At 40.4% G+C, this 1,063,139-nt stretch overlaps 13 protein-coding genes and 2 long non-coding RNA genes across 64 annotated transcripts; 7 read left to right on the top strand and 8 right to left on the bottom strand.

Annotated features, from left to right (window-relative positions):
• The first annotated feature begins 10,749 nt into the window (after nt 1-10,749).
• Nucleotides 10,750-12,128, top strand: cdkn2aipnl (CDKN2A interacting protein N-terminal like). The gene is made up of 3 exons (XM_074611170.1): nt 10,750-11,007; nt 11,634-11,739; nt 11,819-12,128. Exons 1-3 carry the CDS (start codon nt 10,796-10,798, stop codon nt 11,825-11,827), a joined length of 327 nt encoding a protein of 108 aa, XP_074467271.1. The 5' UTR covers nt 10,750-10,795; the 3' UTR covers nt 11,828-12,128.
• Nucleotides 12,129-13,493: 1,365 nt separating this feature from the next.
• On the bottom strand, nt 13,494-28,031 carry ube2b (ubiquitin-conjugating enzyme E2B (RAD6 homolog)). Its single transcript, XM_074610871.1, has 6 exons — nt 27,841-28,031; nt 21,440-21,520; nt 20,487-20,512; nt 18,282-18,371; nt 17,676-17,764; nt 13,494-16,255 (listed from the first exon to the last, which is right to left on the bottom strand). The coding sequence occupies exons 1-6, from the start codon at nt 27,882-27,884 to the stop codon at nt 16,127-16,129; spliced, it is 459 nt and encodes a 152-aa protein (XP_074466972.1). The 5' UTR covers nt 27,885-28,031; the 3' UTR covers nt 13,494-16,126.
• A 15,384-nt stretch (nt 28,032-43,415) lies between these two features.
• ppp2cab (protein phosphatase 2 catalytic subunit alpha b) lies at nt 43,416-57,758 on the bottom strand. The gene is made up of 7 exons (XM_074610722.1): nt 57,445-57,758; nt 46,682-46,891; nt 46,408-46,581; nt 46,153-46,242; nt 45,686-45,847; nt 45,259-45,377; nt 43,416-44,238 (listed from the first exon to the last, which is right to left on the bottom strand). The coding sequence occupies exons 1-7, from the start codon at nt 57,544-57,546 to the stop codon at nt 44,166-44,168; spliced, it is 930 nt and encodes a 309-aa protein (XP_074466823.1). The 5' UTR covers nt 57,547-57,758; the 3' UTR covers nt 43,416-44,165.
• Nucleotides 57,759-61,848: 4,090 nt separating this feature from the next.
• skp1 (S-phase kinase-associated protein 1) lies at nt 61,849-68,037 on the top strand. The gene is made up of 6 exons (XM_074612013.1): nt 61,849-62,009; nt 63,306-63,405; nt 63,850-63,923; nt 65,199-65,342; nt 67,021-67,161; nt 67,323-68,037. Exons 2-6 carry the CDS (start codon nt 63,309-63,311, stop codon nt 67,356-67,358), a joined length of 492 nt encoding a protein of 163 aa, XP_074468114.1. The 5' UTR covers nt 61,849-62,009; nt 63,306-63,308; the 3' UTR covers nt 67,359-68,037.
• A 1,310-nt stretch (nt 68,038-69,347) lies between these two features.
• Nucleotides 69,348-153,277, bottom strand: tcf7 (transcription factor 7). 27 transcript variants are annotated; one of them, XM_074611983.1, is made up of 13 exons: nt 152,759-153,277; nt 152,375-152,444; nt 149,474-149,580; nt 102,431-102,557; nt 89,029-89,116; nt 83,320-83,451; nt 81,552-81,671; nt 80,985-81,147; nt 80,480-80,587; nt 79,244-79,291; nt 76,124-76,172; nt 74,837-74,909; nt 69,348-71,634 (listed from the first exon to the last, which is right to left on the bottom strand). In XM_074611983.1, exons 1-13 carry the CDS (start codon nt 152,939-152,941, stop codon nt 71,247-71,249), a joined length of 1,656 nt encoding a protein of 551 aa, XP_074468084.1. In that variant the 5' UTR covers nt 152,942-153,277; the 3' UTR covers nt 69,348-71,246. The 27 variants fall into 27 exon arrangements, with proteins under 27 accessions (XP_074468084.1, XP_074468085.1, XP_074468086.1 ...); XM_074611984.1 differs by having other exon boundaries at nt 76,124-76,163; XM_074611985.1 differs by having other exon boundaries at nt 76,124-76,160.
• A 35,539-nt stretch (nt 153,278-188,816) lies between these two features.
• On the top strand, nt 188,817-200,014 carry vdac1 (voltage-dependent anion channel 1). 2 transcript variants are annotated; one of them, XM_074610193.1, is made up of 9 exons: nt 188,817-188,943; nt 192,944-193,013; nt 194,690-194,739; nt 195,087-195,239; nt 195,434-195,486; nt 196,057-196,284; nt 197,111-197,261; nt 197,932-197,989; nt 198,950-200,014. In XM_074610193.1, exons 2-9 carry the CDS (start codon nt 192,944-192,946, stop codon nt 199,039-199,041), a joined length of 855 nt encoding a protein of 284 aa, XP_074466294.1. In that variant the 5' UTR covers nt 188,817-188,943; the 3' UTR covers nt 199,042-200,014. The 2 variants fall into 2 exon arrangements, with proteins under 2 accessions (XP_074466294.1, XP_074466295.1); XM_074610194.1 differs by lacking the exon at nt 188,817-188,943 and adding an exon at nt 192,847-192,855.
• Nucleotides 200,015-202,332: 2,318 nt separating this feature from the next.
• c16h5orf15 (chromosome 16 C5orf15 homolog) lies at nt 202,333-211,345 on the top strand. Its single transcript, XM_074610167.1, has 3 exons — nt 202,333-202,491; nt 207,520-208,544; nt 209,568-211,345. Exons 1-3 carry the CDS (start codon nt 202,377-202,379, stop codon nt 209,700-209,702), a joined length of 1,275 nt encoding a protein of 424 aa, XP_074466268.1. The 5' UTR covers nt 202,333-202,376; the 3' UTR covers nt 209,703-211,345.
• Nucleotides 211,346-277,803: 66,458 nt separating this feature from the next.
• Nucleotides 277,804-304,992, top strand: LOC141752277 (uncharacterized). The gene is made up of 3 exons (XR_012590198.1): nt 277,804-277,938; nt 293,362-293,497; nt 304,697-304,992. It is a non-coding gene; the product is annotated as an uncharacterized LOC141752277 (long non-coding RNA).
• Nucleotides 304,993-317,136: 12,144 nt separating this feature from the next.
• Nucleotides 317,137-656,239, top strand: fstl4 (follistatin-like 4). 4 transcript variants are annotated; one of them, XM_074610969.1, is made up of 18 exons: nt 317,137-317,392; nt 353,169-353,259; nt 366,573-366,646; nt 437,905-438,064; nt 447,792-447,825; nt 519,079-519,321; nt 581,091-581,281; nt 585,893-586,013; nt 621,438-621,604; nt 626,274-626,394; nt 630,783-630,944; nt 636,051-636,185; nt 636,853-636,879; nt 638,786-638,904; nt 641,121-641,270; nt 644,842-644,949; nt 651,891-652,000; nt 652,204-656,239. In XM_074610969.1, the coding sequence occupies exons 4-18, from the start codon at nt 437,915-437,917 to the stop codon at nt 652,904-652,906; spliced, it is 2,541 nt and encodes an 846-aa protein (XP_074467070.1). In that variant the 5' UTR covers nt 317,137-317,392; nt 353,169-353,259; nt 366,573-366,646; nt 437,905-437,914; the 3' UTR covers nt 652,907-656,239. The 4 variants fall into 4 exon arrangements, with proteins under 4 accessions (XP_074467070.1, XP_074467071.1, XP_074467072.1 ...); XM_074610970.1 differs by lacking the exon at nt 353,169-353,259 and having other exon boundaries at nt 317,137-317,387; XM_074610971.1 differs by lacking the exons at nt 317,137-317,392; nt 353,169-353,259; nt 366,573-366,646 and adding an exon at nt 422,595-422,931 and having other exon boundaries at nt 437,909-438,064.
• On the bottom strand, nt 641,159-745,552 carry LOC141752796 (uncharacterized). Of its 4 annotated transcripts, none has more exons than XR_012590337.1 (5): nt 745,522-745,552; nt 688,537-688,598; nt 687,620-687,813; nt 656,929-656,996; nt 641,159-641,292 (listed from the first exon to the last, which is right to left on the bottom strand). It is a non-coding gene; the product is annotated as an uncharacterized LOC141752796 (long non-coding RNA). The 4 variants fall into 4 exon arrangements; XR_012590340.1 differs by lacking the exon at nt 745,522-745,552 and adding an exon at nt 690,702-690,794; XR_012590338.1 differs by lacking the exons at nt 641,159-641,292; nt 656,929-656,996 and adding an exon at nt 661,465-661,774.
• Nucleotides 745,553-756,758: 11,206 nt separating this feature from the next.
• rapgef6 (Rap guanine nucleotide exchange factor (GEF) 6) lies at nt 756,759-920,917 on the bottom strand. 11 transcript variants are annotated; one of them, XM_074610889.1, is made up of 32 exons: nt 920,552-920,917; nt 882,952-883,022; nt 882,051-882,107; nt 877,062-877,145; nt 864,168-864,237; nt 856,114-856,257; nt 854,858-854,875; nt 811,616-811,747; nt 806,856-807,036; nt 804,908-805,044; nt 802,618-802,776; nt 801,507-801,659; nt 799,067-799,231; nt 797,418-797,525; nt 797,089-797,292; nt 795,408-795,516; nt 795,070-795,313; nt 788,195-788,352; nt 780,757-781,030; nt 776,743-776,910; nt 776,293-776,508; nt 773,951-774,162; nt 773,210-773,333; nt 771,557-771,580; nt 770,092-770,312; nt 769,363-769,536; nt 769,089-769,238; nt 768,167-768,286; nt 766,218-766,479; nt 763,413-763,960; nt 762,169-762,525; nt 756,759-761,172 (listed from the first exon to the last, which is right to left on the bottom strand). In XM_074610889.1, the coding sequence occupies exons 1-32, from the start codon at nt 920,624-920,626 to the stop codon at nt 761,150-761,152; spliced, it is 5,142 nt and encodes a 1,713-aa protein (XP_074466990.1). In that variant the 5' UTR covers nt 920,627-920,917; the 3' UTR covers nt 756,759-761,149. The 11 variants fall into 11 exon arrangements, with proteins under 11 accessions (XP_074466990.1, XP_074466995.1, XP_074466993.1 ...); XM_074610894.1 differs by lacking the exon at nt 854,858-854,875 and having other exon boundaries at nt 780,757-780,997; nt 856,093-856,257; XM_074610892.1 differs by lacking the exon at nt 771,557-771,580.
• Nucleotides 920,918-927,646: 6,729 nt separating this feature from the next.
• fnip1 (folliculin interacting protein 1) lies at nt 927,647-969,185 on the bottom strand. Of its 2 annotated transcripts, XM_074610901.1 has the most exons (18): nt 968,991-969,185; nt 952,830-952,959; nt 948,332-948,469; nt 947,987-948,087; nt 947,670-947,744; nt 947,249-947,340; nt 946,101-946,184; nt 943,480-943,551; nt 940,924-941,059; nt 939,813-940,014; nt 939,302-939,387; nt 934,687-934,833; nt 932,745-932,914; nt 929,905-931,657; nt 929,656-929,821; nt 929,192-929,392; nt 928,973-929,088; nt 927,647-927,999 (listed from the first exon to the last, which is right to left on the bottom strand). In XM_074610901.1, the coding sequence occupies exons 1-18, from the start codon at nt 969,080-969,082 to the stop codon at nt 927,921-927,923; spliced, it is 3,840 nt and encodes a 1,279-aa protein (XP_074467002.1). In that variant the 5' UTR covers nt 969,083-969,185; the 3' UTR covers nt 927,647-927,920. The 2 variants fall into 2 exon arrangements, with proteins under 2 accessions (XP_074467002.1, XP_074467004.1); XM_074610903.1 differs by lacking the exon at nt 946,101-946,184.
• A 2,351-nt stretch (nt 969,186-971,536) lies between these two features.
• On the bottom strand, nt 971,537-975,933 carry LOC141753066 (uncharacterized). 2 transcript variants are annotated; one of them, XM_074611386.1, is made up of 8 exons: nt 975,648-975,933; nt 974,337-974,449; nt 973,512-973,884; nt 973,303-973,434; nt 972,510-972,549; nt 972,327-972,373; nt 972,191-972,222; nt 971,537-972,087 (listed from the first exon to the last, which is right to left on the bottom strand). In XM_074611386.1, the coding sequence occupies exons 1-8, from the start codon at nt 975,718-975,720 to the stop codon at nt 971,716-971,718; spliced, it is 1,182 nt and encodes a 393-aa protein (XP_074467487.1). In that variant the 5' UTR covers nt 975,721-975,933; the 3' UTR covers nt 971,537-971,715. The 2 variants fall into 2 exon arrangements, with proteins under 2 accessions (XP_074467487.1, XP_074467488.1); XM_074611387.1 differs by having other exon boundaries at nt 974,337-974,440.
• A 1,460-nt stretch (nt 975,934-977,393) lies between these two features.
• On the bottom strand, nt 977,394-1,026,364 carry acsl6 (acyl-CoA synthetase long chain family member 6). 3 transcript variants are annotated; one of them, XM_074610684.1, is made up of 21 exons: nt 1,026,121-1,026,364; nt 1,008,464-1,008,684; nt 1,007,309-1,007,423; nt 1,006,207-1,006,271; nt 1,003,941-1,004,042; nt 1,003,052-1,003,151; nt 1,002,347-1,002,525; nt 999,892-999,924; nt 998,274-998,325; nt 995,284-995,357; nt 993,549-993,626; nt 987,288-987,422; nt 986,724-986,858; nt 985,195-985,290; nt 983,915-983,987; nt 981,016-981,104; nt 980,501-980,617; nt 980,211-980,354; nt 979,840-979,941; nt 979,686-979,757; nt 977,394-979,072 (listed from the first exon to the last, which is right to left on the bottom strand). In XM_074610684.1, exons 1-21 carry the CDS (start codon nt 1,026,164-1,026,166, stop codon nt 978,932-978,934), a joined length of 2,169 nt encoding a protein of 722 aa, XP_074466785.1. In that variant the 5' UTR covers nt 1,026,167-1,026,364; the 3' UTR covers nt 977,394-978,931. The 3 variants fall into 3 exon arrangements, with proteins under 3 accessions (XP_074466785.1, XP_074466786.1, XP_074466787.1); XM_074610685.1 differs by lacking the exon at nt 1,026,121-1,026,364 and adding an exon at nt 1,021,195-1,021,385; XM_074610686.1 differs by lacking the exon at nt 1,026,121-1,026,364 and adding an exon at nt 1,013,597-1,013,668.
• A 10,735-nt stretch (nt 1,026,365-1,037,099) lies between these two features.
• On the top strand, nt 1,037,100-1,042,057 carry irf1b (interferon regulatory factor 1b). Of its 3 annotated transcripts, XM_074612277.1 has the most exons (10): nt 1,037,100-1,037,246; nt 1,038,401-1,038,493; nt 1,039,105-1,039,204; nt 1,039,313-1,039,480; nt 1,039,650-1,039,690; nt 1,039,819-1,039,951; nt 1,040,075-1,040,194; nt 1,040,322-1,040,350; nt 1,040,525-1,040,633; nt 1,041,336-1,042,057. In XM_074612277.1, the coding sequence occupies exons 2-10, from the start codon at nt 1,038,407-1,038,409 to the stop codon at nt 1,041,440-1,041,442; spliced, it is 894 nt and encodes a 297-aa protein (XP_074468378.1). In that variant the 5' UTR covers nt 1,037,100-1,037,246; nt 1,038,401-1,038,406; the 3' UTR covers nt 1,041,443-1,042,057. The 3 variants fall into 3 exon arrangements, 2 of the variants coding, with proteins under 2 accessions (XP_074468378.1, XP_074468379.1); XR_012590489.1 differs by lacking the exon at nt 1,040,322-1,040,350 and having other exon boundaries at nt 1,037,102-1,037,246; nt 1,040,075-1,040,214; nt 1,040,511-1,040,633; XM_074612278.1 differs by lacking the exon at nt 1,040,525-1,040,633 and having other exon boundaries at nt 1,037,102-1,037,246.
• Nucleotides 1,042,058-1,063,139: the final 21,082 nt, after the last annotated feature.

Genomic DNA, 1,063,139 nt, shown 5'->3' with positions numbered 1-1,063,139 from the left:
ACAGCTCTGCTCACTAACGCACAGACGGCTCCTGTCTTCTTCAACCTCTTCCTCCTTCACCCTCCGAGGAGACAACACTGGAGGAGAAAAAATCAGCTTCTTATCATCAGCTTGAAAACTCTTTTGGCGCCATATTTATGGCGTACTTTCAATTCAGTGTTCACCGCAAGCTGCACTTCCTACTCTGAGAAAATGGTAGATTACTGCGCCTCTGAGAGGAGAGGATGGGGACTGAACCTTCTTCACCTGCCAAATACTCAGTCAGGCAGTGATACAGGCGGACTTTGTGGAGGGAAAAGGGTTGAAATGGGACATTAACAAAAAGATGTATCCAATGATTATCATGTGACAAACAGCCACATGTTTAAAAGAAAAAATAGTTTCTGAAAACAATTAATAGGTGTATTTATTAATGGAGGACTCAATTAGTGCATCAGCTTTCAAATATATATATATATTTTCAATATTATATTTATTGTTTTTTTGTTTATTTTGAAACTACAGAACAAACATTCACAAACGTCCAAACCTAATATTAATATAAAATAAGCCAGTATAGATCCATGAAAAACATATTATATACAAAAAATAGAAAAATAAGTAAAAAGAATATACACAAGTAAATAAAAAATAAATGTAAAACCTTTTTCACCTGCCAATGCTCAGGCAGTAATACAGGCTGAATTTGTGGGGGAAAAGTGTTGAAAATGGACATAAATACATACATACATAAATACATACATAAATACATTTGCACTATCTGTTTATATCATGTTTATTTTTGTTTATAGCTTATTTTGTATATTGGTAGAATTTCAATTGTTTTTAATTCTTATTTTATTCTTATGTTTTTATCTATTCTTTTGTTATTATACTGCTTATTTGCACCAACAAAACCAAAGCAAATTCCTAGTGTAGACCTCTTACACCTGGCAATAAACACCATTCTGATTCTGATTCTGATTCTGATAAAAAGATGTATCCGGTGCCAATGATTATCATGTGACAAAACAGCCACTAGTTTAAAAAAAAAAATAGTTTCTAATAATAATTAATAGGTGTATTTATTAATGGAGGACTAAATACACGCATACACATACAAAAACACAGTGCATCAGCTTTCAAATATATATATATATATATTTTTTTTCAATATTATATTGATTGTTTTTTTGTTAATTTTGAAACAACAGAACAAACATTCACAAACGTCCCCAATAATAACATTCTCGGTACAAAGAAACTTAACAAACCTAATATTGATATAAAATAAGCCAGTATAGATACAGGAAAAACATATAGATATATAGATATATATAAGTAAAAAGAATATACACAAGTAAAAAAAAAAAAATTTAAAACAATAAAATAAAATAAAATCTATTTATATATACATATATATACTGTATACATATATACATACACATATATGCACACGCATACACATACAAAAACACATATACATATAATCAATTAAAAAAAATCAGTGTACAATTCAGTCATCATCCTATTCTATCTCCCTATTCACAATCACCCTGCTCCAGCAATGATACAAATTACAAACTACCTTATTCTAAAACTTTTCAACCTAAATACTTCAGACCTGTTTCATAGTGATAAACAGAAACACACTTCAATTTAAATCATGTTATGATAGGATGAGATAATAATGTATTAGTTCCACAGCGGGAAATATGCAATGTTATTGAATGCCGATACCATTTATTGACCTTTAAAAAGAGGGTGATTTTATTCAAATTACATTTGGACTCAACTTGACAGGATTTATAACCTATATTTCAAGTAACTGATCTTTCAGAAAATGAACAGTAGCAAGACTGGCATACATGTAGTCCTAATAAATCCAGATATTTAAACTTATCAGTCTATAGCTGATTTTCAGTAAGTGCTTCAGCTTTAAAATAATGAACTTATTGCTGTGTGTCAACATCATATCAGAGTTTCTATTGGCCCAAAGCTAACCTGGGTGGAGTAATAGACACAATATGCTTTGTTTTATTGACGCAAATGCACTTTTTAATGATTTTATAATTTATAGCTAATTATCTAGTGGACCCTGGGTGTCCCCCGGACCCCACTTTTAGAATCACTGACTTAAACCATCCCTTGATTCCTATGACTGACATGTGACAGGACTCCTTTATGTAGGAAGAAATATGTTAGTAGTTAAACTCATCCACAACTTGCAATTTATAGCACTTTTTTCAATTTCAATCTCAACCCGTCCACTTATTTTTAATGAATTCTCACCATCACCAATAACTGCTGTCAAAAATAATTGGCAGCTGGAGCTTCAGTTCAAAGTGAAGGCCTGTAGTTGCACTTTACTGTAAGTGATAATATCTCTCCACCAGTGATTGATTTTCTCACAGTGATCCAAAGGGAATGGTTGGCAAGTAAATTACCTTCCTTCACATTTCCTCTAAAATCTATATTTAAAAAGGGGAGGAGGGTGTTTGATCAATGCGTAATCTACTACCATCCACTGTCTCTAAATCACTGTCCTCTGCCTGTTATCAACCAGGACTACATTTTCTTGGACTTTCTCTCCAGTCTGACGTTTGCAGAGTGCAGTTTTCACAAACAAATCCGTCTTAATTCCCAGAGAAAACTCTGTGCAGTTTATTTTAACTCTGCATCTCTGCAGTGACAGTCAGCGGATCATCTCAACTGTTGTAATTCATCTTCGCTCGGATTTTTTTGTATCTAAAATGTCTGGTCAATACACATAGACGCAGAGCCAGGAGGCACACTAAAATTAAGGTCATTCGGATGAACAAAAATGGGACGATTCTACTTGTATCAAACACACAGACCTGCATGTACACGCACGCACTTAAACAAAACCACTGGTGCACAGGCAAGGATGTCAGGTGCACAAATGCTCATATCAGCTGTATCAGGTGTCACTCAGAAAGTGGAGAGAGAGAGGGAGGAAAAGAGGGTGTGATGCTGTTTTGCACAAAGTGAAATGAGGCGGTGAAGGACACAGAGGAGGGATTTCTCTGGCACACATTCAAATGCAACAGCAGCATCCCACAGTTTGTCCTCCTCCTCCTCCTCCTCTTCCTCCTCCTCCTCCTCCTCCTCCTCCTCCTCCTCCTCCTCATCCTCCTCCCACCACACAACGCAGGTAGGCAGCGTCCCCTGAGGAAACAGCCTGTGACCTCTCCATGGTCGTTTCTAATGTGAGGTAATGCAATTTACTGTCTGATGAGATGCACACATTGTTTATTTGGGAAGCTGATCCACCCAGATCTGGGTCAAATAGTATTTCTTAGAGTTTACAGCTGCAGAGCATTTCTGATTTTTATTGATATTGATACGTGGTTAAAGGTGCTACATGTATACATTTTAAGACATTAGTATTAATGAGTCAGTTGCAACCAAGTGGTAACCTCCGGTGCTGAGAAATGAAGCCAACACCGAAGTGCCCATAGACCCCCATGTTAAAATGTTTCTGGGGCACAGGGGTTGCATCTGTAGAATTCAAATAGGACATATAATATCATCTAAAACATAATGCTATATCTGTGTGAGAAAGTTATAATATTCACAATTGCTCAAGTGTGTCACTTATATGAAGTAATCAAGCAGCGGTGAAAGGAGGATTTAACAGTTAGATTTGAAGTAATTAAAAAACGAACTAGTAAATATGTCTGTCAAATAAATGTAGTGGAATAAAAAGTACTATAGTAGAAGTATTATGTAGCACAACATGTAAATACTCAAGTAAAATACAGGTAACGTTCCCTAAAAAACTGTACTAAAGTACAGTATGTTACTTACAGTAGGTAACGTTAGTACTTTTCACCATATTATGTTAGCATCGACTTGCTGACTTTTATACCACATCACACTAACATGACTTTTTCAAAGCTTCGTCTGCTCCTTATATTTCATTTAAAGACAGCGGCAGTAGCAGAGCCGTGTCCAAAAGCACAAAGAGGACGAATACAAAAATGTGTGATTCCCTTCACGTTTAATTCCCTTCATCAAATTGGGACTTTGGAGTCTATTTGCTTTGAAGTACTCCAGTCAAGTTAATTAGTTCCAAACATTTTCGTCTTTTTTCTTCTTTTGTTATTCACGGGACATAAACTCTTGTCAGTGTAACTTGCTGGTAATATTAATCACGATCACCCTCCCACCACCACCACCACAACCACCGCTAGCAGCAGCAACAACATGCACGCACACAGCATCGGCCAACATTACGCTATTTTTCCATGACATAGGTTGCATTTGATTTTCATAACCACACATTCCAGCAAATAAGATCAATATGTGAATACAGAGATGATGACAGTGTTCATCTAGAGGCAGCTGTGTGGTGGTGGTGGTGGTGTTACAGCGCAGTGGGTGCACTGAGGAGATACATGCACTGTATCATGGCCCCAATATCCATGTCAACTTCAATTAGGCCAAAAGACGGGTATATATCCTAATTCTTTAAACAATAGGTCAGGATTCGGGACCTGGAATAGCTGCCAGGCCCGACTGCTCTAACATCCCTTCATGTCAAGAGCACTAGTTTTAATTAGTCTGGGTCCCAGGGTGGCAGGCTACATTTATCACTTGGGTCCCAAGCCTAAAAAGTTTAAGCACCCCTCCTCTACAGGAAGCTAAAGTCAACGCAATGTCAAGTGCAGCCTAGTTCTGACAGTCCTGCTGCAAACTACAACGCATTTACCAAAAAGTTTCAGAGTTGCTCTTCCTGCTTTTTTTTTTTTTTTTACAAATATTAGTTATTTTTTCATACTCAGTCACTATCATGAGCACGTTTTCCTGCTTTACCCCGCACATACTAATGCACACAATTAAAATAGCTGCAGGATGTAACCTAACATTAGGATTTAAACAGATGTTACTCATCTGGCAAGTACAGCTGTGGCATTTTGAGCAATTTTACAATTAGTCTTCTATAACTGGTGAAATGTTTTAGACATCTTGTGTAAAAATGAAGCTACATAGATTTGAAAGTTTCTTTTTTGACCTTTATTTAACAAGAAGTCTCTGGACATTTGCATTCTACACATATCAATAATAATAATCTTTTTTTGTCTACAAATGTGGAAATTTGCCTTTGGCTTCACAGTTTGGTTAAAACACATCATAGTAAATCAAAATACATACAATGAATAGCACAACATGCACAGTACAGATAATAATAATAACGGACATGGTCCCAGTGTGAATGGTGTTTATGAATTTAGTAAAGTTATTGCATTAAGGTAAGTGGTCAGGAAAAGATATTAGGACGTCATTTTTTGACTATTCGACCGCAGCTTAAAGGTGCAGTGTGTCGGATTCGGCGGCATTTGGTGTGGTTGCAGATTGCAACCAACTTAGTACCCCTCCGCTCACTCCTCCCTTTCCAAGACTGCGGTAACATGAGCCGCCGCCGAAACATCGTTCGCCTCACTCAGAGGCCATCCTTACCATAATAACACAACTTTAGGAGCAGTCAGACGGCGGCTGGCGGTACCACGGTTTTGCACTCTGCGGCTCATGTTACCGCAGTTTCACAAGCGTGTCGGAGAACTACGGTGGCCTTCAGGTAACGCAAAGACATGAAAGGCTCTCTCTAGAGCCAGTGATTGGTTTCTTTGTTCTGTTCTACCGTAGAAACATGGCGGAGCAACATGGCAGACTCCGTGAAGAGGACGCGCTCCCTATGTGGATATGAAGGGCTCATTCTAAGCTAACGAAAACACAACGATTCTTAGTTTCAGGTGATTAGACACTAATGAAAACATAGTTATGAATATTATATTCCATTTCTGCTAATAAATCTTCCAAAATGTTCGGAGTTCGTAACTATTTGTGGGAAAATGGTGGAATAACTAGAAAACTGAACTATCCCTGAATTAAAACATGAAACTCCTCATAGTTAACTGTTCATCAGTGTGAGTCAGCTTTTTGAAGGAGTTCACTGAAAGTTGACTGTGTGATTTACACTCTGCCATATCCTGATATACACGACTCATTATCTTCTACACCCCTGAACAGGTTTGCAATGATCTATAACGACCTTCTGAGTAACCTTGATATCCACAGACACTTTGAGCGAGTTAATCCTTTCTCACTGGCCCTCCCCCAGAACTCGGGCTGAAAGGGCTACCTGTTGTCTGTGTGCTTCCCAATTATAGTTTTCTCCTGAGTAAGCATACATTAGGTGACTCATCAAGAACGGCTGTCTGCCAGAGCTGGCTGGAACGCAGTGTATTATTTCAGCATCAGTGTGTATTTCAGGCTGAGTGAGAGGGGGGAGCGAGGCCATAAACTTAATGGGTTAGTTCACTCAATAAAGCGGCGACTTGTATGACTTGGAAGCTGCCCAAAATATAACATACTCAGGAGTGTCAGCGGTGGTTTTTCAGGGGGAATTTGAGAGGAGGTGAATGTGTTTTTATGTCTTCTTGTCTTTCTAGGACTGACTCAGAATAAAATGTCTGAGGAGAGAACATTTTAGGGGCTACATATTTTACAGAAACTGGTTCATTTTGTGATAAATCTATATATTACACGTCAAGAAATTAATGTGTGTGTTCATTTATGTATGCAAATATGTCATATGTAATATTGTCGTGGTTTTTTGTGCACACTCACAAGTCCAGCAGTGTGCAGAGGGAAGATTCAGACAGCATCATGTGTCCTGTGTTAACCGAGTTTGCTCATGTCTGTCTTCTCTGCGGTGTGTTAGCAAAACACTTGATTCAGAGCATCGGGAGAGTTCGGCCTGTTGGGGAGAAGTTTCGTAACCACTTAGAGTAAACTGACACTGCGTGGAAATACAATTACAATGTTCAGAGCTCCATGGAAAACAGGATGGAGCCGAAACATGTGGGAGAAGTTTAAGAGTGGAATAAGTTAAAAACCAACAGCATTTTTTCAACAAAGTTATTCTTAAAAATACAAAGCCGACAGAAACACTCATTGTTATCGCCTGACTGATTCATCATAAAGTGCATTTTTGGCACATATGAATATATTTACATTTTTGGGGGTTCCTCAGATATTGAAATCAGAATTTGTTGGTAATCTAGAGAAACATGACAAAGCTGGAGTATTTAAAGTTTTAAAAATGAGTTACAATTGATGCTTAAATCTGCAGAAAGAAGGTAAAAATAAACAAATCCTGGCTGCTCAATGTTCTGGCCTCATAACTGAGCCAGCATGCAGAGTTTTTTGAGTCACTGCGATTTACGTTCACACGGTAACTCAAATACAAACCTGCAACATGTAGTACATTCTCTTAAGGTGAGACGATCCTCTTATCAGCTCTCATCAATGTTCTCGAGCTTCACTGAACCCGTCAGGTTGCAGAATTAAAGAAACTCCTGTCTGGATCTGCACAGACATTATATCATCTCTGCGTGTTTGACTGTTGTTCCAACATGCTGAGTTTTCTTTGGCTGTGTCTCCACTGTTCCTTTACAACCGCTGTGAAACTGATTTCAGGTGTTTCTTTTTTGTGTTCTTTTTTGTTTTTAGCATTTTGCCACTCATCTGAACCTTGAAATATCTAGTCAATTTAGGGATTTTCTTTAGTAGATCTCAGTCATGTTGTTCTTTCAGCCGTTGTGCTTTTCGTTTTTGTGCTCCATGATCATATTTTCATTTTACCGCTATTCTGTCCAGCAATGACGTATTATTTGATCAAAAAATGATTTTGTCTCTTACATATTTTTTCCAGAATAAAGTCCCATGGGGTCCACCGGAAGGGGAGGGACTTCACCTCTCTATTTCAGGTGTTTCTTAAGAGATTTTATGAAATGACGCACTGTTCGCAAGCCTCGATTTTCTCTTTTAAACCAAATGTGTTGACATAATCCATTTTATATGCAGGAGGTTATGCTATGTGTGTGTGTATGTGTGCATCTAAACATTTACATACCATTTAAACAGTATACATCCATCCATCCATCCATCCATCCATCCATCCATCCATTATCTGTAACTGCTTATCCAATTCAGGGTCGCGGATGGACAGGTTGCCAGACTATCACAGGGACACAAAGAGACAGACGAAACATTATACAGTCTTTTTCAAATAATGTCATAAGGATAATGAAAAACAAATCACTTTCACTTATCTTCTCAATCAAGTGCATCGTTCTGCCAGTTTACAATATAAATAATTATTTAATAGACCCTTTATGTTCCATGCAGAATATGAAACCAACAGGTAAAGATAGTTGGCAAAATTGTTCATATTTAATTCTTTCCTTCACAGAAAATCACAAGCCAAACCCTTTATTCTATTTCTCCTAAATGTTTCTGGCTGTTACAATGACCTCATTTACAATTAAATCAGTTTTTACTGTGCCGTGGAAACGAAACCAGCGACAGAGCAGTGAGCTGGTCTCTCTGTCTGTCCGTCTGACTTCATGTTGGCTTGCTTTTCTCTGGAATCCCTCTGCATATCAATGACTTCATGTCAAAACAAGCCCCAAATCTCCCTCTGCTGCTGCTGTGTGTGTGTTTGTTTGTGCATATTTGTGAGCCTGAATGACTGTCCATAAGCCTCTTTACATAGGCTGGGGGTTAAAAGGCCAGTGTTTCTCTCTGATCATATTCCTGGCAGGCTGGTCAAGTGCAGAGAGAGCAAGGGAGATATGTCACTCAAGTGAGAAGAAGGCAGGAAAAATGAAAGTAAGTGTGTGCGTGTGTGCGTGTGTGCGCGCTGCAGACATTTCACCACCACACTACCTGCTTTGTGAATTTTATATCTTCTGGCAAAGCAAGAAACACAGAGAGATCAAGCTGTCGGGGGGAGGAAGAAGCCTGGCAAGCCGAGCTGTGTTAGCTCACCTACAGTCTGCAGTTAGCCAGTGGGAGGCTGGTGCTTCAATTTTAACGGACTACAACGTCCAAATAGGTATTTTTCACAGCAGACATTTTGACATATCATAGCAGGAAAAGCACAGGTGTAATTAGCAGCCAGTAGCCAGTTCCAAGATCAGGTATTGTGCAAGCTTACTCACTGTTATGACTCACTGAGACACTTCAATGGAAAAATTAATGTTAAAAGTATTAGTTTCACCTGTGTTTTTTCTGCTATGACAAGTCAAAATTACAGAATTGCACAACAATTTTCCTATAAAATGTATCACAGCATTTATAGCTAATTTACAATGCTCGTCCCTAGAAGGACCTTTAAAATAAACAAATATAAAACACCTATCTAACCCCCTCTGGCACTACCACCTCAAACATATTACTTAATATATTGTATCTATATCTTACAAAAAGCAACTTAATATATTCATTTTATTGATGTTTTTTGTCATTTAAGTTTTTATTCATTCATTCATTCATTCAAAAACACTATTTTATTGTTTTTTTAACAGGGACAATGCACAATACATGTATGGCACCAGGTTCAGCTTAAAGCTAATTTCATCAATAGTTATTTATAGGTGGAGGCCCCCAGTATATGACAGTATATTAAAAGTGATGATACTATCATAACAAATGAGTAAATTCTACAGATTTGGCCATAGTCATAGCTGCCTGCTTGAGTACATACCACATTTCAGTCATAGATGATACAGTATTTTTCTTGTTACAATAATTTAACATTTTTCACGAGATCAGGCTTATTACCAACCACAGATACAACAATAATGTCAAGTTAAAAAATTATATATCCCCATATAATTAAAATACAGCGTTGCTGTTGGGGTTGGTGGGGCTGGGGTAAGGCTTTTATATCGTTCACCACATATATATCCCTGTATCAGTGTGTTAGTGTGGGTGTTTGCATATACATTTTGGGGTAGAGTGCAAAAGAATTTAAAACTTAAAACGATCATCAGGAAGTGACTGATTGTGCAGTTACTGGTATATTGTCATACAGATTTACTATACTCATTTAACACAATGACTTTTTTTTCTCGTAAAGTTATGACTTTATTTTCGTAATATTACGACTTTTTTCTCGTAAAGTTATGACTTTATTCTCGTAATATTACGACTTTTTTCTCGTAAAGTTATGACTTTATTCTGTAAATCTCAAATGTTTTTTCCCTCAATGTGGCCCTAATTCTCCGTACTACTGTACATTTGCACTCACTGCATTATAAATTAAGGAAAATCTTACTGAAAGCAACATTTACGTTTTTAATACTCACTTGTTGTATGTACTGAACATACGAAAATAAATAGAGAAAAAGTTGACTTATTTGTCATTTCAGTTAGAGATATTGATAACTTCTGGCCTTTTTTGCTCCACTTTTTGATGAGCCATTAATCAATCAATCAACATATATTTGTATAGCCCTTTACAATAACCAAAAGGTACCCAAAGTTCTTTACATTAGCATCAAGAAATAACAGGAATAAAAAAAAAAAAACATATCATAAAATCATAAAAAGGTACATAAAAAGCACAGGAAAAATGTCACAGCGCTACTAGGTATTAAAAGCCAATCTAAATTAAAAAGTCTTGAGCTTAGATTTAAAAAGTACTAGGTCAGTGATATATTAGGGGGGAACTTGTTAAATTAATTAATAGTCTGTAATGTTACATATTTTTATGTAAATGTATTAATTTGATGAATTAACATGTTGCACATTTAATTAATTTAATCCATCTGACTACCACCAACAACCTGGAAGAAGCCCCGGTTTATTTCCAGTCAGTCGCAGCTCTCAGCTCCACCACCATGTGTCGCTGTTTGTAAACACACTCAGCTGTAAAACTACTTCCAGTACCTACTTCTCAAATAGGAAGTCTTCTTTGTTGACTCGTCCTGTGCAGAGCAACATGGCAAACATGGACGTGGAGGACTTTATCCAGCAGAACAGAGCCGTAGCGGATCAGGTGGAGACGTTTCGAGGCTACTGGGAGAGTGAGAAACACTGGCAGGCCCGGAGGGAGTTCATCCTGAGGAACTTCGGGGACTACGAGGACCCGCACCTGGACCAGCTGATGTCTCTGTCCATGGTCTGGGCGAACAACGTCTTCCTCGGCTGCAGGTGAGGAAAACACAACGTGTTCTTCATCACAGACACACTTTAGTGACTTAACTTGAACTGAACTTAACACATAGTGTGTTACAAATACTTATAAATATGAAAACTCACCTTTGTATGTGTGGAAGCATGTGTTTGGGTTCAAAATCTTCTTCGTCTCATTCTCAACTCTTTAACTTGGCTCTCTGCTGCCCCCTGTGGCCGGAAGGTGAACACACAAAATAAACTGCAGTTGCATTTTTTCCACCTTAAATTTATTTTATTTTATTTTATTTTTTTGACTTAATTATTATAATAATAATAATAATAATAACAATAATAATAATAATAATAATAATAAATTGGACTTAAAATAAATTTCCAGGGATGAAGCATTTCTTAAGTGACTTTAATGGCAATGCTTTGATTATCAAAAGTGTAAATTTTCGATTGACTAACTGATTGGTCGACTAATCATTTCAGCACTCATACTGCTATTGGAAAACATTCTTATTATTTTTTTTTTGAATATTTATTTTCAAATTTTTGCATTCTTACTTAAGAAACAATGTGAACCACAGATGAATCAAGGATGCAGAATAATTGTGGGTCGTTATATTAACAGAACATTTTCTCGTCACTCACGGCAGGTATAGCACAGAGCTGCTGGAGAAAGTGACGGAAATGGCTGAAGGCGTCGTGGTGGAGGACGCACCGATCTTCAAGACAAGAGACGAGATTATGAAGAAGCAACAGGTACGTCTGTGGACACACACGCACACAGATATGTTAACAGAGTAAAATCCTTCATGTATTCCTCTCTCTTCCATCACAGGGTCGATGACCGGCTCAGTCGGATCAAGCCTGAAGACCGGTGTTTACATACAGAGCTTGTAGCAAGTCGGGCCACATTTCTCCTACACTGTTTATTATGGATGTGACCAAAAGCAGAAAGACTGTTACTCAGCATTTCATTGTAAAAATGTTTTTGCCAGTGTGGGAGCTTCAATGCTCGTCCATTTTTACACCATTGTTTTACTTTTTTTAAAGCGTACTTCTTGTTGTTGTTTTTTAAATCTGATGGAAGATGACACTGGATCTTGTCCTAATGTCTGAAACACAATAAATGACTTACTTTCTTCTTATGGGATTGTATTTTTTTTGCTAAAAAAGATGGATCACAGTGATTCTGTGCTGAATAAACAAAAAATATAGGACATAATGTTTCTCTTATCACCACCTCAAAGCTTGATAACACAACACAATGTCCAGCTGTTTTTTTTTTTTAACAGAACGTACCAGCACATTTCTTTCACTTTCTCAGTTTAGTTTTTTTTTTTTTATCTTTAATACTTTATCTTCAAGTCGGGTTAACTCCTCTGCAGGCAGATTATTTTCCTTCCGGACAATGGAACCATTTCTGAGCACAACTTTAATCGTGACCAGCGAGGAAATGGTATTAAATAAACAGATTAAGAGTTGGTTTGGTAACACTTTATAATAAACATCATTTATTAATGGTAAATTGATAATTACAGTAATTAAATTTAGTTAATAGTTATTTTACTGTTAAACCGTGAAATGATAAATGTTTACTAATTATTAGTAGTGCTATCATTTCTGTTATTTTAACAGTTTATTGTGGCACACAACATTTGATATACTATATGAAGTAGTTAATGATTATGAAATTATTTGTAAACCTTTAATAAATTGTAAAACATCCATAAACATTACATATACCAGATATTTGTAGCACTTTGTTAATGCTAAATAATGGGTTTGTAAACCATCTATTAACATTATTTAGATGGCTGTTATAAAGTGATAACTGATGATTAGAATACCTTGTTAAATGGTTAATAAATATGTTGTAAAGCATCTATAAACATTATTTAGATGGATAGTTAATACTTTGTCAATGGTTAATAATGGGTTTCTGGTCCATCTATCTATGTAATGTTTATAGATATTTTACGAATGATTTCTTAAAGGTTTAAAATCATTTGGTAGTCACTAACAAATACTCAATATAGTATATAAAATGTTATAACGTGTGCACAATAAACTGTTAAGTTTACTAATGTAATCAAAATGTAATTATCGTCTCCTATCAGCTATGATATATTTTAATACAATATATATTTATATAATTTATAAATTATTTAATATTACACAAACTAATGATAAAATAACAGAAATGATAGCATTACTAATAATTAAACATTAATTATGTCATTGTTATAACTAACAATAACTATTAGCTAAGTTTAATTAACTATCAATTTACCGTTTATAAATGATGGTTATTATAAAGTGTTACCATTGGAGGTAACAATATCTCACATATAGGTCTGAACAATTGTTGACAAGCAGAACTCTTTACTGTAATCACTCATTACATAGTTTCACCCACCATAGCAGATAGTGAATGTTACAATACTATAGAAAAACATTAATGGGAGAATAAATAAGGGGAATCTGAACAAAAAAAGAGCAAACAACCTGTCTCAAACTCTGAAAAATGTGTTTTATTATGTTTATACAGCATATTGTTATATAAGTATACATTTTTTTTTGTTCAATTCACAAAATCTTTGTAACATATCCCTTCTGCTTTTTAGATGAAATAAGTCACTAGCCACAATATGACCTTTTTACTGTCTCAGAAAAGAGGAACTCTTGTTTTATGATGACCGTCTTCTGTGGATTATTTAGCTGGAGTTGGGCAGGGTTTAGTCGTGACTTTATACTCTTTTAATTGGGCATCACATACAAATAAAATCGGAGACAAACGCAGGCATGAAAACAACTTAAGCCTTTTGGGGAAACAGTTGATGTCACACTGTTGAAGCGAGATTCAAACTGCAGCAGTTTGCTCTGTCAATCCTGTTATTAACAGTTTTCATTTAGAGCAAAAAGAGACTATTTACTGGACTGCACTGCTTTTATCCTCTGCTCATTCATTAATTTATGTCAGCTGAGTCATTTTAAGAGATTGATCAAAAGCACCGACACACACGTCACAGGCAACAAAGCATTTTAAAGTCATTTACTTTCTGTAGCGGACGAAACTGGAAAACCATGTGGGCGCCTCAGCATAAGATGAGCTGTCAGGAGAGGGAGCTGAGAACAGTTATCTTCTATTTTCTGAGTCATATCATGAACTATGACAACTAATAAAAGGTGTGTTTTAGAAAATAAGCAGAATAGAACAGAGAACAGTATTGTTTTTACCATCTTCTTGCTGATTCTATTTGCCTGTAACCTTCACAGCTTGCTACTACTGTCGTCCCAGCCCCGTTAGCCATGAACGCACCATGATGAAAATGATATAGCACCACCATTCAAGTTCACAAGCACTGTTGAACTCCTGAGCTCAGGGGGCTCCTATGCTCTACATACATTTTGATAACATTTAACAAAGAAGGACACTTTGACAACAGTGGGAAGATTCACTCTGCTGACTTAACGTTCCAGTGTGTAGGATCTGGCGCTATCTAGTGGTGAGGTTGGAGATTGCAACCAACTGAAGCCTACAGTCGTTGTAATGCTGCGTTCACACTAGGAGCGACACAGCAATCAGGCTACAAGTCATTTTCAATGGAAGCCGGTGACATGAAGCTACAAACTGACGCCCGACACTTGTCGCTTTTTGACGCATTACAAATAAAATTGAGCTGGTCTCCACTTTTTTTCAGCGCTCCAATAACGCGGTGAAGCGCCAACCAATCATATCTGTACCGTCTATAAAAATGCATTTAGCCGGCTCCCAGTGCTATTTTACGACGTAACTACATCAACGAGCGCTTGAGCAACACTTTAACGGCGACTCTGCGACAATGTAGCTGTTCACGCTTGGCTGTTTTGTTGCTCGTAGTGTGAACGTAGCGTTAGAGTAGCGTGGGTCATTTGGAGCAGAGCCAGTGAGTAGAGTGTGTGTGTGTGTGTACGTGGGAAGTGAGTGGTGAAGCACGAGAGGGAGAGCGGCAACGGGAGTGAGTAACGTTATTGACTCCGGCCCAAGTGTTTGGTTTGTCCGTTCTGGGCTACTGTAGAAACATGGCGGACTCCGTGGAGAGGACCCGCTCCCTATGTACTGTAGATATAAACGGCTCATTCTAAGGTAACGAAAACACAACAATCAGGTGATTATACACTCAAGAAAACACATAATGTTGTATTCCATTTCTGCCAATAGAACCCCCTAAATGCTACATACTGGTCCTTTAAGGAATATTGAGTGTTGATGGATATGAGTACAATATTTCCTTGGCTCAGCCGGGATTCCCACATCCTTTTCAACTAGCCCTGTTCTCCACTTTGGGATCCACAGTCCAAGTTTATCCTGTGCCATCTTGGTGTTAATATTAACTTTCTCATAACACTCCCTCTCTAACATACTCCTTGAAGCAAAGATATGATTGGAATAAAAGCTCAGAGCAGCCTAACCAGGGAGTCATGATTCATCAGTGCTAGGGAGACTTGGCGCTGTTGCAGCCTGTGACGTCTGTGAGCACCAAACCTACGGCGTCTCTTAAAATAACAGAGATATGCTGGAACAGATCGGGGGATTGTTCTTTATGAGCTGCATCTGTGGCTGACTTAGAAAAACAACAATGATACCGACTCTCAAAAAGGCGTTGTTATTCTTCAAAATATGCTGATTTGGTCATCAACCTGCCCTTTCCAAACAGCCAAGTTGTGTGCACACCAGCAGACATTACAAAAAAAAAAAAAAAAAAGGAAAACTTCCAAAAGGAAAAAAGAAAAATCTGTAAAACTCAAACACTAACTGCATCAATCCAACCAAACAACAAAGATATATTACAAATTCTGTTAGCAATAACTTATTTCACATCATGCAATAAAAAAAAAGGTAAAATTAAGGACAAGAAACACAAATATAAGATTGATTTCCCCTCCCTCGTTTTCCTCAAATGTATTGGCAAGCATGTTGATGTCCATTCTGATTTGGTTGTTCTCTGGATGTTTTTTTTCTTCCTTTTTTTCAGGGTGGCACTTGAGTTCTTCTGATATAGTTGCTGTTTATTTTTTTCTTGATGAGGTAAAAATGAAAGACTGAAGTACTGGGATGATGAAGAGAGGGCGGTGGAGATGAGGAGGAGAGAGCGAGAGAAGCTCAGACGTCCACCCAGCTCTGCTCCACGATGGCCGTCACCCTCTTCTCGTACTCCCTCTTGTTTTCCTGATAGAGCTGTGCGGCCTGGCTGTTGGCCGGGCTGTTGGGGTTTGGCTCATCCAGCAACGACTGCAGGAAAAGAGATAAAAAAATATAAGGGATGGGCATTTCAAGCAAAAATACTATTCGATATTCACTGGGAAAGTCGAAATTCTCTGATTCCAGCTTCTTAAATGTGAATATTTTCTGGTTTCTTTACTCCTCTATGACAGGAAACTGAATATATTTGAGTTGTGGACAAAACAAGACATCTGAGGACGTCATCTTGGGCTTTGGGAAACACTGATCGTCATTTTTCACTGCTTCTTTTCACTACTTTTTGACAGCTGCAGTAGTGAAAAGAAGCAGGTTTGTCCTGTTTGAACAGTAGCATCCAGCAGCGCTGTAGCAAACATTATACTGCCTTCGTGCTGAAAAGAGTCGACCTGAAAGTGCCACACACATTTTACCAGGTAGGCGGTGATAATGTCTGCTCCTCGCTCAAAGCCGCTCCACTCACATGCTCTGCCAAGCACTGGCAAATACAAGGGAAACATATTTTTAAGACAAGACAATAGTCGCATAAACTATTTGATTTTTAATAATATAATGACTATTCAAAAATCATTACCCACCCCTAGAAAATATCAGCATTAAATGACCAGGACAGATTCTCTGAATGGGGTGTAATATTGAGAAATGTACCTGTATGCGATGCAATGTATACATCAGAATTTATGAGGTCATATAGCTTTATGCATATACTATTCAAGATAGTAAAAAATCGATATAGCATAGTATACACGGACGTTAAGTATCGACCTTTAATTATAACCTTTAACTATTAACCTCTTAACAATCCGATGGCCCGCCGGCGGACCCGGCAGCTTTATTGTCTTTCAGAGGTTGTAGCGGGCTCAGTCTCAGTCTCAGTCAGGAATCGATTGGTAACAATGTCATGCTTGCTTGCCGGGAAGAACGCAAAATAACACTTAATAAACTTATGAAAAATTTTGATGAGGGGTCCCTTAACCTCTGCACTAACAGAACCTAACAAACTGCATAATTTGCAGTTGATAAAAAGGTAATAAATCACAATACATCTTATTGCAATACTCCCCCACCCCTAATTCGGGAATATAATTACACATTTATTCTGATCTCTCATCCCTGACGTTTTTCCCTCCCTTGGGAAGAAAAAAAATGAGTTGTATTGAAGAGAAACATTGAATATGATAAATTAACATCCACTGATTCCCATCTGAAATTCATACATACAAATGCAGATTCTCGTCTACCAACCGCTCATATTTCATGCTACGGTGAATCGCTGGAAAAGACTTTTATATTGTGTTCACATGAGCTGCATCACAAAACAGACAATATCCCATCTATTTCAATCAGGCCAACGCATTCACAGATGGCATGAACTGAAGCAAGTGCGGATGCCAAATGGCCCATGTGAACACTGTAAAGTGTGCTTTGTGTGACGGCAGTGAAACCAACCAACCTGGATGGAGGTGAGTATGGACGACACATCGTACGTGGGGCTCCAGCGGTTCTGAAGGATGTCTAAACATATACTGCCATCTGCGTAAACTGGTAAACAAGAGAGACGACAAGCTTCAGACCACAGAGATCAACATCACAACACCAGGTATTATGTCTCTGTGTCACCGAGATAGATTTGGTAAAGACTGAAAAAACAGATGCTTTTTAAACAAAACAGATGGTGAAGATGAATCCTGGAGACCTTTATAATTTCTTAAGCTCGCACTATATTCCAAATTGCACTGAGGAAAACACAGTAAACAAAAACAGCTTATGATCTGGTGGAATCAGCAAATACAGCACACAAAATTTAAATGATAAAAGATGCAGCACAAACCGATCAAAACCAAACGAACACTTTTTGGTTGCAAACTCATCTGGTTGGCTTTACAAACACACACATACCAAAAACTTAATTTGGAGTTTTACTGCCAGCCTCACTGATTTAACCTACTAAATTAATTTCCATTATAAACTGGGAAAGGAGATGAATGATAGGAAACAGCTTGAATGAAGAGGAACTTGACACCTTGTGATAATGGAGGCACAAACTGTGTGTGCTTACCATTTGGGTGAAACATTCTGGAGACAAACCGAACTGTGGGAGGCTTGTTTGGGTACTCCTCTGAAAACTCTATCAGCAGCTTAAACGTTCCTGCAAAGACACAGAGGGGGAGAGACAGAGCGAACGACAGAGAGAGAGAGAGAGAGAGGGAGAGAGAGAGAGAGTGTGAGGCGCGCACACAAGTCATTTTGTGAGGAGAATACAGATGTGAAGGAGCGAGGAGGTCAGAGAAAGCGAGAGAAACAATTACGTTACTAAAAATACAGCCGGCTCGACTGGAAAGAGAAGCTAATCCTTCTCTGAGGCAGAGATGTCGACTCTGCAGGCTAAAAGGAGAATAAAGGAGGGAGAAGCCTAACAAGAGAAAACAATAAACCCTGAGTCAGCGCTTCTCTTGCCTGAACCAAGTCATAATTACAAGCAAAAGAAGTGTGTGTACGTGCAGAAATGTGTGTGTGTGTGTGTACTGTATGTACTAGACAGCAGAACTGCAAGTTCGTTACCAACTGAACACATCTAATGAATGATCTGCTACTCAGTTACTGGTACTGATGTCAGCCACTTAATTACAGAGGCGATGAAAACATAGTTACCAGATAGATACTAGGGATGGGCATGAGTACTCGGGTACTCGATTTGGAATTATTTGGAGTTAAAAATTCAGAGCATACTGTAATTAAAAACCATACTAAGAGAACAGAGAGTTTGGTGTAAGGCTGCGTTCATACCGACAGTAGCCCCGTGTGAAAAAAAAGTTCAACCAGGCTCAACTTTTGCTGCAACGCAACATCATCAGGCAAGGCTCTGCGGTGGCCAATCGATCGCATACATTCTTATGCACATTCCTGGTAGATTACTTTGTAACATGAATGCAGTATTTCTGCTGTTTATCACGCGATCTGCACGACAAAAAGGTAAGATCATTACGGCTGTACCAATTTTGTGCCAATCCTGTGTCAAAGTATTATAAACCTCTGTGCAATGTTTTGCCGTCTGTGAAGCCGTCAAGATTCACAGATTTGTTTGTCAAACTGGACTTCCTGGACTGTATTCCACTTCTCATCAACACCTGATCACCTGCTAATGTATAACAAGGAAGGTATTTCATTGCTTTCAACATTATTTTGATTATTTTATGCGATTGTGTACATTTGCCATATTAAGATATCTATTCATATAAAAAAATATCCTCATTAACAGTTGTGATTTAAACTATATTCACTACATTCACTCTGTATCTTTTATATCTCTATTATTGTCTTTAGAATTTTTGTATACCTTTACCTCTCCTGTGATTCACTCTGTTTGCTGATGTTGCTGCTTTGACACCTGAATTTCCCTCCGGGGATTAATAAAGGTTCATCTTATCTTATCTTATCTTATCTTATATCAGCAAGCTTTTTTTTGCAGTTTGAGTTTGCTGTGTCTTTTTTTTAAATTGTTGCTAGGGAACCACAGAATGTGACCTAACATTATCTTAACACAAACCATGAACTGTACGCTACCTTATAGTTAACAGTACAGTTTAAATGAATGAAAACAACTTACCGGATATCTCAAGTACAGCACTAATTTGCCTCCTGCTATTTTCTGTTCAAATCATGGTAACTACGGTTGGTAAAGTCATAAAGCTCCGGGTATCCAACAAAAGGAAAAAACACTACTGTCATTGGGCCCCTTTCCCCTCTTAGTTTAATTTTTCTCAACTCGAGGTGTTCAAGGCGTTCCTGTAAAAACGCAAGGCGCTCAGCATTTCAAAAGCGGCACGCAAAACGCTTCACTCTCATTGAAAACAATTACAAAAACCCGCCCCAGGCTGCTTAAACGCGCTCTGTCTGATCTGGGCCTCAGTCCACAAACTGCACTGTAAGTTAATTTAGCGCGAGTCAACTTGTTATTAAAAAACTCCCTCAGAAATCCCATTACTTCTCTATACAGTACTTTTCTGAAAATATCTATTTACAGGTGTGGGAATGTTTTTGAGTGTGTGATTTTGTGATTGATTGCTCGGATCTGTAACCCACCATCACTCACCATCACTTTAACAACACACTGCCCAGACGGCTGTAATAAATGGATTGAATAATGCACCTCCACAATAATAACAGAGCAGCAGGAAGCTAAATCAAACCCAGAGCTTTGGATAAATGTGCTCCCACTGAGCCTGCACTTTATGTACAAGATTAATCAAATTGGAGGACTTACCGTCTTCAAACGGTGTTCCCACAGGCCTGCAGAAGGCAAAGAGAGAGAAATAAAATAATTTCCAAATTTCAAAAAATTCCCAATGCTACCAATAAGGCCTTTGCTTGTAGCAAAACATAACCATTACATCTCTCTATTCTTCAAGGACTTGCTCTGCACGCCAGAGTGTGTATTTACTCAGCTCCTCACATTCACACAGTCTGTTTAAAGGATCAATTAAAACAGCTGCCCACCTGTTTTACATTTCTGGCAGCTTCCTCTTTAACTTTGAATAAACCCAAGTGTGTCTGTTTTTTGGAGCACCTTCTTGCTTCTTGTGGAGTTTTCAATTACTATCTGTTGTTGCTTGCGATTTGCTTGTGCTCTTGGAGGTATTATTATTTTTTTTGCTTTGACTTTTGAATTTCATACTACACGTGTGCATTTTTAAAAATGACAAGAGTTTTAAAAAAGCACATTTATTTTTGCTTTTTTTTCGTGAGTCATTCTCCTTTCAATTGCTCTTCAAATTGTGTACCAAAAAATATCACAAATCCAACAAAAGTCAGTCTGCAAGGGGTTTAGTGCTGTCCCACTGTCAAATCATCAAGTGCTTGAGGGCAAAAACGGGTCAAATGTGGGTCTCTTAGGGCAAAGCCCCTGAGGGTTCAGGGCTTAAGGCTTTAGGGGGGACATTGGGATACTTCTTTCCTTTCTTCTTCCCCTTTCTTGACCCCTCAACATCCCCAAAAGTGTCTCCCAGCCCGCTCTTCCAACCCACTTGCGGAGTCTCTACATGCTGTTTTTCCAAACTGTTCTCTTCTACAATCAGGGCTGTAATCAGAAATAAACTTTTTTAAAAAGCAGGAGTACGAGATTGCAAAGGGGTGGCTGGGTTGGGGGAATATGTGCATCACAATCATAGTGGCACAGTATCGGCAGCAGGGTGGAGTTGGATTTAGAGCATGACTCACCCAAAAATAACTGCGTTCCAAAGCATGATGTTGTTCTCTGATGGTGCTCCACTCACACCGGTGGGAGGATCTTCTTGAAGTCTGGGTAAGACAGAGAGAAAGAGATGCAAGGAAAAGAGACACAGAGAGAGGCAGGAAGATGGACAGAGAGAAAGAAAAAGGGGAGACATGGAAGGACAGACAGCAAAAGAGGAAGAAGAGGACAGACAAAAGGAAAAGGCAGGAAGAAAGAGAGACAAAAGATGAGAACAAAACAAAAGGAAGATGGGGAGCAAAAAGAGGCAAACAGAGATAAAGGGACAGAAAATGGAAACAGAAGGAAAGAAAGACGGGGGAGAAAGAAGGAGGGGGTAGAAACAAGGATGGGAGAGAGCGTGAGGATTTTTAATTAACACCTTGACTGCAGGATAATTATCAGTCAAAACACGAACTGCTGTATCAACATGACTTCAGTCGGCAGCCAGGCTTGCAGGATCAACTGCACATCTTGCTGTCACATGTCAGTTAACATAAGCTGTACCATTAACGCTCATCTGAAGCACTGCTGCATCATAACTCGAGCATCAAAGCCCTGAGAGCTCTGAGTCGACCTTCACCTGGAACGACCTCTGGCTAACATTGTCATGATCAGGCTATCTGGATACACAACAGACACATATACAAACCCTGAAAGAAAGGAGAGGCACCCTGATGTTTATCAATGAATGTTTGTTTTGTTACTCTCCATCGCTGATCTTAATGAAACACATTGATGACCGAACCGCAGCTCAGTTCATAAAAGCTCTGGACACTCAGTGTCTGTTCTTTTCCCCAGGAAAAACAAACTGGTGCAGAGGAGGTGATGTGTTTTACATTTGCAGCAGCAGCAACGTCGGTGTGTTTGGAATAAATAGAAGAACTGGGTAGTTAGGAGGACAGAGAAACTCAAACTACAACAACATGAAATCCAAAGACATAGTGATGAAATGTTTTGTTGATTGATACGTTGAGGGCTGCACAATTAATCCGAATTTTATCAGAATCACAATAGGGACTAGTAGGTCTGGGTATCGAAACTCGATACCTTTCAGGAATCTACCAAAACAACCCAGTACAGAGTAGTATCGAAACTTCTCCAGTCAAACCGGGATGCACCTCTATCGGATATCGGGCTGATAATGACTCAAATAGCTGGATCGGATATCGGTGACAATGCTGCTGATCTAATCAATTCAATTTAATGTTTATTTACTATATACTTTATATACTATAATTCTAATTCCTGTTTAAGTTTTGATCAATTTGTTGCTGCATTAAAAAGGTTTACACGTGAATTGTAATTCCTGTTCATTTTGAAGATTTTTTTTACCAAGTTACTGGTGTATGATTTATTATTTTAATAATAAACAATTAAATACATTTATATTTATTGGTCACATTTTGTTTTACAAAGTTAGGAATGCAATGTTTAAGTCAAGTCTGATGTGCAACATGAAATCCAAAGAAATAGTGTTAAAATATTGTGTTCATTAATACGTCGATTGACTGGCTATGTTCCAAATTGCATACTTTTAAACTTTTGGTACATACTGCAGCTGCCCTTTCAAAGTACATACTGTTACATGCAGTATCCATACAACTAGGACATACTATTTCTTCATAAGATTGCGCGTTGAACTTTGACCCTCTTGCTCATATAGCTGCTGTGCAGAGGATTGTGGGTCAGAATAGCCAGAAAAGCATGTTGGCTTGCATACTGCAAAATGTGACTGGATGTAGTCGGACATCCTGGTATTTTTGGCATACTGTATTTGACATACTATGTATTGGGACATAATACATCTTTTTCTGGCATACTAAATACCGAGGTAGAACGGATATTGTAACGCACTGAAAGACTGTGTTCATAACTGATTTATGCTAACATGTTGGTTTCACTAATGTGAGGATTTGGTGCTTAAAAGTAGGGCTGCAACTAACAATTATTCATTTCCTTATTGATTAATCAGCATATTATATTTTTCAATTAATCAGGTAATCAATTAAATGTAAGAAAATAGTGAAAACTGTCGGAGCCTGAGGTGAATTCTTAATAATAGTGGAGTAATCATTAATGTAAATAATCATTAGCTCCAGCTCCACAAAAGAAAACAGCCCAGAGTTGTTTGACCGACAAGTGATCTCTGTGAAGTGCAGTGCAACAACGCCACAGCAACAACTGCTTAGCAACAAAGACGTCAACAAATCAAAACACACAGATGTCGCAAGTCGACATTTTAAATTAAGTTTCCCGACAACAGCCTCTGGTTTGTTAAACTATTGATCGGTGCAGGCTATAAGAACAGGCCTGCATGACGAATAAAGGCAGTATGTTGAAATGAGCCTCAGTACTCAGAATAGACTATAACCGTCTGACTCTGTCGGGTCCGTTGCTGATACTCAGGGTACATTATTGTGTCCCATTAAAAGGTCTTGCTTCAGATCACCAATGCATGTGGAACATGTCCAGAATCACCACAGACTATTTATGCCTACAATCCCACTCCTGGTATAAAAGCTGGTTTAATAAGAGCTTACAGCTATAAAACAAGGTAGGCTGATTTGTGTGTCTGCGTGTGAATAGATCCACGTCTAAGTCCCCAGCTGCAGACAGACCCACTGCAATTAACCTCATTTACTGTAATCTGCCTGAGCTCTCTGCTGTTGGAGGGATGCTCCTCACAACTTCACTACTACACAGACTGATATTTACTGCATTTTACTTGAAAACTGGGGATTACTGATCAGTCTGCAGACAGCAGATTAGGGGAAGTAGTGGGCAGTGTGTGATGGTTCATTTTGACAAAAAGATAAAACAACTAGTTGATTAATCAATGGTAAGCATTAGAGAGCTGCACCGATTAATCAAATAGTTGTCAACTATTACATTAATCGTCAACTATTTTGATAATCGATTCATCTGTTTGAGTAATTTTTTAAGATTTTCTTTTCCAAAATTCTCTGATTCCAGCTTCTTAAATGTAATTTTTTTTTCTGGTTTCTTTACTCCTTTGTGACAGTAAATTGAATATCTTTGAGTAGTGGACAAAACAAGACATTTGAGGATGTCATCTTGGGCTTTGGGAAACACTGATCGATGTGATTTTTTTATCAATTTCTGACATTTTATAGACCAAACAACTAATTGATTAATCGAGAAAATAATCAACGATGAAAATAATCGTTAGTTGCAGCCGCAGTAAGAAACTAAGTTGATATAAAAGTAATTTATCAAGAAAAAAAACAACCAACCATTCTCTCATTGGCTTCTCCAATGGGATGATTTGCTGTTTATCTGTGTTTTATATACTTTTAAGCTGAATATGTTTGGGTTTTGGGCTCTTGGTCGAACAAAAAAGACATTTGAGGACATCACCCTCTGCGGTGGAATCACAATTTTCCAACATTTAGGCCGAGAAAATAATCAGCAGAATTGATAATGACAATTTTATATCAAAATGTAATTGTTATTAGCAGACCTAGATATCATTTCTGTAAGTAATAACATAGCCAAAACAGTGTAGTCAAGATAAGCCTCCATATCATGCAGTCAATTCAGTAAGTAGACATACTGTACACATAAAACTTGTTTGACTAAGGTCTGCTAGAAATTATCTAGTTTTGTGAGAACAAACATCTGGGGTTACAGAACGACAAACTAAACTCAACGCAAACACTCAATGTCAATAAGACTTTAACTGTGTTAATATAGATATAAGGGAAAATGTTGCTCTAGTTTTTAATTAACAACCCAAACCAGACTAGCCTACAAAGTAGGGCTGGGAAAAATATTGATATGATATCGATATTGTGATATGAGACTAGATTTTATCTTAGATTTTGGATATCGTAATATGGCATAAGTGTTGTGTTTTCCTGGTTTTCTGAACTTACCAGACTGTTCAAACTGTTCTTTTATTTGCTTTTACCCACTTAGTCATTATATCCACATTACTGATGTTTATTTATCAAAAAACTCATTGGGTAAATATTTTGCAAAAGCACCAAAAGTTAACCCTATAACATTGTCGCAATATCGATATCAAGGTATTTGGTCAAAAATATTGTGATTGATTGATATTTGATTTACCCAGCCCTACTACAAACTACTATTTTAAAGCTCACTAAAATACTGTGAGGAGCAATAATAGGATAGAAAAAATAAACAGGAGGTATTGAGGTTTAAGGTTTTTGGTCTCACAGTGTAATTTGCTTAAATACATTTGCAGAAGAAATGAAAGGGTTGCTTTTATGAATATAATCTGAAGAAATTCAGATATTTTCCGAGTAGCACTTCAACACCAAAGTGTCACTTCACATACAAGGTACTGAGCCAAAATATCACATTTAAGTGTTGTTGTTCAAAAAATTACATAGCTCAATTTCAAGACACATATTGTGCAAATAATTTGACTTACACATCAAACAAGAGAGGTTAGGCAATGTCACACACAAACTGAGTTTAATCAGCCAGCCTTGGCGTGGACACACCGACTGATCCAGGAATGTGCCATTGTGTTTTCCTTGCCTCAGTGTTACAGTTTACCACCTGGGGACTGGCACAGCAGAGTGGAGTTACAGTGACACCTTATCCGCCCTGCTTCAACGGCTGCTCTTAGTAGAACAGCTTAGGATCTGTTTTCCACCGACAGGTGTGTATATGTGTGTGTGTGTGTGTGTGTGAGAATAACACACAAACACAGAAGCGTACTGTAGGATGCCATATGGAGCAAGGCACCAGATTGGGGATGGCAGGTATTACAAGCAGCCTCTTGCCAGGTGTGATTCTCCCAGAACACCCAAACATATTCTTGTCATCAGCACAAGTTTGATAATATAATACTTTACAGGGGAGGGATATTGGGATTGTTTAAATACATTAACTTTGCATTTTACAGGTCCACAAATTTCAGGTGATAATTAGCAAGTAACCTATTTGAAATTTCTTTGGAATTACTGCCAATTAGCCCCAATATTTACCTCAAAATGTATTGAAAATTACTTTATTATAAACATTATTTAATAATTATATTCCACTATTTCCCAATAGCTGGTAATTTATTTAATACATTTCCAGGAAAAGAATACAAAGTTAATTGATATGCTTTATTTCCATGTCTGCTGGTAAATAGATGATAATTAGCAAATAACTTCTTTGAAATTTCTTTAAAAAACTCCCTGAATCATTACATTAGCTACAATAAGTCCAAAACTGGTGAGATGTGTGCCTGATCAGAAGTGTCATCTATTAGTTTTGGTTTTCCACCTCCGATGATAATGATCAAATGCTATTTTCACATATAATTATTAAATAGTGTTTATAATAAAGTAATTTTAGATTAATATTAAAAATAAATATTGGGGTAATTCCAAAGAAATTTCAAATAGGTTACTTGCTAATTATCACCTAATTGACATGAAATTTGAAGACCTGTAAAATGAAGTGTTACCTTAATTTTAAGAAAGCATTATTAAGAGGTGGCAGGCACATATCAAGACATCCTTAATATTGAGATGGAGCACCCCCTGACCACCACACACACTAAGCTGTGCAACACCTGTGAGCCATGTTGCTACCAAGGTGGATGGTTGGTTGAATTTACTTATAGCAGCAGAATTTAAACCCACAGTTTGCAAGATTACACAGAGTAATCAGGATAAATCTTGTCACATTTAGTTTCCAATCAGGGCCAGTTAATGCTGAACCCTTTGTCCACCTTTAATGTGTTAAAGCCACCTCAGGTAACCTCAGCTAGTCGCACCTACACAAACAAACAAACAAACAACAATGCAAAGACTGACGTTACAGAAAGAGGATAGAAAACACTGCATAAAACCCACATAGCCTTCTTCTGGTATCATCAAATAGCAATAAAAACACACAATAACTCCTCTAGATGTCATGTGTAAAGACAAACCTTATAAAATAACTAGTTTAATCCACAATAACGCCACTCAATCTTTATATATACAGCATTAACTGCACCAGAAGCTACTGCTACAGTTAATGCTGAACCCTTTGTCCACCTTTAATGCGTTAAAGCCACCTCAGGTAACCTCAGCTACACAAACAAACAAACAAACAAACAACAATGCAAAGACTGACGTTACAGAAAGAGGATAGAAAACACTGCATAGCCTTCTTCTGGTATCATCAAAAAGCACTGAAAACACACAATAACTCCTCTGTCACTCCTATATATCGCTTGTGTAAAGCCAAACCTTATAAAATAAGTAGTTTAATCCACAATAACGCCAGTAAATCTGTTTATATACAGCATTAACTGCACCTAACTAAGCTAAGCTAACTTAGCTTAGCGTTAGCTCCTAGTTAGCTTCTAGCTACACAATCAGGTAGAGATGATGCCAACACGTTGCGGTACCTTTTAAAATCTCTCATAAGCCGTCTCCTCGCCGGGGTCGACATTATTGTTATTAAATGTATATAGTCTAACTAAAGCAGGACCATAAACAGAAACACAATCCGGTTGTTGCTTCTTCCGCTTCTTCTTCTTCTACCAAAACAAATGGCTCGGTAGCTGCTGCTGGTGACGTCAGCATGTCACAGCCCTCTGGACAGCAGCAGAGAGGTACAGCCCACTTTTAATGTCAGAATAACATATATGATGTTAATTATAACGCTCCCCACATAGAATACAACTATATTAAGTTAAAAAAAGATCTATTCTGAAAAAAGTCTGAAAAAAAATATCTGAAAAATATCTGAAAAAAAGATCCGACAAATGTCTGAAAAAAAATATCTGAAAAATGTCTGGAAAAAAAAGTCTGAATAAATGTCAGAAAAAAAAGATCTATTCTGAAAAAAGTCTGAAAAAAAAGTCTGAAAAAAAGTCTGAAAAAGAAGATCTGAAAAATATCCGAAAAAAATGCTCGAAAAAAAATGCTCGAAAAAAAAGTCTGAAAAAGAAGATCTGAAAAATGTCTGAAAAAATGTCTGAAAAAAAAGATTTAAAAAAATGTCTGAAAAACAAATCTGAAAAATATCCGAAAAAATGCCTGAAAAAAAAGTCTGAAAAAAAATATCTGAAAAATGTCAGACAAAAGAAGTCTGAAAAAAATGTCCAAAAAAAAAATATCTGAAAAATGTCTGGAAAAATGTCCGACAAAAAATATCTGAAAAATGTCTGGAAAAAAAAGTCTGAAAAATATCTGAAAAAAAGTCTGGAAAAAAAAGTCTGAAAAATATCTGAAAAAAAGTCTGAAAAAAAATATCTGAAAAATGTCTGAAAAAATGCCCGAAAAAAAATATCTGAAAAAGATCTGAAAAATGTTGGACAAAAGAAGTCTGAAAAAAATTTACGGAAAAAAAGTCTGAAAAAAAGTCTGAAAAAGAAGATCTGAAAAATGTCTGAAAAAAAGCCTGAAAAAAAAGACTGTTTTCTTATGCTGCAAGCTTGCAAGTGACCAGCAGTCATCATAACATGGTTGTTTAAAGGTCCCATATCGTAAAAAGTGAGATTTTTATATCTTTCATATTATAAAGCAGGTTTAAGTGCCTTATAAATACTGTGAAAGTATCGAAGCCCTCAATATACAGAGAAAGTCGTAACTTTACGGGAAAGAAAGTCATAATATTACGAGAATAAAGTCATACATTACGAGAATGTTTTTTTAATATTATGAGAATAAAGTCAAAACTTAACAAGAAATAAAATCTTAACATTACAAGAATAAAGTCATAACTTTACGAGAAAAAAGTCATAATATTGCAAGAATAAGGTCATAAATTTACGAGAAAAAGCCATAATATTATAATATTTTACTATACTATACTTATTTTCTCGTTAAGTTATGACTATTCTCGTATACGAGAATAGTCATAACTTAACGAGAAAAAAAGTCGTACTATTACGAGAATAAAGTCATAACTTAAGGAGAAAAAAAAGTTATAACTTTTATGTTTATATGTCAGAAAACACATATGTCAATGTACAAATGTTAATTATAACGCTCTACAGATAAAATACAACTATAAGATACATCTAACTTTGTTTCATCCTGGACAATATGTGAAAAAGACTGTATTCTTATGCTGCAAGCCTGCAAAGTAACCAGCAGTAACTCCAGTTATAGTCCACACACCACATACAACCACATCATCCTTTTTTATCCATCATTCTCTTTTAAAACATCATATTTTGTATCCATTACCATATTAAACACCATCCTTTTAGCCATCATTCTTTTATTTCTATCTATCTACCTATTTATATTTATTTTTACTTTATTTTATCTTGTTCTTTTTAATCTTGTTTTAATTTGGCTCCTGGTGTTTGTTGCATCTAATGTTTTGTACTTTTTAACGATTTTGACATTTTATAATTTCTCAAAAGCAGCTTTCGGCTCACTAATGTAATAAATATACTAACTTATCAAAGTAGAAATACCTGTCATTGCTTTCTTACTCTTATTTTGAAGGGAATGTATTGGTGTTTATGTGTTCATACATGGAAAAAAATCTGAAATTAAATTTTAAAAAATCAATATTAGAAGAATCCAGGTGACAATTTTAAAATCACCATATGTAGCACAAACATTGTTACGATTTAATGTGTCTTGTATGACTTACTTTGAGGAACATTTTCTTTCCATTTCTCACCAGGAGAGAATAAATAAATGGAAAATTATATTTTTTAAGTATAATAACAAGTATATAATATATATAATGACAAGTGTAACTGATCATGTTTATAGTTATTTACATTGATATAATAATTACAAATGTACATATTTTTTGGTTAGTAATAATTGTAAGGTAATGTATTAACATATTTTACATCATTAAAAACACTATTAAGTTTCTTCAAGCTCAGTGTTGTAAACAACCAAAGAAAAAAATGTTAATAATAATTTCAAACAAGGGTCTTAGGGGCCGCATGACCATTTGGGCCTATATTTCATCTCTAATGTTACACTAGCCTGTGATATTCCCATAATATTCTCATAGGTAATTACAGTGTGACTGCAGACGTCAGTGACTTACTGTGCATTGCATTTATCACACGTATAGAGGGATATATCTCTAGATATATACATAGGCATTGCACATCATGATCAACTTTGTCTGTTGTCATGGTAACAGTGTCATTCATAAAATAGCTGCAAACATTTGGTGAGGTTAATAACGCAGTGACAGTGGAGAAGAGGACTAACAGTGTCAATCCATCTCTCGAAAAGTCTGTTAAAGAAGATGTAACCTGTCATCCAGCCTAATACAATCACCCCACCTTGACTTCTGGACAGATAACAGGTGAAAATGAAAATTAATGTGCACCAATCTAATAATCTACTCAGCAGTAAGTGGTTTACATTAAATCTACATAATCCATCAGTAGCTAATGCACGGTGCTTGCATGGTTCTGCCGGTAAAGTGATTAACATCAAGTCAGCAAAAATATGGACTTTTAAATCAAGTACTGCGACTTCACTTGTTGATGCCTGTGTAACCCAAAAGATGACGATGTAGAGATGGAATTTGATAGCAGAAAATGTTTCAGGGATCTAAAATATTATTGGTAAATGTCCGGTTTTAAGATGAGCCCCTCAGAATCAAGGAGATTTTTATGGCTTGCTGCAGAGAACCCCTTTTTCCCACTTTCCCATTGCAGCTATCAAACAGCCAAAGGTGCCTCATAGAAAAGCCAGAGGTGAAAATAGAAATGTACCAGCATGTAGTGTTGCTATGAGACTTGAGATTGCTTTTTTGAGAAGGGGGTCCGACTTTACTTTTTACTTTTACTCACAACTCCACACAACCTCCAGCTGAATGCAACAAGTTCTCAGGAGGTTTATCTTTCTTTTCTATTCTTTTCTACAACTCTTCTTGTCTCTTGTTTTTTATTTGAGGCCTGGGCATTTAAATCAGTAATAACATGTTGAGTACACAAATCAGAGTATGTATACAGATTAGAAATTATACAGATTATTATAGATACATAGTTAGTTGTTCTGGAGAAGAAATAATTAGTCGATTATATTTCGTTGAATCTATTGTCAGACAAAGTAATCAGCAACTATTTTGATAAACATTTCATTGCAAAAAACACTCCCCAAGCCTCTCAATTTGCTGCTTTTCTTTGCTTTATGTGATAATAATCTCAATATATTTTAGGTTTCGGATGGTCGGTCAAACAAAACAAGCAATTTGATGTCAGCCTTGGGTTTTATGAAATTGTAATACTATCTTAATCAATGAAAATAGCCGTTAGTTGCAGCCATAATGTGTTCTGTGGTAATTTTGGCATTTCCACTTGAATGAACATAAAGCCCAAAGCAGAAAAATAGGGAAATGTAACTTTGTAAACAGCTTCATTACACTGTTTTATGGGATTATTGGCAGTAATCACATTATAGTATGCATGTAATGCAAAGTTACTGCAGACTTCATTGTCTCTTAGACTTAGAAACTGTTGCAGATATCGACCACCAGAATCACATGACGCAGTTCAATACTGTGAGTCACACACTGAGTCCCACTGCAGGGCTTCAGTGAAATCCCACTCAATGCTCCAGCAAATATAACTGTCTATTTAATCTAGTTTAATCATTCTCTTGACCGTTTCCCTGAGCTGGTCCAGATTGCAGCTATCAATAGACCCGCTGCCCTGTTAGCATTTCACTATTGAGAGAATGTAGGTCACACACACAGACAAAAGGGCCCGGCTTCGGCGTTGGTCTTTTGCTGGCTCCCCCAAGAGCCAGGAATGAAAAGCATGCTCTTTATGTAATGCAAAACACATTTACATGATGTGTTGCTATCGAGGCTCTTGGGGGAGGAAACAGGTTTATTTGTGGGATTTCAGCACCAGTAGAAAACTTGACTTTATCAGCTGGTAAATAGTGAGATGAGGTGAGGACTAAGACACTCTTTAAGGTTTTTAATCGACTAGTTTTAAAAGCATACTCTTCTGAGTAGCAATAGATTGTTTTTTAGTTCTATGTCTGGCTGCTGCATGGATAAAATGTGACCCCGTGTCTGTTTGTCTGTCTGTCTGTCAGAGGCTGGACAAAGGCCTGGATCCAGCCAAAATAGGCAGGAATAGAGTATCACTGCTGAGCTCAGGTGCTTTTAATAGAAAGGGCAGAGAAATGGTGCATTGCTCTCTCTCTCTCTCTACTGATACAGAGAGAGTGTTTCTCTTTATCTCTCCCTCTCATAATATACCAACATACTGTGTATGAAGCACTATAAGACCACAACTCAGTGAGATTTTATGGGAAGTTATAATAGTGTATGAACTGTTAAATGCTTTAACAACAGGGTTACGATACATTTCCCCCTTCGTTCTGTTAACCAGGTTCGAAAATGTTATTCTAGTTGATGGTTTTGGATGCCATGATTTATTTTGTGCATTAATAACAACACATGCACTATGAACTAAGCTGCTGGTTCCCAATCTGGGGGTTCCGACCCCCACTAGGGGTCGCCAAAGCTTCACGGGGGGTTTGCCAAAGCTTCACTTGATTTTAAGGGTTATAAGATAACTTTTTTTTTTTTTTAAATATACAGTTGGCCTATATCTCAGCATTTCATTAATTTCTGTGAAGAAAACTCAATAAAATTGCTATTTTTAAAGTTTGGAGTATTATTTAAAATATAAACTTAAAAATTGGAAAAGTACCCAGTTAAAGCTGAAGTAGGCGAGATTGGAGCAAATATGATTAAAAAAAGTTATTTTTATAAAACGGTCGCTATATCATGACAGTAGTACATGGAAGAGGTAACCTGAAAAAAATCATGTGCCTCTGTGTCCTCCGGTAACGGCATTTGCAAGATTTCAGAGACCGGAGGAAAACAAGCAGTAAGAGCTGATCTGAAGTCTGCTGTCCAGCTGCTGTCTATGGGAGCCGGCTGTCAATCACTCGCGAACTCCGACCAAACGGTCAAACTAGGCAGCGCTGATCAAATATGAATCAATATTCTGTTACTATAATGCCTATTTCTCGCCTCAAATGTTTTCAGAATCATCTTGTAGTGTAAGGTTTAGCTGTAAAATGAGAAAGTTTTTGATGAGTTGTAAAATCTGTTGAGCCATGAGGAGGAGCAGACGTCTAGTTATCTCTCAGAACACTTGAATTACAATATGCTGAAAGGTTATTATGGAATTTTTGCCCAATGATGCCAAAAATATACTGCCTACTGCCACTTTAAAACTAGCTAACAGAACAGCTTCTTAAATGTGAATATTTTCTGGTTTCTTTACTCCTCTGTGACAGTAAACTGAATATCTTTGAGTTGTGGACCAAACAAGACATTTGAGGACGTCATCTTGGGCTTTGGGAAACACTGATACCTAAAATGATCTATGGATTTCAAATGAATGTTTTCACTTGCATGGGAGGCCTGCTTTATAATAATGCAGTGTTGCATTGTGTTTTCCCTGCAACTGAACAGGTGCAGTCTTCAGTATTTTTTTCAGTATTCATAAAGTATGTTGTTTAAACGTTACCGTGGCTTAATGCATGTTTCCCTCGCTTTCTCTCCCTCGTGTTCTGTGGATGGAGAGGTCACTCAGGCCTTTTTACCTCACTCATCAGTCTCACTCTAATGACCCATTAGTCTCCACAGAAACCTCCTGGCGGCGGCTGGAAGTCTGAGTGTTAGGGCGGGGCCGTGATGGAGCCATCACCGTGTCCCACGGCCATCAGTGCTAATGAGGAGCGAGGCTTTGAGATGGTACAAGCTAATTGTCTCATTAGACCTGCGATGTCTCGGTACATCTGCATGGGCGATGGTGGTAATTTAATTACACAGCTGACTGGTGTTGGAGTGTTTGAGCAGTCGGTCAAGCCTGCAGTACATTGGGAGTGTCTCGGTCAGATTTTAGGGCCTGTGAAGGGCGATGGTGCTTTCAGCGGCGGTGATGATGAAGTTTAAATTGATTAAAATGATGGCGTCAGTGGATTTAGACAAAATTTGACCAAATCTTTTCAAAAGATGGTGAGAGTGAACAGGAACGTGTTTTTTTTGCTGCATGATCTGCAATTTTATCTTTATAATCAACTGTCAACCTTCAGTTCTGGTTTATACTATTTTTTATATGGATGGCCAACACGTTCTCCTCCGAACTCGTCACATACTGACTTTGTCAGACCCCTTGGCGTCACTTTTTGGTCGCAGTAAACACATGCTTAACGTTGTGAATTAAACAAATACTCTTGTTTAGGATTAGGCAACAAAACTGCTTAATTAGTTTTGGAAAAACAACATGGTTAGGCTTAAAATTACTACGTTTGTATAGTGAAAATGCGACTTAATGTTGTGAACACGGGACATGACTGAACAGCTGATTGTAACGTGAAAGTGAAACTTAACGCAGGGGACACGAACAGCGGCCTCCTGGATGAAAGCCTTGTGTTTGTTGGACCCATCACTTCCATTCCCTTACCCTTAATGGGTCTTTTTGCTCTTTATACTACGTCACCACAGTCACTCCCAGACACATTTTCTCTGAGCGTTTCCTGTAGCTGCGGATTGGTTTACATGGCAATTAATGGAAAACCCAGTGCGTCTCATACTGGTGCTATAGGGTGGATTATGCGTCGGTATGGAACGCCGACGACCATGACAAAGCGTCTGTATTTGACGCCCTGGGAATGAGAACTGGCTGGCAACCAACACATGCTACAGTGAGGGTTATCAAATTAAATTTTCCAATTGTTTGATCACCACAGAGGAAATGGCCTTCACCTCTATTGAAAGATACCACCATGTAATTATGTGTGATTATTATGTGATTTAGGTGAACTGATCCTTTAAAACAAGTCATTGTTGAGTAGAACAGATTCTGATGTAATGTTTCTGTGTCTAATGTGGCAACACAGAGCTCCTGTTTTTATATTATAATTGCTGTTTTGGAAGCTTCTCACAATCTCTATACAGACAAGTGGAACCAAAGTCCGAATGTCGAATATTGTGGATTACTATGAGTTGCAACTTATTATTCATTACTGATGCAACAACAGGGCTTTTTGTAGCAATAAGTCTATACAGTATGTATCAGTGAGGCATGAAAACAAAGGGGTTGTAGCCAACCCTGGGTGGCGACAGACACCAGAGGCAGAGAGTAATATCAAATGTTAATACTCACACAAACAAGTTGACTGTTGTCTTAGCACTACACCACAAATATAAATAAAGTGTGTAGGGTTGCACCTTTGTTGCCTTCTGTCAATCTTCCTTCTTTCTAAATTGCGTCTCAATCAAGAATGTGGGCTCTCCACTTCTAACAAGGCTTGGATTATTGTTTTCATCGTGGAAAAAAAGGAGAGGTGTTTCTTTTTCTGACTCACAACAAAGTTATGTGGGGTGGATTCATTTTCTTCTCAAACACAAAGAATGGGAACAAGGTGGCGCTGAAATGAACAAAACAAGAGTCATGACAAGACATAATGAGACAGACTTTTGAAGATGTATCATAAAAAATGCTCATGGTTTACTCACACTGTCTTTTTCCAGAGCTTTCAACAACATCTCATGGTCTTTCACTTCTCTATGAATAGAGACAGAGGTTACAGTCTTGCACCAATATACAATCACTTCTTATTGCCTGAACCGTAGATTCATTCTGAGGTCACATTATTTTCTGATTAAGACCTTGAGATGCTGTTGAAAGATCCAGAAAAAGCTAGTTAGTAGTAGACCTTGAGTTATTTTGTGAAGGGGCGATCTCCAGCTCACCCGGTGGAGCGTGCGCCCCATGTAGGCTGAGTGCTTGGCAGGTGGCCTGCGTTTGATACCAACCTGTGGCTGTCATTCTCCAGCTGCATTAACAAAGGCAATAAAAGCCCTAAAAAATAATGATAATAAAAAAGATTATTTTGTCAAAATAGAGTTTCTGACAGTATAAATTTAATTCTGTAATGTATGTATGATTTACAGAAGCAGAATGGTGAAGTTATACAAGTAATAAAACTATTTTTATTTTATTGTTTTCATGATTATTACAGTTTTTAACATATCATTATTTGTATTATTATGATTACTTATTTATTTTAATATGTTTTTATATATATTTTAATTGAATTATTCAGTATTTATTTTATTTCCCTTTTTTAAATTATGTATTTATTTATTTATGTTTTTTTGTTTATTTTTGTTTTTTTTAATTTATTTTATGTCTTTTATTTATTTATATATTCTTCTTCATTTGTTTATATGTTTATATGGAAAATAAGCATGGCAAAATTATGCTTCACCATAAAAAAACATTTGAAGTAGAATTTAAATAAATAGTGCAAAGTGCAATATGTCAAAACATGCTCAGGTAAATAAAAGGCACTACTACACAAACATGGTCTTTGTTACATTTATTAGTGTCTATGCTAAGTTTTGCAAAAACATTCATGTTTTGTTTGGACTGTAATGGAGTATAACTGCCTACACATTGACATACATTAGCCTCTAACAAGGGTCTTCCTAAATTTGTCTTCAAAGTGACCTTCCTCTTTATTACCACCAGATGGAGCTCAAGGTACCAGATGGGAACAGTAACCTGCTGTTGTCATGGTTTCAGGTATCCTGGAGACACAATACTGAATGCTAATTGGTGGAAAGAGAAAGAGAGAGAGAGGTAGAGAGGTTGTTGCTCCTTTTTTGGGGTTTATATCTGTATCTCTATATTTAGTCTGACATGTGAAAACATCACTAACATGTACTCCAAAAGACAAAGAAGATGAGATAGATGGGGGAACAATGTGGCACAAAAATCTGGTTAGAACAATGATTTTAAAATTATGGAAAATATAAATGCAATATGTACCCTACAATGTAGTATTATGTATATATTTATGTGCTGTTTTGCACGTTTAACCTTAGTTTTTTAGTATTGATTCTGTTATTCATATGTCTGCAACAACATACTTTTCTAAAAGTGATCAAAAGTGTCTTATTTGTAGTAAATGTATACATGTGTATTCCAAATTGACTGTGTTTTTTGTATTATTTAAAGCTACTATGAATAAATATGCATCTGTCTCTATACCAATCATCCGTATTTGGAGTAACTCAAGGTTATTCAGGGTAATCACATGACTTCACAATGCACCGCTGATGTAATGTTATGTATCTCTATTAAGCTATTGTTATATAACTCAGTTGTTGATTTTTTTTGGGGACGCACAATGTGTCCCTGTCCCACCCCGTCCAGGATTCCTCTCCTCCGACCTCACAACCGGTATCATCAGCCAACTATCTAACAACAACCCATCTATCATGATCTTTTCCTCCGCCACATCGTACACATATATCTCTGATAGTGTTGTTTACAACAGGGTTCAGCCATTGTATCATGATAGAGTTTAAATTTAGATGTTGAACAGCAGCAGCATGTACCTGAATAGCTGTCGTTACCAAGTGGGCCCAACAACAAAGACTGACGTCCACTGATAAACTGCATTTGATTGGTGCTGATGAGAGAATCACGTATCCTGGCGTCTCCTTATTAATGGAGCTCACACTGGCTCCGTCCCGCCACGGTGCAGCTGAGAGTTGTGTTTCTTTGGATTAAGCTCTTGTATTGTGTTGCCTGTTTTTTGTCTCCGGCCTCTTTAATCAGTGACGGTCAACATGTTGTCACTTCCATATCTAGAAGCAAACTTTTGGGCTACTCTGTCATCGCACGGAGACATGCGTAAAGCTAAACGATGAAAGCTGACCAATTTAGTAATCCACATGTTAAAAATAGCTTTTCCTGTGATTCAGTTTGTTTACATTTTTGCAAAGTTGTAGATGCCACTTTGCTGTGTAGTGTGAGTCATACACACACATAAATAAAGAATATCACAAGCGTAGATTTCCCTGGAAGAAATCAAACGCAGAAAAAATGGAAAAACGTTTCCTCTTTGCACAGGGACACGTGCACGTTTATTACATATAGGGAACAATCTTCAAGTTTTCCCTGATGCATCCTCAAATGAAATTGATGCCGGTCACATGAGGACGGTGGATGAGCTGCTGGGGTGCGTCAGGTTGGACGCCTGCCCAGTCCAGGGCCACAACAATCGGACAGCTGGGATGAGCTCGTTTCCGAAGTGATGGATGAAATGTTAATGTGGAAAAAAACGATCCAGAGACTGCTTATCACAATCTAAAATAGGCCACAGGGGTGACTGTTTAAGATACTTGAAACTTGATGGAGTGGAGTGATGCAGTGTTGGACTCAGATTGTCAGAGGGGCGGGGGCGGAAAAAATAAACAGGGCACCAGCAGCATACGGTGGGGCACCGGCACGCAGAAAGTTTTCTAGCATGTAGGGCAGCCTAAATGGCACTGCATCATGCTTTCTCAAGTTATAAGGTCATCTAGAGGGTACTTGATCACATTTTCTTCAAATAAGGGCACCCTAGAGGGCACTTCATCATGTGTTCTTCATTTAAGGGCACCCTAGAGATCAGTTTATCACATTTTCTCCACTGGAAGGGCACCATAGAGGGCACTTCATCATGTTTTCTCCACTACAAGGGCACCATAGAGGGCACTTTATCACATTTTGTCTACTGGAAGGGCACCCTAGAGGGCACTTCATGTTTCAATCATGTTTCATCTACCATATAGGGGCATCCAAGAGGGCATTTTTGCTGCGGTTTGTTCGAACATGGACGCCCCACCCTCCCTTGGTGCCCCCTTTAGTCCACCAGTGAGTGGAGGCTTGTCAGGAGTCAGATGGCTGCATAATGTAAAGCGAAAAGCTGCATCATGATCTTGATTTTTTTTTTTTTTATAACGAACACAAACATGATTGAGAGAATGGAGGTAAATAAAAGAATGATCTGAAATTCGAGTCTGAAACTGATTATCATGATCCACAGGGAGATACGGGTTATCTTTTTCATTTCAATGATGACTTTGTTCCTAGTCTGTGCAAAGCAGAAAATAGTTGCCTGTTTTCACTGTGAACCTGCAAAACAGAGATTTTCAATTATGAGGAGAGCGCTTTGGAAAATGTGGATGATTACATGGTTTGTTGCTGCAGAAGAGGCTCAATCAGGAAAACAGAGAACCCACACACAGCGCAGCAGCGTCTGGCTCTGCCTGGCACATTTTAATCTGCTTTTTAATAAAGAACTTATTGAGAGAGGCATCATTACAGCACACACACATCCTCTGTGGGACTGCGTGATGGCTGCAGGAGGAAAATAGATTTTTAAAATAGAGCTGAATTAAAGTGAATGATGTAATCATTTTGATTTCAGAGGGATAATGCCTTTCTCACTGGTGCTGAGGAATAACAGATCGTCGATTGCAAAGATGATGACTGTAATCTGCAGGAAAATTGTGGTTATAACTCAACTAAATACACTGTTTTGAAGGTATTCTTATTTCTTGAGGTAATGTCTGATGGTTGTAAAAGATAATAAGAGCACTTTTCTGCAAGTAATCAATATTCTGCTCACTTTAAAAGTAACCTGCCTATCTTGGGGTCGTGTGCCAGCAGTGGAACACTGAAACAAAGCGACCTTCACTCCTGTTTAATTTGAGCATATTGCCTCAGCCATTTGCGACCCTCTTTCATCGTGCCAGCTGTTTCATCGTGTTTACAAAGGGACCTAACAGGTTTAATTTAAGATACGATGATTATTAATTAACATGATACGTGTCTCTGTGCTTCAGTGAGCAGGCCCTGAAAGGAAGAGCAGATTCAGTCTTTGATCGCTGCTTTTGTTTGATGTGTGGCGTCTTTTTGTGGCAGAGACTCAGGTTTGCATTTTGAATGGTGGGCCAAATAGACCAGGAAATATATTGTAGCTGGGCCTGTGTCAAACACACACACTGACTTACACAGGATCACTAGATCATACACGCAGATTGATGCATTCTTCCTTGACAGCGCATTGTTGTTCATTTTAAAGTGACCTCTGTCGACCTCTACTTACCACATTAGTGTCTGGCGCAGGTCTCTCTCATTGAGGTATGGTGGCCTGTTGCAAACACAAAGAATCAGGTTAGCTTTAGGTTCTGAAATGGGACATTTGGTGCAACTTTCAGGCAATTTCAGCAATTTTCTGAGAAAATCTGGCTTTTATCCAATGGCTGTAAAGAAAGCAGGGCAGGCTGTGATCACAGGGCCTTATTTGCTGTCAATCAAACTGCGCACACTTGGGTCAAGTTCAGGTTAACATTTCACCGTCTTTGTTACGCTATGCCCAACGGGGGAAAATTGCAAGCCACCACAAAGTCACAAGCAGATTGGTTTACGGGAAAAAAGTCGTAATATTACCAGAATAAAGTCATAATATTACGAGAAAAAAGTCATAACATTACAAGAATAAAGTCATCGGTTTAGGAGAAAAAAAGTCGTAGTGTTAACTTTACCAGAAAAAAGTTGTAACATTACGAGAATAAAGTCATAACTTTATGAGAAAAAAAATCTTAATATTACCAGAATAAAGTCATAAGAGAAAAAAAGTCGTAATATTACGAGAATAAAGTCATAACTTTACGAGAAAAAAGTCGTAATATTACGAGAATAAAGTCATAACTTTACGAGAAAAAAGTCGTAATATTACGAGAATAAAGTCATAACTTTACGAGAAAAAAGTCGTAATATTACCAGAATAAAGTCATAAGAGAAAAAAAGTCGTAATATTATGACAATAAAGTCATAACTTTACGAGAAAAAAAGAATATAACACGTTAAATTACTACTTTATAATATTATGACTTTATTCTCATAATATTCCGACTTTTTTTCTCGTAGAGTTATGACTTTATTCTCGAAATCTCAGGTTTCTTTTTTTCCCCTCAATGTGGCCCTAATACTCCGTCCTACCGTCGAACCATAGACCTTCAACAATTATAAATAAAAATTAAAATGTAAACAAAAAAAAAACAGTTATTCCTTTCCATTTTTAAAAATCCACAGGGAGCCACTGGAGAAGAGCTAAAGAGGGTTGCAGACCCCTGGACTACCTCATCAACGACCACGACACCACTGCTTTTATTGACCGAATTTCAGGTTTAGGAATAAATATTATTAGCATTAAGACTATAGGTGTCTGAATGTGATTGTAATTTTGCATATACACATCGAAAATTAGATATATTAATGAATAAACTGAACCTTATTGAAACAAATGCAGAGGAATTAGTCTCTGGTTTTGTTTACAGGCTCAATGTAAAACGCTGACATCATTGCCACACCATAAAAATTCACAACATGCTTCCAGGGAGAGATGATGTATTCTCTCTAGTGTATATGTGTGTGTGTATGGCAGCTTCTCTATTAAACGGTGAGCCAATAACACAGCAGAGGAAGCAGCGCTGTGAGCCAATGACAGAGTCTCCGTCATCGGTCTCTGCGGCTGCGTCAAGCTGGACACCATCAACCAGAGTGAGACCGGAAGTTGGGTTTCAGAAATTAATTAATTAATTTATAATCAGAAATAGAGGGAAACGTTACCTCAAAAAACAACCTCCCTACTCTAATGTGGCTGCTTTTAAAAAGTCCATAATTTTTCTATTTTAAGATAATATCACTGCTACAAAATGACAGGGTTGAAACAATAGTGTAAAAAGGGTGGAGGATTAGGAGCTAAATTAGACATATAGCACTGTGACTGATCCAGATTTAGTTAGCTATCCTTTTATATTTTTATAACTATATCAACTATCTTTTTACATTCTTTTGATCGGACCAACTGTTTTCATAATTTAGTCAAACAGGGTGGAACTTTAAGAGAGTGAGAAACAGGTTAACATCATGAAACATGGAAAAGTAAGACATGAGTGACAGTTTATACTCACTCTGCTTTATGGTCTTGAAAGTAACCTCCAAGTTGCGTCCAATAACTCTCGCGAGACTTGCAGCCCGACGACCTATCCTAAACATATATAGATATATAGATAGATAGATAGAAACTGTATTGATCCCGAGGGAAATTAAAGTTTCCAGCATCACAGTTCCATAGTGCAAAACATGTTAGTAAAAAAGTTAGTAGTACGAAGTACAAAAAAAATATACCAGATATAAAAATACAAGGAGATGAAGAAAACTGTTAAAACTGAATATATGCAAAAAAAAAAGTATTTGTAATATGCATTATTCTTTGATTATGTTATAAAGAAGACCTTCATCTATAATTTAAGCTATTTGTTACAAATATTTGACACATAAGAAAGAAAATATGAGGAAGTAATTCATGGGAAAATAAACGTTGCATGCTGCATAACAGGAGTGACCTGTTTTTAAAGATCCACATCTTGGTCGTCTTAGATCAAAAACTTTATACTCATAATTTTACACCAACATGGAGAAATTAATTTTTAAAAAGAAAGCCACTGTTCAAAGGTAAAGCCTACAGGATCGTATAGTTTAGCCTTCTAATAACAGTAAAAGGGTCAAGAATGCTTCTAATTTGCAGTCCCAGTAAGCCATCCCAGCATGCACAACATCAGGGCCTCCCCTATAGGGAATGCAGCTATCGTTTATGTTATTTAATACACCTGCTTTTCCAACCGAAATGTCAAAATGTCTGCCATGACCTGAAAATGGTCACTGTGCTCACACTGATGATGCTTCTTTACTGGCAAGATGATGGTAAATGTTGGCACTGGTGTGTGGAACACATAAAATCTTTGCTTTTCTTGATAAAATTACTTTTTTTTTAATGAAAAACAAGATGTCCTGTGTATCTGTGAGAAGGTTTAGTTACCATTGCAGTACCACTCTCCAAGAAGGCAGACAGCATGTAAACCTCTGCAAACCACACACCCTGAACTAATTCCTCAGTTGTAGCGCTGCCAGCCAATCTGCAGCCCAGATGGCTGACCTACTGGCTGGGTGCTGAACTGGCTGACTTCCAGGTAGTTCAGTTCAAATTTAATCACATGTCAAAAGGACCTTGTAAGCCAGACTATAATAACACCAGTTGCCATCTCATTCAGGGCGATGTTTTTCAGTATCATAAAGAGAAAAGACAGAAAAACAGCACACTCGCATCAAGGAGCCACCTTCATCTTTATTATTCAAATGGTTTGGTTAACAGGCTATGTAGTTCAGAGGGAGTCAGTGAGTTGATGTGGATGAACACTCCATCATCTGTCTATCATATACACCAAGCTGTGTGACTGCATAAGAAGGGCTTTCCTTAAAAGTTACCCAGGACAAAGAAACCTTGTGTAAAACTTGCCTGATGGGGGCTTTATTTGGAATTTTTTAAAAATCAAAAAAGAGAAAAAAAACAAAAAACATCTGTAGTGTGAAATAATTTTCATCTTTTGACATATGTTACATTTGTTTAGATTTACAAAAGTGCAAACAGATCACGTTCAGATCTCCTAAATATAAGCCATGGCATGTGGGGTTCAAACAGCCGCATCTGAAGTAGCAAATGTTTTCGTCTTGGACCTCGGTGTCATCGGTCCAGCTACACCAGGTACAGGATGAGGAATTTAAACATCTCTGTTGTGTTACATAGCAGGGGAGGTTTTCAATACAAGTCCTCAGCAATGAATATTGTAATGATTATGGCACACACCTTTTGGTCCATTCATAGACACACAGACATTGTTTTTTGCTAAATGCTTAAATAGGTCTTTGTGTGGATATACAATGTGCACTGCTGTGTAGCCTCCCCCCACCCCCCAGTCTCTCACCCATCCCTTCCTCATTCGCGTTGTTATCGGTTGAAGGTCGTACATCATCATGGCAATACAGGACCTGACTGTACAAGGGTCAAAGGTCACAATTTACAGGAAGTAATCTGGGGTGCGGCGAGTGACGTGAGGCTCTCCTCTGCGAGGCGCAGGATCAAACTGCAAACTGGGGAGGAGAAGAAAAAAAAACAAAGTAGAAAAAACATTTGTCAACCAATCATTAAATCAAGTCAAACATACTGTGAGCATAATACTAAGCATTGTTTGACAATGATGCATACACACGTAATTTGAGTTCTGCAAAACCTGTATCACCATTTCAGGTATAAAAGTCCCCCTCTAGTGTATATTGGCATTTCTATGATATTTCATATTTATTTGAGTCATTTCCTGACTAAGTTAGCCACACAGTTTGCGAATTTTTTTGGGACAAATACCATCATTTTGTGCTCAAAATTAAAAGAAGGTTGTTGCTAAAATTGAGTCTGAGCAGCGGTAAACCGATAAATCTGTTTATCTGTCTTTCTAGTTAGTTAGGTGAGGTTAACTAGCACAACTTGTTGCATAAGCTAACAGGGTTTTCAATTTATTTTTAAGTTTCCTCCACCTTAGTTTAGTGTGTGTATTTTCACAATGGCACTTGTGTGTGCCGAGAACGGATTCAATCAACACAATGGATTAGATGAAATCCCACAGGTCAAATTAACACAACACACTGACTGTCTCTCTCACTCGCTCTCTTCTTTACCGTCTCCTCCGGGAGATAAATTAACGGAAAGCAGCCGATGCCGTTTTGGAGGTTTGTCGACCTCTAACAGGTCCGGATGACGGGGAGCGCACGACTTTCAGCCGAAGCGAAAACAAGAGAAAAGCCCCGTTAGAGAAATAAACGAATCACAACGCAGCCCGGTGCGGTGTCGGTGTCGGTGCTGGGAGCTGAGACGAGAGTGGCCGGTGCTGGTGGACGGTGCACCTCCAAAATGATTCATTCAAATTCAGCAGGAGACGGTAAAGAAGAGAGTGAGTGAGAGAGTCGGTGTGTTCTCTGTTTGAGTAAGAACGTTAACTAAAAAACAGAAAGTAACACTGGCTGGGGCTTTAAACATTTGAAAAAACAAAAATCATGCAGAGTTTCAGCTTTGAGGTATCCACAGTATTACATGCTCCAGTCTTTTGTGATACTTACAACGAGTATTTGAGGGTGTCGTCTAGTTCCATGATAGCTGCCTGGTTGCCACAGCGGTAGCAGTAGTTGGGAGCACTAAATATTGTCACCACATTCCTCTCATGGCACCAGTTGTAACCCTGGGGGAAGCAGATGCATTATTCAACAGAGATGTATAATTCAGGAAAAAGTGCTTCTGTGATGCAAATGTACTGTTTTTGAACTCGATATGAGAGTGCTAGCTGCTGGAATAACTGTCCTATTATTTTCTGTAACAGTGGTGGTTGGGAGGATTTTTTGTTTCGTTTATGCTTATTTAGATCAGTTTTTGTTAAGCATTCATTCAAGTAGAATGAACAAACACCACTGTAGTGGGAACTTCTTGACTGTTATCTGGGAAGTCTATGTACTGTAACCTGAATTATACTAAAATTACATAAACACATACCTCCATAACCAGCTGGTGGGCACGGGACACCAGTGTGAGGCGGTTGGCGTGGTTAAAAGTCTCAGAGATGTCCTGGCCGAAAGTGTAACCGGCTCCTCGAGGGGAGATGCCCCAGCCACCGCGGTCGTCGGGGTCGGACCACAGCAGGTCACACATGGGACCCTGCAGAGGACAAAGAGGAAGAGGAGCACGTTAGCAAGGAAACATCAACACAGTCCTGGTATTGATTACCTTAACAGCAACCACAGAGTTAAAGAGAATATCAACATATTGCTTCCTTTTTGCTTCTTAGTATTGGTCATGATCAAGTTACTTTTACTGACATACATCTGTTATTTTGCAACCAAATCCTGTCGTTTTCTGTTCAATTCTTTATTTTACTGTACTTAAATGTCTGTATAATATTTAAAAGCAAAGCTATAAGCCGCTTCATGGCCAGGAACATCAAAATTAAGTATTATTTTTACCTCATGTGGCACTTCCTGTAAACGGTCCAGTGCTCTGATGTGATCCAAAGTATCTATGGACGGTGACAGGCCTCCATGAAGGCAGAAAATCTGGAAGGAACAAGAGGAAACTGTCAGTATAAGTAGTAAATACTGTATCCATCACATCATCAAACCAATATTTCCCAAACTAGTAGTGTTGTATATTTCATTCTACACTGCAACATTAAACTCTGTCACAACATTAAGTCAAAACCAGCCAATGCACATTCTCACCTGAGAGTCGACCAAGGCAGTGAGGGGGAGATAATCAAACAGGTCTGTGAAGTACTTCCAAACGTTGGCGTTACCATATTTCCTAAGGCACTCGTCATAGAAGCCGTAAACTTGTGTGATCTGTCTGCTCTCGTGGTTCCCTCTGAGGATTGTGATGCGCTCCCGGTAGCGTACCTGAAACGCGAGCAAAAAACAGAGCGGTATTGTTAATTTTTTTCCCTAAAAAGCACTTTGAAATTTCAGTTTTGGAGCGAATTTTTACATGATTACTGACCTTTAGCGATACTAGTAAAGTGACGGTTTCTACAGAGTAGTACCCTCTGTCTACGTAGTCTCCCATGAACAAATAGTTTGTGTCTGGAGATTTCCCTCCGATCTTGAACAGCTCCATGAGGTCGTGGAACTGGCCGTGCACGTCGCCACACACCGTCACCGGACATCTCACCTCCTGGACGTTTGACTCCTTGGTCAGAATCTCCTTTGCCTGCAGAAAACAAAAAACACACACAGTTAAATGTGGTTCAATGAGTGTAAATTGAAAAAACACCAGGAAAAAGAGTGATATACAAAAACTGCAGATGAGGCAAAAACCCCACAGGGGCTTAAAACGCCTCAAGAGTCCAATTTCCACAGTGTATATTTTGTGTGCCGATTTACTGTGTTGTGCTCATTGAAATGCAGGAAAATCCATGTGATCCTGCACTGTAATCACATGCTCAGCTCTACACACTGTAATTTTCTTTGTCAGTCTTTGTTCTCCATCTTTATTTCAGGAACGGACAACTTCCTGCCAACATCTCTGCACAATTTCCACATCAGCCAGCCTCTAGTGGGGTCTAAGATGCTACACGGTGATTACAACACAACCCCCAACATCTCCCCCATAATCTCTCCAAGGAAATAAGCCCCTACCGAGTGTGTGTGTGTGTCTGGTTTCCTGTGGGCCTGCCTCGCAGCGCTTGGAGAGATAGCTCTGGTTGCACTGCAACATTTCCTAAAATCAATTAGTGTGATGCTGCAAAAGCAGAGAACAGAGTGGAAAACGGTCGCAAGTGTCTGTGGATGATTATTACTCTGAGAGCACTCAGTTATAGCTAGGACGGCTATGGCAACACAACAGTCAGCCACTACAAGTCTAAAAGTGGAAAATGTTTTTCTTGGACATGTTTCATTCTACCCAGATCATCACAGCGCAGTCTAAAAGTTGCTGTGGCAGCGTATGACTCAGTAGGTCGCCTACAGATTTATTTTGCAGGTCAGCTTCTTACTTAGCATCATTTGGCTTTAAACAACCACCTCTGTGTGTCTAATGACAGATTCTCCTTATTTTCTGTTTGGACTATATATTATTTACTATATATTGTATAACTATATATTTTTTTTATAATCACGCTGGTATCTGATCAGTACTCGGTATCGGCCAATACTGCAAGTTCAGGTATTGGAATCGGTATCGGGAAGGAAAAAATAGTACCAGAACATCTCTATTAATAATTTATACTAAGCAGGTGCCTCATGATTATGCAGCCTTTAGCAGCACTTGCCCCATTAAAACAAAACTAAAAATAATGGGAAAGCTTTAAACAGCACCAGTACTAAATCTGGAGACCCACAACAAGGTCACAATTCTGGAGTCAGTCTAGCTTGGCAGGCTGGTCCGACGAAGGGGGTCAGTCAGCTGGATGAGCTCTTTAAAGGAGCTTTGATGCAAACAAATCCTCAGGCTGAGAGAGAAAAGGTCTGAGACTGAGCTGAATGACCACCAGACATGTCTGACGCACGGAGTCGGAGATATGGGGCAAGCTTCCCTAATAAATGCCCGGTGTTTTGTCTGTGGCTCACTCTGAGCAGCCTCATACTGTTCTCTTTAAACAGCAAATGTGACCTCGGTGAGAGAAAGAGAGAACGGACATCGACTGAAGTTGGCCTGTCATCCCGCCATATGGGACAGAGAGACAGACCTAAGGTGACCAGGACGGGAATGCAGCGCTGCACAACGCTGACCTATATTACATCCACATGCACACCCTCCTCCATGTGCCCACACTACCATGTGGCAGGAGGCCTTTCAATGACTGGACTGTGGATGACAGATTGATCAGGGCCTCCACCTCTAAAGCTACATGCCTGTGTTAAAGTGGAACAGCAATATATTTTCATCCTCCTGATTACTTTGAGTGAGACGAGGGGGAAATAAACAAATGTGCATTTTAAGTGGGCCGGGTCAGTCTGTCTGTGATCCTCCTTACTAAATGCTAAACACATTTAATACACTCTATAATTTGAAAAGAACTGAAATTTAGGGCTGTCAAAGTTAACGCGATAATAACGTGTTAACGCAAATTCATTTTAACGCCCCAAATTTCTTTAATGCAACTTGCAATTTTTAGGTTGTAGCAGGCTCAGTTTTAAAGCTCGAGTGGAGAAGGAGGTTAAATAACGCTCCAAACTGACGCTAAATATTGGCGAGGAAAAACTGGTATGGCCATTTTCAAAGGGGTCCCTTGACCTCTGACCTCAAGATATGTGAATGAAGATGGGTTCTATGGGTACCCACGAGTCTCTCCTTTACAGACATGCCCACTTTATGATAATCACATGCAGTTCATAATTCATTAGGATACTCTTAAGTTGCTTTGCCAGTGAATAATACAATAAACTGTTTACAGCTCTGTACACTGAACTGCATGAGTAATGTGTTTATTGACACGTCAGATATCACCTCTGTGTGTCCTAAATTGGCTCAGCTGACTTGGTTAACGTGACTTTTTGTGAGGCCACAGCACTGACCACTGGGTCTGATGACAGATATGAGTTATGTCTTCTCACTATATGCTATATTAAACCACTGATTTTATTTATTTGGCGCCGTTTGCCGAGTTCAGCTAAAGGTTGCATCAGACACTGCAGAGGAAGTGGGCCAGTGTTTTCATCTTTTTTTATATCCTATTCTTTCCTTGCCCACTACTGAAGACACTTTTAATCTTTAGTCAAAATCCTGCAGTTGTAAATAACCTCATTCCACTGCAATCATCAGCAACAAAACAACAAAAATATGACAGAAAACAATACAATATCAAACATGATTAAGTTCTATTCAATCGAATATTACATAAAACTGGAGGAAGTAAACTAATTCAATGTGACCAGCTTTCATAACTTCTAATTTAAGCTTGGATTTAGCAATAACCTCAAAACTTAGTGTGTGAGAGATCTGTTTATCCAACAGTGCACCGTGGGTGCCAGTCCAGCTGTGAATGGTAAAGGATGACGTCAGAGGTTACTAAGCGCCGCGGCCAAAGTACAGACCACACCTGTAGCTGAAATGCCACGGCGAGGCGACAGGGAGGGACCCTCGGCCGAGATCACAGCTGTGCCAAAGACGCCAGACGTCACACTGTCAACAAACTGCTTAGCCGAGTGCTGAGAAGTCAGCACTTTTAACGGCTGCCGCAATATAATCCCATTAAAGTGAGTTAAACACGGCCAAAGGTTCTCCTGGAGACATTAAGCCTGATGACCAGGCACAACTATAACCACAGACAATGACCTCACCTCGCACAAGATGTTTATAGTAGCTTAAAAGTTAAGCATCTTCCTGACAACAGCACTATAATCAGTGTAAAAATCAGCACCAGCAGCAGCCAAAGGACAGTACATTGTGTCTGTTTTCTAGGACAGTTTTGTGAATTTTGCTGAGATGCATTTAATAATTTGTCCACGTCAGTCTTTTTGATTCGAGTGTGTTCACTGTTTTGTTGCATACTTTGTGTTTTTGATATCAGTTTGTACAGTTTTTATATCACTAGAACACTATCTTGGGATTTCTGCTCTGCTAAATGGAAACGCGTTGCAAATTTAGTTCATTATATCCGGCGTTGTTATAGGAAAACAAACCATCAGGTGGAACGGTCCTTCTCACTAACTGACTCATTATTCTTAGTAAAACCGTGACCTCAGCTGGCAAACGCAGCTTTATTTGCCGCCCTGACTAGCTGCATCAAACTGGTTTTAATACAGACAGAGGTCATACAGAAGGCTTCAGCTCCAGGAAGTGGGGCAAATATCGCCGCATGACCACATATTATTACGTCATACTGACACACTTTAGATGATGTCATATGGCATTAATGTTTGAAGAGAAAAATCACATCTTTATCAGCAAATTTCCTTTTAATGCTGCTGTACTGTTGCTGCCTTATATAAATCTCTCTGGGTTTAAAGCATGTTTTGATCTTCGCTTTAAGATAATTGACCCTCAACGGTTAGCTGACGGTGCTTTAAAAGGGAATCAAATGAGCGAAGGTATATACAACGAAGGGCTTGAGGACAAAAACAATGTCTGAATGGTTATGTAACTCTCAAAAGGTTTATTTTTGAACAGAGGGGGGAAAAAGGTAGTGAAAAGGATATGTCTCTGTCTGAGGTACGTGTTACACATTTAATTAAATTTACTGTTTAATTGACAGGAACATAAAACCAATTTCTGGTGAACAGAGCGTTGTCTGCACTCAATTTAAACACGATTAAATGATCAAGCAAATGACATCACTACTCTGCAAACGAAGAAACAAACGCTCAGAGAGGGGGGGAAATACTGCAATGCTGAGAAAATTTTGCATTGATTATGATAAACAAGATGAAGCTGACAAGTATTCCCTCCTCCCCAGCACACACTAGACACCAGACAGAAACTCTGGAGCCTTTCTTGAGAAAGCTGGCAAGCAGGATTGAAAAGACTGAGGACGGATTACACAGCACATCACATTCCTCCACACCCCCATACATCCCAAAACAGAGACGGCCGCTCTCTGAGTCACAATGAACAGTGTTATCCTGAGTCACACGCCCTGATCCCCTTAGCAACAATGGATTTGATAGTGTTAGTGATGTAACTCCAAATCAATCATATCCTCTGCTATTTATAAATGAGGGAGGATGTGGGTGCATTCTGGTTCAAGAGAGGTGGATAGCTAAGTGCAGGTAGACGGTAGTTTGGAGCTCATAAGAGCTGTGACAATGATGCAGCCTCAGGAGGAGGAAACTGTGTAGTTTCCTTTTTCCTCTCGACTATTTTTATGGCATCTTCGCTTCATTAGGGAGGAAACAGTGAGGGGCAAAAGGAAAGAAAAACAACATTATTCGTGCTGTTCGTGCATCGACATGTTCTTTGAGGGTTTTTTTTTCTGTGGATATACAACAACTGTTCACGAGGCCTACAAATCAATCTGATTGTGCAGCGACATGTCAAAGCATATCAGCTGGGGAAAAGCATGTGAAGTCAAAATAAGTCAAATGAAAACCGTCAATTTCCTCCAAAAGGCACAACAGTCATCTCCATGTCATCCTAAGCTTCCTACATTGACGAGAAGATGGCACAAAGGTGTCGATTTTGAGATCTCGATCCACACAGTAAGAGCCAGGGAATTTTAAACTGACCATATAAAAGATGAGGAGAAAGAAAAGAAAAGAAATGCTGGGATTAAAGAGCAGCCACTTGAATATAGCGTGCCATTGACCTCAAGCGCACAGCACTCCAAACATGGTAGTGGGCCTTTTACAAGCTGCACTAAAGAATGAAAAAGAGATTTAGCAATTGGCAATAAAAAAGAAAAACATCTGTCCAAATTTAGCCTCTGTGATCAGGGTTAAGCTTAACAGCAAATCTAAAGAAATCCAGGATATCAAAAAAATGTACAGTGAACTAAACCACCACAAACTGACAATAGGGCTTTCTGGAAAATGGATAAAAAAAGATGGCAAGTTTAAGCAAATTGCAAAAAAAATTAAAGAAACAAGCAACACCCCATTTGATGATAAGAGTCTATGGTTTAAAGGTCACATATTATGCTCATTTCCAGGTTCATAGATGTATTTTAATGTTGCACTAGAACATTTTTACATGCTGCAATGTTCAAAAAACCCTTTATTCTTCTCATACTGCAGCCTGAGTCTGCCTGCCTCAGAGCCTAATTCAGCCTCTGTCTGAAAACCCCTGATTCACAGCCTGTCTCCTCTCACTCTGCTCTGATTGGTCAGCATTTTCTGTCAATCAAACGTCCTCAACAACACAGCGTCACTATGTCCCCCTCCCTCCCGGAGAAGCTCTGGAGAGAGAGGAGCTAGAATAAAGTTTATAAACCACTTTAAAGTTTATAAACCAGAAACTTCACCCAGCGCACGTTACCGGAGGAATCTGATCAGAAATCGGCGACAAATGATGAACATCTGCGGTCCAGATTCCAGGTTTTCCTGACGGTTTCTCTCAGGTAAATAATGCTATTTATAGCTCTGTTAGTTAGCTCAGTGTTTACATTATGCATCAACTCTGTAAACCGTAAACATACACTGTTTTACGTTTGACTTTACAGATCCATCTGTGAGAAATGACCGACAGAATCATCCCAGAGGAGAGCAGACAGCTGAGAGCAGATAGCTGTGAGCAGATGGGAGATACAGAGCTAACCCGTTAGCATGTAGCTACATGCTAACGGGTTAGCTACATGCTACCGCTATGAGACGGTGTGTAAACACAGCGACCATCAGGGTGGAAAATAGAAGATGTGAAACAGTAGTCAGTTCATTATTTCTGCTAAAAGATAAATGTATGGAAGATCAGAGTAATGGTATATTATTTACAGTAGTAGCTGTCTCTGTGTTACCATGACTACAGACCACCGGAGCTTAGCTTACCGTAGTTTACCAGAGCTGAAGACTTTCTCCTGTACCACGTTAACATAACTGCAGGTGAGATGATTACAAATGCTGTGAATAATTAATATTGTCATCTGTCAACTCAAATAAAGTTTGACTGTGAAACAGAAATGTGTTGTGTTGCTTGCAGTCACTATTTACTACCTGTACTCTTCTACATGAATGACATCAAATATATATAATATATAAATATCATCTGTTTAAACAGTGTAATTACATAAAGCCTTTGTGAAAGAACATGTTATATTTAGATGATGGGAGTACATGAAGCCTGTTCTGTTGGTTCTTGCAGACTAACAGTAGGAGCTACTTTGCTCAAGTTCGGTTGAGGAGGAGAGACAGTGACGCGCTGTGGGGCGGGGTCAGCTACTGAAGGTTCTGCTCTGGTTCGACCAGGAAACCCTCACGTGGCTTGCATTTCTCAAACGACATCAGAAGAGAAGGAAAAGCTGCGCAGCGTTTTTCGACACCCATTTCCGGACAAACGGAGCAGGAGAAAAAGAGAGAGGATGGTCTTTTATGATACTATGGTGACTTGTAGACACACTGGGGACAGATATTGATGTTTAAAAGACATGGAAAAGTGCATTTTGCATAATAGGTTTAAGGGTGACGTTTTTCTGTTTAACCCAGATATCTAGGGCTGGAAATCAGCAGATAGTCTGAGCAGAAAGGATGTTGAGGAGAGATTGGGGTTAAGCTCCAGCTCACAAGTCTGCAGACTCAGTTGGCCAATTACCAGCCAAAGCAAGAGCAGACAGACAAACATGTGTGTGGATACTGAAAATAATAATATAATTATATATAAATAATTGTTGTTTTGTATTAATTTTGTATTTTTTTTTAGGAATAAGTGTGTGGCAGTTAAATAAGATCAAACTCCTGGCTCAGCAACAAGCAACCACTAGTTACGTGGATAAAAGGTCAAAGCCACAGACAGATGACAACACCTATGTGACCTCGAAGATGACCTGAAGGCTAGCCATCAAATGAGTTCAGTCGCCCACGTCATTAGCTTGCATTGAAGTCTATGTTTCTCTGTATAAATAACAACATAACTGTCCTAAAATGTGGATAAGTAAACCAGAAACAAGAGCTGAGGATTAATATGGTTCACACATGACGTGTTTTTGACCATATAATGTCATGATTATGTTTGAAAATTGACTACTTTATTGCCTTGTTAACACGTCAGTCTCACTACTTATTGACTAGAGAAGTAAATAAGAAGCTAGATGAAGGGCAGGGGTAAGAGGTTAACTGCAACTGTTTACATGTGAGAAAAACAGAGTAACTGTGTGCACATTCACCCACATTTTAACTGTACAGTACATAACATTAGGATAAATTACTTCAGGATAGTGTTTGTTTGATACCATAATTCATCTACCTTTTAGTTAAGAGTCCCCACTGATATGACATGTCTTTGACCATCATATGATGTCATGGTTTTATGAAAATTACCTACCTCATTGCCTTGGTAACAAGTCTGTCAAACTACATGACAAGAGGGGTAAATAAGAAGCTAGATGAAGGGTTGAGGTCAGAGGTCAATTGCAACTGTTTACCTTTAAGAAAAGCAGAGTAATTGTGTGCACATTTACCCACATTTTAACTGCACAGTACCAACCTTTTCAGGGCTTCATTGTGCTGCTAGGATAAATTATTTCACAACATAAAGGCTCAAAATATAGGTGTTTTTTTATACCATAAATCACCTACATTTTCCTTTTCTACCACACTTACATGCAGACAACCTGTGACATTATGTGTACAGTAATGAAGCAGTTAAACTTTAGAGGACTTTTACTGCCACAGCTAAAAGAGATGTTACAGGTCACACTGACAGTCTGAATGAAGGAGAGGCTGTAAATGTGGTATGTGACTTGAATCCACAGTATGGCTGACCCCTCGTCTCCTGGCTTAGTTAACCCACTATTAACAACAAGGTGTGCTTTAAAGTCTTTATTTCGCAGATATTTTTTGGGAGGTATATGGTTGAGGAAGAGTTGTGATAAGGGTTGGTTTATATCTACTTTTTTAACTCCGGATGGATATGTGGGTTGTAAATAAACTTGGGATGCTGTTCATATATTTAATTTGGGATGTAAATAAATCTGGGATACTATATTATTATTTCATGACATACTAATACATAATATAATATTTCATTAACTAATAATATTGTAGGAAATTAAATAATAATAATATAGGATATAAAAAAAGTCATAGTTTAGTATGTCATAAAATAATAATATAGTATGTCAAAAAATAATAATATAGTATGTCAAAAAGATTAATAGCATAGTATGTCATTAAATAATAATATAGTAGGACATTAAATAATATAGGATATAAAAAAGTCATAGTATAGCATGTCATAATATAATATTTCATTAACTAATATTGTAGGAAATTAAATAATAATAATATAGGATATAAAAAAAGTCATAGTTTAGTATGTCATAATATAATAATATTATGACATGCTATACTATGACTTTTTTTATATCCTATATTATTTAATGTCCTATATTATTTTACAATGACATACTATGCTATTAATCTTTTTGACATACTATATTATTATTTTTTGACATACTATATTATTATTTTATGACATACTAAACTATGACTTTTTTATATCCTATATTATTATTATTTAATTTCCTACTATATTATTTAATGAAATATTATATTATTTTATGACATGCTATACTATGACTTTTTGATGTCCTATATTATTTAATGTCCTACTATATTATTTTACAATGACATACTATGCTATTAATCTTTTTGACATACTATATTATTATTTTTTGACATACTATATTATTATTTTATGACATACTAAACTATGACTTTTTTTATATCCTATATTATTATTATTTAATTTCCTACAATATTATTAGTTAATGAAATATTATGACATGCTATACTATGACTTTTTTATATCCTATATTATTTAATGTCCTACTATATTATTATTTAATGAAATATTATATTATGACATGCTATACTATGACTTTTTTTATATCCTATATTATTTAATGTCCTACTATATTATTTTACAATGACATACTATGCTATTAATCTTTTTGACATACTATATTATTATTTTTTGACATACTATATTATTATTTTATGACATACTAAACTATGACTTTTTTATATCCTATATTATTATTATTTAATTTCCTACTATATTATTTAATGAAATATCATATTATTTTATGACATGCTATACTATGACTTTTTGATGTCCTATATTATTTAATGTCCTACTATATTATTTTACAATGACATACTATGCTATTAATCTTTTTGACATACTATATTATTATTTTTTGACATACTATATTATTATTTTATGACATACTAAACTATGACTTTTTTATATCCTATATTATTATTATTTAATTTCCTACAATATTATTAGTTAATGAAATATTATGACATGCTATACTATGACTTTTTTATATCCTATATTATTTAATGTCCTACTATATTATTATTTAATGAAATATTATATTATGACATGCTATACTATGACTTTTTTTATATCCTATATTATTTAATGTCCTACTATATTATTTTACAATGACATACTATGCTATTAATCTTTTTGACATACTATATTATTATTTTTTGACATACTATATTATTATTTTATGACATACTAAACTATGACTTTATTTATATCCTATATTATTATTTAATTTCCTACTATATTATTATTTAATGAAATATTATTTTATGTCATGCTATACTATGACTTTTTATATCCTATATTATTTAATGTCCTACTATTTTATTATTTAATGAAATATTATATTATGACATGCTATACTATGACTTTTTTTATATCCTATATCCTATAATACTTAATGTCCTACTATATCATTTTATAATGAAACACTGCTATTAATCTTTTGACATTATATTATTATATTATATTATCATTCTAAGATATGAGTTATTAGAGGAGAAGTGAGAAAGGGGTATAGGGAAATATAAGTTTTACTTCTACCTACTCCTTTTTTCGGACACTATTACTCTTGTTTTGTTTGTTATTATTTTGTATCTGTTTTTATTTATTTTTATTTTTGAAATAAACTCTTTCATTCATTCATATTTCCAACGGTTCTAACGGACAAAATCAGTTAGAACGCTTAACGGTTGTTTAAATATACGGCGCAGTGAAATGTGAACTACAGACGCCATTTTGAGAGTGTCTGGAAGGTGGCGGTAAAGGAGGAGAAGAAGTTTGACACCAAGTTAAGGGTTGAGAAGAGGATTATTTTAATTAAAAATATATCTCACCTTTTCACATAGTGTCTTCACTTGTCCCTCCGACAGCTGCTTGCATTCGTTGAGCTGCTCGATCCACAGATCAAGCTCTTTCGTGAAAACCTTTTCGTCCATTTTTCTGTGTGTGTTTTTCGATGTTTAACTAATTTTCGGTTAAGGAGACGACGACGACTCCCTCCAGATGTCTCTCGTCTTTTCTGGAGATTACACTAAAGGTGTTGTCTGCTCTCTTGTCAGTAGAAGACGCATGTATGTATGAACCTCCCTGGCCGCCAGATCGCGATGATTTGACTGAATTGAAACTGAAGAGAGAGAGGGAGAGAGAGAGAGACGTCAGTTTGTGATCCACCCAAGGACTAAAGAAAGGAGGTTTAGACGTGCGTCAACAAGACGTCATAACTTCGGGGGTACCACACATGCGCAGTAGAATCTGGTCTGCACTCCTCACCCAGGACCAGTGTCATAGTCTCCTTCTATAGGCCTTGGATCCACCCTGGAAATGAGTTTGTGTCGAGCTCTCCGCAATAAAACACCACACTTCCGGTTATAACCTTCTAAATAAAAGCATGAAGATGATGTGGAGAGCTGGAAAAACATTTGGTTGCCTTTTTTTGTGTTATTTACCTATCTGCAGTGGTGGGATAGTATATTTACTCAAGCACTGTCATACAGATAATAATGCATACAGTGCACTACGATACTGGAGTTACCCTGCACTATAATCATTTTTAAGAGTCTTTTCTGCACTATATTTACTTTTTTAATAGTCGTGTATCACAGCTGTTACCCTGCACTATATTCAGTTTTAACAGTTTTCTTCAGATCTTGTATTTTTATATCTGGTATATTTTTTTGTACTTTGTACTTTGCACTACTAACTTCTTTACTGCCTTTTTACTAACATGTTTTGCACTATGGAACTGTGATGCTGGAAACTTGAATTTCCCTCGGGATTAATAAAGTTACTATCTATCTATCTATCTATCTATCTATCTATCTATCTATCTATCTATCTATCTATCTATCTATCTATCTATCTATCTATCTATAATTTTGTAATTTACTTGAGTAATTCCATTTCATGTAAATCAGAAACAGCTTTATTGGCCAAGTATGTGTACACATACAAGGAATTTGACTCCAGTTTTAAAGGTCCCATATTATAAAAAAATGAGATTTCATGTTTTTTTTATTATAAAGCAGGTTTAAGTCCTATATAAATACTGTGAAAATCGAAACACTCAATCCACAGGGAAATACACACAGCCCATTTCTACCCATTCGTGATGTCACGAATATACAATATTTAGACCCTTGACGTTAATTTGAAAACTAAACATTCTAAATGTGTCCTAGTTTATTCCTGGTTGCAGTGTATCAGTGTGTTCCAATCTGCGTACTGAACACATAACTTTGTTATTGTAATGATTTTTGCCTTACTGTTTGTGAATTCATTCATCTTGTGAATAATAAAAAGTAAAAAAAAAAGCGCTTTGTTGCTTGACAACAAAAGCCACAAAACATTTATATTATTTATGAAAATAAAACCAGTAGTGATGCAACATGTAGAAATAGATAAAGTGGTATTTATGCACCCAGCTAGGAAATGAGAGCTTTCGAGGACCACTTGAATGCACCATCAGCTCGAAATGATCTGTAACAAGGAGAAAGCGCCACCCCGTGGTAGTTTAAAGAATAACTACATTAATCCACTTTTTTTTTTTTTTTTAACTAAATTATAGAATATAGTTTAGCTACAGTATGATGGCACATAGACCTAAAGCATATTTTCCAAAAGTAAGTCAATACTTACTTTTTTGTAAGGCTGTAAGTCAATACTGGACAAGGCTAAATTAACATAATGCGTGGTAAAACATCCTAAATACCTGTGTTTTGATGAAGAAACTATGGTCACCTTTAATCTTCCATCTTCTTCTTCTTCTGTTTTTTCTGTGCTTCAAAAAACAAGCACGAGTTAGTGATTACCATCTGTGTTTTTAATTTATTTGTGCATTAAACTGAGATTCTGATTTAAGTCAAATATAATATAATATATATATATATATTATATTATATATTTGACTTAAATCAGCATCTCAGTTTAATATATAATATTATATAATATAATATTATATAATATTATATATATTATTATTATATTATATATTATATAATACATACATAATATATATAATACATATATTATATAATACATACATATATATTATATAATACAATTATGTTATATATATATATGTGTATATATGTATCGTTTACTCAGTTGTAGGGCTGTAAGTCAATACTGGACAAGGATAAAATCACATAATGTGTGGTAAAACATCCTAAATACCTGTGGGTTGTGCATTTAAAATAATATTAAATAACCAGAATGTCATCCAAAAAAATGCTATGACGTGCATGTGCTAAATATTGCATAATATTTATTTAGTGTGTTGATGCAAAGAAAAAAAAATTAAAATAAAAACAGGAAAATCAGCCCTTTATGAGGCGGGCCACCCCTCCTTCCTGCCAAGGCCTATAGAAGGAGGCTAGGGCACTGGTCTTGATGTGTGGGCTATAACGTATGCGCAGTGTAACTGAAGTGCAGACCAGATTTTACTGCGCATGTGTTATACGACGCGTTGATGACGCATAATCCATCCTCCTTTCTATAGGCCTTGCCTTTCTTGCTCCTGTATCTGACAAAGCGATCGTCAGCCTCCGGGCGGCCGCTCACCACTAGTGATGGGAATTCAGGCTCTTTTTAGTGAGCCAGATCATTTGGCTCAGCTCACCAAGAAGAGCTAGCTCTTTCGGCTCCCAAACGGCTCTTCATTTTACCACTTTTGCCTTTTATAATTCAGCCAAATTTAGCGCTGTTTTGATCTTTGATTAGTATGTGTGCGCATATATATCACTTAAATTATTCAATATAATTATACTAAACCTTATAATTTCCTGAATACCGTAATTTTACATGCTGCTTCGTTTCCGACTGTCACTCATCTTGTCTGCTATTCGCGCACCACATGCCTCTCTCTTTCTCTCCTCCTCTCCCTCCTGCTCTGTACCTGTAGACCGCCAGCGCTCCGTGCACCCACGCCCCTCCCTGCTTGACGGTTTGATCCTTGTCTGTCATCACCTGATTGGTCGCACGGACATCATTAACACAACATTCAGTCACAGTCAGTGCATGGAGTGCCCGTGGAGCAGAGAAAATCATCCTGTCATTTCGCCTTGAATTAAAGGGACTGTTGTGCGCTCGTGTGGGGCTGCGCTGTTCAGACTCAGACTCCAACACAAACTACACGGAAGCACCAAAACCTCCAAGTTATATCTAGTGAAGCCCGTCTGTTAAACAGTGTCAACTCTTCCTGCTTCAGTCCCCCGACCACGGCCAGAAGACACAGGTGAGACCGTAGTTTTGGTCTCCAGGGCCGGAGTCTCTGCTCCTCTGCCTGCTTGCCTTCACTCCCACACCGCGCGCGTTCTCGCGCTCCACTCTTACGTTCATGCGCGCACACTACACACTGCAGAAGAGTTAGTAGCTCTGAGAATATCTAGTGAATGTACAGTGGACGTTTGTGCAGAAATAACTGCTGCAGCTCCTCCAGACCAACAGAGGTTTTCCGTGTCTTGTGAAGTGACGGGGCTATGCAGCGAGAAACGTTATCGTCTCCGACCGGATGCCGGTGTCTCCCCTGTTCCTGGTCGGGAGGCTGAAGCATGAAAAGCCAACACTAGGATCAGCACTGATTCATGGTGAGACCTCCGTCTGGTCAGCTAACATTACTGCCAAGCAGCTGAAATAAAGAGATATTGTGGTTTTAGCTGACGTGTGTCGCCTCACTGTTTAGAACGATGCGGCGCCCCGTCACTTCACAAGACACGGGAAATCTCTGTTGGTCTGGAGGAGGTGCAGCAGTTATTTCTGCACAAACGTCCACTGTACATTTACTAGACATTCTCAGAGCTACGAAGTCTGCTGCAGTGTGTAGTGTGCACGCATGCATGTAAGAGTGGAGCGCGAGAACGAGCGCGGTCTGTGAGTGAAGGCAAGCAGGCAGAGGAGCAGAGGAGCAGAGTACAGCAGAGACTCCGACCCTGGAGACCAAAGCTATGGTCTCCCCCGTGTCCTCCGACCGCTGCCAACACTGTTTTGCAAGACGGGCTTCGCTAGATATAACTTTGAGGTTTTGGTGCTTCCATGTAGTTTGTGTTGGAGTCTTGTCTGAAGAGCGTAGCCACACGTGAGGGCGCATATGCGAGCGCGCATGGGACACCAACCCGGTAGATTTATACGTGTAAAAAGTTACAAACAGTTCCTTTAAAAAAAAAAAGAAGAAAAAAAACGGCTCTCGGACGGGAGACGGCTCTTATCGTTCTCTTAAAAGAGCCGGCTCTTTGAACCGGCTCGTTCTGAACAACCCATCACTACCCTCCAGCAGCAGCAGCTCTCATCTCATCCAGAAAGAATCAGCCCGCTGTCTGTCTGTCGGAGCCTCCGCGTCTGTCAGGCCCTGTTGTTGACTACAGAGGAATCTCAACCTCTGGGATCTGAGTTAAAAACATTTACGGTACGTAGCTTTCGCAAAGCGGAATATGTCTTTTTAAAAAAACATTAGGTAAATGACATCTTTGTTTACATCTTTGTTCTGAGAGGCCTCCCTGACGTCGCCAAGCGGCTAGCTCAACAAGCTAACACGCTAGCATAGTGCATGGTAATGCTAGCGTATTATTATTATTGTTTTGAGTGTTAAAAACACATGTGTAGGTAGCGTTTAACATGTGGTGTTTTATGCATTAACAAGTTAGTTAATTATCAGCCTAATAGCAAGCTAAATGTTAGCTATTTGCTTAGCATCACCGTCGTTTAGCATGTGTAAACAAGCTAAATGTTAGCTATAGAGCTAACCATGTTTTGTCATTATGGTTACTTCCTTAGCTAAGGTTACCTACCTGTTAATGGTGTGTTAACTGACTGTCTGTAGCAGGTTAAGTTGTCAACTAGCCATCACCTAAATACAGTATTATAGCTTAGTAAGCTGACACTAAGTCAAAGTCTGGTCATTGCTAAAGTTAGCAGCTAGTTAATGCGACTTAATCACATTTTGTACAGATGTATAGTCATGTAAACAGGGAATGAAATCAGCACCTGCCACCTGCCAAATAACAGGGGAAATGTTGGCTGTGGCAGGTGAACATTTCAAGTCACTTGCCACCATGGCAGACAGGTTATCCTTATATTAAGAAATATTATTTTTAAAAAGCAATTCTAAAGCCTAAATTATTTTTATATATATATATTATATATAGTAACACTTCATTTTAAAGGATCACACATTTCATGGTGATTAGGTAATAATTAGCAAGTAGTTTTTAAATTGCTTTGGATTTACTGCCAAATTACCCAAATATTTACCTATAAATTTATTGAAAATGACTTTATATAAACATGATTTAATAATTATATTTCTCAATAGCTGGTATTTATTTAATACATTTCTAAGAAAATAATAAAAAGTTAATTGTTTTGCTTTATTTCCATGCCTACTGGTAAATAGATGAAAAGGACTTTATTATAAACATGATTTAATAATTATATTTCTCAATAGCTGGTATTTATTTTATACATTTCCAAGAAAAGAATACAAAGTTAATTGTTTTGCTTTATTTCCATGCTTACTGGTAAATAGATGATAATTAGCAAATAACTAAATTTCTTTAAAAAACTTCCCTGAATCAGCCGGTAGAAATGTTCAGTGACCTGCCACAGTGGCAGATGAGGAAAAAGGTTCATTTCAGACCCTGCATGTAAACATCTTTTTTTTTTTTTACATGTTTAATAATCTATTTGTTCCTATCTTCTACAGATAATGCCAACAATAAAATTACAGAGCTCCGATGGGGAAATCTTCGAGGTGGATGTTGAGATAGCAAAACAGTCTGTCACCATCAAGACCATGTTAGAAGGTATCATCACACACTTTTGAGTCCATGGTGTCACTTCACAGCTGACTTTGTGTGATTGTTTTATTTATTTATTTATTTTTTACTTTGCACCAGCTGTACATTTTGGTATATATATTACATCTGCAACCATACTAGACTCAACCACTGGCGCACTTACTTTACACTATACATCCTATATACCACTTTATAGACTGCACATATATACATATTACATTTATTTATTGTACGTACTGTACACATTAATGTTCACCCATTCACTCGATCTTTTATATCTCTATTATAGTTTTTATAATTTTTGTATACCTTTACCTCTCCTGTGTTTCACTCTGTTTGCTGATGTTGCTGCTTTAAAACCTTAATTTCCCTCTGGGGATTAATAAAAGTTCATCTTACTCTTACTTACTATTACAGACTGATGTATGATATTCATTGATTCTCTGACAGATTTGGGAATGGATGATGAAGGAGATGATGACCCAGTTCCCCTCCCTAATGTCAACGCTGCCATCCTCAAAAAGGTACAAAACATACACCATAACTTTGTGTTATCCTAGATATATATATATATATATATATATATGTAAAGATTTAAATTGGTTTCATGCACACTGAATGAGTTGATTGTTAGATTTTATGTTGTAGATGATGACAAAATGATTCATGTTTTGATGAAGAAACTATGGTCACCTTAAATCTTCCAACAGTAGTTTCTGTGTTTTTTTTCTCTGCTTCAAAAAACAAGCACGAGTTAGTGATTGCCATCTGTGTTTTTGATTTATTTGTGCATTAAACTGAGATGCTGATTTAAGTTAAATATAATATATTTATGTATACTGAAATGTGTATACATGTATCGTTTACTCAGTTGTAGGGCTGACCCGAATGCTTCGACCATTGCCATTGAAATCAACCTCCAAATCAGTCTTCGAATGCTTCATATTATTTTTGTTTATAGAAGTATGTAATAATAAAATATAAATCCTAAATTAGCCCATGAAATAAGGAATAATCCCACAACATTATTCATATTCAACTTTAACTATTATTAGTTATTCACGGGCGGATATCGCTGTTTGTTGTGTGGAGAGGCGAGTGTGTGTATTCGGGACAGCCCTACTGAGTTGCCAGTTTATTAGTTTTTTTAAATCAGTTTTTGAAGAGGTGTAGATTGAAATTGACTCATTTTGGAGACCCTAATTTGTGAAACTGTTGAATTATAATCCATTCTACGGAAAGGTGTTTCAAACATTTCTAATAGTCTATCTACAAAATATCAAACGCATTTCAGTTTCAACAAAAAATTAACATTATATATATATTATGTTGTATTAAAGTTCTTTTGTTTTTAGCTAGGTTGATCATAAATGGTGTTAAAGTGGAGTGTTTGTCTTCACGTCCTGTTAAGATCACATTTCATCTATCACACACATGAAGCACAAGCTATGTGTCCCCCTTTGCCCTTGTTAGATTTTTCTTGCCGTCCAACTAATCACAGTTTTGGGAGCAGAAGGCTTTGAATGATCTTTTTTTGTTTCAGAGCTGCAGTTATTTAAAACACGAGGGTTTTTACAATTCTTTTAGTCATAACTCAGTTGGAGATCTGGAACCCATGCTGATTAATGATCATTTTCAAGAGAGAAACAGGGCACACAGTGATACTACACAAAGAACAATGTGTTTTAAACCCTCGTGCTCCAAGTGCAGTACTGATTAATGCCCTACATGTTGTCACGACTACTGTAATGTGCTACCTTTTTTTTACTTTGTTTTTGGTATGTGTTTGTTCCCCTCAGGTGATTCAGTGGTGCACCCATCACAAAGATGACCCTCCTCCTCCTGAAGACGACGAGAACAAGGAGAAGAGGACAGATGACATTCCTGTATGGGACCAGGAGTTCCTCAAAGTTGACCAGGGCACCTTGTTTGAACTCATTCTGGTAAATACGGTTTACATTATATTACATAACGTTACATTGAGGTTGACAGTAACCTTAACTACGACCATTACCACACCAAACCTGCACCCTCTCACCTGAACTTTAACCAAAAACAAAACCTGAATGTAATGGTTAACATTGGTCACACCAGCTTTTTTTTTGTTGCCCTAGATATGAGTTGAGTCCCCACAATGTTAAATTAACAGATTTTTATCCCCACAACACACACACTGTTCTATAATTTGATTTCTCAAGACATTTACTTTGATACACCTTTTATATAAAGTTGTCATTGCAGATATTCTCTTTGGCTTCAGTGCTTCTTCTTGACTTGTTTGTAAAGTTAAATGTGAATGTTTCTTTCGTGACGCTCCTCTCTGGTCGATTTCATTCACTGCTGTGGCAGAGTGCTGAGCGTGTTCATTTGGTTGACAGAGATACAAAAGTTGCTTAGCAACAGCTGGAAGATTGGTGGTTTGCCTCTGTAGGGATTTAAACAGACGGTTTTTAAGGTGAAGAGCCACAGGGAGTGATCGTGGGCTTTTAAAAAGGATTTTCACTGGTAAGCATGTGACGGGTAAACCAGGCAGAGCAGGTGAAAGGTAACCTGAGCAGTGATTGGGAAATAGGTGTTGGCCAAGCTGTGGGGCTTCCAGGAAGTGAAACACAAGTCGGAGTGTCCGTCACTTGAGTTGATTAGCCCCCCTCCGGCTGGTTTGAATGTGATTTACGTGCACAAAGCTAGTTGGTGCTGAAGAGCGGATGAGCGAGCGGTTGCTCCCGTACCAAATGAGTGCGAGGCGTTGTCACCATGTGAGGTTAAACAGGTATTATGAGTTTACTGGAACTCAGCAGGAGTGGAGTTGATGCTTTTGTTCAGTGACCTCAGCCTAGTGTGTAAGCTACCTGATGGCTTTGAAATGTAGCAGCAGTGCTCAGATATGGTTGAAATATCATCTTAGTAATAGAAACTGCTCTATTTTGACATCTGACAAGTTTTCAAATTCATGGATCTATTCCTCAAACTGTCCTTCCTGGATAATAGGCACCATTTGTACCTGGATACATTGTTTGGATAATTAACATCTGATTCACAGCCTTTGCATTTTCTCGTTGTCGGCTTCATTCAATAACTTTTTTAGAAGGGAAGACTTGCTAACTACTGCTATTACTTGTAGCTTGTTAAAGCTAGCAGGAAGAGCTGGAGTTAGGTGACCTTTTGAACTTGCTGGACAGATTTTTATTTCTTAAATTACACCTGGCTGAGATCCGAACATAACCGATGAAATCGCACTCTGATCGCGATGCTTTCTGCGTGCATTTACACCTTGCATGTTTTTCCTGATACAGATCGGCGTACTAGTTAATTGTCGCAGTGGTACCTGAGACGTGACGCCCACACCAATGCAGCCTCATGCTGTTTTTCTGTATTAACGCAACATGATTTTTAATCCTCATCAGCATTAAACCACGACAGTCTGAAAAAAACAACAGTAGTGAAAATCCCCAGTAGCTTCATGCATTGTAGTCCCTGTAATAAATACAGCAACGGCTGCCTGTAGGTCTTGATATTTTCCTTGAAATGCTAAGGCGTCTGTCAGTCTGACAGTGTTTTTTTCCCCCACTGCCACCTCCACCCCTCTAATCTTCTTCGCGGTACTGTTACGTTTCCTTTCAGGCCGCCAACTATTTGGACATCAAAGGTCTGTTAGATGTCACCTGCAAGACGGTGGCCAACATGATTAAAGGCAAAACCCCGGAGGAGATCAGGAAGACGTTCAACATCAAAAATGATTTCACAGAGGAGGAAGAAGCCCAGGTAGTTATTCCATCCATCACCTGTCTGTCAGAAAAAATATGAGAAATTAATAGATCAATTTGGATGCTAAAGATGATTTAAATAACCCATTTTCATTCTGTGTAAGTGCTTTGACGCAATTTTCAGAAACTCAGCCCGTTTGTCCCTCCTCTCGTCCGCAGGTACGCAAAGAGAACCAGTGGTGCGAAGAGAAGTAAAGGGGGAGATCCTGCCAACACTACCACACTGAAAAGGAATTGTCCCCGCTAACTGGTTGCACTGGTGTTGTTCATACTTGTCAATATTTACATTTAGTATATTTAGAGCCACATACTCCTCTCTTTCCCTTCCCTCAATTTCTGCATACCCATAGCATGACCATTTTAACCTGCCCGTGTGTCGTCATTATTTAAACTAAGAAGCTCTTTTCTGTTTCTACACACACACACACATGTTGTGTATTCAGACAAATAGACCCGGTTTCATGGATTGAAGATTAGAAGAAAGTTTCCCTATTATTAATCGCTACAGTCGACTTTTTTACTGGACATGTTTTGTTTTTCTTTTAGGTTAATTGATTAAATAAAATGTGTTTTTTTGAGATGAAAGGGTGAATATTTTATTTTTGCTCTGTAAATGCATCCGTCATGTGAAACCATATTAAATGGGGGGGAGGACTGACTGTTTTAAAGGAAAAGTGAAGTTTGAGGTGGAAAGATGTTGTTTTTTTTTGGCGTTAACGTCCTTTTGGACTCGGAAGTAGTTCAAGCATCGAGTAACTCATTCCTAATTCATGTTGTTTTGAATTGGAAACTTTTTCTCAGATAAAGCTCTTGATGCTGGCTTTTGGGATGATCAAACATTTATTGGAGGAGTAAATAAAACGTATAAAATAGCTGGTGTGTGTCATTTTTGTGTTGAAGGTGCTGAGGAACTTGACCTTCTTTGGAATAATTTTAATTATATTGACCCGGACTGCCTTTACTGTCTTTCAGAGGCTGTAGCAGATTTAGTTGTAGAGCTTGAGTGAAGGTACAGAAACTAAAAAACCTAAGGAATCCATTTATAACAACCATGTCATACTAGCTCGTCAGGAAGGAGGCTCAGTAACGCTCCAAAGTTAAACTAAATTTTGGTGAGGAAAAACAGACATGGCTATTTTCAAAGGGGTCCCTTGACCTCCAACCTCAAGATATGTGGATGAAAATGGGTTCTATGGGTACCCACGAGTCTCCTTTACAGACACGCCCACTTTATGATAATTGCATGCAGGATAAATGTGTTATTTTCAACTACTCTATAATGATGTATTTGAATATTTCTGCATACTGGGGTCCCTAAACAGTCTTGGAATTACATGAATTGTATATCACTGTAAAGCTGAGACTCTTGTGGATCCAATGAGCCCAACTGTATACACGTGAGATGATGTTAGTCCCCATAGTAGCCATTTCATTGGAGTGAGACCATTTTTTCTAAATGTGACCTCACTGTATAAAATGACCTGTGGTGACCTCTAGGATAATCACAGCCTCATGAAACGTTACAGCCACAAACTAGAGACCTAGAGCATACAGAGAATGGATGGCTTTTTCTAGGTAGATTGACAGTAAGGGGGTTTCTGAGCAGTTTACACAACAGAAGTGCTCGCCATCTAATCATGGAAAAATTTAATTCTTGCAGAAATCTCCCAACAGTCAAAGGTTTTTGAAACCAAATCACAGCATGGCTTTTTCTATGGTGTCTTTATGTTGTATTTTGAAGGGATTATTGATAATTTTTTATCAATTGTCAATAAAAAAAATGCTTAAATTTAGCACCAAACCTGTTTACTAAATGGTAACAGCCCATAAATTGCTGCAACAACTTATGAGACACAAGCGGGCAAAGGAATAGCCATCATATACTTCGATCATAATGTTCTAAACCCTTATACTCTTTCTCAGTTTATTTTAATTAATGTTTATTTCAGATTTATGACTAGAGCAACTTGACTCACTGTACTGAGCTGCATCTCAGATTGAACTTCAGGTTCCCAGCTTTCAGATGATGTACACCACTGTTATGTGACATCTACTGCTGACCTGCTATCTCCACCTAAAAACGCCAAAAAGAGGTCTTTTGTTGGTCCGAGAAGGTAAAAAAAAAGTAATTTCGCTCACTGAAATCATTCTTGAAATCTCTGTTTCAACCACAGTAGACATGGACAAGATATTTAAAACACTTTAATACATCAAACAAAACCAAGTAATACATTTGAGGCGTAAAAAATACAAAAGACATCTCCGATGCGTTCCCACTACGGACTGAACATCCTCAAAATAAAACAAGCTATTTCTAGCACAAGAGCTCTCTCTGCTGGAGGAAAACAGTTTTGCTGTACAAAAGCTCAGTTTACAGTTTGTCCACAGCGTTGCAAGCCGAGTTTGAAGCTGCAAGCAGAACAGTAAAATAAAGCCTTTTTTTAGTCAAAATGGATGTTACGTTGAAGTCGGGACATGCACAGATTGAGAACACAGGATATCATTTGAACGCTGCTGCAGGAACACTTGACCGAAACAAAAAGTAAAAGTCTGCACAAGAGGACAAACACAAAATGTATTGCTTTAAGAAATAGTAGAAACTAAAAGAATCTTTTTTTTTTTTTTTAAAGTCATTTCCTTTTTTTTTTCTTTTTTACATAAAAACATATAAAAGTTTAATTATAATAGGGAATTCCAACATTTATAAAACTTTACAACACAATGCAATATAATAGTACCCATTTGGTCTCAGATTAGTTTACGGAGCTGCAAAACTGTTCAGTCAAAGGAAAACAGCCAAGAGAAGAAAAATATATCCCTCTCGTCTTTCTCTGAGGGTTTCCCCGCCAGCAAAACATCACGAGATTCATACAAAAATACCAAAGATTAGGAGGGAAAACGGAACAAAAATGTAACGGTTGATATAGTGAGAGACTGAAAGTGCCTAAAAGAAACAATGTAATTTGCAGTTGGGGATAATCTGTCATGTATGAGACTGTTTACCTGCTGAAAATGTGTTTGAGGGCTGCACACAGTTGTAAAAATGGAATGAATGTGTAAGAAATAAGGTGAATGTGTCTCTTTAGAGCTGAGGTTCTGCTGGTCAGACTGGCTGCTTGTTGCTCCCCTCTGGTTTGGTCTGAGTGATAGTGGTGAGTAATGTGTCTGATGGTGATCTGTAAACGCCTACATTTGGAGGATACTGTATATGTAACAGCACTGAAGAAGAGTCTGAAGTGGTTTTGTTAAACAAAGAGCTCATTTACAATACATTTGGTTTGTGATTGTCACGGAGGTCAAAGCACAGGGCCAGCTTTGAAAAAAACAAAAAAGAGCACAGAGCGGGGGCTTTATTTGTGAATTTGTTTTCTCACGAGGCAGAGCTGTCCTCGAGGCAAAAAACGAATCGCTTTACTTGAGTTGAACTGCAGCAGATGGAGCCAAAGAACCACAGATTAGTTGAGCCTACAGTGCAGGTCTGCCTCTCTACAACTGGATCTCTTTTGACTGACTGGTGGGGGTTCAGTCACCAGTTCAGAGGCTGGATCCTCCCAATGATGTGGATCAAGAGGTTTCTCTTACAAATGACACAGTTTAACACTCGGGTGTTCATCATCAACCTAAAAACAATTAAGTTTGAACTAATTTACAGTATGATTAGGTTAATGCTAACCTTATTAACATGTCCAGCCTGGTAACAATTTACCAGTGATTGGTGAGCCACACATCGGCCAAGGATTGCCTGATTGCTTGATTAAGTAATTGACCATTTGAAGGAGGCTTTGAGAAGGAATTGACCTGTTAATGATGTATTCTGTCTAGAAACGCAGACTGTGGAGGATCCAGCCTCTGAACGGAGACACGGCTAGTATCTTACTCTGAGGGTAATCTAGCAGGGAGGATGCTGGCTGTCACAAGGGGGCTGAAGGATGGCTCCTTCAATCACTCCTATTTTTGTTTTAATCAAACAAAAACGAACACCAAAGATGTGAGAATGAAGGCAGGTGAGGAAGATGATCGTCATGGCTCTGGAGGAAGCTGAGGTGAAGGGGTGGGGTCAGGGGCGTGAGCGGACAGCATTGATCACTGAGACTCTGTTAGCACTTTGAGAGAAAGTCCTGCGGCCTTGGCGGCCGACAGCGCCGTCGTCGAGCCGTGCGTCTGCTTGCCGGTCAGTTCCAGGTGTGTGTGGGCGTGTTTGGTTGCGGGCTGACGGAGGTCGCCGCGCTTGCCGGCAGACTGCTGCGGGGGTAAGCGCGTGTGTGAGCGTGGTGTGTGTGTCGGCGGAGACAAGGTGAGGTGTGTCGACGGGGAGGTGGGCGGCGGGGAGCAGCCCGGGGACGGGGGGAGCTGGTGGTGGTACAGACGGTGGCGAGCGGGGGAGGGAGGAGAGTCTATAGCACTTAAATCTGAAGAAGTTGGGCTGGGACAGCCTCCTCCTTGAAGGTAGCGAATGCACTTCTTTTTCCTCCTAGGGACAGTCAGAGAGAGTTATCTGTGAATAAAGTGTGGATGGTAAACGTCAGCAGGCTTTAATGAAGATGCATCATTCACACGACGTCAACGAACAGGGAGACATGGGGTCAAAATGAACAACACACAAGTATTAGTGTCTATGTACAGATGTAAATGAAGAGTTAATTTAACAAAACATCACAAATTCATCTCAGGAAATATATTTTCTGAAATTCTAGGCTCCTAACTGACGATTTTCTCGATATAAAACAATATAGTTTGAAAAAATATTGCCCTTTTATACGGAAAAAGTCAAAACATAATTGTAAAATTGGCGTCAATCTAAGGGAAAATATTAAAGATTGCTTTAAAGGAACATTTCAACATTTTTGCTGAGAATTAGATGAGGAAATTGATACCACTCTCATGCCTGCTAGATTTGTGTTATGGAACAATGGAGTCAGGCTCGCTGTTTCCCTGTTTCCAGTCTCCATGCTAAGCTAAGATAATTGATAATTTATTATTCGAGAGCAGGGAATACCACTCAAATTTATAATGAATTTACTGTATGACTTTCGTTTACTATTAGTAGCGTTAAACAATGAACTCCTCTTCTCCTGGTCTGCACCAAACATTATAACATAATAGTCAGACAGCAGTGCTGTGCTGTGCTTTGTGAGGTGTACTTAAAAGCAGCCTTGTGTACCTCTGAGCGCAGCATCAAAGCAGTTAACAGGATCCCATGATCATTACCAGAATATGATATGAGTCACCAGGTTTAACCGCAAGGAAAGGCGCTAGGCCATATTTAGAGACAGAGAGAGAGAGGGAGAGAGGGAGGAAGAGTGCAATAGAAAGTGATTTCTAAATGTCAGAGTTCACCATCAAAAGGCGCCGGTTACCACATCGCATGAATGGAGAGAGTTGAAAGCAGATGGGCATGAGAACGCCGTCGAAATGCAAAAGCTGCAGGGAGTGTGTGTGTGTGTGTGTGTGTGTTGAGCTGTGGTGATAAGGATTCGCTCTAACCACATTCACCCCCCTTTGTTCTCTCAAACCGAAACACACACACACACTTAGATTTCCATGACGTGATGGTGGGGAAGACGACGGGGTTGCTACAGTGCTGTGGTGGTAGAAGCTCTTTTTCTGCAGAACCACACATATTCCTGACTCCTTGCAGTGAAGCTGCCGACTATCGCCTATGGTTAATCCTGCTGGGACTAAAACAAGAGGAGGTGATGGGCCTGCTTCTGATTTAGATTGGACTATCACCATGTTTCTGCCTTATTACAGAGAAACTGAGGTTGTTGCAATCTCGAGAAAAGGTCAGGAAAAAACAGTGAGATCAGTGTTGAAGCTGATTTAGTAAATTAGCCTTAGGTGCGTTTGGATGAACAGCTTTATACTAAACTTTGAATAAAGGAATTCAATTTGGCAACCGTTGCTACTGAATGAGCATAAAGCCACAGGTGTCTTCAGTTACTTCTAGCTCATTAGACCTCTGCTCAGGTTGAAGGTGGCCAGAGCTTTTATTAGGTCACAAATCTTTGTCTACCAATAAGAATGATAAAGGTGTGATTTGTCCCGCCCCCTAACAGGTGCAACAAAGCCAACAGGAGACTCAGGAAGAGTCCACCCAGTCCTGAGAAGAGGTCTAATCAGCCAGATTCACTGAAAACACCTGTGGGGGTGTTCAGAGATCTTTTAAAGGGATAGTTCAGGTGTTTTGAAGTGGGGCTGTATGAGGTATTTATCCATAGTCAGTGTATTCCCTACAGTAGATGACGGCCAGCAGAAGCAGATAGGAGTTACTGCCCGGGAGCAAAGCAATGCTGTGAACGGGGACGACAGCAAAACGGATTTTAGCAACCTAAAAGAAAGGCTCACCTAAAAGAATCAGTATCAGTTTAAGTGTACGCTATATTCAGAATATTTTCACTGGTTTACCTTGCCGTCAGACAGCTATACAGTCTATGTTTCAGAAGGGGAACTGAACCCATTATCTATGCTTTCGCCAAAGCAACCAGACTCCATTGAAAAACAGTAATTGTACCTCGCAGAACATTGGGTTTTGGTTCCGTGCGGTAACTCCTGTCTGCTTCTCCAAACTGGGGGCGTGCCGACCATCATCTACTGAAGTTAATATGACTATGGATAAGTACCTCATACAAAACCCACTTCAAAACACCCAAACTATCCCTTTAGGAGTTGAAATATTTTGTGAAAGTTTGACCTTTTACAACACAGGTGTTGCAAACTGGTGTTAATTGATGGTGATTATAGTTCCATGATTATAATGCCTTCATATTCACTGTTTTTCTTTTAGTCCCAGCTGAACTCTGACCGTGGCATGAATCTACAAGTTGCAATAAAAAGTTTGACGAAGTATGATGTTTTTTGCCGCAAACTCGCGTGAATTCATAAATATGAATTCATAAATATGTCAGAACATGTTGGGAGTTAAATTCGGTAGTGAAAAGGGTGAATGTAGGTATGTTTGTGTTTTGAGTACCAGAGTGGTATTCCCCTTTAACCACGTTAACTGTACAGGGCCTGTATGATGCAACACTTTAAAACAGAAGTGCAAAGCCCGAACCCACGCTGACCTTTCAGGTGAGACATCACAGGAAGGAAAATAAAGAAACGGGAGAACATTCGTTTTTGGTAATAAATAAATCGGGATTAAGTGTTTTTCTTCACCTGTGATGCCTTGATTACTGATCCTGGAACAGTAATCCTGACAATAAACCTTATAATGTGGAGCCTAATGTTATTGACTTGAAGTGATGTGATTATGCTGCAAGAGCTGTATTTTGGGATGTTTTGATACTTCTATCAACTGTGAAACTGTGCCTATACTATATTTCTTTTATTACTATATAACTACATATCTATGGCTATAATGCCTCAATTTGTAGAGCAGCAAGTTAGTGACAGACGGCATGCAGAGATCTGGGTTTTCAACAATTCTTTGAAGGCGGAGCTCGTCTTGAGGCAGACATAATCGTCAGTGGGTGGAGCTTGGTAACTTAAGTAGTAACACAAGACTTATTTGTACCTCCAGAGCCGCTCCGCCTTTCAGAAATGCTTGAATAACCCCGTCAGAGGGAAGGGATGCACTGATGGTTAAATGGGAGGAAAGATGAGGTTCGTTTGTTGGACGACAGCAGTGCGGCGCTATGGAGTGGGTAGTGGTGGATGCTTGTTTTACACACCTGCAAGGACCGCACCAGTCCGTTTGTTGGTTGAGGCCGAAGCGAGCCCGGCATTTCTTAGGAGAGCCCGGGTCTGAGCACAATGCACAGCATGCACATAACAAGAGAGCAAAAAGAGAGAGGAGCAGAAGAAGAAGAAGAAGAAGAAGAAGAGGGGTTAGAGGGGGCGAGGACAGAAGGAGGAGAGATGAAGATAGACGAAGAGGAGAGAAATAAAGAAAGAGACACAAGAGCATGTCAGGGCAGGAAACAGGGCTGTCCGTTCAGAGAAAAGCCATCAGGTCAAACTGTTAGTAGCCGGTTACAGCGCAGCAAAACATCGACGACCAGAATAACCACACAACACACAACTTAGTTAAACAAGCAAGTCAGACATCCTGGAAACAAGCTGTTAAGACGTACAGAGAGAGGGCAGCCGTGCTGTGGCACTCTGTTAGTACAGTGTTTTAAAAAGGTTTTCACTTTCTTGCAAAGACGCAGTCATTAAATGCTTTATCTCAGGAGGTCAGCAGTCTTTAAATCCCGAAATGCACGTTACTACTTCTCTGTTTGAGGCTGAACTTGGGCCTGATATCAGAAAATATTGAAATCGTCATCAGATATTTAGCTGAAAATCAGACTTAATATCTAGATTTGTCATCAGCTGCACTGTAACTTTTAAATGGGATCATAGCTTTAGTTCAGGACTTGCATTAGATTATTGCACCATTCATGCGTCACCATCAGATGACTCTAACATCTATCAACATCCATATTTTTCTACCAATCTCTTACATGAAATACCAGCGTTGCCTGCAGGACATTTAAGATTTGTGTAATTTAACTTTTTACTTTTAACGCTACCTGCTGAAGCTGTTTGCTACTACAGTGTTCGCATGAGCGCTCACGTAGAGTAAGTGATCTACTGCATGTGGAGGACTTCTGTGTGTTTTAATTGGTTGAGATAAGAGATGGGGAAATATTTTTCGATAATTGCCTAATATGGTAAAGGGGAAGGGGAAAATATCATGATGTCTGACATAATAAAGTTGGACAACTAAGAACAGGACAAAAAGTTTTTTGTACACCGGAGATTAAAATGTTTATAATTCAGGTTAGGTGGAAAGCAGAGTGGGTGGGTGGTTTGACGTTAGAGACACATCCTGCCTCAAAGATGTTGTGCTACGAACGCCAACGCAACTTCAAGCTCAACTGAATTCTCTCCAATAGCTACTGCAGAGTTGACACCGGCCGTAGCGCCGTTGTGTCTGTCTGACAAGAGAAAAAGGAAGATATTTATGTGTTTACCTGTATTGGAGTCCTGAAGCTTCTCCCTTTTTCTCCTCTTCTTTTTGCCCTGCGGGAGAAAAAACAAAACAAAACCCCCCACATTAAATGAGACAGGCTCAGCTGTTGAAATGAGCTGCAGACTTTTGACTGAGGCTGATGAATCCAGATCTTTTGGTTCATACTCAGATTAGTTATCAGCCATCATTTGTAAAGATAGTGGGATTGTGCAGCTGTTCTCTTATATCTACATGGAAAAAAAATGACAAAAGACTTCACACAAAAAGGCTTATTTCTCTCAAATTCTGGTCACAAAATTGTTAAAATCTGTGTTAGTGAGGACTTAACGTGACAGGTGTGGCTTATCAAGATGCTGATTAAACAGGATGATTGTTACACAGGTGTGCGAAAGGAGAAGGAACACGGACTTTAACAAACTTGTGACCAGAATTTGAGAGAAATAAGCCTTTTGTGTGCATAGAAAAAGTCTTCAATCTGAAACTAGGTGGGAAAACAAAAGTGTTGCGTTTATATTTTTGTTCAGTCTATGTGATTTTATCTGAAAAGACTTCCACAAAAACTTTCTGGGTTCCTCTTATGTTATAAACAAATATGTTTCTTTATCACCCTCGAGTGCAATCCCTCTTTGAGAGTGATATTGACAGTGAGAGTTTATGATAAAATACAGTCCCAAAACGGTATTCTTTTTATCAACAGCAAACTGCACCATGTGAAAAATTCCTCATGTGACGTGTAAAATGAAAAAAGTGCAAAGTTAAAAGCAGCAACCAGGTCAGGCAACCATCTTTAATGCTCTACGAAAGCAAGAAAAAAAGCAAGAAAAGATAAAGAAATCCAAACGTTCCATCACTAATGTCATTGTAAAATTGATTTCATGCAAAAACCTGATGCGTCGTCGCACAAAAAGTAAACGATCGACACCTTAAAAAAGGTTTGCAGATCACCTCGGATCCACAACAATCTCGTCTTCGTATTTTGTAGTAATTTTCATTATCTCCAGTCTGATTGTAATGTGTGACTGTTGAGGTAAACATCAGAGTTGTTCACGCAGATCCGGTGATGGTGAAGTGAGGCCTCATATTTGGGTTGAGATGAAGGATGTGGGCACAGAGATCTACCGCCTACGCTTCGATGTCTGCCCTCCTCGGCTCGCTGTCAGCATTGTCTATGTGGTTACAACAACTCCTCTAGCAACTGCACCGCTCTGAAGCTCTGTGTCTGTGGGCGTACGTGTGTGTGTGTGTGTGTGTGTGTGTGTGTGTGTGTGTGTGTGTGTCTCTGTATGTACAATGTGTAGGTTTTTTTAGGACTCGGAGGAGAAACCCTCCACAGCTGCGGGGGCGATATGTGGAACTTCGCTTCCTGTTTTGCTAGTAGGTCCACTGACTGCTTTTTTTTTGTTTTGTTTGTTTTTTTAAACCTGAGAAGGAGAGCAGTGTGTGGAGGGTGACGGGGGAGTGAGGGGGTTTCTTGAAATGAAACAATATTTTAAGCAACAGCCAAGAAGCCCTGAATGCCTGTATGTAGAGTTCATCATTACACAAGTTGTTGTTGAGCGTATCAGACTCTGTTGCCGTGCGCCTAAGAGGAATATTTTGGATAAATCATTTACGTTTTTGGTTTCTTTACACTCGTGGAGTTGTGATGATATAGTGCAACAATAAGTAGAGGTGTTCCGATACCATTTTTTCCTTCCCGACACCTGAACTTACGGTATCGGACGATATTGTTTTTAAATTATGGTATCGGATAGGTGCATAGACTGGACTACTCGCTGATACCCAATCCCAAATTTTGGGCGCTATCGGACGCATTTCAGATACTGGTATCGGTATCGGAACAACTCTAACGATGGGTCCACCTTACAACTGCAGAATGATCACATTCCTGTCATCAAAAATTATTGGAAAAAGGTTTGACATACAGTATAAAGTTATCTGCCCAATGCCCCTATAGTTGAATACTGTAAAAACGAGCTCTGTATCTGTCAGTAAGCTACCACGTGTAGATGATGTTTACATTTACAGTTGTACTAAGTCATGACATTTGTCCACATGAACTAATCAAACAGCATCCACTGTGTTAGGCCTTGCTGAGCTGCTTAGAAAATGCTCAAAGCTCCATGCATACAGCAATAGCTCCTACACCTATGATCGCAGTTTACTAGAGCTCTGGTTTATAACATATTCACAACATCACGAGGATGAACAGCGAGCTTAGAAAAATAACTCTCTACGGATAAGGTTAGGACTTTTATTTTGAAATATCTGCTCGATAAAGTGGCATCGCCTTGTGCTGCAGCATTAAAGAGACCCAAAAACCAAATGAAGAATGACATTAGAACTGAATCAGTGTGCATGTTTGTGACATGAAGCACTCGTTCAGGTGTTATAGAACGTGTTATAAACCACAGCCCCGAATAAAGTGCCACCACGACTTTGTGTGCCATGCCTGCCCGTCTACAGCTCAGTCAGGTATAGAGAAACAAGACAGTACAGCAGAGAGAAGCGTAAACAGGTTACCACTCTGACAAGGTATATCTAACGTCACTGAAAAGCAGCTTCTGTTACAACCAAAGCCTTTACTTCACCTGATTATGACACATTTTCCTCATCGTTTTCTGGTAGAAAACATTCAAACGTTACAGGATTTACTTAAACCTGTAATCATTAGAGAAACTACTGACTATAAAAAGTGTCAAAAGTTGTGTTTCTGTGTAACCATAACATGTGTTTAGCATTACTAGTAACCCAATTCAAGATTTTAAATGCCCAAAAGTAAAACATAAACTATGGCAGCGAGGCCAGCCATGCGGCCCTGCTCTCTGTTAGTTGAGCAAAACGGGTTGATTTATACCTCTGTGTGATTTACAGTTTAACTGACTAGTAGTCATAACCATAGCAACGTGCAAGACTTGGTGAAATGTGTTCAAAACTGACCAATCAGATCTGCTTTTGCAGCTTACGTGTTTTGTCTGTGAGGGCTGATGTGTGTGAGTCATTAAGATTTTTGGAAGGTGCATGCAAACTTTGCACAGGAATACCCACAACCCCTTTCATGCAGCTCTTCACAGATTTTCCCACCACAGAGGCATAAATCCACCATAAGACGTGTCCCTACCCAATCAGCTTTACTCTTTTCCCCTGCGACCCCGCTAAGGCCCGCCTCCTGCAAGAGTTCAACAGCAAACTGACAGATCAGAGGCACACAGCAGCCCAGATACAGCACATCCCCAAAACATTAGACTACAACACATGCACCACACAGCTTTGACTTCCTCTTGTATTCTGGGAGACCGATTTTTAATCATTTCATGCTATGAAAGTCTGTCGTTATGTTTTATGACTTGACTGACAGGCCTGGGAGCCAATAATCATGCAGGTTGTTGAGACAGTAGCCAGTAAAGGAAGCTCTGAGGTGAGAACAAAAAATATGATCAAACCCAGTTCAACAAGTTCTGGTTTATTGATTGATCCTGTTTGTCATTTTTGTTTTTATTTACAGGGAATCACACCAGAGAGAAAGAAGTCAAGTGGCTGAACTGGCTCCTGGTGTTTGTTGCATCAAATGTTTTGTACTTTTTTAACGATTTTGACATTTTATAATTTCTCAAAAGCAGCTTTCCGCTCACTAATGTAATAAATACTGCATGATATATTAATTTATCACAGTATAAATACCTGTCATTGCTTTCTTACTCTTATTTTGAAAGGAATTTATTGGTGTTTATGTGTTCATACTTGAAAAAAAAGTCTGAAAGTCAATTTAAAAAAATCAATAATAGAAGAATCCAGGTGAAAATGTGATTTTAAAATCACCATATGCAGCACAAACATTGTAGTTTTACGATTTAATTTGTCTTGTATGTCTTACTTTGAGGAACATTTTCTTTCCATTTCTCACCAGGAGAGATGAATAAATGGAAAATGATATTTCTTAGGTATAATAACAAGTATATAATATATATAATGTATATCATATAATGACAAGTATAACTGATCATGTTTATAATTATTTACATTGATATAATAATTACAAAAGCACATATTTTTTGGTTAGTAATAATTGTAAGGTAATGTAATAACATATTTTACATCATTAAAAACACTATTTAGTTTCTACAAGCTCAGTGTTGTAAACAACCAGATGACTTCTTCACTCTAGAGATGGTTCCCTCTACAGCCCAGGTATAGAAATCATGCCTTCTCCATAACAAAGTGAGAGATCCTCCTCGACTTAAAACGTTTTCATCCTCCTGGTTATGTTTTTTTTTTTTTTCAGATCAGCTCAGAAGAGTTGTATGGAGTATGGAGGAAGAGGAGAAAAAAGATGAGGAGTGAGAATAGAAGTACTCACGTAGTTGTCTCTGGCGGACCAGGTCGGGTAGAGCTGCATGTGGAGTTGTCTCTCTTTCCTGGCCAACTCGTAGTACTTGGCCTGTTCCTCCCGGGTCAGTGCATGCCACTGGAGACGCAAAACAAAACAACAACAATAATCAAGAGGAACTGTTACTATTTTGATCACATTATCATATTTGCACATACTGTGTACTGTACAGCGGGCCGATTCAATTACATTTTTAGAGAGTGATTGGTGACTATTGGTGTACGATACAGCATGATCTGCTTCTGAACTGTACGAATGCTTTAACTTTACTGATTTATCATTGTTCAGGATCCCAGTACCACCACTCAGTGATGTCAGTAGCACCAGTATGTGAGGGGAACGGAGTTCACGTTACCACAGTCCTCTCATGTTCCTCATGTGTGAAATTACAAACTGACCTGGAAACAGGATTAGTCTGCGTTCACTTTGTGTGTGTGTGTGTGTGTGTGTGTATGCGTGTGCGTGAATCCCTCACCCTTCGTCCCAGAATCTGGTTGATGGCGGCGCTCTCCTTTAATGTGCACTCGGCGATGACCTTCGCCCTCATCTCCTTCATGTAGAGCATGAAGGCGTTCAGGGGTTTCTTGATGACCGGCTTCTTGGGCTCCTTCTCCCGCTTGGCCTCCACATGCTGCTTCCTAAGGGGGGGGGGGAGAGGAAGAGGAGGAGAGTGGCAGGAGGAAGAGGAGGAGAAGGGGGCGAGGATGGGTGAAGGAATTTGAACGAAGATGGAAATACAATCAGTTTTGGTTTGTGTATACAAGAAGTTAGACTTAGTGTGTTCCTCATATACTGTAGGTTACATGAAACATAACAATACAAATATAAAAAAATGAAGTTTGACATCTTAATAAATATAGTAGTAAGTTCCAGTCTCAAATTAAAGTCTAACATTGCAGGAAAAAAGTGCTTTAAGAGTAGTGATATAAACAGAGTATGAATTAGTACAAAAATACACAAACTAAAGAGCTAGAGAGAAGAACAGTTATGAGGAGAGGAGTGTGACAGAGTGAAGCAAAATGACCCAAAAGGCGATACTTACACATACATGCCCCTGTCATAGTGATCGTGCTCCTGTTTGCCTGAAGGGGGCACTATGGCTGGGTGGGGGATCCCTGTAGGATGCATGCCTCCTGGGCCCAGCATCAGAGAGTGAGGGAACCTGGTGGAGGTGAAAGAAAAAAGGTGGAGGAAGACAGACAGAGAGTAAAACAAAACAAAAAGCTTTAGTTCAGAGAAATGCTTTGAGTCGGGGTGCAAAGAGGACTAGGAGCGTCAAAGCAAGAGCGTCAGTTCTGGTAAGCAATGAGCTTGAAAGCATGAAAAGCCTCTAGGTTGATCTTTTAATAATTTGGCTTCCTGAACAGATAGGTTGATTGACTCTTCAAAAAAAAATATACAACTGGTGGAGGGTGTTCATGTTGAGCATGGCGCTTAAAAAATGTGTGATTTGATTTCTTTTTATCTCTTCAGCAAAGATGTAAGCATTTATCACCACTAGAGGGCGTCCTAGCATCACAGAGTGAGAGGTTAGGAGACGAGGAAAATACTCCTTCACCTCTTTAACGCTCGTCTTGTAGTCGGTGCACTTCTAAACATCTTAATGAATAATCTCACCATCCACAATATGATCCAAGTATATTCATTTAAGTCTAAAAGAAGGTCATTTTTGGGGGATTTTGTTTCCAAAAAACAAGTTTGTTTCAGCACCACTATGGAGATAAAAAGGGGCAACATAGAGTCTGACTGACAAAGAAGCAGCATAAGCATCAGCTGCTTGAGTAAGCGTCAAATAATAACCAAAAAGTATTCATTTTGTTTGTCTTTAACCTGTAACTGCTCATAGGTGGGGTTTACTGTGCTTGTCAAATTCAGGTACTAGTAGCAACAGAAATACATAACATAAGTATGCCAGCATAATTAAGTTTAGCAAATTATGTAATGCTTACTGCTTGGAAATAGTGAAAACAGAGGATACATTTCCCCTCTTTTCCCCTCTTCCCCCTCTTTAACACACCAGGTTAAAAGATGTGATAGAAGATCCAGATCATACGTTTCATGATCTGGCTTTTAACTTGTTGTGATTTTCTAAAAAACTGACAATCACTGTGTAAATACCCACCTATGTGACACGATACAGGGCTAAAACAAACCATATGAGAGGCTGGTTACTGTGTGACTGAGGCCTTGTATGTGTAATGAGAGATAACCTGACGAACCGGCAAAGCGCTGTGGCGGGAAAGCATCTGTCTGTTGCAAAAACACCGACTTGCAGTATGTGTGAGATTGTTCAGGATCAAATGTGTCAAATTAGAATCGCAGCTTAAGCAAATACAGAAAAACCAAAAACACCTGGCTGAACAATGTGAAGATATTGTAGCTCTCACACACTCACAGCGGGGTCACACTCTTGTTTTTATTGTTCCTGTCCTTGAAAAACAAAATGCTTGCTGCATGGGACGGCATAACAGGATCTCACACAATATTTGCTTAAAAACGAAAATAGCAAAAGCAAGAAAAAAGCAGTTAATGTCTTTAAGAGTGTGTGTTTCTGTGTCAGCCGTTTGTATTCTGCAGCAGCGACTAGCTCAGTTTGCCTCGACTCGGCTTGTTTTGGCGAAACAGCGAACTCGTCCTGTTTACAGCACACTGGCTCCAATAGGACTTTTTACAGCAGCTGCCCAATGAAAGCTGACACAGAAGCTGAACATGGCGAATGGAAAAAACTCCTGCTCAGGCGTTTTTGAATGTGCTATAAACAGGAGTTGGTTGATGCAGAGCGTAGGCTTGTTGTTTTATTTTGCTTTTACTTTCTTGGATCGGCCTGGCTCGGTCCGACCAGCAGGCTACGATACCTGGAGTAGGAGGCGCTGGAGAGGTTGGATGGGTAGGACTGCCTGTATCCACAGGGGGACAGGGCAGGGTAGACGGGCTGGCTCTGCCTGCCACAGCACAGCAGAGGGGGAGAGACGGTAGTGCCCTTTAGCTTTACAGGTAAAAGTTTGTCCATCCCTGAGAGGATGTTTAGCCTTTAAATAGGTCAATTTAATTCTATTATAATCTTGATTTAACTTAGATAAAAATCAGATACACTTATAAACTCTCTACTGTGATACAGAGGCATTCTTTCGGGGAATTTAAACTTGCATTTTGTAAACAATTAATCATCTTTGTTTGCATTTTGAAAACATCTTAAACACATTTCTTAGACAGCTGGAATCAGAAATAATAGTGAATTTTCTTTACATTTTTTCCCTATTTTTTGTCCTGTAATTAATGTTCTATCTAGGGCTGCAACTAACTGTTATTTTCTTTGTCGATTAATCTGTCAATTATTTTCTCGATTAGTCGTTTGGTCTGTAAAATGTCAGAAAATGGAGAAAAATGTCGATCAGTGTTTCCCAAAGCCCAAGATGATGTCCTCAAATGTCTTGTTTTGTCCACATTTCAAAGATATTCAGTTGACTGTCATAGAGGAGTAAAGAAACCAGAAAATATTCACATTTAAGAAGCTGGAATTTTGACTTTTTCTTAAAAAATTACTCACAACGATTAATTGATTATCAACATAGTTGGCGATAAATTTAATAGTTGACAGCTAATTAATTATATCCCTTATTAATTATAATTATTTTATAATTTGTTTGTGTTGCTGTGAGTTTTAGGAGAGACCTTCAGCTTCCCACCTCTCCTGTTAATTAATCATCTCTGTTTGCATTTTGAAAACATTTAAAAAATAATTTCTTCCCAGTTCTAATGTTGAGTCTTACATAGCTGAAATGAGAAATAATAGTTCATTTTCTTTATATTGCTTTCTTATTTTTTTGTCTTGTATTTAATGTTCTATCTAGGCATGCAACTAATGCTTATTTTCATTAATCTGTCAATTATTTTCTTGATTGATCAATTAGTTGTTTGGTTTATAAAAAGTCAGAAAATTGTGAAAAATGTCCATCAGTGTTTCCCAAAGCTCAAGATGACGTCCTCAAATGTCTTGTTTTGTCCACAACTCAAAGATATTCAGTCTACCGTCATAATGGAGTTAAGAAACCATAAAATATTAACATTTAAGAAGCTGGAATCAGAGAATTTAGACTTTACTCTTTAAAAAAAAAACACTCAACCGATTATCAAAATAGCTGGCGATTAATTTAATAGGTGACAACTAATCGATTAATCGTTGCAGCTCTAGTTCTATCCCTTATTATTTATAATTAATATAATTTGTTTGTCTTGCTTTGAGTTTTAGGAGAGACTTTTGGACAAGCCTGCAGCTTCCCTCATCTCCTGTACAGTTTTTTTTATATATATATGCATAAATATATGTGTAAAAGTGTATTTATCTTTTGCATTGGCATATTTTTGTAATATGCAAACAAATAACTACATACAAATAAAGAGTCTTGTGGTTTAATGCTCCTATAGAAGTATCTATTGTAGACGTGTGATGCGCGGTGATCCCCCCCGTGGAGAGTCTGGATCAGCACTGTTGACAGCTGTGTGTCAATACTTGGCTTACCGGGAACAGAAACACACACACTCACACACCGCGGGAGGTTGAGGGTGGGGATGGGATGTAAGCAAGAGCCTTTGATATGTAGAAAACCACACTTCTACCTCCTGAGAGCCAACACAACCATCCCCCCCTTTCAACATATGCACACACACGCACTCCAATCCACATCTAGCATTTAAATCACCTTTAAAATCGTGATTATCACCACACACACTTCCTCGTCTCATCCTTTAGCCCCAGGAGGAGGCAGCGCTGCATGTACAGTAAAGCCCAGTAGCAGAGGCCTTGAGCTGGGAAGAGATTCAGTGATCACTGCACTCTACTCCTGGAGGACCATTCATGCTGTAATCCTGTTTTAACAGGATTAGGTCACACTACAACATGGGTCAAGGGTAGCTCAGATAAAGGCAGTTCAAACTATCAAATCTGCTTGTTATTTCACCGGGAAGCTGCAAAAACACCAGATCTCACAATCCATCAATCGGTGTGATTTATTTTTGATCCAATGTTTCAAACACCAGCCCTCATATAAACCACCATACAGGTCACACACACACACCGAAAGCCCCTGAGTGACGGTGACACCACACTCAAAGAGAAAAATGCCTCCCGTGTGACAGGCATGGCTGGACAGAGGTATGCTGGGAATGAAATGAAATACTAGGCGGCCTGCTCATTGTGCTGGCTGCAGCGCCTCGTGCATTTTCGTCGTTACACTTTGACTCCAAGTGACAACAAAGTAGTTACATCCCTACAACCTGAGTCCAAGGTAATGACGTTGAAAATGTCAGCAAATGACGGCAAAGGGGAATAGCTTTCATGCTTAACAGTAACTGTTTGTCGTTTTTTTCTTTCGTTACACAACTATTTCTGTCACTTTTCGCGAGAACCACAGAGTGCAACAAAAAATGTCCTCCAGGTAAGATTATCTGAAAATCAGGGCTGTCAAAGTTAACGCGACAATAACACGTTAACGCAAATTTGCTTTAACGCCACTAATTTCTTTAACGCATTAATGCAATTTGCGATTCTTAGGTTGTAGCGGACTCAGTTTTAAAGCCAGAGTGAAGATACTGACATCATATGAAACTAAAATACATCGGTACCAACCATAGCATACTAGCTTGTCGAGAAGGAGGTTAAATAATGCTCCAAACTAGCCGTACATTTAGGCGAGGAAAAACTGGAATAGACATTTTCAAAAGGGGTCCCTTGACCTCTGACCTCAAGATATGTGAATGAAAATGGGTTCTATGGGTACCCACGAGTCTCCCCTTTACTGACATGCCCACTTTATGATGATGACATGCAGTTTTGGCCAAGTCATAGTCAAGTCAGCACACTGACAGCTGTTGATGGGCTTGAGTTTGCCATGTCATGATTTGAGCATATTTGTTTATGTTAAATGCAGTACCTGTGAGGGCTTCTGGACAATATTTGTCATTGTTTTGTGTTGTTAATTGATTTCCAGTAATAAATATATAAATAAATTTGCATAAAGCAAGCATATTTGCTCACTCCCATGTTGATAAGAGTATTAAATACTTGACATGTACTCTTTTAAGGTACATTTTTAAACAGATAAAAAATGTGTGATTCATTTTCGATTCATCACAATTAAATATTTTAATCTATTGACAGCCCTACTGAAAATGTATGCTGTTATTCCCATATTCAAACAATATCGCATCTCCTCCCCCTCTCTTTGACGGACAGCTTTCCACCCTTTTCGACCCTCTTTCCGAGCACAATCCAGGCCACCGTTCCTTAAGGGGGCAGGGGGGAGGCTGTGCTACGCTCTCACTCTGCTTTGGTGGATAGAAGTTAAAGAGGCTTTATAACATCTCCTTCAGCTCTCGCTTCACACTGTATTTAATAATGCAACATGTTTGTGAGACTCATGCTCCCGCCACAGCGGCCGCCGCTGCAGCTGCATCCTTACAAACAACAAAACACATCTCACGTAATTCCTGACCCCCTCCTGGTCCGAGGCAGCTAGCCGACCAGCCAACAGGCCCGGGGGACATGTGGAGGTGGTCACGGAGGGACAGGAGGGGAGACCGGGCTAATAGTGAAAACAACAGTTTGACATTTAGCCACTCGTTCTCTTTGCTCTCCCCTCCTCCTCCTTCAACAAAGAAGCACACTACAAGGGGCCAAAACAAGCAGATAATCTGGGTTAAAGGAGATTAGCTGTTAATAATATTTGTGAAAATCCATAGTGAAGTGTCTGAAAAAGATAAAACGGCTGTAAATCACAGACTTGAGAAATGTCTGGGGACGGACAGCTAGTCCTACAGAAACATGACAAACAGACATAAACACACATGTATGCGTACAAAACGCACAAACAAAGTTTTAAGCTTTCCGTTCCAAATCTCCATGACATTTGATGTAAGCCTTTAACTGCTCCTGCAGGGGATTTTGTCCAGGCACACATACTGTAGGTTGTAATAAATGGATTTGTGTTGATCCATAAATCAATGGAAGTCTGACATTATACGTTCACAATCAACCAGCATGACATCGCGAGCTCACAGTCGACTCAGAAGCGATGAAAACTCTAAATGAAACGACTAAATATGGAGCAGATGTGGATGTTTCAGACGTCCCACACTACAGAGCCTTCTATACCGCTGCTACCGCTTCATCCCCATAAGGAACTATTGGGAAAATCAAAACACAAGGAGTGGATAAAAGCCAAAAACACGCCAATTTTGGGGTCTTTGCTAGTTTATGTAAGGCCAGAATCTACCTGAACCCTACTGCATTTACTACCTCATTTCATTTTAACACCAAAAATGAAACTTGCACACTTTGCTAATCTACATAGTATGTTATTCTAGATCTGAAGATATTACATGACTTTTTCTTCCTCTACTAAGATGATTTCTTGGCAACAACATCCAGCTTTTAACCACGCTCTCTTCTCTTTATTGATAACTCAATTTCAGTCAGTAAAAACACGCACTCAGAGGACTCGCTAAACACTATTTTGGTTGACATTTTCTTCTCAATTTTGCAGTCGTCCACATTCCTTTTGTTTTGACCAACGGTTACAAGTTGAAGTAAAGAGTCCTAAACACGGAGGATCAAAGGAGGAGGTTTCCACGCCAACGGGGGCCTTGGGTTAGCTACGTTGACACCAGGTGAGACAGTGATGTATGTAACACTGACCTAGGTCAGAGTGTGTGTGTGTGTGTGTGTGGATGTGTAATACTGGGGAGAAGATGATGATAATGATGATGATGGTGTTTGAGAAGGTAGAGGTGAGTTGTGAAGATTAACAGAAAGCTTTTTTGTTTTGGGGAAAATGAACGTTTGAGGGTTAGGGGTTATATTAGATATGGGTTAATGGTGCAGAAAAACACCAGAGTTTGGACTAAACAGCAGAAGCAAGTTTGTACAGATGGGACAAACACTTATTTTCTCAACTAATCGATCAAATGTTTGGTCATTAAATACCAGAAAATAGTTTAAAAGTGCAAGTTGACTTATTTTTTATTCCTTGTTTTGTCCGACCAACAGTCCAAAAAGCAAAGATATTCAGTTTACTGTCACAGACAGTGAAGAAAACCAGGAAAATCTTCACATTTAGAGGCTGGAGACAGCAGATTTCAGGCGTTTTTGATTAAAAATTGACTTATTTTTTAAGTTTTCCCTCATCCGATGAGAGGGTTGTATTGTAAAAAGGTGTATGTTGTACAGATTGTAAAGCCCCCTGAGGCAAATTTCTGTATTTTGTGATATTGGGCAAATAGAACTGACTTAATTTAAATGATTACTCAATTATCCAAAATAGTTGCAGATAAATTTTCTCCCCATCAACTAATCATTTAATCGACATATAGTTTCAGCTCTCAGTTCTCATCGTGTAAGAGACAGACCTAGTGTATTCCTTTATGTGTTTACACAAAGTACTGAGTGAGTCACAGTACGTACTGATATGTGTGTTTGTGTGTGTGTGTGTGTGTGTGTGTGTGTGTGTGTGTGTGAGACTCACCAACCCATGGAGGGAGTGATCTGGCCGACGCCGCCTGGAGGGAGGGAGTAGTACCCTGAGAGGTCCTGGGACTGGTGCCTGTGAACGCCTGGAGGACACACACACACACACACACACACATATATTAACATCATTGTAATCACTCTTTTCTCTTTTGCATTTTGTCCCTAAAGACATCGTAAGTGCACACACACACACACACACACACACACACATAAAATAAATGTTGTCTTGTCTTTTAATCACACACACATCCACCCTGGTTAGGTGAGGTCAGCGGCCCCCAGCCCTGACCCCAGGTCTGATGGGCTATTAGTGCCATTAGTAGTCTGGGAACCTGGTATTAAACACAAAGATGCCCTTAACACAGATCACACACACACACTTCTGTTCCCATCCTGTCCCAGTGTGTGTGTGTGTGTGAGTGTGTGTGGGACCCTCCACTGGGAGCCGATGTCGCCGGTTGGTTTCACTGGTTTATCCTAAACAAGTTAAGTTCCCACACAGACACGCCACCCAAACATGCACACAAACAAATCATACTATTCATTTCTACTTTTAGCAAAAATGTTTTCCAACAAAAGAAACACAGACAGCTCGTCTCTCTGCCCTCACACAGTAAATATCCAGCCTCTCTCTGTGTGTCTCTCTCTTTGTGCCCTTCAAAGGAAGTCATTTGTCAACAGGCAGCACCTAGCACTTAGCGCGGCCCGGCTGCTAACCTGTGTTTGCAGCAGAGGAATGCTCTAGATGACTGTAATTTGGCCGCGGCTCCGGGCCTGTTTCAGGACCCCGAGCCACCATAAATCTGGACGACAGGAATGTGACTGAGTCAGTCGACCTGTCTCACCACTGCGATCCTTCCTCCCCTCCCTCCGTCTGTCCCGCCACGCCCTTCCGCCCTTCTCCTCTCCTCCCTCATCCTCTCTTACTGCCCTCAGCCCTTCCACTGCCCAGACTCTTTTACCCCACGTCCTTCTCACCTCTCTTTTACCTTTTACCTCTCTTTTCCATCCTTCCCATACTCCTGTTCTCAGACCTCAACTCTTTTCCTTCCCTTCGCACGAAAAGGTGTATGAATGCCACGATAATGCGCCAGGCATTTAGCGTGCAATACAAACCCCTTTCTTGCTTTTGACGTGTCATTTGCACGCCATGTAGTCTGTACTGAGTCCAATGTAAATGCATCCACGTGAATATGCTACGCTCAAAGCTGGTGACGTAGAATAAAAAGCGAGAAAGACTTAAGCTTATGGCGGGCAGGAGGGGAGGTGTATGAGTCACAGGACAGGACTTTCAACCAGGAGACCGGTTGAATACATACTTCTGTTACATTGTTTCCGTATGTATTTTACTTAGTTTGCGTACTTGTTTTAAGCCCAACCATGACGTAGTGGTTTTGTTGCCTAAACCTAACAGCGGACGTTACCGTAGTTTTGTTGCGTGGTGTACAAATGACACACGAAAAGAGGCGTACAAATGACACGGCTAAAATGCGTCCTCATGACACAAGGAATGTGCCTGTAATGTTGTGCTATTTGTACGACTTCTCGTGAGACCAGGTTGATTTACTATTTTAATAATGTTGCTTGTGTGAACAAATTAAGTCTTCAGTCCTCCAAAAACACTCAAGTTGAAGCTTTAGAAGATTTAGTAAGGCTATAATTTTTAAATGAAATACCCAGTGACGTAGCAGGCTAATTGAGAAAAACAATTAATATTTAAAAATGTTATTGGAAGTGCATGAATCCAATTTGTTTACGAGACAGTAACAGTTTGCCGACTTGATATTATGTGTAAATTAACAGGCTAAAAGTCAGTTCTAAGTCACCAAGAGCATGTTCATCAGACACACAGAACCAGCTGAGGACTTCCACCTACACAACCTCTGTAGACATTACTATGACTCTATAGACATGTGATGACTGTGTTTAAAAAGAGATAAGAGAGTACTAAAATAGGGACATGGGACTTTTGGCTTGCAGTAACATCTTCCCATCACAGGTCTGCATGTGTCACCGTTCCATCACGGAGGAGTTTTCTCAGCAGCTTGTGTCAAATAAACAAAGTTCAACATATAGAGGTCTTTCTCAGGGTAAATTCCACTTATCATAAACACAGGGTTACCCTCAGGCTGTGTTCAGACTGACAACACTGCGTGACCAAACACAGACTCTTCATTTATTTCCATGAGAGCGCTGCTTGGTTGCAGTGGGGCGCCGAAGCAAACAAACAAACTCATACAAAAAACAACAACAACGAAGACTTTTGGTTATAAAGTTTTGATCCTGACTCAACTTAGTGCTACATCCACAATCAAATAAGTGCCTAAATTTCTGTGTCTATAGAGTTGTGATGTGCCATTTATTTTTCCCATAGATAGTATTACTGGACTCAAATAATCACAAGAATACTTTAATACAAAGTTTAAAAGGTACAAGCCTGATTAACTACAACTCCCAGGGTGCATTTCTGCAAGAAACATCCAATTACTAATTATTATGTTATTTTACGTGCATTATTCTGTAGAGAAACCTGAAAACAATCTGCAATATAAAGTAATTAAAATTTGAATTCAGAAACTACAGTTCAACAACGAAGAGTTTTGAATTCTCCACCGCTCTGATTCACTCCTCTGACTGGCTTCTTCTCCGTAGCAACTGTGGCTGAGGCTCATGGGTAAGGCTGGGCGATATGGCCAAAATCATCTATCCCATTATAGATAATTTCATATCTGGATAACAATATATTTTTCACAGTATAGCATGTTTTCTGGTAACTCGATAAATAAATAGTCGATATGAAATAACCACATGGTAAAGTCTGTTTTTGTATACTCCTGTGTGAATTAAATACTTGACAAATGAAGAGTATTTTCTCATTTTAAGAAAAAAAAAGAAACAAATATGAGCTTTGCCTATATCACGATATAAACGATATAGAAAAATATATACGATAGACATTTTTATATCATTTTAGCGATATACATCGTCATACTGTCCCGCCCTACTGTGGGTATTGTAGGAGTTTCTCAGAATCAAAGTTTTATAGCTGGTGGCCATTAACATACACCCATATGATCGTTACATTTTCAGGGGAGTCCCATGCTGAGGATATCAAATCAAGAAAAATTTGAGACGGAAATACAGAATGGGGGAAAAACACTCAACTCTCGGTAGAACATCTTGCAGCTTGTAGCGATACGCTACTTGTACAGTTTACCTTGCAAGCATTGAAACGCATTAAAAGAGGTGTTGTCCTGCCTCAGTGATTAAGTATAAAACAGCAGTGCAGTATCTTTGCCTCTGCACTTCAACATACTCCCACACACCAACGCACTGTAGGCTATTTCGTTGTTTTGCCAGAGGGCTATCATCATCAGGCTGAATGTGCCCTCAGGCTAGTATAGATTTTTCTGTCTGTGTTAATATTGAAACAAGATAAAAGTGAAAGTAAATCGCTTTAGATGAACTCAACAGATTGCCCCATTAAAGCATTTATAATAGATGTTAGTGATGAATAACAGCATTAATAACGATGACTGTTAACACTTGTTTTGATACGGAGACGGTGAACTTTGCATCCTTTTTCCAAATCCCACGTGTTCCCTGAAATGACTGCATGGCTAACATCAAAACAGAAATCCTAAACATGAGTTTTATTTTGACTGTTAAACCTGTCACCCTTAAATGTGATGGAAACATGACGCGGGTTTCCCTAGGTAACGTTTTTTTTGCAACCCTGTTTGTTGTTGGGAAACCTGAAGGGGAAGATTAGCAGCAGTAATGGGGCAGTTTTCTTTGGAATGCCCCTTTTAAAGCGGCCGTCTAATGACAGCTAAAGCAACTATCTCACGGTCTCCATGTCAACGTCTCGGGAAACAACTTAAAAGGGAAACCATTTGAGTCAAACCCGACTCTGCGTGAGCTCGCTATCGGAACGTGTGCACGTTAAAACCGAGACTGGAGGAGCTGAAAATAGTATTCCTGCACTGATAATGTGCTGTGGTGATTCTAACCACTGAGAGTGAAAGTGCTGCAGCATCTGAGCCTTTAAATGACTTGACATGCAGCCTGTGTGGTGTACATAAAAGAGCCCAAGACCAGAGAAACTCTGTAGTGTATTTGTTACAGTAAAGGCTAGAGTGAGTGCTGACAAATTTTAGTCAAGTACAGGAACAGGTTACTTTTGTGAAGAGCAAACATCAAAAGTCACAGTAATAGCAAAAGTCCGTTTTTTACAGTGTAAAACTACAGATTATAAAAGACATGTCTCACATGACTCTTAATATCTTTTGTTATTATTCAGCACATTTCATTTCCAATACAGTTTCCCTTTTTCTTCATGCTGTTTTTAAGCAGACCGACTCACACTCTCACTATCGGTCATCTGAAGAGTAAACATAGGGTACTTTTTTGGTTTTCTCTAATAGTTAAAGGGTACCACATTACTTCAGAAAGTAGTTACTTTAACACAACTGTAATAGCAAGAGCTATGGTTTAAAGCAATGTTTAGCATAGAAATGAAACTCAATTGAAAACTGTAACGTATTCAAAATAAAAATAAAAAAACACTCAAAAGATGAGGCCATTATTCTATAACAAATCCCATGAAAACAAACAAAACCAACAATGTACACCGAACAAAATATAGAATACACTTTGTTTTCGCTCCCATTTTTCTCAAGTTGAAATAAAAGATCTAAGACTTTTTTCTATGCACAGAGTAGGCTTATATCTCTCAAATTTTTGTCACAAATTTGTTAAAATCCACATTAATGAGCACTTTTCTGATGTGACCATCCCAAGGCACACCCGTGTAATAATCATGCTGTTTAATCAGCATCTTGATATGCCGCACCTGTCAGATGGATAGATTACCTTGGCAAAGGAGAAGTGCTCATTAACACGTATTTCAACAAACTTGTGACCAAAATTTGAGAGGAATCCGCTCTTTGTGTCCATAGAAAAAGTCTTAGATTTTTTATTTCAACTTGTGAAAAATGGGAGCGAAAACAAATGTGTGGCATTTATATTTTTGTTCAGTTTATAAGTCCGCCATTCGGTGCACCAGCCCCATTGAATCCTACTTGAGATGTACATTTTTTTTAAATAAATATATATAAAAATAGTAATTTCCTTATTTTTTTTTAGCATCAACATCACTTAAACCGGAATAAAAAGTGCATTTGTTGGGGACTATTTTCAGCTGCGGATTAATACACATTTGGTGCTGTAGTGAGTATTTACAGCAGCAGGACGGTGTATGTGGGTTTGAATACAACAAAATAAACTACAGTGTGTGTGTTCATGGTAATGAAAGAACATTACATTACTCAGTGCAACAGTGTGGCTCACTGATGTGACAATGGAGCTCTATGGCACAGAGGTTTAAGATACAGTATATACTGTATAAGGCTTCACACAGACAACACTTGGAGGTAGGATCAATTGATTGTTTGTTTTGGTGTTTTTATGAATTTGTCGCCTGCTTTATTCTTTAAATAATACTTTAAAATACTGAGAAAAGCAGTGACAATCCAGAGTTCAGCTCAAGTAACGGAAGCTGTTTGCAGCTAGTTACTTCTCACTCCTGTTCACACGTACAGTAATATAATCAGCCCATACGTCACTCTACTTCACTAAGTGTTAATCTGTGTTCATTTTGCACATAAAAGTGTGACAGCGAGCACACACATTTCATTTCTTTTTCTTTCTGTATTTTATGCTCTATTGTCCGAGGCAACAGTCATATCTGAGATAACAGTCAAAGCAATGTGACGGTGTTGGATCGAGTGGAAACGTCTACTTTTTACTTTTTGAATCACACGCTGAATGTGGTGTTAGGTTGACTGAAGAGATGACTGAACTGACTGGACAAACATCAACAAACATTGCACTTACCCCCAGGAGACCAGTGTTCCTGTCCTGTGTGAAACATCTGCATTTCTTTCATTTTCGTTTTATTTTTAAGTAATTTAAAGCCAGATCATGATGTTTTTTAACTAAGCCTAACCCAGTAGTTTTGTTGCGTTCTCTTTTTGTTTCCATTAACAACGTTAATCACATGTTTAAAACTGTTTAAAACGGCAACCATAATCTTGGAGAAAATACGTTTTGGTCATGCAGTTTAGTTGTATCCCAACGTAACTTTGTAGGAGACAGGGTTGCTTATTTAAGTCTCTTGCAGTGTCGGTGTGAAGAGATGAGGATTAAAGTCTGTACCTCCACTGTCATGTTTTGAAACTGCACTGCAGCTAAATTTAGAACCGGGATTAGGAAAATATTTATCTACCAAAACTTCTGCAAATATATTTTCACTGGGCTGGATTAATGTGTTGCTTCCGATGCTTGAAAAGGTGAAACCGATCTGCCATCTGTACTTCCAACAGACAATTTTGAACAGCCAAAAGTGAAAGATATTTATGTCTGATACCGTATATCAGATGCAACATGCTAAGAGGGAGAGGTGTTACAATATACAGATAGAGCACCGACGTAAGAGGTCATCCAGTAGGCAGCAACAGTGAAAACAGATTGATGGAAACAACACAGGAAGTAACGTGTGCAGTGAGAATAAAGTGAGAGCTCAACGCACCTCAAAGGAGGTTAAAGGAAGAGAGGTGTCAACTTTGAGCAGACACGAAAAAAGACTACTTGTTCACAAACAATGCATGATTATTATAGTAAGCGGCTGTCATCTAAAGTGAGCTGAGTTCACAGGAACATCATATTGGTTGTCACCAACATAATGACAACATGACGCCTCTGAATGAAGAGTAACAGCAGTTAAATAATGAACTTCTACACTGATGGTCTATCATGGTGGTATTTCACACATCACTAGTGTGTAGAAAGAGGGACACAAAAGGCCACAAAAAAAGATATAAAAAGAAGAATCTCATCTTTGATTTCAACCTTTACATGCAAGTCATGCATGAGCGGTGTAATTATAGGCCTGGAGAGTGAGAGAGAAAGAAACTGGCAGAGCAGAGAAATTACAAGAGATCAAATGATTAGAGGAGATAAATAAAAAGGTGAACCCTGAGGATATGTAGAACTATAATTTGGCATTTGTTCAAAGACAATGAACAATCAAAACAGTGTCAGTTCAAAATGATTTGCATCTATTAAAAAAAAAAAAACATTACAATTATATTCCTGCAACTGAACAGAGAAGTTTATGAGCGGAAATCACAGCCAATAAAACAAACTATTTTGAATCTTCACAAGTACGGACTTGAAATTTCACCAACCACATCCATCATTTTTGTTATCAGAAGACAGAAACTGCTTGGCTGCTTGACAAAAGCTAATGCCAGATATGCAAAAATTATAATGAAACTAAAAACAATTACCAAAAATTCTGGCAATATTTTTCTACACCAACTATGAGTGTTAAGATGGAGTGATTAGATGGTGAGAGATGCTATATGAAAAGAGGCATATGACACGCTTAACATAATGAAAGTATGCACAGATAGTAAGATAACACTAAGTGCCACGTGGAACAGGTCTTGCTGCTTTAATAGTCTAAAGCCTGATTCATGCTTCTTGTACAAACAAACATGGTGGAGTGTTAATATTAAAAGCAGATCATATGATGACAAACGTTTGGCAGGGAAGCACTGATATTACAAATTTGCCTGGGTTAATCTAAATAAATGCAGGTTTGATATTGGTTGGCATAAACCTGCACTGATTTAAAGTGCATGTGCACATACTGCAACCAAATAGACTGATCAACACTGGCTGGTTTTGAGTAACTCATTCATTTCATTAGAAAGACAGAAAAGAAGTGTGTTCATCAAGGTACATAAATGTTGCATACTACCATTAGATAGCCTCACATAAAGCATGAATCAATTTTTTTAATGCCTCAGCTGAGTGTTTGGCGTCTGCCTGTTCTCAGACTTTGTCCCCGCAGGCCACCGTATGCTCTCTTCAACCTCGGAACGATCAATCACAGCAAAAGCATGACTGCATAAAACAGGCCCCTGATAGACCGCTCTCTATATACGAAGCCGGGGAAATACCAGAAGTAACTTAGTCGCTATGACTGCGGTGGCGTCTCCCTACAATACTGCACACATTTGAATGCAAGCTGTCCTAAGTAGTGGAAGTAGTAGTAGTTCGGGAAGAACCCGAGCAGTTCTCAGCTGCCTGGCATTATTGCGAAATATAATGTTAGTTGCTCTAACTAGGCCTGACCTAATGACCACAAAGTCAACATCATTAATCGGTTGGCATCACAAACACAACACGTACAAAGTGTCTGCTAACTGTTTAACTCGTGACTCTTAGACAAATGCACCTTGGTTGCTCGTAGTGGCGTCAGCTGTGTCCTCGTAAAAGCCTTCAATTTGACTTTAATCCATTTTAAATACATACTCATCTGTGTTTATTATCGACACCGAACATTTACGTAAGTTACTACAAGCAACCACGGACGCGTTCGGCTGAAAATCATCAGTTAATACTGTTAGCAAACAGTAGAGTCACTACGACTGGCCACCGAGGTAATTAACAGGAGAGAATAGCAATAAAAAAATGTTCTGCTATACAGAATTCTAATTAATTTTCTGACTTTTCTCGAATGTTTTCTCTTTTCTTGTGAATTCATTCATGGATCATTTAACTTTTTCAGAACTCAGAAATAAAGAAAATAGCAAGGAAAATCAGACTTTGGTTGAACTGGTCACAACTTGCAGACGCATGCATGACGAGGTCTGTTGACCGTTGCTGGGTTACAAGCCAAAACGTTTGGGAAACTGGTGTTCCAAACCTGTAAAAACCTGTACCTATTTCTATGAAAACTATGAAAAAAATGGGCCAAAACATCAGCTTTTCAGTTATACAGGACACTACATTTCTAAAACCTCTTTAAATCTCATGCTACTGCTTGTTTTATCATGCATTTCCAGTGCACTCACTGCAGAGATCCAGTGCTCAAGAGCCGCAGATCAGCTTTCATCACACATCTCATCATACTTCAGCTTTAATCCTCTGATTTTCTGCCAACAGCTATAAAACTTTATTGATCCACGTTGAGCTCAGCGATGCAGGAGGACAGTTTGAGGGCAGAAGAGTAGATAGGTGTGCCCGAAAAATGACATCACTGATGAGGTAAGCCCTACCTGTGAGGAACTGACGAATGATACGAGGAGTGAGGTAAGGTAGTGTAAGTGTGTGTGTGTGTGTGTGTGTGTGTGTGTGTGTATGATGTTCCTGACTGGAAATATCGTCAGAATTCAGGTGAGATGGTGTGAGAGCAGCAGTGTGTCTGTAAGGGTTTGTTAGAAGCAGGTGGTTCGGTCTGTCATTAAGGGCTGAGTCACTGTGCTAGAGTCAGTCATGGACACACACACACACACACACAGAGAGAGACACACACACACACACAGTGTCTAGACCAGACACAGGGAGTGTTTTTGTAGGATAACGGGGGTTTCCAGACGGAGCAGGCAGAAGATTGCCTGAGGTCACACTCCAATATCGAATCAGAGCCAAGAAAAGACTTTTGTTCAACTCCAAGTTTTTTTTCTTCTTTTGCTATCATCCTCTTTCTCTCCTCCCGTTTTCTCACTTTTCTCTTCGCCCGTCATCATCACTGTCAAAACTGCCGCGTTATAAACTCTCTGAAGTTTCTGAGGAAAACCCAGGCAGAGTTAGAGGACCGATGAATTCCACCTCGCCATATTAGGGCACGATTTCATGGCTGCTAACTGTATTAAACTGTGAGTTATATACTGCCGACCTCTGCCTGCACTCGTCTTTTTACTATTTGTTGTTGTATTCTATGTGAATGGCTTGTACAAATAAAGCTGTAATAACTTCATTAAATTATAAGGGTGGGAGAAAAAAAATCGACACCATCGTGATATTTTGCGTGGTAATATTGTATCGCTATACGTCAAGTATCAATCTTTTATTATATCAACTATTACCCTCTTAACAATCCGACGGCAGGCCCAGCAGTTATTCCGTCTTTCAAAGGTTGTAGCGGCCTCAGTTTTAAAGCTAAGTGAAGATCCTGGTATCATATGAAACTAGAAAACCTAAGGAATCGATGGTACCAACCTTGTCACGCTAGTTTGTCGGGAATAACGCTCCAAATTTATGCTACATTTTGGTGAGAAAAACTGGTATCACCTCAACATATGTGAATGAAAACTCTGAGATGAACAGCGTGAAAACTGTATCTTATTAGATAAAACAGATGTTGACAAACTGCATAATTTGCAGTCGAAAAAAAGGTAATAAATCACAATATATCTTATCACAATAATCAGCATATTGCAAAAAGGTTTAAAATCGCAATAAAATCGTATCGTCACTTAAGTATCGTCACTTAAGTATCGTCACTTAAGTATTGTGACTTAAGTATCGTCACAATATCGTATAGTGGGGCCTCTGGTGATTCCCTCTCTATTAGATTACAAGTTATTATTATCAAACCCTCACCAGTATCGTAGTTTTCATCGTCATTCTGGTTGTAATCATTAGTTAACTGAGGACCCACTCTTGGCTGCACTGTGAAGCTTTTGACTGATAAAATGTGTGTGTTGCTGGAGCTGCATGTTCATTACAGCGAATAACATGAAAAGGTTGGCTGGAGAAAACAGCACACAAGCGATTTAGGTTTTCTTATGCTAAGGAGTTGTACAGATCTGCTCAATGTGCTTTCGGTTAGCAACGTCTCCAATCTGCAGAGTAGTTCATAAACTTCACTGATAAACCAGGGAATTACACTGAATTACATCCAATAATTACCAATAGATGTCCTATAATTTTCATGGAAAAGCTATGGAGTGTCCAGAATAAAAAGGTTTAGTCTCATGGATGCATAAAAAGAACTGGATGTTCTATTCATTCCGATGACAGTTGCTCATCCAGTACATTCGCCAAAACAAAAAGGGTTTTCTCATCTTGGTTTACCCCCTCGATGTGCAGCCCACAGCACATGTGCTTTAGTGTCTCTTTCCCTGAACCTACTACAGAAGCTCGTACCAAAGACCGTACACTGAGATGATGTCATGCAACAAACAAAAAATAGCATTCTTTGGTTTTGGGGAAGTTTTGCCCTCTGAGTTGTCTTGACAATAGTTTTGCAGATGTTGCAGTAAATGGCCTCTCATCCACCCACACACACATACACCAGCCCGGTCGCACGATAAGGCATATGAATGACATGATAATGCGCAAAAGCGTGCAATAAGAGAGGTGTTGTTGCGGGAGAGGAGGTGGACGGGTCTAACAAACACAGGACTTTTAACCAGGAGACTGGTGTTCGAGACCGGTGTTTTGTAAGTTACGTTAGAGACGCTTGTCACATCTTTTTAGTGACATTTGTGACGTGTTTTCCGTACTTTTGTTATGTTGTTTACGTACCTATTGTACTTGGTTTACGTACTTATTTTAAGACCAAACTCACACTCGGCGAGGCAAAATGTGACCAATGTGATGGTTGCACACACACACGGCTCTGGGGGCAATTTGTCGTTCAGCGTCTTGCTCAAGGACACTTCAACATGTGGAAAGTAGCAACCAACCTTGAGATTAATGAACAACCAGAAAGGCTGATCTGCACTCTTAGAAGATTCCTCCAACGATTTAGCATTGTACTTCCATAGTTTAAAAAAACCCCCACAGGATCAAAATTGATACAGCAGAACCAGAGATATCGTGTGTTTTATTCCACACATTGTCAATACCTGACGCCTACATTACCCACAATGCACCTTGACTGCAAACAGTTTGATTTGGGTGTGTCCTGCTAGTAGTCGCTAATGTAGCCTTGATCCATTATAGCCTCAAGCGAGATGAGAAGCAGCTACAGAGGTCTGGTAAAGTTCACTACTTTGAACTCCACATCTCCAGATTTTTTTTTCCATTTTTTAAACTTGTAGTCTTCAGCCCCAACCAACCAATTTATCAGATTTTGCACAGCTCCCTCTGGAGCCACAAAAGTCTCTATACAAGTCTATACAGCATGCAGTAGTACTCTCCAAGATCTAAAAACAGACTTTGATGTGTAAAATCAGTGGAGCTCCTCTTTAATACATGTATGGTTAGTCCTCTGGAGACCGTGAAAGTGCTCGGATTTCGACTCGTGACTAGACGAAAGGTTGATGAGGTTGCTAAAATCCTCCGGGGATCATGAATGCGTTCAGCAAATTCAACAGCAACGTGTTCAGCAGTTTAGATATCTTGCACTGGATCAAAGTGTGAGGCGCGCAGCGAGACAGATGGACCGACCAACGCCGCCACCCTTTAAGCTCCACCTCTTGAAAAGGCAAAAATCCTACAGTGTTTAAATGTCAGGGTGTGTTTGTTTGTGACTTTCAAACAGAGTGTGTTTGTATGCACAGCGCTTGCTAAGGAGAACCGTGTGTGTGCTGCAGCGATGGCTTGTGCGATTGTCACTCTAATTGTTTCCATCTTGTGTGTGTGTGTGTGTGTGTGTGTGTGTGTGTGTGTGTGTGTGTGTGTGTGTGTGGCTGGCGGTCCCTTCAGAGGAGCAGGCCACTTCAGAGCGGCCATGGAACCGCCACAGGCTGACGGAGCCGGTGCTGCCACTTCACACACTGTGTGCGTGCCTCAGTACATGCGTGTGTGTGTGTGTCCATGTGTGAGGAGAGAGGATGGGGGGGTAGGTTTTATGAACATGAATGTATTGCGTGTGTGTGTAGAGGAGGGAACGGGAAAAATAAATAGTAAGATTACATTTGTTATATTACATTACTTGTGTGTGTGTGTGTGTGTTTCTGGTAAGATGAGCTTGTGTGTGCTGCATTTGTGTCGATGTGATGAATGATGTGTCGACAACACAAACAGATCGCTGTGTGTGTTGTGTGTGTGTGTGTGTGTGTGTGTGTGTGGACGAGGATTTCAGCAACAATTCAGCAGCTGTCTGGAGAATGTCTGTGTTTACTTGTGTGTGTGTGTGTCCTCTTGAACGTGTGCAATTCGGAGTTTCAACAAGAATTTAGCATCAGTAATGATGGACGTGTGTGTGTGTGTGTATACGGCGTTTCCATGTCTATGCCTAGAATACGTGTGCGTACATATTAGGGCTGCACTCGACCAAAGAAATTCTTAGTCGACTAACACTTATCGATTAGTTGATTTAGTCGACAGATCTGTAAAACTTGAGTTTCTCCGCAAAGAATCACACAAAAGCATCACTTTAAATCTTGTGTTTACCAGAGATGTGCTCATACGTTTCTTGGAAATAAGTCATTCAGCATGAAAAAGCATAAAAAATGACTAATCGGCTAAAGAAATCTTAGTCGACTAAGATCAAAACTGAAGAGGCAGCAGCCCCAGTACTAACACTTCAGTCTTTCTGTGTGTGTGTGTGTGTGCAGGTGCACAGTATATATACATGTGTGTGTTCTCACCTGTCTTTTGGCTCATGTCTGTGGGCAGGTGTGGAGGACTCGGGCTGAAGTGCTCGTTGCTGTAGGGCAGGAGGGACGTCAGCGGGTGCATCCCGTGAGACTGCTGCACCACCGACACTTTGTTGGACTGTTGACGAGACACAACGACACAAAACCAATTTAGATTAGAATGATTTTACACTATTTCCTACGTTTTTTTCCACACTGACTGAATTGGTGAGATACGAGGGCTGCAGGGGCTCAGTTTGAGGTGAGTCACAAACACATATACAGTACATATTACAAGAAACAGTTATTTTAAGGTCGACACACTCATTACAGTCATGTATTGCAGTGTACACCTGCAAGTGCAACAATTTCACCTTCAGAGGGGCTCATTTCCTATATTTTACCAATTCAAATATTGATTGAAATGTTATAAATGACAGAAATAACAGGTAAAATTAGACCCAAATTGAGATAATCCAGGATGCAGGACTGATTGAAATACTTGCAGGAGTTCTTATCAAAACTTGTATTATAATTTTTTTGTCCGACACATGAAGAATTACAGATTAAAAAAATAAAAACTGCTAAATAAATCTGCATTTTTGTAATTACTAATGATGTTTGGCAACTGTATTTCAAGATTTAATATAAATCATCTAGCCAAACACGATCAAAGAACATCACAATCGACGTGTTTCCATTCAATTGTCAAGCAAATTTTAAGAGAGCTTTTGAAACGTCACAAAAAAGAGATGTGAATTAGGCGCGTTCTTCAACTGGTGTGGAGCTAATAAATTTGGCTGCAGTGTAGTTTGGTCAGAAGTTGGCGTTATAGGCTACGCATGGCTGTAATCTACCAGTAAAAAGAGTAGAAGAAGAAGTAGAGGTTGCGAACCGGAAACAAAACAAGTCGCCTCGGCCATCTAACCATCTACGAGAGAAATATGGATAAGTATGTAAATAATGTATCTGTGTGACTCTGTATAACCAGTGCCTCTTCTTATAAGAGTAAATTACAACAAAGACATTTCATCTGTTTGAGATCTTTATTTCAACGTTCATTAGGACTCATCTAGGGAAATTAACAGAATTTTCCATTACAGAGGTCTTCAGGAATTTTTTTCAATTGAGTTTTAATTGTTCTTCCATGTCAGCTATTTTTGGCCGTGTTTCATGCTGTCCGGAGACGAAGACAAGCATTCCCACGTTATGGGAATATCCAAGCAGACGGCTACAGCGGAAACAGCTGATCAATCATGTGAGTTAAATGTTCACTACGTCGGATTTATTCAGCAAAGGCGTTTACATATCCCGTTTAGCGCATCAAGACTTTTTCGACAAAGACAAAAACCACCTCAAGCGAGCGTAAAAAACTTTTTTTTCGCATTTGAGGAGGTTTTATCAAATTTTGCCATTTCCACACAGCTTTTCTAACACGACACTTCAAAATGTGAATACGAATATGTGAATGGAAACACGGCTGGTGATGAATGTTTTCCTTTCTTTCATTTGCTAAAAGAAGATTTTTGTCAACGTCCTTTTTTCAAGACAAGACGATGACGAGACTGAGAGAGTTGTCGTCTAGACTTAAACTATGGAGCATAAAAATGACTAAAATGTGACTAAAACAAATATGTATTTTCGTCTTTAGGCGAAGACTAAATCTAAAATAGCTGATCACATTCACTCAGAAACAAACATGACATGTTTTAGACAAATCTCTTTTCTTCTCTTCATTGAATCACTGATGTTTAAAGATGCAAGATCGCACAGACACACAAAGATACCAATATCGTTCTCTCAGACACTGTCTTAGGACATTTGCATTTGCTCGTAGATACAAAAAAAAATCTAACTTAACATGCTCACACATGTACAAGAACGAGAGATGGAAAGAAAGAAAGCTGGCATCTTAAATCTGCTTTGGAACAAACAAGATGGGCTGCTCCCATTGGTTTTCAGTGGAGCAGAGAAGAGGAGGAGGAGGAGGAGGAGGAGGCCCATTTGATCGATAAGCCTTTGATGATCAAGTGAGGCTGCGTGCGAGCTTCTTTGCTTTCATGTTTCTGTTTACAAATGGCTTTCAATAACTTACGTGAAATCCAGTTATTGCTAATGCTCACAGCATGCTGGCTGACATACGATATGTCACAGCGGTTTGCGATGTTGCAGGCAGCCAACCAAGCCGTTACACTGGCTGCGTATGTTGTTTGAACCACGCCATGTGTGTGTGTGGACTGGGCAGTGTAACTATTCCTGTGGGAGGCGAGTGTAAATATGCGTCTTTTTGTGCGAGTGTGAATGTGTGTTTTTGAGTGGGTGGATGTGTGAGGATGGATATACAGTATTTGTGTGTGTGTGTGTGTGTGTGTGTGTGTGTGTGTGTCTCCAAGCTGCATTAAGTCTTTGAAAGCTTGGCAGAGACGCCGATTTTCATGTATATGAATATTTCTGAGAAAAGTTTTAAAGATATTTTATTTTGTACACTGAGATGGACAAGCCTGTGTGTGTGTGTGAGCGGGAGTGTGTAACATCAGCACTACAGAGGGGCAGATCTGGAGCTTCTTGCTGGGCCTCCTGCTGAGTTACAAAGTGAATACCTTATCACTTAAAGGCAGAGCTTCCACACGATACACTCCACATTAACACACACGCACACACACTTTCAACGACTCCTTTCCTATCCATCAAGATCTTAAAGTCTCTCTCACTGGCCAAACACACACACACACACACACACACAAACGGACCCTCATGTGTATGCTACACGCCTAGCTGTGGAGCTAAGATCAAACTGCTATACCGCTTTCAATGTTGAGACACATGAAAACAAAACGCAGTGCCTCTGTACCGGAGAGCCGAAGGGTGGGAGGTTAGGGGGTGGTGAGAGGAGGTAGTGTGGGAGCAGGGTGGAGGACATAGAGGTGAGGTTTTAGATAAGGTCTGTATTCATTAGAACCTGGAGAAGCCTTCACAGACGGAGGAGATTAAGGAATATGCAAAGATTTTGTCGAAAAATGGCCACTTTACAGGCTGACAAACAAAGGCAACAAAATCATCCCCAATGTTCCCGTGTAGACACATGTTGTCATGGTAATCAAACACAAATAGTCATGTGGGATGGAAGTGAGTGATGGGAAAAATGTACTAAGATCTACTCATGATCTAATTGAGAGTCAGTGTTCCCTTCACAAAACAACTCAAGATGGTTGTATGAAAAAAAGAAAGATTGTAGAACTGGTGTTGCGAGGATAAAACAGAAACATGGTAAAAACTGAAATATATATATTAAAATCACCTTTTAATTACCTTGAACAATAGACTTGAGCTATTCTGTTTCGGATATTTCTATATTATTCAGCACTAAATCAGATTTATTGTCGGCACTTTCACAATAATGTGGATATTGACGTTGGGGGTATTGAGAAGTCAGACACTGGTGATGAGGCAACTCTGGCATGACACCAATGCAGCTGTTGTTGCCTGTTGGGCTTGAGTTTGTCATGTTATGATTTGAGCATGTTTTTTATGCTAAATGCAGTACCTGTGAGGGTTTCTGGGCAATATTAGTCATTGTTTTGTGTTGTTAATTGATTTCCAATAATAAATATATACATACATTTGCATAAAGCAGCATATCTGCCAACTCCCATGTTGATAAGAGTATTAAATACTTGACAAGTCTCCCTTTAAGGTACATTTTGAATGGATAAAAAATGTGCGATTAATTTTTAATTAATACATTAACTATGGACCATCTTGTGATTAATCACGATTAAATATTTGAATCGATTGACAGCGCTAGTTTAAAATAATGCAAAAAATGTAATGCGACTGTGCAGCTTTAAAATGCTGCCTTTTATCTGAAAACGTTTGTTGATCTCATCACTTGATGCCTAAAATGATCAACAAGTCAAACTGTGATTTTCTTCCAGCAATACTTTAAGTCTCGTGACTCTACAGACACACTGGTGTCAGATCTTATCAGCAGTCTGTTTCTTAATGACGCTGCTGCCTTCAGAGCATTTTAACTTCCAGATCAATTTTTTGCTGCTCTTCATCACCACTTGATATAAACACAAATCAAAGTAATTTCCGCAAACACACAGAGTCACACGGCTCTGAAATGGTGCAACTTTACATTTTCAGCAGTAGCAATGACATTTTGCAAGGAAAATCCCCAAACTGGTTTGTTAGCGTCAGCAGTGAGCACCACCATGCATATGTATAGAGGTCACATGACATAAAACAAATCTGACTGAGCCTTGAATGCAAAGAATCAGAGTTCATGACTGCAACAGATATGTAAATTAGTTTTCAAATGTTACATAAAAAGACAACATTGTACACAGAAAACCACTGTGTACACTGTAGAAACCAATATACCTAAAGAAACACACAATCCAGCGGATGTGAATACTACTCACATACAGACTATAGTGTGAAGTGTGAATATTTGCACACAAATCACACCTCACCTACTTTACAGTGCGCACACACACACACACACATATTCTGCTTTTCGACAGATTCTACACATATGGATGCAGACACACACACACACACATCTGTGCAGGGCTGCTATGAGCCTTCAAAAGTAGCTGTGGCTCCGTTTCACGTGCTGAGGTCGATGTAGCCGTTTTGCTGTAACATTATAGCCGCAAAATCGTCCATTTATGTTTCCTCTCTTCCTCGGGGTAATTAGCCGGCCTTGAAGTGGCTTTCGCTGCGCCTTCCTTTTTTTACACACACTCAGGGAGGCTGACTGAGAGCACTCATTTAACCCATAATTATCAACCCCTCTGTATTTAAAAAAAAATCCCCCCCTCCCCTCCTCGCCCCACCACACACATACACTCACACAACTTACACATAATTACCTTAGCCGAAACAGACGAGCGTGTACATGCATGTGAGGGACACACACACACACACACTCGCAAAAGATCAAATAACACTTTGGCATCTTTGAAACGGAAACTCGCTGCTATGTTTTTGTAACAGAGGAGTAACACATATGTTCAGGTGCACACACACACACACACATATTAAAACACGCACACAGATGCAACGGAGGGAAAAGTTCACTCACCCTTTAATTTACAGGAGTAGAGTTACCCACCCTTGCAGGCCGACATAAATCGTCAGAGAATAAATTCATACATATCAATAGTAAATATAGGGTTTTCAACTGCGACCGACTGAACTTTGATTTATCTATTTTTTTTTTTATTTAAAGGAAAATAATATGCATGAGGGACCATATGAAAGCACTGATTATGACTGAAGGCCAATACGTGCTCTTTCAGAAGTGTTGTTAGGACCGTCCGAATGGGTGAAAAGGTATTTTCAGATGTTCAGTCGGAGGATCTGCTTCACACCGTTTTTAAGTTTCTGAAATTAACAAAATGTCCAACGCATTCTTATCCCAACCGCTCGGCGTCACTCTTTTTGGTCGCAGTAAACACGTGCTTAATGTTGTGAAGTAAACAAAAACGCTTGCTAGGTTCGATGAACACAAATGAACAGCTGATTGTAACTTCACGCACAGGACCAGACAGTGGTCTCCTGGATGAAAGCCTTGTGTTTGTTGGACCCATCCACCTCCCCTCCCGCCCGCCCAGTTTGTCTCTTTTCGCTCTTTAAACTACATCACCACACTCCCGTCGCACTTTCCCTGAGCGTCTACCGTTTACATTATAGTTAACGGAACGCCCGGTGCATCTTATAACCGACGCTAAAGGGTGCCTTAAGCGTCGGTATCCAACGCCGACGGCTGTGACAAAGCATCGTTATTTGATGCCCTGCAGCAAAAAAGTCAGGTGGGCCCACCTGGAAATGGGCGGAGCTCGGAGCACTCTATATTCCCTCGTATTCCTGATTTCCCCACAGTCTGTGTTCACTGATGAAAATCCCAAAATCTGGAGTATGGACACCATCAGGGTCAACACACATACCGGCAACGCCGTGTAGCATTGCGTCGTTTAACGCCTGTAAAACACACTGAGCAGACTGCAGAGACACAAAAAGCAGTCAAGGTAGGGCAGCAAGGATGTGCTGGGCAATGAATGTGATAAAACTGCTCCTTTACTAGAGCGTCGATGTGCATTGACACTGAGAAATAGGACGGATCTGTAAAACTGAGTTTCTCCACAAAGAATCACACAAAAGCACCGCTTTAAATCTTGTGTTTACCAGAGATGTGCTCATTCAGCATGAAATAATGACTAATTTACAAACCAAATCCAAGTCAACTAAGACCAAAACTACCAATTGGTTGTCGGGCTGGGCAATATATCAATATATAAATATTGATATTTGATTTTCTCCATATCGCCCAGGCCTAATTAGTCGAAAAAGGCATTGAAGTAGAAGACTGCAAGATATCAGACATGGATGACACTTGCAAAAATGTTTATGAAGAAGGAACTATATTCAACACTTTTGTCAGGCCTCAAGGATACATAAAATGCATTTTGGCGAGAAACGTTGACTAGCTTTAACCGATGTTACACAATGTCTTCAAAAGGTAAAGAAACAGTAGTTGGTGCATACTGGTTGAAAGCATACTGTGTATCACTGTACATACATTAATTAATCATGTAAGCAGCCCTAAACATGAAGAAACCCACTGCCAAACACCAACTGCAGCAGCACTGAATAATAAATCTCCTGTTTGTTGATTACATCAAAGATGTAATGACTTCAAAGACGCGATTACTTTAAAAATTTCAATTAGATATCACCTTTTTAAGTGCGTCAGGAAATCGCACATGTAGCCCTCAGTCTCTCTGTAGTCTAATTTCACTTGAAAGGCCTTTGATTTATCAGCATATTGTTGCTGCCTTTTATCTCCACTCTATTTGAACAGATATCTGCTGCTGAATACAAGAGTTAATGGGGTCTCAGACATCACTTGTTTGTAATGACGGCCCTCCACCTTGACCCTGACACACACACACTCGTACGTATGCATTTCACATACACATGCGTGCAAAGAAACGCAATCGACACACACACGCGCGCCTTCATTTAGAGGACCTAATGCTGATAAAACGCCTCTAATGTATTCTTTAGTTTTCAGATGACACACTAAGTAGATCCGTCTCTTTTTATATTTGAAGCGGAAATTAAAGCGTCCTCCCTTTTGTTCCCCTCCTCCAGAGTGCTTTTGAGTCTAATGTCTTTAATCTCAAATTTCACGGAGATGGCACATTCAAAACACTCATTCACTCTTTTTTTTCTTTCACGGTCATCCTTGCCCTGGCGTGGAGGAAATAATGAAAAAAAAGAACAAATAATAATTTGCACAGTCGCTGGGAATTAATGGTGGCTTCACCTCGCTCTCTCTGCAATCCTTTCAAGTGGCTGCAATCAAACTGCTTTGCAGGAAAGAGCTTGCTCACAAAGAGATCTGAGCTCGACGGCGTCATGTTTTGTCATCAAATGAATCGAGGTTGCACTTAATAAACCGGCCGCCAAAGACAAATGAAAACAACCATTTATAAATCAGTGTGTGAATCAAACCAGATCTGCAAATTAACTATTACAACAAATGTGCCACTCGAGAGAGGTGAGAAACTGGTGTCCAGAGCCTGACGGTGGATGCAGTGTGGAGTGCCATCACTCCACTAAGGCAGAACATGGATTTCAGGAGCTATTCAGTGGAGAAAACCTATTTCATCAATGATTACTTCACACAATGTAGATGGGTTTTTTTTCTCCTTTGTCAAAGCAGCACATGTCGAATGTCAAGGTAGTTGGAAGTGGAAATCGTTTTTTTCCACCTCTTCAGTGTCCTTTAAAAAGACACAAATGTACCGCTCTAAGTACAACAACGTTTCATCTTAGAGGTCAGAGGTCAGGGTCATGTTCAATAACCACACACACACACACAGTATATACACATGATGAGTGCGGGGATTTGTGGGTGAACAGGAGGGGGGGAAAAAAAACGAGTCTAACGGCGCGGTAAAATTCCCGACACCTGCACGCAGAGAGAAAGTGACAAAGAGAGACTGAGACAAACAAAGACATGATGTACAGAAAGAGAAAGACATGTGAGCGAGAGGAGAATATGAGGTGGCAACAAAAGAGAAGTGAGAATCTCACAGAGCATTTGATCCCGTGGAAACTCTTGGCCTAGATCTGACTGATATTAGATTTTTTATCAATTTTAGATCTGATTTTATCGACTCCATGGAGGAAGGTTAATGTATATGAAACGTATATGAAGTCAAAAGGCACGACGGTGGGAAATACCTGCTCAACCTATTCTGAAACTCTCCTGTATGACTAAGAAAAAACTGAAATGATTAATATGATTTCTGAAAAGAAAAGGTTTCTGGCTTTGTTGAGAGGAAATGGATTGTATAGGATGTCATTTGATTTCTGATTATTTGCTAGAAAATCTTTTCGGTTTTGTATTTCAGAGACAAATATACAGCATGCTTATAGAAAAAAACAAACACCTGAAACATTTAATTCAGTTAACTTGAAATGCATTCTGTAACTGTACTTTTATGATATTTGTAATTTTCTCCTCCACTGCTGCTCCTTAAATTCTCTCTTTAATACACAATATAACTCAGAGACATTACGTTCATACACAACCAATTTGCATTTGTAAATACTTTTTGTAAGAAATGTACTGTATTGCTGTCTGGATTTCTTTATACTAACGTTTATATTGAACACATCTGCAAACTGTTCACCACCAATGCAAAATGTTTAAATGGAAAAGTACTCAAAGCACTTGGTTCGGTTTAGGAAAACAGTATGGTGGTCTTGGTTAAATGTAGAAAAAGTCAATGTAGTCGTGAAGCATGAGGCATTCACTTTATTAATATTTAACCAAAATCATTACTGTTTCCTAATTCAAGCCATGTTTTTCAACCAAAACCGTGCACTCTGGTGTCAGAGTCCAGTGCTTTGTAGAGTACCACCAGGGTGACCTGCCCTGCCCGACATGACCTCCCACAGCCCGTCCCACCGCAGCAGTCGGTCTCCAGTAGTGAGTAGGTCTCCCAATCTGGAAGTCATTGCCTTCTCCAGAGTCAGGAGCCCAAAATGAGAGCCTCTTAGTTGGAGGTTTGGGCAACATCAAAGCCCAGGCAACCATAACAACGCAGCTATGTTTAAAAAAGGGCCAAACACCCCCCCCAACAAGCCCGCCCACTCCCCAATTACACACACACATACACACACACACACACACACACACACACACACTCACAAATGCTCATATGCATGCATGGATGCATGTATGCAAGGACACGCCCAGTGGTGTGCATGCAAATACACACACAAACACATGTGCAAACACACGCACCATCGTCCACTGCTGCCGCACACCACTGGAACATCTGGGCCGTGGCCATGATGAATCAGTAACCGCCGCTTGTTACTAACAGACAGAAACACTTTGTGTGTGTGTGTACATATTACTATGCATACTACACCCAAACGTAACGTTCACAGAGAACAATGATTCCAGTATTTTGATAAGAAGAAGATTTGTTTGGATCAAGATAGAAAAGTAATCTGATCATCATTCACACCAGGATGAAGGACACTGGTTTCATTTGTATTTAACCACCACTTTTCCTCCTCCTTCTACTAGTTTTACCGAGGAGGACAGTGAGGTCGACTAAGAATTTCTTTGGCCGAGGACAGCCTTACAGAAAATGTATGAGAACAAGTTGAATATGTATTTTATGCATTTATTCTTTGCCTGTAATTGCTTGTTCCATCCGTTCTGATTCATTATTAATGTCATGTATTTGTACAAGCCTTCAGCTCTCCTGCACAGGTTGTTATGTATGCATATGTTTTATGTAAGCATATTAGGGCTGTCAAAGTTAACCATGTCATACTAGCTTGTCGCCAAAGGGGGTTAAATAATGCTCCAAACTTATATTAAAGATATGTGAATGAAAACGGGTTCTAGTCTTCCCTTTACAGACATGCTCACTTTATAATAATCACATGCAGTTTGGGGCAAGTCATAGTCAAGTCAGCACACTGACACACTGACAGCTGTTGTTTCCTGTTGGGCTTGCCATGTTATGATTTGAGTATATTTGTGAAGGTTTCTGGACAATATTTGTCATTGTTTTGTGTTAATTGATTTCTAGTAATAAATATATACAGACATTTGCATAAAGCAAGCATATTTGCCCACTCCCATGTTGACGAGAGTATCAAATACTTGACAAATCTCTCTATAAAAGGTACATTTTTAGAAATAAAAAAAGTAATTTGTGATGAAACGTGATTAACTATGAACAATCATGCAATTAATCCCGATTAAATATTTGTATCAATTGACAGCCCTAATGATTATACTATCTTTACTTCCATTTACCAACAATACTGGTGTAAATAATAACAACAGAGTTGCAGCACTGCAGTAGCAGAAGATGAACAGTAGGAATGATGGTAGTTGTAATACAAGTGGAAGTACTGACCAGACTTGAGAGAAAGAGAAAAGAGAGACAGGAAAAGAGTACAGATTCACTTTTCACACTTAATCTGACATCACAGCTGAGGCTCGATGTGGTGAGTAAACCTCTTCATGAGAGACGACACTCTGCTCGGCTGCAGCTGGCTCGGGGCCATGGATACTGGATGACTGGGTACCAAAATCCAATCCAAGCATTGCGATGGCATTTAGAGATGAGTTATCGCTCTCTTAATGAGTGGACGGAGACAGACAAGCAGGCAACTTTCTCTTCCAGACTGCGGTGACGGTTTCGCTCTGCAGAGATGACCTCTAATGATTGGTCCCTAAAGGGAGCTAATTAATGGTGTACTTGTTTATTTCTATCAGAAAGCGCCACAATTAACAACTTGTTTGTGACATTTGGGCAATCATCCACAACAAAAATATTGACGCAGGGAGTCGGGAGGAAATGAGGCGACCGCAGAGGACATAAATCCTCTTTGAGACACACTTCCTCCAGGGTTTGGTTTACTCAAACAATAGATACTACGACTACTTGGGGCCACAGCCATATTTGTCTGTCTTGTGGGAGCCGGTTAGCAGAAGCAACAAACAAAAAAAAATCTAGCGGTTTGATAACAGCATTGTCGAAAAAGCACAGAGGGCTCGCCGTGGTGGAAAAGGCGTCTGTGTTTGCATTTATTCTCAGACAAACCACCCGGGATTGTTTCCAGGGTGAAATGTCAAACTGTGTTTATCTGACCTGATACATCTGGTGGCTGCACGTTTTTAGCATCATGAGCGACCTTTTGGTGAATCTCCTACTGTACTGTTTGAGGGAAGGAAACGGCGGGCCTCAGATCTGTTTTTTTTCGTCTTAAAGATCCCCAGGGTGATTGCCATCCTGTCCGGAGGTTATGCGGTCCCGTCCCCTGCTGAGATGACTGAGCGCGTCTATCGCTCACTCATTGTGAAACCGTTCCCCTACGGCTGCCGAGGACAGCTTTCACTCACAAGCTCAGCCTAAATACCAGACCATGTGCCCAAATGGGAAATGCCGCCGTACATGAAAAAAAAAAACCCTGCAGTGACGTGTTTCCTGTGTGCCGGTATCTGTCTAATACACAAATATGGCCACCGAATACCACAATAAAAGAACCACAAAGGTCATGATTAAAGAACAAAGGTTTTTTGGGGTTTTTCTAGATAGAGAGATGCACAGAGAATGTGATTTAATCCAGTTTGGTTCTTCCTTCCTGTTAAGAAACCTTTGGTTTTGAGAACAAATTTAAATATTTTAGCATGCATACCAAATTTCTACTGCGGGATAAATTCAGAGCTGAAACAATTGTTTCAATAATAAATTAGTTGATCGGCAGACAATTAATTGGCAACTATTTTGATGATAGATTCGTAATTTGTTGATTTTATCAAAAAGAAAAGACAAATATTTGCTGGTTACAGATTTTAAATGTGAGGGTTTGCTGCTTTTCTGTGTTTTTTTAAATCATTTTTTATTGAATATCTTTCGGTTTTTGACTGTTGGTCAGACAAAACGAGACTTTTGAATATAAGACCTTGGGCTCTCAGAACTTGTGTTGGCCATGTTTTCATCATTTTATGGACTTTTCAAAGGCTTAACGATTGATCTATTCAATAAAAGAATAATTGCTTATAAAAATAATTGTTAATTGCAGCCCTAAAACTGTTTGTCAGAAACATCTTGAAAAACACACACCAAAAGATTTTGCATGTATGCTCATCAGTTCAAAGACAGGCTGCTGGTACTCTGGAATAATGCTCCCAAAATCTGTCTACGTTTAGGACAACTACAAATTTACATCTTCACACCTACATCTATAAATATTAGGGCTGTCAATCGATTAAATTATTTAACCGCGATTAATCGCTTGATTGTCCATGAATAATTGTGATTAATCGCACAGATTTTTTATCTGTTCAAAGTGTACCTCAAAGGGAGATTTGTCGAGTATTTAATACTCTTAACAACATTGGAGTGGAGCTTTATGCAAATGTATGTATATATGTATTACTGGAAATCAATTAGCAACACAAAACAATGACAAATATTGTCCGGAAACCCTCACAGGTACTGCATTTAGCATAAAAAATATGCTCAAATCATAACATGGAAACAGGCAACAACAGCTGTCAGTGTGTCAGTGTGCTGACTTGACTATGACTTGCCCCAAACTGCATGTGATTATCATAAAGTGGGCATGTCTGTAAAGAGGAGACTCGTGGGTACCCATAGAAACCATTTTCATTCACATATCTGGAAGTCGGAGGTCAAGGGACCTCTTTGAAAATGACCATGCCAGTTTTCCCCATGCATATGTGTATTTCTAGCAGTGCATGTCTCTCTCATGTGTTTTGTGTGTCTGTAGCGATCAGGGCGTTGCCGAGGCGGTCGTACATGGCTGACTCTGCGCGTAGGCCAACTGTTGGTTGAGTCAAGTTTTGGGGAAGCAGACAACTCAATCAGCTTACATGCTTTCTGCCCTCTGGGCCACCGGTTCACTTCACGTGCACGGTGCTTTCTGTCTGATCTGCTGCTTTGATGTTTGTATCAAAATAATCTCATCCCTGGGCGCCTGTGTGTTGTGGGAGCATTGAAGGCCACGCAAAAAGAAATACCTGGGGGGCAGAGTGTGCTGAATGGCCTTAACATCCCCGAAACCCAAACTGGAATATTTTTTTGGATACGCCTTTTTTTATTTATTTGCACACAGACACTTTATGGTGCTATAAGAAATATTAAAAGGCAATCTGCTTTTTTGAAAAGTGAAATGTTTTTGCACAAATTTGCATTTAAATTTGATACTTTTTAAACTTTTAGATACTTTTTAAAGAATAAAACTAATTTTCCACAAAGTTTTTCCACGTTGAATCACTTCTTAAGAAACAAGAAAAATAGAAATTGTTACACTTGTACATGAAAGTCCTGACACTAGAGCAGGTCAATAAAATCACTGAATTTCCAGGATACTTTTCTTTTCACGATACTTGAAAGCCGCTGCTGTGTAAACTTTATTCAGCGTGTTGACCTCTCGCTCTGTGCCGAGAAACTCCAACAAAGCCACTGTGCATTCCTCACTCAACACTATTAACAGCTGTGACATCAAATGACCGTCTTCATTAGATTATCCTGCTTCGCTTGTGTCAATGACACGGCCGAGGCTGCTCTTTACTACTGGGAGATTCTATGTTTGACAAATACAAACAAATACGAGGGCTGCATGTCAAACATTCTTATCTATCATGCATTTATTTTCAGTCTCTCCCACATCAGCGACATTTTCCTCCTCTGGAACTGACTTTAAACTTCCAGTTTCCACAACAGGAGGGAGGCTGCCAGCTCGTAACTGGGAAGAATTATACATATTTGTGTTCTCTTCAGGTGAAAGGAGACATTAAGCTTTGGATTGTTATTTCCTTAATATTATTGTACCTTCTGATTTAGCATTAGGATTATTGATTAATCTATAGATTATGTTTTCCATAGGGGAGACCTCCAGCAGCCCGGGTTCGATTTCGACCCACGGACCTTTGCTGCATGTTATCCCCTCTCTCTCCCCCCTTTCCTGTCATCCTCCAGCTGCTCTAATAAAGGCATTAGAAGCCTTAAAATAAATGTTTTCTACTAACTGTTTAGTCAATGAAATGTAAAAAAGAAAAGAGTAAAAAAATCACAATTTCCCAGAGCCCAATGTGACATCTTCAAAAGTCTTGTTTTGTCTGGCAAAGAGCACAAAACCAAAAGATACAATGATGTAAAACAGAGAAATGCAGAAAAAATCCTCATGTTTTAGAAGCTTGAATCACAATGTATGGCATGTTTGCTTAAAAAATGACTACAATGATTTATCAATTTCTGACAATTATCAACTTATCAACTAGGAAAAAAGCAGAGACATCAAACTCAAACCCAGCCAGAAGACACTCAAACCGACAGACGTACAAACTGTCTGCAAGAGTCATCAGATGACATCAGGGACAAACCAGAGCCCCGAGGCCGCTGTCCAATCAGCTCTTTCCTTTCATCGTCTCTCAGAGAGATCAAGCAGCACAACTCAGGACCGTTTTAAAAACCATCCTTCACCAAAGATTATAGTCGTTGCAACGGACGCTTGTGAGAGACGGTTATTTATCAGCACTGATGACCAGTGTCCGTACAGGGGGCTGACACTAAGCACTTAAAAGGGTCTCAGAAGTCTCAATGCACGTTGACACTATTCTTCATCTCCAGGCGGAGGGTAAAGGCCCAGAATGGTGACTTTTGAACCCCCTTACAAACTTCAAACTAGGTGAAAAAAACAACATTCATTACAATAAGTGGAGTGTTTTTCTGGTTTTAATTCAGTTTCTAAATTGCATTGACAGTACTAGATCTGGGCTTGACCTACTTTTTCATAGATTTTTCAATCATCACTCTGCAACTGTCATTCAGAGCACCCCTACGCGGCAGAAAAGAAAAGTTTAGCCTTAAAAAAACTTTTTATGGTGAAATAGTTCATAGAAATATAACTTTTCTGAAAGGTTTTTAGAGATTCAAGGTCCCTGCAGAACAGAGAATGGCTTCCATGATCAGTTAATTTACTAATATATATTTCTGAATAAAATGTTCTTAACCTCTTCCACTCCTCAAGCGGCGCCCTCGGCCGACTTCTCTTTTTCAGAGCCTCTAGCAGGCTCAGTCTTTAGAATTTAGGCTACATTTTGGTGAAGAAAAATTGGCATGTCAATTTTCAAAGGGGGTCTCCTTGACCTCTGACCTCAAGATATGTGAATGAAAATGAGTTCTACGAGTACCCACGAGTCTCCCCTTTACAGACATGCCCACTTTATGATAATCACATGCAGTTTCTTTTGCATGCAGTACAAATGTGTTATTTTCTCCTATTTTAAAGTGATGTATTTGAATATTTCTGCATACTGGGGTCCCTAAACAGTCTTGGGATTACATAAATTGGGTATCACTGTAAAGCTGAGACTCTTGTGGATCCAATGAGCCCAACTGTATTCATGTGTGATGATGTTACTCCCCATAGGAGCCATTTTTTTAAACTTGACCTCACTATATAAAATGACCTGTGGTGACCTCTGGGATAATCACAGCCTCATGAAACTTTACAACCACAAACTAGAGAGCTAGGGCATTCAGAGGATGGATGGCTTTCCTAGCTATGTTGACAAGAAGGAGGTTTCTGAGTAGTTTCCACAACAGAAGTGCTCCAAATGTCAAAAGTATTTGATACCAAATCACAGCATGGCTTTTTCTATGGTATTCCTCAAGGTCTTGGTGTCTTAATGTGGTACACACAGTGCTGAGCTGCATCTCAAATTAATCCTCCGGTTACCAGCTTTCAGATGATGTACACCACCTCTATGTGACATCTACTGTTGACCTGCTATCTCCCCCTAAAAAAGACAAAAATGGGTCTATGAAAAAGAGGGGGGGGGAGTGGAAAAGGTTGTTGTCCAACGGCCACAAACTGAATCAGTGCCATGATTTTATTTTTGCTTTGGCGAAAAATACTTTTCCTGCCAATAAAGCCCACTTGAATTAAAGCTGACTAGGAGATGGGATCACTGGAAAGAGGAGATGTAGAGATGAAAGCGATGCTTGTTTTGTTTGACTAACAGTCAAAAACCTCAAAGATATTCAATTTATTATCATAGAGGACGAAGAGACTAGCAAACTATTCACATTTGAAACCAGGATGGAAGCTGAAACCGGTATATTTTTGCCATTTATCCTTAAAAGATTGAACGATAACCGTAATAGCGACTAATTTTTCTGTCGACAGACTAATCAACTTATTGTTTCAGAAGAAAGAGCCACAAATGGAGACAAGAATAAGATTAGGAGAGAAGAAGAGATGGATGGATGTGTAGATAGAGGAAAGGATGGAGTGATGGATGGATGGAAGTGTAGAGGGAGATGGTGGATGCTGCTCTGTCTCCCTCTCTCTCCTTTCATGTCCTAATTTATTCTGTCTGATTAATTCCTTTTACCCCAGCGGCTGCAGCGATTCCTCCAGATATGCAGTGCGCCCCACCTCCTATAGCAGCCCCATGCTCTCCTCTCTCTCTCCTTCTACTGTACCTTTACTCTACTCTACCTCTCTCTTGGCCCACCTGCTGGGCTGGTCCCCTCTCTACACGCCAGTGCGGCAGTGAGGAGACGGAGCGGGCATGCCGTAACCATGGCAACCATTGCACTGCTTCAAACCACGGGCCACTAAAAGTCCCGTCTCTTGATCTTTAAGATCTGTTGCTCCACTTGTTTCATTTGTAAGGGCAGAATGCAAACAATTCAAAAAGCAATATGGATGTAGACTTTAAGACATTAAAGGGTCCCAAAAATTACAAACAACATATTTCACATGCACTTTTGATATGTCCATACATGGAGTAAGTGAGAAGATAAATTTTTTTTTTTTTGGGAACTGACCCTTTAAAACAGCTCTTTCTACTCACAGTGTACTAATAGTTTAGGATATTTCGATTAATTGTCATTGTCAAAAGTAATTTTTCAAGCAAAAATGAAAAACATTTGACTGTTCCAGCTTCTCAAATGGGAGAATTGGTTGCTTTTTCTCATCTGACATTATAATAAATTGAATATGTTGGAGTTTTTGTGTGTTGGTTGAACAAAAAGTGGCATTTAATGACAATTTTTTCACCAGTATTCACTTGCATTTTCCAGTTTTTTAAGGCTTTATAGACCAAACTAGGGCTATCCTCGGCTAAAGGTCGACTAACATTTGATTTTGTTGACTAATTGATTAGTTGATTTAATCGAAAGATCTGTAAAACTGAGTTTCACCACACAGAATCACACAAAAGCACCGCTTTAAATCTTGTGTTTACCAGAGATGCGATCAAAGGTTTCTTGGAAATAAGTCGATCAGCATGAAAAAAGCATAAAAAAACAACTAATTGACTAAAGAAATCTTATAATCCACTAAGACCAAAACGACCAACTAATCGACTAAAAGCAGGCAACTCTAAACCAAACGACTGATTTATCAAGAAAGCAATCTGCAGATTGAGATGTCTGTTTGTATCCTCAGCCACATTCAAATGTTAACCTCAAACCATAAAGATCAAACTCTGGACGAGAGGGCAGTGTGTTAAACAAGACACAGTACGAGGATCATCTGTGACCATGGTGACCCTCCAAACAGGCGCTACTGTGACCACAGAACAGTTTCTATAATGTTACGCTGCATATGCCCAACCAAAATAAAGCATTTTAAAGGACACACACATTATTGCTTCTGTGAGTGTGTGCAGTCATGTGTTTTAAAGGCTCAGAAAAAAAATAAATTGAATGTTACAAAACTTTTTCACCAGAAGTGAACGGCTTCAGCCAGAAAACATCAGATGGACTTGAAAACTATACTCTGGAGTTTCGTCCAAACACCTGGAAAAACAGCTTTGGTTTTCTTCTTGACTCTCATTTATGGTTATAAGTGGTTGTTACCACAAGTGGTTTGGCTTGGTCTCGAGGGGGGGATATGATGCTTTTCTGTATGATGGATAACGCCTGAAGTCAGTTACCGTTATGCAGCTGCATCAGTGTCCTTGGGACACAGAAGCCCTGAAGTAAAAAAAAAAATGTACATCCTCTTCTTGTAAGAAGCACATTCTTATACATTCAATTAATTTCCTCTGATTGTAATCAAGTTTGACTGCTGGAAGAGTTTTATTGTGGTTTAATCCAATTTGTAAAGAGGCAGATCTCATTTTATTAATGAGAAACTTGTTAAAATGTAGTGTTTCGCCCTCAAAGTAAGTGGCTTTGACTTGTGCTCACAAATGTGCTCATATATTATCCTCCCTATTCCATCATCGCTGCCCTTCCCTGGTGTGTTTTCTATCAAAACAAAGCAGAAATGTCATAAACATAATTGTAATCTTTCAATTCAATGTTGGGATTCTCTTTGTGTGTTGAGTCCAAGCCATGATGGTAAAACATATTCCTTCTCTCTCTCTCTCTAAGATGTCGAGAGATGCACTTCATGTTTCTGGCAAACATCCTCGCTGTTTGACTGGCTTGAATTATAGATAGGAGACGCAAGCCACCCACTGCTTGTTTGTTTGTTCAAGACTTTGAGTAAGCAGAGGGAACGCAAGAGGAGCGAAAGAGAGAGAGAGATGAAATGGGATGGAGAGTGCAGAGGGAGACGGAGGAGAGGATGAATAAAAAAGACAAGAAGAAAGAGACAAAAAGCAGAAAGAGCAGAAAAAGATGAGGGATGGAGAGACTGATGGACAGAACAAGACAGCAACAGAAAAGGAGAGGAACCCAATCCATGAGAGATCGTTGAGAGCATCATCAACACTGGGAGTTTGAATTGGAAAAATGAACACGTTCATGGCGCACGTATCAGGCAACCCGGTATCACGCCATAGCGTGTAATAGACCCGTCTATCCGCCAGAGGATAGCGTGTCCGTAGGGCTGGGTGATATGGCCAAAATCTTCTATCAGAGCAAAGGTCACATATCTTCATAACGATATATATTACAATATAGCATGTTTTCTGGTAATTCAATAAATAAATAGTCTATATAAAATAGCCACATGATAAAGCCTATTTTTGTCATGTTTTGCCGCGCAGAGGCGTGAATATTACACGCGTGTATGAAGGTGCAATACCAGCAGGGGGCAACAAAACCACTTAGTTATGTTAAGGAAAACCGTCATGGTTGACCTTAAAATAAGTACGTAAACTAAGTACAACAACTTGAACACCGGACCCCTGGTTGAAAGTCCTGTGTTTGTTGGACCCATCCACCATAAGCAGTCTTTCTCCCTTTTTATTCTACGTCACTAACTCAGAGCGTAGCATATTTACGCGGATGTGTTTACATTGCAGTTTAAAGACTACATAATGTAGAAATGAAACGCCAAAAGCAAGAACAAAGAAGAAGAATCTTATTGGATGCGAAATGACTTGCGCGTTACCATGTCATTCATATGCCTTTTCGTGCGACCGGGCTGTATCAGGATACAACCGAGAAAACACTTTTCTGATATTGATCTGACAATACGACAGCGTGCATCAAAACCAAAATTGAGGAATTCATCCTTGGCTGCAACAAGCACTGTTTGGTGGAATATCTATTATCAGCTCAGTTTGGTCTTTAGTGTGCTGGAGTAATACTTTGAAAAGGTTTTGAGGTTGATGCTGAACTCGGCCTCCTAGACACCACGTCCATCATGTGCTCAAAGCTAATCACACCAAGAGAGAAGAAGAGATTAAGAAAGACAAAAATAATTGGTAACAGCGAAATAAAAAGAGAAGCAAGCGACGCAGTGACACATGGTGGCATAGAACATCACGTTGAAAAGTCACCATACATAATTGTTTGGTGCAGAGTTCTGCCTTACATCATTGACCGCCCCGTCCCTGCGCTGCACCTCAGCGGCGGTTCTTCTGAATCCAAGGGGGAACCCTCCTCTGCCCATCCAGATCACATTACACAGGGCTCAGGGCTCTGATGTGGCTTCAGATAGAGAGCGTACAAACCCCGGCCCACAACCACACCGACCGGCTCAGCGCAGGCCCCGTCCTGTGGTCTCCTCGCTATGAAAGAATATTTTTGAATGCCTTGTACATTCCCTAACTATATCCCCCCCAACATGCTGCTCTCATTTAGAAGGGGTTTTTATTGGGGGGGTGCAAAGTATGCCGGTGGTTGTGACAAGTTGTTCTGAAGGGACGCATAAATCCCTTCATCGGGTTTCACTTCTAGACAGAAGGTTCTGGTGTGTTCTGGTAGGATATGGGAAGAACTGAGAAGAACTAATAATCAATATCAGACCTTAGGTTTAGTTTAGTTTCAAGAAGTGATATATTCGGATATCTAGACACGTACAGACTAGTTTAATTTTTCCCAAATAAAATATCCATCATCAAAAAGTGTGGCACTAATGACAAGAAACTGACATACATAAATCCTGCTGTTGAATTTAATTTTGGTACTATACAGACAAGGGCTGCAACTAACGATTAATTTCATTAATCTTTCAATTGCTTTCTCAATTAAGCAATTACTCGTTTGGTCTATAAAATGTAAGAAAAGAGTGATAAAAAGGACGTTATAGTTTCCCTCAGCCCAAAGTGATGTATTCAAATAGTTTGCTTTATTCAACCATCAGTCCAACACCCAAAGATATTTAGTTTACCTCCGTATGTGACATAAAAAAAGCATTAAATTCTCACGTTGGAGAAGCTGGAACCAGAGGATGTTTATGCCATTACTCAAGCTCTATTACAGACCTCAAGAAATATTCTTTGCTATCACAAATATTCATCAAATGAAGCAATGAAAACCAATTCTAGTCCGGTATAAACTAGAATTACCACCTCACCGGTTGTATGCCTCCGCTAACCAGTCAAGTTGCAGTTTACATCCACGTTGGTCCAAATTGTCATCACAACATCATTTTATCCTGTTAGATATCCGTGTGAAATTGTCAATAATTAGCATATGAATTCTCGGGTTATGGACAAAAATGTGTTTTGTGAGGTCACAGTGACCTTGACCTTTGACTAACAAATCTAATCAGTTCATCCTTGGACGTTTGTGCCAAATTTGAATAAATTCCCTCCAGGCGTTAATGAGATAACGGACTGGACGGATGGACGGACAACCCGAAAACATAATACGTCTGGCTCCGGCTATCACCAGCACGTAGGCATAAAAAAATTGTATTTTCTGGTTTTGTATTGTATAGTGCTTTATTTGCAGTAGCGTGGACAGCTGTAATATGTTGGGTTTGTTCATGTGTTGTGCAATTTTCACTGCAAACATTTAGTCTTGTGAAAGCCGGGAAAGCCCAGCTGTAACCAATAACATTAGCGATGGCTCAGTTCCAATTAGGTTTGCCAGTATGCCGCCATACACATTATCAGGCCACTGGTGCTGGAATATCTTAAATGCAACTCAGCCATGATTCATGTTATTAGTTACACCTGTGATTAACAAGTCAGACATGAAAAAGGACAATAAACAAATGAATCTCCTCCACGATATACAGTACACACACACAGTCTGTGGTGAGCATTCACAGACTTACCTATCATTGAAAGGGCTGATGATGTTGTTCAGCAGAATTGTGCTTAATGCCTTTTAATGGATCAAACACAGACAATTTGAAAAGCAAGATAAACAGGCTAATGAAAGGAGGCAAGAGCTGCATGTGGAAGGAATGAAAAGCAGAAACTACAAAAGAAAGCTGAAGAGACTTTAGGTTTAGGAAGACAGAGGAGAGGATGCAAACACTAACGTACAGATGCATGTTATGAATGAGTGTTTAAAAAAGGTGGTAAATAATTGAAATGTTAGAGTATTTAGACAAATGGTCTCCTACTAATGGATGAATGCAAAGAAAAGGAAGCTCCACGCACACACACCACCCCATTACAACATGGTCAGCCCTCCCCTTTTCATCCATCTCCCTTCTACACATCAATTAAATCTCTTTCCATTGGCCAGGTCTTGTACTATATTAGCGCCCTGCCTTCCCTCTCTGTCTCTGAGTGAGTTTCTCTTTAATCTTCAGGAGATGTTCCCATTGATGGGTCTATTGATTTGATGTTGCGCCAGCTGCTTTTATCTCCAGGAACTCAAAGAGGTGTTGGAGAGACGAGATGCACTCTCCACCGGGTTTAACCATGCAGACTCTGGCTTGTAGCTCAGCCTCATATAGGTGAGAATACATCTTTTAAATGTGCAGGAATAAAGAAATGTCAATCAGCAAGCCTCTGTGACCCCAAACTGTTTTTAATCTTATGTTTTAAACAGAAATAAAAGATGTTAAGGAAAAAGAGAAAAAGCCTTCTCTGAGTTTGGCGAAATAGACTGTGTTGAGGATTTCGACATGGCAAAACTCCACTGGAGTCATCTGTGTACGTTGGGAGAGTGAAGCGAGGGCGCTACCATTCAGCTGACCACACGTGGAGTTTGTCCAAAACCCAGTGAGAGCCAGTGCTGGTGCGTTCTACCACAGAGCTGCATGCACAGGCCCAGGGGGCCTCGCTGCGCTGCAGCATCAGAGAGAGACCGCCTGTCAACCACTCGCCATCTCTCTCAGTGCTCTCCCTGCCGTACCATGCGTGCATGTATTTTTGTGTTTTTGAACTGTATGTGTATGCTCTTGCGTTTATATGTGTATCTATTTATGTCTTTTAGTCTATTTAGGAATGTGTGCATCCAGGATTTCATAAGAAAATCCAGCATGCGTGTCTCTTTGTGTGTTTGTGCGTCTCCCCTAGAGAGCAGGGCAGGCCTGTGGTTTACGGAGCGCCTGCCAAACTGCCCGGTTGGCTAACAGAGGGGGTTGATATTCTGCTATCGATCATCTAAACTAATAACATGGTGACTTGCCCACACTGTGTAATTATCACCCCAAAATAAAGTGGCTGGCTCTACTACTTAGGGCCCTCTGCCTTTAAATCAGCTTTTGTCATCTGCTCACTCCTTCACTCTTTGCTTCTTCTCGTGCCCCTCGTACAAGAGCTCACTCTGTGCACCTTAAAGTGTAAATCCTCAGACAATTTTCCCTGTGGGCGTCATGTAGGAACGGAGGCTGTAGACGATTTTCTGTGTCAGACGCTTCCGCAATTTTCCGTCTCAGGAACTAGTAAGATTTCTGTAAAAGCTTCCTCCACGGCTGTGGTGGGAACAAAAGCAGCAGCAGTTATGTGGGAACTTATGAGTGTCAAAAACACTTCCATACCTGAATAATTTAATCCAGCTACAGGTTCCATGTGTGAAAAGGGTTTAATGCCATGTATCACTCACCATCTCCATCTATCTTACCCAGTTCTGTCTCTCACTTCCAACAAATGACCATACCGGTGTTATTGCATATTTAGCCCATTTTCACATACTCTATAAATTAACTATTTTGGGAAGTATGTGTTTGTGTTTTAGATATTTGAATGCATGCAGCTATTGGTTTCTACTCATTGCATTAAGCTATGAAAATCACTCCATCATTTTGAACATCAACTGTGGCGAATCTTTTCTCAAAGTTACATCATCATTCTGAGGTAATGCAGTGCAGACTTTTTCAAATCAATCTGGGCGGATTAGTCGATGAATTAGTTCACTATTTGAGCAACGGAAAATTAATCAGCAACAGTTTTGATAACAGATGAAGCAAAAATGCTACAATTTCAGTGATTCCAGCTTTTGAAATGTGATTTTTTTATTCTATTTGCTTGTTTTCTTAAGTCTTTTATTAAAGTAAATTAGATGTCTACTGTTGGTCAGACATAACAAGCAGTTTGAAGACGTTTCCTTTGGCTCTGGAAAATTATAAAGGGAATTTTTCTCTATTTTCTGACATTTTATAGACCAGAAAATTAACTTATTAATCAAGTAAATAATCTGTAGATTAATCGATAATGAAAATAAACGTTAGTTACAGCCCTAAACGAATGTAGACTTTGCGTTCACTGTGCAAGTTTCAAGAGCACACAAATGACTTGAAACCAGTGGTTGCCTGTAATGATACAAACAAACTAAAAATATATGTTCTGCATTCAAAACTGTTTGTATGGTCCTTTAAGAGTCTACTATTACTATTCTTGTTACTCATCCATCCATCCATCCATAAATCCATCCCTTGTTCTCCGTGCCCTCATCCCTGCATTCTTCTACCCATCCCTCCATCATTCTTATCCATCCCCGTCTATATAAAACCGTCTGATGTTTGCGTCTGTGGTCGGCTGAATTGTTTAGTCGTGATTTGTAATGTAAATATGTGGCTGCGTGTGAGAGCACCGCTCCCTCTGGACGCCCCCCCCCTGAACACACACACAAACGCACACTTAGTCACACAAACACACACACACTCTGCATATTCAGAGAACAACCAGCAGCTGCCTGGCTCGGCTATGTTACTCCTACGAAGCCATAATTGTTCCCGGGCCTCTGCTCTCTCAGCGCTGGTCCACCCGAGCCAAGCGGCTAACCATCCGCAGCCCTTATGGCTCGCTTCGCCTCCAGGCTCCAACCGCCCCACGATGGAGACGATAGTCTCCGCACAAGATGCAGCACGCAGCGAGGCCAAACACTCGAAAAACAAGGATGCATGTTCCATCTTTTGACATGATGGCGATGTAACAGTAACAACGCCTTTGGCAGCCATATTGGAGTTTCTTGGTTTTTTTGGGCTATTTGATTAGATTTGTCACTTTGAAACTTTGCCATTGAGGTTTCATTCTAGGGTTTCAACAAATGATTCATTTTTAATGATAAATCTGTTTGGTACTTTTTTTCAATTGATCGTTTAATCTATAATTATCAAAAAATAAGGACATCTGATCATCGAGAGTTGACAAAATAATCTCTACTCAAGGAGGCAGCTGTCCTGGAGCTTTCGATTATTTCACGAGTTTGCCCAGCTGTCATGGAATCGGGTTTTTTCTGAGCACTTTTAGGACGAGAGTCTTGTAAACATCTACAATTCAGTACCATTTGAGAGGGTTAGTGGAAGAAGCTTTCTTAGTTAAAAGGTGTTTTTGGTGTTTTTAGTCAGCTGGTGTTTTCAATTGCAGCACACAAGGTTGTTTGAAAGTGCAAGAATAAAAAACGTACACATTAAGAGTCAATCAGCAATGAGTAACACTAAGTAAACAAGCCTACAGTACACCTTTTAGACATTACTAATCCTGTTAAGAACAAAATTAGCAATAAAACCAGATCCATCTGCCCTTTTCTCTCTCTCTCTCAAACTTCTCTACTTATTCTTTACTCTCATGAAGTCTCTTCCTCAGACATCATGAGAACTAAGACACAAATAAATACAAATAGAGGGAGTCCCTCTATTTGTATTTATCTGTTTCTTCATCGAAAAGTTCCTTCCTTCCTATCTCTCTCTCTCTCTCCCTCCCTCACTCTTGTTTAATCTCAGTCCAAAAGAAACATGGTGGGAAACCAAAAAGCCAAGCAGCTCGACAGAGGCCAAACCAGAGATCACGGCTCCCATCCTGGACTCCTTCCCTCCAGCTACTGCGTGATGCCGCTGTGAAGCACGAACATGCTTTCAACCCATTACTGCACTGATCAAACTCCATGATTTTTCCATGACGAAGCACCTCATCCTCAGCCAACGTGTTATAAGATAAGCTCATTTCGTGTAACAAAATTTCCAAGACTTCTGCTTCGCCCTGCTGCTCATCTGTTCATTCACGCAATGCTTCAACACCTGGGAAAACGCAACCTTAAACATCTTTCCATAAAGGCAGGTGATGAATGTGCTAATTTGGGACATCTTGAGTTTCCTTCGCCTGGTTGATAAGCAGAGTTACATATAAATAATTACAGCACTGATGCAAAGAATGAATCAAAGAATCAAGCCAGAGTTGTAATGTCTCTCATCATATATCTAAAACACATCACTCTCTACAACTGTACTGTCTCCATTTATGTTTTTCTGTCATACATTATTTTCCATTGTAGGTCAGATGCTTCTGCAGACTTAACTAACTTCTCCTCCATTTAAAAGCGGTAAAAGGAAAGAAAAAAAAAGGAGATGCAGTTGAGCAAGACAAGCTTTGAAATTTTCCACCAACACACAGAGCAGCACACGGTAAGGGAGGAGCAGTGTGTGCGTGTGTGTGTGTGTGTGTGTGTGTGTGTGTGTGTGTGTGTTGTTCAGGTGACAATGAGACTCGAGGCCTTTATTTTCCATGGTAAACCACAACAGGCTTAACCTCGCCTAACTGTACACAACGAACACACACAGAGAGAGAGACAGAGAGAGAGAGAGAGAGAGAGAGAGAGAGAGAGAGCTGCACTTCAGAGAAAGCAGACCCTTATTGTCAAAGGGAGTAAAGATTTTGCCCTTTTTGTATTGCAATTATAAAATAGAAGTATCGCTCTTCTCAATGAGCTTCAAATAACATTTAATGATGTTGATAACAAAGTTTCTTTTGCCATAAGCAAAAAGAATAGAGATGATTGTAATATCCAGATTATATTTCATGCAACAGTTTATTTGAAGAAGCTATAAAATAAAGTAATGCACATTATCATTTACTGGTTTTTGGGGCCTGAACTCTGCTAAAACAACTTATCCTCGTGCAGCGGTTCGTGTGATGTCTTACGAAAAGTTATTCCTCATTTTTCGTGTGTTTTCCTACGAATGTCCAGCGTCAGTGATATAAAGTAGGTCCCACTTTTTGTTGTTGCATGAGGATGTCTCATCTGGAATTGAACTCTTCTAAATAAACTAAGTGGCAGTGGGGAGTGTCCGGGGACTTTTGGGGACTCTCTCTCTCCCTGTGGTGAAATTCACAAAAGAAAAAAAAAAAAGAGGAGAAAAATAAAATCAACAGTCTTCTCCCTTTGCTTCCTCTAATCAAAACAGCATACCACTGACTTGACGTTTAGCTAATGGATGCTTAATTGAAACCAGTATTCCCTCAGCTGGCCTGGGATTAATGTGGCTCTGTGGGGGGATCAACTGGAGCCTGGATGGCACTCACGCTGCGCTGCTTGTTTGTGACAGTGTCAGAGTTATGGCTGTCTTTAATTGGCAGCATTAAGACCCCGGGCGCATTTTTTAAAGACAAACAGAAAAGAAGTTAGAGCGGGAGAGTTGGGGTGAAGAGAGAGAGACGCAAGAGCAAAATGCGAGACAGGAGGAGAGTCGGAGAGGAGTGACGGCCGCGTCGCTCTGCAGTGCTGCGGGGGAGCGATGAGTCCTCTGGGGTCCTGACAATGGACTGACTGTGCTTCTGCCTGCTGTAAATCTGCTTCTGTCTGGAGGGGGATTCGGCAAGGGGACCATAAAAACGTCATCGATGGAGTCTGTCTGACTGACTGCATGTCTGTCTGTCTGTCTCCCATTCCTTCTGAGTCTGCAGTTTTAATCGATGGCGCCTATTCCACAAGAATTACATTGCTGCTTGATGGTGATGGCGGCGGCGTAGTTTCGTCAAACGAATCAACATATTTATTGTTTGTTTCTTCATCAATAACTTTTCTTTGAGGTTTCACCAATCAGCATCAGACTTCATGTGACCAAATACAATCTAACTGATATCTGAACTGAAATTTGGTTTCAGCAATGTTACAGAGACGTGCTGAAAGCTTTTCATATGGTGGCATGCAAATACCAACATACTTACTACAGGCTCTGGGTTTTTTTCCTTCCCAAACTTTTGCACTTTTCTAGCTCACATATTCATTTTTTGGGAGGTTTTGATTGGTGCTTAGCATGTCGTTGGGGCAATATGTGACATTAGAACTTAAGGGCCTGATCACACAGAGTGCGTCTTTGTAATTGTTTTCAATGAGAGTGAAGCGTTTTACGCGCTGCTTTTGCGTTGCTGAGTGCCTCGTGTTTTTACAGGAGTGCCCTGAACGCCTTGGGTTGAAAAAAAATTTAACTCAGCGGAAAATTGCCCGACGTCATTAGCATTTTTTTTCACTGTGGTGACTTCTGCTGGATACTTGGAGCTATAGGACTTTACCAACCGTAGTTACCGGCGATCTGAACAGAAAACAGCAGGAGGCAAATTAGTGAGGTACTTGAGATTTCGGGTAAGTTGTTTTCATGAATTTATACTGTACTATTAACTATTTGGGTAGCGTACAGTTCATGGTTTGCATTAAGGTAACATTAGTTCTTATTTGGTGGTTGCCTATTTTAAAAAAGTCTGATCGGGCAACAAAAAGGCAGTGTGGTGCGCCTCTGTCTGATCAGGGCCTAATTCAGCTGTTAAATTCCCCGTCAAGCTGTTTTTCATACTGTACTTTCCCCAGATAGTAACCCTCAGGGACATCATAGAAACTATGTAAAAGATAAGTCTTCCTCTATATCGAAACCAGAAAAACTGGAATTTGATCAAGTAGACTATTCATTCAGACATTGGTTTACTATTATTACAAATTACATCTTTCTGTGATTGTGATTTCTGCCCCACAAGGACTCCCCTGCAATACTATTGAACGCTCTCTTAAGAGTTCTCTTCACATTAGGAAAAGTACATATTTTAAGGCCAAATCGACCCCCATAATAATATGGGCTCGAAGCATTGTACTTTTTAATATATAAATGGAAGGTTCAACAGAGTTGCGACTCCTTGGGAGGCCAATTTTTACAATTTTTGTATCTGTACCAAAACTCAGATATTTCATCCTTTAAGTCCTTTAAAGGCTGGAAGATCCAATACTACGAGTGTAAATACTATCTGCATGTGAAGAATGAATTCACAGGAAATATGACTGAAAAACTACTAATTAAAATGTGGCAAGAAGATGAAATGTCGTTGCTGATCCATGTGCAGCAGTGTTGAGGGGAACATCCTCCTCATCAGTGGTGGTTGACGCTGTTTGCTATCTGATGTTTCATAAAAGCCTAATATTTGTGTAACAAATAACGGAAGCTACAAAAAAAAAAAGAGGCGTCGCCGTCACTCAGTGCAGGACGGGGAAAAACATCTATCAGACAAAAAAAAAGAGTCAGCCTCGATTATTTTGGCTGTGGCAACTCTGCTGCCCACTTTGGTTTCTTCTAACAAATCCACTTCCTACTGTTGAAAGTAAAAAGTAACTTTCGAGATATGAATTAACCCTGGATTTGTGTTTCTTTTCCTTGAGTGCGGAGTTGAAACGGTTAAAGGTGTTCTTAAGGTGTCAGAGTCTGCTTCAACTGGGGCTGTGGTTGAGTTTTACCAGGTGCACAACGCGGTTACCGCTTCTCATTGTTTACTGCTACCTCCCTTCCGCTACTGCAGCTATTGTCTCTTCCTTTATTGTTCTCTCTATAAATCTCTCTACCTCTTTCAATTTCTCTCAGACTTGTTTGCAACCACTTTCTCCTTTTTCTAGATCCTCTTTTTCCTCCATCTGATCAGTCCAATCTGATAAATCAGATGTGTTTCGTTTGTTCTTCACTTCCTGCCCACCCACCTCTTCCCTTTCATCTGTCCTTGGTGTGCATACAGTGTTTCCCACATACATGTCCTGTACTATGTGCAACACCTACGCCATCACGCACGCCCACACACCGTCACACGCACACATGCTCATACACACACCGACCACAGTGCAGTGCACATTGCAGTTGCTCTAGTTTTTTGTTTGGCCCTGAAAAATTACCGCAATACCATCTCATACACACCCACACACACACTCAAAACACTGATTAACAATGCTTTATGAGCTCCATTACTTCCTGAAACTAAACATATTAACGTCTGTCTGTCAGCGACAACAACTCTGTGTCTGAATGTGTCGTTAAAGCACCTTGTTTATATTGTTTCCGTCTTCCTTTTAGCCTCCTTCTGCTTCCCTTTCTTCTCCTCCCTGAACCCCTCCCTTCCTCTTTCGAGACAACAATCAACCCTCCTTGTTTCCTCAAGGCCACCTCTTCTTCCTCGCTTCCATTAACGCTGAAATCCTGACGCAATTACTGGACGCGTGATCAACATGTTCCGTCTTTGTCTTCTCTCTCCATCGTAGAATGAAGGCTCATGGGAAAGATACGCTCTCGTTGCGTGTCCGCCTGTGTTTGTGTGCGAGTGTTGCATCTCTCTCTGTAGACCAATAGAAAAGGTTCCCATGGCCACAAAATGTGGGCACGGGTGTCTTTCCCTACTCCACAGAACTGGGCAAAACAAAGGTAGGAAATCAATTTGACGCATGGCCGAGCTCCTTTTGAGGAAACCTGTTGAAGAGGGAATTCCTCCCTCTCCCTTTTCTGGCTAAAAACAGACATTAACACATGGACACAGTGCCAAAACATATGAGTTTACACACACTGAAGAAATCACAGCAGACACACCTCTGGCAGTAAGCTGCCACACGTTCACCTGGGACGCATTTTCCGCCACCTGCGCTGTCCTTTGACGGCAAAACATGGTCATTTTAACATCACTAATGTATCCACCTTAAAACTAATGACACAGTCACTGATACGATTGGCATCGACAAGCCTTGTGGGGAATCGGTTTTACAGCATGAAGCAGGAAGAGGGCGTTGGCTAAAACTTTCAGAGAAGCCAAAGAATAAAAAAATATATTTATTATGTCACGATGTAGGGGGTAATGGGAAATTGCGTGTTATTTTTAGGTAACAAGACCTAACATACGATACATATAATGAGATGACACCATTTTGCAAACCGGCAATCTGCACTCTGAATATCCAAATATTGGTCAAACTTGTTACAGTTCTTTAAACGAAGCATCAGAAGAAATTTTATGGCCAATTTGTACAAGTAGTGTAAAAGAACGGATCAAGAATATCATTGACAAGAAGCAATTTGCAAGTTAAAGTTAAATGAATCAATTAACTACAGCAGGGAGACAAGAAAGAAAGAATAAAACATGATGTATTGTCCCTGCCTGGTAGGATCTTGTTATTGAACAATGCACATTGTGTATTAAACTGCTGCTGTGTTGTGTGTGTGTGTGTGTGTGTGTGTGTGCATGATGTATGTTAGTGTGTCAGTGTGCATGAAGAGGAAGAAGGAAGTGAAGGCAGCTTACACTACTATGAGTGTATGTGGGGATGAGGACATGTACTGTACATTTCTCTTTGTAGTTAAGGTGTTTGTGATTTCAGTGTGTGTAAGCAGTATTAGTGATCTGTAGGACTATTGTATATATGTGTCATGTATATATATATATATATATATATATATATATATATGAATAGTGTATGAAGGCGGAGGCTGCTTCCTTCCCTCAGCAGATGAGTATCATATGAGGGAGGATTATACGTCTGCTCCTGTGTGTGTATGTGTGTGTGTGTGTGTGTGTGTGTGTGTGTGTGATCACAGCCATGTGTGCCGAGCTGCTTCATGCGGCTGTGGAGGCTCCAGCTGGTCTGGGCAGAGCCACGGGCACGGGGTGGAGAGGGGCGGAGGAGGAGGACGGGGGTTTGAGTTTCATTTAGTCGGCTCTATTTTTATGAACACTATTTTAATAAAGTGCATATTAAATGATGCTAAAGGTCGGCGGCAGATGCTGAGGTTTGGAGGGTGAGATGAGTTGGTGGAGGAGGGAAAAGTCATCGCAGGTCAATTACTAACATCAACACACCAAATATGTATTCACACTGAAAAAACACATGATGATGGACATTAAGGTTTCAAATTAATCTGTTTATTAGTCAACCACTCAGTTTGTTACTGTGCCACTCAGATCACCGACTAACAAGCCTGTCAGATGAGACAGGTAAAGGGTCAATCAATAAGACCCATAAGGACACCCTACTTCACAGTACGGCTGGATGATATGACCCAAAATCTGCAACACATTAAAGTGAAACATTTATCTCAGAAATGATTCCTGTAATGAAGTAATTAGGTATTCTCTCTGGTGCTGGCTCAGCTTTGAATTGAAGCAATAGTTTGACATTCTGGGAAATATGTTCACAGTCTGGTGATGAGTTAGATGAGAACGTTGACGCAGGTTAGAAAGTCACAGTGCCCTTTCAACCCTCCTACAGAGGAGACATTGGGAAATAAGTCATTAAGAGTGAAGTCAGTAGGTGAGTAGAAACCATAGACTATAAGAAGTGGACGTAGTCACCATGACATCACCCATTGGTTTATGGACTGCTGTTTTGAACCCTCGAGTTTGGCATTTTGGCTGTCGCCATCTTCGTATTTTTGCAACCAGATGTGACACGAGAGGGTGGAGATAAGTACAAGTGTACACTGCATAAGACATTTTTAGGCGACCAAAAAGGTTACAATTAACTTTCATGATCTGAAATCACACTGTGAAAGTTAAAGTGGAAAACACGGACAACTCCCAGACCCGACAACGCCGTGGTAGCGACCTGTCAATCACAAGGTAGCCACGCCCTAAAGCATCCCCTGCTTTATGATCTATTTGACTCTAAATGGGACCATAATTTACTAAATGAACATCATGCTGTATTGAAGAAGACTTGAAACTAGCGATTGAGACCATAAACTCATGTTTTCAATGTTTACTGAGGTAATAAATCAAGTGAGAAGTAGGCTCATTTTCTCATAGACTTCTATACAATCTGACTTCTTTTTGCAACCAGAGGAGTCGCCCCATGCTGGCTATTAGAAAGAATGGACACTTCCCCATTGCCTTCACTTTTCAGACGCGGAGGTAGCCCATTGGTAGAAACCAAGCACCCAAGAACAGCACCGGGCTTTGAAACCAATTTTTATAGTGTCAAAATGTGATGCCATTGGGCCTCAAAAGACTTTTTCCCATTGACTCACATTTGGAAAAAGACGTCTGCAAATCGGCGTTTAAATAAATAAATCATCTTCCCAATAAGAACACTTGAACAGCCCTTATTAAAATCATTGGGTCCTAAAAGTTGTAAAATTCACTGATAGCCTAATCCAGAGTTATTTTCGTGCTGTCGTTCATGTGAACGAGCCCCAGACCGAGTGGTTGAGAGGCGGGGTTAAAGGAAACGCTAGTGCGCTTGCTCTCTGGGCCCATGGATTGCGGAAGATCCCGGTTATTTTACGCCCAGGAAGTTGAACGTTTTTGGCTCCACACGCCACGGAGCAACTCTCCTAGGAATGAACGGGGCCCCGCCTCCAACGCTCTATCTAGTTCTCTTTAAACATCCATGGTGGAAAAACATCATTATGGCTAACCTTGAAGTTACTGTTGGTACAAGAAGTACCCACCAACTGAACAACACATGCAGACAAGCACATACAAGAATCAAAGTACCATCCTGTACCGGATCCCTCACTAAAATAACACACACAACAAGATGTGAAGTTAGTTACACTCCCTTTAGGAGCACACACACACACACACACACACACTCATCTCTCAGTAGGAGTGTAAACAGGTTGTAAATTTCCTTACAGGGACAGATGAAAGAGGCCGAGCACATGGCAAATTGTCATGTAGGATCACATATGGTCGTCACACTGACTGTGTTTGCAAACAGTAGAAGCGCCAGCACCTTATGTGTGGGTGAGACTGCAGCCTTATAAAATGTTAAAGTCAACATGAGAGGAGGGGAACTGACTAATACCTACATGTCACATGTGCTGGGAGATGAATACAGTCCAGTGTAGTTGAAAGTGTAAAGTGAAAGAAATGCATGTTTGGTAATCCGAAATATTTTTAGCTTCTCTGCTGTGTCATAGTTTTAACCTTTTTTTAACTTCCTCCCGTACAGCTTTGCATAATGCAAGTCATACTTGTTTGCTGGGTGTACACGCACAGATGTGGCCCCATGACCAAAGTTACACACTGGGCTTTTCCCCCCACATGAAGCTAAATCTGACCTTTGTCTCCGTGCTGATCTTGACCAGGTCATTTCATAGAGTTGACTTGGCACAGTGCAGAGCTTGGCAAGGATTGTTAATCTTGGAATCTCACTAGAGCGGCCCCCTCTTAGTCGAATAGTCGAATTATCGGTCATTTTGGTCTTAGTCGATTAAGATTTCTTTAGTCGATGACTTATTTATAAGAAACTTATGAGCACATTTCTGGTAAACAAAAGATTTAAAGTGGTGCTGTTTTGTGTGATTATTTGTGGAGATACTCAGTTTCACAGATCTGTTGATTAAATCAACAAATCGAATAGTCAACAAAATCGAATGCATGTATGAGTGTAAGTCGACGAAGAATATCTTTGGTCGAGGACAGCCCTAATTCTCAGAAATTATCTAATGTCAATTTCATACAGTGCATTTTCAATTTCATGTCAAATTAGTTTAATGATGTGACATACAGCTCACCAAAGAAAATTCCTGGTTATGTAAATGTACCTGAGATTTATTCTCGTAACTCTCTTTGGTTTCACATGATTTGGTTTCCTTTTTTGGAAAGTACATGGGGATTATGTGTGTGTGCGTGTGAGTGTGTGTGTGTGCTGCTATATGAGGAGTGTAAACCTCTACTAATCTAGAGAGGTAGTGACTGCTTTATGAAACTGTTCAACAGTCTGATTATTGACAGTAATGAAGAGGAAATGAAACAAGACTTTAATTCCCATAGGTCACATGATTTCTCTCTCACTCTTAGCAGAAACCAAGAGTATAGAGAGTATAATCGCCTCAATATCACTCGATTTCCCACTGAAACAAAAGCGAATCTGTCAAGAATTGGATTTCCCATTGCCATCAATGTTTCAAAGAAGACAAAACCGGATGCGGCAGCTTTCTAATGACCGGAGTACAGCTTCAGACCTGACCTAAACGGAAATAAACTTTGTATTTTACTTGTGCAAAATGGATGTGCTGTGTGTAATAAAGGAAAAGCAGAGAAACAAGCGCTGCAATGATTTAGACAAAGTGGATGCAGACAGGTGCTCACTGCATCAGGGAGTGGGATGACAACTGTCTGAATGTTTTGTTTCTTCTTTCTTCTAAATCCTGATGTTTCTTATCATAAATAAAAATGGCTTTGTGTTATCAAAACTACATGCATCAAAAAGAAATGACCGATGCATGACAATAAGATACCGGAACATCATTGTTTACTATAGTAAATGATTCTTAATTTTAGATTTCCAAAGGCTATTTGAATAAATGAACACACCTTTGAAGATCAAAACCCAGTACTTCCAGCTTAAATACCATTTCACCTGCTCTATATATCGATACAGGCGGATAGTTGCAGCCGTTAATTCAACAGTGTACTTAGTTTGAAACTCCTCGCTGACCAGGGTCACGAGAGGGAGGAGGGATCCAACATGTTTACAGGTTGTGGCCCACTGACCTACAAACTTTGTGATGTGGGTCTGTGTGTGTGCACGAGTCGTTTTTAAACGCCCAGCTACATGCAACATGAAAACAATGACAGATTAGGCTGCACACCGGTTGCTATTATTATTAACTTACTACTGCTGATCAGATATTATCAATTTTGATTCCGATTTTTGTCATATTAAATGTGTCGAAAGCAAAGACTTCCCATTTAAGCAGATTTAGGCATTCATAAAGTTGTTCATTATGAATGATTAGGTATCTTTTTTAACTCTTTATAGTTTCAAGTTAAAGGAATACTTCAACCACAAAATGACCATTTGTATATCAACTACTGTCTCATGCAGGCCAACTGCTCGTCCGGACTCACAGCGCTGTGGACGAAGTGTTTTAAATAGTACGATTTTGGTGAAAATGCGTGCGTTTAGGAAGTAGTGAGCATCCGACGGGATAAGTGAGACTTGGATTATACTGCACGAGTTGTGTGAGAGTTTGTAAACAGATTTTTGAAATAGTTTTGCTGTTGTTTAACCTCGACCCCATTTCCTTCAATTCCTCAAGGATTTTCTCCATTTGTGGATTCTCCGTTCACCGTGGAGGCACGCAAGAAAAACAAAGCTGTCTTGAAGAATTGAAGGGAACACGCGGTGAGTGATTGATTTACAAAAGGTCATTTTGTGGGTGAAGTATTCCTTTAAGAGAAATATTCTCTGTATTGAAGACAGACACAGTTCTGATAGCCCTCAATAAATCGAATTACATTTGAAAATACCCGACCAAGATCTCCGTTAGATCAAAAAGTTGCTCAGTTGATGTAAATTTAATGGGATCTGCTATCAGTTTGTTTTTGGAAATGCATGCTCTACACTCTGTATATTCTCTATACTGCCCTGACCAAGTTAAATGTTCACTGTTTTTCACTTGTTTTAACTTCAAGTCGGACACGTAACTGTGACTGAAGACATCAAAAATGTTCGGTTTCAATATCGTGCTGTGGGAAATGCTCTGTCATGTTTGACAAACTTAAATTTTGCTGTCCGTTGTGAAGCTTAACCACACTTTAAAAGCTAGTTCCTATTCTGTAAACACAACATAGCAGACAGAGACATGTTACGAGTCCAAACTTTGACATCAGGAGTCGAGAAGCGGCATTGAAACATTCTTATTAATTGGTGAACAGTTCCAATCCAGAACCTAAAAGGTCATCAGAGTGATGACTTTGCCATGGCTTTCATGTTTTTAAATGGTCGACAGACCATGTGTGCCGTATGAATGAGTAGATATCTGTGGGTATTTTGATATCCCACTGGTGTGTGAGAGAGACAATGCTGTCATTGATTAACTACAAGCTGAGAACACACATCTGGGAGTCCCGGACGGCTCGCTCTGTAAACAACGACACAGGAGAAACTCTGTATGGTTTCGTTCCACAGGCCAATGACTCACCTGGGTGCAACATCCCACAACTCACTCACACACACACTCCTTATGAAGACCTCGCAGACAAACACTTGAGCCTAAACAAAGAGTCGAAACTTGCTCTCTGTCTTCCTTCGTCTCTGTCTATCCCTTCTTCTCTTATGAAAGTTTCAATAAAAAACTCCGTGATCCGCTGCCTCTCTATTCAAATGAGAGACAGTGGAGGATGTTTCGCTTCCAGTTCGCTTTCAGTTCGCTTTCAGTTCGCTCCTGTTGTGCTGTAAAGCAGCAAATCCTCACATTTGAGAAGCTGGAACCAAAAAATTTGGCAATTTTACTTGATTAATGACTTAAATGATTATCAAAAATCATTATCTGATTTTTGCCTGACCTGCAATCACCACAACACCAGGTTCCCCATGTTGCTTTACAGCACAACTTGACATTACTTTACAGTATGAAAATGGAATATGGCCACTAAAATGGAGCTCAAGCTTTCCGAGTTAATTTCGATGGTTGATGGCGGCAAAAGTGAGACGAAGATGGGAAAAAAAAACGTCCGCCAACATGTTTGACCTCTGGCATCTTGTTGGTGACAGGAAGCGTGGGAGGAATTATGGTAAATGTGGACTTAATTTACAAAAACACTCGCACTAACACCACATGAGGTTACCAACCGTCTCAACCTCTTCTCATTTTTACATACCAACTGCAGCAAAGCATCACAATTAATCTGGTTAACGTTTTACTGGTTCAACACATTCGATTTTGTCTGAATTAACGTGTCTGAATGTATAAAAAGACAGAAACAGACTTAATAATATCAATCTAACAAACCCCACACTTCCTTCGCAGACACCTGTCTTTTATTGCTCTAGAGTTTTTCCCCGTCGCCACCTTCCCCCTGTGCCGGAAAAGAAATAAGTGGATGAATAATTACAGGTATAAACACCTCGGGGCCATCTGAAGGGGTTTTTCCTCTTCTTCTGATATTCTTTTAAACATTTCCGCCTCTTGAAATAGTCCTCTGAACAGTTTCTCTTCAGGTGCCTTCACAGTCGCTACTTCAAAGCCGACAGGGCGATGAGGACGCTCGTATGGTCATTTGTATTTTAATCTTCCCCCCTCCCTTTCCCCTCCCTCTATAATGCTCTCTTTACCTCTCTAGCCCCCCCTTCTTTACAGTCTATTTATCTGTCTTCATCCGCATCTATTTTGATCTCTTGCGCATATTTCCTGTCCCTCTTCGAAGCAGCAAAGGGGCCTCGATCTGCCTGAGACTGACTGAACATGACAATCTGTGACCACACACACACAGATATTCAGTTGTTTATTAATTTAATGTAAATCTGTTATGTTATATCTCTGGGTTTTGGACTGCTCGTCAGACAAAACAAGACATTTGAAGACGTCACCTTGCATCTGGTGGCATGTAACCCTTATTTTATGATATTTAATAGACCAAACAAACCATTAATTAATCAAGAAAATAATTGAATCGATAACGGAAATTATCCTCCGTTGCAGCCCTGCACCTGATCTCATCAGGTCAGGAAACTACTGAATCCTGCTCCTTCACAAGATAGATAAATTATATTTCTTTCAAAATTAATTGGCACTGTCAAGGATAATGGGAACCCTGCATAATGTCACACCATCGACCTTGTGCAGTAAGTGTTTTTTCTTACTTCTACAGGACAGTTTTCAAGGTTTAAAAGCATGCTGGGTTCTAATTAGGGCTGTCAATAGATTAAAATATTGAATCGCAATTAATCGCACAGATTTTTTATTTGTTCAAAATGCACCTTAAAAGGAAGATTTGTCAAGTATTTAATACTCTTATCAACATGGGAGTGGGCAAATATGCTTGCTTTATACAAATGTGTGTATATATTTATTATTGGAAATCAATAAACAACACAAAACAATGACAAATATTGTCCAGAAACCCTCACAGGTACTGCATTTAGCAAAAGAAATATGCTCATATCATAACATGGCAAACTGCAGCCCAACAGGCAACAACAGCCGTCAGTGTGTCAGTGTGCTGACTTGACTATGACTTAACCCAAACTGCATGTGATTATCATAAAGTGGGCATATCTGTAAAGGGGAGACTCGTGGGTACCCGTAGAACCCATTTTCATTCACATATCTTAACGTTAGAGGTCAAGGGACCCCTTTGAAAATTGCCCTGTGAGTTTTTCCTCTCCAAAATGTAGCGTAAGTTTGGAGCGTTATTTAACCTCCTTCACGATAAGCTAGTATGACATGGTTGGTACCAATGTATCTTCACTCTAGCTTTAAAACTGAGCCCCCTACAACCTCCAAAATATCGATTGCGTTAAAGAAATTAGTGACGCTAACTTTGACAGCCCTAGTTCTAATATTTTCATTTATTAATATAATATAATATACACAAAATAGTATATGTGATGTGAATGAGGAAACTTCTGCGCTCTCATAATCAAAGAAAAAGGATTTTTGCATGTTTGTTTGAGAGACCAATCATCAACCTCATTTCACTCAATAATCTTAGACTTCATACATCCATAATCTTGCACTTACATACATCGCAACAATGGCAAGTTAAGACTCTGCCAGTTCCTCTATCCCATAGCACTCTCGCACATGGGAAACATCCAGCAGTAGCCTTTTAAAGCTTTTTTTTTTACTTTGACAACATGGATGGAAAGCAACATAGATGCTACTTTAAATGTCTGAAGTCTTGGCGTAGTACATATACAGTAATGTGTATATACTGTATATATATATATATGAAAACGCAAACAGTCCTTAAAAAAGATTCAAGATTTCCTTCCGACCCCGAGCTTTTGCTGCCTTCTAGTAAAAGCTGCTTTTCTTTTAGGCCTCTTAAATGTGAGCGGCGGTGGCGGGGTCCTTATCGTCGGCAGTCAGAGGCAGGGAGGCCCCCGTGCCGCTCATCCCAGCCCCTGGGTCTGTATGAAGGGGGGATTAGGGAGGCCTCAGCCTGTGTTGCTGCCATTGTTTACCAAGAGACTAGGGGCTGGCTGAACAACCCCCCTGTCAGCACCGCAGTACAATAGGAAACAAGGAAGTGGCAAGATCCTAGAGACTCGCTCACACACATGCCGTTCCCTTGATCTTGGTGGATCGACTTTGTTTTATTTGGGAGATACAAGAAGGAGGAAAAGAGGATGGGGAGGGGAGGGGAGCTTGTTAGCAACAACAGCTGATTTCTGAATGGATACGAGGAACAGGAGGAGGCGTATGAAAAAGTTTTACAAGCTAAAAGACATGAAACTTTACATTCCCCCAAATAACAAAAATAAGCGAAAACAAACACGCCGTCACTTGAAGTGGGTAGAAATACTGTAATTAAACTATTTCCTTGCATGATTTGGAAATTCTGGTTTGGTTCAGAGAAAGCCGCGAGGGGACATTTTGAAAGCTGAGATACTTAAAAAATTCAAAAACACACTGCAGCTGAGCCCTTAGAGTCCTAGAAGTGACGACGTTTCACCCCTACCCTTCCCAAACATGTAAACTCTCTCTCAGCGGTCTTCCTGTCAATTTTCAATTTTAGTCTGTGAAAATGAAATGTCAAACGAGCAGGAAATTCCCCCAAACTAGACAATGACACTGCACGATGTGCTGTTTGAACACCATGCTTGTACATTCCAGTGACTAAGTTTAAACACCGTCAAGCAGTATTCAAAACAAACATTATACTGTTATTATCTCAAAGAAACTGGTTAATACAGTAAGCCCTTAACAGTCGGTGTACAGGCATACAGTGAGCGGGAAAGTGTTTCGTAGCGGCGTGTTGTCTTCGGGGCTTGTTGACGTCTTTGTGTGACCACAGCTTCCACATCACAGGGAGTTTCACAGCCTCTCTGACAGCCGACAAAACTGCATACAGCCGAATATCAGACTTTTAATTGCTTCTCAATTGTCAGATAATGACCTGCAAACAGCTGACCATCACTCGGCATCTAGCATCACTCAGCAAAGTGTCCAAACAACCAACAGTTATTACTCCGCTGAGAGTTTCATCACTACTCATCATGTTAAAACATTAAATTATCTTTTTTCAGGCTTTGAGACAAATCTGTTTTCAATGAACTACGTTAAAGCTGCTCTAAATGCAAACTGTAATCCAAACAAGTTGTGCTTCTTTCAAACTAAACAGTGGAACGACACGCTAAACTCATAAACTTTGGTCTAAATACTCAAAATATAACCACCAATAACTCCTTATGAGTGAGTCATTGCCCACTTCAGAAAATAGTACAACCCTGATTATTAACTTTTAGTGGGCTAGCCACCCACTACTTTCGACCAAGCACCCACTAATCTCCGTCAATAATCACGCAATGGGACTTCTCCGATTTTATTTCTGCTGATCCAACACACAGGCGGCGCCTTGCTGTTTTCTGATCCGCTGTGATCGGTTGTGCTATCAGAGCCGAAGTCCACTGCAGCAAAAGGTTAAATCAATGTGGTGCTTCACATTAAAAAGCCTTCCACCAGCATAACGTCGATAGGCTTTTATTGTGAAGCAGCTGCAGGAAGTGCAGCTTGAGTTATTGTAGCCAACAGCCAACTTTTAACCCATTGTTGGATTAATAGTGCACACCAAGATATGGCCATTTTTATGCACTTTTCTAAAACAAACTTGAAATACAGCAAGAGAAGAAGCTGATTAGATAAAGAAGTGCAAGAAACAGAAACCCCCAAATAAGGTACAAACATTTGTGCCCCTTCCATCTCTGTTAATAACCCAACACCACCCACTAATATCAGGCATTTTAGGGGAAACACTGCTCTTACTCATCTGTGTAAGTGCAAATATCTGTATTTACGGGCAAGGTCATAAGATTAATAGTAAGCTGATATTCATGCAAAGAGACTAGCAATAACACATGATAACTAAACTTCTGCGTGATGCTGAGCTATTAGACTCTCTTTTTTTCATCTCTCCTTTCCCAGCTCTTCACTGCTTTTATATTCTTCTTCTATTCACTCATTCTCTGTCCACCATCTATGAAAACTTCTTTACAAACCATAATCAAGCATTGAAGTATAGATTTGCTCAGCGCTCAATAAGCTGGCAGAGAGTCAGCAAGTTGCTGAAATACACTTCAGCAAAGTGGATTCTTTACAACAACCAGGTCCTTGAGTGTGATATGTTATACTTAACATGCTACTATTTATAACTCAAAATAAAATTCTCGATCTTCTATCTTTTTAAGGTTCACAACGAGCACCGTGAAGTTATCTCACGGAGTAAGAAAAATGAAGAAGTTGAATCGGAGCAAACAGATGCGTAGACTCAGCTAAGATGATGAAGGCATCGGAGGCGAGAGAAGAGATGGATAGGGGGGAAAAGCAAATAGAAAAGGGAGTTGGGAGAAAGATGGGCGGATGCTGAGGAGAAGAAAATACTCTGTTTTTATTGACAATCTCCTCTCTGCTGGGGTTTGACTACTCGAGACGACAAAAGACTCATGATCCCCTGAAAAACAGTCTGCTAGTAATCCACAGCATTATACACACACAGCAAAGGTCTAACACACATACTGCATCCACAAACTCTCACTACAAACACACACACACACACACACCATACACCAAACATTAGCACACAAAACACACCATGAACCCTGGATACAAACACAAGCCTGCGGCAACAAACTTGAGGAGAAAACATGCAGATGAAGATGCAGAAAACATGCCAAAACCTCCGATACATACAAATTACTTAGTGTAATGAACTTAAACAGCAAACACACACACACACACACACACACAAACACAACGTGCACTGTCTTACACCCTCCAGATAAAGCTTTATCCAAAGACAACAAGCCGGGGGAGTTTAGTCATATCTTTGAATTCCACAAATCTCCTTCTTTGGCCACTTCCTCTGAAAGGACAGCTGATATCTACATTAATGTAACAACAGTGAAATGTCCCATGAAATGCTGTAATAGGAGTATTATCGCTGAATGGGATGAGGAGGGAATACAGCAGCAGAGATTAGAAGCTTTTTTTTTTTTTACATGAGATGTTAACATTAATACCAGAATAATAAGGGGTGTGATGTATCCGTCTTTTTGTCTGTTTCAAGACAATCTGGTTCGGGTGAACATGGAAAATAATATGTTAATCTTTTCAGAACAAAACAGCCCTGGGAAATCTTTTTAGCTCCTGTTCTGTGAGATGCAATGTGACCCCCGACGGTCGAGGCAAGCGTTTGACATCCTTGGACAAGTTCTCACTCAAATTTTCATTCTGAGATAGATTATATATATATATATATATATATATATATATATATTCAAACGGCGTGAATACCCAAATATAAAATAATCTGAAAGAAACAGGGAATTATTAGGTTAGTCTTGTACTACCAGAGATAAACCCACATGGCGTAACCAGGGGAGTGGAGGGGAAGATACAGACAGAAAAGATATTACAATTAATATATGACTTTCAGTCTTTCAGCTGTCGCTCTCACAATGAGTTCAACAGTTTAAAGCAGTTTACAGGAACACACAGAGGCTTTTGAGAAATTGTTGCTGTTTGTTCATCTTAGCTGCTGACAACATTCAACTGATTTATAGAAGATTACCGTCACTGCTACTCAACAAACCGGTTGCAAAATTAATACACAACTTTGGTCTACCAAGAGCGATCGTCCTTGCTTCCAAATGAACTGACGGTAACAGAATTACTATTTTCATTATCAATTCATCTACAGATTTATTTTTCTTGAACAATAAAACTATCCTTCACAATTTCTCAGAGCCCAAGGTAACATCTTCAGATGTCTCTTTCAATTTACAAATCCTCACTTCCTTTCATTTTAATATTTATAAGTTGGCTATTTTTATTTCTCAAGCTTGGAAAAAATGTCAGGATGGTTTATTTGTTTAGTATTATTTGTATTTTATATTGCTACTCTGGTTTCTGCCTTTGTCTTTTCTTTATTTTCTAAGTAATGCTGTCCTGTAAGCCCGTTTGGGCTGGGCATATTATTTATGCGTGACACAATAATAATAAAATAAAATAAAAAATCCTCACACTTGAGAAACTGCAACCAACAAATGCTTGGCATGTTTTCTTAAAAAAAAATCACTTATTTAAATAATAAATTTACCGACTAATTATTTCAGCTGCAAACTGAATAAAAATCTCTCTGCAGTGCATGAATCATCTGAAATAGCTTCAAGGACAATCCAAACAAGACTGTCCACATATTTATTTTTTTCAATTTATCAACCTTCAGGACACATAATGAAATATTAGCATGAAGTGTAGCAGCAGATGTTTTTATCACTGAACGGGTAAGTCGACACATAAAACAAACTAGTAGTGCTGAAACAATATGTCGACTGATGGATTGACTGAATCATCAATAATTCTGAAATATCTGCTTCTGTCTCCTTGAATTTGCTGCTTTTTACATCTTTGTTACATTGACTATCTTTGGGTTTTGTACTGCCCGTCAGATTATAATTTTTTTTTTTTTAAAAGGCGGCACCTTGGGCTCTAGGAAATCATTACTATTATCCATTAAACAAACTAAATGATGACTCAAAAAAGTAATCAACAGGCGACTTCACTTCGTGGAATTGGAAACTAGCAGCAAATAGTGAAACTCTCAATGCCAAGACAGAAAGACGTCAGTCAGACATGGACACACACAGACAGACAGAGACGTTAACATGCGTCGCCTCGTCCCACATTAACACCACAACACTAGGAAAACACCAAACAGCCCTTTTTTTCCTGCAAGTCTCCCAGACCTATAGTTTCCGATCCATCTCTTCCATCCATAATCATCCCCCCCCGACCCCCCCCCAAACCCTCTAAACCACTATGCTCAGGCCTTTCAAGTGGCAGGTAGACGGGGCCTGATACGCCGCTACCGCCTCGCAACCAGCGGGCTAATTACAAGGGAAGCAGCAACAAGTGAGCATTGTGTGGAGTCTCGAAGACACACGGGGAAAGAAAGTGCTCTTTATCTTGCCACCACCACCCCCCCCCCCCCAACCCCCTTCACCATCCCCACCCTCAACAAAAACAATCTCTGAGAGGCTCTGCGGTTGGCACTCCAGGGTTGGAGAAAGAGAAGAGAGGATGAAGGTGAAAGAAGTGGAGACACATTGATGAGCGACACATACCATCACACTTGCTCACCGTGTTTGTCTAACGCGATGCCGGATGTGCTGTGTTATGCAACGACGAGTATAAAAGACGTTTAAGGAAATACGCTCTCTCGTACTAGAGTAGTTCATTCAAATTAGATTCTCAATCACAGTGTAGCGTCGTGAATAGCAGACACAGGGAGAATGTGATTTCCTGGGAGATGCTGTTGTATGTACATGTGCGTCTCGCACAAACAAATGCACCTTTTTATGCGTAAAATTGAGACCAAAACAACTGGAGCTTATAATCCAAAGTTTTCTATCCAAGAAACACCAAAAAACACTGTAAAAGAGTGGCTAGCTAACCTGTTTTTAAGTCAAAGTTCAAAGCTGCCGGCTTAAAGTCAAACTAAACATACACATAATTCAAGTATAAAAGTACTTTAAAGTCAAAGTGAGGTCATAAACAGGGTCCCTTACATTTATTTTGAAACATTTTATCGCTTTATAGAGCTGTGGTGAAGCAAAGAAGCAACTTTCACAGGTGTCATGACATTGAAATGAAAGTTTATTTTCCCATAGACTACAGCTTGAAAAATTCATTTTTAAAAAATGTGGGGAGCTTGAGGTATTTTAAAGGAATATTTTTACGAGGAGATCTATTTTTTGACCCTTCAATGACCCATTTAACATCTCCCATGACCAACCGCTCGGTCTCGACCCTCACGTTGAAGAAGGAAAAAAACACTCCAGCAAATCACATTTTCCACCATAAAGTAGATTTTGTGATACAGCACATTCCTGATTCACTGTGCCTCATGTTAGATCAGCCAACAGTACGTGTGATCTCATAAACATGCATCTGTGCTGTTTAGCAACGTCTTGTCTGCAGGAGCAGGGGGTTAATTCAGGCAACAGGATTACACAGCACGTGAAAAATGAATTAGGCACAACCGCTCATGTTTGGTGCAATTAGTCAGCCTATCCATGGATATTGGTTCTTATGGGTGACTTGAAGGGATTTTATGATTAATTTTTTAGGGCTGTCTGGCTGGATGAGTGATACTGCATACTTGAAATCCTTCCATGAGTCTTTCTGATGTTTGTTTTAGCGGTTTAACACTCAGAGCAGCTATTAAGGCAGCAACAAACCTCTTGCACATTCACGCACAGTACAAACAGATGGGAAACGTCATGCGAAATGCTTCACGATGATGACATTCCAACTTCAGCAAAGGCGTAAACAAAAACAAGCTCTTTTTTCCGCTTTCCCTCATGAGGCTGCGGCGCCCATGAGGGAAAGCATGTTTTAAGTAGCGCCGTATTTCATAAGGCAGTTAGGCGGGAAACACCACAGTTCAAAGCAAAATCAGAGCACATGTAAAGTTAGTGACTGGTTTGCAGCCCTGCGACTGTGATCTCACACTGACGGCGGTTCTTTTAAACCTAAATCGACCTACGCTGTATTAAACTACAGGCGCCTTCGAGGACTGAAATAAATCAACTGTTTCTGTTTTTGTGATTTGTACGTGTGAAGGAAGTGTCTCTTGGGCTTAACTGACAGAGGCGTACGACATGTTATCATTAAGATCTCAGTCACATATAACTATCTGCAGGCAGGTAACTGACATGAATCTACTTTTAATTCAAACCCCTCAGAATATTTGATTCATCCACGAAGGAGCCATTAAAAAAAGATAAAAAAATCTATTTTTGTGAGAAGTAAAATGTCTCAAATATGACATTTGAGGCCATAGTATGCCAATCTCATCTAATAGGGAAAGACGTCACTGATTTTTAGGCTGATGTAAGGGAAAGTTTACAAATTTGCAAGACCAGATGCGCAACAAATTAAATGCAAATTATGCAGCCAGACGAAATATTTCTTTTTAAAAAACAGAAAAATCCCCAGTACTTTGTTGTCCATCATGTCCTCGCCATCTCTGTTTGGTACTATTGAATTCTGGTAACTGAAGATCTATTTGCTTCAGCCAAAAAAAAAAATATTAGCCAGTGGCCACCAGACTTGAAACATTTCTATCCTGAGTGTATGTTTCTGTCTTTTTTGTTATTTCTTCAGCAGTGGTGAGCTACTATGGCAAGAGCATCACCACCAACATTGAATATCATTAAAAAGTCCCCTTCTGTTCAGTGTTTGGACTTGATACTGAAAAAATACAAATAGCAGCTGAAGTGCACAAACTTGGGCTGGAGTCCAAACATGAAGGACCTCAGACTGCCCTCAGCTTTACTGACACAAGAAACCATCATGACCAGAGCAGTGTAGCCAGCAGGAGAATTACAACAGAAGTGGACTTACAGATGGAGAAACCGAGCTGTTGGGGAGGTAGGGGTCAGGCAGCATCAGGAACGGATAACTCGGATACGCCTGCGTCTTGTACATGCCTCCATCTTGATGCTTCGACACTGCCAGGCCGGACATAAAAACAACAAACAAGAGTTAGAAAACTTCAAGAATGCTTAAATGGGACCACTTATAGTGCCAGTTTGTAGAAATTGTTTCTTTTCTGAGAAAAATCTTTTGGTTTGGTGTCTGAGAGGACGAGTATCAGCATTTTAAATTTGATTTAAATGAATATAAAAGTTACTTGGATGAAACAATGTACATTTAACAAGTAAAATCAAAAAAAATCTGATACTTACTCCCGCAACGGTGCTATAAAATGTGCCTCAGAACTAAAAGAAACATCCAAAATAATCGTGCATACAAAGTAGGTCAACTATTTACTAGTGTTCTAGTTACTACATGTTATATCCTTGTGTGAGCACAGACTACAACACTTGAGACAAAAGCGTTACAAGCATCACCTAGCCTGAGAGGCGTGAACTCCTGTAGCCTATGTGTTAATTTATCTATCACCACCACCACCCATATTAAGCATCAGAGGCCTCTCTGTGGGTCAGCTGTAACTAGGTTATACCTGTTCTGTATGTCACAGAGACGCACACTGAACTTTCTCACCGTTCCAGCCTAATCCCTTGTCATAGAAGGAGCCAAAACTTTTAACGTGGTCGTAACCAAGGTGACAGAAAACAAAATAATCCAAGCGCGCAATCAGAGTCATTCAAAGCTGTACTCAAAGTCTTTTCTATGGGTTTTTCCAAATCTACGCAAATCCACATTTGATGGAGATTTTGCACAATGTGAGAACATTTTTCCTTTTAGAAATGACTGGAATGAGTTACACAACTTGAGTACAACCTATAATTAAAACTGCCATGTATATATTATCTACATGTGCCTCATTATAGGGAGGGAAACGGAAATTGCTCTGTTCTTATTGGGTGGCAACCCTTTAGAATAAAAGTAATACTAAAACTCTCAAGGACCCTGGTTCACCCAACTTTTGGCAAAGTCTGGCAAAAGCTACACTGCAAAAAAATGTCAAGGGTTGACTCTAAAAAGGGTGGCAAATCTAAAATGTATTTAGATACATAAGCACATCCCTTGTCATCGAAAGGAGCCAAAACTTTTAACGTCTTGGTTTAACCAAGAAGACAGAAAAATTAAATAATCCAAGCACGCAATCAGAATCATTCAGTGCTGCACAAGTCTTTTCTGTGGGTTTTCCCCAAATACACGCATTTGAAATCCATATTTGATGAAGATTTTGCACAACACAATGTGAGAACATTTGTTCTTTTGGAAATGTTTGGAATGAGGGACACACCTTGAGTACAACCTATAATTAAACTGCCATGTATACATATCTACATATGCCTCATTACAGGGGTGTGGGGAAAGGAAATTACTCTGTTCTTTCTAGGTGAAAAATACTACATTTGAGATGAAAAAAATAATAAACCTCTCAAGGACCCTGGTTGAGCCCACTTTTGGCAAAAGCTACACTGCAAAAAATGTCAAGGGTTGACTCTAAAAAAGGGCTGTAAATCTAAAATGTATTTAGATACAAGAGCACAAGGCAGATGATCACACTATAGTAGTATGAAGATGTTTGATACAAGTTGAGCAAAGAGTGAGATGATCTCATCCTGATGACACTAAATAACTTGATACATTTTAAAGCAGGTTATCTCGACTTGAATGTCGTCATAAAACTGTAACACAAGAAATCTCAACCCCACCAAAGTGATGGATTTGAGAGATAAAGTAGAGACATGATGGACATCTTTTGCAGTGTACACCTGAAAACAAACTCTTTGAAGTTGGTTTTAATGCTGCAACCAACACGTCTCCTCCTGGAGTCCTCACTTTGAGGACACAGTGGGGGGGGGTTCTTTAGCTGTTTTCTCAGATAGTAAGTGGCTATACTCACTTGAGTGAGTGTGTAAATGTTTTTATTCTTTCACAACAGCTTCTTCCCAGCTACAATAAGACTGGTGGCAAAGGACATTAAAGAGGGACACAAATACCCCATACCTCACCTCCATACCATTATTGACACACAGTACACCTGAACTGAATGGACTGTAATGCTATGCAATATGCTATTAATTATTTATTTTTTGAAATATTTTTTAAGAGTTACAAGTTCTTTTAACATGGTCATGGAGCATATATATATACTGTATACTTGTATTCTGGTGGGTATCGTTCCTATTCAGAGGGTAGTTTAGTTAGCAGTACATTGCTTTGCTCCCATGTTGGTACTCCTGTCTGTTTCTCCAAACTCCATCTACTGTAGGTAATACAATAAGTACCTCAAAAAACCCTCACTTCAAAACAACCTGCCAAACACAACTTAATAAATGAATGAATAAATAAATGTAGCAAAAATATTAAAAATTTATTTAGCCATTAATTAATTAATAATTTAATCCTTTATCTATTTGTGTTTCTGTTTACTTTTCCCTTTTATTTATTTGTGTATTTATTTTTATAAATATTTAAATGTACTTATTTATTTTTGCATTTATTTTGTATTCATTTTTGAAAGTATTTATTTATTTACTGTATATTTGTATTCTGGGGGTGTCGTTCCTATGCAGACGATAGTTTAGTTTATTTATTGACTACACTGTTTTATATTTTAATAATTTATTTATTTATTGTGTTGGAGTTCAATGTGCTACTTATTTTGTACTGTAATCATCTTGTGCCTTTTCTACCTTTTTTTTCTTTTCTTAAAGCTGACTCAGGTGTAAACTGCTCAGAATTTAAATTCCAATTCCAAATAGAATTCCAGAATCCCAATGTACTTTGTTGCAAATGGCAAATAAAACTCTAGAATCTTGTTACCTCCGTCGTGATGCTCCCGGTGTTTGTCTGGGTAGCCCCTCTGCTCTCCGTGATGTCCTCGCCTGACCGCCTGGAGAGAGACCGACAACAAACACTTTGGGTCAGATACTCCAAGAAAAAAGTAAAGAAAAAGGCGACTACACAAGTTTTGCAGAGTGTCAAAGACTTATCATACTTTAATGTGTTCATTATCCTACTATTATACCCCTTGTCACTGTGTTAAAGCATGAGAATGTCCTGTAACCCTGAAGGCAACTCTGTGCGCATTATGTTGGGTTATTCATCCAACAGTGCGTAAAATAAAACAAGCTTTCCTCTCACAGACACTCTTTTCCCCTGTGAAATATCCACTCCACACACACACACACTCCGTTTCCACCTTACCGCTGCGTTCGGACTTTGATTTATTTCCGACTCGTTCACCAGAGAGGACTTGAGGTCGGCCAGGTCTCTCTCCGTGAACGCGTTTTCTTGGATTTTCTCCTCCTGCTCTCCTTCGTCTTTGAACGCAATCATCTCATCATTGGCTCCCAGGTCGTCCCCACCGCCGCTGCTCAGCTGAGGCATGTCTCTACTACTACTTCTCCAAAGACTCTCCTCTAGACTCTTAATGATAACAACAACCAAAAAAAAAAGTATAAATTAAGGGACTTTTTCTTTCTGTTAAATCTCCGCAGTCTGCCCTCCAAAGTGTAGAAACCTCCAGCACACAGAGAGGGAAAAAGTTGCTCTGTGTCGTCCCCCGGCTGGCTGGCTGCTGCTGCTGCTTGGTATATAGAGGACTAATGTTTCCTACTACAGCTAACAGCTCAACACAAGGCAACGAGTCCCGACATCAAAGGGCGCCGACGATGATTGACAGGTCCGATGACTTGTTGGGGGGGTTGTTCACGATTGTTTCTGCTCTGAGAGGGCTGAGCCTCTTAAAGAGACATCCTCCTCTCCCTGAGCTCAGCTCAGCTCTACACGCATTATTCATGACTTCCAGGGGCGTGTTCACGGTCCCCTGGCTGCAGACCAAAACTTCACTATAAAGTCAAACAAATGCAGAGATGTGTAGATAGAATGGCTGCAGGTAAATGTTGATGGTTTGTTCAATATTGTGGTCTGGACTGCTCATTAGTTTTCTGGTGTCAGGAAACAGATAAAAAAAATCTGAGATTTTATTACGAGAATAAAGTCATAACTTTACGGAAAAAAAAGTCGTAATATTACGAGAATAAAGTCATAAATTTAGGAGAAAAAAAGTTGTGTTCACGCCGTCCACGGACCAAACCTTCACTATAAAGTCAAGCAAATGCAGAGATATGTAGATAGAATGGCTGCAGGTAAATGTTGATAGTTTGTTCAATATTGTGGTCTGGACTGCTCATTAGTTTTCTGGTTTCAGGAGATTTTATTACGAGAATAAAGTCATAACTTTACGAGAAAAAAAGTCATAAAATTACGAGAATAAAGTCGTAACTTTACAAGATAAAAAATCGTAATATTATGAGAATAAAGTCATAATTTTTACGAGAAAAAAAGTCTTAATATTATGAGAATAAAGTCGTAACTTTACGAAAAAAAGTTGTGTTCACGCCGTCCACGGTCCCCTGGCTGCGGACCAAAACTTCCCTAAACTCAAACAAATGCAGAGATATGTAGATAGAATGGCTGCAGGTAAATGTTAAAGGTCCCATATCATGCTCATTTTCAGGTTCATACTTGTATTTTGTGTTTCTACTAGAACATGTTTACATGCTGTAATGTTCAAAAAACACATTATTTCCTTTGTACTGTCTGCCTGAATATACCTGTATTCACACTCTGTCTGAAACGCTCCGTTTTTAGTGCATTTCAATGGAATTACAACGGAATTGCATTGCTACACAACAGTTTGGGTCCATGTTTACTTCCTGTCAGTTGATTTTATGTACATACACTGCAACAGGAAATAAACTGGGACACATTTAGAATGTTTACGTTTAAAACCGTGTAATGGTCTATATATATTGTAAATTTGTGACATCACAAATTGACAGAAATCCTTACGGCTTGTTTCAAATGCACAATTTCTGAATACGGGCTGTGTGTATTTCTCTGTATATTGAGCGTTTTGATAGTTTAATAGTATTTATACAGCACTTAAACCTGCTTTATAATATAAAAGACATGAAAAATTTTACTTTTTACAATATGGGACCTTTTATACTGATAGTTTGTTCAATATTGTGGTCTGGACTGCTGATTAGTTTTCTGGTTTCAGGAAACAGATTTTTTTTCCCCCCTTATTTCCAGTTGTGGACACTAGACAGTAACTAAACACCTTTACTCAAGTACACATTTGAGGTACTTCCATGAGTAATTCCATGTCATGCCACTTTAAACCACTTCGACATTTATCTAACAGATATAGCTACTTTACAAATTAAGTTTGTAACTGTACGCAACATTTCATATTCACAAATCCAAATTTAGCCACACAGCCATTTGAAAATGAAACCAAACATTACATTAAAACTATTTTAACCTCAAAAAATAAAAATAAATAAATAAATTATTAATTTGTGGTCTTTGTTTAATGTTTTCATTTAAAAGATTCTCCTTGGCCCTAACATTACTTGTCTGTATTGGTGATTCCTTTGTATGTGTTTTGTTTGTGCACTACATATGCAATAAAGAATTGATTACATTTTGCATAAAAAAATATGATGAGCTCAAATAAATTAGTAGCAGTATATACTGTAAATAAGTTAACGTTAGCCCAACCTCGCATATGTACTTTTACTTAAGTAACATTTCACTTTAAGAACTTTTAAATAAAGTATTTTTGCAGAGAGATATTTCTACTTTACTTAGGAAGCTAGCTGCAGCTAGATTTATGTTTTAATTTTGTTTTACTTATATTTCTTATTTACAATATTGAAAGGATCTCTACCTCATTACTTTGGAGATCAGCCCTAATCCTAAAGCAAAGTTTGCACAGAATCTGTACTTTTTTTTTGTCACCAACTGATTTAAAATCAAATTATCTCCAAATGACAATGATCCACTTTGAGGAGCTAAAACTCATTTTTACATTCAAATGTGGAGAAGAGGATTTTCTCCTCCAATGTGGAGCCGGTTCATTATTGTCCATGCTCCATCTGAACTTTAGTTTTGGCCACATGAATGCACATTCTCCAGGATTTTAATTAAGATAATAACAAACCTACATTATTATTTAAAGATGCACAAATATAAATTTTGTTTAATCATGAAATTTACATATTTTAGATTCCTTTTCTTATCAGCTACACTCCATCATCAAATGCATCCTCAGTTATCTATACAAATAAACATTAAATACATTTAAAAACTCTGAACTCTTGAGCTCCTGAGCTCATCATTTGTCACTTTACTTTACTGTTTTACAATCTGTTACACCTCTGTGTGTATAGTACATACATATTTATTACTTATCTATACATAGTACATTCCTGTCTTCACCTCTGTATATATATTTTTAGTACTTCTCATTATTACATACTACATCCTGTTTACATTCAGTGTTCCCATCTGAAATACTGTCATCAACAAAATTATAAATTTACATTTACATTACTACTTTATACCTATTTATGTTTATATTTATTTCAACTGCACTATTTTATGCCTTAGATTATCATTTTACTTTCACATTTACTTGTGTGATTCCCCCTTTTATAAATACATATTTTATGAGCATTGTTGAAGGAGCCTGAGACCAAAGATTTTCATTGCCAATGACTGCTTTGCTGGAATTGACACATGACAAATAAAGAACCTTGAACCTTTGAACCTTGAAAAAAGAAACTCCTGCATTTGAGTGCTTCTATTTTGCAATCATACATTGGCTGTGGAATATTAGCAGCACACATGCATGAAATATATCAATGAATATAAACATTAATATTAAGAAAATGCAAGATAATGTGGCGACCTGTGTTATAAAACATGTGAGGCGATTAACTGTAAATCTATGCAATGTGCATTTCCTACAACATGCAACATTTTTGGTACCTTATGAAACGGATGTAAATTAACACAAAACACACACCCACCCACACCCACCCACACACACACACACACACATACACACACAAACCTGACTTTCGCTTTGTGTGTGTTCTGTTTTGATAAAGAGAGGGCTGTCTGTGTCGGTGGTGGTGATGGAGACAGTGGATCCTATCAGCTGCCTGTGGTGTGTGAAACCCTGCCCTCTCTTTCTTATGATTGGTTCACGTTAAACGTGTGTTGTGTCATGAGCACAGGATTTAAAGGTCGACCTTTTCTCATTAGCCAACATACTTTCAGTGATTCCTAACCTAACCATACAGCTCTATGAAGAAAAATGTAGTACATACTAATATCAAATGTTACTGTTTTTTGGGGGGTGTTATCATCATCTAGTTAGTTAATAACTTTGGTAATTATGCATTGTGAGTTTTACTCCTATTATCCCAGCTGTCCTTTTGTTACGGCTGTTGTCACACTGTTCATTTCACATTTTGGAACAAAACCTCCTCATTTGCATGGGCAGAGAAGTGGCAGCTCAGGCAAGAAAACTGCAAAATGTAGGACATTCTGTGAAAAACATCAGAAGGCACGGCATGCTCATCAATAACAGATGCACTGCATGTCTTTGACTGGTCCTTACATCCCCCAGATTTTGTAACAGTTCTCCAAAACAGCAAAAAAGTGTTAGCTGTTGCAACTACTTGATTTGAGGAGGGAAAGAAGAAGAAGAAGAAAAAAAAAAAACATAGTTCAAAGATGTCGACTTGAAGTTCTGATGTCTTATCAAACTCGTAACTTGCCTTCCCCTATTTTCCTCCCAATGCCAATGCATTTTTAATGCTGATACAGTAGCATAGCTGGTCTTCAGAGTTTTTAATTGAGAAATATTTATACACTCCCATGCTGTGACTTAATACTTGACTTAATCTGAGTCGGTTGCCTTGAATGAAAATGATGATCCACAGCTGGGAAACAGAATTAAATACAAACAGAAAACGGGCCCGGTATTTGCATAAAACTGCATATTTATACAATATCGTCGATGCATATTAATAAAAAGATTAAAATGAGCGGTTTTAATGTATGCAAATCTAAATTATAAATGAGTTGTTTAAACTCCTTGTTTATTCGCCTTGATTAAATATAGACAGCTGTTTTTCCAGAGAGACAGCACCTCTCCTGCGCGGGCCACGCTGCCTCGTGAGCTCGCCGCGCTCTGATCTTAACACAGTTTCCCATGAATATCTGCACTGATGGTTACGCACATCCATCACATGAGTTCACAGGTTCACCTAAGGCTATAGGCTACATAGTCAGCCTGTCTGTCTCTCTCACAGACAGATACACAAATCCAGAAATGAATACACTGTCTGTCCACATGTAGTCTCTCTTGAAATACCTTGACCTACAAACACATTCTTTCTTTATATATGTCTGTCTTTCTGTCTCTCTCTCGCACACACACTTACACATCCTCTCTTTCTCTGTTTTACTATGAGTGGTTTAATTATACTTGTCAGATCAGAGTCATATTTTAAGTTCACACCACCCTGCCTTATCAGTCCAGAGTTTTTGTGACACACACGCACCCCAGCATCCTTCCTCGTCATCTTTTATCTCAAACTCTAATGACTGTCGTGACGTCACACATCATCTGTTGGCAGGAATGGCCAAATAAGGAAACATAGAGCAGATAGAAAAGATAAACAGCCCACACAGAAAACAAAAGGATGCCTCGCTGCTGTGACCCCAGAGGGTGAGCTTTTCACATACAGACACAGATACGAGTGCTATATCTGAACAAGACAACGACTGTGGTTGTTCTGATAAAGGAAGTGCGTGTGTGATGCAAAGATGTTTATGTTTTTGTTTATCTGAAGCTTATGGAAATAACAGAGCAAATACTTGACTGTGCAGTAGGTAATGCTAAAATTTGAATTAAGTCAGAAAGCAAATTTTTGCTACTTATGCATTAACATTATTTTTTATCATAGCATACTATTCAAAATGCAGAGCAAGAATAAAATATAAATTGGAAAAGTATAAAAGAAAAAATATATTCTGTTGTATGAGATCAGTGGTTACCAAGTGGTGATTTTTGGTATTTCTGACACACAAAAATATATTTTTTTTCAGACTTTCATCACCATTTTTCCTTGTGAATTTAGTAGGGCTGTCAAAGTTAATAACATAATAACATGTTAACGCCACTAATTTCTTTAAACACATTTACGCAACATGCGGTTTTTAGGTTGTAGCAGGTTAAGTTTTAAAGCTAAAGTGAAGATACTGGCATCATATGAAACTAGAAAATCTTAAGAATCCATTGGTATTAACCATGTCATACTAGATCGTCGGGAAGGAGGTTCATTAACACCCCAAACTTACGCAAAATTTTTGCGAGGAAAAACTGGCATGACCATCTTCAAAGGGTCCCTTGACCTCTGACCCACGAGTTTGCCATGTTATGATTTGAGCATATTTTTGAATGCTAAATGCAGTACCTGTGAGGGTTTCTGGACAATATGTGTCATTGTTTTGTGTTGTTAATTGATTTCCAAGAATAAATATATAAATACATTTGCATAAAGCAAGCATATTTGCCCACTCCCATGTTGATATTAAATACTTGACAAATCTCTCTATAAGGTACATTTTGAACAGATACAAAATGTACGATTCATTTGCGATTAATTGTGATTAAATATTTTAATTGATCGACAGCCCTAGAATTTAGTGAATGATTTTATCTCAGCAAGCCTTTAAAAGTTATTCAAATAAAACAAGGAAACACACTCTTCCTGTTATATGCAACCTGTGATGTGTGGGGTCCCAGGTAGACTTTGCCAAACAGGTTGGGATCCTCACAGTGGTGACAGGAAATATCCGTAAGGGGAAACATGTTGAGCTTTTAACTGATCTCCAAACAAAAGACAGTGCAAATAAATGATGCCACTCAGTGTAAAATACACCAAACATCAACTCTGCTGTCAGTGTGTTGAAGACTATATATGTATATGAGAAGATCATTACAATGAGTCGCTTTCCATTGCTCAATCAGTGGTGGGGGGAAACGTTCCTACTTTAACGTGTTTTTTTTTTTTTTTTACGAAGATGAATCACAGTTGGTTCAAAAAAAGATTATATACTGTGCTTTCTAAAGAAACATCAGGCGCATTAAAACTGCAGAGTAATTAAATCATGTCCTTTCATTGGGGTTAAGCCACATCCAAGCGAACAGCTCTTAACTGGAACCACTTGTGTGCTTTTTATTGGTAGTTTTCCTACAATCAAAACCATGTCCTTCTAGGCAGCATCCAGCCAGCAATGTGGAACCTCAACAAATCTATTCAACAGTTTTATTTTTTGACTATATAAGTTTCTGCTATGAAACAATAAACTACTCTAACATCAAATATTCAAATTGATGAGATTAAAGGTTATGACTGACTTGTGTTTAATTGTTTTTAAATAGGAAGCGGACCACCACCAAAAAAACATTATAAGGTTAAAGATGATGATAAATTCTGTGCAGCAGAATAAGGGTTACCCTGTTTTTAAATCAAATTAATCAGATGTCTGAGAGTCCTTCACCAGATATTCCGTCCTACTTATCCTCGTATTTATTATCTGAGATGTGTCTTAAGAGACAGTCTGCATTTGAAATGTAGAAACTCTATGTGTGCAAATGTTTTTTTATTTGAAGTTGACTTAAGTAGTACATTGATGGGATGCCACGTAACTCCTGTGAAGGTGGGTTTGAAGTCTGTAGGAGGCTGAATAACCTTTGAATCATTTCAGTATTTCACACACTTATTTAAGAAGTGGCACACAGAGGGTGGAAATACGCAGTTTACCATTAAGAATAAAGGTTACATCCTGAAACCAAGGAGCTGATCGGTTTGAATGTGAATGAGAAAACAGAGAGAAAATAGTTCCCATTAAGATGTTCTTGAGCAAGGCACTTAACCTGGTTCAGGTTTCCCCTCAGTGGCCAAGACTGGTTTCAGCTCTCATGCAGCTGCGTGAGTACTGAAAAGAGAGGATACTGGCTCAGCAAAATAAACCCAAATAAAAAAAGGCTTGATATGTTGTGCCAGATAATGAGGCTTGTTCAAGCTCTAGTTTGCTGAGTGTTTGCTGTTTTGAATGTGTTCGTCTCTTTTGATCCAGTCCCTTTACCTCTTCATTAGCTCCTTATCAAAAATGTATGAGCTGATATCACAAATCTGCAGAGGGCTTTGGGGGTGAAATCAAAAAAACATAAACAGTGTAGGAAAAGAGCTTTGAAAACACGTCGGTGGTCTTGAGTAGAGGATCAGTGGGCCAAGATACAAACACTTTATTTGTGACTTTGGGTCCAGCGCAAAGATTTAATGAATGTAGGGCTGTCAAAGTTAACGCGATAATAACACGTCAACGCAAATTCATTTTAACGCCACTAATTTCTTTAACGCATTAACAAAATAGCGAGGTTGTAACGAGCTCAGTTTTAAAGCTAGAGTGAAGATACTGGTATCATATGAAACTACAAATAACAACATTTTGTCAAGGAAAAACTGTCATGGCCATTTTCAAAGGGGTCCCTTGACCTCTGACCTCAAGATATGTGAATGAAAATGTGTTCTATGGGTACCCACGAGTCTCCCCTTTACAGACATGCCCACTTTATGATAATCACATGCAGTTTGGGGTAAGTCATAGTCAAGTCAGCACACTGACACACTGACAGCTGTTGTTGCCTGTTGGGCTGCAGTTTGCCATGTTATGATTTGAGCATATTTTTAATGCTAAATGCAGTACCTGTGAGGGTTTCTGGACAATATTTTTCCTTGTTTTGTGTTGTTAATTGATTTCAAATAATAAATTTAAACATACATTTGCATAAAGCAAACACATTTGCCCACTCCCATGTTGATAAGAGCATTTAATACTTGACAAATCTCCCTTTAAGTTACATTTTGAACAGATTAATTAATCGCAATTAAACATTTTAATCGATTGACAGCCCTAATTTTATTTTATCTGGAGCTACTTAAAACAAATCGAGAAGTAAGTTCAGCAACTACATCAGCTCACATAACAAAAGTAAAAGCTATGGATCAATTTGCAATACATTTCAATACACATATGAAGAAATGCCCATGTACCATGCTCATTTAGTAACTGAGGACTTGATTGCACTGAATCTGCTCCAAGGATAATCTTCTGAAGTGCCATCCTTTTTTATGTGTAAGAGGAGATACCCCCTTTTTTCTGTTTTCAACCGTCTATATCTCTGTTTAAAAGAAAACCCTTCAAATGCCTGCACGCAGCAAAGCAGCCTGCTCTCTTGTCCCTGTGTGCTCAGAGGAAAGAACAAGCGAGCTGTGGTTGGAACAGCTCCATCTTCGCTCAGGCCCGCTTCAGTTCATGAACTTTTTAAAGACGTGCATTAACAAATCATGCCCTGGCTTATGAAAAACAGAGGCTGATAGTGACTGGAAATAGCAGCAAAAGAGCTCCTGCGTCACGCCGTGTCACCACGAAAACACGCACAAACACAAACACGCTGCAAGGTTTGTTGCTGAGCTGATTGAGGTGAGACGAGGTGATTTTGCAGGTTGAAGCATCAGGTCTGAAGGTATAGCTGTAGAGCTTGGGAGATTATTTTTGAACTGCATTTCATGACAGGTTGCTTAAAATTGTTTAATTTCTTCAAGTGAACACAAATAAACTGGGACTGTTTGGGTTCAGTCCATATGTCTTGTTCTAAATAAGGAACATAAGATCATATGCTAATCATTATTTGTTTTTTGTTGTTTGTTTCTGCTTTTTTTATTTCATACACCTATTATTTTTGAAGATACTTTTTTTTATGCTGTAATAGCTGACTTCAAATTGCATGTCTTGCATAAGAGCCACGGTGTCCACAAGAGCATTTTCCGCAATAAAGAAGCAGATATAGACAAGATAAACAATAAGATACATAATTGATATGAATAAATTAGTGATAGAATTGCATAATACAGGGTTGTACTGTATATGATCACATGATAATAAATCGGCAACAATGAAAATGTGTAACCAGAACTCAGAAATGAAACTAAAATGAAACTTTTTGGATCAGCTTTCTTTTTGGTTACATTAGATAAGAATGATGATGATGATGATGAGGAGGAGGAGGAGGAGGAGGAGGAGGAGGAGGATCAGGCCTTGGCCTTTGGTCTACAGGTTACTGTGCCCTCCACACACACTCTCACACTCACACACACTGTGCTCACTGGCAGCACGGGGAGAGACGTGCTGTAATCTGGGAGGCAGGGAACAAAGGGCCTCGTTAATGCAGAGACTCGCAGGGGCCTTTGATGTGGAGCCAAGCCATTCACTCCTCGCTCCTCACACACACTCACACACACATATTTACAGAAAGACAGAAACATGCATATGTGTACACAGAGACATACACACACACACCAGGACGCGCACATGCAGCCTCTTACCACAGGATGCCTCAAACACACACTTTTGCGAGAAAAAAAGAAAAGGGTGAAAAGAGTGTAATCTCCCTGAGTCGAGGCAACGCGCCTGCTATTTAAAGCTTGATACATTAGATTTGAATCAGCCGACACTACACACGCTCATACACTGATGAACCACAATGCTGCAGCTTGGCTCAACGGAAACAAACTTTTTTTTTCTTTTTCCATTGCACATTTTCACCCGTGTGGTAATATCAATTCTCAAACATTTAATTTTAGTGAGGACAAAGTTAATTTTAGCTTGTAAAATCAAAGAAATTAAGAAGACTAATGGGGCTAGAAAACTGTAATGCTGATAAGTAGCAACAGTAAGTTGTGATAGTAATCAAAATCACAGTGTTTATGAGTTTATGAGTACATGAAATATTTGCACATGGAATCCGACTTGATAAGGTTTGATGCACGTATTCTTTTCCAGCCTTCTTTTCCAGACTTTTGAGACAAACAGTCCAATCATTGACCATCTGCACACCAGAATATTTTAGAGTTTAGTCGAGACGTTTCATGGAAAACTGGCACAATTAAATCATTTTAGTACTGTATGTACAATACACAAGTAAATGGAAAAAAGAAACACTTTGGTTTTGACAACACAAATGATTCCTGCAGATATACAGCAAATAAACCTCCTCAAAGATTCAGTACAGCTCTTTCACCCATGGACGACTGTGTGATTTACTCCACATAAAAACCTTGTTTATTCTATCCTCTGCCACTTCAGTACTTCCCAGTGGTAGAAGAAATACTCATTTTCTTAAGTAATAGTAGAAATACTTTAATCTAAAAATACTCCTTTACAAGTAAACGTCCTGATTTCAGAATGTTACTTAGCAAAAATTAAATAAGAAAAATTTCTTAAATTATCAAAACTAAAAGTTATATTATTTTAGATTATTATATTATTCTGCATTTTAAAATTGTAGTTCGTCAATGTGGAGCCAATTTTAGATATGCATCATATCATTTAAGCACATCATATTTTTTTTTAAATGTAAAATGAACTGTAAGTGTCAAATATGTAGTCAAGTAAAAAGTGAACTATTTCTCTCTGAAGTAGGGGTTGCCCATGAAATTCCATACTAACATGCTATTTAGTACGCTAAATCAGTATGTGAGATATTTTAGTATGTCCGAAACCTTATTATGAAACCAATAGTATGAAACTAATAGTATGCAAATTGCATACTATTTCCGGTGAAATATGACAGTATGCAACGCTGGACACTACAGGGGCATACATATCCCACAATGCAATGCGGTAGTGACGACAACAGTCATAACAGACGCTGACTAACGGCTCTGTAATGTCAATAATGCCTCAATTTCAGTGTAAGATTTCACTTTGCTAGGCGTTATATATATTTTAAATTCATTCATTCCTGTTGTACTGACCCTGGTATTAGTCACAGCTGTAGTAGAAGGCGTAGTGCTTGTACCAGTAGATGCATGGAGTATTGACTATAAAGACAAGTGATTTCATGGCTGACAGACAGTACATTGAGCATCTTATGTCCATCATCATAAAGGGAACCCACCAGGCATTAAATTAGCCACAGTGGGCTGTTAGATCCCACGACCTCCACAAAGTTCAAAGCGCGCTCCTGAAAAAGTCCTCAGGAAAACACTGAATATATCCTTCAAAAATGCTCACTCACATTATTCTCACGAGGTCAATGGTCTCCTCTAAAGTGGTTTGTTTCATGAATTTTATTTTCTTCTGCATAAGATTACAACCAAATATGACATTTGTTAACGAGAGCCACACAAGATGCATGCTGTACTGCAGGCCAGTCTTGTTTCAGTTTTTATGTGATTTAATACCATTGTTTCAGGCTTCCTCTGCCCAGTTAAAGCTGCAGAACCAGTGCTCGGCTGCATAAAACCACTCGGGCTAAGGTTTCCTTTAAATTCTTATTCTATATGCCTTTGAAAAAAAAATTGTTGCATAGAATCACCACAAGGATTTCCTTAGGATGTTGTAAGGGAAAACCCTTTGACCTCCAAGTGTTTGCCCTTAAGTATTCCCTTATGCGTTGCTTGAAGTCCCTATTAACCCATACCAGTCTCTTAAAAGTGAAATAATATTTGGAACATAAGACAGTGGCCAAATTTATGGTGATTGAAGAGGAGGATATACCAAGATGCATTTTTGGGACACTATGAGCAACTTGTTAAATAATATAGATTTGCCAGCGTTAACAGCTGTTATTTATTGTCAACACTGTAACATTAACATTTGCAACTTTTTATCTAGTTAGCCAAACATTAACATAACTCTGTTTCATATATAAGCTATATTGTTTTATTACTCGACTCCTGTCTTTGGCTATCATCCTTCTTGCTGTCACAGTAATATTTTATCAACAGTTCGTTTCACAGCAGCATTTCTCGAAATTGATTTTGTCAGTTACGTCTAGCCACATCTTCTGCTTGTGCTTATTATTATCGCTAGGTTAAATTTATTTTGGATTATGCATTTTCCATATTCTTCGAGGATAAAACAACATTCTCATCTTCTGTCCAGCTGGTTTTCTTTTTCTTTTCGTATTGTCTTTCTTGTCCATTTTGGAGAAGCTATAGCTAACACTGACAACAAAGCTGTCAAGCAATGTTAAAAAATGATGATGTGAGTGAAGCGCAACCATGGTAACTGCAGTGCACATGTGCTGTATCATGACAGTAACTACTGTGACAGTCTAAACACTCAGGCAAGGAGACAACCTAAGAGGTTTTATGCAATGCTCCTAAATGAACCTCTGAGCTTAGGGAAGTATTTTGCAATAAGGGACAAACTTAAGTTTGAAACTTTATGCAACCGGGCACAGGTCTTTAAATTCTATAAGAAGAAAATCATGAAGTTGATGTAACTCCAGGTGAGCCCTGTGATGGAGGGAAACATGCTTCCTTAGAAAGCATGTTTCTAAGGAAGTCAGGTGATCTCCTGACTTTTCCTCTAGCGTCACCATGAGGATGACATTTTCGGTTTTCAATAATTATCTTGGCAACTATCGGTTGGATCGCGGTGAAATTTGCTACACACATTCAAGGTCTCCAGATTACAAATTGTAATAACTTGGTCAATCCCCTGACTTTTTATCTAGTGCCATCATCAGGTCAAAATTGAAATTTGCCCAATACTTTGGTACCAGCAAAACTAATGAGATTCCATCAAACTCAGCTGTATTTGTCTTTAGTGCTAATTAGCAAATGTCAAACTAATGATAAAATTAAGATATATATAAATATATATTATATATAAATATAATATATTAAATAAATATAATAATATATATATATATATATATAATATATTAAATAAATATTATAATATATAATATATATATATAAATATGATATATTAAATATATATATAATATTAATAATATATAATAATATAATATTATCTGCTAAACTTATCTGCTAAGCTTCAGCATGTTAGCATTGTCATTGTAAGCATGTTAACATGCTGATATTAGCATTTAGCTCAAAGCACCGTTGACAAATCATCCTCATGTGATTGTTCAGTTTTGTTTATTGCATCTCATATTTTTAGTCTCTGTAAAACACCGTAAAACATTTTTAAAAATGCTATACAAATAAAATCTAATGTGATCTACTACTATTCTTATGCCTATCAACTATTTTATATATAATATACACAATATTTCCATGGCAGCAGCTGTGGATGGAGCTGTATAGAGTAATTATGCAAATGATTTGTCCTAGTGTCATCGGTATTGTTGTTGTTGTTGTTATTATGCTATCTGAGTGGCTAATCCTTGCTCTTGGAGCATATTGTGATGCAGGAGGCTGCAGCTGTCTGGTTAGTGTGGCCGTGCTGTTGTTCTCCTCTGCTGAACCAACCTGATATTAGTGGTTAGTGTGTTCACCACAGCCAGAGAGGCCAGACTCTGTCTGTGATGAAGGTTCTGCCCAGAGCTTCATCCACCAGAACACAACACACAGCAAGCAGGATGATACGAATCACAGTCTGACTCTGATTACTCTTTGTCTTCTCTCTGCTTTGGTCTCATTTATTTACAGCTTTTAATTTCATATTTTAATTTTGTTTTTTGTATCTTACATTGCTTCTGCTTAATGTGCTTTGTTGGTTTTGGTCTCAATCAAACTTTATTTGTATAGCACCTTTCATACAGGTTAGTGCAGCTCAAAGTGCTTCGTAGATGACTGACGAGCCGAGAATAAGAATAAGACAGAACAAGTGTGGACCATGAAAACATCAGGAAAGACAAAAACAATTCAGCAATTTAACAATTTGAGACCAATGCGTGTGAGACAATAAAATGATAAAAATGTAATAAAATATAATTAAAAGCTATAATAACAGTAATAGTAGAGCGAAGCACACAATCATCTGCTTTCAATGGCAAAGACCGCATTGAAATTTACAACATTTTTGATGGTTGTGGCACAGTTTGTAATATGATTTTCTGACACACCCGTCCTCTTTAGTTGTAATATAAAGAAACAGTTTGGCTCTGTTGTCTTTAGTGAAATAGATAAATTCGATTAGCCTACTTCGAGAGTAAAACAAAAAAAAATATTTATAGGTTACAGTAAAAACAGTGGCTTTTAGCCGCAATATCCTTCAAGGACAGCTGATACTCTTTCTTACATTTTCTTCTGTTTATTGTAGTTTACCCGCCGTGGACGCGCTGTAAAGTTACAACAGATTTAGAATAAACTCACTAGCAGGCTTCACTCACTCTCTCGCTGTTCGTAGCTTCCCATGAAAACCATGTTGTTTAAAATTGTCACTGAACCAAATCTCAACATTTATCTTAGCCGCGTCCACCTTTACATAACGGTCGACTCGGCTGCCAAGCGGCTGGGAAATAGTAACAAAAAAAATCACTTTGTAACTGGCACAAAGAGGAAACTTGTGGTGATGCTAATGAGTTAGCCATACAGAGTCCCCAGATGGTCCATTATGTGCGGAGTTTGATATAAATGGTAGAGCAGGGCAGAGAGAGTGGGTGGCCATGTCCATACTGAAGCAATGGGCAGCTCAAGGGTAGTAGTGGGCTGAGGATGACCTCACACACACACACACACACACACCCTTTAATGTGTTCTAACTGCTGATTTGTACATTTACCGTGGTGTATTGAGCTTTTTCTCATCACTTAAACTGAACATTAATTAGTTTTAATTTAATGGGAAGCCAGGTGGTGTGTTTTTTTCAAATTGTAGCTCAATTTGGATCAAAAGTCACCTAATGTTTGCCGACAGCCACTCTTAATGACCGCATGTGTTCAGAGGAAAGAGAGTAGACCTACATGCATGCGAGCACACACACACACCGCACACAAACCGCGCTGACAGCTGCGACAAGCCAGACAATTCACCTACAATGACAAGGAACAAAACTAAAACTAAAATCACAATTACAGCCTCGACAAATCCGCCATTGTGTTCGCTCTCCTTGGGGTGTTTTCAAAAAAGAGGAGCGTCACAAATCCAGAGAGAGATCAGAGTGCTCTCAAACTAAGCCTCCATTTACTGTGATGGCAGGCCTATTAAATGCGTGCGTCCACAGTGGTCTCTTTCTAGTGGTGAGTGGGCGGCTCAGAGTCCTGCAGTTGACAGTTAGCAGCCGATTCTGGGATCAGTTTTTCCGCAGCAAAGGCACTGATGTGGCCCAGAGGAGGATGTGGATTCCTATGATGGATCATTGTTTAGGTTTGGGGAGTGGGTGTGTGAGCCTATGTGTGTGTGTGTGTGTGTGTGTGTGTGTGTGTGAGTGTTTCCATGCCAGTTCATGCAGTAGAAGATCAAGGATTCAGGATCGGCCCCACAGTACGCGCGCATACATGTGTGCAGACAAACATCTGCGTGGAAGCAGCAAACACATGTAATGTGCAAACTACATGTATGTGCACACACATACACACACATACTTAAATTATAGGCTTCATCCGAAATCGTAAATATATATGTAGAAATATATTATGTAGCCTACTATATACCCAATATGTGTACTATTGTTCAACATACTTTTGTGTGATAAACAGTAGTATGTATCTCTTCGGACGCACTGTCATTTACGTCGTCACTTCCTGAGAGCCTCCTTACTGGTAGGAGATGTGTAACCGTGGTAACCCGTGCCAACCTCATGTGACCAAAACGATGGTTTGTGAGAATCAAATTCTGAATTACTTTAAAATGTATATTACGACTAGCAAAGTGAAATCTTATACTTACAGTTAAAGTTACAGGTGAAGCCTTATTGATGTTACAGAGCAGTGTACCATTGTCTGTTATGAACGTTGTCGTTACTACCCCATTGCATTGTGGGATATTCACGCTGACGTAATGTCCAGTGTTGCATACTGTAATATTTCACCGGAAATAGTATGCAATTCCGAGAGAAAGTCGGGGAAGGAATCAGTTTTTAAGTTACGTTACAATCCGTTCACACATTGACATTACAAAGCAATTAATAAATTACATGTAAATTGTTACATATAGTACCTGTTTAAGAACAAAAATGAGAAAGCTGTTGACAAAAATCTGAAAAGCTCTTTCTCATTTTGCATGCTCTTTTAAGACGGTCTAACTTCAGCTCATTTTCCACCTAGAGTCAAGTTGCGCAAGGTGCCAGACTTCAATATTGGATCAAAAAGGTGAAAATAATGCCTGTGCATTGGTGCACAACAAATCTGAAGAAAATGCTGATTATGAGACAAGATCTTAAGTTATACGGGTGTCTGTTTTGCATGATTTTTAAGCTGATTTATAGATGTTTAATCTTGACGTTGAGGATAAACATGACTGAGTTATGACTGTGAGAAAAGATGTGTGGGAAAATATGCCAATCAGGTGAAAGGGGAGAAAAAATGAATATTACAGTAATAATGAGGATGCTGTTTATATTTGTTCAGAGTGCCTTTCATTACAGCATTGCACAGATATAACTAGTGGCTTGTAGAAATGAAAATCTTTCCTCATAGTGATGGACACTTCTCCTAAATGCAGAACATATTTCAGACAACTGATAAAACATTGCAAAATGTCAAAATCCACAGAAGTCAAACCGGAAAATCAACAAGTTTGTCCCTCTTTCTGAGAAACTGATATCTAGAGATGCAAAGGCTTCTGCAGGACTGTGATGATACTGGATGAGTAAAAGCTTTGACCAGAGAATGAAAACACCCCGCTGAGTGTTTATATGAACACAGCAACCAATTAGAGAGTTGATTCTGCTAATCAGGAAAACATGTAAAATATGAAACACGATGAAGCCCAGACTGGAATAAGGAAAATATGATGCAGCTGCCACTGTTTTACTCTGGTTTATAAGAGGCTTCAAAATACTGTCATTCTGGCAAAGGTATGGAGGAAGGATATACTGTAAATTCAGGCTAGTGATAATCTTGGATTTGTTTTGAAATAGCATTCTAGTCGCACCAAAGCTTCTGGGACCTGTTATGTGCTCACAGTTTTGCAGGTCTGAGTCTTTTTCTCACTTTTCTTGTGAACATCCACGGTGGGTTTTCTGATAAGGTAACACTTTCTACTACACTTTCTAAATTTTGGTGAGGAAAAACTGTCATGGCCATTTTCAAAGGGGTCCCTTGACCTCTGACCTCAAGATATGTGAATGAAAATGAGTTCTATGGTTACCCAAGAGTCTCCCCTTTACAGACATGCCCACTTTATGATAATCACATGCAGTTTGGAGCAAGTCATAGTCAAGTCAGCACACTGACACACTGACAGCTGTTGTTACCTGTTGGGCTGCAGTTTGCCATGTTATGATTTGAGCATATTTTTTATGCTAAATGCAGTACCTGTGAGGGTTTCTGGACAATATTTGTCATTTTTTTGTGTTGTTAATTGATTTCCAGTAATACATATATACATACTATTAAACATACTATTAAATACTTGACAAATCTCCCTTAAAGGTACATTTTGAACAGATAAAAGAAATGTGCGATTGATTTGCGATTAATCTCGATTAAATATTTTAATCGATGACAGCCTACTTTCTACATAATGCCTCCATGGTGAAAATAGAAGTATGAAATACAACACAGATGCAGAATACTACTTTATTCTCTAGCTTTCTTTTTTACTGCAAATGCTAAACAGTTGTGTGTCGTATTCTGGCTGGATATTGTAGCTACAAGAGGTTTACTGAAAAGAATAAATGAGAAAGGAGTTACAGTACTGAAAGTTATAATAAACAGAGAATACTAATTTAAAAAAACTGTTGATCCTCTGGCTCTCTGTGATGTTGTTACATTTCCTCAGCATCACAGCAAAACAGCCTCATCTGAAGCCAAGGTCAGATGTAGGGAGTGTCGCTCAGGACAAAGAAAACATCCTGGCTATTTTTTTTCTTCTCTTCAGCAAACTGGCAGCAGAAATGGAAAGACTCAAAAAGCTAACAGATTTTCCTTAAGAAAAGCACGGAAAGCTTGCAGAGACCATCTTTTCAGTCTCTTTAGGAAATATAAGTGTTTTTATCCATTTCGCAGAAACTCAGGAACTGTTCTCTTCAAGGTTAAGAGACAAATCCTTAAGTAAGAGCTACAGTAATATCAATTACTGATTTATATCAGTGGTAAAATTCCCCCCTCAGATCACCTAACACTAATAATTTCCTAAATTTCCCAAAATGCCTGCATATAATAGACCTGAAGTTTAAAGAAAGCATAGTCTTAGCAGAAGAACAGCAGATTTTTACACAAAAACAAGCAGCTTTCATCCCCAACTGTCACATTTCTTTTGGCTGCATTGCTTTCAGGTCTTTCAAAGTTGGACATCAGAGGAAAACATTTTTGTTTTCATTATGCTTGGGTTAATTAGAAAAAACGTGTTTCTACTATTGATGTTTTAGAATGTTGAATATTGTTTTCTTAGTTTTCTCAATGAAAATTGCCCTGAATAAAATAAATAAAATATATATATACTGATCTGATATTGTCTTAATTTAGCAATTGATAAGGAATATAAAACTACACCAAACAATGACATCCCCTGCAGAAATGTATGTATTTTAACAGCATCAATGTGTTTTATAATTTTTACTTTAATTAGTTATTTTTGGGGGTCAAAGGTTTGTGCATGCTAAGAACAGTTTTAAAAGACACGCTGTTTTAGTGGTCAAAAAAGTCAGACAGTTGTCGAAGGACATTGGCTTAGGCCCTCGTAACTACCCTGCTGAAATTACCTTAAATAAGACAATCAATATGTATCATGACATTTTACTGTACCGCGACTCATTTAGTGAAGATGTTACAGTATTACAGTAAGATAAACATGTTTCTGTTTCCTCGCCTTGACACATTAGTGTGATTTTTAAAGAGTTTCTGCTCTGCTTCTTTAGTGAACGGGCTCTGTTGGTCATCAGTTCAGGTGGTCAGCCGCTGCTGGCACAGGGAGCAAGACTGACCTCTTGAGGTACAAAATGGAAATTAATGTGAATGCAGGCCCTCAGTCGAAGGCGTGAGCTCCACCACATCAATACAGCAGAAAGATGAGGAGACGCTTATGTTGTTTATGTCGAAGAAAAAGCTGCAGTAGCTCTGGTATTAATCTCTGTTGAAGTTTAAAGTTGCTCTTTGGCTATTAAAGTGTGCCTCACTGACAATAAAAAACTGTTTGTCTTCAGTGCTGGCAAAACTCACAAACAGTATTTTTTTTTAATCAGAAGATACTTTTTAGATGCAGTATTGAATTGTTGTTAAGATGATCAAACTATAACTTTCAGCATCTTTCAGCATGAAGAAAAGCCTCTCATTATTCCAACTGCAAAATCAGAAAGCACATTATTCATTGTACCAGACTTTGAAAAATGATTTGGTCCCATCTGGGTTTGATCGGCAAATCTTCACAATACTTTTCAGATTTTTTTTTTTTCTCTCATGAAGGGACATGTAGCGTATGAAACAGAAACCCCTTAGGATTTATGGGACATTTTACTATGGCTGGAACGCTAATGTATTACATACTCACACATAATTTTTATTGTGACTTCTGTCACATGAAAAAATATTGACGCCAGAAGAGTTATGGCTCCGGGCTGCTCGGAGAGGCCGATGAGTTGGTTTGTAAAAACCTGGTTTATACTTGAAATGAAGTTTTACGCAGGCTATTATTGACAGAGGACGTTTTATGATCCAAATCAAGGACCTTTAAAACCCACTTAAAAAACACTGCATGAGTTCAGAATTTGCATTATATGGTCAATGACAAAAATCAGCAGGGGTTTCTTAGTGTTTGAATGGAATATCTAGAGATTTAAGACTTTCATATGACTCAACACTGCACGATGAACTAGTTTATGGTGAAACACAGGATATTTACATGAATTCCTCAGAGAAATGTTGAGGTTTTTGAATTCAAATAGAGTAAATAGAAATCTGCATATCGTAATTTGGGGCACAACATAATTCTTTCTGGAGAAAATACCTCTAAAGATGAGTCAAAGAACTTTATCTTTACAAGCATTTTCTTATTTTCTTATCAAACCTTTGCACTGAAATGATTTAACAGCTGCTTTAAAGTCATAGGAGTTGTAGGAGAGGACAAACAATACTCCAATAAATATCTATACATCTCAAATACCTATCACAAACTACACAACAGAACTGGAAGTGACTGTAGAGTGGCTAAAAAGCAGATAATGTGCAGAATATTCTTCATTCCTCTGCTGCAATTGATCCTTTTACTGCGCGGACTGCAAAGTGTTTGCCGATGTGCTCGTGAGAACTGTCAGAGGGCGATTTACACGTCAAGCTAAAGCAAAATATAATCCACTGATATGAAATCTCTGAGCCACTGTGCCGGCTCGGTCGGCCTGGATGTATGAGAAGCAGAGGCCTTGTAATCTTTTCACTGTGACTCGCTTCTTGTGTGCGACACGGGAACGGGGGGGTTAATTACATTAATCCAAAACAAATAAACGTTTGGCAGCCCTTGAAAGGCTGCGGGAAATGGTTGGAGATTGAACCGACTTTTGAGTCCCCAAACCTCAAGCTTTGATGGTTTGTACTTGACTCAGAGACTGAGAACACAGATTGGATATCCAACTGGAACTGAGCTGGTCCTCTCTGGCTCTCTCGCCTTCTCTGCGTCTGTCTTCCTCTCACTATTTTCCTTTCCTCTCTTCCTCACCATTTTGCTTTTTCTCTTTTTGGCCATTTACTACTTCCTTTTTGCCTTTTTCTCTTTCACTTATTATCTCTTTTTTCTCTCTGGTCTTACTCCTTCTTTCTCTATTTACATTTTTACTTTACAAAATATGTGGAAAAAACACAAGACTGAAAACAGCATCAGCTGAATTAAAGTGAATTTTCTGTTTGGTGTCTTTTCAGCAAATGTGCTTTCTCATTGAAAACGGACACAAGAATGTTTTTTGTGTGTGAAAATCTCCCCTTAACAGTGGTACATATTAATACAACTTTGTTCTAAATTACCCAGAAAATGTTCTTCTACCTCACTGGTTTGCATTTTCTTTTTGTTTGTGTGAACAACTGATCATGATAACAACAAAAGTTGCTGCGTAGGAACAGATCTGCCTCACTTTTAGTCATGTTAGTTGCATCAACAGAATCTGGCTCTTGAATGGCAATGTTGGTCCACCACTGTGGTTCAAACTGAAATATCTCCACAATTATTAGATTGATCGCCATGATTCATTTGTACTCTTTCATTTAGTCCCCAGAGGATGAATCCTTTTTACTTAGTGATCTCTTCACTTTTCTGCCAACATCATGACCAGCACCATGAGGTTCACATTTGTGGTTATGAGTAAAATAAAATGTCTTGACAACTATTGGATATATTGCCATGAAATTTGGTTCATACATTACAATAACTTTGGTGATCCTTTAACCAGTCCTCTAGCGCCACCATCAGGACAAAATTGTAATTTGTTGAATACTTTGGTTAATGACCGAATACCTGCAAAACTCAGCTGTACTTTGTGTTAAGTACTAATTATCAAATGTTAGCATGCTAACACGACTAAAATGGTAACATGGTAAACATTATTTGTACTAAACATCTGCACCATAGACCGTATATAAAGATGGACGAAATGACAGCTACCCATAAGTGAAGCCAAAACATCTTGATCGCCTCCTGGTGGCTGGCTGCAGTATAGGTCATAAACCCCGCCCCCTCCATGTTAGTGGATGGGACATGGGCCAAACTAAAAAGTCAAAGTACACGTCAAATAAATTCTCCCCAAAGATGATTTCTGTCATTTTAGGTAGTTCTTATCACGTTAATGTATGTTCACGTGTTCATTTTTTTTATAAGTTTGGTTTTAATAAGTTATTTGATGCTATAAAAATGCAGCGAGCTGGACTTAGCTGCTGCCTGGTGTGAATTCGCCGTCGGTCTGGTTTGTCCTCTGAGAAACAAAAATTGTATATATAATATAATAGATATTATTCGCTGTTTACACAACTTCATTGTCAGGCCTTTGTTTTGGTGTTTTTTCATGGCGCCGTACTTTCTCACTGTGACAGTAAACAATCACACTGACTCGCCTGATGCTTGTTCACAGCCAACAAACCCTGTAATGAAAAAGGAACAAGAGCCAAACCCAAATCCTGCACATCCTGTAACCTATGGTTGTGACATATTTCACTCTACCATACAATAAGCGTGCGAGAAATAGATGTGAATGGGACTCTTCTCACAGTATATCATCCAACACTTGTGGACCAATCTTGGGAACAAACATTATTCTCCCAGGCCCTGTTGTTACAGAGTGTACTTGAGCATGTTCGGGGTCATGATGATGATTTATAGTGATGGCACACTGGAAGCGCTGCACAACCTAATTTGTTCTGGTTTTCCTGATTGGAAAGATTATAGGGCCCTAGTCGCGATGGCGACAAATGCGTCACCACACATATCTCCACATCGGCTCTGTCTCCTGGTCGTTATAAACACACACAGAAACAATCGGAAACATTTCTTCTTGCATGGCTTCTGGTGAGATTAGGTTGATATGGCACTAATTTGAATGTCATGGTGATGTATGGCTGTTGAGGGTTTGAACATTTTTGCGTTAAACATTTATTTGGGGTTTTGGTGTGTAACTGCCCTGTTGTGATTGACAAAATGTATTTGTCTGGGAAGAGTAACTGAGGTTTGAGGTCGCATCATGTGAAAATAAAGTCAGTGGGATCAAGGAAGAGCAGAGCTGGTCTTTTCGCATTGACTGAGCTGAAAGATAATAATGTACTTCATCATAACTAAAGAAGCCTGACTGAATGGAGATGTGACTTTGACTATATGAATTACATCTGCCATAGCATGTAATTAAAGTTTTGATGTTATATATGACACTAGCTTGATTAAAAAAAGGAAACTGGTTTGTTTATGCCCTGGGAAAACATCCGAAGGCGTATTATATTGTTATATAACCCAGTTGCTCTGGATATTGTATAGAGCACCTTTACAGGTATAGAACATATATAGACACCAAAAACATCCATTAGTGTTGGCTCAAACACTCGCTAAAAAAAATTGTAAAACGTACAACTGATTGTATATGCATTGCTTTTGAACTTATGAACGATCTGCTACTTAGATGTCACTCAGACTCAACAACTACAGTTCCCATAATGCCATTTTCAAAACTGAACTGTCAAACAAAGACTACTGGAACAGGAGCTATAGCTAACAGAAGTGCGGATATCGACTCATTTTTTAGAAAGGAAAACAACCCAAAAAGTGTAACAAATTGGAAACCTCCCCATGATGCCAGTTTATACTTCCACCCATTTTAAAATCTTTACATTCGTTTGAACATCATATTATATTGCACTGGAGGAGTTCAGAGTGTTCTTTAAATATAAAAACCTCCCTCTTTAGCTTTTGATTAGAATGTTTTATGGCCTTTATTTAATTATTTATTTTTGTATTCTTGTTTGCAAATGTATTTATGGCACGTTTTGTTGCATCTATATCTGTCATCACCAACTTTGAATGAAAGTAATTTGATTTGACTTCAAACAGTTGCCCACCAACAGATGTTTGTGTATTGTTTTATGGAGAACCTTCTGGTATTGAAAGACACAGTTAGAGAGACAATACTCTGTCTTTTTTGTGTCCGTGTGCGTAGATGTGTTTGTAAGCATACGTGTATCTGTATCTGTGTCTATGTGCCTTTTGTTGTGTGAGTGGCTGTCTGTATGTTAGCTTGAGGTGGGCCTGGCATTTAGATTTAACCGTCAGCATCTCAACAAACAGCATTGTTTGCGCCCAGACAACAGTTCTGTCTGATTTCTTCACATCTCTTTCAGTTGAAAGCGCTCTTCACATCTACAGTAGATGCTTTGTGAAGACGCTGAGGCGTGTGTCTTAAGGACACACAGAATTACACAACCAGTGAAAGATCTCAGCACTGATCAGACACCCGTCTATGGAAAATGTCTTTTTACCACTTGAGTATCACAAACTGTAACCTCCTCTCAGGTAGCTGTTAATGGAACTGATTTTAAGTAGAAGTTAAGTATAAGATATGCATTCAAGTTGATATAACTTTATTTCTTTATTTTCTATTTATTCTTTCAGATCAGTTTAGAGTTTATAAACATGAGTCTTTCTGACTGGAAGTCTTTTGACTTGATATGATGAGTTGAATAAATGTACTACTGAGAGTTCACTAATCTCATTAAATTACATTTCTAAAGAAACATACTTCCCATCATGCATTTTTGAGGGTTAAAACTCTCCGGAGACCTTTCTTTTTATAGTTTGAAGAAAAAGCACACATGATGGAGACTTGCTGTGTAAATATACATTAAGATAAGTTGTTTCTTTTCATAATAATGAAAACAAAGCAAACCACAATATGGAGGTTAATATTGAATTCAGTCCCCAGACACACATGTTTCAATAAAGTCACTTACATGTTGTCTCTGGCACAAATTGAATCCATCAGCAGCCACAATGGTAAGTTATTTATGTCTTAAGAAAAACTCTTAAAGCTGAAAAAAATGTGAAAGGAAAACAAATCTGTTTATAAGTTTACTGTAGGAGCGTGACTGAACTATTGTTGATTATATTCAAGGAAGTTGTTTTCTCAACTTCAGTTAACTTCACTCAGTTGGTTTTAAATTTTTCAAAACTCACAACTTTGAACTAATGATTCAACTTTAGTTCAGTGAACTCCCAGTTTAACACAGCAATACAAACATTAAAATCAATGCCTTAAAGGTGCTAAATGAGAAATTGTGTGCACATCTATTGCTTCTCAACGGCTCTTTACCTTTAAGATATTAAAGATATATTTGCTACCAAATCTCGACACAACTGGCAACTGTACATGTTGATAGACACAGAAAAAAATACCTTTCAAATAAAAAGGAGAAGCTTCAACAAAGCATGCTTTTCGTGCAAGATTGCACAACAAAGTGCTTCATAGAGAAATTAGAAAAAGATCAATGGAGACATAACGAAATAAAGTAATGATGCTAGTAGAACGAATAAAATAATGTGAATAAAAGAGGCTAGATTAAAACTGTTATAAAATGAGTCTTCTGAAACCTAAACATTACGTCTTGAAATTAAGAAAGAAAAACAGATCCAGTGGGAGGGAGAACATTCGTTAAGAACAAACATGTTAAGATGTCCATTGAGTGATTTAAAAACAAATTACAGATGTTTAAATTCTAAAATGCAACCAATGAAACATCTGCGCCTGCATTTGCAGTTTATCTAGACTTTTCCAGAAGAGAAAGAATTACAGTAGTCAGCTGGTGATAAAAGCATTCATCTGCCTTTCAGTATCTGGCTGCACTCCGGAGAAGATAAAAGGCAGTTTTGGTTAATGTTCTGATGTGAAATTCAAGTCAGGATCAAAAAGCACACCAAGGTTACTGGCTCGGGGCTCAACGCTCAGTGCCAGGGATTTTCAGTTAGTCTCTCTCTCTCTCTCTCTCTCTCTCTCTGTCTGTCTGGGCCTTTGCTCCAGTAATTAACCCCAGTAACTTCAACATTTGAGCAAAGTGTCAAAGAGCAACAGCGATCAGTCAGCAAACCACGCTCAAAACTAAAAAAGATATTTGAATAAAATAATTTCATATTAAAGAATGCTTTTCAAGTCATTCATTTTATACTTTGATCTACTGCTGACTGATTTTAAACACATACTTTATTACCTTGAGTGAGAGAAACCAATTAACCAAAGAAATTCTTTGTGGACTATCACTCATTTGATTTTGTCGACTAATCGATTAGTTGATTTAAATCGACAGATCTGTAAAACGGAGTTTCTCCACAAAGAATTACACAAAAGCACCACTTTAAATCTTGTGTTTACCAGAGATGTGCTCACAAGTTTCTTAGAAATAAGTCATTCAGCATGAAAAAAGGATAAAAAAACGACTAATCGACTTAAGAAATGTTAGTCGACTAAGAGGGGGCAATGTAGTGATCAATAAGTAATAAACTGAAGAAAGAAGCTTTTGTGCACTTGTACAGCTGGAGGAAGTATTTTTGTTTTCAATAAATTTCACTTATGTAGTTTGACTCACAGGAAATTATCTAGATTTTAAATGACATTAATTACAGAGTAGATTACAACTTTATAAGAACCGAAATGTTCCAGTTGTGGCGTCAGACATTTGAGATGTGAACTATAATCTCACTTTAATTCACTTTATTTTGTAACTTTGTTAATTGCTTGAAATAGGCTTTGTGTTGATGTATATGTTTCATTTCATGGAAAATTTGTAATTTTTACTTTCAGTAAATTTAACTTTCAGGTAGGAAGTGTTTTAAACTGGGAATTTCCCAAACTTTCGTTGAAGTAACCGTCTTAATGAGTGACATTTTGGTACTTTTTCCACTTCTGCTCTCTACAGTATCATAAAAAACAGGGGAGTTTCATATCTGATCCTGGCGTTTGGTGTGATCAGCTCTTAACCACGGTGCAGGCGAAACCTACAAAACTACAAACAAAATGAACCACAGCCCTACCTGCCAGGTAGCAACGTGGTAGTGATGAAATTCAATTTCCTCGGCTGCTCCCCGCCTGCCTCTCGGGGCTGTTTTATACAGTAGAAGGCACAGGCACACAGAGATACCACACCATCCTTTACCTCCTTTGATGTTGGCGAGGCACCTGAGGGGGAGAATATGGAGAATTTGTTGATTACAGGGTCCTGTATTCAGTACACACATTGATGCTGGGTGCAGCGATGTAGTGTATGGCAGGAGGCTCGGCGTGGCAGTTTGAGAGTTTGTGGTAAAAGTGCTGGCAGGGCCGCAGCTCTCTTCTCTCTCTGCCAAGTTTCATATTGTGATTATCGATGGCAGATGTGAATCAGATACAAGCTAATCCTGATCAATGTGGCCAGAAATATAGGCTTTAGTTGGAGTCATTTGAAGTATTGGATGTCTTTTGGTGAACGCTTTTATCCAGAGTGCCTAAAACAACCACGGGAGGTTCCCAGCCCAACCTCATAGCAGAGCTCTGTCATTACTTACAGCAGGTTTGTCTTTAAAGGTGACTAATGGTCAGTGTTCATTTAACTCTGACAGTGTCACACTATACCAGTGTTTATAAGTGAAGTCCACATTTAGTTTAGAACAGATGTGAGCGTACAAACGGTTAAGTCAACACCATAGACTGTATATATAGAGGGACGACGCGTCTCCACTTCCTCCCGCTGTAAGTGAAGCCATAATATCGGGAGATGCCATCTTGACATTTTGACGTCATTTGGAGCCAGAGCCTGCACAGTAGTGATCGGGAGGGCTGGAGCCGCGGTATCGAGGTCCCGCACACACAGCCGCCCGAGCCAATCACGAGCCAAGCTTGTTAGTGGGAGCCACCGAGCTGCTACGTTAGCACCACGGCAGCAGTTTGGGCTAGAAAGACACAACAACTAGTAACTACATTTATGATCAAATTCACACATACTCTATTACACAGACTTGTCACGGTTATGGAAAGTTAAAGTTACACCTCGTCTCTCGTACAATTGCAGAGAATCCGGCTCCGTAACTAGCTCACTCAGAGCAGCTGTCAATCACAGACGCCAATCATGACATCTCATCGCCTTTTTAGAGCATCAAATAACTAATTAAAACCAAATTGTGAGGATTCCTGGACAATAATTCTCATTGTTTTGTGTTGTTAAATGATTTCCAATAATAAATATACACATGCATTTGCATAATACAAGCATATTTGTCCACTCCCATGTTGATAAGAGTATCCAATACTTGACAAATCTCTCTTTAAGGTACATTTTGAACAGATAAAAATGTGCAATTAATTTGCGATTAATTCATTTAATTCAATTAATTCATGCGACTAATTCCGATATTATATTTTAACCGATTGACAGCCCCACTGTAAATTAATCTTTAAGTGAATACAACTTATTGCACTAAACTAAAGGTTGCAGTGCGTTTACCCTACATCTCATCCCTATTGGGTAATACTGCGTTCACAGCATGGCAATCAATGCACTGAGAGGAGTATTGGGCAATGCTGCAGCATCACCTCAGTTTCCACAGAACAAGGCGGCAGGTGTCTGCCTGAGCGACACGGCAGTGATTATCATCAGTACATCTCTGCCAGGCAGATACTGAGAAAATGACTGTTAACCAGCTTACGCTACATTTCCTTGGACGCCATGAATGAGAGATAAAGATCGCTGCATCTGCTACGTACAACGCACCACACACAAACCTTATATCTCTCTCTCTCAGCCACACACACACACACACACACCTATGCATACACACAAACACACCCTCACAGTGAGAGTGAGTCACTGCTCCACAGCAGCGCTCTGACCACAGTTGAGTCTTGACATTTTCTCATGCCTCCAATCTATTTACCAAAGTTCAGGCAGGAAGGAACGCATCTCTCACTTTTCCTATCATGTCAACCACTTATAAACAAAACAAGGCAAACAAACACATGCATCTTTAAGTTGCGTTAATTTAAAACCACAAGGACAAACTGCTTGTTTCCAAGTTGTTTTAAGTGATTGAGCAACCACCTGCCTTTCATTGACTCCCTGACATTTAAAGGGACTTTAAAAAGAATTCAACATATTTGAGACAAACTTAAAGCTTCATATTGTTTTTGATTGATTTTCACAGGAGAACAATGCCTCACTGATATAAAACTCTCAACAATGTGAAGAGGAAGAAATACCGAAAGCCAACAGATCTTTATTGTTTAGCGAAACACATTCACATTGTCTCTGTTTGTAGACATTACATCACTGGGCTTGTCACAGGACAAGTTGTGGTTGGTTATTTATACAGAGCAGCACATTATTATCAGATACAGTTAAATGACTGATTTGTCTGATGGTTAGAAATACAACAAACTATGAAGACAGCACAGATGTGCTATTCCAAATCTAATCCTTTACTTTTTAAAATGAGCAATTATGTTAAAGGTATTTCTTTAATCAGTGGTTTCACACAAGGATGTTGGAGATTATGTTTTGAGTCCTAAAATATTTCTTGTTGAAAGACATCAGTTCATGACATGGAAACCAATTCGCTTTGCATCGGTACTTTTCATTTTGATGCTTTTGGACTGCGCCCAATGAGCGATTTTATTTATCCATTTGGACCTGTCATCCTTTTCACCGTCCCATTTGATGGCACAAATTTTAAGGGAGTGGATGGAAACTTTCGAACCATTAAACCTTTTACAAAAACCTTTTAAACATGCTGAATGTTGCATTTGATCCCGCAGAGACGAAGGTAAAAAGGTTACTGGTTTCGGACTGTTTGAACACAGGAACACGAGTGAAGTGATTTATGCCCCTGTATTAACCAGACGCTGGGTTATGGACTTCCACGCTGGGCTGGAAAAAGCAGCAGCATGCAGTGAAGTCACTGACTCATAAGAGAGGGTTTGGGATGGAATGATGGATGGATGGATGGATGGAGGGAAGTGGGAGAGGTAGAGGAGCTTGGACCCTGTGTGAACCACTGAATTAAAAAAAGAAAGAAAAAGAAAGATGACATACTGCCTTATTTGTCCATATGCTGCAAATTATGGCATCTGTTTACAATTTATTTTATTTACTTTGGTGATACTTGGCCCGGGTTGATTAACATTTTCTGTAGTGTTTGTTGTCTTCTGGAGCGGGATTTGATTGGCACTCTGTGACGGCTGTTTGAAGTGAGCGTAGCGTTGGCTTTGAAGCTTGGGGGATGAAAGCAGAGCATCCAGATATGACTCGAGGATAATCTAGAAATGAATTTTGGCTTGCCTCTGAAGGCGACCGACAGGCGACAAACATGTTACTAGTTGTTGATTAAATGTTACTTGAGATTCAGTGATGCAGGGACATAAAAAATAGAGATGGAAACTTCTAAATACACATCAGGAAATAAGTTAAATATGTTTGTTTAATGACAACAAGCTGTGGATGCTGGTGGAGGAATGAGCCATCTCTCCTCATCCGTCGTGTGACAGCTCTTTTTATTTATGAGCCATGCTGTTTACAATTGGGACTTTAATTAATGGTATTAATCACTGTTTCCCATCATAGCTGCCTTCAGCAAATCTTGAAAACATTAAATTCTCCCAAACAAAATTGCATCAAAATGTGACAAAAACCTATAAGGAAAAAAGTTTGTAATAAAGCCAGTCGGCACTGTTTGAAGAAGTAACACTCTTGAAGCTTTTAAAGCTATTAAGAAGCAAATCTGCTGCAGCTTGTCACAGGTAAAAGTAACTCCAAAAAGTCTATACTTAAGTAACAGGAGAACTACACTAATCCGTATTTAATATTCAATGTACTTAAAAAAAAAACCACATGTTCAATATAAAGTCCTCCTGGCAAGTGAAAAAATATGTTTGGCTTTGACTTTTCTCTCCAAGTTAATCTTATAAACTAAATGTTTTGCATGTTAATCCTTTTCCATAAAGAATCAAGTAAACGCAGGCTCTTTGACAAATGTTTCTGAGCAGAATATTTTGCTTGCAGTTGAGTCTTAAACTAGTGGAGATAAATTGGAAACACTTGAGTGAGGCACAAACTAATAAAATATAGTACTTCAGTTTGTAGTGCAGTATGTGGGAGAAAAAAACATTATAGAACATTTTAGTTACTTATGGCAATTATATATACTATATAAAACAATAAAACAATGTTGGATGTAGAGCGTGGGTACATTTTGTTAATAAAATTAAAAGTAAATCAGATTGTTGTATTCATCTATACATTTTAAATATATTTTGTCACTGACCAGTGAAAACGTGTATCTCAAAATTTGGTCATTGGGAGCTTTTCAGATACACTAAATGATTAATTGTTCCTTTCTTCTGTTTTATTCTCTTATTTTTTTAAGACGAATAAACCATTTAAAAACTCATTAGATTGTCTGGAAAAAAAAAACAACTGAAAATTGTGCTCTTTTTCTTTGTTCATGAAAAGTTGGTGTTTTGGAGGTACATTTTTGTTATATTTAAAAGGTTTGCAAATTAATCTCGACCCACAAAAAATCTATAAAAAAGAAAAGAAAAGTTAAAGAATTAAATTTTAAATGTTGCTGAAACAGTTCATAAAAGACACCGTGGAGAAGGGACTGAATTAAAATGTGATTCTTCGTCTGCTGCTAAGCCACAGTGCATTCATTTCTCCGAAATACCCAACTTACTGACACCAGTGATCCTTTTCACATTGTTACCAACACTGACATCTACTGTCTAAAACTGAGCACAACCTCTCTTATAATCAACCCACTCACTCTATCAAATTTGTGTGTTTTTTTTAAAACTGTTTTAATACAAGCAGAAGCCCAGTTGCTGCAGGATCCTGTATTTGTCTCCTTGTTTCAGAAAATAGAACGGATGTTGCAACCATCAAACTGTTGACAGAACTGACAGATAAACTGGCTGCTTATATCAGGCAGGGGGAGTTTTGTTTATCAGTGGTTTGAGTATATTTACTGTGTATATCTACAGTCCCTTATAGTAGCAAAAAGAAATATCAGGGGTGAGCGTATAACAAATAAGAAGCAAATAAATGAAATTTTAAAATATTTATGGGTGAAAGAGGTGTAGGATTCTCAGAATGAGCTTTTTGCTGCCAGCTGTACCCGTTGCAAAGGAAGCACCTTAAGGGTTTGGCAACGTTCCCCCAACTCAACCACACTGCTGTGTTTCTGCGAATTCTGCACACAAAATTAAACTGCAAAACATTTCATAACCCAGCTCTGCATTCACAACCAGGAGGGAAAAGCAAGTCAGTTGCTTTACCCTCTATTTTACTTGTGAATATACGACTCACCTGACTTTAAAATATGATATTTTTTGTAAGAATCTGAAAGTAATGTAAAATAACAGTATATCCGTGATAAAATATGTCTGTGTAACTATATCAGAGGAAATATTTATCTTGTGGTAATGCAGTTGTAATATTAATATTATATATGATACATACATATAAATCAGACTGATGTGTAAAAGTAGCAATACTACAATTTTAAAATACTTTGTTTCAAGTAAAAGCCGTGTTGTAACCTTACTTAAGTAAAAGTAGGCTACATGAGCAATATCAACAAAATGTACAAAAGTAAAAGTACTTTATGCAGCAGAATGATCCCTCTCAGTGTTATATATATTATATTATTGGATTATTATTACTATATACACTATACTTTGTATCGGCTACTGTTGGGTAGGTTGATAAGATAAGATAAGATAAGATAAGATAAGATAAGATAAGATAAGATAAGATGAACCTTTATTAAGGGAAATTCAGGTGTCAAAGCAGCAACATCAGCAAACAGAGTGAAACACAGGAGAGGTAAAGGTATACAAAAATTATAAAAAACAATAATAGAGATATAAAAGATACAGAGTGAATGGGTGAACATAGTGTGTGCAGTCCGTCAATAAATAAATGTAGTATGTGCAATAAATAAATGTAATGTAATATGTACATATGTGCAGTCTATAAAGTGGATATGTAACAATAACATCCTATTTATACACAGAATACCTACATTTATGTAAACTACTAACCTAAAGATTAACCAGTAACTACAAGTAAATGTAGTGGAGCAAAAAGTACATTGTGTACCTTTTGCTTCTACACTGCTCTCAACATGGCGCTAACGGTGCTAACACCTAACAGTGCAAACAACGGCAAAAGTGCTGACAGAGCTAACAGTGTTTACCTGGGGGAACCACAGGCTGGGTATATGCGCTTCCACGATGACGCTGTCGGTCTGGATGGCATTTTCAGCGGTAACTAACAGCGCGTCGGCCCGGCGATGTCAACAAAGCATGGAGAAACTCGGATTACGATTACAACCGAGAGCAACTTCATTCTCTGCTCAGGTAGACATATACTCCTCTATGTCTTTAAAGAGCAAATAGTTGTTTAATGCTATATTAATGCTCTGGATGTCGAATTTAGCATGGCCACCATAAGGAGTGACTGTATACCACAAGTGAAGTGAGTAAAAATACTAGTTGCAGGTTGTGAATGACTTTCATCATTTAACAGCAGAGGTCAACTTTGAGCTCATCTTGAGCTGCACAGATGTGATGTAACATTGCAGCTGCTGAGAGGAGCCATATCTCCTCCTGTCATCTCCTCTGTTCCAGTACAGTTTGTATAAACTGCATGATGTGATGAAGGTGCAGGAGGCTGATCTGCAGTCAGCTGTTAAAGGGACATTTTATTCCCAGGGATGCTGCGGAAGGAGGAGTTGCGTGCTGCCAGAGGTCAACTACGCATGCGTCAAAGTACACAGCCGATATTAGAGAGAATGACGCTAACCGAAACACTTCATGCTATTTCCGGTTTCGGTTGTAATAACTTATGGCAGAGGAATGAAGGATAAAGGAGGACGGTCTGCAGGACAGATAATAATGCATACAGTGCACTTTCATAGACTAAGCTACTGGAGTTACCCTGCACTGTACTCATTTTTGACAGTTTTCTTCATCTTGTATTTTTATATCTGGTATATTTTTTTGTACTTTGCACTACTAACTTTTTTACTGCCTTTTTACTAACATGTTTTGCACTATGGAACTGTGATGCTGGAAACTTGAATTTCCCTCAGGATCAATAAAGTTACTATCTATCTATCTATCTATCTATCTATCTATCTATCTATCTATCTATCTATCTATCTATCTAGTGTTAAAAGTGCTGACCTGTGTTATTTGTAGCCTATATATCACTCTATAATATATTACAGGATGCCTATAGCCTGGAATTAACACCAGCCAGCCAGCCAGGCAGGTACACATGAAGCTTTGCATTCAAAGTTTTAGGAGCAGTGTCCCAGTCAGGATGCTCCTGCGTATCATGCAGCAGGATAAAGAGACACATTCTGAATTTCTATAGTGAATGAAAGACACTATGAGATATTGGGCTTGGGGTCCACTCAAGAAAATTGGATTTTTTTTTTTACTATGCAATTAAGTTGTGTGGGAATCAACTTAACTCCCTGAGTCACACACAAAAAAAAACATTACTACTACTACTTCTACTACTACTAATAATAATAAAAAATAATACAAATTGTCAATATTTCTGTGTTTTAAATATGGAATGCACACAGTAATATGTGTAATTTGATTGTAATGTGATTATATTTTGTATTAATAATCTGAAACTGTAAAGTAACTAAAGTAGGTCAGATAAATGCAGTGGAGTAAAAAGTCTAATATTTCCCTCTGAGATGTAGTTGAGTAGAAGTAGAAAGTAGCAGAACATGGAAATACTCAAGTAAAGTAGAAGTACCTCAAAATTGTATTTAAGTACTTAGTTACATTCCACCACTGAGTATATTTTATACTGTTGTGTTTTTTTTAAAGCATTATTTACTCTTCCTGTTGAAATAAAATAATTGTTAATTTTTTAACTGCAAAGTAGTAATGTGTTTTTGATACCTTCACTTTTTTTTTGCATTAATGCCGCTCAGGCTGAAATACTGAAGTGAACCATCTTGTTGTTTGTTTTGAATGTTGTATCTTTGACGATGACAAGGTTTTTTTTATTTTTTTATTTTATTAAACAAATTCAAATTTACAAACAACATGGCTCATAGATCATTGCATTCAAGTAAAAGGAAAAGGTGCATACAGAACAAGAACAAATAAAATATGTAAAATTATACATGAAAATAATAATAAATTAAATTAAGGGATATAGGGTTGTACCTGTAATTCATATTCTTCTGTTATGCTAAGCAGTTTGCATTTTTGTGCAATTTTTGTTTTTCATGACTTTAAGGGCTATTATGTAAGAAATAAACTCAGAATGAAACACATTAAACCTAGGTTTCACTTTCATATACTTGGATTTGTGCAAATAAAATTTTCCAAGAATGAGAATGTAATTCACCAGAAAGTCATCTTTGTTATTGTCCATGACAAGTCCATAAACAATGTCCTTTTTGAGAGAAGTTTCCCAGATGAGAAACTTTAGAGAAAAGCCAGTCATGTATATCAGAAGCCATAAAGCTCCAGAATACATACAATGAAAAAATAAATGATCAGTAGTTTCAGTATCATCACAAAATACACAGTTATTGGTTTCAATTCCAAATCGTTGTCGCAACAAATCACTGGATGAATACACTCCGTTTAATATTTTAAAATGGATTTATTTTGCTTTGGGAGTTATGGGGAATTTTAGATATTTAATTCGGAACATGTGAATAGTTTCTTTCTGATAGATTTGTAAAATTTGAGTTCTGTAAGATACTATATGGTATGAGATGTGATTAAACATATTTCTAATTGTTTTGTTTGGGATTTTGATCTCATTAAAGCCACATCCACCAACTATAGTTTGGGAGACGAGGTGTGATAGGAGTAGGTTTTTTTTTTTGATTCCTCTAATCAATGACGTTGACAAGGTTGCCTCTGCTTGCTTGCGTGACTTGTAACGTGACGTGATGACGTAACGCCGTCACCACGCAAACACCTCCCTGCTCTCTCCCCTCTCTTTCTCCTCCTCTTTGTGCAGCTGACAAGCCCCTTCTCCACCAGGACAGGAACACACACAGAGAGAGGTAAGTTATGAAGCCTATCTACTACTGAAATGCAACATCTTCACTGCTCTGCTCTGCCACTGCTCTCAGCTGGAGGACTCTGACCTCTGCAGCCTGGAGATGTTTAACCGGAGAGATGCAGCAGAGATGATATAGTAGGCCTCTGCATAGCTGCTGGTAGCATGGTGTGCTAATGCTGCGGTCATTTGACAGACAGTGCAGGAGTCAGTGGTCAGCAGTTATAGTCAGGTAGCAGAAGTAAAAGAAGCTTAGCTATCTTACTGTTTTACCCTGTTGACTCTTAACTGTGTCTCTTTCTGTTAACCTGCCTTAAGGTGTCTCTCTGGAGACAGTTGCCCGCTGTCCACCTTGATACAGAGCTAATGCTAATCTGTTAGCAGGCGAGGTGCAGTGAGATGCTGCCTCTTCATATAACCTCTTTGTCTTGAGTCAAGCTGTGTTCACTCTACAGAGACTAGACTTTCAAATCAATCATAGGTCTGTATCACAGCTGGATTTCCCTTCAGTTATACTACAACTAAGGTGGTGCTGAAGGGCAGTGGTACATCCTTAACTTAGTGCAGGGGTCAGCAACCTTTACTATCAAAAGTAAAGTCATTTAAGGCAAAAACAAACAAACTAAATCTATGTGGAGCTGCAAAACATTTGAGTTTATAGTCTAAGTATATAGTATATAAGTCTAATGCAGTGAGGGGGAAAAAATCAGAGATTTACAGAATAAAGTCATAATAGTATGAGAAAGAAGGCGTAATATTACGATAAATAAAGTCGTAATATTACGAGAAAAAAAGTCGTAATATTACGAGAAAAGAGGTGTAATATTACAAGAAAAAAGTCTTACTATTACGAGAAAAAAGTCGTAATATTACGAGAAAAAAGGCTGAATATTTCGAGAATAAAATCATAACTTTACGAGAAAAAAGTCGTAATGTTACGAGAAAAAAAGTCGTAATATTATGAGAATAAAGTCATAACTTTACAAGAAAAAAGGCGTAATATTAAGAGAATAAAGTCATAACTTCACGAGAAAGAAAGTCATAATATTATGAGAATAAAGTCATAACTTTACGAGAAAAAAGGCGTAATATTATGAGAATAAAGTCATAACTTTACGAGAAAAAGTCGGAATATTACGAAAATAAAGTCATAACATTACAAGAAAAAAGTCGTAATATTACGAGAATAAAGTCATAACTTTACGCCAAAAAAGTCATAATATTACGAGAATAAAGTCATAACATTACAAGAAAAAAGTCTGAATATTATGAGAATAAAGTCATATTACGAGAAAAAAGTCGTTATATTATGACAATAAAGTCATAACTTTCCGAAAGAAAATAACATGTAAAATTACTACTTTATAATATTGACTTTATTTTCATAATACAACGACTTTTTTTCTCTTAAACTTATGACTTTATTCTCATAATATTACAACTTTTTTTCTCATAAACTTGTGACTTTATTCTCGAAATCTCAATTTAATTTTTTTCCTCAATGTGGCCCTAATACTCCGTCGTACCGTGGTACCATAGACCTAGAACAATGATAAATAAAAATGAAAATGTAAACAGAAAACAGTTATTCTTATTTTAAAAATCCACAGGGAGCCACAGGAGAGGAGCTAAAGAGCCGCATGTGGCTCCTGAGCCGCAGGTTGCAGACCCCTGCTCTAGAGAGACTAGACTTTTCAAATCAATCGTAGGTCTGTATCACAGCTGGATTTCCCCTCAATTATACTACAACTAAGGTGGTGCTGAAGGGCAGTGATACATCCTTAACTTAGACTGACAATAACCTGATATTTTCAGGTGGAATTTCATTCATTCATTCATTCATTCATTCATTCTCACTGTGTAATGTCATTTTCCACTTGTGCAATTTTGTTAATAGTCTGTTTTTTTTGCACTATCCCCTTTTCTGCTGTACACTGCAGATTTCCCCACTGCGGGACTAATAAAGGAATATCTTATCTTATCTTATGCTAGGTCAAGTGTAACATTTCACCAGTGGTCCTCATCATGCTATGGGATTGATGTCCTCTTTCTTTTGTAAAGTTAGTTGGTTTTAACTGTTATATGAAGATATGTTCAACCTAGAGTCATTATCCCCAGGACACCTCAGTGACAAGACTTTGCAGGCTTCATATATACAAGGTCGTCCTCTACGGGCTCTGACATGTGTGAAAGCTATAAAACTACTCATGCGCAGGGTGTGTGTTGGCAGACTGTGTATGGGTGTGAATAGCTTAGTTGGCATGCGATTTGTGTACGTGTTAACAGGCACTGCAGATGCCTGACATTAGTCCAGTTCCTGTCCAAGTGCTTCTTTATGACCACAGTACACCCATGATGACTGGGGTTCAGACAGAGGGCTGTCCAGGGGGCATCCTGAATGATGTCTAGAGGTGGACATGGGCCTTAGGACATGTCAGGAGATAGACAGACATTTGTTGTGTCAGAGCTGATGTTGCACTGTTATTTAAGAGGCCAAAAATTGAGGAGAAAATAGTGGCATGCAGCAGAGAAACATCTGGGGCCCAAACGTGCATAGGGATACGATGCTGGAGCAAAAGGTTGGAGAATTGTTGAGAAAAGGTGAGGGAGAATAAGCTTGAAGGAAAGATTTGAAAGATTTTCTGATGTTATTTTGGTGATTGGCAGGGTGACTCTTTCAGGTAGAGCAAGCCTTAGCTTATTCATGTCATTTTAAAAGAAACTTTATGCATTCCCTCCAGACTTTTTCAATATTATTGAGTACAGATGTAATTTTTTGCCTAACAATCATTTGGAGACATTTTATCTAGGGCTGTCCTCGACCAGAGACATTTTTAGTCAACTAACACTAGTTGATTTTAATCGACAGATCTGTAAAACTGAGTTTCTCCACAAATAATCACACTAAAGCACCACTTTAAATCTTGTGTTAATCAGAGATGTGCTCATAAGTTCCTTAGAAATAAGTCAATCAGCTTAAAAAATGACTAGTCGACAGATAAAAACAACCGAGCAGTTGACTAATCAACTAAAGGGTGCGACCCTAATTTTATCATGCAGAAACAGATATTGCAATACTGTAGGATAGTTGCAGTTCTTGGGATACAAGAAATGTTAATTGAGAAATTGTAAGTTTTCTATTCACCTGGTTCAAATTCCTGTTCTATCTGCTATCAATATGCACATGTATGTTATCAATAGGCCTGCGTAACAACTGTACCGTGATAAATGTTGTGCTATTGAATAATGGAACCTCTATTCATAATACATAATGATGAAATAGACATACATAATGATGAAATAGACATGTCTTGCACAACAGGCTTTTCAGGAAAATGAAGGACAAAGAGGTTCACACATGAGCACAGCCAATCCAGAGCGTTAGCAAATAGTCTGCTTTGTGCTTCAGTTTGTGACTCTCATTGTTGGACTCTCACACTTGGCTTCTTCCACTTTTAAACATCAAGTTTGATTCAGGAAAATGACTATAGTGTCAAAAATGACCTTTACTTTCCCTAATTTGTAAACTAGTGGGCAACAGAATGGGCATGGGGGAAGGAATCGATGAATACATTGGCAAAGCTTTTAATTTTAGTGTATTTAAAATACCCAAACCTGAAATTAACAGCTAATGCCTAAATATCACATTTGCATGAAAGCTGCCCTCTGTGCTGATAGCAATGCAAGTTTGAACAAATGTGTTCCCGTGTGTCTTGCATAAGACAATAACTTGATTAGATTTGTACCTTTCCTATGCATCAGTGACCTCCAGTTGCTCCCACAGCCCGCCTTCCTCTGTCAGCAGCACTGAATCACATCTGATCTGTCATTCTGCTACAGCGTGGTTACTGTGTCTCTCCCTCTGCTCTGTGACTATCGACTCTGGCTGTCCTAAAGCTGTAACACACAGAGAGAGGACAGCAGGGATGTCATCTGTTACATTTGTTACAGTTTTCTGCCTAGTTTTTTAGTCCCAGCCTTGATCATCCTCTTTCTCTTTGCAGATGATGGCTGTACCTCCCACCTACATTGACCTTGGAAAGTCTGCCAGGGATGTTTTCACCAAGGGATACGGTAAGCACCAAGCAGCCAGCCACACTCACTTATTTCATCAACATTTACAGCAGTATGATATAGAGGGAAAGGGGGTTTGAATCACAATAAAACACTGCCATGATGTGTAGCCATGATGAACTAAAGAGATGAAACATACCTCTGAAACAGAAAAATATATTTTCAGAAAGCAGAAATCAGCCATTCCCTGTGTATTAAATGCATTATAAAATACTTAAGCTTTCACATACTTTAGTCACTCTAATAGGGATGAATCTATGTAACAATGGAGACAAAGCCATTTTATAACACAGAGAAACAGCAGCATGTAGTATATACAGTACATATGTGCTTTTATTTCATTATAAAACCGCATTAAAGACTTGACAAAGCTCGTCCAGAGCCACAGATTACATTATAGAGCTGTTTTCACAGTCTGTGTAGTACTACCTGTGAGGTGTGCTCTCTTTTATTACAGGATATTTGCATGTTTCAATATGTCATTGTCAGATTTTAAAACCTAGGTAAAATATTAACCTCTCTATAAACATGATGGAGATGGAGAGCATTGGTAGCCTCTACCAGCTTAGCAGTTTTACCTTGTTTGTGCTAATGCTTCTCTAAATATTATTTAAAAATAAAATGTGAGGCTTTTTATCGCATGTTCGCTTCTTCATTCGTGAAGAGGGTAGCAGTGGTAGAATTTGTCTCTAGTTTTATTTCCACATCATTCTTCATACTATCTTTTTATAATCACTATATACACACACTAGAAGAACAAAACCTTCTTTTTATATTGCGCTGTGAAGTAATCACGGAGATTTCTTGCATGATCGGGTGTGACACTTCCTCTTAGGCATTGTACAAATCCAGCCCCTGCGTAATGTTCAACCCAATGCCCAATGAAAGCAAATCATTCAAACCAGTTGCTGTGCTGTTTATGGCTTCCCACTAGCTGAACACATGTTGAGTAGTAGTTAGGCGGTGGCCACATGGAACAATTGGGAACAATTGGGAGTTCATCACCTTCACAGAAAAGCCTCGAAACTGAGAGTAGTTGTGGAGCTGGTGACAATTTCATAGGGTGGAAACTGCAGCTTTAGATGACAGTGATGGCTAAATTATTAGACAGCTTAGCGAGGGGGAAGCTGGGACGAGTTAGGAATCGCACCAGGCTTGAAAGTACATGAACGTGGAGATCTCTGGGTCATGTGAAGTGTGGTTGGGTGAATCAATTGCTGGGTAAGGCCAGGAATGGGGCTTCAGGCTCGAGCCAGGATCTGTTAACCAGCCTTCTAGCTATTATTCATATCTGACAGCACTAATGCTCTCACAGAGTTTACATCAAATCAATACCAACCTTCAGTCAGTGGCATATAAATAACTTTAAATGCACTCTGGAGGCTGATAAATGTCTATTTCACAGACGTTAATCAATGACTTGATTTAATGTGTTTTAAATTATCTAAAGGGATTATTTGAATGTGTATTAATATAATTATAATACAATTTTGCATGGTTAATAATACTGGCATAAAAGTAGTACTTGTTTTGAGGGCTATTTGATGATTGGGTTTAAAAAAAAACTATTTCACTTCAATAATGAAATGTTTCAGAGTGGTTATTATTATTGGATGTTACATTTGCATTGTATCCTGACATCATTTCCATCTTTTATTCCATATTTTCTGTTTCAGGCTTTGGGGTCATCAAGCTGGACTTGAAAACAAAGTCTGAGAATGGAATGGTAAGTCGTCGCCAGTCATTATGAGATTATCCGAGCTTCCACTCTAGGCTCCAGCCATCTTATCATAGCTTAAGAGGCTCCTGGCCGATAACTAAGTGGCTGGTTATCTGATCTCCTACATGTTGCCAGGACACCTAGGCCTCGGTTACCTTCTTTTAAATGGACTTTGAGAAGATGCTGTAAAACAAACAAATATACTGTACTGAGATCAAAATGACAGATTAGCCGACTAATCAACTAAGACGGGGCAGCCCTAGACATTAACAGTAAAGTGATTTTAACATGGTAATGTATCTGGCTATGTAACCTGTCAGTACGACTCTAAACACCGATACTATCGTCTGCAGGAGTTCACCAGCACAGGCTCGGCCAACACTGAGACCAGCAAGGTCGCTGGGTCCCTGGAGACCAAGTACAAGTGGCAGGAGCACGGACTGACCCTCACAGAGAAGTGGAACACCGACAACACCCTGGGGACCGAGCTCACCCTTGAAGATCAGGTTGGTGATTGGGTGTGGGGTTATATTCCTTTTGTATTCACCAAGGCCTGTAACTCAAGTAGTGGGTTCCATTTGCCTTGTTATAAATCGGACTGTAGTTTCATCTGATGAACAATTAATGCTCAAGTTGATAAGTTTAATTACTCTTGAACTTTTGTTTTTTGTTTGCTAAATCTTGCTCTCCTGTTCCACAGTTGGCAAAGGGACTTAAGCTGACGTTCGATTCCTCCTTCTCGCCAAACACCGGGTAAGAACAGCTCCATGAGAACAATGCAAATTTAGTTAATTAAAGTGATAGTTCAAGAGTTCAGTGGGATGAAGTCCAGTATTTCTTCATGCAGTTTTAGAGCTACAGTGACTAGGTTTACACAATTCGTTGCAAAATAGAACTTCAGTCATATAATGAAGACCTTTTATGTCTTACTTATGGCCTAATTTGACCTTTCCTGGGTCATTTAGATTAATTGATTTAGATAATTACATTTTAACAAGCAAACATGTAAGCTACTTGGCCATTAAAAAGATGTTGCATTTCAACTGCTAGACAGAAACAGCATTTCACTAATATACAACTGCAACTACATTTAGGTAAATGGATAAATTGTTCATTGCAAAGAGCAATCGTTTTAGACATTTTTGTCACACCGCCTCTAAAAATGTCTGTAAGCATGTGTGACTAAATGGTTGCAGTCTGTAGCCCTGATAAACTGCACTACTTTTTTAGTTTCAGTGTCACAGCAGTGTGATGTTTCTAGCTCTGGGAAACCTTGGCCTCTGACATTAACAACATGTTCTCTCTGCTGGACATTCCTGCCAGCAAGAAGAGCGGGAAGGTCAAGACGGGCTACAAGTGCGACCACATTAACCTCGGCTGCGACGTCAACTACGACATCAACGGTACAGCCATCCACGGCGCAGCGGTGGTGGGCTACGAGGGCTGGCTGGCCGGCTACCAGATGACCTTCGAGGCTGGCAGGAACAGGATCACCCAGAGCAACTTCGCGGTTGGATTCAAGACGGACGAGTTTCAGCTCCATACAAATGTGTAAGACTACATGAAACAACAGATGGTCATTAGTATACCAGCATGCATACTTCCATTGTACCACACACAATACCTTTCTGATGTCCTGTTGAACCAATGTGGCTTCTCCTCATCTTACTATTAGAGTTATGTTATCAATAGTCATGGCTTACAATGACTACGGTGCTGCAAATTTGGTGCAGTTCATGCAAACTTAAATTTAAGGTAGCAAGGAGAGTAAATAAATACTATACTATAAAACTATACATTCTGATATTAGGTTAGAGTTTCTGTCCTGTGGTACTTGAACATAAGTTATAGGCTTAAAGTTCTAGCTATAAGTGAAACAACTTGGTCCAGACGACTGACCCTGACTACAGTTTTCTTGTCCTTGTCTGGCTGACTAACTTGTTGCCCATTTGGCTGTTTGCCGGGCACCCAGGTGCCTTGCAGTTATTTTTACACCCAGGTGATGGGATTTACTATATTGCAAGTGAGGCGGAGTGAGTGGTTGGCAGGCATAACGGGTGAAAAGGCAGAGTGAGGTTGTGTCGGACAGTGTGAGAGAGGGAGGGACAGGGCACGGTGTTAGTCTTGTTTCCTGCTGTGCCCCTGGTCAAGCCTGTCTGTTTCAGTCTACAGCTGAAGTGGTTATGTGAGGTCAGACAAAGTATAATGTAGGCTTTTGCGTCAGTGTCCTTGTGCCCACCTGAGGAGCTCTTTAACAGACATGCAAGATTTACAAAACCATAATTTCTCCCTTTAAGGGGTAAATATCACCTGTAGGGGAACAGCATATGTGTAGCATCAACATTTACATATATTCCAATGTGTTATTTTTCCTCAGAAATGATGGCACTGAGTTCGGTGGTTCCATCTACCAGAAGGTGAACGACCAACTGGAGACGGCGGTCAACCTGGCCTGGACTGCCGGGAACAGCAACACCCGCTTTGGCATCGCCGCCAAGTATCAGATTGATCCTGATGCGTCTTTCTCTGTGAGTAGTGTGTAACCTGAAGTAGTAGTAGTTGTAGTAGTGGTATAGTCACGTGTTGTATGATGACAATGTCACTTTATTGGTCCCTATTAGGAATTCCTGTTTTAACCTACTCACACTTCACAAGGAATTCATAGTGCAGGGTTTAGATTGTTAAACTCGCCTTGACTTCAGAGACAGTCTAGGCCTCTACAATATGAATCACGACTAGTCATGATATTGCTCCTTTCAACACTGACTCACAATCTTTGCTGCATGTCCTGCCTAGCTGACCAACTTGGAGGGATGGATTCAAGTCCACATCACGTTTAGTTGGGCCTGAGAGAAGCTTCATCCAAGCCAGAATGGCCAATGGGAGGAGTGTGTATGCTACAGAAAAGCCCAGGCTAATGTCTTATCACATTAGTCCTTAAATCCCAGAGCCAATTAGTGTGAATGGTTGTTTGTTGGTGTAATTATATATATTTAACTATTATTAATATGCTAATAATGAGGCCAACATGCCTTTCTGATGTGAGACTGTTTTAGTGGTGGCACTTACAAATTACAATTTAGATTTGAACATTTTGCTCGGAGCAGGCAATACATTACCCAGCATTGGCATGATATATTTATCATTTATCAATATGTGTTGATCTTTGTATGATTTTCATTTGTGGTTTCCGCGCAGGCCAAGGTGAACAACTCCAGCCTCGTGGGCCTGGGCTACACTCAGACTCTGAAGCCAGGTGAGTGCACTCTGTATATAACTTAGGGGTCAAATACTGAAATGGGCCAAAACACTGAATGTGTTTACATAGACCACAATATTTCAATATTTACTCAATTTAGACAACACTGTGAAGCACAATTTAACCATGGAATTAAGATGTGTATGTGGATTATTCCATCTTTAGCCATGTAGAGAGTACACCTTGATCATATTACGGCTCCCCAGTATGGCATTTTCAAACTGCTGGAGAATGCATGCTACTGCCTATATTATTCTACATTGATGCCCAGATGAAAATAGAACAGTTATTTGAAGTTTTGCACAATGCTTGTGAAGGGTTATTTATAGCCAACAACTACAGTCTCTCAAGGGTAAACAAGAGTAGCAACATTACAGAAAGATGGGCTTTGAGATTGAATGCTGGGGGGGGAATTGACATGATGGTGGGATCTTCGGTAAATCAAGAATGGAATAGTTAAGTAAAGCTACGTTCACACTACATGACTTTCAAAGTCGTCAGATCGCAGTACTGTTCACACCACACAACTTGTTGTCTTGTAATCGGGAGTCTTTAAGTCGTTGTGGTTTTCACACTTCATGAGAGACCGGTGACAGGGCGTCACACACTGCAAGATCTTTTATGAGTTAACGGTAAATGACATTATACCATACGTGAGCTACATTGCCGGTGTTGTTGTTGGCACTTGTGTTTACAGAATAATCTGTTTCCACCGGTTTCCACACGCTTTTTAGTATTTATTCCTCTAGGTACAACAACAACAACTTTGCTCCATGTTGCAAATGCAGCACATACGGCCAAAGTCGTGTAGTGTGAACTAGGCATAAGCAACCTGTATAATCAAAATACAGTTTCAGACTGTGGAGGATTAGGTAGCAAAGAAATGTATAAATGTATACACTTCTATAAATTGCCTTTTCCGTGCCTGGCTTATGCTGATGTGTTTTTTTTCTGCAGGCATCAAGCTGACACTCTCTGCTCTCCTCGATGGCAAGAACATCAACGCCGGTGGCCACAAACTTGGTCTCGGCCTCGAGTTCCAGGCGTAGGAGGATGAGGCCAGACGTCCTTCAAGTCCTCCTAGCTCACACGCATTCCCCACCAAAAAGAAGAAAAAAAAATATCCAAATCCTTTATCGATTAGCCAGCCCTCACAAAACCCCTGTGTCTCCTAGACATGCTACAGCTGGAGGCAAGACAGCATAAAGGTCAGATCGTTCTTGCAACGATCTACCACTTTTAAAGGACCACTTTAAGGGAACATTATATTTTGACAATAAAGAGCAGAGTTCAGAACAAAACTACACCCGTTTAACAGAAAGTTTTATCTTGAATTGTGTAGCTTGCAAGGGAAAAGTAGCGTTGAGTACAGTCATGTCGGCCTCACTCTTTGTCATTTCACTACACAATGCTTTAATTTGTATGTCTCTCTGCTTTCCAATGCAGATCGAAGGGAAAGAGCAGTTTCGTGTACAGTTGAGTAGTTACACCACCAGATGGTGCTGTTGCATAGCGCCATTGAGCACTCCTCGCTCAAAAGTTGTATGTTGAAATAACTGTTTGATTTTCACACTTCTGCACTGGAGAGCTCTCATGTCTGTCTTGATATATTATACTTAATGGGAAGGGTTAGTTGTCCCTGATGTAAGCAGCTGTCATTAGCTCTAAGAGACACTACACCCCTATGTGGACATTCTGTGTTTTCGTCTCACTTGTTTTTTTGTGTCTGTGCATTTGGTGTGAAAAATGTCTTTTGTTACATATAGTAAAACGAATATTATTTTATTGACAGTCTTGCATAGTTTAATCCACATGTGAAGTCTTACAAAGGAAGGTAAAGACCTGTCGATTCTTCCTGGTCGAGCAAAGGAAAGGAAACCATTCATGCACACAGTTACACAAATAATAATGATTACAGTGGACAGGAAATGGTAGTCTTCCACAACTGGTTATGGGAATCATGCTTAGCGTATTTGACAGTATTGTCATTCCTTGAATTAAATAAAGAACATCTTGAACCAGTTGGATTGTATTTTTGGTCTTCTGCCTTTTAATGACTAATTTCAACCCGTGTTTATTTAATACTCTGTGACAATGCTTTTGAACAAATAAGATGGCCATTTTTGACAGCTGAAGATAATTTAAAACTTGTTTTGAAGAAGGAAATTACATGGTAACTATCTGATTTTGATATTGACTGGGATCATAAGGTTTATTTTTAATTTTCAAAAAATTATCTTAGATATTGATTATCTGCTACTATTTTTTTTTATTGTCTTGTGTGTATATCTTTTTGTCCATAAAATATTAAATAGTGAAGAAGTTGTATCATAATTCACAGAGCCCAAGGCGACAACTTTAAATTCAAAACAGTCCAAAACCCAAAGATTTACAAATGACAAATGAAATGATTAGTCGATTGGATGTGAGAAAAATCTACACAGATCTTTGAACATGTTTGAAGATGTAATTGGATGACTGACCTCGCTCTTTCTGGATCTTGGTCAAGACGACTACAGCATCACTTTCCCACATGGCATTGGCTGGTATGAATATTCCAAGATTATTGAACTATTTTATCATGTTTTGACATGATAAGGAGTGAACAATGAAGCCATGACAGCTGATTTTGAACAATTCCTTGTCTAACTTTTGTTCTGACATATGGTTTCACTAAACAAGGTGTGGAATGTGACTGAATAGCTCTTGAAATTGATGTTTGAGAGAGAACCCTGAAAAGGTGTAAGTCTCAGCTATGGATGGATTGTCCTTAACCATAATGTTGTGATTGAAGTGCTTGAGACCTCTTTAAAACATACTTATTATTGTTTTAACATATATTTCATGACTTTTCCTAATTTTACAAAACTGATGACATGTTTCAGAAGCTGTAAACAGAACATTATGCATTTTTTGCTTGGGGTCAAAGCTGTAAAACATGGTGAAATTTAATTTTCATATGTTCCATTTCAGTGATCGATATTGACAGTATTTCTTTATTAAGTACAACCCCTCCCAAAAGTCTAATTGACCCCAAACATACAGTATGTGAGGTCACTATGTAGGATAACTTTGTCTAACTTCTTGGAAAACAACAGAGCCCATTTTTGACAAAGTTTTCACAAAGTTACCAGTTCAGTCTTTGCGATCAATGTTTTATTGGTAATAAAGCATAATTATATAGGGTGGGGTTACAAATTGATAGATCACCAATAAAGTAAAAGAATATAATCACAAATGTCCATGTACTAATCAATACAAAATTGGCAAACAGCTACAGAAAAAGAAAAGAAAACAAACAAACAAAAAGGAAGAAGAAAAAAAACAAAAAACAAACAACAAAAAGTTATTTAAATAAAACCTTCTGCGCCTCCCACCCCCAAATCCCTCCCTTTGGGTCCATCCCATCCCACCCACCCTAGACCTTGGGGACATGGAGAACAACCATATGAAGGATTTAATTGTAGTGATTGCTTGTTTCCAATGTGATATATTTTCCTTTTTTGCCAAGTGCATGTTTGCAGCCCAGTGTTCCATACCTGCTATATCTATGAAGTCAAGAAATGTGAAGCTTTCCACCTGCAAGCTATTAGTCTCTTTGCAGCTGTAAGGCCGGCTAACCAGAGACGTCTCTGCTTAACACAGAGTTCCAGGTTTGAGCTGTCATTAAGTAACAGGACTTCAGGTGAATAAGGAATTGTTTTTGACAATATGTTTGATAGCATCTCTGCAACCTTCTTCAAGAACCCTTGGACACCCCCAAACCATATGAAAAAAGGTACTTAATGCATTTTGAATTGAATGCAGTTCAATGCTTTTCTATATGGATATAAAGTCAGACAAAAAGAACAACAATTTAAGAAAAAATATTGATCAGAATCAGAATCAGAATCAGAATTGTATTTATTGCCAGGTGTAAGAGGTATACACTAGGAATTTGCTTTGGTTATGTTGGTGCAAGTCAAAACAGTATAATAACAGAAGAATATATAAACGCTAGAATAAAATAAGAATAAAAAATTGAAATTCTACTAATATACAATATACAAAATAAGTTATAAACAAAAATAAACATGATAAAAACAGATAGTGCAAATATTCCAGGAGTGCAAACAATCAGGTATCAGAGGGAGAGATGATTTTGCTATTATTGTGGATCCCAAACAATGAGGAGCAAAGCAAAGTCAATGTCAACAAAACAATTACATAAAAAATGTACCAAGTATTTGGAAAGAGGGACCCAACATGACAACTGACATTAATTATTACAGACTTCATGCATCCACTTTTCATCATGACTAACCATGTGACTAACACACACGTCACTCTTCCTGTATGTGTCCAGGCTAAGCCCCGCCCTCTTCAGTTACTCACGCATCACAACATGGCGATGTGTAGAAAGATGGGTCGGAGAAGTATCTGTGCTCTTTCTCTGGTTGTTCTCCTCCAACTGTTATCCAGCGGCTGTCTGTCAGCTCCGGTGCAAACCTCGACGGAAGGTATGTTAAACCGAAGTACCTGAGATGATGACTCTTGTTCTATTTGTATAAACCAACCAACAGCTCTGCTAGTTAGCTTAGCAGCTAGCTAGTGTCACATAGAGGTAACGTTACTGGAGCTAGCTGGTTAGCACGTCATGCTAACAGAGAGAGACGATGACAGGCTGTCTGTGTGACCCGGAACACTCTTAACATAGTCTTGTTTTGTTTGTTTGAGTCCTTATCAGAGTATTACAGTACAGGTCAACAAAGTCATTTCCCAAATATAAACCGTTAAGACGTTATTTGTACGTTTAATTCCCTGATTTGGCCTTAATAACAATGTTTTTAGTAACTCCATAAAGTCATATTAGGGTCATAACAATCATCTCGAAACTAGCAAACCTGGAAGTAATATTTTTCTTGTTTCTTTTTCTTGTTTTAAAACGTGACTGCTGCGTGGCGAGAACCGTTGTGAAATGTACCCTTTTTTATTATTATTATTATTTTTTTTTTATAAATCTTTAAATTTTTAAATTTCAAATTTTTTTTATTTTAAATTTTTAAATTTAAATTTTTTTATTTTAAATTTAAATTTTTTTATTTTAAATTTTAAATTTACATTTTTTTATTTTAAATTTAAATTTAAATTAAAAAAAAAAAAGAGACGAGGACAGGCTGTCTGCATGTCCCGGAAAAGTCTTAAAGAATATTGTTTTGTTAACTCGAGTCCTTATCAAAGTATTACAGTACAGTTCAACAAAGTATAATATAAATTTAAAATGTTATATAAGGTTTTAGAAGGTGACTGCTCCGTGACGAGAACCGTTGTGAAATGTATCCTTTTTCTTTTTTCTTTTTTTTCTCAAAATGTTTTTTTAATTTTCTAATTTTCTAATTTAAAATGTTTTAATTTAAAAAAATATATATTTTTATTTCAAAATTTGACATCTTTCCACAAAAAGAGATGATAACAAGCTGTCTGGATGACCAGGAAAAGGATTCAAATAGTATTTGTTTGTTAACTTGATTATTTATCAAAGTATTACAGTACAGTTCAACAAAGTATAATATAAATAAAAAGGGTTATATAAGGTTTAAAAGGTGACTGCTCCGTGGTGAGAACCGTTGTGAAATGTATCCTTTTTTTATTTATTTTTTCAAATTTTTAAAGTTTCAAATTTTAAAATTTAAATTTAAATTTCCAAATTTTTGACATCTTTCTACAAAATGAGACGATGACAGGCTGTCTGTATGACCCGAAAAGTCTTAAAATAGTATTGTTTTGTTAACTCCAGTCCTTATTAAAGTATTACAGTACACTTCAACAAAGTATAATATAAATATAAAGGGTTATACAAGGTTTTAAAACGTGACTGCTCCGTTGTACATTTAATTCCCTGATTTGGCCTTAATAACAAGTAACTTTTAGTAACTCCATAAAGTCATATTAGGGTCATAATCACAATCATCTCGAAACAAGCAAACCTGGAAGTAATATTTTTCTTGTTTCTTGTTTTTGTTAACTCGAGTCCTTATCAAAGTATTAGAGTACAGTTCGACAAAGTAATTCCTCAAATATAAAGGGTTATGTAAGGTTTTAAACGTGACTGCTCCATGGCGAGAACCGTTGTGAAATGTATTCTATTTATGAATTTTTGACATCTTTCCACAAAAAGAGATGATGACAGGCTTATTACAGTACAGTTCAACAAAGTGATTCCTCAAATATAAAGGGTTATATAAGGTTAATACGTTATTAGTACATTTAATTCCCTGATTTGGCCTTAATAATAATGTTTATATTAACTTCATAAAGTCTACACACATATTAGGGTCATAACGAGCAAACCTGGAAGTAATATTTTTCTAACCAAACTTCAAGATCAACAACCTTACAACTAATGTTTACTTCGACCAGTTAACTTAAATGTCTATTATATACTGGAAAAACAAAGTTTGGAAACTTGTGTTTGGTGGATTATTTCTCTGTTGTTACAATGCTAATTGGCATTGTATTTTACATCGTTGGAAAGCCTGTTTATTTACCTTCACAATGATATCCAACTTGTAAGGATCATGCATTTGTGGGATGAGCAGCACAGCACATTAATGATATGTCACGATCTGATTTCATGAACCACATGATACCAAACATAAATGTTGCAAGCAGATACTGATGTGAATCCAGGCTAAAAGGGGATATTGTAGGGAATAGCTCCATTAGTAATGCCAGATCACTAGACTTGCATGACAAATCTTATACCAATGCATGACTTGCATTTCACATATATAAAGTTGATGTGGATAAATATTTCATGCAAGTTAATTTGTAGAGGAAATTGTTGGGATGCACCTATACCGGATCAGATATCGGGCCTATACTGACTCAAATAGTTGGATCGGATATCAGTGACAACGGGGCCGCTCTATTCAATTCAATTCTAGATTCAAGAAAAATTTGCCAAAATGCTCTGCAAATGGTAAACACATATTGACAAGAGTCAATTCCAACAGGAAAATACACCGTTTACCATTGGCAGAGCATTTTGGCAAATTTTTCTTGGGCGCTACCCACATAATCAGCTGTGCTGCTCATCCCACAAATGCATGATCCTTACATGTTGGACAACATTGTGAAGGTAGATAAACAGGCTTTCCAACGATGTAAAATACAATGCCAATTAGCATTGTAACAAAAGAGAAATAATGAACCAAACACAAGTTTCCAAACTTTTTCCCCCCAGTTTATATAACCCTAGTGTCACTGTAGTTAAAGTGTCTACTTTGTTATGCCCCGCAGGGACTCCTTAGCAGCATTGATTTGTGGTGGTCAGATACCTTTGGCTTGTACCAGATGTGCTTGTAATACTGTATATTTGAGCTGTTATAACCTCCTGTAATGGTCTCAGGCTCTGTGTTGCATAAATGGACTTTGACTGTAGTTTATTGGCTTAAATCTGTTGAAAAAATGTCAGTGGTGTTGGTTTCTTTGCCTTTGTTCTCTATTCTTTTCAAATGGAGATGTCATTACTAGTTAGACGTGTTTGGGCGGATGTCAGGTTGCAGCATTGTGTTATCTTGGAAAAATCAAGTCTTTGGCCTATTTCTTTTTCATAATAATGGTTGTGTCACACCATCGTTCTCACCATACTCACTCAAAACAGCTTGTCTCTACATGTATTATTGTGCTAGAGATGCACTAATACAACAAAAATACATAGACTGCTAGTTAGGAACAAACATTTTCCATGAATGGACTATGGCCTATTTTCTCTACAAATTACTTGCATGAAATATCTATCCACATCAACTTTATATATGTGAAATGCAAGTCATGCATTGGTATAAGATTTGTCATGCAAGTCTTGTGATCTGGCATTACTAATGGAGCTATTCCGTACAATATCCCCTTTAGCCTGGAATCACATCAGTATCTGCTTGCAACATTTATGTTTGGTATCATTTGGTTCATGAAATCAGATCGTGACATATCATTAATGCGCTGTCTTTATACTGTGGATGTCCCATTAGGTTTTGTCAGGGAAGGGAACCAAAACAAAATTTTGTACAAAGGGAGGATGACCTTTTTCTTGATCAGCCAGTAACCTGCTTAATATTGATTTAGCTTGAAATACAAATAGCAAATGACTGCTGAGTATAGCTCAACTGGTTGGGAATGTTCAACCAGCCTTAGTCTAAATTTGCTGGCATTAATAGTGGCTAATTTGGGGAATTATCCGTGCATCATATGGGTTTAATCTGAATAAAACTGATCCAAGAGCCAAAAGAGTGAAACATTTTAAGCATACTTTAATATTACATTTGTCAAGTGTGACCCAGCTGCTCAGTCTTAAAGCCTGACTTTCCTACATGCTGTTTAATGCAGCAAAGCCTATAACGTTAGCTGCCACAAGGATCTCCTGTTCAGCAATTATTTATGCTGGCCATGGCCCATGTGTATGAATAGTCCCTTTCTTCTCATGGGGACGTCTTAACCCATACTTCAAGTCCCTAGTGTTCTCCTCCCGTCCCTTCCTAAGCAACGCCCCTTAGTCACACAGGATGAAATAATGTCGACACTTGTTGGTTAAATGGTGTCATTGATTCAGGAAGGCTGGCCAGATGCATGAGACGGAGTTCATCTCCTATTTAAAGACACAGTTAGAAACTGTAGAGATTAAAATACTTCATTTTTTATTATGAAACAGAAATGTTATGTCGGTTATACTTCAACCTTTATAAATTTAAACAGGTTAAACAAATTGGAAAACCTGGCAAATACTAACATATATTCAAACCCCCTGTTAAAAGATCTGTCAGTCTAATTGAGAGTAATGAAATATGTTGAATGCAGTGAATTACAACAAATAATATAATGGGCTGACAAAGGCTTTATGACAATATGCAATGACATATCACAGTGTTTTAAAGGATAGAAGTAGTCATGGGGATAAGGCAAGTTTGTATGTTTTCACACAATCGCACACAAACAAGTTGCTGTTTTAGTACAAATGTCCACTTTGTTTTTTTGCAACCACAAGTGACACGAGAGGGTGGAGCTAAGTACAACTGAACGCTGAATAACACCTTTTTAGGCGACCAGAAAGGTTAAAATTAACTTTCATGAACTGAAAACACACTGAAAGGGTTAAAGTTGTAAGACGAAAACACGTCTTTCTATACAATCTGACTTCTTTTTGCAACCAGAGGAGTCGCCCACTGCTGGCTATTAGAAAGAATGCATGTTTATTGGCTTCATTTCTCAGATCCTGAAGTTTCCCACAGGTCGCTTTAGATGAAAGTGTAGTTCTTAAAATAGGTTGAAACTGAAAACTCACAACTTGATTTTGGACTTATTGCATTATTAGCAGGAAGGCTTAGAAAGTGCTCAGTAAAGAATCCCTCCTTGATTGAAAATACATGTTTTGTTTACAATGCAAATGTTTCAAGTTGATCATTTCACATGTTTTAAGGAGTATTTCATCAACCTTATTTTTGTAACCTAATATATATTGTCTTGCATTATTCTTCCCTCTTACCTTACAGCACAAAGCCAAGAGAATAAGGGGGGAGACGCACCTTCTCAAAATCCTATTTTGGAGACTGTGAACAAGAACGCAAGCGACACAGCACATTCGCCATCTCTGAACCAGAAGGCAGGTAACGCAAAGCCTCTGCCATCTCTGAACGAGACTGCAGATGACGCACAGCGTCCGCCATCTCCGAACGAGACTACAGATGACGCACAGCCTCCGCAATCTCCGAACGAGACTACAGATGACGCACAGCCTCCGCAATCTCTAAACGAGACTACAGATGGCGCACAGCCTCCGCCATCTCTGATCCATAATGCAGGTCAAACACAGCTTCTGCCATCTAAACAGAGTCCAGCGGCTTCAACAGATCACAAGAACCCTGCAACACCTGCTGGCAATGACTCCACAACAACAGAAGCAGAGGCTCCTAAAGACAGCCACACAACAGCCATTGGACCAAAAACGTCTAAAGAGCATGTGGACACAAATCCAGTCATCATCATGGATACCTCTGATAAAACACAGCCGCAAGGACCTGTCAGAAATGTGGAAACAGTAACAGATGAGCCTGAAAATCTCCCAAACCAAGTTGAGGCAACCGATGGACCTGCTGCTCCTAAAGCCACTCCAGCCTCTAGTCCAGAAGAAATGGCCAAACCTGTAACAGAAGAGCTACCCTCCAACGTTTTGCCCCCGTCGACAGAGCAGGTCACCGAACCAGACCTGCTGCAGACCACTGACAAAGTACCAGCACCTCACATTGATCTGGACAGTTACACAGAAGGGGGCGACGATGACGATGACGACGACGACGACGAAACCTACAGCGAAACCGACATATATGAAAACAACAACGACGACGTCAAAGACAAGAGCGTGAACAAGATACAGCCAGACAGGATGGAGGAGGAGACCCATTACAAAGGAGCAGACAGCTACAACACAGAGGACGAGGACTCCCACTTCTTCTTTCATCTGGTCATCCTGGCTTTCCTGGTGGCAATCGTTTACATCACCTATCACAACAAGAGGAAGGTGAGTGTCGGCATGACGACAGCCAGGCGACTGCTCAGAGATGATGAGCATTAAGTTTTGTTTGCACAGCGCTGATATTACTTCAGCTTTACCTGCTGGTACCAACACGTTTGATAACAGCTTCTCAAATCTGAGTTTTACTGTTTTTTCCTTTGTTATATATTGTGTAAGTTAGGGCGTTTTCATATTAGCCACTCTCCCAATGCTCAGCTTTCACATTAGTCGTGTTGGTCCGTACCCGAGTACATTTGCGTCATCATCCACGTGTATTTGTTTATGTTGAGATCAGCTATTCTAGCAGCGGAGCATCGTAAAACACTTTATTCAAACTTGACAGAAACAAAACTCACCAAAACCGTCGTCTTAAGTCTTTCCAACAATCCCCAACTCTGGTTTGGTCGAACGAAACCCTTATTACATTGAGTTTAATGCGAAAATATGCCAGCTCTAAACTCTTTCTATTTCTGTCTGTTGAGCAACTGAGCAACTGAGCAGCTGAGCAGCTGAGCAGCTCTCGTTCTTCGGAGGCAGAGCATTAAATTAGCTAAATAAAATAACAAACCGCTCAATCCCATTGCCTACTATTGTTTATATTTTAAGGAACCTCTCGCCTGCCTTACTGCTTTATCACCCATGGCCGTGCAGTTCTGAGGATGGCGCATGCTGCGAGCATATACGGATGATCGGCTTTCACACCTGATGCGAACTGTACCCGAGTACACATGAATCGTACGTCCAGACCACCTTTTTAAGTGGACTCCAGTAGGGATCGACGAACCGTGCCCGAGTACGGTACAGAGCGTTCACACTAATCAAACGAACTGGACTTTGGGGTGTCAAATCAGTAGAGAAATGTTCTATATTTTATATTATGCTGGCCCCATGCTGGGTTTTTACAGCTGAAGTAAGGATTCCAATCATGTAGTCTTTCATCTTTTTTTGCTAGCCTGTCAAGAAATAGTTTTACTTGATCAGCACTTATACATTTAACAGATTAACTTTTTTTTTTCTCCTTTTTTCCAGATCTTCCTCCTGGCTCAGAGCCGGCGCTGGAAGGACGGTCTGTGTTCCCGCAACACCGTGGAGTACCACCGGCTGGATCAAAACGTCAACGAGGCCATGCCGTCCCTCAAGATGACCCGAGACTACATTTTCTGATCCACGCTCTGAAGAACAATATGTCCAGACCTGCACAGAGCCGGTTAGCCTACCTGTCTTGTTGGTCGCATTGTTGACATGCCGTGCTTTGTCACGGAGCCTGATTGATGCTTTGTCTTGCTTTACAGGCCAACTGGAAAGCATTATGTCTTTGGAATAGAACTCTGTTTGTTCAGGATGTTTCTGTTGTCTGCATAGAGATTTTTACTTTTTATCTGTTGTTCTTATTTGTTATATTGTTTTAATGTCATGTTTTCTCAATGAATGACTTCTTGGGATTTAATATTTTGCTTTATTAGGGGTCTTATATTTTCTTTTTTGGGAGTGTTTCAGCCTTATGGTCCCTCTATTTTGTTTTCCCTCTTGCATACTGTCTGAATATGTTTAATAGTCACTTTAAGAATAGGAAGAACTTAGGTCATAATATAATGTTTAATTATAACAGTTGATTATTTACCCCAAGATTAATAATATACCTCTCTCTCTCAGCAGTTGGCCAAGATATGAACTGACACACAAGGAATTTAAAGCACTTGTGCCATGCATACTTTTGTACTGTAAAGGTGCAAGTATGCAAACAAAGCAGCAATCTAGGAGAAGCTGATACATCAGATATATGCAGTCATTCCAAAAACTGTCCACCGCTCATGTTGAAATGGTCCGTTTGTCATAGATCTTATACAGTAAGAAGTAAAGTACTGTAAACTATAAACAATGAAGCTTAGGGAAACTTGATTTTAAATATACAAAGTCAAAATATTCCTTAGTTTTTCATATTATATGAATTTGATGTATTTTTTTTTCTAACAAAGAAAGAAATCACATTTTCACTAAAATTTCTAAATGTAGTTCAGACTTATTTCCAACTGTTTCCTGTCACACCTTTGCAAAAAATGCATATTAGCCGTTTGATTTTGATTTGACATTAAATAAGGGAAGTAAAATCCCTATTACATGCTGGGAAATTAAGCTGCACATTAAGTTAAAAAGGCTGAGGGGTCTGTTCTTGTGCTTAAGCCATTTAAATGAAGACCGTTCAGTTTGGAACATATTAATATAATGTGTGGGAGAAGACTTTCCCCTTGTTCATCAGTTTATATTTTACTCGTCTTCGGTACCTCTTCTACTGCCCAGATTTTGCTATGCAGGAATCCTGGGGCTGGCCCTCTTTGTTTTATGACTTCGGTGAAGTCTCTATTAATCATTTATGGTCTCCATTGTGGCAAAATGTGTTCTTCCCTCATGCTCACACAGAACTTTTAATTCTTTTTAAATTTGCACACCCTGTGTGGCCTGATGTTCACATGAGCAAAGACCACAAAAAAACAAGAACAGACCACATTTGTTTTTTTCTCTGTCACTCATAACTTCCTGTTCTTCACAGCCACATTTTTCTGTCTGTTGCCGTGTCATGCCTTCAGTTGAAACGCCATAACTGCCACATGAATCCACATATTTGTTATCAATATCTCGTCGCCTTCTGCCAGTTGTTTTCAGCTGTCTTGTCCGTATATAAAGGTACAGTGGTAGAATATGAGGGGAGGAGGGCTCCTGCGTAAAGGTGAAGGATCAACACTGCTCTTGCAATCAACAGTAGAAACTGTACAATCTCTTTTTTTTGTCAATAAAGCACAAATTGTGTACAGAGTCCTCCCTGTTGCTTTCATTTATGTGATCGATGCTTTCATGTGTGACCTGCTCAAGTGATTAATCTAAGATACTCTTCTGAAAGATTTGTTTCTTTTAAAGTCAGATTAAGAGAGTATTTACATCACAGAGCCTTCTGTTATCTAGCTTTTTTCTTTGCAGTAAATGCTCAGTTTAACTGTTGGCATCGCCACTTTGATCACCTTTGATTGTAAAAGGCTCAGTGGTTGCTTTTCATTATGACTTTGAATTTGTGGTTAAAAGCTGTTATATATTTAAAGGCAAAAAGTACAGACAAATCAACATTTAACAACAGTTGGAGTGTACTTCATCTGTAAAATACCATGCAGTTTATAATCTTTAATGATGAAATAAAACCAAAAACAACTGTGATTGTAACTGAAATGAACTGAAACCCAATAGGCCTTTTTCACAGCAGACGTTTTGACTTCTCATTTTAGGAAAAACACAGGTGTTACTAATAACACTAATGATGTCTCAGCGAGCCAGCATGCACAATACCAGGACCCTGAAATCAAAGCAGCTGAAAGCAATTCAGCCGTCATCATTAGCTTCATTATTTACACCTGTGCTTTCCCTACTGTGACATATCAAAATGTCTTCTGTGGAAAAAAGGCAGATGGCAGACTTCAGTATCAGGACTACTAAAAGGAAAAAAATAAGGTATGTCACCACAAGGAGGCACTACACACACACACACACACAAATATCTGATCAGACACAAACCTGTGTTTCAGTTGACAGATTTCCTGCCGTGTCCCTTAACAAGCTGAATGATGGCGGAGTCGTACCACATACAGTGTAAGAGACAATCAAAATGTTGCCTGAGTAAATGAAAATGTGAATTTTGCAACTGCTTTTCCTCTTCGTGTGACACAAATAACACATCAGCATACTAATTTGAGGAATTTGAGCTGGAAAAACCTGCCAACACCTTTTGTAATGATGTGTGGTGGGAACCATAATGTGCCACGATTACCCAGAATCTCTCAGAAACACCAAAAGGGAGGAGAACTGAGCCATGTGTGTGTGAATCTTTAATGTCACACAGCAACCACTGAGATGGATTTTCAGGACGTCTAAAAGTATAAAAAGTTTATCGAGGCATGTGTTTCTTTTAAAGTTGGTAAACAGCGGAGAGTGACAAGACAGATGGAAGCAGAGAGGAAGAAAGACAGACCGTTGGACATGCATATCTTTGAGTAGTCTGGCGTTGATGAATGGCTGCCACAGGCTGTTCCTATACAGCAGAATGAATACTACACACCTACACTGAAACATATTGGCTGGTCAGAAACCAACAAATCTCTCTTAAATCATTCAAGTGTACTTTAAACTACAGAACCACATAAAGTAATTAATCCAACAAGTTATATACACTGTAAATTTTTTTTAAAAATTACATGTTTCATTTGTGATTATATGTAAAAGGTCTTAGATTTACAGTATTTTTGTAATCACAATTGCAATTATCTGTATTTAAGCTTTTCTTGATCATTTTTAAAGATAATTATTCAGTTTTTTAGATGTTTATGACTCTATTTTAACAATTAATTTATGTTAGAAGAAAAGGATTTCATGGAATTCTAAAAATATTTCTTTTAAAAATACAGATTTTTTTTTTGCAAAACTTCTGAGAGTTAATGTAAATTTGGGCTTTTGCAACGTAAAATTCCATGTTTCATTTGTGATTTATATGTAAATGGTCTTAGATTTACAGTGTATGACTATTCTAACAATAAATATATGTTAAAAGTAAAATATTTCTTGTAATATTATAGTAATAAAGACTAATTATATAAAGATAATTACTCTTTTTTTTTTACAGTTTATTTATGTTAATTAACGGACAGTATTTTTCCGTTTTTTAACAGACATTTTCTGGCGCCCCTGCTGCTGGAAAATTTTCATTATTTTACACTTTTCTTTTTTTACAGTGTACACCCAGATATAGTTCCTTACTTCAAGGTTAAAAACATTTCTCTTCAAAACAGTCTAACTTCTTAGCGTGTATGTGTGAGGGCAGTGGTGGAATGTAACCAAATACATTTACTCAAGTACTGTACTGAAGTAGACAAGACAATCACTAAAACCATCTTAATTTGGTATAATGATATAAACTGAGGTTGGATTTGCGCACAATTACATATGAACCTTTTTGACAAGACATCTCAGTTTCTGTAGGATGGACATAAATATGTGCGACAGGTGTGACCCCCTTTGTGTCAGATCAAAACATCCTTTTTCAAGACCCTGAACTCAAGACCCTAGATAAAAAAAGCAGTAAGTGATGTCTGCTGGGTGCGTGTGATCGGCAGATAAGATAACTGCGCTTTGTGGATATTTGTACAAAGTTATGCCAGGCGAATCTATCTGAGAGACAGCAGCAAATTAAATCTACCAGCCGGAAAATCTCACAACTACTTTTGATCACTGAAGGGTGAAACTCTTGACAATGGTTATCCAGTAGCTTTGGAAAAAGGGTTTTCTGACTTTCATAAGAAATTTCTCAAGAGACCGACATCCTTCAGTTGAGGTTCCTAAAAAAACATTAAGGGTAAAACTCACTTGATTTGTTATGAGTTTTCCTTATAAAATAGAAAACAGATTTGCAGGTATGAACTCTCTCTGGTGGAGTCTCTAATTTATTCTAATTGAATGACATGATGATTAATAGATGATTTCTCACATTATCTATTTCAGTGATCGCACAAAAATACACAGAAATAAGGCCAATACTCTCTCCATCCATATGAAAGATGTTCTGAATTATGAAAGGTGTCATTGTGGTCGACTACTTTAAAGGTGCTATTGATTAACATTCAGCCACTAGATGTCGTATTCTCCCTCCCTCGTTCTATTGCATTTACTTCACTACAAGTCGTTGCCACCGTCAATCGCAGCCATTTATTTGTTTTTTCCACACTAACTGACGACCCAGAGGTACCACGTGATACCAACGTCGTTATATTATTGGCTTACAAGCTTTGTTAGAAGTGGGAACCAAACATCAGATATCTACAGAGACAAACAAAACATTAATTTTGGACTCGTCAATTTTTAAAAAAATTATTAATTCAATTTTTTTTTTTCAAGAAAAGCCATATTTTTATTCGTCACCCTTCTAAAGGCTTTTGAGATGTATTATTTTTTTTGTCTACATAAAAATGTTATCAAAAAGACCCTTTAAAACAAATGAAACAGAAAACATCACACATTTTTGTTTGTGGCTTCATGAAATCAATATTTTATTGGTTATTCTCTCATGTTGAGGAGATGAAAGAATATCTAATACTGCTGAAAATCGTCTTAAATTTAGGAGTGCTTTTGTTTGAACTAATTCTAGCAAAAACATCCTGGAGAGTGTCTTCATTATGACAGTACACAGGTAGCTACAAAGTGCAGGCAAGTATGGTTATCACCAAACAACTCATAAACAACAGTAATGGCTTTAAAGGGGACCTAATGGGCTTTTTCCCTTTCCTTTTCTTCCGTAACGTGGTGATGTCACCAAGTAACACATATACATAACACCTGCCTAGCAGCTAGTTTGGCGCACCCTCAAACAAAGCTAGTTATAGAGCGGACCTGGAGCGGAGTCCGAAGAGTTTGGTTCAGATGACCAATCATAACAGTGGGCCAGCTGACCAATCAGAGCAGACTGGGCTTGTTGGGAGGGCGGGGCAGGAGCTCAAATGGAGCGTTTAAGACAGACGGTGAAAAGAGGTGCTGCAGCACAGCCGTTATGAGAAAAGTAAAACATTTTTTGAACATTAAAGCATGTAAACATGTTCTAGTAGTAACCCAAAATGCAAGTATGCACTTTAAAATAAGCGTAATAGGTCCTCTTTAACAGCTGCAGATTTACTGTCTGAAAGTTTTCTTTCCAGCAGAGAGACAGATCACTAACTTCTTCCCATGGAAACAGGCAAAGCAACCTAAAGCACCACTAGCTTTATGGGAATAATTCACACAGCTGGAGCACATCTTTTGACCAATCGGATTGCTTGTGTGAAACTATCCATCAAGGGCAGTTCTGACAGGTATTGACCGTTTTGGCTTCTCTGTAATAATTTCTGTATTTTCAGCATCTGCTGGATTACATCAGACGCTTTTTTTTAACCCCATTCCAGCAGGTATACCCGCTTTTCACAGAGACGTCAATATATTGAGCCGCGTGAGGAGACCTGAAGGTACAGCAGATAGAACAGTTGGGTTAAGGCCAGAGCTTATCAAAGCACACGCTGTAGTGATCAGATCGTGTGGTCAGGCCCATTAGCTTCCTCCTTAATGGGAGAGATCAAGGGGAAGACTCACACTGACCAGTCCTGCTCAAGACCAGATACTGTATGTGTAAGTGTCTAGTGTGTAGGATACTGTTTCATACAGCGGGATGGAAACTGAAAGGTAGCAGACATAGTATGGGACAGTGCAATGAAGTCAATTCAGCAATTGGACATCCATAAAAAAAGTTTATTGTATCTGGTCTCGCAAAAGATATTGTGCTGTCACTGTTGAAATAACTTTTATGGTACAACAGGAAAGAAGCATGATCATTTGGTTCATGGAGACTCTGGGAAATTAAATGAGTAGTTATCTTTCCTCATCAGCTCACATCAAGACACCCTTCATCCCCAACTGATCCCATTTATCCGGTCAGCAGCCACCAGTAATACACTGTAAATGTGTGAGTGTGGTTGTCAGGAGGTTTTGAAAAACAGCAAATTGTCTTTTCAACCCTGGATTGATTACAAGAACAAAACTTCAGTGCAATATGCTGGTGTTCTGGCACAACTTCACCCACTTGCAAGGTGCATAATAAAAGGGAAGGATAAAAACTCACTCCATCAACACTTGTAGTAATGAAAGACTGTTAGCCCCACAGGTCTGAAATGTGTCTCATAATTAAGTTTGTCTCGCTCAAGTGTTGCTGGAGTTTTTCAATATCCTGTGTTATAGCACCCAGTGCAGCAGTGTTACCTGAGTAACAGGGGATCCAACAGTCGTGCTGCGTACATGTTGTGGCAGAGTTTATTCTCAGAAGAGCTCAGCTCAAAAGCTAAAAACATGCTGGCAATTAGGCCTAACTATAAACTCTGTCATGAACATTTTCAAAATCAAACAGGCACTTGAACCAAAATATGTTATTCTAGGTCTACCACCACCTGAAATCTCATTAGAAATAGACAGATACCTATACAGGAAACTACTACTAGTGGTTAAAACTGAATCCACCTTCATTTAACAACTGAAAATTAAATTAAATTAAATGGAAACAGCACTCTAGAAATGGCAAAAAATAAACTGTAGAGTCAGAAATCAAGAACAAGAATATTTACAACGGTGGAATAAATGGATTAAATACGAGGATCACAATTAAGCAATAATGAAGGACTCAGCCCTGAAGAGTCTCTCTCTCTCTCATATAAATTATATGGTGTAGGCCTATGTTTGTGTGCGCACCGTCATACGAGCCAACATTATTATTATTATCTTTTATTTATTTAAATTAAATTAAATTTTTATGTTATTACTTTCTTTATTCCTTTATTGTTTTTTTTTTAAATTTTCAATCAATTTTACTTTTTCACTATAAAATATATAAACATTGTAGGAATGATATAAGTTTGAACAACATCAGATGTAAGTAAATGTAAATTTATGTTAACTCCTGCTCTCCTACAATAAAGTATAAAAAAGAAGAGCTCAGTGAGTCTCCAAGTTTCCAACTCAACAGAAGCGTCTCAAAGCCGAGCATCAGCTTCAGACTATCTGCACTCACATCTGAAGGCACATACCTCAACACCAACACTCAACAGGTCTAACCACATCTGCTGAAATAACCACATACGAACTGCAGGAACAAAGCGTCAAACACATAAACCGGTTCTGGTGTCTACGAAACTGTTCTCCTGCTTCATGCTGAGATGCTTGGAATGCCACAATGCCTCCTGAATGACAGGATGAATACTAAATCCACAAGTGGGGGTTCTTTTGGTGGCTCAGAAAGTGAAAACATATGGAGGACGGGACCTGCCAAAATCAAAAATACAGACTTGATAAATAAATGACACACGTTGATTGACAGCCCCCTCATTTGCATGAGGCAGAAAATCATAAAGAAATGTAAACCGAAATGTGTAAAGAAATGTATAAAGAAAAGAATACAGAAATAAATAAGTTTGGGGAAATAAATAAGGGGTGAAATGCAAAGATAAATAAAAAAATAGTAATAATAATAATACATTTAAAATCAAATATAAAATAAATAAAATAATAAATGCAAAAATAAATAAATAAAAACTAAATGCAAAAAAAATACATAAATTTAAAAATGTATAAAAAATAAATACATAAATTAATAAAATGGAAAATTAAACAGAAGAGTAAATAAATAAGGGAATTAATACAAAGATAAATAAATAAAGAATTATTATTTATTGAGTCATTTATTTATTCACTTTTTTTATTTTGGATTTTGGCAGGTTCTGTCCTCCATATAAACACAGCATGGTGTAAAGAGTGGGATTTGAGGCGACAGGCCTTTGTAAAGGCAAAACAATGGAAGCTTTAGAAGTTTCTGTTTCTTGGATGGACTGGGATTCGTTCAAGCTATCAGACGTTTGGTAGCATTTCAGGCAGCACTGTGAGCTGAAGTTCATGGAAAATAGAAACATAAAAAGTGGTAGCGTCGTCCTTCTTTACCTGTGTGAACCTGCAGAGTGCCTGGGTTACTTTTCCAGCTTCCTTTATGTTTAATTTCCTGTCTGTGTGTTTTCATGGCACAGAGTCTCCCAGGAACTACAAATAATAACATTCCTCCATTCGGTTTTATCTCTCAGAGTTTTGTGTCTCTGTGTTGACAAAGCTTAACCGTCCTCGTTCTTTATCTTCTGCTCTGAGTGGAGCCTCTTTCTTCTCTCTGCGTTCAGAAGGAAAATACGGAGGCCGTCATCTGTACGGTTTTGGAGACGGGAGAGGATCAGCAACAGGCCAGAGAGGCAGAGAGGGGATTATATAGATGGAGCAGAGGTATCCAATTAGAAAGCTGCATTGTGCTGCACGTACAGGACAGCATTATGAGAGGGAAGAGAAGCTTGAAAGTGTATGTATGGTGTGTATACTGTGTCCTTCATCACATGTCTCACTCTCTACTCATCATTCATCTGTCCTTCTCAAGTTTGTTAAGACTTGTTGCTACAGAGGGAAATGTTACACTTTGGCGGCCCCAAGTGGCAACTGGATAAAACTGTTGCATTTTTTTTTAAAGTTTCCATTATCCACAAATAATAATATTATTTAAATAAACTGTGACCTCCTGGGATCTACATATCTTTTCCTCACAGTGACATAAACCTGTTGAGTTCCTGCAGGTCACTATACAACATCAGCATTTAATGCAAAACTGTGGGCCCTCAGTTAGAGGAGATGTTTATCTTGTTTGCAACCATAATAGTTTTTTTTTATTATTCCAAGGCTGCGGCTGGATTACTTCACAATCACTGTAAGTCACTTGGTTTGTAGAAGTTAGATTAAATACAAATTTGTTTTTGAAGAATGCACCACGTAAACTTTATTTACAGTAGCCGACTTCAAAACAGCAGTTACAAAACCATGACAAATAAAGTTATAAATCGTGAAAATGACTCCCACAGATAACTCACCCAGCTTACTACTATGGAGTTCATTCTTTCAGTTTTCTGGCTTGCATACTCTGCTCTAATCAACCTGGTTTCCAGCAGCAGTATTCAACAGAACAGTTCTGATAAATACACTGTACCTAAATTGCAGAGTGATAAGTGACTGTTTTAAGAAATACTTGTATACTTATATTGATCCCCAGAGGGAAATTGGGAATCTAGCAGCTAAAGAGACAAAATAAACAATTGAAGGTCCAGTGTGTGACATCTGGCGGCATCTAGAGGTGAGATTGCAGATTGCAACCTCTCCAAGGTTGAGGTCGAGTGCCAAGTGTGTAGGAGAACTATGGTAGCCAACGTGAAAATGCGAATGGCCCTCTCTAGAGCTGTTGAAAGAGTAGCGCATTTTGTACGTTGGAAGTGAGTGGTGAAGCAAGAGAGAGAGAGCAGGGGCGGCGGCGAATGTGTTTCAGAATATCAAGTGAATGTACAGTGGAAGTTACAGTTTGTGCAGAAATAAATGCTGCAGCTCCTCAAGACCAACAGAGGTTTCCCATGTCTTAACGTAACGTTATCGACTCCGGCCCAAGCAGGAAAAGTTAACACAATGTCCCAGTGTCCACTCTGGGCTACTGTAGAAACACGGTGGCCGGCTCCACGAGGGGACTTGCTCCGTATGTAGAAATAAACGGCTCATTGTAAGGTAACAAAACACAATGATTCTTATTTTCAGGTGATTATACACTAAAGAAAAACATACTTAATAATGTTATATTCAATTTCTGCCCCCTAAATGTTACACACTGGTCCTTTAATCATCCATCCCCTAATCTGGAAGTCTTGTGGAGGGGCACATCCCGACAAAAGGTCAGTAGACGCCGAGAGGTCATTTTTGCCTCAGGAGCCTCCAGTGGTTGAATCCGGCCATTGGTTTTCACACACCGGGCTCATCGACTTCTCTGAGTGAGCCAACACAATAAAATCAGTTGCAAGAAAAATCATTTTAAATATCCTCACAACAGACGTTTGAAGTGCACCTGTCCCTTCCAGCAATAGACTCAAACCTGCAGTTTAAAGCGTTGATGTCTCAATTCCCCCCCCCTATCAGATCCTTCATTATGCAGCCTGTTTTAAGTCCTCTTCAAAGTTCTTGTCACAATCTACCTCACACTGCCTTTTTCCTCTCTCTGCACTCTGAACATTTTATCAGCCCTTGTCATTTGTCTTTTTTATCTGTATCTTTTCTCAGCTCGAGGGAGTTATTCTATCCATCAAACCGAGATCCGAAGACTCTCGCTTTTAAATCTTTGACTGTGACTGCCTTCCCCTCAGACGGTTTGGATCTGAGCATTTCATTTCTGTCTCATTTTGCCTCTCTGTCTCTTCCTCTTCCTCTCTTTTCTTTTCTTCTCTCTCTCATCATGCGTCGTACCTCTCAACTCTGTCTCAGTCTCGTATACTCTCCCTCTCCACGCTGTTCCTACTTTGATCTTCCTCTCCCAGCCTCTGATAAGCAGCCTGTTTGGTGGGGATATAAGTGTATGTGTGGGTATTTTTAGGTATGTCTCCTTTGCATTAATTGGCCCTCCTGTATTTGGCTTGCTCTCTGCAGTATTCTCGGCTTTGGAGGAAACATTCTCATTCTGTTATCCTCTGGCTATAAGAGATTTTTGCCTGGGGGCTTTTATTACACTGATCCCAGTTTTCTGACAGAGACAAGTCTTTGCTGAATGTGAATTATTTTTAAGATTGTTCTGTGGGAAATTTGACAAGTTGTTCTTAGATAATTAGCAGAATAGTTCTATAGTTCTCTGTAATTTATGCACATTATAACTTACACTGGTTTCTCTGTCCCGCCAGGTTTTAATTAGCGTGGATTTTATGAAGAACCTGGTTGATTTTTTGACTAATTTATTTGTATTATTTTTTAATAATAAAAATGTAGTTTTCTTTTTTACAATGTGATCCCCTGGAATAAAAGAACAAATATAAAACAACTTTGATATAGCAGCTACTTCTCTACCAATAAATAGCACAACATTACATGGACATTCAACGTGTCATGAGGACACATTTTAGGCTTTTCATGCGTAATTTGTACGCCACACAACAAAACTACTGTAACGCAGTTATGTTTAGGCAACAAAACCACTTAGTTAGGTTTAGGAAAAAACACCACCAAAAAATCGTGGTTGGACTTAAAATTTGTACGCAAACTAAGTAAAATCTGTACGAAAACAACATAACAAAAGTACGGAAAACATGTCACGTCTCATCACTAAAAAACACGTGACAAATGTCACTGATGTAACTTACAAAACAAAACACCGGTCTCCTGGTTGAAAGTCTAGAAAGCGGTCTTTCTCTCTTTTAATTCTACGTCGTTAGCTCTGAGCATAGCATATTTATGTGGCTGCGTTTACATTGCAGTCAGTACAGACACACAACACAGTCTCACGGCAGTTCCTGAAATAGTCACAAAATTTGATCTATTTGCTTTGTGTACATTGACACAAATTTCTTTTATTTTGTACGCAATTTGGAAGCGTAAAGTCGTGTTATTTGTACGCAGATTGAAGAGATCATGTTGGTAATCCAAGAGAAAATACATTTCCCTCAAAACGTATTTCGGTTATGCAGTTTAGTGTTATGGGAATGTCATTTTGTGGGAGACAGGGTTGTTTTGCACATATACAAGGACACTCACGTATGCACATGTGCAAACATGAAAAAACACATTGCTGCCACCGCATACATGCTATTCTATCCATTAACAGTTGGTGACAGTAATGCACTGAGACAAGGTAGAAATGCACAAAAGCTTACAGTTTACTCCCAAGAGGCTGAATCCTTTTTATATAAATTACCTTTCCTCTGATTCAGCTCCATTGTTCAGCTCGTACAATCGCACAATCAGCTCGTACAATCCTCAAGATGTTCCTTTTTTTTTTTTTAAAGTTATTTTTTTGGGGGCATTTTTCCATTTTTATGACAGGACAGTGGATAGAGTCTTGAAAGGGGGGAGAGAGAGAGTAGATGTGGAAAGGGCCACAGGCCGGATTCGAACCCGGGCCGCCGCGGTCAGGACCAAGCCTTAATACATGGACGCCCGCTCTACCAACTGAGCTAACCCAGGCGCCCAAGATGTTCCTTTTGACAAGGAAATTGACCCAAATTAGACTGACATCTGACCTACAGCCCAGATAAGACCCTCAATAAATAGGCCGTGGTGGACCCGCGGTGAGAAGAACGAAATAAAAGAATAAGCATACTGAGGGTTATGTTCCTTTCGCCCTCAGCAGTCTGTGATTCTGGATAATTAAGTACACCTACAAAGACCTTCAAAGACTTGAATGCTCAAAAGCACACAATGGCACACAGCTTCCTCCCTCACAATCTTTTCTTTTCCTCTCCTCAAAACCTCTCCTGGCATGGGGGAAAGTGACCTTTAATTTAATGTTGGCGCTTTGGAAATCCTGATACACTGTTCATACAGACCATGCTTGGTTGGATTGAATTTGTATCCTTTTGTTTTTTTTAAAGGTTTGTTGTTTTTGAGAGGTAAGATCACCTTGTCTCTCAGGTGTGAACATTCAGCTATGAGGTTTGCAGACATTCACTTGGTGTTTGTTCACACCTTCCACTGAATGTGAAAGGCAAGATTGAGGGGAATTAATTAATGAACAAACAAGACAGAGTCACACAAAGTTACAGCGTTTTAAAATAAAGAAAACTGCATCTAAGGTTAAACCACGAGCTGGTCCAACCTGACTTAGATATATTGGATCCATTGACCCCACTTTCAAATCAACATTTGTCACCTTAACAGAAACAACAAATGTCTTCCATAACTCATTGCTCTGACACGCTATGGATAATCCTTTCATTCAATCCATCTTCTAAGTTATTAGATGCTCTGAGGTATTTTAATATCCATAAATCGTTGCTACATTGATTTAAGTATAATAAGCCGTAAGCAAAAATGAATATCACACAGTTTCTGTCCTTTTCCATCTTTTAACTCTGCGTTGAATGCTTTTCTTTTCCATTTTTACTGCTGGTATATGTTTTTTCCATGGTATTTATTGGTATTTATTGATTATGTTGCATGTTTTTCAGCAGCACTTTGTAAATTTGTGGACAATAGTTCTTTATACATAATGCTTATTAAAAATGAAGCTGAGGCAAGGAGAAAAACAAAGGGAGTTTCAATCAGATGTTCTGGTGGGTATCAGAATGACACACACACACATGCACACACACAGTGTCTGTTCTTTGTACAGCGTGCTGAACCCTCTCCTCGCCCTTTTGCTTCACTTTGATGAGGGCACCGTCGCTGCACAATAGAACAGAAGGTGCGGAGGATAAAGCTTCTCTGGAGCAGGAGAAAAGAGAGAAAGAAGGTGTGAAGTGAGGCTGAGAGAGAGAGAGAGGTAGAGAGAGAGAGAGAGAGTGCTATTAATTTTCACTGTGCAAACTCATTTTTCACCTTTGGCCCTTTAAAAAAAGTTGCTCTGATGTCCTTAGAGGACAAAAAACTGCCATTAAATTATGTATTAATATTATTTTCCACTTTTACTGAGTTTATTTTTTTAACCAACTTCAGTGGAAACCAAGCCGATCCCAGCTGACATTGGGCGTATGCGGGGTACACCCTGGACAGGTCACCAGACTATCACAGGGCTGACACATAGAGACAGACAACCATTCATGCTCACATTCACACCTACGGCACATTTAGAGTCAACAATCAACTGCACCACCGAGCAGCCCTTACGCAGTTCATTTTATACTTATTATAGGAGCTGAGGTAGAATGTCCAAAATTTAAAAAAAATGTATGCTGTGTGCATTGATCGAAAAATGAAACCAAAAATGTCCCTCGTGATCCATAAGTGTTAAAAATTGGAAACAAAACTTAGACCTTTACAGCCACTGTTAGGCTGTAATATTTAATGTAAAGAAAGCAAACTGTAAGATGGATTAAAGTATTTTTTGATCCAGTGGTGGTGAAGTAAGTGTAAAGACTGAAGGGTCTCCTATGTTATTCCTTCCTATATTAAAAGGGTTTATTATGTCATGAGCGTGAAAGCGTTATGAGAAAAGGGTGCGCTTTTTTTATGTGAGAACTGCAAGCAAAAAGGTCAACATGTTGATACACCGGTGACATTTCATGATGCCATGTTTAGCGCCGGGCGAACAATGATGTGAAAAATGAGCCGGAGAAATATAAGAAGTCTTTATTTGTTTGTTTCTGACCAGGCCACAAAAAAGTTATACCATCATGCACATTATATAATAATAAACTATGCACATACATCATTCTGTGCAAGGTCAAACACTGAAGTGACAATAAGCAAAACACTGTGTGTGTGCACGCATGCATTAACACCAACTTGCACACACGCCACGTCTGCCATTGCCTTTTTCTGCCCGTGAAGAGGCCTTAATTGAAATGCAGCGAGCGGTTTGGCACGAGAGCGACAGGCCTATTAGATATCGCTCTCTGTCAGCCGGGGTTAGCCGGCGATGCTTTATTGCTCTGCTAAAACCCAAACACTAAAACAACTGCCAGGCCCCGCTCTGGTCAAGGAAACCATTTCATCACCTGACGGCAGCCATATAGCGGGAGGAATTATGAGAGAGGTGTCGTGGCAGCCGGCAGCATGGGGAGAAAAGTGGGGGAGACGGGGATAAGTAGGGGTGAAGGAGGTGATGTAATTTTCATAATGGAGGCGACGGCAATGCTGGAGCAGAAGGAGGGGCGAGTCTTTCTGCTGCAGTAAAGAGAGAAAATTATAGTTTGAATTCTAAAATGAGCTTTTCATTATTTCACTAAATTAGGGTTTTGGAGTTAAAGTGAAAGTTCTTACCCTTAATTATCTTTGGTTTCAAAATAGTAACAGAAGAGATGATTGTACCTTTTAAAACTTTAAACTCTCATATTGTCACTTCTCTCCTTGCAGTTGCCTCTTATGAGGTATTTAGCTGCAGTTTGGTTCATTATTTATGTTTTTGGAAATATTAACACAATAAACAACAATATTGACATAAACATACTGTAATGGGGGAAAACCATTGGAAACGCTCGGGTGACTCTCGGTGGCCTGATGTTCACAGAGATCAGCTAAAAGCCTCCCGCACATGAGCACAATTTATCAAGCTCCCTCCATTCACCCCCAAAGGGAAACATTTAGCAAGAGTCTGTGATGTGTGAAGAGGTGAAGAGGAAGCAGAGATGGATAAATCTATAATCACCCAAAGCAGTGGTTAGCCGACTCTATCGGAAAAACGATAGTGTGGCCAATTGGTTCCCTCTGCCGTAATGAACCTCTGTCTGCTGCTTCATTTTTATTTCTGGCCTTTGCTTCACTGAGGGGAAGAAATGCAGCTGAAAGACAAACTCCCCCAAATGACTCCGACTCTGTGTGTTTTTAACCTTCCAAGTGAGCGTACAGTGTCTTTGCCTTTTCTAGCTGTTGAGCAGCAAGTCAAGTCTCAAGTCATTCAAGTCTAAAGTCAGATCTCCAAAAGATCATTTAAAGCATTTTCTGATCAAAGTTGAGTTGTATTAATTTTGTGTTTATGTAACCAACAACACAAGAATAAATGTACTGGACTGCCAAACTGTGAGGCCTACCTGACAGTTTTTCTGGGATTTTTACTGGCTTCAAATGGGGTCACAAACTTTCTCATTTTACAGCTAAACAGTACATTACAAGATGTTTCTGAAAACATTTGAGGTGAGAAATAGTCATTACAGTAACAGAATATTGATTCATATTTGATCAGCGCCGCCTAGTTTGACCGTTTGATCGAAGTTCCAGAGTGACTGACAGCTGCTCAGAGACGGCAGACTCCAGCTCGGCTCTGATTGGTTGTTTTCCACCGGTCTGTGAAATCTTACAGATGCCATTAGGAGCACCAGAGACAGATGACCTGTCTCATCATGGACTACTGTTTTATAAGAATATTTTTCTATTTGCTCCATTTCAACCCACTGCAGCTTTTAGGCCTCTGTGAATACATTTGACAGATGGAAACTGCAGTAAACCTCCATGATCTGTATTTCCAGTTTATTTTTAAGCTGATTTCTGATTCTCTGTGGATCCACATTGTGACACCAGGGCAGTGCGGTATGTCGACTACAGAACAGCATCCCTGAGGTTTGGCAGTGCTGCATGGACTCAGCGTCTCTCTGAAGGAGACCTGGACACTCAGGGTCAAAGCGAATCAAACCTGAGGAGTCACTGTCATGCTGCGACTGATAAAAGACTCAAACACCACACACACCACAGCGTTACAACACACAGCAGTACACTGGGATGTTGCCAAAAATATCTTCTCTGTTACTGCTGCTGTGCACATTTAGTCTGGCTCTAAACATCCCATCTATCTTTGCGTCCTTAATTGCCACATATCAGAATATATATCAGAATTGAGTCGAGGCAATTCACTTCTGCACCATCCCCGATCGCACTGATTGTATGTGTGACTGCAGCCTTAATCACAATGTGCTCTTAACTTGTGCTGTAAGATAAATTGCCTCTGGAAAGAAAGTTAATGTTTCTGTAATCTGCTCCCAGTCTCACAAAGCCGCTCCAGGAATTAAATAGACTGTATTTTTGTATTACCATTGTCATTATATCACTGTCACTAATCTTACGTTCTCATCTTTTTTTTCCTTATAACCTTTTGCAGTATTTAACAAATAATTATCTTTTTTTTTTTTTTAAAAGGACCTGACTGAGGTTTTACAATGACCATGATTTTTTAATAAAAAGATTATTTCCTTTCCATGTAATTACCTACTCCCTGACCCTTGGCGTAGCACAGCTCTAACATCACCATTACCATTCTGTCCAGCTTTCTCACTTCATCCACAGCCCCTAGAGGAAGAGCCTGCTCACAGTATTCCCTCGCTCGTCATCAGTTCACATCTTAGTAGCGTCAGATTCCTAAATAATCATCATTATAATGAAACTTTAAAGTGAATAAATTAACTAATTTGCCCAGCCTGGTCTCACCAGGCACTACGTAACTTATGTACGTAACTCAGTTTACGTAACAAACGTCCTTTTTTAACCTAAACCATGATCTTTTTCCTAGTTTTGTTAACCGTGTAGGTATGCAGAGAGTTGAAGGCAATTTTAACTAATACTGTCTCTGGGTTCCTTCTTGACGCTCTCAAAAAGGTGTTACAGTCCAGCTCAAAGACTGCAATAATACGTTGGAGACCAGAGGAGTTTAAAAGTAGTAAAATGGAACATTTATTTACAAACTAACAATAGACGACAAAACAGATGTGGAAAGTCAGTAATCAGTTATGCATGAAGCATGTGTGGGTGTGTGGAGGGAAGAACAGAGAGAGCTCCGTGTCGAGGTCTTTATTTTATCTTTTGGTGCCTTCAAATGAAACTCGTGAGCTCGTGTTTACAACATGGGAGGTCGTGTACATGATGTGCTTGGCGTTCAAGTGGTCAAGTCATGAGAACACCACTGCTAAGGCTATATTAACGCTACTGTCGGCGTCTAGAAGCCACAAAGGCTAACAATTTAGCAAGCAAGCAAGTGGGTAACATAATGCAGTAAATGAAAAAGGCATAACAACAGAGGAACAAGATGAGGCCGTTGGAAATACTAACATTTTCCTCAGACCTATTATAAAATTACGAAAAAAAACAACAATGGCATCTGCAAGATTTCACAGATTAGAGGAAAACAACCAATCAAAGCTGATCTGGAGTCTGCCGTCCAGCTGCCGTCTCTGAGCAGCTGTCAATCACATGTAAACTCCGACCAAGCGGTCCAACTAGGCATCAAAACCACTATAGTTTGGGTTAGAAAAGAAATACATGGTTGGGTTTAAAACTACTACGTTTGTACAGTGAAAAAGAAAATGAACGTTGTGAACACGGGACATGAACAAACAGCTGATTGTAATGTGGCTCACGAGAGACACGGACAGCGGCCTCCTGGATGAAAGCCTTGTGTTTGTTAGCAGTTATGTTCATGTTAGCAGGGCAGAACCAGGCCATGGACTGACACTGGTTGAACGTTGGTGCACTGATACTGAAGAACTGAATGCTCTACAACTCGTTCTCACTGATCTTCGTGCAGTTGACCTCACAGTCACTTTGCAATCCTGTTAAGATGCAACTTAAGTGCCAGCTGCACCCGAAGCTCTCCTCTCGTCTTAGGGTGGGCTACAGATGCTGTAATATGTTAAGTGAGTGGATAAAGAGAAGATAGGAAATTAAAGGGAAGAAGATGAAAGAGTGGGATAGTCGAGAGTAGAGAGGTAAATATGCTACCGAATGATGCATCAGATACTAATGTAGGATAATGCAGATTATCCATTTACAGAGAGGAAACAAAAAGGAAGTGAATTGTACTTTCATGTGGCTTGATATCAGCTGATACTACTCACAGTTCTGAACACAATGAAAATGTTATTAAGCTCTATATCAGCTTGAGTATTTCATTAAAAAAGAGTAAATGCTTCTGTGGAGCACTTATCAAACCAAAGAAACAAAATTAAGAAATAAACCAAATTTAAAGCTCCACAAGACAAGAATTGTGTTCAAAATTAGCCCTCAGTGAGGCTGCTGCAGATAATGCACACATCGGCAAGTTAATGTTACACAGAGTTAATTTCACTTATTTTTTACTGCCAGCGGTTGAAACGTCGGTGCATAAAAAAACAGCCCAGTATTTCCAGGAATTGTGTTCATATTGGGACGATTCAGCACCTCAGGGTCGTAGTGTGCCCTGCATGTGTATGTAGCGAGGTGGAATGTAAAGGTGCAGAGGTCAGTATGGTGGATGGGCATGTAGTCTGTCAGATCTTTACACGGAAGACTGGAGTTTGCGTTCTGCACTGATGTGTAATTTGTGACATTTTTATTGACCATAACAACGTTCTTTCCTGAACCAAAACCATACCTAAAGCCTCGGTTATACTTTCCCAAACCATTCTCATTCCCAGGGCGTCAAATACTGAGGCTTTGTCACGGCCGTCGGTGTGTGATTCCACCGCACGAGGCACTCTTTAGCGCCGGTATGAAGTGTGAGTGTAGTGACGTAGTTTAAAGAGCAAAAGACACACACAGGGCAGGCGGGAGAGGAGGTGAATGGGTCCAACAAACACAAAGCATGAGAAAAGAATGGGATCGCGAAAATCTGTTTAGACCAATTATTTTTAACAGTTACTTGACAAGGTCGTATTTTCATAGCTGAAAGTCTAAAAACAAGACGGCTCTTTGTTACCTGCTTCTGAGACCTCTATGTATTTAGCCATTAGTGAACTCCAGTTCTCCAGATGACCTCTATTATTGTGCCAGCTGTGGTTGCTGGGAGACCTGTAAAAAAGCCACTCCAGTGAAGCTGGTGTCAGATAGAGGGTACGCCACTCCCCCTGAGATTTAGACCACTTCTGGGTTCCACTTTAACACGGCAGCTGTTGCGGTGGCATCACGCGCAGCGCCGCTATCGCTTTCGACTGGCGACCGACAGATGCTAAGAAAAATAAACAGTGGGAGGGAGGGGGAGGACATTCTCTGAGCTGTGTGAAGGCAGTCACCTGAGGCAGATCAGACGCAGGAATGGAGCCAGGCATTAGCTTCATGAGGACAGGTATATTAGAGGTAAATGGCAGCCTGTAAATGCGTTAAGACAGTGGCTTAAAATCGAGTCATTAATGTGTTACTGCTTATTAGAGCCGCCATGTGTTCCAGCCTCAGCGACCGGGGGCTCACATGCACTGCGTGGTTTTACACCGTCAGCTATTTTTTTTATAAATGTGAGGACAATTTCAATGCCGAGGGGAAACACAAATTTTACCTCCTTCAGTGGCTGAAACCTGATGCTGGTGGTCAAGCGAAGAAATACCCCAAATTAGCCACCGCATCTCAAATATCAAAATTCATTGTTCCTCTATTTTCAGGCAAATGGCAAAGACCCTGGAATATGTACATTAATATACAGCATAACACACACATGTGGCACATTTAGATTTGAGTGTGAAAGTTAATTTTTGACCTAAAAAAAACCCCCTCAACATGTTATCGGTTCATCTTTTTCATATTATTTTGCGCATCCTCACAAACACAGTGGGATCAATTTAACAGACTGGGATTGATCATCAGGTTCAGATATTGTCCGGAGTACTTAATGTGTTGCGCCTGGGCTGAGTGTGCAGGAGGCAGGACATGACATGGATTACACGGCGGTGATGGAGCCGGTTTGTAGTTTAGTCATTAACAACCAAGTCTCTTGCCGTTTCTTGAATTTGTGCGACGGTTTCGGCGTCGGCCCTTACCGCCAGAAGTTCCAGAATGTTCTCGTTTCTCCGGTTAGACATTTTCGTTGACGTCTTCATGTAAATGACCCGTCTTCTTAACCCTTGGATGTTTGTTTTCTTCTGGTTTTGTACCAGCCGCATGATAGAAACAACTCACTCGCTTTGTGTGTTTGTTGGACCTGCCCGCCCTGTGTGTGTCTTTTTGCTCTTTAAAGTGGGGGTAGGCAAATTATTTTTGGCATCATTGGGCAAAAAATCCATAATAACCTTTCAGCATATTGTAATTCAAGTGTTCTGAGAGAAAACTCGACTTCTGCACCTCCTCATGGCTCTGTTTTCAGGCTTGTCCAATGGGACTATTGGGGTTTTGAAATAATGGGCAGTCAGAACAATGGCACGGCACCTGTGGTGAACTAGTTTGTATCTGTGTCTCCTATCAGGTGGTTATGATCTGGTGTTTGGAGTGGGTGATGCCAAGGACTCAGGGGGGGCTTTGTTTTCACTTTGTGAACTTTGTGCTGATCACAGCAGCCTGCAGAGAAACAATGTTTAAAACAAAATCCAAAAGTTGTTTGTTATTAGAAACAAGCTGGAGACCTGAATGACCAAGAAAACTAATGAGAGACCATTATATAAACTAATTAACTCAATACAACTTTTGAAATAACCTCAAAAGGAAGAACTTCATCACCACCTACGCTTGAGTCTTAGTTGTAGTCTGTGTGTTTGTGAAGGGCCAGATTTACCTCTGAAAGCCCAGGGCAAATTTGTGTCTTTCATCTAATTTGCTCACACAGTTGTGAATGTAATTGGAGCCTGATCTGCCCCCCAGGTGCTCTGTGCATGTGAAGGTGACCTCAGTGGGAGCAGTTCAGTGGTGGGATTCATATAAGAAGAGACATGATTATGTGTTGATGCTGCACAGACAGGCTAATTAATGAATGTTTACACAGGCTGCACTTCAACTCCACCTGAGAACAACCGTCTTTTACTTAAAGGGACTCCACTAAGAGTCAGAAATTGCTTGTTAACGGTAACACCTGTGGCCGTTAAGTCAACGACAGTCAGCGCCCCGTCGCTCGCGCTTGTGCTCGCATTACGTTGACACGAACGAGCATAGGTCAAAACAGTGAGGCGACACAAATGAGACTGAACGTGATTGACAGTTAAAAACACAATATCACTCTATATTTCACATGCTTGGCAGTAATGTTAGTTAACCAAACGAAGGTCCCTCCATGAATCAATAACCCGACCGATGTTGATACATGAAGTGTTAAAGACAATTGGAGGAAATTTAAAATGTAGATATGTTCCATTTTTTCATTATAAAAATGTTAGTAAATATAATTCACAGTATTAAAATATAAAAATAAATTAAGAAATAACAAAATATAGGGAAAGTAAAATGATTATTATATTAAATTATTATTATTATTATTAATAATGATAATGAAAATGATAATAATAATAATAATAATAAATACAAACAACAAAAACAATCGGGGGTCTGCTAAACAATTGGAGTAAATTTGAAATGTTTAAATAATCTAATAGTTTTTGCCAATTTATAACTTTTGTGTTTTAAGTTTTTTAATAGTAGTCAAATAAGTTTTAAAATATGTATCTTTAAAAATATAAAAGGAGTTTTGTTTTTTTAAGCTATATCATTTTACGGATATAATATTTTGCTAAGATATTGATCAAATTAACCATTTAAATTTCATCTGCCAAAAAATTAGGATTGTACTTATTAACTTGGTTATTGCATTTGTGAGCATTTTAAACCTTGTGTACTTTCTGAGAAGTCACAGTTTATTGTTAAGAGCAAAGAAAATCCTTCAGTAAAACCCCACATCTGGATGACCACTATACCTGAAACAAGTGAGCTCAGCCCAGGATTTCAGACTAACAATCAGCTCACTCAATGGGGCAGAGCCGATGCATTCACACCGGGGAGCTGCCCAGTAAACCCATCATCTTACTGGTGCAGAGCAGAGGCTTTCTAAAGGGCACCTCACCTCAGCAGAGGAGTGTGCCTCTTTTTTTACTCAACTTCCAGCTCCCACCAGGTTCAGATCTCCCTATTGTTGTAAGTCAATGATGCTGTTGTAGCATTTATTTAGTTATGTAAGTTTAAACGCCATTGATTGCAGGAAAAGGTGTCATCAAAGCATCACCCTTCTGTCGTCCTGTGTGATACCACTCTGTAAACAAGCCAATTACAGCTGCTAAAGCATTCGACTAATAGACCTTTGAGCATGTTGCTACATACTATTGCACATGAAATTAGGTAAAAACAAGAATACTTTAATATATTGAAATCACACGTGAAGACACACACACACTCTGCCATAGAATATTTGCTAATTAATGCATTATTTAGCTTAATTAATGGCCTCATTAGAATAACTGGTTATATGTAACGGTGATTATGGCAGGACATTAGTCAGCTCAATGGCATCTTGTTTATGGTTGAGAAGTAAATTGACCTAGCAGGAACATTAAGGACGAACGCTACAATTTCTAAGTTTTGATCAGGTGCAGGACTTAAAGATGGAATCTGCCATTCTCGATATTCACGAAATATTAATTCACTAAAGAAAAAAAAGTTTGGGAAACACTGTCCATCACTAACACCCCAACACAGATGTGGAATAAAACAAAGGGAATTGTAAAGGAGAGTGGTAGATGAATATAGTTAAAGCAAGAAGAACAAGAATGTGAGGAGACAGAAAGGGACAGAAGGAGAGTACAGAAGGAGATAGGAGAGGTTGGGACTGACTGTCAAGCAGGTGTATATAAAGATGTAACTGTGGAGGAAAAATGAGAGCGAGAAACGGCTGGATGGAAGCTGGAGAACAAACAAAAACAGAAGCAAAGATGTGTGTATGTGATGAAGTGTGTGCGAGCCCTCTGCGGTATTTGAAACACCAGGAAACGGCATGTTTCTGTGTTCCAGTCTGCTGTTGTCAAACCCTGCTGGGGCTGCTGGGTGAGAGAAGCATGGGATAGCAGCTGTAGCTGTGACTGTACGCTGCGTCTGTGTGTGTGTGCTGTGAATGCATTCTTGTTTCTAGCCATCAGTGTGAATGTGTGTTTCTCTCCGGTGTGTATGGGCAACCTAGAAACTATACTACTGGTCTAATTTTACCACACCAAATCATTTTAGATGAGATGGATGTCTATGAATAGAATTAGTGGACAACATAGAGGTGGACACGTGGGAAAGGTCACGTCAACATGAGGGAGCAATATTTTAATGAACATATGTGCCATATCTTCCAGGCGGCTGCGTGGCTCAGCAGATAAAGGGGGTCGTCCTCTAATTGGAGGTTTGGTGGTTCAATCTCCGGCCCTTCCTGGCCACATGTCGAAGTAGGGTGACCAGGTGTCCCACTGTACGAGGGACTGCACAGCATTTTTGTCTCTTGTCCCACATATTGATACGATGTCCCACATTTTCTTTGGCTCTAGTTTTCAAAAGTCAAACCACTGCAAGACGGACGCTTTCTAAAATCTTGCATTTATCCAATGGCTGTGAAGATAGCAGGGAAGGCTGTCATCACGGCGCTGTGTTTGCTGTCAAACTGCACACACGCGGGTCAAGTGCAGGTTAACATTTCACCGTCTTTGCTACGCCACGCCCAACGGAGAAAATTGCGAGTTGCCGCAAAGTCAAAAGCTATGCAGATTTAGGCAGAATAAGATGGAAACTACCACAACGAAAAGGAAGAGCAGCTAGATAAGGGGCAGAATAGTTAGATATAGACTGAATATCAAAATTGTAGACCACCTCTCAGCCTTGGTAACGTGTCCCCCATTGTCCCACACAAACATACTCTTTGTCCCACATTCGGTTTGTTGGGATTTGGTCACCCTTTGTCAAAGTGTCCTTGAGCAAGACACTGAACTGTTAAGAGTCAGGCGAGTGCCTTGCATGGTATCTTGTTGCTCCCAGGTGTTCTATTTATATAGCATTTTTTGGGGGATAAAGGTGCTATATAAAAAAAAGCACAATATAAACGTGTTTACCAAGTTGTAACATTTTCATATTGAACATATCTGTAAATCAGTGGGCTACCTCCGGATAAGTGCCTTACACTTGCCTTTTTGGAGGGAGGATTAAATGAGTGATGGCTTGTGTAAGCAAAATGGATTGAAGGAAGGGAAGTGGAAGAGAGAAGAAGGGAGATGGATGAAGGAGGAAGAAAAATGGAAGACAGAGGGAAGGAAAGAAAAGGATGATATGGAGGCAGAAGGTAGGGGCTGAGTGATGGAGGGCGGTAAGAAAGGAAAGACTTTAAGTACTCAACAAAAAAAGAGGAGGCATGGAGCAGCTGTTAGTGAGACAGTAAGAGGAGGCCGGGAGGACGACTGTCAACACCTCGCTAGTCAGTCCTGCCTGGACGAACACAACTCCCTCTGCCCTCCCTCCATCTATCCCAAACACACACAGGAATACACACAGTGGGATTTAAAAACACCCGGAGACATTCAGATGTGTCATGAGCACATGTATACCCATATGTATTGTACCTGTCAGGGTAAACAACTTCTTTCTACAGGGCATTTGTCCCAAGTTGATGTGATTCTTGGTGCATGTTGGTACTTTACAGCTGTAGTTTTAATGAACTCCTGGTTGACAACTAACATGAAAAAAATATGTTGTCACGTACTCGTTACCTGGTCAGTTGACATGACAGCAACATGCTTCAACAATATGTGTGAGGTAGGTCACCTGTGCTGTAGTCAATTTATCCTCATACAGCATTCGTACGATATCTTATGAAAAGTTATTCCTCAGTTTTCGTGTTTTTCCTATAAATGTCCAACAACATGTGACGCACGTGTTGGTTTCTGCTCCAGTCTTTTCAAAATAAATTTCTGAAACAACTTTGTTAGGTTTAGGCAACAAAACTACTTGGCTGGGTTTAGGAAAAGATCATTGTTTGGGTTATGAAATAACTTCGGAAGTGACGCAATTTATGTAACATAACAGAGGTTATGTGACAAATAAATCAATGTTGACTTCTGGTTTCACACGGGACACTAATGCCGGTCTCCTGGGCGAAAGTCCGGTATTTTTTGACATACTCATCCACCCCAACCTCCAACCTACGGGGCATTCGCTGCTATCTAATTTCCTTGTTCATGATTACATTAATTACACACTATTTGATTTCGTGGGATATATACAAATTACAGTGCATTACTTTTCATAGGTATAGCTACGTACAGTGTATGAGACCAGCCTGCCATAGCTATGTTGTTAAAGTGAAAGCGAAACTCGAAAGCAACACGTGCGTGAAACTGAATGAAGTGTTAAATTTTGAACACAAACAAAAAGGCTTCTTTAGGTTTAGGCAACAAAACCATTTAGTTAGGTTTCAAAAGTGAAACCTAACGCTTCTGAACACAAAGACAATTGCACGTTGTTGGTTTCCCATGGGACGTGAACCCTGGTCACCTGCGTGAAAACACAGTTTTTTGTCTCCCATCCATCACCCCCGACCTCCATCTCATATGGCATTTCAAACTCTCAATACTACAGCACCCGACTTCTCTCCTGTCATAATTACTACGGTTGCTAGAGGTCGCTGTCGTGTTCTTTTAAACCTTCTTTCGGTGATCAACCATGCAAATAGATGATAAAACCTAATAGTGGGTGCAGTAGGCCTTTTAATGACCCACATATGGAGCTTATAGTGACCGATAACACCAATATTTAACAGCCTGACAACAGTTTAATCGGCTGTTCTTTTCCTAATTCTCCCTCTTGCTAATTTTCTTCCTTCTTCCTGTTAATTAGTTTTTTCCCTCTCTCCTGATTTCTTTCCTCGTCTCCTATCCTTCCTTTCTCCTCACCCCTATTCCTTTCCTTCTTCCTCTCGCTCCCTCTCTCTCTGTACTTTCCTTCTTCATTCCTCCCCCTTCATTTATAGCTTCTCTAGGGCATTGCTTTTTTTTTTTCCTCCATCCTCCTCACTCCTGTCATCATCCTCAAATAGAAAAAAAGGGGAGGAGAGGCATGGGAGGGAAGACGAGACGAGAGAGGGTGGGATGACTGTGATTAAGCCATTAAAACAGTAGGCTAATTGAATTGACAAGCTGTTAAGTAATTGTCTCTATTTGTTCCCATCCATTATTCAGCTCTTGACTGCTGTTATGACAGCAGCCTGATGCTTATTATAAGTCTGCATGTGTGTTTTTTGTGTGTGTGTGTGTGTGTGTGTTTACTTGAGTAGTACTCTTTGAATTTCTCATTCCCAGGGCGTCAAATGCCGACGCTTTGTCGCGGCCATCTGCGTTCGATACTGCCGCACAAAGCAATCTTTAGCGCCAGTATGCAACAGACAGGGCTTTCCATTAACTACAATGCATTAAGCATGTGTTTACATGCAACCGAAAAAGTGATGCCGAGGGGTCTGACAAAGCGTCAGTATGTGACAAGTTGAGGTGTTGAACATACACAGAAAACAATAAACACAAAGGGATTTACATTGACGCTCTGGTCAAATGATGTGTTTACCCAGAGGGGGTCGCTCATAATGATGAACCTTCAGGGTATGATCAACCGTTGTTTTGGTTTTCTGGCCTGCAACTTTACTGTTTTGGCTCACTCTCGCCGCCCTCACAGCGTCGTTTCCAGCCGCAGTATATAGCTGTTTTCAGAGAAAAATCTCAAAATCCTACTGTTCCAAACAGCACACAGATGAAGTCAACGACCAGCTGGTGTGGAGCGAGACGGATAATTCCCACTGCAGTTGGAGACCAAACTCAGCTAAAAGGAGAGTGAATATTGGACTTACACCTGTCAGGTGGCCAGTAACACGACTCAAAATGAATGATAATGTTTCTCTTTTACAGTTTGTTTCCATTGCCCCAAGCTGGCCAAAAAATTCATTCATTGCAGCTTTAACCATACCGTAAAACCAACCGGGTCTCATGGGAAGGCGTATAAATAGCACGACATTACACAGACATTTTGCGTGTCATGAGGACGCATTTTAGCCTTTTCGCATGTCATTTGTTCACCGCCTTTCGTGTGTCTATTGTACGCCAAGCAACAAAATTATGGTTTTGGCAGCAAATCCACATAGGCTTAAGAAAAACATCATAACTGTGGAAAACACGTCACAAAAGTCACTGATGTAACTTGCAAAACAAAAAACAAAATTCCTTGCTAACGTCCTATGTTTATTGGACCCATCCACCTCCCCTCCCGCCCGCCATAAGCAGTCGTTCTCACTTATTATTCTACTTCACTAGCTCTGAGCATATTCACATTGGTGGGTTTACATTGGACTCAGTACAGACCACATGGTGTAAAAATGACACATCAAAAGCAAGAAAGGCATTCCTAGTGCACGCTAAATTACTTGCACATTATCGTGGCATTCATACGTCTTTTCGTGCAAACGGGCTTCTTAAAATAGTGGTTACCAAAACATTTTTGGCCCGTGACCCATTAAAACAAAGCAATACTAGTTTCTAAAGGCATGAATATTGGAAATTATTGACATTCACAAGAAAAACAACAGAGAAAATGATAAATATTTGTGCAGCAAGAAATATGTTTTTCTGCTTTACTATCATTTAGATCATTTTGTGACCCCTCTGATTTATCCTGTGGCCCCTTGTGGGGGTCCTGACCTTAATAGACCATACCAGCAAAATTTATGATTGTGTTAGTGTGTTGTTGTACTGGTGTCCGATGCATTTTGATTTGAGGGCCCCCTCCTTTTCTCATCTGCCCAGCAACTTCTCCATCTTTCCAAAGACTACAGTACCAATATCACCAATATTAGTGGTCTTATTGTACATATGTGTTTGTATTAATAGAGTGTGAAACACTGATATGAACAATAGGAATGTGGATATCATTTAATAGGTATGTTGACCAACAGGCACAAAAATGTTCCCGTCAGAAAAGTTTTCCTTTCAGAAAAAGCCTTGCTTGTTAATTCCAGTCACACTCCGTCTGTAAACCGAGTGAGCACAAACAATCAGGAAAGTTTTGCCTCTTCCATGCTTCCAGCTGCCAATAATGAGTGACACTGAGCAGTATCTGGCAGCTCATTGGCTCGTTTCTTCTGCAAACTCATCATCTCAAGGCCCCTCACTGCTACACTGTGTGCACAGCCAAGGCTAGCGAGTTCACCAACAATAGCTGGCAGGTGTAGCCTCGCCGAGAAAGGAGCCAATTGTTTATAGTGAGACAGCTTAGTGAGAAAGGCAGATGCACACAAACGCACCGAGTCCCTCAGATGTGACTATTCACAACATGTGCAGGTGTTGAGAGAGAATATGTAAATACAAGAGAGAAAACTAATGCAGAAACGTACTGTGTAGCAGAGATGGAGAGAGAATATTTACATGATGGAACTATTAAAGGGGACATATACTACACTGTTAAGAATTTCACAGTAAAATAACAGTAAAGAACTGGCAGCAGGGTTGCCATTATTCTACTGTAAAATTAACATTATTATACTGTCGCTGAAATTTACAGCTTTGTACTGTTAATGAAAAATACAGTATATACAGGTTTTTTGATTAATTTCACAGTATTTTATAGTTAATTTACTGTTTAAAGATACATTATATAGCTGTTTTTCCCCTTTCTTTTACATTATCTTACTGATTTGTTTTAATGCACTATTTAGGTTGTATTTTTTACATACATTTTAATAAACATTATTTTTTGCCTATATGAATCGACTTAGCAGGTTACAGACAAAGGAATAGTCACACTAAATACAATTAAAGGCACTTGTTAAGAAAAAGACTATAATTAAGGCTATGATGCCCAAAATGTCTGTCTATATGGCTACAAGCACAGAATGCAAACCATAAAAACATGTGAGTGAAGAACAGAGCTAATTCACTGCTTTTACAATCATGTACAATGTGTGAGAAAAGAACATCTACAGCTTATCTTATTGCACTTTACTTTTTATTTTCATATGAAGTTCAACACAGCACCAACAAAAACCTGACACAGATAACAAACCAAATTTCAGAAGAAATAGCATTTCTGAAGACATCTGTCAATCTTACTGACCTTACTTTGTGGAACAGTTACAGACAGTTGAGCTATATCATAGAGTTAAAACAAAACTCTCAAATAATATTTTGCCTTATATCATAATGAGCACCAACACCACCAGACATGTGACATCATGTCCAAGTATGAATATTCAGTCTCTAACAAGGCACATGGATAAGTGTGGAAGTCCAAGTATTGGGCGATGGTCGGGGAGTGAGTTAGTGAATGACTTATGGCCCACTCAAAGACACCAGTTCTCTCAATCCAGCCTTGGTAGCCCGCTGACTGTGTGAGAGAGAGATATATGAGTTCCAACACAACTTTCATTGTAACTTCTCACATAGAAAATCAGCGTGTGTAGCCCTCATTTCCTCTTATCATGTATGTAATGTAAACTCACCATTTTAAATGAAGTCCCACTCAAGTCCATGAGTCCCATCAGCAGAGTGGATACATGTGGATATACGGTTGTAGTCTTGTCTTGTAGCTCGTGAATTTGCCAGTTTTCTTTGAGAAGACTTTGCCCTGTCCATCCTTGGTGCCTCTCTCAGGGTTTATTCCTACGGTGCACCTGAAAAATGATAGTGTTTCTTCAGGTACTGTGTAAAAATCAAGTTGTGTGAATCACTTAGATTAATGCCACAATAAAAATACAGGTTTTACTGAAAGTATCTAACCTTGAGATTAACTTGAGCGTGCAGGTGTAGAAGGTGGAAAATAATGCAGCAAGCCCCATCAAGAAGGTGGGCTGGATCCCCTTACATATGAAGTGGCCCTCAAGGCTGACCATCCAGCGCCAATAGCTTCCTGCTGTTTCACCTGAAACTTAGAAAGAATTTTCCTCAGTCAACTTCATGGATTTTTAGTCAATGTTTGAAATGAATTGTGTTGAGTGGTGTGCATTACTGGTTGAGAAACTGTTTTTTGATCAATTATGAATATTCTGACCATCTGATCTATAGAACATGTGGTTTTCAGATATCATTCAAAAACACTAGTTAGCTAGTAAATAACCTTGCCTTCAATTTTGTATCTGCTCTGCTGAATTACCACCCAATAACCAACATGCACTGAAGTCTTAATGCTACTTTAAATGTTGAAGGGACTTCCATAGACTGTAAAATGTATACACCGTCGTTATGCATGAATTCACTGGCAAAATACATGTGTCAGCACATTAACTTAGATATTAACTTGAATACATAGATATTAAAATGAGCTCCTTGTGTTGTCTGATTAATGTGCAATCATCTGTGAAATTCTAGCTAGCTGTTGAATCCCTCTATCATGACATGCACATATTCTGTAATGCAAACTAACTGGAAACATCACTGATAACCTTTGCACAGATTTATTAATTAAATAAAATTACTACTTACCAAATAATCAGTAAGATGGGAATGGATGAAGAAAAGAACGGATCCAGCCTCACATGTGCAGATCAGGTGAAATGCTCTTCCCAGAATTAAAAAAATACTGCATCAAACTGTTATTCATGATACTTTAGACTGTTGATCAGCAGTAAAGTGCTGTTTTTTAAGAATACATTATAGTTCAGTTAAAAAACGGCCTATGAGCATAATTTAACAGATTTTCTTTTGTATTAACAGTAAAGCACTGTTTTTAGCAATAACAGGTTAATACTGTTGAAATTCTGCTGTAAATTAACAGCAATTGTTTACAGTGTATATATGCTCATTTTCAGGTTGTATTTTGGGTTTCTACTAGAACATGTTTGCATGCTTTAAAGGTCACCTATTATGCAAAATGCACTTTTCCATGTCTTTTAAACATCAATATCTGTCCCCAGTGTGTCTACAGGCCACCATAGTATCATAAAAGACCATCCTCTCTCTTTTTCTCCTCCTCCGTTTGTCCGGAAATGGGTGCAGAAAAAAAAATCGCTTTTTTTCCTTCTCTTCTGACGTCATTAGAGAAATGCAAGCCATGTAAGGGTTTCCTGGTCGAACCAGAGAACCTTCAGTAGCTGACCCCGCCCCACAGCGCGTCACTGTCTCTCCTCCTCAACCGAACTTGAGCAAAGTCTGCAAGAACCAGCAGAACAGGCTTCATGTACTCCCATCATCTAAATATAACATGTTCTTTCACAAAGGCTTTATGTAATTACACTGTTTAAACAGATGATATTTATATATTATATATATTTGATGTCATGCATGTAGCAGAGTACAGGTAGTAAATAGTGACTGTAAGCAACACAACACATTTCTGTTTCACAGTCAAACTTTATTTGAGTTGACAGATGACAATATTAATTATTCACAGCATTTGTAATCATCTCACCTGTTAGTTAGTTATGTTAACATGGTACAGGAGAAAGTCTTCAGCTCTGGTAAACTATGGTAAGCTAAGCTCCGGTGGTCTGTAGTCATGGTAACACAGAGACAGCTCCTACTGTAAATAATATACCATTACTCTGATCTTCCATACATTTATCTTTTAGCAGAAATAATGAACTGACTACTGTTTCACATCTTCTATTTTCCACCCTGATGGTCGCTGTGTTTACACACCGTGTCATAGCGGTAGCATGTAGCTAACCCGTTAGCATGTAGCTACATGCTAACGGGTTAGCTCTGTATCTCCCATCTGCTTTCAGCTATCTGCTCTCAGCTGTCTGCTCTCCTCTGGGATGATTCTGTCGGTCATTTCTCACAGATGGATCTGTAAAGACAGACGTAAAACAGAGTGTATGTTTACGGTTTACAGAGTTGATGCATGAGGTAAACACTGAGTTAACTAACAGAGCTATAAATAGTATTATTTACCTGAGAGAAACCGTCAGGAAAACCTGGAATCTGGACCGCAGATGTTCATCATGTGTCGCCGATTTCTGATCAGATTCCTCCGGTAACGTGCGCTGGGTGAAGTTTCTGGTTTATAAACTTTAAAGTGGTTTATAAGCTCTATTCTAGCTCCTCTCTCTCCACTCCTCTCCCTCCACTCCTCTCTCTCTCCAGAGCTTCTCCGGGAGGGAGGGGGAGGGTGACGCTGTTGTTGTTGAGGAAGTTTGATTGACAGAAAACGCTGACCAATCAGAGCAGAGTGGGAGGAGACAGGCTGTGAATCAGTGGTTTTCAGACAGAGGCTGAATTAGGCTCTGAGGCAGGCAGACTCAGGCTGCAGTATGAGAAGAATAAAGGGTTTTTTGAACATTGCAGCATGTAAACATGTTCTAGTGCAACATTAAAATACATCTATGAACCTGGAAATGAGCATAATATGTGACCTTTAATGTTCAAAAAACACATTATTTTTCTCATACTGTCTGTCTAAATATACCTGTATTCACCCTCCGTCGTAAACGCTCCGTTTTAGCTCCTGTCTCTTTAAGACCCCCTCCTGAAAAAGCCCAGTCTGCTCTGATTGGCTTGTGAGAAAAATATGGTGCACCTTTGCAAAGGTAGTCCTCAATCTGTGGGTGAATTATTCTAATGAGCCTGTATATGACATAGGAAGGGGAGCAAAATCTGAATGACAGCCCAAGAGGTCGTATTTATTTTTAAATGTGCAACAATTTCGGACGAGAAATACGGAGTGCAAAGGCCTAAACACAGTATCTATCTGTAAACTGATTAGAACCAGTTGTCACTTCATCAACTGAATGAAAACATACTCTACAATGAGTGTGTTTTACTTCTGTGTGTGATTGAGAGAGGGGGATACCAGTATCCTCATCAACCACATGGGTTAATGATCATCAGCACTCTCTTCAGATGCTCGTCCAACAGCTCTAACATGATTATCATTTTTAATCCAGTGGTTTGCATTCAGCGGCTGACTCTCATTCCTGTTCTCTCAGTACAATGTGAGAGCTCTCACCTCTGCTCAAGTACTCAGGATGGAGTAGTTAACTGAGACGCATAATGAAGAGGACAAACAGTAGACTAATATGATGAGGAAATATCCAACCACAGGACTGGCATCAGGGTTCAGAGTGTTCTATACCAGCCGATTAGACTGTTGTCAGGCTATAAAATAAGCATTATCAGTCGTTATAAACCCCATAGATGTGGGCCTCCTCCACCCACTGGTAGGTTTTATCATTTATTTGCATGGTAGATCACCAAAAGAAGGTATAAAAGAACACAACAGCGAACTCTAGCGACCGTACTAAGTTTTTGCAGATGAATATGTGCTTCAGAAGTCTTTAAACAGCAGTAGAGCAGCACCATTCAGAGTCATTCAAGCCAAGCTCTCCGTCTGCGGCCACTGCTCACGGCTTCACCTCTCTCTAATCCATTCCTTCAGCAGAGGTCAGAGGTCACAGTCAGCTAAAGAGCAACAGCTCTGGAGATAACAGTGACTCTGAATTTACACTCAAGGACACATCTGCAAAATGGATGTCTATGCGACACCAGGTCACCTGATGAATGATGATCTCTACACTGCCCAGATGCTTTATACTACACAACTGACCACAATGTGTGTGTGTACGTAACCACCTATATACACGCTTGTCACAACCAAGATATGCAGTTTGGAATTATGAATTGTTAATTCTGAATCTGCTGCGAAACAGCAGGTATACCAGGAACTTCTGGTATGAAAAATATATATTGTAGTAATAATTATGTTGGTTCTATCCTGCATTATTAGCAGTGATTTTGTGTTATTAAAGAGATGCAGCCTGCAGGTTCTGTGCAAATATGTGATGAGCTGAGATGAGAACGTGTTGGCTTACTGTATGTGTCCTTTTGCATTTGCACGATACAACAGTATGGGGACCCACTCGTTAAAAACATCGCTCCATAGCATTACTTGTGGTCAAAAGCGCCACAGAGTGCCTTTAAGGTTCAACTGTTACAAATAAAAGGCACGACTGAAACACTATACACTATTTATGTCATCGTATGGCACACTTTCCAACACATTTTCTGTTTACCATGAATGCTGCTGAGCAGCAGACGAAGATCAGATTCCTGCTTATGCTTTGGTAAAAATCACATCCCACTAATTAGCTCTGGATTTGAGCCAAACTCTGTATGCCATCTGCAGTCCTGTCACGACGAACATGGTGCTGAATGTTTCCTGACCCTTTCCTGCACAGACTGAAACAAGCCCCCCCACGCGTTTCCAGATTTATGACCGCCTCAATACTTTCGGGCCACGTGGTTTTTGCTCCACAGCCGTGATAAATGGCTGCCTTTCGGTGTCCTGGAGTTTGGTAAAAGGCAAGCGGAAATCATGGGTGGGAAAGGACACTTGGGAGTAGTGTTTTCATCTGTTTCTGTGGGAGCGCTGTATAGCAAGGTGAAGGCAAGGAGAGGGAGGGGAAGTGGTGAAGGAGGTGAAATCGGTGATGATGGAGAAGAAGATGAGGAGTAGAGGAGCTCTAGCTGTATAGAAGGCGAATGTGGAAATGAAAGTGGATGGAGAGTGAAGAGAGAAAGAAGATGATAGTTTGAAAACAAGGAAAGAAACGAGGGAAAGGTAAAGGGAAGACGAAGTAGAGAAGAGGGAATATATGACGGTGGTTGAAATCAAAGGATGAGAGAGTTGGGAGACATTGATAGAAGAAGGTGTTTTGGAGTGGAGGGGAGTTCAACAGGGGAGGAAAAGAAGAGTGGAAGAGCACTACAGTGGACAAACAAAGAAGACGGACCAGTGAACAAATGCTGTATCATTACCCAGCAGTGATTCGATTATTCACTGTCCGGAAGCGTCGTGCCCTCCAGAAGGCAACGACTCGGATTTGGGTTTTATAGGATGTAGGAATATAAATGCTAATTCAGGAAACAGGAGTCTATATCTCCACTGAACAAAAGAGACGCAGAGAGACAAAGACAGGTGCACACAAAGACACACCATGCATTTACCCAGCATGCCGTTCCCCCTCTGAGCAGCTCCTATCTACATGCTTTTTATTTTGGGAGGAAATTCACTCTACCCTTGGATACAGTCTAAAAAAAATGTCCAAGACACTTTTTTCTTTTTTTAACAAAAATCCTCTGTCGGAATAAGCTTTCTGGAAGCTACATTTCCACTGCGGTTGTGACATGAGATTAAGTTCATCTGTGGCGTGGTGAAGCAGCAGCGGCGGCGGCGGAAGCGTGGTGTTGGTGTAAACAGCATTACCTCTTCCCCCATTCGGAGCGCTCCATGGCTGTCTGGGTAATTCCATCTTCCGGGAGCAAACAGCGTGGGGTACCTGCCACGGACGACTATGTGAGCTTCACGGCTATGGGCAGATAGTGCGCCTCTGCATGTTGCCTACATGTTGGGGGCAAGAAATGATCGGTTTCAGTGAGTAAGAAGCTCAAAGAGCTAAAAGGATTACTGGCAGGGAAGGAAGGAACATGTTACACACAGGTGGATCAGAGTAGGACTGTAAAATAATGCCATCACGGAGCTGTTAGACTATTTTTTATATAATGTATATGTATCTTAAACAGTTTAGGTTCTCCGTGGGATGTTCTTATCATCATCATTTGAACTGACTACTTTGAGGTGAAATTGAAATTCACCAAACAGAACAGAAAGAGAGGACAAAGAAAGTTTGACTGCACCTTCGATCAATAACACAGGTATTAAAAACCTTTAATTTTTAAAGTGTAAGGCCCCTTAAAACAGGCAAAAATACCTCAATTTGTACATTAAAGGACCTGACATCTTCAATTGGTGGTAATGGTAATGGAACACAACTAGCATGTCCCAAATTTGGCAGTTAGTACGCAACAACATTGTTTTACACAAAGAAATAACAGGGCATGTGCTAATAGATGTCAAACAGGCCGGAAGCCATCAAAGTTTCCGAAGATTGATTTGTTTCTGTTTGAGCCGTCATAAGAGCTGTTGCTGTTTTTGCACACGTTTCAGGTGTAAGCAGCTCTTTGTCACCGCTCTTGAAAAATGAAGTGATACACAGTGGCATTACTACACACTTGACACTAGCGTGACATTGCTTCTGATTGTTGCAGCTGACCGCCGGCTGTTTGGGCTCACATACTCAAAATGCCTCTCATCATATGGGAGGAACGAGCCAGAGCAGAAAAGCTGCAGGAACATGGAAGTAATCAAGGAAATTGGCTTCAGGTTGTTCAGCTTGCCGGGGTCGGGTGGCAGGGGCTGGATCTGCCTCCCCACCTTACAGACACAAAGCACAAAACTGAGTTTGCAGCCCGTTCGCACGAAAAGGAGTATGAATGCCACGATAAGGCGTTTAACGTGCAATGAGTATACCTTTCTTAATTTTTGCGGGTGACTGTTACATTAAGTTCAAGTTTATTTATAGCACATGTCCATACAGTTCAAAGTGCTTTACAGGGGATAATACAGTATGTTCATTTGTTTCCTAGACCTTTTCTCACATTTGAACAAGTACAGGTGCTGCTAATAATGTTAGTAATGGCGTTCTGGTTCACTGACATGACTGACACACCGTAATGGAACAGAAGCATCATTAATGTTATTAGTAACACCTCTGCTTTTCCCGCCTCGACATGTCAAAGTCTGATGTTCACACATTAGCTGATTCATTTTGCATTCAGGGTTGGAAATTCCTCCTGGTAGACCGTAAAGCAAATATTAACAGATTCATCACGAGGCTTATGGTACGTGTCCAACAAGATCTGTCCTTTCCATGCTTCCCATTCATTGTCTATGTAAACAGCCGTGCATCCATTCTGGTCGTGTAGCGCTGCGTTTCGAGTGGCCTTGGCCGCTCCTCAATTGCATAAAGTCGAGGTCTAGGCTACTTTATGCAACTTAGAGGCGTCCGGCGCAACTCGCCGCCTCTGGAAACTCCTGAAAAACTTTTAAACTAACCGTTGTCGATCTAAAATGAAGACAGATTCAGCATCTGCATGGCTTATTTCTCACCTAAAATCTGTTCAGAAACACATTTCAGTGAACTATTTTCGTAACATATGAAAAAGAAGTTTCCAAACGAGCCACCATGTTGATTACAGTTATGGAGCAGCAGCCCACAAGTGAAAGCGTTCGTCCAATCAGGTGCCTAGTGGCAGCCCATCAGGAGTCCAATGCTGGGAAGCGAGGCGATCCCTCATGTCCAATAACACCCCTGTGGACATGTACCATTAAGGTGCTACATACCTGAACCTTAACCAAAAGGTATATTCTATACAAAAAGAGTGTACTGTACACACACACACACACACACACACACACACACACACACACACACACACACAGAAGTGCACATGGCAGCGTGAGAATAGGCCTTTATACATCATAGAGTATAGTGTGCCTTTAAGCATTCCCTGTCAAGTCGTCACTCCTCCAACAAGCTGAAGAAATGTTTCATCATCACACTTTCAAAGGAGTCAAAATAATTGCTGAGGACAAGAGAAAGACTGAGGGGGAGAAAGAGAGAGAGACACACACACACACACACACACACACACACACACACAGATGTAAGGGATAATGTACAGCGTGCCGGTCATTATCGTGAAAGAATCCCTGACAGGAAGCGGAGGGGTCTTTCATCGCCCTGAAGGGGATTCTTTCACAACAATGACCCACTAGCTGTACATTATCCCGCTTATTACACGGTTACTTACTGAACAAATCAATATTTTGATTCAAAAACGGCCCGCCAGAGTCCGACATCAGAGCTACGCCCATAGAAACGGTCTGTTATACAGAAATTAAAGACCGTGATTGACCAATCAGAATCGAGTATTCAACACAGCCGCACCAACCTCCAGCAAATCTGTGTATCTGGACACAAAGTTGTCGAGAGTCAATCACCATGGCTCCAAGTTGAAGAGCATGCAGTTCCCATAACGGCCACTAGATGGTGCGGCTCCAGACGTTATTTTTCTAGCTCTCCGCGGTTTATTTGACTTCTTCTAATTGTTCCATTAAGAACAAATTAAATGCTGGTGTTTTTGTATGTTTTATCCCATTTACTCGACATCATGTAGATTTTACACAGTGGTTCTCGATTCTGGGGACGCCAAGCCTATGGCAAGCCATTTTACACATTTAATAGCTAAGCTTGATTATCTGGAATTAACATTAGAGATATCTACAATTGCATTTTGACTAGTCGTAATTACGTTGTGATTAGTCAGAATTCTAATTCAAGATATCTATAACATCTTTCTGACTAGTCAAAACGACAGTTAGAGATATCTGTAATTCAGTTTTGACTATCAGAAATAACAGTTACAGATATCTCAAACGTCATTATGACCAGTCAGAGTTGTTGTGCATGACGTTGCTCATGCAAGGCTTCCTGTTGGATATTGGCCCAACAAAGCATCTCAACAGTGTTAGCATGAGCTTGGATAGTTTAGTAAAGTTGGGAAGATATTCACAGATTCAAACTTCTCGGATCAATAACTCATAAGCAAAACATTTTTAAAACACAAACAACGGCTCTTTCTCACCGCAGTAAGGACACATAACATTGGTCTCTATGTGCAGCCGGCTGTGAGACGAGAGGGACGCTCATGGACCGTTGTGGATAAGATAGTTAGAAAATGCCTAGAAATAGAAAGAGCTTATCATCAAGGTGAACGAGAGCTTTGTTCGCTAGAAAGTTGTGATAGAAATTGACAGCATATTGTCGATTTATTGTCTCCATACACTTTATAAACCCATTCGGCTGCAGTGCAAAGCCATAGTATATTTGAATAACTTCTGCCTCCCACTTGCCGTAGCTGCTGACGTAATTACAGATATCTGCAACGTCATTTTGCCTAGTCAAAACTCTAATTCAAGATATCTATAACTCAGTTTCAAAGGCACATAAATACTTCCTACAATACAAAAAACTTATTCTCTGAACAAAATCCATGCAGCCTGTATATCAGAAAGCTCTTTGTATATTATCACTTACATGTTTGCCGGATTGACAGAGTCAAGTCTCTCCAGGAAATGTCCATGGAAATATTTATGAATCGCAGATTTTCAGATTTTGCCAACGTCGATGCCCTGAGAAAAACTGATACTGACAGGAAACGTCTAGGAAATTGCAGATTTTTGGCGCCCCCATGAATAATGTCTGCTCATACCACTGGAAAAAGTTGCCTCATTTTTCTTCCTTTTTCCCGGCGCTCTGGCTATGGCCCACTTTGATGTCCCTATGTTAAATATTGAATGTACATCCATATTTCACTAGCTGGGCCCCAGAACAAGACTGAGGGCAGGATGATAAACATTGCCAGGGAATTTCACTTCTCTAATTGCCCAGAGTTAATCTCTCTTTCCCTGCATAGTGCCTTGACCTGTAGTAATGGAGCTGCTGGAGTCCCACGGTAAATATAAATAGGAGGGTGAGAGCGGGAGAGGAGAGAAATACACCAACACTGTAAAACATTTTAAGTGAGTTCAACTTTTAAAACATATGCGTCCTCTTTGCCTTAAAATGTGAATTAATGGAGCTAGTATTAAATAGACTGATTAAAGTCTGCTCATTAGCTGCTGCTGTTGGCAAACTAATTAATATTTTAGCATGAGTTTAGTCACATCGACAAGTTCTAGGGTCAGTTCTTCATTTGCTGCAGTCTTTACGGTGCCATTGTTCCAATGACCCATTATTCTGAAACCCCAATAGTCCCAAAAATGTCCCATTGGACCAAAAGCCCATTTGACCGAAAGCCTTTTATCCCGAAAACAAACGACCATTGTTCCAAAGGCCAATTTCTCCAAAAATACAAACTGACGTCATCGGACTTTACTGGTTGCAATATTTTTTTCCTACCACAGTGAAGGCATGATATGCCCTACTCTGCTTCTGGTTGCCTTACCCTGATAATCTTCCCCAAAATTAAACTAATGTCACTCCTGCTGGGTCATGCCTTCGTCAGCAGGAAAAGAAATCGGGAGGGTCCAATGACGTACTTACGCTAACTAACTAATGCCAAGTATGTAAGTTACGTAACAAAAGTAAAGTAAAATATGTCAACACTGACTTGGTTTCACTCGGGACACGAACAGCGGCCCCCTGGGTGAAAGTCCTGTGTTTGTTTGACCCATCTATCCCCACCAACCTCCTACCTATACGGACTTTGTCGTTCTTTACACTACGTCACCTGACTCCTGGCTCCAACGTGACCTCACAGAAATACGTGAAATGCCCACGACTTCTTAACAGTGGTGGTGGCACGTAATGTGTTAAATTACAGGCCGTCGTCACGGAACAATTTTACGTTACTTGGTTAGGTTTAGGAAAGAAAACATAATGGTTTGGGTTTAAAGAACTAGGTCTACACTCAATGTTGACTTCTGATTTCACACGGGACACAAACACCTGTCTCCTGGGTGATAGTCCTGTGTTTGACCCCCGACCTCCTTCCTATGCAGACTTTGATCAACACGTATTTCTGTTTAACCTGGGAATTTGTGTGTCCACCATGACAAAGGATTCTGATTGACTTTCCAATGGCGTTGTTTCCGTTGTGCCGGTTCGTAATTTTTGCACCTAATGCACTGTAAAGAGGTTGTATTAATTTCACGTATTTCTGAGAGATCAGGCTGCTGGCTCATATTGTTGGTTATAGACGAAGTACAGTGCATTACTTTAAGTACGAACAATGAATGAGAGCAGTCTGATTTTTACAAAATATGGAAAATCACCAGCCTTATCCTTTTAAGTTTTTTTTTTTACATGAAATTGACAGACCTATTTTATTACATACAATTGTGTTTGATTTCACTCATTCCCATTATGATGTTTTACAATGAAGCAGCAGGAGGGAAGAGAAAGAGGTAAAAGGGGGAAAAATTAATTATTAAAGAACCAGAGAAGGAATACCTTCAGGAGCTGACTGCGGATATTTGTCTAATTTCATTTGACGCTGGGGGCAAAGCTTTCTATTTAAACACCTCTAAGTGCTAATGATGTTTGCATCATTAAAAATATTAAGTGGGGCCTGTGACACATAGCTTACCCCTGATCCAGCAACTAGGGAAGTAACACTACACTGCAAAAAATCCATTTTAACAAGCAGTATAATATAATGCTTCCATAAAAATCACACCAGATACATGACGTTTTTAAGACTTTTACATTTGCAAGCTCTTTTTTAGAAACACAACAGGTCAGTCTTGGCAGATGTAATAAATTGCTTTGAAGTGCAGTACGTACTAGTAAATTAGTTGTCAAGATGGGGATGTTTTTGTTTTTGTAGTGTATTGCCTCCCTGTCAGGACTGGCAGCATTTGACTGCAGTTTCACAGGGGTCTCACAGGGGTATCCTTCTGAATAATAATAACCAGGCCCCTTGCCACTGCTTCACTCAATTTGAAAAAAAAATGGAAATACTTAATGTACTGTCCAGTAAAATCATGTTTTAGCGAATTAGATTAATTACTGCTACATTTTGATGAGCTCCGCTCCGACAGATAGGATGCATGAATATTCATCTCTTTTCTGGTACAGAAATATCCTCATGCGGTGGTTTTATGTTTAAATCATGACTGTGAAAGAGTGACTGTGAAATGAGTGAATTTGGCGGTCTCTGTCGCCCGTCCCCACGGCGAGTTCAGAGGTCATTGTTGATGCACTTTGAAAGCTTTGATACATGAACACTAAAGGGTGGTCGGCAGAGAGGACGATCACTTTAAATCTGAATTGTAATGATTGCAGTAACAGTGAATGAATGTTATCTTGGTGTGCGTTCTTCTCTCTCTCAGCTCTGTTCTAACAGAAGTCAGGTTTTAATGTATGCAGCCAGCCTGAGTGACACTACGAGAGCTCATCATTTTATATTGTTTGTCCGCCTGTGTAGTTCAGTAGGATATTTAATAAGGGATGGGACACAAGCAGCCGGCTGTTTTTCCCTGCTGAGGAAAAGGGGGGTTTTGGGGGTAGGGAGGGTAACTGTCCCCAGCACGAAAAACAGCCACACCATGGGAGGGTTTTCATCTTTTTCATTGATTATTGATAAAACCAAATCCAATATTTTCTGATTTTGTGGGTAAACTGGGTCACTATGACTACAAAATGAAAAATGTGAAGTATTGAAACCATAAAAGATGTAATCTCAACAATTATTTGCTCCTTACAGTTAAACATATAATACTACAATTTATTTCTTATATTCTACTCCCAGGCCCCCTTCACGGGATCCTTGCGAGAGTGAAGAGCGGAATCCGCATTGTTCCTCTTCGATCCGAGGTTTGACTATCGGTCGAACCCTCCTTTCCAGCACCTTGGAGTAGACTTTACCAGGGAGGCTGAGTAGTGTGATACCCCTGTAATGGCACACACTCTCTGGTCCCCCTTTTTGAACAGGGCAATCACCACCCCGGTCTGCCGCTCCTTAGGCACAGTCACCGACTTCCACGCAATGTTGAAGAGACGTGTCATCCAAGACAGCCCCTCCTTTGCCTCCGTCACGGCAGTGGCTGCTGCTCTTCGGGCCTGTCGGTACCTTGCAACTGCCTCCGGAGTCCTGCGAGATAACACATCCCGGAAGGCCTCCTTCTTCAGTCGGACGGCTTCCCTGACCACCGGTGTCCACCACGGTGTTCGAGGGTATGACACAACTGTCATATTTCAGCTTTTTTTGTGAGAGGTAACCGGAGCACCGGGAGTAAATCCACACCAAAGAGGTGAGATGAGGTGAGAAATCATTTCATCCACATCAATACACCGTTATGGAGAGCAAAAACATGACAGCACTGTCATGTTTTTGTTTCAGCATTTTTGTGGAAGGAAACCGGAGCCCCCGGAGTAAACCCACAACACAGCTCCTCACATGCTGTTCAGCAGCTGGATTTGTTGTTGTAGGATGTCACGCTCTCGGCTGATGTTCTCTTTCTCCGCGTTCGTCGCTTTGCACTGATCTTGTAAAGTTTCTTGTCTTCTCAACCTTTTATGGAGCACCCGGCTCTCTCGTCGAAGTGAATCATTTTGCTGGCTCATGGCATTTTTTTGCACCTTCAGCAACTGATGTATGGCCTCCAATACTTTCTCACTTTGGAGTCTGCAGGAGAGCGCCTGGATCTCGTGGTCAAGTGAGAGGTTTTGATCGCGCAATAATTCATTTTCTTCTGCAAGGATAGCATTCCTGTCTTTCAAAGCTTGTTCCTTTGCAATCGTTTTGTGCAGCTCCTGAAGTTCTTTATGCAGGTTGCCATTTTGGTGAGTTAGAACCTTTTTCTCTGCTTTCATTGATTTATATTTTGCTTGCAAAGCAGTTTTGTTTATGACCTCCTCGTTGAGCTCCTGGATTTCTTCTTGGAGATTCTGATTGAACTCTCTCAGGGCTTCTATCTCGTCTGCCACAGTTTGGCAATCGTCTTCAGGGTCGCCGATACATAGAAGCTTTGAGTAGAGCTTTCCACGTATTTTGAGAAGCTCTGTATTTCTGGTCGAGACGACTTTTTCTTCTGATTTAATGTGCCTGTTTTTCTTCTCCAAGTTTTCTTTGTTCTGGACCTTTCTTGTAATCGCCTGAACGTGTTGTTCGATGTTATCATTTTGTCTGCTCAATAAGTCCATGCTGCTCTTCCTCTCCTTCCACATGACTTCCCGAACTTTCAGTTCGTCATACTTTTTGGTTTGCTCCATGAGTTGTTGTTGCAGTGCGTCACTTTGTTTTCTGAGGACCGCATATGATGCTGTCACCGTGTTATCCATTTCCTGCAAAGACTTTTCATTACGGATGTCTTTGCGCACGTCCTGAATACGTTGTTGGAGTTTGTCGTTTTCCTGGCTAATCGCCTCTTCCTCTGCCCGATGTGCATCGAAGACTTCATCCAAAGCTTTTATAGTTTGACGATTCTTCTTGAGCTCCTCGAACTCCTCTCTCATTGTGTCATTTTGGAACCTCATGGCTTCAATTGTGTCCCTCTTTGCATCACACCTTTCCTCCAAAGACAGCCTTTTGTGGAGCTCCTCAATCTCTTGCTGCAGAGCCTCATTTGCTCTCAGGTGCTCTGCTTTGTACAGCGTCAGCGTATTCTTTAGCTCCTGAATTTCTTGTCTCAAGTCTTTCTCAATGGCCTCTTTGGCCAAATTCAGAGCATTGCACTTTGCAATCAAACCTCTTTGAGTTTGGACATTTTCAGGGAGCTCCATTAGTTCTTTTTCCTGACTCTCACGGTGTTGCAGGTCATCAGGTGGTTGGTCAACTGCTCCTCCTACTGCATTGTCTTGGTCAGTAGGATCTGTCTGCTCTTGTTGGTCAACTCCTCCTACTGCATTGTCTTGGTCAGTAGAATCATTGTCTTGGTCATTAGGATCAGTCTGCTCTTGTTGGTCAACTGCTCCTCCTACTGCATTGTCTTGGTCAGTAGGATCATTGTCTTGGTCATTAGGATCAGTCTGCTCTTGTTGGTCAACTGCTCCTCCTACTGCATTGTCTTGGTCAGTAGGATCTGTCTGCTCTTGTTGGTCGACTGCTCCTCCTACTGCATTGTCTTGGTCAGTAGGATCAGTCTGCTCTTGTTGGTCAACTGCTCCTCCTACTGCATGGTCTTGGTCAGTAGGATCTGTCTGCTCTTGTTGATCAACTGCTCCTCCTACTGCATTGTCTTGGTCTGTAGGATCATTGTCTTGGTCAGTAGGATCAGTCTGCTCTTGTTGGTCAACTGCTCCTCCTACTGCATGGTCTTGGTCAGTAGGATCAGTCTGCTCTTGTTGGTCAACTGCTCCTCCTACTGCATGGTCTTGGTCAGTAGGATCTGTCTGCTCTTGTTGATCAACTGCTCCTCCTACTGCATGGTCTTGGTCAGTAGGATCAGTCTGCTCTTGTTGGTCAACTGCTCCTCCTACTGCATTGTCTTGGTCAGTAGGATCAGTCTGCTCTTGTTGGTCAACTGCTCCTCCTACTGCATGGTCTTGGTCAGTAGGATCAGTCTGCTCTTGTTGGTCAACTGCTCCTCCTACTGCATTGTCTTGGTCTGTAGGATCATTGTCTTGGTCAGTAGGATCTGTCTGCTCTTGTTGGTCAACTGCTCCTCCTACTGCATGGTCTTGGTCAGTAGGATCAGTCTGCTCTTGTTGATCAACTGCTCCTCCTACTGCATGGTCTTGGTCAGTAGGATCTGTCTGCTCTTGTTGATCAACTGCTCCTCCTACTGCATTGTCTTGGTCTGTAGGATCATTGTCTTGGTCTGTAGGATCATTGTCTTGGTCAGTAGGATCTGTCTGCTCTTGTTGATCAACTGCTCCTCCTACTGCATTGTCTTGGTCTGTAGGATCATTGTCTTGGTCAGTAGTATCTGTCTGCTCTTGGCTTGAAGCCATGCTCTCAATCTCTGTAGATACCGTGGAACCCATTTTCTGCTCTCTTAGAGTGCTGAAAGTACAGTTTTCTTAAGAGTGCTGAAAAAACAGTTTTAAAGTGTGTCCAATATTTGACCTACAGCTGCATTCACGGCTTCACAGCTTCCTTTGAAGCTGATGATGTCTTAAAATTGTACTTTAAGACATCATCAACAGTCTGATGATGTCATAAAGTACAGCTTTGACCAATAGTAAGCAGTACTGTGCTTTGTAATGTTGCCCTAGCAACAGCTTTAGACCATTATACAGTTTTGAACGTAAACATTCTAAATGTGTCTCGGTTGAGTTCCAGTCGCAGTGTATGTGAATGACATCAGCTGACAGGAAGCAAACATGGACCAAAGCTGTTGCCTAGCAACGCTATTTCGCTGAAATGCGCTAAAACGAAGCGTTCCAGGGAGTCCTCTGCAGCTAAAAGTTGAATCATTTACTTTCACTATAATTCTATGGAAAATGGGTACAAACGAGTCTCCCCTTTACAGACATGCCCACTTTATGATAACCACATGCAGTTTGGGGCAAGTCATAGTCAAGTCAGCACACTGACATACTGACAGCTGTTGTTGCCTGTTGGGCTGCAGTTTGCCATGTTATGATTGGAGCATATTGTTTTATGCTAAATGCAGTACCTGTGAGGGTTTCTGGATCAATATCTGTCATTGTTTTGTGTTGTTCATTGATTTACAATAATAAATATATACATACATTTGCATAAAGCAGCATATTTGTCCACTCCCATGTTTATCCGTGTCAAAACTGACTAACAAAATGAAACTATATATTTGTTACCCATTTTTAAAGGTTTGTTAAGGTACATTCTGAACAGATAAAAAATGTGTTACGTTAACGTTACGATTTTTTTAACAGTGTCGGTGTGAAACCATGTGTGGCAGTTGTCGCACTAGACCCACGACACCAATCCCTCCGAACTCTCCGGAGGGTCAGGTTCCCTGCACCGGCCACACCACCGAACCATCTGCTCCATTTCTTCAGTGGTGTGACCTACTCACAGAAAAAAAAATATATATGTAAGAAAATTGTCTGATCTTATGGGCTGGCATGCAAAGACTGTTAACAATAAGTAAACTACCGGTGCATGTCGTGGGTCCAGCAGGCGAGGACGAGGAGCTTGATGACAGGGTTGTTGTCCGGTCTTGAGAGTCTGTATAAATAAGAGACAAAGCCTTACATGTTTTGCTTACTCTTCATCATGGCTCATGATACCAACATGTTAAAATGTTGCTTTCTGTTTTACAGTTTATATAAAGCATTTACAGTGGGAGGGAGAGGAAGGAGCTTGGGACCCTCGGAGGCCTGCTGCGGTTGATGTTGAAGGCACTAAAGAATAATCATATTTTATTATTACAACATTAAAATGCATACTCCTAATAATGTCTATACATCACAATAGTAAATCAATTTTTATATTTACATTGGGAGGCACAACAGGCTGAGGGACCGGCGTTGGAAAGGCCGGAGCTGGTGGCTGGAGCAGCCCCGAGGGGCACTGTTTTTCTGCGGCTGGGGCGAGAGGTGGTGAGGAGCCTGAAATACTCCTCGATGACCCCCCTCTTGGCACAGGATGCCCTCCCACGGTCAATGATGTCTGGGGTCCGGGCTGTAAGGCGATGGTGGTGCCGCTCCCTAAAGTTTATCCACCGCGTCTGGCCAAGCGCGGTCTTAAGTGCGTCCTGGTGGCGGAGGTTGTATATGGCCAGAGCGTGGGCCAGGACCTGAGGCTTCGTCAGTGGAAACCCGTGACTGGCAGAATACAAACAGTATTCTACCAGGGAATATTCATCTGCAGGGGTGAGGAGAGTCCTCTGACCTTGGACGCAGTCAGACGCCACCCTTCCACTGACTCAGTCACTCAGGCTGGACTTTGGGACCCCAAACATGTGGGCTGCCTGCCGTATACTCCGCCTGCCTGCTTCCACCTCCTGACGGGCCTGTTCCATGGCCTCCTGGGTCCACTTCCTCGTCTTCCTCTCCCTCTTCTGGATCTGCCGGATGTTGGGCATCTGCAAATGCACATTATTTTTTTGCACAGTCAGATATAAAGGTATTTCATGTCTTGAATAAGGTTGATAAATTCTATAAACTCTCACATTACCACATATAGACATGCATATTTACCACAGGCATAGACGAATATATTTACCTTAGCCACAACAGCATTACAATTTCTACATCCATCTTTTCTTTTTGACATCTTGATGCTCCTGTAAAGGAAATTAAAAACTCTCTCCCACACAGACACACGTTACCTACCTTCACTTTCTATTTCTCTGTTCTGCTTTTCACTGTCTCTTTCTGTCTCTTTTCTGCTTTTCTCTCTCTCTCTTTCCCTCTTCTTGCCCTCTTCCTTCTCTCTCTCTGTTCTCTATCTTTTTAGCCAGGAATATAAACCATACGAGAGAAAGTTGAGAGGCAAAAACATTACTTTTTGGTTAATATATATATATATATATAAATATATAAATATATTTATATATATATATATATATATAAAAAAATATATATATATATATATTGGAGGTTAATCTATAACCAATATTTCCAATCATAAGTTTTCAACACATGTACAGACGAGTCAGTCAGTCACTCTCTCTCAAACACACACACAAACATTATTTGCATTATTTATTGGATCATTATGCATACATATACTTCATGTAGCCTGGCTTATGAACAAGAAAAAGCATTTAGTTTTTTTATTTTAATTCTATTTATGTCTGTTGTCATGTTTCAGAGCTAAACACACAAACAAAACAGCCGCCTGCCTTCACTAACACTACGGTATCCTTTGTTCGTCTTTTCCCGCTTTTTTTTCAGACATCCAACATTTCTGCCACTCTTCACTTGACAACAGATGATGTCACACATGATCCTCTATCTTCATTGGCTAGACAAAGCAGGGTAAAACTAGCTACGAACTGCGCTCATAAGCTATCTCATATTAGCAGTACAGTGAAAACACACACACTTTTCAGGGGGAAAGATCGTCGCCCGAGCGCAACTAAAGTGTTCTTACTGCTTTATCTCATCAAAGTCACTTTCCTGTAGTAATTCAACATGTAAAAGTCCATACATATAGATGAAATTTGACACATAGATACTTGGATATGTATAAGTGATTCTACTTACATTTCAGTTGGGATCTCCGAAGGAAAAGACCGCGAAATCTCAACATCTCCTGTGATGTTAAATGTGGTTAGTAATACAATGGTTAGTATGATATCTTAAGTTATTCCTTGTTTTTCGTGCGTTTTCCTATGAATGTCAATTTCTGCTCGTTACATGCATACAGTCTTTTCAAAATTCAAATTCAAAACTTCCGCATTTACAGGAAACAGCTTGGTTAGGTTTAGGCAACTTGGTTAGGAAAAGATGGCCCCAAACTGCATGTGATTATCACAAAGTAGGCATGTCTGTAAAGGGGAGACTCGTGGATACCCATAGAACCCATTTTCATTCACATATCTTGAGGTCAGAGGTTAAAGGACCCCTTTGAAAATGGCCATGCCAGTTTTCCATTGACAAAATTTTGCGTAAGTTTGGAGCGCTACTTAGCCTCCCTCTTGACAAGCTAGTATCACATGGTTGATACCAATTGATTCCTTGGTTTTTAGTTTCACATGATACCAGTATCTTCACACTAGAGTAAAGACTGAGCCCGCGACAGCCTCTTAAAGACAGTAATGTCGGCTGGGATCAGAGGGTTTGAAAATTGTTTTTTGAAGTGCTGAGAGGAAATTTAGTTGTGCTTGAGCACCCCTAAAAAGAGTCTAAAATCGTCAATGCAGTGTGTTACTTTTCGTAGGTGTAGCTACGAACGGTGTATGAGAACAGCCTGGCTTGTGACAGCAGTGCAGGCAGCAGCGCAGTATTGCCGGTACATAAGATGAGACTTTAAATGATGGCTGCATGTGCAGCTTTGTGACTGTGGCGGTGATGAGGCAGCGCTGCCAGGTTTCTTTACGAGTGCAGCCAGCAGGCCTGCGGTGACTCCCGGCTCTCTGTCAGTGCTGTCCACAGCTTTATAGGACAGAGGTAGATATGGAAGTCTGAGAGGCTCATCCAGGGGTCGTTATGGACGTCGTATAGGAACTCCTTCCCCCTGAGGACACAAAGTGGAAGTGAGAGAAGGCTAGAAAAAGAGAAAATGTGTGTGTGCATGTTGTCTTTATGCCAGAATGGATGAGGCTCTGGCTCCGAGACAGTGGAGAAGGAAGTAATGCTCTCTTTCCATCACCTGAGGGCTGAACCTCTGTGGACAAGTGTGTATGTGTGTGTCAGTGTGTTCCTACCCCGAAGCCAAAGCCTTGTATCCTGACAGATGTCTCTGTCTCACCTGCTTCAGCGAGACGTCGTCATCCTGAGACAGCCGTTGAATCTTTGTTTGACCTCTCCGGGGTTAATGGGAGGAAAGTGTTGAAGTGTATTAAGAAGACCGAAGATGTGTGGAGCAGAAACGAGATAATGTGATAGATGAGCAGCTTGTCAGAACGTCTGGTGATGGTGGCGTACATCTTTCATGTGCAGGTGCAGACGTCCATTTGCCAGTACAATGTTGAGTATGCAGAAGTACGTGTGATCTGTTTCAAGAGAGGTACTCTCACGCAGTAAAGTGGAGGTATTTCAGCTGAGGTGTATATAACACCTCTACATTCACAGCTACTGACTTTTGGGTATGAAATCATAAACTGCTTGTCCACTATCAATGAGTATGTTTACATGCACACACACTAATATTCAGAATTTGTTATGTGTCAAGTGATATCCTGTTTGGATATTCTGAATTAGGCCTTATCTCGAATGGACCATTTTCCGATTAAGACATGTGGGATATGCCGATATTATTCATGTTTTAGGAGCATTCTTTGGACATGTATACAGCCCATTCGTAATATGCGTCTCAATTGGGGTTTTTACAGCAGTTTGCGACACACGGCCTCTCGCCTGTTTACAGCCAGCTCAGCCAACTAGCCGACAGTTTGCAGAGATGCATCATGCCCAAAAGAAAAACCCACATTTTTGGTGGGAAATTATAAAAGACTTGGATATCAACAGGTTTTTGGATATGCGCAAATATCGCAACGCCGACCTTTTCAAGAAGGTGGTTGAAGGAATGAGAGAGGGAGGCTGTGTTTGCAAGACCGCCAACGGTTACGTTAATCAGAGTATGCACGGCTGCATGTAAACGGGAATATTAGCGGAATATTCATTTTCATTAGCGATGTAAACAGATTAGTAGGAATAATAAGGGCAAAAACTGCAATGTTTTGTGCATGTAAACAGCATCATTGTTGCACTTGATTCAAACATGTCACATCCAAATGTCAGCAGCTGCCTGCAGTAATAACAGTGGGAGAGCTGGTTGTGTGTCTAATGCATTGACTTATTAATGAAATCTTCTATATATAGGATGTTCTCCAAGAAGAATAAGAAATGTCACTCTGTTGTTGGGGCTGTGTCTCAGTTCAGCTTTTGTTTACATTTGAGCGCACACTTAAAAACATATAAATATAGCAGCGCATACTGAGCAGTATGGTGCAGACTATTTTTATTTTGTACCTCTGCTCCAGTTACATTTTAACACCTTGACACGATGCTGATAGCAATGCTGCAGGACGGGCTGATGATTTTTCCAGTAATGAAATCATTAGATGTTAACGTCAGCCTCGTACCAGATTGCAGTCTTGCAGATTGAACATTCATCTCTTGCAAGAATATGGATCTTCTCCTCTTCCTCTCTTCACTTTTCATCCACACCTCTCTTCTATCTTTAGAAGAGTAGAGAGAAGAAGATGCCTCTCAGTGTCACAATGCCCCCCTGGTCAGTTTCCCTGTGACAGTCCCTCTCTGTCGGTGCTGCTGCTGCTGCCGTGGGATTCAGCAGGACGGAGGCCAGTTTGCAGCTGACAGCTGCTTGCATTGCCGTTCACCTCCAGCTGGATGGATTTGCGCGGCCAAGACTGTTAGTTAGTTAAATGAAGCCCTGAAGGAGCGTGAATGAGCTCGCCTGCAGCAGCAGCAGCACTCCAAAGCAGCCAATAGAGGAAAGTTATTTTCCATTCAGAGAGTAAAAACAGATAGAGATGCTTTCTGCTGTCGCCTCTGGGAACAGGGATAATGCAGGAGCAGGGTAGCGCAGAGATGGTGTATGCACAATTAAACAAAACATTTCAATGGCAGCACTTCAGAGCAGCCATTAAAAGAGACTTATCTTCAGTGGAGAATCTAATGGAAATAGATTCCTGTCAGTTTTGGGACAGGGTTACAGGGCGATTGGACTCGTACGCACAATTAAGCAAAATGTTTCAGGCCTACTGCTTCAATTCACTGCATCCGGGTACTGAGTCGGGTAGCGAACAATAGAAACGGCAGCAAAACTAGACTTTAATCATGTGAATCATGACATTTGTCTTTAGATTCAGATGCTGACAGAAAGACAATCAACAACCACAGAGCCGGGAAGATGTACATACTGTGCATACAGTAAATCTGATAAAGGTAAACTTGAATCTAGTTACAGAAATCTGTAATCACTGAATGTTATTAGATAGGTAGAGGTCAATATTTTTTAAGATTTTATTTCCCAGAAGAAGAAAAAATTATGTATATTTTAAATCTTTAAAAAGGGCGAAAATTAGATTAAAAAAAATGAATATCATATATATCCCTGTACAAATATGATCATTATTTGCAGTGCAAACTCTGAGAAAGTTTAACCTTTTATTAACTTTGAGGGATCAGCAGCTTACTCACGTATTCTCCCCATTTTTCTCTTCACGTTTTAATTACATGAATCCCGTTTTGCGTTCGGCTTGCTGAATGTAGACCATATTTACTGTGAAACTGCTTTCTTGCTACAGAAAACACAACTTTCAGAGGGAGGCTGAACTGGACCAACTGAACGTCCTGGCTGGATTTAGCTTCCTGACCTGCAGCTGTTTTGCAGACGTGGGGGCATCTCTGGGTGCTGAACTCACATGTTCATAAAGCACTAAAGTTGTACTGTAGAGTTTGACTGTGAATCTCCTACACTATTGACTTGAAGATGATATGCTGCAGGGTAAACAATAGAAGAAGCCTCTGAATGGGCCACGGGTCATGGTGTAAACAGTAAGAAACATTTTTTAAAAGTGGAGGAGTTTTATTTACAGTCTGCCAGATTCAGACTAGATAATATTTCCGTCTGTTACGATGGTCACTGTGTCAGATTAGACGATTACAGAGTCATAAATTCTTGCCATGACTTGGCCGAGATACATGCCAGACTACACGTAGGTCCCAGACCAGTTAAAGCTTGCCGTCTTTCACTACGCATGTGATGTCATCGGGAAATAGGTGCTAGGACAGAACGCGCAGTGGAAGGCACATCGTGGCTTGACGTCGTGAGATCCAGACAACCCTGTCTCACTCCCAACGCGTCCAGTAGCCTGCCGCTGCTTGGTCAGTGGCCCTCGGCGTCTGATACCAACGCACCGAGGCACCCTTTAGCGTCTGTATGAGATGCACCGGGCTTTCTACAAACTTAAATGTAAACCTATCTGATGTAGCATAAAGAGCGCTTAAAGCAGGAATTAATATCCTGTAGACTGAACTGGCATAAGTGAGAATTTCTGCAGTCTGGTTGTCAGTAAAGTAACATTATGATGATATATCATTATGACCAATTCAATTTTCAATTCAATTTAATGTACACAGTTTAGCGTCAATTCATAACAGCAGTTATCTCAATATCCATTATGATATACAGTACATTCTGCACAGTGTAAAGTTAGTTGTTCTAAGTCCATAGCATGAAGTGAGCTAACCCTTCAAGGTGGCCTCTTATGTGAAACTACTTGCACCAGAAGAGAGGAACGTCTTCTCTTTTTTTTTTTGCTAAACTTCCACAGAAACCAGCTTTGACTGATAGCCCTAATGGCAGCCGGCGATAATGTTGACATAACAACTGAACGGCAATCATTACTTCATCATCCTGAGACGACTAAATCGCCTGTCACTCGTCTTCACTTCGCAACTTTAAACAGAAGTGTCACTTTATTGACATAATTTATATGGATAAAGAGCCCCTTACAGTTGCCTCCTGGCTGGAATGAATCAACTGATCTCACACACACACACACACAAGCTACGCACAGTCTCACCTCTAATTTCCCATTATCATCCTGCAACGCTTTTGAATTATTCATGGGATGCCCTCACTGTAGGGAGAAAGTGAAGAGCGGAGGAGAGGTGGAAAAATGGAAATGAAGTGGGAGGGTAAGAGGAAGAGAAAGAGAGAATTAGAGGTGATAAAAACAGCAGAAACAAAGAATTGATAATAAAAAAAACAGGAGAAACATCAGCGCACAGGGGGAACGGAGGAAACACAGAGAGAAAATGAAGGTGGAGAGTCAAGGAAGGAAGAGGAATAGAGGACAGCGAAGAGATAAAGAGGAGGTGATGAAGAGTAGCGGCAGACCACCAGTGGGAGGAAACAGGAAAACAGTTTTTCTGCACGCAGGACAGGTAGATCAGATGTCCCCGGGAGTGGATGAATAAAGCAGACACGTCTGTCAGCTCATAAATTGTTCCAAATTAGCAGAGCTTTCATTTAGCATATGCCCGCTTAAACTGAAAAAGAAAGGATGGGGAGGTGGAGAGCAAGGCTACGAAGATTTACTTCCCTTTTTTTTCCCCCCCTCCGTCCCGATGGTCCACATGATTCTCTCCACCAACTGTAAGCAAGCCTGAGGACTTGTGCCTCTAAACTGAGTCCTGTCTGAATATTCATTGGCTTAATTTGCATAGCCCACAGATGGCGAAAACAGATGCTCGTTACGGCAAGTGTCAGTTTTCAAAAATTTGCTTTCATGACAAAACAAATAAAGCTATACAGGAGGATGGAGCGGCTCGAAGCCTCCTGGCAGAGCTGCCAAGTGTGTGTGTGCGCGAGACAGTTGACGCAAGAGAAACTTTTAAGCATTCGTGTGTCCATGTCTATACGTGCAGTGTGTGTAGTATCAGTATTGCATGTACAATATAGGCATAATAAACATAACTGAATTACCAAGAATAACGTTGATGTTCTTCTTACATAAAAGCTCTGCCTCTGGAAAAACATTTATTGAATACGGTGTCGAGTTAAACATTGTTTCTTGTCTTCAATATCCCATGAAGCTTTGTTCCTGCATTGTGCAGGGTATTAACAGTATTTCCTGAGCTATAGACAACTGTATCTGTACCTGTTTACATGTTATCTAGCAGGACAAAGGGAGAAAAGGCACATAGGACATTGGAAATCGAAATGGATCGAGGACCCTTTCAGCGTTTAATCATCATCAGCGTTGCTTTGTGGACTGATCAGAGTTAAAGACCTGAGGGCAGACAGAGACGAGGCGAAGCAGGAACAACACGCCGCTGTGTAAAACACTTGTTCTCTGCTTGTATGTTCCTATCTGACCTATCTACGGTAATCTAACATTGTTTTTTTGGAAAAGTTAATTAACTGCTCTGTGCTTTTGTTACAAGAGCGCTGAGAGGTGGCGGGAATAAAGCACAAAACACACATCAACAGGAGCACAGAAGTGTAATTTAAAGCATAAAAAAATTAATATAGAGTTTGGTCCTTGGTTCAGGAGTGATATCTCACTACTTTACATGACTTCATTTTTCACCAGAGGACTTTGTCTCACCAGCACGAAGCCAAGAATGTGGCTTGAAGAGGTCTCGCTGTTTTCGTATCTCAACAGCGAGTTTCTCTTCTGTTGTGACAACTACAAGACCTCAAGAGAAAACACGCTATCACCTGACAAGAGAAGAAGTCAAGGTACAGAATCCAGGATGAGCAAAGCAGAGGTGGAGTGTGAAAACAAGAATACGAGTCTAAAGCCATGTTAACAGCTCTGTGAGGCTGGACTTTGGCACAGTGGTTCTTTTAGAGAAGTGCTAATGTCAGCATGCTAACATGCTGATGCTAATTACACTAAACACAAAGTACAGCCGAGGCTGATGGGAATGTCATTAGTTTTGTGTTTGACCAGACATCGCTGGTTTGTCCGTTTTCAAGCTGCGTGTCCCGAGTCTGTAAAACACCAAAATGTCTAAGTTTTCACCACAATTGAAATAATAATAATGATATCATACTTGTTTTCAGCACTTACATAAACATTAACCATATCCTGTCCCACTCATTATTACCCAACCAATATAAAAACATAAACAATGCACCACGCGTCTAGATTAAACACTTGCCTGTATGTGTGTTAATCAATCAATGTCGTTGTCAAGTCTGTTGCTATGCGCATGCATGAACGTGCAGTACACCAGCCCGTTCGCACTAAAAGGTGTATAAATGCCATGATAATGCGCAAGGCGTATGCATGTTGTACTGACTGCAATGTAAACGCATCTGCACATAAATGCTACGGTAAGAGTTATTGACGCAGTATAAAAAGCAAGAAAAACCAGGAGGTAGATGGGCCCAACAAACACCTTTTAACCAGGAGACCCGTGTTCCAGACCGTTGTTGACCGGAGTTTTGTTTTGTAAGTTGCGTTAGTGACGTTTGTCATGTGACGATTCTCACATGTATTGATTGACGTTTGTGACGTGTTTTCTGTAGTTGTGTTACGTTGTTTCCATAAGTATTTTACTTAGTTTTGTTGTGTTCTGGCTGTGCCAGCTTGTTGTGGTGAACTGTTGTGGTTTTGGATGGGGTTTATTTGTATGTATTTCCGGTGTTTCCTGTTTTATTTTGGTGATTCACTCCTCCTGTGTCTTGTCTGGGTTTACTTCCTTCCTTTGTCTGTTTTCCCGCCTTGTGGTTGATTGTCTGCCCCGCCCTGATTTATTTCACCTGTGTGTAATTTGTCTGTTATTTAAGCCTGTGTGTTTCCCCTCTGTCCTTGTTGGTTCGTACTTGTCTTCCCAGTCCCTTGTCCTCCGTGTTCCTAGTGTTCCTCCGTGTTCCTAGTGTTCCTAGTGTTCCTCCTGCCCGTGACTCTCGCACCCTCTGGTTTGTAGTTTTTTGTTTTTGTTCTCAGTTTGTTTTTGGTGTGTTTTCATTTGTACTTTGTTCCCCTCCTTGTTTTGTTAGTTCTGGAGTTTGTCAGCTGAATTAAAGCTCGCTTTTATTTAAAAATCTTCCTGTCCTGCTTGTACTCTGCGTTTGGGTCATCTTAGTAACTCACCACATGACAGAACGAACCAACCCTAAATAATGACCCCAGCAGAGAGCTTTTATGCCCATTTGGGCATCCGGATTCGGTCCGAGCATCAGCCTCAGCCCCGGCCTGTTGGCTTCCTGAGCTTCCGGCCCATGCCCCAGCAGTCAGCTAGCTTTAGGCTAGCATCAGCCCCGGATCGGTTCTTGGGAACCCGCCTTGCCCTGGGAGGTCCACTAAGTTTACAGTCTGCTGCTCGCCATGCTGATATACAGGACACTAGCTTGGACCTGCTAGGGGTTGGAGCCCCTAGAAGGAAGCGTGGGTCTCGAAGGCGGCGTTCTCCTAAGCTGCTCAGTGTTCCATCCAAAACCAAGCCTACTCCTGTGTCGGAGGTCCGGCCGACCTCTGCTCCAAGTTTCCTGTCGGAGGTCAGGCCGACCCCTGCTTCAAGCGTCCTGTCGGAGGTCAGGTCGACCTCTGCTCCACGCGTCCTGTCGGAGGTCCGGTCGACCCCTGCTCCAAGTTTCCTGTCGGAGGTCAGGCCGACCCCTGCTCCAAGCGTCCTGTCGGAGGTCCGACAGACCTCTGCTCCAAGCGTCTTGTCGGAGGTCCGGTCGACCCCTGCTCCAAGTTTCCTGTCGGAGGTCAGGCCGACCCCTGCTCCAAGCGTCCTGTCGGAGGTCCGACAGACCTCTGCTCCAAGCGTCTTGTCGGAGGTCCGGTCGACCTCTGCTCCACGCGTCCTGTCGGAGGTCCGGTCGACCTCTGCTCCAAGTTTCCTGTCGGAGGTCAGGTCGACCTCTGCTCCAAGCGTCCTGTCGGAGGTCTGGCAGACCTCTGCTCCAAGCGTCTTGTCGGAGGTCCGGTCGACCGCTGCTCCAAGTTTCCTGTCGGAGGTCAGGTCGACCTCTGCTCCACGCGTCCTGTCAGAGGTCCGGCAGACCTCTGCTCCAAGCGTCCTGTCGGAGGTCCGGCCGACTCCTGCTCCACGTGTCCTGTCGACGGTCCGGCCGACTCCTGCTCCACGTGTCCTGTCGGCGGTTCGGCCGACTCCTGCTCCACGTGTCCTGTCGGCGGTTCGGCCGACTCCTGCTCCACGTGTCCTGTCGGCGGTCCGGTCGACTCCTGTTCCACGTGTCCTGTCGGCGGTCCGGTCGACTCCTGTTCCACGTGTCCTGTCGGCGGTCCGGTCGACTCCTGTTCCACGTGTCCTGTCGGCGGTCCGGTCGACTCCTGTTCCACGTGTCCTGTCGGCGGTCCGGTCGACTCCTGTTCCACGTGTCCTGTCGGCGGTCCGGTCGACTCCTGTTCCACGTGTCCTGTCGGCGGTCCGGTCGACTCCTGTTCCACGTGTCCTGTCGGCGGTCCGGTCGACTCCTGTTCCACGTGTCCTGTCGGCGGTCCGGTCGACTCCTGTTCCACGTGTCCTGTCGGCGGTCCGGTCGACTCCGGTTCCACGTGTCCTGTCGGCGGTCCGGTCGACTCCTGTTCAACGTGTCCTGTCGGCGGTCCGGTCGACTCCTGTTCCACGTGTCCTGTCGGCGGTCCGGTCGACTTCTGTTCCATGTGTCCTGTCGGCGGTCCGGTCGACCTCCGCTCTACGTCTTCTGTCGGCGATCCGGTCGACTCCAGTTCCAAGTGTCCTGTCGGGGATCCGGCTGACCTCCGCTCCACGTCTCCTGTCGGGGGTCAGGTCGACCTCCGTTCCACGTCTCCTGTCGGGGGTCGGGTCGACCTCCGTTTCAGTTGGGCCGCAACCGCCACCTGCTGTTCCGGTTGGGCCGCAACCTCCACTTGCTTTTCCGGTTGGGTCGCAACCTCCACCTGCTGTTCCGGTTGGGCCGCAACCGCCACCTGCTGTTCCGGTTGGGTCGCATCCTCCACCTGCTGTTCCGGTTGGGTCGCAACCTCCACCTGCTGTTCCGGTTGGGTCGCAACCGTCACCTGCTGTTCCGGTTGGGTCGCAACCTCCACCTGCTGTTCCGGTTGGGTCGCAACCGCCACCTGCTTTACCGGTTGGGCCGCAATCGCCAACTGCTGTTCCGGTTGGGTCGCAACCGCCACCTGCTGTTCCGGTTGGGCCGCAACCGCCACCTGCTGTTCCGGTTGGGTCGCAACCTCCACCTGCTGTTCCGGTTGGGTCGCAACCTCCACCTGCTGTTCCGGTTGGGTCGCAACCTCCACCTGCTGTTCCGGTTGGGCCGCAACCTCCACCTGCTGTTCCGGTTGGGTCGCAACCGTCACCTGCTGTTCCGGTTGGGTCGCAACCGTCACCTGCTGTTCCGGTTGGGTCGCAACCGTCACCTGCTGTTCCGGTTGGGTCGCAACCTCCACCTGCTGTTCCGGTTGGGTCGCAACCGCCACCTGCTTTACCGGTTGGGCCGCAATCGCCATCTGCTGTTCCGGTTGGGTCGCAACCGCCACCTGCTGTTCCGGTTGGGTCGCACCCGCCACCTGTTGCTCCGGTTGGGCCGCAACCTTCACCTGTTTTTCCGGTTGGGTCGCAACCTCCACCTGCTGTTCCGGTTGGGCCGCAACCTCCACCTGCTGTTCCGGTTGGGCCGCAACCGTCACCTGCTGTTCCGGTTGGGCCGCAACCGTCACCTGCTGTTCCGGTTGGGCCGCAACCTCCACCGTCTGATTCGCCGGTTGGTCCGCAACCACCACCGGCTGATTCGCCGGTTGGTCCGCAACCGCCACCTGCTGTTCCGTCTGGTTCGCCGGTTGGGTCGCAACCGTCACCTCCTGTTTCGCCTGGGTTTCAGCCCAAAAGCCTTGTTCCTGTGACTGCTGGGCCGCGGTTCCGGGACCCCGGGTTCCCCGGCTCTGGCTCTGCCTTGCCCCCGGGCCGTCCGCCCGAGTTTCCCGGCTCTGGCTCTGCCTTGCCCCCGGGTCATTTGCCGGAGTTTCTCGGTTCGGACTCTGCCCTGCCTCCGGGCCGTCCGCCCGAGTTCCCAGACTCTGTCCCGGTTCTGTCCCCGGGCCGTCCGCCCGAGTTCTCAGGCTCTGTCCCGGTTTTGCCCTCAGGCCGTCCGCCTGAGAGGGTCGGTGCCCAGGGTTCCTGGAGTCCCTCCTCCGGGCCCCCCTCCGCCCACCCGGTTCTGGTTGTGGAACGTCTGGGATCCGTCCCTTGAGGGGGGGGCTATGTTGTGTTCTGGCTGTGCCAGCTTGTTGTGGTGAACTGTTGTGGTTTTGGATGGGGTTTATTTGTATGTATTTCCGGTGTTTCCTGTTTTATTTTGGTGATTCACTCCTCCTGTGTCTTGTCTGGGTTTACTTCCTTCCTTTGTCTGTTTTCCCGCCTTGTGGTTGATTGTCTGCCCCGCCCTGATTTGTTTCACCTGTGTGTAATTTGTCTGTTATTTAAGCCTGTGTGTTTCCCCTCTGTCCTTGTTGGTTCGTACTTGTCTTCCCAGTCCCTTGTCCTCCGTGTTCCTAGTGTTCCTCCGTGTTCCTAGTGTTCCTAGTGTTCCTAGTGTTCCTCCTGCCCGTGACTCTCGCACCCTCTGGTTTGTAGTTTTTTGTTTTTGTTCTCAGTTTGTTTTTGGTGTGTTTTCATTTGTACTTTGTTCCCCTCCTTGTTTTGTTAGTTCTGGAGTTTGTCAGCTGAATTAAAGCTCGCTTTTATTTAAAAATCTTCCTGTCCTGCTTGTACTCTGCGTTTGGGTCATCTTAGTAACTCACCACATGACAAGTTTATGTACTTACTTTAAGCCCAACCATGATGTTTTCCCTTACTTTAACTAAGTGGTTTTCTTGCCTGAATCTAACTGCGAATGTTTGTATGGTGTAGAAATGACACGTGAAATTAAATGTCCGTGTAATGTCATGGTATTTATGAGCCTTCCCATGAGACCAGTTTGGGTACACTTAAAGGTTCCGGTTTGAATGGAATGGTAGCGTTAGAGGAAAAGTCAGGGGATCACCATAGTCAGTAGGATTCATCCTCTAGAGACCGTCAATGTCTAAACCAAATTTCATAGCTATCCATTCGCTAGTTGTTGAGATATTTCAGTCCAGAACAAAATGGTGGACCAAGCAACCGACTGACAATGCCATCCCCGGAGCGATGCTGCTAGCATGGCTTTATCATTTATTTTACCAATTATGTTTAGAGGGAAACATTATTGCTGCCTTAAATAATGTGCACTGGCAATGTATAGTGTATAGTATCCACTGTATAATATATAGTACAATTAAGCATTCATGATATGGAATAGCCTTTGGTAATGACAAAGTACTTGTGCTCGTGCTGCTTCTCTGAAAAAAACAATGCATAAATGAGGGTTGGTGGCTTTAAAATGTTAGGTCAATTCCTTCATCCCAAGCTATATGCAACCACAGCGCACACACACACACACAGGAACCCAGCGAGCAGCTCCAGCTCCCCTCCAGTAGCTTTGTGCTGTGTGAGCACACAAATGAAAATGCTTCCTGCAGAACAATTCATTTGCCACACCACACAGTTTCCTCTACTGCACTGCTGGTCATGAGTGATTTTACACGCTTTCTCTCTCTCTCTCTCTCTCTCTCTCTCTCTCACTTTTTCTTTTTGTTTCATCTCTTCTCTTTCTCTCTACTTGTTTTTCATTAAATTCAATCTCTTTGTTTCCTTTTTTTTCTTTCTCTCACCTCTCCGTTTGCTCTCTCCCTTCATCCCATTCTCCATTTTCCTCATTTGAACTTTGTTGTACTTTTGCTGCATTCAGTGAAGTTGGAAATTCCCACCTGGGAAAACAATGCAACTAACATGTTAAATGAAGCATGTTAACCCTGTAGTTCTCATACACTGTTCGTAGCTATACCTACGAAAGTAATCCACGTAATTGTGAACCAGAAGGGCAACAAACGCCGCCTAAGAAGGAGGTCGGGATGGATGGGTGGGTCAAAAAACACCAGACTTTCCCCCAGGACTCTCCGTGTGAAACCAGAGGTCAACGTTTATTTATTTGTAACGCTACTTCTGGTGTTATTTGAACCCAAACAACCACCTTTTTCTAAACCTAACTAAGAAGTTTTGATTCCTAAACCTAACAAGACGGAAGTTTATTTTGAAAAGACTGGAGCGGAAATTGACACGTGCGTCACACGTCGCTGGATAATGCACAAAAAATGAGGAATAACTTTTCGTAAAATATCATACGAACTGTTGTATGAGAAAATCACAGAGCTGCTAACAGGCTGTAGGCTCTTATTACCACCAGAGAGCATGGCGGTTAGAGCTTTGACCTACACATATCTCTAACTTCTGTCTTTTGAATCAAATACAGCACATATCTTTCAGCCCTCTTCTTCCCTCTCCTGGTTCTCCAGCAGCCCGTCCCATCCCGTAACACTACCACGGTGTGTAGCTTCTTTCGGATATTAATTAAACACCCTTATGTGTCATCAACCCCTCTGGTGAGCAGCTCGCTCTTTAATTAGACCCGACGAACGCCAGGGAGGAAGACACACACACCTCACCGGTTTGTGTACAACTGCACAGGGGTGTGTGAGACTGGGGAGGTGGTTGGTTGAAGATAAAGTCAGTGTTTTTCTGTTTGTGCGTGTGTGTGTGTGTGAATGTAAAGGTCTGCTGCTCACTTTTTTTAGGAGGGTATCTGCAGACTTTGTGTGTGTACTGTGAAAACAGTCTTTCTGTCTAGTGTGCATGGTTTCAATGTGATTTCTGTTTTTGCATGCAGGCTGTGTTACTCCACTGAATGCGAAGGTGTTGCTCTTTAACACCCCTGATCTCATGCTTCTGTCATTTTTACAAGAATTTTCTAATTGTGGCCTCGGGATTGAGAGAAAAATCAACACGCCTATGATAATATCTCACAGTTGGCACTGTTCACAGCTAAGAAGGAAACATAAAAGTTGGCGGCTGTGAAACTTGCAAATGCAACTAAAATTACAAAGTGTATTACTTTACCTTCTGATTGTTGTTAGTTATTCAAAACCTGCTGATTTTCTTCAAGAAAAGTGCAGCGAACGTACGACTTTGCAAAAGAGAATTACAACTACGCACAGTACGAGTACAAGGGAATTAAAGTAAAAACGAAACAGGAACCACTTCTGCATCTGTTCGGTTTAAATAGATTCATCACATATGAAATGGCAAACGTGTTGCTTCCCCTCAAGACGTACTGATGCGCCGCAAATGGTGCAAAATTAAAGGTGTTATAAAAGTTAGAGGCAATCCATAAAACTGACAGTAGCTTCCACTCATCTGCCAGTCAACTGTCCCATCTGTTCACTTCAAACAGAGCATAAAAAGTACGACATATTACAGTAATTTGAGGTGAAATCACATTTTAAATACAACCTTTTTTAAATATAGCAGCAGAACTAAAAGTGAACGCAGCTTCTTTTCAGTCAGTGGTCATATCTGTTTAGTTTGAGCACAATTTTAAAACATTATCCATCTATCAGTTGAGAAATTAGTATATGAAATTAAAGAAAATGTTGGTATTTTAGTTTAACATACAATTTCTAATGCTTTAAAAAAATATATTTGTATCCACTTCAATATTGTCGGACAGTTATTCATAAATCATAACATTTCCAACAGCTATAAGCCTGAATGCATGCTAAAATTAGTGATTGACATGGACACTTTTTGCAGTGGAGTGCAGTTAGCTAGACATATTTGTTCTGGGTTAGGGGATTTGGCTGTCCTTCCTTTCACACCGGCCAACTTCGCTCCAGAGCAGAGGCAGCAGCATGAAGCCCGGAGTACAACTTTGCCAAATTTCCTCCACCAGTAGCTCTGTTTTCCCCGTACAGCCTCCTCTCATTTCCTACACTGTCCTGCACCACGAAGCACGGCAACTTTTTGGGCACACACTTCTATCTTTTTCTGAATGTGCTGCAGTATTGGTTTGGCGTCAGAACTGTTGCAGGTTTGACTAACTTTCCTGTGAATTTGTTAATTACAAAACTTGTCCGTCACCAACTTGTAAACTGCGTGCCTAAGCTGTCGAGACTGATCCACTCGGGCTGGCACCACCAAACCCTGAAGTGTTCTTCGTAACTGGATCATTCTCTGGTCTGAAAAACAGAAGATTTTCACTCTTGTCCTCACTACTTGAGAACGAAGCCCTCATCTTTTAGCTGTGATAGCAGACTCTCTGAATGTTCAGATACATTTCACAGGACATTAGACATGTGACATTATTCGGAAAAAAATATGAACGAAAGACAAACAATATTTTGATCCTGTTTGAATTGCGCCATGAATCACACATATGATGTTTGTCAATTTAAAAAATAATTTTGCAATTCAAAAAAGTCACAGTTTGTTGTAAAACTGTTGATGTATAAGACAGTGAAAATCCGTATTTAGAAAGACTACGCACCCAAAAGTCGCGTAAGTGACGTCTCCTTGCTGAACGGACTGAAAACGCTTATTATAATTTATAAAAATTGTATTGTTCAGCACAGGCCATTTTGGTAGAATATGACAACAGAATAGAAATAATTTAGTTTTACTTTTGTACAGCACTTTGTAGGCGGATGTTTTACCGGGGTCCGTTAGTCACTTTCAGTCCAAAACGGCGGAAGCGTAGCTTTGCTATTGGGCACTGATATTGCGATGGAACGAAAAATGTACTCTCACTTCTTTTTAATATATGTTCTTTGATGATACTACGACAAACTGCGACTTTCTTGACTTGCAAAATTATCTTTTAAATAGACAAACATCATGTGTGTGATTCATGGCGCAATTCAAACGGTGTCAAAAAAGTATTTGTCTCTCGCCGTTGACTACCGTACATATTTTTTTTCCCAAATAAGGTACAATGGGAGGGGAGGGACTTCGCATCCCTATAGATAATGTGCAAATAATGACATTTACAAATTCATAAATACACACTAATATAGATGTTTAGAGTTATGCAGAGGGAATCTTCATTTCACATCTAAACTCAGTCACAGTATCTGTTTATAATTCATATCATTTATTCATCTTGCTTTGACTTTTAGGAGATGTCTTTGCACAAGCACGTGTGTATTAGTAGGTGTAAAGTGCAACACGTATCGGCGTTGCATCATTTGACAATGATGATTGAGCAGGCGGACTTCACACAGCAGGTTGCATCTTTGGATCCAAACATAATTGACTGATGGAGTCTATGCTTTCACATTGCAAATATGATGAAGGTCAAAAGCTGAGACACCAGGCCTCCATTTTTTTGGCCATGAGAGTGTTGCATCTTTTGTGTGTTTGTATCAGTCCATGAAATCTGTGAACACAAAAGGGCTCATCGAAAGCATCACAAACACTAATGCTACCTCAGTGGAAAGCATTCAATTATGACCTGTAGTGAGCGGGGGCAGATTGTGCTGCATGCACATGAAATCAACTAAAACTGCTGCTGTTGTTTGTTTAAAGTGAGACCTGAAGTTAAAATATTGTGTTTTGTTTTATGATCAATATTTAGCCAGCCTGCTTAGTCACTTTCAAATGACGGATGAAAAGAGACTTAGCCAGCAGTAGCGCATTTGTTTATCTACGGGAAAAAATGAGCATTGGAAAGTGTTCCGTGTAAATGACTTATTAGAGTCCTTACAGCCGCAATTTAGCATCGTGACTGATTTTCAATATGCGGCCACATTCACACAACACAACAAATTATCCGGCGTTATATCCTAGGTGTTGATTTTTCATTAACAGTATTTTTTCAGTCGCAATTGTTTGGAGATGACAAGTGTGGAGTGGAGTGTTGTTTGTCCTCTCGTGAAAGCGAAATGGCTCCGAGGTTCAGCTGTTGAAAACTATCAAAAGCTTGGAAGGGTGCAAACGTAGATAAACACTGACACAGTGTTGACTTCTATGCTCGCAGAGCTAAATTAACGCTGACGATTCTGCAAAAAGCAAAAAAAGCTGCAGAGAGGAAACATGCAGGAACAACGGTGACACAGATCTAAATAAGCTGAACTCAAAGAATCAATTTAGGGCATTTTAAAGGGATAGTTTGGGTGTTTTTGAAGTGGGGTTGTATGAGGTACTTAGTGTATTTTAAATGCACATATCTTTACATTTGCCAAAAAATACCTTTCATGAAGTGTTGATTGACATGAGTTAATGATGTCATTACAGAGCACGAGATGCCGGCAGTACAAACTTTAGGCTGTCTGTCTGCAGTGTCAGCAGCACATCTGGCCGAGCCGGAGACGACATGTCACCTCCGCTTCCTCAGCTCGCCCTGACAGTCAGGGGCTAATGACCTGGAAGGATACACAGTCCCTCTACATATGGGCCTCTCTGCTTGTGTGAGTGTCTGTGTTTTTGGGTGTGTGAGTGCACATGTGCAGATATTTGTGCACGTTCAACTTGGATGAATCCACACCTCTGCTCAGGTTGTTGGGTATTTGTGTGTGTGTGTAGCGCGTCTATGTAGGTGTTTGAGTGTGGATAGCGGCCTGGGACCTTTTCTTCAGCGCTTGGAGAGCCCCAGTGCATCTGGGCCTGTGGTCCTCCCTGCTAGCCGAGTAATTAGGACAGGACATGCTGACCAGTAGCACCCTCAGCTGGGACCACTGACAGAACAAGGACAGATGAAATTATACACCTGGACGCTTCACAGGGATTTTTTTTCCAGTGTAGTTTGATGATCTAAGACCTAAAGTTGGTTTTTGACCCATTTAAAGGACAAAATTAATGTCACCTCATGTCACAACTGGCCATTTGTGGAGGGTTTTTCTTCCCCAGCTGTTTTATATTCGAGTATTTTGTTGAGCTGGAGCGCTCTTTTCAAAGGTCAGCATGAATAACTTATCATGGAAAACAAGTTCTGGGGAAAACTTATCACAAAGGTTTGCATAAACTGTGTGGGGATATGTTTGTAATGCCAGATCGTGCAAGGATGACATTCAAACTGTTTGTGTTAGGAAATCTTTTTTATTATTATTGCCACACGTAACCAGAGAATACCTTTGTTTTAGTTCCAAACAAATAACATAGTGTTTGTCGCAAGAATGATGCACGAAATCCAAGTAAACCTCCACCAAATCATTTTATTTAGAACAGATGATAAAACCTGCATCATCTTATACTACTTGAAATATGTAGTCATACTAGCAAAACAACAGTTAAAGAGTACCTATTATGCCTATTATACCTATTATTTTGTTTTTTTTACACTTTCCTTTAGTGTGTTGTATAGTTTTTTTGTTCCGTAACGTGGTGATGTCACCAAGTATTTGCATAATACCTGCCTTGCAGCAAGTTTGGCACGCCCTCAAACAAAGCTAGTTAGAGCGGAGCTGGAGCGGAGTCCGAAGAGTTTGGTTTGGTTGAAACCTGAAAATGCAACATATTGTCATACAACATGTTATATGATATGTTACGAAAAGTTATTCCTCCTTTTTTGTTCATTTTCCTACGAATCTCCAGCAACACGTGTCAATTTCCGCTTGTTAAATGCATACAGTATTTTCAAAATAAACTTCACAGGAAACAACTTCCTTAGTTTCAAGCGATATAACTAAATTGTTTGGATTAGGAAAAGATTTACTTGGTTAGAATTAGTCAACAAAACTACGTAGTTAGGTTTAGGTAAAGATAGTAGTTTGGGTTAAAATAACACCAGAGGTGGCGTAACTTAAATACGTAAGTTACGTGACAAATAACGTTGACTTCTGCTTTCACACGGGACATGAACACCAGTCTCCTGGTTGAGAGTCTGGTGTTTTTTGACCCATCTATTCACCCCGACATCCTTCCTATATGGCGTTTGCTGCTCTTTATACTTCCTCTTTCACAATTACGTGGATTACATACAAATTGATTTTGTGGGATGTACACGAATTACAGTGCATTACTTTCTGTACAGTGTATGAGACCAGCCTGGAAAATGAGGTACAGTCTTAAGTTATCGTTTACCAGTTTATTTATTAAACAATTTATCTGTTAGGATATACAAACTTGTTAAAGTTGTTGTTAAGAAACCACACTTACATCTAGTGATGCATGGTGTGTGAGTTTTTTTGCTAGTGATGTTGGTGCAGGTCATCTGCTCATTCATTGAACAGGTGTGCATCATTAGGCACATTAAGCCACAAGGGACTGAACACACTCAAGTTGTGGAAGAAAAGGTGAAACTCATCTGCAGCAGATGACCTTTTATTATTGTTAGAGAGCATCCGCGTGTACTTGTGTATGCCATAGCTGAAACTAAAAGTCAGCAATATCGAGGTAGGTAATCAGTTAACTGTTTTGTTTGTATATGCGTATTCTTTTAATGCTTGTACCTGTTCAGCTCACACCAATGCTTGTTTGAGCAGATGGTAGGTTCCAGTTGAGCTCAAGCTAAAAAGGTTGCAAGTAACTGGTCTCTGGTAGGAGGACAGCTTACTGAGAGACTTTTCATTTGTTTATTCTACTTCAGCTTTATGTTTTACCGTCAGTTTCATTGACGTTTCTGTTCATAAAACTCCTTTTTTGTTTTGCACAGACCCCAGCCTGCAGTTGATGCTCATCAGCCCTTTAAAAGTATTCCTGCGTGTGCCAAACAACATATTCAGTCCATTCATATTCAATGCAGTCTTGGAAAATATACATTTTTGATGCTCCTCTCGCTTTATGTTGACGTCCTCACTGGGAACAAAAGTAGAAATCTGTAGTTATCACAGCACTAGCAGTACATGCCCAAACATGAACTCTGACTTGTACTCTCTGTTTTTATTACACGCTGTAACATCCCTCCTGTATATGATGACAGAAAGCTTTCATGTACCATAACACACTTTCCGTTTGCTTATATATATAGAATTATATTGCGACTGCAATGCAATAAATATCCCCTTCAGTAAATCACACGTAAACCAATTAAGGCGTGTGACAGAGAAAACACCCTTAACTGTCGCGGGCTCGTGGGGGTCGGCTCCTCGGGCCCCCCTCCTGGCTGAGAAATGTGATTTGGGAGGCATTATCTCAGTGTTTTGTCATTGATTCCCATGATTGATCCTGGCCCCCGCTGGGCGGCAGGCTCTTCCTCTTGATTTAAAACCAATTATGTGATGATGATCTCGCGCAGAAGGCTGCTGTGAGTGTGATGTGTTTGGTTGGGAGAGTGGAGGAAGGAACAGGATAAATCACCAGACGGTGTTGGAGGGAGCGCACTTTGCAGTGTATTTTATCTCTCTCTGTCTTCCTCCTGATTTCTCATCATTTCCTTCCTCTCCACTCATTTCTATCTGAACACCCTTTTGAATTCTTAATCAACAAATTTGTCTGTCAGGGTCAATATTATGTTTTTGTCTACTAAATGAAATATAAAAAAGCCCCTTGGGATAGTTTGGGTGTTATAAAGTGGGGTTGTATGAGGTACTTATCAGTATATTACCTACAGTACAGTAGATGGCGGTGTGCACGCCCCCAGCTGGGCGAAACAGACAAGAGTTACCACCCGGGAGCAAAGTAATGTACTGCTGTGGCCCTTTCCAACGGGAACCGGAGTCGTTGTAGCATCAATGCTCTCGCCAAAGCCACCAGACTCCATTGAAAAAACCTGTAATTTTACTTTGCAGAGCATGGGAGTTGCTGGTCTACCGCTGCCTCCATTGGTTTGTATGTTTGTGCTATTGCGGAACTTTGATGAATCCAAACTAACAAAAGTCACACAATAACACAAACAAACTAACCAATCGAGGCGTTGGTAGACCAGCAATTCCCGTGATATACAAAGTAAAATTAGAGTTTTTTTCAATGGAGTCTGGTGGCTTTGGCGAGAGTATAGATAACGGCTTCAGTTCCCCGTCGGAAACATACACTGTTTATCTGTGTGACGGCAAGGTAAACCAGCAAAACTATTCTAAATATAACGTACACTTGAACTGATATTGATTTTTTTAGGTGAGCCTTTCTTTTAGGTGTCTAAAATACGTTTTGCTGCCGACCCTGACCACAGCAGTACATTGCTTTGCCTCCGTGCAAGTATCTGCTTCTGCCGATCGTCATCTACTCTAATACACTGTCTATGGATAACTTTGTTGCCTAAACCTAAAACGCCCGGACTATCCCTTTTAAGCTTTATGACCCGCAAGTGCAACGGTAATCATGACATCCTGAGCAATCCTGCCTGCAACACCCACAAAGAGACGGAGCTGCACGGCCTCCTCTCATGAGTTTTATTTACTTGGTGATGAATCTCGAGTGAGTATTTTACATCTTCTCCATATGAAATCCCCCTCCTTGATCTAATATTCATGAGAATTAATCTTGGATTAACACAAAGCCAGTTTATTGCTTCACTGCCTTATTGAATGCCAACTAAGTAATTGCACATAACCAACGCAGAATTCCCCAAGCAATCACAAACCCGACAGAGACCTGCGCTGATTAACAAAAAAAACATGTTGCTTGGCGAGGATGAAATCATGAGAAGTTATTATTTTTTCTCTTTCTTGCTTTAATGAGGTGACTCATTTACAGTCGCCCTATTTTTGTCCTCTTTGCCATCTTTTTGACAAGCCGCTGAAAGACCTCTCACCTCGTTTTCAACCCCGGGGTGAAGTGGTAACAAGGAGGGATCGAGTTGACATTTGCATCCGCAGGTTCATAAATCCTTAAGAGCTTATCTGGCATTTATTAAAGAGGGCTTCTATTTCAATATCAATGTCAATTAGGATATTGAGACTACAAGCTTGCCAGGGAAAACAATCAAATAACCGGGATTTCATTGATTCTTATAGCTGCAAGTTTGCAATGAACTAACAGCGTCTGTTTGGGTGTGTGAAGGAATTAATGAGAAATGTCTCGTAGCTCACAAGATCATATGAGTGAGATCGTTATGTTTGGACGACCTGACCTATTGGATGACTCTGATGGTGCTCTTGGCCCTTTAGCTTCTTACAATCGATCTTTTGTTAAGCATCTTTTGTGTGATTTTTGACAGCTCCTTTAAATGTGATAAACTGATTAGTTCAGTTGTCAAAACTGCAAACCACGAGATACGTTGAATGTCAACATCTCTGAACCAAAAATATGTTTAATAGCCTCGTATCAGGCTTGCAGAAATGCAAAATGACGGTTAACGTTGTGAAACCATTAGGTTTAGGCAACAAAGCTACTTAGTTAAGGTTAGAAAAAACATCATAGTTTGTGTTAAATTAATAACCCACCCGATCTTATGGGAAGGCATATAAATAGCACGACATTACAAGGATTTTTAACAGGCACTAACAGATACGAACACATCACTCCTGTGCTCGCCAATTTACACTGGCTGCCCGTTATGTTCAGAATTGATTTTTAAAATTTTAATGATCACTTTTAAAGCATTAAACGGCCTTCTCCCAAATTACATCAAGGATCTATTGACCCCCCGACGTGCCTGGGCGTTCCGTTAGATCAATGGGTGCAGCTCCTCCGGTTGTTCCCAGATCTCGGCTCGTGATCAAAGGTAACCGGGCCTTTGCGGTTAGAGCCCTCCGACTGTTGAACACTCTGCCTATTGAAATCAGACTCGCTACTTCATAACCATCTTTTAAGTCCCTTCTTAAAACTTTTTTTTATGGGAAAGCGTTTTTGAATAATTAATATGATGCTGGCTTTTTATCATCCCTCTCTGGCCATTTCATTCTGCTTTTTAAAAAAATGTACAGTAATGTTTCTTGTTTTTATGTCCCTTTATTGTTTGTATTTTATTTATTTTTTTGTTTTTTTGCTGTTTTTGTTTTGTATTTTCTGAAAAGCACTTTGTAACTTTGTTTAGAAAAGTGCTATTTAAATAAAGTTTTATTATTATAAGGACATTTTGCGTTTTAGCTGTTTTGCGTGTCATTTGTACGCCTCTTTTTTTGCGTGTCAAAACTACACTAACAGTTAGGTTTAGGCAACAAAACCATTCACTGAGGTTTAGAAAAAACTTCATGGTTGGGCTTAAAATAAGTATGTAAACTAAGTAAAATACTTACGTAATAGAAGCAAGCAAAACACGTCGCTAACATAACTTCTAAATAACTCAACAACACTTTGGGACACAAACTCCGGTCTCCTGGTTAAAGGTTCTGTGTTTGTTGGAACCATTCATCTCCCCTCCCAGCCACCATAAATAGTCTTTCTCACTTTTTATTCTACGTCACTAACTCTGAGCGTAGCATATATATGCAAATATGTTTACATCGCCGTCAGTGCAGACTACATGGCGTACAAATGACATGCCAAAAGCAAGAACGGTGTTCTTATTGCACGCCAAATGACTTGCGATTTACCATGTCATTCATATGCCATTTAGTGTGACCGGGCTGTAATAACATAACAACGTAACTACCGCAAATAAATAACAACTGCCCTTAGTGGACTTTCTTACGTAACAAGCGTAACAATGTTATGTAACAGGCGGTAAGTCAGCGTTTACTTTTGGTTTCACACGGGTCACAAACAGCGTCCTCAACTGGGTGTAAGTCCTGTGTTTGTTTGACCCATCCACCTCCACTCCCATCTGCCCTGAGAGGACTTTCTCGGTTGTTATTCATTATTATACCTACACGTTACTTTCAATAACAGTCACTTGTTGTACTACGTCACTTGTTCTGACTGAATGCAACAACGTCCACATTCAACGTGTCCGTGATTTGCAGAAACGTACAATGCCAAAATTTTTTCCTGCCGACTGGACTGCACAATAAGATGCTGCAGATTGCTGTAGCAACATGGAGACCTTTGTCAAGTAGTAAAGTGCTGACAATCTGAGCATCTAGTATATTATATATATTCTTATGTACGGATGTTATTTCTCGATATTTCTTTCCAGACATAAAATATCTGATAATAACAAGGGACTACTTTTTATAGGCAGTGCTGCTGTCTGTCTGAACATTATGTTACGGTGCGTTCATGCTTGGCTATGTGGGAACATCATCACCTGGGGGTAAACTGCTTAACAACAGTATTTTTAATGAAAAAAATATCTCATGTTCATACAATCTTTTGTTTAAAATGTCATTTTTAATTGCTTGTCGTCTTATCTAGCTGGTAGCTGCAATTCTGTTTGGCAGGTTTCACATGTTGGAGCTTCACACTGACTCACAAATGCACCACACATGCTCATGTTCATGAAGTGGATTTTGTGATTTTTCTTTTTTAAAATTCATTCTCTCTCACACACATACACACACACACACACACTCACACATACACACACACACACACGCTCAATTTCCACTCAAGTTGAGTTCTGCCAATCCACATATCGTTCCAGAAAAGTTAGCACTTACAATTCGCTGGAGATCCTCCTCTTATGGAGGAATGCCATAAGGGGTCAATTACAGCGAGTTAGCACCATCAGGTATTAAAGCATTCCGTTTCATCAGCTGGAAAACGTTCCTCCGCTTCCGTGTTAGTCCGACATCAAGCCCTCCACTTCCCCTCAGTCTTATGTTTCTGACAGATGTAGTTAACCACCGAGCTCTTGAGGAGCAAAGTGCTCGTTTTCTTTTATGTCGTTTTCTCCAAGAAAAACCCTGACATGGTGAAGAGCAGCTTCACACAGTCTGTTAGAAGATACGTAGAGATAATCTACTCTCCGTGCTCTATATGAGCTGCATTCTTCAGCTGTTTACGTTGCTTGTTTTTTATCCATCATCATGATGTTTTTATGCTGCTTTCATATCCAGGAAAAGACATTTTACTATCATTGAGTGCTTTTACATACACACCAGTATCCTGTTTTTTTGCTGAGCATGTACATATTCTGGTTTCAGAAACTTGGAAAAGCCTTTATCGTGGTTTTAAGGATGCTTTCACGAGCCATAGACTGTTAGTCTACTCCGAATCAGAGTGAAATTGATACTTTTGGTTCATATTCTATTTAGTCTGGTTCACTTTCACAGTGCACAAATTAAAGTGGACCAAATAAAAAGATAATTTGCTTGTACGAAGGAGTGAATTTATCATTTCCGTCTCTAGAGCTGCCACTTCTCTGCAGGGAATCACAGGCTTTGATATATTGCTTTCAAAGTTTTTTCACTTTGACTGGGCACTGACCTACTACAGTCTGTGCACGAATCCCTTCTCCTCCAGTTTATCTCCAATGACTTTATAAATGTCACTATTTTTGTGGACTTTATTTTGCATATTCTGTGTGTTCTCTTTGGCCCAGATGTCAAACAAACATCAGACTTCTGCAGAAGTCCAGGTCAGCCCTCTCCCACTCATGTTAACCTGTCATTTACCTGTGTCCAGGTGTCTCAACAAATGCACGTTTTGGTTCGCTTAACAATAACTATTACTGTGTTCGTGGCTGTCCAAACGAACCGCACCAGAGTTCAATTAAAACGGACTAAATGTTGGCTTGTGAAAGTGCCCTAACAGTACTTTGCGCCATGTTGAGACGTTAGCCAGTTTTTTTTATCATCCTTTGCCATGTGTGCACGCGTTTTGTCAACTCAAGTTATGCACGTTATCGTTAGTAAAACTAAATGATGAAATTTAAAGTGAACGTCTGACTTGTGTAATTCAGAGAATGAATTGTATTGTCGCTCTTGTTTTCCATCACCAGTGATCAGATGGAAAAGCCAAATCCAGCAGAGGTCACACAGCCAGAAACTCAAATTCATACTGAAATGTTGAGGTAACTAAAGACAACTAGATCAAAACCAGGAGTCTGTTATGGACAAAGTGTACAGGGATATGAATTACCGAAGGCCTTTACTACAAAGCAAGATTCGGAGTTAGCAAGGTAACCTCAGGTTAAACCCTGGGTTGATGTACAGAGTTTATAACCACTGTCGTAGGACCACTTAGCATGGTTGTTAGGGTTAGTTACCCCAGATAAGGAAAAGATACCCTGGGTAGGTTGAGCTCGCTAGTACAGGTCTCAGGTTTTCATGTGAACATCATATCCTGAATATCATCAACACTAGGATAAGAGTCAAAACTGGTGTGAACATGTAAACATACTCAGTGAGACTTTTCTCTGTTTAAATAAGGGCTTGAAAATACAGTAGATATTTTTTTGACAATGTAGAGGCAAAGCACCACATGAAAATGGGAAGAACTGTGTTTTTATCTTGAATATAATATGGGCCCAAAGGCAATTACTCATCACAATAGGCGAAATGTAAAACATGTGAAATGTCCAATAAAATAGAGCTAAATAAAGAGCAGCATATCCAGTCCAGTTGATAAAAGCAAATGGGTATTTTCGTAATTTTGGGTGTTACACTCCACACAATATTAAAAAACTAAATCTTCACCCGAAAATGTAAATACAAGAACTTCAGCACAGGAAAAGAAACTCACTGATTCTTTCAACATGGTGTGACAGACAGGTCAGACCTGCAAGGAAAAATCCATTTTATCAGCAGCCACTCTTACTTCTTCTACTTTACCAAGTTCTTTTCAAGGATGGACACGTGCTCTCTAAATTACAGAGTCTGCACTCTCACACAGCGTATGCTCACTCACTGCAAATGTCTTATAACCAAGGAAACACATATGGTATTTATTTATGCATCACTTTGGCTTAACAAGAAGACTTTTACTCTTTAATATGACCTTGTGTGTTTGCCTACCAGTCATATAACATGGACCTGACCTGCCACAGACGGAGAATAATCTGTAGAAATATAGCTCTGTGAGTGCGATGTTAAAGATGATGTCACATGTGGTTTATTAAGCCTAGATGCTCTCTGTTTAAAGCGATGCTCTGGTGGAGGATTAGTCTTAATCCACGTCTGTGAAATGAGCCGCGGGCATCGTAGCACTTGATGAAATTATTGACCCGGTTCATGTTTTTCGTTTTATGTGTCAAAATTGGATTTCTTTGGGTTACTGCTAGACGGTGGTTGTGTGTAGATAAACATGCTTTCAGAAGGGAGGTCATGCATTTACAGTGGTTTCTATAGGCTAGAGAGCGTACAGTGCTAAGCAAACATGAGAGCATTAGTAATTTCTTCACATGCTTTAGATGAACTGTGTTTAGGTTCAACTGACAAGCGACCTCTTGCTGTCCTCTCCTGCTGGCAAAGCTGTAAATACTTGATGTTTTTATACCACAGCAAAAACCTTCAGAATGAAGATTAGAAAACTTTAATAACATATCATTTTGGCTGGGTAGGCTAATTTGGAGCTTCATTGTTTAGTTCAGTTTAGTTCACTTTTTCAAAATCGAATGTTTTTTTTTGTGGTTTTAAGGGCAAATGTATGGTCAACACATTCTCACTCCACCAACTCGTCAAGTACCGCAGCTTGGTCAATGCCCCTCGGCACCGGAGACCAACACACCCCTCTTGCGTTACTTTTGGACGGACCAGAGACGGCGTGTCAACATACACTTGTTACATGCATAGTGTCCTTTCAAAATAAACTTCTGTTTTCACAGGAAACTTTCGTGGTTGACGTTAACTTCAGCGACTCACGTGACTCACAGGGCTGAATATACTAAACGACTCACGTGACTGACGACTGACGTGACAAAATAAGTCACACGGGACATGAACACCAGCCTCCTGGTTGAGAGTCTTGTGTTTGTTTGCCGCTGCGCCTGCATCCTACCAACAGTCAGCTTTGCCTGCTTTTTAATGTGAGCATGTGAGCGTGTACTGAGTAGCTCACGGCCAGCACTCTGCACTGCTCTCATGCGACGGGTATAGCTGATAACACTGTCCTGACCGACGGCGTTGTTGTGGAAGCGTATTTCACCCTTCCTCTAGTTCCCGCTCAGGTTAACACTCTCTCTGTCAGCACTGTTGCTGTTGTTTTCACTGTTAGCTGTGAGCCGCCGACTCAGCCGTCGCCATATTTAGAGCCAATATAAATGCTCCCAATCTCGCATTTAGCACCTTTAATGCATAGTGTTATGTGCTAAAACTTCAACCAAACCTTATCCAAAGTTGTTTTTGAACAGTCTTGTGGGCCATTTTGATAAACACTGATCTATTTCCGTTTAGGCAGAAGGTTGGTAATCATCCGCCTTTGAATATAATCTCTCCAGAAGTTAAATAAAGGTGCCGACAGACTGAATATTAATATTAAACACACATAAGGACAAACAAAAACCCCTCTAATGACAGAAATAAGGAAAAAGACAGTTCTATTAACAGTAGGATGAAGTTTGTTCAACAGAGCTATTGACAGCTGCAGCGCCGCTAATGAGTCATCACTGGGAAGCCTGATATAAACAAGTCAACAACAATCTTAATAAAAAAAACACAATAAACTCTTCAGTCTGGATGGTCCCGGGGGTGAATGTGACCCAGACTCAACACAGACTTCTCATTGTCTTAATGATCCTCTGAAAGCTCATTTGACTCTTGAAGAAGAGAGAGGGAGAAATTGAATGAATAATTTACCGTAATAAACGAAAAGAAATGGATCTTCATTTTACTTTATTGCTGAACCTTTTGGAGAATAGAAAAAAGACTCTTCATTAAGCTACTGTTTAATAGGCACATCCATCTAAATCCTACATCCGGCTTAATGGCAGCATGCTACTATTTATATTTGAATGTTTAAATCCCCAGAGTCACAGGCCAGCGTTGGATGTGGCATTTAAATCAGATGCTCCCTGCTCTATCTCATATTTAGTTGAGATTATTAAAATTTAATCATAGGTGCTGCCAAGATTTCCTTTTCATCTGATTGCAAAAAATAGTCAGATATAAGAAGATATTTCTTGTCAGTGGTCATGAGGTAAAAGTATCTGTGTGTGGGGGTGTGAGTGTTTCAAGTTTGACAGCTTTCCAGTCCGTTATTGCCAAACGATTCTCCTCATATCTCTTTTAATAGAATTATGCCATATATATTATATTAGACATTTGCATGCATAGTTACTTTTACTTCAAAAGCCAACTTTGGCAAGTATCAGGAATAGCTAAGAAACAATAGCTGACATATGGAAAGTCAGTGCTATTTCTGTTAGGGTGGCTGGAAGTGTAGGAAGTGCTACTTTTTCAGGACTTTGATATGAAGACGGGGGTTTGTGTCCTGAGTCCTGTGTGTGTGTGTTCAGGTTAGGCAGCAAAGTTAACTCATTCTGTCTCAGTTTTGACTTTTTTAATATCAAATAACCAAGACCACAATCATTCCCTAACCTGCTTTGAGTACATGTGGTTTAGTTGCTTTGAGTGGACATTGTAGCCTACTGCAGAAGCTGATATTGCATGGAACACAAATGAAATAAGTCAGTGAACAATCTGCAGATATGTTCTGTATGTACATCTTGTGACTTCTTGTGGCAGATATGTTCATTAAAAACATGTACTCTTTATGTTGATGAAGCCAGCAGCGTAACATGGTTGTGATTGACCCCGGTGCAACTCCCATCCTGCGAACCATCTTCTGATCAGCACCACGGACAGCAGCCAAAGCGCCGCTCATGCGTACATACAGACACACGGTATTGATCGGAAGGTAACCCACGAGTTGAGAAACTCTTGCGAGATGGTTAAGGTTAGGCATTGATCTTGAATAATTAAGGTCGGGATAGGTTGTCGGGCAGCGATTCTCGCAATAGTTTTTGTAAGTTTTTGCCAGATTCCGCAATTTGGACCCACCGGCCTCTGATCAGCACCACGGACAGCAGCCGAAGCACCAAATTGATCAACTCGTTAAAGAGGGCCCAGCTACAATAATAAAACAGTACAAACAATTGTCGTCCTACATGGGCCCCTGAGGGCCCCTGACAGCTTATTGGCCCCTGTGTAACTGCACCAGTTGCACCGCTAATATAGTGGTATTATATAATATATTAATAGTACAATAGATATAAAAGAAAATTATCCAACCTACAAACCGAGCCCAGTGTTGCCAACTCTTTTCTAATGAAAAGCACTAGCTCCAAAAGTCCCTAAATCTAGAGAGAAAGTAAGTCTCTTCAGGCATCCCTTCAAAACCACTCCCCCAATTATCATAATTAATGTAATATATCTCCACTCTGGCCCTGTTCAGACCTGGCATAAACATGCGTCTTGGGTGATCCGATCACAAGTGGACAGCTCCAAGTACGTCAGTTCACACCTGGCATTAGAACGCGTCTCCACATGCATCTCGAGTGATCACTATAGCGATCGGATCTCACCTCCCCGCTCTATATGCAAATAAACACGTACATAATTTCCGTTTGCAATGACCAAATGCGTAGGTCCCCTGTTTGTCCACTGTCTCTGTCTCTGTGTGTGTTGTTGTTGTTGTCTGGGCGTGGCACTCCGTCTCACTCTCACTCCCAATCTACCTGCACACCTGCAACTCAGTCACTCATCAGGTCAGGACTGCATTTGTTCGACAGTTATCTTCATTTATCACTTTTTTTGCCTTCAGGCAGTTGTTCACTAAATACATGGCACAGACTCTTTGACCCTCACAGCAGCTAATTAGAAAGGTGAATATTTTATACATAAATGCTGCTGATAATTAACAGCTTTAAAACCGTCTGCTCTGTTGAAGTTAATGTCCTGGTGGAGAGGATTCATTCATTACATCCCCGTTTGTCCTTAAAAGAACATCCTCAATGTCGCTGAGTCACTTTTCATCTACAGACCTTTTTTCAAAGTGAGCGCGGCTGACATCAGTCACCATCATAACAGTGAGAAAATAGCAAAATATGTTTTGTTTTTAGTAGCATTCTTTGTAAGGTGGCCGTAAAATAATGCAGAAAATGTAGAATAGCAATGTACATCATGTTTATCTGTAGTCTGACTTTGATCTCATTCGTCTAATTGACTTGTTAACCTACTTCAGCTAGAAACTGCAGTAATCAGAAGTTGTGCGTGGGTTAAATTATTCTGCAGTGAGTTTGAATTTAATTTTATAAATATCTTAACAAGTCCTCGTACCTGAATGGAGAGCATACTCAGGGGCAAATTAACACTCCTAAAGTTTGTACAGATTCAGGATAGGAACAAGAATACCAAACTTCTGTTCAAACAGTGTTAATTATGTTAAAATGTACCTGCTAATTGTATTCCCACTCTGGCAGAGAGCAACACCAAGCCAGATATTTGCAGAAAATAAAGCTGTGCGGTTTCTGCAGAGCGTTCGTCCAAAAAGCATTCTGTAATTCAGAAAATGGAACGATATTAAAAGTGTATGTCACCCTTGACAGTTTACGAGGGCAGAGTGGTCCCTGTGGTGTTTTCCAAAGTGTCTGAAATGTGTAATGCATTATTGATTAGTGCTCTCAACAAACGATACAGATAAAGTGTTTATCCAGCAGCATTTATTGGCTCCTCCACAACAAAATACCTGATAACACGATTTATTACTCGGAGCAATGTAGTCTCCAAATCTAGCAGAGGTTTTAAAGGAATAAAAGACTGATATAAAATCTGTTTTTACATCTATTCTGCAAACAGACCAAAATTGTTTTCTGCAGTATTTATAGGAATATATTATTTTAAAATGGCAAGAGTGACAAATGTGAAAATTGTGAAACACTTCAAATCAAACACGCCTTACCAGTAGGTTAATCATTTAACATTGATGCACGTACAAATGCACAGTAAATGATGTTTGACCTTTTCACTAAGAGCGTTGCTGCAGCAGGAGAGTTCAGGCTCGAAGGAATAATTTAATTCCTTCTATAAGTGATGTTAGATAACAAATTACAGTTTAGACACAATCTTTTATACAGCTGAAAGAGAATGCATGGCTGCTGACTATTTCTCTGTGGTTCAGATTAGGGCTGCAACTAACGATTATTTTCATTGTTGATTATTTTCTTGATTAATCGATTAGTTATTTGGTCTCTAAAATGTCAGTAAATGGTGAAAAATGTCGATCAGTGTTTCCCTAGGCCAAAGATGACGTCCTCAAATGTCTTGTTTTGTCCACAACTCAAAGATATTCAGTATACTGTCATAGGAGAGTAAAGAACAGCTGCCTTTTTACACATCCAGCAGCAACATTAGCCTGTTTTCTGTGTATATCCACCCTGAGGAATGTAAATCCTGTCGCTTTGTTTTTGTCTCCTCCAACTCCTAGAAACATATCTGGCTTTTTAACTGCTAAATGCTCCACTATATTCATAAACTAGTCACTAACTTTGTCTATTTGCTGTTTTGGTGCTGGGCAGGTAGTGTAAAGGTGTTTTATCAGAGCTTTTTCACTGAAAACAGCTGTCTGACGCTGCTGGAAACACGGTTAATGAGAGCAGTGAGAGTGAACCAAACCAGTAAAGTTGTGGGTCCGACAATTAAAACATTGAGCTGAAAGAAGTTAAGAAGCTCTGCATAGCTGAGTGATGATTCTCTGTGGGTTTGTCAATACGAGCGACCCTTTTCACATTACACACTGATGTAAAACATTTTCTGATAGAGCATAACTCTGAACTGAATTAAGAATGTTTTGGCATAAATTGGGGTTTGCAGGATGAGTCTGGTCTCAGCTTTATTGTATTATGTATTATATATAGAGCCTTGTAGATACAACCACCTTAATACTTATGTCAGTTTCTGGCAGACAGCTGAGCATACATGTCATGAGGACCGGCTCTGCCTCTGCTGAAACACAAATTCACTAAATTAAGCTTGTATGTGATAATTTAGCAGCTTTGGTTCCTGTGGTGAGTAATTTCTAAAGTGTTTTATAAACTGTCTGGTCTCCCATGAAGAAGAGTTTTCCCTTTAATCTTTCTCTCGATTCGAATCAGCTTGTTAAATGTGTGTTATCGGTCGTTATAAGCCTCATAGATGTGGGTAAGTGGGGCCTGCTCAAAACGTTCTCATCCCAACTTGTCACATGCTGCCGCTTTGTCACCACCTTGGCGGCAATTTAGGATTTGGCATCAAAACCACTTAGTTTTAAGGAAAGAATGACATGGCTGTGTTTAAAACGACTATTTTTAATGTGAAAATGAGACTAAACGGCGTGAACAGGGGACACGAACAAGCAGCTGATTATAATGTAAAAGTGAGACTTACCACACAGGATGCGAACAACGGTCTTCTGGATGACTTTCAACATTACAATCAGATGTTCATCCGTGTCCCGTGTTCACAGTGTCAAGTCACATTTTCACCGTACACACATAGTAGTTTTAAGCCCAACCATGTTGTTTTTTCCTAAACCTAACTAGTGGTTTTGTTGCCTGAACCTAAGCAAGTGTTTGTGTTTAATTCACAACATTAAGCATATGTTTACTGCGACCGAAAAGAGACGCCGAAGGGTCTGACAAAGCGTCAGTATGTGACGAGTCGGAGGAGAACGTGTTGGACAAACTACGTGTAGTTGGTTTTACACGGGATGCAAACCCTGATCTCCAAAAGTGTTTTGTGCCTCATCCATCGCCGCTGGCCTCAGGGAGTTTCACACTGTCTCTTCTACAGCACCTGACTTCCACTTTTGCTCCTATTATAATTATTACGGTCACTAGAGGTCACTGTCATTTTCTTTTCCTTCTTTTGGTAATCACCCATGTCAATCGATGATAAAACCTACTAGTGGGTGCAGCAGGCCCCTTCTGACCCACATCTATGAGGCTTATAACCACTGATAACACCCATTTAATGACCTGACAATAGTCTAACCGGCTGAACAACTGTAGCAGGAAAGGTTGAAGTATCTGAGGAATGTACATCTTTTATGTTTGAGTTCATAGAAGATGTTGAACCGGGCTACGTCATTATATTAATGAATTGATATAATATACTGTCGGGGTGCAGTTGCAAACAGGATTTTAGCCTGCTTTAGGACAGAGGGCATAGCACAACACCTTAGAAATGTTACTCGTCATTACACTGACATGAAAGGTGGAAGGGAACCGCATTAAAACTCTCAGGTGCACAGCAGGCGCTACCTTACAACCTCAAACCATCAAGGTCATCATGAGCAGCTATAAGCAGGCAATCCACTTTTATCAGGATTGCTTCAAAGAGGTTTTCATTCCCAACCATAATTCAATAGCTAAAAGCTGCAGCCCTGCGCTCTGTAATTCACTTTCTATTTATGACGCTGAGTCTGCTACCCTTAAGGTATGTTATATAAACTTGCTTGACAGAAATAACCAGAGTTTATCAAACTGAAGTGACTTGTTCATGTCCCAGCTTGCACATAAAAGAGTCATAGTCGGTTACAGTAGGAGGTGATGGCTGTCTCTATTTTTCTCCCTGCATCTCTCTGTCTCTGAGTGGTGATAGAAATACCCACTTTCGGGCCCAGCAGTGCAGACGGAGAGATTCCCGGGTTTTCGCAGGTACAGCTGCCCCCCTGGGGGAACCAGCCCCGGCTATGCCTTTAGACTGGCTGAATGCATCGCTCAGCTACTTCTCCTTTTCTCTCAGCTGGATATCTATGGCTCATTCACCTTGTTGAGAGCGTAAGGGCACACGGAAAGAGATAGTGGGAGAGCAGGACGGAGAGATACTTTGTCAGCCAGTCAACCTGTGTGAGGTACACAAAGAGCCGAAGAAATAGATGGTTGAGAAACGCAGCCGGCACAAAAAAGGCAGAAGGGCACACAAAGAAAGGACAGAGGCAATAAAAGGGAAGAATGAATTCATCTGAGAGATGAAGTTGCTCTATTAATAGGACGGGTGACCACACTGGTCACTGCCAATCAGCGCCTGTAAATCCTACTCCTTACTATTCAACCTGAGGTGTGCCGTCTCCTCCCGCCGCCGCCTCCTCCTCCGCAGACAGATGGTCAACAAAACCAATTAACCTTTCTTCTCCTCTCAGTTTCTCCTCCTGCACCACCATTCACTTCTCCATTCAGGCCTGCCCCTGGGGGGGAAGAGGCTGGCACAACCTGAGCTTTTCATCCAAGAAAAAGACCGCCACCCAACTGGACGCTGAGCATGAATCACACAGAGAGGTGAGTCAAGTTGTACCGTATCCTCCAGAGTTATTGGCACCCTTGAAAAAGATGAAGCCAAACAATCATAAACCAGAGCCAAAACATCTACTGTAGTAAGCGATACTTTTTATAGTGTTGATGTTAACAGTGAGTCTAAAATCAGATTGAGTATTCAGTGTCCTGCAGGGTTATTCTGAAAAAGGCAAGCGGTATATATGGAGGATGTAAACTGCCAAAATCAAAAGGCAGTGAATAATGTGTGTCCCGGTTATTCATCTGGTAGAGCGGGTGCCGATGTACCAAGACTGAGTCCTTACCACAGCATCCAGGGTTCAAATCCGACCTGTGGCCCTTTGCTGCATGTTGCCCCCTCACTCTATCCACTGTTCTATCAAATAAAGGCCAAAAAGCCCCAAAAGATAATCTTAAAAATAAATTAATTAATAAATATGTCAATGAATGTAGCAAAGATAATATTACAAATAAATATAGCCATTCATTTATTGATAAAATGTGACATAAATTGATATTTATATTGTTATTCTGCTTCTTTATTTATTTTTATTTGTATTAATTCCTTTATTTATTTACTCTTATGTTTGCAATTTCCTTTTATTTATTTACGGATTCATTTTTTATTAATTTTTAATCACATTTTATCAATTCATTAATGGCTACAATTATTTTTTAAATTATTTTGCTACATTTAACTACATATTTATTTTTAAAATGTATTTCTTATTTTGGCAGGTTATATCCTCCATAGATAGATTTGGAGTACAGTATCTGAAGACAATGCCCTCAAATTTAAATACCCATGACAGTATAAAACAGAAGTGTTGTAATATTTTACCCTAATGAAAATGATTTCATAAAGCGTGCAGGAAAGTCATAAAACTGTAAAGATGTCTACAGTAACAGCATACCTGGCAGGCTTGTTGTGGATTAGTCAAATAAACCATGACGGATAAACAAGACAAAAAGTGAGCAAGCAATTTTCTCTGCCTGATAATATTTATTCATGCAGTTGCACACAAAAGAAGTTTCCTTTAACGTGATACACTTTCAGAAAGATGTGTGATATCATTATTTGGATAGCTGCACACCTAATTAAATTCCCCCCTATTTATTTTTGGCCTAATTTCACTTGCATTCAACATGATGGCTCATAATTTGAGTCTCGGTGGAGGTTGCAACTCCTTATGATGATTACAGTCATTATCTTCTCATGCTGTGATTTATGGTTCATATTGACTTAGGCACCTTGTGCACACGCCTCCAGTCATGCACCTTCAGGCCTATTCAAATAGAACTTGAAACTGATGACGACCTTGTGGAAGTAGAAGACACTTAAGTGTTGCTATTTCTGCTTCATGTTACGTCCTTGGTGGAGGTTTCTTTACATTGTACATTTAAAAGAAGAAGAAAATGGAGGATACAATTAAAGAGACAGAGTTTTTATTGTTGTGCTCATTGCAATAACCACAAATCGAAGACACAAACAAGCAATAAGGAGTGGATGTGGATGAACAAGGGATTTTGGATGTTAAAAAGAAGAAGCCAGGGTGCATACAGTATATACATAAACTTGGGGATACACCATCCTATTTACCTTGTGTGTCTTTTTAGAGCAATAGTTGCTTAAAGAGCACTGCTACAATTTTTTTTGGCACCATTTTTTTCTGAAAACAAATTATTGGTCATTATAAATCATTGATTCAATCAGTGGGCTGAGAAGTGAAGCCATTGCTGAAGTGCCTTAAACTTGCATTCTTTCTAAAAGCCAGCATGGGGCGACAGAAAGAAGTCTGATTGTATAGAAGTCTATGAGAAAATGAGCCTACTTCTCACTTGATTTATTACCTCAGTAAACATTGTAAACATGAGTTTATGGTCTCAATCGCTAGTTTCAAGTCTTCTTCAATACAGCATGATGTTCATTTAGTAAATTATGGTCCCATTTTGAGTCAAATAGACCATAAAGCAGGGTATGCTTTAGGGCGTGGCTACCTTGACAGGTCGCTAGCACGGCGTTGGCCGGTCTGGGAGTTGGCCTTGTTTTTGTCTTACAACTTTAACCCTTTCACTGTGTGTTTACAGTTCATGAAAGTAATTATAACCTTTTTGGTTGCCTGAAAAATTCAGCGATCGGTTGTACTTAGCTCCACCCTCTCGTGTCACTTCTGGTTGCAAATGACCAAGATGGCGATGGCCAAAATGCTGAAATCAAGGCTTCAAAATGGCAGTGTGACTACGTCTATTTATTATAAACAGTCTATGATCTGAATCTGGCCTTTATGGTTGACTTGAAATTACGGTTGCATTTCTAGCCACAGTTGTCTGTCTGTCTGTCTGTCTGTTGGTCCACCCCTTTGGTCTTGACTGAATTATCTCAACAACTATTGGATGGATTTAATGGTGATCGCCTGACTTTTATCAGGCTAAACTAATATGTTGAACACGGTAAACATCAAATAATCATCAGCAAGTTCCAATCATCATGGTGAGCATGTTAGCGTATGATATCAGCATCAAACTCAATGCACTGCTGTGCCTACATACGGTCTCACAGAGCTGATAGCATCGTTGTAGACTCTTGTCTCGTCTTCCTACAACAAGTCAATGCTATTTCATTTGCTTACATGGAATGTTCAAAATAGATAAATTAATAAATAAATAAATTGAGGACTTATTTCCTCCCCTTAGTATCTCTCTGTTACATTCTCTTTGAATATGGCATTTCCTTCTCCTACCAGATTAAGTGTGACTGCATGTTGGTGTGCTGGTATGAGGGGAAAGGCTGCTCTTTTCTGCCGGGTGCAACGGATGCACGAGGAATATTTCCTGGCTAATTGGTGCTGACGCATTCCGAGACCGTTAGACAATACGGGATTGACACAACAAATGTAGGACAATACCCAACAGGTGCAGACAGGCGCAGTGGTATTGACATTTGAGAATTGGAAATTGTGTTGAAAATCTTCCCTAATGAAATGTCATGGCATGTTTGAGCCCCGTTTGTGTGTGTGTGTGTGTGTGTGTGTGTGTGTGTGTGTGTGTGTTGCGGAGCACTGAGAGCTCTCTCTCTCTCTCTTTCCCTCTTTCTCTCTCTCTCTTTGTTCTTCTCCCCCAATAAGTCCCTTAAGACTCCCCAGTTGATCCAGAATGCTGCAGCACATGTAGGCTACTGACAAAAACTAGGAAAAGAGATCATATTTCTCCCGTATTAGCTTCTCTGTACTGGCAAGAATAGAATTTAAAATCCTACTCCTCACCTGCAAAGTCCTTAATGGTCACGCACCATCATATCTTAAAGAGCTCATTAAGTAGTACCCTATTATCCAACTACAACACTGCGCTCCCATGAGTACAGGGTTACTTGAGGTTTCTAGAGTCTCTATTAGTAGAATGGGAGCCAGAGCCTTCAGCTATCAAGCTCTTCTCCTGTAGAACCAGCTCCCAGTTTGACACCCTCTCCACATTTAAGAGTATAGGCTTAAGACTTTCCGCTTTGATAACGCCTATAGTTAGGGCTGGCTCAGGTGAGCCCTGAACCTGAATCCCTTAGTTTATGCTGCTATAGGCCTCGACTTGTGGGAGACTTCCCATGATGCACCGATAGAGATTGTTCGGGTTCAAAACTAAAGTTGAAATAGAATTCCCATAGTTTCAGACAACAATAAGTTTCAACGTCTTCTCTCTCCTGTAGTTTTGTGCTTTCTCGTCGCTTTCTGCGCCTATTTTTGCCTCCGGGGCTGTAGAGTCATGAATCAATGGTTGCAATCCACCGACTGCCCTCATGTTCCTGCTCAACAATTATTATTAAATATTATTATTTGTGTTAAAATGGCACTGTCACTTTCGCGGGAATGTAGGGTCTCCGTAAATAATATTATAAAGAGTAAAGTCTACATGAAAGTGTCCTGAGATAACTTCTGTTATGATTTGGTGCTATATAAATAAAACTGTATTGAATTCCTGTGTTTCTCTCTGCGTTACATGAAGGAACAGACATGAGTGACGGCGATTGGCACAGGTGGGCATTGTTCGTTGGCAGAAGAAGACAGTTGAGAAAGGAGATGACAGCATCGGCTTAATGTGTTTTTCTCTCTAGGTCTCAATCACGCACACATGCACACTTTTGAGGCGGTCTCCAAACGTACACACAGTAACACCGTCACTGACGCTGTGACACTGACGCCCACATATCAACGTTTTTTTGACACCAATACGCACACATACACGCACACACACTAGTGACGAGAGTGTGAATGAGACTGAGATGGGAGGATACTAATAGCGTGCAGCACCTGCCAGCAGCTGATAAAAGGGCTCAACGGGTTACCAAATGTCAATGACAAAGGTAAGCCAGCCGTTCAATGGTGCGTAAAACTGAAAAGAACTTGAGCAGAATTGAGGGTCAAAGGAACACATGACTTTCACCCAGGAGACCGTTGTTCGTGTCTCGTGTGAAACCACAAGTCAAAGTTGATTTATTTGCTACGTAATTTCCAAACTTAGTTATGTTAACCCAAACCACAATCTTTTCCTAAACATAACTAAGTAGTTTTGTTGCCTGAGCCTAACCAAACCTAAGTCGATCTATTCCTAAACTTAACTACGTAGTTTTATTTTGAAAAGACTGGAGCGGAAATGTGTTGTTGAAAGTCGTGTCTATGTACACGAGACTCGTGTCTATTTCCCGAACTGCCGGTAGACTGTGTTGGTTCTCCAGTACCCATATTTAAATGCAGCTATACATTTCTTAATTTGGAAAACTGAATCAGTGCTCTTGGACATCCATTGAAGAGCTTTTTTTCCTGCCCAACCAGCCTGACTGCCCTTGGGGAAAAGCACTTAACCTCCAGCTGTTTCCGAGGATCAGTCAGTAGTAATCTGTAAATGCACTCATAAAGCTATATGTCTGGTGTGAATGTCTCCACCAGGGCACTGCTTAAAAAAAATGCACACTTTCATCATATCGTAGACAACCTAATAAATAAACTAATAAAATCCCACTTAAGAGGCTCCTCAACTCCCAGTGATGTGCAGCGAGTTCTCTCATTCATGACATCTACAGCTCTGTTTTCCTTTCACATCCACAATTGAAATTGATATTTGGACATAAACCCACACAGACAGATTACTTTCGATGATGAGGAACTAATTTTGTGTGATATGTTGCAATATATGGTCCATTTCTCCCTCTCTGACAGATGAGTTTTGTCTCGAAGGAAAGAGGTGTGAGTGCAGCTGTGAGGAGATAGACGCTATACAGGCATTTGTGTCGATGTTGTTATGTTATGTCTGTGCTCAGAAGGAAACATTTTCTTTATCGGTGATCAACAGCTGCTTCCGACAACTATCTGGTGTCAGACCACACGCACGCACAAACACACACATACAGAAACACACCGGCGGCAGGCATGCCAAACGACTGAACACATCAATTCTGTCACACACTTGACAAACACAGTCTCACACACAGGTACACACAGACACACAAGCCCGCCATTATCAGACACTGTGTCACAGTGGCTGTGCAGGGAGAGACAGAGAAATCATTTGATAGAGTTTCAGACAATGTGCAGTGTCTGCTTCTCCATTCTTTTTCCATTACGAGGCAATATGCTCGCTCAACCTTGGCAGCAGCCAACAGCTTTTCTTTGGCAGACCGGCATCTGAGAACAGGACTGCCTATCTCCTCTCTCTTCTTTGGCTTCCTGGAATAGCTTGATTGATACGGCTCTGTGTGTGTGAGCCTGTGTGTGCGTGTACATACATGTGTGCATCAGTGGAAGTGAGACAGAAAGAACAAAAGTATTGTTTGGTAGCTCTGCCAAAGACATTTTGTTTTCTGTCCTGTGTGCTTGTTTGTCTGTTAGTTGGCAAGATATCCCAGAGACCAACCACATCACATGCTTCAGTCACATACTTCACTGACTTTTGGTTAAAAAGTTCAGTGCCAAATCACAAGTGATTGGTTTTTGGTGTGGACAGCACCAACAAGTGGCCATGTGTCAAATTTGATATTTTGGCTCATAACTCCTGAACCGTGAGACATAGGAGAAAAATTATTTCCCCTCTGAAATTTCCCTTTGTTCTTCCTGCAGCTTTCAGTGCAGGCCAGCTACTTCTGCCAAAGCAGATTGATTGCTGTAGGTTGTGCACAAAAAACAATCTGCGCACCCCAGTGTGGTCTCCACACTTTTTGTTACGCCCCTTGGCATCAGTTTAGCATTAGGCAACAAAACCACTTCTAGGTTTAGGAAAGAACTGCATGGTTTGGCTTGAAACTACTACGTTTGTAAAGTGAAAATGAAACTGATTGTTGTGAACACGGGACACGAATGAACAGCTGATTGTAACGTGAACGTGTCACTTGACACACGGGACACAAACAGCGGTCTCTTGGATGAAAGCCCTGTGTTTGTTGGACCCATCCACCTCCACTCCCGCTCGCCCTGTGTGTCTCTTTTCTCTCTTTAAACTACGTCACCACAGTCACTTAACATTGTAGTTAATGGAAAGCCCGGTGCTTCTCACACCTAATAGAAGTCAGTACATTAAATTAATGTTTAGAAACAATGATGGTTGCATAGATATGCATACACAGTGATTTATGATGTACTTTCCCCTCCTTATATTTACTTATTTCTAGGTAAATATCTCCTATACCTGCTGCTGTAAACAGCTGATGGGAATTTGGCTCTTTACCGACAACCCTGTTTGTCTCCTGCATCCATTTTTCATCTTTTTTACAAAATTAGGTAAATAAAATATTTAAATTCTTGTAGACATTGCCTATTGTACATAAACTACCATAACTCTTGAATGCATTATGCAATTTCAGCTTAATTCAGATAACACATGCACATATCCACGCCGAACGTTCCTGCAAAAATCCACACTATTCCCCCTATAGGTGGCGCTATAGCAACATAATTAATTAAAATGGTCTAACCTCAGTGGTCATCACATTTTGCACAATTCATCCTTGTACATAGACTTAATACATGATTTAAATATCCTCCCAAAATGAGCATGATTGTCTGTCATTCTGTGAATTTTGAGGCAGATCAGAATCTTCTAAACATCTCCTATTATTAATCTAACACATTAAGTGTGCAGCCTTGGAGGATGTATGTAAACTCTGACTGCTTCCAAGTGTCTTTGCTTGTGTATTTCTGTCTGTGAGACAAAACACGTATCTGTGTGTGAGAGAGGAGACGAGGGATGTGTCTCTTTATGTTGCTGTGAGTATTTTTTCCTCGTGTGAACCTGTATGTCTGTGTGAGAGAAAGCATATATATATAAAATGTTTGTATGTGAATCAGAGAAAAGAACAAAAACCTCTCTTTGTTCACTCTATCTGCCTAAAGTTGTGTATTTCAGTCTTTTAGTTTTTCTATTTAAGTGATATGGAGAGAGATGGAGACACTCTATACATGCTTCCTTTTTTTCACCTAAACAAGGCACGTGTAGTAGCAGCATTTCCACCATGAAATCCCTGTGGGCACAAGAAGAGATGATCCAGTGTAGAGTGGAGAGGGCAAACTAATATATCAAACGTGAGCGGTGTGACGGATAATCTATAGTTCCTAACCAGACAGAAATTTTACCTGAGATCCGGCCCCTCTGGCAGCAGGTGAAGCTTCACGTCTAAACGTCTCTCTTTAGCTTTTAGACACCAGAGTGAAGACGCCGCTTGTGAATCACAACACGCATCGGGAAGCGCATTTGCCTTTTTTTAAGTAAGACACCTGCTGTCTGAAAATTGGTGACATCTAACAAGTGTTTACTGGCATGGAAATTGTCAGGAAATATAGCTATCCTAAACTTTTTACTCATAAAATTTAAGCTTTTTACTTGAATTCATAATCTATGTTATAGCCGGTAACTTGATGAGTAAAATATTATAAAAGGAAGGATGACGAAAGCTGTGAAAAAAGGATGACAAAACGAAGTAAAAAGCAAACTGAATTTTTCTTTGAGCTGAAAAAAGTTTTTTTTCCTCATTTTTTTAATCTCCAATCCAAATATAGTGTTTGGAAACAAATAATAAGTGATCTGTGTTTGTGCAGATGCTTTTCATCCTTTCCTCTCTGGTATCCTACAGCGCTTGTTTGAAAACCTTTACCAGAGCAGACTTCTCATTACAATAAATTGTCAGACTTAAAGGGTAAAGGGTTGTTGAAATTCTCGATAAATACGTGGGTGGGACTTTCCACTTTATTACCTGCATAATTTGCTGTGAGAAATTCTATATGTCACATTGTGTTGTTTTTGTCTGCATCATCTTTATCCACCTCTCCATCTGTTGATCTCAAATATTACACAAACATCCCTCATTGTTCCTTTAATGGTTGGAATGACTCAAACATTAGACCTTTAAAAACTTATTCAAAGTTTCTGGTAATCTTGCTGAATCAATAAACTGACTGAAAACTAAGTCCCATCGTGCCAATAAATCCTCTGAAAATTGGAAAACACCCTACAAAATATCAACAAAAACACAATCAATCCATCCTGCCATTTAGAAAATGTCATGTTCTCAGGAAAGATTAGCAGGGTGTGCTTAAGATAATGCCGGACCACTGTGTTTAAGTTGAGTCATTGTTTTGTTCCGCTGAAGATGAAATATCAACTACCCTACACACCTAAAGACACAATCCACAGCAACACAAATTTAAAGCTCTTTCACCAGTGACACCGTTGTATTTCACTGCACTGGTTCCCAACCTGGGGCTCCCAATCCCAACCAGAGGTCGCCAAAGCTTCACAAGGGGTCGCGAGGCCTTCTTGATTTTAAGGGGTGAAAGACAACTTTAAAAAAATATATATATACAGTTGGCCTATACCTCACTAAGTTTCGATTATTATTCAAGATATAAACTTAAAAATGAAAAAGGTACGCAGTTAAAACAAGCGAATAGCTACTGTAATAGAGTAATGGCCAAGTGTCAGGGAGAAGAAAACACTGAATTAGTCAAAAAAGAAGCCTATTAAGTATGAATGATTAACATAAAAAAAAATAATAATACAGACAAAGAATTTTATTACAATATTTACAGGAAATCTGCTCAAAATTCATCCAAATCGCTCATTTTACACAAACTTCTGTAGATAATAAGTACACTATTTGGGTTAATTGTTCAGTTTATTAGTTGTTCAGTGTTGTTATTGTTATGCATTGAATATAATATTAAATATCTATAAAATACGTCACTTAGTCAGGGGTCATCAGTTTATTCAATGATAGAAAAGGGGTCTTTAACTGCTTCTTTAAAAACTTTATTTGAAAACTACCAGACCAAGCAGCTTTTTCTTACATTTGAGGATTCGTCAACCTTCAATATCTCCAGTTGCTTCTGTATGAATCACACGTAGTAATGTGAAATCTCACTTTTGTTGTGAAGCTTAATGCTAAAACAATTACATGACATCAAAAGGTAAATGTATGGATGTTCCCTCAATTATTGAATTAAAGATAATGTTGTTTATAAGATCAAGCCAGAGACGGACGCAGTTCCAGTAATGGCAGCGATGTGTTAATTGCTTCGGGAGGCTCCAGCAGCAGCCTTGATGCTCCTCTGGTTGAGTGCAACAAGCTCTCAGTTAACAGATTTCCGTCAAATTGCTCTTTACCTGCTTTTACGCACTTAATGGCAAATTTAATGGCGTTCACCTGCTCAGAGATCTCCTTCCATATGTCATGTTTTTGTGAGCATTTCCTCTGATTCTGCTGCAGAATATAACCCATCTTGTCTTTTCCTGAGTGTTTGGTTTTCCATTTTTGGTTTATATATCATATGTTTTTGTTTACATGCAATTTTAGAGAAGGTTTTGTTTTTGCTAAGGGTGACCTCTGTAGGTCATAGAAAATTATAGGACTACAAATCCCACTGTGCTCCAGCCAATTAATAGTCAGGTGTGGGCAATTTCAGGCTGAAGACACCAACAAGAGACAGTTCTCAACTTGAACATTTACCGTTTAACGTATACCTCTAGATAATTTAAGATTGCTTATCCTTTCATTTGGGTTTTGCCTCTTTTGATTTGGTTTAGATTGTTGTAAAGGCCTATTTTTTTCGTTGAATGTATGTTGGAACAACCTTGATTTTTTTTCTATTTACTGCACAAGCCATTCAACATCAAGTCAGCCTGAAAAGCCAAACAAGTCACCACAACCGTGAGTAAAGCAAGCCGTATAACTTGAAAGATAACATGTTGGAAATGTCTGTATCTACAAGGCGTCTAAAGTGGCTTTTAGAAAGCAATTAGAAGGAAGCCGCGACATGCAATGTGATGGTAAAACTCACTGGATAAACAAGCAGAAAGTCTCTGGTTCTACATTAATGACTTCTTTTCTGATTTTGTACAGTTTTCAGTAGAATTTTGTCCTTAATGTTTTGAAACATCTATTTGAATCACTTGATGATTGAGGGCCTGCAGCAGGAATTTCCAAATTTGTATTAGTGCAACGTTTTGACCTGCGTTGTCTCTCTCTTTTTGTCCTGCACTTTTGTCCAACTGGGGTTTGATGTGCGCACTATTTACCTTATTTGCTTTGGATTTTTTTCAAACATATATCTTGTCTCACTCTGAGGGAGCCATCTCATTAGATTAAAGCACATGTTGTATTGGAAAAAAACAGATAAGATGCATAAAGGATGAGTAGAGAGAGAGAAAATACAAGTTTTTGTGAACTCAGCTTGGTTCAGACGCAGCATTCCTTTAACCCACATGGCCATCGATGCTACAGATGAGTCTTAACGCCGCTCATAAATTCTTCAGAGGACACAATCTGCACACTGACCTTTTCTTTCCCATCATTCCCACCTCTCTCCCCATCGGTTTCTCTCCCTCACACGCTCACTCTGCCTCCGTCGCTCATTAATTCTCCAGTTTTATCATGCTGTCTCAATCTTTCACTTTCTCTCACACACTCGGATTGAGTTTTGTGCTCTCGCTTTCTACTTATCTCCACCTCAAACACTTTATCTTCACTCCTGCCACCTCTCCCTTTTTTATTTTGCCCCATTTCAGTCCCTCACTGTTGCCCCAGCGCTCTGAAGGGCCAGTGTGACTGACACTCGGCTACGGTGGTCATCTTAACAACTTTTTGTCTCAAGTGACCTCTGAAGAATAAAAGGCTGGAGCTGTCTATCCAATCTCTCTCACCCCCATCTCCGTCTCTCCACGGGGCCAATTTAGCTCCTCACCACCAGACTCACCACCACTGTGTGGCAGGCAGCTGGAGTCACAGGGGGTGTAGGGTGATCATTATCACCCAAGCTGCAAAACCAGAGCTGACCACATATTTTACCTGCTGTTACGAACCTAACTGGAGCTGAAGCCTCGGAGCTGCTTTCACAGTCCTGAGTTTCATGGAGTGTGAACCTCAGCTGTGTTTTTGGAGGGAATTCTTTAACACCAAATCCTCAAGATGAGCAGTGACCATATCAGAGCTTCCCTACTCCTTCCCCCTGACCACATGAAAATAGCATAGCTGTGAGTATGTTAATTCCTGGTTAAAAGCTTATTTAAAGGAACAGTGTGTAACATTTAGGGGGATCTATTGGCAGAAATGGAATATAATATTCATAACTATGTTTTCATTAGTGTATAATCACCTGAATCTAAGAATCGTTGTGTTTTCGTTAGCTTAGAATGAGCCCTTCATATCCACATAGGGAGCGGGTCCTCTTCACGGAGTCCGTTATGTTTCTACAGTAGCCCAGAACGGACACACACTTGCTCTAGAGAGTGACTTTCACGTTTTTACTTTACCCCCATAGTTCTTCAACTTGTGAAACTGCGTTAATGTGAGCCGCAGAGTGCAAAACCGTGTTACCTCCAGCCGCCGTCTGACTTCCGTTGCTTAACTTTCATGGACTGAAAACACACTGTGAAAGGGTTAAAGACGAAAACACTGCCAGACCGGACAACGCCGTGGAAACGACCTGTAAATCACAAGGTAGCCACGCCCTAAGGCATCCCCTGCTTTATGGTCTATTTGACTCTAAATGGGACTATCATTTACTAAATGAACATCATGCTGTATTAAAGAAGACTTGAAACTAGAGATTGAGACCATAAACTCATGTTTACAATGTTTACTGAGGTAATAAATCAAGTGAGAAGTAGGCTCATCTTCTCATAGACTTCTATACAATCAGACTTCTTTTTGCAACCAGAGGAGTCGCCCCCTGCTGGCTATTAGAAAGAAACCAAGTTTAAGGAACTTCAGCATTGGCTTCACTTTTCAGAACCAGAGGTAGCCCACTGGTTTAAAGGTGCTAAATGCAAGATTGGGAACATTTCTATTGCGTCCGCACATTTCTCAACATGGTGATTGCTGAGCCGTTGTTTTCACAGTTAACGGTGCTAACAGTAAAAACAACAGTGAAAATGCTAACAGAGCTAGCAGTGTTAACCTGGGGGGTATCTGGAGGGTGGGTGCTACGCTTCCACGAAGATGCCGTCGGTATCAGCTGTAACCGCCGTATGAGAGCAGTGCAGAGCGGCAGTCGTGAGATAGCTAGTGGGGCACGCTCACATGCAACGAACATGCACAAAAAGCACGCGCGGCCGGCCCAGCTATGACAACAAAGCACAGAGAAGCTCTGATTACAACATACAGAGTAAGAGCGACTTCATTCTCTGCTCAGGTAGACATTACTCCTTACATAGCAAATAGTTGTTTGCTGCTATAATTACTAGAAATAAAATGTAATAAATAGTATTTTTCTGGTTTAATTTGAAACACAATTAACTCTTGATGTGACAGCAGCCTATCTTTATTTCCTCATTCCAAACATCCACATGTCAGTGTCTATACTATCTTACTGGCTGTCAATATTCCACGGCAGATAAAACATGTCCACAAGAATAACGTGAAGATATTCATCTGCTCAGCTGTATCTTATAAAATTACGTGCAGGCACATTTACAACAAATATCAGCCATCAATCACAGAGTCAACCAGCAAATCCAAACGTTGCTAATTGAGTCATCTGCTTCTGTCAGTCTTGATCTGATGGAGAAGCTGTCACTCGCTCAGCATTTAAACACACACACACATACACACACTGGCATGCTTCTGTCCATACCCTGTACAGTATGTGTGCATCGCATGATAAAATGCAGGCGCATCCACGCAGGATTACAACATCTGTTCATATTACCATTATGTATGCGTGTAAGAGATTTAAGCATTGTTTGTGCATGCTTGTGAGGAAGTGTAGCAGGTTGACAGATTGAGAAATGCTGAGAGAGGGATAGAGAGAAAAGAGTGGAGAAAAGTAAGAAGTGAAAATGGTTTGTGTGCAGGGTGAAGGTGGATAATAACCCCGTTCTTATCTCTGCCCTGCCGTGTCGCGAGCAAGTAAACAGAAGCATGAGGCAACAAGCTGCTCCGGCCTCCCTGTGATGGAGGGAAATTCAATTTTTCTTTGTGTTTCCACAGGTCACAGCACTCTATGACCTTCCCCCATCTCCAGCCCATGGGATAGTCAACACAAAGCCCCACTGGCCTGACAAACAGAAACACACACAAACATATGATCTCAGCACACATGCTCCTTGTCTGTTTTGGTGATATGTAGTTATCAGCCATCAGCAGCTTCCTGCCGTTCTGTACTTTTGGAAAAAAATAAATAACTGTTTGTTTAAAAAAGCTATTGGTTGGAGCCTATCAGGGTGAGAGAGTAGGGAAACAAACAAACACTATCATATGATACATCCAAAAGACACGATATGATATGATCCCAAAATAAACACAAGTCTTATTGCCACCATATATATTTGATATATACTGCGGTTACAGCTGATAACACGGCCCAACCGATGTTGCAGAAGCGTAGTCTCAAAATATGATTGCACAATGTGCTCTCAACATAAAAATTAAATAGGCTACAGTATATGTCTACTTGTCATACGAGTTAAATTAAGAGGAGGCAACCTAAAATCATCCCATAATCAAATGGATGCAGAAAATGTATGTTACAATTAATGATCAGAGTTATTAACTCTTAAAGATGAAATTATTCTAAATTATTCCAATGGACTGCTTGTCGTCTCAATTTTTTTTTCTTCATAATCTGAGTAAAATGTAAATTTTCCGGTCACCAGTGGATAACGATGTACAGCGGGATTGATGTAACCTCAGATAACATCTAATACTGAGTATGTGTGTCTTTTTCAGGATCGATGTTCTGCTGCACAGGGAGAAAACATTTCCTTCAGCAGTTTATTTTAAACAACAGCAGGTTGTCTGGAATAAACTGACACACCCTTTAATCAGCAAGAAACAGCCAGGAAGTGCAGTGCAGTTTAAGACCTTTAATAATAAACAGCTAGCGCTGGCAAAAGTGGATGACAAACTCCTTCACATATTATCTTGTTTGGGATGGGATTCACTAACTGCATCAAAGAAAAGCACTCTCAAGTATTTATTAGCATCTGCTCAAGTATGTTCAAAGAAGAATGAAGGGGTTGTATTTAGAGATGCACAAAATTCCTTGTACTTTTCAAAGCTGTCCTCATTCTAAAGACCCAAAACTCAAAGTGGTTCTCACAAAGATCAAAGAATATGAACACATACACACACAAACTTCTATTACTTCACATGTGGGTACATTGAGTTACCATCTTTGAAGGGTTTACCCCAACCTTAAACATAAGCATGTGTCCGCAGGACAGCAAAACATAATATTACACTTAAAATGGAGGATTATCTGGAGGTGAATCTGGATTCCTGGAGTCTTTCTGTGATATTTCACTTGACTCCTCACCTGAAGAATAAATGTCACCAGCTATGGCTCACCGGGAAACCCGGCTTGTAGAGGTCCGGATATTTTTAAACCTCAGCAACAGCTTTCTCCTCATCCGTTGTGACAGCTACAAGACCAGAGGAGAAGACATGCTATCACCTGACAAGAGAAAAAGTCAAGGTACAGTAGCCAGGAAGGAGGGTCGACTGGTATTGATGGTGGAAAAGAGGCATATCTTGTCACATTGTTGTTTGGTTTTACATACAAATATGATTGGGGTGAATGACTAAACCTTATATAATTCTTAAACCTAAAATAAATCCTTATAGTTGTGGGAACTGATGATGAGAGTTGAGTCCCCACAATGTTACAAGGTGAGTTTTGTCTGTAGAATGTGATGAATAAATAACACACATCATCTGTTCAGCCTATCCACTGATTCTACTGATTGGTTTGGGCAATTCAAACAAAAAATAACAACCTCTCCCAACCAGAAATCTGCTAACATGAACATGTCGGGCTGAAAGAACAACATGAAACAAATAACTTACATCTGATTATCAGGCTAAGAGTTTATACTGTCTTGAATTAAATGCATAAATGTGGTCAAATTTTAATGAGCCAACATGAGCCCGCTTCATGTGAAACTACACAGGCTCCGGAGAACACACACCCAACTTTCCTTTGGTGTTGCGATGGATACATCTGACTCAAACTCGCCTTCTTTCCTCTCTTTTCCTCTCTTTTCTCCCCCTCTGTCCGTCGGTGATGAAAGAGCACCTTCACACGGCCCACAAAAGATCCTATTTATTGTCCCTGTTCCACAATGTGAGCGCTCTTTGTTTGAAAGTGGTCTTTCCATCAGCGCCGTACAAAAGACTCCATTACAATGTGGTATAGGAGGAAGACGGAGATTTAAGGGAGAAAAGTAGAAAAAGAGCCAAAGAGAAACAGACAGAGGTGAAGAAAGGGGTGCAGAGAAAGTGAGGGGAAAGACGGGATAAAGAAAAAAAGCTAGAGGCAAGATTGGGGCCCCGTGGCACTCCCGTCGCAAAATGCTTTCTGTTATCTTTGGTGCTGGTCTGAACAAAGAGATAGGGAGAACAGGTTGGCTCTGGACCCCAGGGTGATTTAATACGGAGCTTGAATCAGAGCCTGTAGATCAATGACCACACAGGGGAATAGGAGACTGGGGCATTTTTCCCTTTCTCTTTCTCTACATGAGGCAAGAGTTTCTCTCATTTTCTATGTTTTCCAAGGCTGCACCCAAGCAGGTCTCTGATGGAACTAGCAGAACCACAGTGGGACCCGTGAGAAGTCCTCTGCCTCTGGCTGAAAGAAATCTGCTCCTCAGAGGGGAATAAAGCAAGTTTTGGGACTATTTCTTTCTCTTGACAAAAAGCGCTCTGAATGTACTTGATGACCAGTCTGTGCTCAGCATACAGCACAGACAGATAGACAGTTTACTTTGGAGTGTTAAAGCATCATTTCCTTCATTTATCCGCGTTTCCAGGACTCACGGCAGGTCTTCTGAAATCCACTGAACTCAGTTGAAAAGACTGAGCGGAGTAATTGAATTCAAGGATCTGGTAATCAATCCGTCTCCGAGTTACATGGAGGATGTTTGTTTGTTTTTTTGGCATAAAATATGGTCACATTGAATTTTTTTTATGTACAAAAAACGAAAATACCCCCCTTGGATTTTCGACATGCCGCGGCATGAATTTTGTTTTGTTTTTGTCGGTTTCAATCCCTCCTGGGGATCATGAAAACTTCATGGTAATCCATCCAATAGTTGCCATCCCTAGAGCCATGCTGCTAGCACGGCTAAAAACACCCACAGTTCTATCTTATCTGTTAATTTCTGTCATCCATAACACATATAATTGACTTTTCATACCGTCCTTGAAAGAATATTAATTACAGTTATTTCCTGGAGCTGATGACCGTACGCTGAGTGCATGCCCGTTTGTCTGATGATCCACCTCCTGTATAGCTACCTCTACTTATCATCCATTAAGAGAATTATATTTTGAGTCAAGTAAACAAACAGGGTAAAGTTCCCTCTCTAGCTATCAACAGAGGACATCTTTCAAATCTCCTCTAATGAGTTTTCCTTTCCCGGCTCTTTGAATCGGCCTGTCTAATCAATGATGGGAGTCTTAATACACTACAATGGTCTATGGATTAGTGGAGGTATTTAAACATTGGTTTTAATTAAAGCTGTGCCTTTAAAGCTGGGATTGCCGGGGTACGACTGCAGCCGGCTGGCCCAGAGGAGGTGTGGAGGACATGACGGCTGAGAAAGAAAAGTGAAGAGTAAAAAAGTGAGAGGAAGTCCTGTGGTGATGAATCAAAGTCACCTTGTGGAGGTCTGACCACTCATTAGGCTGAAAGAAGAGAACATGCTGACCTTTGCCCTCTCATCTCCGAGATACATTTGTCCTGTTGCCCCAGAAATTAATGAACCGGGTCGTTCATGACCATTTTTTGGGTTCATTTGAAAACTTTCAGGTGTGATTGTGTGAAGGGTAACAAGATGTACAATTATAAAACAAGCCTGTCATCAACAGAAAGATGACATTGTTTATTAAAAGGCGTTAAATGACCTTTGCAACGTTTTCCTGACTAGTGACCCTTGCCAATAATGACCGTCCTCTCTCGCCGTTAAGCAGTGTCACATTGTTATTCCCCTGCAAAACTTCTCGGACGAAGTCAGTGTGGATGTTTGGGTGAACAAAGTTTGTGACTTTGACACCAGAGATTGCAGTTTGTATTCGGTCGCCCACCAACATTCAGCGTTGGTATCTTTCAACCCACATGTCCATGACCTTTCCCTGAAATTAAATAAACTATAACCATAGAGGTGGCAGGTCAGAATGACCTTATATCAATATTTTAACAACTATGAGTTGTTTAAGAGGGCAGGACCAAACAACAGCTTGTAGTCCCTTAATCCATTGCAAGATAAAATACTTCAGCTTTCAGTGTGAATTAATCTCATGTTAAACAACTATTATGTTAATCCAAAGGATCTAGATTTCTGTTCTTCTGCTAAATTATGAACCATCCAGACAGGATGTCAGGTCTGCTTTCTGTTCCCAGAGTCAAAACTAAACATGGAGAAGCAGCGTTCAGTTTATATGCACCATATATCTCCCAGAAAACTGCAGGTCAGCTGCAACTCTTACTTCTTTTAAATCAAGGCTGAAGATTTTCTGTTTGCCGCTGCTGCTTTTTATTAAATAATTTCTTACACTGCACTGTAACTTTTATTCTTATATCCTATTCATTCTTCTTTTTAACCCGTCTTATTCTTTTTGGCTTGTTTTTTAAATGTATTTAAATGTCCTTTTAGTGTTTCTTTTGCATTTTGTTTTGATGCTTTTGATGTTTTATGTAAAGCACCTTGAATTGCCTATTTGCTTAAATGTGCCATATAAATAAACTTGCCTTGCTCAAGTTTGTGCAGTGAGACGGAGCAACGGTAACAGTATAACTAAAGCAACTCAGTCTAGTATATCATAAGAGTTCTTGGAGATACATAAACTAAGTAATGAGCCCTGAGAGAAATTGCTTTCTATCGATTCAAACTGTTGTGGTGAAAGGTGGGGAAAGGTTCAGGTATTGGAATATCATGAACACCGTTTATGATGATCTCCATTTATCTTACTTGGTCTCGCTCTGTTTAACATGCTGCCATAATGTAATCAGCGTCGTCCTAGAAATGCTGCTTGTACAGCGATATGCACAGTCGGTTTTCTTTTATACAGTATGTCCTTCAGTGTTCATATTCATTTCAAACTAAAGGCCTTGTTGTCGCTCCAAGATGCACAGTATGACTGAGCAGTTGTGGTATTATGGTTGATCCAAGATCTGGGTATTCTGTTTTACCATTTATGTTCTGATGTGATACTGTAAATATACATCTTTATTACATATCTTGGATCTTGGATTTGGACATCAAGTAGCACACAAATATTATTTACGTCTAACAAATTGTTTCAGAGCAACATATCTTTAAACTACATATATTAATGTGAATCCTGATGTGAACATTCATTGTCCCCAAAAGTTGGATCGAAATATTTTTTTTATGACGACCTTACCTTTCCTCTAGCACCATTAAGAGGCCAAAGTGTCCACACTTTTCCACAAAAATGACCTAAATGTAGTGGTTAGATCATTCATGACATTTACAGAGCACATTCTCCCCAGAGGATAAATCTTTAGAGCAACTTTCTGCGCAAGATATCCAATAATCCACTGGTGCCCAACCTGGGGCTCCTGACCCCCACTAGGGGTCGCCAAAGCTTCACATGAGGTCGCGTGGCCATCTGTAGTTTAAGGGGTGTAAGACAACTTTATTTTTTTTTATATACAGTTAACCTATATGTCAGCATTTCATTCATTTCTGTGAAGAAAACTAAATAAAATTGTTATTTTTAAAGTTTGGATTATTATTTAAGATATAAACAGGATACGCAGTGAAGACCTGAACACAAGTTATTTCTCCGATAAACAGACTCGTCCTGCATTAGAAAAGTACGCAGTTAAAACAACCAAAGAGCTAATAGAAGAAAGCGTCAGGGAGAAGAAATCACTGAATTTAAAAAAAAGAAGCCTATAAAGTATGTGTGATTGTTAAAAATTATTATTCAAAAAAAAAAAAGCATATAGAGAATTGTATTAAAATTTCCTAAAAATAACAGGAAAACTCATCTCTGATGCAATATTCACAGGAAATCAAATAATCAGCTCAAAATTCATCCAAATCATTTGTTTTACACAAACTTCCTGCAGTTATTGCATTCAATATTTGGGTTAATTGTACAGTCAGTACAGTTTTTCTGTTCTGTTATTGTTATGTATTGAATATAATAAGAAATATTCATAAAATATGTTAGTTAGTCAGGGGTTGTCAGTTTACTAAATGATAGAAAAGAGGTCCCTTAAGGAAAAAGGCTGCAGTAATCTAATAACCAGATTAATATGTAATTTGCTGAGTTAATTTGCGCTCCCAAGAGGATGAACCCCCTTTAGATGCAATACATACTTTACATCCCCAGATAAAACATTTTAGGCTCATTATCTGGAAATCTCTTTGAATAACAAAAATGTAAGAACCACAATAAATTTGACATCCCACAGGGACGAACTGGGGATTAAAAATGATAAAAAAATAAATGTTAAAAAGAAGTAGGAGCACTCACAACAGCCCTGTCCACTCAGCTAAAGTCCTCTTATAAGGTAAAACAAAGGTATTAGTTTGTTTTCCTCTGTTAGAATATACATCTTAGAGACCTTGTAATGATTAGTGCTCCATCAGGAATTCAGGTCAGTCTGCAGAAATGCCTTTAAAGTTATCTTAAAAGAGCTGCCTCTCGTGTTCACTCACTCTGACTTAGAGGCCTCGCTAAAACATGGCGGTGAACCATCCCCTTCAAAGTATCTCAGGACCACAGGCAGGTACTCCCCAGCGGCAGTATATTGATCCCATCATCAGCCCAGACCTTCCCCTGCCGGCCTGTCCGCCTTCATTTAAATGACCTCTATAAAGCATCTACATCTAATCTTAATTAGATATTGAAGTCCGTTAATTAAAACATTATCTCTGGCGAAACACAGCTGGCCAGTCTGACGAGTTAATCAATGAGGATGAGAGGATGCTGTCTGCTCAAAGACGTGAGGGGGGAAAACACCAAAACACACTCTCCGGGCTCAAGTGAGTCAAATTAAACTGTTAAGAGGATTTGAGTTGCATTTTCGATATTTTGTTCAGATATTTTCTTCATCAATAAACTTTCAAGTTTCCATTTTATTCTGGTGATAATGTATTCCTATTAAGTCACTGTATGGGATTATAGGCCCCTAGTTTCTTATTTAAATGAATAGTGTGTACCCTGAGGCCCTCAAACTTTACAACACGTGACGTTAACATGCTGTTAAGTTTAATGGACTTGCATTGAGGCACCTCAAAGATAGAAGTTAGACAGCATGCTTGAGACCTAACACATTTTGAATGCATTTCATTTCCCATAAAACACAAAGCTGATTCTTTTAATACTTTGAAACCTGCATTGTCTACATCCATGATCACCCAACGTGTTCTCATGCCAATTTGTCACATACCGACGCTTTGTCAGACCTCTTGGCGTCACTCTTTTCAGTCGCAGTAAACACATGCTTAATGTTGTGAAGTAACCAAAAACACATGATTAGGTTCAGGCAATAAAACCACTATAGTTAGGTTTAGGAGAAAACATGGTTGGGCTTAGTACAGTGAAAATGACGCTGAATGTTGTGAACACGGACAGCAACGGTGGTCTCCTGGAGCCCAGTGTGTGTCTTTTTGCTCTTATCGCTACGTCACCACATTCCCGACGCACTTTCCCATCCATCTTTCAATCCATCCATCCATCTATTTTCTTCCGCTTAACTGGGGCCGGGTCACGGGGGCAGCAGGCTTAGCAGGGAATTCCACACATCCCTATCACCAGCAACGTTTTCCAGCTTTTCCTGGGGGACCCCGAGGCGTTCCCAGGCCAGCCAAGATATATAATCTCTCCAGCGTGTTCTTTGTCTACCCCGGGGCCACTTACCAGTTGGTTGTGCCCGGAAAACCTCCAAAGGGAGGCGTCTGGGAGTCATCCTGATCAGATGCCCGGACCGCCTCAGCTGGTCCCTTTCGACGCGAAGGAGCAGCGACTCTACTCCGAGCTCCCTCCGGTTGTCTGAGCTCCTCAGCCTCTCTCTGAGGCTGAGCCCAGCTGCCCTACGGAGGAAACTCATTTCGGCCGCTTGTATCCCCAATCTCATTCTTACGGTCACTACCCAAAGCTCATGACCATATGTGAGGGTCAGATGGACTGATAAATCGAGAGCTTTGCCTTCCTACTCAGCTCCCTCTTCACCGCCTGCATAGCTGCAGACGCCGCACCGAACCGCCTATCCATCTCCTGCTCCATTTGACCCTTTCCCTGAGCGTTTAATATTAACATGGATGGGTTTACATTGTAGTTAATGGAAAGCCCGGTGCGTCTCGTACCGACGCTAAAGGGTGCTTTAACGCCCTGGGAATGAGAACAGCTGGATCACCGCCACCAACACTGGAATAATGTGAAACAGCAGGAAGTCATGTAGCGCCTTTGCCAGTTTATTTTAAAATCCCATTAGGCAGCAGACTCACATAGACACTTTCTTACTTGCTTGCTTATTTCCCTTCTTGTTTTTTAGCTCATTTGCTCTCTAACAGTAATTGTCATGTAACTTTGTCCATCAGTGTAATCATTATCATCTCTGTGAAGATATCATACTGTGAATAGTTTGTTTGTTTTTATGGCCAATACAGAAACATGTGAAGAATACATAAAGTGAGAAAATGTTGGTAAAAACTTTAACAATTTACGGGGACTCGTGCTTGAAAAACACTTAAATAATGCAGTCCAATCACTGAAATATTGTTGAAGCGTGTCTGTTCACAGACACTAATTTGATTGGATCTTCCAGCTGATTTGTCATGTGTTTTCCACAGTGCAGTAGCAATCTCTTTCTTTTGATGACGGCTCAGGCAACAAGGGAGAGAGGCCTGTACCACTGGAGATGCACCCTCTGTATAAGCAATGAATCAAATCAAATTGGACCGCGGTTTCAATCTGGGTTGTATTCTTTGAAGCAATCAATGTCAAACCCGGACAAACTCAACAGGTAAACTCACAGAGAAACTCATTTAATCACATTGTCCTTTCATCTTCTACTTCCTGCAACAACTGCAATCATTAGTCATTATATTGAACAATTCAGTCCAGGAAACTTGCTGTCAGAGAGCATCTATTTATACCATAAAATACTGCGCCTGTTGCACCCTCTCTCATCAGTTTGAGCATTTTTGTTCAGGTTTCAATGTGAACTGATTGGAAATTAATGCTTTAAGGCAGATAAAGTGTCAGGCTGGCTGCTTTGTCATTTACAAGGAGCCTCTCCTTCCTGGGCTTGACGCACAGGACCTTTCAATCCTGGTGATGAAATCTCTATCGCTGAGAACCTGGGTATAAAAGTAATCTAGCAGTCTAGTGATAGATACACTTTTTTTGTTTGTTTCAGGACTGGCTGAGAAAAAGAGACCAGACTGCTCCATGTTGAATTACTCTACTATCCAAGTGCCTTTATGCGAGGGACTCAACCAAAGCTATGAAGAAGAAGAAGAAGTTGCAAATATTAGCTTTTGACAATAGATGCACTTTTTGTAATTGTGAGGGGGAAACTATTGAACACGTGTTTGTAGATTGTTTTCATGCTACTTCTTTTTGGTTTAATTTACAGAAGAACTTCTCAAAACATTTTTGAAAAAGATACCACACTAACAAAGACTGAGATTTTACTCACTTTTAACAATCCCAGTTTTTTGGCAGATGAAATTTACATAATTAAATTGATCTTAATAATATGGCTTAAAAGGATACCCACCTTTTTTACCTTTTAAAGATACTGATTTTAAAACATATTTGACTACGATTGAAAACTTAAAACTCAAAAATTCTAAATTGGAGAAAGAAATTAGATTATTTAGACATTTCACATTTATTCCAATTGTTTAACAGACCCCAATTGTTTTTTTGGTTTTTAATTCATCTTTTTCATTCCTTATATTTTATTTGTTGTAAAATTAATTTTATTTTTATATTATTATTTATTTATTTGTATTATTATTTATTAGGTTATGTAACTACTGGGTTGAACTTTCTAAATAAAGTATATATACACAGCCCAATCAAATTAAGGATGATATATTGGGTGTGGTCATAATTGGCATTATTGTACCTCAGCATAGTTTTTGAATAAAGTCCATCTACCTTAATTAATGACTGACACCACCTGGCCAGCACGCTAATTGACACACCCACCTGAGATGACTTGAACAGTCGGGGAACATGCTAAATGCTAACATGCTCGTGGTGACTTCACTGAGTTGTGAGGACTATCTGCTTTGTGAGGACTATCTGCTGTTTGAGGCTGTTAATCTCTGATGTGATGACAGAGACAAGTGGAGCTGGTTCTACTTTGAGAATGAACGAGTGGACAAATTGAACCAGGAGCAGATTATGGAGGAGTTCACATTGCTATTCAGACAGGTGAGGTGAGTACCAACAACAAACTGACTGGACTCGCCACATAACAACGTCTACAACCAATATGTTGCCTAGCAACATATTTGCGTGTGCGCACTACCTAATTATGTAAAACTATCCGTTGCTGTAATAGTGCGTCATGGCTGCAGCTGCTGGGCTATTGTTTAGTAGCCTGCATGTCTATGTTGTCTGCTTTGACAATGTCATTCCTTTTTGTTATATTGTCTGAGTTTTGTCTCTTCTCTGATTAATTATTGTGAGGCTACTGAGGAAGGCACCTGTGTATTTGTATTTTTGATAATCAGATGTATGTGCAGAGTGTCCATCTGTTGGTTTGGACAGAAGGAGTCTTGTTGCAGATGTTGTTCCACCTAAAGTATCATATCATACACCTGTTTTTTAAAGGGACTCTATGTAAGAATCAGAAATGCTTGTTAACAGCGACACCTGTGGCCGTTAAGTCAACGGAAGTCAGCTTAGGGCTCGCGCTTGTGCTCACTCTAAATAGACATGAACGAGCATCGCTCAACACAGTGAGGCGACACACGTCAGCTAAAACCACAATGTCACTCTATATTTCACCTGCTTGGCAGTAATGTTAGCTGACCAGACGAAGGTCTCTACATGAATCACTGCGGATCCTAGTGTTGGCTTTTCCAGCCTCAGCCTCCCGACAGCGGTCGGAGGGAACCGGAGTTTTGGTCGGAGACGAAAATGTTTCTCGCTGCGGGGCCCCGTCACTTCGCAAGACACGGGAAACCTCTTTTGGTCTGGAGGAGCTGCAGCATTTATTTCTGCACAAACGTCCACTGTACATTCACTAGATATTCTAAGAGCTACTAACTCTTCTGCAGTGTGTAGTGTGCGCGCATGCACCTGAGAGTGGAGCGAAATAGCGAGAACGAGCGCGGTGTGCGAGTGAAGGCAATGTCAATAACATTATCGTTAAACTCAGCAATACTCAGCGAATAGGGATTTGTCTCAAGAGCACAACGCCGGCTGCTTGGGTCCATGTTTACTTCCTGTCAGCTGATGTCATTCAGGAAATAAACTGGGACATATTTGAAATGTTTACATTTACAACTGTGAAAAGATCTATACACAAAAACCACAGTACAAACCTCCACTCTAAAGTGTAACTGTATGCAAAATATTGTATCTTTGGATCCGATAATGCAGAGTATTCTGTGTCATTTCTGATTCTTCAGAATTTTAAATAGACAGTGTTTTGCATTCTTTGATCTCAGCTCCAGATGTTTTGAATGAAAGCCACCGTGTCTTTTTGTGTGTGGAGATAGACGGAGCACATTGTGACTCATCTCGATGAGCTGTCAGCCTTGAAATGAGGTAAACAGCGTCAGTAAAGCCAGCACAGGTGTCGAGGAAGCAGAGACAATGATCGCAGCTCACACTTCTCAGTATGTGTGTGGTTTCAGTTCATATTTAGCTTTGTTGTTTCCTTCCTTCCCTCTGTCTGACATTTATGTTGCTAACGTGTGCGCAGAAACATCTTGTACACTGTAAAATGTATACAACTCATAGGAGTCAGGAACATCCTTTACAATAGAAAATCTGAATATTTTAGGCAGTGTTATAAAGTAACAAAGTACATTTCCACAAGTGTATTGTATTCAAGTACAGTTTCGAGATACCTTTCTCGAGTATTTCTATTTTCTGCTACTTCTACTCCAGTACATTTCAGAGGCAAAGATTGCACTTTTTAGTCCACAACCTTTCTTGGATAACTTCCGTAATTTAGCAGTCAGATTAATTATACGAAATATAATCAACAAATAAATTATGATGTATTATCGTTGGTCAAGATAAGACTTTATTGATACCCAGGGGGAAATCCACAAGCTACCCAGTAAAGTAATTAAAATTACCATTACCAGCTGTAACATTAAAGTAATGTAATGCTTAAAAAAATACAGTATAACACAATTTCATTATTTTGAAATGGGCTATTCTGCTTAACGAGTACTTTAACTTTTGGTACGTTGAGTATATTTTTATGCTTATACTTTTGTACTTTTACTTAAGTACAATTCTAAATGACTTGTACTTGTAACAAAGTATTTCTTTAATGTGGTTTTGCTTCTTTTACTGAGGTAGAAGATCAGAGTACTTCTTCCACCACTACATTTATGTGCAAGCGCAGCCAGAGACACTCATAATGTGCTGGTCTATTGCTGCAATGAAAGCTCTTCTGATTCCATTCCATGTTCACTTTTTGGCCTTTATATACCCTTTTTGTAACCACCCAGTAATAAAGGTGCAGATTATTTTGCCCCGTCTTCTGTCTCTCCATATGGCCTGATGGGAATGGGAAACCTTCCTAAAAGCACTCATCTTTGAAGTGATAGTCCCCCCGTGTCTCCAGGGTGCTGCTCAGGTGCTGCTCTTCTTCTTTCATTTCCCTGATATGTTCCGGATTTCAGGAAAATTACCACCCGTCCTGCTGACGGCAATTTGTCTGGCATGACTCCACGACGAGCGGCCGTGCTCTGTTTCCCGATGTCGCCTGTGTGTCGGAATTGAAATGTGTGGGTCCGGGGACAGCGGTAGGGATGGCTTTTTGATGGGATATCACGCTATTCATTTGTAATTGTTGGCTTGATAAAGAGCTGCTCCATTGATCTCCCATCCTCTGCAAAATAAAACGTGTTTGCGGTGAGACTTAAAAAGATTCCACTCACCAAAAAAGATAAAAAAGCTTCAAAAGTCTTTTGCTATTTTTAATTTTATGCTCACAGTATCTATCCCCTGAGCTTTAAAAGTAAAAATAGCAAAAGAAGCTTTTTGTCTTTTTTGATGTGCAGACTTTTTTCATCTTCTTGCACAAAAGACTTCTGGATTTATACACCTGAAAAAAATATGTGTTGAGCACACTGGCTTTGTCTTAGTCTGTTTGCAGTGCCTCATGATTCTTTGTCATATCAACAATACTCCCTGTGCTGTGTATTAAGTGCAGATAATTGTTTTCATCGTGAAAGAAAAAACAATTTATTGTGATTTAAATAGAACAATGAAGTCTGGCTTTCAAATATGTATTTAGACACATTCTGGACACTCACATCAGTAGTTTGATAAATGCATATATTCATACTAGGACTGGGCAGTAATTCAATATGATGATATGTCTTTCATTGGAATCGTATCATGATGGAATCATACACCGAGATATCGTGGTACACAATTATGTCGTCTAACTTGAATTTCTCAGAAAATTTGATGTGAAATATCTTGAGGGAATATCGTTTGAAGATTTCCTTTTGAGATGTGCGATTTTGTTTTTTCACATCACACTTGTAGTGGGCTCAGTTTTAAAGCTTGTGAAGATACTGGCATCATATGAAACTATGAAACCTAAGGAATCCATTGATGCCATTTGTGTCATACTAGCTTGTCGGGAAGGAGGTTAAATAACGCTCTGAACTTGTGCTAAATTTTGGTGTGGAAAACTGTCATGGTCACTTTCAAAGGGGTCCCTTGACCTCTGACCTCAAGAAATGTGAATGAAAATGGGTTCTATGGGTACCCACGAGTCTCCCCTTTACAGACATGCCCGCTTTATGATAATCATATGCAGTTTGGGTCAAGTCATAGTCAAGTCAGCACACTGACACACTGACAGCTGTTGTTGCCTGTTGGTCTTGAGTTTGCCATGTTATGATTTCAGCATATTTTTTATGCTAAATGCAGTACCTGTGAGGGTTTCTGGACCATATTTGTCATTGTTTTGTGTTGTTAGTTGATTTCCAATAATAAATATATACATACATTTGCGTAAAGCAAGCATATTTGTCCACTCCCATGTTGATAAGAGTATTAAATACTTGAAAAATCGATATCTTTAAATACATTTTGACCAGATAGGCTAATTAATCATGGACAGGCATGCCATTAATCACGATTAAATATTTGTAATTGATTGACAGCACTAATGAAAATATTTATTTATTTAATCTTTATAATTTCACTTGAAATTGTTATGTTCATTTTGCACTAAATTTCTTAATTAAATGACAAAATACTCAGTACTTTTCATTTGTCAAGTATTTAATTCACTCAATAGTATATACAAAGAATAGGCTACACCATGTGGTTATTTCATATGGACTATTTATCTATTCAATTACCAGAAAACATGCTATATTACGATATATATTGTTATCGAAATATGAAATGACCTGTATCGGGAAAGAAGATTTTGTCCATATCGCCCGGCCCTAATTCATATATATATATACACATAATATACACACACAGTATTCTGCATTACAAAGATACAAAGATGAGACATTTCTTCAAAAGACCTGCTCTAAAAACTTCCAAAAAGTGTCTTTGAAGGCAAAAAAAGACAAATAAATAAATTAAAATACACCTCAGAAAGCAGGGAGAACCGCAGCCTGTCTTGGCCTGGTGTGTGTGCTGTGATCCCCAGTTTGCTGCCAGGTGGTTGAATGCCCATTAGTCTCCCTGTCTGCTCTGCTCTGCCAGCTTCAGGCTCAACAGGCGCTACAGAGAGAATAAATTATGATCCACCCACGGGCTATCTGCCTTCTCCGGTCCTGACTCGCCTATTTACACTGGCCTTGCACTCGGGGCAAATTGTATTTCCCCTTCAAATGTTTGCCTTTTATTAATGTTGTGCAGCGTGGTAATTAATCTCCTCAACAAAGACCATCTGCCTGACCCAAAAAATGGAATTATGCTTTCCTCGTCTTGTGATTAAGATGAATATCACATGTGGAGTAGAAAACAGCATTGACAGAGGAAAAAACAGAGAAAATGCTTGTTGAGGGATGAGCCAGCCTGTCCTCCCACTCCTCCGCCTCCTCCTCTCTCACTCTTATCCTTTTTCTTCAACCCCCCCCCTTCTGATCCGCTACCTGTGCTCACCTCTGCACTGCGGCGTTAGAGCATGTGAGAACAGATAAACCTGCGGTAATGAAAATGAATGCTACCACTTGGAGCCCGATAGGGTTCCATTATGAGGTTTATTTGTCGGGGGCAGGACGCCAGGCTCCGGGACGGGTTTTACTCGGCTCTCTCCGGGCCTGCTGGGGTGACAACTCCAGCGCCGGATAATCTGGCTGCCCTTCCTCGACCGGATCCTCATCGGGAAAACTGAAACGTCTGTCTTGCTTTCTGTCACTTTCTTGTTTTGTTTCTCTGTTTCTCTGCAGCCGCCCTTATCAAACTGAAAAGCCTTCTTGCCATTCCTGTCTCTCCTTCCTCTGTCTTTGTCTATTCTGTCTTGATGTTCCTCTGTCTGTGTCTCTGGTTTTCTAACTCCAGCCCATCATTAAATCAGGAGGGAAAGAAGAATAGTTCAGCTTGTAGGTCTTCATTCATCCTTCCTTATAATGTATCTCAGAGTTTGCTGCTGTAGCACTTTGATCAATTCTGTAAATTACAGTACACTAATTACTACGTTTTGTTAATCTACATGTCACGTGCAATGTCTCAGACACCACTGATCGTGTTTTGATCACTGAGCAGTGCTTGAAGTGGAAAAAAATAAGTACCAGTACTCCCTTATTCACATGTTGGCGTGTGTATTGGCCGGTATCAGCAATCTCTTGCGACTTATTAATTATTTCTTGAAGTATGTTATACTGCGTACGTCATAATCAGCTGTGGTTTTATTGCTATTATTATACTTGGGCTATGCATCTTCAATAGTTGGCCCATAATACTCCAATAATATTCCAACTGGAACATTAGTGTGTTGCATTACTTCATAGTTTAAAGTGCTTTCCTGTGTTATTTGTAGCCTATACGGTATCATTCAGGCTTTAGGAGCAGTGTCCCAGTCAGGTTGCTCCTGCAACTATGCACTTTTACATCATTTTGGACCATTATTATTACTAGTTAGATGATTATTTTATTATTTACACATATCACAGCCTTTGTATAAACATTTAATTCTTCTGGAAATGTTTGCCTGAAGAGAACAGATTCAGAAAACTTTCAAATAATATTTCATTAATTGTATTTGTTCGTAAATTTAAGAAAAAAAAGGTTATGACGAACGGTTCACTAATTATATAACAAAAAGGACTTGAACATTGTATTGATAAATTACAGCACCCTCGTTCTCACCCCCACCTCCTCCATGTCGTGCGTCGGCTCGTCCAGATGTTCCCCGCATAGTTTTGAAATTCATATATTATCTTATGAGGGGCGACAAATACGGTGGAGCTGCGCCGTTATTAATCTCCCCGAGAACCTGATATGGAGAGGGCAGAGAAGTCACGGTATGCCAAAGAGTAAAATGAAAAAGTGCTGGTACTGCGAACCGGTGAGTACCGGCCCACTATGAGCACTGACTGTCATTGACAAAATGCCTCCTATCCTAGTGTTCATGTAGGCAGGTGTGATGAAAACAAAACCAACTTGTATCAATCATGTACTTATGAGGTAGACATCTGCATTAGTACTGCCAGATGGAATTATAGAGATTTATTGAGCAACTAAAACTAACACGGCTGTTCACTGCATTAATATTTTATTAAAACTACAGAATGCCTGCCATTTGACTCAACAACACAACCCAATATAGAGAGCCTGTCACAATCTAATATTAGAGACTGTATAAACATGCAGCGTATTTCAAAATAAACCTGCTGACACACTACACAGAATAACACATTTGTTGCCATTTTCATATTTTTAATCATGCCTGTGAAGACACTGCATACCATAATAGAGACATAGCAATGGAAGTATTTCTTTTTTTCTTCCTGTGTTGTTTATATGGCTGCAGCTAACGATTATTTTCATTGTCGATTAATCGATTAGTTGTTTGGTCTATAAAATGCCAGAAAATGGTGAAAAATGTGGATCAGTGTTTTCCCAAAGCCCAAGATGATGTCATCAAATATCTTGTTTTGTCCACAACTCAAAGAGATTCAGTTTACTGTCATAGAGGAGGAAAGAAACCAGAAGATATTCACATTTAAGAAGCTGGAATCAGAGAATTTTTACTTTTTTTTTCTTAAAAGATTCTCAAACCGATACACCGATTTTCAAAATAGTTGCCGAGTAACTAATCGATTAGTCGTTGCAGCTCTAGTTGTTTAATGTCCAGCATTTGCACACTGCGTGACGTGGCTGTCGGACTTGAGGACAACACAAAGCAGTCAGCGTTTGAATTGGGACATCACTTTGTTGCACATGCAGTGAAGCGCGGCAGGTTGGAGGTTGAGGTCGAGGGTGACGAGGAAGAAATGGGACGCGGTGTTTGTTGCTCTCCTCGCCTCTTTCTCTCTCCTGTCTTTCCGCCATTCTCCTACTTTCACTCGTCTCATTCAACTCGTGCCGCCTCCCTCCTTCATTTGTTGTGCAACTGAAAAGCTCCTCTTTCTACCTCTTCCACTTTTCCTCTTCATCTTCCTTTCATCTTCCCCTCTCTCTCTCGCTCTCTGTTTCTTTGCCCCCCTCTTGTGTCACCCCGGCATTCAAGCCTCTTTTAAAAAGCTGAGGGGAATCTGCAGGAGCTCTTGTTGCAGCTGTTGATCTAATAAAGACCCTTCAGAATGGGAGTGGAAAACATCAAAGTCCGCAAATATAATAAAAGCCCCCGAAGGTATTGAACCGAGGCACCGTATTTTATTTATGAATAGAATTCACACTTTACAGATATATGGGGCACAGGGTTTAAACCCACAGGTAATGATGTAAACCAATTAGACAACTTTATGTAGAGCGGTTGAGGCACAGCATGGTTATAATGATCTCCGTGCAAACACACACATCTCCATGCTAATCATATGCAAAGAACTTCTTTAATTAATCACGTTTAGTAGAGTGATACAATCCCTTCGCCTTGAGCTATATTCTAGACCCTGGAGTGGTTTACACACACACACACACTTTCATCACATCCTATTACCAGCTGTGATCTCGTCATGCATCGGCCACGGCGAGGGGAAACAGTGCGTTCACTGGAGTCGCACATGCAAAGTTACCGTCTGGTTTGCTAGAAACCGTCCACCCTACCAGCCGATTATCCGAGCGAGTGGCTGCGAGCACCTCATCAGATCTCTGAAGCCTCGTCAATAATTGAGCGCTCACAAATCATTCATAAGGCAGTTGCTTACACGCAACACCCCACCAGTCGCACAGCACTGCTTTGAGGGAAGACTCATCTCCTCCTGCCCTCTATTTTTTTATGTTTTTATTTGTTTTTCTGTCATGTCTCTTAATAAGACGACATCGTGCTTGAAGCAAGGTTATATTAGTTTGGAATTTTCAATTAGTTTATATTTTTATTTAGGTTTGACTTTTCGATTTCATTTTAGTTCAGTGCCTGCATTGGACCAAAAAACGTGCCAGTACCCTAATTCAGCAGTCACATGACATGATCATCGCATGTGTCTTGGTAAAATATACCACTTAAAGTATGTTTCTGTATGCATTTCATTGCATACATTAGGCCTACATATGACATACATTTCCACAGTTTGTACATAAATGTACATTTGGTTAATAAAAACTTTTAATGTAACTATTGATACAAATCAAATTGTACACAAATTGAAGGCTATTTTATGCTACATGCTAGAACAAAACCAACTTAAAATATGATATCTGTTGGCCTACAGATTATTAGATAAATAATGAGAAGGAATACCAATGGTATTTTCAACACTGTTTTCTCAGCATTAAGCGAACTATGTGTTTGCAGAGAGTTACGCAGGTGTTTAGGGTTGTGCACCTAGACCCACGAGGATGTGGCGGTACGAAATAAGAAGTACTCAATAAGGGTACTCGTGTGGACAAAAATCAGAAGTGCTGGAAGTCAGTACTGATGAGTACTGGCTCTTTTCAGACACTGAGTGCGTTTTGCTAGGTTTAGTTTCAGTTTTCCCGTAGTTTGTTTTTGTTAGGATCAGGTATAATATCTCAGAAGTAGCTACATATACATACAGAATACATGTTTTGAGAACGGTGTAGGAATGGCCATAATGTTTAATGTTTAATCTTTGCGATACTTTAGTGTCCGATGTAAAGCAGTTGCGGCATAGCGCCATCTCCTGAAAGGTCAAGTCCGTTCAGTGTCTGTGGTTCGATGTCGCGAGAGTTGACAGAAATTCATGATCTCTCCTTTGTTCGGTTGTGAAATATTATAGCTTAAAAACTAAAACTGAAATGAATTTATTTTCATTTTCATTCTATTTTTATTAGTTTTTTTAAACAGGCAATATCGTTTCAAATAGGGCTGGCAATCTTCTCTCACGATATAGGTCATTTCATATCTCGATAACAATAAATATCACTTTATTCAGAAAATAAATAGTTTATATGAAATAACCACATGGTAAAGCCTATTTTTGTATACTCCTGTGTGAATCAAATACTTGACAAATGAATAATACTGAGTTTTTTTTTTGCCATTTTAAGAACTTGAGTGCAAAATGAATAGTTTTAAGTGAAATTATAGAGAAAAAAATAAATAAATAGGCCTAGCTTATATCACTATAGAAATCATATAGAAAAATAAATATGATAAACATTTTTATACCGTTTTGATGATATGTATCGTCATATTGTCCAGCCCTAACTTCAGTTTATTTTTATTTTTTCTTAATGGCTGTAGTTTTTATTTAGTTTCAGTGTACTAACACTATTTCTCACTGCTTATTTCTGTTTTATTTTCAGTTGTAGTTTACTATAATAGCCCGTCGTCGAGCCTTGACGAAGCAGGATGTAGTGAGTCAGCAGCTAACCTGGGTTTGAACCCCGGCTGGGATGGAAAGGTTGCTGGGAAAGCAAGAGAAAGTTGTGTCTTACAGTATATGTGACATACCTGCAAAATAAGTGTGAGCATAAGCATTAAAAGGTTCGTAGAGAGCGTTTCTATACTCTGTGTGCATGTGTTTGTCGTGTGTGTGTGAGCGAGAGAGAGAGAGAGAGACTGTGAGCGAGTGCAGTAGGAGAGGAAGAGAATGTCTCCTCGGAGTGAGCCAGGTCTCACACTTGGATGCATCCAGCTGTGATGGTAATAGGAATGGGCAGAAATCTGAGGCAGACACTGCTAATGGTTCTCTCAAACTGGGAGGGATGGTGACCCCAGTACCGCTCTCTCTCTCTCTCTCGCTCTCTCTCTCGCTCTCTCTCTCTCTCTCTCTCTCTCTCAGTATCTCCTTTTCTCATCATGCCCTTTATCTATCTTCCATCTCCTCTTCTCTCGTCTTCACCTCCCTCACTCTGCTTCTTCTTCTCCAGCTGTTCGGCATCCTCACTTCCTTGATCATCTCGTGTCTCCCCGTCTCCGCAACCTCGCCGCTCCTTTTTTTTTTGTGCCTTTTCTTCATGTCCATTAGTGTTTCTTTCAACTCCCTCGACACCTTCTTGTGTTGTTCATTTTGCTTTTTGTTTTTCTATCCATCCTCCTCCCTTCTGTTTATTGATCTCGACTGAATCCACCATTATCTTTCTCAGACACTTAATTACCTTTAATTGTTTTCACGAATGGAAACGCAAAAGGAAAGACGTGGAAGACAGAGGTATATGAGGTGACTCAGCATTTACACAGCATTAATGTTAGTGGTTATAATAGTGTAAATTCGTTGTAAAGTAGCAGAAACTCTTGCTGTGGATAAATACATATGATGATTTAGTCTTTGTCAACTCTGAATGAAGGCTGTATTTAATGGTGAGCGTCCCCTGTAGGAGCCTAGAAGGTGGAAATAAGCCTCATCAGGAAGAAACCTGCACTAGTGCTGCTCAAGTATGGCATCATAATCCCGATTATTTTGGTCAATATTGAGATCACAATTATTTAACACAATTACCCGCTGACTTTGGAAACATCATGCTTTTAAAAAGAAATGTCTGCAGCCTACATTTTAAAGATAAACGCATCAATCCGGTGCACTTTGAGAGCAGTAAAGGAAAGGGGTGCGAAGGATTTCTGACACAATAACAGTTTTATGTCGATTATCTTGTTTTCATAATAGTTGGAAGCCAAAATGTGATCAATCGCACCGCTCTGACCTGCACACAGTCGGACTCTTACTGGAGTCAATCAGTGAGTCTCTCTCCCGGGGGCATCCACTAATTTTGGGTGTTTTAAATTTGGTTGGAAAATTTGCACAAATTGCTTCAAGAGTCCCGCTAAGGGGAGACCAAACATTATTTTTTTTTAATTTTAAAAAGAATTTATTCAAAGTAGAAGTTCATTAAAGCAGTGAGAACAGTTTTGGCTCGGCTGTTTACAACATCAGTGGTGGAATTAGTGGAAGGTGTAATCTGGGAAAGTTGCCACAAAAAGAAGAAACCAAATATAATCAAGACAAACAAACCCAAAACACTCTTCTCTCCACTCAATAAACTAAATAGTTTACTCTATTGTGATATTGAGATTTAGGACACATTATGAATCTTTGTCATCATCATCTTGCACCATGACTCATATAGAGAGGGTTGCATAAATGTAATATAACGTTATACTGTGGCATGTTTAGCAAAAGGTAACTGTGGTTGCTATGGACATGTTTGTCATCATTTTAGATGGACTGGGAAAACTCTCCTCTTCCTCCTCAGTGTAACTTGAGTTCATATTGCAACGTTGGTCAGCATCTCAAGTAGAGCGCATTAATAACAGCAGGTCACATAAGAACCATTAGCGTCAATCTTACTGTCCTCACTAAGGTCATAAAAGAAATCCACTATGTAGCGCTAAAAGGAGCAAACAAGCTGTGATATTATCCTCCACATTTCTAAATGCCAGCAGCAATATGGCACATTAAAGTGGTTGAAAACTTAAGAGAAAAAAAAGAGGGGGGATTATATAACTTTGAAGATATGACCAGATGGCAGTCTCCCGCTGTTGAATTTAAATGATGCACCTGAATCAACTTTTGAGTAATGCATAAAAATGGATTTGTTTGTTCCAATCAATGCGGTTTGAGAATCTGCCAAAGCAGAGCAGAACTGAGGCGAATCAATCTGCCGAGCTGCGTTGAATACCGGAGCAAACTGTGTGGTCACGCTGGCAGATAAATGCCACCACCTCCAGCAATTTGAACTCACTCAAACTTGAATAACAACTGCGTTTGTCCCGTTTGCCGATGCAGCTCCGTCTTCGCCGGATGCACAGAAAAACACTTTCCGTAAACAGATGCATCCTCTCACATAAACAGACATAATGGACACATCACAGCATAATTGGGATGTAACCAAGTTTCAAAGGAGAGCGTACAGTATTATTATTATTGGTTTGTGAAAATGAAATGTGCCGCAGACCGAGAAGAGGTGCAAGAGAGCTAGACGCGAACCATTCATTGCTTTTCAATATGCGTCATTCCTAAATATTATATGCAAATATGGTAATATTAACTTTTCCTCGCCATGTTTAATTAAATGAGGAAGTTGTGCTTGTGCAAGTGTTTATTTCTTAAGCACGTATGTGCTGAGGTAACCACCTGCTTTCATCTCAAGCTCATGGTCAACAAAGAGAGAGGCTAATTTCATTTTCATATCCTCTCTTTTTTATTGTCTTGTTTATGCGGGGGCGAGCCCGAGGCGACAGCATGAATTATTATCCCTCTCCGTCCATATTAAGCCCATCGCACATAAACATTTCATTAATTTCATCTTATAAATGCACTCTTTCTTATCTTAGCCCCTGATGTTTTTTTTTCTGCAGTTGTTCGTTTGTCAGCTGCCTGAGTTTAATTTATTCATTATCTGCTTCCCCCCGTCCTCTTCGCTCTGCAGTTGCTGATTGCTGGTTTTTGCATGAATCATTTGCAATGACTACAATCATGGGCAGAAGTTTTAATGCTTTAAATTAGTCAGGGCTGTGATATTTTCTTTGAGCGTGCAATGATATAATAATATATCAACGGACAGCGGAGGATAATGCTTTCAAAAAAGAAGAAAAATACGTGTAGGAAAGTAATTGGATTATTTCCATCATTTCATTTTTTTTCCACATAAATAGCTAAAGCGGTTATAAATAGGAATATTTACAATAAAGAATGGATCATGATCACAAGCAGAGCTCTTGCCCTGAATACAAACGGAGATGGGTTTTTGGCCTACAATAGTAGATGTGAGTAGGAATTGAAAGGTCGGTTCTTATTAGCCTTACTACCTTACTTTCATTATCTATCAATATATTGATAATTTTTTTAATCAGCTGATTAATCAATCAGTCTATTGAATGTCAAATAGTGAACACTAGCCATGGTTACACATCTAAATGGTTTATTTTGTCTGACTAACAGTCAAAAACACATAGATTTTTAATTTACATTTTATAAAACTGAGAAAAGAAGCAAATCCTTACATTTGACAAGCTGAAAGCTGAAACATCTCGTGGTTGCACTGATTCACACTTATTAAAACATATTTTATTGACTTTTATACCGTTACCATTGTTTTCGCTACTTATTACAAATTGTTCCTCGTTTGTTTTGCAGTCTACTAGTTGTGTTATAGTTTAATGAAATAGTCATTGTGCTCACAGTTTCCTGCACTCAAGCATAGTACATAATAAAGACAAGAGTTGTTGTCCCCTTTGGCCACAAGAGGCAGTATACCTTTAAGTGAGCACTTCTGTCAGTAGTAAACAAAGGAACAGCACATACAGTGCATGGTACTGTAGTGTAGAAAGACTGGATGGAAGCGGGTAACGATGTACTGCAGTGTCTGCGTATTTTGCATTTTATTCCCGCTGTTTATGTTTTAGCGTAACTTAAGTTGTTGTAGTTAACTTTCCATGGGACGCGTAGGGTCCCCTCGGTGCTACATTTTAAGTTTACGTTTGAATTACTTGAACCCGTCTGTGAATATGGTAGTAATGAAACAGGGGGTAATATTGTGTGTATTTGTGTCACATTGGTTGGAAGCAAATTTTTGTTGTTCTGGTGTTTTAAAAGCGAAGGCGGGACACATACATTAAAACAAATAATGAGACGGGGTGGAGTGATTAGTCTTTCCTACATGTAGCAACAGATAAGATGAGCCAGTTTGATGATTTTCCAAAATGAGTGACCAGTTTCATTAAAAACCCTTTCCAATACATCCATCATGCTCAAATAGCAATCTGTTAGATTGAAAAAGAAATTAACAGTCGCAGAATTATTACCTCGGTGTCAGCAATTTCATGAAATAAGAAATGACTTTGAATGCTAAATTTTATCCTGTGGTTTATACTGTATGGGGAGGGACATTAATACAAATGTGGTAATTGGAGGTTTTTGTACACGCTAAGTACTTCTACCCTTATCAACCTGACGGGGTACCAACCGGGTGCTTTCTGCCATTTCTGCAGTCTATAGCCAAGACAAAGGCATGTATGTTTGTATGTATAAATATCGCTTAACAAATGACAAACTGAACCGAGCGCTGACTACAACGTAGCACGTCTACTTATGTGGATATAGGATAGCTAGTTAGCTGTAGCCAGTGGGAGTTTGGCTAACAGAGCTAACAGCTAACGGAACTAAACACACAGCAGGACTGACAGTTTCTGTTCAGAGGAACCATGACGTCACCCATTGGTTTGTGGACTGCTGTTTTGAAGCCTCAAGTTTGGCATTTTGGCCGTCGTCATCTTGTTTTTTTGCAACCAGACGTGACACGAGAGGGTGGCGCTAAGTAGAACCCAATGCTCAATAAGACATTTTTAGGCGACCAAACTGTAACAATTAACTTTCATGAACTGAAAACACACTGTGAAAGGGTTCAAGTTGTGAGACGAAAACACGGACAACTCCCAGACCGGACAACACAGTGGTAATCACAAGGTGACCACGCTGCTTTATGGTCTATTTGACTCTAAATGGGACCATAATTTACTAAATGAACATCATGCTGTATTGAAGAAGACTTGAAACTAGTGATTGAGACCATAAACTCATGTTTACTGAGGTAATAAATCAAGTGAGAAGTAGGCTCATTTTCTCATAGACTTCTATACAATCAGACTTCTTTTAACAACCAGAGGAGTCGCCCCCTGCTGGCTGTTAGAAAGAATGCAAGTTTAAGGCACTTCAGCATTGGCTTCACTTCTCAGAACCGGAGGTTGCCCACTATTAAACTACACCTTAAAAAGCATCTTAATAATACATCATTTTCATAGGCTCGGCAGGGAGTCAACTTGCAATACACTGGTGGAACCCTGAGACACCCCTGCCGTAGATCTGCACTCTACACTTTTCTAGTTAGATATGTGATCGTACAGAAAATCAAGGGAGAGAGTGGGTTATATGTCCCCAGCCATAATTGATGTTGCGGTTGTGTGTCTTAACCACTCAGCTATCGAGACGCCCCTGATTGGAAACATTTTGCAGGTCAATTTTCTTGATTGACTAATTGTTCAGCACTGTGTACAAGAAGAGTGAGTTCTGAGTGCTGAGAGTGAGAGCAGCAGGTTGGAGTTGAGACAGAAATACAAAGCCTGAGAAGAAAAGCAGGTTGTACCTGTTATATTATTATTATTTAACAGCTTTTTACTACACTACACTCTCCACTAGCACCACACTGTTGTTGTTGACTGTCGTCACGTGACAAACTACCTGCAATCAGTTCTTCTTCTTCGCTGCTTTAAAACAGTAGTTGCCAGTGGCAGCCCTGATACATCCAGGGCGACAGTACAGTGAAGGCTACTGTTTTGAAGCAGCAAAGAAGAATTGATTTCCGGTTAAACAAGTTGATTTTTTTTCTGGGTTCATAAATTATGGTATCGGATTGGTGCATAGACTGGCGTACTCGCCGCTACCCAATACCGAATTTTGGGCAGTATCGGATGCATTTCCGATACTGGTATCAATTCAAAATAAACTTTTATTATTATTATCATTGATGACGAAAAAGTCTGATTCATTTAATATTTAAAAAACAGTAAAAAGTTTCTTTCCAGAAACTGCACTCTTAGCAAAGTTGAATACAATGACTTCTCCATCTCCCCCTCACTCCTTCCCTGCTCGCCCCTCTCCTCCCTCCCTCTCTGTTAAACTCCTTCTGAATTATCAAACGATGTCCTTTCTTTCACATGGCTAGTTCTGGATTACTTACCTGGCTCTCCCTGCAGGCCTATTAAACACCTCTGGAGTCATGGTCACTGCCCGGCTAGCTCTGCATTCATAATGGTCATTAACTCGGGCGCCAAAAATGAATGGTGGAACAATCCAATTCAGAGAGATCTGAAAATGCCATTTACCAAGGGGCCTTATATTGATAGCAGGCAATTTCACATCTCATTCGCCAGAAGTGGGCTTATTGAATATGAGAGGACTGGGAGGAGAGAATTGCAATGTGGTTCCTTTACATTTCACCCGCATAGAGAAAGGCTGTGATATCTTTCAAGTCTGTGCAATCCTCCTCATGTATCACACATCGCCCTGGGTGGATCCATTGTTAGGGATAATATGTTTTTAAAAGCTTTCCTTTTCACTCGGCCCGACAACAGGATTTCCCATTCAGCGCGAGTCCTTTAACTCCCCGCCAACGAGACAATCACATTATTTCATTTTTCAGAAAGACCTGCGGCAGCGCTCTGCCACTCATTTCTCCCCTCCGCTGACAGGGAACGGCTGTCCTCCTTTAACCACTTTTCTCTATTCTGTTTCCATCAATAAAAACAGGGTTGGATAACGACGTATAATCCTTTCAATCCTTCCCTGATCTAATCTCCAGGATCTATTTAAATGTGAGCGTATACACCGGGGGCATTTGCTCCCTTTTAAACTGTCTCCTGGGTGAACATAAGAACCAGAGCAAGGGCAAAAGATTAAACTTTTTGACGCCGTCGCAAAAATGTCTAATTGACAAGATTTCTATATGGCTTTGAATGAATAAAGAAACATGGCCAGAGGATATGAAGCACCTTCAAACCCAAGAGATACCTCACTCTCTGGTGGGAACCCCTTCACTTTCTTCATCTCAGATTTTAATTACATGACATTATGAATCCCAAGTTTCTTTCAAGGGTGACATTGAGAAGAATCCTTTAAGGCCTGCAGAAAAGTAGTCAGGTGCTCTCTCTCTTTTTTTAAATGAAAGAAGAAACTTTTGTCAGATTTATTTTAGATTATAAAACAATCAAAGATTGACATTATTACCTCCGCCAAGGCTGAAGGCCTAGGAAGGAGGTTATGTTTTCGCCGGCTTTGGTTTGTTTGTTGGTTTGTCCGTTTGGAAGATTACTCCAAAAGTCTGCGATGGATTTGAATGAAATGTTTTGGAGGGCTGGGGTGTGGCACAATGAACAATCCATTAGATTTTGGTGGCGATCTGGATCATGATCCGGCTTTGGGATTTTCTTTTAATAACTTCGGTCAGCCTGTGCATTAACACCACAGGCTTTAGGATATACGCAGTGTAACTGATAACGCTTTCATGACGCGTCACCCTGCCTCTTTCCTTCTGCCTACAGAGGTACAGAGAGAGAGCAGGGGTGGAGGGACGGGGGGACAACTGTAGATTCGGAGTTTTTTCACATTAAACTTGGTGAAATTACAGATGAGTTCGACCAAAGCACACTTTGTGATTTTTGGAAAGAGTAACGACGACGGTTTAGGTGAGTTTTACTTTGTTTCTGTCCAGTTTGAATGAAGTGTTTTACGCTGCTCCGCTACGTACAGCTGATCTCAACATAAACAAAAATACACATGGATGATGGCACAAGCTGAACGGAGAGGGGGGGCAATCGTACTCGGGCACCTTGGCGGAGGTCTACGCTCTCCGAGTGCCATTCTAGTTAGTTATCAGTTTATTATTGAAACATTTATTGTGACTGGGGATGTTAATAATAAACCGTTTAACCATTTAACCGTTAACCGACATGGCATACGCAAATGCAGAGTTAATGTTCGGAGGTTATAATGTCCTGTTTAGTAAAATATGTATTGATTTATGTTGTGTTATAGTTTAATGAAATAGTCATTGTGCTCACAGTTTCCTGCACTCAAGCATAGTACATAATAAAGACAAGAGTTGTTGTCCCCTTTGGCCACAAGAGGCAGTATACCTTTAAGTGAGCACTTCTGTCAGTAGTAAACAAAGGAACAGCACATACAGTGCATGGTACTGTAGTGTAGAAAGACTGGATGGAAGCGGGTAACGATGTACTGCAGTGTCTGCGTATTTTGCATTTTATTCCCGCTGTTTATGTTTTAGCGTAACTTAAGTTGTTGTAGTTAACTTTCCATGGGACGCGTAGGGTCCCCTCGGTGCTACATTTTAAGTTTACGTTTGAATTACTTGAACCCGTCTGTGAATATGGTAGTAATGAAACAGGGGGTAATATTGTTTGTATTTGTGTCACATTGGTTGGAAGCAAATTTTTGTTGTTCTGGTGTTTTAAAAGCGAAGGCGGGACACATACATTAAAACAAATAATGAGACGGGGTGGAGTGATTAGTCTTTCCTACATGTAGCAACAGATAAGATGAGCCAGTTTGATGATTTTCCAAAATGAGTGACCAGTTTCATTAAAAACCCTTTCCAATACATCCATCATGCTCAAATAGCAATCTGTTAGATTGAAAAAGAAATTAACAGTCGCAGAATTATTACCTCGGTGTCAGCAATTTCATGAAATAAGAAATGACTTTGAATGCTAAATTTTATCCTGTGGTTTATACTGTATGGGGAGGGACATTAATACAAATGTGGTAATTGGAGGTTTTTGTACACGCTAAGTACTTCTACCCTTATCAACCTGACGGGGTACCAACCGGGTGCTTTCTGCCATTGTTCTTTAATGAGTCAGTGCATGTTTACAGTACAGGTACTCGTGTTGTAAATGATATTGAAGCTGTACAGCATGTGAAAAACAACAATCAGCAAGGACACCACCGCTGCTAATTGTGTTCATTGGAATGCATGACCAGGCCGGAGGTACAAGCTGCTGGGAACTGAATCTGGAATTGATTAATCTTGGTGCACTAAATCGCTTCACCTACCAAATGTGAAAATAATGTGCACACAAGTCCACATGTGGAAACTCCAACTGTTAACATGACATTGTTAACTAATTGCAGAAGACGATGGATCGGGGGTCGAATAACAAAACTGTTCTGACTGGCCATTAGGACATCGTACAAGCAGCCAAACCCCCTATACTGCCTGTTAAAACATGATGTTCAATTGTAATGTACTGGCAGTTTAATTCAGCAGCATGTACGTGCATGAGAGAGCGTAAGCAGTGCTGCTAGTCAAGTACTGTATTAAGGTTTGACAATCACCAGCTGGATGCACATTTTACATAAAGCACTGAGCAGAAGTTAGTAGTACTTTATAGCGTCACAGCTCTGCCTCTGTGTTTTCTCCTCTCTAAAACATCCTGCAGCTGGAACCGCCAAACAGACCACAGAGCTAGAATATTATAACGGCTTACTATAAAACAGAACACCAACCGAAAAACACATGTTGACATTTTCATTCAATCATATTGTAGACTCTGCAGGACACACAGGCAGAGGGTAAACTGTAAATTAAGGAACATCTGAGTGATCCTTTCTAGTGTTTTTCGCCCACGGATAAATCCAAATCGTGTCTGGTGAAGTATTGTACTGTTGGGGCATTTTGAGTGAGCAGGACACAAAGGGCAAACAAAAGCCCTTTTCTTTTATACGTATACTTGCCAGTTTTCAGTAGGAAAAAACTAGTTCTCAAACAATATTTCAGCAACAGATAGTAGGGCTGTGCAAACAATGTTGGCTTCCAACGATTATGAAAACAAGATAATCAACGTGAAACGATTATTGTGCCGCATTCCACTTCACAATGACGCTCTCATTTTGTCTTGTGTTATAAATGCAGCGTACTCCTTTCCTTTAAGCAGCTGTGATAGATGGATCGATTTTTTTTTTAAGCCTGAAAACAGAGCCAAGCGGAGGTGCAACACTTGAATTACAATATGCTGAAAGATTATTATGGAATTTTTGCCCAATGATGCCTAAAACTGGTTGCCTACTGAAGCTTTAAATCATTTACTAGAGCACACATTTTTATTACAAGAGGACAAAGTTCTTCACAGATCTAGCCTCTTAATTTTGCTCTCAAAGTGCACCAGATTGATGCATTTAACTTTAAAATGTGGGCAACAAAAGCTTCTTTCTAAATGTATGATGCTTCCAGAGTTTATCGTGTTAAATAATGGTGATCTCATTATTGACCAAAATAATCGTGATTTACCATAATCGAGCAGCCCTATCAAATAACCAGCACAAACTGCTTGTGGATCGGTTTTCTAAGTTACTCTGATTATGTCTTAATTGGGAAAAATTAAGCACCATGGATAGTTCTTAAATATCGATTTTTTTTTTAAGTCTGTCACCTGTACCCCCTGTGTGCCCTTGAGCAAGGCACTTAGTGCTGAATAATTCCGGTACAGCTGCTCCGTTGCCAACACTACAAGACTCTGGTCAAATTAATGTCCCAGGTGGGAAGGAATGAATGTAAAACAGGACGAAGCTGAAAAAGAGATGCATGATCAGCAAACATTTCTTCAAGGTAAATTAAGGTTGCAGAAATAGTGCAGAGGGCAGCCAAACACCTGGACTGGGCCGCTGCCCAACATCCTCAAGATCCAATCCTGTTCCCTTTTAGGAGGCAAGAAGCAGAAGTGATTCAGGGTTTGATTGGAAAGCCTAAACATATGGGTGATTTGGCATCAATGCAGTCAAGGCTAAGTATTGGGACTGATCTAAATTAGTGTTTTTGCTACTGAAGATGAAGCACGGGAACAGATAATGTGGTTATAATTACCGGTCTTTAATTTCCTCTTTGTGAAAACATGTCAAAATGATAAGGAGCTACAAAGAAAAAACAATTATAGTTCACCGTTCTGCTGCTTACTGTAAGTCTCAGTGTGTACTGTGACAGACAGTATCTTTTCATAGAGATTCAAGCAGTCTAATAATGCCCCTGCCATTACCGAGTCAAAATATTGGAGAACGTTAACGGCCTGTCTGGAAAACTACAATTTCAGCATCACCGGTTCTTTGCACATTGTCCTTTTATCACTATTCTAAAGCAGAAGACCAATAACACTCTTCCTCTGTCTGCTGCCCTATTTTACCTTGTTGCAGTTCAATTTCACTCTACATCAAAACACTTCACCTGTTTTTCTCTGTGGAGATACAGACATTACAATATTAAAATGTTCTCATCAGCGAGGGGAGACTGTGCAAACAATACAATTTCGCTTTTTCATTTCAGCAATGAGCACATTTCGTTTAGTACTCGTACTTGAAAAGGTAAATTGATTGATTTTGTTTCCCATTTTCTTTGAAGCATTGACCCAACAATAACCCAGAATGTTATACTTCTTCTCTCTGCCCTTCTTTCCTTTTTTTCTACCTTAATTTCTTGTGCCTCATAAAGCTTCTTGCCCTAAAGGCTCCTCTTTCTGTTTTACCTCTAGTCTATTACCTGCTTTCAGACTTACCAGAAAGAGGAGGAGAGTGCAAAAGACGTATAGGAAAGGATGAAACTTAGAAAGAAATATCCTAGAAGTGTCAGGTAGGGTTAAGATGGCATTAAAGAGATGGTAAGTAGGGGAGATGGAGACAGAAAGAACAAAAAAAAAAGACAAAGAATGAGAGATTATAGAGAGAAAGAAAGGGATGGCGTGAAAGAGAATGAGGGAGGGCATGTGAGAGAAAAGAGAGACTACTCCCAGGGTTAATAGAAAGGCTCCTGTGTAAATGAGTGCACAGCGCCGGGGCAGCTACCTGAAAACGAGAGGAACAGGAAAAGAAAAGGAAGGTGAATCAATGTAACAAACAGGGTGAATGAAGGAGCCATGAACTATTAATGAGAAGCCATTTTGCCTGATGGGGGGGAAAGACGGGATAGAAAGGTCAGTGAATTGCCAGGCTGGGGCGGTTTGCTGCAGAAACACACCAGAACACTGATGAGCGTCGTATGAGAGGGAACATTGACCACACTAGCCTGCGGGCACATCCAAGCTAGCACTGTGCAGAAATTATGGCTTATGGAGACGGAGACAGGCGGGGAGGGACGGAAGTGTAGCAAGCAAGGACGTATGGGTCAATGCAGCAGCAGACGGCAGACGCTTCGTGCTGCGGTCGGCTCTTTATTCAGTGCAGTGATTGTCAGGTGAAGGTGCAGGGATGCTGGAAACTGCTAAGTAATCTCCGTCTTAAAGTTGTCATGTGAAGCATAATGAAACGGATGAATCACCACCGCATCTGAGAAATTATAATAAGTTTAAAGAGGCTCTAATCAATAATTTGTATAATATAATGTATGAAGACAATGTGAAAGAAGCTTTACTAAGCTTTACGGCGAGTTTCAGCTCATTGTTTTTCTGTCTGGCCCGCAACTTTACTCTTTTGGTTTCACTCTCGTCGCTCTCATAGCGCTGTTTTCGGCCACAGCAAGTAGCTGCTCTCAGCAGAAAACTTTAAAATCCACTGTAAATTACCTGCTCTAAACCTAGCAGCAGACAGACACAGTTATTAACTAGCTGGTGAACATAGTGGAGCATTTAGTAGTTCAAGAGCAAGATCAGTTCTCAGCAGGAAAAGACCAGGTGACATTCTCTGGCACTGAAAAGTGAAAATCTGCAAACCTATGCCTTGGTGAAATTTGGCAAGGACATAGATCTATGTCTTTTATAGTTGGTTATCATTCCTATCAATAATGAAAACATTACACTTACCAACTTATCTGCTGGGATCTGGCAAAGCAGCAATATGGCAGAAGAGAAGAGTGACTGAGACACACAAGCCAAACTTATTTGGAACTTGAAGAGAAAATAAAACCGAACACTAAATGTATTACACAAACTGTCTGCTGCAAACATCCTTCACAGTTTACAGACTCACTTTCTTGTTAAACTTTGACCTACTGTACTTGCCGTACTTGTACATAAAGACTGTGTTCCTGTGCAATGGGGGTTTATTACTGACGTTAGAATGTGCTCACGCCTTCAAATAAAGTGGCCGAGATAAATTGGCTTAACTGGTGGCTTGTTGACAATCGATGTTTTGATTGAAGTTGAATGATTACAATGTTTTTTTGCACACAAGATTTAAAGTGGTGCTTTTGTGTGATTCTTTGTGGAGAAACTCTGTCGATTTAATCAAGTAATCGATTTGTCGACCTATAACTTGGTGGTAATTCTCTTCCCAGACCTCTTTGTGAAAGGGTGTGAAGAATACAGAGACACATTAGATATGTTGTGATATTCTGTAGGGTAGCTACTCGGGGGATGAGATGATACGGGCACAATATGATCACATTTATTAGAGGCTGCAGCCGCTAAATGAGCTGTGATAATGGAAATAAAATGGACCTACGGACATGTGCTGTATCCTCGGTCTTACAGTGTGAGTATTTGTCCGTGCGTGCACACAGAGACACAGAAAAAAACACCTGATGATGATGGTCAGAGATGTTGACAGGCACACACACACACACACTACACCGAGCTGCTCAAGGACCAAGTCGACCTCAACCCCCCCCGAGGATCGCCCAGACCGACCCAAATTCAACCAATCCCTCAATTGCCACCTCTGTTATCACCCAATCAATAAACTCTGGCCCTCGTTCAATTTGACAAGCATCTACATGGGGAGAAAGGCAATCGCTAAGCACCGGCAGGTATATGATATTGACCGGGGGGAGATAAGGCTTAGCCTATTCAATCATGCAGGGGAGATTGGGCCAGTGAGGTTTAGGTGTCTGCACAGCCACTCGAGCAAAAGGCTGCAATAATGAAGAGCGCTGAGGAGCAAACAAACAGACAAATTTGTCCTTCCTATTATGAGGAATGTGTGATGGGGAGCAAGAATAATTGAGAGAGAGAGAGAGAGAGTTGGAGACACTGGGGATCGAACAATGACATTTGTAGATGTGTGTAGGTGTGAATTCTCGAGTCAGAGATAATTGCACTTTTTTGTTATTAAAATCTATCTTTCTGCAACATCTGTTCATCTGTAAACTACGGTAAAGGTTAGGGGAAGCGGTTACAGATGTGGTTACATTAACTGCAGGTCTGTGACAGGATGCAAACGCTAGCCTTCCGCATGAATTCAGACGTACTACACGCACAACATGACCTCTGTGTCCTTGGTGAGGATTCAGAGCCAGAGCAGCAGTTTGTAATACTCACAGGCAGGGTTTTACAACTCTGGAAAGTTATCATGAAGGCAACTTATTGATGTCACGATACCAGGAATTTAGTAGTCGATTCCAAACCAGTGAAATTCCACGATACTCGATACCAATTTGATACCAGTAAAAAACAAAAGTAAAACTATAAATCCCATATACAGTACTTCAACATACACTCCTTTATTACCATTTGCATACTGTTTTTTGTTTGGAAGTTAGACAGGTCATATTTCCCTCTCTATTATTTTATTGTGCTGTGAAAACATCTCCTTCAAAAGCTGTATTTATTCAAGTTTCTTGCCAAAAACTAAATTTTACAAGGTTGCCTTTGAACACATCATGATAACGTTAGAATTCACCTTCGCCCTATACTCATTTTACTGAATAGAACCTGAATGCATCACATTGTAAATCAATTGCACCTCCTGTGTTGAAATCGGACGCATCGATAGTGAGTTTACTGCTTCCCAAACACATTTTCAATCGTCCTTGGGACGCCGTTTGTCTCAAGCCCTGGTGTGGAAAAACGAGTACCGTCAAGTTTTCAAAATTTTGGCATCTTATTGGTACCGAAGTATCGGTTGTCCTTGGCTTCCCTACAGCAACTATTTAATCTTCTGTGGTAAACAGTGGAAATACTGCATTTTCCTTGCCAGATGATGTTGCGTCAGCTCCCCAATTGCGCAGTTGCAGGCTAAAGTCAGTCTGAATCCATCCTTAATTTCTGCCTTGCTACATAAAGGGCACACTACTTCCTGCGTTGGCACTAGACGTCAATCTTGAGGTGCACGACCTTCCAACAGGAACGTCATTCCTCTGGATGCTCAGCTGGTGTATGTCGAAGAAAGACTGTACTGTACTGATATCCGGAGCTACTGAAAATGTGACCTTGCTACATCTGTTCTTCATACTTTGGTCTCTTCAAGGGCATGTGAACCTGACAGGAGTCTCTTGTTTTTGTTTGTTAAACACAAACAGATTTGAAGCTTTACTTACAAGCTGCTACAAGTGCTAACAGGAAGCTGGAGTTCCAACTGTACACAAAAGGGTCAACTCCGATAATTAAATGTTGGAACCTGCTGTCACATTCACAAATTGTCTGTCTTTTAATCCTCACATTAGCACTATGAAGCAGTACAACCTAATTTAGTGCAATTTTCTGATGCTGTAATAAAAAGGCTGTTTTATTCGATTATAATTAGTCGTAATGTACAAAAATCTATGTGGAATTCTGCAGTTGGTGTGATTTCACTTTTAATTTGTATTTTCAAAAATAGGTTGAATTACTCATTGGCAGTTATATTCATGCATTGGCATTACCTGAAGCTATGACTACTTTAACTGGAGATCTCACAGTCACTTGTGTCTTGCCAGATAAACATGAACAGCAGCGAACAGAGATGAGTAAACAAAAACATTTTAGCATGACAAACATTTAGCCAATAATGGCAGAAGAAGATATCATGCTTGTATTTCTAGTGTTTGATTCTCAAAAGTCGTTCCAGGGTGGCTGGCACTCATTAAGAGTGAATTTGCTTTTAATTGAGAAAAGACAGATAATACACAGCCAATGTGGTCAAAGTACTAAAAAGAAAATTGCTTTTGATCCAGGATTTTGTTCTAATGCTGATTTCATTCGAGTTATTTATTTGTAGAATTTTTAGCAGTCTAAAGATGTCAAAAATATTAAGGTTTGAGACGATGCCAGTAAACATACAGTATCTACCAAAGTAATGAAACGAGAGACTTTTCCCAAATCTAAAAATAGTATAATTCAAATGAGGCTCTAAGAAAGGAAGGAAAGAGGAATCAATCAATCAATCAATTTTATTTAAAGTGCTGAATTACCATGCAGCAGTGCATCTGTTGCCTAATGTTTCCTGAAATGATTTATCAGGCGTTCTAAAGATTTTGTGGAGCGCTCAATGAAAGATCTGGCTTTTCATAGCTCATTATACACTTAAAGGGCGCTTTCACAAGCCAACATTGAGTCCATTTCAATCAAACTCTGGTGCAGTTTGTTTGGGCAGTTGTAAACGCAGTATTCGTACTGTGGTGCGGACCAAAACAACTGGTCCGAGACCGCTTGCGAGAGGTCCCTTTTCCAAGCGAACCCTAATGCCTAATCTCTAAAACAAACACAGGACTTCTCGCAGAAGACCGCTGTTTGGGTCCCGTGTGAAACTAAAAATAACCTGTGACTTATTTTGTCACATAGTCTAGGGAGTCACGTGATTGCTAAACCTATCTGTAAGTGGTACTTCCTGTGAAAACTTTAGTTTATTTTGAAAGGTCGCTATGTATTTAACAAGTGTATATTGACATGCCATCCCTGGTCTGTCCGGGCATTGATCAAACGGCGATATTTGACGAGTTGGGAGTGGGATTGTGTTGATTTAAAATGTAATCGTGCTAGATAAAATGTTAGGGGAATACAAAATGTATTACAGGTTATCAAATTTTATGGCAATCCATCCAATACTTGTTGAGATATTTCGCTAAAAAACAAAACCCTTATGGTGGTGCTAGAGGAGAATTCAGGGATCACCAAAGTCGTAGGCTTCATCCACTGGGGACAATTATGTCTGTTCAAAATTTACAACCAATAATTGTTGAGATGTTTCAGTCTGGACCAAAGTGGTGGACGGACCAACCAACATCACCATCTCTAAATGCGTTAATCATAAAATCTGAGTTTTAGCACTCATTTGGATGATGACAATTACATAAACATTAGATTAGGCCTTTATGGTCGCTGTATGAGGGTTGACCAGTGTGTACAGAACACACATATGTAATCACACTCAAATGCTAGTGAGGTGCTAAACTGTGATTAACTTTCTTATTGTAATTGTGTTATTATCCAACATGTAGAGTAAATGCCCGAACACACAAACACACACACACACATACACACACACTGCTGTCAATTTATAGACATGTGCATGTGAGACCCCTTTCTTTGTCGTTTCCTCTCTCTATCGGTCTCATTTGTTGTATCACTTTCATTTCCTCTCGCTCTTTCTCTCTATGTGTGTTTGTGTGTATCTCTCCCTATGTCTTTCTTATCTTGCTGATTTCTGACAGCAGAACATGGCCCACCCTCATCCCAACAGGGCCCAATCAATACTAAGTTAATGAGTCACTTTGAAGGGGAATGAGGATGTGTGTGTGTGTGTGTGGGGTGAACATTCAGGCTGCTTTAGCGTCACAGTTGTACATTTTATGATGTGGTGCACATTAAGAGGGCGTTGGGGAAAAGTGGTGTGATGCTGTGGGTTTTATTTACCGGTCCCTAAACTGTCAATGTAGCCAAAAGGTCACCAAGGTCACGGGGATTTAAGATAGGCTTGTTTCTATGTTATTGATTTTACTTCTTGGACCTTATTTGTCAAAGCGCTGTCTTCAAAATAATGGGCCTTATGCAAGATGCACTTGAAAGAACAGATTCCTTAAGTGGCACGTACAAGTGATTTAAGAGGATTTGTTGCGTTCCACAATAAGTAACATTGCCCAACAGGGTTTCCCTTTTTATCACCGAGACGCACTGTGACTCTGGTTTTAAGAACTGAAAAGACCTCTAAATAACGACTTCACAACACTCTCATAAGCAATACACTTGTCATATTAGAAGTCAGTTTTCAAATATCTTGTTTCTGAATACAAACACTTCATTTTCTGCTCTGTTGATCCCCTTGTTGGAGCCTTTCTCTGAAGCTTTGAAAGCATATTTGTAGAACAGATTTGTCGTGGGACCACGGCCACAAACACAGCTGCCGAGCTGCGTTCTCCTCCCGGAGTTTGACTTCTGACAAGTGAACTGGAGCAAAGCCAAAGGTTCAGTAAGGGCCATTTCTTTAAATAAGACTGTGACACAGCTGAATGGGTAGTTAGATAATGATCTGGGCTTCAGCCAGCCTCGCTCGCTGTAGAATTAACTGGATGTGTGTAGATGAAACCAGGTGAGGCGTACAGACTTCCACAGGTAATTAATCTCTTCCTGAGGTCTGCAGATTGGATTTCCTAAATGAAAGCACATTGTGTTATCAAAGGATGCGTACAGAAGGCAAACACATCCTCACATATTTATGTCTCCTTAAGGAAATCCAAATATTAAGTCAGATAACGGACAAGAAACAATGTTTAAAAATTCATACCAGAAAAACAAAAGAAGAGAGACTGAAATAGAAGTACTGCCAAGGGAGGACTCATTGTTGAGTTATCATGTGCTCTGAAGTGACCACCACTGGGATGGCCATTAATCCTCATAGCAGAAATGAACTTTCATTTTTAAATATCAGTTTTTATTAGTCAGCTCGTGTGTCTTCAGAGAGCTGGAGAGACTCTGTGTCCTCATATGCATTATGAATGAGAAGGAGCCCTGTTATACTGTATGGCTGAGAGAGATAGAGGTCATCCAGGAGTGGTCTGAAGTGCAGACTCAGGAAAACAAGCTGTCTTCAAGACCTTTCAGTCACTATAAAAAGACTTCCTGATGAATGTTTTCCTTAATGGACCATCTGTAGCTTTCTTTCGTCAACGGCAGGTCTTCCGCCTTCATGCTTTCCCCCTTTTTCAGTCACAAGATAAAACATGGGAACGATATCTTAATAGTAGTTTTGTGCTGACGCGATGCCAAATTTCTGCCAGATAAGTTGTCGTTTGATGTGAACTTTTAGGGGGGTCACGACGCCTCATTAAATGCATGAACGATCAGCGATCTAGCTGTCGGACAATCACTTGGATTTATGGCATGTCAGAAATTTTGGTTGGCTGTCTTGCGGTTTGAGCAGTTCTCCGTGTCTGGTTTCCTGCTGTCAAAACTCTAGTGAACATTGTCGGAGTATAGTGTTTTACATGTAGTGGCTAAAATTGTAGTCTTGACTGAAACTGCTGTGATATATAACCAAACTTCGCTGCAGAACAGACAAGTGATGGGAAGGTGGGTTCTTTTAAGTAACTCGGTTTGTGTCGGTCGAACCCGCTCCTAACACATGAAATACTGCTGTTTGGTCACTGCCCCTTGGCGTCTGCATCAGACGCACTGAGGCACCCTTTAGCGTCTCTTTAGGTCAGAGCAACTGACGTAGTATAAAGAACGAGAAAGAGACCGATGTTCGTGTCCTGTGTGAATGCTAGTCAACGTTGACTTATTTTACCGTAGTTTTGTTACTTAACTTCCATGTTTAACTAATGCCAGTAACAAACAGACTTACTTTACATAGCCAAATACTTTTGTTGCCTAAACCTAACCAAGAAGTTTTGTTGCGTCAGTAAACCTAAAAATGAAGTAAACCTACGTTGGAAGTTTATTTTTGAAAAGACACTATGGACGTAACAAACTCTATTACATGCCACAATCATATAAACACGAGCAAAATAGCCAAATCACAAAAGGAACATACCTTTTGAGATTTCAGTCCAAATCTATCGTTCTTCTGCTCAGTGGGTGTGCGCTGAATGAGAATAGCTCTAAATGAGAGTCTGGAGCAGCGGCTCTCGGAAGTTAACCTGGCTCTTGCACCATTCAGAAACAGGATTTTTGGATTCACTCCTGCTTGCGAATCGACTTAACTCTTTCCTCTAAAAAAGTACGGTTAGTTTGCGAATTGAACAACACTAAAACATACACCATATTTCTTCTTAGCTTCAGTTCAGAGTATAAATGCACACAATAATGCTGCCTTTCTCTCTTTTTGTGAACATTGTTGAGGATTTGCTGTTTTATTCCAAAAAAACTTCATTGGAATTGTTAATGGACAAAACCGATCAGGGTTTCCATGCTTACATTTAGTGTAAGCACCCACGTCATGGCTGGTCAATTGATCTGTACATTGATCCGGTTCTGCACAGTGTCTGCCCTGTGGTTGCTTTAGGTCAACCAACACTGCTTTGCTATAAAGAACAAGCAGAACGATCACAGACGGTGCGTATCTCATGCCTGCAGTGCACTCTGACATGAGACATTGACAATTTGTCGCAGTAGGAAAAGCACTACCACCTCTAGATACATAAAACTTTCTGGTTTACTTACTGCTTGCTTACAATTATTAACACCAACAGGCCGGTTACAGCAAGCCCGCAGGGAAAAACATGTCCATCATCATCCGCACTGCTGAAAGTAAGCTACACTTTGTTACAGTACTTGATTGAGTTTGTAACACCGTCACATCATGATCGCTGGCAGTTGGCTTACAAAAGCCTAATAGGCAGGAGAAGGTGTGTGCTCTGTTATGCTGTGGCTATTTCCTGGAAGCAGAAGTTACTGGAGCAGGTCCAATGCATACCAAACTGGAAAATGTATTGGTAGAAAACGTTTTTTTGTTTGATTTTTGCAGCACTGCTCTTGACATACATTGTTCATGCTTTAGATTTCTGACTACGTTTTCTATCTACATTAAATCTACTGTATAGAACTTTGTCATTTCTGAGCTAAAATAAATATCCTCATTATCCGTACACCTGTGACATTAAAACTGTTATAGATTACTTTCAAGAGGTCTAAATGTGTGGCCATCAAGGGTTGCTTGCTTCCAAATGACTTAAATTACCACAAACAGCTTGCATGGGTCTCAGATAATTACTGTTATCAATAACTCATGTCTCACGCTCATTTCCTGTGACTCTGCACTGTTAAGCAACAGTCAACAATCTGTCAGTCACAGCATGGACATACAGAGAGACTTAATTACATTGCCAGAGGCTTTTGTCAGAGTAGCCTGCTTAGATTGGATGTCTACCATTGATTTTTAGGTATCAAACATTAGGCACATTTTGTAACATCGAAACTTTAAGAGACAACCTATTTACTTTACCATGGAAAGACTCGTGTTGATGTGTAAAATGAGCCTTTTTCATCAGTAGAATTTCTGCTGCTCCTTTGCACTAAGCTCTGGTTAATACTGTATGTTTGTTCTTCACAAGATGAGTGCTTCCTTTATGCTTCACTGTCTGTGTGCTTACAGTCATTTTTTGCACATTATGTTGTCGTGGCTGGGATTAAGTGAATCACATGGAACAAATATTCAAAAAGATTTAATCTACACGCTTTTACATTTCATCTTTCTTTTGTTTTTTTTGCCTTTTTATGTGCAAAATCTTAACATATATGCAAACGAGAGAGCGGTTGGACTGTGGGGGATGAAGTGAGATTGTAATCTTAATCTCATTGATATGTCACACCTGCACAGACTCCTGTTCATACCTCGCTCCGTGCGGCTTAGTCCAGCCCCTGGGATTGTCTAACAGATAACGGGATGAACAGACTGAGGGGACTTAACCTCTGCAGATGCTGTCCAGGAATTTGTGTTTGCATTAATGTGCATCACCCTCATGCCAGAAATTTGACTGGAATGTACTATGAGGACAAAGGCTTTGAGACATATGGGTGGGTCAATCCTGAAGGTTTCATCACCATGTGCTCAGAGATGATATCATATGTACCTCTGTTGGCCTTTAGAATTAAACCTGCCAAAATGTTCAGTTCTGCATTTGTAATATGGTTTCTATGTCTCAGCTGTTCTAGCTGGTCAAACTCTGGCATTGCTCTTGACAAACAATCTTAGAGGTGCTAAATACGATATCCAGAGCATTAATATAGCAGCAAACTACTACTTGCTATGTAAAGAAATAGAGGAGTAATATCTACCTGAGCAGAGAATGAAGTCGCTCTCCCTCTGTGTGTGTTGTAGTCAGAGCTTCTCTGTGCTTTGTAGACATAGCTTGGTCGGCCATGCGTGCTTTTAGTGCATGTTTGTGCATGTGAGCGTGCCCCACGGGCTATCTAGACCCTGCAGCCCTCTGCCTGTATTTTTTATTATTTTGCTGTGATCGAGACGTTTCTGGGCTTCAGCAATAACGTTTAATATCTGATTCACTGCTTTGTTCTCACTAACGCCGCTCCCTCACTTCATTCACTCTATAGCTCGCTTGACCATCGCTGCTCTCTCTCTCCCACCCTCGCTCATTTAGCCGAGGAGGTGGGGGCCCACTTTGAATGCCGTGTGTTCATGAACAGCAACTGTCAACTGTTCCATATTATACCTTTAAAATGACATGCAATTATGCATTAGCATATCCGTTGTAGGAAACATTAAACTGCACAAATTACTCCAGACAGCCTTCATTTTTCACTCGTTATTATTGAATCACTTGTGCCAGCAAAATAAAGTACAGTTAAATGAATAGTTCAACATTTTTAGAACACTTGCTTTCTTGTTGAGAATTACAAAAGAAGATCGATATGTGTCTTTTAATTATTAAGCTGTACTTGATATTACTCAATAATATTCAAATATAATCATGACATCAAAACTGGTGTTACAGTATATTTAGTGTTTCTAGCTGCATAATTCATAATGATAAAACCTGTCTGACAAGGTTTTGATATCTGACTAGCATTTCTTTCAAATTGCCATTTTACAAATTTGTTTTATACAAAAAATGCTGTGTATAACGTTCCCTAAGAAGGAATAGCAAAGATAACAAATTGAAAACTCATACATCATTAAATCATTTAGAGATACCCATGCTAAAAATAAAAATGTCTAATTAAAAATACTACTTTGATATAACCATTTATATTCCTCAGGTTTTGGCGGTAACGTTGCAGTAAAACCTGTTTTCAGGCATAAAAGAGAACATGGTCACTGTGTGAAAATGTTGGGCGCACATGAATGCACAGACACACACAGACATGGGCCAAAGTACAAAAGAGACTCCCTCCAGACACACATGCACACACAAACAATTACTGTCTGTCACACAGTGCATGTACTTTAGGGCCCCGACTCTACAGTATCTACATGATTTATGAAGTCTTTTATTCCACTTGGACTAAGATAAAGGTGTGACCCAGTTTTTTTTTCCCTGCAGTGTCTGTCCGCTGTTTGGTTCTCTGCGGAACAATGTCCACACAAAGAAACCTTTAAGTGTCACCTACAATCGGTGAGAGGGACAGACTTGATAAGAGGAAAAATGTTCTTTATAATAACTAATTTCTGCTGAATTTATTAAATCAACAGGATAGATATATTGCTGCAATTTGTTTTTCTTTTTACAAATCTCCCATATTCACGCTCAGGTCTGTAGCTTAAAGGGAAATAAAATCAGTTTTTCACAGTTTTATTCCACACAACCTGCAGCAGGTCCGTGTTAAAGGTCCAGTATGTAGTATTTTGGGGGATCTATTAGCAGAAATGGAATATAATCTTCATAACTACTGTATGTTTTCATTATTGTATAATCACCTGAAATTAAGAATCGTTGTGTTTTCGTTAGCTTAGAATGAGCCCTTCATATCTTCATAAGGAGCGGGTCCTTTCCACGGAGACAAACCATGTTGCTCCGCCATGTTTCTACAGTAGCCTAGAACAGACAAACCAAACTCTGACTCTAGAGAGAGCCCTTCACATTTTTACGTTACCTGAAGGCCAATGTATAGTTCTCCGACACACTTGGATAGGAGGGGTGAGCGGACGGGTACTCAGTTGGTTGCAATCTGCAACCTCACCACCAGATGCCACTAAATCCTGCACACTGGACCTTTAAATAAAGTCTGCTGAGATCTAATAGATAATGCAGGTTATCATTTTGACAATGACCTCTGGATGTAGTAACTATCTCACTATTCAAAGAAAAAAATATTTTCATGGCATGTTTCAGCACATTTTTTTAATTGCCTTTAATTGATACATCACACAACCAGAAATCAAAAATATAGTTGCACAGTTAAGGAATGGTATTCTTCCTCCAAACAATTAACTACTATGGACAAATGTACCCCAGCGGTACTGAATCAGTTACAAGGGGGTACGGGGAAAGTTTGTGTAGCTCAGTAGCTCAACTACTTTGAAAAAAGGAGAACTATAGCCCAGCACCAGTCAAGAGCGATATGTACTAGAACTGATGCACGTTGAGTTAGTGCCAGGACAGTGTTGCTGACTATTGTCATTAATATGTTTTGTGGTCACTGAATGTAATGTACCTCACAAAGAGAACAGTCCAATTTCTGGACAAAAGGCTGATACGTGCTTTAATGTCCTGCCTGTCTACCTGAGCTGAGGCAGACAGACTTAGAATAATCAGGGATATTAAAGACCAACCAGCAGTCACTGACAAGTGCTCCACTGTGTGCTTGCCATGCAGCTTTTCCACCAAGAAAGAGAGACAAAATGTTCCCTGTGCATCATCTTTTTTTTCTTTTCTGCTTCCAGCTGTAGGACAATAGCAGAGGGATTTCTGAGAGTAAACATTTCTGCTGTGTGTTAGAAGAAAAGGAAATGAAAGACAATGCATGCGGTAAAGCAGAAAGAACAAAAGAAAACAGCATCACAGACGTGTCTGCATTATAAATTAATGGATTGTGTGCAGATTGTTGGCGTGCCGGCAGAAAACAGGCGGGTTGTATTCTAATCCGATGCATTATACTTGGAAATGCATACTTATATTTTGCTGTTTTTAACTCTTAATTTAAAAAAATATTCTGTGTATACATTTATTGATATTATTAAGTGTATTAATTAGAAACCCCAGTCATGTTACACTTTAAAAGTAGGCTGCATGGTGCTAACCTAGTGGGAAAACCTCTGTCGGTCACTTTGGTGATAAAGAAATAAGTCTAATTTCGATTTTTACTGTGGGTCTTATTTTCATTTAGATTAAGGAAGACATCAGTGATTACTGAAAGATTTCTATTGCGTTTCATTCCCATCATTCTGTCCCTCAGAGACAGAGAGAGGCACAGCATGCATAAATAAATCATACCGTATAGTCTTTTTGTTTGGTCCTATATACCATGCATACTAAATAATGATCATTCATACATAATTGATGTATAAATAAATACATTGTTCTGTTCAATTGCAATCTTGCTTAAGTTTGTAACATTTCAATTCTGGAAGAAAATGTCAACAATTCTGAACCATATTGCTGGAAGATCATCAATGTACAGTTTCTACTACAACATGTCTACTTGCTTTAATGTTCAAAAACATACATTTTCTTATACTGTATACCTGTCTCTTTAATCCCCCCTCCTGAAAAAGCCCAGTATGCTCTGATTGGCTGCAAAGGTAGTTCTCAATCTGTGGGCGATATATTCTAATGAGCCTGCATTAGGCTTGCCGTGGTAGTCGGTGTTACCCGTGTTACATGGTGTGTTCGGGCATTAACCAATTACATCACTTGCCCACAGCTTCCACTGTCATTTCGCTTTTTTCACAGAAATAAAACCCATTTTGTTAATTTTCGCGTATCAGCGACACGATACGATACGTATCATGATACGGCTGTTCAATTCAATTTATTACGTTATATTGATATACAGTAAGCAAGGCGATATATTGCGTTTTTTTAATCAAATTTTAGGAAAACTGTCATAGTGTAAAGAACACACCACCATATGCATAAAATCAGAGTAAAAAAACGTTTTTATGCAATCAGAACAGTGGGATCTGCATTAGCATTTATCCCTGTAACATCCAGCATCATAGCAATACTTTGAGAAGACACATACACTGAGAGGACGCATCTCTTTGCAAATTAAATAAAGTAGTGACTGAGTTAATCTTTGCATGTAAACTATTAATTAAAAATCAATACAGTGTTTTTGAGAATCGATACAGGATCACAAAAAACTAATATTGCAATATTTTCTTACACCCCTAGTGTGCATGGCGCCAGCTGGAAGCCTGCGGTCACGCAGCAAAAGCTCGACCGGAGAGGCCAGACACACAGCCATCCAACATGAAAGATCACGGTAAGCTCTCTGCATATATTGACCGTCACCTTTTCTTGTAAAATTTGTAGTGTAATCTGCAACACCTGTGTTGTCACAGGTTTATTAACCGATGGGAAAATGTCCTCACCGTGACTTCCCTAGCCTGCATGTGACATAGGAAGGGGAGTTAGATCTGAATGGCTTGTTGAATCCCATGTTTTCTGATCTAGACAGCCCATAAAAAACCTCACTGGGTTGTCTTCACAGTTTGTGGGTTGGTAGGCGCTCTAGATACCCAAATGTACAAGCACAAGCATTGAAAAAGTGAGTTTTTTATGAAATGTCTCCTTTAATGTCCTTACTTGTCAGCAGAGTAAGTGGCATTTTGAGCTTGAATTTGTCAGGCTGTGTCTCGGTGAAGCAGATTTGAAGATCAGAGAGCATTGGTAACTCAATACAGAAACTGTTCTTCATTGTTTTTCTATGGTGAAGAGAAGTTCAACAGTCCACATACAAACTTTTTCTGAGCTTTCAGCTACATCTCTTCATTCAGCGGATGGAGCTGGCTCAGGTGACGTCACATCACCCATATGTGGACTTGGTTACGTGTTAAAAAGTGGTCATATATGGAGAGTGAGTTTTTAACCTCGACTACTTCAGTTCAACGGCCACCTTGATTGCTGGTTGTTGATCTCGACTTCCTCCCAAGTCAGTGTCTTTTAGTCTAGTGTTCACAGACAGCTGGTGTTGTCTGCATTCCTCTGAACTCATGATTATAATAATTACCAACACATTGAGTATTTCAAAAAGTCCACTTAGTCTGTGCTATTGGCAGCCAAATTAATCTGCTGGACATTTCCAATGATTCTTAATGGTTATACTGATTATACCGTCCTCCTTGAGTGTCTAGAGCGTACACAAGCTGACAGCCAGACCAACTGCACTCCCAAAGACACTGAAGTCTGGACATAGCGTCTAAGCTCTACTCAGTAAAGCTGAGTCAGCTGTCAGTGTGCTGACTTGACTATGACTTGCCCCAAACTGCATGTGATTATCATAAAGTGGGCATGTCTGTAAAGGGGAGACTCGTGGGTACCCATTGAACCCATTTTCATTCACATATCTTGAGGTCAGAGGTCAAGGGACCCCTTTTAAAAATGGCCATGCAAGTTTTTCCTCGCCGAAATTTAGCGTAAGTTTGGTTGGTACCAATGGATTCTTCAGGTATTCTAGTTTCATAGAAGGCGTAGCCCGCCAAAACCTAAAAATGGCAAGTTCTGTTAATGCGTTAAAGAAATTAGTGGCGTTAAAAAAATATATCGTTATTATCACGTTAACATTGACAGCCCTAGCGAGGATACACTGATATTCAATATGAGATGTGCAAAGTAGCTAATATTTACTGAGTGAGTTTATAGCAAATCTCAATAGTAATGTTAGTCTGAAAACACTTGACTTGAACCAAAATAAACTACTCCAGAGGACAATTGTGGTTCCCGTAGCAGTGATGCTCTGTTGAATGAATGAAAACTGTATTAACCCCAGTTCTGCAAAAACAGATTGAAGAGAGACTGTTGAGCTGCCTGAGAGCCTGGCACTGTTAAATCTTCACTTGGCATTACTGAGGAAGAGGGGCATGCACCACTTGACTCACTTTCCCTCTCATTCTTGCCTCATCCCGCTTTTCTGTTACTCTCTTTTTCTTATTCCCTTGCTTTTTTTTCTGCCTATTCCTTTCTTAAGTCTCCCGTTATCTTCGCCTCTCTACCTCCCATCAGGCCTCATGCTGGGCTTTGCTGAGGAGGTAAAGTGTTGGGTCCCATCTGGGCTAGTTTTAGCTAACATCTGTTGGCTGACTCTCTTCCCGCTCTCCCCTACTGTCACTATAGCTGGCCATTATATCACATAACAGACATACAACGCCATTAGACGCCCGCTGCTACACTCTTTTGACAAGAACTTCCGCCACCTTCTCAGTGTCTTCATCTGTTTTTAGTGTTTTTTTCTTATTCTCTGACTGCATTTTTCCTTCTCCCTTTTCTGTTTTCTCTACTCTTATACTTTCCTCTCATATATTCTTCCTCCAATAATATTTAAAAACAGTCCCAGGGTTGCAGCTTGTCGTCTCATCAGCTTTCTGCCACAGCTTTTTTTCTCTTAACTGTAATTGCCTCTCTCTCCTTCTCACACACACTCACACACATGCTGATTAGTCTCCTGACCTTGATGCTACAGAAACAATTACTGAGTCAGCGTCATGCTAATTATGTGTTTACAACATCCCCTGGTGTGACTTTAACTCTCAGCTTTGCCTCCAGATCCTCTGCAGGATGGATGGTGACAGCTGCATATTTACAGTATTATGTACTTTAAACGTACATTACCATTCAGGGTTGAGACTAGACAGGGTATTTATCGATTGCAGTTGATAAAAAACCCACAAGGGATCAGAATGGATGTCTAATCATTTAGAAAATGACAGATTGAATTGGAAGAAGCAGCAAAATACCCAAATGCATCAGTCATGAAAAAGGCCTCCCACCCCTCCTACATATAGGAGCAAGACTACTAGACTGACAGAGACGCAAAAATTGTAGTCGTGGTCGTCTCGTTGTGGTCATTTTGCATCTCTGTGGTTGTTTGGCATCTCTTCGGTCATTTTGCATCTCTTTGCTTTGTGTCTCTTTGTGGTTCTTTAGGCTGTACTTGTAGTCATTTTGCGTCACTTTGGGGTCGTTTTGCATCTCTTTGTGGTTGTTAAGCATGTAATTTTGTGTCTCTTTGTGGTTGTTTAGCGTTTACTTGTAGTAATTTCGTGTCTCTTTGGAGTCGTTTTGAATCTCTTTGTGGTTGTTTAGCGTTTACTTGTAGTAATTTTGTGTCTTTTTGGAGATGTTTTGAATCTCTGGTGGTTTAGCATGTACATATTGTCATTTTGTGTCTCTTTGTCATCATTTTGCATCTCTTTGTAGTTGTTTTGACTATGTTGTGGTCACTTTGTATCTGTTTTGTGTCTCTTTATGGTCATTTTGCATCTCATTTGTAGTCTTTTGTAGTCATTTTGCATCTGTTTGTTGTTGTTTCGTGTCTCTTTGTGGTTGATTGGCATGTACTTGTAGTGATTTTGTGTCTTTTTTTAGTCATTTTGCATCTCTTTGTAGTTGTTTTGTGTCTCTTTGTGGTTGTTAAGCGTTTACTTGTAGTCATTTTGTGTCTCTTTGGAGTCGTTTTGAATCTCTTTGTGGTTGTTTAGCATGTACTTGTAGTAATTTTGTGTCTCTTTGTCATCATTTTGCATCTCTTTGTAGTTGTTTTGACTACGTTGTGGTCACTTTGTATCTGTTTTGTGTCTCTTTGTGGTTGTTTTGCATCTGTATTTGTTTTGCAACTCTTTGTAGTCTCATTGTAGTTTTGCATCTGCAGCAATTTCACATCTTTTTGTTGTGGTTTTGTGTCCCTTTGTATTTATTTTCTGACTCTTTGTAGTCATTTGATTGACTGTCCAAGTTTCTTGGAGCAGCCTGTATCCACAACAAGGGACATTCTTTATAACTTGATTTATTGCACACGAAACCATGGAAAACCAATCCTGCTCTTGCCTACTTCACAGTCCAGCATGTTGTTCATGCTTCACATGTGTGACACTCCACACAAACACAGATCCTTTCCCTTCAAAACAACAAGGAACAGACTGGAGCATTAATCAGACACCTGCTGCAGATAAATGCTCTTCCCGTTCCAGCCTCTTTTCTCTGGAAATATGATTACAGAGCAGAACCCGAGGCTGAGGATGGAGAACAGGTCTGTTTACACGTCAATGTTCCAGTGGCCACAGCATGCATTCCTCAACAGATGAACTAGATATACCATATCCAATGTATAAAAGGGATTAGATTAGGCTCTCTGTGTATGCACAGCAGGAGCCATAACAATGCTATTAGGGCATGGAAAGATGAAGAGGCAGCATGGTATTGCGGGTTGGGTGAGATGATTTGTCTCCTTTTATGTTTGTGTGTTTGACGGGGAGTTTTTTTTTGCTGAGGCATGAGCCACCGTTTAACCCCTCAGTTGTATAGACCCTATATGCTTAATTATTAAAACACTGCTTATTTACCCATTAGTAATGTAATTAAGCTATTTTTATGTGATTTGTAGAGTATACTTAATCTATAAATTAATACATTTTAATAAATTATTAATACATTTTTATTGTGATTTCTACATTAATATCTTTTTAAGGGATAAAATCCACTTAAAATTGATCAAATAACATGGAAGCCCTTAGTTAAAGGAATGGCTTTTTACCCCTTTAACAACTCCTTAAACTGTAGACATAATCCATTCAAAAGCCATTATATCCCAGTGATTGATCCATGAATTACCCCCGAATTGGGGGAAACCCCTGAATTCGCACCTTAATTGAAAAATAAGGTCCGTTTGAGTTACAAATGAAAGGGTATCTGTAATGATTTTAATCATTTAAAACAACCTTAATTTTATGCAGAAAACCTACCAAGAACCCCTTATTATATTATTATCCTTTTATTTATCATATTAACCCAAATGTGGGGTAAATCTAAATACCTGAATACTGAATAAAACATAATTAGACCCTTAATATAAACTAAAATCCCAACCTTACAAACACTGTTAATTGATAATTGATGGATTTTTTTGTCAAATATATAAATTATTGTGTAAATTAAGGGAACATTTATTTTCCCCTTAAAACATTCTTAATTTGTTAAAGCTGCAGTAGTCAGTATATTTTTGGCATCATTGGGCAAAAATTCCATAATAACCTTTCAGCATATTGTAATATGCCTCAGCTCTTACTGCTTGTTTTCCTCCGGTCTGTGAAATCTTGCAGATGCCGTTAGGAGCACTGGAGGACACAGAGGCACATGTTTTTTTTCAGGTTAGCTGTTTCATGTACTACTGTCACAATATTTTTTAATAAAAATTACTTGTTTAATCATATTTGCTCCAATCTTGCCTACTTCAGCTTTAATTGAAATAAAGGTGTTTTAAATGGGTTCAGTTAAAGGGTCAATTGATTTAGGTGTTTGGAGTGTTTTGGGGTTAATTGGGGATTAATTATGGGTAGCTTAAGTAATTATTATTCCATATTGTCGTGCATGTTTGTCTGTGTGCTTGGGAGCGTTCACACATGGTTGTGGGCTGTTCGACCACCATGAAAACACAGGTTGCTGCAGGGAAGCAGCTGCCCCCTCTGGGAGGATTCCTGCGGTTCATATTATCTCCATGGCTGGTTGCGTTGCAGAAAGGCTAAAAGTCTGTGTGCTGCTCTGCAATTTGCAATATTATATCAGTGGGGGGTTTCCATTATGCAGTTAAAACCTCCTCGTTAAGACCCTGTGGTGTGTTTGTGAACAATTATCATCTGGTTTACAAAAACACACTGGATTTTAGCTGAGTTATTACCAAATCAAACACTCCCATATGAAATCAGGTATTTTACTTTTTGTGCAATCTACCATATCCCTGGCCAAACTTTAGATCTGCACTCCTTGGATTTAAATCTGTATTAATATTATTTTATATATAAACCGTTAAGAAATAACTTTGTGTAATGAGAGTGGGGTTGATCTATTCGACGTATTCTCATGCAACAGTTCGTATGGAATCTTATGAGAAGTCATTTTCCTACGTAATTCCAGCAACACGTGTCAATTTCCACTCCAGTCTTTTCTTAATAAACTTCCATCTTCAAAGGAAACAACTTGGTTATGTTTATGCAACAAAACCACTTAGTTAAGCTTAGGAAAAGATAATGGTTTGGGTTAAAAATTACATCGGAAGTGCTGTAACTTAAGTATGGAAGCTACGTGACAAATAAATCAACACATAAATCACTTCTGGTATCACACGGGACACGAACGGCGGTCTCCTGGGCGAAAGTCTGTTGTTTTTTCCTCCCTCACGGTGACGTCACGTTGACTACGTCCACTTCAATCTATGCTCCAAATATATGCTGATGCTCTTTGTCTGCTGGATGTCTAACAAGGTTATTGTTTTGCTTACACTTTAGGGTTTTCAGGGCTGTGTGTCTCTGTCAGGTACTTTGCATTTTTTTTCGTGTCTCAGTGGCCAAGAAAAATCATTAATGCAGCTTCAACAAAATCCGGTGGTATGAGTAAGCATACTGTATATTTCCCCCCCTGTCCCAGCTCGTCTCTCCATGTTTCTAGACAGCTCATTATTTATTTGCTGTGATGACTCATGGTATTTTGTTGTATTTTCCATTGCTTTGTGGGAGAATTATGGTTACAGACTAGTGTGTGTTCTGCATAATGAAGAGGGTATTTGGTTCAATCTTTTTGTGGTGAAATGGGACTCATTACAAACAATCTGGCTCTGAATGTAGCGTGTTTGAGTGTGTATATTTAGCATCAGGGAGATATGCCACCGCTTATAGCCCTGTAGCCAATGAACCCTCTTATAGTCTCAAAAGGTTGTACTTCATGGCAGTTTGTTTTCTACCACAAAGTATGAATATAAAGTTTTATTTACTGTACAATCGGGGCTGAATTCCCTAAAATAAATATTTGAAGTAATAAAGTTCAACAATTCAAAAGAACCATCTCTCTCCACTAGATGGTGATTATAAAAGAACTGCCCTCCAGACTGCAGCTCATTAGACCAAAAACCTTACAATCCCTCTCTACCTTCCGTTGAATCACTGAATTTTGCTCTCCCTAGCTAATTACCTGTCCACCTATCCTCGTCGCACTCCTTTCTTATCCTCTGGTATTATCTCCTCTACCATATCTCCCTCTTTTTTCTATGCCTTTAGCTTCCTCCTAAATCACTTCCTATTCTTTTCCGAGTCCTTCGTTATCCTCTGCTGCACTATCTCCGTCCCTTTTTTCTGATCCATCCTCTCCGTTTCCTTCTTCCTCGTCTCAGCATCCACATTGTCATACGACCAACCACAGCACCATCTAGCTACCGAAACACCTTAGCTGAGCCGTAACACACACACACACACACACACACACACACACACACACTCATCTGATATCTGTGTCTGTACTGCTGCTGGTTGAATGCTATGTTCTTCTTTTTGTCTCATCTGAATGTCTAAAGCTTTAAACTGGTGCCACATAGTCAAAGCTCTTTACCATCTTATTTAATGTCTTGTGCACCTGTACTGGTTACACATTCTGTGCAGTCAGTGGGGGAAAACTACAGATTACGTTGCTACATTACACCAAATCAGGTCTAACGAGAACAGAGCATCACGATTTTGAAGTGATTTACCCCCAAATTAGAATTTAACATCTGTAATGTAACATCTGGATGATGATAAATGCTAGGGCTGTCCCTTTTTTCAAGAAGTCACATTTCAACGAATTACAGCTAACAGGTAATTTACCGTATAGCGTAATGCAACCCCAGACTGATGGATTTTAAGAACACCCTCTGCTGGACCAGGAGGCAATCTACTTCAAACGCTTTGCAAATATTGAATTCAAACAGGTCATTACAGTTCCAAGTATTACATTTTTTTCCCCACTGTGAAAAGGTTCCCTCTATACCTATTCACATGCCCAGATTCCCTACATTTCCTACAGCAATCACTGTCATCAGGCTGAGTCAGGCCACGGAGCCATCAATTAGTATAGCTATTTATTTCTAAGTTAATCAATAAGATATGAAGTTGTTGTTTGCTTGCTGTTAGGCTATTATTTCAGTTATGTTCTCAGCTTATTTGCTCTTTGTTAAATTTCCAAGGACTTTTGTTCTTCTCCTTTGTTTCATTGTGATTTTTGGGTATTCAAACCACAGACTTCTGCTTACTGAGCCAGTCTTCAATTCAACATATTTTTTATTCTGCTCACCTCCAGCGCTAGACAGCCACACTAAAATCCCTCATTTATGTAGAATTTACCAGTAATGCTACAACCACGTTCGAATGACAGCTTGAATTTCTAATACAAAGTGACAGCCCTAATAGATACCAGTATCCAATTGGTAGGTTTTAGACAAATTACATGCATTGTGCATTCTGTACCACATAAATGATTAAACCACATTTCTGAATTTGAGATCACTACTGGATCTGGCCTACTTTAAAGTTGTATATGTTTTTATCTTGTGTAATGGGGTGTCAGTAAGCAGCTCACTCCTCTGTGACTGCCTCTTCTTAATGTGCGATGCTGGCAGAAGTATTGAAAGTAATAAAATAAAAGTTGCACTTAAGTTTAAAGCATATTTTATGTGCTAATGAAGCCAAATATAATTCGCATAACTTTCGTTGTTGCAAGGGAAGCAGCGTTGTGTGTGGAGTCTAATTATGATCCACCAACTGCAAATTAAACTGGAAGTTTAATTAATAAAAGTGACACATAAATTTCAAGTCATCCCATCCAATGATCATAGCCAACAGCAGAGATTTATATGAGCAGTAATGTCTGAGTTGAGGGGAGCTAGAGGGCACGATGCTCCTCTTTGTTGCATCCTCACCTTTTGGTTAATGCTTCTGATAAGATGTGTTGTTAAAATGTTAAATATAACACCCCCTGCAAAGACCTCCGCATCCCGGCTACATCATCCCTCCCTTGACAGTCTTTACTTCCACCTCGTTGCCCCCGTCCCACCTCTCCTCTAACATGCCGTCGGCTGCGAGCTCCTCTGTGGTTAACTAGCACCATCAGCTTGTGTTACCTTTCATTGTCTGCTAATTGGATTTAGTCGCTGTTAATTGTGTTCAGTGTTCTATCCGCTCACAGCTGTGCTGGCTGAGGTATTAAAGAGCTGTGATTACTCTCATGTCGCTAATTGTGCTGACGAGCAAATCGAGTCACAGGCGAGCTTTGGTAATGATGGTAAACATATTTGTCAATTTGTATGTCAGGGTTGTGTGTGCAAATTAAAAAGGCTAAGGTGTGTGTACGGATCTGTGTATGTTGTAGATTTGTCACGATAATTGGTAACAAAAGAAAAACTATTAAAGTACTGAGTTTTGGTGATCTCATCTGCTGTAGTGTCACTTGCCATATTTATTTTAAAAAGGCACACCTACTATAAGTAATGGATAATGCACAGCGAGCCGGTCATTACTGTGAAATAAACCCTGACAGGGCAATGCGGTGGACCCCGGCACAAAGGGGTTTATTTCACAACAATGACAGGCTCACTGGGCATTATCCCGCTTATTACGCGGCTACTTACTTAAGAAATCAATAATTTGACACAAGAATGCTCCGCCAGAGTCCGACATCAGAACTGTGTCCATAGCAACGGTCTGTTACACATTGCAACGGTCTGCTATAAAGAAATAATAGACCGTAGAACGTTGTGTTGCAAAGACAAATACATGTTGGTTGCTTAAATCCAGTGTTGACAAAACAATGTTTATAAAGATAATATTTGTCACTGCATACTCTTATGTGGCTTGTACAATTGTGGTGATTGATGTATTTTTTTTATTTCATATTTTATTGGGTGTTTTGAAATACACCTGGACCTGGGGCTTATTCTGAGTGAATTGCAAGCAAATAGGGTCTTCAAAAAAGATTAAAATGTAGTGAATTTCCAGAACAGTGCTTTTAATGAATAGACAATAATTTGGCCTCAGTCTGTTCACTCATCGACAGCTTTGAAATACTCCATATGAGACAAGACAAGGAAGAGATATAAAGGGAGGTCATTGAATATAGTCTCTGTGTGTGTGTGTGTGATGTAAATCAAGCTTTTCAAATTAAAGCCGTCTCAGTAGACAGAGTTGTCATATTTTGACATCAGTTCAACTAGCATTAATAATTACAATAATCTGTCTTGTAAGAGATTTACAGTATATATATAGTACAGTATTTCTCGCAGCAGTACATTGAGATGTAAATTGAAGGTTAATAACCAGAAGGTTGGTTGGCACCAGTTACCACCCGGGAAATATAACACCTACTGTCACAATTTTCTTCACCATGGCACTTAAAGGGACGATAAGTAATCTGTGACCTTATCCCTCTCAAATTACCTTGATATTTTTTTTACTTTGTTTTATTTTATTTTATCTCGTCAATTCAGTTTTTGCACTTGCAGAATATGTTATGGGGGTATCATGAAGATTGTTCATAAATGTTTACTTTAAACATTTACTTTACATTTACTCCATCACATTTACTAAAAATATATACATAGATTGTGTGTTCCTACAATAAAAGCAAGTAAAAATTGAACTATAATTAAGGTAAGGTTTGACACAATAAAATGACAGTGGCAACTGCTACACCAAGGCAACTGTTGAATTGCCCATCTACCATCCCTGTAACTGACTTTTTGGCCACTTGGGGGCAGCGAAAACAAGCTGTGAACACAACACTGACATATAATCTCCTTTTAAATCGATATGGTAAACTTGTTAGCTATAGGGCTGAATATCAGCACTGATCTCCTGATTCAATTCCAATATTCACTCTCCTTTTAACTCCTGAGGGAAATATCTGTCTCTTTAACTGCTAAATGCTCCACTATGTTCACCAGTTAGTCGTTAACTTGGTCTGGCTGCTGTTTTGTGCACATTATTTTGAAACGCCAATAAAAATGTCCTATATGAAAAGCACATTTCCACGTCATGATAAAGCCTTTTCCAGCTTTTCGCGTGTCATTTACATGCCACAGGCTTAACGATGCCACATCGTAACGGTCAAACGGTCTTATGTTTAGGCAAGAAAACTACGATAATGGCCGCAGTTAGGTTTAGGAAAAACAGTTTGGCTTAAAATAACTATGTTAACTAAGTATAATATGTACGTAAATAATGTAACATAAGTACGGAATAATATCACAAATGTCACTAACGTAACTTGAAAATAACTCAACAACACTTTAGGACACAAACACTGGTCTCAAAGTCCTGTATTTGTTGGCTTTTAGAGATTTTTAGCTGAAAACTAAAATTACACTGATGAGTGGTGAGAGTGAACCAAAACAATAAAGCCAGGAACTAAAACAGTGAGTTGAATGATGCTATAAAACATGGGAACGGCAGAGTTATAATTGTTATAATGAGCGACCCCTTTCACATACAAGTAGTCATGTGATCCATTCATTGATTGAAAAATATTGATTTTAGCCGCTTAAATCCCTCTTTTATAGTTAATTCATTGTATCATCACTGACACCAAGACGAGTGACCTTCCTCGCACAAAGAAAAAGGTGGAAACGAGTCACTAGTGAAGAAACTAGATCAATTAACAACTAAAGACTGCAAAACCAAAACGGAGCTAAAAGGAGGGCGAGTGACTACTGGAGTTAAATATATAAAATAACCAGAGACACAGCTCCAAATGAAAGCTAAATTTGTTCCATATCTGCTTGATCTGTAAATAGGCAACTGCTGCATGACTTGATGAACCAGTGGTGTGTCAGGGCTGTTTTTCTATAAGATATTAAAGGAAATCTAACCTGTCATTCCAGGCAAGGAATATACAGATAACCTGAGAAAAGAAGAGAAAAGCAATCAATGCTTTGCTGGAGTAATGAGTTTTCACAGTGTGACATGGTTAGACTATCTATTTATCTATCTATCTATCTATCTAATCTGTTCATCTTACCCCCGCATGCCTCCCTCTCTTCCAGCCTCCCTCCCTCTCCCCTTTCCCTTTCGGTTCTTTATTAGACTCTTTAGGGGAAAACAAATAAAACAAAACACTGCATTACAGCTCTCTAATTACTCATTTGAAAGCACAGCCTCTCACAGTTTACAGGCCAAACACGAATAAAATGGAGGGCAGAAAATGTCCCACATAACATCAGTGCAAACATCACATCCATCTTGGGCACTGTGAGAAGCCTGATAAGTAATGTGTTTCTGTGAGTGTGTATGTATATTGTACATTAGCAAATGTGTTTTTTTGTGTGAGTGTGTGTCTGTGTAGGAGTGTATCAAGTATTGGATTTAGTGCGTGTGCATGCTTATGTGTCCATTTGTCTGTCTCATTGTGAATGTCTTAGCGAGGTTGTGTAAGTGTGTGTGCATGCATGCGGGTGTGTGTGTGTGTGTATGAATCACCCAGTATAACTAATGTATGCTGGCACGGGGTAAATGCGTAGGGATGGGGGGGAGGGGTGGGGTGTAAAGCTGCATCAGCATTTACATCACTGTAAATGTCCCTGTAAAGATGCACACATCTCTGCATCACACACTCACTCATATACAGACACACACATTTGGATGTCTATTCTTGTGAGGACCCACGACACCGTGTATTCCCTAGTCTCTAATCGAAAACTTAACAAAAAAACGTAAATCTAACGGAAGAGTTTGGCATTTTGGGAAAGACTACTCACTTTGGTGCTGACCTCAGCTAATTGGGTGCCTGCTGTAGATTCATAATTAACATACTGGCACAAAAATCATAGTCCCTATAAGGGATGTCACGAGAACTGATACTTCGGTACGAAGTCGATGCCCAAATTCTAAAAACGTGACGGTACTCTTTTTCTACAGTACCGAAGGTACCGTACGATGCCTGTAATGGTCATTGGTAGGGATGTGACGGTGAGGAAATTTCCCCACCGGTTAATAAACTTGTGACAACACCGGTGTTACCGATTACACCGGACATTTTACAAGATTACAGTCAATATGTGCAGAGCGCTGACTCTAATCTTTACCGTCGGGTGGCGGTGTGTCTGGCCTCTACGGTAGCGCTTTTGCTGCGGGTCTCCGCTGCAGGGGTCTACCTGGCGCCGCTGCTCCGTGCACACCTCGCGGCGATTACCTCATTAACATTATGTTTCCCTTTTAGCGTTGAGATTAAATGTGAAATATTGCCAAATAGGTGATTTGCTTTTCACTTCAACAACAAATCCTCTGCCATTCCCAGGTCTGTCAACTCTCTCGTCCCATGTGTGACACGAGTTGACGAACTAGATGCATTCATGGTCAGTATGTAGCGTTTCGTCGTCTGACAATCGGTTGATAACATGCCGCTGATACGCCAAAATGAACGAAATGGGTCAATTATTTTTATTTATTACTTAAAGGCTACATGCCTCTGTTTTTGTAATGTTCAAATGTATTTGATAAAAGAGTGCGTGTTGAATTACATGGGATTTATTGTTGTTGTTGTTTTTTTACCGTGATATCGAATTGGGTATCGAGAATCGTGGAAATTCACTGGTATTGGTATTGACTACTAGATTTCTGGTATCGTGACATTCCTAGTCCATATGAAAACTGTCCACATTGTGTTTTGTGGATTATCCAAAGATGCTTGTTCTGGCAAGACATGTTGCTGGTGAATTCTTTAAATGCCTTTTTTTATTTTTTTATTTTGAGCACCACAAAATGAAATTCTGTTTGCTTCTATTGTATTCAGGTTGATGCAGAGACGGACTCATGTATCTCAAATTCTGGCCACAAAAACCCTTCATTGTCTCCATACTACTGAAGGTAAGTGAGACATTCTTTGTTGTAATTTGGGTGATCTGACCCTTTATACTAGAAACAGCTGGTTAAACAGGCAAAATGATGACCGGACAAAAATGTCTTCACTCCCAAAGTCCAAAGATGTAAATTGGCCCTCACAAAGATAGAAGTACAAGAAGTATACAAACACATATACACATGGGAACTTGCATTTACAATTCCGTGAATACATCTGCATTCACATCACTCAAACACACACCCACTGCCATGGCTTTCACCGAGGGGTCACACATCTGAATCTGTGACTCGCAGTAGTCTATCCTGTTACTCATTCTAATGTCTTTTTTCTTCTCATTACTCATTCTGCTTTCTGCTCAACCGTCTCCGGCGCTGCTCCCTCTTTCCAAACCCGATGCCACGGCTCCCCTGAGCCTGTTTAAGGATGGACTTTTTATCTAGTGTGGCCAATCGATGCTTCTTTCAACTGATTTCGAATAGGTTATTCAAGGCGCTCCAAACTGGCTCGTGTTCTGGGCGCGGGTGGACTTAATACAGAACTGGGAGAAAGAGGACTAAATCGCTTTATCTTATGGCCCACGTATCATTTGTCACGGAGATAATGAGAAGTGACACATGTTTTTACATAATCACAGCAGCTGTTGTTGTCCTAATCTGTATGTCAATGTCAGGTTGTGTTTAACAGCAACTTCAGAAGCTTTTCCATATTTCAAAACTCTGGCTGAACTTTGTTAATATTTCTGGATCAACGATGAACCTAACTGGGTAGGCTTCTGTTTGTCTTTTTTTATGCCTCTGCGCAGGCAACAGCCATGGCCAGAGGCATAATGTTTTCGTGTTGTCTTGTTCTTGTGAACGTGATATCTCAGGAACGCCAGGAGGGAATTTCTTCTAGTTTGGCACAAAGGTACAGTGGACTGAAGGATGATGTGACTAGATTATGGTGGTCAAAGGTCAAGGTCACTGTGACCTCACGTCCGTCCCATTCTCGAGATATCTCAGGAACACCTTGAGTGAATTTCTTCAAATTTGGCATAAACGTCCACTTGGACTCAAGGATGAACTGATTTGATTTTGGTGGTAAAAGGTCACTGTGACCTTGCGTCCATCCCATTCTTGTGAAAGCAATATCTCAGGAACACCGAGAGTGAATTTCATTACTACTTGGCTCAAATATTCACATGGACTCAAAGATGAACTGATTAGATTTTGGTGGTTAAAAGTCACTGTGACCTCACAATACACAAATGTCTCATAGGATAAAGTTATGAAGTGATGACATTTTGGACAGACATGGATGTAAATGTGCAACTCGACTGATTGGTGGAGGCATACAACCGCAAGGCGGTAATTCTAGTTTGATATATTTTTGTTTGGTAGTTATGTATTACTGCACTTGAGCCTAAATATATCAGGATATACTTGGAATATGTTTTGGCAACATCTTAAATCTGGGAACCCACAAAATAGATAATCTGATCAACTAGTGCAGTGCCCGTCTGAATGGGCTGATTGCTTGGCCCCCGGTATTGCTGCTTGGCCCCGTTGTCGGAGGTGTGCCCGTTTTTCATGCTGTTTTTCCTCCGTAAAGTATTGCTGTTCCAAACTGTTGAATTGAGTAAATTGAAAGCAAACAAACCCTCCAACCTCTGTAGCAACAGTCAGTCTGAGCTGAGCTCTCTCTCTCTCTCTCACTTCCTGTCACACACTCTGTCAGATCTCTTCTTCTCTTACTCTTCCAGTCTTCCAATTTGCTTCTATTGTTCCCGGGGAAATTAGAATATGCAAATAGGACGTCGTCGGTGGCAGAGTAGTGTGCCGCAACCGCACACAGTGAGAATATTATTCCTCGTCGCCATGCACTGGCTAATTAGCCTGATTTGATTGTTAATGCACTGCCAATTAGAGGTGGCAGGCGTCACTATGGCTCCGCTTGACAGCCCTCATTTAGAGGTGAGCGAGCAGCTCGGGCGAGATGAGCTCTGGCTGGGATCAGGCAGGCTGTTACACAGACTGTCTCAGTCAGTTAGCGCAAAGAGAGTGTGTATGTCTGTGTGTGTGCAGTCTGACCAAAACTGTCTTTGACTGTCTTTTCTTTTGTGTGTGTGTGTGTGCACTTGTGTCGTAATGTGCTTCCATGTGTGTGAGTTGTTTTAGCCTGTCTCCATCTGTTACTGTACTTTTGTGCTTTCCGGTGTGTTTGTTTTGCTATAGATTCTCTTGGTAGTAAACACAGTGATGGGAGGTGATGAATAGAGTTAGAGATGCGTGTCATTGCAGACTTTAATGCACTTACTGTATGTGAGGCACTACACTTCTTCCTTCACATGCTCTGAGGCTTTTAGATGCTTTCTCACACATTGTCTGTCTTACTCTAAACTAACAGCATATTGCCATATGCGATGAAGATTAAAATGCATGCGTTTGTGTATATGCACAGTCATGTATTATGCACCAGCGCTATACTTTTAGATTACTGTTCTTAATGGCAGAGTTTCTAAAATATGAGCACGGCCTTGTGAGGGAGAAATTCCACCCTGTGGTTCAATATTATGTCATCAATCTGCGAAGCTCAGTGGGTTTAGGATTTATTTTGTTGCTCTATGAAATATCGGTACCTACTTTCCCTTGAACTGCCTCATCTATTTCTGATTTGCATCGTGATTTGCTGCACTTTTGCCGCGTGATGTTCAGCAGCCCCGAGGGAACGTGATTGGACTTGTTGCGCTCAGCGTTACATGTACTGTAGATGCCGAGATCAATAGGGAAGGCACGGTAAAAGCAAGTGTTTTGACACAAACAGACAGGTGGAAAAATGAAGAGCTGAATGTATTGCTTTCCGGTCTGTTGAGACTCCTGTCAGTGGAGTAATTTGTATCTCTGCTGCGTCTACATTTTTCCCTGTATAACTGAGGGGAAGCCCTTACTTTTTGAAAACTTTAAGAAACAGATGTAGAGATTTTGTAGATCATTTCAAAATGTCCATTTAAACTCCACTGTAGATGCACTGCTTATTGTGGCTGCACTTGTCAGTTATCCATGGAGACACTGAGGTCCCCCACACAGAAAGTCCTTATATTTCTTTAGTTATTTGGTTTAGTGAGCTGATCAATTATATTTCCTGCATGTTTTATTTGAATAAGGCAACAACTAGGTCTGAGAAGTGAAGCCAAAGCGGAAGTGCCTTAAACTTGCATTCTTTCTAACAACCAGCAGGGGGCGACTCCTCTGGTTGCAAAAAGAAATCTGATTTTATAGAAGTCTATGAGAAAATGAGGCTACTTCTCACTTGATTTATTACCTCAGTAAACATTGTAAACATGAGTTTATGGTCTCAATCGCTAGTTTCAAGTCTTCTTCAATACAGCATGATGTTCATATAGTAAATTATGGTCCCATTTAGAGTCAAATAGACCATAAAGCAGGGGATGCTTTAGGGCGTGGGTACCTTATGATTGACTGGTCGCTACCACGTCATTGTCCGGTCTGGGAGTTGTCTGTGTTTTCATCTCACAACTTTAACCCTTTCACAGTGTGTTTTCAGTTCAAGTTAAATGCAACATTTTGGTAGACTAAAAATGTCTTATTCAGCGTTCGGTTGTACTTATCTCCACTCTCTCATATCACTTCTGGTTGCAAAAACCCAAGATGACGACAAACCAATGGGTGACGTCACGGTGACTACGTCCTCTTCTTATATACAATCCACGATTAATAGTAACACATGAGATATTTGCAGGAAACTTCCAAACAAATTAGCAGTATTAGGATATTACAGACCTGTAAAATTAAGTCTATATTGGCCAAATTATAGATCTAAATGTTGTTTCAAAATTTGCTCCATGCTGCCAGGAATATAATTCTGGTGGAAGAATACTGGGTCTATAATACTGTCATCAGTGTAAAACATGTGCAAGTTTTTAATTATGAGAAAAAAAGCAGAGGACATAATCTCAGTCCCCTCAGTGTTAGCTTTGGCCATGAGCTGGACTTTACAGATGGAGAACTGACTTCAGAATCCACCGTCATGAATCTCCATTGTGCTTAAAGTCAACTGATAGAGGAGATATAATTATAACATCAATATTTTGTGTAATGATGCTTTAATATGTGGCTGTGGATAAACATCCTGCTAAGTGCCCGCAGCATATGGTAGCATTTTGACCGTGTGAGCTTAATATGTTCTAGAAGTAACAGGATGTCTGAGTGTGTTTTCATGTATGTGCTTGTGATTGGCTGTTTCCTTCTGTTAGCATCAACTGCTATGTGAAGGAAACAAAGGAAAAAGATGCACACCACTTCAACGTGTGACTCACACATAAGGCAGAACAATTGCAGGAAAGGCTTATGGAAGCTACTTAGTTAATGTGGTTCCGTATGTACTGCACATGCACTTAAAGCTGAAGTAGGCGAGATTGGAGCAAATATGATTAGAAAAACGTATTTTTATAAAACTGTCGCTATGTCGTGGCAGTAGTACATGAAACAGGTAACCTGGAAAAAATCATGTGCCTCTGTGTCCTCCGGTGCTCCTAACGGCATCTGCAGGATTTCACAGACCGGAGGAAAACAAGCAGTAAGAGCTGACCTGAGGTCCGCTGTCCATCCGTCTATGAGAGCCGGCTGTCAATCACTCGCGAACTCCGACCAAATGGTCAAACTAGACAGCGCTGATCAAATATGAATCAATATTATGTTACGTTAATGCCTATTTCTCGCCTCAAATGTTTTCAGAAACATCTCGTAGTGCACGGTTTAGCTGTAAAATGAGAACGTTGTGACCCGGTAGACATGTTGAGCCTGAAAACAGAGCCATGAGGAGGGGCAACAGTCTAGTTATCTCTCAGAACACTTGAATTACAATATGCTGAAAGGTTATTATGAATTTTTTGCTCAATGATGCCAAAAATATACTTCCTACTGCCACTTTAACAGCATGTGTTGCATGAGTACATAACAAGAAAAACATACGGTGAGGTTGAAAGCCATTTAGTGGCAGCTATAAAAGAGGCCTTATACCTATCATTACTGATTTGTGATCAATATCATAACAGCTATCAATCATCTGTGAATGTTGTTGCCGTCACTGGAAAATAAGAGATTCACAAATCTTCCGAATCTAAATTGTGAACATGTTCTATGGTAAAATACAACACATCCGCCTGATTGTTACTCACAGGGACTTTAAGAAAGGGATAACCCGTTCTTCTCTGTATTAAAAACAATCACCCTGTTTCGGTGATCATACTGTCTGTCTGCTGTTAGAAGTACGACAGCTAGACAGTTATAAGCATTTGGCGGATGCAGACGTGTAATTTCCTCCAGATAAATATAAAAAGAAATTTTCTTTTGAGAATCTTTTTTTACTTCTTCAAGATAGCAGCAAACACTCTGCCCTAATCTCTAAATGCACATCTTGTTTTGTCCCCTGGAATATGTTCTGTCGTGAAAAGCCATGTAATGATGAATGATGAGGGCGAGAGAATGCCTGCAGACGGCGTTGTCTGTGGTGCAGAAACCTCCATCTACACTAAATCAAATATCGCCCTGTTTAAACATTCCATTTATTCACATGAATTATGGCAAAGACCCCTATGGCTCTCATAAGAGGGTGTGTGTGTGTGAGTGAATTACAGGTGTTGTGTACCTGAAGCAAAGTCTTTGAACAAAAGCAGAGCTAATCAGACCAGACCTCTCGGTGCCTGCAGCCTCACCTTCATGAGGACACACACAGATCTCATACAGAGCAGGTCAATCACAGTCCTGCACCTTCATCATCACCTGTATGGCCACAAGCCACAAGCTCCTGGTAATGACTGAACGAATGACTTTGGGGATACAAGTGGCTGATATGAGGTTTCTTTGAAGGGTGGCCGGTACTCTGTATTGAGCAGAATTGGTTTGGGTTGGTGGAGAATCTCGTGAAGGGTACCTCAGTTACTCAAGCATGACCAACTTGGAACACGCTGATGGACTACATCTCCCAGTTGGCAATGGGGGAAATCTGCTGTAATTGTTGCAATCACAACCGTGATCCAGATATCGTTTAGTGGCAAGAATAACGGCCAGATGGGGATGGATGGATTTAAACTAGGGCTGTCAAAGTTAACGTGATAATAACGTGTTAATGCAAATTTGTTTTGACGGCATTAATTTCTTTTACACATTAACACAATCGATCTTTCAGAGGTTGTAGTGTACTCAGTTTTGAAGATAGAGAGATGATCCTGGCAACATATGAAACTAAAAAACCTCAGGAATCCATTGGTACCAACCATGTCTTACTAGCTCATCGCGAAGGAGGCTAAATAACGCTCCAAACTGGCAAGACCATTTTCAAAAGGGGTCTCTTGACCTCTGACCTCCAGATATATGAATGAAAATGGGTTCGATGGGTACCCACGAGTCTCCCCTTTACAGACATGCCCACTTTATGATAATCACATGCAGTTTGGGGCAAAAATCATGCAGTGTTTTGAATACAGTAGAAATGTGTTATTTTCGCCTATTCTAAAACGGTGTATTTGAATATTTTTGCATACTGGGTTCCCTGTAACAGAATTACATAAATCTCACTGTAAAGCTAAGACTCTTGTGGATCGAATGAGTCCAGTTGTATTCATGTGTGATGATGTTAGTCCCCATAGTAGCCATGCCATTGTAGTGAGACCATTATTTGAAACGTGACCTCACTGTATAAAACGAGCTGTTGTGACCTCTAATGACTAGAACAACTTGACACGCAGTGCTGAGCTGCATCTCAAATTAATCCTCAGGTTCCCAGCTTTCACTTCTATGTGACATCAACTGTTGACTTTTTATGTACCCCTGAACATCCCCTGTCCCCTACCCCTCTAAAAAAGAGAGCGGGATGGTAAGGGGTTAAAAGACTTCTGAGAATAAGTGTGTTAGGATGAAGCGTTGCATCATCTCTGTGATGAAACACAAGCAATATTATCCATTGCAGAGGGTCATGCATACAATTCCTTGAAGAAGCTAAGCCAGCGTGGCTGTTTGTGAATCATCCAGCCTGAATGTTGAGACTTTATAATAATGTCAGAGGTTGTATATTTAGCATAGTGTGGAAAGCAAGCCTCCCACATGAAATGCAAACATTTGTGGTTAACATGGCGACTGACAGCTGACATTTTGCTTCTTATTATCATCTCTCATTCCTTCTTTACATTTACCATCACCTTGGAAACAGACCGAGATTGACATGTAGCCTTTCGATCTAAAGATTCGTCTTCGGACATGGACTGCATTCAAATGTTCAACAAATCAGTCTATCAGGAGTGGTTAATATATATTCTGAATAGGCTATATATTCCTGAGAAAAGAAAATACAACCACAACCTTAATTGTAAATATTTTCTGATTTCCATTTTCTTATATAAAAAAAGGCCAAGGCTGAATTTAAATGAAAGATTTCTCTTCAGTTGTCTTTAGTGTGTTTCAGATACAGAAAAACAACACCAACAAACCACTTAAAGCCCTAAAATACATACATGTTATTTCGACTGTCCCTGGAGGTTCAACATGGGTGAGAAAAATAAAATAAAAGCTTTGTTTCATGCTAAACCTCTCCAGGAAGCCTCACAATTAGTGTCTCTTACAGAGTTCAAAGACGTAGTGGCTGCGGCTGATCCATCCTACGGGAGCTGCTGTTGCTTTGAATGAGTCTAGTAATAGTAATAAGGCCTTTCACCGTCTGTTTATATTCTATAATAGGCTAAATGCTCCTCCTCTCTCAACCATGTTTCATAGAAAATGTAAATAAAACTACATTAAAAAGTCCCATTTGCATTTCAGATGTTTGCCATATACAAACATATTTGGAATTATGCTTGTTTGATATTGAGCACTCATTTAAAAAAAGCAATCTAATGTCTGTACAGAGCTGTAGTCTGGAGGTATTTAGCCTAGCTTAGCATAAATACTGGAAGCAGAGGGAAACAGCTAGTTGTCTCTGTACAAAGTTAAAGATACACCTACCAACACCTCAAAAGCTCTCAAAATTCTGTGCTTAAACCATGCGTACAAATGTTTTACTCACAAATCCAGGATTCATTAACGTTTTCTTACCTGAATTTGCTCTTACTCTGCGAACAAATTTAAAATTGCCTCAGACCGTACACACAAAGGTTGAAGGCCCGGCCAGCTGTCGTAATGTAAACACACATCTTTTAACTAAAGGCATCTTGTATTAAAACTGCATTCATTTAAAAAAGCTTTAAAAGACAACCATATTTAAAACCGTTAATTTTCTAATGCATTTGCCAAATGTATTAAACAACTATGAAATTGACGCCCTTTCATCCTCATCAGGTTTTGTCATAATAAAAATATATATTTTGAAGCTTCTATTGAGTTTCTCAAATTAAGCTTTGAATGTCTGTCGTTTTAGTTCACCATCACCTTAAAAAAAGGGAAAAAATAGTAGCAAAAAAGCAATTTTGACTGTAGTCAAAATGTTGTTTTTGAAAGGCTAAACACCAACAAATATTCTCAATCAATTTAGAATGATTCACTAACATATGCACGGGGTTAAGAACATAATCGGCCGGTGCAGTAAAAAACTGATGAAGCCTTTAGCATAACAGACATGGCTCCAGGCGCTTTAACAATATTTAGTAAACAGTCTAATTATTATGCATCTCTTTCTGTATTACACAGCGTGCTTACATCGCCAACACTTCTGAGAATATGGAAAATGTTTATATCTTCATTAATAAATTAAAGCTATTTTCTTGAATAATGAGCTTTGAGAATGTACATGATTAGCACCATTTCAGCTTAGTAACAAAAATGTAAATGAGCTTTTTTTTAATTAGCATGCAGAGTATTATTTATGTTCAAACATAAAGTATCACTGGGTTTTTTAGCAAAAACAACATTGTAAACATGCTCTATCTTTAATAAACCCACAGTGGGGAATATGCCTGTGAAATACAACAAGAACCGCTCATTTTGCATACCGACGTGTTCACGCCTGTGTGCATTTGTGTGCATGTTAATGAGGCCGCTTATGTGTGTGTACCTGCATGCGTTTTGTAAACATGGTCCTGTGTGAGTGTGTGGCCGTGCAGGCATTAGGCAGGCTTGTGTATACACCTCTGATTGAATTTTGGGTTTGTTCTGCCTGGAGTGGAATCTTTATTTAACAGAGTGTTTGGAGAGGCACTCGAAGAAAGCCGAGAGAGAAGCAAACAGGGAGATAAAGAAATACTGGGAGAAAGAGTAGAGATGCAGAAGACTGGGAGCGCAACAGCCGTCTCTAATGAGAGCAAGTCGGGGAAGACTCGGTGAGCAGCGCAGCGGGGGGGTGGCGGCCGGGGAGAGGCTGAACGTGTCGAACAACAGGGGGCAAGAAATAATTAGCTGACACTAGTGGCTGAATGAAACGGCCTCCCCGAGAAACAAGCACAAGGGAAGTTATCATAACACATGTTTACCACTCTGGCTGGAGGCCCCCGTGTATGAAGACTACACAGACACCATCAGGACAACGCTAATTGTCATTTAGGCTAACATTTACCGACATCAGTTCAAATCCCCGGTCGGGATCTCGCAACAGGATAGCAACAGCGGCGGTAGCAGTGAGACGTGAGGGAACAGCAGGGGGAGGGGCAGCGAGGTGTTTCTGGCTAAATTAATAATGATCAGATAAGTCTGATGTATTCTACAATATGATGCTGTCTTTAGTTCTGCAGGTACGTGGTCATAAAACAAAGTATTGGACACATAGAATTTTTTTATCGGATGATGGTGCTAGATTAAAAGTCAGGGGATTAACAAAGTTATTACATTTCATCCTGAGGGGGACATAGATGTCTGTACCAAATGTCATGACAATCGATCCAATGAGACATTTCACTCATAACCACGTAAGCCAGCTTCATCATGGCACCGGAGGAAAACTCTGGAGATTGTGTGGGGAGACATGAATGTCGATGTTGAGATATTTCATTTTGACCTGCTGGCGGCGCTAGAGGAAAAAAGTCAGGGGATCATCAAGGTTATCAGAATTCATCCACTGGGCTCCATGAATGTTTGTGAAAAATTGCATGCCAGTCTGTCAAATAGTTGTGGACATATTTCAGTCCAGACCAAAGTGGTGGACTGACCGACCGACCGAGAAGCACAATGCTGTTTTTTCACAGTTCTTATTGGATTTTAGAGTCCATATCTCTATCCAGACCACTTTAAAAAAGGTCCCTAGATCATGCTGAACTTTTCCAAAGAATCAGTTTTATTATTATGAATTTTCTCCAGGTGTAGTGAGGAGGTTATTTTATCTAGCCACGGTTTAAATCCTGGCAAATTTCCGTTCCTACATTGATAAATCACAAAAGAGCATCCTCAGAAAAATACAAAAACAACCAGTTTGTAATCCATCTGTATCTTTCTGTCATAGATAAAAGAAAACCAGTTAATAATGTCCTGGAATAAGTACCTGGACATTATTCACTGGAGTAAGATAGAATGAATCTATTTGAGCTTGATAAAATAAGCTCTACAATTTACTGAACATAAAGGAAAGATGCCATCTTCATGTGCTTGTGTCTTGAGGCTCTGTGGATGTTGCAACACATTCTCACTCCCAACTCGTCAGTGCCCCTCGGCATCAGAGGCCAACGCACGGGTTGCATTACTGTTGGACGGACCTGAGACAGCGTGTCAATATACGCTTGTTACATATACAGTGTCCATTCAAACAAAAATTCCGTTTAGGAAGTTAGGTTTAGGCAACACAACCACTTAAGTAGGGTTAGGAAACGGTCGTGGCTGAAGTTAACTTCACTGACTGACGATACCGACGAGTCACGTGACTGACGACTGACATGACAAAATAAGTCAACATTATATTTAGTTTCACACGGGATATGAACAGCGGTCTCCTGTTTGAAAGTCTTGTGTTTGGTTCACCCATCCACCACCCCTGTTGCCCTTAGCGGACTCTCACACTATTAATACTACGTCAGTTGCTCCGACCGTCGAATAACGCCGCAGGTGGGTTTACATTGGAGTTAGTTGAAAGCCTGGTCTGTCAAACACTGTTGCTAAAGGGTGCCTCCGTCCGTCAGTTTCCAATGCCGAAGGGCAATGACCAAACGGCGATATTTGACGAGTTGGAATTGAGAACGGGTTGTATAAAGGCCTGCCTGTGGACAATTGCAAATGTATAATTGTTGAACTCTTTCTAGGTAGATAGACTATAAATAATGTTTATTCATAGAAGCCTGAGGATGTTTGGGGGTGGCGTTAGTGTTTCTTTTTCCTTTACAGTTCCTGCTGGATATTAAGCTGAGTGGTGTCAGGTGTGTTAGCCACCTGGAGCTTAAATACGCTCTACCTGAGTAAGAGAGACAGACGGTGTGTGGTGAGGACGGCAGTGGCAGAGGAGTCGGGGAATGGGAAAAAGAGCATTTTGGCTGCCCAATACACCAGCTTGGAGTGAATGTTGCCGTTTCCCCAGCTGACCGCTCGTCAGTGACCAGCCTCACGTAGCTGATGCAATGCATGGTTAATGCTGATATTAATAGTGTCCTTTCCTGTCAAGTGATACCTGTGTAGAGTGGGAATTCTAATGGAGTAGTCACATAGCCACGTTTCCATCTGTGTCACTGTGAATGAGTTTGGGGATTTCGATGTGTGTCAACCACAGAGAGTGCAGGTCATTAGTTAAAAGTGGTGAAATTTTTAACATTGTCTGACATTTCCAGACATGGAGGCTGGAAGTCAGTCAGAGCTGGGGGGGCTGAGAGAAAGTCAGTCTATATAATGACGTCATAAATGCCGCGTGACATTCATGGTAATGGCCAGGATGATTTATATCTAATAGTTATTAACAACCGTTTAAGTAGTTTTACACAACAACTAGAACAGATGCTTCGGTACCAAATAGATGCCGAAATTCTGAAAACGTGACGGTACTCGTTTTTCCCATCAGGACTCGAGACCAACGGTGTCCCGGCATCCCAGGGACGATAGGACTTATTGTAATGCGTTCAGGCTCCATTCGGTAAAAATGAGCATTGGGCGAAGGTAAATTATAACGTTTTCATGATGGGTTCAAATGTAATCTTGTAAAATGTTGGTTTTGGTGAGAAACTTGAGTTGGATCATCAAGGATTAATAATAAATTCTTTGCCATGGTACCAAATCACATATGTTATTGTACAGAGTCGCTGTACATTACAGTTAATTTACACAGTCTCGGTGTAGCTGACTGGTTTGAACTCTCTCCGGGGGTCTGTCTGAAGAACATGATCAGTGCCTTGACGTCTTTGGTTACTTTGAATCACTTGAAAAACTCAGTGTGTTCGCGAACGATAGAAAAGCTCCGACTGTGACTCACATCACTTTGTAGGAAGTATTATAAATAGACCTTTGATACTTAACGAATAGAAAACAAAGTAAAAACCCATATCCCGCCACAAATAATGCTTTGCTACACCTACTGTATATATTCCTGTAAAAAGGGGAAAAACACAAGTTTTTTTTATTTACTGATGGTTTTTAGTCATGGGTGAGATTGACATTCTATTAGTTAATTAATTTGACTTTGATTCAAAGCATGACTCATGTATAATCTGATGGATTATTTAAAAAAAAACAGCGTAAATATGAAACAGATAACATTGAAGGACAATACTGTTTTTACAACTATAAATAAATTATAGTGTATCGTACAAAAATGGAAGAAGTCTCTGTCTGTCTATCCTTTGATTTTCTCGTCAACCGTTCATCCAATCAACTTCACACATGTTGGGTATATTGCTGAGGACCCGAGGAAGTACAGTGTTGAGTGTGAAATTGTTTGGATGAGCGGTTCTCCAGATAGCTGCAAGCAGGAATACCGGAGGCCAAGCATTCGACCAGTTCTGAACAGGCATGTTTTGAACGGGCACTGCACTAGTCATACAAAGAAATGCAGCAGATTTGGAACAGATCTTTGAGCATCATCATCACATTTCTGGGCTGCAAACTAAAGATCCACAGAAGTACATGAATGTGACCTGCAGGACGCAATGATGATGATGATCAGGCAGTGACATTTCATACTTCCTTACTTTAACAGGATACCACACAGATATATGAAGAAAGCTTTAAACTGAGCGTCAACAGTATTTTCCCAAAATAGAGATATCCCTGTCCAATGAATAAGAGAGCTAATTTCAGATCAGACTTCTAAGAGCATCAGGCTCCACAGCCTAAGAGGGTTTTAACAGCCTATTGATGTTCGTGTCAGGAAAAAATGCTCCCACACATACACACACACACACACACACACACACACATGCATGCATGTCTGCATAACTGCATGTGGGATTATGCATCTACAAATTAGGCTGTTTATCCGAGCATTTATACACGTATACATGCAGTCATGTAGACATACACAGATACTCAAATAGGCATCATCATGATTATTGTAGGTTTTCTTTCTTTATACCCTTTTCTCACTGCTCCCTGTTGTGTTACCCTAGGATTAGGGCTGCACAATTAATGGAAATTTTATCAAAATCGCAATATATATATATAATCGCAGGAGGTGCAATATTTGTTGTTGCGAATTGTGTGTCAAAATACAATTTTAAATTAAATATTGTGATGCTGCAGCGATGTCCTGGCCTTCACATCATATTCTACAGACTTAAAAAAATATATTTTTTTGGTGCAGATCCCTGCAAAATCACACCATAATCATTTTAATACTATTTTAATGAAAATGAGAATAATGCTGAAAAAATTATCATTCCTTCTAATATCGCAAATCATATCGCAATCGCAATATCAGTCAAAATAATCGCAATTAGATATTTTTTCAGAATCGTTCAGCCCTACCGAGCTAGCTGTGTCTCCCTGTTTCTAGTCTAAATCTTTGCTAATTACCGGCTCTCAGTGGTTTTATCTTCTCATCTATACCTCTCAGCAAGAAAGCGATTAAACGTATTTCCCAAAATGTTGAACTTTTTCTTTAAAGCCACTATGGGTCTGATTTGAAAATTTAGTGGTGTTAAAACCTTCATGTTCCCTTCACATCACATAAACCAACACATTTTTCTTCACCTTTACTACCAGCTTAATATTCAGCACGTTTTTCTCCTGCCTTTAAGACTACACTGGGAGTCTCCCATCTCGCAGCAGGTAATCATACTGGCTCGTCCTCCCTTTACATCCTCTGTTCTTTTAAACAGCAGTAAGATGAAATCGACTAAGAGCTGATATCCATCAGGGGATGGGACCTACAGTGACTTTACTAGACACCGTGGGATCATTAGGGCCTTTAGACTTGATGGGATATTGTGTTTTTATGAGCTCTGTGCAGTAATCCATTAATAGGGCTGACACGCCATTAGGCTTTATTGATGTCCAATGCGTGGGCTCACATGAAAACACCATTATTTGTCATGATCAAAGTTTAACGCTGACACACAGTGATTTAATGGCGCCACAGGCTAGCGGGACCCCTGTCTTTAACCTTCAAGGACATCCAGGTTTGATGAGATACACAAGTTGTACAGTTAAACTGACACAGCTTCAGTTTTTAGGTTACATCCCTCAGCTAGTTTCATGTATTATTCCACTTTCTCAGCACTCTTCTTTTAGTGGTGCACCGAAAGGGAAATGTGTTCTTTTTAATAACAATCATGATATGATTTTTTTCCTAGTGAACATGGATAAATTAGACTTAAATACTACAAAACGGCACATTCTTACTCCCGCCTGAAGTCCTGCTTCTGCCTTAAGAAACAATTTTCCTCAGGTTTCTCATTGCTGAAGCCTCATTTATTAAAGGAGGGTATATCTCTTATTTGTTTAGCGTTTTTTGTAATGCTGAGTTGATACATTTTTTCACGGCGGTGCAGCATTCCTGCAGAACATCTTGCCTGTGCAGACTTTCTTCGCTGCCCTCTAGGGAAATCGAATATGTATTTGCCATTCTCTTAGGATTTTAAAAGGGTTTAGCAACATTAATAATTTGTCAAAGCATAAAAGAGGAAATGTGGCTTTTTTTTTTTTTTTTTTATGTGTCGCAAGTACTTGTGCCAGATAAGCATTTGGATGAGCGTGAGTGGAAGAGGTTGAAGAAAGGTAATGTGTTTGCAGTGAAGACATCATGATCATCAGATGGATAACTGAGACAAGTGTGGAAACAGAGCAGATAGAGAAGAGAAAACCAATACAGGAAAACTCATTTGTTGACCTTCAACAGAGATCCATTCAAGATTTCAGCTTCAGTCAGAGGTATCAGAGACCAACAGACTTTTTCCCATGATCCAGTGTATCGCAATAAATCGTAATATTGAATTGCAATACTTAAAAATCGCAATACATATCGAATCGGCACCCAAGTATCGTGATAGTATCGAATTGGGAGTAAAAGCCTGGTAAAAGCAATGCTCTTAAATGACATGCCATTGTCCAAAAGGGCAAATAAAGGACAAAAAAATAGTTTTTCAATCATTACATCGCAGTCATTCCTGAATGACAGGTCCTATTTAGCATAATATCACCCACCCAGAACGATGAATCACTTGAATTCAGGCAATATGTCTTTCTTATTTGATTTTTTTCCTCCTTATATTGTTCCTGATCTAATCTATTTCACCACATAAAAAGATAATCGCAAAGAGGAAACCTGGTATCAATCACCCGCCTGCAGTCATGCCAGGTGGCTAAGGGCATCCAAATGACACTGAAGCATGCTGGGACTTGTATGCTCCGTGGTTGCTCTGTTTGGCTAAGCCCTGTTGGTCAGGGTTAACTTCCAGACACCCCGATGACGAATGACAGTTATCTATTTTTACGGCTTGATATAGATCCATCAGCCTCCTCCGGAGAGCCCTCCTCAGCGTCTCACTGCCCTTTGGAGGAGATTTTCCAGGTCACCAAGCCAAGGTGAAAAACAAAACAATGCACATGAGTGCTCACACGTAACGGGAGGAAGCACACACTCGCGGAAATGCACGCAGACATGCACGCTTGCAGACGAACCGTGTCGCACACACCTCTCCCTCTCTTCTACTGGACATATGGAAATGTCAGTGCCTCCCAAGAGATGTTTCGCTAATGTCAGGACATGTGGCAGGCGTGGACCCGGGCCACACGTACACCCTGTCCAGCTGTGTCGGGGACTGCCAGCCAACCCCTGCACCCCCCCCTCGTGTACCTCCCTCTGCCTCCACCCCCAGGAGGGAAACTAATTGTGAACGTTATTGATTGCCACGGCAGATCTGCGCTGTCCAGCGGGTAAATAAGATGGATGGAGTTGTCAGGTTGTCATCAGGCAAGGTTTTTTGACAGCATGCCTCAGGGCATGTTCAACACAGTCCAGGTTAACTGAGGCATACACTGAGCAGTGAGGCGGTGCAGTGCTACAGCTTTGACTTTGGACAGAAATGCACGGACTGAAAGGCGTCCTACTTAACAAGACAACTTACTTTAATCACGCACAAATTGTAATACAAAGAATGCGTTATCTATTATTGATGACAGTTGTGTTTTAAAGGGTTTGTTCAAATTACAAAAACACACATTTTCTCACTTTAGTCGAGAGGTATTTATGATAGTTTTGGAGTCATTTTGCTCAGTTTTTGAGGTATCTGTCTGAGATTTCGGCCTCCACCCCAATACAGTAGAGGTGAATGGAATTTCAATTATAGTGCTCAAACCATTGAAAAATTACCTTCCAGAAACAGTGTCCCTGTTACTCTGGGGCCCATTTCACAAAACTGATTTGCGAGCACTGCTTACACGCATCACAAATGGTGGCAACGTAAGTTTTGACAAATAATTGTCACTTGCAAATTGCAGATAATTGTGTGAGTTCTACGTATGCCGTTTATATTAATTAGTGGAATGTGTCAAAGTTAACCCAAGAGGAAACTATCTTGCATGTTGCATATTTGGAGAAACGGGCCCCTGGATAACCGACAGAGCACAATGTCAACCGTTTTTGATAGGGACTATTTCTTTTGTATGAAGTAGTTCCAATGAAAAATATTCACAGAAGTCTTCACAGGTCTTAAATTTTTCACACCAAAGGGACCCAAACCACAAATTATCCAAGGAAAATCAGATTTGATTATATTAAATTTCAAAGGAAACATTTGAGTTTGACCTGGGCCAACCCAACCTGACTTGGGTCCCAGTTCAGGTCCGCGATACCACTAATGCCTCTTTTCCACTGCATGGTTTCGACTTGAGTTACCGCGACTCGAATCAACTTATCTCACTTTTGGTCACCATGGCCTTTTCTCTATTCCGTACCCCCCTCAATGTAGCTGTGATTCTCAGCTAATCGCCATAGCAACACACATGAAACTGCAACGCGAGACTCACTGAATCCCTTCATCGGCAACCAAACGAAGGCACGTAGTTTTGCGGGCTGCCGTTTTTTAAAATGTGGGTGGGGTGAATAAAAATATTGTGCTATTGATGGTAGCTTTAACTCCATCTTTTAGTGTCAACTCGCTTGGAACCTTGACCGAGGTTGTACCAAAAAAAGTACCAGATATTATCCACAACTTTTGCTAATGGAAAACCAAAACAGAGTGAGTTGAGTAGAGCCGTGCCGTACCATGAAGTGGAAATACGGCATAAGTGAACCTGTAAAGACCTCGAGATCTATTAACCAACCCTTTAACCTGTGTCCACATTATGAATCATTTACACTTCACAACTCCTGTTGTAGTGTTTTTGGTACATGGAGATTTTTTTTGGGAAAACTTATATTAAAATAAACATATTTTTGGTATTAAATGTTTCCATTTGCACCATCAGTGGATGGATCGACTCTAAATTAAGCTAAACCAGTTTGACTTTCACATCTTAACATTGTCACACACTCTTTCAAGAGAAGGCCATTAATTACTCTGATATGGAAAGATGCATATAAACATTTTTCATATATTGTATTTTTTTTCCCACGATGTAACTATGGAAACCAAACTACATCAATCTCATTAAACCAAATGAAGCAGTGAAGGAAAAAATACCTACCTGCTGTTACATCTGTTGCTGAAATAAAGAGCATTGAAGCACTCCTGTATGAGTGACCATGGCTTTCTACTGTATCTAAGTAAGCTCCATTATTGAATCATAAGTATGTTGAATTTATTCACAGTTGCACAGATCAATACCTACATTACTGACCACCCTCCCCATGTGCCTTTTACTGCTGTATTAGGATTCATAAGGCCCCTCCAAAGGCAGAAGAGAGATGTGAATATGAAGCAGGGGTGTCAGTATTCCTGTGCCTTCTCTCTGCTCACCAGACTTTCTAGATTGTGTGCAAAGTAAACACTGCTGTGGCTGAGGATTGCTTTCTAAATGCTGTTGAGGATTTGAGTGATTATAAAGGAAATGAACATAGAGGAAGCAGAGATGCTGCCTTAGTTGACCCTGTCCTAATGCAAGCATCCAAGGCTGTTTTCCTGATGCATTTAAACGATCCTGGGGATGATTTGCATTTTGAGTAATGAGCTGAAGAGGGATCGAGTTACATATAACATGATGGAGAGGCACAACAATTAATGTGTGGCCTTGCGTGGAGAGGCCCCTCCAAAAGTTTCAATTTTATGACTCGTATACTGATGGTAGAGAGGAATAAATGATGACATCTATCTGCCCTACAAGTAATGCGGTTGCTGCTTTATGACCTCAATTCTCTGTTACCAAACTAGGCATTTTTCAATAATGCATCTCCATTTATTTATTCAGGGTAGATTGACTAAGCATTTTGCTCCTTCAGGCTGCCTCAAATTCCTTCAGTTACGCACAAATGCGCCAGAGAGGGGCACTATGGCTGCAGTGTTTTACTGCTGTGTCGGATGGGCATGTTAAGGTTATGATCCCCAAATATTTGTACATAATATCTGCAGCTGCATCATCATCACAATCAATTTACCTGCCCAGCTTCTTTATTTTTCTGTCACATTGTGTGTTGAGCCTCGCAGCCATTGGCATTTCCTGTCTGCCTGGCTACCTTAGCCCATTTGACTTATTTACCCTTGCTCACTGGCTACTTGTTGATAAGGGAAAACCTTGTTTCGCCGCAGGTGGAATTGACTTTTGTGGTGTTGGCAAAAAACAGGAGGGGACAGGAAATAGCATGTGTAAGGTTGTGAACATAACCTGCAGGAGCTAGCAGGCTAACAACAGCAGTCCACAGTTGTGTTTTGACCAGTGGGAAACTCCGGTTCTGAAAAGTGAAGCCAATGCTGAAGTGCCTTAAACTTGCATTCTTTCTAACAGCCAGCAGGGGGCGACTCCTCTGGTTGCAAAAAGAAGTCTGATTGTATAGAAGTCTATGAGAAAATGACCCTACCTCTCACTGGATTTATCACCTAAGTAAACATTGTAAACATGAGTTTATGGTCTCAATCGCTAGTTTCAAGTCTTCTTCAATATAGCATGATGTTCATTTAGTAAATTATGGTCACTTTTAGAGTCAAAAAGCAGGGGAAGCTTAAGGGCGTGGCCACTTTGTGATTGGCAGGTCGCTACCACTGTGTTGTCCGGTCTGGGAGTTGTCTGTGTTTTGGTCTTACAACTTTAAACCTTTCACAGTGTGTTTTCAGTTCATGAAAGTTAATTGTAACCTTTTTGGTCACCTAAAAATGTCTTATTCAGCGTTTTGTTGTACTTAGCTCCACCCCCTCTTGTCAATTCTGCTTGCAAAAATGGATGGAGACAGCCAAAATGCCAAACTCGAGGCTTCAAAGCGGCAGTCCACACGGTGACTATGTCCACTTCGTATATACTGTATAGTCTATGGTTTTGTCATTAACCTCCATCAGTGTCTTTGTACTGGCTGCAGCCAAGCAGCATTCGTTTTTCTCTGTTGCTTGTGTGATTTCACTGTGCAGTTATAGAACTAGAATATAAACAAAAGAATATTTCCTGAATGAGAGGTCGATCCACCCCCTCTCTCTCAAACCAACTGCACAGTCTTGTCAAAGTTCAATCAGATTGAAGGACACGGGTCAATTTGTGATCCCAAAGCAAATGTGTCTCAGACAGAAATGAATGCGAAGCAAAATCCAGTCTGACTGTCTGCTGAGTCAGCGTCTGGGTCTTATTTCAAACAAAAACACAAACTGAACAAGAAATCCTGACTTTTATGAGGATCTTTGTTATTAAATGTGAAATCAACCTAGAAAGAGACATCTTCTAATTTAGCTTATTTGGGGTTGGTGTATGTTTACCATCTCCCATCACACAGTATTAGTTTTCTCATGGGCAGAGCTCCTGTGGATCCGCCTGCACTCCATGACTAAACTGTTGGGGATCGGCCATGAAATCAGTGACTACGTTTACATGCACAAAATATTCTGTTTTTTACCCTTATTCTGAAAAAGGACAATATTCCTATAAAGCTGTTTACTTGGCTAATGAAAATGAATATTCCACCAATATTCCTGTTTACATGCAGCCATGTATACTCTGATTAATGTAACCGGTGGCAGATTTGTTTGACTATGTGAACACAGCCTCCCTCTTTCATTCCTTCAACCACCTTCTTGAAAAGTCATGTCAGTTTAGATAGATAGATAGATTGATAGATAGATAGATGTACTTTATTGATCCCAAATTGGGAAATTATCCGTATTCATATCCAAAGAATGCACACCGGCTCCTCCGGTCACATGTCGATGTGTCCTTGAGCAAGGCACTTAACCCCAAATTGCTCCCGAAGGCATAGCCATCGGTGTGTGAATGAGTATTTAGATTAGATCCTGACCAGCCTTTGTTATCCGTGTATGAATGTGTGTGTGAATGGGTGAATGCTGACATGTAGTGTAAAGCGCTTTGAGTGGTCGGAAGACTAGAAAAGCGCTATACAGTATAAACGCAAGTCCATTTACCATTTACCATTTCAATGCTCCTAAAACCTGAATAAAATCAGCATATCCCACATGTCTTAATCAGAAAATGCTCCATTCTAAATAAGGCCTAATTCCGAATATCCAAACAGGGTATGCTGTTTACATGACCTGTATACAATTCTGAATATTATAATAGTGGAATATTTGTGTGCATACAGTATAAACATAGTCAATGTGATTGAATTCCACCCGGTTCCCATGTACACTTTATGTGTGCTGTGCACCTCCAGCCACAAAAATACGTGCCTTCATACACTCATGGAGAATGTTAACAACTGTACATTTACACATCAGGTTTATGTTTGACCTTTTCAAACCCACAAAGGTGTTTTATTTATGGACATGTACAGCAGTTTTTTGTACCTCTTAGGAGGAGGGGATTTTCTGTCGGCATCTCTGTAATGCAGCATTAATTCGCAGGTGTCTGTAAATTGTGGTAAATACTGCCGGTCCTGCCAGAACGCGCGCTTTGAGTCACAGTGACTCAGTGATCAACGGTAATGGAAAGCTCCGGAAGACAGCAGGCATTTATGTCAAGCCAGATGAGAAGCAGCTGTAGACACTTGGCCGAGTTCGTCATCTAGAAAATGTTGCATAAAAAAATATACATTTACATGTTTAACTCCTCTTCCCCACCGGCTCCTATTTTTCTTCAAGAGGGTCCCGCATTGCTTTGCTCCGCACGACAGCAGCCCATTCACAGCAGAATGCTTCATTCTGCCTCAACTATCATTGGTGGTGTGACAAAAGAATTGCAAGTCAACAGATTATGTTTACTTCCAGAACAGAGCTTATCAAAGCGTCATTAGGCCGCTGCGACGCTCCCTTTTATATTTGCAGCTAATGATCCGTGTAATATCTGTCCTTTCCCCCCGGATGTGCTGTTTTCCATCAAGGCAAGGCTATTTGGAGTACTGTGTGTGGGCTATACGTGTGTGTGGGGGTGTGTGTGATCTATTTTTCAAATGATATGAATGACCCTTTCAAACAAGTACACAATCTTGGGACACAAGGACGCAATCTCTTTGCTCGGAAGAGGAAAATACTCACAGGCTTGCATACATTTCTACTTTTTTATTAACATGTGGCGACAGACCAACTGAACAGTAACAGGCCATGATCGGTTGGTAGATTAAATCCTACGCTCTGCTGCTTCTATAATGTTTAAGGAAAATAGTAAGTGGATGCACAATGGATCTTTTTCACAGCAGACATTTTGACTTACCATAGTTGGAAAAGCACTACTGAAATTTAGTGTCCCAGTAAGTTATTCCAGTGAGCCAGCATGCACAATACCAGGACCTTCCCTATAAGGAATTCAGCTATCTTTAATGGTATTTAATACACTAGTGCTTTTCCTACTATGACATGTCAAAATGTCTGTCGTGAAAAAGGTCTTTCTGTAATATGGATACATCAAGGTGAATACTGTAACTAAGCAACTGTTCTCTAACAAATTCACCATCATCAACTTTTAAAGTTGATCATATTAGTGCAATACTCATTTGTGGCGTGGTCTTTCGGAGCGGGTCCCTGTTCGGAGCGTGCCGATTGCTTGGCCCCAAGGAAATGCTGCTTGTAGTGTTGTCGAGAACCGCAGTCCCCAGCAATACACCCACCAAGTGTGAACTAGATTGGATGAGCGGTTCTACGACATATGTGAAGGACACACAGACATACAGAGATTCCTTGCTTTATAGTTAGATATCACTGTTGTTTTTACAGCTTGTTTTCAGTGCCCAAAAATCAGTTAATGCAGGTTTTAGCAAAAACGTGGCACATCCAACCTGTTCTCATTCACAACTCGTCACATACTTTATAGACACTTGGTCAGGACCTCTTGGCGTCACTTTTTAAAGCACTGGGTACCACTTGACGTCACTTAGATTTAGGCAACAGAACTACTTTGTTAGGGATAGTAAAAGATCATTGTTTGGGTTAAAATAAGTATTTATTACGTAGGCTAGTTACCTAGGATACGTAACTTGACATGACTTAAGTTGAGTACTTTACATAATGTACTTAACAATGACTTTTGGTTGCACATGGGACACGGACAGCGGCCGCCTGGGTGAAAGTTCTGTGTTTTTTGACCCATCCATCTATCCACCCTGACCCCCTCCCTATGCGGACCTTGTCGCTCTTTATACTACGTAACCTGACTTCCAAAACAGTTGCTCCAAGCGTCTACTACTGATATGGATGGGTTTTCATTGGAGTTACTTGAAAACCAGGTGCGTCTCATACAGACGCTAAGGGTGCTTTGTGCGTCGGTATCAGACGCCGAGCGCCGTGACAAAACGTTGGTATTTGGCGCCCTGGGAATGAGATCGGGCTGGTACAGCACGTTGCTCAACCTACGTGTTCGTACTAATTATTAGGGTTAGACTGCTTAATTGTTTTTTCATAATCAGGCATGTCCATGTCCACAGCCAATAACATGGCATATGACATTCATATCTGATCACAGATCACAGATCTGAACAGCCCAAAAAGGTATTTTATTCTTTTTAAATTGGTCAAATTTATTGATTGTCCAAAGAGGTAAAACATATTTGTAACCAGAGACTTGAAGCTACTTAAAAGCCTTTGCACTCAGACTGTTATTGCTTATGTTAGTCGACAATGTTTGCACATTTTACACCCTTTAGAAAAATCCACCTGCCACAATTTCCCATGCAACTCAGGCATGTGAAGGGATGTCGGTGTCACTCAGTCATCATGAAGAAAATATTTATTTTCCTGTTTGAGACTTTGCGACTTAGCTTTGACCTCCCATCTAAACTGACCTTGACACACTTCCCGGCTCCGTACCAACACAGACTGCTCCTCTGACAGGAGCAGCTGGGCCGGGTGGGATGCTGCGTGGTGGTGGGCTCATGTATGTGTGGAGAGGTGGATTAACATGACGGCAGGCTGTACATATGGCAGAGATCAAACAATTAACCTGCTAGTGATTGGCCCTGCCATTAGGGTGCAGTAATTAGAGGTAAGTGGCCCTGAGACCAGACTGGAGTAATAGGAAAGCTCACTGCAGGGAGGAGTCAGACTCTCAACGGCTGTGCAAGTCTGTGTGACCTCAAGCTTCTTACATCTTGACACTTTACAAACTCTCTAACAGTGCCGTAATTTCATGTTTACTCAGTGTTTAATCCAGTGTAAGACCAATGAACAACTGGACCTTTCTCCACTACTGCAGTCATATTATATACTATAATGCATGTGGAAATATTGAATGTAACATACATTTTCATAGCTGTATAATCAATTTTGCACCTATGAGCATGCACCCTTATACCTGGTTAGTCTGCACGTATTTATCTTTCCTCGCTAGTTGTCAAAGTGCCCCCGCGCTGATGTTACGAAGACAAATCCATCCTGCTCTCCTGCACTCTGTGAATAAAGTGATTCTTCATCTGATTCAGATATCGATCCTTTTCGTAGGAGGATACAAGTGTAGCTGCTTTGTTCGAAGTTCCGCATTAGAAAGTCAGCCAGTGAGTTGTTTAATCTTATCTATCCCCTGGGACTGTAATTGATGGAAGCGTGCTCTTACAGTGTAAAAAGATTCAAATCCGTTCAGTGTTGCCTGAAGGCTGCACACGATCAATCTGCCTCGGACAATGTTATGTACACAGAGTTCCACCATCTGCAAATGCACACGATGGTACATATTATCTACTTAGAGTAGCTGCAGAGTGTATAGCTCTCTCAACACAGACGTGTGCTTATACTATCTGGCCCCCTGTAGGCCTAAACCCAGTTATATGCTGTAATTGTTTACGTTGCTTATATTTCTCTTTGTTATAGGCCTATATTATACTATATGTTTTTAATTATAATGATTAAAGTCTCCATACTTTTCCTGACTAACACACCTCACATTGTCTTTAATATTCTCTGCTGCACTTTTATTTCCTTTGTTGCATTTGGGGAAACTTACAGCTTATTACTGTACTTTAATTGCACACTGACTGTGTTTTTGGTCCATTTTGTTAGTATATAATTTAATTTTATGTATTTTATTTCATACCCAAAAGCTTTAGTGAAAAGGCGGCTGTTGTAGAGAGAGGGGGGAGTATGATAATGTTTAAATATTTGGATAGTTGTGCACATTTTCAGACAGTTTCTCCTGAAAAACTTTCATAGAGTTCACATGAAATGTGAAAACAGAGAACCAACAATAGAATATAGAGGAGTGATGTCTACCTGAGCAGAGAATGAAGTCACTCTCCCTCTGTGTGTGTCTTGTAATCTGAGCTTCTCCGTGCTTTGTGGGAGCTGACTTCAGACCGACGGCGGCATCGTCAAAGCGTAGCACCCACCCTTCGGTTCCCATCATTATCTCTGTCAGCACTGTTGCTGTTATTTTCATGTTTAGCGCAGTTAGCACCGTTAGCTGCGAGCCGCTGGCTCAGCGGTTGCCATGTAGACAGCCATGCGGTGGCAAAAGAAATGCTCCCAATCTTGCATTTAGCACTTTTAAGTTCAGTGCATTTCATTCAGATTCATACAGAGGAGCGGGCCAGACACGGGAACAATAATCCAAATATACAACAAACAGCAATATCAACACTATTTGTCACGTGACTTGCATTCAATCCTGTTATTATAGTGGTAGGTAGCGATGACACCAGAGCTTGGATCCATAGACTGCATTTAACCAAAAATGTTGTGATGAACTGAAAACACACTATGAAAGGGTTAAAAATCTCCCAGACTGGACAACGCCCTGGTAGCGACCTGTCAATCACAAGGTAGCCACGCCCTAAAGCATCCCCTGCTTTATTGTCTATTTGACTCTAAATGGGACCATAATTTACTAAATGAACATCATGCTGTATTGAGGAAGACTTGAAACTAGTGATTGAGACCATAAACTCATTTTTACAATGTTTACTGAGGTAATAAATCAAGTGAGAAGGTTCATTTTCTCATAGACTTCTGTACAATCAGATTTATTTTTGCAACCAGAGGAGTCGCCCCCTGCTGGCTGTTAGAATTAATACAAGTTTAAGGCACTTCCTTATTGGCTTAACTTTTCAGACCCGGAGGTTGCCCTCTGCTGTTTGGGTTTGCTGGATTGCCTCAGTGTTCTTCATCACCTCGCTTCAAATAAGGCCTTCATCATCATCTCAGCTCAAAGTCTCAAGGTTATGATGAATGTGCCTTGGATAGCAGCATCCATTCAAAAACACTTGTTGTTGTGATGTAATGCTGACATTTATTTTCTCTTTGAAAGAACCCAGATTACGAATCAGTTTTAGGACTGAATGCAGTGATTGAAAGTCAGATGTTTTATACTAAACAACACAATACATGCATGCACTGTGATGTAATGTTGGTTGGAACAATGCAAACAAACAGCCAGACTTTTTATACAACTTGATTTATGTGCTCAACAAATCAGAAACTAAAAGGGAGAAATGTATATTTTATATTTTTGCATCAATTTGACTGAATGCCGTTCCAGCATCTGTTCACGTACATGGCGATCTTATTTCGATCTTGCAAAAAGGTCACTTTGGCTTGACCCCTGTGACCTTTCAGCAGGACATGCTCTAACTACCAGCCCATAAATATTCAGGTAAGGGAGTTTTTATCGGAGCAGCTGGAGCCTGAAAGAACCTACTGATTGTGTTTGGTACCGCAATGATTTTGTGCCGCCAAACGGGATGTAAGGTCACTTTGGACCCCCAAATATCAAGAGGTTGGGGGAGTTTCTCATGGTAGAGGAGGGAGTGCTTAAGGACACCAGCTGAGCTTAGGTGGGCACCATCTCATCTCATTGGCGTAGAGGAAATGATGCGATACCTCCCATCCCAAGGTCATCCCATGCTACAATGATTCCCACAAACAGTTTCCAGCATCAGAAATGCCCCGCTGCATGGAGAGCTGGGTGATTTCCGAGCCAAGCGGTGGCCATCTCGGCCTGTAATTCCATCATTTCGTGGTTGAAGGAAGTCATCTGTGGTAGCATGTTTGGATGTTGGAAAAATCACTCATCGCAATGTTAAATTACTTTCTACGTAAATTACTTTCTACCTGAGCTCAGCTCCTGTGTGGGGGTGTTGTTTTTTATTTGTGTCCACATATACACTGAATTGCAGCCCTTATTTTTCCACAGTACATGCTTTACTTGCCTCAATCTCTCTTTAGTCTTTCCCCTTAGTTACATGTCTCCTTCAATTAATCAATAAGATATTGTCACTTTCATCAGAATTCACCGTCACAGTCCGTCGCCTGAAAGCAGCAACTGTTCCTCATTTACTGTCTACTAATTGTAGATAGAGTCTCGCACTGTAGGCTAAAGTTTCTCTGAACATTGATTAATGTTCAAACACAGGCCAGAGACACACTAACTCCTCTCCCTTTAATTGCATCTGTATCCATAGTACGTCCTCACAGAGCTGCTAGCATGGCTGGAGACTCTTTTACCCTCTTCCCACCAAAATAAGCGCATATATGCAGGTTTTTTAATTATGGGAAAACACGGGAGTTTGTCGCGCCGTTGCTCTGGCCTTTCTGTCTTTTTTTCCTGGTGTGTCACGTTCAACATCACGGATGTGCCGGCCACCACCAGAAGCAGGGTTAGTAAACAGTAAAAATGTTACCTTGGTTACTTCTTTTTTTATATCTATTACTCATTCAGTCTATCTTTCAAACTCTCAAACCAGAGTTTGGGATTGTTGAAAGACTAACAAAGATGAGTAATATCTGGTTTGAATGAATTGTGTTTTTTACGATGGTCAGTTAGGTGAAATTACTGTTGTCTGCCTGGAGTCTGGTGGCTTTGAGGAGAGCATTTTATTGTGTGTTTTCTATGCTAATAAATTGATGATTTTATCTATTATATATTCACTTCGCGTCACATAGCATCGCACCGGAAAAAAGACCGAAAAGTAGCGTGTCCATCTGGGTGTCATGTTTCCATCATTGCTGATCGGAGTTGGAGCCAATGAATTGCCGCGACTACTGCAGAGTCATTTGTCCCGGGAGTGAATACCGATTGTAACCTTTCCCACTGAAGGCAAGTTTAGTTATGTTATAAACCATTACTGTAATAAAATTGGGAAAATGGGTAACAAAATAAGGCAAGTTGAGTGATACTTTACGGAAATAAGATTATCTATAACATAAACTGCATGTTTCCTTTATTGTACAGAAATTTGTACTGTTTGGCTATATGGCTTTGAACCTGCAAGTGTGCGTGTGTGTCCTTCAATGCTAAAGCTGTGTCTCTATGGGCGATCAAAGGCCAATGCAAATAGGTGACACCTTTAATCAAACTTGACCAAGAAGGGTGTCACACATTACAGTTTAATCTGCATTAGCATAGATGATGGATTGCAATACACATGAAATGAAAGTGTAAGTGCAGCCAGGACACAGTAAAGATCAAATCATGTAAATAATCTCTGGAGGTGGTCAGCGATGCATTTGGCCAATATAACAACAAAGAGTGAAGCAATGTGTGTCCAATCATCATATAGGAGCGGCGTGAACACGTAGTTTTCTTTGTGGATCTGACGGAGCTCTCACACCTCAAACAGGCAGCATGCAGCCTGGATTATCCGGGCGCTGGCACACGGGGGAACAAGCGAGACGACATGTTTACTGTCAATTTTAGAGGATGTAAATATTATGAGGACGTAATATGCATGACAGCCGAGGGAATGAGAAATCAGATTTCAGTGCTCACGGCAGAGGTACATTTTAATGTGAGCTGTGAAGTGTCATAGAGTCAGTAAATCTGTCTAGAAGTCATATCTGTCCTCTTTACCTCATATCTCTATTTGCTTTTATTGGGTTATTCTATCAGGAAAGCTTTAATGCACTTCAGTTTTCTTTATCTTCTTTGTACCGACAGCAATACTTCAAAGTTTCGGCTGTAATGTCGTCTGTTTTGATCCGTTTTCTTTCCTTTTTTCACCTTTTGACAATGAAACGCATGGCATTTGCACCAAGGATGTGTGGGCAATCAGCAGCCGAAGTCTCCTGTGGGATGATTTCATTTTAAGATTACGTTTTTCCTAAACTTAACCAAAGTGTTGAGAGGGTTAATTCAATTTGGGAGGAGTAATGCACTTTCTTCCTATTTATTCAAAATATTAAGAAAATAGCCAAGCTTCACATAGGATTAGTAGTATGCTTGTATTTATTACCCACTTGCAACCTTCATAGACGTGTTCAGGGGCTGTTGAATGGCGGGAAAAGGAGGGAGAGATGTGAGGCAAAGATACTGTGTGAGATGAAAGCGACGAGTGCATGACGTTGTATTGTAGTTTGACCCATTGATTTGGTATCTTTGGTCAGCAGTTGGAGCTGCAGTAGTGCAATTGTACTCCTTCTCAGAGTCATAACTCAGATAGATCTTAAACTACAAACGGACGTGATCACATATTTTTAGTTTCAGTGTGACTTCCAGAGGATATCATTATATCTTCTACAGTTTTCTGTAATCATGCTGAAAAACATAACCTCTTTGCTTGGAGGTAAACTGCATATAGATAATTCGGCATGCTTTTAATGGTGCCAATTAGCCAAAATGTAAACAAATATACACCTGTCTGTTGGAAGATTTTTTGGTGAAGTAGAAAGGTGTTTTTTTTTTAATATCCATTCATTTTGAGCAGTGATGCACGGTTGGGTTAAAGCAGGCTAATCTCATCTGTCAGTAAACTGCTTTGTACTGCGTTTAGAGAAATAAGCAGCAATACAATAAGTAGGAAAAGAAAACTGGACTACCCCTTTGAGTTAACCTTAACCAGATTTCCTCTACTTGCCTAAACGTAACCACCAAACCGTTTTATGTTCAAAACAGAAAATCGAGACAATGGCATCTCCGAGTGATACTGTCACATAATCTGATTCATACTATTGTTTCATAATGTGGTTTATGACAGAGTAAGACTTACCTTCTGCATGTTATGCACACTCATAAATATGACATTTTGGCTTCCTAACTGTGACTGACTATCTCTTCATTTTCTCTCTCTCTCTCTCTCTCTCCATCTTCTATGTTTGGTAGAAAAGCAATAAAACACCTGCTGTCTCAAGGTCTGCTACCCTTTCTTTCTTTTAGTCCTCTCTTAACTTTTTTATAGAAAATTGATTATTTTTCTCTACCTTTTTGCCTTCTCACTTTTTTCCACCTCCAATTCTCTCACTTATTGTCTCCCTTTCCTTCACCCGTCCTTCCTCTTTTTACCTACCTTCAGAGGTCATGAACGGTGGTTTTGCTTCTGTTCTCTCATCCCTTTTTGAGTCATTGTTTACTGCCAGCTAAAAAACAACTCCCTGTGGATCAGACTCTCTCAGGTAATGCCTCACCTGTTGGACTTGTCTCCTATTACCTCAATGAGTGGCCACAGAGATTTATGTCGACTCTGCAGCTGACACAGGTTTAGAGCCGTATCGAGACAGCCAGCTGGCTGCTTTACTCTGCAAATAAGCCCAACTACTGGTGGGAACCAGCGTGAGAGGCAGAAGGGCTGGCACGTGAACACCTTCTCCGGCTCTACGCTGTCTCGTCATTTATCACAACTTAACGACTTTAGTTTTAATGTTATTGCCTTCTGGAGAGTTTCCTCTTTCACTCAGGTTATCCATCAACAAAGTGACATTGATTGCTGTCATATAATTTTGTATAAAGCAATCATGATTCATGACTGTCTTAAAGAGAGATTGGTATGAGTGATCTTTTTTTTACTTGCAGCAAATAATGTCTAAATAGCAATTGGATCCGTTCTCTGCTCTCTGTGAAACATCGCATCTCCCTGTGTGAACGTTCATTGTTATAAATATAAACTCTCACAAGGTTTACATAAATACACTAGGACAAATATCAAACATGTTCTGGGATTGTTTTGTGATATTTATAAAGATTGAACAAGTGATTAATTAATTTCATTGAAGAGCTTTTTGGCGTCTTTAAGCTCATTGTGTTGGATTTATGGCACAAAAATATTCTGTATGATTCAGTTTCATCAGTCATATCAACACTGTTTCAAGCAGCAACAAGCATCTGTTTTCAACTAAAAAGCTCTAATACTGTTCACTACCTGCCTGCCCAGCACCAAACGACCAACAAATTAAAGTTCAACTAGCTTTTGAAGAGAGTTGATATAGAGTCCGTATCTGTTGGGAGTGTAAATAGGTAATTGTTTGCTATGTATAAGTCCCTTTGGACAAAAGCGTCTGTCAAATACATGTAATGTAATGTAATATATACCATAACAACTTTGTAAGGTGATGATATGTCAGGGTTTTGTGGTGTTTTCAGCTTGTTGTGGAGTTCCTCTGCCATCAAGTGGCCAAAAAAATATGGATTAATCAACCCAATCTCATGGGAAGATGTATAAATAGCACAGGATTACAAAGGCATTCGGCGTGTCATAAGTACGCATTTTTGCCTTCTAACAGCCGAAGTTAGGTTGAGGCAACAAAACCATTTAGTTAGGTTTAGGAAAAACACCACAGTTGGGCTTAAGATAAGTACGCAAACTAAGTAAAATATGTAACAGAAGGACTGAAAACATGTCACAAGCGACGCTTCCAAATATCAAAACGTCATTTTGGGACACGAACACCAGTCTCTTGGTTGAAAGTCCTGTGTTTGTTGGACCCATCCACCTCCTGTCCCACCCACCATAAGCAGTCTTTCTCACTTTTTTATTTTACGTCACTCTGAGTGTAGCATATTTACACGGATTCCACGGAAGAGCAAGTATGGCGTTGTTATTGTACGTCCATATGCTATTGGTGTGACCAGGCTGTATTAATGTGGCTGTAAGCTAAACGACAATGTTTGAAGTCAACCCAGGAAGAAGTGTGTGTGCTGTGTGTGTGCGTGTGTTTGTGTGTTGTAATGATAAACTGTTGTGAAAATTGAAGCTGCCACAAATATCATTAATGACTCAAATACCTTCATGCCCAAACTGAATCCGCACAGCTGCTTCCCTCCAACAATTATTCACCACACATCTTCTTCTTCATTCATATCTTTAGTAAATCTCTATTTCAGTATTCTATAAAGCGTTGCCAGATGGGAAATGTTAAACTATCGTACCAGAAGCTTAAAATGTGGAATTGTGGAAAATTATAGTACGCGAGCAAGTTGACGTAGCTATGATGCGTGGAAGGGGGTGTGTGTCCATCAGTCTGACAATAGCCTGTGTGTAATAGCCTACTTGTACAAAATTAAATTACCAGCTAAGCTAATTAAATAAATAACTGGTACATTCAAAGCTATCACTTGTGCAAACTCTCTTCAAATGAGCGTCGAGCAGCCGTTCTCGCGAGTCACGTTCATCAACATCATAGCCTACACCGTGCATGATTGGCTAGAAAGAACATTACGAATGTTCAGTGTGATCCCAAGTAAGCCTGAGAACATAAAAAATTAGGTATAGTTACATAATCCTCCCTCTTTTCGGTGATATGTTGAGAAAAGTGGAATCCAGGTAGCAGTTGGTTTCCCTCATAATGTAATGTACTTTGTTGGAAATATGGTTACATGTGCACATTATCTTTCTCTAAAAGAAATGTTCCCTCACATTTTCCTTCCCTGTTCCTTTCAGGACAATGTGAGAGTAATAACACACTTTTATCACTGCCTCCACAAAATGTGCCAGAATTTCAGTCCCAGTTACAAGAGACCATTTTCCTCCACAGCTCCTGCATTTTGGCCCACTCTCAAGCCTGTATCTTTTATACGACACAGAGCACACAGCATTGTGCAGCACATGGTATACACCTATAACACAGCCCTGAGCTGAGGGAAGGAAAACCTCTCACACAGGCCTTTGTCCAATCTCCAATAAAGCCCAAATAACCTGTGTTAGATTTAAAGAGCCTCGCCTCTGTTGCCCTCTGCTCATCTCTACTCCCCAGATACAGGAGGAAGAAGACATGTAACTGAAGTACAGCCACTGCTGACTGTATGTTACACAGCTGCAGCCACACGACTCTTGATGGGATTGTACACTTTCAATGATAAAGGGAGACATAATGCAATGGATGGCTTCTCATCTGTCTCTGTGTATACACTGCAGTCTGTTGCTGCCTGGATGGCCGGTAGTGTGAGTGTCTGTGTGTGGGAGGGGGTAGGTTGGGATCTGTGTGTAGGCATGCATGCAAGTTTTGGAAGGGAACAGAACAATTTTAACAAAGAAACAAACAAGAAAAGCTAAGAAAGATACGATTAGAAAAACAAACAACAACAAAAAGGTGTAGAACTTGTTAAAATACATTTTACGTGGATTTTTATATATTTTTACTTTCTTTTAAAGGAATACTGTGTAGCATTTCAGCGGATCTATTAGCAGACAGCTCATTCTCATTCCCAGGGCCTCAAATACCGAGGCTTTGTCACGGCTGTCGCCGTTTGGTACTGACGCACATGGCACCCTTTAGCGCCGGTATGAAACGCACCGGGCTTTCCATTAACTATAATGTAAACCCATTAGTGACAACAGTAAACACTCCGAGAAAGTGCGCTCGCTTTTGCACTCAGCGACTCTCATTACCACAGCCTTGGAAAGGGAGGAGTGAGCGGAGGGGTTATAAATTGGTTGCAATCTGCAACCACACCACTAGATGCCGCCAAATCCTCCACACTGCACCTTTAATCCCATTGCAACTAGAAAAATATTAAAAACACCAGCAACATTTCACTTTAAGTCCCCCTATTCAGCATTTATATACAGTATATATAAACACTGAATTCTGCTTACAACTACATTATACTCTCTGAAATCCAGTCAGGTGTAAAGGTACTTCCACATAATCCACATGATCAGGGAATTAATGCAGCTGGTATTAATGTATAGTGTGTGTATGTGAGGAAGGTTTCATAATGTACAGGGTGTGTATGTACTGTATATCTGTGTATATGAGGAAGGTGTCATCGGCCTTTCAGTCGGTCAGAGTGACAAAAGCGCGCCCACCCACCGAGAGAGGAAGGGTCATTTTCCGAGAACGACCAATCACTGTTATCTGATTAAATCCTTCATTTTACAGCACAGTGGATAATACATTGACTGCACACCTGCTCCTTCCTTGTAATAGACTGGCCGCTTCAATTTGAGCGAAAGTGCTGATCCTTTATTAAATTAACCTATTAAATGTGCTTCATTAATGAAGGGAGGGATATAAATGAAGTGGAGGGAGAAGCGATTAAATACGGGATTTTTTTTGGCTGAGATGAGATGGATTTTTACAAAAGATGGCGTGATTCTTCTTTTTACATTCGCAGGAGTTTGTCAGCTTTTTTACATTTAGTTCGAGCCTCCGAAGCTCAAGGACACTTTTGACAGGATGCCTGCTGCTGATGGATATGTAAGGTTAGATTTACTGATGGCTGCAGGGGCTGAACGTGTCAACATAAAGTTAATGGGAGGGACTCTTTAGCTGCTCATCAATCCTTGGGTAGGATTCCTAAAATGTTGCACGTAAAGTGAATCCTGAGATTATTGCTTATCAGAAGTCACAGCGAGATGATCATCATAAACAGTTTTAGGGTGTTCGGTGCTTCCTCAGCGGTTGCTAAGAATTTATATCACGACGAGCAGCGAGCGTGATAGATGAGACGGGACAGGCATTGTGACATTATACCCAAACGTGACGGGTGAAAGTGCTGAAGGCCAAGGATAGCAGAGCTGTGACTAACACATAACCTTGTTCAAAAATTCAAGACGAGAGGAGAAACGCAAACAAGTACATGAGCGAGCGAGCGGGGGACACAAAGGCGTGATGTACATATTATGCACATACTCTCTGTCTCTCTCTCTCTCTCTCTCTCGCGCTTTCTCTTTCTATGTCGCTCCCTCGTCTGCTTCTTTCACGGAGGTCTGTCTTTGTTCCTGAAATAGCGACAGAGAACAGACGACGTGGTGCAACCAAAAATCTCAGAAACTGACAGAGATGATGACATCGGACTTGTTTACCCGCACAAAATATTCCAGATAAAAGCAGGTATCTGTTAAGGTGATACTCAAAATGAGTTGTTTATGTATTTTTTTTCCTGTCCTAATCACAAACAGCACAAACGCATAACAGGATTATTCATTATTCAGAATATTCTAATGGAAAAGGAACTTACACACATACACAGGAGAGCATGAGCAGTACAAGGTGTGTCAGGCCTCAGTATCCTGTGTTAAATTTACATATTCCATATATGATATTTGATATTTCCCTACAGTAAGTTATGTAGATTGGATGTGGCATTTACATGCAACGGTTAATGGTTATGTTTGTTCAGCGGTGGATAGAATATCTAGTATTAGGTAAAACTAGTTTGAGAAACAAAGAAATGTTCTATATAGAACAATAGAATAGAGTAGAATGGACATTGAACTGTTCTCCGTGGTCATTTGACTAGTTTAAAAGAAAATGGCGATTGTTGTTAGTTGTTATGGTGAACACACATCACACATCGCTGCTCTGCAGCTAAGCCGGCAGCAGAGGTCATCCAGCCCATTTTCATCCCCAGTCCGTCAAAAACCGACCCTTTGTCACGCCCCTTGGCGTGTGATACCGCCACTCAAGGCACCCTTTAGCACCTGCATGAGACGCTTTCAAGTAACTACAATCTAAACCCATCTGCATCAATATCAAACGCTCTGAAAAAGTGGTCGGGGAGTGTGGTGACGTAGTTTAAAGAACAAAAAGCTGAATGGGTCCAAAAAACACAGGGCTTTCGGGAGACCACTGTTTGTGTCCTGTGTGGAGCCAACATGTTGTTTGTCTTTGTGATTACAATGTTTAGTTACATGTTCAGTTTACAAACGTAGTAATTTTAAGCCAAACCATGATGTTTTATCCTTAAACAAAGTGGTTTTGTTGCCTAAACCTAAGCAAATGTTTTTGTTTGAATTCGCAACGTTAACCACGTGTTCACTGCGACTGTAGTGGAGCGTCATAGTTTGACATGCTGGGCTACCCAGTGTGTTAAAAAGTGACGTCAAGCGGTCCTGACAAAGCGTCAGTATGTGATGAGTTTGGATGAGAACGTGTTTGATTCCACATCTGTCAGCTGTTAGCTTGCAAGTACCCTTTTGACCTGTGTATTAGCGTTGTCAAGGACCAAGGGTACAGGTGCCACTATTGGCTTTGGGAATCCCAAGCACACTCTTTTCAACTCTCATTTAACCTCCAAAACCCAACGTGTCATAAGTCCTGTTTCATGAAGCACAACTGTCTGCAACCTGTAGGTGGTGTCTGAGTGTGGCTCCACACTGAAGGAATCTAATGTAATTTAGCCCTTTTGATGAATGATATTGAATTGACAAGTGAAAGCGGAACAGTTGTTTTTCATTTTAGCATATTAATTACAGTGAGGGAGTGACTGAACCCCAATCCCTCTGTGCCAAGTTGGCTCTCGGCTAACCATAATGACAAAGATTCACATCTACGGTATTGATCGGGCTCATGCTTTGGCAGGGCCACCGGTCGTTTATAATCCCTCCCCACAGCTGCTCCTGATCGCTCGCTCCTCTCCTCCGGTTAAACTGTTCGGGTCTCTCCACAATCTGAAGGGAAAATGTAAATAATATGCTACTGTGACTGCAGGGTTTTATTTGCATCTCTATTACAAAGAAAGTTTTAAATAGAACTGCTACGTTCTCCAATGGATCATGGATGGAGGGAATATTAGAGTCTCAATGTGTGTCGGAGTGAAAGAACAAAACATCCACTTCCTCTTTATTCTGTTCTTAATTTGTAGTTTGATGTGCAAATCAAAGCGACAGTTTGGGAAATCATAGTTTACTACTCTTAGGAGCAGAATGTCGAGTATTGAGCACCAGAGTCTCGTCTGCCTATTAGAAAAAAAACCTGCCACTATTATTCACACATTAACCCATCTTTGTTGTGTCATAGATTGTCCTTAATACCACCAGGCCTCTTGTGTAGATTAAATTATAAGCATTTTTACTTACTGTACTACCTTATCGTAAATTTTCCTTATATAAAACAATCAGCTATAGTATAATGTAAAGTAAAAGCTCAATAATTGTGGGCAAAAACTAGCAGTGATGAATAAATACAAATATTTGTTGGCTGCTTTGATCAGGGATTTGGCTGTTTGTTGATATTTCACAGATGATTTATCATCATTTATCATCATACGCCATCGTTGTATGTGTGTGCAGGTAGAGTGATATTTATTTAGCTTTATTCCTCTCAAACACTTCTTCAGATCTTCCAAAAGCTGAATGATTTAAAGATAATATTTCAAACTAACTTGGTTTCACACGTCTAAAGTTATAAAGTATTAACCCTTGTGCCTCACTTTGAAAAAATTGATTGCGTCATAAAACTGCTATAAAAATACAATATGTTAATATTATTTTACGCTTTCACTGGGTTAAATCTTTTAACCAACATCAGTCCTGATCAATATTACCAAATATTAATCATTTTCAGAATTTTAACCCTTTAAATGCCAGTTTTTGAGATGATGCCTCTGTGCTTTTAAAAGAACAGCGTGTTGTATTTCGGGGCATCTATTAGCAGAAATGGAATATAATATTCATAACTATGTTTTCATTAGTGTATAATCACCTGGAACTAAGAATTGTTGTGTTTTGTTAGCTTAGATCCCTAAGACCCTTCATATCTACATGGGGAGCGGGTCCTCTTCACGGAGAACGCCATGTTGCTCCGCCATGTTTCTATAGGAGCCCAGAACGGACAAACCAAACACTGACTCTAGAGAGAGCTTTTTGTGTTTTTACGTTAGCTGAAAGCCACCGTAGTTCTCTGACACGCTTGTGAAACTGCGGTAACCTGAGCAAAACCGTGGTACCTCTCCTAAAGTAGTATGATAAGTAGTTATGATAAGGGAGGCGAATGACGTTACCCCAGTTTTGCATTCGGCAACCCCCGTTACCGTAGTCTTGGAAAGGGAAGAGTGAGCGGAGGGGTACTCCGTTGGTTGCAATCTGCAACCACACCACTTGATGGTGCCGAATCCTACACACTGTACCTTTTAAATCGCAGTTGTTGCTGTGAGCTGCTCCTGTAGATGAATCAGCAGTATGTGGAGCCTTTAAAGGAAAAGTTATAGGTTTTAATGTGTTAATATATACTGCAGTGGGAGCACTTGGCTTTAAGCCCGATGTTGGCAGGAATGTTGTGGCTTTGAGCTGACCCTGATCTCTGCAGTACAGTGAATAAGGTATTATATTAAACATCATCATTTTAGAAACAGAGGATCAGCTTTTGGTATCATTCATCGTCAATCAAATAAAGCTTCTTAAACACTAGAATTGAAACATTAAGAGGCTGCAGAATTACTCCTAAGAATGCAGAAGTGGTTGTCTGTCAGTTTGTGAATTGATTTTAGCATTTTATTGATTTCTTTCAAGGCTTTGCATGGGCGGTCTGAACTTTTGATCCTTTATGAGCCCACTGGGTCCTGATGACCCTTGGCCTTTCTTAATTTTAATCCTTGTCGTACTGTTAGCTCTGTTTGTTTTAGCCCGTGGCTGGGATTATTCATTTACTCTTTCACAACTCTTTTACTACATTGTTCATTAGTTCAATTTTATTTCCCCGTCTGACTCCTTAATTTTGAAAGACACAACCCTCTGTGCAATCCACAAACGAGTTATCTTAAGGCTTTAAAACCCTCCAATGGCCTCTCTCCTCCCTTTCACTGCGTACTGCCATTATAAATGAAGCAGATTTGATGAGTGAAATAATTAAGAGATCATAGCTCACAGTAGAAAGAAGCAGGTGTTGTGAGTATTTGATTTGAACTAGTCAGCAATGCGCGCTGTGTGTTCTGGTCAGAGCTCATTATGACTGATCTTGATCTGACACAAACCCAAAGAAGCCACCGAGTGACAGACTGCGAGGCCACCCGGGACAGTCAGCGTTTCATCTGCTGCTCCATAGAGCAAGACGCTTGCTGGTTGTACGTCTACATTTCATGTTGCTTCATTCAACAGAAAATGGTCGTATCAGTGATTTGTGGGCATCAGTGATGATATGAAACAACACAAAGTGCTCTTTTTGAATGAAAATGAACTCAGAGATGCTTATTTGTACAGAACTCGTGCAGGTGTCCAACAATTGCATTCAAGAATACAGGATTCAAATATTTACAAAGTATGATTTTTTTATATTTATATGTAGAGAAAACATACATTTTAGTAGAGATGGAGCAAACCATAACCCATCGGCTCAATGTAACTGATAAACTGGATGAAAAAACACAAGAATACATACTGTACATTCACTCAGAAGTGCAAACGCAAGCGACAACTTTGCACACAAACACACTGAAGCTCACGTTTAAAGGAACAATGTGTAACATTTCGGTGGATCTGTTAGCAGAAAATGGAATATAATATTCATAACTACGTTTTCATTTGTGTATAATCACCTGAAACTAAGAATCCTTGTGTTTTCGTTAGTTTAGAATGAGACCTTCATATCTAGTAGTTCTCCAACATGCTTGTGAAACTGCGGTAACGTGAGCCGCAGAGTGCAAAACCGTGATACCGCCAGCTGGCATCTGCCATCTGTTGCTCCTGAAGTAGTGTTATTATGGTAAGGGTGGCATCTGAGCGAGACTGAGTGAAGGGGTACTCAGTTGGTTGCAATCTGCTACCTCACCACTAGATGTTGCCAAATCCTACACACTGTACCATTAAGCATCTACAAGCTCATAACATAGTCACAATTCCTTGCATACAAAAAAGAAACTAATTTGAAATTCACGTTTTCGCATGTGACATATCTTTGTTGACATGTGAAAAGTCCAAAAACCACATTAGCATAGAGTGCTGCAGGAATGAATGTTTAATGGATTTTTAATTAGATGCCTAAAATAAGGTCTGTGGTTAACACAAGCTGAAGAGATTTTAACGTTTTGTTCTACGACAAAATACGTAAGTATCATAAACATTTACCGAACCCAGGGCGATGCTTACTTCCTAGTTAGCCTTCAAAAATACTTCATCCCTGCAGAACTCTATTTGTGTATTCATCACATATGAACCTTGACCTCACAAACAGCAATGGAGGAAACCACAAGGTCACATCTCTTGGTCTATTCAGTAGCTGCTCTGAAGCTTTTAGAACGATTCATAGCAACATTTCTAACTTACAGCCTCATCGGCAGGACATCAGTTGCCTCCTAAACCGTTACCTGAAAAACACATTTGTTTTATGATCAGACACCTCTAGGGTTAAGGTCTGGTTAGGTTTAGCTGTATTTTATTTGTGTTTTCATCCTCTACCATGCGCTGCCCTCACAGTCTGGGATTATGATCTAACTTCTTTTATGTGCCAAATCCCCTTAGGCCGATCGTGCCTGTCTGGGAATTATGCTTCTAAATGACGGGAACGCAGTCAGACACCACTGGGACTCATAGTCTTAATAGTGACCCTGTTATTTGCAGCTGTCCACAAGGACTGTGGTGCTTTTTTTGGAAATAAATTTTACTGGGAAATCCATTTTATTAGTCAGTGTTGGGTGGTGATTTCTTACAGCGATATTATTGCTTTTTCCACTAACAAATGGTGTAATGAGTCACAGGCTCTGTTTCTGTATTCATATTCCAGTAACCAATTCAAAAGTAGCAATGAATGAAATGAAAATAGGATGACTTTGTGAGTGCTGTTTGATTCCTGTGTTGATGATGAAGCATAAAAGCCAGGCAATTGAAAAACAATCAAAAAGCTGAATTTTTACCAGAGGTAAACAGCAGCAACAAAAACTCTGGTGAATTCTCTGGGCAGATAATATAGCCGGCATCTTAACATTAACAATGCGACATCAGGGGAACATTGTGCATCAACTTTGCATCACAGATGAAAACAGAGTCCGCCTCGCCTCGTCCTGGTGGATTACTTTGAAATCTTAAGGAAAATCCATTTCATGAACTAGATGCAAGAAAGTCACACCTTTTTACTCCTTGACAACTGGTGGAGGTGATTTGTGTCTGCTGGCTTTGGACTGAGAGAAAACAACCTAAAAACAAGAAAATATATAATATGAGGATTTACAGCCTTTCTTGGTTAAACAGATTTGTACACACCAAAAGTGCCCAAACAGGATAATGTGTGTGGAATATGATGGTATGAGTGTGTCAGCTGCACTTGCTGATTCTCTGCTAACATTGCTTTGAAAGATGGAACTACTTTCTCCTTTACACATAAAAGATAGTAGCATTTATTACTGTTATATGGGGGTGGGTCAAACAAACACAGGGGTTTCGCCCAAGAGACCGGTGTTCGTGTCCCGAGTAAAATGTCAACGTTGATTTATTTGTCAGGTACTTCGTTGCGCCACCTCCGGTGTTATTTTAACCCAAACCACGATCTTTTCCTAAACCTAACTAAGTAGTTTTGTTACCTAAACCTAACCAAGTTGATCTTTTCCTAAACAGTTTTATTTTGAAAAGACTGGATCACTTGCATCACATGTTGCTGGACATTCGTAGAATGCATGAAAAATAACTTTTCTTAAGAAATCTTATGAACCGTTGTTTGAGGGAACAACAAATGGGAACAACAGTTTTTGAAATTGGTCCAGTATTGAGGGAGAACTCCAACACAACAAACTCTGACAAAACCAGTGTCCCGTGACACTCCTTTCTCCAACTCTCACTCAGGTTTCCACCGTTGTCTTCCGGCAACAAGTCATATGATACAATAACAAACAGACGGGACAAATCGAAAGGTACAAAGAAATGTTATATTTCTCTATAGGGTGCTTACCATAATTTTCTCAGACACTTATAATAACAATCTGAACCTGTCAGTGGCAAAAACAAGAACTTTTAGTGGACAAGTGATTGCAGCCCGTTTAGCGTTCGGATGCCGTCTGCAGCGTTTCCCCTCAATACTGGACCAATTTAAAAAATTGTTGTTCCCATTAGTCACTTAGACTCAAAAACATGGGGAAATAGGTTGAAAAATACCGAAGTTATCCTTGAAGTATAAAAGTACAATGATACACACACACACATTTTGCTCTTTCCATCCTTGTAACCAAATAGGCCACACTTGAAAAAGCAGACAGAAGCTTTAGAGAAGCTGTATCCAGCTATACATACCATGACTGATTGTAGATCCATGCGAGAGATTGTAGTTCACACCTGATATTACGAAAGAGCAAATACACACATTTATGTTCTGTCAAACAGCGTGGGGAGAGGTGGCCATTTGCAAACTGAAAGCAAAACACAGAAATAGTTTGTAGGTAAAATGAAATGCCTGGAAACCAAAGTGACACATGCCGGTGCATAGTGACAGAGAGAGACGGAGAGATCATTACTCACCTCAGATAAGCACTGTGTTTCAGATTTGTTACCGCAAAGCTGTCTGGGTGATCCATGAATGTGTTTGAGGTGCAGGCTCACATCAGTCTGAGAGCCAGTCAGCAGCTGAAGCATGTCAGGCTGATGTAGGGACTGTATGTTGTTGGAGTGGGGGCGGGGAGGCTCAACCATATATATCACCTTCTAAAAGAACAGGAGCCTTCCCAGCATTATTATTTAGCTTGTCATTTTTGGAGGCGAAGGGACTCTCCCCTTAACTAACAGATTTATAATCTCAAAATAATACAACAGTATTGAGTTGGTACAAATCATCGAGCCATTAATAACTAAAACGTGTTTAAATAATTTAAGGTGGTGGACTCTTATTTAAACTAAATAATTTTCACACATTAGAAGTAGAACTAGCAATACCAAACGGCATGCATAATAAAACTGTAAGCCGTGCCAGTGCATCATTAATGTCAAAATGCAAGTTAGTCACATTCAGTGAATGATTTAAATCCACCCTGTCCGTTCTAATTCCCAGAGTGTCAAATACAGCTGGTTTGTCAGACCCCTCTAGTGCTGGTATGAGATGCACCAAAGTGTTCCATTAACTATCATGTAAACCCATCCACAGCATCAGCAAACGCTCCGAGAAAGTGGTCGGGGAGGGTGGTGACGTAGTTTAAAGAGCGAAAAAAATGCACACAGGGCGGGCGGGAGGGGAGGTGGATGGGTGCAACAACACAAGGCTTTCATTTGGGAGATCGCTCTTCTTGTCCTGTGCACAAAGTTTAATTTCCACTTTACAAACGTAGTCATTTTAAGACCAACCATGTTGAGTTCTGGTCTGCCATTTGCACTTAGTCTGGCATTAGAAGAAGTTACTTTCTCAAGTTTTGTAAACACATATTTGACCTTGTTCGCACCCTACTCTGCAACTACATCCTACAGTACATGCACAGCTGCTTGCTTGCTTCACTTACATAATGGAAGTGTGAAACTGCATGGACTGAAAGTGCATCAACTCATTACTGTAAACTCTTTGTAAGTATGTGTACATGCTATATACAAGCTCCTGTTTCTCTGTATGTGTCCCTGCTTCTGTAATACTAACAACCCCTCCAAGCAGCTCACTCCTGCAGGTGTCAGAGGGAGGCAGGGCAGCAGAGCCATCAGGGAGAAATATGGGCTGTAAGCCGGAGCTGTAGCAACCATTACCGCCAGCGTCTTACTGCTGCTTTCATCTGTTAGCTCTATCTCAATGGTCATCTGGGGAACCTGGCGGCCGCGCTGCCATCAAATTGGAGCTGGGCAGGAGGAGGAAACAAAGACTATTATACAAGGTGTGTGTGTGTGTGTGCACGTGTGTGTGTGTGTGTGTGTGTGTGTGTGTGTGTGGGCACAGGCGTGGGACCAAGAGTGAAAAATGTAGTGCCTGTGCGTGTTTCTGCGTATGTGGGTGCACGGACGCATGCCTTTCTGTCTACGAGCTGCTGCATGTGCACAGTGAGAGAGTGTGTATGTGTGTGAGAGAGAGAGAGGGGGGGGCTGCATAACAAATCAAAAGCCCTGGTTTGTCCATACGAAGCCTCGAGGCTACAAAGAGAAGCCAGCGCAACACTTTGTCTGCACTGCCTCTCTCTCTCCAGTGGCAGGTCGTTTCATTGAACAACAGCACTGCAGCTGATACAGTACAGGTTCCTCTGACAGCTCTATTTAACAAAGTACAGCATCAAGTAAATGTTATTTATGTCTTTGTGTAAGTGCATGTGTTCGTGTGTCAATTTGTGTATGCAGACAATTGTTTTGAGTGTTTACATTTGTGTCTGGCAAACAATATGTGGGTACACAAAGTGGTTAGTGTTTGTGTGACAAAAAAATATATAGATTTAAAGTTCTAAAATTTGCTTTCTTTTTTGATTTTTCAGAAACTAAAGCGCTGTAGGGTGACAGCTTACTTAGCGGCCTAAGTTGGGGCTTGAGACAAGGCCATTATTCCCAAAGGAGAGAGCTGCTGGGCGTTCTCCTGCAGCTCCGTGATCCACAGCAGAACACACTACATTGATTCCACAAAGTTTTTGCGGCTAAAGCTAAACTAAATTGACCTTTGACCCCAAATGAGCTGATCTCCACAATGAGTGTCCGGTGGGATTCGGGCCTTGGTTGGAGGCTGACGTTATGGTGGCAAGAATTTTAACTTCTATACCACAACTTCAGGACGCTGGCGCCCTCCGCCGACTTTACTGTCGGCTGTAGCAGGCTCAGTTTTAGAGCTATAGAGTGAAGCTACTGGTATATCAGATGAAGCTGCATGAGCCACAGCAGCACACACTACATTGATTCTGCCAAGTTTTGCAGCTAAAGCTCAACTAAATTGACCTTTGACCTCAAATGTGCTGACCTCCACGATGAGTGTCCAATGGAATGCATGCCTTGGCGGGAGGCTGACGTTATGGCGGCTAGAGAAGAATGGTGGAAAAGTTCATTTTGTGCATCCCTGAATTCCCAATCCTGATCTTACCGGGTCTTGAGTACAGAATTTGAATCATGGTAGAAAATATTAGATCATACCAGGTTAAAAAATATATATTTTTATTGTTTCCTGCTGTTCGTTATTTTGCGCACTACCTCGTGCAAACTGTTTCCCCTTTCACATTTGTTCTGAAACCGCTGTAATGCAGCAAGAAATAGAGGATGAGAAAAGAAACTATGATCAAGAGAACAGAGCATCGAGGGGTGGACAGAAACATATGCATTCATTCTCCTGCAGGGTGTACTTATTTTTCAGTCTGCATTGTGTCTACACTTCTTAATCCCCTCTGATGCACATCATTCAGTCATGCAGTAGTGTCCTGCAATAGCCAAATCATGACAGACAATCCAGCACATGAGTATAGCTTATCCAATCACATGTGAATAAATGCAAAAACAGAGATTGTCTTCTCGTAAACAGTGGCTGAAATGTCTCTGATTGGTTGGTCATCGGAACTATACTTTCCTTCAGATCCTCCCTCTCCTACATGCCATGTTGCTTTAATTATATTAATAGGAAGTGAAAACTACAAGATAGGGATGTCACGGTGAGGTTAATAAACTTGTGACAACAAGAAAAGAATGAAGAAAACAAGAAAAGATGGCACTCAATATCTGCAGAGCGCTTACTTTGATCTTTAACGTTGGATAGCTGTGTGTCTGGCCTCTCTGGTCAAGCTTTCACTGCAGGGCCGCAGGTTCTCACCCGGCGACACTGCGCCGCACACACTGGGTGTGACCGCTCCGTCCTCCTCGCGGTGATCGCCTCATTTCCTCCTAACGTTATGATTCCCTTGTAGCATTGGGTTTAAATCCGAAATGTTGCCAAATAGGTGCTTTTGCTTTTTGGCTTTGACACCAAATCCTCCGCCATCGTCTTGTCTGTCAACTCTCTCTCGTCCTGTGTTAAGTGTGTGAAATCTGACTTCTGCGACTCCATACAGAGCAGACACTTTCACTTTCAGTTTGTAGCATCCGTTGTCCGACTATGTATTGATAACACGGCGCTGATACGCGGAAATTAACTAAATCGTTTTTATTTCTGTGAAAATGCAAAACGATGGTGGGCAAGTAATCGGTGTGTGCCCAGTGTAACACCGACTATCACGGCAAGCCTACTACAAGATGAAGTCCAAAGCAGAGAAAGAAAGTCATAACTGGTTACAGATCTTTTTAATATACAACATTTTTGCCACATATGGGTTTACATTGTAGTTAATTGAAAGTCTGGTGCGTCTCATACAGACGCTTAAGGGTGCCTTGTGCATCTGCATCACATGCCAATGAGTGTGACAAGCGCCATGCCGGTAATTTACGCCCTGGGAATGAGAACAGGCTGGTGTGTTTGTGTCTTGGTAATTGAATAAAAGCATTTAATGGGAAACCATGGTAACCTTTTTGGGGGTGCAACAGCAGAGAGGATGATTATGTTTTAAGTGGCTAACCCATATTATTTCTAAATTATAAGTTTGTCCGACATCAGCATTTTTGTCTGGCAATAGTGTTTCAAACCATATCAGTTCTTGTGGTGGCTCCCATCTTTGTAAAAACATTTATATCTGCATACCTTTTTTTAAATAAACAATGACCTTAAAAAACATGTTTAGGAAAGTTTAGAATATGTGCAGCCTGAGAGTCCGTTCTACTGTAGGTGATGCAGACGTGTGTGTGAATCACATGAATGCTTGCAGTGGTGAGCTGGAGGAGAAGGACATAAAGAGGAGTTATGGCTCTATCTCCTGGTGTTTCTGTCTCTGAGGGAGCAGCTACGTGAGAGAGACCTTTTAGTGCTGACACATGCCTGAGTGCCTTTAAGGTTGAGGGGTGAAGATATTATGTTTCTGACGTACTGTATGACTGCGAGTACAAACACTTGTGAGCAAATGATGGCGGAGATAATGATGATGGCTGTAGCTGCTCCATCCCGACATGCTAGTCTGAGACTCCGTTTGCTCAGCCATGGGTGTAGCTGTGGGTGAAATGCACATGATGTTCATCTTGTAATGCCATGCACGGGCTGTCGTCTATATGAGCCCCTCGAGGGTCGATTCATATTTGCACCATTTAGGCGTGATTGATTTGCCACTCAGGGTACGCCAACAGCGCTCTGAGATCGTCGCTGCATTGCAAAGAGAGCTGTTGGTTTTATGAATAGATCTGATATGCATTTGTCGATAATGTGGATCCGACTTTTCCCGCTGTCATGTCCCAGAGACAGGTTCAAAAATGTGTTTTCTTGTGCAGCCTGTCTGTATGTGTGTGTTCTCAGGTTGACCTTGTGAAAAAGTAAGAAGGTGTAAATTAGGAGTTCTTATGAAAAACACAACCCGATCTCACAGGAAGGCATATAAATAGCATATTAAGGACATTCTGTGTGTTATGAGAACGAACGTTATGTTTTTTTGCATGTCATGTCAAACAAACACAAGACTTTCCCCCAGAAGGCCACTGTTCATGTTCCGTGTGAAACTAAAAGTCAATGTTCACTTACACAGTCATTTTAAGCCAAACCATGATGTATTTTAACCTAACCCAGTAGTTGTGTTGCCTAAACCTAACTAAGTGGTGTTGTTGCGTTTTTTGTTTTGTTTACAATGTTAACCACATGTTTAAAACTGTGACTGTATTCCGGGGGGAAATATTTTTCTCTCAAAACGTAATTGAGAATGTGGTTTACTTGGTGTTTAAATTTATTTTATTAATTAATGATTTTTTTTATTAATTATTATAATTACTATATGCATTTATTTATATTCTTAAATTAAAATATATATATATATATATATTTGATATAATAATAATAATAATAATAATAATAATAATAATAATAATAATTATTATTATTATTACCTTTTTTTCTCTCCTTTTGTTTTTGAATAGTTTTTTTTAATTTACAGTTACTATCTGTTATGTGTACATATTATTTTATTTGTTGTGGTTTAGGTTGTTGTAGTCTTTTATTTTTTTTAAGGAAACAATTTTAAGAAATGCCGTTTAGTGTATGGGAACGTAATTTTGTAGGGGACAGGGTTGTGCCACCATAAGCAGTCTCTCTTCCTTTTTTATTCTACATCAATTCCTTTGAGCGTAGCATATTTACGTTGATGCATTTACATTGCAGTCAGTACAGAATACATGGCATACACATGACATGCCAAAAGCAAGAATGTTGTTCTTATTGTGTCATTCTCACGCCATTTAGTGTGACTGGGCTGGGAAATGTGTTAATATATGTTAAATAAATGTATTGTGAAGCCTTACGCGTGTGTATTCATCAGGCAAGCAGACTTCAGGATTGAGGAAAACCCATTCAGACTGTATCCACTACGGTGCTGTACATCACAGTAAACAGAACAAACAACATTTTAGAATATTGAGATTAGTCAGGATTGTTGCTGCTTTAGTGCATCTTGGGAATAATGCACTGATTGTGTAGCCAGAATGATGCCACCACAGGGAAATATGACAAAAAAAAAAGATTTTTTATACAGTAGGCTACTTTTTTTTCTGTCTGTTTCTGTTTGGGATGTTGCAAACAATGAAGATCTCTCTGGAAAGTTGTGAGGATTATAGCTGAAACCCCTCAGAGAAGGCTGCACACAAAAAGGCTGAGAGCTCCGACTGAAAGACGCTCAGACAGTCAGTGGACGTAAATCACCATAACTGCTCTGAGAAGCGTTTGAGGGGAGAAATTGCTGCAAAAAATTGCTGGTGTTTTGAAAAAAAGATTACAGACATGTCCAAAGAGGTAATACAAATGTGGCGTTTCAAAGAAGGATCCTGTTACTGGAAATTTGTATGAAAAGTTGCAGACTAGACAAGCACTTTTTTTATTTTTTAAAACAATATTTCAGTATTTTTGCATAAAATTAGTAGGATATGATATCAAATTTTCTTCTTTTTGTCACATTCCTTTAAAGCTTTATGATGTGATGTGAAGTCATGAGTCTTATTTTGCAAAAATTACCAGCTTGTTGGTGTGCTTTCTTTTCAACACAAGTCTGTTATCTTGCATAGTTTATCACATTATTCCACTCACTTTTTTGGTGACTTAGTGCAAAGACAGTATGTGCACCATGTGCGCAATACAGTAGAGCATGCGGATCAGTCAGCAATGAAACACAGATTATGTCAATTTTATGGACTTGGAAACAATAATGTTCAAACCCACTCATTTTTGACGCCCTGCAATATTGTCTGTGATATTTGAATATTCATAGATCCAGAATTTCTCAATGAGGGAGAAAGAGTAGATGTACTTCCAGCCCCTTTTCAGAGTTGTTCTACTTTTTATGTGGGAAAACCATGTTAAACAAACTATTAATCATAGCAGAGTATATTTACTTACTTTAAGATATGTCTGGAGGGGAGCTTTAAGATTGACACTTAATTCAACTGATCTTTTATTTAAAGGCCACTCCATGTCTGGAAACGATAAAAGAACAAATTCAAACTTCTACTTTTATTCATTAGGAGGAAAAGAAAAACTGACCTTGTTCTCAGTGGTGTTGAAGTTTTGAAATGACTTGTATTTAGCAGGAATAATGAATCCGACACTCCAGGATGAATAAAAATATGTCCTTTCATTGCTTCATATAATCGCTGGACAATGAGACAGGCAAGCACACTATGCTCTCTCAGCTGTCTCTGTCTACTAACCTAATGTCTCTGACTGTGGTGCTGAAACATCTATACATGCTCTTTCCCACCTAACCCATTGATACTAATTCTCTGGATTTGATGAATACAGTTTGAGTACTGAATGTGGTTTACATATAGTGTAAATGAGCGACATACTAAAAAACATGCCTTAACAAACACATCAAACACCCTAGCAACAACATCCAAGCATCATAGCAACCATGGAATAGCAACCAAATGACACTTTAGCAACCAACCAAAAAGTATATAGCAACACCTTAGCGCTACCCTCCTAAGCATTAACCCTTTCACAATAAATTTTTTAATAAAATAAGTATTTTTTTAGAATTGAATAGAATGGAATTACATTCCATCCATCCATCCATCCATCTTCAACCGCTTATCCGGGATCGGGTCGCGGGGGCAACAGCTCCAGCAGGGGACCCCAAACTTCCCTTTCCCGGGCCACATTAACCAGCTCTGACTGGGGGATCCCGAGGCGTTCCCAGGCCAGAGTAGAGATATAATCTCTCCATCTAGTCCTGGGTCTTCCCCGTGGTCTCCTCCCAGCTGGTCGTGCCTGGAACACCTCCCAAGGGAGGCGCCCAGGAGGCATCCGTGCTAGATGCCCGAACCACCTCAACTGGCTCCTTTCGACGCAAAGGAGCAAGGACTCTACTCCGAGTCCCTCACGGATGACTGAGCTTCTTACCCTATCTCTAAGGGAGACGCCAGCCACCCTCCTGAGGAAACCCATTTCGGCCGCTTGCACCCGAGACCTCGTTCTTTCGGGCATGACCCAACCCTCATGACCATAGGTGAGAGTAGGAACGAAGATTGAACGGTAGATCGAGAGCTTTGCCTTCCGGCTCAGCTCTCTTTTCGTCACAACGGTGCGGTAAAGCGAATGCAATACCGCCCCTGCTGCTCCGATTCTCCGACCAATCTCACGTTCCATCGTCCCCTCACTCGCGAACAAGACCCCGAGATACTTAAACTCCTTCACTTGGGGTAAGGACTCATTCCCTACCCGGAGTAGGCAAACCACCGGTTTCCTGCTGAGAACCATGGCCTCAGATTTAGAGGTGCTGATTCTCATCCCGACTGCGTCACACTCGGCTGCGAACCGATCCAGTGAGTGCTGGAGGTCGCAGACCGATGATGCCAACAGGACCACATCATCTGCAAAAAGCAGCGATGAGATCCTCAGCACACCGATCTGCAAACCCTCCTCCACCCGACTACGCCTCGATATCCTGTCCATGAATATCACGAACAGGATTGGTGACAAAGCGCAGCCCTGGCGGAGGCCAACCCCCACCGGAAACGAGTCCGACTTATTGCCGAGGATCCGAACACAGCTCTCGCTTTGGGCGTACAGGGATTGGATGGCCCTGAGAAGTGCCCCCCTCACCCCATACTCCCGCAGCACCCCCCACAGTATCTCCCGGGGGACCCGGTCATATGCCTTCTCCAAGTCCACAAAACACATGTAGACTGGATGGGCATACTCCCAGGCCCCCTCCAGGATCCTTGCGAGAGTGAAAAGCTGGTCCGTTGTTCCACGGCCAGGACGGAATCCGCATTGTTCCTCTTCGATCTGAGGTTCGACTATCGGCCGAACCCTCCTTTCCAGCACCTTGGAGTAGACTTTACCAGGGAGGCTGAGCAGTGTGATACCCCTGTAATTGGCACACACTCTCTGGTCCCCCTTTTTGAAAAGGGGAACCACCACCCCGGTCTGCCACTCCTTAGGCACTGTCACCGACTTCCACGCGGTGTTAAAGAGACGTGTCATCCAAGACAGCCCCTCCCCACCCAGAGCCTTCAGCATTTCTGGGCGGATCTCATCAACCCCCGGGGCTTTGCCACTGTGGAGTTGTTTGACTACCTCAGTGACTTCCACCAGGGTAATTGATGATGGTCCCCCATCAGCTTCCAGCTCTGCCTCTACCATAGAGGGCGTATTGGTCGGATTCAGAAGTTCCTCAAAGTGCTCCTTCCACCGCCCGATTACCTCCTCAGTTGAGGTCAACAGTGTCCCATCCTTACTGTACACAGCTTGGATGGTTCCCCGTTTCCCCCTCCTAAGGTGCCGGATGGTTTTCCAGAAGCACTTTGGTGCCGACCGAAAGTCCTTCTCCATGGCTGCTCCGAACTCCTCCCACACCCGCTGCTTTGCCTCCGTCACGGCAGTGGCTGCTGCTCTTCGGGCCCGTCGGTACCCTGCAACTGCCTCCGGAGACCTCCGAGATAACATATCCCGGAAGGCCTCCTTCTTCAGTCGGACGGCTTCCCTGACCACCGGTGTCCACCACGGTGTTCGAGGGTTGCCGCCCCTTGAGGCACCTAAGACCTTAAAACCACAGCTCACCGCCGCAGCTTCAGCAATGGAAGCTTTGAACATCGTCCACTCGGGTTCAATGCCCCCAACCTCCACAGGGATGCCAGAAAAGCTCCGCCGGAGGTGTGAGTTGAAGATCTCTCGGACAGGGGCCTCCTCCAGACGTTCCCAGTTCACCCTCACTACGCGTTTGGGCTTACCAGGTCTGTCCAGAGTCTTCCCCCACCCTCTGACCCAACTCACCACCAGATGGTGATCAGTTGACAGCTCCGCCCCTCTCTTCACCCGAGTGTCCAAAACATGCGGCCTCAGATCAGATGATACGATTACAAAATCGATCATCGACCTTCGGCCTAGGGTGCTCTGGTACCACGTACACTTATGAGCATCCTTATGTTCGAACATGGTGTTCGTTATGGACAATCCATGACTAGCACAGAAGTCCAACAACAAACGACCACTCGGGTTTAGATCAGGGAGGCCGTTCCTCCCAATCACGCCACTCCAGGTGTCTCCATCGTTGCCCACGTGCGCGTTGAAGTCTCCCAGGAGAACTATGGAGTCCCCTACTGGAGCCCCATACAGGACTCCATTCAGGGTCTCCAAGAAGGCCGAATACTCCGAACTGCTGTTTGGTGCATACGCACAAACAACAGTCAGAGTTTTCCCCCCCATAACCCGAAGGCGTAGGGAGGCGACCCTCTCGTCCACCGGGGTAAACTCCAACGTAGCGGCACTCAGCCGGGGATTTGTGAGTATCCCCACACCCGCCCGGCGCCTCACACCATGGGCAACTCCAGAGAAGAATAGAGTCCAACCCCTATCCAAGAGTACGGTTCCAGAACCGAGGCTGTGCGTAGAGGTAAGCCCTACCAGATCCAACTGGTAGCGCTCCACCTCCCGCACAAGCTCCGGCTCCTTCCCCCACAGAGAGGTGACGTTCCACGTCCCCAGAGCCAGCCTCTGCCGCCCGGGTCCAGTCCGTCGAGGTCCCTGGCCTTCACTGCCACCCGTGTGGCAGCGCACCCGACCCAAGCGGTTCTTCCCGCAGGTGGTGAGCCCACAGGATGGAGAGGAGGGGGGTGCCACGTTCCTTTTTCGGGGTATCCCCGGCCGGGCTCCGTGGCAAGCCCGGCCACCAGACGCTCGTTGACGGGCCCTCCGTCTGGGCCTGGCTCCAGACGTGGGCCCCGGGCTTCCTCCGGGCCGGGTAACTCCTCCTCTGCCTCGTGTCGTCATTGGGTTTTTTGTGAACCATTCTTAGTCCGGCCCCTCACCTAAGACCAATTTGCCATGGGAGACCCTACCAGGAGCACGAGGCTCCAGACAACACAGCCCTCAGGGTCATAGGGACACACAAACCTCTCCACCACGTTAAGGTGATGGTTCCCGGAGAGGGAATTACATTATTCAGCCTTAAATATTTTATTACAATGTTTTTTTTCTGTTTTATGTAGCACGCTGCAGCTCTTCAAACAGCTACCTCCACTTCTACCTAGCCCACATCAACACCCCACCACCCTTTTAATGGACTTCCTGCTAACTAACTCCCTGTCAGTCTTTGTAATTTGTCCAATTAAGTAGAAATCCCATAAGAAGATTTTAAAGAGGACCTATTATGATTATTTCCAGGTACATACTTGTATTTTAGGTTTCTACTAAGACATGTTTACATGCATTAATGTTCCAAAAACGCTTTATTCTTCTCATACCGGCTGTGCTGCAGCACCTCTTTTCACCCTCTGTCGGAAACGCTCCCGCCCAACCCCCTTCAGAAAAGCCAAGTCTGCTCTGATTCGTCAGCCAACCCACTCTGTTGTGTCAACCAAACCAAACTCATCATACTCCGCTCCAGCGCCGCTCTAACTAGCTTTGTTTGAGGGCGTGCCAAACTAGTATGTGTTACTTGGTGACATCACAACGTTACAGAAGAAAAGGGACTTCAAGTAAGGCGTTTCAGGCAGTTCAAGAGCATTGTTTCTGTGGCGGGAGAGTAAGTCCCTTTGGCGTGGATTTTGGGCTTTATAACTTTGCAGACGTGCAAAAAAACTTTATAATAAACTAAAGGAAAGGGAGAAAGCACAAAAGCATAATAAGTCCTCTTTAAAATACTCCTGAAAAAAAGCAAAATTCTCTGTTTTGCCGATGATAAAGGAAGAGATGTGTTATTTATTAAAAGGCATGAAAAGAAAATATAATTTTTTTTGTAAATGATTTATTTGCACTGGCTCATAAACAAATGCACGGCCATTAATCAGATGTAGGAGACAGTTTTATAACTAGAGATTGTTGCAGCATTGTGCCACAAGGCCATTTTCCATTTCATCAGACATCACCATGTTATTGACACATTATCTGTAGATACTGTATGTACTAAATGTCCTGTTCTTTCTTTTTTTCTTTATTTCTTTCTTTCAGTTGAAGCCTACAACAAGTATTGCAACGTCATGAATAAAGTTGCTCTCTTTCTTTTCTTTCTTTGCTTCTTATTTTTCTAACATTCTTTTTTCCCACTTTCTTGATAAATGTTACATCGAGCATAAATATTTTACTGCCGCATGCAATTTTGATGGAGACGCCACCATTCTCGTATCTTTTTAGGATACAGTATGTCGGCCTAATTGTGCCATGTGCAGTTATCCCTCCTCCCTCTTTAATACAAAGGGAAGAGAATATGAGTGATGCCCATTTCTGGTTACGTGTTAGAGGTTGGGGTGACTGCGTACTTCCTTAATGTTTCAGTATAACTGCAGTAAAAGTGTAGATAGGCCAACTGTACTGTTGCACTGCGGGTGTGTTTAAACGCTTGAACACAGCCTTAATATAAGCAGGTAATCCGCTGTAAACTTGCTCATCTGTGAAAGTGATTCGGACATACCTGCCTGTCCTCTGCATGTCTAATTCCCCTGTGAACATCATTACTGCCTCGTTGATTAGTGATGCTTCAAAGTGTTTGTCATATAGCCGACAGTCAGTGCGCAAGGAAGCCCTACGAGGGTCTGGGTGGAGAATAATCCGTGAAAAACAAAATAAAATATGCATATGATACTTTTGACAACATCTGACTGTTTGACGCTCTCGCTGGATGAACTCAGAAAACAGAAACATCATCTGTCACCATGTTCACCTCTTTGATTCTTACCTCCTGTATTTCCCCCTGTATTTCAGAAAATACAGTTTGTATTTTAAAAAAAATCATTCTTCAACTGTTGAGTTGTGACAAATAGGCTCATTGTTTTTCATTTCAAACAAGTGTCAGTTTTTAACACATCATCTTATTCAGCAGATCACTGCATTATGAGTGAATTGATTTAACTGATTTGCATATAAAATAAAAGATTGCTTGGCTATATTTTTATATTTTTAGTTGTATTACACTATGCACACACAATTCCCTCAACTGTCACTTAAAAACTCAACTTCATGCAAAACTTTTACCCCAACCTGAATCGGTTCCCTTACCATGATTTTCATCTTTTTGAATGAACAACATGCTGTAAGTGTCAACATTATAAGTAGTATAAAAAAGTACTTAATGTCAGCAGATCACTGCTTTATTAGTGGCTTGATTTCATTGTTGTAACAAACTGATTTTGCATATAAAATATAGATTGCTTTGCTTTTTTTTTTACAGTGTATTTTTAGTCTTCTGCACACAATTCCCTTATCTGTAACTTAAAAACTCAACTTCATGCATAGCTTTAACTCCAACCTGAATCGGTTCCCTTACATCGATTTTCATCTTTATTTTGGCTTCTTTTTTTTTTATGAACATGCTGTAAATGTGAACATTATAAATAGTATAAAAAGTACTTCATGTAGTGCCACAGTATCTTATTCAACAGATCACTGCTTTATCAGGCTTGATTTAATTGTTGTAAGAAACTAATTTGCATATAAAATATAGATTGCAATCTGCCCACAATTCCCCTAACTTATTCAATGTAACTTAAAAACTCAACTTCATGCATAACCTTAACCCACAACCTAAATCTGTTCCCAAATCCACATTTTAGATCCTGCATTCAAAAAAGGTCACCAACCCTGAAATTAAGAAACAAATCAAGTAAAACATCTTGCAAATAACCTTCATATTTTGGATTCTAGTTTATTCTAACATCTAAACACACATGCACACACTCACACACACACAGGTGTCGCTTCCCAGCCTGTCTGTGTCTGTCTGTGTGTGTGTCTGCAGATGCAGATGCAGCCTCCTCTCCTCTCCTCTCCTCTCCGCATTCGGCGCGCAGCGGCTGACGTCAGGAGCGCAGCGGAGTGAGAGGAGTTGAAATAGGGCAGAGCAGCAGCGCAGCGCTGAGAGGAAGGAAACCAGCCTGGAGGAGCTGAAGGATGGAGAGCTGCTGCTGAGAGTTGGGACGCGCTACTCCGTCGCTACTAACACACACACACACACACACACACACACACAACCCACGTTAATTAACCTGAACCCCTTTAAACCCTGCGGAGTGTGGAGGACAGGAGTGGAACTAAAAGGAGCGCAGTTTGGTTGCGTCGCTGAGAGAGGAAATCTGTGGCACATTTTCCTTCCTTTTTCTGCCCTCTTGCCTCGGAATACCACAGGTAAGGAGGAAAAGCTGTGTTTACCAATGCGGGATAGGGGGCTTAAAGGCTCATTTTTATTATGTTTTACAAGTTTGGTTGTTGCAGACACTATTTGGAGTGTGAGTGAATGGAAACTGTAAACAGGACAGCAGTGGCATGCTTTAATTCTGAATTAGTTTGTGAGGATAATATAGAGAAAGGGAGCTCCTGGATGTACATGCAGACAGATGTGGAGGTGCAGTCCTCTTCTATAGCGCATGCAGGATGCACGATGTCAATGACAATCTGTGACAGTGTTTAACTCCATTGCTGCCTGCTATGTGTCGCCTATTGTCTGGGCGCAACACAGGCTGCAATTAATCATTCAATATGACCAGATGCCAGCTTTTTTTTTTTTTCGGTAACCTCGCAGAGGAGGCTTCTATACCTGCACGGAAACAACAGGATTGATGGTGATGGATGGCTTTAAAGTGGGACTCCTGTGCACAGGATGCGCCAGGTTTTTGCTCGAGCAGCAGCAGAGGGACTGAGATGATAACATAGTGAGACACGCACATCCCTCTCTCTGCTGGCGTGGATTCCCGGTCCCAACAAACCCCACCATCCTCACCCAGCCAGTTTCTTTGGCACTTCATCTTATAAAGCCACATGCATTCTCCAAAAAAAAAAAAACTCTCAGGGAGACATTCCTAAACAAGATTTTCGTGTCTGATTGTGTTAAATGAGCTGCTTCGGAGCTCTCTCTCATGGGAAAATCCTATCAGTGTCACCAGAGAGCCGGCACAGCGGCAGCAAAGCCTCCGTGACGGCCAGCGGAGTGTCAAATGAGGATTGGTCGGGGTGATCCAGCCGGAGCTCTCCATGGTGCTGAAAACGCTCCAGCCTGAAGCTCCCCTTTACTCCTTCAACCTCTTGCTCTCCAGCCTCTCTCTTTCTCTCTTGGCTTTGTTGGATTTCCCTCTCCAACCTGGAAGCAGATTGGAGCCGACATCCAGCAGCACAATTACGCCCATTCATCACTGTGCTATCTGTGGAAACTGGTTGTAAATCCCCAGAACCTTCAGCTTTAAGCGAGCCAACAGATCCTCCAACTCTCAACTCAGGCACAAAGCATGCATAGAGCATGCTCACATGCACAGCCCTGGATCAATACCTATAGCCCTGGCTCCTGAATGAGAATATTAATGGCAGCAGTTTAAGCATTAGTCATTCATTGTACGGGAAATAAACAAGCATGTAGACACCAAAATGTGACGTATGCTTCCTGGCTGAAAAAGTGACATTTTGTGTTCACTGATTAATTTGCCTTGGATTCAACAGTTGAATGTGGCTTCTAATCACCACTGAGGTTACCTGACTGCAATTAAAGTGGCAGTAGGCAGTATATTTGTGCCATCATTGGGCAAAAATTCCCTAATAACCTTTCAGCATATTGTAATTCAAGTGAACCTTCAGCTTTAAGCGAGCCAACAGATCCTCCAACTCTCAACTCAGGCACTTTTAGTCTCGCAAAACATGTATACAGCAGGCGCACATGCACATGAGACCTGGATGAATACCTATAGCCCTGGCTCCTGAATGAGAATATTAATGGCAGCAGTTTGCACTATAGGTCTGAAGCATACAACCCTTTAGGCTCATTTATTGTATGGGAAATAAACGAGCAAGCATGTAGACACCAAAATGTGACGAATGCTTTCTGGCTGAAAAAGTGACATTTTGTGATAACTGATTCATTTGCCTTGGATTCAACAGTTGAATGTGGCTTCTAATCACCACTGAGGTTACCTGACTGCAATTAAAGTGGCAGTAGGCATTATATTTGTGCCATCATTGGGCAAAAGGTCCATAATAACCTTTCAGCATATTGTAATTCAAGTGTTCTGAGAGATAACGAGACTTCTGCTCCTCCGGTTTCTGGCTTTAAAAAATCTAGCCTGTGACGGGAGACTTGGCCAATCACAGGTCATTTCAGAGAGAGTGTTCCTATGACTGTGCTCTGGCTCGTGGGCTGTGCTTGGTATTTCCTCAACTATCTGCTTCCTCTCCACCTGGAAGCAGATATGGAGCCGACATCCAGCTGCACAATTACGCCCATTCATCACTGTGCTATCTGTGGAAAACTGGTTGTAAATCCCCAGAACCTTCAGCTTTAAGCGAGCCAACAGATCCTCCAACTCTCAACTCAGGCACGTATAGTCTAGCAAACATGCATACAGCAGGCGCACATGCACAGCCCTGGATCAATACCTACAGTATAGCCCTGGCTCCTGAATGAGAATATTAATGGCAGCAGTTTGCACTATAGGTATGAAGTATATAACCTTTAGGCATTATTCATTCGTTGTACGGGAAATAAACAAGCAAGCATGTAGACACCAAAATGTGACGTATGCTTTCTGGCTGAAAAAGTGACATTTTGTGTTCGCTGATTCATTTGCCTTGGATTCAAAAGTTGAATGTGGCGTCTCACCACCACTGAGGTTACCTGACTGCAATTAAAGTGGCAGTAGGCAGTATATTTTTTACCATCATTGTGCAAAAATTCCCTAATAACCTTTCAGCATATTGTAATTCAATTGTTCTGAGAGATAACTAGACTTCTGCACCTCCTCATGGCTCTGTTTTCAGGCTTTAAAAAATCTAGCCTGTGATGGGAGACTTTGGCCAATCACAGGTCATTTCAGAGAGAGAGAGTGTTCCTATTGGCTGTGCTCCGGCTGGTGGGCGGTGCTTGGTATTTCCTCAACTGATCTCAACATGGCTGCTGGTCACAAACTTTCTCATTTTACGGCTAAACAGTACACTAGAAGATGTTTCTGAAATCATTTGAGGAGATAAATAGGCATTACAGTAACAGAATATTGATTCATATTTGATCAGCGCTGCCAAGTTTGACCGTTTGATCGGAGTTCATGAGCGATTGACAGCTGTTCAGAGACGGCAGGCTCCGGCTTGGCTCTGATTGGTTCATTTCCCCCAGTGTGTGAAATCTTGCAGATGCCATTAGGACACCGGAGGCACATGATTTTTTTCAGATTACCTGCACTACTGTCAGGATATCGTGACCGTTTTATAAAAATAACTTTTTTGTAATCATATTTTCTCCATTTCTACCCACTGCAGCTTTAAAAGACGATTAAACAACGCATAAGAGCAATACATTAGCACCATACCCAAATATATATGAACATATCACAGTTGAAGTCAGTTACTCCTGCAGGGTTTTTTCGATCCACATCGTGTCCTGAACCCTGTCAGAGCGGTTCTGCAGCCCACCCTGGGGTCACAGTCAGCGGGTTGAGAAATAATGATGTAGCCCAGAATAGTGACTCAGTCGGGCTTATTACAGTTTGCAATCTGGTGTGTAACTTATTAGCTGTCTCGCGGAGAGCCATTACGGCGCGGTGTCCAGCAGATTATGGCTGCTTGTTGTGCTTCAGAGACGACCTAATAGTGGGATGACTCACACACTTACAGATTGACACTGAAGACACACTAGCGTATAGCGCACACAGAAGAAAAAACCTCCACTGTAACATTTCTCCCCTCGCTAAGCATTTAAAACCCTGCAAAAGCCAGAACCAGCTCGAAGCAGCGTGTGTGCATACATGCATGTGTGCAATATGTCATGCACGTTAGTTGGATAAAGCTAAAAAATTTCAAGCATGACAATAAAGGTCTAATCTTCTGTTGTGTATGCAGGCTGAGGAAGGCGTTTCACACGCTTCCACAGGTCTTGCATGACAGGCTATTGTTAGTGCAGCCGTCTATTTAACTATGTCTCCAGGCTGGATTTAGACGCATCAACATAAGCATGGAATTAACTTTTTGAGTGAAATATATGCTGTAGTCAGCTTTGTTGTTTGTGCTTATTAAGTTCATAGGGGATAACTGGATTTTGAGTTTTTGTCAGAGTTGCAGTGTTGATACTTGATCGTGGACAAATACAGTTTGTGCATTAATGTAACCAAATAGCAAGTGTTAAAGATTATGTATGCACATTCAGAGTACCGACCCAGCTTGGTCTTACAAATGTGATACTTTATTGACCCCAGCTCCTGAAAGGTCAGACTCAGCGACAGAACAGCAGATAGGAGTTCAGTGTTTTGCTCCAGGACGTTTCAGCTGAGTGAGGGCTGAAAACAGGTTGTTTTGGTAAAAAGCGCCGTCTCTCTTCTCACTTGACTTCCCAGCAGCTCACATTCTTAAATGGTGAAACAGAGGGAAGCCTGAGCGCTGGAGGTAGATGCAGAAAAATATTCACTGCCAACTTTCCTGATTCAATACAAAATAGTTTACATGCAAAGATTAACTCAGTCAATAGATAGGCGAAGTCCATCCCCTACCGGTGGACCCCATGGGACCTTATTTTGGGAAAAAGATTTACAGTAGTTAACGGCAATCACACATATGATGTCTGTCAATTTAAAACATCGTTTTGCAAGTCAAGAAAGTGTCAATTTGTCGTAGGTTTTGTCGTAGTATCATTTAGTGTTGTGTGAAACTGCTCAGTGAACTACGTCTCTCGTCTCGCAGAATATAAGTCACCAACATTAGCTAGCTATCTAACTTAGCTATGTTCCATGCACAAATGAAATGTTATCTTACTTGTTAGGTTTCATCCAACGACTCCTGGTCTTTTTATCAGCCGGTAAGCGAAAGAACGAGCGAGAGCCGTTGCACATGTGAGTATATCCCAGTACGAAACACACGGGCATCGTAGCTTCAGAGAGAGAGACGTCACTACGCAGACTTTGAATATTAGTGCTTGCATGAAGGTGCAATGTTTTGACGGTTGTGACGTCACATTTGTCACGTGTTGTGTAGTGACGGAAGTTTTACTTAGTTCACTTTACTTATTTTAAGCCCAACCATGACTTTTTCCCTTAACCCAACTAAGTGGTTTTGTTGCCTAATCCTAAGTGAGTTGCTTTGTTGACCCCTGCTGGTACTGCATGTTAATACAGGCGTGAAATATTCACGTCTCTGTGAGGCAAAACGTGGCGCTAACACACTATCCTCTGGTGGACAGGCGGGTGTATTACACACACTTTTCTCCCTATACATAGAGTGGAAATGACCCAGTCCTTTTTTATAAATTCAAGGTAGATGCTGCAGGCTTCAAGCAATCTACATATAAAGAGCCCTGGATGACAAGTCCATATAAGATTTAAGCAGAATAAATTACATTTTCATATCAATTATAACTCCCCACTCGTGAACAGTGGAGATGCTTGGCATCACATCGTCTGAACCCCATGCAGAGCTCGTCTAATCAGGAGCAGGATTTATTTCCGCACAACAAAGCTATCCCCTCGGGTAAACCAAACCCACTTCCTCCTCCCTTTTTTTTTTTTTTTTGCTTTTACGCCTGGTGACTTTGATTTGTTTGGCTTTGCAAATTTCCCAAAGAAATATAATGAGGCGTACTCCAAAAACAAAGGTAAAAAAAGCATTACAGATGGTGAGTCACACTCTTCTGGGCTGGCTCTTTCGCCATCCTGGTGGGGCTGACATGATTAGTTTTAAATTGAACTGATGAAACTCTTTCTCATGGGCACACTGGCACTCATATCCAGAGAAATCTAACATGATTAACATGAGGCCTATGACAATGACAAGCACTTAATATGACTGACACTGAAACCAGTAACTCGCACCATTAGACACTGAATCCTCTTTATTCCAGAGACATTTTCCTGTGGCCGTCAGCTCACCTGACGAGTCCTCTGTACTCCCCGTAGACAGCAGGGCCACAAAATGTGGGCAACACGGTTCATTTGAAATTCCGATCACTAATGTTGAACTTCTAGAAATGACCTTTACCGCCGCATCCCATATGAACACAGCAGCTGAGCTCAGAGCATCAGCAGCGCAGCTCTGAGCAAAGAGTGCTCGCTGCCTGAATGGAGGAAACTGACGAAAGAGTCAGCCGAGAGGGAGAAACGCGTAGAGGGGTTACGGAAAGGTCACCTGGCGTATCTGTTTTCTGCAGTGAACTCAGTCAGCCATCTGCCTGTCCCTTTTATGCAGTCAGCCCTCACTCCGTATCTTAAAACTTGATAGTGGTTCTTTTGCTTTTTTAGTTGTTTTGTCAAATCACATTTGGAAAGGTGGTGTGATTCAAGACTGTCTTGAAATGTTGCCTCACACATTTCAATATCTAGTTCCTCCTGTTCACTGAAGACATTCAACACATCAAGTAGAGAAAGTCTGAGTTTGAGAAATCATTAGTGATCAGCTTCCTTTGAAATGAAAATGGTTTGTTGCTGAGGCAAAAGGAGAAGATGAGATACCTGCTGTATGAGAGGCAGCGAGTCTAAAGGAATAAATTCTATTAAAGCTCTTTAATTTGATGTTCTGATCAGCTCTGATGTAGACTGAAAAAAAGTGGTTGAAAGCTCTGAAATTGCTAGTAAGTGCACATTTGAGATGAGATTATCTTGTGACACATTCCGCTCCCAAGGTCAAGCAATATCTAACGAAGACTTTAAAGAAACAGTGTGTAGCAGTCAGTAACACAGTCATTTTTAAGATATAATAATATCTAAGTCTTTACCATATTACACTGTTTGCTACAATCTGATGGCACAAAACAGAGAGACAACCTTGTTCTTTCAAAGCTAACTGAGCAAACGTTTTCAGAAGATCTGACTAATGATGTAACAAGTACAAGTTTTGAAGCAGGCTTTAAACGTTCCCTTTGAATCATAGACTGTATATAAGAAGTGGATGTAGTCAACATGACCTCACCCATTGGTTTGTGGGCTAAGGATTTGGAGGATAATTTACTTGAATAAAGTTGGAGTGATCTTGCAGCCAGCATTTAGTGAGCATTTACAGCAACGTCCATGAAACGATGAATGGTGCATGGAGGTATATCGATGTTTCAAAATGTGATATTCGAGAGGGAATCTTTGCCTCTTCACATGCATTGATTTCTGGCTCCTGCAGCCATGAATGAAGCTTCAAAGAGCAACACAATTATTTGCGGCTTCTAGTGGTTCTTCAGTCGGTGATGGTTATACATACTGCCCGCATTTTTCTCCACAAAGCGCCTCTGAAGAGCCATTTATGCTTTAGAGGGGTGTTTTTCTCGTCGTTACCAATGCAGACCTCTTTCATGATGTTTGCTAACACTGCGCCACAAACGTAGTCCTGTTAGCCAGGTAGACCACCCTGTTCTGGCACCGCTGATCCACCTGATATCCTATTTGCTCTTGCAGCCGTGTCATACAGCCTGCGGGGGATTTCTGGATTTAACAAGTCACTTGCTGTTTGTGTGTCTTTGCAGCCCCACCTGACAAGCAGGATGTGGGATTTAACACCCAACGGCTGCTGATCTGGTCACGAAAACTTGTCAGAGAAAAAGCCAAAAGTCAATATCAGTGTTGAGTAAGAACGGTAAAGAGGGAGAGGAAGAGAATAGAGTACGACACAGACAGGAGGAGCCTCTTATTCTTCCTCAGTCTGGAGATTGGGGCTTATTACTACCTCACAGCCTGAAGCTCTGTCTCTTCTATAGAGACAGAAAGTGGCAAAGAGAGAGTGTCAGACAATGATTAATTCTGAGGTAACGCAGAAGCTAATAAGGATGATATCTGGTCTTGCTAAAGCACCACAACCTGCATTGTGTTCTTTCTGAGGTCCCGGTGCCTTTTCTGAGAGGCCGACACTTTCTTTTCCTCTCTTTTACCGCAGTCTGAAAAGGCACACTTGCAGTTATTTCTCTGCAAAAACCAATACATTAACTTTTTCTATTGCCGCTGCCATATGTTTTTTGTCACGTTTTAATTGCTTCAATGGCGTCCTTGTTGTTGCTCACATTGCTGTTTCCTAGTCTTTGTTTGTGTCCGTCTGGCTTATGCCTGTTGTTAAGAGTTTTATTGTGACTTTTTTCTTCTACAAATTGCCAGACTTTTCTCCCCTTTTCTCAATTTTAGTGATTTATTTATCCTTTCACCCAGTTCCCTGCATAATGTTTAAATCAAAGGACCCTGCACCGGCATGTTTTATCCCAATTACTACCAATCCTAAATGGTTTACTTCACAGCTATCCATTTAGCTTTTTAGATTTATTTCTTACTGCCATTCTAGAGAGCCATTGGTTTCCATTTATTTTAATACGGCACGACAATAAAACCAGCTATTAGCAGTTTCTGACTTTGGTGTTATTCAATATTGTTCTTTTTCTCAACAAATCCCATAAAAAGACAAAAACCAACAATGAATTGATCCACCTACAACTGTTGTCTGTGGATCCAAAGCCTGATATAACTTATTCTTTTGTGCCTATTTAATAGCCTGACAACAGTCTAATTGACTATCACATTACACACAGTCATCTGAGCCATTGTTAACAGGAAGTTATTGATTAGCTGAAATGTGCAAACACACTGGTAACGTCCTTGAATGAACCTGTGGGCCAGTTTCAGGACGTGATTGTTGAAATCAACCCTACCAGACTGATGATGTCTGGATATTCCCGTTCTAGCTCCAACTGCTAACAGTCATCATTAATTAGATCTTTTCTTTCTTAATTAGTTCCAACTTGTCTGAGTAAAATCCATTTAATTGTGAGCTGTCTGGATCGTCAGCTTTCGACTGGCGAGGTGTCAACCCTGCCTCCTTTCTAAAGGGCAGTGCTTATGAGCCTTTTACATTACAGTGAATGGCAGTTCATAACCTTATCTTTCCAGGCTACTGTGCTGTATAAATCCTCTTTGGGGAAACACCCCTCCAGAGCATCCTGAGATTTATCACGTCTTGTCATAAAAAAAATAAATAAATGAGAAAAAAGGATGTGTATCCTGTTCACCTGGAGTGTCTGTGAGATGACTGGGGTTAGAGCGTGTGATGCTGATGCTGATGCATGGCTGGCAGACAGACTGACACCCCTGGTCTCTTCAGTATCTTCCCTCAACCACACAGAAACAAGAAATATAGATGAACGAATCGCTGCCGCATCCAAGCGTCGTGAAAACACTTTGGGCAAAGGCGATCCCCTCGGTGGATCTATTTCATGCTACATAGACATCTGTCGGAGGACGCGGCTGTTTGAGTGCAGGCAGATAGGTCGGCGGGATGATAGCAGAGATTTTACTGAAGAGGAGCGTCAGTTTGAGGCAGCACTCAGAGTAACAGCATGTAGAGAGGTTTGTTCCAAAATGGGGCATGCACCATTTGGGAAATAAAGTGACACCCACTTTTACAAAATGATTGACAGCAGAAACTCTTCACCTTCTACTTTTACCGGGTAGCAGCTGACAAAACGGATGACTCTTTTAAAAAACGTTCTTCTCATTAATTGTGGAATATTTTCTAAAAATACATAGATGTCAGTAGCTCAATACTTCATATGCAAATGATTTAACTTTAGAGCATGTGGCGTTCAGCATTCACAGATGTTATCTTTTCTGTCCCTCCCGCCCTCCTTTGTAATCTTTTTTTAAATACTCAGCAACTTGCAGAGAAGGAGGCATGCTGAGTGGGGACTGATTGTCGTACTGGAACTGCTTGTGTAATTTGTAACTGTGACAGCAAACCTACCTGGAGCGCAGAGCTGGGACAGAGAGCAGGAAGGAGAGCTCAGACTGATCACTTGAATTTGTCTCAGAGCTCAGTTAGAGGCCTTCCCCTGCTGCCGGTACAGACAGAGACGGAGAGGCTGCAGGGCTGCATGCAGCCATCATTTACATGCCAGTTTGTAGTTGGAGACTCTGTCTCTTTCAGTTGGCATCCCCATCGGCAGGACGACGTCATTAGTCAGGTCCTTCCAAAACTCTTACAAATCAATGTTGAAATATAAATTAACTTTATGATGTGACAATGCTACAGTTTGGTTTGGTTAGGCACACAATTGACTTGGTTAGGTTTAGGGAAAGATTATGATTTGGATTGAATACATGCTTTGTTAGGGTTAGTGAAACATTATGGTTTGGGTCAAAATTACCACATTGTTAAGATTAGGGGAGCTTTGTTGTCATGGTTACAATAATGAAGATTTGGTTAAGGTTAGGGAACGATGTGGTCATGCTTTTAAAAAAAAAAAACTCATTGCAAACAGGAAACAAACAGCTGTGTTAAAGTCTGATGTTTTGTTGACTCATTTATCATTCATCAGTATTTTTGATGTATTTATTTGAACATGTGGGGCAATATTTCTGAACTATAGATCCTGGCTTAGGATGCTTGTCCTTTTTTAGACTGGGTTCAAAGCTCAGACATAAAAAAAGATTAAAATAGTTTCACCAAAGTTCTCGAAAAACACTTGCTATTTCAAAAATTCACTAATAAAATACTACGTATTGAGTAATATCGAAAGGATACTTTAACAATCACATATTGTCTTCATAAGCCAGACTCTGCTCCTTGCAGTGAGCAGTGATCTTCCCGTGTGTGTGTGTGTGTGTGTGTGTGTGTTGTTGTTTCCATGTGTTCATCCATGCATCCATTAAGAAATCTTTGCAGCCAATCAAAATGAAGCAGTGGCTGAAAATTAATATTTTAACTCGACCTAGAAAGAAGCAGCTTCTGGCTGAATGTAGCTGACGCGTCTCAAAGGCACGTGAGATGTCACCTTCCTCCCTCTGACTGCCTCATCTTAAAGTGTGATGGCTAGCAGATGGTGCTTCACCGTACCTGAGCACTGCACATTATAGGCATTTAGCTGACTATTTCCTTCAGTGTTAGAGTAGCAAAAGACAGGAAGCTTCAGTTTCCTGGACTGACAGCACCTCAAACAACCCCAACAACAAACTCACAACCCATATGCACCCTGAGACAGTTTTTGGTTGCTGTAATCTTTCTTCAAGTCCATAAACGTTAAGTGACTCCTCTCAGATGCAGCTCCAGTGCAAGACCGCAAAAAACAACATTCACTAATGCCTGTAAAAATACACTGCAGTGCTGTATGTGATAAGCAGTCCATTCCCTCCTGTCTTGTATTCACCTTTCTTTTTAAAACTTAATATCACAAGCTTGTAATTCAACTAATAACTGGCTGGTTCGGTTAATAATTTAAAAAGCCTTCAAACCAATTTCTCTGCAGCGTAATATAAAGAAAATGAGATTGAAATTTGAGAAAGTAAACGATTGAAAAAAGGAGACAAGCCGTCTGCAGGCAGCTCTCTACAGGACTCCTCGGGCCCATGACAAAACGTTTGTGTCCCGAAAATTGAAAGTTGTGAAGAAAGAAAGATGAGCGATAGGGAGAGAAGGTAGCTGCGATGTGAATCGATTGTATTTAACTTTCAGCACTTTGAGTCTGTTTATAATGCAAGTCCCTCGCTGAACAAGTGTGATCCGAGCAAAGCTGCCAAAGGGTGCACTGGTTTTAAAGAGTCTGTCTCTTTAAGCTTTTTAATATGCTGGTCAAATAATAGCTTCCTCGTAGAGACTTTCTGCCTCCTGATGAATTTCAAAATGGACTATTCACTCCAAAACAACAGGGCTCTGTTGGTGTGTGTTCATGTGTACTCATGTATGAATGTGTGTAGCTGTGTGTGGCCAATGCCAGGGGGGGCAGGCAGCACATTAAGACAGTGACTGGCAGATCTCATTTGGTGTTTAATTTCACACGGGTGAGCTCTCATCTGTGAGGGGCCATTATCCTCGAGGCTAGCTAGCTGATAGTTCCTTGTCAAGTGATGTTTTTACACTGACAGGACATGGTTTTGTGTATGGTTATCAGAGGGCTACATCCACGTCTGAGAAGTGAAGTCAATGCAGAAGTGCCTTAAACTTGCATTATTTCTAATAGCCAGCAGGGGGCGACTCCTCTGGTTGCAAAAAGAAGTCAGATTGTATAGAAGTCTATGAGAAAGTGACCCTACTTCTCACTTGATTTATTACCTCAGTAAACATTGTAAACATGAGTTTATGGTCTCAATCGCTAGTTTCAAGTCTTCTTCAATACAGCATGATGTTCATTTAGTAAGTTATGGTCCCATTTAGAGTCAAATAGTGAATTAATGCAGCTTTAAGTGTGTGAATGCAGGACTTAAATTTAGTTGAGTGTTTTTAGATTGTGGTATTGCTACTTTTAAGTAAGACAAGGATCTGAACGCTACTGGTGGTTAGTATGAAAAAAAAAAAGCTTGTTTCTTTTTACTGTTCCTGCAAAAATTATTTAAAAATTGAAATAGAGAAGTCAAAACAAGAACAAGATTATTTTGTCAGTGACAATTACCTTTTATTGAAAAATTGTGAAAATTGATGTAAGATTACTTTTGATAAAATGTTCCAAATAAGTGTTTATATAAAATGCAAAAATAGATATGTATAGCAGATAACTCATTTTCAGCTATAGCACAGGACCAGGATATTTACAGGTCAAGGTGATTTCAATATTCAATAATCTAGTGAAGAGCCACTGCAGACATTTAACACCATAAACACCTGCTCTGTTTGAGATGCATCACGTGTTTTGTGCCCTTGTTTCAGTTCAATTGCAAACTTTATGGGCCCCTAAGGGAAATTTGTTTTCAGACTGGTTCTGCAGTAAAACACACAATAAAGTCACATAATAAAGTATAAGACCACAGTAAAAACACTAAACACATTACCACACACACACACACACACACAACAAACAGCCGTGTCACACAGTGAAACCATTAAAGCCTGCATCAGCTGAGAGGACCACCCAGAGAAGTCTGATGGAGTCCAATAAATATATCTCATCAGTGCAAAATGCCAAGTTTTTCTGGAGGACATTAGACACTACAGGGGGTGGACACAATAACGGAAACACCAGTGCAATGCAGTACAAGTACAATAACCCTGCAATAAATACTACTTATGCAAAGCTGATAGTATTATTTTTTTGTTGCCACTGTGTCACTTTGCTATTAAATGTGTCTTCAGTTTGTTTTCTTGGTGTATTAGATTAGATTTAAATTTTTTTTTATATATTATTATAATATTTATTGAGTCTTTGTTTGTGCATAAAACTAAAAGTACTGTGTATGTTAACTTATAGATAGAAAAAGTTAACACAAAAAGAAAAAAAAGAAAAAACAAAACAGAACAGTCATGGTTATACTGTAAGTGTCTATTATCAAAGAAAAGTGTTTACAAATCCAGTATCTCGTAATTTATACAGCAGTTAGTCCATAAGCATTTCCCACTGTGTCATAAATCATCCATTTCTTCCAATTACTGCCAAAAACATTTTCTCTCACTCTAAGCTAGAAAGTAATTTTTTCCATAATATAAATCTCTCTTATAATTTCTACCCATTGTGCTATAGAAGGGGTTTCAGTCTTATAACAGTTTCTTGTTCTTACTTGTGATCAATAATATCTTGGTTAAATATCTACCTTTATAAGTGACATAATCCTTTATGTTCCTCAGGTACATAACCTTGCATTCCTTAGGTATAGCATATCCCAAAATACCTTTAATTGTAACATGTACGTTTTCCCAAAATGAGTGTAATTTATGACATTCCCAAAAGACTTGTGTATGTTTTTCCTTTCTATTCCCACATATCCTCCAGCATGATTGTTGTGAACCAGTTTGCTTACTCTTTGTATAAAGAAGCGGGTTAGATTTTTCCACCCAAACTCCCTCCATGTCCTTGAATTTGTTGTGCTTCACACATGCTGAGCCGTTCAGTTCCCCCTCCCATTCAGCCTTAAAGTGCAGCACATAGTAGAGGAGGCTTTACAGCCTCTCAGATTTTGGTATAGCACTGAGATTACCTTGAATCTCGTCCCGCCGTTTGTGGTCGCCCTATTATTAGAGTATTAATATGAACGTGATTTAGTGATCTTTTTCCAGGTGAAATGAATGGCTGTCTGGTTCATTCACTCTTGAGTTTAGGTCATCCAAAGCAGTACCATTTCAAACACATTTTAACATTTAATTATTAAATGACTGCTTGCCATTTCTTTATATAATTTACCAAAGGAACTAGTCATTATCTGAAAAAAAAGGTGCAGCTACTTCAGGTGCTTTTTTCTCTCTAGCGTCGCACACAACAGTACAGCCGGGATGCTTTGTATATTTTTTCCTGAAGATGTATGTGTGTGTGTATCATAGCAGTGAAATTGATCTTCTGAGTTTACACACACTCCACCATTTGCGACTTCAGATGGCTGTGTCTTTGTTGACATCAAAAGATTCCCTGTGTCCTTTGTAATACAGATAATTATTCCCATCAGCGTGGGCTTTGATGTTCATATAGCTGTATTACGCTGTGTATTCATGTGTGTGTGATCAGTTTATGTGCGTGTACAGTATATGTTCCATTGGGTGTAACTGTGTGTCTGCATGAACAACATGGCAGGTATTAGATTCACATGTCCTTTATGCACTCTTAAAATTACAACTCCACAGGCATTTAGTAGAGGGATTGGAAAATGACACAATATCAGTTAGAAGCTATTGACATAGTTATTGGAATCATATTTTAACCTTCTTTAGGCAACGACATCTTCTCCTGTCATGTCATTCCTGGAAATGGAAAATGATTAAGGCTGTATGATCTCTCTAACATTTGCTCTCCTCTGTCTCACTTATCCTGCAGACATATCTGCAACAAATTCTATGACACACATTCCTAAACACACAATGAGTTCATTGAGCGTGATTTCAGCTCATCTGTCTTTATCTTCTCTGTAGACAACACAATGATGTTAGTTTCAGAAGTAAAAAAAAGTAATTAAAAATGCTTTTGAATGCAAATACGGAGATTGAAATAACACAAATAAGGAGAGAAGATTTACAGTTAAAGTTACATAATAACACACAACATTGACAAGGTTCATTTAATTATGCTGATAGCAGAACATGAAGAGGATTATGTCTCAGTTTTATAGTGCTCAGATACAGTAGACACCAGTAAATTGTTCCATTCCCCTTATGAATATGAAAAGGACTAATAGAGCTGTGCAAATTGTTTTATTTTTGGAAACTGCAGCGGGTATAACAAAGTGAGTCTAAGGACTTTATGTACTTTGTGTTTTTCACTTTTCCACTCAGGTAGACACTCATGGGCAGCCTGGGTGTTTGGGCTGTGGCTGTGGCCGCACTGCTGGGAACCTCAGGGTGCTGGCTGGCTGAAGGGCACAAGAGCAGCAGGCGAGGCAGCGCTGATACAGCCACAATGTCACGCATCTCCTCCCAGGAACCACACTCCATGGTAAATATACTCTGCAATATACACACACACACACACACACACACACACACACACAATGTACTGCTTCCCACCGAGGACATCGCCTTCACTCTCTATCAAGCTAGGGAAACACTTACAGTGATATAAATCAATCATATAAACCGTAAATCGAATCAGGGTTGCGAGAAAAATGAAGTGAATATAAATAGTCTGACAAAACACATCTGTTGTCAGATTTAGCACAGCTTAACTTCTGTGAAACAGTGCACTGCTGTCTGTGCTTTTATTTTTGCTATGGGAGAAGTCCGCTTGTGCATTTTAACTTATTGGTACACCCATTTTAAATAGGATAATTTCATTTCCAAGTCAATGGACCACTGATGCATGTCGATGGTGTCATTGTGAGGCACTCTGAATGTTACTTTGATATGTAAAACAAAGAAAAAATATCGTTCAGACTTAGACTCCAACACAAATTACACGGAAGCACCAAAACCTTTAACCTATAACTTTGCGGTTTTGGTGCTTCTGTGTAGTTTGTGTTGGAGTCTGAGTCTGAACAGCGTAGCCACATGCGAGCGCGCATGGGACACCGACCCGGATGGATTTATACGTGTAAGAAGTTACAAACAGTCCCTTTAAAATCCAGCAAACCAGCTGGGTTTACAGTACAGCCAATACATATTTAATACATCATAGAGGATTGTGTTGTGTTAAGCTGTTGTTATTTGGACGCAAAATATATCATAATATGAAACAATTAGTGTGAAATGTATCAGCAACAGAATGATCAGCTAGCTACAGACATAAATCATCTTTGTCTAATTTCGTCGTGCCAAGTTTGTGTTTAGTAATACAGTGCAATCAACACCTCTTGACGAAGAGGTGAGGACCTCCAAATTGCCACCACAGGGATCACTAAATCATATGAAAGCACTGTTTATAGATTAAATGTCTTTGACACACTCTGAAACAGATTTATGGAAAACGTACTTGCTGAATATAAGCGATCGTAATAAATGTAATGCAATATCTCTAACTCTAACAGATTTTAGTGTAACCCTGCCACCATTGTTTGAGCTGTATCTTTATATGTGAGGCAGGACCTCTGTTTTATCCTTGAGGCAGTTGAGAGAATAGGGCCACAGGGTTGTCTAGTTATCTTGCAGTGGGATGGTTAAGTGGTAATAGGTCAGGTCAGGTCTAGTTGGCAGTGTTTATATAGTAATTTGTAGTTTTATTTAACTGTGTTGGGTATTTTGTCATACACACATAATCAAGATGAAAAGGCTTACTGAATCCTGTCTGATTCAATTCATATAATGCACAATTTATTTGTGTCTGCTTTTTAACATAATAGTCAAGGCCACTGACTGACACTCACTTCTGTTTCTCTTCACGTGCACTGATCTGTTTAAGCTAAATAGACAATCAGAGTGATTTCTCTCAGTGACGGGCGCCAGCGCCAATTCAACATGCTGAATCGACCGAAAAAACTCTGACACGGTCAGACTAGAGCCGACAAACTATAGGCCCACTGATGCTCACCGACGGCCCCAAATTGTCCGACCGCCGCCCTCGCCTTGATGTGTCAGGTTCTTTAGAGTAAAATAAACAGGGTGTGCTTTAGGGCGTGGCTACCTTGTGATTGACAGGTCGCTACGTGTTTTTCTTTCTTGGTACTTAACTAAACTTAACCCTGTCACAGTGTATTTGAGTTCAGTTGTACTTAGCTCCACCGTCTTGTCTCTCTTCTGGTTGCAAAATACAGAAGTTTCAGTCTGTGTTTGTACTCCCTGATGATGTGTCTTAGTACAGCCATCTTTGCACATGCAGCTCTGCACAGAAACATTGTTGGGCGAAGTTTGGACATTCAGTTTGATTAAAGTACAATGGCGGATGAATGCCTACCGAGAGGTGTTTGTTGTGCATCTAACATGTCACACCTGCTCTGTTTAATTTGGTCTATTGTACGATCTTAATGGTTACAACTAACAACACCAAGCAAGTAGCTTTACATCTCCTACTGTTTTTTTGTGTGTCATGTTTAAACCCAGCTTTTGTTTGTTCATGTGTTTACAACAGTTTGAGATAATTGCTTAAACAATCATTGGCAGGTTTCTGAATGAGCTCGCCTCGTTGCATTTATCACGATGGCACACAAGAGCTTCACGAGCTAAAGAGAGGAAAAAAAAGACTTGCCCTTTGAACAAAGGCCAGCAAGAACGAAGCCTTTAACAAATGTTCTCTGCATAACAGAAACATAAAACCCTAGCAGGTTGTCAAAAAGACATACGCACAGACAGACACATACCACACAGCCCCGCGGTCCTCCTAATTCTTTGTGAAATGAAGCATGTACACCCCGTGGTCTGTTCTAAGTCTGACTCACTTCGGGCTTTGCCAAGTTGGCAGCAGGCTGTGGAATGTAATTTTGCCCTGGTGGTTCTATCCCCTGAAATCCCTTGACGCAAAAAAACAAATTCCCAGGCATCCCCTCCTCCGTCTATCTGTCCAGAATTGGAACATAAAAAGCTGTCAATTGGCACCAGAATTTAAAGTCGACCCTGGGGTGAATCATACGAATCCATGAATTCACATGATTATGCAGGATGCATTCTCAAAGCCGTCGGGAATGAAGAAGTTGTGCCAGATTTTCTTTTTTCTTTTTTTTTCTTTCTAAAATCCTCCCCAAAACAAAACAAAACATGTAAACAGAGGAACAATAGAATCGTATAGGGGTGTGACAGACTGGAAAAACAAGAGTGAGAAATGAAGCAAAAAAAAGTCCAGATGAAAGCCTTTTGATTTTGACCTCTTGTCAACTTCCTGGAGGCCAATTTGGATACTTGCAGAGCAAACAGAATGCCTGCAATGTGTTGACGAATCCACACTGGGTTGGTGGCAGCTTTGGTACAATTAGGGCACAACTACTTTAGAGGCACAGTATTTATTTCTGAAAAATAACATTAATTCATGTCTTTTTTAACATTAAACAGTGCACAAACTAGTGGACTACTTTATCCAAATCCTGGAGGTTGTGATTCAGTACTATTATGCCGGTAACCTTGACCGGCTGCAGAGAGCACACACACACACACACAGCCAACAGCAGCCAGGTTTAATTTTGGTCTCTCATTAAGTTACTCACAGAATTAACGTTGATTACCGACAGCTGCTGCCGGTGACGTTTGTCATTTTAACCAGGTATCAGAACACAGAGTCACTCACACTGGTACTCCCAGATACATTTTCACATTCACACTCTTCACCAGCAGTGAAGTGCTCGCACAGTAGAGCCCTGGTATATAGACCTTTTTCACACCAGAACTCCATCTTTAAAAACATTATTTTCACCTGTGCTTTTAAGTCAAAATGTCTGATGTGAAAAAAGGTTGATTACCTGCTGCAGATGGAACGATGCAAGTATATGTATATATTTATTATTGGAGATCAATTAACAACACAAAATAATGACAAATATTGTCCAGAAACCCTCACAGGTACTGCATTTAGCATAACAAATATATGCTCAAATCATAACATGGCAAACTGCAGCCCAACAGGCAACAACAGCTGTCAGTGTGTCAGTGTGCTGACTTGACTATGACTTGCCCCAAACTGCATGTGATTATCATAAAGTGGGCATGTCTGTAAAGGGGAGACTCGTGGGTACCCATAGAACCCATTTTCATTCACATATCTGGAGGTAAGAGGTCAAGGGGACCCCTAGCCAAAATTGAGCGCAAGTTTGGAGTGTTATTTAGCCTCCTTTGAGACAAGCTAGTATGACATGGTTGGTACTGATGGATTCCTTAATTTGTATAGTTTCATGTGACGCCAGCATCTTCAAACTGAGCCAGCTGCAACCTAAAAATTGCAAGTTGCGTTAATACGTTAAACAAATTAGTGGTGTTAACTTTGACAACCCTAAAAAATACACAACAATAAAAAGTTAGTTAAAAAGTTGTATTTGATCTTGTAGAGACAAGGAGTAGGCAGAGTAGAACATATGAAATGAGAGACATTAATGGGGATTTTCTTGACAAAGAAGAGGGTGAAATTGGGCCATGGGAGTTAGGGGAAAGTCAAGATAATGGGGACACAGATGAATTAAGGTGATATATCATAACCAAACATTAACAGCACAAACCCCTGAGACGTCTCTGCTGTGACGCTGATGTTGTCTTGATATCAAATGGATGGCCCATTGCATCGTCTAGACATTAGCATTATTATTTGCTCTTGAAGGTCAGTATGGTTCTTAAGTGAAAATATCTCCCTCTTATTTGACTCTGATCTTGTCTTCTACTCTGAGGTTCACAAGAAGTCCCCAGATTTGTCCGAGCAAAAAACAAGAAATTTAAGACATATAAAAAAGGTTTCAGAGATCACAATCCCTCTCCAACGTTTGGTTACATGATGATAATTGAACCATCTCCATGACATTTTCAGAAATGAGTTATTGTTATTGGTTTTTGAGGTTATTTGTGAAGGTGGTTGTGGTTACATTGCAATAGCAAATTGTTTCCCCTTACTCTTATGTGCCTTCTGTAGAGAGGCGATTAGCACATTCATTAACAAGTGCTGTATCTAGTGGCATATCAAACGTGTAAAACTTTGTGAAGCTGTTGTTTATCACTTTTTTTCATGGAAAGCTAGGGACAAATTTGAATAAATGGAGATGTTTGGAGGACAGATCGTGCCAGTGAGCATCACTGGAAAACATGAAACCACTCCAGCTAATGATGCAGAGAAAAAAGCTGGAATTTGTTCTATTTTAGGATTCATCAAAGTTACGCCTGTGAAGGTATTACTACTCGCATACATTGCCAGTGTTTTTTGGCTCCTGTTCATTTTAGCTCATTGAGTATGTTGTCGGTGCACTGATGAATTACTGTGAGATAAGACAGGTCTGTTCTTTCTAAGCAACAGACATCAGGGAATAAATATTAAATGTAGAAAGGTGAACTTTTGCAAAAACAGACACTGATAGATTCAGCTTTTCCTTTCCCGCTCCTCCTCTGGCTGCCTCTTCATCTTAATCAGACGGTATCTTTAAAAAGGTCAAAGTATCAATATGCTCCACATATCAGACAATAACTGCTGCTTAACAAACATATTGAAACTGCAACACTGTGTTGGCATACAGACGGCTAATTCGAGCAGAGAGTTTTGTTGTTGGGCGAGATGGAGAGAGAGAAAGGCACATACAAACATATGGGTCCTTGAATGAAGAGGGCCTGCATAGCAGCACATAGGAGTGAGCAAGGTGGGGAGGAAAAGCCAATTCAAGCACACTTTGTTACATACACATCTTGGCTTGAATTGCCCTGCTGTTCAAACTGCATTCCCATAAAATGTCAGTCTCTGTGGCAGCGATGTCAGATTCTTGTTTTGTGTGGGTGTTTAAATGGCATCCAATATGGAGGCATGTAACACTCAGGGATTTGTTTGTACTAGTTTTTCGAGAGGCTATAACAATCTTTTTGGAGTTTGTACACTTAAGCTCTGTTGCTACCACAAAACCCAATGAAGTAGGCAAACTTGACATCAATGACATACACCGTCATGACATTTGGAGGGTGTTTTAGTTTAATTCAGTTCTTTTAGTATGTGAAGCCATGCAGTAAAGGTACAAATCTAGGTTCATCAACTCTTGCCAAGTTATGCCACAGCCACAAAACAAATATTAGTTTCTGATTGGCTGGCATGAATCTGTTAAAATCATGTAACAGCACTAAATATTACACAAGGTATAATGACAAGTAACCATAGCAACAGGGCTGCTGCTTGATACAGACCTACTTGTGAGTTACAAACAAACTTTAAAAATATGGTTGGCACATTTTTCCTTCAGTGCATTATGACTTACTGCTTGGAGGTAGTGAGGTAGTTAAATCCCTTCAAACCCTCTGGATCCAAATTGTGTTAAAATGATGGATGTCAAATAATTAAAATATTTTATTTTTGATTGATTAATTAATCGCGATTAATCACACATTTGTTATTAGTTCAAAATTTACCTTAATTCAAATGTATGTGTATATACCCCTTTGAAAATGGCCATGCCAGTTTTTCCTCGCCAAAATTAAGCATACGTTTGGAGCATTATTTAGCATCCTTCGCGACAAGCTAGTATGACATGGTTGCTACCAATGGTTTCCTTAAGTTTTGTAGTTTCATATAATGCCAGTATCTTCACTATTGCTGAGCCCGCTACAACCTAAAAATCACAAGTTGCGTTAAAGAAATTAGTGGCAATAAAACAAATTTAGATAAAGAGGTATTATCATGTTTACTTTAACAGCCCTAGTTAAAATACTTTTTTTTTTTTACCTTAAACACCAATTGATGGCATGTCTGAGTAGCCCAACCGGTCCTGAAAATAACAATATGTGACATGCCTGAGACATGTAGTGACTATGCCATAAAAGGGGAAATAAAGGGAGAGTAAGTAAAACTAAAACAACCTCAGACTCAAGAGGTTAGAATCTGTTGAATCTCCTGTCTTCCCTATTATGCATCTCGCAGCATCCCTACTGTTCTCATAATCTTATCACATAATCCCAACTGCACTGGGTAGTTAGGCTGTATGTAAAAACACACCCATCTAATCAGCCTCTATCACAAAGAGGATTTATGGTAGAGAAATGCATCAGATCCCCTCTAATTGAAACCCAGTGGGTTTGCCCTATTTGTTCAAATGAAATCCTGGTGGTAGTTTCTAGTTATTTACATTTTTTCCACCCACTGAAAGTGTCGTTGCATTGTGATACAAATACAATCCGCCTCCTAATCAACTGTGTGTGAACCCATCTACTTTGCCTTATCAAGTGACAGTGTCTTTGATTATTACTAAACTATTATTTTACTCCGTAAAAGTCCCATAAAGCTGAATATATAAAGGAATGTGACAAAAAGAACCCTGGAGAGTCACGGTAAAGAGAGGACAGTATTTTTAGAAAGAGGCACTAGCCTTTCTTTCACCTCTATGCTTGGTTTGATTCTCTAATCAATTGATCAAACAGCGGCACTCCAGATGATGGAAGGCGGTGCTGATGAGCACACTCAATTTTATCCTGCCATCATGAGGAAGCACGTCTGCAATTAAGATGGACAGATGGCAGAAAGAGAGAGGGATAGAGATGTAGAGACAAAGAAGGAGGCAGTGACAGGAGGCACTAAAACTGCTGTGTTTTTCGTGAGGCTCTCGGTCTCCTGGGACGCCAAGAGGGCCTCACAGACTCACACATCTTTTATCACTGAGCCTCATTACCGGTGACATCCACACTGAGGGACAAGAATGCAAAATGTCACAACACTTCAATTGCTGCCACATATTGGCTGCCTCAGAAGCGTGCGTTGCATTCGAAGACCTGCGTGTGTTCTATTTTTAAACGCCATGTCGATCTTTGTTTTGCCAGCGTACGTTAAATTGCATCTCAAGTTCAGATACATTTATGCAGGGCGACATTCACACTGCTGTAACAAGCACAAGTGATCAGTGGCTAACAAGCACACAGTGCACAGCAATATGTTTACAACTGATCCTTCGCTAAGTCCCGCCCCTCGAACACAGACTGGCCAATCATAGCGTAGCGACGACTATAGAGTGCTACAGGAATAAGTCCTGAATCCCGGAAATGAGTTCGCATTTTAGCACTTCCGGTTCTCTCGTCAAGTCAATGTGTTTTTTGAATGGGTTTTTAGTTAGATGCCTGAAATAAGGTATGTGGTTAACACAAGCTTAATTGATTTTAACGTTTTGTTCTACGACATAAAATACATCAATAAATATCCCACCTGTGAATTTTGAAGCCTTTATGTGCCTTTACTTTCATGCAATCCTTTCAGATTTCCTTCATTTTCAGGCTGGTTTGTCGATTTCGAGCTAGTCATGGTTGTCTCGATCACCAGCTGATAGGGTGGTTCACTTTTACACTGTGATCTGCAGGCATTAGCTTCCACCTTTATCTTTTTTAACCTGTTTTCGCTGCTGAATCAGTTTGAAATCCTCAATATAGCCTTCAAACGCATATTGTAAACCCCTCTGTCTGCTACTGTCTGAAATTGCTTTTTCCAAAAATGATATTATTTATGCAGGGAGTGCAGTGTTGGTTCCATGGTAGCTCTGACAGCGGGGGGCGGGGCTTAGCGAAGGGTCAATTTGTGCACACAAACACACACATACATGGACTCCAACTAAATTTAACAACAAGAACAAAACTTGATGTCCAGTGAGTTGCGGTGAATTTCAGCAGAAAGCTGTTGGGTCCAACTATTCAGAGCTTTCTCAAACCAAACATTTTCCATTCTCATCATTATTAATTCATAATGCAGGACGTCTTGTCATCACTTTTCTTACCTCCATTCACCTTTCACTTTTATATCCACACTCCTGTTGTCTGCCACATCATGATTTAATCTGATATAGTATTCAGAGGGGGCCAGAATATACTCTAGTCTCACAGTTTCTTATCTGCCCCTGTCACTGCTCAGTGATGCTGCAGGTCAGGACGACTCTCCTCTCTTTCCACATCCTCAGCACTTTCTCTTTGTCACTTGTGAAACGGTTGCTTGGCTTTATCATCAGTTCTGCTATGCATTATTTTGAGGCTGATACAATAACCAATTATATATATATATTATTATACTGTATATATCATATTATATATATGATACATTTTACAACACCAATATTTAGAGTCTTTACCATCTGCAGAATAAATAGCAAATGTGTTAGCTTGTTTCTAACAATTCTGTATTAACATAACAAGCTCTGTATGGCTGTGTAAAACAAACCAGGTGTAGATAAAGAGGGGGGCAGCGAGAAGACTGTTGGCAGAGCGGTCCAACACGTTGCATTTTTGCAGGTTCATTTTCTCTTTTATTCAAGTGGTTTACTTGTACTGTCTTCCTCACTGGCAGATTTTGTTGCACTTATGGATAACGATTAGGGCTGCCAAAGTTAACGCGATAATAACGTGTTAACGCAAATTTGTTTTAACGCCACTGATTTCTTCAACGCATTAACGTAACTTGCGATTTTGAGGTTCTAGCGGGCTCAGTTTTAAAGCTAAAGTGAAGATACTGGCATCATGTGAAACTAGAAAAAACCTAAATAATCCAGTGGTACCAACTAGGGATGTGCATTCCAAGCAAAAATACTATTACTACTAATACTACTACAGCTGGACATGATTGTCCTCCATTTCGTCATCCAATCACATCCACACACAGAGAGTATTTGGAAATCCATGAATGAAAGTGACATTTATTTAGATAAATTTGAAGCTGCATGTCAATAACACCTAACTCGCAGTTAGAACTGACAAAATAAATCAGAGTTTATCCTTGCGGTATCAATTGTTTGACATCCTGATAAACATTCCAGCACAATATAGTGACAACTGCCACCGTGCAGCCTGTTGGGAAGTGTATTTCCAATTAGGGTGATTGAATTGACTCTTGGATCCGCCTTTGTAAAGGTCCTCTCGTCTCTCTGCTGTCATCAAACAAGATTGTGTATTCTCTCTCACTCCCTCTCTGTCTCTCTGTTCTTTTCTTTTTCATTCTCTTTCCGTCTGTTCACCTTTGTTTTCTGTCGTCGTCTTTTCTCTGAACCCAGGAAGGAGGAAAAGGCGCAGTAACGAATGGTGCACGAAAAGCTGCAGAAAGGGCTGGTTTTTTTTCTCACTCCTCCAAGCCTGTAATAACCACTTTTGTGTGTGCTCTCTGTTTGCAGGAGAAGGGGAAAGCAGACGGGAACATCGATCAATGTGAGTACACTTACTGTGTTCAAACCAAACAGCATTTTTCAAAATATGCCATGTTGTGCTCCATGACAAAATCTTTTTTTTTTCTTCTGCTGCTACTCTGGCATACACTTTGGTTTTCTGATGGCTGGGAAATGCTGCTGGGAAGTAATTCAAATCTAAATGGCTCTCATAAAGCGGACCACGCAGCCTGTTATGGAGGAGACCTCTGGTGATGATATAACTGTGACAATCTGAAAAATCCTATTTGTTACTGCATCGCATTTATTGCTCTACTCTCCTCAGAGTAAGTGTTTGAAAGCATGTCAGATTAAAGCATTTCAATTGTCAGTGGATGCCAAGAGATAATCTACAAATGAGTTGTGGGACTGGCAGCCATTCTATTCAGCTGCATTCGACACCATCTGAGAGGAAATAGTAGCATAGTTTTAAAAAAGGAGGATTTTTCATCAATAGCAAATCCACCATGTCCTACCATTCTTCCCCAACTCGACCGACAGAAGCACCTGAAATCACTCATTCCAAGTGACAACCCTTCTATAAGTTGAAAAATATATTTGTCAGGTGAATAATTATTCAGCTGTCAACTGTCTTCAGTCCCCTGTCAGAAATGATTAAGTAATGTTTGGTTGGCTTGGGCCTCGGGCTGTTTTACACTCAGACAGTTGATGCCGTATAAAGAAGATTAGTCACATTCCTGACTCTCAACCCCCACAGAAGTCTGGCTGCTGAGACTTCAGCAGAGGGAAGTAGCAGGGCATCATACCCGCAGAAACAGAATTAGGAGTAGAACGGACATTCACCAGCGGGATGGTCAGAGCGGCGGCCGTTTTTATGTGTACCGTTGCCATAGTGATCGTTGTAGCGGGCTGACTTTCGCATAAACTAATGGTACGTGTCCACGAGGGCGTTTATTATCGCGAGGGGATGCGACGCTTCCCAACATTGGATGCTTGGTGGGCTGTCGCTAGACACAGGCTGTCCCCACCTGATTGGACGAAGGCTTTACTGCCGTGGGCTGCTGCTCCCAGCTTTCAAACCGTAAACAGTATGGCGGCTCGTTTGGAAACTTTCCTCTCTTGTTTCACGAAAATAGTTCACCGAAATGTGTTTCTGAAAACATTTGAGGCGAGAAATAAGCCACGCAGTTGCTGAATCTGTCTTTATTTTGGATCGACAATGTTTATTTTAAAAGATTCTCGGGAGTTTCGAGAGGCGGCGAGTCGCGTCGGACGCCCGTGATTTACATAAAGTAGACTAGCCCTCAATGTTATGCAAATGAGGAGCGGGCGTCATGACGCTCCGTCTCTCGAAACGTGACGCTACGCTACCAGAAGGCATTGCACGGCTGCTTACATAGACAATGAATGGGGAGCGTGGAAAGCACGGAGGCTGAGGACACGTACCATTAGCCGACTTGCGGCAAGTCCCGGACTCACTGAGGAGAGGTTAAAGCCTAAACGAACAGCGGAGTAGTAACGTTATGAAGCACATAGAAAATGTAAATGAGTCAAATAGAACAACCCAATGCTTCATCCACATGTTCTTGTCACAAAGGAGGAAAGCATAATGCTATCACTAGATGAGTGACAACTTTGTTTGGCTCATATTCTGTAAGTAGTGTGGTATTGAATCATGGTGGAATTGCCAAGATAGGTAGCTAGCGGCCAAATATGACTGACTGTTTAGCTCTTGGGCTGGTTCCGCCAGGCTGAGGTGCTGCACTGAAAACAAGCCGAACAACAGGCTGCGTCTGTTCTCTTGGGTACCTCTTGCGTCGGTGGATGCCGAGGGGGCACTGACCAAGCAGCAGTATTTGACGAGTTGGGAGTGAGAATGTGTTGTTTATTTTGGGGTGACGAGACAAGATTGATTCCCACCAGCCAGTGTATTGCAAGCCCGGCGGCCCGTAATGTTAGCAAGTGTTCGGTTCGAGAGACAGAGAGAAGGGGCGAGAGAGTTTGACGTTATTGGTAACATTATAACTGTGAACGTAGCAGTGCAGTGTGTGTACAGTTTTGGATATTTGTCGGTGAATAAATGTTACAACTCCTGTGGCTTAGTTTCTTAGCCCAGAAAATAGCGGCAACTTCAACTCTTGTCAGGAAGGTATGAAAAAACAGATACCGCCCAAGACTATTGTTGTCAATGCAATCAAGGACTGTGGGTGTCAGAAGTCCTTGGTTGGTACATGTTGTTGCAGAGAAGATGGTCTCAACTGTTACATTTCATATCTGGCAACCAGCAGTGGTGTTGTATATCCTTTGGTTGTTTTACTCCCGGCACTTCAATTGTTTGATGTCAGTTTGAGTTGTCGTGAAAGGTGTTGTCATGTAGCTGCATTGGCACCACTCATGAAGATGAAGCCTTTTTTTTTTTTACCCCATGTCGTGTATGGCCTAAGCATTCACATATACGTTTTTCTTTGCCTGCTGTTTTGTGTATTTTGCTGTAGTGTAGTGCGTGACAGTGAGATTGAGCGGTTTGTGTGCAAGTTACTGTAACAGCAATATTTCCAGGGCTGACTGCTTCCTATTTGACAAGTGACTTCCTCTGTAAGCATTAGGCCCATTATGATGTGTTGTCTTCATCTCCACAGTAAAGCGCTGTTTCTCTGCTTGCAGTGCACAGTTCTCTGTGCCTGCTTCTATTCGACCTAAACATGACCCCAGAGGATTTCTTTTGTTCATGTTTAGTATTCAGCATCTAGTGCAGCATGTCTTTTTTTTATTTTTACCTCTGGATGTCTGGTAGTTGATTTCTTTTTAGCATCATATTATGTGCAGAAATGTAGCTTTCTAAGTGATAATTGCTTTTCCTGGTATGTGAGCTTTCCTCACCTGCCTCTTACAATTCAGCTGCAGTAACAGACATCCCGCAATGTGAGGTGTTTTTATGACAGGCGTTTTCATTATACTCTGCCCCCCTTCCTCACAGATGTTGATGCGGACATATGTGCATGTAGAATAGAAATGGACACCAGCATTGATGGGGATGGGGCTGATAAAAACAAACAAAGATAGCTCTGCACTAGGAGCTAAATGCAAAAAAAAAAACACTTCTCTATAAGCTTTTGTTGTACAGTAGCATATAAGCATGTGTTGGCAGAAAACATTTTCAGTATGAAGTCACAGGAAGTTTATGGGAACACCAGAAGAGTAAAACAATGGATTAAAAGTCATGGCTTTGGATTTACTTGATGTATGTGATTTGTCTCCAGAGCTTAAAGTCCAAGTGAAACGGCATTTTCGGAGTGGAGGAACTTTGTAGTACTAAGAACTTAGTTCTAAGAACCATCCTTTTAATTGTGTCAGCAATGCAAGAACTAGGAACAATTGTAGTTCTTAAAACGCTGTTTTAGGGGACTTTATTTAGCTCCTATTTCAGAGTAGGTACCCAGCACAAGAGGAACCGTGATTGACGTAGTGTACGGTTATTGGTCGAACGCAGCCAATGCACTTCCGACAACTTGACATTTTCAAAAACCTGTTAACCGTGTAAACAACAGACAACACAAAACACACAGCTCGTAATGAAATAAATGGAAAAAAACATGGACAAATGCACCGACGGTGAAGTCCCAAAGTCAACTTCTTCATGAGCACACACCACTGAGCCAAAGAAAGGTGACGTTACGTGGACTACGTCCATATTTCATACACTCTATGGTAAAGACGCTTCACTTCCTGCTCACTGATGTGAGTCAGGTCTCAGAGTGAGATAATTGCAATGGACAAGGTGATAACGATGACATGATTATAGCTGACAGTCATTCTTTACATCAGCAGTGTGTTTGACGGTGTTAATGATGTGTATGGTGAATGTGTTAGATGTGTCAGCATGAAACCCTCAACCGGTGCTTTCGGACGTAGTGTGACTTAGAGATCAGCTAGAATGCACAAGTGTCAAATGAATTAATTCAGAAACGCTTTATTGAATGCACTGTGATATTATAAGCTGTAATGTAACTAGTATACAGTAGCCTTTAGAAGATAAGGTTCCGTGCATATACAGTACAAAAGTATTTATTGATATCCACCAGGGCCACATCAGAGCCCACAGACCCGATTATTACAGTAAGAGTGCAATCTCTTCTTACTGTGAAGATCAGTATATATTATATGAAAACCACCCCATCCATCCTACTTTGCTTGGTACAAAAATAATGGTTATTCTGTGAATATTCTCCATGTAAACAGATTTTTATAGGTTGTAATTTATACAGTTTGTTGGTGAGTGAGCTGTGGTTCTACAGGCTCACTAACAACCTGCACTGCCAGGAGGAGGAGGAGGAGGAGAAAACACAACAGACACACAGGAGGGCTCGTCGTACTTTGCATGTGCTGTCTTTGTCAAGCTTGTCTATGGTATCATTTATTCTCTGCATGTCGTGTGTGAACATATTTGTGTGTTCCTGATTTTGTCTGGATGACAGCATCAGCATACCAAGATAAGGTGCATAGCTTAGCAAAAGGCTCTGCAGCACTGCTCACATACTATAATTGACAAGAATATTATTCACAACCGGGGAATCGGCAAAATGCAGTGCTATATCTCACTAATGCCTGGCATTTAATGGCTTCAGTCTGAGCTCCCTACCGCCACATAACCTGAGCAGGTTTTATCAACCAGCAGTTATCTGTTAACATATCATGATGTCGTCTTCGGACTGTTTTAGAGGAGGTGGTTGCTCTGTGTGTATTTATTTTGCAATCTTCTCATGGTGAGGTGATCAGCCTATGGTTTGGTAGGCTTTATTAGTGGCTATTTTTGAATTTCATGTTTTCATAGAGGGGTTTTACTAAGTACTGATGCTCTTAATTGCTCCCAGTGTTCAGGCATACACTGATTACATTACTTGCCCATTGTCGTTTCGCTTTTTTTTATAAAAAAACATGCCTACGTTCATTGAATGAAAAAAACTCTTAATTTGTAAAATACTAAGCCTGTTATCAATACATAGTTACCTAAGTTACCTAACAATAATCGCGATCCTGACAATAAATCTGCTGTTCGTGTAGCATGTAGGGCTGTCAATTGATTTGAACATTTAATCATGATCAATCACAAATTAATCCCATTTTTTATCTGTTGTAGGATATTTGTCAACTTATCAGCATGGGAGTGGACACATATGCTTGCTTTCTGCAAATGCATGTATATATTTATTATTGGAAATCAATTAACAACTCAAAACAATGACGAATATTGTCCAGAAACCCTCACAGGTACTGCATTTAGCATACAAAATATGCTCAAATCATAACAATTCCAACTCAAGCCAAACAGGCAACAACAGCTGTCAGTGTGTCAGTGTGCTGACTTGACTATGACTTGCCCCAAAGTGCATGTGATTATCATAAAGTAGGCATTTCATTCACATGAGATGAGAGGTCAAGGGATCCCTTTGAAAATGGCCATGCCAGTTTTTCCTCGCCAAAATGTTTTTTTGAGTTTGGAGTGTTATTTACGCTCCTTCGCGACAAGCTAGTATGACATGGTTGGTACCAATGGATTCCTTTGGTTTTTCTAGTTTCATATCTTCACTCTGGCTTTAAAACTGAGCCAGCTACAACCTAAAAATTGCGAGTTGCGTTAATGCGTCAAAGAAATTAGTGCCGTTAAAACAAATTTGCGTTAACACTTTATTATTGCGTTAACTTTGACAACCCTAGTTGCATGCATCAACAAAATGATTTAAGCTACTTGGTTACTAAATGGTTTTAATAAATGATGCTTTGTAAGATATGTATCGCTCCATGTGATAAAGGTGAAATGAGGGAAGGGTGAAAGTCTCCACCAGCCGGCAGTTAGGCCTGTAATGTGTCCGCCCTGTCATTTGAGGACAGCCGCTTTAATATTGTGAGCCTTTTTTCCCACTTAGTGAATGCTGATTTTCCTCTTGAGACTAATTATCCGCTGCCTGTTTGTATGCTAAACTAGATCCACTGTCAAAATCGGGCAATTGCATTTCATTTTCTTGTTTTGCTCTCCTTTTCCTTGGACGATGATCAGTGCAGCTCTTTGGGATTGTCTGTTTCCACTGCCATTGGCTGGTTTTTAGTTTACCCTCTCCTTTTTCTTTCTTCCTATATTATGTTTTTATCTTTTGCTCTACCTCTCCTTCCATTTTGTGTGTCTCTTATTTTCACTCATCCTCTCCCTCTGTGGCAAACCTTTTATTGTGGCGGCGACGCTCCTCATGTTGAGACAATGACATTAATCAAATTGGCCCAGTTTTACCTCTGGAATGCAGATGCTACTAGTGAAAATTGCTTTACTGCATCTGAAGGTTTTCAGCTAGCTCAGACAGAAAATTCTCAGTAAGTGACATTTTACTGGCTGGTGATGCACAGCCGTCCCTGGTCAAAATGCCACCGTCTGGAAAATATGCAGTCATTGTCACTGAGTGTTCCTCTTTTCACAGTGGTGTTATTGTTGTCAGTGGAAATCCATATGGAAAAATTGAATATTGCCCATTTATCTTCCCGTGGAATGGTGATTAATTCGGCTTTGAGTGCTTAATTTATGAACCTTTGCGGAGGCCTAATCAGAGTTTGTTACCGTCACAAATTAAACAATGGGAAGAGGCAAAGCAAGTTAAGCAGTCCTGTGGTTCATTTAGATTGTAATTGGGTGAGAATTAGATGGGACAAGGTTGACAGAGAGACTCTCTAATAAGCAGCAAATGACTGCTGGAAGGAGGAAAAGGCGAGGCGAGTGGAGGAAGCTGGAAAGAGGGAGGGGGCAGGAAGATATGTTAGCTTGAAAGTCATCTCCTGGCTTAATTACTCAATCAAATCCGATGTTTTAATTGTCTTTTGCTGTGACCTATTACCATATTGACTTTTACAGACTTTGCCTGTCTGCTTCACTGTCAATACAAAACAATATGAGGCTATTTATAGCTTTATAATGCTAACTGAAAGCGACAGATGGTTGCGGCGTCTCTACTTTGTCATGTCCTAAAAACAGTAAGGTGGCCAGTATGTTTGTGTCAGAGGGTGAACCTGAGAGAAAGACTAAACAATAGATTTGGAGAGACATGGAGAAGGGACCATGGGTACCCATAGAACTGGTTTTCATTCACATATCTTGAGGTCAGAGGTCAAGGGACCCCTTTGAAGATGACCATGCCAGTTTTTCCTACGTCAGTTTGGAGCGATATTCATCCTTCCTAGCGACAAGCTAGTATGACATGGTTGGTACCAATGGATTCCTGAGGTTTTTCTAGTTTCATATGATACCAGTCACTCTAGCTTTTAAACCGAGCCGCTGCAACCTAAAAATCACAAGTTGCTTTAATGTGTTAAAGAAATTAGTGGCGTTAAAATAAATTTGCATTAACGTGTTATTATCGCTTTAACTTTGACAGCCCTGATTTTAATATTTAACATTTGTGATTCACACTTCCAACGTTGTCTTTGGGGACATTTTCCTGAAGTCATCATGACCTGGAACAACTGTATTTTGCTTTCCATCTATACAGTATCTATATCACAAAGAATTGCTTTAACCATGTGACCACACTGACTGACAACAGAAATTGCTGATGCCTCCACAGTCAGAGTGCTTCCTGATAGCTAACCTGTCACATGATAAAAGAGAAGAAGAATAGGAGGGAGGGGGGACAGGGGGGTGGCATTGCATAGCAGAAAATGGTACAGTTATGGAAGACAGGATTAAAAAGGAGAGAGAGAAAGCACACTCATGGTATGAGATGTTGTTGTTTAACATGTTGTTTTCCTTGGTGCTAAAAGTTTCCACCGCTGCCTCGCTACAGACATTTACCTGCTGTATCCCAAGTAAACATAGAAAATGTGGAAAGACAAACTTGTGGATATTAAATTAGCTCTAAGCAATTAATTAATGGCTTATTCTTGTAGGAAATGTCTCTCTGATGTGATGAAAAAACAGCTGGTGATGTTGATGGATGCTCTTGTGAGGAAGAGATGGCTGTTGGCCAGTTACTAATTAAATAGAACAGCTAATGTCTTCAGCAGTCTATCGCAGGTATCTGTTGTATGAAGGCTGTTGAGGGAAATGGGATTGTGATGTGTTAAGCAGTGTTGAACTGATGGAAGTGATAGAGGTTACATGTGTTACAGCCAGGCAGATGCAGTAAGACAGAATATGAAAGGCTGTTGAAGGCAAGGCAAGCTTATTTGGATAGCATCTTTCAACCACAAGGAAATTCAAAATGCTTTACAGAAGACATAAAAATACATTAAGACAAGATATAAAAGAGACAGTAGATGATACCGTATAAAATGCAAAATGTAAATAGGAATTGGGAAGATAAAAATACGCTAAAATTGAATAAAACAGATATAACTGGAGTTATAGTGCCGTGCAAAATAGGAATGAATAGTCCCACATTTTTTTAATAGTAAGAGTGACAACCAGATGTATACCCATCATCGATTTGGAAAAGCCAATGACAACACATAGAATTAATGCTTATTGTGATTATGTCCTCGTTATTTCAATACCTTCTTCTGGTGACTCCGTTATAATCATAAAATAAATTTTGTGTAGCCAAATGAACAATGAAAGCTATGTTGATAAAAACACTGTACCAGTTCAGTGGGGTGAAGTCCAATCCACATTCATGCCAACTGGACTTCTTGATAGAAAACTTCACAAATCAAACTCATTCGGACCGGATGTCCAAGACTTAAGAAATAGGTCTGATCCAACACATTCGAAGGAAAGACTGTCCAGTTGCAATTCCAACTGTAAATCAGCCCTGTAATGTGAAGCAGTGAGATCATCGGAGACCTTCAGGTTGTGCAAACAAATGCCGCTGATGCATTAGTATAAGTTGTACTAATTTATTGCCAGATAGTGAAAAAAAACTGCTTTCGCTATTTCTGAATTCATCAGCAAACACGTCACAACTCGTAAACTCTGAGCCTTCAGAAAAATGTCTGATTCCTAGTTCATGAATACCAGAAGAGTGGGGCGTCCATACTCTTCTTGTGAACACGGTACACACGACCTTAACGATTTGAAGGCAGCATTATGTATCAGTATTTATTCAAGCAACACGCAAACAGGCAAAATGTTGGCTTCAGTGGTCATTGAATACATTATTGATCCAAAAGTCAGTGTATACCCAAGGACAGGTTTTTCTTCCTGTAGCCCATCTACTGCATACATGAGCTGAAGACATGAGTTGTATACCACTCAGACTCTAAAGGATTTTAGACAGCGCAAGGAGGATTAGGAAAGAAAATTACAGAGCAGATGTATAGTTGAAGAAGTGATAGAGTTTGAGGCTATCACCTCTAACTGTATTCAAGGTTGAGAAGGAAATCATTAAATCACTAGGTGAGAAACAAACCCACCCACATTTACATTTTCTCAGTCATGGATTTCTCACTTACCGAAGCAACGTAAATTAAAAGAACAACGCTGGGATGTAAAGCGATATATTATAGTCTGCTGTCGGTCTAAATGTTAACTTTCACACTTCATACACACAAGGTCTCGATTCACAGCCAGTTTAAGTGAGATACTGTCGTGTAGATTACTAACCTGGGGACATCCTGCTTAATTAGAATGTGCAAAAAGAATACATTTTCACCGTAATTCACTATCTCAGTCACATCGTAAATCTCTGTGAAATGTGATTTCATTAAGCTGTAGAGCAATAAAGATTACAAAGCGAAAAGTTCATTGAGTCATTGAGGACTTAATCAGAATAGTAAAATGAAACAGGCTTTGCTAAAATCAACCCACCTTTTTATAGACGCGGTTGCAAAATTAGAATATCTTCCAGAGTGAAGTTATGATTTGCACCATAAATCTCACAATTTTCACGTCGTCATGAACTTAAATTTGATCAGAATGATGGTTCATTTCCTCTCCGATCTAATTCACAGGCAGCCAAAGTTTCACGCTGTGATAATTTTTTGTCAGGAAAAAAGTCTGAAAGTCAAAGACAAAGGGAATTGTAGCAGCGGTGTAAGCTCCGTGTTGAGCGTGCCTGCAGATACCGCTAAAGGGCTTAAGGAGGGCACACAGCCTCTCCAGGGACTAAGAGGGACTGACGGTGGCACTCTGGATAACACTTTACTCTGACTGGGCCAAGCTGCACCAGTGGGCCTACTTGGACACACACACAAGCACACACACACATACACACAAACACACACACACACACACACACACACATGCTGAAGTGCAGATACAGAGAGTGAAAACAGACAGAAAGACGTGCCGGCGAAGGGATAAGAGAAGAGAATCCCCACAGCTTCCTTTGATCTTTAATAAGCCTAAGATATATCACTGCATTATAATGATTTCCTATTTGGCTCGGGAAAACACGGCTAATGTGACAGCTATTTGCATGCCTCTAAAAAATATTGCACATGGTTCCGCGGGTTGATTTTTCACCACAAATTCTGACCCACATATTACACTTTTCTATCTATAACTTGTAGAGATATATTTTTATAGCCTTCCAAAATTAATTAGTTGAGTTATGGTGTCTTGATAAAGAATAGTGTTGTTTTTCTTTATCTGTCAGTTGTTGTTTGTCACTACCGTACCCTGGTACCTCTACCGTTTGCCTATACTGCCTATTAGGGGTAGGGGGAAAAAAACAATTCACCTATGTATCGATATTTATGATTCTGAAATTCATTTTTGAATGCCAGAATTGTGCCGGAAGCAGGAAAACGGCGGAGGGTTTATGTGGATACGACCTGCACTCTCACATTACATTTTTAAATCCAACATTACACATACAGTAAAGTATGGAAACACTTTGGGTTTCACACATTGCCAGGAAAAGCAGAGCTAGACATCATGTCTAAAGCTGCATGCTAACTCGTTATCGTATTGTGGTGTGCGGTCAGCCGTCACTCGAATCTCCGTGGTCAAATCAGCCGACGCTACAACTGTAGAGCACCCATATACGGACATTTATATTAAATGCATTTAAACGGCCCCGATGGAGCTGACTATGGATGTATAAAGAGAACGGAGCTGACCGTAAGAGCAAGCGACGTACCTAGCAAAGTTAGTAGAAGTATACACGTGTGACTACGTCTGGTGTAAACAAACGGTCCTGTATATACATATATGGAAATAAGTTTGATTGGATTATATTCACCAGTCGTATAAAACATTACATGTCCCTTATACATTAAAAATAAAATACCACTTATTTGTGAGGGAAATGTCTTTATTCTTTGATTTTTGGGTTGCTGGAAAAAAAATTATAAATAATGCCTGACAATAACTGATATATTTGACTTCAAGACATCTCTGACTACATACATGCTGAAAATCAAACATTCTTACTGTATTAATTTATATATTTTCCAAAATAAAAGTCCCTAGAAATGTATGATTCAACTTTTTCTCATGTTGTAGTGTTAAAAAAGTTAACAAAAATCGCAATAAATTGTAATATCGAATCGCAATACTTATCGAATCGGCACCCAAGTATCGTGATAGTATCGAATCAGGAGATAAGTGTATCGTCCCAGCCCTACTGCCGCCAGCAGCTGGCTCTGCCAAGATCTTAATCTCATGTTGATAGGGCTGCAACTAATGATAACTTTCATTAACAATTAAGTATTTTTTTGATTCATTGATTAATCCTTTAGTCTCTAAAATGTCTCAGTCTCCCACAGCCCAAGGCGACATCCTCACTGGCTTGTTTTGTCCAGCTGATTCATTTTCTGTATATCAAATAATTAACAAATCTTTTATGTATTACAAATGACTTGTGTCCAAAATCTCTGTCAAATTTAATTTGTCGTCTGATTTATTAAGGGGTTTCCCCTTTAATAGACAGGAAGCAGATTACTGTATTTACCATTTTATGTAGTCTAATTACTGTATAATCATCTGTAACTCTGCTTATGCTTTACATACAACTCACTGGGGGTCAAATCCTGGGTGATACCAGCTGCTGCTGTGTGAGTGCAAGCATCACCGCAAACCCTCTCAGATCCATTCTTTACCTTCATCCCCATGATTTTTACTGCCTTACCCATCAACAGAAGACGGCTTTATGAGCTGAGAACAAAAATGATTGCTTTTGAATTCAGATTATATGCCTCTGCGCTCAGCTCTTTCTTTTCCTGATGCTCTGTCTCTCTGCTCCTGCGCCTGCCCTCTCTCCCATCTCCAACAAACACACATATATATATATATATATACAAACACACCGGGGTGCACACACAGCCCCACGTACACATTAATATACAGGACATATATGCCTGCTGGAGTTTGAGGATAAGTTATTGTGATTTGGATCTCAACCAGCAAGGTCTTCCGTAGCACTTTGCAGAGGACAAGGTGTATTTGCATACCCCCAGGGAAGTGGAAATATTAATAAGCCGCTGTCAGGTCACATTTCTATGACTGAGTAAACACATTCACTCTTAAATACATTCATATACCTCAGACAGTGTTTCCCCCTATATTCATTCTCCAGTGGTTCACCGCCACTGCATAGTATCAACCGATATATCGACATCAGAAATTTTTTTTGAACCGTCAGTGAGTTGTATTTTCATATTGTGCTTTTCAGCAGTTTTTAAGAGTTGGTATCATTGTTTTGAAATGGATGATTTGTCAGTTTGGAAGACATTTGAGATACTCAGGCAGGATTCCCATGTATCCTGGAAAACCTGGAAAAGAGTTGACCAATTTTCCAGTCATGGAAAACACATGGAAAAATAGAAAAATATCAAATGTTCTGGAAAATCTTGATTTGTCCTGGAAAGTTATTTAAACATTCTCCCATTTTCCTTTACTTGAGAATGAACAGTGAGGCTATCTGTCAGAGCTCCCAAAAACGGATCACATTGCCATCTGAAAGGGTTAAGTTATGATCCGAATCCTATTAACGTTCAAATGGTAGTTTAGGGACGAGAGAATTTTGAATAGGCGGCTTTTATGTTGTGGAAACGCTGTGAACACACTCCCAAGTCACGTCAGGTTGGATGACATTACAACTTAAATGGCGGAAACTCAGAATAATGTAAGTTATATTATCCTTCAAATGTAAATATTAATCTCTGTGGCAGTTTTTATTGTTATATTAGTCACAGTTTCTAAACATGTATGATTTCATAGATACGTTTTAGCCATAGACTGCACGTCTTTTAAATCACACTTGCACATATGAGTGTATATACGGCACGATCCCTCTCTGTCATAGCAGCTAGATCATCACTGAAAAAGTCCTGGAAAATGATCTCTGGAACAGAGTGGGAGCTCTGTCAGGCGTAGTGCAGCTTGGGGCTAAGATGAAATAAATGAGACAACATTAAAAGCAATGAGTCAGTAAGGACTCGAGACAGCGATCACACCAGTGCAACTTGCCAGAACAGAGTGAGATGAAAATGAATCAAATGGGCTTTGAATTTAAAAAAAAAAAAGATTTTAATATAGCATTTGTTTTTCCTACATAATTTCCCTAAATATGACAAGCAATTACCATTGTCCGGGTTTTGGCAGCATGAGCGAGCCGGCTCTGCCAGGATTCTGCCTTTTGAGGGTGTGCTTTTAGAATCCAATATGCAATTTGAGATTTCTCTGAAGCTCTTTGCAGACATTCACTCCCTTTTTTGTCAGCGACAAGACGGCACATAAAAGCACCGTAGCTGCTGCGACAGACATTGTGATCTTAACAAACTGTACTGTATACCCATCTCCCGCAGAGAAGAGTCCACAGAAATAAACTCATGGACTCCCAGGATTGTCTGATCATTGTCATAGCATATACAGGAATCTATTTTTAAAAAATGTGTTATGATCCCTGAAGCTTTTTGAAATGCATGAAGATTAATGAGAATCCTGTTGTGGATGTAATTTAAAAGAAGTCGGTGAGGAAATGGCACCCGTGGCTATAGGCAGGTGTGTTGCTTGTTCTCAGAAATATTTGCCACTTTCTTTGGAATTAAATCACTGAATAATTTATTATTCAACAAATTTAAATGTAAAATGCCTCGGGCAGCCAGCTACCAGCTATCGGGGGTGGAGGAGTGTCGGGGGGGCAGTGCAGCACCAATAATAGCAAATATAATAAGCACTTCTTTTTTCCTCATAGTGAAGCTGAGGATTGTACCGGTGTCCAAAAAGGTGACTAGAATCATGCATATGTAATGTGATAAGGCCATGGGTTCTGGTGTGATGGAAGACGGGGGTCAAAGGTCGTAGGTCATCGTAGGCATCACAAGATTAATTGTGATGTCAGATTTTTAAATCACCTCATATTATGAGGTTTTCCCTCATAATTAAACCCCCCCACCGGGCAGGAGAGGTCGAACATTCTTCTCCTGTTTTGCTGATAAGTGCTGTTATGAGCAAATACATTATGATCAAGCAGATGATTAACTGTCTCGTAGCTCAGGTTCTCAGCCCTGATGCAGCTACGCTGTTTGAAGCTTTGGTTGGAAGCTATTGGGGCTTCAGTTGTCACTCAATTAAAAGTAATACAATTTAATTCATAACCAAGTAATAATAAAATAAGATATTAGTTGAAATAGTATTAAATTGCATGCTTTGACCTTTGAATATTGCACTGCGTTTTTATGCCTCTGCGCCGGCGATAGATGGGCTGGAGGCATTATGTTTTCGTGTTGTCCGTACATCACGTCCATCCGGTCCATTCTCGTGGTCAAAGGTCACTGTGACCTCACAAAACACTCCAGAAATCATATGTTAATTATGATGAAGTGATGACAGTTTGGAGAGACATGAATGAAAACTGCAACTTGGCTGGTTGGCTGAGGCATACAACCACGAGGCGGTAATACTAGTTTCACTACAAATTCATCTGTATCATTCCTGTATCTGAACGATCCAAGTATATTTTAAATCTGTGAGAAATCCTGTACTCATATTCTATCATGGTATTATAGTAGCTGCTGCGCTCACCATCATTGCCTGGAGGGTTACTTGGCCAAACGAAGCCAGCTATTCGTTGATTTGAATGTGGAGTACATACTGTACGTTGGAGTTCTGCATGATCTTTTCCAAGCATCTCAGATCAGACAGCTGTGATAAGCGTTGCATGTCAAAGTTCAGAATGGATTTTGTGTGAGGAGTTTTAGTTTTGCTCTCTTTGCCCTCCTCTTTATCTTTATATCTCTATTTCTTACTGCCATGATTGTGGCTTGCTATAATGCATCACCACTCTGTCAACCCTGAATGATTATTCATCTTCTTGGGTTTGCCTTACATTTTAAATATCTCTATATATGTATATATATATATAGATGTGTGTTGATATATACATGATATATGCATGTATATATCAACACGTTTATACATTACTGCCATCATCCCTGTGCTCCTGAACCTCTATCATATATCTAAACTGACTTCCTTTCCTCCTCTTAATCGCTGCATTTGAGAAGTGGTTGTAAAAGAAGTCTCCTGAGGGAAGGCTGTGTTCTAACATTAAAGTCAACAACCATGAGCACCTTTGTGCACCTATGGCACGCATTAACAAATGTAATTTACAAGTAAAGGTGTAGACCAAAGGCTGTGATATTCCAGGGTGGATCTCTGTGTTGCTAACAACAAGGTAAATCCAGATTTTTTTTTTTAGGGCTGGGTGAATTGGTTGAGGGCTATGTCATGATATAAATAAGGCTAGTTTTTATGATATCAATTCATATTATATGTTAAAATATATCTTAATATATAATATTATCAAACTGATGTCCAGTGCAATGAACTGCGTTCTATTTACTGTATGTATTACATCAGAAACAGATACTTTGTTATATCATAACAAGATAATATCATATCATTATGACATTTTACTTTAAGTCAATGATAAAAATATTAAATTGCCATCACCCAGTCCCATATTTTAGCAACCTCTTTGTTTTTGTATATGTGTTTTTTTTTTTGAAGATTAGGACGTTATCTACTAGGGGTGTTACGATTTTGATTCTAAATCAGAAATCGATAGAAATTAGCTTCCGATTTCGACCATCGAAATCAAAAGAAGAATTGGTGGTGATTCTCTCTCTATTTTTTTTTTCTCTCCGCCCCCGCATACTTGCGTGCGTCCTAAGGATAAAACAACAACACTTCAAAGACGACACAGTAAATTTTACTGGTAGTCTGCAGCTAAAGACGACAGCAGATCTTACTGGTAGTCTGCAGCTAAAGACGACACAGCAGATCTTACTGGTAGTCTGCAGCTAAAGACGACACAGCAGATCTTACTGGTAGTCTGCAGCTAAAGACGACACAGCAGATCTTACTGGTAGTCTGCAGCTAAAGACGACACAGCTGATCGTACTGGTAGTCTGCAGCTAAAGACAACACAGCTGATCTTACAGGTAGTCTGCAGGTAAAGATGACACAGTGGATCTTACTGGTAGTCTGCAGCTAAAGATGACACAGCGGGTCTTACTGGTAGTCTGCAGCTAAAGACGACACAGCGAGTCTTACTGGTAGTCTGCAGCTAAGGACGACACAGCGGGTCTTACTGATAGTCTGCAGCTGCACTTTGAGATAAAGTGTACTTACTTACCACTTTGTACGGTAAAGCAGGGTTCATGCTCGCCGTAGTGTAAAGCATGTAGGTGCTGACAGGGATGTCATGGTGCATTCAGAAACTCTAGCTGTTGTAAAGTTCCCTCCTGCCATCTAGTGCATCTTCTTTTTGTTAAAAGTGTAAATGACAGTTGTCAAGGCATAAAACCAATGATGTGTTGATCTTTACGGATCAAGACTCCATTGTCTGACAATGGCAAACGAAAATTTAATTGAATTGTTACCTTAAAATCAAAAGTGAAATTGAATCATGGATTTGGAGAATCATGAAACACAGAAAAGCTTATACAAATAGGTACAATACCATGAATATTTATCATCGTCTGACCTCATTACCTCAAAAAACACACAGCTCATTTGCTCATGTATGTAAGTGTCCAGATTAAGAGCCACTATCTGAACATTAAAGATTAAAGACAAGAAATTCTAAAGGCCACTGATTTACCGGTAGTGCAGCAGCTGTAGTATTCCAGTCATGTCATTAAATTGAGTGCTCTGTGTGCTCTTTCATGGTATTTAGGGATTTTTTTCCCCCTACCACTTACACAGGACCAATTGAGATCCGTTGAACAATAACAATCCAGGATCCATACAATTTCACACATAAAATTCCTCAAACTTCCCTCACAGCTAATGGCGGAGAGGAGATGAAGAGGCAATCACACCGATGAATAAAATATCCCTCACATCTCAAATGCTCTCTTAGGGGATAGATACGGTCTCCAGTCATATTCGAGAAAATGCATTTCATATTCAAACACAAATGGAGCAATTTGTGCAAATAGCATGGGTAATAGTGGGGCAGACTCCCAGGTGTGTGAGCGACGGCCGGGCCCTGGAGGAGAGGCTCTTCACCCTAAATGCATCAGCGACGAAACCCCAGGCCCACGGAAATAGGGCAGTGAATGAATTAGGGTGTCATTGGTTAAGGACATCAGTGAGAGGAAAGAGAGGGAGACACACAGAGAGAGAGAGAGATCTGTAATGAAATTGCTACTTGCCATACTAAGCAGGAGCAGCAAGTATAGTGTGAAATCAGATGGAGCCGGCTGTGGCTAGCATGGTTATTTTGACTGTGTCTGAATGAGCTGTCTCTCGGTGAGCTAAGTGATAATTCAGCTGTCATTCTGAGTGGGCGGCGAGAAATAACAAATTTATCAGATGGTTGAAGGAGGGCAGGGATCAGAGTAATCAGCCCAACTTTGCTTTCTGATAACACTAATTAAAGAAAAGTTAGACGCAGACCTGCGAGCCAGCTCTCTCTGCATGTTTTGTTGTTCCTGAAAGAAGTCTCATTAAAATTCTGTTGTGTGTTTGGAGAGGAATCCCACTTTATTATATTGCAGAGTTTTTAATTTCCTTCCTAAATCTACTCAGAGCCAGAACCTTTTTTTTTTTCAGTCTTTTGGGGAAAAAGTCCAAGTCAAGTCTCAAATTTTCATTTATACGTTTTTCAGGTTTCTAAAGCTGAAAGGCTTCAAACATTAAAATGACAGCTTTTGAACCTTCTCCTTTCAATACTGGGTTTGTGTTTTGCATATTTAGACTCAGTCATTTCCATTAATCAGCCTAAGAATTTAATATTCAAGCTATGCAAGTTCTATTTCGTTCTTCCTGACTGCCAGAGGCAGTGTTTAACACTGGATGTTATCCATCTCGCGCACGCGCAGGTCGAGTATTTAATATCAACAAAGTCACATGTGACCTGGGATGACGTAGTTTATATAAGCCCACGTCATCATCAGATATGTCCCTTAAATCTTCTCGCGGCAGGTAATCCGCGAATGCAGGTTGAGTAAAAGAGATAAGCCGTTGACTTTTCGCTGGAAGCCCTGTAACCGCATGGTTGGAGCTACGGTTTCGTCCTCCAAGGGCTGCGATTAGTTAATCACGGCTACACTCTAACACTTTAGACGCTGTAACACCGGTGTTTTCGCCGGTTCAATTCAGCGAGGCTAACGACAGGTGAGCTAGGATCACAAGGTGAGTATATCCTCCCGTCGTTAGAGTTTAAGTTACGTTTGTTGATAGGAGTCTGTTTTCGGTCTCCTTTATTGTTTATGGCCGCCGAGCTAAGTGTTTGCGCTACAGTATCGGCGAGCCTCCGTCGGACAACGAGCCCGTTGGGCTGTTGTCGGCTAATTCATTTCCTTTTACAGTGTGTGTTGCTCAGCAGCGAGTGATTTCGCTCGTTAAAGCAGACATCTCCTTTGTTGATAGATAGAGCGACCGCTCCCCAGTAAGTGATTTCGCTTGTGGGTTAACTTATTTTGTGGCTGCTGTTAAAGGGGAAGTTATTATCTTCCCTGTCTTCTGTATAATAACAGTCCTAGTTCAAAGCTAGTGTCTAGTTACTGAGACAGTTTCCTGTTAAGCAACTTGATGTAATTTTTTCTCTCTGTTACTAGAGAGTGCTTTCACTCCAGTGTAACCAATGAGTTGCATAACAAAGTAAACACATTATATAAGTAAGATAAATACATTATTTAATTAAATATAAAAGTATAAAATTCATACTACGAATTATTATAAATATCAGCAGCACCATGTTAGGTGAGCATGTTTGCCGTGCCTGCATGGCTCCACTGCTAGCTACTGATGGCCATGATGAATGCCCCACATGCCTCGGTGTTGTACACCTGAGGGAGGGGCTGTCCGACAGTCAGTGCATGAATTGTAGTTTTATGCCACGGGAGCTGAAGATAGCTCGATTAGCTGAGCTAGAAGAGCAGCTCGAGTGCCAGTTGCCCCTATCGGGTGTACCTTCACGGAGTGGGCGGAGACGCGCCCCACCTGAGGGGGCCCCACCTACAAAAAAGGCACGGAAAGTGGACTGTTTGGCAACTAAGGTCGACACGCTAACATCAGAGTTTGCTGAGATTAAAGCGCTGCTCCTTAACCTTCAGCCAGGCAGGGTGAACGCAACCCAGCCTACCCCACCGAGATGGGATGAGGATGCCCTGTCTACGAGGGCTTCCTGTAGCCAGTTCTGTGAGGACCGGCCTGGACAGGGAGAGCTAGTAGCCTCCTCCCACGCTTCTGACACCTGTTCCCAGCAGTCAGGAAGTGGGTCCAGGGCAGGCTCAGAGTCTGCTCCAGCAACAGTTAAGCCAGTGGTCCGTATGGCTCTGGCACGCTTAGGCGTGGATGAGGCCCCGACTGCGGGCACCTCATCCAGTGCATTTTTTAGGTGGGCCCCGCCCCTGGCGGGTTTCTCTGTTCCACCCTCCCAGCCATACATTGAGGCGGCAGGGCCTTAGCTTCAATGCAGAACGCTGACACTTACGGACTGGGTATGATGCCAGCAGTGGAGCCATCTATTGCGCCCTTATTGTGTCTCCAAATGAGGTCTTAAGGCCTGATGCTCGCTGTCCCAGGCCCCAGTGTCGCATCACAGACGACTTTCTAGTCAAGGCTTATGAAACAGCGGCACGCATGGGCCGTCTTGGAAACTCTCTTTCCCATCTGATACTATCCTTGTCCCAGTCCCTGCAAACTGCTGGCGTGGATGCTTCCGTCCAGAGCCTCAGTGATGCATCCCTGCAGGCGTTCGGTCTTATCACAAGGGAGCTTGGCAGACTAATGTCGACCCTTACGCTGACTCGCTGGCAGGTATGGCTGGCCCAATCTCCGCTTTCGGAGCCGGGCCGGAGAGCCCTCCGCACTCTCCCCGTGATTCCGGGGGAGCTGTTTGGCCCAGCAGCACAGCAGGCCTTGGAGCGTGGAATCCAGGCGAACCAGACTCGGCAGCAGTTTGCTAGCTTCCGGGAACCTACGCCTTTATGGCGACAGCGGCCCCCACAGGGTGGTGGTACCAGTCGCCCTCGGCTTCCAGCTCGTCCTGATACGTACCCGAGGACCTCGCAGGCTCCGGCACGGCCGGTGCCTCAAGCGAGAAGGGGTCGGGGGTCAGGGTATTGCCCCCCCCCCAGGTACCCAAAGGGCCAGAGGGGAAGATCCTGATGCCCCGGGGCCGGCAGTCGGACGCTTCTCCCAGCAGCAACTCAGCTGCTGGGAAAGCGGCACTTCAGACCTTTGGGTGGTGGCTACGCTTTCCCAAGGGTACAATCTCCAATTCCGACGCCGGCCCCCAGTTTTCAGTGGGATCAGACTGACCACGGTCAGAGATCCCACAAAGTCCCAGGCACTCAGACAAGAAGTAGCCAGAGAGAGGGTGGGTTTCGCCCTATACTGGACTTACGAGGGCTGAACACATTTCTGAAGGTGTTGCCCTTCCACATGCTGAGTACAGCAGATGTGCTCCAAAACGTGACACGGCACAGTTGGTTCACATCCATCGATTTAAAGGACGCATACTTTCACGTCCCAATAGCACTACCTCACAGGCAGTACCTGCGCTTCGCATTCGAAGGCAAGGCCTTCCAATTCAAGTTGCTCCCATTTGGTCTTTCCCTTGCCCCACGGGTCTTCACAAGGTGCATGAGGGCGGCACTCGCCCCGATGCAAGCCAGGGGGATGCTTATCCTCCCATACCTGGACGATTGGCTAATTTGTGCTCTGACCAGGGAACAGGCAGAACGGGACACTGCGTCCCTTCTGCATCACATGACGAGGTTGGGCCTTACCGTCAACCATGCCAAGAGTTGTCTCATACCCAGCCAAAGGGTAGTGTTCATTGGTTTAACTCTGGACTCCCGCCATATGCTGGCCTTCCCAAAGACGAGTAAACGCCATACTCCAGCTCCTCCTCCGGTTCCGGAAGAACAGGAGGTTGAGGTACAGCCTGTTTCTCAGGCTGTTAGGTATGTTGACGTCAGTAACATCAGTAGTGCCACTGGGCCTCCTGTACTTACGGCCATTCCAAATTGGGATCAATGGTCTCCAATTAGATCCAAAGTCCCACAGATCCAAGAGAGTCAGGGTGTCCTGCCGATGCCTCCTTGCTTTGCGGCCATGGTGAGCCGGGGCATATCTGGCCAGGGGCATCTCATTGGGTTCGATTCCCTCACGTCGCGAGGTGGTGGTGACCGATGCTTCGCCCTCCGGCTGGGGGGCAGTATGGCAGCACAGAGCGATAAGGGGGCTCTGGACAGCACAGGAAGCGGCGGAGCACATAAATGGGCTCGAGCTCCGTGCTATATATTTGGCACTTCGCAAATTCCTACCACATTTGAGAGGCAGGCATGTTATTGTACGGTCCGACAACAAGTCAGCTGTCTACCATGTGAACCGGCAAGGGGGCACCAGATCAACCCGGTTGCTACAGGTGGCACGGAGACTTCTGGTATGGGCTTTCCCTTGTTTTTCCAGCCTCAGGGCCATGTATCTGCCAGGGCCACAGAATGTGGTGGCAGACTTTCTCTCCCGCCAGAAACCCCCTGCGGGGGAGTGGAGGCTCCACCCAGAGGTGGTAGAGGAGATATGGCGCAAATATGGCGCAGCAGAGGTGGACCTGTTTGCCTCAGAAGCCTCAACGCACTGCCCTCTTTGGTTCTCCCTGACGGAGACAGCAAGCCCGTTGGGACAGGATGCCCTGGCACACCCAGGGCCAGATTGCCTCCTCTATGCCTTCCCACCATTCCCACTGATAGCAGTAACGCTACACAGAATACAGCACGGCAACAACAGACTCCTGTTGGTCGCCCCAAACTGGCCGGGGAGACCCTGGTTTCCGGGGATGCACAGGCTTCTGGACGGAGTTCCATGGTGCCTGCCCAACAGGCAAGACTTGCTCTCACAACTGGGGGGCCGCATCTGGCATCCGAACCCGGATCGCCTACAGCTTTGGGTATGGCCCCTGAGGAGCCGGACCCACTCCTAAGGGTAGGTGACCGGGCGGTAATTCAAACCATTTCTGACTCAAGAGCACCCTCCACCAGGGCACTGTATGCCAACAGGTGGAAAATATTCTCAGAGTGGTGTAAAGTGAATGAGGAGGTACCTCAGAGTGCCTCTGTGCCAATAATACTGAGTTTTTGCAGTCTTTGCTGGAGAAGAAACTCTCTCCTTCTACCTTGAAGGTTTATGTAGCTGCTATTTCAGCCGGGCATGTCAGAGTGGATAACCAGACCGTGGGGTCTCACACTCTGGTGACCCGATTTCTTAAAGGAGCCCAGCGGCGGAACCCCCCGCAGGCTGTCAAGGTTCCCTCGTGGGAACTGCATCTGGTGCTAGAAGCCCTTTGTCTCCCCCCCCTTCGAGCCTCTGGAGCAGTCGGGGCTGGAGTGGTCTTCAGTAAAGGTTGCTTTTCTTTTGGCGATGGCATCAGCAAAACGTGTGAGTGAACTTCACGCCTTGTCAGTGAGTGAAACGTGTATCCGCTGGAACTCAGATGGCACAGGGGTAGCACTTTGGCCTAACCCATCATTTTTCCCGAAGAGGTTGGCTCCGACCCACTCTAATCAGGTCATTGAGCTGGCAGCTTATGACCCTTCATGCCCACAGGGGGAAGATGCTAAGTCAGCGGAACTGCTCTGCCCAGTGAGGGCCTTAAGGCATTATATACAGGTGACTGCGAGCTTTCGCCGCTCTGATAGTCTGTTTGTCTGCTATGGGGGCCATAGGAAAGGGCACACCCTGTCCAAGCAGAGGCTTTCCAGGTGGATTGTTCAGGCCATTGAGGAAGCATACAGGTCAAAAGGACTGCCTTTACCTCTTAATATCAGAGGCCACTCCACCAGGAGTGTCTCCACTTCCTGGGCAGCGCTACGGGGGATCCCCCTAAGTGATATCTGCGCTGCGGCCAGCTGGGCTACTCCATGCACCTTTGCCCGTTTTTACAGGGTCAATGTTGCTGCTCCCCATGCAAAAGCATCGGTGGTCTTTCAGGAATCCACAGGCCGTTCCCGGTGAGGTGGGTTTTCCTCGTGACTACGTTGGTAGTAGTCATCCAGTGTTAAACACTGCCTCTGGCAGTCAGGAAGAACGAAATAGAACGATAGTTACGTATGTAACTACGGTTCTATGAGTTCTGGATGACTGCCAGAGTTGGCTGTCACTCGGAATCTTGGCGAGAAGATTCTGGAGGGACATATCTGATGATGACGTGGGCTTATATAAACTACGTCATCCCAGGTCACATGTGACTTTGTTGATATTAAATACTCGACCTGCGCGTGCGCGAGATGGATAACATCCAGTGTTAAACACTGCCTCTGGCAGTCATCCAGAACTCATAGAACCGTAGTTACATACGTAACTATCGGTCTGGCTGTTGCTGTCTTGTTAGTTATTTTATTCATCTGGTCAAAACATTAGGGCTGTCAATCGATTCACATTTTTTATCTCTTCAAAATGTACCTTAAAGGGAGATTTGTCAAGTATTTAATACTCTTATCAACATGGGAGTGGGCAAATATGCCGCTTTATGCAAATGTATTGTCTATATTTATTATTGAAAATCAATTAACAACACAAAACAAAGACACATATTGTCCAGAAACCTTCACAGGTACTGCATTTAGCATACAAAAATATGCTCAAATCATAACATGGTAAACTAAAGCCCAACAGGCAACAACAGCTGTCAGTGTATCAGTGTGCTGACTTGACTATGACTTGCCCCAAACTGCATGTGATCATCATAAAGTGGGCATGTCTGTAAAGGGGAGACTCGTGGGTACCCATAGAACCCATTTTCATTCACATATCTTGATGTCAGAGGTCAAGGGACCCCTTTGAAAATGGCCATGACAGTTTTTCCTCACCAAAATTTAGAGCAAGTTTGGAGCGTTATTTAACCTCCTTCTCAACTAGCTAGTATGACATGCTGGTACCAATTGATTCCTTGGGTTTTTCTATTTTCATATGATGCCAGTGTCTTCACTTTAGCTTTAAAATTGACCTCAACCTCAGAAATATCGATTGGGTTAATGCATTAAAGATTATTATAAAAATAAATAAATAATCTTTCTGTGTCTCATACACACACACACAACGTGCTGCTGCGGCGCTCAGTCCGTCTCTGTCCTTCTTGTCTCACACAGACCTCACAATTGTGCTACTATAATGCATAAAGTTTGCAGTTTGCTGGTTGGGTCGGGTGGTTGAGTAACGCATATTTTTACATGTTGGACGGGTGGATTGGCTCTCATAAGGGACCGGTGGGTGCGACTGAACCGCGCATCATTAACGAGCGCAGTCAGGAGGACCCAAACTAACTGCAAAGCTGCGTTCTGAATCATCCAACCTGTGTTTTTCATCAGATAATGATGAGATAAAATTCGATGTGAAATAAGTTTGACTAAAATTACAGAAACATTTAAAGTAATCTGATGAGTAAACAGGACTAAGATATGAACTAAGATAACTATGAAGGATAAAAATGACAAATGTGACTAAAACTAATAAGCATTTTTGTTTCTAGATTAAGACTAAATCTAAAATAGCTACCAAAATTAACACTGCTGTGGCAAGTCCAATCCACCTGCTCCTTGGAGAACATTTAAAACAATAATCAGTTCACTGAAGTGACGTATACACATTTCTAAATGATGCACTTGGGTAAAAGGTACTTAGGTCAATCTTCTTCCTTAGTCATTGTGCAATTCATCACCTGTATTTTGCCTCAATAATTTGCAGACAAGCAGTACTTTGGTACAGGCAGATTTGCATCTATTGTAAATGGATAGCATATAATGACCAGCTGTAGGAATGAAAGTCATCTACTAAAGGTTTGTACCCACACAAGAAAACCCACGTCGCAGTACAGTAAAAAAGAAAACAACCTCAGTACAAATGCCTTTATTATTCCGAGTGGGTGTTCCAGAGCGCTGACCTTAATCACAGTTTACCATCATTTTCAGATGGCTTTGATGATAGCATACGCATTCATAGTAGCACCAGCAACTGAAGACAATCAACCTTTTGCTTTGTTTTCTGTAGCTCGCTATCTCGGTCTCATTCTCTCTCCCGGTCTGCTGTTGTTGGCTCCTTTCTTCTGCTTTCTGCTACTCTCTCTTTTGATCCTTCTGTATGACTCTCCCCATCTTTTTCAGACTCACATTAACCCAGAGGGTGCATGCAAGCTTTAAACACCTCAAACTTGATTTTTACAATAGCGTCCATCTGCATGAAACATTCTTGAGACAATAATAATAGACAGATGATAATTGTTGAATCAGAAAAATCTGACTTAAAACAGTGGCCTGTTTATTAAAACCAACTTATAAACAGTAAAATAATAGACACAGTATAAAAATCAATACTTTAATAAATAAAATACCATAATAATCTCAGTCCACTAAATTCATAATGCTTTGTATTGTATTTTTTATAAACACAGGCTGCCTACACTTTCAGCTCATTCCTCTTACTCGTTCTCAAACATATATAAAAAGCTGCATCTCACAAAGGTCAATAGATCATTAAAAGAGATGCTGATAAAAGGGAGCATGGAGGCTGCCAATAAATGCTTTAAATGTGCTGAGTTTAACAGATGCCCAGAGCACTCTGCATTTATCCACAGATAGTGATGTAATGTCTTCCAAGGGGGAAAAAAGGGCCTGGAGTACACTGATGGACTTGCAGCACTTAATTGTGCAAACAGACTATTGTTTCAACACTAGTATATCTTCATCAGAGTCAAAGTGGACAAAGACATAAAGGCATATAGTCAACCCAGAACAGATGTACAATTGTCATTGGGTAATTGGTCCAAGTGTGGGAGTTACAGTCATAGCCAATGTCCAAGTGCCAGACCCAATGCACTATAGTCACATCAGAAAGAAAAGAACACAGATATATATTGCAGCAACAAAGATAGAAGTATAAAACAGTACAAATACTGCATCCGTCAAGTGTAATGAATTAGAGGAAACATGACAAACGGCCTCAATGAAGAATGGGTTCAGGGTCAGGTCATATAAGATGTCCATCTTTCTCCTGATAACGTGTAGCCTTTCCACCCTGATTAACGGTCTTTTCACTAGTCAAACTGGCTGTTGAAGGATATATCTTTCATCTGTGGCTTAGTGCTTGGTTCAATTCTTAACAGAAATAAGAACATACCCCTGGTATCTATATATATAGATGGGGAACGGATTAAAGGACTGTGTTAGTATGTTTTTTAGTAAGGTTTTGGGCATGATCGTGTGCATTCTGACATAGATTATATCTACAAGTCTGTGAAAGGATGATCTTCCCAAAGATATTCTCTCAATTGGTGTTTCTGATGATGGTGGTAGAAAATGATGTATATACTGTAGGTACAAAATCTCCCATAGGTGTTCAGTTGGGTTGAGATCTTTTGTCTGTGAAGGCTATAGCATATCATTTACACCATTGTCTTACTCATCAAACCATTCAGTAAGCATTCATGCCCTGTATTGAAGCATAAACATTTGTTGTTTTCTCCACTGTCTTTTAATTTGTCTCCCATCTTTGTGTTTACAGACTAATATTTTAAGGGGATGTTACCAATCTAAACTTTGATTGACGTCATTCTCAACAAATATGAGTTACAAGTGCACACAGTGTTTTAAAGAGGGATCTCAGCAGTAGGACATTAGATGGGGAAAAGTCCAAGAAACCCATTTTTCTAATCCGCCAGTGAGAAAAGACCAAGTTTAGCCAAGTTTAGTCTGTATTATGTGCCTGGTGACAGAGGCTAATGTGTATACAGGTGCATTGTTTAGTGCCAATAAAGCAATTTTAGGGAAATATAAATAATTTATAGTCCTGTCTGAATAGGTTTAGAGTTGCAGTCTTCTAATCTCTGTCTTTGTGGATGGTATAATTATTCATGCATGGAAATGTTGCTGTCTTGTGTGTGTGTGTTACTGCACATGTATGGAGAAACGGGGTTGAACTGATGAAAAATATATGAGAATCATATAATATACGGAAAACTGTGACCACATAGTGTCTTTTACATATTTTATTATCTCACGCTGGTTTCTGCTTAATGTAAACACACTCACTTATAGCTTCTGTATATTGTACTGCCTTATTTTATTTTATCGGGCGCAGAGTATCTCTGGAGACAGAAATGGTTGTCATTGTCTTTGTGACTATATGATGTAAGACAAAATTGGCGAAGAGCTAAGAAAGGGCCGCACAAATATCCACGGTAACTTCAGAAGCCTTTTCTGTTATTGGTAACTGAAAAGATGCAATCAAGTCATGCCATGAAAATGAGTCTATGAGAAAATGAACCTACTTCTCACTTGATTTATTACCTCAGTAAACATTGTAAACATGAGTTTATGGTCTCAATCGCTAGTTTCAAGTCTTCTTCAATACAGCATGATGTTCATTTAGTAAATTATGGTCCCATTTAGAGTCAAATAGACCATAAAGCAGGGTATGGTTTAGGGCGTGGCTACCTTGTGATTGGCAGGTCGCTCCCACGGCGTTGCCCGTTCCGGGAGTTGTCCGTGTTTTCGTCTTACAACTTTAACCCTTTCACAGTGTGTTTTCAGTTCATGAAAGTTAATTATAACCTTTTCGGTCGCCTAAAAATGTTCAGTGTTCAGTTGTACTTAGCTCCACCCTCTCGTGTCACTTCTGGTTGCAAAAAAACAACATGGTGACGGCCAAAATGCCAACCTCGAAGCTTCAAAACGCTAGTTAGCTTGCCTGTTAACTTTCCATGATCATGAATGTTATGAATCTGCCTGACAAGTTTGCCATAATTACTGTCGTAACAATAGATTGTGTGATTTGTTTTTTTCTCTACGATTCTGAATCGATTCACAGATTAAAAAAAACATATTTGACGTTGTTTTTAACATTGTGGTTTGTCATTGCTCTGTTGGTGGAATGGAAAAGGCAGAACTGTGTCACGAGGGTTGACATCACTCTATATACTGCCGTTTGTCCCTTGAGCCTTGGTTTGAGTAGCACCACTAATTTATGACCCATGCAAATCACCCATAGACATTAGTGAAGTGGGGCATCGTACTCCAGCATTAGCAAATGAATACACTGCACCACTTTACAAATCTTCCAACAAATTCTGGTCAGGCAGAAGAAATAACTTGGTATATAGTACCTATTTATTAAAAATAAATGAAAAATGCAGCTGCACAGCGGTATAGATAACGAGGGGTTTCCCTGCTACTGGTTCTGCAGCGGTGAGGGTATTCTCCACTGCTTGGGAAATAACATCTGATGTAAAAACTATCCTCTGAATTCATATTCATTGACTGTGCTGATATTAATAATGTTCTTTTAAGTTTTAATAGAAGGTCTTCCAGGCCTCACCTTCATTTTCTTTCGCTGTTAAAATTATTAATATTTTTCCAATATTTACTGGAAGAACATTTCAAATATGTGAGCAAATAAGTGTTTGATACCGTTGGACCTGCCCTTGGTGTGAACTCACCGAGTGAACTGGATTATTGTTTCCGACGGGTGACTGGTTCAGAGGGTTCCAGGTGCAAGAACAAGACAACGCTAGACCATTCATATTATAGGGCTCAGTTAATATTATAGTTCTTCAGTGTTATCACATAATGTAAGCCTGTTTGATTCATTATGCCCATTCAATTAGGATATTTGAAATTTGGGTAATGAGGTTCCACTTTACTGGCCATTGTGATTTAATTCTTCATTACAGAGGAAAGAGGGAGATTACTTTAATATCAAGTTAACACTGTCCTTGCGTCGCCCTATGTAGATCTTTATTTCATTTCATCAGAGCAGTCGAGCAATCGCTGTCAGTGCCGAGTGTGACTCTTTGGCTTTTGTCTAGCCTTTGTACGCTCCCTTTGTACATCGTGGGTTTTTGACATGCGATGATCATCCCATGCTGTCATCGCAGACTCATAAAAACCCTCCAGTTCAAAAGAAGCACTAATTTCTGCTAGCGACTCTCCACTCAGAGCGTGACAGAGACTTAGATGACTTAATGATCCCCCCCTCTCTTATTTCCTGCAATGGGAAGACACATTAAATTCGGACTTCCATTAAATCAGGGAGCCAAAATGCATTTGAAGTAATTTATTTGCACGACTCCAAACTTGTATTAGCTTGAAGTAATAACATCGCCTCTCTGCAAAACAGAATCTCTTTTGCTCATGGATGAGGCTAATTAACGCCCGCTGTGTTTCTCATCATTCTACTTCCCCATTCATTTGGCATATTAGGCAAAATGCTCTGAGAGATGTAATTACATTCATGTATCATTAATAGCATATCTCGGTGTTATTTAGATGGGGAATAGAGAATTATGGACTCGTGCCCCCTCTGCGTGTTTCACCGATAGATTGCAAATGACTTACACACATAATCTTTCAATAAAGTTATAAATACTTAAAACGTTTGCCTAGAGGAGGAAGATAGTGATGAACTAAGCTGTGGGAGATAATGGAACACCATTTGTCGTCTTCTATTATTTGCATTTAAGAAGAAGAAAAACCTTGTTTTATTCTGGCAAAGCCATTCTTATCAAGGATTATGGGATATGTCTGCATTCATATCTATGCTGACTTTATACTTAATATTCAGAGGACTTTTTGGCCAGTATCAGTTTTTCCTAGATTTACAAATCACTATGCGAGCAGTAGCCTACCTGGGATCGTTAGTATGGAATAGAGTTTGTTTAAACATGTCTGCTGGCTCTGTTGTGGCTTTTCATCATGTTTCTATATAGCATACCAATGAAGAAGCACATTTATAAAATAGTTCTACTTCCTCTTTGTGGTCAAAACACATTAATAAGATGTGACATTCTTTAGGTATATCTAAGTTAAATAATTAATACGAGCCTCTGCTGTTATATAAAGCTGAACGGCATCACACTGAGCATGAGTCATATTTGAAAACTTAATGCAGCACTCATAGAAAAAAATCTCTCTTTCATTTGGTGAGGTGTAAACTATGTATGGCACCATGTTTCATGCTCTATGTACACATCAAATAGAGTGGGGTAAAGGCTCAGGAGATACAAAAATGAAAGACAATTGGAGGCTCCTTGCTTGCAAAAATGAAAATACTTTTTAAAAAAGCTGTTTTATTTCTGCCTGGGGATCAATATTAGAAGAACCTGGGATATGTTGCTCACCTATCATGCATGCCTGCATGTTTTGTTGGTGTTACAGACACTTTGATGTTTGTTTTCTGCTCTGTGTGCGCTTTTTTAGTGTACCGTATACACATCAGAAACTTTAATAAATATTTCCACATTAACTACCTAATATGGCTAAAAGCATGCAGACACCTGAACATTCCACCTCGCTCGCATTTCATAAATGCTGTTATAACGACCTTCACTCTTATGGGAAGTATTTCTACACAATTTTGAAACCTGGACGCAGGAATTTTCTCTAATACAGCCACGAGAGCATTAGTGAGGTCAGGCACAGGTGTTGGCAGATGAGGTCTGTTTTCTAGTTCATCCCGAAGGTGTTGGATGAGGTTGAGGTCAGGGCTCTTTGCCAGACCAGTTAAGTTCTTCCAAAATGAACTATTTATGTAAAGACTCAGGGCCAGTTACACAGAGCACCTTAAGTTTTCTCCTTAAGTATGATACTTAAGGCTTACACTCTTACTTAAGGGTGTTGCACAGAATTTCTTAAAATGTTTTCTTAGTTAAGGAAACACATTGAGGCATTTACTGCATTGAAACAGATTTTACAGCTGTAAAATTATACAGTTTCCATGGTCTTCCTACTCTGCGGGTGCTTGAATCCTGATGTGGGTTCCATCCATCACCCCACACATTTTTGTGAAGCCAGCAACCTTAAAGAAGTGCGCCGCTATCTCATCCCCATCTTGTTTTGACAGGAACTTCGCCACGGTGTTCAGCAGATGGTAAAGGCGTTTGAAACTCGGTAAATGACGCCGAACACCGTTGATCTGTGGACATGAAATACCTTGCATATTACTGAGCGGCAAGATCCCGTAGCATAAAACCGTAGAGCAATCAACAATTGCAAAGGAGCATCTTGTCCCCTCATCCCTGTGTGTGTGCGAGTGTAGACGTATCTCAAAATCACGTTTGCGGGCCGGCTCTCCACCTAAACGTCAGCGTTTTGAGGCTGATGTCTCCGCGCAAGTCTGTGCATAATGCGGTTTCTGGTCAAATATATATAGTGTAAAAGCAATTGCTCATCGTTGAGCGTATCCATTGGGTTCTCCAGGTCGTGGAAAACTCTTCTCAGGATGCGCTCGGTTTTTTCATTTATTGCCATAAACTCGGCTATGTTGCATTTAAGAGAGAAGTACCTTGTGATTTGTCCTTACTTTGGTTGCTAAGGTCTGTTTTGCATTGGTTTAAATAATTCCTGAAGTGTAAAACCTTAATACTTCAGTAAACATGTTAAGGAAACCTTAAGGAGAAGACTTAAGGGTGTTTTGTGCAACTGATTTTATTTTAAGAAAACCTTAACTCGACTTAAAGGAACATCTTCAAGCTTTGTGCACAAGTGCACGGCCATGTTAACGTGAAGGCCCTTCCCCAAACACACAAATCTCCCTCTAGGACAATATAGACTACCTACAGTATCTATTGTCTAAAATATGAATGAATGCTGAAAAGAAAAACAGACTAAACAAACACAAACGTACGTGAACCGGGGAAACAGGGGTGGTCCTTGGTAATATTTTTTCAAGGAGCACAAATACTTGAAATTGAAGAGCTGGCATGCATTGGGCACTAATAAAGAGCTAGCTTGGAATATTGTTTTTATGATTATGCGTTTCTTAAGTGTTAGCACTTGAAAACCCTTACTGTAGTTCTGTGATGATTGTGGTGGTCTGGCCTCCCTGAGAAAAGAACAGCTCGCTGCTTCAGCTCTATAGCCAAGCTATATTGATCTCTATTGGATTTGGTCCACAACATACTCTCACCTAACTCGGAGGTTAACCCCCAAAGGCACCTTAAAGACTCTCTGAAGTTTATAGTGACTCTGCCAGGCAAGGAGAATGAATGAGGTATGGCTCATTCAGTGCCCAAAGGTAACTTCAGCCTAGCTAAATCACAGCGCGGTACTTCCAAAGTACTGGCTCCCAATTCTCTTTTCGTCTCCGTGAAAGTATTTAGAGGTAATAAAACCCATAAAAAAAACAATGATATTGAGGCAAATGTAATTTGCAAAGTTTGAGAATCAGCAATCGAATCAAAGTAATAGAAGAACAACATTACTGTAACATTGATTTTCTGGCGGTGTGATTGTCTGCTTCACTCCGATATGAGTCACACATTAACATTGCTATCTGCAGCATGTATTATACTTATATCTAAGATGCTGTATGGGTCGAGCTGTGTGTATTCCTGATATACCACATTTGGAAACAGATTGTGAGATTATATCTGTCATATCCTTCTCCATCTTTGTCTTCAGACCTTCCTCAATGTTTGATAGTAGTGGAATTATATGACCCCTGCTATGAACTAAACAAAGCCAATATTTTCATTCCCTGTTTCCTGTCCGGATTTTGTTGAGGATAAGAAACAAAGTTAGTTCACAAGACAGCAGGGAGTTATGTTTGTAGGATGTTACTTGCTTCTGATTTATGAGAGATTAATTTAGGCTTGGTAATGTAGAAATATATAAACAGAGTAGAGTGCTGTGAAGCTGCAGAGCAAGACCGAAAGCAACCTTGAATATCTTTGGGGTTACAAAGGTGAAATGGACAGCTACAGAAGGTGGGAGGCAGAACCACGGCTGGAGCTCAACCCCCCGTTGATAGCTACAGAGGCCGAGCCAGATCTACAGCTGGGTGTATCGCAGAGGCATGCTTACCTTTAGGGCCCAGCAGCGTTGCCAGGTCCTGCTGTGCCATGCTGAGCCATGCTGGGCCGGCCAGGCTAGGTGTCTGTGCAGACAGACTTTGTTCACACTGGGAGATGAGCCGTGGACCAGGCGCTGCTTTGTAGCTACAGTTAATGGAGAGTGGCAAGCAGCTCAGAAAAGAGACTCACGACCTTTGCTTAATGTTTGTGCTAGCACACTCATGCTGCCTCCATATGTGTGTTGAAGGGCATATCTTCACTCGCACACAGTAACACGTACAGTACGCACCTTTGCACATACACACCGTGCCTCTGGCTCTCTCAACGCTCGCATTGATCGGCACAGCAAGGGCTCCGCTACACAGCAAAATCATCAATGTTAATTTAACTTTTGAGAGTGTTAAAATCAACGCCTCGCCAGTGTTTATATAATTCCACATCTGTCGGAGCTATTTAAATGTTTTTGAAGTTTTAAAGTAAAAACAAAACTCATCTACTTCAGAGCTTCATGAGTGGGAGGACAACTTTCCACTTGACTCAGGTCACCTAGAAGTGATTGTGACATTAACATCAACACTTAAAGCTGAAGTAGGCGAGATTCGAGCAAATGTGATTAAACAAAGTTGTTTTTATAAAACGGTTGCTATGTTCCTGACAGTAGTTCATGAAACAGGTTACCTGAAAAAAATCATGTGCCTCTGTGTCCTCCGGTGCTCCTAACGGCTTCTGCAAGATTTCACAGACCAGAGGAAAACAAGCAGTAAGAGCTGATCTGAGGTCTGCTGTCCATCTGCTGTCTATGAGAGCCGGCTGTCAATCACTTGCGAACTCCGACGAAACGGTCAAACTAGGCCGCGCTGATCAAATATGAATCAATATTATGTTACGTTAATACGTATTTCTCACCTGAAATGTTTTCAGAATCATCTCGTAGTGTATGAATTGAACCTGTTCATGGACAAAAGTTCCGGCGTCGGCTTGTAAGCGTGATTGACACAACTTGAAGTCATATATATTTCTTAAACGTGCGACAAATTCAGACATAAAATACGGACTTGGTGTGCAAAGGCCAAAATCAACTAATCGATTAGTTGATTTAATGGACAGATCTGTTAAACTGAGCTTCTCCACAAAGAATCAGACCAAAGCACCACTTTAAATCTCATGTTTACCAGAGATGGGCTCATAAATTTCTTGGAAATAAGTCATTCAGCATGTAAAAGCATAAAAAATGACAAATGGACTAAAGAAATCTTAATCGACGAAGACCAAAACGACCAATTAGTCAGCTGATGGACTGAAAATAGTGGAAAATACACAGTTTTATAGAATCAGAGATGATGGCTGGAGGCTTGCAGAGCACACATGACCAAGCCAGACCAGCTATCGTCTCCCTCCCCTCCCTTCCTCCATGTATATGCATGGCTGGATTCCAATCGCGGATGAATATGGAGCTCAGCTAAAATTGATGGATGCCATTTGTCTTGGCAAGCAATCATACCTGCACCAGTATTTTTGGTCCTCTTTATTCTCTCTCTCTCTCCACCTCCCTCTCAAGAGAGAAGTCAGTTAGTGTGATAAGTGATATTTATAGCCATGATGGCAGCTGGGGAGAGCATGCACAGCATAGCAAGGCAGGGACATATCAGGAGAGTGGACCATTCAAAGGCATCTGGGAATTGGGGCTTTGTTTTTATTAATTGCTTTCGTCGTCACTCTTTTTTGGAATCGCTCTCTCACTCTCTGCCACTGTCTCTCTCGATCATACAAACTCTCCTCACTTCTGGTTTGAAGGACAAATATGTGGCTGACTGCTGTTATCACTTTTTTCTCTCTGAAACATTCTGTCTGAAAATTATTAGAAGAAACGTGTTTTCGCTTCCAGTATGGTATCTTCTCTTGGAGTTAACAGGGTTGATATTTTTAAGGTCAAGGGAGGCAAAAGCCGTCTGGCTGCCTTGATTTCTGAGAGAAACTGATTGGCTGGCTTCATCTCTAATCAGCAGCAATCATAAGACTTGATTGAAGATGATAAATCACCTGTGATGATGGTCAGACCCTGATGATAGAGGGTCTAATAGTGATAATGGCTGGGGTTCCTGTGGTGCTGCACCACTGTTGGCTCACCTTTGATCACCTGAAATACCTGGAGGCACCAAACGGTTGTAAATGTCTTTACTTGTTTCAGTGCAGCCAATTCAACTATAGAAGCCAAAGAGAATGAGGGGTTTTCAAAGAAAAATGTAAGTTGGAGCGGCATCGGGTCAAAAGGAAAAATGGTAGAAATTGAAGGAATTTATGTGACCTCCCTGTAATTTATTATCGCTGAAAAATGAATCATTTCATTAGAAGATTAAAGATCCAGTATTTGAAACCATGTGTGCTGCTGGCGGACATTGTAAGTCTGTCTTGTTTTTGAAAAAATACAAATGATTTTAATGAATTTGAATCAAAGTTAACTCCAGATTCTAACATTTATGAACTAGGGTTGTCAATCGATTAACATATTTAATCACAATCACAAAATCACTACAAATTATAGTACAATTTAATCATCATTTTCACTGTAAACGGACTGTATTTTCCTACATTACCGAGACTTTCTTTTACACAGTCTCCAACTCTGTCAATAATTTAGCTTAATAACATTGGTAATGTTTGGCTTCACTGGTGCCTGAGAGTGGCCCGTTTGCCATTTATAATCAATTTCACTGCTGATCCTATTTGTATTTCCAGCTCTTCACTATCTGCTTACACAGCATTACTTATTGCTGGGTTTCATTATCAGGTGTGCAGCTAGCCATGGCGCGGAATGAGAAGAGAAGGCTTGGCTAAAGTAAACACTTGAAACACTCATTTTATTTTCAAAGTCTGCCCGGTCTCACTGAGAATCGATTATTTAACGGCATTCCCCATCGGCTGAGCAAAAAAGAGAGAGACATTAGAAAATATGTTTTTTTAATGTATCAGTTTGTTTTTATGGTATGGCAGATGAAAGAGAAATATATATTATGGTAAGTGAGATACTATAAACCTCAATTACGCAGCACATGGTATTCATTTTTCAGTGCTTTCATGTTAGCTGTCTGACACCTCATTATCAATTGGATGACCTTTCATAAATTCACCAGTTTAGGACCCAAGACACATTTATTCAGAGAAATAACTGCAGCTGTAAAACGAGTGTCAACGTATATATGACCCACATATTAAGAATTAATAGTTATAGGAGTGAAAGGGTTAAAGCTGCAGGGCCCAGACAGCCGATACAGCAAACACACACTCTCCACTGTGCTGTGCATTTTAATTGGCTGCATCAGTAGATAAAGAAAGATGTGCTTTCACCCGATGGGCCCGAACTGGTCTCAGCTTTTGAAGTCAGTGCATGAGACATTACCTCTATTGCCCTCTTTAGCATGGCTGCAAAACAAGTTGAAAGTCTTACCATCTAATAATAGATATTATGTATTAAAATTATAGAACTTTGTAGATGTATGAATGTTGTTTTTCAGCTAAGACATGGATATTCTTTTGCATGTAAACATGAATCAGCATGTGATCAAATTGATATTAGTTTTACACAATGTTACTATATGTGTAAGATACTGCTAGGATTTAGAGTATAGGCTTTTCTGGCAGTTCTGGCCTTTGTCATAGCTTGACCCTGTCTGCCCTTTTTAGTGTAAAACGGTTCCAAAAAATAACCATAACTGGCACAAATATCTTACTTACTTTCATTTAGGTACAAAGAGGGATTGTTTTATTGTTCTGTCAAAAATTTTGATTGGCCATCCACAAGCTCTCGCATAGTTGAAGCAGAGCCACGAGCCGATTCCTAAACGTGATGCCTTATTTCTGCTTTTCTTACAATCAGAGCGTAGCTATCAAGATAACAATGTACAATAGATCTAGTAAAACATTACTAGATTACCTCCAATTCTCTCTGCAAAATGGACAAGCCATACTGTCCACATCTTCCTCGCCACCTCCGAGTCCATATACGCCGGCGCCTCTTTTTTTTTTATAGATGTTTCAGCAGACAGGATGGCACAGATGATCAAGGCAGCGTGTTTCTGCCTTGTTAGCATTGACCTCTGCTAGCAAACTAACTTTACCTGCCTCGGTGCTTTCAAACAAATCTTTACTGACAACTGTCAACAGCCAGAACGTCCTTCAGGGTCCAACGGGCCGTGTTTTTTTGGCTGACGATCGAACCGTACAGTGTGAGCTCATAAATTGGGAGCTTTGGCTTTACATCACAAATGATCTACTCATATAGTAGGAGTAGGAAGTACACAACAACATTTCTAAAATCATACAGTGTATGCCCAGCTTCAGGTTTTCACTTACTGTAGAATTTAAGTAACAAACCTGAAAACAACCTTGGTTTTGTCCAACATGTGGGATGAAAAACATTACCTTCATAAAGATAAATGCACATTTCCTGTGAGATAAAGCATACATACAGAGGAAACAATGCTAGAAGATTGAACTGCTTACCCTTGGTTCTTTCATCCCTCCGGTAACATATGTTAATGTAACCTTCCCAAAGGGGTGGAAATCACAAATGCCAATTTATGCACAGTAAAGATACTCTTCAACATCGACTTTCTCCCCTACTTTTCCATTTGTATTCTGATCAAGTCATCAAATCCTGAGGGTTTATCTCACATACAGCACCACAATGTGTATAAACCAGAAATTAAGTACTTATTCAACAGCATTCCAAATGTCATATGCTGAGCTACAATTACTCTCAGGAGACTGGTCAGGAGGGAATCTGCGCCATGCTGAATGGTTTTGGTTTCAGAACTTCTAAAATTTTGCCCACAAAAAGGGCACATACCATTTGTGCTGACATCAACTGACAACTTATGGGGCCAGAAAACAAACTACCAACAGCTTACAGCCTGGCAAACAGTGGAGACGAGTAAACATTATTTATCCGTCATATAGCAATGGGGAATACAGATAGAGAATGTTTTGTACTTATTTGCCAATAATTAAAAGTTGTTCAAAGGTGGAAGTTATTTTCCGCTGATTGATGGTTGCATAGAACCTATAAGAGTGAACGCCGTATACCTCTTAACACCCCTCTTCATATGCATGTCTTGTACACCTAAGTGCAAATATTCCTCAACACAGGGATGTAATGAAAACTTAAACCACAACATCTGCTGTAGTTTGATTATCAGCTGGTAGGGATTCTATTTAAAATCATTGACTGCATATAAAAAAATGGACGTAGTCACTGTGATGTCACCCATTGGTTTGTGTACTGCCGTTTTGACGCCTTGAGTTTGGCGTTTAAACCCTCGCCATTGTGGTTTTTGGCTGTTGCCATCTTGGCTTTTGGCCGTCGCAATCCTGGTTTTTGGCCGTCACCGTCTTGGCTTTTTGCAACCAGAAGTGACACAAGAGGGTGGAGCTCATTTCATCCAAATGCTACATTTGTAGGTGACCAAAAAGATTAAGATTAACTTTTATGAACTGAAAACAAACTGTGAAAGGTTAAAGCTCCCAGACCAGACAACGCTGTGGTAGCAATCTGTGAATCACAAGGTAGCCACATCCTTAAGTATACCCTGATTTATGGTCTATTTGACTCTAAAGGGGACCATAATTTACTAAATGAGCATCTTGCTGTATTTTGAAAGTGACAATCTGCCTCTGCCCTTTGACATTTTGCCCATGTCATCACCATTCGAGACAAAATCGCTGGGAAAAGTGGTCGGTTTTTATTGTATATAAAAAGCAGATCGAGGTGGTCTTGGATGCGAAAGAAAAGTCAGCACTGCGAAGCTTCTCCCAGGGGAAAAGTCTGGAGGGTGATAACAGCGGCTTTTATCACTAGTTGTATGGTTGACTGCATCCTATATTGTTCAGGGACAGGCAGACCCATCCGTCTCCATTGGCTTTCATACAGTAGGTGGCTCTGTGGATCAGGGAGAGAGGATCAGCATGAAATGTCAGGGTGATTTGGTTGGCCATTTACCTTTTTGAGAATTGCTGCTGTTATTGTAGCTTCTCTCTTGTGATGCACCCCTCACTCCAATGGAAATTTAAAATATCACAGGGAGAAAAGTTGTGTTGGTGAGGAGAAAAACTTGGTAGCAGAGAGCTGTGTTGAAAAGATAATCTGTTTCTTTGAATAGCACTCAATTCGTCTCTACTTCTGTAAGTCTTTTTTTGTGATACAGCACTGTGGTCGTTGTCAAGACATTTCTCAAGTGATTTCTTGAAAGTGCATTACCAAAAACACCCCTATAATTAGATGATGTGATGTCTTTGTCCTTTCCTGTTGAGTTTGAGCTTTTGAAGTTGGCACTGTTATTTTTGTTCAGTAATGGTAACCATTGCTCTTCAATGGTAGCTGACCACTCCATCTGTTTACTCCAGAAAAATCAATGATAACCTTTTTACTAGAGATGTTAGAGCAGAACATTTTTAACTTCACTACGCTGGCTAAGTTCAAAGTTGTATTAATCAGTGACAGAAAGGCAAAAGTTGTGGGTGGAGCACATATGAGGAAAAACAAGGAGTTGCTCCTGGCTGGATCAATTTATATAGTCAACTCAGCCTCACCATTATGTGTACAGGGATGCACACACACACCATGACAACATGGCAATCTTTACATCCCTGGAGGCACACATTGTTTAAATCACATTATTTTAAAGTGATGTTCGTGGTTAGATTATCAATGCAAAAATTTAATTTACGAGAGCACAACATCTTTCATTTTTAAACTATTTAATGTACCTCATTTTACACAAGAGTGGATCTAACACTCACTGTTTTCAACAGTCGTCCCCAAAGATGTATCAGCTCTGTGAAGAAAAAATATAATCTCAAATCAGCACTTGGCGACTCCACGTACCTTTCACTGAAAACTGAAGCTTTATTAATCCTAGAATGTGTTACATTAAGGATAATGGGAAAAAACCTCTTTGTCCCATTGATAATTCTGCGGAGTAAACCATAGTTTGACATTTGTTGAAGCCCTTCCTTGTCTTGACAACTGTATCACACTATTTTTCTTAAACACTCATACGTCTTTGACACGCGACCCAGGGAATCATCAAAAGAGATGGACAAGCTATATTTTATTTCAGTGATGATCTGGAAATACTGTGTGCTTTGAAAAGGTTGACTATTAGCAGCAATTCAGTGGAGGAAAACAGAGCCGGCACAGGGATCATATTTCTGAGATTGAGTGGCCATAAATGTAGCAGCAATAAATAGTGCTTATACCAGCACTGTAGATAAATGTCCCCACCTTGAGAAGAAATGTTGTTTTCCTTTTTTTTATAATATGGTGGAGTAATGTCTACCTGAGCAGAGAATGAAGTCGCTCTCCCTCTGTGTGTGCTGCAATCAGAGCTTCTCCTGTGCTTTGTTGGCAACAGAAATGCTCTGAATTTTGCATTTAGCATCTTTAAGCGGCTGCAACTCAACCTTGAGTTTTCATAATGTGCCAATGATGATGGCTAACCACGATATGAAGGCAATTTCATTGGCAAGCGAGATCCTCGACTGGCTGAAATCACACATGCCGTCTGTTAACGGAAAAGCCTGCGTGGACACATGCATGCATGGAGGCACCTCGGCATCAATCACCATCCAGCCAGAGTTTTAATAGGAAACAGAACAGCATAATAAATAACACAAGTCAAGCGTATACTGTTACTAATGATCTTTAGATTAGCCATTATGAGGAGCAAAAGTGCTGGGAGTCACTTAATTATTCTCCGTGGATGTCGGGGCCATTGTATCGCAAAATACAAGTCAGACAGCAAAAGAAATGATACTATTGAAGAGAGAGAAGTTATGAACGTAGAGAGTGTATGTACTGTATGTGTATATTACATTTTCTGTAATTGAACATTATAATTATATGCTCCTGCAAATGTGTGTGGCCTTGCAGGTTAATACAAAGCCGCAGATAAAGATTTATGTGTAGGTGTCCTGATGCAATTAGGTAATGAAATTCTGTGTGCTTGTATGTACACGGGGAAGCCTTATATAATGTTGAAGAGAGCAGGAAGTTGTCACTATGCATGTTGAGCGTAGAGTGTCTATGAATTTATGAATTTTCAGCAATATTATAAATGTGTTCTGTATTTAAATTATCTACATTATACTGTATATGTGTGGAGTTTTGCTGAGTAGACTGATAGAGCTTGAGAGAGCGAGCAGATGCACTAAGGATTGCTGAGAAATGTTGTAAAGTGTACTTCGCAGGCTCAGATATGTTCGTCTCCCTGCGTGCCCATTTTGATTAATGGGATGGCAGAGTGGCATAATGCGGAGATCGTCCCATAACTGAAAGGTCATAGGTTTTGTCCCTGCCATAGCCAAAAAGCAGCTCTCAATAGCCATGTGTCCTTGAGCAAGACAATGAAGCCTACTCACTCACCCATTGTAAGCCACTCTGAATAAGAACATCACTTAATCCCCAAATTTCTGTCTTTTGTATGAGCCTTTTTGATAAATGTTTCAATAACCCAGCTGTGAGAGGAATCGGAAGTGATTCAAGGTTATTCTAAGTGCCATCAACACATCACCAGTATGATTTCACCAATTTTTCAGGTGGAGGTATTATTTTTTTGATTTTAACAATTTCTATAACTGCTACTTCACCTCTCAGCTTTTGTTAACTTCGAATAATCACTCCAGAAAATAATAGATGTAATAATAATAATCGAACTGCTACACCATGGGGTTTCAAACTTTTTTTTTTTCCTGACATAACCCCACAAAAAGTGGTCATGCCCCCCACACAAGCCAAGTTGGAATTTTTCCCCCACGCATGTACTAGTTACCTTTGTACACATGAAAAATGCAAGTTAAACTTTGCCCAAACTGCCCAGTTTTTTAACACAATTGGCCCAAATCTCTCCCTCAATATTTACAATAAACTGAGAGGAAGATTTCCTCTGTCATATTTCATATTTGACTAACATGTTTGCTCGATGAGCATCACCCGTTTGTCTTTTCTTCCCTATTGAAAAACCTGTCCATCTTGTTGTTATGTTGTCTAAATCTTGACAACCTGAATCCAGCGTAAGAGCGCTCTCCCTTGGCAACCGTTCCCTCATGAATCGGCCTCAACTTTAGATGCATACCACATTATTTCCCTTGGTCATGTGCGCCCCTCCAACTGTGGCCAACTTTCATAAATATGTAATTTGTTTGTATAGGAAGTGATTTCTTTATTGGTAGCTGACTAGTTGTTTGTTTTGCTGTATCTCTTATTTAGTATCCGTCCCTGAGATATCTGTTTTTGTACTGAGGTATGATCGATGCTTTAGCGTCTTATTGTTGTGCAGTGACATGAGACAATCCCAGAGAATAACCAGTAGGGGTGGTAATTGATGCCAGTTTCTTCACTCTAGCTTTATAACTGAGCCCGCTACAACTCGTAAAAGGTTCATACTTGATGTCTGTGTATCGATTCAATATTGCCATGCAAAATATTGCGATACTATGCTGTCGATTTTTTCCCCCACCCCTAGTTGCCTACACAAGTGTATTATTAGAGTATAGGTAGGTAGATGGGTATCGTAGGCAGCTATTTGTGACTTTATCCTTGCTCTGCCAGAATTCTTTAATCGGCTGCACTGCCTGCAAGAGACTTAATAAATCTGTCAGCATCAATTAGCAGCTATCATTCTTTTTCATCCTGATTCAAAGTGAGTATCATGACACTTTGATTTCATTTAGAGTCATTGCTCACCTCCATGAGCAGACTCTCCTCTCTTGCTGTTGCAGCGTTGCCAGCCGATGATGAAGAGAGAGAAAACAATTAATGTCCTCATGCATGCGTGAGTGTATTCCAGTATATTCCACTGTATTCCTGTGGTGATGGTATCTTTTTTTGAGGCCAGTTAAACGACACAAAGGGAATGTGGGAAGCAGCAGCAAACACAGGGACATACAGTATGAAATGAGAATGAGATTGTAGACGCTGAGGAGGATGAGGAGGAGGAGGGGAGAAAAGGACTTTATTAAAAGTGTCATGTGATGGTGTTGTTTACTCCTGTAATCCTCCCACCCCTGTCCTTTGGGAGCCCTCTCTGCCAGGGGCCTGGGGACTCTGTGGCGGTGAGAAATGAAAATCTTTGAGTGTTTCTGCATTTTCTTTATGTTTATGAGCTCATGTGTGTGCGTGGCATTTTGTAGTCTTAATATGTGTTATTGTTTAAGTCTGTTTTGCTATATTTAAGTATTTATTTCTGTTGTTCACATACATGCATATATGATGGTATGCGTATATGTTCCCCAGGCCCTGTATGCTGTACATACAGTTCAGCCACAGTTGAGTGACTGCAAATGATTTCCTTTCTTTTCTCTTTCGATTTGCAGGAGAATATAGAAATGATCATCACATCTGACAGCATTTGTGGAAATTAAATGCTTTTCTAATTTGGTGCATTCAGACTATCCTCCAACTCATTTGCATTGCTATCCCAGATTTCCTTTGAGGACCCTTTTTTACCTCCAAAACAGCTGAAAAAACATCGACCTATTAAAAATGACAAGGAATATTAGATGAAAGCGCTGAACAAAATTGAAGCAGATAAGTGGATCTACTCGCTGCTGTCAGTTTCGAAGCTACAAAGTTGTACTAATGAATATTAATAACAGTTATCGGTACAAACTTGTCAGTGAAATAGAATATGACCAAACGCTTTAGGTGACATGAAGCTGCGAAAAAATATTTCTGACGTGTTTATACATTGTTTTTAATCATATATTGTTTTGATGAGTAACTTTTCAAAGCTCCCAGCTGGCAATAGAGAGACATTGTTTTACAAATGAAAAAGACTTGCAAAGTAAGGCTGTATTTTGGTCTCTTTCATAATACAACATAATATTCATTTATATTTTAGGCCTTTCTTGAGAAATAATAAGGAATAGTGTTTCTCTGTAGTCATAGCTGTGTCCTGTTTATTGGTCTGGTGTGAGAATGAAAAGGACTTGAGTATTAGGTGGTTGGTTCCTAAAATATTTCTCTCCATCCACTTTTGTACTGACCTGTAAATATGACCCTTTTCAAGCTGTAAAAGCTGCATTATTTGAATAATTTTCCATTTATCCAACATCAGTCTTTGCATTATGATGCTAAGAGACACCCATGACCTTGAATGGTGACCTCTTTATGCCCGTCTAGCCACACAAACAACTTTATACAGTACAAAATCAGAAATGATTGCATTGTTCTGAAAAGAAAGGTAAACTTCGTTAGTATAATTGATTGGGCTAATTTGATTGTTTAAAAAAAGGGAACACCGTGTTCAGCATTCGCCTCCACGCGGGCTCCCACCATTATGTCTATAATTCAATTAAAACCTATCTGGGCTAACACAATAAAGCCATTGAGATCATTCCCATTGTGGTCCTCGTGGTCCATAATTAACATCCCTATCTCCTGCCTCGCCTGTTCAAAGAGAGTTAAGGGCAAAAGAAGGCCATGGGAACTCCATAAAAATGCAAATCTCTGTCACCTATTTAATGCAAATCACCGCAGAGGTCAATGTGAATCCGGTTTGATTCAAACTTCCTCATACACAATAGGCATTTTTTTTTATTTTACTTGCCATAGTTCACCTTGTTAAGAGAAAATGCTTTAATGTTACATAGTCGACAAATACAGAGAGTCAAAGGTTCATCTTTTGTTGATATCTCTGATAGTCTTTTTTTATGATATGCAGCTGACCTATGCATGTGTCCCCTGTTGATTGTTTGTTTGCTCAAAGGCTTAATGCTAACCTTTTTTGCATGAACATATTCCAGTACTTGGAGGAGCAATCCTGCTTGATATTGTATTTAATAGGGTTATGATTTTTATGTGATATTCTACTGCCTTTATTATTACCTTTTGTCAACATCTGTTTTATCTAATAAGATACAGTTTTCGCTCTGTTTGTCTCGGAGTTTTCATTCACATAGGGACCCCTTTGAAAATGGTCATGCCAGTTTTTCCTCGCCAAAATTTTGCGTAACTTTGGAGCGTTATTAAGCGTTTTTTTCCCGACAAGCTAACATGACATGGTACCAATGGATTTCATATGATAGCAGTATCTTCACACTCAGCTTTAAGACTGCGCTACAACCTCAGTTAAGAGTTTAATAGTTTATATAATAAAAGATTGATATGTGTATCGATACAATATTGCCATGCAAAATATCACAATACTTTGCTGTATCAATTTTTTCCTCTTCACCTCTTGTGGGGTGTTCATAAAATGCACCCTATCAGTAAATTAGGCAATTTTTAACCAGCTGTACTGGACAACAGATAATCATTACCCTAAACCTGCTGAGAAGTATGGTGTGACAGCATTTTTGGGATTTGACATCATAGAAAAATCGTGGTTAAAGTTGTAGCTGTTTGCTGAACTTGTAAAATGCGTGTGCGTATTTGTGATCAGCCCGACACGGGTTGTGTTCAAATTGATTTGAACGATGTACATGTTAGTTCATGTTTGTTTCAACTTGATTTTTTGAAAAAAGTGACAGTCCTAGTGTTTGATATGAACACTATCAACATTAATCTTAAGGAGACTGGAATACTTACTAAAGAGTTAACTGAAATTAAAAGAAAATAGAAAAGTAAGTTGACCAGTTGAATAATCCTCCCAACATCTTGTATTCCCTAAAATCCCAGTTAGGGGGTAGTGTAATTTAGAAACCATCTTTTGTTTCCACCGGTGTCTTTTGATAGCCGTGTGCAGAGAGCCAAAAATAGTTATTTAAGTGGAGTGGGTAGATAATCAGGACATAATATAGATGCTTCTCTGTTTGATATTTATTTATTTATCTTTGTAATTTTTTATCACACATGTCTTTGTCACTTTTCCCTCTTTTTCATCTGTCCATCGTTCTCAGACTGTCCCCATAACCGTCCTTTTCTTTCTGAGTCTAATGTTTGGCTCCATACCGTCATGGCTGACTGTGTTCCCGGCAGGCTAGTCAGCCAGCTGGGCCGCCAGCCACTGATGGCCTCCTGTCCCCACAGTGGTGGCGTCCAGCTCCATGTTCTCCATGCCAGGTGGGTCTCCGTAGAGACCCGGAGTGGTCGATGACTCACCACCACTTTATCCCCCCCATACTCGTCCCATCAGCTTTCATTTTTTCAACGTAATGGAGCTAATGTTCAGCCTTGTGGACAGCTAACAGGGAGGCCTGGGGCTTATGCAAACTTTATGATGGCGGAGACCGTCGTCTCCTCTGCACGCTGTATAAATGATGTGTCGTTCGGCGCTGCACTTATTCTAACCCTGATTTCTGCTGAATTATTGATGATCAACAGGGTCAGGGTTTGCTTTTAGTGCTCCCCTGTGGGGCGTTGCAGGGCTCAGCGCTGCATCTGCACTCATAATATCATCACCACCCAGACGGTATAGAACAGACTCTCAATGCAGCCGAACTTCCATGTCACGAAGTAATGGGCGTGTAAGTGTGTGTGAGGGCGTGCATGTGTCTCTATATTTAAATTTTTATGTATGGTTGACATTTGAATGAACTTTTGTATTTCATCTTCAGCTCCAGTGTTTTAGGAAAATTCACAGCTGATTAATTAAATTAACCTGCCTTTTGAAGCTGCTCACAGCTGACAGCCATTGCTAACCTTTGTCTGCCTCTTCCCCTAACGCATATAAACAATTGATGAAAATTGTGCCTCCTACTGTTTAGAGGAAATTAGTTGATTTAGACAGCTGTGTTGAAGCAATCACCAGATCAAAAATAGCTTTATGTTGCCTCCAGCTATTCAGTTCCACCCAATGCACAGAGGAACTTTCTGTGTACAACTCTATTGCATATCAAAGCTGGCCTTGTTCCTTTTGTTCAGGTCCAATAAGGTCCTTCAGTATTGACAACATTTCGACCGATAGGCCTCATTTACAACTTGAATATCAAACGCAGGGATATCCTAAATTCTAGTAATGACTCACTCTGCCAGTAAAACCACAGGGCAATAACAGTATATCTGTCTGAGCTCTGCAAAAGAGTAAAACTGTTCTTAATGGCTGTTACCATCCTCCCTCTGCCCTCTTATATTCACTACTTTCTAGCAAGGTAAAAGAGCTCTATCCACTATGCTATCAGTCATCGGGGTATTTAACAAGACTTATTATAAGGGTGTGTGCCTCTGAAGTTTGTAAGATTGCATTTTAATGTGAGTTCATACCTAACATAACTTTTATTCACCGCTTTACTACTTTGTCTTTTACTTTGTGTCTTTGCTTTTTTTTGCTCGTAATTTTAGTTTTTATCTGCTACGAATCATTTGCCATTTCTGACTCATTCATAATAAACTGAAGCTGAACTGAATTATTTATTAACTACTCGTTTTATGGGACAAGCACAATCCTAAAAAACATTGTGGCATTTTCACTTCATGAAATGTTTAGTCTAACGGCCGCGACAGAAGCCGATTAGAAAAAGTGGGACTTGTCAAAAAGATATTTGTTTTCACTGTTTGTGCAGGATGTAATGGTAACATCAATTTGAAGATATATCCTGGGTTTATAGGGACTTTTATTGAGCAAAGGTTTGTCTAGGATTCCTAACTTTAAAGTTTTAAATGGCTGTTTTGCCAAATAGTCAACAGTTATTTCTGAATTGTTGTGAACTCAAGAGTGCAAGCAAACTTCTCAAGGATTCAAGCAGATCATTTCTGTAGGCGTACATTCATGTGTTCCTCCATTCGCAGTATTCAGCAAAGTGTTACACAGTTGGCTGAGTTCCCACACATATGTTTTATTACTTTATTGCCAAGAGTATTTACTTTTTAATACCAACACTGATAAAGTAACTAGAGCGTTTGTTATTTATGCATTTTTCATTTTAACTGAAAAATCACATTCCGAAGCGAACACGCCTTTTGGAAGCGAACACGGGCCTTTTGCAAGCTGTCCTGTTTCTGCTGAGCACGCACACAGACAACAGCAAAAACAAGACGGCATTCGCACAAAAGATCCATTAGGATAGTCCATGAATATTAGATAAATACACTCTATTACACTTTTTTTTTCTTGCATGACAGCGAGGGATGTCTGCTCTTTGTGGTTCTTTTGTGTGTCTATGTGTATTTGTGTGTTCCTGAGTACAGTCATTTTCTCCATAGCTCTCCCTCATAAGATATTTACATGGCCATCTATTATGGATTGTGATCTGATTGAAGCTGAGTGTTCCCATCATGTCCCCTCTGTGAACTCATCACACAAGCACCAGGTTTTAAAGAAACCGGATTCAGCCTCATTTTGGTCTCCGAAGCACAAGTGACGGCTATTGTGTTTCATACTTTATATCAAACTTCTAAGGTTGTTTTGTGCATCCTGAGTTGTGTTTGACATATTTTCTCTATTGTTGAATATGTGTAAATCTCTGTATGACTTGTCAAAAATTAGTGGTGGGAAAAAAAAAGGTTTCACCGAAGTAATAGGCAATTTTTTTTTTTTACGATTTTGAAATTGATTTTGAAATAGAATAATCTATATATTTGCTTCATTCAAGATTGATTGGATTATATTTACCAGGAGTATAAAACATTACATGTCCCTTGTAAATTAAAAGGAAAAAAAACTCTAATTTGTGAGGGAAATTCTTTATTCTTTGATTTTTGGTTTGCTGGAAAAAAAAAATAATGCCTGACAATGACTGATATATTTTCAGGACATCTCTGACTACATACATGCTGAAAATCGAACTTTTTTACTAGATCTCTTAGATATTTTCCAAAGTAATTGGGTAATTGGCACCCAAGTATCGTGATAGTATCGAATCGTGAGATAGATGTATCATCCCAGCCCTAGCAAAGATGCAATCTCAAAACAACTATTCTTTTCTTTCTTTCTTTTATTATGGTGCAGTCACACTCCTGTGTGAGTTTTAAGTCGGCACAAACAATGCCCTCGGCATTTCCACCACAACAAGTCATGGGGAGTTTGCTGCTTGTGTGAAACGTATTCCCTCCTTCAAATTTAACTAAATATAAATCCAAATTGGATTCACAGAATATCCACATCTCCAGGCAAGAGGCATCTTTCTGGCTTCATGTAAACAAACTGGCTGTTCCAACGAGCCCTAAATCCCTAATCCTCAACACATTGGGCCAGATCCACCTCTTTCTCTGTCTCTGTACACCTCTCTCTCTTTTCAAATTTATCTCTTTCCCCTCTCGCTCTCAAACTCTCTTGTCCCCGCTCACTATCTGTCACTCTTACTCACAGACACGGTCAAAACACACACACTGACCGCTCAGTGGTGGTCCCTCGGATGCTTGGCCTTCATTCATTTCACCAGCTGCCCTAAAGTCACCCCTCCACGGCTCCACTTTCTCCCTGGCTGATTTCCCCTGCTCTCTTCTTGCTCCAGCCTTTCTCTGTTCATCCTCCATCCTCCTCTCATCTCTCACACCTCCCTTCTTCTTGTCTGTCACCCTCCAGTCTTATCTTTTTCCCCCTCCGTCCTCATCTCTTTGTGTCTCACTCTTCCCACTGCTTTGTAATTCAGCTAGCCCTCCCCTCTGCCTCTGATTTTCATCCACCTTTCCTCCACCTCTGACCTGTGGCGCTCCTCTTACACCCCAGCTCTGTCTCATCTCTGTGTCCTCCTCATCCCCCTTCACTTTATTTTCTTCTCTTTTTTGTAATATGGCAAATTTCACATGGTGTAGCTGTCTTCAGAAGTCAAATTCAGGTTACAGTACACCATCTGGAAGTGAGATACCCTGATTATAGTAAGATTTTAATGATGTTGAAGCCATCAAACCTAATTAATATTCAGTTTCTTTTAAATGCCATCTCGGAGTGAGTGTACTGTATACATCAGACCGGCAATACATCATCCAGAGTAGGCTCGCAAGACCACGCCCCGTTATGGGGGGAAACAATCTTGTGTCCCTCATAGACGGTAACAGAGTAAACAGAAGAAGTTGAAACATGTCTCCAAACTTCTACTTCAATCAAAACAATAATAGTTTTAATGCTAGGCCGAAGATATACTTGAACTCCCTCGCTGGATGCAAAGACTCACTCCCCACCCGGAAGGTATAATCCACCGATTACCAGCAGAGAATCATGGCCTCAGACTTGGAGGCACTGACTCTCACCCCGACTGCTTCACACTTGGCAAACCGCCCCAGTGCGCGCTGAAGGTCACGGTCTGATGAAGCCAACAGAACCACATCATCTGCAAAGAACAGAGACGCAATTCTGAGGTCCCTAAACCGGACACTCTCCTCCCCCCGGCTCAAGTATTTCGGGGTCTTGGTCACCATTCAGGGTAAAATGGAGCGGGAGATGGACAGGCGGTTCGGTGCGGCGTCTGCAGTTATTCGGGTGCTGTACCGGACTGTTGTGGTGAAATGGCTATACCCCAAAAGGGGGCGCGGCTTTGACTTTTTGCAAAGCACCTCTATGTGCCGGTCTGACGTATATAGAATACTGTTTATGCTGCAAGTATTTCAGCACCTTTAGTAAACTTTTCGATGCAGGGTTTAAATGTAAGCACTTAGTTCATATGTCATTAAAATAAATTTGCATACAAAGTGTGTGTGAAATGAAAACGGATGCTGCAAAGGTGTGAAGACTTGCAGTTAAAGTGTAGAATGTAACATTAAAACAATTAAATGCAAAGCAATTTGAGTTGGAGGGGCGTTCCTGCAAACTCCACTAAGGGTTTAGGGCTGTCCCACTGTCAAATCGTCAGATATTTTAAGCCCGTTATGCGCACTTTCCGTAAGCCTGCATTTCTGTAGACTTGCCTGAGGGAATTACCTACAGTTTATAGCATTTTACGTTAAACACCGGTTTACGAGGGGAAGCCTGGAGGCATTAAAAGGAAAACGAAATGGAAAAATTCCATTGGCTTTTTGTCGAGGGAACCAGGGTGATGCTAACTTCCTTGGTTGGCCTACAAAAATATGTCATCCCTGCAGCACTCTATAGAGACAATGTGTAAAATACCTTATTAGACGATGTTAAAAAAAAAAATCCTTTTAAAATTCTGATCTGCAAAATTCCATCTGATTAAAATTTGTTCTGAGCTAGCCAGTGAACTTACAATGGAACTAAGTAATAAGGCCTAAATTAAGAACAGCAATAGACGAGGCATATGTCACATCCTTTAATTTAGGGAGAAATAAAAGTGAACCCAACCTGATTCAAGCCCTGGGGAATTAGGCTACTGGCCCAAATCCAACAAGGTCAAGAGGTCACATTACATGTCTGTCTTCCACCTCTTTTCCTTCACTTGTTCTTCCTCAGGCCCCTCATCTCGTCCCTCTCGTCCCTCCCTGCTCCCATCCTTCGTTCGCTGTCTTTTTCCCCCTCCTGTCCTGCCGTCTCTCCTCAATTCTGGAGTAATGACAGCCAGCTGTCAACAGCACACCGGCTCTCCTGACCACTGAGCAGACCCGACAGCAGCACTGATGAGATCGCTCACTGAACGTCTCTCTCTGGGCTCAGCTCGGTCAGAGCTATTTAAGGTGGCGGTTGTCCTGTTTTATTTATTCATTAGTTTTCTTTTTTTTGGCCGTGGTTGTGTCTGGTGTGTTTTTCTGTGCATGTTTTTTCATGTGTGCGTGCCTGACCCTTACTTGGCTCATTTATTTTTCTCCGGATGTTTTAAATCCCCCCAAAAAAAACATATCTGACTATTTTCTCCATGATGCCTTTTGGGTACCTTGAGGCAAATCATCATTTAAACATTAGACCTGTCAGTTGTATAAGAGAGGGAGATGTTTTATTCAGTACTTCTAATTCTGAGTCGTTCCTTTTGTGGCTCTGTCTTTACCTGTCTGGTTTGACATTGTTTTTATCAGGTGTCTGCGGGGGTTACTGCTGGTCATGACTATTCACTTTGAAAGCATCAGGTGTGATTTAGATATTGCTGTCATGGCAGTGATATTACAGACAAAAGTGTGTCATCTTAAACACTCTGCTCTTGTAACTTTGGATAATTTGTTGGACACTTGGCCAGTTACTTGATTTTTTTGGATGTACGGCAGAGGGCCAGCCCTACAAACGCAAAAGTCTGTCGTTGAGGGAGTGGTGAAGTTATACGATAGGTCAGCCGAGTGTTCGAGTTTCATCATTGGCTGTGCTCTGTCAAAATGAAAAGGTAGGAACAGTCCTTTATGGAAATGAACCCATCCCTCATGACGCGTCCAGCTCACGAAACTTGGACCAAGCTGTGAAACTAGGCGATCTACTTCTAAAATTAAACAAGATTCAGCAGTGGCATAGCCTATTTGTTTTCAGAAGTAGATCTTGGTGGATTGTTTAGATGGAATAACAGAAAGTTTAGGGTTAGGGTTAGGCGAGCAGAAAACCAGCAACCAATCAGATGCATTCAATGACAGGGTACGTCACCGCTTGAACGGCCAGTTGAGTGGAGCAGCGTGTCCCCTAGTGTCCTCGCCAGACCTGGTGGACATGTACTGCTGGATTTAACATTATAGAAATGACTACGGACTATTTGTATAACAATTTAGCCACAACTTCACAGACTGACCATACACGGCCCAGACATATACTCGGTTTTGACCGAGTCTTGTTTCATGAAAGGACTGTTTTTAGCAGAACTTTTGTCGGGCGCCCTGTTTCTATTTACTCCTGTAGCTCGCTTTGAAAGCGGCGCAATGGATGAGGAACGTCTGATTTGCGAAGTTGAAGTGTGTTTGATGTTCTAAACAATATATCCTCATTTCACTACAAAAACCTAAATAATGTACCTGGCTGGAGGGCGATCTCCAGGAGATCGCCTGAAGGTTTCCTACTTGCTGTTGGCCATCTATCTCGCATGTAATTTCCAGTAAATATCACAATATAATACATATATTCTGTTTAAAAAGTACAAACGCCAGAAGATAGTGAGTACTACTCACCCATCCCGTCATGTGGTGTGCGCCAGGCAGACAGCAGTGTCCCGTGTCTTGCCTACGGCGTCTTCCTCGTGGCGTGTCCTGTATGGAAGAATCTGCATTTGTTATGTTTCTCCACTCTTTTATCTAGATTTTTTCTTTTGTACTGCATACACTTGTTGTTTAATTAATTGTTTTTTAAGACTAACTTCAAAGTTGTAGAATGATTTTTATGTAAATGGTCTTTTGACATGCTTTTTGTTTCAGTTATTTATCTGTTGTTAGTATTGTAGCCTTAGTTTACCAGTCGTTTGTTCATAACAAACACTAAGCAGAAGCCTGTGCCCTCACCCGGCCCTCAGTGGTCAAAAGGCTGCAGGAACTCTGCTATTAAAACTGAGAGCTCTGTAGCAGATTTGAGTCCAGCTTTTAGCCTTTAGCACTGTGGGTTACAGTGTATTTTTTTCAACCTTATTTTATGTTTCACAGAGAGAGTCTATAAAGACCTATGCAGCCCTCCAGATTCCCCCCCAGCTTTGTGAAGGCCTTTTAGTTCCAAGTTGAATCCTCTCTCTGTGGTTTATCATCTTTCTCCCCATGTATCTCTCCGTCTGTGCCATCTATCTATTATTCTTCTCACTGGAAATAGGCTGTGTACCACCAGTGTCATCATGACCGCAAAAAGCACATCTCATTGGTTCTTATTTCTTTCTGAGGAAACCCTCTCAGTGAGCTCTTTCATAACCCAACTCAATATAATGCACTTCTACCATCATACTTAATATTTTTTGGCTCAAAGGCAAAGGAAAGTTACTTTTCCCTTCTTTCCCCTGAAATCAGTCATTGTTGTCTCTTACATCACTTTGCAATATCCTCACCTCAGTTTTACAGAGGCGAACTCTTCCCTGCTTAATTGGATCAGTCTGATTAACACTCCTTGTGGTATTAGGTCTGACTCATCGTTCGTGTAATTGGATTTCTTTCTTTCGTCTGCATGTGCCATTAAAACAGACATAAGGAGTAGACAGATATAGAACACACTGCATGACGTCAGCAGAATCAGTCAAATACTGTATACTAAATAATCATATAACTGACAATCACATCCCCCCACAGTCTTTACAGTTTATGGACCCTATTTAAACGATCCATAGCGCATGGTCTAAAGTGCATTTAGAGCGTGTTCAACTCCACTTTTGCTAGTTAAGCGGCGCATAATCTGGGAGAAGAAAGTAAGGCGCAAGGGGCAAAAGGGTTGTATTTAGTCTCTTCATTAATCATAGGTGTGTTTTAAGTGAGCGGTTTTCTGCTGAGGAAACGGATCTGCTGGTGCGCGAAGTGAAAGTGTGCGAGCAGATGTATGTGGTGCTTGACCAGTGGACCCTCTGCCTCCACCGTCTCCCAATCCTCTGTTCCATCAACAAATCCATTTCACTGCATATGAACCTATTTAACCGGTGCAGGCGACACGGGGAGGCAAAAATCATTATATGATAATAAGCACAAGGCTAAATATGAAAATATTGAAAACTGTATTGCTTTCCGATGCAACCCCATGGGGGTCTCGGACCGGCTGAGCGGAATCCTCCAGAGATGCCTTACGCACGGGCTTGCAGGCGGGCACAACCGGAGAGATGGTGCGTAACGCGCTGATCCATCAGCTTCAATACGCCGCCGTTTAGGGGGATAGGGCCAGCAAACTTTGAAGTAGCCTACGTCTACACTCGCACACACAGAGGTATGATGAAAGGAGACGCCACAGAGGCACCGTGATCTCTCTGGTCAGGACCGTGCTGCAGGTTGATCAATACAGATTGCCTGAGAGCCTGACTTATATATTATGTTTCATTATATTTTGATTGTCGGTCTTACGTCGACACTGTGTTTAACTGAGGAGGAGGAGCGCTGCTGTGCGTGCCTGTGTTTGTGTAACAAGCAGAGTGTACGCGTGTTGTGAACCTGCATATGTAGATGCATCTTACCAGCTGAATAATGTGCCCTTTAAATAGCAAGAAAATACTGCACCAGACTTTAGACCAGGTTTTTGTTGGTCAATGGCACCCTCAAGATAGCAATGCACCAACAAAGCACCTGACCACACCTCATTTTCAGACCAACACGCCCATGCACGTACAGATGGGCACCAGTACATTTGCTACTTACACAACGTGTGCGCTGGGCGTAAAAATGACAACTGTGTCGGTCTGAAACTACCAATGACAGTTGCTATGCGCCACTTTGCGCCGGTTGTAAGATAAGGCCCTATGTGTTTCAGCATGGCCTGATTGGAACATCGAAGGTTACAGCATTGATGCTGATAGAGATTTCTATAAGGCCACACAAGCTGTTCTCTGAGTCCTTGAGTCCTTTAAAGAGTGTAAAGCTGCAGGCTATTGAATGCTCTGCGTCACAACTCGGTAAACATATCTGTAACAATACACTCGCGCGTTAAGTGCAAACAAGCCAGCGAGTCCCACTTGTTTATATATTGTCAGGTATATTATGAGTGCAGTCCAATACCATTACCATCAGAATAATGCTGCCTCAGTAATTGTGTATGAACCGAAGCCAGCTTTCTCAGCTGCTCCTTCCCTCTAGTTGTTTTTATTTGATCGCCTCTCTTTAGCGTCTAGGCAAGGTGTAAGCACTGATGACAACGGTGCTGTAAATAGAAATTCCGTCACTCTATTACAATCTTGTATCTCAAACCTCAATGACAAAACACCAACAACTAGATGAGCACTGTTAGTTTGCACCGCAGACATAAAACATAAATAAATATGTAAATATATAAGATTACAGCAGGCAGTTGGAGATATATCCATCAGATATTTATGCAAGCACAACGGCATCTAAAAAATCAATAGGGGATGTACTGCTCCTATATCTGCACACACTGTTCGCACACATTCAGCATACATCCTCCACTCCATCAACAGTCTGTGTAAGTACAAAGCTCGAGATGAGGTGAAGTGAAAAGCTCTATTCACACAGGACTAATATTACCTGGGGGGACGCCCAGTGATTTGTAATAATAGCGCAGATCATCAGGGATTTTAATCTTCTGTGTCTGCCAAGACAGAAGTCCCCCTGATAATACTAATCTTATGCAAATGGTGGTCTCAAACATTGTGTATTTCTCAGCCACAGATTCTTAATCTTTTTTATCTTAGATTTGAAATTGATTATTTTTTTTCCTGTCGTCATAAAAGCTTTTAAAAATACCTTCAGTGCGAGCTCCCAGCCAGTGTTCCTGGGAAATATATACGTCTGATACCAACGTTCATGCCAGTGCAGGATGGGTGGTGAAGCTGGTTATGGGTTCTACTTTGACGACTGTGTCTGGCCAACAATTGACCGCTTTAAAATGATTTAACCACAATGATCTATCTCTTAGCAACCAAACTGTTACTGTGATACTGCGATTGCCATTGCCAGACTACTGGAATTAAAGTCACTTCTAAGAAAGCCACCTGTCGCCTGACATACAGCGGTGCATTTGATGTGCATATCATCACATAGATTGTCTATTAAAGCATTTTACAGCCAGCAATTACAGTATATTGATGTAAAGTAAGAGTCTATGCTGAAAGAACCTTGATTAACACGCAGTTACATACACCTGCAATGTTTTATATAAGCATACAGCACATGAGTTATGTAATAACCAATCAACAAATACTATGGAAAGACCAAAATTAACAATGAATTGATCCTAACAGCAAGTATTGTCTATATATCCAAAGCTAGATATATTTTTTTTCTTCTGTGCTACAGAGCTTCATTGTTGTCCGAAAACTGTTAAAAACTAGAGCTGTCAAAGTAAACTCCATAACACCACGTTAACGCACATTTTTAATGTCTTAATGTCAATCATTTCTTTAACGCATTAATGCAATCAATCTTTTTGAGTTTGAAGCTCCAAACCTACGCTAAATTTTGGCGAGGAAAAACTGTCATGACCATTTTCAAAGGGGTCCCTTGACCTCTGACTTCAAGATATGTGAATGTAAATGGGTTCTATGGGTACCAACGAGTCTCCCCTTTACAGACATGCCCACTTTATGATAATCACATGCAGTTTTGGGCAAGTCTTGGTTCATTTGAATTGATTGACAGCCCTATTAAAAACACATCAATGATCTTTCTATTTTGAGTCCATCCCACCTACTTATTCAGAACACTAAATGTGTATTAATCTGCTCCTTAGAATAGACCCTCAAAAATATACTATTTACTCCTGTTTGAGTAACATTTGTTAACAATTACTGTGTGTGTGTGTGTGTGTGTGTGTGTGTGTGTGTGTGTGTGTGTGTGTGTGTGTGTGTGTGTGTGTGTGTGTGTGTGTGTGTGTGTGTGTGTGTGTGTGTGTGTGTGTGTGTGTGTGTGTGTGTGTGTGTGTGTGTGTGTGTGTGTGTGTGTGTGTGTGTGTGTGTGTGTTAAAGTCTGTTTTAGGAAATGACTGAGACTTTTTAAAAAAATGAAACATTTGTGTATATTTGTGACCTATTTTAAATATTTTCCACTAGGAACTGAGTGTTTAATGCCACAGAGAAGGGAAATTGTTGGTCTTTTTGTTGGATTTGTTGACTTAAAGAAAAAAATATAGCATAATACTAACCTCAAAGGGACTCTGTAAGAATCAGAAATTGCTTGTTAACAGTGACACCTGTTGCCATTAAGTCCACAACAGTCAGTGTCCTGTTGCTCGCGCACAAGCTGTCACATCAGTTGGTATTTTCCCAGAAAAATGGGACCGTATTCTTCACATTAAAAGCCTACAGGCTGATAAAGGAAACCCAGAAAGTCGCGGAAAGTCTCATTTTTCATGTTAGCTTACAACCAGTTCACACATTGGCAATAAAAAAAATATTTATACATGTTAAAAATGACATACAGTCCCTTTAAACAAAGTGCGGTATTATAATTTTACTATTTATAATTGGCGTGCAATTTTGTGTGTCCCATTTTTCATGGGAAGCCAGCGTAAAATACAGCATTTATGATCAGTATATTATAAATCCAATCAGTATCACACAACAGGACCATGTATACTGCGGTCCATTTTTAACACTGAGTAAAGAGAATCATTTTTCTTTATCTGATGCCTCAGTGCTCTCTGATAAGAATCCTGTTGTGGCCAGTAATACGCTCCAAATGAACACAAAGGATTTGATTCACAACAGCATCTCAGTGTGAATAGAGCATTAAGCAGCCAAAGCCCACCCAAACAGAGGAAGCTTTTACAAACCATGTGAGACGACGTAGCCTCTTGATCTTCTCTCTCTCACCTTTGAGCCTCACCCCTGCGGCCCCCTCGCCCTGCGGGGGCTATTAGTCATCCTGGCTGTGGAAGCAAGACCATCGGGGGCGCTTGGTCTCTGTTCTCCCAGAGCCCTGCGGCGAGGGAGGTGCAGGTGTGGTGTCAGCAGAAATACAGTATATACTGTAGAGAGATGTATAAATAGAGAGATAGATAGCGAGAGGTGGGAGCACGATGAGGCTGAAGATGGATCGAAGGGATTAAGATGTTGATAATAAACAAGGATGGAGTGTAGTGGGGGCATAACATGGGAAGGTTTTTACACCTAAGGTGAAAATGTATTTTTAATAAGGGAAAACAAATATTTTTACATAGTAAATGAGTAAATTCGGCTATACGTGCTCCAGTCTTTCTCACACATGCACGTTTTGCAGACACACGAACACGGCTGAAAATGTAATTTATGCCTTGAAAATTGAGATCATATGGTTTCAAAGACCTGTGTGTATATAGGAAACAGGAGGGACGTTTCTTCTTTTCAAACACTTTCCATTTGTACGCTACAGACTCTTGAGATGAGAAGGGTTTTTCTTTCCAGGAGAGATTATATTCCCCACACTCACATGCTTGCTCATACCTATACTGCAGGATATACTTTTAAGAGCTTATTTCATCCTTGGCCGTGCTGGCATTAATGTGAAAATATGAGTGTGGCAGCTGAAGTGGACTGATGCTTAAGTCCCATACTGCTGTAGCCTAAGTTGTAGCTGCAGCAGCAGCGGTGAAATGGCAGTAAATAATAATGCAGACGGCGTAAACCAGCTTCAATGAGTCTCGGATCAATCCCAAGCAGCTATGTGTGTCTTTTTCAAGTGTACTTTTATATATGTAAACACTTAGACGCCCGTGCATACACTCATACACAACGTCGGGCAAGAAAAAGCAAAGCATACTCAGGAACTTTGAACCCTCTGGAGCAGATGGTGTGCAATTTGCATTAAAATTGACAGTTGTTTTCATGAACGAAGTGTGACACTCAGGTTAGTTTGTATTCAGTGTGAGTGTTGATTTAAATTAATGTAAAAAACATCTTCTTGCATACATATAGCATGCAATTTATAAGTGTTCAGAATGAGAAATTCTTAAAGGTCCCACATTATGCTCATTTTCAGGTTCATACTTGTATTTTGTGTTTCTACTAGAACATGTTTACATGCTGTAATGTTAAAAAAAAACACGTTATTTTCCTCATACTGTCTGCCTGAATATACCTGAATTTACCCTCTGTCTGAAACGCTCCGTTTTAGCGTATTTTGTCCAGCTATTCGTGTCAGCTGATGACATTCACATACACTGCAACCAGGAATAAACCCGGATACATTTAGAATGTTTACGTTTAAAACTGTGTAAAGGTTCTAAATATTGTATATTTGTGACATCACAAATGGGAAGAAATCCTGACAGACAGTTTCAAATGCAGAGTTTCTGAATACGGGCTGTGTGTATTTCCCTGTGGATTGAGCGTTTCGATACTTTCACAGTATTTATATGGGACTTAAGCCTACTTTATAATAAAAAAAAACGTGAACAATTTTTTTATAATATGGGACCTTTAACGTCAGTTAACAGTTAAACGGTTAATTTTATAACATCCCTACTTAAAACAGTTGAAAATGCATTACCCAATCTGTAGAATTGGAGTGGTAACACTTCCATCCACCTGGAAAAAAGTAAGAAAAATAATTGCATATGCTAATTTACCAAACATGCAAGCCCCCCCTGACTTTAGCTAACCAGTTTGTCAGACTGTTACACCAAACAATGGTTATTTCCAGCTTTTCTTCATGCTTAATTATTGGGGAAAAGCCCAGATTCCCGAATCATTTTCCGTCCCCTGGGGAGGACTGCCCACGGAGGGAGAAACAGATACCTGTCATACCATAACCAACGTGACCATGTGACTGACGGCTACCTGGTGTGAATTCCAGCTCACTCTGGCCTCCCAGTAGTTCCCCCATGCTGTCAAAGCTTTGTACTCCCAGATGGATCACCAGCTCTTTTTGCCTTTATGCCTGCCTCAATTATACTCTGCTTTATTTTTCCCTGCTCTCATTTTCACACTCCGTATGGCAGTCGCACTCCAACTAGAAAACATGTTGCTTCATCCCAACATCAAAAATTAGCTAAATATCATAAATATGATTGATCTGTCTGTGTTAGTTTTGTACTTAACACTATTTTTAAACATCTTTTTCTGCTCAGCGAGTTCTTGGAACGGCTCCAGCCCCCCGTAGCGACCCTGAAAAAGACTCAGCGGATAGAAAGAAAGTATTAATATTTGTTTAAAATGGGGCGTAGCTCATGGCCGGCGTGATTCATCGCACATCTGTTACTTCACAGTTGAAAAGCTTGTAGTGCCAGGAGTGAACAGCCTTGAGTTTTAGAGTTGATTCAATGGGAAAAAAGGGCTGAGAAGGATCACATAATCGAGTTACAAGGTTTTTAACATACAGCCACATAAATATGTGCTGAGAAGAGACATATCAAACCTGGTTCAGAGAACCAGACACATTCCAAAAAAGCAATATGCAATAATACATTATCACGTTTTATCTTCTGGGTCTTCTTTACTAAAGAATTCCCCAACTATCTGGTATGTGTTGGATAATGTGGGAGCCCCAGTCTCCCAGGTCGCTCTTTCAAGAGAGCTGAGCCGGTTGGTGAAGCGGCAGCAGATAGGCCGGTATTGATCTTCTGATCCCCGTCTATCAGCTGAACCAGCCAGATGAGCCCAGTGACATTTTGTCTGAGGCACATACACGCCGAGTATCCCTGCTCTGTAGAGGCCGAGTCAGCCTTTCTCTCTCTGCCCCGCTCCATTACTGAAAGCCTTTTCACTGAATTTTCATATTTTGTGTTAATGACCTTATTGTTCACTGTGTTTTACCTCTCTTAATGCCTCGTCTTTTTCTTTATCTCTGTAATCAGTTTGCTGCTTTTGTCCATCTCTGCTTATTTTCTTGGCTTTTTTTCCTTTCCTCCATTACTTTAATTTAATTCCCATTTAATGTGTTTGTCCCTTGTAAGATGCAGTTTGTCGTTTTCTGCTTTCTCTTATTCAACTGACCATCCTCTACCTCAGTGGTTCTCAACCTGAGGTCCGGGGACGCCAAAGATCACAGGGAGTGAGCGAGGATTTGTTTGCTCTGAGGTCGTCAAAACTAGATATGCACATGAACTGTATAACTAAAATCTTGATAACACACTTACTGCATAACTTATACAAAAGTCTGTATAGAAAACTATTAAAAATATATATATATTTTTTGTGCTACTTAGTAGGCCACATTCAGATCTAACCCAGTATTTCTGCACAGTTACAAATTAAGTTTAGGCGACACTAATATTATTGGTATTATTATAGTATTATATTATTTGTAAAATAATATTCCAGTGTCCTGCGTAGGATTGTTTCCGACTCGTGTGATCCAAACTCAAAATATTCCACTTTAATCTGTATTTGTTGGCGTTTAGCCTTTCAAAAACAACATTTTCTCTCTGGTCAAAAAACTGTTTGCTCTCCCGCTTGCTGCACACAAAGGGAGGCACGCACTAAGTAATATTGATCAGAAAATATGGGTTAGGGAAAAGGGTGGCTCAGCTTTTCTTAGATACAAGTAGGGGGTGCTTCAAGGAAAAAACACTGCTCTACCTCTCTACGTTTTTCTTCTTAAATGTGTCGTACTTTAATTCCTTTCTGAAATTTAACTCTGCAGCGTCCTCAGATTAAACAGACACAGATGAGAATTTTTTATTCTGCACTGCTATAGAGATAAATGAGAATCTGATAGGTTGGGTACGTTGTCATGGTAGTAACATCAATGCAAAGTCAGTTCCCTCTATTACTTCCCTCATTACTGAAGAAATAACCACATTACACGTGTCCCAGCACACGATAAGACCTCATAAACGGCAACGGCGACCAGCTCGTCATTTCACATGATGACTTCTTCCATTTGCCTCCGACATGATCGATAATTTGGAGGGGAGGTGGAGAGCAGTGGGAAACATTAAGACATGGGAGGAACATAGAGTCGGCAAGTGTTAATAAGGGATGTGACAAGTACACTTAATCAGCTATGACCACCTCTTTTAGTCTTACCATCAGCCTTGCCTCTTCAGAAATCAGTGAAAGCTTCTCCACTGCCGGTGTTTTGTTTGCCACATTACAGCCTCTACTAGCTTTGATTCTAGTGTCATTGGTGTGTGTGTGTGTGTTGGTCTGCGTAGGCTTAAGGTTTGCTGTAGGGACTGAGTATGTCCGAGTCTATAGATGCCGGCCATTAACAGTAAATTTTTCTCTATTCACATATCAGTAAAGCCGTTTCATGACTTGGCTGACTGAAATGGCCTCAGTGTCCATCCATTCAATCACATGTAGTGAACACCAAGGTACTGGCTAACCTGCTATTAAGAGAGAGGTCATGGATGTAATGGGTAATTTGCAGCACTTAATGGAGAAAAATGGCTCCGGTATGAAGTTTATATTAAATGTAATTATCTTCTAAAGTTACTACTTGGTGTAGTGGTGTTGCAGTAGTCGTGTCTCGACTTCAGAGTGAGTCAGGAAGAGACACGATGTTTCAAGGTTTCTGTCTCGTCTGTCGGTCCACCACTTTGCTCCAGACTGAAATATCTCAACAACAGTTGGATGGATTGCCGTGACATTTTGTTTAGGCATTCATGGTGCCCAGAGGATGAATCCTAATGACTTTGGTGATCCCTTATGTTTTCCTCTAGCGCCACCATGAGGTTGACATTTGTGGTTTTTAGGGAAATGTGACATTTTGGAGCAGAGTGTCCCAATTAACGTCACAGATTTTTCACCGTTTAGTTTTTTTTTTGGAGGGGGGGGGGGTCAAATAGACAGACTTACTGGATTCTCTCTGGAATATAACTTCTGTTGCAATTAACACTATACATGGGACCAGGATCGATAGAAAGTAGGGCTGTCAATCGATTAAAATATTTAATCGGAATTAATCACAAATTAATCTTTTTATTTCAGTTCAAAATGTACCTTAAAGGGAGATTTGTCAAGTATTTAATACTCTTATCAATATGGGAGTAGACAAATATGCTTGCTTTATTGAAATGTATGTATATATGTATTATTGGAAATCAATTAATACACGAAACAATGACACATATTGTCCAGAAACCCTCACAGGTACTGCATTTAACATAAAAAAATATGCTCAAATCATAACATGGCAAACTGCAGCCCAACAGGCAACAACAGCTGTCAGTGTGTCAGTGTGCTGACTTGACTATGACTTGCCCCAAACTGCATGTGATTATCATAAAGTGGGCATGTCTGTAAAGGGGAGACTCGTGGGTACCCATAGAACCCATTTTCATTCACATATCTTGAGGTCAGAGGTCAAGGGACCCCTTTGAAAATGGCCATGACAGCTTATCCTCGCCAAAATTGAATGCAAGTTCAGAGCGTTATTTAGCCTCCTTCTTGACAAACCATTCCTTAGGTTTTTGTAGTTTCATATGATACCAGTATCTTCACTCTAGCTTTAAAACTGAGCCCGCTACAACATAAAAATTGTTGCGTTAAAGACATGATTTCAGGGTCAGATATTGTTTTAATAATCAAACATCAGTCCTAACAGCTGCATGATGCTCTGTAACAGGTCATGTGTCAATTCTTAATAGACAAATGTTTGCCCCTTTTTTATAAACCAACAATATACTCTGCAGTACATTCTGTCTCTGCTTATTTGTATTCCAGTTTCTATTGTCTCTCTGTTTGCTCAGGAAAGTAACATCATTTTGGGCACAATGCAGCAAAATGGACAGTTTGTTCTTATCTCTGTGTGTGTGTGTGTGTGTGTGTGTGTGTGTGTGTGTGTGTGTGTGTGTGTGTGTGTGTGTGTGTGTGTGTGCCACAGCATATCTCACCTAGCACCGAGGGCTGCAGTCGTCGATTGATATTCCAGCTCGGCGCGCCGTGCATGTCACAAGTGCTTTGTCCGACTGCGCGTCGCAGGGGAGACGGTGTTTGACGGCGCGTCTCTGAATTTAATTATCCACAGCTGCTTCGGAGCACATAGAATGATCTGTAGGATCAGCAGATGTGACATAGCTTTTCTTGGGGCGCCAAAACACATACATAAACACACGCGTTACAGACACAGGTGCACTATGCTCACACGAGTGAAATGAAAAGACGACACAAGGACACTTTTGGGGGCTGAGTGACATCTAACAAAAGCTGTCTGCTGGGCAAAAAAATGTCCACTCTCAGCTTCTGTAAATGTCACACACTGATATCCTGAAGGGTTTGTGACTGCAGCTCCTGTGTTCCCGTGGATCGGGGTGGTTTATAACATGGGAGTGCTGCAGGCAGCAAGTCCCGCATCAGCAGGGCAAATGTTCTTCCAGTCTAATTAGCTCGGCAGTGTCCCTCCGTCTCTCTGAGGAGAACGTCTCAAAAACAACAAACTCCCCCTCTGTGGAGCTGGATTAAATACAAAATAAATAAACTTTGTTGTGATTGCCTTTAAATGTTAAAGGGATTTAAAGAGCTTGGGAGTCTAGCCTCAGGTATAAATATATTGAGGCATATTTTAGTTGCTAAATAGAGCGAGGGTTTAGACACAAGTGCTTTGCTTCCAGAGTGAAGTGACATATATTGACTCGCTCTTTCTCTCTGCCTGTGTGTGTTCTTTATGCGAGCGTGCTGCTGTACACTACAGTGCATGTGTGATTGTGCGCCTCGCTCTGGATTCAAATTACCAATGGCTTCATCACAACGATACAGCGACGGCTGAGACTGACAAGATTGTGGCTTCTCCCGACAAATGAAAAGTCAGTCAGTCAGACAGATAGTCGTGCTGTGCCTCCAGTTATGCTCTCATCCACTTAGGCTTGCATAAAAGGGAAATGAAAAGGGGGAAACTTATCTTTGTCTGTCGAAAAATGTCAGAAAGATAAGGCAAAATGCTCTTTGCACTGTTTTTTTTTTACAAATCCCTCATGTTCCCATGCAATTATCGACAGTGTTCCTTGCAAAACACGTCCTGGAAATCTCTGATTATAGTGGACAATGCCCGGTCTCAATTTCCCCGAGGCCCGGCAGAGCTCAGCACCAGACGGGTATTGACAAAGAGACAGAGAGTTTCCACATTAAAATAAAGAGAAAGTGGAACCAATAAAGAATGAAAGTGAAAGGACCAGAGTGACAGGATGCGAGGCTCGACACCGGATGGTCAGCCTGGCATTGTCTTGGCACCGCCGAGTGTCTGAACTTGTAAGAGCCGTTAATAAGCACTGTGCCTGCAGCTTAGACAGGGAGGATTATCAAACGACACTTTTAGCCTCTTAAGCATCCCACAATTGCAGCCAACATGGTCCAAGAGAACACGAGACAAAGGACTCGCAGCGAGGATGAGCGGGAGCACCAGGACTTAGCTAAATGTCAGACGGCTTGTGTATTGTAGATGCAACTTTTATGAGCTATTGTTTCTGTTGTTTGAACGTTTGTGTTCTCTTTTCTCTGAGCAAAATGGGAAAGGGCAAGGGGGGCTGAGAGGAGAGGCAGGGAGGGAGAAAACAAGAAGAGGAAGGAAGGAAGTAGAGCCACCGGTGGGTAACTGCCGCCGGACGGTTGTTGCTAAGCGTTTAATCTCCCACGCTCGGAGAATACAAACGATCTTGTAATTGTCCCCGACCTTGACATGAACAGCAAGGTCGCAAGGGAGCCGGGCTACTTTGCATTTCCCACAGATGCTTTGCCGAGACACGAAGAACAATTAGTAAACTGGATAAAAAGGAATTGAGTCTGTCTTACTTCACTCCTCCTCTGTCGCCCGCATGCTCCCCTCGGGGTAGTTACCTGGCACACCCCCAAACCTCTAGCCCATTCCTAATACCTGATTGTGATGAAGACGTAGTCAATGCTACCAAGTCAGGTTAGAAGACAATGCATGTGCCTATAGTAGAGCATCAACGATTAATTTAATTAACTAACTTACTATTTTTATAATCGGTTGATCTGTTTGAGTAATTTCATTACTCCTCTATGACAGTAAACTGAATGTCTTTGAGTTGTGAACAAAACAAGACATTTCAGGACGTCATCTTGGGCTTTGGGAAACACTGATCAACATTTTTCACCATTTTTTGACATTTTAGAGACCAAACAACTAGTCGATGAATTCAGAAAGTAATCGACAATGAAAAAAATTGTTAGTTGCAGCCCTACAAAATATATTTAAAAACGCCCTTCAGTAGTTTCCAAGGTGACGTCTTCAAATTCCTTGTTTAAGCTGATCTAAAACCTAAAGATACGTATATTACTATCATATAGTACTACACATTTTTACAACAATATAATTTCTTTTGTAATACTTTTCAATAAAAGCTGCAAATCCTCACATTTAAGAAGCTGAAAGCTTTTTTTGCTTAAAAAATTACGTGCAGGATTAATCGATAATCACAATGGTTGCAGATTAATTTCCCGTTGATCAACTAAACCATTAATCAACTAATATATGCAGCTCTATAATTAACAATGCGGTGGCTGGTTTGATGTATTAGCTTCCAACCTGGGGGTCAGAACTCCCGATGAGGGTTCGGCAAGATAAATCGCAGATAATTACCGGCATAGAAAAGCAAAAAAAAAACACGGTTCTGCAAGAATAACGAGTCAAAAAGGTTGTAAATCACGGGCTCAAAAATAATCATTAGCTGCAGCCCTAAACTACAGAGAAAAATGCTCATCATACGTCTTCAAATTGCTTCTTTTCATCCATAAAAACCCTAAGATTTTCAATGATATGAAACGGAGGAAAAATGCAAATGTAAATGTTTGTCATTTTTGTTTGAAAGAAGCGGTTAGTAGATTATTGAAATTGTTTTCAATTAACCATAATGTTGATTGACTAATTGATAGATGAACTAATTGTTTCAGCAGTATCTGTGTGTGTTTGTTTTGGACGATGTTTGCAAGCACAGATGCTGTTTATTAGACAGTGACTGAACACAAGAGTGAATGCCTGCCTGCATACTGACACCTCAAAGTGAGTGGGAGGGTGCTAGTGTGTTAATCATGGCTGTCTTGAATACCATCTTTTGGGATATTCAAAGGTATTCGAAGCTTCGCGGCGCAGCAGGCTGACATGTTCTTCTGTCTGTCTGTCTCCACCCCCCCCCGTTTCAGTGCCGCTGCCGCACTACTGTACACACACGCACCACTACACACAACAAACAGCGATATCCGTCTGAGAATAACTAATAATAAATCATGTTGAGTATGAATAATGAATAGTGTTGTGGGATTATTCCTTATTTCATGGGCTATTTTGGGATTTATACATTATTACATACTTATGTATGAAAAAAAGAAAGCATTCGAAAAGTGATCTGGAGGGTGAATACGGGTCAGCGGTGTGTTTTTGTGTGTGTGTGCGCCTTTATGTCATTAATGGACTTTTGTCCTCCGACAACAACGCATTACCTCTATTACTGAATATGCTGAGAGTTGAGATATGATTATACTACAGGCAAATTCAATTTCTGTTTTCTGCAGTTTGATTATAAAAGCCTGGACGGGGCTCTTTTAAGTTCAGCCAGTGTGGGTTTCGCCTTATTCCACCGAGGGATAATAGAAGTGACCCCTTCTCAGCATCTTAACAGACTCAATACAGCATCAACACAATGGCCAGCAAGTGTATTCTTTTGGATGTGTATTCACTTCTGCGTAACAACCCACGCAGTGTCCCTTAACTGAAATGTAATGTTAGGAGGAAACAACTTCAGATTTAGTTTTATCTGTTAGAATTATTATTTCATTTCCTCCGTTTTATAGTCTTGTTTTCCCTCTACCTTGACATTGAGTTTATTCATGTGGTGTATCTTGTTTCTCTCTGCGCTGCAGCCACACAGTCACCTCCTTTATAGTTACCCTGGTTTCCATGGCGAATAACACAGCTTGTTAACATCAAAGGTAAAAAAAAAATTAAAAAAAAGAGGCAGACAGAGTGCTTGAAATTTAAAAAAGATGAAACAGTGCAAAAACTCAACTGGGTCAATTAAGGGTGAAGCTTTGCTTTTGCAGCAAAACTTCAACTTTTTATTTGATCTGAGAACAGTACATTTTGAAGGATAAACACTCGGCCACCGGCCTGTAATGGCTGCGGTCCTAAAAAAAACATTTGTATATTCTGTAACAGCTCGGACAGTGTTGTGTGGGAATTCAGGGATTAAGGAGGGTGAGAAGTCTAACTACACTACAGGCACAAAAAAGTAAATGTTGGAATAAAACTCAGCGTAGAACAAAACTGACTCTCAAATAGTCATTTAACACTTCATTTATTTGCATGTGAAGATGTTTTTATTTTAGGGCTGTCAAAATTTAAGCTAGAGAGAAGATACTGGCATCCTATGTAACCAGAAAACCTAAGAAATCCATTCGTACCAACCATGTCATGCAAGCTTGTTGCGAAGTTAACGCTCTAAATTTACGCTATATTTTGGCGAGGAATAACTGGCATGGCCATTTTCAAAGGGGTCCCTTGACCTCTGACCTCAAGATATGTGAATGAAAATGGGTTCTATGGGTACCCACGAGTCTCCCCTTTACAGACATGCCCACTTTATGATAATCACATGCAGTTTGGGGCAAGTCATAGTCAAGTCAGCACACTGACACACTGATAGCCGTTGTTGCCGGTTGGACTGCAGTTTGCCATGTTATGATTTGAGCATATTTTTTATGCTAAATGCAGTACCTGTGAGGGTTTCTGGACAATATTTGTCATTGTTTTGTGTTGTTGATTTATTGCCAATAATAAATATATACATATATTTGCATAAAGCAGCATATTTGCCCACTCCCATGTTGAGAAGACGATTAAATACTTGACAAATCTCCCTTTAAGGTACATTTTGAACAATAAAAAATGTGCAATTAATTTGCGATTAATCGTGATTAAATATTTTAATCGATTGACAGCCCTAATTTATTTACGCATATAAATACACTGCATTTTTTTAATCCAATAAACTCTGAACTGGAGTTGCTTCGCTGCCGATGAATCCAGCACTGCGTGGGCGCCTGCGTAGGAGTCGTTCATGTTTGTTAATATTGAGTGAGCTTTCTCATGATCATATGAATAACGTGTAAACTCGGGAGAAGGATTTCAACTCCATTTTTATGTTTTAATTTATTACCATTGACATTTACCAGATGTGTTTGAGAGGCACCAGACGCCCCTGCTCGTACCTGTTCGAGCATGTCGTTTTAACGGCGATAACCTCAAGGCACATGGGAGCCATAAATCCAACCAGTCAGATCACAACGAGAGATAGAGGGGTCCCGGTCAAGCTCACGGAGTCAGGAAAGATCAAACCGAGGTGCGGCGTCTGGCTGGATCAGCAGCTTTTTGGCTCGCTTTAAGTGCAAATAGATTAAATCAGGGGGGAGAAGCAAGGTGTCCTAGGCAGTGAGTGGGGATGATGGGGATGCTGGCGTGAGCATTTGTTCGTGCATGTGTGTGTGTGTGTAGGGCAGGAGCATGGTTGTTATGAAGATGGTGAACTGTGTGTGTTGCCTGGAGCTAGAGTTCTAGGTAAGGCAGAAGGTGTGTGAGCTCTACTTGCGTGATGAGTGCACCTCCACACTCAGGAATGCATATCTTTGTGTGTTTGTATACGGATGTGCACATGTATGTGTGAACGAGTGCTGAGAGGTGTTAATAAGGACACCTGGCTGTTTTCATTTCCAAAAAAAGGTTTCTCCTTGTTAGCACAGTCTTATAACTGTGATTGGGAGGTGTTTGGCTTGAGTTTACGCTTTTTCTATTTTTGGCGCACACTTCTACTAACAATTCATCTTGTTACTGTGTTGTGATTGATATGTTTCCTTTGTTTTATTGTACTCGCATGTACGTGTGTAAATCTGGATGAATGTACGCCTTGTTTGATTCGTATGAACCAGGAGATATATCGGAAAATACGATGTATGTGTTTGCAGTGGATTCATTGTCAGATATTTAAGTGCTTCTAAAGAATGAAGTTGTACTCCTCATAGTTTTTTGAACATTCAGAATTGCCCCTTGACGTGATATCATAGTGGGATAATATTGATATTCAGTGTTTTGTTTGAGGTCTTAATTAAGTTTGCATAGTGCAGATAAGGTCTTTGGTTGACCAGCTGTTCCGCCTGGCAGGAGAGGGAGGGTGGTGAGGCCCCTTATACTGCAGCCAGGCTGAGTAGTGCATCCTAATTGATGCTATTATAATGTTATTGAATCTGTTGCTGAACCCTAACAGCATGTTTCATTAGAGGCTCATGTGGAGCACTGGAAACCAAACAAAGTTTAGTACTGAACAGCCACCGGTGACAAATAGTCACACATTAGTTTCAGAATCCTACGTGTACGTCAGTGTAGATATATGCAGCAGGGAGATGACTTTGATTTTTAAAAGTTTAAAAGAGTTCACTACCAAAACCATTTGCTGCTAACATTTGTTTTGCTTTGTGGCTTTCAAGAATGAAGGTGACAATGTGTACCCATTCGTTGCTGTTCAGGGAGTTGTATATTTTACTTTCAATTTGGGTATTTTATTTTAAAATAGGGTAAATCTGCTGGATCAGCAAGGACGCAATATTTCCGTCTGTCCCACCCCGAAATCTATTATCTGTGCTCATGGGACGGTTGTATTTTATTTTTACGTTGTGCAACTTCGGCTGATCTCGACCTTCTGTGTGACTCTATTTCAGAGAGTAATAAAGACAAATAAAACATTGTGGATATAGGAAGTTTCCTTCTCTCTTATAAGATTTTATTACTTTGCTTATCTACCCTTCCTCCTGTCCTAAACAAACCCTTCCCTCTCTCTCTCTCTCTCTTCCAGCCCTCTCTGACCCGGACGGAGATCCCTGCCGTAGGACGTACTGTGGACGAGGTCGACAGTGCGTACTGATGGCAGAAACCGGCCGCGCAGAGTGCGTTTGCCAGGAAAAATGCCGGCCCTCCTTTGTGCCTGTGTGTGGCTCGGACGGCAGGTTCTACGAGAACCACTGCGAGGTTTACCGCACCGCCTGCCTGGAGAGGAGACGGATCTATGTGGTGCACAGCAAGGACTGCTTCTTCAAAGGTACCTGCTCGACTGTTGTTACACTGACACACGGACGCTGCAGAGGGCTGCTACACACTGACAAATAGATTCTGTTCAACAAGTTATATGCATGCTTTAAAAAATCCAATTAACTGGGATACTGGGAGTATGAGTTAACTTGAGGTTTTAAAGATGCTTTTAATAACATTGATAACATTCAGCCACTAGATGTCGCATTCACCCTCCCCTGTTCGATTGCATTTACTTCACAACAAGTCGTTGCCAGGCACTTACCGTCAATCTCAGCCATTTATCGTTTTTTTCCACACTAACTGACGACCCAGAGATACCACGTGATACCAACGTCATTTTACTATCGGCTCCCAAGCCTGGTTAGAAGTGGGAACCAAACGTCGGATAAACAAAACATTCATTTTGGACCTGCCAACATTTTTTAAATGATTAATTCACAATCATAATATATTTTTTCAGGAAGAGCCAAAAAAGATGTTATCTGATATCCTGTGAAATCATATCATGACTCTGGAAGTGTTTTCTAGTTTTACTCCCCCTTAAGAAAACCAGTTGGTAAGCATCATTTAGGTCGCAACTGCTGCTGCAACACAGGATCACAGCGGTACTGTGCCGGGGCTGTTTGTCTTTGATGTCTGATGGCAGTGTGCTACAGGTTAACACTTTTGATGCTTTTTGTGAGCCAAAATTGCCCTCAAATGATGTCGCGGTACCTGTGAGGCATACATTTGAAGGCTGCAGTGGGGCTTTGACTTTAGATGATGTTGAAACGGTATAACAGAAATAGAGTTGTACACACAGACAAAGTAAATGTTCTGTAACATGTTGCCATCTGACAAGCTCTTGTCACGAGCATCAATCACCGCGGAAATCACGCTGCGTCTGTCAGCCGCCTATTCAATCGTGATGAAAGAATCAAATCATTTGTGTTTTGGCGCTGAAGGCTGTGGCTCAGGGTCAAGTTTGTCTCCTAGCTAAGCACCGACATTGGCGCTCAGACACTAAACATTTGCTGTATTCACCTCCTCTGTGCTTTGCTGCTGTAATCACGCTCCTTTCAATTCAAGTCGGCACACTTACTTGGCAGTCGGTCCTAATCACAAACACTGGCGTCTAAATCATGTTATAGTGGCACCCTTAAAGTTGATTTAATGATCAATCTAATCGTGGAATTTTAATGGTGTGTTTTCATTGAGAAGATAAACAGTGTACAGATGTTATTAACAGGCTTTTCATGCTGGGACTCCATCCAAGAATTTACACTTCCTGTGTCATAAACCGGATCTTTAGTCCGTGCTCATGCAAACATGTATACATACAAATTAGGGCTGAGACGATACACTTTTTAAGTATTGCGATTCTACAAGTATTGTGATTTTATATTACGATTTATTGCGATTTTTTAAAAATTAACCATGGGAAAAAGTTGAATCATACACTTCTAGGGACTTTTAATTTGAAAAATATCTAAATTGATACATTAAAAATGTTTGATTATGAGCATGTATGTAGTCAGAGCTGTCCTGAAGTCAAATATATCAGTCATTGTGAAGCATTATTTATTACATTTCTTCCATCAACCCAAAAATCTAAGAATTTGACCTCACAAATTAGTTGTATTTTCTTTTTAATTTATAAGGGACATGTAATGTTTTATACTTCTGGTGAATATAATCCAATCAATCTTATTTCCATATTTATTTTTTATATACAGTTCCCTTTGTTAACACCTTATTTTGAAAAACGGAAATAGTCACACGAGTATACTTCCGCTAACTTCGCCAAGTCTAACGTCAGTATATGGGTGCTCTACAGTTGTAGCGTCGGCTGATTTGACTACGGAGATGAGAATGACGGCGAGCTTGACCGCATGTTACATGTCCATGACAGATTTAGCACGCAGCTTTAGCCATGGTGTCTAGCTCTGCTTTTCCTGACAATGAGTGAAACCCAAAGTGTTTCCATACTTTACTGTATGTGTAGTGTTTACCACTTTGGATTTACTATGTGAGGGTGCAGGTCGTATCCCCGTGGATTCTCCGCTGTTTTCTGCTTTGTCGTTTTGACTCGCTGCGGTTTGTTTTGGTGACGGATACGGAACAGATACGACGTCACGTTAGTCCGACTACGAGTCATCACTAGTACGGTAGACTCCTTCTACCTCAGCATAGACTCAAATAAAGCAAATATACTGATTCTGGCATAAAAAAAATATTTAAAAATCATAAAAAAATAATCCCAATACATAGGTGAATCGTTTTTTTCCCACGCCCTTTTATAAATTCATATAGAACATCCACTTACACGTGTAACTATTGAGACACAAGTCTTCCCCGCTTTTACCTCTACTTCATCAATATCCTGGCTCTCACAAATTACCACTGGGTTACTGTGGATCACCAGCTCTCTATAGTAAATCACTAGAATCTGCACTCCTTTGCTATCACTCATTAGCAAAAGTGCTCTCTCAGCATGAACAGTCAGCATTATTATCCAACAAACAGCCTAGTCGCTTCATCATGACTTCGATTTAAAGGTAACAGGTCTAAGTAGGGCTTCTACTAGTTTTATCCACACACACACACAAACAAAACTTTCAAATACTGCATGCATGAATACAGCATGTACAGCGTACCTGTTGGCATCTCCTCTTTAAATTCAGTTTTCCAGGTCAGACTGGTATTAAAGGTTTCTCATAATCCCGTAGATGTTTAAACAGAAAGTAAGGCTATAGTTATTTCGAGTGCGTGGTTTCATGTCAGCGCAGTGCAAAAAAAAACATACGCTCACACACACAAACATGGCAGCACTTTTAGTCGTATCACGTTAGGCAGGGGAAGGATTCCTGGCAGACGCCACCATGCATAGCTAATCCACATTAGGGATGTTCAGTCGGCACATTAGGCTTAAACTCGAGATGTCTGAATGCAAACCAGCAGGAGAGAGAGAGCATTTTTGGAAATCAGTCAGATGTCACGGGAATCATGCGTGTGTGTGTGTAATTGTGAAGTAATTATTACACCTGACGTACAAAGACATGATTGTAAAGCATGTCTCACAGTGTGCTCCGCTGGAGTCATTATCCACAATTATTGTTGTTTTAGTAGAAACAACAGAGACTAGAGAGGTGGCGCAGTGGATAAGGTGTGTCTGGCAGCATCCCTGCTGGCCTGCAGGTGGCCTTATTCCACTCATCCGTACTGTCTCGCTCAAAACTCTTGGAAATAACAACAGATCCTGGTTTGAATCCAGTCGTTCAACCTTTTTCCTTAAGTGACTCCTTTTTCTATCATTGAGTAAACTAAAGACCCCTGACTAAGTGACACAGTTTATGGATATTTTATACTATATTCAATGCATAAAAATAACAGAATACAGAACTGTCAGTACTTCACTTAGTAGTTACTCCAATAATCAAATACGTGAACATAAAAATGACAAGAAAATCTATCTGGCACAGTCACTGCACTGGCATAACACAACCATATTCTATAGGCAAACAGCTATTGCTCACTGGGTGGTGTATTGTACCCTTTCAGTGTCGTCTTTCTATAGAACAAATTGAGTAAAAAATAGATGAAACTACATTTTCCCTCTCTTTTTGAACACATTGATTTATTTTTTCTCCCACCTTCTTCTTTTTTTTTTTTATTATATATTTTCGGCCCATTTTTGAGAGCCTAGAGCTTACTAAATGCTTGATGGCAAAAAATATTTTTTTACACTCAGTCTGAGAACTAGACCCTCACAGAGGAAAATGGATCTCTTAGTTCCCTACAGCTATGCATTAAACCATGTGGCAAAAATCTTTTTTTTTTGGTAATTTTGCTTTCAAATTTGATAAACCTAAAAGCTCTGCTGTGAAAGCCAATTTCCTTCAGCTCAGGGCTATGGTCAAAGTCGCAGTTTCAAATTTGGCATGTACTTATGCAGGCTTTCATCTCATCGTATCTGGATTATTGTGATTCACTGTGCATAGCCAGTCCAAAACTCTCCACTTTGGCAAAAGAAAAAGGAACCACATTTGTGCTGTGCTGACCTTTCTTCACTGGCTCCCACTTACAGAGTTGATTTAAGGTTTTGTTTATTCATAAAGGCTTTGAATAGGTCGGCACATAATCACACTCTCCTCTGTCACAGTTCCACCACCAGGTCACTTAGGACATCTGACTTAGGACATTGTGTCATTGCTACCTCAAGGCTACAGAATACCATCCATCACTCACACTTTACTCATCTGAAATATCATCTGCACGTTGTGGCTGTCAAGCCTCCCAAATTCCATTATCTTTGTCATTCACACAGTGATCTGACCAGTGGGCGACGTCCGGTTCTGAAAAGTGAAGCCAATGCAGAAGTGCCTTACACTTGCATTCTTTCTAATAGCCAGCAGGGGGCGACTCCTCTGGTTGCAAAAATAAGTCTGATTGTATAGAAGTGAGAGCTGTGTTCGGATCCTCGGCAATAAGTCGGACTCGTTTCCGGTGGGGGTTGGCCTCCGCCAGGGCTGCGCTTTGTCACCAATCCTGTTCGTGATATTCATGGACAGGATATCGAGGCGTAGTCGGGTGGAGGAGGGTTTGCAGATCGGTGTGCTGAGGATCTCATCGCTGCTTTTTGCAGATGATGTGGTCCTGTTGGCATCATCGGTCTGCGACCTCCAGCACTCACTGGATCGGTTCGCAGCCGAGTGTGACGCAGTCGGGATGAGAATCAGCACCTCTAAATCTGAGGCCATGGTTCTCAGCAGGAAACCGGTGGTTTGCCTACTCCGGGTAGGGAATGAGTCCTTACCCCAAGTGAAGGAGTTTAAGTATCTCGGGGTCTTGTTCGCGAGTGAGGGGACGATGGAACGTGAGATTGGTCGGAGAATCGGAGCAGCAGGGGCGGTATTGCATTCGCTTTACTGCACCGTTGTGACGAAAAGAGAGCTGAGCCGGAAGGCAAAGCTCTCGATCTACCGTTCAATCTTCGTTCCTACTCTCACCTATGGTCATGAGGGTTGGGTCATGACCGAAAGAACGAGGTCGCGGGTGCAAGCGGCCGAAATGGGTTTCCTCAGGAGGGTGGCTGGCGTCTCCCTTAGAGATAGGGTAAGAAGCTCAGTCATCCGTGAGGAACTCGGAGTAGAGTCCTTGCTCCTTTGCGTCGAAAGGAGCCAGTTGAGGTGGTTCAGGCATCTAGCACGGATGCCTCCTGGGCGCCTCCCTTGGGAGGTGTTCCAGGCACGACCAGCTGGGAGGAGACCACGGGGAAGACCCAGGACTAGGTGGAGAGATTATATCTCTACTCTGGCCTGGGAACGCCTCGGGATCCCCCAGTCAGAGCTGGTTAATGTGGCCCGGGAAAGGGAAGTTTGGGGTCCCCTGCTGGAGCTGTTGCCCCCGCGACCCGATCCCGGATAAGCGGTTGAAGATGGATGGATGTATAGAAGTCTATGAGAAAATGAGCCTACTTCTCACTTCATTTATTACCTAAACATTGTAAACATGAGTTTATGGTCTCAATCACTAGTTTCAAGTCTTCTTCAATACAGCATGATGTTCATTTAGTAAATTATGGTCCCATTTAGAGTCAAATAGACCATAAAGCAGGGGATGCTTTAGAGCGTGGCTACCTTGTGATTGACATGTCGCAGCCACGGCGTTGTCCGGTCTGGGAGTTGTTCATGTTTTCGTCTTAGAACTTTAACCCTTTCACAGTGTGTTTTCAGTTCACAAGTTAATTGTTACATCTTGGTCGCCTAGAAATGTCTTGTTCATCGTTCGGTTGTACTTAGCTCCAAACTCTTATGCCACTTCTGGTTGCAAAAAAACAAGATGGTGACAGCCAAAATGCTGAACTCAAGGCTTCTAAACAGTAGTCCACAAACCAATGGGTGACGTCACCGTGACTACGTCCACTTCTTACATACAGTCTATGGGTCTGGCGAAACATTTCCTGGAGACAAGTATCCTGTAACAAGTCAATTGCACAATGGATGAACTTTTTTCCATTTGCCTGATTGGACAAATCTACCGCTCACTTAACTGTCAATGGTCTAACCTCTATTCTCACATCCTGCCTACAGTAAATAATCCACCAGATTTGTGTTTTTCCAATACTAATAATTGTGTTTTTCTTTGACACGTTTCATTTGTTGTTCATGGGGTTCAGCAGTTATGGCGAGTAACACATTTCTTCATCAAACTACTGTAGACCTGTTGAGGCAAACAGACTGTGTGTGGGTACGCAGATATTCCCTTTGATGCAGCTTGAAGGAGGCTGTAGCCTGCGTCTGACCTGATAGCACTGCTGTACTCTGTGTTTGGAAATGGATTTGTGGTTTGTGACAGGCAGGAAAGGTGATTGCATATAGGGTGGAAAGGATGACTTTAAACCTCTGGATGGGGCTCTTTGTTCTGCCCTGTCACTGGCTTCTTTGTATTTACATATAGTCCGTTTAGCTGCTACTTTAATCCATATTGACTTAACAATGGGTGCACATACTAGAATACCATTAGAATAACAATGGAAGAAGAAGAAACACTTGCCATAAAATGCCAAAGCAAAGAATTAACTACTAAAAGGGACACAACAGTGTTAGGAACCGAAACAGGATAAACAGTTTTTCGTTATTAGTACCTTTTTCAATAAGCTGACTTCTGTTTTCATTGTGACACTTTTCAAATTTCCCTAAGCTAGTTTAAGCCATCCCTTTTTTACAGAGACCCTGCTAAAGAATCAGCAACACACACAAGTGAAAGTCACCACGTCTTCTCGAGAATGGCAAATTGATAAACAGCTTCAAAGTTAAGAGTTATTTGACCCCCAAATGGCTTCACTAGGGGCACATTGTCAATAAAAAAGATGGATATGCCAGCTGCTCTCAAACCTAATAACCCATTTAGATTGAAATTGCCAAAAGTCATAAAACAGGTTTTCCTTGAGGATGTCTTTTTTTTCACCATGTGAAAAATGACACCAAATAATTGATGCCATAGAAATAGATGTTTAATAGAGAGACAGTGCCACCCCTTGACTTTTCCAGTTGATGCAATTAATAGATGCATTTACAGATTTTCATTCTCATTCATTTTAGTTTATTTTGAATGTGTAGGTTTGGTCTCTCTACATAAAGTTGAGAGTGATTTTTACCAAAGTCTAATACACACTGAAACTGAGTAAAACGCAAACATGCACATTGTGGCTTTGTGCACTTGATTAACTAGGTAACTAACTAGTTATGAAAAGTCATTTAAAGGTCCCATATCATGCTTATTTTCAGGTTCATACTTTTATTTTATGTTTCTATTAGAACATGTTTTCATGCTGTAATGTTAAAAAAAATTCTCATACTGTCTGCCTGAATATGCCTGTATTCACCCTCCGTCTGAAAAGCTCTGTTTTAAAACATTTCAACAGAATTGCAACGGAATTGCATTGTTCCTGTCAATTGATGTCATTCGTTTAGGCTTCGTCAGAAATGCATACTATGCACTACATACTCAATAGGTGTACTATAGTTCAGCACACTTTTGTGTGAATAAACAGCAGTATGTATCTCTTCAGACACACTGAGCAGTAATTTACGTCGTCACTTCCTGAGATCCTCTGTGCCAGTTGGAGACGTGTAACCACGGTAACCCGTGCCAACCTCATGTGACCAAAACGACGGTTTGTGAGAATCTAAGTCTGAATTAATCAAATATATAATACTCCTAGCAAAGTGAAATCCTTTACTTACAGTTAATTTGTCCTGTCCGCCATTGTCTGTTATCAACATTATTGTTACTACTGCATTGAATTGTGGGATATTTATGTCGCCGTAGTGTCCAACGTAAAAACGTTTACGTGTGTAATGGTCTAAATATTGTATATTTGTGGCACCACAAATGTACAGAAATCGTGACAGTTTCTGAATATGGGCTTTGTGTTTAGCTTTTCCATACTTTCACAGTATTTATATAGTACGTTAACCTGCTTTATAATATAAAAGACTCACAAAATCTCACTTTTTACAATATGGGACCTTTAAATTCTCAACCAATCACTCTGCTAATTCGTGAAATTAGCATCACGAGCACAGATGTGTCACTTCTGACCCTGGCTTTGATTACATCCCCGTTCCTCTGAAACCATTGGAAAAATAACTATCACAGTTGATTAATTGCTTTCATCTACCTGATGAGTAGGAAGCTCCAGCGAAGGCAGACCAGACAGACATCTGTTTCCATTTGGTCATGTACGCCGCTCAGCTGGGGGTCTTTAATGTATCCCGATATAGCCGCTCTACTCGGGGACAAGTGGTGATACTTGGTGGTGATGCTGTTGACTCCCAGATCAGACGGGTGATGTGTTGCCATCCGCCAGACACAAATTAGTCACGAGTCTCCCCAGGCTCACAGTGAGCTGCGCCTCAGTTATAGGACAGGGCACTGATCCACTCATTCATCCATCTGGCCATCCATCCATTGAGCCTGTGATTCACAACCTTTTTGACTTGTTGTTCTTGCAGAAGCTTGTTTTTTTCCTGCTTTTCTAAGCTGGTAATCATCTACAATTTATTGTGCCGACCCCTCAATGGCAGTCCTGACCCCCAGGTCGGAAACCAATACATTAAACCAGCCACCACATTGTTAATTATAGAGCTGAAACTATTAGTTGATTAATTGTTGTCGCCAACCACCATTGTTCAAGCAAAAAAAGCAAAACATTCCCAAGTTTCAGCTTCTTAAATGTGAGGATTTGCTGCATTCATTAAAAAGTCTGACAAAAAAAGTATTATTTATATTACTTTATAATACTAATACACCTATTTTTAGGTTTTGGATCAGGTAAAACAAGGAATTTTAAGACGTCAACTTGGAAATATTTTTTTAAAATATTTTTTGTAGGGCTCTAACGATTATTTTCATTGCCCATTAATTTGTTGATTATTTTCTTAATTAATCGATTAGTTGTTAGGTCTATAAAATGTCAGAAAATGGTGAAAAATGTCCACAACTTAAAGATATTCAGTTTACTGTCATAGATGAGTAAAGAAACCAGAACACATTCACATTTAAGAAGCTAGAACCAGAGAAAAGAAATTCTCAAAGTGATTATTAATTAATGAATTATCAATCGAAATAGCTGGCGATTAATTTAATAGTTGACATCTAATGGATTAATTGTCGCAGCTCTAATTTTTTGACTTTTTTTGACAGTGTTCTTGAGACTATGAATTCCTCTTTCTTTTCCTCCATTTAGCTATCCGTCATCCATCAATGTTTGACACATTTCACACTTTAAGAGCCGCCGCCTCGACCGTTCTGATGACTCTTTATCATCCCGCGTTGTTCTGTGGCAGCTGTGGTTATTGCATTAGCCATCAAAGCTATTCCCCCCCCCCCCCCCGTCTTCCTCTCTCTCTCTCCGCCCTCCCCGCAGCCCGTGGCAGCGCTCTGCCTCCGCCGTCCATCTTATTGCTCGCTAACCCTCTGCCCCCTCCTGTGACTGAGGCCATTAACTCGGTCACACAAACACACGGCTCTCATAAGAAGGGTCCACTTTTGGTGTGAGTTTTAGCCCTGCAGCTTTAGTTGTGTACACAGAGGCTGGATAGGGTCGCAGCAAAATGCTTTTAAAGGTGGCGAGTATACCGACCATGTGTGGGCATTTGCAGGATGTTCATAATCTCTTTGTTTGGCGTTGTTTCTGCTTCACGCTCTTTCTGTGCCAAAACTTTGTAGGATTTGACTGACTAAAATGGTTTGTGCCAAACTTTGTTGTATGATCTTATTCTCTCAAAACTGACTGTGATTTGAGAGCTGCTATAAAATGCACTTGTTTTACACACTATGTTACAAAAGTTGGTTGCAGTTCGGCTAAATCATTATTTGTCAAAATGAAATGGTGGTGTCTGGTGGTATTTATACGCTCCGGAAAACTTAAATCAACATTACAGTTAACTTAAAGTTATTCTCCTTGATTCTGGTGCAGCGGTCAGCCTTATTCTATCTTGAAGATTATCATTTCTTGAAAATCTTAAACCAGTTGATTTGTATTTTACACACAACTTCTTTTATGAAAATAACACATCTATTATTATAGACTTTTATATAAGAAGTGGACATAGTCACCATGACGTCACCCATTGGTTTTTGGACTTGAGTTTGGCATTTTGGCCATTGCATCTTGTTTTTTTTTTTAAAGCAGAAGTGACAGAAGAGGATGGAGATAAGTACAAACAAACGCTGAACAAGATATTTTCAGGCGACCAAAATATTACAATTAACTTTCATGAACTGAAAACACACTGTGAAAGGGTTAAAGTTGTAAAACAAAAACACGGACAACTCCAAGACCGGACAACGCCGTGGTAGCGACCTGTCAATCACAAGGTAGCCACGCCCTAAAGCATCCCCTGCTTTATGGTCTATTTGACTCTAAATGGGACCATAATTTACGAAATGAACATCATGCTCTATTGAAGAAGACTTGAAACTAGTGATTGAGATCATACACTCATGTTTAATATGTTTACTGAGGTAATAAATCAAGTGAGAAGTAGGCTCATTTTCTCATAGACTTCTATACAATCAGACTTATTTTTGCAACCAGAGGAGTCGCCCCCTGCTGGCTATTAGAAAGAATGCAAGTTTAAGGCACTTCAGCATTGGCTTCACTTCTCAGACCACCCGGAGGTTGCCCTCTGTTTATTAAAAACAATGACTTGATTTAATTGAGATTTATTTGACTTACATATTACCAGGTAGTTAGTCAGGTGGCAGGTAAACAGCAGTGAGTCAGTGTTCCGTTCACAGAAAGCTGAACTCTCTACATCTTTGCTGTGACATGACAGATTAGATTGGTTCACGTGTGTGCACTGTGCGATTGAAGCATGACCTGCTTGAGTTATGGTTCATGTAAAATGACCCTCATTCATTCGGCTGCACCCTTTTAAGTGACACCATTCAGCGCTACATCACAATGACACATTTTATAAACTCTCACAGTTGGGATGCAAAGTTGTCCAGGTCATACACGTAGCGCACAGTTGGATCAGAAGTTTCCGTGCAACTCTCTGTTAGGTTAATAAAGACTAAAGCCGGGCTGGGCTACCAGGTGTGACACGTCCACACACACACACACACCTAACACCCTGCAGGCCTCCCCTGACAGCCCTTTATTTGTTACAGTGGGCTTATTAACGACCAGTCCAACTATTCCCATCTTTCTTTTCATGTTTTTTTTTCCCCTCCAACACCTTTCTCCTCATTTTCTCTCCTCAACAGTCACGTGGGTCTTACCTCATTAGGTAGATTTCCTCCCCACAGATTCATTACGGTGGAAGTATTTGCCGTATGGAATGAATGCCCTGTCCCAGATAGAGATGTCCCCTGGTCCAGCTCTGGTCCCCTGCCTAATAAACATCAGTCTCCCCTATGAAAATAGAAAGCTCTCTTTGTCCACTGTCCCCCGTTGTTGTGGTTGTGGGACATCGTCAAGGATACTGCACCAAAAGAACGGTGTTTTCCTATCAGCCCGTATGTTGAACAAGCTACACCTGGTGTGGTATTTCAGAAAAATAAAAAGTAGATTTAGTGTACTATTAGTAGGATGGACTAGTGATGAATGGTGTATGGAAGCAAAACACTGGATAAATGTTGTTTGAGTGTAACAGAAAACAAACACCCATGTCTGTAAGGCATTATAAACATACTTAAAATTGTTTAATAGTGCTGTATAATTATAGTTTTAAGCTTTCCTAAATATTCATAATGCTGTATAACAATAATAATTATAATCACATTTATAATGCATTTTAAAGTGATGATTATAAGTTACTCGTGTAAAATGTATTTTTACTTTATTTAAAACAAACAATGACAACCTAAATTCACACTATAATGCATTATAAAAGTATTATAATGTATTACAACAATGGGAATTATAATACACTATGATACTTTTAAAGAAAAGTCAGTGAGTGACCAGCAATTATGAACAATTAGTAAAGGTGCTTCACTTGTTGGCAGGACTAAATGACGTCAACTTTGTAGGTCAGTCTTTCTCTGAACGGTGTTTACTCCCTGATGGTGAGACACAAGTTTGTATTTTGCACTTAAGTTTGCTTTGAGGAAGATTTCTCACACATCAGTCCAAAGCAAAGTTAAATAGTGTCACTTTTGACACTTTTGCATCTTCATATGAAAAACAGTTGTTTGTTTGTCACTGATAACTGATTGTTTCGTTTCCTCACAAAACAATAAGAATGAACCCAAAAGACAACAGAAGAAAGAAAACTGTATCAAATCGTATTTGGCATCCTTCGTCATCTTTTGGCTGAACGAGCTTGGCCGAATTACCGATGACCGCAATTAGTCAGCAATCTCTAGCAGCGAGATGGAGAAGCCAAAGCTTTATTTGTGTGTTCATTTCTTTTCTGACCAATACAGCAGATTTTGTGAATTTCTATGATAATAGAGTATTTGTAGAGGAGCTTTGTTTGGAAATCCCTTTTGATTCATAAACACCTTTTAAAAGCTTTTTAAATGTTTTATAAGCTGCATCTTTATTGTGTCATATAATTGAAATTGCAGAAGCTTTCAGTTTGTTTTTGTCCTGATCCTCATTCACATCCCGCTAGCTTTCTTACTGCACACTCTGCTTTTTGTTCTTCTTATTCTTCACCTCTCTAACATAGACTGCCTACTCATCCTTTTTCTCGGTCTGTGCCCACACACACACACACACACACACACACGAACGCAGCAAATTACAAACATACACACACTCGCAGGGATGAAGACACACTACTTCTGTCATGACAAAAACAAAAATAATCTCTTCTGAAAGAGAGTGTTTATTCATGCCTAAGAGATTTTGACATGCTTGTCACAACACTGGCATTGCCTATCACTTTGCCTTTTCATTGGTGAGCTGTACTCCGTGGCGCCGTGCACAATGGGCACCTCGCATCGGCTGCACGGCTTTAGCTTTTGACGCATGATGCCCAGCCTGGCGCGTGCGGCTTTATTGATAATTGAAATGTGAGATGCGAGTGAATACATTGGAATTGCAGTCTGGATTTCTTTATTTCTCGTTCTATCTCTCCAACACACGCACACTCGTTCTCTCTGTTGTTGAAGTAATTAACAGATCCCTAATGTTAACTCTGTTCGGGGGAAGCCATTTTTGGCACTGCGTCTCATCGCTTGTTGAGTTAACAGGTGGTACCGCATCATTTTTGGAGCTCTCTATCTACATGGTCTGTTTTTATTACCGTTCATAATACCACTCTTTAAAGGCTGTTTGGCAAACGCCTCTGAACAACTGAGAACATTTGAAAGTGACAAATGAATTAATTAGGCCCATCCCCTTCACTTCCCAGTTCTTCCATCAGTTTAATGGCTGCATAAAAGGGAAATACATATGGCTGCCAGTGCTTCTGGACCCAACTATGAAAACTTTGCTTATCAGATGTGTTTTTGTCAAACTTGGGATCCAATTACTAACAAGAGATTACTGACGTCTCTCACTGCAAGAGCATTTTAGACGGCAATAAAGTAATGCATTTACTGTTTGCCAGGCGACTCCTGCTTAGCAGTAAACTGCCTTTTATACAAGATGGAAACTCATTTCTCTGTCTCCATGCAGATCTATTTCTTCCCCCCAGCACCCTCCTCTTACAGACCACTTTCCTCTCCTCTATCTTTCGCCCTCATTTTTCTCTCACTATGCCCCCAATATGGTGCAGACGGGGATTTGAGTGACTCTGTCAAGCTTCTCTCTACACTCCCCGGTCTGTGTTAAATTGGTTCAGAGCTTAAGTAGAGTGTGAGCCTGGAAAAAAAATAAAAAGTAAAGATACAAGCATCACCTCGAGGCAAAGTGACCCTGGGTAGAGAAAAAATAAGTGATACAATACTGTATGTCCCTGACAAACACACACACACACACATACGCTCAGGCTCCGAGGCTAAAATGTATAGCTGTGTTCACTCTTAATCCATCGCAGCGTCTATAAAGATCTTTGCTTCCTCATTGAAGTGAATGTGTAGCTGCTGCAATTCTTCATCTCAACAATAGTTCCATTTCTATTGCCAATGTGTTGCTTTGTGTGAAGTGTTTTTCTTCCCACCTTGTGTATAGAAAATATATTCTTTAGCCAACTTGGATCTTGACATTGGTATACTCTGTTATCAATATAATGCAACACAACATACACACTGTGTGAGGGGAGACAGAAAAGACATAATTACCATGAGGTAAGGTGGGTAGTTGCCTGGGGCAACAACTAACAAGGCCCTTGATAATTATATATGTATGCGGTATATATAAAATTGCTCCTATCCTAACTTAAACACAGTATGTACTCCGCAATAACTTCCAAAGTGCAGTTCAAAGTGCTTCTTTTATCACAGTCAAAGTACGCTTTTTTGGTGCAAACCCTTTTCACAGAACTGCTCTAAAAAACGAAAATTATAATACTAAGAGTACCCTATAATCAGCACATCAATTTCATAATCAGAACTTTTTCCTAGGATAAAATTTCAGCCAGCCTAACAGATATTTATGCACTTAGTAATCATTGGCTAATTTGTGTGATGGGAATCTGAGAGCAGGTTATCTTGTGGTTTTGAGAAGTTTCAGGGGACCTTGATGTCTTACGCAGAGGCGTTTATTGATGTTTGATCGAGGAGAATAGGGATCAGCAGTACAAGGGGATCTCCCCCCCCGCATTCTGAAGGTCACTTCCTGGCGGGCGGTATTTAACCCTTTACCAGACTCTTGAGGCTCACTAGGTGTCCAGATAAGGTTATTCTTTACAGAGATCGATATGTGTGAAGACTCTATTGGATGTTGGGCCCTAACCAAGAAACTATGATTACCTCTGTTAACCTGCGTCACGTTGCATGTCCCTCAGATCACATGCAGTACATTCTATGGGGAGAATGTCGTAGGTTATCACACAGGGAGTCAAGTTAAACGATAATCAGGTCTTGTTCAGACCTGGCATTAACATGTGTCCTGTGTCAAGTGGACAGCTTTAAGTACAGGTGTGAACGCACTCAAGACGCATTGAGGATGCATTGAGATCCGATCGCTCAGATTACATTCAGAAGTGGCTTAGATGTGGCGAAAAGCTGGCTTAAATTGAGCTCGCTACAAGCTTTAAGTACAGGTGTGAACGCACTCAAGACGCATTGAGGACGCATTGAGATCCGATCGCTCAGAACACATTCAGAGGTGGCAACAAGCTGGCTTAAATTGAGCTCGCTACAACCTCCGGAAGATCGAATAGTGATCAGGCCCGATGGCGGGCAGTCAGATTTTTAAGATGTTAATTAAAAATCAATACAGTGTTTTGGAGAATCAATACATTATCGCATAACATACTGTAATATCGCGATACTCATGTGTATCAATACTTTATCTGTAGATGTAGTGATCCCCAGCGCCCTGCCAGAGCTTTAATCTAAACTCTATATGGACACTCAGCCTTATTCAAAACTCAGTTACAAGGACATTCATTTTCTTTATTCTAGGATTATCATTTTGTCACACATATGATATATTCCACAATTATTTTTAAGAGGTATTTTCAAATAAGTTCCCTGTCTTGTTTCATTGCCTTTGAAAGCAGCAAGCTAATGTCAGCATGTTTCCATCCTATTGGCTTGGGTAAGCTCACACTTTATGTGGTTCATTTATTGGTTTGCGCATATGAAATGGCTCTAAATAGTGTCTCTCTTTTCCATTTGACAAAGGTCAGTCTCCTGATACGAACGGTCGATTTAATGGCTGATGGCGCACGCTGCCGTGGAGCAACATCAGAGGCCATCTGTAATGAGGGCGTCTTTATTTGGCTTTTGCTGTGCCCAATAAACAGCAGTACTGAATTGCTGACGCGTTGTTTGTGTATATGAACAACTTGGCTGAGTTTTACAGCAATGGTAAAAAAATAAAAATACACTTGCTGTTTAGAAAAGCAGGGTGGCATTGACACGGTATTCTCCTGTGGGGGGAAAAGGCATTTTCTGTATTTCACGGTCATTTCATACCATCAACACAAGAAGTTACTATAGCTCCAATATATTGAGTGACACCGTGCCCTTGGTGCTGATTATTAGCGAGTACAGCATCTCGGTACCACAGGGCCTATTTGCATCATCGAGTCACCGTTCTACCATAAGTCGCTGACTATGGAGAGTGCTGTAATTCTAAGACCCAAAGGGAGTAACAACCCCAACAGCTGCCTCAGGGAAGTTATCAGTCCGTGTTATTGTTTTCAAGCTCATCCCACATGATTTCCTCAGAGAACAGGAGCGGTATGGATGGATTCTGCTGACCTTTTTGTTTTAGCGCCTATGTTACAGGTGTCACTGATGCTAGCGGAGACCAACGGTGTTCTCTCGAGGTGAGACTCCATCTGGTCACAGTCCCATTGCTGTTCGTACGCCTGCTGGCGTGATGCACGACGTCGCTGCCAATTCAGCTACTGTAATTTACTATTCACTCTCTAATTAGATGGAGTGTTTGTACCAGAGGGCTGACTTTTATTGTCTTGCGTTTTTACATTCAGTATTTCTTTGACGCTTTATATTTTATGTGTCTCGCAAAAAAATATATATAACACTTGTTATTTCTGGCAATTCATAACTATGGAGATTGGCAATAACATCATTAGGCTCCTATGAGAGTACGTTTTTCTTTTTACTTTCTTTATTCATCTATTTTCATATGTATGTGATAAATTAAAATTCTTAACCATAAGATGTAGAGCGGGGGTGATTTTGATGACCTTCATTACTTGTGTTCATTAGCGTTGACAGCTACACATCAGGGTATAAAAATATATTCTCACATTTGACCAAAAGCTATTGTTGTAAGAATGCGATAATTGTACAAGGTACCTAACTGACAGTATATAAAGGGGTCAGTTTTTCTTTTTCTAGTTTGGCAGTTACATGTTGTACTCCTCTCCTTGTCAGGTTTCATACTTGTTACGGCTTCTAAGAGATGGTTTGGCATTTCACTGAGCTAGTTTTTCCTCTCAGATATTTTGTTATACATGTAAAAGCCCAACACTAACACCTTTAAACAGTGATGGTTGAAACAGCCTATTTAGGTAGCGTTAGCTTTTTGTGTATTATGTGGAAACTAATATTAATATAATAGATATACTGTAAATAACAGAAACAGTATTTCAGCAGCCAAAATTACCATTCAAATATAAGCCGCCAATACGTTATGACTAATTATCCTTGACGCTTCAAACTTGTATTATGCCATACATATGAAATCCAGTATCAACAACAACAGCAGCCCTTCAGTGATAGTGTTTGAGTCCCCATGAAAAAAAATACTTTTTCCCAGTTTTAATGTGTTAATTGTTCATTTATCTCTGGTTATATGCCAAATATATGTCAAAAAACAGTATTTTTATATCAAAATCTGATCAATATCCCTGTCTTTTCTCTCTTCCTGTAAACGGTTTCAAATGTGTGATGACTCATCCTGCACTCGCGGGCGTTAACAAACAGTCATTCAATCAAATGAGACTTTGAGCGACTAGGTACACAATCGTTTGCGCATCGAATCAATAAACGTTCTTTGATCGTAGTAGCTAACAGAGCAATATGGAGAGAGACAGGAAGAGGTGTGTTTTTGTGTATCAGTGGGCAAAAATGTATTTTTCATTTCCAAAACAATGTAGATGAGGTCTAATTTAAGGGAAACTTTACCGACTTTCAAGAGACTGTGTCACTGCAGTGCGGCAGTACATGCAGCAAACGTCCACTGGATGACGAAGCAAAACGACCGGAGTTTTGCCTCCGGGCGCAGTTCATCTGCAAAATCTGCAAAGTTTCCCTTTCATCTCTCCCAACAGGTGAGGGAGGTGTGTGCCCACTTTTTAGCAGCCCAATCAAATGCGAATGATTTGATTTAAATCCCTCTTTTTACTGTAAAACCGCTCAGATATTCAGTTTCATCGTGAGTTACGTCACAGCACAGCAGTTAGAGACGTTATGGCAACTTAAAGGATACATTCTTGAGTGAAATAATGCTGTTTGTACTACATAAAGTGGGAGTGGATTAAACAACCGTGTTATTTAGTTGAGCAGGCCTGCTTGAGACTTGACTCCGCCGCTGTAATTACATTCACCCCGTGCAGTCCAAGTCGTGTACATTCTTTATGTAACATTAGACATTTAGTTTGCAGGGGAGTGAAGTGTGATCCCTGGCCTCGCTCATTATCATGCAAAACAGCTGCATTATTCAAGTGCGCTGCATGGCTGATGGGAGATCTCTTCAGTGATGGATACTATTTCATATGAATTAGTCACTGCACTTCAAGTGAATTACTTACAGCTGGGTGGAAGGCGACGGTTGCTTATTACTCGTGATAGTAATGCCGCAGTTTGTTTGCCTCACTACTTCCGCTGCTCACTCATCTGCATTCATTTTCTGCATTTTAAGCATTTGTCTGAGCAAGTGATTAGAGGCTCGGTGTCTTTCTAAAGGCCACTTTATAGAACATTTGTCTACTCAAGTGGTCAAACCCGTGACCTTACTGTGACAAATGACTCTCTAATCTCTAAATGACTACCGCTGTTCTTCCACACACAACCCACCGCAACACAATTTGTTTGTAGCAGACCCTTAGTTAAGACACAGATCCACACGCGTCCCCCCGTGTGTGTGTGCGTGCGCGTGCATGAGCATGTAGTTAATAGCTAAACTGTTAATTGGCATCATTACCATTTCTTGAAAACGTGGCCTACTTCTAATGCAAGAAGCCAGTTGCAATCCCCAGCTTTAATGAGGAATACTTGTAGTGTTCACAAACCATGTCAAGGAAACTTATTTTTTTGTCCTAAACTCAGGAATATTTAGTAAGAAATAATTCACGCTGCATGTTTGTGCAGGTGCTGCTTCACTTGCATAATCTAATTGAAACTCTTAACACAATTTAAAACACAATTGTTGATGGCTGTTGATTATCATAGAACACAGTATACAGCAGTGTATTTTTTCTTGTTGTACATATAACTGTGATAAAAGTGAGACACTGTTTTTATTCGATCACATAACATTGTATTCTCTATGTGTCATCCGTAGTGATTGTATGATTTTTAAGACGTCTTGACTTCCACTTTTGTGTCTTTCCTAATAACATATCTTAAATGGTTAAAACATGGTCTCAGTCTGAGCAGCATACGAGACCCTCTACTCTTAGGTCCCCTTTTTGGATGGGAATAAACTCAGCAAAAGCAACAAAGGAGGGATCTCCCTTCCAGGACAGGCAGACTTTCAGTGTGCACACTCTATGCACAGACTAGACAGAAGTAGTAGCAGTACTAGTAGTAGTAGAGATACAGAATGAAAATATTTATAAATAAAGTTGATAATGCATGAGTTATAATCAGGGGAAGTAAATATGCATTACTGGTATGTACTGTATGTAGGGATGTCACAGTACCAGAAATGTATTAGTCAATACCAATACCAGTGAAATTCCACAATTCTCGACACTCAATATGATACCACGTTAAAAAAGAAAACAATAAATCCCTAGTAATTCAACATACACTCCTTTATTACTGTTTGCATACTGTTTTTTGTGAATTTATAATTAATCCTGATATGATGATCCGCCTCAAGTTTCTCCCAGAAAAACTACATTTTACAAGATTACATTTAAACACATGATAAAATTATAGTTTACCTTCGCCTAATACTTTTTTTTCCTTTTGTCCCCGAGATATAAGTCTTAAGTCTCTGATCCAATGTACTTACGGTACCTTACTGTACTGTAGAAAAATGAGTACTGTATTGGTTCTTCTGACATATGTATGTAGCACAGTGCTCTGGTTTATAATGATAGCAAGTATTGTTAGTAGACATAGTATTTTATTACTCAAAACGGTCATTGTACTCAATCTGCAGCTTCCAAAAAATATCTTCACATCAGAAAATATCAGTATCTGAGATGTTTATTTTTCCCATTTAGGTCATTTACATGTCGAAACACAACACATCCTGAGCGCTAAAGTATTTGATCATACTGTCTAATACCTTCTGCCAATCTTCTTCGCCTCATCCTATTCTTTTGTTTATGTATTGACAGTAACGGTAACTCCCCTGGCAGATGATAACAGAAACTCTACGTGAACACTTCTAATGTTTTAATGGCCCTGTTATCTCGTTAGACGTAGTCACATCCATTGTGGCCAGAGCTGGAGTCTGCTATCTGCGCGAGACGCAGGATGTTATTCTTCTCGCCGTCCGTCTTGCACTCTGTGTGTGAGCGCCAGTTCACAAGCAGAGAGGGTGATAATTGAAATCCTGAGTGGCAGATCACTTTCATAGTAAACAAACACTGCATACTTTAGCTGCAGTAATTGCTTTTGAAGAGCGGCTACAGCAGTAGTCTGGAAACACTCTTGCAAAAAGGCGCGCACACACTAAACACACACATGAAGAAAAAAAAAGAAGAAAAATCCCAAACGCAGCTCTTTCCTGCAGGGTCATTTGCCATGGAACGCTGCACTAGTGGTTGGCTTGGGAGCTTCAATGACAGGGCGAATACACTCTTCCTCCCGTGACTGACACACACTCGCTGGCGTCCAGGCCCCTGAGCTCACAGAGCCACTTCCATCTCTGCCTTCTTTCTAGCGCAAACGGAGCAATGGAGCAGCCATCCCTGCAGCTACACCTGGTCTCTCTCAGCCTCTTCACTCGTGTGTCCCCGGAGCCCCAACCTAGCTCTCCAAGCCCTCCGCTCTTTCATCTCCTCTCCCCTCTGCTCCTTCCCTTTATCCTCCCCTCTTCCCCACTCCTCCCTCCGTCTGTCCTCGCTAGTTATTCACTCATCCACTTCTCTCTCCGTCCCCGAGGCCCCATCCTGGTTGTTCATGTTCTCCTTTTTTATCCTCTCCTCTCCTCAGTCATCTACACTCCTGTCGTCTCCTCTCCTTTTGTCTCCTCTCCTCTCCTATTCTCAGTCATCTCCTCTCATCAGTCCTCTCCTCTTGTCTCCTCTCCTCTCCTTTCCTCTCCTAAGTCCTCTTCTCTTGTCTCCTGTCCTGTCCTGTCCTGTTCCTATTTTGTCCTCTCCTCTCCTCTCCTCTCCTCTCCTCAGAACTCTTCTCCTCGGTCCTCTCCTTTTGTCTCCTCGGTCAACTCCTCTCCTCTCCTCTCCTCTCCTCTCCTCTCCTCTCCTCTCCTCTCCTCTCCTCTCCTCTCCTCTCCTCTCCTCTCCTCTCCTTTCCTCTCCTCAGTACTCTTCTCCTCGGTCCGCTCCTTTCCTCTCCTCGGTCCTTTCCTTTCCTCTCCTCGTTCCTCTCCTCCTTCGGTCCTCTCCTCCTCTCCTCTCCTCTCCTCTCCTCTCCTCTCCTCTCCTCTCCTCTCCTCTCCTCTCCTCTCCTCTCCTCTCCTCTCCTCTCCTCTCCGCTTTTTGTGTTATTAAACCTCGTCGCGCACCTTCCTGGATCACAAGTTAACTAACAGTCAAACATGAATGGTAAAGTATGAGGTCTGGTCAAATGGCAACAACTTGTTTCTTCATTTATTCACGGCGTGTTTTCCTCCTGTGCCTTTTTAATCCGGCTTCAGTCTAACATTAGGCCTACTTATACAAGAAAAACTGAATTTCTCGCTACACCCACTGAGATTGTTTCTGCTTTCAGAGCAGTCCTGCGTCGGAGAAATGTTTGTATTACTAAAACTTTAATCTGCCTCAAGAAATCTCTCTTCCTTTGATTTTCACTCTCCTTTTTTGCGTCCACTCTCTCCTGTAGGTCTCTACCTCTGTTCCTCACATCTCTCCTCTTATCCTACAGTATTTCAGCTCTACTTTTCCTACTCTTTCCTGACTTTATTGTTATCTTTTCCCTCACCTTCCCCATTTTTCTTCTCCTCCTCACACCCTGAAGGCGAGCCCTCTGTAGTTAGTAAGTCAGCGCGTGGAGTGCTCCCTCCTTCCCTCGTGTTCCACCTCAGCTTAAAATGACTGTCCCTCTGCTACATCCCAATCCGTCCTCCAAACAGCCTGCAATAATCTGTCTAACACAAAGAGACACTTTACATCTCCCGGAGCTCCGTGGCAGCGATTCAGGCCACTGCGTTGCGTCCCCAAATGGTTCACAGCTACAGAGAACAGAGTATTGACATTAACCTCATATCTCTCTCTGAGTCGTATATTAACTTATTATACTCAATGTGAATATGCCTGTGAAGTAGCTCTCTCGTAGAACTCAAAGACATTAGAAAACTTTGGAAAGTGGCAGATTTTGTTTTGTTATTTGAAAGCCGTATTGACATGTGACATTTGAATTATTATTCAGAAATTAAAGTGCTTTAGTTTTTAGAATAGTGTGTCTACTTTTTCAAAGAAAAGCTGCCGGGTAGCGTTTTAGGCTTGGTATTGTTCACCTCGGTTTCTGGGTCAGTGTCATCCTTTCGAACTTTGTAATTTCAACAACGCTGTAAGGGTGCACACTGTTCTAATAAATAATAATAATATATTTTATTTGATGGCGCCTTTCAGGACACCCACGGACACCTTACAAAAATAAAAAACAAATACTCAAAAAGATAAAATCAGCCAGTTCTAAATAAAACCGCTAATGACTTCAGTAATTGGCTTCAACCTGAAGGAGTTCGGGGTCAGTTTGCAGTCGTGTTGCTCACTCTAGCTTTATTCTCCTTAGGTTGATTGTTCCTGTCATTGACTTAACCAACACATTCTCGATCCCAACTCGTCAAATAACGCCGTTTGGTCAGTAACCCTTGCCCAGAGACCAACCGATGCATAGTGTCCTTTCAAAATAAACTTCTGTTTTCACAGGAAGTTAGGTTTAGGCAACAAAACCACTTAGTCAGGGTTAGGAAATGGTCGTGGTTGACGCTAACTAGACTGAGGTATGACTCACGTGACTAGCGAGTGACTAGTGATCACATGACTCAAGGGAGTACATGACAAAATAAGTCACTGGTTACTTTTTGTTTCACGCGCGACACAAAAGTCCTGTGTTTGTTTTAAAAGTTGCATCGACTGCGTCGTGGCTGCTTCCTTATTAAAAAAGGCAGTAATCCGACCTTCACTGTGCACGGCATTTAGTCCTCGTCTTGGATGCTGTGCTCCTGACTGAATGCACAAGATGCTTAATTACTCAAACAGGTGCTTGCCACTGAGGCAGGATTGATGCTTCAAGAGCACTCAATTAATTGAAGCCCATTATCAATAACAGGCTGTGAATCATCCCTTAGATCTTCCTCTGATTTAATTTAGAAACACACAAGGATCAACAGTGTTAATTAGAGATTTACAAGAAGGAAGGGGCATCAGAAATAAATGTGAGCATCTGGTGTGATTAATTTAAAGCATACTCTCCAAACAACATACGCTTTTACTCACTTCCTGGTCCGTGGCTGAGGCTCAAATGAGCTATTCATTATATATCATTAATAGGTCATATATTTCATGGCTCTCTTGAGAGAGCACACACATGATGGACGTGTTTAGACATTAGCAGGTATGAAGAAAACTGAGGTGATGCCGTCCTCTGTCCTAAAGCTAATTACATGTTTGCTCTGACCTTGTGTGGAATGGGTTAACCTAAACTGATGTGCACACACGGGGAGCTACTGTACAGCCAGCAAAGACAGACTTGCATACATATCTACATATCAATGCTTGCACACACTTGCACAAATACACACATTTTTCTAATGCGATTACCTCGGCAGACATTTATAGACCCAGTTAATCTAACAGCAAGAGCGGTGCACCATTCCATATATTTGTGTTTAATTCCAATTTAACCTGGGCTGTGGACAGACTAATTTTCTAAACCAATTACTCTGGAAGGAGATAAAATGCAGTAGCAACCTTTGAACAACCTTTTTCTCCATGAAATCTCTAACCGAAATAAAAACCCAGATATACAAATCTCCTGGTAAGCACAGCTACATGGCAGCGTGGTTGCAATAAACCGCAGCTGACATTTGTCAGATTTATGTGTGTGGGAAGTGCAGCTCTGCCTGACAGCCTGCAGTCAGTCTTTCTTAGGCTAAAAAACTAATAGAGGTAAACCTAAGTGCTCTCCAAGCTCCATATTAGTAACTATTCAATGTGATACACTGTGAGACGGCACAGCAGCTCAGTACTGTTCGTGGATAACTCCTACCGCAGAGCAACAGAGTCCTGTGTTCAACTTATCTTTTCTCAAGGTCCATAAACATTATTTTAATCTATAGTAGATTACTTGGCGGTGTGTGTTTGTAAAATAATTCAATATATTTTACCTGGATTATTATGGTATATGTTTGATTATTAGCATATTACAAAAATTATACTACAAATAAGGAGTAATTGTAAATAGTTACAAACATATTTTGCATTAAATTCAAAACATGACTCACGGCTAGAGATGTTAATAATTAGCCGATTAACTGATTAACCGATTAACCATTAACCGACATTAAGCATTTTAACAGATTAACGCTATCGGTTAAAACGGTTAAACTAAATGTTAACAATTAATTAAAAAGCTGAGAAAAACTCTTCACTTGTTAAATTAATGCTCCCAGACGGTGAACTGGAGACAGTGAACGCAGCATACGCTCCCATATGGGTGAACTGGGGACTTAGTTGTTTGTTGTCCTCATACACTGCAGCTGGCGCAACGCTACATGCGAGGCACTAATCTTGTGGTTAATGGTTAATAATTGGTTAACGAAGGTCGGTTATCGGTTAAGAACATTTTTCACAAATTAGCATCCCTACTCACGGCTAATCACCACTGAAAGCATTAGTGTGTCGTGTTAAGTGAAACGGTTTCATCAGAAAAAGGCTCTGTCTTCATCGCAGCTTTTAAAACATCCCGATCCTTCACTGATTAAGACCTTGAAGCCTCCCCAAAAATTCAATCTTTTAACCCATCACCACCCCTGCAGAGGGCCCTTTGGCTCCAGATCTTTGATCAGCCAAGCCAAGAGCAACCTAAAGCCCTCCCTTTGACTGCCGTTAGACCCCCGTCTTGCCTCATGGTGCGTCTCCCCCGCTGGTGTGAACCATAGACCTGCTGGCTGGCAGATCCAGAGCTCTCACCTCATCGGATAAAAGTGGATATCAATGTGGATATAAGTCTTGAATTGTGGGTTTTATACAGTTTTTAAAAACAACACCTTATTTCCTAATCTTCCTTGTTTGGAAAGTGCCATTGTAAAATGAGTCATCTTGATGACAGTTGGGGTTGTGGGTGTGTGTTTGTGTTTGTGACCTCGTTGGTCTGTCCGTATTAACCTCAGACTCCACAAGGTTAACAAACTCACCGCAGGTAACTCAATACAATGCACACTGTCAATAATCAGACTATGTGGACTACATGGGCTGCAGAATGTGCTGTAGTCACATTCTGCAGCCCCTGTAATTGAGATACAGTTACAGTTTAGGGGAAAGGTTTGCGTAGATAGGCAGCTCACTGACAGCTCTGTGCCAAATAACAAGGGATGCCATACATTACAAAAATACAGATTGGAAAAGTATACCGTTTTATCCACTATCGTGAAACCTTACAGGTGTGTAGTTCAGATAAAAATGAAGATGGGGTTCGAAGATGGGTGTGGTCCGAGCATTGGGGCCAGAAGTAGGGGGGTAGGAAGTGGGGAAGGGACCACTTTACACCCATGGCACGATTTGGTGTCGCAGCTGGTGTGATTCCATTGCAAGATGGTCTCTAGTTTTTATTCAGTTTGAACAGACAGTAGCGTAAGTGTCAAAGACAGACAAAATCCTCCTGCTGGGTACCGAGATAACATTTTGCCCTCTGGCAACTGTGGTGTAATTTTACCATTTTTAGTGCAGAAATAAGGAAAGTTTGAAACATTTCTTTATTACGCTGTACAAACACTGAACAAACATTACTCAAAGAACAGGTCATAATTGACTTTAAAACTGAAAAGCATCTCTTATGCTATGAAATTGAAAATTAAACTGCTTGGAAGCAGCGGGGATAAGGAGTTGGGCTCCGGTTTGCTTTTTCCTCATCATGGTGATGCCGTCGAATGTGCTTTAGCATGTTCGATGTGTTTCCATTCAAATCATCTACAACGGTAGAACAACACCAACAAACCGTCCTTGTCTTGTACACAACTCACTGTTGTAGCTGACCGGGATCCCGCAAGTGGGTTTACCAGCTATGGCGCTTCATTTGCGCTCGCCATAGTGTGACTGACTCGCACTCCAATCAGCTTAGAGTTTCCAGGCACAAACTTTCACTTGTGAACTTTGGTTCAACATTAGATGCATCAATCAACATAGCGCGTATTCTGCGTGCGGCACCCCTGTACTGTGACGGTTTGGCACGGACACAAGAACCGTCCCAGCCCTAGCGTCACATATATATATATACAGGGTGTGTGTACTTGGAATGGTACTCTTCTGGAAAACGGCAAATTGTCCTTTTTGAATTGGAAGTGAAGTTACTGTATGCCCCAAGTGAAGTCGTTGCCTGGGTCTTGTTCATGAGCAAAAACAACCACTCCAACCTTCAAATCATCACATACACTGCATTCTACTTCACAGCTCATTAGCTTCAAGTCACAGCTGTCATGACAGTAATTATGTAGAATTAGTACGTCTGCTATACAGTATGTAGACAGAGTTTAAGGGCAATGATAAAGTGTTTGCCTGCTCGGGAAGATATCAAACAGCCAACATGATCCTTTGCTGCAATGAGTTTGTTGCCATGGGAACAGATGCAAATGACAAAAAGGAAGGAACACCTTGCGTACTCCACAAATATGGTATCTATTGATGCACACCTGGTGTATCGGAGAAGCAAATAAAGAAAGCATGGGCACCATACAGTATGCACTGCATTCGTCCTTGTGGGAAACATCAAGTGTGGTATTTCAGGCTGTCTTTTCACTCACATAGATATGAAAATATATACAGCATACATATACCTGTAAATCAGTGGAATAATGTGAAACAATTGGCAGGAATGTGTATTGCGAGATACTTGATAGGCTACACTTTCTTGAGTTGTTTTTTCGGGCTTTCATTTTGGTGGTTCTGCAGTACATTGCGTGTGTATATATAGAGAAAGTAGGGCTTAATGTTGAGTGTTTCTGCTGTGTTGGGACATTTCATCTTGTGTACGTAAAAACTACAAATAGCCTATATAATGGGATGCCACTGCCTCACCCCATTAATTTGTGTCCCTAGTGTCACACCAATAGCTAACGCATTATACAGAATCTTAACAGCCTGTGTAAAAACAAACTCTGTCCTACTGGTACACTATATTACATAATATGTCAATTCCCTCTTGGACTTTATACTGAAACCAACACAGTGGCCGGATATTGCTTATCCAGACATCTATGCACATTTGATTGAATCACGTTAGGCTAAGTGATGTCTGTAAATAACCAACGTGTTAATAGTCAACTGTTTGTTCTATAGGCTGAGATTTAGTTTGAGACGACAGTCTGATGCTGCTATAATGTTAATGTATGACTGTATAACTGCAGCAGCCTCCCACTCAAGCTGACGTTGGTTAGCCATGCTAGTCACTGTCACCAACATCATTCAGCCATTTTCCACACTGACAGTGAATATTTACGTATCGTATGTGCCTCAAATCTCAGTGTGAGGGCCTCGGTTAACCTGCTACACAACAGCTTTTCCCAATTTTCTCTTCTGTGACAGCGAGTTTCTTTCCCCCAAAAGGGAGCACAGCCTCAGTGATGATGCGCCACTGGTGGTCTATGGCTTGGAGCCATAAAGCCCCTCTGTTATATCCTTTTTAGGACACGGCAGGGGAACAAATCAGAGATCAACGTTTTTGGATTTATTGTTGGTGCAACCAACTACGCAGCAACTCTTCGGCATAGCGTTATTACTATTGCCAGTTTGTTTAAAGTAGAAGTTTGGAGACATGTTTAATTTTCTTCTCTTCATGCTGTTACTGTCTATGACGGACTCGGGATTGATTTCCCCCAAAAGGGGGCGTGGTCAATGCAAGCCCACTCTGGATGACGTGTGTCTTATCCAGTACTAGCAACATATTCTTAATTGCATTGACATGCTATAATAATTGCTCTGTATTCCATACCAATACACAGTATATTTATAGTTTTACGTTTATCATTTCAAAGATAAGACAAGTCTAAATGCTGTTACTGAACATCTATGGGGACTTCTTTACTCCTCCATTACCCTCCCTAAAGCCTCAATTACTGCAAAAGGCCAAGCTTGTCACTATGTAAGGAACGTTAATTTCTTCTCTGAAATGGCAGATTGTTGTATGAAGCATTGCATTTAAAATGCTAATTTATCAAGGCCTCATGAGGAAGAGAAAGATGTAAGGAAAAGAGCAAGCGAGTAAGTGTGCAGGCCATTTAAGACATGCCAAAGACGTCCATGCCATTTCTGCAGTGTAGATCAAATAGATTGCATTTAACCTCCGCAAAGTATGGAATTTCTAGAGGCACTAGATTAAAAATAGAACAGAAAAAAAAAATTGTGCTGGTGGGGGAAAAAGAGAAATCAAGAATTGATCACATTAAACTTGACTTCTATGCACTTTGCAGTGCTTGGTTTTCAGCCAACTTTGTGGGTTGCATTAGGCCAAGACTTTCTCATATGTGGCATCAGTGTAATCTTGTTAAATCTGTCTCTGCGGGAGTCCAGAGATATGGGGTTTATCTGTAAGTCCGCCTCTGTGCGGCCAGTCGTTGAAGGCCCCTGTGGAGGGTTTACAATAAGCGCCAAATACAGAAACCACCCACCACTCTTTGTAATAGATCTTTATCTTTGGGAAATCTCTTTGAAAACAGAATCCAGCTCAAGGAACATAGAAAAAAAAAAAACATTTAAAAATCCAATACTATTGAAGAAAAATTCGCTCACAAATTCTAGGACCCCAGAGGTTCAGTTACCGCTCCATACAGAGAATAACCTCTTACCATCAGCCATGCAGGGCTACTATATCTGTCTGTGGAAGGGGACCAAGGAGTCCCATTGCAGAGCGGGGTGTGACCTACTCCACAAAAGCCCTCGGCAACACATGTGGAGCCCCGCTTAGAGAATGGTGACCTGAGGTCGCGCAGCATGAAGGAACACTCTTTGAAGATCAATGTCCACACTGAATAATGTGAAGTCTCTAGACGATTGCGTTCTGTATGCCTTTCTCATGAGGTCCTTTCCTTATTGTCCTCTTTGAGGCTGCTCTGGCAGTTTTTTCTTTACCTGAGGTTGCTCTTACTTTCTCCAACTCTAACCATCCATTGATTCCTTATTTATCTGTTTGACTGCTTTTGTTCTGCCTTTCTCATTCTGTCCTCCCACATCCCGTACAGAACATCATCATTAAAAATTATTCCTCTTTTCCAAATTTAGGTTTCTGTTGAAATAAACTCCCATGTCTTTAGTCTTTAACTCTACTGCAAACGCTCTGAATGAGATGTACAGTAGGTTGAGATGAGTCCATTGAGACAGCCCTGTTCATTCCTTTGATCTTTCATTACACCTGTCTTTTTCATTGTGTTGTTATGAGTTCATACAATTTTAGCAGTGCAGACACACAATTCAGTTCAGTTCAGTTCATCTTTATTTTCAGACTGAAAGCCCATTAGAGAGACATACAATACATACAATAAATACAAGGAAAACATTGCCACTTTTAATAAAAGACAGTTATACCAATGTTTCCAGTTGACTGGTATCGTACAACACTTAAACTAGGCAGCATAACAGCGCTCTGAGAATCATTCAGTCGACAAATCAATTTGTACATTCGATCTGTTTGCACTACACCACCTAGGTTTTTAAGTAATATGCAGTCATTATAGGCAACCTGAAGCTTATGCCCGCCTTTGTAAACACAGCTGTCTGTCAGGTATTATGAGGCCTAATATAAAAAGAGACTGACGGTGTCTTCTTTACTGTATATGTTTCTCGTACCTTTATGTTGTTGCGGAATAGAAAGTATAGAAAAACTTTGCCAGTGTGCATACGGGAGAAATCTACGGAAGCCCTGAGTGGCAAGTGAGAAAATAATGCTGGTGATCCATTTTCTAAATTGTTGTAAGTTTCCAATTTTTGTCTGTCCTCTGTTTAAGACTTAAGAACAGGTGAAAAAAAAAGGTTTTGCAGGATAATCTCTCTAAGTTTCTTTTTCTTTCAACTGTGAAAACAGGTGATAAAAAAGTTTTGGCGGGTGATTGTTTTTGTTAGGATTTTTTTTCAAGTGTTTGGATTAAATAGAATTAAAAACATTCATGTTTTCTTCCAGGAGAGTTTTAATTTGCATAACTAAAACTTTGTGTTTAGAGTGCATGAAGAAATTAAAACTCACCTGCAAGAAAACATGAATCCTTTTAGTCCTGTTTAGAACATGAAAATGATCTTGACAAAAGAAAAAAATCAGCTGCCAAAACTTTTTTTTTTTCCCACCTGTTTTCACAGATGAAAAAAAATGAAACAAATAAAAAAAAACTTAGAAGAATTATCATGGCAAAAAAAAATAATCACCCGGCAAAACATTTCCCCCCAACGTGTTTCACAGATGGAGAAAAAAAAGAAGGAATTTAGAGAAAACAATAATGGATCACCAGATTTTTTTTTCTCACTTGAATCTCAGGACTTCTGCAAAAAGCAGATCTTAATGAATGTATCTGGGGATTTTTATCCCATTTGCGGTGTTGCTCTAGGGTTGGCAATGTTGCTCAGTTGTTCGGTCGGCCGTCCACCCACCACTTTGGTGTAGACTGAAATATCTCAGCAACTATTGGACAGATTGCTGTTATTCTGGTTAATATTGTCATCATCCGAGAAGGATGTTAGGTCCGATGATTATTCTTAGCCTCTATAGTTTTGTTTATTGTATAACTGAATGTGTATAAACCATCTGAATCTATTATTTTTATCAGTGATGACAGGTTGAAAAATGTAATGTTTGAAAGCATACTGTGTAACACGCATGTCCCTTGTGTCTAGCTAAAAATAACCCCCAGATAAAAGATACAATTTCCATTTGAAACAAAGCGAGTGACATTTACAGTTTTGCATAATCCAATCCCATAGTCAAAGCAAGTCAGACTAGATTTTGAATCTAAATGTAAGATTATCACACCTATTAGAAATACAGTTTTTGCAGTGCACATATAGTCCAAATAGCCATGCTTCTCTAGACCTGGGAAGCTTCTTATTCAACTTTATTTAGCTATAAATCTTGTAAAGAAAAAAGGAAGCCTGGCTGCTGACTGCAAAAAGACCAGTGTGGTCAACTGTTTTCAGCCAAAATATATTGATCGTCCACCCAGTAGAGAACTTTCCCCAGTGGCTCTGCTGTGTATAGGAAATGAATGGATTTCACTTGAATGCAGGCTAATAGTATGGATTTAGTCATGTCCTGCACCTTACCGTCTCTCCAGCGCTTGTTGGTGTGTACGGATACCTACCCACACCTGTCTGTGTGTGTGTGTGTGTGTGTGCACTGGTCCACATGTACAGTAGGGAAGGCAGTGCCATGAGCTCATTACAGCAGCTGATGAATAGATTTCCGCTTGGATGGAAGAGGAGGCAGTGGTGTGGTTTCCGCCTGAGGATGTTCCTTCCCAAAGAGCAGGTGGGACACCAGGACGCAGCCTCTCTGAGCTCTGAACACTTCCCCAGGTAGCTAATGATGGCCTCCAACTAGGCAAACACCGTTCATCATGATAAGCCCGCTGGCAAGCTGATAGAGCACTGGGACAATATTTGGAAAGCGTTATCCTGGATAGTCTGCGCTTTGTATGTGTGTGTGAGAGAGAGAGAGAGAGAGAGAGAGAGAGAGAGAGAGAGAGAGAGTGCTTGTTTGTGTGCGCATGTTTTCCAAAAGGGCTGCTGCTTTTTTCACATGCTGTGTTTCCCAGAGAGCTGCTGTAGGCATCGGTGTGATTTGTGTTGCTGTTAAGTCGATGGCTCACTGGAGAAGATGCAGCTGTAGATTTACATTCTCTTTCTTGATATCAATGACACTGCAATTCTCAGCTGTTATGAATCCATATTTATAGTGTGATGCAAAGACAAGATGTATATGAAGTGTGCATACATTGTAGACATCCCACTTTCACATTGACCCTGCGGGAGGTGAGACATAATCATTTCTTCTGTTCTTTTGCTTTAGTCAGGCTAAGTTAAGTCAAGTTTATTTGCGTAGTTGTACTTAAAGTTATTTTGAGGAACTTTGAATCAGTTATGAAACAGTCTCAATTTAATACTGATGCCTCTATATGACCTACAGAAGCCACCCTGTCTCCTACAATATTATGTTCCCGTACAACTAAACTGCATTCTCAGTTACGTTTCAAGGGAAACATATTTTGTTGCAGATTACGTTTGCAGTTTTAAACCGTTTTAAAGATGTGGTTAACATTGTAAATTGAAACAAAACACACAACATTACTTAGTTAGCGATTGGGTTTGGTAAAAAAAGCATGGTCTGGCTTAAAATGACTGCGATTTGCATGGGACACTAATGGTTTTAGTTTGACCCATCCAACAATGCTCCCAACTGCCCGTAGTGGTCTTTCTCGCTTGTTATACTCATTATTATGATACGTTACTTCCAATAACCTTTTTATTCCACTTAACTTCCATTAACGATACCTCGATGTACTATATTACCTGCTCTGCGCGTTGTTCGTTGTGCTTCATCACTTACTGCAGCCGTCTGCGGACTTACAAATGTACTTGTGATACATCAAAGACAAATTAAATCCACAACAAAATGCATTCCCTTCCAAACGTAATTGAGAATGCATTTTTAGTTGAATGGGAACAACAAATCATGCTGGTTCACCAGAAACTCCTTCGGCTCAGACTCCAGCGCAACCTTCGACCTGCAGTCGGAGCTCCGTGCCCAGCAGCAGCAGCGGCTCGCCTCGCTGCTCAGCTGGTTCCCCGCTGGGTGCCATCAAAGACACCAGCGTGGTTGGAGGCCCAGGTCGTATTGCTGGGCCCACTGAAGGGAAGGGAGGCACGGGAGAACCAGAACCAGGACTGCACGGGGCAGACTGTCAGACCCTGCTGCAGTAAAATGAGAGGTTTTCTAAAGGGACTCTGGTGTTCGGAAACACGCCGCTTTTGTCCACAGGGACCGCAAAAATCAAAAGTTCCTCATAGTAGCTTTAATGTCTCTGTATTTGCTTGACCAATAAACTGAGGCTGATGAGATAACATTACAAACAGTAACATTGCGGTACATGCATGCTCCTTTTTCTGTGCTTGCGTATGCAACTTGAATCTCACACAAGAAAGGCGTACTTTGCCAGAAACAATGAAAACTGCTATATAGAGAGGTAATTAGAGAATGTAAATACATTGAAGGATGTTGAAGAAGTTGAATTGTAAATATTAGGACATAATTTGCCAAAAATTGACGAGGCATTACAGACTAAGTCTGATTAATTAATTCAACATACAGTTGAAATTATGAATTACTAATTCAGATTTACCAAATTAAAAACCAGCTCAGACCAATATCTTGGAGGAGATTATCATCCATCTGGTTCTACTGTCTTGTTTTTCATAGTGGTTGCTTCTCCATCTTCATGCTCTCATTGAACAATGATTTTATGTGAGTGTCGGCACATGAACTGACTCTCTGCATGAGGGTATCGCTTCATTCATTGTTCTGTGAACGGTAACGTGTCTATCAGAACAAGTCACTGCTTTCAATATTCAATCTTTAAGTTTCTTTTTAAAAAAACATTTTTTCCAGTTTTCACAACACACTTTCTGTTTGTGTCTGTATTTTCGTATCAAGGTCGGTCCCTTTGTGTTTTGTATTAGGTGTTTTTTATTCAGACAGTGGGGAAGTAGCAACAAGACTAAGCTGTGGGAGGATTAAATCTGAGGTCAGCAGGGAAACATAGAGGGGGCTCTTAACCAATCGACTTTCTCTGGGCATTATATGAAACATGACCGGTTCAGGTGGATATTTCTTGGAAGGATATTGTTGTCTTAATATTCCTCCCAGTTTCTTCCCCATCTCAACTCTGAGCTTTCAATGAACAAGGAACAGTGGTGGTGTTATAGGATAGCAGCTGGCTCTCCACATGATGAAAACACTGATACTGGGCTTTGATGTTCTAAGCCTTTGTGTGGTTCAGGTGTGTAGGCGGCGTGTGTGTTTGTGTGTTCACTATGGTATTAAAGCCATGTTGTCATATTTTGTTGCTATTGTGCTTGTGTTGCCAGGGATCTGACCACAGTGTTGTTGACTTTTATATTAGAGACATTTCTTTAAAAGTTGCATATGCACGTATCTTCTTTCCAGGCTAACTTGTGATTTCCAGTGTATAGCCAAAGTGACATTTGAAAGACTTCCATTATAATTACTGTTTGAGGAAAGTCATTATGCAGTGACATGGTACAGTAATAGTATTGGTTTAATGTTACTTTTGGAGTCATATTTCTTCTCTGAGTGTGATATCTTAAAAGCGAAGCTACTTTGGCAAATTTATTCCTACTCATTTACTGTTGGCTGGATTCAAAGAAGGATGGCAGCTGTGACAAGTCCAATTCACGTTGTCCTTCTCAAAGTACATGTATTACTTTGTCCCAGGTGCAGGGAGAGGCTTCTAAGCAAAAGACTCAGATTCCACACCTTCGCCCAGCATGATGAAGTAGTCTGCTGTAATATCTGAAACAGTAAAGCTCAGTCTCAACATAATGTGACTGTGCTTTGAATTTGTTAGTAGGCACTTCGTCTTTGCCTTCAGTTCACGTTGTTATGCGAGCTTTTTTCAACCGTTGCTCTGTGGGATTGCTTCCTGTAGTTGATCCAGATTTGAACAAGAACCAAAACCTGCAGTTTTCGGTGAATCAATACAGTCATTTGGTGTCATCGAAGTCCATTGTTTTCACCTGTCTAAGTGAACCAGAATTAAGGGGTAGACATTCTTCAAATTGGCCCATGAAAGGTGCCTTTTAAATCAGTCAGTAAAAGTAAATAGCCTTGCTTGCTAATGGTTATTGGTAATGTGTTGCCACCCTCTAATTTTAGTTCTGTCACCACTGACTGCTTTGCCTTCACATCAGTACAAAGTCCTCATGCCACTCGGTCCCCAACGATGAAATGACCTTCCAACTCCATTAAAACTGCAGAGTCACACCCCATCCTCCGCTGGAGGCTGAAAAGCTTTCAAAAAGCAGCTCATATCAGCAACCATGACCTACTAGGGCTGGGGGAAAACATTGATACAGCATAGTATCGCGATATTTGGCGTGGCAATATTGTATCCATACACGGACGTCAAGTATCAATCTTTTGTTATATTGACTATTAACCTCTTTACTAGATATGCACCGATTTATCGGCCGAACATCAGTATCGGCCGATATTTGCCTTGGTGATGTTGTTGATAAGAAGACATTTGCCGATGGCAGTGGCCGATTGTTATCTGTTGTCTTGCATCAATTTTGTGCCGGCTGAACATTGTGTTGGCTGCCGCATCGTAGTCCCGCGGCTCTGCCTTGGGTCCGCCCAGCCCGGACAGCTGAGGCAGGCATGCCCAAGGCTGGACCTCTTCATCACCATCCGCTCCCTTGCGGCGTTCTGCCGCTACGAGTCCACTAGTTGATCGCGTGAGGCGTCGTTCTCTCGGACTATTCTGTCTTTCAAAGGTTGTAGAGGTTCAGAAGCTCAAGCTAGAGTGAAGGTACTGGTGTCATATGAAACAAGGAAATCTAAGGAATCAATTGGTACCAACCATGTCATGCTTGTCGGGAAGAACGCTGAATAACGCTCCAAATTGCTCTAAATTTTGGCGAGAAAAAACTGGCAGGGCCATTTTCAAAGGGGTCACTTGACCTCTGACCTTAAGGTATGTTAATGAAAACTCTGAGATGAACAGAGGGAGAACTGTATATTATTAGATAAAACAGATGTTGCATCATTTGCAGTTGAAAAAAAAGGTAATAAATCGCAATATATTGTATCCCGACTTAAGTATTGTGATAATACCATATCATGGGACCTCTGGTGATTCCACTCCTACAAGCATCATCATATCTCCTTTACACTTGAAACTGTAATAGCTCATAATAGATATATTCCCTTCCTTAGCACTTTTTCCTCTCTTTATTAGTTAATTATTCTGTGGTCAAAGGAGTTGAGTGAATTTGCTTAGGCTTAGATTTTCTTATTAATAATTGTTTGCAATTTGGTGTACTAGTAATAGATGATTTTCTACTGTTACTTTCACTGTAAGCTACACTAATTAGAAATCTTGTCCTAATATGTTAAACTCCAAAACAAGAAGAAAGCGACATGAAACTCTTGTTAAAATGGGTAACTACAAAATGCAATAATAAAGCAGTGTTATTTTTTAATTTTTCACTTTAAGTAATTCATAATCTCTTGGTTTCTGGAAGTTATTTCCCCAGAATCAATTATGACTGTGACCAAGAGCAGACACTGATTATTTTCTACAGACGGCTGTTTGAGAAAAGCATTAACCCGTCAAAGAAATTATTCCAAAATGTTCCATGTGGAAGTCAGAACACACTCTCATTATCAGTGCCACCTTTTCAGCTTTGTGTGCGTTCCTCCTGGGCCAAAAGGTAACCCTTTTCCTTTAATAGCTGGCAATTGGGCCTGAATCGTGCATGGAAAATGAGCTTGAAAGCACCATTTGATGACATTTAGTATTAATGTTTCCTTGGAAGATGTTAGATCTGGGATTCTCGGACAGATCAATCTGCATATATTCACGGCAATTATATGGTAATTTAAGAGGGAAGCCTTGCATTCATGAATACTGCTCATCAATCACAATGCCACATTTAAAATTCAGATTCTTGCACAGTACAAGAACATGTGAAGCCAATGGCCTACTTACAAAGTGCATGGAAGGTATACAGAGTTTACTCAAACAAAGACACATTTACTTTTTAGGACTTAAACCCATCACTTCTTCCATCTTTCCTGGTACGACTCAGGACTTTATGTTTAATACAAAACTTCGTCACCAGAGGCCCCACGATAAAATATTCTCACAATACTCAACTTACAATACGATCTTATTGCGATTTGGAAAGCGCTGTCAATCGATTAAAATATTTAATCAAGATTAATCACATGACTGTCCATAGTTACTCACAATTTATCGCAAATTAATCGCATATTTTTTTTAATGTTCAAAATGTACCTTAAAGGGACTTTTGTAAATACTATACTAAATCTATTACCATGGGAATGGGCAAATATGCTTGCTTATTGCAAATGTATGTATATATTTATTATTGGAAATCAATTAACAACACAAAACAATGACAAATATTGTCCAGAAACCCTCACAGGTACTGCATTTAGCATAAAAAATATGCTCAAATCATAACATGGCAAACTGCAGCCCAACAGGCAACAACAGCTGTCAGTGTGTCAGTGTGCTGACTTGACTATGACTTGCCCCAAACTGCATGTGATTATCATAAAGTGGGCATGTCTGTAAAGGGGAGACTCGTGGGTACCCATAAAACCCATTTTCATTCACATATCTTTTAAGATCAGAGGTCAAGGGACCCTTTTGAAAATGGCCATGCCAAGTTTTCCTCCCAAAATGTTGTGTAAGTTTGAAGGACTATTTAACTTCCTTAGCGACAAGCTACTATGACATGGTTGGTACCAATGGATTCCTTAGGTTGTTATAGTTTCATATGATACCAGTGTCTTTACCAGTATTATTGAGTGCTATTTTAGGCTTCCACAGTCACACTTTTGTTTTTGAGTGCACAACACAGACGGCCACTAAACGTGACGCTGGACACCTTGAGGAAAGAGCAAACAGTTAACCCAAGATTGATGTCAGTTCCCCCCCAACAAAGTGGGTTTGAAACTGTTTACCTGGGCTGTAAATTACATCTTGGGCACGACAACTGGCAACATTCAGAATGGATCACCAGGTGCCCAGACATCTGTGTGATACCCTTAAGGGTTAGAGCAGTGTGTGTGTGTGTGTTTGTGTACATGAGTTAAATTTGCATGAGTTGTCTCTCTGTGTGTGTGTGTGTGTGTGTGTGTGTGTGTGTGTGTGTGTGTGTGTGTGTGTGTGTGTGTGTGTGTGTGTGTGTGTGTGTGTGTGTGTGTGTGTGTGTGTGTGTGTGTGTGTGTGTGTGTGTGTGTGTGTGTGTGTGTGTGTGTGTGTGTGTGTGTGTGTGTGTGTGTGTGTGTGTGTGTGTGTGTGTGTGTGCTTGTGTACAATGATGTGAGTGACTTGTGTTGTTTACAAGAAGCCACTGAGAATGGTTGTGCCAGCAGCCTCTGTACTAAAACACAGATGGAATTTGGGGAAGTGGCAACAGGATGAAGAAATAGCAGAGGGGAGGGAGGAAGGAGGCGGGAGGGATGGAGGGAGGAAGGTGCGGGAAGGAAAGCAGCAGGGGAGGACCACACACAAACAATGACAAAGTCAAAGTGTGTTTCATTTTGATTAAATCATGAAGTGGCTGCAGTAGCAGCAGCAGTCGCAGGCATATGCCCAATCATGGACGAGCACTGCAGCACTCTGAGGAGAAAGAAATCACACACGCTTTAGCGATGGAAATTAGAGGTGGGAGGGAGTCGGATAAATAGAGAGATGCTGTGAAAGGAACGTGTGCATGTGTGGTCTGATTTCTACCATCTTCACTCTCTCATCTGTTCAAGTGGCACTCCATCAAAAGCAAACAAACAAACACTGATTTATTATCTATCTCATCTCACACGCGTCCCCAAAAACCTGTAGACACTGTTTCACATTTCCATTTTGACTACGCATTTAATAAAAGTCACAGTTTTGGTTTTGTCCTCTATTGATGTCATTGAATTACACCTTTACTTTCTGTGGTGGTAATTGAATCTGGGTGTAGTTTAAAAGGTTGTGTACCTATTGTATTATTCAGAGGGATCGTGAATAATGTGTCCGGCAAAGCGAATGTGACTTTTTAGTCAAACATTTAACAAACAAATTGCTATAGCAGAAATAGATTTTGAGGGATTATAGAACAGAATAGGGAGGATGCACTGTTAATGTAATCTCTGCATCTTTAATAGCTCGCATCTCTGGACTTTGTAGCCTTTTGAACGTGGACAATTTTTCTTTTTAACCTTTATTTATCATTACACTCCCCCTCGGGAAGCGCCCGGTACAGTCTCAGTCGAATCCACTAAACGGCTCCAGTGGAACAGGTGGGTGGTTAAGCGCCTTGCACAAGGACACCTTGACAGCACTGGTTGAAGAGAGGGGGGGGTGAGTATTACTCATTATGTCCTGCAACCCACCAATTTTTTCCTCCTCTGTCCAGGGAATTTAAAATGAAAAACCTTCTCATCACAATCTTGCTTCTCATTCAGCCTCCAGTTCAGATTTTCCCAGCCAGGTTGAGGATTTGCACCAGCAGCCTTGTTTCTATCCTGCCGCTTTGAGGACAGTATGTGTATTAAAACCAAGGTGATTTTCAGGCTGAATCACTCTTAACACCACCCTGCTAATCCTGCAACAAGCACAGCAATACATCATGCAGCCCCCTACTTGTAACACATATTAACCAGACATATGTTTAGTGTCCCTCTGGTTATGGGTAGGAGACTTTTGTGAGGAAAAAAATGGCAACAGGTGTTTAAAGGTCCAGTCCTTGATCCTGTTGTAAACAAACTGTCCTTGTTGGTGCATTCAAGGACACTATGAGAACCAGAGACTTGGGAGTGTGCTGCAGGAAAGCAGTTTGTCTTTTGTGTTTGATTCTTCAGTTGTCACTTTATTTGCGTCCTTGAATGCGTTTTCAAACAGTCCCCACAGTAATGCAGGAGCATTTCTAGACAATATATGTAAATTTGAAAAAAAAAAAAGCAACAAAATGGAGTCTCTGCAAGTTGATTTTCATATCGTACTGTACTGCAATGAACTGAAACCAATAGCTGCCTGGAGGGAAGGAAATCAATCTAAAAACTAATGGCATACTTTGAAAAATAGCTAGAGGTAATGTGAAACATACATTATTTCTAGTCAATGAGCTAAAACACAGGTGTAGTCTTTTAAGGCTTGGTAAAACCAAAATGAAGGCCCGGGAACGGTTGACAATGACTGACATTTCAGTGTGTTTTGATGGTAGAAAGCCTTTTGTTGGATACAGTTTTAAAGCTGCAGTGGGTAGAATTGGAGCAAATATGATTAAAAAAAGTTATCTTTATAAAACCGTCACTATATACAATAGAGCATCTGAGACAGGTAATCTGAAAAAATCCTGTGCCTTTGTGTCCTCCGGTGCTCCTAATGGCATCTGCAAGATTTCACAGACCGGAGGAAAACAACCAATCAGAGCCGAGCTGGAGCCTGCCGTCTCTGAGCAGCTGTCAATCACTTGCAAACTCTGATCAAACGGTCAAAGCTGAACAAATATGAATCAATATTCTGTTACTGTAATGCCTATTTCTCACCTCAAATGTTTTCAGAAACATCTTGTAGTGTACTGTTTAGTTGTAAAATGAGAAGGTTTGTGGCCGCCATGTTGAGACCGGCTGAGGAAATACCAGCCGGAGCAAACTTTCTAATTTTACAGCTACACAGTACACTATAAGATGTTTCTGGAAAAAATTGAGGTGCGATTGGCTAAAGTCTCCGATCACAGGATAGATTTTCTAAAGCCTGAAAACAGAGCCAGAGGAGGTGCATACGTTTAGTTTTCTCTCAGAACACTTGAATTACAATATGATGAAAGGTTATTATGGATTTTTTGCCCAATGATGCCAAAAACATTCTGGCCTACTGAAGCTTCAATGTCACTAAACTGTGGAGTGTGAAGAGAATGCAAAGGTTGTATGTGGTTATAGTGGATTCAAAGAAAAGTACAATGAAGAGCATTTCATGCAGTTTCTTGTATCACACGCCAATGTGTGTTGAGCTGGTTGATGCAGGTTGTTGCCATAATACTTGGGCTGTACTCGGATGGGCTTGTTCCTTTTTTTCTCTTGTTATAGACTATCTGGCAATCAGAAATTCCATTGGCATGAGTTTCAGTGATGATTTCGACCACATTAACATAGTCAACTGTGGTAATATGCGGTCTGCCACAGTTTCATAATGAACTCATTTTTGAAGAATGATAATATGCGGAGCCGGACCTTTCTTTAGCGCTGACACAGCGCTGTGGAGATGGGCCTGGCTATGCGAAACTATCAACTTCCCAGCTCTTTAACAAATTATTTTCAGCCAGTAAGCGTTTTTGATGGATAGAGATTTTTTTGTTGAATCAAAGCTGCCAATATTTTAGAGAGCCAAAGATTCCTACTATTTTTTTGTCCTATTATTAGGTCAGATAAGCCGCATCAAACTGCATATAAACTATCACAGGGCACTAAAACTCCAAGAGTCAATTAATTCTAGGGGCAGCCCATACTGCAAGTTTTACAGACTGCTATCCCAGAAGTGGTTTATAAATGACCCATGAAAGGGATGGCCAACAACACAGGCAGGCTGACATGCAGGTCTTACCCTGTCAGACATCAGTCCCATCTGTTTTCTAAGGAGCTTTTGTCTGCTCAGTTTATATAAAACAAAGCACTTTTCAATTGCTTTGTTGGACTCAAATCAGGAAATACAGATGGCCCCATTTCACCCCCTGTAGCGTTGCATGAAAACCAGATTTTGTTATTCCTAACTTCAAATAGCATCAAACAGATTCAATGATACTGAAATGTTATACAGCACAGTTTACAATGAATTATTAGTAGAGGATCGCAGCACAGATTAACCCCGAATTGCCGCAACAATGTTGCACTGAACTTTCCAGATTAGTTGTTTGTCAAATATTTTAGTCATGAAGTACTATGACACTGTTTTTTTTTGTTTTTGTTTGTGGTGCTCGGTACTCTCAATCTTTGCCATCCTAACTAGAGTTGGGCCGGTGTAAACATTTTTAAACCGGCTTGATATTAAGCCACAACACCGGACCTGTATACCAAATGTTACCTCTATGTGTCACACTTTACACAGCAGCTGCGTGTCACAAAAGGAGAATAGCTAGTCAACTTGGCTTGGGTCTTGAGGAGTTGTAGCATTAATTCACTGACATACTAAACTGTACACACACTGCACTGCTACGTTCACAGCAATGTTACTATGACTTCATTCACCGTCACATGCTCTCTCTCTCTCTCTCTCTCTCTCTCTCTCTCTTGCAGTCTCTTGACCACACACTCGCTAACGTTACGGGCCGTCGGGATTGCAATACACTGACGGAAGTCTGTCTTGTCTCGTCAACCAAAAAAACACTTGAACTTTCTATTAAACAAACACAACGTGCGCCGCCACCCCTACTGAAATGTGATCTCCTTCATGTTGCCAGTGCTATGTCAAAGTCACCGGCATTGGCTCGGCAGGTACGCACGTACGGACTAACACACAGTTGCTCCGTTAGTCCGTTCATAAACAAACATACCGGTAATATTATGTTAATCATGTTGTCATGTTGCTTATTACTAATGCAATACAAGCTGGATTTAGTGATGAGATAGATGACATCTGTACAGCTTGCTGTTGTTGGCTACTTTTTAATTTGCCAGAACATGTCATAATGACAAATGCCGGTTCAATCGGTTGGCATAACATCATACCGGTGTAAGCTCTTACGCTGGACCGGACCGGCAAAACCGGAAATCGACCCAACTCTAATCCTAACCACGATGGCTCTCTCTGCTCCTGCTAGCGACCAGTTATTGTATTCATTCCAAACAACATGCTGCAGAAAATGCAATCAAATGCATCATTTCCTGTGGATTATTCCTTGGAGAGTGCGCAGAAATAAAACGTTTGATGGCTGGGTGGAGGCTAACTGTCGTGTCAGAGGATGATGGGGATTAGCAACCCGCCAGAGACAATGGCAGGGAATCTCATGATTATTGATATGACAATGTTACAGACTGTTATTTTAAGAGGTCTAGTCTGTTCATTAGTCTCATGTGGTCACCTATTGGTTGTCATGATCTCTAACGTTCCCTGTTTTGAAACACCTGTTCCCTGGCACTGACAATATTACCTCCTCTTGATCTCATCTCTGGCAGTGTGTGTGTGTGGTCTGTCATTTCTAATGGGGTTAGACGACAGTACATCCTCTACAGTGTTGTTACTGTTCTCCCCTTTAGCTACCACTATTAGCAAATCCACTCATTTAGAAAGATGAGAGGCTTCTCAGCAGGAAGCTAAATTGATATGCAACTAAATTTCACATTTGACTTCACATCTTATGTAAAATATGGTTCGGGAGGCAGAGTACTGCCAATTAGGTTTTAACTGGTGTCAGCAAGATTTTTAGTGATCTTAGGAAGTAAGATTTTCTCACTTTCTTGAACTCAACTTTTTTTTTCCCTCATGTCCTCGTCTGCCTCATCTAACAAGTCTTTACTCTAATCTTAAAATATTAAGTCTGTCCAACTGTGAACTTCACTTCTTTGATTCATCTAGCATGATAAAATACCCGACACTCATCTGCTAAGGCATTTTAAATCTGATGGAAGAAAATTAAACCTCACACGACATTGTGATTCAACTAAGATTGGATACAGAGTAGAGAAATGCATTGTTTCATAAAGTATTACTGAATTAATCAGCTCATTCAATTGAGAGCACGACTAAATGAATAGCGTTTATTTTGAACAAGAATATCATAAATGCTAAGCCGAGATAAGTAGACTTTTAATTTTTATTGACACCTACAACTAAAGCGTGTCTGATTAAGACTGTAATTTGATTAGAGCTGCTGAGAACACCAACGTATCTGCATTGAGTGCTGGATTAACATAATCTATAAATGGCTGTGTAGGATACGGTGGAAATTAGATCAAATTTGGAGCAGCACTTTAATGCAATTTTGAGTACTTAATTAAAGCAATATCAAGATGGATGCTGCTGAGAAAGCAAAGCTGACGCAGGCCTTAAATGTGTATTAATTAGAAGGGAAACAAAATGTGGCAACATTTACCTGCTCAGTCTATTTTTCTATGAAATAACATCTCTGTAGAATCGTGTTCACAAGACAGAATGACAGAAAACCCCACTGTGCTAAATCATACGTGACCATGAACTTGCTGCCACTCACTCATGCCACAAATGACGTCTTTGCACGCTGTAACATGGATGTGATGCACAATACAGTGGATATTTCAGTGAAGCAATATATTTAACTTGACATTCCATAACAATATTTTCCAAAAGTGCAGATAATACTCGTCTTATTGAGGCTTTTGAATGCGAATTATTGATATGTACTTCCCCCTTCCACCCCTAGAGACCATGACAGTTAATCCACTGTTTGGGATGGTAATTGCTCAGATTTTCCTTCTTCATTATTCATTAATTGCTCCCTGTCGATTAATTATTCCAGATGATGAATATGCTCCAGAGACATGAGAGTTTGCTATAAATGCACATCATGCCTCTGTACTGTATACGAACACCAAGCAGCTCCCAAAACAAAGACGGCTCCCTGCTGCTGCAGTGTGAGTTACTGTAAGTGCCAGGGTGCCACTAACCATTTTTAATGAGACCTCTTTTCATAGTTTCACTCTGCCTGTAGTTATACTCTAGGTTCAGAGAGAGTTGAATCTACGGTGTAATTACTCTTATTGCGTCAGGTGGTATAATACCCCAAATTATACACTGAAATAACTGTATCCCTGAAATCCTGCTCACGGTGGTAGAGGGAGTACTCAGATCTTTTACTTGAATACCATGATGTAACTAAAAACTGTCCTTTCAAAGAAAAGGAAAAAAGAGGCATAAGGAAGGCACAAAATGAGGAAAAGTAAAGCAAAAAGAAGGAAATAAGGAAGGATAAAGGAAAGAGGAGACTCATGATGTGCCCATTGAACCCATTTTCATTCACATATCTTGAGGTCAGACGTCCCTTTGAAAATGGCCATGTCAGTTTTTCCTCACCAAAGTTTAGCGTAACTTTGGAGTGTTATTTAGTCTCCTTGGCAACAAGCTAGTATATGACATGGTTGGTACCAATGGATTCATTAGGTTTTCTAGTTTCATATGATGCCAGTGTCTTCACTAGTTAGCATAGCTTTCAACTACAATCTACAAAGCTACAACCTAAAAATCACAAGTTGTTTTAATGCGTTAAAGAAATTAGTGGCGTTAACATAAATTTGCGTTAACATGTTATTATCGTGTTAACTTTGACTGCTCTAATTATTATTCTCATTATGAATCAATATATTCATATATTTTTCATTCATTGTTTAATTTTGTTAAATAGTCCAAAGTGACATCTTCAAATTACTTGTTTTGTGCGACCAAAGTCATTCCATGTTAACTGTGACAAAATGGCTGAATGACATTATTCTAGAGAAACTGAGCTTACCCACCATCTTTCATCATGCACAGGGGCTTTGGTAATTAAAGAAAGTACAGTGCTGAACTGTTGTTCCCTAATGCTCTCAAATTAGTCACTGCTACAAGCAGGAGTACTCCAGGGTACGTTGTGTTACACCATACTGTACTGTACTGTACATGTGACCGACTGGCCTAAATCTGCTCCAATGCTTCCTCATATTTTAATATACCCTGACCGTTAATTATCCCGTTTCTTTTTTAGTCTCTTTAGCTACTTGATAAAAATGTACCTGAACTTTGAAGGTTGAGTCGTCTCTAATAGACACTTTCAGTATCATCAAAAATATGCTCACGCATGTTGGCAATGGAAGTGTCATTTTGCCGTATCCACCCAGATGAGTGAGCAACCTTTAAACATTGAATTAAAACTGTTACCAGCATCAAAATGTCTGGTTGTTGCATGTTCGGTTGTCATTATCGATATTCCAACAGCGGACTCCATTTCTACAGAATTCAAACAGGATTATACCGTTTCAGAGCAACAGGGTGTTTCCGTTTACTGAGTTGACGTGTTAACTGGTGACTTTAAACTGAATGTGACCGTGGTTGCTCATAGTAACTTACGTAAATGGTTGACGTAGATAATAAACACAGATGAGTTAGTATTTAAAAGTGATTGAAGGCTTTTACGAGGACACCTACATGTTCTGTTCATGTTTTCAACATCTGCCGTCACTACGAGCTACAACCCCAACGCATTTGGCTGTTAACACGGTCACTCGTAAAACCTAAACATTGGCATCTATGGCTGCAAGCTATTAAACGTGTTGACTACCACCGGACCAAGGACACGATCAAAAATGCTTGTGTTTGTAGAGACCATTTTAAAACTCAATAAACTCAAAACTGAGACTATGTCATGGTATTTGACGTTCTGTACACGACTACAGATATCGTTATAAGCATCTAGTGACATGTATGCTCGTATTTTCTCGCTGGTGTAACCTTACACATTAGGTTTCCACCAAATACATGTATATATCGGACCAATTGCTTAGGTCTTCTACCCACTCACTAATAGCACACAGATCTTGAAAGTCAATTTGTTTAGGTTGTATTCGCGATATTTGGTGGTTAATGCCCTTGCATAGCTCGACAAGCACTCCGTCGTACTTCCGTTGCCAAAATGTATGCGCACACCTAGTTATGTCATCATTGTTCATGTTGTTCACTCACCACTGCACCAACAAACTTCATATTGTGGGTGGCTTTGAAACCGTAATTTGTTTTTCCTAATCAGCGTGAAACCCAAATGCCTGCACTTACAGTACATTTCTTAGCTTCAGTCTGATATGAGCCGTAAGTCGCAGCAGCAGTGAACATAAAAGACTATATTATGAACAAAGCTTAACCCACTCCTTCTTTTCTGTTCCTCAATATCTCATCATGTATTCTGTGAAGTGTAACAGAAAAAAAACACACTACATCACTTGACTGGAGTAGCAATTTATTTGAGAGTTGCATGGCATGGCATGCCATGAAATAAATCAACACATCGGAGCTCAAAGACAGCTCGTCTTGGGTTTTTGTGTGGTGAGTGACAATCTCTGGCATGAGGGGAGGGATATGGAGGCTTGGCCCAGGATCCTGAGGGGGCAGAAAGCCAATGGGTATTGAAATAGCTGTAGATCCAAGGCTTTGAAACATGCCATTCCAGTTGACAAGCTGCTGACTGAAGGACTGGCTCCCACTGTTATGAAATTGTTATGTCGGAAAGCCCTTCATCCCTGATAGGGATATTGTATGAATTCATAAAGGGTACAGTTAGGAAAGGAAATATCCCAACCAGACTCAAAGTCACCAATTCTTTTTTAAGAAGCAATTCTCTGAAGGCACACAGAGTTGAAATGTGGTACATGTTTTTTTAACTGCGCAGCCCCTATGATAAATTTACCTGTTCTACGTTCGTACTGTGGTCATTTCTATAAATAATCTGGAGGCGGAAAGGTCAGAATGAGTCATTGTCCACCCAGGTAACCTCATTATTAACGGTAAACTACTAAAACTTTGACAAAACACGCTTCTTGTATTTCTTTTTCCTTTTGTTTTGATGACTTCCCCCGACGGTGGCAGATGTGTGTGACCCAGATAGCTTCACATAATGAACTGAGGAGGCGACGTGCAAACGGGAAAGCCATATCAACAGAAGCCAGGCAGGGAGTTCAGAAATACATGTGTTATTCGTCTGTGTTTTGTTAATTTCCCCCTTCATTAGTTCTGTTTTCTGCTTAATGGCCTGCTCTGCTACTATTTCTACCTGCTGGCAGAGAGAAGGACTCCAGTTGTAAACCTCTAATGAGTCAATATCGGTCCACAGCTGCCAATGTACCTTGGGGCAAACCATTTGGCGTGCAGTGCAATCAAATGCACTCTGACTTCTTGTTCTGTTTGATTTATCCATTTTCTTTTCCTTACAAAAAAATAGGACATGGAAGGTCAGAACATTAAGTCATTAAGCAGAAAGGAATTTGATTTGTGATTTTGAAAATCTAACAATCTCAACACTCACATTTCAACAATTGTAGGTAGTAATACAACACAGAAATGTTTTAATGCTCCAATGGCTATTGTAAAATACTGTGAAACACTATGAAAAAAATATGTTTTGCTACAGCTCCACTTGCCCTACCAAGGACAACTATATGCTTTGTATAGGAAGTCATACAATCATCAAAACAGACAGCATAATCTCCATTAGTTCATAATTTCTTCCACACATAATGAAGAAGTAATGGAAGAAAAGCTAGATTTTCCACTTACACAGCAGGGGGGGTTTTAAAATTCTGAACATTTTCAAGGTAGAAATATTGCAAATATTTTCTTCACAGTCTTTCTTGTAGGCTAACTATATTGCCTATACGTATGTTTTATTAATTAACTTTGGCAAATACGTTTTTAGGAATGGGAGGAGAAGTGTGAAGGTTACCTTGATTACATTAATTACATTTTTACAGTCCAGAAAGTGTGAAATCCTTATATTGCACAGTTATAGGGAGGAAGTTGGGGTTGGATGGTTGTACGTACAAAACACAGGACTTTGGTGATAACATACTCCATCCCATGTGTTGTTAGCCTTTAGCTACCACCATTTAAGGTCTGCATTGACTAACCTTAACCAAGTGCTTTGAGTTCCTGAACATACTTATTCAAGCATTCAAGAAATCTTGCTTTAGTCAACAAGAGCAGATATTGTAGGTAAACAAATGAATTACATCAACAGTGAACATTTAGTAAATGCAGTATGTTCAATACAAATGTTTGCTTTTTTGGTTTAATTATTGAAAATGTAATCTGGGAGGCATTACAGTACATTTCCTATAAAAAGCAGTTGCTAATGCAAATTAGTTGTATATGAACAAGTTTCTTTAGAAGACAGAGTTGTCGAAGCAGAACTGTTTTAGAGGCGAAAATAACATGAGTGGTGAAAGGTAGATTTGCTGGACTGAGCAAAAGAACAACATCTTTTTTTAATGAAGATTAATATTCACCAAAGTAGAATATGACAGCACATCAACACAAAAATGCAACACACCAACATATTCACAACACACACACACTGACACAGAAAACCTGAGCTACAACTATTTAACCTGTAACATTTGCTTCTCAAAGTAGGTGCAATCAACTGTCCCCAATGACCTAGTAATGAACTTAAAGAATGAAAAGACGGGACAAAATATCTTACCAACAAGTAAATGACTGCACCGTAATTATTGGGAGGGAAACAAATGACCACATTATCAAGTGATTGCATTGTCTCTCATTAGCTCAGGGGGAAACATACTCATTATAATTGAGGGCTGTCATCAGAGATGAAATTAGCTCCCTATGTTTGCTTCGTCTAATGGTAATAAAAACACCATTGCTATTGCATGATTGTAGAGACTCAAATAATGCCGACCAATTCATCTTGCCTCTTGGGAAAACATCAGAGACCAAATTAATTTCCCTTTTCATGCAGTGGTACAATGAAAATTGGGTTAGAATTAAAGAAAAGGCACACACTTCCTGCATGCAGCAAATTTTCTGCTTGAACTATTCAGTAGCATTATTCAATTCCCATTTTACACAGCACTGCAGTGTATATATATATTTATATACTCGTTTATCTATCTCTCATTTTAGTATTTTGCCTGGCATGGCATGGCTGCATCCAGCTGCTGGCAACTAGGGGTGTAAGAAAATATCGATACACATGAGTATTGCGATATTATGTTGTGCGATACTGTATCAATTCTCAAAAAAATGGGTATCGTTTTTTTATTAACCTCGCCGCCATTTGATCTTTCGGAGCTTGTAGCGGGTTTTAAAGGTAGAGTGAAGTTACTGGCATCATATGAAACTAGAAAACATAAGGAATTGGTACCAACATTTGTACCAACCATGTCATACTAGCTTGTCGAGAGGAGGCTAAATAACGCTCCAGAGTTACGCTAAATGTTGGCGAGGAGAAACTGACATTTTCACAAGGGTCCCTTGACCTCTGACCTCAAGATATGTGAATGAAAATGGGTTCTATGGGTACCCACAAGTCTCCCCTTTATAGACATGCCCACTTTATGATAATCCCATGCATTTTGTGGCAAAAACCATGCCGTCATTTGCATGCAGTATAAATAAGTTGTTTTTGCCTATTCATAAATGGTTTATTTCTGGTGTGTTTTTTATACTATGACAGTTTTCCTAAAATTAAATTTAAAAAATCGCAATTTATTGCCTTGCTTACAGTAATACATCACAATATTTTGAATTGTTACCCCTGTATCATGATACATATCATATCACCAAATTCTTGCCAATACACAGCCTTACTGGCAATTATAGAAATGTTGGGGTTGGCCCAGAACTGGAATGGGCATCCCACCTAAATGAATAAAGGAATGAAGAATCGGGGCTGTGTCCAGGGGCACACCCGGCCAAATCTCCCAGGAAAATCTCCCATAACCCCCCAACCATCCAGAGCTTTCTCCGCTTTGACAGAGACATAAAAAAAAGTCTGGTAAACTAGACGTTTGAATGATATTACACTTCACTGTCACAGTGTTCAGGGTTCGTTGCACTTTCAGCATCAGTTGATGTGTAGTTAGATGTTGAAGCTGCTACATTTTAGTGGAGAAAGAGAAAAAGAATCTCCTGTCAGAAGAGACTCCCACGCAAAATACTTCAGCCTTTGCCACTGAAGCAAAGTTGTGACCTATAGAGAAAAAAAAATAAAGAATGAAAGATGAAGAGTTTTCTTAAGGCATACGTTCACGGACAGAATTTAGATGAAAGATAAAACTCTCAGATAAAAGGGATGAACCTTTTTCTCCTTGACAGAGAGGAAATAATAAGAGCCTTGTACTCAGCGTACACCCTTGTCTTCCTCTTGTTCCTTTTTTGTTGTTTTTCTAGTGTCAGTACTCTGCATCACTGATCTGCACATACGTATGTGGAAAAAAATAATCACTCACACCTGCCAACTACTTAATCATTCTCAGTGAAACCGCGAGGACAGCATACGCCGTTCATTGGTGAAAAGTTTCTACTTTCTACTCACTGCAACTTTTTGTTCCACAGTTATCTTCAGATTTCTGTGGTTTCTGTACTTCAATGATGCTTAGTTATGTCTTTACTGCCCAACAAATCATTTCATGAATTGTCATGGAAATGTTTTAAGATCTTTGATTTCTATGATTACATTTTGTAATGAGGTCAAATGATATCAGTGTCCAAGTCATAGTTAGTTGCCTTGACAATTTGTCTTTCTTGCTGTGTTATCTGCTTGTGGCAGAGACATGACTGTTAAAATGGACTCATTGGCAAGTACTTGATGATGGGGTAGTAAGTATGATATAATGATTGGAGTTGACTATAAAGAACAATCCCATGCCCAGAATCCTTAGCCTCCATCCTTGTTGATTAGCAGGACACAGCATGTTTAAATGTATGTATCCAAGGCTGGTTTACCAACTGGAGTTAAGCCGACAACTGCCCCGTGGTGTCCCAAAAGTTCTCTGCATGTCAGTTGGTTTTGGTAATTTTCTTGTTTCTAAGTTGTTTTCTTTTGACCATGATTGCAGCCTTTACCTAACCCTAACTATTCAAGTTTTGTGCCTAAACATAACTTCTAATCTCAAGCCCAACCAGTTATTAGTGTGTCAGTGTGCTGACTTGACAATGACTTTCCCCAAACTGCATGTGATTATCATAAAGTGGGCATATCTGTAAACGGGAGACTCATGGGTACCCATAGAACCCATTTTCATTCACATATCTTGAAGTCAGAGGTCCAGGGACCCCTTTGAAAATGGCCATGCCAGTTTTTCCTCACCAAAATTTAGTGCAAGTTTGGAGCGTTATTTAGTTTCCTTCGCGACAAGATGCTATGACATGGTTGGTACCAATGGATTCCTGATGCCAGTATCTTCACTCTAGCTTTAAAACTGAGCCCGATACAACCTAAAAATCACAAGTTGCATTCAACGTTAAAGAAATTAGTGGCGTTAAAACAAATTTGCGTTATTATCACATTAACTTTGACTGCCATACTAAAAACACAGAAGTAGTAAATGACAGAAACCTCAAAGTGAACTAACAAGGCCCTGATAAATCAAAGTTAAAGAGTAACTTAACACCCACCTCCAGGACCCTGTGACATCACTGTTGGAGTGGTTTCCCACATGATGCTGTGTGTGGTCAGAGGTGAAACTGACTTGAAACTTTCATGTATGGAGGGCAAAGACAAAAAGGCCATATTTACACTTTCTACCATAAAACCAAAGCCTAACCATAAAACAAAAAGTAGATCTGCTAATGAAGATGTACGGAAAGAGTTCAAATAGTTTACTTGTTACTACCTCCCACTTTGAGTTTCTTAAAATCGTCCATCCTTTCCCGTGCCTCTGAAACTTTCTCCGCAAGGTCACTGCAGTATTTGGGCAGTGTAATGTGGGATGTTTGTCCAGGTTTCTATGTCGTCAGTGGGGTTCAGTTAGGCCACATACAGCCCGAGGTGGCCGTCTCCACCTCCAGTCCCCACACCCAGGCAATTTAAAAGCTGTATACTCTTGGGATCATCAGGCAGCAGCTTGCAGGCCTCAGCAAGGACTGTGAAAGGCCTTGAGATTACTGGAATTTACGCTGCAGGTGTAGCAGAGAGAGGAGGATGGATGCTAAAAATGTAATCAACGCCTGAGCTTGTTCCCAGTCTCAATCTATTAGTGGAATTGCTGGCTTGGTAATTATTTTCTTTCTCTAAATCCGCTTCACCAGGGCTGAGGGTGCAAGTGCAACTGTATTTACATTCTGTGTCTGATTATTCTTTGTGTTATTGTTGTTGACCCTGCACTGAACAAACCACTTGAGCCACTTGAGTATCCATTAGGCAATACTCCGTTGCTATTACTGTCAAAACCGCATGCAGGTAGGAGGCAATTTGCTGTTCGACCAGACTGCAATTTGTGAGAAACCACATGTTGTGTTATTGAGCATGAAAAATGTAAAGCAGAAAATAATATATTGCATTGACTGCGGTTATGGCATTGTACATTTCTGCGGGAAATAGCTTGCAAAATGTCCAGGGAGAATGAAGCTATCTGGGGCTATTGGATGGGACTCAATATCTCCAGTTGTGCTTAAAAGCCCAGTGGAAAAGAAAGGAAATCAGTTTTTTTTATTGAGCTGCACTAAGCATGTTTGGAGTCTTTATTGTTTTATATTGGTTTAATGTATTAAATGTATTTATTATCAGCTTGACCGATAACAACATAAAATGACCCAAAGATGCATGTGTAAGAATATTATTACATTTGGGTCTTATTTTTGTAGCTTTGGCCAACGTTTCTGTCCGTTATGATAATGTTGGACTCGCTCTCACAAGTGTGCACACAACTACTGAAAGTACGTCGTTAGTGGATTAAAAAGGTTTGCACTTGAATTGTAAATCCTGTTAAATTTGAAGATTTCTTACCAAGTTGTTGGTGTACGATTTATTATTTTAATAATAAATAACAATTCAGTAAATTTATATCTAAGAATATATTTGTTACATTTTGTTTTACAAAGTTAGGAAAGCAATGTTTAAGTCAAACCCGATGTTGCCTTACACATAAAAGAATGATCCCAGTCACTTCCACACAGTGAGCCATACAGCTCATTAATAAACACTGGTCTGAGATTTGTACTCGATATCGGCCGATACCCAAATCACAGGCATTGCTATCAGTATCGGGACTGAAAAAGTCGGATCGGTGCATCCCTAATGCGTGGTGTGATGCTGATGTTTCAGTTCTATTGATTCAGCAGTTGGGTGCTTGGGAGCTCTTTCTGTCCCAGCATCTGTCATCTCTTTAGAGGCCAATGTCACTGTGAATGACAGTGTTGTAGTACAATTTGAGGAGTGCGTATGGTTTGCATGTTTCACATTTTATCTAAGTGTGTCATGCAGTGTGGGACTCACTTGGTCTTGTCTCAATCCCTCAACGTCTTGGTCTTGTCGTGGTCTTGATACGCTTTGTTCTTGGTCTTGACTTGGTCTCAATCCCTCAGTCTTTGTCTTGTCTTGGTCTTGGTACACTAATTTCTTGGTCTTGACTTGGTCTTAACCCCTCAAAGTCTCGGTCTTGTCTTGGTCTCGATACACTCTGTACTTGGTCATCACTTGGTCTCCTGGTTTAGGTGGTCTTGACTCCAACACTGGTGAACAATATGCAACACAAAATATGAAGCCTTATTGATGAGATCCCAGATATCATCAGAATACAATGAGTTGAAACCAATAATAAAGATTTTCTGCATCGTGGGCATGAATACCTCCACTGAAATAATCCCTGAAAGTCTTCAAAACAAACACCTACAACTCACTTAACACACAACTAAACCCAATACAGCCTCCATGCAGTGCATTATATACTAATCAAGTGATTAATTAAGAGCTGATTAGGTCGAAAAAAGCACTCTTACAACCTCATTTAAACACCCCCCCCCCCAAAAAAACCAGCTGTACCTGCTGAGTAAATCAGCAACAGTATGATTAAGAACCGCTTACATCGTGATCATTAACTCTCAAAGGGGAATAAAAGAAAGGTGTAAAATGTATTGACACTTTTGAAATGGGGGCTCAACGGGCTTTTTCACAACACTAATTATTAAAAGAACAGCAGCAGCAGCAGTGTCAACAATAACAATAATACTAGTCATTTGTATAATAGTAAGTGTTAACTTGGTTCAGTGGGGAACTTCATCCAAAGAGGGCAGCAGTGCAGTCGCTGCAGCCTGTGTGCTGTAGCTACTAAACTCTGCATGTCCCTGTAAGTTATACTTCTGCTCAGACTGACGGGATTCTCTGTGAGAGTGAGTAAGTAAGAGTGAAAGAGAGTCGGATCCAGAGAGAGAGAGAGGGGAAGAGATATAGGGCTGATGTGTATAGTGCTGATGTGCAGTTTGAGGAGGCAGTTCTAGACGATAGGCTCGCAGACAGGCAGGCAGGCCGGGAGTGAATGCTACTGTACTATTTCTCCTTCACTGCTTTGCCAATAGCTTTGGTGTTGCAACGGGTTTCTCATTTAGTCAGTGCCAAGCTGCACAGACTCTGATAAGGCTTCCCGAGCACACACTGATCCACTCTGCTGAATGTATGGTGAGGCAAGCTGGCAGACAGCTTTGCCTGTACTCAGGAAATCTAGAGACGTCATTTTAAATCAGCGGGAGTTATGTATTAGCTGAGGAATGTGGGAGTCACTTTAAACTACGAATCATCACTTTTTACTGCTTTTGACGTGGGATTATTGCTCGCACTATCAATAACAAGCTCCTAAGAACAGTCCCATATGGGATATTAATTTAGAAAGCAAGAATGTTGTTTAGCCCGTCACTCTGGCAGGCGATACTTCACTCATGGTCAGCCGCGACAGCTCCCAGACGATCATATCAGCCAACTCCTCCAATCCCCAACCACATTGAAACAGCCAGTGAGGTCTTAATAACTTGACAGCTCATACTCTTACTCTGCTGATCATTCATGCTGCTGCTGCTGTTGACCCAGGTTGCTGCAAATTCCCTCCACCTCACCAGCCTCCTCCTGCTGTTCTTTGTAGATGGATGCTGTGCAAGCTGTTTCTGAATAATGGCTGGTTGGTTTTGTGCCATGGTTTCATATTTATGGAAATATATGTCTATGGGGTTTTTTATTGCACTTCCCGCAGAATATCTCACATGCTACTCGGATTCATCCAGAGGGCGTCCTTGGTGTCTTTTCTGTCAAATACGACCGTAATTTGCTGTAACAAATGCTACTACATTGATTCTCTGACGCATACGTCTGAATTTTGGGATGCAGCTAAGGATTAATTGGAAGTTCTTTAAAAAAGATTCTGTCGTTTAGTCTATAAAATGTCACAGGACCCCATATAAATTCTCAGATTGTTTATTTTGCCCAACCAACAGTCTGAAATGTAGACATATTCAATTTACAATGATATAAAAATGATTTAAAATGCAGAAAATCCTCACACTTGAAAAGCTTGAGTTGGCAAATGTTTGGCATTTCACCAGTTATGGTGAAAATGGAAAATGTTCTTTCTGAATGCGTGATGTTTCCAAAATCAATGAGTAATCGTGTTAAATAATTGCAATCTCAATATTGATCAAAATAATCGGGATTGTGATTTTTGCCATAATCGAGCAGCCCTACTTACAAGTTAAACATACTGACTATACAGTAGGATGACTATTGAAACGTAAAAAGGTAGAGATGTAAGTGTTTTCAGTCCCAGAGGAAATGCTGGATAAACTATGAAGCTCACAGTAAGCCGATTTAAAGCTGCCAACGGCGATTATGCAATATGAGGCTCTCCTGTGACTTGCGTCACCCTTCCGAGATTGGCTCAGCTCTTGTAGACCTTGTTGCCCTCGGGAGCAAAGAGTGTCCATCATATTCATAATTATCTGGAAGGGAGGTCTATCACCATCGCATATTAGCGGCACACAGACGGCATGGCAGTAAATAATCCCATCATTTCAGCCAGAGGAGGTCAGGCAGACATAAATTTAACGCAGAACACTTTTACATCCTGGAGGGCATTGTGGGGAGGTTTCATCATCGGAAGGATTGATGCCTTGGATTCCCCGTTCCCTTCCTCCATCTTTTAGCCGGAGCCAAGAACTCATCCAATAAGTGCAGCTTTTTGATTCATACACATCTGAATTGTAGTGGATGTCTGACTGCTTTTTACCATTTCACTGGAATTCTGAAGAAATTGTTCTTGCGAGCATTGTACAGCAAACAACATCTTCCTGCAGTGAATTGCACAGCTGTGTGAAATGCTTCTAGTAATGAAAAGTTAACTGTCATAAGCTATATATTATTAAACTACAGAACGTCATGCTGCAAATTGAATTTTAAAATAAGATTTTTACACAGATTTTAGCTCGTCTTACACACAAACTCAGTCACGTTAGTTGTTGTTCATCAGCATCACAGCTAGTGCTGCAACTAACGATTATTTTCGTCATCAATTAATCTGCCGGCTATTTTCACGATTAATCATTTGATCAATAAAATGTCAGAAAATAGTGAAAAATGTCCATCCCAGTTTCTCAAAGTCCAAGGTGATCTCTTTAAATGTCTTGATTTGTCAGTTTCAAACCCAAAGATTGTCATTTTAAAGTTTCCCTATACGATATCCAGAGCATTAATATAGCAACACACAACTATTTGCTATGTAAAGATATAAAGGAGAAATGTCTACCTGAGCAGAGAATGAAGTCTGTGTGTGTTGTAATCCAAGTTTCTCTGTGCTTTGTTGACATAGCCTGCCGGCCGCACGTCTTTTAGTACATGTTAGTGCATGTGAGCGTGCCCTACTGGCTCGCTCACAGCCACCGCTCTGCACTGCTCTCATACGGCAGTTACAGCTGATAATGCCGTCCCGACCAATGGCGCCATTGCGGAAAAGTAGCACCCACCCTCTGGTTTCCCCCTCAGGTTAACTCTGTTAGCTCAGTCAGCAGTGTTGATATGGTTCTCACTGTTAGCGCCAGCTCAGCCGTCGCTGTCGAGAGCATGCGGAGGCAATAGATGTGCTCCCAATCTTGCATTTAGCACCTTTTAATACGATATAAAACAGAGAAAGCAGGTAACCTCCATATTTGAGAGGCTGAAAACAGCATCTTCTGACATTTGTGCATGAAACATTGCTTTAACTCTGAATTGGTTATCGAAATAGTTGGGAATTATTTATCTGTCGATCGACTAATCGTTGCAGCTCTATCAAAAAACGCATATTGCCAAGAAGTGAAAGTTGTTTGTTCCATTGCAACTTCAGCATCCAGCAGCAAAGCTACACTTCTGCCATTTTGGACTGAAACTGACTACCGGACGTGTAAAACGTCTGCCCAAAAAGTGCCAAACAAAAGTAAAACAACATTATTTCTATTCTATTGTCATATTCTACCAAAATGACCTGTGTTGAACAATAAAATATTATAAATATAATAAGCGTTTTCAGTCCAAAATAGTGGCAGCGGCTGTTGTAAAAAAAAATACCGGAGTTTCGACTCTTTGTGTTAGTTTACAAAATGAAAGAAAGTCACGTTGACATACTTAGGAGCACACTCGCACACTTCCCCACCACGTTTTGTGTTTGTTTGTTTTTTTACCTTTGAGAGGTTTCACCCCTTTAAATGTGCATGACTTTTTTGTCCTCTCAAACAATCCGTTCCCTTTAGCATGACAGGGACTTTCTCCTTTTCCTTCTTCCTCCCTCTGTTTGTTTTCCCCCTGCCTGACATTTATAAAGTGTGAGCTCGGAGGACGCTCTGAGCGGCGGAGAGGAGCTCCGTCTCCGGGACATTGGGCGTCCATGGTGCGAGCAGCTTCGGATCACTCACTTAAGCAGCTAACATTTCAAACGGGCAATAAAGAGAGCCCGGTTCCCTCTAGAACAATAAAACAGTGTTAGAGTCAGGGGTGGATGCACTGTAATACAGACAGATATTTCTCTGCCACTGCTGCAGCTGCTGCGCTCAGCAGAATGAGAGAGAGACTGAATCAAAGGACGTTCACACCAGCAAAGAAAGAGAGCGTGATTCACTGTAACATTTCTCACCACGGCCAGAGGATAGAAGGTGAACCTGGAGATGTAAAGAGGTCATTATGGCATTAAAGTCATTTATGACCTTAATCAACCTCTGCCAGTGCAGCAACATTGATGGAACATGTCTCCTACCTACACAAGTCTTTAAAATATCCTTTTCTTATATGTGTAAAACAGTAAGTTAAATATCTTTTCCTGCTATTTTTCCCTCTGTGTAGGGGGAGCAGAGTAAGTCTGAGCAAAGAGAGGATTGTTCTCTCCATATATGACAAGATGCAAATCACCCTGGGGGTGTTAATTTGTTTCCGTCCTTCCAGAGCAGGGACAGGGATGACAGCTAGGTGATGATCCCTCATGTCTGATCCATCTCACGCCCCATTCGCCCCGCAGGAATAACATTGAACAGGGATTTAGCCAAGACCTTGACATGACTGGCTGCTTGTAGAGACGAGTGCACATTGTCTTAGTCGTGTGGGTGTGTAAGTCTCCATGTGGTAATAAGTAGAAGGGTAGCCAGTGTTGAGACCCGTGTGTCTCATTGTGTTTCTTTGGCTTTTCGTCTTTGCTTGTGTATTCATGTGTGACTGTCAAACAAATCATGCAATCCTCCCAGAAATAAACGGGAGATAACTGAAATTTATTGGATTGATGACTTCCTTTCTGTTTTCTGCGTTGACCTCCACCACCAAGCAAAACATCCAAACACTTTGATAGATGTACTCGATTACCAAGTCTGAGCACTACAAATTAGAGGCACTCCTAACCTAAAGTAAAGGAGCTCCCGTCTCATAATTTCATATGCGCTGTCAGTCGCTCCTGTATGCAATTCATCAAAGTTGGGATGGCCCAAAAATTGTTGTTCTAAACTGCTTTTGTAGGGCAGCAAATATATTTTAATCCACAGCTCAAAATTGTCCTCACCAAAGTCATTATGTAATCCTGTTTGAGTGACGTTTCCTTAAAACGACAGTGCCCAACTGTTTTAGGAGATAATTTAGCCTGCATTCAAAGTTATACTATATGTTTGTGACCCAGATTTATATCTTTAGTAGTAACCAATGGGCTTGGGGCTGAGTGTTGCAGATGATAGGGAAGTCAGAACATATTGATAGATGGACTCATTTGTTGGTTTTGGTCTTTTCAATATATTTTAATGCCCCCACTCCGATGATAGCTTTGGCCGGAGGCATTATGTTTCTGGGTTGTACGTCTCTGCGTTCGTACACTCGTCTGGTTCGTCTGGCTTTCTCGGTAACACAATATCTCAGGAACTCCTTGAGGGAATTTCTTCAAATTTGGCACAAATGTCCACTAAGACTCAAGGATGAACTGATTAGATTTTGGTGGTCAAAGGTCAAGGTCACTGTGACCTCACAAACACGTTTTTGTCCATAACTCAAGAATTAATACGTTAATTATGACAATTTTACACAAATATCTAACAGGATAAAATGATGAAGTGATGCCATTTTGGACAGACATGGATGTAAACTGCAACTTGACCGGTTGGTGGAGGAATACAACCGCAAAGCGGTAATTCTAGTTTAACATTTAAAAAAAAATGGAGAACAATGCCAGCCTCATCTTTTAAGATATTTCCAACATAGCTACAAAAGAAGCTTGATGGCAGAGATCTCACCAAGTCGTCATACCTAAATGACAAAGTAGGTCTTAATATCACTACATTTCAGAATGACCTACATGAGTTTGTAGTCCAGCCTTGAGGTTAATGTGAAGTTTAGACAACTAAACCACTTGGTCAAGGTTAGGGAACGATCACACCAATGGTAAGGAGCATTAAAGCTGTTCTGATGGCTTTAGGTTGCTTTATGTTGGGTTTTCCATTGATTTGTCACCAACCTGAGGTCTCAGGCTGTTTGAACAAACCACCATCCCTTTTCTCTGCCATGAGACGACAGTCTCATTTTAGTTTTTTAGTTTTAGACTTTAGACAGAATGCTAAGTTTCATACATGGAGAGCAGTACGTGTAATAAAACAAGTCACGTTTTTTTCTTCACTAAAGGCCTGCTCGCTGTCCCAGAGTCAGGTCAGTGGAGAGCACGTAGTCTTAGAGGTCATTGAGGACTTAATCATGGTTCACCCTGAGTTTTGCTTTGAGATGAGGAGGCATTTTGCACACCAGGAAACATTTTGTTCGTGTCTGTGTGTACACATGCATAAGCATGAACATATGTGCGTCTTTAATATGCACTTTAACATACAGTACCACAGCGGGAGATATTGTCTTGCTGCTGTAGCCTAGTTGAACCTGTGTTGTCTTTGCTGCAGTGACAGTTGTGCTAACAACTGTAGATGTGCTTTGGCAGCACTCCCCACTGCTACGAGTTTGGAACCAAAAGAAGATGCTGGGAGTAAACTTCTCCAGTCTTTCTTTTAGGTTCATCCTGTCCCCTCATTTTGCATTCATTAGCTTTGATAGTTGTTGCGTTGTCGGAGGAGATTAGGCAATGAGATCCATTCCTGTGTACTCTCAGAGGGGGGTCTCCTGCTCTGCAGCGATCGGGCATGGACGTCGCCTAATGATTTATTCATATGGGAGAGTGTTTCACATTTTGTTCTCTCATCACCACGCTTCTGACTTGCACGTAGGCCCCTCCACCCTCCCGCCAGCGTCTCTCATGCTGTCATCTGGCTCAGGTGATACTAAAGCGAAGGAGAGACACGATAGAAAAGAAAAAGGCAAAGCTGCTTCCCTGCTCTCCATTAGTATCAAGTCCTTCACAGCATGCCACAGACGTGTTTTGCATAATTATTGATTTCAAGTGTGAAGAAAAAAAAATGCTGAGTGCTGCCCGTGATTAATTTGTGGTCTCTCATTTCCTCTGCACATCCTCATCAGGCAAAGCCTTGCATAAAATCAGCCGCTAGACGCCTAGTCAGGTTTGAAACATGAGCTCTAATCCCGTAGCAAAGGAGGGAACAGAAGCTTGAGAGGGTCTAAATGAGGATGTTTACCTTTTGTTTTCATGTGGATTCAAGGATTACTTGTAATTAATTGGACCCACTGCTCCGAAAAGCTGTCAGACAAATTATGCAAGCACAAAACTAACATTTTTTAAATGAGTAAACACTCAAGGACACAAACACACATGCTTGCACAAATACACACATTATCTATCCCTCTTGCCCTCTTTTTCCTCTCATCCCTCTATAAAGCACACAAGTACATTAAATCCAATTTACAGCTGCAATCCAAAGGCTTCGGCTTGTATAATTGAGGTTAATCAAAAGTCTTTTCTTCCATATCTGTGTGTTTGCTCTCGCAGGCAACGCATGCACCATGTCGGAGTACAACAGGCTGAAGAGCATGCTGCTGGATATGCAACCCAAAGTGCTGAGAACCCCAGAGCAGAGCCAGCAGAGAGACATGGAGGAGAAGAGAGCGCTGGTGGACACCATGTTCAAATACCTGGATGTGGACCAGGATGGCCGGCTGGTCAGTGATGAGCTGGAGAAGGTGGGTATCCATCTGAGATGGCCTGATTAATAGGACAGCTGTGTGGAGACAGATGAATGGTAGACTGATTGAGAAAGTAGGGATATGTCTGGAATAGATCTTCCTGTGAAGGTTTTGTAAGGGGTGTCGGATTGTGGGATGTGTTTGCTGTATACCATCCATGTGTGGAACAGTTTTTCAGAACTTTAAAACACATTTTTTACCGTCGTTTGATTATGTGAGTGTGAAGAGACCCATTAACAATAACACAGATTTCAAACCTCACTCAAGACATTTGCAATTTAGGGATATCAGAATGTTATTTGAACTCATTTGAAAACTGAAATCTTCCCCTACACTAAAATGGGAGCCTATCCCTGCTCACATTGTACGACAATCAATCAGATATTTTCTTTTTTTGCCTGCCCACCAGAGTTATCACTGAATGTTAAAGACCATGTGGTCAGACTATAAAGTAGTGTGATTGGCATGTGGCTGGAACATTTAATCATCTTGTTTAACCTCTTCCACTCCTTGAGGGCGCCGGCCGACTTTACTAAAGAATCCATTGGTACCAACTGTCTCATACTAGCATGTCGGGAAGGAGGCTAAATAACACTCTGAATTTTGTCAACATTTTGGCGAGGAAAAAGTGGCATGGCGATTTTCAAAGAGGACCCTTGACCTCTGACTTCAAGATATGTGAATGAAGGTTCTGTGGGTACCCATGAGTCTCCCCTTTACAGACATGCCCACTTTATGATAATCACATGCAGTTTGGGGCAAAAACAATGCAGTTATTGTTATTTCCACCCATTCTAAATTGGTTTCTGCACACTGGGGTCCCTAAACAGTCTTGGAATTACATAAATCGGGTATCACTGTAAAGGTGAGACTCTTGTGGATCCAATGAGCCCTATTGTATTAATGTGTGATCATGTTAGTCCCCAAATAGCCATTTCATTGGCGTTAGACCATTTTGTGATGGTATAAAATGACCTGTGGTGACCTCTAGGATAATCACAGCCTCATGAAACTTTACAGCCACAAACTACAGACCTAGAGTATGAAGAGGATGGATGGCTTTCCTAGGTAGATTGACAATAAGGGGGTTTCTGAGCAGTTTCCAGAACAGAAATGCTCGCCATCCAATCGACGAAAAATACAATTCTTGCAGAAATCTCAAAATGTCAAAAGTTTTTGATACCAAATCACAGCATGGGGTCTTGGTGTCTAAATGTTATATTTTATAGGGATCATTGATTGATTTTATCAATTCTGGAGTAGTAAAACATTATAAATTTAGCACTGAATCTGTGTAACAAATGGTATCAACCAAAAAATTGCTGCAACAACTTATGAAACATAAGTGAGCATGGGAATGGCCATCATATGTACCCGCCTTGAAAAAGACAAAAATGGGTCTATGGTAAAGAGGGGTGGAGTGGAAATTAACAATGAAAAATGTTTGCTGAGGTTATCTTCCCTCCAGAGTCTGCTAGGAAACAGTGGGGGATCTGTAGAAAGAATTGGCATTGACATTTGCAGGGTGAGGAAATTAAATTATTGTGGGCATCATCTGGTATCAGGAAATGGGCATCAGAGACGGGTGTTAATTAGACTCCTCCCAACCAATGCTGTGATCTCCGTGACTTCTGCCAGAGTGCAGTGAACCATGTTAGTGTCACCGCTGACTGCAGACTGCAGACTGCAACCAAATGAGTAAATTGTCAATTGCTTTACAGTCTTAATATCTAACATTTTAAATGTAGCTCTTTCTCGTTATGTGGAAATTGAAAGAGAGCAAGACAGAAAAACAAGCTAGCTGAAGATTAATAAGTGCAACTTAATGCCACAGTAATTAATCTTCTGTCATCTCTCTGCGGTTGTGAATGACAACGCACTTTGTCCCCTTTTAAAATTATAAAGATTGAGTGATTTTTGGCCTAGTTCTAGCAGCAGAAATAAAGAAAATCGCTCTCTGGCAGAGCTGCACTTAAAGATCCAACAAAAGATTTTGATCAATCACAGCTGGTAATTACTAATGCTGACATGTTGCCAGGAAAAGACATTCTTATCCTGAAGGAATTCATAAGTGCAGTTTCACAGAGATGATGCTTTTAAGGACCAAAGGAGTTCAGAGATGAGTTCCAGTCAATCCATTCAGACTGTCTCCGTTTTGGGATCTATCTTTTGTCACAGATAGTCTTAGAGGGTATAAACTAGTTCTGTACTTTGGGACTGAATATTTTACCCAAATGCCCAAAGACGGATCAGTGTGCCAGTGAACACATGGCCGCAGTGTGCTGTCGGCCGCAAGAGGAGAAAAAGTTTGTCACATCCCTTAATCTGCCATGTCACATGTGCAGCTCCATATAGAATCAATTGGAGGAGATGAACAAGCACGGCAGCTATATTTTTAGGCTTTGAAATCATAGCCGAGGGAATTAAACATTGGATTTACAGGACCTTGTAACAGCCTTGATAGCATTTTGGCCTAAAAACACCAAATGTTTTAAAGAAAACTTAAAAGAAAATGAATAAATAAGTTGTGTTTTTTTAAATTAAATGATTTTAATAGATACAGTAAAAACAGCTTTGCAGTGTGGCATCACTCGTAATACAAATTGCATCACGTCTTATATTACTGAGCACAGGTTTAGTTGGATCTGTCTGTGCATTTTTAATAAACCTGCCTGGTTTGCTGTCTGCCTGCGAGACTCCCCATTGACTCAACTGCTGACTCTTGTTTTCTTCTTGAGATTTTAGCTTTGTTCAGGGAGTAGAACAAATAACACGAGTTATTGAGAAAATAGTCGAAAGGCAAACAATCCCCAAATCGATTAATTAAAGCTAGTAACTTTAATAAAAAAATAACCTTTTGCTATATTTGCTCAAACTATCACTCCAGTATATCCTGACAGTAGTACATGAGACAGATAATCCGTGAAAAAATCAGGTTCCTCTGCCTCCTTTTAGTGATCCTAAAGGTATTAACAAGACTCCACCACGCCGAAGGAAAACAACCAATCTGTGCTGAGCCAGCTTCAACTTGACTAGAGGTCAAATTTGTGTGTTTGTGCCTTTTAAAGCAGGTTAATTGTGGTTGAAAAGTGAAAGCTTTAGCTAGCACAGATGTATTTCAATGTGTAGTTAGGGCCTTCTTCACCTTGAAAGAGAAAATGAAATGCTTTGAAACCACAGTTATATCTAGCAGAGACATCTGCATTTCGCTAAATGATTGTTTACCAGGATAAATCCCTTATTTCCTTTGGTGAAGGCCACGCACATTCACCGTAGTCTGTATCTTTGTTGTACAAACACATTCATTTACTTTGAAGAGATATTTTCTGTTATTTTTTTGTATTTTATACATCTAACAGTTTTTTTTCCTGCATATGAAATTCTTTTGATTGGCAATTACCACAAAAGTATGGGCGCTTAAATAAAATGATGAGGCGAGTCGTCCTGTTTAAATGCTCCATAAGGGCTTAAATGCAGAATTCAGCCTTCCAGCACGAGCAATCTTTTTGACAAAGATGGACCTGCATTGAGCATGTGGCACTTTTACTAGTTACTGCTATGTTTTTTTTTTACAAAAGCAGCCGCTTTAAGAGAATATAGTGCAACTGGCGTTACTGAGCAGACGCTGAGCCTCCTGTTTATCTCCCTAAAACTGCTTAACATCACCTATTCAACGATGGCTCCCCTGAGGAAGACGCACCTCTAAAGTGGAAGAGAGGGCTCGTAAATGACAAACAATGGAGGAGTGAGTGGTGCGTCGTCCCAGGGGAGCATCTTTGAATTAACTCAGGTGCAGTGTGCACAAGCATAAGCAGTAAGAGTAGACATATCTTTCAAATGGAAAGCAATCAGAAACAGCACTTACATGACAGATTGCATATTTAAACCAGCCCTTTCACACAGAATGAAATTACTCTCAGAATGAGACAGTTTCCGTGATTCGGGTGTTTATGTACATGAGGCATTTACCGACTGATGGAAATCTTAGACTAATTATTGGTGGAAGGAAAAGCCCGCTCTAAACACTACTTATAATGCTAACTGTATTCAGGCTGGCAATTTATTTCAAATCACTATTATGTCTGCCGGAAACCAAAATGATCACTTCTTGTAGCACTTGGAACTGCAAGATTTGAACGCTTTCATGAGAAGGATGTACTGTAGAGCGCCGCAAATGTCCAATTTAGGTAATATAGAATAAATCTAATATGTAAGATACTGCATATAGGGAAATGTATAGTTTCAATTACGAGGACGATTCTGTGATTCTTCATTTCTGTACTTTTAAGAGACAGACTGAGCGCAGCCAAGGCAACCCTATTAGAAGAATACTGAAATGTTAAATGTGTGTGGTATCTCTCCCTTTAAAAATGTCAGATTTACATTTATGCCGACTGTGCATAATGTGGTTCTGTCACAGCAGATAGGTTAGAATAAAAGTGATGAAGGCAAGAGAGAAACGATAAGTAAAAGCTATAATCAGGTGTGAGAACAGTGTAGCTGTGTGTGATAGTTGCCTATATCGCCTGGCTTTCCCACATGTTCTCTTTTAATGCAGCCATATGATTGAACACAGCATGTGTTTATATGTGTGTGTGTGTGTGTTAGATCTCTATGAAGGAGCACCTGGAGGACAGCCTGCTGGAGTGCACCATGCAGGACCTGCTGCGTTACGACGACTACAACAACGATGGACACCTCAGCCTGCACGAGTTCTACACAGCTTTCCGTGAGTCTTTACTCCCCTCGTCCTTATGTCCTTCCTCTTCCTCTTTCCTGTACTGTCAGAAAACAAAGAGACCATTTTATCCTGTGAAACTATCCATCACACTTGACGCATATTTAGAGTCTGTCTTTGTGTAAAATATAAAACAGTGCACAGTGCCAATACATTTCTTTATAATTAACCAATCCTAAGTTCCGCCCCACTTAGTTACTGTCACTAGGTCGGACAAGCTTGACAAAAAGAAACGTACTTCAACATACTTTGGGACGGCACAAAGCAGAGATAAGGAATAAGTCAGACGAAATCATGCAGGTTTACTGGAAAATCAGAACGACCTACAGTCGGAGCTCTGGCCGAAGGTGCAGAGCTTCCGACCAGGAGCAGATCTCCGCCTCGCTGCTCCGCAGGTCCTCGCTGGGAGCCAACACCACGCTGCTAGTGGCCCAAGCCGTATTGCTGGAGAACCAGAACCAGGACTGAGCGGGGAAGACTGTCAGACCTTGCTGAAGTTAAATGAGAGGTTTTCTAAAGGGACTCTGGTGCTCTGAAACACTACCGCTTTTGTCCACAGGGACCGAAGATTGTGACACCTTTGTCATGTGACTTACATAGTAATATTACCTTTGAACAAAGAAGCATATCTAAGTATAACCCAACAGGAAAGGAGAAAGTTGACCAAGGTTCTGCCGATTTGCTCAGCTGTTATTGGAGCAGAAAGGGTCAATTGTGCAAACTTAAAGCTGCCTATCTCCATTTTCTGCTAAAACTGCATGCACGGTTTTCATTGTTTGGTTAATTAGTTTGTTTTTGCAATACATAAGTCACCCATGTGTTTTTTTTTAACTAAAAACACACAGCTTCCTCTCACCACGGCTTTAGAACCCGGTGACCTCCCATCCCATCAGCCTCTCCACAGCAGCCATCAGGATAAAAGTGTTTCAGCCACAGATAAATTGATAATTGCAAAAGCCCATGTGCCCAAACCCAGCCATGATTACAGCATCTGGAACAGCCGTAATAGCCTCTGGGCTTTAGGCTGAGCGGCAGCTGAGAGCACAGGCAGGTTCAACCTTATTAAGACCAATAATGACTATTCCACCACTAATTTTACCGTAGCATCAGCACCAAAATTGCTGGACGCCATGGCAACCTGCTGCAACTCCTGTTCTCAAACTTTATTTATTTTTTTCTCTTCCTCATCTCTCATCAAACTGCAGTAAAGTTACCTGGATCTGAATCCAAAAGAGTGATAAAATCCGGTAAATTTGATGAATCCAGCAGTTAGCTGTGGCAGGTGGCCATTTCTAAAACTCTACCTTCAGCTCGTGCAGGTCCATTAAGCCTCACCACTAATTTAGCCTCCTAATGACTGGTTTTAGTGGGAGCCATCCTGCTATTATTCCGTTACACTCCCATCACCTTCCAGATGGGCAGTGAGCAGACATCGCACGGTATTTATCTACCTACAGGCCGGCCTGCGGAGTTGGAGGACGTGTTTGTCAATGCATTTTATGTTTGACAAGCAGTTGAAGAAATGAGCTGGGACCAATAAAACAAGCTATTGATCAGATGATGCTCAAGGTTAACTGTTGGGCCGCAGAAAGGCAACACCAAGTGGGAGTAATTATTTTTGAGTGGCGCATCTGGTGTTCTGGATAATGTTGATGGTGTTGAATTGTGTAAGTTTGCATGCAAGTGTGTGTGTGTGTGTGTGTGTGTTTTCCTGGGATGCAGTCAGTGCTCTCCCCAGCGAGCGGTCTGGGAAGCAGAGCAGCCAGGAATCACAGGTGTGTTTAACAGGGTGGAAATTCATAATATGCTCATAAGCTTGGAAAATAGAATACTAATAATAGACCTGAATGATAGCGAAGGGAGTTTTTGCCCCGGTTGATTATCTACTGTCTGATCTCAGGCAAAATACACTTGAAATCCAAGCTCCAGTCATGTTTTGGAGACCCTATAACCCAAAACAGAGGGGTTGAAAATGTACTCGGGAATCCTTCTTTAGTTGTAATGGTTCTCCTCTGTTGATACTTTCTCTTTCTGTTCTGCAGCTTTGATGTAAGAATCAAAACCATCTGGCTGTTTCCCAAAAAAGACAACTGCAGCTTCATTGTTGCCCCCACAGTCACTGAACTTGTGCTGTTAAGAAACACTGATTGTGTTGCTTTGTTGTCGTTGCTGTATTTAATGTATAAACCCTGACAAGCGCCGCTCGACAAACCTCTGTTCTGTTGCTCCCAAATCTCTCTTTTTATTTATTTTTTACCACAAATTGAATAGAGGGGAATATACTTGGAGAATACTCCAGAGATGATTGCATTCTTATTGATTTTTTTTCCCTCTACAAGACCAGCACGTTGTTTTATGTACTTTTTAACTTTTCTCTACTGCCTCCTTGGCACCTCTGTTAAATAGATTCTAGTTAAACACCTATTTCTATCTCCCAAGAGTATGGATTTATAATTACTATCAAAGAATAATGGTAACTGCATGTTACTGATGTAGACTCAAAGACTACTGGCAATTACATGGAGACGGCAACCACATTTACATGAGTGTCTCTGACATTTAGATGGTGTTCTTATCCAATCAGTACAACCATGGAATAATCTTTAATTACTAAATTATCAGTAAGTAATAGGGATGTAATGATACATGGATATGGACGATCCGATATCATCGATGCAAAGTGAAATCATCTATATACAGTATGTATCATCATCTTTAAAATGTCCCTTTATTTTTAAATTCCCATGGCAGGTCTGTGTCGCAATTTCCGTCCAAGCGCATCACCTTCCTAAACATTCAAACAGTGCTTAAACATGAGAAATGTAGCACTTTATAGTGAACAACAGGAGGTCTATATTTATTATTTTTATTGAAAAGAATAGATTGTTTTTCATTTGAATGTCTGGAAGAGCCCAGTAATAGTGGCTTTTCTGTGAGTTGATATAAATGTATCTGATTGAATGGACATACGATATCGTCTCATATCAATCGCAGGCTCTTGAATTGAACTGAATTGAATAGAAATCGTATCGTGGCAGACTTTGTGATATCGGCAAATATCTAATCGTTGTCCAAAGAATCAATATTATATCGTATCGTGATGAAACGCTGCCACCTCTTAGTCAATTAGTCGACTAATCAGTCATTTTTGTAAGATTTCTTTAGTAAATTAGTTGTTTTTTATGCTTTTTTCATGCTGAAATACTTATTTCTAAGAAACTTATGAGCACATCTCTGGTAAACAAAAGATTTAAAGTGGTATTTTTTGTGATTATTTGTGGAGAAACTCAGTTTCACAGATCTGTTGATAAAATCAATTAATCGATTAGTCGACAAAATCATGTAATTGCTAGTCAACTAAGGATTTCTTTGGTCGAGGGCAGCCCTAACCAGCAGTACAGGTTATAGTCACAAAATGATGGGAAGGGATTCAGAAAATATTTCTCTAGCTCTAATATATACTGTATGATAGAGAAGAGTTCTTAGAAGACATTGCAGCCATCCAGAGGCAACAGTTATATTAATGAAAGTCAGACTGGAGTGTCTGGCTCGACTGATGGGGAATTCAAAGTCAATCACAATTTAATAGTTATTACTGCTATCAGATCAGACCTTAAGGCTACTTTGGAGTACACTGAAGAAAAAACATTTACATTTATTGATTCCAAAATGCCAAGCTTGCTACAGGGGCTTTAATTCATCATAAATCTTGAAAAAAAAAAAGCTTGAGTATGCAACGCTACAATTTCAATTCTACTCGAGCTGTAACCAATGATTATTGCAGTTAGCAATGAAGCTGTTTGTAGTTGTTTTCTATCTTTTCTTTTGTTAGAAATTAGCAAGAAATGCCCATCACAAGTTCCCACAGCATAATGCGACATCCTGAGATTGCTTGTTTTGTCCGACCATCACAATGTTCTTCAGTTTACAGTGATTAAAAAACCCCAGAGAGGATTATGCTCTAGCTAGCAGGAGTGAGTAATCAACCTTCTCTTGGCCATAGAGCATATTGCAGGACAGAGATAACAGCGTAATGGCTTTAAATAAGCGCTGTAGTTTTCTAATGTTGTATGGTTTCACAGGGCTTCGTTTCCTAGCATTTATTACAGTGTCAACATTGTGCAGAAGGGGACGGCTTATACATGTGCCCTTTGTATCCGAATTAGAACCACTGTAATTACACAATAATGAATGTGCAGGAAATTGCCTCGTGGACGTTGGCACTGATGCCGGGGCCGAGGTGATTCACATTAACCGTTCTGAGAAAGACAACCGTGCATAAGCGCTGAAGCTGATACAGTAGGTGAGCGAGCTCATTGAGAGATATCTGAAGCCTGCAGATATAATATATATATATACGGGCACACAAGGTCAGAGCTCCTCGGTGGATACATGTGTAGTGTATAAAGGTGCCCTGCGGTGATACGTGGACTGTCTGTGCATTATGGTGAGTAACCTTTTGTAAATGTGCAGTCGGAGATAATGCGCTAGACTTCATAATATTGGCTTTTACAACTTTTCTGGAGTTGGATGTGTTCATTGCGTAAACTCTGAGTCGAACATGTGTCTTTATGGTTGCAACGTAGACGGTGCAAATACCATTATAAAGCAATACAGAGTTAAAAGAAAGGGAAGACACTGGACACAGAGCAGAGTGATTATTCAGTATTTCTCATCCTCTTTCTCTGGTATTGTATGGCGATGATATATTCGTATAATTTTGCAAAATGCAGCTGTTCAAATGAAATGATTCTAAGACAAATGTAATTACAAACTAGAAGAAGCTCTTATTGAAAGTTTCCTTTTACATATTTTAGTTTTATCTGATGTTAAGTTTAACTTTAAAGGTGCTCTATAAGATATCCAGAGCATTTATATTGCATCAAACAACTTTTTGCTTTGTAAATATATAGAGGAGTAATGTCTACCTGAGCAGAGAATGAAGTCACTCTCCCTCTGTGTGTATTGTAATGAGAGCTTTTCCGTGCTTTGTTGACATTGCCGGGCTGGCCGCACTTGCCTTTTAGTGCATGTTTTTGCATGTGAGCGTGCCCAACTGGATAGCTCATAGCCGCCGCTCTGCACTGCTCTCATACGGTAGATACAGCTGATAACGTCGTCCCGACCGATGCCGCCGTCGCAGAAGCGTAGCACTCACCCTCCGGTTCTCCTTCAGGTTAACACTGTTAGCTCTGTCAGTAATGTTACCTTTGTTTTCACTGTTAGTGCTGTTAGTACCGTTAGCTACGAGCCGAAGGCTCAGCCGTCACCATATTGAGAGCAGTGCAGAGGCAGTAGATATGCTCCCAATCTCGCATTTAGCACCTTTAATGAAGGAATGAATGAATGAATACTTTTATTAATGTGTCATACACCAGAGTGTCAGTGCAGTGCAGTATTATATTCTGTTGTAGCTGCTCAACCGTGCGTTTATGGTATGTTTCTCTGCTGATACTAGTTTAATTGTATGGGGACTGTTAGTCTGTTTATAGAAGCACTCCAGGTGAATGGGGACGAGATTTATCTGCTAGTTGTGTATCACAAGCGACTACACAAATCTGAACGCCATTACACACCCATGTTAGGATTGACACACCGCCGCGGCGTTATCAGCCATTACTCTTCAATTTAATGAAATGAATCAAGAGGCCTTAGTTGTGTTATTGTGGTCAAAAACTTCAAAGATTAATGCAGAAACTTTGGGGCTGTTGGAAACCCTCCAGATCCTGCAGAGACCAGCATGAATGCAGCAGAACAAAAACAAACAATGATGGTCATGAATTCAAACTAATGCCCCAAAGCCGTTTCCCAATGTCAGCCCACTGGCTTGTTTATTTCACTAAATCTTCATGATTGACTCTGGGTCATCACACCAGCAAATTGGGAGAACAACAGAGGAGTGGAGGAGGAAAAACAGCAGAAGAAAGAGGAGATGTGAGAAGAAAGCAGCAGGGCAGCAGCAGGAAGACAGCAGGAAGATAGTGGGACGTTTTAAAGACAGAGATGAGAAGAAAAGTGAAGGAGAAATTGTTAATCTCTCAGTTCCCTCTTTGATTGCCATCATCATGTCCTTACATTGAAAGTATTTAATTTTGAAATATTACTGAAAATGATGTCAAAGTTGCTGAATTCCTCATCCGATCGATTTAGAAAGTTTAACTTAATTTACTGGATTAACGGAGATTTACTTGAGCACGTAACTATACAGTTGTAGACCTTGTTAACAGAACCATTAGTTGTTAAGGTGCAGTGCAATGAGCCAGTGGTCCTCCTTTAATTTAACTGCAAAAACACACAGCTGGTGAGCATCTAATTAGGACCGGGCCAGTTTTTCTCTTGTTCCTCCATCTTTCTCCCACATGCAGTTCTTCCCCTCCAACCTTGTTCTGTTTTCTTCATCCACTGTGAATCTATTTGTTTTCCGTGACTCCTATTAATATGGAGATGCTGGGCTGCACCGGCAAGGCCACTCAGCAGGTCTGATCATGAGAGTGAAGTAGCAGAAATACTGAGCGAAGAGGAGGAGGAGGAGGAGGAGGAGGAGGAGAGGGAATGAAATAGAGGAAGAAGAGATAAAAGCCGGTGGTGGAAGAAGAGAGAAGAGGCTCTTCTGCCTCTCTGGAGGGGAATGGCCAGCAGGAGAAATGAGAGGAAGTGGAAACAGAGGAAAGAAAATGAGATGGTTGTAATTGTTCTGCTGGTGAGAGACATATAGCTTTAAAGGCTGGTGTCAGATAAAGGTCAACTACAGGTTTGCTGGTTGAAGAGAGGGATGTGTACAGGTGTGCATGTGTGTGTTGAAGACCTTATGTACAAGCATGATTATATGCATAATGTTTGTACACCTAAATGTGTAAGTAGGGCTGTTAGGGTGGAGGAATTTCCCCTGTGGTGATAATGTTTGGCTCAACAGCACGATATGCCGTATTATTGCCTTTTTGTTTTTTTGCAAATTGTTTCATTTATCCAGATTTTAGTGCAATATAAATAAGCTTTATTGTTGCTTTTTAAATGGCAAATATGACAGTTTTAAAATGAATTAAATTTGTGTTTATTGTAGAACACAGAAGGGTAACGAGGCGCAGCATTTATTTTTTTTCGGTTGAGTCTGGTTGCAATGATTTGGGATATCTGTAGGTGTAAAAGTGTTGGCCTTTGTTAGGAAGTCAGACCAAGAGTAGTTGCTGTAGATGAAGATAAGACTGAAGCAAAGAACATATATTGCCAAGAGGTGAAGGTCAGCAGCAAATGTTGACATTTTTCCATTCTTAGCGACCAGAAAAAAACAGCAAACATGCAGCTCTCAGCGCAGAATAGACGCTCAGCGCCTCGTCACGCTGCTGGTGTTTGTAGCAAAGTGTAAATACGCAGCGTTCGCACTGCAAAGAATTAAAAGAAGAAAACATCTGAACAGTGATTTTGGCGTTTGCTCGCCATCTTTTGCGGTTGGCTTGTAAATAGCGCTGTATATTACAATAGCCCTATGTGTGAGTGTGTGTATCTCCCTGGTGGTGTTTGTATTTGTACATGGTGCGCATGTGTGTGTGTGTGTGTGTGTGTGCATGTGTTACGACTGTATGTTGCTCTTTAACAAACCACATTTCAAGTTTGTGTCTTTAAAACACAACAATTTGTATCTTCCTTGGTCTTTTCAAGCCGACCTAGAGTCGGTCGCGGGCAGTGCACCTCCACGGAACAAAACAGAAAGCGGCACCATAATCATTTCATGTTGATTATCTTGATTTCATGATCGTTTGGAGCCAAAATCGTAATGGAAATTGAAATTATAGATAATAATAGATGATATTGTCATCATGAACCTCAAGTGGGGACATTTTTTTTCTACGGTGTGTGCATTACCCATGCCTCTGGAACATAGATACCTTAGGTATATAAATAACATAGGTACCTGAACACTACATCTCAGAGACACCCACGTAAAAGCATCCATCTATCTTTACATATACAGTATGATAGATGGACATATCGGTCAGTGCATCAGTGGGGTATTCAGAGTTGCTATAGCAGAGGGGAACATTTTCTATTTTAGTTTTCCATTTTTGAGTAGTCTGGAATCAACCCTGTCCCCTAGAAATGATATAGTACTAATTTGTTTTGCCATTAACATTGTGGGAAAAAACATAATTGGTGCCTCAATTATGTTCACAGGCAGTGCAACGTTTTAATACCGCATAGCAGTTGTACGGAGGTGGGCAAATAATACCGGAGTTCACATCCTGAATCCCTCGAGTGGTTAAGTTGTTGCAAATTAGTTGCATATAAACATCATTTGTAGGAGACGGGGGTTGTCATTTCAGCACCACGCTCGCACAAAAACTGAAATCACATTTGAAATATTTAATTTGAATCGTATAGCAGTGCAGGTTACGTACAATGCAGCTTGTGCAGCGGGATAAAGTGTTATTCCCGCTGGGCTCTGTTTCCATTTTACACCTTGTATGTATCCAACGAATCTCTAAGAGCGTCCCGATGCCTCTGCAGCAAGATAATATCTGTGTGTTGCTGCCTGGCAGGCTCCCGTCAAGGTTTGATCTTTCATGTTTCTCAAGTTTGCCCTTAATCTGCACAAATGATCTTGCTGAGATCAGAAATCACTTTTACAAGGGGAGCCTGTCGTTCTCTGACAGCCAAGTGGGTGAGAGACCTCCAGCGAAGCTCTCAACAACAAAGTGACTTTGAACCGGAGGTCTTGGAGGTTCCCTCTGCACCCACACAATAACGTCCCCTCCGCCGTCTCCTCTCTATTGTTTCCTGTCCACGTTCTCTCTATCACATCCTCGTCTTTTCTCCGTTTATCTTCTTTCCGTTTTCGCTTGTCTTCTGCACTTATCTCTCTTTACTGTTCATTTTCCTTTCCTTTCCTTCCCTCCATGCCCACTGTCCCCTAGCTAGTGGCTGATGCCTCATTACCGCTCAATGGACCTTTACATCTAATTGCCGGTGTGTGTATATGGGGCTTTCTGGCACCTTCCGAGTGTCGTCTCTGTTCCTGGGTAATTACCCAGTGTCAGGTAGCGGCAGTAACAGGTAAGGGACTGTTGGAGGCTATGGTCGCACCTTCCCATGCTGCACTGAGAGAGAGAGATTTACCCACTGTAAAAGTGTATCTGATAAGGTGTATCGCTGTTTGTTGTTTAATTAAGAGATCCATGTTTCATGTGATCTACAGTTGTTTTGCCTCTGGAATTGGGATAGTTCATCACGGTTGTAATGAAACAGCATATTAACACAATCTTTCATCTTTAACTGGATTTCCTGGGGATATTTTGATGACAAACATAAAGCAAACTGTAATCCAGTGGTATATCAGTTAGGCAGTGTTTAGTTGGTTGCGTCAGAGGGGCGGCATTATTGTTTTCAAAGAAGTAAAAAGTGGAGGGATTTTTTTTATCAGACATAGGAGGAAATAACCTTATTGCTCTGCACATTTCATTGTATGTTTGGCCTTATTGCAGCTCACATTGACCACTTATTTTTTAATCCCAAAAAATAAATCACCACTCCTACAAATATTACAAGTAGGGCTGTCAAAGTTAACGCGATAATAACATGTTAACTTTCAGTTTTAAAGCTAGAGTGAAGATACTGGCATCATATGAAACTAGAAATGGAACCAAGGAATCCAATGCTACCAACCATGTCATACTAGCTTGTCGGGAAGGAGGTTAAATAACGCTCCAAACTTACTCAAAATTTTGGCGAGGAAAAACTGGCATGTCCATTTTCAAAGGGGTCCCTTGACCTTTGACCTCAAGATATGTGAATGAAAATGGGTTCTATGGATACCCACGAGTCTCCCCTTTAGTCCCTGCAGTTTGGGGCAAGTCAGAGTCAAGTCAGCACACTGACACACTGACAGCTGTTGTTGCCTGTTGGGCTGCAGTTTGCCATGTTATGATTTGAGCATATTTCTTTATGCTAAATGCAGTACCTGTGAGGGTTTCTGGACAATATGTGTCATTTTTTTGTGTTGTCATTTGATTTCCAATAATAAATAAATACATACATTTACATAAAGCAAGCATATCTGCCCACTCCCATGTTGATAAGAGTATTAAATACTTGACAAATCCTAATTATAACACATTTATTAAAGTGAGATACAGTTATTTGCCATCTGTTGAACGCAGCAAATAAAACAGTTTCCATCGACTAGATATAGTTTGATTTAATTTTACAGTATATCACAGTTACAGTTACAGTTTATCAATAGCAATAAAAAGTGCCACATGTACACATTTATATGCTGATGGGACGGATTATTTCTTATAATTGGACAAATGTATTATAACATAACTCCTGCAGCTTCATCTCTCAGCTTTCATCATTTATTTTTAGCCGCTTCCTGTTAAATATATCTTGCCAGTTCTGCATAATTACCTCACACAAACAGACACTCATTCACTCACTTACTGTTAGTACTCATGCATTTCACATGGAGTCACGCACACATAATCACATAACACCATACAGTGGTCATCAGGCAGTCCGTTCTAAATAGTGAGAGATGCCCAGTGAGTCGTCATGGCAACTGTGGCTGTCTGTTTAATGTCCGAATCATTTGTTTAGTACAACACTTAGCTGGTGCAGCTAATTCCCTGGAGTCTCCTCCGGGAGAGGACGTACAGAACAGTGATAGTAAAGAAGAGTACAGTAAGCCGTATGAACCCTGTGCATAACCAGCAATTACGAATGTGATTTGTGTGGTGTGAGATAAAGACTATATTGCCCCGGAGTTTAAACACTGCAGTCGGGTGGAAATATCTAGCACATATGAGGGGGAAACATATAAGGAGAGGAGAGCAAAGGAAAAGCAAATATGAAAGTACAAGAGGACACTTGGACGGTGTCTGTTGAGGCCCTTGATGAAGAAAGAAACAATGATTTACGGTCTGCATCCAAATGAGAAAAACAATGATATCTAGAGACAGTCGGGCATCAATTTATTTTATGATATTGCAAATACACTTAATCTGCGCAGCATCAAAGGCACTGTGAAGCACTCTTCAGTAAACCCTCATCTGAGACATCTATTCTTTGTGAACATCTGCCAGACTAGACGTATATACTGTTTGTGCAACGGTGTGATAGAAAAACAAAGTTTAGTACGTCTGGGTGAAGTCACACAAACCACAGAGGAAAGTCACTAACGTAACTTACAAAAGAAACCCACTGGTCTTGAATAGAAGTCTCCTGGTTGAAAGTCCTGTGTTTGTTGGACCCATCCACCTCACCCTCCCGTCTGCCGTAAGAGGTCTTTTATTTAGCTTTTTATTCTACATCACTAGCTCTGAGCGGAGCATATTTACGCAGATGAATTTACGTTGCAGTCAGTACAGACTACCTGGCGTGCAAATGACACACCAAAAGCAAGAACAGCATGCGACCGGGCTGGTTGTTCAGGCTTTCATTTGTGTTCCACAGCAGAAAAAAAGTAACTTTAACTCACTAAAACTTAAAAAATAAAGTAAATTATTTTGGTGTCAGTCCAACAAAACCAAATAAAATTCAAGATGTTACATTTTGAGGATGGCGGCTAATGATCAAATGGCAAAACTGGGTCTGTTCCTCTTACTGCACTATTACGTTTACTCTCTCCACCTAAAACAACAGCTCAAATTCAGACATGTTCTCTGTGGGATATTGAAACTAATTTTAGGAAACACACTGAATTAATAAATGAAGTAGATGAGGCAAGTTGAAGGAAAGTCAGTGCACCTAAAATCCAAATTACTACAGCGACTACAGCAAAAAGGATTTAACATCACAGATGGATGATGTATAAAACTGTAACAGTTGCAGGCAAATTTCCCCTTTTAAAAAGTAAGTTCATTAAATAAGAAGTTCAGTTGAGGTTACCATTGTACTGCTTTGCGCTATAAGGTAAAATAATCAGCCGCGAGCAGATTGCAGCCACAGATTGGGTCTTAATGTGTCCCATAATTCATCCTTTAACCAGTCACCAACAGGATATTTGAATATTTCAAGTATATATTGACAAAACTTCCCAGAACTCTTTCATTTAGTTGTGAAGGCTTAATCTAAATCAAGCACCTAAATTGGGACAATCTCAGCAGGACGTCTTTGTTGAGGAAGAACAAAGAGAGGAGTTAGACAAATGCCTGCCTTGGGTTTGTTAAACACGGTGCAATAAAGTAGAAATTGTAATTCACTCGTCTCTGCTTCTCATATTAGCTGAGGAATCTGGGCCTTCTTAGTGCGGATCATGTTATAATGGGGGGGAAATGTCACGGTACATCTGGATCATATAAGGCTCATTAAGAAGACATGATTTCTCATTGGTGACACACTCACTGTTCTAGCAGATATCTAATATCTCTCATAATTACACATGCTGAATAATCCCATCCAACACTTGCCCCCCCCCACCCCTGCTTCTTCATTTCCCTCATCTACATGTCTCTACCCTTCTTTCATTTCCACCACTTTAAGTTCATCTTTACGTCTCTAATTAGCCATAGAGATGTAAATCCATGCTTTGCAGGGACTCCAGGGGCTTTTGCTTTGACCTATTACCCTTTTCGACATTTCTTTTCTGGTCCCCCCCATCTCTTTGCGGCTTTCTTGTTTCTATTTTTCCCCCTTTCTCTTTCCTTTGCAACCGGCGGGTCCCGAGGGCGGCAAGTGTGTTCCAACGCGCCATAATTCACAGGCAGCAGCCCCCAGGCTGTTAGTGGCGCAGCATGTGGTCTGCTTTTATCTCTCTCCTCTAACTCCCTCTCTGGCGAGGAAATAATTCATTATCATGCCTCCATTGATTTGCTCTTTCTCTTGCCTCTTTGGTGGAACAATCCCCCCCTTTTCTCCCTCTTTTTTTTTTTTTTTATTGCAATTTCAAACAAGTGTGCATCCATATGGATGTGGGTTTGCTTCTCCGTTTGTGTGTGCTTGAATGGGAGTGGTGCTCATCCTCCTTTTTCCTCCTCTCATCTCCTCAGCGAAATCCCCTCCAGCATCCACCTTCATCAGCTTTGAAAATGTTCTCTCAGAACAAAGGAGATAAACACAGCAGAAAAAGGGAAAGGAAAAGTAAAAAAAGGCTTTTCGTGCAAAGAAGAAAAAAAAAAGAATATAGCAGCAGATTCGTAGGACAAAAAAAACAACCCAACAAGGTTAGAGTACAACCACATAATCTGTTACGGCTGGATAACCTTAGCTTTTGGGTACTCTGCTTTTGCAACACCTCTGTGTGAGAAAGTAAGAAAGCTATCCCATAGATGCACTCAGAGGGGCTGTTGTTTTCTTCGGGCAAACATCTGTCCTGTGTAAATCATCAGCGAGTTGGTCCAGATGGCTTGGTTATAGTGATAAGGTTATGTTTTAATAAGAGCTGTTTTCTCACGGTGGAAGTGAACAGAGGCCAACGCTGACGTCACTAAGCTGAACTCGGCAAACAAGACAACAAACACCCCGATCTTATAAAGGGATGAAAGAGAGTGGAACCGGATAAAGGAGAGGAAGAATGAGAGTAAAAGCGAGTAGATGTGATGGCTCCCAGCTGAAATGCTTATTTCACAGCTAAACATCCAAAACCCAAACAAACACCTTAGGGGCTGTTCATTTTAGTTCCTCCATACTCAAAAGGATGAAACTGTGTTTTGATCAGAGTAGGGACTACAAACGCGGAGGAGTTGCATAAAGACGCTAATGTTAACCTGGTGCTGCTGCCTGTTTACATGTGTTTACCAGGGAGGAAGGGGAGAATGGGATTTGGGAGAGAGATGGAGAGGATTTAGAAGAGCAGGTGATCAGGGATGTTTCAAAAACCAGTACCAAAAGAGAAGCTATTTCTGTTTAATTTGTCTCTATAGATGTAGTCTCATTACGTCTGTTTTTATCTCACATTTAGCCTTGTCAAACAGTAACCTCTCTTTCTCTCTGAAGAAAAAAAAACAAACATAATTTCTCTAAATTGTACTTTAACAAATCAAATTTAAAATACAGCATCTATACCAGTCTGAACCTACGAGTCCATTGAGCTCTTTAACCTTGGAGTTTTTTCCCAGAAAAAGCCCTCATGAGAGCTACATGAAAGAAAATATTGGTCTTTCTATGTAGATCTAATCAGGGAAACTCAGTATTGGGCGAAGGTGAATTGTAACAGTATCGTGATGCGTTCAAATGTCCTTGTAAAATGTTGTTTTTGACGAGAAACATTTGTTTGTCAAGTCTAAAGGAGTACAGAGGTGGTGCGAGGCAGCAAAGTGAGGAGAAATCAGGGACTATGAGGAAGAGGAGGAGGGGTGGAGCAAGAAGAGAGTAGGTACTACACAGTTGCATGTGTGGTTTTGGGCCGCAGTAAAGATTGTGGGGGGGGAGATGTATAAGAGTTGACAAGGACACAGGAAGGTAGAAGTGAGGATGAAGAGAGGAGTGGGTCCGGCCGAAACACAAAAGCTGGTACTGAGAAGGAAGAGGAAGGATGAAGGGCAGATGGGTAGGACGTGGAAGATCACATACACTCCTTTTCACAGTCTTTACACACATTCAGGGCAACAGTAACGCGGTGAAGAAAGTGAATGAGTCATACTCCCTCTCGACTCCCTGAATAAGAAGTGTCAGGTTGTACTTCAGTAACACTTAAGAGACACAGTACAAGAGTTTGGCAGCAGCGTCGGGCTGTTTGCAGTTGTGAATTTGTGTAATTTAGTACATTTTGCACTCCCAACAAGCAAGCAGGCCTCCTCAGTCATGTTTATCTTGATCACCAAGGGTCCAGATGCAATAAAGGAAGCCAATAATTTATATCCGCATCTGTGGCGCACTGCAGGTATCCAAAATATGGCATTCGTAGGGAGATAAATCCACAAAAAAACAGCTGTGCAGCATGACAGGACAGGAAAAACAACACCAAACCCAAAAGAAACTGCAGGAAAGATTCACAGATAACATTTCTCACTGATACATATCTTGTTGAGTTGAAGGTATTTTAATGGAAAACCAAACGAAATGAAACCTGACAGATTTTTTTGTAGTTTTAGAGAGAAGTTTTCGATTAATTTTCTCGCAGTTACCATACAATAAGCCTGAGCCTTCTTGATCTTTTACAATTACATCACACCCTTTAGAAGCACCCACACTTGCAGCCAGTATCATTTAACAGCTTTCAAAGAATTTCCAAAGCCAGAGTTTTTTGTTCAGCAGACCTTGAAAGTGCAGCTTTGACAGCTTCAGAAAGCTGGAACAGTCAAACATTTTGAAGTGTGTACGAGAGAGAGAGAGAGGGTGATGATAGAGGAGCAGGTAATCCCAAATCTCTAAAGTCTTAATTCTCCGGGGTGCGGTCTGATTCTGCAGCTCAGCTCGATGCTGCACGCTCCCAGCAGAGTGTTAGTGTTACTCAATATCTCCTGTGGCAACAAGCTCCTATTCAGCACTGCCTTCTAAAACAACAAGCGCTGAGCTGGCTTTGGGGTTAAAGCTCAGAGGCTTTTTTGTACCAAGATGATGCAGTGTCTTTTTTTTTTTCCAGGCTAAATCCCAGTTACAAGCTACAGGCAGGTGGAACACCTTGATGTGATGTTGTACTTTCACATCAGAAATCCAAAAAAGAAATTCAGAAGCTTTTGAGTTGGATGCTCCGGTGTCACGAACCAACATATCCTCATACAAGGGTTCATATGATAGGTAAAATTATTCCTCATTTTTCATGCGCTTTCCTACCAATGTCCAGCAACACGTGACGTACGTGTCAATTTTCGCTCGTTATATGCATACAGTCTTTTCAAAATAAACTTCCGTCTTCACAGGAAACAACTTGGTTAGGTTTAGGCGACAAAACGACTTAGTTAGGTTTAGGAAAAGATCGTTGTTTAGGTTCAAATAACTCCGTAAGTGGTAAGAGGCGGCTGTGGCTCAGGGGTTAGAGCGGGTCGTCCTTTAATAACAAAGTTGGTGGTTCGATTCCCGGCTCCTCCTGTCTGCATGGTCACATTTCATCTATGTAATGTTTGTATCTGATTAAAATACATTTTAAGTTTAAAAGGTCTGAATCAGCCATGGGTAACCTTCTGATATGTCACCATTTTGCAGCATGCAGAGTTGTTGGACAGAAAATATGCCTTTGGTCACACATGAAATGTTAGTGTGACAAACATTAACATATCCTATCTTCCGTGAACACACAGGTCACTTGTGTCTTGAGGTCTGATCCGTATGGAAAAGGTCCAGTTGGGGATGAAATCCAAGTCCTTCTCACTTTAAGCCGACAGTCGTACCCTCCAGCATCCGTGCTCCCTGTATATACTTTAATCATTAAGCATGCAGGAATTTAGCCTGAAACTTTAATAATTATTTTCAAAACCCCCTGTCATGCTTGGAGGATCCATAATAATTTAGCAGTGCGGTGTATGCATGGTGTAGACAAACTTTATTCTCCCATAATTCATTGCACAGTAGGGAGAGAGAGCGACAGAGAGAGAGAGTACTCCAGGGGAAAATATGGAGCAATTAATCAACTTCATCAGCTCATCAGCAGCTTTTTAAAAACCCTGTTAGTGGTTATAATGGTGCCATGTTACAATGCCTGTTTAGTTCACTTTTCTGCTAATTAATCAGCCCACATTTTACCGAGGTGTAAAAGAAAGAAGAAAAGATATTTTTTTACTGGCGTGTGAACAACAACAACAAAAGGAATATGTATTGTTCAAAATCAGGTTGTGATCTTTATCAGATAAAAGTGTTTTTTTAATATTTTTAATGAAGGTTTCTGTTATGAGAGCATTAGTGTTATGAAATCAGTTCAGAGACACAGACTTCATCAACAGATGTAATGTGGGCCAGCAATTAAAAGTAAGAACAAGGCGGTATTGGTGATGTTTTATATCATACTGGTGTATGTATTCAGAAGTTTTGATATGAGTCAGTTGTAATTATTTGATCCAAAAATGCATTTTCCATTTCTCTTGTGCCGTGTACACACTACACGAGAATCAAGCTGATTTTGGGCCCGTTTCCCCCCTCCCGACAATCGTCAGCAAAGCCCCAATTTTTTATGGCTCTAAAGATTATCTTTCCAGATATTCCTGTGGTGTGAGGTATGTTAAGAGTGTTTTTTACATCCCCCGATCGCCTCAGAAGACCATCCTGGCCGCACCAATTTTAAACGTAAATATCAAACATGTTCAATATTTAGGATCAGATATGTATGTGGGGAACCTCGAGGACAGCCAATGATGCAGTAACGTGGGAAAGAACGATAGCCAATTGAGAACCAAGCTGACTGAAGCGGAATGACAACAACCATCGTCATGGCGGCCGTGGCTAATGTGTGAGATAATGCAAAACGCGAAGCATAAAGTAGTAGTAAGATGGACTCAGAAATGGAGGGGCGACTTGTTGATTTATGGCAACAACACAAGTGTTTATTTAACATGTCTCTATGACTTCATTTATCAATCCTTCGTGAATTTTCAGTACAAAGTAGTGCAAAAACATTGCTAATTCTTCCTGCCCATCGTCCGCCACGTTTGTTCACACTAGAGTCACGTAGATCGCGAGACATTTTGCGAGATTTCCATTTGTATTTAGTCGGGACTCTTGTTGTTCATGAATGGAATCTGTTAGTGTGTGGTGTGCTGTTTTGGCCAAATCGTTGCTCTCCACACACTATAGGAACAAAACTGTTAATTTTAACATAACATGTCAAAACACATCTGTTAAGATTTGATAAATCTTTTAGTGTGAGCCAGCCTTTATGTAACTACTGTAAAGTAATATGAGTCTGAATTCCTGGAACTCACAGAGATGTGCAGGAATGTCTTGATGGTTAATGGGATAAATCAACCAACTCTCAACTCGACTCTATTAATCTGCAAATGTCCATTCATAATTCTACAAAGTCAAGGCCTTGTCATCAGATGATAAAGAATCCCAAAATGTGAGCCAAGTAGATGATTTTTTTTTTTTTCTCCCATTAGTATTTCTATCAGAGACACTCTGAAGGCCGTTCTCCGAGGAAAGTCTGCTCTCCTGTGTGGATTTTTCTTTCAGAGGCTCTTTATTCAGTGGTATTTAACTGCTCAATGTCTGGTTCATGCTCCAAGGTTTGGTTTATATTAACTTTAATATACTGTATTAACACTAAGTTACACTCTTAATAGCACATCACTTTTACATGTACTCCTCAGCTTATGAAAACAGTTTAACTATGCCTCTAGAGCAGATTTTTCAACTCTTGAGAAAATAGTGTTATATATCACTCGAGTATCTTGGCTTGGACTTGAAGACTGCAAATTCTTAACAGAAAGTCTGTTTCAAACTAAGAGTGGAGTCGAAAGACGTGGGTGTTTTATACGACAGGGAAGGTCTAACAGATATATGTTTGCTGGTGAAAAATCTAGGGCAGCTCACGATTAATTTGTTGATTACTTTCTCGATTAATCGATGAGTTGTTTGGTTTATAAAATGTGAAAGATGTTGGTCAGTGTTTCCCAAAGCCTGAGATGACATCCTCAAATGTCTTGTTTTGTTCACATCTCAAAGATATTCAGTTTACTGCCATAGAGGAGTAAAGAAACCAGAAAATATTCACATTTAAGGAGCTGGAATCAGAGACTTTAGACTTTTTTTCCTTAAAAAAATGCTCAAACCAATTAATCGATTATTAAAATAGTCGGTGTTTAATTTAATAGTTGACAACTAATTGATTAATTGTTGCAACTCTAGAAAAATCCAATATTGTAGCTTTACCCATAATAGCCTAATACACCCAAATGAGAGCTTGGTTGATGGTGGACACATTTATTATGGTCTCACAGTATATAGTATATCGTCATATATATCATCATAATGCTCAACCCTACTAAGTTGTAGATTTGGCAACATCCTTAATCCTTAGTTTGGCTAATAAGTGACTCGGCTACTTGCCAGGCTGGGCACAGGCATCCCCCCGGTGTGTTGGAAGCTAATTATGAAAACCTAGCTGAATTTGGCAAGATGCCGTTCAACAAGGCGTCTAAACCCAACTGATCCAGTGTAGCTGCTCAGTAGCTTGCAGCAAAAGAAAATGCTGCTTTTACTTGACAACTCCCAGGTGTGCAGAACTATATAGATGTGATATTTAGCATTGTTGAGAAATAATATGTAAGCTCAGCAAACCTTCCTTGGAATGGAAAGTCAAACTTCACTGTACATCGTCTAAAAAAACAACCTGCCTCTATTTCAGCATTTGCAACACAGGTGTATCTTGTTATTTTAGCTGAAAAGAGCTCAAACTGTGCCAGTTCTCACCAAGCTATGTCTGCTGTCAAAACATACCAATTACTCATTTCCCAGCCATGTATTTTGCTGACATCTTTAGTCATAAAAATTGTTCTTAAAAAATAAACTCTCAGTTTATTTAAAGGTGCAGTGTGGAGGGTTTTGGAGACAGATTGCAACCAACTGAAACGCCAAGCGTGTAGGAGAACTATGGTGGCCGACGTGGAAAAGTGAATGACCCTATCTAGAGCCAGAGTTTGGTTTGTCCGTTCTGGGCTACTATAGAAACATGACCGTCTCCGTGAAGAGGACCCGCTCCCTATGTAGATATAAACGGCTCATTCTAAGGTAACAAAAACACAATGATTCTCATTTTCAGTTGATTATACACTAAAGAAAGCATACTTAATAATTAATATTATATTCCATTTCTGCCAATGGATACCCCGAAATGCTACACATTGTTCCTTTAATGACATTTTTCTTCATATAGAGAAATGTCACAACACTTATTTTCCTTAAACTGCTAAGGTCTCATCAGTGTGTGTCTCTCACAGTGCAACATACTGTATGGATGTGTAGTTTCTACAGTGAAATTGACACACACATTATGACAAACTTACACCAATCAGTAATTTGATAGATTTACTCAATATGTCTGACCATTAAACACAAAACAAATGAGTTTCAAACATAAAACGTCAAACATTTGTTTTTAATTCTGTGATTTTATTTTGAAGGGCAGATGCCCAAACTGGAAATGTTATTCTTGTCTCAGCTAACGGGGCTGTAGCAAGAATAAAGCTGCTTCACTTGATACTGCCTGATACCTTTTTCTCTAATTACATTTTTTCTGAGGCCACCTCCCCTGATTTCCAATCATATCACCCCGTACACAACATGTTTTATTTGACCTTACCCCTTTTGTTCTAGCAGGCTGTTTATACAACACGTGGTTCGGTTGCGGTGCGTCTCTTGTGTATCTCATGGAACAGATTTGCTCCAATTTTAATCAATACAGCAGTCTAGACCAGACTCGCACAGGTGCGACCCAAAATATATTTTATACATAAGGCTAATTTTATCTTTTAGTTAAGCACATATCTACACCGATGCTGTATCAGGACGCGAGACACTGTATGGTTCATCCTTCTATAGTGCATAGCGGTGCTGTATTTTTAGTCTGAGTCTGAGAAGTGATGCTGAGGTCCGAGGATGTCCTACAGTGCACACTGTGATGGAGCTGCGGTGCATTTTAGTTTTTAAAGTGGAGGTAACCCCAGAGGTGTTGTTAAGCTGCTGCAATTTACAAGTATTAACCCACTTAGAAATATTAGATCTTCCTATTCTTAAAATGTATTCAACTGCTAGCACAAATGGTGAGATTTATCACTCCTATTCTCCTGTACTTTATTCAACAGTGACCTGCCTGCAGTACCAAAACAGGATAGATGAACAGCTTTGGCCTCTTCATTAAGAACCACTTGAATCTTATGTGGAAAATGAACATGAACAACCTAGTTTCTGTACTTTATAGAAAAGCTGCTTGGTGGTCTTAAAAATCTAGAGTGTAATGCTAGATAAGTGTTTTTAATTTGTCACACAGTAAAACAGCACTCATTATTACTTCGATACCAAGTCAATGCCAAAATTCTGAAAGCATGACGGTATTTTTCTACATTACCATAGATACCGTAGATACCATCAGGGCTCGAGACTAACGCTGTCCTGTCGTCCCGGGGATAATAGAAAATGTCTTTGGGATGCAGTAAACTCACCATTGACGTATGAAGGGGATGCAACCTATTTTTTTCCTTATAATGCTTCATTGCGTACAACAAATCCGTGTTGAAATCGGCAGGTCGAGAGCTAGTTAACGTTAGGAAGGTGCCACTTTATGATGTGTTCAGGCTCTATTCAGTAAAAATGAGTATTGGCCGAAGGTAAATTGTAACGTTGTCATTATGTCTTCGAACGTAAACTTCTAAAATGTAGTTTTTAGTGAGAAACTTGAATAAATACAGTTGTTTGAAGAAGATGTTTTCACAGCAATATAACACAGATAATAGAAAGGGAATTGTGAACTGTTTAACTTCCTAACAAAAACCAGTATGCAAACAGTAATAACTGAGTAGATGTTGAAGTACATGGGATTTATTGTTTTATACTTTGTTTTTTACCGTGATATCGAATTGGTATCGAGAATCATGGGATTTCACTTGTATTGGTATTGACTGCTACATTTCTGGTATCGTGACATCCCTACTGACTATGGTGTTGTCAATGCAAAAACAGGACAGATACATTTGTTTTAGTACTTTATTTGAGAGAGACTATTTATATAGTCTATAGTCTATAGATGTAGTCTCATTACTTCTGTTTTTATCTCATTTCGCCTTGTCAAACACTGACCTCTCTTTCTATGTGAAGAAAAAAAAACATGACCTCTCTAAATTGTACTGTAACAAATCAAATTTAAAATACAGTAGTGTTTTGCTTTAACCATTTCACCAGTTGGAGTCTACGAGTCCATTGAGCTCTTTAACCTTGGAGTGTTTTTTTCAGGAAAAATTTGCATGAAAGAAAAATATTGGTCTTTCTATCTAGCTCTCATCAGACCAAACAGATATTTTGCTGGGTGGTTGGTTGAGAAAATTTGCATAGATGTTATTCCCTTCACATGAACGGAGATGCTTGCATTTAAACGCATACAATCCTGTGTGGATGCAACTCACATACAGCTCTGGGTAGATCTCATTGTGCATTCTGCCTCTATCGAGGCTGACCCTCAGGTCAGGTCAAGCTGTGGCTCCTGCAGTGCAGAGTTCTGCTGCAGGCCACTAATCTCTCTCACCCTCCTCCTCCCCAAGGCTGGAAGGGCTTTGAAACGAGAAAGACCACTTAGCCAACCCTGTCAGAAAATGCCTTCGCAGTTTACAGTGGGAGGCATAGCTGGGAAGAGAGAGAGAGGAGGGTGGGTGGGTCTTTTTGTTTCCATAAAGATGAAAGATTATCCAGATTGTCAGAGATCTTATGCTGCTATCAGATGAGAGTATTGCTATAATGAATTGGGCCAAATGAAGTATGGGAGATTAGCTCCAAACTGTCAGCTCGTTGCCATTAAGCCTCTCAGAGCAGGATGACTTCTTTGGCCTTTGAGACTTAAAATGTCAGTTCTATCAAACCAAAGGGTGTGAAGATAACATTTTATCCAAGCTGTATGTTGAACCTGATTTTTTTTTACTGAATGCTGCGTATCTACTCTTCTTCCTGTACACTTTAAATGGATCGTGAAACAGACATTGAAGTTATACAACCCTCTTCATGTTTGTGCCTGCAAGCAAATAAAACATGTTGTGCTCTCTTTACAATATTTAATACTGTAGAATTTCAGAAAAATAAACTGGGTACATTGTGCCGATAGACAATGATATCGGGGATTTACGATGGTCAGAACGATCGCCAATAGTCTATAGAGTACTGCTGGGATGATGTAGTTTTGTAGGCCAACCAGGAGGTTAGCATCACTCTGGTTCCCTCGACAAAAAGCCAATGGGATTTTTCCATTGGGGTTTGGTTTATTGCAGAAAATAAGCTCTGTGGCAAACACACGTTTATGATACTTACACATTTTTCTCAGCAAGATAATCTTAACAAATCAACACCACTTTTATGATTTTTTTAAGTGATTTTTGTCAAGGTTGCTGTAAATGAAATGCAAAGCTAATTGACTTTTATTGTTATACATTGTCACATATCTTTGAGTTATATCACATAAAGTTTCAAGATCAAGGAATTTAGAAATGTAAAGGCTTCTTCTCAGGAAAGTGAAGATGTGTTCTGTAGCTCTATTAAAAGACTCATGAAAAACATGAAGGCCTACAAGCTCTCTTTTTCATCTCAGTCAGTGTAATTTAAAGCCAGAGGGTCGCAGTATCTTTGACCTTCAGGAGTCATAACACAAGATATATTAGAAAAGCTGTGGAGAAATGACTTGCAATATGACATGCTTGGGAGCCAATTTTGGTGTAACTTTCCTTTTAAATAATATTATTAATATGTGCTGATTTACAGGCTTGGCATTAAAGGGACTTTACAGAAAAGGTTAATGATTCTGTTTCAAATGACGGACCTGGCTATAAGCAGCAAAATAATGCTAACAAGATAAAAAGTTAGTATCTGCAGAGTTTGGAGGTCCTCCACTTCGGTAAACATGTCTGTGAACCCTCCAGACAGACAATTAATCTGTTAATTTTCCCGACAGGTTACTCCTGCCCTTAGGGATTGAATGACACAGTAAAGAGTGTTCTGCCCTGTCATTACCCAACTGATGCCGGTTCATTATTGAGCCTCGTCCTCTGAAAATCCACTGTCACCTTGCAATGAGCTCAGGTGCTTAGCAGCAACACCCACCTCAGAAATGGGCTCTGTTGTTAGCAGCCTGTTCCTGCAAAATTGGTCATTAAGTAATTCGGAGGAGACAATTGTTTCCTTTAAATGGCCTAGGAAACCGGCAGTTCCAGGCGACTGTGGTGGATATCTTTAGCAATACATTTTGTTGACAATGGCAGGATTATTTTTAGTGCTTTTTTTATTTAAGGCGTTGGCAAAGGTGTTTACATTTTTGTTGGCTTTTTAAACCTGTCATTTCCCAAAAGACAGGAGTGTAATTTAACTGTCCATGGTGTCGCACTGTGTGTTCTGTACTGGGGAATGCTAGAAGTTGTTTTTCATAAAGCAATTTCATCAAATTATCATGAACTCACCATAAACTAACTTCTTATCATTTGTATTTTAATTCAGTGGTAGAACAGCACAAGTTCTCATCAACTTCTAACCAACATTAAACACCCATTCCTTCACAAATAAGGATCCAGCTGCTGTGAATAGGGATGTCTTGATCAAGTTTTTTGCCCCCAATCCCGATCCGAGTCATTTGATATTGAGTATCTGCCAATACCGAGTCACGATCTGATACTCGCACAGTGCACACTTCAAGTATGTGCAAGTTATTAAAATAGATGCATATGCTTGACAATTGGATTGGGAGCATTTCCATTGCCTCTCAACAGCTCTCAACTAGCGACAGCGAGCCACAGCTCGCAACTAAAGGTGCTAACAATACTAAACAGTGCAAACAACGGCGAAAGTGCTTACAGAGGTAACAGAGTGGGCGCTACGCTTCCGTGACGACCGACGATGTTATCAGCAGTAACCGCCTTATGAGCGCGGTGGCCGTGAGCTAGCAAGTGGAGCACACTCACATGCACTAAAAATATGTGCAGCCGGCCCGGCTTTGTCAGCAAAGCACGGAGAAGCTCTGATTACAACACAGAAAGAGGGAGAGTGACTTCATTCTCTGCTCAGGTAGACATTACGCCTCTATATCTTTACAGAGCAAATAGTTGTTTACTGCTATATTAATGCTTTGAATATCGAATTTAGCACTTTTAATTTCATTTATTGTTATTTTTTACAAAATAAAGTATGAAAATAACAAACCCTCTCTGTAATCTTTTTGGCCTTGTTGCTGTCTCGAGGGAATTTCTCTCTCCCTTTAAATGTGTCCTCTAGTGTTTGTTGCTTCGGGGCAGACTTAGCCTGAGTTACCTGAATGAACTTTATTCCGTTGAGAGTTTATTTTTGTTGTCTGTACATCTTTTGCATAAGATTAGCCACATTAATTAATTACTCTTATTTGCTTTTTGCTCGCGGGGGTTTTGTTGCACTTGCAGTGGCGTGGCGAGTGGGGTTGTCGCAATGCTGTCCACGGTGAAACACTGGCATACTGAACTCACTGAACCTGAAAAGAGTGTGACAGCTGACGTGAAATGAAGGATGAGATCGGGCTCAATAAAGCCGATACGATCAGTTAAAAAATGCCTAGATCAGCCCTGATACCGATCTTTGCGATTGGATCAGGACATCCCTTGCTGTGAAGTGATGTATTCTCAACCTTACATTTTAAATGCTTATGCAGCCACAGAAGGAGAATGAGCAGAGCCTAGATCTCCTGCCAAACTGCTGCTCCTGCCTTATTAATACAGCACGGAACACATTGTTTTAAAATACATCTTCCTGCACATACTCCTACTATACACTTCCTCCACCGCCTCACTCTCTGGCTTCTCTTTGGGATCCTAACAAGGCTTGTTCGCTGCCTAGTTAATGGGCCCTACTAGAGAAGAAGCGCCTTCGCGGCTTTGGTAGCAAGTTGAGAGACAGCCAGGCAAGAAGGCACTTTAAGTAGAACGACAGGGAAGAGAGAGAGGATGATTAAGACCGGGGGGGGAAGAGACGGAAAGGAAGACTGACAGGCAGTCAGAGAGTCACAGAGGTAAAAAAAAAGAGGGTGAGGGACTTTGCGGAGGACAAAGACGGAGAGAAATAGCCGAGGATGCCAACAAAGCATCAGAGAGAAAGTGATACGGTGGGTGAAAGAGAGAAGGAGGCGGAGTGAAGTTAGAGGAGCAATGAGGAGCGGCAGCGGAGGATTCCTCTGTACCTGTGGAGGAGATTAAGGGTCTGCATCCAGTGTGATTAATGAGCTGGCCGCTGATTGCTCATCCCCATCTCCCTCCCATGAATAATCACCACCCCGGCACTCTCAAAGAGAGAGCTCCAGTTCTTCTGTGTGTGTGTGTGAGAAAGAATAAGCGCTCGTGTGTACATAATAGATAAGGCTGAGTGCGTATGAGAGACAGTAAATGAGCAGTATGTATGTACAATACATGATGTGATATACAGTATATGCATAGAATTAACTGCCTGAGAGTGCATGGTTATTGATTGACTGAGAAAATGGGTGCAGTATGATATACAGCCTGACATTAATTCAGGATGTCAGAGTGTTTGAAACATTGATGATATATTTTCTAATAGCCGCGGCCCACCTGCAGAGAGCAGCGCTCATACTGGATGCACAGTGACACACCGAGATCATTTGTACACACTGTGGGCTCCCAGTGGGAGTCCTGTCTCCCTACATGTACTGCACAAGCCCGCCAGTGTCAGTGTGTTCACAGAGGACATCATCACAGGCAGTCGTGTTGAGACACATGCGGTTAGTTTCTACTAACTGTAAAGTGAGCATCTTTAGATTGAGTTATTCTCTGCCTGAGCAGACCGTCAGAGGTAGCTATCCTTTTAATATCTATTGTTGCATTTGACCAATGTGGGCAACAAATCAGTGAGCAGGACTACTTGATGGTAATATTGGATATTGAGGACTTTTGCTCAATGGGATGAACTACTTTGATTTTTTTTAGGTATGTAATTCACTGGATTTGCCAGAAAGAGACAAGCTGAAATTTAATTTCCCCCAAAAAATACCACTGTATATCACAATATACTGTATTAGGAGTGTACCAGACTCATAATTTCAAATCTGATTGGTCAAGTCTTGACCATCGTTCTCATATATGCTCATATATTTGTTTAAGCTTTATGTATCAATAGAAAAATAGCAAAAACAACAAACTTATTGGCCGAGATGCATGTGAATGTATCGCGTAGCTGTTGTTTCAAAATAATGGAGAGCGCTGTTTGTTGTCTGTTGTGCATGTAAGTGTGTAGATGCGGCGCTGCCCAGAGTACTGAAACGGAGGAGGTCGATAGCTTGCTTGCTTTTCATGGTTGTAAATAGGACTTTCAACCCCAGTTCCATTCCCCCCATTGTGGCAATCCACAGACAGAAGGGAAACAGTGAAGGGACGCAAGCCGTAAACAGCTATGCACGGGCGGTGCGTGGAAATAGCTGTTTATGGCTTTCTCTCTCTGCTGATTTAAGAGAATCCTTCATAAATTCCAAAAAAATATCTAGTGCTCTGATAATGCCTTGTCCTTATGTGTGTGTTTTGATTAATATATATATTATTTGATTTGATTATATTCTGCACATGTCAAAAATGCATGTGTTTAATATATAGGCACACCTTGATGTACAAACGCAACCTACATTTTTAAGCATCACCCGCAAGTACTTTGTTGCATTTATTGCTAATAGCTTCCAAGCATTTTTCATGATATTACAACACAGGAAAAGATGATTGCAGGTGCCAGCATGTGTCCCTGTGATTGGAAGTGCACTCTGTGGTCAGGAACCTGTGTTTATCCACAGCCTGACGCACAGTACTGTTGTGCTGCATTGCCTGGTGGTCGAAGATTGCCTGTTGTCATGACTTTTTTGGTGGTTGCATAGCAACAATGAGAAAATCCATTTTGTTGTCTGTTAAAACGTGCCTTTAGTGGAGGGCTAACCCGAGTGCAAGCACGACACCAGCATGAGGTTTCTCTGAATGCTACAAGTCTCCATCGCTAAGTAGTTTGGCAGCTTTGCAGGAACATGTAGGAAGTGCGAAGGCTGGCAAATCAAGCCCATTTACTGTAGCAGCTGCTTTTCACTCAGTGATGAGCTTAATGATTAATGCCTGAATCTTAATTTACCAAACGAGACCGAATGAGGATATTTTTTTCATGAGGGTCAAATATGAATAACCGAGTGTGCCGTGCATATATTTGCATGCATGACACATGAAGGGAGGAGGATGTACTTGTCAAGTGAGTGACACAAAACCCCCCACTAAGGCTCATATTCAGAGAGAGAGAGAGGTTTTGTTATGTGAGTTGTCTTTCTCTGTGTGTGTGTGTGTGTGTGTACATATTTGAGTGTGTGCGTCCTCTCAGTTGTAGTAACAGGCATCAGCTGGGCTCTAATCCAGACAAGAAGGTGGAAGTAAACAAGCAGTCATTACTGTGGTGGCGTCTCACTTGTAAACTGGTGTGCATTTTGCTTTTTCACGGCTTGACAATATGTCCAGGTGTTCCTGTATTGCATGTTGATATTGCAGTCGCTGAAATGCTGTTGAAATATTGTTGGAACAGCTAGCCGTGTCTAAAATAACTTTTTTTAACAAAGTTTAGCTCAGTTGTGATAGAAACATAGACATCTTTTTTTACCTGCAAATCACCATAATACTTACCGGGTGCTGACATTAGCTGCTCCAACTCACACATCTTGGTCTGAAACATCTGCATGTAAAGCCTCCATAACCTCACTGATTGTTGTATCATTGGTTATAATAACCAAGGTTATTAAACATTGCATTGTACAAGTAATGGACATATAGTGTGATAGTGTCAAACACTCATACCAATCTAAAATACGATGTTATACATTCAATTATTATCTGTTATATGGGGGTGTTTACGGCTTCTCCGTAGATTATTGTATGTCGTACAACATAGATACTGTTTCTACATCAGTGGCCACAAACAAAACATTGTGTTAACACATTTTTGTGTACCATAGTATGTTTAAGGTGAACAGTTAATGACAATGGATAGCCTGCACTCCAAATATGCCTGTAGTGGCGATCGGCGTGTGGTAAACTTTGCACAAGATCCATGTCTGACTTTCTTACGAGCTATTCTTGTTTGAGAAAGTTTCTGCACGTTGTGCACTGACATTTTTACATCATTTGACGATATATGTCGTGATATCGCCCAGCCTTATCCTCAGTGAAACATACTAGATGCTCGATTGTTTGACCCACAAATCAACGTATCTGTTGATGCCTACCAGATGCCTGTCAGCTTGTTTTATCGCCTCCTGGCCTCGCTCACATCCCACCCCTTCACCTTTACCGCTTTTTCCATCTGTCTTTCTCGCTCTCTATCTCCTCCTCGCTCTCTGCCTCTCTCTTCCCCCTCTTCTAGTCTACAGTCAGGATGCTATCTGTCCTACCCTCTAAAAAAGTCATGGTATTCTGCTCCTCTGCTTTGTGGTTTGATGTCTTACTCCAGCTCACGGGGGGGGGGCTGGTCTCATAAAAGTGGAAAGGGACAACTCTCTCAGCTGCAGTCTTGAGCTCGCCACATTAGTTATTCCCTGGGAGATCTCCTACGTGCTCTGCATCAAATTTGTCTCTCTTCCTGTCTCACACGCTCACAAATTTTGACTCCTTCTCCTATGCCCCTGCGTCGCCTCGGTCCATCTTTCGGCATGCCTTTCTTTCATTTGCTCATCCTCTTTCACATTCTCTTGCATTTGAGCTCTTTTCACCTATTTTTTGTTCCTCTTTTCTCTCGCTGTCTTTTCTTTTTCATTACACTTGTTTTATTCACCCCATTTTCCTACCATTAAAGGTCCTCTCCTTGTCTCTGTCTTTACATCTTTCTCTCAGTGTTTGTCCTTGCTCCATCTCCTTTCTATATCTCCATCTCCCTTCCTCTCTTTACTCACACTGTGCTGTTCAGAGCTGGATACAGAAACCCCCCCGTTGGCCCTGTCAGCCCGTCCATAGCTCAGTTAGCAGCGCTGATCGATCAGTGGAGCTCCTGAATTCCCCTGAAAGTCAATTACTAACTTACACATTGGAGCTATTTTGGGAAAGAGGGGAAACTGTAGGAATCATTAAGTAGATAATGTCATGACAACCTTCCCCAGCCAGCCAGGGCAGAGCGGGCACTGCCTGTGGATATAGAACTTGTCTGGGTCATCTGATAATGGCACACAATATGGGAGGATGTTTGAACAGATTTATATCGAGTCGCTCTTAAAGTGGAAGTAATCTTTGTGGTTGAATAGCTGCAATACAAAAGCTGGCATTAGATGCTTGGTCAGATTATTATTCTTATTTATTTATTCAATGATCAGATTTATCACGATTTGTATCATAACTTTGCAAATTTTAGTCAGTAAAAAAAATACCGCAAAAAGTTACAAGCATGAAAGTGCACATCTGACTTTATATGCCTACAACCTAAATAAACTAGTAAAACCTAAAGTTATCTGGCTTTCCCCCTATGCTTTTTAAGAATTTGAGCCTTTAAGGTTCTAATTTGATATCCAGAGCATTAATATAGCAGCAAACAATTATTTGCAATGTAAACATATAGAGGAGTAATATCTACCTGAGCAGAGAATGAAGTCTCTCTCCCTCTGTGTGTGTTGTAATCCGAGTATCTCCGCGTTTTGTTGACATCGCTGGGCCGGCCACTCGTGCCTTTTAGTGCGTGTCCGTGCATGAGTGTCCCCAAATTGGATAGCTCACGGCCGCTGCTCTGCACTGTTACAGCTGATAACGCCATCAGGAACATCGGCGTTGCAGCGTAGCACCCACCCTCCGGTTCTCCCTCAGGTAAACACTGTTTCCTCTATCAGCACTTTCGCCGTTGTTTGCACTGTTAATGCTGTTAGCACCGTTAGCTTCGAGCCACTGGGTCACCGTCTGTCACGTTGAGAGCCGATGCGAGGCGATAGAAATGCTCCCAATCTCATATTGAGCTCTTTTAAACTAGACCGTTGGGTTTCCAAACCAGTTAGTGATACCATAACATAGGATGAACTCTAAGACCCCCCTATCAGCTGATGAATTAGATCTGAAGTCGTATTATATTGTTATCCGATCTTGCAGAAGAGGAACAGTGTTGCCTCCTTTTAAAGGGTGTTGAATGTTCGGCTCTCTCTGTGAACATAAAACTAAAGTTACAATGTGTGACTATCTTTATCTTCCACTTCTCTGCTAGCTTTAACACTTATTCGAATATCAACACTAGAGACCGACCTGCACTCAACTGATGGCTGTTTTTAATGATAGGTAACATTTAAGATGTCCTTAAGCGACATAGACCTAGAAAAGTTTAATCAACACATTTTCTAACTAATATTAAACACCTCTTTTTCATCAAATAATGAGAACAGATCAGAACATTTTTCTCCCATTTCTTGGTCTCCTAAGCTCAGTGGGTTGAGTTTAGATGGCATCAGGATTCATTTCCCTTCTCTTCCATCTTTCACAAAGGTAGATGCGTTGTTGTTTTTTTCTATGGCCTTTCTGCCAGATGTTAAAAGTGAGGACTAATACATCAGCAGAGAGTTTAAAAGTTTAGATTCACCTCATATGAAGGGTTGGCAGACTGTTGCTGGAAATATTCAAACGCAGCTGCTCATTTTGAATAAATGGAACAGGGTTACAGCCCTGTGAGCTGAAGGTTATCTCTTCACCACTGTCAGTGTAGTAAAATTAAGGTATGTATTCCAAAACCAGATAAACAAAGTGCTATCTGAAACTCTCAATATTTCAAACCATACGTGAGTCATCCCTCAAAAACACAACTATTTGGAAGGGCCGCTCAATTATGGCAAAAATCCTAATCACGATTATTTTGGTTGATATTGAGATCACGAATATTTAACACGATTACTCATTGGCTTTGGAAACATCATGCATTTAGTTAGAAAGACAATTTTATAGCCTTCATTTCAAAGTTAAATGCACCAATCTAGTGCTAGGGTAGATCTATGAAGAACTTTGTGCTATTGCAAACAATTTTGTGCTCTAGTATACAATTTAATCATAGGCACATAAGAATGGCTGTATAGATATGAATGGTGAAGACACTGGGAAAAAGGTCACATCCACAAAGCATGGTAAACAAGACAGGGTCTGTGTTTCAAGACGGTTCAGGTGGGTTGCTGACATCACCACGCTGAGGACAGTCTGCCCCGGTTAACAGTCACTCTGGGAGCAGGGAGCTCCGTCTGTCCCCGCAGGAAGAGAAGACATATCGAGCACTAAGTGGCGTGGTCCGGGCGAAGGGGTGCTGTAAAACGCCACCTTCACCTCAGGCCTTTCCAAACCGAACTAGAGTCGGTCGCTGGCTCGCAAATGCCCGGGGAGGGCAACGAGCGGCCGTCCCTGACCCACCAAGCGGGGTGAAAGCACAGCACTTTGAAGGAAATGGGTGTGCTGGATTTATAACACGAGACAAAACGAGAGCGTCATTGTGAAACGGAATGCGTCACAATATCCATTTTATCTTGTTTTCATAATAGTTGGAAGCCAAAATCGTAACTGAAACCCAATTAATTGCACAGCCCTACTATTAGGTACACAGAAGTCTATATAGTCTATTTATAGTGACCTATTTTCTCTTTTTTAGTAGCAGTTATTTGACTTAGAATCGACTTGAAATTAAATTAAAAACCTCTGGTTGCTTTTTTTGCATGTCAAATCAATATCTCGAGATTGACGTCTCAACTTCATTGTGGCAACACTACTTGCTGTAGCTGTTAAAAGCATCCCCATCCTTCACAGTATCCAGTGTTTTATCTGCCAAAGTTCATTAATTATAGTTTGCTTTTCTGCTCTGACTGAACTTTGAAGAGACAGTCCTCGCCAGCAAACTTTTATTGCAATATACCTATTTTTATACCTTGAAAAGAATCAATATTACAGCATACTAGATGTCCAATTGAACAGTCGGCTGCTGCAGAAAGAAACCACATGTCGTACTTCCCTGCACTGTATTCAATTTAATGAGAGATGTAGTCTTGTTGAAATGCACAGTACCACCCTGGAACCACCCCTCCAAGCCATGTCAGATCAATGCACTTCATCCCTCATCTGTCCACATGGCACTCAAAGCCTGTTCTGCCACCCAAATCACCGCTCTGCTGAATTATAACTTTGTTGGACCTGGCAGTGTACTGTACCCAAGGCATTCTGAAATATCACTGACAGACCGAGCTGTCAACTCGGCTACATCTATCACCTGGAGAGCTATGTGAGACGGACAGCTAATAGCCAGGGGTCTTCTACAACAGCGTTTGTCAAAGTCTGGATCTGGACAGGAAGTTCCCCACAAACATTTCACAGTCTGTTAGCCATCTACTTGAAGTCTGTTTGGACAATGAAATATGGTTCCATGTGGGTGTTGAGATGAAGCTTTGTGATACTGGCCTTATCACTGTCGTTCAGTCGTCAACTGTAAGTCTTAAAGGCCAGTAATTACATATTTTTGTTCATATAGATTTGTGTGCCATTATAGGTTAGATTTCATGGATGCTTTTGGTAGATTCATGTAAACTATATCGGAAATACATCAACATGTCAGTGCAGTTTATTCTGAAACAACTCTGCAGCTTCATTTGTGATCTGAGAGCAGCTCCGTGTTGGACGGATGCCATGCTTGGCACTGCTTTGCTAATTATGGGAGCTGAAAGAAATAAACAACCCCTGCTGTGGAAGGACAGTTTGACAGTAACAAGATGATTGGTTAACATAGTTTGTGGCAAAATAAGATTAGTTTACAGTAAATGAATAGCAGGAACACTCAAATCAGCTGATTGAGTTAAACGCTTAGGAAATGTGGTATGCATATCATTAAGCTCTATTTCTTTACAACATCTGAAATCGCATCAGTAAAACGACGCCATCACAATGACCACATGTGACCTGCTCCATCATAAAGAAGAGTCAGCTTTATGGTAAATACCAACATTATCTTTCTACGCCAAATATTGAGATCTGCTCTTCCAAAGTTTGACTTTCATCAAACATTATTTTTGATAAAAAGGGCATTAAAGATAATAATTCATATTCAGGCATTTTTTCACATGGATTGAAACACATTTATTAGGACTCAAGTCAAAATGAACAAAACATTTTTTGGTCAAAAATGACAACCAACATTTCATAATGTAGCCTACACATACCTTCATGCATGCATGTGCACATTGATGACGCACAAACACTACTACACTAGAAGCCTATGTAGAAAAGAATCCAAACTGTATGGAATACAATTGATAAAATATTGAAAAATATACAGTACATATGATATAATATATAGTATATAATGTGTATTTAAATATAATAATAATTCAAATGTAATAATATGAAGAATATTTAATGAAAATATTTTTTTTAAATGGAGCTACGTGCACATATTTCATGCAGATGTTCTATTTTTAAGGAGAAGCTAATTTTATGTTGACTTAAATGATTCAATTTCTTTCGAAAGCCGTAATTATTAGTACATACAACATGATATTTATAAAGTAAATAGTGGAATGTTATTGATTCAACATAAATAGACATGGTTTATATAATTTTGTATGTTTTCTCAGGGAATTGCTCACCAACTTGAACAAGTTAATTAGTCTGAATTAGTGTGTTTGCTCATGTTTTTTTTCTCTCTTTGTGCTGAATGTATTAGCATTTACTTAGTAAAACAGCATTTGTATTATCTATGACAGATTTAAATACCCCCGCTCTTCTCCGTACGTATACCGTTTGTTGTCGTTGCTGTAATTAGATCCTTAACGGTTTATCTTTTAAGAATGTCAGTACTGGAAAGTCATGCAGTAAGGGCAGTTAGTAGTATCAGTCCGGTAAATGCCCTGTGTGACATTTGTTCAGTGCGGATGGCTCCATTTAGATTTCTATCAGGCGTCTGTGTCTCTTTATTTATCGAGCCAAGTATATCCTCTCCCCAGTCAATATTGACCCAAGGTCACACACTGACATGTGTCATGTCATGTGCCGACGTGCCTGAACTCCACATTCACACAAATATCTCACTGTCATCGGCATATTTATGATCCTCTCCCAATGGTATACACATTTGTTTTTACAAAATTATAACAAAAAGCATATTTTGACAGAATAGCAGCCGTGGATTTTTAAGAGGTTGATTGAAAATGTGTACAGTGTTTTGGGGAAAATCCATATTTTCTTACACCCCTATTGTAATGCAATGCAAGGTCATGAGATAGATTTAATAGTGAGAATAAAAGGCACTCACTGTATATATTGCAAAGCCCACTTTGCTGCAAAGACACTGATTGATGTCTAGTTAAAACATCGGGCTCAATGTAAATTTAAACTGACAATATGTTCATTCGATGACAAAGTTTCCAGACTGTAAATGTGACTGTAGATTTCGTGCCTGGCCACACAGCTTGGCGACAGTCTCTATTTATGGCGCCAAGGGGGACCATTGAAGAATAATTCTTAATTTGCCGTAAAGGTGAATTGAATTGGATGGCCATTTCAATGAACATAAATTTCCCTTAATGAGAAGAATGATATTTGGCTAGCTCTGTGTCCTCTGACACGTGGTCTTTTTTCATACTGGATATCCTTCACTCCCGGACAGCTGTTTATCCTCCTTGGTCCACTAGTAATGAGATGGATAGTTACAGCTTGGCTACAGTTCCACTACATCAGCACCCTCGTTCTGATTTGTGATTTTCTCTGCTTCCTTTTTTTTCTCCTCCCTTTCTCCGTCTCATTTTTCTAAATCATTTCTTCTTACCATCTTCTGTTATGTGCCTCTCTGTCATCCATTCTCTAATCGCTTCCTTTCATACTCTCATCCTAACAGAGGTTGTCCAGCTGAGTCTGGCGGAGGACCAGTGGATCAGCGTCTCCACGGTAACAGTGGGACTTAGTGCCGTCCTTACCTGTGCCATCCAGGGGACGCTGCGTCCGCCAATCATCTGGAAGAGGAACGGCATCATACTAAACTTCTTGGACCTGGAGGATATCAACGTGAGTGCTTGTTGTTGTTTTCTTCATCATGGTTGATGCTGCAGTTCAGACCTATTTAATTACTTTTTTAGAAGGGCCATATTTGAAAAACACTGAAATGCCAAGGACCCGAACATTTACATTTCCTATGTCTGATCTGCAAAGCGAGGAATTTAAATGTGACGTGGAAACCATAAATTCAAGACATGAGGAAGGAAGTGTGGCAAGAAAATAGTAACAGGTGGAAAACAAAGAAGGACATGAAACAAAAAGACAGCTTTTACTCCCCATCTCTCTCCAGTAAACAGTAGAATAGCAGCTTGCTCAGTGCTTAATGAACTGTGTGGCCATGCTCCTGTTCAGGCACATCTGCACAGGTGACAGCACAGCGCTGGCCTTGCTTTACCCACCACCGGATCACAATGCACTAATTGCATGTTAATGAGCGGCCTTGTTGGTCTGCTGCAGCGATGAGCTGATAAACAATGTCAAGTGTTAAGGTGGAGACTGGAGGAGAGGCGATGGCAACGGAGGTCCCTCAGGGCCTCGACCGTGCATAATGAATTTCTACAGAGCGCAGTGATCTGAGTGGAGGAGGGAGAGAGAGAGGAGCCCCGACTGTGTTCGACTTTCTTTTCAGTCAAATCAAAGATGAAGCAAAACATCCCGAAATTAATGACAGAGATAACCTCAGTACTTTGTTGTGTACTCTGGCTGCCAATGCCAGAAAGATGAGAGAAAAAACATATTTAAAGGGATATGTCAAGTTTTTGTGGCAAGTTGGTCAATTTAGCCAGTTTGAAAAGCTTTCTCCTGCACAAAATATATTGTATTTTAATAATAAAAATGATAATAATTAATTCAATAATTGAATAATAATAAACTTCCTGGCTAAATAAAAGATAAATAGGCAATCAACTAAGGAAAATGGAGACATCCAAATAAATTATACAAAGTCCGTAAAGGGCCGTGTTAATGTACATGCTATTAATAATTAGGGCTGCACAATTAATAAAAATTGTATCATAATCGCAATAGGCCTTGTGCAATTTTTGAGCTGCAGGATGCACAATATTTGTTAAAGGTGAAATGTGTGTCAAAACGCAATTTTAAATTCAATATTGTGGTGCTGCAGAGATGTTCTGGCCGACATATCATATTTGTTTGGTACAGATCACAAAAAAAATCACACCATAATCATTTTAATATAATTTTCAGTGAAAATGACAATAATGATGTAATAAATTATCATTCCCTCTTATATCGCAAATCATAATACAATTGCAATATCAGTCAAAATAATGACAATTACATATTGTTTTCTATATTTTTCAGCCGTATTAATGATTTGTCATTACCATAATGTTATTTGTGTTAATATGAAGCACTGGATCTATAGCGCATGAGTGGTTTTAATATCTATATACAACTTGACAGATAGTAGTTTACCAGTTAGCAAATATTATACATTACTCCTTCAAAAGGACGTTTGACAGCACTCCAATAAACTCATGTTATATTACACTACACTACTACGATGAATCTATGAAACCTCATCTGTTAGAAAAATGTCAGCCAAACAAGAGGAAGAAGAGGGTGACAGAAAGAAATAATGACAAAAAACAGTGGCCGAGAAAATAATGACGGACTTCTTCTTGTTAAGCTTTTTTTCACGACATTTTCTACAAGTCGATTCTGAACAATGCAGGTCAAAGAGGCGCTGGGGTGAGAGGAGGGAGGGGATCTCACTCCCCTGTCAAAGACCTTTCAGCCCACCATTTTCCTCTGTTGAACTGTGTTGAATGGAAACAGCTTTGTTTAGAGAAGATTCATTTGACAGTGATGGAAATCTTTCTGATCTCTGGCATCTAACCCCTAAACCTGTGAGCCGAGCCTCCATTACAATCAGTCTCATTTGTCCGCTCTCTCTTAGTCTCTCTCTGGTCTTTGTTCTCCGTCTGTCTCTCTCTGCCCACCTTCCTCTCCTCTCAATTGTTTTTCATTGCGTTGTTTCTGTCTCTCTGTTTTTTTTTACTCTCAATCAAAACTGGGTATTTTACATTTTGAGTAGAGTTGTGTTCTCCAGAAAGTAACTGCACTTTCTTTATCGGAGGGTTCAGACCTGTTCCTTCACGTTTGATTGCATGAGCGCAAAAAGACACAGGCTCTACTACAAACAGACAAAGCAGTAATATAATCTGCCATAGCGGTTTATACTGTAGCTTCTGCCGTCTTGAGTGAGATTGGAAACCGATTCTTCAGAAATAAAATGAATAATGTATATTTCTTTTATTAAAAACACTTACTACACAGCTACTTTTCTTCGCGTGTGCGTCACTACCGCTTGGTAAACATCAAATGAATGTGGCTCTTGTTTATTGCTTCCGCATTATTCTATCTATTATGAAAAAGCAGTGATGATTACTAGTGGAGAACAGGTCAAAGGAGACATAGTGCTGCGTCTGAAATGAAAAACTTCAATGAGTGACTTGGATTCTATTAATTTGAATGTAGCCACTGGCCATCATCGTGGATAATTCTACTGCTCTTTCCATTATAAAAGCATATAATTTAGCCTGAATGAAAAATAAAAACCTGCCATCTTCTCTTAAGAGGTTTGTCCTATAGATAATCACTACATTTCATGAACTACTATTTCCATTATGTAAAAAGCTGTGCGGACTAAAATCTCCCATTCCCATTCATGTCTTCCTAGTCACTAATGACAACCAGACTCACTACAGCTTCAGTGCTCAGAGTGAAAGATAACCTGGATGTATTAGTCAAATACGACAAACTCATCTAATTAATTTTTGCCTTTTTGATACTACGCTGTACCCAAATCTGTATTTTCCAAGTCGATTCTGGGTAGCCAAATCAATAATGTGAAACAAAAACGGTCTGCCAAAGTCCGACATCAGAACTGTGCCCATTGCAACGGTCTGCTATAAAGAAACAGCAGACCGCAGAACGATGTGATTGACCAATCAAAAAAGAGTATTCAACAAGGCTGTGTAATAAAGGATTATAAGATATACTGTATTATTCATGACCTCTGCCCAGTTATTAATCACATGATTGTCCATAGATAATTGTGATTAATTGCAAATTAATTGCACATTTGTATCTGTTCAAAATGTACCTTAAAGGGAGATTTGTCAAGTATTTAATACTCTTATCAACATGGGAGTGGACTAATATTCTTACTTTATACAAATGTAGGTATATATTTATTATTGGAAATTAATTAACAACACAAAACAATGACAAATATTGTCCAGAAACCCTCACAGGTACTGCATCTAGCATAAAAAATATGTTCAAATCATATGGTGGCAAACTGCAGCCCAACAGGCAACAACAGCTGTCAGTGTGTCAGTGTGCTGACTTGACTACAGTATGACTTGCCCCAAAACTGCATGTGATTATCATAAAGTGGGCATGTCTGTAAAGGGGAGACTCGTGGGTACCCATAGATATCTTGAGGTCAGAGGTCAAGGGGCCCTTTGGAAATAGCCATGCCTGTTTTTCCTAACTTTTTTAGCCTAACTTTGGAGCCTTCTTCACGACAAGCTAGTATGACATGGCTGGACTCAATGGATTCCTTAGGTTTGAGCCCTCTACAAACAAAATTTCGCAAATTACATTAATGCATTAAAGAAATTAGTGGCGCTAAGAACGAATTTGTGTTTGACAGCCCTAGTTTGAAGTTAGTTTAGTTCGCAAAAAAGTCCGATGATTCATCTCCCATTATGAGGTCAGAATCGGGGGCACCTCGATTGATGATTCAAATAATCACGCGTGGAGACAGCCCTACTGGATACCCCTTTTCTCACAAGAACCACAACTGAGAGTTTTTAAACTAACGTAAATTTGGCATAACCTGCCAGATGTATTAAAGTCGTACTTTTTAGCCCAAACGGCCCATTCAGTTTTAATTGTCCTCGCCGGTCTAGTTCTATCTCTCACCTTAATTGTAAATTCTGAACTTAAAAAGCTGCCTAAACTCCCCCGTCTATCTTACAAGAAAGTCTTTCTGTCACACTGCGACCCCTCTCTGTCAGGCCACATTAATTTCTCGAGCCCTCAGAACGAAAGCAGCCGTTTGTGGTTTCCGTGTCACGACAGAGCTGCATCAGGACATCTGCTCTGCCACTTGGTGGGACAGCAAACTATTTAATGCCTTAATCCGCCCTAAGCTGTGGCTGAAACCCCCTGGTGACTGGCGAATGCTGCACCAACAACAACCAGCTCCATTCATCAAGCTAATGGGCTTTATATTTTTAACCCTTGCCATTTATCAGGCTGAGGCAGCGTGATGAGGGGAGAGAGGAGGATCAAATTCCCCAACGCCTGCTTCAGCTCAACAGGGAAACCATTGATTCATGGTCTCTCTTCCTGTTCACATCACTCTTTTTCTCTCTTGTCTTTTCCCATCACTCCCTGCTGTTGTGCGCCTCCTCTCCCTGCTCTCTCCAAGCATCCTCATGTATTCTATCAAGCTACCTTCATTTCTCCCTCACTCCCTGTGGCTCCTTCCTGCACCCCATTCTTCACCACTACTCCCTCTCCTCTACACCTCCTGTTCTTCCTCTTCTCCTCTCTCCTCATGCTCCTCCTCCCTCTCTCCGTCACACACTTCTCTTTCTTTACTTAATTTTCCGCTCCCATTTCTTTTCTTGTATTACAGGACTTTGGGGACGATGGCTCCCTGTACATCACCAAGGTGACAACCATCCACATGGGGAACTACAGTTGCCATGCCTACGGCTATGAAGACCTCTATCAGACACATGTGCTGCAGGTGAATGGTCAGTAGTGGCTCATTTCTTACTTACAGTGTTGGACAAAATGCTTTAGTTTTGTTTGTGCTACTTTGGTTCCCCACAGAGTTTTCTTATTGCCTTCACTGCTTACAGTGAAGAACACTTGAAGAACAGTCTCAGAGGCAATTAAGGCAACATGCAGTTGATTGAAATGTCTGGAAACAAAGGATACTATAGATACCATTGAGTGCAGCATTGTCATATGTGGTTCCCAAACTTTTCCGTTCTTCCACAACCTTTTCAAGCACCCCTCATTGTGCCCCATCCATACATAAAACACAAAAATGAGCAAAAATACAGTCTCTATGGTGGATTCTTGACACGTAAATTCACACAAGACACGGTAATCCTGCAACTGGCAATGTTTAGGCTTGGTTTCTGTCTTTTATCAGTAGATTTGGTCAATTGGGCCTTCATATTAATATCACTTGGAGATCACTTGGCAAAAGCTGACATTTATGCGCATGTCATGTTAGTTATTGAGACAGTAAATATACTAAAGATCAGCCTGACATATATTCGTAATCCTATTTGTGTATTTGTTTTCCTTCTAGAGCCAAATATCTGTAATTTCTATTTTGTCAAGTTAACTGAGCTACTCCACAATCTTTCCACATATCCTGTGGTTAGTGCAGAAGTAGACCTTGGGGTATATGTACACCTGGTTGGGAACCACTGGTCATATGAGAACAAATAGTAAGTTAAAGCTAGGGTTGGTAATCTTTAGAAAGTAGTAAGAATATGCTAGATTTTAAAAATTATCCAACAGAAAATATCGCCCAGTGTTGCCAAACTCTTTTCCAATGAAAGTAGCTAGCAGCAAAAGTCCCTAAATCTAGCAAGTAGGTCGCCAAGTCGGCAACGCTGAGTGTCCGTTGCTTCAGGCCTTCCTCCAAAGCCACTCCCCCACAATTATCATTATGAACGTAAACAACGAACATGGCTATTGGTAGTACTTACAGCTGTCAAGGTAGCAGCTTGTGGAAGATTTTGATTGCTGTTCGGATGTAAAGAGAATTTCAACAAATAGAACAAAACATGTTTTTGAAGAAGTTTACCAACCCTAGCTTTAAGTAACTAAACTTTCTTTACATAGCACATTTTTCACGGTAGTTAAAAAGTGCTTAACAGCAGGGAGTAAAAGAGAAGGGAAAAAACAAGACAGACAAAAGAACAAATAAGAAAAGGTCATAACATCAATTAAACAGAGAAGAGTTTGAATTTGGCTTCTCTGAACTTTCTGTTTCAAAGTCAAAGAGCAGCAGCAGCAAATGAACAATCTCAATCGATCAAACAGGCTTCTCTACCACTGCAGATGTTCAGCTCTCAAATGTTAACCGTGACACATTTCACTATTTGTTACCTTTAATGCAGTGAAATGACTCACTGGGGCTGTCAAATGAGCTGCAGTTATAATGCATTGTATGAACATTTACAGAGAAAGCGAACAAACAAAATGCTAAGATTAATAATAGATGCAATACTGTCTTGTTTTTCCAGGATTTGCAAGACCTAAAGCAGTGTAGTGTTCAACGTTGAAGTTTTTTTTTCACTTACCGTGAAAAATGGCCATTATATTTTCCCAGAGCTTAGGTGATGGCTCTAAATGTTGTGTTTTGTCTAGCCAATACTCAAAAAACTCAAAGTTTACTATCATATATGACAAAGAAAACATCAAATCCTCACATTTGAAAAGATCGAACCAGCAAAAGTTTGAAACTTTTATCAAAGCGATTAGTTTCCCTACAGATAAAAAGTATCTATAAAGCTGTGTTGTTCAAACACGCGGCTCACAGGATCTCAACCGTCAAAGCAAAGTGACTCTTTTGAAATGAAAAACAAACAATAACATTGCATACGTGAGGCTGAAAACTAATTGTGTGTGCATGTAGCACATTCACTTGGAGAAAAGCTACTTAAGATAAAACACATCTGAAAAGTACACTCACACTGATTTTGGCAGGCTAAACTTATTAAAGCACTGTCTTGCTCATATTAATCATCTGAATAAGGGTCTTCCTCTCCTCTACCTTTAGATTTGAGAGTTATTGCTATGCATCTCTCCAAGGAAAACCAGGGAAGAAGAATTTTAAAAGCCCCCCTACCTGTAATATAACAAATCAGCTTCTCTAATTTCTGTGCTTTTGTCTCAGGGTGGCAAAGGAGGAGGAAAATGTACTCAATTAAATCTCTTTATAGAGAGAGAGTAGGTGTGATTCTTTTGTTTTTAGTTTTGTTTCCTTTGAGATGCTAATTGAAAAGAAATGCAGCTGAATTTAAGACCTTGAACTGAAGAGGCAGAGTGGGGGGTTGATGGGAAGGGAGTCATGGAGACAGACTCGGGTCCTGAAGGGCGAGCTATCAGGAGAGGGCAATTACCCAATGTTTGTGTGGGGGATTCAAGGTATTTCAAGCGAGATAGGATGAGGTGAGATAAGGTGGAATGGAAGGGAGCCAAGTGCCACATTAAACTAAGTGGGCGGTTTTGCATTGTGTTGTATTAAAGAGATAACACACACGCCTCTGTTTTTAGTGTGATGAGAGGAGTGACGCTGCAGTGCCCGTAGTCGCAGTCACGTGCTCTGTTTATGGTATCATATAGGGATGCACAGTATGGATTTATTTCAGCCGATGAATCTCATGGCCAATAAAGATAGAATAATTATATATTTTTTTATTTTAATAAGAAGTTCATAACCTGTAATTTATGCACATCTGAGGGTAGGAAAAGGCTACGATGTAGGGAGGAAAGATGGATGATTTAATATGCCATAGTTTGGACCTAACCAAATCTAACTCACATCACTATTTTTAGCACAGCAAAAATAAATGTTAATTTATTTTTTCTAGTAAAGTACATCAACAAAATCGTATTGCAAATTGCAATTGTGTTGTCTTCCCCTGAAAGTGTGAAAAACATCCACACCGGCGACGACATGTTTGGCTTTGTAGTCAGCGTCGTAGACTGCATATAAGACGTGGACGTAGTCAGCGAGACGTCACCCATTGGTTTGTAGACTGCTATTTTGAAGCCTGGAGTTTGGTATTTTGGCTGTTATGAAACCACCTGAAACCTTTAGAGGGGAAATGTGCCACAACTGCTGCTTGTAAGGGTCCACAAGTCAAACAGGTTGGAAAGCACTCATTTAATCTTTAACAATACATTATATTCTATAAGCTTATCAAAATTTTAATGAAAACCTTTATCTGGAAAGTGATCCATAACCATAGTGGTATGTACTAGAGTAAAAAACTGTAATAAATCCATGTGGAATGTAGAGGAGTAGAAGTATGAAGTAGGCAACGTATCCTCATACAACAGTTCATATATCTTACGAAAAGTTATTCCTCATTTTTTGTGCATTTTCCTCCGAATGTCCAGCAACACGTGTCAATTTCTACTTGTTACATGCATGCAGTCTTTTCAAAATAAACTTCCATCTTCACAGGAAACAACTGGTTCTGGTTAAAATAACTATGCTTGAAATACTTGGTTAGGTTTAGGCACTAAAACCATTTATGTAGGTTTAGGAGAAGGTCGTGGTTTGTTTTAAAATAGCCAAGAAAGTGGCGCTACTTAGGTACAAATAAATCAACTTCTAGTTTTACATACGAGCAGCGGTCTTATGTGCGAAAGCCCGGCGTTTTATGGTCCACCCATCCATCCCAACCTTCTCCCTACGCAGCGTTTGTCGCTCTTTATACTTTTCTGGTTCACAATTACGTGGATTACATATGAATTGATTTTGTGGGATATATACAAATTACAGTGCATTACTTTTCGTGGGTATAGATATGAACGGTGTATGAGAAGAGCATAGTACCATATTCACTTGAGTAAATACACTTAGTTACATTCCACGCCTAATAATACTTAAAAATATATAATAAACTTGGAAATAATAATGAGGTGAAAGAGAAACTGAAGGAAAAACATAAATAAGTAAGTAGCAAGCAACAGATAGAACATTAATATTGCATAAGGGTTAAGGGGGAAGGTTGAATGTCAAAAGGTGCCCAGCATCAAACCCAGAAAACAACATCTTACCTGTTCCTGTAAACTATTACCTCATATTTCATTTCCCCCCTCGATTCCTCCACATTCATTTGTGGTCTTCTCCCCGGAGGAGGTGGTAAGTGGTAGATACGTCCAACATCTATTTCATGCAGGACTCGAGCTGTAATAAAGCAGCCCTGGAGCTCTTGGATTCTTGTTATGTGTGAATATATTCCATGCTGGGGTGAGACAAATTCCTCTCTGCCCACTGCGTGTGTGGGTGTTTGTGCTGTATTCCCTCAGGAGTTCCCATGAAACTGTGTGTAATTAGGTTTTCACTCGCCCCTCTCCTGGTTGTTTGTGTTTGTGCGTCCAGTCCCTCCAGTGATCCTGGTCTATCCAGAGACGCAGGCCCAGGAGCCCGGCGTATCTGCCAGCCTCCACTGCCACGCCGACGGCATCCCAAATCCCAAACTCCTCTGGCTGAAGAACGGCATGGACCTGCTGCCCAGATCCTCCAAACAGCTCTCCCTCATAGGTGAGCAGTTTTTGATTGTTTCGGGAAGTGCTGTCAGCATATTATGTGTTTTAGCAGATACTGTATGTCACATCTCGTTGGTGCAGTGTTTTTGAATTGCACAGCGTTGCGTACCAACAGCACTGCAGCATGCCAAACACTGCAGGAAACCAAGACGGTGCACGTGGAGCTTGAAAATCAAGCTGGTGTCCTGTCAAGCTAACTCCTTTTTTATTGAAAACTCAGCTGTAATATTTTTGTTCTGCAATCCATATCAAGGTGATGAAACCAAGATTGCAGTCACTCCTCTTCAACTGTCTTTGATTTGCTCCCTTGACAAAATAAACATACGTGTTCTTTAGAAGTGAATGCAGAGGGAAAATAAAATTAAATATACGGTGTGTGTGTGTGTGTGTGAGGAGATGGCAGCTACTTATCCAGGCTATAAGAGTGTTTCTAAAGACACACTCTCAATATAAGAGAGAAGGAGCAGAGTGGAGCATGACTTTTCTTTTTACGGCCTAGTTCTCATTAAGGGAGAGTTTATTGGCTGTGTGTGGGTCATTACCTGTGGTAATAGCCTGTTATCAACCCTCAGACGCTCAAACCTGGGAGGATCTGCAAGGTTCGCCGACACATAAACACCGCAGTGGCTACGTTTTCAGATTTGCCAACTGATGTGGGCAACGGCGAGGGGCAGGAGTCCTACTCATAGTGATTATATGCGCTGTTTTCATTAAAAACATTTAGTTAAGTGAAAAGAATAGAGTGGAAAAGTACATTAAGTAGTTTCCATTTCCATTTTTGTCTAGCCATGCGTAAAAAAAAAAGAGATCAGAAGAGCCGAGTTTCGCTATTATTTCCACATTTCCGAATATAATGTCAGGAGTGTAATAAAGACACTGTAAAAGTGCTGCCTCTGTCCTCATATTTGGCTTCTGTAAAATGTGAACCACACACTGACAGTTGGTAGTGAGGAGTATTGATTGTGAGCCACAGTCAAACAGTAAAGAGAGAAACTGCTTTGTGTTGCTGAGTGAATGAAACCGTGTTGTGGAGCGGTCCGCACCGCTGAAACCACTCGAGTCTGATATTCCCTGTTGTTTAGTTTGTTATAGAGCAAACCTCTTAACACAGCTACGGGGATACCTTGACGTGTGACATTAGCTATATATCATTTTTCTGACCCAGATGCGTTGTGAGAAGAAGGCACAACACATTTCCATTATCACTGTAATCACATCCCCCGTTAATCAAGGTCAATGGTTCGCTGCAAGCTGCATTTGTGGCTGTTGAGTGAAAACTGTGAGCTAAATGCCTTTAACTGGTTTAGTAGTAATTAAAGAGGAAATCGTCTTAAGTGTCATGAAGACAATTTACAACACATCAAGCAGGATCATGGATGGATTCTCATGACTATGGGCCCATAGTTTGGAGCAGGAAAAAGCCTATTAACCGGCCGATAACTTCTGCAGCAGGCTAGTCGGCTATTTTGCATACACCGTAAATACATTATTTTGTCACTCTGAATTTAATCATTCCTAACAGAACTACTGAAGTGTGATTTGGTGGATTACATCGTTGGAATGTGTTCTATTTATTTACAATGGGCGATGCGTTGTTCAGTGGCTCATAATTGGCCAGGATTACTTCTGTTGTGCGTCCCGTTACATTGTTAAATGCCACTCTTACAAACCATTAATGTTTGTGTATATTCCTGGGGTAAGGTGGATCCTAAAGTGTGTGATTGAATGTAATGAATGGATGGTTACGTGGCTGGATTATTATATTAGCGCTGATTAATCTCTAACTCTCACCATGTATAATATTGCACATTTGATTTTTTTGGTGTATAAACTTCAGGATAGCAGAGGCACAAGAATCAAATCCCTTTATGATCCTAGCTAAGGGTGTTTTAAGTGGCAGTTGACGCTTGACTCAGCATGACCTCATTCCCACCCGATTTAATTAGTTAAAGTTTCTACCGACTTAAAAAATATATATTTATGGACCTGATCAGACAGAGAGTGTTTTACAGGTGGAAAACACTAGACGCAGGGCACTACCTTTTTGAGCGATTTTTGCAGTTTGGAGCGTCTTTTTTAATTTATTGTTGCTAGGCAACCATCGAATGAGTGCTAAAATTAGCTTAACAAAAACCATGAACTGTACACTACCATATAGTTAATAGTATAGTTTAAATTAATGAAAACAACTTACCGGAAATCCCAAATAAAGCACTAATTTGCCTCCTGCTGTTTTCTGGTTGGTAAACTCATAACCACTAACTCCAGGTATCCAGCAACAGCCTAAAGGTCTGCTGTGAGTAGAATTTTTTTCAACTCGAGGCATTCAGAGCGCTACTGTAAAGACGCAAAGCGCTCAGCGACTCAAAAGCAGCACGCAATACACTTCACTCTCAATGAAAACAATTACAAAAAGCCGCCCCAGGCCGCTAAAAGACACTCTGTCTGATCAGGGCCTTAGCCTGCAGTAACAGATTCTTCTCCAGTAGTATATTTGTACACATTCAGCAGATATGGAGAAACATTTGCATTCATTTGAAGTCTTGTTCTGACCACCTGATGAATTTATGTCCACTTACTACTCAGAGAAATATCTGGCTCTTCAGTATAGCTACTAAATGCTCCACTACATTTACCAGCTAGTTGCTAAATTTGTCTTTCTGCTGTTTGGTGCAGAGCAGGTAGTGCACAGTGTGTTTTTTTTGCTGCCTGTTCTGGCCAAAAACAAAGCTGAGAGTGAACCAAACAGTAAAGTTGCAGGCTGGAAAAGTAAAACAATTAGCTGAAAGATGGTATAAACCGTTGTGGAACTATGGTGAACTGTAGAGATGGGTACATAGCTCATTTTCCCTTGCTGTAATAAGCCCATGGGTAGAAGTAAAGAGGACTAAAAGTCCTAATTTAAGAAAGAAAAAAAGACACACTAACTCAAAATCCCTGTCATCACCAACTGCTACCAGCTTGCAAAATAAGGATAAAAAGACTAATTTAATGAGTGGTTGATTCAGTGGTTTTCAATAAGAATTGATCAGAACATAATTATGAATTAGAAATAATTAAAGTGGTGTCTCGTTCTGTGAAGGCCTGCTTCAAGGCACTTTTCACTTCAAAGAATTTCACTCTTTTCCCCGATAAAAGAGAATTATTATCAAAATCCGAAAGACATTTCACTAATGTGAAAAGCTTTGCGTCAACTTCTGTAACGTCTTGTTATTTTACAACCCAGTAGGCTTAAATTAGAAAATCATTTCCAACTCTAAAAAGAGAACAATCTGTGTCTTTGCAAGCATAGGCTTTATTGTCATTTGGTAAATATTGTTCCTGCAGAAAGACAAACACTTACAGTATGTTAGCTTTAACTTTTAACAGTAGAAAGTAGAAAAGAAGGATGGAGAAACTGAGAGCAGGAGTGTGCATGTTATATAAGTTCATAGAGGCTATAGATGCTTCAAGAGATGCACAGAAACGGATGAAAACTGGAGCTTTCTTTCATGTTCTTACACAACACGGCCCTTTAAGAGCCCCACTGTGACACCCGACATCATTCACTCCCCCCATGCTGTAAAGTGTGTGGTGATCAATATAGAGCTGCATACAGTACAGGAAGGATCAGAGTGTAGCTGTACATCACAGCAAACATCAGAGAGTCTGCCTCCAACGACGACCTCTGTGTCTTCACATGGCCGACATCACCTGTCACCTCCGTCTAGCGTCACCTGCAGCTGCAGCCTCGAGGCAAACAATGCAGCATTGTACAGTATGTGGAGAAAATACAAATGAAACTAGACTTGAAAGACAAAAAGGCTTTTGAAGTAGAATGTAAAGTATTAATGTGATGTATGTCATGTTGAAGTAAAGCAGTTACATAATTTTTTATTAAGCAGCAAAGTATTCAGCAGCTGTGTGAAGTTACAGAAGGTTACTTTACTAGTGTGTCTTTATTATTCAAACACACTCAGTCTTAACAGACAGAGAAAGAGCCTATATCTGTTGTTTATCTGTTTATAATCACGTTAACGGCCGATGAGTTGACTATGTCACATTTACAAGGTATGAGTTTGCTTTTGTCACATTTGAAAGACAGTTGTTTGATATAGACTATGACAAAAAGAGTTTGTTATAACACCTACGCTGGCTAAATTTCAGTTTTCTCTCTTTTGAAGGAGATGTTGATACTTAATGACACAAGATTAAGCAATATTTGCACCATATTCATTTTTTTCGGCAACCCAAAACAAACAAATAGACCAATTCTGGGTTACTTGAGTCAGTGTATTACCTGAAGTAGATGGCGATGACAGGAGTTACCACACGGGAGCAAAGAAACGTACTGCGTTGGAAAGCAGCAGTAGAAAATGTATTTTACCTAAAAGAAAGACCAACCTAAAAAGATCAATATCAGTTTAAGTGTACGCTATATTTTGAATACTTACAACACTTTACCTTACCGTCAGACAGCCCTTTCCTTCTCCGACGCGGAACTGAAGCCGTTGTATGCATCTATGCTCAAAGCCACCAGACTCCATTAACAAAAACAGTAATTTTACATCGTATAACACAGAAGTTGCTGGTCTACCGCTGCCTCCATTGGTTAGTTTGTTTGTGTTATTGTGTGACTTTGATGAATCTGAACTAACCTTTTAAAATGCCAAAGTCACACAATAACACAAATTAACTAACCAATGGAAGCAGCGGTGGAGGGAGGTTGAACGTTGTTTATTAGCACATACTATCCCCATTGTACTGATAAAAGATGGTTACAAATTCGCAAAGCTTCCCTTTTTTAAGTAAACATCAAAAGAGTAAAATTCAAACAACTCTTAATCCTGTTTGTTTTGTTATTACATTTCTTTTGAAAAAGAAATATAAGTTCCAGTTAGTCTGGTCCAGATATTTGGTGTGTGTCTAATGTTGATAATAAGTCTCACTCAAACACACCAAACAGTCTAGAGTCTGGAAGAAACCATGCCAGACATGTTTGTTGTGAATCCTTGTATTATTAATGCATTTTTTTCCAAATGTATATGTAATGTACCCCCTAAAGATTTCAAACAACACACGCAACACATTTCTTTTCTTTTTGTCTCCTCTCTTCTCATAGCAAACGCCAGTGAGCTCTTTATTGGCAGCGTCCGGTACGAGGACACCGGAGCCTACACGTGCATCGCCAAGAACGAGGTGGGAGTGGACGAGGATATCTCCTCTCTGTTTGTCGAAGACTCGGCCAAGAAGACCCGTAAGTCTTTGTCAAGTTTTAACTTTTACTGTAGAAAAATTTAAAAGAAATATTACTTTTGTCAAAGACAATGCCAAAAAGAAGAGCTTGTATGCTGGCGTGAATCCTAATGGCATGGCTGCTTGTTTGAAATAATTGTAAGTAGTATTTAAGTGATGTAAATTACACAAAGGTATAACCCTTTCATAGTAATGCTGAGATCAGACTACACAATATCAGCTTGATAATGTCCCAACCCAACAGACGTGGGGAGTCGGGAACCAAAAAACGAACGTCTGGCGGCACAGTTGCTCATTTTATCTCATATTTTATAGGACAACGGGGACGAGCACTCAAATCTGATATTTTATGCTCCTTTGATATTTGGTCTTTCATTAGGTTGCATCATTGTGCCGAGTTAACCATCGCCACCAAGAAAGAGCTTATCGGGCCGGTTGAAATTAAACAGAATAATCAATGACTTCCAAGTGATCTCTTGATTTAGGAGGAAATATGATGCTGTCAACAGCAGCGAGGAACATTTTGTAGCTGTCAAATATGTTTTGTCTTGGCATGAGATAAATCACCTCCTCTGTTTCTGTCTCCTTCTTCAAAAGGTGATTTCATGTTTTCCTCTCTTTTTCTCCCCCTCTTTTCCTTTCTATTGCTTCGACGGCTGGATCTGCAGTTGCGAACATTCTGTGGAGAGAAGAAGGTAATACATTACAGTCCTCAAAAGGCTTTTGTACTCTTGTGAATAGGAAATATGGTGGGCATGTTTTGTGGCTCTTCGGGGCATGCAGCCGGATATATCTACACTTTCCCAAGATGTTTGCCGTATTGTACAGAAGAACCGCAAAGTTGTTTTCTCTCCAGCAAAACTTTACTTCAAATCTTCCTTTCTTCCGTGCATGCCTAAGGTGTTTCATCCTTTCGCTGGAGTGCTTTCTAATCGGTTTCTCAGATCACCTGGGGAGGACACATTTGCACAAGAGCAGGAATTTTTATGCTTTTTGCAAATAATACCACAGACCCAGTGTGGTGGCTATAAGAAAGACAACTCTGTGGTTTTCAGCAGTATACAAATCCATCCTGCTTTTATACTGTATATATTATTACCACATCAGCACGGACACAAGTACAGTTTTACTACTGCGGTTTAGAGTGCAATACAAACACAATCTGTTTTATATACTGTACATCATCGCTGAACCCAAGGAAGACAGTGTGGTTGAGAATGCAGTGTAAGCATTTGGATTATTTGTGAGCACTTATCAGCAACGCAGAGTTGCCTCATTAACACAATGTGTGTGAGCAAGTGTTTGTTTTTGTGTCATTCATGGATTGGCTGCACATATATTTTGTGTTTCTACTATGTTTATCTCACAGCATTATAGTGCAAAAACCAGGGATGAAAGTAGGCCGGTACGATCCAGTACTATGTATCACTAAAAGATTCAGTACCGGACAGCAACTGCCTGCTAAAACCCACATGCAACCCGTCACTCACGATCGCATTTCCAACAAGAAAACACATCTGCCAACATTAGGTCAACATACAGTTAGTTACCTCCACCAAAGAGGTCATGTTTTCGGTTTACTTGAGCGTACTCGCTTGGATCCGACTGGGTCTGACTGCGCTCCTCATGCAGACACGCCAGGCGCTATGCATGGCAACCATAGAAACGGCATCTGTGCATTACTGTAGGCTATGTATCCGTGCCGGTACAACTGTGTGGTGTATCAAATATCCCTAATCACAGCTTCATTTGTTCACACATGTGGGAAATGCTGTTTCACTTTCATTAACATTGCCAGATATGGCCTTTTTGCTGCATTCTTGTGTTGTCGGAATAATTGGAAATACAAGTTCCCGACTGATAAAATTCACATGAATGCCCCCCAGTCGGAACAACAATTCAAAACTTATACACAAATTATTCTGCAGCACTTTCACCATTTCAATAAATAATTTGCTAAACATGATGTCAAGTGTTTCTAATTTGTTTCTACACCATACAGACATTAAATCGTGTGTCCAGGGATGCATGAAGCTGGGGGTTGGAGGAGAACAATATCAAGCGATTGAGGTCGTGGTAGCCTAGTAGTACCGGCAAGAACTTCAATCTACTCTCACCCCTGGTTTTAACTGCCTGGCAAATCAATCATCATCGTAGTTTTAGTCTGTGCATGCCACAAATGTGTTTGTGTGTTTTATGCTTATCATCTCTGCTCATGTGATGTATTCCTCACAGCAGTAGTAGTGTGTTGCTCATCCAAATGCCTTTACATCAGACTGTGATCGTTGCTATCTCATCAGCAGCTGTTTGCACAACAAGATGTGAAATGTTCTCTTCTCAGAGACACTGCCTTTAATGTGATGCCTCTTCTTGCTACAGTATATTGTGGACAGGTTGCTGACAGGGCCCTTTGTAATGGCTGGCAGCCACACACTGCCCATCCCCGCTAACTCGCGATAGCATGCTAACAGGAGTCTCGCTGTGTCCTCCAGCAGGGAAATTGAAATGCCCATCACAAATGTCAGATAAGATGGGAGGGGGATCTTCTGCTGTTTTTAATTCGTATTTGTTGCTTTTTTTCTCTCCTGTCTTCTCCTCCAGGGTTGAGTGTGGGGAATATGTTCTATGTGTTTTCTGACGAGGGCATCACTGTCCTTCAACCCAGTGAGTGCGAGATACGCAGACACATGAAGCGGTCCGAGAGGATTGTTGCTACCTATGTAAGTGCACGTTCTGTCATTTTTTTTTTTTTACTGTCAAGATGTAATAGTGTAATACATTCAATAAGATTAAAGTACATTAAAAAAATGGCCACGTCAGGTAATGACTTGAGTAGCCTATATTCTAGTTTAAAACTGCCTCCATATATTACTAAATAGATTTCAGGATGGTGGCGTTTGTAACTGCTGAGCTGATGCCTTTGCAAATCAAATTATGTGCAAGACAGAAAGATGTCACTTAGTTTTTTACATTACGAAAGGCACTCACGCAATCACGACACATCAGGTACACCGCTAAGAGCATCTTACTCCCCAGTCAGTAATAGGTCTTAATTAGGTTGTTGTACCATTCTCCAAACAAGCACTGCAAGGTACATGTTGTGTTCTTTAAAGTGTAACTACACCCACTTTTTTTCAGCTTAAAACCTGATGGTTTCAGGTCCAAATCTTGACATTTTAGTGCAAAAGGGAATGGAAATGGAGGATGAAGGGTATCCGCTGGCTGTTTACCCACAGGGGATAAATCACAGAGCTGTGTCAATCTTTACTATTTATTTATCTGTCTATCTTGTTCTATTCTATAGTTATACAGTGTGAAAGGAAATTGCCAACAAAATGAAGCCAATCATTCCTTTTCCCCTTCCTGTTGTCGGAGCGGGGCTCCTCACCTTACTAATGTAATGGGATTACTTGTGTGTCCATTAGTCAGCAGCTAGCTCTGATAGACTGTATAAAGTCTATACTTCAGACCCTGAGGTTTTTAATCCACTGGAGAACATCCCTCTCCCGGAGCAATGGGCTTTAGAAGGTAAAAGTCGCTTGTTCCTCAAAGGGATTTGGGTTTTACAGGAGCCTGTAATTGTATTAGAGATCAATACAAACTCAATAAGCCATGTGTTAGCCAGTTCCTGCTGTAAACAGCAGTTTCTCCACTTTGGTGGGGTGGAGAGGAGGTGGGAACTCTTGAAACATAACCTTTGTGTATGTACAGTATGTGTGTGTGTGTGTGTGTGAGAGAGAGAGGGAGTGTGTGCATAAATGTCTTGTCAGCAAAGACGGCAAGCTGCAGAGCCTGTAGAGGCGATATGTTACTTGAGTCAGCCGTGTTTTATGAATTTGTTGATGTTTTCAATCTGATTTCTACTCTAAAAGTGGAAACAAGTCATTATGACTATTAATAATAGCATCAATAATAAAAGTATTATTGGAATAAAGCATGCAGTGGTGAAAACATCAGTATGCACCTTTGGTAGGACTGGGTTATATGGTTGAAATCAATATTATTGTATTAATAGTTCAGTCCTTTTGGCTTAAAACCTTTTTTTAAACCTTTATTAAATTGAATTTGGGTTTATTTATTCATATCATGCACTGCACTGTAGCTGCACTGTATTTTTATTCTCCTGCTTAACCTGTCTTATTCTTTCATCTTATTTTTATCTTCTGCTTTACTTTTCTCTTTCTATTTTTATGTCTCTGTATATTGTCTTGTGTTTCGTTTATATCTTGTCTAGATGCTTTTTATGTCTCATATAAATACCTTTGAATTACCTTGTTGTTGGAAGGTGCTTTACAAATAAACTTGCCTTGACATTAAAAAGAATATTTTTCCAATAAAAATATATATCACATTACAGTAAGTGCTGCAGATAGTAATAATGCGAAAATTAAACAACAATTTTGAAAGATTAATTGTTCTTTGTTAAAAGTAAAAATGAGGATTTGTAGATTTTTTTCTGTTTGATTTTGCTTATCTTTGGCTTTTGGACTGTTGTTTTGACAAAGGAAGAAATTCAAACATGTCCCTTTGGACTCTGGGAACTTTTATGAACTAAACAATAATCGTTAATTGAAAAAAAATAATTAACAGATGAATCAATAATTAAAAGAACTGATGCAATGATCTGTGTTCCGGTGATTATTAATACATCAAATAGGGCATCAAGATGGTTTTGGGGCTAAGATGTGTACCATGTAAACCACAAAGAATTTTGTAAATTGATACCATGATATGATCATTTCATCACAACGCGATTCACATTAAAGTAGATAACACAATATTTTTTTAATTATCGCCCAGCCGTAATCATTGCTGAGGCTTGACGTAGTAAAATGCATCATACTGCTGATCTATAACACACCATGAACCTTTTCCTCCCACTGTTGCTCTTTTCCTCCTCCCATCATCCTCTCTGTTCTCTGTTGGTTCTTCCCAGGAGGAGATGTGCCCTAAAGGTGAAGGGGTGTCACCTCAGCACTGCGTGTGGTCCTCAGCAGTCAACATCAGGGATAAGTACATCTACGTGACCCAGCCCCTCCTGAGCAGACTCCTGATTGTCGATATTCAAGCGCAGAAGGTTGTGCAGGTGGGTGGAGCAGGTATCAGACCTGGCAAACACACCAAAGTCCTATAATACACTAGCTCTACACTGCAATACAAGATCATCAACTGTTGAGGATGCCTACTTTTTACCTGCAACACAAAACTTTAGCATGATATCATAAATGTAGTTGGAGATTTTAAATTTGCAACCAACTCACAGAGTGGTGACAAAATGTGAGGAAGTGCCCTCTAGGGCGCCCTTAAATGGAGAAAACATGATAAAGTGCCCTCTAGGGTGCCCTTAAAAAACTGGAAGACGCAATGCAGTGCCATATAGGCTGCCCTACATGCTAGAAAACTCTCTGCACGCTGGTGACCTTTTAATTTAAAATGAAAAACTAAAAAGTTTACTTAGTGCAGCTTTACTCCACTAACGATAGCTAAACTGAATTTGGGCCCCAGTCTTGGGGGGGAGAAATTGGATATATTCAAAACCTATATACACTTCCAGTCGATATACATCCATACAGCCAATGTTTGGCTACATGTCAAACAGCATCACCAACGTGAGGTGCATTGCATTCATCTTGCCACGCTATTGAACTGCCACCGATGTAAGAAGACCACATGCAAGGTAAAATAAATCAAATGCACCTCAAGCGCCTGAAACAATATGGTGCCCAGGTGGGTGCCGGCTGCCTCGCCATTCATCTTGCCTATAAGGGCTGTTTAGAGACTGAATCCCTCAGGTGTTCTTCCCAGGGTCAACATCATTTATACTGAGGTACGAGATGAGAGGAAATAGGCCCAACTCAAGGAGAAGGAGGCGGGAGAGCAGAAGGGAGAAAGTCTGAGTAGGGAGAATGAGAGAGACGGCAAACTGAGTAAGTAGCAGTGCAATAATGTCTTTATAAGCCTGCAACTTGACCGTTTTTTACCACTCCACTTTTATCAATAATGTCAGTTATTTGAGAAGTTTTGTTCTAAAAATGATCGAAAAGATGAAAAGATCTCAACATACTGAGAGAGCTCCACTTAAAACCAGACTAAATGCAAAAAAAGGGCAGAAATGGAATATCATATTAAAGAGGACCAATTATGCTTATTTTCAGGTGTAGCCTTGTATTTTATGTTTCTACTCCAACATGTTTACATGCATTAATGTTCAACAAACGCTTTATTTTTCTCACACCGGCTGTGCTGCAGCACTTCTTTTCACCCTCTGTCTGAAACGCTCTGTCTGCTCTGATTGGTCATCTGGCCAACTGTTGTGATTGGTCAACCGAAACAAACTCTTTGGACTCCACAACAGCTCCACTCAAACTAGCTTTGTTTGAGGGTGTGCCAAACTAGCCGCTATAGGCATGTATTATGCAAATGTGTTACTTAGTGACATCGCCACGTTACAGAAGAACAGGCAGGACTTCAAGCAAGGCGTTTCATGCAGTTCAGGAGCAGTGTTTCTGTTGGGGAGAGTAACTCCCTTTGACGTGGACTTTGGGCTTTGTAACACACTAAAGGAAAGGGAAAAAGCACAAAAGCATAATAGGTCCTCTTTAATAAGTATGTTTCTTTAGTCTATATTCACCTGGAAATGAGAATCGTTGTGTTTTCGTTTGAATAAAATGTTTATATCTACTCTCTTCACAGAGTCCGCCATGTTTCTAGAGTAGCCCAGAACTGACAAACCTAACACTGGCTAGGCCCATTCGTATTTTCAAGTTTCGTGCCAGCCACTGTAGTTCTCCTACACGCCTGGCACACGAGAGAAGTTTCAGTTATTTGCAATCTGCAACCTCACCGCTAGATGCCGCCAAATCCCACACACTGCACCTTTAATTGTTCTAATGTACGTTCATTTTCAGTCAAAAATATAATCACAAGAAAAAGAAAAAGAAAGTGAAGTGATATAATGAAAGGAGAAACAGAGGTGCGTTCTGACACGTGAGATGTTCTCACAACATCTAAAGTTCAGGTCGTGACGTTTGGTGTATCGCTGCCCACCAGCTGCCACTTTTTCTCTCTTTTTCCATCCATCACTGTAAAACTGCTTTCCTCCCCTTCATCGCTCTCTTGTCTCTCCCCCTCTCTCTTTCTTGAAGACCCTCTCTGGCCTTTGGGTGCAGGAGGTTAATGCATCCTCCCTTTTTTCTTTTCTTCTCTTTCTCTGTTATTTCAAAGCTTTTTTTTTTTTTTTTTTTTTTACAAAGTACATTTGTAGCTTCCTTTCAACAATGGCCTTTAGAACAAGAGAGAAGATGGCAGAGTACAGTGAATGCACTCTATCCACTCTGACAGAAGGAATGCATGGACAATATCTTTAATTATTACACGGCGTTGTTGAATACTAAAGGCTAAATATTAATGATGCATAGTTCTGCACTGGCCTGGGGGGGCTTGAAATTTATTTTTTATCCCTGCAGAAAAGGTTTGGGAACCACTGAGTTAAAGGGTGTTGGACTTTTAGAGGTGGACACAAAATCTAGTCCATTTCCTCCCAGTCTGCTGCAATGTGGCCTCACCTCGGCTTTACCTCTGCTCCCATCACGTAGGAAGCTAAACGCACTCAAAGGCAAATTCAGAGATGCAGTCCACCATCTCGACGTACTGTACATACACACATGCTGAGTTGACACTTGGCTGACCAGTGCAGAGCAGAGGGCTGGACCTCCCATTACTGAACACAGAGCTTGTGGTCTCGCTCCACTGGTGAGGGTGTCAGCAGCTCCCTGTCCACCCTGCCAGAAGCAGGGTAATGGATTGTGTTATTCCTTGTTGTTGACATTGCAGCAGACCTGAGGTTGAATTCTCCCCACCCCCACATCTCCCTCTCTCTTTTTTTCTGTCTGCCTGTTCTTTTCTCTCCTTTCTCCTATATTAGTTCTTCTATATTATTTCTGTTCTTTCACCTGATGTGTGGCAGATATCCTCACTAAAAACCTCTCCAGCAGTAACACTGTAAAAGTTCCCATGCTGTCAACTTATCTCCTTTACTTTCTGGCATTTACACCTACTTAGTACTCCATCTCTTCCAAGATGTGATAACACCTTACCCCTATGTGTGTTTCACTGTTGGGTAAAGGTTTGTTGGGTAGTGTGCTGGAGCCTGTTTCACCAAATTTGCAACAAGCAAGCTGCTACTTGCAACTTCCTCTTCATTTTGACACATTTAACTAATTAAAACAAGCTCCACATGTGCAACCTATTAATGGGCATGCAAGAGGACTTGCAGATAAATTCGCAAGTGAGTCATTTGTGAAATGGGAAGCTGGCACCGTTTGCGAATCTGTGTGTAAGCAGCGTTCGCACATTGATTTGGGGAAACTGGCCCGTGGTCTTTTACACATCTGCAGTTCTTACAAATGAGTTTTTTGCATTCAACAAGGTCCAGATTTTATTCTCTCATCCATTGGTTTATTTTCCCCAAATTTAAAAATATCTGATGTTGACCTCTCCTTTATATTTATGGTAGGCGAGTGACATGTTTCTGTGGCTTTCACTTAAACATCAGCTGGGCTTTTGTGACTTTTTAGCAGCAATGGACAGAAATTTAATTCTATTTAGCTCAAGAACAATTCATTTAATGTTTTCCTCACTCTGTTCATCTCTTCTAGGCAGTAACAACAGATCCTTTCCCAGTTAAGATGCTCTATGACAAGTCACATGACCAGGTTTGGGTCCTAACGTGGGGTGATATGGACAGAACACACCCAACGCTTCAGGTAAGAACTTTTTGTGTGTGTGTGTAAAGCTAAAAGCTCTTTCAGGTAATAGCAGTCTTAAGTACAATTTTGAGGTACTTGTATTTTACTTGATGATTTCCATATTCTGCTACTTTCTACTTCTACTCCACTACATATCAGACGGAAATATGGTACTTTTTACTGCATTACATTTTGATAACTTAAGTTACTTTGTAGGTTAATAATACGATAATCAACTAATAAATTATGTTGTCATATTAAATTAAGATGAAACTTTATTGATCACCGGGCTAAATTACCCAACAGTATATAAAGTTATTACAATGAGCTTGACCTTCACCAGCTGCAGTGTTACGGTGTTGAAAAAATTAAATATCCCCAAAAATTAGTAAAATATCCCAAAAATATCCAAAATATATTAATAAGCATCCCCAAAATGTTAGTAAAATATCTCAGAAATATTAGTTATATATCCCCAAAACACCAGTAAAATAAATAAAAATAACAAAAGTAAAGTAGCAGAAATATATTAGCATAGTGTCAGACAAAAATTTGTAAAAGACCCATAATAATATCAGTAAAATATCAAAAATAATATCAGTAAAATATCAATAAAATATCCCAAAAACATTAATAAAATATGAATAGATTATCAGACAAACATTCGTAAAATATCCCAAAAAATAGTCAAAATTAGCTCTATCTTTATCAGCTGCAACACTAAAGAGATGAACACATTAATGCATCAATAATTATAATTCAATAATATAATATATATTATTCTGCATAACAAGTAATTTTACTTTTGGTACTTTATGTATATTTGGATGTTTATACTGTACTGTAACTTAAGTAACTTTTACTTGTAACAGAGTATTTCTACACTGTGGTATTGTTACTTTTACTGAAGCACAAGATGTGAGTACTTCTTCCGCTGCTTACTTGTTACTGTTTAGGAGACACTATTTGGTTTTGTCCCTTCCTGTTCACGAGAATCCCATTTTCGAAAATATAATGAATGTGTTGATTAAAGTACAGGAAGTTTGTCTCTATTGCAGCCTTGCTTTTTAAATCAGGCTGGTGATTAATTACGTTAAATCCAACCGAGTGCAGCTTTAAAAGTACAAAATAGCCCTTCTTTATTATTGTCTTATTACTACACCGCCCCATACCTACTTTTGCTGTGTGTTTATTTGTGAACTCTAATGAGCGATTATCTTCCCGGGAGAATATAATCTATATAAGCTTTAGAAAGTTAGCCGAGCGAGGAGAACAGCGCCTCGTAACTAATTGAGCTCCGTTGTGTACCTGCGTAGCCTGTTTATGTGATAAGTATTTGCGTGACAACATCTAATCTATGTATGTTTTAGAGCATTTACCAAGCCAGCAAAACAGCAATTCGCAGCTGCGGCGCTGTCGGCTTGTGCCCGGCGTCCCTTTGGACCACTGGTGTTGGAGGCTTCACAAATGAGAAATGATCACAGGTGTGGTTGTATTTAATCCACCTCGGGGGATTGGGTGAGGCGAGGGAAGAGAGAGGAGGATGCAGAGAGGGTTGAGGAGGTGGAGGGGAGGGGAAAGGGAACAGAGCTGGTGCCCGAGGGGAGAGGTATGGTGCTGTTTTTATAGGGCCAGTATTTATATGTGTGTGTTTGCAACAGCGAAGGACACTGCTGCCACGAGTAAAGCCACCGAGGGATCCCGTTGTAATCTCAGTAATAGACACAAACATGTTTATTGTTCTGCTTTGTCCCATTGGAGGGACGGGATCCCATTATAACCATGTGAGGTGTTGTGTTCAGTCTTTACTGTTTGGGGAGCTGCTGTGTCTATTCATTATGGGGATTGCAGAGGGATGATACACTCTCAAATCTATGAGTCTTCAGAGGATCTTTGGAGTGAAATGACTCATTTTATACTCAGAAAATCACTTGAATGCATAAATGATTTTTCTTTTTCTTTTTGGTGCCGTTTGCATTGTTGGTTTTGAACACTAGTAATTTCATGTAAATACTGTACTTCATAGTCAATCAGTGGTTGTGCAGCTGTAAATGGAATTGCAGTCGTTTGTCAAATTGTCCTATAAATAACGCCTAACGTGATGATGTGATGTTTCCATTTTTCCGTCAATTACTGCTGTTTGAGTAGCGTCCCTCGGCATCGGAAACCAACGCACGGAGGAACCCTTTAATCCGACAGTGTGTGACGAACTGGGCTTTCAACTAACTCCAATGTAAACCCACCCGCGAAGATATTCGACGGTCAGAGCAACTGACGTAGTATTAGTAGCGTGAGAGTCCGCTAAGGGCAGGCGTGAGGGGTGGAAGACCACCGTTTGTGTCCTGTGTGAAACTAAAAGTAACGTTGACTTATTTTGTCACGTCAGTCGTTAGTCATGTGACTCGTTGGTATCGTCAGTCCCGTAAGCCACCTGAGTCGTTGGTCACCTGAGTCGTTAGTATCGTCAGTCCCATGAGTCACATAAGTCGCTAATCACGAGTCATTGGTGTTGTCAGTCTCCTGAGTCCCGTGTGTCACTAGTCACGTCAGTAGTTAGTCATGTGACTCGTTAGTTTCGTCTGTCCTGTGAATCACGAGTCGTTTGTCACGTGAGTCGTTAGTATCGTCAGTCATGTGAGTCACTAGTCAGTGGAGTTAACGTCAACCATGACCATTTCCTAACCCTAACTTAGTGGTTGTTTTGCCTAAACCTAACTTCCTGTGAAAACAGAAGTTTATTGTGAAAGGACACTGTGCATATAACGAGCATATATTGACACGCCACTCCTGACACGTCCAAAATTAACACAAGAGGGGTACGTTGTGCGTTGGTCTCCGATGCCGAAGGGACACGGCGGTATTTGACGATGTGTTGGTTTTTCACTATTATTTCCAGATTTCTTTAAAAAGAAACTTTAATGGGAGATTATTTTGGATCTAAGAGGTGCCACTATGGTCTGGCAACAAAACGTAGTGAAAAGACGACCACCTGTGTGTGGGCTTTAACAGTCTCCTACTGATTTACAATCTGCATGGCCAAGCAGACCGCATGTGTGTGTGCAATCAGTCTTCTTCATAGTGTGTAGGTGTACTAGTCTAACGGGGATTTGTTTTTCTGTGTAGTTGTCTCAGTGAAGGTGCACACTCGTGGTGTTGTTTCTAAACTTCTCTCAGAGGTTATTGTCTTAAATGAAGCAGAAAATTCTATGAAAATATGTTTTTCATCACAGACAAAACAATTTTCTCCTCATATAATTTGAAACAATCAGAGTACAGAGAGCAGCTTTGCATAACATTTTATGGCTGAACTGCAGAGAACACATTTTTGTGTTTTTCATTTTATTCATTTCCCCACTTCCTGCAGTTCTTCAGGAGTAATGAATAATTAGAGAGCAGGGGATGAATCACTTAAAAATGCAATTGCAGGGAAACGGCATAATGGGATTGGAGGCCACATGGATCACACCACAAATAAATGGTCTGATAATGTCATTATCATTTGGACTGAAAGTAATTGACCTGTTCAGCAGCAGCCCATCACTACCGGAGGCGCCGCTTCGCTCCAGCGGATCATACATGTGTATGAGTGTGTGTCTGTCAGTTTGTGCGCTCACGATGTGTAAATGTGCGTTTGTGAATGTGTGGTGTGTGTGTGTGTGGTATTTTTAAGCAGCCAAGTTTAAGGATGGCTCAATATCTCTGTGTAAACATCAGAGGGAGTGTGATTGTCAATTCATTAGAGAAGACAAATGGAGGAATCTCTGCCGGGCAGAGAGAAACGTGGCCTTTCAGACTGTCAGTCCGGTCTGCGTCTACGTGCCACGAAGACATTTAACTCACAGGCTCTTTGTTTTTCTCTCTGCACACAAGGACACCATATTTCCCATCTGTTTTCCCCTCATTTATCTCTCTATTAGGTTTGCCAAATATGTGTTTAAGACTGATTATTATAATAAATTAACTCATTATTACGACAACAAGTTGTCACAACAGGAAACTAAATGTATTCAATTCAGGCCAGCAAAATCATCTCAATTGTTTTACAGTTTCTAAATGTCCTGGTTAAAAGTTTTGTTTTTTATTTGTTTTGTTTATCTTTTCCATATTATTGACCCGTCACTTATCAGTCGTATCTCTCTTGTTTAAAGAAGTAGTTAAGTTTAGTTCTAAGTTTATAATTATTTGGGTTTTTTTACATGAGTGGCGATACAATACCTGAATATTGGAACTTATATCTACGACAGCATATTAGGGTCATTGTAGGTAAATAAAAAAATAATAATTACAGAGCCGAGGGAGGGGGGTAATATTCCGAGAAAAAAAAATAGGATTAAAGTGTTAAATTTACCGGAAAAAACGTGGATATTCTCTGAGTTTAAAGTGGCAAATCTACGAGAAAAAACTTACAGATTTGCAAGATTACAAAGTCATGAATTTACGAGAAAGAAAAATTGGAAAACTGAGCGAAACGAAGGTCCCGAATGATTCTATTCAAATTCTCGCATGTAACCTTTGTCGCATTTATTATGCTGCAAGCTGTGCAATAAAGGAAAAAATACAAAAATACGATTTTAAAACATGACATAAAGTGGAATTCGCGAAGATTATTTCTGTTAAGTGACTATCTTTGCCCAATGAGGTAACACCATGGTGATTCAGCCTATGGCCTACAGATTAAAGTATTGCAATATTTATATATTTGCAGTGTTATGAAATTTCGTGTCTTGTGACATTCCCAGAAAAATGCTGTATTACAGTTTTTCTCCACTGTATACACACACAAAAATTTAACTATGTACAAAGTGAAAACTTGAAGCTCATGAACATAGAAATACATTTTTTCTATGTTCATGTATCAACAAAAAGACTCCAGACTGCTAATCTCTGAGCACAATTACATTGTTTTCACTCAAATAGAAATTCTAAATCAACCAGGACTGAAATCTTAAGGATTGACACTTTAAATCTATTAATATCTGATGAAAGAACAAGTTAACAAGACCACGAATCTGCAGACATTGGATGGCAACTAATGAAATTCATTTAGTGTTAGAGTATAATACATGAATATCTGGTTTGCATATGAGCAAACATCTGTCTCCTTTTGTTCTTTCTTATGCATGCATTTATAAATCTATGATGTACGCCTCAGGGAGTAAAACACACAAAGTATTAATTTAACTTTTAAAATTCGGCATTGATCTTGAGCAACAAGTCTTTGAGCCTTCCAGGGAATCCATAACGGGCTTTATTGCTCCCCAGGAGCAACGAGACGAGTGATTCTGACAGTATATATGAAAAAATAGAAATGTGCTGCACTGGATAATATTAAAGGGGGCTTGTAAGATTTATTGAATTTCCTAAATTACACAAATACACTGGATCTTTTTAGGAGTCTCGTCTTATATGGGTGTTCTGTAGTTAGACGGGAAAGTAAAAAAAAAGCTACTCAAGGCTTCTGCAGAGTGAATGCTGTTGAAAAGCAAAAGCCACTCAGTCAGAACCAAATCCCCCTCAGGTATTAGCCAGCGAGGCAGGGGCAGAGTAAAACTCGATTGGGCCTCGTTGCTGAGTGTGTGGATATGAAATCCAAGCATGAGCGATGACAAAGAGAAGCCAGTGGCATTAAGTTGAGAGCACCTGCAGCCCTGGAGACCACAGCAGCTGCCTAATAATACATGAGCGATACTACATTGAACCTCATTAACTGCCGTCATTGTATTCTGCAACTGTTGTAATGACTTTTTTTTTTTAATGAGGATTCCTTTTCATGTCTCACAAGCAGCGAGAAGCCGGCAGATCTTCTTTGTTAAAAATGGATGAGATAGTCAGGAGGATGGAGAGCTTTTGAGGAGTGTTGCAGCAGCAGTGAAGCAAAAGTAACAACTCTGCAACTTAAACTGCTATTTTTATTTCCCTGCATTTGGTAGTTGTGAGGGAGGAGTGTGGCGTCTGGCCCCCCGCTGGGCATCAGGTAGAGGTTCATCTTTAGCAGCGTAGGCGTAGACATCAAAATAGATTTCTCGCTTAGTTCTTTCCTTTTAAAAACAATATTCTATATCTAAACCTAGAGCCGAGTTTTTTTCTGAGAATATAAAGTCTGAAGGAAAGCCGGAGCAGGAGAGTCGACTGTTTGCTTTTAATAAATCCCACATGTGTAGGTGCCGTAAACAGCCTCACTTGTCCTTGACTGTGACCTGATCATGCAGGCATGCATGATGAAGCGTGTGTCACGGGCAAGGCGGTGCATCGGGAGCCCATCAAACGCGTACGCACTTTACAAACGTGCTGATTCAGTGTCAGGTGTATGACATGAGAGATGAGGCTTTTATTGTGGTGTCGGCTGCTAAGACAACCATCTTTGAATAAGACGCTTTATCAGAGGACCGAGGTGGGGCCACGTTTCATCAGCTCCAGTCATACCGTAGAGATGTTTATCTGTTCCAGGATATATGGGCACGTCACCTGGACAAGCTGCGGCTGTTGAGGCCTGAGATATGAGCCTTTATGCTGATGAAAGATAAAAGGTCACAGGGTTTAACTATCACAACACGCAGATTTTCTTTGAGCGGGACGAACAATACTGGAGTTTTGAGGCCGATATTGATATTTGAGAATCTAAAAAGTAAGTTTTTGATAAGGATCTTTAATTAGTTTAACAATTGAAACATAAATTTGTCAGTGCTCTGTGGTGTACAAACTATATAATTGAGACACTGTTTCTAAATTAACATTTCTTTGAAATTCATGCACTGCAATTTCTTACTTATTAGCATATCTGCAATTATTTTCTGAAAATTGGTGTAAAGGCCTTTATCCTGTATATTTAAAGCCATGTCATCTTTATTTTTTTAAGGTCTCTGCTGCTGTAAATTGGAAACCGTCGATGTCTATATCTGGTTATTATCTTTTTTTTTATAGGTATTTAATATTCATGCTGTCATGTGCGTTGTCCACAGGTAATTCCTCAAGCCAGTGTGGGAGAAGTACATCATGCCATCCGCACAACTTTCCAGAGGGTCAGCGACTTCTTCATTCCTCCAACCAACCTCATCATCACCCACGTGAGGTAAAGCAGCACACACGCCACATTCATCCACCTCCAACCTTAAAACACAGGCGACCTCATTGCTCGCTCATCACAGCTGTCCTTCTGAAGTGAAGGAGAAAAGAGCAAATGAGAATCCTAATGAGAATCTCGATGTGTGTTAATCACTGACCCCAAAAATCCAGAAAGGCTATTAACCTCTCCTCTGAACTTTGTCGATTTAGGTTTGCCTTTGTCTTCCTCAAAAACGAACCTGCGGTGCACAAGATCGACCTGGAGACCTTCCACCGCGTCAAGACCATCAGCCTGAAGAACTACAGCTGCGTACCCGTCAGCATGGCCTACACGCATCTGGGCGGCTTCTACTTCGTCCAGTGTGAGAGCAAGAGCCACCTTAAGGCCCCGCCCCAGCTCCTCATCGACAGCGTGACGGACGCGGTGATCGGTCCAAACCTGAACATCACAGGGCAGCCGTTCGTGTCGCCGGACGGCCGCTACATTGTGACGCCTGACACACAGAGCTCCAAGGTGATAGTACAGACAGTGTCGTTCCAGGGGGAGCTGGGTCTGAACCGGGCACTGGACGAGCCCGTAGCTGTCTCTGATCTGGCTTTCCAGCCTTCCTTCACGGAGTCCAACCAGCATGTGGTTGTTGCCACCTCAGGCTCAGGCACGGACCTGCTATTTGCCGATCTGTCCTCGGGCCGCACCGAGGTTCTCCGGAGCCTCAAGGAGCCTCTGGCCCCCCAAGCCTGGCCCTGGGGGGGCCCCAACAGAGTGGTGGTCTCCAGCGGGTTGTTCGGACAGTACCTGGTGACGCCGTCGGCCGAGTCCCTCTTTGTCCTGAACGGCAAACAGAGAACGCCACACTGCGAGGTGTCAGACATCAAGAGAGGGAACACAGTTGTCTGGGTCGGCGAGGTATGAGTAAAAAAGAAAAAGAAAAAAGTCGTAGGATTAGGGACAGACGTAAAAAAAAAAAAAGGAAAAATCAGGCCAAATTACCTATTATAAAGATTTATGTGAACATAAGTTGTGGACTCAACCCTGGGACTGAGCGAGAGGGATACATGCCTGGGTTTATTGTAACAAAAGTACACTTAAAAATAGAGAAAATTGAGAAAACATTAAGAAACCCTGTTGTGATATTTCTATTGGGAGAAAGTGTCAATGCCGTTCAGTGCAACAGTGATCTATGTGCACTTAACTATACAGAATTGTACATTATTGCACTTCCTTCCATGTTATCACAGCAAATAGGTACCTGAAGAGGGGTTATTAACGAACTATGAACTATGCACAATGCTCACTTTTTTTAGAGTAAAAAGCTTTCCGATTTTGTTTATCTCAACAATGTTTGTCGTTTTTCACCAGTGCTGCATATAATCACCACAAACTGTCCGTCTGTCCTGTCTGCCTTTAGTGTATGTGTGTTCTGAGTCCTTTTAAAAGCTACCAACCCATCCGTTTATTCGCCTTCGTCACCGTATTGTACTGTATCCTCCCTCTGAAAGCTTTCATTCTCCTCATGCCGGCAGAGGTTGGCTTTATGCACATGTGTAATTCCCTCTATATTTACATTGTCTATCCAAAGAGCCCGGTCGGTCCATTAGCCGTCGTTGATGGATGTTTCCCTCGCAGAGGAAGCCTAACCAGAAATGAACAGTCCATCTTGTGGTCTCTTGCAGTGGTATAATCTGTCCTCCGCTGTCTCTCACTGTTATTCTGTACCTGCAGCACAACTCTGTGCTGCGGAGCCTGAAAATGCCACTTGTCACGGTAATGACTCCGGTGTACGCTGACCCCACATGCTGAGGCCGTGCCAAAATGGCATCAACTCCGCTATCTGACTGGCTGTGAGCATTTATACTTCCTCCCAGAGAGCCGTGCATCAAGATCAAACTCCGAGGCAGGTCACCATGTGGTAGTTATTCCGCTTTATTTAAAGGACTGTAACACACAGAGGATATATTTTATTAGTGTCTGTCTAGTCGGCAACAAAAAATAGTTTTTTGGATTTGTTATTTGCATCTGGATAGCAACCGCGTATACACAGGAAAAAAATATGCTCCATCTCAAAACCTGTTTCAAAAGTAGGGATACATTTTTACAGACATTTTAAACATTATTCTGTAAACATTCTCCTCATTAACGTGATAAAATGACATAATTGTACAGGTTTCTTTATCATTATTATTATTATGTATACCTACTTTTGAAAAAAAAACGGTATTATCTGTCTGGAGGCAGTGACCGAATAAACACCAGCAACTCTTCGTCCTTCAAAATCGCAGTTATGTTCTTTCTGTGGTCGAATCGTCTTCTGTGTAATTTGCGCTTGCCATTTTGCACTAATCGTCATAATGATGATCCATTAGCAGCAAGACAACGCCGCTGCTTCTCTGCAGATGTAATAATATTATCCGAAATTATAGTCGTCTCTTAAACATCTCTGCCTCTTGACAGTAGTGTCGAGGTCTTTACGTGGATAGTTAGCTCAGACGTCCGACTTGATGGTTCGTGGATATTAGGCAAAAATTGGTGCCAGTCTTAGGGCAATGGCCTTTTCTGTCTTTCCTTTTTCTTTTTTTTTCAGGCTGCAAAGCCCTGCTCTGTGCCTCCCAGCCTAAAACTACAGAAAAATATGAATGTCCTCTAATATTCAGCTGTCAATATCCGTATTTTTTTTTCTCATTTGGCGAAAAATATACATATATTGCAGAAAATATACATATGTAGAAAACTATTAAACTACTACTAAACTACTAAACATTGTATTTCTAGAATTTGCTGGGTTCTACAAATAGTCGGCCCGTCTAAATCTATGTTTGATTGAGATTTTGTAACCAGACAAAAATGAGCTAGAAACAAAAAAGTACACCAAGACATATACCAGAACAAAAACTATGTCAACTTGCTGTTAAATTGATTCAACTAAAAATAGTGGACGATATAAACAGTAGCACTAATGCTCAGTCCGTGCATGGAAAGAGGAAATACTTTATTGATGATCTTGGTAAGCTCTCTTGTACATACAATATGTAATCACTACACAAATACTCACAGCCTTTAGGATTTTGCGGTTGATGGCCTTTCTTTTGGTACGTCAAACTTGTTTTAAAGATTAAACTCTTATACTTATCTCCCATACAGACCCTAAAACGCCAACTTTAAGGTGTACAAAAAGTCCTTTAACAAAAGTATATCCAGCTGGAGTCTTGTGAATGGAGTATATCTGCTCACGTGGTCTGTTTTTTTTTCCCCCCAGAAACAAACAGCAGCCCAAATTATATATTAATCATCATCTCCTATAATACGTAGTTGTGCCTGTAACTCCCCCGATGCGACGCAATGTGTAGGGTAGAAACCAAGCTGCTGTGTGAGAAAAGAAAAAACGCAGGAGTGAAGCCGATTTGTCGTTCTCGTTTGTGATTTAGGTATTTGCTGCTAATCTGCCACGAAAACACGTTCTGGCATTAAAGCCTGTTTGACGAACTGTTTGAAGGCAATGACTTAATGATAGACCACTGTTGCACTGAGGAGAGAAATATACTATCTGACATAATGTTTGTTGAATGGAAATTTGTCAAATTGGTAGCCCAGTTTTCTCACTGTATCGATGAAAAAGTGTTAAAAAAAAGTAGGCTCTGATGCTTCCTGAAGTCACGACCCCATCCAAAGTCACTCCCCAGAGGCTCTAACTGAGTCATCTACAGTATTGGACAGCTCTGAGACATGCATGTAAAGAAAATAGACCTTCAACATGATCATCATTGACCTCTCAGTGATCTCTCACAGTCACACACGGTTTACAGTCGCTTGTGAAAAAAAGTCACTTTTCCGCCCCCGTCATCGTCACGTCCGTCAGCTTATCTCTTAAAGGTCGATTCAGCAGTGTGACATCGCTACTAGAGCCAAGGAGAGCAAGAACAAAGTGACTGCACCTGCGCTTGCTGATATAACCACATCACTGGCTAGCTCATGTTGTTTGTTTGGATCTACCTTCAGTGTCACATGACTATTTCCGTACCTCTCGTCGAACCCTCGCGTACAGGGGGGGGCTGCAGAGCTGAACCGCTTGGTGTGATAGACATTGATAGGAACCACTGTTGTAGATAACATTGTTCATGTTTAGAACACGTTCAGACATGACAAAACTGACTGTACAGTTTTCTTTATGCATTTTGTGTGTTCTGGTTTATGAGGGAATTGTTTTGTAAGAAAAAATCGAATTAAATATATTGTAAAAATCACTCGTTTCGTGTCTTTAAAATTTATTGATTGCATTTTTTTCCATATTAATTTATTGAGAGTAACATCAGGTGTACAGAAACCTACAATTAGAGCACAAATGTAAATTATTGTCCCTCCATATTTTGGCATTTTTCCCCCAAACCTCCCTCCCACCCAACCCTCACCCACTGCCGATGCAAAAAGGATAAAGAACAAAAAACTAAGTTAAATTTAATTTAAAAAAAGAAAAGAAAAAGAAAATAAGATAAAAAAAATAAATAATAAAAAATAAAGTACACATTGACAGTGATGATAATTATAGCAATTGTTTTCAATATCACTTCATAATACAATTTATAATAACAATTTATAAATGGTAAATTGATAGTTAAATAAACTTTGTTAAGTTATTTTACTGTTAACAAAGAATTAAATTATAATTAATAATGTTTACTAATTATTAGAAATATAATTATAAAATCAATGTTTTGATTATTGATCATTTTGAGTCATGTTTTTAAGAAAGAATAACAAATTCTCTGGTTTTAGATTCTGAATTATATATATTTTATGGTTTCCCTGGTCTTGAATATTGTTGGGTTTTAGACTCTTGCTTTGACAAAAAAAAAAACATTTCAAGATGTCATCTTGGGCTTTGGACTGATCAATAAATAATCAATAACCAATAATGAAAATAATCCTTAGTTGCAGCCTACCTGCAGCAAGAGTTCTTGGTATTTAATCACATTCTTCCAACAGTCAGTCCTCCTTGAACGTGTTACACCTGACAAGGTGAGACAGAGAGACAATTTTAGCATCTAGAAAATTATTGGACGTTTGCGACAAGTCCCCGTCTACAGTGTGACATCCATCCCCTGTTCCGTTGTCAATTATGGTCTTAGTCCACTGATGAGCAGGCATCAAGCCGGCCTTCACTCCTGTATAACTTAATGTAATCTATTGTCTTTCCGTGCTCAACACGCTCCGACAATCCATTGACCATTACTGGCTCTGCTGAGGGACGCTGTCAATACACACTCCGTCAGTGTCAGAGGAACAGAAAGGCAGAAATAAAAGACTTCCTGGAGCCAAACATCAGTGAGGTAGGAGAATCCGATCACACAGACAATTACCGTCCTTGTTCACGCCTGCTTCAATTTCCTATGAATCAGAACAGAGCGGAGACAGGAAGACACCGGCTTTCATCCAGTCTGCAGAGCTTACTGACATACAGTATCTAGGGAAAGACCACAACATGATCACACTTCAAGTCATCACTATTAAATTCAATTCTATGTTTATATACTCTATAGTATACATTATATACTTGAATCTGAAGTCCTGTTTAATTTGTTGCTGCATTAAAAAGGTTTACACCTGAATTGTATTTCCTTTAAAGGGACTGTTTGTAAGAATCAGAAATGCAGAAAAGACAATAAAACCTCTGTTGGTCTGGAGGAGCTGCAGCATTTATTTCTGCACAAACGTCCACTGTACATTTACTAGATATTCTCAGAGCTACTAACTCTTCTGCACGTGTAGAGGTGGAGCGAAATAGCGAGAACGAGCGCGCCGTGTGAGTGAAGGCAAGCAGGCAGAGGAGCAGAGTACAGCAGAGACTCCGGCCCTGAAGATCAAAGCTACGGTCTCCCCTGCGTCCTCTGACCGCGGCCAACGCTGTTTTGCAAAACGGGCTTTCCATCCATCCATCCATCCATCTGCAACCGCTTATCCCGTTAGGGGTCGCGGGGGGGCTGGAGCCGATCCCAGCCGACATTGGGCGAAGGCAGGGTACACCCTGGACAGGTCGCCAGTCCATCGCAGGGCTGACACATAGAGACAGACAACCATTCACGCTCACATTCACACCTACGGGCAATTTAGAGTCAACAATTAACCTAACCTGCATGTCTTTGGACTGTGGGAGGAAACCGGAGTACCCGGAGAAAACCCACGCTAACACGGGGAGAACATGCAAACTCCACACAGAAGGGTCCCAAGCCGGATTCGAACCTGCAACCCTCTAGCTGTGAGGCGCCAGTGCTAACCACTGCACCACCGTGCAGAAAACGGGCTTTCATTAGATATAATTTTGCAGTTTTGGTGCTTCCGTCTAGTTTGTGTTGGAGTCTGAGTCTGAACAGCATAGCCACACGTGAGCGCGCATGGGACACCGACCCGGATTGATTTATACGTGTAAGAAGTTACAAACAGTCCCTTTAAGCAAGTTGCTGGTGCACAATCTTTTTTTTAAATAAATAGCAATTAATTTAATTTATATCTATGTATTTATTTGTTAAATTTTGTTTTACAAAGTTAAGAAAGCAATATTTAAGTCAGCTCATTAATGAAACACTGGTATGGGATCGGTACACTCCAGTAGCTGGAGATGGGACAGCGTTGCATTTGATGTAACAAAGATTGTTATAGTTTTAGTGTAATGTGGACAGGAGATGGACCAGTGAAGGAGTTAATACCATGTGAGCACAGTAGGGGGCGCTACCACTGGAGATGGAGACTGGAGATGACACCTACAACCCTTTGACACCGGAGGTGGAAGAAGGGTGCGTGCCTGTGCGTAAACAGTCACATGGAGACGTCTGCACCGCGTGCTGTAAGTTAGCAGGCAGCATGTTGCTGCCAAGAAAAGACACATTTGGAGCTCTACAGGAGGACTACAGCCAAGTGTGAAGACTAAAAGGAGTCTGCTGAACCAGTAAGTTAAACCTCGGCCAACTGTGAGAACGAGGCCTGAGATAAAACTTTCCATAATGCTTTAGGAAATTAAAAAAAGACGGTTAAAGTCAGATTAGACTGATAAAGAGCTGTGCCATTTGTTTTTCCACGTGGACTACTACTCTTCTAATAGAGGACTGGAGTGATGGTTGTAAATGCTGGAGCTTATTTCGAATGTCAGTGACTATGGCACCAGGGAAACTGTGTGTAACTGCGTTAAAGAAACGCACATTCACAGGTTTACCCTTTACGCACAGTAATCCATGGCTCCTTCTGACTAGGAGTGGAGCTAACCAGCTTAGCTAAAAGGGTGACCATATTTTCAGACCCCCAAAACTGGGACCCTTAAGTGTACCGCACGTTCATGCACATGCACGCGCTAATACGCAGTTGTTTTGTTATCAGGATGGCTAACTTGGTGCACCTGTGGCTAGGGCAGGGGTCAGCAACCTTTACTATCAAAAGATTCATTTTAGGCAAAAAAAAAAAGTGTCTGGAGCCGCAAAACATTTGATCATTGTGATGAAGGTAACACAGTTTAAAGTCTAAGTATACAGTATATAAGTCTAATGCAGTGAGGACCAAAGTGCAAATGTACTACGGAGTATTAGGGCCACATTGAGTGAAAAAACATCTGAGATTTACAGAATAAAGTCATATTACGAGAATAAAGTCATAATTTTATGAGAAAAAAGTCGTAATATTACGAGAATAAAGTCCTAACTTTACTAGAAAAAAGTCGTAATATTAAGAGAATAAAGTCATAACTTTACTGGAAAAAAGTCGTAATAATAAGAGACTAAAGTCATAATTTTACGAGATAAAAAGTCGTAATATTAAGAGAATGACGTCATAATTTTACGAGAAAGAAGGTCGTAATATTACAAGAATAAAGTCATAACTTTACAAGAAAAAAAGAAAATAACATGTAAAATTACTACTTTATAATATTATGACTTTATTCTCTAAATCTCAGATTTATTATTTTTCCTCAATGTGGCCCTAATATTCCGTCGTACCATAGACCTACAACAATGATAAATAAAAATGAAAATGTAAACAAAAAACAATTATTCATTTCCATTTTTATAAATCCACAGGGAGCCACTGGAGAGGAGCTAAAGAGCCACATGTGGCTCCGGAGCCGCAGGTTGCTGACCCCTGCCCTAGGCTGACCAGATCCAAGCAAACCAAATGTGGGACAAAGAGTATGTTTGTGTGGGACAATGTGGGAAATGTTACCAAGGCTGAGAGGTAGTCTACAAATTTGATATAATGTCTATCTAACGTAAATAATAAACATTTCTATTCTGCCCCTTATCTTGCAACATCTCTATGCTTTGCCTGAATGCATCCATAGATCGGCACATCTCTTTTTGAGCCGCACATTTCCTGTGAGGCTCACAGGAAATGTTGTATTCCCCTTGTGTGAAATTGAAAAATAACTGGCAGATTTCACATAAAACTCTGAGATTGCCTTCCACCGGCTTATAAATACTTACATATAGTTTCACAGTCTTTGTTGTAGCTGTTTTTTCCTTTTCTTTGTGGTAGTTTCCATCATAATCTGCCTAAATCTGATAATTTGTGACTTTGGGGTGACTTGCAATTTTCCCCATTGGGCATAATGTAGCAAAGACGGTGAAATGTTAACCTGCACTTGACCCACGTGTGCGCAGTTTGACAGCAAACACAGCGCCGTGATGACAGACTTCACTGCTGTCTTCACAGCTATTGGATAAAAGCCAGATTTTAAAAAAAGTGTCTGTTCAGCAGCGGTTTGACTTTTGAAAACTAGAGCCAAGTGATAAAAATGCTGTGCAGTCTCTCGTAAAGTGGGACACTTGGTCACCCTACCTGTGGTGCATTTGAGCATGGGTTGAGATCTGAGAGAAAGCATTATTATAGGTGGGTGCATTAGAGGCTGTGACAGTCATGACTTATCACATTCACTACTTTCTCCTCCTTTAATCACAGAGCTATCCCTGTCATGACACACTGACAGTTTGGGAGTCCCGTAGAGAGTTTCCCTCGGAGGAAACTTACTGTTGTCTGGGACTATGGAAATTATTTTTCAACTTTAGTTTTGAAGCTGAACCATCTCTATCACATCATTTTGCTTGCCACAGGCTATTATAATTAAAAATGTGAAGCACAGACGACACTTTGGCCAGGATGGAGACACCGGGTGAAAGACTGACAGAAATAGACGGTCCTGAGGCAGTTATAAGTGGAGCGAAAAGTTTAAAGTGATTCAACATTTTTCGCATACTTGCTTGTTGATGCGCAGAAGGAACTTTGTAGAATAATTAATCAAAACGACACGTTTGATGTGCACGTAAGCACAGGGGGTTCTGTGGTTCAACAGTCTGATGTCTGATGGCTTGACAGCGCACAACATCACTTAAGTTAGAGACTGGGGTAGGTGCGCTGTTCTGGCTCTCTTTATATATACTTATCTCCTGCTCACAAATTAATGAATGAGTGGGACAGAACATGATGAACATCTATGGAAGTAAAGTATTGTTATTATTTTAATTGTGGTGAAAACCAGGAAAATTTGTTAGTGACTGTTAAAAACCAGGACATTTGTGTGTTTTACAGATATTTGTCAGGACTTGGGACTGTCCAGTTCTGCTGCGGGTGAGATGGTGACAGCGGAGGCCATGGTGATCAAAGAGTCCTAGATCCGCTTTTCATCTATCATTTTGTGCAACATGGATATTGTCCCTTCCAACTCTGAGATTTTTTGGATAGGCAGAAGCAGCTGTCGCATCCGGATGGTGAGGTGAGTGGAGAAATGATTTATGATTAAGTCAGATGAGGCTGAGGAAACAAAAAAGGGGGGAAAAAAAAGTTGTTGAATGTTGAAAGAAAAGTCATAGTATAGTGTGTCGAAAAAAAATCTGAATATAGTATGTCGGAAAAAAAAGTCAAAGTATAGTATGCCGAAAAAAAAGTAAAAAAAAAGTCATAGTATAGTATCTCGGGAAAAAAAGTAAAAAAAAGTCATAGTATAGTATGGTGAAAAAAACTAAAAAAAAGTCATAGTATGTCCGAAAAAAATTATTGGTATAGTATGTAGAAAAAACTAAAAAAAAAAAAAAAAAGTCATAGTTGGAAAAAAAAGTCATAGTATAGTATGCTGAAAAAAAAGTTAAAAAAAAATCATATTATAGTATGTCGAAAAAATAAAAAAGTCATAGTATAGTATGGTGAAAAAAGTAAAAGAAAAAAATTATATTTCAGTATGTTGAAAAAAGTAAAAAAAAAAGTCATAGTACAGTATGTAGAAAAAAAAGTGAAAGTATATGTCGAAAAGTTTAAAAAAGTCATAATATAGTATGTCGTAAAAGAAAAAATATATAGTATAGTATGTTGAAAAAATAAGTCATAGTAAAGTATATCAAAAAAATGAAAAATGTCATAGTATAGTCTGTCAAAAAAAGTAAAAAACAAAAGTCATACTATAGTTTGTCGGAAAAAGTCATAGTATAGCTTGTCGAAAAATAAAAAAGTCATAGTATAATATTTCGGAAAGCAGTCATGTATAGTATGTCGAAAAAAAGTATTAGTATAGTATGCCAAAAAATGTGGAGTATTCTTGTAAAACTGGCCATGTTGAGATGGGAAAGAGCTACGGCTCTGAACAAATACTGCATCTGTTAATATCAGCTTATGTTGTTCCATAGAATCACAGTTTCTTTTGCCTACGCTCTAATGGGGGGAAAACAGTAATTAAATCATTTTAATTCTATTCATGTACCATCCAAAAGGCTGTCATTTGAACTAAATCAGCCTTAAAATATCACTTCCCTCTTCAGTATGAAAAAAGGGAGATAATTATGGTGCTGGAAAGTGAATTATTATCAGTACAGAAAGAGTTTATAGTTAAGATTAGCAAAAACAAACTCATCAAATTGAAAAGTGAGTTCTGGGAAGCCACAAATCAAGTCAACCTCATGTAGATGTTGTAATTGTACTACAGTTATGTATTGCTATGAACCATCTCACTCACTGTCACTTTAACTAAAGAGAATTCAAATGGAGAGAAAGCCTGGTTGTCTTCTTGTGTGTGGCAGTGTGAATCCACAGTGTGCCCTCACCAGCATGTGAGTGCGAGTGAGGCTCAAATTGCCTCAGCAGGCTCATTTGGATGAATCTCACACTGACTAACAAGGTTGCTAACATCCAGCACCAAACCAGACCTGGGTCAAATATTACTTGCAAATGTGTTTTTTTCTGGTTGAACAGTTGAGTGCAGTTTGACACATATCTGCCAATAACTGTTAGAAATCCAAGAAATGTTATAAATGAATTTTGGATAATTATTTAGTTTCATTACAAAGCTGTTTCTACCGCATCAATCCAATACTCATACATCCATATACAGATACAGATAGACACTATCTGGCTGACATTCATCCTGGAGTACTGCTGTGTATTTGATGCTTTATGCCTCTAATGAACAAGATCGGTGTGAAAGCATGACTGGAGCTAAACCAGTCTAGTTTAAGCAGACACACACCTGTGATGTTTTCATCATCGGGGCTAGTTTGACCTCTGCAGAGGTGGAAAAAGTATTCAAAAGATTTACTAAAGTAAAAGTAGCAAAACCACAGAAAAAAATATATATAATCTAAATTTTTAGTGCAACAACATCTGGAATTATATGATCAGAGCTTGAAATCCTACTGAGATATTACAAGAAGCTACATGCATTACTAGAATAATTATATACAAAAAATAAACAAAAAATGATTACTCTATTCTTTGTAAACAATGCGACATCACCATAGCAACATGCATGACGATGTTGCTGCGGCGATGTCGTATTGTTTACAAAGAATACAATAAAATATATTAAATCAAATTATTTTGTGTCTATTTTATGTAATTATTCTAGTAATGCATGTGCCTATAAAATGCAGCTTTCTTTTAATATTCTATTGCAAACTTACAGAAACGGCAAAATGTAAAAAAAAAAAAAAAGTTAACTTTTGACAGCGATGCCGTCTACCGTTAACATTGCTGCTCTTCTCTGCCGGCCTCACCTAATTTTACAGTCCTACACTCGGCCACTATAATTATCTCCAGTTTGCCGTCTAAAAGCTGAAAGCTGTGTGAGGCTGTACTTAAAACACAATGCAGGGTTTTTCCTGCATAAAGACATTTTTTCAGTTTGGATGAAAGCAGTGAGCCGACCGACCAAGAAAAAAGTCTAGATGCAGGAGGTTGTGTCCTCAGCATCAAGTCTGATACTTCAGGCTAACTCTTGTGAACACAGCACCAGAACACCCTGTCATGTATCATTCACAGCATCCAGGGGGAAAAAACAACTATGGCACGGTAACAAGTGAAGACACAGAGAGCTGTTTCACAGTCACTTTCTGTGCATTATTGCTGTTGGAAACATTCAGAAAGGAAAACAAGAGTGATGTTTTCATCATTAGGGCTGCTTCTCACAGTGCAGAGCATCAGAAATCCAGGCGTGTTCTGCCAGGAATCTGTCATCAATGCATCATTTATTGCAACTAAAAAAATAAACAAACAACAGAGATGAATACGGAAAGACATGTGGAAACCTATGCGACCTTCCGCTTCTGCTCACGCAACAATCCTGGGCAAAGACACAAGGATTGGAGCACAGATGTGAAAAGAGACGGCATTGATGTACCTATATGGATTTAATGTATGTCGCATAACGAGGTACAGTATATTATATTCAAAGTCTGCCAGGAATACATTAGAAAACCAATACATATCAAATTGGCACCAAAGTATTGAATCGGGAGACAGGTGTATTGTCCCATCCCTACAAACTAACTGGACAGTCATTTGTCCAGACCAGGAACCAAGATAGGACTAGTGTTACCTCTAATAGTCAAGATCAAAATCAGAAATTCACAGGAGTCTCTGATGAATATATATTTTACTGTGGCAGAAAAATAACTTCCAACACATCAGAACAGTAAAGTCCGTTTCTGATGTGGCATGTGGCCAGATCATTAATAAGATAAAACAGTGATGCCTTCCATCACAGGGGCTGGTGCTGATGTAGAAAGTGAAAAGAAAACCAGGTATCTTCTGACAGGAATTTGTCAAGATTATGTAAGCCATTAGAGCTGAAGTATAAAATAACAACGGCCATAAATATGAAATGTCACAGGGAAGTCTACGGTGCAGTCGGTGTCTGCTTACGGCTGATGTGACACTGTGAGACAAAATCACTATCATTACAGCGGAGAGGTTAGTAATGATGACAGGTATTAGTGCACAATGTGATGATGGTTATGATGAAGAGTGTGTCAGAAATCAAAGTGTGTTTCGGTCACTAATGCGCTGTACATACATGATTCATGGGAGTGAGAGAAAATCATCATCATCCCAATACTAAATATAGAGAGTCAAGGTGAGGTCCAGTGACTAGAAATTTGTATCTTTAAAGTCAAACTGAAATTTTAATTCTCGACACTTTTTGTGTAAAGAAATGCACTGTAAAAAGATGCAATTGTTTTTACATTTGTTGACGTATTTGCCCAAGCCCATGTTTGACTGGCGGTTAAAGCTGGGGTCGGTAACATTGGAAAAACCGGCAAGAGTAAGCTAGATTTTAAAAATGTATCCAACCAAAAAACCAGCCCAATGTTGCCAACTCTCCAAAGAAAGTAGCTAGCAGCACTAGCTCCAAAAGTCACTAAATCTAGTGAAAAAGTCGCCAAGTCAGCAACACTGATAGTCCGTTCAGGCCTCCCTCCAAAGCCACTGCCCCAAAATTATCATTATGAACTAGGAATGCTGATTTTGAACAAAAAATGTCACCGTTGACTGACAAAATTAGTGCGTTTCACAAAGCGGGGCAACTTTTAGTGCCTAACAAGCTCTTTACAATCAATAAAAAGGGCAAAATCAAAAGTCATTTGGCAAAATCATAGGCCCATGGAGGGCTACTTGAATGAGAGACCACTTCTGAATGAAGGCTGGAGCAAAAATAGAAAACTAGGTACCTGCAGTTATCTCAGTTGGTGCATGGTATCGTGCACATTGGGACACTTTTCACAACTGTACTTTTATACTCAAGTATTTTTTAGTCTTTTACTTTGCTATTTGCATTTTATACCTTGGTTAGAACTAGTCTATTATCTGCTATGCATTTTGCTTGCATTGACCGAAATGAGCCGTCGTGTGTGTGCACGGTTTATGTAACTTAAGTCCAGTATTGCACAGACACTATGCCACTGGTGGCCCTAGTCGGTAAGCAGCCTACATTGCACTTTCACAAGTTGGCAGAAATACTTTCACTTCCATTAGAGGCGTATTAATGACATATTTAGTCTATGGTCGAGCTTACTATTTGTGTCCCTTGAGAGCTGCAAGCTGCAAACAGCTGTTTCAACGCGCCTCCCCTGCTGATTTTAAATTATTTTTGTGAGTGCTGTAATAAATGTATTCTTTAAACAGTAGCCATATGTTGTTGTTATTTTGCCTTTCTGAGGCTGTTGCATATTCATCCTGGCGCCAGGCCTGTATTTGTCAGGACTGTGTGCGCCGCGGGAGAGCTACTCTATCTAGGGTGTGATCCAGCACCTTGGAGAGCGCCTCGGTGCTCAGTCCTGACAGTAGTATTGCTGTCAGAATGCAGTCAGGGTTAAATGGATAAAGAACTTTTCTGTATTATGTGGAATGACATTCTTTTGCAGTTTCAAAGAGTGATGGAAATTTACTTAAATGGTTTCAAGCGAGTTTTATTTTCCATCTTATGTCACAGTCATTATGGCATTCTATCTTCCCCTAATTCCAACGTCTCTGGCGCTTCTTATGTACTGTGATTTAAGACATCCGTCCATTTACAACCAACAAGCCCCTCGCGACAAATCTCAGTAACGACACTGACAGTTGGAACCAAAAATTCACGCCGACTGGAGAACACTAATAGATGTAATAAATTAAAATTTAAATGTCTTCTTTTTGGTTATTAGAATTAGATTTTGACAAAATATGTACATAAGTCAAAAGAAACACCAATTATGTATATGCTGATTTCTAAAAAAAATAATAATAATCATTTTAAAAAGGGATAATTGTACGGCTGTCCTCTACCAAAGACATTCTTAGTTGACTAACACCACTAATCGATTAGTGGATTCAATTGACAGATCTGTAAAACTGAGTTTCTCCACAAAGTATTACACAAAAGCATCACTTTAAATCTTGTGTTTACTTGTGCTCATAAGTTTCTTGGAGGTAAGTCATCGAGTCATTCAGCATGAAAAAAATGACTAATCGACTAAAGAAATCTCCGTCAACTAATCGACTAAGAGGGGGCAGTCCAAGATGATTGATATATTGTCTTGTGTCATTGTCTGCGTCTCCATGCGAAGACATACAACACTTGAGTCCAGTTAGAAATCACTCAGCTGCAGGATGCAGGAGCCGACCTCCTCACGCTGGGCTCTCGAGCCCAGCTGAGGGGAAAATGGATGAAATTTGCACCAATGAACCTGAGCAACCACTGAGACAGTAATCCCTCTCCTCTACATGATAACACAAGTTTTTTATAGAGCGGTGGAAGGCAGTGTTATGTTTATCTTTAAGTCTCTCTTCAGAGGCGGCGATAAGAAATAGCCGTTAAATCACAGGAAAACAACAAGCTTCTTTTTTTTCTCCTTTTAGAGGCAGTGAGGTTGTTTGTCAAATCCAGCACCTTGATTCTGTTTCACAATGACAGACTATTAAACTGCATATTTCAGCACTTAGAGCTGATGTGGGGTTATGATGAAAACATTGCATTTACTTTTTAGGCATGTACTGTACCTAATGTTCCTGTCAAGAACCATTTACAATAATTGCAAACTAAATTGCATCCATTATCCCCTCACAGCCTTACACATACAACAAATAATGTCCATTATGGCAACAGCTAGTGGGACCTAAATTGCATAATTCAGATTTAGTGTAAGCAAGGCTATAGACTATTTACATTTTAATGAAGGCAATAGATACCTGCGCACATTATAATACATGCATGCATTATCCAAGTTTATATTCATTCTGTTAAGTTAGAAATGTTATGAGGTGTTATTATGAACATTATGGTGTTTTCTGTAACCATTAAATTAACAGACAATTTGCTGATTTTCAAAGGAAATTTGCTCAGTTACGTTCAAAGATTCATAGTCACTGCAGTTCTTTCACTTCTTTTATGCTAATAAACAGGCAAAAGGACAATATCAAGTCCAGTCTAAAGAAATTCCCCATCACATCAAGCAACTGGGAGCACATTACACTGGACAGGCGCTCCTGGAAGAAATCCGTGCAGGAAGGAGCTGCACGTCATGAACTCCGCCGTGTCGCCGTGCCGCAGAGACAAAGCGACAGCCGAGCCCTAAACAATGTTCACTGGATGTCTCTAGACCCTAACTTTACCTGAAGGAGACAAAGAGCTGTCACAATCACTGTTCATTATACCGCTTTTATTCAGCATTTTCTGCCTTAATTAGGCAGCGCGCAGTCGAGAGGTGACAGGAAATGAGAGGCGAGAGAGACAGTATGACATGCGACCAAGGTCCCCAGCCGGACTTGAACCGCGGACGCTACGATCACATTGACGTTTTTAGGCCGGGGGATACATAATTTAGTCGGACATTTTTTGGAGGCCAAACATTCAATGATGGATTTCTCTTTTATTGGTATTGATAAGGTCAGTTTGGGAACTAGAGGACATTAACTTCTTTAGGAAGAAGTTAAAGAGGCTTTCTAGATTTACAATCTCAGAAAGAGATACTCGTAGAGTATATAAAGTCAGGCCCAAATCAGACAGAGAGGGTTTTCGCAGCCTGGGGTGGCTTTTTGTAATTGTTTTCAATGAGAGTGAGGCGTTTCGCCCTGAGCGCCTCGAGTTGAAAAAAATTCGACTCGGAGCGGATAAGAGCCTGAGGTCATTAGCTTTTCATCTCATTGTATTGAACTTTGCTGGATACTTGGAGCTATATGACTTTACCAACAGTATTTACTATGATCTGAACAGAAAACAGCTGGAGGTGCGTTACTTGAGATTTCAGGTAAGTTGTTTTCATTAATTAAAACTGTACTATTAACAGTTTGGGTCGCATACAGTTCCTGGTTTGTAATAAGGTAGGCTAATGTTAGCATTCATTTGGTGGTTACCTAGCAACATATAAAATAAAAACACGCAGCAAACTGCAAAAAAATGCTCTGTTTGATCGGGCAACAAAAAGGCAGTGCGTTGTGCCTCGCGTTTTCCACCTGCAAAACGCACTCTGTCTGATCAGGGCATTAGTCAGCTAGTATTGCCACCCCATTCAACTGTTATCATGCCATTAAATAGGCGTTATGAGTCACTATAAGCACCATAGATGTGGGTCATTAGGGGCCTACTACGTTGTAAAAGTGAAAGCGAAACTTAAAAGCAACACCTTCTAACATGTAAAACTGAACGGAACGAAACGTTTTGAACACAAACAAAAAGGCTTCTTTAGGTTTAGGCAACAAAACTACAAGTTATTTAGGTGTAAACAAACAAAACACTTGGTTAAGTTAAGGAAAAACATTGTGTTTTGAGTTAAAATAACTACAAACACAAAGACAACTGCAAGCTGTTGGTTTAACACGGGAAGCGAACTCCGGTCTCCTCGGTGAAAAGGTAGCTAGAGGTCGCGGTCATGTTCTTTTATACCTTCTTTCGGTGATCTACCATTTGAATAGATGATAAAACCAACTAGTGGTTGTAGTAGGCCCCTATTCACCCACATCTATGGGGCTTATAGCGACTGATAACGCCTATTTAATAGCCTGACAACAGTCTAATTGGCTGTTAGTGCAGAGTTGTTCACTTTTAAACCTCTCTAGGCCACCAGGTCGCCCACCACATGCAAAATAAGTGGAGAAGATTTGATAAATTGTTACACTTGCTATTGTAAAGCATTGTGATCGTACCTTACAACTGTTGTCATAATAATTAAAATGATTATTAAGGTTCACAAATAATCTTTTTATGCATTGGGATATAATGCATTAATGCAGGTATCTATAAAACAAGTCAATGCACTTTGTTCATTTCAACTGGAATGTGTTTGATTTGATTTTCTCTGAGAAAAAAAAATAGATATTCCCATCATGTTTTCTGTAGACGATGCAAAACAGTCCCATAGAAAGAGTATCTTTCAGTTTTTTGATAAAACTCAAAAATAGCAGTAACAATACTCTGTAAACAGACTCCTGCAGACACAGAAATGTGCTTTGCTGTGGCTGTGGCCCAAACCTATTTGGAACTACTGAGGCTTCTGGCTTATCCCACTTCAATAGGCAGCCATCCAGAGAGAGAGCTTCTTTATACACAGCAGGCTACTGTGTGCTTCGTAGGCGGGAAAGAGCAGACACATTGGGTTTAATACATACACACAAAGCTACTTAAAAAAATGGTAGAAGCATCCCTAAAACCCAGAATAGATGAATCTAGTCCACTATGGTTTTTAAAGAAAGAATTCATGGTGGTGATGATTCGCATTTAGAGCAGTTGTCATTTTTTTTAATACAGTACTGAAGTTACATAAATTATTCTTCAGTCAAATCCGGACTTCACAGGTTCTTGAGTGCTGCGTTTCAAAACGGCACTGTGTTGAAACAGCCAGACGTCAACAAACCTTCACATGTTCTCCTGTAACGCTTCCTTGCTATCAAAGCAACTACATTAAGGCAATTTTACCTCCTGCACTGCACTTATATTAGTGATCTTTTTATTTCATTTCATTTCCTAGTCTGAAATCAGACTTTTTTTTTTTGTTCTTTGAGTTGCAGTGGGATGTGAACATCGAGCAGACATTATATTTAGAGCAGAAAATCATACGTTTTAATGTGCTATGTTATGGTTCACTGACACTTCCAACGCTCTTTAGTTGGTAGCAGAAACACTCATATTAGTGTATAGCTCCTAGCGAGTGCCATGCATGTTTATCATAACTGAACACAACCCACCTACCTCACATACCGAAGCAGAACACAACGTTTGTCAACTGGGAGGACTCATAAATACTTTTGACAAGCTCATCTTATACTTGCTCCACAACAAATAAAATTAATTTAAATGATTTAATTAGAATGATTCTGACTACTTTTACTCCGTTATTTAATCTGGATAATATTAATATTTGTTTTGGATGACGTATCGCTGTTCTGATGTATGGATATGTAATAAATGAAGAAACTCTTTCTTCCTCCCTCCCTCTCCAATCACACCTTCCCTTTCTCTCTCCCTCTGTTTACTTTTGCTAATCAACTTTGAGCTTGTTTTCTTCCACATCCCAATAAATGACACGTTAATCCTGCTGAGACAGCCGGGTGGAAATAAGTATTGAAAGGAATTAGCAAATGACATTTTAACAAGGATGTCTGTGGTGATATAATGAGGCCTAATGAAAGTAATGTTTTCGCTGATGTGCTGACAGCATGGCATTCTCCCAGCTGTACCCGTGTCTTAGCCTCATGGGACGAGTAAAAGAGAAAGCAGAAGGAGACGTGATATGAAGACAGGGACCGATGAGGGAATATAAATTGCACATAAATAGCCTTTGTCCAAACGGAGAGAGATTATATGGTTTAGGAAATGAATTCTGCCTGAATAAAGATACAGAAGGATCATCTTTGTTTAAGATGATCTTAAACAAGTCTATAATTTAAAGGATGGGTCCATTATTATTACTATTACTATTATTATTAGTGAGGTTCTTATATTATTCTGTAGCTTCCCAGCGGTGTATGTATGTATTCAATTCCGAATATTCAAATTTTGGTGGAAGTATGTATGTTTTAGCGTCAAAATGCTATTTTCCCAAGCCCTTCTAAAAAACATTCCCCACGTGTCCTGACGTAAGTTTCTGCATGATGACACTGCTACATATACAGTGTATATACAGCCTTATAGTCAGTGTATTAATATTACATACAGTAACTTAGATGGCGGTCGGCATGCTACCAATTTGGAGAGGCAGACAGGAGAACCGTCACAGAAGCTAAGCAATGTACTGATGTGTGGACGCCACGTTAGTTCAGATCGGAAAGTCACACAATAACACAAACAAACCAACCGATTGATGCAGCGGTAGACCAACAACTCCCGTGTTCTGCAAGATAAAATTACTGATTTTGTGAATGGAGTCTGGTCTGGTGGCTTTGAAGACAGCGATATAACGGCATAGTTACAGTTCCCCTGTCGAAAAGGGCTGCCTGATGGGGAGGTAAAGTGGTGAAAAGACTTTCATCAGACTTATTACGTTAGTTATCTGACCTATAACTTCACTCAATCAGTCTTTTTCTTTTTTTTTACTGTGGTTGTTATATAGAGTATTTAGCTCTTGCACAAAGCCAGGTCTCTATAGCTGCTTGGTGATACACTTACACAGTCAAGTGTTAGTGGGTAATGAAGGACTACAGCGGTAATTTGAGGTCAAAATACATCTTAAGTAGATGTGTTAGAAGCAAAAGCAGAAAGATGGAACAAGAGAAATACAGGTGGATGTGAAAGACAGTGTGAGGAAACCAGAATAAGTAGAGATAAATTACACATGTCAGAACTAATCAGTGTCACAGACGTCTTCAGTCACATAGATTTGTCAGTCAACTTTCAAATTCTTTGCTTCCATGACACGGCAAACACCGCTCACCCGGCACCAGTTGCGGGTTAAAGAAATCATAGAATGCATTTTCAGATCTAATCCCACCAGTTCTGACAGAGGAACAAGGACCCAACAGCAGACGAGTGGAGAGCTGAGGAGAGGGAGGCAGGGGAGAGCGGTGTCCTCTAATGGATTTTGTGAAAAGAATTGCATTTTGGGCACGCTGAGGTGTAGCACTTAGATATCCCCAAAGAGTTAGCTCGAGCAGGGGGTGATGCACGTAAGCTCGGGAGGTCTGCGCAACAATTGAAAACCTTGACCTACTCATGCTTTCTACTAAGGCTGGAAAATTATAGTCATCCGAGGGTTGTCAAGAAAGGAAATTAGTGTTAAACATTGTAAAGGCAAAAGTCTGAAAGCCACTTAAGGAATTTCGCCATCATCAATTACATGTGGCATCAGGGAAATCAGACCCTAGTTAGGGATGTAATGAAGTTGCATGGAAGGTAATAGGTGTAATTTGAAATTCAGCCCATATTTACGAACAATGTGAAATAAAATAATTTTAATTAGAGGTACTTAATTGGCTATAAGTAAGTGGATGAATTTTAATATATTCTTCCACAACATTTCTAAACAGTCCTATTTGTTCTCCTCACTTAATACCAGGATGCTCAAAGGGATATGCTGAGGTTTACCAGATAAGATTTATACCTCGAAAGGTAGAAATGAGAAAGTAAAGCGGCAAATACCCAGAGACTTTCCTGCACTTCTTTTCATCTTTTGAAGATATGAGAGTTCTCAAAGAGTTGAACTAGAATTACAGCTTTGCGTTTGTATGCCTCCACCAACCAGTCAAGTGGAAGTTTACATTCATGTCTTTCCAAAATGTCATCACTTCATCATTTCATCCTATTGCTATATATTGCTACATATTTGGCATATGATTTGTTGAGGTCACAATGACCTTGACCTTTGACCACCAAAATCTAATCAGTTCAGTCCTGGGGATGTTAATAATTAACCGTTTAACCGTTAACCAACATTAAAAATATTTACAGAATAATGCTATCAGTAAAACGGTGAAAAGAAATATTAAAAAATTAAGAGAATAACTGGTCCACCTTAACAGCCCACCTTAAGTGAGTATGAGCCGTTGTTGCAAGACACGGGAGCTTGGCTTGGGTCTTGAGGAGTTGTAGCATTTATTCATTTGTGCCAAAATTGAAGAAATTCCCTCCAGGCGTTCCTGAGATATCGCGTTAACAAGAATGGGACAGATGTATCTATGTGTACGGAGAGACGGACAACGTAAAAGCATAATGCTTCCGGCCACAGCCGTCGCAGAAGCATAAAAAACCTGTAGATAATTGATGATGATGTCGTCTCTAGACACTCTCCGCAGCAGCTCTAAAAAAGTGAGGATAAAGTGGTACTTAAGCACCCCGGAATTTGTCAGAAGCTCTCCAACAAAAAACACTCAAAGGTGCCAAAAAGTAAAATCTTGTTCCATCTCTGCGGCACAATTTGACTCATTGGTTGATAGCTGTGTCGCAGCCAAGAAAAGCGGTGGCGCGTCTCCCTGTCAGGATCATCTCATCCACATATTTCTGTTCAGACAACTCAGCATAAGCATGTGTAATCTTCAAAGTGAACCCTGCTGCAATTACACCCCTGAGTCTTTAAACACCTACTATAGGGAAAAACAGTGAAAATGTGGGCTATGACTTTCAACCCTGGCTAAACTATTCTGTGAGGCGTAAAACTTATATTTTCAGCAACTGAGCAAACTAATTACACTTTATTCGTAGGACTTTACTACAAAAGGTGTGACAGCTTGGTTTCAAAGCATCGATATCACAAGGGCAAGATGGTTTAGCATGTTAATTCAATTTAGTGAAACACTCTTCAAAGTATCAAATCGAACACATACTGTATGTGGGCCAGAAATACAGTAGATGTCAGACGCGTGGGAAATGATAATTATTTTGTCAAACAGTCTCCTGGTAACTGTAGAGTTCTCTGTTAATGTTACAGTAAACAGTTCACTTCACCATCGAAGCCCTCAGCTGCCCTCATACAGCTCCGACAGGTATTTAAACACTTGAAAGTTTCTCAAAAAGAATCGTATTATCACCTCGTATAAACCTTAGCCACACATCTCGCATTTTCTAGGTGTTACTGCAGATTGCATTTATCAAAATGTAGTTTATTGACAACAGGAACCAATTGGCGAGTAGAAAAGAGCATCCTTCCTGTGCTATGTTGCCGCTAAGTGTATTATTAGTAACGGAAGACTTGACAGGTATTTCATGTTTGCACGATGATGACAGAACCAAATAGGAACTACAACAGTCATAATATTGACAGTTTCATTTTCTTGTCGCACAGACTTAGGTTTGTTCAGCGTGCGTGAGCGATCACTGCCAGCTGATGTTGATTCATTAGCTCTTATCGTGTCTATTCAGTGCCACTGACGATCAATTAAGCTCCAGTCTATTTGCTTGAGAGGTGTGTTGAAGAGGGAAACCGTGTGATATCACATTAGCCTGTTCTTCAACAGTGAGCTATTCACAGGCAGACAGGTGTTTCTCGTTTTCCATTTGTATTCAAGTTTGCTTTTCACTGCAGGTTTTTTCGTCCACTGAAGAACAACTCACCATATCTGGCTGAAATGACTTCATAAAATATGCTCATGATTCATTTAGAGGTCTCTGATAGGACAGACTATTGAGAAACTGTCATATTCTGCATGTATAAAATATGCCCAGACAAGTGTCTTGTACAAGCAACAAACGATGTGAAGACCTGATTCAGGGAAGGACAGCCAGGCTGAGCCCACTGCGAACGCTGTAGTGCCACACCCATGGAGCATGACAATGACGACAACAATCATGGTCAACACAAAAAGTGGGACAACGAGAGAGAGACATCCACACCGAGAAGAAGAAGGAGTGGAGTAGTGAAACACAAAGCCACTTACCAGGACGGTTAGAGACGGGATAGAAAAGCAAAGTGCTTCTTCTCAAGCCAAGAGCACGAGTGTGCCAAGACAGCAAAGTACGAGGACAGATTGAATCTGTCACTAGCCGAGGTGATCGGGCAGGGAAGAGCACGAGAAAGAGCTTAGTCAAGGAATCACACTGACTGTGTGCATTATTAACCCTGAGCAGTGACAGCTGGTTTGTGTCTCGAGTTTCTTTCTTCACTCAGCGGTCCAGACCGAGAGTGGACGTACATCAGTGGCACAAAAAACACATCTGGATAGCATGAGAGACTGCGTTGGTATGGTATGCTTTAGGGCGTGGCTACCTTGTGATTGACAGGTCGCTACCATGGCGTTGTCCAGTTGTGTTTTTGTCGTAGAACATATATCCTTTCAGTGTGTTTTTAGTTCATAAAAGTTAACTGTAACCTTTTTGGTCACCTAAAAATGTCTTATTCAGCGTTCGGTTGTACTTAGCTCCACCCTTTCGTGTCACTTCTGATTGCCAAAAACCAAGATGCCGACAGCCAAAATACAGAAATTGACGCATCAAAGCTCCGCTGTGCCTAAGTATAGCATGGCTGTAGACTCTTTTAGCTATTTGGGTATCTCTTAAACTATTCACTATTCAAATGATATTCTTCTTTTAGAGTCAAGGTCAGTTACATTTATTCATTTGCTGTTTGGCCTAGATGTTTTGTCTGAGAAGGTACAGAGTCTCAACGCCTTCGCGGGGTGGCACAAATAGCAACAACAAAAAAATTTGTTATTGCAAACTTGACCAGAGTGTCTGTGAGATTACCTAATGTTTACATCCATCCTTGCTCGTTTTGAACAATCAGCCCATCTGTCACTTCTCTCCCCTGCTCAGAGAGAGAAAATGGGAAAAGAAAAAGCCCAAATTGTTCTTATTGGTTTATTGATGTGAAGACAGGCAGTCAAAAATACCTGATGAGACGGAGATAAAAGAACAATGTACCTCAACAAAACAGGAGCACTCAGATCAAAACACATCGAGTTGACTACAAAAGGAGTGTCGGCCGTGTTTACGGTACCTTTTCTTTAAGAATTGACTTCTGTGATTTGATTAGAACAAAAGCAATCCATGTTGTCCGGTTTGTGCCTTGTAATTACGAGGGCTTATGATCCTGGAAGCTTTCCAGAGAGAGGATGTGTTAGCTTATATGGGTTTGAATACGGCAGTCAATAACTCATCAGCAATGACGGAGCACAAATACAAACAGGCAGTCATCTGTGAACAGGAGCTCAGCTGCACATCCTTTCACAGTGACACACACCTTACCTCCAAATACAATTACACACCGTCTAACAGCCACAAAACTAGATACGCAAGGCCACATATCCAATCCTCAAACACACACACACAGCTACTGTATGTACACAGAAAATACACAACCGTAGACAGGAGTGAGATGTGAAATCCCAGAATACTGCAAATGTTTGACAGCAGCACATAACAGAGGAGCCAAAACAACCAGCGCCAAATGATAGGGAGGAAAAACGACTGATCCTCTAAGGACTTTACCAAGAGCATCCAAACATTGCCAAATGTGTGTCTGCAAAGTTTACCTGGAGTTCACAACTCTCTTAGCTATAAAGCTACAGAATACACACAATGCCAGTCGAAAAAAGCCAAATGTACTCATCTATGCCTTGGATTCATTTACTAAATACATAACCAAAATCTATATAAAACACTTATATTCCAAACAGAGCAGCTGAAAATGAAGTCTTCTTTACACATCTTTAGAATAGTCTTGACTGTTTCTATGAGAATGACTCACTTCAGTGCTGGAGTACAGGTTACATTTGTTCTGCATTTGTAGACAAAAAGCTGGACATTTCTTTTATTTCATTTTATAGACTAAACAATTAAGCTCTTCCACGCCGGTGCCCTCGCACGACTTTATTGTCTTTCAGGCTGTAGCAGGCTCAGTTTTAGAGCTAGAGTGAAGGTACTGATATCATATGAAACTGGGCAAGAGACTAAACAACACTTCTAAGTTGGGCTAAATTTTGGTTAGGAAAAACTGGCATCTCCCCTTTACAGACATGCCCACTTTATGATAATCACATGCAGTTTTTTGCATGCAGTATAAATGTGTTATTTCTGCCTATTCTAAAAATGGTCTATATGAATATTTCTGCATACTGGGGTCCTTAAACAGTCTTGAATTACATGAATTGGGTATCACTGTAAAGCTGAGACTCTTGTGGATCCAATGAGTCCAACTGTATTCAAGTGTGATGATGCTAGTCCCAAAAGTAGCCATTTCATTGTAGTGAGACCATTTTTTTTTAAACGTGACCTCCCTGTATAAAATGACCTGTGTTGACCTCGAGGATAATCACAGTCTCATGAAACTTTACAGCCACAAACTACAGAGCTAGGGCATTCAGGGGATGGTTGGCTTTCCTAGGTATATTGACAGTAGAGGGGTCTCTTAGCAGTTTCCATAACACAAGTGCTCGCCATCCAATTGCCGAAAAAAATGCAACTCTTGCAGAAATCACAGCATGGCTTTTTCTATGGTGTTCCTCAAGGTCTTGGTGTCCTAATGTGGTATTTTGGAGGGATTATTGATCATTTATATCAATTCTCAAATACTAAAAAAATGGTTAAATTTAACACCAAATCTGTGTAACAAATGGTCTCAACCCAAAAATTACTGCAACAACTTATGAGACGAAATAGAGCATAATGTTCTAAGCCATTATACACTTTCAAAATGTATTTTTCTGATTTATGACTACAACAACTTGACACACCGTGCTGAGCTGCATTTCAAATTAATCTTCAGGTTCCCAGCTTTCAGATGATGTACACCACTTCTATGTGATATCTACTGTTGACCTGCTGTCTCCCGCTAAAGACCCCTTGTCCCCCCCTTAAAAAAGACAAAAAGGGACTGACTGATAGTGAAAATAATCCTTAGTTGCATCCCTGATCAACACATCTCTCAGCCCACGGGATATCAAAGCATATTACTCAATGACCTATCATGGTCATTTTGTGTTATAGGCAGATGATAGCCTTCAAAGACTGGATATAAAAAACACTGTTACAGCATAAAATGAAATTTAAATTCTTAACGTTCTTGACTTGATCCAAAGTGATCCGAGCACATCTTTGGCATGCGCGCAGGGCCGAGGGAAAACTCTCTGCTGACTAAAACTCTCTCTGCTCCGCGTGCTTTTGCAGAAACAGCTAAACCTTCCTTAAGTAAGACTCTTTGTCCTGTTTGACAACAGCGCTGCCAGGAAGGGACACAGTCGGCCCTCGTAGCTTCTCCTGAGTGGAGAACACAGTGACAGCGTCCTACACTGCAGGGCTGATGTGGGTAAGAGCTTCTACTGTGAAGCAACAACAAATAAAATTCTAATTGAACAGAACAAAATATTACCTGTTTTCATAACTGGAGGCAGTATTATTTTATGTTCTTACATTGCATATTTCATACGCGAGTCACATATTATTGAGGAAGGAACAAAGTTACAACACAGCTGATTTTCTGTGGATCTTTGTCACTTTTTGTGTGGCCGCTTGTCAGCATCACACATCTGTTAATATATCACTTTCATCGATTAAACTATTGACACTCAGCTGAAGCATTTATCATTACGATCTTCAGAGATTTTCACAGTAATTCATGTGCCAGGACATAATGATGAAAGCACGCAAAATATACATCCAACAGAGTAAGCAATTAGTTACAACAAATAATTCACACAGAGCTCAATAGTAGAATCATAAACTTTACTTTAGGCTCTGTTGTGTTTATTTATAGCCTCGGAGACCTAGGCGTTGATTGGTAGAGAGTGCACTCGAGGCGAAATACTTTGAGTTTACATCTTAAAAATTAAAATTTCCACCACTAGTGTGGGAAAAAAAGGAACATAGTAGAAGAAAATGGAGACCTGTTGGTACTTCTGCAGTGATATATGTGTACTATTGGTACTGATTTTAATATTATTATTAATATTAATATTTTTCGGTGGGTTTTATTTTCCATCTTATGTTATGCTTTCTTTTTCATCTTATTTTCATCTTGTTTTTATTTTTATTTTATCTTTATGAAGTGTGTTTTATTTACCATCTTATTTTCCCTGTTTTTATGTGTAAAACACTTTGGGCTGCATTTCTTGTAGGAAAAGTGCTATACAAATAAAGTTGTTTATAATTATTATTGTTATTATTATATTACTGTTATTGTTATTATTATTATTAAATTACAGACATTAGAGGAAACCACTCTAAAGGACTGCAAGTAGGAAAAAAGTCGGTATATTGTCATCTTTCTCCACAGATTTTGTAAAAATAATTCAGAGAACTGTCTGTTAACAAATAGAAAAAAAACACAAAGAATCAATTTAGCATCCAAGATGTTCTTCTCAGAGTAAAAGCAACGTAATTGAACACTGAATTTATTCATTTTAGGTGAAACTAAAGAGACACCACACCACAGTATGCCACAGTAAGGTGATAATCACTCAACCCAGTATTACGGGTAATAAAGTGTTTTAGGAAAAAAGGGTAAGAGAGTTGCCAGGATTTGAAATAAAAATGCCAGAAGTGACCTAAAATACATTTATTTCCCCACATTTGTATTTTTCTTAGCCTTGCAAGATGTCTGTGACATAAAATTAACAACACGTTTCAACTGAAGTCACATGAAAAGACCGAAACCAACAATGTTTTGGTCTGTGTCTCAATACTATCAGACTTTCCGAGCCCTCGAGACGGTTCACAAACATATACTGTCATTCTTTTTTAAAGCAAACAAGAGTCAATGTATTTGTTGGGGACTATTTTCAGCACTGATTAATTCACATCTGTTCTAATAGTATTCATGGCAGCAGGACGGTGTAGGTGTGAGAAATAAATGACATTGTCCCTGATAATGGTAATGAAGAACCATGTCACCAGGTGAAAGGATGCGCCTCACTGGTGTCTGTTTAATAGTTTAAAAAAAATAAAAAAAATAAAAAATGAATTCCCTTTTCGAAAATTATTTCTTAGAGATGCTCATTTAAAGGTGTTGCAAATCCTGACTTTTAAACAAAGATCACCATATTACCTTAAATAACTGTTTTTCTCAGCTACAAGAAAAGATTCCATCTCACAGCGTGACACCAACTCACTCAATTTCTTCCCCTTTGATATCTTCAAACCCATATGGCTGGAAAATCATTTCATAAAACACCTTCTCACAACAAAGAATAATATACAGATGTCAACTGCCTTGTCAAGGGGGGTAAATGATGAATGCAGTTCTGTGCCTGTTATCGGATTTCCCTCCTCTGATGGCTTCTTTGGGCCTTTAACAGGTTTTACTGAATGATGCATGTTGAGACAACAATCCCCGCCGACGCTCGGAGGCGTTGTCAAGACAAGCTAATCCAATTTAGTTATCAAAAGGCAAAGACGACAGGGAAGAAACAATTCACCACACGTCAGAGAGGAACATATTGTGAAACACACAAACGGAGACAGAGATGGATGTAACTCTGTCAATGCAAGCATGTATTGTCTTCACAGGCACAGATCTTGTTGGATGTTATTATCAAAATGTGGCAAAATGCTGTGTTCCTGTTATAGAGGAGATAATATATGTCGGCTTTTTACTATCGCAACTTGACAAGAATTAATATAGTTTACTTAGTGATCATGGAGAGTCCATATATTACTTTAATTTCCAATTACACTTGGTCTCTTTTTATGTCTTGGGCAGATCGGATACCTATTAATATCAAAAAGTTAAGTGGAAACACATTCAAGAAGCTTTAGAAATTAAAAGCTTTTGAATTCATCTCAAATAGTAAAAAGATGTGAATGAACCCATCTCTCCAAATCCATACTATTTACCATCCCAGAACAGAGCTACGTCAGCAAGTGTTATGTGGAAGTAGTCGCTCTAGGGGTCTGTCAATCTCATTATGGCAGGCATTAATGATATTGGAATTATCTGTGCCGCAGCCAGGGGTGAAAGTAGGCCGGTACGGTCCGGTACTCCGTACCACTAAAAGATTCAAATTATTCTGCAGCACTTTCACAATTTAAATAAATAATTTGCGATACATGACAGTGTTTCTAATTTCTTTCTACACCATACAGGCAATTTAATCATGTGTTCAGGGATAGATGAAGCTGGGGGTTGGAGCAGAAAAATACCAAGCGATGAAAGTTGCCTAGGCTAGTAGTACCGCCAAGAACTTCAAGAGAGACAAGAGACTTTTGAGGAACTGCTACAACTTGCCAAGGCAGGAGTAATGTGACAGATTTCTAAATAAATAGATTTATGGTTTAATCTCTAAAATGTCAGGGGAAAAAAAAGCCCATCACAATTTGTCAGAGGCCAAGGTGACGTGGCTTATTTTGTCAAAATTATCAAAACAATTGTTTATTTTTCTGACGAGTGACTAGTCAATCAAAGGGATTATTGTTTCAGCACGAGACATGAACGGAGTAGACGGCATCAGAGCGTGAAGGTGTGTCATTTTCCTCGATGAAAACATCTAATTATCACGGCACCACATGTGCACAAACATAATTATATATATATCACATACCTGTAACACATGGTTAACACACATGTGTTAGGATTCAACTGCTTTTCATGTAACACAGTCACAAAGCTGAAGACTTTTGTTTCCTCAGGAGCCCTCACAAAGGCTGCTGAATACAATCAGCTTGCAACAATAACCATTATACTCAACGTATTCTCATACAAAGGTTCGTATGATATCTTAAGAAAAAGTTATTCCTCCCTTTTTGTTAGTTTTCCTACAAATGCCCAGCAACACATGTCAATTTCCGCTTGTTACATACAGTCTTTTCAAAATAAACTTCCGTCTTCACAGGAAACAACTTCTATAGATTTAGGCAAAAAAAATACTTAGTTAGGTGTAGGAAAAGATTTGACTCTAAATGGGACCATAATTTATTAAATGAACATCATGCTGTATTGAAGAAGACTTGAAACTAGCGATTGAGACCATAAACTCATGTTTACAATGTTTACTGAGGTAATAAATCAATTATTTTCTCATAGACTTCTATACAATCATACTTCTTTTTGCAACCAGAGGAGTCGCCCCCTGCTGGCTGTTAGATAGAATGCAAGTTTAAGGCATTGGCTTCACTTTCAGACCAGGTTGCCACCTGACTGCAGGTTAATACTGTGGTATAAATGAATGACACATTTCTTGAATTAGGCAAATCATGTTTTCTGAGAGTCAAACACATAAAGTTACACTGCACTTCAGTAATGGATTGATTGAGATGTTTTTCTTTCCTATCACAAGATTCCTGTGTGAAGCCTTGAGGGCAGATCTTTTGAATTAACACATCGGAGGTTTAAAGAAGCTGTCTTCCTCATTGTTATCACTGGCATCCTCACAAGCTCAACCTTAATTAATACTTCTGTAACAGACAGCACTTCCATTGTATAAATTTAGATACCAATCCAAAACTCACAGGTCTCTCGAGGCGTGCGAGGCACAGAGCCACTTCCTCCATGCATTTTAAGTATGCGTAGCGAGCAGGCGAAAAAAACAAATCTGAGCACATTTTCTGGGTCGGTTTATGTTCTAAATAAAGGCGTCTGTTGAAATATGTCAGCAGCAGCATGATTGAGAGATCTGTGAGGGACCATCCGTGGTCTGAGTCCAAATCCCCTGCACTTCCCCAAAACTCAAAATCCCTCATCCCCTCCAATCAAGCCAAGCAAGCTGACAGGTTTTCCTCTTCCTCTGTCACTTTATCTCACTCCATCCTCCCCCCTCTCTTTTGCTTCGTTCAGTTTCTCTTTGTCTCTGACCCTCTCTCTGATTTTCCTATCAGTGTGCCACTTAAGCCATCTTTCACTTCTGATGCTGTTTTTGTCTTCCTCTCTTTCTCTTAAGGAGGCATAGCTGTACGGCCAAGAGAGCAGAGATCTGGAGAGGGTGAGGGCGGGCTGATCCGAACTCACAGGCAGACAGCATGCTTCACTTTGTGCCAGGGTCTGGCTGTGTGCATGTTTGTGTGGTTGTGTGTGTGTGTGTGTGTGTGTGTGTGTGTGTGTGTGTGTGTGTGTGTGTCTTGGCAATCGCTCTGAGCCGCAGGGCCAAGTCTGCCTGTGTGCAGACCTCTGCATGGGGCTCTTTAGTGGTTCCCAACCTTTTTTTGGCAGGTGAGTCCACACTAGGGATGCTCCTAACAACTAATTTCCCTGATGTTTAAACGGAAGTTTAAACTTGGACTAGTCGACTAGTCTAAAAGAAAGAGAAAACACTCATAAAAAGCATTGAGCATAATTTAATCTATAAGGTTAAACATTGTCTGAATATATTGAGTACATTATAAGAGGCATTTGAAATCGTTAATCACATTTTTCTAGGAATGCAACAACAATTGTTTTCATTCAATTAATTCTATTTTCATTCTGTTGATTATTTTCTCAATTAATTGATTAGTTGTTTGTTATAAAATGTCAGAAAATGGTGAAAAATGTCCATCAGTGTTTCCCAAAGCCCAAGAAGACGTCCTCAAATATCTTGTTTTGTCCACAAATCAAAGATTTTCAGTCCACTGTCATAGAGTAAAGAAACCAGAAAATATTCACCTTTAAGAAGCTGGAATCAGAGATCCAATAATTTAACTAATTTACTAAAAAATTAAATCTCAACTAATCGATTAATTGTTGCAGCTCTACATTTTTCAATAACCAGATCAGAGCCGAGAGCCATTTGCTGCAGCAAGAAGGAGCGGCGGTGGCTCTCCACAGCAACAGCTGCGACAGCATCTGTCAATATGTAACTTAAATGCGTACATTAATGCAAAATATTATTTGCATTGTAATATAAGTTATACTATTCAAAGTCGTCCATTGGATCAGGCAGCAGTAGTAAAGTATCAAGTATGGAGAACCAAACCAGTAACACATTTTTGGTTTGTGAGTAGGGCTGAAACATTTTGAAAAAAAAATATCTAATTGTGATTATTTTTGACTGATATTGCAATTTGCGATATGATTTGCGATATTAGAGAGAATGGTAATTTTTACAACATTATTCTCATTTTCATTCAAAAACATATTAAAATGATTATGGAGTGATTCTTCTGTACCACATGTAGGGCAGGACATCTCTGCAGCGTGATGACATTTAATTTAATTTTGATACATGAAAATTACAGTGGGCCATATTGCAATTTTGATAAATTTCAATGAATTGTGCAGCCCTATTTGTGACTGAGGCTGTTTGGCTTTATATGTTACACTCTACTTCACCACGGTTTCTCCCTCATTACTCCTCCACTCTACTCTCTCTCACACACTCGTACTCGCACACTCATCCACGAGTACAAACACTCCACAGGAGCCAAGGTCAATACACTCTCACAGGTGTGCATCTGTAGATGGTGGGTGAACTGAAAACCAAATGAGGTTTGAGGTTACTGGTATAAAAAAAGTCAACAAAGCTGCAGTGGTAATCTTTGCTTTCATCTTACACAGAGCTCCGTCTTGCTGTTTTCTCTTTTTGAGGGGGTCCAGATGCTTATTATAGAAAAGATTGCAGTCTCTGAGATTAGAGCTAAAAGAATCGAGAAAATTGAATGAAATCTCTGCGGGCTTCATATGTTCATATGCCTTCCCTGCCGTGCGTGAAAACACTTCCAGTATCATGAAAATCAGAGTTTCCCAGAGTGGTGCATGCAGGTTATCTTCAAAATGCAATCACTTACGGATTACTGATGGTTATTACTGCATATTGCTTTAAGAAATCAATTTATTTTGTCTGTAATGGAAATATAATCTATGAGATCCTGTAATTACTCTCCACGTGCCTGAAGTTAATGCAATTCTATTTGAATAAAAACAACAAATATTATCAGAAATTATAAAAATAAATTGTAAAAATTTGATTTACATCCCATGTTTTCAGAGCACTCGCACTAAAATGCAATTTTGACGTCCTGTTTTTTTGCGTACGTAATCTAATTTAAATGCAACAGATACAGTAAACATGCCATCATAGTGTAATCTATTTTCCTCTAAACCATGAATTCATTTTTTGTGAACCGTTATCTCACGTATAGCTGTGTGATATCACAAGTAATATTTAGCGCTGCCACATAAAATCAGCTTGCTTCTAAACTAGAACACAAACACATCTGCTGCAGCTTGCCTCCTAGCATGGCAAGGCTCATTACTCTTTGTAAAGCAGAGTCTTCCTGCACCCAGTCAACAAACACATGATCTATCTGTGGCCTTTTAAGAGGAAATGTCAAATCAGCACGTAGGAGAAGGTCAGGACCAGAGCAGTTGATGAGGCATCACTGCACAAAGAAAAAAAAACAAGTGCACCTGGCAGTTCACTACACCGCACAAAAATGTCCATCATCAGTCATTTAGTCTGGTATTGATCCGTAGAATTGTTTTTTGAGTCAGGAGATGATAGCTGGAAACATTATAAATCACTCCGCTAGCATCAAGAAAATGTCACGGAGGAAGTTGGTAGAACATGGTGACTACACGAGGAAAAAGTTAAAGGGACTATTTGTAACTTTCAGAAATGCTTCTTAACAGCGACACCTGTGGCCGTGAAATCAATGAAAGTCAGCGTCGGGCTCGTGCTTGTGCTCACTCTAAATAGACATGAACGAGCATCGCTCAAAACAGTGAGGCGACACACGTCAGCTTAAAGCACAATATCACTCTATATTTCAGCTGCTTGGCAGTAATGTTAGCTGACCAGACGAAGGTCTCTCCATGAATCAATGCTGATACTGTGTTTGCTTCTCCTGTCTCAGCGCAGGCTTCAGCAGCGGGGCTCCCCAGCGAGAAACTCGTCTCCCTCCGCCCGCAGCCGGAGAGAGCAGAAAGACACCGGCAACCGGTCGGTAACGAGACGGTAACGTTTCTCTCTGCGGAGCCCCGTTACTTCCCAAGACACGGGAAACCTCTGTTGGTCTGGAGGAGCTGCAGCATTTATTTCTGCACAAACGTCCACTAGATATTCTCAGAGCTAAACTAACTCTTCTGCAGTGTGGAGTGAGCGCGCGTTCACGTCTAAAGGTGGAGCGAGTACGCGACAACGAGCGCGCTGTCTGAGTGAAGGCGAGCAGGCAGAGGAGACGAGACAGCGGCCACACGCGAGCGCGCATATGCGAGCGCGCATGTGTGCCAACCCGCTACATTTATAAGCTTAGAAAGTTACAAACAGTCCCTTTAAGTGATTTGACGTCAGCGGGCCGGGTGTTCTGCATAGAAAAATAAGACTTATGACTAATAAAACGGAAGTCAGACAGCGGCTGGCGCTGTCATGGTTTTGCGGCTCACGTTACCGCAGTTTCACAAGCCTGTCGGAGAACTACGGTGGCCTTCAGGTAACATAAAAACACAAAAGGCTCTAGAGCCAGTGTTTGGTTCGTCCCTTCTGGGCTACTGTAGAAACATGGCGGAGCAACATTGCAGAGTCCGAGAAGAGAACCCGCTCCCTATGTAGATATAAACGGCTCATTCTAAGCCAACGATAACACAACGATTCTTAGTTTCAGGTGATTATACACTAATGAAAACATAGTTATGAATATTATATTCCATTTCTGCCGATAAATCCTACACACCGGACCATTAAGTATAGTACAATTCTCATGTACTTGCACTTCACTTGCAGATTTAGAGGTTTGCAAATGTTTTTCTAGAGTACTATTACATCAAGACTTAATTCAGCATGCTTTGCATGTCTACAACAAACCCCACAGCATCATGTTTCCATTTATTTTTTATGTTGACCTGAATAAAGCCTCACACTTCAGTCTGAAAGAGAGAGAAAAAAAGAATAAGCAACTTTCATTTATCATAAGGAGCCTTGAAGGGAAATATATATTACAGAGAGAGAGAGAAGGGAAGCTGCTGTTGGTCCAACAGCCGAGCTAAACCTCATTCAATCACACCAATGTCTGTGTTTGTTTGTTTTTCCCTCTCTCCTTCACTTATAATGCTTCTCTCTCCATCTCCCTGCCAGCATATCTTCTGTCTTTCTCACCTTCTCTTTCTCCGTCTGTCTCTCCCTGTCTGTGTGGCTGTCCTTTCAGATATATCCAAATTACAGAAAAAAAAAAAAAAGCTTGGTGAAGTCCAACAGCCTGGAGTTGTGGGGGCTTTCTCCTGAATTATGCTATTTGTTTTTCTCAATCTTAAAGGCCTGGCGGGTCTGCTTTCAACATTTTCACACATGTCCTGCAAAGGGAAGAAGAGAGGCAGATAAAAAGGAGGAGCTGGTGATGGAGTGAGGGGAAGATGGGGGGAAGAGAGTGTGCCGTGTGTGTTATTGTGTTTCTATACTTATCAGGACCAAATGTGCTGAGTTAAATCCTTCAAAGATGAAGACTTGGCCAGCTCTCACTTTTAAAAGGACTAAGTTAGGAGTAGGAATCAAGGTAACATTTCTGTACTGTAGGATTATAACAGCGGCAGCGGCAAAATGCTACCGGTGAGTATCCCTCTGTCATGGCTCAGCACTGAAACACAATCCTAATTTAGCAGGAATACATTTTAAAGTTTGGAAAATACAGAAACCAGTAATACTTTCATCTAATATCAATTGTTTTATTATTTAAAAAATAAAAAACGGAAGTTATCCTTTAAAAGGTAATGCATTTGTAGGGCTGGGAATCATCCGATACTAGTGTTTCAGTTCCAGTACTGAACCAAAATACCATACCAAAATGAGGATTTTCCATATCTTACTAGCTTACTTCACTCTAATATAAACAAAAATCTTTAATTATACAGAAGCCAATCTTCTCAAACATCAAATGCTGTCTGAACATAAGCAGCCAACATTTTGCCTAATTAAAATACTGCAAAATTATCACTTAAAAACAAACTGTCTGATCAAAGAACGTGTAGCTCGCTCTGTGTGTAAGACATATGTATATTTTTGCTGTGTTTGATGCCTACCAGTGTTTATAACGGGCAGATTGGCCACCTGGAGGACGGGGTGTTTTTTCTGGTTGACTGACCTGCAGCCCGGCAGTGAGCCAAGAAATGGTTATTAAAAGGGTATGACAACAAATTACAAAAACAGTACAAATACATAATTCAACATTAATGATGTTGAATTATGTATTCACTATCATCAGCAGACAAATCTACCGGCTCCAAAAGTGCGTCCCATTTCGTTAACTTCATGTCTCTGCCAATGTTTGTTTGTCCCTCGTTATCCATCAAACCTTAATTTGTCATTGACTGAATAAATATACTGTGTGTGTGTTCATACATGTACTCCTGATTATGCCTGAAAATTGAACATGGAAAAACAAAACTTTAAAGAAATTGCTGTCAGAGATATTATGGCGGCATGTTTAGTACACAAGAACAATTGATATACAGTATATGTAGATAAAATAATATAAGCCTTTATTGATCCCAGAGGGAAAATTTGATTGTTGCAGCAGCAAAAGACAGAAAGTACAGCTAAATAGAGAAAGTGAAAAATAAACAATAAGAGGTATATCAAACTAAAACAAGAGCAGAAAAAAAAAATAGAAACTATACGAGAGCAATTAAAGACAAAATGACAAAGCAAACGTGACAGTGTTGTGATGTGATTAGTAGCAGTGGAAGTGGAAAAAGATATATTTGAATTTGACTATAATTTCGGGGTTAAATCTATAAATTGCTGGTAACATTTCATATATATAGTTTGTACAGTATTTTGTTTGTGTTATTTGAAATTGTATACAAACAAGACTAGGAGTCTACAGCCAAACATTTTAAGCTATGCCACTGCTGAATCTCGTTTCATTTTAGAGCTAGATCGCCTAGTTTGACAGCTTGATCCAAGTTTTGTGAGCCGGACGCTGCGGTCCAGCCAAAAATACTCTCCAGTTCTGATATAACTGATGCTACTGCAGAATCTACACTGACCTCTTCAGGAGGTGCCATTGTTGTTTAGAACGAACAGTCGCCTCTCTGTGTCGCATCACACACACAACTAAACCTGCCAGTTAGCTGCCAGTAGATCCTCACACGACACTGATTGGTCCAGACACAAACGCATTACTTGAAGCCTGACAAGATGGATTTTCGTGTGATCGCGTGATATCGTGAGAATCCAGCTGCCGTGCAAGGTAACTTCATGGCAATCGATCCAGGAAAAGATGGAAACAAGATGAAAAGTCAAGGTATCATCAAAGTCTATATGATTCAGATCATGGAAATCTATCAAATACTTGTCGAGTTATTCTAGTGTGTAGACCAAAGTAGAGGATCGACTGACGGACCAACTAGAGCCACGGTTGCTTAATTTATACCTACATGTTCTATCACTTTCACATTTTGTATTTTCTGCCTACATGAAACAACGCTCATAAAAAAACATTGCATCTGCTTTTATGAGATATTTGTGTATCTGTATCCATGCCTCAATACAACAACAAATACATTACAAGATACAATGAGCATTATAGTATGTATAGTATGAGTGTCTGTGTGTTTGCTAGTCCCCATTCCTCATGCAGCGCCGCCACCCTGACTCACAGCCAGACACATATTTCATGGCTTGATGGTTTCTCTGTGTGATGCCGCGGCCTGATAGCTTATCTGTGGAATCCTCCTCACTTGCCTGGAGTTTAGTTCAATACAATGTGGGAAAGAACAGCCATTGACAAAGAAACCCCAGCGAGGGGAGAAGATCAGATACCGGGGCCTGATACGGCGCTCGGGTTGAGAGGCTCGGGTCAAAGCGGGACAGGAAAGAGGCAACTGAGATACGACCATGGCGGCCACCATCATGTTCCTGGTATAGACATCATACATCTACTTCTGTTAGCATTGCAATTTCCTTTTTAAGTCTGAAAAAGGAGATCATATACAGTGTTTGTCATTTTCCAAATCCCACTCCTCCATGTCTAGCTCCAGTTAGTGCTCACCACATATTTACTTCTGACCACGGAGCCACCCAGCAGTGACATTCTCCAGCTGAACACCAGTCACACGACGACATGCAATGTTAGAAAGCAAACAACGGAGCGGCAGGAAAGTAAACAGCAGCCAGCAGTTTCAGTGAAGTTGTTCGAAGAGTGTGTGTGAACAAACACAATCAGTCAAGCTGATGAGCTCACATTGAGCAGATGTCTCTGTTTCAGTGATATCATTTGACAGATGGACTCGGATTCCAAACGCTGGCTATCAGGTGAAAGTTGGACGTGTACTTCCTGTATTTTATAACGCAAAAGAGAAATGAATGGTAAAGTCACTCTTTCATATTCCGGTGGTAAATGTGTCTTGGCAATGAGTGAATGTCTCTTTGGACGGAGACTGTGTTTGGTTTTATACCAGAATATCTCTGCATCAAGTTGACACCTAATCGACATATTGTAGTACTATAACTGCACCTAAACTTGATAAACCAACTTGATCTGTACACTTTTTAATCATTACTATTTGGTGTGACTGACAGTAAAATTTGTAGGTAAATTTGAATATTGCCTGGCAAATACTGATACCAATATTGATTTTATGATTTAGAAATAAATTTGTCAGTGCTCTTTTTTGTGTCACTGTTTTATTGTAAACACTATCAAACTTACAGTATCTTTGGCGTTGCTTGTAATCACTTACCAGCCATTATTATTAGCCATTATGATAATACATCAGCCTAGATGTTTTACAGCTAATGAGTACTTGGGACAGTTGCCAGAACGATGAAATACAACTTTTTATATAATTATATTGCAGTTTTCTTTTTTCTTTTTTTCTCTCTATGCATTTTGTTTTATTTAGTAATTTCTTAATCATGTGGCTCGTGTGGTCACCGCATTTTTATATGAGCTCTTTCTTGTATGTTCGCATAATGACCTTGTTAAGTGCTTTGTGATGTATGTCTGTGAAATGCGCTATATAAATACATTTTAATTACTTACTTACAGTATGATTAAAAAGGCTGATGATTACACTCAATTACATTGACCCGGTCACTATTGTGAAATAAACCCCAATAGGGCCCCCTATCGGGGTTTGATTAACAACAATGACCCACTCGTTGTACGGTTTAATACACGGCTACTTAAGAAATCAATAATTTGAAACAAAAACGGTCCTCCAGAGTCTGAGTTCAGAACTGCGTCCATAGCAACAGTCTGTTATACATAGCAACGGTCTGCTATAAAGAAATAACAGACCATGGAACGCCTTAATTGACCAATCAGAATCGAGTATTCAACAAAGCCGTGAAATAATGGCCTGTAAATTGAAATGTGTTGGGGTTATTTGTTGTTTGTTTTTCATATTGCAGAGGCTAAATTGATGGACATACGTTACACATGAAGTCAGGAAAGACAAGGATGTTTGAAGGAATATTCTGGACTAATAGGGCAATACTAGTTGAGCTATTTTTTTTTTTTTTGCAACTGATGAACACTGGAAATCTATTTTTGTCACATGACCTACTACTAGGGACAAGAAGAGGTGACGGTAAGAACACAAGGGCAAAGTTGAAGACAAACGAGGGAAAAGCAGGGTGGTGAAGGACAAACAAGATTTTGATTTTGAACTTTGTGTCTGCAGATGAGGGGTGGACGGTGCTAAAGAGAGGTAAAACTGTGGTAAATTTATCATGAAGATACTCGTAGGGGTCTTCAGGTCAGCCTTATCTGTGTGCACACACACACTACTGCTGAATCAAAACTCTACAGCAACACACACACAAGCCTGAAGTCAATATCACTGCTTCTGCTGCTGCTGGCTGCTTTCCCCCCACTGACACACACACACTGGTGCTTAAAACTCCAGCCAACTTCTCAGGGTGGCATTGTTGAAATACACAGCTGCCCCGGCTCTGATTAATTCATTACAGGGCCAGGCAGGGACAGTATACTGTGTGTGTATGTGTGTGTATGTATATTGTGTGTGTGTGTGTGTGGAGCCGAGGAGGGGGACAAAGACAGAAACAGTAGGGAGAAAAAGAGAGAGAATGAGAGAAAGATGGCAACAGAGAGGAAAGAGCAGGGAGGGAGGGAGGGAGGGCATGCAGAGATAAAAAATAATATTAAAAAAACGAGTTAGAGGGCTAGAGAAAGAGAGAGAGAGAGAGAGAAAGAGAGAAAGAGAGAGAGAGAAAGAGAGAGGGCATGTCGGGTTCGGATTATTAGTGCTCCCTAGTGGTCAGCTGGCGGATTTATTCATATGATTTATTACATTGTCCCTGCTCTGGGATTTTGTGTTTGTTCCCACTCACATTCCTCTCATATTGTATTTATCATGTGTGACTTTGAAATTGCCGCTGCCATCGACTTTGAGCCTCTTAAGCAGGCTTGACATATACTTCCATCCCTCCACCACACCCACAACCTCTAAACAACCCCCCCACCCACCACCACCACCACCACCGCCACCACCACCGCCAGCTCCCCTCAAGCCGACCCACACATACAAACGACCCAACAATGAATTCTAAGAGGCAGACTAATAAAGGCAATTGTCTTGATGTATGTAGCTCTTAGGCAGGGTTACTGTGTGCCAATGGACAATGTTTTGCCGAGCTCCGTCCCCATTGTTCCATTTGAAACGGAGTTAGGAAAATACCCCATTTATCGTCCGTCAAACAACGGCCTCATGTTTCTATATAAATGTTAATGCTCTCTCCCGGAGCACGCAGTTTAGTCCACGGGGGGTTCTCTGAATACAAGGAAGAAGGAGCTGCAGCCAACGGAAGAAAAACTACAAGGCAGTTTAGAAACAAGAAAGTAATCCAGCTTTCCCCTAAAGCCCTTTTTGTCAAAATGTCATATTGGATTAATAAAGGCCTAACATGGTCATTTTGGAGTTTTATTTTGTCCGGGCAAGGAACCAAGGGGATGAATGAGAAGACTGTTCAAGTGGCTGTGCACATTCTCAAAAGTAGAAATACCGCCTCGCGGTTGTATCAGTCAAGTTGCAGTTTACATCGATGTCTGTCCCAAAATGCCATCCCTTCATCATTTTATCCTCTTAGACATTTATGTGAAATTCTCATAATTAGCATATGAATTCTTGAGTAAAGGCCAAAAATGTGTTTTGTGAGGTCACAGTGACCGCCAAAATCGAATCAGTTCATCCTTGAGTCCGAGTGGATGTTTGTGTCAGATGTAATACAATTCCCTCCAGGCGTTCCTGAGATATTGCTTTCACAAGAATGGGACGGACGTGACGTCACAGTGACCTTGACCTTGGACCACCAGAAACTCAAATTTGACATCTAAATAAGTCAATTCAACAGCTTTAGGTTCAAAGTTAGTTGAGATCGAAAGGTCATTCTTCATCTTGGAAACAGTAGTTGACAAAACAGTCTTAACACAAGTAAAATTCAGCTTTTTCAACTATGGTTACTGAAGTCAAGAATGAGCTTTCAATCTCAACATTTCAGTCAACATGGCCAAGAAGTCGAGTGTAAAGGGCAACACACACAGACTTGAGTCAAAACACCCACGCCAATTGTTTTGTATGTGACCCTGTTAACCAGCAGCGTCATCATGAGATGTATCTTAACGCAATATAGGTCCTATTCTCCAGCATGAACGTGCATGAACTCTTCAAAAGCCAGCGATGTTATCACAAGCACCCCTCAGATCATCTTATTCTGGCTTCCTCTGTCTGTATGATGCATTGTGTGTGCAACAGGCATCAACTGACACAATGTGTGTTGCATCTTAGTGTAAAGTCTCAATTCTACAGCCCATTCACTTACTAATCAATTTTAGTATTTGTTGCATTGTATAAAGTATAACTGACAAGTGACTTCCTCTTACCAAGTAATTACCTACTTATACATATATTTAGCATTCAGTAACAAACGCTTATTTCAAATACACTGCCTACCTCAGTCTCCTCCAACTGCAAACTCACCTTAAAATCAGGAGCTGCAAACAAACTCAGCCCGTGAATGTTTCTGCCCCTAACGAGTACACTCAAGATCAAGACGAACTTGAAGTAAAAACAAGCAGCGGGTCCACAGGGAGACCTCTCTATCTGAATTTCTTTCTCTCTCCTCAGTTCCCTCACTCCTCTGCTCATCCTGTGATCTATTCCCTTCATCCTTCCATCTCTCCTTCTTCCCTCTTTGCCTCGGAAAAGGCATGCAGGTGAAACTTTTTCTCCACGGCACCTTGGAGACGGACAGGCGTGCTAGAATAAACATTTCATAATGGAACTATTGATTTGCCTTGGGTGTGTTTTTTTTTTTTATTATTATCATTGCAGGTAGAAGTATTCTCAAGGTGATGGAGATGATTATGTGAAGGCTTTATTTATTTATTTATTTCATTCAATCAATGAAAGCTGAGAGAGGTGAGAAAAAAAACACAGATTTATCAAGAAGAATAAAAACACGTCTTAACAGTGCGTTTTATCTTTTTTTAAAACACTAGCAGATTTTCAACATTCCTGTCTCATCCAGTTCAACTTTGTCTTGTTACTTTGAGGCAAAGACAGCAAAGTTGAGATCAGGCTTTAACCTTCGGGTCTGCAAAGTGAAGCCGAGGCTGAAGTGCCTTAAACTTGCATTCTATCTAATAGCCAGCAGGGGGCGACTCCTCTGGTTGCAAAAACAAGTTTGATTGTATAGAAGTCTGAGAAAATGAGCCTACTTCTCACTTGATTTATTACCTCATCTTGGGCTTTGGGAAACACATACTGTATTGACATTTTTCACCATTTTATACACCAAACAACTAATCATTTAATCGAGAAAGTAATGGACAATGAGCATAATCGTTAGTTGCAGCACTATATACCGTATGTTAGCGTGTAGTACATTTTCAGTAGTACAGAGCGATACATCCACATCTGTCAGGCAGGTACAGTTTGTGTTGACTTCATTATTGTCTGTCTACATGTCAGGCTGATGAACATGTCAGTAGCATGTTTAAGCCGTCACCAAATTGCGCCGAGCTTCAACAGTCAAGAGATCAAGACATCTCAAGTGGCTGGAGAGGCTACTTTAAAGCCTGGAGTGGAAGATGGACTCCCTTCATCTTTCTCTCGCTCACACACATCGAGTCCTCAAATGTTCTCCCACTGAACCATCCCATCTCTTTCACACACGCTTCCCACTATTGCAATCTATTTCTTTTTCTCTCTCTCTCTCTCCCTCTATCCTGACCACTCTCTCTCCTCATTCTCTTTCTTACTTTCTCTGTATCTTTCTCCAGCTTTGTGCTTTGATTTTTTTTTGTCCCTCTGCTCCACCTCTCTCCCTCTATTACTGTGTAGCTTCACAGGCTCTCAGGGTGCTTTGTATCCCCCAGACACAATGCCATCCATTCATATTACATCAAGAGACGCTGACACCAATTATTTGAAGGGTACATAAGGCTGCACAACCCCATGATCCAGAGGATGAAGGGGGGATTGAGACAGATGGACAGAGAGCTGGGAGAAAGACGGAAGGAGGGACAGATGATGGGAGATTTATGCTTGGGTTTTTGGGGTGAAGATATATGCAGAAGGTCTGGTAAAGTTTTACAAACTTTACTGGACTGGGACCAGACTGGCAGCTGAACTCAAGTATGGTAAACTGATCAGGATAGCACTCCATTTAATATTTGTCGCTGTCCATTGATGGGTGGTGCTGAATTAAAGTTGCCGTGGTATATTGTGAAGGAAGGGGATGGCCTTTAAAACCTCTGTAGCCCCGGGGCTTCAAGTCATATTAAGGCGGCCCTGGATGTGATGGAGGCCAAGTGACAAGCTAAAGAGACAAAACATATGAATAAATCACACCAGATAGTTATTATTACAAACTTCACGAAGATATAATTTATTTCAGGGCTGTTGTATCAGACTGGATTGGTTTTAACAAGGTTAATTCGTTCATTCAGTGTGTACAACTTGGGAACTGCATAATCTGCTTTTTCTACAGGCTTCTCCTTGTAGTCGTGCATTTCAACCACGACAGCAGCTGAGAGGTTGTCGAACCGGTGATGGTGAGTTATGTTATGTAGTTCGCCCTGTCAAGGAGAAGCCATCGCACGGTTAGCAGTTTCACTCAGCCCCTAAATATTATTTATTATGTGAGTCAAATATAATATCACTGGATGTGATCTAAGCATTTGTTTCCTTTCTAAAGCATATTGCAGTGGCCCTCATGGAGTCTCTGAGAGAGGGCTACTCCTGTCTACTCTCTGACTCTACACATACACTACAAAAAGATGATGATGATGATATAATGATAATACATAAACATATTTCACAAGCGTTTTTTTGCTGATCTAGGTTTCTTTAACTTTGAGAGCATCCGACATTACAAACTACTGAAACCGTAAAAAAAAAGATTTCACTCTTCTCACATCGCATCATCTCTCAGGGAAATTCTCCCCCTCCTCCCCTCCATCCACTCATGGCACATTCATCTCTCAAAATTTGTTCTCCCTCTCTTGACTTGCTGCTCCATTTCTCCTGTTTTGTGTGAGCACTAAGTCCTCCTCTGAGGCGACTCTCATTGTTTTCCATTTGGGACGACGCGAGGCTCTTCAGGCATCTCCAGGCGGGAGAGGGACAGAGAACCAGGGCCAAGGCCGGGAGCCAAGGATCCGTAACCAATCTACCATGATGCTTCGCTCTGCAGTTCTGGGAGTGAAGTCAATCTCCCGCTTCATAATTTCGTTACACACATTCAAGCTCAGATGTGCACGCGGACGCTAGAGAAGTCCTACTTTTTCCCTCCACTCCCTCAACCTCAGCTGTTAAAATCCCAGTGAAACGGAAGTAAGAGCATCTTTAGCTTCTGTACTGTGACGTATTTCCCAGTGAAACAGAATATTTGAGTGGTGTACAGTTACAAGAGTGATTTAAATCAAATCCTTCGCATTTGATTGGACTGCTAAAAAGCGGACTGACTAAGAGTTCAGCACGATACAAAGCCACAGAGGACTGTTGGGTCCACAAACGCACCTCACCTGTTGTTAGATCAGGAGGAGGACGAAGGAGAGAGAACTTTGCAGATTTTCAACCGGCTGTAAGTCACTGTAGCTCAGGCAGTACATGCAGATGAACGGCGCCCAGCCTCCCTCCATGGCCCCAGCACTGCAGTGACACAGAGCCAATTGAAAACTGGCAAAGTTTCCCTTGAATGAAGTAGACATCAGCCACATTGTTTTGGAAATGAAAACAAAGTTTTTGGCCACTGATATCCAAACACACATCTCTTCCTGTATCTCTCCATATTTCTCTGTGAGCTACTACAACCCCCAAACGATAAAGTGTGGTTTTAAGTTGTGGTTAGTGCAGGATGAGTCATCAAACATTTGAAACTATTTTATAGGAAGAGAAAAGGCAGAGATTTTGATCTATAAGTACTCTGATACAGATTTTTTTAAAAACATATTTGGCATACAACAAGAGATAAATGAACAATTCACACAAGTCTTTAAGCAAGAACACATGCACGTGCATGCAAAAGACGCATCACTAGTGCACACAAATTATAGGCTGTAAAGCTACCTCTAGCTGCAGCTGTTACTACTGTAGGTGACAGGTAGCGTATGGCATGAGTTGTGACATCTGTCAGACACACACATGCAAATGACAGTGTGTGTCTTTGTAGCAGAGTGTCGCTGCTGCTTACAGCACTGCCACACGGCCTAATTATAGAGCTGACTGGCTCAGAGCGGCTCTATCTCTTCTCTCCTTTACGTCCAGGAAAAAGTCCTCAGGCTGCAGCAAACAGACACTTGACAGATTCTGGAGTTTTGTTTCACAAGCCGTTTGTTTCCGTTTCTTTGACATCCCCCCCAAAAAAAGTACAATATGAGGAGTTCCGATGGAGCATCTCCCACTGTTTAGGGTCAAGTTTGATTTAACCCAGCTAGTTCTGAAAACACTCTCCCAGTCAGCAGACGCAATAGATAAAAATGATAGATCAAACACAGATGGTATGCCCCCTGCAAACACACTCCCTAGAAAAACCTAATAACAGCCTATTTAATGGGTCAACCCTATGATGGGGTTTATGATGTATTGGGCAATCTCCTGCTCACACCCCGCAGCGCTCCAGCCCTTTTCCTCCCTTCGTAACATTCATAAGGACCAACTCGGCCTGAGATACAACCGTCTGGATGGATTAGAGACAAAGATGGAGGTGTGAGAGAGAGAAAGACGGTAGGGAAGGATGGAAAAAGCAAATGAAAGAGAGGGAGAAAGATCCGAGACAACATCTAAGGTGAAAGGAAATCCATTTTATACTGGTACTGGCATGTGTCTCTTTTAGTAATGATGTAGCTAAAACCTCAATTCTTGGAGGCCACCAATTGTGACCCTGTCCTCAGTTGTTTAAATAAAGAATTAAAGGAGCGTTATGTAATACATAACCTTGATTCCCCTTTGAAAAGTGTTTGGAATTAGAAAAGCAGCTCGTCTCCGGTACAGACCCCCAGCTGTTCTGTTCTTTGGGAAAGTATTTGCTCCGTGATTGGTATTGATCAAAAACACTATCAACCCCTGCAGAGGAAGGTTTGGCAGGGGTGAGATAGTTATTCTTTGCTATGAGAAACCAGAAACATTTATCTATTTCCCTTTAAGTGAAACTGAAATCCTTACAAAGTCTGATAAAAAAGAAAAAGCCCAACTCTGGTGTTTGCTAGGGATGCACCAATCTGACTTTTTCTCCCCCGATACAGACTCCAATATCCAAACGCAGGGTATCTGAGGATACACAATACAGATCTGATACCGGTGCTATCTTCCTACGGCATTTAAATATACATAACGCTTCCTTGCTATATGGAACTTACTGGGATGATTCTTGTGTAAGTCCTTTATCAATCTTTGTTGCACGTGGAAGTAACTCTAACATCACGTGCAATGTCAAAACAACCTCTAAACAAAAAGTCCAAAAATAACCATCTAAAGTGTATCCATTTTTGTTAGCGTTAACTATCCTTGAATGGTATTGTTACCACTTCCATTTTCACAGTAAACACCTGTCGTTGCCTTCACACTGAAATGCATTTAGCACATGCAGTAAGTAATGACTAACAGCAGTAGCTTCATACATCAAACGGAGCAGAACTGAACATATGTGTGGATCTGGCCGCTTAAAAAGGTCAGTATAAGGGCTGATACCCGATCTGACAAATCAGATTCTTGGCAGCAAATCTCTCCTATTTACACCAACAAAATATTGACAGTAAAAAACACTGAAAACTGGAGACAAGAGCCAGAATATAACTAGTTTAGAACATACCACACTGACCAAATGAGTCAAATTAAATGTGTCTAGTTGGTGTGTAAGGTCAATCAGGAGTAGAGGGAGTTTCTACTCTCTTAACAGACACACAGAATAGTCACACATGCACCCTGCAGTAGTTACAACATCTTGCCTCATGGTCCCTTTGGAGTTCCTCATGTTTAAAACACACAATTTCCATCCTAAAAGCAAAGCAGTTATTGATCATTAATTTAAACCCTGAGAAGATTTAAAAAAAAAAAAAAACACTAGTGGATTTTTAATATTTCTGTCTCATCCAGTTCAACTTTATCTTGTTATCAAATTTTCACATACACAATCTCAAACAGTCTCAGTGAAGATGACGCAAAGACAGCAAAGTTGAGATCAGTCTTTAATCTCCGGATCTGAAAAGTGAAGCCAATGCTGAAGTGCCTTAAACTTGTATTCTTTCTAACAGCCAGCAGGGGGCGACTCCTCTAGTTGCAAAAAGAAGTCTGATTGTATTGAAGTCTATGAGAAAATGAGCCTACTTCTCACTTGATTTATTACCTCAGTAAACATTGTAAACATGAGTTTATTGTCTCAATCACTAGTTTCAAGTCTTCTTCAATACAGCATGATGATCATTTAGTAAATGATGGTCCCATTTAGAGTCAAATAGACCATAAAGCAGGGGATGCTTTAGGGCGTGGCTACCTTGTGATTGAGAGGTCACTACCACGGTGTTGTCCATCTGGGAGTTGGTTTCGTCTTAGAACTTTAACCCTTTCACCGTGTGTTTTCAGTTCATAAAGTTATAACCTTTTTGGTAGCGCAAAAATGGCTTATTCAGCGTTCAATTGTATTTTGCTGTATAAATTCTACTACATAAATTCAACAATAAAATTAAGGACACATTAAGTGTGGACAGGAGAAATGGACGCTGTTTCACTGCCTTTGGGATTGTGGGGAGATAGGAGAGTTTCGGTGTGAGGCATCACATGCAGTAAGTTGGATGATAGGCATAGAATTAATTACATAAGTTGTTTATACTAGGAATTTATCCAACTAATCCTTTCATACCCAAAATAAGCAGGCTTTAATTAACATGTGCTTCCTCCATGCAAAGCGTCTCATAACTGTATTTTGGAAAAATATAAGGAGACCACACTTTGGCCAGTGGCAGGTCTTCCTGAGCTCCTCATTGGAGATCATTTCATATATTTCTAAAGGTAAAAGGGAGGCCTTTGATACTATCTGGGAACCTTATATTTACTTCATAGAAAATAAAAATATGTCTGAAGCATTACAGGAGGCTGAGGGACATGTTTGAGTGATGAATGGCTAGCTATAAACAGGGAGGTAATGGTTCATTATTTATTTTTTAATTATTACTGTTGCATGTTCTTTTTTATTTATTTATTTATTAAAGTTTCATTTAAAAAAAAAAAAATCTTTATTTTTTATTTTTATTATTTTTAGTTGTCGCTGTGTTCCGTTTGTTTTTTTTCTTTCTTGTACACAATATGTCATTGAATGTTTCGTGCAGTGTTGTGCCACTTGTTAAAAAAAATCACAATAAACAAAGTGGTGAAAAAAATGTTCCTGTGAACCCTCAGCCTAACCTAAAGTTTCATCCTGTTTGTTCTTTTTGGGCTGACCAAAACCGTATTCACAAAACTGCCCTCACTTCAAAAACCGAATACTGTGTCACAACGATAACAGCACAAGAACACACACACACACATAGTAACACACAACCTAAAGCACACACACAATTACAACCAGATACACACTTTCCTGCTCACACACAAATAGAATCTCGGTATTTCTTGCTCAGCATTCTCTTTACAGTGACCACACAGATATCTACACCAACTCACTCAGACTCAGACACACACACAAACACACAGCTTCCTGTCTGTGCTCACTCAGATACTGGCCACTCAGTGATGTATGGGAGGTCAGTGGACTAAACACTTTCTCTCTGTAGGCTGCAGGCGTGCAGGGGTCTGCTTGGTCAGCACACAACTGCTCACCCTTATCAACTGATAGGGAATACCTGCAGGACTGCCTCAGATAGAAAGTCATGATGACTGTGTGTATATACTTAAGTGTGTGTTTGTGTGTGTGCCTCCAGGACTAACTCAGAGAGTGAGTGAGTGAGAGTGTGTGTGGGCTGGTGTGTATCAGAGGATTATACGGAAAGAATTTCTCCTGCCGGTCTGCAGCTTGTTTTGTTACACGGCGGGAAAAAAAAACATCCCATAAAGGCAAATCATTTTGACCATCAAAAAGGAATTGACAAGGGATTAAGGTTCATTTTAAAATTTTGCTGGCTGCATTGTCAAAAGGCATATCATATAACAAATCCCAGCCTCAGCGGTATAAACAGTTATTGAAGCATCCATATCAGAAACCATCTGGATCAACACTAAACCCCTTTTGAAAGCTTTGATAAGACAGAAATGCATCATATTTACAGGCAGATAAGGTGTGGTTTCATCATTCACATGTCACATGTTCACATTTACTTAATTTGTATGGAAAAGGTCCTCAAAGTACTGTGTGAAGCCAGAAAAAATATGCACAATTAAAGCATCAGGTAACTTGCAGGGAAACTGCCAATAATTCCCCATTGTGCTCAGCAACATGAATACGTTTATATTCAACATTAAGTCACTCTTGTTCAAGTGTTATAAGCCTCAATGAGCCCTGCTGTGATGGATGGAAGCTGTGCTTTTCATCAGCCCTTTATAGAGCACATAATTTACTCATTAAGGTATTTCAATTATTAGTTACAGTGAGCTTTGTTAATAGCACTAGAAGAGTTATGTTAAAATTATTTATTTTTTTCTGCCTCCAGGCGGTTGGTGAGAGAAATCACTCTGATTGGCTGTTCAGCTTAAGCGAATCAGTGCACAACAAGAGAAACGGAAGTGAGGAGAGCAAGCCAACGAGTAAAGTCAAGAGGAAATCTGATCATTCCAAGACACGGATATTTTCACAGCGACATGATCATCTTGAGTGAAGCCAAGTGGTGAGTGAGAAGTGGTGTGAAAATGGTCGGCAAACGCCGCTTTGTTTTATGTAAGCATCTAAACAACGGCTTTGCCTATCCGCAGTCCTTGGTCTTCTAGTTTCCCTGTGACAAATACAGACTACCGCGACCTGCTGATGTGGAGAGTTATTTCATCTCACGCAGGCGCAGAACGTACGTGGCAATTGGCCGACAGCTGAAGTCTTTGCGGTGTGTTCAAATGCAACTTTTTGGCCAAGACAAAGGCGACGTGAAGGCGACGCAACAGTCAGCCTTCATCGCCGCTTGTTCTTTGATGTCAGCTTGGTGTGTCTAGGCCTTAAAGCACTGAAAAATAAGCTACATCAGGCTTTAGATACACAGGCAATAATTGTAAGTAGGATCAATTCATGCAGTCTTTTCATGAGGGTTTATTGACAGAAAGAAAAATACAGAATATCAAAAGCCTGATCCTTTAAAACCACTTGGAACAAACAGGTCAATACGCTGTGATGATGTGCCATAAGAGAGCCATGGAGGAGCAGAGCCATGGAGGAGCCGAGCTATGAAACGGATCACTTCCCTGTCAGTCACATCCCTGTGGAGAAAGGCCTGTCACATTGACTTTGCAACAGCGGAGACAAATAAACATGTAAAGGTCCACATGGCTGTCATTGTCAAAGGCCAACAAAAAGGGATTCTGAGATTTGTATCACATATGGCTTAAAGATAATATTGTGTGAATGGGAACAGGTGGGCGGTGTACTCCACAACTTTGCTCTGCCTATTAGCTGTGCCCTTTTGTATGCTCGTTTCCGACACCACACAATGTTTCTCTGTCCTCCCACTGAAGTTTACTGGCTTCAAGATTTCATTTGCATGACAGAAAAAGATAATGATTTTATCCCTTTGTGGTACACATCCATTAAGTTTACAGCTGTGTGAGCAATTACTTCCATGTGGTTTCACTGTGATTACATAGCCCGGTCTGTCTCGTAATATTTTGTGAAACAATGAGTATGGTCTTAAAATGCAAATATTATGCATAAACTGTGGGAGAGAAATCATTCTCCACCACAAAGAAACATTTTTTTTTGAGTAGGCACCTAGAAAAAGAGGTTGTAGTTTGATAAAGTGTCCAATACCGCAGAGGAAAGTAAAGATGTAGAGGATGGGATGGCAGGTAGGAGTATTTACATCCGAGTCCAACAACCTGGGATAAATTATGGGTTCTATAACTGGGCTGTTACTCACCGAACCACATTGCGTGTATCCTTGAGATCTAAAAAAAAAATGTGTTGAATGCATTTCCTTCTTCCTCATAAAACATTTGCAAAGACGATTTTTTAAAAAGTATTCCATATGCAGCATTGTTTACTTAGCAGTCTTCCTCTTCCCCGTCTTTGCTGGCGTATCTAGCGTAGTTTGGCTTGTTACTACCACCTGTGTATTGCATCACACTCGCACGTAACTGCAAATGATGTAGTTTGTCCAAATCTGTTGTATCTAATAAAATACAGTTTTCACTCTGTTCATCTCAGAGTTTTCCTTCGCATATCTTGAGGTCAAAGGTCAAGGGACCCCTTTGAAAATGCCCATGTCATCTGATTGTTAAGAGGTTAAAAGTTTATAAAATAAAAGATCGATACTTGTCGTACATGTAACGATACAATATTGCCATGAAAAATATCGCGATACTATGCTGTATCGATTTTTCCATATACCCCCAAACAGGGACCCACTCGTAAAAAAACAGCTACACACTACAGCGCTACTAGAGATCAAAACCTACACTGGGAACCTTCAACAATAATCAAAGCAATGTGAAAAGTGTCACTTGCAGTAACTATCCCACAGAGACTTTTTAAACTTTTGAGCCCAGTGTAGCCAATTATTTTAGTTTTAAGGGCACATTTACCACTCCAATCAAGCAAACTGATAAACCCACTGAAGGCTACGATCTGTAGTTGTACTCATTCTCACCTTTCTACAATGTAAATATAAAAATGGGTATTCCACTGAGGCCAATTAGCATGTGAAAATCTTCTCTCAGTGTGACAACTCCAACATGCTGATAGTTTAAAAAAAAAAAAAAAGGTCATCAGGCAACATGTTTTACACTAAATGAGTTGAAAAATTCATGTTGTCATGTACAGTTTGTGATTTCTTGTTTGTACATGTTCCCAATTTATTATAGCTCTCACAGGCAATCAACTATATCATGTGGACATAAAACACAGATATCATTATTACAACTATTCGCACCACCACCATCATGTTAATCACCACATTTAAAACAGAGAGGAGAACAGGGTGGGTAGAAGACCATGAGATGAGAGAAGGTATAGTAAAGGTGAAAATAATGTTTGGGAGATGTGGAGCAAGGATGGCAGGAAGGGGCAAGCAGGACTCATTATCGAGTAGCACCTCTTCTGGCTGGTGTTGACAACAGTGCAGAGTGGGAGGTTGAGAGAAGAGAGAAAAGAAGAGAATTATGGGAAAAGGGTGGGATGGGAGAGACAGTACGATCATAAAGAAGTTGTAGAAGAAGAGGATACAATTAAATTTTGAGTTTACTTTCTGGTGAAGGTGTTACAGATGCCTTATTTTCTCCTCTATTTATTAAAATATAAGAAAGATATGTAGTCCCAAGACAAGCAGGTCCTAGATGAGGTGGGAAGGATAAGCTGGCACACCTACTACAAGTTGGTACTATATTGGTATTAATTCTTGTAACATTAAACAAGCAGAAATTGGCACGTGTTGCTGGACATTCGTAGGAAAGCGCACAAAAAAAGCATGAACCGTTGTATGAGGATACGTTGATATATCATACATTTCTATATACCATATTAACATTTGTATCCTATTTCATTCTTAATCTACAGTGTGGCCACTAAGAAGGCTGGAAGCCCCCAAACTGCAGTGTGAGCCAGAAATCTAAATCGATTGTTTCCAGCACTGAGGGAGATTGTTATATAGCACCAAACAAGAATAAATTTACTTATTTTTGATAATAATGCATAACTTCATTTTAGTCCCACTATTCAAACCACAGAGTCTGAATGTCACCTTGGTTTTACTCAGCAAAAATTCAGAATCGCCCATTATCAAGGCATATTATCGTCGCTTATCTCTGTCCTCACTGTTCTGAACAAAATTCAAATGAAGCAATACCTGGGAAGGAGAGGACGGACAAGCGGCGGCGTCTTTGCGACAGGGAAAACAGGATGGTAGATATGTGGAGACATAGAGAGATGGTAAAGAAAAGGATGCAATAGAAGAGAAGTCCAAGGCCTTTTACTGCTCTTGATGAAATTACTGAAAGTTCTTATTCATATGAATAAAGTACATAGTACATTTTGTATCTTGATTAAAAATCAAAACATAGAAAGTGGAAATGAACCACTTTCTGTAGGCCAAAAGATTTTTCCTGAGGAAAACTAAAAAAAACAAGTTTGCTATTCAGAACAGCAAATGTGAAAACCTTTGAAGAGCTGGCTATAGGTTCAATCACCAGCGTGTTTTATCAATAGGTGACAGAGGGGAGCAAAACAGGAATTAATTTATGTGAAAATGTCACATATTATTACTTTTACAGGCTTGGGTGCTCAAACCTCAAAACAATGCTGCCGCCGTCAGAGTGTGTGTGCCAGCCACAAAGTGACACAGATTGTTGCACAAACCCAATTATGTGCTGACATCAACAAAACACAGCCTCTGCAGCGCTATGAAATCAGCCTCCAGTCCCCCAGAGAGAAACAGCACAGACTGTACAGAGCCGTAGTCAAGATCGGTTTGGTCAAGTTCACGTCAAGTTCTCGATTGGAGATGAAAGCCTGACGGGGGTCTAAAGGCGGTCGAAATACGTCAAGACCAAGACCAAATGGAGTCCCTTTCCAAGACCAAGACTGTACTAGAATTTAACCTGTGTTCAATTCATTCAAGAGTTCATTAAGTAAAGCACAAGGAAGAGTTGTGAAAACTAATCAAATGCACAAATGCCAACTGCAAGATCTCACAGATCAAAGGTAAAAATGATTAATCAATAATTAAAATATTAAAATCGCTGTTGATTAATTCTGTTATTGATCGACTACTCCTTTCAGCACTACAGCAGATATTGTATAATATGTATGTAACATTCACATAATTCATTCATGATCACTCACTAAAAGAAACCATTTGCAAGTGTAATAAGCCCGACTGTGGAAGCTGCAGCAGGTTTTTCCTTTCCTCTCCGTGGCTGAAAAAGCACTTGCCCGTATCATTATCTGCCATCTTCAATAGCAGCTGGCATATCTGGAAGCTGGGAACTACTCAAGCTAACCATACGGTGTTTACATTTTAGGCATTTAGCTGTCACTCTTATCCGGAGCGACTTGCGATGAGAGCAGCAGAGGAATAAATTATCTAGGATCAACAACACTGCAAACAGCCAAGTGCAATAAGAGAGGAAAAGTTTTTTTTTCTTCTTTCAAGTAGAGTGTTAGAATGAGTTGAGGAGATATGGAAGAGGGATTATGACTATTCTTTTTGCTGATATGAGTTTCTGTTTCTACCGAGGCAGTTCAGAAATTCCCATATGGAGCAGTTTCTACAGTTAAAACTGAATTGAATTAGTCAAATAACAAAGACACCATCTCCTCATATGTCAATAGTGTCAGAACTTAGCTCTTTACAGTCTCCGTTGTTTCCAGGATAACTTCCTGAAGACTAGTTAGTAGGGCTGGATCCAATTATTCGACCGTTTGTTTATTCGTTCGTTGGGATAGGTATTCGGTTTTTAATTTTGGGATTCCGATTTTTTTTTTCTCTTTTTATCCTCTCAGGTTTATAAACATTCATAAACAATAGTTTAGAATAACAGAATCCTTAAAAATGAATGCCTTTAGTTGAACTGAAAGTCACATCTTGCAGCGATATGCTGTCCATCTCAAGCCAAGCTAGAGTCCTAGCCGCCATTGCTTATGTCGGAGCACAACCGATGGATGACTCAGGCCGAAAGGGTTGAGAGGAAGCCGTCGCAGGCTACATTACGCACAAGCTTGCAGCCAAGCACTGCGGAGACAGCAGGATCAAAACGCCGCCATTTGTGGGGGAGAGGGCCCGCAAACGTGACTTCAAGGTACATCCACACTCGCACACACACGCTGACAGACACTAATGGACTGATCATGACACAATTTTGTCCGAAAAAACGTGTGTGGGGGAAGTCTCTGAGTGTGTGACGGAGAAATTGAGCAGTCTGCTTTAACGGCATGAGTCCGTGCTGCCTACTACCCGAGAGATTAAAGCACTCCTCCTGTCACGGCAGGTTGAGTTCCGCTTCCCCGTTCAGTTTGGTTTGTTTAGACTGGCATGAAAGTTGTCATTTAAACTTTGGAGCAAACTAGACAACCGGACCAAGACGTGCATGAAAAGGTGGGTTCAGTTCCAAGCTCTGGTGCAGTTCACGTGTTGAATAAAACTAGATTGTGAGCTGTTAAGAAAGCAATCTTATAATCAATGTGTGTAATCAACATGTTTATTTATGTGCATTTGGTAACGCGTCTGCACCTGAGCATGTGAGTGTGAAGATATTCCCCGATCAATCAGAAAATGTAAAAACAGCGGCGTGTTTGTGTTTGTGTCCTCTGTGTATTTCATCAGTTCCTCATTAAAAAAGTGAGCGAAATGCAGAAACCCCCCAGAAACACATGAAGTAGAGTTCTGGTCTCGACTAATAACACTCCGAGCTACGGGTGTGAAAGTGAAGTGATCTCTTGTTTGTTTTTCAAATGAAACAAAGTGTTTTGCTTGTTTGAAAAGTAACTTTTTGAAATCTGAAAAAGCATTCAGGTCGTGCCAGGAATGTTTTCCAATCTTTGTAATTATGAAGATATTATCCAGCACCTCTCCAAATTTCACACAGACATCTTAAAAATACAGTAGAGATTGAAGGTTTTAAACACTTTCTGAGGCGTGCAGCCGTCATCTCCGGCTCACGTGTGTGTTGTGAGGCACAGCTGCAGAGGAAGTTAGTCTTAATCAACGCTCAGCCATGGCCATCATCGTTGTCATCATCACTATTAAGAGCGAGGGGAGCTAATTGGCAGAATATGTCTCTGTTTTCTGGCTAAGACTGCAGCAGCATCATGAGACCAGGAAATCTGGTGGGAAACAATTTGGAGAGTGAGGAAGGTTTCTGTATCCTGTTACTGTATGAAAACAGACAATGGGAAGTGCATCTTACATGCTGTGTATGTTTTTATATATGTGAATGCATCCTTCTTGTGGATGTGTCAGTTAGTTGATGGACTGGGACGGGGATGTGGCTAACACCAGTCATGGACAGAGGACAAAGCAGAGCAGGCGAAGCAGAGCGGGGCAGCAGCAGCAGTCTTGGAGGACATGAACTCCTGAACTTTAGATCCAGAAACATCTCTGCCACTGGGAGGAAGACCAGAAGGGGGAGTGTGTCCTTGAAGCGGCTTTGGCACGCTGGCTGCACAGTACGACACCCACACACTCAACGCCTCCTTCTCTGTCCATGTGTGTCATCTTGCTCTTTATTACTTTATATTTATCTGTCTCTCCTCTTTTATCTGTCTCTAATAGCCCATCTGTCTCTTTCTGTCCTCCCCTCTATCCATCTTCCTCCTGCTCTCTCTGTCAACTGGTGACTATCCATCAAGTCACTCCGCTAACTAACTGACCTCTACACACACCACTCACCAACCCGTGTACCTTCTGACTGCTCTGAGAGTTGTTGCTGTTCTGGATGTTTTTGTGTGTGTGAAGAGATTGGTCACACACACAAAACATACAAACTATCAGACACTTATGCAAACACAAAGCACATGCAATCATACACTCACTGGGACACTAGCATCATAGACTGTATATAAGAAGTGTATATAGTCACCGTGAAGTGACTTTTGCAACCAGAGGAGTCGCCCCCTGCTGGCTATTAGAAAGAATGAAAGTTTAAGGCACTTTCAGAACCGGAGATTGCAACCTGACTAACATGCATTAACACACTCAGGATGATATTAGGCACGCACACATGCACAAACGCATAGAAAATGCATAATTTTAACACATAGACACACATTATCTGACTCCCACACAGACACTACTACAGTAGAGGAACTCGGTCCTCTCTCAGCAGTCTGTCATTTCATTGATCTGAAGAAGTGGAGCAGAAAAGAGCGGAAGGTAAAATGCTGAGGTGAGGCTGTTCTCTGCTCAAACTACTAAACATGCTTCACAAAGAACTGTGTGTACCACTAAGCCACATTTTATACAGAGACGTGCCGGTGTAGCACACACACACAGTCGCTCATATTTACAAGCATGTGAACTTTTGTATCTGCCACCAACATGGAAAGTACTCCTTAAAAACAAAACTCATGTGATGATAGCATCTAATACACTTTAGCTCATATTTTATACATCTAGTGAGAAACTTTAAAATGTTCCTTTCCTGACATTTTCATGAATAAAAAATGTATTTTCTGGCTTTAGCCAATTTCAAATTAAATGAATAAAGATTATATTCTCATCAGGTCCAGGTAGGTCTTATACCCGAGTGGATCCAAGCCCAACTGTTGAGGCATAATGCTGCTGACAGTGTTGGTGTTCTCTTTGTTTGGTTCTTTTTGGCTCCGCCACATTTTGGATTGGGTCCAATTCTCCTCAGGTCTATCTCAGACTGGGTCTCACTATCCTTGGCTCCGTTTCAGATCAGGTCTGATATATATGCTTTAGGGCTGTGCAATTAATCAAATTTCAATTACATTTTTGACTTCCAACAATTATGAAAACAAGATAATTGACATAAAACTATTATCGTGCCGCATTCTGTTTCACAATGATGCTCACGTTTTGTCTTGGGTTACCCAGCGCACCCCTTTCCTTTACAGCGGTGTGCTCAGCGGGTCAGGGACGGCCGTTCGCTGTGGGAGGAACCGCTTGTGGGAACTCTCCCCGGCGCCGCGACCGGCTCTAGGTCGGCATGCAAAGTCTTGAGGTGAAGGTGGTGCTTTACAACACCCTTCGCCCAGACCTCACTGTTTAGTGCTCGCTGTGCCCTCTCTCCCTCCGTGTAGGGACGGGGCTCCCTGCTCGACTGTCATATATATACTTTTTATCACGCTGGTATCGGATCGGTACTCGTTATCAGCCTCGTACCTCAAGTTCAGGTATCAGGATGGCAAAAAATGGTATCGGAACATCTCTACTATTAAGCCTGTAGGGTTTGGGCAGGTTATCGTTAAATCTGATTCAAATCATATCAGAAAGACTTCACGTATGAATGCCTCTACAGCTCACTGCCAGCCACTGTGCAACTGTTGTGAAAAGTGATGCAAAAAAATGTGCTGCAAAACAATAAATAAATAAGGACTTTGGAGAGTCAACTCAACTGTCTCAACTGTCACTACATCATATACGGAGAGGAAAAACAGATCCTGCATGCTACTACTTAAAAACAATTACTTTACTTTGATTTATCAGCCAAGAAATATTTCCACACAATATGCTCCCATCATCTCCGCCAAGCGCTCTCTCTGCCTTAATAGTGCACACTTTCTGCTTCATAGATCTGCATTCCTTTGACCTCAAAGGCATTAGTCTCCATCTCCTCCCCTTTTATAACATCTGAAAGCTCCGCTGCACCCGTGGGAGCCAGCTTCGCATTCCTACGGGAGCGCTGCGCTATCCGTCTTGGCAAGAGGACGTGTTTTTTTTCTACACATGACAAGGCCATGAAATATGACATTGACACACAGAAGCCGGTGCTTGTACAGATAGGCAGAATACAGCAGCGATGTTTTACAAGCAAAAAGCGTTCCTGACGGGAAGGAACTGCTGGCCGTCACAGCTGCCGGTGAGATGTGAGGTACGGGTGCCATTTCTGTCACGCCACACTGTATGTAAATGACAGCCCACGTCAGTCAAGAGCGCAGAGTTAAAGAGATAGAAAGTGAAAAGACGAGTGGGGGTGTAGAGCGAGGGAGAGGGGGAGCACTGACACACTGGTCAGTGCATTTTAATGTCAATTAAAAAGCAGCACCATGACAGGAAACTCTCCATAAAGCCAGGGAGCTGTGACGGAGTGACTAATAGCAAGGACAGAGCAACGCCTCCCCTTCTTTCCTCCTGTTTATGCCCTTCTGTTTCTCATTTTCCTTCCAACACACTCACTCTTTCTCTCATTTTCCCTGCATGTTGTTACTCTCATTTCTTTCCTTCAATGACTCCTTGATCCTTTTATGCTCTCTAAGTTCTCTCCCCACCCTCAAGGCCAAAGAAGAACATGGATATGGATGTGGCCTTCATATGAGTCATGATAATGGCTGTCCCTCCTCTTGACCTCCTCACCTCACCTTTCGGGTCCACCGAGAAGAACCAAATGCCAACTCTAATTTGAATAGAGCCCATTAGCTTCCCTCCAGTAACTTGAAAAGGGGGAGAGAGGCTCTGAATCACCATATTACGCACATGTGTTTCTTCCACATCTATAGATGGGCTTCACAGCGCTGGTAGGAAGTGAAGGAGCTCAGCTCTCTCGCTCAGACGACTGCATTTGTAAACAGCTTTAATAATATGGAACATATGTCATTTGAATTACGCATTACATCATTTCAGAATATTTTCCATCTATCTCAAATTACTGCTGTTATTTATTAAGTGAGATGTTAGATATCAGTTTATCAGTGTTCTAAAAAGGTTGAATGCGTTTTCAATAGGGCTGTCAATCGATTAGCGTAATATTTAGCGTAAGTTTGGAGCGTTATTTAGCCTCCTTGGCGACAAACCAGTATACCATCGTTGGTAGCAATGGATTCGTTTGATTTTCTAGTTTCATACGATACCAGGATCTTTGCTGTAGCTTTAAAACTGAGCCCTCTGAAAGATCGATTTTGTTAATGCGTTAAAGAAATGAGGGGCATTTAAACAAATTTGCATTAACACATTATTATATCGTAAACCTTCCATATATGTATAAATACATGCATTTCCATGTGACATTGCACCAGCGATGACTGGAGATATATGATGCAAGAAGTGCAAGCCGTTGAAGTACATTTAGGCTAATGCATTTTCCTCAAGGATATGTCAACAGGGATGGACATCTGATACCACACAGGGCAGTCACTCTCCATAGTCACCAGGTAATGGATAGTTGTTGATTGATGCTTTACTGGTGCTTTCACTGATGCTTTATGATACCTGAAACATAAATGGGCTCCTTTGTCCTCGTGTTCAATGTTGCAGTTTGACAGCAAAATCTTAACTACATATAGCTCATTCGCTACATTTAGCAAGGCAAATCAATCTGGCTTTATGCTAAAAGCCTCGTCTTTGCAACGATAAAAAAACTACTCATTTATTCCTCAGCTAATTGCTTTTGATTTATCCGTTGCCATGAATGTTTCATGGATGTATGAAGACTTTCAATGTGGTGCCTTTTGTTTGATGAGGTTTTGTTGTATCCGTTAACAATGACACAAGCTCCTGTATGTGGTTGATTTCAGTTTCTAAAGTGTGACAGTTAATTGCATTATTGTCTTGTATTGACTGTTATCTCTGTCAGCACTGTTGCCATGTTGACAGCCGTGTGGAGGCAAAACATATGAGCTGAATTTCAAATTTAGCACCTTTAAAATCCAAAATGCATTATACTCTGTCAATGGCATGTATGAAACAAGTCTTATGAGCCTTGAGGAGCAGAGACATTACTCTCTGAGTGTGAGTAGACTGAGATAAATTGAATATTGGGCTTCCAGTCTGCACCACAGAAGTAGATGATTGGGAGTTTAAGCTCCGGTTGATTCTTGGGAAAGCTTGTTGAGTCAAGTTGACAGCCCTTGGGAAGAAGCGGTTCTGTGATGTTAAAGTGATGTCTCAGAGGAAATATTTTAGAAAATTTGGCAATGCACAGCTGCGTCTGTTTTTGCTTAGTTGTCTTGTATTGTGCATCTGGCTCCTACTGGTCCCAAGAAGAAACAGAGGCCACAGATGCACTTTGATATCTCTAATGATTATATTAATTACCAGCTGCTCCACAAAATCCCCATTTCCCTTCATTCAAAATGTTTTAATTAAAGAAAAATGGGGAGATATTAAACTTTCACTCCATAATCAGGATGAGAAAACATTGTCTTTCCTTTTTGAACAATTTTACCCTTTTTTGTGTCCTTACTTCTTCCACTCCTTCCTTTTCTATTTGGTCAACTCCAACTCCACATGCACATCAAAAATGTCTCTCTGGTTCTCTGGTGCCCACCCATGAAAGGATATTAAATCAAATACAGGCTTTTACAACTTTAAAAAAACAGCAGGGCACAACATTTCATTTCATATACAATCAGCCTTGAATAGGTCTATGGATTATGATTCTCAGGTGTAACGGTCTACCTTTCAGTCTGAATGTCTCTCCCCATAGACTCAGTCTGAATACCTCTGGAAGCTTAAGTTACATGCCAGCAGAAGCATGAAGGACATAGGTATTCAAAGGACTATAAGCACCATTGTGTGGCAGAGAAAGTGTGTTTGTATGCATGTGTGTTGGAAAAATGCATATTTGTGTGTTTCCAACACTACACACCAGCCAAAGACTCAGCCTTGGCCAGATCAAACTGGAGCATTATCTCATAGAGGAGTGTGGCCATTTGTTACGGATGTGTCAGATAAGCTGAAGAACACAACAACAAAGAATTCAGTGATCTCTCCTGTTAACACTGGGGAAACTGTTTGGCCACTTCAGAAGGCATGACAGCAAAATAAAGAGACACAATGTTGGACAAATACAGGCGCACAAGTGGTGATCAGAGCTGGGGATCTATCAGGCCGGGGCAGAACACATTGTACGCCTTTATCTCCCTCGGTGCAACGGGAGATATGGCAACAGGTCAGCGCGGCGGGAGCTCAAACAAGATGCCCTCCCCTCCTTTGCCTTCCAGCTACTGAAGGCAGACAGAAGGAATATATGATTGGTTTCTCTGAAACGTCTGAAGATAGTTCTGTCTGGTGTTCAGGTGAATATTAGATTACTACTGAGCATTCATTCTCAATGGACTTGTGTGAAATGTAGCCACTTAGAAGGAACGGGATCATTTTGCACAGGTAGACAGTGAATTTGTAACACGTAACAGAATCAGAGAATTCTAAAAGATAAGTTTTTTTATAGTTCAAATGCAGACACAGGGACATGTGATGAGAAATCTATGGTGGGATTCATTTTCAGTTGAAGATTATTTTTACGCACGTCACATAGGTGCGAGGTTATCAGAACAGTTTCAGTAAAGAAAAGCGTAACGCCTACACACTACTCCATCCCACAATATTTTTATTGACTATCAGTGTGTTCCAATCCACGTACTTTCTGAAGTACACTTCAATGTAGTGAAAAAAAGTAAATGTAAATGCCAAGCAATGGCATTATCATTTTAGAATAACTACACACTCTTGTGCAGTGAGGTACACTGCATGCAACTTTAAATGCAAGTTTGAATTCTGGAAGCAGGAAACTGACAAGAAGCAAAAGAAGTGCAAAAACAGTAAGTATTAGGGGTGTCCCATGCCGATTGTTGAAAACGATGATAGAGTGGCTGCCAAAATCCTTCCCTCCTCAACTGATTCAGAATGACCGTCCTCCCACGGATATTATACAATACACTATAAAGCACTACGCAAAACATTATGGTAAACAATCAAATGAAAACTGCTGTTATTTTCTCAATGCAAAGATATTCATCTATCAAACAAAATATTGAAACTGCTTCACTCATTTTAATGTAGGCCAGCTTTAAGGGGGGGGAGGGTATTGGTAGACGCTCAATATTAAAGGACTCTAATGGGCATTGGGGACAAAAAACTGATTAGTACATCCCTAGTGAGTATAAATCCTCCATGGACTATCTGATGGTCTTCAATAAAAAGGTAGGTAGGTGTTCTAATAATTGACATTGTAGTTTTTTCCATAATCCTGCTGACAAACAGAAACAAACAACACGGTGACATTCTCTTACATGACGGGTTACTATCCAAACACCAACAGTCTCTTTCGTACCAGATTACCAGATGGTTAGTCACCATGGACAGCTGATAGAGGGTCCTGTGGACCAATCTGTCACTTGGCAACCAGCATTACCAGCGTTCAATCACTTCTACATACAATGACAAGAAGAGTGTAGAGAAGGCTGCCAATGGCCGAGTAGGAAGCGATTTGTCTTAGATTAAGCCTCCCACTCTGTTGCAGCATACATCAAAACAAAGCTTTATTGTTCCATCTCTGTTTACAACACAATTACAAGAGGATTTATGCCGCTACTGTCCCCTAGCTTTGCCTTAAGTGCAGAGTTTCCGCATAGTTGGGTGTCCTTGCAGAAGTGCATGCTGCCCGCACACCTGGCACAGCAGGGGAAACAGATTAGGATGGCATATGCAGCAGTTACTGGACGGCCTCCGCAAATGTCTGTCTAGGGACGGGCAGTAAAACAGGGATGTACAGAGTCACTATTTTACACCATTTTACACACACTTTGCTCAAACTGCACACACACACCGAGTCATGGAGGATGTGGACACACAGATATGAAAATGTATTTAAAATACACCTACTTCACAGTTGGTAAAGATGATAAAAGTTTTTGATAACAAATAAAAGCCTGCGTCTAAATTTGACTACGCTATTTGAGAGCATAACTTCTGGTAGTGTTTTTTTATCCCTATTTGGAGATGTGCAAAGTAGGGATGCACGATGTTGGGCCGATACATAATGCCAATTCTAACTCATTTTGTTATATTGTCCCAGAAATAATTGTGATAAAAGATATATTTTTCATTTTAAGACAATTTAAGACACTGATATAATGATAATGTAATAATATAATAACGCAAGTATACCCTTTAATATTTAGACATTGGAATTGGAATGTGAAAAAATATTAAAATTCTAAATAAATAAAGTATATATAAAATCAAACCAAACAACCAAAACAATAAATAAAATGGACTATCAGGCTCTGTTAACAAAAAATGTGCAATGTCCGCGCAATGCCCAAGTCTTATAGTAGCAGGGCAAACCCTGCTCTGTATTCTGGCATCGTGTTGGCTAAACGGTTTGTGACATTATTGTGTAAACAAACATGCATGTAAACACAACAGGCAATATCAAGATCAGCAAAAATGATTGAGGTCATGTCCATTTATTGTTTGATAAGTCGATATAGTAATTATTGTGACAGGCCTACTGCCCGCCCCAGTGAGGTCTATGTGTGTGAAACCCTGCAGAGTTGTGTTGCAGTTGGTTCAGTTGGTGTCACAACTACAAACAAAAGTTGCCAAGAGCATTCAAACAGGGATCTCCATGTTAATAGAGAGATACGGATATTTAGCACGAGATGATGTCAGGATCATAAGAGTGTAGATTGTAGTATTTAAAATTATTATACTGATTAGTATATTTCTATTTAACTTCTTAAAAAAGAAATCCATGTCATAACACAAAATTAATACATTTATAATAAATAAATGAATAAATAAATTGTCTTTTATTATGATATAAGTTTTTGTATGGATACACCAGTGATTAAAAATGTAATATACAAAGGCCTATGACACCCATACATGGATTTTAAATCAATTAGCAAATATCGGAGCCGAATGTACGAATAAACGTTTCGTAAAAAAACACTAACTCCTGTCTCCAAATACAAATTCTAAATTTGGCAATGGTCTCAACAGCTATGAGAAAGGTAATCTCTTTGCCACTCCTTTTTTCACATCATTCCTCTTTTTCCATATTTCTCTATTTCAATCTGCATCGTTCCTGACAATTATCCTCTCTCTCAACCAGGTTGATAATTATTCTGGGAAATAACAACCTCCTGGTTACAGATGGATACTATTTAGGGCTGAAAAAAATCTAACAAAACAGCCAGAGTAAGTTGAGGTATGGACTTTGAACGTTACCCAAACGTCACCCACTTGTAACCATGGCCCTCTGCCGTGTGATCCTATCTGGGTAATTAACTTAAATAATGAATGTCAGAAATTCCCCCAACTGTGAAAGTAATATGGTGACACATACATGGTGAAAATTTGGCCAAATTGCCTTCGGCCATGCCATATCACAGCCATCTGAGCCACTTAGCTGCCACATGTGGCCCACGAGTACATGTTATCTGTCCTCATCAAGACTAATAGCCTCCTTTTTAGGCTGCCTTATGGGCCTGACCTTTTCCACTATACTGAATGGGCAAATTATTCTTGATTTTGTAACCTGTGACTTTTTTCTCCTTCCTTTTCTCCTCCCCCAGAAACGAAAATGTGCTGCAACACACCGAAGCCCCAGTCAATTCCACGGCTGCCGAGTCATACATCATATTTTGAGTGTATGGATTTCTAATATCTCGCTACAGCAGTCAAGATGATGTAACAGATATGGACTCTGAGCACATATCAAATAGATTCCTTGAGGATATTCAATATGGCTGCCAAGAGACATTTGATCAGATTATTAAAATAGATAACCTCATATACCTTGAATTATACTGTGAAATATCAAAAGTACCGCTGGGGGTAATAAGGAGTAGCATGGCGTCCATTAATGACCATTTAAAAGCAGAAAGAAACAGGAATAAGGTGTTTCTCCTGTTCAATGGGATGTTTCCACTGCTGCCATTTTGCATCCCCAGTTGAATTGAGCACTTGAACACTGAGCCTACGATCATAAAGATAGAAAATAGCTTCCTCAGAACACAATGTAGCATGCCACAGCTCACATAAGCATGACAGAATATATTGCAAGCCACTACAAAACATGAAATAAGATGTGGTAACCAACAATAACAGATAACAAATCACTATTTTCCCAAAGATGCCTAATTGAACCCTACAGACCTCTCAAAATCCAGAGTCCAGTGATGCAGGCTAGCTCCATGTTTGCCTTTGAACACAGCATGATATGAAAGCAGAAACAGCACAATCGAGCGAGGAGAGTGGCAGCTTCACTCCGCATAAAAGGCATTTGCACACCAAGTCCGTATTTTTCGTCTGTCTTTAAGTTTTTGGAACAGGTTTGACTCGTTTGTTTGAATAAAATGGGTTTTATCTGCATCTGTCAAAAGGCAAAAGAGGGTTGTTTGACCTCTCAGAGCCACCATCCGTGCAAACGTCATCATCCAAAATGGCATGATAAACATTCACTTCGTCTCCCAGCACAAAGCACTTTATCATGAAGAAATAAAAGCATACAGACATGCAGAAGTTAAAGATAGATTGTTGCAGAACAGCTTGGAATCGGGAATGATCGCAAAACAAAGGATGTACGAGGATTAGACAGTAGTGATTGTGCTCTAGGCAGATTAACGATAGACTCTCGCTAATGTCATTAATTTATTAGCCCCATGAGGGACGAGCGCTATCCATTTCACCGACATAATTAATTTAGTTTTGTCTCGTATTGCAATTATTTGCAAAGCAATAGAATAATAAATTGCATTGGACTCAGAGTGCAAGGTTTCTGTGCGTAACATATTTTATCGGATGACGGATTAAAAAACGTATAAGAAAAAAACGGGCTTAGTGTGCGAAGACCTTAAGAGTGAAGCTAAGAAAATCTACACTACTACCTTGCCTACATCTGGCACCCGTCTGGTCATTACACAATAAAAAAAATAGCTCCGTCTGACACTGCAACAGCAAACAAACACCAGGCGCCATTACAACATCCCAGACCAATGCGATAAAGTGAAGGATTCTGTTCCATGTAAATGTACTGGGCACATACACGTAGACTTACCAACCAGACCCGGCCTCCCACTAACTCCCTTTCCAGGCATGGCTCCAGGAGGGGGATTCAGTTTCCCTGGATGAGATGGATCACATAATGGTTCTTGAATCACTCTTAGTCCGGGGTCTCGCATGGGACCAATTTGCATTGGGAGAGTCTACCAGGAGCTATTGCCCCCGACAACACAGCTCCCAGGGTCCAAGGACATGCAAACTTCTCCTCCATGTTAAGGTGGCAATTCACAGAGGGGATAAAATGCTGGCCTTGTATCTGTTTAGAGAATACACCAGTGGATTCATCACCACTGTGTACAGTACAACCCACAGGACAGCAACTCTAAAATGTAAAGCAGTAGCTGAATAAAGCTTACAGTAGACAAATGACTAAGGGCGTTTTCACACCTAAAAGTCAGAGTCAAGGTTAGCGTTTTTCTCACATTATTTGATCTTGTTAGTTTTGGTTTCACATTGCAATTATGTGAGCGCACTAAAGAGCTATACATGACATACCTACATCCTGTCGTCATCACCTACGTAGTAAACTGCGTAAACTCCCTAAAGACACATTTACAGCCGACGTCATCAGTGTTTATTCATGGACGAATTGAAACTTACATTTAGTACTACTTTACTGCTAATTTCTTCTCTGTTTGGCGTTTTGGTCCGCACCGTGGTCCGGGGAAGGTTTCACACCTGGAACTTTGGTTCGGATCAAACTAAAAAGTCAGAAAGTCCTGACCAAACTGTGTAGGTGTGAAAGGGCCCTAAAAAACCCGATGGTACTTTTATAATAGCCGATTTAACCCAAGCAGACCTCAAAAACAGTTTTTCCTTAATTCCACCAGCATCAGCGTCTTCAGCCCCACTACAGGAAAACTAGAATTACCGATTCACTGTTGCATGCCTCCGCCAATCAGTCAAGTTGCCATTTGCATCCATGTCTGTCCAAAATATCATCACTTCATCACTTTATCCTATTACACATTTGTGTGAAATTGTCATAACTAGCATATGAATTCTTGAGTTATTGCCAAAAACGTGTTTTGAGAGGTCACGGTGACTTTGATCCTTGACCACCAAAATCAAGTCAGTTCATCCTTGAGTCCAGGTGGACGTTTGTGCCAAATTTGAAGAAATTCCCTCAAGGCGTTCCGGAGCTATTGCGTACACGAGAATGGTACGGATGGACGGACAACCCGTAAATATAATGCCTCTGGCCACAGCTGTCACCTGTGCGGAGGCATAAAAACACGCTGGACTGCGTTTATCAAAAATTTGTGAGGATTGCTGAATGCTTCGTCACCCTGACCACATTTTCCTGCCTTTCCTGCCAGCTCAGTCCCTGCTCATCACAACACTTCAAGCCATCAGAAAGAAAGGATAGTGTATTGATTGTGTGCTCCTGGAGAGATGCTGCAGCTCCAGCTGTTCACATGTTCAGGGTGAACAAAAAATGGGAAATGGAGGCATGATGGTGGATTTGAAGAAAGTACAAATAATCCTACGGGAAATCACGGCCAGACGTGCAGCAGCGCTTGTGGCGCCGTGGGGAGGATGCACCAATGAGGCATATGAAAGGGAAATGCTTAGGTATGCTGAGTTAGTATGGAGCACTCTGGCTAGGGTTGCCCTATGGAGGTTAGATGGTGAGCATTTTCGGGAAAGTCACCCTGTGTGCTCAGATGTTTGCTGCATTCTCACCAGTTCATTGTGAGTTAGGCCAAAGCATACGATACATGTATTGACTTTTCCTACTTTTTCCTTCCTCTGACATTTTACATTGAAGCTTTTATAGTTTTCCTGACAGTGTGTCTTCTCTGATCCCCACCTGGTTTCATCCAAGTACGGTCTGCCTGGCAGCTCAACTTGGAGCGCAGCAGGGGAGGTTTGGGTGCGGGGCGCTGCTCACAATGCAGTGCACTTTTCCAACACGTAGGCCTTTCAAATCTCTTAACAGCAGTCTACCAACAGTCAGCACCAGCAGACGGAAAGGTGGAGAGACAGGAAGTGAAAGAAAGAGGGGGTGATGGGTTGGAGGATGGGAAGACACAGCCACAGCAGGATGTCCTTCACTATGGCAGACTCAGGGAAAAATGAGAGGATGAAGAGGCTGATACAGGGAAAAGCAGATTATGCTGAAAAATAACCTCCCCCTGTTTGTCTTTCTATTTAATAATATAAAAAAAAGTATAAGAAAGAGTCATGTGATGGGGGGGAGATGTCCTGGGTTGTAGCAAACTCAAAATGTTCAGCTCACCTGTCATCCCTTGACTCATTTACTTTCACTCTAAATAGCCACTTCAGCAGCTAATACATTGCCCTGGGGGTGAGTCTGGCTGCTGCCGAGTGCAATATTGTGTTTGTGTTTGCTTTTTAAAAGGCGAGAGAGCTGGTGCTACGTTAAAAATAACAGCCACTCCTTTTCCAGTACATAATTGCTGACAGAGGAGGGGGAAAAAAAAAACAGAGAAGAAAAAAAAAAGAAGGACATCAGGCTAGATATCACAAAGTGCTAAAGATATTGAGAGAATATGGGGAAGGAGTAGGCCCAATACGCTCTACTGACTCCCACTGGGTGCTTATGTTAGTGGGAACTCCATTAGCAACGATTAAAAAGCCATCGCACTAACAGCTTGTGAACCTAAATAATCACAGGGTCCCGTTTCATTGATGCCTCCCTCCCATTTTCTGATGAGCCAGCAGTGTTGTTGCTTTCACCTTGTGGTCCCTAAAGGACCCTGTAATCGCCATTACGTGTGCAGAGGACTTAGGGGGAGACCTCGTCAGAGAGCCGAGCCGTGGCTCTCACTGAGACGCACTGAACCCCGTGAGAGATGCCTACACTTTGCACCAATCTTTTTATCTACTCTTCCTCAGTGGCCTCTTCAGCGTCATTTCCCCCCACTGTGTGCTAGTGAAGCTTGCAGATATGGTAAGTGATATAAAGCAACCTTGCAATCTACCAGCAGTACCTTCCGTATCCATCCCTAGAGCCGACACACAGACGAAGACCGAAGCTGAAAGCATCTGCACATGATTTTTTCCTTTCCTTCTGCCTCAATGAAAATCATTACAAAATTGAAAAATAAAAGTGAAGACAGCCTAGGTGCTGTTTGAGCGGAGACCATTTCTTTGCCTGAATCCACCCCACGGCCACGCTTCTTTACAGGTTGTTTGTGACCTTGTATAACCTCATACACTGAACTTTCTCAAACTCTCACTCCCATCAATGCACCCGTTCTTTAGTTAACCCACTGGCATACTTGGAAAACCTGCAATGACACAAAAAGAGAGTCATTATTTCTACAAAAGAGATAACATAAAAAGAAACACCAAAATTAATTAACAAAAGATTCCAGGAGTGAGATCTCAGCCAGATTTCACGGCTCTAACTGGCTGTAGCAAAATCACATTTTTGGATGTCTATTAAATAGAATTATCTCCTTTGGCTGATAAACTAGGTGATCATCTTGTTCTAGGCCATTAGCATAATTTGAGTCAAAAACATTGTTTAAATGCCAGAATTGGGCAATGTTGTTCTGCAGACATGGTTGTATTTTGTGTCAGAGCATAATTCCAATTACTAGTCTCCTTGATCATTAATGTATTATGTAGCTTTGTTGTTTTTTTTATTGGTTTAACCTCTAAAATCCTGTTGTTAAAGGATAAAACTGACAAAGACTTAGTATTTTTTTAGCATTGTGTTAATATGAACAAAACCCATGACGAGATAAAAAAAAATATTAGTCCGCCTCTTAATACTTTCAGACTTCCCCAGTCTGACTGCGGCCTAGGGATGTCACAAGACCCGATACTTCGGTACCTAGTCAATGCCAAAATTCTGAAAATGTGACGGCCTTTTTCTACAGTACCATTGGTACTGTCAGGGCCTCAAGACTAATGTCGTCCCGTCTTCCCAGGAACGATAGAAAATGTGTTTGGGACGCAGGTAACTCTATCGATGCATCGGGGAGACGCACCTTATTTATTCCCTGATAATGCTACATTGTGAACAACAAATCTGTGTTGAAATCGGCAGGACGAGAGCCAGTTAACGTTAGCTGTTAGCTCCGTGCTGGACTGTGCTGCTTACCGGATGCTAACAGCTAATGTTAACTAGCTCTCGTCCTGCCGATTTCAACACGGGAGGTGACATTGATTTACATTATGCCTTTGGGCAAAGGTAAATTATATTATTTTTACATTATTTAAATTCCTAATAAAAACCAGTAAGCAAATGTAATAAAGGAGTGTATGTTGAGGTACATGGGATTAATTGTTTTACTTTTGTTTTTTACTTTGGTATCGAGAATCGTGGAATTTCACAGGTATTGATATCGACTACTAAATGTCTGCTATCGTGACATCCCTACTGCGGCCCATTGATTCCTACTGAAGCTGTAAACCTGTAAAAACGGGTCGCAAATTTATACTTTCATTTGTAGATAGGGTCACATTAAGATTCCCCTGACACAGAATGACTTAAATAAGTGATGTTATCTTGCTATCATAGCCTGTCACATACAGTAGATAGCCTAGTAATTAAGGCTAAGAAAAATACCACATGGTAAACTTGCTTTTACCAATTATTAAACCTTTTCGGACCTCTACAAACTGGGCCGGTCTCTACCCCGACTGTTCTTCTCTGACGATTTTCAATAATGTCGCCACCCCTCAGCTGAGCAGATCTGATGATGTAGACGTCAAGGCAGCGTGAGTTTAATGCGGTGAGAGCGGACAAAAGCTAATGGATGGGCAGGAATTTAGGAGACCAGAGTTATACATCTTTCATGCTCTCCTAAGCACGGACCAATTTGAATATTCCTGATATGCTATTTATGCTCACTGCAGCAGCAGGGATACGGAGAGAGAGAGACAGCATTAGGGACAGCAATGGAAGAGAGGGAGGTGAGTGTGTGTTGTGATGTGAGATGCGTGTGTGCAAAAGACAAGAGATGCATTATTTAACCGAGATTTCAATGGAACTGAAATACCATCGTAATAAACCAAAATGAAGCAGAAACTCTAGCTGTATCCAGATAGTTTTTATACTCATGTACACTGTAAGCACTTTCATCTGAATTTGAATAGTTTAACAGATAAATATTTCCCCAGTGCTGTACTTATTTCATCATCCCATTTTGAAGAGACAGGTGAAAATACTGTCTAGTAAGCAGTGAATATTACACACATTTACAGCTAGAGGATCCCAACCCTGCACATTGTATACTGTACTGATTTCTGTTAAATTAATGAATAAAAATAGCTTTTTACCTGATTTGTGAGGGAGTGAATGAAGCTCTCTCTTTACTCTACATACTTTAATAACTTGTGCTCTGTTAGATTTTATATTTGCAGATATTTCACATTGCATGATCAAACACAGAGGCAAAACTTCAGATATCCTTTAGTCACACAAAGCCCGAACTTGCTTGAAGTAAATCCTTTTAAATCTGAGAGGAAAGCTGAACAAAGTGGACACGCATGCAATTGAGTCATTATCTGGGATGGGAAACCAGACTGCATGTTCTGGTTTGTTCATTTTACTCATCTTCACTCCCTCTCCTGTGTCAGCTGCAAGCACATCAGACTATTAGACTGCCCCCCTTTTTTTTAGTTCAATATTGATCTTGGATGCCAATGCAGACGCTCGCAGTAATTGAGTCTTATCTTGATGGTTGTAAGTTTAATGAGGTTGGCTGTGGCCGTAGATCCACTTCGGGCTGGTAAAAGGGATAGATGGATGGAAGGGAGGGAGGGAAGGATCGAGCGATTGGAACATAAGCTTTCCTGAAAGAAGCGGGTCCGAGGCCTAACAAATGGTTTTGACTGAATCACACGTTGGTGCAAGACGGTGGAAAATCCGCTAGTAACAACTCAACCAGTGATCTCTGCTGTCATCTAGGTGGTTGACAAACAAGTGAGAGCACACAAAAGCACTAGACGGGCAATTTTTATGGACAGGAAAAGGATTACTGGGCCTCCAATAGAGAGAAATGTAAACATACAATGTAGTAGAATTGCAAGAAGCAACACTATTGAAGGACATTGTATGTATGTGAACCTTTGTTTGCATTATGAAAGATAGTGCACATCTCATAGCAGCATCTGACACTACAAGATTGGAAATTGTCTTTCAGATTTTGGTTGTTTGCCTTTCTAGTGACGTGAAATGATTCAATATGTCATCACATCGGATGTCTGGCCTTCATTTTCACCATAAATATTCTCTGCAAAGATTGTTTTCTCTTGGCTTAGTGCTTGCTATAAAACCATGTGCATAGCCTTATGTGCCATTGTCACTGAATATACCTATAAGGTGAATGTATCTTCAGAGAGATATGTGCTGCATCATGTGCTATCTACTGTATGTAAATCCTGCACAATCCCCCTGGCTCAGCATGGGAACAACGGTTGAGTGAACAGATGGTATTGATATCTCTGCACCAGCGGTGAAAAAAATTCATGTGCATTTATTATACTAAATGAAGACATCATCATTTTAATGCAGCAAACACACTCCATCTACACATTTTCTAAAAAAGCAGACTAAACACCAAGCGGTTCATTGGCTCACGTTGAACAACAAGGCTGCCAAGAAGGTCAATATCTGTTTCCATTTAGATTATTTGTAAAATCAATTGCTCATGAGGAGAGTGGATTTAATGAGTTGTGATAACGAGTGCAATCCATTTTTCCCTGATCCTTCAACAAAATCGACCACACAAAATGTTAAATGCTCAATGAAACTGAAAACATTTCATCTCCATATGCATTTCTGTATCTACATTATGTAAATGCAAGCAGCTAGGTACGTAGTAAAAAGGGAAATGTCATTACGGATCCTCTGCTCATTAGCACCCATCAAATGCTCGCTGGAAGAAGATGATTGAGCATAAACTGTCCCTGCCGAAACTCACCGACTCTGGGTCAGCCTGTCGACCTGTCTCTTGACCCTTCCACCTCAATCCACACACCCCCCCAAGACAGTACACATAATGAGGGGCAGTGAGGCGGCGATGCGCAAAAATGCTCAAAATGTCTAATTCATTTAATAGTCAGCCATCTCCTCTGTGCTTCCTGTGGACCGCCACCAAGGGGCTCAGTGTCATTTAGAGGTGAGAGCAGCATGAGCCAAACCACAGAAAAATATTACTTTTATTCAATGGATGTGATATGATTGACAGCCTCGAATTGCTTTGCCCGCGACCTTGGAGGACTGCTGCTCAGACTGAAGTTAGCATTTTTTATGTGGGTGTGAAACTGTGGCCCTGCAGTCAAGTCTCATACTGATGCTCCTTGTTTGCCTCTGCTTTGTATTTTAACCGACTAAATGTATTCACAAGCACTAAATGTAGAGAATATTGGGAGCAATGGCAGTTATGTTGTAGAATGACCAGATATGACAGTTTCTAGCTTATAGACATATAGGATATGGGGTGAATGAGAGATTTTACAGTGTTAGAATAAATGAGAATTCTGGTTTGTCTCTATCCTTCTTGAGGATAAAGCAAGCTGCAAACAACTCCTTTGAATCCCCCTTTAACTGCAGTTCATATAAATGACTTGGCATGTGCAATTAAAAAGAGTAAAGTGTAGAGACGGAGGTAGCGATGCACCGATACTGGATCGGATATCGGGCCGATACTGACTCAAATAGCTGGATCGGATATCGGTGACAATGAGGCCGATCTATTCAATTCAGATCTATGTTTATATACTATACATTATATACTGGAATTTTGATTCCTGTTCAAGTTTTGACCAATTTGTTGCTGCATTAAAAAAGGATTACACTTGAATTGTAATTCCTGTTAATTTAAAAGATTTTTTTATCAAGTTACTGGTGTATGATTTATTATATTAATAATACATAACAATTCAGTAAATTTGTATCCATGTATTTATTTGTTACATTTTGTTTTACAAAGTTAGGAAACGCAATATTTAAGTGAAGCCTGATGTTGCCTTACACATAAAAGGAATGATCCCAGTCTCTTCCACACAGTGAGGCATACAGCTTATTAATTATACACTGATATCAGATCGGTACTCGATATCATCGCTATCAGTATTGGGACTGAAAAGTCGTTGCATCCCTACTTTTAATTAACGATTTGGTTGCTACGGTTCTCAACAACTTAATTGGCTGTTTGAAAGTTTTGGAGCTGCAGCGTATTTATGTATGCATCATGTCTATTTGTTTGGGATCAGTACATCTAGAGGCAGTTTCTCTTTTCTCTGCAAGAGAAAATGGTGGCAGTAGTGACAGACAAGCGCTTTAGATGTCACACACACACACACACACACACACACACACACTAAGGAACATTATGCTTGTGGTGCAATGAAAACATCTATCCTCAGGAGAGTATGTCCCAGTGGCCTCAGCCAAGTGTGTGTGGGCTGATGAGGTGAAAGTAATCTAAATGGTGTTCTGAGCAGCAGAGGTGGCACACGACACACACACTCATGGTAAATCGTATCATCACACCCCCATTGTGGCATATGGGCCTTTCCAGAGGACGCCATTGGGGGTGGAAATATCGAAAATGAGTTGAACCTCCACTGAGATGGGGGGTCACTGCCTTTCTTTGCAATTTTCTGTCCCTTTCTCTCAGGGGTCAGTAATTGAGCGTAGGAAATTGGAGAAATTGCCACGAAGTCGAAACAAAGTCACAAAACAGCTTTATTTTCTCAGTTATGTATGAACAGGGAAAAAGCCAACAGGGAACAGATGAGAGGGCCAGAAGGTGGTTTTATGTCTTTCCATGTTTGCACAAAACACAAAACAAGTGTGTACGTTGTGTACGTGTGCGGGGTTGGCACGCGTTCAGTGGCAGTAATTTCCCTTGTCATATATGGCTGTGTTAGTGAGGATGCTCTCGCTGGTCCCTGAGCTGGTTTCCAAATGTAGAGCAAAGCATCTCCCGACACGCTACCGCAGCTTGGCGGCTAAGTGAGACTTGTTTTCATCTTCAAGGACAAGGTGACCCCTCGCCATTGACACTAAAAAAGGGAAACATTGAGAGCATCTGATCTTCTGGGGATATTAAGCAAGACAAATAGGCATCCTCCCATCAGCATAGCAACAAAGAAAAGTGTTTGATGCGGAGTGGGAAAATGGGAAAACTTGCAGGTGTTGGCACTGACACTGAAGGACGTTTTGGTCAAGGCTGTATAGTGGCTTCAGCCTGAAAGAAGCAGCCAAATAGCGCGTACATTGTGAAAAATTAAAGTTTGAAAAGAGCTTGTATGAGTGATAAATTGTGGAGTAAGGGAGTTTTTAAGGGGCTTTATACAAAAAGATACAATGCAAGAGTAGAGGTTATTAGAAATGACAGTAAACATTTAGATATAGCAGTAATGACATAATGCTGCACTACACCAGCAGAGAAAGACAACACTGATCACAGTATCAAACAGTTTATCATCCCAAAATCGAAAGATCAAAGTTTGAAAGTAGATTTATAATGTACTTTGAATCTTGGCAAAAAGATGTATTTTGAGATTCACCGTTTTCACTTATCCCTTTTTAGAGGGACAATTTAATTTTTGCTTTATCCATCCCTGGGCTTGCTGATATATTCATAGAAAACAATAAGTGTTCTACCACATGCATACAATCTGAATCTTGGCAATTTCTCTCCTCTGGCTTTGCTGTATCTACAGAAATGTAATCTGTGTGTCTGTATTAAAATTCATGAGGACAGATGAGGAGGGGACTTTCATTAGCGTGGGATTCTGAAGCTGGGGGGGGCAGAGAAAGTAAAAGCCAAAATACTTCCAGCAGCACTTTCTAGGATCCAATCTGAGGTCAGGAAAGTGAGATCAAGAAGGTTTAGGGCTGCTGGTACAAGTTTCACTGGATTACATGTGCCATGGAGTGTGGTTCAATAAGTGATCATGCTATTTACCACATCTGACCTGCCCTGATGTGTTGCACTGTACGGAGGATTAATTTGGCCAGTAGAGGGCGCTCAAAGCACAGTGCAAAACAAATAACAGCAAATGAGAGATTAACACAAGTCACTTTTAACTAACATAACACAAGTCAATATTAGTGGATATTCTCTTTTTCCCACATAAGCCATGTAGTGTAGTATCACACTTCACTAGGTGGTATATATTCTAAATTTTGCAACAGCACATATAGATGAACAGCCCCGTCTATACTACGGGTGTAATGGACCGTAGTTATTGCTGGAATCGCCTCCAACGGTTCGGTAGACATGTGAGCCAGAGATTAATTACACAATTTAACCATCATAGTGTGAAATTAATTTTACTGACGAATATTATTGGACAATATTCTGTAAAGATATGGGATCCGGACATTGGCATTAATACTTTCTAGTTGCCGATCCCTGATGATGCGTCACTGAATTGAATTCAAAATGGCTGACTTCCTGTCGGGTTCTGGGTATACCTCCAAGAGGCTTTTTTGTGCGTCTCCACATGTTACATCTGCCTACCAAATTTCATACATGTAGGTGAAACTGGAACAAGGGGCTCAATTTTTCCAACTTTCTAGGGGGCGTTAGCAAGCCATTTTGCAACATCCAAGCCCGACACCCCTAAAATAACAAATTTTACTCCACGCCTGATAAGTGCGCAACTTTAAGGCCCTCAAAAATTTGATTAATTTTAGGAAAAAGAAAAAAAAGGATAATAATTTCACGAGTTTTGTGATCCATTCCACCCCTAGTCTATACCGTAGCAAGCACTGCAACATGAAAATATGTCAGAAATCAGCTTTAATGACGGTCATGCTTGCCGTGGTATTTATTCTAAAACATGAGGACATTCAGGTTCAAAGTCTCGTATGAATTGGTCCTTTATAAATCAAGTTTTTACATAGCTGACCGTACAATACCCAACGTGACAGCAGGTGGGAAGGTGGAGCAGAAAAACAGCTTAGGGCCCCAAAACTATGTCAGCCCTGTTTTGATAAGTCGACTCTATGGAGAAAACAATGTTCAACATTTCCCTCACAGCTGGCTGAGCACCCATTACGATGTACAGAACATGTGATGGACGTTTTTCACACCAAAAATTGCCCCACGTGAAAAATAAAGCCATTACAGCGGGGCTCCTTGTTGAACGGCTCATTCCGAAGAGCAGTTTTCTACAGTGGTATTTTCACAAACTTATGATTCCATCAACTCTATTACTGCAGCATCGCACCCAAACATTCACGGTAGAAACGTGCTAAATGTTGCCACACGCTCATTACCTAGCAGCTGCAGCTTCTCCAACATTTATATTCTTTGTTAGCGAACATAAATGGGTATATCAATAACCATTTAGCCAAGTGATATTGCATATCAATATCAGCTGGCTCTGATGTTTTGGCAGGAAGCCAGTTCAACAGTAATTTCTTTTAACTGAATAAAGACGTGAGGTGCTGCTTCTCCTTACTTCTATGGAAAACTAATAAGGTGCCCACAGTCTTTGTCAACACTCTGCATGTGTGGCACTGACACACACACGGCTAATTAATAGCGAGGACAGGAGTGGAGTGCCACGGTCCTCTCTGTTTTAAGCGTATGTCATGCTGTCACCAGAAATTTGTTTTGTGGCGGGGACTCGACTGTGACTGCAGGCTTCCTGACAAAGCTTCAGGCGCTTGGTTTCTAAACACCAGCTGGTCACTTATTAGCTCTGGCATGCATTGGAAGTGCTATTGATGCAAAGTTAATGGAGAAAAACAGTCTGAGCCTATTTTCTCAGTCCACAGCCAGAGCTGGCAGAGAGCTACAAATACAGGTACTATTACATCAGTTAAACCCTTGAAATTTATGCAGAAGTCATTACAAATTCTGAGTGTCTAATTAAAGGAATAAATGCAATCATCTGATTAACACACTTTTAAAGATCGTCTCATTACACCTTAACCGGTTTGAGGAGTAAACCCGACCTTCCTCATGAAATTTATGCAGATGTAAGCCCGAAGCAGGCAGTGAAGGCGACATCTGACACAGCGATATCCTTGGAAAATTGAAGAAAATAATCATTAAATGTTCCAATTACACCCATGTGAATAAGACTCAGTGTACACTAGTCTATTCAGAAGTGATGATAAAAAAAAATTTCATACAATTGGCTGATGGTTAGGCTGCAATTTATCCGTCAATCATCTTTGAACCCCCTCCACGTGTGGTCACAAACTTTTGGCAGTGACTGAAAGAAGGATTTCACAGACAAGTGGCCAAGATGATATTTCTCTGCAGGGTGTCCGGTCTCACTCTACGTGATCGAGTGAGTGAGCTCAGTGAGGATGTTGCTTGGGGAAAAAAAAAGGTCTGCTCTGCTCACACATCTATGATCACAATAAGCAACTAAAAGACAGACAGATGGTTTCACTTGTTAGCAGTGAGAACTAGAGATTTCAGAGTAAATACTTTATGCATCCGAGAATTCAGCTCATGGAGAATACAATGACAATGGTCCAGATCACGATCTGAAGATTACTCAATAAATAACTGAATTCATGAATAAGAAAAACATATTTCTCTTTTTTTATTGCGGCAAACACAAAAAGCTTTTGTTTTCCATAACTGTGCAACCATTCGTATGATATCTTAGGAAAAAGTTATTCCTTCTATTTCGTTCGTTTTCCTACGAATGTCTTTCAACACGTGTCAATTTCTGCTTGTTACTTGCATACAGTCAAACTACTCAGTTAGGTTTAGGCAACAAAACTAAACAAAACTACTACTAGATCGTGGTTACATCTCCTCTCTCGAACAATTCCCAAGCCTCCATGTTAGCCCATCCGCAACATGGAGGGGGCTGGGATTCGTGACCTATACTGCAGCCAGCCACCAGGGGGCGATCCAGATGTTTTGGCTTCACTTTTGGGGAGCTGTCATGTCCATCCATCTTTATATAAAGTCTATGGGCCAGAGGCTCAAGGCTACATTAGCCGCTACTGGCATAACGCACCCGAATCTCTAACCAAACTGTCAGTGCTCGAGTTGCATCATGGGTAATGTAGGCACCCGGTTTTGACAAGGAAGAAGAATGAGTGGAAAACAGACAATAACTCTGGTTTTGCTGTATCGGGTGTGATGCTGTAAATTAGCTGGGGCCCAACATCAAATCCTGTCTATTGGTAAGTAATACATAAATAGCAACTGTCTGCTAATGGCAGTTTCAAGGGATTACAGAACAAGAGGGAGACTAAAATAATTTGTTATACAAGAGGGGAATGAGATGATTTGCATTATCGGCCTGATAATATCAAGAAGCCATTATGATGTCATCTCTGATGGTGTCGCTCTGTTACATGGACTGAAATAAAGTGAATTTGTACTTTTACACCAAACAATTGGGCTGTGATAGTGCTCCTTAAGCAGGTGGCATAAATCAAGCCGCTTGGACACTACCTTAAAACTGGGTAAAAAACGCATTTATCAAGTGCAAATGCTGTTCATTTTGCTTACAGTGAAATTTCCCACACACTAACCATCTTTACATCCTGTAGATTGCCAATTTTATGCATTATATGGCCCTCCACGGACTCATTTCTGGCTTGATTTATCAATGAACAGGTTGTGGCACAAGGAGGGTGGACATTTTGGCTTTATGTTAAGATCAAATCAGTGACCCCTGTTTTCACTAGACCAGTCTGCTATGTGCTACGTCATATTCCAGGTGTGGCTCCACACTTCACCTCTGTAAACTTGACCTCCACCTCTCTATCTTTCTCTGTATAGCGCACACAGTAACAAAGATATATGCCCTCGAAGCACACCCCACTGAGATGAAGTATGAGCCCGACAATAGAGAGGAGGTCTCAGGTGTGTCTTGTGGTCTGGTGTCGGTGACAAATGCCACCAAGACAAATGGCAGGGAAGAAAAACCGGGAATGCGTGGGCGGGGGAATAGATGTGAGATAAAAGAGCATGAGTGAGTTTATGTGCGTAAGGAAGAAAGAGAGAGGTGGTGGCAGGCAAAGACAGAAGAAAATCACTCCCGAAAATCAAAAAGACAGAGTCACATACAGTATGTGAACTGAGGTCTCGGCAGGTGGTCTACAAAGCCAAAGTCAAAGTGAAGACAGCTCTCAGTTATTCTCCATCAGTGTCGCCCTCCTTTCTCTCTCTGTGTGGCCCCACCAGCTGTTCTGTCTTTGCTCGTTTCAGCCATTTGCCAACTGAATTTTTACATAAACCTCTGACGAGATAAAATGCAAATTAGATAAACCTGCCTTTTTTTTCAGAAAAGAAATCCTGTGTGCCTTTTACCTTAGATTATTATGGTTCTTTATTGTCAGCTGCTGTTAGGACGTAACAAATTGCCATGTCTAGGTCATTATTAATTGATCAAATGCATTTCCAATGTTATTTTTTTTAATAATTTCTTTCCAGTTTCCATCATTATTTTCTTCTTTTGTCCTCGAACACTTCCAACTATTTTGTCTCTATTCCCCTTCGATCTATGACTCTTTACTATTCTTTCAGAGTCTCTGTTTCCTGTCTGTGTCTGCCTCTTCCATCCTCTCTTCATGTCTCTTAATGCCTCTCTCGGTCTCGTCCCTTTTTCATGCCTAAAATTTCACATCCACGCATTTCTAATAGTTTTTCAATGGCTTGCCACTCTGTTGTTGTCCTGCTCCACTCTCTCTCATTTATGTTTGTTCATGCTCCCTTGTCACACAGGATAGATGCAATGAAAATACACACAAGCTAGTCGTGCCTAGGCACGATATGCAAATGTAGGATGATGAGACAAACATTGTTAGAAGTGCTATCCTGAGTGTGTTTCCTCTATCTTTGTTTAAAATGACAGAAAAAAAACATGAGTCCCTCTCCATGGTACTGAAACATTTAAAGCCAGTCTGTCTGTGTCTCTCTCCATGGTAAAACTCAGTCACTCTCTTCACTGGAGCAAGCTTTATTCTTTTTGTATAAATTGTTTCTTTATTCAATCAGAATTAAATACTACCACCACTACCACTGTGACTAGTTTTGTCACGATGAAATACTTAAAAATATCACTATTTGATACCCTTTTTGATAACACATGGAAAAATTTAGGGCATAACATTTTAGATTATTATTAAAAAATAGATCGGCCTATTATAACACGGCCAGTGTTGATGCTCTTCCTGAAGAACATTTTGTAGGATTTTAAAGATAAATCTGGTGCACTTTGAGAGCAAAGTTAAGATCTATGAAGAACTTTGTGCTTTTGTAAACAATTTAACCATAAACACAACACGTGTAGATATGAATGGTGATGACACGGAAAAAATGGTCACACCCACAAAGCCTCGACCGTGTGAGACAGACAGTGTCCAGAGACTTGTGTCAATATTCTTCATACGTTCATATTTATCAAATCACACTTTCAACTTTGAAAACACATTTTTTCACCACAAGCTTCATATGATCCCCAAACCCACAGAAAGATAGGCAGCTCCATTCTATCTGGTCAGTATTTCTCGGTGCCCCTTTTGAAACAGAAAACGCTGATTTTCATTCTAATAGCCACAAAAACATCTATCCATTAATTTTGATTGCACCTTTTGGGTGAACTGTTCCTTTAGGCATAGAAAAACAAATCCAACTTCTTTCCCCAAGTGTCGCCAAAAAGTCATTTTCTGCTGTGAACCAGGCCTTTCTAGTTCGGCAGGACCTCCCTCTGTCTCTGTCACACTGACTGCTGTTTGATCTGGGCCTGGCCCCCCTACTTTGGCAGTGACAGGCATATTTCAATAATGCAGGTGGCACACGGTGTGTAGACAGACATTGCAGGGGGGTGGGGAACTGTGGGACTGCAGGGTGTGTGTTTGTGCCACAGCAGTTACAGCTTCGGTGAAAAGTTTCTGAGGAAGGAGAGAGGGCCCTCTTTTGTTGACTTAAGGCAACCACCATCAAGCATGGGTCGATAAACTGCAATTTATGTTCACCCATGATACATCTCACCCCTCCTGATTGTGTTGACTTATTACCCTTCAACAGCTCCTCCTTTCCTGCATTCACCAGAGGTTTCCCAGAGGTTCTTGCCCCCTTTTCGATCCTCTCCTTTCCTTTCCTCAAACCTTCCCCATCATCTCACCCACTTTCTCCTAATTGGCAGAACTAAGGTGCTGCAACACTGAGCAGCAAATCTGACCTGATCACCTGTAAGCCACGAGTGCACTCAGACATAAACACACACACCGTGGAGTCATTAATCAAAGCAACAGTGCACCGACTGACAGAAACCCCAGCAATCAAAACTGTGGGGTGGATTGATATTTTCCCATGAAGGTCAAGGAGTATCACAATGCAACATTTCTTCATGAGAAGTGGGTACACACAAATGTGCTTTATACTCTTATCACACACACACACACACACACACACACACTTGCACATGAGTTGCAAAGGAGTTCCTCCCTCTGAATCACTGGCAGTCCCTACTGTCTGGCACAACTCTTTATAACCTGTCGGTTAAGATCCAATTAGGGAAAGTTGAAACACTGATGTTTGTTTTCTCTATTCAAAGGAAGTGCACTGGCAATCAAATTATGCCGGGAGATATTTATAAACTAGTTACACTGATATGTCTAGAAAGACATAATTCATTATTCAAAACATTTTGATTAACTTCCTCATGGTTATAAACATTGGGAGAACAGTCCCTGTGCTGTGACACATCCAAGACGATATTGCTAGCAAGAGACAAGTATGAGAGAGGTAAAGACTTAGAAATGGGAGGGCTGGATATTATTTGGCAATTTTTTTAATCATCTCAATGTTGTGTAGATAGCTTTGCCATCAGCTCCTAAGATTGTCATCAACAATTTCTCTGCACTTCTCTGCGTCATGCCCATTAATAGGGGTGCAATGATCCATCCTTCTGAATCGATATATCGATTGAATGATCAATGATCCAATATCATCATCGATGCAAAGTGAAAACATCGATATATATCATCATCTTTCAGATACGCCTTTATTTTGAAATTCCCATGGCACGTCTGTTTCATCGTTTTTGTCCAAGCGCACCTCATTCCTAAACATCCAAAGAGTGCTAGTGTGGTTAGCGAGTATCGTTAGCGAGCGGCGTTAGCGAGCGGGCGTTAGCGAGCGGCGTTAGCAGCGTAACATCAGCGAGTGTCCAGTCGGCAGAGAGAGAGAGAGAGAGCGTGTGTGTGACAGTGTGTAGCAGTAATGTTATAGCTGTGAACGTAGCAGTTCAGTGTGTGTAAGTTGCTTGTTTATTTGTTGGTGAATAAATGCTACAACTCCTCAAGACCCGAGCCAAGTTCCTGCGTCTTGCTTGCTACCTGCTTGTGATGGGGGTTAGCCCCGATGTTAGCAACAACTTCAGCTCAGGCTCAATTAAGGTGGGCTGACCTTTAAGGTGGACCAGCTATTCTTATTTTATTGACAAGCCGCTCACCAGCATTGACCAGCAACCAGACCTCCCGCAACAGGAAGTCTATTTTTATACTTTTTATTAAAAAAAGAATAGATTGTTTTTCATTTAATTGCCTGGAAGAGCCCAGAAATAAAATTGTCAAATCATATTTTAGTTGTTTTTTGTAAGTTGATATAAATGTAACCAATTTTGTTAAATGGGCATATGACGTCTCACATCGATCGCAGGCTCCTGAATCGAATCGAAACCGTATCGTGGGAGACTTTGTGATATCGGCAAATATCGTATCGTTGTCCAAAGAATTAATATAATATCGTAATGAAACTGGTGATTTACACTCCTACCCATTAAACTTGAGGTCTGATGGCTTTAGAGCAGTGGTTCCAAAAATGGGAGCCAAAATTAATTTTCTCTTTCTTACAGTACATTTTTAAAAATGTTTCCCCACATTATATAAGCCAACATTTACATTTTTATATTGCGTTTTCAAATATATCAAAATGGAAGGAATAAGTAATAATCTAGTGGCTTCCAGGAAGGTAGCAGAACGAGTAAAATCACTTTCAAACGTAATGAACCCATCTATGTAATAAGTGTTCCTTGATGCCAGAAGGGTCAGTCGTCCTATAAGCATAGTGTCGTTGAGACCAAAATATGAATAACACGTGGACACTTCATCAAATCGTACCCACTCTCACCCACCATTCCCCTCTAACATCCAATCTAGGTTCCTAATAAAGACCTCTCCCTATGTAAAACAAGAATTGCTTATATGAGATTCTGTGTACTGGTAAATAACTCTGTGTTTCATTTATAACAAGACTGTCAGGTCCCTGGAACACACCACGCGCCTGACAATACCTCAACCTTTCCAACTCAAGGTCGTGGATTAATTTCCTTTTCCACGGCCCCATGAGCATTCTGGTATTTGCTTCATGGCTCCATCTTAAAAGGCTGCAAAGATTTCTCAGAAGCGAGCAGAAACACATCTAGGCTATACATGTGGTGTGTAATCAGCACGTGTCATACTGGAGATTTCTACAGTCTGGATCACTGGTTCAACCTTCTCTGGTACACTCTGGTCAAAACCATTAAATCTGCAGCCATAACAAATTATGAACTGCCTGCAAATGAAATGTCACACACAAACAAAATATTGATCACTTGGAAATGTCACATAAGACCTTACATCGGTAGACAATAGAGCCGGTAAAGTGCAGAGAAGTTGCTTTAACTTGTGATGTCTTATGTGGCATAAAACTGCCCTTTATTTCTTCCAATAAAAGCTAAAAAACTTTCAGTAAAAACATTCAAACACAGACTTTATACTGGAGCGAGACAGATAAATTGGCTGTACAAATGAACATATAACCCTTTAAGCCGGGCTCAGACTGCAGGAGGTTTGGGCCAATTTATCCTTGATTCCCCCCTCCCCACAATCGGAGGACAAATCTAGACTGGGAAATCTGGACTTGGTCGGTACCGATGTTCGTCCCAGATTATATGGTAATGTGAGGCATTTAAAGATAGTTTTTACTGTTTCCAGACTCATCAGGGACGCCTCGATACATTTCAAACATGCTTGATATTTAGGAGTTAAAATCTGGATGATTACGTCAGTATTTTCCGAGCGGGACCACAAAAGCCAATGAGCCGGAGCAGCTGACGGTGTTGCCAAGCAACGTTAAACATTCTAGCCGTTGAGGCTTACATTAGCTCCCTCTGGCACAATAATCTTAATAATATTGTGTAGTGTGTGTGCATGTTTGAGATTAGAGAGAAGTACATCTGTAAAGTTTCTCCTTATGTGTGTGATGCAACCTGATTTCAAAATCAGTTAGGATTTATAAACTAAAAGTCCGAGCCCGGCTTCAGGAACCACAGCTGTGGATATTAATCTGATGTAGGTCATTTGAAGTAGAAGTTAAACCCAGAAGAGCTCTGCCTGAATACTCCTGGGGGTCAGGGTCAGTTCCTGTCAAGCAGTTCAGACGGTAGAAGTGTAGTAGGATCTAGCTTTGATCCCGCAGTTCACAAATGTCAGTGAGGATCTATGAGCGAGGAAAAAGACTTTGATGAAAATATTACAATAACAAGAGCGAGTGAAGGGGGCCTGAACCAAACAAGGACTGATGGGGGCGCCAAGATCATAGAGCTAAAAGGTTAGAAAACAGACTGTGGTCCTAAATAGGGTCAGGAAATATGTGTTTTATAGTAAAGTATAATACAGCAACTACTGCGGAAGTACCCTTGAGTAAAGTCAATCCTCAAGTTGCTCAGGGGACAACAGAGAGTTATATCTGTACTGGGTAGGGGTGGGGGAAAAAATCAATTCACCTATGTATCAGGATTTTTTTTTACGATTTTGAAATCAATTTTTTAATACCAGAATTTATATATTTGCTTCATTTGAGTCTATGTGGAGGTAGAAGGAAGTTACCGCTTTTATTGTTATAGTCTGAGTAACGTGACGTCATATCCGTTCCGTATCCGTTCCGTATCCGTTCCGTATCCGTTCCGTATCCGTCAACTAAAACAAACCCCAGCTGGCCGCAACGAGAAAGTACAAAACGGCGGAGGGTCCACGTGGATACTATTTGCACCCTCACATATTAAATCCAAAGTGGTAAACACTACACATCCAGTAAAGTATGGAAACACTTTGGGTTTCAGACATTGCCAGGAAAAGCAGAGCTAGACATCACAGCTAATGCTGCTGGTTGACCTCAGGACAGCTCTGCCTGCATAAATGCTGAAAATCAAACATTTTTACTGTATTAATTTAGATATTTTTCCAATTAAAAGTCCCTAGAAATGTATGATTCAACTATTTCCCATGGTCCAGTGTTAAAAAAAGTTAACAAAAATCGCAATAAATATCAAATCGGCACAAAAGTGTTGTAATAGTATTGAATCGGGAGATAAGTGTCCCAGCCTTAGCAATGGGTAGACACAAGTCAAGAATCTAAAGTAGGGTGCTGCTGAAAAAGAGCATTTGTTCTCAGCCAGACATTCCCCAGATAAACAGATTAAAAATGGCTGAGTAGCAGATCAGTGACTGAACCGGCCAATTTCATTTCATTTCAAACACTAGATGACATAGAATACATTAAATTCTCGTGGCAGAGTCAGAGTCGGACGCAGAGTCGAGTCCAGTCATCCAGTGTTGTGAAGCACTTCAGAGTCTGCAGCAGTCTGGGTTTCTCCGTCTATACTGAGTTACTGTAGCAGCACAGACAGAGCAGGCCTCCCACAGGATCCTGGGTAATTTAGCAGGTAATGAGCACTCCGACTCTGTCGCACAGAACGTCTCATATCTGACTGTGTGGAATGAATACACACGCACGTGCACGCACACACACACATTACCATAATTCAAGTTTCTATAAACCTATAAACACACCTCGGCGGTATCTGACAACTGCTGCAATTTTCCATGCCCCAACAAGCAGCGAGTTTGCATTTTAATTAGCAAACTGTTTCTTTTAGGCTACAACTTTTACAAAAACAAAACATGCCTGGCCTATTAATTACTAATTGTACAAAACTGGACTCATCAAACAGGAGTCAGCGGAAAGCCAGAGAAAGCTCAAGGAGGCCACCTTTGAACAGAAACATCCCCCATATATAACCACGTCATATCTTTCCTTTAAATCTGGAAAATATATCATTCACTCCCTTACCCTGTTAGTGTCGGTTCAGCCCACCCGCAGAGCCTATATTGGGCTCATGTTTTACCTGTTATATCCATGTTTTAATGCCTTTGTTCATCACATTACTGTGCTGTGCTTAACTGTTAGTACGCCACCCTTTACCACTGGTTCCTCTACACCACAGAGGTGTAAATGATCTCACACATGTTCCAAAAATATTCCCTCCACAATGTGAGGAGACAAAGAGAGAAAAAAAGGATAAAGAGAGTAACTGGCATAAAAGAGTAAAGGCTGGCTCACACTAAAAAGATTGTTCAAATTTTAACAGATGTTTGAAAATGTAAAGAGACCTGACATATAACGTCTTGTTATGTTAAATTTAACAGTTTTGTTCCGTAGTGTGTGCCATGTGTTTGCACTACTTTGTGCTGAAAATTCACAAAGAAAAAAGAAAAATAATGGAAGAAGTCATGGAGACACGTTAAATAAACACGTGTCGTTGCCACAAATCAACAAGTTGGTTCTCCCTTTTCTTACTACTACTTTAGGAAATTACTGGCATTAAAACGAATTTGCGTTAACGTGTTATCTTTGACAGCCCTACTATTTACGATTTGAAATTGGTGCAGCCAGGATGGATTTCCGAGCTGATCGGTTGATGTAAAAAGCACTCCTAATATACCTCCGTCATAAGAATATCTGGAAAGATAAACTTTAGAACCATCAAAAAAATGAGGCTTTGCTGAACATTGTCGAAGGGGGGAATCTGGCCCAAAGTTGTATGGTGTGTGCCCTGCATTAGAAGGACGCTAAAAGAGTAGGAAAACACTGAGAGACATCTAGCGAAGAAAGTTTGATCACCAAGTCTATCAATCAGAAGTGGAGCATGAGACTTCAGATGGCAGAACACTGCACGTGCCCTTGGGCAGATCAACAGCCTTCGTCTGCCCGGATGAAAATGACTGTTGCATTGAAATGACTCCAAATGGCTGAATGCTATACACGGGTCACTGATGGGCTAGGTGTGTGTGTTAGTAGAGAGAGCTGTCTTAGCCAGAGGCATACAGTCTCCATCCGATTAAACAGAGCAGGACGAGGTGATCATTCACCTCCACTTGCCCTTCTAAGGTCTCGGCGCGCACACACACACACGCACACACAAAACAAGGAATAGGGAAAGAAGAGGAGGTGCACATGAACCGGCACGACTACAGTTTTGGAAGAACATCAAGCCTTCAACACGTCACCCACCCATTACATATTTGCCCTTGCGTTGTGCTTGCCGTCTACAATACTGGTATCTCTACTGAATGGCTACTTAGCATATAAGGGCTCGATGTTGTAAAAATAAATCATTAATTTCACTCAATCAAAGTAATCTTTAATTAATGATTTGTTTAGTTGACAAAATTAAAAAAAAAATTAAAATTAAAATAAATGCACATCACAAGTTCCTAGAACCCAAGGCAGCAAATCGTCAAGATGCTGGAACCAGCAAATCATGTTCTCAGGACTGTTGTCAATTCATTTTCTTGACTGAATCTCTGCTAGACCAATAGATTCAGAACTAAAGGAGAGAGGCAATCAAAGTTAAGCACTCCGCAAGGTCATAACTCATCAATGCAACCACCTGAGCCGCCTCACATACACACTCCAGAGCTCAAACATCGACTGAAGTCTGTTCATGCACCGAGACACCATTTAAAGACAGACACTGCTCTGGGACAAATTAAGTTTTTTTTTTGCCATTTCTCGTCAAAGCTCATGGTCTCAGACGGAAACAAGTCGAAAGAAGGAGTGGGAGGGAGGATGAAGAGGAGGAGAACAAGGAAGGAGCTGATGAGGAGGAAAACAGAACGGTCGATCCATTTTGTCGGACAGCTCTTGAGATCCAGTGTGTACACAGCTACATCAATCACAACAGTAATCTGGACCCACAGTCAGTGCATACTAACAGCTGGCTGATTGACTGCCACACACACACACGCACACACACACACAAACCCATAGATGCTATAAGAAGTGCATACGCAGAATCACAGACAGATCCAAACAAATGCATACATAAATAAAAACAGCCACGTCTTCTGTCTTGCACACACAAACACACACATGGGTGGTTAAGGTATAAGCAGCACACTGAAGATGTCACAGTCTCCCTGCTAATGAGATTCGACATATTATTCCCTCCTCTGCAACACTAAGGAACGGCAGAGAGGCACTGTGCATCTTAACAACAACACAGGCCCGGTCTGGCTGAAAACATAACATTCTTTCCCGGCGAGGGGAGCGTGTTTGAGTCAAATTAAGTTAGATATACACACACCCACACACATTTCAAAAGCCCTGCACACACACACACACACATCCTAACAGTCACCGTGTGTCTCTAGGAGGTCCAGTCAAACGCAGAGTGGTGGTGAAAACTAATGCTGAAACCAAGGTTGAAGTCTACCAACTCGATTGTGTGGGTGTCTCCGACTGAATGATATGAAAGCCTGGTTTGAAAACACAGACAGGCTTGTAAGTTGAAATAGTTGCCTCCGGGCACTGTCGTCATCCATCAATCCAAAATGGCACTTACATCATAACGTTTACATTCCAACTTAAAGGGAGAGAGAGAGAGGGGAATAGACAGACGCATTCGAAAGAAGGATATCAAAATACTCGACTTCATGTGAGAAAAGTGTTAATGTAGGAATCTCTGCTGAAACAACAATATGTAATTTTATGTAAAACACTGAGCTTTTGATTCTAAACTTGAACAAAGTAAGCGCTACCTCTCTTAATTGGTTCACCGTGAAAGAAATTCTGCTCTACAATTAAAGCTGGGAAGCTTTTAGAGGTAGTGGGTGAAGCAACACATCACAGGGTTTTACCTCAATATATTATTACCGCTTCTGTTAAACTGGCCGCATGCTGTAATGAAAGGAGGGAGCCACATCTGAAAGGAGCGCTGAAAGAGATAGAAGGACAGCAGGAGAGAAATAGACTGGCCGCGCTTCCATAAAAAAAAAAAGTGTTTTTGGTGGATCATAATCATGGTCTGAAATTTAAAAAGAAAGAAGAAGCCTACACAAAAAAAATAATAAGACTTCTTCACCATTATGTGTAAAATATTCCAGTCAAAGTGCAAACAGATCTATCCTTGGCTGCGGTTGAAAAGTCACACGTCGTAATGTCTTTTCCTGCGTACGTAATTCCACACTTGCATGCTATTTAATACGCTAAATCAGTATGCAAGATATTTTAGTATCAGACGAAGCCAAGGAATCCGACTGCACTTTCACTAGGCTCCGTAATTATGATGCGACCACGGCGGATGTTATGACGTAGGTCTGCCGTGGTGAAACTACAATAATCCAAAGATGGACTACAAAAGAATTCAACCAGCTCTTATCATGGCTGCTACTAACTTGCAGGTCATTTCACTCCGTTAGGAACCTTCCTAAGCAAAACAGGCCATTCGACCGCAGCCCGTCACTCCCCGGCAAGCTAACACCAGCCTCAACACAGCAGGGGCTGAGGAATGACCTTAATAAACACAGCCTACCTGCCAAAACCTCAGTATATAGTTATCACGAGTCTACTATGTGAGGGTCGAACACTTTCCTAACCATTACAGGAAATAAAATATAATCTTTAACAGAAGGTAGTGTATAAATCTACACCCAGCAGTTGCCCCTGATAAACATGTTAGCTATGCAGCAGATAATTATTAAAGGGACTGTTTGTAACTTCTTACACGTATAAATCAATCTGGGTCGGTGTCCCATGCACGCTCGGGTGTGGCTACGCTGTTCAGACTCGGCTCCAACACAAACTACACGGAAGCACGAAAACTGCAAAGTTATATTTAGTGAAGCCCGTTTTGCAAAACAGTGTTGGCTGTGTTTGGAGTACGCAGGGGAGACTGTAGCTTTGTTCTCCAGGGCCGGAGTCTCTGCTGTACTCTGCTCCTCTGCCTGCCTGCCTTCACTCACATGCCGTGCTCGTTACTCGCTCAGCTTGCTCCACCTCACGTGCATGCGCACACACTACACACTGCAGAAGAGTTAGTAGCTCTGAGAATATCTAGTGAATGTACAGTGGACGTTTGTGCTCCACTAGACCAACAGAGGTTTCCTGTGTCTTGTGAAGTGACGGGGCGAGTTACTTTATCGTCTCCGACCGGGTGCCGGTGTCTCCCTCCGACCGCGGTCGGGAGGCTGAAGCAGGAAAAGCCAACACTAGGATCAGCATTGATTCATGGATAGACCTTCGTCTACATTACTGCCAAGCAGGTGAAATATAGAGTGATATTGTGGTTTTAGCTGAGGTGTGTCACCTCACTGTTTTGAGCGCTGCTCGCTCACATTCAGGTAGCGCGTGCACACGGGCGAGCGCGAGCAACAGGACGCTGACTTTCGTTGACTTAACTGCCACAAGTGTCAATGTTAACACGCATTTCTGATACTTAAAAACAGTCCCTTTAACAATAATAACGTTTTTGAGCCATAAACGCATTAATAGAAGAGTGTAGCAGCAGGAAAACATAGCTCAGAAAGCACATATAGGGCTAATTATATGAAGAACAAAGCAAGTAGTCACATAAATCCAATGCTTGGGAGTGAAATATCCTCTAATGCCTAGCAGGATGTGTGGAAAAGAAGTGTTAATGTGATGATTACTACCCAGAGTATGTGAGAGAAAAGCCAATCAGCCACAGGAACAAGTATGTGAATGGGTAATATAAACAGTGATGTTTACACACACACAATGTAAAAACATGCCAAATTCAATTTAGCCCATAACAATGTTAACAAACAGCTTGAAAGCATCATATCATACATGTCAAAACAACTGCCAATAAGGGAAAAAAAGCTCAATAACAACTGTATAGCCAAAACATCAACATACATTAAGTTAATTAGCTGAGTACTTACAGTTCAGTAGCTCTGTGAGGTGAAGTAGCCAACCATGGCCGGGACACTTCCGGTTTGATGTGGCGTTCACGGCGTACGGTTGATAACTGACATGTCCGTTAGTCTAGCATGTTTTCCTCCACGAAGTACCGTTAGTTGTCCTGAAACAAACAGTTGGCAATGCTAACGTTAGCTTCGGTGTATTACTGTGATGCTAACAATAAGCAGCAGTCGCATTAAGTGGCTAACGCAAAGTTATCACGGAGAAAACCCACCGTTTGTCGAGTGTCCGTGGTTTAACGGCTGGTTTAACGGCTGGTTTCCGTCCGCCATGTTTGTTTCTGGTAACTGTAATCTCAGCAGGTTCAGCTATTTTAGCCAAATGGATAATTTCACCCAATAAACTAGTGTGGTTTCACGTTATTTTTTGTCTATCAAGCAAAAGACATGTGCCAAACAACTGTGAGAGTGCTGATTAGCAGCACCAGACCACCTGTTCAGAGTGGGCGGACCATTGATTAAAGGGTGGATTCACAACTTTTTCATTTCTATCCCAATCAAAGAGTATATATAAACAAAGAGATGAAATTCTGTTGTTTTTTTTACAACAGCCTCTGCTGCCATTTTGGACTCAAAATGCTTATTATATTTATAATATTTTAGTGTTTAACACAGGCCATTTCGCTAGAATATGACAATAGAATAGACATAATTTTGTTTTACTTTGAGAGAGTAAAAGTCGCGGCCTGAAGCCATATACATTATGAGTAATATTCATAGCGTCCCCTACAGGAAACAGGAAGTTGTTGTAAATTGACTATGCATTGACCAATCTTCCCCAAATTTGTCATGATTTATAGGAGTCCCGGTCTGAAGATATATATGTGCCATTATTGAGTTATGGTGATAGTGCCACCTACTGGCAACAGGAAATGGTTGTATACTGCCACCCACCCTCATAGAAGTGCCTTTAAAGGATGCCCCACATGTTCTCAACAGGTAATTTCCAGCGCCACATGCTCCAAGCAGAAAATACCCTCTAACTGTTGCGTGCGGTGTCCGACTTTCATGGGAATGAACGTTTTACTGGTGGCTTTCAGTCCAAAATGGCAGAAGCCAACGAACAATTGACTTTCGCTTCTTGACAATATACGCTCTTTGTCCCAACCAAGCTCCCAGGTATCTAAGCCATTGTGGACAACATTGCCAGATGTTTTTTGCGATATGGATTATTCACTTTTTTTCTTTTCTTTTTTTGTTTGTAATTAGTTTATTTTTATTAAATTTTTTCCTACTACTCCCTGTGCTGTTGTATTGTAATGTCTAATGCTCTGTAATATTACTATGTATAAAAATTGGCTAATGTATACTTGTTACCAGGGGGTAGCCCTATACAGGAAAAAATTGTCAGCCACACACAAACATTGACATAATGTTTTTATTTTATTCCATTTTTAATTAATTAGGCCTGACTCTGTCCATAGGTAACAAAATGCACCCAACAGCACCTTGAAAGCTCACTAATTAACATCTCTTTTGTTTAATCCATACATAAACTGAAGTGTAAAGGACAACACAGTGGTTGTTACCTATAACAGTAAAGACAAGAGGAGAACTAAATAAATGAACAGACTTCACTCATTATATGATACCACTCTTTTATTAGGCTACTTAGTCGGAGTCTGGTATTACATGAAGCACTTGTAAGCATTATGAAGGAGTAGGAATTAATGTGAACAGACAACAGCTGCACTTTGAAAAATATCAAGAATTTCTCAACGGCAGAGCGCAACAGGCAGAGTTAAATTTCATATCTGTTGATTTGTGCATTCATTAAGGATCCAAGTTAATCTTATAAAACCAAAGCTTTCGATGTCTACATAACAGCACTGTAATTCAAAGAAAAACAACAAAAATCCCCACTGAAACAATCCGAATCCGTACTCACTGAGTAGTGCAAAGGTGTTTTTGTACATTAGAGAGCGTGTATCGCCTTCTAAACCTTGAGCCATACAGATATTAAGATAGAAACAAGATATGTAACTCAAGAGACTGACATGCAGAGGAGGCTATCAAACACAAGTGGGCCTTCAGGAAACAACACTCAGCTTGTATACATATTCTACAAATTTATGCTGGTATTTATTTATTTGTTTTACTTAATAGCGTACACACTTCATCTAAAGATCTGTAGGAGGCTATGACTCAGATCAGGGAAATACACACAGTAGGGAATACTGTAGTAGATTTCAGCAGAACCAGAGGGTTTACTGAGAGCCAGAAAGAACAGGGATTTGTTTTTTTGGAGGATGGACCAATACAGGAGAGTAGACTTTGCTTTAAAGCTTAATGTTTGTTTGTGGAGCAGCCCAAGAATCATTGCTGACTTCAAAGAGGCCAACAAACAACAACAACAAAAAATGGATCTTGCATGTTTCTCAAGATCCAGGTAAGCTGTGAAGAACTGTTTTTTGCACAATGTGACCTGTGTTAACTATGGATGATAACACTGATGCCATGTTGACGTGACATATACAGCGTGCATATAGCAACAGCCACAGATCTACCATCTGCCACAGATCCTATAACAGTCCTTAACAGCACTCGTGCCAGATGATGGTTCAGCTGTCTGACAGTGTTTTGCTATATAGATTCTTATGTATCACAACTTGAATATTGAGTATCACGTTGTTGTGGCTGCTGTGCCAACATGTAAATGTAGTTCTTGTGTAAGTGAATGTGTAATCTGTTTTACGTTTGCTGTGTGGTTGGTCTACAACAATTTGAATGCAATTTAAGGTGACTGTATACTCAGTCAAAACAGCTTGTGGGATGCTCAACATTTTTGGGACATTTAAGGTTAGGCAACGAAAACTGGGAACTAAAATACTTTAAGGTTAGGGAAAGACTATGGTTACTGTTAAAGCAGCAGTGCGTAGAATTGGAGGAAATATGATTAAAGAAATATTTATATAAAACGGTCACGATGGTAGTGCATGATTTTGGTAATCTGAAAAAAAAAATCATGTGCCTCTGTGTCCTCCGGTGCTCCTAAAGGTATCTGCAAGATTTCACAGACCGGAGGAAAACAACCAATCAGAGCTGAGCTGGCGCCTGGCGTCTCTGAGCAGCTGTCAGTCACGATCTCCGACCAAACGGTCAAACTAGGCAGCGCTCATCAAATACGAATCAATATTCTGTTACGTTAATGCCTATTTCTCGCGTAAAAATGTTTTCAGAAACATCTTGTAGTGTACTGTTTAGCTGTAAAATGAGAATGTTTGTGACCCCGGCAGCCATGTTGAGATCAGTTGAGGAAATACCAAGCACAGCCCACCAGCCGGAGCACAGCCAATAGGAACGCTCTCTCTCTCTGAAATGACCTGTGATTGGCCAAAGTCTCCCGTCACAGGCTAGATTTTCCAAAGCCTGAAAACAGAGCCATGATGAGGTGCAGAAGTCTAGTTTTCTCTCAGAACACTTGAATTACAATATGCTGAAAGGTTATTATGGATTTTTTTATGGAACACAAAGACCACCACATGTTGTTTGTTTCACACGGGATGTGAACTCCAGTCTCCTAAGTGAAAACCCTGTTGTTTTGCCAGGCAGTCTATACTACAGCACCTCACTTCTGCTTCTGCTCCTGTCATAATTACTACGGTCGCTAGAGGTCGCTGTTGTGTTGTTTTATACCTTCTTTCAGTGATCTAACATGTGAACAGATGATAAAACCTACAATTTGGTGTAGTAGGTCCCTACTGACCCATGTCTATGGTGCTTATATTGACTGATAACGCCTATTTAATGGGCTGACAACAGTCTAATCAGCTGCAGAGATAGAGATGAGATGGAACAGCAGTGGACCCGACCCTGACCCACGGGGCATCACACACCTCTTAGATTGCTCAGCTACCAGCACGTCCTGCTGTATTCTGAATTAACATGCCACGAGTAAAGTTGTAAAATGTAATACAGGTCAATTTCAAATCAAATTCCTTGTGAATCTGTGTGAATAATAATTTATATGTCAAATAAACTCTGGAATGGGCCTTTCATCCTGAGCATCAGACTGGGAGGGTCTCCGACAGTGGAGCTAAATGAAGAGCAGGATCAAAGACCTGACCGCAGCTCAGAGGCACCGGAGGAGGTTAGACCTTCAGCATCCTATCCTGTCCTGTCCTGTCCTGTCCTCTCCTCTCCTCTCCTCTCCTCTCCTCTCCTCTCCTCTCCTCTCCTCTCCTCTCCTCTCCTCTTCTCTCCTCTCCTCTCCTCTCCTCTCCTCTCCTCTCCTCTCCTCTCCAAGCTGTAGAAGGGCCTTCTTCGTATTTAATCACCATCGGTCTCTACTTTTTCCTCGCTCCTCTCCTTAACTCCGTTGTGATCTCTCCGTCTTTAATCTGCTCTGCTACTTTCTGATCTGTTCTGAGATGCCTCCCTCCTTCACTCCCTCCCTCTTTCTTTTCTCCTGACATCTAGTTCAAAGGAGGGGCCTCCCACTAAGTACCCCCCATCACCTCTCTCATCCATTTCTCTGCAGCTCTTCCGCAGTCTCCTCAGCGGGGGGTATTTAGATTTTCCCCCTGACACTCTCTCGGTCTCACTTTCTCTCTCTCTCTCTCTCTCTTTCTCTGCTGCTGCTGCCTCTATCCGTCTCTCTTCCCTCTTCGACTTGAACTATGCTTCTGCAAAACTACACGTAAAAGACTTCACGGACTAACGCAGAAAAGGGTTTTATGGGTATGGGTTCACTCAGAGTACAAGAGTTTCAGTGATCTACTTTTTTTTTTCTTTTTTTTTTATATAACCATATTCTTACACAATTTTACTTTTTACTTGAGTACAATTTAGACCTCTTTTTGCAACCAGAAGAGTCGCCCCCTGCTGGCTATTAGAAAGAATGCAAGTTTAAGAAACTTCCACATTGACTTCACTTCTCAGACCCGGAGTTTGTCCACGAAACAGAAAGGAAAAGAAATATAAATGTTATACTCAAAAACTCTAACGTTGTTGAATGCTTGCCTCCGCGCAGCCTGGAGAAGCATACTCCAGCCTTTACACTTCGTCCACACTAAGCCGACTAAATCTAGAAATATTAATAATGTGTGAAACCAACATGCGTTCACAACAGCACCATTTCTTGCCGTTTTTGTAAAGATTCATTCAAGAGCCTAAAGAAAAGTAAAATCAGGCAGAAAGACAACCTTTTTCTTCTCCTCCAACTTTCTCTGTAATCACTCATTTTAAATGTCAGTCCACTCTGGAGACTAGTGTGTACAAAAGAGCCAAAATGGAGAGAAAAATATGCATTTTCAAATTTGTCTGGCTGAAGTACGCTTCAATAGGAGTGCTTGCTGGATGGTCGAACAGCTTTGGAAACCCCCTCTCCCCGTACCTTTCAGACATAATCCGGAGGGCCATCCAACCATTTCTGTAACTTTCAGAAACCAACAATGTGTCAGACAACACTATGAATGAATGCCTTCCTGCCCCATCTCCTCCCCTCTGCTCTTTTCTTCTTTCTTCTTCAACGTCTGCTTCAGGCAACGGGGACGTCCTGCTGAGACAACAGTGAGAGAGAAGAATACTGTGAGTTTATGTGTGTTTGTGTGGAAGCAAAAGGTGAATCTGGTCGATCAACCTAATCAAACTCTTGACCTTCACCTCCCCTTCTGAACCATTTGACCCTGACTTTATTATTGGAAACTGGCCTCCAGGTACTTTACTCTGCTGCTGTTACTCACACTTCAAAAGTGCAGACAGTCAGCCAGTCTTAGCGTTGGTAAGAAGGACACTCTCGCACACACAAACACATTTTTGGAGTGATCCTTTTGCCGACCTTGCTTAAGAAGGACAACAGAGGAAGTGAACTGCAGCTCACCTCTTGTTCAGTAGTAATATGTTTGTTTGTGTGTGTGTGTGTGTGTGCGTGTGTGTAGACTGGAGGGTGACAGGAAGGTATGCAATTTTGACTTTGTAAACAGAAAGTGAACAGTAAAGTGTATTTGGGCATGATAGATAGATAGATAGATAGATAGATAGATAGATAGATAGATAGATAGATAGATAGATAGATAGATAGATAGGTGTTTACTCTGACTGTAATTTACTCAAACTGCTTTCTCCCAGGCATCACACTCTGCTGGTTAAGGTAATGATATACAGATGATGGTGATGATGATGATATTTGATGATGATGATAATGATGATGATGATCATCATTATCATCATCATGAGGCCCTTATGTGCAGCCGCAACTGCTTCTTCTACAGTTAGGGAGGTTAGATTACACTCCCCAATGATTTCTCTTTCTCACACACACACACACACACGCACACACACACAAACACACACTGCAAAAACAAAATCACACTTCTTTAAAAGGCATGACTTTCATTGAAAGTGACACTCACACAAAAACACACACCGGGCAAAAGTTAGGCACACTCTGCACGCCCACTAAGTCAATTAAATAAAGCACACAAAGTGAGGCAGCCACCCATTAAAAACAACAATTAAATCTCAGTGTGGAGGAGTGGCAGCCATTCCCCCCTTTAGGAAGCAACATTTGCTAGTTAAGGGATGAGAGGAGACTTTTGCACACAGGGCAAAGACAATTGAGACAGATATAATCATTACCTCCACAAAGCCAGGATCGCATTGTTCCAACACGGACAACGTGTTGGTAATTTGCACCTTAATAGGATGGCCGATCTCTGGGGGGGGGGGGGGAATATGCTCCCCGAATAGCCTTCTTTCACAAATCCTGCAGAATGCCTGTAAGGGTAGAGATGTACAAGGTGAGCTTTTCCACAGGCGGTGTTTCTCACAATGCAGCACTGTCCCCCCATGGATATCTGTGGAACAGCAGGAGAGCATATTAGAGTCAGCTCTGATGTTTCACATTTAGGACTAACAAGTTATCTTCAGAAACATAAAGAATGGGAGAACATATATACCATAACATACATAAGAGATGACTGAACTAGATAAATTGTGCTTGAAAAAAGTTTGATTTTAAAAAAGAATATGGTGAAACTTCTGATTGCACTGCCTTTATTTGCAGTTACGCAGTTATGTGAGTCTTGCTAAATGATTGACGAATTTAAGTTATTTGATGCATAATTTTGATCCTCAACTAATTTTTCTGAGGCACATTGTGTTGTAAAATGTTCCGGTAACAGATTATCAATGAAAAAGATGACCGATTATGTTTTTGTTTTTTATGGACAAACACAAATACTCCGCGAAATAAAAAACACTATATTTGACCACAGCTTTGATATGAAAGAAAATGAGACTTGAAAATCAATATTATGATTTCAGATGAAACTTGCAAATCAGGACACATGGACTAACAATTTGAAAGGAAAGTCAAAATAAGATGTTTAAAAACCCCTCTTGTTATGTTGAACTATAATGACTGATTTGTGTTGGATGGGTTGCATCTTGGACTGCCAGAAATTAGCAGATTTTTGTCCGAAAGGAGATAAAGATCACACTTAAATAGATCAATCTGACTCTGAAACCAGCACTTTTTATCCTTCCTGACCATAAATCAGACAATAAATTGAGTTACTTTGAGGATTTTGCTTCTGGTTAAAACCAACTTTAAAGATAAAAAAGAGGAGCAGAACGGTTTGAGTGTTAAATCACAAGTATATTTAAAATATGTGAACATGACACAATGAGTCATAAAGCAGATGTCATTGTGAAATCTGCTGCTGGTGTCAAAGGCAAACAATCCTCGCAAATTGAACTAAATTAATCCAAAAGTAAAGTGAGATTCAAGAGAGTCACATTGACACCTAAAGGTGGATAAGACAAAGAAAGGAGTTTGAAGGATTACTTACAGGCTTTTTAACATCGGGTTACATTCAGTGGGCTTGTCAGGTCATTTATCTGAGCTGCACCGCTGACATCGTTGAGGTCGGTGAGATGCAAGGACGCTGAACTCAACCTCTGTACAGCTGCAGGAAGCCTTGAGGACGGGTGACAAATGGCCAGAGCGACCCCGGGAGGGTGCCACCTCAACATGTTAGTCCGTGCCTCACAGATGGTCCGGAGAGGAAGACCTGGGAGTCTGGGAGAACTGATACAAAGAAAAGAAAATCAGCTTTTCTTCATTTATATGTAGTACAACAAAAGTGGCATATTTGCTTTTTCATTTTTGTGTTGAGTTCAGACAACTGCTGCTCCTCTGTCTCCGCTACTAACTCAAAATCTGAAGTGACACTTCCAAGTAATCAATATTTTTATGAGTGCTGACAAATTGCTGGACACACACACACCAAACTACAAAGAGCTTTACTCCAAAGTAACTGATCAAGCATCTAAAAACATCAATCATTACACATTCTAATTTAACTTCATGTTGTGAAATCTATAGGAAACCTTCCGTACACAGTGGTATCACATAGTTGAGACTCTCACTTGGGCCTGGCTTGCAACATTGCTAACAAGCTAACAGGAGAAGTGTTGATTTCTACAAAAACAAACACTGAGTGTGAGACCTTATTGACACTCTCAAGATCTGAAAAGTGATCAAGAGGAGAAGCTGCTAATTAACCAGAATCCCACATGTCAAAGGTCAAGTGTTGCCTGGTTAACCAGTTGCCAACAGTTTATTTATTTTTTTTAAATTGTCTCCTTCAAATCCTCCAACTTTATGGAAATTCAATGCTAAATTGCTTTTAACATTACTCCGAGATAACACACTTTTCCTTCATGCATACAACAATAACAAGACATAAAGACAACAGAGAAAAACATACAAAAAAAAGTTTGAAATACTGGAGGACAAACAACATATTTATGTGATCATGCAGGAAGCGAGACAGTAAAGGTTACAAAGAAAAAACAACTTTTCATTTATGTATGTGAGAGCAAATGCACACTCACACATAACGTACGCTCAAGGGCAGCGCTGAGACTGTACCAGTGACAGAATATTTTCCAAACTGTTTTGCTTCACAAATTTTCATTTAGACAGGAATATGCTAAAAACCAGCCCCCCTGTGTGTGTGCACAACCCTCAGGTGGTAAAGTTTCCGTTTTCCCACCTACTGCTCTCGGCTCCTGCTCCTCCTGACAAAGTCACAACTTCAAAGTCAAAACAGAGGAGATGTGTGACACACACACACACACACACACACACACACACACACACACACACACACACACACACGCACACACATTACGAGGCCCGAGCGTTACAGTTTTTCCACATTTCCTCCGCTGCCATCCAGTGGGGCTCTTTCGCCCTTTGTGATGTATAATTGAGGCTGTGTGTAATTTCACCGACTCGTTTCCAGTCGAATCCCACTCGGAGCTGAACTTTCACTTCTCTCATCCTTCTGGAATATTCTCTCTGAAGTGGAGAGACCGGCTCTTTGAACGTACTGGTTAACATGCCTCCACCCCCTCCACCGCTCCACCCACCCTGATCCGTCTCCATCATTTTAACTTTATCACAGATTCAGATAGAGTCAAAGTCAGATTGTGCAAAAGTTTTATTAAACGTCATTTGAGTTTAGTTGGACTTTCTGGAACTTATGATGTCCTGTGTGGTCACTTTATTGGACACTAAGAGGGAAATACTTAAAGGGACTGTTTGTAAGAATCAGAAATGCTTGTTAACAGCGACACCTGTGGCCGTTAAGTCAACGAAAGTCAGCGGCGGGTTCGCGCTTGTGCTCGCTCTACATAGACATGAACGAGCATCGATCAACACAGTGAGGCGACACACGTCAGCTAAAACCACAATATCACTCTATATTTCACCTGCTTGGCAGTAATGTTAGCTGACCAGACGAAGGTCTCTCCATGAATCGATGCTGATACTGTGTTTCCTGCTTCAGCCTCCCGACCATGTTCAGAAGGAACATCGGAGACACCGCAGCCCCGGTCGGAGACGATAACATAACTCTTCTGCAGTGTGTAGTGTGCATGCATGCACGTGAGAGGTGGAGCGAGTGAGAACGAGCGCGGTGTGTGAGTGAAGGCAGGCAGGCAGGCAGAGGAGCAGAGTGCCGCGTCGACTCCGGCCCTGGAGACCAGAGTTACAGTCTCCCCTGTGTCTTCTGGCCGTGGTCGGGGGGCTGGAGCAGGATTAGTTGACACTGTTTTGCAAGACGGGCTTCACTAGATATAACTTTGCGGTTTTGGTGCTTCTGTGAAGTTTGTGTTGGAACAGTGTAGCTACACGCGAACGCGCATAGGACACACCGACCCGCAATGATATATAAGAGTGTACGTATAAGAAGTTAGAAACAAAGTATGCAGACCTTGAGTTGGGATTGTTTTGTCGGTCTAGTGTTACCAAGGTCAGGTCTGAACTTTTCATGCTTAGCTTTTATTCCGACATGAACCAGACGTCATAAAAGAGCTATAAAATGAAATCATATCATAAAATTACATCTGGGCAGACTCTATTAGCTGATTAAGACCACGTGATATGGTTGAAAGCTCTGGAAGAAGCTAGTAAGTGGACCTTAAGTTTGTCACACTCCTGTTTCCAAGTGAATACTGTACTTTGAAGGCTTTGCATTATTATAATAATTATGTTTCTAATAATTTAGTGTTTGTTGTGTTTACAGTCTGCTGATACCAGTCAGGTCCAGTGTAAGCACTGACAAGCCCTTCATCAGGAAAAAAAGCTTTAGATGTAGTTCAAAGACAATTTAGTTCATCATTACCAAATGCTCGAGTTCATTGTATTCATGGACTCACACAGACAGAGCAACCAGCATGACTTCCTGCCCCTCTGTGTGACAGTAAACCTTTAATGAGTAATAAAAGGAGCCTGACCTTGAGCTCAGCGTGACGCTCTCTGATCAGATGTGAGATAGAGCTGATCGCAGCAGAAGGCGGCGAGACGGCGAGGACGAAACGGAGGACATCTGAAGAACACAAGAGAGGGATTAGGTTCCTTCTCTTTTATGTGAAGACTTAACCGGTCAAAAGTATCAGAAAGTGGATACGACACCAAAAATACTGTCTTGACAAAATGGTAACAAAGAGGTCTCCTGTCAGTTTCCTGGTCAAAAGCTTCAAACGGGCATGCACTTGTATGAATGAAATTTAAAGGAGACACAGCTGATGATTGATTGATTCCTTTGGAAGGTTTTAGAGACCTGAAGAGGTAACAGCATTGAAAAGCCAAAATTAGAGAAAAGTCAAAGACAAACACCCCCCGGTTTGGTTTAGAGAACTATTAGTAACCAAGAATTAACCATGAATAAAGACACAAAATCGTCTCTGCTTAACATTTTATTCATTGTCCAAATTCATATCAGTAGACTTGGAGAAATAAAAGGTATTTTTTTCCTTTTTAAACATTCTCTTAAACAAAAATATAACAACTATTTACAATCACTCGTAAAAAATACATAAAAAGCGTACGAGCAAAATCATGTTGTCTTTCTAAAAGACATAAGTTACAACAGCTATGAGAAGTGTGAGACGAAAGCAAACTTTAAGCCACAGACCAAGTTAATACCTCTTTGTACAGATTGTGCAGCACACACTCACCACATTGAAGCTTATTGTTGTGCATTTCTGCTGTAATGCCAAAAAAAGATGTCTACATAAAACACATTCACATCGCTCTTATTGCATTCCAGGTAACATGGCAGGACACATGGGGGGTGGAGGGGGGGGGGGGGCGTTGGGGTGAATTTACAATCAGCCAGATATTTTCATCAAGCTGTTGGAGAGTTCATCGTCTGTTGCTAAAAACACTGACATGTTGTGTTCACAGTGCAAAGAGCTGCTCACTGCCAGATCCTCCACCTAAACATACCTCCTGTATGTAGAGTCGGGAGAAGAGAAGATTATTACTAAATTAAATTTAGCCCTGAAAGATGAAAAAAACAAAAATATTAACAAAAAATGTAGCCTTTTGGAGTGCTTATAGAGCACTAGAGGAATAAAACAAATGTCTAATATGTGCAGAGTTTCATTACAAAATTCTGTACAACTTTATGGAGAAAGAAAAAAAAGATTTGACTGTTATCAGGCCATTAAACAGGCGTTATCGCTATAAGCACCATAGATGTGGGTCAATAGGGGCCTACTATATTGTAAACGTGAATGAAACGTTATGTTCTGACCACAGACAAAAAGCCTTCTTAGGTTTAGGCAAGAAAACCACTTAGTTAAGTTTAGGGTCGCCCCCGACCTCGACCCCAGATGGAGTTTAACACTGTCTATACTACAGCGCCCGACTTCCGCTTCTGCTCCTGTCATAATTACTACGGAAGCTAAAGGTCACTGTCGTGTTCTTTTATACGATCTTTCGGTGATCGATCAAGAGAATAGATGATAAAACCTACTAGTAGGCTTAGTAGGCCCCTATTGACCCATATCTATGGTGGTTTTAGTGACCGATAATTAATATTTAATGGGCTGATAACAGTCTAATCGACTAAAAAAAACACAACAAAACAAAAAGGTTGCCTGATGTTTAACTCTCATTCCAAGCAGGTATGTTATATATTAGGGCTGTCAAAGTTTATGCGATAACGCAAATTTGTTTTAACGCCACTAATTTTTTTAACACATTAACTTGCAATTTTTAGGTTGTAGCGAGTCTCCCCTTTACAGACATGGCCACTTTATGATAATCACATGCAGTTTGGGGCAAGTCACAGTCAAGTCAGCACACTGACACACTGACAGCTGTTGTTGCCTGTTGGGCTGCAGTTTGCCATGTTATGATTTGAGCATATTTGTTATGCTAAATGTAGTACCTGTGAGGGTTCCTGGACAATATTTCTCACTGTTTTGTGTTGTTAATTGATTTCCAATAATAAATATACACATACATTTGCATAAAGCAAGCATATTTGTCCACTCCCATGTTGATAAGAGTATTAAATACTTGACAAATCTCCCTTTAAAGTACATTTAACGCGATTAAATATTTCGATCAATTGACAGCCCTAATATATGTATAGTTTCCTCTGACTTCTGACTAAGATCTGTGTTATTCATAACATCTGGGCCAACACTTGGAAGGAGCATTTAAATGATCCATCCATGCAGAACATTAATACTTTATGGTTTAGAATCTGAGGAATACAGTTGTGCAAAAAAAAGAGGAATTGTCAGTTTCTGACTCTCAGTCTGTTTCGAAGTATCAAGATTGTTTTAAAAAGGGAGCAGGGTGAGGGTCACAGTGGGTACTCATGATTCTCATGATTCATATAAAACCCTTAAGCAGTGGAGTGATATCTAATAAAGGAGTATACAGTGAGGTTGAAAGTTTAAAATCCTGCTGAGTTGACAGGGCTGAGAGGGGAAACGGGAGACGACACTAGACACGGTGTCGTGGCAGGGCTTGTTCCGTTCAATTCAAACACACTGAGATATAATAGCATCAAACAACTCCGTTCAATCATCCAGACGGAGTTTGAATGCCATAAAACCGATGGCACCTTTCCGCAGGCGGGGGAGCAATCAACGCCGCAAACTAAGCAGGGCTTTTATAGGAAATGACTTCTGAGCCTTTCCTCATGTGCTGTACGCCCCAAATCAAAATGGGATTTAAAAAAAAAAAAAAAAAGCTATGTTGATCACAACCTCGCAAATATAATTCCACAACACACATATCCCAAAACACAGCAGCAATTACGATTATAGTTAGAGCAGAAATGGCACCAACAAACAGAGTGTGAGGGGAGAAAACAAGTCATGAACTAACAGAAATTCCTTAAAAGACTCCCGCCCCCCAAATTAAAAACAGGGCGATCACAACCTCGGGTTATTTCTTATAACAAAAATATTCAAAAATAGCCTTTATAGAGGACTCTCTTCTCTCATCTATACATGACATTAATTTATGGCAAAGAAAAAAAGAAAAATATATGTATAAATTCATATATATGCCATGTATATATTAGCAGTAATCATTTCAAGTCTTTGTGTGGCAAAACAATATAAAAGAAGGGTCACAGAGCGCGAGACGGACAGACAGCAGAAGGAGAAGAGAAGAACGTCTAATTCCAGTTACACCCCTGCTGCACTGCAGATAAAACACAATTAAAAACTATTTTTTTTTCTCCAAAACATTACTCAGAATGTACAAATTTGCTTCTGCTTTCAATACAAATAGACAATTTTTCCAAGCAAATCCTTTAAATATTCTACAAAATGTACTATGAACATGGAATGGAGATGCAAGCCAGGCGTTAAAATACATTATCTGTCGACTAGTTTTTTTGTTGCTCGTTCTCTTTTTAAATAAGCAAAAAACCGATACGAGAGGTACACTGTGAGCACATAGTCAAAGTTTACGCCGCATCTCATATTCCTGCTGCTTTATAAACAAATTTACAAGGTCAAATGAACCTAAAGCATTATACTTTTAACATCTCAGCTCGTAATTCAATAAACACTGTAAACAAAAATGTGTAAGCGTCGGTGTAAACACTGTCCTTTTGTCTTTATGCACACCATCTATTCTGGTGTGTGTGTGTGTGTGTGTGTGTGTATATGCATGCACGTTGTGCGACCACACAGTGCTAATTTATCGTTTTATTATAGCTGCTGCAATAAAATAACGACACGCGTTTTACTCTACAGGAAGCAGCGAGGCATTTGTTCTTCAGCTCATTAAAAACGAGTTATAATACAGTTTTTATAGAACATCCAGGAGGCAGCATGCCGCTAAAGTACCTCGCGTCAGACTGAACGAGCAATAAGAGAGGTGGCGTGGAGAGGCGGAGAGCGCGACACGGAGACACACGACTGCCTGAGAGATGCTGTTTGTCCTTTTTTTTCTCTATAAAACAAAGTGGTAAACACAAACTGATGGGCTCTCTGCTAGGTCAGGAGGTTCATTTATCTTTTTCACCTCCCTAGGAGGAGTGGAAAACGTGGTTTCCGTTTGGTTTGTTTGTGTGGGAACTGATGTTATTTACGTAAATATACATCATCAGTGCCAGGGTTTGATAGAGGCCCATGAAGACCTAAAAAAAAAATCAAAAAATCTGTTTTTTCTTGTCTCTTATTCATCTACATTCATCTTCTTTTGAGAAAACTATAAAAAAAAAAATCCCCTACGAGCTGACGTTCATCGTAATACTGACGACAGCTTTCTGTCCCTTTGTCTGCTCCTCCTCCTCCTCCTCCTCACTAGTCTCACATAAAATTTTGCAAAGCTCAGAAATGCAAATAAAAATAAGAAAAAAAAATCGCTGTACAACATTTTAAAACTGTAAAAAACAACGTGAAACACCGCTAAATAAGAGAGCTTGGAGCACAAAATGGAGGTACATGGTGGTCTGTTTCCAAGGAGGCTGACTTCTTCTCATCATTATCGTCTTTCCTTCGTTTATTCGTCCTTTTTTTTTACGTCCGTCTGCCGCCTTTTTCTGCTTTTGTTCAAGAGTCTTTAAAAAGTATCTAAAATCTTTCTTTTCTTCTTTTGCTTTGTGAAAAAGAGATGATTGTACAAGTCTTGGGAGGTGGAGACGAGAGGTCACGTGACCCCACTGGTCTGGTCGAGAGGTGCATTATGGTCCGTGGTGATGTCACACAGGGCTGTGCTCTGATGCGTGGCGACGGCAGGCTGCTAGTTTAGTCCAAAAGCCTGATCAACACGACTTGGTCTATGTGTGACAAGGTGTGTGTGACGTCACCGTCTTTACACCGCTGACACTTGTTCATCTGGAAAAGAAAAGAGAGGACAATGTTTGGCAGAGAGTCGACAGGTTTGTTAGCGATAAATTTAACACGTTTCACAAGGTTTCTGCAGCGTTCACAAAGTTCAATTTTAGACTTTTTAAAGGTGCAGTGTGTAGGATTTGGTGGCTTCTAGTAGTGAGGTTGCAGACTGCAACCAACTGAAACTTCTCCCGTGTGCCAAGCGTGTAGGACAGGGGTTTCAAACTCATTTTAGTTCGTGGGCCACAAGCAGCCCAATTTGATCTCAAGTGGGCCGGACCAGTAAAATCATTGCATAGCAACCTATAAATAACACCTCCAAATTTTCCCCTTTCTTTTAGTGTAAATGATCTCTCGGCTACGACTAAAAACGGACCGCTGTTTCCTGCCAACAATTCATGTGTCTTCTCTGTTTTCAGTTGTCCTTGCATGTTCTTGTATTTTTCGCCACGAAGAGTCTGGTAAGAGTCTACTTAGAGTGTGTGTGTACGTGGGAAGTGAGTGGTGAAGCAAGAGAGAGAGAGAGCAGCGGCGACGGGAGCAAGTAACGTTATCGACTTTGGCCCAAGCAGGAAAAGTTAACAGTGTTTGGTTTGTCCGTTCTGGGCTACTGTAGAAACCTGGCGGTGCAACATGGTGGACTCCTTGAAGAGGACCCGCTCCCTCTGATATAAACGGCTCATTCTAAGGTAATGAAAACATAACGGTTCTTATTATCAGGTGATTATACACTAAAGAAAACATACTTATTAATATTAAATTCCATTTCTGCCAATAGATCCCCTTAATTGTTACACACTGGTCCTTTTGAGACCTTTTTAATATAGAAAGCAATTTAATATCCGTTTCCTGATCATGCCGGCCAACGTTTGAGAGCATGATGGAAAACCAGTTATTAATATAATTATTACGGATTTGGGTTTGTTTTTATACGACTGGTTAACTCCTTAAAATGCTGCTGAGTGGTGCTTTATGATGTCACCATCCTGTGGGACGTACCGTCCTCACTGTCAGCCAGCTCCTGTGTCGGGAGGCAAATGCTGGGCGGTCTGGAGCGGCCCTGCGTGGAGCCGGCCGTCCGGGCGTCTTGGTGGTGGAGGAGATGGTTCCCGGCCAGCCTCCGCGCTTCAGCCAGACCGCCGGCCGCTCCGGGGCTCTGCAGGAGTTTGCTCCTCTGCAGCGCCACGCTGTAGTCTGGAGGTCGGAGGTGAGGAGGCCTGGGGAGGAGACCTCCTGGCCCACCTACTACTCCGTCTGTGAGGCCGAGATCCCCCAGAGCCAGACCCTGGTAGCCTGGAGGGGTGGGAGGAGGAGCTCGGTAACGCTCATCCTTGGCGGGGGATGTGACACAGTACACTGGGTGGAGGTGTGCATCAAAAGAAAGGAGGGGTGGAGCAAAAGGAGGAGGGGAGTAAGGGGGTGAAGAAGTTGCAAAAGGAAGTTGAAAAGGAGGTGTGCGGGGAGAAACAAAAGAAAATGATGGAGAAATTAAATCAATGTGATGTTTCACTACCACAATACACGACTATACATGCACCAAAACGTGTTGGAAATCAAAAGAAAAATATAACACCGATGAGATGGATGAACTAGAGCTAATGAACTAATGATCACTTTCATTGTTGAATAATCCGTCAATTAGTTACCAGATTAATCGATTAATCGTTTGGGTCTTTAAAAACATTAGAAAATAGTGAAAAATACCCATCGGCATTACTTATTTTGTTTCTCACATTTGAGAAGCTGGAAGCAGAAAATGATTGACTTAAACGATTGATCGATTATCAACATTTCTGTCAATTCATTTTCCGTTGATTTACTAATAGATTCACTGACTGATTGTTTTGGTCAGTGGACACAACACTGTCTTCACCCTCCCCTACTACTACTACTACTACTACTACTACTATCACCACTACTAATAAATAATAATACTACTAATACTAAAACTACTAACATTAATAAATCTTTTGCTATCCTCATAAATCTAGGAAACTGCAGAATGAGATCTAAAAAATGCCAAAGTGCACTAGACAATAACAGAAAGCTGCAGTAATTCAGACTTAACTAACTGCCTGTAAGTCTAATGTAAAATATAGACGACCATCCTGGCTCGTGACGCTCTGTATAGCTTTACGAACAAAGCCTTAAATGGGAGGACTGCTTTCTACTGTAACTCTCTAGACAACCCCTCAGGTCACACTGTGTCTACAGGGAATCAAACTCGCATCCTGAGCCCTCACCCATCAGGCCTTTCTCTGTGCTCGACGTCACCGTTTTGTAGACGGGGTCTGTGCTTTGCCTTCCTTCCTCGTTGGTTGGCGAGGAGGGGTTCTCCGAGGTGTTTCGCCGCTTTATCGTGCCGTAATTCCCCTCGTAGGTGTCCGACAGCGAGCTGGACGACGCCCAGCTCTGCCGCGACTGAGTGGACAGATCCGAGCTGGAGTTTCTCGAGTGATGCTTCGTGGCGTCCTCGTTTGTCCACGCGTGACCGGCGCCGTCGACCTCCGCTATGGGCCCGGCCAGCTGCGTGTGCTTGAAGCCGCCCAGGTGCGTGTGCGGGAGGGAGAGCGGGTGCCCGTGGATGCCGTGGTCCCAGGGCCGGCAGGAGGAGGCGGGGAGGCTCTGGAAGGAGTCGTGGGAGTTGGAGGAGCAGGACGTCCAGCTGCCGCGGCCGCTGTCGCCCACCGAGTCCAGAGAGGTGTGGTCCGGGGTCAGCTCCTCCGTCGAGATGGAGGAGGTGAAGGTGGAGGCTCGCGATACGTATCCTCGAGCAAACGACGAGGAACTACTGCAGATGAAAGAGAGTGAAAGAATGAATTAAATATACTCGTGTTACTGTATAAAATCATAAAACCAACACAACCTCACTCCCAACTCGTCAAATACCGCCGTTTGGTTAGTGCCCCTCAGCACTGGAGGCCGACGTACAGGGTACCACTCTTGCGTTACTTTTGGACGGACCAGGGACGGCGTGTCAATATACACTTGTCACATGCATAATGTCCTTTCAAATTAAACTTCTGTTTTCACATGAAGTTAGGTTTAGGCAACACAACCACTTAAGTAGGGTTAGGAAACGGTCGTGGTTGACGTTAACTTCACTGACTAATGACTCACGTGACTCATGGGACTGACGATACTAAAGGTACGTGTTCACAGGCTCCGTCCTTCCCACGCTTCCCATTCATTGTCCATGTAAGCAGCCGCGCAATGCATTCTGGTGGCGAAGCGGCGCGACTCGAGAGATGGCATAAATTTGCGGTCCAGGCTACTTTATGTAAATAAGTTGGAGAATTGTGTAGGAATGACCATAATGTTGAATGTTTAATCTTCGCACTACTTTAGTAAAGCAATTGCAGCATTGCGCTGTCTCCTGGAAGGTCAAGTCTGTCCAATTTCTGTGGTTCAACGTCACGAGAGTTAACAGAAATTCATGCTTTCTCCTCTTTTCCGTAACCTGAAATGACTTTACGTTCATTTTTACTAGTTTTTTAACGAGGCAATATTGTTTCAGTTTAGTTTTTCTTAAAGGACGTAGTTTTTTATTTATTTTCAGTTTACTAACAATACTTTTCACTGCATATTTTCATTTTAGTTTCAGTTTTGTGTACTATAATAAACCTCGTCTGAACACTTGCTTTTCACATAATCACAAAGCAAATATTTGACAGTCTGGCTTTTAAAAAAAAGTTGTTCTCCTCAGGTGCCTTTCATAAACCATCAGTTTGATTCACTGACACGGTTTTACTGGACAAACACTCAATGAACCGGAGCCATATTTCATAAAACGGGCCGGTGTTTTACAGCGAGGCTGCCGAGGTGATATAATATCAGAGAAGCAGACAGATTACTGCGTCCGCCAATATTTTATAGTCTCCTCTTTAAGAGACAGAATGGCCTGATCATGGAGGAACAATAAACAAACAGCAGACAATAAAAAAGGTGTGTTGTTTATTCGGCCAGATTAAAAAGCCTCCTGCGCAGTAACCAATAAGTTGTTAACGGAGAGAAGGAGGAGCGAGGAGGGCAGTAAAAGTGGGACGCTAATAAAAACCTGCCGCGTTTTACGACTTCCTGTTCTCTTAGTTTTAATGAGGAAAGGACATAATTGGGGTCCAGCTGGGAGAGGAAAATCAGACCGTGTACGTGTGGTGGTTTTGCTCAGGTTGGCCATCGGGAAGGTTTGTGGCGGTTCGAGGCCTGAGTCATGACTTTACTCTTTCATTATTATGTCTTTCTTTCGGCCAAGGATTTGGGGTCATGACGGAGAATGTTTTTGTGTTAATGTCCTTCAGTCAAGTTGAAACTGAGTCCTAAAATCTCACGTCCTCAACCTAGTTTAACCCCATTCGGACAACATTTATTTCTCTAGGGGAGGTGGGGTGTTTTCAATATTGTGCTGAGCTGGTCAATGATTTTAATAACATCCGGAGCGCATATGTCAGTGATTCCTCTCCCCCACCCTAATAATAATTACAACCCCAGTTACACACTGCTTTTCACTGAATTTGCAGGTCCTCTAGTAATCTAAGTCCAAAGAGACTCTTTGCATTTTAGAAGTATATCTCAGAGTTTGTATACATAGTGCTGCACTCAACTGAAGAGGATTTTCTACTATAGTTGAGATAAATTTAAAGGACCAGTGCGTAAGATTTAGGTGGATCTATTGGCAGAAATATAATATTAATAACTATGTTTTCTTTAGTGTATATCACCTGAAACTAAGAATCGTTGTGTTTTTCTTAGCTTAGAATGAGCCTCTTCATGGAGTCTGCAGTGTTTCTGTAACATCTGTTTTGTAGTCAAAAGCTGACTGTATCCCTGTTACTTGAGTGCATGTAAACACATTGATTGTATTATCTGTATCTTGGCATTGCAAAAGAAGTACCCACTTTGAAAAAACTCCAATGTATCAGGAGTCAAAAGCTGCCGGCTGATTCTATTGTGAGTATCAACAGACAAGCAGCACTCAAGAAACTTACAACTCAACTCAACCTAAATGAATTAAGTTAACCGGACAGATGAGATAAACTGAATTTCATTACCTTGTGCTGGGCTGGTTGTTATCAGCATTGAAGTGTGCATGCGTCGCCGCTGTGCTCTCAGCAACTGCAACAGGAGTCGTAGTAGTAGTTGTAGTAGTAATAGCAGAAGAAGCAGTACAGGTCCTGTTGCTGCTGTTACAGCGGTCGTCAAACCCGGGAGCCGGCACGGAGTCCACCGAACAGATACTGGAGCGGGACGAGATCTCGCTGTGACTCGAGTCCGACAGGTTGTCTGCTTTACCGACTGGTAGGAGAGCGTAACCTGGACAGAGGAGAGGAGAGAGGAACATAAAGGACATTTGAACATCAAGTACAATGCAGATTATAATAATGAAGAAAAGGGGACAATGATGCAAAGAGAAATAAAGAAAAAGATAAAGTAAAGAAAGAGAAATGACCGGCAGCACCTAAAAGCATCTTCCAGTAGTATGAATGCAGATAATTGTACTTTTTTTAAGGGAATGTTGGACAATCACTGCACTTAAAATCAACCTGCACCTAGAATAACTACAACTAAAACATGTGTATATAAATGGGGAGTCAATCTAATGTTTCTATGCCCTTTTTTAATAGCATATACTTCAAAAACACTGTCAATCTGTTAGAATCCATAACACTCAGTCTTAACACTCAGTCATTGTCTCTATGTCACGTACAGTACAATGCATGTTACAGCATATGGTTTTGACCATTTCTAAAAGTTATGACCGTGAAGGACACTGTTAGGGGTCAAAGTTTAAACGATATAATATTATAAATCAGCTGTGACTGCAGGGAAACTAAATGAACATGGCAATAACATACTGCATGTCACACCAGTCAACAAAAAGGAAGGATGAATTCATCTTTTTCTTTGAGAAAATTAATTTAAAAATTGGATCTCAGTAGAAGGACGTTTCATCAAAACACCCAAACCATCCCTTTAAAGTGCTAAATATGCTTTCTGCTTTGACAATGACATGTTTTGCTACATCTGGCTGTTCGGTGGTGACATTGCAGCACGTACAGAGATTGACAGGATTATTCCCACGAACAAAGAAATGTTGGGAGAACTCAGAGAACAAACTGAAATGGTTTATGAAATGTCTTTTTTCTTATCTGCTTTCGAATGTTAAATGATTTACTGTGCACGTGAGACTCTTTTTCTCTCGAGTCACACTTGCTTCTGTGCTTCGAAAATGAAATGTGGTGGCATCACTTAAACAGGCTGTGTGATGGTTTCTCAATAAACGTCATTGATCATGAACAAAAATGCTCTCTGAAGTACTTCTAGCTTCGTTTTTTCTTCACTGTCACTGTTTTTTACTCGGCAGATAACTGGATCTATCGGCTATCTCAGAGTCAGACGGTCTTTCTCCTGGTGTGTCTGTCCCTGCAGAGCCAGAGGAAGGGGTTTGGGCTGACCGGCCTCCTGGCTCTCTGCTCTGCCTGTCCTCGTCTCTCTTCCTGAGGTGAGGAGGACACAACCTCTCCGGTTTCCTCCCCACCGTTCAGCCTGACTGTGATCGGCCTCTCCCTGGACTGACTCCTTTCTCTCAGTATCCTGAATGGTGACATCAGCCTCGTCCTGATGGGGGACTCTGGGGGTCTGGGTCTCTTTAACTGGGGCTGGGAGAGAGGTGAGGGTCCCAACTCTGGCCGACTGGGAGGAGACCCAATGAGGACCATGGGATGCGTACCTGTCCATGTCTGTGTAGGGCTTCCTGCTCTCACCCTCATTAGCCCTGCGTCTGCCTGTGCACCGTAGTTGTTCTGCTGCCTGGATCTCCCTCTCCTCTGCTCTGAAGGAAACAAGCTTCTCTGAACTGCCTCTGTCTCCTCCTGCATCATCTCCTCTTTCTCTGTTTCACTTCTTTCCTCCTCCTCTGTGTGACTCTCTCTCTCCCTGCTACTCTCTCGACTGTGCTGCCTGGTCATTAGCAGGATCCTCTTGTGGAGGAGAGCCCCACCTATGCCGTAGCCCCGCAGGCTGACGATGCCGGCCTTTGTGCTGACGTCGCTGGTCAGTGACGACGAGGATCCCGACAAGTTCATCTGGCTGGAGTTGTGGGACTTGGCCACGCCTCCCACTGAAAAGGAGGGAAGGAAAGCAAAGTGAGAGATGAATATCGGAGAGGTTATTCACCTTAAAACAAGAGGAACAAATATGCAATCCTAAAAGTTTTCATGGACGGAAAAGTTTCTTTAATGAATATAACTCGTCTGTTTCGTTTGATTGCTGTTAGACCGCCCCGTTAATACAGGTGCGTCTTTTATGTGCGGAGAGTGGGAGAGAAAAACGTTTTTTTGACCTCAGGGAAAATGTTATGTCTGAAAGGCTAAACGCCAACAAATATGGACTGAAGCAGATAAAAACATGTTGTCAATTTCTTTTTGTTGACTTTTGGACTTTACAACGCTCTGGAGTTATTGGAAATGTTTGGATAACAGGAGTCTGAAACCATCCTACGCAGCCGCCGTGTGCAATACACAGATACATTCTGGGTCGGGCGCATTCAGGCATGCTTCGAACTCATGGAGTGAGCGGTACCAGGGCGAAATTGGAGCAGGATGCAGCGGGAGATAAGACAACACTCCAATTTTTTTAAAAATCCGCTCTGGGCACAAAAAGGATTGATTACAGGTATCGTTTGACTGGAGAAGTTTCGATAGTACTACTTGTACTGGGTTATTTCCGTCAATATCTTAAAGGTAGCAAGTACCGATACCCAGACATGGTTTCTGAGTAACTCTCTGAGTGAGATTAACATCGGAGTTTCACAGCTCCGCTTAGAGGTGACTGTCTCACTGAATCTACTCCAGCTCTTCACCGAGGGTAACGTAGCTCCTTTTCATCCTATCACATAAAAACATACAGTTTCTGTAACTGACCTTTGCGTGGGGAGCCCTGTGGCGACACCGTGGGGCTGGAGTGAAGCGAGGAGATGATGGAGACGGTGTCATCAGACGGTCTCTTGGCGCTCCACTCCGACTCTGACGAGTTCACCGGAGGTTTCTTCACCACCTGGGGAGAGTTGGAGTCTGGGGAAAAAAAGCGAAAGAGAACAAAGTTGCAGAAAAGTAAATGTACCCGGGGCTCTGTTACACCTGTCAGAATACAGAACTGGGATTTCTTCCACTAACAGTATAGTGCCAGTGTGCTTACTAGGTTGGCCTATGTCCTTGGCGGTGCTCTTCTTCCGTAGAGGGTTCAGGGGGACCTGGACCTGAAGGACTTGTGACACCCTGTTTTGCGCTTTCCCCGAGGGCAGAGCCGACCGCAGAGACACCGGAGACATGTCCGACTTGGTGGATCGTCTCTCACTCAAGTTCTTAGACACTACAACCACAGGAAGAAGAAAAAACATGTATAAACAAAACAGAATGACTTTAAAACATCTACCATTTCAATCTTTTTGAAGATGCTGGGAAATATCAAAGTCAAAAAGGCAATACCTCTCTCAAGTGGATACATATTTTTTTACAAATATTAATATAATATAATAAAGGAAAGTGAGTTTTACATTAACATCAGATGTGTCAGATGTACAGTATATGGGAACCTTATTTCTGGGCTCTTTGTTCAATCTGTTTCCAAGATCTATCTAAATTAGATTTTTAAAATGATATCACATTTTTCATACGTTTTAAGGCTTTCAAGGCCTCGGCAGAAACCAGAAAATCGATCTGTCTTGCAGTTGCAAGTACACTAGGTGGCAGTGCAAGCCAATGTATGTTTTACTGATGTGTGCACCAGGTCGGGTGAGAGTCAGAAGCTTTATCATCTACGGACATAGAAAGATTTATTTCTAACTAATCCATAATTAACTCATGCCACAGAAAATATACTGTATATACTGATGAAAAATAGGTTCACTCAGTTTGTGTTACTCACAGGTGCTGTAGGTGGGCTCACACTGCAGGGACATGATCTGGTGTTTCTCCTCGTCGTTCTCCACCGTCATGTTGGAGAGGTACTGCTTCACCTTTCTGGCCATCTGGGCGTCTTCGTACAGCTTCTTAGCGTTGAGGAGCGAGCTGCGGCGTACTCGCTTCTTATGGGCGCCGCCCTGCACGTCCAGCATGTTGGAGTTGGTGCTGCCCTGACTCAAAGACCTGATGAGGGGAGAGGAAGAGGAAGGAAGGAGATGGAAGAGGAAAGATAGACGAATAGGAGACGAGAGGAAGAAAATGAAGGAGCGTAAAGGAGGTGAGAGTAATGTGTCGATGAAAGATTGAGAAAGATGACGGCGTAGAGAACAGAGGGAGATAAATGCAGAAGATAAGAAACGAACAGAAGAAATGCACATGAAAGTATAAAGACAGAAAAAGAGGGAAGGAAAGAATGGTAAACAACAATAAGTACAATCACAAATAAAACAGGCACAGCTACGTTCTTATCAAACACCTCCTCTACTATCAAATCTGTCTTTGTGTCGGAGCATAGCATTTTTAAAACAGGACCATGCAACTGGGAGGGAGGCAGCTGTCGCTGCTGTGCCATGCTATCACAGAACAGGACATTCTGTCAGATGGAGGCAAAAAGGGTTAGCAAACAAAAGATGCACTAGATTCGATATGGGGAATATTATGCCAGGATGCAGATATGAACAAACACCAAACCTGAGTCAGATAGTATCTGTAAATATTTGTTATAGTTCGTTTTACGTCGCCTTTATTAGCAGATGGTGTGGTGGGGGTTTTCCATACAGGGTTCATTCATGACTTTGTAAACAGCAGCTGACGACACAATCTCACCTAAAGGTCCATTTAGTCACTGTTCTGGAGCTAGTAGATGGTAAAAATGATTTTTTCTGAGCATTTCAAGGACTTTTCTAATTTATGTATTTAAATTTCATGATCTCATATTTATTATACTATGTGCAGTCACACGCAGCCTCTCTGGGACTTGTCCTTCTTTTCTCCTTGGCCAAAGAAAAGAACATTTCATCCAACTGTATACTTGTTTAGGGACGAATGACATGTTTACAGTAAAATGCCGGAAACAGAAATTTTAGATAATCTTCTTTACTTCCTACGCATCACTATGTGAATGTGTTTAAACCTCTCTGTAAAAACAAACACTAAATATTATCGAGCTACTATATGACTCAAACATACAATCTGATGAACAGGGCAAACAATTAATGGGTCAATGATGGGACTTCAGTATGGGTCAGGTGAATGGGCACTGCAAATGGAAGGGGTTAATCCCACACAAGCACAGCGGACACACATGGACATTGAGATAAAGTAAGGATGGGAGTGGGTGGGGGACATGCAGAGTTTATGGTGGTGGTGGGGGATGCAGGGTGGACTGAATATTTCTGCTGGTCCAGACCGAAACAGGACAAACTTACCCTAAACTCTTCCACCTCTTCTTCCTGCAAGCAAGAGGTGTGAAGATTGAAGCGTGACTTAAAGACAAGTTCAGGAGTTGAGGGAGGTGGGGGGAGGACAAGACTATGTAGAGGTCATGCCACCACAAAACAAACAGGAAATGACTGGAGATGAGCGGACGCTAGACACGTGACATCTCCCCATATCAACCTGAAGAGGGTGTGCTCATGAAAAACAGGTCGTTGTGTCACCTTGAAAAACTTTTAGTCATATAGTGATGAAACAAAAATCTCTCGTTGTAGTATGAAGGGAGTGTCTGCAGGGGGCAGTCATGCACCGCAGCAGTGACAAGACTGTGATAAACACACACAAACTGAGTGAAACCGACTACACACTGCGGTTGGCATCAGTTCTACGTCACTCCCAGTCGATCCAGGCCTTGTGTCCTTGTTACATTCCAGCAGAGGAACTCAATCGAGCCCAACAAGAGCCGTGGACCGGACAGGAAGTGAGCGGGAATTGATCGAACCAGACCTGGAGTGTGTGCCTGATCCCGTTGGTGGAGGATCCAGGGTGGCAGGTGGAGGTATGGTGGTGTAGTGGCTCCCCTTTTTTTGCTGACATTTGTAGTTCTTCAGTAGTAAATGTGTCTGTTGTAAAAACCTGTAATCGACCTCGCTACGCTGGAATCTCTTTCTGAGAAGTGGCCGGTTTACTACAGTCTGTCTGATGGGAAACAGGAGGAGTCAGTTTCAAAGATACATGTTTGAACGGAGTTGATTATTTGGTATTTAAACCACTACAAAGTAAACTATTAGGAGTCCCATTACACAAATCAACTGTCCATTGGATCCTGTGATGAGCCCCACAATTCACCTCATGCTCCCTTTCGCAATACATTTTCTTTAAAGAGGACCTATGATGCTCATTTTCAGGTGCGTACTTGTACTTTGGGTTTCTACTATAACATGTTTACATGCTTTAATGCTCAAAAACGCTTAATTTTTCTCATACCGGCTGTGCTGCAGCACCTCTTTTCAAAAAAACAAAAAAGCATAATAAGTCCTCTTTAAAAAAAGCTCAAACATTTACATTTTCATGACATTAGCCTCTGAAGTTCTCTGTTTTCCTGGCTTAATTAGAGAACATTTTGGTATGTGACACTTTTGTGATGTAGCTAATTAAAGCCCCTATGTGTAAGGGGGAGATTTACCTGGAAGCAGCACACCGATTTTCTTATTTTGCTACAAAGAACATAATCACATAATATTCTACACAAACAGGTTTTAATTTCATCACTGGGGATTTTAAACAGCTTTAAGCGATCCGTATCTGTGAAACTGAGCCCAGTAGCATCAGGTTTAAGGGATAGTTTGGGTGTTTTGAAGTGTTTTGAAGCGTACACTTAAACTGATATTGATTTTTTAGGTTAGCCTTTAGTTTAGGTTGCTAAAATATGTTTTGCTGCCAGCCCCATCCATAGCAGTACCATGTTTTGGTTCCATGCGGTTACTCCTGTCTGCTTCTCCAAGCTGGGGGCGTGCTGAAGGTCATCCACTGTAGGTAATACACCTTCTATGGCTAAGTATCTCATACAACCCCACTTAAAAAACACCTGAACTATCCCTTTAAAGCAAAATTAGTAAAGGCCTCTTGGTAGGAAAACAACCAACCTCTGTCTGAACATGAGCGCAGGGTCCATGTTGGCCGAGGTCAACCGCACCACGTGTCTGATCTCCTTGGCGATCATCCTCAGCTTCTCAAAGTTCACCAGACCGTCGACATTGGAGTCGTTGCCTGAGAGGACAAACACAAGTACAGAACGCACACACACACACAAACACAAGCACAAAGAGTGAGTGTGAAGTCAGCTGTCGACACTGTAAAGGAGATAAATGATTAATATTTTGGGACATTTTGCAAGCTTCAATTCGCAACAATATTTCTCAGCCGAATCTTCAAAGTAAAAATCTCTTTGTTCTGGTCTCCTTCTCGTCAGTCCTCCAGGAGATCAAAGTGCTCTTTCATATTGAGTCATGCTGAGCCATTTGAGAATTTTTTGGCAACTTGCACAATTAAGGAAACTTTCTTTTCCAGTCCTAACATGGCCATGCATAGACGTTTTAACAGAAAACCTTTAAGGAGAAGTCAGTTCGGGTAGTTTTGACCTGACTCGGTGTGATATGTGAAAAAAGACGAGATGGGGAAGCCTTTTGCAGAAGTAAACCTCCTGAGTGAGACTGAAAATGACCTCCCGCGCAGCTCAGAGGAAGTAGGGGACACTAAACAGTGCAGGATGACTTGTCATGTTTCAGAAATGGCCTCAGTTGTTTTAACAATTAAAGGGAATTTAGCAACATGTAGCTTATACACAAAAAAGCGCACATCCCTGGTCTCTTCACAAAGCCATGTACCTTCATGTAAGAAGGTGAGGTCCTTCTTGACCACTGGGAACAGTGGGATGATGGGCGGCTGCATGCTCTGGCTGCTCAGCACGTTGCGGTACTTGGACATGTTCCTGGACGGGTCGAAGACATCCTGCAGGTCACTGAACAGCTTCTCGTACTTGCTGGGAAGTTTCTCCCAGGAGTTCCGCAGACGAGCCACCGGCGCCAAGTTCAGACCGCTACGTGAGGGAGGAAAGAGGCGCAGAGAGGGAGGGTGGGAGAAGGGGGGAAGCAGGGTTGGCAGAGATTAATGGGTTACCGTGGGAACAAGGGAGGGGAAGGATGGAGGTTAGAAATGAGGAAGCAGAGGAGAAAGAGGAAAGGAGATTTAGTGTGTATGTTCAATACATACATCCCAATCAAATTGCACAATTACTACTGTTCGAGCTAATCGTCTTCAGTCAGCGAGGTCTCCATTTTCCAGAGCAGAAGACCCCCTCGAGGCGATGTCATGTCTGAGCTCTGACTCATTTAGACAGCTGATAATTATGACTGGCACCGCATTTATTTCTGCTCTCTTCTTTCATTATCTTCCCAGCTCCTGTCCCTCGCTCATCAACTGGACGTCCCTGCTCCACTGCTGTTACAACCTTTCTGTCTTTTACTCACTTTTTTCTCTCTAGGTAGGCAGATTTTGTTTCTTCTAGCAGTGCATAATAGGTATGGTTTGTCAGAGGATAATAAAAAAAAACGTTTCTGTGACAGTTAGTAATGTAAGTGGCCCATTTGATATCCCAATCCCTCTCTTTATTTGTCAACTCATCACATCTACCGCACCCCATACACAAATAATCTGGTGTCTCTCGCATGCATGACATTCTCTGTATTCCAGGTAAGTCAAGCAGGGTGTGTGTCCACTACAAAACGCTGCGGGAAACCCTGCATATTATCTGTATTATACACAAACACACACAGCAGCAATGCCCCCTGTCAGCGGGCAGGTTATGCATCAGAGAGCCATATGTGCGACGACATCCTGCTGTGAGGAGGTGTGTAAAAGGTACATGGAGGTCAGACACTTCTGATATAAAAGTGCCTTCTACAGCAGCGAACAGAGGATCGCCGTCACGCTGAGCTCCTTAAACTGGGAGTCCAGATCACAGACTGTATATAAAGATGGAAGACGCGTCTCCACTTCCTCCCGCTGCGCAGAAGTGAAGCCAAAATATCTCGGATACGGGGACAGCCAATCTTGAGATTTTGACGTCATTTAGAGCCAGAGTTGAGGCTGGAGCCGCGGTATCAAAGTCCCAACCGAGGCAATTACGAGCCAATTGGTTTGGCCCATGTCCCATCTGCGAACATGGAAGTGGCGGGATTTATGACCTATACTGCAGCCAGCCACTGTCGTCCATCTTTATATACAGTCTGTGGTCCAGATGTCGACGTAGTCCCAGATGAACCAACATAACAAGAGGACAATTCAGCATGAAGGAGATTCATAGATCCTCGGCGCATTAAGAAACAAAGTGTATTTGTATTTATGTATTGCATAAACAGTAATCTCTTCAATTGATCTACATATACAGTATTACATCTACAGTGATAGTTATTGCAGAAATGCGTCTCCATGCATTTATATTTAAATGATGCTGCAGTCACATTGCAGACAATACCCTCTTATGATGATGTATACTGTAAATTGAAAAGAGCCCACTGCAACACAAAACACTAACGTGTCTAAACAACGCAGTAAACCAGGCTCGGCTGCAGCGAGAGCATGACGTGATGTTTTTTGAATAATTACTCTCGGGACTAGGATAAACCAAAAACATACACATGTATGCAGATACTGGTGGGTTCAAACACAATCACATCTCAGAGTTCATCCCTAAAACACACCAACAGCACTTCTTGCCTCCTCTCATGTGGGTTTATAACAGGGACGCAGTACATACATCCTCAGCTCAGTCTGAAACCAAACCACAGCAGCCAGAGGGAATTAACAATAGCAACAAACAATAAGTGTAACCGTTGCTATGGGACTCTTTGTTTTAAACGCAGTCTGTGTGGTTTGGGAGAGTCAGGGCTGGTTCAGTGAGGTGGAGGGAGAGAGGAGGGGAGGAGGCGAGGTTGGTTCTCCGGAGGATGTGGGGAAGGAGACGAAAGTTCATTTGGCACAAAAGCCGTCAGGGGAGACGGAGTAAATGCTAGCTGCCATCACAGAACAAGAACCCACTCCATGACCGAGGAAAAAACGAGGGAAATGATGAAACAAAGTGTCACCACTCTTAATTTAGAAAGCCAAAACACACACACACACACACACACACACATACACTCTTCGACAGCTTCCACACTGCGCCCACCTGATAATAGCGAACATGGAGTTGAAGTTCTTGCACTCTCTGCAGTGCAGGGAGATCTTGATGTAGTGCTTGATGGTCTTCATCCTCTTTAGGGCGTTGGGCTCCTTCAGGATCTCCGTGGCGACCCAGAAGGTCTCCTGGTTTATCACCTCCTCAAACTGTTTCAGGTTACCGCTCCCCAACGAGGAGTCGAGCTTAAACAAGTCGTCCACGTACCTGGGAACCAAGACGCAGAGGTTAATATATATTTATTTTAAATAGTGTACAACAGCGGCTGTTTCTCAGTTCAGGAAAAATATGACTCTGTGGAGGAATAGTCATATTTTCATATCTTATTTTCTTGTATAAGCTTGTTTCTTCATCTTTTGTCTGCCATACAGACATAAAGTTATCCCATAAGAATTTGTAATACACCTGCTACATATAAGCCAGTTAAAAAACCCGACATACTCTGTGGACTCGATGTTCCTGAAGAGCTCGAAGTCTCTCATGGAGAGCTGGGCAGCGACCTCCATGGTGCTCAGCTGCAGCAGAGAGATCTGACTCTCTCTGAGGAGATCCTGGGCATCCTCGTCCGAACACAATGTCTCCGTCTCCATATTGTTCTTCAGGTAGTACCTAGGGGAGGATGAGAACAGAGGGAAAGAGGATAAGATGTTGGATTTGGAGCATTGCTATCAAGTAAAATCATTCATTACAAAGAGTACAGGATATGCAAAGATGTAAAATAATTAGTGTAAAGTGACATCATCTCTGTGTTATTTTTAGAGCAGTACTGTAGGTGTTAGATCTGCAGTATCCTCAGATGCTTTAATAACGGCTGCAGAGGCAGACAGGTGGGTGGACAGGATCCACTTCTTCATGCACATGTTAAATAAACCCAGAAAAATAAATCTCCTGAATGCTTCACATTTCATCTTAAAGGAAGCACACTTCCTTCCTCCAACTCAATATTAGTTTGAGGCAAAGGAGGACATACTCTGATGGTATTGATAGATTTTACCTTTGGGGTGAAGGAGGAGAGAGAAGCTCTCAGCGAGAGAGAGGGAAGAAAGACGACAGGTGGGTGAGTGAGAGGGGAAAAAGAGGTTTCTGGGAGAGCTTCCAGCAGCGGGCCATCTCTCTTACCTCCTTATGTGCCTCTATGTTTGTAAATCTAAACCCCCCCCCCCATTTCCACTCTAATGGAGCTGTAATGTGGACATCTAGGAACGCAGCGCCTCAGCGGCAAAGTGTTGGCACCGGTTGTGAGTCTAAATGTTGCTCTGCAAGAAGAGCAACTAACCAGAGGAGATGTGAGGAGGTGAGGTGAGAAGGTCAAGCTGAATTTACATTTAGGATAAAGCACAAGACGGGTTTCACACTCAGAGAGTGTCAACGTTTTGGGAGCTCAAAAGCAGAACTGAAGACTTTATTGAAGGCTGTTTTTACAGATTTAGATTTGAGACATTTTAGGACTTTCTACGAACATGTAGACTCACTAAGTTAGCATAAGTTGAGAGGAGAGGAGACGAAAGGACAGGAGACGAGAGGACAGGAGAATAAATGAGAAAATAGGAGAGGAGACGAGAGAAGTGGAGACGGGAAGACACACAAGGAGACAAGATGAGATGAGAGGACACAAATGGAAATAACATTAGAGAAGAGGAGACGAGAAGAGACAAAAGAAGAGGAAAGGAGACAAGAGGAGACAATAGGAGACAAAAAGAGAGGAGACAAGAGGAGGCAAAAGGAGATGAAAGGAGACAAAAGGAGGAAAGAAGATCAAAAAGAGAGGAGACAATAGGAGACAAAAGGAGAGGAAAGGAGACAAGAGGAGACAAAAAGAATGGCGACACGAGAAGAAGATCGGAGACAAGAGGACACATAAGGAGACAAATGAGAGGAGAGGATACAAGACAAAAGAAGAGACGAGGAGAGAAGAGGAAATGAAATGAAAGGAGAGAATAAGAGAGAAGACGAGAGAAGTGGAGACGAGGGGAGACGAGAGGAGACAAAACAAGAGGAAAGGAGACAAGCGGAGACACGGAAAGAGGAGAGGAGACTGAATTAATGATGGACAAACTGGTGCTAAATAGAGCTGGACGAGGTAAAGTCACTGGAACCAAGCCACCGTAAATGGCCGTTGGTGGTTTGTGTGTGTGTGTGTGTGTGTGTGTGTGTGTGTGTGTGCGCTGACTATAGGATATCTCCTAGCTGGGTCTATATGTATTTTAGCTGTATGAACAAGGCTTACTATCGGCTCGGCCCATCCCCTGTTAGACCATCTGTCAATCATCAGTTACAGAGTGGGAGAGACGGAGGAAGCGAGACAGAGCAGAGAAGCAAGGTGGAGATAGATTTTCCTACTGCTCCTGATAAATACAAGTACTGTGCTGAATACATACAAGTACATGAACAGACACCATGTATAATGTAAAAATACTGCCGAAACTTACATGCCAGTAATGACCCCGAGATAAGAGTAAAGTAAAAAATGCGTATTAGAGAAAGGAGCTATCTATCTATAGGTGTTGCTTGTTCATACCTCTACAGTTAAACCATCCTTTTTCCTACCAATATCTCACAGTATGGCAATTCTTTCCCCCCACTGCACCTCATCCATCAAAAACACAGCGAAGGTGTTACCACGAGTGTCCTCTGAGTGAGCGAGTGTGTGTCTGAAACGTGTGTGTCCATACATGTATCGATGCATGTGAATAGAATCTGCGAATGCAAATACGGGTGTGTAAACAGCGTTTGCATGTCTATATGCGTGGGGGATGCGTGACTGTGTATATATAAGAAGGCATCTATATCTTCTCATGTGCCTGTGTGTGCATTTCAGTGTGTGTATGAATAATTCCAGACGTGCCACGCTGTCTGCAGAGGCCTCCGCCCCTGACAGAGGATGAAATATTCATGCTAACCTAGTTGGGAAGAGGACTGATGAGGGACCACAGGAGACGAGGAGACCAGGAGAGGGGGAGAAAAAACTGTGAAAAAGCGGACGAAGGAGTCGTTTTGAAGCAGACTTTACGGCTGCGGTCCAATTACCCTTCATGTCCTGCTAACTTTCATCTTAAAAAGGGAATGTGTCTGGCATCGAGACGACAGAGGGAACGTGCCACAGACTGGGAGACATCTAAAAAAAACATACTGGAAATGGTGCAAAAAACACACCTCATCACACAAAGGCTAAGTGTCCTTACTTAGGTGTTCTACTTGTTGTGTCCACAACAAGGTGGACATTTTCGAATTGAAACAGAAAAGAAATTCCGCATCCCTGACCGTTAGGATTTGCAAAATCACTTATTAATCACTGTTGTTTTCCTTTATTGATGGCACAAACTGTAGCTTGTGTTCTGCTCAGAGATGCACTTTTAAAAGGGTGAACACCGCTTGATTTATCGTTCCATTGAACAAGGACAATGGCTCTGAATCCTGCTCCTCAGTACCTGGAGCCCTGCTGGTTTTCATTCAAGCCGCTCGCTTGGAAATTAAGTTACACCTCGGAAATGCTAAGTGAATTAATTACATCGTAGCATGGCACCCTGCGTCCCCAGGAACAGGACTGAGAACCACTGCTCTGGGAAGATTTAATCAATATACTGTATATGTCAGGGGTGCCCAAATCTTTTCCCTTGGAGCGCCAAAACTAGAACTTCATGGTGGGCCAAAAGTAAACACCTATTGTATTGTATTGTATTGTTAAGCAAAATGGCAATTGGATCCCAAGTTGGACCAGATTGCACCCAAATCTTGCCAACTTTGGGCAGCCCTGGTATACGTACTGTACAAACTGTTGATGTGGTGTGAAGTCTGGAGCCTCTAGTAATAAGCCGTGATTGTGAAAGATGTAGTAGCTCAAACTCTAGTGGAGCACAGGGCTGAAAATCTATTTACAGAATAAAGCTCTCAATAGTTGTACAAAGCACTGAGCGCTGTGTGGCCTTGCGTAATTTGAACCAACCCAGAATTAATTTGAAGAAGAAAAGGAAAGGAAAATGTCTCAGGAGTCTGGACGTCATATCGTTGGTTTAGTCATTCAAGCCTTCAACACGACATAGCTCTATATAAATCCTCCAATTGTCTGTTCCGCTTCCAGCTGCTTTTTGTCCAAGATTCCCACAGTGGATCTGCTGTAAATACATTTCCATGCCTTTTTCCATGACCAACGTGCTGCCTTAACCATGAAATATCATTGCTTTCTGGTTTATTAAAGTATTCTTGTTGGTTGTGAACTTTAAGTTGCAAAGACAGAAACTGATGTGTGCAACATTTGGGCTCAGAAAAAGACACTATCTAAGGTTAAAGCATCTTAAAATACAGTAGGCTCATTTTCTCATAGACTTCTATACAATCAGACTTCTTTTTGCAACCAGAGGAGTCGCCCCCTGCTGGCTGTTAGAAAGAATGCAAGTTCAATGCACTTCCTCATTGGCTTCACGTCTCAGACCTTGGAGTTGCCGACTGGTTTCCTACCTGCCGTTGAGCTGAATCCGATCAGCCAGTTTGGAGAGCTGGTCGGGCAGGCGGCGCTGCTTTATGACTCCCTCCGGGCTGACCGATACCTCACACAGGGAGTAGGTCTCGGGTGCTGCGAGGAGGCCGAACTCGTTGACGGTGTGGGTGACCACATCCTTGGCGGTCGTGTCCTTACTGATGATGATGTAGCAGCTCTGCTGGTCGGCCTTGAACACCCGGATCACCTGGTCTGGGATGTCTGAGAGTAGAGGAGACAGAAAAAACGGGGAAGCTGTCAGCGACCAATTAGTGTTGAGTTGATGGTTACAGTATGTGGAGGCCAACGAATGTCAATAACGCAATAAAAGCAAATGTAATGAAGTCTACGACACAATAAAACAGTAATCTAAGAGCAGTTTCGCAGTTTTGGGCATTTATCTTTGTCTGAGTAATGTACCAATAATGTGATCATTATGAAATGTAGGCTGTGCCAGTAATGGAAGAAAATGCTATCAGGTTATAGTTTCCATATTTTATTTTCATTACATTATCGAGGGTTTCAGGTGACAAGACTTATGTCCTCTCCTCTGAAGATCTGCTGAGCTGGCTGCTCTCCTGCCAACAACGTCTTTGGTGTGAAACCAAATGGGCGAAGGATCAAAGACACAGCGGCTTCTGGTGTTACAGTAGCTTAAATTAAAGATAAAATACAACTTATACAACTATTTACATTCACCAATGGCATTGCTAAATTATCCTACTGTTGAGCCAAGTCACAACACACTGTTTCATCTTCTTTCCAGCTTGTCAGTCTTTCTCGGAAACCGATTTTCTAGTAGATTTGCATAATGATCTATTGACTATTTATTTGTGCTTTTTAATTTAACACCTGTGAAACAATCAGAAAATAACTTTTTATTTTCTCATTCAAAGCACGCCGCGCAATATCTCTTGTTTTCCTTCTCTGTCTTTTTTTTTAAAATGAGTCAGCAAAGCCTAACTTTACTTTTAAAGTTATTCCTGTCACCTATTCCACATAACATCATATGAAAACCTATTATGAAGAAAATAAAGCTATGAACCCAGCGTTCATTTAGGATTACACAAGACCTGCAGATGTATAATAGAAAAAGAAATAAATCAAAACACACTTTCTTCATTCAATAATTAATCATCTAAACATTACCTGAAGCACATTATGTAATGTACCACTTAAAAGCAACGAATGCAAAAACTGAATAATTCATGATAAAAAAAACGATCAAACAGCATCATCTCTCACAATGACTCGGCTTTTCTATGCTAGACGACACGCGGCATTATTGTTTAATTGATCTGAGGAGTTATTCAACAGTAAGAGGCCAAAATAAAAGCCTGAATGTTGAGCGGTGATGCAGGAAGCAGCTGCACGCGACTCGCATGGCACGATGTGTGTTAAATAATGGAAACGTTCCCCCCTGAGTGAAATACTGCATTAAAGATCCCTGTCTTTGAGTAAGGAAGAGGGTACGGCCCATTAGCCACAGGCAGCCAAAGAGCTTTAAAACAATGAGTCATGAACGCCGCACGGTGACAAGTGGAGGGGGAGTCGGACAGACCAGATGAAGCCGTCACACGGCCGCAACGTGTGTGTGCGTGTGTGTTAGATGTGGTTTACATTAACTGAAAATGAAGGGAGATCACAAAGAGATAAAAGGTGTGTTCGACTGATGAGTTTGTTCAAATGCATATTCATGCAAATGCACGCACACCTCTGCTTCCCTCCTGTTTACCAAGCAGGAGAGGATGCTCAGACAAAAAGTCATTACCTTCACCTCTTTATTAACATCTCTGATCTGTCTGTGGGGATCTTTAGGTGTGTGTGCGTGTGTTTAAATGACAATTTAAGCATCAGCACAATAAGCAGAAACAAACTGCTGAAGGCAAAGCCAATAACAATAAAGTCTGAGTGAATGCTCATAATCAATCACCACTGCTTGTTTAAAGAGAAATGCGTGTGTGTGTGTGTGTGTGTGTAGAGGATTCATTGGACTTTCAATATCAGTGATGTATGAATGAAAGAAGAAGTGATTTTTTGAGGGAAGTTGCATCAATCTGGATGTGTCCATGTGTTCACATATTGATGATGCTTTCTGTTTCTTTACTGCATATTGCAGCCCACAAATTTACATCCTCATGCAACTAAACTGCAAAAGCAAGATACGTTTTGAGGGAACATATTTTCTGCCGGATTACGGTTGCAGTCTTTTAACAGTTTTAAACACGTGATTAACGTTGTAAATTGAAACAAAACAAAACGAAAACACAACAAATGACTATGTTTCACACGGGACACAAACTTTAATTCACGGTCGCTCGATATGCTGCGTCACTCGCTCTGTGCGTCATTTCTTGTACTATGTAACTCGCTGCGGCTGTCTGCAGACTTACGGTACATGTGCACAGGGGCGTTTTTAATAACGAGGGATCGCCTCGCTTCCCAGCATTGGACACTTGATGGGCTGCCACTAGACACCTGATTGGATGAACGCTTTTCCTCGTGGGCGGCTGCTCCCAGCTTTCAAACCGGAACCAACATGGCGGATCGTTTGGAAACTTTCTTCTCTTAAATTATGAAAATAGTTCACCGAAATGTGTTTCTAAAAACATTTTATGCGAGAAATAAGCCATGCAGTTGCTGAATCTGTCTTCATTTTAGAACGACAATGTTTAATTCAAAAATCTGTCAGGAGTTTCCAGAGGCGGTGAGTTGCGCCGGACACCCCTGATTTACATAAAGTAGACTAGATCTCAACTTTATGCAAATGAGGAGCAGGCAACGTGACTGTCCCGTTTCTCGGATTGCGCCACCACGTTACCAGAATGCATTGCACGGCTTGAATGCATATTTATAGTCTTATTTCTTCACTAATCCAGATGTTTTTTTCTGCTTTGTATAATGTGTGAATGTCACTTTGTGGACATATTGATGTTTTGATGTCAGAGGCCAGTCTTGGTTATGAATGACCTCTCTATGGACTGTGAGCTTATTGATTTAAATCACATGACAAATGCACTTGATGTGATGGTCAAACGATTATTTATCCTGAAGAAGGGCGATATGTGCAGAAACATGCAGTATCAGAAATATTCAGATTGCATCAAGAGGGATAAGCGTGTGGCTCCCTCCCTCCTTGTTTTCTGCAGTAGCAGTGCTCCTCTGTGTTTATGTGCAGCAGGGTGGTGATGGTGGGCTGAGTGGAAGCTAAACGCTTTGTGTCTCATTAGCTGTGATTTGTGATTAGAGTGTGGGAGGCTCTCGGCTAAATAGCCGGCCATCATATCCGGGGGGCTTAATCACGTTTAATCCTCTGGACGAGCTGCGACCCGACCTGCACACAGGAGGACAATCAGTGCCCATCCAGCCAAACATCCAATCAATTATCATCTTTAATAAGGTATCATTCATTTTCATCAACACCAGAGAATGGCCTGAAGCCAAAGAGGAGTTCTACACAAGAGGAAAAAACAGGCTTGGGTTTTTTTTTGCAAACGCAGCACAAGAGAGGCTACACACTTCCCACAAGCCTCGGTTTCCTCCTCCGCCTCCTCCTCCTCCTCCTCGCCCTCTTTTCTACTGTTTGCCAAAGCTTTTCTCAGTCACTCCATCATACAGTCGGAAGACATAAATCACACGTGAAAGCATGCATAGAAGAGGGCAGTGCATGATGGTCTGAGGTGGTGAGAGGAGAGTGGATTAGAGTAGCTGGGGTTTAACACCAGGGCCATAATAAATAAACACACATGAGAAAATGTGTGAAGAGGATTTTTCATCCTCCATAGCCTTAAAGGATAAGATTGGTGTTATTTTATGTATTTATTAATATCAACAACCCCCCAGAAGAGAATAAAATCAACACTGCATCTATCCTACTAACAAGTTTTGTCTCTGAAGCCAGAGCATGACACTACTTACGCCCTACTATATGTGAATAAAGTCAGTTTTTGTCCAAAAGAACACAATAAATCCTCATTAGGTGTCATATTCTTTGGTGCTCCTTCTTGTGTCAGTGACTGGAGGGGTGTGTGACGGTGGCTGTGTTTGACTGACAGCAGCCTGCGGGTTTATCTCTGGTACTGGCAGCAGGGGAACGAGAGACAAATTAAACAAACTTGCCCTGTAGCTTACAAGCCGTGTGCAGACAACGTGTTGTTAGTGGTGGTATTGAAGATTTAAGACCACACCAGCATCTAACTGGACCGCAGTGATATTTGCAGGTACGTTTACATGCTGTTTAATGCTGCAGCTGAGCAACTTATATCCCTTTCACACCGAGTGTTGAACCAGCGTTGATTGTGTATTTGAAAGGGTTAACCCGTGTTGAGCGATGCGGCTTCGCGACCCAGGTCGAGAGGTGGGTCAGACCAGTATCGGACCAGGATCGATTTCAATGTGAACGGCACGCACCAGGGTCGCTAACAACCTGGACGGTACAAATCTATGTCATTGGTTGCAAATGGGGGCGCACGGTCGTGACGCAATTATCACAAGTCGCCATAGCTCAAACAAACGGCGCGACGACAACAGGAATGTTTTTAGATACATTGGAGGTGAACGATGGATGATTCGGATATGTGGCAAGACTTTTAGGTGGGGCACATTTTACATTTTTGCACACATTGATGATGCCACTATCATCCCCTCCCTCTGTAATCCCTTCAGACGTGTAAATCCCCCGCCCATTTCTAGCACCTGATGTCATTGGTGTGCATTGCTCCCAGGTTGTAACCCAAGACGTATCTGAACTGTCATGAGCAGGGATTAACCCGTATTGAATGGTTTGGTTTGAATTGAGAACTTACGTTAACAGCACATTTTTCCAAAGTAAACGTTTGTTTGTCTGACTGTTCGTCAGCATGACCGTCTGCCTATGATACTCATATGTTCTCACAAGGATAGATGACAAGTGGAAGGAGAATAAACACAATACAAGGCCCAAAGCCAGAGCCTGAAGGATGCAGCTCATGGATGCACAGATGCAAAGATTGAGTGTGGAAAAAAAACATAATGGATTAAAGAAGAAGAAGTCAAGATGTAGGGGACATTAGGGAGGAATATTTAATGAAACACAGTCAAACTGTAGCATTGAAAGTACTGTATGTATACTTACAGTAGAGTCCCAGGGCTTGGCAAGCAGAGAAGAGAAAGAGAAAACACAGTGAATATGAGAGACGGAGAGAGAGTGGGATGAGTACAAAGAGACTTAGTGCCTGGAAACATCATGACAGAAGTAAAAAAAAAAAAAGGAGGGAAGACCAGAGGAGTTTCTACTGTTCATGGGAAACAAGAGTGTGACTCATCCTTTCTACACTACAACATCTGTTTAAAATCACGGCAGCAGAGTGGAGAGAGAAAGAGAAAGAGAAACAGCGGAGAGAAAGAGAGAGAGAGACAAAAGAAGCAAGACAAAAAACAGAGGATCTGAAAGTACAACTTAAAGTCATGTTACCACTTTGCAAACAAGAGACGACACATAAACAGCAGCCACTGAATAAAACAACGCTCCACTTCTCTGACTGGTTCAGCTTTAGTTGTTTGTCACAATGTCAGGCAGATATCTGGTCAACTTAGGACTGCAACTAGAGTGGGTATGCTTCCGGCCACGGCATAAAAACAACCTAAAAAAACACCTTAACACAACCCAAGAGTTGTCTAAATCCATAAAATAACTTAAAACTAACACATCAAGATTGTATATTGATGCATCAGCGTTTCTGCGATGCTAATGTGATTACAGGTTGGACTTTGGAGGTATTACGACCCCTGTTGAGCATCTGGAACAGGGGTTTCGTTTTCTTCTCCTCTACTATTAAATCTAATGAGAAGCCAGAGGACGGAAGGAAACTTGATCTAATGGCGTATGATTAATGTGGCACAGTTGGTGTGTGTTTGTACTCCAGAACAACACAACCACATGTTGTACCGCGTGATGTATCGGCCTACAAACATGCAGGTGTGTGTATGTGTCGCTCATTGACAAACGGCCTGTGGAATAAATCAGGACGATATTCGCTCGCTCGCTCTCTTTCACCTTTCCTGCTTTCTCATTCTCCCCTTTCTCAATATTTCATTCTCACTAACACGGAAACACACACACATCCACAGGGAGTGCTCCATGTTAGTTTAAATTATTATGGCAGCAGAAATCCGTCTGACTGGAAAGGAATAAATAAGTCCAGGAGGTTAACCTTTTTCAGACGGACACAATTCTGCAACAGTTCTGTGGCACTTCAAAAAGAAAGACCCCAGGGTGACTGTGTGTGTGTGTGTGTGTGTGTGTGTGTGTGTGTGTGAGTGTGTGAGAGAGAGAATATAACCTATGCTATTTCTTCGAGTGAGTTCATGTGTGTCCCTTTGTCAGCACAAGTGAGCCAGCATTTTTGTATGCCAGTATTTCCAGTAGAGAGAGAGAGAGAGATAAAAGAGGAAAGACGGAGAGTTTGCATTCGAGGCAACCGAGTGCACACGACCCTACACTTCTCATATGGCTGCTTTTAATGCGATTAGATTCAAGGATGAGAGGTCGTCTGTACAGCTTCTCTGACCATCGGAGTCCTTCACTCCACAAGTGGCCTTTCGCTGTTCAATGAGGCCAAGGTCTCAACACAAGTGTGACAAACAGCTTCGGGAAATAACCACCGAATTGTTTGACTGAGACGCCTGAAATGAGGCCGCGGAGGTCATGAACGGCTGTGGATGAGTGGAATGAAAGTTTTGCTTTCCTTTCACCCAAAGCCCTTGCAGTGGTTTAGCACACAAACATGAATACAAATAGGATTATTTTTTTTAAGGCTTTTAGGAATTCAGGTTTTGTCTTATGTGTTGTAACAAGAAATTTGTTTGCGTGGATGTACTTTGGTTCGACCCTTTGTTTCATGTTTGAGTTTCATTTTGAGAGACTACTTTCTGGTTGTTGTTTTTCTCAAGATAAATCAACCCACCATCAAATATAGTGATAATTCAATATGATAATTTATCGTCTCTAAATGGAATCGTATCGTGAATCAATAAGAATTATGCCTATGGGAATACCAAAGTGTAGTTAAATCAAACTATTGTCTTAATCTCTGTATTTGTGTGCATGCATGTAAACATCAGTGTATAACGAAATATTTATTAGGTAGGCTTAAGTAGGCTTTACCATGTGGTTATTTCATATAGACTATTTATTTATTGAATTACCAGAAAACATGCTATACTGTGATATAAATCGTTATCGAGATATGAAATGAACTATATCGTGATAGAAGACTTTGGACCATGTCGCCCAGCCCTACCATCAATCATCGCATTCATTAAGAAAGACGCAAAGAAAGAAACAGGACAAGAGTTAACATGCTGCCCTTGGGGAACAATCAGTAATAAAGGATTATTCCGCGTCCACACAGAAATCCCTGAGTCAGCATTATTTCTTACCTGCGGGGTTGGAGAAGTCGAGGACGCTGGTGGCCGGGTGCAGCAGGTCGGGGCTGCTGGACGACAGGTTTCCGGGGATGGGCATGATGGCCACGCTGTGACGACACTGCTTGGTACCCACGATGCTGTCGTCCTGAGACTGACCCATGCCGCCGTCGCTAGAGAAGGAAGTGAAGGGTGGAGTCGGGGGAAAGAAAGGGTGTTAAAAGAAAAAGGGTGTGATATTACAAGAGAGAGAGAAAGAGAGAAAGAAACAGGAACATTAGATTCTCTCTATCAAATAATAACTTAATGTTCTAGCTTGTATTTTGCAGCAGTAGACATTTTTAAAAAAAAAACATCCTGAATGTTTGTTTTATGCGTTTTAAAACACAAATATTAGAATGAGTGCTTTTCCCTTTCATCTTGACAACACATAATAACTCATAGCGTGATGGAAACAAATATCAGGAGATGTAATCAAAATGTCTACTCTTGCAGAATGACAACACACAATATCAATATCACTATATCTGTCTTTTAATATGCAGCAGTGACACAGCTGAAATTCATCCACGAGGCGGCTTCATGAATGGCAGGAACTGATAAGAGGCATTCGCGGAAAGAGACAAACAAGTTCACCCACCGAACACACACACACACGAGACAAAGAGACAGGTATACACGAGCTGACAGAGACACAAACGAGCATCGCACACAGCAGAAAAAGAAATGAGAAGTAATGAGGATTTTAAGCTCAAACAGATGTGGCTTTGCAGGTGTTTTTCTTCGCACATTTCATTTGTACTTTGTGTCCCTGCCCTTCCCTTTTGAATGCATGTGTTGGTGTTAGCGTTCAGCCCTCTGTTCTCTTGTGTGTGTCCAGCGGTCGGCCACATTATGAGGCAGAACTGGACGTGAGAGACAGGCGCCTTTCTCTACCTGGCGCCTCAGCCTCAGGGATATGCAAACATCAACCTTTACATTAATGACCTCATTATAGACTGCCTGGATCTGCACACATGTGATGGAAATGGCAACTCTTTCGAGACAAACCCAGAGACGGACAGGTCGGGCATTGTGATTCTGAACAGCCTCAAATGATAAATGTGACTTCCTGAAGGTCGAATAACACTTTCTGAAACCGTTGTGGTAGCTTTCAACTTCCAAGCTTTAGAATTAACTTCATTCATTTAAAGAGGACCTGTTATGCTTTTTTTTTATTTATACTTGTATTTTGGGTTTCTACTAGAACATGTTTACATGCTTTTTAATGTTCAAAAAACGCTTTATTGTTCTCAAACCGGCTGTGCTGCAACACCTCTTTTCACCCTCTGTCTGAAACGCTCTGTTTGAGCCAAACTCTTCCGACTAAACTCTAACTATCTTTGTTTGAGGAAGTGCCAAACTAGCCGCTATTATGCAAATGTGTTACTTGATGACATCACCACGTTATGGAAGAAAAGGCGCGACTTCCATTAAGGCGTTTCAGGCAGTTCAGGAGCAGTGTTTCTGTGAGGGAGAGTTAACTCCCTTTGGTGTGGACTTAGTAACTTTGCAGACATTTTACATTCACAAAAAACTATATAACACACTAAAGGAAAGGGAAAAGCACAATATGTCCTCTTTAAAGATACATTTATAGCATTTCAGACTGATGATTTATTGAGTAAATACACATTTCAATATGTTGTCGTTGTGCGTTTGTGTCGCAGTCTGTAATCAAGTGTCTGAGACAGAGAGTTCATCTCGTCCTGCCTGCATACTAATTGTAGCTTCCCTCTTTGGTGTGTGTGTGTGTGTCTGTACAGCATGTACTGAACACGGTGCAGTAATGCAGGGCTTCCTCTAACACAGCACAGTGCTGCCGTAGTAAAGCCTCAGTGATCTTTAAGTCACCGGTCGAAGTGCTGCACCGACAAGATGGAAGGACAGTAAAAACAGACACGGGCAGATAAAGAATGGAAGAGAAAAGGATAGATGTGAAATACAGGTAGATTAAATAACTTTGAGGGTGGTGAAGAAAGGAGGAGAAAAAGACAAAGGCGATTTAGAAAGAGGATAATGGTGAAATTGAGACGGATAAGGATAGCATGGGGCTCAAATAAGACTAGACTGACATTGGTAGATCTTGATCTTGCATCACATGTCTGTCACACTGTGACAAATGCGGTTTAAGAACAGACATAATTATACCTAATGATGTGCATGCCAGCAAATGTGTCTGCCATGAGTGGAAAAAAGCCTGACTGTCACATATAAATAACCTGTATCCTAAACCACAATTACAAATTATACAGGCCAAATAATTTTGATTTGAGATAAATATGATCAAGTTTAGAGCTGGAACGATTAGCAAATCATTCGATAAGTTGATCGACAGAAAAATAATAGCCAACGTTTTTGATAATCTATTCATCGTTAAGGTAATTTTTCATGCAAAAATTGCAGAAAATGCTGTTTTTAGATTCTCAAATATGGAGGTTTCCTGCTTTTCCCTGTTTTATCATATTAAACTGAATATCTTTGGGTTTGGGAGTGACAAAAGAAGACATTCAAAGACATCGCCTTGGACTTTAGGAAACTGGGATGGACATTTTTCACTATTTTCTGACATTTTATAGACCAACTATTTATCGATAAAAGGCAGGGTTGGTTAAGATTTAGTGACTTTTGGAGCTAGTGCTGCTAGCTGTTTTCATTGGAGAAGAGTTGGCAACACTGGGATCGTGTTTTGCGTCTGTATCATTTTTAAAAATCTAGTGTACTTCTGCTAGTTTGTCAAGGTCGCCCACCCCGCCTTTAATCTGGAAAACAATTGCCGGATTAATCAATAATGAAAACAATCATTAGTTGCAGCCCTAATACAGTTTTAAAGCTTTAGTCCATTAAATACGACGTAGAAGAGATGTATAGCATAGAAAAAAAGCATAAAAGCTCATTTCTAAAGCTTTAGGTTTTTATGTATACAGGTATTATATGATTTACTTCAGATGGCAGGCGTGCTGACTGTCAAACCATCTGCAGCCCATAACACGCCTCTCTACTATTCAACACTGTGTTAATTAAACCAACGTCTCCTTGATATTTTCTGTAACTTCCCTGCAGAATACAGTACATATAACAGAACATCTTAGACTGACTCCAGAAAGAAGTGGTGAAACACTAATTGAAACGAAACAAAAAGAAGGAACACCTTGACTTTGCGGGGAAGTGGGATTCAGGAGTTAAAAGAATTAGCATGAAATCTTCAGATGCAGCCCTCTAGTAGTGTTGCTGAAGGTCAGTGGTGCCAGTGTGTGTGCGTGTGTGTGCGTGTGTGTGTGTGTGTGTGTGGGTTGCCTGCTGTGTGCAGGTCTGCAGATGGATACTGAATCAAATGGTTGGAGGATGGGGAGTTACGCAAGAGGTCTTACCGAAACAGGCCCCTGAAGCAGCGGAGACAAACGGGAGAGAGACGACATTGAAAAGCGTGAAAAAGAAAAAGAAAAAGAAAACAAAAAAAACAAAAGAAAAACAGAAGCAGGGCTCTGCTGAAGTGATTCAGCAATACAAGTGCAGCAGAGTGACAAGGCCTCTCACTTAAAACAGCACAAACACACATGTAGGTTGACAGAATATATACAATAACCACACAATATGTCCCCACTTATAGAATAAGTGTGGACAGGTTTGCTGAAATAAATAAGCAGAACAATTCATAAAGCCAGCATAGACTCATACACAGACACATGACAGGAAATTGCAGGACTTGTGATGAAATCCAACTCGACTATTTGACTCCATTAACAAAAAAATACTCGTGAGATAATCTGTCAGTGACTAGAAGGAAGCACATAAGGATTATAGTTTAAGAAACATGTAAAAGAAACCACATACGTTTTACCACATACCAAACAAAAATGCACAAAAACGACGGCATTTGCCACGGTGTTGTCATAACTTTCTATCTTTCTTACTATTGTCAAGCAAATGTAAGATAGTAAACATCTACTGAACACTACGTCTACACACTACGTCCTGTTGAATGTTGAGATGCACAAACACTTAAAGGGATAGTTTGGGTTGTTTAAAGCGTATGAGGTACCATAGTCAGTGTATTACCTACAGTAGATGATGGTCGGCATGCTCTCAGCATCGAGAAACAGACAGGAGTTACCGACACTGGAGCAAAGTAATGCACTGCTGTGGACGGGGCCGGCAGAAAAACTTATTTTAGCAGCCTAAAAGAAAGGCTCACCTAAAAAAAATCAATATCAGTTTAAGTGCACGCTATATTTAGAATATTTTCACTGCTTTACATTACCGTCAGACAGCCCTTTGTGACGGGAACTGAAGCTGTTGTATGCATCTATGCTCTCGCCAAAGCCACCAGACTCCATTGAAAAAAACTGCAATATTACCTTGCAGAACACGGGGGGGTTGCTGGTCTACCGCTGCCTTGATCTGCTAGTTTGTTTGTGTTATTGTGTCACTTTGGTGAATCCGAACTAACCAAAGTCACACAATAACACAAACAAACTAACCGATCGAGGCAGCGGTAGACCAGCAACTCCTGTGGTCTGTGAGGTAAAATTACTGTTTTTTACAATGGAGTTTGGTTGCTTTGGCGAGAGAATAGATAACGGCTTCAGGTCCCTGTCGGAAACGCAGACTGTACAGCTGTCTCACAGCAAGGTAAAACAGTGAAAATATTCTAAATATAGCGTACACTTCAGTTTAGGTGTACGCTATATTAAGAATATTTTCACTGCTTTATCTTGCCATCAGATAGCCCCTTTCCAACAGTGAGCTGAACTGAAAGTGAAACTTATCTATTCTCTCTCCAAAGTCAGCAGGCTCAGATGACAAAAACAGTACCGATACGTTTCACTTTCAGTTCAGTTCCCCGTCGGAAAGTATTCTAAATATAGCGTACACTTAAACAGATGTAGATTTTTTTAGGTGAGCCTTTCTTTTAGGAGGCTAAAATATGTTTTGCTGCCGTCCCGTCCACAGCAGTACGTTGCTTTGCTTACATAAGGTAACTCCTGTCTGTTTCTCCAAACTGTGGGCGTGCCGACCGTCAAATACTGCAGGTTATACACCTACTATGGATAAGTAACTCACACAAATCCACTTCAAAACATCCAAACTATCCCTTTAATAACAAATAGCTATAGTGATTGCATCATGATTTAGTGCATGTAGCTGTATCACAAAGAAGTAGAGAGGTTGGAAACGGCATCATGGGACATGGGGTTACTACTTAATCGTCATCTCACTAAATCAGCCAGACCTCTGAGACAGACTGACTAAAGGCTAAAACCTCCGTCTATTGCTTTCCAATCTGCGCGATGTAAATCAAGCGGGCTGGTCAATACGGGATGTGTGTAAAAGGTGGATGCGCGTCTTCATTTGGCAGAAAAACGACTTGTTTATTGCCAGCGTGTCCTTGTCATATAAAATCCTTGCCTGCAGTGGAGCGCAATGTCGGCCAAGAAGAGAAAGAGGCAGCAGCAGCAGTGACGGTGGGGTTGCGTTCGAACGCAAGCTGGGCATCTGAACGGGATTTTTAAATTGTTAAACGAGGTTATTTTCCTTAATTTAATTTGCCAATACGGGAGCAAAAGCGTTGGATATGTAGCCCCTTAAAACCGCATGGTATCTTAAAAATGACATCGTCCTAAGTACAGCCTGTTCCTTTTGAACACATGCACCCAGTAAGCAACTTTACAATGTTGCCTCCCGTCACATTTTCATCCTACAACAGGCCCCGATGAATCCCGATTGACCCAAACCACCCGTCTCATCTCCGTCCTCATCTCCAGTCCCTTTAATCAGCCATCAATCCCTTTGAACCAAAGGAGCGGTTTGAATGGTGCCGACCAGCGAAAATAAAAAGCAAATGAAAGCCCTTGTTTGGTCGATAAATAGGACGCAGCGGAGAGCCTTTTGGAAGCCGTGCACCGAGGCAGATCAATGGCCGTGTGATGGCGTGTTGCGTTGTGAGACAGACGCGCAATCAGTTTTCATGCAAACCGTGTTGCTTTGTGGACATAATTACTGTCGAGCTGGAGACTGAATGATCGGAGACAGAGAGAGAGAGAGAGAAAAATGAGGGAGGAGACGTAGATATGACAGAGTCTGTGCGAGTGAGTGTGTGTTTGTGAGTTTACACTCGCCCTGTAATTAACAGAGCGCGAACAGCGTCTCCTCTCGCTCACTGGCACAGTATGGAGTTTAATGAGGCCTAGAGAGGCATGAAATGATGAAATGAAATCAAGCCTGTATCAGCACGTTACGGCTGGAATATTGAATCTGAGCCTCCATCTGCACAATTGCTCTCAATTGCTCCAGATGCTGCGAGTACAATGGCTGCTTATGGATGACAACGACAATGGTTATATGATGATGATGATGATGCCTTCTACATTTTCTGTAATTTGGCTGGAGCCAATCGACATTACAGCAGCTGAAGGTAAGTGAAACAGTGGAGAGAGGAGTATTGCATCCCGGACAACCTCATGCAAGACATTTTCAGAGCAATGCTCCTGTAAGCGCATCTTTCCAATAAACGTAGGTGGGCATTTAAGTTAAAGATGGGTGAATTCTCTCCATTTCCTGCTCATACAAGCTGAGTGAGGAGGGTGAAATGTGTTTCTCTATCATTTCCCGAGGTGCAATGAGAGGTTCGGTTCAGCGGCAAAGCTCGAAGTTTAGATTTCTGCTCACGACTTCAACGTTTTTTGTCGGCAGATGGTCACAGCTTGCTACAGTACTGATGCAGAGACAGTAGACTCATCCAGCCTGCTATCCTTGTATGTTCACATTCAGACTGGAATATTACTTTTAATCCATTTTATTATCCCCTTCAAGTGCCTGCCTGACAGCAGTGAATACATAAATCCTCTTACCTGAACGGTTTGGGTGGCAGTATACTGAAGCGCGTCTTCTCCAGCATCTTCCGGATCTTGTTTCGTCCCCCTGACACGGTGTTGGCCTTCATTTTCCTGGTGCTCTTGTGGTCCGTGGGGAACTCCATGTCTCCGGGAAGGTCGGGGATGGAGAAGCGGTTGCCCTTTTTCTCCTGGATCTTGGGAATGTGAGGGCCGCCGTTCTTCTTCTCGTGCACGATCCTGCTGAGGAGCTCTTTGAAGACTGGGTGGAGGAACAGAGAGAGGAGGATTGGTCATCGTCTCACATGATTAGATTGTCCTATACAGTATACGTATACATTAGTACAAATGCTCACCAAATATGTTGGTTTTGGCGGTGAGAGAGAGGTGTGTGTTGTTTCTCAGGAAGTCGACGGCTTTGGAGAAGGAGATGTTCTCAAAGTTCTGACCGTTGATCTCCATGATCTGAAACAAGACCGATGAAATGATGAAATTATAACCAGCCGTTGAATTTCCCTCAAAAACAACTAACTTTTATTCTCTACTGAAGTCTGAAACACATTAGTTGCACTCTGTTTTGCCTGTCACGACATTATTCTCGACTCACTTGACTCAGCATATCTGTAAGCAGTTTACTAAATACAAAGCGTGAACGATGACACAGAAAGGGAAGTGTGCAGTGCAGTGTGACAGCTGGGTGGCTGGATTTGAACACTGCTGTTTCATGTCAACTTTGAAAGAGATGAGTCTTTAGTTTTAGACAAGATGGATCTTCGAAGACAAGTTGCCTCTGATCAAAACTTGGTAGTCGGATACTATGTTTCCATTGTTTCATACAGATTCTCTCAAGCCGTACCAGACTTTATGGAGCGCACTATGCTCTTTCAACGTTGTTTTTTTACTGCAGTTAAAGACCTTCCTTTACTGTATCTGGTTCCTTTCTCTGTTCCCTAAATACTGATCAGCCTCCAAGTTCCTGCAGCTGAAAAGTATTGCATTTGCTTCACTGTAACCGGCCGATGAGGGACAACTTGTCTCATCAGACCCGACTATCTTTTCTCAGTCTCTTGACACAAGTGTTGTTTGGTAAACTCCAGACATCAGGAGTAGCTTCCGTTTAGCCACTCCACCGTAACAACATGACTGATGAGGTGCTGCAGAGACGGTTGAAATGTGGAGGGTTCCTCTCCGCTCTACAGGTCTTTAAGTTCTTGTCCAAATCCCTGATCAAAGCTCCTCTTATCCTTAAACTGTCCGAACAACTTCCCAACACTTTCCACTTCACAATGATGACGTTTTTTGGGCTGGAGACATCTCAAAGTCAAGATCTAGGCTCAATTTGGAGTGATATAAGGTCTGATTATACATGATTTGTAAAGATGTCGAAACATTTGTTTTAATTTTGCTATTTACGGGCTAGCATGTGTTCATTAAAACCTCAATTCAACCACATTGTCTCGTCAGATGTTAAAAATAAGACTGCTGACTGGTGATCACGAGACTATACAACCTAAAACCTCACAGCCAAAGTGGCCACAAGAATCTGCACTCCTTCCCTTCTGCCGTCGACATCAACTTTTGACCAGTTGATGTCAAGTTTAGTCCCATGATTTAGTTAAAATGTGTCTATATTCTATGTTTCACGTCAATTCTACCTGTATATCATATTTCATCCTGTCACATTAAACATTTATAGTGAGATTTTGGGCTATTTTGTTTCCAGAACATGTCTTCTTTCAGACTAGTGGAAACAAAAACATCCAAAATACACATTCAGATGTTTATTTTACTACTTTGTCTGTTTGCATCTGTAGATTTCTCCTAAATTCACCAAAGGTTAGTTTTAGATAAAGCCTCATTTCCATATTGAAACATACAATATCAAAAAACTTGTAATACAAAATGTAATTGTCTTAATGTAAGTAATCAACTGGGGAAGTTTCATGGTGATATCTATTAGTTCATTTTGTTTAGCCTATTCACCTGTAGTGTCTCCACTTAATTATGGTATAAATTCCACATTCAATGTCCTCTCACCTGATCTCCCCGTTTGAGTCCGGCCTCTGCAGCCTTGCTCCCTACTTCCACCGACTCGACGAAGATGCCGAACCCTCTCTCGCTGCCGCCCTGCACGCTGAAGTAGAGCGGCGACTCCCTGGACGCCTTCTGCAGAGTGATCTGCCGCCACTTCGCCTTGGCTGCACACGCGATGTTCAGCAGCCGCAAATGGCCCTTCATTTTCTGACAAGGATGGAGAAATGATGAGCGTGAGGAGTCTTGCATTTAAATTAGCTTTAGTCTCCTGAGTTGTGCAATGTAGTTTTTTTTTACATGTTTAACAAGTTTAGATGGACGTTTGATCTTACTGAGGTTTCTAGATGTTTCTCAAAGTCCTCCAGGAAGTGCGTCATGGCCGGGTCGCCCTCAAAGTCGTTGAAGTGGTTGTTGACCCACAGCAGCACTATTCTCGTTACCTGTGAGACACAATGAGAGCTTTATTTAGTGGAGCACAGTTCCTCTCATGACTTATTTTCACTCTCCACTTCATGCGCTATTTGAGCATGAGCTGCTTTGACAAGAAATTTGTGAAGAGCTCTTGCAGAACGCTTGGACTGTAGGCGTGGGGTCAGAGGTCCTATTTAACTACTTTGCAGGACCTTGGCAGTTGGAAGTTGCTCAGGGACACTTGGCAATGAGCGCTTTAAGTGCAGTCATCCTTACTCACACTATGTTACCATGCTGTCAAAAACTGCCCAGGTTAAATATTTCTCACCTATTCTAACTATAAAGCGAGGACTGTCGGTCTGTGTGTCCTTCGCATATCTCGAGAACCGCTCATCTGATCTACTTCACATTTGGCGGGTGTATTGCTGGGGACCCAAGGGAGTGCTTTTTCGAATTTGGACACAATTTCAATGTTAATAAACTTTGAATAAACAAGCAAACGGCGCTGTGTGCAGCAACGGGGGCGGGACTTCTCTGCAGACGGTCCAGAATGTCAAAACGCAGCCCCAATGGTCAAATTTTTGTTTTTATTCAGTCCAATTCTAGATCTATCTGTCTTCATTTCCCCCCCCCAAAAAAGAGAAAACCTTTAGTAGCTACTGTAAAACATGGGAAACAGCAGGGAGGCTAGATAATGACCATGTGCATGACTGCAGAGAAAATGTTTAACCACTGGTTGACTTCTTCATTTTGTTCTAAAATTATTAGAAGAAAAAGCTAAAGCGAAAGGGCATTCGGAAACAATTATTTTTCCGCAAAGTTACACCGGTGGCAACGTTGTTTTAACCTTTGCAAAAAGGTCAGAGCGGCAGCCAATACATCAACACAGAGCATCAATCCATCAACGTCCACTTTCTCCTCTCTGTCTCTTTCCTTTCTCACACCATCTCTTCTCCTCTTTCTTTCTGTTACTTTCTCCCCGCTTGTTCTCGACAGGATTAGATCCCGTTTAACGGAGCTGAAGATTATAAGCCTGAATGACACCCAAACATAAAGACTATTGACAGTACAAGACTAATCTTAGGTTAAAGCAGTTATGGACAATGGGAGTGTCAGGCATGAACAAATCGCTGCCGGGCTCAAGGACAGCTGAGCTGGCTGAACCGGCATCGATCGGCATGTGAGCGGCACAACAAGTCCCATCGACATGCGCGAATACAAAACATTAAGAGTGCTGATAAGAGCCTCATGAAGTAGTGCAGAATAGATGAATACATACAGTTTTAACTTGGTATGCATACCTTACACTACAGTACTACCCTGCAACATTTACTGCACAGAGACGCCTTAACATTCCCATCCCAGCCCACACTTGACCTATCATGTCCACCTTTAACCCAACACGCACACAAACTCAAAACAACAGACACATATAAAAATCCTTCTGATACACAAACACAAACTTTTCAAACTTTCGCTTTATTACTCTTCACCTGTGCAGACGCACATTTGCACATTCATCCGCATACTTCGCAAACATACCCGAAACTACGACAACCAGCTGACTCACCGTGTCCCGGAGGCTGTCCACGTGGAACCACTCCAGCAGCTTCTTGCCGACCTCCATGGGGTTTGACAGGAAGGTCCTGTAGGTCAGCAGGAAGTCCTCGATGTAGGTGGGGTCCACCACCGACGGCTCCTCCACCAGGTGCATGATTAAACGCTCCGGGGTTCCCTAGGGTGCAAAATATGTACACACACACACGTAAGGATACACGGAGGAAAATATACGGCGCACGCTTATACATACTCATACATACACGTGTAAGACAGCTATAAGGACACAAGGGCACACATAATCTATACAGACACTAACACACCTCAAAAGCACACACATGCATACTGTACACACACACACAGCAGGCACACAAGCCTGCATACACACCAATTTGAATAACTTATGTCGACATAAATCATAAAAGTGACAAGGACATAAACTATAAAGATGCAGCTATTGAACGGAGCGGTCAGTCACCCGTCAATAAAACAAAGGCACACACACACATGCAGAATAGCTCTTTCACAAGAGCACACTTGAGCATTTCCTGGCTTTGTATGAAACTAAATCTGTATTATTTGGGACAACATTTATTGATCTCTTTGTCCAGATCTTTTAATTACAGAGTTACAACGTCCAAAACACGTAAACACTCCTCTGGTGGTTTCAGAGAGTTTGTGAATGTCATCAGAGCGGAGGTTTCTGGGGGGGGAAATGATTCATCTTACAGGGAACAGAAACTAGAAAGGCATCCACTTTTGTCCGACACACACAAAAAAAACAGAGCCAAGCCAAAAACAGAAGCGGAAATGCTAACACTTGTGAATTGACTCATCTCCACTGGATATGTTTTGGAGCCAACAGCCTTCCTCGGAGCGGTGGCCAAGAGAATCATTCAGGCCCATTATCTGATCAATACCTGGCTGCCTCTGGAGGCTCGGTGGGGTTGGGGGGGGGATGGATCAAAAGGCCTTGGAGCGCGCTGCAATGTAGCGTACAAGAAAATGCTCCGGCAAACACTAATAGTGCTAACGCTGCCTCTAAACGATCAGCTAAGAACACCGAGAAGATGCATTGACGTTTTTTGCAAGATACTGTACAGGAGGGCATTTTCGATTCGTAATGAGGTGGTGCTCAAATCAATCCGGGGAAGTTCAGCGTGTTTAGTACAGAATAATGAACAAAAAAAGGGTGATAACTTCCTGTTTTAAAGGGAGACACCCCAGGCCAAAACATTGTTATTCATGCACTGGTCAATTTTGCCTCTGTAGCATGTCTTCTTTCAGACTAGTGGAAAGAAAACACCCAAAATACACATTTAGGTGTTTATTTGACTATTTTGTCTATTTCAGTCGGTAGATTTCTGGTAAATTCACCAACAGTTAGCAATAGAAAATGCCTCATTTGCATATTTAAACATAACATTTCAGAAAACTTGTAATACAAAAAATAATTGTCTTAATGTCAGTAATCAACTGGGGAAGTTCCATGGTGATATCTATCAGTTAACATGTTGTACCCTATATGTCTTGCAAAAAATGTAGTGAATTTTACAATATATGAGTTTTCTCCACTTCAGCAACATTTACATAGACCAAACTTTCCACTTTCATTCCTATCTATATTACTCTATTCAGTTTTTACAGAGGGGTTTGTTCATATTAGAGTTGTTCCGATACCAATATCGGAAATGCGTGCGATTCTGCCCAAAATTTGGGATCGGGTATTGGCGAGTACGCCAGTCTCTGCATCGATCCAATACCATAATTTATTAACCCAGAAAAAAATCTTTTTTAAACGGAAATCAATTCTTCTTCGCCGCTCCAAAACAATACCCTGTACTGTGCTGTCGCCCTGGATGTATCATGGCAACTACTGTTTTAGAGCAGCGAAGAAGAACTGATGGCAGGTAGTTTGTCACAGCTGTTAAATAATAATAATAATAAGAATATATATTTTTGATCACGCTGGTATCAGATTGGTAATTGGTATCGGCCGATACCGCAAGTTCAGGTATGGGAATCGATAACGGAGAGGAAAAAATGGAGACTTAAGAAGTTTGACATGTAAACTCAAGTTTAGGGTGAGATTAAACTTAATAGCTTGCGGGCGACCTTCATTGTGTCCGTCCCTGTCTCATGTTGTTTAGGATGTGCTCTTGGACAAGGTTAAATGTATTAACTGTATATCGAATCAAACGTTGAGCTCTAGGTCAAATACCAGTCCAACTTGACCTTACGTTTGAACCCCAAGCACATCCTGCCGTCCCTACTCTTCCATCTACGATGAATTTGTGTTTTATAGAGACACTAATGATGTGTTACTTTATTGATCTTTGTCAGAGGTCGGGGTTACATTCAGCAAACAGAAACCTCTGGGACTAGAAGGCTTTCAAGAGGACAGCAAAATGCTTTCTTGAACTCTGGTCGAACTCCAGTTAAAAATCACTAACCTTGATGACGATGTGTCCCTTCCTGGTGCCGCTGCGGTCCAGCTCCCGGTGCTCCTTCACCATCACGATCTCCCCCTCCTCCTCCACCTTGTGCGTGTTCTTCTCCACATGGTTGAGGATGCGCCAGTAGTCCTCCTGGGCGACGCAGACGAACTGGTCGAGGACGACATGGGGACAGCGGATGAACTTATAGTAGAGCAAAACGCTGCTCGGCACCACGGTCGGGTACTCAAACAACAGCAGAGAAGAAGCATGATGGCGAGCAGAGAGAGACATGGGAGGGAGGAAGGTCCAACAACACTTTCTCACTCTAACTAAACTCAATTATTAAGGCTCAATAGAAATATCTATGGTGGTCCAAAACCCTCTCAACTAGCCATCACGCAGTAGCATCCTTTACTTCAGTTTGACACTGGAGCTAAACTAACTTCCCATTAAATCCCACTGAACAGAAAGCAACAAAACATGACTCCTCGCTGTCACTCGCTGAGCTTCCCTTGACTAAATCATCAGTTTCTGCATTTGTCTCGCTAAGACCTACCGCAGCAACTTCCTGTGTATCTGAAGACAGGAAATGATGACGGAGGAACTGGGCAGTGTGGACAGAGAGGCTGTTACCACAAGTACACGCTAGGCTTCTTTTACCTTTGAACTCATTAACATCACATCCCATCTCTATATCAAGACCTGTGAGATACCTGCATGGCTATTTGTAAACACGTCTGAGAAATACGCCACTACATGACAACGTGCAATAGACCTGTGACTCAATTGACAACCAAGATTCTTTATGTTAAACAGAATACCAAAAGTGATGCTATCATAATTTGACAAATGTCAACTTTTATAATAAATGTCAGAAGGATAAAATTGAAAATCTCTAAATTCAGATGTGCCGTTATTTAGTTGTGGCTGCAAACCTCTACACTGTAGTCAAAAGATGAAATCACGGCTAAAATCAACACAATCATGTGCCCATCATGCATGAACATTGTTGTTGTATAGTGAATATGTACTGTTTCTTAACAATCACATTGAGAAGTGAACATGAACTTCTTGCAGAGAGCAGCTCAACAATTATTTAATCATTTCATAAATCGGTCCTCCTTACCTGGCAGTCGTCCCCCTTGGTGCGGACTTCTCCGTTCATGTACTGCTTGTCCAAAGAGGGTGAGATGCCAAAACTGTTGCCCATGCAAAGAGTCTCCACTCGTCCCTCTGGGTGGCTGATCTCCACGGCTCCGTTCAGGATGACATACCAGAGGTCCAGCTGCAGACGGACGCACAGAGACGACATCTTCAAAAACCCCTCAACCAAACACACAAACTTTCCCACGACTAAATCAATATACTCTACGTCGACGTGATACAGCTGGGGTTGGCACACAAGCAACTATGTCAAATATGTATGCAAAAAACATTGCATTGCCTCATTTTCATATTCTTGTCTTAACTTTCTCTTTTCATTTCAAAGAGCACACTAGATATCTCTGTAATGTTTGAAGGATTTGGAAGAAGCAGCACTATCCAATCAACAGGCCTGTGCCTCTGCACAAGAATGGCTGTTAAAAAGGTCTATATATTACTAACTGACATGTATTATAATGTGAGCATAATGTGCATTGTGTGAGGTGTTGAGTATGATGGTGAAGAGGCATTGTGTGTCTCTAGTGGTGGCTTTTGAAAGGGAAATGCTGGCAGGCATAATGTAACAAGCCATTCATCCCGATTGTGAGCGGACGGAGGGAGGGAGGGCGAACGAGAAAACGAGAGCCGATATTTCCTCCTCGTTGCCTTTTTTCATTCTCTCATCGTTTCTCACCCTGCAAATCTCTGATTCTCTTAGAGCTTCTCTGTTTCTCTTCCTTCCAGTCAGCCGCTCACTCTCTTTATTCCTCAGCAGTGATGAAGTGGTAATAAGTAAGGTGAGGTGAGGTAATGAACCACAGACAGTATATATTGAATAGGGTATTTTCATAAAGTTTGTTTAAATCTAAACACTTCTCATAGCATACATCATGAATATTTATGGCAGCCTGCAAAGGTGGGTAATAAACTATTATTTGTCAAGTTCTGATTCTTCAACTTTAGTTAGTTTCGCCCTCTGCCTGCATTTATCTGTCCTCTGAAGCACTTCACCTCTCTTTTTTACTTCTGTTAGACCACTTTAGACTCTTTATTTTTCCTTTCCCTCCCTCGCTCACTTAGCAGAGTTGTGTTCGTTTGTGAAGAGGAGCCAAGTGCTTCACTTTGACCTTCAACTTCGAGTCCACAGAGAGACGTACAGAGTGGAGGAGACCTGTTCATCAACTGACACGACACGGACGGTATGGAGACGACGCACACGGTCTATTCATGTATAAACTGTATGTGTGTGGTTCGGTCCTGCTGACGTGGATCGCCTTCCTCCTCCTCCTGGAGCTTGGCGGCTGGCAGTTCACTGCCATTTATCACCCTGTCGGTTCTAATGCTGCCGCGCGTAACCAAACAGCCATGACAGAGCTCCCGTTTCTCAGGCATGTAACTTAATTAATTAGCTGTGTAGCAGCTCAAGTGATTGACGGGCCTTTTACTCTGCTGCAGTGATTTTCCACGTACCAGTTTCTGTGTAAGAAGTAGCTTTGGATAGACTGGAAGGTGGGGAGGATGTGTTTGTCTGTAGCAGTCGGCAACCTCAGGTCTATAAAGTGAAGCCAATGCAGAAGTGCCTTAAACTTGCATTCTTTCTAATGGCCAGCAGGGGGCGACTCCTCTGGTTGCTAAAAGAAATCTGATTGTACAGAAGTCTTTGCGTGACGTCACGGTGACTACGTCTACTTTATACCACATAAAAATGTGTCAACACCTATATGTGCTCTTTCAGACCTCAGTGTGTGTGTGTGTGTGTGTGTGTGTGTGTGTGTGTGTGTGTGTGTGTATGTGGTTCCATGTACTTGTGTGTGTTTTTGCATGCCATTTCTTCCATCCTTTCTTTATTTTCCATTTTACCAACTTGTGCACGTTCACCCATGTTTGCCTACTACCACTCCCTTCACGCTTGTGTGCTTTCCTGAAAGGTTACATCACTGTTTCGCAAGACAAAGAAAGACAAATTTAACTGTAATTATATTAATGATCTAATTAAGAAACAGCAAACACTGACTATTCTGACTAAATAAAGACAAACACCAATTTAATTGTTAAGGGAATTCAGTGTAATTGCGTTCATTAAGGAGATAAAAACAAAACATGTTTTGCATATTATATGATAATAACCCTGTTAGTGATTAATCTAAGTGGGACAAAGCAAAAAAAAAGGCGGGTAACATGAACATGAACTCTTGCAGGGCCCTTTTACTGTAACTGTGATGCACTTCTGTTTACAAATGTCTGTGTGTTTGCTTCTATTAGTTCATTCATACCTCCTGCTTGTCGTGCAGTATGACCGTGCCGGCCTGCTCCACCACCTCAAACACCATGACGCTACACAAGTCTCTCCGCACAGACATGGTCATGTTGGCGAAGGCAGGCAGCTGGTGCATGAACTCCAGTAGTTGCTCTATTTGGCACAAAAAGGGATGAAGGGGAGAGAGAGAGAGAGAGGAAAGCAAATGAATAGAACGGAAAAAACAACCATAAACTCTTGTGAAACATGTAAAGAGCATGTATCGATGTGGATCCAAAGCAATGCTTCTCAGGTGTGCGGGTAAAACACTCATTGATTTTGTTCCACTGACTAAGAGCAGCATTTCTAAAACAATCTATGGACTTTTAAATGGTCCCTACTGCAAGAAACCCCTCTCACATACATCACCGGGACAGAGAGGACAAAGAGAAAACATTTTAGAAAATGAAAATAGAATTGCTGCCTCGCGGTTGTTTGCTTCCGGCAGCCACTCAAGTTGCAGTTTACATCCATGTCTGTCCAAAATGTCATCATTTCATCATTTAATCATATTAGACAGTTTTGTAAAATTGTCATAATTAGCATGAATTATTGAGTTAAGGTAAAAAATGACCTTTGACCACCAAAATCTAATCAGATAAGTGGATGTTTGTGCAAAATTTGAAGAAATTAGCTGATGGCGTTCCTGAGATATCACGAGAATGGTACCGACGTGAGGTCACAGTGACCCTTGACCTTTGACCACTAAAATCTAATCAGTTCATCTTTGAGTCCAAGTGGATGTTTGTGCCCAATTTGAAGAAATGCAGATAGTATACGTACAGATGTAGGTACGACGGACAACCCGAAAACATGATGCCTCCGGCCACCGCTCTCGCTGCCGGAGGCATACATTTTTCATCTTATATACCACCACATATATCTATTTTCCTCTAAATCCTAATAACCTTTCTGAAATCAAACATCATAATAACATGCACAAACAGATCACAGTATATCATAATAACGATGCTGTTATTGGCCAGGAGCAGCGTGAATACTATCAGTGCCTAATGAGAAACTTTCACAGTGTGTTCCTGCCCTACAGGTCTTCTGTCTACCTCCTCTCCTCCTCTCCTCCTCTCCTCCTCCTCTGCACGGTGGCTGGGAACAGCGTGACCTAACTTCAACCTGAACACTGTGCAGTCTGGCTGAGGAGCTCCCTTTATTACCCCTGCTGTTATCGCCTCATTCATTTCCTCCTCGTCTCTCCCCTTCTCTTTTTCCTCTGCTCTTCTAAAAACCTGCTCACAGTATCTCAAGTAATCCGTGCTTGTGTTTTTAAACAGTTTGAAGTGCCAGATGGTTGGAAGTCTGTGAAATGACATCCTCCATTTTTACTTTTCACTGTGTGTTATTGGATCGAATGTTTCTTATTTGCAAAACTGAACTCGAGAAAAATGTATTTGTCTATTAATATTTTTCAGATACTCTGTGAGCCAGGGTTGAACTTAGACTCGTCCCTTCCCTCGACTCCTCTACCTCCCTCTGAATGAGCCGAGTGTGACCAGCGAGCGGTGAAGGCCATGAGAAGGCCAACCTCCCAGCACGCACACAGCACGCCAGGCCTTTACAACTCCTCTCGGCTCTCTGATGTGGTCACCTTCTCCTCCAGGACCCCACTGAGTCCCGCTAATGAGGTCGTCTCTCTGATTGCCTGCTTTAAGATACCCACTGGAAGGGCACTGGTGTTTATAGACCACTGCGAGGGGTCTTTCTGTGAGAGGGGCGTTTGTGTATCTTCCTCTGTGCTTACTGAATGATAGATGGCGTCTGGGAGTGTGTCGAGGACATGAAGTCTAAAAATAGTAGCAGACAGTCCTCAAGTGTATCCATTGACGTGCAGGAACATACCGTGTGTGTGAGCGCCTCATTACATAACAATGTAGTCAATCTAAAGACAGATCAGATGGAAAAACACTCACCAATGTCGTCGTCGTTGCGGTCGGCCGGGTCTTTTTCCAGACACTCTCGGACCAGGTCTCGGCCCAGAAGAGTGTCTGAAGCTCTCTCCAGGTCCTCATCTTCCTCCTCCTCTTCCTCGCTGTCAACCGCAGCCTCTGGGAGTCCAGACAGGTCCACGTCCCCCAGCTCGCTCTCTGTGGCCTGCAGCACAGACGGCGAATTGATTTAGTAAATTAAACTTCATTCATTAAATATTTCCAGTAGTTTCAGTTTTCAACAACTAGTACGTCAGTTATGGAATCAAACTGTATCCAGGCTTTGGAAATAAGAATACATTTGTAAAAATCTTAAGCTGTCAAATAACCCCTCCAACTTTACAGCTCTATTCCATTCCCCATTTATTTTAATAGGATTTTCAGTGATATATCAGCCACACAAAACATAAATAACAACCTTGGAATGAGCAGCTGTACCTGCGACCCCGAGCTAAAACCCTGACACCAAGTCCCAAACCAGAAAACAGAGGCCAACAGCCAAATATTTAAATCCAGCAGCAATAATTCATATTCAACCATATTTCCCCAGCGCGGAGCGGACAGATGGCTGGCAGAGTTTGGCTCTAAAGGGGCATCGGGGCTTTCAGGTCGTATGGGGATTGAACCATCAACCAAGAGGTGCAAAGAGGAGCTCTCTAGTGGTGGTGGCAGGACTGCAGGCCATCTGCTGGATCCTGCAGGTAGGCCTAAAAACGAAGAATCGTCTGACAAAATTGAGCCTAATTTTACCTCTTTTCTATAAAAGAGCAGGCAGATAATTCATTTACTCCTCTACTATTTAACATTTTTAATGAGTAACAACCAATGACTGTTGTTTAAGGGACCATAGGTGGTACTGATATGGATCTTAAGGAATGGTATGACTGATTTGGTGAATGAAAAATATCTTTTTTTTTGTTTTGCCAAGCGTACAGAATCAAGATGTCAACAATTCTTGTGCTATTTCAAATTTCAAAGAAGAGATATTCACATGTTCTCATTCTTATTTGTACATTTCTTTAATTATTTATTGTTTTCTATTGTATTAAATATGCTTATTACTGGACAACAAGCGTTGCTGTCCACTTATTAAACTTTATTTCAGTTTATTTTGGTGTTTTTTGTGTGAAACAATGTCCATAAACCTCCTTGAGGCGTTGTTGTATCTACACCAATATACCTACATCTCAGTAGTTGTTTTATTAGAAGAGTGGAATGAAGCTGGTGGGAAAAAGTTAACTTCCTGCCCTACACACTTGCAGGATGAACTCCCTCACCAACAATGCAATCGAGCTCTTGGGTTCTTGGGAGATTTGGTACCTGGCCAACGGATTTTTATAGGTTTCTCTGGAGGCGAGGGGATTAAGCCAACAGTCCGTCCCGAGTTCAGACGCAGGTTCACTCTTGTTTTCATAAATTAGATCGGACAAGCTATTTAGAGGACAGTTAAAACAGCTACCCAGCTCTGTCCCGCTCTGCACCAGGTTCATTTCATTTGACTTAATAGACGAGAAAAAAATACTTCCTGTCCAAAATAAAACATTAACCCTGATTTTTATTTTCTTTGACACCAATAATAAATGACTTGAGACCCATATTGACTTAACAAATTGGACTTCTCAACAACAGCTTGTCCTACAAGTTGTCCTGCAGTGTAAAAATATATTTGATCCGAGAGCTGTAACCTCTGTTCAACCTCCACTGCCAAAGACTGAAAAAGAAACTCACCACGCACTACACACTCTACCATCATATTGCAGCTATACCACCACATATGCTGCTACTTAGCTTAGTCTCTTTATATCGTTTGTATTGCTTGTTTGATATGTATTCCACTTGCATTGTTATTTATTGTTTTTACTTATTTACTTGTATTTTTATGTTGCAGACAGCTGAAGAAATGCCAAACCGATTTTCATTGTTCTTTGCATAATGACACTAAATATTTATTCTATTATATTCATATATTTTTCTTTTGCTTCTCTGATTTATTGAGTTTTATTGAGGAAATTTGTCTCATGGATTCATCAGGCAAACACTGTGCAGCCCAAGACAAAGGCTAAAAGTGCGGCTGTACTTTTTAAAGTTTCCACAAGAAAGAAAACCCTATATTGTCAGATAGAGGTTGTTAAATTCCTGCAGAAAAGTGGCCTTCAATTTACAACTTTTTTTGAAAAATTGAGGCCTTGAGGTTGTGGGAGAGAACAGTGGTGCAATAACACCTCGCCTTTCCTCTCGCCGTCTGCACGCTGACATCTTTCAGTGCTTTTGGGAGCCCAGTTCATTCAGAATGCAGGATGTGCCCTTTCAGTCCAATTCCCCTGGTCTCCGAATGAGTTTGAGCGAGGAGGACATTTCCTAGAGACGAGGGACATCAGATCTGCCCGAGAACCCCCCACATTTTACAGCGCTGTGGCAGAAAACCACAGACGGAAAAGAGAGAAAATGAGGGTTCAGGTTATAGCCAAGAGATGAAAGAAAGGAGGGAAAAACACAGAAGAGAATAGGAGAATAACAAGAGAATAGAGGGTGACTGACTGACAGGGGGGATGTAAAGAAGGGAAAGGGCAGAAGGGAGGATTATGAGAAGTGACAACAGGAAGAGGCAGAAAGGGTTGAACAGTTGGAGGGTAGTTGAAGTAAAATGCCGGACTGTGAGTCAGCTAAAGGTAACGGAGAGAAAAAAAAGAGAAACCCAGAACAAAAACAGTCTGTTGCCTTGACAGCCGAGGACCACAGCTGACTGGAGGGTCAGCGCTTTAAGACAGCTGTAAACAAACAAGCTGATGGGATCAGATCCGTGTGATAAATATCTAATCTGAGGATGAAGAGATCGGCTCTCGGTGTTAAACGTCGAGACCCGGGGTCGACCTGACTTACATCAATCTGCAAACACTCGCAGGCGGGCGGACGGACGAGGGAGGACAGGTTGTGGCAGATAAGGAGGTTAAAATATCTGAATTATGACATTTGAGTCTGTTTTCTATTTAGAGCACAGGTGCAAATCTGCTGACAATGAGTAGTGGATTCATTATTCATGTGCTCCTTTTGAGGTAACTAGTTTATGCTATTCCTTGTCTCTTATCTCGAACTGCAGCCCAGATGTTGAGGGATATTTACAGATGATTTGGGCCCGTTTTAGAGCGTTAATCAGTCAAACTGCTGTTGTTCAAATTTACCAAAGGACTGCATCAAGGTTTTGCACAAGTAAAATTAAAGAAAAGTGTACGTTTGGGCTCATCCAAAATATATTTTAAGCAAAATATCGCAGGACGGAATGGAAATAGATTAATTTAATAGCTGAAAACTAATCGATTAGTCGTTGCAGCTCTAATTAGATATATTCGATACATGGCCCATCCCTATATACTGCCACTTTAAAAAAAACTCTGGATATTAGCATTGTTTAGATTCCTCACTGAAACAAACCTGCTCATTAGTTTTGTGGCCAGCAGAGCCCATTGATCATAGCAGCTCATTAACTTGTAACAAGCTCATTAGTTTGTAGCTAATGGGCCTCACCGTTTTCACTGATGAATGCTAACAATGCTAACAAGCTGGTGTCAAATGGGAACCCCTCCCAGATCCATACACACAAACACAAACATGTGTGAAGGAAAACTAAAAATACCGCAGCACCCTGCGGAGATGAGTCAGGACTGAAAGGTAGTATTAAAACGGTTCTTGGGATTTATTACGGCTTTCTGTGTAAAGACGGGAGATCGGGAGAGCTGAGGGATTAAAATGATGAGATGACAGCCTTGTCATGTACCCTTTTTACGGATTATTGATTCACAGCCATTTAGATACCCGACACTCAAGAAGGCGTTTCATTCAGAGGCACACTGAGCTATTGAATGCTCAGAAATGTCACGTAAAGGTGAGGCTGGTACAAGAGGGGAGAGTCGAATATAAAAGACCTCCTGGTCAGGCAATAATACTTTGCAGATTTAACATTTTACACTTTGTGCATTAAACTGGTAATAAATGCAAACGTAGAATAAGCTTCCTACTGACATTTAAAAAGGACACAATCAACAAATTCAAAGGTCTACATGTTTAAATGTGTGTTTGCCTTGTTTTAGGTGATATGTATGTTTATGTAATGCCACAAATTGAGAGGACTGGGAGGAAGTTTGACATTTCCTGATTGTAAATAATCTCCTACAGTTATCCCATTCACTAGGATTCCTGACATTCCTGTTTAGGGAAACGTTAAATCGAGCATAAAGTCTGACATCATCTGCATAAGTGATGATGTACACTAGATGGCATACTACCTGTGGATTCAGACCAAAGGAAAACCTGCAAACTGATTGTTATAAACTGAGCTGAATGGAAGACGTTAAAGCTTCTATACCTGCAGCACAGGTATAGGCAGAGCTTGAAAGGTTAGGTTAATTTCCTGCATGTGACCTTTCATCCACAGCAGGAAGTACAGAGGGAGACGGATCACCAGGCTGCACAACTGATGCACAATAATTAGCGAGATACCGAGGATTACGAGGAAGGGAGGGGAGAGTCTTGACAGATATGCTACAGGTAGACAGAATTGGAGCAAATCAAGCTGCGGAGGATCCACCATCAGTAAAACACTTTTGTCACAGAGCAGATGTTGTCGCAGTGTGATGGTGGTGATGGTTTGTCACTGGATCGGACAGGCTTCATTATTTTCTGAATGTGATGTAATAATGGTGGCAGGGAAGAAATACAAGTGAATTTTTCATTTATCAACAAGTTCCCACCTGGTAAATATCTGATAGGCTGCTGCTCCCCGAGTCGCTGGCGATGCTGCATCCTGATTGGCTGGGAGGCATGTGCATCACCTGCTGATGGGCGTGGTCTGTTAGGTGCATCTTATTGAGGTCAGCAGGAAGCTGTTCAGACAGACAGGAAGTAGTAGAGAGACAGAGGGAGAAAAAAAAACGAGAAGAGGCTATGAGTTCAAGAGAGACAAACATACAACCTTTACTGACACACACACAGACACCTGTTTCATCAGCCTGAAAGCCAAAGCTGGTTTGGCACCGTTAAACATGTTACACTCCAAGATAATGAACACGAAGAGGATGGAGGCGAAGACACTGCAGACGGCTGTAAATTATGATCCAGAGCTGGAAGGTTGATGTGATTTCTGATAGACAGACGAGGAGGGGAGGAGGCTGGTTTTATATTTTTGGAGTGACCTTAGCAAAACGATGAAGCAATAAATTCTGTCCGCGGCTGTCTTACGACACAGCTGGCTTTCTTTTATGCAGACAGCTTACATGTTAGGTGCTATTTGTGAACTCTGAATAGATAAACAGGCACTCCAGAGAACACTGAAACTCCTTTAGAGCCAAAGACAGAAATATATTTACTCTAACCCAAACACACACCAATACACCTCTATTGCCATTTTAACAATTACATAAGCAAATACATCAAGCCGGCCACAAACACTATAAATTCCTCACACAAATCTGTTCATGGGAATCCGTTTGTCTACTTCAGGATAAGAAGACAATTTGCACAAGGCATCGATACCAACAAAATTCATTTGTTTCTATTTTGTTATCACTTTTTCCCAAAAATTGCACACTCCAAAATCTGAATGCTAAGAGCTCGTTCTCCAATAAACCCCTCAGATTCAGACAGAGACAAAGTTGTCAGTCAAGCAGCCAACTGACTTTTAGAAACCTGTGTGGGGGAGGAGTGTTTCTACAAAGAGGACAACTTGTTCACTGACAAAAACTGTCACAGATACATCATACCAGTGACAATACAATACCTTTGAACCACTGTCACGCAACATTCCACCTTGCATTACATTTATAATCACTGCACACACCAACAAGAAGATGTATATGTGCATGCTGCTTGAGCTGGTAGATCACTGCTACTGTACTGTAAGTGGTTGCAAAGATGTAGCTCAGTTGTTACAGTTTTTTTAGTCGTATTTGTGTGTTTGAGTGAATTGAAAAATGATACAAAAAGAGGATGGAAGAGGACTGGGTTTGAATGTTTCAGCACCATGGAGAGATACTGGACATTACTTACTATCATGAACTAGGGCTGTCCCCTCTAATCACTCGTTTTGGTCTTAGCCGACTAAGACTTCTTCAGTCGATTAGTCGTTTTTTTAGGCTTTTTCCATGCTTATTTCCAAGAAATGTATGAACACATCTCTGGTAAAGAAAACATTTAAAGTGGTGCTTTTGTGTGATTCTTTGTGGAGAAACTAAATCAATGAATCAAGCCTTATTATGAAGTGATTATATCTGTGCATCCTAGCTATGAGTCTTTAATTCACATTAAATTCTAAAATCTGAAGCACTGCACCAATTTACAGTAAAGAAACACATTTTCATTCCCAGTTTGTGTACCGCTGAATCAAATCAACATACCCCGGTGTGAAACTCTCTATCTGCTCTTAATCAACAGACTGATTTACACCAACAATTAACTGACCGCTTGGTAGGGGAAATCATAGTACAACCATCAGAGAAAATTTGCACAAGAATCCCCAAATATACAGCAAAGCACACCTAACTAGAAATGTTACACAAAAACACAAAATCCTTCACTGAACTCACAATAAAGAAAGCTCTAAGAAAAATAGTGGAAGCCTGATATTCCTAAAGCAGAGAATAACCTCTTGGTTGAATCAGAGAGATTCAGAAGCCCTGCAAAGCTGGACGCATACTCCATCTCTAAACAGTCAGCCAACATAACAAGGCAGCCTTATCTAGCGTGTACAAGAAGGCAAACCAGAGGTCAAGTCCAAGGTATTTCTATGTATCAACATAAGGTTGGAGAGGTTTAGCATTATAATACTTAATGTTTTCTCTAAAGCAATGAAAAAAGACCCAAAGGAAATCTACAAAAGAGGTATTTCTACAAAGCTGCCGCTGCAAACAGCCTTTAGAGACTGATTGAGGAGGCTAAAAATGGGATTGCCTACAAAGCGAGGCACTTGGGTTTCATCTCTATTTCCGGTGGACAAAATGTACTTGGTGCCCCCTAGAAGAACGCCCAGTTCTCAGGTCTTACCAGTTTGCATCGGGGTAGCGTCAGGGTGAGAGAAGATGTCCTCCTGCGACGCCGCGCAAGCCTACAGCACACCTCCTCCATCGCCACATCAAGACAGCGCTCGCCGTCCAAACACACACATAAACACTTGAACACATAAAGCCAAACTGAAGCTTTGGAGCTGCGCTGAGGCTTTCGAGGAACGGCGGTGCCAACATGCAATATTAAAGACGTAGAGTCTGGGGGTGCTGCCCCCTCAGTACTCTCTTCTAATAGGCCTGTTGTACTGTACGACCCCATCAGCACTTAACCCCCCCACTCCCTCGTTCACCAAACCCACAGGGAAACACAACAACGAGGGGTGGAGTTCAAGAAGTTCAATGGCTTGTTCTTAATGTGTGGAATATTAAAGGGGAACACTCAGTTTAATGAATTCATGGATTTACACATTTTAAATGGTTTTCTTTGGGACCTTTCTTTCATGAGTGTATTTTCTTAATGTGCGGACTTCGGGAAGATTAGCAACTGCTATGGCAGAAGCTAATGGGGATCCAATAAATTAAACAAATAAAACCCCCATTTACCACATAGTGCACTACATTTAAAAAAATAAATAAAAAATCTACAGAGAGATGAACCTAGTATTTTATTTTCCTCTTTCCCTGAACAAGAAATAAGAGAATGGAGCTACACACTGCGGTGAAAGCAAAAGCAATTCAGAGATTGATTTGTTATAGATGGATTGATTATTTATTTATTGACATCATCAGCTGGCATGAGACTTTATGGCACATTCTGTTTGGACCAAAACCCTGGCCATGGGAGGAAATCAGCATTATTAAGACGAGCGGTAATCCATCCTCTGAGGATCTATTTGGACTAAAATAGCAGACTTATTAATTTGGCTAAATGTATGACTTTGTTTTTTCCCTTAGACCAGTGGTTCTTAAGCTGGAGGGTTACGAGACACTTAGGGGGTCGCCATGGTTGTGGAGAAAAATAAATAAATAACATATTTTAGATTGGGCAATGCTTTTTGCATTACATCGCCTTTACCAGTGATATAGTTTGCCTCAGAATAGGTGTGTTGGTGAGAGTCAAAGTGAGCCTGCACATTAGTTTCGGACGGGGGATTTCAGGCAGGTCAAGGGGAGAGAAAAAGACACGGAGCGCATCATAAATCTACAATACCTGGAGCACGTTGGACAACGCCTCGCTGTTCAAACTAAACAAAATTGGGGGGTCGCAAACACCGACCTGATTATTCTGGGGGTTTGAGGCTTGAAAAGGTTGAGAACCACTGCCTTAAGCTGTGTGTATGTTCACACTACGAGCGACAAAAGCGACAAAACGGCCAAGCGTGGCCAGGTACATTGTCGCCGAGTCGACATTAAAGTTGCTCAAGCGCTCGTTGACATAGTTATGTCGTAAAATAGCACTGGGAACTGGCATTTTTGTAGACGGAACAGACAAGGGTGGAACAAAAACATATGATTAGTTGTCATTAGATCGCTGAAAAAAGTTGAGACCAGCTTAACGTTATTTGTAGCGCGTCACGCCCGTCACGCAGCGTCAAGTGTCGGGCATCAGTTTGTAGCTCCATGTCACCGGCTTCAATTGAAAATGACTTGTAGCCTGTTGCTATGTCACTGGTTGTGTGAACACAGCATTACACTAGCAGAAATAGCCTTACAGACTCACTCACATACAAACAAAATCTAAAAACTACAGTAAGTTTAGCATCTAGAAACTTTAAACATTGATGCATCTGCTGCCTTTTCTTTCTCCGTCACACACACATCCCCTATATTAATGTAGTATGCCCCTTTAAATATGAATATATTTTGGGTCTCTTTGTGTCTCAATCGATTATCAATCACATACTTCAATGATAGCACTACCAGCAAACACTTACTGTAGACAGTACGACTCTAATTTCAATGTGTGCCACTGTAACATTCACATACAGACTCTCAGATCTCTGATATTAGTTTTAGTGAGACTGAAGGAGTATTTAAGTGAAATCCATTTCCCATTAGGAACGGCAGCGTAATGAATTGTGCGTTTCACTTATTGAACCGCAGGCAACACCTAATCCAAGACAGTTTTGTGTTATTGACTAAATATACACTTCTCTACACTCATCGTCTCTGATGCTCTCATGTTGACCAGCACTCTTCTTCACTACTAGTTTGTTGTGTGAATAAGAAGAGACGGACAGAGAAAGTGAGGTGGGGGGGGCGACGGAGAGTGATTGCTAATTTCATCACAGGTAAATACTTATTGATTTCTGTGTGATGGAGCAGTTATGAAGGCAGCGATGATGAAGCTCCCACCCTGCATCCATATGATAAATTCACCCGAATCCACGTACAGAGAGACAGAAATGAATGTGTCAAACTTCTGAGTCGATCAGGAAAAGAAGCACACACACAAAGCAAAAGATACTGGACTGGATACTGACCTTGGAAATCCAGCAGCAACATTTCTATTGGCTGCGAGTTGCTGATACTGATATTTGGAAACGTAAGAGCCGCTGTAAGGAAGCAGGATATTCAGAAGGTAATGGCTTGACATTTTGTGTAGTACACTTAAAGCCCCTTTCAGACATATAAAATGTGAAATTGCCGGCTCCATCTAGCTGTTAAAGTATTGGCTTTTTGTCACTCGGGCAGGTGGTGACTTTTATGTTAATGTTCCTTACGGCTTCATTCGGATATGACAGCACATTTGGCGCCTGGAGACGGAGCAAAGAGCGGTGAGTTCAAAGTGTTATAACAGCAAAGGAAGACGAGCGTTTCCTGTTCTTATCGCTGATTATATCATTCAGGCTTATGCTCACTTTGTTGGATTTATTTTCTAACTAAAAAAAAAAAGACTGTAGGGATAAGATCACGGTTAGATACGAGAGATGAAGTTCCTCAAAAAGTGTGTGTTTTGGAGGAACCCGGGGATGAAATATAGGGCGAGGACAGACAGAGGGAGTTAATGTGAGTGTATGAGTGAGAGGGAAGTCGGGCGAAGGAGTGAATAATTGCGGCGGTCTCGTGGCTCCTATTCACACCACAGACTTAATCCTGCTCTAATCCTCCTCTTTCCCTCTCCCAGCGGGCTGAGCTGTGGGGGGGAGGAGGGTTTAGGGGGTCTCCCATTCTCCTCATGCATTAAGGATGAGAGTTAGGAGATTAAATATAAATGTGCAAGGTTCCTTCAGCTGTACAATTCTATCATGTCAACGAGAGGGCACAATCATGGGAGGATCAAGCCGCTTTGAGTAAATGTCGCAGTCAAACAGACCCGAGCTTTTCACAACACCAATCATTTACAGAGGCTGATTAAAGCTAGACCAAATGAACTCTATTATAATAATGGCAAGAACAGATTCAACTCAAGAAAGATGCAGCAGCCAGAGAGGGTGAAAGTCTACAAGGAACGAGCCTGGAGCTGTCATCAAATTGTTCCCTAGTTAATAGTTTATATTATAAAACATTGATACTTGACCTCTGTGCATCGATACAATACTGGCACTCTAAATATCACCATACTATGCTGTATGGATTTTTCCCTCACCCCAAAAGGAACAAGCCTGGAGCTCTCAGACCATCAAGTTGTTACCTAGTTTAGCGGCTTACAGGTGAAAAATGTGTTAATGTCGTGGAACAAAGAACACAACTGGTACGGCTGGGCAATATTTTCTAATATCTCTGTATGTTTATAATACTGTTTTCAATGATGTGTTCATTCAGTGATCATAAAATCAGCCACTAAGACGTTATAAAGACATTGTGGTCAGAACTAAATTAAATTAGGCGACATCAGAATAAAAGCTAGTTCTACTAAAAAAGGAAACACTTAATATGATTTCTCATTTGTGTGTTTCTATCCGAGACCAACACAAGTTCATAGCCACCAAATAAGGATCCTTCCCTCCACCCATCCATCAATCATGGAAAAAAAAAAGCACATTAACCGACATACAAATGGCCACTCTGCTGTTTTTTGGCTAATTTTATGACTTTATATGTCTTTGCTGTAGACCGACTCAAGTCCCTGAAAGCACAACAAACCAGTCAAAACATATTAGGGTGATATCTTCTTTTTTTTTTTTCTCCTTCTTCTATAAAACCCAACTCCGTTTCACTTATTGCATCCAATTTTAACAATGAGATTAACTAGCTGCGGGCCTGAGTGCTCTGTTGCTCCTATTTCCTCCGTGATAAAATGGGCTATAAAGCCCAGACTGGCCATTTGGCTACACAGACAAGAGACTGGGTTTCCCACAGGCATTTTAGCGCTGGGATAATCTTTGCTGTATTGTAGGTCAATGCGCAGCAGAGAGATGTTTTGGGAATGTTTTGTTTTTTTAAAACCTTGAAGACGTTAATGGATGAAGCCTGGTCTGTGTAGTCTGGAAATTGGTCGGTTAAACGTCCCAGAAGGGGCCACACCATTAAAACCCATTTTCAAACAGCGATGCTACTTCACCTTGAATTACATTCATTATTAGTTAATAGTGTTCTGAGCCAATATTGTTGAAAGCGCCGGCTTCATTAGGATGCAGAGATACCCATTTAATGACTTAATGGCAGCACACACCTGAGACTTCACTAAACCGCTGCTGATCAGAGAGAAAGAGAGACGTCTACGCAGACAGACACCGACACAACGACAGGAACAGAGACCGGTTAATAGGAGGATAAGTAAGAAGATTTATCAAAAGAGATGGAGCATGACGGAGACGCCAACATACACATTGAGACAAAGAGGAACCGAAAAGAAAAAAAAAGAGCGAGAACAACACATTAAGATGAATAATAAAGAGGACAAATGGCTTGGCTAAGTAATTAAAGAAAATGTAATGAGTCTAATGAATCCTGATGAGGATGATAATTAAAGTGGGTTCAACAAACAATGACACAAACAAAGCTTGATGAATATTTAAAGACAATGATGCTGTATTTGGCAAGAGAAAACAAAATGACAGTATCAAAATGTATATTTGGAGGTTGTTCATTTTGCTGGGGATCACAGAGAAATCTTTGTTTTAGATAAGGTATATGCACTAATACACTAAAGGATGTACAGCAGACATAGGGGTGGTGAAAAGGAGTGTATTCATGTGTCCCTTTGTTCACAAATCCAAAGAGATGCCAAAACCACATATGAAAGAGAGCTGCTGCATTTCTCTTCTTGTGCACTGATTCGCTTGAGCTGAACAGTCAATTCAACATCCTAAATCGGCCAAAAAACCTCAGACCTCAGGTGAGGGACACACCGCCAAAAAAAATAGGCCGACAGAAGCTCACCAACAACCCTAAAGTGGCCGGCGGCCGACTGTCGGCTTGGTGTGTCAGGGCCTTTAAAGATCGATGTATGGCACAATTTGAACTGTCCTGGCAAAACCCTATACCTTCTGAGACCCGCGGGATTGCCGGCGATCCCGACCGGTCAGGTTCAGTTTTAGAGCTGGAGTGAAGCTACTAGTATCACATGAAACTAAAACCTAAGGAATCCGTTGGTACCACCCATGTCATGGTAGCTTATCAGGAAGGAGGCTAAATAACGCCCCAAAGTTGGGCTAAATTTTGGTGAGGAAAAACTGTCATGGCCATTTTCAAAGGGGTCCCTTGACCTCTGACCTCAAGATATGTGAATGAAAATGCGTTCTATTGGGACTCACAAGTGTCTCCCTTTTACAGACATGCCCACTTTATGATAATCACATGCAGTTTGGGGAAAAAAACATGCCAATTTTTGCATGCAATATAAATGTGTTATATTTGCCATTCAATCGCCAAAAAATGCAATTCTTGCAGAAATCTCTAAATGTCAAAAGTTTTTGATCCCAAATGTCTTAATGTGGTAATTTGGAGGGATTTTTTAGCAATTCTCGAGTGCTAAAAAATTGTTAAATTTAGCACATAATCTGTGTAACCAATGGTATCAACCCAAAAATTGCTGCAACAACTTATGAAACATAATAGAGCATGGGGATGGCCATCATATATTTCTATCATAATGTTCTAAGCCCTTAAACCCTTAAATTAATTCATTTATTTGTGTGTATTTCTGATTTATGACTTGACACACAGTGTTGAGCTGCATCTCAAATTAATCTTCAGGTTCCCAGCTTTCAGATGATGTACACCACTTCTATGTGACATCTACTGTTGATCTGCTATCTCCCCCTAAAAAACCCCTTTATCCACCTAAAAAAGACAAAACACGGTCCAAAGTGGGTTTCTTAAGGTTAAACTAATGGATCAAAAACAAGAACTAGAATCTAGTAAGACCCAATAACCTATAATTCCAACTATAAGAAATCATGATGCTGCTGAAAACAGATACAAAGCCGCTGACCAACTTTCATTCAAGTATCATTAATTGCTCCCCAAAAAGAACATTATATCTACTGACTGATAATGTACACAGGCTGTAGAGGTTTTAGGGAATAATAACAATGAAGTCCTGTTTAAGAACCGGCTTGGCTTCACTACTCATAACCCCACAGCTGAGTAAATACAGGCATGGTAATGGATAGTGAGGTCACTGGTAGGGTATCTGACATGAGCACGGACGGCCTGTAGATGTCAGCAGTGACAAACTGCCTTGACATGACTTGAGTGGTGTAGGCCAAGCAACACAACCATCACTCAGCAATGAAACACAAACTAAATGTCAAACTATGCCAGTTCATATTTGTGTTTTACTTCATTCTGGTGCTTAAATACTGCAGGTACTTGCAGGTGCTTTCATGTGTAGTTGCCGCATTTGCATTTTTGATATCTAGCTGTTCAGTCATGCAAACGTTGCAACAATAATACCCCAGATTTTAGATCAGTGGTTCCCAAACTTTTTCACATTACCAATATAATAATCTTGATCCTATCAGAAGGTAAATTCCATAAAATGCCCTCCCATTAAGGCTGAACTAACGATTACTTTCATTGTCGATTATTTTCTTGATTAATCGATTAGTTGTTTGGTCTATAAGAGGTCAGAAAATGGTGAAAAATGTCCATCGGTGTTTCCCAAAGCCCAAGATGATGTCCTTGAATGTCTTGCTTTGTTCACAACTCAAACGATATTTAGTTTACTCTCATAGAGGAGTAAAGAAACCAGAAATATTTACATTTAAGAGGCTAGAATTGGAACATTTTTACTTTTTTTTCCACAAAAAATGACTCAAATCAATTATTTGATTATCAAAATAGTTGGCGATTAATTTAATAGTTGACAACTAATTGATTAATTGTTGCAGCTCTAATTGCCAATATAATCATCTCGATCCTAGCAAGACGTCGTGAGAGGTGAGTTTTCACAACTTCTTAAATAGATGCTTCAAAAATAAAGGTGTTCATTAGGAGGTAACTTCCATAAAAAGCCTTCCCACTACGCATTTAAAGCATAATTACACATTAAACCAGGGAACCCGAGCTGTTAACATATGTCCTCACTCTTAACAGCTGTCATCATGTGTTGAGTTAGCTCTCGGAGCAGGTTGTTACACCAGAAACCACATCACAGACACAGTGCAGCTACAGTCTCACAACACAAACCCCCGATGGAACACTTAACCTGATGTCTGAATCTGATTTCCGCTGGTTTTCTCATTTCTCTGCTCTCCGAGTCGCTTTGCATCGTCTCTTTTCCGGCCGATCTCACCTCTTCGCTTTGATCGTCTTGGTAATTAACTCCGTCTGCAGCAGTCTAGCTCCATGTCCAATGGTTCGCTCTCTCATTACAGTTTCCCCGTCGCTACACCAGTCTGTCACCTTCATCCCCCTCTCAGTCTATTTTTTGGAACTGTTCCTGATTCTTGCATTTCTTTCCCGACCGGATCAAACCTCTATTTCTGTCCCTACATGCAATCCTGCATCAAAGGGAGTGAAAATGGGAGTGAAATGACTGCAAGAAGCCTCGTCAGACTAGCCAGGTGAGAACATTGGCGCTGCTGTCTGGAATCACACACACACATTTTGAAGCTCCAGATTTAGCCCTGTAGCGCTGCAGAAAGCTTTGATCAATCGAAGCCACTCTTGGCTCGGTCTAATGTCGTAAGAGGGGCACTGTGTCGGGAAACACACACATTCATGAGCTATACAGAGAAAAAATATGCTCAAATCATAACATGGCAAACTCAAGCCCAACAGCTGTCAGTGTGCTGACTTGACTATGACTTGCCCCAACTGCATGTGATTATCATAAAGTGGGCATTTCTGTAAAGGGGAGACTCGTGGGTACCCATAGAACCCGTTTTAATTCACATATCTTGAGGTCAGAGGTCAAGGGACCCCTTTGAAAATGGCCTTGCCAGGTATTCCTCGCCAAAATTTACACTAACTTTGGAGCGTTATTTAGCCTTCTTCCTGACAAACTAACATGACATGGTTGGTACCAATGGATTCCTTAGGTTTTGCGTTAACAAAATGAGTGGCGTTAAAACAAATTTACACATTATTATCATATTAACTTTGACAGTCCTATTCTTTAGATTAATCGATTAAGCATTTGGTCGATAAAATGTCAGAAAATAGTTCAGTTTAATATGATATAAAACAAAGAGAAGCTGGAAATCTCCATATTTGAGAGGTTGAAAACAGCATTTTCTGCCATTATAGCATGAAAAATGACTTTTTAATTGATCACAAAAATAGTGGGCGGTTATATTTCTGTCAACCAGCTATTGCAGCTCTAGAAAAATACATGAGTATACACACACAGTACACACTCACATATATGCGCAGGCATACCTGCAACAACACATCCAAAAATAAATACACAGCATAAAATCACGCCAACCTATACACACACACACAGATAGAGAATACTATACGTGAACTGCATGCATCTATGAGCTTCATTCAGTAAAAACACACACTGAGCTGACTGAATAGGCTCGGCACATTCACAGCCATGCTCAACTCTATTACTGGCGAGTCCGCACAGCACAGACGGCTGGATTAAGATACAGCGAAGGGAGACAGATGATGGAGACGGGGAGAAAATAGAGGGACCTGGAGTGAATATGACTGAGTGTGAGAGAGACGGAGAGAGTCTAAGAGGAGACAGGGAGGTAGGGAGGCAGCATATGATTGAGACTGGATTGAGTGTGTGTGTGTGTGGGGAAGACAGAGCAACGGTATAGGAGAAGAGGGGAAGAGCGTATAATAAAGATAGGACCGACAGCGAGAGGTGGAATGAGGGTGAAGTGAAAGGGAGGGAATAGATGAAGATAAAAAGTCTCAAATATTCTCTTAAGAATCCAATTCAACCTCAGTCCAGACTACCGTATCTCTGGCACCATGGCAGCGTGTGTGTGTGTGTGTGTGTGTGTGTGTGTGTGTGTGTGTGTGTGTGTGTGTGTGTGTGCCAGCTGGGGAGAGGGGCGATGTAATGAATTGAAGCTAGAATTGGAGGTGACAACTGCAAAGGCAGAGAAAGGGAAGGAGGGAGGGAGACAGAGGGAGTGGGTGGAGTCAACAGGGGACCACATGAGGAGATGAGGACTCAAATACTGTCAAGCAGAGAAGACTGCATGTGCATACACACTCACAATAATGCAAACACATGCACTCTTTCTCTGTCTGTCTCTCTCTCTCTCTTGGTGCTTCTCACAGTGCAGCTCTGTCTCCTACAAAATTACCTTCCCATACAACTAAACTGCGTTCTCAATTACGTTTAAGGGGAAACGTATTTTCTCCGGGATTATGGTTGCGGTTTTTAACAGTTTTGAACACGTGGTTAACGTTGTAAATTGAAATAAAACGAAAACTGCAACAAAACTACTTAGTTTGGTTTAGTAAAAAAGTCCAGAGTTTGTTTTTTTTGCTTGATATACTACGTCACCTGCTCTGCGAATCGCTCGTTGTACTACATCCCTCGCTGCCTGCCTATATTTAGCCTGGCTATAGACAGTGGTCTGGCAAGCTTCTATGTAGGATAAACTGACATTAGTTGGCAGTATTGTGACAGACGGGATGCTGAATGGCGCTGTCACCAACACTGCCCAAGGCCTGTGACTTTTGCCCCAGTTGTCTGCGAGTGATGAAGGAGGGAGATGCAGGAAGGAAGGATAAACAAAGGAAGTAAATAGAGATGAAAGGGAGTGCATATGTGTGGTGTTTCTCTGCCCTCATTTCATGTTCAATGAATCATCAACACATTCTTAAGTCCTGGACACATTACTGTATTACAGGGATTAACCCTCGAACAATGGACTGTGCATATGAGTGTATCATAGTGGAAAAGTCCACTATCCTGAATCATCCCCAAATCAGAATTGTTATTGTAACTCAAATATCTTACTGGAACTGGAACGGAGTGTGTATATTTCCACAGAAAATGATCATTCTTGAAATTAGTATGAGTGGGACAACGTTTTTATTATTTTTCCAAGTCCCGAGTAAGTCTCACGTCTTGGCTATGAAGCCCAGAGTAAAGTAAAGACTTAAACTTCTAGCTTCAAGCCCGAAACAAGTTATTATTTGTTGCCTTTGACTGCCGTTTTGAAGCCTCGAGTTACAAAACAAGTGAAGTCATAGTTTAATAAAAACCATGCAATTAATTTCACAATGAATTTCACGAGTATTAAAAGCGTAAAGTCCTCAACTCAATAATGAAATAACAACCCGGAACATTAAATACCGTCTCAGCCCCGTCTTCATCAGAATAAACTACGCCAGTGTGGATTTTGGTGGTGAGTAATGGCTTGAAATTGGCTGCACGCTCACTCATCCCACACGGTCTTTACCAGCCATTCAGTTTTCTGGTGGCTTACACAGTGAATAAGGTAATTAGCCCGGGTCAGCACCCCTGCAGAGTCAAGTGTTCTTCTCTGGAGGACTGAAGGTATTACAGCCGGGCTTTAGTGGAAATTCCTCCCAGTTGGCATCTAGAGAGAGGGTTATAGTGTGTGTGTGTGTGTCTCAGTGTGTGTGTGTGTGTGTGTTTGTGTGTGTGGCAGCAGGTAGCAGACGGTGCTGCCAAACAGTGTTTCTGAGAGGAATATTCAACCTGTCTCAGCCCGTCTGTCCTCCTCCTCTACTCGCTCTAACACCTGGTTGAGGACATTCTCAAGACCAACATAAAACAAGATATAGTCAATATCTTATTTTGTAAAACTCTACATTGTCTGATGGTCGTTGGACTGTCTGACGTGGCAAACTTAACCCATATGTTCTGCTATTTCAGTCTTTTCTTGCCCTCCATCTCCTCACTTTCTCCCACCCCCTCTATATTCTGCAACCCATCTTTTATCTTTCAGCTGTGGGAGGAGAAGAGTATGAATAAAACTTGATGCTATGATATGAAGGATCTATATGTGATTTTGATGGAGTTGATTTAATGTTAATTAATGGGATGTTACCATAGAAACAGAATAGGAGTAGAATGGACATTGAACTGTTCTCAATGGTCATTTGACTAGTACAAAAAGGTGATTGTTGTTATGGTGACAACACATGTTAGTGGGGCTAGATTTTACTCCTTTACTCTGTCTCTCTATGCTTCATAATGTTACTACTCCACTGCTTGTTTTCTGCAAAACCTCACCCTTATTTAAATCATAAGGTCCTAAAAGTTGTAAAAGGTACTTATAGCAGAATCCTGAGTCATTCCTCTTCCTCTGTTCATGTGAATGAGCCCCAGAAAAAGAGCTGGGAGGCGGAGTTAAAGGAAACGCTACTGCACTTGCTCTATGGGCCCAATGGATGCAGAAGATTGCTGGAAGATCCGGGCACTTTATCACTCGGCAATCAAGCCATTTTGGCTTCATGCACCACTGAACAACCTTCATAGGAATGAACGGGAGCTCGCCTCCAACGCTGTATACAGTTCTCTTTATAAATCCATGGCTATAACGGTCACAATGGCAACGGTACACATAAAAAATGCCCGGCGCTCTGACCATCCTGCTACATTGATTTGATTAGGAATGTCCGTTCTGCCACCCACATCTACAGACCTGGATGATGAATGTCTCCATCTGTTTGTAAACAGGATGAAATGCTGGTCCAATCAAAATGTGTGCACGTGGTGTTTTCTAAAGTGAAGGAGTGAACTTGATCGTACACACTATCAACTCCCTTTTGTTCTGTGTTTGTGTTTTACAGGAAGCTGTAAGGCGTCTCCGTCTGGGCCCCTGAGGAAGGTGGGCCACGGCCAGGTCTGCCGGATACAGGAGGGAAGGCTGAACACTCGGCTTTAACACTGACACGACTACTTGTGCATGCACACACACGCATGCGACACGCAGACACACACACCTTAGTAGCTCCTGGCTCCCCTCTGTTAACAGATGCTTCCTGCCCTGCAGCCGACGACTCACACTACTTCACACATACAAACACACACACACACATGTAAGGCACACACTGGCACCCCTACAGGTTGACCCAGAGGCCGGGGCGGAGGGGCGGCCCCACCCTTTGGTCCTCCTGTGGTGTTTCTTGTTAGTGTTGGATCCTGCTCCACTCTGTTGGCCCGCTCACCTCAGCGGCCCAGACGGAGCGCTCACTACAATTTCGGTACCAACGACAGGACAGGAAATTAACTTTGCTTCCTGAACTCCCAACGTTCATCAGACATTTTATTATTGTTCCTGACAAAAATTGTTCTTGACAACAAAGTGAAGTCAGTGCAACTGCTAGATGCGAGCCTGAACGAGTTGAACAAAGCAATTCTTTTCATTATGGTTTGAATGTATAATCATTTGGCTGCTTTTTGGTGTGAATGCTGAATGCTGCCGCCAAGATGTCTCAACGTGACAGTCTACAGATGTGCATTAAAAGGAATGTGTTAATGAATATACAGTGTGAAAATGTGAACGCAGAAATGTGGATATAAAAAAACGATTAACTTAAATACAAACCACAAGAATTGCTTTTCTCTTCACTGAAGAAAACATGCAAACAGCAAGTGTTTTTGTAGGGGTGTGATCATAATTGTTTGTTTTAGAGGTTGGTTGGTCACTTTAATATGTTCCAGTCATTCTGCATATTACAAAAAAAGACTAATTTATTAGCAAATTAATCCGGTTTAATGTTTTTGCAATGCCAAACCGACCGACAGACCTTCTTCTTGCCTGATAACCTTTGTTTTCACACCACACATTGTCTGCTTCCCCCACACGCTCTCTTTGTTTTTCGCTCTTTGTTTTTCGCTCTCTTTCTCAGAAAATTCGCAAACACCCACAGAGCAATCACCCTCCATCCCATCTTGTATTTATAAATGCCCTTGAAAATTATCCAGTAAAGGCTCTCTGGTTGTGCAGGCAGAGGAGGGGATGTGGATCAATATCAGTGAGATAATGGGAGCACGTGAAATTGGGGGGGTGGGGACTGTGGGTGGTTGAAATATCAGCACAGGGATGTGTGTGTGTGTGTGGACGGGTGGGGGTAGCAGCTCATATCTGACAGAGCTCTGGTAGGCGGAGCTTGCATTCATAAAGTGAGGGGGAGTAATTTATGTGTTTGTGCACATGTATTATATGCATGTGGGTAGTATGTTGTAAACGTTGCAGAGTGCCAGTATGTAGGCCTGTTTGTGTGTGTGTTTGCATTCGTGGGTGTTTAACTGCATCTGAGAGTGAGATGCCAGCAAGGTCATGGGTCACGTGAATGTGTGTGTGTGTGTGTGTGTGTGTGTGTGTGTGTTTGTGCACAAAGGCTAGAGTGCATCTCCACATGAGCAGCCTCACTTTCAGTCCATTTAGCCCAGTAATGTTGACCAGCTTGGGCATGTTAATGCACGGAGGCCCTGAGTGGGCTTTTCACTCTGAAATGTCGGCCTATCATAGCTAATGGACAGTAATTACACCATTCAGGACAAAACACTGGCTCTTTTATGCCACTGTACCCAGCGAAGCTATCGAATAGCACTGCTTTTTTATTTTCTTAGTTCGACATTAAAAGGTGAAGTGTGGTAAACTACTAAGCAAGTGCCTTTTCTATCAGCTGAGAATGGTCACCTGTGACCTTTGTCTACACCGTACCTAGTACTGGGATTGTTGCCATCATGAAATTTGATATGAGTATTGTAATAAGATATATTGAGATTTATTACCTTTTTTCAACTGCAAATTTATCTAATATGATACAGTTTTCACTCTGTTCATCTCAGAGTTTCCATTCACATATCTTGAGGTCAGAGGTCAAGGGACCCCCTTTTGAAAATGGCTATGCCAGTTTCTCCTCGCCAAAATTTAGTTCAACTTTGGAGCGTTATTTAGCGTTTTTCCCAAGAAGATAACATCATGCGGTTGATATCAATCGATTTCTTTGGTTTTCTAGTTTTATATGATAGCAGTATATTCACACTAGCTTTAACACGGAGCCTGCTACAACCTCTGAAAGACAGAACAGCGGCTGTCGGATTGTTAAGAGGTTAATAGTTTATTCAATAAAAAAAACAATACTTGACGTCCGTGTATCGATATAATATCGCCACGCAAAATATCGTGATACTACTCTTTTTGTCCCCCACCTCTACCATTTTCACATATAGCATAAGTATAGTTTTACGCTTGTGGTATTTGTGATGCCAAAGCCAGCAATAGTGTATGTTGTGTTGATGAGTTTTATTTTTTAAATGTCCAGATTTACAAAGGGACCTTACATACGAGATGCACATGGAAAAGAAAAGGAAGATTTCAGCAACAAGGCCTGTTTTTGTTTAGAAGGATTGAATAGTAATTTATGACTTATGGGAGGTGAGTTGGGCATGGCCCGGCCTAATGCAACCCATATCGATCTTTATCACCCCTACTTCCTGTGCATATGATATCCAAGACCTCCCTCGGCACGCTAAAAGCCCTCTCTCTCAAATGTTGCCTCTCGCTCTGATTCCCTCTCTCTGTTTTCTGTCTCGCACTCATTTACTCTCTCTCTCTTCTAGTGCTCTCATCTGGACGACCTCCCCTCCCCTCCTCCCCATCTCTCTGGGATCAAAGGCCACATTACCTTGACACCCTGTGTGATTTCTGTCAGTCCGTCAATCAGCCTGTCTGTGGTCTTGAGGTCGGAGTAAATCTGTCAAGGCCAATGTTAAGAGGGCTGTGGCATTATATCACCTGGCAAAGGTCGTCCTCTGAGTGCACAGAAATGGTTCGGTCAACATATTCAGGTACCAGGGGAGCCACGGTGCAACGATCTAATACTCTTTAATGGAGCCTGCCGTTTCTATCCGCTGATCTGATGACGCAGAGGATTACGGAACAAAGTGCATTTCATGATCGACAGCTACTCTTAGCTACAACCTGTTGACGCTGTAGATGCTGAAAACTGTGTTTTTTTTCTACTTTTCTCTCCTCATAAACCAGGATTTCTCTTCCTTTTGCTTATTGGACTTGTTTGTAACTTCTTGGTGACACAGGGGGCAATTACCACGAACGCATCGGCTTCTTGCAGTATTCAAATGTCACCTTCTTTGTTACGGTAGCTCATTTGAATGTCCCGGGTCTTGTTTTCGGTCTGCAATAGCCATGATACTGTATGGACCACTGGTTTTCTGAAACTCTTGTCTGCAAGTTATTGTTCCTCTCAAGAAAATGAGAGTAAAACATGTTTCCCAAGTGAAGAAAACAACATTTAAATACTTCAGATTTTGTCCGTATTTTAGAGATTGCACATGTGAAAAATCTGGATGGGAGGATTACTGTTTACTTAAACATTGATTACAAAATTAAAAAGCATATTTCAGTTATTTTTTATAGCTTAAAGCGGCCGGACCAAACTTAATAATCATTAGGATCTAACTGAAATCACATACTGTATATGTCACCATACAATCACTTCATTTAATCTTTGAATTGAAATCAGTTTGGTAATTACTTTTATGTCTTATCTTTATGTGACGTATGAACATGTACCTTGTTGAAAATCAGTGCAAAGCTTCGAGGCGCTCGGTTCCTAATCAGACCCGTTAAAGCTGCCTGGGCATGAAGCCACAACACTTAGAAAAAGGGTCAATAGACTGTACTGAAGAATAATTAATCTCCTTACTCCACTCAATAGATGTTCAGCAGTTTAATGTAGCTATCTATCCTATCTGATCTGATGATGAATGGTAGGCTAGGAACTGTAGCTCGAATCAAATATAGCATCTAGCTGTTTCAACAGAAGTCTGATGACATTGAGCAGAAGAGCAGTAAAGTCTACTTTTGAATGTTTTCCCTCATTTAAATCTAGTTTTCACCCTATAAAAGCACTCAAAACCAACCATTAACTTAACTGGCTCTGTCTGGTATGATTATATACTGTGTTTTCCTGTTATTGTTTGTAGATGTGTCCATGTTTCCACAGATGCAGCGGGCGGAATAAGAGTGGAACTTGTTTGGTTATGCCAGACGTTTTGTTCGTCTACCTGTCGATCTGTCTGAGCTGCCTTGCCTTGCCCTTCCAGCCTTGGCACTGGATCCATCATCCCAATGTAGCTCTCGGCTACCAACACCTCCAGAGCCCCATTGCTATTCAACGCAGCGTGGAGGCAACACAAACTGATTATGCCGATGTTCAGGAAGGCCCATTGATTGCTGAGGGAAGCAAAGGCAGAAGCCTGGGTCAACCTGAGTCTGGACCTGCTGCACTCTGCCAGGGACGGCTGCAGCCGAGAGGGGGGAATTAGTTTCAATCTCAGGTACGTGCTTGTGTTGAGCAATAATCCTTCGATCAGAATCTGGTTCTGGTAAGAAATGACTGATGGTCAGAGCAAATATGAAGCGAGAAAGAAATGAAATTATGAATCATATAAAAGTCTTTCAACTCAGCAACAAAGACAGAAAAAGTCAGCTTGACCGGACAACGCTGTGGTAGCGACCTGTCAATCACATGGTTGCTGCTTTATGGTCTATTTGACTCTAAATGGGACCATCATTTACTAAATGAACATCGTGCTGTATTGAAGAAGACTTGAAACTAGCGATTGAGACCATAAACTCATGTTTACAATGTTTACTGAGGTAATAAATCAAGTGAGAAGTAGGCTCATTTTCTCATAGACTTCTATACAATCAGACTTCTTTTAGCAACCAGAGGAGTCGCCCCCTGCTGGCTGTTAGAAAGAATGCAAGTTTAAGGCACTTCAGCATTGGCTTCACTTTTCAGACCCCGGAGATGCCCACTGGTAGCAACCTGCAGTCCTTTTAAAGCAACGGATAAATACCGACTATGATCTTCCGCAAATTAGGTCCATACACTTTTTGTTCCACAAGTCTCAATATTCAATTTGACCTCTTCATCTGTATCTTGGAGGCAAAGTTGATTTCATTTGCTTAAAGAAAAGTACAAGTAAATACACTCAAAATCAGATAGACTGTCATTTGGTGGCTGACCTCGACCAAAGAAATTCTTAGTAACTAACACTAAAAGTGTTAGTGAAAAGTAAAGTAAAGTTTTTGTTGACAAATGGATTAGTTGATTAAATCGCCATATCTGTAAAACTGAGTTTATCCACAAAGAATCACACAAAAGCACCACTTTAAATCTTGTGTTTACCAGAGATGTGCTCATAAGTTTCTTGGAAATAGGCCATCCAGCATGAAAAAGAATAAAAAATTATGAATCGACTAAAGAAATCTTCGTCAACTAAAACCAAATCAACAGAATAGTCGACTAATGGACTAACAGGAGGCAGACCTAGCTGCCACCATCATGCAAAGTCGCCACCTTTAAACCAACTTTTTGATGCAATTTCAAGTTCATAGTTCTACCACACTACAGAGACAGGAGTGAAAAGGCATCTGGAAGGGTAATAAGTAATGGGTGCCATTTGGGTGCATAAACAGAGAGCAAAGGTTGGTCATGTGAGGATACAGATGGTTTTAGAAGGAGTTGGTGTGATTTATAAGACAGGAAGCAGCAGATGAGTGAGGATACAGCCCAGCAGGGCAGCAACAACAGCAGCAGCAGCATCGGGCTGGCAACAACAACAACAGGCCCCATTATTGATGTTTAAATAATAGATGGGGAAGGAGAGAGGGTGAGGGAGACGAAGAGATGAACAAGTAGTAGAGGATGGACGAGTCCCGCACTAAAAACAGATGAGAAAGGAAGGAAAAAGGGGGAACAGGAAGACAGCAGGAAGTCCTCGCTAAAAACAGAAGGAATAGAGAGACAAAGAAAGAGTGAGAGAAAACTTGAAAACAAAGAGGATGCTCAGAAAACAGGTCTCATGTAGGCAGCAGAGAAGGTCAGAGAGTTCGGCGGCGGAACATTTTGACAAGTCTTCCAGCAGCGGGAGGACGAGGACTGAGGTTGTGTTCCCTCGGGATGAGCCGGACGTGATTTAAAGGGACAGTTCGCCCATAAAACGCAACACAATAAAAGATGTTGAAAGCCTCTTAAAGACAGCAGCTTTCTTAAGAGACTATTCTAAGCAGACGTCTCTTTTCAAGTTCTGTGTTGTTTACTGGAGATGCAAATAAATCTAGGCCTCAGAACCGCTCTGTGCGTCAGAAAAAGAAAAGGCCCCACAGGGCAGCTCCACTGGCCTACATTACACCGTCTGTCATCTGATGCCAAACTCCTATCCACGCGGTCAATAACTATACCCTCTGACGTCATGACGTGCAATTTGGTAAAGAGCAAACAGTGGTAATGAACAAAAAGTGCCTAAATGGCTAAATAAGCTGTTTGCTTTCCATAGCAGTTGAGCCAAGAGGGTTATTCTCCAAGTCTGTAGTAAACAAGGCAGTAGAGAAGACCATAAAAGCCTGTTGGCAGCAGCAGATTCCCAGTAGAGAAGTAAAACTAAGTGATTCGCATGAATCAAACAACGGGCTGCTCACTGATCTCTTACATCTCCTGTAGTCCACTAGTTTAGTTGTCAAACCCAGATTGCATTCAGGCTAATTTACCCTCTGACTGGTTGGGAATGTATAGAATGCAACGCTGCACATACACTGGTGGTTTATGGTGAATCTTTCAAGATGAATCCCTGCAGTGAAGTGAATATCACCAATGTGCAGGCCAGCCAAAACTATCAAAAGACACTTCTAGAGCAAATAATTGGCTGCCATTCAGAGCAGGCGGAATAAAAACCACAGCTTCAGAAGCTTTCTCTCACTCACTGATGTACTTTTCTTTCTTTTTCTCCACCCTCTAATTTCAAATTTCACTGCGGGATGGCTCTTCATCTTTCCTCATCCCTCTCCATCCCAGAATGTCTTCACAAAATCTTTTCAGTGAGTTGAAATCCCCTCGCAAGAGACCACCCTCTTCCATACTCTTGTCCTCCACTTTGCTTCCCCTTCCCTCCCAACCTGAACTGCAGTGTTTTTAATTGCTACTGTACCTCCAGACAGAGCACACGTCGCCTAATGGGAGGAAACGGGAAACGTAATTAACCTTTGCAAAAGGTGGGCTCATCACAGACGCCGACCAATTAACTGTGGACTTCAAACAGGGCGAGCTGGATGAAACCCTCAGTGGCTCTAAACTGAGGATAAATTAGCTTCACTCTTGCACCATAGATAGGCCAGTAATAACACACAGATACAACAGTTCAAGTTTAAATAAGTGCAAAAACAACAATGAAATAAAAAAAAAAGCGTCTAAGGTGCTCTTAACTTTTGGTTGGACACAAAATTGGAGCTTAAGCATTTAACTAACGCCTAACTTTTGACTAAAACCCCCCAATCTTTGGACAATCCAAGCTGACAAATGAGGTCAACTGCTCTGAAACGTTGGACTGGAAATAACCTGCAACAGTTGCGGTGAGGATGTTCAGTTGATTAATCAGCCAGTATTAGTACTGTTTATGGCAGCTCATAAATGACGGTGCGAAAACGGTCTGATAAGTCTGAGGTCATTTAAGGCGCTTTCACAAGCCATAGTCCGTTTGGCTAGTCTGAATCAGAGTGAAATTGATACTTTTGGTTCGTTTTCTATTTAGTCTGGTTTGGTTGCATAAGTTAAAGTGGACCAAAAAAAAAAATTATTTGCTGAGGAGAGCGAAGGAGCGAATTTATCTTTTTTGTCTCTAGAGCTGCCACATCTATGCAGGTAATTGTGAACTTTGATATTTTGCTGTCTTTTTCACTTTGACTGGTTGTTTTGGTCAGCTCCAGAGAATGATTACTGCATTCACAACCGCCCAAACAGACAATGTACAAACCAAACACCGGCTCTAGAGAGGATCTTTCACTTTTTTAAGTCACCTGAAGGCCACCGCAGTTCTCCGACACGCATGTGAAATTGCGGTAACGTGAGCTGAAGAGTGCAAAACCGTAGTACCACCAGTCCCCGTCTGACTTCCGTTGCTCCTAAAGAAATGTTATTATGGTAAGGATGGCCTCTGAGCGAGGCGAACGGCGTTACCACGGTTTTGCACTCGGCAGCTCACATTTGCAGTCTTTGAAAGGGAGGAGTGAGATTAGGGGTCCTCAATTGGTTGCAATCTGCAACCACTAGATGCTGCCAAATCCTACACACTGTAGCTTTAATAAAAAAAATAATCTGCAGATGAATTGATAGTGAAAATAATCATTGCAGCCCTATTGCATGTCGTGCTCAGTACATATCTTGGTCTCAATACTTAATTTTCTTGAATTTATGGTATCCTCCAAAATGTCTGTTTATCTTAATAAAATCAGACAATATAACATTAGAAGATTTTAAACTCAAATATCAACATTGCTTTTGGATTTACAAGGTTTTCCCTCGGCAGCAGTGACATTGGACGCGTTGCCAGTAGTCAGAGATTTATGCATAATTTGGATCACACGAGAGACGGAGAGCAATAAAGACGAGTAATAAGGTATTTAAGACCATGTTCTGTGACTGCGTGTGCTTTAGGTTTAATGTGTTATATTAGACTGAACATCTTCTCACTTTATCCCCTTTCATCTCCAGGGACCTAATTATTACTGATCCTACTGAAAGCACACACACACACACACGCTCACACTCACACACATAATGAAGACAAACATCTCTGAGGCTTTCAGCACCCAGACAGGAGCTCCCAGAGAGACAGACGCATAGGGATCTATGCGACAGTCAGGACGACCAGTGAGCCGTAGAGCAGTGGGGGGTCCTGGCATGTTAGTTTGAATATTAAAAAATAAAACCAACAACAAGAATCCATAAAAGACAAATTTGATGCACTGTAGTTGCTTCCATTGCATCATCAAGAAGTTCACCAGCGGCTAAAACTAAGACATCAAACTGTTAATTACACACATCATTACCAGCCTACTGCTGACTACTGGGAGCCAGTAGACAGATTAGACTGATCAGATGGATTACATGTATAAGATGACAGATACAATGGAAAAACAAAGAATTATTAAGAATGGTTTGTCGCCATGGTTACAACAGGACTTTACTGCACAGAATGGGGACTTCTAGGCCTGCAGAAATGACCAATTATATCACTAGATTACGTTTTAATGATTATTAATTATCGTCCTTAGTCTCAAATGGCATCTCGTATATATTATCGGTTCAATTGTGAGCATTCAAATTACTACTATTATTACTCTATATAGACTTATAAGTAGGGATGTCAATCGATTAAAATATCTAATCGTGATTAATCGCAAATAAATCACACATTTTTTTTTAATCTGTTCAAAATGTACCTTAAAGGGAGATCTTATCAACATGGGAGTGGGCAAATATGCTGCTTTATGCAAATGTTTGGATATATTTATTATTGGAAATCAATTAACAATGCAAAACAATGACAAATATTGTGCAGAAACCCTCACAGGTACTGCATTTAGCATAGAAAATATGCACAAATCAACATGGCAAACTGCAGCTCAACAGGCAACAACAGCTGTCAGTGTGTCAGTGTGCTGACTTGACTATGACTTGCCCCAAACTGCATGTGATTATCATAAAGTGGACATGTCTGTAAAGGGGAGACTCGTGGGTACCCATAGAACCCATTTACATTCACATATCTTGAGGTCAAAGGTCAAGGGACCCCTTTGAAAATGGCCATGCCAGTTTTTCCTCACCAAAATGTAGCGTAAATTTGGAGCGTTATTTAGCTTCCATCGCGACAAGCTGGTATGCTTGGTACCAATGGATTCCTTAAGTTTTTTAGTTTCATATGATACCAGTATCTTCACTCTAGCTTTAACACTGAGTCCGCTACAACCACAAAATTGCAAGTTGAGTCAAAGAAATTAGTGGCGTTAAAATGAATTTGCATTAACACGTTAATTATCGCGTTAACTTTGACACAAAGTATTTCAAAATATAATCTACAGCCAAACATTTTTGGAAACCCTCAAATCAGTTTGTCTTTTGGAGAGTAAGGAGTGCTGCAAGGAATAATAAAACATGGTGCAAAGACAGAAGAAAACCCATCTTCATTACATCAAAGCACTTCAGTGACCACGCAGTGCAATGTTTTACCTTCTCAGGTTACCACACACTGCACAAACATGAGGAAGCAGGATATATAGGGCTCTTTGTCACACATAAATAGTTAAAAGCTTGTCTGTTGAGTCAATGGACACATCCAGTCTATATACTGTGCAGGTGATTCTTGTGGTTTTTTAAATTCATCCCCCCCTACAGTGAAGAGATGGGAGGCTTGGCATGTTACCAGCCTTTGTGGATATCAGTATTTTTCAGGATACAACTGTTAAAATTCAAATTAAAGGAAGAAAGAAAGCATGAATGCATTTCTAAATAGACAATAAATATTCGTCATATGCATATAAATCAATCTCTCATCCCCACCCTATCTCTCCTTCTCAGTAACACACACACACACACACACAGGCAGCAGCAGCATCCTAAGCCAGAGGCACTGGCCAGAAAAAGGGATTACGACATCGCTTACTTTGGAGGACCACGGCTGCAAGCAGTTGGCATAGCAACGGACCAGGAAAGCCATTTCCACAGAAGGGAGGGTGCCAGCGAGGGGAAGTTTCCCCTCGTTCACCAAGAGATGAAGAAAAAAAAGAAAAGAATAAGTAAAAGAGGAGGGCAAGGGGGGCTGACGCCGATCTCTTTGCTGCAAGAGGCGTATTGTCCAGGGGGAGATTTTTTTTAAATCCTCCGTGTAATAAAAAGGACGAAGATGGGCTGTCAGATGTCGCTGTAGAGGGAGACTCAAAGTCAAGGCAGATCCATTTATACGTCAAGCTTTCTCTCTTCTGCTAACGCATTCAAAGGAACTGCAACAGAGAAGCTTAAAACACTCCCAAAAAAATGGAAATCTGCAGAACATTCAAAACTGATCCCAGAGCTGGAGGCGGCGTGGTCAAAGATGAAGCCAACTTAACATCCAAATTCAGTCGATTTTTCTGTTGAAAGTTAAATGTAGAAACTCATTTTTGTCACTTTCCTTTCTTTAAAGAAGCAGAGGTTCCTCTCCTCAGTGGATGAGCCAGTGCTGGATAGAAAGAGGGGTTTGTCTTTGCATCTGCAGCCCCCTGGGAAGAAGCCTCTTGCCTGGCTTAAAGTCCTCCAAACAGTGCCCTCTCACCTCCCAAAAGCCTGGATCATCTGCCTGCAGCTTTCCTCGCACTCCTCATTCAACGTCTATCAAACTCCTTTTGTCTCTGCCTCTTTGCAACTCTTTATCTCTCTACAGAGCTCCAGCGGTGCATGTGCGTGCCCAGCGGTGCAGCTCCGTGGCAGGGGCCAGTGATCCCGCTCCCTTAACCCAGTTTACAAGCTTCTCCTCCCTGGTTAGCGCTTACACCTCACGCCAGCGTTCTTCCTCTCCCTCCCGCCCCTCGGAGAGAAGCCACCGCGGATAGGATGCTGCGCTGTGGAGAGGCCAGCTGCTAATGGGAAAACGGAGGAGAGAGTGAGAGCGAGGGAGGAGGGAGAAGGGAGGAGAATCCAGCTGAAAAAGAATGACATCACCTGTGCAGCGAGCGGAGAGAGAGAGAGAGAGAGAGACATGGAGGGGATGGGAGGTGGCGTGGATGACGCGAGATCAAGCAGAGGGAAACTGCATTAGATGGATTGGCTGCTGAGCAGATGTGGACGAGAGAAAGAGAGAGATGGACAGCGACAGAGATAGAGAGGAAAAAGAGAGAGCATCTTTATTGATCTGCTGGTAACATAAAGCTGAGTGTATTGAGGCAACCCCCTCCTCTTTGTAAGCGTGCCGCATAAATTACAAAAAAACGGGGGGGATGCATAAATCACGGAGCCCCTATCTGATACAAAGACAGGCGCTGGTGGTATTTTGGTGAATGTGAACAGGCGACACAATAGCGACAGGCGATAATGGGTTCCCCCCCCCCGTCGAAAAGCACCCGTCTGGAGGATTTGCGACACAGTAGAGAGGATTTGACGTTAAAAGAGACAATCACAGATAAATCACTCCATTACAGTACATCGTTGCAAAACACTGAGGTAATAAAGGCATTAAGGTGCAGGGGTAAAGTATTAGAAGCAGAACTGGTTCTGACAGCAACACATAATTACTTTAAAACCACTTTCAGCATCAGATGTGGGATACCAACAAAGAAAGTTAGACCGACAGACTTGCAATCTCCCGAACCAAACTGCCCAACCCCAGTAAGCATTGCTTTGGTGATTTGAAAGCCGAAAGACGACTAGAAGACTAAGCGAAAGCCAAGCTAAATACGCTGAAAAGTTAAAGTTTGTATATGAAACAGGTACTGATTACACGTTGAAATATAGTGCAAATAGAAATGCAGTTGAAACAAGTCTTACATTTAAATCGTGCCAACTAAAAGTATTCACCAAATTACTGAATCAATTCTTAATGGGAACCACAACCCCTTTAATGAGGGCAAATGAAGCAGAAACTCAGCAGGAGAACAAATGGTAAAACCGTGACTTGAAACACAATGATTTTCTTCTTTTCCAGCCCGTTTTACTTCATTAATTATTAGTGGACACCAACAGGATACAAATATATTTACTCCCAGGAAAAAAAAAGAAGGTTATTTATCTCAAACTTTCAAGAAGCATATGAAATTTGTTTTTCCTCAGAAACAATCCAAATCTCATAACCTCAGAAACACAGGTCTCCAATTTATGTTGCTAACTTTATTATGCCATTTATCAAACTCATGCAATCTGTCACTACAACACAAACACTGTGGAGTACTGTGCACCCTCAAAAGGGAGTTACACAGCACAACCTCTGTCATTGTGACTTTCGTATAAAATGTAATTCTTTACTGGTTTAACGTATCCTCATACAACGGTTCGTATGATATCTTCTGAAAAGTTATTCCTCATTTTCCTAAAAATGTCCGGCAATACATGACGAGTGTCCAATACGTTCACAAATTTCTGCTGGTTACATACATACGATCTTTTCAAAATAGACTTCTGTCTTCACAGGAAACAACTTCCTTAGGTTTAGGCAATAAAACCACTGAGTTAGGTTTAGGAAAAGATCGTGGTTTAGGTTAAAATAACTCCAGAAGTTATGTGGCAGATAAATCAACGTTGACTTCTGGTTTCACACGAGACCCAAACATCGGTCTCCTGGGTGGATGTTTTTTTGACCCACCCATCAACCCCGACCTCCTCTCTATACGCTGCATTTGTCGCTCTTTATACTTTCCTGGTTCTCGATTACGTGGATTACATACAAATTGATTTTGTGGGATACATATGAATTACAGTGCATTGCTTTTGCTTCACGTATTTATCCTGAAGAGGTTAAGTTGCACACGTGAACAAAAACCCTTCAAATAATAGATCGTATGTAAATATTTAAATAATTAAAAAATGATATTCTATTTTTGGTGCTGAGCCTTCCTTTCCTTCTTCTGTTCCTGCATTAACCAGCTTGTGTGCTGTGCTGTTTTTTCACATAGAGAAAAAGATGAGAGAGAGGAGGGATGAATTGAAAGCAGAGACAATAGCAGCTGTCTGCTTGTTTGAACGGCTGATTCTCCTCCAGCAGAGGAGAGATGCAATCTCCTATTACCAGCCACTCCAGAGAGGGGAGGATCTTTCTCACCCTCTCCCTTTTTCTCTTTCTGACCTCCCTCCCTCTCGTTCACTATATCCCCCCTTCACTGCCTGGTTTTTCCACCTCCTTCCTCCCTCTCTCTGAATTAAAATACAGTTTTTGCATCTCTGCCGCCACCCTTTTTGCCTCAAATAAGCCCCTCTTTTCTTTAAAGATCATTTTTATCAGCTGTCCATCTCCCTGTTTCCGTGCTTCACTCTCTTTCTGCTTGCTGCTATGAACCAGCATCTCTACCTTCAGTTCTCTCTCCTCTGTGTGTGTGTGTGTGTGTGTGTGTGTGTGTGTGTGTGTGAAGCGATACGCACCTCCCGACTAGGAATGACATCATCTTTTTACTCTGCAGCCAATCAGATGCAAGCACATGGAGCTCTGCCTTCAGAGGCGTGTTATGTACACAAGAGAGATGGAAATAGATAGACATGTAGCTCTAGACGGGTAGAGGGATGGAGAGATAGACAGATAAATGGGTGTATAAATAGATGGGTAGATAAGTAGATATACGGGAAGATAGATAGATATACGGGTAGATAGATAGATATACAGGTAGATAGATAGGAAAAGGGGGTGAAAGTAAGTGTGTCTCATAAGATTGTGTGCAGACGGTGTGTGCCTTAGTGTGTACTAACTGCAGTATTTTCCCTTTCGCATATTAGTGTGCGCAGCACTACATCATTCGCTTGCCCTGCTGTCAAAGCCCCAGCCCTAATAAACACGCACACACATATACGGAGCTGCTGTATTTTACTTTCTCAAAGAAATAAAATGAAAGGCTACTAACTATGAGAGAGAAACATTTGAAAAGAAAAGTTTGGAGCTCATTTAGTGAAGCCCCCCCCCGCTGGTCTGCAGCGAGGCTGCGTACGAGTCCATCATCCACAATCTGCTGCTCTTAAGAGAGTAATCAAATGTGATTAAATATTTAGAGTGCAACAAGTAACACTGATTTATTAATAACCATTAACGGAGTTACAAACCAAAACTTTCTTCATGAGGGAATGTTTTTCTTTTCTTTATCAGTGATTGATGGAACACATTGATCATTCAGCCCATCCTGTTTAAAGGACCAGTGTGTAACAATTAGCGGGATCTATAATATTAATATGTATGTTTTCTTTAGTGTATAATCACCTGATGTTTCTACTGTAGCCCAGAACAGAACAAACCAGACTGTTAACTTTTCCTGCTTTGGCCAAAGTCGATAACGTTACTCGTTCCAATCGCCACTGCTCTTTCTCTCTCTTGCTTCACCACTCACTTCCCACGTACACTCACACTCTACGCACTGGCTCTGCCCCAGATGGCACGGGCCATGTGGTTTTCGCGTCAGCCACCGTAGCTTTCCTCACCTCGCTGTTAGATACCGCCAGATCGTACACACTGGACCTTTAAATAAGGACTTTATTTAAAACCTTTTAAGATGTAACTCTATAGCAGTCATTCCCAAAGACTGGGTCAGGACCCACAGGTGGGTCGCAAGAGATTTTATTAAAGTCGGAAAATAAATTTGAAGAATAGTCTTTTTTTCAAGATTCATATCGGCAGTACACATAGTAGTACAGTTCGTATTGTTCTGATACTTGTAGCCTACTTAAAACATTGAATCTAATATGAATGGCTAACGTACATTCTGTTTTACTGATGAGGAAATAAATGAGAGCCTGTTAACTCCAACTTTGGTCTCATTTAACACGCGTATATGTTTTCAATAACATAGTTTTGATTTATCAAACGTATATGTCTGAGAAATGGCTGGTTTATCTATTCAAGATAATATAAGGTGATGTGGAAATGGCAGTAAAAATGGTCAGGAACGTTCATTTACGCTCAAATTGGCTCTTATCACGATTTATAGATAAGGCCTATTGGGAAAAGTGGTTGCAAATTTGTTTGTCATTTCTAAAAAGTGTGTTCCCCAGAAAAAAAGTTTGGGAAACACTGCTCTATAGAGAACAAAATCTCTTACTGCACACTGATGAGTTTACATTTCAGGTGGTGACAACAGCGACTGAAGGCAACTGAAGTTCTGTTCTTGTTTATTTAGGGATACAAAGTGATCACTAGGACATTGTTAGAGAACTATGCAAAGACCAAAGGTGCTGCCAAAATCAACTAAATCAAAGTATTTCGTGACACCTGCCTAACTGGTTCAAGATGTGGCTCTGTGACAGACAATAACTCGGATAGAATAAATTACCTCAGACAAAGAGCCAGAAGAATACACGAGCAGGCGAAATTCAAACAGAGAAAAGATAAAAAGAGACAAAAGAGAAGACAGGATGTGACACTAATAAATACCAGATAAAGGAAAATATCTCCACGCATCACTGTGCTGTAGCAGTTATCTAAATTAATTTCCATTTGAGGGGGGGATTTAGGGGAATTAAAGTCAAAACTGTCACAAGAAATACCCAAGTTTTATACTCATTAGAAACAGAGCTCTATGTAGTAATTTGCAGCAGCGCACCGTACTGCGGTTTCATAACATGAAAGTTCAGAGGAGTCGAGCGTCTCGTCCCGTGTGACTGCTCTGATTTTAAAGTTCAAATCGAAACTTTAAAAGATACACACACACACGCTCCTCGTCGTGCATAACGTGTCTCAGAGGAGCGTTTACTGCAACTCAGAACACGATGATGATGATGTGGGATCTTGTCTGCAAAACACGGAGCAGGACGCACGTCACACAGGAAACACTTCCTGGAACAGTGTGGCGGCGATTGTGTGCGCTTGTGAGCGCTTGTGAGCATGTGGCGGGGTTACGTCAGGTGATTGGGGACAACACAGACAGAGAAAAGAGGCGAGAAAGTCGGAAAATGAAAGAGCGAGAAGAATCAGAGGACACAAGCAGAAGAAAGAAAAAGAAATAGAAAGTGTGTGTGCAGCAGTTAAAAGAAAACTGTCAATGTTTTTGGGAAACATGACAAATTCAGGCGGGCACCAACAGACAGGAAATGTGACCTGTCCGATGGCAAGCTGTCAGACAGACACACAAATCAGGCGGCAGTTCGCACTGACTAGACATACCCGCACTGTAGCATCCTGTGTGTGTGTGTGTGTGTTGCTCAGTGAGGCGTGACATGGCTCAGTGATTTCTGAGGGGCTCCCGTCTCTCTTTGTCACTCGGCCTGCTGCTGGGACAATCACCCCCCTGGGACACCGCAGACACACACTCATTTGTATACCCTCACATGCCTGCACACAGTGGCTAACTGCATTGTGTGTGCGTGTGTGAGTGTGTGTGTGTGTGTGTGTGTGGCTACTGTTTACAGCTAATCAGTTCTGCCAGGCTAATTAAAAAGAGTCAGCTGACTAAAGCCCCTATAGCTCTGCAACAAACAGATGTGCATGCACAAACACACACCCAGAGAGAAGTGCTGAGTTGGGTGGCCGTTGCAGTCATTACCATGGACAGTCACGGAGACGCAGCGCCTCTTTAACAACACAACTAATGAGGGGAGATATAAGCCTTATAAGATATAAGGTTTGGTGCATCGCACATCTTTTTGCAACATCAAGGCGTGACGTACAGCTGCAGAACAGACTGCAGGTCGGGACTGGAGAGTTGCTGGTTTAAATCTCAGTGTTGTGTGAATGCAGCAACCAACCAGGACTACCCACCTACTTTCATTATCATTTTATCTGGAGATTATTGTCTCGATTCATCAAAATTGTTGATTAACTATTCAATTAATCGACTACTTTCTTCATCTCTACAATTGACACCGTGCATTCTTTTGAAAGTGAGTGAAAAAGCGTCCAAATCATATCCATCTTTGTGTAGAAGCAGTATTTCTTTCGCAACATACACAAACATAAATGACAGCTGAACTGACAAACACTATTTGCATTCGTTTGTATTTATTTCTACACTGAAAAAAAGAGGTTTTCCAGTCTTTCTTCGCCTTACTGTAACTGAAGACGAGTTAATAAGATCATTATTTAAAGTCTCTCCAAAGACTCCTCGCCTTCTGTGAGGAATATAACGCCGCCTCACAGCAGGGAGTAGTCAATCCGTATATACAGTATATATACAGTCCCTATATAATCTGATGGTTTCCTGCGTACAGGAGACGACAACACAAAGAGCAATAAATTCCTGCTCACACAAAAACAACATAAACGTACGTCGTTACGCAAACACACACACAAAGAGACGACTATGTGAATGCGCTGACTGCAGCCATCTGATCACATGTTTGAGTGTGTACAAACTCAGTGAGTGGTTGTGTGTGTGTGAAGGACGAGACAGGAATTCCTGCTATTTAAACCGGCCCTTCCCTTTCCGACTACAGAGACGGAGACAGATTCAAGCCCAAGAAGAGCTGGAGATGCAAAAACATATAACAGGCAGTGAAAAGGTGTAAACATACAGAATAACTGCGAAGGTGAACGAGGTATTTATTTCAAGACGTACTGGAAACACACTCAACCTTCAACTGTAGCCCCCAGAATGAAGACCGTGCGTCATTTCTGCACATTTCCTAGAAAAAAAACTTGATAAGTGGCATCTAAGATGATGGATAAACAAACGGATGAAAGAAAATGCAATGTTTTTCCCTTCCTACTTCAGTTAAATAGAGATGGTCATAAAGACTGAGGACCAGAGTGAGACATGTTTAAAGTGAATAAGAGGAGACGGTGAGTCAGAGACGAGCACGCAAGAGAAATAAAAAGTTAAGTGAGAGGATGAAAAATTTAAACAAACAAGGAGGAAAGGTCTGCGAGTGATTTCACAAGGTGAAGGAGAGGTAAGGGAGGAAGAGAAAAGGCTTTTTCTTCAGGATGCAGGATGTGTTTTTCCATTTATTTCCAATGTTAAGATACTTTCTGATCTCCTAATTGGACCCTTTTAGAAAACATGAGTGAATGAGACATCCTCAACTGTCGTTCAGCTCAAGGACAAGGACTGAAGCCCTTTACACACCGGGGGGGTATTTTTCTCGTGCGTAATTGATTCGCACATCATTATATTTTCTAAAACTAAGTTGTTTTTGTCATTAATACTTTCACACAGAACTCGAATATTACGTGGGGAAAAAGCAACGTCATTTTCGGTGAATAAAAGCATCAACCAATCACGTTGCGTGGAACAGGTCGAGTTTATATTTATGAAGCAACAACACTCCATAGTCCGGACCAGGGATGTTTAAAGAGAACTGGATACAGCGTTGGAGGCGGGCCTTGTTCATTCCTATGAAAGTTGCTCAGTGGCGCATGAGTTCAGACTTTCGAGTTTAAAATTACCCAGTACTTACAGCGATCTTTCGTAGCCATTTGGCCCATACAGCAGGCGCAGTAGCGTTTCCTTTAACGCCGCCTCCTAGCCCTCGGTCTGGATCTCATTCACATGAACGGAGGAGGGAAATAACTCTGGATTTGGCTATTAGAGCATTTTACAACTTTTAGGACATAATGATTTAAATAAGGGCTGTTCAAGTGTTCATACTGGGTACTTCATTTACCTAAAAAAAAGTATTTTTGGGCCAAATGGCATCACTTGATGGTCACTGTTGTTGTAGTACCACCGTTTGGCCACTACGAACATTTGCTTCCTGGGGGCTTGGCTACTTTTAACTTTGACAAAGGCAGCACAGACCCGATGAACTCCTTCTGTTCACACCTTTCACAATAAAAGCCCTAGACATTAGAATATTTGCAGGTGAGTATTTGTCATTTTCGTGTTGTTTATTCGTCACGCTCCCGGTGTTTAAAGGCTTTAAGGAGACATTTTTGGCATTGAGGAGAACGCTTTGATTGGATTTTAAAACCTTTGAATCATGGATTGTCTTAATCCTTTTAAAGAACCATTTCTAATCAACAATTTATGAGAAACGAGAACCATAGACCAAAGTCTGAAAGTGTAATATGAAGGTAGAGTATAATGAATGCACACTATGTGTCCGTATGTCTGTGCATACTTCATATAAAAACACATCAAATATGATCAGGCAGAGGCCAAAAAAGCAGGGAAGATGAAGGTTAGAGAGAGGGAGAGATAGCAGGGAGGAAAGATGATGGGAGGATAAGGGACAGAGGTAAGAGGAGGAGGGAGGACGAGTGAGAGGAGAAGCAGAGAGGAATATAGAGGGGGGAGTTCAACAAGGTTGTCATCTTAGTGCTGCTGATGTAATCCCTAAAATTAGCAGCAACAACAGCCGCAGATAGTGCCCCACTGGTACACTGCACAGCCCAGCGTGCTGTACTCTACACACACTCTCATGCACATCAGCATGTCTGCAGCTTTCAAACAGCAGTTTTCATTGCATGTTAAAAAATACCACGATTCATACCTCTATGTGTCAGATCATTTATATAAAGTCTTCTTCAGACTATTTACAGGAAGTGTTTGAATTTGTGCGATGTGCATCACGGAAGATGAATGCAGCAGGAGTCCAGCAGCAGGAGTCCAGCAGCAGGGCTGCAGCAGCAGGGCTGCAGCAGCAGGGCTGCAGCACCGCTGGGCGACTGAGGGCTGTGTGTTTTTTTTGTTGGTTGTTTGAAGGCAGCGGTCCAAGACGGCCTTGAATATTTTGAGCCTGAGTCACAATTTGAGGAAGTAAACAAGTCATTGATTGGCACGTGATCGTTGTACCACCGCCAGCTGTTTGAAGGAAAAATATTTTGGTCTTTTTGGTTTTGTTTTTTTGCTTGTTGACAGTAATCTGATCTATAGCTTTGCTGTATTTTTCGTAGACGCAGATCAAATAGAAAAAAACATCACAGCATCCTTTATGTGATCCACTAGTTTCTGGAGGGACGTTCTAAAGTTTCATTTGGCCTTCTTACGATTATTTGGAGCCATAAAATCTAACTTTTTGTGCATGAAAGGCAACCAGTACAGCTTATTTTTATAACCTGGCACGCCTGTGTGGTATGATAATAAATAACAACATTAACCCATTTGTGCCCGCAACTGAAATTGGTGGAAGTGTTCTCTGGGCTCGCCTAAACACACGTGAGGACATTTTCAAAATTGGTTTAACTGCTTGGCTGAAAACTGAATTTTTCTTATCATACTATATCTAGTATTTGGGCACATAGGGCTACTGTTTTTGCATCAGACGCCATTATATTTTAGGACAAAACAGTCTCATGTGCCCAAATACTAGATACAATATGTTAAGCAAATGTCTGTATTTCAGAAACTACAGGGAGCACAATCAAGTATTTGGTATCTATGAACACATAACAAGTGGAATATCAAAGATATGCACACATATGCAGTGTTAACAATATATTTGATGTATAATACATTTAATAAACACAATGTTTTTTGTGCATTTTTCCAAATTTTTCAAAAAAACCTGATTTTAACTATTAATAAAAGTCTCATGTGATAACATTTTTAAAGTTGTACTGTTAGATACTTTCCCAAAGTATGTCCGTACCAAATTTCAAGACATTTGACCAATCGTAACAAATGTGGCATTTTTCTTTATCATACTAAATATAGCCTTTGGGCACAAATGGGTTAATAACAACATTAAGATGATGAGATATTTTGTTTGACACAAAAAAGGCGATAAAATTAACTCTGAAACGGTTTCAGCTTTGAGGCGTTTATCAGTTTTTGAGGTACCAAAGTCCACCTCACTGAGTCAGAGCAAGTTAAAATAATGCTATGTGTTCCTTGCAAGCACAATTAACCCTTGTTAGATCCGTTCCTCCACTACCTCATCCCCCGACCGACCTTCCTCGCTCTCCTGTCTTAACCCCTCTCGACCCTGCCTTTCTCTCACCCCATCCTTCCTGCCTCCCATTAAAATCCGTCTGACCTTCCTACAACCTTCACCTTTCTGCCCCGTCCCTCCACCCCCCCCCACGCCTCACCACCTCCTTCTGCTGCACGCCCACTCATCTTTTTCATTACCTGTCAGCCCCCATTATCTTCATTTCACCTTCCTTTCTCCTCCCTCAACCCCTCTTCTCCATCGGTCCTTCAGAGCCCCTCACTCCAATACATCCATCTTCTATCCTTCATTCCTTATCACTCATTCACTCCTTTGTGTCTGTCAAGTAATTTCACTCTTTGTTATGTTATATTTTATATAATTGTCAACTTTGCTTTCCATTCTCTCATCCCTCTCGTCTTCTTCTTCTTCCCTGCCGCCTTCCTTCCTCTCCTCTTTGATTTTTTAAAAGGTTATTCTCATGGCATCTCTGCTTCACTAGACAATCGGAGAGCGAAAGGAAAAACAGGAAAAGGAAATCTAGATCAAAATAATGTGGTATTGCTGAGTCAAAGTTTTCTTTCTTTAGCTGCTGAGTCACCTGAATGCAGATGGAGTTTTTCTTTGTTAGTGCTTTCAGATTGGTTTTGAAAGTTTGAATGTTTTACGAGTTGACGAAAAGCAGTCACAGTTTTGCTTTCATTGTTACACCAACTTTTCCATCTCAGCCAAGCTTAAAAAACAATTTAGATATTTTGGCTGTATTTTAAAATTTCTAGCGTTTAGGTGTTGCAAATTGAAAACGCACGTAAAGTTAGTTGGATGGAAACACTCTTATTATTTTTTAGGGACGTTGTTAGAGGAATCAAATTACCATCTATACCGTAGAAAGGTTAAAAAACAGTGATGCCAACCCCCTGATGAGATGAATAATGAGTGAAAACAAACCCTCCCACAAACTGACTCATAACAAATTACCAGAAAAGGGGAAAAAACAACCCACCCTGATGGATCTGAACATTAATACAGCTGCTAATCAACACCAATCTCTGGCTTTCAGAACTCACTTTCAAGGCCACGATACCATCATCACCATCAAGTTTCTGTTGGCTTTATCATTCATGTAAATTACTGTCAGCGACTATAAGAATTGTCCACCGCTGTTGTTGCAATTCCTTGATTACAACAAGCCAACAAGTCTATTAGGGCGCTTTCACAAGCCAATAATTAGTCAGTTTTAATTTAAGTTTGGAGCGGTTAGTTTGGGCAATTGTGAACGCAGTAATCGTACTCGGACCGCTTGCGAGAGGTGGACAAGCGAACTAAAACGCAGGCTGCCTGTTCGGGCATTTGTTGAAATCGACACAGATGTCTGCTTGACATCTGTGTCGAAGAGAACATACAGAATATGCTAAATAAAGTCCACAAAAACAGTCACGTTTATAAAGTTATTTGACGGACCGTGGCTTGTGAAAGTGCCCGTTAGTTGATACTTGATTACTTAATGCAATTAAAACATTCACACTATTTACCTGGCATCAATACAACTAGAAACTATCATTATCCTGGTTGAAAATCCAATAAAGGTAATAATGATAGCTATAATAGTCCAGCCCTCCTGCCCCATTTCCTGAGTGAAAACATGCACATTTTTATTCTCACGGCCTTTCTTATTCCTTTCCTTCCCCCCCTTCTTCCTGGATCCCCGTCTCTCCCTGGGGGCCCTGCTTGGTCTAGCGGTGGCGGAGCTGGCTGGAGGCCCTTGGGGGTTTCGTTGGCCCCACCTGCATTCTGATAGAATGAGACCAGATGAGCTCGGGAACGGACTGGATGCATTAAAGCAGCGAGGGGCTTTAAAACATAACTAGCCCAGAAAGCTCTGCAGAGGTCCGAGGTAGACGAAACAGCAAGACAGACGTACATAAAAACCTGCATACTGTACTATAAAAAAAAGTACTAAAAAAAACAGACACACCCAAACACTGAGAAATAGTCGCACGCACAGATACACACACACACACACACACACACTTAATGACAATGAAAATGAAGCCAGGGATATTACGGGAATGTTAACAACTTTATCCTCACCTGATGCCAAGCAAAACTCTATAAAACTGACCAACGCCAGTGAGCTCATTCCAACACAATCAGCGCAGGAAATGGACTTTTTCAACAAACCACCGCAGTGGCTGGAGCTCCACACATTTCCCAGACATGTTCGATGTTCGACCAGGCTCTTTTTTTAAATACAGAGTCTTGGAACAACCAATTCTACCGGCCAAAGTGGCCGACAGGAAACAAACTGAAATCTAATACAAAGCAAGTTTGTCTTCCCATCACGCCATCCCGACGACCTTCAAACCCCGAAGGGATCATTTTTCCATTAGTCTCCGCATCAAGGTTGACACGGTTATGACAAAGCATTTGTATGAGTCACACCTATGACTTGCCCCCTAAACTTAGATTTAACCTGATTGTAAAGCAGTGATGTTAGAGTAACTTGAGTAATGTCTCTGCATGACGAGCACAAGCTCATCAAATTGATCTAATATGACACCACCAGAGACGGAGTCATAAAAGGTAAAAGTCATTGCTAATGGCTCCCTAAAAATAAAACTGGTATTATACTGTATGAGGTAAGAGTGAAAATGAGAGTGCAGTTAAAGTGTTAAAGCTACATACACAACCTGCTGGACCATGCAAGCTTTATAGTTACAACAATGAAAAAATTATTTAAACATTAAGAAGCTTTCAAGCAAAAGTAGCTTCATTCTTGAGATTGAGTTCATTTTTGACCTCGGAAACAATAGTTTACAAAACAACTTGACCACCAAGGCCATTTAGTAGCTGTTCTGGAGCTTTCGATTGATACGACCTTCCTCAGCAGATTAAGTGTCCTGGGGACTTCAGGAAGGTTTCTGATGGAGGGACTTCAGCCGTTTTCTGTTGTTGTTTTTTTCAAAATGGAAACGCCCACTCAGCCGTAAGCTAATCAATAAGGTTATGAATAATGGGAATACTAGCACTAACTGAGTCAAAGTTAGCGGTTCTTAGTTTGGAAATAACTGAAAGGGGTTAGTTTGGATTTTCTGAAGTGGGGTTGTGTTTATACTCCCGCGTTCTGCGAGGTAAAATTACTGTTTTTGTCAATGGAGTCTGGTGGCTTTGCAATACAACGGCTTCAGTTCCCCGTCTGACGGCGATGTAGACAGGAGCAGCAGAAAAACGTATTTCAGCCACCTGAAAAAATCAATATCTGTTGAAGTGCACGCTATATTTGAATGTTTTTACCGCTTTACCTCGCTAACAGACAGCCCTTTCCGACTGGGAACTAAAGCGTTCATATTGCTGTCCTCAAAGCCACCAGACTACATTCACAGAAACAGACATTTTTCCTTGCAGAACACAGGAGTCGCAGCATCGATCGGGTAGTTTGTTTGTTTTGTTTTGTGACATTCACAAGTTACTATTAGTAATAAATAAATACTGTATACATGTCTGTTAGAGTGTCATCATGCAGAAACCTACGTCAGGTCATATGGGAAAAAGTTTTAAGATGTGCTTGGGAAAATGGGAAGACAGGGAATGAATATAATCTTCTAAAAGATATTTGACCATCACTGGTTGAGCCCAGCTGCATTGCTCGCTGCTGTTTAGGAACAAGTTTGATGTGATATGTTGCTTCCTGTGTGCAGAGATTTCAACTATAGACATCGCCTACCTACAGTAATGTGGGTAAGCAGGACATGTCTACTGTATAAACAGAGAGAGTGTAATTTTAGAAATCATGCCTCGAGTAGCTTTCACAAACCTCCCCCCCTCTGCCCAGAGGAATTTCATTAGACGTTCACTAGTGGCTGATGCTTTACATTATTAATGCAGGTTTTCACACGTGTGTCCCAGGTTATAGCCAGAAGAGAAGGGGAAACAAATGCTTAAGTGTTTGGAAAGGGAAAAAAAAACGAAGCAGACGTCAGACGGTTTGACTTATGACACAGGAAGTTTGCTAACCACAAGACGTTGCAAGACTCGACGCTGCGTTTCCGGCGTGTACCGACACTCGATTGCTTCAAAACAGCAGAGAGGATGCCGCTTCACGCTCCACAAGCATGTTCAAGACAAATCTAGATACTTAGAACACAAAGGGCCTCTCACAGCTGCAAATGAACCCTGAGTAATATTCAAAGCAAATCGCTGTGCTACTGGCTTGTCTCTGAAATATCAACGAATATTGGCACAACTTGGATGACAGCATAACATCGCTGCTGATTTTATTCTAGTGTTGAGCCTACTGGACCACCCTGAGCAGATGGCTGATCCTGCTTCATGTTAAATTAATGATCCAGGGGTGGTGTGGAGTGGCCTGGCTGTAAAAGCCCTTCCAGCAGGTTTCCCCTGCAGGGCAAATGAGGTGATGGGTTCATCTATCTATCTGCTAGTCCAGTGAGAGAAAGACAGGAACCCGGCGAGGCATCTGATGTCTTAATGAAGTGACTTCCACTGTGTGCATGTGTCTGTTTCAGTGCAACGCGTTACGAGTGTGTGTGTGTGGTATGAGTCATTCGTGGTCTGTCATGGTAGTGCGAGTATGCAAAGGATCTTGTGTCTCGCGTCCTGCTGGAAGAGGAATCAGGTTTCTGGATCGATGAGAATCAATCACAAGCAGAGTCATCGCAGAGAATACAAGATGAAAAGAATAAAGGTTGGTAAGGCTCTAGCAAGCTCAGTTTTAAAGCTAGAGTGAAGATATTGGCATCATAGGAAACTAGAAAACCTAAGGAATCCATTGGTGACATTCATGTCATACTAGCTTGTAGAGAAAGAGGCTAAATAACGCTCCAAATTTGCACTAAATTTTGGCGAGGAAAAACTGGCATGGCCATTTTCAAAGGGGTCCCTTGACCTCTGACCTCAAGATATGTGAATGAAAATGGGTTCTACGGGTACCCACGAGTCTCCCCTTTACAGACATGTCCACTTTATGATAATCACATGCAGTTTGGGGCAAGTCATAGTCAAATCAGCACACTGACACACTGATAGATGTTGTTGCCTGTTGTTGCTTGAGTTTGCCCTGTATATTTTTATGCTAAATGCAGTACCTGTGAGGGTTTCTGGAAAATATTTGTCATTGTTTTGTGTTGTTAATTGATTTCCAATAATAAATACATACATACATTTGCATAAAGCATATTTGCCCAGTCCCAAGTTGATAAGAGCATTAAATACTTGACACATCTCCCTTTAGGGTAGAGACAGATACAGATACAAAAATGTGCTATTAATTTGCAATTAATCCCGATTAACTATGAACATCCATGCAATTAATCGCAATAAAATATTTTAATAGATCGACAGTCTTAAAAATAATAAAATAAAGCTTGTTGTAATCAGCAGTTTGTCCTTCTCTGCCTCTAAAAATCAAGGAAAAACACACCCAGCAGGCCTATACTCATTGGTGTGATTTGTAGGTAGAAGCTGTATTGTCTACACGCTACATTTTCTTCCTCTCCCTGCACCATGTTTTACAGCAGGACTCTTCTCAATTCACAGCTTCAGGAACTTTCATTCACTCCAGAGCGAGCCATTAAGAAAGAGCGAGACACACCAGACACTGGAGCACACCAGTGATAATGGATTACTGATGTTATTATGGTTCAATAAGGCCTCTAAACAACATCCTCTGATCCACTGCCAGAAAAAGTGCTCTCTTTGAGTATGTATGTGTGTGTGTGTATGAACAATATAATAACATCCACCCATTACCATTAGATCATCACAAATGGGCGACCCCCATAGAAACACTGAAACAAGTAATGAGAAATCACACTGAGTGTCTATACAAACACAATGCCCCGTGCTGTAACCAGTTATATGCCTTGTTGGTTTATTAAATACAGAAAGAGGGAATGTATTTAACTGGTCAAATGATCAATCAATCAATCAATAAACCAATTACTTATTAAAGCATTTAAGTGAACAATCGTACCTTCATCCACACCGCAGCAGACAACGCTTGAACTTGAAAATTCAAAGTCTGCACAACCTGGACTCTACTTCAGAGATTTGTTTGAGCATTTTCTCATCATTATTTTTGCAGAGATATGTCTCAGCATGCTAACATTCATACAGATACAGTGAAAGGATGATCTTTGCCATTTTAAAAAGCGCCACATTTTTTACTACAAGGCTATTTCAGTGCCGTGTGTGTGATTGCAGTTCTTCTCTGTGCCGTAGGAAGGTGCAAAGAAAGCTCTGGCACTTAGCAAGTATGTGTTACAATGTATTATTTATTTTTCTAATCCATTTGTAACATTTGAGAGAAAAAATTATTTCTCAGTTCAGTGCTACTATTTCCATTTATTACTGCTTATTCTTTGTTTTTTTAAGTGTCATTTTTAACTTTATTTAATATTTTACAATGGTTTTTTTTGCACAGTACAGCACAGTTACTACTGTACTACAACATTTTATAAATAATTACTATTGCATCATCTTGGACCAGGACGATATAGCATTTCCCTACACAGTATAGGGATTGATTTGATTTTTATAATACGTTGTGATGGCTGTTTCAGCAATCACCTAACCGCCAAGAGTACACTAGATGTTCAGAGAGATACAGCAGCTCTGGTGTCTCAGGACTGTCCTCGACCAAAGAAGTTCTTAGTCGTTAGATGTTGTCGACTAATAGATTCGTTGATTTAAACGACAGATCTGTAAAGTTTCTCCACAAAGAATCACACAAAAGCACCACTTTAAATCTTGTGTTTACCAGAGATGTGCTCATAAGCCATCCAGCATGACTTACTAATCGACTAAAGAAATCTTTTATTGACCAAAACGGCCGATTAGTTAACTGATCGACAAAAAGGGGACAGCCCAATGTCTCACAAATGATCAAATCACAAGACAAACCACATGTTTATAATTTCTCTTTCAGGGGATATGTTCCTCTGAGCCAAATCTGAGGGAAAACCAAAAAATGTCGCCGTCAAGTGTCGCCTCCAACCTGTCTCTGTCCCGTCAGGTTTAAATGTCACAATTAAATGCCTCGTCCTCCATTTGTTAACCAGTCCGTTGTTGTTCCCAGCATGCATCTGTTTATTCCACAGTTAGCCCCCTTCCTATCTGCCACCCACAGTGACAGTAGACAGCAGTGCTTGCATGTGTGTGGCCCGCCTCTAAATTACCCCCTTTCCCCCGACACTCACTGTGTCTAAACAACAGGTGCCTACACCAGAAGTGACTCACATTCGAACACAACACACACACGTACGCCAGACACATCAACAGGAAAAAAAAACCTTGATAGATTTGAAAACACTGCACAAGACGGAGCAGATTCATTTTTGTAATTTGTCCTACCTGGTTGTTGACATAATCCTGAAGACATCAGCAGAAACATGAAAAGGGAAGAGAGAGAAACAGTAAGCAAACTGTGTGTTTGTGGTGAGAGTAAAAACGGGAACAGGGCAGTCTAGCACATCATATTCTTCAATCTCATTTAATAATAGAAGAGTGAGCATGTCAAGGGCCCCATTCAATCACTTAAAGGGATAGTCCGGGTGTTTTGAAGTGGGATTGTATGAGGTACTTATCCATAGTCAGTGTATTACCTACAGCAGATGACTAATATAATTATCTGTATTTCCAGGACATTCACACCGTTTTTTTTCTTTTCTTCCTGCTTCTTTGTGCTTCGCTAACACATCGGAGTGCCTTTTACATAACAAATGCAGTCACAAAATATAATGTGGTGGGATTCGGGGAGGCTGGAGGCAAGAAATGTAATTTTATAAAAAAGTGGAACAATCACCGAGAGACTATACGGTGCCACGCCGGGTCGGCAGAGGACACTTTAAGCTCTCCAATAAGCCCCTTTGTAACACCCAAGGGAGCTTTATATGAGCTGGGGAGAGAGTGTGTGTGTGTGTGTGTGTGTGTGTGTGTGTGTGTGTGAGCTGAAGTTTGTGCGCCTTTGTGTGGCGAAGCGTGGCTTTTAGTGATTAGTCACAACTGTAACTGACACACGGCTGCCCTCAGTGATCCTATCAGTGGGAGGGAAACTACACACACACACACACACACACACACACTCAAGACTTTCAATACTTTGCCTTACATTACTTATAATGTTTTTGTTTTTTACGTTGTCTGTAAGCACTTAAAGATTTTGACGATTGTTCTGTACCACTGGGCAATAAATATAAAATGTGAAAAAGCTTTTTACACCATCTTTCTTATCATATTTTTAACAGAAAACCTTGATCTTTGCAGACCATACCGTTCTGGTAGGAAATATTACAGAAAGAGTAGCAGGATTTAACAAGTAGAAGCTGTGGACACTTTCCAACTTGTGCCATCTGCCGCTGCCGAGACTACTAGCACTAATTAGTCAGGATGTCAGCAGGTTTCAGGAAATCTGACTTTAAATTCTACCGAGAATTCAAACCTAAACCAGCTATGTATGTTCAGTAAGAGGAATCAAATATTAAGGGGCATAAAGTGTAATTGGGTTTGGATGAGTTCACACTTTCTTACTGTTTTACATGAATCTAAAAAGTGAACATGCAGAGCAGAAAAGTCTGTCATTGTGCTACTGGTGATGGTGTTCCTCCTACCGTGTTGTAGCCGGCGGGTTCTTGGCCGTCTGTGATGAGTTCCCGCTCTCCCCTGGGGTTGACTCTCCTGAAGCGCCGTCTGGACCTCCGTTGGGAACCGTCTCTCTGCAGAAAACCGTCGTCCCCCTCGCTGCCGTTATCCACCTGCAACACACAGTCGACACCCTCCTCAGAATAGAAGCTTCTACGGGATTCGCACCGACAACCTTCAGGTGTGTGGGGACAGCCGGAGGACTGAGAGGACGGCTCAGAGCTGCTCCGTTTTAGCAGGTCAGACTTTTGGACATTGGGACCCGAGTTTAATTCCAAGTTTGGGTTCTCAATTTCTGATTTCTGGTTCTTATAATCCAAGTTTTGGGTCTTATGTTCCGTTAAGTTCTGATCTGCTTCATGCCCTGGATCTTCTGCGATCTGGCCCTGCTCTTCTAGCGGCTCCTGGTTGAACATCCAGTTCTTCCAGAGCGCAGAGAGCCGGTGCCAGCGGAGAGCACTCATCCGGACGCGAGGACGGTATCAGAACAACGCATAAAAGCAGGAAATACCACGGGAGGGGAGAAACAAAAAGAGCAGGGAAACACTTCTAGACAATCGATAAATAGAAGTGTTGAGTCAAAATCTTAAAAAAGAAAGATCCAAAAGTCCTGAGGGATCCTGCAACATTTACATCCTCTGGTGCGAGCATCCACAACGAAAGAAAGAAAAGAACCAAATTAAATGAACAAACAAGTGGATTGACAATGAGGAGAAACAATCCAAGGCTGCGAGAGTTGTCCTCTTCTGAGAGCCGGAGAGTTCAAGACAGAGTTCAGCTGCTCAACACGTTGCACACTGACAGACTAACTCACATGCTCGCTCTATCTCTCTATCTCGCTGTCTGAGACACGCGCTCAGAGCATCACTGAGCCCACAGTTTCCTCCAGGAAACCGTAAATACACAAATATCCTCGCCAGGCAGAAAAGAAAAAAACAGCATAGCACAGATTCCGGCCATACAATTCATTCCCCAAAGGCTTTTAGTGGCGGTCTGTTGTTACGGGGAGGAATTTGTTTTCTTTCTCCATTGCATAATGTTAAGTGAGTCAACAGCCTTACTATGTCAGTAATGAGGATATTTTTAAGAGATTCTGAATATGTTGAGACCTTGAGGAGGACATGCTTTGATTCTGCAAGACAAGTTGTATCCTTTTTTATTTTTATCTTGCTTTAACTTGTCTTTTATTTACTTCTTTTTTATTGAATTTTTTTCTTATACCTGAATATTTTATAATTCTCCTCGCTCAGAGGCCATCCTTACCATAATTACACTAATTTAGGAGCAACAAAAGTCTCACGTTACCGCAGTTTCACAAGCATGTCGGAGAACTACGGTGGCCTTCGCGTAAAAACGCGGAAGGCATTCTGCTAATAGATCCCCCGAAATGTTACACACAGTTTCTTTAACAGTTATAAGTTATAAAAGATAAAAGAGCTAGGCAGGATTTTGGAATGACATCTTTCACAGTCTTTCTACTTGCCCCTTTGAACATACAATGTGGTAATGTGCTTAGTACGAAAGAGTATGATTTCGTCAAAGTGCATGACGCAACAGACAGCGATTTTATAAGTGCCCATTGTTCGTTTTTTCCCCACAAGACCTCGGGTGCAGTCATGTGTATTCACAGCAGCCTCCCATACAGACCCATGATCATCCACCAAAAGTTATGAGGAGATGAGACGAGGGTAAAAGTCTATGAGTTCAAGAACTGCCTTCTAGCTTCCTGTATTCCCACATGCAACACATACAATAACACCCATGACACCTAAAAACCACGAAGAGACTAGGATTATGTCTCTCAAAGGCTAAAACATCACAGAGCCGTTTGATTGAAGACAAATCTCGCACATCGATTAGAAAGCGGCTTTAAAGCGAAACGCACACACGAGAGAGAGACGATGGAACCAAAGATTTTCTGTCACTGTGCTGAAATGGGGACTCAATGGCTGCTCTGGGCTGAAACAGACAGAGGAACAAACCTTATGTGAGGGAGTTCTGCAGAGATATAAAGGATAACTGCTGCATCGTGGGTAGTTTAGCTGTAATGGACTCTGAAACAGATGCGTGAGGGATATGAGTTCAGCTATAAAATACCAAATAAGAGTTGTAAAAGGGGACCGGCGTTGGTATCGATGTGTCGCTTTTCACGGCAAAAAAATGTCATCTTGCCTCGTTTTAACGAGCCTCGCGAGACAGACAGCCTGAAGGTAATGCACACACAGATCTGGGGGGGAGGTTGGAAATGTACGAGACTTTCATGTCCAAGCTGTGTGACCATATAACCATCTTTGTGTCTCACTGCGTACGTGCCTCTCTGGCTGCGTATAGCCCCCATCTATCCCGTGACCACCAGTTCGGTCAGCCATTGAGAGGTCTTGCCTTTATGTTTCGGACTGACTGTCACGGCCGTAATGGGACCGTATTTCCTGTTTCCTCTGTCCATTTAAATGCGTGTGTGACTAACTTCCCATCTGCTCTTCAGTCGGTTTACATTCGTCTCCGTCTATCTGATGGTCTGCATGCCACTCAGCATGCATCATCCTCTTTTGCTCTATTCATTCATTTCTTAATCCCCTCTTCCCACTACTTACTTCCTTTCATTCCCCTGCATTCCCACCGCATTCCCACCGCACACACACACACACACACACACACAAACAGACTCAAAAACAACCCCGCCCTGTCAGTCTGTGAATGTCACCCCTGTCCATCCTGTGACCATAGTCATGACGATAGCCACAAATTACACTCCCTCTACTATTCCCATGGCCCTAATTAGCTGATTGGCTGCAATGCAGTATGACTAGACCACAGTTCCCTCTGCTGCTGTGTGTTTATGCATTTATCAGGAAGTGAGTGTGCAAGCATGTTCATGTTTATTTGTGTTCCTGACAGCTTTTTGCTGTCACTTTTAAAGCCGTTTCACACCGAGCACGGACTTTTTGCTGGAAAAACGCGCACGGAAATTTATAAAAACTGATGATGTGGGTTGTTATTAATGCTTGCACACAGCTGCATAACATTTGTGCGGGGGGGAATATTCAGACGGAGCTCGATTTCTGCCTGCGGAAATATGTTTGACCGGTGAAATCCTTTGTTCCAATTTATCACCGTCAATCTGCATAATAATTAGCCATGTGCTTCTGTTTGTTACACGGAGAGTGTGTATTTTTGAAGCCTTGGAACAATGGTTCGTTTGTTTTCGGGGTAACTGTCGGACGAACGGGCTTTTTAAGGTCTAATGGGACATTTTTCTGACTGTTGGTGTTTTGGAATAACAACGAGCCGTTTCCCTTCTCAACACCCAATAATGTACAACAGACACTACTACCTAAACAACCACATAAAGGACAATATATGGCTTGAGATCGCCCAGCAGCTGGGATACGATGAAGACGGTAATGTAGCTGATATGCACTTGCTAAGATGAGGTAGTCATGATCTGCCAATTTCAAAGACTTACAGTCAGTATTATCATTATTATAGCACATCTGTTTACCCTCCACAGCCGACAACACTCATCACATTAGCGTAGTTCTGTATGTGTATCTCCACCTGTCTATTTGCATATTGCACATTATTCTTTGCATGTATACTATGAACATTTGCCCATTCCTTCTTTAAAATGTTGTCATTCTCTTTGTTTTAAATCACTTTACAGCTCTTAAATACGCAGAATATGTATCGTACATTTCTATTTTATAGCTTAATTTGTGCCGTATTTTCTCTTACTTTGTATATTTTGACTGTTAACACCAAATCAGTTAACTTAATTATGAAAACCTACTTAGCAATAAACCTGTTTCTGATTCAGGCTTCAGCGTATTGTACTTGTTGTTATATACGTCCACTGAGTCTTGATGGACTGCAGACAATTAACAAGGTGGACAAAACAAGGACATACTTGTATATTAATAACAGCCTCTTCATAATCTCATTTCCTGGTTCTCAGACAAAAAATGCAAATGCTTGAAAACAGGCGTGCTCATATGTGTAGACACAGACACAGAACAACACCTCATGTTCTCCCTGAGGCTCCGATCAGCTGATCCCTCTCCTCCTTCCCCCTCCATCAGCACCAACATCTCTCTCTACTCGTCACACAGTGGACGGTTTAATGGCAAGATTAATTCAAATCTGTTCCCTCAGCCACAATCTCTTGTCTTTATTTTATCCATCCATCCATCTGCAACCGCTTATCCCGTTAGGGATAAGCGGTTGCAGATGGATCGCGGGGGGGCTGGAGCCGATCCCAGCCGACATTGGGCGAAGGCAGGGTACACCCTGGACAGGTCGCCAGTCCATCGCAGGGCTGACACATAGAGACAGACAACCATTCACGCTCACACCTACGGGCAATTTAGAGTCCACAATTAACCTAACCTGCATGTCTTTGGACTGTGGGAGGAAACCGGAGTACCCGGAGAAAACCCACGCTAACACGGGGAGAACATGCAAACTCCACACAGAAGGGTCCCAAGCCAGATTCGAACCTGCAACCCTCTAGCTGTGAGGCGCCAGTGCTAACCACTGCACCACCGTGCAGTCTTTATTTTATTTAAAATTAAATTGTACCCTTTATTCCCCCGACAACTGAGTCAACTAGGCTTGTTGGCTCTGTTCCTGCAATGCCCATCTTCACATTCACACAATATCACACACAATCATACCTGGAAAATCATCAGTACTCCCACCACTCCCCTTTACTGTCGCAGTAGCCTCTGAATGGACCCACAGGGGTAGTTTAGGATTAAGTGCCTTGATGAAAGGGCACCTCACTATTAAAACCCTTTTTTCATTGCAGGAACTTTTCCAGGAAAATTATGTTCTGAAGTCCCTGGAACTATTTGGGTGGAGTTTGCAGCCCTGAATGTCGCTGACGGGTCAAACACCAGCCTCAAGGCTGCTACAACAACTCCAGTATTGCATGCATTCGCACAGTGAGCAAGCACTGGAATTTACTCTCATGTTTACTGATGTTTAAGCAAAGATAGACTTACAACGGGTCCCTCTCCTTTCCAGCATCGACAGTTTTTAGAGAGGGATGCACCGATGCAACCTTTTCAGTATCGATCCGATTCCAGTGTTTTTTTAATAAGCTGTATGTCTCACTGTGTGGAAGAGACTGGGATCATTCTTTTATGTGTAAGGCAACATCAGGATTGACTTAAACATTGCTTTCCTAACTTTATAAGGCAAAATCTAACAAATAAACTAGGGCTGTCAAAGTTAAGGTGATAATAGCGTGTCAAAAAATAAATATTAAATCAATGGAACCCGATACCAGATCGGCTCATTGCCACCGATTCAATCCAATCCAGCTATTTGAGTCAGTATTGGATGGATATCAGTATCTCTATTTTTAGACACCACAGTCAAGCAAGCAAGAGCAAAAAACATGATGACTCTGTATCACAGTTGTTGCTTTGTCACTGCTCTGTTAGCAATCTAGTTTATTCAACCGTAACGGTCATTTAGATTCGGTGGTTATGCAAAAAGGGACTTCCTGAGTTTAGTTGCTGCAGCTCCCAGTTTTCTGGGAATATCTGATGAGGGGAGAGGCTACAACGCTCCATTATGTAACTGCTAAATCATCCACGCGCTCTCCATTTCTTTCTTTCTTACTTTCTCTCTTTACAGTCAACAACCCAAACAAATAGCAATCAAACACTGAGTTCTGTGAAGCACTGTGGGTTGCCTCACTTTGCTTGATAATGTTTGGCCACTTACTTACAAACAGGATACAAAAAGTAGGCTGCATGATTAAAGACAAAATTATGGTTGTATTGCAATAATAATAATTGAATAACACAAAAAGTCTAGTGTTTTTAGAATGTTTTTTTTCATGTATACAATATTAAAAGGGAACGTTTTGGGAAATCTACTGGTTGGCTTACTTTCCAAGAGTTACATGAGATGATCAAGACCACTCCCACGTCTGTAAATTATGAATCTACCAACAACAGCTGGCTAACTTAGCTTGGCACAAAGACTGTAAACACGGGGAAACAGCTAGCCTGGCTTTGTCTCTAAAACAGCACCTCTGAAGCGCACTAATTAACATCAATCTGGTTTGTTCAATCTCTACTGAAGTCTAAATATGACAAATCAACAACACATAAGCCACCGTAAAACTACAACATATCGTTTTTACGATTTCAATTGTGTTGATGTGCCCACATTATGAACTGAGTCAACTAAATCTGAACGATATAGTTAAATAATTCAATCATTGGTGAAAAAAGTTTTTCTTTATTCCTCTTTTCTTTTTTTTTTTTCAGCTTCAGAAGAAATAATTAGTTCCTGTATTACAGAGGGATTTTCCCAGTGAAGAACTGCTACTTTCAGAGCGAAACTGGTTAAATCATTATTGTGTTACAACGAGAAGCGATAAAGAGAGAAGCTGACGTTCATTTAAATGAAAATCTTACACATTATTGCCTCAGTTTAAAGTGAGCAGAGTGACAGTCTGTCTGAGGATGATAAGGTTTCATCATTGTTCCCCTGGCTACGGAAATGACAGTTATGTGAGTCGGTACAGTCAGAGCAACAGAAAGCTCAGATGACGGCTTCTTAAAAAACTCTTTCAGGGGACTTCCTGTAACATCTGAGAGTCCTGTGACCTCACAGTTAAAGGTCAAGGATAACAGACAGGTAACGACCAAGAAGCCACAAGGTCAAATCTGTTCAGGGTTTTATATATCCTATTCAGTAACAGTGGAGCTGCTGCTACCTGCTGCTTTTTTGTGTGTAAAACTTTACTGCTCATCCTGTCTTATCCCGTCTGATCCCTCTAGTCCCTCAGACACGGAGACTCAGGAGAGGGAAGATAGGAAAGCAAGGAGGGACTTTAGGGACTTTGTAAGCACTGCGACCTTGTGGAGGCAGACAGAAACACATTTGTATATGCAAAATATGGCACAATAAATGTAAGCTTAAAGTTTAAAGAAAAGTTTTACCAGTAATTATACAGATGTCTAGTCTGTTCTGGCGGTCTATGTATTTGGTGAAAACTACACTGGAAGAGGAAAGAGTTTCTATATGACACTACTATGCCCCTTTTCTGAGGAAAACTTCACGCAATTAATGCACACGTCAATAGATTTTTTCGAAGTGTTGTTTTGGGCAGGAACGTGAATATTAAGTGGCGAAAAAGTGATTTTTTTGGAGGCTGATTTGCTAAGCGTTCACACAGCGAATAAAGGCATCAAGCAATCACGTTGTGCTGAACGAGTTGAGTTGCGCCTATATTTATAAAACAGCAACACGGAGGCTCCGTAGTCCGAACCAGGACGGCAAACTTTACTGCTCCAGGCCAGATCCTCTCCTTCCGTTCTTATCTTTCACAATAAAAGCCTTAGACATATAATATTTGCATGCGAGTATTTCACATTTTCGTCATGCCCCTTGTGTAAAGGCCTTAAGGCCATAAACAACCCATAATGCAACACTTTCTGTAGCTGCTGGTGTTTTTTTTTTAAAGATTTCTTTCCCCTTATTTCATAGGTAACAGTATAGACATGAAACATAATTCATAAAAATAAACAATATAATTCAACCCTCTCTTTTCAAACTTATATCATCTTATGTTTGGGCCAATACGGTATTCAAATATATTATTATATGGTTAATTCAATTTCAGTATTTAGATTGTTCAGGCTTGAACATTGCTACATAATACATAGCTTAATTTTATCAATGGCAACACATCCTGCCAATGAAGCTCGTTTGAATTTGAGATACAGTGCATACAGAGAGAAAGGGGAGGGAGGACACAGAGGGGAAGAACAGAGATGTGGGAGACAGGGAGGAAGAAGGAGAGAGATGAAAGAAAGGGAGTAAAAGGATGAACAAGAGACGAGTACAGCGGGGAAAAGAGGTGATACAGACATCAAATAAAGATGGAAAAACAGGAATAATATCAAAGACAAGGGGAGGTGTGGGAGGATGAAAAGGGGAGGTGCTTGGGAGAGACAGACAAAGAGTGTAAAACAGGGAGAGAGGCGGCGTCTCTACTCACCACAATCATTTCTGACGGCTCCAAAGTGATGCATTCACAGCCTCGTCTGCCCCCCAGCTGCTTGCCAAAACTGTAGAGAGAGCACACACACACACACACACACACAATAAATGTTAAAACAGAAACAAACCAAAGCCAAAGATGAGACAATTCTCTCACACTGACAGAGGCAACAGATGCAGTCAATCACATCTGCCTACCCACGGATGAACTCCGGCAGTAATTGCCCAAATCAAAACTGAGATGTCCTACGATTACATGTAAAACGATACCAAGGGTTCATGTAGATACTTTACATACATGAGAAGTAGCATCTGTTTGGTGTAGTATGTGTTTACATGAAACTAATGTAAACTAAAGGATTGGCTCTACATTCAGACATCTACATTTGGTAAAGACTTCCTGACTGTTATATATTATATTTTGGCCACTTTTTCCATTTCCTAGACAATATATTTAACTATAAAGCCAGAAATCTCTGTCTGTGGATATGTGGGTATTTCCTTCGCACATCTCAAGAACTGTTCATCCGATGGCGGGTGTATTGCTGGGGACCCCAGGGAGTGCTTTGTCAAATTTGGTGCAATTTGGACACACGACACGGTCAACATTAATACATTTTGAATAAACCATCACACAGGATGTACTACTGGATGTATTTAAGTTACCACCAGACTTTTCTTCACTCCCTGGAGTCAACATGAGCGGATAGCCAAACAGACGTAGAATTGAACCAGAGTGTATTTCACCGAATGCGCCTTTTTAGAAATTACCTCCGCTAAGTGTATTTCACCGATGTTTCTGACCGCGAGTAACCGCAACCTGGAAGTGTTACTGTTTTTTTCCCGTGAACCAGAGTGTATTTCACCAGTGTTTCTGAGTTTCTGACCGCGAGTAGCTTGGGTGTGTGATGTAACTTGGTGTGTGATGTAACTATGTCATGGCAGGTGTATTGCTCAGGACCCAATGAAGCAAAGTGTTGAGTGTGAAGTTGTTTGAGCGGTTCTCATGAAGCAAGCAGCAATACCACAGACCAAGCATTCAGCTCGTTTTGAAAGGGGACTGCACTAGTATTATATAACTGAAACATCAGTTCATTTCCAGACAATGTGTGTCAATCAACAGCAATATAAACATTTAACAAGCAAATGACCAAATATAAGACATCATTTCTCACAATGAGAACTATAATCTTCTATAAAACTGTTGGAGGAAAAGGTGCCCTGAAGAGATCCTTTCAGAAAAGCTTTGCCTCCAGTATTTTATGACATTTATAAAGCACTTTTAGTAATTCAACAAACATTTATCTCATCTTTTATCATCGTGGTGGCACTTTAAAGATGAATACATAAAGAGCGAGCTTGTCCTTTTAGAGTTTTATTGCAATAAATAAGGTTTTCAAGAGAGAGATACTGAAGTTCAGATAAGGATACTTGTACATATTTTCACCCTTGGCAGGTATCCTTAAACACACATGTGTTTTGTCTGTAGATTCATGACCTCGTGTTTAGAGTGTCTCTTTCTGCCTCCGTCTGTTGGGAATTAATAGCTGAAGGCTGAACTCTATGACTTTGCTTCTGACAACATTGGCTGGGAAGCCGAACGCTGGCAGGAAGAGAATAAAGGTTTTGACCTGCCAATAAAATCATCTTTCATTGAGAGACATTAGTGGCACGTTTCCACCAAGCAGTCCAGTTCAGTTCCCTTCAGTTTGTTACACATTAGGACGATTATTTTTGTCGTGGATGGTACAAATAGAACCATTCCATTTCTGGTCCCACCTCGTTCGAGGTTTCAAGCCAGCTGAGCCGATACTAGACGGTGGAGTTAAAACACTGCAGACCAGACCAGAGAACTGTCACTAGAGCGACATGGGACATCCTACACAAACCCCCCATTATTAAATAGACAAGCTACCGTTAATAGCGACCGCTATTTTTAATTTACTCTACCCAGATTTCTAAAAATACAAATCGTACACACACAAATACAAGTCGTACAATTGACGTAGTGCATACGTTCCTCCGTTTGGTTGCCGATGAAAGGATTCGGCGAGCGTCCTGTTGAAGACGAGGTCATGGCAGTTTAATGCGCCAATGCTACAGTGATCGGCTGAGAATCCCGCATGCACTGAGAGGGTACTATCCACAGTGGAAACACGGCGTAGAGAAAAGGATCTGATACCAAAAGTGAGTCGAGGTGAACAGAACCGTACCATGCAGTGGAAACCACCTGAGGTCTATCGACTACAGGTAAGAGAGATACCGCAGATTTGTTGCCAACATTCGGTCACCACACATGTCTATGACATGACTCTGCTGGTATTAGAGCAGCACATTATTAAACCAACAGTTTGTGGTGAAGGCCTAACCACTGAAAGAGAGTGTAGATCAATAAAAGCCTTCATGGTTGACACCTCAATATAGCTGTGCACAGTCTGCAGAGACTAACAACAATCAGTGCTTAACCAACTTCATACAGCCACAAAAAATATAATCCTCAGAGAGACATGTTGGGAAATAATACATTTATCTGTTGACTGGTGCCGACATTCATCATTCAGATCGACAGATACGACTGACCACAAACATTTCAGCGTGCATGCTTGAGTGATCTTACAAGCGTTGTTACAACACTGTGTTAATGGTTTTTGCACAGTGTGTGAGTGTGTCTGCAGGCGTCACAGGTTTAGCCCCGGCCGGCTGTTGTGTCCTCTGATAAGCAGGAGGAGAGCAGCTGATGCTGTGGTGAGACCATGTGGGTCACTCTGCTTTACTCCTCACATGGAGATTCTGCATGATGTCTCAGGCCAGTGGTTCCCAACCTGCGGCCTGGGTGCCCCTTAGGGGAGCGCCAAAGATCACAGGGGGAGCCAGGATTTGTCAGCTCTGAGGTTGTCCAAATTAGATTTGCACATTTATAACTAAAATCATAATAACACACTAACAGGATAATATATACAAAAGTCTGCATGTAAAACTATTCAAAAAGAAAAAAGAATAGAATTTATTCGGCAAAGGCGTTTCCATAATCCATCTAACTCTTCTTTGACAACAACCTCAAGCTATCGTAAAAACTTTTTTTCCGTAATTGAGAAAGTTTTGAGTTTTGCCGTTTCCATACAGCTTTTCTAATGCAACACTTTAAAATTTGCATAAAATATGTGAATGGAAACACCATACTTGTTCCCCATAATGTACATGCACAGTGCACGATGTAATGCAACAGACTAAGTGAAGCCCAAACACTCCTCCGCTGCCAGTATACTGTGTTTGAATTTTTAGACGTTTTCTTTCCACGTCTTTGAAAACGGCCTCCCACTGCGAGTGTCTGTTTATGCGTACGGTAATTATGCACGTCTCTGCGTTTCCCATGTAGTGTCTAAGTGTGTGAGAGTGTGAGAGATACCCCGTCTGAGCAGCTCAATCACTGTGTGCGGTGATCCCTGAGAACCGACCGGCCTGTGAACACGTCTCGCTCCCTTTGGCAGGCTAAAAGTGGCGACTCAGCATTGTTTAAGAACTGGAGGAGCGGCTGGTTTTAATTATGGAAGCGTGCTGAGCTGGGAGACGGCCAACTTTCACTCTCACATCTCCTCTCTGGTTACGTTCTCACACCATCTCTCACACGGTCGCTCCCTCTGGTTTCCATTTCTCTTCCTTTTGCCCTTCACCTCCACTAACCTCCCTACCAATCTCTTTACCCTTCCCTTTTTATTCCTCCACTTTTCTCTCTTTTTCCGTCGACCTCCATCCCTCCCACTCCATCCACTTTCATTTATTCATCCTCTCCTTCCTGCTGTTCATCCTCTGCTTCCTTTCTCGTGTCCTGTCCACTTCACGTCTCTCCCTTTTTTTCATTTTATTTTCTCCTCATCTCCATCCTGCATTCCCTTTCATCCTTTCTTTCTCTTCTTACTGTCGGCCTTTCCTCTCTCTTGGCCAAAAAAAAAATGTTTTTCTTTCATCTTATCACTTCCTTAATAACAGTTTCACACCGGCGCCGACGCTCTATACTCTCACAATTTCAGCCTCTTGATTTAATGCTCAGATGAAAGCCTGTCTTCTTAATGTGTTCTGATGATGGAAACAATGATGAAAGTCGGGATGAGCAGTTATTGTTCAGACGGACAGATTTTCTAGGAAACAGTGAAAAGAAGAAGTTGTGAAATCAAAGCTTTGGTGCGTCGCACTGATTTCTTCTAAGGAAAGAGCACAGCGGCTTGAGTCGAAGAAAGCTGCAATTTGGACAAAACTACGACCGTATTGTTGCTGGAAACCTTTCTCATTGTTGCTGAACTGGGGCCAAATTAGCTGTGAGTGGATTTATTTGACGCTTCACTGCCACATGCACTCAGCTGCACCGTGTAACATCCACATGTTCAGACTCAGGATTCCCAGAACAAGGTGAAACAAAGGTTCACCTCAGAGCATCTATCCCTGCTGATACAGCCTCACTGCCTTTTTTGGCAACACAATTAAGGCTAAAAGGATTATATCAGGGTTTCTACAGGAAACTAAATTATTCACTAATATTATACACTTATTATGTTCATAAAGTGCCCTGGTCAGGTGAATCTAGGGACAGTGAAAGCCATTATCCCTTTGTATTGAATGTTCATTGACAAAAAAAAGAAGCACATTAGTCAGGGAGGAACAGAAATGGGTTTCAACACAATGTTTATGCTTTCAACATGTGTACATTGTAGAGGTCAACTGAGTTCGGAGCAGGAAAAAGCTGATTAATTGGCCGATATCTTCTTTACTTCTGCAGAAGCTAAGTCCGCTACTTTTGCATATAGGACGTTTTTATGCAAAAGTACTATTACTAATTATTTTGGACCCCAGTAAATAAACAGCAGTTTGTTTTGTAACTGCATCACTTAATCAAGTCATATTTTACTGACCCTTCTCTCGGGAAATCCTGCTGTTGCTCACCTCCCTGCATTGAGGTCAGAGGTCAGTGTCAGCTGCAGAAAGCATTCATAGAGCTGCGAGGGGTTTACGGTCATCTGTCAGTGACACTTGCCAACACATGATAGGCAACAACACCAGTGAAAAATTCCCCAAATTGTTTCACAAGTTTCTTTAAATATTCTGATTCTGGTTTGATAAAAAACAAAAGCATAAGGTCCTGCCTCACAAAGCCTAGTAAGTTGATAAATAAATACAATGATATTCATATAATGTCCATAAAACAGCTCCCAAATATAACATGAACACCCAGGCGTGCTTTTAAGAGTGCCCAGGGAGGAATGCAGTCTGCTGGGCTCAGAGTTCTCTCACAGCCCTTAGCCTGGAGGTCATCCCGACTCTGACAGATCTCTCCACACTCCACTGAGGCGAGACGCATGGTCCCTGTCAGCGGCGCACAAAGCCTGCCAAGCCCGTCTCCTCACTCTGTGTGTGTGCGTATGTGTGTGTGTATGTATGTGTGTGGTGAAACAAACAAAGGGAGACACACAGTTTGCTATTGATAAAAGGAGCAAGAGGAGATCTATAGTTTGCAGACTGTTGTGCCTACTGTATGTACTGTATGTGGACAAAATAAATAAAATACACCTCAGCGCAGCTTCCTCTTCCTCTGACCTATACTGCATTCCCACAAAAGTAGAAGAATCAACAAACTTGAGTCAACTCATAGTGCGTAATTGAGTTTGTATCCAACAAATAACGCCGTTGTTCCGACTGACTTGAGATCTGATGCATCAGCTGGTGTCTCAGAGGAAATAAGAGACAAACCTCTAAAACCACGCCAAGGCCAAAGCTTTAGTCTGACAAGATAAAAGTGGGGTTGGAGTTTTATGAACTCGTCAAACAAACAAACAAACACTTATTGACCGTGAGTCACGGCTTCAGTGTAGAGAGTTTATTTACTCCTGCACACACAGGAAAAATCCCTGTTGTAGTAGATCTCACTGCACTCCAGCTCTTTGGTTGTTACTCTTCATCTCTGCATGAAATAAAAGAAGATTTATTTGAAATGAACAAACCTGATGAAGCTGATGCAAAACGCGTTGCTTGCACACGACTACTTTGGCATCCCCACTGTAGGACTGATGATTATTTCAAAATCACTACAACAATATGTCTTTATCTTTAACAAAAAACCCTTCAGTGATCTACTCCTCGCGGCAACATTTTGTTGGATGAGCTGTTGGAAAGCTCTTCCCACAGCACTGAAAGCTGTGCCTGTGCTGGATTTCAGCAGGTGATGATTTCTCTCCCCTCTGCAGAAACAAGTTGTTGGCAGACGGGAGAACAGGTTCAGCCCCGGTCCAGTGACAGCTGCAGCGCCCGGGGCAATAAACCATGACAGCCGGCACAGAAACTAAGGCCACACAAACACACACAAACACACACACACACACACACACAAACACACACACACACACACAAACACAGGCCCTGAGCTGGTGACAAAAACCTGGAAAAACCAGAGATGTGACCACGAGTGCAAAATAGTAATGCTAATCAAGAGAGGCTTCTAATGAAAACAATAATAGAGTTCATATAAATATAAGAATAGGCTGTGGATTTGGCAACAAATGTTTGAGTCTGAGTTTGCATGTTATGGCATAAATAGTGATCTAAATTATGTTTAAGAACGAGGGCTGTCAAAGTTTGTTTTAACACCAATAATTTCTTAAACGCATTAACGCAACTTGCAATTTTTAAGTTGTAGCAGACTCAGTTTTAAAGCTAGAGTGAAGATACTGGCATCATATGAAACTAGAAAATTGGGCTATATTTTGGCAAGGAAAAACTGGCATGGCTATTTTCAAAGGGGTCCCTTGACCTCTGACTTCAAGATATGTCTTAAATCTCTTCAAGGCACATTTTGTACAGATAAAAATGTGCGATTCATTTGCGATTAAATATTTGAATCGATTGACAGCCCTATTTAGAATATTCTGATCATTCCTTTGCTGTAATTCAGAATTTTATTCAATTCACATCAATTTGAGAATTGCAAACATGTACAGTGAGGTGCAGCGACCCTGGAGCTTTAAATGCCTTGCTAAAGGACACACAGACTGGGAAAGATGCCACACAAGGAGTACAGCTGTTGGCCCCTAGCTCGGTAAAGGTATTAGAAACTAAAAAAAGGCAGAAAAATAATCACTTCTGCAGCCCTTTGTTAAAACAATGCAAGAGGCCAGTCCAGTTTGAGTAGCAAATCCACATGTTAGAAGCCAAAACATGACACGGCAGTTTATAAAACTCTGAAAGTTATTACGGTAAAAATGATTTTATCTTTCACCGCGACGATCGCGAAGTAATGGTAAAAAACGGTTTTAAAACTAGAATGACTAGTTTGACAGGTTGGTCCAAGTTTCGTGAGCCAGACGTGTCGCGCTGGACGGGCTCATTTGAATGAAGTTGAGATTCTTCAACTTCATGCAAATACAGATCCCCTCCAACTCGCCGCAACACTCCCACTACGCCCTTGGTGACTGCTTCTCCAGCTTTCCATTGGAAATGAATGGAAAGCGTTGAGACGCCCTCCGTTACCGGATCTGGTGAAAATGTGCCGTTAGTCAGCAAAAATTCGTACAAATGAACTGCTCGCTTGCTCTAAACTCTTTTGTTTTTGGCGAAAGGAAGAGCTTCACTTCCAAAATGACAAGCTATGTGATGCTGAACAGTGAGTAGACAGCAGTGTTGAGAGTATAATTTGAGTCAATAGAAAGTTTGAGAGAGTTTCAAGTAAAAAATCAAACCTAAACAGATCTGGGCCCATTTGGCCCCCGTGTCTCCATGGTAATGATGACCAACAGTAAAGAAAGAAAACCGCAGACCACAGTCTAACACAGTCACACAGATTATTCTACTTCTCAGTTTGGCTGTTCTTCCTCTCAGTTTTACTGTTTGGTTGGCAAACACTGACCACTCTGACTCACACACACATTAAAGAAGAGCTGGCCAGCAGTCAACACTACAGACAGACCACACACACACCAACACACCAACACACCCACACCAAAAAACTGCCAAGCAGACTCCAAGGAATGACGTAGTGGGTCATTCAGTAACATTACGATTCATTTGCAAGACAACAGGGTGATCAGTTAAGGGCCTCGTTCAGACCTCAGAGCGCCACCGACAGCTGCTGCTCAACTCCAACGCAGTGAGTGAAAGTATCCTCGTAGCTCAGAGAGAAAGAGAGATAACCATTCACACTTCACTGAACGTACATTCATTTCACACTAGTGTAGATTATCTTGCTGTAATCTTGTAGCGCAGCAAGTTCTCAGAACACCTGAGGAAACGGATGAAAAGTGAGCAGCGTGGTCAATGATTTACTAGTGAAGGTTCAAGGAAGTAAAATACCAAACTAATTTGTGGTAAACAAACACTGATATATGAACAATCCTTCTTCCAGCAGACGGTTAGGGTTCAATTAGGACTGTCCCATTTTAGTCCATTAGTTGGCTAGTCCGTCGTTTCGGTCTTTGTCGACTAAGATTCTCATGCTGAAAGACTTATTTCCAAGAAACTTAAGAGCACATCTATAGTAAATACAAGATTTAAAGTGGTGCTTTTGTGTGATTCTTTGTGGAGAAACTCAGTTTCATCTGTCGATTACTAACTCATTTGGGAAGGAATTAACTAAATAATCGATTATTCTACAAAATCGTATGAATGTTAAGGCTGTTACACACCGGTGGCGTTTTTTTTTTCCGTCAAAGACAATATATTTTTAGAACTGTTGTTTTTCTCATATATATTATAATATTAATTATTTACCAGGCGAAAAAGCAACGTAATTTTTTTTCAGAACAAGGTACATTTTCTGAGCTTTCGCACTGCGAATTAAGGCATCGACCAATCACGTTGTGCGGAACCGGTTGAGTTGCAGCTATATTTATGAAACAATAACACAGAGGCTGTAGTCTGTAGTCTGAACCAGAACTGTATTACTCCTTTCAACCTCGACAAAAGCAGCGCAGACCACATCCACTTTTTCCGTTCTTACCTTTCACAATAAAAGCCTTAGACGTATAATATTCACAGGTGAGTATTTAGCATTTTTGTGTTGTTTATTCGTCACGCCACCGGTGTGTAAAGGCCTTTAGTTGACTAAGAATTTGGTCGAGGACATCCCTAGATTCAGTAGCACTTTATTGAAATCAAATCCACTCATCAAATCCAATCCCTAAATGAATCCCATTAACTTTCATCATTTGCAAGTAACTGAAGTTATAAATAACCACAACTCAAAGACTCAGTTTAGATCTGTGATCACATGTTGTTTGACGAGAAGCCAGAAATACCACAGCTTATAGTGGCAGCTACTAAATCAATCAACATTAACATTAATTAAGCTATCCCAATTCATTTTCATAACCTGTAGCTACAATTTAAAAATGGAGATGAGCAGCAGGAGATACTGATGGTTGTGACACACTGAAACAACAGCTGTAACATACGGACTTTTACACCTAATTTTTTCACAATTAAGTGATCCAAATAATGGAGGTCCTGATGCAGAACTACGAGGCTAATGAGCTCAAAATATGCATTTGATATGCAGTGTTTGGTCCAACAAAAAGCGCGTGCTCCTGACACTGTGGCTTTGTGGCCAAATCAGGATTTAGAGTCACATTATTTCCTCTTTCCTCATTGTTTCTCTTCACTGCTCATTGAATCGTTATCAACTAAACATTGTCAGCACAAACATTTGAAGCCTAGTTCCCTTCAGACTCTGTTTATTTTACCGTAAAGTGAAAGAGAAGTCTGTTTCTCTTTAAGATAATCAGTGTAGATAAAAACAGGAGTTAGCCGTGTGTTGTTTTTCAGAGCGCTGGGGCCCAGCGGTGGAAAAGCTATCCTGCCACAGCGCCGCGGGGAATTCCTGGCTATCCAGTTGGTTAAACGATGGCAGGCAGGAAATGGAGCACGCGGGGTTTGAAGAATGCGCAGAGGAAGAAGAGAGGGAGTTTTGAAAAATCTCAACTGAATTAGCGCCGTGATCACTCTTACATTACGTTACAGTAACAGTCTCTGGACTAAATGGAAGAGAAAGAAAAACTTTAAGATCACTAACCACGAACAGGAATTTCGGGGGTCCGCTTCTTTGTGAGTGAAATGATATCCGGCATATTATCCACAATGAGGAGAGGGGGGGAGGTACAATATTCCAGTAATCCAGGTTTCAGATCCAAGTGTGTTTGTTTGAATACTCCAGAGTGAAAAGTTTCCTCGGAAAGCAGAAGTAGGTGACTGTCAAGCCTTTTAGTTTGTCTTTAACTAAGGGAGGAGTGTGTGTGTTCCCTCCCGCTCTACTCTACTCTGTCTGTCTGTCTGTCTGTCTGTCTGTTGGCTCCAGGGTGTGTGTGTGTGTGTGTGTGTGTGTGTGTGTGTGTGTGTGTGTGTGTGTGTGTGTGTGTGTAGCCTGCTCATTTCCTGCCTGGATGTGCTTGTGGGCTCCAGGCGGGCAGGAACACATGGCCAGCCACTGTTCTGCCAGGGGTTCCGCATTCCCGATACACAAACACACTGCTCCCCCTCTATTAGCTCTCTCTGTGACCCTTTCCAAGCCCCCCCTACACCCGCTGTGTACCGCAACACACTGACACACGACATACACACCCTCCAGTCCTTTGCAGGGCACCAACCTTCCCCCTACCACCACCCTCCACTCTGTTATCAACTGACCCACACTGGAATGAACACACACAGACACACACACGTTCAGTGAAAGCTGCCCTCAGGTTATTGATACTCTGCTAACTATTCTTTCTGCTACAGTTGCTGCTTTGTGTTGTTATTGGATAAACTGCTTTAACACCAGCTACGCTCATCTCTGTTCCTTCAAAACGTCGGTATATATACTTCAAGCAACTGCACCGACTGGTGCATTAATGTTTTATTTACTTTATTTCAGTTTTGCCCACGAAGCCGACGCTTTTATCCGAAGTAACTAACAGTGAGAGAGGAGGTAGGTGTCCAGCCATCTTAGCTAAGGACACTTACTCCTGGTAGCACACTTGTGGGTTGTTTTTCTTATTTTTTTCTGTAGCAGGGTTCAATGTTAATGTAGTTTTGGGTCAGAAATCTACTCGCCTGAAGTCAATTTTTATTTGCCCCTATACAAATTGTTTTATTTATTAGCGATTATCAAATAACAACAAAGAATTGTCGTGTTTAATCTTTAGTTAAGTAAATGATCTGTAGTTTTGCCCACATCCTCTCTAATGCCACCCAGCTAAAGTCCTGTTTCCAGGATAATTGAAATGCTTGCTTGCGCTTCAGCTCATAAACTTTGTCTTTACCTGCCGAGGTAAGTGCCCGATCGGTACGTTGCATGTGCAACTGTCAACATATATGAGAGGGAAGCGAGATGGCTCACTCCTTAGCTATTTCCATCATCAGCTCCGGAAAAAAAAAATGTGTGTTTAATTATTTTTTACGATTTGCCGGATCGGGCAACTGAGTTGCTAGATTTACTTGCCCAACGTTGCATTTTACTTGACCTGGGCAAGAGGGCACTCTTTATTGTTGAGCCCTGCGTAGTGAGCTGAACTATTTTGATAGTAAGTAATTACATTTTGGCCCACTTTGACTACTTCCATCTTCTCAGTTTAGATTAAGGGAAGGAATAAGATTTGGTCCTATTATATGGACAAACTCCTGCAAGAATGTAATCTGTGAAATCCTCGGCAGGACATTGTACTTTTGATCTTTTATGACCCAAACATGAAATTCTTTCCTGGGGGCAGAAAAACCAGGTGGAAACCACCAACTAATGCAACAGCTGTGTGAAACAAGTGAAAACGTACCGTATTCATATAGAACATTCCTGTAAAGTGATCCATACTTTTCCAAGACTTTCACTTTAGATCCCCAAAGAATTTGGGATACAACTCACTAAATTCTCATTTTTATGACCAACTCCCTTTAGCAGGTGAAGCTCTCAGTCGGACGGTCATATTGTTTTGATTTAGACGTTACTGAACCGAAGGTACCTGCCCCCTCCTCCTCCTCCTCCTCTCGGTTTCTGGCATGTGTTGCTTTTCTTTCAGTCCAACTTCAACAACGGAGGGAAGGTAAACACGGAGCTGAGGGGCGACCCCGAGCAATTTCTGTCACAGCCTTCCTTATTACAATCAAGTCCATTGTTTAAACAGGTGCGCCGTCTCTGTTTAAGGTATTTATGGGCTTTTTCTGGCATTCTGACGGGTCAGAGGAGGGGGACCTGATATTTTCTTATGATATGGGTCCACTAAATTGTGTTGAGTTGCGTTAGGCTGTATTTCTTGGAATTTGAAATTCTAAAAAAGCTTAGCTTTTTGTAACAGATGATGTGATCTGTAAAAAAAATCTTAGTACAATATTCCTGTGCGACTGTTAAATTAAACAAAAAGTTTTACAGGACAAACAAAATGAACAAATTACAACTTTGTTTGTCTTAGCCAGTATAGAGAGTCAGGATTCACACAGTCATATTTGAGGTTTAGTGCCACATTTGCCTCATTTTGATTAAAACCAAATCTCGCTGAAGGAGGCGAGACGTCACCTGAGACTAGAAATATGTTCTTTTGTAGCTCAACGTGGCACTAAATCACACAAGTGTGATGTACAAGTGTGAATGTGTGTGTAAGTATATACACACTACTCCCTCACATGTCAGTAAAACCTGTTTTTTCATACCTTGCCTCACGCACGCCGTCTCCCCTTTCAAATACACATGCACACTCCATTTGAAAAGATGACAAGAAAAGGTGGCTTCACGTGCAATGTCAGACAAATTGCAGCTCCTCTCACTATATATGACACCTTCTTGTCTCACCCTGATGTGACGTTGTTCTCTCGTTTTCTGTGTGTGTGTGTGTGTGTGTGTGTGTGTGTGTGTGTGTGTGTGTGTGCGCGGGTTATTAATGTTACATACCAACACCTTGCCAGGTACATGTGCTCCTTGACGAAGACGGATCCGGAGAGCAGAATGTACCAACTGGTAGCGATGCTGTCTGGGCTGGAACAGAGAGAAAGAACATACTGGTGTGAAACACTGCAGCCTGTACTTCATTACACCACCTCACAATCTAATGTGTTGGAAAGTGTAGACTGTGACAACTTTAAATATTCCCTTCTTTTTTTTTTACTTTTCTTACACACCATGATTGAGAATCCGATGAACTCAAACACAATTTGTTGTATTCAACTCCCCATTTACTTTGGGTTTACTGGGCTCTTTAAGTTGCAGCTTTATTTTCTATCGGCAAAACCTACCCTGCTGTTATTATATTGTTCTTTAATAACTGCCAGGTTATTTTAAATCTGCATTTTGCACATTTATTTGGCAGCAAAATAGTGATGGACAACATATTTCAACGGATAATAATCAAATAATGTGTAAGTCAGACGAATTCCAAAGTTTCCTGAAGTTAAAACCATAGACTGTATTTAAGAAGTGGACTGTGACGTCACCCACTGATTTGTGGAATTCTGTTTTGAAGCCTCGAGTTCAGCATTTTGGCCGTCACCATCTTGGTTTTTTGCAACCAGAAGTGACACAAGAGGGTGGAGTTAACTACAACCGAATGCTTAATAAGACATTTTTAGGCGACCGGAAAAGTTACAATTAACTTTCATGAACTGAAAACACACTTTGAAAGGGTTAAAGTTGTAAGACGAAAACACGGACAACTCCCAGACCGGACAACGCCGTCATCATGCTGTTTGAAGAAGACTTGAAACTAGCGATTGAGACCATAAAGTCATGTTTACAATGTTTACTGAGGTAATAAATCAAGTGATAAGTAGGCTCATTTTCTCATAGACTTATATACAATCAGACTTCTTTTTGCAACCAGAGGAGTCGCCCCCTGCTGGCATATTTTGACGGATATTAATAAAATAATTTTTCATTAGTCAGACGAGTTTCCAAGTTTCCTGAAGTTAAAACTTGAATTTTTTCACCACTTCTGCTACTACCCTGTGTCAGGTGTCACTAAAACTAGCTTTTATGACTTTAGTAGATAAAGACAATTTGTACACCTATGGCTTTTCTATTCATCATGGCTATCCATACATATATGGCTGAATTGGCTAGAAATAAAGATTTTTGGGTGGCATTTCTTCCAATGCTTTGAAAGATTTAGGAGTCATGCAAAGAGAAAATAGTCTGAAAGAAAATATAAAGTGCACATCCAAGCTTTGAATCCCAAGAGCTGCATTTTGCATTAGCATAAATGTATTCTAAGCATGCCAAGCACTATAGAGCCGTGATATAATGTGCCAGCACTGCAAGGTGCAGGGAATCCATTAAAGATAGGCAGTCACGCTAAAAAGGGCCGGGACAAGCAGCACTAGAACGGTCACGTAATGTTTGTCTGTCATTCAAAGCAGCTGCAACACGCACTTCTTTTATCTGAAAGTAAACAAACCCAACACATGGGCTTTGTGACAGCCCACGCTATTCCATGTACACGTTTTATCTATTAACCCCAAACGGCAGACTAATTCACTTCTTAATAAGCCGGGTGTTCGAGTCGGCGGCGAGCCAAGAAGCAATCATACATGAAGAAGTCAGTCAGAGGAGAACACGCGGTATCTGTGGTTATGAATATGAATACAGACGCTGGGAACACAGACTGAGGAATGAGGAGTGTTTGAAGAGTGCAGATAGGAGATGCAACACCTCATGGAAAGAGTGTAATGTCATCGCCTCTTCTCCCCTGTTTTTCTGTGTGATATATATGTGTACTAACAATTTCTAGATGCATCGAAATTTATGGGCAAAGGTTATTCACTTTCACATCTAACTGCAAAAAAAATAAATCTTTTTTTCAATTTGCAAATTGGATAGAAAACACAGGTTATTTATCGACAAGGTGACACAGTTTGACAGCTATGGACAACTACCAAGTAGGGCTGGGCGATATGCCCAAAACCTTCTATCATGATATAGATCATTTCATATCTTGATAACAAAATATCACGACATAGCATGTTTTCTGGTAATTCCATAAATAAATAGTCTATATGAAATAATGGTAAAGCCTATTTTTGTGTGTGAATTAAATACTTGACAAAAGAAAATTACTGAGTATTTTCTCATTTAATTAAGAACTCCATATATACATATTTGTTTATCACATTGAATTGAGTGGTAATGTAAAGTGTGATGTAAAAAAAAAAAAAAAAAGCAATCTTCAAATGATATTCCCTCAAAATATTTAATATTTCACATTACATTTTCTGAGAAATTTGAGTTAGTACTAGTACTATTGGTGCTTGTTATTATGAATTTAGACAAAGTAATTGAATTTGTTGAATACTCGATTCTGATTGGTCAATGAAAGCGTTCTACGGTCTGCAGACCGTTGCTATGTATAACATGCCGTTGCTATGGACGCAGTTCTGAACTCGGACTCTGGAGGATCATTTTTGTGTCAAATTATTGATTTCTTAAATAAGTAGCCATGTCATAAGCGGGATAATGTACAGCTAGCGTGCATTGTTGTGAAATAAACACCTTCAGGGCGATGTGACCCCGAATAGAAGGGGGGTTTATTTCACAACAATGACCAGCTCGCTGTACATTATCCTTTACATATTGAATTATCGCCCAGCCCTGCTACCAAGTAGGGATTTAAATTTTAAGTAAATAAATAACATCAATACATTATTGTATCACAAATGGGGCTTTCTCCCTCACATTTTTCAACTTCAAATTCAACATTTGGTGCTAGGTACGTTTTTGAGGAACCAATTAATTGGAAAATAATTGACAAATTACACAAAATCGAGAATTATCGTTAGTTGCAGTGCCGCTACTGTGTGCATCATGCATTAATTCATTCTGACATATTTTGTGTTGCTTTTGGTGCTCTTTATCACTGAATGTTGTGTAGTAAAAAAACATAATCATGTGTGAAAGGAGAAATAAAAAGATTTGGGTTGTCAGGGTTTAAACATGATTAACTAATATTATGGTTTCATTGGAGAGACTGTGATTGCTTTCATCTGCTGTCTGCATGTGTGTGTGTGTGTGTGTGTGTGTGTGTGTGTGTGTGTGTGTGTGTGTGTGTGTGTGTGTGTGTGTGTTAGCTGACTAATTGGACATGGCAGGCGCTTTGTTCTGGGTTAAGGTACTTAAGACCTGGTAGAGAGGCAGGAGAGCGTATTGGAGAAGGAGATTTTCTGTGTTTATTTGATGGTAAATTAAACCATTGAGTGTCTAATGTGATTGCAGTGAGCATGATAATACATCAAGAGCATGTGAAGCTCGTCTCTCCTCCTTTCATCCATCTCCGTCCTCCCTCCATCTCTTCACACTTGCACCTCATCCTTCTTCAACCTCGCTTCAAATCCCTCATTTCTCCACCGCACTTCATTTCCTCGCTATCCTCCGTCTTGACATTACTTTCCTTTCCTCCTTCTTCTTTCTCTTTAGCATAATCACCTCTTGTTTTCTCTCCTCCTCTGCAGTCCTCTCCTCTTTTAATATACCTCCTTACAACTCTCTTTGCAGCCACTTCCACCCTTCTCTTCTCATCTCATCATCTATACTCTCTCCTCTTTTCAGCACCTCTCTCCCTCTGTCACTAGCCTCTCGTTCATCTCTCATTCCTCTTCTCTCCTTCTACTCCGCCTTTTCCTCCGAATCCACACTATATATGATGCTCAAATGACTTCTTCTTACCATCTGATCTCATCCGTCTCAGTATCCATTTATTCACACAGCCTGACAGACAGGCCATCAGCGGATCTGTCGACGTTACCTTTAGATTAATAGATCAATGTTCTCATCCAGGACACGGTATCTTAAACCTAGAGTCAGGTGCTAAACACATCCGACTTGAGGTTTTACTGGGCAGCTTGAAAGTTTATTTAAGAAGGAACACATAGTCAGCACTCTTAATCCACATTTTTCATTGTTATATTTTGTCTTGCTTATTTTTTAACTCTGTAAGATGCAAATGTTTAGAAATGTATGCATAAAATGTGAAGTGTTACTTGAAACGTCAGCTGGTTTGAAATAGATTCACAATATCTGCAAGTTTGACAAAGCTGAATTCAGCCTGTTTCAGGCCGTTTTAAAGGATAAATCTGGTGATATTGTATATTTTTCTTATTACCAACAAATCTCATTAAAAAAACAAAAGCAATAATGAATAAAAAATCCTGATATATCTTATTTCTCGGTGCCATAGAGCTCCCATTGTTGTCCAGAGACTGTTCAAAACATATCAACGATCCACTCTGTTACACTGGTTGTTTCTTCATTAGCATGAACATTGGCACAAATGCACTAGTTATTCCTGTTTCAGCAGCCTAATGTTTCCTAAAATCTACAGTTCCCAGTTGTACATTTTACAGAATCATTAAGCTTTTTTGGAGTGGATATATTTGTGGCCTGATTTAAAGATGGCTGGGGAAGTCAGAAAGTCTTGAGAGACAGTGATATTTTTGGTCTTTTTTAACAAGGTTTGTTGACAATAACACATATAAAGAATATTGCCAGCTTTATACTTTAACACTGTGTTTAAGGCAGTTTTGAAAACAAAATAAACACGATATTAAACTGAGAAAATAGGAGTTATACGACTATAAAGGGGAACTATAATGTGAAAAAAAAGGCTATTTTTATGAGATAGATTACAGAAACTGACTTCCCCCTGAGCAAGGTATCATTTGCCTTAGTGCTGACACAGTTATTCTAGACAGCTACAGCGTTAATGTTACAGATTCTGTGATTGTGAAGCAGGATATTCTTGAAAAAATATTTCAACTGGGTAAATACTGGTAATAAAAATACACCAAACAACTCCTATTTGAATAGAACAAGCTTTCCTCAGCAGATATTTGAATATATATATAGAGAGAGAGTAGCAGACTACTTCCTGCTCTGTGTGTGAGAGTTTGTACTTACTAGAACAGGACGTGGTTAGCCTCATGTCTCTCATACCTGGCCGAGGTACACATCGACCTGAGACAAAAAGACAAAGATGTTCACTTTTTCTCTCCAAACACCTCCTTAACACATCCCTAGCTCTAACAATCCATCACACATCCTAAACTTGTTCTCAGAAAGGCACCGAGCTCTCCCATTTTAGACACCATCATTACTGTCTGTCAGCTCAGAGAGTTAAAGTGACCCGCTGGCTGCAGCCCAACATACAGTTCCTTTTCTTTGGTCTAAGTTGTAGCAGAATTTTGCTGCATCTTTGGTCGATTGAACCCAATTACAAGAGAACCAGGGTCTGTAAACACAAGTCAAATAGACTCAGAAGTACTGTATCTTACTAACTGGACAGAGGTTTGGTTCATGTTATCATTCATTTACCAACAGCTGTCTACTGGATGTTCATATCTGCCTCTGTGTGTCCATCGTGAAATCACTTCTCGTAAATGGTTCACATTATAATCTCACACTATTGTTTGTTCTAATGTGAACACTCCTGTTCAAATGTCATTGTTATCACCTGCTGCACTAAACCAGCAAAGAAAAACATTCCAGGCTTAAGGCGGAACATTTCAGACATGTTTGGTATGAACGTGTGAATGCCTAAAAGACGTCATTTGAATGATAAAGCCGGGGTGGAAAACCAACCTCGGGCAAAAGGTATTTGAAAACATATTTTAAGCACTCTAAAACCTGTTTGCTGAGGGTGTGCCACATAGAACAATCCATGCAGAAAGTAAGCCTAAAGGCTAATCTACATTTATTTTGGTAAGATGATACTGTGAATGGCAGTAGTCATCTGATAGTAGCAAAGCAACACTCAGAAAAAATCAAAAGCTTGAGTAACACTTAATGCCTTTTGACTCACCTTAGCTGATGTTCCCTGAGGTGAGAGAGGACGTCCATGTGGTAGAGGTGGCAGTAGATGGTGTGCAGGTCCTGCAGGACAGAAAGACAATGAAATCTATGTTAGTGAACAATCATCAAACTGCACCAATAAAATACTACACATAAGAGAAATTATTCAATTATCTAACATTTCCACGCACACAAAAACTGCAACATGGTGTGCACATATGCTGCGGTACTCTGTGCTACTACTAGAGGTGGGACCAAGTCATTGTTTTGCAAGGCCCAAGTCAAGTCCCAAGTCAAGACAGGCAAGTCCCAAGTCAAGACCCAAGTCAAGTCTCAAACCAAGTCCCAAATCAAGACTGATAAGTCTCAAGTCAAGTCCCAAGTCAAGCCAGGTAAGTCCCAAGTCAAGACGGATAAGTCCCAAGTAAAGACAAGCAAGTCCCAAGTCAAGTCTCAAGTCAAATCCCAAATCAAGACAGGTAAGTCACAAGTCCAGTCCCAAGTCAAGACAGGCAAGTCCTGAGTCAAGTCCCCAGTCAAGACAGGCAAGTCCCAAGTCAAGACAGGCAAGTCCCAAGTCAAGACAGGCAAGTACCAAGTCAAGTCCTAAGTCAAGTCCCAAGTCAAGACTGATAAGTCCCCAGTCAAATCCCAAGTCAAGACTGATAAGTCTCAAGCCAAGTCCCAAGTCAAGATAGGCAAGTCCTGAGTCAAGTCTTAAGTCCTAAACAAGTCATAATGCGCTCTTCACCAAATGTAATGCCATTTTAACAACTTTTACCAAGTAATTGGCACCAACTGATGCTCAGTAACAAAACGTTGGTTCTTCATTGGTTCAAACAAAGTGGATTTGGGGAATTGAGTGTCGACATGCTGGGAAAGAATAGCGCTAACGTTGGTTGATTCAGTAAATGAAGGTAAATGAATTGATCAAGTAATTCAAATCAAAAGTCTGAAGTCCAAGTGAAGTCACGAGTCATTGGTGTTAAAGTGAAGTTGCAAGCCTTTAACACCAATGACTCTAAAGCCTTCAAATTTGTGACCCGAGTCCACACCTCTGTGCTACTACTAGTGGGAAGACATTTCAAAAACAAACTTCACTGCCATTTCAAACAATATACATTCACACACACATTTGCAAAATCTGCAAACTGCTCAGAGAGTGTTTAGTATTTAAAAAGAGTGAAAGCTTTTAAAAGATTAGCTCATTGTTTAGAGTGTGTGGAATGTCTCAGCACCATGTAAATCACATCTAGCCACTTGGACCATGCCAAACACTGCCTATCAAATCGACACCCTCGAACCAGACAGGCGGGCATACCACTTATGTACGCACATGACAGCAGCGAGACGAGCGCAGATATATCCAGCCACGGACTTAAAATAGGACCCTATCAGGGCCAGCTGTCACAACATTAAGAGGCTGACAGAGTGTGTACGTGAAGGGAACAGCTTCATGTAAGCATCTGTAGGATCAAACAAACAGAGCAGCTATTCAGGCCACAGGGCAACTACTTTAAACAGGTGGACTGCATGGATGACTGGTTATGTTCACACACATGCTGTCACACACACAAAGACACACACAGGCCAGTTCATTACAGACATGAAGCCATGACATTCCAGCCTAACCCACGCTATACGGGATATTTGAAGAGAAGAGTTCATAGTAAATCAGCAGGTTAAAGTAAAAGTTAGAAAGAAATATGCTTATTTGTTTTCTTGCCAAAAGTTCTCCTCATGTCTGTATGGTAAATATAATACTACCACCAGCAGATTGCTAACTTAGCTAAGCACGAAGACTGGAAACAAGGGGAAACAGCCAGTCTGGCTCTGTCCAAACAAGTGACCAATATCTGCCTACCATCACCTCTAAATGCGACGATTGATCGCTTTACGGGGAGTTATGTGCCGGACTATTTCTTGGTCGGGACCAGTAACACCCTGGAGTCTACACTGGTTGCCTGGCAACGTGTTCTGGCCTTTGGACGGATCCAGACTAGCCATTTCCCCCTTTTTCCAGTCTGGGAGCTGCTGGAAGTGTAAATTGTAAGCGCAAAATTACAACAGGTCTTTGATTAAGAATGGTCATTATTTTTATTCGCTTAATTTATTGTATTTAAGTTGTAAAATTGTATTCTATTTTATTGTTATTTTCACGTATCTTATTGTATTTAAGTTGTATAATTTTATTCTATTTTATCGCTATTTTATTAATATAGTTTTACATTTTATTCTGTTATTATAGCTTTTAATTCTATTTTATTCTATTTTTATTATTTTATTGTCTCTCGTGCAGTGGTCCCAAATCATCGAATTATTAAATTGCTGAATTGTTTTTGTCTTTTCTGTTGTTTTCACGGTTAAGTGGATAAGTATAGCTCTCAAAATGTCAAACTTTTCCTTTAAAGCACAGCCCGTTTACTTTAAGTCTGAACCCAAATCATAGAGTCTCCATCCTTCCTGTCATTCTGTAGCCAATGTAGAAGTCCAGCATCATGCATTTGTATATTTCCTGTACTTATGATTGGAATGGACTGCCAAAAGTAAGAAGTTGAGCCAAATGAAAACATTTAAACAAAAAAAAAAATGCAAGTGACCAGGAGCCAAGAAGCTGCGCTTTCAACCTCTGACAGCTGAAACAAGAAACAAATGTTTTCCCTAAAAATCATCCTTCTCCAGGATAAAACCAAAGCACAGCTGCAGTTTAGCAAGAACAGACAAAACAAAACGGGACAGCTACAGTGCACTAATCTGAACTAATGAATCAGTAAATCCTTCGAGGACAAATTCATATTTGCAGTGTGTTGGAACACCGTTTCCTCACTACTGGTTTTGTTTACACAGTACTTAAGCAGATTGGGGATTTGTGTTTCAGTCTGAAATGTATTGTCAAGCCTTTTATACAAATACTGAGAGCCAGACAAAACTTTTATGTGTACTTTGAGGGTGTGTTACTTGAAGCCAAACATCATATACGCAAATATACAGACATTTTATGTAGTAAGAAATGATGGATTATATGTTTAAACAGGTAACAGCAGATATGTTTTCTCTTATACACAATATAAACCCCTTAAGCCACTTTAATACCATTTTGAAAAGGTTGTAATAAACGCTGATGAGACTTGCAAAACTTGGAAACAAGCTTCCACAAATCTGATAAGTGGTGTCTGAGATATTATAAAGGACATTACAGGTTGGTGACAGAATTAAGTATTGCAGTATTGCAGGGTATTACATCTGTATGACAGCAATACGTCACAATCAATACAGCAGAGAGAGACCAAAAGAGAAAAGGAGCATGCTTTTGTGAAACTGACTCAAGCAGTGGGAGCCAGAGGAAGCAGAGCTGAACACTGGGGACGGGGGAGCCTTTAATGCAATGAACCAACACACCTCTGATGTGTTGTTGGCTCTGTCTGACACAGGAAGGAAGGAAGGAAGGAAGGATTTGGGGGAAGAGATGGAGTAGAGAGAAAGAGGGGAGTGAACAGAGGAAAATACCAAGAGAGAAAGACTGAAACGTCCAACCCTCGTCCTAATGTTGACACTAGAGTACTTCCTTGTTTTTATGAATGAAGTGGTACACAAGTTGTAGTTGCCGTGGCGTCCATGTTTGACCAGTCAGCAACGGTGAGCCCTGCAAACCCTGACCCTCAAATTTCTGAACTTTTGGAAAGTACTACCTCCAGAGAAGGGACTTTTTTTTTCTAGCACCTGGAGCTACATTTAGTTTCTGGTTCCTCCGGTCTAAACACAGGTTTAGTTTCTCAGTTTCTCAAAAGGTTCTTGGCCCTCCTGGGGAAGTTCCTGTGATTGAAACACCCTATTGTACTGTGATAAACTAAAAACAGGTAGACTATTCCTCTTAAGGGTGGGGGTAATACAGCATAGTATCGCGATATTTTGAATGGCAATATTGTATCAATACATGGACGTCAAGAAATCAATCTTTTATGATATAAACTATTGACCTCTTAATAATCAGAAGTAAAGAGTGAAGCTAGAGTGAAGATACTGGTATCATATCAAAATAGAAAATCTAAGGAATCCATTGGTACCAACCGTGTAATGTTAGCTTGTCGGGAAGAACACTAAATAACGCTCCAAAGTTATGTAAAATTCTGGCGAGAAAAACCTGGCATGGCCATTTTCAAAGGGGGTCCCTTGACCTCTGACCTCAAGATATGTGAATGAAAACTCTGAGATGAACAGAGTTAAAACTGCATCTTATTAGATAAAACAGATGTTGACAAACTGCACAATTTGCAGTTGAAAAAAGGTAATAAACCACAATAGATCACAATATCAGCATATCGCAAAATGTTTAAAATCGCATTAAGATCGTATTGTGACTTAAGTATCGTGATAATATCACATCGTGGGCCTCTGGTGATCCCCACCTCTAATTCCTCTCATCACGGTTATATCGCAGGGTGCTTAAATCCTCACTGTGGTTCATTCTTTCATGCATTTCATGCTATCGAGTAGATATATCTTGTACTCTTCCTACTTAAGAGGAACCGATTTACCTTGAAGAGGAAAGCACAGCTAGCTCTTTCAAGACACTAGAATCTGGGCGCTCTGTCTCACACATTTAGATAAAAGCTAAACGCTGACGGATAGAGAGCTTGACCTGGCCGGGCCGCTTTACAGAGAGAGAGAGTTGTAAGCTCCGTTTACTGACCCTGAGGCATGAACAGTGAGCGGAGAGCAGAGCAGCGCATGTGAAAGCCCTGGTTCACGGCGGTGAGGAAGTGGAACCGTATTGACTTCCAACTCACAGTTAACTGGGTTAGTGAGCACAACAAACTGCTGCAGTAAGCGCTCCTGTCATGTTGCTGAGCGAGCATGTGCGAGTGTGTGTACAGTAAGTGTGTGAATGTCAGGACATACGGGCCTGAGGCGACTGGCTAGCATGGGGGCTCGGAGTAGATGAGACAGCCCCGATACCAACCTCAACCCCCGGTTGTTAGCGTGTTATATTAAATACTCTGCCTGATTCAAAAAGACACAGTATAGTACCAACCATGTTATTTCACCAGTGACACTATAATGTGGCCCAGACACATTTAAGTATACTTCCTTAAAGCCCCCCTCTGCTCAAAAATGTGGATATTTATAGATTCAGATCTTTTTAATGAAGTAGAATGAGTAGGTGTTTCTGTGTGTATATAACACTGGGTGCAAATTTTTGGCCAAAACAAAGGTGACGTGAGGCGATGCAACTGGTGGCCTTCGTCGCCGCTAGTTCTTTGATGTCGGGTAAGTGTGTCTGAGCCTTAAGGTGACATTTTAAAATTGTTATCTCACCAAAAAGTCCAAAACCCAAAGATATAAAGCGTCAAATCCAAAATATCTGAGAGGCTGGAACCAGCAAATGTTTGCTAAAATGACCATAAGTGAATTTTCACAATTCAATTTCTGTTGTTCAACTGAAAAGGAATATAAAAAGTCTTGAGATAACCCATAGATAGCTCAACCTGCACAGTAACCTCTCCTCGTAAAGTAAATATATTCACTGCGTGACCCTTTAATAACACACATAGAGCTTCTACTACTACTACTAATACTACTGCTGCTGCTGCTGCTACACACGCCCATGAAGTCAGCTGCCCCAGTTCCACATATTGATTAGTGTAAAGCAGGTCATCGATAGATCCAGACAGACAGATAGCAGGATGTCCAAGGAGGGGTTCTCTGCCTTGCTGTTTTAGTCAGTGGTCTCCACAGAGAGAGAGAAGATGGTAATGTGAGATCACTGCACCGCCCACGCCAATCTCTCTCTCTCACTGTGCCCTCAATACATATATACACAGCCTGGACTTGAGCTGAGGGTGTGGTAGCTGTGGTCTGGTTTCCGGTGGCCTACACTAGGGAAACGATCCCCATATTTTAATGTAGAAGTGTCAGTCCACATATCTATTCCGCAGCGGCGCCTCCATTCCCAACCCACATGGAAAACCTCACCCCAGAAAGTAAAACAGAGCTAGTTAAAAATGCATTCTTGTTGTTAAATATGCACAGGATTCACGTTTAGAATATGTTTTCAGTAATTTTTGCATGTCTTAACATGCAAACTACTATGAAACACCTCTGATGCACCCGATTTGACAAATCTTTTGGACGTCCAATACTAGACAGTTCTCGTTCTCAAATAGGATCCGAGAACTGTGTGTGAAAATATAAATGCAAACATATTTTGAAACTGTTTCGGTCGACGTTTAAGGGCTGTCTATGACCAAAGAAATTCGACAAAACACGATTTTATCAACTATGCGATCAGTTGATTTATTCGACAGATCTGTAAAACTGAGTTTCTCCACAAAGAAACACACAAAAGCACCACTTTAGTCAACTAAGACCAAAATGAGTGATTAGTCAACTAATCGACTAAGAGGGGGCAGCCCTACTAGGTTTACATGAGCAACTATCAAAGCCATGTCCATCATGTCATTAGCTTCAAGCCCACGTGCCATGTATTGTTGTCTCATTGTCCTCTCCTCCCTCTGGACCGCACAGGGCAGCGGAGCAACCCTCCTCAGTGACTTCTGACCTTTGACCTGTCCTCCCTGGAGGCTCATGTCGTGGCCCGACGACCCCATCTGTGATTAGGACATCACATCCTCAGGAGAGACATCCATTCAATCATCACCAGATGAGGCTGTAGCATTTCATTTAAACCCGTCTGATATGGCCAAAAATCAAACAGCGGGGAAAAACGTATTTTACTTTTTGAGAATGGACTCACTCATATTGTGATCGAAGTTGCTTACGTTCCTAAATAGTTGGATGTTTTGCAGAATCTGTCTCAATTTACTACACACATTTACTATTATACTGATATGTGTGAGAATCAGAACAAAGATGCTGAGTTACTTTGTAACAGCAGTCCTCCGATTTTCCTGCTTTATTTGAAGTTGCATGGCTTCACAGCACATGAGCAGAATCAAACCAGATTATCGAGTCTAATCTGATCCTCAGAAGTGCAGCTGTCAAACTAAAAATAAGACAAATGGATCTGATCATCAGTGATGCTCTGAGCTTGCTGTGCTTGTCCTGGTGTGTGTGCTGACAGACGCCAGCATGTGTGTGTGACTCAGGTATTTAAAGTGCTGCTGCCACCTCCTGGCAGAAAGATTTGGTCCAGCAGATATTGTGTATAAACACATTAAACTAAACTAAGAAGGATTAAGGCAGCAGCTACCCAGACAGCAAGAACACATTGAAAAAAATGACGGTAGAAATGTTTGTTGCTATTTACAAGTACATTACCGCAGTAGAAAAAGTGATGTGAAACCAGTTTGCTGCCTGTGTCAGAGCTGTCCCGACCACAGAATCTTAATTTGGTGATCCGCATTTTACTGTAACTGTAGATCTATATGTGTTAGCGTCTAGCACCCATAACCCTGACAAGATATACTGACACTTTGACACGAGGCTCTGCTAAAGTATGCCTGTTACTCATACATCAACATGCCGTGGCAGCGCAGAACAAGGAGCAGTCGTACAAAAGCAAGTTCTTGCAGTGCAGAGGTTGTTGTCCCACCCACCATATTTCTCCCTTTCCCATCAAGACACAGCCTTCTACTAACACGGTATTCATGATATGATGAGGCACTCCTACATGAGTAAGAATTAATCAAGCTACTGTTGTGCAAAAAAAATTCCAACTCTGGAGGCTCTGTTTTTTTTTTTTATTTCTATCTTGAACTGGTTGTAATTTGAGCGGTTCTTTATGTACCGGGTATGTTTAATGTCCCTGAGGCCAGTAAAAAGCCTTTAAAACACTTTGTGGACTGTATGAAAAGTGTGGGAAGATTTTACAGTTAGGCAAAGTAGGCAACTTCCGGGAGCCCCCCAACTAAAAGCGCCCCAAACAGCTATAGATTTATTAAGATGCTACTTACAATCTACTTCTACTTCAGAGGAAAACATTGTAGTACTACATTTACATGGCAGAGAAATGTTACTGGTTACATTGCAGATTCAGATTTGACTCAGTATATTAGAAGTGAAACCTCCACCTTGAACAGATGTTAAGTTCTGTGCTGATAAGGCCTCTCTTTCACTCTTCACTTGAAGTAAACATTTGAATGCAGACTGTGCATACTGTACAGTATTAATAGTTTTATTTAAGAAAATAACATTCCCAGTTGGAGAAAGGGTGAAAAGTAAAGCAAGACGGTGTTTGCCTGAGGGCCCTAAATCACTAATCCGCCCCTGAAGAAAAGCATGGATGTAAGAATATCATTGCTTTGAACCATATAATGTATGGCGAGGACATGACCCTATGGTGGCAGAAAAAAACATTCAAAACCCGTTGCAGAGTTCAAAATTATTCCACTGCATCTTTCAGGAGGAACCAGCTGAGCCGGCCTTTGTAGAGAGTTCAATCCCCCCTCGGCCCACCGCCGCCTCCACCAGAATGTACAGTATGCCAGTCGAGTCTGTCACTGACACAGAGAGGATATTGTAGACAGGCAGATACAACACGTCCATTCAAGCCGGCAGAACAAACAGCTTGGCTAACATCCTGCCTGCACAGCCAGCCTTTTAACATTTACATTACATAGACTACTGACTCCCCGAGCCTTAGTGTCAACATTGTGCTCGGCTATAGCATGACAGGGCTAAAAGCCAGGGACCAAAAAGGCTTTAGTGAATAGTATATTCAGAATGCATACATTTTAATTAGGGCTGTCAATCTATGAAAATATTTAATCGCGATTAATATGATTGTCCATAGTTAAACGTTTTTATCTGTTCAAAATGTACCTTAAAAGGAGATTTGTCAAGTATTTAATACTCTTATCAACATGGGAGTGGGCAAATATGCTGCTTTATGCAAATGTATGTATATATTTATTATTGGAAATCAGTTAACACAAAACAATGACAAATATTGTCCAGAAACCCTCACAGGTACTGCATTTAGTATAAAAAATATGCTCAAATCATAACATGGCAAACTGCAGCCCAACAGACAACAACAGCTGTCAGTGTGTCAGTGTGCTGACTTGACTATGACTTGCCCCAAACGGCATGTGATTATCATAAAGTGGGCATGTCTGTAAAGGGGAGACTCGTGGGTACCCGTAGAACCCATTTTCATTCACATATCTTGAGGTCAAAGGTCAAGGGTTGCCTTTAAAAATGGCCATGACAGTTTATATACAAATAAAAAAAAGAACGTGGGAACAAAAAGAGTAAACCTTTTTCTAAAAATTAGGAGTTGGAACGAAGCTCTCTATACATTGCACATAAGCGCACTACTACAGTAAATCCTCACAAGGGATAAATATTAGAGCTATAAAAGTCCTCTATAAAAGCCTTTTAAGCTTGTACATGTTTAAATATTTTGACATGGTCGGCAGACTAAAAACACACAGCCCTAGCCCTGCATGCCTGAAACAGTAAATGTTACATCAAGTGTCTCTGTGGGAAACCACTGGAGTTACAGCATCCCACAGAACTTTCCAATACTCAGCCTGTATACCATAGAAACAGGTCAACTCTACTCTATAATCTGCGCCATAGTGCTGTAAGCCACTATTATACACAGCTGCGCAGGACGGAGACGCTCTGTTTGAGTTTCATTAATGGACACGGGGACGGCAAATAGGCCTCAACAGAAATGTCAGCTTGTCAGAGGGTTGCATGAGATGGGGAATTCAGCATGAGTGCTCTCTACTGTACCATAAACTGTAGTGAGCTGGTGAGTCAACGGAATTAGATGAGCTTAAGTAGCTATCTATGATTAACATTTAATAGGAAACTCGTGACAAGCAGTTGAGGGGGCTGAACTCCCACCAGTTCAACAAACTTAAAGGGGACATATCATAAAAAACTCACTTTATCAGTGCTTGTGCATTTGGGTATCTGGAGTGCCGATCAACCCCTAAACTGTGAAATAAGACGACCCAGTCAGTTTTTTATGGGCTGCCTGGATTAGAAAACATGTGATTGAAGAAGTCATTCAGATCCCCTTCTTATGTCACAAGCAGGCTCATTAGAATATACCGCCCACCGCTTGAGAATGACCTTTGCAAAGGTGCACCATATTTTGCTTGCAAGCCAATCAGAGCAGACTGGGCTTTTTACGTGAGGTAGGCTTTCCGCAAGTAAATCAAGGAAAGCTATTCGCCACACTCGCGGGTAAATGTTTTTATACCAAAATAGTCATGTTATAAAAAACAATGCACAGAGACTCTACAGCTTTGGTGTCATTTACGGGCACGCTGCTTCTGTCCTCTGCTACCAGATGTGTTTTTAAACTGACCGTTTCGAGCGCTCCTAGTTTCGTGCCACTGTTAACCGTATACGGGACGTCAGCTACTCCACTAAACTATCACTTGCCGCCGGTCAAATTGACTGTTTTGAGATCAAGACTTCTTGAGTTGTATTCAGGCTTGACTTGATTAACAGTTGATCAATATATTAAAATCATTTTGCTTGAAATTTTGCTCTGGTCTCTTCTTTAATTTTGTAGCCAGTTCAACATAATACTTTATTATCTAAATGAAATGTACTTAAATGAATATATATGAGACCCAAAAAGGCAATTTATTGTCTGGGCCGGTAAAAAAATATGCTTGGCCGGTGGATTTTCTTCATCTACTAGTCCTCTTGGAGTCAAAAAGTTAAATTCGGACCCTGAATACAGGTATATTCAGAACATTGAATCATGTAAACATGTTTCAAGTATGAACTGGAAACTAGCAGGATATGTCCCCTTTAATGTCTGTGTGCTTTATGCAATGTTTTTATGTTTCACCACCTAGTTAGCTGTTATGGCGCTTGTCCGCCTGTGTGTCTGAGTGTGTGGAGAAATATTCATGTGAACACAGTAAAGTAAAGAGCATGATATATAACAGAAACTCAACACTACTCAACACCACCAGGATTCCCACAAAGACTAGATGATTAGATTCGATTTTTGAGCACCTTCTTTTGTTGAAATGACTATAATTTCATTGATTTGAGACATGAAGTTCCCGTCAACGAGCCGATAAGGACACATTTGCTAATCAAAGCATTAAATACTGGTTATGTTTGCTATATTATGTTGCTTGTGACAGCTGTAATGCTTCTTGTTTGTAAGCTATTACACAACTACACATTTATTCTAGATAAAACATCATGTTAGAATCAAATAAAACACAGCAGAGGAGAAAAAAATATCCACAGTCTTTACTCACAGCTGCACAATCTCCTCACCGGGCAGCTCAAGAGAGAGCTTAGCATCAAGCACGATATAACGTTAATATTCCTAAAGCCTTCATAGGTTAAACCTACAAGGGCCGACAAGGTCAACTATGATCCCATGGTATCATACCTCCAGACAGGATCATTATCCACACAACACAGCAGCTCAGTGACAATCCCCTGCTCCAGCGCGCAGTACGGCCTTATCAGTCAGCATCAGTGTGAGGGTTTCAAGCACACTTGCAGCACTTAAATCTTTAATCCCCCTCTTTTTGCTCACAGCTCAGCCTCTTTTCTATACTCAACAAAGAAATTATTTTCAGGAGCAGACCCAGGTTTGAAAAAGAGGGGCTCGCATAAAAGATCTTTTTCAAGCTCTCACCACACAATGTGATCCTGCAGACACACACACACACACATGAATTTGAAATCATTTAAAAGCAGCGCGCCGCAGAGTGACACTAGCCAACGTCTGCTAAGCGAAAAAACGCTGAAAACAAATACAGTGCAAGTCCTGGATCCTGAGAGTTTTTCCGCGCTGAAAACTAAAAGGAGGTGGGTTCGTAAAAAGCCGAGTGACGACAGTGGTGGTGCTGGCGGTGGAGAGGGCTGTGGAAACAGGGAGAGAAAAGAGAACTTGTACTTGACTCAGACTGGCATATGAACTGGACGACTATACGCTTGTCAAATCACCAAAACATGTGGCGTTGAGGAAAATACCAGCCCTAAACACGGCTAAACAGACCAAGATAGATGTGAATAGAGGGTATGAACGCTTCCTCTTTAGAAGACGGTTACTTAGAAATAAGTAGAAGTAAAGTCTTTCAGATGAATCACAACCTCCCCGCTGGGATGCCAACTGCGCAGCATGGCACATTTTATCACTTTGCAAGTGCAGTACTATAATCTCTGACTTTGTATTGGGAAGGTCTGCTCCTCTTTTACTCCTTCAGTACTAGAACAGAGGGTAAAAGAAGAGTGAGTCTGGTACAGAAAAGCACCACACCAGCTGCCGTTCCTCCACCGGCCAAACCAAACAGCCACACACACGCAAAAACACTGCCACACAGAAATGGAAAATCTGACCCTTTATGTAATCTTAGCTGCAGTTTTTTTTTTTCTTTGCTGAAATGAATGAAGTAGGCATAGGAAGTTTTCTTTTCGCCTGCAATGAACTTTCTGTGGCAGTGGGGGAAAGTGCACGTTCACATTTTAAGCTTTTGCTCATAAACGTTCTGTTATTCCGTCTAAACAATCCACCAAAATCTACTTCTGAAAAAACGAGAAATAGGCCATGCCACTGCTGAATCATTTTCATTTTTATTTGTAGAACTAGATCGCCTTATTGTTTCACAGCTTGGTCCAAGTTTCGTGAGCCGGACACGTCGCGCTGGACGGGCTCATTTGCTTAACAGACTGTTCCCACCTTTTCGTTTTGAAAGAGCAACGGCCAATGAGGGAACTCCAACACTCGGCCGACCAATCATGTAACTCCATCTCTCACTCAGTGATAGACTTTTGCGTTTGTAGGCCCTCTGCGGTCCATCCAAAAATCCATATCACTACTTGAAAATGTCACAGTGACACAGCACATCATCAATATCAGCCTTTGACACACAGGGAGATTTTATTTTGATGTTTTAAGACTGCCTATTATGTTCCATAAATAAACAAAATGCTACCACTGGTGCTTTGAAGTTGTGTAAATCCGAATGTTTCATCTGTACTAATTACACTGTATCTCTTGCCCAAACTAGCTGTTGGGTTTCACATATTTCAAAGCCATCTTAAACACTCCTAAAAGTAATTTCCAAAGTGTTTCCCACTCCCTCCTGGCTCCCTCTCATTACCAACTCATTTTGAACTCATCTATCATTTCGCTTGCTTGACAAGAGCACAGTCACCGCCTTTGTTACACGCTCTCATTTTACTCGGCTATTAGCATTAATCTTAATTATTCAAGCTGTAAGTTTTGAGAGTCCGACACTTAGAGCTGCTCAGCTTTTCATCACCTGCGGTTTTGAGCTCATTTGTCTTTCATGCCTCTCTAACTTCTCCCCCCATTATCCCCTCCCTCACCGTCTTCTGCTGGCCTCAACAGTGGAGGACACACCGGCCAGAGAGGTTGACGTCTGTTTAAAGCAGCAGATGTTCGAGACTGGACACACAGCGCTGAGCTGAACTCACTTACGGACAGAGCTCAGCTGACAAGTTTGAGGGTGGGCTGCTAAGTTTAGGCAGGCACACAAACAGAAATGTGCAAACACAAACATGAAGAAGCATGTAAATGAATACTGCAGCTCTGCTTCTCTCTGCGGGAGTTTAAGTAGCTGATGCATGCTTCCACTTGGCCCTATACGCATAGCTGTCGTCTACATGGCCTTCTCGCCACAGGCAAGCTGTCAGAGAGCCAAGATATGGAACAGATAGCTGATCTCTTTCACCAATCTGTTCAGACAGGCAGCTCTGCTCCGCTTCTCACACTCTCGCTGCAGCATGAATCAAAAACAGAACCGAGCGGCGTGGCTCCGTGCTTTTCAGACTATTTTGGACCGTGTGAGACTGCAAAGACTGCAAAGCACCGAGTGTCTTACAACTGGGCTCACTAGCTTTAGCCAGCCTGCCGTGGGACTTGAGGAATTAATTCTGTTTTTGTTTGGTTGGGTTTCATGCAGGCCTCAGATGTTTTCTGTTGTCCTCGGGGTCATGTAGGAACCAGGTGAACCTGGAATGCGTGGTTTCTCTGGTGAGAGCCGTAAAAACATCAGCGAAATTTAACCACTACAAACACTAAAGAAATGGGACTCATGAGTATGCTTCATTATTCTTGGTCAGATGAAAAAACAGCCATCATCCTTTTAAAGGTTTCCTATAAATGGAAAGTTAGGCCTAAAAGCCAACATTTACGTTGGGGGTGGGGGGGCTGACGAGGGATTTAGTGCAGATTGTAAGCAGATAAGCCATAGCTTAAAGAAACATTAGTACAGTACAGATGCTAAACTAAAATGTATAATTTTCATACATGCAGGAAAAATGTGCATAGTGGGCAACTCTGGGGTCTGAAAAGTGAAGCCAATGCAGAAGTGCCTTAAACTTGCATTCTTTCTAATAGCCAGCAGGGGGCGACGACTCTGGTTGCAAAAAGAAGTCTGATTGTATAGAAGTCTATGAGAAAATGACTACTTCTCACTTGATTTATTACCTCAGTAAACATTGTAAACATGAGTTTATGGTCTCAGTCGCTAGTTTCAAGTCTTCTTCAATACAGCATGATGTTCATTTAGTACATTATGGTCCCATTTAGATTCAAATAGACCATAAAGCAGGGGATGCTTTAGGGCGTGGCTACCTTGTGATTGACAGGTCGCTGCCACGGCGTTGTCCGGTCTGGGAGTTGTCTGTGTTTTTGTCTTACAACTTTTTCAGTTCATGAAAGTTAATTATAACCTTTTTGGTCGCCTAAAAATGTCTTATACAGCGTACGGTTGCACTAAGCTCCACCACCTCGTTTCACTTCTGGTTGCAACCAAGATAGCGACGTCCAACAACCAAGATGGCAACAGCGAAAATGCCGACCTCAAGGCTTCAAAACAGTCCACAAACCAATGGGTGATGTCATGGTGACTATGTCCACTTCTTTATACAGTCTATGGTGCATACAGTAGTATTTTTATAAAAACAAATACAAAAACTACATGATTAATTAAAAAAATCTGAGCAAACTTTTCTAAACTTTTATCCAAATCCAGTTGTTCTGGTCCTCTCCTCCAGACAATAAAATCATTCTGTACATGAATATGTGGCCATGTGCCAACATTCCCATATAGTTTGAATACATTTGCATGGAAAATATCATGGTGCGTCTCATTGAATCACAAAATCGGAAGCCAACACGCCATGTTATCACGAAAGTTACACAGCCAAACCTCCAGCGACCGTACACTGACACACACACAAATCCCTGCCAGTGAATGGCGTCTTATCTGTGTAGATATAACCCAGTGTAATTTCCAGTTAACCGTGGACTGAAGACTATTTGACTGAGCTCACCAAATGCAAGATTAGGCCACAGAGGCTGGCGAACAAAACACTTCTCTCACATACTCAACTCTAGGTACTTGAAACTTTCTCAGCCCTCGTACTAATATAGTTTCCGCCTTGAAAACCAGGCGAACGAAAAAAAGGCTAATGCAGTCCAGACCACCCCAGTGAAAAACAACTCTAACCATGGAGCATCTAGCTTTGGTGCAACCACAATCAAGACAAGACAGAAAAAGATCGTATCCAAAAGCATTTAAAGCAAATCTAAGGACTGTATATCAAACGCACACTAACGGTTTACACATGTCAACACACCAGGTTTCTACTTTTGGCCGCTGTGAAGACCAACTGGTTTCAAGAGCACTACAGAATAGTTTACACTCAGGCAGTGTTTCTTTATTCTCTGGCAAACTTGGACAAAAGACAAAATTCAAAAGCACACCTCCATATCAATCATCCTACAATGACAGGAAAATTGCTCTAATTATACAAGATTACAAAATAAAAGCGTGATGTGAGCTACAGACTAGTCTGAATCAACGGATGTAGACTGCAGGTAGAAGCCTGCCATTGGCTGCATATAGCAGCACACGGCGTTCTCCACACCTTCCGTTATCTGCACCATCTTTTTGGCACTGTCGCTGCATCATGGGCATAGCGCCACCCTGCATCATGGGCATAGCGCCACCCATGACGGTTTTGATTATGAAGAAATACCCTCAGACCAGAGCATTGGAGAGCACTGTGGAGATGGGTCTGGCTATACTAGTTACAGAGTTCGGCGGGTCATTTTGTTGCATAAAGCTTCGGGCTCGGGTCAGATTATTTTCAAATGTGACTTAATGTAACTCAAATTCGGCATAACCAAGCAGGTTCAGTGAGGTCGGGTCTGAAAGGCACAGGTACAGGCCGGGTTCGGCTCTCGGTTTTAGGGCTGTGCAGAACTGTAGTTAGTGATCAAGTAGGGAAAGACAGAACACACTGTCATCTCTCATCATCCTCTGTCAACAAATATTCCTAGCTTTTCAAATATAGCTGTAATAGCTGCTATCATATAGGGACAGATATTTAAAGTAGGGCTGTCAATCGATTAAAATATTTAATCACGATTAATCGCATGATTGTCCATAGTTAATTAATTGCAAATTAATCAAATGTTTTATCTATTCAAAATGTACCTTAAAAAGGAGATTTGTCAAGTATTTAATACTCTTATCGACATGGGAGTTGGAAAATATGCTTGTTTTATGCAAATGTGTGTATATATTTATCATTAGAAATCAATTAACAACACAAAACAATGACAGATATTGTCCAGAAACCCTCACAGGTACTGCATTTAGCATAAAAAATATGCTCAAATCATAACATGGCAAACTGCAGCCCAACAGGCAACAACAGCTGTCAGTGTGTCAGTGTGCTGACTTGACTATGACTTGCCCCAAACTGCATGTGATTATCATAAAGTGGGCACGTCTGTAAAGGGGAGACTCGTGGGTACCCACAGAACCCATTTTCAGTCACATATCTTGAGGTCAGAGGTCAAGGGACAAATGATTTGGTAGGTTGTGAGAAAGTTTCAGTGGAACCAATGTTTACTTTTTTGTAAAACGAGCAAAACTGATTGAGCCTGGTTTGATTAATCCTAAATGTGATCTGGCAAAGCCGGCATAACAGAAAATTATGAGATTGCATACCTGAAAGCAAATGCATTTAAGAATTCACCACAGAAAACCACCTAAGTACAAAAGTATGTACATTAAAGTATGTATCAGACGCCGCCTCGCGTAGTCATCACATTTTTTGTTGATGGCAGATACAGTAAGTGATCACTGACATCACTAAAAAGCCTAACCTCACTTTAACCGTCTCACTGGATATGTGTGTTGGAAGTTGTTTCCATATGGGGAGATCAATCTGTCTCCGGCTGCTCCTCCTCAGACATGCCTACTTAACTGCACCGTCTGCTGCTGAGTCAATGGACTTCCTCTCTCATCCCTCTCCTAAACACACTGTCAATCAGGCCATTGAGGCTGATCTGACTCTTATCAGTGAATGGGACTGGGGGAGCTTCAATTGGGAGCAGACGCAGTCACTTCCCAGGTCATGACCTCTGCTCTGACTGACATCAGGGGAAAGCACTTTGAGGGGAATTAACTGGAAATCAGCCTGGGTTTTGAATTGTTTGTTTTGTTATTGGCGATGAATCAATTCAAGTCAATGTACAATTTGGATGTTTTTTAGTGTTGCAAGATAAGACTACAGATTGTACTCCTAAATAAAAGTCTAAAAAACAAACACAGATACAGCAAGCGTGCATCTAGTATAGATCAGCGATTCTCAAAGTGGGGTCCGTGGCACGCTGTCAGGGGGTCTGCGAGATAATTTGCTATAAGTCATATAAAAGTGCATATCTACAGATGGGAACCATATGCACCAATAAAACAAGCATATTGCGTCCATTACTCCCACCCACGTTAGCTTCGGTCCAATAGAAACTCCACACATCACGTCAATCTGTCACTGTTTAAAAGTAAGTATGAGTCAAATTGAACTGTGTTTCTGTTCATCACTATGAAACAGGTCTGAAGTATTTATGTTAAAAAGTTTCAGAAAACAAATAGTTCCAATGGCTAAGAGCACAAATAAACATTATGCTTAATTACGGTTGTTGATTACAATTAATTGCTACGATTAAGAGGGGCTCCAAAAAGTTTGAGAACTCCTGGTATAGATAGTATAATCATTGTAATTAAAAGCTGCATCACATATGAATCCATACGTAATCAAAATCATCTTCAAACTTAATCCCTGCAAAAGGTTATTGAACTCATTGAGTTCAATAACCTCATTGAGTTCAATAACCTTCAGTAACTAGTGCCCTGTCGATGATTATTTGCACACAGTGGGTTAACATAAATGTGTTAGATATGGTTCAAACTGTCTGATAAGAGTGGAATGAGCGGCTACGATTTGATCTGATAGAAGTGAGTGATAAATCTTGACTGTGTCAAAGAGTAGGCCAAACGCTGTGCAGATAAGAGCAGCATGCACAGTAGTTAAAACCTGAAGGACAAAACCTCAGCCAAGAAAATTATATAACTATAAAACAAAAATGCATAAATGGCAATTCAGAGTTAATCTAGTATTCCCAGATAAAAAAAAATTATATATTCTGCCACCAGCAGTTGGTTCCAGTTGAACGCTACTGGCACAATTCATAGTTACTGATTAATGGATATTGTTACACCCAGCCTTTTGGCAGATCTGTAACCAAGCAAATATTAACTGACATCTTCGATGTACTCCCCAAATGCCCTTGTTGGAACATTATTTGAAAGTATTGTCTTATTAATAGGCTGGTATATACTTTACTCAATTAGCTTTTACTCTATTGTGGACTATCGTATCATTCAACACTCCTTTTCATGCAACTGGGCTGGTGTGTCACAAAAGTGTCTCCGAAGTATATTTATAAGACACAAAGAGCCATTTAAGGATACAGTATTATTTACAATACTTAATGAATGTGTTGTGGACACCCAGGTATGACGTGGGTGAGACTTATCCCAGCGTAAGCTCAAGGGGAGCAGCTTTTCTTTATCATGAATGGGCCGACATGTTTGGATTCCTCATTCATTGTTTAATACAGTCGTGTTTGTGCTGCTGGCGGGAAGTTCAGGGAATCCAGCTGTCACACTCCCGGCATTCCAGAGGTGAGCGCTCTGCATTCCTTTCAAACTTCGTCAGTAAAGGAGTTGACCGAACAAGCCAACAAGTGATCCGGAGAACGACTGAGTGAGCATGAAAGTACTTTGTGTAAGTTAAAGTGAAGGGCTGACAACAAAGCAGCAAAAAGAGCAAATAAGTGAATGCATTTCTGACCAAGCGAAGACACAAGTGAACGAGTGAGTGATTAAAAAAAAGACAGCTGAAACGAAAGTAAGCAACTGAGTGATTCATAAAGTGCGTAAGACAGCGATTGAGTAAAATTGGTGACTTAGTGATTGAGTAAAAGAGTGTGTGAGTCACAATAATGGATGAGCTCAACAATCAAACCGACTGCTGTGTTATTGCTTGCTTGCACAAACCACAAGTCATTGTGTTGAAATGCATTTTATCATCACCTTGTGCAGTTTGTACAACTTGCACTACTCATACCTCTTTGTTAACCAAACCACTTGTGCCTCAGGGGAAATCCATGTATGCTCCACAATGCTTCATGTACTTACACTTTGGTTAACCGTACAGTATGTTGCTCAATCGTACTGTTGGCCTCCAGGTGTATACGTCTGAATTCCATGGAGGCTACATGTGCCTTTGCTGGAACATCGGTTACTGCACAAACTTGCAGATACTGTAATTAAATACCTATATATGAGCTCATATTCCTGTACGTATAGACAGAGGTGACTTAAAATGTTCAAAACATCCATGAACCAATGAGACCAGCCCATATTCCTACGCAAAACAGTTTGTACTGTACGCCTAATTCTGATACTTGGTGCCAGGACTGAACAATGACAAGGTGGAAGGGAGTCATTTCCAGCCGGGCTTCACTCTTGTAAATCATGTGAGAAGCGGAAGAAAAATTTGCTTGGCGTCATTCTCACAGACGGGAAGGTTGTCAGTACAAGGTCTCATAGCAAGTATTTTGTTTTCACTTTACAAAACAATGTGGTACATAATCCTGTATCTCACGTCCAAAGTTAGATCCACCTACAATAGATCAGCTCTGTTTCTGAGTATTAAAATAACAGGTAAGCTGCTGTACTCAGCGTGTGTGAGGCATGTGTTGAGACGGAAAGAGTATATAAGGATAGTAGATCAAATAAAAGATCAGATTTCTCTGATGTATTTTGCATTTTTCCTACATAATATGTGATCTGAAAATCTATAAATTTATATATTAATTTACCTCATGTACAACTTTAAAAGAGACCCATACACAAAGGAGCCATAAAATAAGGCCAAATATGCACATGGACAATTTGAACTTTGCTATCAAAAAGCAAAACATTAAATCACAAATGTAGCACCCTGGCTTTGTTTAGAAAGAGGAGAGGTGTTGGGTCAGAGGTCTGAATTGGAAGCGGAGGGCAGATGGTAGTCGGCAGCGCAGGGTTTCTGTTCTGATGTGGACAGTGACTCAGTGTTTCCACAGTGGGATCTGCCAAAACAAGGGGCCTCCCACAACACCGCTTCTGTCAGCGCTCCAGACTCAATCACACTCAATGGGAGCAGCTGGCAGCCAGTCAATTTCAAATGGATGTGATGGGACAGTCGATGCAGACTTTCAAAATCTTGTTACAACTGAGCAGGAAGTTAGATTTTTGTGATCCAGTAGTGACTGATGGATTCATAAACTAAGGATGCACTTTCTGTGTTTGATGAAGCAGATATAAAACTCCAGACCATGGGGTTGGACCCTGCCAAACTGGTGGTTTAAGTGGGATGACTTGGCAGAATCAACCACAGATTCCTGGTACCCATTACCTACTCATCCTACATCTCCATTTACAACAATGCCAGACAAACTTTTTTCGAGTTTAGTTAACTGTTTGACTAGAATTTAATGGAAAAAGTCTTATAGCTCCAGAAAACTTCAACTCTTATTTGGCAGGTGCTATTAGCACCCAGGTGTCAATATACTATTTGCACACGACCCGGGCACACATAAGATACCATATGTGTACATGTACTGTATGTATGGTTTTCTTAAACCTAACCATATAGTTTTGGTGCCTAAACCCAACCAAACTGTGACTGAAAACTGAAAATAACAATTTAAAAAACAGAAGATAAGAAGTCAACTTAGTGAAAAATGGGCTTCTCATGGTACTCAAACTATAGTCTCTGAGGTGAACGGCTTGAGTTTGACCCATTCATCCACCGCAACCCTACTCATTGCACGTACTCCTAATTTATTTCAATTGTGCAAGTTTTAATTGTTCTTTCATGTCAGCTAGTGTTGGCCATGTTTCATGATGTCTGGAGACAAACAAGCATTCACACGTTACGGGAATATCCGAGAAGACGCCGACAGCAGAAACAGCTGGTCAGTCATGTTCGCTACATCAGCATTTATTCGGCATTTCCAAATCCCATTTAGGGATTCATTCATCCACAGTTTCCATACAGCTTTTCTAATGTGATACTTCAAAATGAGCATAAAAATATGTGAATGGAGACACTGCTATTGTAAGCTGATTGAGAAAATGTGTTTCCAGGGCTTTTAAAAGATAGCTCACTGATGCATCATATGCAAATTTGTTATGTCTGTGATGAAGGGTGAAGAAGCGGAACGAGGTAGAGTCGGGGTCATCTTCTGATAAGAAGCAAAACTTCATCTGCTCACAAAGCCTTTTCAAGTCGTAGACACAAAGGCAAAGTATTTGCCCTTCAAAAGTTGATACCATTGATCAAGGTCAGAAACAGGTCATGGCTGCTAATATTGTGCGGCCACGTACAAGAATAACAGTAACTGAGCTGGAATCGCTTGGTGAGAATACATTTCTATGGTCCAACGCTGGAAAAGTTAAAGAAGATATACAAAGCCTTGAAGGATGTGTAGCAGGTATGCCTCTTTATATAACCTTCTACCTGTGCACTCTGCCAAGAACTACAAAGTGGCCTCCAAAAAATCCATGAAAAACAAAAGAAGACTCAATTGTAGTAAAAGTAAAAGCTTTTTTTTGGGTCACACTGACTGGTAAAGTCGTGAGGAGCTGTGGTTCATCAGGATAATGCTATATTACAGACTTTGAGCTGACAATGTCATTGCAAAGAAAAGCTGAATGGTACATTACCAGTTGTAGTCTCTTATCTCTAGAAATCTGAGCATATTACGAGACAATTTAAAGAGATTCACGGTGGCATGAAAAAGGTTGGCTTTGCCAAAGTTTTAGGATGACAAATACAAAAGCTGTCTAGTCATTTCCTCTCACGCAAACACATGTGCTACAAAACATATCCCTGGTACGTCAAGGCCCTACGAGATAAGAAGTTAACAGTTTATAAAGCTAAATATAAACCAGCGAAGACTCCCAGTCGCCAGACACAATGGAAATGGAGAAAATCAGAAAACAGATGCTTAGAGAGATATATCTGTTGTAATTGTTGCATCTGAATTAGTCATGCCTCTCAATCACTTTCGCATTGTATCAGTGTGTGCCGCTGCTTTGCACAACTCTAACAGCTCACAGGCCGGTCACGCATACAGTGGGAAATGACGCACGAAAGCCACGCAGACAAACACACAGAAGCATTTTTAATCTTTAGTCTTCAAAGTCCTGACTCATCTCAACAGACTGAATAAATCACTGTCAACAGCTCGGACCTCTGGAGACAATCTGTGCTCTAACCTTGCCCCGCTCTTGACATCTTTTTCTCTTCATGGGCAAAACAAAAGACAAGTTCAAAAATAAGAAAGCGCATCAGTTCTTTTTCCAGGTCGCGTTCCCTCGTGCATCAGCGCTGCTTGGCTACCGCGAGGAATGCTGCTGCTGTTGACTACAGTCCAGTCTCTGAAGGATTTACAGGGCAGGCTGTCTGAAACCAACATACTGCCTGAGCTCTGCTGAACACACATCAAAAGTATTCAAAAATCCTCAAGGTCAAAAATGCAAGAACAAGAAGCCACATGTGTATCACATTGAAACAGATTCTTTGCATTTTTGTAGCCTGTTCATTTTGTCTTGTAGATCTCATTGGTGGCTGACTGAAACTGCCCTCAGGCGTCATCTGGGTTAAACGAATAGAGAGCTCCAGGGATGACATATTTTTGTAGCCCAACAAGAAAGTTAGTATCGCACTGGTTCCCTCGGCAAAAAGGCCATTGGGACTTTTCCATTGGGTTTTGGATTGTTGCAGAAAATAAGCTCTGTGGCAAACAAACGTTTATGATACTTACACGTTTTGTTCCGAAAGAATAATCTTCACAAATAAACACCACTTATGATTTTTAAAGCGTAAATGCAATCGCCAGAAGTATAAAGCAAACGTTGGGCTATAAACGAACGTTGTTTAACTCTCATTTTATGTCTTAGAACAAAACGTTAAAATCTCTTAAAAAGGTAACTTCAGTTTTTTTCAACCTGGACACTATTTTCCCACGTTTTTGTGTCAAACTGACTAATTGGAACAACAGTTTCTGAAATTGGTCCAGTATTGAGGGAGTATGCTACAGCCGCCAGCCACTAAATGGCCTGTAATGTATTTATTTGGGGCTTGTTTTTTTTTACCACACTGACACGCTCATATTGTTAATATAAGTGTCTGACAACATTATGGAAATGACCCTACAGAGAAATAATACATTATTCTTACCTTTTGCTTTCTGTTTGTTATTGTGTCATGTGACTTGTTGCTGGAAGACAACAGTGGAAATGTGAGAGTTTGAGAGGAGTACCGGTGTTGTCAGAGTTTGTTGTGTTGGAGTACACAAAGCGTAGCTCAGTCTTATCGATAAGATTTTGCTGATTTTGACAATGTGGATGTGACGCGAGATTTCACAACCAGACTTTTCAGAGTGAACAGACAGACCAGATTAAGCGAAAGGTTAAAAAAAACAACATTTTATTTCTCTGTAGGGTCCTTTCCATAATGTTCTCAGACACTTATAATAACAATCTGAGCCTTTCAGTGGCAAAAACAAGCACTTTTAGTGGACGTAAACTGACGGTGAGGAATTGCTCCGAGGGATTACATTACAGCTTGTTTAGCCGCTGCAGTTCCCCCTCAATACTGGACCAATTTCAAAAAACTGTTGTCCCCATTAGTCACTTAGACACAAAAACATGGTGTGGAGAGATACTCAATTTGTTCTCTGCTTAAGGCAAAAGGCAGCAAAGCTTTACACAATGCATGAGGACAGTGTAACACTATCTGTGGATAACGGATTACATATGGCTGATAAAGAGAGGAAGTTGTAAAAGTCAAAACTGGTTTAACGTGAAATCTCAGGCAGATTCTGTCAATTCCTTAAACTGTGTGCTTTTGAATTTGGATGGGGGAGGGGTTTGGGAGCATTTCTGCAGAGCACAATATTAAGTCTTTCAAAATACAGTTTACAAGGTTTTGCTGCATACCAGCCCTGCTAAGCTACAAGAGGGAAACAGCTGCTGACACCAGCCAGGTCTCTGAGGACTCAACGGTCAGGGGGATTTTTGTGACCTTGTATGCATTAGTGATCTGCAGAAGGTTTGTATATGTAACCTCACTGTACTTTCAAAACAGCTGCCATTTTCACCACATACGGAACATCAACAAGTATGATTCTCCAAACTGCAAATATTTAAAAGGTCATTTTCAAGATGCTGACAGCAACAGCTTTGGTTCTTAAAGAAGCAGTTGCCATAAAAGTAAAAGCTATAGTATAATTTCATAAGCACCAGAAGATGTAGGATATCAGGTCGTCAACAGCAAATGTACCAACTTCCATAAAAAAGTAGTATGGGTTGAATCACAACTATGTTCTTATCTACAGTATAGCAATAAAGAGAGGCAGTGTGGGATTTACTCAGGTAAAAACATTGTGGAGTATTGCTTTAATAGGATATTAAATTGCCAATTCATCTTGTGGCATTTTGCAGATGGATAATTTGTGCAGAAAATGAAAACTGCATGAAATTCTTTCTGCAGCAATCTGCTACTGAGTTATCGTGTGTATTCATAGTCAGGTTGACCATCTATCTTTACTCTGTTCTGCTTATAGACTTGTGGTAGAAGGCCATTCCTTTAGTCCTGGACAATATGTTTTAACGATTGCATTGCATACATTTGGTGAAAGCATGCAATTCTATGATAAAAATGTATGAAAACTATATAAACTGTTTATATTGCATTCATTCAGACATTAATTGGAACCTTGCATTCAAACACACATTACATTTTTGGGATATTAATGCCCTTGAAGCACAATCAGTACGGCACACTCGCACACAAACACACAGCTGGAGGTATCTGCTGCTGCTTTTGCGTTTTTTGACACACATTCCAGACCAGTTTTGCAAGGTCATAAAACTGCTTTAATAATAGTACTGTGGCAACAGGTTCCTACACAGGCTGCTTCTAGGCCTGCTTCTGCTCAGAGAGAAAGAGAAGCAAAACAGTAAAAGAGACCAGATTGATAGATTTCTGGTATCGTGTCATTTTAGGCCTGAAACAATTAGACTGAAAAACTATATTTCAAAAGTAAATTTTAAGTAATTTATCAAGTAAAAATAGTAGGGCTGTCAAAGTTAACGCGATAACGTGTTTACGCAAATTTGTTTTAACGCCACTAATTTCTTAAACGCATTAACGCAACTTTTTAGGTTGTAGCGGGCTCAGTTTTTGAGCTAGAGAGAAGATACTGGCCTCATATGACCCCTTTGGAAATGGTCATGCCAGTTTTTCCTCACCAAAATTAAGCTTAACTTCGGAGCGTTTTTTAGTGTTCTTCCCGACAAGCTAAAATGACATGGTTGGTATCGATTCCTTAGGTTTTCTAGTTTCATATGATACCAAGTAGCTTCACTCTAGCTTTAAGACTGAGCGCTACAACCTCTAAAAGACAGAATAGTGGTTAATTTAAGAGGTTAAAAGACCGATAGTTGACGTCCGTGTAGCAATACAATATTGTCACGCAAAATATCCCAACCATGCTGTATTGATTTTTTTCCCCCACCCTTGGAAAGACCCTTAAAACCGAAGTAATAGCGATAAGATCAATACTCAATCTTGAGTGTATGGTCTTGAAGAAAGTCTGCATCCCAATCATCTTTTTTTCCACAGAAAACCAACTTAACTTTAAACTTCAACAAGTAAAACTCCAACAGACACCATGCTGCAGTTTTTAATCCAAGGCTTTTTAAAAACACCCTGAAAGTCCTTCTCAAACAAATTGAGCTCCGTATTTGACACAACAGCTAGCCTTGTGAGGAAAGCAAATGATCAACTGATGTTCAAAATGTCAAGGCAACCTGTCACTCATCGTTTGACTGAAGTATGCAAGGTGAGTCCACCTGTAGCCTCGCTCTGCATTCCCTACAAACGAAACAGGTCAGAGCTGACGATATCGGTCTGTTCACGCCTGCTGACCTCCGTGGAATGCAGCCGCACTTCCCACATCACACACACACACACAGATTGCACATGCACGCGCGGGCAAACATGCACGCGCACTGGGAACACTGGGCTGCTGTTGCTGCTGTGAGGTTGGCGGTACCCACAGGAAAAGCTGACGTGTTTACATTCAAACAATACCCAGCAGGACAAAGCCCGGCTGTTGTTGTGGCCCGCTGTGTGAATGAGGGGACTTCAAAACAGGTTTTAAAAAAGCAAAGCTATTAGACGCTAAGGCATTACAAGTGCTTCTGTTTCACTGGCAAGCTCATGATTAAGCAAGTAAAGCAAACAGTGTGGATTACAGCACGATTACAAGCTACAACTTGTTACAACTATAGATCCTTGTGTTGTCTTATTTTTTGTTTCAATGTTAGTTGTGCCTTTAAAAGTGGGGCTAATGGTTATTTTCATTAGTTATCATTCCTTTTTTTCAGATGAATCCCATTATTGCTTGGTCTATAAATGACTTTCTGAAACATCACTATTTTTGTGGACCTTATTTAGCATATTCTGTCCAGGTCAGTCCTCTCCAACTCGTATTAACCTGTTGTTTTCCCCGTGTCCATCTCAACAAATATCTGCACAGGCAGCCTGTGTTTTGGTTCACTTGGAAGCGAGAGGCAAGAGGTGGTCTTGGACCGGTTGTTTTGGTCCACCTCCAACTAGGACTGGTCGACCAAATACCTCGATATCGATATTGCGACGATTTTGTAGGGTTGACTATTGGTGCTTTTACTAAATATTTACACAATGAGACTTTTGATAAATAATCATCAGTAATGTGGATATAATGACTAAGTGGGTAAAGGTAATTAAAACAGCTAGAACAGTCTGGAAAGTTCAGAAAATGATATTGCATTACTGTAATGAAGCCTTCAACACCAGTAAAAGACAACATTTATGCCATATCACGATATTTTGATATCCAAAAGCTAGGACGATTTTTGCCCAGCCCTACCTCTCACCGGAGCTCTGACTGAATCGAACCCGATGACAGGCATTAAGAATAACTATAGAAATAGACAATATTCTCGCTGATGGTCTCGTTTGTTTATGTAGGCCATATAGAGGCATCAATATTAATTTGAGACTGTTTCATAACCAGTTAAAAGGTCCTTGTAGTAACTTTATCACACACAAAAGAGCCCAGTCTTTTTAAATACTCCATGTGATAAATTGTTATTTCAATCGGTTACAGTGTGTGTTTTAAAACAGTGTCATGTCGCCCTGGTGCTGTTTCTCAGGCTTCACCAGGCAGCTGACATATATACACATAGTGGGGAATCGTTGTCACAGCTCTTTGAAACCAACAACCACAAACCATTGCGTAGATATGACCAAGAACTTGCTCACACAACTTGAGTCACTACAGGGTTTTTTTTTAGCGTCTGTCTGCCTTCCAGTCCACCGGCCCTTCAGCTCAGTTAGGAGGGGCCTTTATTGGCTCCACAAGGAGAGCTTTCAGTGCTCCAGGTCAAGGGAAGGCTGTGTTTATTCACCCATTTCAACACAAACACAAACACACACACACACACACACACACACACACACACACACAAACACACTGTCTTCCAAGGCTTCCCCCCTCTCTGTCTGTTTCACACACAGCCTCCTCTGTAACCTTTTAATTTCGGACTCTTACTCAACCCTGCAGTTTGTTGGCACGTTCAGGTTTGTTGATGTTGTTACTGGCATATGTGTGTGTTTTGGATTTACGTCATACTGGATTTACTGAAACTTAACTGAAAAAAAAAAAAAAAAAAAATCAGCCACAGCTTGAAGATGTTTTTCAATATCTCCTTCTTTGGGTTCACAAATGTTGCCAAATGTGACGACAAATACACCCACGTATGTTGGCACGTTGTCGCCTCGGACGTCTTAAAAGCCCTGAAAACATATTTTTTTCAATCAGCGTCTCACTATGAGTAATAGGCCAGCCCTACATCAAGGTGTAAATGACTTTTGGGAAATGGGACACAGCTTCAGATAAAAATAAAATTCTTTTTTTTTAAAGCAACCAATGTCGTATTGTTTTTCCTGATGAACAAGGCATGTGTTTTCAATCATTTCCCCCCTCCGTGTCGTAGTAAGAAAGCTAATTTTAGAACACCACACACACACACACAGGTGCTCTACGACCTGTAATGAATCTGAGTCTGTATTTCCCCCACTTCTCTCACATTCGCTCTTTCACCTAATAAAAGAAGCTCTCACTCCCACTTTCTACTGCTTCTGCCCTCCGCCAACTCTCAAGCTTCATTTGAAGTTTGCTGTTTTCAACTCTGTCTGCTGCTCTCATCTCTTTCTGTCAGCCCAGTTTTAGATTGTGTGGAGGTATTCCTCTCGCTCTCTCTCTCTCTCTGCTGACTCTCCAGCTTTGTTCAATTTAAACATCCACATCTTCCCCCCTCCCACCTCTCTCTCAGCCATCTTTTTTGATTACCTGCCAGTATCTCTCCCTCACTTTCCCCTCATCTCTCTTCCTCACAGCCGTTTCTCCGGCCTCTTACACCTTGCTAGATCTGTCTTAACTATGAGAGCATCTCCCACGCTTTCTGTGTCGCAACCACTCTCTCTTCCTTAGTCTAAAACCCTGTTTCTATCACTTGCAAAACATTTGCTATCACCCTTCCATCTCGTCTCCTGCAGCCCCTTTATCTTATTTTGCACATATCTGCTCCCGCTGTCTCAATATCTCATTCCTTTAATTTCCTTCCGCTGCTCTGATTATATGTTTGTCTACCAAGTCAGTTGTCAGCTGTGTAACGTGGTTAAAGGTATGCCACTGCAACAGGAAGTGTCATCATGTCAGTCTCATGTCAACAGCTGCCGAACCCACAGCACAACACGCCAACCAAAATGTTATGAAATTCTTAAAGCAGAAATTCTCACCAAAACTCAGCTCTAGTAGACACACTTTTTCTAAAACTGAACGATGGCTTTGTGTGCTTTTTAAAACACTATGTTCACCACTTTACTGTAGGTTTGGAGGGTTACTTTCTCTTCTAAAACACCACTTCTAGGTTAACAATTTGTCCTCAGGGTGAAACGCAGGCAAAGCAGCAAAGCCCTAGCATGACCCAATTCTTAAACATGTCACAACAGACATACTTTCAATCCTGGTTACGTCATCCTTGATCTAATTGGTACAAAAGGTACGCATGAGCAAATCAAGTGACAATCATCAAAATGTCATAGTGAGTCTAATATACAATAACTTAATTTTGCAGACTGATCAGTGTATTCATCTGTCTCCCTCCCCATTACATTGCATTCACTTCACAACAAGTGGTTGCCAGACACTAACCCTCAAACATTTTTATTCCACACTAACTGGCAACTTGATCGCTGGCGACCCAGATATACCACGTGATACCAACGTTGTTATACTATTGGACAACAAGCCTTGTTAGAAGTGGGAATCAAACGTCAGATATCTTCCACAGAGAGAAACAAAACATTCATTTGGACGCGTCAACATTTTTTAGAATCATTAATTCACAATCATATTTTTTCTTAGGAAAAGCTTTTATCTGGCGCCTTTCTAAAAGCTTTGTCGATGCATTCTTTTTTTAAATATATTCATCTACATAAAATTGTTATCAATAAGACCTTTAACAATATATGCAATTTTTTTGTATTTTTATATCAAAATCTTTTCTTCCTGTAAAACAAAATACGAGGTGCGCTTACGTAGGCTAGTATCAACCACTTTCATCCAATAACATCATGACATCGATCCATCAATCAATCTACATTTACGATTTAAAGCGTTCTTGTGACTGTACGCCGCTCAAATATTTCGTTTCACTGGGGGAAACATCACAGTACTGAAGCTAAAGACGCTGTTACTTTCGGTTCACTTGGACTTTAAATTAGAAACAGTGAGCTTGGGCCTATACCAAACTTGGAAGATGAGCCCGCAGGCGTCTGTCAGGATGACGCTGGTGTCTAACTGGTTTTCACCTTAGCTGTGTGTGAACATGTACTGTAGGTTTGCTCAACACACTTGTCTGAATGGAGTATAACATCAAACACAGTAATTAGTTACTCCAGCAATCAGCTCAGGGAAAAGTTTACGATGATGATGGCTACAAATACAGCTCATTTCTTTGTATTTATACTATTTTTACAACAGTTACTAACGCCTTTACACGGCAAGAAAAGCTGCACACAAATAAGCGTAATATGGTTTCTATTTTAGGAATTTAATCAATGATGATGATGATGGTCCTGAAATAAGGGCGGGGAAATATGGAAATAGTACACATGATGGCAACCTTATTTCAATATTCATACATACAACACAATGTCTGTTTAGGTCAGTGGTTCCCAAACTTCTTCTTCTGTCATTCTTTTGCAGATAAAGATATTTTTTCTCCAATTTGTGAACCACTGGTTTACACAATTACAATTTACCAAGTGAATATCCATGAAGTTGATATCTATCACACTGGACTGAATGATAACAGAAAGTTAAATTAGGACCGTCATCTTTAAATGGCATTCTCAAGAATTACAGAAGTAATTCTGGGAGAAATGTGACTTACTGTTTTGGAGTGTTAATTTAGATAATGAATATCATACTGCCATGCCTTTTATGAAGTTAATATAACTTTGTACAAAGTTTCATCTTTTTTTTTTTTAAATCATTTTGAACATCACAATTGGACATGGTCTTGATTGAGTCCCTGAATAAAACACTTATTTTCTCAGCATGAGAATTTAAGTTTACTAAGGATGCGTTCACAGCAGCCTTGTTTAGTCCAGTTGAACTGAACTCTGAAGCGTTTACCACCTTGGTGCGGTTGGTTTGGGTTGGTGTGAACGCCGCACTTGAACTCTAGTGTGGACCAAACCACCTCTCACTGGTCCACCTCGAAAGTATGGTCTCGGACCGCTGTCAAGTGACCTCTGGAACGGTTCATTTCTGGTGTGAACACCATGTGAACCAATCACAGGAGGAACCGTATCATTCATGTGTCATCTGGGCTCAACAATCAGCTTTCAGAAGTTAGGCATCAGCTTTTTTTTTCTAGACCTTTGTGCTGATCCCCACCTCACATCCATTGGCCCTTCAGCATTGAAGTATTTAATTGTGGGGCCCTCAAGTGACACCAACAACAGCTTGTCCATCATCACCACTTTCAGAGATGACCTCCAATCTGTCTTGATTCTGCTTAGACAGCTGAATCCCCTCTCACATACAGCTGAAGAGACTGAGATGCATGTTTTGCAGTTTGCTGTCTCTATTTTTTATGTTAAAAAAGCTAAGAATTGGTTGCAAATTTCTCAAAATGGTTGCCAACGGCAAACTAGAATCCCTGACTGTCGAGACCTGGTTATTTCATTGGTTAAAAAATCATTTGCTTTTTCCAGTTTTGGCTGAACTGGTGACATAGTAGCCTATTTGCGCGATTGATACCACTGAATTTAGTGTTTATCAGACCAGAAATTTGAGAATAATTACCTAACTAGTTTAGCCCGCAGTTCCTCTGACTCATTCCTCGCCGCTAGGAGACTATCCAGACATAGCCACCGGCTACAGCTCGCCGCGTTCGACAGAAATTAGCTGGAATGTATCTGTGACCAATCAGATGCCACGACTGAAAATACCTGCTTCATAATCACTAGTGTCAGACACTACTATGTGTCTTCATTTCCACCTACCTCTGTATAGGTGAAACAAAAATGTAGTGGGAGGTATTCGAGGTATCCTGTACCAACAACACAACGATGCCCTGGGCAACATTGAAGACAGCTGAGGTAACGCCAACGGGAAACAGACGGGAAGTACTAGACAAGCAGAGCTGTAGTGCTGAAGATATCTTTTAATGTACCTGAATTAAAAAGATCTAAAAACAAACTCAGACATGTTCCTGTACCACTTAAAACATACGTGTAGTTTCCCACACATGCGCTAAGCTACTGTATGCGTGCACACTTTGTACATACAGTACATGTCCAGCTACAAACATACACAATGCACAGGTCTACTTATTACTGTTTCTGTACTGTCCTCTGTGACCTACATCGTCTTCCTCTTTAAACAGTCAACACCAGAGTGAAACTACCTCAAACCAAAAGGTTTCATATTCTAACCTCAGAGGGGGTATTTTACTGTGTGACTATTAAGAGGAACAAGGATGTCATGTAGAGTTTAGGTACAGCCAAATCATTTAAAAGTGTTTTTTTAACCATGACATTTTTGTACAGTAAACTGCAACATCTCCCTGAAACAACCCTTCAATTCCTCATGCCAGTGTGAATGAATTACTCTTGATTGCAACATAATGTGCACATGAATGTACAACTCAATGAAGAACTCAGACACAGTGAAATGACGACGAAATATATAAGTTTGACAAAAACATATTATGTGTCATATAGGGCTGTCAATCAATTAAAAATGTAATGACGATTAATTGTACGATTGTCCGTAGTTAATCGCGATTAATCAAACATTTTTATTGTTCAAAATGCACCTTAAAGGGAGATTTTTCAAGTATTTAATACTCTTATCAACATGGGAGTGGGCAAATATGCTTGCTTTATGCAAATATATGTATATATTTATTATTGAAAATCAATTAACAACCCAAAACAATGACAAATATTGTCCAGAAACCCTCACAGGTACTGCATTTAGCATAAAAAAATATGCTCAAATCATAACATGGCAAACTGCAGCCCAACAGGCAACAACAGCTGTCAGCGTGTCAGTGTGCTGACCCAAACTGCATGTGATTATCATAAAGTGGGCATGTCTGTAAAGGGGAGACTCGTGGCTACCCATAGAACCCATTTTCATTCACATATCTTGAGGTCAGAGGTCAAGGGACCTCTTTAAAAAAGGCCATGCCAGTTTTTCCTCACCAAAATTTTGCACAAGTTTGGAGTGTTATTTAGCATTCTTCCCAACACGCTAGTATGACACGGATGGTACCAATGGACTCCTTGGGTTTTCTAGTTTCATATGATGCCAGTATCTTCACTCTAGCTTTAAAGCTGAGCCCGCTACAACCTAAAAATCGCAAGTTGCGTTAATACGTCAAAGAAATTAGTGGCAGTTTTCTTGTCAGCTGTTCTTCATACTGTACAAGAATGAATGGAGAGAGGAAAACAACACACCCTGACCGAGTGCAGATGGCACCAGGAATTGGTTAATGAAGACATTACTACACCAGTATTATCCTTTAACTGTAATTTGTTGAACTGCGTCAGCATTGAGCGAACCGCCCTCTCTGGTAACTTCTGCTGAAGCACACACAGCCTCTTTTCAAACATGTTTCTTTGCATACACTCCAAGAATACAGCAGCGACCACACACTGGCCCTGCATCTCCTCCTCCTCTGCTCCGCTCACAGCGGCTCCACTGCTTGCTCAGAAAGCAAGAAGTCCCCACTTAAAGTCTGCGTTTCTCTTTCTCTCCCTCACATGTACCTTTCCGAGGGAGCCTGCGGCTTTGTGATGGTTGGAATTCCCATAAACATCCGATGTGCACTGGGCGCAGCTGAAACCGCCATAAATCACACGGCGTGATTTGTTGTCTGTTACCACCAGGGCGTCTGGATGGCACCGAGAAAAGGTGGGCAGGGAGGGAAGAGCTGGACGGAAAACCCGCGGAACTGGGAAAGGTTGACGAGGCATAAAACCTGCGGTGGGAGAGATTACCGGCCGGGCCAAACATCTGCACAGGAGACACATGAACCTACAGCACGTCTACAACTTTCACTTCTGAGACGTTTAGCTCGACCAGAAAGACGACTGCGAAAACAAACAATACACCTGATTCTTATGCTATGTTATTCCACACGTCTTAATGCCTTAACTCCAAGGCTTATAAATATACTCAAACTGAATGAAATGAGGCTCGTTTACACAGGAATACACTTACAACCACAACAAATAGTGCCCGAGGCGTACTGCTTTCTTAAAGTAAAACAGCAATTTTAGTGTTCACAGGTGTACCAGCTTCGTGTTTCATCATTCGTCAGATCCCAGTAGCACTTCCTTGTCTTTCATCACAATAATTACTGTTTGATATTAATAACCACAATGTGTGCAAACTGCTGAATAACCTGGAGTAAGGCACCATTAGAGGAAAAAAACTCACGTGAGAGTGAGTATACTAGGGCTGCAACTAACCATTATTTTCATTTTTTCAATTTATCTGTCGATTAGTTTCTTGATTAATCCATAAAATGACAGAAAATGGTGAAAAATATTGATCAGATGACGTCCTCAAATGTCTCGTTTTGTCCACACCCCGAAGATGTTCAGTCTACTGTCATAGAGGAGTCAAGAAACCAGAAAATATTCACATTTAAGAAGCTGGAATCAGAGAATTTTGACTTTATTTTTCTTAAAATAACTTCTCAAACCGATTAATCAATTATCAAAATACCTAACTATTAATTAGTTGGCAATGGGGATGTTAATAATTAACCGTTTAACCGTTAACCGACATTAAAAAACGCTCCCCGACAGGTGAACTGGGGACTAAGTTGTCTGTTTAGCTCATACACTGCAGCTGGCGCACCGCTGCATGTGACGCACTAATCTTGACGGTTAACGATTAATGATCTAATAAAAATTCTAAAATAGCATCCCTAGTTGACAACTAAGCGATTAATCGTTGCAGCTCTCGAGTATACCACCACTTACTTGCAGCACTTTCAACGTTGTTAAAAAAAACGCCGTTAACTACATCAGCAGTCTTATAGCATCCTTGAAACCTGAGACAGGTCCCTGTAGACTCGTGTATTGCCTTGTACCTCCTTCCTTATCACAGGTTCATTTCTAACAGGCCTGAGCTGAGTAGACAATATTCAAATGAGTATCTGGAAGCCGCACTTCCCCTAATGGAGTCCATGGACTCGTTGGAAAAAAAAAAAAATAGTGGTTGTAAGTGGTCCGGCGAAACACAATGCAACCGATGCAAACATGTAAATAAAACACAAGAGGAAGAGGAGGTCTGCAAGTACACCCATGGGCAAACACACACCTGCAACAGGGTGACATCGAGCCCACATCTGGATTTTGGTTGATTATTAATAGAGACTATAAATGTTTTGAGGCTGCCCCCTTTTAGTCGATTAGTCCACTAATTGGTCGTTTTGGTTTCAGTTACAAAGCAATATGTATAGTATGAAAAGAAGCATTTTATCAGTGACAAATACTCACAAAACACACCGCTAAACATTATCAATAACTGCAATATTTCACCTCTTTTGTCTTCACCTCATCTATATTAATGCTGGTTTCAAATTTGGAAGAAGAAACAGTTGAGCATCCCTGAAAAAAGGGTACCAGAAAAAAGAGGATTCTTCCATTGCATGCGTAGAGCTAAATTTAGTTACTTTATCAAATGCTACCTATCACGAGGTCCATTACCAAATCACAGATCCACTTCACTGCTATGACTGTGTCATATATTTGTGGACTAAACACGGTTGTTATGGTTCGTTCAAGTGCGCACAAAAGCCCTCTATGGCGGTGTGAAAGAGGCTTTCTACCCACCATGCGTCCACAAACAAACAGAGGATCAGAGCCATAAAGAGGGACCTTTTCAAAAGCGTCATGCAAAGCTGAAGGCCCTATTTTTTTTGTACTCTGATAGTGAAAAGTGCTTGCACTTCAAAACTATTACCAGCAGCTGAACATGGAAGGGAGTACGGCGTAAGCTATTTTTGGGCACAGAGCATAACTAAAGCAATGACAAGCCAGCTGTGTTTCCACAGCTTCATGTAGGGAGGAGGAGGCAGCGGCGGAGGGAAGGAGGAGGGATGAGAAAGCAGTGGTGATTTAATTTAACTGGCCTCATTCAAGCTCAAGTTTACACAAACTACCGCCTGGGCTTACAGCCATAAGCCCTCTGATGGGAAGCTGGGATGTGATGTTTTGTTTAGTAAGACTGTTCCAGGCCCAGAATGCATTGCAGTAAAAGAGGGTTATCCCAAACTTAACCATGTCCGTGTAGATACGACCTGCACCTGGAAACACTTTGGGTTTTACACATTGCAGGAAAAGCAGAGCTAGACATCATGGCTAAAGATGCATGCTAACTCTGTCATGGACAGGAAACGTTATCGTATTGCCGTATTAGTATCTAATCAATCATCCCAGCCCTACGTGTAGTTTTTACCCTTAAATTCTCAAACATGTTGATGGGGACCCCTGACAGCCTCTCAAGGACCCTTTTGTGGTCCCTGCACCCCAGTTTGAGCACCACTGAATCCTGATACATTTTGTCCTGCATGCTTTAACTTGACTTTTTCCATGTCAGTGTTAAATTCTTTCTGCTTTGCACAGACAGACAAACAGCTTTTAGCAAAGGCAGCAAAAACTGGCTAGTTTGAGTGACAGGCTGTTAATTAAGTGAATTAATTAACATGTGACTGTATTAAAAAGTGAGATAGTTGGACCACATGTGGACTAATTTAACTCCACTGACAGATGAGTGAAGTTTCCCTCCAGCGAAACGCTACATGAAACGTTACATGTCCCTTATAAATTAAAAAGAAAATACAACTAAGTTAAAGAAATGTAATAAATAATACCTGACAATGACTAATATATTTAACCTCAGGACATCTCTGACTACATGCATGCTGAAAAGCAAACATTTTAATGTATTAATTTATGTATTTTACAAAGTAAAAGTCCCTAGAAGTTTGTGATTCAACTTTTTCACGTACATTTTTTTTTACAAAAATCGCAATAAACCGTAATATCGAGTCGCAATCCTTGCAGAATCGCAATACTTTAAAAAAAATCGCAATACAAATCAAGTATCATGATAGTATTGAATGGATCAAACTACCCTTAAATTCTCACACATATTGATGGGGGACCCCTGACAGCCTCTCAAGGACCCTTTTGTGGTCCCTGCACCCCAGTTTGACCACCACTGAATCCTGATACATTTTGTCCTGCATGCTTTAACTTGACTTTTTCCATGTCAGTGTTAAATTATTTCTGCTTTTGCACAGTCAGACAAACAGCTTTTTAGCAAAGGCAGCACTACTAAAGTGCAGCAGGACTACAAAAAAACTAGTTTGAGTGACAGGCTGTTAATTAAGTGAACTAATTAACATGTGACTGTATTACAAAGTGAGATAGTTTGACCACATGTGGACTCATTTAACTCCACTGACAGTTTCCCTCCAGAGAGGTGAAGCAGCAGCAACAGTGTGGCTAACATTAGCGATGCTAAGTTAAAGAAAGTAGTTTAAAGTTGAGTTTACCTCTGCAGTCCTCAGGGAGGGAGGTTTCTTCAAAGCCAGTTTGAAAGTAGTTTCCATGGCTCCAGTCATTCTCATAACTCTAATCCACCTTTTGCTTCCTCTCTTTAGGGTATCCAAGCTGCTCTTTTAGCCGAGAACAAACTCACATCCCTGGATTTGCTGGATCCGAGCATGGATGGAGTTTAACCGACCAGGAGGAGCTCCTTCTTCTCCTCCTCTTCCTCCTCCAGGAGAGACTTCTAACTCCAGTAAACTAACTAAACTGAGACAGATAAATTAACTCTAAGGGACCTTTAAGTGTTTAATCCTGTACATTTTTGGGTAAAGGAAATATCCACCTCAGTAGCTCTACCGTCAGTCAGATCCAGGAGTTCAGATTTAGATCCCTCCTCCTCCTCCTCTTCCTCCTGCAGAGAGAGAGAGTTGACGACATCTGTCTGCGCTGAGACCATGCTGCGTTCAGGTGCTGTCGAAAATAAGAGCATTTATGAGAAGCAGTGACACATGAGTCAGAATAATACATTAAACACATAAAGAAATGAAAAGACAATAGAAATATAGGAAGTATGTAACATATTAATTATGTGCATAATGCTACAGTAGTCAATCTGTCTGCAGGACAGATAATAATGCACACTTTCATAGACTAAGCTACTGGAGTTACCCTGCACTATATTCACTTTTTTTGTTGTTGCTCAAAGTCTTTTTATTGGTATTCTGTACAAAATCCAATAAATCACAGAAATAATGTATAAACAAATTATATATTATTAAATAAGCAGAGTTTATTTCATAAACAATTACATTTATATATATAAATTAATTAAATCCGATAGCAACATAAATGAAACACATACAAAACAAACAAACAAACAAAAAGGCGAGGACCAAAAAAAACAAAAAATAGGTAAATTAAAAATAAAAATGAAAAAAAAGCTGTGAATTATATGTAATATGGGGTCAGCAGTTTAAAACTTCAATGTCAGTATATTCACTTTTTATTATTATTAATAATAATAATAATAATAATAATAATAATAATAATAAACTTGATTTGTATAGCACCTTTCCAAACATAGTTACAAAGTGCTTTACATAAGTTAAAATAGTGCAAACATCAAGATAAAAACAATACAGGATAAAAACATAGGCCAAAATAAAATGTTGAACATAAGAGGAAGCACATAAATAGAAAATAATATAGGACCAAGAATTGACCCTTGGGGGACACCACATGAGAGGGGGGCTGGGGATGAGGAGAAGTATATAGGAAGTATGTAACGTGTAAATTATGTACATAATGCTACAGTATAAACACTATCTGTTTATACCATGTTTATTTTATAGCTTATTTTGTAAATTGTACATTTTTTATTCTTATTTTATTCTAACGTTTATCTATTCTTTGTTATTATACTGTTTGCCTCGCACCAATAAGCCAAAGAAAATTCCTCGTGTATACCCCTTACACCTGGCAATAAACACCTTTCTGATTCTGAAAAAAAAAAAAAAAAATATATATGTAAAGAAAATAAGTAAGTACTAAAATAAAAAAAATAAGAAAACAGTTTCTTCCCACAGGCTATCACTCTGACAATCACACTGACAATAACACCCTAACACCAAAATATTTGTTGCTGCCGTTACAGATTATAATTTACAGTCTTTAATGCACATCTTTTTGTAATATGTACATATCATTTGTCACTGCCAATATAAATCCTAGTCACTGTACATACAGTATATAGACATCTTTACATGTACATACTAAGATAAGATCATATTCTTTTTCTTTATTTTATATTTAATTTTTTTGTATTCTACATGTTCGAAATAAATTTTGAAATGAAATGAAGAAATGAATACTGTTCATAATCATCCAGTCCATGTATATCCGTTAAGTATTTATTTCTTTGCACTATTTGTATTGTTAACCATATCCAGAACACTTGACTTGTATATAGATATTTTATTTTCATTTTTATTATTGTATTCTTATTTTATTGTTGGTCATTATTGTTCTTAGCTGCATAAAACCGGAGACAAATTATATTGGTTTATTTTGCAAATGTACTTTGCAAAATAAACCTGAGCCACCATAAGCTGCCTGTGATACCATATATGTATCAGCAAAATACAAGCATTTTTGAATTTCATTCATTTCATTTAATTTCAACATGTAGAATACAAAAAAAATAAAATAAACAATAAAGAAAAAGAGAATGGTCATACCAGCAAGTGGACAGTCAGAAACAAGTAGTATTTACATACAATGAAAAGCATAAGAAAAATAAATTGTCAAACACTCGATGCCTTGATTTACATATTCGAAAAGGAGTGAGAAGAAGTATAAACTTATTTAATCCCACCCCTTCTCCATAAATCAATTATTAATAATTAACCAGCTTCCTTATTGAGCCATACATATACTCTAATTACATTTTCCTAAATTTGCCTAACTATAATTATTATTATTTATAATTATTCTAACTATAATTATTACCTTTAATCTGTGTCATACAGAAATATAAATTAATTACTGATATAATTATCAAAATATAAATTGAGCAAGAGTGTATTTTATTGCTTATGATTTTTCGATTTTTCATTTGTAAGAAAAATAATGTGCTATAATGTGCTTTATAACTTTTTTCAAAAGTTATAAAGTGGTCTCCTTTAAATGGCATAAAAAAAGCTGCGTTTACTAGTTGTGGTGCTCGAGTGTCCGAGTTTTGAAAGGAGTCCTTAAATGCAGCATAGATCCTCCCTCTGACTTCTGACACTTGTGAAGTCAAATAGTGACAACAGAGGGCTCAAAATGTGGAATAATAAGACTAGTGAGTTGAATTTAAAAGCAACAGCTCACTCAAGACATTCAGGTCTTCTGGTTTAGTGGAACATTACAGTTAAACGTGTACTTAAAAAGCATAAACTGCAAAAACATACCCAATTTAAACACATTTCTCCAAGTATTATGTAAGATAAAGTCTTGATTTAACCACCAGTGGTTTTAATGTCATATGTTTTTCTGTCTATTCACATACAGACAGTGGGATTAGTGAAAGGTCACTGACAGGAGTCACTCTCCCATTTACTTTGAGCCAAGAGGACACTCCTTCCTTTCCTTTATTGCATAACTGCGGTGTGTGTGTGTGTGTGCTCGTTTCGTTTTACCTCCTGTGCCGGGCGGGGTGGAGTGGAGCTACAGACTGGTTCAGGGTGGTAGCTAAATCCAAAAAGGTGGTAAAATGTGTGATCCAGATGGTGAGCAGGAGAAGTCAAACCACCACCAATCTAAACAAAAGTGCTATTCTTGTATAGAGTCTGCACTGGTTCATAAAGCTGCTTTCCATTCTGTTTAAAACATGTTTCACAGATGGATAAACAGGCAAAGAAAAAAGGAAAATGAAGACTTCCTAAATCTAAAACCAGTTCACACGACAATTATACAATCTTGGGATAGTTTATTTAGTGTTTGTGGAAAAACAGAAGAAACCTCAGCTGCTAATCTGCTGTCAGTCTGAGGTGAACACGTGCAATGTAAATGTGCAATAACACGTTCGTCACTTTTGTGTCACTTTTACAATGTAAATAATGTAAATCTACTGTAACGGATATGTGCAATAACATGCTGATCACTCTGTGCAATCATTATATGATGCAGTGCAATAATTATATAATTATCTGACGGACACTTTGTGCAATAATCTGGCAAAACTGTCATCTCAACAATATACATATTGTATTTTTATATTTTATATTGTATTATCTTTTATATTACACTATCTCTTTTTATTGTATTATCTTTTCATTAGCACCTATGGGATTGTCACAATCTAATTTCGTTGTACTACACAATGACAATAAAGGGCTTGAATCTTGAATCTCTAATCTGAGATGTGAAGAAACACAAACGGGAGAGTAAATAGGTTTCTTCCCCCCCTCTTCTCTCCTTATCAATTCCTGGATGTGATTTATAGCTCTTGGATCTCTGCAGTTTTGGGAGAACGATTTTACGTTCACACATCCAATCTTTATCTTTTCCAGGATTTGTTTTCCCCCCTTTGATTCTGTGACAGAAAAAACCTTCCCAGAGACACATAAATTCTTAACATCGGCATCTTTATTGCACAACATTCCCATAAAATTGGGAAAAAAATAATCTGAGGAGACAATTCTTAAAAGACGTTTCTGTACAAATACATGGAAATAAACAAGAGTATGTACAGTTTACATGAACCGTTATACATACCGCGGGCAACTAAATAATTTATTCATATACAAAGAGGGAAAAAAAGCAGATATATAAAGTCATACCTTTTAAACATAATGGCTGGGTTGTACAAAATGTAGGCTGATACAGCGGAGCATCTTCAATGCAGTAACAAGCGCATGTCTATATCAATTTAACCAGCAAAATGAGCTCTCCAGAAGCCTGCGATGCATTCATGCCACATCTCCGTTAAGACTTGGGTCATATATAGGGTGCGATTTGAGTTTATAGACAGAAACAAACACTGTTCTCAGACAGTTATTCCTGCTTTTTTATAACAATACAAGCCATTCTCAGCGTACAGTCCAGCTCCAGCCTGAGGCACGCTCCAATCTTTAAGGAAGATTTTTTAGAAATTTGGGAAAGTTTCCAGAAACCACTTTTATTGAGCTGGCTGCTGGCTAAATTAAACTTCTCTCCCTCAACATACATTTGCTGGGCTAAAAGCACAGTATAATCGTAGAGTGCTGTATGGATGATCAGTAGTTCCTCCCTGCTTTGTTTACCTATATTATATATTATTGGGGAATTTTTTAACTCACCCTATTTTGTAGGGGTGCAACGATACATCGATCTGGATCAATATACCGATTCAATGATCAACGATCCAATATCATCGATTCAAAATGATAATATCGATACATATCATCATCCAGCCCAGTCGCACAGCAGTTTGTGAAATAGTAATAATAATAATAATATGAAATTTAAGGTATTGATTCATGTACATAGACACAAATTGCACGTTGTTGTTTTTTTTTCGTGATGGTCAGCACAAAATTAATTTGCATATAATCCGCCTAATTGTGAGCCGGGAAGTATAAAGAGCGGAAAACGCCGCATACGGAGGAGGTCGGGGTGAATGGGTGGGTCAAAAAACACTTTGTTCCAAGAGGCCGGCGTTCGTGTCCCGTGTGAAACCACAAGTCAAAGATGATTTGTTTGTCACATACTTAAGTTGTACTTAAGTTACGCCACTTCCGTTGTTATTTTAACCAAAACCGTGATCTTTTGCTAAACTTTACTAAGTAGTTTTGTTGCCAAAGCCTAACCAAGACGATCTATTCCTAAACCTAACTAAGTAGTTTTATTTTGAAAAGACTCTGAAATTGACACATGCTTCACGTGTTGCCGGACATGTGTAGGAAAATGGAAGAAAAATACATGTCATGAAAAAAAGGGAAATTCGTATCTATGTATACAAATCAAATATATTAAATTTTGTGACTTTTTCATTAACTGCTGTGAGACTGTGTTGCATCATCTTTAAGCAACGCCTTTATTTTGAAATTCCTGCTTTATAATTATTCTTTTTATTAAAAAGAAAAGATTGCTTTTCATTTAAATGTCTGAAAGAGCTCAGTAATACAATTGTCAAATCATATTTTAGTTGCTTTTTGTGAGTTTATATAAATGTAACTGATTGTGTTAAATGGGCGTATGACATCGTCTCATATCGATCGCAGGGAATCAAAATCGTATCGTGGCAGACTTTGTGACATCAGCAAATATCGTATCGTTGTCCAAAGAATCGATATATCGTATCATGACGAACCTTGTGATTTACACCTCTACTATTTTGTCTGAAATGAAACAAAGATATAACAAAAAATAGATTAATTTCCAATGATGTCAACTGAGGACGAAAAAAGTAATAATAGTAATGAAATAATGTCCCGTTGGCCCTTCTGCAGGTTAACCTTTATGCCCAGGAGAGAATCCAAAAAGCTGTGAAAGCAACTCAACCTCCCTTTTTAAAGCAAATCGCACCCTGGCTATACGGCATAACAACCAAAATCATTTGTCAATGTCATGGAAAATCAAACAGAAAACAAAAAGTGCTACTATAGTTTTGTATTTTGCGTGTTTTTGTGAGTAGAACCGTCCTAGAAATGAAAATAGTGTTAACCGATATAATCCACTGTAAGGCCTCCTGTGTTCCTCTCTTCCTCGCTCTCTGCAGCAAACATCGAAGCCGTAAACATCGTAAAAAGGTGGCGAAGCTATAAAAGTGTGAAAATATTTCAGCATTTTGGTTTTAAATATACATGTATGTGATGCGTGTTTTTAGCTTTTCCACAGTAGAAAGGGACCCTTCTCCTCCCTTAATCACATTCTGAAGCAAAAATACGTGTGTAACGATCATCCTCAGGAATTTAACAACCTTCCCTTTTTTTTCAAAGAACACAGCATAGAGTCTGCACACAGTTGACGCTGACATTCCTCTGATTAAAATAGCTTAGAAAGTTATACCTCAGGGTTTTCTATGGGGCGACTGCGTGTCATCCACGGCCCATATGAAGATCTGAGGTAGAGCTGTACCTATGATAAGAATGTCAAAGCCACTTTTAGCCAGTTTGTAGAACCTAAAATCACGGTGCGCATCGATCGATTACCCCCACGTGGCCAGAAAATAGCCGTTTAAGTCAGGTGTGCATTGCAATTTGACAAGAAAAAGAATCATTGAGATATCTCAGGGAAATTTGGCTTGTAAACAAATACATGAAGATAACATAATTGGCATGAGATTGATAATGTTCTCAATGATATATGTTTAAAAATGTCCATCTGTTTTCCTATAAACGTGTAGTCCGTCACGCCGTACGACTGGGTTTAAGATTGTACAGAGAAAAAAAAAAAGAAAAGTAGTAGAAGAAACAAAATCCATTGTTGTCATACTGTAGATATCCTTAAAGTTTCATTCTCTACAGACAAAATGTATATAAAGTCTTTGGCTTTTTGTGTCCAAAAATAAAAGAGTCCTGCTTTAAAAAGAAACATTCAAACAACTGGAGACTTCTTCAGTCATCCGCAGAGCCTCGCTCCATCTGTGGGACTGTGGTCTCTAGTTCCCCCCTGTGGTGCAACATCTGCACTGCACCACATTGAGCAGCAGCGGTGGTAGTAGTGAGAGAAGGCGCTGGCTGTGGTCCGTAAAGAGCAAAGATCTCACTTATCCCGGTGAGGAAACCATGTCGGGGTTTCAGCTGCGAAGCATGGATGGATGTTTTCTTGGGGCCAGAGTGGCACCACCACCCGGGTCTGACTGGCCTCCTCAGGCAGCTCGCCGCTCGGGACCTCGGCGCCGTTACCGTCTCATAGGAGGATCTGGGCCACATAGGGGGAGTGAGTGCTGGCCACTGCAGCCAACAGGGGGAGGTCGCTGGACTCGATTCTGCAACGATACCAGAGCAAAGATCAGAATATGATAACATCTAAATGTCCTACTTAAAATGACGGGAAGAAACTGATATTATGAACATTTCAGTGTTCAATAAACGTTCAATGAACATCATGATTTTACTTTACACTGAATGCGACCTTGAGAGCTACAGATCTACAGATCAGCACTTTTTTGCAGTTCTTTTTATACTGAACATATTAATTTATAGCAAAAGTTGCGCATGTTTTTTTTTGTGTTGCACAAGAATTTACACAGAACACAGATTTTTATCTATAATTCTGTATCTCCTGTATAGGGTTGGGCGATTGGACGACTATATCGGCTATCAGGGATTGGCTGAGTACATCGCCGGTTGTTTTTCACACACGCATGCACCCACTTACCCATGCACGCGCGCACACCTGCATGAATATAATATTGGTAATCACCGGTTGTTAGGCTGACAATAGCCAGTTGGAACATTTTAACCCAACCCTACTCCTGTATCTGTTGTCTCTGCTTCTTTCTATTTATCAATAGGGATAGGTTTCAAGTTTCAATTACATTCAGTATTACTCACTAAAACACACTGTGTGTATCACGGAGGTATAACAAACATGTCGAGTGCATTTCCTTCCTCATAAAATATTTGCAAAGCTGATTTTTCTTAAAGGTTTAAAGCCTGCATTGTTTACATCCATGTTCACTAGCTTCTTCTTTGCCTTTCTTGGCACATTACCATTTATCCTGAAGCATTACTGCCACCTGTTGGTCAGTGGAATAGTGTGAAACCATTGGCTGGACTGTTTTATCGCGTCACTCGTGTGTGCGTGTGCATTTGCATCCTCATGGTTGTGTGCACGAGACAAACAAAACCCGCTGCTAGAGGTCAAAAACTCCACAGGGTGTGTTTCAGTAATATAATCAGTTTTAATGTGCAGCTTTACAGCACCTGTGAGATGAGAATAAAAGGTGAACTGCTTACCCTAAGACCATGCCCAGTTCTTTCACGTGGACTCTCGTCTGGCCCTTCAAATACTCAGCAAGCATCTTACTCTTGAAGTAGATTTCCTGCAGGCGGTCCTCAAGGTGCATTATACACTACGGAGGAGAGCAGACAGACAGAAACATGGTTGGTAAAGCACAAGTGGTGATTACTGGATACTGACAGATAATCAGTGTTTGACTGCGAGGTGTTACATACAAAGTTGGGTGAGAGGTTGAGTTTGTAGAGCTGCTGAGTGGACTGCAATAAGTTGGAGACCAGGCTGGACACCAGGACTTCCTTCCCCAGCTTGTTGACGTCCGTGGCTCGTCTCTGACTGCTGGCCACCTGCACCGTCCACTTGTCTGTGTCTGCTATAATGCAGACAGCCTCCGCTATGGGCTCATCCAATACTGGATGCTACAGAGGACAAGAACATTCATTCATTTTAAACCAACATGCAAAAAGGAAACAAGTGGGAGTCCTCAAATGGTGAAGGATAGTTCTGGTGTTTTGAAGTGGGGTTGTATGAGGTACTCATCCATAACTGGTCCGTCATCTACTGTAGGTAATGCACCTATTATGGATATGTACCTCATACAACCCCACGTCAAAACACCCAAACTATCACTGTAAGGCATGTCTCAAACTCCAAAACAAATGGTAGCACTTCAGTCTTTTACCTGAACAGCATGGGATAATTCAGCCATGAGGCACTGCCGCAGCTTCTCGTCGCTCGGCAACCCATGTAGTACAAAGTCTGGCACGTAGGTGGGGCAGTAGCCTCCAAACAGAGACCGGCCAAAATTGGCAATGCTTGGCTTCGAGTAGTTCTCCACCAACTTCGACCTATAAATCAAACATATGACGTGAGATATTTGTTTTTTTTCCGTCAGCGGTGAAGTGTGTCAGTGTATCAGTCCTCTACTCACCCTGGGAAGGGCACCTGCACTTCCTCCTGCCAGTCCTCGGTCTCCTCGCTCTCGCTGTCCCCCAGCGCGCTGTCTGAGCTCTCGTTGCGCGGCATCTCCCAGTCATTGACAGGTACTGTCTTAAGCTTTTGGTCCTCTTTGCTGTTGCTGCTTCCATCCTGTGGGACGGGGACCGACAACAGAAGACCCGTGTCCTGCTCAGCAGAACAGCCCCTGCAGCAGCAGGTTTCGGAGGAATCTGTAGACCCGCACCTGCACCTCCTCTGGACATCCAACAAAGTGTCTCCCTTCCTGCCGGACCCTACCTCTCCACTACCTGGACCTAAACAGAGACCCAAACCCTGACTTCTGACTGCACCCTGAAAGCTGTGACTCCCCAGATCACCAGACCGAGGGACTCCCGAGGGGTCCAGCAAGTCTTTGTGCATACTGTCTGTGGTGCTGCCCTCCTGCCGTTTGGCCACATCGTCTATAGTCCTAGTCTCCACAGGGTTGTCCACGCTGAAATACTCATCAAAATCATCCATACACTTTGGGCTCCACTGGGGCATCTTACTGGACACCCGCTGCAGGGCCGGAGCCGCCTTGGTCTGTTTGGTTTGGTCCTCTGGTGCACTGGTGCTGCTGGTCTTTGAATCTGCTCCTCTCTGCGGCTGCTGCGGTTGCTGTTGATGATGCTGCCCGTGATGATGATGCTGTTGTTGCTGCAGCTGCTGCATCAGCTGGTGTTTCTTGTGCTTTTTGAATTCCTCCTCCACCTTCCTCCTGCGGCTCTCTGTGTCCGACTCCGGAGACAAAGAGTCCCCGATGAGGAAAGTGACTTTTGTGGCCGGCTCGTCCTCTTCTGTTAGAGTCAAAGACATGGGCCCTGTCGCTGTGTTTCCGGATATCACTGGTACCGGCACCGCAGCAGCCTGGTTCTTATCTGGGGGCTTCTTCTCAAGAGGGATCACCAAGGGCCGAGGAGCCGGCACTCTGGTGGGCTGGTTCCCCGTGCCTGCGTCCATCCCAGCCTCTGCCCCTGAGTCATTACCCTCTGTGGTGACAGGAGTTGGGGATGGACTTGAAGAAAGGGTTGTGGGTATGGATGGGACAATAAGTTTCAGGTCTCCCTTGGTCTCTGTATCCAGCACACAGACCTGCTCCCTGGGGGATGCCGAGCCAACGCGCAGCACCGTCTCCAGTCGTGCCTCTGTGGCCAGCGGGCTGCTGGACTCTCTGCGCAGCTCCACGGGTTCAACTGCTTCTGTAGTCCTGATAACAGGGTTGTCACCCTGGATGTGTCCTGTCTGAAGCACACTGCTCCTGGACCCTTGACTCTCACTACTGTCTTCCTCCTCTTCCTCCTCCTCATCTTCCTCCTTGGGTGTGTCCCCGGCGCCACACTCCACCTCTGTGTCTGTGTACGTGCTGCTTTGCAGGCTGTTGTCTGAAGGGTAGTTGCTGTCCTCTGCCTCCATCTGCCGGCCGTGGGCCCCTTGGGACAAGTAGTCCCCGCTGGGTTTATGGACGGTAACCAGGACATAGTCCGACTCCTCCACCTCTCCTTTCCTCAGGGAGGTGGTGATGAGGGAGCCGGGTATGACGATGGCCTCATCCTCAGCGCTGTCCAGCATGTGGGTCTCCAGCAGCTCGGAGCAGCGGATGAAGTAGGTGAGGACGTAGAGGAGTCTCTGGACAAGCTCCTGTCTGCGGCCCACCACCACGGTCCTCGACAGCCGCACCGGTGACCCAATGGACCCGTACAGGTCTCCTACACACAGTGATGGAGAGATGAACATTAACATTGCTTTTAACAGGTAATAATCTCTAAAATTTTCATTTAAATGAATATCTGTTAAGCGATAATAACGCGTTAATGTAACTTAGTTTTAACGCCACTAAGTTTCTAGTCATTTGTAAGATCCGGAAATAAATTATTACTATATTATTATTATTTATTTTTTTATTTTATTGTATTAATTACACTTTCCCAAACTGATGAAAGTATATTTCAACAATTATCAGTCAAACATTGCCAATGCTTCTTTTTAAGACTGTAACATCTGGTTCTTTTCTGGTATGCAGTTCTCACCTATGACCACTAGGTGTCACCATGAACTAGCTTTCTGTACGCTTCCCATGTCACTTGAGGTCAAAGTGAGAGCTCGACATACTCTTTATGTTCTGTGTTTTCACAGGATATCATTACTGTCTATATGTGCTTATGAATCAACTACAGCTATATATACGTCAACAAACAGGAACTAGAGACTGAGCAGAAATGCATGTACAGATTTCCACTGGCGCAACATGTTCCACTGAAACACAACGTGATGTTCGTCCCACAGAAAAGTACACAAATGATATACTATTTTTGCACTATTACAGTATTATTTGGTATAAATTTGAAAATTCCATATGATCGCATGATGATTTAATCGACAGGTCTGTAAAACCGAGTTTCTCCACAAAGAATCACATGAAAGCACCAGTTTAAATCTTGTGTTTATCAGAGATGTGCTGATAAGTTTCTTCGAAATGAGTCATTCCGCATGAAAAAAAGCATTAAAAATGACTAATCGACTTAAGAAATCTTAGTTGACTAAGACCTAAATGACTGATTAGGTGACTAATCGACTAAGAGGGGGCAGCCCTACACAACTGAAATCTCTACTTTCATGTGAAGTGCATTACACCTACTGTATAACACTGACACGCAAATAGCTAACACAGATTGAAGACTGAATGGAGCTGCATGTAGAGTCAATAGTTTAGTCTGAACTTGTCTTGATGAAGATCAAACACAAGTGTTTTATTTGACTCCCAGGCGCGTGTCTTTGTGTGTTTGATTGCCTCACCTAGCTGTGCCCAGAGCGGGTTGTAGGGGTGCGTCTTTGCCAGCATGTCGACGCTCTTGGAGGAGTGTTTCTCGAGGAAGATCTTGATTGGAGGCTGCCCATTGGGCATGACGGTGGGCACCCAGGCCAGGTGATTGGTCAGGATGGCTGTCAATAACGCGGGGAGGAATCTGGAATATCACATTATGGGATGGTCAGCAGAGAGCAGAGGAGAATCCAAAAATGTACTTTGTTTCTCAATTTCCCTCCAGAACTTGTTTGGTTAGGTCACATGTTCTCTCACTACACGGAAAACTTTGACACCACATCCGCACACACATTATTCGCAACACACACACACACACGAGTGACACATACACACATACACACACACAATCTAATAGCATGATTCACTTCTCGGTCCTGACCACAAGCGACTACTTCCCTTCCTGTCTCATGACTCAACACAGTCGTGGTAGTCAAGTTCAATCACATGCCAGAACACAGTTGTGACTGCAGCGGCCATCAAAACTATCAGTCATGGGAAAACTGAGTGGACGCCTCAGAACAGACATGATGTTATACAGTAAGACAAGTGGTTGCCTGGGAGACACAATGCTTTGATGATGATGGTAGTCATAAGAAACCAGTGCTGGTGGAAACAGTGACTGTTACTGAGAAGTGATGCTGATAAAAGAAACACCAATGGTTGCCTGTTCATGGTTAACATTTAGAGAGCGTGCAGAGATAAAGTTAAAATTTGGTGTGGTACAGATGTTTTTAAAAAATACACCATTTCTAATAGCATTCCCCAGTTTTCATTATTTAAAAAAACCCAATCAAACAGTGTGGGCGGCACTATGGTGTCATTTGTAAGTGGAATTTTCTGTGTTTGAATTTCCACTCTCCTCTTTTGACTCTTCAGCCATGCTGGCTGGAACATGGCGCCTGATTGGACGAACGCTTTCACTCGTGGGCGGCTGCTCCCAAGCTTTTAAACCAGAACCAACATTGCGGCTCATTTGGAAACTTATATTACAAAAAATAGTTCACCGAAATGTGTTTCTGAAAACATTTTAAGTGCGAAATTCAGATTTTATTTAAATTATAGTTTTATCATTATCATGTTTTATATTGTTTTATCCTTCATTTGCAGGCTTGCAGCTTGATTTTTGCTTGTAATCAATCAGTGATAAAGATTAGAAAAACACACATATCCTTTAAAAAATGTTGCCGAATATTTCTGTCCTTTAAGATCAACTTGATGTAATAATTCAGTTCAGCGTACTGAACGCTACTTAAATACTGAATACGGGTGCCGTGTTCAATAAAGGTCTTGCTACCAATTCATATACAGTATGTACAACCAGCAGTGGTTTGACGTGGCTTTGTGACAGCAACAATAAGCAATTAGAGACTGGCAGGGATCTTCTCATTCACAGCTCCCTGTGAGGCAGACAAATAAATGCTAAGAGGGTGAAACATTCACAGTGTGTATGTGTGTGTGTGTTTAAGTGTAAGAAAAGGCAGAGAAAGACCATAGACTGTGTAGAATGGAATATAATGAATAGTGTGTGTGAACCTGTATGCGTTTCCCTGTTGATACGCTCAGCCAGGAAGTACAGGCAAACAAAAAATGTGGGAAAACTGCATGGGTAACATTTCTTAATGTCTGCTGTGCATGTCTTTCCTGCTTTATATTTATGAGCTTGCTTGATTCTTGCCAGCTTTCTTAATGCTTTTCAGCTCAGAGAAGATCAATAGGGGCTGAGCAGGCTGGTTTCCACTATAGGTGGGTTTGCTGTGGCCATACAACTAATAAACCAATACGCTATATGATATATATGTGTTTGAAAATGCATTTTAATATAGCTCCCGTGATCTCAGTTTTGGGATACAAACTCCTGCAACATTTATAGAAATTCCGTGACTGATTAGGTGTGATTACAAGCAGACACTCAACTGGTTCTTGGAGGCCTGCTCCATCAGCAGGGAGAGTTCCCTCATGAAGTGTCCGCAGAGCTGGTTCTTCTCCGACGCCCCGGACATCATGGTCAACCAGACGGGCTCAGCCACGCGGGGCATGGTGTAGAGGTCGCAGATGGTCATCCTGGAGATGAGGTACGGCGAGGGAGGGATGAAAGAGGGAGAGGGCGTGGAGGGGAGCCAATGAAAGGGAAGAAAACAGACAGGGAGAGAACAGACGCGTTATTGTCTCTCGTGGTAAACAAAAGAGATCTCAGTTCACAGAGCTTCGCTGTCTGCACTGAGGCCACGGGAGACCCTGGTTGTGTGTGTGTTTGGAACAGTCCGACCAACTTGCGCACTCGCACTCACACACACACACAACCCTGTCTCTTGCTCTGTACAGTGTGCATGTGTATATCTATCTGTATGTGGCTCAGTTGGGGCATTTGTCCATTGAGAAGGACTGGAGTTTCCATGGAACGTGGGGCGTGTTGGTGAGCATGTCTCGGCTGGAGGCCAAGCTTTGACACAGGGGCAGAGGGGAATCTCTGCAGACGGAGGAATGTGGAGAATCAGGCGTTTTTTAGTCAGAGCTGAAATATGCAGCTGCAGCTGCTGGATTCTGGGTTTGAAAATTAAAAACTGTACAGATAATCAAATTTGTATTCCTTGCAAAAATATCAAGCGAATCCATATTACAATCATCAGAAAACACAGATAATACAACAGCAAAGCCAGATTAACTTTAGAGTGTAATAAAGTTAACCAGCTGCTATCACCCCACATGATCTGTCACAAGACTTTGCAGGTCCTACTGATAAGGAATAAAAGCTTTGTGCTGATTTAGTCTTACAGGAACCTGAGGGACTTTGCTAAGATTGTAAACAAGATTAATTCTGCAGTAAACTCACAACCTCTTTGACCTTAAATAACCCGCTGACAGAGGAGATGTGGACAGGCTGCATGCTGAGAGAAAACACAGGTGTCATACAGTGAAAGTGACCTTCGCTGGTTCTCCAGTATTCCTGTAATCAAGCTATTTTCGGTTGGTGTATTTGTGCAAAGAAAACGGGAACACGTTGTGTCGTTTATGGGTTTAGAAGAAGAAGAAGGAGTTATCAACTGGCTGCAAAAAAAGAAGAACTAACGAATTCAGCTGCATTGCAATATAGTATGTAGTTGTTGCAAGTAGTTCTTTTTTCACTTGACAGTTTAGTGTTGTAACCCGAAACCTGTCCACTGTTGATTAATATCAACACAATGACTGTTACTGTCCTGGTGGACAAGGATGCCAATTCTGAAAAAAATGCTTTATTGATTTGCCTTCTCAATTTTTTGATGTAGAAATAAATCTTTGGTTTGATTAAATGTTTAATTTATGTCAAGCAAAACTGGCAACATCTTGCTTTCTCTCTCCAAGAAATAAATCATTCAACCAGTGCATAAGAAATTTACAATGGAATCCAGAACAACTTTTGCAGTCGAGCGATCGCTGCATTAAATAATCTGAGTTTGACCGACCAAATCGTTAATAAACATATTACCGAGAGGCCATAGCAGGGTAAACCAGAATGTGCTTGATGTCACTTGTAAGCCAGCATGCCAAGAACATGTCTCCGACACTCCTTACATCTCGCTGTCAGCAGGTCAGGGAGGCAGTGATGATCCGTCATTTGCACTGCAGCATCAAATGACCTAATAATGCTTTATTCATTCCTGCGTTTTAAAACGGGTTGACTTATCCGTGGCTTTTTCACGCCCCACTTGACCCCGCTGTGTCTGGTGTATAATCACCCCCCCGACTGTGCTGGATGAGTGGGAGATCCCGTCTCAGCCTCTCTGCAGCAGCTGTTCAGGTGAACTTTAAAGAGCACGACTGTGAGGCTGAGGAGCCAGATTTAAATTACCTCACTATGGAGGGAAGCAATTCAAACATTTCTGACCTCATCTATGGCTTCTGACTTGTGCTGTGTTTCCTATGGTAAAGCTGTACAGTTGTGGTTATTGAAATATTCTGGTTATAAGTGCATTTTTGTATCTATGGGTCAGGGCTGCAACTAGCGATTATTTTCATTGTCAATTAATCTGTTGATTATTTTCTTGATTAATCGATTAGTTGCTTGGTCTATAAAATGGTGAAAAATGTTGATCAGTGTTTCCCAAAGCCCAAAATGACGTCCTCAAATGTCTTGTTTTGTCCACAACTCAAAGATATTGAGTTTACTGTCATAGAGGAGCAAAGAAACCAGAAAATATTCACATTTAAGGAGCTGTAATAAGAGAATTTTGACAGTTGTTTTTTTTATCAAATTACTCAAACCAATTATCAAAATAGTTGGCGATTAATCAATAGTTGACTAATCAATTAATCGAGTAATTATTACAAGTGTAGTTAGGGTTGCTAAAATGGGAATTAGACTCCTAACTCTGGTGTGTTAAGTGGTTTTGCCTCTCTCAGTCCTCCTGCTTTTTCTCTAACTGCAAACCCTTACATAACCCCAATATAGGCTGGTGTGACTTTTATGTACACACGCCTCTGCTAAGTGCGTCGCTTATCTTCTCCAGCATGCGTGGGTATGTGCGCATGCCCACCCTCCAACTACGTCAAAGCAGAATCAGCCTCAAGCGAAGGCATTTCTTCCAGTTTCCTTCTGTAATGTTCCATGAAGTCAAAACCCCTGAATGGCAAAGGTGGCTACGCTTATATTTAGCTGCTGTCTGAAGGTGAGATTTTACAGATATTTTGTTTGTCCCGGGCAATAGCTTTCCTCCTGCAGGGCACGCACATATTATTTACTATTCTGGTGCTCGTGGCCAGTGTCTGAGGTAGATAGGGTTGCCACTCCGGAGGCTTGGGTTGCCGTGGCCGGCTGCCAGCAGGCATATGACTGCAGCGATGAGGGGACCTCAGACAGGGGACTGCCTGCCAGTGTGTGTGTGGCAAGTGAAAGTAGTGGTGGAGACAGGCATGCGTGCACACACACTTTAAAAAAGCTTTGTGTGTTTTATGAGCAGCAAACAGCCATACAGTGCTGACAAGCATGCCACACACAAACACAATTTTAGAATCCTATAAGCACCAATTTAGGATTTCATATTGGATGTCATCACAAATAAAAGATTAATCATTCCTGGAAGTGGTGTTTCTAAAAAATACTAAATAAAGCATCGTCTTTATGAAGGGTAGTTGTGGTGCAGAGTTGAGAAGTAACTTTTGGCCAAATAAGCTTCCCTAAACACAACCAAAGCCTTAACGCAAGACCTCCCAGCATGCACTGCAGTTACAATGCAACATCTGTGGTTATGCTTACAATAGGTAGGGAACAAAGTGTTCCTCCTTTCCTTTACCCAATACATTTCAACATCTCTTACTGGTCATCAACTGTCTTTTAAATAATCAATTAGCATATGAGAAAGGACAGACACCATTAGCATCACGCTATACTCACACGTAGACCACAGTGAGTATTCATTATTGATTGCTGCGACACCTCAGAACACCGCATCAGTAACTGGAGCAGAATTACAGAATCCCTTCACTTCACCTCTGCTACCTTCAGATTCAATAAATTCACCGTGTTATACAGAGACACCACCTGCTCACTGACGGTTATGTAGACCCAACATTATAGCCATGATAAGCAGCACTTGATTCAATTGTTTAAAAGGGACTGTATGTAAGTTTTTATATATATAAACGTTTTTTTATTGCCAATGTGTGAGCATGAGTAACACATGATTAGTATGGGCGTGGGAACATTAGAGGACTAGGCCTTGGATAGAATGCATGTTAAGACTTAAAATGGGAAATCTGTGAGGTAGAAGGTCGTTTCGTTGGAAGAAATTCTATCAAAATTGCCAGTTTGACAAATCCTACTTTGGAAAAAGTAAAAAAATTCAAATTCAAAAGAATCGATTTGAAAGATATAACATAATGTGTCAAAAGCCTACTTTAAAGTCTATTTTTCCTCCGTCCTTCCCCATTGCAGCAGCTACTTGTCACCTTGACAGAGCAATATTTTACAGGTCCTTTACCTCTCCTTTCTCTTTCTATCACACCTGCCTTTCCTGCATCATATCCTGCCAACATTCCCTCACTACCAGGAAACTAAATCCCGTAAACCACACAGTTGTCTCATGATGTGCAGTGAGGGTTGATATCGTCGAAGTGAATGATACATGTAGCATCCATTTCCTGGAAACACATTTTAAATGAGAGTCTCCATGATGTGGAGACCTTCCTATGTACCTCAGGAATAGAATGAGTGTTTGAGAGTTTGAGAATAATCGCGCAGCAAAAAGACAGTGAACATTCTGGCTTAAGAAAACTGACTGTTTTTGTCCCATGGGAAACATGTTGTTCTAATTCATGCCAAAGTGCTGAATCCTTGTGTTTTATATTGCAGGATAATCTCAGTTATAAAATGATAAAATTATAACGTGATGTGATATACCTAAAAGGTCAGCGACGCTTTAAGGTGCGTTCAACAACAGCATCAGTGTTTATGTCATGTTTACGGCAAGTTTGGTCGTGAGAGTAATAAGAAAAACATTAATTATGTAAGATTATCGTCTGTGTCATAGAGAATGAATGTGAGTTGTGGCCTAACCTGAACTCGTTGAGTCCGTCCACCATTCGGCTATAAGCCAAGGCCCTCTGGCTGGCATCAGCTGACCGCCGACTCATCTTCATGGCCTTAAATGACACAACACACATGCACTTTGAGATATTTGGCACTGGAGCTGACAAACAAAGTTACAGGAAAGGTGGAGCAATGAATTTGAGAGGGAGAAGAGAGGGATGCAGGGTAAAACTGGAAGACATCCAGAGTTTTGGTGCCAACAACAGACACCAGTAAACAGAACCGCAGATAGTATAGAAGGTATGACCCCCTGACCGGTCAATCTGACAGCAACTGTGCTCATTACAACAGCAAAGGGTTTAAGGTTTGCATTCGATACTATTCATATCTCACTGCTAAATAGATTTCACTGACAGGCTGAACTTCACAGTGCCAGTCAGGGACAACACATCAAAACAATAATCTTTGGAGTTAATAAAAACTAATATCGACAAGAAACACAACTCTTATGAAATCACAGTCACACACACTAACTCACCTGTTCGATGGCGCTCTTGAGTTTGTTCATGTGGCTTTCAAAGAGAGGGAAGTGGGAGAAAAAGAAGTCCTGGAAGCGGATGTTCTCCTCAGGGTTGGGGGACAGCGTGAAGATGACCCCGATGGCAATCTTCTTCTTCCGAGCCACGCCGAGGTTTGGTCCGCCGCTTTCGTCAGACATGTTGAAGCTCTCCTCGACTGACCTGATCGGGATAGGGTAGACAGGGGAGTCAACTTCGGAGCAGAGGCAGATCCGATATAACCTAGAAAGCCTGAAATGTGTGTGCAGCTACTCAAACGTCCAAAGAAAGACTGGAAGAAAGACTGGCATACAGCCAGGTCCAGTATATAAGAAACATTTGTGCCTTAAGAAAACCTACATATCTATATTCAATAAAGTTGATAAAGCTGTTTAGGGTCTCCTTGTGTCTTTCTTGTACTTTTGTAGTTAATACTGTTACCTACTGCTTAGATTTTACCAGTTAATATCCTACATACAATTAGCATTTTACCTGTTTCAACAGTTAAGCAGAAAAAAGATACTTAGGCACCTCTGTTAAGCAAAGAAAACATATCAAAAGTCCTTTAATCCTGGCCTTTTTTTACCGTTGCAGCTGGTAAACAAGATGCTCTGTTGCTGCTAAACTGGAGCGCCTGGAAGATTAGAGCACTCAGAGGCTGACAGCTGCATTTACAGTGACGGGCCAACATAGCATCCTGTCTAGTCACAGCACCGTGACTGTGTATGTGTGTTTCTGAGCTCTCGTTATTATTGCATAGCAGCAGTGTGTGTCATTGTCCCAGCTGCCTGCTGGATTCTGAGGAAGTCCTAGCAGGATAAACTTTATAAAAGCCTGTCAGAGGCTGTAAACAGGGAAGACAAATGGAGGAGGGGTTGGCGATGGGGAGAGACTCCTCTAAGTGTGTGTTTGGGAGGTTGTGCAGGAAAGGCCACAGAGTTTAAACATGCGTCTCCTTTACCTAAGCGGGACACTTTCAATACTCTTAAGTGTGCCGCTTACGAGATGGAGACGCTTAAGGTATGAAAGGTATGAAATACTTGAACATGTACCTTGCACAGGCGTGTGCATGTATGATTGTATGTGTCTCACCATCGGGGGAAGACGCCGTTTTCCAGGCTGGTGGTTTGGCTGCGGAGCCATCGGCGCTGGTAACTGGACGCACAGCTGCTGGTCAGGGAGGAGCCAGGAGACGGGAAGGGAGTGATCAACAGGCTGCTGAGAGAAGCTACAGAGATGGAGAGAAGGATTGGAGGTGGAGGAGGAGAAGAAGATGGATGGAGAAATTAAGAGAGCAAGAATGAGGAGAAGGAGAACAGAAGGGAATAGGGAGCAGATGGAGGGAATGGTGGGTGACAGAAGAGAAAAAGGACAAGAGTGAGTCAGACAACAAGTGCGTAGGGTTACTCACTCTGAACGACACAATGTACACACACAGAGAGCTAGACAGAAATCTAGAGGACAATAACTGCTCTTACTAAGACAAAGAACTTGAAAGGTCAAACAAATACAGCACACAAAGATACACAAAAACACACCCAAGTGTGTCACTGCTTTCATATGATATCTAATATCAGTTCGCCTGCTAGCAGTCACATGCTACAGTTATCTGGCTTTACACCAGGCTGACATGCTAATGACAACCTACCCTGACACACACACACACACACATAACCCACAGGACACAAGCCCTGATCACTAAGTTATTTACAGCCCCGGCCACACACACTGATCAATGGTCACATGAACCATTTAGACGGTGTGTGAAGAGATAAAGAGAGATAACTTCGTGGGCTGAGTGAATGAGAGTCGGTGAATGACGTATGACGATAAAACTGTGCTAGAGAGGTGTAGGTAGAAGGTGTAAATATCGTTATACATGAGTATCGTGATATTATGTTTTGCGATACTGTAAAGATTCTCCAAAACGTTGTGTTGATTTTTATTTAACCTCTTAAAAATAAAAAACCCGGACGCTATTCTGTCTTTCAGAGGTTGTAACAGGCTCAGTTTTAAAGCTAAGGTGAAGATACTGGTATCATATGAAACTAGAAAAACCTAAGGTATCCATTGGTACCAACCTTATTATGTTAGCTTGTCGGGAAGAACGCTAAATAACGCTTGCACGCTAAGGAATCCACTGGTATCAACCTTGCCATACTTGCATGTCGCGAAGGAGGATAGATAATGCTACAAAGTTATGCTAAATCTTGGTGAGGAAAAACTGGTATGGCCTTTTTCAAATGGGTTCCATGGGTACCCACGAGTCTCCCCTTTACAGACATGCCCACTTTATGATAATCACATGTAGTTTGGGGCAAAAACTATGCAGAATAAAGTGTTATTTTCACCTATACAAGAATGGTGTATTTGAATATTTCTGCAGACGGGGGTCTCTAAACAGTATTGAAATTATATAAATTGGGTAGGACTGTAAAGCTGAGACTCTTGTGGATCCAATTGTGTTCATGTGTAATGATGTTAGTCCCCATAGTAGCCATTGCACAGTGACTTTTTTTTACTCAAATGTCAAACATATGGTGGTGTGTTCTTTATACGATTTGAAAGAAATCACAATATGTCATCTTGCTTACAGTATCGCAATGTATTGATTCGTTACCCCTGTATTATCATACGTATCGTATCGCCAGATTCTTGCTAATACACAGCCCTAGTAGCAGAGGAGCTATAGTAAAAGAAGGCGAGAGGTAGACGGGATGTCACAGAGGGACATGTATATATTTGTGTGTGTCAGGTTGCTAAAGAGCTCAGCAGGGAGGTGGAGAGGGTGGAGATGAGGGGACGAGGCTTGAATTAGAAGCTCATTTACTAGTAGCAGCTTTTGAGAGCTGCTATATTTAATCTGCTGCATGTGACCCGGGTTTGAACAGAAAGTACAATTCCCCTCATACCAGCCATGCCACTGGGGCATGGTGGTGTTTGTAGAGGGGGGGTAAGGGGCAAAGCAGGGGTCGGTTTCCATTGCGCAAGGTTTTTCCGGGCCCTAGAGACCCTGTAAAAAGTCCAGTGTCTTCCACCCCTGCATCATCTTCCTTCTTTGTGGTTTAAGGTCAAAATACTTAACGTATTTCAGAGCTGGCAGTGGAGAGAGGAATGTATGTCTCTATTAACCTGCATCACCCTTTCTTTCCACACACATCCCAGTCAGCCTCGAGAGGGTGCACCTATGGGTGGTTTTAATGAATGGAAAACTGCATGCATGTGTGTCCGCATACCACATTAGTGAAGTCGCAGCTTAAACACCACCGGTTAAAGTGCTTATGTAACTGTTCACGCTCTTGACCTTGAACAGTGAAGTGAAAGAAGGTCAACTATTTTGACCCACAAAGTGCTTTAATAAAAAAAATAAACTGCATCATTCGTGTTTTGGGCAAACGAGGAGAGCCAGAGATCGAAAACATTTGGAGCCTATGTTGTGTTTGAGTTGAAAAGGAGGAGACACAAAAGTGGGAAGCGTAATAGACCAATAATTTCCTGACTTGCACTTCTCTGTTCCTTCACCTCTTTGGTCTTGACAAGAATAAATGTAAACCCGATTCAAAGCTCAGCTGTAGTGCTGAAAGCACGCCAGGCTGTGTTGAGTGTAGGTCAATCCAGGATTTGGCTCCTGTAGTCTCATTAACCTACCTGACCGGGCGATGCCGCTGTCCCTCTCGTCGTGAAGCCCTCGGCCTGGCATGTCCATGGGGTGACTGTGGCCTGGAGGAAGAGATGAGGAGCATGGACAGAGAAATTGAAAGGTTGGGTAAAGGGTAAAGAGGGAAGGGCAGAGGGAGACAGCGGTCAAAGGTTGGTGGTTGACATAAAGAAACAGAAAGGAGAGATAGAAGGAAATCAAGGAAAAGTTAGATGAAGAGGAAGAGGGAAAGGAAAGGAGAGGGATGAGACAAAAAACAACATGTGAGAAACACAAAATGTAATCAACAAAATGCAGCACTGGGCATGCTGAGGATGCTCTTATCACCACCAAGTCAGAGCCTTGTAGTGCTCTTCTACTCTACAAACATGTCTAAGGACTGCAACCATTCTTTTTACTACATACAACTGTGGGACTTACAACCAGGAAAGAAGTTGTTCTTGCTATAGCCTGACCAGTGATTGCATCACAAAGGCCTGGTGGCTTATTAAAAACATCTCTATCACAATTAGACTATGAACTATACAACTCCTACGTGTGAGGTCACCGCGATGAAGGCTCGGTGTTGGACTAATACCTACTGTGAAATCGCTGTTACTGATTGATCCTCATGCTGTTTGTGCACCCTTTGTTTTGTAACTCCAAGATCAGGAGGTGCCACAACCAAAACAAATAAAAAAAGCACTACTGTTGTAATGGACTGTTGCTCACTGACTCACTCTCTGTCACGATCTACAGCAGCTGCTACAGCTTTGATCGAACTTTCTACAACGGACACCGTATTATGGATGTCATCGAGCCCGTTCGCTTGCTCTCAAATGTCCTTCTTGTCAACGCGTTGGCGTAAAATGGGAAAAATGGCAATGCATCTTCTCACAGCAGAGAGGTGTGAAAACCACACATGCAGCGTTTCAATGTGCAGTTGAATGCGTAGTTCTGATGGAAATGATTAATGAGTAAATCAACATGGGCTTTTGTTGCAAAGCATTAGAGGCACACTGTGTGCTTCACGACCATACCAACATTGGCATAACTACGTGCCATGCCAACCTAAGGGTGCCCTGAATAGGATTGTGGGTAAGCAGCATGGCGCAGGGAGAGGCTCTTTTTATAAAACTCACCACTACTAAAGCAAGAGCAGAGGTTTTACCCCCCCCCTCCCGCCTAATGAGAGACAGGGAGGGAGGAATAAACACTGAGTACTTCTGACAAAGGCTCTCTGATCAGCATGATATAATGTATGATGGGAATTTGAGCTTAATGTAGTATAGTTAGCACAGTTGCAGCTGCACAATTAATTGTGTATTAAATCGCAATCATGATTTTGGCTCCCTATAATTAAATGAACATGATCGACTGCGATATTGATGTTTAAGATGCAGCGTGCTCAGCTCATAGCAGAACTCTGCTGCATATCAAATCAAGCGCTTCCTAAACTAACAGCCGGCTGTAAAGAACCGGTTTTTAGTGCGTGTCACTGGCGGTAATAGATGTCTGAGGATTCCCCACTGTGCCCACCCACACTCTGCACAGCATTTTAGGAAGTGACTGAAATATAACTGGTTTACATAAAGCAGAGAAAGTGGAAGTCACTGTTTCCTTTTTCCTTCAACAAACTACCGCCAAGGTGCCCTTGAACAAGGCATTTCCCCACCAGCTGCTCAGGTGCAGTGGCTCAGCGGCCCCGCAGCAGACTGTGTTTAACTGTATGGATGTTAGCGAGGATGTTCATGCATGCTCAGGCGAATTTTTACTGCCTCATTAAAAAGTTTATAAGGAAGAAAAAGAAAGCTTACAGAAGCACAGCCTCTAAATACTGGCAGAACACTGAAGATGTTGTCATAGGTGATGGTTAAAATGCACATAAAAGACTAAAATCATTGCCCAAGTATCACAGTCACTGGCAAAGACATGTTAGTAAAAGTATGTGAGTGAAGAACACAGACAGAAGGTGGAGAAGGAACTGCAAAAAACGAACTAGAACTATAGCCACCGACACCAGTGAGAACCCATGCACACCATTTCAGCGTGCGTCACACACCTGCAGGCCTGGGTCAGATAGTTCTGGCAGATATATTTTATGATTTGTTTGAGAAAACTTTATGGCGGATGGGAGAGTTTGTCTTATTTGACACTGCCATTAGGAAAACAACAGAGCAGATGGTGTTTGAAGCAGTACACACATCCCTCTGTGATTTACTAAGTGGCAGTTTATGCCATTTAGAGTCACTGCCAATTTCAAGGCCTTGTCTTGGAGCAGGGCAGAGAACGGCATTTTCACAGTTATTTGGAGCCACTTGGATTTGAATCCAAATGTCATCACCTGTCCAAATGAACTAAGTTAGACAAGAAGACATCAGGCACATGTCTGGTGGGAGCAGTTTCTGCATGCATCTATCTGACCCAAGTTATTTACAGGCGTGCTGTGATGTTGCATGCTGTGACTACTGCTACCGTTTCTAGTGTAAGAATCACCACACAGGCATGCAGCCGCTGAGAGTCAAGGCCTGTACGAACACTACTACCACTGCAACTACAGCCTCTACACACACACACACACACACGCATGCAACTGGCACACATCAGTCATGGCCAGTTTTTAAGCGCCAACCTGAAAAGAAAGATGCGCTCTTGATGAGGCGCAGAGGGCCCTGTTCAGAGAAGGCCCGTCGAGGGCTGCAGAGCTGAGAAAATCCTGCGCAGCACAAACAAAAACATGGAAAAAGGAGAAAGGGAGGAAGAGGGACAAAGACAAAAAAAAAAAAACATTGACCGTGGTTAGTGAATGAGTAAGGAGGAAAGCTGGGTGCCTCCTGTAGTCCGAACACCTCGTAGTAAACAACTGAGTTACAGGAGCTTTTTAGTCAGGAATGAAATAATGACCATCTGGAAGGTCAGTCAGTTACACAAGCAAACAAGAAGGCTGGTATCACTCACAGAAAACACAGCTAATCAAACTAATAAACTATGACAGACTTTACATCCCTGATCGTTTTTGTCTTTTCTGTGAGGATGACAGAGAAAATGCACAAAAGGATTGAATTTGCCAACAGTTCTTTATATTGTTTTTGACATATTCTTTCTATTGGGTCATAATCTAAGCCAGACTTAGCAGGGTGTTTGGTTTCAGTTCTTCAGATACACCACGAGTAACAAGTAGAGTCATCATGAGTTTCAGGGATGAGTTACGACAGAGATATACTGCTAAGAGAGTTTGATTAGATAACAGTGGGTTGTGCAAATTTCCTGAGAAAAAACTTGTGCTTGCACGGCTGGTTTGAACATCCTCCAACTGCTCACGAGGTTTAGTGTCGGCGAGCAGTGAGGGAGAGCTGTTGGCAGAGTCTATCCAGCCTGGTTTGTATTCAAACAGGAATGTTAAAGAGTCAGAAAAGCCAGAAACGAAATCAGCTGATTCCTCACAGTTCTACCCAGCACTTCAACTGCAAGTTGCACTTAGTCTTAAACTGTAAATACACACAATATACCATAGAGTCAAGTATTCCTCTTTTAAGTTGTTTGGGGGTTATTTTTCTCGACAGTTACTGAGGCAACATAAGAAACTAAATAAGATTGAGTATGTGGTCGTATAAGTTGTTTCAAGAAGAAAGTAACTACACTGAGTGTCTGGCTATGATCAAAACAAAAACAAACATTTCACCCACTTTCGACTTACACATCACAAGTGAACTGAAAAGAAACAGGACTGTCATTGGTGGATATAGAGGGTTTGGTTTGGCACTGGGTTTCTGTTGTTACCTATATTCCCCAGGAGACTGTTGGGCCCGGTGTTTTGATCGGGCCTTAGCGTGTTGCCGTCCTGTCCAATGAACTCTAGGCTGTCCTGTAACCTGCGCAACATCAGAAAAAGCAGGAGTAAAAGTTAGGAGGTTTATGTGCACCCATAACACAATTATACTGTATATATACACCGTATGCAAGTTTGTATGAGACTATGGAGAAAGAGTGTTGTTCAACTAGATGAAGAGAGACAGAAAGACACTGAGAAACAGACAGACAGTATCCCTAGTTGGCATAAACAGGGAATACAGACAATATCCAAGACAGATGGAGAGAAAGATGAGAGTGTATCTGCATGTGCTGGGGCTAATAGAACAAGCTGCCACAGGAATCAGAGCGAGAAGTGCGTGTTGATAAGAGTGTGTGTGTGTGCGCTTACGTGTTGAGGCTGCCGTACACACTGCCTCCCGTCCTGGCGGTGAACACCTTACTCAGCATCAGCTGAGGCGGCGATCTGATAGAACGATAGCGTAGGGACAAAGATCATCAGCTTGTTCTTGTGCACGTTTGTGCGTCTTTCACACCTGACCTCATTTGTCTCTTCTTCTATCACCCACATTCAAACAAAGTTTTTCAAATAAACCCAAAATATAGTACTGAAAGCCAAAGCAAATGGGATTGTTCTCCCTTTTCCACTGCAGATGTTTCAAAGGATGTGTGAGGAAAAAGCCACTGATGCATCCCTATTGTCATTACCTGATCTGGTGGATTTTTAGCGTGGAACCTTTGTAGCTCATAGCCACAGAGCCAAACATCATTTCCCCCAGCATTACCACATCGGACGAACACCTCGAACCCTGCAAAGGAGACGAGAGGAGGAGCACATTTTATGTGGTTACCCTTAAAGAGCAATGAACACAGTTTAGCAAAGTTACTCCTACTGGACCTGGAAGTATATACGTGCAGTCTACAGTGTATATGTGAGCGTTTTGTGCATACAGTATACCTGCTTATGCAGCTGTGAATGTATGGGTATGCATATAAATAACTGCAAGGGAGTAAATATTTAAAATGTGCACGCAAGTAGGAGATAAGTGTTACCTGGAAGCGGATGCCCTGCTCCTTAGTTTCCTTGGTTTCCGAGGTGCAGGAGGAGGAGCTGTCCAGGGAGCTGCTGCTGCCTCCAGTCGGACGGAGCTGGCAGCATTTCCCGAACATCTTCGCCTGGCCCTCGGTGCTCTATGGGGTAATAAATAAAACATAGAGTATTACAGGCCAGATACCGTGGACACAGGCTCATTTAACTCTGCAGAAGGTTCGAGTTACATCAGAAAATCACAATTCACTTAAAGGCACAATCCCGGTTTTATGCCCACATAGATTTGACCTTTTCATTGCTGTTAAGGAAGTAAACAAACTTTAGCAGCATCTGAAACATCTGGTAGAGTACAAAGCATACTACCTACTTCCATCATATACCAGCAAAGTTGAGTTTTTCCTTTTCCTTCCAAACATGGAGAAGTCTACAAAAATGCTCTCCTTTTGACTAAGTACATTCAGCAGCACTGACTAAACTTCTAAAGTTGCTTATTTACTTCTAATCCTTGTAAATACTTAGGGACTAAACAATAAAAAAACAAAAAGAATGTGCAACAGTTAATGCAACAAAAATGAGCTGGAACCTGAAGCTGTTTTGTGCACATGAAGTCACCAAGACAGATGTAGACATTTATGCGTTTCGTTCTTACAAGGCTTTAATGTGGGAACAGCCCATACACGTGGGAGCAGATAACAAAGACAAGAGGGTTTTATTGCAGGGGGATTTCAGTTATGGAGGCCTCGGCTAACATAAACATGAGAGAAACCGACTACACCTATAAAAAGTCCCATTTTCTGTCTAATCCCACCCTGATGCCCTGACATTTTAACAAGTCACAAATATAAAATAAATACACTGTTCCATATCAAGTAAACTTTTTCATGGAAAAACATAAAATGAAGTTGAATTGTTCAGGTCAAAATCCATAGAAACCTGATCCAGAGGCACTTGTGTAAACAGCAAACGAAAAGCAATGTGAGCTCAATCAGCCTGTGTGTCATGTGCCTTCTTAACTTGGCAGCCTATTCAAGAGGAATGCATTTGGGAGGGCAGGGAGCGGAGGGGGAGGGTGTGTGTGTCTGTGTGTGTCTGTGTGTGTGTGTGTGTGTGTGTGTGTGTGTGTGTGTGGGTGTGTGTGTGGCTGTGTTTTTTAGCTAGGCTCTGGTAATGGCTCACTTGAAACCACTGTCGCTGCCAATGTCGGAGAGGAAGAGAGAGGAAGGGGAAAACGAGACGGAGAAACAGAATGAAATGAGAGAAGGAAAGCAGACAGAGGAGGAAAGATGATTGTTTTTGTTCATTCTGCTCTTTTAAAGTACATCACTAAACACTGTAAACATGTATACAACTTGTTGTGCACTAAATTTTATTCACACACACACACGTCCTCATGCTAATGCTGCCACGCTGAGTCTGAGCGAGAATGTATTTGAGTGTGTACATGGGTGTGTGTGTCCGCTGCAGTGCAGTGTGAGGTGTGTACACAGAGGCCAGCAGCATGTGACTGCCAGTCATATGACTCTTTCGGGAACTCGTGAGCGAGCTGCACTGCAATCATCCTCCGCCTCCCTCCCTCCACCACTCCAACTTCATCCCTCTCTAATTCCTGCAGCTTTCTTTCTCTCTTCTAACATCACTATTTCTTTCCTGGACCAGATCTTTCTTCTTCTCTAGCTCCATATTTCCTCACATTTTATTCTTTCCCAACCAACCCCCCCTTTTCTTCATTCCTAACTCTTTCTCACCCATCACATGCATGCTAAATTCATCCCTTGTTTGTCTATTCCTCATTCTCTCTTGACCCTCTGTGCTTTTGCTTGTTCTTGCTGTTTATGTCTCAAAAATTAATTCCTATGAGTGGACAAAAAAACAACAAAAAAACAGCCATCATGTGATAGAAGTCACACAGTAGCTGGCAAAGCCCTAACGATGCAGAATGCACCAAAATGTAGGCATATGCATTATCTTATTTTGTCTCATCTAACACACATACACACACACACGCTTCATAACTCTTTTTACTGCGGTTCTATATCTGGCACTAGTCCAATCCAAGTGTAGAGTTTCAGTAAATCCACGTGAATGAGTTGAGAAATTGGAGCAAACAGACAATTTTCAATGTGAGAGTGTTGTAAGACAGCAGGAGGAGTGTGTGTCTGTGTGTTTCTGTGTGATTGCAAGGTTACGGACATGATAATGAGGAAGATGGACAGGCAGACAAGAGAAGGTGAAGCAATACAGAGAAAAACCTGGTCAGAAAAAAAGAGAGACAGGTCAATGAGGAAGCAAAAAAAGACAAGTGAGATGGAGGTGGAAGAGGCGTGATGAGAGAAAAAGACAGGGAGGTGTAGAGTGACAAGGTTAAGAAACTGCGAGACACTACGAAGACAGGCTGAGTATGGCAGGGAGTAAAGGAACAAAAACAAAGAAAGGGGCTAGAGAGATCTAGAGACAGGTAAAGAGAGATTCAGGAAGAGAAGTAGAGAAAGCATGCATTTTCTAAATGGAGAGGGATGTTAAAGAGTGAAAGAGGATTTGGGTAGATAGAGACAGAAGGGCAGACAGGTAAAGATAAATAAAGGTAAAGAGTGAGATAATGTAGGAAAGACAGAGATAACCAGATTAAGTTACAGAAGCAGGACAGTAATCAGGACACTAAAGAGAGACAGAATTAGAGGAGGAAGATGCAGAGTGCGAGGATAATTTAGAGAGGGTGAGACCAGAGCAGAGACGGACGAAGACAGACAGAGACACAGAGAAGGACAGACAGTGAGTGACATAGGCTGTCATGTGAGGATGAAAGAATGCTGTTTACACATGAGCTGTCAGCTGAGGCTATTATTATTGGAGATAAGATCTCCAGAACAAACCGGTCTGGGTCAGACAGCAACATACAGCAGCGTTATGAAGATATTAGGCATGTTACTCAAAATTAAAAAAGAGTGGGTACAGTGTGTCACCGTTTGTTGGGGGGGAAAAAATCAGCTGGCAGGTGCAGTATGCGAAATGGAGGAGTATGCCTAAAGCTGTCATGACTGACATGTTTGAAAGCTATAGTTGCACACACATCATCGTCATCAACTGGCTAAGATGGGTGTGTTGACAATTAACACCAAAAGACGACCTGTGTGACATAGTGTCACAGTGCTTAAGGTGATATCTGCCTTCAGGGCAGCCTCGCCCTGGAAATTTGATCACAAGCCTTTTTGGCATCCATTGAGCCAACAGGGGACCGGACGTTTTGTTTTAGAAACTGCAAAGAAAATAAAACTTGATGAATGACGCACTCTGTGTAATTAAATCTATTAATTGAATCCTACAAACCTATAGAAACATTCAAATAATAATAGTAGGGCTGTCAATCGATATTAAATATTTAATCGTGATTAATCGCATGATTGTCCGTAGTTAATTATGATAAGTCGTAAATTAATATGATTCGCCCCAAACTGCATGTGATTATCATAAAGTGGACATGTCTGTGAAGGGGAGACTCGTGCGTACCCATAGGAACCCATTTTCCTCGCCAATTTAGCGCAAGTTTGGAGCATTATTTAGCCTCCTTTGTGACGAGCTAGTATGACATGGTTACCAATGGATTACTCCGGTTTTCTAGTTTCATATGATATCAGTATCTTCTCTATAGCTTTTAAACTGAGCCCGCTAAGGCTAAAAATCCCAAGTTGCATTGAGAAATAAGAAAAGAGTGGCGTTAAAACAAATTTGCGTAAACGCGTTATTATCGCATTAACTTTGACAGCCCTAAATAATAGCAATAGGAATTCTATTATTCACTACTGACATTTAAATAAATAAGAAATTAAGTTTCTAAACGTGTGACTCAAAAAAAAACACACACCCACAGACAGGACTTGCACACCGTCCAAAGGGACACATTCCCTGCCTTCCACTCTTGATCCCTCAGTCAGACGCCGTTCACTGTGGGGCAGTGAGGCGTCCTGCAGGATAAGCAGGATAAGGTGCAGCTTGTGGCTTCTGAACATCATGAAACAGTCACATGACTTCTGTTGCATGTCACGCCTCTGTTCTCTATGTTTGTGCCCGCATCTCTACTCTTATCTTTGATCATCTATTGTGGCTGTCTGCGAGCTTTAATGGTCAAAAGTTCTGCAGATTAAAGAACGCCAAATATAACACTGTAAAAGCTTTTATTGAATTGAATAAAAAAGAAACAAAAGGTACCTCTGACTGAATAACGCTGATGAAGACAAAGTATAGTAAATAGGCAGGATGAGAAAAGGGGAAACAGGAAAGCTGTTCAGGAATGTGAAATTGAACCCTGTTCTACATTAGATGTTCGCAAGGAAATCTTTTAAATTTTCAGACTTTTAAATAGAACCTGCATCTACTCTACTGCATCAGTTGACCTCTGACATTACGACAAGAACAGTAACAAACGGTGTTTGTTCATAACCATCTACAAATCCAAGGATAGGCCTACAAATGACAACACACACACAAAACAAACATGTGACTCACGGTGATGGGAGTTTCCTCCGTGCCCCTCTTTTTGGCATTGGAGTCGAAGAGGACATTTCTGCCGCGCCTCTCGCAGTCCTGGTACACTATCAGCCGGATCTGACTGGGCTCCAGCTGGGGGATCGGCCAGCTAGATGGAAAGAAGAATGGTAAGAAAGGAGGGATCAAAAGAGGGAGTGAAGATGGAGACAGCAAAGTGATGGAGGAATAGACAGATGGGGGGTGGGAGAGTGAGAGAAAATAATACAATTAGTACAAATAACCTGCTGACAAAGCTGCAGAGGTCAAAGGGATGAAACAGATTGAAGAGGAAAAGTGAGTAAATATCTCACATATTCTTTCAACATCTTTTTTTCCAGGATATCTGCACATTAGAGACAACGAGGTCGTGCTCCAGTAACAAAACAATCTGGTGCTGCATAGTACTGAAGAAGCAGTAGAGCAACAATACAACTTTATCCACTGTAAATACCCATTCTGAGTAATAACTGCAGTTATTCAATGAACCCTATGAGTTGTTAAAGTCAAAATACTTTTCACATCAGAATAAAGAACTATATTAATAACCGGACTACTTAAAAAGAGATTGAGATTCACAGATTTGCCATTGCACTCTATAACATTGTCGTACTCACAATGGACAGTTAAAAAATATATATATATATAAACGGATGCAGCAAAACCAGAGATATCACATCCTTTCCTTCTCCAAACCTGGCGCCTACATCAACAACAATGCAACTTGGCCACTGACAGTTCAGTCAAAGAATATATATGGCCAAGAAGTGAAAGTCAATTGTTCGTTCCATTGCAACTTCAGCATTTATCAGATTTTGCGCAGCTTCGTCTGGAGCCACAAAATACTTTATACAACTTTTTTCACATATGCAGTAGTACTCCCCAAAGGACCTGTATACAGACATTGATGTGTAAAATTGATGGTTTCTCTTTGAAGCTGATATTTTTTGTTAAAAACTGATTTTGTTGTGGAATATATTTAAGCCGTAGTGGAGGTTCAAGTACCCAATTTCTGCTTGGTATCTGACATATATCCATATTACCAAGAACCTGGCTTCGCTCTGAGCGGGACGGAAAAGGTAGACACGATGTACAAGCTTTAAATAAATCTGTTTAAGCCCTCCCATCCCTCCCAGTGGACATGGCAGAGCCAACGGACTCCATGCCATAGCTACCATTCATCCATCTCATACCTAAACCAGTAGAGATCGAGCCAACCTACTACCCCAACCCGTCCACCACTACAGATTTACAGGGTACCCAGATAACAAGCTGCCACTCCAGACGCTCAGTCGGCTGATTTAATCCACGACAGACAAGAAATTGAATACAATACTTTTCCCTTAATAATACAAGTAATATTTGCATATTGTGTTTGCAGCTCCTCCCTGCACTACATTCAGTTACACATGTGACCCAGTATAACCCATCTGCAGCTCCACTGAGTTGAGTCATCATTTATACTTCACTCAAGGCAATGAGCATCATTATTCATGTAATTGTGGAGTGAAGAGCCACTGTATTATCTATTGTCCCTCCTGAGGCTGTAACTAAATTATTTTTTTTAAATCAACTAGCTACAGGAGAGGACAAAGATGCGCGATTAATTTGCGATCAATCACAATGAATCATGGACAATCATGCGATTCAATATTTGAATCGACTGACAGCCCTAATTTATAGCCATTTTGGAGATTTGTGGTATTAGATTTTAAACTGATATAGACTTTAGTAGTGGTACATTTCTTCAGGAAGGAAACACTGTCCAACAGTAACAGTTGAGCCGTTTTTACTGGCAGCCACTGCTCTTTCACTGTTGCTAGGTAACCTGCGGTTTCATTCAGCTCAACTTATTAATGCCGGTCATCTCAGGTAATGTAGTGAAGGATGTTGTTGCATATTCACATTTTACCGAGGGGCACTAGCAGGCCTTCAGTGGACCTTGGCACTCCCCTGTGCTGTTCGGGGAAACTCGGTCCCTGGTTGATTTAGTAGGGTCTATAAAGATGACAGGGGATTGGATTGACAGAGAGACGGTCGAGGATTTCTGTCTGACCAGATGGATAGATGGGTCAGGCAGATGGACACAAAGCTGGACCTAAATATAGCCTTTTATTTGGGAGCAGGGATCGTCCCCAAACGCAAGTGTTTATAGTAAATGGCTTGGTGGGGAGGGGTGGAAAAGGAACAGTTAAGTCCATTTCACTTGCCAACAAAATAGCACACGCAAGCCCGCATTCAAAAACAGCATTTATGTTGTTGGTCAGTGAGCCTTGACAGAGCAGGGAATACCTTTGTGTTGGTGTGTGTGTGTAAGAGAGAGAGAGTCTATGTGTACATTTCCTTGCATGTGAGCTACTATTTACCAAACACTGGTGTCAAAATGTGGGCAGCATTCTTGGGGGCAAAATGATTCAGTCTTGCAGGGTAGTAGGAGGGAGGGAGTCATGTGCTGCAGTGTTAAGTTGTCAAACCAAAGTAATCTGTCAGATGGGGCCTTGAGAGGCAATCATGCAGGAGTAACTTTTTTGGGGACTCATAAGGGGCAACATTGTTAAATGAGGTGCCTCATCATTTCTGCATGGTAACATCTCCATTATTCAATCCTGTATCTCAAGGATTGAGCCAATATGGACCAGAACCACCATCTGAATTAAAATGAGGCTTTGTGGGCATTCAACAGAAGGAGCCACAAAAATTATGTTTTTGATCAAATGCATTGAGTCAACCTGACGTGGCTGAACAGTAGAGGCCTACCATTAGTAAAACACAAAGCACATGCATGAAATGTCAAACTGTTACAAACAAGTGGCTTTTGGCATCAAAAAACCTAATAGAAGAAGTGTAAAGGTTGCCTTAAGGCCAAGCCAATGCTGAAACTGCAGAATAACGCCACCTCCATTGTGTCTGTTTGGGATTTAGCAGACTCTCTCAGACATGCATTCAGAATAATATTCACTGTGTGTCTTCCTGTAGCTTGTAACACCAGCTCCATCTGCTCAGGAGGCTCCAATAGGCCCTCGTGGACCTGGCCTAAGTATTACTGACCTCTTAGGCATGTCACAACTTCTCACAAACTATCTAAAAACATGCACCGTTTGTTGACAGTGACTGAGGTTAATGATCCGGGGCACTGGTGGAGTCCTGCCATGTAGGTCCTTCCTGCATAGTTCAAAGGTTATTGGTATTCTAGACACAGGTTGTTTGGAAGATTTTATGACATCATTCTCAAGGAAAAACGAGAGGGGTCAGACTGTCAGAAACGTCCGACTGACTGTCATCTTATACTCCTTTAAGATCAATACAGTGATGTGTTGACTAGTCATTGATCTAAACACTCAACATACAGTACATCATACAACCAAGGTTTGAACATGATTAAGATAGAACTCAGCTTGGGAATAGCTGTGCTGTTTTTCTCCTGCCCTTTTGTATAGACTAATGGCTAATCAAAGTGAATGTTCGGTCACTTTACAAAATCATCTTCAGTTTTCTCCTCCTGTTTTCTCTCCCGAGGGGAGACCCAACCTCTTACACAGTCGGAGTGTTAAATGGGTGACGTAATGCCTGCCTGGCCTACATAATGAGCTCAAATTGCATTGTTTGAGGCTGGGTCGATATTCAGCTCATAGACTTGTGTGATTACACATCAGGCGGTTGTTTTAGTCCGTCACATGCCTCCTTGCAACTGGACTACTGCCTTTCATGAGTGGTTTGAAATGCATTCGACACTGATCTTGGTTTTCATGCGTTCAGCTTTTGTGCAAGAAATAATCTATGAAGCCTTTTTTGCAACTATTATCAACATGGTTTAACCTTTTTAAATCAATATTTGCTGCTCTGATGCAATTTTGAATGACCAAAATATCTCAGAAGTTACATGATCTGGTTCAACTTCTGTTCAAAAGCGGGTGCAACAATTACAAAAATAAGATGTGTTGTTGTCACATCAGCCCAGAGGAGATCTGCATAATTTGACACCAAGTTCACTGCTCCCTTTGTTTTAAACATAACAGAGAGAAAACACAGAGTGAGAAATGCAGGGAAGAAGGAATGAACACAACAAAGAAAGCTAGAAAGACAGTGATAAAAAGACAGAGCCCTTTTTATAAGCAGCAGCAAACACAGAGTGAAAATACACTTTGTAAGGAATGCCCTAAAGTGAGGGAACACAAAGAACAAAAGCTAAGAACGACAAAATATAAGAATGTTAAATGCAGCTAACATTGAAGGTTGATGGAAAGACAGAATTGAGCAAAAACAGAAACATCTGAGATAGACAGAAAAGCATTTGAAAGAGGCAGAAGCAAAAGGAGGAAGTATCCCATCAGTGAGCTTGTGACAGTCACAGCGCTGACAGAAGAGAGGGGAGTCATTCATAAAAGCAGCACATGACTTCATGACTACTTGTACTGTTTTGACCTCAATTGTCTGAACCATAAATGACTCAAAAAGTCTCTCACAAACACATACAGATATGCACTTCCTTGAACAACCTGTTGATCTTAAAAAGATCCTGGCAACATGTTTATTTAAGGCCACATTTCAAAATGTCAAGAAGACAACAAGAAGGGCCTTAACTGTTTTTGAAAGGATTTGCCTTCCTCCTTAACAAAAGGTATCTAATCACAGATATGTCAACCAGAAACTCTTTGAACTGCAACTCCACCCAAACACATAAATGCCACACTGTTTTTTTTTAATCCAAATTCCACACCAACAAAAACAAGGTGTGCTTCAACATAATCCATCTAATCTTCATTCTATAACACTGATCTAAAATGCCACCATCAATCTTTAAAACTACAGTCGCTACCTCAAACTGCGAGTGCTGTCCAGCTGGAAGCAGGCACAGGTTGCCAACACAACACTTAAAAGAAACAACAACACAAACCTCCTTTGACCAACACTACCATGCCCACTTGGATGCACGTAAGCCTGGTTAAATATTACCGACTCCTACCTGGGCATCATTGCGAGTGTGCCAGTCTTTCCCCAGCCCTCTCCCTCTCTATTCCTCTCTCCTCTCCTCTCCTCTCCTCTCTCAGCCAAAGCAGGGTCTAAGAATAGCAGTGAACTAAATTCACACAACAACATGAGACTGTCAGGTGATCGCAGGAGCACTGTGTGTGCTGGACGGTACAGAGGCAGCAATAGCAGCGAGCCCGGACTGCCTACTGCCAGAAAGCGCTGTGATAAGAGAGTGACAGTGGGGATTTGTTTGTGTGCTGTTTCTTAATCCCACTCTTTTTGTTACGCTCTCCCTTGTATTCCCTCTCCGCTTCTTTCTATCGGTCTTTCTTCAATCAATTTAAAACACGTAAATGTACAATTCATCCTCTTAACAAACAAAAGAGAGCAGGGAAACAAATGGCTCTTTTAAGTGAAAGCTGCACATGGATGGTGGTTAGTATGTAGGAAGTAGGAAATTGAGCAGTAAGTCTGAGAAATGAAACTTTTTTACAGACCTGTCACAAGATCTCAATGGGTTATCATTTAAGTAACTGAACTTTGGTAACTGTGGGTAAGGTTTCCAGTTTTATCCTTTTATCATTTGATAACTATAATATTTTATATTTCTGGCTTTAGTTGATGCTCTTCTCTAGAAAGCTCATGCACTTTGATGACAACTATTACTATAACCCGCAACACCCTAACAACATTCATTGACGTCGTCGTCTTCCTCTATAGACCTGATCTTGTACAATACTAGTGCAACCACAACAAGAAATTTTCGAGGAATAAAAAGATTACACCCAAGAATTTAAGCAACCACTGTGATGCACTCGCTGGGAGTCTCAACTGCATACTAATGATAGCCACATATGTTGTTAATCTCCAATTCCTGGAGAAATGAGAAAAATAAATGAATATGACTAGTCTGCAACAATGGGAGAAAAAGCATCCATAGTTGCTCCTGGCCGAGGTGTATTCTGATAAAGGTCACAAGAAACCAATCAAGTTTCCTTGACTGCAGTGAGTCTGACATCAGCCTCCTTACTGACCTCAAAGAGCCCTCGCTCTCCCTCCACTGCCACTGGAACAGCTGTGGATGTGTGTGTGTGTGTGTGTGTGTGTGTGTGTGTGTGTGTGTCAGGAGACAGTTACATAAATATCCCCTGAGCCCAAGCTGTGTGACGTTCTTCCGGGTGTGTGTGACAGAGGTTTCTGTTAGGTCCGGCCGACAATTTTGTGCCATTTCTGCTGCAGGCAACAGCCGATGCTCAGTGCTTTCATAAAATAGATTATGACTGCACACCAATTATATAAATAAAAAATACATTTACTACAGAAATGGATCAGTCTAGCACTCTTTTCTGGGTTGCATCTTAACATTTAACTTGTAAAGTCTTGAACCAGCTTACGGTAGTCATGGTTTCACTGCTGGCCCTAGTGTTGTCAACCACTGCAGGTTGACTACAACAATAAAAGCGGTAACATCCTTCTCCGCATAGACTCAAATGAAGCAAATATATCGATTATGGCACTAAAAAATAAATTTCAAAATCATAAAAAATAAACAATTGGGATACATAGGTGAATTGTTTTTTTTCCACACCCCTAAAGTGTGATATCTATCAAATCAACAAAAGAATACAAATAATAATCTAGATGAATTCAGGCTATAGTTTCCATAATGGCAGGCTGCTCTGTTGGTGATGACTGCTGAGGTGACCTATCCTGAGAGAACGCTGCCAAACTGATATCTCAACACTCTTAAACTGATTGCATGGCAACTGCGTATTTAACCACGTGTCTCACATTGCAAGCTGCAGCTCCTTCTGTGCCGTCATGTTACTTTCCCATGATTGAAGCGCACTGCTACTAGATATGCACCTGGAGTGACACAGACGAACAGTAATCACATCTAATCTTTTAGATATCTCTAGCCTTATAGGGGCACTTTCTGCATGTGCACGCACTAATACTTCACACAGTCTGCCCGCTTTTCAAATCTAAAACCATCCATGTAGAGACTGGTTTACCTGAGCTGAAAACTAACTCCTAATAGAGGGAACACTCCTTTCCTTCTGGAGAGGCCGAGCCCCAATTTCTAAAGAGTGAAACACAATACAGTATATACCTCGTCACACTGACACAAGTGCTGTACTTCCTTGTGCTGATAGCTTTGCTCTGAGTAAGTTCTAGTAAACAGCAACTCCCTCAAGGAACTGGCCCACATGGTCTGAAAGCACCTGACTACCTGCATACCTGCTGGTTTCTCTACTGGTTATGTTGCATTAAGGACTTCTGCGTTCCTGTAATCACATGATTCTGAGTGGGTGAGGATGCTACAACGCCCTGAGGTTACTGAGCTCACAACACATTCAAACATTGACTGGTTGAGTGACGGGACTCATATAGCCAGAGGCAATCTGTCACTTGGACACCTTTTGATGCTGAAAATGTACAAAGGTTGTAGACAATAGACAAAAAAATGTTAGTATGAGGGCTGTCAATCATTTAAAATATTTAATCGTGATTAATCGCACATTTTTTATCTGTTCAAAATGTACCTTAAAGGGAGATTTGTCAATTATTTAGTACTCTTATCAACATGGGAGTGGGCAATGTGGAGTGCTTTTTGCAAATGTATGTATTTATCATAATCATAACATGGCAAACTGCAGCCCAACAGGCAACAACAGCTGTCTGTGTGTCAGTGTGCTGACTTGAATGTGACCTGCCCTAAACTGCATGTGATTATCATAAAGTGGGCATGTCTGTAAAGGGGAGACTCGTGGGTACCCACAGAACCCATTTTCATTCACATATCTTGTGGTCAGAGGTCAAGGGACCCCTTTGAAAATGGCCATGACAGTTTTTCCTCACCAAAATCTAGCGCAAGTTTGGAACGATATTTAACCTCCTTCACGGCAAGCTAGTATGACATGTTATGTAGTTTCATATGACGCCAATATCTTCACTAAAACTGAAACCGCTACAACCTCCGAAAGATTGATTACATTAATGTGTTAAAGAAATTGGTGGTGTTAAAACAATTTTGTGTTAACTTTGACAGCCCTAGTGAGAATATGTCATAGAAATGCTCTGTAAAGAAGACCAAGAGTGTATATTTTTTAGAAATACCCAAGATTTACAGCTCAACATTTACATAAACATTATATAAAGAAAGTAAAATCTGTGGAGTAACATTTATCAGTATACTTTTGTGAAAAGTGTGTTCATCCCTTGGGGAAGTTTGAGCTGCTGGGAACTTCGTTTTGGCTGCATTGTCTTGAAACAAACTACATATGTGTTTGTCTTTACACTGTGTGTGTGTGTGTGTGTGTATTGATGACTATGTGTACACTATGGTTTACTCCATTGTCACAACACCTTCTGAATCAGCAACACATGACAGAAAGGCAGTGATGAGAGTATTGAGTGACTGTGTGTCACAAAGAATCACATGAACGTATCTGTCATCAGGCTGAACAGAAGTGGTGGGAGCTATGTGGAAATGAGCGCAGAAATTTTGCTTTCAAGGTGAAAAGCAGATTTGCCTCCATAATGCGTCAACTGCGTGGAAGTTGAATTTTTCTTTCCCCTTTGCTCCATTTAGCAATCACAGGGACAGAAGGTGTCATATGATAGACATTATCAACTGCTCAGCCTTAAAGCAAAGTGATTCCTGTCAGTCAGCACATCCTGTCTCTCTGTCAAACCACCTCCCCAACTGCCCTCCGAGTCATTTCTCTCTTTCTCACTCTTTCTCATCTAGAGGCTGAAAGTAGGCTAATTAGGTAATGTGACTTTTTAGTTTGACTTTCAGGATCCCAACAGACAAACTAATTACACTGCTGCTTATCTGTGGACGTTCAATGCCATCACTGTCTGCCCTGTGCTGATAAGTGTTTTGTGATTTACTAAGCAAGTACGAATTTTTATTCACAAATTTACCTTCAAGGTTAAAGAAAACAGCGAACAAGTTTGCCATATTCCTTTTCGATGGAAGTTGTTATCCAAAGCACCATTTCATACTCTGACAACGCAGAATAGGTCATCACAATGACGAGTAAATGGACCGATACATAAATATTGGGGCAAAAGCCAGAGTAAAGTTTAGGAGTAAATCCTCAATGATTTTCCCTGTAAATTAACGAACTAAGGTAAATTTAGGTAGAAATATACCAAACAAAAATAAACCAAGAGGAGTGCAACATGGGCAGCCCTTGAACTGATCTCCTCACAAAGTTAAGAGGCCAGGACATGCAGGCTTAACTAGCTGTTAAGCCGACATACAATCACTCACCAGAATACTACTGCATGTGTGTGATGTGTATGCAACTTTTACGTAAAACTATATCTTTACCATGACCCTGCACTTCCGAGAAGCCCGAGTGTGGCCACTTAAAATAGCCCTGATAGGAACCTGACGACAGCCGCTGTCTTTACAGAACCCTGGCAAGCCTGCAGCATGTATACACACAAATACACACACAGAAGAGATGCAAAGCTATCTACAGACGTAGGCAAAGTTGTTGGTAACGTTCCGTTAAAGAGAGAAAAACCCACAATGGTCACTGAAATAACTTGAAACTGACAAAAGTAATAATAAATAAAAATTTACTGAAAATTAACTAATGAAAATCGGCTGTTGCTTTTGAATTGTGGTTCAACAGAATCATTTTAAAAAACAAACTGATGAAACTGGCCTAGACAAAAATGATGGTAGCCCTAGAAAAGATTGAAAATAATTTGACCATAGGGACATGTTAAACTAAGGTGTGTCCTGTAATTAGCATCACAGGTGTCTTCAAACTTGTAATCAGTCAGTCTGCCTATTTAAAGGGTGAAAAGTAGTCACTGTGCTGTTTGGTGTCATGGTGTGTACCACACTGAACATGGACCACAGAAAGCTAAGGAGAGAGTTGTCTCAGGAGATCAGAAAGAACATTATAGACCTTTATGTTAAAGGTAAAGGCTATAAGACCATCTCCAAGCAGCTTGATGTTCCTGTGACTACAGCTGCACATATTATTCAGAAGTTTAAGGTCCATGGGACTGTAGCCAACCTCCCTGGACGTGGCCGCAAGAGGAAAATTGATGACATATTGAAGAGACGGATAATACGAATGGTAACCAAAGAGCCCAGAACAACTTCCAAAGAGATTAGAGGTGAACTCCAAGGTCAAGGTACATCAGTGTCAGATCGCACCATCCGTCACTGTTTGAGCCAAAGTGGACTTAATGGAAGACGACCCAGGAGGACACCAAATCATAAAAAAGCGAGACTGGAATTTTCCAAAATGCATATTGACAAGCCACAAAGCTTCTGGGAGAATGTCCTTTGGACAGATGAGACAAAACTGGAGCTTTTTGGCAAGTCACATCAGCTCTATGTTCACAGACGAAGAGATGAAGCATCCAAAGAAAAGAACACTGTACCTAATGTGAAACATGGAGGAGGCTCGGTTATGTTATGGGGCTGCTTTGTTGCATCTGGCACAGGGTGTCTTGAATCTGTGCAGGGTGCAATGAAATCTCAAGACTATCAAGGCATTCTGGAGCGAAATGTGCTGCCCAGTGTCAGAAAGCTTGGTCTCAGTTGCAGGTCATGGGTCCTCAAACAGGATAATGACCCAAAACACAGCTAAAAACACCCAAGAATGGCTAAGAACAAAACATTGGACTATTCTGAAGTGGCCTTCTATGAGCCCGGATCTAAATCCTATTGAACATCTGTGGAAGGAGCTGAAACATGCTGTCTGGAGAAGGCACCCTTCAAACCTGAGACAGCTGGAGCAGTTTGCTCACGAGGAGTGGGCCAACATACCTGTCGACAGGTGCAGAAGTCTCATTGAGAGTTACAGAAATCACTTGATTGCAGTGATTCCCTCAAAAGGTTGTGCAACAAAATATTAAGTTAATGTTACCATCATTTTTGTCTAGGCCAGTTTCATTAGTTTGTTTTTTTAAATGATTCTGCTGAACCATAATTCAAAAACAATATCTGATTTTCATTAGTTAATTTTCAGTGAATTTTTATTTATTATTACTTTTGTCAGTTTCAAGTTATTTCAGTGACCATTGTGGGTTTTTCTCTCTTTAACGGAACGTTACCAACAACTTTGCCTACGTCTGTATGTATCAATCTATGAATTAATGACACTAACATGCTTTAAATATGCACAAGTAACAAAAGTACTGGGTGTGAGGTAAGCAGACACACACACACCCATCTCCACTTATCCAACTCTATGCCAGTGACCGAGAACGCAGCCATGTGACCATCCCACAAACATGACAGCCTGAGATTGATGAAAGCCTCACATGACACCCTGAGTTATGAAAGCATGCGCTGGAGGAAGGACACCACGCCATCGGGAACCTGAAACACTACTTTGCCTGCAAAACTCTCAAGGAAAAGCATCACTATAAATAAATTTGATGTGGTGTATAATTTTGTTTTGCAATATGCAAAGTCATGCATTTTCACAAAGGAGGGAGGATTGTATGTTCCACCCAGAGATGTGCTGCATACACAAATCAAATAGGATTTAGTAAGTGAGGTCTTGAGGTCTTGGTGCATAAAAACAAAAACGCTGCCCACACCCATCCCATCCTTTCTCTCGCTTACACGCACTCCCTCCTTTTCTCAGCATTGACACAGCTATATTGAGTCGTATGCTCCGGGTCAAGAAGGAAGTTTCCTCAGCAGGCAGCGGTGGCAGGGGGCAGCCAGGAAAAGCAGTCTGGCTGTGGGTGGGGAGGACAAAGCTATTGGCTAACGATCAAGCCTCAGACTGGCTACAGAATGAGCCTGGAGCTCTCAGTGTAATGTACAGTATGCTGTCTCTAGTCAGGTGCTGCAGCCTGGGAAACCAGAGAGGCCTTTTAGGCTTTCCTCCCATCAGGGTCAGCCAACCTGCTGCCCTCTGCGGTATTCTGGAGGACACAGTGCTGTGCTGTGACAGATAACTTGCTTCAATTTATCTGCATTGAAACATGAAACAATCCAGTTGTAGACGTCCTCTCTCAACTCCAACTCCATTCTCGCATCTCAAGATGTTAATCGGACTGTAAACAATGACCAATGTACGGAAGAGTGGTCTTGGCCCAGATAACCTTCATCCAGATATCCACTGGCTACACCAGAGCCCCGAAATATTGTCCGTTGCCCCTAGAGGCTAAATCATTATCAGAACGATAGCCGATGGGTTCTAAGACTGCTGACAGTTTAATAGTAGGTAATAGATAGTAATCAAAATGTTATCAAGCAATATGGCCTATTGCAATTTTCAAATCGCAGCAGGCGCAATATTTGTTAAAGGCAAAATGTTGCAAACGTTTTCATCGTCCCAAAAACACACTAAACTATTCCTGCTATACCACCCAAGTGCCCTCTCCACCCATCTCTCCTTCTCCTTGCCTTTGTCTTCTCACAGTTCTGCCCTCTCCAGAATAATTCATGCCTGATGAATGGGGAGCTCATGCCAGAGTTATGAAGAGCACAGCTGATCACTGAGTTAACAGAAATGCCCGCTGCCTGCCTCTTTGCTCCAGGATTGAAGCCAGCCAAACACACAAACACACACACACCATTTATATCACTGGGTGCAGGGCACCTTTATGGCCATGGAACGTGCTCTGGCACAAACATGGGCCAAAGTTCAAGAAGCAACACAAGGAGGTGAGCTTTCAGGTCCTTTGGAAGATATATCCACCATGGGTGGCAGGCCTAGAGCAACATTTTCCAATGCAAGTGTATTTAAAACTGAAAAGAGCATTTTCCCCTTGGTGGCAGACCTGACCCTGACCCAGAATGTGTGTAGGAACTCACACAGGGGAACTGCAAATCAACTCAGGGAGTATAGAGTATCCTACCAGTCAGCTCAATGATGCTTTGCTCAGTCAGATTGAATTCAGCAACAAGTATTTATATTACTATAGTGGCATTACATGTCATACTTTAACTGAATGAACTTCCATTCTGAACTAAAAAATATATCTATATATACTTTAGACAGCAGTACCCTCTGCTACAGGTGCACAATATTGTGGTAATTATGTCAGTAAAGGACAATGGCTGCTTGTCACTGCAATCCAGAGAGAGAAAAAATTGTCTATTGCAACAGGACTGGGCAATATGACGATATATATATCGTCAAAACGATATAAAAATGTCTATGTTCTTATCGTTATATAGGCTAAGCCTATATATATATATATTTCTTTTTTCTCTATAATTTCACTTAAAACAAAAGATTGTGGCCATATCGCCCAGCCCTATAAAACAACAATATGATTTATTTCATTCAAGCAGGCATGACATGAGATCTTTAATGACCAAAATCAAAGAACTCAGACGGTTTATGTGTCTTCTTCATTTGAAATTGAAGCAATTCCTGTTCATCTGATGCAAGACACCTGCAACTAGTGCTGTGTTAGTACTAAAATTAGGATTATAATCTTGCATTTGTTCTAAGCATCACTTGTATAAACTATATATATGGAGGTATTTGTCTAGTTTACAGTGTAGTGTTTAATACTAAATCAGGACATACTATCTTGCTGGGCATCATTGGACATATCATATATTTCCTTATAACAAAAATCATCCGTATCAGCCGCTTTAAAACACAAGTGGTTATCAGGAAAAGTATGAGATTGTGCATCCCCAGACTACAGTCTGTCTCCGGAGGCTGAAGCCCATCAGTGACCGCCTGAAGTGATCACATGTGCCCCCAACACAGAGCACACTGTGTCCTCCCTCTGCTGGCTGACGGCACCGGCGAAGAAGAGTAACAGTACCGTCGCAGGAGACTGGGAGAAAGCCAGCTGTACTTTTGCTCCAAGTTATCGGGGAGTATAGCTCACGATTGGGCAATCAGCTTTTTCATTAAAGGCCACAAATCAGTGGAACACCCTGCCTTACGACGTGAGAAGCTGCAGCTCTATCAGCACTTTCAAAACCAACTTAAAACGTCTGTGGAACAAGCTGCTCAGCTCTGTACTCACTGATCTTTACTCCACGGTCTTCATGACTTGCTTTTACTTGACAAGCATACTTTGTGATGTGCTATTGTGTACAGCTGTGTATTGTATGTTCTTTCTTGTATGACTGTAGTATGTTTCTTTGTTTTGACCTGCCAAAGGGACTACAGATGTGAATGAGCTTAAAGCTATAATCTGGTACGGTGCATCAAATGGTGACATTTATGTTTTAAACTGTACACGGTCCCTTTTAAATGAAATAATAAAATAAATAAATAAGCGGGCAGAAGATGCGAAGAGAGAAAAGCTACCACACAAAAGGAGCACAAAGGGGAAAGGGGGACACACTGCTTCAGCAACTTCTAAGCAATGATACCGATTAGCTGGTTATGTCGCACTCCAGGGAGGGGGAAGGCATTTATTATGAACTTATTAACACTTTATTATCAACAGCACATGAGCTGTAAACTCTCAGGAAGTGCTCGAGTGCGTTTGTTTGTTTGTTTATTAAGATCCCCATTCTTCCTGGGGGTCCACATAGTTTACATGGTGACAATACAAAAAATACACATTCACACTACTCATCATCAAACACTAACATATAACACATGGTAATGCACGTAAAAAAAAACAAAAAAACACAAAGAAAATAGTGCGGCTCTGACTGAATCTATCATGATCTAACAGATAAATATCATCATTTATAACATGGGATGCCCATAATCCCCTTACACACACCCAATAATACCTATTAATTACTAAAGTTTATTTACTAAAGCCCCAGGACACTCATCAGCAGACTGAGGAACAGTTTTTTCCCCCAGGCCATTAGACTTTTAAATAGATAATTCACATGACACCTTCTCACACAAACATATATCTTATACTGCATATACTGTATATGTTCTTAATGTATATGTTCTTAATATGCCTGTATGTGTTCTTAATATGCCCTTCCACAAAGTATTTCCTTTTATAATTGTAATATAACTTATTATTTTAATGGAGCTTCCCAGCAAAAGGCATTTCACACGATTGTACCTGTATAACCGGTGTGACAATAAACATCTTGAATCTTGAATTTCTTCTTAAGTAATCCTCTTTTAGTGTTTTTTTTTAAAACCATATATAGTATTTTGTTGTGTAATATGATTTGGGAGTGAATTCCATTCTTGAATCAGCTGGATTATAGTCTTTTGTATGCTTGTGAGCTGATGTGTATGTATGTGCATATGTAACTGTATGAATATGTATATGCTTGTTTCTTTATTTACCCCATTCTATTGTTTTTTATTTAATTATTTATGTTTCAGTGTATTTTGTTTGTATATGATGTGAATTTCCTTGGAAAGCACTTTGTGTTTTGTGCTTGAAAAGTGCTCTACAAATAAAATTATTATTATTATTATTATTATTATTATTATTATTGCTCTGTATATTGCTGTACTTTGACCTGATTTGGTTTTTGTGCTTTGTGCTTGAATCAGCTGAATTATAGTCTTTTGTATGCTTGTGAGCTGATGTGTATGTAACTGTATGAATATGTATATGCTTGTTTCTTTATTTACCCCATTCTATTGTTTTCTTATTTAATTATTTATGTTTCAGTGTATTCTGTTTGAATATGATGTGAATTTCCTTGGAAAGCACTTTGTGTTTTGTGCTTGAAAAGTGCTCTACAAATAAAATTATTATTATTATTATTATTATTATTATTATTATTGCTCTGTATATTGCTGTACTTTGACCTGATTTTGTTTTTGTGCTTTGTGCTTGAATCAGCTGAATTATAGTCTTTTGTATGCTTTTGTGCTGATGTGTATATATGTGCATATGTAACTGTATGAATATGTATATGCTTGTTTCTTTATTTACCCCATTCTATTGTTTTTTATTTAATTATTTATGTTTCAGTGTATTTTGTTTGTATATGATGTGAATTTCCTTGGGAAAGCACTTTGTGCTTGAAAAGTGCTCTAGAAATAAAAAATATTATTATTATTATTGCTCTGTATATTGCTGTACTTTGACCTGATTTGTTTTTTGCATCTTGGTAAAGTAGAACAACCTGCAGCAGCAGCAGCAGCATCATCATGCATGGTGGAAGCATTGTGTGTATCTGTACTAAAGGATAGCCTCGTTAGCAGTAGCATGTTAGCTCAACACACACACACAGACAGAGAGAGAGAATAGCTAGTTTACCTGAAAGCTGGGTGCTCTTTGCTGCATCTCGGTGGCGGCGACGAAAACGCGTTTCTCTTGTTGAAAAGTTTCTGGAAAAGAGTCGGAGGCATTTTGTACCAATTCAGGTCTCTTTTTTCTTTTCTCAAATCCAAGAAGAGCAGCTCTTGTTCCTTGTAACTGTCTCCATGGGTGTCACACAGTCATATGACAAGGGGTTAGTCACGGGAGCTGCTTGGCAACCGCCCACTGCCTTTTTCTGATTGGCTGCTGCTACTACAGAATTACCTGATTGGCTGGTTATTTTTGGAACGCTGTACCACGTGGTCAGTGGATTCGCTGTGTTGATGTTTTGTCTGGAATCGTGACAGCATGAAATGTATTCACAAGAAATCATACAAAGTGAGGACTGTTGAACAGCTTGTTATAAGATCATTGAAAGACACTACATGAGAAAAGAGTTAAGTGGAGAAAAAAAAAAAAAATACAGCGGTGCATCCAACAAGAAGTATTTATTTAGGCTATAACCTAAAAACATGCAAATACATAATGTATTTATTGTACAATAATTTTTTTTGCAAGATTTTAAAATTGAAATTATCATCATGATGTCTAATTATCTTTTGATATGTTTATATATACTTTCTTTTCTTCTGTACTGTTTTTTGTATGTATTTCATTGTTTTTATTGGATTGTTTTCCACTGTTTGGTTATGTTTTTCTGCACATTTTGTGTACTTCTTGTTTAACTTTTGTTGTATTTTACAAATTATGTTAGTTTAGATCTTTATTCCTTTTTGTCATTTTTTTTCCCTTGACCTCTCCTCACACATTTCTTCTTTTGTTTTTTTTCATTGACTGGATTTTGTGCAGTTTTATATATGTGCAAATAAATAAATAAAATAAAAAATAAATTATAAGATCATTGAAGGACCCACATGAGAAAAGAGTTAAGTGGAAAAGCCAGGATTGTGCTAAAAAAAAAGAAGCACAGAGGTGTATCCAACAAGAAGTATTCAGGCTATAATCTAAAAACATGCAAATACATAATGTATTTATTGTACAATCATTTTTTTTTCTGACGCACATTACTCATTTTTAACAGTCTCTTAATAGTCCTGTATCACAGCTGTTACCCTGCACTATATTCAGTTTTAACAGTTTTCTTCATCTCCTTGTATTTTTATATCTGGTATATTTTTTTGTACTTTGTACTTTGCACTACTAACTTTTTTACTGCCTTTTTACTAACATGTTTTTGCACTACGGAACTGTGATGCTGGAAACTTGAATTTCCCTCGGGATCAATAAAGTTACTATCTATCTATCTATCTAGTGTAGAAAGACAGTTAGACAGAAGGTTAAATACATTTACATTTAGCTTAGATTAGGTGCTTATGGCATTGACACATAGAGAGAGTAAATAAAACATGCAGATAAACACAAACATATATATTTCACATGTAAAATTGACAAACAATCACCCTCAGGAGAAGAGAAAAGATGGCTATTTTAGATAAAATACAGGTCTGACATCTAGTGGTCATTTTGCACCAGACACTTGTTTGATAACATTTTAAAAAAGGAAATCTGGGGCTGGTTTGACTGCTTTCAGTGTATATACAAGTGCATTTTCATAACCAGATGTGACACAATTTGTACTGTAGACTATGTAATAATAATAATAAAAAATAAGGGCCAGGTTGAGAAGCAATGAAAGTTGAAAGGTCTATGGTGTGCAGGTGGCATCCCTTTGACTTATTCTCTTTAAATAACATATTCAAATACTGATTAAACTGTGCACATTTTCCATATTTAGACGGCCTCATACACTTGTTACACTGAGTGTTGACATCTCGTTTTGAGGTACTGCTCTTTTACAGGATATTTCACGCACAGACCTCTTTGATCTCTATAGATTATGGGAGAAAGTCAAAATCTTTACATACCATATTTTGGCTTCAAAAAACACAGAGGGGTGTCCAACAAGAATTCTAAATAAATACATGAAAATAGGCTAAAAAAAATTATTTATTGTACAATCAGTTATTTTGGACATTTTTTTCTGACGCATAAAAGTGTTGAAAGACAGATGACACAAATATAGAAAGCCACAAAGTCAAATAAAATCACATTCGAATTTGTAGCTCAGATAAGGCGCTTATGGCATTGACACATTTGTAGAGATTAAATAACACAAACAACATGTATATATTTCACATATAAAATTGACAAACAATCACAATCAGGAGAAGAGAAAAGATGGCTATTTAAGATATAGTACAATACAATACAGGTCTGACATCTAGTGGTCATTTTGCACCAGACACTTGTTTGATTATGCAAAATTTTAAATATGGAAATCCGGGGCTGGTTTGACTGCTTACAGTGTGTATTAAAAGTGCATTTTCATAACCGGATGTGCCACAATTTGTACAGTAGGTTATGTAATAAGCGCCAGGTTGAAAAGCAATGAAAGTAGATAGTCTATGGTGTGCAGGCACCTACATACATGACAAGGTGTGGCATGAATTGGAATTATTCTCTTTAAATAACACATTCAAATGCTGATTAAACTGTGCACATTTATTTTTTCAGTTTCAGACATTTATTCAGCCTCATATACTGAGTCTTGACATCTTGTTTTGAGGTCTTTTACAGGATATTTCATATACGGACTTCCTTGATCTCTATAGATTATGGGAGAAAGCTCAAATGTTTACATACAATATTTTGGCTTCAAATGTCACAGGACAAAAGGTTCTGTGTACTCAGGAGCTGTGAGAGGAAATAAAGGAGCACTCCTGAGATGGACGCACCTTTCCCTCATCCCTTTAAAGAAGGCATCCCTGTCACTGTTGTCAAAGTCAAATAACTTGGCTTTCTCCGGGCTACTTTGTACAGGCCTTTTCAACGTTGCCGTCAGTCGTAATGCTTCTTCTTTAGAGTTGATCTCACCTGCTCTGGATGTGTCTGCGTCAGGCTGCAGCTGCTCAGCCGGGCTGGACATGTGGATGGTTAATTTGGAGGCTGGTGTGTGTTTTGCTTCAAAGGTCTCAGCAATGATGGGGCAAAACCATACCTTCTTCTTGTACGAAATGGGCCTTCTGTTGGTGAGCTAGGGGAGCAGAACTATATTAGACCATGATCATAATTTAAGTAAAAATTAAATTGTGTACGTCATATTTTACATTACATGGATAGCCAGGTGACTTTCTCACTTTTGGTGGAGTTTCCCTCTTGAAGGCCTTCTCTGCAGATTGAGGGTTGAAAAACAAGACTATCACATTATTATTTGGTGCTTTATGACATTGTACAGTTTGATTAAGATACACATCTCAATTAATGAATCTTAACCTGTTTTAAATGAGTCTGTATGTATTTTGGTCTCAGCTTCAGGTCCTCTGTTTTTGATGCAAAGAGAGAAGATCAGTTTTGGTCATGTAGAGCACTCAAGATATTATTAGAACTTTTGGAAAATTAATCTACTAAATGGTGCATGTTAAGTGTCTTTTCAAGAAAGAAATTCAACAGACTCACTTGATCTCACAGCTCTTTTCAGCAAGGATTGTAGAGACATCTGCAGACAAATGTTTAGTTATTATCAGACAACTGCCGACTGTTTCATATACATACATACATACACTTGGACATCAAATTATATCAGTTTTTCTGTTGTTAGAATGACAATTTGACCCTGCAAAATATAATTTTTTAATACATGACTTGTTGTGAAAAAATCCTCTTATGTTTTAATTGCAAATTGAAGAAAAATAAATAAATACAATTTTATGAAATAGAACAATATAATTAAATTATGATTATTACTTTCTTTTTTATTCCTTACCCAAAGATATTAAAAAATACAAACTTTCTTGCCACAACAATGTGTTTTTAAAAATGAGATTCTAAAAAATCTGAAAAGGCCGACGCTTCCTAAAACTAACACTGTACACTTTTCAATTTTTATTTTATTTTATACATTTTATTTATTATATAATTTTATATATGTTTTTATTTAATGATTATTTTATTATATATATTCCTCAGAATACACGATAAGCTACAACTGACCAACTGCTAATATATATTTTAAGTTGTGATAAAAAAAAAATTCTATACCCAATTTCTTTTTTTTATTAACAAGTTTAAAATGTTTATCCCATAGCAATATCATACTTAAAGGTACATCCAAAAAAAAATATATATATATATTTTAACTTCAAAGTTATTGGCTGGGGTCTAAATATCCTACAAAATTAACTGTACTAACCAAATTTCTTATGATACCTACAGTAGTTTGCTATTTTAAATAATAAGAAATGTGTATTACCGAGGATGTTAGAAACATTGGGGGGATGAAACATGTTGATGCTCTCAGCGTGGCTCACATCCAGCAGGGTGGAGTTTTTTATGTGAAGATGGAGACCCAGCTCCTCCGTAAAGGGGAAAGTCAATGTCTCCACTGTGGAAAGAAGATTAAAAAAATAGAATCTAATAACCTTACATTCTGGTGGTGGATAAACAAAAATGCACACAAACCATAGCTCTCTCTTCTGAAGATCTCCGGGGAGGGAAGATTGATGGAAGTTTCAGAGGCAGAGGAGTCTTCCTCATCACCATCATCATCATCATCAGAGCTGAAAGTTGTGTCTGACTCCATGCTAGAAGATGAGATGCTTCCCAGAGTCACTGTCAGGTTTTGCTTTTCTTCTTTAACTGGCATTTCACCACCTTTGAAAGCCTCTGGCTCGGGAGTCGTGTGAATGGTTTGGTGACCTGCTGGTGACACTCGGTGGCCAGATTTTTTATTAGCTGGTGCGGCACGCGAGACGACTTTGTCTCTGGGGTTTTCAGTAAATGCAGGGCTTCTCAGGCGTAACACATATTTGCAGTCGGCAGGCTTGATGCTCGTCTGTGTGTTTGAAGGATAAGCATGGAAAATGAGGAGAGAGTACATTTTTTTTTTTAAACAAACGGCTATATTATATGTATTTATTTCCTTTTTTGCATGTCCTATATTGTGAGCCTCTATCTTGCATCTTTTTTTTTAATGATTTTAATAACTTCTTTAAATATTACATTTTGTTTTTAGGGTGACTCTGAAACATCTATCAATGACAGATGACTGACAATATGAGCATACTTAGACTTTTCTGTAAACTTGTCAGTATGAGCAAAATATACTTATGTATACCTTTGTTAAGTATATCTCTGATAAGTACATAAAAAGTAAACTGAAAGTATTCAGCATTCCCATATAGAGAATGTGGTTTATGCATGTCAATATAATTATTATGAAGAGAATAGAAATCAAAGTTTGTTATCCATACATATAAATATCTCTCTACTAGTCAGAATACTCACCAACACTGGGTGGGCTGGTTTGACGGTGGGGAAATTCATCTCCTTCACCTCAGGTTCCTCTGGAAATGCTTCATAATGCTTGTTGGGCAGAAGCCTCCTGCACTCTGAAAGTTCTGAATAAGTAATGCATGAATGATAGTAGCTAGATAGATGCAGTTGCTTAATGTACCTGCATTGAACAGGACAGATAAAGTTCTCCTAATGCATGGGGGTTTTCAAAGTCTGAGATTATGGGCCTAATATTGCTGTTTGACTTAAAGGTCCCATACTGTAAAAAGTTAGATTTTCATGTCTTTTATATCATAAAATAGGTTTAAGTGCTGTATAAATACTGTGAAAGTATCAAAACTCTCAATCTACAGAGAAATACCCACAGCCTGTATTCAGAAACTGAGCTTTTGAATTTTGAATCAGCATGTAAACATGTTCAAGTAGAAACATAAAATACAAGTATGAAGCTGAAAATGAGCATGATATGGGACCTTTAATGTCAGACAATGACACCAAATACATAAAAAGGTCTGCCTTAAGGCATTTATTAGTTTCTAACTATGGGAAAGTGGGAAAAAAACAGTAAAATTCACTAAAACTACTATATTTTTAACCAAATCACACACATTTAGGCTATTCCATCTTCTTTTAATAACCAATATGTTTTCACTTCCATTCACTGGGCCTCATCTGAAACAGTTTGGAGCCTCTGTAGGCCTCTGCCCTAATGCATTGACTACATTAAAGTAGGTTTAATGTGAACAGATTTAAGTAGTTAAACACTAAAATGAGAAACACATGAATTCAGACAAACAAAGTGATGTTGAGCATTTTTTCTTTCAGAATTGAATAGGCTCCCAGTAGGCTATTTAAAGTTCAACTGAGCACAGAAGCTCAAACTAAACTAATCCTGTTGGCTACTTTAAGACAAGATAAGATAAGATAAGATAAGATAAGATATTCCTTTTGCAGTGTACAGCAGCAAAGGGGATAGTGCAAAAAAACAAGATGCATCTGATAACAAAGTAAAAAAAGAGCTAAAATATGCAAATATATACAAAATATGAACCATTTAAATAGAAGGAAGTATACAAATAGGAGCAGTATATACAGTATTGACAATAAACAGACTATTAACAAAATTGCACAAGTGAAAAATGATATTGCACAGTGAGAATGAAATAAACTCCACCTGAAAATATTAGGTTATTGTTATTGTTTTACTAAAGTTATGGTGCATACTATGAGCAAATTATATTTTATAAAGAAAAAGTAGGTTACTTTTAAGCTGATGTGTGTGTTTGAGTGTTTATTTCTTACTGTCTCGTCTGCTCAGTGCTCGTTTCACAGGTGTATCTCGTTTGTTAGGTCGGTTGGACTTGTGTCGACCCATTTCTTAATGAAATTAACGTCTAAAACGTCTAAAATCTAAAACAGATGTTAGAGCAACTGTTGCTGCAAACACATTTACACAAATATGTAATATTATTACCTAAAAACTGAGAGATTAACGGTTTAAAATCAGACTGGATGCTAAAACATACTGACACTTTTCCTCTCTGATCTCTGTGCGGTGCCTAGCAACCGAGCACACCTGCTGCTAATGACGATTAAATAAATACGTTTCACTTTTATTTTGAAAATATTCAACGGAAGTCTTAAAGGTCCCATATCGTGCTCATTTTTATTTTCATACTTGTGTTTTGTGTTTCTACTAGAACATGTTTACATGCTATAATGTTAAAAAAAACAACTTTATTTTCCTCATTCTGTCTGCCTGAATATACCTGTATTCACCCTGTGTCTGAAACGCTCCGTTTTAATACATTTCAATGGAATTGCAACGGAATTGCGTTGCTAGGCAGCAGCTTAGGTCCATGTTTACTTCCTGTCAGCTGATGTTATTTACATACACTGCAACAGGAAATAAACTGGGACACATTTTGAATGTTTACGTTTAAAACCGTGTAATGGTCTAAATATTGTATATTTGTGACATCACAAATGGACAGAAATCCTAAAGGCTTGTTTCAAACGCACAATTTCTGAATACGGGCTGTGTGTATTTCTCCGTATATTGAGCGTTTTGATAGTTTAACAGTATTTATATAGCACTTAAACCTGCTTTATAATATAAAAGACATGGAAATCTCACTTTTTACAATATGGGATCTTTAAAACAAATCACCTCAGTATCAGGATCAGTAGCCTAATATCATAACTGGAAATAGTTGTATTAATAACAAGATATATTAGCGTTCTGGTCTGCAGTACATTTACTCAAGTAGCCAACTGTAATTAAGTACAAGTTTGAGATACTTGTAGCTACTTTACTTGAGTATTTTATACAGACGCTACTATATGTAAAAGGTTGTACAATTCAAAAAGCCTTATATCTTTATGCATATATTTATTTTTGTCTTGTAATTTCCTTTTTGCTTGTTATTGTTATCGCTTGCTCTGTTGCTTTATAATTGTGAACTGTGATGTGCTAAATGATGTGCCTTTCGATTGTGCAATACTAATTTATAATTTAATGTATTAATAGGGTAATAAAAACATCTAAACAAATGTGAAAGAAAGAGTTATGGAGAATTGGTAGGAGCATATAAGTATACATTTCTTTCTGCTCCTTTTTGGACGTGTAATATTTGTTTAATTTGTTTATTATAATTTGTTTATTATGAGTTTGTTATGTTTTTACTGATAATTTTATTTATTATTTTTTGTTTTGTTTTTATCTGATCCAAAATAAATAAATAATAGACACGGGTTGGTTTGGGTGAATGGGACAAGACAAAAACAACCTAAATCCAAAAATAGAAACATGATATTCATACCAGGGAAACCTTTCAAAATAAAACCTGTAAGCAATAAAAGAAACAAGACACTAGTTTAAAATCATTCCAGAATATCTTTTTATTTCATTGCCCTTGACCTATTCCCCACCCTCCCTCATCCCTATTGCTGCACTCAATCATTACAAGGATATGGTGCTGATTCCATTTTACAGCAGAATAGATAAATAAATAAGTACAATTCATCTCACTACACGCAAAAAGAGAGAAAAAAAATCCATTCAAACCATTGATTTTGAATAAATATGCTTACATCTAGCTGTCCTCATTTATGTACATCCACATTGTTTATGCTTTGGGACGGTAATCAACTTAAAAAGCCTATACATTACTTCTATGTGTAAACCCTCAGAAAAAAAACAGCTTATTTTGTTTAAAAGTTGATGGTTGTTCTATTTTTCCTCCAGTGAGTGGGATTCATCAGCTTTGCCTACGTTACAAAGCCTTGCACTAGCAGCAGTGGCTGTGGGGCAGCTGCGTACAACCTGCTATTAATGGCCACAAAGAAATACTCGTCTTTTTCAAGTCAAACGCTAACGGTGCCAGCATCGCAGGGCAAACTGCATGCATTGCCCTGAGCCCTGCTTTTTGCATTATCTCTTTTTTTTTTTTATACCTGACATACTAGTTGTGCAAAGATGGATGTAAAGAAAGTTGTGATTGAAGCGACTGAGTGTGATTGTTACAGTGGGCCAGTCCTTCACATAAACGAGTATAGCATGCATGCTGAACTGCCGATCACAGCCATGTAGAGGTGACTTTAATGAACGAGTGAATACATGAAGTGTGATCTGGATGTGGCTCAAACATGGAGCAGTGTAGACAGCAGTGATTTGTAAGGCAGGAGCTGCTACTCTCTCTACCTCTGACCTCAAACATGTGCTTTCGGTCAAATTGCACCATGTCTGGGTTGAATCTTTGCTGTGTCAGATCAGGGGAAATGTCACAGGCCCTGCTTGGCGGCACTGCTTGTTCGATTAAAAGGAAAATCTACTGTTTTCCACTGAGGATGAAGTCCATTACTGTCCCACGAAGTTTCAGCAGGACATCTCCTTGAGCTAGTCTATACACAAAGACATCACGCTTGCTGTCGTAGCCTACAACTGTGGGTTTTTAGGTTGTGTTTGGCTGGTGGGTTTAAACTGATGGAGGAGAAGCAGTTTGACAGGAAGTAGGAGTGGATTGCTCAACATAAAAGGTGCTGCCGCTGCTGGGGAGAGAGCATCTGATGGTTTGTTTTGGGGAGATAGCAGGTAGCAATGTAAGTAAGATTTAAAATGCCTAAATTAAAACAAATCAAACAAAGAAATAAAGTGAAATACACCTCTTCATGAAAACTACTTTGTATTTAGTGTTGGCAGGTCTATGCTGCCCTCTGCTGGACAACACTGAGATGCACCCACTTCTGTTGTGTGATTTGTTCTTAATGCAGCATGGAAAATTCATGTCACAATGAAAAACAATTCAGTTCACAGACTAAAAGCTACATAATTTTCCTTTTAACATATGCTTTCATTGGATTATAATACCACAGTAAATGCATACATAAAAAGGAAATACAAATGTGTATTGTTTTCCACTTTATTTCTTTGATTTTTTATTTTAAATCTTCCATAGTAAGGCCAGGTTTGGCTTGTTTTCCCAAAGCATGTTAAGCCTAAGGTGTCACGTCTTTGTCCCACTGCGGGTCAATGGTCAAAGCAGATCTTAGTGTTAAGATGCTCCAAGGGAAAAATGTGCCGGCCTTCACATGGAGATGCTGTTGTAGAGCCGCTCGATCTTCTCCTTGAAGAACTCCCTCAGCTCCGGCCTCTTGGCCTTTAGTGTCGGAGTCAGGAGTCCGTTTACGATGGAGAACATCTCGTTGTGGACGTAGATGTTCTTCACCTTTAAAAGGAAAGAATAGAAAAGATGTTGAATGAGAACAAGATTCTTGAGTCTCCCCCAAGTTACTACATTCCTCTTGGGTTATATAACTTTAACAAGAACCCCGGGTTAGTGTCATTTTAGGGAATATTATTATAGATAACACAAGTCAGCATAAGATCTGTAATACAGTTTTTGCTTATCCAAGGGGAACAAGCACCTATATGTCAATAACTCTCTTTTATTTGGCTGATTTTAGCTTTATTTGTTTTTAATATAATGAGAAAACAAACTCAAAGGTTTCAACAACACTCTCCAACCTTTCATATTCATAATGATCAATTATAATCATATTGCAGCCCTAAATATATTTATTAACTGCTGCAGTGTAAATTTTTACTGTCATTATTTTACTGAGTGGCTCAGACTGGAGCAATTTGTCAATAATTATTATTAATTATTAATAATAATTGCATTACTGAAGGATCCTATAAAGACATTATGACAAAATCAATCAAACAGACCTTCCTTGATATATTGATGGCACATATACGAACATACTGTAGATTTAAGACCAAGGCTGCTACAACAAATGTAACAAACCAAAACATATAACCTAGCCTACTGTACCTACCTGCTCAAAAGAGTGGAGGCCACTGGCCTTGCCCAGACGCACCAAATCTTCAAGGATCGCCTTCTTTAATTCCTGTTGACAAAGGAAGAAAGTTATTTTCCGTAGAATCTATTATCAACAGCGTTTGGAAGCGTTTGAGCCGCGTGTCACCTACCGTGTTTTTACAGAGGTCCTTGTAGGTGCCTAATATGCCTTTTTTCTTGGCCCATTCAGGCATGACTTCAGGGTCAGGAACCACAATTCCAACCAAACAGGACTGGAAAGAGCAAACACAAACATAAGGGGCAAAAGTCAAAAGATTGTGTATTAATTCAGCTTAAAAAATAGCACCAGATAGATGATTATGTACTCTATTTGTCCTGGTTTGAAATGGAGCACAAGAAGAGCCATAGCACAGACAAAGTCTCTCAGGAGCCAATAATTTCATTTGTGCCTCGGAAAGCTTAATGTGGACAGCTACGAATTAGATTAATTAAGGTCTATAGGACATTCAAATGGTGTGTGCGTTTGTTTTAGTATTCGTACCTGCAGGCTATCTCCATGAACATAGAGCTGTGCCACAGGTTGGCTCCTAATGTAGATGTTCTCAATCTTCTCGGGGGAGATGTACTCGCCCTGCGCCAACTTGAAGATGTGCTTCTTCCTGTCGATGATCTTCAGTGTGCCATTCTGCAGCAGAGGAGAGGTTCAATTAATGACCAGAAACAGGATGAAAATCCTGAGAGGTGCTCATGTAAAAAAATTGCAAATGCTGTGTAATATAATTTTTTTTATTATGCCTATAATGGAGTGTGATGTGAGCCGTGTGTACATACAGGCAACCATTTGCCGATGTCTCCGGTGTGAAGCCAGCCGTCTGTGTCCAGCGTCTCGGCCGTCCTCTCCGGGTCTTTGAGGTAGCCCTTAAACACGTTTGGTCCCTTCACACAAACCTACATTGGAGATTAGAAAAGTGGTGGCATATATACACTGTATCTCCTCTACAAACACTGACACCGATTTTATTCTTATAAAAAAATGTATGTTCCTATGTAATCTTATTTTATATGACGCTTTTATTCTCTTGATTACGTGCATTGCATGTCAACTCCTAGATAAAATATACGTTGCTGTTTTACACATCTCATATCTGGGCCTTGTTTCCCTATCTTGGCATTTTAAAATATTAATGTCAAAGCGGCATTGTAAAATTTTAAATGAGCTTACAGTTAGCTCTCTGATCATGATGAACACACACACACACACACACACACACACATAAACTCATACACATACTGTGTACTGTATGCACAGTGTGAATGTTTCTTTCTTTAAAAATCATGTTGCTTACCTCTCCCTCTCCTTTAGAGGCAAAGTAGTTCTTGTCAGGAACATCCACCAGTCTAATGAGGTTACATGGCAGCGGCGCCCCGACGTGACCTATTGAAACAAAATAATTAAAAACTCAACAAAACAACCTTTTCTTTTTGAATTATTTTCCTTTTTTGTGTGTCAATTTGGACAACCCTTCGATAATTATGTGAGTAGGAGGGAGTATTTTCACCTGAACACATTTGGTTACATTCATTAAAAACAATTTTAAACTTAATGTCTATGAAATCTAAAAGAAAGAAAGGTCATATTTCTTTTCGTAGAAATACAAATACCTCATGCAGTATCAGAGCTGAGCAGCAGGAGGTGATGCTAGACTACATTTAGATGTTGGTCAACATAGTGATCTAGTGATCTAACAGTCTTTTAATTACTGCCAGCGCTGCAAGCCGCACAACAGGCACATGAGGTTATGGTTTCATGTTAGGGTTTTGGCTGATGTGCAATGTTAAAAAATGTATCAAGCCATTTCTCTCTGTGTTTGTTTCACCCATCTTTACTCTAAAAACACATGTGGACATAGGAAGAAAATAGTGGAATTCAAGGGTGAAGGCAACTAGTAGTACATTTTAAATGAGGAGCTTTAACATTAACAGATTTTTACCACAGTAGGGTTCCTTCTACTCCAGTCAAATAGCAGTAAATGAATATTTTCTGTGTTCGAGTAGGAGATCAAACTACTCTTTTAATGTTTAATGCATGATCCTGACAGCAACGTTTCTGAATGCACGGTACATACTGTATACGTATTTGTTAATCATTTCACTGATTCAGACAAAAAATAAATGACTGACAAAGACGACACTGTCTCACAAATTGCAGTAGCTGTTTTATGCTTTAAAGGTCAAAGGTCGTGATTCGTAATTTTCCATATTAATTCAGCCTAAACAAAACAATTGAGACACTTTTAAGTCATTTTCTTCAGTTATTTTTACAAAAGCAGTTTGTGCTTTTTACTGCAAGGTCAAACTGTGTCATTACTCATACAAACTAAATACAATAAATATAAGCCAGTGAGTTGACTCATGTTATACCTCACTACAACCTACATGCTACATATAAAGGACAAAGAGGACGATTATTACGCTACGAGTAATACTCAGATATTAAGAATTATAAAGCTCACAAAAGGTTTTATATACAGCATGAAATCTTCATCAATAACATGCAGGAAACTGACAAACACGACTTTCATGATCACTTAAGTCCTTACTCATCACATTCATCTCCACCTTCCCTTCAGGGATTAGGTGGATTTATTTAGTGAATTGAATAAGCGATAAGTGCTCACTGTGGTTTACCTACTGAGCCTAGTTTATACCAAAAACTAGTGTTGTTAAAGCTCCGTCCACACAGAGGAAACACATGTAACTGAAAGCAGGTGATGGCATGTTCACCAGGCTCTCAGGAAAAGCTCTGAACTGTGTGGTGTTATTTCATCTTACTCATGTTTTTTGTATTTGTGTGTGCAGGCAGTAAGATAGCAAAAACCCTCAAAAGCCTGGAAGAATTAAAATTCATTTATTTCAATGAATAGGGCACCATGTTGGAAAGCTATCCAGATCTCATGATGCCAACCTGTTGCAACAACATTTCTTTCACTAATTCATCTGTCGTGCTTCTGTAAAATTTTAATGTTTCTCTCACTTTGGTGGATTGAGCTATTTGCCACTTGTCAATTCCATATGAATTTTCATTTTTGTATAATTTTCTATAAAATAGAATGTGTAGATGCAACTAGAACTGCAACGATTAATCCATTAGTTGTCAATTATTAAATGAATCACCATCTATTTTGATAATTAATCGGCCTGAGTAATTTTTTAAGAAATAAAAGTCAAAATACTCTGATTCCAGCTTCTTAAATGTGAATATTTTCTGGTTTCTTTACTCCTCTATGACAGTAAACTGAATATCTATCGAACCATCGATTAATTGAGAAAATCAAAAATGAAAATAATAGTTAGTTGCAGCCCCTAGATGCAACTAACTAGAACATTTAATGAAGGGTAGGCATTAGTTATGCATTTGTTCATGTGGTATAATATGTGATTAGTAATAATAATAATAATAATAATAATAATAATAATAAATGTATTTCAATTATTAACCTAAAACCCTATCCCTAAAGACAGATTTAATTGCTTCTGAATATATAGCTGAAACAAATGTGATGTATTAAAATACAGTGGTTTATTTTGGTTTATCTCCAGCTAAAAATCTATTATTTGATGACTTAATCAGACAGCCAATTATAACACAGTTAAATCCATAAATAGCTTTAAGTCTGTACAATTGGACACTTGGAAAATTACTATCAATGCCAAGACGTTTAACAGAACAGTAGAGGGTAAATACGGGCAGTTGTGGCAGCTACTTGTCGTTTATACAGGCTTGTTGATGTTGGCAAAAACCTGAGCCGACATTATGACTGTTTGTTGATAATGTGATGGAACAGCTCCTTTCTTTCTGTCTGTCCCACCCTTCCAGGCCTCACCTTTTTCCTTTCTCCCTCTACTGCACAGCCTCCCCCTCACTCTCGCCCTGCTTATTTTCCACTGTGGGTGATCTATAAAATGCTCACTGGTAGCGGAGCTGATAAGACCTCAGTAGTTACATCATTATCTGAGCGGCTGTGAGCCCACGTTTCATATCAGGGGCATTCACGGAGCAGCAGCAGTTCACTTATCAAGTTTACACACACACTGACCTTAATTAAACACTATCACAGCACGTTTATTTCTCACAATCATGACCACACCTTTGAACTGAGCCTCTAGTCAAGTAAACAAGTTAATTGAGTTCGGCAGAGATAAGGATCTGTCTTCCTTTTCTAGGCCTGTTACACAAACGCTCACCTGGGGTCCAGTCGCCAGGTGTGGTGAAGGTGCAGCCAGCTGTGCACTCTGTCTGGCCGTACGCCTCGTACACCTGCACACAGACACAGGCCATGTTGAGAGGTTGTATTCGTGCATGTACTGTACTGTATGATGGTTGAACATAGCATGTACGTATCTTTGTGAGGACCAATTTGAGTATTAGGCCTTGAGAGTGAGGGCATTTTGTCTGGTCCTCACTTCTTTAAAGGGCTATTTAAGGATTTATATGTAGTTTTAGGCTTACGTTTAGAATCAAGTTTTGGTTTTGGTTTTTTGAAGTGGGGTTGCATGAGGTACTTATCCATAGTCAGTGTTTTACCTACAGTAGATGACGGCTGGCACACCCCCAGTTTGGAGAAGCAGACAGGAGTTACCGACACCGGAACAAAGCAATGTACTGCTGTGGACGATGCCGGTAGCAAAACGTATTTTAGCCGCCTAAAAGAACGGTTCACCTAAAAAAATCAGTTTAAGTGTACACTACATCTAGAATATTTTCACCAGTTGACCTTGCCATCAGACAGTCCCTTCCAACGGGAACTGAAGCTGTTGTATCCATCTATACTCTCATCCAAGCCACCAGACTCCACTGAAAAAAACAGTAATTTTACCTCGCAGAACACGGGGTTGCTGATCTACCACTCGATCTACCACTCGATCGAGGCAGCGGTAGACCAGCTATTCTCGTGTTCTGCGAAGTAAAATTACAGTTTTTTTCAATGTGGTTTTGTTGATTTGGCGAGAGCATAGATAACGGCTTCAGTTCTCCATCGGAAACATAGACTGTACAGCTGTCTCACGGAAAGTTAAACAGGTGAAAACATTCTAAATATAGCATACACTTAAACTGATGTTAGTTAGTTGAGCCTTTCTTTTAAGTGGCTTAAATACGTTTTGCTGCTAGCCCCGTCCACAGCAGTACATTGCTTGGCTCCCATGCGGTAACTCCTGTCTGTTTCTCCAAACTGGGGGTGTGTCGACCGTCATCTACTTTAGGTAAAACACTGACTATAGATAAGTACCTCATACAACCCCACTTCAAAACATCTGAACTATCCCTTTAAGGTAAGGGTTTGTAGGCATGTAGTTGTGATGGTTAGGGTCTAGAGAATCAATTACGTGAATGAGGTTCGTCAAAGAATAGTACTACAAACATATATATATGAGTGTGTGTGTGTGTGTGTGTGTGTGTGTGCGTGTGTGTGTGTGTGTGTGTGTGTGTGTGTGTGTGTGTGTGTGTGTATGTGTGTTTGTCTGACCTGGCATCCCAGAGCTGCTCTGAGAAATCCCAGGACGGTGGGCGAGGTAGGAGCCGCTCCTGTTATAATCATCCTCAGTCTTCCTCCGAGGCTGGCCTGTACAGACAGGAAACACATGATCACTACAGAGGGGTCTTCACTTTCATTTTTTCGTAACATAATATCAATAATAAAAAAAAACAATCCAAGAATGTATTGTTTACATTGGATTTTAAAGAGTGGGCTTTCAAGGCTCTCTCTCAATCTGCTTCTTACTGTGAGCGATGGGGTCAAACTGTTTTAGTTATATTACATGAGAGTTTTCTGGTTTTGTTTTTTTCTCTGTGCTCTCCTCACTGGTTTGGATTTTAATCTGATGACAGTTGGTGAGCTGTTTGGTCTCTAAATATAAACAAACCCCACCTGATGAAGCAGTTTTTTATGTTGCTCTCTTGGTCAAAAAGGTTGTGGAGAAATACAGTTTTCAGGGGCTTTAAGTCTAGATAATTGCAAAGAGCTCAGGAAGATTACCATCAATTCTAAGTGGTAAAATACAAACAATGCAGCACACTAGAGAATAAATACAGGCAGGTGTGACAACTACTTGTCTTTTACACCTGCTTGATTATATTGGAATTTAAAGTGAAAATAGGATTATAAAAATACTACGTGCAACTTAAACAGTCTATAGTTTAATAGTGTCTTTGGTTGTGTAATCACTTTAAGGAGCTCTGGTGCATGATAATCTTTTTCTCTCCACAAACACTGTCGTCTTGCAGGGTTTGTTCAAACATAAGATTTGCTCCTTTTAGAAAATCTTTTTCCTTTAACCAATTTTTCAGTGGAAAAGTGAAAAAAACCATGACCATGTTGTGATGGGATCACACCAGCCGCAACACCAAATGGCCCCTTCCCCACTTCCTACCCCCCTACTTCCAGCGCCCTTGCTTGGACCACACCCATCTTCAAACTCAGCCTTCAGTTTGATCTCAGCTACACACCTGTAAAGTTTCGTAACTGCATCTTGCACGATTGTGATGCTATCGGATTACAAAATCTGTCTACAGACAGACAGATAGAAATATGAATACCTGGCAAAGTACTGTGGCAGTTCCTGCTAAATAGGTGAGTCCAGGACCACATTTTGCCATGGTGACACACACACAGACTCAGGTAACAATCCCAGCATCGCTGTCACGGCTGGTAAAGATCCTTGCTGGTAAAAAAATGATGCTGTCAGTGAGTTGTGGCATAAACTTGTCTCACCAGTCTTCAAGCCAGACAGTTGGAAATGCCAGGAGTACAGTAGTGAGATGCATCATTTCCCCTAACTGTGTCAAAACTTTTATGGAATGTTAACCTTGCTTTACAAAGGCATAGCAATGATGGTATTTAGGGTGAAAACCACAATATAGAAATCTGTCTTTGACTTCAACTGCACACCTTCATCATAATTAACTTGGTGATAGTGTTGTTGCAGGATGTCACCAGCTTGTGGAACAGCAATCCATGGTGGCCCATTTAGTTCAGGAAGAGGAACGACCATTTACCTGAATCTTACTGAAGAAGACTTTGTCCCAGAAGCTGTCACTGCGAATGATCCCGCTGCTGACTTCAGCACCTTTTCTCTTAGCAGCAAAGTTGAGCAGCCAGCGCTTCAACGGGCTGTTAGCCTGGCTGAAGATCTGCAGAGGAGACAAAGACAACATACACATTTGTTTGGTTGGGGACAGGCCCTTCTCGTTGCAGCTGTTGAAAACATGTACATTACCAGAAATGATCTGCAAGCTGGTAACACTGGTAGCATTCTCCGTAACAACCCTCTCTTAAAATGTAGAGTTTTTTTATTACACAGCATGCATTTCTTAAGAAACCAGACTTCAATGCATTAGTCATCATTCTATTCCTAAACCACAGCTACAAAATTTATCATAACATGACTCAGAAACGTAGTGGTAACCCATTTTATGTGTTTTTTAAACCTCAAATCCCTCTCAGTGTCAGAATGCCAGACAACACCCATTATCACAGCTGGTATGTTTTCTAGAGAAATTCACAGTGAACTGAAAAAAAACAGTTTATTTAAAAGCCTTTTCTTCATCCGTTCATCTCACCTTGTCGTACATGCGGTTGAGCAGTCGAGGCACCACTGGGAAAATGGTCGGCCGCAGGGTCTTCATGTCATCTGGGAGGAGGCGGATGTCGCCCTGATAGAACCCGATCCGTCCTCCATGGCAGTACACCACAGACTGCAGGAAACACACAGTGAGCTTAACGTTACCAGCTGTCTGGTGTGTCTTATTGATAAAATCCCAACACTGACACAGGTTAAATCACTTGGGATTTTAGATAGAAATTCATGGAGGTAATCTTTATTCATGAACAGGGCTGTCATTCGATTAAAATAGTTAATCGCGATTAATAGCAAATTTTTTATCTGGTCAAAATGTACTTTAAAGGGAGATTTCTCAAGTATCTAATACTTATATCAATATGGGAGTGGAGGTGCTTTATGCAAATGTATGTATATATTTATTATTGGAAATCAATTAACAACACAAAACAATGACAAATATTTCCAGAAACCCTCACAGGTACTGCATTTAGCATAAAAAATATGCTCAAATCATAACATGGCAAACTGCAGCCCAACGGGCAACTACAGCTGTCAGTGTGTCAGTGTGCTTACTTGACTATGACTTGCCCCAAACTGCATGTGATTCTCGTAAAGTGAGCATGTCTGTAAAGGGGAGACTCGTGGGTACCCATAGAACCCATTTTCATTCACATATCTTGAGGTCAGAGGTCAAGGGGCCCCTCTGAAAATGTCCATGACAGTTTTTCCTCGTCAAAATTTAGCGCAAGTTTAGAGCACTATTTAGACTCCTTCGCTTTCAAGCTAGTATGACCTGGTTGTTACCAATGGATTCCTTAGGTTTTCTAGTTTCATATGATGTCAGTATCTTCACTCTAGCTTTAAAGCTGAGCCCCCTCCGAAAGATCGATTGTGTTGATGTGTTAAATAAATTAGTGGCGTTAAAACGAATTTGCCTTAACGCGTTATTATCACATTAACTTTGACAGCCCTATTCATGAAATATAGCATTTTTTCAAACAATAGTTCAAAGTGCATTAGGGAACCCCCTTTTTCTATTTATAATATTCTGTACATAATCTGGTGGATACTGAGTGACTGTATTAAAACCACATTCCAGTAATTGTGCTACACTGGATTGGAGATCACAAACAGGTAAATTACTGATAAATTTACATGCACTTGTTGGGCACTCATGTGAAATAACCAGGTTTATGTATCAGTCATCACTGACTCTCCCACACTCTCAAACCTCATGTCATTGAACAAAAAGAGGAACCTTACTATTTTGCATATGATGTTTAAGCTATCTGCCATGCAATGCTTATGAAAAGCTGCGGCGGCCGATCCCGAGCTCAGCGAGCTGCGGCCGCTTCATTCAGCGGCGATGTGCGGGCAAATAAAAGTTGGGAAAAGTTTAACTTTTAGCGACGAAGTATGGCCAGAGAGGAAAGTAAACAGTAAACAGGTCCTGTGACTCCTGTGACATGTTGACGTCTGTTACAAAGAATTTCTTCTCGCCTGAAACACATGAATTCGCCTAGCAGCTGCTGAAGAATGGCATTGTGGCGAGCCACACTTTGCCGCTGCCTGGTGTGAATTTGGCGTAAACGAGGTGACCCTTACTGATTGTTTCGCAACAAGGCACGCTACTGTATATGTCGAGGCATGACTTCTGTGTTTTACACTCATACATGAGAGGAAGTAGCATCGCTCACAGAGGATTAACTCAAGACAAAAGCAGCAGAAGTGACTCATTATTCAGAAATCATCTACTAATCACGAGTGAAGCATCTGACTAATACTACTCCTGTCCTTTCTACCTCTGGATCCTGCACCCAGCAGTGAAGAGATACGAGTAGTCACGCTTACATTTGAACAATTCAAATGACTCAAACCAACAACCAACAAATCAGACAACCAAGAAAACTAATGTGCAGAGTCACATGTTGCAGCGACTTAGAGACTGTTGGGGATTATTGTACAAACTAACACGTGCATGAAAGATGTTCAAATGAGAATTAATGTATGTTCAATTGGCCTGATCTTCAAAGTTTTTCTTCCCACACACACACACACACACACACATACCCTTTTACAGATTATTTGCAGGTTGTGTCACTTCCACAGAGAGAATTTAGCTCAGCATGCATCCTATTGTTGTCAAATGCCTGTAACAACATGCTCCACACATGACCATGTTCCTGTTTCTGAGAGCGTCTGAGGACACAGCAAAGAGGAAGGTCCGCCCTTTTTTTTTGCCGCTGATTGTGACACCGTATCAGAAATGGAGAGGTGTGTTTGTGTGTGTGTGTGTGTGAGACTATTGAGCCTGTGTGTGATCTGATGTGCTGCTTTCAGGGGAAGTTGGGTGGTTTCCTGGGTCTGAGTCTCATGCCGCTGCCTGTGCCTTGAAGGCAAACAAACCGGGCTGGTTCAACCTGATGCAACCCGATTGGCTGCATGATAACTACATGGCACATGACACTCACATGACAAGGCACACTCATACTGCATATATATATATATATATGTAACTTGATGATCCACTTAATGCAAAAAGATACCTAAGATTTACAGTGTATTAAAAATGTTTGGCAGGACTAAGGCTCATTAAAGTGCTAGTTTGGGGGTTTTGAAGTGGGGTTGTATTAGGTACTTATCCATAGTCAGTGTATTACCTACAATAGATGACGGTCGGCACGACCCCAGCTTGGAGAAACAGACAGGAGTATCATCGCAAAGCAATGTCCTGCTGTGGACGGGTTCGGCAGCAAAATGTATTTTAGCCAGCTAAAAGAAAAGCCCTCCTAAAAATATTTATATGTTTAAGTGTACGCCATATTTAGAATATCTTCACCGGTTTACCTTTCTGTGAGGCAGCTATGCAGTCTATGTTTACGACGGGGAACTGAAGCCGTTATCTATGCTCTCGCAAAAGCAACCAGGCTCCATTTAAAAAAAACAAAACAGCAATTTTACCTCGCAGAACACAGAAGTTGCTGGTCTACCGCTACCTTGATCGGTTATTTTATTTGTGTTATTGTGTAACTTAGATTAGCTTGGATTCATTCACCAAACAAACTAACAGATCGAGGCAGTGGTAGACCAGCAACCCCTGTGTTCTGCAAGGTAAAATTACTGTTCTTTTCAATGGAGTCTGGTGGCTGTGGCAAGAGCATAGATGGATAAAATGGATTCAGTTCCCCGTCGGAAAGGGCGGTCTGACGGCAAGGTAAAGCGTTGAAAATATTCTAAATATAACATACACTTAAACTGATATTGATTGTTTTAGGTGAGCCTTTCTTTTCGGTGGCTAAATTACGTTTTGCTGCCGACCCCGTCCACAGCAGTATATTGCGTTAATTCAATACGTTAACTCCTGTCTATTTCTCCAAACTGGGGGCGTATCGACCTTCGTCTACTGTTGGTAATACACTGACTATGGATAAGTACCTCACACAACCTCACTTCAGAACATCTTTCAGTTGTTTGTTTGATGTCATATTTTATGACTGATCCCAAATCAGGAAGGAAAATTATTCTAAGCACCCAGAGCCTTTGATTGACGGATTTTGGCTTCACGGATTCTCAGTAAAAACAACCTCTAAATACTGCCACTCTGTCCGGAGGGTAAATGTTGTATCTGCTGTCAACATTTGGTAAAAACTTGGATGAAACAGCTAGCGTGACTGTCACACAAGAGTACAAACAGACCAGCAACCCCTGTGTTATGCAAGGTAAAATTACTGGTCTGGTGGTTTTGGCGAGAGCACAGATGGATAGACTGAAACATTTTAGATTTAGATGGAAAGACTGAAACATTGTTTGTGTGATCTGTTCAGTTTGTGAAACATTAAACCCTAAATATCAATGAACAAACTTTCTTTTGCTATAACATTACTGAAAACATGCTGTTCATTTGTTCTCAGCAGGATGGATGAAAATGGCCCAAGATGACCAAACTACTAATGCATCTGTGTATGGTGATAAGAAAAATCAAAAGAGAACAGGAATTGGAGCACAGTAAGGTTATTAACAGCACAGCTGATGTTTCCTGTGTGCTTCCATGTGATTAGGTATTGTTGTTCAGGTGCCATTGTGAGCTGTAGTTTGACAGATGACTAAACAGAGACAAACCCCAAGAGTCCCTTAAATAATCTGACTCAGCCTTTACTCATTATTTCTTTGTTTGATGTCGATATCGCTATGTATGTGTGTGTGGTTTTTGTTGTGTCCCAGTGGAATTTAATGTCCTTCGTCAAACAGACGGGGAAAATCCACCAACGGAGGGACATCCTGTAGTTCTTTAAGGTTTCGTTGGAAACGCAGCGGTGAATATTGTGGTTTTAGTGAACAAATTCAGTCAATCAGTGAGTATATATGCAGGTCACGTTTCCTGATGTATTACAGAAATAAAGGCAACCTTGGTTTGGATTAACTCAGCTACATGTCTGGAAGTAAATGCTTAAAGGATAACTTCAGTATTTTTCAACCTGAACCTTATTTTCCCATGTTTCTGTGTCTAAGTGACTGATGGGGACAACATTTTTTGAAACTGGTCCAGTATTTAGGGATAACGCTGTAATAGACTGTCGCGAAACGAGCGGCGAGGGCAAGTGAGCAGCGTCAATGTAACGTTACGTTCACTAAAAGTGCTTGTTGTTGCCACTGACAGGCTCACATTGTTATTATAAGTGTCTGGCAACATTATTGAAAGGACCCTTCAGAGAAATAAAACGTTTTCTTTAGGGTTGTCAAAGTTAACGCGTGAAAGCAAATTCGTTTTAACGCCGCTAATTTCTTTAACGCATTGACGCAACTTGTGATATCGGTCTTTTGGAGGTTGTACTGGGCTCAGTTTTAAAGCTAGAATGAAGATACTGGTATCATATGAAACTAGAAAACCTAGGACCAAGGAATCCATTGGTACCAATCATGTCATACTAGCTTGTCGTGAAGGATAAATAAACCTGCGCTAAATTTTGGCGAGGAAAAACTGGCATGGCCATTTTCAAAGGGGTCCCTTGACTTCTGACCTCAAGATATGTGAATGAAAATGGGTTCTATGGGTACCCACGAGTCTCCCCTTTACAGACATGCCCACTTTCTGATAATCGCATGCAGTTTGCTATGGATGATCATGCGATTAATCACGATTAAATATTTTAATCGATTGACAGCCATAGTTTTCTTTGCCTTTCACTTGATCCGGTCTGTTTGTTAATGTGTCCAAGTCTCGCTCAAGGAGGAGTCTTGTTGTGAAATCTGAATATCCGTATACTCTGGCTCAAATAAATAAATTCAAAGACACGTCACCTCGCCAGATTTCACAACGAGACTTCTTCTTGAGCGAGACTCTTTCCATAATGTCAGACACTTATAATAACAATCAGAGCCTGTCATGTCAAAAACAAGCGCTTTTAGTGGACTTAAATGGCGGTGCCAGCTTGCCCCAATAGCACTATATTGCAGCCTGTGAGCAGCTGCCGTCTACAGCGCTCTCCCTCAATTCTGGACCAAGTTCAGAAATTGTTGTCCCTATTAGTCAGTTAGACATAGGTATAGGGTCCAGGTTGAAAAATACCTAAGTTACCCTTTAATAGGGTTTCTAATTGGGGTTTATACAGGAGGGCATGTGCACGACAGAAGACTTCAGACAGGGAAAGTATCCCTTTGGCAGCAGTACTGTGTGATGAATGGAGTTACTTACAGTGTTGTTTTCTGACTAAAACTGAAACTGAAAAAAGTTGCTTTCCACAGATGAACAGTAGACTCTTTGTAAAATTCGGGCACTGTAAGGGCAACTGGTACACGCTCTCGCTACTGTGCACATCAGTCCAAATGATCCAACAAAAAAGGAACAGCATGAACACACTTCAATATATCAGCTTTGGTTCAGGAATAGGAGACACAGTAGAGGGAGGAATCTGAATAATGTTGTTTCCTGTGTCCATATAAGACTATGTGTGTGTGTGTGTGTGCCTCAGCAGGAAATGAAATGATGCAACATGCCCACCAGTGGCTGCAAAAGAGAGGTATGGCATTCATTATTACAGTTGGAAAGCGAAACTCAAGTACAGGAAGGGGGAAGGGGGAAAGGGAAAACAGAGCCTATCCCTCCCTTCCCCTCTTTCTCCATCCCACACACTAAGAATCTCAATTTATCGCCCACCTTCATAGTCACTTAGATCCTTCCTCTGCCCCCGCCACCTTCCTAACATCCTCACAGATAACTATTTCATTCCTGTGGTGACATATTTCAGTTCAGACCATTTACCTCGATGAGCCTCTCAAACATGTGAGCCAGTGGCAGGAAGGAGATGAGGCAATCGTCTTGGTTGGGAAAGATGACTTTCTGCAGGAGACAGAAGGAAGAAAATAATCTCAATTAGAAATGACCTTGCAACACGACAACAACACATAAAAGCATAAAAGCATAAAAGTGATGAAACACTTATGTGGGGCACGCACTACACGAGAATCAAACCGATCAAGCCTGATTCCCCTGTCCCGATGTCAGCAAAGCCATTGATGGCTCTACAGGTTATCTTTCCAGATATTCCTGTGGTGTGAGGTATGTTAAAAGTGTTTTTTACATCCCCCGATCGGCTTTGAAGTCCATCCTGGCCGCACCGATTTCATATCGCAAATATTAAACATGTTCAATAATTACGATCGGATATCCAGTTGTGTGTGGGGAACCCAGAGCACAGCCGATGACGCAGTCACGTGGGAAAGAACGATAGAAAATAGAGAACCAAGCTGACTGAAGCGGAAGGACAACCACCGCTTTCATGGCGGCCACAGCTAATGCATGACCTAATATGAAATGCGAAGCATGAAGTAGTAATAAGATAGACCTCAGAAATGGATGTTGATTTGTGGCAACAACACAAGTGTTTATTTAATGTGTTACCATGACTTAATTCGTTATTTTTCTTTTTTCTTCATGAATTTTCAGTTCAAAGTAGTGCAAAAATGAACATTGCTAATTCTTCCTGCCCGTCGTCTGCCACATTTGTTCATGTGTGATAGCGAGACACTTTTAGAGATTTCCGAGAGACTAAAGGATTTTTCAAATCTTAACAGATTTTGGAAATGTGAGAGAGCCCCCACACATAACGTTATGTTGTGTTAAATTGTTGCAACGATTTGACCAAAACAGCACACCACACACTAACAGACTCCATTCAAAGGAAATTTCAAAAAAAGTCTCCCTATAAAAAGTGACTCTAGTGTAAACAATCATGGTGGATGATGGGAAGGAAGAATTAGTGATGTTAGTTTTTGCACTACTTTGTACTGATGATTCACAAAGGAAGGATGGATAAAGTCATGGAGACATGTTAAATAAACACTTGCGTTGTTGCCACAGATTAACAAGTTGGTCCTCCACTTCTGAGCTCCATCTTACTACTACTTTATGCTTCGTGTTTTACATTAGCTTATGCATTAACCACCATGACAGCGGTGGTTGTTCTTCTGTTTCAGTCAGCTTGGTTCTCTGTTGGCTATCGTTCTTTCCCATGTGACTGCGTCATCGGCTGTGCACCGGGGATGTAAAAAACACTCTTAACATACCTCACACCACAGGAATATCTTGAAAGATAATCTTTACAACCATCAAAAAATCAGGGCTTTGCTGATGATTGTTGGGAGGGGGAATTAGGCCCAAAATCGGCTTGATTCTCGTGTAGTGTGTACACGGCTTTAGTCCTGACTTTAGTGTTGTTCATGAATGGAATCTGTCAGTGTGTTTTGTGCTGTTTCGGCCAAATCGTTGCTCACCACACACTATAGGAACAAAACTGTTAAATTTAACACAACATGTCATTATGTGTGGGGTCTCTCACATTTTCAACATCTGTTATGATTTGAAAAACTCTTTTAGTGTGGGCCAGCCTTTAGCAAAGTCATCATTAAATCATCCTGAATGATAGACTGGGTGATATCTTGGAAATTGCTCTGAAAGATTTCCTGGGAAAAGGACAAAAGAAGACACGGTTACTCACGTCTGTTACTCTGAGAAAGCCCGAGAAATCTGCCACCACGTTGCCATGGGTGAGCATGACTCCCTTTGGGTTTCCTGTGTAAGAAAACAGAAAACACACACACACACAAATCAATGAAGTGAAATTCCCCTGACCTACCCGAGGATCATGCAAGTCATCCAAGGAATCAGCTTGGAGCTTTTATATTGTGTTTTTTGTGCTGTTAAATAGTGTACAATCAGATGTAATACTCAAAGCAGAGACATACTGCACACTTTAAAACCTGCCCTGATGGACAACAGCACGTGTGGTCTGTACACACACATACCTAATGTATATGTGCTGTTGAAAATACTATTTTTTTTAAATATCATACACTCTAAAGTGTTATTTCCAAAAGTAATTTACTAATTTAATCCTGTAAAATATTAAAAATTTGGGAATATTGATTGTCTCTTTTTACATTACTTTGCCTTTAAAATCTATAAATACAAATAGTCAAATAAATATTTTACTTAAATAACCAGACTGTGTTTTGAAGCCACCATTATTTCAATATGTTATGTTACAACTATTTCCCCGTGATCCAAAAATCACTGAATTATGTGTGTTTCTCGAATGTTTGGCAATCCCTACCACATGCTAAAAATTGACCTTTTTCTTTCCAGTTACTGTAATAATGCATTGCTCAGTCCTTTCTCACAGTAATTTATATGAAGCAATGACTCTAAAATAAGGTGTTCCTCTTTCCAGACATGTCGTCTGATTTCACAGCTGTGAACAATGATGTTTTCGCCTCAGAGCTGAAAAGATGTCGCAACAAAGACAGAGGGAATTCTCGAGAAATGGTGAGTGAATGTGTGGAAACGTTAACCCCATGTTGGCGTGGCTGCACGACTCTCTAAAATCCAACAGGTGGCAGCGTTTTCAGTGGAGCTGCAGCAGCTGTCGCATGTAAACTGACACCAGTGTGTCCTGAAATGACCTGCTCTTGTTTCCGTGTCTGTTGGTTATGGGATAAGACTTCCCAAAAAAACAGCTTCCTCGCTCACACGAATGTGACGCCCTTTGGCCCAGCCTCCGTAGAGGACAATTATATAATGAAAAGAGGGCATTAGGTCGCTCTGCTGCTTTTAAGAAAGCGGATCCATTTACATTAAATGCTTCCCGTCTCCTCTTCAAGTAGAGTATTTGTGACAATTCTAGGTCCCAAAATTCATCAGAATCTCAGCAATTAGAGAGCTTCCCTGTTGTAAATGTGAATTTTAATGTGCTATACTTTTGTCTTGTGTTTTTCTTTTTAAAAGAAAATCTAAATGCATTACACAGAAATGACCATTTGACATATCAAACATCAGTCTTTTAGAAATTTCCTGCAAACTCTTCTGTTTAACAAGAGACCCCAACCTTGAGAAGCCTTTTATGCTTTAAAGCATTTACTGCAGTTACTATGTGTGCCATTTAACAAAAAATGCATTATAAACCTGCAGTAGGCAGTATATCATTGGGCAAAAATTCTATAATAACCTTTCAGCATATTGTAATTCAAGTGTTCTGAGAGAAAACTAGACTTTTGCACTTCCTCATGGCTCTGTTTTCAGGCTTTTAATAATCTAGCCCGTGATGGCTGTCTCATGCACTACTGTCAGGTTATAGTGACTTAATAATATTTGCGCCATTTCTACCCACTGCAGCTTTAAATGTAAAAAAAATGCTAAATTGACAGCACCCAACAACAGCATTTATTTTCAGCGTGGGTGAGCAGGGTGATCCCAGGTTAAACTTCCTTAAAAAACTCAACAGTGTAGTTTCCACGAAGTCACGTGGATCAACAGCTAGAAAAAAAAAAAGGGCGGGTGACTGATGCTGCGGCCAACAAACGGTGCTATCAGTGAATTACTTGATTAGTGTCCCAGCTTGGACTTTTCAACTCAACAGTCTTCTTAATAAAAACAACAAATGCACGGGCAACATTTGACTGTGACTGGAACAGGTGTGTCATCAGCAGGTTGTCCAGTCCAACCTGTTAACTAATGATGCACAGTAAGTCAAAGATCAAGTGTCATTGTATTGGTGACCTGTCCTCAAGTTAGACTTCAGCAGCTCTGCAGTTACAAAATATTTGTCAAACTCTGTGTTATAACTTATAAATACATAACCAACAGGGTGAACAAAGAGTATGTTTGGTTATGAGTCAGAGAGCTCATTACTGTTTGATTAGCAGCATCAGGTCAGTGAACTGAGCCATTTGTGTACACAGTATGACCAAGTACTAAGCTGACAAACATTGCTTGGACTGATGTCAGCGAAGGGAAACCCTGTTAAAGGTGTGGTTGTGGGCTAATTATATTGGGGCATACGGTGTTCCTTGGCGTGGCACGGTGCAGTATGGGAAATGTTTGGCATGGGGATGCACACAGATGCTCACAGAGAAGCAGTTTAACAGAAACACGACTGTGCATTTACAGATAAGGGGGACCAAATCTAATCTTTTCTCATTTCTCATTAAAAGATGAAGGTGTGATTGGCTTTGCTGTTAACAGGCTGTAAAATGACAATTATTCAAAACTTAATAGCAACAGTAGCAGGAATAAAGAGATTATACAGAAACACAACATGTAATGGGAAAAATGTGCTTTAGTGAAGCTCGGGACTATATAAAACACTAAATACGCTCTACCTGTCATATGTATATTTCAGTTTCTTAATGTATCGGTACTGCCAACTTAATTATTTGAATTACTGAAGGAATCCTAGTCATTTTATTAAAGAGTTTTATAGAGTTTTTGTCCAAGTGTTTTCTTTAGTTTTCTTTCTTTTTGTGAGGTTACCGTATATTGTCATGTCATCATATTGTTTTGTTTATTATCTGTATTATTTTTCCTGTATTAAAAAAAAGGAATAAAGAGATACTGATTGCATTGTTGGCCGGTTAGCTGCATCGCCCCATGTTCCTGAATGACTTCTCAGCACCGAACACAGATAATGCATGTTATTAACACAAGTATTACCTGTAGTTCCACTGGTGAAACACACAATGGATAGGTCGTCTGGTGCTGGCGGCTGTGGAGACAAAAAGGTCAGAGCATGAGATTTCCATGTGACATATCATGAGATGAACTTGAACTTCTTGCAGCTGTCTTGACAGCAGCCTGCATCACTAGACATATTGCTGTTATTGGCTCGGGCCCCGTTCTCTGTCATCGTACCCAGAGCAGTACAGTACATGCAGTGCTCCTGTGCAAGTTGCCAAAAAACTGTCAGCAAGTCTGTTTCTTTAAAGTGCATTCAATGCACGCACTATTTATAGTGATTCTCTCTCTGATTTTCAACAGAGTAAATATTTGCTTAGACAGCTAACTCCCAGTAGCCAGAGGCTTCTTGCTGAATTGCCAGTGTTCAGTTTTTAATCTGTTAACACCAGAAAAATGTGAATGAAGCCATAAGATCTGTCACATTACAGATAGTTTCTAGTTTGGACAGAATAGCAAATGTAAAAGCTTTCAGCAACAGAGTATTATGTATTTAGATTAGGGCTGTCAAAGTTAACGCGATAATAACACGTTCACGCAAAATTGTTTTAACGCCACTGATTTATGTAACGCATTTATGCAATTGATATTTCGGAGTTATACTAGCTTGTCACGAAGGAGGTTAAATAATGCTACGAAATGACGCTAAATTTTGGTGAGGAAATTTTCAAAGGGTCCCTTGACCTCTGACCTCAAGATATGTGAATGAAAATGGGTTCTATGGGTACCCACGAGTCTCCTCTTTACAGGCATGCCCACTTTATGATAATCACATGCAGTTTGGGGCAAGTCGTAGTCAAGTCAGGACACTGACACACTGACAGCTGTTGTTGTCTGTTGGGCTGCAGTTTGCCATGTTATGATTTGAGCATATGTTTTATGCTAAATGCAGTACCTGTGAGGGTTTCTGGACAATAAGTGTCATTGTTTTGTGTTGTTAATTGATTTCCAGTAATACATATATACATACATTTACATAAAGCAGCATATTTGCCCACTCCCATGTTGATAAGAGTATTAAATACTTGACAAATCTTCTTTAAGGTACATTTTGAACAGATACAAAATGTTAATTTGCGATTAATCATGATTATATATTTTAATTGATTGACAGCCCTAATTTATTTAAATGAGAATGTCAGAGATCATTACATGAATCACTTTACAGGCTCTAAATAAGTTCAACTACATGCCAAGTTTATGTTTACACCAAAAAGAAGTGACTCATCTTCATTTGCAGTCAAAACAAGTCTAAAAGACCACAGCCATGCTAGTGGCTCTGTGTGGTTGTACACAGTGGTGCTTTGAGCTTAATGCTAATGTCAGCATGTTAACATGCTCACAATGACAAGAAGGTACAGTGTTAACCATGCTCACCAGCTTAGTTTAAAGTATTAGCATGCAAATGTTTCCTAATTAGCATTAAACAGAGTAGTGTTAATCATCTGGGGATGAATGTCTTTACAAAATGTCATGGTAATCCATCGAATAGCTGTTGAGATATTTCAGTCCGCACCAAAGTGGTCGCTTGCGTTGCTAAAAATGTTGTTCAGTGCATCTCTCGGTAAGTATAGTGACATCTTGAAATAGTACTTACTACAGGTTTTCTGTAGTGCTCTTTGCCCAGAGCCTGTAAGAAAAAACATGACAAAAAAAATATATTACTAGTGGACTTTTATGCATAAATGACATTAAAGTGATATCATCAGACATAATAGTGTTATTTTCCATGACTCCTTGAACAATGAGTGTCTTCTGAGTTCTGTCAGAGGCCAAACATTTGTGGTTCTATGTCTCTGGAGAGCAAACACACTCAGAAAAGCATCTCGTGCATTTGTGAACGCTGGATTTGTGATTGTAAGTCAGTGTTCAGCAGCATTTGCAATAAGTCCTCTCATTTCTTTTAAACCACCTGGTAAACCTGATGGGCCTGGGAAAGCTCAGACACGTCCATAAAAGTTGATCATCACAGAAAAAATGACAGCTATGTCATGTGACAGCTACTTTCCTGTAAATCAACTCATTGGAATGTCCTCACAGGGCTATAAAACCCTTGTTTGTTTTATTAAAGCAAAATGTGTTTCCTCTTCTCTCGCTCTTTGTCTTTATGATGTGATGTGAAAGACGACAGAAAACAAAAAGAGAATAGAAAGATAGATAGATGGATAAACCCTGCTGTGATCTGCTGGACCAGGTCCACACGAACACTTGTTGTGATTGTACTAATGAAGCATTAACAGATGCAGGAATGAAAACAACAGCGCAAATACTTTAAATGCCCACACTCACATAGAGGCATAACAACACATGACTGCGACTTGTACTGTACTTTATTGTGTTGTTTGGGTATGAGTTTGTGCTTGTGAAATGTCAGATTCTGTAGAGCCAGAGGGGAGAAGATAAAGATCTCCCTGAACATACCTGACAAACAACGTATTTCTTTGATCAGGCGCTGACAAAATCTAAACATCAGTTTGTTTTGACTCGCCGTTCACCTTGTGCAAAGTTAAGACTCCTGACTTCTACCAGACTATAAAAAAGTATGGTGTCTCTGCGGTTTGACATCCACAAGATGGATGTGAAACGTCTGCGCCGTAACATATAGCCCTACCAAGCATACACTGTTGTAAACCTAATTAGGATCATCAATCAACAAACTTCCAATCCAATCAACTTCCAAAGTTAAAGGACACATTAGGCAATATACTCATAAATAACATAAATAACTCACAAATCACATGAAAACACCAAATCAACAATGTTGGCCTGATATACCTCCTTCCTGTGTTCTATAGATCTCTATTGCCCAGAAACTATTTAAAAAAGAGTCACACTGTTTCACTGAGTGACACGTAACATAAATTATAAAGTAACCATCCTTTAAGTGTTTTTTAGATGTCAATGCTCGAAGTGGGCTGGTACGTCTACATTTCACTCCTTAGCGTACCGTGACTTTTTTTTACGCACCGGCACATCTCACAAGCTGCTGGTACTCTTTTCTGACCTCTCTTTATCAGGTTCACTGAGAGATTCATAAACAGGGTATTCCATGCCATTATACTGTAAGTTGCAGCACCATCTTTTTTGCGCCGTGCCTAATCAGCCTTATGATCATAAATGTGGAGAGCATGTGGACGAGCCGACGAACGGCATGGAATTATTGTAAAATAATTACTGGATTGTTCATCACAGCTTTTTTAAAAATTATTATTTGTGAATAATCATAATTAATTAAACATTATTTTAAAGTTTTCTGAATCTGCTCTTTTGATTTACAGAATATTATTTTACAGGGCAAATATTTCCAGAATAATAAAATATTCAGACGAAGGCTGTGATATGTGTAAATAATAAAATAATTATTCAACTATAGCAAGTATTGTCTTTGACCTTTTTGGGCAATATCCATAGTAATAATAATGGTCCTAAATTATGTAAAATTGCATAGTTTTAAGGCAAAAACTTTAAAATGTTCTTGTCGGAGGACCTTTAAACCCAATATCTCTTAGTATCATTTATTCACTGTAGAAATTCAGAATGCAATAATGACGGCTGATACACACGGCAGGGTGTGAATAACTTTTTTTTTTCCACTTCAAGCACAGTCTAGATGACATATAATCTTGCACAATGTCATTTTGATGATATATCTCAACAAGTTGCTCCTGACCTCCTGCTGTAGAAAATGCAATTACTAAAAAACTCAATAGTAAAAACTATTTCTCATACACTGCAGTGACCTTGTGCAGATTTAGTTCACTTCCCCTGAATACAATGTCCTCTAGCAGCCATATTGGGGGTTATCAACTCTTGGACAACAGTACAAGTTGCATTTGTTGACATATAATAAAAACATTTTAAATAATAGATATGACCCACTGTGTTTAGATGAAGCTGGAGTGCAACAAACCTTTGAAGTATATCTGATTAGCGTAAAAGCTGACAGGGATGGAAAAGAACACCAGAATATGCTAGGTAAAAGAAATATTTCTTGAATGACAGTAAATATAAGTCAAGTGCAAGTACCATTCCCGTTGTCCTACATGCCCTACCTCGACTTCCAGCAGGGCCTGCACGTGGACGCCGCAGTTCTTGCCGTGTTCCACGAGGGCGGAGTCAATGTCATCCATCAGGATGATTCTCCGCAGGCCCGGAGTCTCCTTCCGCTCCACGTTATCCAGAAGCACCTGAGCTTTCTCCACTTTGTCACAGATGACCGTGGAGATGTCAGCTGAAATGACACAAGCACACAAGAGCACATGCACCCTTGTGTGAGTAGCAGCAGAATAAGAAACGAAAAGGAACAAAAAGAGACAAAAAGACACACATGTGGAGCTTAAATTTGCGTTCAGTTCAGTATAAAACTAGGCCTGTATAAGCACAGTTTATAAGGTTAATGACTCAGCAGAGTTATCACATCATGACTGTTTCTACACTGTGTATCGTGGCTGATCAGTGCTCTCAGTCACCAGTGAGGGGAGCTCCGCTGCTAAAGCTGCTGCTTGAGTCAGTCAGATATGAGTTGCTGTTTCTAAATCCAGACACAAACTGTATCTGCAGTGAGTACAAACTACTGAATAAGATTATTTAGCTGCAGGCTTCATGGTTTATTCCGTCAAATACGAGAGGATTTTATGTTTTATTTAAATTTAAAACTTGGCTAGAAGACATTATCACTATGGATACTGTTGTGTGTGTGTTAGGATGGCTGCCAGGTAGCATTTGTATGAATAGTTTGTCTGTCTGTGTGTTCTTACCAGTATTAATGATGAACCGTATAGCGTCTGGGCCCAATGTGTCGTAAAGGGGAACCACCACCATGGAGTAGGTGTAGCAAGCTAGCTCTGAGATGATCCACTAAAATCACACACAAGTCAGGGGTCAAAGGTCAGGGGTTAGAGGTCATTCATCTGTGAGAATCAAAACACATACATTTAACAGAAGAGTGGATAGACAGGAAGCCGATCCAGGCACTCCCAAAAATTAAAAGAAAGTGGCAACGAGGAAGGAAATATATTAAAAAAACCTTTATTGTAGTGGCTAAATCATTAAAAAAGCCAACATGTTTCGACCACTGAAGATTGCTTGTAGCGCATAGAGGACATTGAATCTATTATGTTGTGTCTTAACGAGGATATAGACTTGACATGCTTTCTGTCTTTACCATGTTTGTTTTACAGCCTATGTTAAAAAGTATTTTTCAGTCTGTTTGTTAAATGCCCTGACGAAGACCTACAGTGGTTGAAATATGTTGGCTTTTTTAATGATTTAGTAACTATAATAAAGGCTTTTTCATATATTTCCTTCCTCGTAGCTTGCTTTAGTATTTTGGAGTGCCTGGATTGTCTTCTGGTCTATCCTGATTTTTCCCCCGTTTTCCGAGAACACCCGACACATTTTGCGGTTTTCTCTCTTTCCAACTAACAGAAGTGTGTAATGTTTTTGATTGTGCATGTGTGTTTACATTAGTGGCTTGTGTGAATGAAACCATCTGTAGAACGGTTTACGTGTACCTTGTCTGAGTCAATGGGTGATAGAGTGAAGCAGAGAGACCGTGAGAAATGGAGTCGAAGAGACAGAGCGAGAGAGACAGAGCGAGAGAGACAGCATGAAGAGACATAGATTGAGACAAAGAGTAAGTGTCACCTCTGGCCTGTTCTGGGCGAACACTCCTATGAACTGGTTGGGGTTGGGCTGGCAGCCCTGGTGCAGAAGGCCTGAACCCAGATGCTCAGCCCGGGCCGTCACCTGTAGAGAGGAAAAGACAGAATAGCAGCTGATTGGACCAGGTGGAACAAAAGTAATGCTGAACTGGTCTTTTTGTCTTCTTGTGCCACACAGTTTCTTTCACCTCTTTCTGCTTTTTAATTTCTTTGGAAACAGTTGTAGTTAAGAAACAGGAATGGCACTATTTCGTAACTATTTAGCTAAATAAAGGAACTTTTGGAAAAAGGGAAATCCATGTTTATGCCCGTCACAGCGTGGGGTTTCTGCCATGCTTCAGCTATAAAGCACAATAACAATCAAATATCATCTCCTCAATTTTAAGCCCATTTTGGAAACACCCACTGTTTATATTTCTCGACAAAAGTGTGGCTTTCCATTACGTAAACTGTTGATGAAACCTAATTTAGCAAGTTAGTGATTGTGAAAGACATCAAAGAAAACAGGATGTATGTATATTACAGAACGAATGAATGGAAATATGGTGCCATGTTTCCACAGAAGTCTTGCACATCATTTTCCAACCTGGACTTGTCTGGCTTTTCTGGGAATTACAGTGTAATGGGTGAACAAAAGGGAAACCTATCCCCACTGTTCTCCTGTGAAGTAACATGATGTCATTCATTTGTAAATGTTGAAGGTTGTGTAATTCACTTCTCATACGGCCTGCGGCATTGCTTTACTGGGATGATTTATACATCACTTGTCAAAATGAAGTTCCCCTCAACCATTTCCAGAAAGATCACATTTCCCTTCACAAGTGATCATCTTACATTTAGAGCTGAAACGATTAGTGGATTAACAGAATAATACATCTGTTGATAATCTATCAATCTTTTGATCAACATTCCCCCCAGCCTCTCTTTCATGATTATTTGCTTTTTTCCCTGCTTTTTATACCATGGTCACTTGCCAAAAAATCAAAAATGAACACCATTAATTTATATTTTTGAGTGTTTTGCAACCATAACTCCGTTTCCCTGGCAACACCTGAGGGTTTACTAATACCTGGAGCAATCATTACCATTCCATAAGGTTCCTATGCAATGGAAAAGTTGTTCAAGTACTCCAGGAAATAGGACGAACCTTAACGTTAGCTACGACGCTACGACTTGACTTCAAAGTCAACTAGAGTGGCACTCGGTGAGCGCAGACCTCCGCCAAGGTACCTGACTTTAAAAACAGATCACAGCTCACAGCTGGCGGTACCGTGAGGTGGTCTGCTTATTATTAACACGATGTGTTTCCGTGTAACGTATCGGCGGATGCCTCTCTCGTTCAGCAGCCTTGTTATGTCTGCATACCGTTACACTACGTCGTCTCTCATCCCGTCATCTACCGCTTTTTTCTTTCTCACCGTGGACGGCCAGCAGCTGCCGCCGCACCTCAGAGTCTCGCCAAACATCCACACACGTATCTCTCTGTTCTCAGAAGGAAGAATGCGGGTTCACGCGTCATCAACGCGTCGTCAGTTACACAGCACATGTGTTATACCCTGTGGTCATAATGCTCAGGCTGATTGGAAATTCTTAAAAAAATTCCTGAATCCGGATCATGATGTAGATCGCTGCCAAAATCTAATGGATTGTTCATTGTGCTACACTCCACCCCTCCAAAGAATTTCATTCAAATCCATCGCAAACTTCTGAAGTAGTCCTGCTGACAGAGAGACAAACAAATCAACGGCGGTGACAACATAACCTCCTTCGCCCAAGGCTAAAGGTAATAACATTGGGTAGGGCTGAAAATGTTTGCAGACTGCAGTTCTTCAGTTGGCCTTCATGGCGGTGCCAGGCCTGGTTGCTAGGCAGATTTAGGCAACAAAGCCTCTGTGGAGCACAGGTTGCCACACTACAGTGTTGATTTACACGGTTACTTAAATGGACTGGATGGGCGCATTACAGCTCATTAAATGTCATTACAAAGCTGATGATGAGGGATAATTAAGTTTGACATTGCTAGGGGTGTGTGTCTTTTACAGAAATTCTATGTATGAGTATTTTAAATGTTTTACCATGGCAAAGACATACGAGAATGTTTGCAAAAAAAAGATTAAAGAGCTTTTAAAGATTCACAACTGTAAAAGCAACATAAGTTATGCTTTATTACCACTAGAGCAAGCCCTCCCACTCCCAATTGCACTTGTCATTGTTACAAGGAGCTAAGATGTCCCCTGAATGTCACTGACCTCTTTGTAGGATATCCATTTGTAAGGCTGGTTAGGGAGCCGCGAGCCTAGGCAAGGTCCATCACCTGTTGAACACACAGTGAGACCTCAAAGTGATGTCTGAATTATAAAAGCATATAAGGTAAACTTGTTATTTTCCAGTTGGGCAAACATTACACTCCAGGATATATGACCAAAACACTGTTAGCAGCCCCGGTGGTGATTGTAAACAGATAAGGGTCACACAAAACCTATTTATTACACGGCTTTGTTGAATACTCAGTTCTGATTGGTCAATCACAGCGTTCCACAGTATGTATAACAGGTCATTGCTATGGACGCAGTTCTGATGTCGGACTATTTTTGTGTCAAATTATTGATTTCTTAAATAATCTCAAGTAGCCGTGTAATAAGCGGGATAATGTACAGGAGTTGGTGGAGACCAAAAACAGAGCTAAAAGTGAACATTGGACTTCATCACATGGACACAAACTCAACTCCAGATAAATGATAATGTAATGCTGGATTTTTACATTAACACGGTATTTTGTAAGGAAATACTTGACTCATGCTTATTGGATGTCCTCTAGCTTAAAGTAACTAATCATTCACTTTGATCAGACACTTTTTTAGGCACTCAAATTCTGATTGACATTAGTATAAGTCTTCTAAAAATGGTGAAAAATTTTATAAACTACAATAAGTGAGTCACTTGTGAAGATGAAGCTCACTGGGGAGCAGGTGTGGTTGGAGCGCCAATAGGTAGGAATATCTCTGCATGGTGAGTCAGTCACTTACTCACTTCTACTCCCTGGCTGTGAGCCCTGACGCTGTTACCGTTAGCGACCATCACCGTGGCAACCAGAGGATGAATTTTACTGCCAGCATCAGATAAATGACATGAGGATTTTTTAATTTTGTCAATCCTGTGTAAATCCTGTCTCACTTTGGTCTTTCTGTATTTTTATGAATCAGTTATATACTGTAGATCAACTTTATAATATGGACAGTAAACCCAAATATTATGGTTTTTTTTAGGATGAAAGAATGAAAGAAACAATCTTCGCACGAGTGTGAACATGTGTCTGTACGTTTGTGTGTGAGTGAATCACATCCTACCCACCAGATATGTGGAGGCCTCTCTGGAAGACCTCGTACATGGTCCTGGCGTCGTCATGGTAATGAGTCAGCAGCTTGGAGTTGTCGCCCATCATGGACCTACGGCCTCCATCTTCATGCTGTCGCAAAGAGAGAGAGAGAGATGAAAAACAATGTAACACCATAAATCATTTTCTCACAACTTCTCCTCTAAACTCAGGGGGTGTCAGTAACAAGATGAAAAACTGAATTTGGCCAAAAATAACAAACAAAACCTAAAACAGATCTAATTATTCTCCATTATAAAGACGGTGTGAAATAGATACAAAAGCCTGAGGGAGCGTAAGAAGAAAGTAGTTTTCCTTGTTCTCCAAATGATAATCCATCTCTTTTTGTCAGTTCACAACTGCGTATAAAAACATCGGAGCTACTGAGCTGCTTTGTTTTCTTCCCTGTTGTGTACGTTGCTGATGCATTCTGGGTGATTAGAGTTAATTCACATAAAGACAAAGAACGGTTGAAGCAAATTCCTCGTTGCAAACGAGTCATTTAGGTTGAAAAGATCAATTAGATTAAGCATAAAATGAAATACTTCAAACACCTTCTCAGGCTATCAAGAAAAAAAAACCTCAGAGCCACAAAAAGCATTTCAAAGGAGCTTCACATTGACTACACATGCTGCCAACCTCACCTGTCAGTGATAAGGCATGGGGCTGTGGTGTGTGTGTGTTTGGTTTGGTTTGGTTGGGATGGTGGTTAAGGGTAAAACAGGACAGGGGAGGAATCGCGGGCACGTTGTACCCAAAGCTTGTGAGCATTTAATGAAGCTAAGTGTAAGTTCAATCATGAAGTGATCATGAATTTTCACAATTTTCACAATTTTCTTTCTCTCACTCCTCCTGCTTCTTCTCAGGCTGTTGTCCCAACAAGCTCCACCATTCAGATGGTTAGGGCAGCACGCCTGTAGCGTAGGACAGGTAAAACCCAGGGGAATGAAAACAAAATGAAACACCAAAATGAGTGTTGTTTTTGCTGCTTCTCTGATCTGGATTTTGGCAGCTAGACTTGAGGGAGTGAATCAAAGTAAAACAGGAAAAGTGTGTGTGACAAAAATAGGACTTTTAAGGTGCAAAATGATTCACTTGTATGTGTGAGTGAGTGAGTGTGTTCTCTATCTTACCGGCACCTCCTCTGACTGGTGCAGCAGATTGCAGGGTGGCTTGATGGGTCGGGGTCTGGTGGCCAACCAGTACGCCAGCACGGCAGTCAGAGCGCCGATGCCCACAAGCGTGGAGGTCGGCAGGGAGCGAAAGAACTGTCCTAGCTCGTCCATCTCTGGTATCCTCAGGCCGCTCATCATCTCCTGGGCCTGCATCTTCTCCATCAGAGTGGAACTCAACTCTGCAGGAGAGACGACACTATTTAAGTCATGATTTCTAAAATATCTTTGCTTCTTTTTTAGTATCTTATGAAAAGACAAAATTTGAATACTAACTTGACACGCTGGCAAAAATATTTTATGTGCGTCTGAAATAAAAAAAAATTCTACAGTTTACATGCATGTGTGCATGTAATAGTGATGTAGTAATAGTGGGTTTCTACTAGAACATTTCCATCGAAACAAACTTTTCAGACTCTACTCCAGCTTTGCTCTAACTAGCTTTGTTTGAGGGCATGCCAAACTAGCTGCTAGGCAGGTATTATGCAAATTTGTTACTTGGTGACATCACTATGTTACGGAAGAAAAGGCAGGACTTCAAGCAGGGCCGGTTAAAGGCATAGGCCATATAGGCATTTGCCTAGGGATGGTCTGCCTCTAAAAAATAATAAATAAATTATTATTATTATTATTATTAATAATAATAATAATAATAATAATAATAATAATAATAATAATAATAATAATAATAATAAAAAAAAATGCTGATGGGTGCCCTTCCTCATTTTGCATTGATGAACAAATTAATAAATGAAGAAAGAAATACACTTTTTACCCCTTTAACTCTCGTTGTAATGAAACTGACTAAACCATTTTTAAGCCAACAATATCAGGAACTTGAATTGTTAATTTATATTATAAGAAATACAGTTATTTATGAAAATAAAAATGTCAATTTTTGTCTTAAAACATTGTGATGTCTGATGTGTGTTGTTAGTTTTCAGATTCTTCAGAAATTTTGGGCACATTTTATTTAATTTAGAAAGGGTTTTAAATCAATATTTGGAAGAATAATTGTGATTTTCAATCCCAGCTTTTATACATCTTGGCATGATCAATCAATATCGAATCAATACTCTGTTAAGCTAAATGAGGTTTGCCGGGGAGGTATTTAAATAATGGCTTTGAGGTTTGTGAACCACTGCTGTTGCAAAATAGAAATAATCTGAAAATACATGACATTTGCAACTGAGTCTAGGCAGTAATTTTACAGTTTCACATTTGTCTGACCTGTATACATTTGTAATGCAGGAGGAAACCCCCACATGCAATCTCCACATATTTTCCAAAGCAAGTTGTATTTTGAGGGTTCAAGGACGAAGAACAGAGGAAGTGATATTGCCCAGATGCAGACACACACTAGATCCTCCCACAAGTTTCTCAGGGTTGAGCTTAAACCACTTTGAGGAAGTCTTGTCTGATAACAGTGTTTTATGAGTAAATTTGACCTTACTGCTCCTCCTGTGACCAGATGATGAGGGGTCTTCCCCCGCATTCTTTTACTGTAAAAGCAGCTCCGAATAGATAATCTACACTACAGCACTGAGAAGTGGTGGGACTAGAAAGTAGATACACACACACACGCCACACACAGCGCTCATCAAGGCTCAGCCACACACACACACACACACACACAAACACACGGCGTGAGATGCATAATTGATCTGAGGGGGAGGCTGGCTGCATAGCTGACTGGAGGGTTTCCTTCCCCCCCGCGGGAAATGAGTCAGAGACAGCACCACCTGACCGAACGAATGGTGTCGGGGCACTGCTGCAGCTCGCAGCCAATCAGAATCACTTCCTGTCTGCTGTCTCTCCCTCACACACGCACACGCACAAAACCACAACAGACGGTGAGGCTGATAGGTATAAATATATCCGAGGCCGTGGGAACATTGACTTCCTCATTCACCTGTTATTTTGGGTAGAAGCACTATTTTCTTCACGACTACTTTGTAGGTAGGCTGAGTCACACGAACCTGCACTGTCGGGTGAAAGCAGGTTTCAGGAAGCCAGATGCATGACTTTCAAAACTGACACAAAATAATGCAAGACCAACTTGAGAGACAAGACAAACAAAATGTCTCATTTTAATGAAGGTGATGTATAAATGAAGATGTAAACAGCCCAGATTTTAGAAGGTCATGAGTCTAAGAAAATTTGGACCAGACAACAAAAGTCTAATTTCTTTATTGAAAATATTATCATTTTATTTATTTAGTTTTATTTTCTAACATGAAACATGTGGAACACCTTTTGTCTAATATCTCCTTTCTGATTGGTCATTGCTGTGAGTCTCACCGAATATTTATATCATCAGTAAATTGTGCTGACGATGGTCATTTGACTTCATTTTTTGTCACCTTTTTCAAATTGTGAGTCCTTTTTGCATCATAAGAGCCTCTTCAATTTCCTTTTTGTCAGTTTTTGTGGGCAATTGTTCTATGAAATGGGCCCGTGGATTTTGGCTACACATTCATGACACTATCTTTTCAAAAGCCTTGATTCAAGAGCGAAAACCCTTTCATGATTATTTTATTCTTTCAAACATGAAAGTAAAAATGATGTTTCAAAACCCACTCTACATTGCCAGGAATATAATTCTGGTGGGGAAATAATGAATCCTTATTACTGGCCTAAAAGTAAAATACTAGATTCAGCCTATAAACTCCCCTCAGATTGCTAAAATTGCCAAATTCCCAGAAAAACTGCAGCGGACATGACCACATTGAGTTTAAAGAAATAATCAGTCTGTAAAATATTCACTAAGTTGATTTGAATTGTAAAATCCAAACTCCCCTCAAGTTGCTAAAACCCCCTAAATTCCCATAAAAAATGACCTCAGAGTCTTCTATAGTAGCTCTAATGTACTGATTGTTAATTGCTAATGCACCTAATGGCCGAAACTGCTGTAGTAATTCAAAAGACCATAAACAAGTTGTAATTATATTGCTAAGTAACACCTCTAATACTGTTTTTAAGATATTTTAACACTCCTTAAAGTACTATGTGAAAACCTTGCACAAGGGCACATAGGATAATAAACACATGCTGTTTAGTGCTTGCAGATTATGGTAGAGTGAGAAACACATGCATCATAGATTAACAAAACAACATGGGTTTTGTCAATACGTTTCACCATAAACAAAAAATCGGTACTACTTCCTGTACAGAACTACATTTGCGTGCCAGTGTAGTATAAAGTATGTCATGGATCAGAGTCGCCACTTCTTAAGAGTCTTAAAAGGATAGTCCGGGTGTTTTGTTGTGGGGATGTATGAGGTACTTATCCATAGTCAGTGTGTCACTTGGAGAAGCAGACAGGATTTACCACATGGAAGCAAAGTAATGTACTGCTGTGAACGGGGCTGGCAGCAAAACGTATTTTAGCCACCTAAAAGAAAGGCTCACCTAAAAAAATCAATATCAGTTTAAGTGTACATTATATTTAAAATATTTTCACCACATTATCTAGCCGTCAGACAGTCCTTTCTGACGGGCAACTGAAGCTGTCGTATACATCTATGCTCTCGCCAAAGCAACCAGACTCCATTGAAAAAAAATGCAATTTTACCTCGCAGAACATACAGTAGGAGTTGCTGGTCTAATGTTGCTTTTATCTGTGATTTTATGCTATTGTGTGACTTTGAAGACTCCGAACTAACCAAAGTCACACAATAACACAAACTAACCAATCAAGGCAGCGGTAGACCAACAACTCCCATGTGCTGCGAGGTAAAATTACTGTTTTTTTCAATGGAGTCTGGTGGCTTTGGCAAGAGCATAGATGGATATAATGGCTTCAGTTCCCTGTCGGAAACATAGACTGCTGTCTCACGGCAAGGTAAACTAGTGAAAATATTCTAAATATAGCGTACACTTGGTGAGCCTTTCTTTTAGGTGGCTAAAATACGTTTTGCTGCCAGCCCCGTCCACAGCAGTATATTGCTTATCTTCTGTGCAGTAACTCTTGTCTGTTTCTCCAAACTGGGGGCGTGCAGACTGTCATCTACTGTAGGTAATACACTAACTATGGATAAGTACCTAGTACAACCCCACTTCAAAACACCCAAACTATCCCTTTAAGTTCAGCTAAATACTTTACATCCTGAAAGACTGAACTACAACATCGGTAAAAAATGTAAATGTTTGTTGCTTGTCACATCCCTCTCTCTCTCTACCCGTTTCCAGTCTCTAAAACTGTCAAATAACGGCAAGAAATGCCCAAAAAATAAGAAAATGTTATACTTTGCGCCTGCTGTCAGCGGGCAACACATCTGCAGTCATCATCTATAGTCATTTGTAAAGCAGCGCTGACATATGACATCACATTTACGGTAATACAGCTATTGCTCATCATCACTGCTTTTGATTCAAGTCAGAAGTATACTATTAACTGCTCTAGTGAATTCCCTGATGCTGCTTTCCCAAACTTCTACTTGGTCTCGAATCCTCTTTATTCAACGGAACTCAAGTTTCAGTTCAGACAGAAACTATCAGCTGTGACTGAAAAACCACAGCAAGATAGATCCCTGTGTTGTGTCTGAAACCGGTAACGTGCCTTTAACACCGCAGGACTCTCTGCTTCTCTTTAGGTTTTACTGCATACATCAGATATTTCCTCTTTTTCTGCCGTCCCCTTATTGTTGCCGCAGTTCCAGTAATGTTAACGGGGAATTAGAGCTGCTCAAGTGCTGGGAAATGTCGAGCGCCATAGTAAATAATAGAGACCACTTGATGATGGTTCTGAACTAAACAACACAGCTTTGGGCATGGAAGCGGTTACAATGTCAAAGTTAATTCTGGGATGAAATGTCCTGCACTGTTGATTACACAGAGTCGCCTACTGTGCACGGCTGGAGTCTGTCCGACAGTTAGCCTTAATTACTGTAAAGAAATGACAAATTAGAAACATAATCTGGCACAGTTTCAGGTGTTGGGAGTGGACTGAGGCATTTTGACAAGAGAATACCTAAAAAGTAAAGTTAGAAATGTAAAACATGGAAATAAAGTTATTATAACAAAAACCTTTTGACTAATTGATCATTTTAAAGCAATAGATTCATATTTTGGGAAATGGGTTTATTCACTTACTTTCTAAGAGTTAAGTGAGGCATTCGATATCGAGTCTGTGGGTTCAGGCTGGTCTCATACACCATTCGTAGACATACCTACGAAAAGTAATGCACTGTAATTTGTGTATATCCCACAAAATCAATTCATATGTAATCCATGTAATTGCAACACAGTCTCTACACTGTCTCTTAATCTATTTGATTTGTTTGTTTTGATTTGTTCTACAGTATTACTTGATGTACTCCAGCTATAGTGCACAATGCCAGATACATTTCTGTTTGGGTAAAATCAAATAACATACCACACATTAATTCATCAGCTTTAGAGATCCTGTCATACACTTCATTTTCCACATTACGGTATCTACATATCCTACATCTCATATTGTATTGTTCCATATTACACTAGAGCTGACGTATCTGAGCAGCTCTGACAGGAAGATCAATGAATGAGCACCAGCCAGGCCGGCTGCTCAACACACGCAGACAGACGAGATAATTTCCATGTCGGTGTCATGCCAGCTGGACATGAACAGCTGAACCGTGTCATAAAAAACAACAAACAACTCTCCCTGCTCTCGGATGGTCCATAATTAAAGATCATCATCAAGTTAAAGCTTCAGTAGGCAGAATGTTTTTGGCATCATTGGGCAAAAAATCCATAATAACCTTTCAGCATATTGTAATTCAAGTGTTCTGAGAGATAACTAAACTTCTGCGCCTCGTCATGGCTCTGTTTTCAGGCTTTAGAAAACCTGACGGGAGACTTTGGCCAATCACAGGTCATTTCAGAGAGAGAGAGTTTTTCTATTGGTTGTTCATTCAACGGAGGCAGCTGTCAATCACTCGCAAACTCCAATCAAACGGTCAAACTAGGCAGCGCTGATCAAATATGAATCAAGCTGTAAAATGAGAAAGTGTGCTCCGGCTACAGTACACAGTACACTACAAGATATTTCTGAAAACATTTGAGGAGAGAAATAGGCATTACAGTAACAGAATATTGATTCATATTTGATCAGCGCTGGAATAATTTCAAACCATGTCGGGTGCACTACACAAATGTAACTGTAAGTTGTACTACAGTAGTTGTTTAAGACGATCAAATATGCGATCCAACTTTCTGCCCTTCCCAGTTTGTGTTAAATAACATTTTTTTAAATGTATGACATCCATACATTCACATTGTAAATTGAATTAAAAGTAAATATATAAGTTGTCATGAGCACCGTTATGATCATCTGACAGAGATCATAAAATACAGCAGTAAAATAAAACAATGGACAGATGATGCAGCTGTGCCACACGTCATATTTAATTGACGTCGCTTTAAAATGACGTCACTGAGGCGAGGATGTCTCAGGCAGCCTGCTGCCTGAACTCCTCTCTCCTCGCGTCTCTTCCTCGCCTCCTCCGCTCGCACTTCCCGTGGGCGGGACTAAAAGACACTAGGGAGGAGGCGAGGAAATGAATCAAGGAGGGAAATGGGAAGGCCCTTTATGTTCTCTATAAATGTTTGTGCATCACTGGGGAATACTTTGATAGTAGCGTTGCTGTTGTGGCTAATGTGGCTTAGCTGCAGTGGTGACAGAGCCACAGTGGATTAGTCAGTGTTTGAAAAGAAAGGCAGAGGAGGTGAAACAGCACTAAATAAAGACAGACTCCATCCATAACCCACTGACACCACTGTGCAGAGAGCTGGGAAAAAAAATCTATTTTGACATTTCAATGGTTGAATACAGACACAAACACACGACCAAGCTTCAGATCTTGACAGTAGAGTCAGTAACTCTTGGTTTTATATTGAATTTGACTTGTTGTTTGTTCTAGTATCTGTTTTTCCTTTGTTGTTCATCTGTAAAGCATTTGTGTGGGTGCAAACACATATTTTGGAAACTTGCATGGGGCTGCGGTGGGACAACATCAGGAACAAATCCTGTGGGGTAAAACGAACTATAGTGAATGATACAGTACAGACATGCTAGCGCTCAACATCCTCCTGCCATGAAATAGCTCCACAGCAGCAGGAGACCCACAGCCTGCCAGACACCTAATTGGCCTCCAGGAGGGATGCAAACGTCTAACTGCCCGTCGTTGTCTCTCTCTCTATTCTGCTTTTGGCAACATTTTCCTGTTTCACTGCTATTAAAGAAAAGTTTCTTATGATATAAACGATGAAACACGAGAACAAGACAGAGCAGGAGATGTTCAGAGCAGAATCTGACCTATACACAGGTTGAAATCTTAATGCCAACCTCTCATGACTCAGTTAAACCTCTGCTGTACACTTCATTGAAAATGTTTCCTGTCAAAAAGTGATGTCAGACTGTAGCGCAGGGCTGAGCGCCGCGTAGGAGGCAGTGAAAGGTCTAAAAGAATCAATTATCCCTCCACTATACACAGTGTCTGGGTCCCATTTCAGGTGCTGACTCCTTCGAAGTAGGGCTTTAAATACTATCTCAATAGTCTTAGGCTATGTCGCGATATACGATATATATATCTCAATATTTTCATATAGTCTCTAAAATAATATAACTGTTTGATTTAACCCTTTGATGCGTAGGATGATACCAGCGTGATTATTCTTGCAAACTAATCTAAACACTGTGAGATGTACGGTCATATTGAAGTCAGATTGGTCTTTGGAAATGTATTCTTATTAAGTTTGACTAATTATTCACACAATTCATATTACAATTTTCAGTTTGTAATTTTTTTATATTATCATTCATTTGATTTATTATTTAATATTTATTATTATGTTTTATTTCTTTATTATTACTGACGGAATGACTGACTGATTGACTTATTGAATTTCTGTGAAATTGCCTATCACGTTCACTGGAAGATGACTTTTATTTTGAAGTCAGTTCTTACATGCTCTTATCATAATGCCGATACAGGTACAGCTAAACAACGTGGGGGCTAGTTTGACCGTGTTTTTGAAGTGGAGGCTGCCATCTTCCATCACAATTTCCGACCTCAACACGTATAAACTCGCTTTGGTGCTTCACTTCTTTCGCTCTCTCCAGGCTTTTTCCCGGTTCAATGCTTCCCTCCAGATTCAAAACACCCTGGCCCAGGAGTGAGAGGGAGTGAGTGCCCCGGGAGAAGCGAAACGCCAAAGCGAGTCTCATGCCACCAGCTTAAAAAAATTACGTGACAAATAATATGTTTGCGATAGACATTTACTACATCCCACATACCCATGTAGCAATACATCGAGTATATTCAATATATTGCCCACCCCTACTTCGAAGTATCTCTAAACCAAAAACGCCACGATGACACGAAAAGCCTGTCAGATTCGAGAGTCGTCTTTCTCCCTAATTTGGGTTCTTTGGTACTCTGAGGTGAACTCTCAGTACACTGTCTCATTACTGTGTAAGGGAGGAGATACATTCGGGCCTCTAAAGTGCAACGGTGGCATGAGTACATCAATGAACGGTGGACGTGGCCAAATAACTTTGCTAACTGAGCTTTTTACATGTTTACTCATAAATGTTACCATTACCGTTACCATTCCACCATATTGAGGAACAGAGACGTGAGATTGCACTATGGAGATCACTGCTCCATTATCTAATGCAACACTCCCATGACACCACAGATCCTGTAGCCGGTGTGTGTGTGGGTGTGAGAGTGTGTGTCACAACCTGCCCAGTGGCCTTGACAGCGCTTCTATTGTGTTTTGCATTTTTGTCTGGACAGATATATTTTTAAAACCGTCCTTGTGTGGACGGGATATTTTTGAGAACGAAGGTGGAAAAAATACCCATGTACACGTGGACTAGGCCTTAATGTCTTTCTCAGCAATCTCAGGATGAATATCCAGTTGCTCAAGTTGGATTAAAAAACACATTTGAGTTTTTAAAGTTTCCTTTTTTGATGGAGGAAATTAAAAATGTATCTTAATATTATGAGATAGGTTGTGCGCTTACATTTGCACGACTATCTTAGATAAACATTTGCTCAGCTGTTTCAACCTGCTCTCCACTATACAGCCTATGGCTCTGTTTGGTCTCGGTCCTGTAACCTAAATAACGCACCCCAGGGACACACACACACTCACATGCACGTAGACATACAGGTCTTTAAGTCCATCCCTTTTGCCTTCTACAAAGATTGTTGCTTCAGCTGTGTGACAGAAGAACAGCAGGTCAGCAACAACAATGACCTTCATCTGCTTGTGAACTCAAAGACCTCTCTGCTGTTTCATTTGTGAGATCACACCATAAAAATCAAGTCTGTCGTTATCGACTTTTAGAGTCTGGCTCAAGGAAGATGGATCGTTGATGTGGATACAATCTGCAATCCCTCTAAGTGCAGATCCACTTAAAAAAAGATGCATACATTTGCTGAAGGGAAGTTTGGGAAACGGTCCCTCAGTGTGATCTAGATTACAACTATAAAGAAGCAAGATTATTGTAAGACAATGTTGTAAACTTACAATATTGGTACTTACAATAAACCTGAAGACAACAAAGAAATCTCCATGACAACTGATTCAACTTTATCCGCTGATTAAGATCATGAGCGCGGCTGAAAGTTCAGAAAAAGATTGAAAGTGGACCTCGGATTAAGTTTTTTTCTTTTGCTGTAATTTAAAAGTCAAATTTCTCAACTAAATTATACATTTATGTTAACATCTAGTTTGTGCTGCCACGCGTCGCGAAGGGAGATTCATCGGCCCACAGACCAGACCCACAGTTTTAGATGTACGCATGCGCCAACGACAGATGAAAATGGCAGTACAGCGAACGGTATCTGGTTCTGTTAATACATCCATGGTGTGTATGACTGAAAAATCAAGACAACGTTATCTTGAAATGCAGCGCTGACTAAGACTATATTTTAACATTACATTTAACATTTGTTGGTGACGTCATACCTAATGAGGTGTCATGCAAATGTATCTATATGTGTGTATCTATCTGTGTGTGTGTGTGTGTGTGTGTGAAACATAGACTGTACAGTCTATGGTGTATAGGCATAAGCTGAGAGAGTTTATATTGATATAAATATCCTTCAATTAATAGAATATACATGTCTATTTAATAAATATGAGAAATGTTGGCTATCATTTTAATAATGTTGGCAGCCTTGATAAGAGTTTAGCAATATCCGTCCGTCATAGATTTATATCTGTTGTCCCTTGGCTGTTTGTAAAATGTTCTATTTTTAATTGCCTCTGTCTGTTTTTATCATTTATGTAACATTGTAAATAGAGGTTAAATAAAATACAAATATAATAAAGAGAACTTCCGTACGTCTAAAACTGTGGGTCTGCTGGAGCTCTCCGGCTCTGCAGGGCGATGATATTGCACACAGGTTTGATAGCTTCAGTTGTCTCTTCATATTTATTGACTGATGCTTTAGTGTATAACATGCTCTTTATAGATAATTTCCTGAGGATTTTACATGGGATATTCAATCACATCATCTGTCTGTCATGTTTTGAAACGTACTGTAATGAAGAGACGCGATCAGTATTGAAATCTAATCTAAAGTGAGTTCTGTCAAGACAGCAAGCGGCCTAATCTATCTGATAAAACAGAATCACGTCGGAGGGGAAATGCTGGCAATATCGATGAATGAAAATGTTTCAAAAAATCAGATGCAACATCAATCAGTGTCTAGTTTGGAGACATCAACATACACTTGGCCGGGAAGCCTGATGTGCACAGTACTGAGGGAGCATAATACAAAGTCTATCATATCTATTACAGACGATTTAGCGCTCATACTGTGCATGGACAGCTGGGTTAAAACAAATAAACATTTGAACTTTTTGTACATGCTGAGCATTGCTTTATCCTAAGGGCCATCTTAAATAGTTCAGCTATGAGATGGATAAGAAACAAGCAAGTGAAATCTTAACAGCTGTACATATCGACTGCTTGAATGAGCTTAGGATGGATAACGGGAACGAGATCAACTACAGTGTATGAGTTTGAGGATCCTAAAGCCAATCAGTTCACACAAAAGGCTTAGTTTGCATTTGGGTATAATGAGGTGTAAAAATTCTACAAAAGGATTTAATTTACATGTCGCACTTGACTTGAACATGAATCACAAAGAGCAAAGTCAGATTTCCAGCTGAATCCACTCACATAAAAAGCTAAATGTGCTCCAGAAGTGGCTGTATTTTAGGCTGGCTTCATACATGTTACATTCCCACAAATGGCTCATCTAAAGTGCCTCTGAATAGTCGCTCCCCTGAGGACCTGCGGAGTCACTTTATTCAGTCCATTTAAACAATGTTAGCAAAACTGGTGAAAATATTGATTTCCCTCTGCTGCATCACGGCTTGTTTAATTCAGTAGGTCCTCGTCTATATGTCACCTGGTCATGAGGACACTTTCTCATCCTCTCTCAGGAAGATTAGAAAGATTTTGGTGCACCGTTATAGTGCTTCAAAGCCAGACACAGCCAAAAAGGATTTTCATGTACTGGTACATTTTGAGATTTTGTGCTATTTTGCTTCCATAACATGTCTTCTTTCAGACTAGCGGAAAGAAAACATCCAAAATACACATTTAGCTGTTGCGTTTTTTCTATTTGTGTCTGTAGATTTCTCCTAAATTCATCAAAAGTTAGCATTAGATAATGCCTTATTTGCAAATTTAAACATATTATTTTAAAAAACTTGTAATACAAAATATAATTGTCTTAATGGAAGTAATCAACTGGGGATATCATCATAAGATAAGATAAGATAGGATATTCCTTTATCAATCCCACAGTGGGGAAATTTGCAATCATGTCATAGTGATATCGATTTATTTTTTTACCCTATTCATATGTAGTGACTTGTAAAATGTACGGAAATTCCTGTTTTCTCATAATGAGGTTTTTCTCCGACTCTGAGCCAGAAATCCCCACTTCAGCAGCACTTACACACCAAACTTTCCAGTTTCATTCCCATCTATTAGGGCTGTCCCGAATACCATTTTTGGGCTTCAAAGCTTCGGCGAGAAATATTCGAAGGTAGGGGCCGCTGCTGAATACTGTACACATACGCACCTCTACACATAACAAACAGCGATATCTGTCTGACAATAACTAATAATAATAATTCATATTTAATACGAATAATGAATAATGTTGTGGGATTATTCCTTATTTCATGGGCTTTGTGGGATTTATACATTATTATTACATACTTATATACAGTATATATATATAACAAAAAAACAAAGCATTTGAATACTGATTTAGAGGTTGATTACCATGGCAACGGTCAAAGCTTTGAGGCTTCGAAGCATTCAGGTCAGCCCTATTATCTATATTCTGGTTTTACAGAACGGTTTGTTCATACAGTATATCATTCATAGCCTGATTTATAGAACATTTTATTCCTAAAAACATGATTTATGGAGTGATAAAAAGAGATATCCAAAATTCCCTCTGCCTTTGACTCTAATATGTCAACAACATGAAACAATAATTTTGAACCAGGCTTCTGTTCTGTTCTGTTCTGTAATGCCTCTTTTGCATATTTAAACATAACATTTCAGAAAACTTGTAATACAAAACATAATTGTCTTAATGTAAGAAATCAACTGGGGAAGTTTCATGGTGATATCCGTTAGTTAAATTTGTTACTGTATTCACCTGTTTCTATGCAGGGATGAGGGCTTGTGAATGGGCCAGCTAGACTTCCTGTGACCTCTGAGGCTTAAAGTGGAGGAAACGAAGCACCCGGCATCCTTAAGTCCCGCCCCATCGGCCCATCTGAGGGCCGTCACCAATGATTAGAGTCCAGCGTGGGGAGATTACAGCCTATTAGCACAGAGGCGGATGACCAGTAGTAACCTCACTACTGCGCTCTATTTAAAGACATACGGGGCTGCATCAATGCCTTTCATCTTTCTTTTTTCCATTGCTTCCTCTTTTTGACCACTACTGCTTAATCATCCTTACACAGCACCTTCTCTCTCATCCTTATCTCTCTCTGCCATTCCTCCATGAGTCAAACCACAACTTCTTCCTGCCGCTGTCGCTGAGGTTTAATTGTTCAGACACAGTAAGATCACACGAAACAGCCACTTCACCTCCTGAATTGATGTGCAACATAATGGGTAATTGGAATATATATAATAAAAAAAGCAGCACTTAAAGTAAAAGTAAAAAGAGACATACAGAGCAAACAAAAAAGCAAATCAGGTGAAAGATCTAAACTGTAATTGCAGAAGGGTTAAAGCAGCTGTGGTCTAGGCAGCGCCACTTACAAAGGCGTCGGAGGCAGCCAGGCAGCCGATGAGGCGTGATCTGTGTATAATGTGTGTGTGTGTGTGTTTGTGTATGTGTGTATATGGTGTGTTAAGGGGCCTCAGGCGGATATATCACATCACCCTATTGCAAACTAGTGATTACCTTCCCATTGCCACCGGCCAGATTAAGCTGAGGCAAGCAAGAGGAAGTCAGTGAGATGCGTTTTGGCCTAGTTTGGGCCTGGCTGGCCTCCGTATCACACCACTCTCAGCTCGACAGACGCTCTCACCACACCCACCCACCCCTCCCTCCACCACTCTCTCTCTCTCTCTCTCTCTCTCTCTCTCTCTCCGACACCCTCCCCCTCCCTAAACACGCTCCTCTTCTCCTTCACTAAAGGCACTCACTGGCATAGTGACACACACAATACACATGCAAATAGACACTTGTGCTTGAACAGTTGATATTTAAACAAATTACACACAGCGACACTAAACGAGGCTGCTCCCAGTTTGATTTGACTATCAAAATGAGAGTGAAGGTAGGCCTTTGGGGTTTCAAACTGGGGGGTTGGGACCCCTAATGGGCCACAGGGGGATTGTTTCAGGGTCATAGATTTATGGGGCAGAGTAAAACATATTAATTTTACTCATTTATCTGTTATTATCTTATCTTATTTTTGTAATTAATGCTGGAAATGTTAAATCCTTTGACCAACAGTTCAACCTGACTTTGCTCACTACTGTGCATGCACATCCTGTCATGGGGCTTTTGTGAGCACTACTTCCTTTTAACGGACATGAGTCAAAAAGGGTTGACAACCACCAGGCTAACGGCTAGGAGTGGGAATCACCAGAGGCCACACGATACGATATTATCACCATACTTAAGTCACGATACAATCTTAATGAGATTTTAAACATTTTTGCGACAATCTAGCTTCAAGACTGAACCTGCTAAAACCTCTGAAAGACAGAATAGTGGCCGGACCGAAATCTAATTTTAGGACTAAAAAAAGGCTTCTTGGAGGGTTTTCTACGGTCAACCCAAAGGAGCAGGACAAGTAACACAAACCAAACAAGGACAGCATTGTGCTTTACTCTGAAGCCTGATCTATAAAAGAACAACTTGTGATAAGCAGACAGGCCTGGTTCAGCACTTTATTCTGAGCCATTACTGCCCAACAACATCCCACACTATGAGGACGAGGATGCACTGAATGCTGAGACAGCAGAAAGCCACTCAGAGGAAGAGCTGCCATGTGGATCTGAAAGCACCCAGACTGGCTGAGATTATTGATTACATCAGGACGGAGACTTTAAAGTAGTGTACATGTGACCTTAAAATCACTACCTTGACATGCGATTGAAGTCGGAATAAGAAAAACAAACACTTCTCAGACATGTGACTACAGGAATTTGTCTTGCCTCATAACTGCTAACACTCAATGACAGGCATTTATTACGCAGCAGGCAACGCTCAACAGTTATTCCGTCAGATTATGCAGTCATGCAGTGTTTCTTTAATTTTCAACATTTTCACACTCCCTCCGACTCCCTCCCTCCACCTGTAATTTGAAAAAGTTGTTGAATGACAAAAAGACAGAGGAGCGACCATGCCTGAATACTAAAACATGATTGTTTCCAATCCAAAGGGTGGGGCGACTCCGCCAACACCGACCTTTTAATCAAATATTGAGGAGGGAAAAAGAATAGGTTTACACTCTGTGTGGGGCTGCACTCGATGGTGATTAAAATTAATTATTTATAATGAGGAGCAGCAGGGTGGCTGTGGATGTGCTGACAGGTTAAAGGTGTCATGAATGAATCTCCCAAAGGGGCCCTCTTAAGAGTCACCGTGTTGTATATTTTGTCTGTTTTAAATAACTTTGGGCCTCGATTCTGATTCGCTGCTGGGTTATTAAATATGCAACAACCCTGTAACAGCAGATTTTAATATGAATGCACCAAACAAATTCCCAACTGTTACTGGTTGTTTGTCACTTAGCAACAGTGGTGGAAGAAGTACTCAGATGCCTTACTTCAAGTAACAATACCACACTGTAAAAATACTCTGTACTCAAAATCAAAAGTCGTCAATATGCAAAATGGCCCTATCTGAGTTTTTAATCATAGAAACTTCAAGGTCCCAGATGATTATATGTTTTTTTATCTCATGAACACAAGATAATATGTTATTATCCTGTGCTACAAGATTAAAGAAATGTTTTTTGGGGGGGGGCTTCAGGGGTTCTCCCACGGATGTGGTCCTCTAATATATAAAAATGCATCATGTTTAAGTTGATCATTTGTTTTGTTTGTAAAATCAAAGTAAAACCAGTTGTCAAATAAATGCAGTGAAGTAAAAAGCACAATATTTCCCTCTGAGATTTAGATGAGTAGAAGTATAAAGTAGCAAAAAATCGAAATACTCAAGTTAAGTACAAATTGTACATAAGTAGAGTACTTGAGTAAATACATTTTGTTAATTTCCACCACTGCTTAGCATCCATGCTGTGCAGCTGCTGCCCTATAAGGGTGGCTATGGCTCAGAGGGTAGAGCAGGTTGTGAAGGTCGGTGGTTCGATTCCCGGCTGCTCTGGGTCACATGTCGATGTGTCCTTGAGCAAGACACTTAACCCCAAATTGCTGTGTGAATGAGTATTTAGATTAGATCCTGATGGGCAAAGTTGGCACCTTAGCAGCCTCTGCCATCAGTGTATGAATGTATGGGTGAATGCTGACATGTAGTGTAAAGTGCTTTGAGTGGTCGGAAGACTAGAAAAGCGCCGTCCAAGTCCATTTACCATTTACTATACTCTTCGGCGGAGGAATACATAATTACACTTTACCATTAGCCTTGTTGTAATCTACTGTCACATCCATTAAAAAAATCATTTACACTGTTTCTTTTATAACATGATCAGTGGTGGAAGAAGTACTTAGATGCTTTACTTCAGTAAAAGTAACAATACCACACTGTAGAAATCATATGTTTTGTTTATAAAATCAAAAGAAATCCAGCTGTAAAATAAATGATGTGAAGTAAAGGTACAATAATTTCCCCTCTGAGATTTAGTGGAGTATAAAGTAGCATAAAATGGAAATACTTAAGTAAAGTACAAGTACCTCACAATTGTACAATATAAGTAAATTACACCACTGCTTATAGCAGCCATGCAGTGCAGCTGCTGCCCTATACTCTTTGGCGGAGGGATACATAATAACATTAGCCTTGTTGTAATCTACTGTCACATCCATTAAAAACATCCTTCACTGAGCATTTACACTGTTTCTTTCATGACACATAAAAGCTGCAGTATCGTGCCTTCCAACGCCTCTAATCTGCTCTGCAACACAACTCAAACACAGCTCCAGAGGGATTATATCTTTGGCAAAAAACCTCTTCTAGCAGAGGTTATTAAAGACTCCTATAGAGGTCAACCACCGTGTCTCTGGACCCTGAACCCCTCTGTGTGTAACCCTGGATGGAGCATGGCTGTGTTTGCCGGTAGGCCGCAGCAGGAGTTCAGCACCCTCTGTCTCCTGGACAGCTCCGTCCAATCACACGCGTCCGTGTGACGTCATCCTTCCTCATCCTCCTCATCCTCCCTCCCTCCATCACTGAGGCATGGCGGAGGACATCCACAGACAAAAAAATGCTGACTTTCACAACCGGCTTCCTGGCATATATACATGTTTAGTATTAAATAAAAAGCACATAGGGGGGATGGATATTTGGTGTAAGCACCAGCTGCACCAGGAGGCTGTGCAGAGATATTTACTGATCTGATAGGGGTTTTATGAATGACGTGTGTCCGGTTTCTACGCACACAATGTCACACGACCTTAGCAGCTGGTCGGCCTCAAAATGCACATCCAGTTTGGCTTATAGGGGACAACCTTTAAAGCTTGCATTTTCAACATAAAGCATACACACTTCGACGCGTAAAATGTGCAGAATGACCTACATGCATTGAGCCTCATGGCCACCCCGTATACTGTACCTGATTATTAAAGGTAACCTGGATGCATCCTCTCCATCGTTGAGCTAATAACCCTGCATGGAGCAGGAGATCCAAGCTGCTAAAACTGGTACGTTTTGCATTGAGCAAAACTGCATTAACTGCAGCAATAGAGTTGGATTAAACGCTCGACGGTTTCTGCAAAAAAGCATCCAAAATGCCACAGCCCTGATGCATGAGAAAAGCCGGCAGTGGATGACACACAATGCGCCTCAGCTCGAGCCAGAGAGACAGGTGCATCGCCGATAATAACCCCGTCTAGATGATAAATCATAAAAAAATGAATGAAATCAAAAACTCACCTAATATAATCCAGAGCGACCCAGAGACCAAAACGAATGCGAGCATGTCTTTCTCATCGAGTCAGTCAGCTGTTGTCAGCCGGTTGCAGGAGCGGCTCAAAACTGCAGCATCGACTGCAGCAAGTCGCCGACAATCTGGGAGATTAAGGAGGAAGAGGAGGAGGAGGAGGAAGAGGAGGAAGAGGAGGAGGAGGGTGAGAGACAATATATGCGAGGCAGACCACAGCAGGATATGGTGATGTCCAGCAGGTTTGTAATGTGGAGAAAACAAACTATCCAAGCATCCTTCCTCCTTCACCTAGTTGGCTGATGCAATGGCAGACACCACCATGGGAGGGCTTATAATAAGGTCGGATGGAAGATGGTGATGGACGTCAAGGTTACTGAGGATGAAATGTCTAGTCTGGATGCACACTCTTTTAATCCTTATATATTTATTGTAAAAATAATAATAATGAAAATTCTGTCAAATCCTTCCTATAAAAGCCATAAATGAATTTCTTGTTAAAAAAAGACATACAATGAGAAGCTTTGTTAGTATAAAGCCTGCATGTTTATGAGTATTTTTATTCTATTCTTTAAAAAAATAATATATGTAATATATATGATTTATTGGAGGAGATGTTGTTTTTGTTCTATTGTATGTATAGGCTACATCACACCATGCAGCTCTCTCTGCAGCTGAGCGCAGCTTTGACACAGAGTAACTTTGCATCAGGATCACGTGGTGCAACAAGACACTCCCTATGAACTAAAGTAACCTTGAGAAGGGCCGACAGAGGGTGCGTGAGTGGCAGCAGGGATGAGACACAGATAGGACAACCACCCCCCACAAAAAATAAAATAAAATAAAAAAATAAATATGAATATAAAATAGTTAAATAAAAACCAAAAAAACCAAAACAGAATTTATACAATATAATAATAATAATAATAATAATAATAATAATAATAATAATAATGGTAATGATAATGATAATAATAATAATAATTAAAATAATTAAATAAAAACAAAAAAACACAGAATATATACAATATAACAATGATGATAATAAAAATAAATAAATAATAATAATAATAATAATGATAATATTATTATTAATAATAATAATAATAATAATAGTGATAATAATAATAATAATAATATAGCATTGGGAGATCGCTGTTTGGCTCGCTGGCACTTCAGTGGTTACATTTAAAGTGATTACATTTTTCATCCTGTTATCTCCAGCAGGTTCAACCCGGTATGTGAAGGCATCAAAAACTATTTAAAGGAACAGTGTGTAACATTTCAGGGGGATCTATTTGCAGAAATGGAATATAATATTCATAACTGTGTTTTCATTAGTGTATAATCACCTTAAACTACAAGGATCGTTGTGTTTTCGTGAGCTCAGAATGAGCCGTTTATATCTACATAGGGAGTAGGTCCTCTTTATGGAGTCCGCCATGTTTCTATAGTAGCACAGAACAGACAAACTAAACACTGGCTCTAGAGAGAGAGCCTTTCACGTTTTAATGTTCCCTGAAGGCCACCGTAGTGAAACACGCTTGTGAAACTGCAGTAACATGAGCCGCAGAGTGTAAAACCGTGGTACTGCCAGCCGCCGTCTGACTTCCGTTGCTCCTAAAGTAGTTATTATGTTAAGGATGGCCTCTGAGTGAGGCCAACGACGTTACCACGGTTTTGCACTCAGCAGCTCACGTTACCGCAGTCTTGGAAAGGGAGGAGTGAGCGGAGGGGTACTATGTTCGTTGCAATCTGTAACCACGCCGCTAGATGTCGCTAAATTCTACACACTGTTCCTTTAAGTCTTGGCTGGCTGCTCTGAGTTTTATTTAATTATCTAATTAAACACAATTTCATCCGGTAACTATATTATTTAAAAAAACAACATCTTCATTGTGAATACCTTTAATGCAACATCATGCCCCATTTTGAGTGCAACAACAGGTAGACTTATCTGAATATGTAATATTTAAAGCATGCAATAAATCACGTGTCCTAGCTATTAATTCACTAACTCACAATAATTCCTTTACAAGTGTGTCCAGTAGTGGCCGACATGCCTACTGTCTTATTGTGCTGCTGTCATGTGACTGACCTTAATAAATGTGTCACTCGTTAGGACCTCTAATCTGCCACTCGCCATATTCTTGTTCTTATTCCTTTTATTCTCTGATCCCACTGCAGATAAAACACACAAGACAGAAAGCAAAGAATGATCCGGTGTACTGAGAGAAATACAGTAGTCAAGCGGTTCATTGATGGAGGAGGAGGGAAATGGTCAAATAGATATAAAAGGAGGGGAAATAATCAAATTACAAACACAAAGTCTGTTTTATCTCAATACAATTTGTACATCTTAGCCAGGTTACCTGTGATCGGCCAACAGGACTCCTAAGTGAATGTCGTTTACGTGAGGTCACTGACTACAGATAGTTTATTTATTTAACAATGTGATCGAAGCACACACAAGAGAGAAAAAAACACAAAAACCACAGAAATGGGAGGTTTAGGTTAAGGTCAAGGCTCAAATGGGATAAATAACAGAGATTAACTTTGCCTCCTCTGACAGGATGGTAATAAATTGGGGATTTTTACGTTTCAAGGTCAAAATGTACTTGTCTTACATAAATCACATGAAGACTTCTTGAAATTTCACACCTGAATGGCTATCTCTATATTGATGTTACAGCGGTGTGAGGATGTAATATGGCCATCGGTGCTTTGAGCTACAAGCTGATGTCAGCATGCTAATATGCTCACAATGACAATGCTTACATGCTGATATTCAGCAAGTATACGCTGCGTTCCAATACCCATACTACCTTACTATTTAGTATGCCAGAAAAAGATTTAGTATGTCCCACTGCATCCAGACACATTTTGTGGAGTGCAAGCCAGCATGCTTTTCTGGCTATTCTGCTAACATTTGATCAGTTGCACTGAACAAAAAGTCCAGCTGAGGCTGATGGGAATGTCATTAGTTTTGTAGGTATTTGGTCATAAATCAAAGTATTGGACAAATGTTGACCTGATGATGGCAATAGATGAAAAGTCAAAGGATCGCCGACACAATTCATTCTAAGCGGGACATGAATGTCTGACAATCCATCCAAAAGTGAAGACATTTTATTGAAAAGCACAATTGGTGGCTGAATGTCTGTACAAACTTTCATAACAATCCATTAAACAGTTGTTGAGATATTTCAGTCTGGATCAAAGTGGTGAACTTTGATCCAGATGGACAGACATCCCCAGTGTCAGCATGACCTACTGCTAGCGTGGCTAAAAAATAACCAAGGCCGGAGCGAGCAAACAGTTATGTTACAATACTGACGCAAAGCAAAGGAAATCTAAGCAAACACATAAAACTTGTGAGTGGGTTAGAAAGAGGTCTTTTACTGCAGTGCACTCTTCTCACGCCTCACATGATGAAACCTCTATAAACTTCAGCTGATTCATAATCAGGTCCAGAACACATCACAAAAAAGCACTTCATTGGCTCCCACTCCGTCTTCGAGTGGATTTAAAAATTTTAATGATCACTTTTAAGACTCGTAAGAGGTTAGCTCCAGAATATATAGCTGACCTCCTATGATACTGAATGTAACCTTTAACCTATATAAAACACATACTGTAAGTGGCAACTTCTTGCAACCAGAAGTGACACGAGAGGGTGGAGCTACAACCAAACGCTGAGTAAGACATTTTTAAGAATGAACTGAAATCACACTGTGAAAGTCCAGACCGGACAACGCCGTGGTAGCGATCTGTCAATCACAAGGTAGCCACGCCCTAAAGCATCCCCTGCTTTATGGTCTATTTGACTCTAATAATTTACTAAATGAACATCATGCTGTATTGAAGAAGACTTGAAACTAGCGATTGAGACCATAAACTGGAAAATCAGATGAGAGGATAAAACAGATTCCACTAAGAGGACAAATAACCTGCAAAAAATAGATCTGGTGTAAAGACCTGTTGAAGGCAAGAGATTCAAAAAGATGAATGAAAGATGTTGGTATAAATGGAAGTGTATAGATTGTACAAAAACATATCTGTCTGCCTCTGGATTCTTTATCATGTTTTACAGCAGTAAAGATAACAAGTAGCCAAAGCATGACATCACTTTAACCCAGTGACCCTCTGAATACATTTTACTGACGTCTCCTGGTTTCTGCCTCCACACGGGGTTTAATCAGTAACCATGTGTTCGTGCACAGTACCAACTCAGAGAACTAACTTCAGTCTTTGTAAGGCACCAATCAAATGAGATACCTCTCCACAATGTGACCTTATAGTTTCATTCAGGGTACTGCACAGCATTTGACCGGCAGTCTGTGTTTAATTATAGGAGGAAGTTACAGGGAGTAACAGAGGAGACACATAGTTGAAGGACGGCAGAACGGGGCAAAGGCATGAGATAAATCAAGCAGGGAGAGCGATAAGATAAAAACAGGTGGAGGAACAAGCCATGCGGAACCTGGGAGGCCAACAATCTCCCGCCTCACAGAGGCCAAACAGAGTTTTCTTGTGATTCTAGTTTTAAAGCTACTAGCTTGTCGAGAAGAAGGAAAAATAACGCTCCAAACTTACACTAAATTTTGGCGCGGAAAAAAAGGGATGGCCATTTTCAAAGGGGTCCCTTGACCTCTGACCTCAAGATATGTGAATGAAAATGGGTTCTCTGGGTACCCACGAGTCTCCCCTTTACTGACATGCCCACTTTATGATAATCACATGCAGTTTGGGGCAAGTCATAGTCAAGTCAGCACACTGACACACTGACAGCTGTTGTTGCCTGTTGGGCTGCAGTTTGCCATGTTATGATTTGAGCATATTCTTTATGCTAAATGCAGTACCTGTGAGGGTTTCTGGACAATATTTGTCATTGTTTTGTGTTGTTAATTGATTTCCAGTAATAGATATATACATACATTTGCATAAAGCAGGTATATTTGTCCACTCCCATGCTGATAAGAGTATTAAATACTTGACAAATCTCCCTTTAAGGTACATTTTGAACAGATAACAAATGTGAGATTAATTTGCAGTCGCGATTGACATCCCTAATTTTAACATAAAAACACACTTTTCGGTTTGTGACTTCTCAATAAATAGCAGTGTCTAGTTTTGGCTCCATGTCACATTTCAGAGGCCAGAGTTCCACCAAAGAGACATTTCCCCTCCAAATTTCTCAGATGGTTTCAATTAAACAACAGTTTGGGACCCAAAGAGGTAAAACTCTCCAATATTTCACTAAAAAAAATATTATGGAGGAATAAATTCAAATATATGCAGCAGAACTTAGTTGTACTTTTATTTATTTTTTTAGAAAAAACTTTAAGTAAATTTAAATTATGTATTGGTACGTTTACATAAAGGATCTATTGGATCTATTAATATTAATATTTCAGAATCAGAAATACTTTTGCTGCTCTTGTATAAAAGCATAGAGAAATGTAAGAAAATAGAAATAAAAGAGTATGTGCATAATGCTACGATATATAACACAATATATGTAGAGAAAGACAAAGAAATTAGAAATATAAGAAATATGTACAAATAAGTGCATCAAACACATACACTATACAACCACAGTGTAAATAAGTAAATACAAAATGCTGAAAAGTGAGATATATTAAGAGTGTTAAATATAAATGCAAGAATTGTATAAATAAGAATAGTTCTTAAAATGTGCAGTATAAATGCGGTATTAATGACAGTGAGTATTTCACTGTTGAATTATTGTTCATTTATTTAATTTATTAATTCCACCACTTCTTGCTAATACTTTTATAAGAAGAAAATTTCAGCTCAACAGCCCCATCTCACAGCTCTTGATGAATTTACAAAGGATGGTGTGTTGTGTCACTCAGAAACAGTACCCTTATCGTACTGACGGGGGTGCTAAACTTCACCAGCAGGCCAGTTTGGGTGAAACCTGCAGAGATTATGTAATTAGTGTCTGAATGGCCTGGGGAAGTTGATGACATTTATGGAAACTCCACAAGTTAACTCATGTCTGTAAATCTTCAGCACATGTTGTAGAACTTGTTGCCATAATATATTTATATCATTCTTCTCACCTCCTTTGTTTATCTCTCCTTCATCTTGCCTTTCTCTACCTCCACCCATACCATCCCTCCCTTTTCCCACACTGTCTGTTGTCTCACAGCTTCTCTAACACCAGAGTGTTATAACAGAAAAAGGTCAAAAGGTCAGAAAATGCTTATGGGATTTTAAATTATTGGATAAAAATGCAGTAATATTTTAGTAGACTGATTCTTCTTTTCTCCTTTCATCACATTTTGTCTTTTATATCAGTAATGCTTTATTTTATGGGTCAATAAATATTAAATTTCCAATAGGTTTCCGGGAAATAACTATGTTTCTAACAATTTGTTTCTCTTTCTGACAGTTTGTTTTGCCACAATTGGGACAAATCTTTTTTTATCCCAGGACTGGAAATTATTAGGAAATGAACATGAACCCCTATAATAAAGCAATACCTTTATACTTTACCAAATATTTGTGTAACATGTGGGTCACTGCGTGAGCTTTGGCAGGGGTTTGATATGGAAAATATTTCTAAAGTGAGAAAAGAAGAAGAGAACAACCACTGAGGCAGGAGAGAAACATCAACCAATGACAGTTCAACTAAAAGGAAAATGAAAACAAACTATGCAAGACATGATTCAACTGAGAGAAAGACTAAATTCCCCTAAAATTCTGATCAAATGGGGTAAAATATGTTATCAGAAACACTAGATATTCTACCCTGCTGTTTACGCCCAACACTCCTACCGTGCATGAGGTCGAAGTGTAATTGCTAACTAACTAAGGAAGGCTTTGACTTGATCCAGTGTCAGTGAGCTGTTAAAGCAGATGGTCCAGAGGGAGATTGGATACTCAAGCTGCTTGTCTCACCACAAAGCTTTACATTACTGCCTTATCCTTGCAGGTGGCCTAAATAATCAGAATCACTATCACTGTATGCCCACGGTGCAATACATGAGCAGTAATGTGTCACAGTGGGTGTGAAAACACCTTACATGGAGTTTAAAGACTGTGCTAAATGCAGAATTACTGGTGTAAGGTAAAGTAAATCCCAGGATTATGTTGTAAATAAAGTAGATTTAAGTTGAAACCTGGAAATGGTGAACAAGCTGTGTTGTTATATTTCTAGATGATAGATTGTTTACAGATCTAAATGTTTGTTGCTGATAGAAACCCTTTTGGCGCCCTTGGCGAAATTTGGATTTGGATCCCTCCACCGCCACCGCCGCTTTAGAGCTATAGGTTTGTATTTATTTATTTACTTAAATTTTTTTAGAGGGCGACCAGCGATCCCGAGAAGGTGGCGCCGTAGGCAACCGCCTATATGGCCTACGCCTTATGGTACATGTCCACAGCCTCCGTCCTTTCCACGCTTCCCATTCATTGTCTATGTAAGCAGCCGTGCAATGCATTTTGGTAGCGTAGCGTGAGATTCGAGAGACGGGGCGTCACGTCGGCCGCTCCACATTTGCAGAAAGTTGAGGTCTAGGCTAGTTTATTGTGATCACGGGCGTCCGATGCGACTCGCCGCCTCTGGAAACTCCCGAGAAACTTTTAAACTAACCGTTGACGATTCAAAATGAAGACAGATTCAGCACCTGCGTGGCTTATTTCTCACATAAAATGTTTTCAGAAACATATTTCGGGGATCTACTTTCGTGATATAAGAGAAGAAAGTTTCCAAACGAGCCGCCATGCTCGTTCCGGTTTGAAAGCTGGGAGCAGCAGCCCACGAGCGAAAGCATTCGTCCAATCGGGTGCCGAGTGTGTCTAGCGGTAGCCAATTAAGCGTCAAATGTGGCCCCTGTGGAATACCTACCATTAAGCCGGCCCTGTACAGAAATAGGGTGACCAGGTGTCCCACTTTACGAGGGACTGCACAGCATTTTTATCCCTTGGCTCTAGTTTTCAAAAGTCAAACCACTGCAGGACAGACGCTTTCTTAGAATCTGGCTTTTATCCAACGGCTGTGAAGAAAGCAGGGAAGTCTGTCATCACGGGGCTTTGTTTGCTGTCAAACTGACCACACAAGGGTCAAGTGCAGGTTGACATTTCACCGTCTTTGCTACATTATGGCCAACGGAGAAAATTGCAAGTCACGAAAAAGTCACAAGTTATGCAGGTTTAGGCGGAATATGATGGAAACTACCACAAAGAAAAAGGAAGCGCAGATACAACAAAGACTGGGAAACTATTTATAAGTCGGTGGAAGGTCATTCTCAGAGTTTTTTGTGAAATTTGCCAGTTATTTTTCAATTTCACACAGGGGGGAATACGACATGAAGCAACACAGTTCATGTTCAATGTTTGGCTCAAAGAGACGTGCCGATCTATGGATGCATTCAGGCAAAGCATAGAGATGTTACAAGATAAGGGGCAGAATAGAAATGTTTATTTAAGTTAGATAGACATATCAACATAGTAGACTACCTCTCAACCTTGGTAACGTGTCCCACATCTGGTCATCTTAGATAGAAATGAGTATGTACAAAATAAAAAAATATATATTTAGGTAACTATTGTTGAAGACATATATTAAATAAATTAAATAGTTGTGTTTCATCAGTTGCGTTTTGCCTCAGCCATTCCAGTGATTTCCTATAATTCACATGTTTCTCTCCACACTGTGATCATCAATCATTAACAGGGAGGTGACAACAATAATCGGTGGGAAAACCATCCTTATTTTCCCCTCTACCAATCCAGCTCTCTGTCTTTATTGGGAAATCCCACAGCCTGACTGCCGGTGAAAATTCCGCAGGAAAACTCCCTGCTATTCCCTCCCACAAAACGCTCGAGCCCGTGCATCACATGCACGAGCGCGCAAACACAACACGTGGGAAGTCCCTAGATGGACAGCAGCAGCAGCACCGGTACAGTAGCTGCGACACCAAACAGTCTGGGGGTTCCCAAAACTCCCCATGGAGAGAGCAACCTATGTGTGCACCGATGCTAACATATAATAATAATAATTTATAATAATAAATATTATAAAAATAAGTTTATTCTGCAATATGTACTAAGTGCTATAGGCCTATACATCTGTATTTTTATTATATTATAAATTATTATAAAAAATAGGTTTATTCTGTAATACGTACTAAATGCTATAAGCATTTAAATCAGTATTCATATTATAATTAATAATTATATTAATACTACTACTACTACTACTACTACTATACTAATAGTAATAATAATCATAATAATATCATAATACCATATCCTGTCATACTTTTATTACACATATTAAAACTCCCCATTGGAGGAGCTGGTGCAAAACGTGAGAAAAACCAAGCACCAAAATCCAAAATGTAAATCATAATAAAACATAATAACATTTTTTTAAATATGTCCTGCCACTTTCATTCACTCCTTTGCAGTTTGGTGCATGCTCTTTAAACATTTCATGCGCTCTCTTGGTGAATTAGTATCACATATATGAATGATAACGCGCGCAAAAGCTGAGCAGCCTGATTCAATACAGCTGCTGCTGCTGCTCCTGCTTCCACGTTATTATGTCATCATCACCAGCTCAGATCAACATGACTGCAACTGCATGCTCCTCTACTATGATCCAAGCCTGTGCTGCTACCGCCCCTACTGGCAGACTAAAATTATTACACCATTTCTTGTAAATGCCTGACTTCTCAAGTGAGTTTCTGTTTACACTGAAGGGCTGGTCCCATGCACATGTTTATCACGCCGGGCGTGGGTTACCTTTGGTATCTGCAGGATGAATGAACCATGTACGTGTGCAGGTGATAGTTTAGATGCATGATGTTATTTTAATAAAAAACACATTGCACAATCTCCACAATACACATTTATATTACAGATTCTATCACTACAAGCCTTATACTAAAAAATTTAATAATTATTATTATTAATATCACTGTATAACTATGTACTGTAGGCCTGTATGACACATTAACATATAATAATAATTTATAATATTAAATATTATAAAAATGATTCTGCAATATGTACTAAATGCTATAGGCCTATAAATCTGTTTTATTATTATTATTTGTATTATATTATAAATTATTATAAAAATAGGTTTATTCTGCAATATGTACTAAGTGCTATAGGCATATCAATTAGTATTTATATTATAATCAATAATAATAATAATATCATAAAATTATATCCTGTCATACTTTTATTACTTCATCCTTAAATATAAAATCCACATCACTGTGTGACAATACCTGCACATATTAAAAGGTGTGCAATAAGCAGGCCATGTGCATAGTGTGCAGAAGTGTCCCGTGTTAAATATAAAACTAGTCTTTTAAGGTGTTGGAGGGTCAGCCCTGTCTACGTGCAATCAACCGATCAAGCCCTTGTTGTTATAAACTTCCTTCTTGCATTCAACAACGTGATTTCTCGGAAATGCTTCTACTGCTCTGAGGGGCTCACAGTGCGCATGCGTTGGTGCACTGCAAAAAACATCCACTCTAACATAACTTAATTTTATCCTGTAGTGTCTTCAAATCACATTTTTGTTGTTATACTTGTGGGATGATGTGCAGATATTCAGATATGAGATGTGTTGTTTACAGTGGAAGTTTGGTTGAAAGATGTTTTATTTTGCAGATTAAAGAATAAATAGTTTGGTGTCAACTGCACTTGATGTGCTTTTTCTACCTCTTATTTACAATGTGCATGCTTCCTGTGAAGAATAAATATCACATGCATGGAGTTACAATGGTTTTAAACGTGTTAAATAATAATTCCACAAGAATAAGAATAAGAACTCGTTGAAAAACAGAGCTCTTAGTCGACTTGATTTTACTTTTTTTTTCAGGATGGACATTTTTTTACAGTGTGCACGGTTCCTCGCTCAGTTGGGGAAAACCCTGACATGCTCGCGCTCCCATATAAATAAGAGCAGGCTGTTAGAGCACGGTACTCACTTCTGATCAAGACAGGTCTTCTTCAAGTGGATAACTCAAAGACGAAGAGAAGCTTCTCTGGATCAAAACTCAAACCAATCGGACTATCCTTCTTGTGCATTTTTCCTCTCACGGATCATAGAAACAAGCAAGAGTCTGTAAGTGACTTGATATTCATTTATCACTTCTACTTGCATGCTCAGATTTTAAACATTTTTATTCTGCTTCTTTTTTTTTACAAGAATGTAATTAGTAGCCTCCAAACGACTCATTTAGAAATGTTTTTAATTTTTTTTTAAGATTGTAAAGTTCGAGTTTAGCCCTTATTTGTGCACACATTGCGCACAGAAGGACTCTTTATCTATAGACAGGAGTTGATTCAACAAAGATGGAGGGATTTTCTTAAAATCTATAGTAAAGTTCGCGTTTAGCCCTATTTTTTTTTGCACACTATGCGCACAGAATTACTCTTATTTATAGACAGGAGGTGATTCAACAGAGATGGAGGGATTTTTTTCTCAACCTATAGCTACGGTGTGCATGCAGCAGTGCAGGAGGAGGAGGAGTGTGCTCTTTACGCGCGCAGGGGATCTTTCGGCGCACGTCTCCAAATGTCTCCAGCTTGGATAAAATCGAGCTGCACGAAATTTTTTTCAAACTTTTGACTCTGACCAGATGTTAAAGCCTCATATTGGCGAGAATAAGTGAGCCAAACTCAGCCTTAGCAGCCCTGAAATTAAGGGTCTTATTGGAAAAAGTCAAATTATCACAATATATACGATTATTTTAATAATTAATTCCTTAAAAAAAAAAAAAAAAGCATTTAAAATCATGCAACATCACTTGTTAATATTCTATTTTTTTTTAACAAAAAAGCATAACTGGATTTAACATTTTGGCGGACTAAAAAAAACAAAAAACATTACTACTTATTAAGAGTTCGCACGTCTCCAAATGGCTCCAGCTTGGATAGAATCGAGTTGCATGACCGTTTTTCAAACTTTTGAACTCCAAAATGAGTCCTAGAGCATTTGAACACTTTCTAGAATGTAAAAGCCTCAAAAAATCAATCAGGAAATGTTTTTTAGTCTATGTAGACCTCCATAAGTTGCTCTCCCTCCCACGCGTAAAACGCCCCCCTGTTCTTCTGCATGCCCTGGCCGTGAACTCCTCTCACTCCTGCAGGCAGCACTAAATCTGACAGCCGAGACAGATAGGGAGGGAGTTGATTTCCTCTTACTGCTGTATATATCACACACATTGCATTCCTCATTTAATCTAAATAACCCTTTTTTCTTGTTGCATTTTACAGGCAAACATGCCAGTGTCAAGGATGAGGATGAGGCCATGGCTGGAGCAGCAGATCGAGTCACAGTCTGTCTCCGGTCTGACTTGGTTGGACAAGGTGAGAAGATGTTTATTTCCTCCTGAAACTAATAGGATTGGTTCAAGTTAATGGCATGTGTAGTCAAGTATATTGAAATGAGCACAGAAACAAGACATTTTGAAATGTATTTTGTTGTAGTGTTGGAGGTCCTCCAAACAGGGAAGTGAACTGCAAGGCTGCACGTGTCGTTTTTTGCCACACAATATTTGCATGTTATTTTTAGAGTAGCAGTAGCAGTAGAAGCTCAAGTTGGGATGGATTTTGGTGCTGTAAATAACTTAAAGTGCTATTAAAGTTTGGTGTCTTTCTCATAGATATTACAGCGTATTCTACTATTACCACTTTATCTTTAAGTGGGAAATGGGCCAAACATGCCAAAGAGAAATTTAAAATATCCTCCTAACATGTTCAAACTAAAACAATTACCAAAAGCTTGTTTGGTGTGTGTGTGTGTGCTATGCAAATAACATATTTTTACATAATTTAAGGCCATGACAACAGTTATCAGTAGCCTACGAGTTAGATGCTCAGTTTGAGTGGCAGCCTCGTGCAATATTTGAACATTTATGCTCATATTTTATGTTAAACCCTCGTTCCAACTAAATATTTTCTTTTTTTTTATCTTCCAGGATAAGACAATGTTCTCCATCCCCTGGAAGCATGCCGCTCGTCACGGCTGGGAGCTGGACAAAGACGCATGTCTGTTCAAGCAGTGGGCCATCCACACAGGTAAGCAAGTGTGACCGCACACGCCAAACTCTGCAGATAAATAACACAGAGCATTCTTTATTTATTTTTTTTGGATGGAAATGAAACTAAACAAAATGCATCCTGCAGGGAAATACGTGGAAGGTCAGGCCTGTGACCCAAAGACATGGAAAGCCAACTTCCGCTGCGCGATGAACTCGCTGCCCGACATCGAGGAGGTGAAAGATAGGAGCGTCAACAAAGGACACAAAGCTGTGCGCGTCTTCAGGATGCTGCCTACCAGTCCAAAATGTAGAGGTGAGAAAACTGACAGGAAGCGAGCAAAGGCGTTCATTAACGTTGGTGTGCAGCGTCTGCTGGCTGCTGATCTTTTTTTTTTTTCTTTTTCTGTTTGACTCATGATTCAGTTTGTTCTACAATCACACAATGAGCTGTTTAAGTAATGTCTTTTCTTTCATCTTCACAGACAAACGAAGCAAAGCAAAGGAAACAAAGCTGAGGAAGAAGGTAAATACTGCGATTATGTTATGACCATTCTACTTCTTCTATAATGTTATTTTAATGGCAGTAGCTGGACATAAAGCTGCAGATGTCTAATTTCCTAAATCTTACCGATTGTGACTCTATCTCTTCAGGGCCCGATGATCAAGGTGGAGGAAGACGAAGACTGCAGCGACACTCACTCTCCCATGCACGAGTCAATGCAGGAAGACACCTCGTCCACTCAGGAGAACACAGTCGACAGCACAGTGCACACCGAGCAGCAAGGTGAGGAAACAAAACATGGATAGTTGAAGAAAAATAAACTTGATAACGCTGCAATTCCCTGTGCCATTCAGTCAAAACGGGCAAACAAGTAACAAAAACTGTTCTTAATGTGTTTGGTTACAGACTTCACATTCGTGGCTCCATCTGAGGTTCCTGACTGGTCTTTGTCAATTGAAATCGGCCCGAGTAGCTTTCCAAGCAACTTCTGCCAGAGATTTGAAGTTTCACCTGAGCACAGCGACGGTAAGACAACAACACCACACGTGCTGATACATTTTTAACCTCAATAACAAACAGATAGATAGATATCACAGTGCCATACTCACGCCCCCTCCCTTTCTCTCCCTCTCTATTTGCTGCGACCTTCCAGATTTCGACTACACCGACGACATTATCCAGGTAAGCGTGGCCTCCGACTCTTATCAGCATGCATTTTTCATTGACAGGAATACCCATGATTGTCTCATTCTGCCTGTTTGGCTTGTGTATTAATACCCCAAAACAATAAGATAAGACTTTTTGAAGTTGTTCAAAAATATTATAGCGATATTCAGTCCAGTGTTGCTCTTTCAGATTTGCCAGCAACTGGAGAGAGACTCAACCTGGAGTTTAGACGGCAAGGGGTTCCTGAGCAATGAAGCATGCACCAGTCCAGGGAGCCAGTGGAGTGAATCTTCCTCAGGTAAATGTTACTAATAGAGTAGATGGACAACTGGCTCTAAATTCATGTGCAACAGAATGCCACTGGTTAAGCACATTATAGCACTATGCATTACAAAATATTACACTTTAAAGTTTAATAAAGTCAAGTTGGGCTCTGCATTGGCAAGAATCTGGCGATGCGATATGTATCGCGATACAGGGGTTACGATTCATTGCGATATATTATGAGTTTTTAAATCTAATTTTAGGAAAACTGTTACACACTACCATGTGCAATCAGGACAGTGGGATCTGCATCTGCATTTATCACAGTCCCTGTAACATCCGACATCACAGCAATATTTTGAGAGGTACAATACAGTATCACAAAATATAATATCGCAATATTTTCAATATTTTCTTACACTACTCTAGCGATATAGCATCGCACACACAAGAGAGACAGATTGACAAAAGAAGGGTGGAAATTCATGCAGCAGAGTTTGAGATATCCTGGCTTTTAGTCCCTTTTAAGGGTCAAAAACACTGGATCCTACATTTCCCATAATGCAACTTAATAGCATCTTTCGACCCTCTCTGCCTGGATAAAAGTCAGCGTTTTTCAAAGTCCATGGGCCAAGTTCACAACAGAATGTCACTTCCAGAAATGTCTAGCCTTTAATAATACAGTAATGTTTTTCGTCACCGCCCTGACCTTGCATTTCCTGTGTTTGTTTTACAGTCGACGAGCTAGAGGAACTGCCACAGTACACGACTTTGGGCACAGACTTCTCAAACCCCACAGACGACTTGTGGAACAGCTTTTGTCAACAGATGCCAATGCTTTGAGATCTTCAGGACAGGAAAGGGCAGGATGGTGCTTTGATACTTTGGACTTTTGAAAAGCTCATCCTGCCCGCCATACTCCCACCCACCCATCATCATCATCATCATCATCCCTCCAGGCGGTGATGGGCGGTGTCAACACTTTAAGCTACAACGCCACCCCTCCCCCCCAACATGTGCCGCGTGTTTGACGCTCGGTAGCAGTTCATAGAGCTTTCCTGTGTGAAGTTATGAAGAGAAGTTAGGAAGTGCCCTGTTGTGCTACTCATAAGCTGTTCATTGTCTATGTCATTGGCTGGTTCAAGGCATTTTGATGCTCAGTTTATTTGTGACGATGTTGTAATAGCACAGGAATTGTTTTTGTTCAGGCAGGACAGGATCATACTCAACATGTGCGCTCAACATTTGACAGGTAGTTAATGTACAGTACAGTAATTCACATAATAGCAGTTTTTCCGTTATGTGCACAAGCCCATTTTAGTTGAGTTTCTAGTAACTTCTGGTGAAAGCTCTACTTCAAAAATTGTTTGCTTAAAGCAGTTGTTTAAAACTATGTGTGTATATAGTTGTTCTTGTTTGTGTGTGTTTTTTATAAAATAAAAAAAATCTAAATGTGAATGAATATGACTCTTTATTATGAAGGGCTTTAAGTGTATATGTGTGCAGAGATGGATGCCTTTAGGTGCTGACTCTGACCAGATGTTAAAGCCTCATATTGGCGAGAATAAGTGAGCCAAACTCAGCCGTAGCAGCCCTGTATTTAAGGCTCTCATTGGAAAAAGTCAAATTATCTTGGTCCAAATCATCATAATATACCGTACATGATTATTTTAATAATTAATTCCTTAATAAAAGCTCCAAAATGCATTTAAAATCATGCAACATCTCTTGTTAATATTCTATTTTTAACAAAAAAGCATAACTGGATTTAACATTTTGGCGGACTAAAAAAAACAAAAAACATTACTACTCATTAAGAGGTTATGACATCATAACAGAGAAGAGAGATGAGTTGTTCCGCACAATAAATAGTTATTTATTAATGTGATATTTCGTTATTAAGTAATAAGTAGTTGTTTCCTTCCCTATCTGTATCTATAATCCCCACAGATTTTGAGGAAATAAAGTTGTTGTGCAACACATTTAAGGCATGCATGTTGACATTACTCACAGTCATGAATGATAAGAAATGAATAAAAGCAAAGCATGTGAGGAATCAAGCCCAGACTTGGGAGAGATGCCTACATATTTGTTTCCTTCGTAATAAACTGCTGGCAGGACACACTGAGATTCTTTTTTCATTCATCACATGAATCTTTTCAGGTTTGTCCAGGTGTTTGCTGATGACTCTTAAGCTGCATAAGTAGACGTGTTAATCCACTTGAAAGATGAAAATGTGATAACAAAAAGGAGATGATAGCTGCATATAAAGAAACAATTTTAAAGCCGGGATTAATTGTTGTGTGTGAAGCGTTTCAAGGGATAAACACTAATTTCACACGGTTCAAGGGGAGACAGCCCAGGTGAATAAAGATAGTTTCTGAAGCTGTTGTACGTATGTGTTTGAGTGTGACAGGCTACATTATCTCTGTCATTATTTCACTTATTTCTTCTGCTGTGCTCAGCTCTCTAAGAGATCTTGATCTTTCCATCAAACTGCTTTCTCTCTTTCTAATTGTAAAAGTGATTACCCTCATAACTTTCTACAACAATCATGAAAAAAAGACAAACCCTGACGGCCAATAACTTAGTGTCATCAATAAAAGCTTGATTATAGGAATTAAACATTGTAGTTTACTAGTCAAGTAGTTTATGAACACCGTGGTGTCTGTAATTGAAACTGCAGCCTTGTTCAAAAACATAAAATGTTCTTTTGTACCTGCATTGCATTCTGGTCTATTGAGGTTATTGCCAGTGGACAAACAGGCTTCGCCTCCTCATTTACAACACATTTATTTAATCAGCGTGGTTATTGACTGTAGGATGAGGTAAGGATGAACTACAACAGTGACAAAGACAGTTTATAATAGTTCTATTATGTTGTTTCTGTGGTGGAAACATCTAAATATGACACGGCATTGTGTATTTTCATGACAAAAATACACATCCAACAAGCATATTTACTTAAACACTGCACTTAAGCACAAATGTTAGTATGTATTTCCATTTTATGCTACTTTATACTTTTACTCCACTACATTTCAGAGGCTATCTTGTACAAAAGATTAGAAAGAGAATAGAGATTATACAGTATATATAGCCAGGAATGTAGAAATCAGTAAACAATACCGGATTTAAGTTCCTTATAATTTAAAAAAGAATCGGCTTTGCAAATGTTTTATGAGGAAGGAAATGCATTCAATGCATTTGTTAGACCTCAAGCATAAACACAAAGCATTTTTTGGTGAGTAAACATAACTTTTGTTTCATCACAAGAAAACTTCCCAAAAATTGAGGATACAATTATATTTTTGTGAATTTTATTTGCCGACATTAACATCTTTTCAAAGTCTAAAATTCTGGTGAACAAATACTAAAGCAAAGACTAGTCAAATTTAAACATACTGAGTCTGAAAATACTGGAAGCAGCCTATAAAATACCCATCACGTGTACGTTTTTAAATATAGAAAGTAAACTCCCCCCAGGTTACTTTAAAACCCCAAATTCTCAGAAATATTGAGGACACGACTGCAATGCATCCGTAATTGTAGCTACCGCCATGATGATACTCACAGGGGCATTTTTTCTGCATTGAGTACTTTTACTTTAAAGTACATTTAGCTAACAATAGGCTACTATGTACTTATACTACATTTTCAATGCAAAATTTGAGTATTTTTACAGTGTATTATTACAACTTTGTACTTCATGCACCACTGCAAACAATTCATCGATAGCCGTTTATTTTAGACATCTTTAACAGTATACATTGTGGTGGATTGTTCCTTTTAAAAAACAAAAACTGCTTTGGATGTCAAACAAAAAGGGACTGATTTTAAAGCACCTTGACCATTTAAAAGGCATATTGTGAATTTATAATAATTTAATGTGACGTTATCGTTATAACGTTTGCTGAAACAGGGATTTGAAGTGTTTTAATGTCAACAACCAGTGAGTTTGGTAGCCTGAATAGTCTCTCCTCAGTCCGACTGAATAAGTGACCTGCAGCTGGTGCTGCCGTTATCAACCTGCTATAAAGTACAGAAACCGTCCGACCAGTTTGATACACAGATGCACACACACACACATGCAATTGCAAAATGTTTTTTCAATTATTTCTTGAAGGTAAACATGGCTTTTCACTGAAAAATAAATTAGTCATCTCATTGTAATGGTATTATTTTTTATTCTTCTTAATCACTCACAGAAAAGGGAAGAGTACAAACTTCCAATTATAAAACATATCAGGAAGAAACACAAAAAAGCAACTTTACTACAGAAATGTATGGTTTTATTAAAACACATGTATAAAGCAGCACACAATATTAAACAAAAGAGCCTTATAGATCTAGTGCGTCTGTATCATCAAACCATAACTTCTAACACAGAGTATTATTTAATTCTTATAAAAACACTGCATGGCTAAATAAGGCAGTTTGATTTCTTGCTTTGATGTTTAAATGTATAAAGATACATGAACATACAGTATATTACCTTTAAAATACTTTGACCAAATAGCTAACTGGCTGTCTTAATAACGAATGAATCATTAACTAGGCAAACACAGGTCAGTTTGATGCCGTGCTACTTTACATTAAATATAACTGTGCATGAATAACCCCTTTTGTTCAGTTTATGATGTCTTAGTTCATGTTTTATCCTATCGCTATCGAGTCCTATAAAAATTGTCGGGTCAACAACGGTCAAGTGAACATGTATTAAATGAAAAAATATTGAATTAATTTAGTAAATATCTAAAATAAATGAAAATGAAGGTATGTATTTAGTGACAGTTTATGAGCTCATGTTCTGATGTTGGTAAACGTAGACTGGAAAAAAACAGATGTGAAACACTTTCATACATACTGACTTCCGTCCTGTATGTCCATATATTATTGCTGAATATATATTTGCACAATTCCCACAGTCTGTCTCCATCTTAGTTTCAGACATAGTTCCCTTACAGACAGACGGCCATCACGCTTTCTTCTTCCTTCTTCTGCAGCAGGCGTAGAGGTGGAGGACACCACTGATTTTGTTATCCTGTCAGAAAAAAAGAACAAAGAGTTTATAATTGATTACACGTCTGCTTTATCATATAGCAAATATTAAATTTTGTGTTACACATATCAGTCAACTTAGCCTAAAGATGGTGCATTTAAAGTCTTCTCAGGTCAATTGCAATACATATCTTATCTTATCATTTACTAAAATCAGCTAAACAAAAGAAGCATTACTGTTTGTTTTAGTTATTTTTATAAACTTTAAACATTATTTTTCAAATGCATTTAAACTGTGCAGCAGATTTGATTGCATTCGTGAATCTGACAAAAAAAAAAGGAAAAGAGAGAAAAAGTCTAAGGAAAGTTGCAGCGAAGTAAACAAGAAAATTACTGGAAATTTGAACCTGTGTTGATCCAAAATAACCAAAACAAGGTGTTGGGAAGTGGAAGTACGACAAATCTGAGAGCAAATTTTGTAATTGTTGTATTCAGTTGCTGGATAGAGTAACATTACAACCAAGGGGTGGCTCATGATATATCCCATGGTCCAAACATTTAATGATATTTTGTGTATCAGCATTTTTTAAATTTCCCCTTTTTTCCCAAAACTTTGCAAGCATTTTTGTTTATGCTGCGCGAGACAGAGGTTAGTAGTGGTTTAGCCGCCCCCAGGCGCCGGTTATGATAGAAACTTAAACAAGGGGGGAAAACAAAACATAACTCTCTACTTCAAATACATATAGATTTTTAATTAACCTCTTAAATATCGGACGGCCCACTGTCGGGCCCTGTCGCTATTCAATCTCTCGGAGATTGTAGCGGACTCAGTTTTAAAGCCAGAGTGAATTTCTCATTTCAACCATAAAAACTAGCATAAAAGTGCACATGACAGAGTAAAGAGATAAAGATAAGATACAGGTGACTAGATTTACATGTGTGTGTATACACTATACGTTTGTTTGTTAGCTGGTCTGTTGTTATTATATGTTAATAGTAATACAATTTGTGTCCTACAATTCCTTTTGAAATTGCATTAATTGATTAAAAGTCTCCTTTTAAAAAACACCTTGTAGTGAATCATCAGCTTGTTCAGTTGCAGGTTAGTTCCAGTTACATTGGGTCAACTGTATTAGCAGGTTGCTTTGACTGACTGTGGTCTGTGGCTGTTACTGTAGAGCAATAAATCTGCTGCAGCAGCGCAATATGCTCATGCAGACAAAGGCCAGTGAAGGAGGAAGTGGAAAAAAGCCTCCTAGGAAGTGCCTTAACTGCCAAGAGGTGCTTATGTTTTGTAAAGAAAATGTTGACACTGTCCACATATCTGATCTGGAGACAGAAGACGGCAAATGACAGAGGTGGTGATTGATGGATGGATGAGTTGGAAGTTCCAGCTACGTGTCTATCTGTAAATATTGATATCTACTGAACCCCATCACCGACGGTTTTCTGCTTCTATTGCCCCTTGAGCAGATTGAAGTTTGAACAAATCATCTTGTCCCCGAAAGTGTCACATTCAGTTCTCTACCTTGTTTTTTGTTTTTTTGTTACAATAATCTTACAAAAAGTTATTCCTAATTTTTGGTGCGTTCTCCTACAAATGTCCAGCAACACGTGTCAATTTCCACACATTACATGATACAGTCTTTTCAAAGACAACTTAGTTAAGAGGCAACAAAACTACTAGGTTGGGTTTAGGAAAAGATCGTAGTTTGGGTTTAAATAACTACGCAAGTGGCACTACTTAAAGCTGCAGTGGGTAGAAATGGTGATTAAGCTGTTGGGCTGTAAAATGAAAAAGTTTGTGACCCGGCAGCCGTGTTGAGATCAGTTGAGGAAACACCAATCACCGCCCACCAGCCGGAGCAAACTTTCTCATTTTACATGTTTCTGAAACATTTGAGGTGAGAAATAGGCATTACAGTAACAGAATATTGATTGATATTTGATCAGCGTTGCCTAGTTTGACCGTTATCTGTTCCTTCCTGTGCCGTGCACAGATGAGATGGCAGCGAAAACACCTTAAATATAAAAACCACAAGACTGTGGAGGAGATAGGAGGGAGGGGTAAGGGTGTGCGCGCGCGCCCAGTAGGGAAACACAGAGATATCTCTGGTGCTTTCCATCTGGCGAGTGTAAACAGTTCACTTGACATGTGCTTCATTCAATGACACATAAACACGGAAGATCAGCCGGACTTGTGTGTTTTAAAGTTGTGTAAGGACAGAAATTAACATGTGAGGTTACTTCCCCTGAAGCTTTCACACACAAACATACAAACCACAGTGACCAGCGGGGTAACAAAAAGCCGGCTTGGTATTTCCCTAGGTTTTCATGCTCGTGACTCTGACTGATATCACTCAGACTCCAATGGTGTGGGTTATACTTTAATTTCACAGCTACTGTACTGAAATCATGATGTTTATCCAAAAATACATAATATGCTTTTTAACAAAGTTATTAAGGGAAAGCTGACATTAAAAGCAAAATTAGGTTTTACACAAGTGGTGTTTGTTTTTAATTTTAAAATTTACAACAAACAATTTATTTATTAGGTTATCTCTATTAATTTTTTGGCTATTATTTATTTAATTTACTTATTTATTATTATTTATTTGTTTATTTTTTAAGTATAATTTATTTTATTTGATATGTATATTTACTTACTTTTTGATTCTGTTGTTGCTGCTGTTATTATTATTTACTTTAATATTATTAATTTACATTTCTTATTTTGCCATTGTGTGTATCTCTGCATACTCATGTGAATAAAAATAAAAAAATAGTTGAAATGTTTTTTACAAAAAACGTGTCTTTAACGACAAGATAAATGCTTTAATTTTGTAAAATATATTAATCTTTTTTTTTTTTTTTACTTTATTTCAGTGTTGTTTTATTTATTAACTCCAAAGTTTGTTGTTTTGAGTCATTTCCAAAATGTTTATAAGTTAAAAGCGGCGCTCCAACATGTCAAAGTTAATTAACTAGCAACAGGGAAACCCTGTATCCAAACAATGACGCTTATTTTGCAACAGCAAAAATGTTTTGAAGGAAATGTAACGCTGATCAGATTACGTTTTTGGTAGCACAATGAGGAAATGTTGTTGATTAATGTATCGGGTTAGTCACAAAAATGTTGAGGACAACATACTGTATGTCATTTGTTTTTCACCAAAATATCCAGTCTTGCAATCGCAAATCTGCTCGTAGTGACTACATTATTAAATCATTTATTATTATTATGTGAAGGCACTAACAGTACTTGGTAGAGTATAGAGAAAGATCTTGGTCTGGTTTAACACTGTAAAAGTCTGCAGTGACACAAAGTGCATATAACATTTAACCAAAACCACAATGAAGTGCCACAGGAAGTGAACCCCGGTTTCTGATATTACAGAGAAAACAGTGACAGTATTATGTCTTCAGTAACTCTGTAAGCTATTTGTCAAGTCTGAAAAAATATTCAAGTGTTTAAGCATCTTGGATTCAGCTCGGAGACAAATTTAACATAAAACCAAAGTCACAAACTAGGTTAAAGACAAACTAAAACTCAAAAAAAGATGGTATGAAGTTGCATCATTAAGTGTACAATGTAGTGGTATTGGCGCTTGACACATACAGTATTAAAGGGACAACAAGTAAAGATATTTCAGCCTTTCCTGCATCAATTTAATGAGTATATAGTATTTTATGTAGTATTACGATAACGATGTGAGTTGCTCAACCTCTTGAAAACTCACGAAATTCAAATGGTGTTTGCATAATGATTACCATATGTCTACAAACTTTTCCTGCTCTTTCGGTGTAGAAAAATATCCTTGTTTTTATATTGGTAGATGATATAACTGAAGGGAGGGGATCCCCTTCCAGATGGGTGACCATCTTCCAGCGAGGGCGGTTGTAAAATTTAAAGAAGCCAATGAAAGAAAAATAACTTTCTTTTGGGGACTCAGTAAGCGTAATTATGTAAAGGTCATGAAAGTTATCTAATAAAACTGCAAAGAGATTGGCTTTGTGATTTATGATCGGTCGGAGGTTTTAGTTTAGTGTCGGAAGAAAATGTATGTTTGATCATTATATCTAAATATTATATGGCTGCTGTGTTTTCTGATCTTCCAGTTTGCGAGTATCATATTGTGCGTGTCTATCTGTCAGCTTCTTTCTTTGCAAACACACCCGAGCGTGTTGGACTTGGCATAACATCAACAGATGCCAGTTTACTGGAAACACAACATGCACAAGAACGGTTATGCAAATAATTGTATCTTACATCCCTGGTTTTATGAAGGTAAGAAACTGCTGCTGCTTAGTGCTAAAATACACATTTAACTTTTGCATTTTCCTGTTTGGATTTCTGTGCAGTTTGGATCTCTTAATGAACCTCATTGAAGTTTAAGTGAAACTGTACTGATGCCCATGTTATGATATTAGTGAGACGAAAGAACCAAACGTAAGGAGGGAAACCCTTCAGAAACTCTTAGGGGCTTTCACACATTATTCCAGCTGTAGTCAAACCTTATTAACAGCCTAAATTAGTTTATAAGCTACAGGCTGCTTATACTGTACGTTAACACATCAGTAGTATAAATCCAGTAATATAACAACACTATGTGATAATACATCCCTCACAGGGGCCGTAACAAGTACTCTACTTTTGCTGAGAATACTTCTGTACTTTTAATTAAGTAAGTACTGGAATGAAAACCTGGATGAAGTTCATCAGCCCCCCAAAAGAAATTGCAAATACACAAAGACTGTCGCAATCCTGTTCTACAGCACCAATACTGCATCTTCCATCACCATGGGATTGAACACTTTGATTCTGTATATTATCCATTAAACAGAATGAAGCCCTTCCATCAGTAGTACTTTATCCCATTCATTGCACATATCATTCACCTCTGGGCTTTATTAACATCCATTCAGTTACCTACTTGACACAAGTAAGTATTTTGAACGCACAACTTTTACTTGTAATGGAGCAACGTATCCTCATAAAACGGTTTGTATGATATCTTATAATAAAAAAGTTATTCCTCATTTTTCCAGCAACACATGACGTCGATTTCCCAACCCGTCCTTACAGGAAGGCGTATAAATAGCACGACATTACGCGGACATTCCTCACAAAATTAATAAGAGTACGGAACACACAAGACAAACGTCACTAAAGGAAATTACAAAACAAAACAGCGGTATCAAACAGCCATCTGTTTGGTTGAAAGTCGTGTGTTTGTTGGACCCATTCACGTCCCCATCCGCCCGCAATTAATAATCTTTCTCGCTTTTTTCACTGGTTCCGAGCGTGGCATATTTATGCGTATGCGTTTACATTGGACTCAGTAAAGACTACATGGCGTACAAATGACACACCAAAAGCAAGAAACTCTTGTTACATGCATACAGTCTTTTCAAAATAAACTTCCGTCTTCACAGGAAGCAACTTGGTTAGGTTTAGGATAAAGATCGTGATTTGGGTTAAACTAACTATGGAAGAGGCGTAACTTAAGTATGGAAGTTACATGATTAATAAATCAACGTTGACTTCTTGTTTCACACGGGACACAAACGCCGGTCTCCTGGGTGAAAATCCGTTGTGTTTTTTGACCCACACATCCACCCCGGCCTTCTCCTTACATAGCGTTTGTCGGCTCTTATACTTCCTAGTTCACAATTTCGTGGATTACATACAAATTTTTTAATTTTCGTGCTGAAAATTTGAAATTCGTGTCAATGTACACAAATCCATGCATTCAATTTCGTGATTATTTCACAAACTGCTGTGCGACTGGGCTGAAGCATCTGATCCGTTCATAGGTTTCATTTATGGTCATGATCTCACTAGTTCCTGTAGGCGTAGATCCACATCTTTACAACTGGATTTCTGTTGTGTATCAACCTTGCAAATACAGGATGGGTGTGGCTGTCAGATGGAGTAAACGTGTAGAGGAAGAAGTGGAAGGTCTCTTGGGTGTGTGTGTATATTTGCATTTATCCCTGCAGCCTGCTGCTACTGTGGCTTTAAAGTTTGCCCTGGATAAATACAAGTTAAAAAAACGAAAATGTCATCTTCCTAAGCAATTGCTTAGTTTATATAATTACATTAAAGGAGAAAAAAGTGCAATCATTCATACTAAAGATTGACACAACCCTGACTTCACATGTAAAAGTCAATCACTCTGCTTGTCACTCAGAAACACTCTTAATTTGATCTAATATCTTGTGATGGAGGCTGGCCAGACGGAGTGCCAGCGTTAAGAGCAGAGAGAGAGAGAGAGAGAGACACTGCCAGCTCACACTGCCTGTCTTTATGATTTATTGACTCTCTAATTATCAGAGTCTGCATCCAAAAACCATAAAATCTAAAATAATTATGTATTAGTATCATTGTGACTCATCCTGAAAGTCAACAATGGCTCACTGCAGTACACTCATAGTCACATGCATCCCATAAACACTGACAGCTGGAGTTATCCCAAGTTGTTGGAGTTGTCTCCCAGAAGTTATATCATCAATTTGTACATATGATTTTGTACAAAGACAAGTGAAAAACAAGATGTGGAACAAAATTAGAGTCAGGAATTCAAGGTTAGTGGTTAGGACTTTTAACCAGGAGACTAGTGTTCAAGACCTGACTTTTGTTTTGTAAGTTATGTTAGTGACATTTGTCACGTGTTTGTCATGTTTTTTATGTGACGTGTTCCTTACGTATGTTATGTATGTTGTTATTTTACTTTGTTTATGTACCTATTTTAACGCCAACCATGACGTTTTTCTAAACCCAAGAAGTTTTGTTGCCTCAACCTAACTTTGGACGTTACTGTAGTTTTGTTGCGTTGCATACAAATGACACGTGAAAAGCCTAAAATGCGTCCTCCTGACATGCTGAATGTCCGTGTAATGTCGTGCTATTTATACGCCTTTCCGTGAGACCGGGTTTCCATGCGATAATCTCGACATCCATCACTGAAAAAAGGCTTTTGTCATTGCATTGGAGCATATTTACGGCAACTTTTGAGAAAAAGTTATCTACTAGATCAATACTCTAAACGTGTCACCATTACTCAACATAATGCTACCAACAGACGTAGAATAATAAATGAATCATTCATCTACTTGAATAATCGACTGTATCTGACCACAATGTGGTATCTGGTTGCATGTGAGGTCTTGAAGCTGAGAGGCGAAACAGCACTTTGCATCACTTTGGCTGAGACTGATTTAACTGATGCACTTTTGTGGACATGTTTGTGTGAGTATTTGTGGGTGTGTGTCTGACAAAGATAGGGCGTGGGAAAGAGAGAAAGTGTGTGTGTGTCTGCTGATTTACTGGAAACACCAGAGTTGTCTTTAGTTGTAACAAGCATTTTGAGAAGTTGTGGGATATGATGAGACAGGGATGTCTACTTAGGTTAAAGTGAAGTTTAACTTTTAATTATAGTGCCCTAATTCGGTTTGGTTAAGTGTAGTGTTAAGATAGTAGGATAAGAAAAGGGGGGTTTGTGACATCTGGACTTACTGTTCTGTTAAAAGTTATTCAAAAGAGTGTTGTTTTTGCCTCTGATATGGATCTCGTTTAGTGACCATAGCAACTGTAAATCAAAACAATAGAATCTGCAGTTCATTAAATTCTTCAAATTATAGAAAACAAAGCTTCATGCCAACAGATACTGATCTACCAGATTTTTTGACAACCAACCAAAGCCTCTACTTCATCCTGTCTGGATTATTGTAACTCTCTTTATTCAGTAGGGCTGCCTACTCTTAGTCTTTCTTTGGTCAATTAGTCACTTCTTATGCTTTTTTCATGCTGAATGACTTTTTCTTTAAGAAATTTATGAGCACATCTCTGGTAAACACCAGATTTAAAGTGGTGCTTTTGTGTGATTCTTTGGGGAGAAACAAAATCGTATGAGTGTTAGTCAACTAAGAGTTTCTTTGGTTGAGGATAGCTCTGATATTCAGCACTCCGTAAAAAGCATTGAGTTCTCTGCAATTGGTCCAAAATGGAACCACGAGAAGAGAAAACATTATCCCAATTTTAGCAACGCTTCATTGGTTTCCTGTTGCTTTTGGTGTACAGTTCAAAACTCTATCAATTTGTTTTATGGATTAGCTACAAGCTACATATCTAATCTACTAAACTGTTACATTAACCCGGTTTCACAGGAAGGCGCATAAATAGCACGCATAACACGGACAATCAGTGTGTCATGAAGACGCATTTTAGCCTTTTCGTGTGTCATTTGTAAGCCGCTTTCCACGTGTCATTTGTACGCCACACAACAAAACTACGGTAACGCCCACACTTAGTTAGGTTTATGAAAAAGTCATGGTTGGGCTTAAAATAAGTATGAAAAATAAGTAAAATACATACGGAAACAACGTAACATGAGTACAAAAAACACATCACAAACGTCACTTTACTTACAAAACAAAACACCGGTCTCCTGGTTAAAAGTCCTGTGTTTGTTGGACCCATCCACCTCCCCACCCGCCTGCCACAAAAGGTCTTTCTCGCTTTTATTCTACATCATTAGATCTGAACGCAGCATATTTACACGAATGCATTTACATTGCAGTCAGTACAGACTACAAGGCGTACAAATGACACACCTAAAGCAAAAAGGGCGTTGTTATTACACTCTTTTGCCTTGCACATTATCGTGTTATTCACACGCCTTTTCGTGCGCCCAGGCTGTAATAGTAAAAACATTTTTTTTAAAGTAGCTTCAACTCGACTAAATAAAGCAGGAAAATTATATTTATACGTAAACACATCCAATAATATGATATTTAATGGTACTAACAATCAGGGGGGCCAACTTTTTTGCAGTCGAGTACTTTTACTTTTGATATGTTAAGCACTTAATAATACTTCAATACTAAGTAACATTTTCAATGCAGGACTTTTACTTTTTTACAGTGTCGTATTGTTACTTTTACTTAAGTAAAGTGTCTGAATACTTCCTCCACCACTGTTGGACAGAGACCTAAGTCATGCAAACTTTCATGTTTAATGTAATCAAACTGTTTAACTGTGAAACTGTAAATGAGTGGCCTGTTTGCCAAAAATCCAATGATGTGTGGGTGTATCTGTGTGTATGCGCATGTGTGTGTGGGTGAGTGTGAGTGTATTGTAGGTGTGGGCGAGAGCGATAGAGAAGTAGATAGAGGCAGAGAGAGAGAGAGAGAAGGAGAGGCAATAAGTCAGCTGACTTTCTGGAAAGACCAAAGCCATGTTTCTGGGTGTCTTGTGGGACAAGGTTGCTTAATGGGTAGATGTCATGGTTTGGTTTGTGTTGTGTAACCCAGTGTGTGTGTGTGTGTGTGTGTGTGTGTGTGTGCGTGTGTGTGTGTGTGTGTGTGCTGGCAAGGGTAAGTCTGTGGGAACATAGAGAGAGACAGAGAGAAACAGAGAGAGACAGAGAGAGAAGAATACAGTTTACAAGAGTCGGCTGATTTACTGGAAAGACTAGAACCCAGTCTCTCTCTCTCTCTCCCTCTCTCTCTCTCTCTCTCTCTCTCTTTTACACACACACACACACACACACACATTGCCAGGATGGCACGGTGCCCGCAATACCACACCAAGTAGCAAAACAAACGGGTCAAACCAGGAAGCAGTTGGATTTTAATCAGACACCAACCTCATGTGAATTCGTATAATGGCAATTTAAGTGAATAACAACCTGTCGACTACTCCAGAGAATAGCTGACACAACACATAGTACACTGAATGATTGAAATAACAATGCAGGCTTTGAGTAATCTTGTGACTCAAACAAATCATCTTCTACAAATCCTCCCTACAGGACACCCTTCGGCTAAAAATACACAACTGCCATTTTGGTGTTTTCCTGCTTCATCTGAATGGATTTAATGATCCGCGAAGTTTATGTGTAACTGTACATTTCTACCTTCCTGATGAACATACACTTCTGACTTAAACAATGGAGGTCGGGTGAATTGTTTGTCATAAATCATGAGTTAAAGGAAGTCTAGCTGAGTTGAAACGAGCAAATACATTTGCTCTCAGTGACACTTCTGTTTGGGTTGTTTTTACAGAGCACTTGTCCATCATTGGTTGGGCTGAAATCCGAACTAATCTTAACCGTTTTTTTGCTAAAGCTAGTTAGTGAGAAGCAGATGTTCCCACTTTGGACTCTCGCAGCACAGTCATAACTTACTCTGGACTCTCCGGTATGTCTACCAAATTAAACAACAATACATTTTTAGTAACTGCCCTTCAGTTGACGCTTCACTATTGGCAAGACAACATCATTTGTCAGTGCGTAAATCCGTCTGTTGTGACAACGCTGTGGTTTGATTTTAGCAAGTAGATCTCCCCCTCTGTGTGTGTTGTAACCTGAGCTTCTTTGTGCTTTGTTGACGGCGCTGGGTCGGCCAACCCGTGCCTTTTAGTGCATGTGAGCGTGCCCCACTGGGTAGCTCATGGCTACCGCTTTGCACTGCTCTTGTACAGCGGTTACAGCTGATAACGCCGCCCCGGCCTATGGTGTCGTCGCAGAAGTGTAGCACCCACCCTCTGATTCCCCCTTCCCAGGTTAACACTGATAGATCTGTCAGCACTGTTGCCATTGTTTGCACTGTCAGCGCTGTTAGCACCGCTAGCTGCGAGCCGCCGGTCGTGTCTAGAAGGGAGCCCCGCAAATGGCAAAATTTGATCTGAGATCTGCAAAAACATGCAAAAACTCTTGCGAGACTCCCCACCCAATGACCTATCCTAACCCTTAACTATTCTAGGTCAATGCCTAACCTTAACTATTCGAGGTCAAATCCTAACCTTAACAATCTCGCGAGAGTTTCCCCGGTTTGCTGGTTCCCTTCTAGCCACTACCTGAGCACCAGCTCAGCCGTCGCCATGTTGACAGCCGTGCGGAGGCAACAGATATGCTCTGAATTTCTAATTTAGCACCTTTGAGGTCAGAGTACCTTCTCCGTCATTGATAAAAACAATGGTTAAGGAACAGTCATGGTCATCATGGCTTAAAAAAACAACACTGACGGTTGTTAGCAAACAGGACACAAACTGCAGTCTCCATCAAGTATGATGTTTTGTGGAGCCATCCAACATCTTCCCTCCTCTGACATTGTTGTTCTATAACACCGTTACACAACTTCTACCTTTGCTCCTGACGGACTAGAGTCACGATTACTATGGCTGCTAGAGGGCTTTGTCACTTGAACGTAAACCTGTAATTTTTGGCACTTGGGAGAAAATCACGGGAGAACCATTAAATGCATGCTGATATCATGACTCATCCACCCATATTTTCCAGAGAAAACTGCGTCAATCAACTTGCCCTGAAGGTTGTTGTTAATATCTATGGCCCATTACAGTCTTATAGGCCAAGACCTGCTGTAAATATCCAGCCAGCAAGAAGAAATAAAGATACAGGTTCTCCGGGAACTCCGGGTGGATGTGGCAGCTGATCAACAGGAATTCCTGACCCTCCTGTACTTGTAGAGGTACATGCAATCCTTCAACTGACCCCATAACTACAGGTGATATATATGTCAGAGCGTATCTAGGTTTACGTGGCACAGTATATCTACATGTAAGTGTAAAAGGTTATCTGAGTAAGCAGCTGGCAGCACTGTAAACAGCACTCAAGGAATGAGATACACCCATTCCCTGCACCGCGGTATGTGTTATTTAACAGAGTTGGCAGGCTCTTCGTCTTGTGGGACTGGAAACACTCACCGAAACGTCCCAGTGAATTCCTCAACTTCTTTCCTGCTGTTTAAAGTGTCTAATGTGTTATAATTAGTCTTATTAGTTTTGAATGATATTGTGTTTTGATATTAAAATAACTGCATATGATAAAACTGTCTGTGTGTGAGCCAGTGTGCAGGACTAAATCCTCCATTTACTGGAAATCACCTTTCATTGGTAATGTCTTTGTTCTGCCGTGCCATCTGCTGTGGGCGAGGCCACAGGTGAGGTAGGTTGGCGCTATGTATTGCAAAGTCATAGCAACAACAACAAAAGCAGGCGACGAAACAGGATGAAAACAAAGAGCGGTGAGGTTAGACGTGCAGGCTGCTAGACCTGTTCAAAAACATACCATAGATTTTTATTGATCTGCCTTAGAAAAAGCACATTCATGTGGTTCTTTGTGCTAATCTCAACCTCAGGCTAGATGCCAGGGGTATAACTGGGAACTTCCTTTAACTGCCTCTTGCTGTATGTCCTTATTGTTAGCCCTCTCAGCTGCCAAAACCACCAACTTACTAACAAAGACGCTGCTAGTTTCTGAGTTATTTTTTCCCCAGATCTTCACTACAAGTTGAAAAAAAACGCCATCTTTTGGCTAACCAAGATGAAGATTTTCAAAAGTGCATGGTGTCAAACATCTGCTTATCTCTCTTCTAAAGGAAAACATAATGGCTCAGACAATGCTCTGTTTCCAGCCTTGCTGCACAGCTGTCACATGAGAGCCTTCTGGTCCTATATTTGGTTGTGATGAGAGCTCCAATAAAGGCATAAATATTCCCCAACATGATGACGCTATCGCCTCGGGTTAAAAGGTCACGAGACCCTGAAGCCAAAACTCCCACCTGTGAGTGAAAGGGTTCATGCATGCAGGCTGAAAGTTCAAGACTAAGAGATCAACTCATGCACTACATGACCCACTCATATAATTCTTACGTCTGTTATCTTCAGATAAGAGAAATACTCAAACACATGGTGCAGTAAAACTGCTGAGTCAATAGCTACAGTCTCTCTGCTAGGCTTTAGTGCGGCCTGCTGTGAGCTGCAGGCTCACTTCTTAGAAATCACGTGACTTGATGGAAGTAGCATTGCAATGCAGTTGCATCGTCTGACCAGAGGTCGGTGCTGCTGGCAGAGGGTGCTGAGGCATTTCTAAGAAACCGGCCTCGAGTTGGGAAATCCAAATCTGGGTTTCAAACCTCTGCCACCCCTCCCTGTATGAATATCATACCGGCTGAGCTGCACCGGGGCGTTTTGGCTCTGCCTTTTGCAGTAACAGCTTTGAAAGAAGCCACTGTAACCACAGCATTTACAAAAAATCATCTGAAAGTGACATGTTTTTCTCGTAAGGGTTACTTTTTCTGCAGGGATTCACCAAATCAGCTAGTTTCTACTTGATGAATTGCTTATTTTGTTATCAGTAGACAGACATGTTTGGCATCATTGGGCAAAAATTCCATAATAACCTTTCAGTACATTATAATTCAAGTGTTCTGAGAGATAACTGGACTTCTGCACTTCATCATGACTCTGTTTTCAGGCTTTAAATAATTTAGTCCGTGACAAGAGACTTTGGCCAATCACAGGTCATTTCAGAGAGAGAGCGTTCCTATTGAGCGTTCCTATCGGCTGTGCTCTGGCTGCCGGGTGGTGCTTTGTATTTCCTAAACTGATCTCAGCATGGCGGCCGGGTCATAAAACGTTTTCATTTTACAGCTAAGTAGTACACTACAAGATGTTTCTGAAAACATTTGAGGTGAGAAATAGGCAATACAGTAACAGAATATTGATTCATATTTGATCAGCGCTGCCTAGTTAAATGTTTGATCGGAGTTCGCGAGTGATTGACAGCTGCTCAGAGACGGCAGACTGCAACTTGGCTCTGATTGGTTGTTTTCCTCCGGTCTGTGAAATCTTGCTGATGCCATTAGGAGCACCGGAGGACAAAGAGGCACATGATTTTTTTCAGATTACCTGTCTCATGCACTACTGTCAGGATATAGTGGCCGTGTTATTTTTTTATTATCATATTTGCTCCATTTCTACCCTCTGCTGCTTTAATGAAAGAAGAGAGGAGCAGACAGTTTCCTCCCCGTCAATCAGATTTGGATCAAACTTGCAAATGATTCTTTGTGTTTGTTTTAGACTCCCTAGAGTGCCAGATGGGTGGGGTTCACTGCATCATCACAGTGTGGATGTGTTAGATAAGTTGTCAAACACAGAAAATTACCAGGATGTCATACTAAACAAATATATGTGACATCTTGATTGTCTTGACAGGGGAATTTATTCTTGGGGCTGGGTGTATAAAGATAAAAAAGTCCACTGATTTACTGGATAAATCCAGATTATAATCATGTTATTGACATACCACACCACCCTGAGAGACTTTCCTATAAAACTAAGACTGCCAAGCCATATGCAAAATTACTTTTTGCTTATGCAAAGATCTTGGATTTGTGACTCTTAGTACAGTATTCACCATTTTTCACTCACACATTGCACCAAAATACGGGTAAACATCATTAGGAATGATCAGATAATACTCTTTATCGTGGTTAAGCATCTCAGCCAAAAAAAGAGGCGGGTTTGTCTTGGTACTTCACGGTGAATGCCACCCGTTCTGATGGCTTGTGTCCTCAGATGGCCAGGGGTTTGTTACTTGTACAGATCTGGCAGGAACCACAGAGTTAACCCTTGAATTTGTGACTCTGCTGGGATGTAAAGTATGCAGACAAGCAGACACTGCAGAACCACAACTTCAAGCAAGATTTTGTTTCTTGCGTGGTGCACCTTCACAGATGTGCAATGACTAAACTGTCCCGTTGCACACTAGTATAATTAATGTCACATACTCTTTGTCTCTGCAGAGCTCAAGCTGCAAAGAGAAATATGACTTCCAACTTGTTTTTGATACCTTGAAACTCAACAATGAATCCGTGGCAGCCTGTTATCTGTTTGCCTCGCCGACGCTGTTAGATCTCGTCCGGTAACTGATGATAACTGATAATAAAAGGCATTAAACAGCAAAACAGATTCCAGAGACAAATGCATACCTAAAGTTCAAGCATTCGTATGCTGTGACAAACGCACACGAGAGTTGTGCTTTTTTCAGGGCTTTTTTTAGTAAATGTTTTGCCAGGTGATGGTATGGGGAAGTCCATCTAAGTTATATTGTACCACTGTGATACATGTTTGTTCAGCACAAAGGTTCCTGTAATGGCGTTATGTAAAAGGCCCCTCCTGGCTGGTCGGGTTCAAAGTAGATCACTGCCCCGGTTTAGAAGACTCATTTCCTGTTTTAAGACACTTAAACAGCTCTGCAGGGTGATTGTGGTAAAATGTTGTACCTCTATGGTGAACTGTTGACGTCTACTCTTATCCACAAACATGCAAATTCCAAAAATATGTGCAGCAGGCGGGTTAAGTTTCAAGGTGAGTAAATAACAAACGACCTGTGCGAGTCATTAACACTGAAACTATGTTACTTCCTTTTCCCATACCATTGACAAAGAGTAAACACCTAATAAGCATGTCAAGTTCATGTTGGTTACATTAAAGACATTGGTGCCATCTACTGGTTATTCGTGATAATATGTTTGTCTAAACGTGAACCAATAGTGACATCTGGTGTTCAATTATGAGATCTGATGTTTTGATATCAACCTCAGTTTGACCTACACAAGGGAGAGGTGGTGCAAAAAAGCACTTAAATCCTTTTGTCAAATAAAAGAATCAATGCCACAGTAAAATAAAGTAAATGTATACAAGTCTCAGTGTGCTAAAGTACTAAAAGTACTCATTTTGAAGCTTTGCGTGTTAAATTATTGGTGTTAAGCAGAGGTGGAAGAAGTACTCAGATAGCAATACCACAGTGTAGAAATACTCTGTCGCAAGAAAAAGTAATGCATTAAACATTTTATTTACATAAAAGTACTAAAGCATTTGCATCAAAGATATACCAAAAACCCATTTCAGAATAATGAAAATGATGTTGGTGGTTTATAAAAATGCATGCAGTAATGCTGAGTCAAGAGCTACAGTCTCTCTGCAAGGCCTAAGTGTGGCCTGCTGTGAGCAGGAGGCTCAGTTTCTATAAATCACGTGACTTGATGGAAGTTGCATTGCAATGCAGTTGCATTGTCTGACCAGGGAGTAGTGCTGCTGGTGGAGGGTGCTGAGGCATTTCTAAGAAACCAGCCTCGAGTTGGGAAATCCAAATCTAAGTTTCTATCCTCCTCCACCCCTCCCTGTATGAATATCATACCAGCTGAGCTGCACTGGGGCGTTTTGGCTCAGCCTTCTGCAGTAGCAGCTGTGTAAGAAGCCACTGTATACACGGCATTTACAAAAAAATCATCTGAGAGTGACATGTTTTTCTTATATGGGTTACTTTTTCTTCAGGGATTCACCAAATCAGTGAGTTTCTACTTGATTAATTGCTTGTTTTGTTAAAGCTTCAGTACACTGAAATTTGCATCATTGAGCAAAGAAAAAGAAACCTGCCTCAAGTTGGGAAATCCAAATCTGGGTTTGCAGATATTTTTACTTAAGTAAAAGTAGCAGTGTCATGCATTCAAAATTGTATTTACATAGAAGTACTCAAGCATTTGCATGAAAATATACCAAAAGTAAAAGTACCCATTTCAGAATAATGAAAATTATGTTATTGGACTATACAAATTGTTGCATTAATGTGTAAGCATCACTCTAATGTTGCAGCTGGTAAAGGTGGGTCTGGTTAGCTTGAACATGTTCCTCCCAGGGATCAACAAAGCCTTATCTTATCTTAACCTATAATTATACATCCTAAGTTATTTCTTTATTGTATTTTGTATTATTATATCTGCATATCTGCAGAGTAACTACTAATTATTTAATGTATCACACAAATGTAGTGGAGTAAAAAGTACAATATTTGCCTCTGAATTATAGTGGAGAAGAAGTTTCAAGTAGCAGAACATGGAAATACTCAAGTATAGTACAAGTAGGCTACCTCAAAATTGTATTTAAGCACAGTACTTGAGTAAATGCACTTACATCTTCTCACCAGTGGTGGAAAGTAAGTATTAGTTTAAAGTTGTGCTGGTCCAAATGGCTCTAAGTACCTAATGTACTTTCATATATTTACTCAATTACTGTACTCAAGTACAAAATGAGGTAGTTGTACTTTACTTATTTCCACTTCATGCTACTTAATACTTCTACTCCACTACAATAGAGGCAAATAATGTACTTTTTACTGCACTATATTCACCTGTATGCTTTAGGTACTTTAGGTGCAAATATATCATCAGTCTATAAAATATGATGCACTGCTATAGAATAAACGTCACAACAGTAAGTTAAAATTACCTCCATGTCAACAAACTACAACCACACAAATACTACTCACACATGAATGCATCAGTAATAAAGAACACTATAATATACTATAATATAATATAATATAATATAACACTTTTTCTGCATTATGAGTACTTTTATTTTGTCATTTTGATGATGATATTTTCATGCTTTTACTTAAGTGACTTTATTTTTACTAGTACCATCCATCCACCACTGTTTATTATTCTGTTGGGTAGTTTACTAACTTACTATCAAATCACTGTTGATATTTTATGAAATGATTTCATGTTTTGGATCAGTGGTGGAAGAAGTACTTAAATACTTTACGCAAGTAAATGTGTTGTCAGTAAAAATACAATATTTCACTCTGAAATGTAGTGTAGTAGAGGCATTTAAGTACCTTAAATGTACTTTCCACCACTGTTTTGGGTCAAATCTTAATGTGCAAAT

Source organism: Sebastes fasciatus, chromosome 16 (assembly GCF_043250625.1).
Source record: "Sebastes fasciatus isolate fSebFas1 chromosome 16, fSebFas1.pri, whole genome shotgun sequence".
Lineage (NCBI taxonomy): Eukaryota > Metazoa > Chordata > Actinopteri > Perciformes > Sebastidae > Sebastes > Sebastes fasciatus.
This window is presented reverse-complemented; position numbering and strand designations above follow the sequence as displayed.

What these genes read in the sequence shown, in the direction of transcription:
- ube2b (XM_074610871.1), bottom strand. Translation starts at nt 27,884, where the DNA reads ATGTCGACCCCGGCGAGGAGACGGCTTATGAGAGATTTTAAAAG. An exon ending in CAGAATGTTTCACCCAAATG is followed by an intron (nt 17,765 to 18,281) that starts GTAAGCACACAC and finishes CTTGTTTACCAG; the next exon opens with TTTACGCAGATGGCAGTATA. An exon ending in CCATACTCACCTCCATCCAG is followed by an intron (nt 16,256 to 17,675) that starts GTTGGTTGGTTT and finishes CTTTTCCTGCAG; the next exon opens with TCGTTGCTGGATGAGCCAAA.
- acsl6 (XM_074610684.1), bottom strand. Translation starts at nt 1,026,166, where the DNA reads ATGCTCGCATTCGTTTTGGTCTCTGGGTCGCTCTGGATTATATTAG. An exon ending in GAGAGGCCTCCACATATCTG is followed by an intron (nt 1,006,272 to 1,007,308) that starts GTGGGTAGGATG and finishes TGTGTTCAACAG; the next exon opens with GTGATGGACCTTGCCTAGGC. An exon ending in AGGACCTCTGTAAAAACACG is followed by an intron (nt 979,758 to 979,839) that starts GTAGGTGACACG and finishes CTTTGTCAACAG; the next exon opens with GAATTAAAGAAGGCGATCCT.
- skp1 (XM_074612013.1), top strand. Translation starts at nt 63,309, where the DNA reads ATGCCAACAATAAAATTACAGAGCTCCGATGGGGAAATCTTCGAGGTG. An exon ending in CATCAAGACCATGTTAGAAG is followed by an intron (nt 63,406 to 63,849) that starts GTATCATCACAC and finishes ATTCTCTGACAG; the next exon opens with ATTTGGGAATGGATGATGAA. An exon ending in ACGCTGCCATCCTCAAAAAG is followed by an intron (nt 63,924 to 65,198) that starts GTACAAAACATA and finishes TGTTCCCCTCAG; the next exon opens with GTGATTCAGTGGTGCACCCA.
- LOC141753066 (XM_074611386.1), bottom strand. Translation starts at nt 975,720, where the DNA reads ATGGGTCGACACAAGTCCAACCGACCTAACAAACGAGATACACCTGTG. An exon ending in GAAAAGAGCTGTGAGATCAA is followed by an intron (nt 972,374 to 972,509) that starts GTGAGTCTGTTG and finishes CATCAAAAACAG; the next exon opens with AGGACCTGAAGCTGAGACCA. An exon ending in AGAGGGAAACTCCACCAAAA is followed by an intron (nt 972,088 to 972,190) that starts GTGAGAAAGTCA and finishes CTGCTCCCCTAG; the next exon opens with CTCACCAACAGAAGGCCCAT.
- ppp2cab (XM_074610722.1), bottom strand. Translation starts at nt 57,546, where the DNA reads ATGGACGAAAAGGTTTTCACGAAAGAGCTTGATCTGTGGATCGAGCAG. An exon ending in TGAAGACACTATGTGAAAAG is followed by an intron (nt 46,892 to 57,444) that starts GTGAGATATATT and finishes TGTTTTCTGCAG; the next exon opens with GCAAAGGAGATTCTGACCAA. An exon ending in CTTTACTAGTATCGCTAAAG is followed by an intron (nt 46,582 to 46,681) that starts GTCAGTAATCAT and finishes CTCGCGTTTCAG; the next exon opens with GTACGCTACCGGGAGCGCAT.
- irf1b (XM_074612277.1), top strand. Translation starts at nt 1,038,407, where the DNA reads ATGCCAGTGTCAAGGATGAGGATGAGGCCATGGCTGGAGCAGCAGATC. An exon ending in AAACAAAGCTGAGGAAGAAG is followed by an intron (nt 1,039,691 to 1,039,818) that starts GTAAATACTGCG and finishes CTATCTCTTCAG; the next exon opens with GGCCCGATGATCAAGGTGGA. An exon ending in AGTGCACACCGAGCAGCAAG is followed by an intron (nt 1,039,952 to 1,040,074) that starts GTGAGGAAACAA and finishes GTTTGGTTACAG; the next exon opens with ACTTCACATTCGTGGCTCCA.
- rapgef6 (XM_074610889.1), bottom strand. Translation starts at nt 920,626, where the DNA reads ATGAGAATGACTGGAGCCATGGAAACTACTTTCAAACTGGCTTTGAAG. An exon ending in AGGGACACATCGTCATCAAG is followed by an intron (nt 799,232 to 801,506) that starts GTTAGTGATTTT and finishes TTTGCACCCTAG; the next exon opens with GGAACCCCGGAGCGTTTAAT. An exon ending in AACAACCAGCCCAGCACAAG is followed by an intron (nt 763,961 to 766,217) that starts GTAATGAAATTC and finishes TTTCATCTGCAG; the next exon opens with TAGTTCCTCGTCGTTTGCTC.
- cdkn2aipnl (XM_074611170.1), top strand. Translation starts at nt 10,796, where the DNA reads ATGGCAAACATGGACGTGGAGGACTTTATCCAGCAGAACAGAGCCGTA. An exon ending in AACGTCTTCCTCGGCTGCAG is followed by an intron (nt 11,008 to 11,633) that starts GTGAGGAAAACA and finishes CACTCACGGCAG; the next exon opens with GTATAGCACAGAGCTGCTGG.
- fstl4 (XM_074610970.1), top strand. Translation starts at nt 437,915, where the DNA reads ATGGGCAGCCTGGGTGTTTGGGCTGTGGCTGTGGCCGCACTGCTGGGA. An exon ending in ACATGTGCTGCAGGTGAATG is followed by an intron (nt 626,395 to 630,782) that starts GTCAGTAGTGGC and finishes TTGTGCGTCCAG; the next exon opens with TCCCTCCAGTGATCCTGGTC. An exon ending in CAAACAGCTCTCCCTCATAG is followed by an intron (nt 630,945 to 636,050) that starts GTGAGCAGTTTT and finishes CTCTTCTCATAG; the next exon opens with CAAACGCCAGTGAGCTCTTT.
- vdac1 (XM_074610193.1), top strand. Translation starts at nt 192,944, where the DNA reads ATGATGGCTGTACCTCCCACCTACATTGACCTTGGAAAGTCTGCCAGG. An exon ending in ATCCTGATGCGTCTTTCTCT is followed by an intron (nt 197,262 to 197,931) that starts GTGAGTAGTGTG and finishes GTTTCCGCGCAG; the next exon opens with GCCAAGGTGAACAACTCCAG. An exon ending in CACTCAGACTCTGAAGCCAG is followed by an intron (nt 197,990 to 198,949) that starts GTGAGTGCACTC and finishes TTTTTTCTGCAG; the next exon opens with GCATCAAGCTGACACTCTCT.
- c16h5orf15 (XM_074610167.1), top strand. Translation starts at nt 202,377, where the DNA reads ATGGCGATGTGTAGAAAGATGGGTCGGAGAAGTATCTGTGCTCTTTCT. An exon ending in GGTGCAAACCTCGACGGAAG is followed by an intron (nt 202,492 to 207,519) that starts GTATGTTAAACC and finishes CTTACCTTACAG; the next exon opens with CACAAAGCCAAGAGAATAAG. An exon ending in CCTATCACAACAAGAGGAAG is followed by an intron (nt 208,545 to 209,567) that starts GTGAGTGTCGGC and finishes CCTTTTTTCCAG; the next exon opens with ATCTTCCTCCTGGCTCAGAG.
- tcf7 (XM_074611983.1), bottom strand. Translation starts at nt 152,941, where the DNA reads ATGCCTCAGCTGAGCAGCGGCGGTGGGGACGACCTGGGAGCCAATGAT. An exon ending in TATGACAGGGGCATGTATGT is followed by an intron (nt 81,148 to 81,551) that starts GTAAGTATCGCC and finishes CCCCCCCCTTAG; the next exon opens with GAAGCAGCATGTGGAGGCCA. An exon ending in AAAAGAGTAAAGCTGATTGG is followed by an intron (nt 76,173 to 79,243) that starts GTAGGGACACGT and finishes TTTCTCCCGCAG; the next exon opens with GGCAAAAAGAAGAGGAGAAA.
- fnip1 (XM_074610901.1), bottom strand. Translation starts at nt 969,082, where the DNA reads ATGCCTCCGACTCTTTTCCAGAAACTTTTCAACAAGAGAAACGCGTTT. An exon ending in GAGCGCATCTTTCTTTTCAG is followed by an intron (nt 943,552 to 946,100) that starts GTTGGCGCTTAA and finishes CTCTTCCTCCAG; the next exon opens with GCCACAGTCACCCCATGGAC. An exon ending in GAACTGGGCATGGTCTTAGG is followed by an intron (nt 928,000 to 928,972) that starts GTAAGCAGTTCA and finishes GTATCGTTGCAG; the next exon opens with AATCGAGTCCAGCGACCTCC.